Source organism: Larus michahellis, chromosome 2, assembly GCF_964199755.1.
Source record: "Larus michahellis chromosome 2, bLarMic1.1, whole genome shotgun sequence".
NCBI lineage: Eukaryota > Metazoa > Chordata > Aves > Charadriiformes > Laridae > Larus > Larus michahellis.
In genome coordinates, this window is record NC_133897.1 from 147,136,131 (window position 1) to 148,289,563 (window position 1,153,433).

A 1,153,433-nucleotide genomic window follows, 5' to 3' on the forward strand; every position below is an offset into this window, starting at 1 on the left:
CAGAAGTGTCAAGTAAAAGGTTTAGCTATTGCAAAAGGCAAAGATACAAAAAGATGGCCCTAAATCATCTTTGAAGTGTTTTATTGAAAACTGTGATGCCACAGGAGCCTGAAGGAGGGCAATCAGTGTATTATCACTTGCAGGAAACTTCAAAGTTCACCCGACTTTGGGTTATGAGCACTGGGCAAAAGAAAAAACTGAACTAAACATGCCAGGCAGAAACTTGTTAGCATTTGGCAGATCTGTTCGCTCAGGATTATGGACTTTTCCCCATACAGCTTGTACAAGCTACCTAGACCCAGCTAGATGTGCCTAAAGTTGTCCCCGACGTGGTGCCTTCCAGCTGGCAGGGGAGGAGGCGGCCACCCCTCCTGTCCCTTGGCTGCTCCTCTGGGCAAGGCGCCTGCCCGGCACGCTGCCGGGGGGAGCTGGCTTCCAGTGGGAAATGTCTTCTGGTGTCGCCTAGCTTTTGGGACTGCAAAGTCATGCGCACACATGCATTGTTCTGGGATGTCCCACTTAGAAATGCTGTAAATGTTTAATGCAGCAATTATGGGCCTTTGCCTGAGGAACGTACGGAAGTTTATAGCATGTGAGGCACTGGGGTGGGAGTTCAGGTAGGCTTCAGTCATAACAACAGGTGAGTTTACTGTAAAATGTATATCTTATCCGTTTGGCTTTCTATTTCCTAGGATTTATTCTGCTGCTCTCATAAACTATGATTTAAAACACGCTGAAGTGCCAGTTCAGCTTAATAGCCCCTTCTCCTATACGTCGCTGCAAGTAGAAGGCACTGTGCTTTGTATCTGTCTTCCAAGATGAGGGAGAGAAGAGCTGAGAGATACGGGGCTCAGACCGCAAAGACCAACTCACAGCCTGTCAACTGAACTTGGGGTGGGAACCAGATCCAGACAACAGATCCCTGAATTTAGGTGTCTAATCTCCCACTCCGGTCAGCGGAGACTTCGTCACAACAGTCAATGGAGCTGGGAGTGTGAGTCAGCTGACGAAACGCCGGTATCCATCCTCTGGTGAGCTGAATCCCTCATGGCAGTGGGAGGTGGGACACTGAGCTCATACTGATGTGTCAACACCTCTGGGTACACATCTGCAGCCTGGAGGTAAGCCCAGCCCCGACAAGGATGTACTGATGACAGGGATTCAGTCTCTTGCTGCTGGCATTGTTTCTCCAGCTTAACGAGAGGGGCTGGACCCCCCTCGCAAAGGCTGGAGCTGCTGAGCCCTCCAGATGCTCTGAGCGTGTCGGCCAGCTTCAGCCCCTCTGTGTGGGGCGGATGAGGACAGACTTTATACAGGGTAGGCAAAATGGCACCAGGGAAGAACACCCAAGGCTCTGCAATAAAGAAACAACATCGCTCTGTTAAAATTATTTTTACAACCTCAATTGACGAGTTCAGACAAATAGACTTAACGGAGCCTTTGTAGTATATGAAATGTTAATATCTACCACTTATTTTTGAAGCTACATTTTAGATTTTATTTTCAAGACAAGAGAGTCATTTAAAATTATGCAAATGAGCTGCCAAACGGCAGGCATTATGCAGATTTGTGGAGGCAGGCAGCAGAGTGTTAACCCTCGGTGCTGCGGCTTGCTGCGGAGGGAGGGCTGCCACAGCAGCACCCTGTGAATTCGTTTCAGCCCTTGCGCTCTCTAATTACAACGCTCCTGTGGCAGGGCCTGGGGTGTGAGGCTAACCTAAAGTGGGTTTAGGTTGATGGAGGAGGTGTATTTGCCGCGATGTTCACCTCGCAGTCCTGCCTGGCACAAGCTGTACCCGAATCCAGCCTGGGCGTCTCGGAAAAGACAAGCGTTGTGGCTGTCAGCTGCTGTTTCATACAAGTTGTTTCCAGACTATTTGAAGTGACTGTCATGGGAGAAATATTAAATTGCTTTTCAAATGTCAGCAGTGCAGTAACACTTTAAAAACAATTGACACTGTCAGCTAGAAGTCATCCTAGCTCACTGGGCTGGCTGGTGTACACAAGATACGGTAGCAGCCTTGAGTTTCAGGGGAGGAAGACTATTAAAAGAGCTACATGTTTTGCTAATTTGTGGGTTCAAGAGCTCATTATCCCACCCAGCTATAAAGGTGGTGGGAATACCTCTCAGCCAGGAACAGATGGGTTTTGATAGAAATCCAAGGCCTGGTCTGCTCTGGAAGTTTGCCCTGATCTCTGCAACCGATGCCAACAGCTGACATAGCCGCATTGGTGCAAACGCTAGTGCTGAGCAAGAAGTCCAATGGTTTATAGCAGCAAAGTATGGCAAATGGCAGGAGCTGGCAAGTCCCCAGCACGCACAAGGGGGTAAGTGCAGTTGATCTCTGGTGGAGGTTAAAACCTGATGCTGGGTTGAAATAGTCGTGGTGGCAGCCAAGCCTGGGGAGGAAGTCAGAGTCATGTAGGGTGGTTGTGGAAGGGCTGGGTTTGTGCCTCAGCCGTGCCCAGGTGGGATGCCAAGCCCCCGTGAATATGGGGTTTGTTCAGCATCTGGCAGGGACGGATCCTGCTGAGGGCAGGAAGGAGCCTGGCTGAGCGTGGGGGGACTTGATGCCACATTTCCTCTTGCACTTCGGTTGCTCATGGCTCTCTCTGAGAGAGCTCACAGAGCAACACAGGTGCCAAGGAAAACACCGAGGCACTTGGCATTTGCTTTCCAGTTGCTAAATGGGGGGGGGGGGATAATTTTTTCCCCTCTGCTATCTTTGAACAAATAGGTATTTGTGTAGTGAATGACTTCAGTAACAAGTAATGTTTCAGTGCTGCTCTGGGAGATGGGGATAATCTGAGTTTCTCTCCTGCATCCCCAAACTCTTTCAAGTTTGCTCCAAGCACCAAATTGCTCTCTCGCTTCCTTCCTAGTTAAGGGTGTCATTTCAAGCTGACTGTCTGAGCCAATACAAAATACTGAATAAACACTTCAACGTCTTCAAACCTGGATGCTATCAGTGAATTTACAGACTTAAAACCTATGGCCAATTTTAAACTAGATACACATGCATGCGCACGAAGGTTAGCTCGGTTTAGCTACTTTGGTTTTGCTTATTTTTAAGAGTGTTTTTGGCTCAAAAATGTGTTGTCTCTCAGGTATTTGGAAAGAGTTGTCCAAAGCACATGATCAACATCTGTTGATTTCAGGTATGCCAGCGGAGCTCAGCAAGAGTGTAATAGATGCAGAGATCAGAGAAAACATTGGCCCTGTGTATTATATTTTTTTAAAGACGGATTTGGAGTTTTCCTACTGCTCAGCAAATTCAGCAATGGACTGGTGATCTGGTTAGTAAAAAACAATATAATGCAAGAAACCCACCTACATTGGTTTAGGTTTTTGTTGGTTTTGGAAGGAATAGTTGAAAAGGATATAAATCAGACACTGCTGCTGTACTGCGCTTGCCTTGCCAGCTTAAAAGAACTAAACTAGTTTAAATAGACAGAAATACTGTTTTGTGCTGGCCCACATCTCAAAACAAATCTGAGCACAAAGACGGTGGAAGGAAGTTGCTAGGAAACCTCACAGTGCGCTGGAGAAGTTTTGCAGCGCAGGCACCTGTAAGAGAGTCGTCACCACCTGCCAGTCTGGGCATTTCCCAAAAACCGCCGTGCAAAATTGTAGCACACAATTCATTTCCGGAAACGAAACATCAGGAAATGCCTCACAGCCCATTTTAAATCAGTGCAGCTTCAGGGGACTGCAAGCCGTTCCCAGAACCATCCCTGAAGATTCGACATGAGGGTCCTGCCCGCACTAGTGCTGAAGCCCTGACTTCTGTGTTCAGGCAAGGTCTGACCAGGCTGCTTTGTTAGCACATGTCTGCACTCGTCTTAATTAGGTTCTTAGGAAAGATCCTTGCTTCCCTGGGCTCCAACCTTGCCCATGCTGAGATTTCAACAAGGTAACCTGAATGAAGCCAGACTAACCCTCTGGAAGCAGGGCCACCCACTCTCATCTCTTTTGCACTTAGTGTCCGGATGGGCTTTGCCAGCAGAGATTTCCTGCGGACGTGCTGCCACCTCAGGTGGTGTTTCTGCATGGGGATGCTCCAGAAAGCTGAGGTCAATCAACTGAAAAAGTTGCAGGTCCACAGTGTCAACATGCACATGGTAAAGACCCCATTTCTCTACCAAATAGCCATAATTGTTATATCTTCATCCTCTTAACATTTGGTTTCTTTCCTATGGCTACTTCATAGCTGAACACAGCTGTTTCTAGAAGGAAACTGGTAGCTGAACAATTAGGCAGTCATCAAGGACATATTTTTTCATTTGTCATGAAGTCACCTGTCAGTCCAGCTCGTGACTGGGTTGAGACAGGCAAAGACATCAGGTATAGCTAGGGTTGCTTGTCTGTGCACTTCCTCAGTAGCTTTTTCCAAAAATGGGTGATGTGAGGCTCAGCGGTGGAGTGATGGCTGCCATGGGCATGATGAGCAGAGCAAGCTGGCCATGGTTTAAGAGTCTCCATGAAATTCCCTATGTGTGGGAACCCCCAGATGGTGCAGCACCAGCAAATTCCTGCCTGCCACCACCCTTCCTCGCTGTGTCTAAATGCCTGCCCAGAGCATTCCCCACTCCTCCCTGCCCACCTATCAAGATGACCCATCATGGCTAAAAGCCATTAGCACGCAGAAGATGGACCCTGGGATCTCCACTCCTTCGAAGATATACAATACATTAGGAGAAACCAGGAATACGTGTTAAACCTGAGAAAGCTCCTTTGAAGAAAGATTCATTTTAAAACAAGGATTCATTACACGGCAAGGGAGGCACTCTGGAGAAGATGTGACGCTGATATGCGATGCTGATATGTGAAGTGTGGCTGTTACAGGATTTTCCATTCTGCTTTATCTAGTCCCTTGACACATTAAAAAAAGGAAAGATCCAGATCTTCAGTTTAACTTGACAAAAGGTCTTAGGAAATCCTTTTTTACACAACATATAATCAACATATGGAACCAGCCCTGGATATTCCTGACAGGTTTAGACTCGCTCCTCACTCGATGGTCTAGCAGTGTTCGTTAGCTGTGTCCCCATGTGATGCTGTGGGAGGAAGGGCTCCAAGACATTCTGTAATGGCAGAAACTCAGCTGTTAATTTAAATAAAAGCATTTTCTCCCAATACAATTTCTGGAACCGGAAAACTTTGCAAGAGATATAGCAACACCTGGAGCTTTCGTGGTTCAGAGCAGGTTTTCTGCATTTCAAAAAGGATTACATACACGCACAGAAAGTGTTGCCAGTGGTGTTAGCTGAAGTAAGGTTACATCCAAAGTCTCTCGGTTCCCACACTTCGGGACTCGGAAAGCAGCCCCCATTTCACCTGCTTGCACAGCATGGATGCCCACACCTGAGCTGGTTCCCTGCACCTTCTTTACAGCCAGTGGGGGGAAACGGGGACCTGATGGACTCAGGTGCACAGCTGCTGGTGGGATTAATGGTGTGCTAGGAGCACCTCTCTCCTCCACTGGCTGCAGAGGACATTGAGAGGGGAGAAGATGTGTTTGCTGTAGAGGTTTGAAGTAAGTGAACCCTGTCAAGGGGCCTGCTGACTGCAGCCGGGGAGCCGTCTGCCTGTCCCTGCTCCAAAGGTGCTGGGTGACTTGCAGGTCCCACTCGGTGTCGGGCGGCTGAAGCAGTCACCTCTTGCAGCTGCTGCCCCTGCCCCTTTGGTAGGCACAGTTGCCCTCAAGCAAGGATGTGCTCCTCCTGTGAATCACCTCCTTGGCTGCAGATGTTGATGTGTCACTACATGTCTGTTGGATCCCTGCGTTCACCGCCTGGCGCTGGTGCAGCGCCGGTCCCGCTCAGACGCAGAGCTGCTGAGTAGTGAGGAGAAACAGGAAAGGCAGGTTCAAAGGCAGGTGTGACACAAAGGAAAAGGTGACGGCAGTAACACCAAGCCAGCAGCAACAGCACCTGCTGCACGTGGCTGGCACAGCCCCACGCAACCCACCGGTGTCCATTGGACCCTTCACATCAGGACGTGCTGTGGCAGCACCCTGTCTCCAGCTGGAAATGAGAAAGGTTCTTCTCCAGAGCATCCAGCACGGGCAGGACTGTTAGAGGCAGGGCACCAGAGCAAACCTAACCCTTGCTCATCACCACAACGTCTGTGTGCATAGGTAATTGCCTCTTCCAAAGCAGCAGCCCTCACAGACATGCGCCTGGGAGTTGCAGAGTATCTCCTGCTCTGCCGGATGCATGTGGGCCATCTCAGAGATCAATGCTTCTAAAATAGGGTGTGATCGTTATGGTTCATCAAAGCACAGGCTTAATTTTAAACTCCTCAGGAATATGAGACGTTACTGTCTGACCCCGTCTCACACCCTAACAGTGCTGCCAAAGGAGGAGGGGAAGAACTGAAATTTTACGCAGTGGCATACGGAGGGATTCAGGATTCATCTAAAATGAAGATGATGAGAACAACGGTTTTGTCTGGTCTTTGACCCTCCTTCACAAATGCAACCCCCTGCATGTGGCTAGAGGGGGCTCGTGCTGTGAGCTGGGGTTTTTGTATCCACCACTGACTGGAAGTGCTTGTCACTCCGATTTGTGCATATTTCCAGTCTGTTTTATAATACAACCAAATTACTGTTCCCACGTTGCAAGAGATGATACTTCACAGGTTTCTTGGGAGAGGACACCGAGCTCCAAGGCTAACTTTTTTTCTCTTGGAGAAGAATGTTTCCAATTTTTGTTCTTAAACCATTTAATTTGATAATTACCCACAGAGGATGAAAATCAATTTAAACAAATCTTAGGTAACAACATTTGACAGAGACGTCTTACGCTCTTCCTCCTCCGCGTGCAGCTGGTGTTCAGTGACGTGTTTACCTCTGCTGCCATCGCTGCTCTGAAGCTCCTGCCCCCTTTGGTAAGAGACATGGCAGCTTCACGTAGCCTGGAGAAGTTTACATGTAGCCTCAGAACTGGCGTCTTTTGGGGCTGATTCAGTTTTTGTGTCCCCAGATTGTAAGCCAGCCATGAAAAAGAGGAAAAAAATAGAATGAAAGAAAAATCCATAAATTGTGGAACTTCACGTTTCACAATACTTAAGTGGTGAAAGTGCCTCTCGTAGCGTGGCACGTCGGGATGTTCCTGATGCCTAGAGGTATTTTCAGGTGGAGATTCAGATCCCCGTGACCGGCCCTCAGCCAGCCTTTCCTCGTGCTCATCACTGTTGCTAGCGCTGCAGAAACAAGCTACCAGAAGCTCTTCAAATTTAACCACCAGGTTATTTACATCTGCTTTGAGGATACTGTAGGTAAGATCTCTGATGCCCTGGGATAGATTCACTGGAGGAAGTAAGGCTGACCCAGCTCCCATTTCACTACTGCTAAAGGTGGCCCGTGCTTCGTGTCGTGAGGTAGGACCTGCACAGCTCGTCCTTTTGGGCCGGTGCTGCGCCTTGCCAGAGGGATCCTCGTTGCAAACAAGACCTGCTTGTCCTTCTGTAAACAAGGAACAAAAGCTTGTGAAAAGGAAGGCAAAATCAGGGTTTGGGTTTTCTTGTCATCACCAGAGCCCATGCCTTTTTCCGTCGGTGCAGAAAGAAGCTGTCACAGAAATGATGGGAGGATGATGGTGAGAGCTCAACACCAGAGAAAGACGCTGTGAGTAGTCTGGAGTGCCCAGCTGACGTTGGTGAGTGGTATACATTTATTTGGTAACTTGTTTCTCATTAAAACTGACAGACTTTTTTCTTCCTAGGAGAACAGACGAGAATGGAAATGTTTCACATAATCACCGATTTCACTGAGATAGGACAGAATTATCAAGCACTTTAAATCTTGATACGAATCCCATAAAATATCAAAAGACCAGCATCTAAACAAAGGGCTTCAATGAGCTTGGTTTCGGTATTTCTATTATGTTTCAATTTGGAATGAAAGGGAATTTGAAATAATCGATTTTCCCAAGAAAAAGTGACTTCTGAGATTCACACAGCTCTAGGCATCCTCGTGTAAGCCTCAAGAAGCCCAATGATCCCTGATGACAGGCAAGTCTCCTCCTATGCTCAGCGATGCTGCAGCCAGTCCAGCACGCCTGCCACAATGGGAATTCTCATTCGCATCCCGTTGGATGCTCAGGGTCGTCTTCCAAGGTGACAGCACCGATCGCCAGCACCGTCTTTTGGGGATAAGCACAGGGATGGAAACGCAGAAGTCTTTGCCCGTGTTCGAGTAACCTCGGCACATCCCTGAGAAGTGGGTATGCCTTACCTTCATCCTGCAGAGGAGAAAACAAAAGGTGGCCTTGGTATATACAAACTATTTTCTGTTGAAGTGGGCATGGATGTTGTAGAAATGAAAGAGTTCTCACTAAAAGAGTTCTCTCTTACCTTGCGCTAGCACACTGATTTCTACTCTTGCAGCAAAGCTGAGTTTCACTTGTAGAAGACTGTCCGGAACAGAAGCGGATGTCAGGCTATTAACTAAGAACATAAAATGCACTTTTGTATAGCAAATAACATTTTGTTCTTTATTTACGTTTAGGTAGAGGAGATGTCTAAAATGGAAGAACAAGACCCAGCACACACACCAAGTACTAAGCTGTACCGGCAGCAGTTGCTCTCGGCACTTGTTTTCAGATGGGCGTTTGCCCGCCCGGGGCGAGCTGTGCGCTGCTGGGCAATACCCCCCGCTCTCCTTCATTCACCTGGGAGCTGGGAAGCACAGACACCACCCTCTGCAGCTGCTCCGCGGTTTGCATCTCTTCTGGGTGCCAGACTCTTCTGGGCGCCAGACTCGCCGTTTGCTGAGCCATTTGAACTAAATGGCAGCAGCTGGAATGCAGTGGTGTTGGCTGAAAACAAAAGCTAAAGCAAGGGGATTTTCAGAGCAGCTTTAGGGCCTGAAGAGTACTGCAGTCCTCCTGTGTGTGCTATGGAAAGGTGATGTGGGTGCCTGGAAATGACTCCGGTTGTGACAGAGAGAAGAAATTTCCGTGTAAGCAGCAGGCTGTTCTCTTTAAGCACTGCAGCAGCTTCCAGATACTACCTTTGGGAAGGGTGGACTGGCCTGATGGAGGGAGAGAGGAGCTCTTCCGTGGCGTCACCCCTTCCGAGTCTGCATGATGGCAAGCAGCTGCTGTGAGTGCATCTTCCAAGCGGTCCGTGGTGCCCCATCGGCACAGGAGCAATGGCGGGGGTGGCACGGCCAGGCTGCGGCAGAGGCCGTCGCACGAGAGGAGCAGTGAGCAGGCAGAAAGCCAGCGCTCATGGGGAGGTATTGGGACATTCTGGGGTCAGAAGAGGCTCCAGAAAGGGCACGCTTAGTGAATGAGCACAACTGACATGCCCATGACAGGCACGCCGTGGGCTTTTGGTCTCCAAGGCGCGGTGCTGCAGGGAGTTCCGGTCAAGATCCTCTGTACGCATGGGATCAAGCATCTTTAGCAACAGCGCCGGATACCGCGGTGCCCTGAAGTGTGCTGGGGAAAGATCTGTCACCGCTTTAATTGTATTCAAACATGCAAAGCTGAAGTGAATAATACCATGAGCAGGTCAGCAATTAATTAACTGGTTTGCTATAAAAAGAAAGGGTAATACTCATTTTCTTCCACCTGGCCTGTTTAGACCAGACCTTGTTGGGAAGAAGAAAATTTATTCATTTAGGTGTAAGAAAGCATGGCCCACTCTCAGGTCCTCGCTGCTGTGTGCCAGTGGGAGAGCAGAAGTGGAAGACAGCCCGGGATGATGCGGGAAGCATTATTTGAAAGGAAGACACCTTAGAACAGCACCAGGAAAACAAGGAAAAGAAAACCCTTTTAAAGTTGACTAAGCGTCAGTGTGTCTGAGCACTCAGAAGTGAGTCAGTGTAAAATATTCAACGAATCATTTAAATTTGAATTGAAGGAACTCAATTGCTCCATTATGAGTTTCAAGTGGAGAAAGAATTCCTTGAGGAAAAATGTAAAAAGCAGTTCTTGGTATAACGTGAATATCTTTTCCCATGAAGGTTAAAAAGTGTTAAATACATAGGTAAAACCAAGAGGATATCAAAGGGTGATCTCATTTACATAAACTGTGTGTTGGGAATCCAGAAATGCCGTCCCCAGGAGTTAATTCTACAGGTTTGTATGGGAAGTCGCTGCCACTCCAAAGAGCAGGAGGCTGAGCTGGAGCCTGACGCCCTGGATCTCCTCCAAGCCTTTCAGCAATACTTGGCTGGACACAGAGGTGCACAGTTACATGGCTAATTACTTCTGTTCCATATGGAAATGAGGAGAGGGGAAAATGATCATTATTAGCCATTTGAGCACATGGTTACTTGATTTCAGTGTGTGGCTGCAATGCTCAGTGTGCAATTGCTCTCTCAGTTAAACGTCTGGCTTTCTGTACCAGGGTTACTCCAGACTGGGCTTAAAGTGATGTCCTTGCACCACACTTAGTAACACAGGTGGGGTGGTAAGAGATTCGGGCTGATATCTGTAAATCAGTATGTCGGACACTGGCAAAACCTGCTAGGTCTGAAAATATATCGACCAAACTCTGTTTGAGTTGGTCAGTGCTTTCCATACTTGATCCATTCTTGCTCAAAAGAGACCAAGAGAGGCTTCAAAAGAATGGGCTCATCCAGGCATTATATTTGGAAGGGCAACGAAGGCAGCAATGCTTCCAGCCCTTAGGGTTAGATTTTAGGGGGGTTTTTTTGCAAGTTTCATATCATTTGGAGTATCTTCAAGTCCAGTCCCCATGGACTCCCCTGACAAGGTGGACTCTGAGTGGGGGGGTCCCTTGCTCCTCGCTGAGGACAGGGTCACACCTGGCAGTAAGCAGTGGTCTGAAGGGCATCTTCCAGTTTCCATCCCTCCACGCTGCTTTTACATTTTAAGAGAAAGGTTCTCAGCTTCATGGGTATCTGGAAGATCTTGACAGCCAAGGACGCTAAAGGGCTCAGAAACAGAGAGCCAAAAAACCTACACTGGGTTTGACTTAGCTGTGTTGGGATCTTGTTGCTTTTAAGGTCACCGTAGAGTGAGTTCAAGAAAATCTGTGAGACTGACCAGGGCCAGATCAGAGGTGGAGTCTGTGGTATATGCACTCCTTCCTCCTTATCCTCTCGCCAGGTTCGATCTGACTGTGCAGGCTCCCTAGGAGTGCAGCAGACTCGAAGCAGGAGGATGTCCTGTTCCACCGATAAGAAAAGACAATTTCAAAACAGAATTGCAAGTTAGGCTTGATAGTGGACTCACTTCCTTGACAGCCCCAAATATGTTTCATTGCCGGATCTTAGCAGAAGTCAAAATTCACCTTGACTTCTCTGTGCAGGGACCTGATTAAGCTGAAACCTGCATCACACCACAGCAGTTTTACCCTGGTTATTCTTCCTGTCCCGGTAGCACACAGCGTCCACGTATCAGCATATTGCCAGCAACTCGCACATTGCATTTACAGCACTGGGTGACTTGCAGTGAAGGAGAACCACTAAAAGACCCTCTTTGCTACAGGGACTACTGGGACTACCCCACCAGCAGCTGGAGTAAGACAGTGTGCAGCAGAAGTCCTTCCTTCCCCTAGGGAAATGGAGCTGAGACGGTTCTTGAAGTGACAGACAGCACACCTTCAAGGTGGAGTTGACCTGCACTCAAAGCAATTCCCATCCATCCACATACCTTCTCAGCCATGTTTGGTGCCCCTTTCAAGTGGGGCCAGCTTGGCAGACCCACATAAACATGGGTGCCACTTCCCCGTGCCTGAGAAGTCACTAGCTCCACAGTGGTGACGTCGGCCACGTCACCTGCACATGGTTGGTTACTCCTCCAGTGTCTGCCCGTAATTACCCATCTGTGCAGGCAAGCTCTCCTGCAGCTCACAGGAAATAATTACAGAGCAGCTCACCTTCCTGCAGCACAAAGCTCTTCCTGGTATGTCCCAGAGGCACCAGCAGCATTACTCATGGTGGGTGACGTTTTCCAGCGTGATTCTCACAGCCCAGCTCAGCCACCCAGCCCAATGGGAGATCTGGGGCTGGTCAAGCCCAGGACAGCATGTCAATGCTGAGGAGCTGGGGAGGAAGGGGAGGAGTGGACGTGGCTCTGGCTGTGGGAAGCAGCCCATCAAGAAATGCTTGTTTAGCGCTCAGCAGATTATCTGGCCTCAGGAGTGAGCTGCTTCTGGAAATTAAACTGCTCCTCATGAGTCAGGAGCCCAACCCTTTATTACAGAGTTGAGTTGCGTATTTTCAGAAATTGCTGAAAAAGTAGCAGGCATTTTGGAGAAGCTGTTTCACACTGGTGTGGCCCCACTTCCCATTTACTGGGCTGTTTCCTGTGCCACCCCCATAGCTCACCGTCTCCATACATGGAGCAGCTGGAGGTGGTCCAGCATGGTGCTGCCCTGGAAGAGGTGCCCTCCCACCCTGATCCTCCCCTGATAAGGGAGTGAAAGGCAAAGGCTGGTGATCTCTCATGCCAGCTTTGCTGAAGAGATGCCTTCTTAGCAGCTCCACCTGCAATACTCTTCATTCTATTAACCTGGAGGGGCCTTGAGTCTCCTTCGTTGCTCTGCAGGAGTGGATGCAGGTCCCTGGTGGAGAACCAGCAGCCTCACAAAGTCTCTTTACCTGTTTATGGTGATGCCTTAAGACACAGTACCTGCCTTCAGGGGGGTCTACCTCACAGCCATGGCAGAGCGAGCACTTGCATGTTGTCCTTGTCTGGTGATATGTGGTGGTAGCACACAGCTGAAGGACTGCCCTCACCCCAGCCCATGGGTAGACTGGAAGAAGCTGAGGAGTGGGACCTTCATCCTCCACTTACATCTAGCCTTCCTCCGTGGAAAGAGGTGGAACCCACCCCTCCTTCCCCTGCCCCGATTGGAGTCCACGGCCACCATCTCTCTCACAAGCCACCATGCGGGCTCTTTTTGTTTGGGTAGTTTAGCATGACAAACACCACAGTGAGTAGAGCCCATAGTCCATTGTCACCCCCGAGGCTCATGGAAGACCCACTCATGATGCCCACTCAATGATGAGCCCCACGCGTGGGCTCAGCAGGCTTTTCAGGGCTGAGGGAGTTTGACTGAGCACTGAGCTGTAAGATATCCTTAGCCACCTCACCAGCCACCTACTGGCGGTGACGTTGCGGATGATGCCAGCTGCAAACAGTGCCCAATGCTAGGAAGAGGCGGCAGCCGCCTTCCAAAACTGTTTTCAAGTACGTACAATCAAGAGCATCACTTGTCACAGCCAAAGCAGGTGCAGGCTTCTGCTCAGCCCCCAGGAAGTCACAGTAAGAATTATCACCGTGTAGATCTTTATAGGAAGATCATAAAACGTAAGATGAAAAATGACTATTAAGTTGTCTAGTCAAGCCACCCATCCATCCCTTGTAAGTGCTAAGGGAATGATTTGCTCGGGGAAGACCAAAGGTTTGAAGTGTGGGGGTTTTAACTAAAAACAGCAATAGAGGCCTGAAAAAAGCACACTGCCAGCACCCAGTTCTTGCTTAGCTGCTGCAGTAAAGGGAAACAGGGCTACAAATTACTTTCACAGCTGTGAATTTCCTTTTGGTTTAAAAAAAACACAGCCCAGTTTTCAGGGCATTAAAAACATGTCCTGCCTGCAGATAAGTTTTTATGATTTTTTAAGCACTGATCGAAAGTGTAAGTGAAGATGCGCAGTTGGTGTGCCAGCGCTCGGGGGTGAGGAGCTCCGTGCACACGTGTTTTGGGAAGTCTTTGTAAACCAGCATTGCTACCCCTGAGTTAATTGATTTCACAGAGGACACTCACTGACATGGCATTTCATCCTACTGCAGGATTTCCTGGAAGGTTTCGGGGCACATTAAGACAAGGAAAAGCAGGCACTATTCCCAAAGCAGGGCCACCACACGCCAGGAGCAGTGCTGCACGCTGCGCTCCAGCCTCTGATGGTGGGGTGGGAAAGGGAGCAGAGGAGGAGAGCAGCAGCTCGGCAAACCTCTGCTCGGCTGAGTTGTGTCCGCAGACAACTACTTATCCACATGGGATGTGCGGTGATGCCCCCGAGTTTATTTTGCATGCAGGTCCCTCTGCTCGGTGCAGTCACGGGCCGTGCTGATTCTCTCCAGGTGTGGGAACAGACTCCCCGGGTGAGCATGCCTGCAGGGAAAACTCACATCCCTGGAATAAAAATGCATCCCAACGGAGGCAGCATCCCACGGGCACTGCTGCCTGCACAGCCCCTCTGCTCTCCTGCGGGGCGCGTGGGGAACCCTCAAACCCCCTGATTTCATGCACCAGGGAGGTTGAACTTCACATCATTTTCAAGCTGTTGCTTTTCCTGCAACAAATCCTTGTGCTCAGTGTCTTTGCCTCCAAAAGGCTCCTGCGGTCCAGTACCCCCAGGACTCTGACAGGAAGATTTAGCTCAGTGCTCCGTTCGAGTGGGCTGCTCCACATCTCGTCTCTTCGGATGGGACTTGGCAGACAAAGCTTCCTCCGTCAAATAAAGGATTCAGACTCTCACCATGCAAGAGACACCTCCCAAAAGACTCTTTCATGTGGAGCCAAAGAGACTAGAGAGTGTCAGAGTTTTAAAGACAAAATACTGCCATCAGAAAGGTACACAGACTTCGTACAGGAGGGACCCTTCACATGTTGGCAGCCTTTGAATTCGGCTTTTAAATAAAAGATTTGTCTTCAGACTGAAAAATTGATGCCTTTTATGAGTAATAAAGTCTAAAGCCATTTTTTTTTCCTGGATGAAATTACTATTCAATATAAAATAACCTATCTCTTTTGATTTATTGAAAAGCCAAACTCACATTTTGCCTTGGGAAAATAACACGTTATCCAGCTCTCCAGTTTGCAGATGCCTGAGACACGACGCTGTTGGTGCTGCTGAGGCCGGGATTAGCTTTTGTGTCAGTCTGAGGGAATATGGTTCACGTCTGGGGCTACAGCACTTATCAGAGATGATGGGACGGAAGCTGATGGTGAGTATCATTGCTGGGAATTAGGGGTTGTTAAGAAGTTTTGTCTCGTAAGTACGTATTAAGCATTTGGCTTTTAACAAGGGATTTTCATTGCTGGTATATGTAAATGTCATTAGGTATATAAAGTTACATTTGAATGTTTGAATTTGTTCTTGCGTATGTTACACCAATGTTTGAAAGTGAGTGATGTCCAACAGGAAGTTCTTGTCCTACTTGAGATGTGACCTCCTCCCCTTTGCGGTTCTTGGGGTCCCCCTCTGAGCACTCCCCGCTCAGCTGCCGGCCCCCTCCAGGCGGTCAGCAGGCAGCCCCACGGGAGCAGCCCCCGGCACCAGCTCGGCTTTGCCTCCTTGGAGGCTGCAGGGGACATTTTCTTGGGGCTTGGATACAGCTAATAATTGAAGAAGGCGCTTCCTCCATGGGAAGGTGCCAGCAGGGTAGAGCAGCTCCCAGGCTCCCGAGGGCTCTTCTCCTGCTGTGTTAAAACACACAGGGACTGTGCATTCCCACTGATACTCGGTCCACTGCAAGCCCTTAAAGACCAGACTTCCCTGAAATATGAAGCACTCCCCACTCCTGTTCTCTTCTCTTAGTTTTTCTAGCAGTACTAGACCCAGGAGGTTTTGGTGTCAGTGCTGCTTGTGATGAAAGTCCACCACAGGTGCCTTTCAGGCAGCCAGGCAAATCCCTGCATGCCGCCAGCGCCACTGACACTGAAACCCGTGCAGGTCGTTCTCAAGAAAAAACAATGGAATGGCCTGACAGGACACGATGGCTTCGGAAGTCCTGGAGGCAGGAGCTGATGGCTGCAGCCCCTCTGCCCAAGCTCGCTGAGGGAGCAGGCAGCACCCAGCACACACAGAATTTGTGAGGGTAAATCTGTCCGCTCAGATAAGTGCTCGCAGCAGTGGCCTGAGCGCATACGGCACATGTATCCTGTCCCCTTCTCTGCAAAATAATCACAGGATGCAGCATCCTTTTTGCTCTGTCTCCCATCGACCGAAATCCTCGTGTTGCCCACTCTTGGCAAGGCAGCTCCTCGTCCTGATGCATAGGCAGGTGAAAGCTGTGGAATAACATCTGTAAGGGGGCGGGAGGCAAATACCCAGGCCTGCTTTTCTTAGCGCCTTGTTTGCTTAATATGGTGTGAGAGCAGGGACAAAAATATTTTTGAAGGTGCATGCTCTCAAAATGTTCCCAGAAGTACCTTAACTGCAGCCGTCAGCTAAGGGATATAAAGAGAACCTCCCATTTCTGCACAGTTTTAGCCATTTGCTGTGTCTGTCCCATTAAAAAAAAAAAAAAAAAAGGCAGAGAGCGAACAGGCAGAGGGAGAAGGTCCTGATGGGAGCAGCGTGTTTGAAATCACATCTGAAACTTGTAGCCGCTGGAGAAAAATCCAGAAGAGAGCCAGCAGGATGGGAGAAAGCAGGATAGCAGGATGCTCTGCCAGGGAGAAGCTGTGCAGGAATTCTTCACCTTTCCCTGGCACTCACCGGGGTGCCGGTGGTGCTCCTGAGGGTGCCAGCACCCCGCAGACCAGCCCAACATATATTCAGGCCAAGGCTTCTGGTGGCCTAACGCCATGGCAGTCCATGCTGGGTGTCAGCGAAAAACATATGTAGGCATCTCACATCCAACGCCTTGTGCAAAGCACTTGAAAAGGAGGAAAAAAACATAAGGAGCGACTGCAGCTCTCCTTAGTTTACACATTTTCTGCAAGGCTGTGGGGAACGGCAGCAAGACAGCGAGGAAGGGAAGGCTGCAGGGGGCTGCAGCAGGTTGGCAGCTGCCCACTGTGCGTTTCCCTTCTCCCAAGGCAGCTGTGGTCAGGAGCCGGGAGCAGGAATCCCCATGAGTTTCAAGAGGAGACCGCGCTTAAAAGCTTGAGTGGAGACTTGGGCTTTGGTCCATGGGGATTTCTGGCTGGGAGCGGAGTGGGATGACCACACCGGTGTGCCAGGGCAGGCGAGAGGGGATGGTGTGGGCAGCTGTGCTGAAGCATGTGCTTGACACCACACCAAGTCGTGTTCCCGATGGCCCTTGGCTCTGCTGCCCGGCCACTGCGCACGTACCCCCGCCATGCCCACGGTCCCCAGCGTGTCCCCCTGCCACAAGCCCCCCCGTCCATGGGTGGGAGCTGCCATGGGGGGGGATGGAGCTGTGGACAGACCCGGGATGCGCTTCCCATGGCCACTGCGGAGCTGTGACGCGTCAGCAGGCCTGTGACGTCATAAGGTGCCCGCTAGGGAGGCTGCAGGAACGCCCATGGCTCCGCTCACGCACTCACCTCCAGACGAAACTCCGGAGGCAATTTTTTTCCCCCTGCCACGAGCGCAGGCTGCCACGGCCGCGCTCGTGCCCTGACGTGCTTTGCAGCGCGACGATGTCGTTGCACAATTGCCTTTTGGAAGAGGCCGAGCGGATTTTGAGGCAGGGGGAGAGAGAGATGCGGAGGCAGATGAGGCACCTGGAGCTGCACCTGCAGCAGCTCCGTGAGGAGCTGCCCCTGTCCTGCCCGCACCAGCCCGACCCCGGCTCCTGGGAGACAAGGGCCCTCACCGCACGCCTGGATGCGGAGCGAGAGCTGAGCAGGTAGCAGAAATTTGTCTGCTTTCTACGGGCATCATCATCCTTTAAAGCAGGATGAAGGGAGGTTTGGTACTGGTACCAAGAACAATAGTGGAAACAGATAAGCAGGAAGGGAGAGAAATAGCCATTTTCAGAGAAATTAGTTGAAAGGGGAATGGGAAGCACAGTTTGTTCAGCTAGGCAGCCTGAGAGGAGCCACGCAGGCAGTGCCTGTGCTGGAAAGGGTTCGGGCTACGGTGTTGTGACGTTAATCATCTCACAAACTGCGTCTAAATTAAAATACGCGACTAGATCCAAAGCTGTTCAGCTGTGGAACAAAGTCCATCTTCAATGTAAATTCAGTTTAAGTCCTTTAAACACATAATTATCTTCTTCAGTAGCCAAAACGCGCTTATCCGCAGTGGGGTGCAGCACTGACAAACCACAGACCTGTGTCCATACTTCCCCACCTCGTATAGTAGGAGGAATAAGTCTCAGGATTTCTACATCTCCATTTTGACCACTGGGGTGATGATTTTATTTTGTTAATGAGTTCAAGATTGACTCTAGTAAAAACCCAAAGGTACCCTATAGGAAGGGAGTTTTTGAATGATAAAACGGTACCATTTGCAGTAAGGCACAACCAAACATGGAGAAAACAGAAGGGCTGAGAAGTCCCTTGGCCATCAGCAGCAGTGGGAGTCTCTTGCTGCGTCTGTGGCACTGGTGTTTTCTCCCCAGACTCAAGCTTCTGTCTGAGTCCTCTTGTGTGGTGCCTGCTGATGATGAGACCTTCATCTTGGCAATTTGAGGTGTGACATTTTCATTACCCGTAGAGCAGCAAGCATCACCCCACAGCCTGCCACGTGCATCATCTCCTGGGTGCAATAAAGTTAGAGTAAAACGGAAAAAAAGCCTGACCACAGGTTAATTTTACACTGACTTCAGGAAAACCAAAAGTTACTGTGGGATTACTTTAAAGTTACCCAGTAGCTGCAGCTCATGCAGGGACGTCAAGCAGCAGATTTCACGTCCCAGGTGTTACAGGACTGATGTCTGCATCCAGATTTTCACTGGCGCATTGAGTACCAGAGCTGGGCAGGTGTAGCATCCCCTTGCAGAATCACTGCACACCAAAATCCCAGTGGAGGAGTGGAAATTCAGTCTGAAGCTGTGGGGTCTCAGGAAGGGCCGTGGGATGTCAGGGCACAGTGTCCCTGAGTGCCAGCTCCCTGGCCCTGCCACACTCAGGGCAACTTGCTGGTTTGAGCACAAGTCCATACGACTGCCATACAAAACCACACCCCAGCAGGATTTCAGTCCATCGCACCAGGGAATTCAGCCATCCCCTTCCCACAAAAAATTCTGGGAAGGACCAACTCTTCCCAGCACATTTATTCTCCTCCAACCAGCAATATAAAAAAAAAAGACCAAAGGGGCAGGTAGAGGAGCCAGCTCTTACAGAGCACAAAAAATACATCCCAAAATCACCACACCAGGTTGAATCATTGCAGGCTTACAGTAGGATTGCTGAAATGGGTGTACTTTGCTAATGAACCACTCGTTAGGGATTTGTCCGTTCCCTGCCCTATTTCCGCTTCCATCACACCCATTATCTTTTTAATTTGGTGCCTTGTGTCCAACTTAGCTATTACAACCGAGGTGACCCTTCCATTGTCTGCTTTACAAATGGTTTTGAATAGGAGCCAACCTTCTGGTTGAGCAGAGTCGCTGTTTGACAGTATTAGAAATCATTTTAACAGCTCAGTGAACCTCCAGCCCAGCTCCAAAGGAGCATTTTGGGTTTGGTCTCTTTTTGCCAGATGTGTCTCCTGCCCACTGATTGCTTTAAAGAAAACTCCTAACTGAAAAATGTGATCTGTTGTAACTGTCCGTTGAAAATGCAGGACAGGACATAAGATGGACACGTGGCTTCATGAGCGTACGTGCATGTGAAAGAGGAGCACTGGCTTCTCTGTATTTAGGTAAAAGAAGTTTTCAGCTCCACCATTGCCTTATCCCAAGAGGGGACACTGAAATACTCCTGACTGCTGTGTCATGCAGGTGGGAGCTCCTTCTGGCGGTGCAGACACCACCCCAAGGGCTGTACATTAGCATGAAGGTGGATCCAATAGTTTCCTATTTACTTCTCTTGTCCTTAAGGTGGTCCACCCGTTCCTCTGTGAGTTGGACTGAAAGGCTGTTGTCTTGTTTTTATTCCAGCATGCAAAGAAGACTTAACAGCGTGTTGGACTCTTCCCATGATGACAAGCTTTTGGCTTTGGTGGACGTGGAGGGTTTTGTCCCCAAGGAAATCACTGTAACAGTGAAAGATGGGAAGGTGAAGGTGTTAGCGGAGCACAGGGAGGAGCACACCACCTCAAGAGGGAAGGAATATAACTACAAAAACATCATGAAGGAAATCAGCCTGCCACCAGGGGTGAGTGAGGACGAGGTGACCTACTCACTGGGATCCAATAACGTCGTGAAGATCAAAGCAGCACACAAGTGCTACCCTTGTCTCCCGAGCCGCTGAGCTGCAACGGGGAGCAGCACCTGGGCACAGCCCTTCCTCTGCCACATCCCTCCTCCCCATCGGCTTTAGCTCTGCCCCGATAACCCTGCGCCAGCAGCTCCTCGGGCCTCTGCCAAAATAAAAGACAGCATTCCGAGCAGATGCGTGTGAGTCTCATTTTGAAGGGGTTTGGTGGGAAAAAAGGAGGAGATGCCAACAGGAAAACGCCAAGATGATTTTGGGCATACTCGCCTGCGGTCGCTTGCTGGATTCCGAAGGCACGGCTGGAGGTAGCGTGGCTCAGGCTGGGGATTACTGCTGCATTACCACCTCGTGGGTTCTAAAGGCTGAGAGGCACCATTTATGATCTGTCACATTTCTGTGAGGACACTTCTCGCAATCCCACCACTTCTATTTGAGCTGTAGGATATTTCCAGGAAGAAAACCTTGATAATGAGCAGCTTGAGGGGAGGAGCCCCCCCCCAAAAAAAAAAAAACCCAAGCTGTGCCCCTTGGTTTGATTCTTCCAGAGGCTGCCCGGGTGGGAAAAGCCATGGTTGAAGGACAGAGAGCTTTTCCTTAGAAGACGTTGGGACTATGGCAGAGCGCCTACCAGCAGAGGAGGGGATGACTAAAGCATTTCTTGCTGTAGGAATCAATAGCTCCAAATGAATAAGAAAACATTTCTCATGTTGGAAGAGGGGGAAGAATTGTCAATACAATTTCTTCTAGGTAACATTAATGAAAAATTTAAGGTCCAAAGTGGGACCTCACGTAGCCACAGCCCTGGCTCTCCCCGAGCACAGGGACCAGCAGGATCAGTGGGATAGGGGTGACACCAAGGGACAGCCTTGTAGGGGGATTGCATTTGCTGCCCTGGCCTCAGCACTTGGGCACGCACTCCTGTGGGAAGCAGGGTTAGTTTTCACTGCAGAAAGGCACATAACAGGAAAATGTACCTAATGCCTGCATTTGCAAGCCGCCCGGGCAAGCCATCTCGCTGGGGCAAGCCATCTCACCAGCAAGCACCACCTGGTTCAGGCTTCATGAGCCCCCAGGGCTGGGGGGAGGAAGGTTGCCGCCTTTTTTTGTGGCACGCTCCCCTGTAGCAGATTTTCCTGGTGGGAAACTTAATGCTTGAGGTTGTGCTGTCGCAGAAACGAACCTCTGATGTTAACTAACCTGCAGGGTGGGCAGCCTGCGGGCGGGCGCCATGCAGGTGTGCTGCCGGCTTGAAACCCCTCAGAAGCGGCGAGTTGTCCCCTGCCATTAGCCTGGCTGAGAAATGCAGTTGTTGGCTGTCACACAGGGGGACTCCAGCCCTCACAGGGCCACCGCACCGCTGGGGCAACTCGCCTCCGGTAGCTGAAGGGTCCCCCGTGCCAAGGGCTCCCACCCACTGGTGCAACGGGGATATTTCCCCAGTAACACTCACACCCAAAGAAAACAAAGCCAGACCTTTATTTTCAGCCTGCAAACAGCCAGCCCTGCTTCCACAATTTACATTCATCGTATGAAGGTGGTGAATTCAGAGGAGATGGGTTACAAAGCAGCGAGTCAATGGCTGGGAGCACCACGGTGTGGGGAAACCCCCGGTTCCACCGCCCCCTGCTCCTCTCCTCCCAGCTGGAGACATGCTCCGTCAAGGAGCGAAGCCATCCCTGTCCATGCATTCAAAAGGCTCAGAGTGGCCCCCTGCACTGATTTGGTGGCATTTAGGTTAGGCTGGAGAAGTCATAAGCACTCGGTCTCCTCTCAGGTGAGCACAGCCCCTTAGGGCAGCTCACTACAGGCATCTCCCCAAAATCACCAGCACCTTGAAACTCCTTCAGTCAAACATCCCAGCAAATGGTTGAGAATCAGTTTGGCTTGGCCATAACCAGCTCAGTAATTTAACTTCTGTGCAAGAAATGAGCTGCTTCTGGCATGTTTTCAGCATCCAGCTAGCACTTAAGAAACCATTGATAACAAATTTTAAGCTTTATGGGCTTGGCATGTAGCTGGGTTAGTAGAGAACCATAGAGCCATGGAAAGGTTTGGGTTGGAAGAGACCTCTAAAGATCATCTAGTCCAACCTCCCCTGCCATGGGCAGGGACATCTTTCACTACATCAGTTTGCTCAGAGGCGCATCCAACCTGTCTTGAACGCTCCCAGGGATGGGGCATCCACAGCTGCTCTGCGCAACCTGTTCCAGTCCATCACGACCCCCATCGTAAAAAGTTTCTTCCTTATGTCTAATCTAAATCTACCCTCTTGCAGTTTGAAACCCCTTGTTCTGTCACTACAGGCCTTGGTAAAACAGCTCTTTCCATCTTTCTTATAAGCTCCCTTTATAAATTGAAAGGCTGCCTATGCACAGGTAGCCCGATTCTGATGATGTTCATTGAGGACATTAAGAAACAAGCCATACCTCAACTAGGAGTCTGCAAGGGAGCCTCCTGTGAAAGCAGGCAGCAGGGATGGGGTCTGGGGACGCTACAGACCCCCAGAGAAGACCATCTTCTTAGGAAGCAACCCAGCGAGTAATAAAACTGAAACCCCTTTGGGATATAGTCTTCTCACTTTGTAACTATTTCTACAGAAGCTGTCTAAGCCTGCACAGGAGGAACATATTTCAACACCTCCCATCTACCCGTGACTTCAGACTTGCAGAATATATCGAGTCCCACAGTGATCATAGGGCTGGCTATGACTGCTCTCATCCTTATTGCTCATCCTTTAACACATCCTCTTCACACGTTGTTCCTAAATTAAGCTCCTAACACCAAATTACACTCCTGAGCAGTAAGACTTTATTGAAAGATATGACTTAATTCCCAGCATTCAAGACTAGAAGGCACTGTCAGGTCATCTGTCCTAATCTCCCACTATATTATCTTATACCACAAATAATCTGACCAAAGTCTAACTTCCAGGAAGGTCTTTATTTGAAGGCTTCAGGAGACAAACTGCGGCAACTCTCTTTGTATTTTGCTCCAATTGGTAGTTGCCTTGTAATTAAATGTCATGCCTTGTTACTAACATGAGGTTGTCTGGCATCATCACTTTTTTTTTTCACTGCCAGATGACAAAAGCCCTCAAAACTGACTTTGTAGTAACTCAGTAGCAGCTATGAACTTCTACATTATAAGCAAGTCACTTTTCAATCTTGAAATTCTGAAGTTTCTCATTGTAAGACATGGTGCCCAACTTTTTAATATTTTTAGCTTGTTCTTGCCCCCTTTTTCAAGTTTTTGGTGCCATTGGCAAAGGTGGCCACCAGGACTGGCTGCAGCAATTCCCTCTCCACCCCACCAATACAGCGTACGGAGGCAGAAACGTGGTGTTGGGTTTTTTATCATCTTCCCAAGATGGAAAGGTCTCTGTATCTTTCTGACGCTGCATTGCATGAGATTCTCTGGCTGGATGGCCATTTCACCCGCAGCCCTACACATCGCTGAAGGGTCCCACCCTTGACAGGCTGCAGCCTGGGCAGGTGCTCCATGCTGCTCCTCATCATGCTGTAGATGCAGAGAAGGTTGGCGTGACAGCCCAGGGGACATGAAGAAACATCCAGGGGGAAGCATGCTTCAGTTATTAAAGAAAGATTTAGGAAAAAACTGCTTGGTTTATATTTTTTCTTACAGAAATGAGCCACGAATAGCCATTTTTTCCTACTTATTAGGACTCCTAGTGTTTAAATTCAAAGAGGACTTGCAGACTGAGAGGAACTTAGGGGGAATTCTGAAGAAAATTCCTAATTAATTTTACATCCCGTCAAAAGCTAGTCTAGGTTGGTCGGAGCATCTTTAGGACCTTTTCCATAATAGAAGCAAATCACTCAAATAGTCACTTAGTTTTGTGAATACCTACATGCTGTAAATACCCTGGGGCATACCCCAAAGCGTTCTCAAAATCTGTACCCTCCAAATACCACTTAGATGAGGGTTTGCTCAGTGAAAATACTTTTGGAAAGCTACCATTAGCACAGCAAGACGTGCTCACATCAGCATCTCCCTTACAGAAATTCCTTGGCCACTAGGTGGCAGATTATTTTTTTTTTTTTAATTTACCACTGCGTTAACTCTTTTTTAAATGCCAAGCCGGTGAAGGTGGTGTTACAAAGCAAAAAGGCTGGCGTGCGCTGCAGCTGGCGTTTGGTTTGCAGTGTTAATAGCAGCTGGAGGAGGGCAAGAGTTAGAGCTGCGGTTTGTGATCCTGGGCGTGCAGGAGCCCTCGCGACACATCACCATCACGATAGGTTTCTGCACCGGATTATATCGACTTTCGATCCCGCAGCTCTTCCCCCCCGGAGAAAAAACAAGTTTCTTTTGCAGCACAGCTCTACCGCAGCTATTAGCCTCAATAGGGATTTCCAGGAGTTAACGGATTCTTCAGCATATTGTTGCACCAAATTATTTTGGGGGCCAATTTTGACCATCCTCGCACGGCAAATACCCTCTCTGAATTCCCTGGCAGGAGGAAGATGGCTGAGAGGGCGACTTGGCTCTGTAGTAATAAACGTTAGCGCATTCTTGAACTCTAGCCTTATCGGGGCATTTATAAATAGCCGGAGCCCCAGGGAAATTGTAATGGGAGGTCATCTGAGGATGCTGGCTCCAGGCATCTCTTCGGTCACGGGTTTCTAGGGGTTTTCCTCCAGGCCGGCAATGCACTGCAGGCCTCCCGCTCTCTCTGCAGGCAGCGCCGGCGCGAGAGGGATGTTCCTGCAAGGGACCAAGTTGGTGAAGTTGCTGCCTGTGGCGGGGGCCAGCCCCTGCTCTTCACCCCTCCCTTCCTCATCCTCCCAGGCCAGGCTGTCGGCATCATGCTGGCCCTGTGGGGCTGCCCTCCGCTGCACCTCCACACGGGGTGAGGAACTTCATCCACCCATTTCATCTGTGCCTACAGTTAATTTTAACCATCGTCCCCTGATAAGCCGTTTGGCATCTCAGTCTCTTGGATAAACTTTCCAAGCCTGTTTTCAGTCATTTTCCCTGGAGAAAGCGCTAAGAGTTTAGAAGGCGGAGCAGGAGCCGTTGCTTCAAGCCTTCCTCTGTGCCGAAGTCTTGGTGGATTTGTTGGCATTCTGGATCCTGCACTTGTCACCTCATTAATAATCCTGCTCTGGATTTAGGTTAGGAGGAAGCTGATCCTCCCGGCACCCTCGGTGTGACTGTTGAGAAGCTGCCGACTCCACAAGCACGGCCCTTGATCCTTCTCTTTCACCCTGCTGGTCCCTTCCCTGCTCCCTTGAACAACCAGGTATTTTTCCATCTCTGGCTGTCTTCTAATCCCCCCCGTCATCCCACGTGTTCCCCTCCACTTCAATTGCTGTAGGTCAGGCCTTTCTTTTGGCAACTGATGTGTGGGGTTTTCTTCTTCTCTTGATCGATGGAGCCCTTTGCTAGGGCTGAAATCCCAGTCTAGGTGAGAAAAAGCTTGGCTGTACCTGAGGTTATCCTCTCGGTTGCTGTATTATATGTAGGTGGTGTGAAATCATACCCATGTAATTGTCCTTCTTTAATTACAAATAATAGAAGGTCTCTCAGCTCTTTGGTCACTCTTGCTGGTGCCTAACTTGGGGCGTTGCATGTAGTCTTTAAAGGCCTGCAAGTGAAAATAATGCTACAATTTAAAAAACTGTAAACCATTAATCAAACTACAGGGAAAAACATCATCCCCTGCACCTCACTGGGACACATTTTAACTTGCCAGAAAGATAAAATGCAGCCTCTTTTTTTGCTTGTTTTTTTTTTTTTTGACTTGGCTTGGTGCATCTATGCGTGTGCGGAAAATGCTGCACAAGAGAGAGCTGCCAGGGCTCTGCCGCACGGTTGCACGCGGGGATGTGGCACTTTTTAAATCATATCAAAAGAGAAAACAAAAATCCCCTCCCACTGAGGTCTGGGCCCCAAAGCCCAGGTGGGTCCTGGGTCCAGACCAAGCCGAGAGGGGCCCGCAGCAACCGGAGCACACAACCGGGTGGTGATGGCACTCACTCCATCCTCTCGCATCCCCCGCTGCCCTTGGGTTGTCATCTGAGGGGGTCACCGGCCACCATGTGCCCTGTGTTTGTGGGGTGTAGGGTTGTGTGCCTGCAGGCACAGAACCAGGAACACCACCCAGCACATCTGGCTCCGGCCTGATAAGCATTTTGAGGAGAATTTGAGCCAAAAGTTAGGTCATTGTGAAGGCAGAGAGAGCGGGAAAGCTTGCCAGCGAGCTCTCAGCCCAGCGACGGGCAGCGCCACAGCGGGCAAAGTGCTCGAGCCCTGTCCCAGTGGCCCACCAAAGTGCTGCCACGGGATAGACCCTGCCAGAGCCCAGCGCTTGTGAGCAGGGAGGGAAGGGTCCATGCTCCTGCGAGGGGACAGAAAAGGGATGGAGAAGAGGGTTGGGGGCCAAGCAGGTGAGCTGAAGACACTGGAGTCCAGGCACAGTCCCCATCAGAGCATCCCCAAGGTTCTGCAGAGCCCGTTGTCTCCTGCTCAGGCCAGCAGCGACTCCCACTGCTCTGTGTGTGTCTTGGCTTCTCCCTCTCTTTTGGTTACCTGCTAGAAACATTTAAATAATAAAAAAATTGAGGGAGGTCATCCTCCCCCTCTACTCTGCCCTGGTGAGGCTGTATCTGGAGTACTGTGTCCAATTCTGTGCTTTCCAGTTCAAGAATTACAGGGAACTGATGGAGAGGGTGCAGCAAAGGGCTACCAAGATGATTAGGGGACTGCAACATCTCCCTTATGAAGAAAGGCTGAGGGATTTGGGTCTTTTCAGTCTGGAAAAAAGACGACTGAGGGGGGATCTTATCAACACTTATAAATGCTTAAAGGGTGGGTGTCAGGAGGATGGGGCCAGGCTCTTTTCAGTGGTGCCTGGGGACAGGACAAGAGGTAACAGGCACAAACTTGAACAGAGGAAGTTCCATCTCAACACAAGGTGGAACTTCATTACAGTGAGGGTGGCAGAGCACTGGCACAGGCTGCCCAGAGAGGTGGTGGAGTCTCCATCTCTGGAGACATTCAAAACCCGCCTGGACATGTTCCTGTGCAACCTGCTCTGGGTGACCCTACTCTGGCAGGGGCTTAGACTAGATGATCTCCAGAGGTCCCTTCCAACCCCTACCATTCTGTGATTCTGTGAAATATAAAGCAGAATCAGCAGGATGCAGTAGAGGTGACTGGTGTAACAGATGCGAGGTTTGAGAACAAGTTGGGACTAAGGAGCATGTGCAGATAAACCATTAAAATCAAGGAGGATCCTTTGGTGGGGAGGCAGCGGAAGAGAATGATTGAAAAGAGTATGCTACGCGGGAGGCGACAAAAGCAGAATGTAGCAGCTACCAGTCCTGCAGCCTTGCTGGGGGTTGACTGACTGTGAAATACAGTAAGGCTGCAGGACATTAAAAAGAGAAGAATAAATAAAAATGCCAGCACTTGGCGTCCACTCACAGGAGGTCCTGAGCACTTTCTGTTCCCACTAAATTCCCTGGACAGTAACTGCACACAGCTGAACTGTACCATTACTGTGGACACTTGCAAAGTTAATCCCCCTGGAGAAATGGAGAGATATTTATAGGCCCAGGAGTGACCATTCCTGCTCAGAGCCAAGCGCACGCACACGGAGAGAGGCCCACACAAACTCTAGGAACGCAAAACACTATCATCTTGGGGAAAGTGTCAGAAACCCTTCTTCCCTGACCACGTCCCCAGCCCTCCTTGGCTGCTCGGTGTGCCTAGAGAGCCAGAGACCTAGCTCAAAATCCAGGGCTGTCACCCACAGAGATTTGTGGATGTTAATGCACCGGTGTAATAGGAACCTAACCTCAATATTTAAAAATAGCCCAAGGGATTGGCCCACATAAACTCCAAACCTTCCAGCCTAGATTGGGTGCCTGGTTAGCACGATGACATTTGAAACGTGGTGCAGCTGACCTCATGATAATGTCGTGGGTTTCTTCTGGGAGGGGTAAGCAAAGTGCACGCAAAAAGTGATGCTTTGCATTGGATTAAAGCACCAAAACAAACTGGAAAAAACACTCGCTGATTAATCCCCAGGAGTAGGAGCAATGCCTGTACTGTAGTATTATTCAACCATTTATGTGTGCTCCCAGGGTGGCCTCAGCATCGGGTACCACACCGGGAGCCTGCATAGCCTCCCCTCCCGGTGTGCCTGCAGCCTGCTGTGGAAGTGGGATAAAATACCTCAATCCCACCACACACACCCAGAGTACTTGCACAGAGGAGCTAGTGAGGGCAAACGTACCCCCGATGTTTGGGGGGGATTTTCCAAACCACAGGCAAATCCTTAAAGATGTGCTCCATCATCCCAACAGCAAACAGAGAGGACCAAGCCAGATGCCAACACAGTCATAGAATGATAGAATGGCCTAGGTTGGAAGGGACCTTTCTGATCATCTAGTCCAACCATCAACATAACTCTGACAAAAACCATCATTAGCCATATCTCTACGCACTATGTCTACCCGCCTTTTAAATACCTCCAGGGATGGTGCCTCAGCCACTTCCCTGGGCAGCCTGTTCCAGTGCTTAATAATCCTTTCAGTGTAAAAATTTTTGTTAATATTTAGTCTAAACCTCCCCTGGTGCAACTTGAGGCTGTTTCCTCTTGTCCTATCGCCTGTTACTTGGGAGAAGTGACCGACCCCCACCTCTCTACAACCTCCTTTCATGGAGCTGTAGAGAGCGATAAGGTCTCCCCTCAGCCTCCTTTTCTCCAGGCTGAACAACCCCAGCTCCCTCACCTGCTCCTCAAAGACTTACTCTCCAGACCCCTCACCAGCTTCATTGTCCTTCTCTGGACCCGCTCCAGCACTGTATTGTCTTTTTTGTGGTGAGGGGCCCAAAACTGAACACAGTACTTGAGGTGGGGCCCCCCCAGTGCCGAGTACAGGGGGACGATCACTTCCCTAGTCCTACTCACCACACCATTCCTGATACGGGCCAGGATGCTGTTGGCCTTCTTGGCCACCTGGGCACACTGCTGGCTCATACTCAGCCGTCAGTTGACCAACACCCCCAGGTCCTTTTCTGCCGGGCAGCTCTGCAGCTGCTCTTCCCTAAGCTTGTAGCGCTGCATGGGGTTGTTGTGACCTCGGTGCAAGCACGTGCTTCTGGGAACAACAGCAAATGGAGCACTGTGTATGGGATGCAGCCAGATGTTTTGTTGTGCTTATTTCATTTTACCTAAATCCTTGAGTTTTATGGGAGGTCTGGGAGAAAACATATAGCCATGGCTCACCAGGACTGCACTCCCACTGCTCAGCCTTGGCCCTCTGCCCTCAGGGGCCATGGAATCATTCATTTTGTATGGAAGAGACCTTTAAGATCATCAAGTCTAACCATTAACCTAGCACTGCCAAGTTACCACTAAACCATGTCCCTCAGCACTACATCTACACATCTTTTAAATACCTCCAGGGATGGCGACTCAACCACTTCCCTGGGTAGCCTGTTCCAATGTTTGATAACCTTTTCAGTGAAGAAATTTTTCCTTATATCCACCCTAAACCTCCCTTGGTGCAACTTGAGGCCATTTCCTCTTGTCCCATCGCCTGCTGCTGGGTAGCAGAGACCGACCCATGCGCTGTCAGGGAGCAGGAAAGCCAATGCTGCAGAGCTTGGCTTCAGCCAGAGGTACAATTTACATGCAAGGTAAAATCTGGTTTAAAAGAGATTTAAAACTGCACTGGTGGAGGACTGTGTAGCCGGGGAGCAGAGGGGTGCATTGCCTGTCGGTGTGCCAGCTAGCAGCGGGCAGCTCTGCAGGCAGCGTGACCAAAACTTCCCCTCTAACAGCCGATGTGAAAGGAGTTTGTTGGTCACAGCCTGTCCCCCGGGTGCCAGTCACCCTGATACAGAAGCTGGAGTAAAGAGTAAAGAGTAGAGGTTCCAAACATCTTCAGAAGGAATCAGAGTGAGGGACAAATTTAAAGCAAGCACATTGAATTGGCTGTTCGGGGGACAGCTGACATTGGAGCAATGCAGACAGGAAAATTGTGTGCAGGGAGATCCCAGCAAGGGCTGCACAAATAGCCTGCCCCCAAAACGGGGAGAGGAGCAGGCTTCGGGATATATCTGTAAACAAACCCAGGATGAATCAAAAATATTTCACTCCTTTGGCAATCTCTCCTCACTAGGGCACGGCAAGATCCCACATTTTTGGCCAGCCACCCATACCCAAGAGTAAAAATGGGTCCCAGGGGCCTCTTCAGTCCCTGGTAGAAAAAGTGGCGGCTTGGAGCCAGACCAGGGGGCGATGTGAAGGCAGGCAATGCCTGGAACATGCTACCAACAGCTTTGGTGGGATTTCCCCTTGCTGATGAGGTGTCATGGCAGTAACGAATGTCTGTCACCAATACCGAAGTCGAGCCTGGTTCATCAGTCGACCTGATAGTGCCTGCTGGTCTGAAAGGCTCATTAGCTTCTCCTGAGCATCCATCCATCCTGGGGCAGTCCAGTCGCAGGGCGTAGGAAGGAGCTCTTATCCGTCCCCTGCCAATGACAGAGGAGCTTGAATCCCAGCATGGTTCATTATCTGTAAGGGAATTTTTATCTTTCAAATCAGAAATAAATGAAATTACTAGTTAAACATTTACCTTCTCCAGACAGGAAATCTTAATCAGTTCTTAATTCCTAAGTCACCTCAATGCATCTTGTAGCCCCCTGCAAAAGCCTCTGGGACTTGAATTCCAGTCCTTGAGCTCTTTTCTTCCAGCGATACTGGGTCAGCCCTGGGGCACGCCTGTTTTGGAGGGATGTAAATCTGCAGCTCAGGATCTGAGCAGGAGTGTCTCCTGGTGACACCCCAAAGACCTGACTTCATCCACCCCATCAATGGGGCTGGCTAGGAAGAGAAGGGGACTCAGGCTTTCCACTTAAATTCAAGTGGCTTTCTAGACCTCAGCTCTTTCCTTCTGACCTATTAACGGCTTTTTGCCCATCGACCTCTTCCACTTCCAATTTACAAATGAAGACCAGTTTGCTTCCAACGCTTCATGCGGGTAGACCCATGAGGTCTGGCAGAAACAGCAGCTCATCGCTTACGTTCATTACGCCGGAGCAGAGTATCACAAATAACAAGCAGGGAGATGAGCTTACCTCTAACAATCTAGCATTTTTAGAACATTCCTTTGATTATTACAGAAGGAAGGGGAACTAAATGTGTTTGAAGAGACAGAGGCGCTCTCCTTTGCCTAGCATTAGCATCAATATCTCTGTCATTATTTGTGCTAGTTTTCTCCTGGGTATAGAGGTTTAACTGGATTTCAAACATTATTGGGAAGACTCAAAAGGTAAAGGCCAGATATTTTTATGCTTGCTGGCTGGAAAGGTTTTTATTCCATCTCCTTGACTGTGATTATGGAGACACTTCTTGCTCCTTGAAAACCGTATTAAATTCACAACTGCTCACAAAGCCATATAAAGGTAATTTATTGCACATCACTGAACACCCTCAAGAGGCCTGAAGCAGCATTAGCATTTTTATAGGAAGTGCTGGTGTATTCTTTCGCACACACCCTACCTGTTCTTTTGTTCCTATCTGGTGTTTATGAATGGCACATAAATGCTTGCAGAGCCGTGCCCAGCACTGTTATAAAAGAGCCAGAGCCGGCTGGAAGAGTCTCCATCCGGATGCAGCGGGCCACGCCAACTCCCACATCAGCTGCCGTGAGATATTTTAGCTCCGGTAAGTGCTGAGGACCGAAGGCGCATGGTCACAAATCCGTCCCTGATCACATGAGGCTGGTTACTCTGGACCAGAGAAGCCTTGACTCACGTCACCTCCCGCTGGGGCAGCGACACTGGGCTGGGGCGGGTGGGTGGCACACAGAGGACGCAAGAGGAGAAGCGGCTCAGCCTGTCTGTAGGCTCTCCAGAGGGTTTTAAGACACGCACATTTCAGCTGAAATAAAGGTGACGATGACCAGTGTCACTGCTTGGGCAAAGAAATAACTTTAAAACATGCAAATAAAGAAAAACAAAGAACAAAAGCGAGCTGCACAGGCTCGTGCTTTCTGCCACCCACACCAGTAAATGCCACAGTAATTCAAATTTAAAACACCAAGATAGCTGGGCTTTAAAATTCTTCTATTAACAAAGCAGTAGTAAGAGAGTTTCATGAGAGCTAATATAGATGGTGCAGATTGAAAGTCGCTTGGCACCAGAGCAAAGCACGGGAATTGCTTATTTTTTGGCTGAGGTTCTCAGGGGTTGTAAAAGTTAGGTTAGCAAATAGATTTGTTACTCTATCAGATGACATTGCCTCTGCTCAGCCTTCTTCTTTTTCTCTTCCCCTATTTTTTGCTTGTTTATTTTAGGGCATTCACTCCTGCTACAGAAGGGCGGCGGGTGCTGTTTGTGGATTGCTCTGGGCACAGAGAAGCCACAGCTCGGTTCTTGGATACAGGTGTATTTGTGGAGAAGGAGCACACAAAACCGTCTGCAGCACAAGGTGATTTTCTGCTTAGGAAAAAATAATTGTTCTTTGCCTGAACCACTGCTCCACCTGGCTCCGATTTCTGCATTGAAGAGAGCCAGGTTTCGCAGCAGGCTGAACACGGCTGTCCCCGACGCAGGGAACTGCTGGTTCAGCATGATGTGGGCTCCACACGTCAGAGAGCACCAAGTTCACCAGGAGCTTCATCACGAACTCCGGTGCTGGCTAAGAAGCACCATGGTTTGTGGTGCTCCCCTCCCAGCTCAGCTCTCCCGGGATTCGAAGATGGCTGGGACAGGGCTGAAATTCCCAGAGAGGCTGCTCCGGCCAGGCTCTGCCAAGCTCTGACCACAGCCAGATAAAGCCATATTCTCTCCAAAGCTCTGCTGTAGGTGCTGGCAGGGCTTTTTCCACAGCAACGCCTCAGTTGTTAACACACAGAGAGGAGGTTGCAGATTTGGTCCTAGGCCACCTTCTGCCCAAAAGAACCAGCCTTGCTGGCAGCGGGCAAGCCTAGAGCAATTCTTCTCCATGGCAGGAAGGGCAGAGCTGGGCAAGCAAAGCCCCACAGCAGGGAACGGACAAAGGGCTCCTAACTGCAGCCTTGGGGTGAGGATCCCTCCTGCGTTTGCCATTTAGGAGCATCCACACCCGATGCAGACTTGTCATCAGGAGGGTGTCCTGGCTGATGAATCAGGGTCACTCCCACCCTCCAGAGCTGGCCTTTCCAGGTATGCGGTGACCTACGTGAATGAGAAAGAGCAAGCAGGCCTTTCTCACTGCTGCTCCAGCAGCTCCGGTCTTTACCCAGGCATTGCAATCCGTGGGCTGGGGTCCAGGTGTGTGCAAAGGAATGTCCCAGGCTCTGTCCCTGGGCAGGCTGCAGCTGTCCCCCACGCTACTCAACACACACCCAGCCCAGCTGTCTCAAATCCCAAGCACCCAACACTGGGGCCAACCTGTCCCCGCACAAGTTCCTGCTGAAGACGCCATAGAATCATAGAATGATAGAATGATTTGGGTTGGAAAATACCTTAAAGGTCATCTAGTTCCACCCCCCTGCCATGGGCAGGGACACCTCCCACCAGACCGGGCTGCTCAAAGCCCCATCCAGCCTGGCCTTGAACACTTCCAGGGATGGGGCATCCGCAGCTTCCCTGGGCAACCTGTTCCAGTGCCTCACCATTCCCAGGCTCAGCATCAGGGGCTGCAAGCAGCATGTGGGGTGACCTGGGTTGTACACCGAGAGGGGTGCAGCCCTCGCTGAGGGGCTCTGGGTTGCCCTGGAGGTAACCACCTGCCCCACAGGCTGCACCGCTCGCTGAACAACCCTCCTGCTGCTTGTGTGCTGGCTTAAATCTGTTCCAGCAGTGCAATGGCAGTGAAATCAGTGTCGCAGGGGTGTGGGAAGGTCTGCCTTTTCATCTTTTACTAGCACAGACTTTACTAGAGAATTAACTCCGTAAACTCAGGCATCCATATAATTATCAGTGCTCTTCATGCCTCTGGGGGTCAACCATAGCTTAAAAACTTCCTCTGTAACAAACTTTCCTAAAGGCTCTTGTTTTATTTATGATCCCCTAAATGCCCTTGGAAGCTCCAGGAGAATGATAAGAATCAGGCCGGAGGCTTTTTGTCAGCTTTGACTAATGAAAAATCCACTTTGTGAAACGGAGTGACCTTCTTTCCAAAATACCGTGGCCGTGTCCCAGACACCAAGGTCTAAGGATGGGTGAGTTCATAGTTTATGGCTTTGTTTTCAAATCAGTATATTCATATTCAGAAAAGTAGAGTTGGGGTTTTTTTAAAAAATAGAAGAAATCCTCAGAGCAGCTACAGGGACTGAAAAGTAAAAAGTAAACCTCCCAGATTTCTCAGTGAAGGAGCATTTTTTTGGCTTGCCACTGAGTTACCTCAAGGACTGCCCAGGAACCACTCAGAATTTAATCAAATCAGTCCAATCTACTGAGAATCGCAATTGGCCTTTCTAATGCCAAAATAAAAATTAAAACAAGCATTTTTTCTCCCATTTTCTTCTGAATTGCAAAGTGGGCTGTCACACAGCAAAGGGAAGGGGAGGCGGGAGGCTGCCTCCCACCCAGGCATCACGCTGGGAGCAGCAGGAGGAGGCGTGGGGGCTGTGGGGAGGCCCTTCCTCAGCAAGACGTGACAAACGCTGTTTTGTGTCACCACAGCGGCTTGTGAGGGCCAACACGCGGGCACAGGCAGTCGCAGCAGGGATGGGGAGCGACGCCTCGGCAGCACAGCCTCTTCCAAGCTTTGCACAGGTGCTGTGTGTTACAGAAGCACCTCTCAGCCCCTTTTTAATAGAATCACAGAATCATAGAATGGTTCAGGTTGGAAGGGACCGTAAAGATCTTCTAGTTCCAACCCCCCTGCCATGGGCAGGGACACCTCCCACCAGACCAGGCTGCTCAAAGCCCCATCCAGCCTGGCCTGTCCCAAGGATGGGACATCCACAGCTTCTCTGGGTAACCTGTTCCAGTGCCTCACCACCCTCACAGTAAAGAATTTCTTCCTAATATCTAATCTAAATCTCCCCTCTTTCAGTTTGAAACCATTACCCCTTGTCCTGTCACTCCACTCCCTGATCAAGAGTCCCTCCCCATCCTTCCTGTAGGCCCCCTTTAGGTACTGGAAGGCTGCTATAAGGTCTCCCCGGAGCCTTCTCTTCTCCAGGCTGAACAACCCCAACTCTCTCAGCCTGTCCTCATAGGAGAGGTGCTCCAGCCCTCTGACCATCTTTGTGGCCCTCGAATTTTGCTTAATTTTAGGATTACCTGGGGAGGGGGGGGGAGGAGGGAATATTTGGATTACCTGGGGTGGGGGTGGGGGGGAAGTAATTTGGATTACCTAGGGGAAAAAAAAGCAGAAGAAAAAGAAGGATATCAAAGACATTGCCAAGACGCAACTCCCAGCTGTGGATTCTGCAGGATCTGCTTCAAAGCTTGGATGCAGGAGGTTGCAGGTGATGTTCGAGAAGCCACAGGCAGCAGCTTTCCCAGATCACCAACAGCAGAAGAGAAGCTGCTGCTCCTGCCTTTGCTGTTCTCTGCTTCCTTCTTGACAGGCACCTTCAGCCCTTCTTCCCCATTGCTCCCTATGCTGAGGACATGCAGATATTCCAGCCAAAGGATCCCCGCTGGAAGAGTTCATGCCCTTGGATTTCATAACTCTGAAAGGGGAAAAAAAGGGAAAAGCAGCTACAAGGAAAACAATCTCTGAACAGCGATTTTCCCCTACACCCCTTTCCGGAGCGTGCGATGGAGGGGCACGGGGATGGCCCCCAGCTGCAGCCCTGCATGGCGGCACCGGCCGTCGCCTCTGCTGAGGGTGGGTGGCACGGCACGGCGACCGCGGCACTGCCACGCTGGAGACAGCACAGTGCTCGCCCCGTCCGTCCTGTCCTTCCCGGGCTCTGTCTCCCCTGGGTCTGAGTCAACGAGAGGAATGCGTGGGGAATGCCAACGTGCTGAAGTGGAGCGGAGGAAGAAAACAACAAAAGGAAAACACTATCTGGGCTTATTTTCTGCAGGAAGCTCCTTAAAAAATGCTATAATTAGAGAGGGAAGCAGAGTTACAGCTAAATTCATTCCTTCTACAGTTTTTACGCTTTGCATAGTCCCAGGGAACCACTTTTTCAAACCCAGTGGGCCACCACTCCAAAATGTCAGCGTGCCTGGAGACATCTCCTCCTACCCCCTACCCTGCACTCCTCAGGGACCCGTTGCAATCCCTGTCCCCCTGCCCTGCACTCCTCAGGGACCCGTTGCAATCCCTGTCCCCCTGCCCTGCACTCCTCAGGGACCCGTTGCAATCCCTGTCCCCCTGCCCTGCACTCTTGCCTTCCTCCAGCTCCCCTCTTTGGGGCAGCAAGCCTCCTGCACCACGACTCGACCCCGGCACCCGGGCCTCCTCGTCCCCAGCAGCTCCCTGTGGACCTCCTCATCCTGTAACTAACTCCATTTGCCGCACTGCGGTGGCCAGACCAGCATTTCCCATCCCCACGGCATGCTGCATGACCCAAAGCATGGGGGATACCCTGGGGACAAAGCCCACAAGGCAGCGAGGGGACACGTCCATAGCAGTGGCTGACACAAGCATGGTCTGTCTCTTTTAACCCTGCATTAAAAAACAGCAAATTGCCTGAAGCTACGCCTGCAAAGGCGGGTTTGCGAGGCCTTAGAAGACACTTGATGTGTCCTACGCCATCATGTAGAAAAGCTGTCCCTTTCAGGAACCTCTCAGCAAGCAGCTGTATAGGTGCTTGTTCAGAATAAAATATCAGGAATAAACCATTTTGGACATTCTTTTTAAAAAAAATTAAAAATGGAGCAGTACTACTAGGACTACTATATGTTTTTCTCTGAAACACTGAAATACAAGCTGGCTTGGTCAGTCTTGGCCGTGGTAGTACAAGAAAGTAGAGCTTGAGGGAACACCACCGTTTTTCTGAAGGAAGTGGTGAGGGGGAAGAATAAAATGAATTTAATTCTCTTCCTGTGGCCTTAGGGTCAGGAGGATTTTTCAAGATCTCCTTAGAAATTTGACGTAGAGAAAACAGCATGGCGTGGTTGAATTTCCGACCCTGGCCAGCCAGGAGGCAAACCAAGGCCGGAGACCGGGCTGCAGCTGGGCAAGCCCAGCCGGCTCCCTTGGCGGCACGTCCTGGGCTGCTCTGAAGATCCCTCCTTCAGACGACTGTTTAGTGCACTGACGTCTCGGGCAGCAAAATGCCCAGATGTGAAACCCGCTGGCCTGCGTTTTGGGAGGCAGGGGTGCCCGCTGCCTGGTGGCACCCAGAAGGGCGCCAGAGCAGGGGGGACTTTCTTCAAGGAGGCTTTTTCACCAACTACTGTCCTAGCAAAAACTGCAAACTCTTCTTTTTGCAGAGTTTCAGGTCACATCCAGTAAATTTCGGTGGTTAATTTTGTTTCATCTAGCACACCCCCGGGGCTCCCCCCACCCTGCCCCGGGCCCAGGATCCCATTTCATATCCCATCTGCAATTAAACATCTGCTTCGAAAGCAGCCGGCGCTGCAGAGCTACATTTGTCTTCTGCAAGAGCAAGGTCTGCGCTGGGTGCTGTACCGTTATGGGGGTTGTTGCCATGGGAAATATCGGTATTTGTCAAAACTTGAGAATCCGACCCAGCGCATCAGGGCATCCCGCTTCCTCTCGTCAGCGCACCCACAAAGCTGGGGACAAATTAAAACAGCAGCGAAGCGACTGCAGAGAGGATGGGGAATTAAATTTGGTTGATAAACATTAAAGAGAGAACGAAATAGGCAGCAGTGAGGAAAACAGAGAGTATCAGCCTGTAAACAAAAAGTATCGGGGAAAAACAGGCCAAAAGGCAAAAGAGTTAATTAATAGCAGCATGTTATTTGACTTCGGTGACGTTAAGAGAGAGTCCTGTGGCTTCAAACCCAGCACTGAAATTGCAATGCAATCAGTGCTCAGGGTTGTAAAGAGTTCCTGTTACATGGGTATTAATTACACTAATTAGTGGCAAGGCCGTGCCTTGGCCGTGGTTCCCGGCGCAGGTGGGTGAGGGGGTGGCTCCCTCCCTCCGCTCTTCCTGACCAGTCTTCTCCTCGGTCTCCTCCTTGGTCTTCTCCTCCGGCTCCTCCTCCTCCCCCCCAGGCCCCGCTGCTGAGGGGTGCTAGTGCAGAGGCTTGGGGAGGCGGGGGGAAGATGAAGCATGGCTCCCCCCTCCCCAGCTGGCCGGCATGCAGAGGGGAGAGGAAGAAGAGGGGGAAGTGAAACCTGCCCCACGCCCTTGAGCCCAAGGGATGCTTGGTCCTACTGACGCTCCTCCAGAAATGCCGTGCTCTGCCAAGCAGGTCTAGCGTAGCGGTCAATAAGACAAGAACCGAAGCTTTCGCAGAGTAACAAGGTACCAAAGGCTCAGAGCTCAAGACGGGCAGGTGAGAATCCAAAGCCCTAAATCCTCTCCCATCAGACCCTGACACCAAGCTTTGTCTCCAAAACGCAGACCTAACCACCGCAGGCTGTCCTGCCTGGCACCAAAGTAAAGGAGGATATATCATAACTTCTGAAACTGCGTTTGAAGACGCTAGACCCGGCAAACCCTGCAAAGTCTCTGTGGGATAAGGCAGTGCCCTCCCAAGAGCTCCCACCCATCGCAGACTGCGTACCGCAACCGCACTTCTCAGGCAGAATAAATGGTTTATTTTATAGCCTATTTAAGCCAACCAATGACATTAGCAATGCACAGAAATAAAGTGGATCGATTCCTTATTTTTACTTAAGTGATTCCAGAAAACACCACCTTTGAGGACAATTAAAAGTTTGCTTCAGTGCTGGAACAGCTTTGAACACAGGCTTAAAGCTTTCAGGAGGCAGAGCCTGTATTCCTTAGATATGACATGATGAAGCCAAGAATTCTCCTCCTCCCCAGCACCAGTGTTGCAAAACTAAATCCGTTAATACTTCCTCGCAAAGTTTCCATTGACGGTGGTGGTAAAAGCCACCGAAATAGCCTCGCAGGAATGCTTTGCTTTTTCTTTTCATGTTACCTTCTAACACCAACAATACTTTAAGCACATACAGATCGGGCGCTCCTTTCTTTTTTTTTCCTGTGGGTGACAAAGGCAGCCAACTCTCTTAACTTTAGCAAACAAAACTAACTTTTCTCGAGTGAGGCATCACTTTGATTTCCCCCCAGAAACATGCTGGGTTTGGTGATTTCTTTAAAGATGCATTAGTTGAGGAGCTGTCACCCAGCTCATGCTATTTACTTGTCAAACTGCTGTCTGTTCAAAGCCTGAAACATTGTGTAAAGAGTGCTGACCGTTTTTTATCTTGTGTACACTCAGTCAAGAGAAATTATCACTTAAATACTAAAGATCCATCCTCCTCCTTCCCCTGACCCTGTGCTTTATGAAACTAGAGCCTAAATAAACTCCTAAACAGGTTAAATCTCATTAGGTGTGCAGCTATCCCACAAACTGGGGCGTGCGCTGGACATCAGCATCAAACCGTGTCTTGGGTGAGAGCTGCAAGCGCTGAATCAGGCCACCAGCACGTAATCCGTGTCTAAAGCGATAAAGCAAGCTCATCACCTTCCAGTCCATGTGTCCTGTTTAAGCACCTGTTTAACTGTGCCATGACACAGTTTCATGACAGGCTTTTGGATTCCGACCCAGTGTCGGAAGTAGGGACGATGTGAGCACAGGACAGGGACGTGAGGACGAAGCTCTGTTGGCCACCCAAACGAAGCGGGCTGCAGACCCCTCTGCACCAAAAGCATCAGGTCCTGGTGTGGTCTAACCCCATCCGACAGACACTGATCATGTTTTGCAGGTGGGACTTTCAAGAGCTCGGGTACTCTTGGCCTTTTTGGCAATAGGTCCTTCCCTCTGCCCCTGCCCAACCACGTCCCAGAGCAGCTACAATTATCCAGAATTTAACTGTCAAAACGCAGGGAGACGTGCCATCGTCTGCTGTGTGAGGAGGCCACACCGCGGTGCTTGCACGTGCTCTTGGAGACAGCTCTGGCAGCGTTTGGCGGAGGTGAAGCTTCCACTGCTTTCGGCGGCCCAAGCCCAGTGTCAGGCATCTCCAGGTTGTGGGACCACCTGGGCCAGTTTGCGCACTCAGTAACGCTCTTGCCAGCCCTGCCAAGGCGTCACAATTATTGCCAAATAGCTTTTTTTGGAGTGTGCGTTTCCCACCTCACATCCCACCTCTCTGCCTCCGCTCCCCTCCCGGCACACAGAGCCAGAGCAAAGGCGATAAAGGAGGGGGAGCCTGGCTGCACGGTCACGTCCCTCAGAGGAGAGCAGCAAAGCTCTGCGGCACATGCTGCTCCGGGCAATGCCAGGGAATCCTTTCCAAAAAAGCCCCCCCGCCCCGCCAGCACTTTCCCCCGCCTTCCTGGGAAATCTCCTGTCTGGTGCCCAGGAATACGCAATCCCACAAATGAAGTGGGAGTCACTTTCCAGATCTATCTGCATCTAGAATATATTTCCTTTCTTTCTTTTACATTTTATAAATAGTCCGGCCTTCCTGCAGCCTTGTTCCTGGCCGGGTGACTCATCACCGACTCATCATCCTTGTTGCTTCATTTAAATAGGGAATTGAAAAGCCTCTTGCATAAATGGAAAACAAAGTAATGTAAAAGATCCCCCCAGCTACAGATTAGCAACTAACCACTTGGGATGTTTTCCTACGGAAAGACCTGCAATAACTCCTGCTGCCTCCCAGCTCCTGCTGGGAGGGTTATTGCTAAGATGGATGGGTGCGAGACACAGGCGATGTTATCTAGGCCAGACAATCCCTAAGTGCTCGTCCTTTCCACCCGCTCTGCTTCCCCCTGGGTGCTTCCAGACGGTAACAATTTCATTCTCCTTCGTTCAGTGACGGGTATTTTTGGCCCCTGGACTGCGCTGAGAATTTCACGGGGCCGCCGCAGTTTCCCCTTTATCTCAGAAAACGGCAAGACTCCCTTGCTCGTGTGGTTTCCCAGCGGGAGACGGAGGTGATCACACCGGCCTCCTGAGCGGCCGCCAGCTTTGCTGTCAGCGTGGGAAGCTCATGAGTCACCTTGACCACGACCGAGCGAGGAGGTGAGACACTAGCATCTCCTAGGCTTTGTGAGAAGAGACCCAGATTTCAGAACACTGCCGAGCAGGGCTGGGGGGCTCAGTGAGCGCCGGTGCCGGTGGGGAGGGTGAGGCCATGGGTCAGGGTCAGTGAGAGACGTGGCCAGGCAGTGGCATGGCTCCAACGCGGGGTTCGAGCTGCTCCAGTGCCGCCAGCGAAGGCTCCCATGCAGCAGGGATACTTCTGGTGTCCCACTTCCCAAGCTCTGCTCTGGGCTGCAGAAGCCGGAGCGGACCCAGGAGCAGTGGGGCGCTGGGGCAATGGGGGGACAGGGGGACAGGGTGACAGTCACCTGCCAGGTGGAAGGGCTGTGGTGCCGGTGGGAAGCACGTGGGCTAATTCCTGGCGGTGGGAGCTGCTCGTAAGCCACCCCACAGCCCGGGGGTGCGGGGGAGCCCCTCTCCCAGACGGCAATTACTTGCAGATGGGAACGGGTGCTCCCGTCCCCAGGAGGGCAGGGAGGCGACAGCTCTGGGGAGCCCAAAGAGCCCCAGAGCACCTGCGTGGCACCGTGAAGGCAGGTAATGTTGGCGGTGAGAAGAAAAGGAAATAAAACCGCTTATGCACAACCAAAAGCGTTGAAGGCAACTGCTCCCTAAACCTGCATAGCAATCAGACCCCAGCTCGACGCACAGGTGCGGGGCAGGAGGAGCTCCCAGGGACATCCCTGCCACGCTCCCGCGGCCACCACTCTGCTCTGCCTGCCACTGCAAACGGGGGAATCCCTCTGGATAACCTGGCCCTCGCTCCCGCACTCCCTCTCCCGAGTCGGGATTACCCGACGAATACTGGTTGCAGCTGATGAAGAATTACGCCTTCATTAAGCTGATTGCACAGCTTGTTTGAAGATGGCTGCTCCGTTCTCTTGCGATGCTGCAGCTGATAACTATCCCTTTATTTAGTGACTGCAATGACCGCTGGTGTTACACGGTGGCTGACGGGTGGTCATGGGAGTTGCGTTATTGTTTGCTTGATGAGGGTTTCATTAACATTTTGACCACCCTGCATTCTAGGCCGTTAACGTGCTCTCTCTACTCTGTATTTTCTTTAATTTCACTCAGGTTGCACGCCATACTCGCTTTCCCTTTTCATTTTGGGGAGGCGGGGGTTGTACTTTCCAGCTGCCCACTGGGCAATTAAACATTAAAATCTCCGTTTCCCACACAGAAGCGTTTAACCTGCCTGAGGTTGCTGCTCACAGTGAGTGCCCCGTGCCAGCCCCCTGGCTATGGCCGCGAAGATCCCAGCCCTCACAATCCAACGATGACAACCGTATGGAATTCAGCCCAGATGGCGTTAATGAAAAGTTTGCGAAGGTTTAAAAAAAAATAAATAAAATAGACTTGACAACTGCCAGTGCCTCCTGCAGGCGCTGGAAGCAGTCAGGAGATGAGGCGGGCAGAGGGGAGGTGACATACGCCTCAAATATTCAAAGCTGTTTTGAATATTCCTCGAGTTTTGCCGAATATTTGGGGAATATTTAGGCGGGGGGGGGGTTGCTCCTGCCTCGGCACAGCTGTCAGTGCATGGGCAGCCCCGTGGCTGCTGCACCCCGTTATTTGGGAAGTTGTTGCCACGCGAGTACCTTGACATCTACCAAAACCTCCCAAGTAGCTGAAGTAGTATTAACAGCGGAATATTTTTTTTTCACCAGACAATAACTTTGACTTTCAGACCAAAATACACAAGCAAGTATAAAGTTTCGTCAAAGCTGTGGTGTGCCTAAGAAAGCTTCTGAATTATTTAATGCGTTTTATATGATTATTACCTGATTTATATCACAACACACCTAGTTTAGCCCCTTTCTTCTCCTGAATATATGAGACGGCTAAAGAACGTGCTGTGCTCTTGTTTTCTTATTGCTAAAGTATCAGACTTTCTCTTGGTGACAACAGAAAGCATTCCAGATCCCCACCAACCTAGAAAAGACATAGAAGCTCTGTGTGATAGAGCTCAATTACATCGTAGGACATATTCCAAAAAACACTTGTTCTAGCTGAATATTACCCCCCTGACCCCAGGCTCCCGGAGGAACAAACATTTCTGCGGAAAAATCTGTGGTGAACAGGGAGCCCGCGCCCATAACGCACATATTCATTCATTCATCATTCCTCTTGACCTGATTTTGTGCTCTAACTTTTCTGACAGCTTGCGAGCGTTTCCTTGGTGATCCAAGTTTGTTGCCAAAGCAGACAAATGAATCATCTCTTTACAGTAAAAGCGGGGAGCTGCCAGGGGAATACCTGACGCCTCTGCGAGTCTCCGGCCCAGCCGATGGTAAAGCCCTTCCTCTTGCCTCCGGGGTTGTGCCGTGTCTGCAGTGTGGCACGCACCCCGGCACCGCGGCCGTGCCCACCCTCTGCCAGGACCACAGGACCGGTTGAAGGTCATCTTGAAATAGCACCGCTGGATGGTGAAGCTCGCGAGGGAGAAACCCCAGGAAGCCAATCTCGCAGGCAGGCGGGGCAGACGGGCTGCCCTGGCTCTCATCTCAGCCGTGCCTGCGGCTCCAGACAAGCTGTCCCAGCTCAGGACCCCTCTTCTTTTAAAATACATATTAGTTCACTCGTAGAGCATCTAAGCCTCCCACAGACACTCCCGCTGTAATGGAAATTATTCTTCTCCAAACCACAAGGGAAAATGCTTGCTTTTTCCAGCCTTTGCTCCGTCCTCTCTGAAGAGATTAAAGTCCCCCGAGTGCGAGTGCTGGCAAAGGCACACTCGGGGTACGTGCGGGGTGCCCTGGCACCGCAGTCCCCTATCCCTGATCCATCCTGGTTTAGGCAGGGGCTGGGATAACCGGACCCTGAGCCCCCCGATGCCTCCGACTTGGCCCCGCTGCTCCTCCTGCGCTACCCCCGGGGCGGGCAGGCACCCTCCGCCCCCCACAGACTCCCCCAGCTGTCGAAAATCCACAAAAACTAAGTTTCCTACCATGCAACCGAAGTTGATTGCACCATAAAGTCAGCATTGAAAAGGTGTCTAATAACGTCCCGTCAACTACTTTTTTCAGGTTGGACTGGGAATTAAACCCCCGAGTGGCTGGTTTAATTTCCAGTTGGCTTCCATGGTTAAGCTTTAAAAAATAGCATGTGAGGTAAATTCATAATTACAGCCCCGCCCTTGGCTGGAAGCAGTCAGAAGTGCACTTCTCACTGACAGATTCTGCGTTTAGGGTGAGAAACTGTTTTACTTAGCTCACAGCCATGCCAGAAACAGGCTTTCCCCTGCAGCCCCCGCAGCGAGTGCTCTCAGGGCACATCCGCACACACACCTCCAGAGCTGGATCCCACACAAAAAACCACCAGCAGCTGATTCTCTTCGGAAAACACAGGCAGCGGAGATGGCCACAGCCCAGAAACTCCCTTTGTTCCCCCTTTATCGCGTGGCAGGATGAGACACTCGCCTGGGGAGTCAGGTTGAAGCTCAGCTCCCCACAGAGCTGGAGGGGGTTGGAAGCTCACGGGACACGCTGCCCAGCAGAGCCACAGCCCAGCCGGGAACCACAGGGGTGGCACTTTCTATATGCCCCCTCTTACGTGGGGCAGGATTCAAGGTTGACTGCGCCAGGTAGAGCTGGCGAGAGGACCCGGCTTCCTAGCCCAATGGCTAGTTGCAGACGTGGGAGGGTTTCACACCCGGAGCTGTTACAGTATTTTATCTTACACCCATGAAATATAAAATACCTGGAAGCAAGATGGTGGAGCGGGACTCCGGCTCCAGGGGAAGCCTCCATTTTGCATTGGGCTGTGACGGTGGCGTGTTCCCTCCTGGAGCAGGAGGAAAGGGCGATGACTCACGGTTTCCCTACATGATGCCCTGCGTCACACAGGATAAGGTAAGGAGTGGCCCGTCCCCAAACACCCCACGGGGCCGGGCAGCAAGTCAGCAGCCCCGCCACGTGAAACTCGGGGATCCCTGCGGGCAGCGGGGCAGAGCGGGAGGCAGAAGAGCCCCCATCAACAGCACCAAGCGGCCACAAATGGCCATCCCCTGCGAGACGGTGGCAACAGAAGGCAGAGAACAGCACTGCCCACCCATTGCCTGGAGGAGGCGAGACCCCGGCTCTCTGCCCTCCTCCCCAGGGAGACGGCCAACCCCTGCTCCAGAGAACAGCGACAGCCAGCGCCCAACTCCATGCCAGTGCGGAGTCCCCACTGGCCCCCGCAGAGACACACAGTGACAGACACTGTCGTATGTCTTGAGGTTTTTTTTTCCTTGCAAGGGGTAAGTTCTGCTATGAATTAAAAAAAAAGAAGGAAAAAAAAAGATGCCTATATTAAAGAAAATCGGTTTTATTGTAAACAAAGTATAAAGTACAACATAAGAAATGTGCAAATCTTTAAAGTAGTCACAAAAAGCGTATCTAATACACTATTTTCAAACTGTTCACTTTCTGATATGTGTCCTCTAACATTATATGATAAAATAGAAATAGTGAAAGTCGATGCATTGTTTGTCACAAAAGCTACAGTTTAAGTTCTAGGCCGGTGTCTTTACTGCCTCATTTTACTTCTCGAATCACAACTTTCTAATTTAAAACAATACATAATATATCCATTTCATTTTTAGTATAAACCATCTTTCAACGAATAACATGATCAAGAAGCCTAAAATTCTTGGTTTTCTTCCTTATCAACTCAAGCAGCTTACAGTTGCCACGTTTCTCTTCAAAGTGCGCTGCGTTTATGGAAAACGCAGTGGTACAGATCCGTCAGAAGGTATAAAGGGAACCCCAAGCAACACAAAAGCAGAAGCACCGTACGATGCCCAGGTACATGCAGCTGTAATAATCACAAGGCTTGCCAAAGCAGCTGGGAAAATATTACAAAAGCTAATGAGGATTCACAAATGTTCCTACCCTCCAGCTGCCCCCACAGCGCCCCGAGCGCTCCCTCCGCACCCCCCCAGACAGCTCATAAGGCCGGGTGTGTTCAACACCCCGTGCAGGGGAACGGCTCTAGAATCTCCAGGAGTCTGGCACCAAACCATTGCCTATGACAGGGCTGGAGAATGGACGGGAAGAAAAGATTCCTACCAACAAAAGGTGGCAGAAGTAGGAAAACCGACTTAGATTATCTTATGCAGGTGCCTTCTGGGTTTCCAAGCCTGCGCCCATACATTGCCATCTTCCTAGTCTGTGCTGTACTGAAGGCTGACAACTGAAGTTACAATCGGAGTTGGTCTCCAGCATCAGCAGCAAACCTTCAGCAACACTTATGCGTGACTGATCTGGAGTATATATGAGTAATTTGCAAAATTCAAAACTTCCACAATGCATGCTGCTCTGCTCTAGAACCTTCCCTTTCTCTCTCCTTACCAGTGCAAAAGACACCCGCTATTCCAGTCAGCCACTGGTTCTCCCAGCAACATCTATTGTGACGGAGCACAGGCTGCCTTTGCCCCTCTGCTGCACCGCCAGCGGGAGAACCACAGGCCAGGAGCAAAAGCCTTTTTTAGCTGGCATATCCCAGCAGCAACAGTTAATTCCACCATCTTCAGAGTTAAGTCCTCTCACTGCGTGGTTGTAGACGTTGGTGGCACGGTAATATCGTTTAACTTGCTCACTTCCATTTGCCAGTTTGGTAACTTCTTAGCCGATAAGTGGCGGCGCGCGTGCTTCGTTAAGTGGTCACTCCTCATGAACCGCCGCTCGCACATCGGGCAGGCAAACTTCTTCTCCCCAGTGTGCGTTCTGCGATGGCGAGACAGTTCATCAGACCGTGCAAACCTCCTCTCACAGCCTTTCCAACTACAACTAAATGGCTTTTCTCCTAAAAGGGAAAAAAAAAAAAGGACAAAAAAACCCCCGTGAGTACTGACCGAGCAACAAACACTACTGCCTTGACTGGCAGGATTTTGACTTCTTTTTAAAGAAGTTTCTATTATGACAGTCAAGCCAAAAACTACATAAATACTAATTATTTTTATAAACACAAAATGTGAAAAAATGTTTATGTATCAATATTTAAACATGCAGACTCACTATCACAATGGCTAAGTAGTACACAGGGTTAACAACTCTCTGGAACCAAATAGTTTGAGACACTTTTTACATCTCAAGACAGCTGAATTTAACTCTCTGCTCCACATGAACGGCAGATTATGACAATTTAGCATGCCCAAAACTAGCCCTGAAAGGCAACCTGCAATAAGGCTTTATGCAACAGAGCTCTGGAGAAGTTACTCTAAAATAACCAAGGCAGGAATAGTTTGGAGTGGATAGCTATGTTCTTTCATAAAAGGCATTCCCATGGAGAAGCCCAAGCATACTGCACATTGGGCGAGGCCCTGCCTCCCCACTCGTAAGAAGCGTTACTGAACGCCTTCTGACATGAAGCAAGTCCAGCACAAACAAACTGCTGAGTCAACTTCCCCTCCGGGAGATTTCCTGTCAGAGATCAGGCAACATTGTAACACACACTAGCAAAAGAAGTATTTCACTGCTGCCCCACAATTTGTTCCATGAACAAATCCGGTAATAGCTAAAACCTTAACACGTTGTATACACAGCCGCAACTTTCTACATTGATTGCCAACATCCAAGAACAGTGACCAACCTGTGTGTGTTCTGACATGAGCCTTTAAATGGGAGCTCTTGAAATACGTTTTCCCACATCCTGGGTAGCTGCAGATGTGACTTCTTATTCTTGAGGAATCAACCGGAGGAGTGTTTTTTGACGCAGAAGGTACGAAGCCGGGAGCAGGGGCAATGGGAGAGAGTCTCGTGCCATTTGGACTAATAATGGGAGCCTTCGTGCTCTGCACAACCGGCTGGGGCACAACGAACATCACAGCGCCTTTGGGAACCTGGGTGCCCATAAAGACCATGGGCTGACAGAGAGCTGGCTGCTGGCTTGGCGTGGTGTTGGGCACTACGGCTGTCACAACGTTGCTGTTTGTGGGCAGTGGGACCATCTGGCAAATCACTGGCACAGGGGGGGCTCCACTGCCTTGGGTAGGGCACGACGGTGCCACCCCCACCGACCCAGGGACAGGCTGATGCCTGCCGACCAAGGGCTTTGTCAAGGGCACCAGGCTGCCAGCTGGTTCTGCGGCTTTTCCTTCTGCCACCGGCAGTTCACCACTCTCATCACTGGCTCTTCTCGGTGCCATGGCAGAACACGCCACATACTCTGCTTCGGCGTTTTGTTTACTGGTTGTTTCCCTCGAAATACTGTCCTGGTATTTCAGCACGCTGGCTGTTCTCACCGGGCAGGTTTTGTGATTACAAAGCTGGGCATCAGCCGTGTGGCGGATAACACTGGTTGCCTGAGCTTTCAGAGGGCCGGCTGCTGGAGGCCTCTCCACCTCTCTCCGAGGGGTGGCCAGAGGCTTGGCAGCCTCAGCCAGCCACTTGCCAGGCGCTGCAGCAGGTGCTTGTGTCCCGGGATGGACCACCTGCGACATCTCAGGGTCAGAAGGGCTGTAGGGGGGGGTCAGGCACTGTGTGGGGAGAGAAACACAGTAAGGGAGGGGCACGTTACCAACACACCACCACACCGATTGTTAAAAACAGGCACACGCACGTACAAATTCAAAAACTTACAAATGCTGGTATCGCATTAAAGTCCGCTGCTCCAGGAAGCAAAGTCTCGTCACTCTCTTCTGACATATCAGATGCTGGAGTTATAGGTCTCATTTCTGCATGTTTTTTGAAGTCTGATTTCCAATTGCAACTCATAGAAATAAGGGCTTCTACAGCCTCATAATCGCTTTTTTCAGGAGTATGGTTCCAGAAATACCTAGTATCTCTCTGTTTCTCAGTCATCATCTCCATTTCCTCCTCCTGTTTTGGTGAGAGGAAAAAAAGGAAACTTTAAAACTGACGCCAGGTTTGAATATTTTGCAGCTAGTTATAGAGTGGCATCACAAAAACCAAACAAAGCAACCTGTGCAAGATAAATACACTTGGTCACATGGAGGAGTATGCCTGTATTTTCCTGACCTGTCTTATTAATATAATATTTTTATGACATTGTTAGTGGAGAAATCTGGCCATCTGATAAAGTTTATATATTTTCTTGAGACAAAAGAACTCCCCACAAATCTTAAGCAACAGTTTAAGTTATTCCATGCTGCAAGTGTTGTGTCTGAAAGCGTAACAAAAATCATCACCCAAAAAAAAAAAAAGAAAACAAAGCCTCCTCCCCCTTCCCACCCTCCTTCCACTTTTGCTTTAAACACAGCCCTCCGTATTGTGCTTATTTTGATAGATGAAAGGAGCGTATTGGGACTAACGCACGTTTTATTCTAAAGACATTAGCTACCAAAAACGTTCCAGAGAACTCTTCAAAAGGTCTCTCTCACACAAAGATACATGCGAGAAAAATCAGCGACTTGGAGAACTGAAACATATATATGTATATTCACTATCTGACCGATCACCACACAGAGCCGACCCACGCAGAAAGCCTCCTACGCCGTATGTTCCCCCGCCATCCCCAACACAGCTTTCCATTTCTGAGGGATACGGCCCGCCGCTGCCGACTAATTCCCCCCACCCATCCCCCCCCGCTCCTGCCCTCCCCGCCCCGATGGTGTGGCTAGAAAAGCCTCCTTTCTGGAAGCCGCGTCTCCAGTCACGGGTGAGGCGCATCTTTTTAAGGAGAGGCGGGCGGCGGGGGCGGGAGAGCGGCCCCCCCGCTGCCACCCACAGCCCCGGCCTGAGGGGACGGGGGCGGGCGCGGCCGTTGGGCGCGCGCCACCCTCACCTCAGAGCACCCCGCCGCCCGCACGCCCCCGCGCGCGCCGCCCCCGCCTTCCCCCGATTGGCTCCCCCGCGCCGCGCCGGCTCCTATTGGCCGGCGCCGATCGAGGCGCGGCCCCGGGGGAGGGGAGCATGTGAACAAAGCGTGATCAGCGCCTGCTCGGCGGCGCGCCGACCTCTCACCCACTTTCCCCCGCGCGGATCCTCCACCCCTCCTCCCTCAGAGGAAGGCGGCCCGACACCGACGCAAACGCCGCCGCCACAGCCGCGGGCGGGGCTGGGGCCGCCGCGCCTCACAGCGGGGCGGGAGCCGGGCGAGGGTCAGCGCCGCCACACCCGGCGCCTTCCCGCCGCGGGGGAACGAAAGAGTAGTGAAGACGAGCGGCGTCCCCGCCGAGAGCGGGGCTGCGATGGCGGGCTGCGCCTGGTTCTTCCCCGCCGCGCCGGGATTCCCCACCATCGCCCCCCCGCCGCGCTTCCCTCCTACCGCCACCGCCTGGCACATGTGGCCGCCGAGCCTGAGGGCGCGCCCGGGCATGCCGGCACACGGGTTCCCGGCACCTCCTCTCCCACCCGCGGGGTCCCCTCGCCCGCCTGCCCCGCAGGCTCTCCCTCCCTCCCCGCAGGGGCTCCCCCCGCTCCTTCCCCTCAGACTTCCCCCGGTCCCCCCGCCGCCACTGCTCACCCTCTCCAGCCGCCGCCTCAGCCCCCCTTTCCCGCCGGGACGGCGACTCGCTCCCTCATGATGCTGCCGTCCCTGGGGGCTCCCTCCCCGCCGCCCCACACGCACGCCCCGCTCTCCCCGGGGCCGGTGGGCCGCTCACCGTTGCCGGGGAACCGATGCTGACCGGGGCAGGCGCCGCCGCCGCTCTCCGCCCGCCGCCCCTATTTCCCTCTTTTTGTTCGCCGCTCCCCATTCAGGTGTTGGCTCCCCCCGGCCCCGCGCGCGGGGGGGCGGGGCGGGGCGGCGGGGGCTGGGGGCGGGGCTGCCGGCCTCTCTCTGACCAATCGCCGGCAAAGGTGTGTGAGGCGGCGGCCAATGGGCGCCCGGCTGCCCGCGCGTGATCGGCGGCTGCCCCGCGGCGTGGCCTGTGTGTCGGCGCGGCGTGTGCGCGGCCCCGCGGTGAGTCCCCGCCGCCGGATGAGTCAGGGCCCAGCTCCGGCCCCCCCCGCCCCCGCTCTGCCGCCTCCCATCCTCCCGCTCCCCGCCGGCATGAGGTGAAGCGGGGCCGCGGGCGGGGTGGAGGGGAGCGGTGGCCCGGCAGCTCCGGCCTCCGCAGGCTTCGCTGGGCCTCCCCCCCCCCCCAACAAGGAAATACCGCGGCTGGGAGCCCCCGGGCCCAGGCAGGGAGGAGGCCCAGGCAGCCGCCCCTGCGCGGAGGCGGGGTGGGGTGGGTGTGTTGGTGCCACGCGTCGGGGTCGCCCCTCGTTTGCAGGCCGCGGCCGCGACGCGAAGGGCAGACAGGGCCCCCCTCCCGCTCCCGAGCACTGCCTGCGTCGAACCGGAGCCCTGTGCGGCGGCCGGGAGCTGTCAGGGGAACCCCAGCCCCCTGCCGGCACCCTGGCTCCGCAGTCTCGGGGGGTGTCGCGGCTCGGCGGGGCCCAGCTCTAAACCTGCAGACCACCCCCGGGCTCTCTCGCCCCGCTTCCCGGCAGCTGCCGTTCAGCTGGCTTGGGTAACAGCTGCCAATTAGCCGGGTCACAGCTAATTACGTTACACTGCAGGCTGCGGCGCTCCAGAAGCGGTTTGATATATTCTGCTTGGTGCAGAGTTTGAGGCGGATTCTTTTTACTGTCAGAAAGTTTTGGTAAAGGCAGAGAAAGGGGCTGCGTGTGTCAGCAGCCGGGAAGCGGGACCCTGGGCCGGGCTACGGCTGTGGGTGCCGCTTGTGCCAGGGTGCCATTCTGCTCTAGAAACGCTGCTCGTGCTTCCTTACGGTTCAGTTCCATTCCTCCTATTTATTCAGCTTCACTTCAGAGATCTCTTCTCCTCCCAGGCAGTCCAGCCTCGTTCACTCAGAGCACTTTTCTATTTATTTTTTTTTTCTTCTTCTATGATACGGCTTCCCACCTTTCCCCTTTTCAGTGGTGTCGTAGTCCAGTATTCTCTCATTCTGCTTAATTTTTCTTCCCCTTGACAGCCGATCCCAATTGACAGAAGGGGTCTGCCAGCAGGTTATGTCCTCCTGTAACTTGCCTGGAAACCTCCCAGAATGTTTAATTATGTGTGCAAGTGAAAAAAAAAAAAAACAACACTGCAAGAGTAGCCAGTGAACAGTTTCTTCAGCCTGAAGGAAGAATGAGGCTATAACAGTTGCAAAACACAAGCACAGAGTAAAATATAATTTAAACCAATTCTTAATTAGTTCAAAGACTTGTGTATTGACAGAAGAGTGGTTATTTTGTTCTCAGGAAGACACTTTTTTTTGGTATTGCTTTAATTCCAGTATTTCCACTGAGGCAATTTCTGTTATCCGGCTTCACGCTGATAACCCATATGCATCTAGTGGGATGCGCTTTCCTGTTGTGCCCCCCTGCACCAGGCTGCCAGTGAGATCCCCCTCTCCTTACTCCTACAGCTTCCACAGTTGTCACGTCTGGGAAAACGTGCTGCTTGACAGAGGGAAATCTGCATCTCCCATCTTCTGTTTCTGTTGTGTAACCTGAGTATCTGCTCGCCTTTTGGCCAGATTTTATAAGATCCTTGCTGTGCCTGCAGGGAAACTGATTGGTTTGAATGCCATATCTAGAGGGAGTTCCCAAAAGAGAATTCACTTCAGGATGATCCAAATGCTTTTCACTAGTAGTAACAAGCAGTTGTTTACAAATTACTCCCCTGGATCCCACGTCTCAAGGTTTCTTAACAGGAGAAAGTGTGTTTACTGTGTGTTCCCCACTGAAATCAACAGGAAAAAATGTTGATGAAATGGCTGCTTGACTCCCGGAACATGCTCTCCTTTGCCAAAAGGTGCTACTGTCATGCGAGGCACAGCTGGGAAAAGACTTACAGGCTCGTAAGTGCATCTGTCTGCATCCGCTCCAGCTGAAATAAAGGCTGTGGAACTAATACACCATAGTTCCTGGTGAAATTCTGTGTCTTCTGTTATGGTTTTTTGTGATTGTAATTGTGTTTATTTAAAATATTTTGAAATATTTTTCGAAGCATATTATTGCCCCTAAAACCAAATCTGTAAAATTTTCACCAGCTTTTTGGTTTAAACCTCTGTGATAAATAACCTCCCAAAACTAACAGCTTCTACCTGCACCTCAGCAGAAAATTAGGTAGATCTTTGTCACTTCTTTCACTCTTAAACATACGTAATGCATATATACAAGATTTTTATTGATATAGTGATAACTTTAGTGTTAAAAAAATCCAGTTGCCAACATGAACTGAAGGTCTGTAACATGAAATAGCATTACTATTTTTAGTTTACTTGCTATGGCAAGATGTTGGAGGTATGTGATGCTCTACTTGTGGAAGTTATGGTGATTCTGCAGTAATTTTCTAGAAGAAGTAAACTAGTCTTTGGAGAAATCATTTTCAATTATTTTCAAATATTTTCAAATTTATTTTCAAATATTTTCAAATAAAATGGAAAGATGAAGAAACGAGTATAGTGGCTTTTGAGGTGGATCATGTGCCTCTGCGATTTGTCATATGGGTAGCTTTCAGGGGACACCGCGCGAGGCAGTTTTAAAAACTTGGGAGTTTTGGCCGTATCTCTCTCAGTTCATGCAACGTGGAGTAGGATGTGGCCCAGACAGGTGCTTCTGGACTCCGCTGTGGCATAACTATGAGAAAATAACGAAGGGCTGATTTGCCGTAACAGCTCCTGCTTTGAGTGGCCCGTTCTGTTTTCTTCTTTTGCTGCTCTAATTCTCTCTCCTCCTGTCCTTGCTTTGCCTCCTTGTCCATACTCGCTCTGGCTTCCCGATAAGACCTCTTGGCTCTTTGCCTTTGTAGCTGTGGGTCCTCGCAGCACCCTTTCCAGTGGTAACTCGCCACCAGCCGTCACCGCTCACCTTTCCCCGTTGCTGATCTCACGTGCCCTTCGCGCACACCCTGCTTTTAATACCTCTTAATGCACCTTCCCTTCCTGTGACATCTGGGCTGCTCTCGCTCCATGAAAGCCTCTCCCTGTGGCCATTCGCGGTGCGCCTGCCAGAGCCTGCCCCACGCTACCTGCGGCCCTTCATTCCCTGCCACCTCATCGTCTGTTTCTGGATTCTCCCTATCGGTTCCTCCCCGCCCGACACCCCCAGGGTGCTCCCAGCTCTGCCTCCACAACCATCATCTTTCTTTGCTTCCTTTAACCAGCTCATTTCAACTTTAATTTCCAGAGCAACCCTCTGCAGCTGCTCCTGTCATCAGTCTCTGCTATTCCAGTCCCTTAGGAAACCTCCTGCTCATTCTCCCTCCTCCCACGTTAGTGTCTGCCCTCACCCTTGGGGTTTGTTTCCACCACATCAGCGCATGTCTAATGCCGCTGCCGTCCAGGTGCCACAGGACCTTCTGGCCCCGCAAGTTTCATGTTATACACTGACCAAGTCGAAGTGTGCAGAATGGCTGGGGCTGGGTCAAAATCCTGTTGTGCTTTCCCTCTTCAGGCCCTTTAGGTCGGATCTTCGGGTGAGGTCTGGATGCTGATTGTGGTACTTGGAAGGGAGCCTGGGCTCTGTAAGAGACTGCCTGGTGGCCTGTGGGTGACAGGGATGCAGCTGGTGAGAGGGTGGAGAGGGGCTTCGCTGTGCCTGTCCCCCACAGGCAGGCTCGACTGTCACCTCAGTGGCATGTCCTGTAGCCACATTGCAGCTGGCCTTGGGTTGGGAAAGAGCAGCCCTCAGAAGTGGGGAGACTTAACAGTTCCTTGACTCCTGTACCCCACGAGAGCTTTGTGTTCCCCCTGAGACCTGGGCACCCAGCCAGGAGCCCTGCATGTGTGTGGCACCGCTGTACCCTCCCTCTTCTTCTCCCCCTGCACTCACGTAGCCTGCCCTGTGCGCTGCCTGCGCACTGCAGGACAGAGCTGTCAGAACCACCTCTCCCAAAAATAATCTCTGCTTTAGAGGCTGGAAAATGTGACAGCTCATTTTCATACGCGGAGTGATGCGGTGGGTGCCTGAAAGCAGCTGAGGCTGAGGGGGTGGCCAGGGAGAGACAGCTCTGAAATGGCAGGAAAGTGGCAGCTGGGGAACACGAGAGGACGGACGGAAGGAAGGAAGGACGGACAGAAGGAAGGTGGCAAAACTGAGAATAAGGAGGGGGCGGAAGGAGGGCCAGAGGCAGCAGACAGCGAATTCGGGGCAGGAGAGGGTTGTAGAGTGTGGGGCTGTTCTCTTTTCTCTGGCACGCCTACTACTGCTTGTGTTCGTTTATTAATAATTGGAAAAATGCTGCTACAGACGGCACTTGCAGAGATTTATAAACCAGATATCTGAGGAGGTGGACCATATAATCAGCAAGACTGCAGCTTGTCTCCTTTTTTGCCTCCTCTAAAGTCTTTTCATACTCCGTTTTTCTCACACATCCCAGCCTTAGGAAGAACCTGCTTTGTCCTGGTTCTGCACTTGCTCATTAGAATACCAGGTGAAAACCAGAACTTATTTGTCATTAAGACTTCAGTTTGTGCATTTTAGTTTGCTTTACCAGTCTCGATTGCCAGACGGAGCAAGTCCTGTTTGGCTGGCAGCGCTTAGTTCCTCCCCAGCCCTACATGATTCTAACCCTAGTTTCTGCGTACGTGCGTTTTACGCAGTATTGCTCATGGCCCTTTTTCTCCAGAGCGTTTGTGGCTGTTCCTGAGTCACCACAGTTCCAGTCCTGCCGTGCCTGCTCAGCGCCGTTCAATGGAAGGCTTCAGAGGCTGTTAGCAGCACTGATGTTTGCACTGCTGCCATAGGAGACAGCCTGGCAAGGGGAAAAAAAAACAAAACTCAAACACCCCTAATGAAGCCTAGGACAGGTAAGAGAAACTTCTTTTTGGCAAATGAGCAGTTTTCAGTAAAACTGATTTTCTCTGGCAATCACTGGAAGCAGCTAAAGGATAACTGTCAGTTCACATGTATCTGTATTTTCCATTCAGTTACAGAGAAGCTCAGGATTGTGGTTTTACGCCGCCCAGGGGAAAACGGACATGTCTGCGTTTTTCCTTGGGAAGATGTTTAGGGATTTTGACTTTTAAGTGCTTGTGGGTTATTTATGTATGCCTATTACACTGTATCTTAAGTTTAAATTTCCCAGAAAACCACTTATTCAGCCTGCAGGTCATATTCTTCTGATGTGGAAAGCTAAATTGTCATGGGATTGGAAAGATAAATTAGGGAATAGAATGGGCAACACGGCTGGTAAATCACTGGCCAGCTGTGTAACTGCAGTCCTGTCCAGCAGTCCGGGGGCTGAGGCTGTCGGGCAAAACTCCAGAATTTCACCCTGCTCTTAAGAAATACAGCTCTGTTATCTGTGGCTTATCTCGGCTTTAGGACATGGAATTAAGAAGGCGTTTTAAGGCGTTTTATCCTAAACTCTTGGCTTCTACATGCTAATAAGCAAGAGACGTTTTCCGCTTGTGACAGGACACCACAGGGGATTTTTAGCCTCTGATGTTAGATGTTTCACAGAAAACTATGGGGCAGACGGTTATTTTATTCAGAGCAGGAAGAACCTAGGTGAGTAGATGATTGCTTCAGTATGCACTACACATTGTGAGAGGTTTTCTATTCAATTCCTTCAGTGCAGGACCAGCCACAGGACCAGAACTTTCCCCAGGTCCTGTGGCTGTCACAAGAACTGTGTTCCTTCTCAGGCCACAGGACAGGACAGTGGTGCTGGCTACAGCCCTGCTTCCCACCTATCTTTTTGGAAGGGCAGCCAGAACGGGTGTCTGCTCATCTCAAACCAGCCAAGTTGCATACTCGCTGCATGTCTTGGTCCAAGAAATCCCGGGAATTCTCTATAGTGGAAATCAGGAGTTAATATTGGAATGATTGGTTGATTCTTTCCGTGCAGATCATGCTTCCTGTTTCACTTCACATGGTGTGACCGTTTGTTTATTTTTGTTTAGTATCTTGTGTGGTTTTTCTTCGCTCGTGCAATGCTGGTGGTTTTGTTGATACCTCCAGTAAAGGGCAACATTGTTGGGTTCTGTGCGTGGTGTGGAGATATGCCATTTCCCAAATTTTCCAACAACATGGATTCCTTTGAAGAGCTGTGGAAGTGTATGGCAAAGTGGCATTGCTTATTTGCAGACAGAGCTTGGAAAATACCAGAAAACACAACTGAGAACCTTTTCTGCTTGCGAGGATGACATACGGGTCTGTGTGTTCCACCACTTTGAATGGTGTATTTATTATATTCAGAGTTTTCCCAGCGTCATGATTTATTCAACTATTTGGTAGAAAACCTAACTGATTGATTTGAATTTCTGCTAACAAAATCATGTACTTAAAAGCTGAACTGTCAGCCAGCAAGATGAGAAGGAGACAGCCTCTAAGCATTGTAGAATGAGCTTGTGTAGCTAACAAAGCCACCTGTGCATGCTATGAGATCACATAAGTGTTTTATCCCTGATGGAAGCATTAGAAACACATTTCTGTGCTTTTTCATGCCAAAACAGCATTTACTTGTTATACAGTGACTTAACGGCTGCTGCATTTCAAGAGTTCCTTGGATGGGCTAAATCGTGGAGGTATGAAGGAGATGAGACAGTGGTGATGTTTCAGTATGGTACGGAAGTCAGCAGGGACAGCTTTGCCTTTCCTCCTAACACAGGTAACAGCATTTCTACACCCCCATTATAGGTATTTTGTTGGCAGTCATGTGAACAAAAGTCCTTCTTTTCTTTAAACCTATTTACCTTTAATATTTTTTTAACTATTGGCTACTTTCAGTCCCACGTGACAGATCAGATAGAGATGTTGATAGCTCCTGCAGTGTTCATTTGTTGATGCTAATACTTGATCCCACCCCCCCTGCAAGCCTGCTGGTTTATATTCAAGCAAGCAAATACTCCCTGGATAGGAAAATGCAGGTGCAAAAATGCAGGTAGCATGTCCCACATGAAATACAGACTAAGGTGCGTCCAGTTCAGCTCCCTGCACTCGATACACTCCTCCCATACGTGTCAGCAGGCCTTGAGCTCTCCCATATCCCGCTGCTGTCCCTTGCCAAATGCCTGGCTCACATGCCACACCCTTGGCATCATGGTACAAAACACACCACTGGCATGCTGTTAAGCAATCTACTCACTATTAATAATTGATTTAATTTTTTTTTTCCTTAGGATGTCACAGGAACTAAGGGCAGAGGGCACACTTGGGGCCCCAAGGCCTTGCATTTCGTTTAAAGAGACATCATAAGAGTCACAGCTTTGCTGCTCAGGTAGTCTCTTGGCAGCAATGTAAGAATTGAGCAATACTACTTTAAGTTTTTCAAACAAGAGCCCATGTGAAAGCCAGCTTTGGTGCTGCTCAATGCAAGTATCTCCGCTATGATGTGAGACCTATGCAAGGGGCCGGGGAGGAGATCCCTATTTACTCTCCAAAAGCACAATGCGCAGAGACGCTGTTGGCTTTGTCAGAGACCACAGGGAGGGAACCCCTGTCAGTGGGGTTGCTCTCATTGACCAGAAAAACTCGCCCAAAGATTTTCATCAGGTGTGCCAAACCCCTGGACTGTGCTGATCCCTGTGGAGTGGTTTAGCTGGAGATCGCACAGATTGTGCAACGTGCAGCCCATCCCAACCACCTGCGTTGCAGCAGGGTGCTGGAATCTCACTCTTCCCTGGGCTCTCCTCTGTGCAGCTGGCTTTGTTCCTGCAGCTCAATTTGAGGGACACGCACCTCATTTGTGCAGCTCCCCATGGGGATAAGTGCCTCAGCCCAGCAGCTCGCCATGGGAGATACACAGCTCACTGTTGGTCTTGCAGCTCACTTTTGGAGAGAGTCCCCTCTGTCCCGCAGCTTGTCCTTGGAGACGTGCTGCAGCTTGGTCCCACAGGTGTTCACTCTGCAGGAGCCACAGGAACAAGGAGAATGGACTGTGTGGGCCCTGTTTGAGACGACATGCAAAGTGGCACCCTGACCTCATGGAGGCTCTTCTAGAAGAGGACACTGGCTTGTCCATAGTAGGCAGGGCATGCTTTACCGATAGAATCTGCGGTGCAGACTGAGCCCGTGTAGCTAGTTACGGTACCCACAACTCTGCAGTGATTGCCAGCCTCTGGTCCGTTGAGATGAGGACCCAGGGAGTGATGTGCCGGTGTTAAAGGGCTGGCAGGCAGCCTTGTGAAGACCTCATCAATCTGAACCCACCTGTGACTGCTGTCTCCCTGGTCCAAAGTCTCCGCTCTGTGAGGGCAAGAAGGGATGGTGGGTGAGGTCAATGCCTGGAAGGGTGTAGATGCGTAGGCATGGGTCTGTTGCAAAACAGCCATGGAGGGCTGTGGAATGTGGCCTGAGCTAGCAAGCGTGCTGGCACAGGAGACCGAGGAGGCTTGGGGAGGTGGGAAGCGCAGCTTTTCCAGGGATGCAAATCATCTGCTCCAGAGGCTCCTTGTTGTGAGCAGCCAGGAAGTGAGCCATCTTGCACTGTTTGACCCTGGGCCCAAGGTTGTCCTCGGGTTCAAATAGCAAAGTGAATATAAATGTACCCAGAGTCACTATGGGTGGAGTTCATCTGAGATTAGGTGCTTATAACACAAGCGTCTGTTTTTATAGCTGTTTTTATAGTCAGTGGAGTGCTAGTAAATATAAACCACAGGGTTCGGTCATGTTTAGTTTTTCTCTGATGTGGGATGAATTGCACTCTGAGCTCTGTTGACTCCATCTCCCCTGCTGATAACGGGAGCCTGGGCAGCTGCCACAGGTGGGCGAATCTACAAAGCAGGTGGAGTGAGGTGAGGTGGATCCCACCATCAGTGCTTGCGAGGCTAACGAGAACCATCAGCTGGGCAGTGGAGAGATTTGTGGAGGGACGTTCCGAGCGGGCTCGGGTCTGCCTGTTTGCTGTCTGCTTGGCATGTTCGTGTGGGTGGCTGCAACTCGGACATAGCACAGACTGCCCTTTACTGCCAGGGCACTTGGGTAAAAACTGCGGGGAGAGAGGAGATACTGTGATGGACTCAAATTTAGGAGACGTTGAGGAAGTCTGAGGATCTTGCAAGGCACAAAGGAAGCGGAGGAGAAGGGATAACGCAGCTATTGAGATGGGGCACATAGAGGACAGTTTCACACCCTGTAGGGAACCAGGCTCTCCCAGAGCAGCTGCCCCGGGGAAGAGCTTGGTTGCCTCTGTGCTGTGTCAGGAGCTTCCATTTTCCCCCATTCCCCCTCGATGTGGTAGGCAGCATGGCAGCTGTCTGTCACCATCTCCTGGAGGTTTGCTCTGCCGAGGGGTGGTGGCTCTGTTCTGATGGGTTTTTAGAAATGTACTTGACCACCATGAATCAGGCCCCTGGGTCTGTCTCTTTGGGTGTAGCCGTAAGACTGGGGTCAAAGCCGTTGTGATCTCTGCCGTTTTCAGAGTTGATTCAGAAGCATAGCTTGTATTTTAAAATAATAAAAGTCAGGAGAAGGCTTGCATATAACTAGCTCCATTCTCCCAGGAGAGAACTGACATTCATTTCTCACTACTTCCAGAAATGTTTGGGTTTGTGAAAGTTTTTTCTTTCACTTTCAACATTTTTCTAGTATTTCCCTATTGCTGAGTTAACTTGAGGTGGGTTTTGCAGGTAAGCTCTATTTCTGCACCAAGAGGAATGGCTGAAGCTTGACTGACGCGTTCATTTTCAGCATGAATTTCCGTGAGGCCTTTTCACGGGCGCTGTTGAAAAGTGACTGTCTGGTTTGCAGTAGCGGCAGGACAAAGTGATTCTTGCAAAATACTATTTCATCTCCCTTTGTTTGGGGACTGAAAATGCAGATACTGGGCAGAAAGAAAGAGGGTGTGATTCTACTGTTTGCTGATGCCAGTGCAGTGAACTGTTTTGAGCAAGCACTGAAAGGCGGAGTGTGAAAGAAAGAAGAAAGCTTGCATCCAGTTGCTGATTTCGGGAAGCACTCCTGAAGACCATCTTCATTTATTTGATGGAACCAGTTGTAAAAGAAACATTGATGTTGTAATGTTTGTGTGTGTAACGTGTTTGTTTTGCAGCTGGAACAGCCTTAACTATCAGAAAACAGCTCCATCCTGCCCTGCGGTCAGGATCACGCGCTTACCAGGAACCGTCTTCAGAGCCCTTCCAAAAAAGGACATTTCCAGCACCGATGTGAGTGTCGGTGGAAGAGAAAGCAGCGAGTGAGGGTCAGGGGGTTCTTGTGCCCACAAAAGGCTTTGTCAGATAAGGTGGGTCACATTTTCCACACTTTGATTCTGCTTGTGTACTCAGCCTTCCCCTGCACAAACCTGGACGCGCAGGCGGCGGATGGCATCCTCATGGGTCCTGTTCATGATCAGTGAACTGGCTGGCACCAGTGCTGGAACATGAGTATGGACAAAAGGAGGAAGGTGGAAGCCTTTTGGCTTCCTTTGTCCTCAGGAAGCTTTGATGTTAACCTCAAATCCAGCTCAACCTCATGAGACCGTGTATGGTATAAGCTGTAATGTATAGTTCTCTGGAGCAGGTAACGTCCATAACAATTCTCCAAAAACCTTTGCCTGCTCCTCGGTCAGGCAGAGGACTTCAGGTTCACAGGACTTCTCGCTCCTGGAGAAGTCCTTGAAACTCCTAAAGCGGGTGTGACAGCCCCTTCTCCTCCATCCCAGTATTTTCTGCCCTACGTGAGCTGCGTTGTCACATATCCTCAGTCTGTCACAGTTTGGATCCGTTTCCCTACGTGCAGTGAATTAAAGGCTCAGATTTCATGTAAGAGCAGCTAGAGGTGTTGTGAATGCTTGCAGTCGTAGTGAAATCCATGGCGTACCATCCTGCTCAGCACACCTGTGGAAGGCAAAGCTGAGAGGCTAACGTACGTATATGAAAAACGTACGTATATGAAAAACAAGACCGCGTCTGTTAAACTAAAGAAACACAGCGTAGCAACCCATGCTGAAGGAAACTGTATGGATCGGAAACAGGTGATACAGCAACGCCGTGCTTTTTAGGAGCGGAGCTGTGTGTGGCCCTCCATGCACAGACCCCTCTCCCCTCTTTGGGATGACTATTAATAGCACGGGGCATGGCCAGCCCAAACTCAAATGGTGTGTGGGTCTGTTTGGTTACTGCAGGGCTATTTGGCAACTCAGTGTGAATGCCCGTAAATAATCCTGCTGGCACGGGGTGTTGGAGAGCTCGAGGCTTTAGAAACTTTTGGGTCAAATTTACTCTTGTTAAATAAACAATGAGTATTGATTAGATCATATGACAGACCAACCGAGCACTCTTTCAAATACCGCAGCTCACTGGAGTTCATTTTTCTATATTTATATACTCGGAATCCCTTGCATAGTCACTTTGGTGAAAGAAATGTTAAGTCTTTTACTCCTGGAACTCTGTTTACTTTTATATGCGCAGCTCTTTGCACGCGGATAGGAGGATTTTCGAGGCTGCTTAAAGGATTTGGATGCTCAGTTTGTTTGGTTTAGTTGCGGATTTGAATCCCTTAGGCAGATTTGAAAATCTCAGCCATAACGCTTTGCTTATTTTAGTACATCGGGGCAAGACCTTTTCCCTGTTAAAATAATTTCTAAGTACTCTTTTCTTGCTGCCATAAAGTAAAAATGTGTTTAAGTGGAATTCTAAGAAGCATTTGTTTCTCTAAACATATCCATTTATCTTACTCATTTGCTGTTTTGTTTTTCTTAAGTCACAGTCTGTCTATATTTAGTACTGAGTAGAGTAGCAAGGAGCTTGTCAGAACTAAACATACAGATTTATGAAGGCCTTTGATTATGATTATTTATATGGCTTAAACGTCCTGGAAAGATTTTCTCGTCTTAAATCTCTCAGCAGTACAGTTACCTACCTGGCCTCAAACGTGTGTCATGAAAACACCATATGGCCCTGCCAAATGCAGTACTCACACACTCACACACACAAAGGTATTGGTTTGCAGCAGGGAGAGAAATAAAAGCGCGGAGTGAAATACGTAAGCAAAGTTTAGTGGGTGAAAGGCTGCGGGGGCCGCGTGTGCTGCCTTTACGTGAGGGCTGAGCGGGAAGCACTCATGTGGCACCGGCTGTTTTTGGGGCAGGAGGAGGAAAGCGCAGCCTGTCTCTCTGCTGCTTCCCGAGCCGGCTCCTTGCCCGCATCCCCGTGGCTGGCCAAGCGCTGCTGGAAGCTCGGCGGAGCTGCAGACGGAGGTGCGCCGTCCCGCTGCCCCCCCAGCCGCCCTGCTGCAAGTAAAACACCGAGCGATGGAGGAGGTGAGCTGAGGGGCTGTGGTGTGCTGGAGACAGCCCACGTGTGGGGAAAGCAAACCCACCCGCACACCGGACTTGGACCTTGTTGTCACTCTTTTCATGTTGGGTTTGACTTCTGGTGTAGGGTGACATGTTCCTGTTTTAATCCCACCGAGGAGGGGGTTTTCCTTGGGAGTAACACACCAAAATAAACAGGACTCCGGGGAATTTGCTGTTAGTCAGAGTGAACTCCGAGTCTGTTACTCAGACTGGCCATGCTTTAAGCACACATGAAGGAAGATACGAACGAGAGGGTTTAGACAGGTTTTTAAACATTACTTTGCCTTCCCTGCCAGCGTGGACCTTAGCTCTCGTTTTGCTTGCAAGTGCTGGAAACGGTGCAGGTGTTTTGTCAGAGAAAAATGCTCACTGACCATTTGTCCCCAGCAGTTTATCAAAGGCTTTTTTTTTCCTCCCTCGTTTCCTCTCCGACTTGAAGAACAGGAGCCGACAAGTCAGTCTCCGAGCCCCGTAAGGACCTCGCTCGCTCCCCGCAGCTGCCCCTGCCGGGGGAGAGCTGAGCACTCCTGTGGAGCACCAGCCACCTGCCTGGGGCACCAGCACCTTCCACACTCGTATCCTATAGCTTTTTTGGGTTTTCTTTTTAATTGCAGCCTGGCACATCGCCCCAGTGACACTCAGGAGAAGAGGAGCCTGTGGCTGTCCCAGGTGTCCGTGGCATCTGCCATGGATGTGAGCCCCTCTGCGGGACCTGCACCCCCAGGCTGAGGATGTGCTCCGTTCGCCTGTCCCCAGACGCGCTCTGGTTCCGCTCTGGTTGAACAGGAGCGGCGGCGGACCCTCTTCCCCAGGGCCCCACTGCCTCGCTGCCTGCCGCAAGTGCATCCCAGCATCGTGGCGGGGCGCTGGGGAGGGTCTGGCAGCCCTGCTCCTGGTGGGAGAAGTCTCTGCCATGGGTGAAAGTGCCGACAATGGGCGCAGGGAGTGACGGCTGTGCCTGTCGTCCTCCAGGAGCGCCTGCGGACACAGTTCCTCATCCGCAAGTCGTGCCAGCGCCAGAGAGGCCTCTGGGAGACTGGCAAACCACCACGTCACCCTCCTGCTTTGCTGCTTCTCCGCAGGCACAGGGCAGCCTGTGAACCACCGCAAAAGGGCCTTCTGGAAACCTATTGCGAAACACCGTCATCGCTGATTTAAAAAAAAAAAAACAAACAAAACACGAAAACAAAACAATCACAAACGCTAGAATCATTTAACAGGCCTGTCTCTGCTCATCCTGCCCTGCGATTTGTAGACAGCACAGAAACTTGACATGAATTATGACCTAGGCACCAAGCCAAACACTGGGCTTCAATCCGGAGCTTGCTTTTATCAGCTTGCTCAACGGGGCAGCAGAGCCCACTGCAGAAGCTGAGTATTTCCATTTCTTTGAAAAAATTAACAACCTACTTAATGCTGAAACAATGCCTTCTGACGTGCTGTCAGGGCCTTCGGCTGGTTTGAGCATAGCTTATTCCAGCCCAGGCTGCTTTATATGTCACGGCGCGTGTCCTCAGCTTCACCCTTCCATTGTATCCCTTATCGGAAGCCCCACTCCTGGGATCTGCGGTCAGTCGTTCAAAATTAAAAATGAGACAAATAACCTTAGATTTCATTTGAGTGCATAATTGGTGAGAAGCTAGGCACTGTACTGGGTAAAGAAATGACCCGTTTATCGAGTGTCTGCCACGGGGACATGCCGCAGAAGTGTCCCAGAGCCCAGCACATTTTGTGTGGGAACAGGCAGTGGAATCGAGCCCAGCCGCCCTCTCTCCATGCCCTGCCGGTGCCAAGGGCAGCCCGCGGGGTAGGAGGGCTCAGCACCGGTGGCCTGCCCCAGCTGCCAGAAAAACCTGATCCTTCGGGTGCCGTAAGGGACTGCAGGAGGCTCCAGCGTGGCAGGGAGCACCTGGGGCGCTGCGTCCCCTTTCTGCTCTGCCCCACTGACCGTGGCATGCCTGGAGTTGTCTCCTGAGCCCTGTCCTGGCAAGCCCGCGGCTCTGGCTGACGAGTGTGGAGGATACCGGAGCCTCCACCGGGGCCTTTGGTCTGCAGCTCGTCTGCCAGGAGTTTGTTCCCGCTCGCGCTGCACCCAGCGTACCTGGTCTGCAGGTTTAATAGAGGTTTGATGTCAAAGAAACTGCCCTGCTCTGAGCAAGGCGGGGGTGCTTCATGGTTGCCAGTGACCAGTTGGGCTTTGCGTGGCTGTGCCGGGCTGGTGCCCGGACCTGCAGCTGTGAGTGCTTGCAGGCGGGTGAATGGCACCGTCAGATCGAGCCCTGAGCACCGAGCTCCAGAGCCAAACCCGTGCACGGGCAGCGAGGGAGCTGCTGGGCTTCATGTGCCTGCCCTTCCGCAGCCGGGCTGCGGCCGACTCCTCTCAGCTTGCTGACGGCCTGGTTTGGGGCTCGAGGTGGTGTAACCCCATCGAAACACCTGAGCAGGTGAAATCCTTCAAGGCCTGGGGCTGGGGGGCAGCAGCTGTGGGCGGGCGAGTGCCGTGGGGCACCGGACTCACCGGAGCGAGGGTGCAGCCCTTCGGCAGCGCGGGCGGCGGGAGAGCCCCCGCTCCGGGGAGTTGCAGACAGGGTTAGTTGCACGAAGCTAAACCAGCTTTGCCCTGATGGTTGGTTTCTTTTCACAAGCCACCAAATCAAACGCCGCTTTGGGAGCTGAGCTTGGAGCTGGGAGTCTCTTCTGTCCCTGCCTGTCCCCTGCCCGTGGCAGCCCGGCCCACCACCGCTGGCCCACGTCCTCGCCGGATCCCACCCGGCCCCAGCAGCGCCCTGGAAAAAACGTGTGGTGGCTGTGCAGGACTAGAAAGCTGCCCAGCAGAAAAGGACCTGGGGGTGCTGGTGGACAGGCAGCTTAACATGAGCCAGCAGTGTGCCCAGGTGGCCAAGACGGCCAACAGCATTCTGGCTTGTATCAGGAATAGCGTGGCCAGCAGGAGCAGGGAAGTGATCGTGCCTCTGTACTCGGCACTGGTGAGGCCTCACCTCGAGTGCTGTGTTCAGTTCTGGGCCCCTCTGTACCAGAGGGACATGGAAGTGCTGGAGCGTGTCCAGAGGAGAGCTACCAGGCTGGTGAGGGGTCTGGAGACCAGGTCATATGAGGAGAGGCTGAGGGAGCTGGGCATGTTTAGCTTGGAGAAGAGGAGGCTGAGGGGAGACCTCATTGCCCTCTACAGCTACCTGAAAGGAGGTTGGAGAGAGGTGGGTGTTGGCCTCTTCTCCCAGGTGAATAATGACAGGACCAGAGGAAATGGTCTGAAGCTGCAGCAGGGGAGGTTTAGATTGGATATTAGGAGGAATCACTTTACTGAAAGAGTGGTCAGGCAGTGGAACAGCCTGCCCAGGGAGGTGGTTGAGTCACCATCCCTAGAGGTGTTTAAGAAACGTCTAGATTTGGCACTTCAGGGCATGCTCTAGTGGCAGAGACTGTAGGGGGTTTTTTTGTGTGTGTTTGGTTGGACTCGATGATCTCAAAGGTCCTTTCCAACCATGAAGATTCTATGATTCTATGACTCAGCTCACCAGCCCCGAGGGACGAAGGGCCGGGGCTGCTGGGGGAGCCGGGGGGCCAGCGTCCCCAGCCTGGCAACCTAGAGGCTGAGGGGCTCTTCCCTGCGGGGCCGCCCCTGCCATGGGGACGCCCTGACGCTGTCTGAAGGAGGTTTTAAAAGCAAACCTTGCCAAGCACTCTCTGGCCTTCCTCTAGCTAGCGGGAGGAAAAATAAAAAAAAAAAACAAAAAAAACCCAACCCAAACCACGCTGGAAATCTATTCTGATCTCACACGCGTCTCAAGTGGAAAATTTCAGCTGAAGTGATTTAGGTTGGCGGGGTCAAGGGAGGTGAGGCCCGGCTGCCGCTGGCTCCGCAGGCAGGCAGGGATGGCTCGGCGGGCGCCCGTAGCTGCCACGTGGGCAGGGATGGGGCTGGCAGCGGCTGCCAGTGTCACGAGCCAGCGGCTCCGGAGGGGAGAGAAAAGAAACCTGAGCCCAGGGCGAGCGTGGGGGACGATGGAGACTCCAAACTGCATGGCGGCCGCCGCCTCCGTTATACCTCCCAGCCCAGAAAAAAACCATCCCGCACTATCCAGATGCCAAGGGATGTCTTTCCTTCTTGTCCCCACTGTCCCCCAGCCGCCGCCACCCATCTCGGTACAGCCCACGCAGTGGGTCCCACTGAGCCGGTTGGGAACTTGTCAGAAAATAATAGTAACTTGTTGAAATCGAAACTTTCAATGGGAATGTGACGTGTGGGAGTCCCGTCCCCCACGTCCCCCCCCCAGGGTCCTGCATGCCAGAGTCTGTCTCCCACCTGGGAAACATGGTACCTACATGGAAGGAGAAGATTTTGGACCCTCTGACTCCAAGCTCTGGTTCTCCAGGCGCAGGGCGGGCGAGTGGAGCTCCCTGCCGGCCGCAGCTCCCCCTTGGGGGAGCTGCGGCCGGCAGGGAGCTCCACTCGCCCGCCCTGCGCCGGCTGGGATGCCCTGGGAACCAGCCAACATCTGCCAAAGCTCCATCATCGGGCTGAAAAATGATGCCCTGATGCCGCCGTTTCAGATGCCGCTTCCAAGCTTCCCGACAGTAGGGCTGGCTAGGTTGTTTTAATTTATTTTTTTATTTTTTTTTAGAGGGGATTTACTGGGAGGAGCGTGTCACGCTATTAATTCTTGGTCCTGAAATAGTTTTCCCTCCCGTTTTTGACGGATACAGCAAGTATCTGCCCGGTATTGACATGCATCGTTACATGATGCGCGTTTGACAGATGTTGTGGTCCGCCCTATTGACTACCGCAGGGTTTAAGTCAGAGAACATTAAAATAAAGAATTATATTCATCAGAAGTTATGGGAATAGCAACATAGAGTCTTTGGAGGGAGACATACCTGTAACAGGCGGCGGCTGGCTCAGTGCAGAGGAGGAGGAGCTGGACTGAAGGCAGCGGGAACCAGCTCCTCATCCACCTCCCTGAAAGCTGCTCTTCTCTGACTCAGGCTGACAAGCTCAATTAGCTTTGTCCTGCGTAGCTGACAGGCTAATCCTATTAATGCCCCTAATTCAGATTAAAGACTATGCAGTTAGAATGAGATTAAAATATAAAGTGAGAGAAAGCTCGTTATTCCAAGGATAGGGACTGTAATAAGCGGGGGATCCGCACCGCTCTTGCTACTCCCACCCTGCCTCCCCCGTCTGCAGAGCAGACACATGCCCATCTTTGCCCTGCTCTGGGGAACAGCCCCGCAGTCCTGGGTTAAAAAAAATCTTCCCCTGCCGTCTCTTGGAGGCCCATAACCAGCTCTGCAAACCGGAGCCTGTTGGTGGGCTCAGGCTTTTCCCTAACCCTCAGGGCAAGTACTTGAGGCGCGGGACTCTCATCACATATTAAAGCAATAGTAGTAAGTTGTGGTAGTGGGTTACGCACCACTACTTACTTGAAATTTTGAATTTTAATCAAGGGAGGAAATAAGGGTTCAGAGAATGAGCCAGCAGGCGGCAGTCAGCATAGTGCTTCCAGCACACGGAAAAAATAATGCGTGTCATATATTCAATATATTCTTCAATATATTCATCAGTGACCTGGATGAGGGGACAGAGTGCACCCTCAGCAAGTTTGCCAGTGACGCAAAGCTGGGGGTGTGGGGTGGGGGGGGGTGGCTGACACACCAGAAGGCTGTGCCGCCATAGAGAGAGACCTGGACAGGCTGGAGAGTTGGACAGAGAGGAACCTCATGAAATTCAACAAGGGCAAGTGTAGGGTGCAGCCCCTGGGGAGGAATAACCCCATGCACCAGCACAGGTTGGGGGCTGACCTGCTGGAGAGCAGATCGATGGAAAGAGACCTGGGAGTCCTGGTCGGGGGACAGGCAGAGCCCTGGAGCCTCCCCTGGGAGTACAGCACAGGGGCCTTGCTGCCGCCGGTGCTTCTCCACAGGGCTCTGTCTGCTTTCCAGCTGCTGACCAAGGCCTTGGCAAAGCCCCGAGAGCACCAACACTCCACTTCCCATGCAAGACGAGACTGAAGGTATGATTTTTGTGGGAGTGGGAGCAGAACAAAGCTCATCAGCAATGAGCATGGCAGTTACCCAGCCAACAGGCACTAAAAGCAGGTTTAGGTTTGGTTCCCCCCCCCGCCCAAGAGGTAAGTAGAGCTACAAACCTGATTTTTCACTGGACGCTCTATCTTCTAAAGCTTCTGCTTAATTTTGGATTTTTCAGGTTTTTTTATTTTTTTAAAAAAGCAGGGTTTAAACCTGTATAAGCTTACTATGAAACACACTAACAGACTACTCCACTGCCCGCCCCCCCCGCCCAAGCAGGAGTGAAGAGTACAGATGAAGTGGTAACACATCCAATGGTGGATCCAGGGCACCGACTTTTATTTGGAGCCAGTTGCACAGCTGCTTAGACACACAAGGGAAAGGCAGAATCGTGTTCTCCCCTTCCTGAGGAATAATTGGCACCATTAGTAACACAGCGCTGTCTGGGGTTTGCGGCCCTGGATCTTCCTTGGGAAATGGTATGCAGGCTGAAGGGCTGTCTCGGGGGAAGTACTTCAGGCCAAAGCAGGTGGGATCTGTTTGGCATGCACAATGGAGAAATTATATTATACACCAAAACACTCTTTGCATAGATCAGCACCAAAGAAATCCCAGCTACTGCAGCTCGCCGTACCAGCCGGGCTGCAAGAGGAGCTGCAGACACGTACTGAGCAGGACAGGGCTGCATTAGTTCCAAGTACTACATAGAAACCATCCAGCTTTTATATTTTCAGTAAAATTCTGAATTACAATTACACTATAAATAGCAACACTCAGCAAATCAAATTGAAATACATACTGTGTTCAAACTCCAGGTTGTCTTTAATGGCAAACTGTCCTCAAGTACAATGAATCTCTCTGCTCTGACCACTGTATCACTTACAGAGGAATTTTTTTTCAACTGATCTGTAAGTTACCATAAAAAACCCCAAAAACCTCTCCTTAAGACTGCTTAGCAGAATCCTGTTCACTTATCTTAGGCAACCGTAACTTGTATTTAGTCAAAACCCACGCAGCAGCCTACGTTTTGTTTAGAGAAAGATCTCAACTGGTAGACTGAATGAAGTGGGTATCACTTCTTGAAACACGGGGATTAAAAAAACCCAAAACAAACACAAAACCCACAACAGCTTTCCCGCTGTTGTTTATTTACTCCCTTGCCTACTTCCATATTTAATTCCAGTAATAAATTTCTTAAACTGCATCTTCAAAGCATAAGCCATTTTGTACCTCTCTTAGCTGGCCTGTAAAACTGTTCTGACAAGTGAGTCCAAATTGAGTTCTCTTTACTTTCAAGTAGAAGTTCAAGTTTTACGAAATCTTTGCTTTATAGAGCTAGAAGTTAAGATTTCCTACCAGCTGGCACTGATGTAAAATACACTTGCAACCAAAAGGCAGAATTTTACCTCAAATAAAAGGGTTGAAAAGAGTCCCCTTTGCAGGATCCAGAACTTATTGCACCATTTTGAAGCCCTGACACCCCTTCTCCTCCTCCCCCCAGTTTTCACAGAAGGGAAGTTAAAATGAGAAGAAAAGGACCTCGAAGGAATCAAGAGGCTCCAGTAACATAATAAAGAAATCCTCTAAACAGTCTCAGCAGTTCCAGTTACTCAATGCAGTTGGCATATGCACGTCTACTAGCATGCTTTACCCTTTACTTCATGGATATATATTTAAATAAAGTCCAGCGCAAGAGATCATTGATGTTTCTGAAGACTTGTGTAGCCCTTCTCTTTGGAGTCAGCACTATACAGAACTAGCTGCAGTCAAAAGCTAGACTCTCCAATAAACAACATTAAAAAAAAAAAAAAGAGTTAAAGTTCTGTGACAACTGGCAGAGCTGTACTAACCCATGCTGCCTCAGGGGCACTACATGCACACCAGCTAAAAGACTACCTCTCTCTGTGTACATCTTTATCTACCGCAGGTTTGCTGCTAAGAACTGAATCTAAGGTCATATTCTTAAAAAAAAAAAACCATCACCAAAAGTTACCTTTTAGCCTTCCAGGAACTTATATGACTTTCAGTTCATATAAGTTTATCAAGCTTGAATTATTTATGGTTCAATACAAAGCTGAAATAATGGGCTAGAGAAAAGGCTTCTCAAAACAAGCATGTGTACATCTATCTGATAGCTACCTCTTCTGCCTAGCCCCTCCCAAAGTTAGCCTGAAAAACAGTAAAATCTACACAAAGTTTTATTGCAATCATACAAGGGGTACATCAAGGGTCAAATACAACAAATACTATGATGCAATTTTACATTTATTAAACTACAGTTCAAAGCACAAATTTACACATTCTAAATACACTAAACATCTAATGAAGTCACACTGGTCTCCCACTGACATTTGATATATCTGGGCGAAAGACAATAACTTTACAAGACTTTTCTAACAGGAATCCTTAGTATAAAAACTGTGTACTTGTATGTAAACTGTTGAAGAACCCAAGTGATGGGTTTCCATCTCCACTAAGTCATCCATTTTGTTGCATATTTAAACGCTCAGGGGTTGAATGAATTTGATTTTAAATTTGGATGCCATTATCTAACCCTCCCCACCCACCCCCCCCATGAATTGTAGCTGTAGCTTGTTTTGCCTGGTCCCCATTAGCTATTACTATTTTTTCAAGTTTTGAAGAGAATGAATTGAATTCAAGATTGTTCCATTTCTTCCACACTGGAATGTTGACCAGACAAACTACAGACTTGCAACTGCAGGTCTAAATGAAGCGTTAATGCCTGTTTAAGCTGCAGTGGAAAAGCGGTCTTCTGGGCTCAGCTGAATGCAAGAAGGCACAAAGAAGAAGTTCTTCATCAATGTGTCTGAAGCAATTCCAGCATCTTGCATCTCATCCCTGCAGCAGAGAAGGATGAGAGTTGTAATAAGGTGTTTTCACGTACAATTTCATATCAGAAACAAGCCTCGAATATAGCATTTGAGCTCTGCTGCCCCTGGATAGGTTGTCCCCAGTCCCAGCAGAAGGGAGAATCAGCTACGCAAGTGCTCAGCAGACACAGAAAAGCCATGACTCTCTACCGGCAGAAGCACGGAGCCTTGGCTGCCTCTGTATTGGAACAGGTTACCCAACTCTCATCATCACCACAACAGCACTTCTGCCCTTCCTGCCTACAGGTGCTAATATTGTAGGCAAGTTGCAATTACTAGTGTCAGGAAACCTCAACAGCTGATGTCAAGCAGTAAAAGGCTATTACTCAGCAACAACTACCGCTGAACTCAGTCCACATTGGATATTTTGTTTTCCTTTGTCAACCCTAAGTTGGCATTTTATCACAGCTCTCCATTTAGTCTTAGCAAAGTCAGACAGAATAGTAAAAAAATAAACAAACTAAAAAGTCACACTCTTGTGCTCAGTTGCATCATCCTGTATTTGCCATCAAATATTATTCACATTTTGCTGTAAGTGTATGCGCTTGAAAGAAGTGAAAACTATCTTGCCACTACCAAGAGAATTTTCTTACCAGTCACTGAAAGACATCATGTAGTAAATCAGTGGCCTCTGATAGTCGTTAAAGGTAGACTGTTCACCCAAGGTACCAGAACCCATATTATCAAAGATCAGCCAATCTCCAACGCTCAACTCGGGAAGAAGACAGTTTTCCACAATTTGATCAAGCTCATCACAGGATGGACCCCAAAGGCTGCTTGCAAACAGAGGCTCATCTTCCTTGTATTTCTATATGGAAATGATCCAGGCAATTCAGACTTTAGTTCATTAACTAAGAAAATTTTCAAATACGCATAAGGATAATTTTATAAAAAAATACATAATTATATACATATGAAGTGTTAAATATATATAAAAAGCCATATGGATAAGGACTTACTCTATAGATTATAGAAGGACTCACCTTGTGAACCTCTGGGATAGTATTCAGTTTCTCAGACAATTTATTTGCAAAAGAACCATAGACACCATCATTTATGTAATAGGTAAATATTGGTTCATCATCATTCCTGGTTTGCTCCACTGGAAATAAAAGAGAAGTTGTCTTGCATGCATTTTTTGTCATAAGTAGTCCTCTTACAATCTAACTTAAGTCAACTGCTTTCTCCTGATAAGGGGGTTCCATATACACTGGAATGGGAGAATTACGAGCAGAATAATCTGTATGAGACCAGATTATAAATTCAGTTGTAACATGAAGTGTGAGGCTTAATGAAATGAATACTTTCAGTAATAATCACTGTTCAAGGACATAAATCTAACATCTACTTCAGCAGAGAAGTAGTGGGCTCTACCATACATTTTTCTATGTTCTTCTAATACAGAACCTTCTAATACACCTTCTGTAGAACACCCAATATAGGTTTAACCATTGCAAAGTCAAACCTAGTAAGGAAACAAGAAGTGCCACATAAACATAACAAAGTGAGATACACAGATAACATGTGGTCATAACCCAAAAGGCGGATTACAGTGCAAGCATAAGGGAATGTATTCAATATATGCTGAGACAAGGTAGTCCGTCCTGACTAAAAGTGGGCAGTTACCTGTACTGATTTGTATCATGTAAAAGACACACACGACCCTTACCTCCAGAAGGAAGAAGTTTATCATACTCAACAGTCTTCTTTGCAATGACGTTAACTGCCAGTGTAAATGCAGATGAAACGTAGTAACGTCCAGGCTCTGCAATCACATTAACACCAGATTCCTTAGGAAAGTAGACATCCAGCAATGGCCTGATGACATGATTAACCTAGGAAATTAGAGTCAGAGGTAAGATCGGTGAAACTCAGCTTATCTATGTATCAGATAGACACACACACTTTCAGTCAGCAACAGTTCCAGTAAGCATGCCAAAAGCTTACTCTGTTCCTCCATGCTCTGCCAAGTGCCCTTACCAGAGGTCCAAAATTTACAGAAGCATTTAAGAAAACAGGTCATTCTGCTAACACTGAAGACTGAGTACCTTGAGTCCAAGTACTACACAGTCCCTCCTCAGGGCCAAAGCTCAAGTTGTGGTACACTCAAGACTGCACAGGTAATTTCAAAGTTTGTCCAGCACAACAGATAATGTAAAATTATGTATGAATGCAGAAGAACAAGGAAAAGGGCATTTTTGTGATCAGTTCTTAATACTGAAATTTTAGAAATGGAATGCCTTATTTAACACTAAAGCCAGATATTAGAGGATTAACAAGTATTTTGGACAAGTAAAAGAACAGTTAGAACTAAGAAAGAAAGTCCCTGATTGTTGTTAGTAACTTTTAATTGAATCACTGTTGTACACTGAAGGAGTTTGTCTTTAAAACAATGTAACAGTGTGAACAGGTTATCATTCTGTTTTATGTGCTACTGCATACTAAAGATCCCATTTAGGCCAAATCAGTATTGAGTTTTATGTAAAACTGGCCAAAGCAAAGATAAAAGCAAGACCTTTAGCCTTCAGTTCTAAAGCAGAGTACCAGAAGCGTTCATGCAGTAGCAATATGGCTTATGATCCAAAGGATGTAAGCAATCCTGGCCCAAACCATGCAAGAGAGTAACCAGCTGGACAATAATCAACTGCCAAAAAATGGAATTACTGCTGTTAAGGTGGCTTAGGATACTAATTTAATCTGTGACATGCTTAAGTCACCATTTGCCCAGTAGGAGCAGCATTAAAAAGAAACAGTGATCACCTCCTTCCAAAGGCTAATTACACTACCCATAATGAAGAATATAAAACCAGTTACTTGCGTCTTATGAATTACAGTCTAACACAGAATTTAGACTAGGTTTCAGTTATCAGTGTTAGTTGCAGTTCAATTGGTTAAACACTTCAACTTCCTAAATCAAAATTAAAGTTTCAACTTCCAATACATTTACCTCTTCCAGCTGCAGTTCGGAACCTGTGAAGCCACCACCAATATCCAACATGTTCATCTTAAAGCCAAATTCTCCCTAAAATGCAGAGGCAGAACATAAGCACACGGACAACTGTAACCGTAAAAATATTTTTTGCTGCTCCTTACTGTGGTTGTTTTCTATGTACTGATACTTCTAAGCGTATTTAACAGAGTATGTCTAGCGAGGGAGTAACAGCATCGTGGAGTTGGTATAGCTCCATTAAACCTAGTAGTAATAGCATTGGGATGTCAATAGAGGCTGGTCACACAGTTCTCAAGTAGAAGTCCCACAGCAACATCAACTCCCATCTTGTGGCATTTGTTATATGCAGACAGTACTTACTGAACCAGCGTGGTGCATTCTGACAAAAGAAAGTTTCAGGAATTTACAACTACATATAACGCAAGTCTTTTGGATAGGGCTTACATGACAAGACGGCTACAATGAATTTGCACAAAGATGAGTGAGAACTTCAGTTCTGTTGCCCTCCATGTGTTACCAGTCACAGCTAATGCACTAACTGCAGTAAATAAGAGTAAAAAGACTTGCAGTCTTCTCTACTTAGTTTACAAGCTTCTCATTTATAGGAAGACAGATGTTCAGAAAAGGGATTTTTGAATTTTGCAATATGAGAAATACACATAGAACATAAGACTCCCATGAGCTACCTGAAGCATCCAACAAATCCATTCCTCTTCATACAAATTTGGATATTCCCTCCCCCCATGTAACACCTTTATTTCTTACGATGCTTAGGTATTAATATCAGAAATCACATACCCCCAAGTTAGTGGTTATATCACAATAAATGCCAGCACACTAATGCCTAATTTTAATATAAGAGTGGCGACTGTATTTGCAGGACTGAGATTTGAATTTCAAAAAGCCTTTATCAAAAGTGGGAAACTGATTTTTGATTTGAAAATAGCATATAAAGCTACTGTCTGTCAGTGGGACAGTATTCATTAACCTTTGTCCACAATAAGTATTTTAAAGTGTTTTTTTGTTTTTGTTGTTGTTTTGGTTTTTTTTTTTTTTACCTCTACCATATGTCTCACAATGGAGCATTTAGTCCCTTACTAAAAGTTCTATTTCCTGCATTAATATATTTTGGAAGTAAAGTAGCTGGCTTGTTAGTATGATTAGAATAAAATGGATCCTCCACTGTAGCAATTGCATGTGAGTATATCTCTACTTACAGCCATGTCAAACACACACCGAGCATCAGATATAGCATGAATGTACGTTTGCAGTTCCTTGCAAGAGCCTGAAACATGAAATCTGAAAGAAATGAAAACACAGTTAATACACTGAATTGTGCAGCTTTCAGACCAAGCGAACTGTTTTATCACCTAGAACAGCAGTGGAAGGAATTCATTCCCAAGTGGCTCAAGACAAGCTTGCATGATAATACAGTAACTGTGGAAAGAATAAACCCAGAAGAAGATTGCCTTCTATTCCATTGGATTTGTACTTGAGGCTCATCTTGCTCTTAATGCTAAGAATGTCCTACAATATTCTTATCTTTACGAAACAACAACAGATTTACTAAACTGTTCAGTCTCCACCATTAAAGTGGTTAAAATTTGTTCGTCAGTGGGTCCAACACTAACATAGTACCTGCATACAGTCTGCCCTCTGTTATCCTACTTTGTATTGCCTTGGCCTGTACACCCTTTCTCCTGGTCCATCCAGTTTTCTTCTCAAAGCTCAGGCTGTACTATGCACATTCCCTACTCTCTCCAACATCTGGGAGAGGGCGAGGAGAGACATGTCCCACTACTGCCCTTTTCTGAAGCCTGTTCACCCCAGGCCAGGTCCTAGTTTCATAGCAAGGCTGAAGAGGGTGGTGAGCAGGTCATCAGAAGCAGAGAAGTACTGATGCCCCCCACAAGCTCCTGAATCCCCTCTGGTTCCTTGTCCAAAAGGTTTCAGTAGTGCCATAATACCGGCAGTAACTCAGGTGCCAAAAAATGCGGCAATGTTCCCATGGGCTTCCTAAAGACTAGGATGGTCTGCTGGTTCTGGGCAGACCATTCACATACCCATCTGAGCCACCATGCTCTCTACTCCAAGCCTACTTGCTTCTTTAAGAAATGCTATTTTGAGGGAAAGGTCACTTTTAAACTTGCATGAATCTGCATGTGGATTTTTAACTTTTTTTTAACAAAAACTACAAAAGTGCCACATGATTTTTGTTAAAGTTAGTTTAGACATTGAGAGGTACATTTTCTCAGTGGTATCATCTAATTTTTAAATACATTGGTCATTTGTAACAATTATAGTACATTTATACTTTAACATCAAACAGATTTATATCAAAACAATTGTGGTTTACATCCTCAAAACCTAGCTTCCATTTTAAAGACTATTTTTACTGCATTGATGGCCCACTCCTTTACCTGTTTGGTTGCTTTCTTAAAACATTCATGAGCATGTGATAAATTAACAGCTGAAGGCAGACAGAACAAAGACTTGTGCAGGCATTTTCCTCCATATAGTAAAATCTTCGTGTCAAACTTGAGATTAAGATACCACACATCATTTGGAAGCTCTCAGAACACCAAGTAAAATCCTCATCTGAGCATTTTATCTTGATAATGATCAAAAAGAGTGACATAGGACATAACACTTCAAAAATCCAACCCCATGTTCATCTTGTTCAAAGTCTGCCCAGGCTATCCCATGCTATACCAGCACTTATCTGTTATGCTGTCGATTGCTGGAAAAATACTAATCAAGTTACCACAGAAGTTCAAGAACATAGCTAGAAAACAAGAGAAGCTTCTAAACTTTGCTTTTATGCTGAGCGAAGGATTTCTAATCCTTTATTTCACTTGCTTTGATGTCTGTAATAGTTACTTTGTTTCATACTAGCTTTTGCTTGGATATCAACACTTGCTTGCAAGTGAAAACTCATGACCCAGAAGTTGGGTTTTTTCTTTAAAAACCCCTGTAAAATAGTGCCAAAGGGGCGAAAAAATTCTTTTGTATTCTAAGTCTCAAGCACATCACACAAACGTCTGCTCAGCCAGAGAACAATAAAGTTACTCACTTAACACCAACTACTTGGACTCCCAACTCCTTAGCACATTCCATGAGGTGCCTACAATTCTTCAGGGTGGTGCCAAACTTCATATTCATCTCCTCATCAGCAGTAATGTCTTCTGTGGCAATGTGCAGTAAGAGCCTAAGAGAAGGGGAAGATGATTTGGGCAGTTGGTTTACATCATCAGCACATGTGAAGCCTGAAGACTGTCAGAAGTGTGTTGATTATGTTGTCAGTACTCCAGCTCCATCGATGGATGAGTCAAGTGAACCTAATAAAAACAATCCTGTACAGAGAAAAAACTAGCAATTAGGGGCTAAAACATGGAGCCAACAAGGACAAGGGATTTCGAAATGCAGCAACTAAGACTCTTTTGTAGCAGCAAGAGTCTGTTGAGTGCTGTAATAAAAGAGAATGTTACCTTCTAATAAATATACTTCCTCATAAAGCCATTGAGACTGCAATATGCTTTTCCCATCTCTGTACCCCTTTCTAGCCAAGAGGAGCGTATGGAGATTCCCCTTCAGTCAGTCATCTATCAAGATTTGGTTAAACTCAGCATCTGGAGAACATCAGGCTGACACACTCAAAGTGCAGCCTGGCCCCATCCCTCCACCTCCCCTCCCGGTTGAGCACATGGACTGGGAGCGTCAGTCCATGCCCTGCCCCTTCTTCCAGGGCACTTGTGGAGCAGGGAGGAAACGAGTACCATCGTGTACAGCCTTAGGCAGCGTGACAGCCTCCTCCCTCAGTCAGAGCCCCATTCCGGCTATGTTTGGCAAACTGCAGTGCCAGTGTCGATGGTTTGCTACATTAAATTAACACTTGAGTGGCAAAGGCACATTCACACCAAAACCTCTACAGGTATACCCCCAAAACTCACAAATTCAAACCGCTGCCCACTAAGAAAGTCACTGGCTTCTTCCTCCCCCCACAAGAAAGATCGATTAATTAGTGATGTAGTAAACTAAGTGTCATGACATACACCCAGACAGCACAGAGCACACCACAGCTAACCAAGATGGACAGTGTGAACAAGTGATAAAAACTCTGCACTCAAAGTGAAACTGTTCTTTCAAGACAAGGAACAAGCAAAACTTAAGCCAACGCATTTTGTAGTGGCTAAGCTAACAGCTACCCTGACTTCTAAAAGTCCTTTCCAAATGTCTCACGATGTGTTTGAAGTGTATTTATAAGAGTTCTCACAGGTTGCCCAGCAATCCTTGTTAATTGCAGTTTATACCACTTCATCAAGAAACTGATCAGCCTCTCACTTCCTGTTGCTCCAGTAGCACAAACACTTCTGTTCAATAAATTTGTAGTCAAACAATATTTTGTAAGGCATTTGGAAAGACTACCAGATGTAACAAAAAACTGTTAAAATTTAAATTCATTAAAATATTAAAGAAATCAAACCCATAATACTATTGCTTGTAACCTCACACTAAGATTACACAAAGCTGTTTCCTAAAGACAACATACAATGTTAAATTTTATTGATTCATTGTTATGGCAGCATTGTAAGTTAGGCAAGATATTTTTCTCGTGCAAACCACTGAGAGTGTAATTCTAGAAGTCTAGTAGGATTCTTCTTCCTGTGTTTCAGCCAGTTAAAGTAGGGCTAGAGGTTGATGTGTGTGATTAGGGTTTGGATTTTGTTTATTTTTAAGGAAGTGTTGATACTTATAACAACATGCCTCTTACTGGAGCTCTTAGGAGACCAGCAACCTTAGCAGTTAAATTTTGTTTGGAAAAATCCAAAGGTATATAGAAACAGAAGACTAAACACTCCTTTCTGACACTCCTCCTCCTTCTTAAAAAAAATAAATAATTGCAACAATTCCAGTTACTAAGACCTCTAAAGGCAGAAACGTGAATTATAAGAGACCCACCCATTACTGAATTCAGTGCAGAAAGCTGAAAGAATTTTCAGAAAATGAGAATTACAACTTTCTAAGCAGTATTTCCTCATCCAAAGCATAATTAGCTTCATCTACAAAAAGCCAACCTAGCTCTAACAACCACACACAGGAAGAACAAGGCTATGTAAAGGCTGTGACTTTTTGAAATTATGCCAAGGAAGAGAAAGAGGAAAACTCATAGCTTTCACTTCACCAAAGCTTTAATGACCTGAATAAGAGAATTCTAATAAAACAAGCAAACAAATCTCTACCCAATAGGAGAGCTGGAGATCAGGTTTCTAGAAACTTTAGATAGCAAATTGCAGTTTTTGTAGAAATTGAGTTTCTTGTCCTTGGAACTTTTTCCATTATTAGACTACAGGGTCCTTCAAAGGAAGTAAAGAGTTTACACTGTTTAGCTCATGAAACTCCTCCATTCTGCCACTCAAGAAAAATCTGCATCCTAACTTTTGCTGTGGATATTATGATAGACATCTTCTAGAAGAGGCTGTTAGACTCAAGGAAATAAATCAACATAAAAACTAAGAAAACACCAGTGATAACTGGTACAGCACTAGTGATTGAGAGACAGCTTTAGCATCGCTAAGGCTTTCAAGTGTGTGGAGTATGTCAAGGCCCAGATTTTTACACACAAAGTTATTTCTCACAGATAACATGCTTTGCAGAGGAAGTACTCTCCAGTACACAAGGCACTGAGGCTTCCACAAGGAGGAAGTGTAATCATTAGCAACAGCAATATTAACTGTCAAGGTAGTCCAAAAAAAAAAAAGAGGCAAGCAGGTGGTATGAGCAGAGTCTCCAGATACTGAACTCAATAGAATCTTCCCAACTCTACAACTATGGCCACAGTTTAGTGAGAAGACATGACACTTTAAGGACTGTCTAGAACCAAGGGCTTTGTAAAGGATGTCAGGAGTTCAGTTTCTTAGTGCACTCTGATGACATTTGTGGGAAGCGATACCCTGTTAATCAGTGGAAAGCACTGTAACATTCACTAAGGCTCCAACTCCAAATTTCTTAAAGGTATGGCCCACAGACAAAGTATTCCTACGTGAGGGATGTGATGCTTTATGACATGAGTGCCTATCAGTCCAAAAGGGACCACAATACATTAGCAGCAATAAAATTCTCCTATTTAGCAACCAGAACATTATCTTTGATCACTTCTCTACGGAGGGTATCTGGGCCAATACTGAAGTGACTGAAAAATAGAACTGGAGTCAAATTTCTCACTGTTTTTATAGCGGGGAAATACCTGTAGGTATATTTAATCAACCTGCAGAGCACACCCAAGCCCTAGATGGGACCCAATGCTCATGCTCTTTTGCTGACAGTCTCAGCCCTGACTTTTGTTTGGATTATTAGTGGCTTCAGCTGAATACCCTGGGAAAAAAAAAAAAAAAAACAACAGTGAAGCCACAACAGAGCAGAAAGAAGATGTACTTGCAGATGATAAGGTGACAGACTTCTGAAGTTTAATCACTGAAACCTCTTCATGAAGATTGCCTTACAAAATCAAAAGGCAAGATTTCTCCTGAAATAAGGGCCTTACTGTTAGGAAGCCAAGACCCATTAGGGAAAAAGTTCCAAAAAAGCTATCTTCAAAAGAGACATCAGAAGAGAAAAATAGGTACAAGTGAAAAGTATTAAAGAAGCCATGTACCTTCCTTGCAATTCAAAAACCCAGAATACAGGCAAAATTAAATTTCCATCACATAAAAAAACAAAACCAGAATTTTGACACTTACTTAGCATTTGGATGGTTACGTGCAATTTTCTTCAGCTCAATATCATTGTCACAAGTCATGATGTTTATCCCAGCCTTCGCTGCATACTTTATCTGAGAAGCTTGCTTGCAAGGATTTGTATATATCATGTTTTCAGGAGAAATGCCCAGGTCTTGTACCAACACCATTTCAGACTGAAAAACAGGAGCATACCAAGTTTGACACTGAATTTTTATTTTATTATAAATATAATAAATTTTATTATAAATATATAAATATACAAAATAAATAAAAATTATTATTTACTCTAGTACTGTGCTACATAGTCAAATACACTAAAGAGAAAACTATGCACTACTGCTAGGGTGGAAGTACAGACTTGCAACAGCCAGTTACACAGAAGTTCACAATTTAAATTATATTATATATAACCATGGCACTTCACACCAAAAAAGCTGTTTTTAAAACATCAGACAGATAGAAGAAAACAATGCACACAGATACACAGAAAACAAAAACTTACTTTACTGGAACATGCAAATCCAACACCAAGGGTTCCCAAAATTTCAAGTACACCTGGAGTAGAATTGCATCTTACAGGATAAAATGGTTTTATTGGTGCCATCACATTCTGCCATTGCGTGTTCTTCTTTACAAGCTTTCCAAGATCACCAACATAAAATGCTCTTTTCCCACTCTAAATAAAAGGAAAAACAGGAAAATAAAATGTCTGAAATTGTGGGTTTGCTGTCAAAACATAAAATAACCCATGAAACTAAGTCTTAAAGAATTGCGTACATTTTTTTTCATCCTGCTTTTAACTTTTAGGTTTGACCTTGAACAGTCCTCTCGTTTTTCCTTTCACCTAGCAACCTGAACTAGCTTGAAAAACAATAAAAGTCGAAAGGAATACCTACCACTTCAGAGATTATGAATGCTATTTAGACAATATTCTGAGATTCTTGAACAAGAGACACTACTGAAATGCCAAATGCTGATTTTAATCTAAAAATACAGAATAGGTTACAAATCTCTTCCGACTTCACATTTTCAGAAGTCTGCAACTTTTTGGAGGAAGAAAATCCACTGGGACAAAAGCTTCCACAGTCTCAACATAATTTATAACTTATTATACAAGGAACAAAATCTAATGTACTACCACTATTTTTAACATCTAGCTAGCAGCTCATTTTACCGAAAATTTGTTTGATAGTATTTTAATTCAGGAAGTAGAGTTTGAGACTGTTCATATCTTGTGAAGCACAAAGTTCAAACAGAATTTTAAGAACTAAACTCAGTGTGTTAAGGTTGCAGAATCAAGTGCATAATCTTCAAGAAAATGCACAGACACTTTTTGTGGAAACTTAACAGCCCTCCTTGTGCATCTGTTACCATAGTCTTTCTCAATATCAAGTCATGATGTGGATGTAGTAGATCAAAATCCAAACAGATCATTCTATAATTGTTTAGAATGTGCATTCGGTAAGACTCCTGTAAACGAATAGCCTACTCTGCCATTTAAAGACCATCACAAGATACATGATCAATCTGAATTAAGACTGTACATCAAATGTTAATTCTAGCACTTGAATTTCGCAGATATGAAACTATGTTGTGGCTTATTGTATACAATGTCTTTATTTCTGTTCAAAAAACACAAATAGAAATTCCATCGGGTGGAAGCATACTGACCCCCTGTACGGGTCACCAGCAGGAATGGGATCTGGAGCTTTAGATCCATGGCACAGGCCTCTACCCCTTGAGCTAAAGGAGTAAATGAAAGCAGCAGGAGGCAGCTATCCTCTGTGAGCCAGCCAGTGGTTGGAGACATGACATGTTGCCAGTAGTTTACCTATTTATTTGCTAGACAGAAAAAGAATATTAGGAATCAGGATTTGGGAATCCTACACCTGAGTTCAGAAGGCCGTGGGATTTAGCTGTTTGCTGTACTATAGTTGGCCACTTGCATTTGAACATTAGTTCTGCTAAACCAAGGGAAAAGTGAACAACTCACAGGTATGACATATTAAGGATACAGTATTTGCTCAATGAAACTTCATTTTTTTAAAAAGCTTTTTACAATCTTATCTATAAAACAAAGACTACAACATCTTCTGCCTCCTTAGTAGTGAGTGAAGCCTTACTCAATAAAACTATTACTGTATACACAGAATTATTTGTTTCTTTCCATTAGATTGCTAAACCTTAATAGCTTTTAGACCAGTTTGTTTTCTTGAAAGAAAATAGGCAGCACCTCACAATACGCTTGTAGCTGTGCTTCCAACAGAGAGAAGGGTAACGGGAAGATGTATAACCATGCAACAGTGATCGACCACAGAAATTTTAAACATGGCTTTAAACTGGCTCAGCATACATATTTGTCTAGACCTTGGTATATTTTTAGGGAAAGAGCAAAAAAAAATATGTTTCTAACTCAGCAAGAGCCACTTGGTCTAAACCCCATTGATAACAAAATCTCTTGAAACAATGAGATGGGAACCTGAATTTAATTACAACAGCAAGACTACTTTCCTACTAGCCACACCGAGGGAGGTAACAACTGTTGCCCAAATTTCCCCAGAATTCAGCCCAAAGCAAAGGAACAGCAAAGAAGTAGAATTAGAAAAGGAAACTACTTCATAAGGTGAGTTTTAGCTGACTGTTCCTCTATTGCTGTCAGCTCATCAGCGCTAAATACTGTGACCTACTTTGAAGACTTCCAGGACTAAACCAGAAGATTTGGAAAACTTATAAAACTTACATGAGTATGTTCATAAATACAGTTGTCAATAACATCTGCAAGAGTTGCTCCTTCATCCAACAGGCCAATGGAGTAATTTGCATCCTCGAGAAATCCTTTCATCTCAGCCGTATTCCACAAAGCCGACAGTCATAAACCAAGAAACACAAGGGATGGGCTTCCAAGCCTTAAATCCGGGTCCTTAAATTATGCAACAAACTGTACAAAGAAAACATAAATCAATGAAAAAAGAGGCACAAAGCATACTATGCCACTATTTAAAAGTCACAAGCAGTAACACACATACACTCTCTACAAAAAAATCAAATATTTTTTTATGCTGTCCACCCTCCATTTGCTGGGGATACGGATAGTGCAATTCTACTGAAGCCAAGAATAAGGCAGAAGCTGCATCTTTTAAATCTGATACTAACGTAAAGAAGAGTAGGAAACCACTGATGCAAGTCTGGTCTCGAGAAGCATCCCAGACTGTATGCACACTGATCTGTGTTGAGCTTATGCAAACTATGAAAATACTGCAAGTGTAGCATACTTGTACAAACACCTCAGCTCAGCTATTCTTAAGTATAGCATCTTAAGTGCCATTAGTATTCAAATATGCAACTGGAAGACTGTCTGTCATACAACATTTCTGAATTTGTTAAAGAAAACTTGGAGTTTATTGGTTAAATGTTAGCACTGATATTCGTCAAGATTCACATATTTGTGTTAACATTATGTTTTTTGTTTAGGTGCTCATTCATAACCATTGCCTTCACACACTGTATTTATTTATTTTGTTGTTGTGTTCTGAAGATTACCTACAACACTTAAAAATCTTCAGTAGAGGTTAACAGAAAGAAGCCACTAGCTAGAAGCAGTTTTAAAAATTACAATCTCAGTACACAGGAACAGTATTAGAAGAAAGAAACAGTTATAGCCTAGCTATACTTGCATCTTGTTTATCCTCAAACCTTCACTGTAAATTAGATCTTGTTTATAAGCAGTGTTTTCCAAAGACAACCTGAATCAACAAAATCCAAAGACAGAAAATACTGTTAAATATACAGTCTTAGAATACAGATTAAATACTCCATCTCAGGTGAAAAAAAATCAGCAGAAAACTACCAACAGCTGATTATATACCTTCATCAGCCTTACTTGATGAATACAACAACCTGCAGTTTACATTCCATTAAGTGGTAGGTTTTGTTTAAAAGCAGTTTATTAGCTTAGAGCAACAGACTGACCAGACTTTGTTTCAATTGTCATCTTTACAACTAACACAAGACTGATCAAAACCAGTCAGCTAATTAGATTCCTTCTTTACATGAATACCCTAGACGACTTCTAATCTCTCAAGAGAATTTGCACGGTATTTATAAAAAAAGAGATGGTTGTTTTCTTAAGGCACCTGTACTTGTCCTTAAAATAACAGAATTATTTTCTAATTAAAAGTGTTGATAGAAACCAGAAGCATTACAGACGAAGGTAAAAAATGCTTCAGTAAGACTCTAAAAGCTAAGAAGATAATTTTGACTTCAAATGGTCACAAGGCCATGGTATTAACTGTCTCACACTACTTCCACCACCTCCCTACAGTCAAAAAAAAATATCCACAATTCACAACATAAGTTCAGTTAACATTGTTAATATGAACAAAGTTACTTTTGCTCCAGCTAATATTAAGACAGCTAAGCAGCAGTTGCTCAGTAACAGGGAAAAGAGCCCGCAGAGTGTTGCATGCTTTCTGCCTAACTCAAGTATGCCACCTATGTTTCTTAAGAGGAACAGCTACTGCCAGCTGAATTTAACTCAGCAGTGACAAGAATTTTCAGTTATATTCAGAAACTGAATGATACAGACAAGTGCACTGGGTAAGAACATACTTGTCTCACACATACAGTGAGTCAGTCATACGCTTATTTAACTGAATCCTGAAGATCTAAAACAATCATGAAAGAGCAAGATAATTATCACATTGATGTAAGGATTTAAGTTACAATTATAGAAAGAATGACTAGGTGGTAGACACTTTAATAACCAGGAAAAACGTTTTCAGTCAGTCACATCTCAGTTTAAAGTTTGTGAGTAACAGCTAAAATCCATAGAAAAAGACATCACCAAACAAAAAAAAAGACAATGTTGTGAACCAAGATGGACTTCGAATCAGTGAAACAAACACGAACACAACAGTCATGTTTATGTAGCTACTGTCACCCTCTTCAGGGTACAGGTACTTCATCAGATTTGCCAGCTGATTGGCACAAAACTCCTCAGCGCGTTTACTTCCATAAAATATCCATGATTTCCAGGAGTATCAGAAATGGTTTGGTTTGGGTTCCCCCACCCAGAAAGAAAAGCTGGCATCAGCATTTTACTGAAAATTTGATACAGTTCTGGAATATTCAAAATGTGAAGATCAAAAGAAGAAAAAAGCTAACAGCACAGTTTAATTCTTTTAGCACATAATTCTTTATACTATGACTTAAACAGCCTAATGTTTAACTAAGTTTTAAAGAACTTCATGCATCCTCAGGAACTTGCTGGTTGTGCAAAACACATTAAACTTTTCTTCTACAATAACAGCTCTTCTATTGTCTTCTTGCAAGACACATACTACCCAAAGAGGAATAAGTAAACAACCACTCTGAACACATGCAAGAGCAAAACGATTTCCATTTGCAACAGATTATTCAAATGTAGATCTATTAACCATTCAAAAACCGCAAGTTTTTTTAATCCTTTTGTGACACAGAGGACAAACGTGTTTTATACTTCATCTAAATCTATCATATGTTTTAGAACCCATCTAACCTGTGCTGGAACTTCCAGAAAAGTTCAACAAAACTCAGTGGTAACATTTTGACACAGTAAAACTCTGTAGAGGATGAGCTTCTATGATCCCAGTTCCTCTTTCCCCCTCCCTGCGTACATCCGACCAGTAAGTACTGTAAGTACCTGTGACTGAATGCACGTGAGAAGTGACTGGGGCTGGCAGAAGCCTCCTATCTGAGCTTCTTTTTGTTTATTCAAGTTGGACAAGCCCTGTGTTTCTGATCATAAGAGCACAATTCCCTGACATATTGGACAAACCTGTTAAAAAACCTGAAAGGCAGAACTAAAGCATTTTAAGGATTTATGTATATACAAGGGTACTACTAGCTAGATTTTAAAGTTTCAGGGGTTTTTGTTGTTGGTTTTTTTTTTCTACTGCAAGCCACTTCCTACACTCTGAAGCGTGCACATGGTCCGGAGTGCCTTCCACTGAAGGAATGCACCCCCCTGCCCTGCTGGGAGGTCTCAGTACACCCAGTGGAACCCTGAATGAGCACTCAATGAGTTTTTAGACACAGACACATACACCACTCCTGCAGCCCAATTGCTTGTGCCTCATATTTCAAATGAAGCAGCTGGATTTAAACAACAGCTAGCTCTTTTTCTTCAAGTCTTGGCGTTCATCCGAGTTACATGGAGTAGATTTAAGCTAATTTTGAAGTACTCTTAAAAGAAGGGTTTTTGCATAGTTAATGACTGTGGTGTCTATAGTTGCCCTTTTACTTTTGGGGGGATCCTCAGGAGGAGGGTGAGAACTGGTTTAAGTAAAGCACAGTGGGGTGGAAGACTCTTTAGCACTAGCACCCCAAACCCAACAGCAACAAAAAAATGCTTATCTGGCAAGTGAGCAGATTAAGTCAAAGTTAAGCCTAAGCCAAAAAATTTTAAGAAAAATCTATGTTTGAGAGCAAAAGTAAGCATATTAGTTCCAGACAAGCAGGCTGTTCCATAAAGAAATGGTAAAGACATTTGTGTTTTTTACTCAAGTAATTGACCTCATCAACTCTGAACAACAGCAAGGATTAATCCGGCAGCCGAGAGCTTTTTGTTAGCTTTGATGACGACCACTTCCTAAATCTTACAGTCAAGAGGCAAGGACGAAAAGGAATCCATGCTAAAACAGATTTAATAAAATAGCTTGCAACAAGCCATAAACAACCTACTATAACCTCTCCTAGGCTGCTTTCTAAGCTTGTCCACAACATTTAAGCTTTTCTTTTAGCAAAATCCATCCAGTAAAAAAGCTAACATCAACTTCTGTCCTCAGAGTCACAGCCCATTCATCTCCTCTGTGATTTCTCCTGCTCTGGAAGAAATGACATCTTTTCAGTCTTGTTGAGAACTAGATAGGAAGAATACTCTACAAAGAGAAAACTGCAATTCCTACTAGCACTGCTACAGCACAAAACAGCACATACTTGAGAAATGTTTCTTTAAGGGGTTAATACCTGCAGTAGGATTTGGCATTGTGCTATAACCTCTGTTCTGACTGGCTCCCCTCCTGAGGGGGGAGGACAATCAGTGATAAAATTTGGGAAAGATCAAATGAATATATGCAGAAGGGAATCGAGAGAATGGTTCAGAACTTCTTCTGTGTCTGTAAGGTGAGTCAGAAATCATTAGAGTACAGAGTTCAGTCCTTGCTGAAAGTGCTGACTTGCTGGAAGTCATGATTTGACAGACTTAGTGTGGTAACACCACCCATTTTACCACCTGAAATGTTAAGTCTGCATAGTGCTTCAGGACATGTATTTTAGGGCAAACAAAAGCTGTCAAGTGGTATGAGACTTCTACACAGGCATGCAATTGCTTTCTTTGAAGTAAGCATTACATCCTCAGGCTCTTTAGGGTTTAACACAGTAACTTTCCAGATGAAGAACTTCAAGATAAAAGTTTACATGTTTAAACACTGCAATTAATGCAGACATCTGGAATAGAAGAAAATTAAAATGCTCTGAAAAGTGACTAACTAAACACACACTTGTCATATGCAAGCATCTATAATACACACATTTTCAATTTATTTTTTTTCTTTATATTGCCAGAACTACATAATGCTTGGCCTGAAAAAAACCATCACCTTGAGGTTTGGGTCTTTTATTAAAAACTTCCTCTGCAAAGAATAAAGTCTCTGTAAACGAAACAGGCTCCCATTAATGCCTATCAACTACACATCTTATTAAACACAATAAATATTTATGAGATTAACAATTATGCTGATGCAAAAATCATAAAGAGGTGAAATACATTCATCTCACATTCCTTCCAGTACTGGTTCTTCACAGCTAACAGACCAAAAAAGGTCTTTGTCACTAACATCGGCAATTAAGTGCAGAACGGGTATATTAGAAGAGTAGAAACACGAGTCATCTGTTTGCAGTGCAGGAAATGACTATTTATAATGGGAGTATCTTTTAAAAAAATATTCCAAGATGCCATTTCACCAGCTTACTTCCTTACCATTCAGTTAGCTAAACACAGGCACTAACTGCTGAGGCAGGTGTCTATTTACAATGGCAGTGGACATCGTGTGTTACCCAAGCTGCCTCTCAGTACAAATCCACTGAGGGTCCTGGCAGACTCCCTGTACAGCTTAGGTTAGTTGCATCCTACCATTCTCTCAGCAGTACCCCACACAGTTAAATGAGCACTGTAACAAGAGCATCTCCACCAAAGTAGGCAAACAAAAGGAGTAGATACTAAAAGACAATGCCCCATCTGAGATCTTCTACAGGAGCCATGCCTTCAGGAACCTCCTTCTGTTTTCTTGAAGCCTGGATACATTACTCAAAGCCAGTAAGCTAGCAAAGCTTACAAGTGAGTACGTGTGTAAGCGCATGTGTACTTTGATGGTACTATACCAGCACTTCTCTTTTCATGACAAGTGCAAGAAGTTACCTCCTTATCCTATCCTCTTACTTCGTCTGTATTAGTATTTGGCCTTCCCATTGACCCCCAGCCCTCCTGTTCCCCATCTGCCACTCCCATTTAAACTAAGTCATGAGCGCTTTAAAGGCTAGCCAGTTCAGATAACTACTGCTTCCACTTGGCATAGGCAGGGCTTGTTAATAGATTAGATTTCCATCACTAATTCTCTTCATTTCTGATCAACCAGATGTGGCAATAAATAGAACAGACTTTCAAAGAAGCAAGACTTCAGACCACAGTTGCCAGACTGCTCAGGAAGTCAGAGCCTGAAGAGCACAACAGAACCAAATACCAAGTTCTTCCTTGGCTGGTGTAATACAAGGACAAAAGTGGGAGGGAGAGAATTATAAAAAGGAAGCAAGTTTAATATGAATGTAAGTACACCTTCAGACAGAAGAGTTTTATTTGAGTTCCACTGTAACATAATATTAATAATTATATTTAAAAGCTCCTTTGGCCTTTTTCCCATTAAATCACTTTGCAAGTTGAACAGGACTCAAACCACCAATTAGCTGGCTCACATCTTAGCTGTGTTTGAGGCAATTACCTGTGCTTCAGCACACCAGAACAGGTACAGATTTACTTGCACACTACTGCTACCTACATCACCACTACATTCAACACTGAGCTACATACATTTGTGTGCAATATATATTTTACTGAACACATTATAGATCCAAGATCAAAATAAACACAAAGATCATTCACGCATTCAGCCAACAAATACAGCAAATCCCGTGGCATCCGTTCTAGGACAAGCTACACCTTGCACTATTTGTCACAACAGTCTACCAGTTAGAGAAAGAATTATCTCAAAGAAAATACCAGAACAGCCTTTTTGAAAAGAAAAGCTTCACTAAAAGCCAAAATTCTTTCGAACAGTTTGAGAAACTACAAAGCATTTATAGTACCTGAAGATTTTATACTTTATTCACTCCCTCCTAACAATTATTACACCTTTCCTATCTTTTTACTACTTTATTCCTGTTGAATAGATGTCATGCAAGAGTTCCACCTGCATACAAGAGTGAGCAAAAATTCAAAAACTGAATGAGAGGAATAATTTTCTCTGATTTTTCGCTCATAAAAATCATGTGACACCTACTAAATAACAGTGATATTCAGAGAATTTTCAGTGTGAACTGTATTCACTTGAATAGAGCAGTCATCTACATACAACTAGATATATGCAGTTAATTCAGTAGGTTTCAAACAAAACAACAAGAACATGAACTCTGGAGTTAAAGCCAGAAATCGTGATAAACCAAGCTCATCCTGTGACTCCTTTACTTTAGCCAAATGAAAATGCCCTCAGCTAGACAGGAAAAAAATATCAGCTTAACTCAGATACTACAAGGCTATTGTTAAAACCACATAAAGCTACTGTTTTATGTTAACAGAACATGATAACCACATACATGCCAGAGTTTTCTGTGCTCCTTATGATCAGCCATACACATTCATTTGCTTTCAGTTATCATGGGTTTTGTTTTTCTTTAATAACTATTTGCCTCTTAAAAATGTAAAGGCATTTATAATTGGTACACGATTTCCATCCAACACAGAATTCCACATTCTACTGTAGCTCAACTACAACTATTTGTGGAAGTGGACAGTAATTAGCAAATAATGGAGACAGGCATTTGGGAAGGCACACCCTCTATGATCGGCATTAGTTACTGTTTACAAGAGCAAGTTTTAACTATTTCAGTATAAAACACCATAAGAAATCAGACAGTACTCAGCAAACCATGATTTGATCCTAACAGTCACGCAGCGCCTGTTCATGACTTCAGCGTTACCACTGAGAGACTGAAGTTACAGCCTTTCACTTTAGGATTCCTGCAGTCAACAGTCCTAATTCAGAAAAGTGACTCTATTTACAAAGTTTACTCACACGCATGTCTCAAATTCATCAGATAACTCTGCTGAGAAAAGTATTAGGTGAGTAAAAATTATAGTCCTCCCTTGAATGAAAGCCCCATATAATATGCACGCCACTGTTTCCAAATTCTGATAATTTACATCAAGACAGTTAACTTTCTTATCAAAAAGCCAATACATGCTGTTTGTACTTCTGGAAGTGCTCATCCTCCTGCATACAGATGAAAAAAAGAGACAGAAAAGAGACTTACATGGACAAGTTAGGAGATGGAACCCTACTATCATCAGCTAGGTTCCCAAGGTGGCTCAGCGTTGAAGTCGAACTGTTCTCTATAAAGCACTTCTCCTAAGCCCTCTGGATAGTTGTAAACTTGATCAGAGATTTTGCCCTGTGGGAGAGAATGCGTAACAAAAATAAATTTCATAGCCAGAACAAAATAAAATTTTTTTCTTAAAACAGGTAACAAACACATTTTCAGTAGTGCTTTTAAGGAGGCTTGCAACACCCCACCACAGAAGTTTATAATCACAAGAGTGACTGTGAACTCTGAGCCAGAACATCTCAGCCAAGTCAGATGTATGAAGAACTGCTAAAGCACATGAATTAGGCACATGAAACTGCTTGTTTGTACTTATCTTTCATAGTCTGAACTGGAATATTTTCAAAACTAAAGGCAGAGAGATGATCCTGCTTTGGGGTAGTACGCCTTAATACTGGACTACCCTCCCAGAAGTGTTTTTAACCCTGTAACCACTACGATTCCTCTCCTCCCCACTTCCTTTCTATTTTAGAATTCCCTTGCCATGTTCTTCCTCTGCTATGAATGAACACAGCATGTGGGTGAAAAAGCTATGTGGGTGAAAAATAGTGCTTTATATAGTGACACTGAACACCAACCAGACAAATCCAGAGATGAGCAAGACAGTAAAAAGAAAGACTTATGCTTGCCATCAGGAATGAGGAAACATTCAGCTGGCCCTTAAAGGCTATTACACACAACACCAAAGCAGTATTTTAAAGTACAAGGCTAGCTTACCCAAATTAAGGTAAAACAATCACACAAAACAGTACAATGAACATTAGTTGTCAAAGAAACATGAACCAGTCCTGCTGAGAAGTTATTCCTTCTAAAAGGAACTGTCATTTTCATGGAATTAAATACAGCACCGAACTGGTCATGTGTCAACCCAACATACAACAAAGTTTCTACAAATTCACTGTGGTCTATGGCATGAGACATGGAATGTACCAACCTATTGTAAAAATAAATCTTTGCTGCTCTCATTATTTAAATGAGACTACATGCACTGACTACAAAAACCTGGCTTCTGGGAATCGCTTAACCCAAATGATCATCTTTTTAACCACATTGCAGTTAAGCAAACTGCTGAAGTGTATTTTTCCACTTATTCTTCCTATTTAAAAACTAAACTAGTGTATGCTATAAAGTACTGAATTATAAACAGAGTGAATGCAACTGGAGGGTAACTTTCACAGCAACTCTACAGAGCAATCTCTTCAGCTTTACCATATAAATTAGCATCCGGTAGCATATAATATTAAAAACAAACCTCAAGTCTTCAAAACTAATTGAGATACTAAGAAATTTTGCCAGCTAGAACTAATGTATATGCAGGGTATTTAATCCTAACCCTTTCTTCCACTAAAGCAAGTCAGTAACATTTACTTCTCAGAGTATGCACACAAGAGTTTCAAAAGCTGGCAACCCTTTCCTTTTGTAAAATTAACTAGTAGCTCCACTATTTTCTAGTGCTGTTCTGATCATATTTAAGAACTTGTACAAGTTTTCTAGTGATTATGAATTAAGTTTACTTTCCCAGCAAAACAAGTCATTAAGAACAGGTGCTTCTAGGGACACCACATGGCCTTCAGTGTAAAACTTAAAGCCACACTTCAGACAAATATCACCTGCAGTACTATTACAATAGTAGCAAGAGTAAACCCTGAGCTGCACTGAGTTCTAATTGTCCTTCAGAATTTTTTACATGAGACTTATTTATCTGAAGGATCTACACAAATGTATAGAAAGTACTCTGACTGCCCTTTTTGTGTCAGTTTGCCAATATTAAATATTCAGAGAGGAAACCGTCCAATCTGAGCCTTTCAAATCATAGTAATTTTACTCTGCTTTAACCAGCACAAAGAGTTAATTTGCTCTACTGTGGCAGGTCCTACAGAGCAGGACTACCATTTTAAGTAGCAGAAGCATATTAGATGCCCATAACCCACACAGACAAACTCAGTTTTAGTAAAATTGCGCATCTGATCAGCCACAATGAAGCATTCATTGTTTAAGGGTCTTAACGTGGGTATAAAAGTGCTCTTTGCTAAACAGCAAGCCTTGAGTTACAGGAATAGTTGACAAGGCAGCTTTGCCTTTTAATACTCAAGTAACACCTATATGCATGCATTTATATATCACATTAGTATATTCAACGAGCAGGTGTCTGAAGTTTGACTGCAGCTCCACCAGCAATGCCGTACTTCATAGTGTTACTATTCAAATAAGGAAGGAATTAGCCCCCAAGTCACCCACAGCACATAGTTTTGCCAAAACAACTGTGTCCGCACAGCAAGCCCCGTAAGCACCCACAGCCCAGTCAGGGCCAGGCCCTTCCCAGCTCACTGGCCCCCTCAGCTCCACGTCTGATGTGGACAGGCCTACAAAACCAGGCACTGGTTCATTTTTTTTTGGAAGAAAATGATCCACTGCATCTCTCCATTTCCACAAAGAGACCCTTTAGTGACCTGAGCTAAAATATCTGTGAACCAAAGCCTAGAAATCCAGCAATATAATGACCTCACATATTTACACCAGCTGACAGACTTGGTGGCACCGAAGTTACTCTGCTCCACAAAAAAACCAATTATTCTTCTGTTACAACAGGCCTTTCCCAGATCAGCCCAGGGCACTGTGGCAAGGAGGTCCCCGGGAAAGAGCAGGTCCCGAAGGGAGCGCAGGTCCCTGAGGAATTCTCCAGTCAACCACACTCTTGCTCCTGTGCTACATCAACAGCATTTTGAACCGAAATTTGCCATTATACCCAAATTAGTCCATTACACAATTAAGCCTTCCTTTCAGGAAGGGACGGTCTTAATTCCCTTCCAGAGCACTCTGTCTCTCTTTTAATTGGAGAGATGGAATCATTTCCAGACTGTACAGCGCAGCATTGCTGCAAACACACACCTGCATCAGCCTTCCAGCACAGGGACCAGCAAGTGGCACCAGCTGCTTGCCCGGGGGCCAGCGGCAGCACTGGAAGGCGGCAAGCCTGCCTCTTGCCTCCAGTAAGACTGTCCCCACGACAGAAACATCCCCATTGCTGTTTGGCACCAAACAACACCCTCCCCCTTCCAAAGTCTTATAAGACCCCTCTTCTTCTGGGGTTTAACAACCATCCCCCAGAGCTAAAGGCGCAGCGGGAGGGATGGGGGGGGCACAGGCTGGCTGGATGCGGGGGCTCGGCCGGCAGAGAAGGGAGCCCACCACAGCCTGAAGCACACGGGGAGGGGGCTGCCGTGTCGCAAGCATCAGCCACGGCAGCAGCAGCAGCATTGTTCACACGGTGACAGGAAGGAAAGAACTAGACTGGACCAGTCCAGACTGGAACAAACCCCTCCTACCATCACCATTATTCACAACCCCCTACCTCCCCCCCAGCACCACTGCCTCCCACTTTTATCCAGGGAAGAATAGCGGGCAAGTGCAGTATGCTCAGAGCCGAAAATCCAGCAGCCGGGGTGGAGGCAGAAGTAGTGGGGCAGCACCCCCCCACCCCACCGCCACACAGCCCCAGCCTCATGTCTGGCTGAGAAGGTAGCAGGTCTAACCCGATTTATTGGGCGCCACATGGTGTTTTCCTTTAGGGTGGCTATATTTGACTGGGACTACACAATCGAATCCTGCTCGGTCACCAGAGACTGCTGCAGAGGTCTGACACACAGCGCTTCTCCTGCCTACTGGCACATGTCGGCTGTGCAGGATTTTGCACTGCAGGAGACACACTTCAGAAAGGCTCAAATGAAGATTTAAGCTCACTTTCTTCCCTCTTCACCACGAGCGGGGTCCCCCCCAGCACAGATATGCATCTTCCTGGGCTCTGAAGGAGCCCAGACTGCCGACTGGAAAAGACCTGCAGTGCTGCCTAGTAATGAGCCATAACAGCATCCTCCTCAGCCTCATCAGCTGCCCCACGCTCCTGCCTGTGCGCCATCCCCCTTACACGCAGGAACCCCCACACGGTGCTTCCAGCTCCCCTACAACCAGCGACGGGCACCTCTGCAGACCTCTCACCGCTACAACCAGCGACGGGCACCTCTGCAGACCTCTCTCCAAACAGGGAACAGCATGGCAGTGAGCAGACGCACGCTCAGGACACCCAGACACCCCAGTGCACACGCTTTACACAAGCACCCAGCCGGCAGCTGAGCAGTGACTGGACTCTCTTCTCCGTACTTTCCGATGGCCCTCGGTACAGCAGCAGCCAACTGGACCACAAGTACCAGCAGAGGCAGCCAAGCCAAGGAGGCTGAGGCTCAACCAAGAGACTTCCAGAAGAACTGGTGGCACCAAACCTGCTACTGCCACACGAACAGACCGACCACAGGGAGGGGGAAGATGTGTGTCCTTGAGGCGACCAGCAAACACCCCTGGCAAAGGGAGGACACTGCGAACAGGAGGGAAGGGCTCCACTTTCTGTGGTCCCCCCCCCCGGCCCATCTGTGTGAAGGCAATTTGCCCTGTCATCCCAGCGCTTGTCCTGGAAAGCGTCACTTGTGCAATGCCCTGACAACTTGTGCGGGGCCCCTGACAGCTCTTACACTGCCGCCCTGCTCCTTGGTGTGCCCCCCGTCCACCATGCCGAGGAGGACGGGGGGAGCCTCAGGCAGGCACCGCTCAGGTGAGGGGAGAAAAGGAGCATGACAGCGGGCGCTCGGATGGATGCCCACGGTTACAGACACACAACATGGCCTCTGAGAAGCAGGCGAGGAGACGCCGCGGCCGTGCGACCAGCACTCCTCCGGCTCCTCTGTCCCCCGCCGGCCAGGCCGGCCTCCCAGCCTGTCACACAGCTGCTCCCCCCGGGCCCGAGGGGGCTCCGGAGGGGAAGGGATCCGCCGAGAGACCTGCGCGGCAGCCAGTGCTCCCGAGCCCCGGCAGCTGCCACAAGGCGAGGGGCCGGCACGCCGGGATGCGGGGAGCCCCGCTCCCCGAGGGGTGCAGGCGGGGACGCTCCTCGCCCCCTCCCCAGGAAGGGGCACGCTGCGAGAGGCAGCGGCGCCCGGCGGGAACGGGTCTCCCACCGCGGGGCACTGCCCCAGCTGCTGAGGGGGAAGACACCGCACAGCCCCCCTCCGCAGGAATCCGCCATGTTAGGGCGGCCGCCGAGCTCCCGCTCCCCGCGGAGCCGGCGGCCCCGCCGCTCTCCCGCACCCTGCGGGGTCGGGGCAGAAGGAGGAACGGCGGCCCCGGCGCAGCCCTCGCCCCGGTCCCCGGCCTCCCCCTCCCGCCTCGCCGCCTCTCACACGCAGGGCTGTCCGCCATGTTAGCGCGGCGGCCGCTGACCCCCTCCCGCCCGCCGCCACCGCCGCCCTCCGGGGCGCGGGGGGTCCCCGGCGCCCACCCGCCCCCCGGGCGGCGGCCCCGCATCGCCCGGCGCCTCGCTGCGCGGTGGGGAGAGGGGGAGCCCGGGCTCTGACTCATCGCGCCGCTCTCCATCTGCCGCCGCCGGTGGCAGCCGGTCTCGCCCCACGCCGCCGGGCGAACGGAGAAAGGGGCAGCGTGAAGAACCGGCCCCATCCCCCTCCCTGCCCGGCACCGCCACGGCGGCGGTGCTGCCCGCCGGGCGCCCCTCCCGGGTGCCGCCGCCACCGTCCCCCTTCCCCTCCCTGCACGGGGGCAACAAGGGCCCGTCCCCCCCCACAAGCCCCAGGGAGGGGAGAGCTCCTTCCACTCCCTCCCGCCGCCGGTGTCAAGGGACGGCCCGGCCCGCTCCGGAGATCGGGGTGGGCGTCGCCACCTCCATCCCTCCCTCTCGCCGCCTCCCCCGCGGCGGGACCCCTGGCCCGGCGGGGAGGCCGGGGGCGCTGTGACCCCCAGCACCGGTACTCACGTGAGATAACGGCCCGAAAGATTTGGTAAATCGTCTTCTCTTTTTAGGCGGAATTTTTAAAGAGGGATGTGGGAACCTACAGCAGAAATACAGGCGGCGGCAGCGGCGCCTTCCAGGGCCATAGGCTGCGGGGGCGGCCGGCGGGGGGAAGCGCAGCGCAGCGCCGGGACGAGGGGGCACAGGCAGAGAGAGACAGAGCCGGGGCGGGCCGGGGGCGCGGGGCTGCGGCAAGTGGGGACGGAGGCGGGAGCACGGCTACCGGGCGGCAAGGCGAGCGGCGAGGCGAGAAGAAGGGGCTGCCGCCGGCAGCGCTCTTATAGGGGCGGGCGGGCGGGGAGGGACCGGCGCCACGCGTCAGCGCACCGCGGGGCGGGAGGCGCTGCCGCCGAAACCACCCCCCCGGCGGCGGGCGGGCCGGGGCGGGCATGCGCTGAGGGGCGCCGGCGGGCAGGAGGACGCGGTGGCCGCCGCACGGCTGCGGGGCCCGCTGGCCAAAATGGAGGCCGCCTCCGGGCCGAGCTGAGTCGGGTCGGGCGCAGGTGCCGGCTGGGTTCGGGGGACGCGGCCCACCCGGCCAGGCTGGTGTCCGCGGTGGGCCGCCTTCCCCGGCTGGGTGCTGCGGGAGAGGCCGGGGTCTTCTTGTGGCGCTTGACAGAAGGCGGGGCAGGGACCACGCAGGGCGAAGCTAAAGGCGTCCCTCAGCGCCCGGTGGGGGGTCGCCTGGGCCATGTGGCCACTCGAATCCGTGTGACAGCCATGGCTTCCGCAGAACCAAGACCCGTCCCGTGTCAGCACAGCTCGGAGCAGGTGGGAAACGAAGCCAGGTCTTTACGGCTGGTCGGAAACCTCGTTCACCGAGTTAACAACAGCCTGATAACTCGCGCTGGTTCACTGAGCATTGATTAGTAACACTCACTGGAGGAAACTAATCACATTGCGTACCCAGCAAGCCTCAGTCTTTCATGAATTTCGGGCCTTCAGGACTCCTGTAACTAAATAGGTGAACTGAAGGCTTCAGCTGAGCCATCCATTTGCGCACAGAGTTTCACTGAAGCGCCAGGGTATCCTGGGCACATCCCAAAGCCTTCAGAGCTTTGCAGCCATTCGGGGATCAGGTCCCTCAGGTAAAGGTCACAGAATTGTTCCCTGGTGGAGCTGAGGATGAGCCCTGATCTGCCAGCCCCAGTCTGCCATGCCAACTTTACCAAAGCACATAGGGCTGTTTTTTGAAAAAAACAAAACAAAACAAAACCCCCAACTCATTCCAGTAGTCATTTCTTTCTGGAAACAAAAATACCTAGTTATCCAGTTCACTGAGACCACAAAAAGAGGTTCTGGAAAGTTAATTGTTCATTTCAGGGCACATTAATTTTCTTTTTTAAAAAGTATGTTAGTACAGTTTGGCTATTTTTTTTCCCAAAGCAAAGCCAGGTTTGTTTAGTTTTATAGCAGAGAGAATTCAGAAAAGCAGTGAATAGATACACACCTGTCATCTCTTTAGAAATAAAATGAGACTGAGGTTCCAAAGCATGCAGGGATGGAGTTTGTTTACTCTTTTCATCTGTTGTCACCTTCTCTTTTGCAAATCATTTTAAATGAGGAGGAAGTGAACTGACAAATATATGCAGTCTCATTACAGTGTCTCATCTTTCCTGATAACAGCACTAGTAGGTTATGGATGAAGTCAGTAAAAGCAGGCACATTGGTCGGAAAGTCAGACCTCTCCCATACATTTACAACAGATATTGAGGACTAAAAATGGAGTGGTTTACACTGCTGTTTTTTCAAGTGTGTTCTGTATTTCACCCTTCATCAGTGACTTACCTGTTTGTTTGGGTTGCTATTCCAGAATGTAAGTGCAGGAGAAGGAGTATATTCACCAAAGGTATAGAGAGACAGGAAGAGAGATTTGTGCAGAGTTTGGACGCGGCACAATAAATGTGAATCATTAACAGGCAAAGAGAGGAGGAAGGGTTAGAGGGGAGGACAAAGGTTATAGCGATATACGCAGAGGAGCAATCCAGAAAGCTGTATTCTGTGGGAAGGTGGATTTTTTTAAAACACATTTTTGGAAGGGATTTAAAACTTGAAAAAGGACTTGACTTATTTGGAAGCGTTTACGTGCAGCCAAAAAGTGATCCAGCAAGAGGCAAAGAATCAGTCAATACTAGTTCTATGTAGAACTGTGTATTTTATCTGTGTTCTTAGACATCTCCTGATGGTAATGTCCGAAGATATCCCAGCGATATATGGTTGATGTAACTGCCACATCAGTTACTGCCACCTCGTCTACATTCATCTTCCCAGAGTTTTTGCTTTGGTAGGTAGGGGAAGTTTTTACTATTTGTATCGGGAGTAAGAAAACAGATGGACTATTTAAAAGGGGAGGACAGTCACGTAGGACAGGAAAAAGAACTTCAGTTTGATATGCAATTAATTGGGGGCACTGTCAGCTATTTTAAAAACGTATGGAGGGAGGGAGGATTTCCTGCTCGTATGGAGGAAGCAACACTTGAAAACAGAAACATAAACTTCATTCCCTCAAATCTACTGGGAAAAAAAAAAAAGAGTGTCACACTGTTTGGGAGAGTACAAGACTGAACTGTGTAGTCACTATATACAAAATGAGAAAAAATTGATGGATGATCGCTTTATACAGTGTTTCCCCTACCACTGCTGATATTAACCTAGAGCTAGAAATCTGATGCCACAGCTCAGTATTTTTAGTATAGTGCTACACAAAACAGCAGTCTTATTTTGTCTGGAGGGGCAAAATGTAAAAAAGCTAACATAAAATTACCTTCTGCCTCATTAACATTTCTCTACATTCAGTTTTAATACTTGGATTCCTAACCTTGTATGGCTCCATATGCACAATGTATTTCATAGATTACTAGAGTAAGAATTCACTTTTCATTCTCCAAAGATAAAAAGCAGAGCAGAGCACAAAATATGCGTCCAGCCCTGAGTTCCCCTTAATTCCAACTGTGAGATCCTTCTACAACATTCCCCCTTTTTTTTTTTTTTGCCTCCACGTTTTCTTTTCAGCACGGTTCACAGTTGGATGTAGACAAAATCAGGTGTTATCCCTATGACGCAGATAAACCAGAGCAGGAAAGACACCCTTCCTCACCTCGTCTTTTGGAGTGCAAAAAATACTCACTGGCGAGGCAACCCAGCAGTCAGGAGCTTCAGATTGGTTTGGACAGATGTCTGAAGGCTGCATAGCCCCATGACCTTCCCCACTAATCCCAAGTATTTCCTTCTCTTTATGTCTTCCTACAGGCTACCTCTTCTCTCCTCTGGTTCTCCCATTTCCTCTCCCTCTCTGATGCACCCTCTATCGCCAGGAGTCAGCAGCGGGGTCAGATTCCGCTCCCGCAGGTGAGAGAATGAGATTATTTCCTCCTCCATCTCCTCTTCCTCTTCCCCCACTGCTGCCAAGTCCTGCGGCAGTCGGTGTTTTTCCTTAAAGCCTCAGGTGCAGGAATTGTGCGATTATGCAGGAATTTCATCTTCCATTGAAAACAAAATGTCCCTACCTACTCAGTGCAACAGAAATAACGATCCACCTTTGGATGTAGGGAAAAGGTCGCTTCAATTTCTGAATGCTTGAACTTGACAACGTGGTCCCTCTCCCGGCTCCTCTTGCAGGCAGCGGCACTCAGCGCAGGTATAGCTAACAATCTCTACCTGTCCAGCCGGCACACCCAGCCGTTGTGGTGGGAGGAAAGAGTCAGTCCCAATTGCATTTTTGGGGCAGGAATGCCCGTGCGCAGGGCAGAGGCACAAGAAAAGGAAAATAAAGGCTGTGACAGCTCTGGATCCCTCATGCCCACAATGCTGTAGAAATACTACAGTTCAAGTAGTCTCTCATTTTAATAAAACAACTGTATAAATAGGACCTTGTGGAATTAATATCAATTGATACTCTGATCTTCAGACCTTTTACATGGCTGCAGATTTGGAGCTATCACTGTTCCTGTCCAGTTGACAGAAATACTGATAACCAGCGGGAGGAATGATTCATGATTATTAAAAGCCCAGAGGTGGTGGGAGGAAAGCCATCTCTGCCTTAGCTCACACGGAGCAGTCACCTCTCACCTATATCTACTGAATCATTTGCTGGATCAAAACAACTGGGGCAGAAATAAGGTCCCAACTTCCTAGTATGGGTTAGTTTAGCTTCAGAAGAAGAGTAAGTTTAAGTGTAATTTTTACACAGAATAGTTACAGAATAGGCCTCATACTCATGCTAAGTTGTTTTTACACAAAGGAAAGTTTTAAAAAGGTGTATATACCAGCATTATTTTGACTGACTTAGCTTCTATTGATGCCCATGGGGCGGTGTCACACATGGAAAATTAATGGAAGCAGCATCTCAAAGCACGAAAATTAATGGAAGCAGCATCTCAAAGCACGATATAAAGATATCACAAGTAAGTAAAATTAAGTTGGGGTTGTTTTACAAAATCAAAGGTAGAAGGAAAGAGCAAGAGAAAATTCAATTCTGTTTTAGGGGTATCCAGCAATATATCATAAGCCCAGTTCTGCTTTTTACAGCTGCAGCCTCCTGTCAGTCCAATGCTAGAATATTTTCACCTGCAAAAAATCTAGACTGGATGGACAGAGACTAAAAGAAAATGACTGTGAACTAAGTATCTGAGGTATTGGAAAGAATATTCAAATATGAGCATTAATTGAGAGTCTAGAGACCTGCATGCCTACGCTACATTAACTACTAAAGAAGACTCAAAAGCTTAAAGTATCTGCAACAGGGTGTGGAGTTTTTACTGTTAGGAAATGTGCCCAAGTCCAGCCCAGGTTAGAAACTACTTGGACCCATTCCGTGGTAGATATTGAGTTGTGTATTAATCACTCACACTCTAGTTCCCAGCCTCCATGTGTCATGGATCATCACTAAAACCTGAAGGATCAGGTGGAGGCCAAGGGTTAGGCCTCTGTGGAATTTATCATTTCTCATTACAAATATCTCTGGATCGGAGAAGAGGCGTGGAGTTTCCCTCTGCGGATAAACAGGAGGCGGTGGTTCCCAGAAGAGTGAACTAGTCAACAGCGATAAGACTATATCAACTTAAAAATGCAACAGTCCAAACACTAAAGCAGGATAAAGTGGTCTGTGTACCATGCAAGGAGGTTACAAATATGCATATCATGTGCTGTTACTGGTGATTACCAAACCGAGAGATTCTTTTTTATTAACTCTTTGGGGATGAATACTCTCTTTGTTGTTGTTTGTTGCATTTGCAAGGGGCTTTTGTTCCCAGATGTTTATTCTCAGCCCTGTAGTTCTTGTGTCAGTAGTCCTCTCCAAACGTAGTCCTAGCTCTATGCAACGATTAAGAGTGTTTTCAGGCTGCTCGGCTCACTAGTCCTTCTTGTCAGTCGCCTTCCAGCTTTCTGAACATGCACACGTTCTTCTTGTGATTTCTAGGCACAGTGTCCCCTAGCAGCCCCCAGTTTTGCTGAGCTTCCCCTGGCTGGTAGAGCATTTTGTTGAGAGCAAAGACTCTTCAAGAGGAAGATTTCCAGCTAAGCTCTGGAGAAGCACTTCCCACTTGTCAATGTCTTTCATCACCTTCCCAGCTTTGAGAGGTGGCGGTGATCTCCCCCTTGTCATCCAAGGGCACTGATCATCCAAGCGCACTGAGAAGGAAAGCGGTCTCTTGAGATGCCACTCCAGCGCCGCCTGAGATGCCTCCAAATATGCGCCTGCATTTTCTGTTTCATTGACAACGTTGTCTCACACATTTTTGGGATGAGAGAACCACAAGTCAAGGCAGAGGCCTTTCCCACCAGGGTGAAAGGGGCAGGACTCTTAGACAGACAAAACCCTAGCAAACTCACTGCTTGCAAAGCAAGTGACAACACATTTGAAAAAAAAAGATACTTGACCCATTTAAAATAAATCCTGTTTACTTTGCTTGCTTGAATAGAGTTGCTAATGTTAGCAGGAGTAATATGAGCAGAATGTGGCACTACTACCTTCACTCTGCATTTGAATTTTCTGTAACACATGCATTTTTCATTTAGAATTTGACAGACTTTTTCTAAAAGAACTTCTTTTTTTTTCTCATAAAAAACAGAAAACCTATAGTTGATAGGCTGGCAGTAGTGACCAGCATGGAATAATTACTCCTATAACACAGTTAAGAACATGCAGAAGGATCTGCAGGATCCATGCCATGTACATTTAGGAACAAACAGGCTCTGGACTCGTGCTTTGGTTGTCGGACCACTGTGGTAGTGATGCTGTTGGTACGCGGGGCCTTCAAACAGGTCGTCTGTAAACATGCATTTGAGTCCCTAATTGTATGCAATACAGTTTGACCTTCATCTCTAGGAAACTGTGTTTGTGTACCTGGCGCTCCTTCTCTCTTGGAGCTGGCCCTTAACTTAGGCTGGCCCTAGGATGTGTAGTTTGCAGTTTCTTTTTTCAGGCTCAGTCCTTCTGTGGCCCTCAAAACTGGGGAAGGCAATCCCTTTTTAATTTTGATGCCATTAAGATTCCCTAAGCCAACCTATCTTGTTTAGGACTTCAGGCATGGTTTGCTGAAGAACCTGGGGCAATGTCCTGGATCAGACATAGCACTGCTGGAAGTGAAACAGTAGCTACGGATATGACCTGCTCAGGATACTGTGTCAGTGCTATCCCCTGGCTTGGCTATCGCAGGCCAGATTTGTAGAACCAATAGGAAAGTTCGCAAAGCAAGGCAGCCAGGGCTGGGTTATTTTTATTACACTCCATTTCCTCGCAGCTGGCGAAAATAGTCAGGACCTTCCAAATCTGACCCAGCTCGAATTGCAAGTGAAAGCTGAACATGAAGCGAGCACCAGGCAGTGTCTTCTGGTTAGTAACCCATTCCCTTTGTCATGCCCCATTTCAGCAGCAAGAACCTACAGCTCAGTGTGCGCACTCAAACCAGACGACATAAGTGCTAAGTGAGAAGATCTCAACTAGTTTTAACATCTCCAAAACCCCAAGGCAAGACCCCAAGGAAGATACCGTGCGTGGCAGTGGGGTCATGCACAGCCAGGAAGCCCCCAGGACAGCGGGGGTTGCAGCTGGAGCACCACCAGGGCTGCAGACCAGGAGGACCGAGCTGCTGAGCTGAGCCCCGGGCAGTCCTCAGGGGTCCCAGCCCTCTCCCAGCCACGGTGTCCTGCTGGGGCTGTGCTTCCGCTGCTTACCTCCCCCCAGAGAGCTCCCAGGCCAGGGGACAGCAAAGCGCCCAGCCCCTGCAAGATCAACCATTGCAAGAGGGAGAGGGATGGTCTTATTCGAGGAGCTATTACCGGTACCAGTAAGCACACCGCAATGCCTGCTCCCTGCCTGCTTACCCTGCATCTGCTCGTGAAAAACACCACTGAAACTAGTCTTGGGCCATTGACTTTGCCTGTCACTCAAGACTGGGATTTGGGTTTTTTTGTTAAAGATGGTTTTCCAAAGGGGCAGATAATTGCTGTTCATTCTTTAAGTGTAAAAAAAAAAATAAAAATCTTTCTTGTTATATATAATTTTCTCGCATAACTTAGAATTTTTTTTCCCTCTTCTCCACTGCCTGGAAGTGCGGTGCAGGGACCCAGCACAGCATCTGGAAGGCTGCTGCAGTCCCACGGCTGAGCTGGATGCCCACATCAGCTCAGGTGCCGCTGGCGCTGGAGGGAGAGACGGCTGCCCAAGCCTCATCCATCATGGGAAAGAAATGCCTAAAGCAGCATGTACTTAAGGTAACCGCCTCCCAGACGGCCCTTTACTCAGGACATCCCAATATTTTTGTAGTTATGCAGCAGCGCTTTGGGCTTAGGTTTACCCTGAGAAGCCAAAATGTTTACCATTTTCTGTAACAGAAGCAGAGTTTAAATGAATTATTATAACAATATCTAGGGACTGTGTTTCCAAGATTTTACCACATGTAAACACAATCATAAGCGTAATCAATGTCAATGACTTCCATTTAATTCTCAGACAAAGTTTGCTTTTAAGTACCACACCAGATTTGACATGGCCAATGATAAATGGAATGCAATTAGTTCTACTATCTGCTTTGATTATATGCTAAATTATTTCTTACAACAGACCATTTATTATCCAAAGCTAATGGTTATACTCTTGCATTTAACAAGTCTAATATATCATAAACCATGGCAAACTGATAAGTTTCAAATTGAGATACTGAAGTCTAGAAAAAAGTCATTCCATGAATTAGTTTCGTCTAATAAATCCTTGTCAATGCCCAAGTCATCATTTTCACAAAGAAATCTTAAACTGTACGAATTTTGTATGGATTTCTCATCATTATATAAATAAAAAAATCTTAATTATGCTGCCTCTTAGTGATTTACGGTCACTTAATGAATATATAATCTTAAGGAAAATGTCTGAATTTAAATGTTCTTATGGCATTTTAAACATAATGCCTCTTCTAATTGTTAACAAGACAATGATTACTTTTTTTCCCCTGAAATTTATCATGAGCTTACCATGGTAATTGCAAATTAATGAAGAGAGTGTAGTCCCTGAGAATACAAATATTTGATCTTATGAATTGTTAGTCCTTATACTGCCACATTGCTTGCCATGGAGCTTACTCAACTGCTCTGCACTCTAAATTTCCATTATCACCCTGTCCCTTCAGTATGTGCCTTCTTCATGTGGACGTAATCCAGCTGAGGAATGTAAATGCCTTACAAAATAAAAAGCTGAAAAGAGGTAGCGGCAAAGCACCTGATCCCAGAAATCATTTTGGCTGAAAACATAAGTGCCTGGACTTGAGGAAAAATGTCTTGCCCGAATTTTACCATTTCTGCAACGTATTAATGCTACCTTGTGAATGTCAGGCTTTGCTATTTTGATGCCTGTTGAAATTCCATCATGGCAAAAGCAGGGTACACAAAAAATACCAGATCTCCAAGACTGTGGAAAGTCTTCCTGTAGAGTTAACTGCTACAGTGGAAAGAGTACTGAGCTTTTTAACGTGCCATACTACACTGACAGCCTCAAGTCTTTAACAAAAAAAAAAAAGAGCAACACAGAATTACTAAAGGGACTTTAAAAATTCAACTGTAAGATTTAGAAAGAAAATAATTTCTTCACATTTTTCACCCATATTCAAATTTCCTCCTATCATCAAAGGACAGGTCTGTCCCACTTTGATTTGTTTTATTCCAGACTTCAAAATAATGCAGGCACAGCAAATTCCAGTTGTCACTTAGAGAAAATTCCTTCCTTTCATAACATAAGGGGTTACAGAACGGAGCATTTAATTCCCCTTTCTGTGGTTACCTTAATTACAGCAAGCCAGGCCCTGGGCCACCTACATTGGGGTGCTCTGCCCCCGTCACCCCACACACACTCACCTACCCCCTCCCAAACCCCCTTTGCTCTCCCAGTCCTTCCTCCCTTCCCTTCTACCCACGCCTGGCTGCAGCCCCACCAGGCACATCTCAAAGTCTTACACTCTTCTGCAGTTTCCCTAATGTTCCTTCTCCCTTTTATCTAATTCCTCAGGGATTTTTTCTCATCCAAGTACCTTCCCCCATTTTCCAAGCTCCATGTTTTCTTGCTCTGTGTTGTGCAAGGGACAGTGCAGTTCAGCCGTTCTCTGACTCAACAGTAAACTTCTCAACAGTTTAATCCCCCTGAAGATGACAGGAAGAGGTGATCACTAGGGATAAAGGCAAACTCAGAAAATGTACCAGTGTTTCATGACGAACATTTAAACCCCCCCCAAATACCATATTGTTCTCAGTAAAATCTTAAAAATTAGCAATCATGGATTGTCCCTTCTGCCAAGGACTATGTAGAAATGGGGCTGTACAGGCATCTTAGCATTTGTCCTGAGAAGAAAAAGAAATGGTCTAGACATTCAAATCATCCTTCTTCCTCTGCTGTCCATACAATGTGTTCATAAATCTGTTCACCTTGAATGAAAACAGCAACCATAATAGGGAGATTTCACATGGGTAATCTCACTTGCAGGACCACAGCTAAGATGCTGCTGTGTTTGGTACCCTTTACTCTAAAGCTTTCTCCCATTATTGTCTCTGTAAGCTGTATGCTTTCTAAATTCTGGGCAGAAGAATATTCCCATCATCCAGATGACATCCTGTCTCCTGCCAACATTTTGGCTGGGATAACATTTCCTTGAGGTTCTTCATGTTGATAAAAGAGCCCTCAACAAACTCTGCATGACTGGGCTCAGGCTGCCTGAAGCAGCAAGCTCCGCTTCTCTGCCGCAAAACTCTGTTGTATGTATTCATCACCCCTGCATTTATCACAGCAAGATTCATAAAGATTTTTGACAGATGATACATGACTTCTAAACTTCACTTTTCCAACAGAAATACCAGGAAGTGTCAGGCAGCCTTTTATTTTTCAGTTTGAAGGAAGGCTACAGATACCGATAGCAGCAGCCTGTCATTGCAGCAAGGGCAATCCATCATACGCACTATACATTCCCCTCAGCTCCGGTCGGATACAGCTCTGTGATCTTAGTACTCCAAAGTCCGCGTTTCTCCAGGCGAGCTTCTGGCTATTTCTAGGTAGTCGTGTTAAAAGCCACATCTGAAGCAGGTCTTGTCTTCAGCTTTTTCTGCCAGGTAGAAAGGTTTTATCTAGCAAATAGAGTTCTCCTGGTGGGAGGGCACTGGATAAAACTCACATTCTGCTCGTTGTTCCTGCCTGCAGCAGAGTGGCTGCTTGCACTGAGATAGGCATCAGTGGGAGCTCAGCGATCACCAGCTCTGTTTACCCGGTCAGCAGTGGCTTGGACCAGCTGCAGCGCTGCCTCCTCCCTGGCCGGCCCTTGGCAGGCTACCATGAGCGAGGGATGTTAGGGGACCTAGGGAGAACGTGGGGCTGTGGAGAAAGAGGAAGACAGGGATGTGATAGCGTGAGCTAGGATTTCTGCAGTATGAAAAATAAGGCATAAATTGTGAGAAGCAGAGGTGGTTACTGCTGCTGTCCGTGGAGCAAATTGTTTCTTCCTACCGCACCTTAGATGAGCTTCTATAGGATGGTGACACCACAAAGCCGTGGGGCCCATGTACCATTTCCGTCTGCCAGAGTCCCACATGGGAGACTGAAATCACACGTTCACACGGCATCCTTAATGACCCAATGAGTGCGGTGTAAAATAGAGGTAATAATAAAGTGCTGCAGTGAAATCCCTTAGGCGGTCCCTGATGAGAAAGCCCGCAGCCCCGCTTCCCGCAAGACGGGTGCTGATTTCTTCCGACGGCAGTACCGAGCTGTCACTGCGGTAGCTTGCTTTAGCATGAGATGCCAGCTGCGCGATACCATTAGCATTCCCCATCAGCCACGGCTTATGTCTCTCTCTGTGCACAACGTTGGAAAACCAGGTCATTCTCTTGGCTCATCCTCCTCTGATAACTCCTCTTTTCTTCCACTGCCGGGAAGCTGAGGACAGCGTAATTAGTTTTCACTAATGTTCAGCTCTACGTGCAACTGCTTTTGGCTCAAGCCAAAAATGAAGTTTTCACATAGCTTGCGTGCCCTAATAGGAGGGAAACTTGAGACAAATTTGAGAGGTGCCCATTTTCCTTGTGTTACAATGATTCAGCTGATATTTTTCAAAAGACCACAAAGAACACTAATGACATATTAAGCTTCCAGCACTCGCAGAACAGAGAATAAATGAGTGAGATTGCAGTGAAAATACTAAGTTATATACCTACCCATGCCAGATAACAACTGGAACTGCAGGGCTGTTATAATGAGCAACTCGAAATCATGCCCTTAATCAGAAAAACTGCCCGAAGTTATATTTAACTGCTTGGGGTTTGCAGGAAGATCAGAATCCCGATATTCCAAAGAAGCTACAGGGGAAAATAAAAAGGAAAAAGTCAACCCAAGCCCCAGAGCAGAAGTTCAGGTATTCATAATAAGACAGTAGAAATGATGGCTTTTAAACCTGTGAGAAATAAATTTTGAGCAGAATGTATGGAGCGTGGTACAGAGAGATAAAGCAACACACTTTACTAAAGGTCAAGTGATGTTGTGCTGTGGATAAATACATAAACATAAATGCCCATGAAGAATTATCTGAATGGTACAGCGGAGCTTGTGTATTGGCAGGGTAACCGTATCAGTAATTAAAGCTGCATTAATGTGCTTGAGTGGTGCTCTGAAAGTGTCACTGTAATGGCAGTCATGGCATCAACTGAAGCAACTAAGCTGTGAGAGGAGGAGCGATGAGCTACAGAGACTCCTTGCCAAGAATGTGCTTAGAATTTAACATACCGGAACACTATTAAAAATAACATGACTTAAATAATAATAATAATGAAATCCCTGCAATATTAGTGTCCACTGCAATAATTGCAAAATCAACCGAATTACATGCAGTATTTCAGGAAATGAAATACAAAGCAGGGAATGTATTAACAGTCAGTCATTCACATCCCCTCATCACCAGGTGGGCTCTTTGGAAAGAAGCGCACCAAGTTTCAAGGAACGAAATTGTGTTTTATATACCTCAGGGGGCTGGGAAAGATCAGAGGGACCCTGAAATTGCAGTTGGAATTGGTGACCCTGGAAAAATTTAAATTCCTCTTTTGCAGTGATTTAGGTTAGGAAGTCCTAAACATGGGGGTATAAGCTGTCCAAACCTCTGCAAACAAATATGGATCCGTTCATTCAATTAGGTGAAAGTTACAACTCACTGGGGGAAATATATCAACCAGAAAAGTTTGGAGATGGAGTTAGTGCGAACTCTTTTGCTTCTAAAGAGAGAGAAATATTTCCCAAAAAGCTCATACTCAAGCATAGGTAATCCTAACTGCCCAAATTCAGCAGAGTAATTTTACAGAAGCCGCATATACATTAATTTTACTGTCACCATTATTCAAATAGGATTTGGCCTGAAAGGCCACACAACAGTTAAACTTGTCAAACAACTCCAGATATAATAGAACCCCAAGTTCAAGGTATACTTCAGATGTGCGGTGCTAATTGCAGATATAATTGTCTTATTTTTCAGCTTCATCTCCTGCAAGCCATCAGGTTACAAATAGGTTGTGAAGAAATAACTCATTTTTCTAAGACCAATCACATATTACCCGTTTCCTGAAGTGGTTAATTTAATAAAAGCTATTTCAGTGGTATCCACAACAATGTGATAACGAGCATCATCTCAATCCTCTATGTTGTATGAAAGCATTGCTTTGGTTCACAACAGGACAATCACAATTTCATACATATATGAGACCAATACTAAGGACTTAGTGGCTACAGATGATGTGCAAAGAATTAGTTCAAAGAACCCCAGGACAGAAATCCTTCTTTGAATCATTTCCAGATTCATACCTTGAATTTTAATTGTGCTTAAAATGTAATTTTCAGCAAAGAGCATTTTACCACGACTAGGCTTTTCTTATGCATTGCAAGAAGGGAGATAAAGGAACTTCTGTGATGCTTTCAGGCCCAGATTCTTGCAGCCTACGTTCTACATGATATTTAGACTATGTAAATATGGGCAATATAAGTAGTGGTCTTATTTGTAATGCAGCTACTGAGCTGTTAGGAAGAAACCTAAACCTTGCAGTTGCCTCCTCCCATAAAACAAACGGTGCCTTCTGCATCACGGGAGGTGCAGAGTACGTACCCTCTCGTTAGATCCTCTACTGAAGAGGATCACAGTGTAAAAAGCCCTGCTCTAGGAATGAGCTCTGCAAATGAAAAAATACAAGAAGCCACAAATGTTTTACGGGGAAAAATAAAGAAAGAGATTTCCATATTCATATTAAAATATATATTCACATTACAATAAATACCCTTTTAAAAGCATTGCATAAGATATTGCAATAGCTCTGGTGTGATCCCCTGTTCATGCCTTATGGTTTTCTTTACAGACAGAGAGACACCTCTTCCCACTGCTGGCCCTTGGCCAGCTGCTGCTGCTGGCCCTTTGGGGCTCACCCTGCACACCATGTGCATCCAGGCGCTAGCGGGCCATTGATCAGTTACTGGCACTTACAACTGAGTAGAGACTTCCAGGGCAGAATCAAGTGACAAGAGCAGAGGAGGCAGATTGTAAAAATCCAACCAGCCATTGTAACAGGCACTAGAGGACAGCTTGATTTTGCATATTAGCTTCTTTGTTTGTCCTTCTCTAACAGGTAATACTTCTATTGCATAGTAAATGAGCAACATTATTTGGTATTTTGTGTATGATTAAAAGCTAAAAAACCAAGCCTAAGTCCTCTTCTTATTTCTGGCACCCAGTGATCTTAAAGTTTTCACCAAACTGTTGCTCTAATATTCTTGTAGTCACATATCAGGAAGTGGGAAAAGTAGAAAACACTTGAATCATAGAATCACACCCTTCCTGAGTTGGGAGGGACCCAGGAGGATCACTGAGTCTACCTTCTGACTCCACGCAGGGCAACCTAAAAGTTAAGCCATAGATCTATGAGCGTTGTCCAAATGCTTCTTGACTACCGACAGGCTTGGGGCCATGACCACTTCCCTGGGGACCTTGTTCCAGTAGAGATCTCTCAGAATACCACCCAAAAGCTGTGTAAAGAGACATTTTGTTGACAGCACTGTCATGGAGAACACAAACCTTTGCTGTGATTGTGCAATTGTGTTGCAAGGGCATGAGAGCATAACAACGGTTGTGTAGGAAAAGTAGGTCTGTGGGACTGAGCTGAGGCCCCAGGCTCTGAACATGAGCCAGCACAGTGGAGCTGCTCAAGTAGAAGACTTTGCTTCAAAGCTGGTGGAGGCACTACCATGGTAACACCTGCAGTCCTTGGATCTGGTCCAGAAGGTTTGGCTCCAGCACCCGTGGACCATTAACATTTACGCGGTGCAATATATTACTAATAAAAAGCAGTTCTGTGTGGGTCCTTTGTCCTGCTGCTGACAAGGAGATTCTTTCCACGGTTCCATCCACGCTGGCATCTTTTATAGGAAGAATGCTTTCCAGAGCATTAATTTCTCACAAAAAATGTTGTGGAAGGAGCCTGTGATCTTCTTTAGGATCCCCAAAAATGTAGCTGTAACAGAGCAAGATCTGCCTTCCTTCATCTGTCTGTTCATTAAGAGAGTATTTTGTATGCAGATCAGCTTTATGTGCCTCCAGCTTATCACAGTTACACATCTAAAGCATCACTGCCCTGAACACTATCCATAGGTTGTGGTCTTCTACCCGATCCCATGGGGCATACACAGCACTCACCTCATAGGTACAGCCAAACTGAGAAGGGATATTCATGGTACTTCTTTTTAATAAAATAAAATAAAATGATTGGCCCACTTCCCTCTGTCTGAAGAAATATTTTAAACAAGAAAATACCCTGATGAAAACATTCTGAAAAAGATCAGGGCAGCAAATGACCCAGTAGAGTACTTGGCTCTTTGGGCAATCATACTGCTGAGCAAAGAACCGTCTTCTCACTCTGTGCATTGTAAATCCCGTCCTCAGTTCTTAAAGTGTTCACAAATAATCTTTCAAAATAGAGTATAAAATGAGTTTCTGCATATCCATGTTACGGGCAAAACCACAGGCTTCCTCCAGCAGCAAGCCTCGCTTCTGAGGGGCAGCAGGTTCCTCCAGCATCACCATAAGGTACCGTAAGCTCCTACACTTCATGGCCCATGCCTGATGCTAAATAGGAAGTTTTATTGCTGAAAAGAATTTTCTGAATATTATTGAAATTATTTTTTCATTCCATCTCAAAAACACTTAGATGACATGGTCCTAAAACACATACGACTAGTCCAAGCTGTATTTGCAAGTGCAGGACAATTTTTATATTTGTGTGCTTTTGGAAGTGAAAAGGATGCAGACCAGCACTTTTAAGTTCACAGCTGATCCTTTAAGGATGACGTAGTCCTTACAGAGCAACTCATCACAAGCTGCTACGCACTCTTCCTCTGAAATTCAGGTCCCTTTAACATTCCTCACAGTGTCTTTCATGTTCAGTGATAGGGAAATCACGGGTAGGCAGGCATGGAAATGTCACTGATGCTGCTCGTCTCGCAGAAACCTTGTGATGCCTTTGACTAGGCTGTGTTATAACACAGACGGTGTCAGTCTTTCCTTTTATCTCTCCAACTAAGACACTAGCATGACAGAGCAAACACTTCCAGAGCATCGCAGGATGTGACATACGGAGCAGGAGGGATGTCGTGTCAGCTCTTGCAAGCCCCAAATGGCCAGGGAGCTGTGGGTTGGCCTCCTCTGGCCTCCTGCGCTGAGCTGAAGCTTACCACAGCTGGCCATCTTAAACTGGGTTCAAAGAAAGGCCAAACCAAACCCCAAACCAAACAAACAAGCCCTATGTGCCCTTACAGGCTTATCAGCAGGGCCAAAGCTTTTCTTTAATTTCTTGCTTGCTTGTTTGTGTGGAGAAATCTGCAGTCACTTAACAGGCTTGGCATTGTGTGTGACTCCCGGCATCAACAACTAGGTCAACTGTCGGGGTAAAGCACCGTACACGCGAGAGGCTCGCTCGGCTCAGCCGGTGCCTGCCGATTATATTTTGGGAATTAGCTGGGTAGAAGAGAATGTCCTCCCAGGCATGTGCTACCCTGAAACTTCAGTCCGTTTGCACGAGTCATATGAAACCTCTTCTTGGCCCCAGCTGAAAAGGGTGCAAAATCCACGGCAGCTACAGGACTGAAACCATGGAAAGTGCAGGGGGTTTCTCTTCTCCTTCCCTCACTGCAGCACTTGGAACTGCACAGGAATCAGTCGCCTTTCCAGCACCCGACGCTTTACAGGGCTTGTGCTGTGTTCAGAGAGTATCAGCTTTCCAAAGCGATGCAGATAACTCTTGGGTAAGATAAAAGCGAGAGGATAAAGACCTAGGATATATTTTCTAGGACTATTTTTATTTGCCGTATGAACATAATTCCTATCACCGCCTTAGGCGAAGACAAATAAAATGGCAAAGATGACAGCTACCCTTACGTCTAGGCAGGCAGATCTCCCCACCCTGCCAAAGCGTGGGTTTGCCTGCTCCGTCTCTAGCGGAGCTGCCTCTGTTGTAGTGCCATCAGTGTGGAAACACTGCTGCGAGAACATATTTTTGGCCATCACTCAGAAACGGCTGCCAGCCCTCCGCAGAGCCTGGGAGACCTTTTACGCTGTGAGCTTGCCTTTAAGGGAGAAGTCCGTGCAGAACAGATGATTTCTACATCACTCTTGTAGCTCAAATCTTCAGATAATCTGTAAATGAAAAAAACCAACCAACCAACAAATAAAACTGACAGCTCTGCAGAGTCCCACCTGAGATATACTATTGCTCTAAAAGCCAAGGCATTACACCCAGCTGCTTTCCAAACTCACCCATATGATCTAATTCTCCTTGGACCAGGACTCCAGAGAGTTTGTGGCTGCACAGCAAACGCAGAGATAACAATCAGTGGGACACTTCCGTCCTACCTTCTCCTTTTTTGATCACTTGAAGCCTAATCTTCCATATTACCCATAATTTGTAAAATTGCAGCCAAGCAATCTCTCTACAGCCCTCTCTGCCCCTCCTTTTGCGCTCTGCCCAGCATCCCCTGCACACCCGATGACAGCACTTAACCCTATTTCAGGAACTATGGAGTCAGAGGGGCTTAAGGGAGGCTTTGGGGGAGGTCATCAACAACCTCCTGGAGAGGCTGCCTACACAAGGATAGCAGTGGAGGTTGCCAGGGGACATGGCTGCCCTGCCCAGACGGTATTGCTGCGTGGTTGCACCTCGGCACGTCTGCTCCACTTGTTGAGGTACAGTGGGAAAAGATCTGAGCTATGGGGAGTAAGCTGGAATTTTGCAACATGCTGTCTGTCTGCCTGCAGTAGAAGTAAGCTGGAACACATTTTAAAAAGCCCTCCAAGTTTGGAGCAGGGGTGGCCAGATAAGAAGCTTGTGCAAAAAGGTATTGCTCTTTGAATTCACACTCTCGCTTACTTGTCAACAGCTTATTTCCAGGGTGGATAAGCCTGAAGATGGAAAAGTCTTCTCAAGCACAGAAACACGAGTAACAGAAATGCATCAGATAATGACAATATAGAAAAGGTGTAGTACGGATTTCCATTCTCTCTCATGATGAGAGGAGAAATGGACAGCTGAAGAAACTGAAATGTGACACATTCAGAAGTGATGTGAAGTTAAGTTGTGTTCTCATGATGGATAGTTCAACAGCGGGACTCCAGCTACTAGACATTATCGATAGCAAAAAATTCTGTAGGAATCAGTGAGGGCGTGAATACTAACACCAGCGTTTGGCGTTGCAACAGTTTGAAATTTTGAAAGCAGTCAGGGTTTACCCCAATCCTCAGCTAATCAAGATTAGGACATTTCTTGCCCATTCCTCTGCTGACTACTAGCAAGGAAAGGATATAGGACTACGTGAGCCATGTGGCTAATCCAGCAAAACAGCTGGTGTGGCATACACAGGGATGTCACATTAAAAAGTGGAGCGACTTTGGAATAGTTATAGCCTTGGTGACAACGGCATTCCTTTTAAACAGTTTTTCACCCACTTGTGTATTTCACTTCTTGTACAAATTCATTAATAACTTGAAAGTGAAAAAAAAATGTCAAATCTAGTGAGCGAACTACCCAGTGGCTGGATGGGAGGTGGAGGCTCCCAGGAGTGTTTTTGTTCACTGCCCTTTAAAAACAGATAAAAGTCTGATTACAGGTATGTTATGGCCTTAGATATATGCTAATTCTCAATCATAATTAGCTCTGCACACTCCCTTTCCACAAACTGACACTTCTAAGAAATCTATTTAGATATATATGAACTCTCTGTAAAAACAGCCTACTTTGAATATTAAGAAGTCAAACTGAAAAAAATAATCACACAAGCAGAAATATCCAGCAGTCTGTGCACATCGCCAACTCGGCAAAGGACATATCAAGTATTACATCTCACTCCAATACTCCCATTTCTCTGCAAGCACCAGCTTTTATCAGATCACAAAGTCTGGATTAATCCATCGGGCCGGCAGCGTGACATTAAGACCAACGGGATGTGCGAGCTGCCGAGGCAAAAGGTCTCTCTGCAACGAAGCGAGCCAGCCGCAGTGTCGCAACGCTTGCTAAGGGATTGCGAGAGCCTGAGATATTACACGGGTTTTCTGCCTAATTGCCGCAGTGAAGGGATCTGCACATTCATTACATGAAAAAAATCACAGTCTGTGTAGCAAAACTTGCAGGTGGGGATCGTTAGTGGTATCAGAAAGGAACAAATATCTCTAAAATGCAATCGTAAGATTTTTTTTTTAAGTACTTATTTTGAGGTTTTTGGAGCTGACAAGGCTGCAGTTTGCGCATTACTATCAGTATTATGGTCCTGAGCAAAGACTCACAGAAACGCACCCTGCTCTTCTGCCCGACCAGCCCTTACTCCGCCGTGTGTTCTTCACACAGACGCAAGATCCACTTCACCACAGAGATGTGAATAATTTACTTTTATCAGAAACAAGCTAACATGGCAAAGCAAACTGATACGCCGTGCGTACCCCAGGCACCAATCCTGTCTCCCTGGACACCTCCTGATGCTGATGCGGCTCTGAGCAGGGCACTGCATCAGCCCAGGGAGGTACAGATACACCTACGTGTGTGACCAGCGGTGGCTGGCTATGGAGGAAAGGGAAGGCAGGAGAGCAGAGCCAGCCAGCAGAGACACTTGACAGTTTTCCTCAGCCCCTTCTCTGCTGTGAACCCCAAATTTCTGCTCTCATTCCTGCAGCACTGCCTTGCTGCAAAACATACACATCTCCTCAGCCCCATTGCTGAGGGCCAGATTTCCATGACTGTTAAGCATTCATATTCCCAAATGAAATTAATGGGAGCCGTGGATGCGCCAGACTTCAGGAAGCGCAACGTTAATCCCTCCGTGCCCTAGGGCATGCCTATAAGGGAAAAACTGCCCTACTTTAATTAGATCAATTTTAAAATGTGATATTTTAATATTGAGACTTTTGCAACTTAAGTAGTTCAGGCAAGGCCTCATGTTCCCTATCCCTACCGTGTCTATAAAAAGGACTGTTTCTGTTGAACAGGCTTAATTGTGTGTAAAGCCCCTGGATGAAAGGGGCTGAGCCTCAAGCGTTCCTGCTGCGTTTGTTATGATGGCACTTCCCAACCGATCCACGGTGTTTGCAAAGAGCCAAAAGGCCACAGGGCTTCAGTTCCCTCCCTCAGGGGAGACCTCCAGCCTCTCACTTCTGTTTCATCTCACCCCGCTGGCTTTGAGCAGGGAGTCAGACTGGGGACCCGCAGAGGTCCCTTCCAACCTACATTATTCAACGTTTCTCTCTGAATACCTGAGAGAGCTTCAGCTTTCGTTTCTCCAAAAGCCATAGAAACAAGGAGTGAAGGCAGGTCCATGCTGAGCACGTTGCTTTGTGAAGTTACGCAGGTCTCACGGGGAGGCTGCCCTATTTCTGCCTGGTCTGCACTGCACAACTGCTGCATCTCCTCCAGGTGTGCAGCATAGGCACATCCAGGCTTTCCCAACGGGCTCTCTCCTCATGGCCATAGCATACGGTAGCTCCGACCAAGCTGTACTATAAATATAATTCCATATGTGTAACTCCTCCAAACCTAGTGATGCAACTAGAGGACCAGGTCAGGATAAGCTGAATATACAAGAGATTAAACCCAGGCTCAACTTTTCCTCCTGGTACCCTGGAAACCTGTGAGCCTCTGGGCCAAAAGCTCCCAGGAGATGTTGTTATTTAAGAGATGGGGTGGAAGAAACTCAAGGCCCATCCCCAAATCAGGGCTACCACAGCACAGCAACCAGAGTGGTCCCTCACTCATAGGTCACCATTGCCTTGGAGGGCTCCTGGAGGAGAGGAGCAGGTCAATGTACAACATGAGAGGAAGAGCTTTGACTCTGCAAACAGGAAAAATATACTGAGAAGAAGAAAAGCAGATGGAAGGGAAGAAGTCAAGAGCAATTAACTTGCTCAGAGATTAAATAAAACACACAAAACACCGTTAAAGACAGGAAAAAATAGTTACTTTCCTAATAATAGTTTTGTAAGCAGTTGCTGCAGCTAGTATAGGGACCTTGTTCAATTGCAGAGGAAGTGATCCACCAAGCACTTTTGTGAGCAATACATGCTCTGCATTGTCAGAAGCACTGTCTGCCAAAAAGTCTCCTTTTTCTAAATGGGAAGAACCAAAGCTTTCCATGGAGTTACTGAACAGCTAGATGACCTTCCCCTCCACCATAGCCAGAGGTCATTTCTTTCTCATTGGCAACTTCCTGAGCACATTTTTACCTGTAACACAGCTAGAAAGACAGCACTTAGACAGTTGGTTTCAAATATCATAAAAATCACAGAATCACAGAATAATAGAATCATAGAATGGTTTGGGTGGAAATTCCATCTAGTCCAACCTCCACTGTAATGAGCAGGGACATCTTCAACTAGATCAGGTTGCTCAGAGCCTCTTCCAACCTGACCTTGAATGTCTCCAGGGATGGGGCATCTACCACCCCTCCGGGCAACCTGTTCTCATGTTTCACCACCCTCAGCGTAAAAAAATTCTTCCTTATGTCTAGTCTAAATTGACCCTCTTTTAGTTTAAAGCCATTGCCCCTTGTCCTATCGCAACAGGCCCTGCTAAAAAGTTTGTCCCCATTTTTCTTATAAGCCCCCTTAAGTACTGAAAGGTTGCAATAAGGCTTCCCCTTCTCTTCTCCAGGTGGAACAACCCCAACTCTCTCAGCTTGTCCTCATAGCAGAGGTGCTCCAGCTCTTTGATCATCTTCATGGCCCTCCTCTGGACCTGCTCCAACAGGTCCATGTCTTTCCTGTGCTGAGGGCTCCAGAGCCAGATGCAGTACTCCAGGTGGGGTCTCACCAGAGCAGAGTAGAGGGGGAGAATCACCTCCCTCGACCTGCTGGACACACTTTTGATGTATCCCAGCATACGGTTGGCCTTCTGGGCTGCAAACACCCATTGCTGGCTCATGTTCAGCTTTTCATCCACCAGTACTCCAAATATAATGATTCCAAGCTGAACTGTACCATTTCTGTCCTTTTCTAAGCTCTCCTTTACTGGGAAGTGCATCCTTGCAGCCAGTGCTTTCATGGTAAGAACCAGCAGCCCTACTAGTAGAGTTGCATTTCAAATTAAATCTAAATTTCTGCAGTTGATGAGAAAAGACATCCTGAAAAAGGCAGCCATTTCCGCAGCAGGCCCATTCTCACCCTCGACTAGGGTGAAGACCTGGGTTCAATCTTTGCTCTAACACTGCTTTACCAGGAGCAAGTCAGGTCCCTTCCCAATCCTTCGTTCTCCTCATCCATAAAACAAAGATATACGAGTGACACATATCACTTTGAGATTTACAAATGAAAGTGGTATTAAAGAGATATTGTTGCTGTTCTTATTTATTATTATTGACACTTTTACATCTCATTTCTCACCTGCAATGTGTTAGGTATTACCTCACATGAAATTCATAACTGCATCTACCAAATTTGATTGTTTGCCATCCAAGTTGTGCTTTAGGCAAGAAAAGGTGCCTCGTTATCTTACAGCTGCTTTGAATTCATGTAACAGGTGCCAACAGTTCTTCTAGCTATCTATCTTGTTCTCAATGCATGCCTTATCTTAGGAAGGTCATGTTTCACGTTGTATTTTCCAAATCCAGGGAATTCAGTGCGAGTGCATGTCTATATTCATTGTTTAATTTAAATAGTTGATCCAGTTACTAATTCACCCAAGCAGAATAAATGTGATTCAAAGGAATTTGACATGGAAGAATCTAGTACGTTATTTAACCCAAGTCCAGAGAGCTCAGTAAAAAGAGAGACCTTGAATATTTTCAGCTGCAGAATAAACAGAGGGCAGAGAATAAAATGTACTCCTTGCCTGAACTCTGGAAAAAACTTTTAGAACAGAGTCAAAGACAAAATATCCAAAATGCCACTGCTGGGTGATCACTCATCCTCTTAAACACGGAGCAAGTGCTACTATAAATTTGTGTGCCTCCTGTGAGGTCATTTCATTCTGGTGAAGGAATGAGTATCTCTCCAACGAGGAATATTTTACTGGGAGAAAACGTCCTGTATGGACTCCCAAACTCTATGAACACGCACTAACTCACCTTTAAAGTAATCTTTTTTACCTCACTTTGGCTAATACACATTGCTAAACCACTAGCCTGGCTGTGTTTCAGGCCTTTTCATAGGCAAAATCAACATCGTGCTACACAGCAGTAAAAAACCAGGCCTGAGATGACATGGCTCGCGACGGTGAGCAGGCCGGAAGGCATGTTTGCTTGTTTATCTGGGCCTTGCTGTTAAAATTCACCTCTTGCACGTAACACAGATTGCAATTTTAATATGCTTCAATTGTATCCCCAGGGTGTAATCCTATTCCATACATTCAACAGAAGCTTTGCAGCTGAATTAGTCTGACAGGATTTAACTTTATATTTCTTCAAACACAGCAAAGCCAACAACAGCCTTCTCCCAGACTCAACCACCATTTTCAAAACCGAGGTTTTGTTTCCACATCTAAGACTTAACTACTGCGCATTTCAGAGTACACTCATCACCATAACCTTACCCCTGAATTAGAGGAAAATCAACAGCCATGCAAAAACTCCCAGAAATTGAATTGATGAAGACCATAACACTACTGAAAAGACATTACGCCAAGCAGCATTTTCATTTGAACATCAGATTAAAACCAACTTTTTTTTTTTCTGCGCTTTCATTAATGGGCAACGTAACAACGCTGCATTCACCTGCAGCTTCTATAAGATTGGAAAAATGGAGCCTTGTGATTCTGGTTTTGCGAATAAACCCCCTGAACTCTCCTTCCCGGTGACAGTCAAGCCAGAGAAAAACATCCCGTGAGAAAGCAAATGTGTAATGGAGGACTTAGCTAGATCTTTGGAGACCATAACATTTCTACAAAACTCTTCAAATTTCTTATGTTTTCTGCTTTTACCAGGGCTGGAAAGATCAGTTCCAAGCTCAAGAAACACTAGAGAACACCAGTTTTCATGAATTTTTCACTGAAGATACTACTCGCACCATCTCTCTGCCAAGACCAGCCTTTCCTGAGGCTTTTCCTGCAGGCTGCTTCTGTTACTGAACAGGACGAAGAAATCTCGAATAATAGAAAGGTGAGCAAAAGAAGCCACAGGTCATCAAGCCTGATGAAGATGCAGCTGTGCTTTGGACAGAGGCTTGGCTGGTTTTAACTGACTGCTCATTCTCGCTGTATTGTCCTTATCGAGCATTTCCAATATACTGCCTGAATTTTAGCACTTCTTGAGTTCACCTGCCCATTGGTAAAAAAAACTACTCTGAGAAGAGGGGGAAGACTTTCCACTACCATTTGGGGAATATACTTAAATATCTAAATTCACCAGCAGGTAAATCACTGCCCTTTTGGCAAATTAAAAATAAACAGGCAGTGATATGTTAAGCATCACATAGCCAATGCGGTCGCCCTGGAGGTATGCTGGGCAAAATGAGACTTCAGCTCCTGGGAACCTCGAGTGAAACATTAGCTTTGCTGCACGTCTGTGAGGAGCCAGCCATACTATCGTTTATAGACTGTGAGAAACGAGGGCAGAACTAGGAATCACAAGATGAGCTGTACTAACATTGCCCTCTATCAGAAATTTTAAGTAAAAGTAAAATTTACACGATTTATGAGATTTGTATTTGGCAGATATTTTTGTCGTAGTTAGCATAAGAAATGTATAGCAGCATATAAACCATAAACACATACATAATTCTATTTACGTGAGGACATGATTCAGTGGGAGTCGCTGCGTGAATCAGCTGCACAGCTCAGTGCTCTTCTACCTTCTGAGCCTCCCGCTCTCCCACCAGCTCTCTCCTTCCAAGCGCTGGCACATTTACAGCCACTGAGTAGATCAGGTTAAAGAACTGATTCAACTGAAAAATAACAGGAGGTGGAAAAAAGGTTGTTTTTCAGCCACGTGAGTTGGCTGCGTGGCCCCAGACTGCTTGTGGTGGTGCAGCACTGGGCAGAAGGGGAGGTAACGCGGGGTAGGACCAGCAGGCAAGGACACAGAAGGGAGACGGTGACTTTCTAAGCTGGCTCTGATGTCAAACAGTTTCTTATCAAGCTATGCCCTAAAACCTTTTCTAATATAATGCTGTGGTGGGAAAACATTTGGCCACGATTGTAACCAAAGGACTTGAATGAGAGGAAACCAAGAAGTTAATATAATACAGTAAGTTATTCAAATTGTTTTTTTAAAAATAATTTTAAAAGGAAAAATCTCTAGAAAGGTGATATAGGAGTGAGACAGAGCTTTTTTTTTTTCCTGTCAAAACCGCTGTGGTAATATCCTGTATTATCTCTATTCTAGCCAGCAAGTTCTGTGTTCAAAGGTGCCTCCTACAAAGGCACAAGGGATGTCCTACTTAGTTAAATGAGTGTTTGCAGAGCTCGGTGACAAGTTATAACAGTTAGTACTTTGTTGTCACTCGTATCTTCACAATCTTTCATAAAGTGTAAGTTGGCAATCCATTATTGCTATTACTGCTGTGATTATATATTGCTTCCATTTTTCAGAATATACAGACATGTAATTCACTTAAATACTATTCTATGATACTGAAATTACCTAAAGGGAAATTTAATTCAGTGAAGATTCACAGTGGAGCTTGGGCATTTAACTCCAGTGCAGTGACATCCAGCATCACTGGTGTCTGCAGAGTTTATTCCTGGCTGCTCCCATGGCTCCCAAAGCATCCAACCGTTCTGCTGACAGACGCCTCTGGGGTCCCCCGGCAAGTTCTGCTGGTGCAGCCAGGCCGGCCGAGCTCTGCCGTGGATGCAGGTGTGCTGGCCAAAGAGGACATTGCCTGACTTGGCATTATGTGAGAGCGGGACTAACACGAAGCCTGATGCGGCAGCCTGTGGATGGAAGTGCTGAATGTGTCCCCAGGCACTGCTGACAGTACAGCGTGACAGCTTTCCCGGCCCCTCCTGATCAGTCCAAGCCTGGAGCTAGAGCCCCACAAGAAGTCCCCATCAGCTTCTCTCTACAACAGAGCTCTAAACCAGAGGCTCAGATTCACGACAGCACTGAGATTCCCAGTGCCCCCTTCCATAAATCAGGTGCTTTCCCAAATATCTCAGCTCCGAGTCCAGCATCAGTAGGGTCCTCAAGGACTCTCTGCCCTGCGCTGAGTCAGTGAGGCAGTGGTCATGGCTGTCCAGGCGGAGCACATACTCAGGATCAAAAATGCTCTTCATAACTTCTCTCTGATAGATTTGGAACAAGGCTTTGGACGCGGATTTCAAGTCCCTCTGAGCACCTCCTGCCCCAAAGCTTTTCAGGCATGCTGGTTTAAGTCCTTCTGCACCTGTCCTGATGCTGCCCACATTATATAGAATAATTAAATGCTCATATGCATAAATACATATAAACTTCAATGGGGGTAATTCAGAAATTTTTAAATTATTGGAAAATTCAAATTTATTATTTTCCTCAAGTCCTTGTTCTGAAGCCGAACGCCAGGAAGGCAGTTTTATAACAGAGAAGCAGCCAGGGAATAGACATTCTATTTCCTTCACAAAGCTCGGCTGAAGAAAATATACCATTTCTGCTCCAGTTTGCAAACATCTTTTTTCAAAGACTTAAATTTCAATCTTAAGGTTGCGTCTCCCAGGCAACATCAAGAAAGATTAAAACACAATGTGCTTTGGTAGGTATCTTTTATTAAAATGCTTTCAAAAAGCCACCTCCAGGAAAAATAAAAGTAAATAACAAAGTAATACAAATTTATTTTCTCTCCACTTCCTTTGAATAACTTTTGGAAAACAGTAATATTTTTTCTCTCATTCTCCTATCAGTCAAACTGAGGGAGGCTGGAGAACAGGGTCTGATACTGCAGTTTTCCCATGTCACACAGAACATCACGATCTTACCCCATTGTATTTCTTATTTTTCAGATATTTGAATCCTGTGAAACTTGGCACTGGGACATATGTATAGCAACATTAGTCTTTTCTATCTTTTGATCAACAGATATTCTCAAGCTTTAGAAAATATAGCTTTCCATTTTTAGGTCTTTTACCCCAGCAAATTGTACAGAGTCTTTCATTTTAACACCTTTATCACCAGAATAAAAAAATCCCACCAACACATTCGTAAAACTGTGATCATGTTAAAAAATATTTCCATTGTCTTCAGGAATTCATTTTGTCAGCTTTTGTTTGTATAAGCCTCAGAGAATGCCAGAAAGCAAAGGAAATCTATATCATCCCTGCCAATCTCCGTTGTATATGTCATCTACATACCAAAGAAGAACACGCAGCTCTGCAGAGATCATTGCAGAAAATTTGGCTACAAATTAAAACAAATAAATAGAAACAGAATGGGTAAATAATCAGAATTCGAATAAAATCTGTATTGCCCTCAGAAACGCTCAGAGATGTCAAGAGTCACTGCACTAGAACGAAACGCTAAAATCTTTTCACCACATTCATTTTGGAAACATTTGTCGCCGTGAGGGAATGTGGAATGGAAACCTCGACTCACTAAGCAAATAAGAGGGCTTCCACAGGACTGAGTCCTTGGATGGCTTCTGACAGCAGCCTGCAATGGGCTTTTTGGCAGAGGCTCCTGCGCAGCAGGCACGGATTCCCCGGATTCCCCAGCTGGGAACTCCTCATCGCTGCCTGGTGCGGTACACATGCTCTGGGTCGTGTAAGCCCTGTGGGACTCTCCTAGCCCTGGGTAGTGTTACTTTCACCACCAGGATTTTCAAACGGCAGCAGCTACTTCCACAACCCATCTCAAGTGTTCTTATTTCCACTCTCTGAATCTAAAAAAGCAACCATTTCACGCAGCTGGTAAAAGATCACGCCTAAGGGCAACCCTGCCCCCCTGCTGCCTCTTGCCTAACTCATAGGTAAGCTTTCTCAATCCTAAGCAGTTTTACCTGCAAATACCTCTGTGCACCCTGCTGAACACTCAAGTCAGTCAGTGTTTAGCCTGTGCATAAGAGTTATCCTGAACAAAAATGAGTCATTCAGATACTCAAAGCTGAATACACCCCTATGTGAAGGTCTTTTTTTGACATAAACTTGGGCTGTAGAATGAGATTTGTACAGAATGATTTGAAGAGATAATTATTTAAACAAAAAATACAACAGAAAACAATGGAGATCAAAAAGACCCACTGCAGTTCCCCCCTCCCCAAATGAAATGTCAACAAATACATTTCTCAAGACATAAAAAAAAAAAGTGCACACTATTTCTTTCAGGCTCCCGAGTCTTCATAAAAGTATCCCTGTCAGGCCAGACGGCGCAATGTTACAGGCAAGTATGTTTATAAAAATATTAGTGAACGTATCTGTTTAATCTACCATATACCCACACATATCGTAGCAGCTCTGGTTTTAAATGTTAATTCTTTACAGCATTCTCCATGATACCGTTTATAATTACTGCACACCTGGCTTGGGTTTCTCACCAACAGCTTGCTTAAAGACCGCGTTGCAGCTCACTGTTACTGGGTGTTTATTCTGGGGGCACTAATATCCCTACTATTAAATTTGTGTTAATTCTTTTTTGCCTTTTTTTTTTGTTTGTTTTCTAGTGAAGACTTGTAGGTTGCCTACAGGCCTGCTTTGTACCTCATTGATCTTAATTAACCAAATGGCAAATATTGTTATAAACCAACCACATTAGGCAGTTGACTTCAAGCGGCAGATCATAAGTCCTTGTTCTCAGGATCCCCTCCTGCGGTTTTACAAGCACGTTGTCATCATGCAGGTTAGAAATGCTCGCTATTCTTCTGTTAAGTATTGATTTTATAGTATCATTTACTAACTACTCTGTTTGTTCATAGAGGTTAATGCCAAGTTTCCATCTGATAGCTTGGAGCTATGGATCACTCAAAAAAATCTTATCTTGTTCCAAAAATAACAGAGATAATGACTTGCATTTGCTAGTTAGTGTTGGCATATGGCATATATTGCCACATTTTGAGGAAATGGCTTGCAATAGTAATGAGAAAATCTGTCTATTGTAAAGTTTTGCAAGAATATCCACTGAAAACTGAATGAATTATAGTAATTCAGCCATTAAGAAATGATTCTTGCTGGAGTTTGTAATGTGGGTATTTAAAAATAAGTTTGCCCATTTTTGATGTGGGTAAGTTTCTGGTTTTATGAATTATTTTACAGTTACATACAAAAATATGCTTTTTTACAGCGATACGAGAAATGTCTCTTACTAAATCATACCAGTAGGAGCATGTCTAGAGCATTATAAATGTCTGTGGGCAGTTCAGTAATGGGAGCATTTTTAGAAGCCTCTGGTGGTTGAACAAAATAAATGGATGAAAGAAGTCTGATTTGCCACATTAGGGGTTGTTTAATAACATTCACACTGTGAACTTGACTAAGTAGAGTTTGGAGCTGCTAGATCTGTAAATACTTAAGGGGGAGAAGACCACTGGACTAGAGGTGTGGAGTTGCTCCCAGACAAATGTAGCCACATCCTTTGCTGGGCTGGGACTATATGAAGTCACCTTTTTGGTATCTGCGATTGCATTTGTGCCTCCTCTGCACTGTAGTTCCCCACTAGCCACTCACCGCTATCGATGACCCTAAGTCATGCCTACTTGAAAAAAAGAAGAAAAATAGGAGCAAATCATTTGGTTCACCAAAACCAGCAAAACAAAGTAGTTTGCTTTCTGTATATGGTTCCTGCTTTCTCCAGATAATACTGTGAATTAAGATGATAAGCAGATTTCCACAATAAAACTAATTAACTTCTCTAGTAATGCAGCAATTTACAACCTGCTATTTTTCACTTAGCAACTACTGTACGAGATAAGCAAAATGGGGTCTGAAGCCAAAATAGAACTGCAACAGTTTCTTTCTAATTCTTTCCCACTCTTCACCCGCATGCATATTGTCTTCTTTCCCTAGTCCTTCACCACAGATAAATACCATTTAAGTACACATACACTGATAGTTTTGATCACCGATCTGCCACTGCATTTTCCAAGAGCCAATCTGAGGAAAATTAGCCGACTGCAGCAAGAAAGAACACACGTGTTGTCAAACCTGATTATCCTTCTCTGCCTTAAGGGAAAAACCATATAAAGCCTTCTTACCACCATCAGCTTCCTCGTGGTGAATGAGGCTGCTTGGATCCATATGTATTTTCCCCACAAATTCCCAAATCAAGCCCAGATTTATCAGAAGCGGCTGAAGCCTGCCAGGCCCTGAGGTGGCCGTTGCTGACCGGGCCCTGAGGCCGCTGGTGCCCACTGGAGCCCGCCAGGCCCTGAGGTGGCCATTACTGAGCAGGCCCTGAGGCAGCTGGGGCGCACTGGAGCCTGCCAGGCCCCGAGACGGCCACTGCTGACCAGGCCCCGAGACGGCCACTGCTGACCAGGCTCCGAGGCGGCTGGTGCCCACTGGAGTCTGCCAGGCCCTGAGGTGCCCGTGGCGGCCGCAGGCAGCTTGACTCGCTGCCCGGAGGAGGCTGGCGGTGTCCATGTCGACGGCGGTGCACGGGGCGAGCCCTGGCTGTGTGGCGGAGAGGAACGAAGGGATGACCGCGCCGGGCTCGGCCGGGCCGGGTCTCGAACCTGCGGTCTCATCGACCCGGAGCGGACCTGTCAGTCACCGCGCCGCCGCGGCGGCGGCGGCACCTCCTTCCCTCCCCCGCCCCTCTCCGCCGTCTCGTGACCGGCGCTGCGGCGGCGTCAGCTGACCCGGCACCTCACGTGACCCGCTGGCGGGTGTGCGGGCGGCGCGGTGGCGGCTGCCGGCGGGGGATGGAGCAGTGACCGGTAAATGGCCGCCGCCGGCGGGACCCGGGAGGCGGAGGGAGGGAGGGAGGGAGGGAGGGAGGGAGGGAGGAAGGAAGGAGGAGGGAGAAGGAGGAGGAGGGCGAAGGCCTGGGCCGGACCGCGACGCTCCCCGAGCGGCTACCGCAGCGCTTCGGCCTCCCCCCGCGGCGGGCCGCGCTGGGCCTGGCGTGAAGGGCAGCGCCGGCCGGGCCCAGGCCCGGCCGGCGCTGTCCTTCACGCCAGGCCCAGCGCGGCCCGTCGCGTCTCTCGGGGGTTCTGTCAAGTCTCGGGGGCTGCCGGCTGTCGGGGGCCGCTCTGCCGGGCTCCCGCGGGGAGCGAGGTGAAAGCGCGGCCCTGGGAGCCTGCGCCGGTGGCTGCCGGGGGCAGCTGCCGCCTGCCCCGGTTGTGGGAGCTGTCGCCTAATCCCTGTGATCCAGTTCAGCCGCTCTGGGGAGAGGAAAGCCAGCTCCCCCCTCCCCCCCGCCCCGTATTACAGCCCCGGGTTGCTTCTGCACAGGGCGTATGTGAATTCTGCGTTGTGAAACCTTCCCGGGCGTAGATCTGGCTTCCTCATTGTGGCCGCTTCTGTTTATGAAGCAGGGAGGCAGTGAAGGCCAAACACCAAGCGTCAGAAGTGATTTCTGAGAGCGAGCTTGAAGAAATAACTCTCAGGGACTTAGTGCTGGATATTGGGAGACTTCTGAGTCACGTTAGTAGATTAAGCTTTCCTGTTGAGCTGAATAGGGAAGAAGAAACAATTGTCCCCTCTCCCCAGCCCTGTTGTTTTTGAAAAATGCATTGCACAGTGTTTTAGCTCAGATTCTGTTTTGACATTGCTATATGTACTTCCAAGTACAGCATTGAAACAGCTGTTAAGTGGTTTTATTGCTTCGATTATAGTGTACTATACTGCATGAAAGATTTTTCATTGGAAATCCATTTTTCCTAGTAACATAGAAATTAATCAGTATAAATTATGGGTAGTAATGCAAAATACATTTTAAATAACATATTGAACTTACTTTGGGCATTAGGGTAGTTAGGGTCCAAAAACAGGCTCTCCAGAGGAAAGCTTCAAGGGAAGAAATATTTCAAGCATTGTATAGATGAGTGGCGCTTATTTGTCTAGCAGAACATATTGGCAACGTGTTTATGTTACTTAAATCTCTTTGTAACAGCACATGGAAGGCTATTAAACTTCAAAATTACATTGTGTGTTTGCTTATGAGGAAGTGTCAAGGGAAACTCAATGAGATGCTGACCAGTTGTTGAATCTACAATGAGAAAAGTGTATTCTAATGAATTTCTGGTATGAAGCCCTTATAGATAAGAGCTTACATTCTTTGTGAGTACTGAACAAAATAAAGATGGGTCAAAGCACTTCTGATCTTTCAAGGTTAAATTACTTTCTTTTTGAGATGCGGAAGGTTTGGTCGATCAGTATTAAAATAGTAATTTCGTGACCCATGCAATTGTAGGTATTAAGGTAGCTAGCTCAGTGCCATGTATAAAGTTGGAATTCCAGAACCTGTTCCTGGAAGTCATGAACTTTAATTCAGCATGGTTTATAGAGAGATTCTCACACAAACTTTGTTTCTGCCTTAATTTTTTTTTTCTTTTGGTTGTGTAGCAAATGCTTTTTGCTGAAGTTGGCCAGAAAATGCTTACAGTGGCATCTCAGTAGCAGTTTCACTCCTTAACAGGTGGCTTTACCCATCTTCAGCAGAACTAGGACCATAATTTCTACTCACCTAATATCATAGAGTGGTAGGGTACTGAATGGACAATGTTTAGGAAAAAACCACCATCTTGAAAGTGTTAGCTTGATTTACTCTATTTGTGCTATAGTATCGTACGTTTTTAAATTGGTAGATTTAGGTGTTGTAGACAATTCCATTTATGTATATGGCTATCTATTTATGACTATTTCTTTTAATGAGTGTGCATCAGAAACAATTGAAATAGCAAAAACAGCTAACAGTGATGAGGTGAAGCTATGCTATACTCAGTAGTACGTTACAAAAAAGTGCTAGTCATAGAGCTACATGGTGTAAACAAGAGTTCATTTGTCCGTTCTTACTGCTTATTCTAGGTTTTATACTTTCTACTTTTGTTTTTATTTATTTATTATTCCCTTGGTTTGTTGTCCAAAAACCTAAAAGCAGGAAAGTCTGAGAAAATTTGACTGGAATGATGCAGGTAATGGTCTTTGGGAGAGAGGAAGGTGAGGTGATAGCTGATAGGCAGTTTTTTGTTGGGGTTATCCTCCCTGCTTCAGCTTTAGATTCTCAGCTTTAATTAATGCTTTCAGTTGCAATCATAAGCAAAGTAGAGAAAGGAAAGAAGTTTAATCATCGTGTTGTTAGCCAAGTACTTAAAAATTTGAACTGTGCCTTTGGGGTTTTCTTGGGATATGAGAAGACTACCAGCTAAATAAAGTTTGCTTCTGCCAGCATGCTTATTGTAACTTCTTTGGTTTTGTTGTTTGTTTTTCCCCCTGTAACTGTAAGTGTCAACATATAGTGCTTCAGACTGCAGATGTTTAAGTGAGGGATGTATCCTTATACAGACAGTGCTTAATACAATGAGATCTCACTCTGCATTGGACTAGAATTTTTGGCTGATCGCATACTTGCAATAGTGTAATTTTAAAATACGGTCAAAAGTACAGATAAGGCCTTTCAAGGCGAGGTGTAGCTAATAAATGATACTATCCATGTAACTGATATTCTAATGTTAAGGCCAAAAAGAGACTGGTGGTAGGTTTTGTGTGCTGCTGAGATGCCAAAGCTCGCCAATTTAAAAATACCTGTTGACCTAAAGAAAGAATAAATTCACCACAGCAGTGAATCTCAATGCAGACTCTATACCATTATTTGCACAGATCAAAGTTAAAAAATAATAATTTACTAAAAAATACCTGTCAGTGTACTTAGAAGATTTGAAAACTTGGTATTTCCTGCTTTATTCTGTGGTCCTTGTCTTGAAATTTCATGGCTTTCATTTTATAGTGTGTCAGTGTGTGTTTTTTGGATGACTAGCATCTGTTTCTGTTTTTCTTACCGTTTTGTAGCACTTCTTCTTTCTCCACTTCTTGTTCACTGTTCCGCATAGTTCTGATTTCAAATTCGTTCCTTCCTTTACATAAAATAAAAAAAAAAACATAGGAACAAACATTTAAAACTCTTCTACCAAGCTTTTTTTCCTTTTTTGTATTTGAAAATACCTCCATTGAGTAGATGACCTTATTTTCCCAATCTGTAATGCAGGGAATGAGACTGTGTCATTGTAAACATGTAACTGTTTCCTTGGATAATATAATCTCTGGAAACTTTGTACTTATTCTTTGAGGGCTATTTATGTTTTAGTGGAAAACATGAGAATGCAATGTTCCATCCATCTGACTGAATACAAGTCTGGTTTTCTACATTATGGCTCTTCTGTCTTTTACTTGGATATTTGCACACTGATTCTGCCACCGCCTAAACTGGTTTATTTATCCAACATTTCTTATAAAGACTGTTCTAGCCCTAGTCTAGTCAAATCCAAACAAAAAACAATTTAATGCTTAACCACTTTGAGTGTGCGTGTCAGCTGTAGGGATGTCTTCCTGCATGGATGAAGTTTACTGTAAACCTGGCCATGTCTTTTATAGGGCCAGAGTTCAGTGAAGCATTGGAAGACATCATGTGCAGTGGATTCAAAGAGTTTGGCATCCGTTAAGGAAGATCACACATCAAAGTAGTTTGAATAAGAGGAAATTTTTCTCTTGTTCAATTCATTGATAATTAGACTTCCCGTGGTGACCATTATGCGAGATAATCCTGGTTAGTCCTTCCCTAAAAAAAGAAACCCCATAATATGCTGTTATATTGGTGATGACTGATGTTGCTTTAATTTTTTGTGATACCTCTTGGTACCAAAATCATCAGTACAGTATGACCAAGGGTTGTTACAGTACATGCTTCTGAGCATGAGGGGCCAGTGGTGCCTGAGGGGCCCTTGGCATGGGTTTCACCCCCCTCTCTGATTCTGCTCTCAGGGACCTTCCCCAACAGGCAAGGCCACAGCATGGTGGGGGAAGTAGACCCGGGCTTTTCACCCATCCTTCTCAGAGATAGGACCCCTTTTCTCACCCATACTATTTCCAGGAGCAAAGAACTCTTACCCCTTCTCCTTCCACCCTGCTTTGGCAACTTGGTAGAGGAGAAGAGAGAGTAGTGCCAGTGAGGAGAGCACAGATAACTTCCAGGTCCTCGACTTTCTGCTGTTGAATAGAACCAGCTGTGTAGGTGCATGGCCCCAGCTCTGCAGAGTGCCCAGAACTGGGGTTGGTCAGGCTGGACAAGCCTGTGTGGAGTGGGACATGTGTCTGGTCTTGTAAATATTCCAATTTCTCAAATATTTTTACCTGCGTTGGCATTCTGTGTGTTTAGGATTACAGCACTGCTGTGCTGCTACCTCATAATGGTGTGTCAGGTGGCATGGAATGTGTGGGATCAAGAGCCTTGATGACTGGATGTCATCATCTTTTGTTACAAACAGGGCCCCTTAATTGAAGGAGAATGGCTGTTGTGCCAGTGACAAGATGTGCTTCATGATATTAATTTAATGGTTGGTAAACTTTCTTCAGCTTTAGGCTTCCTGAGTAGCCGAACAAAAGAATCAGCTAACAGGCCTTTCTTTAGCTCATCTCTAAATTCAACACCCTCGATAAATTGTTGAGCCTAGAATGATTACACAGATGAAGGACTTATGTGTTTTGTTTTGGGCGAAGTTTGCTACTGTGTCTTAATTCTTACAAATACAATATTTGATTCTCTCTCAAAAAAAACCCAAACCAAACCCTAAACCGACTGAGTGCTGCAGTCTATGCTAATGTTGGTTAGTCTCTACTCTTTGAAAGCTGCAACAGCTTATGCAACATAAGACATTGCAAATATCAAAATCTGACATTTAGATTCTGTCAAGGTACATTTTGATTTTTGTTCTTCACTCCCTTATTAAAAAAAAATAATCTAGTAACTCTCAACTGTTTTGTTCTGTTATATATATATACATGTATATATGTACATATATACTTTTAACTTCTTGAGCTTGTTTGCAAATTAACTCAACATAATTTGTATTTACTACTGATACTCTCTTGACTATGTCAGTACATGTAACATTATTGAAGGTCTGCAATAATAACAGAGATACCAAGACTAGAAAGTGTCCTTCTTTTCCTTGAAATTTTTAGCTGCCAGGAGAACCTTCTTTGCTTGAAAGAATAAACTAAAGTTTATTGTATTTAAATATTCTTTTAGACATTTACTCACTTTAAAGCACTGTCCTAATCTGAAAAGTGATTGGAAAAGCTATAATGTCAGAGCTGAAATTTTTTTTTTTCCTCTTATGCATTGAGAAAAAGTTGTCTGTCATACAGATGCTGGAAAATATATACAGCTGTGAAAATACGATTTGGGTCCTGTTTTATTGGATTTATTTTCAGGTAGATTGTTTGCTTATAATCTTTTGTGGAATTGCAGTTGAAAAATGCTAATGTTGCAAACTCAGCCTGCTTTAACTTGCAGGATGGGCAGTTTAAAAAGACTTTCCAACTGTGTAAATGTGATTTGGAAGATAGGAAAAAATGAATTTGGGACCACGTGATGCTCTTCGTAAAATCTCTTACAGTGGCTGGAGCTGCACTTCAGTAACATGGAATGTCATGTTTTTCTTCAGGCAAAGCTTTGCATCCTGAACTAATGGCAGATATTCTTTTTTCCCCACTCTGCTTCCCTTCTACCAGCATCTCGCCTCTGTCTTCAGAAGCGGAAAACGTCAAGATAAAGACAGAAAAATGACCGAGTTTTGGCTGATTTCTGCTCCTGGGGAAAAAACCTGTCAACAGACATGGGAGAAACTACATGCAGCAACTACAAAAAATAACAATCTTTCTACTAATTCAAAGTTCAATATTCCGGACTTGAAGGTATGTAAGACCCTTGTCGTGTCCTAAGTATGTTTGTTTTGCATCATCTCTGTTTCTTTAGGCTACATCTGTAGATGGGGAATACTTGAAGACTTTTTAGAGAGAACAGCTGACTACTTCTGATGATTATGGGTAGATCTAAACAATAATTTAGACAATTATTTTTTTTCTGAAATTTGAAGTTAGAAAATTGTCACTCTAAGTTTTAAAGGTTCAGCAAGCTGAACCTTCGCTAATTCAGCGTTTTTTCCAGGGCCAGTAGTCTTGACCTCATACTGCTAGCAGTTAGCTGGAGAAGAAAAATGGAGAGTTGTGATCTGAGTATTCAGATAATACGGTTTCCTTTGTGGTTTTTTGTTTGTTTGTTTTTTGGTTTTGGCGGGTGTTTTGTGGTTTGGTTTTGGGTGTTTTGTTTTGTTTTTTTACTTCTGAATTGTCTGCTTATCCTTTTATGGTTGAGATACAGTGAAAAGGCTCGATTTAAAGTACAGGGGTTGATCAAACAGCTGCTGCCTTTTCTCTGTCCAAAAGTGGCAGTCTTCTGTTAGAGTAGTGGCTGTCTCTGGCTGCACATTCCAGCGTGACCTGCTGATGCGTGTTAGAGAAAACAGGAAGGAAACTGAAGTATTACTGTGAGAAGCGAAACAAAACCTGAAAGCAGTTTCTCTTAAACACAATTATTGGGTATGAAAAAGTTATGAGCCAGTGTCTTCATTAAGAAAAGGTCTAGCCTGACACCCAAATGTTTCTTGAACAAGAAGAATTGTGAGCTCAATTTAGCTGAGTGAAAGCTCATCAAAGCTTACCAAAATGAAGAGGAAAAAAATGCCACCAATCCCTGTCTACCGAATGGACCAAATTCAGGTGGTGTGATGCCTTGTTGTTGTCTCTGCTAAGGAACAAGCTCAGGGCACAAAGTGCTTCAGTGTCTTTTAAGAGGATCTTCCAACTGCCAGAACTTACATTCACGTTTAGACTGTCCTGAGTTATTTCGATAGATACATTAGTAGAGGTAAGAAGAGGAACTACAACAAATGTCCGTCTCCTCCCAGGAAATCTTTGGATGTGAATAAGGATGGCTTTCAAATTGTAGGATGTCTACAGCATTTAGAAAAGTAGTCACTAAGAACTGATGTGGCTCATTAGGGTTATAAACGATTGGTTTTGTTTCTACACCCTGAAAGGGGCAAAAACTGAGAATACTTTATATATGATGGGAAATAGTCTGGCTTCTGTGGACCTTGTAAAACTGTTTAAGGACTGAGATCATTTAGTTAAAACTCATTGAAAAGGTGATTTAATCTCCATTGAACAGCAGCCTTATTGCTTAAAGACTTACTTGGCCTGTGGCTTGTAAGTGACCAGTCAAAACATTAGCTTCCTTGTTCTGTATGTAGCTCAGAAGAAAGTGTGGCATGGAAAGTGATTTGGTTGTGATGTTACTTAAGTAATTGTGCTCCTTTCTGCTTCAAGGCTAAAGAGAACAGGAATCATGCAAAGTTGAGCGGTCAAATATACAGAACAAAGATGCTCGACTAAAAAATCATGTTAATAGCACTTTGACTAGACAGAAGATTCACTTATGCCTAATAATATTTCAGCAAGAAATATAAACTAGAAGCTAAAATATTAGCGATAAGGAGAATCATCTCTTTGGAGCTATCTCCTACTTTCATTGAACAGAATGAACAAATGTGCAAGTACTTCAAGGAGAGAACCAAAGAAACACTGATATTATGTGACCTATTGAAAAATAATAACCTTTTGGCTATTTAACTTGAGCATAGGTATACTGTTTTTATGCTTTTTGATGTCTTAGACCTATTTGAGACTTGTGTATGAAACAGCTAAACAGAGTATATTTTACTGTGCCGTAACTTTCATGTCTGAATTATAGAGTCTAAAATAGCATCACCCTTAGCCCCAGAAAGGAATACACGTTGATTTAGATTATTACATGAAACTAGGGAAGAAAGTGTTTTCTGGAGGAGAGGGGAAGAAAGAGTGAAAGCTTAGAGACAAGTTAGATATTCCATTACTCCAGTTGCAAAAAGTCCAGACTCGTGTTGGTCTGACGGCTGTAGTACTCGTGTATCTTCAGAGTTTTCAATGTTCTGGTTGCCTCCAGCACTGAGATACCTGATTATAGAAATTTCAGATTTGATCTAAAGTAGTAAATCAAATGCTAAAGCAAGTGACTTGTGGGAAATGCAGCCAATTCACAATGTAGAAGGTGTTCTAACATGTTTTCAGTAGCTGGAATGCAAAACTGAAACTGTGCCCCAAACTAGAGTGAGATAGGTCTGATACAGTGTGCTTTAGGGGTGTCTTGAGCAGATGAAACACGGTGTGACTTTGTTAAAGCACCAAGTCTGAAATATTAGAGTACAGTATTTTATGTAGTTCTGAAAAGCTACCTGTTCAGGAGATTTAGCTTTTATTGTAATTTAGTTTCATACTTCTATGTTTGTATACAATTGCTAATGCGTTTTGATCTTTCCTTCTAGGTTGGCACACTGGATGTTTTGGTTGGTCTGTCCGATGAGCTGGCAAAACTGGATGCATTTGTGGAGAGGTAACAGTTTATTTTTACTAGCATGTAAAATATTAGAATAATGATGTGATGGTTTGCAAGTCCTAACAATACATGGATCGTTTTCAGCTTTTTTTGTTTCATAGTGATTCTCTGTAGACAGTCAGCAAGCTAAAATTTCAGTAAGCGGAGCTGCTGGTTTTCCTAGTATCTGTACTTGGAGGAAAAAAAAAAAAAAAAAAGAACTACTTGTGGAATAGCATTGATGAAGGACGGTTCTCCCTATTGTAGTGGTGTGTGCTGCCAGGTCCTGGAGAACTGTTAAGAAATGAGCCTGACAGCTGCAGGAAGTGATGACGAAATGCAGTAAAAGCTGTAAAACTGTTCTTTTAGCAAGTTAGAGTACAATTTACAGACTTCGAGAAGGTTGTTTCCTAATCAACAGAGATGATTAAACAGTATTAATATTAAAATGCAAAATCTATTCATCTTGAAGAAACTAATGGTCCTTTGAAAGTGATTCTGAGCAAATATAACAAAATTTCACATGACCAGAACCTGTGGTGCCTTCTTCTGTTTCAATGAGAAAAATGTTAAGTAGTTGGTTTTAAATACAAAAGGAAACTATTTGGCCTGGCACATGGGAGTAATATTAAACATAGCTTTTCCAGTGAGGAAGGCAGGTCTTGTGTGTCAGGTCGCATGAGGGCTTAAGGCTGGGGTTTCTCCATAGCTCTTCACTTATCTTTGGTATTTCATTGTCACAATTGCCTTCTGTTTAGTTTGGATTATTGATGACTTCTACCTTGCTATCTATTGTTAGGAAGGGGTTAGGATTTTGAAAGTAGCACAGCCTTCAAAAAAAGATTGGAGTATAGTGAGATTACACCTGAACTCAACGCTTACTATGTGGAGGCAAGGAAACTAGCCTCACCTTGTTGAGAACTGATGAGCAGCAACACTAGAGAAGGTTTTAAATAAAGTTCTGGCATGTATTTGAGAAGTTGGTCTCCTTCAGATACCGATCCCAGTTTGTGCTCTTGGAAAGTTTGTATATAAAGCAATCAACTCTTCCTTTTTGATCCAAAAAGCAATAAACTCTTCCTTTTTGATCCAATCTCTTAATTTTTTTTTTTCCCCAGGCAATTTCAGATCAGTTTCATTAATGGTATTTCTCAAAATGGCAGGTTTTTTCATTCTTTTTTTCATATCTTTATCTTTCATTTTTACAGTGTTGTAAAGAAAGTGGCACAGTATATGGCTGATGTTCTAGAAGACAGTAAAGATAAAGTTCAAGAGAATCTTCTGGCTAATGGAGGTAAAATATTAACCGTAATATGTGCATCCTAAGAGTAATAGAAGGCAACTTACTGAATGTTCCTTCTCTGTATGGCATTCTGAAAGCCTAGTTTAGACATGGAAGTACTTTTTTCCATGAGTCACCGTCCCTGAAACGAATTATAGGATCCAGAAAGGCAAGAAATTAGATCTACATGTTAAATACTCACTTACAGAAGCCTTTTGATCCTCTGGGGCTGTATTTTGTCATCAGTGGTCTCTGGTGGAACATAAAAATTACTGATCGCTCTAAACAGTCTTTGTATTAGTCTGTCGTCTGAATAGGTATGACTTTACATAAACTATGCTGGAATATTCAGTTGTTCCCAAATTGTGATAGAGTGTCTTTATAAAACTAGTTGTCTCATGGAAATGTGTGTCCATTTTATCATAGTAAAGGGTTGCACTGGTCTCTATATCAGTATTTTGTTTTCAATAGCCATTTAATAAAATTCAGCACCACTTGTGTTGATGCAAGAGAGGCTAATATGAGTGGATTAACATGAAGACAAGTGCAGTGGTCCTAACTAACGTGGTTATTCTTAGATAGGGGCTTGGAGTAGTCTCTCTCGTAGATAGCTTTACAAAACTTTTGCTTCGCGTGAGCCACATAATCTTTGCCTTCTTTTTTCCCCATCGTAACCCTCCCTTCTCCCACCCTTTTTTCACACAAAGCAAAAAATATTTGGTCTTGTCTGTGCTTCTCCAGCCATCATTGACTTCGTAGTAAATATCATTTAGGGTCTACAGAGGTGGAGAAACCAATATCTGAAGGCAGAGGTCATGGATAACTTAAACTTGTTTATTTTCAAATTTCTTAAGCAACAGGGTCCACACGTGTAAGGGTCTACAAACAGTCTGTTACAGTGCTCTTCTGTTACAGCAATCCTAAATGAAATGTAATAAATACATCAGTCTTTTTATCATCTGTCTTAACAATGTTGTTCTTTAAAATTCTAGTTGACTTGGTCACCTATATAACAAGGTTCCAGTGGGATATGGCCAAATACCCAATCAAGCAATCCTTGAAGAATATTTCAGAAATTATTGCAAAGGTAAGGTAACTTTTTATGTAAAACTTTGCTATTTGAACTTGAGATTTTTTTGCACAGAACTTGGTACTCAAAGCTGTTTGTCTATTTTTGTTAGCTTCACATAACTTTGATAACAATAGGAGTGAACCTGGTAGTAGTGTCTGTCTTTTAGTAACCAAAGTAATATATTAGGATGGGGATAGGATTTGGAGAGTGCTCCCTGAAGGCCATCATGCTGTCTTTGGTGATTTTTGTTTCCTAAGATCACGGAGTTAACAAATAGATAGCTAGCAAATGATTTCACTTACATTTAAATTTTGCTGGACTGGCATGCCATTTGTCTGATGTTCTCAAACTTTTTGGGGTGTTAGCAGTGACCCAGGGAATGAACTTACCTTCTGAAAGCTATAGCACTCAGTTGTGAGGGGAAAAATAAGTCCTCAATGTTAGATGTAAGAAAAGCTCATTTGAGTGTTGTCATGGGTTTTCCCCCTGTCTTTACACCTTGGTAAAGTTTTTTGCACTTTGGGGACTTCATTTGGTTTGTACTTGCTGTGAGCATATATAGGGTCCTCAGCAGCGACTTACTGCATTCAAACAGTGAAAGAGTTCTCTCTAAGCTGCCCTCGCTTTAATATCTTCCCAGCTTTCTCAGTTTTTTTTTTCTTTTCTGTTGTCTGTAATCTGCAAACTAGCGCTTGGAATTATTTGTGTCAATAAAATACGTAACCCGGGAAAAAGAAGCAGCTGCTCGGGGTACCTATAGAGATAGTCTTGGGTGATGGATATGTGGAAACTATAATCGGGGTGGGGATGGGAATTAGTGCTGGCAGACTCATGCTTTGCTATAACTGTAAAGCAGTTAGTTTAGTTAGCTGGTTAGTCTAGATGGTAGTTTCTCTCCTGAAACTGTTAGTTTAAAATTTTTGCAGAGATTACAAAATCTTAACATGTGGTACATAACTGAGTGAGAATGCAACAAACTCTTTCATTTTGATATTTTCTTTGGGGCTATCACTGTATCTTGAAATTTACTCCACAAATCTCACTCAGTAACTATTCCTGGAAAACATCTGCAGTATGGAGTTTTGTTGGAGGAAGACTGACCAATTTATGACTTAAGATTTGCACATTAAAAATATCCCACAGATGAAAATAATAATCTTAATATCTGACTGTCCTTAAGTACATAAGCTTTTGCTTCTTCAGAAGAAGGTATCACAATGAAGCATTCAGCTATTTACAGCAGGTATAGGCGTGAAGTTTAAGTTGGGAGAAGATGAACTTGGTGGGCAAAGAGGGATAGAGAGAACATAAGAAGACAAGGTGAAGTGGTTTCTACAAGCCTTATCAAGGAAGTGGTTCTTGAAAAAGTTCCTTTCCTTTGGTTTGGCTTTAGAATAGGAGTGAAAGTTACTGAATTAAAAAAGGAAAAAAAAAGTCTTCAACTGTGTTTAGTCTCATTTTTGGAACTGACCTATTGCTATAGTATAGGACTTGGCTTTGTAGCAATTAAGTTTATTGGAAGAAGCATCAAAGAACATGAAGGGACGTGCCCTTTATTGAAATATTATCAAGGTTTCATTACATGTTATCCTGTGTCCTGGAGTTTGCTAGCTAAATCATCTGCTTGCAGCAAAGTTATACTCCAGAACCTGAACTTTAAATTAAATAACTGGCTTACATTCTTCTCCGTCTAATTTAGGAACCTCACCGAATTATTAGACTGGATACTAAATGCAGAGAAACAGGTCTGTAGAGTTCAGCCTGAATAATTTTGGCTGAGGGTTTCCATTTCTTTGCATATTTAGCTGTACGTGTCTTCTGTAACGAGAGCTTCAAGGACTTCAGGAGAGCTTCAGGTGTATTAAATCTATTTTCCAATACTTTAAAAAATGTTTTCAATTGTGAGCCACAGATGTGTGTCCATAAAGTGGAGAAGAGAAGGAAGATGACTGAAATTGCCTTACATTCTTGTAGAAGTGATGCCTAGGAGATAACGTCACAGGACTTGAAGCAGTTCTGTCCCTAACATAGTTAAAATCTTCACTTTGGTGTGTGATTAACATGAAGGTATAGGAAAATTGATAGAGCTACGTTAATTAAAATCTGTGAAGTCTCTGGACGTGTCTGATGATAAAATAACTTGAAAAGCTTGTCAGATCATGAAATACAACTTTTCCTGCATGGTTTTATATCCTCCTCGTTCACTGTAGCAGGAGATTCTGTTATCTGCCAAAATGAGAGTTATGGCAACTGCAGTGGGGAGTTTGTCAGTTAAGGAAAAATTATAGCAGTGTTGGAAGCCTTTAAAATAAAAGGAAATCTACTAAAACTATCCATCAAGTTTGTTTAAGCTTTTAACTTTGAGAAGTATTGTGAATCCCAGTGTCAATACTGAAGACTTTGAAGATGTGCCATGTGAGAGCTGTCACTTAATCTAGTCATTCTTTGTATTTTAAATTACAGTCATAAGACTGTTACACAAGGACACAACCTCGATAGCCTTAGTGCCCAAGCCAAACATTTTCAGCAACCCAGGTATGTCTTGCAGTACAACAGCTCAGCTGTCTAGGTATAGGAAGACGTTCATGGATTGCTAATGACTACTTAAGTGGTTTAAATATCTGGGGCTTGCTATGTGTAGAAACAGTCCCACTATGCTGGATTGATACTTTCTTTAGCAATATCATGAGCCTGACTCACTTTACAATGACATTTAAGAGTTATCCACTGGTTCTATTACTGAAAGGAAGCTTTTATGTTCCTTCATTTGGCAGTTTTACGCAAATATATTTCCAAGAGCTCTGCCGTGACATTGAGGTTTGTGGTTCTGCATTCTCTAACGCTTTAATAGGAAGAAAAGCTGATTCTTATTTACAGTAAACTCAGTGCAGCAGTTAACAGGCTTTTGTCTAAGCACTTGTCTTTTAGAAGGCTACTGAACTTTACAAATGAGAACAATTAGAGTATTGACAATTAGGAAATGATGAATGGAACTAGTTCATAAAGGCAGTGTTTGGTATCAATGTTTTTTGCTTTTTGTCATTAAACAATGCATAGTTAGAATGCTGTGGAAAGTTTTGATCCTTGGAAAAGCGGAGGGGAAGGTTGTCGGTCTGGGAAAAAGTCCAAATGCACAAAGGTACTAGCTTAATAGCTTCTGATTAATTTTTCCCCTGATGCTGTCTTCTAGATGAAAAAAAAAATAAAAATAGTGCCATTACCTATAGTATAAAAAGTTCTCATTTCTTGTAGTATAAAAAAAGTTTTCATGAAGATGTATGCTTTGTGACACCTACTGAAATGTTCCACATGCTTTACTAAAGGTTATATAAGTCAAAGAATTTAAATAACCTTCAATACTCATCTGTTTAGAAAGTAGATTGTCTTATTTTCAGAGTATTTGCGGTATCTGTAAAGGTGCAAGCTGTTAATGCGTTGCCAAATGAAACTGCTAGAATGTTCAGGCTTTTAATGACTACTTCCTTCTACAGACAAGTGAACTTCTGTGTTACCATAAACATCACTCTAACGAAGTGACGTAGGTTTTGAAAGAGATTTATTTTGTGGAAATGAAATCATATCTGGATCCACAAGCGGAAGTGTTATATGCAGACTAAATGTTTTGTCAATGGCCTATGTCCAAATAAAGGGAGGGTCCCTAGACTGTGTTCAGATACTCGTCCCTGTGAATTTTGATATGTTTGTACCTACATACCGTAGGAGGTAAGGAAGCAGGGAAGAAGGGATTAGGCAGCAGTACGATTCCAGACCAGTACTGTACTGCATTCTTTCAGTTAACCAACTGTTACTAAGTGTATTGATTTTAAAATACTTCTCTGAATAGGGTACATGCTGATAGGAGTATAATCGGATGTTTAAGACCTACTAATTGCTTGATTTGTTTCGTGTTCTTCCACTTGCTGCCAGGTTACCTAGCTGGGAATGAATCATTTTTGGTAATCATTCTAATTAGTCCTGGAGGATGGATTTGAGAAAGGTGGCTTACTTGAGCAGCAATGGCAAGCCAAATGTGAGAGTCTGAGTCTAAATGATAAGATAGTTGGAACTTCGATTTGAATGTTTGAAAGAGGATTGAAGGCTGCCAGTGACATTGAACACAGAATGTTGCCTTTACTTGATTAGACAGATGTATTTATTGTCTGAAATAAATTGGATTCCAGTCAGAAACTGTTTATCTGTCTACTCTGGAACTGGCCCTGTGCAACTTCAGACATTCCAAAATACATAAGTTTTTACTAAATGAAGAAAGTCTCTGTAAACCAGATTTTTCTTTATAGTCGTAAGCCACTACCAATGTAAAACAGCGGCATAAAAATGACTTTGTGAAGGGAGATGGTGATAAAATTTATTGTATTTTCCTTTGCAAACATACAGAATGGGAAATAGCTCTGTTTGGGGTGGGGAGGGGAAGACAAAATAATTGTGATAATACTTAGAACCGTAAATAGTAACAGCCATTTGGATCAGGCAGATGATGCATTTAGTTGTTATTCTATCTCTGAGTGCCCCAGGCTGTTCATCTCAAGCAAAAGTGCAAACGGCAGAGGGCAAACACAGTGCAACAGAGTCTCCTCTGAAGTTGTAGATGATGCAAAGCAATAATGCTTTGGATTACTTAATTATTGATTTGCTACTCATAAAACCGTACCATCATTCTTGTCACTGAAATGCTAATGAGGGAAAAGTATAATGAGTAGGGAGGTAACAGGTGGAGGAAACGATACCCAGTGTTCACAAGTGTACTTGTCCCACAGTAGGAAGGTAAACTTCAGATGATCTCTCCTGCCAGCTGGGATGGAGGGTCGTAGGCTCAAGGTGATGGAGTAATGGTCAGCTGGGTGCAGTAGCGTGTCCAGTTGATACCAGAAGAGGATGTGTAACTTTTATTATTGGCTGATTTTTCTTTAGAGGAATTCTAACTTAGAACTTTCTGAGTTTTGAGTGAAGTTTTTCAAGCACTAGAGAAATAAACATTTTAACTTGAGTATTTTTTAAGTTCTTGTTGGCAGATCTAAGCTTTGAAATTAAGAATTCATTTAAAAACTATTCTAGTTCTTTAGACGCTGTTCCTTTCCTTTTTATCTTTAAGGGAGTTAACCAGATTGACAATGATCTAAAAGCAAGAGCCTCGGCATACAATAATCTGAAAGGGAACCTTCAGAATTTGGAAAGAAAGAATGCGTAAGTCACATTGGTTTTTGCTTACGTAGCACAGGAAACCATGAAAACTTAGTAACATGTGAAGAGGTACAGCCTTTAAGCTTAATGTGGTTTTGAGGCGTTTATCAATCTTGAATAGCAGCTGTCATAAAAGAACATTTATTACCAGCTGACTTGGTGGTACTGGCTCACTTGCAATTGATAAACAATATGAAATAGACAAAAGCATGTACAAATAGTATAAATTGCTGGAGCCTTTGAGAGAAGCTTGCCGTTAAAGTGGTGTGTAACGCTGCTATTTAGCTTTCTGTCTAAACAAGGAAGTCTCCCTTCACTCCAATTTATGCTGTAAGCATATCAATATTTCTGGGTTTCTCCCCTCAAAATTAACCAGCAGAGACACAGCTGTTGCATACATGCAGGTAATAAATTAAAGAAGGACTGTGTGCTGTCTTGTCATGTACATGTGATGATTATCTGAAATACAGTTGAGGTACAGTAGTTTTTCTCTGCAAATATGGTTGATTCATTTGACGCAATCCCACCATTACAGTTAATGGTACAAGCCTGCTGGCTTATTCAGAACCACGGGTCATACTAATGATTACCATTTTATGAGCCTTAAGTTCCATTTTAGGCCATGGTAATTTGTCAGCTAAGACCCATTAAATCTGTGTATGTTCTTAGTCTTTTGTGAATGTGAGGCAATATGCTGCTTTAAATTTTTATTGAGGTCTATATGTAGGTCTGTACTAGCTCGGTTATAACTCTGAGGCTTCGTATACTAGACTTCACAATTAATGGTTTTAATGGTTCTTGTGTTTTTAAATCACTTTTAAAAAGAGAACTTGGCTTCTTAAATGTGTGAGGTGTTTGGAATATGGAAATGACGCATAGCAGTGGAGCTACTGATAAAAACTTTCAATGACTTTAGACAGATATAAAATGCATATAAGGACATTTTGTTTGCTCTGCTAATAACGAATGATTAGGTAAAATATATTTTTGAAAATGTTATACTGTCAAGCACTGTTCAGATTAACTCAGTTGTTAAACGTGTATTTACTCTGTCGTGTTTGGTTTTTTTCTCTGCAGGGGAAGCTTGCTAACCAGAAGTCTTGCTGATATTGTAAAGAAAGAGGACTTTGTACTCGATTCAGAATATTTGGTCACGTTATTAGTGATCGTACCGAAGTAAGTTTATTGTTTGTCCTAAGAGCAGAATAAAATAAGAAATCTAAATCAAGTAATAGATCCCACAACCCTATAATACTGTAAGAAAGGACATCTGAATTTGTTTGGGTTTTTACTGGATGAACTAACACAAACGTTTTGATGCTTAGGAGAGGCAAATGAGCCTGTGTACCTGTATTCCATTGTTCATGAGAACTCATCATAAGGAGTGCGGACTGCTTATCGATTTCTTTAACTGGAGATTACACTTAAGTCTCTTATCTAATATTAGCTATGGCTAGTCACATTGCAGAAGATGTCCTTATGAAAATAATAAGTACTGAGTAAAAACATGACTTGTTTTATAGTAGAAGGCTTAATGATTGAATTATCCTGGTTAGGACTATGCTGGATTTCACCACTTAGTGAATGAAGTGAATTCTTGACTCCTTTGCGCTGCACTTTTTCAGATTGTTGGGACACTGCTTTTTAACTTACCTAAGTCTCTATCAATGGAAATCTGCTTATGTCACGTCAAAGGGAACAGGTTGTTCCTGTCTGAAATGTTTAAACAACAAAAACCCCCACTTTTTCCCCTGGCCAAGGAAAGTGGTGATACAGATGTCCTTAAGACTCTTGTAAAATGAGAAAATGATGCTAGACTGTCTTTCTGGAGCTGTGAACAAAGAGAGCTTCTAACTTCTAAAGATAGCCGGTAGGCTGTTTATCACATGAAGCAGTAGTCTCTGTCACATGTAAAACTCTGGTGAAGGCAAAATATTTTTGCAGTGGCTTTAGCAGAAGACAGGTGGTTAGTATATCTCCAGTTACTTTTCTTTTACCTTTGACTTGTTTTTGGTGTTGAAAGGGTGGAACCTCTTCACTACCACCTACAGAAAGGCAGGGCTTCCAAAATTCTCAGTGGTCGTTCAGGCAAGTGCAGGACTCTGGGGAACCCATTTGTAATTGTGGAAAAAAAATTCCTATTAGTAACTCAGAAGAGCGGAGCTACTTAAGGAGTTTTTGATAAACCTTGACGTTTGGTCCCCTGAGATCTGTACTTAATGATGACTAATTTAATTTCATAGTTCTTCGATTTCAAAAATTTTACAATTCTAAACTTAACATAAAGACTGAAGATAAAATGTTGGTTTTGCTGTAATTATAGTTTATTTAGGATTAATCTTCAAAAAAGCATGAGGAGGACTGTCCCTGATGTCTTGTATTTCTGACAACCTATACCTGCATTGGAAGATTTGATGATTAAATGTTTTTAACACTTTTTGGAAAAACAATCTAAGATTTCTTACTACAGTGCTAAAAGTCTAACCATAACCTGTTTCTTCTCTAGGTTAAATTATAATGACTGGGTTAAGCAATATGAAACACTAGCAGAGATGGTTGTACCGCGTTCCAGCAAGTAAGTTGTTAAATGCTAAAACTCATGTTTGCATGTGCTATAAGTGTTCTTTACGTGTAGTGATTTTGAATCTTCAAGATTGATAAAAACTTGTCAAAATGTCTAGGTTTATAGCTTTATCTGGTCAAGCTTGATTGTGTTGCAGTTGAGGAAAAAATGAAAGAATCTCTAAGGTTAAAAAAGTTATCAAACTAATTTATGTGGGATGAGTAAAAGAATTGAAAAGTTGGTCTAGTTCAGGACGGGCACGTTCAGATTCAGGCTAGTGCATGGTGGGGTTTAGCAACAAATGCTAGCTAGCCTGTAAGCTTAATGCTTGTATTCGGAGGGCTTGAAATAAGTTGTATATACCCTTTGAAACCTGTTAAAGATTGAAGAACTGTAAGTGTAGATGGTTTTCTTCTGTGCAAAGAAGTCTCATAGGGGCTAACAAAGGTCCTTGGTACCAAGCTGGTGCTTGATGTCTGTGATGGGAAAGACAGGCCAGGATTTGATAATACTGTTAATCCACTTTAGCTATCTTGTAACCACATTGAAAATAAAGTCAGCATGTAGCATAAAGCATTGCTGTGTTTCTGATTTTTAACTGACGGGGTGAGGTCTGATAAGGCAGATCTGATATCACCAGCTTTGTGCCAGTTACAAAATCTGAACTTGCTCTGGCTAATTTCATATTTGAGTTGGATCAACTTAAGCCTAGTGGGAGATCTGCTAATGATTCTTATTTAATTACTGGGAAACCATGATCCAGGGATAGCTTAAGAAGAGGTGACCTGTTAAACTGTTGGATGGTGCTTGTATTGAAGACAGTATGACACTAAGGAGCAGTATAAATCTCTTCAAGCTTTTTTTTCCCTAAGGTGAAGTCTCAAAATAAGCAGTATTGTCTTGAATAGTAAATCTAGAAGTTGTCTTTACAGCCTAAGAAACACTTTTTCTTATCAACCTGTTGTTTAATTTGTATCCTTTTCTATTTTAAATCCATTTCCTTTAGAACACATGTTTCTAAGAATTCTGTAGTCCAAATTTTTCAGTATTAGACGAGCTTTAGTTCCTTTTTCTGTAAAATAATCTTAACTTGAACAAATATCCAGACATGTATTAAGTGTTTCTGAGTTGTGAAGTCTCCAGAAATGGAAACTGTCATACTTTATGGAGGGAGTAAAAAGAGCAGTTGCTAAAGTTTCAGTTACTTTCTGTATAAGGGCTTTAATTTGGGAACTAATCCCATGTGATTATCTACATTTATGTTCTTGCCTAGTAGCAATAAAGTACAACTTAAGCTACTGTATATCAGATGTGTGATGACTTGAACCTTATTAATTCTGACACTTTTTTTTCTGTGTAGCGTACTCTTTGAGGATCAAGACAGTTACCTTTGTAACGTCACCTTGTTCAGGAAGGCAGTGGATGACTTCAAGCATAAAGCCAGAGAATATAAGTAAGGCTTATTTTATGTGTGTTCTGTCTGTCATGCTTTGAAGGATCTCTAGATAGCCACTTCGGATTTTATTCACTTCCAAATGCAGATTTATGGTCCGTGACTTCCAGTATAATGAAGAAGAGATGAAAGCAGATAAAGAAGAAATGAATAGACTGTCAACTGACAAGAAGAAACAGTTTGTAAGTCTGTATAAAGTAGTCATTATAGAAACATGAGACATCTAAGACTTGTTATTGCTGCATAACAATTTCATGAACTTGTGATTCTGAGAAGGCATTGCAAGGACGATGTGACGTAGTCAGCTGCCACCCAGCTAATCTGCTCGGGGATAACTGGGTTTCCTGTAGCACAAATGCTCCTTGCTGTGTTGAGCCAAGTGCTGATATTGCAATTGGTAATGTATGAAGTTTGAAAATGGACAAGTATTTGAATTAAATAATCAGATAGTACTGAAATGGTCCTTAATAGAGTTAGCCCATGGCAGCTGAGATGGTGCGCTGAAGAGACAACAGAAGTCTCATTAAACTTCTCTTTACTTAGTATCAAAACACCCTTGAGCCATTATGTCCATAGTGAACTTTGCCTTTAAGTAGACTTTATTATGATGGTGCAGATACTGAGTATCTCCTCAAACATGCTTAATGAGCTGAATCTTTTTCTGAAGTTTGAATAACATAATTTTTTTCCTCTTCCCTTTCACAGGGGCCTCTGGTTCGGTGGCTGAAAGTTAATTTCAGTGAAGCTTTCATTGCGTGGATTCATGTGAAAGCACTACGAGTGTTTGTTGAATCTGTTTTAAGGTAATAAGGCAGACCTGAATAGTGCTTTTCTTCCTAGATTTTGTAAGAATTTACATCTAGCTTGGATTTACCAAACTGAGGTGTATGAATGCCACTCTTCTGGGATGGAGGAAACAAGAATGGCTTATGACAATAGCTCTTGTTGCCAGTTGTGGAATATTTGAGGTAGATAACTGTGTATCTTGACCCTTGGATAGTCTTTCCATCGGTGCTTTAGGAATTACAGGTACTCTGTAAGTTGCAGCAGGGTGTTTCTTGCAATTCTCAGCTTGCTTTGAGCTGCTTGTGAAAAAAGCTTACTTTATTGTCTGTTTAGGTGGGAAATGTTAATAGTTCAAAATAAAAAATATTCAGGTTTTGAGTAACATAGCTTGATATCTTGAAACGTATACTTTTTTCTTTAAAAGATGCCTTTCTAAGAATTTTGTAGTCTAAAGCTTTCAGTATTAAACTGTTCAATATTCTAACTATAAAATTTCTCTGCTTTTTTCTTCATACCTATCCAGAAGTATAGTAACTAAGTTGAGTCAAGAACAGCTGTAGTTTTTCTGCAGAAGGAAGGACCTGGATTATTTTTTTTTTTTTAGTGTTGAAAGGCCTTCTGCGTTAGTCAGAAAATTGAAATGTTTTTTTTTTTAGCCTGTTTGATAAGTTATCATAAAGGAGACAGCAGAGGAGAAAAGGAAAAAAAAATCATTTGCTTGCCTTCTAGTCTATTTCATAGCTGCTACGGGCTTGTTTTGAAGACAAACTTGAATAAGAAAGAAAGCTGAACTTGATTTGAATATTGGCAAATGTTTCTACACATCTAGAAAGGAGGGTTGGGTAGAGACTACATTCTCCACCTAGTGGTATAAGCAAAGTCTTGCAAGTAAACCAGTTGGAATGTTCAAAACCTAGTTCAAGACTTCGAGTAACTTTGAGAATTGTGCTAAGTGCTTAAGGATTTAAAATGATTGTAAAAGCATTTAGACTTCTGTTTCATTATTTTAAAGTTGAAGAAAGAATTTCTACTTTACTGATGCCTTATGAATTGTAGAAACACAATGGTCTTGCAAAAATGAAAATGAGCAGAATTTCCTCTTCAGCAATAGGATTCTTTCTCAAAACAAAATAAAATAAAATCCTACTTTGAAAAATGAGGCTTATTTTAGCATTTTCATAGTTTCCTGCTTGACTTCCTCAGGTATGGTTTGCCAGTTAACTTCCAGGCAATGCTGCTTCAGCCTAATAAGAAAACAATGAAGAAACTGAGGGAGGTTTTGTATGACTTATACAAGCACCTTGACAGCAGTGCAGCAGCTATCATTGATGTAAGTATTTTTGTAACTGCTACTCCCCTTCAATATTAGGTTTAGTCTGTTTAAACAAAAAAAAAAAAAGTCTGGCTTTATTAAAAAGCTATACCTGTCTACATTCTCCATCACTCACAGTACCGAAAATTATGTCTCCTTTAAAATGCCACTTCTGTTTTACGTTTTTGCAGAGCGGGTGGTATTCAAAGTTGTAACTAATGCATTTGATGAGCTGTCTGGTACAAAAGTTTCATGTAACTTCTTACTGCATTCTTTCCTACTACTGTTGGAAAGGTGTCTTACAGACTGCATACACATTCATATCCTCAAAGAATTCAAACAAAATCACCTTTGATCTGAACTAGGCTTAAGGAATTTAAACACGTTTTATATCTTTTTTGGAGCCCTGAAGAAATACATAAATTGTCCACAGTCTACAGTAACAATGGCCTTAATACTGAAACAGCTTTTTTTTTTTTTTTGATTGCATTGCTGTCTTTGTTTTTAAGTTAACATGGTTGTCCTCTGCTGAAGGAGGCTGAATTGATGTCAAGACGGCATCATCCTTTCCATCTGTAGAGGTCTCATCTTCATGTTTAAAGCCGATTTGCTAGGAGGTTTATTCTGCTGATTTGTTTTGTATTGAAAAGCAGTGCTTTTCATAGTTAAAGATTAACTAAAGGTAGACCACACAATGAGTTTGGCTGAATTTTAAAATATTATTTTTAATCTACCTTGTTTTTTCAAAGTATTTCCATGCCTTTTTGGGAAAAGGGGGTGTGAGACAATTAAGGTGAAAATTGAAGATGCTGAACTTCATGTAACTTCCTGGATCATTCAGCACCCTAAATGATTATTCTTTTCATAAACTGTCTGTGTTTAGAAGTAGTAAAACATAATTGCAGTACTACTTCCATTTACTGGCCATATGTTTACTATAGCAACAGACTTGAATTATTGATACAAAGCTACTTAGATTTTAAAAAATCACCTGTATTTAATTTTGAAAAATACCGTTACTCATTTTTCAAAGTTCTAACTTTGTCGCTTAAACAGTCACTTGAACGTGAAAATTTAAGCTTGAAGTCTTGCCTGGCCTGTTTGCTTGTAAAATATGTGTTCCATCTACTTCTGAATAGGAGTCTGAATTGTAAGAGTATAACTGTTTTTAAAACTTTTGTTTGCAGGCAACGGTGGATATTCCAGGCTTGAACCTCAGTCAGCAGGAGTACTACCCATATGTGTACTACAAGATCGATTGTAATTTGCTGGAATTCAAGTAAAAGTTCCCTAACATGACAATCTTCTCAGTGTTGGTGTAAACAAACAGAAGTGAGGATGAAGTACAGTGATACTTTTAACACTCTACTAATCATATGCTTGCTTCTTATGTTAGGTGAATTTAACACACAGTGGTCCATCTCTAGATATTTTCTTTTTAAAGAACAGTGTAGGTAATCTGCTTTTAATCAACTATGTCTGTAAATGTATATTGAGAGAATTGAAGTATTTATAAACAGAGTGATTTATTTAAGGAAAAGCTCATTCCTCTTTCATATGGTGGTCTGTGTTTAATTCCATTTACCATTGTTTATAAAAAAAAAAACTTGTTTACAGAAGAATAGTGTAAATGTTCATGGCCATTTTGTTCATTTGATTTAGTAGATACAATTGTGTTAATGTTGTTGAACTGTGATGTAAAGTATGTAAAATTGGTATGGAATTGTGCTTTCTGAATGGTTTAAAATTACAATTGAAGCACTGTAAACACAGGAAAAAATAAACATGCCTGTGCAAATGTGTCACTTTCTTGTACCACAAGTAACTGTAGATTGCTTCAGTTTAGACACAGCTGTGTATTATGCATTAAAACCAGTGCTGCATCCTACATGCAGTGGTACAGGAATGCGATTTACTTCAGCACAAATACTTTTAAGAGATGCAGGTGTGATTTTGCTTTGTGCAGAAATGCTCAAATATGTTGTTTGGCCACCGATCTATGTATGAATGTTTTTCATATTTATATATTCAAGACTCTAAAGAAAAGATGTGAGACGATTATTGGGAAGATGGGAGTAATGTGAGATGCTAACAAGCTAGGCTGATCTGGGATTTTTTGATAATTCTTTGTTCTTTTCAGTCAGTTGACACTTGGGACTACTTTATGGCTTCAAATACTGTATTTTTTTTTGGCAGCATCCTTTCTACCATACAGGGGATATGACAGCTTCCTTTAAATGTGTGTAGAGAGGGGTTGTCTATTTCAGTAGCAGTTATCACAGCTATTACAAGTATTCTACGTATTCTAGCTGCTAAATATGCAGTAAAAACTGGAGTACCTTTTAAAACTGACTTCAGTTAAGACTGAGACTGGAGGAGCACTGATTTGTCACAATTAGTATTTGAAGTACTGTAACCACTGGATTTTTTTCTAATTTGGTCCCTAACTGAAAATGCCAGTGCTGTGAATCTAAGCATTATAGAGCTTTCAGCTATAGAATCTCTAATTGTGACCCAGAAGCACTTTTGAGGAATTTGCTGTCTTTGATAAGCCAACATTGAGATCTCTAATTATTAAAAGAGAAGGCTAGCTTTTGAATGCAAGAGTTACATCTAGGTACTGATAACGAAATGGGGGTTGAAGTCTATAAAAATAATATTTACTGTGTAAAACTATATTTGCTTTTCTTACTATTTTTTTTATAGGTAAAAAGGAGAAAGAGTGAGATCAAGTGTTCAGTTGTGCTCACACTCCTGTGCTCTCTCCCACTTCCTTACAGAAGATAACAGCGGCTTACTGTGTTGACCGGGTTGTTAAAGTGTGTGAGCAAGTGGAAGGGGTTTTCCCCTTTATCACTCAGCTCCGCCCTTTCCACTGGCTTTCGTTATTCCTACGTACAAAGATAGTCATCTTGACTCTGAGCCCACTGTAACTGAGATAAACTACTTAGGGGTAAAGAGGTGGGGTTTTTTTGGTCCACTAGAAGCATTTAATTCTCCTCACAGGAGGAATCAGGCTAAACTGTTGTCTCTATTCTTCATCTTAGTTCTCTTTTGATTTTTGTTTTCAAAGCCTTCTACAATCAAGTGTAGTATAGAGGCTTAGGCTTCCAGTAAGTCTGGTACAAACTGCTTTGCTGTATACTTTGCCCTGTTCAAGGTACCTAGTGCCCGCTAAAGCAGTGCTAGATACTGCTCAAATGAATGGAAGCAAGAGGCAGCTGGACAACAGAAGGACACCACCAAGGTGAGGGAAGCAGTCAGTGTGCCGAAAGGCAGGTTTGCTGCTCAGAGGGGTGTGGATATGCTGGAGAAACAGGATGACAGGCACTGCATGAACTTCAGCAAAGAGAACTGTGAAGTCCAGTGTCTGGGGAGGAATAACCCTTATGCACCAGTACAGGCTGGGGGCTGACGAGGCAGGAAGCAGCTTTGCAGAAAAGGACCTGGGACTGCATGTGGAAAACAAGTTGCATTTGTGGCAAAGGCCAACCGTCTCCTGGGGTGTTGTTGGTAAGAGGGTATCTGTTCTTCCCCAGTATTTGGTGCTTGTGAGGTCATGTCTGGGCTCTGTAGTACAAAGAATGGAGGACCTCAATAGGGAAAGTCCAGTGGAGGCTACCCAAGCTTGTCAGGGGACTGGAGCGTGTGACACCATGACACGCTGGGAGAATTGTGTCTCTTCATACTGGGGAAGAGATGGAGAGAAAGCAAAACAGATGTTACTGATATTTACGACTGCCTGAGCAGAGGATACAGAAAGCCTTCTCATGTGGGTGAGCGCTTCTCAGAGGTACATGGTAAAAAGGTGAGAGGCAGAGGACACAGTTTGAATACGGGAAATTCTCATTAGAAGCCTTGGTGGGTTGACCTTGGCTGCTCCTTCCTTCTGCCCAGCAGCACAGAGGGATGGGGAATGGGGTCCTTCAGGATAAACCTAGTCTAGCCTGCATCCTCTGTGGGCCACATTTCTTTCAGGGCATGTCCACCTGGTCTGATCTGGGTCCTCCTGAGGCTAGGGTGGATAAATGCTCCGGCATGGACCTCTCCATGGGCTGTGGGACAATACCTGCTCCACTGTGGTCCACTCTATGGGCTGCGGGGAAATACCTGCAGTGCATTCCCTTTCAGTGATGTGTCTAGACTGGAGTTACCTGTGCCTGAACAGACTCAGAATTGCTGTTTGTAAGGAAGAGAAGATTATAGACTATTAAATGTTAGTGACCAGCCATGGAATAACTGGTGTCTGATACCATCGGGCTTTCCCAGTGGGTGAAGAGAGATATCTTGGGTACAGGGGGTGGGAATTAGCCTGCTAGATTTGATTTATAGGGAAAGACTAGAACGAAAACCTTCTCTTTTTACAGTTTATTATATTTATATGTTTCTTAAAAGATTTCTGGCAAATGGAACATGGTTAGAACTGTGGAGAAATGGAAAATTTTCATTCTGTTTCTGAGAAGTATGCCAGATGATTAAGATAAAAAGTAATTTGTGAAAGAAATGAAGAACGTAGTCTACTCTGGAATGTGAGGAGTATGGGAATTTTATTTTTATTATAATAAGTAACAACAGATGATTTATATCCTAATAGGAAAGCAGGCATGACTGGATTGTCAAAATGTACATGTCTGTAGTCAAAATCTGAAAAGGGAAGACAGCTGCTGCACAGCAGAAGCATCTAAAATACATCTAAAATAGCGATGTACTAATATTTTAGTAAATTTAATGTGGATCTTGAAATGCTGATGGATACCGTTTGAAAACTGACAAATAAAACTTAGTAATGAAATTGTGTGAGAAAGCAATGCCTGCAGTGAGTTCCAGGATCACCAGAACTGGGGAGAAGAGGAGGAGATGTGGTAGCGAGGAGCTTGTGGAAGGGGCAGTTAAGCAGGTGCAGAAAAGAGCCAGTGACTCATTAATGAGCCGGAAGGGGTATGGGGGAGCATCACCATAGCTGAGGACGGACCGGGAGAGAATTTCAGTGAACTTAAGGAAAATGAAGCGCAAATGAACTTGTTGGAAGAAAACAAACATCACTCTGTCTTGAAGAAGGGTGGGAAGAGGATCTGGGGAACTACTGACTGGTTAGCCTCACCTTGATCCCCTGGAAGATGATGGAGCAAACTGTATTAAGGACAGGAAAGTGATTAAGGGTAGTCAGTGTGGATTTGTGCCTGACTGACCTGACAGCCTTCTACAATGAGATGACTAGCTCAGTGGATGAGGACAGCAGTGGATGTTGTTTATCTCAGCTAGGCCCTCGACAATGTCTCCTATGGCATCCTCATTGACCAACTGATGAAGTACAGACTAGGTAAGTGGACAGTGAGGTGGACTGAAAACCAGGTGAACTGATGGGCTCAAAGGCTTGTAGTCAGTGGTATGGAGTCCACCCAGAGACCAGTTACTAGTGGTGTATCCCAGGGGTCACTACTGGGGGCCCATATCATTTAGCATTTTTATTAATGACCTGGATGAGAGGCTCAACATGAGCTGTCAGTGTGCACTAGCAGCCCAGAAAGCCAATCGTATCCTGGGCTGCATCAGGAGAAGCGTGGCCAGCAGGTCGAGGGAGGTGATTCTCCCCCTCTACTCCACTCTCGTGAGACCCCACCTGGAGTACTGCGTCCAGCTCTGGAGCCCCTACTACAAGAAAGATATGGACGTGCTGGAACGTGTCCAGAGAAGGGCCACGAGGATGATCAGAGGGCTGGAGCACCTCTCCTATGAAGACAGGCTGAGAGAGTTGGGGTTCTTCAGTCTGGAGAAAAGAAGGCTCCAAGGAGACCTTATAGTGGCCTACCACTATCTTAAGGGGGCCTACAAGAAAGCTGGTGAGGGACTTTTTAGGATGTCGGGTAATGGCAGGACTAGAGGGAATGGATTAAAACTAGAGATGGGTCGATTCAGACTGGCCGTTAGGAAGAAGTTCTTCACCATGAGGGTGGTGAGACACTGGAACAGGTTGCCCAGAGAGGTGGTGGGAGCCCCATCCCTGGAAGTTTTTAAGGCCAGGCTGGATGGGGCTCTGAGCAACCTGATCTAGTGGGAGATGTCCCTGCCCATGGCAGGGGGGTTGGAACTAGATGATCTTTAAGGTCTCTTCCAACCCTAACAATTCTATGATGGGACAGAATGTACCCTCACCAAATTTGCTGGTGATACAAAACTGGGAGGAGTGGCTCATATACCAGATGAGGCACCTTGATACACTAGAGAAACAGGCAGAAGACAGGAACCTCATGAAGCTCAACAGAGGGAAACAGGAAGTCCCTCATCTGGGGAAGAATAACCCCATGTGCCAGTACAGGCTGGTGGCCAACTGGCTGGGAAGCAGTTTTGCAGCAAAAGGACCTGGGGCTCCTTTTGGAAAAGAAATTGAGCTTGAGGCAGCAACATGCCCTTGCAGTGGAGAAGGCCAACAGCATGCCTTAGGAAGAGCATTGCCAACGGGTTGAGGAGGTGATTAGTCCCCTCAACTCAGCACTGATGAGACCGCATCACAGAATGACAGTAGTAGAGGCTGGCAGGCACCACTGAAGATCACCTAGTCCACCCCCGCCCTGCTGAAGCAAGGTCAGCTAGAACAGAGTGCTCAGGCCTGTGTCCAGTAAGGAGCTGAAAATCTCCAAGGCTGGAGACTCCACAACCTCCCTGGGCAACCTTCCCTGGTGTTCAAACACCCGTGCAGTAAAACTTCTTTCTTATGTCTAGACAGAACATGCCACGTCTCAGTCTGTGCCCACTGGGCACCATGGGGAAGAGTCAGGCTCCCTCTTCTTTACACCCTCCCATCAGTTATTCATAAGCACTGATAAGATGATCCTGAGACTTCTTACTTTCGAGGGTGGAGGGTGGCGAGTGCTCCTGCAGTATTCAAGCACTTGCTTCTGGGGTTTGTTTCTTTTTTTTTTTTTTTAATAGCATTTTGAAACACTCAGCTTTTAAACCTCTGTATTAGTTTCATTTTCATAATGATATTAATTATTTTGAAAGCTTTCTGGAAGATAAATGCATCTATGTTCTGCTGAATTATTAGATATAGAAAAACATTTCATGCAGTGACTGATTCCTGAGCAGGAGTGTTTAGAATGTAACGTCTTTCCAAATACCTTTGTACATGAATTTGGGGTTTTTTGGCAGAATTCCCACTGCAGAAGGGAAGTTTGAATTCTGCTCCATCGCCTATGTCAACAAATGCAGTGTTTGTCTTCTGCCCAACTGGGACTGGATTCTTAGAGTGAAAGACTAACATTTGCCAACAGCTTAGTATTTGTCTTCAGGCAGAGAGCGCATAGTTTATCTTATACTGGCTTAAATATCTTTAAGAGCACAATATGTAAGATGAGTCATAGCAAATGGTATCACCCTTCACTTCATGGGGATGGGATCCCCGCCTGGGATCTTTTCATGTTGCTTCAATATAAACAGACGAACTCCATCACTTTCTGTGATTTTAATCACGTTAAATTGAACGTGATCTTCCTGAGATTCATTTGAGCCCATAAGCAGATTATTGCAATGTTGTATTTGGGGCTACATGGTGGTGCTGGTGGGACCTCAGAAGCTGCGGCCGTGTGGACACTTTTGGAGAGCCCTGCATTGGGCAGAGCCAATGGGAAAACTACAGGGAAAGCAAAAGTAGGCGCTGGAGAGCCAGCTTTGAATAGACAACTGCAATTTTATGTTCAAGAGTTACAAAAAGAAGCATGAGCATGCACAATGTCACAGGGCCATCTGCTATTTATTGGTTCCAGTATCACTCTTCTAAAAAAAATGTGGTGGTTTTAGCTTTTGTCCTATGTAGGCTGTGCTGGTTTGGGCTGGGATAGAGTTAATTTTCTTCATAGCAGCTAGTATGGGAGGGGCTATGTTCTGGATTTGTGCTGAAAACAGTATAGATAATGCAGGATGTTTTTGTTATTGCTAAGCAGTGCTTACACAGCGTCAAGGCCTTTTCTGCTCCTCACGCCGCCCCGCCAGCGAGCAGGCTGGGAGGGCACAAGTTCGGAGGGGACACAGCCGGGACAGCTGACCCCAACTGACCAGAGGGATATTCCATACTGTATGACATTGTGCTCAGTATACAAAGCTGGGGGAAGAAGAAGGAAGGGGGGAGACATTCAGAGTGATGGCGTTTTCTTCCCAAGTAACCATTACGTGTGATGGAGCCCTGCTTTCCTGGAGGTGGCTGAACACCTGCCTGCCCATGGGAAGTGGTGAATGAATTTCTTGTTTTGCTTTGCTTGCACATGCAGCTTTTGCTCTACCTATTAAACTGCCTTTATCTCAACCCACAAGTTTTCTCACTTTTAGTCTTCCAATTCTCTCCCCTGTCCCAACTGGGGGGAGTGAGCGAGGGGCTGCATGGGGTTTAGCTGCTGGCCAGGGTTAAACCACGACAAGGCTGATTAAGAACTTCTCCTGTGTTACAATATGTCTGTATGTGCATGCTCTCTAACAAATTGTTTTGATTGAATAGTCTTCAGAAATGAAATTTTTATTTTTCACCTCTAGAGAGCGATCTCGAACTATTTTCAAAAACCTAACAGGGTAAAACTCTCATGAAGCCTTTACCGAATTATTTTGCTTTGAACTAAAGTGTTCTATCTTTTAGTGATTTCATCTCATGGTCTCATAATACTAAGGAAATTTTTAATGTTGTCCATTAATTATTATGCTCTGCTTCCCCATGGTCCCTAGAGATTTGTATGGTGCCACGTACGTGTTCAACCTCTCACTGAAGAGCCTGAAGAGAAGAGACTGACATGTGGAACAGAATTCTGGTGGACTCAGAATTGCTACTTAAAGTTCTACATGTCTAATTTCAGGTGCATTATGGGATTTCAATATTTTGAAAGTGGATACACTTTTTACTATTTCTGTTGATTTTACCAACTATTAAATGAAGGGATTATTAGGGATCATGTTATTTTTCCATCAAAGCAAAAGTCTTCAACTTTCAACCTTCTGAACCTTCTGTACCATCTCCATTTGCATTATACAACCCTGCTTCGCATCCACAGCAGCACAGGCTAAAGACAGAGTGATCCCGTAGCTGATGGCTGTAAAACTTTGTCGCAGGCTTTTAAATATTTTTCTCTATTTTTAAATAGAGAAATTCTGAATTTTTTGATGTGTGAAAATATTCCTGTGGTGCCTGAGCTATCGAGTTTTCCTTCCACAAAAAAACCCTAGATTTTAAGTTAAATATTCAAAATGTAGCATTTTGGTAACTTCTAATAGAGCCTGGCAGAGGCTTGCCTTTTCTTTCCAGACTCTTCAGGAGAAATTCATGGTCTCTGGGGACAGAGGCACTGTGGACATCATTACACGGTTAATTTATTCCTGTGTATGTTTGTTTTGCCGTTCTCTACCTTGTGTCAGTCCAAGGCAGATCTGCCAACTGGTCCAGCTGAAACCCACCTGTTTGCCCAGGTACCAGCTACCTGCTTCGGCAAACAGAAAACCTCTTTTCAACTTAACTTCACCTATAAACATGATGGAGAAAGCGACTGTAAACAAATGTTGATCTGTGATACATGACATGGCCAAGATGAGTTATTTAGGTAGAGTCTAAAAATAACTTTAAATTCTTTTTTTAAAAAACCTTCAAATTCTTAAAAAAAAAAAGCTTTAGGTTCATTAAATACTCTAGCTGACCTCCTGAAAAGGTATTACTTAGGAAAGGAAGAAAAGGATTCTTTTGTGTTTAGGCAAGAAAAGCTGTTGTAATAATCAAAATACTTTTCTTATTTTAATATACAAGCACTTCAAAGCTTAGAGCTTCAAAACTGGAAAAGCTAAAATGAATGAGTTAAACACCATCCCCATTTCGGTTAATGACAGTCTTGCCACTTGTTTCAGGCTAGGATTACACTCAAAATACTGAACCAAACCTATCATTTTCCTGTTGTTCTGCTTTGCTGGGAGACAATTCGGGTCCCTCATTCAGGCCTTTGTATCGCTCACTGCCTCACGCGCAACCAACCCCAAGGAATTTGATAGTCCAACCTGAACAATAATAAAAAATCAGTTTATATTTAAAATAACTACCTTGGAATGTTATTCCTCTTGAGCCATTTCCTAATAATAATTTAAAAAAAAAATCCCCAAACTGTGAGGTCTGAGTTATAAAAAGATAAAGGTGAATTTCACAACCATCTTTAAAAGCAGATCAGCTATTATAGTGCTAATATTTGTGGGTTTTTTCCACACAATTAATAACACCTTGCCATTGCTTGATTTAAGTAAATCTTTGGAAATAATAATAGCTCAAATCAATAAATTTTAAGTTTCCAACCTTTTTGCATAACATGGCAATGGAATCTCTATCAGCATGGACGTCTCCTGCGGAAGAATGGAGGGAGCAGAGTTAGCAGACAGAAGGCAGCTTAACCAAGCAAGAGGAGGTGTGAGATTCAGCTCTAGGCAGCAAAACTCATGTTGTCTACACGTAAGCTGGGTGTCTGAGCTCTCACTACAGACAACCCAAGTGTAAACAAAGGTGTCTGGTGCCATTGCACACACCATAAGGCAGCTGAGATACCCTGGCAGGATGGGCAGGTAAGACATGGGGCCAGCGGGAGGTCTGTATCGCAGAATCATAGAATGGTTTGGGTTGGAAGGGACCTTAAAGATCATCTTGTTCCAGCCTTCTGGATCCTCTCTGCATCACGCGGCACTAGGTTCTCTGCTTATCCACCTGACTTGAAACCCTTCTGGCCGGGCAGCTGAATTGCTCTCAAGCTATTCCTAGAACCCCACTGTGGATAATGGGCCATAGATGGAGTTCGATGTTTTTATCTCTAGCTGAATCCCAAGCTCTGCGTTTCCATACTATGCTGTCTCCATTCTCCTGTCAAGCTGCGGTCCTTACACGGAGCTCTCTGCAGGGCACTGTTTTCCAGTGTTGTGCTGGGCTGCTTCAAGATGAAGCTTTCTTTTTTTGCTGTTGCGTTTTAAGTGGTTTTGAAGCTATTTAAATTTGTGGGTTTTCTTCCTATCCTCAAGTTGAATCGCACACAGAGCATGAAACAAAGGTGTTACCATCCTATTGGGTGTGAACCCAGCTGAATGTTGAACGCATGCACTTGCAGCCCGGAAAGCCAACCGCATCCTGGGCTGCATCAAAAGAAGTGTGGCCAGCAGGTCCAGGGAGGGGATTCTGCCCCTCTACTCTGCTCTGGTGAGACCCACCTGGAGTACTGCATCTGGCTCTGGAGTCCTCAGCACAAGGAGGACATGGACCTGTTGGAGTGGATCCAGAGGAGGGACACAAAAATGATAGAGGGCTGGAGCACCTCTGCTATGAGGACAGGCTGAGAGAGTTGGGGTTGTTCAGCCTGGAGAAGAGAAGGCTCCGGGGAGACGTTATTGCAGCCTTTCGGTACCTAAAGGGGGCCTATAGGAGAGATGGGAAGGGACCAGATGATCTCCAGAGGTCCCTTCCAACCCCTACCATTCTGTGATTCTGTGACTCTTTATCAGGGAGTGGAGTGATAGGACGAGGAGTAATGGTTTTAAACTGCAAGAGGGGAGATTTAGATTAGATTTTAGGAATAAATTCTTTCCTGTGAGGGTGGTGAGGCACTGGAACAGGTTGCCCAGAGGAGCTGCAGATGCCCCATCCCTGGAAGTGTTCAAGGCCAGGCTGGATGGGGCTTTGAGCAGCCTGGTCTGGTGGGAGGTGTCCCTGCCCGGGGCAGGGAGGCTGGAACTAGATGATCTTTAAGGTCCCTTCCAACCTGAACCATTCTGTGATCAGCTCAGTGATACAGCTGTGGCCAGTAACAGCAGATTCAGGCTCATGACTTTGTCTCAACCATTAGGAATGCAAACAATACCACTGATGCCCTGCTAGCCATCGGTCTACCATCCTCTGAGGCCAGCTGACGCAGGCTGGCCTGCTCGCAGAGATGTATGTATACAATAAACCCGTGGCACGCACTAAGGGCTCCCAGGAGCAGGGTGAAACTGCGAATAAATAATCTGTGCGCTGAAGTGATGTCGTGGACAGACTTAATGGCCAAGCGAGGCAATGCCCTCCAGCAGCATTTGGGTCTGTAGCACAGCTCCTTCCGGAAACTGCAGCTGAGTAAATCCAAAGTTCAGGGAATGTTCTGGGCGTGAATGAGCGGGCTTTGCCTGCGCTAGGTGACATCTGGAGAAGGCTGATTTTTCACTAAAATGACTGTTTAGTCACTGTCTCCTTGCTGCGCTCAGAGTAACCTCACGATTATGGCTGAGACGAGATTTTCTTGGATGATAGCTCTTGTTCTCTGGCCTCTCTTCTTTACCCTCATTTTTCTCTTTCCTCCATGCAGATGAAGAAATGTACTGGTTTTATCTGAAATTAGGCTTCTCCCGTTCTCTGATTTGCCACGGCACTAGCGATAACAGGGCTGTCGCCAGGCTGCAGTTACAGGCGGCCATATGGCTGACCGACACGAAGTGTTTGTACCCTCGAGTATAAAAATAGGCCGCGAAGCCTTCACAGTTGTGACTAACACCGTGGTCACGCATGAGTTCCTCCTCCCTTTCCTGGATCGTTTCTCACACTATTTGCACACAGAGATATCAGCATACAATCTTGCACAAACATCTGACTCTTCTCTCCCTGAAAGATGGGAAAAGAAAAATGTTCCTTGAGCAGAGCCAGAGTTAACTTCACTGACCTCCCCTCACAGCTGTATTGATTTACTTTGAGCAGGAGTCCTCACGTTTTTGCATAAGGATCTTCAATGCCAGAAATCACCGGAGCTTTGTTTCCCTTCTCCCTCGCCTTGAGGTCTGGGTCTGATCAGACTCTACAAATCTGTTACGTTTCTCCTCACGCACTAGGCCAGCATCAGAGAAGATCAGAAAGAAAATCATAATTATTTTTCTTAATCCCCGGTCCTTGATGCGCTCTTGAGGGAAGCGCTCTAGTGTGGCGAGTTCATCTCATGAACCAAGAGAGAAGACTATCAGGAGACCCAAAGCAGAAGATAGCTAATGAAACCTCCTGTCATTGTGGGACGATTTCTTCCTAGGCAGCTCTCTGATAGTTTTGTACATAGGTAATACAATCTGCTTCCCTTTTAAAACCAAGGCGATTTTCCAAGCTGACAAGCTTTTATATGACATTTATGTTCTATTCAATCATGGCTATAAATTTCTTTTGATGAAGACCGGAGAGTGAATGTGTTTAAGCCCAACAAGACAGTTATGTGCGAGCAAAACTCACAGGGTTTCAACAAGTAACTTCTGCAGCTGGCTCAAAACGGCTCACTGAGCTAGTGCTTATTTCCTGGTAAAATACATAGTCTTAAACAGCCAAACGGATTAACACCTCAGTGAGCTATAGTTCTACTTAAATTATTGCAGTGCCATCCTCTCTGTTTAAAAATTTAAATAAAAGTTTGCCTCATTTTTGGCTCTTCTGTGTTAGCAGGAGTTTTCCGCCATTTGAGGTCAGCTGTGTCCTAGAGAACCGACTTCTTCACACATTGATCAGATGGGATTTGCCAGGTTAAAATGCCAAAAAGTAGATAGGAAGAAAACCCAAAAGGAAAAGCACAGTGTTCAAAAACAACAGATTTTTTTTCAGCGTATAGTTCCTCTGCTTTGTACTGTCAAAGGAGGACAGCAATATCACAGTACTTCAAGCAGCTCTTATTAAAAATATCTTACAGTGAAACCTGGCAACCGGTTAAGTGGAAATTTTGGTGTTGTGTGTGAAAAAGCAGAAACTTCAGCTTATCGTTCAGCCACGCCACAGCAAGAAAGTTGTAAATCATCATTTTCAAACTCAGGACAATTCATCATTCTAGCAAATAAAGTTAGTTATATCGAAATGGGTTTTCAAAACCTAACCAATACCTAATGGTGAAGCTCTTGAAATAAGGACAATAACAGTGAATTATTATTTGCATCCAAATCTTTGCTCAAAATGTCTGTGGTGACTGGTAAAGAAGTCGAGAGCAGCCAGGCTCCTTTGCAGGGTAGATCTGTCTCTTGATAGACCTTTTTGCTTTTATAGACTATGTCCTAGTTTGTGTACCAGCACGGCGTCCCATACAATGTGTGTGTATTTACTTTGGCAGCAACCCAAAGGCTGGAATATTGCAGTTTTGCAGGTTTGAGAAATGACACACAGAGCTAAACTTCCAAACTTCCAGAGATGCTCAGATTTGCAAATCCATCTGATCTCAATTTGATTTAAGCCCAAGCATTCAAATATACCTAAATGTCATCTACTTACATTTAGACATGAAGTATGGCAGAGCAGAGCGCCACGAAATTCATAACTTAGTAGAATTCCTCAAATAAATAAGAATGCAATTAATTATTTAATATCATTAACAGGCCAAAATCAGTTATACTGCTTTGACAATAGTGAGATGGATAGCCTGTTACCACTGGAGAATAGCTAGCTATTCTGAAGCAGATTATCTTCATCTTCCTTTTCTGAATTGACAGACCTCCCACCGCACTTAGTTCGATTAAGGTGTTAAAAGCAGTAGCAAATTTAAACTGCGGCGAATGAGTCTGTCTGAAGTTAAGCAGCCCTTGAGTCGTCACCGTTGACAGACTGGCCCATCACGGCAAGCGGAGATCAGCGCTACCTTACGTTAATTCACAGATGAGTCAACCCTGTAGGATACAAACGAATGGACCGGCTCTTAATAGAGGCAAAAAAAATCTTAGCTGAAGAAGAAGAAAAACCTCCTTCGTAGGAAAAGGGCTCAGCCATTCAACGGAGAGGGAAGATGCAACACGGCATTTCTGCTCCGTCTGTAAACAAGGGACTATTGCTTCTGGCAAAAGGAGCTGGACCAGCCAGGCGCAGCCGCCAGCCCCGCTCCGCTTCCGAGAGGGAAACGCGTAGCCCTGTCGTCATCATTCAGAGAAGGAGTGGAAGGAAGCAATAAATAATCTGCCAAGACGGGAATGGGTAATGGAGATATATTTTAAAACTGATGTAAATCCTGTTGGGTGACGTGCTGGTGAGTCAGGAGGGTGGGTGGAAGTGATTTTGCATAATAGCGGTATCATCTGCTGCCTCCCCTCGCACTGACACACCACGGCAAACACAGGCACTGTGCAGCAGCTGGTGACTCAGATGCTGTGTGCCAACCTCAAAGGCCTGAAACCTCAAAATATTTACAGCTGCATTTCACTTCTCAGTGTAAAAAGGCACTGGGAGAGGGCACTGGTGTTGTACCGCTATTTGAGTTTCCCCTGGGACTGACCACATCGTGCCAAGGAGTCAAAACTTTGGAGGACTCTTAGGAAGAAGCTGCTCTAGACTCCACACTGTTTAGACAGAATAAAAGAGGACATGATCAGGAGGACAGGCTCTTTCAGAATTAACATTTGTAAAGAACGAGGTCGAATTAATGAATAATTGTACAGAGGTAAGTTTTCGATTTCATTTTGAAAAAAAAACCTCAGCAGAAGCTCTGGAGCTCAAAGGAAGACTCATACGTCAGGAAAGGGTTGTGCTGAAGCTCAGAAACATTCAAAAGTGCTTATTGAACGGAGGTGATCTTTATTTCTCATTTTAAAACACTTAAATTATTAAATGACAAAGCATGATTTAAAAATTCAGCGTGATTGCTCCTAATCGAACTCTTACCTAACACAAATGGAATCAAACCCCACCAGTTTCCCTCTCCTTATTTTCCATCCTCTTGGCACTGTAGGGAGTGGAAACAAAGCCTAAGAAGAGAAGAGAGCAAAATGCTGTGTTTTGTCAGGTTTATAGTTGAATGAATGGAGCCTGCGTGTATAGAACTTGCATTCCCTCAACTTACAGAGCTTTCCTAATGCAGTACACAGCTAATGGAGCGTCTGCCTACTTCCTTTTTAATTGCATTTAGATTTCCCTGTGCTGTTGCTTTAGGCTGTTACAGCATCTAGTCTATAACAAAACAAATGAATTACCTATAAACAATTAAAACAGCAGTACCTGCTTAATCTTGTAATATCCGCAGAGAGAAGAATGCATCTGAAGGAAAAAGTCAAAGCTATTTTAATTAACATTTAGGTATTAGGGCCATAAAATTTCAGACTCACTCTTCCAGGAACATCTTAAGTGATAAATGTTTACCCAGTATGATACTTAGTTACATGAAATACTGATTTCATAGCTGGGTTTTATGATTTACCTTCTTAATTAAGGACAAAGTGTAGTCTTGGAACAGAGTACAAGGTAAACAGATCTTATGTGGAGGAGCTCTGCGGAGACTGGGGCAAATGAGAATAAATCCATCCCCACCCAGTGCCTCTACTCGGTTTGCAGTCTGAGGGTTCCAGCGACTTTATGGTTGGTGCCAATGGCAGCTTCTGCAAGGAGGCAGCGGTTGATTTGCACCCTTTTAGTGATAAACGCAATAGCTCTTTCCTCTGGGGAGCACCACCCACAAATTCCCCATGGGAACAATTTTGAGCCTCTCTCTGTATTATCCTTGCTGTACTTCCTCTTAACATCCTCGCTGGATATTACACTTGATCTGCTCTGCGCAGGCTCCTTAGCCAATAGATACTGCAACACTCTCAAATAAAGCCTGGTGCACAGCTGACAATTTTTTTTTTTCACCAGAAAATAATATTATTTCACTAGCTGCTAGTTTATTTGGACGGATCTGGGACACCCAAAGGGACTGCAGGAAGTCCTACCTTCTTTAAGAAGGAGAGGATCTCAGCTTGGCTGTCACAGCCCAGCAATGCTGTGTAGGACGTGTTTCCATGGGTGGTTACTTCACCCTTCGAACGCTCCGGTGAAGCAAATGGCTATTTAGAACAACCAGCAGCTCTCAATATGACAAAGTAATATGGCCAAATCATCTTGATTGTGGCCATTTTCATACCTCCTCCTCCTCCTCTCCCGATCCCTTCAAACCGTTTGAATTCACAGGGAAGTACTTGAGAAGGTATTTTCCCCAAGGGCAAATACGCCTAGCCATTGGCAAACATGCTGTAACCCTGCGGCACCCCGCTTGCATGAGAAACCCGGTATCCACCGTCACCCAGCACCACTCCTCTGCCTCTGTTGAGTGGCTGCAATCCACTTTCCATCCTTGACCCCAAATGGGGCAACACTGTATTCCGGGTGCAGCAAAAGGTACTGACCCTCACGTCGCCAATGAAGCAAACGTTCTGGTGTAACTTTAAAATGTTTGAACTCCCAGTGTTTTAGAAGGTAGATGGAGGCAAGGCTAAGATTTTGTCTTCCCACATACCGATACTGAAGATTTCTTTGTGCGCACCGAAAAAGCACGACGGACGCTGCACAAACATGCACATCTGGCCCAATTTTCAGTCATAAAGTACCAGTAAGATGCCACACAGTCAGGACACTTTGATGCCTGCTACATAAGAGTTCTCCATGACTTGCTGGGAATGCGAATATGCTTGTTCTGATCCTAAACCTCCTGTTTATGCAAAACTTGCAGTGGGTTCACTAGGAAACACTCATTTGAGATGCAGGGAAGGAGACCGGACTGTCGAGAAGGACAGGTCAGCGTTGAAGACCAGCTGTGGTTCAAAGGCAAGGCTGAGAAACCTGGGAAGCTTAAATGACCGTGAAGTTTTCATGATCATACGCCATTGTGGGAAACTTCTGTGCTGCCAGGGCACAATTAATTCACAGCTGGGAATCTAGGAAATTATTCTTTCGAGGGGTGTTAATCCAATTGAAAACTAAATTGGCAGGCTCCAATGGGGGAATTCAAAGCCTTGCTCTCGGACTATGTGGATGTTGCGATTTGAGGTTCTGTTACAGAGTCATCTTCAAACATGAAAAGGATGCAGTGTCAGAGTGAGTTAATTAACTTCTTCCTATTTACGAGTTGTTTGGAGACATATTACCATTAGCTGTAGCTAATATTGAATATCACCTATACATTTTCAGGAAACTGTGAATACTAAATTGAAAACTTCCTTGGTTTGAGTGGCCGCATGAGATAAATGAATGCTATTGTTTCCTCATTGAAAGAAATGCATAATTAATGCAGAGCAATGTGGAAATTGTATGGTATGCATTTGAAAATCGACAGAAATATTTGAGCAATCAAGCCAAGAAAACGGTATTTTCCAAGTACTCACAACGGTAAAGATGAATGCCGTACCATGTACTTGACGTGAGTATGTGCTGTCGGGAGGAAAGCTGACTCAAGTATACAGTGTGAGGAGGCAATCCTGCTTCCAGGCATATTGCAAGCTTGGAGTGATGGTGTCAAATGGACACAACACAGCTAATTAATTTTATTTCTCCTCAGATACACAAAATACCTGACTAGAAAGAACAAATTTTAAACACAAACCTCTCTCTCTCCCCTAATGACGCCCTTGAAGCACAGGGGTCCCTAGATAGGTGAGTGAACTGACTGCCTATCTGCTTTCTGAGGTGAAGCGAACAGGTTTATGAGACTTGAACAGGTTTATGTACTTGCTAAATGCCATCTAACAGAACAGGCGGAGATATCACCCAAAAAGCTGCAGACAGGCAAGACATCTTTTGCCTAAACCTCTTATTGCTGCTTCTGCACTTAACACTGAAAGCAAATATAAAAGCTAACATACAGCTAATTGGGGTCATTGGGGTACAAATTAATTAATTTGATCCAGTAATGTTGATGAAATTGATGAATTTTGATGAAATTTGATGAATCGATGAAAATCAATAACGTGGTAGTCCTACCCACAATTCCATGCGGATTTTATGAGGAAGAGTGTATTTTGATTATCTTAAACCTATTTTAGGAAAATTATAAATGTACAAGCCCCGAGAGTCCCTTCCCTTGCTCATCCCCTGTCCACCCTGTGCCTTTACTTCCTATTCCCATTTTTGAAGTAGCATATTTTGAAACCAGCACATACAGAGCAGACATTACTGACCGCCTGAGGAGGAAAAGCATTGTTGCATAAAACTAGAACAGCCAAAATACAGCCCAAGCTCCACTAATAGGATCTCTGGGAGACCATCTTTCTGCTAATGATTAATGGAGAGAGGTCACATTTTACTGCCTTAATCATCTCCTGGCATGAGGGTAACAGCATGACAAATTAAACGAGACCCAAAAAATCGCATTCTTAATCTCCGCCCTGCTGGGCTACACCACCTCAGGTGCTGAAGTAAAGGAAGAAAAACAAGTTGTAAATTTTCTCCCCCCAAGATTTCCGCGGATTTCAATTCTTCGTTCACACGCTACCATCAGCCTCTTCCTGCTCTCCACCGATTCCTCTCCACCCGGCCTCACCGGCAGGTTAGTTCCCTTCCGATTACACCACCGGAGGAGATGGACTCAGGCCAAGGATTCCCCTGATTCTGGGTATTTTCTGTGTTTCTGAAGGCAGATTTCCTTTCCTGTCCACTTTCTTCCCTGATATGATTATCAGTGCAAAATTAATATTATTAAATTTGCATTCTCATACTGCTACCTTGCCATATTAAAGCTGCCACCATCTGTTTCTTGTCAAACAACACGCGTCCCATTGCCATCGGTTGTGGTACTGCAGAGCCACAGCACAAGAGTTTGCTCTTCTTGACAGTGAGAAGTCATTTTCTTAATTAATCAGAACAGATTTTGATACAAAGGAACCTGCGATTGATCGCATCTGACTCTTTCAACAAAGCAATGCAAAACTCTGTTTTTCTCCTCGTCTCTTAAATTGATTTAAAACACACCAAAGAACAAATGTTCTTTTAGCTGTGGAAAAAAATATTCCAGTTTCAAAAAGCATTTCTCAGTTCCACTAGGAACTGAGAATGAAACCATTTATACTAGAGCTAACAAATGTATTTTGTTTGTATTAGTCATAAAAACATTTTTATTTTGAAGGATTTTTTAAATTCATTTGAACCTTGTCAAACCTTAACTATTTGACAGTGAAAATTATGACATCTTACTGTTGTGCAACTGATTTAATAAAGTGATCAAAAACGATACCAGACACTTCAATATGAAAGCAGTAATAGTTATATTACTACTTTTCTGCAGTAATTTGTTCCATGTTCCACCAAAAATAAAAATTTGAAATTTGATGCAAACTACAACTGCAAAGCAAGCACCTCTGTAGGGCTCAAGGAAAACAAACGTGGTTCGATATAATGCTTTAAGACCCTGCTTTACATTTACCGTCTAATTCCTCTCTAGTGGTGGTAGTAATAACAGAAAAGAAAAGGAAGCCTTTTGTTCTCTTGCCAGTGGCTTTTCCCCGGTTTGAAAACTGTGCTATGAAAAAAATATGTTGGAAGATGAAGAACAACTAGAACTATGTGTAAGGGATGTGAAAGTACATATGCGAGGAGATGGCACCCTGTCAGAGCCTTGCCAACTTTTAAGTCAGAATGAAACAAAATAAAAAGACTCCTCTGAGGTTCTGTTCCAGCCTGCACGTTGTTTAGTGCTTTCGGCCTAGAAAGTTGCTTCACACCATTTCAGTGCGAGCCATGGGCTGTGTCGCTCAGGTTTACATCTGGAAACTTGAGCATGCCCGGGACCTTTTCCTGGGCCGTGCCCCGTGCCCGCCTAAGGTACACACAACTCATGGGAAGTGGGATGTGTGTTAGACCTCTTCGTTGGCTTCAGACACCACTATATTCCGTTGCCCTGGGGACTATCCGCTGGTGGGGCGGTGTGATTGAAATAAAATCTCTGTGGGAACCCCCTTTCTATAAAAAAAAGTCTTACTAATCCACAAAACATTACCACGGTCATGGAAAAGTGGCTGCTTCCTCTCAGATCACTGTCCCACTGATCCTGGGACCTTGGTAGAGCAAGTTCATGGGCAATAAATGTCAGCAGCACTCCCATGTAGTGAGGGATCTCAGCAGATCTCAGCAGGCAAGTAAGATCGTTGTGAGTCAGTATTTGGCTGGGAAGCTGCTTAGAAATATCTCAGTAGTCATCTGCTTCGGGAAGCGCAATGGGTGATTCAGCAACGCGGGCAGTACTCTCCCACCTGAATCACTTGGGAAGCAGAACGCGGGACCTGCTGGCTGGGATGCAAAGCTAAGGCCTGTTGGATCCTCTTAAAGATCTTCCACCAGCCTTTAGGAACAAAAGGTTTTAGCTCCAGAGAGTTTGTGCTTCTACTTGCAACTCTAATAAGAAAGGGAAGCCTGAGTTTCTCCAGGTTTCACTGGATGTATCCTCAGCCCACAGCCACGTTGTGCAACGGCATGAACTGCAGTACACATGGCTTCTGTACCGCTCTGTAAGTTGTCTTAGGGGAAAGAGCCATACCTGCTGCTCTACTACACAATGATTAGAGAGAAACATTTATTTGGAACAAAGTCTCCCTCTCATGATATGATCCCACAGTGCCCAGTGTTCACAGGGCTTGCTCCATCCCTGACAGGGACCTTGAGAAGCAGCTATTGTGATACAAACTACAACCACTCATTGATATGATCCTAAACAGTGTTAAATCTCTCTCTGTGTCAGTCGCTTAGATTACATGCAATAGCATAAATTATAGCCTATTTTGCAGGAATCTGATGTTTTCAATGGATTCCCAAAGTGTGTGTCTAAGAGGAACGAGTGGAAGTTTCTCTGGAGTTAGGCACTCAGTATTGCATCTTCAGTTCCCAGTTATGCAGCGGGAAATCAGCTAACGCCGGTTATGGAAGCAAAGCTCTCCCAGCTAAATCAAGGAAGGGGCAGATGGCTTTATGAAATGGGGTTGCAAGACCTAATCAGGGTGCCTTAACTGGGGTGCAAAACCAGGCCAGGAGGACTGCTACATAATGTTAGCTATGGCAGGCTGGCGTGTATTGCCAGCCTGTATGTATAAATCCCGTATGTATAAATCCCAGGGAAGAAGGAAAGCCTGCCAGCCCGTATGTATAAATTCTGTATGTATAAACCCCAGGGAAGAGGGAAAGCCTGCCAGCCCGTATGTATAAATTCTGTATGTATAAACCCCAGGGAAGAGGGAAAGCCTGCCACCCGAGGCGTGTGCCGGCTGCCGGCTGTCCGCAGGACCGGGATGGGGAAAGACCGGGAACGAGCTGGGAGACGGTGGGACGGGAGAGAGGAGCAGAGCGGGCGGGGAAGGAAGGGGGTAACAGGAGGAGAAGGGGAGGGGACAGCCAGGAGGGAGGAGGGGGCTGGAGGAGATCATAAAGCCGGAGAGGAGGGGGGAGACGAGCGGGCGAAGCCGGGGAGAGCCGGGAGAGCGAGGATGGGGCGCCGGGCGTGAGCGGGGGCGGCGGGGAGCCGAGCCCGGGGCCGGCGGGGAGCGGTGCCCGGCGGCGGGGAGCGGTGCCCGGGAGCGGCGGAGCGGTGCCCGGTGGCGGAGCGGAGCCCGGCGGCGGGATGCTGCCCGGGCGGCGGCGGCAGTGAGCGGGGGCCGCCATGGGCTGCGGCGGCAGCCGGGCCGACGCTATCGAGCCCCGCTACTACGAGAGCTGGACGCGGGAGACCGAGTCCACCTGGCTGACCAACACCGACTCCGAGAGCCCGCCGCAGGAGGGCGGCAGCGCCGAGGCCGGCGGCCGGGAGCCGGGCGGGCCGCGACCCGGTGAGTGGCGGGCGGCGGGCGGGGGGACCCCCGCCGCGGGTGGGCACGGCCGGCGGGGGAAGCAGCGAGACCCTAATATACATACATATATATAGTGTATATAGGCGTGCATATCCACCTATCCGCTTTACCTGCTTGTCGGAGACCGTCTGTTTGTGCCCGCCCCCCCCCCAAGAAATGTAAACGCCAAAGTCGGCGCTTAAAATTGCCGTGGTTTCGCCCCGGCAGCTCGGTGCGGTCCCGGCGCCGGCCCTTCGCCACCGGCCCCTCGCCACCGGCCCCGCCGGGACCAGCCACCCCCGCCCCGAGCTTGTCTCTGAAAGAGCTGGTTCGGTGTCTAGAGACCTTCTGACGGTGGTGCTTGGTTGTGAGAGAGAGCACATAAATGTCATCAGCTCTGTAACAGTGTCACCAGAAGGGAAGAGAACTTGCTCTTTGAGGCTGTTGTTGTGGAATACTCCTTTTTAGCAAAACAAGTCATTTAGGTTTAAAAGAAGGAAGAGGTAGTGATACGCCAGCCTTCTCCCCCGATACCTCAAATTAGGATGATATATAGGAAACGGATCAGACTGTGTGCTGCACAGGAGATGACCTACAATTTTGAATTTCCCAGTTCTTGTCAGTGTGGTACATTCTTAGTTGTGTACCTGAGGTGTATTACAGTAGGGACAGGGATGGGAAAGGGAACGAGGAGCTCTGACCTGATGTGGGGCTTAAAATGTTTTCAGAATTATTATGTATTGCAACGGTATTTAGAAATCTCAGTCTAGGTCCAGAAATTCATCGTGCTAGATGTTGTACAAGCACAACATGAAAATGGTCGCTGACACAGATAGATTATAATTTCCATATAAAGCAGTAATTGCCTGTAGGCAGCTCCAGAGGAAAAGAAGTAGCTTTGGAGACTTGTATAGTGAGCCACAAAGCAGCAGGAAGAAATCATGACAGTGCAGGAGTGAAAATTCACAAAGGTGGGCAGCGCAGGCCAACTGGAATAGGGAGATGATGACTCTGCACTGACCGAAATATGACAGGGAGGGAGAAGAGAGGTCATAAAGGGTCTATGTTGTACTCCTGAAGGCTGAAGAAAGACTTCATAGTAATCACATTTGAAAATACGAGAATTTGAAGGTGAGTTGGTGTATGAAATGCTGTATTAAAGAAGATGATATAAGGGAATGTAAAGAGGTTCAAGCTGATATTGGCGCGTAAGCTTGAATGACAGGTGACAGTCTTGTCTGCAGCAATGAAGGTTAAACACAGCGAGTGTGACCTCTGTATCCACACTTAGCGTTATCTAAGCCGTGTTTACTTTGAGTTGGTGCCTAAACATCATACGCAGAAGCCAGATAGTCCAAGATTTGATATTGAATAGGAGGTGATAAAGGGGTAAGTATTCTTCCTAGAAACATGCGATAATTGAATTTGTGTTTACAGATGAGAATACCAGAGATAAGGAGAAGAGGACAACACTCAAGTCCAATAGAGACTGATTAGGGTAAGAGAAACTCTTTACAAGAAAACCTTGCAGAAGAGATTAGAGAGGAAGGGCATGAGGAGAGGACAGACTACTAGGAACAGAGGAAGGACTGGTAGGACTTCAGGGAGGGTGAGATTCACCCTTCAATGCAGCCTTGATGGCAATAGCTTAAGGAACCTGAGCAAAGCACGCTGGTCCCAATTAGTGCCTTGAAAGTCATGAAGTACTTCGCCGGGAGCTGTTGTAGGGTAAGGTTTGGGGTAGGAAAGGAAAGGAAAGGAATAAGGAGACGTACTGTAGGGACTAGAAACAGCGAGTTCAGTGAATTTACAGATGAAAGGGAGAGGAAGCAGCAATTGGAGGGGCAAATGAGGTCAAGTATGGGTTTAAGACATCAAGAGAGAAACATGCCTTTCGTGTGAGAACTGAAAACTACCTAAGAGTGAGAGACAAAAGGGAAGAGTAAGGGAGGGGATAAGAGTAGGATGGGGGAGGTGAGGAGATGGGACATGAGACTGGCATAAAGTTGGGTAGGCAACGACATAGAAAGGGAGGAGGCAGCTGGGGAAGGGGAGACAGGGCAAAGGCGGCTGGGGAGAAGAGGGTGAAGTTGTTCTTTGTCATTTTTCACGGGGAATAAACTGGTGAAATTCTGTGAAGAGAGAGAAGTAGAGGCAGGATGAAGGAAAGACTTCAGGAAAAAGCCACAAGCAGTAAAAGGTGGCTGTGATTGTCAAGATGTTTCAATTAAGTGGAAAAAACAACACCAACCATTGGACATCAAGATGGAAAGAGGGGTAAATCACTCAGGGATGAAAGAACGTATGGCATACAGGATCAGCAAGCGTATCAATGGGGAAAGGGTAGTAACTACCATATATTAATCTTAGTAATCTCATCCCACCCCGACATTTCATTCTAACCTTCTCTTTTCATCAGCCAGCATATTTAGCTTTCTGTGTCCACTCTTATTGGAACTATATGTCTCTGTGCAGCCAAATGTTTGTATCTTACTAAAGCATTTTGAAAGCTAAAATATTATTAAGTTAAAAAGGAAGTAATGAGGTTTTTTAATTTTCCCTTCGCTTTTCCTTTCTTTGTATTTCAACTAATCCTTTCTTAGCATATTTGTTCACTTCCCTACTTGATTATTTCCATCCATTTTAATAAAGTGTATTCCAGTCTCCCTGTTTTTTACAGGAAGACATGTAGGACAATATCAGTTGTTATAATATAGGTAAAATAAGACAGACGACTTTTCCTAGGTCCATGACAAGTCGCTAACAGCCACGAATACGGGTGGCAGCAACTTGTTGCACTACACTGCTGAGGCGTTGACAATGATGAACCGGGTAAATTGATACGGCTGAAGAAGGGTAGAAAAGTCATAAATAACTTCATGAAGCACCGCATGTGGTGAAATTGAAAGACATCTTCTAGAAGATAAGCGTACGTACTGTTCCTAGGGCGAGTGGCTTCCAGGAGGGAGGAAAAAAGGAAGGGCTCACAGTGAGCCCGTACAATAGAGCAGTTTCTCTTTAGAACATCCATTGCTATGTAAGCGGAGAACTTTTCACAGGATTCGGCTACTGCGTAGGCTATGGCTGGGGAAAATAATAGACTACATTTCTGCTTAGTAACCATTCCTTGATCCTTGCAACCCTCTGCACAAATATCCTTCTCTTTAGAGGGTCTGATTCAGCTAAGTGGAAGTGTTAGCACACGTAATGACTTTCTGGGGAAGTAAGAATCTACAGGAGCAGGCGAGTCCCCAGGGCAGTCACCACGGGTTACAAACAAATCATGGGGAAAAGACTCAATTAATAAAAACCTGCACAAAAACTGTCAAGTATTTTGGAACACACTTGCATATTTTTGCTGTGTTACATTGGGATAACTTGCTGATATGTGGATATATGTAGGCTAATAGCTTAAGATGCACTGGTACTGTAAAAGTGCTTTATAAACCCATTCATTAACAACTATAACAAAAATTAGTCTTTTTGTCTAAAGCAGGCTTTAAGTTATCTTGTTTCTATTGCTTTCCATTTTTCAGTGACGTTAGCTGCTGTATTCAATTATTTTTTCTTTATTATACTTGAAAATGCCTTGGAGTGGATAAAGCAGCGTGTTGCCTTGTGGCCAGAGAGACCTTACAATCGTGATTTACCTCATGGGCTGCAAACTCCTTAGGACAGGATCTGTCCCTACTGTTTTCCAACAGCGGCCAGCACAGTAAGACTCCAGTCTCGGCTGGAGATTGTTACTGAAATGCAAATAAAAATAATTAATTTTTAAATGGTGTAGCAACCAAGCAAAAAAATAATTCTGCTGCATCAGAACTGAAAAGCTGCATCTTGATTGCCTAAGGACTCATTTGTTCAGCGCCTCAACTAATAAAACATTTGTTTATTTTTTTTATCGTTACTTGACTCACCGTATTGGCTAGGGCTTTAAAAACAAAGATGGTTGGGTTTTGTTCTTTGTACTTTGCACTGTTTCTATAGCAAAGTCTTTTCTCCTGAAGCCTATTAAAGAAAAACATTATCCACGTTTCACGCAGACTCACCTGATGCACTTGGGAGAAAAACTTGCTCCTGGCATCAGCAAGTGTACCTGCGGTCAGTGGTCCGCCAGGAATGAAATCTGCGATTTAGGATCAGTTCATTCCCTAGTGAAGACATTTGCAAAAGAGCTATGAAATGGGAGTAGAATCGAGTCCATTGTAAAATAAATAAAATCAGAGGAACGCAGGAGAAATTTTATCAGTATCTAGCAATCTGTTTGGCTAACAGTTTACTTTATGTAGTTGCCTTTAATATAGTTGTACATTTATGAATAATTCCTGTCTTAAATGACTGGCTTATGCTGCTGCTCTGCTATTTTGTGATCGCTGACAACTGTGGGAAGTTTTAGAGACCGGGTTCGTCTGTGCAGTGAGCCTCTGGTCGAGACTCGGTATGCAGAAATCGGGGTTTCAGAGGTAACCTTTCCTAGAGAAGTTTTTGAAAATTGCTTTTCCATCCTTTACCGTAGGAGAGGCTGGAAGCAGCCGCATCCAGGGAGCAGGGCTGCGGGAACACCAGTTGCCATAACAACAGGGACTGGTGCCGGCTTGGACCGCAGCTGCCGTCATCTGCTCCTTCGTTTACCAGGTATACCTGAAGTTAAGAGCTTAACAGGAAGGCATAAGCAAGCATCAGGTTGTAAATGAAGAACTTGTTTTGTGCAGCAGATGGTTTCTCTTAAATCAGACTGCAGAGAAGTAATTAATTAAAAAATCTATTTTACATTAAGAGCCAAAGAGGGATCACTTTTGACTAGTGCTTAATATGGGTATATCAGTATCTCTCTGTGGTCTTATGCCCGTTTCCTACTGTTCATTTATTAATGGCTTGGTTCAAAATCTGGTATCTTTAACAAACAATTATAGCAGTGGTTCTGATGTGATATTTTCAGGAGATAACCTTATTACAGTTCAGAATTACAGTAAAAGTGAATAAATACAGCCTCTTCCTGGACTGTAGAAATATTACAGTAATCCCCTATTCCACCTTAGTCCAGACGTTAGTTATAATGATATGGTATTTGTTAAAGGGTCCCATTTTAATATTTTTTCTGGATTTTAGTTATATGATCTCTGCCATTTCAGTTGTCACTAGCCTCTGTATGACGAGCGGTAGTGAGGAAACCTTTCTAAATCACACAAAAAGAGGAGAAAAGAAAACAAATAGCATGTGGGATGTTTCACAGAGTTGGGAGAGAAAGCTTTCACATCTAATTTTTACCATCTAGCTTTCAGAAAGCAGCCACTGTATGTGTCTGCTCAACTTTGTACACCAGCTTTTTGTGCGTGAACGTTTATATGGATGGTTAATAGACTTCTTCTCTATGTAAAGTGCCTCTGTAGGGTGTGTGTAGGTGCTTCCATCTGCACGAGAAGGAGATTGCAATTCAAAGCTCTCTGAAAATCACTCTCTTAAAAGCATGATTTGGTAGGACTGTTCTTCAAAGGTTTTCTTTACGCATGGCACCTCGTTTTGTGTCAGCCCTCTGCAACTCTTGGCAGACCGCATAAATAGCAAACCTTGCCATCAGGACTGCAACTACAAACTCGGTACCAAACGTGGAAGTAAGCCAAAGCAATGGAGAAGCCCAGAGACTCCGCAGCTTCAGCAGAGTTAATCATTCCCATACGCTTTAGGGACTTCTAGTCGAACTTTTCACAGCGCGACTGCGGGAGAGGGGTGGGGAGTGTCGCAGGATAGAAGGGAAATAACATGGATGCACCACCCAGCTGTGTGCCTCCCTCAGAAATGGAAAAATAACAATTTTTGCCAGTAAAAAATGACATTTTTGCATCAGTCTATGAAACAGAGAGTGATAAAGAACCTTAGATAGCAATAGAGGAAAATAATAGAATTATGTGGTTCATCTCTGTAATAAATGACGGTTGTCAACCCACTGACCTGTAACTACTCAACATTCCCATTCTTCATTCAACTCATATACTTGGGGTTTGCTCAACATAGAACCCAGCGAAAGATTCCAGTATTGGCCTAAACTAGTATTTCCTCCACCACAAGACAGAATTTAAATTATCGGAAAAATCAGTCACCTGATAAATACAACTTTTTGTAATAACCATGTTTTTCAGCACAACCATTGCTGTCAGTTTTCCAATCCATACATTTTCATCTTTGCTGTCGTATGACAGTTTAGTATTGTTTGAATTTCACACAGGTTCAATGTCATTTAAGAACAAAATCTGAAATACAGACTGTAAGCAACAAAATATTTCAACATATTGTCCAAGAGCTTTGGCATTTTCATTTTACACCCCCGAGTCATCCCACTCCTCCCCATCCCACCCCACAAACATAAACATCTCCTTATTTTTAAGCATGGAAAAAGTCCTACTGATATTGAGACCACCTACCTGTGCTTAAGCTTTTTGCTAAATTATGAGAGTAGGTTTGTTAATAAATGCAAATGTTGTTTGAGATAATGTGTAGGGAATGTAAGTAATTTGGATGGGACTGTTGCTGCCGTTTTGCACTGTGGCCATTCTGTATAATTATATGCTTTGTGGGCGTTGCATGTATTTTGTTCTGTTGATTCAGTAAAAAAATGGTACTGATGCTTATATGGCCCATCAGAACTCACCAGGCAACCTCCCTCCACCACCTCTAAAAGTATTTTTAAAGAAATACTTTATCAATAAATACCAACTGCCACATAAAGAGGAAGACTCCAAGCACGCAAAATTTTATTACAAGTATCAGAGATAATTGATAGATGAGAAAATGTCTTCTACTTTGAGCCTTCAGCTTGCTATTTTGTGAGAGGTATTAGACTCAATTGCTGGAAAAACTTCGATCTCGTTTAATGGTGGGTGGTTGGTGACATTCAGGTACTGCACGAAGGTGTCCCGGGCAGGAGCAGCCGCCCCGTGACCCTGCGGCAGGAGGAGAGTCCCGCTGCCTGCTCCTTCCTCGGCAGCCTCTTAATTGCGCTTTCTGCCTCTAGGAGTCTCTCAAAGCGCTGAAAAAAAACTGTAAAAAATAAAATAAAATACAATTTTAAATATACTGTGATAACTTTTCCACTAGGTCTTTTAGTCTCTGATTAATTCCCACTTAGCTAATGGCCAACAGTCTTGCTAAATCCCTCCTGCAGTCTAAAGCAGACCTACTAGGTTTGGTCGCCCACAGCTCGCCCCAGAATAGTCATTTACCCATGGGTAAAATAAATTCACTAAAAATGCGATGTGCGTGAACACTTGAATTACACGAAAGGCTTTCCTAGCTGTCACAGTACCAGAAAGGAGAAAGGTTGTTGAGCATCAATAGAGGTAATTTGCAAGAGAGATGATTGGGAACCTTCTCTCTGGATAATTTTCCAGTGGAAAAAAAAAAATGAATCCTTCTTGCAGCATTGAAATCTTTCATGAGAAATTTTTTCTTAGTTACTGAGAGGCAAAGGGCTGTCATTAACTGTGTGAAGAGCTGTTGCCCTCTGCCTCTGCAGCGGGCGGTGGGGAGGAGGGATGGTGGGAGAAGGAGAGTGTCTGAAGGGGTTTGGGCAGGAAACCTGAGCAGGGGTTTTTGGCAATGACAGGTCCTGCCTGCAGGATGCTCGGAAGGAAATTGCTCTGCAAAATCCTCCTTCGTGTGGAAAAAACTCTCCTTCCCCCCTCCCCCCCCTTATATCCTGATTCAGGATTTAAAATTCCTTTTTTTTAAAAGATTTTTTAAAAAAAATTTAAAATTCTTTTTAAAAAAAGGATTTTAAAATTCCTTTTTTCTTTTCCTCAGGAATGAATTTGCATTTTCTGCCCACTTCTAATCCTGTATTTTCCACTTCAGGAACGTATAGTTCAAACCTAACGCTTAAAAATGGAATTAGCTTTAAGCAAAGACTCTTGCCAATCTCAAAGTAGAGGTGTAATGTATTTCATGCAGGAGTATGTCATACAGACTGTAGTTTACCTTATTGCCCATTGATTAAAACTTCCCACGTTGAGCACGTATTACAGTAATCCAGCATTTAAGTGGATTACTTAGAAATCTCTCTTTTCTGTATCTGTAGTCAGGTATAAAAATATATTTCTTAATAGAAACAGAACTGATAGTCACACTTTTTTTTTTTCCTACGTATTCCTGCAGTTTAAAAATGAAATAAATTTATTGCGGTTAAACAAATCTGAGATTCAAAGTTGGGTTTTATCCTAAATCAACACGCAGCAATACTTAAGACTTAGAAACTGAATAATTGAAGCCATGAGTCCATTGTAAGGCAGCGCTCTTTTCTAGATGAGGCAGATAATATCTCAAAAGCTGGGTGATTGCGTGCATTTCCTGGCAGTGGCCTTGCATGAAAAAAGTGTCTTGGTCCTTTACTGTATGTAAATAAATAATGCGTTTCTATCCCAATTTTATTATCTGATGAGTGCATGCATAATTACTTCCCTAGACTGTCACGCTGCTTTTTCTCTTCTGTTTAGGAAAAAGACAGGTAAAAAGTAAAACAAACAGGTAAACAGGGGAGCAACGTTTTATGGATTAGCATGGACAGCTGTTGGCTGCGAGGCAGGATTTTCCATTTTAAGGTTTTTCTGAATCCAGCAAAACCCTCCAGATTTTTTCTGCCTTGCTCTTTGCTCTCATTTCTCCAGGAAGATCACGGATTCAGGCTAACCTGTTCAGGTGATGCCAGCTACTGAAGAGCAAAATAATCAGCCAAGCTCTTTATTGATTGACTGATTTTTATTTTTCCCAGTTTCCTAGCAATGCATATGGTCAGGTTTCTGTTTGTGTACGTTTCATCGAGATATTGTCCTCTCCTTGTTTCCTCTCACATTGCAATTGTCACTCTTGTCAACCGCTAGTATTCCCCAGGTGGGCCATCAGGATTGTCACTTGCGTAAGGCCAGTGCCCAACTGCTTTCTGAGTGTTTAGCTCTGTGGAAAAGACGAAAAAAATGTCATGGATGTATCTAGTAGATTGTTAACTGACGACATTATGTTGTAACACAGCTACTGCCCTTATTTTAGGATGAACACTAAACGTGAGTGATAACTTTTCCACAGGCATGCAGATATATTTAAGCCAAAGTGGTTTATGATCATGGTCATATCGTGAGCCAGTTAAGTCATCAGTATCTTTTCATATATTCATTGACTGTAAGGCTGGAAACGTCACCTGGCCATACAGCCCACTAGTCTTTCCTGAATTAATCCCCATACGGAGCATACATTTGGGACATTCTGAGTTAGTTTACAGCTTTCCAGTGGCTGACATTTTTGCCTAAGCCTTTGTAAATCAGGCCAGTAGCTAATACACGTCCAATGTCTTGCCTGGAACTTCAGCTTCAATTTCTATCTGCTGAACCCTGGTGTGCAAAACTGAAGAGTCATTTCAGCTCGTTTCATGTACGTATAGATGCCTTTCACAAGGACTTCTGTTTAGGCTGCCTAAATATTTTTGCTGCTCCTCAGTATGATTAATTGAAACAATGCTATCTACTCATCTTAAAATTCCATGCGTGATTAGCTACGTAATGAGAATGATAATAATACTTTCCATTTCTGTGTTGGAAATTAGTCTAAAACATAGTGAGTGATGTTTCATTACCACAGCCTGAAGGAGAAGGACAGAACCACATGAAGGAGGAGGAAAGACCATGTAAATGTCTACAAATCCAAGCCGCTGTTTGGAACCTGTCTTCAAAGAGGGTGGGTAGAGTTGTGGGAAGGGAGGCTGAGAGGACAGCAGTCAGCTGCTCGTTTTCCACCTCACACAGTGCTCTCCTATAGTGGGAACATCTTATCTTAAGGAAAGAGTCAGGCAGGAACCGAGCCAAAAGCGAGCGCCTTTGGAACACAGGCTGACCTGACTTACTTTGGACACCTATGATGTAAGGTATCGTGCACGGAGGGTATAATTTTTAAGGTGAATTTTTCATGGGCAGTACTGTAACGTAGCCTATAACTTTGGACATGGAGAAGCAGATCCCTGCGCTGCCTTGTCCTTCTGAAATGCAGCATTGTGAAAAGCGCTTCAGAGGTTTGCTATTTGTATGTTAGCTTTTCACTTGGGAGGAATGAGTGATCTGTTTCTGGCACATCATGTAGCACTGGTAAATTGCTTAATCCGTTCTGTCTTGCAATTTTCCTAGGCATAAAATGTACTCAGCCTTCAGCGTCTTCCAAAATGTTGCCAATTCTTACTCCGCAATATAGTGATAATTCAGCTCTTCTTTCCTGTTCCAGTTACTAAAATTTATCTCTTCCTCCATCAAACTCTGTTGTCTTTCTGTCGTTAAGTCCTTCCCTACCACCCTCATCACAATTCTTTCCGTTGCCTATCTTCCCGTCGTGGTCAGACCAATTTCCCCTTATTCTGCTTCTGGAGTCTATTTTCCGTGTAGTATCCTTTGTCTTGAGCTTTGACATGATCACACACATTGTTAAAGAGTGTTTCATTGTGCTGCTTCTATTTGGAATAAATATAAACTTTATATTCACCTTTAATTTCACGGATGTGGTTGCAACACTGTTAAGTTAGTTTACAAGACAGTTGTACCCTGATTCTGTATCATAATTTGAAATCAAAATATACCGATATGCAAAGATCTGCCTATACCTGGGAAAATAGGCCATGTGAGGAATATCAAGGTTTGCAGCTTTGATGCTGCTTTTTTTGTATTCTACTTGTTTGCTAGAATTCTTCAATACTTTCTAGTAGAAATCTTCATGTTATAGCAATAAATGTGATCAGACTTGCAGAGCTATTTACCATATGCCTATTTATGCATGTGCATGTTAAATTCCAGGTTTCGAATCTCGTAGAAATTGCTTTTATCTAACAAAGAGGAGACTCTCGTCTCTTTTCAAAACAGCGGTGGTAAAAGAAGTTTTGAAATACAGAATTCTACAGGACTCTTGTTTGTTTCATGCTTTGAAACGAAGTGGCAGGAAATAGGAAAATAACCAAATCTGCCCACCAAAACTGTCGCAAAATGTAGTGCTTGGTCTCACAATTTTGCCAGGAGTTAGTCATTTAAAAACATTAAATATATTCATCATGAGCCAGTTCTTTTTTGTACTGAATTTGACATTTAATACTATAATCTTACAAAAGAACATCATTCCATAAGGCTCCTGAACGTGACAAAACCATGGCCAGAACAGATCTAAGAGTCTGACTTGCCTTCTGCTATTACCTGTTATCTGAGCCTCGCTGTCTTGCATAAATACAGAATTTCCTCTTATTTATCAACTACTTCCCTTAGCACTCAAAGCAAAGCAGATGCCTTCTAAAGGGAGAATGGAGAGGCTGTTTGTGCTCCAGGGGGAGCTGAGCTCAAACAAGGCCCCCACGGAGGCAGGGAGGAAGGCACACAGCTCCCTCCTCTTCCCCGCCCATGGGACCCCCTGCACGGGGCATGGCTCAGCCCTGCCTGGGCAAAGGAAGCTCTGGAGGGACCTGCTGGGCGCGGAGGCCTTCATGTGAGGAGGACTTATCTCCTTTCCCTGCCTTGTCCCCAGCCCATTGTGGGGAGCATTTCTGTGGCATAGAATCACAGGATCACAGAATGGTTCAGGTTGGAAGGGACCTTAAAGACCATCTAGTTCCAACCCCCTGCCATGGGCAGGGACACCTCCCACTAGACCAGGCTGCCCAAAGCCCCATCCAGCCTGGCCTTGAACACTTCCAGGGATGGGGCATCCACAGCTTCTCTGGGCAACCTGTTCCAGTGCCTCACCACCGCATCTTTAAAGAGAAGCTCTGCAGAATTTTGATGGCCGATACAGAATGTGTAGAAGATGCAAATATATTTGTTTTCTTTTGCTTCACCATCTAAAATTCCTATTGCATTAGAGTTCAGCTAAATCATTCTGGATTCTCTGAATGTCTGGGCAGCAAATTTATTGCGTTATTGTATTTGCTGATTCAATAAATACAAAACGTTGGTTTCTGATGATATCTTCCTGCTGCAACAGGTCCTCCGTCTGCAGATCTTCTGGATCCTTCGTCCTGGCTTACAAACCCACTCTCTGCTATGTCTGAAAGTTTCTAAATTCTTCCTTGTTAGGAAAAATAAAAGCTATTGCCATTTTCCTGAGCATCTGGCCTCATCCCTGAGGCTTTTGGTTTGGAGGAAATGACTGAAGCTTGACTTTTGTCACAGTCTCCACCCCATTCATTTTTGATGGGATACACACTGTCTTTTATTTCTGCAGCAGAAGTACGTACCAGCACTCAGGCCTGCAGATATGTCATTTTCCCAAACATGAATCGTTTCAAATCAGGAAAACAGGTACAGGAAACAGGTATTTCAGTGCTCTCTGTACTTACCACTCTGTAGCTTTAACAGCAATAAACTCCGTGATAGTAACAAACGCATATTTCCGCCGAAAGCAACTGCATCTTGTGATAACATTGTTCACGTGTCTTTACTGTGAGTTTTCTCAGAGGCCATTTCTACAGTGCAGTATCTTATTATGCAAGCATTTCCAAAACAGCATCTTGTGCATTATTAATAAGGTAACAGCCACGATAAATAAAAAAGGGCATTGCTGAACCTGAAAATTGAACCTTACTGGTTTGTTCATAGGCAATTCCAAAGATATAAATTTAGCATATTAATCAACAGCCACTCACTTTAAACAAATACGGGCTTGTTATTCAATAGCAGAGCATGTGACAGCGCAGGATCCACAGTACTGGGTCAGATCTGTAGTACGTTTGGGTCAGAATTGACGATCTGGTTTTGCCACTATTTGTTGCTTTAAAATCAGGTAGGAGAATATTGTGGCAAGCACGTGTGGAATAATTTTCTCCAGAAGGTCTTTTTGGGTCCTTTTTGCTAAGATTCTATAGGCTAAGATTCAAAAGGATCCGGATCCTTTTTGGCTAAGATTCATTTCGCCTCTGTACTACGAGGCTTCGTACCCCTCCCGAATTTCAGGCCAGCATTATCTATTGCAGCATTGCCGAATTTTGTTAGTCACAGAACTTTCCAGCTCAGTTTTGGATCTTACGGAGATAACTGCTCTTTCGACGAGGTCTGTGCAAAGAGATGCAGGCAGACCTACCTTCATGCCACCTGTGGTTTGAGAAGTTTCCTGTAGTCCTGATCATTAAGGGCTACCCCTAAATGTCACTGTCTGGTCCCCTTTCTGCCATACTTCATCTTTAGCAAATACATGTTAGCTTTCTAGTACATAGATAAGGTCTAGCAAAAAGCCTCGAGAAAGTCATATCTTTATCTTCTGTCTGCCATGCACAAAATTGACCCCCTACTTCCCTTTTTTTCCTGTCTCTCTGTTCTAGCTGTTGATCCATGACACAATTTTGCTTTTTACTCCAGTTTTACTTTCACGATCTGAATAAATTTTGTCATTTCCCCCCTCTTGACGTCGTCTTCATTTCCATACTAAAATCTGGTTAGAAAGTGATAAATCTTAAGAGTAAAAATTTCCTCTCCTCTTTATGAGAGACTCCCATAAAGGATCATTTGAATTCTTAGGTGCAACCAGGCTGTATGAAGAACTATGGCAGTGTCTGTGGATCGGCTGTCCTCGGGTTTGGTATCACTACTGTTGTCATTTTCTAACAGAAGAAATCAGAAACACACGTCTCAAATCTCCATTCCATGTCTTACATTTTCTTTGACTTCTCTGTGATGAACATCCTGTTTACTAAAAGGAGTCTTTTAAAACCTTTCTTAGACTGTTCCTTCCCCGTTTAAGTGGTTTTAAAGAGTTCTAAAATGTGATTTAGGCATGCTTTATTTTGAATGCATATAAACTCTCAAGTCTGTAAGCAACTTTTTGGAGTACAATTTTAAATATATATCTCCTAAAATACAAAATACCTGAGGTATTAAAAACTTATGTGCTTTAGTATTATTAATGAATTTTCTTAAAGTATCTACTGCTTACAGAAAATAAATGTTGCAGGGGCGGCTTTAGTATTATGTAATTCATTTTTGGTAATACGTAAGGGAATCCTATCTGTACATTATATCTTATTTCTTTTTTCACAGTCGTGGGGTGCTGCTGGCTGGGAATTTCTGAAAGGTCATTAAAATTTAAAAATTAGTAGGCTTGTAGACAAAAGAACACGTGCTAGCACAGCTTAAGAGGTCTTGCAGAACATGGCAGGAGATGGGACTCGGTGGCTCTTAGAGAAGTGAGGTGCAGCCTGCCAGGAAGGTCAGCCAAGGCAGACAGGGAGATGTCGGGAGAGAGGAGTTAGGGCATGAGTATGTTCCAGCCAGCAGAGAGAAAAGGGCATCACGGACAGACTTCTCTGAAGGCACTGATGAACTTGCATCAGATTTCCAAGAGGTATTTAGGAACCGAAGGACGCCTTTGAACAATGCTGTTTGCTGCCTACAGTTCTGTCTGTTTTCTTTACCAAATGGTTGTGTCCTAGCTGTGATTAATACATGACTTAATAGTGCGAAACACAAAGAATAGTGGTGATGATAACTATTGTGAATGAATAAATACAATTTTAGATAATTAAGGTAACAGAAGTATTGAAATGTTCCGAGTCTTCCTTCTAAAAGCTAATGTTGATGGTTGCTTGGACACACTGAATTTTTTATTACGTTTACAGCAGAGAGAGTGGGAGGTTATCCCAGAAAGACTGGAAAAACTTGGTGGCTAACTGGCAGTCTGAATATTCAACTTTAGGATAAACTATTAATTATCAGTAGCAGCAGTTCTTGGAGAGTTAATATTATTTATACTGTTTATATGAGCTACTTAAAAATACCAGTGCCTTTATTTTTGTGTTAGTAGTGACAATTGTCACGTTCTAATCTCTTTGTCCTCATCTGGGAGTTTATATTACCTTTAATATGCCTGTTGTTCTTCACATAGGCTATATATTTCAAACAGATTTGTTCTGTCTTGCTGGTCTTCATACTTGTATTGAGATACCTCTGGTTTTAGGTAGCTTTCTGTTCATTACTTATTGATTTAATTGTGAAACTGTTCTTAAATGCCCTTTCTTTAAATTGTGGATCAGCTAAAACATACTCAGATATCCTACGGACCAATTTTTAGTTTTGATTTGTAAAATTCAATGAATATAGTTGATTTTTGTCCATATCCAAATTTTCCAAAACTTCTGTATTTTGGGAATTTTGAACAGAAGGCAGTAATTTAATGCCAGCATTTTAATGGGGGGGGGGGGGGGAAGTAGGGCAAATTTGTTTTTTCAAAATCTATTCAAATTCTGAATGTGAAAATACACAAGAGGAAAGATTATTTGAACTGCCATCATTTGGTCTAAATCATCAGATTTCTTAGTGAAAGAGATTTTAGAAATAAAGTTTCTTTGTATAGCTTATTTGTAATCAGTCAGTCGCATCACATCACACCTTACTCTGGGCCAGCAACTTCTTTAGAAGTCTTTGGGGCGCTTTTTCCTGTAGCACAAGTGGAATCTTTAGTGAATCCAGGCTAAATGGGTGAAACAACTATACGTCCCCTGACGCAGGGGTAGTTGGAAGCAATGTGAATATACCTCCAGCGGGTTTAGATAGCTCAGCAAGGCAGCTCGGTGAGAAGAACGAGCGTAGCTGGATGAGTGGGGCTGGGTTTGGTTTGGTTTTACTGGGTCGCGCACCAACCTGCGCTGCTTTCTGCTCCTCGTTTCGGTTCCTGTGCTCCCTCCCAAGTCGTGCCAGTCCCACTGCTCGCCTCACTGGGCGATGAATAAAGTCTAGGGATTGGTTTCAATTCAAAATAATCCTTTTTTTTTTTTTCCCTGGCGCTGCTGAAAAAAGCGTTTTGTCAAACTGCAGCCTGTTGGCCTGGTAAGAAAGGCGTGAGTTCGCTCGCCTGAGCAGCCTAGCAAGCCGGGGAAAAGGAAGATGACAGTAAGCATTGCCGTGGGAGAGCAAATTCTCTTAAGCACATTTCATGCTGGAAAAATAGACTTGGATTTGTGAGCAATGGGGCTGCTGCTTGGGTATTCTCCCTGCATCCTTTGAGAGAGAACTCGTGGGTGTCCTTTATAAATAAACCTCGCTGCGTGCAATGAAATACCTGCTTCTTGTCCTCCATTCTTCCCCGAAACGGGAACAGCCTGGCAGTCCCCCAAACCCTGACCAACCGTTCCCGAGGGAAAGGTCACCATCACGTTGGTGGGGGTTCGATAATCACCCAGAAACTCGGGGCTTGGGAATGGAGCCATAAGAATATTCTAGGCTTGAGAGTTCATTTGAAAATAAAATACATGTATTTGACAGAGCATTGTGAGGGGATCTGCTGTTTTCCCTGGCCTCAGGAGGCCCACAGACTTTTGGCAGGGGTTGTCCTGGCAGAGAACATGAGAATGAAAACAACATTACTGAACCCGTTTGTTTAAATTTCTACTGAAGCTCTACAGTGAAAGAGCGAGGAGGTTATTTACCGAACCCATGCTGTGAGGATGATATAAATGTCTCGACAGCTAGCTTGGTTTAAGCGACGCTGAGGCAAGACCCCGACTATTGCCACCCTGCTAGCTTGCAAATTCCAGATGGTATAGAAGAAGAAAGTTAACTTCCATTTTTGTTTGCTGTGGCAGACCCTAAATAGCAAGGCAAAAATATTTGCTATTTTAAAAGCAACCATGTGTTCCTAGTCTTTTTTTTTTTAACATCAGCTCTGTTTTGCAATCAGCATTTTGTGTTATATAGCTAGTCTATAAAATAGGTGCCGCTTTATGAATTGCCAACAAATCTTGTGCTCTTACTTCCACTGCTCGGGCATTCTCACTGGCATTTCTGCTCAGCGCTCAGACATAAAGAGCATGTCACTGAAGCCTTTAAACTGTTGCCCGCTCTCTAAATCATCTATTTGCCAATGAAAAAGAATTCTAAAATAGTTTCTTAACTTCAGAATAGCAAAAATATTTCAGAATAAAATAAAAAAGCTTTTTGCACTGCTTTTTGCACTAGTATTGGGGACCATTAGGTCACCCATATAAAAATATAGTAGAGCGATAGTGGCAGGCTCAGGTGCTGATACCTGGTTCATTTCTGACAAGCATTGCAAAAAAAGTCTCACCGCTGCAATGCAGGATGCAACACGGATGATGGGGCTGCAAACTAAGAGAGGACAAAAAATGAACCAGAAATGCCATTTTCAGGGTAGAGATTTTCCATCAGCCTCCAGAAATAGACTAATGTAAGAAAAACCGTGCTGTGCGAGACCAAAAAGATGCAACACAATCTGATACATGAACAATTGTGCTTAATAACAAATTGGCTTTTCAGCTGACAGCTGAAACACCAGACAATTTAGAGGCCAGATGGCCAAAGGGACACATGGTGGAAAGTAATTTAGTAGGATGACTCCACAGAAGGAAAAACTTACCATTCGTATATGTTTGAAACCTCCAAGATTCAATTAATGGAATTAGTATGTAATGCCTCGAGCGTTTCGGCTGTCCAAAGCTGTGCTCAAGCTTGTTCTTGCAGCTCCACTGCAAGGTGAAGCAGTAGGCAACGGCGTGACTCCTGACTCACACGTGGCAAATTGCCTCTCCATCTCCCTTCCTGACAATTGATTTTGTCCGTGATATCACTCTGTGCCACTTACTCTTCCACACCAAGCCATTTTTCTGCCTCTCATCTTGCACTGTGGAGTGGTGGGAAGAGAAAAGACCTAAACCACAAGTAGGTATGGACTTTCAGGAGATGCAGGAGAGGTTTACACTTGTCTTATGGGAAGTTGCCTCTAGATTTCAATGGAAAATGACATCAGTTTTTATATCTATCAGTAAAGGCAGCTTCCGAAGACTGAAGTATTTTTTAGTTTTGGGGTTGTTTTTTTTTTAAAATAAACCGTAATTTAATATTTCCAAGTTCCAACTCAATTTTTTTCTATCAAAAAGGAGATATTTAGCACTATTCTGAGTGACCACTGTCTTAGGAAAACTCTAACACCATCTTCTGACTGCTTAGGGAAATGCAGTGACTAGTTCGTATTTAGACTTAAATCTTACACAACTTTAGATATTTTCAGTATCAAGATTTTGAATATTTGGTTGAAGCGTTATTGATTTCAGTCATTGCCTTTGCCAGCTGCTCCTGATGTTGCTTTCTACTGATAAATCAGCTTTTCTTACAGATTTCTGGGAAAGAATTCAGGACTTTCTCTGCTTCCTTTTTAATGCCGTTAATACTGTGCTTGAATTCCCACCTGATTCATGGCAGAAGGTTTTGCTGACACAATGCACACTGCAAGTAGCAATGAATTGTCATTGGTTTTCTTCATATTTATTTTTCCCTTAGTATATGTGACTCGTGCTTCTCCCTCCAGTTCTGATAGCTGCATTGCCAGTTAGTAAATCTGGTGGGTTTTTTTCCTATTTGAACATAAAGCTCTTAATAAATAAAATGGAGAGCTCCAATAAGGCATTCCACTTTCTCTTTGTATTTGGATTTCAGATCCAGCGTTGCGACCAGATGTTTAGTGCTCTGCACTCAGCATAAATAACAACTGATTTTTGTTAATCCAATAAGATGAGAAAATTCTTTTAGGCTGCCCACTATCATATTGTATAATGCCTGTCTTATCCACTCAGCTACAGCAGAAAACAAATTAATCATTTATTTGATTACCGATAGTCAAAACAGTATGAAATACATTTTTTCTGAATTTCTTTCCTCAACTTCTGATTAAAAAAATGCTCAAGGCCATAAATACAGCAACCTCTCCATCTGTATCGGTCTCATCTGTCATGCTCACATCTAACCCCTTCATTTACCAGAGCTGAAACAGATTTATGGGGAGCCCCTCTGGCTCCTCAGTTAAACCCTCGGTCACGCAAGCAGCTGCCTGTGTGGAGAAGCCAACGGAGATCTGCAGGTGACCAAAAGGCTACCGATACGCTGCAATCATCGACCAGTTTTCCACGTTTTCTGAGCCAGTGTTTTCACGGAGCAGTAAACTACAGGAGAACAGCCCAATAATGGGGAGTGTGAGGATAAAGGTGACAAAAGGAGGTAGGCTGCTCCCACTGTCATACCGCACCTCACCTTCCATGACTCGCGCTATCACAAAGATGGTGAAATTGGGGGAAGCCAGAGGCACGGTTGTAAACTGCTCCTCAGTATTAATCGCACAATTTCACGTGTCCCTGCTAGGTATTCTGGAGGATGGAAAAGCAGTTCAGACAGGTGTAACTACAGCATCAGGCACAGCTGGAATGCCGAACACCGAGAAGAGGAACAATGGTGGTCCTCAGTGTGTGAACCCCATGGTCCATGGCACAGGAGTTAGGACACAGAGACAGAACAGCTTGAGAGCAGCAGAGGTAAGAGTATAATTATGTACCCTGATGCTCAGCACTAGCTTCAACCAGGTCAAATTTATTTTTGTGACAACTGTCTTCCTCGCTGCAGTCAGGCTGTGTTTAATGCCTTGGGGTAAGACAAAATGGCTGCACCACAGGCACAGCACGATTGAGGCTACCACCTCTGACAATGGCTCATGCCTGAATGGCCACAAAATTGATGTTTTATCTGGCAACTGGAGTAACACACACACTTGTTAACAGCAAAAAACCCTACGCTTATTTTTGTTCAGCTCAGTCCAGCTGTGGCGTGTGTTGTGCAAACTGTTTGGATTAATTATCTGAAAGGGAATGTGCTTTTCCTTAATTGCTGCTTTGCTTAAATTCCGTGCGCTGCACAAACTCTGGTTCATGTAAGGCTGGATGCAAAGCCTGAAAAAGTCAATGGGAGTCTTTTCAGCAACTTCACTAGGCTTTGGATCAGATCCTCCTCCCTTCTCCCACTCACCGACTGTACACTTTGTCAAAGGATCACCCAGGGTAACAACAACGTATGGAAACCCAAGGGTTTGGGGCTAGACCAGAGCCCAGACGTCTCCTGTCCCGCCTCGCACAGGTTTCCACCTGCTGCCCTGTTTGTGTAGCAGCTGCTGCAGATCAAAGTCAGCCAAAGCCTGCGGCTGGGTTACTGCTTCCTTGGTTTCTCAGTTGGGAAGACCTCTCAGCACGGCGTGTGGTGGAGCTGCTACACATCCCCCATAAGAAACTGTCCCCTCTTGGGAATCACATCCTTGAGAAAGGCAAATTTAAACCCAGGGGGACTAAGCAAATGAAAAAAGGAATTGGAGCGATAGGATGAGGGGTAACCGTTTTAAACTGAAAGAGGGGAGATTTAGATTAGATATTGGGAAGAAATTCCTTACTGTGAGGGTGGTGAGGCACTGGAACAGGTTGCCCAGAGAAGCTGCGGATGCCCCATCCCTGGAAGTGTTCAAGGCCAGGCTGGATGGGGCTTTGAGCAGCCTGGTCTGGTGGGAGGTGTCCCTGCCCATGGCAGGGGGTTGGAACGAGATGGTCTTTAAGGTCGCTTCAACTCTAACCTTTCTGTGATTCTATGACTCACCTTGCATTTGCTAACAAACAACACACTGCTACGTGTCTGTTTATACCTTCACTGCTTTATCTTTTGTACTGCTGTAGCACAGAAACATTCCCCAGTGACATGGATCCTGCTGTATCTTTCCATGAGATACCGCAGCTCCAGATGTATAGGGACGCATTCTACAGCAGCGTGACATCCAGAGCCAGGGGTTTGCTGTGAATGAAAAACATCAATGCCTGTCATAGCCATTAGCCCGCAGAGAGAAATTAATTGGTCAGGTTGGATATGGTTGAATAGAACTAACATAATTATTAATCCAATTTGAAAAAGACTTGGCCACACTTGAGAATTATAGTGTATACCTGGCATATTGTTGGAGAAAATTGTTTGTCTGATTTTGTAAGCAATCGAGAAATTACTTCTGTATTTAGCCTTACTAGGAAGCGTGGGCAAATCCCCACAACATATTAATAAGGTGAGTGTTGACTGTAAGGGGACTACTCAGTGAAGTCTGGGTTCCTCACCTGGGGCCCATGGCTTTGAATGCATCTTCCCGCCTGCTTCTGGCTAAGATACGTTCAGTGACATGTATCTGTGCTGTTGCAGCCCAGTGCAAAGAAAATGTCTGATGATAAGCAGGGCATTTACGTTATTCTGTGCATCTAATGCAGGTGTCTGAGAAATTAAGGTAACTTGTTTAGACTTCTTATAGTCAAAAAAGAAATATGTTTTCCTACAGTGAAAGTGTAGTATCTAAGTCAGGCTCCAGCTCTGGTTTGCCGTTCTGAATCTCTGTTTCTCCACTGACTGTTTAGGGAAGCGTAAGACGAGCAGGTTTCCAATTTGGACACCTAAACTTTAGGTGCCTAGAGCTGAGAATGTGACTCTTCCTTCTCCCCTCCCCTCTCCCCTCAGAATGTGCCCATTTTATTAATCTGAATATTCACATTGACTACACTTTTTTATCTCCACATGCTGTAGAATACAACGCGATGCAGCACACAGTGCTCTCAGGAGACTTGGGTTCTGCCATCGACCTGTGGGATAGCAGGGGGTAAATTGCTTTACCTCTCTGTTTCTCATTTTCTCAGGCATCGAGCTCTAAAGCATCCTACTGCCTTACCCCTGCCAGCGGTTACGTGACAGGGTACAATTTGTGGTGTCGAAAGGGAAAGGTTGGACACGGGCCGCGTCTGGGAAATTTTAGTATCCTCTCATGAAGGTCATGTCAAAACAACTTGAAAGTAAAATATGCTGCTGATGAAAGGTGTCCTAATGCCACTGCAGGCAACAGAATGGTCAAGCACCCCAAAAGCAAAGGTAGCATCAGATTTATGTCACTGACTGGCAATAACCTGGTTTGATTTTCATGATACGTGTAGTCTTTGGAGAGTCCTTGTGTGAACAGGAGCACAGAGGGGGTAGATACCAAAGGAGCAGGTGTATTCAGGCTGCGGAAATCTGCAGTAATACACACCGGCAAATAAACACCAGCTTTTGCTCTCAAATCGATACGTACCTTCCATTCACGTCAGTGGAAGTTTACCAGACATTATTGCATCTGGCATCATTACCATGTAAATGAGGCCTAATTTACCTGGCATTCTTTACACTTACCAAGTGTCTCATGAAACGATGGAAGTGCAGTAATCAAACCCACCTAACTCAGCTCTGTGTCTCTGAGTGTCCTTTGCTAGACCGAGGCAGTTTGCTGCGCAGTATAGCGCGTTGCTTATGGCAACAAGCAGACAGGTTAGGCGAAGGGGAAGGATAAATTTAAAGCAGGGATGCACTGGCATGCCTCAGGCAGACTGACTTTTTTGAATATTTGGAAATAATCTGATGAAGCTCTGAAAGGTATATATTGTATTTGGGTGTTATATGCAGGCAGAACTAAGTGTTCTTTTGAAACTGTATTTTCACTTAAGAAATATAAAATAAAGTAGAGAAAATTCTGTCTTGGGCTAGTCACGCTCAACTCCCAGTGACATCAAAAGGAACATCTAATTTCCACTTCTGGACTGAAACCAGATTTATTTGCTCCTCTTTTAGAGTACACACGTGCAGAGATGCTAATGGTAACCAAGAGGGTTGATGCTAAGCCTACTGGTATCCACAGCCTTTATAGCAGTTATAAAAGCTTGTGTCCATGCTGAATGAGAAAGTTCCTCCACATCACAGTGCTGCGTGAAGAATGTTGGAGTCTTTCTGTTTATTCAGAACTGGTTTTATATATTCGGAGGTAACTGTAAATGACTCTTTGTGCTGTCAGTGTGGAACTCACTGTACTGTGTAAAACTTTGACAGAGTAAATGGGACGCACAGAAGATGTCCACAAAAGAAGTCACCATTAATGTTACAAAAAGCATCAGACAAAGCGACAGAAGGAAAACAAAGACTTGTGTCAATTAACAAAGCAAAGTGCAAGTGAGGATGGACCTGACAATGCTTCGCTGCACTTTAAATATCATCAGTTGCTGAATATATGAGGATCTCCAGATGTTCCATGTTGAATACAGCAGGCAGCTGCTGCTGAGTGCCTTCAGAAACACGTCTTGTAGAAACCAGCTGCAGACACTGTAGGATGTTCAGATGTCATTTGTCTAAAGCAGTGGCACTGTGCAGACATACGCCAAAATTCATGCCATTTGGGTTTTACTAAGTCCTATGTTATCTCCTTGTGCGTGTCCCGTTCTGCATTGCTATTAGGATGAGGCTGGATGATGAGAGATACAGTTCATCGCAAATTAAAACAGGAAATGAACAAATGAATCTGCATTTTTAGTCGTAAGGGGTTTCGAGTGTGTACATTCAAACCCATGGAGTTCATTTAAAGAGCTCGCTTTCATAAAATTCAAATCCAGAGGTCTCAGAAAGAGACACATAGGTGGCTTCCACTAAATCTCTTTTAAACTGTATATATTGGTTATATGTAGTTAAGTCATATAGTAACCTTTTTACATATTAGTCTTTTAATTACTTAGGTTTTTGGTTTGGGTTTTTTGGGTTTTTTTTCTGTATTGGCAAAATTTACGTCTTAAAAACAGTCACTTTCATATTGATCAGCCTTACTTGAAGTTCCTATTCTTAGATGGCAGGTAGGGTTCTGGATACTTAGTTAATTTTATACATGCCTCTTTTATTATGTTTAGGCCCAGACTGACTTGGAAAAAAGTGATCATTAACATTGCATGAAAATAACCATAATTCTTAAAACCGTATTCCAATGACAGCTCCAAAGATTAACTTTATTTGATCAGATATAGTTGATTTGCTGTGCAGAACTTATATAATTGCATTGTAAGCATCCTATATCATAGTACTCCATGTCTATTATAAATATACAGCTAAAAGGAATGTAAATGTTCAGTGTAGTAAAGGCCAGGAATTAGTTCAACATATTATTTCTTAATATAGAAGTAATAATATATATTCTCTGTGAGTTTGTATGTTTATGAAGATAAAAGAGGTAAATTTATTTGCCTCCTCCACCAGACATATATAAGTATCCTTAGAGGGCCATTTAAGATAACTATTCAAAAGTTGTTCAGACCAAACAGATGGCATTGGGAAGAAAATCCATGTAAGAACTGCAAGAAGTCCTTTTTACACATAGGCAAATAAGTATAAATAGAATTGTGGGACAAAATCCTAATTTATTCTGTATTAGGATCATTTTAATAACTTGCTGCTAGGTGTGTGAGCATTTAATACTTTCCTTGGAGTACAAGTCTATGCAATAGGGAATTGTTTATTAATTATTCCAACACAAAGGCAAACTGAAATCCAGAGCCAGTGCGAGATTTTTCCGTACAATAGCATATTTATAACAAATATTTCTTTTTAGATGTCCTAAAAATGGACAAAGAACTTGTGCTAAGCTTTCTGCAGGTCAGTGTGTTATCTGGTAAGTGATCTTGTGCTGCACATTTACGTAGAAGAATTAAAAAACATGGGAAATAACGTTGTGCGGGTAAGACAACAGCAGTCTGCGTATGCCCTTCCAACTTGTGGCTCTCCGCCAACTTGCAGGCAACGTTATAGCACAGGAAGGGCCTTGACTCACTCGAACAATAAACAGTGGCTGTAGCAGCTCAGCCATATTAATTTAGGAACGGATAGCCATTGTTGGTGGATGTCTACTGACCTAATTGAAAGCACGTGTTCAGGATTCTGCATTATTTGCATAGAGCAGAAGACGAACCATTTCAGGTCTGTGCCAGACTTGTAACCCCTTTCTGTTTCAAAGGATTTACTGGCAGAGAGGGTGCAGTGTAAAAACATATGATTCAGGAAAGTTACAGAAAGCGATGAACGATGCTGATGTGTGAAAAGGTAGAGGGGATTTTGAAGGAAGGGAAAAGGGAAGGTTCGTTGTGTAAGAAGCTGTTCCACAGGTAGTTGCCTTGTGTGGATACCATGTTAGGGTGAGCAGATGCAAAAACAAAGGAGTCCTGGCAGTGAGATTATTTACTAGCTAAGAAATTATTTCGTAATGATGTGCTGACCAGATGCATCCGACGGCTCAGGTCACACAACAGAAGCAAGCCTGCAGTGCTGCACAGCGCATCGGTACGAGGAACAGCCCTCGCTGCATGTCAGCAGGGAGGCAGGGTTTGAGTCTCATATTCAGAGCGTGAGATGTGACCGCTTGGTTAGCAGGAGATGGCCTTGGTACATAATTATCTGGGCAATACCACAGACCTCGCTTCTGTTGACCCCATCCTCCCTGAAGGTGGCAGCCGTGGAGTGGTGGAGGCTGACTGCTCTGGGTGACCCTTCTGTCTGCTCGTGGTAACTTTCCTGAGCCACTTCAAGATCCCATAAACGTGCTTATACCCTGAAACTTAACTTCAGGGCATTCAAAGACTGGATCCAACTTCTGTGGTACAAACCATGCCTAGTTACAAGCAATTTTATAAACTCTTCTCGTGTAACACGCTACAGTTCTTATTCAGTAGGTGGTAACTGAAATGAAATTATATTATGTTTTAGGTGGCTTCTTAGTTCTCGATGCATAAGCTTCCAGTGACCTTAATAAAACTAAGAGCACATTGTGGAGATGTGAATACTGCCTCTGTACATCGATAGCGTTATTTTTATGCTTTCTTTACTTTATTTCTACTAAAGACGACCACCAGTAGAAACAACCAATTTGTTTAGAAAATAATATACCACTCTGTATAATTAAGGGTGACACAATCTAGTCTATACTGCTAAAGACAATTTAAAGTCCTAAAAATAGATTGCTGTGCTGGTTTTAGTGAAAGAAGCAAGCTCAAAGAATCTGGACATCTTCACTCCAGGTGGCCTTCATAGGAGTGAAGGGTCATATTCACAGGGTCTGTTCTTTGAGTAGCATCTTTCAAATATAAACAGCTCAAATACAGAAAATAAAATAACCATGTTAGAAGGCACAGACTTTTAGATAAAGGACCTGTGTACATCCCTGTCTTCTTATATGACAGGATTTTTGAAATGTAATTTTCTCCCAAAAGAGATTATTAATTTGTTCGATGTCCCTCGGTTGCACCCGAGGATTTCTACAGCTCCGCTGAAACAACACGCTTTCTGCTGGAATGATTTGGCAACATCTGGTGAGTTTCTATGATTTACACAAGTTCAGGTTTTAAACAGAAACAAACTTACTTTGTCATGTTTCCATAATTCCAATACAATGTATAGCTCGGATTTTCCTCTGATGTGTATATACATGTAAAATACATTTTCTTCCACTGAAATGTATTCAGTCAAAAGAAAGTGGACATCGGATAAAGGAGAGAATTTACAGTTGCCAGTAAACATCATTAGGCAAATTCATCTTCTCAAAGACTGAGTGCAGTTTTATCTTTCAGTATTCCTTCATGTTGTCCCTTTTGCTTCCTTAATGTATTTCATCATTTCACCATTACCGTAGGACATGGACTGGAAGACACGCAATTTTACTGTGTGACAGAAAGGATCTTGTACTGAAAAAATAGGAAAGTATAATTATTGTGTAAGCAATATGTGAGTACTGGGTTAAACGTGCATTCTTGTTAGCTAAATGACTGAGACCGCATACCGAACCGAAAACCAATATTTTTGATCTTCCTAGTATGTTCTTATATATTCATATGTGCATGTCTCTGCCTGTGTACACTGTAATGTCTTTAGTGTGTACTTCTGTTCTGCAGTTCAGCCATGGTTTTTTGCGAACCTTTTACTTGTGTTTTAATTCTGACACCCAAGTGTAAAAAGTTTTAACTTTTGAACTGAAATCTGTTTCACATGCCTTATGAAAAGAATGAGATATATAATTTGTGCACAGAAATGGTGTTCGAAAAAGCAGGCTTTGTTTTATTTGGAAATAATGAATAATCTATCTAAATTCAAACGAGACTAACGGGAGCATTTTTGTAGTCTCATTTTATCTGCAAATTACTGAAGATTGACCTAGAACTTGAAAATTAAAATAAAGAAAATTTTTAAAGTGTCTGTTTATTACTCCATGCATTTTACATTCCTGTGTTTGTGGTCAATTTATCTTTGAGAGTTAAGGCCAAAGACTGTGAAGGTATAATGAATGATTCCCTCTCTTTATGAAATCAGAATATTTCTGTCATCAGGCTGTGGCTTATGGGCTGTGTGGTCATATCAGAGAAGCTAAAATACATACATTCCCCATAAGAAATTGCTGCATTTGTCAAAGAGGGCTTATGAACTCAAAATGAGAGGAATCGTAGCTCTGTAATTATAAATGGGAGAGTTTGTGGTTGCTGTCATGGCTAAAATGGAAGACATTGGGAATCTGAGACATTTTCTCTAGTAAGATGTCGTATTATTGAGGGGAAAGAGGAGACCAAGAACTGGGAGTTACAGAGCCGCCTCAGAGTTGCCTCTCTAAATAGGAAATTTGGTACACGCTGAGGTCATCTTTCCCCATTATGCAGCCTTGGGAAGGTCCTTGCTGAACCACTCAACTATTTCTGGCACCTCACTTTAAGAAAGCCGGGAAGAGACCAGCAAAAGCAATTGGTGGCTTCAGAGGCACAGTCCCCTGTGAGAGCCCGGGGAAGCCCACCTGCTCCGTGTGAGAGCACTGATGGAAGCACGCTTGTGGTCTTCCTTTACATTGGCTGGGAAGAAGACAAGAAGAAATGGACTTCTGGTGGTGGAGTCTCTGTCTCTGGAGACATTCAAAACCCTCCTGGACGCGTTCCTGTGCAACCTGCTCTAGGTGACCCTGCTTTGGCAGGGGGTTGGCATAGATGATCTCCAGAGGTCCCTTCCAATCCCTGCCATTCTGTGATTCTGTGATTCTGTGACTTAAGGGGAAGTTGGAAATATTAACGCTAGAAAATAAAAAAACTGAGTAAGTGCTTGACATATTGTCTAGGAAAGTTTCTTAAGATCAGTAGACTATCTGTTGTACGGTGTAGGGACAACTGATTCTTCACTTCATGTGTTGTTTTATCACAACCCACAGAAACCCCAGTTCCACTCAATTTCCTAGAATCTCTTTTTCTCCCAGGAGGTCTTCCCTGAGGTAACCCATGAATAAAAAAGGGATTTGCCATACAGTATTAGTCTTGTACTACTCAGGGCTCATCCAAATGTAATGACTGTGGGGAAAAGGGATGACATGCTCTCATCAGGCATGACATGCAGAGGGAATGAAAGTCCCACTTCTCCTTGGGTGGTAATGATAGCTATTTGCCCATCTCCCTCTCTTGTGGTTTTTACCAGTTGCACCCAGAAGATTATTTACTGAGATTACTGTGTAAGAACATGGGATGAGACAGTCCTTGTCCCACGGGACACGGAGTGTTCTCTGAGACAAGACATGGGAACTGAGTATGATCAACAGCGGAAAAAAAAAGCTGGCTAAGGAGAAGGGTGTCTGTATGTTAGCCATGTAGGAGTGTTCTGCAGGTGAGGAAAGTTTTGAAATTTTGGAGAAAATAAGTATGGCATGGCAATAGATAAAGAAAGTGCGTATAGAAACATGCAAAGAAGACATTTACTTCTGAATCATGGGAAACTGTTCAGTGCTCAGGTAGCATCCAGAGAATGGCTACAGGACATGCTATATTCATCAGAAAAGCATTATCAAAAATGCTACTGTCAAAAACCAAGGGGGACAATGTATAGAGTCAGTCCCAGTTCAGGCTTCAGGATATAGCTATATCCTCTTCTTCCCGCAGAGAGTATTAGGCATTTCTGATATGTTTGATATAGCCATATCCCCTTCTTCTTGCACAAGATATTGCCAATGATTGCTGATGCGTTTGAGACCCTCCTGTAATGTGGTAAAATGGGTGTGCAATGAGTGACTGCTACAAAGGTAGCCAAAGGTGGGAGGAGGATTAAAAAGTACCACAAGAGACAGCAAGAAATGGATCCTGCCTGGAGGCCTCGCTGCTACTCACAGCAGGGACAAAAAGCTCTTTTTTGTACATACTCCAGTGACATACCAATAGAGACAAGACTTTAGTGAGGACTGTGCATGTGGGTCCCCATTAATGGCAATATATCCATGGTATTTAGAGTTTTCTGTGACACCGGGGAAAAAAAAAATCAATGAAATAATGGCAAATTCTAGTCAGTACCTGTGCAAAGACTAAAAAAAAAAATACCAAGTAGCGTGCAAAAAACAGCAGCCAAGTACAATGCTGCAGAAAGCAGCACAAAGCTGCTGCTAGAGAAATCGCATGGCCCACACTAGCAGCAAAGCTGTTCACTGCCTGTTGAAAAGATCCATGGTCTCCAGGATTCCAGCAGCAATGGATTAGCAGCTGGCAGCCTGGTTCACATCCAGCAGGAAAATCAGCGAAGGGGGGAGAGTAAAGGGGACATGGCTTATTCTCCCTGTTCAGTCAGCGCAGTTGTAAATGTATGAGGCAACTAGAATGCATAGCTAATAAAATACCCTGCTGTGTTGTTCAGCCTGTGCCATACAAATAAACTCATATCATTTACACATAGCAATTTTTTTTTTTTCAAAATTACGCAGAATTTTAAAGATATTTTTCCTTAGTGCCAGAAAAGGTTACTCTTGCTGAAATATCATCCCCATCCTCATTGCCTGTGCCTCGGGTGTTGTTTGACAAGTAGTTTGTTCCCTTTGATTCCTGGCCAAGATGCTGACACAGCAACTGGTTTGTTTCCTGTGGAAAAGGAAGCAGAATATCAAAGGACCGGCTTTCAGATCTGCCAAAAAGAAAATGGATGTGGGGACACGAGGAAGCCGTAGTCCAGCAGTCAGGCCTGTCAGAGCCCATTTGGGGCTCAGACGGTGCCTGGCAAGCAGAGCCCTTGTTGCTGCAGGGAGTGACGGAGCGGGGAAGCTTGTGGCAAGCAAAGCCCCCAAAGCAGTTGGGGTTTAATGGACTCTGTTCCTCTCTTTACATTTCTAAATTTAAAGCTTAGGAGGTGTTACGTGATCTACAACACTGTGTACACAGTGCATCCACACTACATTTTCATTCCCCGCTGTGGCAAATTTGGCCTCATATTTTGAAGAACCCAATACACTGCAATGTGTCAAAATTAAACCTTCAGTGTACTCAGGCCAAGCATCCCCCGTTGCACTAGTGCCTTCCCAGGTGCCTCCTTTCTGGATTTTCTCAGTGAAGGATGTGGAATAGGTATCAGAAAGAAATAAGATGCGGTGGTCTAAGATGCAGGGATGCAAGACCTCTTGTTCTATACTGTTATCATTCCATGGTTTTCAAGTCCTCCAGTCTGATTTTCAGATTATTTTTTCTCAGGTAGCCTATGCATATTATCCAGAGTTAAAAGCCATTCTCTTGCTTGTGAGTAAACTAATGGCAAAATTGGATCATTAATATAGGACAAAAAGTGAGCTGATTTGCCAGAAAAGACATTTGTTGACATATGCCACTTCAGCAAGATAAAATACAAGTTTATTTCCAATAGCTCCTTGCACAGAAAAACTCAGAAAACACTAAAACGTAGGAAATACACCAATCTTAATGGTAGAACTAGGATGTTCATAAGCAAGAAGGAAGAAGGGAAAATGTAAGAGCTTTTCTTTTCTTTCTGGAGGATTGAACATCATGTAAGTCCTGAATGAGAGAAGTGGGATGCCTCTGTAAAACTGTACTTGCTAGGCTGTTTGAAACGTGCAGGTTTAGATTGCTGTGGGTGCCTGCTAAGGGAAAAAAATAGGGTTGAGGAAGAGAGTGGTGTCACAGGTCAGGACTGAGCTGTGCTGCCAGTTGTATTAATTAGCCTTGCTTGCACACTCCTGCATTATAATCAGTATTATTCAGCTTTAATTTAATTTTCATTAACCTTTGCAAAACACCCACATGTTTGGATACAGGGAAATATGTCAGGGGCATTATTGCATGGATAGAAAGAACAATTTGCTCACAGTCAAAAAGCAGCTTAAGAAAAGGCACCATCGCTAATCAGCAGCCTATTCTTTATCAGGCATGAGGGGCTGTCAAATGCAAAAGGCATGAAAGTGTTTATGGTCATTTGTGTCTGCTCTTACCAGGAAATATAAGCATTGCGCTTGTTCATGCAAGGCAGATAGCACTTTCCAGTGGTAAGTGGCTTAATGGTCAGCTTGCCTGACTCAAGGGCTGAAGGGCTGATTGCGTCCAGGTCTGGGCTCCCCAGCTCAAGAAAGACGGGGAACTACTGGAGAGAGTCCAGCAAAGGGCTACGAAGATGATCGAGGGACTGGAGCATCTCTCTTATGAGGACAGGCTGAGAGACCTGGGGCTGTTCAGGCTGGAGAAGAGAAGACTGAGAGGGGATCTCACCAATGCTTATAAATACTTAAGGGGTGGGTGTCAAGAGGATGGGCCAGGCTCTTTTCAGTGGTGCCCAGGGACAGTACAAGGGGCAATGGTCACAAACTGGACCACAGGAAATTCCATCTGAACATGAGGAGGAACTTCTTTACTTTGAGGGTGGCAGACCACTGGAACAGATTGCCCAGAGAGGTGGTGGAGTCTCCTTCTCCGGAGATATTCAAAACCCTCCTGGACGCGTTCTTGTGCCACCTGCTCCAGGTGACCCTGCTCTGGCAGGGGGGCTGGACTAGATGATCTCTGATGGTCCCTTCTAACCCCGACCATTCCATGATTCTGTGATTCTGTGATTTGATCCTAAAACATCTTGTGCTGAGTCATGCCCAAGTCCCTCAACCAGCCCTTCTGCAGTGCTGTGCCATCTACCTTATCCTCAAATTTGTTCTCTCCCCCATGCCCCGAACACGTTTTACACTTCATTCAGAGTATTAATATGACATAATTTTTGCCGCACATTATTATACACATTATATTACAGAGAGCATAATTTTACCAATTCAAACATGGACCTGGGGAAGCTAAAGCTCGTGATCAAAACTGCCAAGCACAGGAGCAAAGTTAAGTCTCATTGATTCATTGTCCAGCCACAACCCCACCCAAGTAGTACCATCACCTCTGGGAACTCTTGGGATGTAGGGAGTTCGATATTAATGGACAGGTCCAGTGTGCTATGCAAATGATATTCATTATTCATGCTTCTAATTCAAAGCCGTCTTTCAGATGAACTAACATGTTTAAAATCATTGCTGAGGCAAGTATTTTACACCCACTCCTGGAATGCAGTGCTTTACAACTCTTGCTGGGTTTTCACACCTAGCAAACAAGGATTTCCCTTGTCTGTGGTTGATATCATGGCAATCTTTTGACAATTTAGAAGAATAATAACTAAATACAACTGAATAACTTCCAGAACATATACTAGGCCACATTTTTCAGTAGGAAATAGCTGTCATTGCTGCTTATCTGTCTGCATGCTGTGTTTTCTTACAATGCATTAATTACTTGCATGTATGGTAAGAAAGCAGCTTCTTAAGCCTGCAATATATAGGTATTTTTCAGTTGCCTCTAATAAGTTCTCACTGGCATTTCATGTTACAAATGCATTTTCATCAGGAGGTGAGTCTACGCTGCCAAGTCACTTAGCGCCAATACTTGCTCCTGGATGCTGATCCCAGACCATCTGCACTGCACATATGCACACGTGGGTCTTCACTCCCACTGAACACAGGAACAAAACAAGCAGTTCCCTCTGCGATAAAACTAGTCTGGCCCAGGAGCTGCTCCTCGCAGGGTTACACTGTGTCTCTCTCCCTCTGCCCTGCAAAGACCTCCAACACCCCACGGCATCCCAGCCTGGCACACCCATGGACGCCCTTGCATTATGCCCCTGGGCACCTCTCACAGAGCATCAGCAGCATCTTATGAACAGCTTCTGTGAGCTGCAGAGCAATCCTTTGATTACTCTGGGAAAGGTGTTTTCACACATCATGAAAGCTGGTTCCTATCAGCTTCCTGGGGAACCCAACTGGGCAGCACAACCACAGCCCAAGCCCTCAGCATTTATGTCTCCATGCCCCTTCTCCAGGCAGAATAACCCCACGCACATTCCTTGTTTCTCCCCTAGCTCAGCCCTCCTGGGGTCATGCATTTGCTCACATGCATTTCACCACAATACACCACTCTTTCCACTTTCGTTCATCACATCGTTTCTGCCCACCTGTGCGCATGGACAGCACTTCAGCTATGCAGTCGCTGTGCTCAAGTCACAAGTACTACCCCACTGCATCAGAAATCACAGTCTGGGTAAAATCAGTTTGTTATTTTGTGTCATTACTGCAGGCTTGGGCCTACATTGGGCTGTTCACAAAAATGCCATGGAGCTCTCAGAAGGGCTCTCCACGTCCTCCATCGGTGGCTGTACTGAATTTTACCTGCCAGTCCTCCAGTACCAGCCTAAACGGTCACTACAATTTCCAGGGGCTAAAGAAACACAGCTTATATGCATAGCCAAGACTTTATTCTTAGTCTAATAAAAATGTTAAGAGTCCAATAAAAGAATTCCTAGCAGTCCAGTTATACAATGATATACTAACACTGATAATCCAAATTGTCCAGTTATTCCAGCGCACTCCCAGGAAGAAGACTCGCTGCTCAGCATGCACCCCGCTGTCTGGGGCTGTCCTCCTCCTGCCCAGCCCCTCTGCATCCCAGGGTCAATGGCACAGGTCTGCTCCAAGAAGGAAGGAGGGAGCCTGGGAGGAATATGGTGTTAATGTTCATAGTTTTCCACCTCATCTTCTCCAGGAGGGGTATGACTGATGCTGGAGGGCTTCTTCCTCCTCACTCTGGGTCTGTCTGGAGAAATTTTATATATTTTCTAATGCAGTCTGCTTACTTGCTCTTTCCTCATTGGTTTGTAGTTCCATGTTTTGTCTGAATTTGTTATATATAGCATATTTTACATAGCATATTTTATACATTGGAGGCTCGTTGTCAGTTCTCTTCATTATCCCTAAAACAGGTTTAACCCAATCCACAGGGTTGTTCTCCTCTAGTAACTAATAATTGACCATGGGTGATTTGCGCTTAGAGTCCTGGCACCTTCAGTATCAGTCTGCACTTGCACCTTGAAGGCTTCTGATGTCATCCTCTGCTTGTACTTTCAGGGAGTCCTGTTACAACCCCGTTTTCCTTCAATCACCATAAAGCTGTAGCTTTCTGATAACCTAGTTAATGTTTTGTTAGCACAGCTTAGTTGTGTCCACATCCTTGCTTTAGAGCCAGCTCTGTCACTTTACAACAAGAACAACCCACCAGAAGACACACATTCAGACACAGATACAACACGTACAACACTCCGTATCCACTAGCTGTGGCAATATCACTGGTTAAGTCGTTAATTTATAAACACACCCAGTGCACTTAGGGATAAATGATCTGGATGATGGCTTTAAAAACTTGCACCATGATCATACTTAAATAGATTTAAATCAGTGGTCTTACAGGTGATGAGGTTTCAGAGCATTGTCCTCTGCCAGAGGCTTCTGCCAGCTGCCTCCATCAACTGTTGGAGATGCCTCCCCTATACAAGAATTTGGTCATCCCTGGTGGTCCTGGTACACCCTGGTCCCACCAGGGACACTGCTATCCTGGGTCACAAATCTTTTCTGAACTATAGAGAAACCAGCAAGAATATAATCCTGGTGACTCCTGGCAGTTCATGTCTGTGGCAACGGCCTGCCCATAAGCTGGCTCCCCTAGGATGGATGGCTGCTCTACTTGTCAGGATTGATGTCTCAGCTCTTTTGGGGAGACTTTGTTCAACAGTAGGAGTCAGGTATTGGGCAGACAATAGATAACATCAAAGTTTCTTTGACATGAACGTGAGCTGTCAATACAACAGTGGCAGAAGCACCAAAACGCAGTTGCAATGGCGAGCGCGCCAGTGGTGGGCAGTGTGTTCTTGCGGTAAGGGGATGTCAGTGTGGGGAGCACACAGACAAGTTTTGGGGAGTCTGCTGGAGCAGTCACTGCCATACACGGGACAGGAAAGTGCCATACCCGGCACACCAGGAAAGGCCAAGGGGTGAGCTGGTGGAAAGGCTGCTGGGTACAGGGCAAGCCAAGCTGCCCGGCTATGCAGTGTGGATGCAGCTAGCCTGCTCTGGGAGGGACTAACCTTGACATTTTGAAGCTAAGCTACAATAGGCCTGATGCCTTCAGAAGCATAGCTGCCAGCTGCCCATAGCCAAATTTGGATCTGGACAGAATTTGGGCTAAGGACAGCTCATATGATACTTCCCACATGAAAGGCAAAGTTTTTCATTTATCTCCACTCATAAATTTGTAAACTCTGGGTTACTTTTAATTATATACCTGGGAAAATCAATAAATTAATCCTTCCAGAACTGACTATGTGTTACCCCTTTTTGATCAAAGTGACTAGCACAATTCACGTAATTTGATTTAGAAGGACGTTTTGATGACAGATCCAGATATCTCTGATGTAGTCCTGTTTATTTATAGAGTATACAAAGTCAGGTTGTCCTGGCCACGGCAGGATGCAAGCAATGGGAGATAATTTCTCTAGGGTCTCCCAGCACTTCTTTGACCAACATTTGCTGAAAAGTTTTGTCTCAGCTCTTTCTCCTGGCCATGTCAGCGCTGCTTCTCTGACTCAGCACCCTTTGAGTTAAGCACGTCTCGTGGCAAAAGCAAGTGATCCATGCTCACAGTCTCTGTGTCCTCCTTGGAAGATCCTGCAGTTTATGCACACAAATTATGTTGCGAAGCAGTAAGAAGTTACCCCAGGGATGGTCAGACACCTTGTCTCAGGTGGGAGGTTGGTCGCTCAGAAGGAAGGAGTGGTAACTTATCAAATGCATTTGATTACTTGTATTTATCCACGTAGATTAATGGAGAAGTCTTTCCTACTGTCTCAAGCACATTGTGTTCTGGAAGCCCACTGTCATAGGTATTATAACTGAGGGCTTTTCTTTTGGATGCTTTTGGGGCAGGTGGAAGGCTGCTCTCTAAGCAGAGGTACTGGTGGTTCTTATTCATCACATTTATCATCACCTTACGGACCTCTCCAGTGGTAAATTACTGATTTTTTTCTTATTAGCTCAGGACATCCTGACTTATTGTCTGCTCAGTTCTTTGAACTGTTTCTCTTCAAATTCAAATGGTGTTTATCCCACATACTTGAACAGTTAGCACTACTGAATTCTTAGATATATTTCTGTCCTCTCAAAAACCCGTTGGAGATTTGCTTGAGCAAACCCAAGTGACCACTTTTTTGACACAAGGAGTACAATAAATACATATATCTTGACACTGCTCTCAGACTGCCTGTCCAAATCCCAGAAAAGTAATAGCACCTTCCACATTTACTGGGTGTTTGGGATGTCTTTGAGGTCAAAAGAAAGAATGATTTCCTTCTTCACATGACAGATAAATTCGAGCTTTGCTTAGTCACACCAGTGCAATTTAGTATAAATTGTTTCTACTCTATGATTTTCTTCCATATATCTAAAATATCAGTTTAAAACTCAGTGGGGATAGGTCTACCTGACATCTTTCTTCCTCCATTGAATGACTACTTCGGTTGCATCTACCAAAAGCAAGTTTTGATTCAAGGGACATTGATTTTCACTTCTACTAAGACCATTGCATACCACACTGTCTACTTTGTTAGCGTAAAGGCTTTAAAATGAGTGTGTGTTGCACATTCTCACCAATCCCTTTATATTGCCAATGTGGTAGAAGGTGACTGAACTGTGGGCAGAAATCAGCGGGTTCTATTTTTTCCAAGGTTTTTGTTTATATAATTTTATATAATATAAAAATAAATTACTTTTGTGCATGTTCTCAAGAGAAAACAGCCTCTTTCTTTATTCATTCAACATGTATTATGCTGCTGCTGTTCTCCCACAATAGCCTATAATCCAGAAGAAACCATGTTGCTTTACCACGAATTAGTATGAAAGTAGAAAGCTCCAGTAATGCAGGTTTGCTTTTCTTCCCTGTTTATTATTTTCAAATTCAGAAACAGGTTAAAGCCAGCACTTGAACTGACACAGCCAGAGGTCCTAAAGCAGCTTTAGATTCTTCCAAATTGGTAGAAAATTGAGAATTCTTTCCTGGCATTCGACAGTTTCACTCACACAGTTCACACAGAGCTTGGACAAAAGCTTAGCTGAACTATTCTCTTTACTCACAGGAGTGTAGAAACCTTGGATTCGTTAGTGGCTCAAGAAAAGTCACAAAGCAATTGGCACAGATGCAGAAAGATGTATATCTTGCCAAAACAGGCAATATCTTGCCAAAACAGGCCAAAACAGAGGAGAACAGAATGAGGGAAATACATGAATTACGGAATTATGGAAATGTCAGTCCATTGGATTAAATCCTGATGCTAGTTATATCAGTGTAAATCAATGAATACATTAAAATTTTTATATGATAACAGAATTTTTTGACTTCTATTAAAAATGTTAGTATCTGTTTTTAGTATAAAATACTCCACAACACTTGTTTAAACACCTTCACCTGACTTTTGAGAAGGAAGATGAATTAATTTGGTGCAAAATAAAATGAGACACATGTTCATATAATGCAAGTACAAAGAGGAGAACAGAAACAAACCACTACCTTTGTCTGTTATTACTGATTTGAATTTATTTTCAGTCCCTTTGTGCAGGAGCAAATAACTGTTCTGGAGTGGTGAAGGAAGTTCCTAGATACTTATTTTCAGTTCTTGCTAGCTGTTATGACATTTGATGCATAAAGAAGAGACAGTAAAATTGGATTTATGAATCCAAGGGCAAGGCTGAAAAATCCTAGCTACATTACTCCAATTGCATTTCCAGTAGAAATTGAGTTGAGTGAGTTAAACGGATTTTGGTCTTGTCTATCCATTTTGCTCTACTGACATTCTGAAAAGGTCCCAGATGCTGTGTTACGGTACTCTTTCTGACCTCTGTAAACAGTGCTGCCAACCCTAGATGTCCCTGCTCCCTTTTTTAGAGACTTGGACTGCTCAGTTGGCCTAGTCCCTAAGCGGTGTCGGTATCTTTAGGTCTGTATCGGTATCTTTAGGTCTGTATCGGTGACCAGCCATGATCAGCCTCTCCCTCTAGATGCTCGGTAGACCTACGGCCTCTACCACTATGCTGGGATTGTGTTGCTTATCTTCACTTTTCACCATAAAAGTCATTGGTCCTACAGAATGGTACCACTGTAAAGTTGGAACAGACATAGAACCTCATCCCAAACTTATCCCTAATGCAACCATTAAAAAATGTGTTCCAGGAGAATGTGTACTTTTAGCATATCGTGATCCCAGTTGAACCTCTCAGACGGTGCTTGAACTGCCTGAAAGTTTAAGTAAAGGATCACCAGTGCATGGGGTGAGCACCGGTGGTATGGGGCTCACCATAGTCATTTGTGCCCGGATGGCTCAGCACAGGAATAAATGCAACTTAAAGCATTGCAGGACTAAAATTAAAGCCCTGAGGCAGTTAAAACTGATAATGAACATTTAGCCATTGCTAAGTCATTGTCCTCTGCTACTGTGAGGATCTGCTCTGTGTGGGACAGGAACATCACACCAATGTAGATGAGTGCCTCCATGGAAGGAGACATGGGCATCCCTATCATTTGAGGGTAGTTTGGGTCCTCTGAGGGCAAGGCAACTGTGATGCTTAGGGTGCTGTTGGCAAGGAAGGCCAGAGAAGTCTCCTGTGAAGCCTATATGTCTCTGCCTCACAGAAGCTCTCTAGGATCCAGGAAACAACTGTATGAGTGCTTTCCACTTTCCCTTTGTAAAGAGGGAAGGCTTTATGGATATTTCTCAGCTATGGTCCCACTTTGGAAACCAAGACCACAGGCCTTCATGAACCAGTGCTCTGAGAAAGGCACGTTAGGATCCCTGTGTCACAGACACACATAAATCCCACCTTGCATCTCAGGGTTCTCTTTTCTTATTGCTTATATGACACATTTTTGCTTTGCTTTGTGATTCTGGATGCTTCATAAGATCCTTAGCCCAGAGCTAAGCTTGATATGTTCCATCCCCATACAGCAAGTAAACTCCCACCCAGCCCCCTGTCCACCCTGCTCAGAGAGGCAAAGAGCCTCCTGGCCTTTCTCCTCTGCTTCTCACTGCCTCGGAGAAGTCCGTCCCTCTGTCCCTTCCCACTTGCCTCCTGGCCTCCCTTCTCTATTTGAAGCTTTACTTTTTGGCTTCCTCTTTCCCCATGGAAGAAAGTCCAAGAAAGAAAATGAAGGCACAAACATGGAACCAGTACAGTTTGTTACAAAAATCATGTAAAAGTACATAACAGAGTAGTGGTTAGCCCCTTCTCTCAAACTGTCTGTCAGTCATGGCTGACAATATCTGTGAATTACTGAAACTCTGCTATGCCAGGTGAGAAGACAAATTTGAATGCTAACGAGATGTAGTCAAGAAAATGTATTTTTGTGCTTAGAATCAATTCCTTGCTAATGAAGCATTTTTTTCTTTTTATGACCTACTGCGATTACTACTGACACATCCTTAAGCCTTTCCTTTTTCATTTGTTATTGGCTTTGCCTATTTATTTTTTTTTTGTTGAACAATATTTCACATTTCATTTTTCTGACATAATTTGTATTGGAGATGCTTTCACACTCACACAGTTGGCTCCATAATCTTTCTGACTACAGGTTCCTGGATGGACAGCCTTCATTTCCAGACATTGACTGGTGATATCATGGCTGACCCTAAACAGCAAGGATGAAAGACACGGAAGGAGACTGAGAAAATGAGGCTTATATAATTTGTAAATCTTAACAGTGGTCAGCGCTATCTCCCAGGACGTGGTATAACTGGTTCCGTAAGCCTATTTTGCAAATCCTAGTTTTAAACAGTAATGCTGACACAAGTCCTGGAGTGCATCAGAATTTATTAACCTGAGAAATTAGTTGTTATGTGGTTACAGTTACCCTAAGATGGAAAGTGTGACTCATTTTTGTATTCTGCATTGATCTTGGGCAGAATTGTTTGTCTCAGCTGAAAACATATTTAGTATTCTGCATGCTGTTTACGCTTTGTAATAGCTTGGGAGCACCTGTGAAGAAGCTTAGGAAAAGCATATCCATTAATTATTTCTGAGTATTAAAACATAAGATTCTAATAATTTTACTGTTATCATAAATAGTGACAAAAAATTGACAGAAAACAACTTGCTGTTCTATTTGTAAAAACGATGGATACAGTGATCATGATATTTTCTACTTAATTCTTATGCATTAACAGTAGTTTTACTCCATAGAATTTCAAAGAAATGCTATTAAAGATGAACAGGAGACTGTGAAGCAATGAAAACCAAAAAAATGTACTTCCTATCTGAACTTCTTCCTTCACAGTTTAGCAAATAGTGAATCTGACACTCCAGAAAACCCACTGGGAGTAGACGTTGGGAGGATATATTTGGTTTTTTGTACAAAGTACTCTGTTACATAGTTCCCTAGAACTCAGGAAGTCAGCAGCACAGGATAGTTATGATGGGGAAGACAGTATGCATTAGCTGCATATGGGATGGGTGTAATTACCAGTGCCCTGGAACAGGGCTGTGGATTCTCATTAGTCTGCCCTTAACATGTTGATTAGTACCTTTGGAAACACCTTGTAGTAGCTGGCGCCTGAGCTTCCAAAACTATTGTTTTCTTGTATCCCTGGCATCCTCATGTTTCAACAAATATCTTGAACTACCAACTTTAAAAGCAACATTTGAAATGTGCGTAAAGTCAATCCTGCTTTGCTAATTGCGCATCGTATTGACAGGGACAGTTCAAGTCAAGTTAAAGCACCAGTGTTTTGAAGGGAATGAAGAACAAAGCTACAACATAGGCCATTAAGTCAGGACTTTCTGTTTTGCAGTCAGTGTCACCTGTACCTGCACTCTTACAGAGTGCTTGGTTGGTATAAGTCTTTTCCATTGGAAATGACTCATGCCCTGTAGCACACATTTCCTTTCCCCCAGCCTCTGCGACCTTGTCCAAAGTAAGTACAGCCTCAGCTGCAGAAACAAAAGATAAGAGGGGCTCTGTCAAGAAAAACACTCACCATCGCTGCTACTGCTACTGTCACCCAAGAAGACAGGCTGCAGCTTTATCAGGAGTGAAGGTGGCTCTTAAAAGTCCACAAGGAATGAAATATCCTTGATCATTCTTAGGAAAGTTTACTCTTTACAAGCTGTTTAGTTTACATTGTGCTTAATATCCAAGGCTAGGTGAGGTAACCTGTTGGGAAAGGAATATTATTAGCATAATCACTGTTTTATTAAAGCAACACTATGAAGGCACAGTGTTGTCATTTACAGACAAATGAAAGATGAGTTCCTTCTAGCATAAAGGAAATCAAAATATTCTTATGTGTGGGTGCCACAACCCACACAGCCAAAATATTTTGAAGGACTTTTCTAAATAGGTCATACTTTGTTCAGGGAAGAAGATGACCCGGGTTCTGAGTACCCAGTAATGCAGTTAGCACACGACAATGCATAAACCTTCTCGCTCTATCGATATGCTTCCTTCTCCGGTTTTTGTTGCTATTGTGGGTTGGGGGGAGGTTCCAGTTTAAAGGCTTTATGGAAAAAAAGTGTTATAAAGAAAGGTTTAAGTTGACACAGCTGCATGAGGTTGGAGAAGTACTCAGAGGGCATTAACTTATTAAAGACTGCATTTTCTAAATAACTAGGAAATTACTGTAACACATCTGTGTGTTCTTACTAAGCCTTTCTCACGAGTATACGCGTTCAATTAAACGGTAGAGTTTTGACTTAGGAAACACATTCTGTTGATAAATTGAAATGTTTTCCCTGATTATTACTGTAAATCAGTAAGTATAAATTATATCAATAATGCTGTTTTGTCTAGTTTTTTTTCATTTCCAAAATGCATTTGAGAAAAAGACAAGAATTATACTTTTCAATTTTAAGTCTCACAACAGGATTTATTGGTGCCATCTACTGGCTATTTAGTCCTTTTAAATTTCACCAAATTATGAATAATGCATTTTAAATGTAGAATAATAAGAACGTTATGAACGTTATAACTGAATCAGCCAACATCAAACTACGTAATTGGCAAATCTGTAACACTTAAATTACATTAAGTGAAACTTTCGTACAATGTTCCAACAGCGTAATTCAGTTATGAAGCTTTTAGATGTGCCAACAGGAGAAAGCTCCAGCCAGCGTACAACTGCTCCTGTGCAGACCCCAAGCACTAAAGCCACCCACACACATACCCCTTGTGTCTCAGAGGTAGGCTTCTTCCTGACAACTGCCGACCATTTGAGATCCTTCCTCCCTAGTGCACGAGCACGTGGGGCACTAACGTGTTCCCACAGCAGGTAAATGTGGTCATGTTTCTGTTTGCCTTTCCTGGAGGGATGTCCCCACAAAAATTTGAAGGAGAAAAGCGTGCTGCAGTTCATAGCCCAGGCAAGCTGTCAGTGTTTCTGTCAATGATGGGTTTAAGCTAGTCGGATGCAGCACGGGCAGACGATCTGTTCCACCACATCCATCGCACAGGCAGTAGGCGCCAGCAGAGCTTGGAATGGAGCTGCTGTCGGCCACTGATGAAACACCCTCTGCTACATTTGTCGAAAGGCATCTGAAGATGACCTAGGATTTAAACAAGGCTCTGAATCACGTAAACTCTTTGTAGTAAAAATTGCTAAACTATTATTTTAAGCAGCGCCAGAGAAAGGTCAGCAAATTAATATTACATTAACTGAAATGTTAATAGTATCTCCAGTGCTAGGTGAGCAAAGTACTTACACATCCGAGTAGTTGCATCCCTAATCAGCAATATATTTGAGCACATGCTTAAAATACTTAATGATAATTTAAGGTGCTTTGCTAGATACCAGTGAGAGTGCTCACATTCCTCACTCTGGTTAGTCAAGACCTTTATAGAGCCAGAAACAAATATATTCAGATCATGGCTCTGAGAACCAACCTCTGGAATAACTTGCTTAGCAACTAGGTTGTGAGTAAAGAAAGTATATTAATAAGGTGATTGAAGAAAAGGCTTATCCTTCCTTTTCTCTGCCTTTTTCCATCATCTAACAAAAACATGACAGTCTTTAAGGAAGGAAAACAATGTTATTTAGCCATATCTGTTTTTCAGAGATTTAATTTATGTATGAAAATGCATTCTGATAGAAGGAACTAAGCCATCACTTTATATAACGCCATATTTATACAGTATGATACTATCAGAGCTCTGTTTTAACAGAGTTTAGCAGCCTTAGTTCTTCACAATACGCTATTTTCAGGTGCTTGTGACATATGAAACTTCGACAAAGTTCTGTGGTTTGGCTGAAATTTCCACACTTTGGATTTTCGTCTGGTTGTTTCAGAAAAAATTCTTATTAAGCTTTCATGAAAATCATGTAAGACATGCTAGTTTTCTCATATACAAATTATAACAGAAGCTTGTCTGAGAATTTGTGTACCCTACATACTAGGAAGCAGAGACTTTTCACTTGGTATAGATGGTCCTTGGTAGTTCTGCTGCCGTTTTAATGAAAATGCCTATAGGCATTAATGAAACTAGAAAGGAAAGAGAATTCAATAGAAATCTGCTGGACTGCGAATCTGCACCGAACACGTCCTCTCCCTGCAAGTTTTCAGCATATCCAAGGAACTGATGGTGTTCCCGGAGTGGAAAGCAATGCAGCAACTTCACCAAGGGCTGAGCAAGAACGTCCCTAGACTGGCTTCTTCAGCTGTGGGATAGGAAGACTCTCTCTTGCATGCTCCTGGTGCTCTCAGTGCCAGACCCGCACAGCGTGCAAGCCTCTCAGAGCTCATGAAAAGAAAAATGTAACACTTCTAAGATGGGAAGAAGCTGCTGATAGAGACTAGGACAGAAGCCAGATGGAGGACAAGAACGGGAGCAGTGACAAAGGATAATGTAGGTGAGTGTTTTCACAGAGTAGAGTACATTAACTTCCACAACCTGCCAAAAGCGTTTCATTTAACATCACTGGTGAAACCTGCTGGGAAAATGTTGGTCACCTCCCGATTCAGTTGCTTGTTTGTACAGCAAATTTAATTCCAGCTATCAAGTTAGTCCATTTGCTCAAATGGCAGAGCTATGTGGATCTGCGGCAGATAGGTATAATCCTCCTCATGATTCATACAGGTGCTAAAATGGCTTCACGCAAGGGAATCTGGAGGGGTTCCATGATTCTGTGGGGTGACACAGGAAATGATACACAAAAGACCTGCATGAAGAGAGGGTTTTTAGATGCTTGTGGTCCTCTGAACAACCACGTGCAGCTTCACACTCTCCACCAAGCATGGACGGATTCTCTGGGTACTGTGCATTCTGTACTGGGATTCTGATCTGGGTACTGTGGATTCTGACTGCGCACGGTCTACCTTGGGGCACACTAGCAAAAAGGCAGCACTGCCTGAACATCCTCAAACCATTTCTGAACCTTGTTTGCATGTCTCGGCATCTGGTGTTTCCTGTTCCAGTCCTGGAGCGCAGAGCGAGTTGCATGGCTGAGCAGCAGCCTGATGAGACCTTGGGTGGCTCCACGCTGAGAAATTTGGTCATCTCTGCCTAGTAACCTTCAGCATTTCTATAGTTAGGTGTCAGGCCTGTGTTTGCAAACACAGCTAAGCACAGCTGGACATCAGTCTGGAGAAGAGGTGGTTCTGGGGAGACCTTATAGCGGCCTCCCAGGATCTGAAGGGAGCCTACAAGAAAGCTGGAGAGGGACTTTTTACAAGGGCGTGTAGTGATAGGACAAGGGGTGATGGTTTTCAGCTGTAAGAGGGGAGATTTAGATTAGATATTAGGAAGAAATTCTTTACTGTGAGGGTGGTGACACATCGGAACAGGTTGCCCAGGGAGGTTGTGGATGCCCCATCCCTGGAAGTGTTCAAGGCCAGGCTGGATGGGGCTTTGAGCAGCCTGGTCTGGTGGGAGGTGTCCCTGCCCATGGCAGGGGGGTTGGAATGAGATTATCTTTAAGGTCCCTTCCAACCCCAACCATTCCATGACTCCATGTATTTGATGAGAGTGTGGTCTCAGCCAGCAGCAGCAGGACAGTTCGCACATCCTTGAGCCGGGTCTCTGGGAGACAGCGGCAGCCTGAGCACCAGAGCCACCACGGTGCTCCTCCTTCCTCTGAACACCCATCTCCCTTTGTCCTCACCTCGGCGCCCCTTTCCTCCGCAAAGACCCCAATCACCTCCCTGTCCGCCATTGCATTCAGCCGTTCCACACCGCCTTCTAACATCAGCCTCCTCCTCAGCCTTAGCCTCATCTAACGACCCTCCGCACCCCTCATCTCCTGAGGATTCGGACATTTTTACCAGGCTGGCGGCGCGGGGGCCGGCACCGCCGTGAGGGGACGGCACGAGGCGGCCCTCACCTGCGCGCCCCGCCCCCGCCCGCCAAGTATCGCGCGAGCGCGCCCCCCCCTACCCCCGACGCCACATCCTCTCGGTGGCGCCGGGCGGCCGCGGCCATCGCAGCCGCGGCGGGGGGGGGGGGCGGCTGCCGGGCCGGCCCAGGTGAGTGCGGCGGGTCCCGTCCCGTCCCGTCCCGTCCCGTCCCGTCCCGTCCCGTCCCGTCCCGTCCCGTCCCTGGGGAGCGGCTGCTTCTCCTCGGAGCGGCGCCCCGGGCCGTACGCCGAGGGGGGAAGCGTCCGCCGGGAGGCGGGTCCCGGTGAGGGGGCGGCGGGGGCGCGGCCCGGGCGTGGCGGGGATGCGGCGCCGAGGCGAGCCCCGGCTCCTGGGCCGACTTCTCGGCCGGCTTCCCCGCCCGGCCCCGCGGGCGCCGCTTCCCAGGGCGGGGCTGGGAACCCAGTGCCGACAACGGGGCGTTGGGAGCAGCGGTGGCTCCGGGGCCCGGGCGGGAGCGGTGGCCAAACGCACCGCTCCCCGTGGGCGAGGCGGCGCTCCCCGGGACAGGACGGGCCGCGCCGCGGGCCCTGCGGGGTATGTGGGGTCCGGGGGCGGCCGCGGGCGCTGCCCGGGCGGAGCGGGGCACGGGGGGTGCGGTGCGGCTCCGGCGGGAGCTGCCCAGTCTCCCGGGGGCCTGTGAGGAGGCCGCGTTCGGCATTGGGACGGGGGGGGTCGCGGTCGGGTTGTTCCTGCTGTTAATTACTCTGTCCTGTCTTTTCCCGGTTCTGCAGCGTACAGGCTCGAGGAAGAAGGGATTTAGTGACATTGCAGTCAGCCAAGATGGGGAAATGCCTAAAGGAGCGGTGAGGAGTGTGATCGTCTGCCTTGCTGCCTGCGTCCTTGCCTTGCGCTGGAACCAGCAGAGGAAGATGCGTGTTTTTGTCCTGGTGCAAAGCCGGTCTGTCTAACTACTGAGCAGAGCTATGTGCTGAAGTGGGAGATCCTGACAAAATGGGAGTACTTGCGTTCTCTGCGACTTGCAGTTTACTTCTCACTCTGGTGCGAGGGCACAGTTTATTCACATGTGAGCCAATTACTATTTCCAGATGTTCAGGAATGCCTTACAATATGACTTTTTTCCCAAACATCATGGGACACTATGACCAGGACACGGCTGCTCTCCAAATGGAGGTAAGTTCTCCCACCCCTACTGTAGTATGTAAAAATAAACACTGTGAAACAACCTTTTCTCTCATTGGGAAATGGTGTAGTGATATCTGTTGCACTGAATGACAAGGCAGATAATGTTTAGTGGCTAGATGTTTCTTTAAATCTTTTTGGAGTGCACTAGAGCTGCGTGGTTATATAAGCACTGTGTAAGGGAGCTATGGACACCTTCCCCCCTGCCCCACCTTGGATCCTGTATTGGAAGTGGAAGAGGAATGGGTGTAGCACAGCAGAGCTCTTTGGCAGAGCTGGTTACATATAGCCCAGGTATCTCACTGGTTTACAGAGTAGTTCTTGAAGTTCTCTGGGAATGTAGCGTATGATAACCTGGCGCACCTGAACTCAGGTAGTGCAAAAATAATGTTTAGAAGTTGCTCTTCGTTGCTCTCTCAGCTTACATCTACTAAGGAGAAGTACCTAGACTTATTCTCCATTGTGTCTTTTGCCTTCTGTTGTTTTCTGACTTGATGCTCAAACTTCTGACAGAAAGAGCAACATTCTTCCCCCCCCCCCCCCCCCAACAGACTTTTTTCTTACCTGAACTGTCTGTAACATACAGCTCCCTTGAGAATATGCCACCTTGTGGAAAGGCTTTGCCGATAGCAATAGCTCTAAAGGGCGAGAGCCTTTCTGGGTGAGAGGCTTGTAAAACAAGTTTTAAACCTGTTTTAATAATGGCTTTTTCAGTGGTAAGAGGAGGGGGAACACCTTAACACAGGTCTTGAAAAGCTTGCCGTCTTGTGCTGTGCAGAGAGTGAAACAGAAGTGAGTTGGAAAATTATGAAGTTTCTGGTTTAAAAAATATATATAGGTGGTATTGAAGGTGGCTACTATTACTAAAATCTTAGTTGCATATTCTTTACTGAGCTTGGAGGAGGAGCTTGGTTCAGTTGCCAAAATTATTTTTTTTTAGTGTTGTTTAGGGTAGTCAGAATTCCCTGTTTGGCCTCTAGCTGTCAGCCTGGAAGGCCACAGGCTTTGGTCTCACATCACGTTTGCCAGCCCAGTGAGGTGCGTGGCAAATTCTGGTATCAAATGTTAAGACACCTGTATTCAAGCAACTGAACTGAGCTGCAGATCTCAGATAAATTGTGGGTTTTAAATTGGAAGGCAGGCTATAGGCTCCAGTTGTAAACTAGTGTGCAGTGCCTTCTCCAGTCATCATTTGTCAGGAATGCTTTCTACAGCGTCTGCCACTTTTATCTCATCAGGTATGCTGCTGGTTTTTACTTGGTGTGTCTTAACTACAACTATTGAGCCAGCTTTTGTCAGTATTTGTGCCTTCCAGTCATGCCGCTGTTACAACAGAAAGACCACAGAGCCATTTTTAATAGTTTGCCATGACTGACTTTTCTGAACTGTCAGTAACTTGTGCCTACTGCATGCCTTCTGCATGGAGGAAGTTCCTTCTGGAAAGGTTCATGGCTTACCTGTTCTCATACAGCTACTTCATAAAAACTGCGTGGTAGTGAGGCATTTTGGGTTTTTTCTTTCTTTTTCCATCCTGTCTCCCTTATAACCACCTCTGACCACTGCAGTGGTTGATCAGTACTCAGCCAACTGACTGGGTGGCTACATGGAACAACAGTGTCTATCAGGATTTGATTTCCCTACCCTGTTTCATTTTCTTCCTAGTGTCCTGTCATTGCTACTGTCTGGCCTCTAATTTGTTATACCTCACTACTGCAGTGTTGCGCAGGCATTTCTAAACTACCTAATGTGTATGGGTGCTGATCTGTCTGCCTTTACTTGTGATTCAGCAGTGCTGATTGACTGCTTGGTCAAACTGAATTTTTCAGACGACTGCTTTACTGGTGAAAGGGTAAGGAAGCTTCCCCCCATTCTGTATATAGCTTGTATTGAATCTGTTGCTAGCAGTTAGCTTGGAGTTAGTGTGATAAGCTTAGGGCAGTTCATTGCTGGGCCTTTTCTCTGGGGGAGACCAGTGAGTACCAATGTCACTTACGCAATTTGATGTGATTCTACGTGGTGTTTAGTAATGGCATCAGTATAGTTAGGTTGTCCGTGGTTGACTGCAACAAGGAACCTTCTCAGGATTGGCAAAGGGTTCTGCATTTCAGGGGACTTGGTGTTACAGCAGAGGAGGAGCTATTGACTTCTGGAATATTGCTTAATTTTACTTTGCAGCCATAATGAGGCAGTGGGCTGGGAGGTGGAAGAGACTTCTGTGGTTTTAAGAGCTTGAATTTTTCTGTAATTGGCAGTCCAAACTTTGTTCATACCAAAGAAAGAATTTTAATAGTGTGTTGGTTAAAAATGCTTTCTTTTGATCCTCAGTAGGAATGCTTAAAGGCTTTGGTTTTTAATTCCATCTCTCTCTTCCCCCTTCCCTCCCCACAGCCTGTTCTCAAGACTGGGCATGGTCTTAGGATGTAAACACTGGGTTTGAGATTGAAGCTTGTAATATTTTCCTCATTTTTTTTTTAAATGACTTTGAGCAAGCTGCTTAATCATGCAATCCCAGGGAAGATGGTGAAATCAAAGTATTTTGTGCAGAAAGTACCTTGATGCGAGTCCTGGTGTCTTCATAGTAATCCTCCAGGAGAGGATCGTGTGGACCCACTGTCTCAGGTGGTGGATGTCTGCTAGGAAATCGGGTGGATTACCAGCTGATCTGTGGTCTTGCATTTCTGCATCATGTATCAGCTCTTCCAAATGACGTGCTATAAACCAGTACAATGAACTTATTAAAGCAGGAAAAAAGACTAACTCAATCTTATGGCCTCTGTTATGGGTATTCTCGCTACTGGTGATAGTCCTGGAATCTTATTTTCTGCAATAGAAAATTCATAATTTCCAGTTGCACCCTCCATTCCTGCCCCCTTTTTTAATTTATATTTTATTCCAAGCTTTTGACTTGGATTGAGTTTAAGCTAATTGAATTTTGCTTTGTATTTGGATTAGTTTTGTTTGTACAACAAATGGTGATTTTTTGGAAAATAAAACCATGTGACTGTGGTGTGAAGTTTTGGTTTTTTGTGTATCAGCTAAACAGGTAGATGACAGTGGAGTCTAATTATTTGCAGATGCTTACAGTATTGGTATCTCAAAGCACTTTAGTAGTAACAATGCTCAGGTTACTACTAGCTCAGATTGGAAGGCTGAAGATCTAGGGTTTGTCTAGTGAGGAAAATGGATGGACATAACAGAACAGCCGGTTCATTACAGCTATGCTTAAATAGGGGTAACTCCCCCTCGTGGTCATCCTCCAAACCAAGTCACTTCAAATTCCAAAGTAATCCCTGCTATAACTATCTTGGAATAGGTTGCCAACATAAAGCCTTATTATTATTAAGGCATTATTCCAGCAAGGCAGAGAATATTACTGTGTCGTAACTTTTTGTTCATATCTCTTAATCTGTTCTGCTGCAGTTCTGGAATGTGTCTATCGTAGACAAGCCCTTAAGACTTCCTGACCTGGGTAGGATCTACAGGTCTGTAGAAGTACAAAGACAGAAGGCTTGCCAGTGAGTTTTTAAAGCAGACTATACAAAACACTGGAAAATGTCCCACAGAGAACAATAAAGTACCTCAGAGACTGGAAAAATGATTCAGTAGTGAGTTTTCCATTCAGTTCTGAGTTTGTGACCGTGTGCCAGAATGTGTGTGTGTGTGTTTGGCGCAGCTGTCTGCGGCAGTGGGAGAAATTGTATGAGAACTAGGGTCAGTTTAAACTAACAAAACCAGTTTGAAGTGGATTAAGAAAGTACCTTCAAAAGCTTCGTACTGAAGTTCTGCAAGTTAAAATTTTTAATGTAATCACTTAATTTGCTTTCACTAAATATAAATTTACAGTTAATTCAATATGAAGATACTTCCAGTGAATGGTCCAGGAAAGGAGTGTATGGGATAGGGGACATGGTCAAATGTCAATGCTGTCTTTTCCAGTGTGACAAACCAGTGATTAAATATGACAGTTTCTAAAACTACTATTCTGTCATCTTTTTTGTTCTACCCCATTCCAAAGGAGAGGGTAGGAGTGTCTGCACCACAAAGTTTGCTGCTTTGTGTTGATTCACTAGCCCTTTGGGGCAAGCATGGTTGCTTTGTCTCCTGTTGCCTTTCTGAACCTTTTCTGTGTATTGTGTGCAGCTGTGACTGCTGCATCACAGTAGTAATTTGCTTGCCAGAGGAAAAGATGCATATGTCTGCCCTCTTCTTCTGAACTACTTAGTGGAGATAAGTGGAGACTTGCTTGTTTGCTTTCTGCTTAGCTATTAGAAGAAGGGGTGGTGTGAAGGAGAGCGTAAGAGCTGTGTAGGCAGCTACTATCAATGGGGGGAGAGAAACTTGCTATGATATAGAGACATAAGAGACAGGCCTGGATAATCAGTCTTTGCAGGACAGAAAGGATGTCGTCTTAACCAGAGATATCTACTCCTTTCATCCCTGTAGCGAGACAGACAAGAACTTCCTGGGGAGAAAAAAAAGAATCATCCATCTTTCCTGGGCTTAAATTTCTGATAGATCCAGTTACTTCAGAGAATAACCATGTCCTTCCCAGTTTGGCCCGTGCTGTATTCCCCAGAGGGCCTGCACAACCAGATTTCCTCAGTCGCGGTGACTATTGACACAAAGCACTTAGTGGCCAAACTCTCCACACATTTATTCTGCATACAAAAATTAAAAGCAGTGTTTCAGAGAGTGACTGTACCTGTCCAGCCTCACGATGGCCTAATAATGCCCAGTTACCTGGACTCCATGTCCCAGCTCTGTTACAGCTTCACATGAGCTCATGCTCTTGCTAGGAAGGTACAAGGTGCACCATTTTAAGCAGAGCTTAAGAATCCAGCTGGGTGGGGATCTCTCTGGGGAGTATGCCTGGAGCTACAAACAAAATGTTATATGCTGAAGGTTAACATGGCTCACAGATCTTAAGATGAAAGGGTAGAAGAAAAGGTGGCCTTGATTATTTTTTTTTCTTTTTAGAATAGGACAAATAGGGAAGATAATGTGAGGAAAGGCATCATGGCCAACAAAATGAGCGCTGTGGGCTAACGATAAGGAAACACTGGCTAATACAGGCATTCAGAACTGGTCAGAACACGAGGGGTCCTAGCTATGTCAAGCATGCTGCGTGCCACCCTCCCTAGGGTGGTGCCTGTGGATGGGGGTGAATGGCAGTTATTGATAAGGATGGAGGTCTCTACGATTGGGTTGACTTCTTACAGGCCTTCAGGCATCTGCCCCACCGGTTGCTGCTACAGTCAATAGTTTGGCAGTTCTGGAGGGAAGTGGAAAGTCTCCAGCAGAAATTGCCACCCCTGTCACATGTGTAAAGCCTCCTGATCCTTTACCAGTTGGGCAGCAGGGTGGGACAAGAGCTGCTCTGGTCCTTTTCTATGTCCTTGATGGGCCTGTCAGTGACTATGTGCACATCGTTGTTTCTCTCCCTGCCTTCCCCCGTGCCACCTCAGCTGCAAGGTGCTGCAGCATCCCCTCAGGGGTGACCCCCCCCAGGGCATGTATTGCCTTTTGCCTGCAGCAGTCTAGGAATGAGATGCTGGGGGAAAGGGCAGAAGGAAGAGCTGCCATTGCATATAGCTCTGATAAAGAGGAGGAGGATGCATCCACCTCCTTATCAGAGGCATCTCTGAAGGAGAAGAAGAGCAAATGTGTGTCCTTAACTGTCTGTGAGGTTACAGTATGATAACATGGCTTGTGAGCTCCTTAAATCCCCTCCCCCAGCTTCTCATGCATGAAGATTTCTGCAGTGTGATGGAGGTGCTGGGGGTGTACCTGGCTGCTGTGAGGGGTGGGTGAAAGCTCACACCAGGTTGTCCCATTGAGTAGTGATAAGTTACTTCTGTGCTACAGCAAGCAATGAACTGTTGGGAAACTGTCTCTCCTTTGACTCTTTGCTCTCACTGTCAGGAGGAGGCAGGATGTCTGAAGTGTCAAGGATTCAGGTGGAGATTTTCGAGGGATGGAGGAGAGACTGTGTGAGGCAGTGCAAGCAGAAAGAGGCTTCTGTAGTAACATCATTAGCTTTGTTAAGAGAGCCCTTTCTTGCATGTGGGCATCATGCATTTGGAGGAAGGAAGAGGTTGTTATAAAGTAGTGGAGTAAAGGAATTGGCTTCTTTCCTTACCAGCTGTCTAACTGCTCCTTTAGAATTTGGATTTTTTTTTTTAATATTATTTAAAAGCAAGTTGTTTTTCTTGCCTCTCAGGTTGGCCTGTGTCTCAGAATAAATCAAAACTAAGAGTAAATAAAAGTTACTAAATAAAAATAACTTAATTAAGATGCATACACGTCTACATATCGAAAATCTGTAACTACTCAGGTTATAATTGTTTTAGACATTTTATCTTCATAAAAATAAACAACTGAACAAAGATGCCACAAAGAAATATGTAGAAGATAAGTATTTGTGGGAAATAGTTCTTAGGAATGAAATATCACATTTTTTTCAAAAGAGATTTTATGTATATCTTTTTTAAAATCTTAAGTACTGCTTTTGCTGTTACAATAATGATCTACTCTGAATAATAATAATTATTAGTAATGATTATAATTTTATGTTTTCAAGCTGTAGTGAAGATGATACCTATAGAAGTGAATTTAAAGTGGAAGGCCTCGTTTTCCGTTTTGCGTGCACCCTGATCTTCCCAGAAGATTTTACAGAAAATTGCTCTGGATCAAAATTTATGGCAGATGGTGGATTCTAAGTATATAGAAAGTTGGCTACATGGTGAAAGCTTCCCAAACACAAACAAACAGGCTGCCATCCAGTTTTCTATTGTTCTTTTGAACTGTCTCTGGTTTGTGGTTCAGACTCTCAAGTCATTTGTTTCTAGTGCTGTGTCTGACTTGTGTTGGTCTGTGCTCCTGTGTTACTGAGAATTCATTTAGAAGATCCTGTCCTCGTTGTCAGCTCATGTGCATGGCAGAAGTGACTTGAGTACATTTTCTAGGGACTAAGCCAGTCTATTTGAAGTTCAAGAAAGCATTTGATGCTGTACTGCATGAAAAGTATTAAAAGTACTAATTTCTTTACAATTACACTAATCCATTCACTTTGTTGTGATGTAAGAGACAACGTCAGTCAGGCATGTACAAGTCAGATGACTGAGTTGAATTCCATGAAGCTGCATTTATTTACCTCACTACCTGCAGTTCTTTCTTCTGTCTTCTCAATTTATTATTTCTAGCTGGTCATACCTTGAAATACTGACATGCTGCTTGGCTGGCCATGAGACAAGCTATGTCTCATTTTTATGAGTTGTAGGCAAGAAATCAATGGATGTGGTTACTTTTCATTTTGTTGGATTTGGGAGGCTGAAGGTGGCACTTCATTATTCGCCATTAGCATGGGAATTAACTTCATAAGCCAGATGATTTTCTAATTTATATACAATATCTCTGCCCCCACCTAGCCAATAGCATGGCTAGCCCAGGGCTGCAAAGAGTGGAAAACTTGATGCAGGCGACAGCATGGCTCCTTGCAGAGCTTCCTCAGGTCTAAGGGGGTCAGCTTTGAGCCAAAGCTGTTGTGCATATAACTGTGCTCCTGTGTGGACTCAGAGCAGGATCAGCAGCCATGTAGAAAAGGCACCTGGCTGGGCTGGTTCAGATGCCTTTGCATCCACAGAACTGGCTTTCTTGTCATCCTGGTAACTCTGTGACGGTAAGGGACATCAAATGCTCTCCTAGTATTAGCACGGCTTGGGTTAGAAAAGGGGAATTGAGTATCTTGGGGGGAAGAGGACTGGTTGGCCCTTCCAGGCTGAGTTTGTAGTGACAGGTAAATCTCTAACTGCAGATTGTATGGCTTTTTTTAGCACTGAAATGTCTCTTGCTTCTCTCTGTTGATCCTGTGTCATCTTATTTAAAATACTTAAATACTCAGTGGAACAGGATCCCCAGTTTCTCTCCTAGGAGCATACCAGTCACTAAGCTATTGACTGAAGCTGCTTTATTTTCTCTCTCTCGCTCTCTTTTCTTTTTTTTTTAAAGACTGCTTGAATTTTTATTTTATGGACTGGCAAAGGAGGTGTCTGAACATGGGTCCCTGAGCATTCTGAGGAGTAGTCTGTTGCATAAACACTGCCTCGGAGCTTGGTGTTAGCTGCCTAACTTCTGGAGATACATGCGATTCGATTCTTCCTGCTCTCGAGCATTTTCTTCAGGCTGTGAGGGTATCTCTGCTTCCTGAATCCTGTGAATGCTTCTCTGTGTGGACATCGGATAGGGAAACTGCTTTTGAGGACTTTGTAAAGTACGTGGAAGTTGGGCATCGCAAGTTTCTGTTTCAATAACCAGTCCCCTCTGCGGATCTGGCTCTTGATTGCTTTACTTGGTGTCACTGAAGACTGACAGAAGTTTGCTCGAGAAGATCAATCCTGTCATGACTGAGGTCATCCTGATTTAGTTTATGCATGAAGTAGGCAAGGAAAAAAGCATGGTGCAGCGTTACTACTCTGGTAACTTGGGTGCTGCTGTTCCACTAAAGTCCGTCTACACACTCACAAAGACAGGGAAAACATGAATCTAGTCTGCCTTTTTTGAACCAGAGCAATGATGACTTCTGCAGAATTCCCTTCACATGAGGAGTTTTTCTATAGATAACAGGCAGTCTATCAACAGTATTACTGGTAGTCTTCTAAATTCTATTCTATGCAAAAAGTTCAGTAATAAATCCATTTACTGCTGTAATACATGGCAAATACATGAAGAATTTAAGATTATTTTGGGATACTTCGGCTACCACAGTCCAGATGTAGTGAAGCTTTGTCTAGACTTTAGATGTTTGAGGGCCCGCAGTATACTTTCCTTCAGTTAACTTGTATTTATCTGCCTTTTATGCTCTGTGTAGTATACATGGAGATAAAACCATATATAATTGAAAGCGTTGCATAAATAGTTCAGTTCTGTAATGCTTGGGAAAACTTTCTCATGTTTGTTTTGGACTGTAAATTGCAGAGGCTGGAATATCTATAATTTAGGTCAAACTATAATTTAGGTTAGAACCACAAAATGCAGTCAATTTTGCTAATAAGCCATTTTGGAAAGTATTGGAATACTAGTACTTAGTTTGTTTCAGAATAACTTCTTAGCGAGATGTAATATTCCTGTTTATAACACTTCTAACCTTTGTTAGAGTTAAGAAATATAGGGATATATGTAGTTTTATTTTGTACTTAAGAAATACTTAAAGGGAAAACATGGAACTAGGTTGTTTTATTACAGAAAGAAATTCTGTAGTTGCTAGTTAATGCAAAAGAGCCCAGAGCCTCCAGAAGTAAAAAGCAGAATAAGCCTGCTTTATCTTTCTGTGTATACATCTGTATATACTGGCAATGGCAAGTTTAGTGCCCGGTTGTGGTGGTAGAGTGGGTTTTTGAGTTTTGTTTTACTTTTTTTAAAATGTGAGCCTCTCGCTGCCCTACTGACCTCTGAAAACCTTCTCCCATGTGCCTTGTCCTTATTCTGGTTGGATTTCTCATTTATAGTCCCATCCATTTCTGTCCCATCACGTTCTGTGATCAGCTTTGAACAGCTAGTATGGAGGTTCACAAGGGAGTAAGTATTAAAGTATATTGCATATATAGGTGTAGGGGTGAATGATGGTGAAGAGTTTACAGATATACTCAGTTGCAAATACATTGAACATGCAGATGATGGGTAATTCAGCTCATTGATCAGGCAAACTGTGGCCTGGCTGGTTCAGCTTGAGGTGGGTGATGAGGGTCTGGCCCCCTGGGGTCTGCATGGCACGGGCACCTGGCTGATGGCGAGTCAGTCCCTGAGCCACTGAGTTTACAGCACAGCATTTTTAAGGTCATTTGCCATCTGACTTTGCTTTCTAAGTTTGATGCTTCAGCTGCTGACCAGTCGGCAGCTCCCATACTGTATGGGCTGTGGGAGGAGCAGGCTGCTGGGAACAGGTCAGCTTGTCAACTCTGGCAAGGGAAGCTGCCCCACGCTTTGTTTGGAGCCCTAAAATAACTTGTTGCTTTTGGAAGTCCAAGTGCATCTATTGCCTCTGCTGTTCAGCTGAAGGTCAAAGATGAAAGGCCATATCTTTGCAAACATCTTTCATTGCAGAACAGCATTGTTTGGTCCACTTGCTTTTTGACTCCATTTTTCTTTCTTTCTTAGCGCCCTTCCCCCACCCCACCCCCCCCCCGGCCTTGAACTCTAGGTTGTCCTTGAGTAGGAAACAGAAACTATTTGTGTCTCTTAAACTACTGGGGTAACCTGATTTCTACTGTGACAAAAGATTTCATTCTTACCTCTGTAAATGCTAGACTGATTACATTTTTAAAAGTGTTTGACAAATAAACATGATTGTATTTGCCTTAATTCTATTTTGAAAGCTGTAGAAAGTAACGCTGCTTTGTTTAAAAGCAGCTTATTTTAATAAGTTAAATGATTTGTGTGCTTTCAATGTTTTTCTTCTACCTCTGTCAAATTGGCATGTGCTAATGATGCATATTGAATTTATGTATATTCATATCTAAAATATTTTATTCCTATCAGTGATTTTTAGTCCTGAAAAACTTTTGTCTTAGAGGAGTTACCCATATAATTTTGACCGAGGTTAGAAAATACAGATTAGGACTGATACTTGCTGCTGTCAGCAATGGTCAATTACTACCCACAGCTCAGGTAGTGACATGGAGTATTTGGGGCCCCTGCTAAATTAGTAGCAAATTACTTCATACCATCTTCGTTGGTAGCTTAAAGGATGGTTGACATTGCACTAACATTTGTAAGCTGCACCCACATTTTCTGGTTTGCAGCTCTGCTCTTGAAGTGGCAAATTCTAGCAGACATGTAGCAACAAGACGCTGACACTTAAACTGCCTTAGCATCCTGAGTTTCTAAATCCTTACATACCGACTTAAAAAGCATCTTTAACTCGCCTTTGATCTAAACCCATCAATATAGCAGCCAATTGGAAGAACCTAGTCTTTTCTCAAAATTGCTTTGAATCTAATCAAACTTGAAAATTTCATCCTTCATTTAGCTTCATGTGTTAGGACGCTTCTTTATCGTGACTTAATTAATTGTGCATGAATTAGGAGTCAGAGTTTCTTGGCAGCTGATTCACTGTGGCCACGAGCAAATTATCACCCATGCCAGCCCATCTGGGAATTGTACGAAGGCATTAATCTCTCTGGGTATGATGCTAATCTCATTCGCATCCAGTTGAGAATAGCTCTACTGAAACAATAGCGTAGGATTAAATCAACCATGCCGTACTTGTTTAACTGTTTTTAATTGAAACAGATTATCATTATAAAAGTGGCTAAAGATACCATGAAGATTAATTGCTAGTGTAGCTCTGGGAGTATAAAGAGTAATTACTGCCTATTCTTTTGAGACCATTTATATACACCGTGGTTGACAGTGCTACATATCACATATGAAAGCGTATATGTAAAATACATTGTGTTTAGGTTTTGAGGTTGTACTTTAATTCTATGGCACTTACTCAACGGTAGTTGTGTTTGAGTCTTGTGCTATAAATTATTAATCATTATTTAATAATCGTTAAGGTGAGATGTTATTTCCTGTAAAGCAGGTAAATCGTTCCATGAATAACAATGTGTATCTTTAATATAGGTAGGAATCTGGAGCACAGAGTGTAGTGTGATTGTAGAAATTGAGATTTAAGCCTGATTCCATGATTGAAACACACAGTTATGTAATGACAAGGTTGTAATGTTGCTTTAGGTCACAAGATTCATATCAAATCATGAAACAGGTACCGTTGCTTAACACTGAGACAGCTGGTGTCGTTGTTTAACTTAGTTAACCTCAGTGTTAACTATGTTAACTAAGTTAAGTGTTTTAACTTGTTAGCTAGACCTCAGTGACTGGGAGAGTAGGTTGCTATTGCCTTAAATAACTGGCTTCAATGGCTGAACAAAGGCTCTGGTCCTCTGCATATCTCAGCAATTCAAGATGTTTCCTGTTTCTTACAATCAATGTTTACCAAAGCTGATTGTAACAAAGACCTCGGTATTTTGATCCACTGTTTTCAGTATTATTTAAATATTTCTGTGACATTAATCAGCAGAGTACAGGAGAACATTTTCACTTGGTTGTTTTGACATATGTTAGTAGTTATACATCCCAACTCTGCAGACATCTGATCATCCCTGGTAGTACTTTTCTCTAGGATAAAACTGAAATGAGGTAGGACAGAGCATCTGCACTGTCTGCCTGGAATAATGAGCGTGTTTCTGTTGTGTCTTGCACTTGTAAGCCTGTTAAGCACAAAACAGAGAAGCATGCTGAGCATGAGATTCACATACAGTTCTAGGTTGCAATTTACTTGTTGGCAAAGCATGTTTAAGAGCGTGTTAGCCATTTATTCTGTACTCTGCACCATTTGTTTTCACTCATCTCAGTTGTGTTGTTGTTTTATTATGAATTTATAACTGAATTTCTGAGATAGTAAATCCCAAATTCTTTACAAAGTATATCGATACTATATTTTATCCAGAGGCAAAAAGCCAGACTAAGTAAGGTGTTGGTGTTTTGCTCAGTGCAGAGGGTATTCGTCTCGCTGGCTAGTGATGCTCGTACTCCCTTGGATTGTTTGACCACATTCACAGTCCACAGTGGGTGCATGCGTGCTTCACGGGGTTCAGTTCAGACCGTTTTGCACTGGGAGGTTTCTGTACAGGGCACATGCCCTTCTCATACTCTGAAATGCAAACTTTCCACGACGTTATCAGTGCACAGCCCTCTGTTCTTCATAGCTATTGCTTGAGGCAGCGCTTCTCCTGTTGTTACAGACTCCATCATCCTTGGCTTTATGCTTGTGATTAGTTGTTGGAGGTTTTTTTGGTAGATTGTTAGTGTGTTCTAGATTGCCTCATATTTACTGGTGGCTTTTTCCCATTGGCAGGAGAATAAGAATTTTTATTTTAGGACTTGTATTGGCTTTGTGAAGCTCCATTCTTGGTTTTAAGAGCCTGGTTTCACTCTATTTTTAGCACTGCCATCACCAAATCTGCAGGTTTTCATCTCTGTCCTTCGTGTGACAGGGCAATGGTTGCTAATGCTAGATATGCCAAGCGCCTCTTCATGTGTTTGTGCCACCTGCACATCCTGATCTTCCTGAAGAGGAGAGGAACTTGGTATTAGATTCTAGATTCACCAGCTTGGTGAATCTGTGGGTTTAAACTCAGACTTGGATGCTCAAGACATCAACAGGTGCATAGGTGCAGGTTACCCAGCTGACCACTTGGGTAAAAAATGGTTGGTGGTTGGGACACCCCTGATACAGATAACACAGCGTTGAAGCAACCAATTCATACTCTCAGTGAGCTTGTGATCTCGATTTTACACTTTTTGCTTACACAATATCCATCAGCAGGAGCGAACACTTTGTATTTGGTGAGATTTCGCTTTTATGGTCCACACAGAAATGCGGACCTATTATTTTCTATAATGAAACATTTCCAAATTGGCTAGCTGGATGTGAAGCCCACATTTAACGATACGCAATTGTTAATTGCGTATTGTTAATATGCAGAGTTCCAGGCACAATTCATGACCTTTCTAGCTGTTCATAAATGGTAAAATTAGGCAGTTTCTGAAAATAAATCTGTATTTTACAAATCCTATTTTTGTGTGCTCACGGTAAAGTTTTACATTTTGTAGAGTTTTTTTTGGTTGAGGGAAGTCATTGCCTGTAAAATCTATTGGAGTTTTTTTGATGGACTCAGTAACTTTGTTGAAAGGGGTGATTCAGCCTGCATGCTGTACTTCATTTTTCAAAAAGGCTTTGACATGGTCATAACCTATTTTCTTTTTTTTTAAAGAAACTATGCTGGTAACCCAATGGGAACTTGCTTTTCCAATGCTTACCTAGACAACAAGAAGAAAAGTAGGAATAAATAAATGTTTTGTCACAAAGTAGGGTATGAAATCATTAGCTGATGGTTTGGTCCTATGGCAAATAAATGAGTAGAGTGGTTCCCGCTAGTCATCTGTACTGAAACCTCCGACACCAACTAACTCACAAATGACCTGAAAGAGGGTAGATAGTGAATTTGCTAAGAAAAAAAAGTACTAAAGAGTTGTAGAAGGGTCTTGTGATGGATGCAATTGGACAATAAAATGGTAGGTGAGATTTAGGGATGGTAAATGCAGAGTACATTACAGAGTAAATACAGGAAAAAATAACCCCCGCTATTCATACAATTAGATGTGCTATCTATATGTAACTATACTAGTTACTGTCACTCAGAAAATGTCATCACTGTGCATAATTCTGTGGAAATATGACGTCAGCGTTGTGTAGTCAAGGTGAATAGAAGGCAAAATATATTATGAAAGGTGTAGAAATCAAAATGTAAAACCTTCTTGTGCTAATGTATAATATGTAAAAGATAGCAGGATGGCAAAATGGCATGGAAAAAGTAGAGAGTAATCTGTTAACTGTCAAAACACAAACTAGTTTGCAAAACCAGGAGTTACAATAAACAAATAAAATGCAGCATTTTCTCAGCAATGCCTGATTAAATTATGCAATATAACTTACTGCTGTAGTATTTTACAAAGAGTATAAACATAAATGGTTGAAAAAGGGATTAGATGTGTTGTAGGAAGAAAGGAGGTCTGTTGGTGTCTTTTCAACGCAGTGCTGGTGTTATAAGCTGCTGCTAGTAAAGTTTCCTAAATCATTGCTTGTTGGAAACTGGGAGGGATGTCAGTTTGTTGTCTTGTACCCCCATTGCTACCAGCCGGGGTGAGAACCACATGTTGGGCCTGACTCAGAAGGTCTGCTTGTGTCTTCAGAACACCAAACCTCCTGCTCTTAATTTGTGCTCATACTTCCATGTGTCAAAAGGTAAATATTTTTAGCAAGCTGAAAGAAATGCTGTGAGAACAATTACTCCTCAGCCAAGTCTGTGGATTTCTACCCTGATTACATTACAGACTGAGCATAGCTTCCTTCCTACAGTTTTGTGCTTATCTGTGTTAGGGTAGTTTTGCACTTAAATAAAATACATTCTTTAAACAACAGTATTTAGCCAATGACAACGTGCTGTAGTAAAACTCTTGCAAGCATTTAATTGTTGCTTGTCATTACTTACCTCTAATATACAGTATTATTGTGTAGTGATTCTTGTGATATTTTAGCTTTTAAGTATTTTCATATAACAGAAATTATGTTAGAACTATAAAGGTTGGGTTCATGTCCTGATTTTCTTCACCAGACACTGCTTTCTTTATATTCATTTTCTGTAGCCTTATTAGCTATGTTGGAAAATGCTTTATAAAAATTGTTAGTAGCTAATCAAAATAGCTAGTAAAATATCTCTTTAGATAAAGTTGGTTTCATAGATAAGAATATTGTTTTGGGTTTGGGTTTTGTTTGGGGTTTTTTTTTTTTAATTCTTAACTTTCTAGAGAAAATACTGCTCTCTTACCCAATTCGGCAAAAGTTCTTGACTGGCATCTCAAAACTTTCTGTAGAAAAGTAACTATTTTTCATCAACTGAAATGAACTGCCAATTTCTACAAGGCTTAATTTCAAAAGTAAACTCAGTTTCTATAGGAGATGTGTATGACTACCCAGGCTATTATCTTTATTTTACACTAAGTGCCAGGAAGAACAGAGCTAACATAAATTAAACATTGGAGCAAACAAATTTTAATTGAAAAGAAAACAAGGATCATAATTGTGCAAAGGAAACTTAATTCATTTAGAGTTAACTCCTGACTATTTTTTTCATCTGAAGCCGTGTAACATTTAGGAAATAATCCAATTTATGGAACTGGAGCACTTTATACCAGAGCTATACTTCTCTCCTTGTCATGAAATACTGGAGGCTTGGGTTCCTGCACAGGCGGCTCCGGAGCAGACATCCAGAGGGGGGATCAGACTTGTGTGCGCCTGCTGTAATGGCATCTGCAGACACAGCACGCAGCCGAGTGCTCTGGAGGATGCCAACATTTTTTTGGTTTTTCATAAAGCGTTTTTCTGTTATTACTATGCCTTATCTTCTCCCTTTCCCCCCCTCCCCACACATTCCTATGTTTATTATTGAGGTCCCTTGAGGATTTGTAGATATTCCATTTTGAAGGGGAAAATTTGTTTATCAATGTCTTTCCTTTTAAACTGCGTGCTCAGTAGTAAGGCTTGCTTTTGGGGTATGGGTGTATACATATTTGGGATACTTAAAAGCTATTCTGGGCTCAGAAGTTAATCCTTCCTTTACCAGTCACTAGTTGAATATTTGAGAGACATAGCTGTTAGTGGCAAAGAATTAAATAAAATTCTTCCTAAATAAAAATCTTACTAAAAATTCTGCCGCCTTTGAAAATGTCGTGCAGTGTCCCTATTTATCAGCACATTTCAAAGTGTGTTAAATACTGTTTCAGCTTTCCCGATGCATGAATTTGACTATTTATGTGTGATAAGGAGATTTCTTTTTCCTGAAACACAAGAAGCATTTAATCACAGAATCACAGAATGGTTTGGGTTGGAAGGGACCCTAAAGATCAAAAAGCCTATGTAAAAAGAACTGGCAATGCCTGTTGGTTTGTTTTGTTTTTTTTCTAAAATAATTTTCCCTGATGATAAAGTTGATAAAATGTAGAGAAGGAAAGTTGTTTGTTTTGTTTTGTTTTCCTTAAAAGCCTGTCTGACTGTAAATAATGGATTGAATTAATTGGGGGGGGCGGGGGAAGGAATGCATGATGTTTCATTCTGTGAATTCTCTAGTGAGAGCAGTCATCAGTTATTCACTGCCTTGTGCTCAGTAATATAGGTAGAGAAATTCTCAGTCACGTTGAGGTTTTGAAATGCAGTGTTTCAAAAATGAGGAGCAATGATATTTGGACCTCATTAATCAAAAAAAACACAAACCTGTCTAGCATAAGAGAAGATGATGACACCATTTAGGACTGAAAACATAATTTATCAGGAACTACAGGGACAGACACACCTTTAAAAATCTCAGGGCGCTTATTTAGAAGCTGACCGGTGAATGTAGGGACTCCATGTTTTACCCTATTTTTAAAAAATCTTGGGCTTTCATAATACCTTTCAGATTTCCAGTATTGTCAAACAGGAAAAATCAGGTTTGAATAGTTACGGATTGGCCAAGATCCCGGGGCAGGGGCTGGGCTAGAAGTGCTTCTCACGGCCACTGGGTTTTGCTAGTTCAAAACTGCTGAACAAACACTATTTTCTAGTATCTTTTCAAACATACAGGGGAACAAATGTGAGCCGTAGTGATGAAAATTAGTTTTGATGCCTTGAATTATCTTTTTGAAATTACTAACTGAAGCCTTTTTCTTCCCTGTAGCCTTTTCTTACGCTTATGAATCTTCACTGTTCACCAGAGGTCCACACATTTCTGTGCAAAGCCTTTGTCCCTGCCTGCCTGGAGCAAGTTCATGTGATTCACCCGTGTCGGAGCCTCTGTGAGAAAGTGTATTCTGATTGTAAGAAGTTGATGGACACTTTTGCAATCGCATGGCCTGAAGAGCTGGAATGTACCAGGTGGGGTATTTGTCATGTTGACAGGTGGTGGGGGTGATATTTTAATATTTCACGTAGACTGAGTTGAAAATCTGAGGCAGAATGTTAAATATCACCTTCCTGCAGCTTCCTCATCGCTGGTGCCCCTAAAATGCTTATGCATAAGACTTTTTTTTATTAAAACTTTTTAATTATTTGAATTATCACCTGCATTTCCTGCTTGTGACTTCTTTGCAACAAAGTTCTGCAGCAAAAAGAAGCTTTTAAGTAAAAGTTTCTTAAAATTTAAAATATTAAATTGTTTCAGCATAGATTTTGCTTTGGTTTCTGATCTCTAAACTAGGGATGACCATACTTACTTCACAGGGTTTTATAAGTAATTGCTCATAAAAGAGTGCAGCTGCAGGTATTTATACATGATTAAGGCCAGATGTTCTGGGGTTGTTTTTTTAGCACATCAGGGCAAGAAGCACAGGAAAGGAGCAGAGAGTGGAAGCTCGAATCATTTTTCTAACTCCCATGCAGTTGCTAATCTGTGATAGGGCTGAGGGAGAGCTGGGACAGTAGTGCTGTGCCACGATCCTTGGTAGAAATCCATACCAGAGTGAATATGACAGATGGCATTAACGGCATTGCCCTTAGCTCTGCAGAAAAATTGAAGTTGTGAGATTTTAAAACAAGAAGGCATCAACTTCTACGCAAGAGTAGTGCCACTCAGCGCAGCAAATGTCTTCAAGAACTGCTTTGAAAAATCAGGAAAATTACAAGTGAATCCAGTTATTCAGTATATCTTTCAAATGGCATTTAAATTAAATTACATGTTTTGCAGGAATCACTGCAGCTTTAAAATATTCTATTACTGCTAGCATTTACTAAAAATGAACCTGCTCTGTTCGTATGCAAAATAATCTCTGCCTGATAGCTGATATAGAGAAGTCCATGTAACGCAGGATGTTCTTACAACAGCAGAGATCTTGCTGCTGGAGCCCGTGGAAGAGGAGCTGGCGTAAGGATGGGCAGTAATTGGAATCCTGAGATTCACACTCTTGTATTCTTACAGACATACATAATTACATTCCATTACATACATATTCTTACAGATATTAAGACATGGGTGAATAAAGTTCCCATGCATGCTGGTGGGGCCCATGGTTAATGAAAGAATCTGCTACAAAAATCAGTTTTCTTAATGATGAGTCTGCATTTATTTGGACAGCGTGATAATGCAGAGAAACAAAGAACTGAAGGGTTTTTTTTAGTTCAAGCTGAGCTTGCAAACTGACACTGAGGAATTAATAACAGCATTTGACAAAAAAAAAGAGTTTTGAAATAACAGAATCTTACTTTAAAAGCTAAAATGCAAAACTTGTTCTCTTTAAATACATGCTTAAACATGGAATGCATACAAATATAAATCCCATTTTGCTTACTTGTTTGCGGTATATATGCTTGCGGTATATATATATGCTTACTTGTTTGAGGTATAGTTACATAATGCAGTTTGAATATATGTCCAACGCTGCTAATCCTATATTAAGCACATAAAAAGGTCACATATTGTGTCCTATTAAACCCTTGAGCAATTGAGTCTTGTGCAATTTTAAAATGAACGTTATGGAGCTAGGAAAAAAAAAAGCTAAAATAGCCATCATTTTCTACAATGCCTATCTTCTCTGCTTTTTTCTCTTTCAGTTAGGTAGGTTTATTGTTGTCAACAAAGAAATATCATTATAACACAAAAAATTATAATATTAATCGTAATCATAGTCATCAGTTAATTCCAGATACTGTCAGTCTTCTTTCTTTGTTCCTTGATTGAAGCGTACATTTTGACCAGATCGTTTGCTGTCTTCAACAGTCTATTGTTATCCAGATTTAAAAAAAACCAACTACTGTAAATATCTTAATGTACGTATGTAGAAGTTTAGTAGAATTTAAGACTCTAAAAGAACAATTACAATTTGAGTGGTATTTCATAAGCAATAAAACAACAGCTAGAGAACAACAGTTAAACAGCTATGTTTGAATAGTCTTTTAAACAGAAAATATTTGAAGTCTGTTTTTTAAAATGCTGATTTTTTTCACATAATGCGCATATTGCATTATCTATAAAAAATAACAGTGCTTAGAATGAGATTTTTTCATGTTTCTGAGAAATAATGATAGTTGAGAATGAGGGGTATTAAGGTATTTTCTCTTCTATTTGTTTATGTAGACTAGTCAATTGTGATGAGACTGTTCCTGCCACTGCTGCTGTAACCACAAATGTACATGGAACTCAGAAGACCCCAGGCCAGGCCCGAAGGGATTATGGATTCTGGTGTCCGCGACACTTACACACTACCAATGGACAAGGCTACAAGTTTCTAGGAATTGACCAGTGTGCACCCCCGTGTCCCAATATGTACTTCAAAAATTATGAATTGGATGTTGCGAAAAGCTTCATTGGAATAGTTTCAATCTTTTGTCTTTGTGCTACGCTTTTCACGTTCCTGACTTTTCTGATTGATGTTAAAAGGTTTAGATACCCGGAGAGGCCAATCATATATTACTCCGTATGTTACAGCATAGTCTCTCTAATGTACTTTATCGGATTTTTACTTGGGAACAGAACTGCCTGTAACAAGGCAGATGACAAGTTAGAAATTGGTGAAACAGTTGTTCTTGGCTCCCAGAACAAAGCCTGTACTTTCCTTTTCATGGTTTTGTATTTTTTCACTATGGCGGGAACTATATGGTGGGTGATCCTTACAATCACTTGGTTCCTTGCAGCGGGAAGAAAATGGAGCTGTGAAGCTATCGCACAAAAGGCCATGTGGTTCCACGCGGTTGCGTGGGGAATACCTGGTTTTCTAACCATCATGCTCCTTGCAATGAACAAAGTTGAAGGGGACAATATCAGTGGAGTTTGTTTTGTGGGTCTTTACGATGTGGATGCCTCGCTGTACTTTGTGCTTTTGCCGCTGTGCCTATGTGTGTTTTTTGGTCTCTCTCTTCTTTTAGCTGGTATTATTTCTTTAAATCATGTGCGGCAAGTCATACAGCATGATGGCAGAAACCAGGAGAAGCTAAAGAAATTTATGATCCGAATTGGAGTTTTTAGTGGGTTATACTTGGTGCCACTTGTAGCCCTTCTTGGATGTTACGTCTATGAGCTGGTGAACCGGAAAATCTGGGAAACGACCTGGGTATTTGACCACTGTGACCAGTACCATATTCCTTGTCCTTACCAGGCAAGTAGCAATTTCCTTTATAAATAATACTGGAAAGTAAATTAACAAAACCCCTTATGCATCACCATATCTACTGTGCAGTTAGTAAATTATTTTCACATTAAGTAATCGGTTCAAGAAATTGCTTTTTAAGTCAAAGTCAGTGGTATTGTACTTTTGCTTTGAAATTTTTCACTAATGATAGCACTCAGCAATTAAATTCCAACTCACACCTCTAAAGGGAATACATAATCATTACAGTATTTGAACTTAATGTTACAAGTTGTGTTGGGGGACGATCATTCTTCACAGTAGCGATTCCTAAAAGTAATTGCTCAGTATTAGGGTGCTTAGCTCGGTCTCAGAGTACCTAAGGTGAATTTCCATCGATTTCAGTTGAAGCTGAAATAATGATTCTTGAAAATTGAGTCTAAATTGGATTTAAAATGTTGCTTATAACCATAGATTTAAAATCGCTTTCATGTTTTTTCTTCAAAGTGTAGAATTGTAAAACACTGGAAATTACAAAACAAATTTCCAGTATATTTTTTCCAAGATAGCTGTCGTTTGCAGGCTGATTTTCAGTAATGTGAAGAAATCTTTTTAAAAACTAACCAACCAAAAACAAATTAAAAAACCCCCCAAATACAACAGCATTTTAAATTGCAGAAGTGTTCATATTTAACATTTGACTCTTAAAAAACCAACTTCCTTGGAAAGGCTTTTAAAGTAAATCTACCATGTTCAGTAGTCTCTATGGATTAAATCTCTTGTAAGTACATAAAACTCCCTGCAATCACAAGTAATTTGTGATTTGTTTCTTCCCATTTAAGAACAAACATAAAAGAAGACACCATCACTGAGAGAAATGGAGGTGTCTCGTGTCATCTTTCATTGCTTTGCACTTACCATCTATGTTTTTACTGCGATAAACTATCATTAAAAAGAGGAATATAAGCAGAGGCATTATGGAATGATAAGGCTCGATCCTTCTACATTCTTAAACATCCTCTGTATCCTCTGTGTTAAAGTCAGTGTAAGCTGAGAGTAGCACAGCTCACAGGCTTCTTGGTTATTCTCGCTTCCATTACCATTCTTAACGAGTGCACTTTGTCTTTGGTAGGTTTTACACTGAGCTCTTTATCAACCTAAATGGTCCAAAATAGATGAGGTTGAAAACAAGGCTTTTAAGCTTTTTTAAAAAAAAAAAAAAACAAACTTGTTTCTAGTGCTTAAATATAACAGCTTGGCATAATAACACAGAAAAAGCAAGTATTCTCAGCCTTTACTTAACCTATTGGAAAGAGTAAATAGCAACAGGGAATGTTACACAAAGACATACTTAATGGGATCTGCCCCTATAATAAACAGCGTGTGCTAACTGTGGAGGAGCTTAAAGCGATGTCCTTGGCCGTGGCTTACCTGAGTTGGCTTCTAGGCTTTTATTACATTGGCCAGATCAAAACCACATGAAAACAGACTTCAGTTTAAGTAGCTAATGTTACCTGGCTAACAAAAATAGTGACTTTCATACATGGGACTGGCAGATAAGCCAGGTAACATAAATTAAATTTGCAGCATGGGAGCAGAAGATAATAATCTCTTACTGGGTTAAATGTCTTGGCTCCTATGATCCTGTTCTGCAAATAGGTGGATTAATTTTGCAATAAACAGAAAACTAGGATGTAGTTCCCTGAGGCTCCATGAAGATGCTGTCTAATCTGATTAACTCCCAACTCCTCCACTTACTGTTTCTTTTAAATTGAAGGGATAAATCTTATACATACAAACTATCTCTGAAGAACATGGTTACTAATACTATTACCCCCACAAATTATCTGTCCTTTCAATTTAAAAGAAAAATATTTCCTTCTGACTAATCTCCTCTCTGTGTACTCAGCTGTAGACATTAACCAGGTCTGACTTGACTGTACACGTCTCACGTTTGTCCGCAGCACAAGCCTCAACAAAGAACAACAGCCACAAGGAAGGAGTCTCTCTTTTACATAATTTAATTGTTTTCTGCATTTAAAAAATAAACCAACAAGTATATTTTCTTCTTGGCATTTATTAAACTTTGTTATCTTCTAGGCAAAGGCACTAGCAAGACCAGAAATATTTTTGTTTCTGATGAAATATTTGCTGACATTAATTGTTGGCATATCTCCAGTCTTCTGGGTGGGAAGTAAAAAGACCTGTTCTGAGTGGGCCAATTTCTTCAACAGAAACCGCAAGAGAGAGTAAGAACAATTTTTTTTTTATTCCTGTTTTTTAAAGTGTATACTTAAAAATGAGTTGGATTTCAGACATGTTTCTTAAAATACAGCTCAGGTAATCAAAAAGTTGTCCTTAGACCCTTTCTTTTTCGGAGTCTAAACGCTGCATATGGGCATCAGCAAAATTCCATTGGAGTCTGTGGAAGTTTTACATATGCAATGACCTTCTGACAACATTCTCAGAAGACAGAAAATATTTTCCTCTGCTGATTTGTTCTATTTCATGGAGCAAAAGGCATATTGTTGTGTTTAGCATTGGCTAATATGTCTCTGGTTTCCAGTCAAATGAGGGAAGATAATTTCAGCCATCAGTTTAGATACTTTTGCGTGTTCCGACTACTTCATTTGGCACAGTACTTAGCTGTGTTTACTATCATGCAATAATAACATCCTCTGCTTTTCTCCTCTGCTAGGCTTGTCTTATTTCAAAATTATTTTTCATTGAACCCTCCTTAGTATCGCTTTTATTGTATTAATCTACTGTTCCTTATTTTTTTTTTTCTGAAACAGAATAACTCAGTTTTATTACTTAATTTTAATAAACATATCTATGGGCTTAAACAGATTTAAAATGTTATCTCCATTTCTTGTATTTGTCAATTTTTCCATTCCTTTTTATTCCTTATTTCTTTTTAGATTATCTGTGTTACTCATAAATTATACTGTGTTTTTAGATCTTTTTATTTTTTTTTTATTTCCCAAGGCAGCAGTCCTTAAGCTCCTTTAATTTTTCATCTACGTTCCTTGATGGTGAGCTTATAGCTTCCTTTCCCCTCTCCTCTCTTTTTCCATTTCCTGTATAATTTTTCTTGTGTTTCAGATGTTAACTACTTTCAGCTATAAGAATTTAAAAATAAGTCAATTTTATAATGCTTACCTTTTTTTCATGTGAATGAGGTTTACTTTATGTAAAGTTAATTTGGTAATACGGCTGCTTATGAGCTAATCCTGCTTTCCTCTCTTAGATGATTAATCTACTGAAGTCATTGGACCTACTTGCAGAAGTAAGAAATATAAAAATCTGCTTTATTTAATTGTTCCACAGACATAATTACTTTGGAGCCATTATGATCAGATTTTTTTTTTTTCTCCTCTTTTCACATACAGTTTTTTTCCTCGTGTTCATTAACATCCAGCTCAGATTGCATCGTCGGTTGCTGCTCTTTATGTTTTTGTGTACAAAGCCATACTATGTTATAGCTGAGCTCATCCTCTTCGTTCAGTTACATGCTTGTATTTTCTTTCAGTCCAATCAGTGAGAGTCGAAGAGTGCTGCAAGAATCATGTGAATTTTTCTTGAGGCACAATTCCAAAGTTAAGCATAAAAAGAAGCACTACAAATCAACTTCACACAGGTTGAAAGTCATTTCGAAGTCAATGGGGACTAGTACGGGTGGCACGACAAATCACGGAACTTCTGCGGTAGCAATCACTAATCACGATTACTTAAGCCAAGAAACTGTTGCAGAAATTAAAACCTCTCCAGAGACATCTGAGAAAGAGATAGAGGCAGACGGAACATCAGCCCGAAGGGTCGAGGAAGGTGAAAACAGTGGAGATCAAATGTTATCTAGTTCTAAACTGACCGTGGATCAGGTGGAAAAAAGAAACAAAGCTGATAGCACGTGTGATATGAGTAGCTTGACTGAGAGTATGAAGAGAGTAGGTGAAGGAAGGTAAGGCTCCTCAACTCAATCTTTTGCTTGATTATGTGTATTACCACCATTTTTGTAAGTCTTCTGTTTCTTCCCTCTGAAGAATCACTATATTCTTTGTAGACAATTAACCCTCGGCAGCTGTTAAGAGTACTGTAATTCTGACAAACTGTTTCACGTGGCCACGCATCTTTAGCGTGTGAGCTGTTTTATATTTTTGTAGGATTCTTGTTTTCCTTTTTAAGCATTGAGTGCTGGAGCTTCAGCTTGTAGGATTTTTTTATATTGTTGAAAACTGATGCTCAGGAAATGTGTGTCTGCAATGCAATCGTTTTGAGAGGTGACAAGTCTGAAAAAGAGCAATGGTGACACCAAGCTTGGAAAAGTATACAGAATTGCGTTCTCTTGAATATAGCTTAAGATATATTATAATTTCATTGCTAAAAATGTATTTTTTCTAGTGTAATGCACTGTGCTTAAAATTGTCTCCCTGTGTTTTTATTTTTCATTATTTACAGAATAACTCCTAAAAATGATTTTATTGAATCTCCTGCATTACAAAGCAGCTGTTCCCAAATACCTGATGTCTCACAGTCACCTTCTGTATCACTGCTTGTCTACTCGGCTTCAGACGCTAGAAGAGAGTTGGATTCAAACAGTTCAAACCCTTGAAAGACCGAAATTTTATATGAACGTTTTCAATGTATAACACTGATACGGATTATGTGTTACACTGGAAATAACAGATATTCTGTGCTTTATTAAAAAACACACATATCTTGCTTTGCACTTAAAGAACGTAGGTTTTGTTGTGGGGACAGCTAGCAATACTGTACTATATTTAATCCTATCCAGGAATAATGGAAATAGAAGTTCTGTAGGACATGGCTGGATTGACTAGCAGTAATTTAAGAAAAAGATGAGAGAAACGAATATTACTCCCAATATAAAGAACACTTTGTAATGAATTGCATTAAAATAATGCTTAGAAAGCACTGTTACTTTTCAGGGCATAAAAGTTCCATCTGCGTCTGGTATTTTTTAAAACTTGTTAATTTTTTTCTCTTTTTTACTGTGTCTTAAACAGCAGTATCACTTAAGAGATACACAAATTTATAAATACTCTCTAAATGATGTGTCATGATGTATCAGTTATAGCACTGTTTTATGGTAGCTTGTACACTGAATATGAAAGGGAAACTGGAATTGTAGTGATTTATTTTGTACATAAAAACAAATTTTGTAAATAACTGACTGCATGAGGTCAATATTAGAACTACTGTTTTGTATGTATTGTACAAACTTGGTAAAGCTAACGTGCTTCCGTTAGGCTGTTACTAAAGTCGACAGTCCTGTGGTGATCGGACAAAGTTACTTAGTTCTGAGGAAAGCGGATTTATAGACAACTGGACCATACACTGTGCGTCCGGGGCAGGACTGCTCGGGCACCTGCGCGTCCTCTTACGGGGCCAACGCGTTGGATGCAGCACTGCTTCAGGAAAACGCTTCTTGGAGCCCCCCTGGTGTGGTGCTCCAGTGCCTCGTGCCAAAGAAGGAAACGCCACAGATCCCTCCTGGCACAGCGGACAGGGTCTGAAGCGTATACACTTTGAGTTGTTGGTTTGTTTTTTTTTTTTACTGAGATGCAGTGAAAGTGTATGTTTCACGTTGTTTCTATGCAAGTAACTTAATTTTTTTTTTTTAAATTCTGTAGAGAGATATCTTGCAGCAAATAACCTGTTGAGTTATTAATATACAGGCTTGTTTAACATTATATTTACTGAAAAGGGGGCCTTAACACTTTTTCTACAAATTTTAATTTTCTATATGCTACAGCAGTATATATTCTTTAAATCAAAAAGGCCTTAATACATGTAGCCTTTCTTATGATAGGGTGGCTCTCAAGAGCAAGTACTACTGACGTGGATAAGAATTTCATTGTTTGGCTCTGAAGAAATCCTGTCTCCAGTGAAGCCAATGTCATTTATTACCTGAGATAATTTGGAGACAGGATTTTGCTGTTTTTTAAACCTAAATGTCAGTGCGTTCTGTAAGACTGTTCAGCATCTTGCATTTGATTACTAATGAAAATATTAAGAAATATTCTTATACTATGCAGAGAAATTACTGTTTTCCAGCTTGGGCAGCATTCATGGTAATGCTTTGAACAGTTGAGCACAATTTCTTGTTACAAAGGTTACAGGAACTACAGTTCTGATAAACCAAAGTTATTTGTTTTATCCGTCACTTATTAAAACTGGAATGTATTAACCTTTATTATAGCATCTGCATTTTAGCATTTGTAACTTATTGCCTTAAATAGGACATGCCGTTTCTTTTATGATTTCCCTATTAAAAATACAGAGAATTCTTGCTGCTGAGAAAGATTTGAAAAATCTCCTGTGAAAACTGCACACTAAGTACCCTTCATCCTTGTAGTCATGTTTGTAAACGGGTAACTTCATACACATGTTCAGTAGTTTTGTTATTACTGTCTTTGTTAGTAATAAAACATGCTGTTGTATAGTAAGAGCTTCTGAGTTGATATTTCTTCTGAACTAGAGGTAGTGTGTTTGTAGCTCTGCTATTACTCTAGTATTTTTGCACCCAAGACACTTTAATGTTTTGTTCTTTTTTCTTAGAGCTGTGTGAGGTAATAAGTATTGCAATGTCTTTATCCCTCCCATGTAAGGGAGAAACGAGACAGAACAACGTTGGGAATTGTTCACGTGAACACGGAGAATTATGAAAGAGTGAGAAACTGAACCAGGTCTTTCATCCGAACATTTAGAGCATTCTTTCTTTTGTGACTTCTAAAGACCTCCTTTAGATTACGCAGACTATGTATTTCCACACTATGTGCTTGCTGCAGCCTTCATAAAATGTTGATGCACATTTTTAATTTTTTAATATTATTCCTTTTTTTAGGTAGTTCAGAAAAAGTCCTGGTTTTGTGGTAACTGCTCTAAAAAGGATAACTACAAAGTAATTTTGAAGTTACAGCAATACCTTGCACTTAAAAATAGGCACAATTTCAAAGAACTGCGAAATACTAAGCAGTAATCGTAACATCCATGGGAAGTGAAATGCATCAGTGGCAGAATGAGACTGTAGCACTCATGTGTTCCAGTGCTGCTGTACCAGAAATAATGTACGGACTGTGAATTCCAAAGTGACCGTTATAGCTAAAGAGATTGTGATCTCTGGATGCTTTAACCTTGAAATACCCACGCAGTAGCTGGGAAGTTAAACAGCTATTTGAATGCCCACAAAAACGATGGGAGGAAAGAAACTGGAAGAGGTGCAGAGATGAGCCAGGGTATGAAAGACTGCCTTACAGTGACGGACTATAGGGATGGTCATAAACAGTTTCTCTAACAAAAGGTGTTTGGGTTATAGAATCATAGAAGGGTCTGGGTTGGAAGGGACCTTAAAGATCACCTAGCTCCACCCCCCCTGCCATGGGCAGGGACACCTCCCACCAGCCCAGGCTGCTCAAAGCCCCATCCAGCCTGGCCTTGAACACTTCCAGGGATGGGGCATCCACAGCTTCCCTGGGCAACCTGGGCCAGTGTCTCAACACCCTCACGTAAGCTGGTATCTAATTTAAATCTCCCCTCTTTCAGTTTAGAACTGTTACCCCTCATCCCATCATTTTACTCCATGATAGAGTCCCTCCTAGTCTTTCCTGTAGACCCCCTTTAGGTACTGGAAGGCCACTATAAGGTCTCCCTAGAGCCTTCTCTTCCCCAGGCTGTACAACCCCAACTCTCTCAGCCTGTCCCCCCAGCAGAGGTGCTCCAGCCCTCAGAGCATCTTTGTGGCCCTCCGCTGGACACGCTCCCACAGGTCTGGGTGTTGGGGGCCCCAGAGCTGGATGCAGTACTCCAGGTGGGGTCTCACCAGGGCGGAGAAGACTCACCAAATACACAGTTGGCAACATTTTTGTTAGAAAGTTAAAAAAAATACATATAAATCATCTGTAGATAGCCAATTCCTTAAGCGGCTATTCAGAACACACAAACAAAAACCCTTTAAGTAGCACAAAATACACAAGTGTCTCGAAGGAACGCAGTTCCCACAGGGTGCTTTCTAGGGAGTAAGAAGGTTAAAATAACCCTGTTATTTGCTTTCATCTGTTAGCTCACCAAAGTTAAAAATTAAAATAGACAATTCATATTAAAAAGGGCTTTTCTTAAACTGTAAGAATAGCTTCTTACTGGAACGTCTCCATCGACTGAAGTCATTTAATCGAGACTGGCTATCTTCTGAAAGACGCACTATAAATCCAACAATTTAAAAGATTGATGCAGCCATTTTCATCTTGGTTTCTGCCTTTGTTTGCACAAAGCTACAATAAAGGGTACTGACAACTTCTCCGAGCCTTAAAATATGTGCGTCAAATGGTCTTTTACTTCTCTCCTTTCTCTTAATGGCTCTGTCATAAATCACTTCAAAGTACGCGTTATGGTGAGCTTTCGGGTTGAGGATAAAAATCTTTCAAAGGAAAAGATAAATTTAACATACTAAATTGTATTTGATTTGTGATATAGACAGCACCTGAAATTACCAATACAGTAGTTTTATGGTACCTGTTGTGTGTACTGTATTTTCCTGTCCTATTTTGCTAATTTCTTTTAGTGAAAATTGGGGTAAAGTTTACCTAGAGTATAAAATAAAGCTATGCACATAATTGGAAAAAATAGCCGAAGTTTGAAAAACTAACCCAGGATGTGAAAAAAATGGTTATTTTGTTTATATTTTTGACATTTAAAAGGCGCTATTAGCAGATAATAAGAAAAATATCTGCAGTCTTCAAAACCACTTTAAATCCCTTTGCTTTTTGAAACTTAAAAAAACCCAAACAACCAATTCAGGAATGGAGCACTAACAAGCTGAAGCATCATACTATTTTCTTTGCCAATTGTTCAACTGATTGACAGAGAACTGTAGGCCCTTTTTCTTTACAGGATGCAAAATATACTTGGTTTAAAGACAGTTTGAATTTCAGAAGCAAAATTTAAAAACAAATAATTAAATACGAAAAGTTGAACTTCTTAAAGAGAAGTAAGTTTAGCATTCTGCAAAGCACTGAAAAATGCCGTAGCTGAATAGGATGAGGCATCACATTTCCCTTTGAAGCCTGGCCACCCAGGCTCCGCGTGCAATTTCACATCGCGGCACATCAAAGGAGAAATGCTCCATCTCTCCCTTGACGCTGGCCGCTTGTTGAATCCGTCTCTGAAGGTACCTGGCCGCTCTCTGTTTGGCTGGGCTCACTGGGAAAGATCCCTGCCAGTATTAACCGCTGGCATTCGCGGCGATTTAGCTGGCTGGCACCAAAGGTATTTTAGAGTCTTGCAAGAATAAAAGTTATTTCCCATGCATTACCTTTTTTTGCACTTATTCTTTCGCTTTTAGTTTTATCCCTTATCATACTGATCTTTTGGGTTTTTTTAATGGACTAGAGTTTAACTGTAATTAAAAATAAAGTTGGGCAACCTGTACCACGCCTTCATGAGCTGTCTGCTTTGTATCTCTGGAAGCGGAGCTCCGAGTACCTTTCTGATGTACATCTATGAAATCCACAGCTGTATATTAACTGGATTTTACTTCCTATTAAAAAGCACTTGAGACGCAAAGTATAATTAAAGGATTACAAACATGCCAGGACATTTATATCTGAGCTTTTCCCTAATGCTTATTCCCTGTATTTCAACTTTGTTCATCGAAACTACATCTAAAATAAAAGTGTGCTTTATTTCAGGTCTTACTAGTTAAAATAAAGTAATGACAAACATGAGACAACTTTACACGGACAAAGACCTACCTTTCTTACATGGCTCACAGCTGCTTCCACAGCACGAACAGGAGCTGGAGAGGAGCGTAGTTCCTGCAGGAAGAGCCGTGTGGAAGAAAGCAGGTTTTGTGGAAGGCGAGTGCTAAAAACGGGCCCTCGGTTCTGGGTGCAGGCGAACTGGAGGGACACTGATCTCCAGCCTGGCGAGCGCACTCTCAGGTGTGGCAGTGTAGTCACCAAGAACATCAGGTGTTTTAAGTGGAGAGGGATACGCTGATATTTTTGGACTCACTCTTGGCATACATGGTGAAGAGAAACGGGAGGAAGAAACTGTACTTCCATTAAGTAGGTTTGTAAGTGACTGAGGTGATGGCGGGATCATTAGACACGGCCACCAAAGGGATCTTAACAGGAAAAAGTATGTTCTGTGTTTGTGATGTATTAAGGATGACCGAAGTATCTATATTTTTATGAAGATAATGTGCGTCCTGGTTTATCTTCCTGATGTTCTGCCTGCCCACATGAAACTGGATCACAAGAAATTACATGGGTACAAAAATAAGAGGCTGCCAGATAAGGTGCTGGAGGAAATGATTAGTAAGTTAGTTAATTAGTTGATGGCTTAAGCTGGCTGGCAAGCCGCATTCTCTCCAGACCCAGCTCTGGCAGTATCATACCTACTATCCAGAGGGCATGGAAGTCTTGAATGACCCAGCGGAAAATGGAGGATTTGAGGACGCTGAAGCAGCTGAACAGGTTTCTTGGCACTGGGTTTGAGTGACCAGTGTTGCCCACTGGGCACAGTCCTCTCTGGGACTCACTCTCCTTCCAGATTCCTACAGGCAGGAGGTCTGTGATCCAGACTTCCAACTAAAGAGCGAGTGGATGCACTACAGGGAGTGACAATCCAGACACGCGTCATCCCGTGAAATGTGAGGAGGTGGCACTGACAGGGGGGTGACGTGCCGGTGAGCGGATGAGATGCAAATGTACTGGGCTGGCTGAAGTCAGGACTCACCATGGAAATTAACTGCAGCTATTTTTTTAAAAATGTGATTTGAGTAGGCAAGATCACCCTGAGAATGGACACTGTGAGAGAAGCTGATAGTGGAGATGAGGTTCCCGATGGAGGGAAATGGAAAGTCACCAAAGCCAGTAGGAAAAACCAAGAAAGCACGCACAATAAAAAACAAGGGAGGACTTTGCCTTTTAAATTAATATAGCCTCAACAGCATTAGATATTTTTAGGGCACACATAGTGAACGTTTCTCTGTTTAGCAACGGGAAATCTTGAACTCATAAATGAGATTTTTAATCAACCAAGAGGTGCTGTAATTACAGCAACGTTACAAGGACAGAAGTAAGGAAACCACACTAGAAACAAGGTCGTGCCTCACAAAAGCATAGTTAGACGAGCACCTGCTGTAAGAAATATAACTCAAAGAAGGGCTTGAATGGACATTTTTCTTCACGGGAGCCTGGCAGGTCTTTCACTGTTCTGGCCAAACCCAATTTCATCTCCACGTGAGCCAGGGATTCAGTGTCATGCTTGGTCCTTTCCAGTGCCATTGCACCAGTCAGTTGTTGATGTAAGTCAACTAATTTCTACTTTAGCACATATAATAATTATAATGCAAGAGTTTATCTGCAGAAGTATCCCCAGGGCTAGCTATGGGATGACCCCACTGATGGTGAACCTCTCTTACTGTGCCTGACCCCTGTAAATCCATGGCCTTTTTGGTGACAGTGGGCCACAAGTGAGCAGATGAGGCAGGTGCTGCCCAAGGCTCCACAGCCCTGCTTGCAGCAAGCCATGGCGCTTCTTCACTGAGGTCAGGCCACCTCAGGGGGACAGTGTGGATCTGAGAAACTGGGTCTCAGGAATGCTGTGGTCTCCAGGATCCACCGCTACATACAATGGGCAGAGCCACAGCAACCATGCGTGTTCAGCTCCACCGTCGCTGAGTTGTGGCTCTGTCCCTCTCTCTCTCTTGCCTATGAGGAAGTTTTGTGCAACTGTTGAGAGTCCTGGGCCAATTCATTTGTTTCTGTGACCAAAACCTCTTGCATGCACAGGCTTCTGTATACTTTATGTGTGTCAGCTATGGTGGCTATAGACCTCTGGTTTCTGTAAGCCACCCTGTAGCTCTACAGAGACCTTCCTAGGCCAGTAGCCCACTCCTCATTGCTGCCTTGCTTGTCCTGAGGAGCTCCTTTTCAAAGGACGTGCTGGATACAAATGAAAATAGACATTTCAGAGTTCAAGTCCATTCCTTGAATTTCAGGATTATCACTAATTCAAGGTGCTACTTCCAAAACTGGAAGGACAGACCTATGGCAGTGCGCTAGATGAACAGTGCAGAAAAAACAAGATTGTTCCCTTCATTGAAGAAGCTTTATTGTCTGAGTGGAGCATTGTAGTTCACATCCTAATAACTATTTACTAACGCAGGATTCAAGGGAAGTTAGCTGAAAAGTTAGCTGAAAAGTTCTGCAAAAGGCCTTTCTTTTCATTGAGGATTCATGAGGCAGCCACATAATTTTTCTGCCATTGACTAATCCACAGCCACTCTAATGAGCAAATATTTCTCCTGAGCCTCAGCTCTCTCCTTGCACACGATGATTCACCAGAGGCCCTCCTGTACATTTTCCTGCTGTCTATAAACACCGTCTTCTTCAAGAATGTAACTCAAAACTGCACATTTCTACTATGTGCATGAGTCCTTAGACAACCCGATCTAACCAGACCTGCTTCGACCTGACGAGCTCCAGATGCCCCTTCCAACCCAGGCGTTTCCATGACTGCAGCCAGGATTGCGTGACACGTGTGGGAGACAGCCTTGCAGAGGTACAGACCAGACTCCGTCAGAGTCAGATGTGTGCAACCAGCAACCAACGAAATCAGTATGGGCTTCTCATCGTAAAGTTTACACCATGGATATGATATGTCTGGACATCCTGAGTTATCCTCTCTCAGTGATGCAGACAGTTCTCCCAAATACTTTTATTGACGTTTATATAACTCTGTCTGACAATTTGTGCATGGGGTTTAGTGTAAGATATTCAATGCTTCCATTACTATTGTAAAAGCCACAGCTACAGGGAAATGCAACTATAAATCAACTGATGACTTGGACAGAAAAAATCTGCCCAGAAGCTCCCGCTGGCTTTAAAAGTAGCTGTTCCCACAAGATGAGCTCGTTGGTATCTGAGACATGTCCTGTTCTTGGCTTGTTGGTAACAGTGTTAAGGATTTATCTTGATAGGAAACAATTAATTGGAGTAATAAAGTCTTTTCTGTTGTGCAAAGATACAATATTTCCTACAGTAATATCAAGAACTGCCACGTGCTTATTCAGAGGAACGACCTAAGTAAAAAATGAACACTTAACCACAGGATTTTTGTCTCACCCTCAAAAAATGCCGTCCTCCTGTATGTGGACACAGGAATCTTCTTCCCCAGACAAGCCTCTGAAGGGTTAGCCTATACTTTCCTGACAGTTACGTGCCACTCGTCTTCTTTGACAAATTCTGTTATTGTGCTCTAACTTGTGCCTTTCCTTTTTGGCCGTCATTCATAGAATCATAGAAGGGTTTGGGTTGGAAGGGGCTTTAAAGACCATCTAGGTCCAACCCCCTGCCATGGGCAGGGACACCTCCCACCAGACCAGGCTGCTCAAAGCACCATCCAGCCTGGCCTTGAACACTTCCAGGGATGGGGCATCCACAGCTTCCCTGGGCAACCTGTTCCAGTGTCTCGCCACCCTCACAGGAAAGAACTTCTTCCTGATATCTGATCTAAATCTACCCTGTTCCAGTTTAAAACCATTACCCCTTGTCCTATTGCTACACTCCCTCATAAAGAGTCCCTCTCCAGCTTTCCTGTAGACCCCCTTTAGGTACTGGAAGGCTGCTATAAGGTCTCCCTGGAACCTTCTCTTCCCCCAACTCTCTCAGCCTGTCCTCATAGTAGATAGAGATGGTCCAGCCCTCTGACCATCTTCGTGGCCCTCCTCTGGGCTCGCTCCAATGAGTCCATTCGGATGCTCATGGCTTGCATAGTGAACTGTGAGCGTGACTTGTCTGTCACCTGCAGGTATGGAAGCTCAAAATGTAGAATATCGATACAAATTACACTTCTAAACTTTTCTCAAAGGCAGAAGTCGGACATCAGTAAGTACTGTAATCCACTAAAAAATCTGCTTCAAACTCATGTTTAAGATTCAGATGTCAGTATGTGTACCTGCAAAGAACTGCTGTGACTACAATGCCATGTTTATCATGTTTATGTAGAAGCTACTGGAAGATTTGTTAAATAGGTGTGGCTGTGCTAGTAAAGCAACAAAATAGAGGCAGAGTAGTTCTGGATTATTTTAAAATATTAAGCATGCTATATAAAAACACACTTAACTTAAAAGGTGTCACAAGGCATCAAGGCCACGATCCCATTGATTTTTATGCGGATCCAAAGATTTTTTTTTGTGGAAGAAAATGAAATATGTTTCTTAAACCTGTAGTAAATTTTCCAGAGAGCTCTTAACTTTGGTTTTCCTCTACCGCAGTACAGACGGCTCTTTGTTTCCTTGATCAGACAGGCCGGCTGCAAAGAGCCATTCGAGAAATTCAGCAGTCTTCTCTGATCTCAGCCTTTTACACCAACTTACAACTCACCCGAAAACACCAGTAATAAAGCGAATGAGAGCTAAGTGATGAACTCCACAATTAAAAGCACAGATCCTGAGTGTTGTGATGCTGAGCACTGTCGTGCTAACCCTGAGCGCTCTGCCGCTCGCCCCGGGGTATGCCCGCCTTCCCCAACGCAATGCTTAGACAGGACTGACAATCACAGTGGGAATCCCCAAACATCACCAGAACAGGGAAATGCATAAAGCAGTAAGAGTTAAAAAGCAGATGAAAGGTCTTGGCGCTTACCTTACTGGGCCTCTTTTGGCTCGGGATCCTCAGCCTTGAACCTTCTGTAATATTTAGACACCTAAGCCTGGTTTTCCTGGTTGTGAAAAGCCACAAGTAATATAGTTCCCATCTGAGACGAATCTATTTCTGAGAGGTTAAAGCTTCTCCTCACTCCTCCTCTTCTACCAGATCTGGGTGTCTTCTACCAAATGTGGAATATGGAGCAGGTCTTTCATTCCCAGGCTCTGCATTAACCATGGGCAATGGGTTTCCCACGATAAAATGCTCATATCTTTCCTATTGCGGCTGTTTCACCTTGTGAAGACCAAGGAATGAACAGCAATTATTTACTGGTTGAATTCAAACCACGGCTGTAACAAATAGTATTCATAAGCTGGAAGAGTTTGCACATGAAAGGTGGAGAGGCCCAGCGACCCAGTGGGCAGAACTTCGAATTTAAACATTTTATAGCTGAGATGAATGGGAACACGTGTGTGTACGAGCACGTCCTCCTCTCCAGGCTTGTGCGGCTGGGTTTTGGGATGCTGAGAGGCTGTGTGAGGCGGGGAAACCAGCTCCAGTGGCAGTGGAGAGGCTGCACTCATGGCACCAGCCTGGTGGTGTGAGCATCTGCTATGTATGGTGCACTGACGGTGCCACGGTGACCTTGCACGAGCCTGCAAATTGATCGCGTGGAAGATTTTAGTGACATTTAAATGACCTCATCGTCTTTGCTGATATGTTTGTAAAGACACATAAAAAAGACAAATTCTATACCATATGGCAGTATGGGTAAGATGAAGGTAAGTTGATGGTAAGTTGACATAATATGGATCCTGGTTTGGATCCTGGTTTGAACACGCTCAGGCAAGTTTATTGCAGCAGCTCCTTCTGTTGAGGAAATATTTAAGGCAAAGTAGATCAGTAGTTGTGATTCAGTTCAAGTATCTCACCAGCATTCAACAACGGTTGCTGCCCTTAGAAGCCCTTAAACACATCAAAAGCCCAGAGAACATAAGCCTAGCAGATGGCAAGGCTTGCTCGGACTGAAGCAGGCTAAGGAGGACGCTGATGTTTCTGTTCTCCAGATGGTAATGCACATCGCAAGTCAAATGAGTGCTAGGAACTGCACAGCGCACTTACCAGCGCCCAGAGCAGATTATTTGGTAAGAGCCTCTTTTACAGCGCTCCTCAGTTTTCTTCCCCTGGCAAAGCCAGCCATTTGGGATTTAAAAGCTTCTAGCCCAGACCCAGACTCTAATGGCGAGCAAACCCAGGTGGGGAAGTGCATACGGATGTATGTGCAAGTTTTGTTATCTAAAATACTGAGTAATTGTAATTAGGAAGGTGTACAGTGTTGCCGTGCTGTGTGCTTCAGCTATTGCACATCTCCTGAAGAAATTAATGCTGTAATACAGAAATCGGGCAGTCTGGGAAGGGACGTGCCTTAGCAACAGCCTGTATTGATGCTGGGGACCCCCAGCCACTTGGTAACGATGCTCGTGTGAACACACACGTTACAGAGAAGTCAAATGTTACCTGCTTTGTAGTATTACCACCAACCCAGACCAGAGGCAGGAGAGTTTGCTGACAGCGGCGCACAGTTGCACAATGAATGCTCTGCACGTGCGTGTTTGCGGGTGTTCACTGAGGCTGTCACAGAAGCAATTACTGTAATTACAGATTTACATAATTCCATAAATTTTCCCAACAGGTTTAGGGAACCATTATTATTTCCTGGCTGTTTTATGAAGTCGGCTGTGTGCATCGCTGCTCTTCTCCACAAGGCAGGAGCCCACACCTCTGCAATGCGGCCGAAGTCGATCCCAGTTCCCAGGACAGCGTGTGACAGCGTTGATGGCAGCAGCGTGACCTGTGGTGCAAAACTCACTTCACTGCTGTGCTTCGGGCTGAGTCGACGTGGAAAGGGGAGAAACACAGAAGGAGCTTAAAGCGCTGAGGTAACTGCAGCCAGACTGATGTAAAGAGGTTTAGTGTAAATAAAAAGCTGGTTCTGTGTGGTCTAGTGTGAATGGCTCAACATCTCGTAACATGCGTTCCTTCTGCAGAAATGTGTGCTTTTGTTAAATACTTCAGGAAAAAAATAAATGTATTGAAGCTTATCTCCCCCTTCTGGAAACTCTACCTCTACAACTCCCACAGAGATTGCAATGTACAGAAGTTGTCTTCCAAGTATTTTTTATTTTTATTTTTAATGCTTAAGGACATACAGCATTCTTTATTTTATAGCGCTTTCATTTCTAGTATGACAAAAAATAAAATACTATTTTAAATGAGAGCAAAATGAGATGGTTTACGCTGGGTTGCCGAGGACTTTTCTTGTGTTATTAAATTGAAAATGTTCACTCAGGCAATACTTCGATAAAAGTCAAAATCCTGCTGCTGCTCAGAAGGATTTTGCGTCTTTACCTTGTACTTCTGTTAAAATGAAACCCGTGATTTATAGCCAGCTGCTATTTAATCACTGTTTCCACTCGGTGCATCAGGCTCCCGCTGCGGCGGGATGGGGTTTCTTGGCCAAACAGCTCTCCCATCAGAAAGGTGTTATTATCATCCGCAGAGCAAATTCCTGCACACTTGGAAGAGGGTGCTCCCAGGGGACCGGCAGGGCGGCCCTGCGGTGCCCGCGACCCCCGCAGCCCCGGCCCGGCTCGGGGGTGCCGGCATCGCCCGGGGCGAGCTCGGCGGGGCCCGGCCCGAGGGGGCGGGAGCCCCCCGGCCCCCGTGCCAATGGCTGCGGGGGGGGTGGCTCTGCCTGGACGTTCCCGCTCGGTTACAGGATGGAAATTCCCGGCCTCCCCGGGGAGGGAGCTCGGGCTCCGCGCTCTGAAAGGCTCATTTATCCCCGCGCTGCCGCTCAGAGCGGCGGACACGGGCTCCAGCCGCCCCCCGGCCCCGCCGCACCCCCGCCGCCCCCCGCCCGCGCCATGCCCCGCGCCCCCGCCGCCGCCCCGCTGCTGCTGCTGGCGCTGCTGCTGGCGGCGGCCCCCCCGCCCGGCGGCTCGGAGAGCCCGAAGGGGAAGCAGAAGGCGCTCCGGCAGCGGGAGGTGGTGGACGTGGTGAGAGCGGCGGCGGGACGGGGCGCGGGGCTGGGGGCGGCCGGTCCCGGGGCGGCGGGGACGGGACTGGGGCGGGGGGGGTGGTGGGGGCGCTTGGCGGGGTGAAGGCGGGGGGAGGGGGAAACGGCCGAAAGGGAACTGGGGGGAAAAACCCCACCCAAAACCAACAAAACCCACCGGTTTTCGAAAAACCTCGCTGCGGGCAGGGCAGCGCCGGGCTCGCCGCCGGGTCTGCCGGCGCCGCCTGGGTTCCCTCGCCCAGTTTTGATTAAAGCCTCGGTTGCGCCGAGTCAGGAAAATGCTGGGAAAGGGTTGGACGGGCTTGGGCAGAAACCGCTGGATTTCGGCGTGTCTTCGTGTTTCCTACCTCGGGGCCGAGCCCGTGGGGTTTGCGGCTGCCGCCGGCAGAGTCCCCGCTCCCCGGCATCGCCCCGCCGGAGCGGAGAGAAGGGGGAGAGGGGGAAGGAGGGAGGGAGGGAGAGAGAGATGGAGGGAGGGAGGGGGACATCGCGGCGGGAATAAAGGCAGCACTGTGAGCTGATCCCTGCCCTCTGCAGATCGCAGGGGCGACGCCGAAATCGTTACAACCCTTGCAACCTAAGTGGTAAATGCTGTTTAGTTCCTAAAAGGTTAGTGGATAAATAATAAACGACAAGAAGAGAAATGAAAGGACTGCTCTTTAGCAGCCATTAGGTCCTGTGAAAACTGCATCTGAACACTTACTGAGCCCGCTTTTCCTTGGAGTCGCATTAATGCGTTATTCCCTTTGGCACCTGGGACTGCATACCGCTGTTTGCAATTCCATTGCAACTAGAAACCTGAATGCGTTGGGACTATCCCATCTCAGGGACAGAAGAAAGGAGGGAGATTTTCCAGTCCTTGGAATGTAGAAAGCAGATGTGAAGCTATTTCCGTGAGCTGCAGGACTGCCGTTCACCTCCTATAGGAAATCAGTGGCATGGCCGCTTCTTCTACCATCTCCTGAGAGATCCCCCAAAGTGATGTGCTGGAAGCACCGCTGGTAGCAAAGCTCCTTCCCTTTCTCACCACCTCATTACCCTTTTGCTTTTATTGTGGAAATTGAATTGCATCGAGAATAAGGAGTCTGCACACATGGAGGAGCTTATGTTTTCTGTTGGAGCAGTGTTTTAGGGTCCCCCATTTCTCTTGCATTGCTCCATGCTTTTGGGTGCAGTGGAGTGAGCAGCAAAGCACAGGTAAATCGACGGCAGCCGAGCCAGGCACAGCCCGGTTGTACAGACTGCTTCAGCGAAAGCCCTTCCAGAGCACGCCTGAGAGGGGATACTGCTTTTGGCGGACATTTTCAAAGATGTTTTATGCGTTTCCAGCTTAAGAAATCATGAAAAAGACTTGATTTGGCAAGCATAGATAAATCTAGTTGAAGTGGAGCCTGAAGCCCAGGTAATTCTTTGGCTCACATCAGTTTTTTTGGGTGTGCAGCGGCTAAGCTGCTCTCTCTGGCAGGAAGCAGTGCGGCTCAGGGCAGCAGCTCCTCCTTCGGGGCAGCCCTGTCCCCTCCTGGTGCCATGGTGACCCCAAGGGACAGGGGGGCGGTGGGTCTGAGCCTTGGCCTGCCCCCCAGCTCTTGCTGATTTCCCCATCTTAGGATTTCTGTGGTGAGTAATCACATGTAAAACCAGAGCCCAGTCACTGTTACAAACAGAGTCCAATGGGAAAAGAGCAGCAAAAGCAGATGACCTGTGCTGTGTGAAATAGAAATGTCTTTGCATCATTCTCATGGTCCCTAGGTCGGTCGGTGCCAAGCTACCTTCTCTCCTGCTAATTTTTGTTAAACATGGCCTGCTTGATTATAATATCCCACTATTTCCACTGCCATTTGCCAACAGTGTTTTCTTTGGTGAAGGTAGTAAGGGAACGCCAGCATCCACTAGTCCAGCTCTCATCTCATGTCTTTCTAGACCTCTTCATATAGTCACCGAGTCACTGAGCCTGTGATGCCCGTACTGGTTTTTGCACCAAAGCACGGGAAAAGGAGCAACCCCAGAAGAGGAAAGTTCACCAGTCTGACAAGGGAGAGTGGGCAGGGGCCGTGGTTTACAGCTCCCGGTGCAGGTGGTGGCATGGCTTGCAGGAGGGGGAATAGTTGCATGATCGCTTCTTTTTGAAACAGGTGAGGACTAGGTGGTTTAAAATGGATAAAGAGAAATAGGAGTCAGAAAGGGGAAGAGCAGAATATAGTGACCTGTGAGGATCTGGGATGAAAACTGGAGGAAGCAGTCAGCCACCAGATGGGAAAGAACATTTGAAGTGAAGGCCCTGCTGCCACCAGCCCCTGCAGGTTCCTGCTTAACGTTTCTGTGCCGGCTCTGCCGGCTCCACACGCGTGGGCTCCCCCCCGGCATCCAGTGCTCGTGCAAAGCTCTGGGCTGCACAAACCTATTCCCCAAGGAGGGCAAACCCAAATTTCCTATGGTATGGAGGCAACGTGTGTTAACACGCAGTTTGGGAGAGCAATATTTGCCCTTTCCTAATGTTGTGATGTTAGGGAGGAAGGTAGCGTGCTGTCCTCCCATGTGTGCCTTCCCACCACTATGGATGGGATTCTGAGGTCAGGATTATGCCAGGGTGCAGCTTCCCATGTCCCCGTCAACACCGACACTCTGCATGGGCGCTGGAGTCTGACTTGTGTGGCTTCACTGTCGCAATGTCATTCTGGTTCAAAGGAGTGGTGACAGCAGAAAACCAGTGTTAACTCCGCTGTCTATGGAATGCAAAAGTTTCTCTACTTTAAAAAATTAAAAGGACAAAATAATAATGAAAGCTTATTAGCCGAGACAGTTACACAAGCAATGGTGGGGTAGGAGAAAGTAACTATTAACATATAAATCTTCTTTTTGTTTCTCTATTGGAATGTTTTGAATCTTCTGACGTTTTCCAACAGGTTTTAGTCCTTGGACTGGGGCCATTTTTAATTCCAGGATTTATGCATCTTTAATAAAATAATTGGTATCTTAATTTGCAGGAAGTTCTGCTGGCACTGCTTATCTTTGAAATTTTTTTTTCCTGCTTTTTCCTCTACTCAAACAGTTTCCTTGGTGATCCAGAAATATCCCATTAGCTTGTGTCACAGCAGGGGGTTTGTGTTTTGTTGTTGTTGTTTGTTTGTGTTTAACTTGGTTGGCCTCAAGTTAACGGACGGAAGCAGCAAGGTCTGTTCTGTATTTCAGTACAACGGCGGCGTGTGCTTGCAAGGCCCCAGTGGCGTTCCTGGACGGGATGGAAACCCTGGAGCCAACGGGATCCCCGGGACACCTGGAATCCCGGGACGGGACGGGCTGAAGGGGGAGAAGGGGGAGTGCATGCGTGAGAGCATCGAGGAGTCCTGGACACCCAACTTCAAGCAGTGTTCGTGGAGTGCACTTAATTATGGCATCGATCTCGGGAAGATAGCCGTAAGTTAGCTTTGCCCAGGCTGCTGCACCTCACCCACCTCTGTGAGCTGGGCAGCGCCAGCCGTACAGATTTCATATTGGAGCCTTTTTCTACATGTAAGGGTGAACTTTGCAAAGGTTCAGCTACTTTAGATCCATCTTAGCTGTGTTTTACAGCTACGTGCCCATTTCAGTTCTGTATTAGTTTCAAAAGAATGAAACTCTTAGGAGAAAGCCTCTCCTCTGAGGACAGGCTGAGAGAGTTGGGGTTGTTCAGCCTGGAGAAGAGAAGGCTCCAGGGAGACCTTATAGCAGCCTTCCAGTACCTGAAGGGGGCCTACAGGAAAGCTGGGGAGGGGCTGTTTGAAGGGCATGTAGCGACAGGACAAGGGGCAATGGCTTTAAACTAGAGCAGGGTGGGTTTAGGTTAGACATTAGGAAGAAGTTCTTTACAATGAGGGTGGTGAGACACTGGAACAGGTTGCCCAGAGAGGTGGTGGAGGCCCCGTCCCTGGAGACATTCAAGGCCAGGCTGGATGAGGCTCTGAGCAACCTGATCTAGTTGAAGATGTCCCTGCTTACTGCAGGGGGGTTGGACTAGATGACCTTTAAAGGCCCCTTCCAACCCATTCTATGATCCTATGATGTGGCTGGTGTAAGAGTACATAGAGGACCAGATCTATAAGTGCAAGGCTGAAAGTCACACTACCGATAAAGTACCTCCAGCTTGCCCAAAGTACGGCAAGGGTCTTGCCGTTTCGTTCATAAGGAACAGGAGAAACGTACATCTTTAAGCTGTCAGCTGTACATGTCTTTACAATTCCTGCTTCAAAACAGTTGTTCACTGAAACTCAGTTGCCGGCTGCTACTGCAGACAGGATGAGCACTGGTCAGAGTTAACAAGTGTTACCCAGACTAACCCAAACAGCCTGTCCTCCACCAGCAGCCCTGGGTATAAAACTTTCAAACACTACGGTCCAAGCCTAGATGAAGGGAAGAAATCCCAGCACAATCCCAGATGAAGCAATGCCCAGATTGGTTGGAATAATTTAACTGCTATAGCTGTGGCTGGAGTGAGAACCAACTTTTTTGGGCAGGCATTTCTCACTGCCTTGCACTTGCAGAACTGTCCCTAGGTTTTTTTTTTTTGCCCCCCCCTTCCCCCCCCCATGATGTCCAGCATTTTGAAGGCAGAATAACAACCTCTTAAAAACCTGTGTTTCTTTTTCGCTTGTGGAGCTTTTATCAGGGTTTAAGCCTCTCACAAATCTTGTGATAGTTGTTAAATCCAGGATTTCTGGTAACAGAGACAGAAATTGTACTGTCCTCTCATGCAAGGACTTGAGTGCAGTTTTCAGACAGCTCATACCCCTTTACATAAAGCTCAGAAAGTAACTAGGTTGCCAACCTAACAGCAGGTATTATCTAAATAAAGTTAAGAATTTCCACGAGCCCCCTTCTCCATTACCATCTATGAGGTGCTGTTGCTGATTTACATCTTTGCACCGTATGGTATTTGCAAGGCTCTGCTTTTTTCTTTTTCTCAAGGAGGGAGGGGACTAAAAAGAATTGCCAAAACATTCTGAAATAAATATAAATATATTCTTAATATATTCGTCAGTATAAATCTATTTCCTGAATGTAAGTATATAGAAAACAAATAGGCTCAAATCCAGAGGTTTCTACCAAAGCATTTTTGTCTCCTCTTAGGAATGTACGTTTACAAAGATGCGCTCGAACAGTGCTCTCCGTGTTCTCTTCAGTGGATCGCTTCGGCTAAAATGCAAAAACGCCTGTTGCCAGCGCTGGTACTTTACTTTTAATGGAGCAGAATGTGCCGGGCCACTTCCTATTGAAGCCATAATATATTTAGACCAAGGAAGCCCGGAGCTGAATTCTACCATTAATATACATCGAACTTCTTCAGGTATGTATGTCAAGACCGCATGAACAGAGAGGGAGTAGAAACCAGTAGCGAATGGAGTTACCAAGTGCAGAGCGTGCAGGCTGCCGTAGAAAGTTGAGTAACTGACGGAAGAGGCAGAGGAGTGGACAACTAGCGCTTGGTACCCTGCTGTCTCACACCTGAGTAGCAACAGCAACAGTGTTAGGATTATTTATTAAGCGATGCTTTATTACTGTGGAATTTCATGGTACTTAACATCCTGCGATTTAGAAATGGGAAAAATTTCCGTCCAGACAGTTCTCCTGTTCTCTGTGCTGTATTAGTGTAGGGAGAAACTGCCTTGCTGCCAAGTAGACGGTGTCATCCTGGCTTAAAATACTGATTTTTTGCATTATCTGTCCATGAAGTGAGACTTATTCCTCCTGGAATTTCTACTGTAATTTTCAGGCGAGGCACAGAAGTACCTCCGAAGTGAAATATTTAGGAACAATTGCTCCATGGCTAAGCAAAAGGCGAATTAGTGAAGTCATTCAACATCAGTGGAGGGAGCTGATACTAGGAAAAGGGGTCTAACGTGAAGTCTGTATTCTGTCTCCTTTCTGATGGTCGATACTTACACCCTGAGAAGTATTTCTAAAACCAGAAAGGTTGCGTTAATTTAACAGCCGCCTGGCTGTGAATACTCTCCACGTTACATCAGTGGTTTAAGCTGTATTTTGTTGAAGCCCTGTGATGCCAGTAGCCCAGCTCTTTGCGAAAGGCCATTTTTCTCGCTGTACTAGTTCACGACTGCACGAAATCCAACGTCTAGAACTATGAGAGCTTTTTTCTGTCAAGGGGTAGGTCCCACCTGTCCTCATTAACCCACCTCCAACTAGCGGTGGTAGTGGGGAAACAAAAAGGGCAACTTAAGTGGAACTTTATACAGAAGCAGTGAATTCGGAGCGGGAAAGACTGCAGGGTGGCAATCACCTTTGCAGGGCTCAGCTGTGGAAGCCAGCTATGGCTGTGTCCCCGTCCCCCCACCCCATCACTGCTAAAAAGTTGGCTGGATGGGACTGAAGCCACATCCCAGCTACCTGCTTGTAAATTTGGGCATTTAAAGAAGCAGGCACGCCTCCCATTTAGCCATCCTGTGGATTGTGATCTGCTTCAGGTACTGCAACAGACATCGGGAAGCAGCACGGATAAAGGCAGTGCACGACTCTGTAACCACATCTCTAAGTAACAGTATTTATTTCTAAAAACGCCATTTAGGTTTAACTAAATAGCATGAGCTTGCAATGAACTGCTCTTCTTCAGTACTTGCGTCCCCCTTCAGTTGTGAAATACAAAGCGATTGCCGAGGTAACCTGATTTTTGTCTCTAACCAGTGGAAGGTCTGTGTGAAGGGATCAACGCCGGCTTGGTGGATATTGCCATCTGGGTCGGGACTTGCTCAGATTATCCGAAGGGAGATGCTTCTACTGGATGGAATTCAGTCTCCCGAATCATCATTGAAGAACTGCCAAAATAACTTTCCCTCCCTTTTTATAATCTCTATTTTTTTTTTTATTTTGTACAATTTTCTTCAGAATTTATTTCTAGAGTTGGATGCAAGCATTTGACTGAAAGGCACCAAACTCTTGCATCTGTAGTGTTTGTCAAGCCTTCTTTTGCACATTGCAGAGGCTTTTTGTAATAACCATTTTAGAATATAAATATCAATCCCAAGTTCATTAACTTTTTAAATTCCTTGTTTAATGTATGAAAATATACCACCACCATTTTAAGAATGAACTGTAACTTTTTGTATCAAATAAATAAGACCTTTTACAAAAAAAAAAATCCATGGCTATTTTATTGATCATCAGACTGTTTAAGGTATTTTACATGGTGTTACGATACACAATTTTTGTAGAAGACTTCATAGAAAGTTCTAAGAAAGTAAACTCGTGCCTTGGCTTTAGCCTTCAGAAAACACATGTAACATCTACTCCTGTGAACCTACAACACAACAGGATGCTCTGCTGTTACAGTCTTAAAGTCTCCCATCAAACTCCTGGTGACGTAACTGTGACCTAGATGATGTGGGAAGCGTTAAATACCTCATTCTGAATAACTAAGTGAAAACAGACTGTCTTCGCTCTCCTTCCCCCTTTCGCTTCTCGATAGACTGGATGGCAGTATAAACATCTATTACTGGTCTCCACTATTAGCATGCAGATACTAAATAATTTTACAGTTACAAAACTTAGTTTCATTGCCCCAGTAAAAGAATGCTCCCGGATTTAGCCTTTCAGATATATACAATCACTTTGGTGTTAATTAAAAGCTAGGTATATTAAACAGTTTGGAAGATATAGAAGTAAGGCAGGTTGAAATGCCTCGGCTTTCAAAAACTCTACTGGTAAAGTGAAAGAAAGATGTCACAGCTATTTGACTGCAGCCTCCACACCGGACAAGTGACAACACTGATCACGCCAGCACAGCATTAGCTTCAGTGTTTTAAATATTTTCTTCCAAATGCAGCAAGTGATATACTCAAATATTATTTAAAAATTGTAGATTCTAAAGGGAAACAATAGTCATGTTTATATTACAAAATTTCAATTTTACATTAATGAAATAAAAAAACACTAAGAAAAAGCATGTACAACATGCAGAAATCTACACTCTTCCCAGAAATTAAAAGGAAAACAACATTAAATCTGAGTTAAGGAATTTATTTCAGCTATTTAGGATTAAATCTCAGCTTTTTTTTTCTGACCGGGTTATAAAAGACTCTGCCCAGGCATCTCTCAAATTGGTAGCTCTTGTCTGCAGCTTTTGTTAAGAATGCTAGAGGAACACACCTGCAGCGAGGAGAGCGTTCGGGCTGTCCCAACTGCCAGCTTACGCGTGCTAGTGCTGCAAGCCAGCAAATTATACAGCTGCTATTTTGTCTCTGAAGAACTCTACTGTTTTCATTGGCTTGGACGATGGGTTTTAAAGTATCTGGACACAAACAAGTTACTATGAGCTAAGCTATGGTGTGAATGTACAGAATGTCAGTTACCTTACAGTAACTGATTGTGCACATGTGTGTAGCCCGTCTTTGCATTTGTCCTGGAGCACGAGTGAGCTGTTCTGGGCCTAGAGCACACTGGTCCAGGGTAGTAAGTGCACAACTTTTATTTTTTTCTTATGATTTATTCGTATGTCTTCACAATATTTTTTGGACCCTGGGTGGCAGAGTTAAGTCGGTGTTTCATTAAACTCATCCTGCATACTAGAAAACACACAAAACCAAGTAAACACCCTCCAAAGGCAGAAGTTAGTAGCTGTTAGGGATCTATACAGTAATTTGTATGGTAAACTCCAGTAAATTTGATCTTCACCTAAATACACGTGGAAACCCTCATAATAAAAAACAAACGAGCCATCGTGGCCACAGGCCCTTTTCAGATGAGATTATCAACTGTATTAGTAGATGGGATCATGCAAGAGAAAGTGTAAATTATTAATAAGGTTAAGTATACACAAAATGTGGTATATGGCAATAGTATCAATAGAAACAAGCAAGTGGATTGGTGAATTAAGATTTAAAATATTAAACCAATTCTCCAATCTGTTAAACTTTTATAAAAGAGCCTTATTTCTGCTTTAGGTTAGTCTTCTGTTAACTGAAAACTTCTCTAAGTGATCATTCAGGTGTTTTGCTGGATAGTATCCTCTGCTCCTTATGATCTGATTATTTTCCCCTACCTGTTGAATAATCTTTGCTATCTTATTTCCTCCTTAGTTAAGTGATACTTTCTAGATACTTCTTAATACCTTCTTACTAACAGGATAAGGCAGATGTTATGGCCAGTAATGTATTTTCTTACAGAAGAACTAAAAAAATAAAAAAACACCCCAGATCTCCAAAAAGTATTTCTCCTTGACAGCAATTACTGGCATGCAAATAAACATCATTATTATACGAATTTACTGAGATGTACTGTAATTTAGTGTATCACTGATAGCAATCAATATATTCTTACAGTCCTTTCCCTAGACCAAATCAGAAGACATTAATGGATTGTTTTAGGTTTTTTTTAAATAAAGTTCTGTGCACAATATTTTTTAGACTACTTATGGAATAATTTTTTTTTCCAGAGAATATTATTGAAAATAAGCATGGTCATATTGTTGTTACAATAGTTTGAAAACAGCATCACATGGGATTACTAGAGAAAACCCTCATTTTAAAAATGTTCGCCTACTTTCAAGTATGTATTTACTTAGTAATATTTGGTCAGATGTATCAGTAATGGAGACAGAATCTTGCTCAGAGAGAGAGAGGACAGACAGGGAAGAGAGAGAAAATGAATTAAGTGGCCAGCGATGCACACAACATACACTTTGGTCTGGTGCTAAAAGCAAGCCAAAAACCACAACGCAAGTCTGTCCTGGTATGAGACAAGAACTGGGTTTCATCAGATTGGCAATTATTCAAACCCAGGAACGGACAGCTGTTTTACAAAACAAACTGAGTTTCCAAACTGCACCCCACTGAGGCAGCATTTTTGTGTTGGATGAACAATGGAATCTGGAACATTCCATATGCTAAAATCTGACAAATAACACAGAGGTGGATTCAGAAGACATTGCTGTAAACAACTACATACATACTTTCTTCGTGAGATTCAGATAAAGATTTAAGAAAGTTTTGACAGACCCCAGAGTTGCTTTTATATGAAGTTTCCCACTTCTGTAGGAGTAGAATCTGACCAATTGTTATCTTCAGACTTGTCAAAACAGATTAGTCCGTTATTCCAGGCAGGCCAGGATGAACTGAATTGCTGCACAGCTGCCTTCACCCAGTCACAGTGCTATTATTTCACAGTTGCAGAGGCATCTGTTTCAAGCAGACACAGCTGATTCAGAGAGGAAGGCAGCAACGCAGGAACATTCAGCAGAAGAGATGCTGGCAGGGTTTTACTATCTCCAGGTTCTTTCCTCAAAATACTAAGTAGATCAATTCACAGTGTCAAAAAAACCTGACGAACTAAATCTCTCCGAGATCATAAATACAAAAAATAAAGTATAGATTCCTTATGAACACAAGCTCGTACCTTTAATGATTTTCTTTTCTAAAACCAAGTAAAAAACCAGAGACATTTTCATAAACGACAAAGGTAATACAGCAGGCAGGAGTCACTCTGATCACATTGGGGATAATTCCTTTGTAAAATCCATGAATTCCTTCTTTCCTTTAAAGACACAGAAAAACATTTAGTTTTAATTAATGTTTTTTAATAGAAATCAGACAAAACAAAAGCTGGCATTTTTCTTCTTGTGCTGTCACTGAGAGAGGTACTTTAGGTTAGGAATGACAATTTTAGAATAATTTCTTGTTTTAAGAGTGTTTTAAGAGCTACAATATATCAAGTCTTCACCCATCATTTTCTCTTCTGAACATACAATAGTATTCTGTAGATCAGTTATTTAGCCTAGGGTTTGTGTGGGTTTTTTGTGGTGGTTTTTTTTTTTTTGGTATTGTCTAAGTAGGAGGCAATTTGCTATCTTTCTTCATGCCACAAGAAATTATTAAAATAACTTCAAATTTCTGCAGCCTGTTCCAAAAAGCATTTACATATTTAATCTCACTGAAGCCAGCAGGGCTGGAAGGCTTGGTGGTTTTGGGTCTTTTAATAGCAAGTGATCTGAGGGTCAACATAGCTAAGGAAAGTCAGCGTTTATTTTCAGAGAATTAAAGCACCTTCTCCAGAACTTTGCTTCCACTGGCCAATAAATGAGAATCCAACCTCTCCCAGTTTGAATCAGAGTATTCATGTTAGGGCTGTTAAAAAGTTTCAAAGACTTTTAATCTCAGCTCCCTATTTTCCAGCTTCGTAAAGGCCTAGGACACCTGGAGCGGTGAGTACAGCTAACACAGATCCTGGAAAGCACCTGGGTGAGGTTTACACTGCCCTCCCTAGGGCTCTAGGTTGCATTTGTTTCATAATGAGTATGGTAGCGGCCCCGGAATGGCTGTATACATTCACATTTTTATCAGAAATAGTAAGCCTTCCTATAGACTGCGGCACTGAAGGGCACAGTGCTGAGACATCAGAGCTATTTTCGCTTTGAACCAGCTTCAGTCAAAACGGTTGTACTGCCCCCGAGCCAGGGGTGGTCCTGGAACAACACAGCCTCATTCACTTATTCCGGTGGCACCTTTCAGTACCCCAGGACTCAGCTGACTCGATTCGCATCTCTCTAGCAAGATGCTGCACCCAGAAACATTGTCCAAAGCAAGATTAATATTGTCTGCATACTGCAAAGGTGGCCAAACTTAGTAACTACACAGTTCTGTGTAAAAGCTCTCACATGCCTTGTGGAGCTGAGTGAAGAGGGTTTGTGAGAAGATATGCATAGGTGTGAGCTCTAAAAGTCCTATGGGAAGCTGGGACTAGACTACAAATGCAGTCAGGGCCCAGGGTAATCCAGGGACATCAGTATAAACATCTCTGGCTAGCTCACTTCCTCTTGCCAGGAATTTGGATTAGCCACAATTCCCAGCGGCACAACACTCCTGTCGCGTGTGATGATCTAAAGCAGTTCAAGTGAGACTTCATTGTTTAAGAGCCCCAAAACAGCCAACTCAATGTTATATTTTAACCTGTCAGTGAAATTTGCAGGGGAAGAGAGAAGGGAGACAGAATAAACAACAGAAGCATGCAGGCCAGCATTGACCCTCTCCTATCTCCTCCTTTGTCCTTAGATTTTCTATTAGTGGCATTTTGCACAAAATTACTTTGCACAGCTAACGTTTTGTTTGCTCTGAGCTGTGCTGGTTCAGCAAGTCAGCATGGAAGCCAGCGAACATAGTTCTGATTCTGTAAGACTCACTTTCCAAGATGTAAGCTTTTAATTCTGCATGCCTACCTCCATGTCCTGCGGATCACATCGAACACACCAGAATATGTATTATGCTGATCTTGAAGGCGAGCTCGCACAACTTGATAGGGATACGTTGCTGACACAGCAAATATTTTGGATACAGCTGCCATCATTATGTATTCCACAGTGTTCTAAAAGCAACAAAAATTAGCAGGCTTGCCTTAAGTACAGTTTAAATTAGCCAATTTCCCCAAATCTTACTTGATTTTTAAATGTTAAACTAAACAATACTCTAGATTTTTTCCCCTTTATAATATGCACATTTTAAAAAAATGGCAATGTTTACTATACACTGTGCTACAAATCATTGTAAAATGTGTCGTGCCCTCTCTTTCCTAGTAAGTGAAACACTTCTTCCAAAAGTAACTACCTTTGCCCAACTTGCATTTGACCAGTTTTCCATGTAAGTGTTTAAGATCACAACCCATGGTTCCACAAAGTAAGAAAAAACCCACATTCCTCCCTCCGAAATTCTCAAAACGCTTGCCACAATAAGAAGTTGGTTTCCCTACAGGAAAAGAGTGCTAACTAGTTGCTTGTTCCTAAAAAGTGAAAAAGTAGTATTTCCTTCTATATATTCTACATTCCAATTAATGTATCAATACTTTGTGCATTTGGCTGTTCTTCGACTTAGGCAAATGGAATAAATTTCCACTTATTCACATGCCACAACACATTTTTATTCTCAAGAATCGTACCAATTTTGTATCTGCTGCTCTGTTTCTATACTTGTTGTATCTCAGTTTCAAATCCTCATACGCCATGAACTGAAGTGCTCCATGTGAAGTTCCAAACAGACCAGGCACAAATCCCTAAAAAAAAAAGGAATAACGCAAGGTTAAACAACAACACACAAAAACTATACAACTTGACAGAGCGCAGCTTACACACATGTGTATGTCCTCCATTACTTTACAAATTGTGACTGCACAACTGTCACTGTGCAGTATTACTCAAAGCCGATTCTGGGCTGGCATTGTTAACGGCAGGCATCACACAAAAGTGTAATAGATGTTACTTTTCTCCAAATGACATACAGGCTAAAGACACCTAATGAGCGAGCAAGATAAAACAAGTGGCCTAGGGACTCCACCTCACAGAGCGCAAAGCACAGGTCTTAAAAAGCTGGTAACACGGATAAGGATTGCAAGAATACAAATCAAGTTGCAGTCTTGCAAATGTGCTGCTGAGTGCCTGCCCCTTTCCAGGAACTGCCACTATGCTGTTCAGTTCCCACCTGAAACTAGTAAGAGCAATGACAGAAGCTGGCGTCACTTCAGTGAGGGCGGTCATCAGGAGTAGAGGTACAAAAAAATTCCTGTGATCAGGTCCTAGAGACAGATATATACGTATGTGTATGTGTAAATGTGTATCCATAACATATATATATACATTTCTATACAAAAAATGTGTGTGTATATACAGGATCATAGAATCATTTAGGTTCAAAAAGACCTTTAAGATCATCGAGTCCAACCGTAAACCTTACACTGCCAAGTCCACTACTAAACCATGTCGCTAAATGCCATATATACACATCTTTTAAATACCTCCAGGGATGGTGACTCAACCACTCCCCTGGGCAGCCTGTTCCAATGCTCGATAACCCTTTTGGTGAAGAAATTTTTCCTAATATCCAATCTAAATCTCCCCTGGCACAACTTGAGGCTGTTTCCTCTTGTCCAATCACTTGTTACTTGGGAGAAGAGACTGACCTCCACTTCTCTACAACCCGCTTTCAGGTAGTTGTTGGGAGCAATAAGGTCTCCCCTCAGCCTCCGCTCCTCATAAGACTTGTGCTCCAGACCCTTCACCAACTTTGTTGCCCTTTGGACACGCTCCAGCGCACGCACGCGCACGTGCACACACACACTGGAAAAGCTAACTCATACAAGGGCTTATGGATAATTTACATTAAAGAAATAAATCTAAGATTAGGATCAGTTTGAGTGCATTCCTCACCCTACCCAGAGCACATCCCAAGGCAGCCCAGCAGAGATGACCAAAGGTGTAACAAAGCAGTCGGGGAAATGCTCCCCATTTGTAAGAGGCAGTAATGGACAGTAAGAGTATAATAAGAAAATACACAGAAAGCTTTTCATTCAAAAAAGTTGAAATGAAGGGGGGAAACAGGTATTTTCTGAAGTGTCTCTACAAAAAAGACAAAGCAGGAGTTCCTTCAGAGGCAGGATTAGCTCAGCTGAAGATGAGCTGACAGCTGCATGGGTTCTGAGAAGCATTAATTCTCTTTTGAAGAGTTGGTTGCTTACACTGGAAAAATACAAATAAGTGGGGAATTAATCATCTTGGCCAGAAAGGACTAAGGGAGCCAAAAGCTTGCTGGAAACTGCTGCAAAAGGACAACTATAATGGAGTACGTGATCAAAATGTGGATAAAAGGACTCAAAGAACCAAAACTTCCCCAAAAATGCTGGTATCAAACAGTTTTATCTTATTTCCCATGATCCATTCAGGTAAGACAGAGGAATTAAAAGATGTGTCCATACACACAAAACTCTGTATTAGACTAAACTGTAAGCCCAGAATGTTGAATAGACTTATCAGTATGATACTAAGAGCCTGGAGAAGGAGAAGAAAAAGAGAAGGGATCCTGGTAGGAGTCCACTGGAATAGTGTAACAGCACAAAATGATAAATTACTTCATAAACTCCTAACTTTCAGAAAAAAACCCAACCCAACCTGAAAACAACAGGAGGCATAACAATTGCAGAGAGCTTCTACCACTTCAGAGATTAGCTCTCTGCATGCTATAGATTTCTGAAGTTTATGATATTACAGCCATTCAGGAAGCGATCTTTAGGATCTCTTTGATAAACAAGAATGAATTTCTTCTCACAGTAGAAAATAAGGGTCATAAACCAATCATCAGTGATCATTAACTGATAAAAGGCATTAAGGGCTAGCTAAAGTCCCAGAAAATACATTTCCCAAATAAGAACGAGTGGAATTAAAGCAAACATCTATATTTCATCAACTGTGAGCATAATCAGAATTTTGTTTAGTTGGGCACAACAGAGGGAAAAGGACAACTTTGGTTTTCAGAAATCCTGAATCAGAAAAGAAAATTAACCTGTAATATAAAAACAGAAGAGGAGGAACACAGAAAAACAAAATTATTGAAAATATCAAAGAAAAAAATTATCTGAGTCAGCTGAGCAAGGAACAGTATGAAATTTATGTATAGTGATAGCAGAGAAAATCTTCACAAACATGCCCATGATTAGACAGTAAAACCGTTAAAAGACAGAGGAAATAATTGCCTTCTACTTGGAAAGAATCAGAATGGTGTTTTTATATCATAGGAGAATGAGGCAATATTTTCCCCACCAACAAAAGAAGAATGTTAAACAACATTTAAAAGTGCTAAACTCTTAAATTTAAGCCAGCAGATTTGGATAACTTGCACCCAAGGGTCCTAAAGCATCTAGTGATGATACTTGCTAAATGAGTACCAGCACAGTCTAAGTCTTGTGCTGATGGGGAAAGCTTCCAAAGACTGAAGGACTTTTAATGTTGGGCCAATATTAAAAAATCCAAGAAGGGAGTGAGGCAACTGTCGGCCAGTGTGCCTCAGCAAAATAAGAGCTGACCCAGGCTTCTATTGATCATACAAAACAATGTGTTCTTATGGAAAATGTTTCAAAACAAAACTGGTTTCTTCATAGTAATGAAATATCTTGGCTGAGGAAGTCTTTGAAATATATTCCTACTCTACTTTCTTATTCTTACTTTTTTACACAAAAATCTTTCTTGCTACAAAATTTAATAGAATTTGAAATTTATTTTTCATCTAGAAAGTGACTGTGCGGATCAATTTTAAATTAATTTAATTTTATGTACTTCTTGTTATTTTTTACTTTAATATTCAAAACATATCTTCAGAAGATTTTTGCCATGAGGGCTTAACAGCATCAATGGTTGCTCAAAAAAGTCCTGTTTGAATTCTCTTTTGGAGAATTAGAACAATAGACAGAATTAAATATGTAATTAGAAATCTAAATGGTAAAGCATATAATTCTGAACAGTAGACAGCGGGGAAAAAAATAGATTTTAAAGTTGGCTTAAACAGCTGTAAATGCCGAAGAATCCAAGACAAAAGAAAAACAACCTGTTGCTTAATATTTCAAAGGTTGCCCATAACAATGAAAAGGAACAGGCAAATGTATATAGTGGAAAGCCTGTGCTCCTTAGTAAAGCAGGGAACAAGGTTCATTTGGTGATGTGGTACTCGCATCACTGCCTGAAGCGTCTGAGAGCGCTCACGCCAGAGCAGCCTCTGCTGTACATTTCAAACTAACGCAGCAGATTGTCCCTGTAATCTGTTTAGCGCTGTCTTCATTTGGGTTCTCAGAGTGCCAAAGACCAGTAATATCAGAGCACCCTGCTCTGACAACTTGCGCAGAAAAACACTGGAAGTATAACATTATCTCCCTATGCATCTTGATCCCTTCATGGTGAAAAATTATACCATCTTTTATGTGAAAATTACTTACACTTCTGTCTCTCTGTAGAACCTGGGACTAAAGCTAGAATCAAGATGGCCAAATCTCAGTGGATTTTGCTACATACAAGTACAAAGACATAGAAAGTCATTAGCTTACAAGGTTCACATTTGCAAAAGGTAAAGAAAAGCATAAGCAAAAAGCATAGCAAAATAAAGAGAGCTAAGTGCCTTAGACATTAATGGACTGGAAAATATACTTTATCCTCAGAGTATAGAAACTTGCCTGCCAAAGGTGAAATGACAATACAGAAGTGTATGATATATCTATTTCACTTTGTAACAAGCACAAATTACTGCTAGGATTTTTTTGTTGTTGTTGTTAGCATACTGCATTATTATTCTTAGTCTTGGTGACTCTATTAATCTGTTTACATTTTCTGCACTTCCTTTTAACTTTACTGTTGTCTCTTAAGCATTGCTTTATTTCTAATTGCTGCTTCTACATCATTGCTGAAAGAGAACAAAACTGAAAATACAAATACAGAAACATGGGGGCCAGGAAGAATGTAAGTTGCATTCCTGATGGATTTTTTAGTAGCCTGTCACTGTAGACTATACATCTAACAGTTTCCCAAGCGCTCAGAGGTATTTTATGTTTTTCTGAAAGTGCCAACTCTTACAATCTTATGATTATTTTACAATGTTTGGTCTCTCCTGCCTTACACTTGAAAAGAACCGTACAGCACTCTTAACACGAAGCTGGTTGCATGACATCCAACTTCATGGCAAAGTAATTTCTAGAGCTCAGATCTCCAACAGATCTATAGGTGCGTTCAAATTGCATAACCTCAAGCTGTTTTTTCGTCAGCTGGGTGTGCAGCAGAGCAGGTCTGTCCCCAGTCATCTGAGGGACGGAGGCCAAAGGACAAAGCTTAATGGATGGACGGTGGGGATGATCGCTGGGATAATCAGTGAAGGAAAGGCTCCTATCTTTTCAAAACCAGGCCAAGTTCAAGAAGAACAGGTTATTGAGGAACCCAGCTTCAGATGAACTATAGTTTAACGAACGAACAATACCGGGCAGAGCTAATAAAGACAGCTTTGATCCCTGGTAGGAAGATCAATGCCTCCTGACATTACTAGTCTCATGCCTCTAGGAATGAAAGAATTGCTCAGACCAGTAAGAGCGTCTTGTGCAACAGAGTGCAAGATACGTAATTGCTTGGACAGAAATACCATTCTTTAGATGATATCTAAATTGATTAATCTCAAATTAATCAGAAATAAATGACTTCCAGATTTTATTTCCAACTTGTGGTGGTATTCTCTGAGATCCCTTATTTGCTATAAGGAACTCTATCTGGAATTCAGATTATGAGGAAAACAAAGACATTTGCATGCATTACAGCTCCTGCAACTCAGGACAATTAACAAAATTTCAACCATCAAATTTCAAATAAAGTAAGAAAGAGAAAAAATGAAAACTCCCCCCAAAACAGAAAACAAAGGAAGGCTAAAGTATGGACAAGTTGAAGAACCACCTGAAGAGGTGCCTTTTTCCCCAGTATAGACAAGGATGAGAGAATCTAGACATCGAATGAAAGCTGCTCAGTGTGTGCTTAGTTATATAGGTCACTCAGGACCTACCTAGGTCACCTTCTTTGCAGATTTAAGCAAGTAATTTGCTCTTTTGAAGGAAATACCTGGTTTAACTCTCCACTTGCAGATTACCACTACAATGAAGTGTCTAGCGCCAAAGGCAACACGTGCTACATGCAGGAATAATCTGAAAAGTAACTCAATGGAAGGACATCTTAAACCCTAAGAGATGCAAGAAATTATAACTTATCTACATGGAACAGAGCAGACATCCAGGCAGGCAAATCAGAAATCCTGACAATTTCCATTTAGGAATAATTAAGTTGCTTTGTTCCTGGTGTCAGAATTCGGCATTCATTGCTACGTAGCATACGAGGATAGCATTCAGCATAGGACGGATTATATTTTTCACACAAATAAAAGAAGTTAATGTTCAGTAATCAGGACAATTCCTAAGAGATAGTGTTCTTGTTCTATAGCATTACTTGCAGAAGAGCCAGCATGAACTAAAATAGGTTTCTTCACACCTCCAGGCACTGATGAATGCATCTTGATGTCATGGCCTGAAGGATGGAGGAGGCAAAAAGTCCAAATCCAGTTGCCATCTGTTTCCCTAAATTAGAGTGAATAAAACACCCACACATATGCAGACCATATTTCGAATTCTGCAAATTTTATGGATTTAGAGATGACAGATCGCAGACCAATAACTAGAGGGCAAACGAGCAGTTGTGAAACCATCCATTGTGGCAGAAAAAATTAGCAACTACTTTAGTCATATGTTATGTTCCAAAAGGTGTCAGAAAGAGAGAGATAAGGGATGAAGTGGGAGAAAGCACTAGCAGCAAGACAGATTACAGTATTGCTGCCCTCCTTAACCAAATTCTAATTATAGGAAGACTCTAAAAAATTAAAAAGCAGCTTGTAGTTTACTCTCATTTCAGCATTATCACCTAATAGAAGATGGCTTAGCCATAAAGCTTACACTCTATTCTTCAGTGATTTCCTGTATTTCAACAGTATAATAGCTTTTCTTCCAATTAAGCCTCTTCACTGCAGCGCTTCAGTGGGAAAGACGACGCAGAATAAAAGTGAGTGAGCTAATACAAAACATGACTTTTTTGTAGATAAGTATTTACAAATCTCACCATGCTACTGAGTGGTGCCAGCCAATCCTGGAATTTTTCTTAAATTTTATTACCTTATATAAGCCACGTATGCCCTCCATCTTGTATATCTTCATAAGAGCATCAAACATTCCTTTGTATTGCCGCTTTGATGGATCAACACCAGCGTTATATTGTAGCACAAGTCGTGTCTTCGTTACCCATATTGGGTTTGTAATACAGAGAGTCATGGCTCCTGAGAACAGATGGAAGTTAGACTGATTGTTACGCCGAATCCAAAGCTTGTCCCAGTTTTTTCAGTACAGTGTAACACAGGCTTCTACAATGACAAAGCTACTTATCCTACAAGAGTACTCATGTTACTTAAAACAAGTGAACTTTATGCCCATCACTGTTCCCTCTCTCTGCCTTCAAAGCTCACAATCAAGTCCAACCTACTCGTGCTGGGGGTACTTCTGCGGAGCATGTGCCTTTTGCATATTCCTCGTACATCCCATTTTTTCCGTCACCTTTCCACAGTCAGTGGTGTAATTTCTTAATGTACTCCTGATTGCCCAAGTTATTCTTTTGGGTATACAACTGTTCAAAATTTAATGGAAGCCATGACAAATTTGCTTTATCATATTGACAGGTTAACAGAAGCAACCTGTTACAGCATTACAGGTTATTGAAAATACAGTTGTAAAATTAACCCATTACTATTTTTCACATCAAACAATATGGCTTATATTTCAACATTAAATGAATGCTCCAACATCCTAATAAAGAGTCTTGTCAATTGCCTAGATTAAATACAACACAGAAGCATGTAAAAGAATATATGTTAGAAACAATATATTAAAAGTCTTGCTGACGGAAGTTGTATTTTTATTCCAGATCTTTAGTTTCTAAGAAAACTTGGACCATAGATAAAGATTTTCAAAGACCAATTCACTTACTCTATTACACTCAATAGGCCTTCTCTTTTCCAGGTCTAAGCGTTAAACATTTAATGAGTTAACAAGCTGATAGCAGCAGATTTATATAGTTATATTTTGTGACTCAATGTAGTACTAAATATGGAAAATGCTTATACACAACGAAAACAAGGTCAAAAGGCATTTTGACAACTGCCATTCCTGAGCAAAACTGAAAAGACCGCGGTGAACCGTCTATTCATCTTAGACATCATTAATTTATTTACAGACAACAAATGATTGCATCTGGACTTGAAGACTTACACTTGCCACCTGTAAGAAAAAGCAGCACTGACACACAAAGACGGGGAGCAACATATGGAAACGCTAGAAGCAAACATTAATCTTCTCTGCGTTTAAACTCACCAGCCTCTGCAGCTGACACTAGGTGTTCGGTTGCACTGAGACTTTCCAGCTTCCCTTCCTTCTTGTAAGCTTTGATGGCATTGTAACTGTAAAATGTAAAATATGTTTTGGCAAAGGTGAAAACAAACCTACATCACTAAAAAAAAAAAAAAAAAGCAAAACAACAAAACACCTCACTTAAGATCACAGAAAACATTAGGTGGTACACAGCCTTTGAAAGCAGATATCTAAGCAAATGCAGTTAGGTCTTAAAAGTGAAATATAGTAATACATATTTAAATTGATGAAGTGTTACTGTCAGTATGAACAGGACTGCGTCTTGAAACAGCTATCTGATCTCAAGAATTAACTTCTAAAAGAAACCGATTAGATAGCCTCCTTTTTACTGAGAGCAACAGTGACAGGTATCTACCTTCTAGCTCAGAAATACACTGAGCTTTCTTCTCTTGATCCAGTTTCCAGACTTTGTGGATTGCGAAACTGTCAACAGGAGCTGAAGCGTCAATACTAACCTATAGCAAAACTTGAGGACTGAAGTACAACAATAGAATCACAGGGTTGGAAGGGACCTCTGGAGATCACCTAGTCCAACCCCCCTGCCAGAGCAGGGTCACTCAGAGCAGGCTGCACAGGAACGCGTCCAGGCGGGTTTCGAATGTCTCCAGAGTTGGAGACTCCACCACCTCTCTGGGCAGCCTGTGCCAGTGCTCTGCCACCCTCACAGTAAAGAAGTTCCTCCTCATGTTTAGGTGGAACTTCCTATGCTCAAGTTTGTGCCCATTACCAATACTTGCTGGTGGGGGTGGCTGACACACTGGAAGGCTGTGCCACCATACAGAGAGACCTGGACAGGTTGGAGATTTGGGCAGAGAGGATCCTTATGAAATTCAACAAGGGCAAGTGTAGGGTGCTGCACCTGGGGAGGAATAACCCCATGCACCAGCACAGGTTGGGGGCTGACCTGCTGGAGAGCAGATCGATGGAAAGAGACCTGGGAGTCCTGGTGGACAACAAGTTGACCATGAGCCAGCAATGTGCCCTTGTGGCCAAGGAGGCCAATGGCATCCTGGGGTGCATCAAGAAGAGTGTGGCCAGCAGGTCGAGGGAGGTCATCCTCCCCCTCTACTCTGCCTTGGTGAGGCCGCACCTGGAGTACTGTGTCCAGTTCTGGGCTCCCCGGTTCAAGAGGGACAGGGAACTGCTGGAGAGGGTGCAGCAAAGGGCTACCAAGATGATTAGGGGACTGGAACACCTCTCTTATGAAGAAAAGCTGAAGGACTTGGGTCTTTTCAGTCTGGAAAAAAGACGACTGAGGGGGGATCTTATCAACACTTATAAATACTTAAAGGGTGGGTGTCAGGAGGATGGGGCCAGGCTCTTTTCAGTGGTGCCCGGCAACAGGACAAGGGGTAATGGGCACAAACTTGAACAGAGGAAGTTCCATCTCAACATGAGGTGGAACTTCTTTACTTTGAGGGTGGCCGAGCACTGGAACAGGCTCCCAGGGAGGTGGTGGAGTCTCCGTCTCTGGAGACATTCAAAACCCACCTGGACGCGTTCCTGTGCAACCTGCTCTGGGTGACCCTGCTCTGGCAGGGGGGTTGGAGTAGGTGATCTCCAGAGGTCCCTTCCAACCCTATGATTCTATGAATAACAGTCTAGACAACTGACAAGTGAGGTTTGCACAGGCACACCAAGTAACTGTTCCCTGAAGTATTTCAATTAATACGGATCAGCAGTAAATCAGGTCAGTTACACAGCTATTAAAGTAGAAAAGAGTGAGTATTAAAAAACAGGGTTTATAAGCAAAGCCCATCAACTCACAGAAACAATGAAAGAAATGAGTGTCACTAAAATTATTAAAAATCAGTTAAACATTTAGCTTTAGTAGAAAACTTTATTGTGTTCTCTAATTCTTAACACGACATTTTAGGTTTTTATTTTTTCTGAGGTTTTAAGCACTTTTAGAGGATTCTTCATGAATGATGTCACCATCTCTCAAGTTCCTTAGTATTTTCACAGCATCAAGGGAATGCACTGTACTCGACAAATTAACGAGTCTCTGACTCAAACTGCTTAAATTCTAAACCAAACAAACCATAATAAATGGTAACAGACCTGAACTTACTAAAAGAATCACAAGTTTATAAGCCACTTAACACATTTTTATACCCCCCAAAGAAGATGCAGGGTATATCTGAACATTACATTGCACAGGATATGACACATTTTACAGTTCTACTTACAAGAAAAAGTAAAGTCCCCAGGAAGCCCCTGCTCCCAACATGTTTGGAGTTACCCCTTGATATAAACCTCGCAGTCCTTCATGCTTCCAGACAGTGGTCATACAGTGGAGAATCCCATTGTATTTTGGCCTTAGCTCCAATCCATCGCTTACTACGAAAGAAAGAAATTATAATGGAAAACATTTCGGGAAACATGACATTCAGCTGTGTAAAAGCCATCTCATAAGTACACAGCACCCAAAGCAAGTTGCAAACAAACATGAAACCTAACTGATCAGCTGTATTTTAAAAGTATTCTTTTAAAAGTACATGACAGTTGGAGTTTACAGCTTTCTAACTCTAGTTAAAGAACTTAGGAAAAATAAAAAGGGAAAAAGAAACAAAAAAAAAAAGAAAAAGAACTTTTAAGGTCTCTGCAAGAGGAAAGTTCCCATCAATCTGACAAGGCTAAATAAACGCACTGCTGTGCATTTTTGGTGACCAGCAGCTTTGAATTGAAGTTTTTTGTCTCTTCCTTTTAGTGCCCCAGCAATTTTGCATCATATTTCAAGTGATATGTGTGGGGTCTACATTTCTTTAAGGAGTTTAGGCAAGCCCCAAATAACAACTCTCAAATTCAATCTTCCTCTTTAAAATGTTCTATAAATATCTGAATATTTTCAACAGGTCATGTCTTATTGATTCCAAAGTCAGTTTTTACCAGAACACACAAAGGTTATTTCCATCAAAAATTCCCGTTCTATTATATTCTAAATTCTATTATATTCTAATTTCTATTCTAAATAAATGGATTTGCAAGAAAACACCAAATGCATACACTTCTCCCACCCAATAACCAAACAGCTGGATATCCAAATATTCAGAAAGTATCACTGTCAAAAAGATAAAAAACATGCAAGGTTTTGTTTGATAGATTTCATTTAGAACACAGAAACTCATGCAACTTACAGGGGTAACTACTATTGCTCCTACCGTAACAGCAAGAGAGTAAGTTCGTTGCTGTCAACATGCGTGGTACAGCGCACAATGAAATGACAAGAGGTAACAGACACAAGATGGAACAGAGGGAATTCTGACCACAACTTTTTCTCCACTGGAGTGGTCATATACTGGAAAAAGTTGCCTGAAGAGGCATCTTTGGAGCTACTCAGAACTCTAGCAGACAAGACCCTGAGCAATTCGATCTAAACAGACCTTATCCAAGTAGGGGGTGAACTCCATAGATCTCTTCTGACCTAAATTACTCTCGCCAATATAGCAGCACCTTTCATTCTTAATATAGACATAGGGCTGAATTGCAGTTTTACTGAAAATTAATCTCAAAGTGTTACAGTCAGCACAGATTTTGTGTCCCCATCAAGATTAATCCTAGTAATCATTAATTTCAGATGTTTTCTGTTCAGTGACACATTCTCCTTTGAACTTTCTGTACAGTACTGTACATCGTGACTTCAGGACTAAAGACAAAATGCTTTTTCTGAGCACACTGTGACAAGGCCTCAACACCTTGACAGTCACTGAAAACTTGGCACAAATTAAATGCCTCTTTTCTCCATCCTGAATAAGCATTGCTAGACATTTTCCAAAGAGCTTTCTGAATTTTTTATCATGCTGTCATTACATCAGGTATATGAACATATTAAACAAGGTGGGAAATCAGAGACAGGAATGCAAGTCTGTCTGCCAAGGACACTGCCAAGAATCTTCACAGCATTTGATTTCTGATCTCAGCTCTTACTTCCTGATTGAAGACAAAACATAGGAATCGTTATTTTCAACCCAAACAAGCGTGTAAAATTTTCCCTTTCTCTCTCTACAGTCTGACTAAAAAGCTACCTGGAGGTATGGCAGAGTAAGTTTAACATTGGAGTACCAGCAAATAACTTAGGTATAGTTCAAAAACATACCAGTGCAGCGTCAAAAACTGGAAAGGGCTGTTAATGATACTCATATGCAGCAGGGAGGAAGAGCCTGCATCCTTAAGTGACATCTAAACTCAAAGTGTATCAGCAACTTATTCTTTCCTGTGCCAAAAGGTGTATTCTCCAGGTATCAAGAATCAATACATGAGTTATTCTGTTAAAAGATGGACTTCAGATCTTAATGATTTGGAACAAACTTTTGCAAAAAAGCCATGAGTGTTGGTGAGTCCAACCAAAATCTGACAGATGGAAATCAGGAAGAAAACTGATACCATCTATATAGAATCATAGAGTAATTTAGGCTGGCAGTGACCTCCAGAGGTCATCTAATCCAACGCCCTGCTCAAAAGATCTAATTAGATCAGGTTACTCGGGGACGTGTCCAGTCGGTTCCTAGACATTTCCAAAGCTGAAGAGATTACAGCCTCTCTGGGTAACGGTTTCCAGTATTTGGCCACCCTCATGGTAAAAATCCTTTTTCCTGATAAATAGCTGGAATTTTCCATGTTCCCGCTTGTCCTCCAATCACATAGTCATAGACTGCAACAATCTCCCCCCTCAGCCTTTTCTTGGTGAGGCCGAACTGATCCTGTCCTGTCAGCCTGTCCTCCTGTGTCGCGTGCTCCAGCCCCTCCACCAGCCTGGTGGCCTCCACTGGAATCGGGCCGGCATGTCAATGTCTTCCTTGTACTGATGAGCCCCAAACTAGAGGCAGGACTTCCGACGCAGTCTTACAAGTGCAAAATAAAGGAGCGCTTCTGCTAGCTACACTCTTGATAACACAGCCCAGGATGTGCCCGCACTAGGACATGCAGGAAAGTGTTTAAATCCAACTTTGCAAAAAGCGTTGTTTGGAAATGTGATGCTTTAAATCTTGTAAAACTTCTCTGTGATACTTCACTACTTGGTTTTGATACCTTAAACACCCAGGTATCCATTTCAGATAACAATCCAACCGTACAGCAAAATGTTTCAACCTCTGTAAAAGAGAATATGATAAAAGGGCAAGCTGTTTCTCATAGTAACAGCAAAATCAATAGGGAGAAGCTGACACGCTTCCCTGCACAAAAACAAACAAGTTAGATTTCTCTGTAAAACAATACCGCTACTGTTAGCAACCAGGATTATTGTAAAACTACTGTTGTGCTTTGAGCGTTGAAAATCTTTGGCATCAAGGTGAACTTTGACCGTTGGTTGGAGACAATCTGCCTGTTAAAATCAGACTCTCGGAGTCTCGCTGCGCCCTATGGCACTGGTGGCCGTGAAGGAGAGGGTACAGCCTAGTCAGCCCTCTGATCCGACCGAAAACAGCACGTTTTACAGCCCCCAGCAACGACAAGAAGATCAAACTTTGGGATCGGGGCAAAAAGAACCGGAGACCGTCCCTTTCGGCCCACGGACGGGTTATTCCAAGCCGCGGAGCTGCCCTGCCAGCGCCCGTTGTCAGCCCTAGGGACACCCGGGCAGGCTGGGCCCGGCCGGGTCCCCCTCGGGAAGGCGCCGGTAGGGAACGGCGAGCTCGGAGGGGCCCGCACTCGCCCAGCGCGAAGCACGCCCGGCCTACGCGGGGGGCGCCGGCCTCGGGGGCTCACACCCCGCGGGGGCGGCCGCCACCTCTGCCTGCGGGAGCCGCGGCAGCCCCCGCCTCAGGCACCGCAGGCCTTGCGGCGCGGGGCCCGCAGCCTCCCCGGACCCGGCCTCACCTGCGAAGCGGATCTTGACCAGGTCGAGCGGGTGGAGCACCAGGGTGGAGACCACGCCGCCGCTCAGCCCCGCCGCCAGGTTCTCCAGCTGCACGTGGCGGAAGAGGGACCGCAGGGGCGGCGGCGCCGCCGCCGGCGCTTCCGCGGCGCAGACGGGGCCCGGAGCGCTCATCGCCGGCGGCGGCGGCGGCGCGTGGGCAAGGGGCGGGGCGGGGCGGGACAGGGGCGGAGCTCCCTCCCTCCCTTCTCCGTCACTCGCCTGCCGGTCCCGGTACTGGGGGGAGCAGTGTCTCGCGAGAACAGCCGGTCCGGCGTATCCGGTCACGCGTGCGCCGGCGGGGCGGAAGCGGTGGAGGCGTGAGGGGAAGGTGGCGGCGAGGAAGATGCGGGTGAAGGTGCTGAGCCGCAACCCCGACGACTATGTGCGGGAGACCAAGCTGGACCTGCAGCGCGGTGAGCACCCCTTCCCCTTACCCCCCCGGGAAGGCGCTCGGGCGGCTGCCGGCCCTACTCCCCCCCCGCCCCGGCGGAGGAAGAGGAGGATGAGGAGGCGCTAGCGGTGGCCGTGTCCCGTCCGAGAGGCGAAGGGTGGCCCTAGGGGCGTCGAGCGGAGGTGCGGGCCTGCCCCGGCGGGGTCTGTCCCATCCGTGAGGCCGTGGTGGGGCCCAGGGGCGCCGGGCGGAGTTGCGGGCCTGTCCCGGCGGGGTCCGCCCCGTTCCGCCCGCCGGCAGGAGCCGCGGGAGTCCGTCCCCGGCGGCGGTGGGCGAAGGCGTCTGGCTGTCCTGTCAACCGGCCTGGTAGGGGCTGGAGTCTGGGCCTTGGGGGTGCCAGAGCATGGTCGGGAACGGCTGGGGGGGGTTAGTCACCCTTCTGGTACTCCGAGATTACTCTTAGTATTACCCGGGTTTGTCTCAGCAATTTTGTACTTACTGCTCTCTCTTCCATAGTACAGCTCATCGTGCTTCATGCATATCCCTTATTAAAACTGGCAAAATTCGTGCAGATTTTATTCCTTGTTCTTGGATGCAGCAGCTGTAGCCTGGTTGATGGGATGGTGACTTCTCATGCTGTGCTCTGCGCATCGTCCGTAGAACTGATCTCACACAGCCGAACAGTTTCATTTCTGTAACATGACACATAGTTTCTACCTGGTCTCAGAAATAAAGTTTGTAAAATGGTCACCCTTTGTCAGAAAAAGCAGGAATAAAACTTTCAGTGAATTGGATGCACTAAATCAAACTATTTTGAGCAGGACAGTACACCTATAGCATTTTAAATTGCATATACTTCATTATTTGATTGAATTGGAGGTAGGTGGCTATGTTGTGTGAAATAGCACTGTAGCTAGCATCTTCTAGTTGTTTAATAGTGGTAACATAATATGGACAAATATTATTGAAGTTACCCACTGGGGTATTAGCTGAATACATGTTAATTTTCAAAGTGTGATTTGTGTGTAAGCTGTTAAAACAGATTCTCTGTCATATTGCAGAGTGTTATCCTACTTCATTTCATCAGAGACCTTAGAGGTTTTGATGCGCATGAAATAGTCTTTGGAAACCAGCAGACTGAACTAAGTATCGGTTCCTAATGAGCAGTTTGTTGTCAATTGTTGCTCTGTTGACTGTTCAACCTTTTTGAATGAAACTGAATGAGAGACAAAACCCAGAAGCACAATGTCAATATCCACTGTCTTTCTCCATTTGTTCTAAGGTGTATCTATGCAGGCGGATGCAGAGAGACCCTTGCTTGAAGCTTGTTGGATGTAAACACTCATCTGGGAAAACAGATAGCATTAGCACAGGACCAAGCTAATGAAACTAATGAGTCTTATTTCTGAGCCAGGGCTGGCTGGCAGCTGACTAAACATGAAGAGAGCTAGGTTGTCTCTCTTTATGCATGTCCGTGTAGCTGTGTCCTTTGTATTAGAGTTTAGTGGTAGGAGATTGGTGGTGTGGGTTTTTTTTTTTGCTTTTTTGCTTTCCTTTGTGGTGGTATTTGTTCTTTTAAGTAACAGTTGCAAGATATCTGCAACTTCCAGTTTGTTGCTTATATTCATACCTTCATTAGCTTAGCGGTGTACCCTTGAAAAGGACATCAAATAATTTCAGAGTTATTTCAGACTTCATTAACTTGAGCTTGTTAAGTGAGCATAGTAATGATCCATGGATCAATTGCAAAACAGTAGGAATGGCAAAAATCTTAGCGTTGCAGAAAATTCTCCCGTGTCAGGAAAATCAAAGAGAAAAGCTTCCTAATTCAGCTTACCTTGGACTTCACTATATACCATGGGTTTCTGATGTCTGTGTTGCTCTTATTGCAGTTCCAAGAAACTATGACCCTGTATTGCATCCATTTGAAGTTCCGCGAGAGTACACGAGAGCTCTGAATGCAACAAAGCTAGAACGTGTGTTTGCAAAGCCCTTTCTTAGCTCACTTGATGGCCACAGAGATGGAGTTAATTGCATGGCCAAACATCCAAAGAGTTTGTCCACAGTGCTGTCTGGAGCTTGTGATGGAGAGGTAAGCTGCAGTTACAAACAACGAACAAGGTACCTTTCTTCCGTCTTTTATTTTTTCTTCCTCTTGTGTTTTTTTCCTCTTTTTTTTTTTAAATGCCCCCTGCTTACGTTTCTGTTGTGTCTTTGTTCAGCACGATACCCTGTCTTTCTCAGAAGGTGCAGCTCTACCCACTTTGGGGCAGTGTTTCTCAAACTCCAAGTTGTAACCTCCCAGAACACAAAGGGTTTCAAAAATCTTCAAGCGGCAGCTTTTAGCTGTTCAGCTCTGAGCAGAGGGTGTGACATACAGTTCCTCAGGATGGAGCAGTGAATGTTAATATTTGCAGTCCATAGTGACTGCTTTTTGCTGCCCATGTGACCGCCCTCCTCCCCTTGGAGGAGTTAAGCTGCTAGATTACATGAAGTCAGATGAGCTGGCAGGAAGGGACACACAACCAGAAACTTTGTGGAATAATAATTTAGCATACTGCCTAAAAATGATAACTCCGTGTTTGATTATTTTATATAAATATTACAAATAGCAAGCAAGAGCACTTTAATTGGAGTCAGTTGCAGAAAAAAATTGCCTGTCTTTTCTGTCTTCTCTGTCCTCTCTCAGCCTTGCATTGTTTGTTTGATAGTCCTTGTGTATTTTAAAGGTGTCTTCTGGGTAGCTGGGTGCTTTCCGCTTTTTGTAGAAGGCACATAGGTTATGCAGTAGTGTAATGGAGATTAACCTTTTCAGAGAGGAGGGGAATAAATTTATATGAAACGTTAGACAGATTTCTTTTCTACTGATAGAGTGAGTAAAGTACTGTATACTTATAAATACATACAAATATAAAAAATGACCTCCATTTCTTTGGTTTTTAAATGGGCCCAAATGTTTTGAAACCTAAACCGCTGTGAGAGGTGGACGTCTATATAAAGTGTAATACAGCAGCTGGACTGAAAACATTCTGTTGTTTCCAAAGGCTACTTCCTTGTTCTTTTCTCTCTAGAGGGGTATTTTTTGATGAAATTGTAACTTCTGTTGTCTTTTAGAAAGAATTCTAGTTCAAAAATAGGGAATGCAAAAATATGGTAAGCATACAGCTTGGGTGGGGAGAAGAGGTAAGAAGGAAAGGGACGCACTTTTAAATTTTTTTTTTTTTTTGAAGAAGGGAATGAATAAGTAGTTTTAACATTACAAAATTTGGCCAGTGTTCAAGCCAGCTATGCCATTTCATTAGAATGTGTGTGATCTCTCTTACTTGATTTATGAACTGCAGTTGTGGGCTGTAGAAAACTTAAATAACAACAGAATACTTTTCTGGTCTTAACAGGTTAAAATTTGGAACTTGACCAAACGACAGTGTATTCGTACTATACAAGCCCATGAAGGCTTTGTTCGAGGCATGTGTGCTCGTTTCTGCGGTACATCATTCTTTACTGTAAGTATAACGTGTCTCCTTTGTACAGTGTAGCAGTACAGAGTGCCTGTTCACCATCTGTTTTCCGGTGAGCAACTTACTCTCTGCCATCCAATATTTAAATATTGTATGAATACGTTTATTAAATTTGTCAGTGAACCTGACAGTTCCGTTTCTGATGAAATTTTTTTTGATGCTGTGATATGGATGTTATTGAAGACTGTGGAAGGGATAAATACCAGAAAATTGCTAACAGATGGTCACGTAACTAAAACTTGAGTAAACTAGTTTTCGTTAAAGTAGTAGATAGACATACAAACGCTTGAAAGACATACAAACGCTTAAAAAAATAACTATTTATGTACACTATGATTAAAGATAAGCTGATTAAGTCAAGATGGTTCCATGTTAATTAAGCTTTATTAACTTATGTCAGCCACAACTGATTTAGTTGCATATAAATCTGGAAATAGTATGTCTTCCTGTTTGCATTAAAACAATTCTAAGATTATACAAGAAATCCCAATACAACCCCCAACAAGTTGGGGTTGAAGACTAGAGTGTCCTGAGGTTTTGCTTTTTTTGAGCTGGGCACAGAGGAGCTATTTTCACTACTATATTTTTCTTTCCTGAAGTACATACCAGGTCATGAGGACTGCAGTTAGGATGTAGGGGAAGTCACAGCAAAAAATTCTAAGTGACTCCAAATTAGCATGCCCTTTGGACAATCCCTCTGCCTGAAAATTGCACAGCCATGCAAAAGCTTGTGTTGGCATAGTGCAAGAGATAGCATGGCATTAGGAACGGGCAAGTGGCGCAACTGGGGTGGAAAATGCCTTTTAACTGTTTACATGCTCATCGAAATGACATCCAGTAGATAATTTGCAGTTTAAGGTGCTATTTGATTAAGAATCACAAAATGTAGCCTAAAAAAACAGTCATCGTTCTAGCTAACCTTTTTTCTATTCAACCCTGGAAGTATCTCTCTTGAAAACTGGAAAAGATTCATGGGTTGTGATAAAGACGGTTGAATAGATGCAGGAAAGGTGGTGGTGGGGGAACAGTGACAAACAGGAAGTCAGTCACCTCCTTTCACAAGCACACAGATCCCCAGACAGTCTCTGAGCAGCAGCCACTTTGGAAGCCAGCCCTGCTCCCCTTTCTTCTTCCACTACCCCAGTTTTTATTGCTGGGCATGATGTTACATGGTATGGAATACCCCTTTGGCCAGTTCAGGTCATCTGTCATGCCTGTGTCCCCTCCCAGTCTTATTGCCCGCATTGGGGAAGCAGGGATGATGATGGACAGAGTCGGGGCCGGGTGCGGAAATGCCTTTCCACTGCACGAGCACTGTTCAGCAGTAGCCAAGACATTGGTGCCTTATCAGCACTGTTTTAGCCACAAATCCAAAACACAATGCCATATGGGCTGCCGTGAAGAATGTTAACTCCATTCCAGCCAGACAATATACATGTACCTTCCCAGTTTCTAGCAAGATATTATGACAAGGAGAACTAATCTTCAGCTTGGAGGTGTAAAAGGCAACAGTGAATAGGCAGCGTTTTATTTCTGCGTATGTCATAGATCATTCCCTTTTGAAAGGCTGCCTGTACTTAATTGCAAAGCACATCTAATAAAATAAACAGAATATATTTATGTAAAACTCTATGTGCCTCCTCCAATATTTCCAGGTTGGCGATGACAAAACTGTGAAGCAGTGGAAAATGGAGAGCCCGGAATATGGAGAAGAAGAAGAACCCATTCATATGATTCTTGGAAAGGTAGTAAATCTAAGTTTTAATTTTTCCCACATTTCTTCTTTTGAATTAAGTTTGAACAAATTCTTACCTAGCTTTTGGAGGAGAGAGAAATGGTTTGATATCACCTGTTGTCATAATGGGTTCTGAGGTGATGTCAACAAATTTTATAATGGCACTTTTAAAGTATATTCAAGTTTTTATTACATTTATTTTACATGTAACCAGAAAGGAATCTTTCAAATGCCATCAGAGATTGCTTAGATCTGTCTGTACTAATCATCCCTTTCTTCAGTCTGGTCACATCTTTCTGTAGTCCTTCTCTTCGGATGTGTGTTGCCAGTGCTTAGTCTGCATTAAATAACTTTCTTTTCCTGCCAATACCCTGCAGCTGTTCAATAAAAAAAATTAACTTTACGTTTTTCTTTTTGACAAAAGCAGACTAAAAATAGATACTTCAGCACTTTCAATTTATGATAAGCTTATTTTAAGAACAACATTAAATGCTTTTTGTAAATAGGTGATTTGAAAATCTTTAATTATTGTATTGTCTATGCAATCTTTTTGGGTCCTCATCGAAAATTTGTAGTTGTACCCTTAAAATTTCCATTTTTTTTTAAAGTCAGACAGGACTTTGTAAACGAGCTTCTAATGCCGACTCCATTGTAAATTAACAAGAAGTGCATGCATGCTCATTAAGTGAGTACACAGAAAGGTAGTCTGTTATGTAAGGGTATATCTGATAAGACTCGGTTTCTGGTAGCAGTGGTGACTTGGTTTTCACTAACACAAGTGAATAAAAACATGGCAGACTTGGTATGCAATGATTTATTGATCTTGTTTTGTAACAGAACATATTTGCATATTTATTTTACAATTGGTTCTGTAAATTTTTTTTGGTTTTTTGTTGATGTTGTTTTTTCTTTTAAAGACTGTGTATACAGGAATTGATCACCACTGGAAGGAAGCTGTTTTTGCCACCTGTGGCCAGCAAGTGGACATTTGGGATGAGCAAAGGACAAGTCCCATGTGTTCTCTGACATGGGGTTTTGATAGTATAAGCAGTGTAAAATTTAATCCCATTGAGGTAATGTTTCTGTTATATACTGATGAAGAAAAATATTGATTTCCAATATAAGAGCTAAACTCTATTAGCACAATCTTTTATGGCTTTTTCCAAATTTAATTTTTGATATGTGTTTTAACATAATATTTGGGGGGTGTATACATATATTTTTTTTTTATGCCTACAATTGCTTTGGAATGTAGTACCATATATTTTCATCTTTTTATCTTCTGTCTCTGACAGTGGGGGAGAGGAGAAAGGGAAGTGGGGTGGTCTCCATTCTGCCCACAGCAATACGTATCCCATTCCTCAATCATACAACGTAGTGGTTATGGAGCTCTCATCTGTTCCAGTGCCGTACTCCCTGTGACCAAGGCTTTTCCCCCTCTCCATGGCAAAACAATTGCATCTGATCTTCTATAGCAGTTTCTGTATACCTCTTGGCTGGGCTGTGCTCGTCGATGAAGTGTTTATGAGGAATTGCTTGTTACTTTTGAACTAGGGAGGACTGGGTGGATTCGGAATCTTACAGGGGAAGCTATTTAAAATTTTTGTGCTGAATAATTAACTGCACAGAAAGAACAACGAATGTACTTCCTTGACTGAAAAATAAACTATTTAACTACCAGCTTTGTGAAGTAACTTAGGTATCTAATGTAAGCTGTTAGCCATACTCTAGAAGTGTTTAGAAGACCCTACACACTGCTTTTCTGTGTTTTTTTTTTTTTTTCAGACATACCTTTTAGGAAGCTGTGCTTCTGACAGAAATATTGTACTATATGATATGAGAAAATCAACTCCATTAAAGAAGGTAATCTTTGCTTATGGCACTAATAATCATACTGAACATGTAAATAATCTGTAACTGTTAATGGTGATAAAGGGAAGCTCTGAACTGTGAGTTGACTGAGTTTTCATCATCTTAATTTTGAGTCTTTTAACTGAGTTTGAATTAATGTTGGGATTTAAACCATGCAGAGTTAGAAGGGCCCTTTTCTGCATTCAAACGGGCTGTCATGCTTACTCTGTTGTAATTCTTGATAAAGTACCTGACCTGACAGCAATTTCCCAGTAAGAACTTTATGTTCCTATATTGCATTCTGTCTGTGCATGTGTGGTTTTATTTTTTTAATTTTTTTTTTCACTCCTCCTTGGCAGAAGCAAACAAGGTAATGTCTAAGGCATTTGCTTTTCACCATTGGAGACCCTTGCCCTGCATTTGAAAAGGTGTTTTTCTTTTGCATGGAGATAACCTCCCTGCCATCCACCTAGTATAAACATTCAGAAATCCTTTGCAATGAGTGGAATCAAAATTGTATTTATATGTGGAATTTACCAATGACATGAAGATTCCTATTTATCTTTAAGAGAATGTATGTATTTACTTAAAACAAGAAGCCAGTAATTGATCCACGTTACCCTTGATGAAGTTTGGTAGTTTTGAGCCTTAGAACTATCTTAATGATTTTCTTCTTGAAATACAATATTCTGGCCTGTAGTATATTCTTCTGATGTGTTATGTACTGTCTGCAATGGCACTGGTCTGATATACACTAGAACACTATAATGGTAGTTAGTTATAAAATAGGAGTATTGTTGGCATAACAGTATTTCTTTCTCTCCTTGTACCCCAACAATTTCTAGTGATGTTTCATTTGGGCTGCTGAGATAGTGCTTATAAAAAAAAAAAAAACAAAACTGTCAGTGATGCCAATTGGAGACCTGAATGTTGAAATGAACACAGCTATTGCTGTAGATGTGCAGTGACAAGTTAAAAGGATGTAGTTTGAGCCTTTGTGAACCAAGCTTGAATCTAACAGGATTTTACGTATGTATATATGCTAAATATATGGAAGTATACATATGTGTGCATATATACACTTGTGTGCATATGTGTGTCTCTTGTAGTAGGCAGCATGCTTGGGTGCATTTTCTGCTATAGGAGTAAAACCCTGATGAATAATTCCTTTTATCTGTGAATATAGTGCTGGGTTTCCTGCTGGGATAGGGATGATTCTCCTGTGGAGGGGCAGGTTGAATGCCCATTTCTGCATTGAGAGCTAAGAGCTCTGTAACTCCCAAGAGAAGTGTGCTGCTCGTTAGAGGTACCTTACCTATGTATGGGCTCTGGCTCCTAGCACTGCTGTGCTCCTGGTGTTTGATCAGCAAAGCAGCTCACACGCTGCCCTGAGTTTGGAACTTGGTGGGAGTCCCTTTCTTAACAGAAATAGGAGTACAACTTTACACATCATGAAGCAGTAGCTGTCTTGCCCATTTTTCCTGTCTGTGAGTTTCGAAGTCTTAAGTTTCAAAGAGGAACAGATAAAATGGTGAGATGCTGCCTAAGTGCAAAACAGGAACTAGTCTAAAACAGCTGGGAAAAGATGAAGGGAAGCATTCTTGTTGCATGACAAGATGAAGATGTTTTAATAGAAGTCGGTACGCTTGCAAACTAGAAGTCATTCCTGTGTAACCTATGGGATTGCAGGAAAGCTTAGTGTGTTTTAAACACAGTGTTTAGCATTTAAACAGCTAACAGGAACGGTGTTGTCTTTTGCTTGTAACATTCTTAGGTAGGTAGTAAAGGAGAACAGATTACTTTAACACAAAACCGGATCGCACAAATAATTATCTCAAAATCTCTTTGTAAGCAAGCGTTCACCACTAAAATAAATAAACCAAGATAACCAAGTCTTCAGGGACTTCACAGCTTTGATTTGTCTTAATCAGGACATTTTCTTATGAAATGCCTAAGTGTATCTACAATTGATTAAAAAATAGTGTCAGGAGGTCGCTCTGCTACAGGTTTAGATAGTTCCGGAATGCCATTATTAATGTATTTACAGCAACTTAAATCACTTCCAGCCCAGGTTGCCTTACATAGTTGTTACTGAATGTAGTGCTAGAGCTGTACAGGGAATCCTTTTCTTAGGCACTATTTTAATGCCAAATGCCACTGCTGAAATAAACTGAGTGCTTGTAAATTTGAGTGAAAAAATAGTGTAGAAGATATGGACCAAACCTGACCCCTTTTGAAAAAGAGCTGGATTTTTCAGCAATATTGGAGTTATTTTGTGGTATGATTTAACATGTTACATGTATAATAAATATTTTAACATTAATTGTGTACTCATTTTGCAGTGGCTGAAAAACTTGGAGAGGGAAGAATAAAGAACCCTCCTTGATTATTAGCTTCCCAAATATGTGCAACAATACTGAAATCTGAACAAATTCTAGTAGTCACATTACTGTAAACATAGGGCCTTTCAGTGGCCTATCCTTTCAGTAAAGTCACTTTTTAAAGCGGAGATTACTTTAGACATCTGATGATTACATTCAATTTATAGTTTCTGATAATGAGCAGTATTTTGCAGCGCAGACTTCATATTGAGCAGGATAATGTCACTTCGGAAATGAGGACTTAATGGAGAATGAGAACCATGAGAATGTGCACGCACTTATAAAATCACGATCTTTTGGGGGAGCAGTTCCATGGAGGTCATCACTATTAACTTGTTTTGACATTGTGTTCGTTATTGTAAAAGTTAAAATTGTGTAACTATAGCTTCTTATACATATGTAAATTTATGGTGTTTGGTATAGTAAACTGAGAACAAAAGTGAGTTTGGAGTGCCATAGCATTAAACACCCAAATTTCAGGACTTTCAAATAGGATTATGGCTGGCCTGGAGCATTGTGGAAAATCCTGTTTAGAGTTGTTCAGTTTTTGTTAATAAGTTGCTCTGTAATTATACATCTGTTTTATGTCAGGCATACTGTATGGGATTTATTTTTAAAATACAATGGTTGGAAGCTCCTCCAAGACTCGGCAGAAGCCAAAGCTGTTGTGTCGTATGGGGTGTCTGATGACCTCCTCCCTGCCTCCCCTTCTCCTACAGAGGCCCAGCTGTTACCGGCACATCTGTCCTCCAAGGTGGGGGCATCCAACATACAGCTTCTTAATACTTCATGTCTAATCTACTGTTAGCAAAGTAGAAGGGTCTTATTAGGCTGTCATCAGCTGCCTTCCTCCCACTTCAAGGTAAGCTGGCCTCTTCGGAGCCATCCGCTTACTAGCAGCAGGCAAATCTTATGAACGTGTAGCAAATGACTCACTGCTAATACAGTGATAGTGGTGAGTAGATTACAACTTCTATACACATTGCTTGGCACTTCAACAAGAAATGGCAACTGTCCTGGAGAATTCATGAACTGCAGTTTCAGAGATAAAATAATGAAGGGCTAGTAATAACTGGGTAGAACATAAAGAAGTTATAAGAGCTTTGCAAATGCTGGTTCACAACATCAGTTAATGACTATATCTTTTGAAATAACCATTTAATTAGGTGTGTTTATAGATTACTTAACTAAGTGTTCCTGTAAATATGATGGAGAAGTGAAATTTTTCAGAAGTTCCAGGTTTACGTGTTCATCACTAACATATTTACATGTTAAATGACCACTTTAGAAGAATTTGCTTCTAAGATGACTTACAGAGGAAAACTCAATTTGTAGAGTCATAGAATGGTTTGGGCTGAAAGGGACCTTAAAGATCATGTAGTTCCACCCCGCCCTGCCTGAGCAGGGACGCCTCCCACTAGACCAGGCTGCTCAAAGCCCCATCCGGCCTGGCCTTGAACACTTCCAGGGATGGGGCATCCACAGCTTCTCTGGGCAACCTGTTCCAGTGTCTTACCACCCTCACAGTAAATAATTTCTTCATAATATCTGATCTAAATCTACCCTCTTTCAGTTTAAAATGGTTACCCCTCATCCTATCGCTCCACTCCCTCATAAAGAGTCCCTCCTCAGCTTTCCTGTGGGACCCCTGTAGGTGCTGAAAGACTGCTATACGGTCTCCCCGGAGCCGCCTTTTCTCCAGGCTGAACAACCCCAACTCTCGCAGCCTGTCCTCAGAGGAGAGGTGCTGCAGCCCTCTGATTGTCTTTGTGGCCCTCCTCTGGACTCACTCAACAGGTCCATGTCCTTCATATGTTGGGGGTTCCAGGTCTGGATGCAGCATAGCACGAAGCAGCGTATGATGAGGGACAGGAAGTCTTGAGTTCCAAGTCTAACACTCCTAAGGAAACGTCCTGTCATGTCACTATTTCTCTGACGTAATTCTGTACCTAGAAAGTGCTTCTCTCCAGTGATATAGGAAGCCTTGAATAGAGCAAGTATTTTACTGCCTATAATAAGGTAGCAATGTGTAAATATCTTTCAGGTTATTTTGAATATGAGGACAAATACAATATGTTGGAACCCCATGGAAGCTTTCATTTTTACTGCAGCAAATGAAGATTACAAGTAAGTGTGACCTTGCTTTTTGATAACCTGATCATGTTATGTTTTTAATCTGCATTTTAGTAATTTATCATCATGCTAAAATACATTTTTAGAAACATACCTAAATTCTAAATTTGAATCACTTAGGGAATAACTAGAGAATTACAGGCTCACTGATTAAAAAAAAAAAATTAAAATAAAAAAATTGATGGTAGACTGCCTCTTTCTCTGTATTTCAGTACTCAGGGGAAAAAAGCAGTTTTACTCACAAAAAACGCAGCTGAACCAATGCAAGTGTAACTTGCAGTGGGACCTGGAAAATAAATACTGTTTGTCGAGCCTGAGGCAATATAAGTATTTATTTCCTTGCCAGCTCTTGTGAAGCTTGATATATTGTACTGATAAGCTATTTTAATGAAACCCTTTCTTAAAAAAGTAAATTAATCTTTTGTGAAACAGTTGCAGAGACTGCAATACTTACCCTTTCAAAGTCTCAAAGCATTTTTTTACTTTTGAACAATACTATTCATGTGAACAGCTAATCTGATATTGAAAAATCTGTCTCTTCAAAACTAGGCCACTGCAAAATGTGTTCCACATCCTTTTTTCCAGGAAGTCAGTGATCTAACAATAGATCACTGTTTTCTTCTAGAACATAGGAATTTTATCACTTCTCTTAAGGCTGTTTTTCCAAGGAAATGGAATCTGGCCCAGACCTTGAAAGTGGGTGTTGTACTTAATGTACTGCTTTTCACCTATTTTGGTTATGGTATGGCAAGGCTAACAGGGTATCTAATCTGTTTGTTTATAGCTTCCCCCCCCCCCCAGCCCTGCTAAACTGAGAATGGTAGCTGTTACTGTCAGGGGCAACTGTCCTCTTGCAAGCTATAGCAATTCATATAAGTGCAATGGCAAACACATGTATCAACAACGCAAATGCAAGCGTTACCTGATTATATGGAGCAGTGGTTTTGAATACGATGCTACTGTACTTTTTCTTGGGGAATTTAGAAGGAAGAAGCAATAGTTGCCCATAAAAATAAGAGACACTGAATTAATTCCAGTTATGCATTCATCTGCAGCAAGGAGGGTGAGAAACCTGCTAAATTATAAGTTTTTAATATAGTGGTTCTACTGAAATGTGCGTCTTAATCGTGTTTCATTAAATGATTTGTTTGTAAAGCACCTTTGCTTATTGGCCCTAGGCAAATCAGTGACCTACTTGGTTATTATGCCTTGCTGTGTGTCAGTGGGCTTATTGATTCAAAGGCGTTACAGGTAGACCTCACCCAAGCTTTGAAGTGCTTAAGAGCAAACCAGCTGTGGTCCACAAGCTGTGTGTGTATTTTTAATACAATGCTTTTCTACAGGTAGTGTGCTCTCCTGAACTAGTATCTCCATGTATTGAAGGACCAAGCTTTCCTTGGACTCCTACACTGTCTGACCTAAAGAAAGTTAGGTGGTAGGAGAGGGTGCCAAACAAATGGGAACTTCACAGAAGACTTGGAATTACTAGGAGTTCCCAATATGGGAATACTTATAAATCTTGGGGAGTTGATAGGCTTGCCGTAATGATTCAAAGATGCTTGTCCAAGTTCAGGTTATATACTTATAGCTGAAGATGGAGTAAAGGAGGACAGTGTGGTGGTTGGAGAAATGGGTTTGGTCAGTGACCCATGAACAGATGATGAAGGGAATAGTGGAGACCATCTGTTCTTTGACAGTGAGCAAGAAACCTAGGTCTGATCCAATAACTAAAGCCTCTGGTTAATAAACTTTTTTCAAGCCCTAAACAATGTATTGTTCTTTCTTTTTATGTGTTATGAGCAGTTTTAAAGAGTTCCCTCTGCAATATGGATCTAGCCTTAAGCATGGTTTATGTATGATTAAAGCAGCTGTTCAGCAAAAATGTATTATTTACTTAGGAGCTGTTACGATATTAAGCTGTTGGTGTGTTTATTTTAAAGCTTATATACTTTTGATATGCGCTATCTTGAATCACCTGTGATGGTGCATATGGATCACGTGTCTGCTGTTCTTGATGTGGATTATTCACCCACTGGGAAAGAATTTGTCTCTGCCAGCTTTGATAAGTCTGTCCGCATTTTTCCTGTAGACAAAGGTCACAGCAGGTGAGTGATTTTACACCTTTGTCTCTTGCTGTCATTGGTTCCAGTGACCTCCCTCTCTAGTCCTCACATTTCTTAATTCATTCGTTAACATCTTCATTGGGGCATTCACTTCCTGTGAATATTGAAATCTTACTCTGTATAGAATTTGAGATTGACAGGTCATGTAGTTGACAGATAATTCTGGAGCGTGTATAATGGATAGCAGTACTTCTGCAGTTTTGGATTAAATTTACAGTGGATTATTGTTCTTGGGTGTACTCATTTGTATTTTACCAAGATGAATCCCATCTTATTTCCCTCCTTATGTATCTTTAATGTTTTTAGGTCACTTTGTACTGTATCTGTCACTTAAGTTTGCAGTGCCTTACAACATTGTAGCATTTGGTTATCTAAGGACTACCTTCATCCTCTATGGATGATTGCTAAAGACGTTACGTGAAAAGCATTGTTGTATGAATTCCTGAGAATCAGTTTGGGACACTTTTGTGATCTGTTTCAGTATGCTTATTACCTTTTGTTCATATTTTGTTAACCAGGTTTTGATTCATGTGACAATGCTTTGAATACAACTCACTTTGAATTAGTTTTTCATGTAAGATTTCATAAGGCAGTGTATTAAATATTTTGCTGAAGTTCAGATTTGATCTACTGTGTCTCCATTATTACTACTTTTTTTTTTTCAATTTGGTGAAAATTGGAGAAGTTATCAGATCTGTCTGGTATCATTTGTTCTTCATAAACCTACCTTTGTTATTCTCTGTTGTCAGTTTTCTCTTTTTTCCTTTATTCTTAACTTTATTTTGCTTCTGCTTGCCTTCCTCTCTGCAATCTTGGCTCCCCAAAAGGTTGCGACTAGGTGGTTTAGGGGGTGGTAATGTTGAAATATTGATTAAGGGAGGAGTACATTTTTATTATCGATTGATGCAGTTATGTATGCAGTATTCAGCGTAACTGTTTGTATGCTCCTGTGCTGCATTAAAGATTGATAGGGGCTGTTTACATTTTCCTTTATAACTAATCTACAGGTAGTTTTTATTTTCTTCCAGTCTTGCAATAATATTTTAAATGTAATTAAGTATTACAGTTCCTTGTGGATTGTTTTGGTTTGGGTTTTCTTTTTAGTTCTTGTATTATTAAGCAGTTCTTGTGTCCTACAGATTTTCCTTTCTATGGAGTAGTTATGTTCACAAAAGTGGTGATATGCAAAGTTAAAGCACATCATTGAGAGGAAGCTTGCAGACCCCATAATGCAACAGTAAAAGGCTTTATTCCACATTACTGTAGATTGTTGCCAAGGCCTGTGGAAGGAATTTTCCTCTTTGTCCCCCCTTTTTTTTTTTCCCCTTCTACGTGATGGCCATAAATCTAGTGAGGAAGAGCCTTATAAGTGAAGAACTTAGCCTCATATAAGCTGACTAGGGCATTCTGTGATACTTAAAATTCTGTAGGAGCTAGGGTTTTTCAGAGTTGCACAGTTGAAATTAATCCTGTGGAGCAGAGAAAAGTCTCCAAATAGAAGATCTGATTCCACCTGGAAAACTGAGAGGGCAGTTAAGAGTATCTTGACAATACTCCAGTTTTGACTTTTGATCTACTGCCAATCTGCAAAACTCCCAACTTCCCATTGCTTTCTATTGTATTTTAAAATGAAAATTTAGATTAGGAAATTGATTAGCCATAAGAAATAAGATTTATAATAAAGTTGATCAAATTTAGTAAATTCTTGGTAAATGGAACAGGATGTCTGTGTGAATTTTTTAAATGACAGATCCTGGTTATTTGGCCATGTTTTGTATTTTTTCCTTTCCCTGAGAATGATATTTATTAAGCTGTGACGATAGCAACAGGAGAGGCAAAGACTGAAAATCTAGAGTAAGGAAAGGAAAAGTACTTAGTTCCCCAAAGGTGGGTGAAGAAAAGCTTTGTTATTGAGCCAAATAGTACAATAAAAGTAAACATGGGGATGCTTGTGAAAATGCGTATGTGCACACATGCTATTAAACATCAACATCAGTAAAATGCTGATGTGAGTATTAATGTTTTCTGAAGGTACTCGTGCTCAGTCATCCACACAGTTGTTCTTGTAGAGCATCACTTGGCTGTGAATTACGAAAGGCAGTTAAGCTTATCAAAACTTATTTAAGGTAGTATGTTGATTACTGTTGTTTTTCTCACAACGCCTCCAGCTCAACCCCAGGCTGGTTTTTCCATGGCTCTTGAATAGGTGTTGTTTCCATATTTCCTTTCCATTACTACTTGGATTTTACTTGTAAAAATAACTAGGGAGAAGAAAGAGAACGGCCTATAAGCTGCAGTGCGTGATTGGTATACCAAAGGAGTGGGTTTTAGTGGACAGTAACTAGGCCTTACTTATTCTTCACCTTTAGAATGCTAATAAATAATTAAAATTACTAAAAAGTGAACTTAGTCCTATATTTTTATAGCAGAAACAAAATAATAACTTTATGCATAATATTGTTCTGCTTGTTTGGTACGTAATGAATATTAGATAAGAGTTTCATTTAAATATCAGTTTAAATGTAACATGTAGAAACATTTTTCAACAGGTGCCAGCACTTGTTGAGCAGGAGTCTAATTGGCAGAAATTAAATGTAGTTCTGAATGTTTTTTTACTAGCTGATATTTCTTGTTGAGTTCTTGTTTGCAGGACTGGAGACTTTTCTTGGAGTTTTTAGGGTTTTAAAATTTTTTCCTAGAAGTCCTTTAGACAATGATAAGGAAGTCTATTTTTGGGGAAAGGAGGGGAATTACAATGAAGAGGAGCCAATCCATTGCCATGTCATAAATGGACAGCTGGAGGTGTTTATTTACTGTATTCTTTCTTGTTGATAAGGATGCTGTCAGATTGTCTGGCACCTGTTCTGCAGTCCCATTCTGTGACGCTTGATCAGTGCAACAGCGTATTAATGACAATTATTTCAGGAATGGTATGCATTTCAGGTATGCCATGCACCCATGGCATCTTTTGCAAAAAGAGTTATTCTTTATCTATTTAATGTAATTTCTTTGAAAACACTTATTTAAAAAGCATCTTATCCTAGGTGGTCCTTTATCAGTCTAACCATCATACTGTATTTCATTCAGTCTATATAGATTAAAGATGAGTGCAGTGTTTTTAAAACAAAATCAGGTTTTTTTTTTTAAAGAAGTAAAAAATGTATTTGCCTTGAACAGAATGCTTTCTGCTATTTGAAAGGTAATTTTGATGGGAAAAGTGATGATAGATCATTTAAAAATGTTTTTCTTTGCTTCAGGGAGGTATATCATACGAAGCGAATGCAGCATGTCATCACTGTAAAATGGACTTCAGATAGCAAATATATTCTGTGTGGCTCAGATGAGATGAATATTCGTCTGTGGAAAGCTAATGCTTCTGAAAAACTGGGAGTGGTAAGAGTTGCATTTTGTTTTTTGTTATCAGGAGACAAGACGTTTGGAGCTTTTTTGTTATTACAACTGGTCAGCCTATTCAACTTCTAAAAACTTGTTTCTAAAGGGGAAAATGTAAAATGGTAGTTTGATATTTGTATTTAATTTGAAAACTGACATGCACAGTATAGCTCATTGCCTTTACTGCAACTTATAATAATAAAATTAAATGCCTTGTTATTGCTACACAAGGGGACTTTTTTTGGTCTTGTTAACAATAATCATCGGTTCTAGCTAGATTAGAGTTTTTTACCTGGGTGCTATAGGTGAGAATTCATCCCTTTGCACTAAAGAAAGCGCAGTAAGTTCTGGTTTGCCATATGCAAGTCATTCTACTGAGGCTTAGGGTTACTACTTCTAAAAATTTTGACTGGAGTGCGACTGGTTCATGTGTGGTTCATATTGTGATAAGCATATGCGTTGTAAAATAGACCATTTGGACCAATGCATAACTGAGATTGTTATTAACCTGAATAATTCCCAGATATCAAGTAGGCAAACTAGTGGGGTGTCTGAAGTCCACTTAGTTCAATGTAAGTCACTTTGGTTGGTGTGTTCCTGGTGGGAGCAGACATCGGTCTAATTAGATACATGTCTGTTCAGTTACACTTGTTCAAATGTTTATGTATAGACAAAGCCAAAACATTCTGTTACAGTTACCCCTTGCATGTGTTCATCTGCACAGTTGTATTAAAGTATTGAATGACTTTGGAGAATGCATTTGACACTCTGTCCACTGGGAGCAATCCCTTTGTGTAGCTTTATATTGTTAGGGTATTTTGGAGGTGCTTACATTGCTTTTTCTGAGTCCATCAGCATAGCTGTCAAATAATGCTTGGGGGAGTTTCTGCTTGATCTTGTGGAAGATTGAAGAGGGGAGGAAAGGGAAGCTGTAATTCATGGAAGAATATTGTGCAGTTAAGGGGATGGATCTATTGCATAGTCATGTCTAAGGCTGCTTGTGATTACCTGAAGCTCCATCAAGTGATAGTATCTCTGTAGGAGGGAAGTGGAGCAGAGCTGGGAGAGGTGGCAGGTGAATGGGAGTGGTAGGAGTACTTAAGGCTACGGGATAATTCAGACTGTTGTGCCCTGTGAAGTACTGGGTATGGAGTAGCACAGCTAAAACAACATGTATATCTTTAGTCATGGCCCACCATAGGAATTTGGAAGTCCTATTATTTTTCTCATCTTTGCTATAGAGCTATAGGTAAAAAACCAAAACACAACTTTGTAGCCTGTACAAACCTGTTTGTGGTTACAAACTACGAATTACATTGAATTTCTTTAATGGAATTAATTTTTGTTGAGAATACTTTTTTTGTTTTTTCTGTTCTGAATTGATTCTTGGGATTTTCCCATGTAGTGCTTTAGTCAAACATTTAAATATCAGTCCCATACTTGCTAATTCCAAGGACTCCACAAAGCTCATTATAGAACTCTACTTTTTGATTTAACTTTTATGTTGAATTTGCTTAGGCAGGGTGGTGTTGCGCAGAAATATTGCCTGTTTTCCTATTGTCATATCCATATGCTCATGGCAATGCCCTTTTCATCTGGTTTTACAGTATGAACTGAAATTGTCTCTCTTTATTCACTATATTCTTAACGAGAAACAGCATCCTGTCTCTCACTAAGATGTTGTTCTGTAACAGAATTGTCTGGTATTTTTGACACGCATCTTTACTCTGTGCCCTACGTATGAAGGGCAAGTGGGTAAAAAGAATGTTGAAAAAATTATTTTCACATAGAATGATTCCGAGTATTTTCAGGTGTGAACAGCAAATTCACTCTATTGACTACTAGATGGCATTGGCCCCTTTTCTTATGAAAGAGTAAGGGTACTTGGATCTGGGAAGTAATGGGCAAACCCAACTACTCCTGCATTGTAGAATTATTATGTACCGAAGGGACATTAGCTATTGTTGAAGTATTTAAAACGCAGAGTGGTAAATGACATTCTGCTGTTTTCCATACTATTAGCATCAGTGAAAACTGGCCACGGATGGGCCTAAAAAGGGTGCTACTAATTATGACTACCGGATATTGGACATTGCGCATTAATACTTTTGTGTTTGACTTAACAGTGAATCCTACGTAAAATAACCTGTCCTTCCCCCCCCCCAACCCTGTTTGTAAGTACGTTGTTGCCGTTTAACGTGGCTCTTGGAGGCTATGCATACAATTCACTTCTGCTGTTGGGGAATCATACAAATACAGCTTTTGTAGCATGCATACGTGTAAGGGTTTGTAAGCATTTCTGTCAAAGCTCTTTGGCTATCAGCTCCCAAGAGAACTAAGTTAATAGCTATAACACACAAGTCAAGTAGCATGTGTTTTTTTGTTTAAATTTTTATTTATTCGTTGGTTGAGGGTTTTTTTGCTATCAGAAATGAAAGTCATCCCATCACTTAGAATACAAAACTTGTCATCCTATCTTCAAAAAACCACCTTGCAACATCAAAAGAAAGCAAAATTATTTAGAAATACAGGAAGAACCTACAAGGGACATAGGGAATTATTTAGAAAAACTGCAGTCATTTCACATGGATGATGCTAATGAACTTGTAAAGAATTATGTTATAATAAGAAGAGATAATGTTTCCCATCCCCATATCTTCTGTGGAAATGTGTTCAAGCATTATGCTGTTGAAGGCTTGAATTTAGCAAGACACAGTATTTGGATATTAAATTAGTTACTGTCTGAAGCTGCTATAATTGTTGTTAAATTTTTATTATATTTTTTAGAAGCACTATGAAATTTTACTTTTCAGATGTTTCAAGAATAATTGTTGCTCATCCAACTTAAGAATGGAATCTTTATGGCTTATCATGTTCTTGTATATACCTTGGAAATGTTGCTTGGATTCAGGCAGCTCTACCAATCTTTGTTCAGTCCAGCCTGGTAGTTCCTGTGAATCTTAATGTTGCCACCGTTAATGGCTATTTGTCAGGTTCCACTGTTTTTCTTTAGTACCTGGTCCTTTTTTAGAGGATTGGTGTTCTTATCTTCATAGACATATGCTTGCTCATTTTATAAATGTCCAGTTCTTCCATAGTCTGTGGCTATTTTTTGAACATTTTGAATATTCAAAGCTGAACATTCAGTAATTCTGTCGGACGTGTCAGAATATGTCTCAAATGCTTGCTTGCTTGCTGTGCTATTTTTCTTCGCTGAGAAGATTTGATTGAATGACTCATCCAAAGGTCACTGTATTTCTGATATAATGCTAACATCTTTTAATACATTGTATTTTAAGATGGATATTTTTGGGGTGGGGATGGATGGAAACCAGCATCCTGAAAGAGAAAGAAAAATGGCAATCAAACATTATTTTTTTTTCTTTGGTGAGTACTTAGTCTTAGTTTTGTTTCTTTTAGTGTTGCTGGGCTCCACAGAAGTTATAGTGAACATATAGTATTTATGTTGTGGCTGATTAGCACTTATCTACTTGGAAAGTTGTACTTTCTGAACTGTGGCTGCCCTAGCGGTCATCAGTTCTGACACGCATGTTTCTTTTGGTTTCTAATGTATTTGGCATTCTACTCATTATTCAAAATCAGTGAAACATTCAAGTAAGGATAAAAGTCTCCGGAGGAGCCAGAGGCATGCTGTGTCTCCACTCCACTGACAAATAAGTCTTTATGGCTTTTACATAGGGGTAACAAAACCCAAATCTCTGTTGGAGGTACTGCAAAAGTTGCTTCAAAATAATTTGCAAGGGTCAGTTTTTTAATAAAATTGATAAACTAATAACTATTATTAATTAGGACTTTAGCAGGAGGGGTTTTTTTTAAGCGGTAAACATCTAGTTCTGCGTGTCCAGAAGCAAAAGACTCAATTAAACAAGACTGTTGAGATACTCCAGACTGTTCAAATACTGTACATAAAATACAACACGTTAAGTAAGTTTGAGGCTTTTGTGCCTGTGCTCTTGGAGAGGTTTGGGATTTCTGAAAAGGTAAATGACTGGCTTCTGAGGAAAAGAGGAAAACAGAGCCTCATCTGAGTGAAAAGGCTGGAAAAGCAGCAGTAATAAAGTAGAATTCAGTTAATATAGTACAATTAATCTATCTAATACAAAGGGATAGACTGTGTATTTTGAATTGTAGTGAAAGCAATAAACCATCAGTAAAACTTCAAAAAGCCCTATTGTTCTTCAATCTATTGATGCATTTTAAAAATCTACACCCGCAGTTCTTAGAGTGTAAATGCTCAGTAACATCACTTCTGTGAGTAACAACGGCAAAATTTGGCTCTGTTTCATTTCCAAAGTAGTTAGGAATTAGAACAGAGCACTGGACAACTGAAGAAGAAAACTTTCTGCTTGGGAATGATTTATGGTTCAGTAAGTGTAAAACTAGTGTCAGGAGTGAGTGAAACAGTAGGAGCACAGGTTTGCTGCTTTCTTACAAGGTGCAGAAATAACAGCTTTTGGGTAAAGAGTGAAAAAGAGAGGAGAAAGTGCGGTTACAAGTCTTGGGTTTGAACTAGCAAAGTGGATTAGCAGCAGTGCATCAAAACTGTTTAATTGTATATCTTTTCAGTCTGCTTCTAGTATACAGTTCCATATTGTGAGATAAGGCTGATAACAAGCAGTACCTGATACTGTGACATGGCATTCATTTCATAGTGATTTTGGGGTTGTGATTCAATGCACATGTAACTTCATCCCTTTGGCTATGATTTTGTGCTCTTAACGTCTCCATTACCTTTCTTTTTTTGTCATCCGTTTAGATGTAGAGAAGCTGTAAGTTTTTGGTCCAAGGAAACAATGAGTAATAAACTTCATGGTAATAAATTTAGAAATGTGCTTTCATCAAAGCAATGGAAAAAATGGAAATAAAGGCAAGCTATAATGTAGAAAACTGCTGGGATACGTTTGCATTCTAAAAATACGTTACCTCTGTGCTCTGTCTGCCCTAACCTGGAAGGGCAGCCTGGGCAGGATAGATAAACAGCCATTTCATATATTCATGCTGAATTACAAGAGTCTAATAGTGTGGAGTTTTAAATACTGTACAGTACAAATACAGCCCTCTTTAAAAGGAGAATTTTTTGTTAAAGGTGGTTTTAGCCCTTCAGTCGTGGGTCTGGAAAAAATGCTTACCTTCCTTCTGCTTAGATGGGAAAAGTAACCAGCCTCTATCATCTGGAGGCAGGAGAGAGGCACAGGCAGTTCACTCAAGGACACATTTCCCTATTGCTGACAACTTGGTTGCATTTTAGAGTTCTTTTTCCCCTTCTTTTCACTCTAGATATTTGCTGTGAAATACTGCTGTGGTAATGACACAAATCAGCTGTCTTCCTGCCACATGATTTCTATTTCCCTGATATAGGAAGGAATTTGCACGTTCACTTTTGGAATGTGTGATAAGAGTCATATATCATCTTTGAGCACATCTTACACTCATGATGTCATATAAATCCTAATTTATTATATTGTAGAGTGTTCAAATCTCTATCTTGCTAAGTCGTGCTGTGTTTACAGCATTTTTTCCAGCTCAAAGCAGGATGGGAAGTAATGCTGTTCTCTTCAGCTGTTTATGTTGACCTTTGTAAAATGACTTGCAAGAGAGAGGTTGGAATTCAGTGCATTATTGCAATCTGCTTTCTTCGCTATCTGCCGTCTCTCAAATAGAAATTTGTCATTACTGCAAAATTTTCTTTTATCACCATGTAGATGAGAGTGCACTTAGCACAGCCTGGTGTATGGGGCGTTGGCATTTGGTAGTTGAATGGAAAGTCACCAGCCACGTGCCTTTCTATATACACCACGTTTTGCATAAAAATGGGATCAGACTTAAACATAACCACCTCTTAAACTATATTAATTTTTTAAATAAGATATCCTGGATGTATCTTTAATTTACAGATTCACCTCTTGTCTGTAGAATCATCAAGGTTATACGAAATCGGCAGCAATTTGCTCTTCTTAAATTAAAGGAAAATCATTGAATTTAATTAAAATAAAACCTCTTTAATTTGGATTATGTTGGCAGTTTTCTGCGGAGTGGGAACACCTGGGATTTATTGAGAGTGAACCAGCTATGCAGGCTGGCTCACTAGAAGGAATTTCAGTAAAGGGCTGGGGGGCAATAGTTTTAGTGGGTTAAGATTGTAAAATTTACTCACTTGCAATTTGAGAGGTCATGATAAATGTAAGTAAAGCAGAAGGATTTGTTTTTTACAAATAAGAGGGTGTGAAGAAACAGAGGTTAAGAGAGTTATGTGTCTCTGATGGCTGAAAAAGAGGTTTCTGAGAGATGAACAGCTCTGCATCTGGTGCCTGGTTTCTTTATTGTCCCGAAGGAGAAACTCCTTTGCCATATGTTTTATTTAATACTTGCTTTCAGACCATCAGTAGTATTCCAGACCAGACTTATCTGAGTATCATATTTATTTTTTCAGAATTCAGGAAATATTCTAACAAAAGTAACTTCTAAAAGTGACCTCCAGACTGGAGAAGAAATAGCCAATTGCTGATTATAAAGGGGGGAAAAAAGCATGTTTCCTAATAACGTCGGTGGAACTTCCAAATTATTGTGTGTGTAATAAAGTTGTTTGTTTTGTTGCTGCTTTTGGTTTTTTTTTTTTTGTTAGCATCTGAAACTTGTGTTCTGTTTTTTCTTGAGAAAGTAAGAAATTAGTGAAACTGAGTTATTTGCAAAGCTGAATAAATAGAAGTTGTCTGAATTACTGTTTTGCTTTTAATACTCTAGGCGCAGGTAGTAGCGGATGAAGTAAATGTGGGAGGACAAAAGGCTTGTGCCACTGCTCGTTTGAAAAATATGAAGGGTTTTAAGATGTCTGAAATACTGGAGTTATAGAGTGTATTTTGGGCAGGAGGGTAGGAAGAAGAGGATAGGAGTGTCCTCTGTTACTATTTAATATTAACAGATTTTCTGTTTGTATGAAAACTCACTAGAGTGAAATGCAGCTGAAATACCCAGAGATCTGAGCAAATCTAGAATACATAGAGACTGATACTCCTTGTGAAGCAGCAAATGCTTTAAACAAAACCACAGCACACACTGATTTTTATTTTCTTTTTCTTTTGGATAAATAAGTATTAGGACCAAAGGAAACATGCCTAGTTGGAAAAAAAAATACTAGATATATCCTCTGTAGGTTAGCTGTCAGGAAAAGGCATTTCTCACTTCCAGTGGTGTTAATAGTGGCTCAGATGTAATTTTAAACATGGATAAAATTAAAGTTGTTTGTGGTGATACTAGCTTACCTGTATTTTATGTGTTTGTGATACTAAGATATTTTTAGCTGCTTGATGAAAGTTGGAACTCCCTGTGTGCCATATAGTCAAGCTAATACTTGAAATCTGATATGTGCACTGTGCTTCCTAATGGATCGAGGTGCTGGGTAAGATTTAATCCACCTAAAGAGCTGTCTGTAAAGCTGTTCATGAAGGCAATTCATTTATAGCATTTGTACTTACATTGACTAGTGATTAAAATGCCTGCAAATCTTTGTTTTGTAGCAAAAGCTGATCATCGTCAGAGGTTAGGAAGGCAGGCGGACTCTGATCAGAGAGGTTTTACTGTCAGCTACTTCTGTTCCCTCTTCTTTCTTTACAGCACATTGAAATCTGATTCTCAGAGAGTAAATTCAATTACTTCACTGAACTTTGTGATTGTGATAATGTTTTGTGTTTAGGCCTTGGAGTATTGTTGAAACTGTAGTTTTTTAATACTTACCTAACCTAATTCTGAAGTTCCTGTGGTTACAGCCATTTGCTAGAAGGAAGCCGTTTGAATTAAAAGTCAAAATTTTGTTTAGTAGAGAAAATCATGACAGTTAAATCCCTGTTCTTCTGTAACATGCTTGTCTGTGGTGTTTTCCCCATAGCTTGCACCACGAGAGAAGGCAGCTATGAATTACAATCAGAAGCTGAAGGAAAAATTCCAGCATCACCCAAAGATCAGACGCATTGCCCGACACCGTCACTTGCCTAAAAGTATATTTTGCCAAATCAAGGAGCAACGTATCATGAGAGAAGCTCGTCGGCGAAAGTATGTCTTTCTCTTCTGGCTCTGTTTTCTGTTGATCTTAATAAAATGCATCACTGCAGTGCTGTAGCAGCAATGTATGGGAGTGATAGAGCTACAGCGTGTGGGAGGAACAAAAATGAGCTACTTTTAACATGTGAATAAGTGATCATGAACTACAGGATTGATTAACCTTTGATTATCAGGAAAACGCAGACAAGTGCGTGTCAGTGAGGATTGGCTGCTTCCCAAAAGTTCACTGAGGGAACAGGAGCAAATACCATGTTGGAAGAAGCCACAATGCTCTGTTAAGCATGACGTGATGCAACATTGCAATGGAAACAGAATGGGCTGGTTTGGGTGTGGGGAGGTTTTTTTGTGTTGTTTTGGGTTTTTGTCCTTTTTTTTTTAATGTTGGGCTCCAGGAGGAGTGTTTTCCATCACCTGGATCATTGTCATGTTGGAATTTCTAGGAGCGGAAGGTGGCATGCTTTGCTGTAGCTAATAAATTTAATAGTAAAACCAAAAAGTGGTGGGTTTTAGTCATCTTTTTCAGCTGAAAGATTCTACAAACTTGAGCAGCAAATCCTGTTGACATGAAAACCAAGTAAGGTGAGCTCCCAAGAAAGGGCTCAATTTGAAACTTTCCTAAATTAGTCGATTTTAAAGTCATTTTTCAAAGGGACAGTCCTTCTCAAAGGAGGAAGTACGTGTCATTTGATTAATAAAAGCAGAGCATTCTTAATTTTTTTTTTTTAATTGTAGTATATCTCCATTAGTAGCTTAAGGAGGAAGCTAGTATTTCTGCTGACTACTGAACTTCATTTTCCTGTTTTTTGTTTCTAGGGAACTGAATCGTCGTAAGCACAGCAAACCAGGATCTGTGCCAGTTGTGTCAGAGAAGAAGAAACATATTGTGGCAGTAGTGAAGTAATTGTTTTCGCAAGTACAAAATGTCACAATGAAAGAAAATATCACTATTGAATGAATCCACTGTAAAAAAAAAAAAAAAAAATTGATGGACATTGGTAAGACAGCATATGGCTCCAGAAACGTGGCTTTTCTTCCAAGTATACACATGCTCTCATTTCTCAAACCATCGTCTGCTTTGGGCAGTTGTAAGAATTGGCGCCATAATCTTTTATTGCCATTTGCATGTCTGATGTTACTGGCCTGACACTGTGTATTGCAGTGGAGTTTGACTCTTTTGATATAAGCAGATAACTTGGTAGTTGGTGGAGGACACCTGTAGTTCCAGTCATTCCTTGGTACCGTTACTACAAAAGAAGGATGAAATAGATTCAGATTTGCCAGAGGCAAAAAAACCTTTGTTCCATACAGAGTTATAAAATCAGTTGTCCTTACGCTGTTTTGTTTTTGTTTTTAAACAAATCTAATAAAGCAAACAAGTGACCTTAAGGCAACAGGCTAAATCTTTATTATTCCAACTGACAAGTATACTGCATTATACTTATTACAGTACAATATATCATTTTTCTTTTATCCAAAAGGAATTCAATGGGACTTTCAGATACCTGTAAACATATTTATAATTTTGTTCTCTCTTCTTAACTATTGTTATGTGACTTGACAAAACTTCAGACTGTTGAAGTTGCTAATAATGACATGGTCTAATAAATATCTTTTCTCTTTATCCTATTTAAAACTTCTAAAATCTGGATGAAAGATGACACAAGTTATATAAAGACCAGAAACTTCTATAGGTGAGATTTATTATAAGCCTTTTATTTGTAGTTTATATATATAAAAAATAAAAGCTTCACATTTCACAAGGTACCTGTAGCTCAAAGTTCTTTTACTATTTGTCTGGGAAATGGTCTGCTTCTCTTCCAGTGGGATAGACCTGGGTTTTTACTGAAGACACTAAGGTGATCAGAAAACTATGCTGGAATTCAATGAGGCCTTCTAGGCTGAAGGCTTCTCTTGCAGAAAAATGATAATTTAATAACCGTGTTGCGTAACATCTTCCATACAAAAGGATTTTTTTAAGCCTTTGCACTGCTGTACGGTCTGTAACTACACCCTACCTGAGTTCATGCACAAAAACAATTTATGAACTCTAGAATAAACTTTATAGTTTAACTTTTTTTTTAAATCTGAAAATGGAGCACTTGCCTTCATATAGCGTCCTGTTTAATGTATGTACTGACACTGACATCCATATGCATTTCTAGTTCTTCCTCTTTCACTTGTCTCTTCCAGCACTGTTTGGGCAAGATTCCTGGATGATCATGGCAAAATTATGGCTGTTTGGTGATAAGAGGCCATAATGTGTCTTTCACCCTCTGGATCACTTACCTTATGGGGTGATGCAGGAAGAGAAGCAGATCTGAAGAGCTATAAGTAGGATGATGAGCAGCAGCGGAACAGATCAGGGAGTAGACTGGTGCTGGCTGTGTGCCTGTTGTACTAACACAGCGCGCTCTGTGCCAGATACAGTTTATTTCCTTCCTGAAACACTGAGAAAATCGAGGGAGAATGTGCGGTCCAAAGTATGGCTTGTGACACAGCTGTAGTCAAGTCTTGCACAATTTGCAAAACCAGACTAATCTTCTGGAATGTGATTAAAAATTTTCAGCCCTGTCAGTTTAGCTTGAGCTGATGTTGTTGGTTGTGGATTTGTTGAGTCATGATAACCTCTGGTGTGAACAAGTCCTGCCGCTTGGAATTTATTAGCTTTGGTGCAGAACTCTGAACGTAACCAGAGTGCTTTCTGTTCTGAAGTTAGTTTGGTTACAGTGTGGTGTTGGTGTGGAGCTCTACTGCATCAGCCATGTCCACAGGATCTCTGTGTTCAAAGACCTTTGTGTGCTGCTGCTTTCAAACAGGCCCCCAAGTGGAGCAACTCGAAGGATCAGGGTTGGCTAAAAATGTTGCTGGAGAGATTCTAACAGCATGCTGAAAAAAGGAATTTTAAAGTTAGGAGGATACTCAGAGGCTGAGTATTTGGGTGGGAATTCCTCTTCTAAATTCATAGAATGGTAGAATGGCCTAGGTTGGAAGGGACCTTTCAGATCATCTAGTCCAACCATCAACCTAACTCTGACAAAACACATCATTAGCCATATCTCTACGCACTATGTCTACCTGTCTTTTAAATACCTCCAGGGATGGTGTCTCAACCACTTCCCTGGGCAGCCTGTTCCAGTGCTTAATAACCCTGTTGGTGTAAAAATTTTTCCTAATATCCAGTTTAAACCTCCCCTGGTGGAACTTGAGGCCATTTCCTCTTGTCCTATCACCTGTTACTTGGGAGAAGAGACCGACCCCCATCTCTCTACACCCTCCTTTCAGGTAGTTGTAGAGAGCGATAAGGTCTCCCCTCAGCCTCCTGTTCTCCAGGCTAAACCACCCCAGCTCCCTCAGCCGCTCCTCAAAGACTTACTCTCCAGACCCCTCACCAGCTTCGCTGCCCTTCTCTGTACCTGCTCCAGCACCTCAATGCCTTTTTTGTGGTGAGGGGCCCAAAATTCAATGGGTGTTGTCTTGTTCAGAGAGCTTAGTCTTGTCAGCAAGTGGGGCACCCTCTTAGCATTCCAGGAAAAAGCCTGCTTTCCAAAATCAAGTCTTGCTATGACTTCTAGAAACATCTTAGTTGTAAAAACAGTGTAGGTGTGGGCTGGGGCTTTCTGGTTGGAAGTCAGTTGTTTGGAATTTTGCAGGTGGCGGTGGCAGTCTGTCTGTTCAGAGGATCCCTGGCCGTGGATTTGTGCGCTGTTGGGCTGCCTGCTGTTGACTGTCCGTTTTGGAAACCCTTACAGTTGGCCTCCAACACTTTTTGTGGCCATCCACCAAAAATACTTAATGCCACAATACTCAGAGTAGGGTTTTTAAACTTACTTCTTTAAATATGGTAGTTGCCAAGTGATAGCTCTGCTTGCAAGAAGTGTTTCATACAAGTCTGTCACAGGCCACCACTGAAATGGTTTAGAAATTACATCAAAGGAGCTGGAGCTCTTAATTATTTTTTTTTATTTGGTGGTTTTTTTTTTTCCCCTCAGTGATTCGAGGGGTGTAATCAGGCCTCATCTTAATCACCTTGAAGGAGTTACCTAGATTTATTGAAATCATTATATTCAAAAAGATATGGATACATGTATCTGAATGTATGTGTACCCGAGCGTATGTAGAATAAAATCCTTAGCATCCCATAAGATACTGAAAATACAAGGAAACTGTTAATGATTGCCTTCAAAATTTTGATGTTGTTGATTGAAGAAAACAAAAAAAAGAAGGAAAAAAAAAAAAAAAGGAGATGATGGGCTGTTTTCTAAACCAAATGCAGTGCCTACATACCTGCAGATCAAAAAAGATAACTTCTGTATGTATTCCTACTTTGGGAAGATATTTAAAGACTGTTTTGAAAGAGAAATAACTTCTTTGATACAGAAATATTTAAATCAGTATTTTTAGCCTTGGTGAATTTAATCTGTTTCATGATAAGGCATCTATGGAGTCATCAACGTTTTATTCCTGTTTTATCGTAGGCAGGCTATGTAATGATACAGATATTTGAATAAAATAATTTCCTTTATTCTGTGTGTATTCTAGATATCTAAAACAAGCTAAACTGCCATTCAGGTTTCTGGGGCGTATATGGAAATAGATAAAAATTTCAGACCAACTAAAAAAATTCCACAGGAGTTTTTCTTGCCAGTGCCCCTGCGGGGGGGTACTTCAGTTTTGTTCGTGGTAGCAGAATCCCCCGGCCTTTGGGACCGGGGGCATTTTTACCCTCCCCATCCAAAGAATCCCAGGCTGCCGTGACCGTATCCACAAGCCCATCACAATACAGACCAATACCTGCGAGCACACCTACACACGGTGTGTACCCACACACCACGCAAGCAACAAACCACCATGGGGAGGGAGAGCAGCGCCTTCACTGGCACCTGTGTGAGCCCAGGCTGCCCTCGGGGGTTACAGCTCCACGTTCTTCCTCCCTCTAGGGCCTCAAGTCCTTCAAACGTCTCCTGCTCCAGTCGCTCGTGCTCCTGTTGTCCCACTCGTGGGCTAGTCCCACGTGAAGTTTGCTGGCATTGGCACGTGCGTGCACGCGCACGAGACCAATTAGAAACTGGGTGCAATAAGGACATCCGATGGACCGCAGCCATGAAGTGCAAGGCTGGTGCATTGAAGTGCACTGGATAAGCTGTCTACATCGGACTGCCCTGCTTTATCCTTGCTTTTTCCATGCTTGTTTCTCTCCAGTCTACCTTCCTCCCTTTATGCGCCTTCAGTACTTTCCTTACACATCCCTTAGTAAGTTTTGCACATTGCTTCAATCCCCTGAAAAAATCCCGTAATAAATTTTAGCTAGTCCTCAAACTCTCTCTGTTCTGTCCCTAAATTCTCATTCCCCTGTATCCTCTAAGAAGTGTTACATCCCTTTAGGTAATCCCTCAGTTTGCTCAGCTTTATAGGGTGTTTCCTATGCTTGTTTTAGTGGGTATTGCACCAGGGACAATGATCTGAATCGTTCTCCTTTGATGATTTTAGGACTAACTGAAGTCAGCGTGCTTGATTTTCACGAATTGTTCTGATCCTTGCCGTGGCTTTGTGTTTAATTTGCCTACCCTTTACTCAGGTAACCTAACACGCTCTGTTCCATGAAAATACCTCTGCGGTGCCTTCTGAGCCTAGTTATTGGAACAAGGAGAGCAGACCAAGAGTGGACCAAGTCGGAGTAGAATTCATCTTGCTTAACCTTAGATGTCTACAGTACAGGCACAGTGAGCAGCTTTGTGTACATGATCTCACTCTGTACTTGTGGAGATAAATAGTTATTTTAGGGGACATTTCTCTCATACTTCAGACCTTTATATTATGATTTAAAACTTTGTTTTATTTTAGAAGTAGCATTATGATATGAAAGGTGGCTAGTTAACTTGTGAGTGTCTATCTAGGTTTGGACAGAATCGCACACAGCGGCAATTAGGTTTAAGATGAGCAAAACCAGCGACAAGTGAACACCTTCTGGAAGTTCTTGTCGCCTATTTGCCATTGCAAAAGTCTAAAAACTTTTGAAGGGAGATGAATGAGGTTCTGTAGCTGAGGACAAAGAAATTTCTGTGGATAATAGCGTGTGGGAAACTTGAAGAACTCAATGTTATACTAGAGAAAGATGGAAAGGCATTTGAAGAGGGACTTTAATTAAAAAGAAAAGACTCTGATGTGCTCGCCTGGGACTTTAGAAGGCATGTGAAGAATTCTAGGACAAAATCAAAGATCGTAGTTCAAATACCACCACCTAAAAACTGCTGAAAGTGTCATTCCTTACTATATTAAATGAAAAAAATACACACTTCCTCTGAGTTGAAGATCATGTTCTTTATACGCAGCTCAAAACAAATTTAAGGACATATTTTCAAAGGTGATGAGTAATTACTGTTATATTGACTTTAAGCAGAGCTGCTGTTTTTCAGTGCCTTGAAAGTTTGACCTGGGATCTCTGTGGATTTTAGGATATAAAGTGGAAGATCTTGGGATTTTGAAGTTTTTTCTTATATTAATAAATGTTAGTATACTTAGTGGTTTCATTTTGTCCAAGTCTGGAGCCGTTTCAGCAGATGCAAATGATGCGTTTTCAGTGGGTAGATGGATGCGCTCAGGAGTTTATAGCATGTTGCATCATGTTTTCTACTTTTAGGGCTTGCGTGGGCAAAACCAAAGATCTTTCAGCAGACAAAGGAGCATTGCTGATTATTAAGAAGATAAATGGATGGAGTTGGTATTTTGACCGTCATTGTAAAAATGTGATTAAAAACCACAATATGATAGAAAACCACAGATTTAATATAGATTTAGTAGACGTGCTGCACTCACGTATTTATTACAAGAATGACATCCAAGCCTCTAACTTGTGTTCAAGCAGAGGGAAATAATTTGAAGCTGTGCCTTTTTTTCCAAGAGCCTTATTGTAGAATTAGACAACTCCCTTTTTTCAGCAGCCTGAAAAATACCATTAATTTGCAAAACAGCGTATAAAAGCTGTGATGGCGTAAGGTACAAGTGAACGGTGGGAGGTAGCGAGGGATAGGGGATCTGTTAGGTCTGCCAAGAGAGGCCATTGCATCAAACACCTGCAGGAGGCAAGTCCAAGGGCTCATGATAGAGCCAAACCTTATCAACAGCTGCAGGTAGTAAAAGCTCCTGCTTTTACTACGTGGGGCAAACAGCTCTGGGTAGCCAGGCAGCAGCGTTGGGTCATTACTCATTTCCCTTCCCCTCTGCCCTGCAAGAACAGCCGTTTGCTGTTTTTCTGCACTTTGAGATGTAGGGTAAAGATCGACTGGTACCTGAGGATGAAATCACTCCTTCATATTTGTAAAATTGCTTTGGTCAGAGGATTACAGAATTCCCAGCAGTACGGCTTGCTTTCTCTTCTCTTCTTGTTCTCTTCACGTCCTGCTTCTCTAAATAGCACCTCGGAAATTCTTGCTGCTTCTATGGTCATCATTGACTTTACTGTATCGCTTAGCTTTTGATAACCAGAAAACTGAAATACTTACTTCTTGAGACTGTTTCTGCCATATAATATTATCTGGTGGGACATTACCCCGAATCTCTTCCAAACGAGGATCATTAAGCTCTGGAAGACCTATGGTTGCTTCAGTCATTTGCAGAAGCCTACGAACCTGCACTATGGTGCACGTGGTGTCCGGGATGTATTAGGGGAAAGGAAACCTGGTCTCAAAAATGCTTGGAGGATGAGAAGAGAGGAGAGCCAAAGGGGAAGGATTATTACTAGAATATAACAAGGTTTTGCAAACTGGCCAAAGGGGTGGGGTTTGGCATGGCAGGAGTTGGGGGAGCTGCAACGCACGGATGGGTAAGGAAGGAGTGTGTCAGCAGTTTTCTCACTCAGTTTGAGTTAAGATGATAGGGAAAAAATCAATCTATTTTATGCTATAAGAATGTAAGGCAAAGTATCTAAAATGCCTACTACTTCCCCCCCCTAAAATGGGATAATCCAGCATTTAAGTCTGAAGGCAAAAGATTCATTGGCTCAGCTGGATATCTAAAGGTATCATATTTATAGACCAGCTATTTCAGGAACGGAGCCTGTGTTCTTTTGCATCACTTAAGGCAAAATATAACCTTGGCAAACAAAACCACTGGCAATATTTGCAGTTGCGTCACTCTCAAGTGAGTATTTAACATCAGAAAACGTTAGGACATTCATGATAAGCCACTGTTTTTACATAATCCTGTCAGTTATGGCTGTCCAGTGGCTGCGGTACAATAGCTTGAACAGAAAATGTTCGCTATCACAAGTTAAAGCAGCATGGAGTAGGTAACTGGATTATGATATTGATGTCAAACTGTGGAATAAACTTAATACAATAATTAGATGTCTAAATGTGATTTGAAACTAGGGTTTAATCAGAAGAGGGTTTTTCTTCCCCCCAGGAATAAAAAGAATAAAACCAGGAATCTGGCTCAGTGACAATTCTTTAAATTATGGACAATGCATAGTAATTTGCTTCAGAAGACAAAATACCTTTATGGGGTTTGTGCCTTATTCTGTGGAGAGTCTTTTATGTGAGCTGCCCTAGACAGAGATTTTTCACTGAGCTCTGTACATTGAAGAAATGTCATAGTGAATTTTGGACCGAGTCAAAATTCAGTTGAATAGTCATGCTACGGGATGCATTGGTGGTGGCAGACATGGAAAATGTGGCAGAACAGACCAAAACTAAGCTCTCCAAAAAAAAAAAATCTATTAAAAAAAGTTTTCTTAAAATGTTTAGTAACCAAAAACCTTATTCACAAGATGGGAAGAGTTGAAATGGTGTGCAGCGGGACGCTAAACTAACCAGTCAAGTCCTTCAGCGAGAGGTATCTGAAGGAAGAAGCTGCAGATCAGTCAGGTTCTCGTTCTATCCGTCTGTCTTAATTCAACCCACTTCTCATATCATCAGAAGCGGAAGAGTTCAGCTGCCTTTAAGACGTGCTATCACAAGCCAATACCTTCCCATTTTCCAAATTCTCTTGCTGAACTGCTGCTTTGGTTAATACTCAGTTGAAAACGTGCCTCTGTAAAGGCATGATGTGAAGGGCCACGAACGGGGCCTGCCTTCGTCTGTGCAACTGCGTCTCGGAGTAACCAAAGGGAAGGCCAACACTGAGAGCAGTTCTCCGTCCATTCTGTCCTCACCCGCAGGTGTATGTTTAATGCATAGCTACAAAAGACTCCCAGCTTGTCGTGAAGGGCGTTAGATTTCCCTGTTGGAGGCCAGCCACGGAAAAGCAAGGCTTGCCACTTGAGTCACTTACTCACTGATGCAACCATGCAAAAGTTGCCGTTTTAATAAGCAAGCTAATAAATGGCACTTCTCAAGACTTCCCTCTTACGGAGCAATCTGAGGTCACACTGGTTTTCGCCACCTTTGTTTTTTGACTTTCTGACTTCAGGACATTTTATTCAGTTCTGACAGTTCCGTAACGGCATGGTTTTTATCACTGTCTCCAGGAGGCAGATACCATCAGCAATGTCCAGACCTACACGTGCGTGACCTGACCACAGAATTTCACTGTCTGGAAGATCTGTTACCTCCAAAACGTGGTAAATTCATTATTAACTCCAAAATAACTGGCTAGAGATCTTGGCCCATCTGGTATCTTCATGAAAACTACAATTTTTTCTGGGTATTGTACGGGGTTACTGAAAAATTCAGAGTTCCTCTTGAAAGCTTTCTGAAAGTCAAGACAACCCAGGTATGTTTGGTACGTGCCGTGTGTTGCTGGTGTGCTCCAGTTGTTCAGTGCCAGGGCCCAGCCCGAAAACACCATCGCGTAAGATCAGGCTGCCAAAAGCTATCTGTTGTTCTTAAAGCACCTGAAGATGCAGTGATGTTGCAAATCCAATTCAGCTTAAGTATGTAGAAGAATTTTCTGTAGCAGACTGTGATGCTATGTCAGTTTTACAGTTGCTGAAAGTGTCTTTCAGGTAGTTTTTTGAAGGTTTTTCTTCTACATTCTTCTACAGTGGACTAAATCTCTTGTGCTCAGTTCACGATTTAGAGCGTCAGTTTTTGTTCCTTTTTGCTGTCTTCTTTGAGCAGATCTGGTCTGTTTTACCCTACCCTGTGCCTTTCAGTCCTTCATTTTTAAGCTACTTTTAGCTTAATGCAAGATGATTTTCTCACAGTTACTGTCTTATTTGAATTATCCAAATTGATTTGATTTTTTTTTTTCAGGTGACAGGCCAGTTTCAGTATGCAGTGAAAAGTCTCCTCTTTAATTTTTTTTTTTTTGGATGGTAATAATATTTCCTCATTTGTTTTTTATTAATTTGTTCTAGCTATGATTAAAATCACCTGCAAGCTCTTTGTGGTCGGAAGACAATCTGCAGAAGCCCCCTTTTTGCTGCCTGCCAATGTGATTGAGTTTCTTCATAACCATTTATTCCCTTTTTCCATTTTTAATGGCATTTTGGTCTAAGCATTTGGGAGGTTCTGCTTTGCTGGTCCCTCTCTGATGATGCCACTTTGTAGCACTGCAGTGCCCCCCCCCCCCCCCCCCCCCCCCCGCTCCTTTTTCTAGACTTTGAAAAATACCAGAAAATTCTTGGTTCTACTAACGTGTTTTACTAAAATTTGTTTATGTGAAAGGTGAAAATTATGTCTGTCTGCAGAAGACTTGTTTTTTAAGAACTGACGTTTGAATTCCATACACTGAGTGGTGATTTTCTTATTTGCTGCTTCTGCAAGTATTTGCTGCTTCTGCAAGTATTTACTTTAAATTTATTTGCATGATGGCAGCACATGTTGTGCTCACTGTTGGCACATACAACTTATGTGCCCAAACATTCAGAGAAAATTTTTGCAGGTTAAAACCTGGTGTGCCTGTGTGCTTGTTACAACCAGTCTGATGTGATTTTGTGGGCAGAAGAGCATGTTCAGTCTGAAAAAAAGACGACTGAGGGGGGATCTTATCAACGCTTGTAAATACTTAAAGGGTGGGTGTCAGGAGGATGGGGCCAGGCTCTTTTCAGTGGTGCCTGGGAACAGGACAAGAGGTAACGGGCACAAACTTGAGCATAGGAAGTTCCACCTAAACATGAGGAGGAACTTCTTTACCCTGAGGGTGGCAGAGCCCTAGAACAGGCTGCCCAGAGAGGTGGTGGATCTCTGGAGATGTTTGAAACCCGCCTGGATGCGTTCCTGTGCAACCTGCTCCAGGTGACCCTGCTCTGGCAGGGGGGTTGGACTAGGTGGTCTCCAGAGGTCCCTTCCAACCTCTGTCATTCTGTGATTCTTGCCATCGACGCATGATTTAGTTATCAAAGTTGGATGACCTCTTCATTGGTGCTGCTGTGTGAACAAATTCCAGGTACCCAAGTCATGTTCAGTCCATAATTAGTTGTCCCTACTCTCCCATTGATGTCCAGCCATGTCAATGAGAGTGTGCTGCTGCTAATGAGGTTCTGTAAGATGTTACAGAAAGTGGTTTTGTATCATGGTAGCACTTGGAGGGTTTTCATCCTCACCTACTACCTTGAACAGTGTACCTGCTCCTTTGCCATTAATTGCTTCCTCGTCTGTCTCGCAGGGCTCTTTACATGGTGTCACTCACAGTCAATGCAACTCTCTCTTTCCCTCCAGCTGGGGAACCTGAGTAGTCCATGATTTTATTATTGTTCTTCAATTTGATACAATCTGTTCCTGACCATCTGTACCCACTCATGCTGAGAATATCAATACTGTAATTTTCCATCTCCCTCATAACTTGAGCTGATTTTTCCAGCTTGCAGCATTGTATGTACATGCCAGAATCTTATACATAACATGGAGTGACTCTGGAGCAGCAGCTTCTTCAAGGTTCGAGCTCCTTGCTGAGGCAGGATTGGACTGATGCTTGTTGCACAGATTTGGGACTATCCACTAATCCAAGGAACGGTGATGGAAATTGTCATGGAGACAAAGCGAAGACTTAGCCAGTAATATTTTTAAAGAAGAAGGTGGTCAGCCTTGCATCCAGCTCCCACGCTTGAAGAATCGAGAGAGGAATTTCTGTCTGGCCTCTATCTTTGATGTACCCAGCCTTGGTAGACCTGTCGGGAGTTTATATAATCCTGCTGAGATAACTCTTTGGATCAGAGTCTCCTAAGCAACCCAACACAGCAAGGTACTAGTTTCAGAAAGGGGGAAAAAATATGGGTTTGCCTCTGTGTGTGTGTGTGTGGAGGGGTGTGTGTGTGCACGCGGGTGTGTGTACTCTGCATAATTCTGGCAATTTGTATTCTAGTGTACTCAGAATTAAGCAGGTTAATTTAGCTTTTCCTCTATTTGTTCATATCTGGTGCTTAGAGGATTTTGAAAATCCTATTCTCAACCATCAGCTAATTTCATTTACATAGAAAATACTACAACTGTTATATGTTGACTGGTGGACTAGTTTATTATCGTTTTTTTGAAATGCTTTTTTCTTCACATAATGTCTTGAAGTAAAATGCTTCTAAACGGCATGTGATTAGAAATCTGATAAATTAGGTCCTTTCAGTATTTAACTAATCCTTCAGGTCCTGCAGACTCCTACATTTGTGTGTGTGTTTAAGAATATGAGGGGAAATAAAGATGCATAATAGACTATAACAAGAGGTTTCAGTGATGTTATAAACCACAGGAGTGAAGTTCAGATGGTTTATGGTCCAGTTAACAGAAACTCTCAATAGAATTATATCTCTATAAATCAAAATTTGTCTTTTGCTTATTTTCTATATGTGATTCTGACTCATAAATCTATGCCCTGTAGAAATTTCTGCTCCTTCTTGAGTCATGCAAATGTTGCCTCCTATCACCCCAGATCTTGCTTTCTCCAGTGATTAGCCCTGTTGCACCTTACTCTCGTCATGTATTTTTTACTTAATTTTGGGGCAAAAAATAATATTGATTTTCCTTCTTTTTCAAAAATGACGTAGAATTCATTGTACTAAAATTGGGAAGTACAAGAGGCAATCAGTATACACATGATGCAGAACCAAATAGGAAAAACGTTAATGTAAACACAAACAGAATACTTTATGCTACTTCCTTCATGCTACCTTCATCCTGCTTCTGAGGATGAAAATCTGAACGCAGCAAAGCATCATTGATAAGCACACGTGGGCATCACCAGACAGAGAGACAACATACTCCTCCCTATGAAAGGATTTAGTCAGGCAGAGAACAGGTTAACCCTTTCCTCTTTAAGCTATTCTGTGAAAGAGTAAAGCAAAGCTGAGACATCTTTGCATGTGCTTCTCATCCTATGTACTGATACAGAAAAAAACATGACATAAAACAATGGAGTTAAATAGTTACTGGATATGAAATCATGGACAGTAGCAATGTGGACTTCAGGGCAACAGCAGATGAATGAATGTATGAAAGTCTCAGATGCTACATCATGTGAAAGAAGTCACAAGAAGTGACTTTCTGACTAGAAATGAGAAACGTTTCCTTGTGAGAGAAGCAAGCAGCCTTGTGTCCAACATGTCCTTGTTGCCTTCAGATGTGAGTCAGCAGTGCCGTCCCTAGCTGCCCTGCAGTCGTCTGCTGCTACGGGTTAGATGCAGCTCTTGTGTTTGTAAATCTTAGGCTGCATCTGCGGAAGGATAGAAAGAATTTAAATTTTTCTTCTGTAACAGAAAGGTTGAGGTGTTGAGCAATGGAAGTGCTCTCAGTAATAGCCAGATCAGCAAAATCTGCCTGCCTATTTTGAAATGAGGTTGTCGATGTTCTGCTGCAGACAATGGCCTAAATGACTTTTTTTTTTGGTATTGAAGTGGGTTGTCTTTGAAGTCAGATCAAATGTCTCATCTGTTGGTCAATAAAGGGCAACAAAGCTGGAGAAAGGGCTGGAAGGAGTGTCCCACGAGGAGCAGCTTAGGACTTTGGGCTTGTCTAGTTTGGAGAAAAGGAGGCTGAGGGGTGATGTTATTGCTCTGTACAGCTTCCTGAGGACGGGAAGTGGAGAGGGAGGTGCCGATCTCTTCTCCCTGGGATCCAGTGACAGGATGCATGGAAATGGGTCAAAGCTGCACCAAGGGAGGTTTGGACTGGACATTAGGAAGCATTTCTTTACCGAGAGGGTGTTCAGTCACTGGAAGAGGCTTCCTAGAGAGGTGGTCGATGCCCCAAGCCTGTCAGTGTTTAGGAGGTATTTGGACAATGCCCTTAACAACATGCTTTAATTTGGTCAGCCCTGAAGTGGTCAGGCAGTTGGACTAGACAATCATTGTAGGTCCCTTCCAATGAAATAGTCTATTCTGTTCTTTTCTGTTCTACAAAAAGCATCATCGATAAAGCTTGTAACCTGGAGATTGGATCCATGGTCTGTATAGTTAGGAAAAGCAAGGAGGGAAAACCCCTAGATCACTGCTGTAATCATTATTTCCTTGGAAAAGTCAGGTTGACAGTTTTATTAAAACTAGATCACCAGAAAAGTAACCCGTTTTTAATGCCAGTTTGTCAAATGTTGACTTGTCCTACACTCCTCTTTCTTAGGACACAATGATTTTTACATAACTAGCAATACTTTATTTCCATATAGAACTCATTTTTCTATATCTTTTATGACTGAGTTTTGGATACGGGTGTTACAGGCTACTCTATGGTTTTTGAACTGCTGACAGGCAGTAATGCTTTTGAAAATGATGGTGAATGACAGGTGAATACCTATGAAATCCATAGTATCACCAGCAAAATGCCATCAATTATTATTGACAGTTTCTTGCTTGCTATCCTTTGAAATAGCTGGCATGGGGAAGAATATGTACACAGAAAGGCGGCTATTCATCAGAACAGCTCACATTCAAGATAGAAATGTAGGAAAGAATGCACATAGATAACAAGAGGAATTTATTTGGATATTTACTGTTAACGCTTTGGTGGAAAATAAAAAAGATGATGGAGAGAAGAAGTACCACAGTAATGAGATGAGAATTGTAAGGACAGGACTGCGTTACTGAAACAACTATAAGCATCTGACCCTCAGTGCAGCTGGACACCTTCTTGCTTTCACACATGCAACAGGTTTATTGCCCCCCTAAATTATCATGTAGAACAAACTAAATCCACTGGGCAGTGGATGCGAGAAAGCTTCAACGCCTGCTCATTTGGCTCTGTGGAGAGCACGTAAATTTGCTGTGGAAATCTTCCTTGTGCAGAAATAGAGATGAGGCTGGGAAATCTTTCTGCACAAGTGTATCCTGCCTGGGCTTTGGGGCACTGATCTGAATTGTGGTACAGTGGTTAATGAAATCCAGGCTAAGCAGCAGTTTTAGCTCGGTGGTGTGTACTTTTTAGGTATGAGGGTAGTTACCAGTTCTGTTCTTTTCCTTTCCAACTCATAAACCTTGTGCTTTTGAATGTGTCATCCACTAATTTGGTAGCAGATGTGGTCCCTTTTATGAGAGACAAGGCAGGCTTTAACAGCTGATAGTCTAAAGTATTGTCTCACTAAGAGATTCCTTGCACACTGAGACTGAAATAACTCCCTTTACATTCAAAGAAGGAAATTCATTACACTTACTTTTTCTGACATACTTCTTTAAAATGCAAGATGAAATGTCAAAAGTCAGCTCATATTTTATTACCTCTTCCCTTCCATCCCTTCCTTCACAAGACAGTTCTCCACAGAGAATGCTTTTTATTCTGTCCACTGCGGAAACAGAGAATGTGTCCAAGCTGCTGCTTCTCCTACCTCGCTATCATCGGGAAAAGCTGGAAATAAAAATAAACCCATAAGTTATCATCCATTAATGTTTTAAACATCTTTGCTGTCTGTCAGCAATTCTAACATATGCTTTTTGTGTCAATTTGTAAGATACTGTAGCCTAGGAAAGGTAAGAGTTGTACTCAAAGGATGTATATTTTCTTAGACTAATATTGCTAGTAAAAATAGCCAAGCTTTTGTGCACAGGAATCCCTTCTCAGAATGTTTTGATTCCCTACTTATTAGGAAATCATTATGAATGTAATTATATTAATGTAGCTAGCGAATGAATCTTGTTTTAATCATACTTGTGCTTTTAAGTACGGCAGAATCCTGGTCTGGAGAGCAGAACACAAAGCAGGCACCGTCGTGTTACCGCGCGTTTGCTGACTCTCATTTGGCCTAATGCGTTTTTTCCCTTAGCCTAGTAAAATGCCAAAGTTGATTAATGTTGATTAATACTGTTCTTCATAAACTTTTCATGCTTCACAGTTTGATTTTATCCGAGGTATGTCAACTAGTATTATGGGGAGCTTTTTCAGGAAAACACTAGTAGAAAGTGTCAAATAAGCACTAATGATCCCAATACACAAGACTGTTTTCCAATTAGACTTTGGCTTTTATCATTCTAGTGCCTTCTGTCTCTGGAGTATAAAATGAACTTTCACCAAATACCGGCTCCTTTCTTCACGTACTGGAGCTAAAATTGTACTGAAAGACCGTTTGCTTGAATAAAAAACCCCACAGCTGCCTGTATCCTTATGCTTTTAGAAACATTTTAGCAGTGCTACCACTCCTGCCTTTACCTATTGTTTGAATTAATTGAACTTCCTGATTAATTTTCTGGTCATTTGGCAGATGTGAAGATAGGTAGATATCTAGATAGAAAATACCATATGCTAAACTTTACTTATCATCCCTTTTGGGCATGTTTTCATTATCAAAGCTGCTGTATTCCAGGTCTGCGAGAATTAACATTAGTTGAAAATACAAACAGGTAAAGCCTTTGGATTTTGAGGAAAACGGGCTGCCAAGCCAGGGTTTTCTTTCTCTTGACAACAGAGAGGCCACAGCTTAAACTGGGTGCAGTGAAAGAAGGACCTCAGTAATTGGGCTGGTTTTGCATGGATGGATGTTACCTTGAGAACTCCCCACTCATGTGATATGTTGGGAAAAGCTTAAACAATTTCTCTCCAGCAATGCCCCTCTGCCTCCAAAATCTCTCCTTAAACATCAATTTAATCCCATTTTATAATAACATCCATGAAAAAATAGTCATCTCCCACTTTATTGCTGTCTTCTCATTTCAACCTGCTGCATTTATCTGGAGTGCCCGCCCATTGCATTTTGTCTGTGGCTCTGAGCTTTCTGTGGCGACAGGCTGTTGTCTGGGCTATTTTTTCTACCAATATCTAGGGCACTAGATGCTTCATACATGACTAGGCTTTCTAGGCATCACTGTAAGAACAATAATAATTTGGGATATTATTACTACTTTTAATAATGAATAATGAATTGAGAGACAGAATCATATCCTAAACTCCATAAAAAAAGAGGGGGGGGGGAAGGGGGCAAATAATCATTTCTATCTTGTATAAAATCAGGAGATTTGGGACTTTCAAGCTGTCACTTCAATAGGCGTGAATATATTCCTGAGATCTGGTACGGGATACTCTGTACCATCTCTAAAGGACAACCTTATGACTGAATGAAAAAAAAAATCACACGGGAATTAAGAATACTGGTGTTTCTTCTGAAGCGGCCTGAGTTTCAGAAATGTAGGAGGGGTCGGGGAAGAGGGATTAGAGGGCAGCAAACAGGAAAGGCAGTGCTGCATCCATACCTTTCAGGAACACGTGATAATGTTCCAAGCACCTACTGTGCCAATGTGAGCCTGTGCTTTATGTGTTGAATAATGTCTATGTACTTGTTATTTGGGATTTTGAAACCTGTATAGTATCTGACAACTCAGAACAGTTAAAAAGAAACCAAAGTGACCAAGTTGGGGACAATTTTTAACACCAGTGAAGGTATTAAATACCAATGAATGGCCTATGAGTCACCAGTACAAATAGACTCTCGTATGGTTTTGGTAAGATTCTTGAAAATTAGCTGGACAATTGCTACACTGTTGAAAACAAAATCCTTGATTTATTACTATCAGGGCCTGTTCAGAGTACCGGAATTAAATTACTGCCCAGTTACTTAGAAACGTTGGTGATAAAGGTCAAGAATCAAACAGAAATGTATAACCAAAGAACCCTCATTATGCAGGAATTTTTAGCTTCTTTCAAAAATTCCTTCTTTGAGTTTCAACTGACTGAACAACAATCAAAATTGAATTTCTAAATTCAGACATAAAATACTGAATAAGTTTAAGATCCTGTAAAGACTCTTACCTGCACCTTTAATTCAGCATGTTGTATGTCACGCTTAGTTCAGCCAGAATATTTCAAACTGAGCATGTAAACACAATTGCAGGAACGAGACATGATAAAGTTTTTAGAATTGATCATATTTACCATCTTATGAACTGTATGTCTGTTTATAATTTTTACAATAAAGCTGTTTATAATAAAACATCCCAAGCTCTAAAAAACATGTTTATCAAGTATCCCATTCATAGAATCATAGAATAGTTTGGATCAGAAGGGACCTTCAAAGGTCACCTAGTCTAACTCCCTGCAATGAGCAGGGACATCTTCAACTAGATCAGGTTGCTCAGAGCCCCATCCAACCTGAGCTTGAATGTTTCCAGGGATGGGGCATCTACCACCTCTCTGGGCAACCTGTTACACTGTTTCACCACTCCCAGCATAACAAATTTCTTCCTTCTACCTAGTCTGAATCTACCTTCCTCTAGTTTAAAGCCATTTCCCCTTGTCCTATCACAACAGGCCCTACTCAAATGTCTGCCTCCATCTTTCTTATAAGCCCCCTTTAATTCTTGTAGGGTCTCCCTGGAGCCTTCTCTTCTCCAGGCTGAACAACCCCAACTCTCTCAGCCTGAAATCTCACCGATCTGACCCTTTCTCCAGTTTCCAGCCAGCTGTGCTTACAGAACACCTACGTGCCAGGGCCTCTCCCGCATCGCATTTCAAAATACAACCCGGATACCAGCTCCTCGGTCCAATGAGAAAAGGCAAATCAACCTCTCATCGCCCAAGCTAGTTTAGGAATAAGGTTGAAACTCCTCTGTACCCCCAGCAGTCACCATGATGCCCACGGTGAGCCCACACTCCTTTAATCCGAAAAGTTTTTGTTAATGGTACTTCCTGAGCAGAGAAAGGGTTTGGAAGCCGGTAGGATTAAGTTACACTCTTCAGCACAGCTTAAGGGCTTCCCCCTTCTGACTCTGTGAAGATACTGATCACACGCATGGAGAGGAGGAAAAAGCGGGGGCACTAGCTGAAAGACCAATGCTTTCCCATCTACTGCAGACAGATCGTTTACACCAGTGAAACTGTGAGGACGTTATTTCATTGAGTATAGTTGACACAAGGGTATGGGCAGTACTGTGTAAACTACGGATAACCTTTTTTTTTATGAGAAATGAGAGTAACAAATAAAGAAAACTTTTACCCATAAATATCTAGCGTTCTTCTAATCACTTGTGGGGAAGTATCCAACTACAAGCAATTTGCTTGGAGCAGAAAAGAAATTGCATATAGAGTAAGCAAAATCCTCGTTAAAGAAACCAAATGAAAATGTAGGTGGCATTATGCAATAAAATTATCTTCCTCAATTTAGACAGGGGAAAGCTGGGAAAAAAACAAGACCACACCAGTAAACCAGTCCACGATGGTTTGATAGCACTTAGCATAGGACCTGGGAATCACAAATTGTTGCGGTGTAAAGTTTTGTCCTTCCTCAACAGGAATTTGAGGCAAAATGTCTCCAGGAAGAGTCCTACAGGACGCATTTCTTGCTGGTTGTACATCTGATTTGATCCATCAAGAGCCTGAGTACTGGAGGTTTTCAACCAAGAACATGTTTTGCATTTTCTCCATTCACTGATCCATAACCGAATACTCTAAAGCCCCTTTCATGTCAGCTACATAAAGATGTTTTCCAAGTGAATGTTTCAGCTTGAGACCAAAATAACAGAAAGAATTAGTTACACTGGATTTCTCCCTTATACAAAACATTATAAAACAGATGTTAGCATTACCTTTTCAGGAAAGAATTACACTTAGCATGCTTGAACGATGAATCTACCAACTCATTTACTCTTGTAGTTGCTATGAGGAAGGGAATGGGAGTAAGTATAATGAGACCCTTAGTGAAAGACATTTTGTGGTGATATATAAAACCAGGTTACAACACCGCTGTTTCCTTGGGAACCCCTCTTGTCTAACAGAACTGGAAAGGAACAGGGGAAAAAAAAAAGGATATCAGAAAACTTATATTAATAACTCTGCTGGTGTCAGTACATTTAGATGACTTAGAGAAGCCACCAAAAGAAAGTATCGTGTACCTTGACTCATTGGAGGGAATTTTCAGTTGCATATTATACAGCGGAAGAACAATTTCAACAGAAGAATGTAAAACAGGGATGGGAATCTGTTTTTTCAGAGTATGGTCGTGAGTTTGGAACGAGAGCTGAGGTGAACAGGAAGGGCAGGTACCTGGAGACATGAGGACGTGAAGGTCAGAATTTAGAGCCGTTTCACTATGAGGGAATCGCAAATGAATGCTCCTTAAAACTGAGTTTCATAAATGATCATACTACATGATAATAATTCATCTTGTTGTTTGATTGTAAGTTATTGTTGACACCATTACTCTGGAGTAGGTAGAGAAGTCTGTGCTCTGAGTATATTTTCATCAGTATGTCACCAGGGTAATGTAAATAACAGTAACAGCGTAAGACAATTCTGTGCAGGCTGACAGGAATGTGAACAAATAATGTTTAAATTTAATTGTAGGAAAATGTGAGGAGTGATAGGTGGAACTGATGGGGAGAAAAGAAGGTAGAAGCACAGGAAGGTCAAGTGGAACCCTTTCTTCAGTGAGTCACAGGATGTCTTCTGCTCTGAATCTGCTCTCTCTTTTCAAATCAAATAGCTAGATAATATACGGGGATTACAGTTCCTGTCCCTGGATTTGTTTGTTTATAGTTACCCGCTTAATGGTACAGGATTTAGTGGGCACAGCGCAAATACCAAGGAGAAAAGAAAGCTCTTGAAATTCTACAATCATGCTGAGAGCAGGCATTTGTAATTTGTGGATGAAAAATCACAGGCGCATTGAAATGATTACAGAAGCAGGCACTGCAAATCCAGACAGTTCAGAGGTAAACATCCATCAGAAAGAAATTCGGATGAATGAAGCAACGCACAAAGAACTGTAGTGATGTCTTGCAACAAAAACTATGGTTGGAATATTGTTAGCATTTATGGTTGAGACATGGCATGAAGTATTTTTGGAACAACTGTGTAACCCGACAGGGTGCAGAGATTGCTTTCAAGTGGTCTGGTTCTTTTTAATTATTCTTAGAAGCGATTGAGTGATTTCTCTCTTTCCTCACTTCCCCAGGATAAAATGTAGTTTCACAAAGAGATCAGTCCAGTTAATTCTTCCATTCAACATTTATAGATTGATAAGGACTGTACTATCTTTGGTAATCTGATGACACACAGTTCTACATTTCCTCCTCTTTTTGTCTTAGATGCCAGATTTATCTAGTGCCTGGAAGAAACAAGGAACTGGGTGAGAGCCAGCTGGCTGGAATCCAGTCTGAAAGGTGAAGGTGATGTGGACTGGAAGAGCAGAATGCTTTCGGGACTCGATGAAAAATCATGTAGTTTCTTTTACGAGGGTATCTGCTTAAATATAGTCTGCTCGGTTTCTATACAATGGTTTATGTATAATAACAAAGGCTCTATTATACCTAATTTTACATCAAGAAATGGAACAGCCTCCTTTCAGCTAAGGATGCCAATGATATTTCTTAGACAAAATTGAAATTTGATGAATATATGTGTGTGACAATAGCCATGGGTTACTAGCAAGACTTGCTTTACCACAGCCAACCTGTCATGTCGCTCTGGTGATCTGTTCCTCCAGAACTTGTTTCCCAAAGGAATGATGTCTTCAGCCCAACATCGCATGCAGAACTCTTTAGCTAATGGAGGCACATGCTAGAATTTATTCTCTGTAGAAACACAGCTAATGAAGACCAGGATACTTTCAGGAAGATGCCTTTTTTTTTTTCCAGGCCTTTATACCTGGTTATAATTTGGTGTCATAGTCCATTAGAAATACCACCAGCTCCAGAAATGTATGATCTGTGACGGAGATTTCAAACTGTCCAAAGCAAACCTTACAAAACAACTTTATTATTGCTACATACACTTGTAAGATATCCAGCGCTCATGTGAAATAGGAGTTATGTCTCATAATGTGAGGGAACAGCAGGTAGAACTCTACTGTCTGTAAAGAGATTGAAAACCCACAGATCTGGATTGAATCATTTCTTCAGCATTCTTGGACAGGTTATTTCCCATTTATTTGGGCCGGACAGCATTTTGAGCATTGTCCAGAAATTACTTCTTGCCACCAAAATGACAGCTGAGGTGAGGGATTTACAGGTACCAAAAGCGTTTCGAGAGGTTTATTGCACCCCCCGCCTGGTTTCCAGGGCGGGAGGAGGACTTCCTTCTCCAGCCTCCTCTCATCGGGCTCACGTTCCTGCTCTTCTGGGTTGGAGGAATCTGTCCAGACAGACGCTGGGGCGGGTTTCACACCTGGCGCTGGCTGAAGGACGCTCCCGCAGGACGTTATGTCGGCGGCCGCGGAGCAGCAGCTCTGTCGGGCGGGATGCGCACGGCCCAGCCGCGCTGCTGCTCCCGGCCCGGGGGAGCGGGCGCCCGCCCGGCTGCTCCCCGGTTCTCAGCCTAAACTGCAGACCGCGCCGTCGGGCCTCCGAGGGGACGGGGCTGTGGCAGCCGCGCCACCCTCCCGGGCCGCTTCTCCCCTCGCCTTTCCCGCTGCATCCTCCTTCTCCTCCTCCCGGGGCCGGCGCTCGCGCCCAAAAGCTCTTTCGCCCTGGGGCTGCTCTCGGGGCCGGGCCCCGCCGAGCGGGTTCCCCTCTCCGCCGCCCCCCCGGACAGCCCTGGCGGCGGGAGCGGCCGGGGCGGCGGCCGCGCAGCATCTCCCCGCCCTCCCCTCCTCACCTCCCCCCGCGCGCGGCCGCCGGGCTCGGTCCTCCCAGCGCGTCGCCGGTGCCTTGGCTCCTCCTTGTCCTTCCTCGCGTGATTTTTATCGCGTCCATTTTTTTTGTGCGGGGATAAATAAATAAATAAGGAGCGTAGCCAGCCGCCCCCCTCCTCCCCCCCTTCCCGCCGCCCCCCGCCGCCCAGCGCCGCTAGGGGCGGCAGCCGGGCCCCGCGCCGCTCAGCCGGGGGAGGCGGTGGGGCGATGCGGAGTCCCCTCCCGTGACTCCGGCTCTCCGCCATGCCATGGGTTAGGCGGACTACATCCCGCAGCCGAGAGGGCACCAGCCAAGCGAGGCGGCGGCAGGAAGCGGCGCGGCGCGGCCGAGAAGCGGCGGCGGGAGCGGGAGGCGGCGGCGGGAGGCGGGCGCGGCGCCCCGCGGCCCCCTCCATGGATAGCGGCGAGGAATTATGAGCCGCGGCCGGCGGCCGGGACTGGCGCTCGCCCGCTGGGGCTTCCCCCGCTGCTCGCCCCGGGGCGCCGGGGCTCCGCTGTCGCCCGCCCCCCGCCTCGTCCCCCCTGCAACCCCCCCTTGTCTCCTGCCCCCCGCCGCTGGCTCCGTCCCCCCGCTCCCCGCTGGGTGCTCGGAGTTAGGATAATCTCGCTCGCACCCAAACCACAGCGCTCCCGCGGCTAATCCTGCCCTTTCCCCTCTCCCTCCCCACCCCGCCTCCGGCCCTTCCTCTCCCGGCGCTGCCCTCTCCCCTCCCCGCTCCCCCTGCTTGCCCCCCTGGGCCCCGCCGTTCCCCGTCCTCCCCGCTTGCCCCTCGGCGAGCCGGCGGCCGGGAGGGTGGGTGCGAGGTCGGGGCCGCCGGCCACCCCGCCCCTCCCCGGCGGGGCCGTCATTAGGCTGCCGGTTGATTACAGGGTATTGATTTGTATGTGCTTCTCCCGGCGCCGGCGGCGGCCGCTCCCGCTGGTGCCGCCGCGGCCGCTGGAGTCAGGGCAGCGCTTCCCGTCGCGGCGGTGAGCTCCCACCAAACATGTCGGCTCCCGCCGGGCCCCGGGGCGGCCCCGCTCCTCCTCAGCCTCCGCCGGCTTCTCAACCCGAGATGCCCGACCTCAGCCACCTCACGGAGGAAGAGCGGAAGATCATTCTGGCCGTCATGGACCGCCAGAAGAAGGAAGAGGAGAAGGAGCAATCCGTGCTCAAGTAAGGGCGGGCGCATCCCTTCCTCGTCCTCCCGGCCCACGGCCGCGGAGGGCTCTTCCCCGGCCTCGGGGGCGGCACGGCCGGGGCGGGAGAGAGGAGCCGGGCGGCCGGGGGCGGGCGGGGTTGTCTCTCGCCGCCGGCCGTGCCCCGGCGGCTGCTCGGCGCCGGGCGAGTGTGGAGCGCGGCGCGGGGGAACCGTAGCGGGCGGAGACGGAGCCCGGAGGCCGCCGGGCAGGCAGGGCGCCGCGGCCCGGGCTCGCTGCCCGCCTCAGCCGCGCTCGGCGGGGCGGGCGGCGGCTCCGGCCCCGCACGCCCCGGCGCCGGCGGGGGCAAGGCGGCCAACATGGCCGCACAGGTGCCGTTCTCACCCGGCGTGTGCCATCAGGGGGAAGGGAGGGTGGGTCGAGACGGCGGTTGGCGCCGCCGGAGGGGGCGGATCGGCGGCATCGGGCCGCGTCCCGGGGGCGCGGCGGGCTCCGGGCTGGCGGCGGAGGCCCTGCCCGGCTTTGCGGCGGCCGCCCGGGGCGGAGAGGGACCGCCGGGGCCTAGGCTCCGGCCGGCTGGCTGGGTGGGTTTGCCACAGCCGCCATCTTCCCCCGACAACGTGTCTGCCGCCCGCCCCCGCCCCGCTGCTCTTTCCAAGCGGGAGCCCCGGCGCCGGGGGAAGCGGGGCTGCCCTGCCGCCCGCCCGCCCGCCGCGGGAACGGGCTGGGGCTCCGGCTCCGGGAGCTGTCCGCGGCCCAGTTCAACACCGGGAGCTGTCCGCGGAGGCCCGGCCCCGGGAGCTGTCCGCGGCCCGGCCCGGGAGCTGTCCGCTCCAGCCCCGGGAGCTGTCCGCCGAGCCCCGGCTCCGGCACCGGCAGCTGTCGGCAGCGGCCGCCCCTGCAGCCCTGCTCGGTGCTGGGCGGCCCCGTCCCGGCGTGCGGCGGGGTCTGGTCCTGCAGCTGCTGCCCGGGCACCGGGGGGACGGGGACGCCCGGTCTTTTCCCTCCTCCCGTGCCCCAGCAGCGAGGGGAAGCCGGGCGCGTCGGCGGCACGGGGGTCCAGCTCTGGTGAGCGACATGGGTCATGTCCTTCCCTGGCGTGGCACTAAGCAAACTCAAGCAAACTGTTCTCCCTCGCTGGCGGAGCAGTCACGCTGGCTTCTAACGGCTTGAAAATAAGCAAGGCTACTGGTGGCGTGGACATGACTTTTAGGAGTGCCGTGAAGCTGAAGGACTAAGCAGTTTTTCATACCAAAATTAGCGTTGTGTCTTAGAAGGGTTAACTGGCCCTTCATGCTCGGTACCTGGAAGCTGTCTTCTGGGTTTTAGTTGCTGAGTTTGGAAGTCTGTTTCCAAGATTCATTGCATTATTGTTAGTGCCATAATGAAAACTTCAGATAGCATTTGTGTGACAGCTACTAAACTGTGAGGTGATCTCCTAAATACATTCCAATGCCTGTTTAAAAAGATATTTTATTGGGTGAACATTTGGAAGAATGGCAGTGTAATGTGAGCACTGGAAATAAAGTGCCATACCTCATTTTATCACTAAATACCTCTCAGTCTCATGCAATACAATTTGCTTGCTATTGTAAGTATCACATTTTATTTTAAAGCAATTTAAACTCCCTCACATGGCTAAGTCCTGTGGCATCTAAAAAAAAAATGCAAATTTTTGTCTAAAATCTCTACACTCTTGAAAATCGTTAACAAAGAAGAAAATGGAAGATTTTTCAAGTTGCAGTTTAAATATATAATAATAGCATTACAGTTTTGAAGAAGGCTCCTGGCAACTTTTATTGCAGATGATAATATTTATGATCCAATATAAAGTATGATTTCAGTATGATACTAGGATCAGCTTGAACTGTTAAGCTTACAAATGAAGAACAAACTGTTCTCAAGTAATGACAAGGTAAAACCAACTGAAGGAATGAAACAGAACTGTTTTCATTTGTAATCTTTAGAATCTCGGGAGCAGACAATAGACAAAAGAAAGGTCTTCGTCAAATCTAAAGATAAACTATAAACTTCATGTGGGGTTTAGTTTCTCATTATGTCCCACTAAAGCTTCAAGTTCTGTGTAAGCTGTGGGAGAAATGGTATGGCATAAAGTTTATACACAAAGGATGACCTAAACCAGCTCTCTCAGGGAAATGCTTTTGTCAATGGAATTTGGATAGATGGCCCACAATATTTTACGGGATACTGAGAAGTGATATGATGTCAGATGAATAACTCACCAGTTTAATTTTTCGTGAAGTGGCTCCTTGAACCATCAGGTACTTGTGTAATCTGAAAATATCTACAGATTTGTTAAGCACAACCCCTCCACCAAAGTCATACCAGAGCTTGTTCTGCATTTTTAGGTACATATTACTGAGTTTAATTCTCTTGGCAGGTGTTTTCCTTCTGTCAAGAGATGGGAAAGAAAAAGAAAGAAAAAGCCCCATATTTATATGAATGAACTACCATTATTGCATAGAGATAAATACAGAGCTAAATCCTGCAGTTTTTGTTCAAGTGTAATTCTCCTCGAAGGCAAGCTCCTTTTGAAGTGGAAGGTATTTTTGTCTGACTAAGCAATAAAATTGTGTCATTTCATTCCGTGGAGAAATATGTGAGGATAAAAAAGGATGCTGAAAACAAGAGTTGACATTTAGAGATATTATCACAAGAACAGTTCAAATGTTGTAGAAAGGGGCAAGCATGTATTTCCTCTAATTTTTTTTTTTATAATTTATGGTAATTGAGTGTCAGTATGAATGGCTAGTCCCTGGGCTCTGCTTCCTTTCTCCATTCTATTTCTATTTTGTGCTTTTCAAACTCTTATGCTGTACCCATCACTGTGGTATTTGAGCATCTTCCAAAAGTGCATTAAGTAGTGTGACTCACATCTGTAATGTGGACTATTTATTCTTTTCCTTTCACTCCCTGGGGTAAATATGTGTGGATTTAAAATAGATACATAACTTCTTCTCCTTCTGCCTGTTTTACTCTTTTTGGGGAAAGGAAATGCAGATGGTATTGAGTTGTAATCTGTAGGAATAGTGATCAGGTCAGCATGAATTCTTGCCAGGATTTGCTGGAACATGATGGCATGGAAAGCAGAAGCTTTCCAGATTTGCTCTCTCCTTTGGCCTGGTTCAGTCTGTGAAATACGCCCAGCTACAGTTGTGCACTGTGTTCCTGTTGGCAGAGCTTCTCTTTAAAAAGGACGATGGGCAGCAAACTCTGCTGCTTTGACTCTCTTCTGGAATTTTTGGGACCCTTGGAGTGCATTTTGAATGTCATGTGTTAGGAAGGTGCCTTTTTCACAAGGTTATTGAACATATATTTTGCATAATATTTAATATGCGTAATGCACGACACTCAGAGAGAGTGAATTTACACCTGTACATGCGGTGTAAGTCCTTCTCTGCTGTTACAGGAATATTTACATATTTTCAACTTTTATCTTTGTGGGTGTTTTACTTCCATGCATATAGAATAGAACTTTTGATGATGGCTTTTCCTTTACATTATGCACGTCTTTCCTCTTATAAATCCTAGTTTTGTGTGTGTGAGCCTTCTAACAGATTTTAGATAGCACATTTCCTCCATACGGATTGATTTGTGGGATCACTCTTGTGCTTTTTTACTTTTAATTTGTGATTTATTTCTATATCAAAAGACTGGCTTGAGAGCATGCACACAGAAAAAAGATTTGTAGAAGATGTTAGGATGCTGACATTATTTGTGAAGACTTATATTTCAGCCTGTGTGATGTGCATATTTACTTTTCTACTTGCAGTGTCACGAGTTTCCAGCTCCTTTGCCTAACTATTCTAAGGACAAAATGCTCTCCTTGTAAAGTCAGACTTGCAGCTCTGAAAATACACACGTTTCAGTTTTTTATGGGTATGAATCTACTTCTACTGAGACAGTTTGTCTCAGTAGAAGACTATTTTTCCCAAGAGAAACTTCATTATAAAATCATCCAGCTTTTCATATATTTGCAAAGCATTACAGGTTTACCATGAGCTCCTGACAAAAGATCTCTTCTCTATGTGTGTGTGTGGCTGAAATCAGCTGTCATTGTCATCTGCTTTATCCAAGGGGAGAAGAAAGCTGGTAACATGGTGGGCTAGCTAGAGAATGGTGGCTCTCCATTAGCCACCACTGTCAAGTCCACAGTAAGTTTTAGGAAGGCACGACTGACTGCAGCCTTGCGTGTGCTCAGTTTTTGTGTCCGTGATTGCACAGCCATTGTAAAAATTGGGTAGCTCCACAGACTGCAATAAAATCTCTGACAAGCAGACTTCAAAGAAGCTAGACTGTGTGGGCTCCGTATGGCACCATGGGTGAGTGAGATGTGGGGCAGGAAGCTGGGCCGGGGGGAGAGGAAGCAATAGATTGATGGCTGTGAGTCACAGCAGTGTAAATATCTGCCTCAAAAAGCTATTGTGCTGCTTTATAAATAATTATCCTGGTTTATAAATAACCAGCTCTTCTACACTTCTTTAAAAGCATTGTATGTTTAGGATTTGGGTTTTGGGGCTGGAGGGATGACAGAGACGTAGGTGGTGATTATAATTTTTGTTTTTTGAAAACAGAGATATGTATGTGGGAATTTCTGAAGTTTATAGCGTAATGCAAAAAGATCTACTTTTGGCTACATATAGTAAACTAGGACTCCAGGCAATGTTACGTTGTTTAAGTTATGCTTCCGTAACTGTTTTGTCTGAATCTGGAATGCTGATCGGAACAGTCCATTGTTACACCACTCATGATTTTGCATTTGTTTCTATGTATTATACAACAAAATATGGTCAAGGTGACTTTAAAAGTAGTAACTTCATGCACTGTAAAATAAGTGCAGGGGAGTTGGAGTAGATGGTCTCTAGAGGTCCCTTCCAACTCTGAAAATTCCGTGATTCCTTGATTCTGTGATTCCGTGGTAGTTAAACAAAAAGATATTGTTGAGGAAGACAGTTGCCTCCTTCCCTGCCCTGTCCTGCCCTGCCATCTTCTCTGCCCTTTCCCCTTCCTACTCTGCTCCCTCCTAATATTCTTTATCATCTCCCCTTTCGTTTCAACAATTTGTACGGCTTTTCGGGCCTCTCTCAAAATTGTCACTATTCCTTACTCTTCCCTCTTACCACATGCTTAGACATTTTATATTGTAGATAATACTTGTCAGGATGTTACGGCTTGTACCATTTGCTCTTCAAGAAGACCCAGTGTTTACCACTGTTCTCTAAAGCATCTAGCACAATTTTGGGCACTGTCTACAAATAATAGCAGTAGTACTTCCTCTTAGTGACTAAGCAGAATGTATTTGGAGATTATACAGACTGGCAGTTACACTAATTACTGGGCCTACTAATGCGAATGTTGAGTAAAATTTCAGAAGACTGCAATAGTGCTGATGTTCCCGCATTCAAGACGTACAAGCAGGATGGGTTGGATGTAGAAAGGCCTGACATCATATGAGGCCGAAAAATAGAAAAGCTGGTACAGGATTTAGTTAACAAAGAACCCCAAAAATAGATATTTAACACCAGCCAGTATGTGCTTTCTGCAATCTTGTCAAATAAATCTGCTTTTGCACTTCTTTGAAACAAAAAGAAGAAAACATTTAATTTTACATCTGAAAGACAAGAGTGTAGATCATAATTTAAGGTGCTGGGACTGTATCCTAGAAAGCAGTGACTGGGTGAAATTCAGTGGTCTCTGGAGGTGAGGTTAGGGGACTGAATGGTCCATTCCGGATTTTGACTGCATGCATCTGTGAGCTGGGTAACGTCTAAATAACTGAGAATGTCAAATAATTGATTTTTCCATTGAAACAACAGCTTAATTAGTGTATATACTGTAAGTGCAAAAATACACAGAAGTGGTAGGTTACTACAGAACTGATATAAAATGTGTTTTTACCTTGCCGATGAAATTTTAAAATAATTGCATATATTCAAAGTTCTATAATAAGGAGGAAAAAGTTATAATAGTTTGAACTTTGAAATTCAATCCAGTGGAATGTGAAATTAGCCAGGTATATAAATGCACAGTTTTTATCTGTGAGGTAGATCTGACAGGCTTGGGAATTTTCTTCAGCTGAATGCCTCCTCTCACCCCTCTGCATTACTGCCTTCCTTAAAGTTTTACTGCCGTATTCACCGTCAGTCAGGTTATGGAAGTTTCTAAGTCCATTAGGCCTACCTCTTCCAAAAAGGATTTTTTTTTGTGTTGCCATCTTTCCTTTTCCCCCAACATCTTCTCTGATGGCTTTTTTGACAGGAACTTGGGGAGATAAAACCCAAAAGAACACAAGAAATGATGAGTTATGGTCTCTTCTATACTTGTTTGACTGCAACAGACATTACACCTTAACAATGAGCTTTGGAGTGGGGATGATTTTTTAAGTTAAGATTAGATCATGTGGGATGTCTTAATCATATGTCTTACTATATCATGGTTAATAGCTACAAGTTATCATAGACAACCTAATTTCTTTAAAAGCGGGCAAAAGTGTGTCTTCTTAATTTAGACTCATAAGCGGGAGGAATCTCGTTAAATACTAATTGTTTAAAAATGGCATTCAAAACCAGTTGTCTTTCAGACAAATTAATTCATAGTATAAATCTTAAGTTTAAATCAAACCACATTGTTTTCAATGCTTGCAGAGTTTAGATTTTTTTCTCTTTTGTAGGACTACGTGATGTAACAGGAGGAACTGTTACATTCTTGAAGTAGAACTGTCTGTTGAGGGTATATTATAGTTTGTGAATAAAACCAGTTTACATCTAAACTGGTAGTGCTTTTGTAAACTCAGTAAACTCCATCAACTGCATCTTCTGATTTGTTAAACTTCTGATGACACAATAAAATTGCAGAATCAGTGCTGTGCTGAAAAGCTGCTTCTGCATGATATTATGTTGTGACTGTTTCCTCGTGATGTTGTTTCTCCAAGGTATTGTCTTGAAGCTGCAAAGGGATCAGTCAGGAATGAGATTATAAGAGCTGATGTAACAATGCAAGATTGTGTAGGGGAGTTGTAGTGCATTTAAGAAGTTAATACGTATCATTTTTGGAGAGTAAGAGTTCAAAGTAATTTATACTGTTCTCTGCTGTTTTAATTGAAGGTGGAAGACAGTTCTTTTATAGTCTTGAATTCAAATATCAGCTGTCATCACATTTCTATGCCTAAACATGTTCGCAGAGTGATCTTAGTTGTATTTCAATAAACTGAAATAAAATTCATGCAGTTTGATACGGACGGAGTTTATAACAGTCTATTTTATGTGTCTTTAGTTTTGAAGTTTTGGTATGAGACCCTAAAGAATATCTCTGATTTGGACTTTAAACTCTTATTAAAACCATAGTGAGATATCTTGTTTGTTTTAGCAGAAGTTAGCGAGAGCTAAACTTGTGTTTCAAAAAAAGCCTGAGCACTTCTACTTAGAAAATTCACAAAGAAAATCTTTAAACTTTAAATAAAACATAAAAAAGTTATTTTCTTTTTACTGTCTCTATGGGGTTGGTTCTTAAATCTCATATGAATTTGCTTACATACTTCCTGATGACTTATTCTTTCTTTATTTAACATTAATATTTTTGAGGTGAATGGTTTCTTATAGCAAATATTATATTGTATTTGTACACAGAATATTTCACAGGTCACATAGCGTCGCTAGGTATTTGATATAATGTGGCATTTTGGTTGGATGTATTTGTGAGGGAAGTCTTTCTTTAGAATGTGTATTATCTTAACCATATTGTGAGTTAGAAGCAGTCAGCCTTTTTTTTTTTCTAAATATTTTGCAACCATATTTCATGTAACTTTCACAAATAAGTACTCCAGTGTGTTAGAATTTCTCTAACTCTTGGTGCATTTATACATTTTTCTCTTTACAGAGAGGATCAGTGAAAAGTAATGCTGTTTAAAGCCCAGATAACACATAGAATAATAGAAAATAGGGCTGGTTGGGACCTCAAGAGGTCTCCCAGTTCATCCTTTGCCTCGAGGTATGACCAGCTGTAAGACAGCAATTCCTGACACTTGTTTGTCTAATCTAGTGATGCCCAGCTGTGAGGGCCCACCTAGCCAGGCCCATGGCCGAGGCCGAGGCCGAAATAAACAGGCGCCATGGCCGAGGCCAGGGCACATAATGGACAATACACAGAATTTGAGTTAATCAGCTCTGCGAGAGCTGTGCTGCCTACATAGGAGAAGTGGGCCAAACAGATCTTAGGGTAAAGCTCTTGGATCCAGTATGAAACTTTTACAGTTTTTTCAATTGGTAGTTTACTACTGAAAGGCATGGGAACATCGAATCCAACTACTGACCTAACCAGGGATGGAGGTTCCTTGAGCTCCCTGCGTAATTTGTCTAAGTTATTCAGAATCATTACCCTTACCATTAGATTTTTTCCCCTACTGTTAACCCTACATCTCTTTCCTGACATTTGCCACTTACTCTGTCCTTAATGGAAATGCAGAGCAGTCTGTTTGCAGCAACTTTTTATATATTTCACAAATGTGATCATATCTCCTCTGGTAGATTCTCATCGTCTCCTTTCTGTAGACTCAACAGGTCACATTTTCTAGACTTTGGCCATTCTCGTTGCTCTTCTTTATATAATTTCTAATGTCTCTTTTTTGAAATAGAATGTCCAACATCAGACACAGTATTCCAAAAAAAGTTTATGGGGAGAGCACAAAGATATCACCGTATCAGTACAGTCAGTGTCATGTGTGTTTGGGTTTTTTATTGTGATATAGCATTATGGACTCATGGTTAGCTTGTGATCTACTACTATACCTTACACGTGTTTTTCTGCAGAACTACTGTTGATTCGATCATTTCTCATTTTGTATTTTGAAGTTGATTACTTCAGCTATGCAGAGTGTTTGTCTTCATCCCCGTTGAGTTGTATTCTGTCTGTATCAGGTGCCTCTTACGAATTTTGCATTAGAGTGCTTAAATAAAATGCACAAACAGCCCTTGGAGCAAGAATGAGGATTTGCCTCTAGAGAGTAGAGCTATTCAGAGAGCTATTCAGACTTTCTCTTGCTTGTCCATACATTCACGTTCCTGACTGCACAGTTGCACAAGTTCAGTGGTAGGATGCAGAATGATCTTATTCCAGTTTTGCCCATAGGGAAGAGAGAGCTATGTTCAAATCTCTGCAAGCTGAGAAGGGTCTACAACACAGGTCTTGCACCTCCTTGGAAAGACATAACTGCTACACTGTTGTAAGGGAAGTAGGTGCGGAATAAATGGAAGCTGCTGGCTGACTTACAACACATTTGACAAGAAAGTTAAGATCCCAAAGATACTTAATTAGTAAGGGTCTAATGAAAATAAGTAGATGGGTAGTGGAAAGGGATTGTCCACATTCCTGACTGTGGAAAAGTCTGCTCGCACCATATTACATACCAAGGAGTCCTCATAGGGGATAACCAACCACAGTCATCAAAATAAATCAATCATTAGCTGTGAGTCCTCACGAAATCCGACTTCTTTAGGTTCAGCACTCATAGAACTTCTTGGTTAATGAAAATTATTATCTCTGTTTTGGTATCTTTTTCATCTAGATATTTATATTTAGAGCTTGGGTTAAGGATTGAGCCCAGAGAATCTCTGGGATTCTGACCAGATGTGAATATCTACAGTGTAAGACATCTACATCTGAAATTGCTTAGATTCAATTTAAAGCAAATGGAAATAAAAAGGTGTCTTTAGGATGTGATCCATCTCATGCTAAATTAGACATTTCAAACAGGCCAGGTGAATTGCAGAGCCCACTTCTGGCTATGGCCTTAAAAAGAAGATAGAGTGAATGTGTCCGACATAGAGGTCTACCTTGTAGTCATCTTGAGCTGGGTAAGATGAATCTCACCCTCAGAGTTCCGGCTTTGAGAGTAACTCTTCACTATTTGGTCTTATAAGAATGCCGTAGCCACTTTCCCTGCTGGTGCTGACTTTTATAGTTCTCCAGATTTCTTTAGAAGCCTGTTTGTCAGTCTGCATCTTTTGCTTATATTTCAATCAATTATTAATTAGGGCATGCTCATTTAGCCATATCTTTACTATTTAAGACTTACTGCTGGGAACCTGAGTATGTTTCCCTTCTAGTCCAAGGTTATTCCTAGGATTTGATGTATCTTTTATACTAAATTCAGAAGGCCTTCGAAGAATGAGATCTAAAAGAAGAGTGTGGAATACGAGATCTTTCCAGCATGTGGGATTAAGCAGACCTATCAAAAAAGGTACATTGCAAAGAAAATCTTCACATGCCATTCACCAATAAGAATGATTAGTGGATATTTTAAGCCAGAAGATAGAATCTCATAGTTGCAGCTAGTCTGATTGCTAGATGAGAAGTTACAAACACAGGATTTGTCTACTACTTGTAAACTTAAAAGAGCGTGATATTAAGATGTGAAAAAAACTTCTATAAACTAATATAAGCTGATAATTTCTTTCCACAACTCACACACGATCTCTCTTTTGCCATGAATCAATGGAAGTTAGAGAGATTTCAGCATGTGCTTTGTCTTCTATGCTGTAGTGGTAATGGTTTTAAACTGAAAGAGGGGAGATTTAGATTAGAAATGAGGAAGGAATTCTTTACTGTGAGGTTGGTGAGACACTGGAACAGGCTGCCCAGAGAAGTTATGGACGCACCATGCCTGGAAGTGTTCAAGGCCAGGCTGGACGGGGCTTTGAGCAGCCTGGTCTGGCGGGAGGTGTCGCTGCCCAGGGCAGGGGGGTTGGAACTAGATGATGTTTAAGGTCCTTTCCAACCCAGACCATTCTATGATGATTCTATGCTTTGAATTTCTCCTTTTCTGCCAGTTAGCCATTGCTTTAATAATATTTATTTAGCTACTGTGTATTTACAGGTTGATAGGTCACTTCTGATAGTAGCTTGTAAAAATACACTATCTCATTGCTATGCATTCTGAATTCATCACCTTCTTGCTTTAAAAGCCTGGATAAACGCGTATCTGTGGAAAATGTTGTGTGGTATAGAAATCAAATATATTTTTGCTGAATCAGGCCTGAAGACAGTTTGGGAGCATGGGTTTTGATTCAGCATGATTTCATTAATTTGGTTAGTCATTGCGATTATGATTCATTTCATTCTGTGTAACCGACTGCTGCACAGTAAGTGACAGCTGAACCATGTATTATCTAACAGCTAGAAAAATAGCATCACTGTCACGTTTAGAAGGCTGAGGATTATACTTTTATTGAACACGTGTTTTGTACTAAAGTTAAAGCGCTTCAGGAAAATCTTACTTCTTCTCAAACTACTTGTAGCATTACAGATTTGAAATACCACAGTAAATAATATGAGCTATTGAAAAAGAAGAACTTAATTTTAATCTATGAATAGAATGAAGCTTCTTGTTCTGATAATAACTTACTGGCTTTTTGGATTGGTTGTAATATTATGCATGTGGATGCTTTGCTGATAGTCTGATTTACATCTAAGTGGTAGGGTTGAGGAGCTAAATTTAACCGAATGGGAAATATTTCTCAAGGGCTGATATTACTTCCACGCTAATGTATATCACATCAGAAGATATTTCAAGTGAAGCAGTAATTTTAATTATTCTGCTGAACTCTACCAAAAAGGCCAGGGAGATTCAAACATTAGCGGGTTGTAAAGTTAAGAAAAACCCAATATGATTGAAAGAAAATCGCATTTTTACCTAGCACCCACATTTCTTTCTGAAAATTGTATCTTCCATCTTTAAAAACGTGTATCAGAAAATTCAAATATATTTTTTCCGGCCTTGTTATCTGAAAAAATGCTGTAGAGGGTGCTGTGAAGGCACTGAGCCAAGAAAAGGTATTTTCAGGGTAGAGTACAGAGAAAGTACTTGGTATTTTAAAGCGTTGGATTATTCTGTCTGCTTGATATCTGAACATGCAGGTGGCCAAAGATGAATGAAATTTAATGGGCTGTAGCTGAGCACTGATGTACATTCATATATTATGAATTTATTTAGGTGTGGTTGGAAGATAAGTGTTTTTAGCTACTTTGTAGTGTTTATTTGAACATGTCTTCCACAGAATTTACTGTGTTCTTGTCTAAAATTTGGCCTGAGTTATACACTTGAAAAGTCTTCATAACACAGAAATTGTCTTGTATAAAATAAGCTTTTATTTGGGGAGAGGAAAAATATGCATTTAGTTAGATTTTTAACTATTAGTATGAATGGTTATATTTGTTCTGCACAAACAAGAATGATTATAATTGTAGAATTAGGCCACGATCACACTGATGCTTACGCCCCAACTTAACTTCTCAGACATAAGTAACAACTATTTCTTAAATAAGCAGGACAAATTATTTGCAAGTAAGAGATTCATTAGTTAAAAGGAGTGTGTGTTAGAATAGTGCCTTTGTTTAGACTTCATAATTTTGCCTAATAGTACTTTAAAAAAAAAAAAGCATTTACTGAAACCAGAGTTTCACTATGGAAGTTGAGTCATGCTTCAATAGTTAATAATCATTTTGGGTTTTTTTAAGTTTTTAACCATTGTGCTTATAAAGAATATACAATATACTTTGCAAATGACAACATCTACTCTTTTAATAAAAAAGGATTTCCTGAAAGTTTACCAATAAAATTCATTAGTTAAGTGCGTCATTAAATGAGTAAAGGCACCGTTGTATATTTTTTTGGTTGTTACTATTAAAATAATTGAATAATATACTTCTAATTTTATTCTTAGGTTAAATGAGAAAGAGCAATTTAGAATTGTTAGCATTTTTTGACACTCTTCATAACTACAAGGTTTTTCTTTAACACGGGCTTAGGAGTGTTTTACTATAGTAATTCATGAAAAATTTGTCTTTCAAAGCGGCTGCTGTTCCTAACACAAGTAAGACTAAGAACTTAATAACGATGACCTACTTTAAAACAGCTCCTGCCTCCCATTGGCACTGCTGAGCGTTCAGTAAAGCTGCCCACAAGAAAGATGGTGGCTTGTGTTAAAAGAGGGAAATTGCCATTAAATATCTTCTGTCATCTTGGACATAAATAACTTTTATTCAGTATCTATAAAGTTACTGAATGGTTTTATCATGATGTGGAAGGAGGTTTATACAAGAGCTCTACTGTGCGTTTCCACTGCTTAATATGTTTGGTCACCATTAGTATCTTTTTTAGGGATGGTTTGAACATCTGCATAATAGTTTTTATATTTACATTACTGAAAACTATTCTATATTTACATTACTGAAATGTATTCTACCCTTAGTTCAGTTTCATAAAGTTTTTCTTCAAACAATTACTCCATGTGTGAAACAAAGGGAGGAAAGAATTGTTATTGAACTCTTGCCCATCAATCCAATTATTCTTTGCCTTTTAGTTCATAATTATGTTCATAGTGCCATAATAAACAAAAACTTACCTAAGAATTTGTATAGAAGATAGATCCATAACTAAAAATTGTATCACTTATTTTTTGGTATAGAGTAAGTATTTGTACTGAGTTTATGTGTCCAGGTGTTGGGGGTGGTCTGCAGGGGTGGCTTCTGGGAGAAGACACCAGGAGCTGACCTCATGTCAGACAGAGCTGGTTTCAGCCAGCTCCAAAATGGATCTGCTGCTGGTCAAACCTGAGCCCATCAGCGACACTGGTGGTGTTTCTGTGATAACATGTTTAAGAGAAGATAAAAAATGCTGCACAGCAGCTGTGAGAGAGAGTGAGGAAAATGTGAAACTTTGCAGACACCAAGGTCAGTGAAGAAAGAGGGGGAGAAGGTGTTCCAGGCACTGGACCACATTCCCCTGTAGCCTGTGGTGAAGAACGTGGTGAGGCAGGCTGTCTCCCTGCAGCCCATGGAGGTGGAGGAGATATCCACTTGCAGCCTGTGGAGAACCCCACTTGAGAGCAGGTGGATGTGCCCTGAAGGGAGCTGTGACATCATGGAGTGCCCATGCTGGAGCAGCCTCCTGGCAGGAACAGCAGCCCATGAAGAGAAGCCCATGCTGGAGCAGGTTTTCTGGCAGGACCTGTAGCCTGTGATGGGACCCGCGCTGGAGCAGTTCATGCCTGAAGGACTGTACCCCCTGGAAAGGACCCATGCTAGAACAGTTCTTGAAGAGCTGCAGCTCATGGGAAGGACGCACATTGGAGCAGTTCATTAAGGACTGTATCCTGTGGGAAGGACCCCAGGCTGGAGCTGTGGAAAAGCGTGAGGAGGGAGTGGCAGAGATGAAGCGTTAGAGACTGACCACAACACCCATTCCCCATCCACATGTGCCACTGGTGGAGGTAGAGGTGGAGGTGGGGATTGAGGTAGAAGATTCAGAAGTGAAGTTGAGCCTGGGAAGAAGAAAGGAGTGGGGGGAAGGTGTTTTTAGTTTTGTTTTTACGTCCACTATCCTACCCTGTTATTAATTGTCAATAATTTAAAGTAATCTTCCCAAAGTGGAGTCTGGTTTGCCCACGATGGTAACTGGTGAGCAATCTTCTTGTCCGTATCTTGACCCACGAGCTTTTCCATCTTATTTTCTGCCTTTTCCTGATGAAGAAGGGGAACGAGAGAGCATCTTGGTGGGTGTCTGGAAGCCAGCCAAGCTCAACCCACCACGGTATTTTGCAAATATATTTACAAAGGCTAACTTGAGCCTAAGGATGCCACTCTTCCTGGGTTCCCTGTAGAATCAACACAGCAAGAGAAAGAGTGGCCTCTCCAGATGGCAGCTCTGAGGGGATAAATTCAGCTCTGGAGCCCTGGGTGTTTCTGTGCTGTCAGTGCAGCACAGGCAGCTCCATCGGCACCCCAGCTGCTCCTTCCTGCCTCCATGACACCATTGTGGCCCTGGTACAAGTGTCTGATGAGCTGCCTAGTGAAAGTGCTTCAGGGAAGTTAAGCTGATGAAAAATATTTTCTCCTTTGCCATTTTGGCTGAGCATTTTTTTTAATCTACAAAAAGGCACTGATCCGGTTTACTGTACAGTCCCGCAAGCTGCTGAGCTAGCACAACTGAGGGGCTGGGAGAGATTAGCTGCAGTGCTTTTGGAGTTTCTGGGAGCAATGGACTTATTCCACCTTTATTTCCACAGTCTGCAATGACTGCTCATGTTGCAGTCATTGAGAAAGCAGCAGTCAACACTTATGAAGTCTTTTCTGGTTTTGAAGGTGTCATTTGAGGTCTATGAGTGGATGCAGCCAAAATTAGCGTTCAGAGCTTTTATCATGAAGAAAACAAACGGAATGCTCACAGAATTTTGCTGTGGAATAACTGGGGGTGGAAGACCATTGCTGATGTTAGTTCAGATAGAATTAGGTTTTGTGTCTCTGCATCAAACAGTGTGTGCAGGTTTTTTTTCTCAGACACGTTTAAAACTGATTTTCTGACATAATGGAATAAGTTTGTTCAGCTCATAGGATGTGGAAAGAAAGGAGAGAGGAAATACCTTTGGTGGTGCTGGCTAAGTGAATGGGCTCTAGAAAGCTGTGTTATTGTATTTTCCAATGTGATCTGGGACATAAATAATGAAAGATGAGTTGCAAAGGTCCTAGTTGTAATTGCTGCACACAGAAGCTTTTATATTTTCACAGGTGACCGGACACTCTTTTTATTGTGTAAAATAACGGGAGAGCTGCTTTGCCCCTAGTATTTCAGTTTTTCTATGGAGATAAGATCTTCTCATTGTTCAAATTATGTGATGGCATTTGCTCTAAGATTGTTTGCAATATACTTGAAATGTAGGCTACATTGATATTTTTTTAAAAAATTGACATATCAATAACTTTGTTGTAATTTAATCTGTTATTAAAACATCATTTTAAATAGTGAATCCTGTAGATGACAACAATTATGATTGATTTTCAATATGCTGGGGTCCTGAACGCACAAACTACTGAAAGTTTGTAAGATTACGCAGACAAACACAAAGTGTGAATTTACCATTGCTACCGCCTATACGCGCCAACGCATAACAAAAAGACAAACGTTGCATCAAAGTATTTGGTTTTTTTTCTAATTGTAATAAAAATAATTGATTATAGACTTGCAGACTTGTGCATCTGATATGTAGCCTCATTGACTTAATTGAATTTTTTGAAAAACTGACTGTTTGAGAAATACAGCAATTAAAAATATCACCATGCTAGTAGCAATTTCCTGAATGCCTACCTAGCCATCTTATTTTTAAGCAGTGCTATATTTAGAGGGACATTTCATTCTTTCAGAAGAGAAATAAATCTATTGGGACTAGGACTATTATGTAGGACTACTAAATATTCACATATTTTGTACTACTTGGTTGCTAATATTATCCCAGTATTCATTAGGAGCTACATTCTACTATTGGTTAGAAAATGTTGTGGTGGTTTTTTTTTTCCTCTTGGATTGCTATAACAGTCATCTTTGATCTGCATTTTGTTGAAAAATAAAACAGCTGTCCGCTTTCTTATGCCTCCCCTCTAGACTGCTGGTAAAAATTACTAGAGAAGCAATATTTTAACATGTTAACCTGGATTATATCCCCAAATGAGTGTGATGGTCCTCCTTTCAGAATCAAAGCCCAGTCTTCTGGAATGATTTGCTGTCCCCAAATATGAATAAATTATACATTTTTAAAATGTCATATTCGCTCAGAAAGCAGCAATTTTATTAAAACTAACTCGTTCCTTTTCAACATTTTTGCTATAAATACCAGACACAAATTTCTGGAGGATATAGTAGGCTTGTACTTTTCACAGGTTAATATGCAGACCGTCTCAGTGGCTGGTTGAACAAATGTCCAGTGTCTGACTGGATTAGTGACTCCATTACTGGTTTGTACCGCTGGCTTGAATGTCTGTGTTACAGTAAAATGTAAAACTAAAAGGTATTTCTTCCTAATGCTGTATGTAAAGAAGATGCACTAATATTAGACGTTTCTCTCTGTAGAAAATGAGTCTGGAACTTCAATAGACATATCTGAGATGATAATGGAATAATTCTGAAAAAAGGAAGATATTATGGAGGGCATGTTCATCTTAAACAAGACTTTTTTTCCATCCAGGAAGTGATCTATTTCTTCCAGTGCTCCAAATATGTTTTAAATTATATAAGTACTAGTTTAGTATTTTTAACTTTACTTACATTTAGGTTATACAAGATAGGATTTTCCAATTTTCATAATTTTATATCTATTTTATATATAGAAGTGTTCTGGGAGATGACCATTCAAGTCTGTCAGTCCTATAGATTTTAATACAGACTAATTTTAAATTATACACTTTCCCCAACTCAGTTTTTATGGATGGAGCTTATAAGAAAATATTTGGGTTAAACGACATCACTGGCAAATAAAACACTTTATTGCTTTTTTGTGATGCTTTCCTGAAAATTTTGTTTCCATAATAAAATGATTGAGCCTGATTTTGGTTTAACTTGCATTCTTTTATTCTGTTATAAGTCTACTGATGTCATTAGATCACTTCTGATTTAATCTTACTGTCAAAGAAAAAAAATTAGGCCCATTATTCCTCATCATTTATGTCAAAACCTATAATGGCTATGCGGGAGTGAGAGACTGCAGACAGCCTTGCTGCTCTCCTGTAGAATTTAAGCAGGGAATTTGTAGTTCCTGAACTGGCGTTGCTGCCTGTGGAAGAGCGGAGAGAACAGCAACCTGAAGTGAAGTGTTGTGCCCATCCTGGGGAAATCTTGAAACAAATAAAAACCCCATTCTGTCACGTTGGAATTGTATTCTTCAGTCTCATAAGAATGCTGCCGTTTTCACTTGATACAGCCAACCATACTGTATTGTCATAATCATTATAAAGGCTTCCAAATTTTCTTATATTTACTGTTGATGCTGCTTGAGTTGGAGGTGTTTGTATGGAAAGCATGGGTTGTAGACTGGCAGCTAGTATTTTGCTGATGTCTTTATTATTCTTACACAGTAAGGTGTTTTCTGGTAATTTCTTCAAATATTGATAATGTTTTCCCTTCTCTAGAAGTGGAGAAACATCATAATGTCCAGTGTTCCACTGGATGTAGATAAGTGGATAAAATCTGTAAAATAAATACAGGAAAGTGAGACAATTTGCCCAGAATGCTCTAGCAAGAGAGTAAAATGTCGGTTTTCCATTATAACTATTGAAATTAATCAAGCTATTCACTGTACCTGTTAAAAATGAACTTACAAAGTAGTGAAGAAGTTAGCAAGTTCACTTTTGCTTCTAGAGTTTTTTCCTTTCTATTTTTGGTTTTTTTTTTTTTTTTTAATATCTTAAATACTTCATTAATCTTGCACATCTTTGTCTACTTTGTACCTCCAGATATTTTTGTGTCACATCGGTTTGTGGAATACACACAGTATGAAGGTTAGCATTTTAATAAACAGTGAAACTTGTGTACATTCCACAAACATGATCAAGCTTTGGGGTTAAAGTTCAAGAATAATCACATGGCTAGCAAGTATTGTGCTCACAATAATAAAAAGTAAGGGAGTTGAAGGAAATTGCAACTTGATATCTACTCTTATGACATCATCTTGTCTATAGATACAGCTTTAGGTTTTTATTTGTTTGCAGTAGATAAAGGGAGGACAACAGGGATTTCAGTGGTTCTCATTCTCCTTTTTTTACAGCCAGTTAACCAGCCTTTAACAGCACACTCACTATTTGAGTTGCTTGAATCAGTTTTTCTACCAATTTTCTTGAATCTAAAAATATTTGAAGAATAATTCTGCTTTAAAGCTAAAAGGAAGCTATTTAACTAATAAAGTGCAAAGGAGAAATTATACATGTGTTTCTCTAATACTAAAAATTGAAAATGTCCTCGCTGTATATATGATTTTTATGAAAAATGTCAATTATTTTTGAAAAATAAGCAATAAAAAGTCAATTTCTTTGGGGGTCTCATTAAGAGAATCTTTCTGATTGGAAGTTTTTTACTGTCTGTGTTACACTATAAAACACTTCAGCGCTATTTTATCTTTAGTGGATAATACGTCAAAATAGATGTCTTATTGTCTTGAATGATCTTTGTCCCGATATCTTTCTTTTAGCTCTTTTTGGTGGCAAATCCCTATATGTGTGTTGCTAAAGGAATACATCTTCATGGGTGCTAACAAAATTAACTCTTGTCTGTAGTTAATTTATCCAGTCTAGTCAAGTAAGAATCAAAGTACATAAATTTGAAAAGGGCGTATTTAATTAACGTTATTTCTAACAGTTGGCGTTTGATAGCTGAAGCTTTTTTTTTGCGCTGTCAGCTGCACCATTTCAAACTGAAGTGCTGTTTTTAATTTCCTTGTGACAGACAGCCGTGCCAGTCAAAATGCGAGAGCCAGGATGCTATCAGTTTCTCTTCACTTGCTTATTCACTTTCTTGCTTTGCTACAACCTACTTGTGCTCTCTCAATCTGTCAGACACACTTAAAGGAAGTTGTAGTCTACATTTCTACACTAGTTTTGTTTTCCCATGTTTCCTTATTTTAATAAGCTGTTTTATCTGGTTTTAGTTAGAGCAGATTGATCTAAATTCTCCAGAAGATGGATGGATTGAGTCAAGGCGCCTGTAAGAACGACATCAAAATGCTGAACAGGCAGTGAAATCACCCTACCCCCTGAAATCACCCAGTGCCCTGGGTACTGAAGAGGGACACAAAGCTCTTTTCAGGGCCGGGAAGGAGACCTGCTGCTCTCCGTCTCCAGTAGCTGTGTGGGTGTTTCCTGGGCAGAGGTGGAGAAGGAGTTGACCTTAACATTTGTTAGCAAGTTTTGGGATTGTCTGCACTCTCCCAGAGAAGGAAGTGATTAGCAACAAGAACAAATGTGACTTAGATTAGCCCTTTGCACTCCCAAAATACATTTTCACAGCCTTGAACAAATGGTGCCCCTGAAGCAGCACAAGTAGGTTTTGTTCCTTTCTCTGGGCTTTTAGTAAAAATAGAGCAAATGCGGATCATCCACGAGACTCATATCTTAGTGTGTTCATCTTTGTCTCTCTCTTTCTGCTTCTGTTATTTTCTGTCCTTGAGGAAGGATGTCATTATTGCAGAAAGTTTTCAATGGGAAGGTAGGCCATGCATTTTAAGAGGTACAGGAATTTGAGCTCTGTCTAGTAGTTGAAAATAAATAGTTGCAAAACTTGTGTTCCAAATTGAGAATGCAGTTCTCAGTATTGAGGATCCAAGAGTTTCTCAGAATACATTTCCTAATATCTGCAGCTTGCTACACATCCCAGTTCTCTGGATTCAGGTATGCAACTCAACTTCGAGGTTTTACTCTGTAATGGGACAAAATTAAAGCGTGTACCAATTTTCTCCAGCTTCCTTGTGCCCTGGTTTCCACAAAAAGGAATCATTGCCATGTGGATCAGGTGAGAGCCATGGCATGCTGTAAAAAATAGCTGATTTGGATGATTCACAGGTGAGGATATCTGGGTCCTGATATACAATGAAAGATTTGGTTAGGTTTGCCCTAGCTCCCATCCTGAATTCCATTACCTGCAGTGTGCATTGCATTGTAGTATCTACTGTCTATGTAGTATAGCAGTATCTATAGCAGCAAAATCTGTAGTTTGGCCTGCAGTGATGTTTTTAACCATAGAGTGGATGATGAGGTGTGTTTTTCTAGATTATTCTTGTGTGACAGGGAGGTTGCTGAATTTTATAGCAGTTACGTTTTCTCATCCTCATTAGAAAAAGTTGAAGTGGTCTGATCAGGAAATGATTAAAGCATGAATCAGAGTGACAGTGTCCTCATTTGAAAAGAAAAAGTGCAGCCTCCTGGATACTTAAGGTTTTAAAACCACTCTTTGCCATCAGTACAACAGTGCCTCCAGGAGAAATGAAGAATCCAGTATGACCCCATGACTGTGCACTTGATAATCATTTCACTCTTAATAATCTAATCCGTCCATTGTAATGAAGCAATTAGCTTGCTGTGCCCCTAGCTGTAGTCTAATAGTGAATAATGGCATTTATTCTTATTTTAACAGTTTTACTGTTGAATACTATGAGGTGGGGTTTATTTGACCTGTCCTCTCAGGCTTTGTACACAGTAGAAAAAATCTTTTTATAAGCCAGGCTATATGTTGTGAGGACATTTATGATGGATCAATTTAGCTCACTTCCATAGATTTCTTTGGATCAGAAATAAAGGTAATATAACATTGGAGAGGAGAAAAAGGGAAAAAATGAAAAAAAAAAGGGCAAGGAAAGGAGAAACCACAGCACTAAATCTGTCTGCTGTTAGTTCCTCTGGTTTCATTTGAAGTGATCAAAGAAGTGATCTGTGACAAAGTATTACTCATTCCTGATCTCGTCAGCTAGCCTCAGAATCTTCCCTGTATTTTTCAATTTCTTTTGTGGTCTAACATTCCATTTCAATATAGGTTATCTTTTTGGCGCTCTCCATTTAAAATGGGAACAAAATTTCCTTGTATAATTTTAAATGGGATATGGGAAAGATTTTATTTGATGTGTAATATTTAAGGTTAAAATATGTTTATTTTGATTTTGCCAAAACTGGGTAGCACTTGAGTTTTTTCTTCATTCACTGTCTCTCTTTCAGACTTCCATTCTCCTCTTTTGTTCTGCAGTGCTTATTCTTACTAAGAGCTTTCTATGACACAAGCAGGTTTTGTCCTGTGTGACCATTACTCCACTCCTACAATGCCTTCTTTCTTTGTAGGAATGGCATGCAGCATCAGACATGGCATTCAGGAGATGTGAGGAGAAGGAGGGTAGAAGGAAGAGTGTCTGGGTTTTGTTCAGTCTAATTGCTAAAAGGCAGATCCAGGTGGAAAGTGACATTAGGAAGTTCTTGAAGGGAGAAAGCTCCAAGGTTTTATTTAGAGCTTTATTTATTTTCAAACTCTACCAATAGAGAAAATTTACTGCAGTGTATTGTGCAGAAGTACTACAACTGGGTATGTTCTGCTGGGCTTCTTGGCTTGTTTTCACATCCCCAGTAAAGTCTGGGTATACTCAAGGCTTCATTAGACCTTCTCAACCTTTTGTTGGGATTTGCATGTTCACTGAGGTAATGAAAAAAACTCTTTTCAGTTTTCATCAGCATTTTTTTTTTTTTTTTGACAGTACTTTCCATGTGCTGCTAGAAGCCAGACAAGTTTTGATATCTGGATTCTGCTGGAAGAAACCAGAATTTCTGCCAGCTCCTCTCCCCAGATCCTTGGCAGCCTTGCTGGCAGGCTGGTGGGAAGCCGTATTCTGCATCCTTTGAGTCGTTCAGTCCCCGTTTCTTCAGCAACAGAGACAGCTGGGGCTTCCAGGACCCTTAGTTCTGGGCAGCATGTCAGGTGGTTTGTTTCAAAACCCAGACTCCTGATTAAACTAGGTCAAAACCAGTAATTCCACTTTGTGGAAAATTTCTGAATTTTTGGTGTTCATTCTTCCATAAAACGGAATCACTACTAGGTTTGAACCTTGTATCTTCCTTTCCTTATGTGGATTTTGAATGTTTGCCTGTCTGGATTTTTTTAGTATTTCAAATTAATGTAACTCCTTTCTCTCTTTTACCTTTCTCTCTTCAGTCAGTTAAAAAAATTGTTAAAGAACAATGTTTATGTCTTCAAAGTGCTCTCACAAATAGGAATGTAAATATTGAATTGTTAAGAATGTGTGATCTAATATGTTTCTTGGGTAAGAAAAACAATTCAGCCCAGCTAATATGTACAGTGAGAGATTACTAACTCTGACTACCTCTCTCTTTACTGGGGACCGGAATCTTCCAACTAACCACTGAAACTACATAAAACAATGAAGTTTTCACCCAGAATGGGCATACAGTGTTAAATTGTTTTTGTTCTAGTTATCTATTTGATTGAAATCACTTGCGGAACCAACGCTTCATAGTTATGTGAATCTGACAGCATAGTGAGCTAAACCTCTGCTATAAAAACTCCGATATGACATATATTCTATAGTGTTTAAATATTCTTTTCTGTGTACTCAGCACAGCCAACAAACCAAATGTACTTCTAATTATTGTTATCACTTAACAAATAGCCTTCTGTTGTCTCCTTTAGAACAAGAAAATTGTCTAACTCCTCAGAAAACTAAATTAGTCCCATGCTTAGAGAATAATAGGGAACAAATTTGATTCCTACCTTTCCCTATTCTTCCTTATCTAATTTATATTGTGAGCATTTGAGGGAAGCTCAATGGACTTTTTGTTGGTTTAGAAGTGCATGTCTACTCTGAATTATGCTAAAATTTGTAGTAACTATTTTCCTCTCTGCAAGTTTTGTTAAAATGTAACTGTGACTGACATTCCCCAAAGGAACTGCTCTTAAATATACCTTTTTCCTTTCGTTAATTTTTGGACAAACCAGAAGAGATCTCATGCTGAGAACATACAAAGAGGCAACAATAAACATTTACAAATGAAACAGGAGGGTAGTAAATAACACTTAGAACTAACACCAGTTTCAACCTTAAATTTCTTTGAAGGCTGCATCTTTGTTAATCAGTTTCTTTAGATACAATTGTAGCTAATTGCTAAGTCAGACACATGGTGGATTTTTTTTTTCTTTTTCCGTTTGTCACCAGATATTATTCAAAGAGATTAAGATAAAAAGTAAACAGTATTTCACACTTTCACCTGGGTTTTTTTTTAATTTTTTTTTTAATTTTTTTTATTTTTTTGGCCACTGTAATTGTCAGAATTTGAAAAATTTTGGAACAGTTTTTTAAAAAAGCTTGGGGCCTGAGAATAGCTCCCTTCTGTTTCCTGGTTTATAGCTTCCTCCACCATCTGAATTTCATGTCGGGCTCTTCTCCCAGGACTACTTTACTGGCACACTTCTACAGGCTCAGCCAGCTGCCCTCTTAGTCAGGGGTCAGTCTCTGAAAAAAGGATAGGTATCTGCACAAGGAGAGGGAAGGAGGAATCTGTCTGAGCTAGTCACAGATAAACAGCTTGGAGAAAAAATGCAATTTCTCCTGTGCTGTCTTTGGACTTTGCTCCAAATGATGAAGTGTGAGTGTCCTAGTCACAAAAGTATTTTGGAAGATGCTGATTTATACTAGCTGAGGATGTAGTCTTACACCTTTATTGTAAGACTAAATTACAGTCTACTCTGACTTCCCATGCTGGCTTGAGGAAATTATGACAATATCCTAAGAAAAACTGGAGGATTTAATTTTCATATTTTCTCCTGTGTTTGTTTAGCATTCCAAATGAAAAAAGCTTGACTTGCATGTGAAACAAATTACTCATCTGCACTTGGGAGAATACAACTACTTCCCTCTCTTTTTCACCATTCTTGCTTCAAGCCTGAATGATTTTATGGCGCATTTTCCCAGAATTGTGTTTATTCCTTTTTTCAGGCTCCATGTGCAAATCTGTGCGAAAGCATGGAGCGCTATGGTGCTGTTGCTGTTGATAAAATAGCAAATAAAAACAAATCTGCCAAGACTGTTTCTTACAGATAGACATTCATTTTCTTGAAAAAGTTGGTTATTTTTTCTGAAGATCCTTGAAACTGAGAAGGAATTTTTTATTATCATAGAAGTAATTTGTGGTGTGGTGATCAGTTTTGATTTTCTGAAAGTTTTTGGCTTCAGTCTCCGTACCTGATATCCGTGGCAGACTGAAAACATAGAATGAAATTTGGATTAAATGGGCTTTTTACCTTTTAGCATGATACTTTATTCCCATCTTGAACTCCTTGCTCATTCTAAATAAGCGTTGGAAGGGGAGGATTTCTAGGGAGGATTATGTGTCTGTATGGTGCCTGACCATCAAAAGCTCATTGTCCTCAAAGATGAGAAGACCATCAAGAAGATTTTCAGGGCTTCTGTCTGGAGTAGGATATAGTGATGGAAGCATGTTCTTTCTGTTCTTCAGAAATTTGGGTTATTTAATTCTCTTTTTTTTCAGTTAGAAAATGACAAGCCATTCAAAGAGCCTGACAGACTATAAGATTAAGCTGAATACAGAGAAATTTCGAGAATTCTGAATAAAGAAAAAATTCGAAAATTTCCTCATGTCCTCATTTTGAAAAGCAGGCTCTTTTCCTTCAAGTACAAAGTAGATCACAGAAGACCAGTGGGAAATCTCTGTGTTTCCATCAAAAAGCTTTGCATTCTTAGAGTCTAGTCACTGCCCATTTGTACCAGACAGAGAATGAAGAAACAGTGGGTATCAGATCTTTGTCAAATGTTAGCATAATAAAATTTTTAGAGGGTTACTTTTTGAGAGCGTGTAATGAAATCAGGGTTCCTATTTAATTTTGTGTTCATCTGGTGTCTTCTATTTGGTCTACAGAACATTTAGGAGAGAGGCCACCCAAATGGTTATATGATCATTTACCAGAAATATTTTGTGCCATATTATGCACATATATTTTAAAGGAATTCTCAGCACTTTCCGGGAGAGTTTTAGGGAGGTTAGAGAGTGTGGTGGTTTTTTTTTTTTTTTTTTTTTTTTCTGAAGTGGCACAGATCAGGAAGTCTGTTGGTAATATGGCCACGTAAAATCACTGAGCACATTTTATCACGTGGGGTTTTTTTTTAATTTACTATAGCTATGCCTATATTTAGCTCTTCTTTCACCCTTTCTCTCTTCCTTATATTATTGACCCAAATTTCAACACTGCTCAAGCCCTGTCAGATTAGATCATTGCCAGTTGTGTCTGAATGAATCTGTAGGTCTATCCGAAATGCTATTTTGCCACTTCTGGGATCCCTAGGGGCCTAGCTTCACTTGTATATTCTAGCATTTACAGATGGGGTGCGCTGTTGTACCTCCGTAAAATTAAGGAACAGGAAAGCCGTTTGGTCTTAACCACAAATGCAAAATGTGGAAGTTGGGATTGCTTTCATAGGCCTGCAATACCTGTGATAAAGGTATTAATTTTTAGTCAAATGCTAAAATAATTGTGTATTACAAATTTTCAAGTCATGAGGCTCAATTTTCTCTGGAATAGTAGGATTTACAATTTGTGTTAAAGAGAGGGTCATATTACATTAAATATTCTTATATTATAGAGATTGTTATAAGTGATCATTTCCCAAGCTAAGGGTATAAGATGATAGAGAAAGCGATGGCATTTACTAGTATGCATGCCTGAGACAACTGTCATGGCTAGGAATTTGGTTTAATGTTGCCAGGACAGTGATTTCTGAAGTGTTGAAGAAAATGTATGAAAAGGATATAGCAGAGTCAGAGACTGAAAAATCTAAGGGGTAAGCTAGATGGCTTTTTTACAGAACATGAGACATGAAGAAATGTTATGACATCTCTCAGACTTTGCAAGATATGTTGTGGTAAAGGCCATACAAGAAGCTAGTGTTGATGGGACACAAAGAATTAATTCATGAGGCAAAATAGTTGTAGATGTATAAATGCATGCTGAGAAGAAGTTTGCTAATTCTAGACTACTATTTTCACTTCCTGCAGGTAGCTTTTTCAGCAAGAAGGCACCGCAACCAAAGTGATTTTGCAAACCAAATTTGTTTTACATTTTGTAATACCTATCAATTGATCTGTTTACTGGGCATGAGTCATGTAGCTTGCAATAAAGTTTGGTATCAGGTGCGTAACACTAGCACTTGTTGTCCCACTGGTTGGTGAGGAATAGAATTAAAAATAATGGGAAGCCTGTTGGATGAAGCTGGGGATATAGATATTGATTTGCATAATTATTTTTAAAACACATCGTATCTGAAATATTGTTTGCTATGTAATGATCTTTTATTCAAGACAGATGTATAGAACATAGCAAATGTATCAGACAAATGGGGGTTTTGCAGAAGAAGCAAATAAGACTTTGTTTTGATATGGGGCCACAGGGGGCTTTCACTAATTCAGTAAATGATGCGGTTGTGTACCAAGGAGATTAACAACCTTCAACATCCGGGATGTCATGTGAGCGCATCCTTAGACTTTTAATATTTTCACCTCAAATAGCGGTTAAGAAATAAGTAGTATCTTTCAACTTCCACAGGAATACGAGGTACTAAGTTTGCCATTCTCTTGAGAAAATTATGGATGGGCAATGGTAAAATGAGGTTAAGACAGACATGCTGTTTACTATGTTGAGAAGTTTTTGAAATTCTGTACTATCTAGTTATTGATTGTTCATTGATAAATGTGCCGGGAAAGAAACAGTGCACTACGCCTTTCCGAGAGTCTTCTGATGTATAACTTGATCTACATATCTACATATTGCAAAGATCAGAGGCACCAGGAATTGAAATTGTAAAGGAAACTATTGTTTGTAGTAACCTGACTTAGTAAGAACATACAGTAGAATTCAGGAACTAATCTTTAAGTACTAGAGGAAATGTGTCTTTTTCCCTCTCCCGGCAAAACGGGAATAAAAATAATTTATTTCTGCAGTTTTCCAGGTTTTCTGAAAGAGTTGGAACAAAGTCTCATTTGTTTCATCTTGACAGTTAAAGAGGCTAACTACACTGCTTTTACAGTTCATTGCTGAGGAGGGAATGATCTGGATTACCTGTGCACTGTAAATCTCTTTGAATGTATTAAATAAATACCTTGTTTTGTCTCACCTTCTCAATAATACAAAGACAGACAAAATAATTTTTTTTTGGTGAATGACAGACTAAATGATTAAAATATAAAAACTACCAAATTGGTCACCATGGACCCATATCTAGGCTGATATCTTTGACAGTGGCCAGGCATGAATGTTTAGGGCAGAATATCTCAACAGGCATTTTTATAGTTATCCTTGTTCGGAAAAGGTTTTGCCAGAATATAGGACTTGCTGAGCTGGGTGTTGTACTCACACTGATGATCAGTTGTATGAATTTCTCTTAATCTTTTTTCAATCCATTCATACCTCTGGTTTCAACAACATACCGTGTATCACGTTCCCCACTGAATGAATGGAAGCAGTATGGAAGAAAACCCTTCAGTTGTGTTTATTTTTAAAGTTGCCACTTGATAACTCCAGTAGGCACCACATAGCTCTACTACCCTGAGGAAAGTAGCAAAGCCATCTCCATCTTGACCACATTCATTGTGTTTGGATGGACTTTTACTACATTCCCCCTCAATCGCTTCTTTTTACAGTTTAGACCATCTTTATTTCAGTTTATTCAGTTTATTTCAGTTTGATCCTTAAAAGGATCATGTATAGATTTTCCAATATGGAAATCATTCTCTGCTTCTGATCACCCTTATTGTCCTTCTTGCTAGTTTTTTTGAATAAATTTTATTGTTTCTGAGGGGTGGTAACTAGAACTGAGAGGTTAAAGATACCATTTTTGTCAAGTGATATATTATATAATATACTGTCTCTCATAATAACCCCCCAAAGTTACTGATTTTGCTTTTTTTCACCACTACTATAAGTTCTTTTTCCTGAAACATAATAGCTAATGTATTAGTGAGCTTTGTATCTCTAGCTAGGGTTGTTTTTCCCATGTGCATTACTTTGTACATACCCACACTGAATATTGTCTAACATTTAGTTACCTGTCTGTTCAGTCTTAAGATTTCTTACAATTCTTCTCAATCAGCTTCAAATTCCAGTACCTTTGACCCATTGGGGAATTTTGTCACCAAAGTTTATTTTTTTATATTTGCCTTTTTTTCCAATGACAATATTCAAGCTTTGAGAACTGCCATTTTAAACTGAGAATGCACTAGATGATACAGGATTAAACCCATATGTTTTAATTAAAACTTTTTAATGCCCCATATGAAGATTTTCTCGGATTTGTTGACTCCTAAGTAAAGTACAGATGAGGAATTCCTGTAGTTTGATAATTTTATTAAATCAATAATATCAGAAGTTGATTTGAATATAATATTACTTACTTGCCTTCTAATGTTCCAGGTACTGAACTTAAATCTTTTTGCACCTCAGGACTACAAGAGAGGGTTTTCTTATTATATGTTTGATTGTAATAGTTATATATGCAAATGTAAGGGAAATTATAAAAAATGTGGTGTAAACGTTATTATAAACTTATGTAATAAAAGTTGCCATTTTTTTTTCAGAACTATTGTAAAGAATTTATAGTTTGCCTTAAAAGGAGTAAAGCAGTGCTAACTGGAACAATTTAGAGAACACAGATATATGTGTATATGGTCATAGTGCGAGATTTATTTACTTAGCTGGAAATCTTGTTAAAATGGTGTATGTGACTATAATTTAGATAACAGAACAGACAAAGTGCTGTTCTTGCCAGGTGTTAATGTTTTAAATTTTATTTATTTAAATCTTTAATAACCATTTCCGTTTTTTTTTTTTATATTTAGAAAATTTGGCATTGCAGTGTTTCCTGATAGCTTTGGGAAGCTTATAAAGCACCTACTGCATGGCATTTGCACTGTGTTCTGTGAATGCAGTGCTTGCAAAATGTACAAGGCTCCTACAAGCCAGAGGATTCCACACGATGCACAGAAATACCTACTGAAGACTATTTTCTAAGTCTCACCAGTAAGCTTCAACATCTGAGGCATCTTTATACTAACTACTGAAAATGTAGACCTTTTTATGGGGGGCATATGCACATATAAAGATACGGAAGTGTTTGAAGCAAAGGCGAGAAATGCCAAGTTTCTGCTGGCATACGCATATTTAGTACCAAATGTTATAATTAAAAAATCATTTATTGTTTTGCTTTTAAAAGGAAAACAGATAATTATTTTTAATTCCTGTTTTTTTTTTAGTGTGTAGCTGAATGGAAGATGAGTCCCTAGAAGGAATGAATGATTCTTTGGTCACCAGGTTCAAACTCCAACTCTCAGACAAGCATGCCTTAATAGTCCATTTCATAACTATTTTATAGGTAGAGCTTAATTAGTTTAACTGTGTTTTGCCCTCACTTTTCTTATTTGAAGGTGTGCTAGTATATCATTCTCTTTGGAGCCAGAAACCATCCTATAATTTCCTGCTTAAACCAGTCCCAGCCGATTTATACCTGTTCTTTAACATTTTTCTGTGTTATTTGCCTCTACTTTTACTCCATTTTTTCATTTCTCACTTTACTACAATTCAAATCTCATCCTGTTTCTTAAATTAGGCTCTCTATTCCCTAATCATCCTCCCGACTCTTCAGGTGTACGTTCATCTTCCTTGAAGAGGGGTAAACAGGACTGTCTGTGGTGTTCAAAGTGAAGTTTTATGAGGATCAGTGTGTTGGCATTAATGCTCTGTTCTTTAGCAGACATGGCCGCACTGGTTTCTCTTTCTCCAGTTGCTCTTTTCTGTCATTCTGCAAATTATTGGCCATTCCTAGTCATTTGGTGAGCATCAACGCCTTTTGCATGCTGTTCTCTTAAACGCATGATCTTGTACTTAGCACAACTGGCTGTAACAGTTTGAGAAGGAACCAGGCCCACGGAGACTAAGTGAGCTTGTATACTGGCAACACACTTAATCACAGGTACACTTAATGTTAACGAGCGACGTGACTTCCTTGCTCTGCAGGGTGGATGTCACAGCCCAGGAGCAAAGCTGTGGCTCAGCGGTTCCTCACACAGCTCCTGTGAGGAGAGAGAGAGCGCAGCCCCAGAGATTGGGCGGGTGGGGGCAGTCTGGGTGTGGGGGGGGCTCTCACCTCACCCTTAGTGCAGGGCTGTGGGGGGCCCTCACCTCACTTCACCTCCAGTGGGGGGCTGTGAGGAGCCCTCACCTTGCCTCCAGTGTAGTGCTGTGGGGGGAAGCCCATTCTCCCTCAGTGCTCTCCCATGGCCACTGCTGCCTCCCCCACCTCCTCTACAAGGAGGCCCCTCAGTGGCCCCCCACCCTGTCATTTATAGGTGTGGGGAGAGGAATGCCTCATTCTGATTGGCTCATGATGCGGTGGCAATTGGTGATTGGCTATCGCTGTGTGGGCTCAGCCTGCCCTTCTGGAAGGTTCTCCACAGGCTGGTGGCAGCAGCTGTGTGAGGCCGTGGGTCCCAGTTGGGTCCTGGGGGAATCACTGGAGAATAACAATCGCTTCAGCGGTCCCAGCCCAATGTGACACTGCCACACCAGCTCTTGTCATGCTTCTGCTGTCATTTTACTTCAGGTCAGCTAGTTTATTTTGCACAAAGTGTTGATCTGCCGTGTTCTAGTCCTGTGCCTGACTTGGTTGTGTCAGCAAAAGTATGTGTTGTGCTCTTTTATATATGAGATTAATGACAATTTTTAAAAAAATTCTTCCCAAAATAGATTGGAGAGGAACTTTACCATTTATGTTTCCTCAGTTTAATGCTCTCTCTTCTAATGGGATACAATGACATCTTTTTTGGGACAATTTCTGACTGGTTTAATTAATTTCCCTGTGGCATAGCTCAAAAGTTTACTGAAATCTAGATGGTTTGTTTTGTTTTGTTTTGTTTTTTCCCCTCAAGAATCAACTGGTTTTGAAGGAAAAAGATTAGTTTGACTGACTTTTTAACTTTAATTAGGCTGAATTTATCTTGCAGCTGCTATGCGGTCTTAAGGTAGAGGCAGACATGAGACAGACTGCTGAGTGTCCAGTAAACACAGAGTTGCTTTTGCAACCAGAAGGACAGGTGACTTCACAAAAGTAATCCGAGCATTTAGAAGCCCAAGCACCACTGGGACATTTAGATCAGATTTCTGCTAGCAGAAATAGTAGTATAAAAATGTTATTAAGAATTTGCTGTGCTGGCAAAACTATGAATGGAGGCACACTTAAACTTTTTTAAGCAAGATGGCATGTTCAGTAGAAAGGACTATTTTTTTCAAGTATAGCCCTTATAGCATTTTTTTTTTTGTAATTAGTAAGATATTTCAGTTGTATCCTAGAATTCCTATTCATGAAAAACATTCCTCATTTAGGCATAGTGCGTGAACTAATTTCCATTCTTTTGGAGATGTTACTATTCCTCTCCTGCTATCTTCTATGTGACCTTTGCTAGAATATTGCATTCACTTTTAAGGCCCCCTGGTCAGAAGTAAATTGATGGATTAAAAGTTGCTCAGAGAACTACGAAGACATTTACAAGAACCTGGGAAAGGACCAAGAATGCGAACTGTTTTATTTTGTCATGTTATTACAGGGTTTAGTGATAGTAAAAGGGGAAGAATATAGCAGTCTGCACAATTTTAGAAGCAAATCAAGGAGAAGAAGTAAATAAAAGGAAGAATTCTTAATAAAAATATTCTGGGAATGAGGATTTATTAGTCTACTAGTCTAGAGGTAATCTATTACAGGGATTGCCAGAACTCTTGTTACTTGATTCTTTCAAAACAAGCCTAAGCATTGCGTCTGTAGTTACACAGTGAAGAACAATACTGATGACTGACGGAACAGTTATTTCCTTTTAGTTTATGATTCTACAGTTTCTAATATCGACCGAGTGATTTTTATAATGGTCCCAAGAGCTTTATTATTCTTAGGGATTTCTGTGCAGCATACTCCTATTCAGCCCCATATACTTTCCTCAGAAATGCAAACGAATGAGGCACATCCTGGTGCCATATGTTTAAACTGTAACAGCTTCTCTTTGTTTTGAACCTCTTCTATTTTTTGGGGTTTTTTTTTTTGTTTGTTTCTGTATTTTCTTTATTTACTTAAATTTTATTTACTTCATTTTTTTTTCTTTTCCTGGCTGTTCTTATTCAGTGGGGAAGTTAATTTCTTATAACTTTTTCCTGGACTTCAGTTCATTTTCTTCACAAAGCTGCTTCTTAAAAAAATCCTCTGGCTTCAGGCCCTGCTTGGCATGCAGTATAGCATCCTTCTGTCAGACAGCCATTCTTACCTTCTTGGATGTCTGTCTGGGTGAAGACATGTTTGGAAGAACTGTAGGGATTGCCAGATGTTTCAGCTCAGAAATAGGAAGGAACTGCAAAAAGGTCTCAGAACTACTTGTCTGAGAGTTTCACTAGATATATTTCCAGTCTGGCAGTTTAGGTCAATCTCATTAGAATGTCAGATGGGCTTTTCTCTGGACTTGTGCTTGAACAAGAAAGGGATTTTTAAAATCAGTCTACTGTGTATCATCTGCAGAACTGGTCTTTAGAACATCATTTTGACCTTAATATCATGCCCTTTCCCATTGCACAGAGGCACTAGAGGAAGCTCTCCCTCTTCTGCTTTGGTGGGTTGACCCTGGCCAGCAGCTAAGTACAGCTGCTCACTCCCTCCCTTCTCCGGTGGGATGGGGAGAAAAATAAAAGGAGGTTGAGAAGATTTGTGGATCAAGATAAAGACAGTTTAATAGGTGAAGCAAAAGCTACACGTGCAAGAAAAGTAAAATAATTTATTCACTGCTTTCCACTGGCAGGCAGATGTTTAACCAATTTCTGGTAAGCTTCGCCTCAGCACACAGAACAGTTCAAATGCCATAACCATGACTATCCTTGTCCTTTCCTTGAGCTTCTGTTGCTCAGGAGAATGTCACGTGTTACAGAATATTCTTCTGATCAATTTGGATCAGCTATCTCAGCTGTCCCATTTTCTTGCAAACCCCAGCCTACATGTGGAGGGACAGACTGGGAAAAAGCCTTGATGCTGTGCAAGCACTGTTCAGCAATAGCCAGAACTTTGATGTGTTATCAACACTGTTAATCACAGATCCAAAAAAACCCCAGCACCATACAGGCTACTATGAAGAAAATTGGCTCCATCCCAGGCAGACCCAGTACACCTGCAGCGTTCCTGTCTAAGAAGCTCCACCACAGAGATATGAGGATGGGGCATTATTCAGAATCTAGTGGTGGTGTGTGAAACAAAGAAACCTCTTTGACTTGTGAGACATGGCTACTCAAGTGCTTGGGAGACTGTAGCAGCATTCCTTTGTTCTACTTTCAGTTCCTCAGTTGTTCTCATTAGGAGTAATTTTTTCACTATTGTACCCTGAGGTGACCTTTCTCTTCCATTCAGCCATCAATAGATGACACCACTGATGGAGATGGTAGATTAATTTGGTGCCTGTGTGCTTCACTGTGTTTGATTCTCTGGCAATAAAGTCATTCCACCTCTGGACAAACACATCTTTTCTGTTGACTGCCATTTTTGCCTGAAAAGTAGAGAGACTCTTAGGGATGATTCTCCCTATGTGATGTTTTTCTGAGTAAGGTTTCACTTAGGAAGGGATCCAGCATAAGTTCTAATGCGTTCTTTCAGTTAAGATAATTCTTCCCTGTTTTACTGTATATTGTTCCAGAAGTGGGACATTGCTTCACATCCTGGATATCACTTTCCTTCCTGGGTGTCTAGAATAATTTACATTTTATTTATGTTAAACAAAATTATGTTGTATTTCTGTCTTTGGATCAGAGGTACATGAAGACCCTTACAGTAAATGCTATCAAAATTGTTTCTTGACTGGTATAAGAAATAGCTGGTTACACTGGGGGTGAGGGTCAGCTGCCTGAGGCAATGATGACAGTATCAAATGCATACTTGAGATCTGCAGGCAGCCACTCTTAGTAAGCATTATGCTTCAGTGACTTCCAGATGTGATGCAACACCTGGCAGAGAAGTTCTGCCATAAAATTGGGTGAGCAGCACAGGAAATAGTGGAATGCTTGAGAACTCTCAAGCTAACAAGTTTGATCTTGAGTGTTTAAATGCGATTCTTACACTTGGTGGTAACCTGTTTTTGGATTACATATCTTGAAGAATTTTCTATTAGTGATAAATGAACTTCCTTTTTAAAGGTTCAAATTATAGCAGCAAGAGTAAGTGAAAAGTCCATTGCAAATACTGAATTAATGTGGTGAGAGCAGGATTTGAATAGTATACATTAAATTCAGGATGGGGCAAATGAGGAGATCTGAAACGAGAACACAAAATATTGAATAACTGCTGCTTAGCTGAACTACGCTAAGTGAGGCACAGGATCTTTGGCAAAAATGATGTGTGATCATGTCATTATTGTAACACATGCATGGAATCCAAGTAGAGATCACAGAAGCAACACTGATTTTCTAATATATTTTCTAACTCTTCAGTTCTTCATTTTATAAACAGAAGTGATGATGTGTGAACATAGCACGTCAGGTTGCCTTGCACTGATCCTCATAAGGATGGAACCTTTTAGAATAACTCTTAAGTCTGTTACAGGAGCTAATAAAGTATTAGCAGTGACTCTTCATTGGTTTCTGCCTGAGTACATAGAAAGAGCACGATGGAATACGCTGCCAGTGACTGTCAGCAGTATTAGCAGAGGAATGCTTGATAGTTGTGGGTTCTGTTTTTATCTGAGGTGGGAAATAAGTGTAATACATATTAGAATTTATAGAGGATTATAATGCACCTCCTGGAAGATGCCTGATCCCAGCAGGGAGCACAGGAGAAAGAGCCTTTCTATTCTCATTTCAAGTGTCTGGATCAAAACCTGGTGTGACTCATAGAAGCTCTGAGCTATCATTTCAGGTATGGTTTTGTTCAGTCCAGGTTAGAAGAAGATTCTCCTTGCAGATGAAATGTTGGGAGGATTTGGCTTCTAAAATCTAAGAATTCTCTTTAGTATGTGTGATCTGAAGTTACTCTCAAAGTTATTTTTGTTTGGTTTCCATAGGATGACCAATGGCTCATGCTTTGTTAGATGTTAAGGCCTTCCTCCAAAGCAACTTGCTCAATATCATATCATCCCATTTTTTTGTCATTTTTTGAAAGTATAGCAGTTTTTTCTCATGCAGCTTTGTTTATGCAAATAGGCAAATCTTTATAGAGGCTATTAAAGAAATTCAGAATGAAGGAAAACCTGTGATGTAGAATGTCAGGCCATATGGTTGCAAACTGACAAAGTTTTATGCAATTTGAAAACAGTATTTTATAATGGGAAGAATGTTCATTAACCTATACCTACCTGAATTCATGTGTGTCTATACATTTTTTTTTAATTATAACATCTTACTTGATTCATTTTGGTTTCTTACCATAGAGAAATAATTTATGAGAAAGTATGGCACGCATATTGTGTGCCATACTCTAGAAACTTGGTTAGTTTACTTTCATGTTTGTTACGATATAGGGTCTGGTGCTCTCTGTATGAAATATTATGGCTTTGGTACACTGTATGAGAACAGTGGAGGCTAAAGGCAACCCGTCCTGTGGTTATGCTATGAAAAATGGCTAAATGAAAATGAGCATGTGGAGTTCCACATACATGTGGTTAAATCTATCGCCTTTCAGAATGCAGAAAAATGACAAACCCCCTGAAACAAAATCTAAAGTTTCTAAACTTTAAATTCTGGAAATTTTAAGTTAAACTCATGGTTTTTTTTCCCCTTATGTTCTTCATCATGCACAAATTCAGGTATCAGGAAAAGGAATTTTGGTAAATAATTCTGATAAAAATGAATAGATGTTAAAGGTAACAGGAAATATAGCAAAGTGCAAAATCAGCCAGTAAATTGAAATAAAATTTGTGTGATTGTCAGAGCAATGCTATCTTGGAGATATTAGTGGAGAAGAAGATTAATGAAAATGTACTTATTAGAGTAGAAGTGTGACTTAAAAACACAAAGAGAACATATTATACAGTAATTATAATTTTTTTTTATTTTATACACTGTAAACAAAAAATTGCTCTATTTTATGGTCTCTGGCAGCACTGAGAGAACTCTAGAACACTCAAATGTAAAGGACTTTTTATTGTAAATATATTTGTGGGAGAATCATGAGATTGTTGTCTGTGAATGTATACTTATATACAAAAGTGTTATGCCTCATATTACAGAGAATTGACACTTAAATTCATAAAAAGAGAATTAATTTTTTTTTAACTGTGCATTGATGACATGTTTTTATGTCCTGAAATTAGTTTTTATTGAGAATAGGTAGGATAGTTTGCTTAACTGTCTGTACTCAATACGTGACTTGTTTATGCTTTATGTAACATTTTCTTTTGTGTTATTAAGGAGTACAAAGCAGAGAAAAAGTGGCAAATACAGTAATGAGTTAATTTTTGTAAGTATGCTAAGTGAAGCAGGTGTAATCTGATTTGAAGTTAAGAGAGTATCTAGCTTGATTGGTGTAAACATGGAATAAAGTAATTGACTTGCTGACTTTCTATTTTTATAAAATGTATTGGTGTCATTCTCCATGCCAGCTTGCGGCTGTGTTATTTGCAGTGTGCTTATATGCACGACAGAGTGTGGAGCAGGAAGGCTCATTTCCCATTGATGGCTCCTGGTTAGGAGGGCAGTGCTGTATCTCAGCTGTGATCCACACATAGTGCCTAAGCATAGAAAGTACCAGCGTTTCCCGCTACGTGAATTTGTAGATTTTCTTTCTAAGATTCTAAATAATCTCTTAAGTGGTACTGAAAAGCTTTTGCAGTAAATCAAAGGATGATCTCAGTTATTTTTTTCTGAGATGGAAACTGGGATTTAACTTTTAAAAGTATACTAAATATTTATGTAAAAATTAAATAACATTAAGTATTTGCAGTTTACTCTGGTTTACATCAGTGTGAAAACAGATTATTTGAATACAATGTGAACATTCTAGCAGTTGGTAAAATGGAAGGCTAAGCAGTTGTAGTTCATGGGCCTTTCTGTCTTAGCAGCAAATGGGTAACTTTCCCAGATCACAATGTAATTGATGGTTAGCGCAAATAAATTCAGTTCACTTCTTTGTTCATTAAATTGTGTTTATATTTCTTAAATAGAATTGTGAAACTAACCATTTTTCTGCTTGACCTTACAAAAACCTTGAGTTAGCGAAATGTGCTTCTGACCTCATGGTGATGACCTACCCTGTCTGTATATGGTATTAGTAACTTGTATATTGTATTACTTTCCCCTGTCTTTTTTTTTTATGTAGTGATTGAAAATTCTGATTTGGTGCAGGAGAGGTCGTGATGCCTTAATTTCATACAGCAGTTAACACTCAGGAGGCTGCCAGGGTGCAGATTAATAATAATAGAGTGGCTGAGCTGCAACAGAAGAGTGATATTCTGTCAGTTTTGAGGGGATGAACGAGTTAAGCAAATAGTATGACAGTAAAGCTTTATATTGCTGAACAGCTAAAAGAAATTCAGAGTTTTGAGAAGAGAGACCTGGGCCTGTTTGATCCTATGGAAAGGATGACCACAAAAATCTCTTAAAAGCTCTTGATTAAGTGACAGGGGAAGAAGGAACAATTAAAAAATTTAAAAGGGTTTTTTTTTCTTGACAGTATCTCTTAATGTTTTCATGCTGGCTAGGGAGTTTTTAAAAAGAAAACTCTCCTTCACAACACCTGACAGTCTTTTAGATGTCCCATTAAGAAAAAGAGAAGAACTAGACAAGATGGGCTTTAGCTACCATTGTTACATTGATTCTTCTTCCTTTTACTGACAAACATGCAAAGGGAAGGTAAAAGAAAGCAAGAGAAAAGATGTTTCTTTGTGATAATTTTTATTTGCAACTCACTGCTGGAGGAACACAGGCAGAGCACGAAGTCCTGTTAGCCTGAAGTAGTTAAGTCGTTGCTTTCAGCTGTCTTATTCGTCGTTGGCTCATGGGGGTGCTGCAGCCATGAGGCTGTGGCTGTGAAGGAAGTTTCTGATCTGGTGGGGGCAATAGGAGGGAGACAAAAGAGGAACTAAAAGGCAAAGAAGAGAAAGAACCGTTGAGACAGGTTTTGGGTCTTGCCTTCTTGGTTTTTTCTGTGATTTACAAATAGCTACTTGTGATGCCTTTTTTAAAATTTTGGTCTTGGGATATTTCTTAGGATCAGGCCAATGAATGCTTGTTACTATTGTTTTGATTATTGGGCTATTTGGATTATTTGGTTATTGAGATGAGGAGATGGCAAATTGTCCTTCTGGCAAATGATGACTAAATAAATAATCCGACATAGCCCATTCTTCAGTTGGTATTTTTTCTATCATTTAAGGCTAATTTCTGATATTCTCATTAGTTTACCATTCATCATTAACACGCTGTCCTTTGGTGACAGAAGTATTTTTTGAAAGGTTTTTTCAGTTGCTAATTCACTTTATCTGCCTCTTGTATCTTTTCCTGTCAATATTAATTGTTCTAAGATATTTGGCATTTTAAGAGCCCTTATAGTACTTCAATATGCAAGATTGCTGATTTATTGCAAAAGTAAGATTCCTTCTTGTTCAGCATCGTCATATCGTGAGTCCATGAGGAACGAAGCACAGTGACAGGCCAGCAGAGACTTCAAGAAGCACATTTCCAATACAATAACCCAGCTGGTATTTTAAGTCAAAGTTTAGGTCTCCGAATCTTGACAGACTTTTTTGTAAACTAGTGTTAAACTTAGAAAGCTTTTTTAATTCTTATTTAACCCACAGTTATCATTGATGCAGTTAAGATGTCTCATTAACCTGCTATTCAAGCAGAGAAAACCACATGATTGCATTGGTATAAACTGACCTTTTTCAACCTTGAGAATTCCTTTTTACTTTCGTACATGTAAATGAAAAGAAAGAATGTATCCATTAATCATATATAGTGTAATAATTGCTTACTGAAAGACGGGTTGTTCAGTTTTTTTGCTGATTTCCATTTTGAATTATAAAAATTTTCAAAGCAAAAATAAATACATTTTAGTGGAACTAAAAACTTCCCATAGAAATAAGTTAATTCAATCAAACATTTAGAGGGAATAGTTGTGCTGATTTATTTATTTATGATAACTTCTAAATGTTCTACTTACCAGCGTCTTTATTTCTCGGTAGTCTTCTGTATTAAATTCATATTGAAAGATCTGTATATTTGTATGTGATCTCTAAATCATCATGAAAATGGAGAAGGACTTGCCATTGTAGGAGGGAATATAAACTTTTTAATCTTATTTAGAAAAATAATGCTAATGGAACAATAGTCACTATTTGACATAGGTAAGATTTTTTTTTTATGTGACATTTTAGGCTTTTTCTTCAGAAAGAATTTCAAAATTACTGTTACTGGTCAGTTCTGCTCAAAATGTTTCGAGCTGTCTCAAACTTAATTCAGCATGCATCCCAATAGTTCACAGTTAAAACGTTCTGTCATAGATTTTAAAGCTATGAAGAACTTCTCCTAAAGAGGAGTTGTTATGACCATGTGATCTATCTCTGTATAACAGATCGTAAAATTTTTGTAGTGGTCTCTGTTAAAAACTTTGTCTATGAGAGCTAGAAATACCTAGTCTGATACATGCGGCTTGAGGACTAGCAGAATTTGTCTCCTGTTGTAAAACTAAAAAGAAATACTGATAATAGCTACTGACCATGCTATTGTCAATGCACATCACATGATTTCTTGTCTTCCAAATGTGTATTAATGTATGTACATAGTTTTTCAAATTTTTGGTCAATAGAAAAAGTGGTGAAACCTACTCTTTCATAGATTTTGTACAGATGCACATTTCCTGGGCATGTTTCATTTGCCTACTTATTTTAGTCCCCCCTTATTTTTCATGGTGGGACAACTGTTGGAACTGTAACTCTCTTTTTCTGTGGAAAGGAAGACATCTTTTATTTATCAGTTCATTGAAATGTCTTAGATAACTTCTGGGAGCTTCCGTGAACTAAAGAGGAAATGAGTGTTTGATATCCATGAACGTCTAGACGATTTTGTACAGTGTGCTTTGAAAATACTAAAAATAATATAAATAATTAAAAATAATTTAAAATGAAAGTAGCCAGTCCACTTGTTGCCACTTGTAGTAGATCCTTCAAAAAGCCAATGTTTAGGAATGTTATGTTCACTTTGTCACTTAGTGACAGCTTGCTCTGTGTTAAACAAAGAAGGGTCAGTGGCATCTGTCAGAAACCACCTGTTTGCTTGATATGGTTGCCTGTTAGATGTGTTTTGCTTTAGGTAAGAACAGTTACAGGAACTGTGTTTGCACATTTCAGTACAAATATTTATTACCCTATTTAATTTCTTTTACAGCTAGTACATTTTGCAATAAGTTCCAGCAATCACAAAAATGGAACATGCATAGATTTTGCTGTTTCAGCTTTTCAGATGACAAAGCTAATTTGATAATTTGAATCTTTTTAGACACTATTTACTTAAATGAAAATCATAATTACTTTGTTTTACACTAGTAGTTATCTATCATTTAGCAAAATGGCAAATCTTATTTGTACAGAAGCTTCCTTGAATCCTCATTCAAATGTTTGCTTTTGTCAACTGCATTAAGAATTGTAAATGAACAGGCAGTGTAATGAATGATGACAGGATAAATGTAATATAAAAAGTGGAGCTGATACTTATTTGTGGAATGAGCTGTTTCTATTTCAAACAGAATCAAAACAACAGTGATACTAGCAGTGAACAACGAATATGCTACCTTGCTTTGAACAGCCATACTTAACTTCAGTAAAGTGAATAATCTCTAAAATTGCTAAGGTTGCTCACAGCCTTTGAACATATGTACGATCCAGATGTCGAAATTTATCTTGTGACATATACCTAACCATGGCTATGCAACAAGATATTTGTTCTAAAGCTAAATTTGGGCACTAGCATGTGTACAGAAGTGTCTTAGCATGAAGAAACAGAAGATTCAGCTTGTCATAATACAAAAACTAGTCAGAGAAGTTCCTAAACTCTGAGTGCCATCAGAGCTACAGTGAGGTCACCTTATGAATGCCGATGGCTTTGAATCTGTCAAAAAATGCAGCAAATGTGTCTGTATTCAATTGAAAATGTCGTATATTTTTATAAGGGAATGAGAGAAGGCGGTTATAGAATACGAGCCCAGACAATAGAAGACAATTCCATAGTATCATAAGACTGTGGAGGCTGGAAGTGACATCCTGAGATGGTCTAGTGGTCCTGCTCAAAGCAAGATCAAGTAGGTGAAGTTGTTTAGGAACTTGTTGAATTTTGAACATGTCCAAGGATTGGGATTCCATAATCTGTCTGGGCAACCTGTTCTGGTATGTGACCACCCTTAAAATATGACATGTTTTCTTCTCATGTTCCATGTTGTCTGCCACCTCTTGACCTATACCTGTGTACCTCCAAGAAGAGTCGGTCTCCATCTTTTCTGCGCCCCCCATTAGGCAGTAGACCTCCCCTTGACTGCTTTCTCTTCTTAAGGACTACTTAGCCTCTCAGTGTCTTTTTGTACATCACATGCTCCACCTGTGACCATCTTGGTGGCTCTCTGCTGCACTTGTTTCAGTGTATTGGTGATTCTCTTGCACTGGTGAACCCCAAACTGGATGAGGTACTCCAGATGTGATTTCAAAAGTGCTGAGTAGGGGACAGTAATTGCTTCTGTCAACCTGTTGGCTAAACTCCTACTAATATGGCCAAGGATGTGGTTAGCCTTTGCTGCAAGGCACACTGAGGACTCCTGTTCAGCTTCTCCACTTGGGCTTCCATGTCTTTTTTCAGCAAAGCTGATTTCTAACCAATTGGGCCATGAGTTGCTTCCAAGATGCTGTACTTTCAGCTTAACTGTGTTGTAATTCATAATGTTCCTGTTAACCATTTTCCAGACCTTTGATGTCTTCTGCATAGCAGCCCTGCCCTCCTTGACAGATATATTGACAGATTCCCCTTCCCAGTTCCTTCCCAATTTGGTACCATCCACAAAAGTGCTGATGATGGACACCATCAATGTTGTTAATAAAGATAATAAACAGTCTTGGCTTCAGGACTGATCCTGGTGGAACATCACTAGTTCCTGGCTACCAGTTGGACTTCAATGTCTGATCACTATGCCTTGAGCTTGGCATAGCTTGGCAGTCCAACCAATTTTTCGTCCACTTGTCCAGCCTGTGTCTCCCTGGTTTGGCTATAAGGATGCCATAGGAGACCAGGTCAAAAGCCTTTACATTCAGCCAGTCATCTCATCACAGAAGGCAATCAGGTAATTCAGGCATGTTCGCATTGACCTTCTTTTCCTTCCTGTGCTTGGAGATGGCTTTCTGTAGGAATTGCTCCATAACCTTCCACCCAGGATGTTTGAGACTCGCGCCTCCTACAAGAATTAGGTGAAAAGTCTGATGGGACATTCATTATCCCAGCTGTTGAAGCAGACAATGCAGAAAACCTCAGAGGCTGACAGGAAAGCAAGCTGTAGAGCCTGGCTCTGTAGCCCTACAAGTACAGACTTCGTCTGGGAGTGTAAAAAGGTCTGGATTTCCATTCCATTATTTTCATTTCTGGCTGAACAAGCTGTTTACAAGATCAATACCATGTTTATAAAAAGAATGAATCCGTTCAATTTGGTTCTGACTTCTCCAAGAATATTCTGTGAAAAGACAATTCACGGAACTATTGCACATAATTTCAAACGGGTGGAGAAGCCTCAGTCAGGTACCCAAATTCATGGAAGAGACAGAAGTTCAGAACAGCAGTGTCCTTTTCTTTCTATTGGCTAGTTCTATACAGTTTTTTTGTTGTTTTTATCCAAGTGTCTGGATTCTGTTTTGAGGTTACTTAACTTCATTAACTATATACTTAGTGCATAACTTAGACACTTTAAATAGTTTTCTTGGGGTACTTTTTAGGCCTTGTAGAAATGCAGCACAGTCATCACTGTATCTTGCCATTAGTGCTTGCCTGTGTGGAGACTTGTGTAAAGTTAAGCATGTTCATAAACCTTTGCAGTCTTTGCGCATGACCTTCAGTTTATTTGAAAACAGAGCACTCCAGCTCTCTCTTTCTGTATGTATGGACTTTGACATAAAAATGGTGGGAGGGAGTTGTCTGGGGCCTCTATGTGCTATCCTAATGCAGAGAAATAATAATTTTTGTTGGAAAGCTAACTGGTCAGTTATCTGTTTCTTGAAGACTGATTTAGACTTGCCATGTTTAAGACCTGTGTGTTTGCTTTCCCGACAGCCATGTCTATATTATGGCCACAGCGTATGCATATGCATCAGCATATGTCCCAGATTTAGTAAGAAATATCAAACAGACATGGATAAGATAGTGCTGTTTTTAAATGAGAAACCTGGAAAGTCTAAGGCTATTGCAATAAGATTTTTGTCTCTGAGTGCTAAAAAGTTCAAGATATCAATCATATAGAAGGCTAGGAATCATGGGATATAATTCCTTCCAAGAATTTGCCCTTCTTTCCTGGAGGTTGAATAGTAATGAATTTGTGTTTTGTTTCTTTAAAAAATGACTTACAGTATCCACCATCAATTGATTTGTATTTAAAGAACTATATAACTTTTAAGTAGTCGTTGACATTCCAACCGGAATAAATATTTTTGTATAGTTATTGTAGAGCTGACTATTTATGTTAATTATGACAGTGTCATCACAGACGCTGCTATTCGTTTTATAGAAAATAGCTTACATTTCCTGTCTACTTTAAATTTCACAACAGAAAAGACTACATTGGCCATTCCACAGATATGTTTGCATATCATACATATATTTTTTTAAGTTACTTGTTGACCACCTTCTTTAGTAATTCTATTAAGTGCTACTAGTATTTAGGAAAGTGGTTAGCATTTCTGAAATATTTTTAATGACATTTAAACACATTTAAACTTTAAGTGCTCCTTTTATGGGAGTTTGGGTTGAACTCTGAAGTTTTTTAAGTAACTGCCAATAAGTATAATTATTATACATTTTTTTAGATGTCATTTTTAATAGATTTTAATTATCGCTTTTTTCAAAGCTAGTGTCGGTGATGCACAGAACAAATATCCTGTTTTGTTTAAAGAAGGTCTGAGTCCACAATCATTTTTTTTCGTGCTGGGATAATTCCTATAATTAATAATGCAATGTTTATAGGAATTTTGACATTCATTTGTGGTTTCAGTAACTAGTTTGTGTAGTGTTTATAGTGAAATCTCTCCATTTACATCCTGAAACCTTGCACAGGAACAACACAAGACATCACAAATAGACTATTATTGTTATTGATCAGTTTGACCGCAGTGCTGTGTCATCTGTGGCTGACAATGTTAATTTTGAATCATAGTCATCTGGGGTTTTGGCAGGCTTTATAGCAAATTAGAAGTTCTGAAGCATCTTTGTTGGGCATTCTGTAGTTTTCAATTTAATTAAATGTGAAAAAGAATTGTCTTTGTTTTTATTTTATACTGTTCCCTCGTTTTTAACAATAGATACTGAAGTGCTAATCCCATTCTGTTCTGCAGACGTTCTTATGTTGTCCTCATCAACATAGTATCTTTAGTCTTTCAGTCATGCATTAAATGACATGACTAACATCTGTTAGGTTTGGTTTGTTCTCTCACATTCTCTCCCTAGGGGAGGAATTTCATGTGCAGTTAGTGGGGTTATTTTAACATGCTGGTTTTTTTAAAATGTGTACATTTCTTTGTGTTCATATTAGAATAGGTGAGATCAGTGCGCCTTGCAGCTGTAACAGAAGACAGGGTGTTTTAGCAGTCAAGGATTACTGTAGAAAATCATTGTCTCCTTTCATGTGTATTAAAACCGTTATTATGCCCAAGGAGTGAAATTGTTGACAATGATCTTCATCCTGGACATGCATGTCACAAGATGTCGAACTTTTTGAACATAAGAAATTAAACTTTCCACTTGACACTTTCTTCTGTTAAAAATTAATGCACAGAGTAGAAAACTAGGCTACAGCCTTTATGGTGGAAAAATGTAGATGGGAATTTGATAACGGCTGATTTTTTACATTACTGTGGTAATTTTACATTACTGTGGTTGACATAGGTAATGATAATGGAGTCCAACTAACAAGTCAGGAAAGGAGAAGACAGCTGTAGGTGCTCTATGGTAGGCCATTATCAGGAGGAATTCCAAGAGAATTCTTAAGTATTTGACTGAGTTGACAGTTTGAGGATATGTATGTTCAACAAAACAGGGATACAGACATTTCAGAGTGGTCTCTTCTGCCCATTCACTTCATCTTGTTCAGCTTCCACCAGCTGTTCTTCATTCCTGAAGAGATCTTGTTCAAGAAGTGAAACCCTGTTATCATTATAAGTGATAAAAATCAGCACATCCAGATGCTAAGCTGGGCTTTGAAGCATCGTAGAAAAATTAGGCAAGATTTCAAAGCCATGATCAGTGTAACTCTTGTGCTTATTTGCAAAGATATAAATACATTTTATTTATAGAATGCCATTTTATTGAAATCAAAAGAGCTTGCTATTTCCTCATGAGAACTGTAGAAGAAGGCAGAGTACTTCCATCACTGCTTTCTGTTCTAAGGACATTTTGTAAATTAGTGTTATTCTGCAGCATTGTATTAGCAGTAAAAACCATTATGTGTCGTTAATTAGGTAGTGATTTTATGTGTTTTTTGTAGGTCAGTCTAGAGTGTTTTTATTTTGTACAGAAATGAGATTGCTTCCACACTCCATTTTCTAAGGGTTTCTTCCAGGTATGATCTTTTCTTTGAGCTGTGTTTTAAGCCACTGTATACAAGTTCTCCAGAAAGTAAGAAGATCCTTTTTCACATAAGTTGGAAGAATTTGCTATCTTCTCCTTCTGGAGCTCAATAATTGTATATTTTTATAGTTCCTTTTTTTTTTTTCACAGTGCTACTTTTTTTAGTAACTGCAGTCAATGAGATAATATTGCAATATTTTTAGCATTGCTTTTATGACAGCTATTATCGGATATGTTGAAACAAAATAATTATAGGCATACTGAAAAACTGACTTCTATAGTTTTAGCCATGCAAACTACAGAGGTTTGTTTGACAATGCATGAACAAAATGGACACATAAAAAGCCCATATCTTTTTAGACAATGCTATTCATTGTTATTTAGGTATTAACTGTATGGTATACATTTGAAACAACTTCAAATTTGTGTGGTGATGTTTTACTAACTTAAAATATGTTGTGTGTATAGAATACAACCTTTATTTTTTCAGTACATGTTATTATTTATTCTTTTAAAAATGTTTACATAACTGTAAAAATACTAACATAATGTTCATTTCAGCTATATATCACGTTTCATTTAGATGGTTGTTAATAATACGTGATTAGGACATAACAGATGATGGCTTAAATTGGAGTGGGCTGCATGTTTGGATTTAACACACATAGGAAAATTTCTGAGTGCATCATAAGAGAAGGGAAGAGTGGTTAAGTAGATTTTTAAGTTACAGGAGGGACCATTATGGTCTGACTTCATCCATCATATATGTAGTACAGTGTCTTTGAGCAATTGCTGCATCTCAAGCTCAAGAAAGTGAGCTTGAAATGGAACGTAGAAATGCATCCCATATTGACTTAAAATTACGAAATTTCACTGTTATTGTGAGTAAAATGTTTCAATATTTAAAAAGCTCACCTTTTCAAATTTGCATTCTAATCTCCCCTCCCCCCTCCTTGCAACTTCTATTCCTTGAGAATAGATTTTTCAGTCTGTATCAGTACTGTCCTTTTATATATATTAGGAAACAAGCTCAGCTTTCCAAGCCAGATGGTACTTGTATTCAGTCTTTATTATCTTCTAATTCATAGCTGGTTTTTCTGTATTAAGATGACTGCTTGGTTCAGCCGTAGTGGGCCCGGCTGCAAACTAATATGTGTACACTTTGGATGATCAAGGAGTTAAAAGTGGCAAAATGGAAGAAAAAATGAACCAAATCCACAGTCAAAATGCTTTTTAAGAGTGTCTGTGTCTCCTATGTATATAGAAATGGATAAGACTGAAATCAATTGAGAAGACTGATCCTAGAAGCTCAAGATTAGACTTTCTACTAATATTTAATTATAATAATAATGAATAAATAAATAAAATGAACTAATACGACAGACAACATGGCTTCACTAAGGGCAAATCGTGCCTGACAAATTTGGTGGCCTTCTATGACAGCATTACAGCGTTGGTGGATAAGGGAAGAGTAACTGACATCATCTACTTGGACTTGTGCAAATCATTTGACACTGTTCCGCACAGCATCCTTGTCTCTAAATTGAAGAGACATGGATTTGCCGATGGATCACTTAGTGGATAAGGAACTGGCTGGATGGCCGCAGTCAGTGGCTCAGTGTCCAAGTGGTGACCAGTGAGGAGTGGTGTTCCTCACTGGTCGGTACTGGGACTGGTGCTGTTTAACATCTTTGTTGGCAACATGGACAGTGGGACTGAGTGTGCCCTCAGCAAGTTTGCCAGTGACACCAAACTGTGTGGTGCGGTTGACACCCTGGAGGGAAGGGATGCCATCCAGAGGGACCTGGACAGGCTTGAGAAGTGGGCCTGTGCGAACCTCAACAAGGAAGTTCAGCCAGGCCAAGTGCAAGGTCCTGCGCATGAGTCGGGGCAATCTCAAGCACAAATACAGGCTGGGCAGAGAGTGGACTGAGAGCAGCTCTGAGGAGAAGGACTTGGGAGTGTTGGTTGATGAGAAGCTCAACATGAGCTGGCAATGCATGCATGCAGCCCAGAAAGCCAAGTGCATCCTGGGCTGCATCAAAAGAAGCATGGCCAGCAACTTGAGGGAGGGGATTTTCCCAGTTTACCCCACCTGGAGTACTGCATCCAGCTCTGGAGCCCCCAGCACAAGAGGATGTAGACCTGTTGGAACAGGTCCAGAGGAGGGCCACAAAGATGATCAGGGGGCTGGAGCACCTCTGCTATGAAGACAGGCTGAGAGAGTTGTGGTTGTTCAGCCTGGAGAAGAGAAGGTTCCAAGGAGACCTTATAGCAGCCTTCCAGCACCTGCACTTCAGCACAGGAAAGATGGGGAGGGACTCTTCATCAGGGAGTGGAGTGATGGGATGAGGGGTAATGGTTTAAAATTGAAAGAGGGTATATTTAGATTAGATATTATGAAGAAATTCTTTACTGTGAGAGTGGTGAGGCACTGGCACAGGTTGCCCAGGGAAGCTGTGGATGCCCCATCCCTGGAGGGGGTGGAACTAGATGATCTTTAAGGTCCCTTCCAACCCAAACCATTCTTTGATTCTATGATTTGTATTCAGACCAGATGGTCTAAATAGGGCTTTAGAAAGTAGTTTTCTGTTTCTGTTGGCTGAAGTAATATTTTAATTTACTGAGATGCGGGGATTGTCTCTAAAATTGTGAATTTAAATGTATTTGTGAGTCACAAAGTAATAATAAAACTGAGTTGTGCCTCTCAGATTTTATTCTAAACTATTTCAAGAGTTGAGGAAGTCTGATGGAATCCCTTTTCTGGATATGCTTTTAGAGAAGACTAGAAAAGAGCAAACACAGAATCCCCCTTTAAAAAGTGAGGGTGGCATGAGTGGAAAAAGAGCCAGAAAATGAGAAGTGAATCAGCCTATTTTAATTCGCAGAAAAACAGTGGAAGAAGTAAGCAAAGTTCTTGTAAGTATCTAGAAGATAAAAAAGAAATTAATAACAGACAATGTGGATTTATCAAGAACAAATCATGCCAAAAAATCTAATGTAATTCTGCAACGGGTATCACGTTCCGTAGACAGAGAAGTAGCAATAGGGAACGTATCTTGATTTGAGGAAGGCTTTAATATCATCTTCCAGAACATATTTGTAAGCAAGACAGGGCAGGTGATATAGAGAAAACTGCTGTGGAATAGGCATATGTACCAAGAGTAGTAGTTAGAAGGTTTTATTTAGTATCTATGGATGTTTTTCTTTCTAAACGGAAAGATGTACCAAGTGAAACTTTGCTGTAGTTGTCAAGTGCATTCATTAATGTCCAGAATGATAGAATAGGGTATACTTACAAACATGTTAGAAAAGAGGTTTAAAATTATTTTGACAAATTTGAAAATTATTGAATGATATTCAAGAAGGACATTATTCAGTAAGTACTATGCTTAGATGTAGTCATACATTTAAATTGAAGTTAGTGACTGATCAGGTAGCGATTCCTAAGTGCAATATCTAGGCTCTAAACTGCCTCTTATGCTGAACATGAACTTTAATTGTCCATGTTGTTATGGAAAGGGTATTTGCCATCATAGGTTGCATAAACATTACTATGAGGCAGTCTTTCACTTCTAATCAGCACCAGGAAATGCCCAGCTGCAATGTGTCCAGTTTTGAAAATTGCAGCTCAAAATAGTGGTAGATTAGTTGACAGCAGTCCAGGTGAGATCTCTAGAAAAGATGCTGTGAGGAGATGCTGAACAAATATGATACGCTTTGAGACAGAAGACCGAGGGGAATGTTAAAATTTTCAAAGAAATGAAAGGCTGCTGTGTTTCATGCCTGTAGTAGATGATGGGACAAGAACTATTGAGCTTAAATTGCAGTTTGGGAGATTCAGACAAGATAGAAGGTAGTAGGTCTATATTTTAATACTTGTTAAGCTATTTAATGTATGTTTTCTCATTTGCCCCTTACATGTGCCTGCGTGTATTGAACTTGTGCTTGGGATAGACAATGATTGATGAAATAACTATGACTGAAATGTGGTAAACTCATCCTTACATCAGTAATTTCTTCAGTTTTGGAAACTCTACTCCTTGTACTGATTTTGGGTGGATTTTTCATGTATGATGTACATATTTTTCTCTCTCACTGTCTCTTTAAGCAAAAATGCATGTACCTCTTCCCTCAGAAGAAAGGGTTTAGTATTTTCCTTACAAATCAGCAGCATACAAATTCATTAATTTATGAGCTTGAGAATCACTTTTAAACATATTTTCTGTAGATTACCTTTACCTCTCATTTATACTACTAGTGTGTTTTTAAGAAAATACTGAATTTACAAAATTTAGTTTCATACACACAATTAGAACTGGATACTAGTGTTGTAGCTCTGCAAAATGTGTTAACTAGTGAGTTTTTCAAGGATGTGTAGCGTGTGCTACGTTTTAAATCATCAGACTATTGTCTGGGCTGTTTTTGATGTCACTTTGTGTTTACTAATTTTCATTTATATATAGTGTCTTCATGAATGGCAGTTCCATTCATTTTAAATGCACCCTAGTTGCAAACAGACATGAATGAATGCTTGTAATTAGCTGGAAATGAGAGCAATGAGTGTCTGCACTACAATAAAGGCTTAGGAGTTAAATGATCATCCAAAACTGCGACTCAGAATTCCATTATTAAACATTTAGAACTTCACAGAAGAGTTTGAATAACATACATTTATGAAGAATGATGTTCAGAAAGGTAAGTATTTCTAAAGGTAGCATTCTGTTTACGCCTTTAGTACAGGTGTAGTTTTGCTCGACAAAGAACGTGAGATCCGAGAGAACTGAAGTTCCTTTTTTCTACCCCTGCCTTCCCCCTACAACTGCCTTTAACCTATTGTGGCCAGTCCTCAGTTTCTGAAATCCAAAACTGATCACTCTTACAAGGAAGTAGTGAGCATTCCAGGTAGCATGTGTGTCAGGGAGAGGGTTCTAGGTTCTTAATTGATTCCTGAATTTATTCCAAGGAAACAGAAAACAAAGGGGGCAAACTTCAGATTCTTCTTTATAACGCAAGAGACATCACATCCTTTTGGGAAGTTTAGGTGTTGAGTCAATGTTGAAATGTTAATTGTTGAGAGAATACTGTAGTTTAAAAGGTTTAAAGGCTACCAACCTAGACACTTGATCTTGTCTCTGTTGGAAGATTTTTTGCAGCCTGACTACGGAAGTTAATCTTAGGAATAAATAGAAGACAGTAAAGTCAGACAGAAAATTGTTAGACGGTTACAGTTTCAGTTATACTTTGTTTATATTTTAAAAAAATCTATGTTAAGAGTAATAATAACAGGATTGAAGTTTTTCACCACTTCTGGGAGAGAATTTTGATTTTTGCAGAAATGTTTGTACTACTTTCAGGGACCACTGTGATGTATTTTTGAACCAGAAGAAGAATGAAATTGAATGTTTGAACAACTTCTATTGATTTAGACTATAATTTATGTAAGATGTCAGAGGTTAGATAGAGGAATAGTTATATTTGTATGTGAGTAGTTGTCCTATGAAACCCAATTAAAGGAGTGTAAATAAACACAGAATTTACTAAATAGTAATACAGTTTGTTTAGTTATGGTCTCTCATTTTTGGATTCCAGAGTTCTTGCCTGGAGCCTGTTTCGAGAGTAGATGTTTTGCTGTCATTGAGCAATGGGAACAGTTACACAGATCAGATTCTCCTTTCATTCTTCATTCTATGATGCAAAGAGAGATTAAGATTTTTTTCACTGGTTATTAAACCAATTTGCTGAATAACCTGTAAAAAGGCACTGAAGGAGATTAATATCCAAAGAGAAAATAAATATATGATGTCACTACAGCCCTGAAATTTAGTACAGCCTGGTTCATCAGCCTGCATTGTACTCTGGAACATTAGATAATGGACCCAAAACATCACACTTCTCAAGTTTTGGTGCAGCAAAATTTTAGTAGTCTGAGTAAAACCACAACTCACTCAACCAGGAAAAGTCTGCTAGATTCAGCCACCAGCCAGTGCAGAGATCCATATGTGGCAGGAGTTAGTGAAAATTAATCAAAATTATATAGTTTTAGCTTTTAAAACTGTTGGTATTCTCAGCCAAAACAAGATATTTGGACAGGCTAAGGAATTCTGATCAGAGACCATTTGAAAGAAATGTCATTAGTTTTTATAGCAGATCATTTAAATGCTTTTAAGCCTCTGCTTAGTGTGCAATTTGTGATCTAGAAGCTATTTGAAAGAATTTTAGTTTTGTGCCAAAAAAAAGAAAATTGTTAAAGATTAGTCTCACCAATGTGTTCTGCAAAAGTTTTTCTTTCTTTTTTTAAGTGGTATTTCCTTCATGAATTAAACCAGATGAGTTGGTTTCTGTTTAGAATACTTTTACCAAAGCAGTTCCTCTTTTAAGACAGGTAGTATTCTTTGAACATCAGTTTTAAAACCTTAAAAGTTGAAACTAACTGTAGAGAGTGGAATGTATGCAAATTTGTCAGTAGTTTCAATTCTGGCTATGTTCATATTATAGGATTATATTCATCTCCTGAGCCTAATGCTTGGTCACTAGATAAAAATCAATGTGAACAACTAAAACACCTCAGTTTAATTGGTATGTGTGATAAAGCATTAGAATCACTTTGCTAGCTAGTTGTAAATACATCTGTACAACATAAGAAATAAAAATTTCCACAAAAAAAATATCTATTTAAATAAACTCCTCAGACTAGGAGAGCTTTATTCATATAACAAGTACAAGACAAGGGGACTCAGAAAAAGAATCAGAAAAAATCTAGAAAAATTTGGTGAGTTCCAAGTATAATCTAACTTTAATTCACTTTAAAATAAAGATGCAAATAGCAAACAAATCCCAACAGAGTACTGATCAAAGGAGACAGGGAGACAGAAATAGTAAAACATTCTGTAAAAAAATAGACTGATACCTTTTATTTCTTAGTGGAACATTGATTCAGGCTTATAAAACCAATGGAAAAGAATATTTCCATTATTGTAAACTTTGTTACTATAGCTAGTTATGCAGCCAGTTTATAATAATATTCTATTTATGATTCTAGCTCTTCCATGCATCAAACGAATCACCAGACAACATCTGTTTTTAAAGAAAACCACTTGTGCTTTTTCATTCAGTAGCATGTAAACGGCATTGTGTTTACCTTAAATATCTCATGTAGGTGGAGAGATTATATCACAGATAGATGAGATTATATCACATGAATTTCCAGTGATTTCCCAGATACAAACACATAAATTCTGTAGAATACGTGAATAGAAAATTCAAAGTGAGCTAAAAGTATTCCCATTTATACTTTTATTCAATTAATTATATTATCAGAAAAAAACCATGGTATTTTATGTTTTAGTCTTATAACAGAAGGTCTTTGTTGGAGTTATTCCCTCAGAAAATATTTTAAAAAATTTCTTTAATAATAATAATACAATTTCCACCTCTAAAGATTTATGTGAACAGAAACAGCAAATCATCAAACATGAATGATTTCTTGATAAATCGTCTCTTAATCATGGCCATATCTATGATATATTAGTAAGAAAGTGGCGCAATAAAGTCTGTGTCAGTAAGAATAACGCTTTTCTAGATTAAAAAATCTGTTTGAAAGTATTGTCACAAAATTTGTATGGGGCAATAGACTCTGCATTACTGTTGTATTTCTCATTTTTCTTCCTCTAGTTTTTCATTTCCTGCCTAAATCTTAGATTCTAATCTTGTTTTCATAGCAGAAACTGTATTGTGTTTCTTTTTTGGTAGGGAACTTGGACTTTTCTTGCCATTTAATAAGCTGGCCTTACTGATGAAATATTTATACTGACAATACCACTGTTTATTATGTGATAGTCATTCAGAGCTTCATGTATGAGTGGGTGCAGGACATAAGTCTGCCCTAAAAAGGGGCTCTCTGTGGGGCTGATTTTGAAGAGGCTGAGCACAAGAACAAATTTGTGATATTTTTTATTTCTGTTCCTGTTATTTCCCTTGCAAGCAATCCTTCTCTAGGATTGCCTGCATTCTGGAAGAAATCTGAATTCATTTCACTCAATTGAATGTCACAGTCTGAGAAATACTAACTTACTATCTGTTGTGTAGTTGTTAAGTTCTTTAATGTATATGATTTTCACCTGGTCAATATACTGTAGCTAATAATGTTATAAAATCCGTACTTAATAGGCAGAATAACATATCAAGAACAAAGTGCATTTCAAATTAATTACAGAGGTAAAATGAATTTTTATTTAATTCACCTGCTAGCAGCTGAGCCCAGGGTTGCACTTTTCATTGTAGCAGCTGGTGACAGTACAAGCATCTAGGAAAGCACTTTCTGCAGGAGATGCTTGGAATGCCATCTACTGTTGAAGAAGCAAAAAAAAACCCCACAACCCAAAACCCATACAACCAAAACCCCTAGCAAAACCTGCTTTTTTTGAGTTGTTTGTTCTGAAATGAAACTCTACTTACATTGTTATGTCTGTATATTTATTACTTGTGAGGCCATCCTTTTGCAGAATATTTAAAATATATTATGTAGAATTCAACTAGTGCTCTGAAAAGAGATTAAATGTGTTTGATTTCAGTATCCTAGTTTTTGTATTTTAAATTTTAAATTTGTGCTTTGTTTTATGAGTTCCCTGAGAATTTCAGTTAGTTGCAAACCAGTTTGAAGTATAAGTAAAGGTAAATTCTCATCTTTCCAATATAGAATTAATAGAAATTACATTAAATAAGAAAAGTTGCAATCCAGACACTGTAATAAATATTCCTTAAAAATCCTTGTGATTAAAATTTTCATTTAAATGGAATGAAGTATTAAGAGAAAGGCCTTTCTCTGGAAAAAAGAAACAACCCCCAAACCATTTTTTTTTTTTGCCTTTTTAAGAAAAACAAGTGTAGCACAACAGCTAAAATGGTATTTGATTATCTTTTACTGAAGTTCACTCTTGTAAAATTGTGCATGGAAATTACAGATTTACTCAAGCTTGAGTAGGCTTGTAAACCTGTATGTTACATTGGGATATATTTATGCATGTGTTATCACTATCAATGATATTGGTAAATGTTTTCATTTTGATCATGAACAAGTCAATGTAATTCACAGTCATCATGTTATAGTCATCTCCATTTCCAGAAGAAAAGTATGGCTTACTGTAATGCAGCTATTGTGGTATGTTTCACACATCCTGTAGGTAACTTCTTGGGTATTTTTGTATCACACAAAATGTAAAAGATTATGGTGGTAGACCTAAGACCTATGTGCTATTCCAGCATTCCTACGGTGAAGCCTAATTTTTTTAAAGTAACCTTAGGTGTAAGAGTGGAGTCATTTTTTTATCTTAAGGATTGTATTGAAGAAAATTTTCTTTCCAACTGTTTGTTAAACTGTTCTTAAAAACAGGAGAACAAATAAGCAAACCCCAAAACTGGCTAAATTCAAAATAACAACAGTTATAAAGTAAAAGCTAATTAGACTTTTCTTCAATTTTATTTAAAAATAGATACATTCAAATGGATCCGATCTGGAAAAGTTATTGTTTGTTAGGAGATTGTGTTGTAGTAGTATATGTAACTCAAACATTTTTCAACCTGAATCTCACCTGAGACTTGCTATGGGGTCCTCATAATTACACAGAATTGCATTTAGTAACAAATCTTACATGACATTTGGGCAATTTTTGCCTGTGTCCTTCTTTGAAAATGAGAGAAGAGTCCAGTATTTTTTTCTGATTTGACTCCTGCTATTTTAGCTTGAGTATTTTTTTTTCCGTAAATCACCTGCCTGAAATATCCATGTATCTGAAGAATTTATAACAGTATCATTTATTAAATTGGAAAAAAAAAACGAAGCCCAAATAAACCTGGGTTTTTTTTCAATGAATTTAAATATACATGCTTTTAAAGCTTAACCAGCTAAAATTTTGTTAACATAGTTTTGAACACCCTGAACATCCTGGTTGAAGGCAGTTACTGCTTATGTAGAGGACTTGAAGAAGTGTCAGGTGCCCGTGTGAGGCTTCTCAGCCTGTACGAGCACTGAGATTGTAGAGAAGTCAGGGCTTTTCAGATGGTGAGACATTAGTGGGACCAAATACACTGCAGGACAAATGAGAAATGATTAAACTATTGTCTCACAATGTAGCTTCTTAAAGAGAAGAAAACTGATATTTGTAGGAATATTGCCTTTTTTGTCTAGAAAGGAGTCCACTAACAGAACAAACCTAGTAAATTCAAGGAGGTATTTATCTGTACCTCATGTCCTTGAAATTTGATTTGAAATTCATTCTAGTAAAGAATGATGTAATACTAGCTGCTCTTTAAATGAGCCAACAGAAACTGAATAGGTAAACTTCTATTAAAGAATTATTTACTCGTAGTAAATAGCTCAAGGATTCCCTAAAACTTGCTTGCTTTTTCTAAATGCTGTCCTTCACAGCCTTCATGTACGTTGATTGGATCTTGGTTTTGCTCTTACTGCATTTCTAACAGAGGCTAATTTTTGATTTTACATGTTGCAAGCTAGCTGATCTGATCTTGCAGCTTTTATAAATGGCCTCAGAGATGAACAACTAACAGGCAATGGGTAATTTACCCAGAGAAGATCAGACTGGTGAAACTCCTAGTTCAAGAAAGTTGGTAATGTGACAACCTGAAAAAAACTTCTGGAACTTTAAGATTTGAAGACACTTCTTCATTGAATCTGTTTTCTTATTTTAATATTGTTTATACAGGATGAATAATGTTACTGTCTTCCAGCTATTTTTATTGCTCTTCTTTGACAACTTTGCTTGATCCAAGACTTTCTATTAATTATTGCTTTATAATTTTTGTTTTTCCTAATTTTTGTACATGCCTTGTTCTGTCAGCAGACACAAGATACCCAAGTGGGAAGCAGCTGGCATATTCCACATGGCAACCAATTATAATGCTGACGGTTACAAATTCCCACTTTGTGATAACCAAAATACTCTTTTCTTTGCTAAATACAGGAAAACCCCGCAGTAGCCCATTTTCATGTGGTGGGTTTGGACAAACACTAGATTTTTAACATTGACCTTTTAATATCACCTCCCTGGTGCAGGCGGGCCTCCTGCTTGCAATTTTGGATAACCTTCAAAAGAGAGCATTGATCCATGAATTAATTATTGGAACTGCACATAACACAATGGCTACCATTCAGTGTAGTACTTATTTATTATTACAGTTGTACAACAGTAATTTTCTCATGGGCTGATTTGTGATTTTGACACTCATTTTATGGTTTTACTATCAACACTGTAACAGAAAGGAAAAAGTCCAACCAAGCTAGGAAATATTTGAGAAGTGTGAGAGCTTTAATTTGTAGAACACAGTGTCTCTATCTCACTCCAGAAACAAATAATAGGAAACATTTTGCCCCGAAGAGTTCATATCCTAAGATAAGCAGAGTCTGCTTTATTGTGCTTCTAAAATAATCAAAACGTACTGTCAGTCTCTTCAGTTTTAGATTTGAAAGTACAGAGCTGTTGAGCACTATGTTTTCGGTTGGTGTGAACCACATTTTAGTGTATGTTTTCTAAAAATATTAGTGTGTCAAAATTTCACACCGAGACTTGTTTGTCTGGAACCTTTGATAAAACCATCCCATTTCTAACCAGCATCTAAATGTCGGAGTAGTCTTAATCTTACAGAATTTATGTTCATCCAAGGTTCATGCAGGGAGCTCACTCAGCCTCGACTATTATTGTACAGGAGCGTGGACAGGTCTGTGTTTATCTGTAAAGTGTGTTCCTTGTTGTTTCTCTTATATCTTTAATGTCACTTCAGTTGGGACTTCAGGGATGTTTAACTGTTTCAGCTTGGATTTAGATAGGTTTTAGATTTAGTCTGTGTTACAAGAATTGTTTCTAGCCCAAGTACCCAACTTCTCCACCTGCTTGTTCATGAATATTAAATGTCCAATTATCTACTATCTATCCAATTAGCTACTGATCTTGGAGGTGTTTTTGTGGAAACTGCTCATACTTATTTTACAAACAGGTCAAAATTAGTCAGGAAAATCACCTACACACTTCTTCAGGAAAATCCTTCCTTTGAAAAGACATTATTATGCAAAATATGATCCTTCTTAATTCAACTACCTATACTCTTTAAATTAATAAAAAACTTGGAGCAGTCATGTAAAAGGAAGACTGATTTTGATAAAAAATAATTAAGGTGAATGTTCTTATAGCATCAATAGGATAATCAATGCATAGAATCAATTCAGCTAATATGTAAATATTTTGCAGTTATCCAATTGTCATGGCATTTATATCTAACCTTCTTAACTCTCTTTTCTTGGAGTTAAACATATTAACATAGTTTAACTTAATTAATCTGTAGAGGTGCCCTCCTTCTAGGAAATAGCTGTTTTTACACATATTTCACTGTGTGCCGGTGTTAGCTCTACTGTTTTGTCAAGAGTAGGTGCAGACAAAGTTATATATTGTGTATGTGTCGTATATCTTGACTTCTGACATATCAGTGGATAGTCACTGCATACAAATCCTTTTTTAAGTTTGCCACTTGGTGTAGGGCATATATATCATTGGGATACTGTTATGAAGATTTAGAAAAAGAAAAGAAAGAGTCCACAGCGAGCAGTCTAGGAAAATGCATTAACGGACCGTGCATCCTAAGACAGGCTGGTGGAAACCTCTGAATGTGTCTGGAGCTGACAATCTTCCCCCCTTTTCAGCACAGTCCCTAGTTAGACCAAGGGAACAGGCATACCGGCAGTGGTTTAGATGATACAGTTACACACCGAATGCCATTATTGGTCAGGAAGAGTGGGAGGCAAGGGGAAAGGAGAAGGGAGTGGGGGTAGAATTTTATCATTGTTTTTGAAAATCTTATTTGATTTTCAGTGTAAGTTTCCAGGGTATATTGTGGAGGAAGTTTTTCTACGTTAAGAAATATTGGTGATGGTAAATACTTCTAAAAGATTATGATGTTCATGTACTATAAGAATATATAAATTTCTGAGAAGACTGCTACATACCTTAATCAAAATATTTTAATAATGCTGAAGACTGAAATCACTCTCTTTTGCTTTCCTTACAAGTTTGCTATACAGTCTTCAGCCCAATTCGTGTTGGGTAATGCTATATTGTTTTTGAAGATTGTTGCGAAATAGTAATTGCATTTTTAGTTTGTGAGAAGTTTCATGGAGGGATTCAACTTTTTTTCTCTTCTCCTTTAATGTGTAATCAGGGTTTTGGAAGGTAAGTGATGAGCCACAAAATGCAGAACGCCCAGCTTGTTGATGATATTTAGTAAAACATTTCCAATGGCAAGGGTAATTTCTTCTCCTTTTTAAATATGGCAAGGATTTACCTGTAACTTGAAGTCTTTACAGACTTAAACAAACATTTGGTAAGCAGCATGTATTACCACAAAACATGGGACACATTTGTTCATCTAGTGTATGTCAGGTAGCTACACAATTTAGTGTATTAAGGTAATTTAAGTTAGGTTTTTTTTATCTGCTTATGAATTTTTGTTGAAGTGTCTTCATTTAAAACCGTGTGACCTAAAGGATGTAGGTCTCTGCCTTTCAGATGGGTTAGAACTTCTTTGGTCAGGTGATGGAAGCATCAGCTTGTAAAGGATGGCTTTAAAAATATCTCCTTGATAGGCATTTGTTAGTGATAGACATTTCATAAATTTTTTCACTGTTATAGCAGCTATCACAAGCATCACAAACATAGAGGTACGCTCTTTTTACTACTTACAGGACTTGGCTTCTACATAATCCTTTTTACTTTTCAGAATATGCTGTAAAATGGTGTAGTCACAGTAGTCATGTGAATTAGTAGTGGTTCCATTTTTAGACTTCTATGCAAGAAATAGCAGTATCTAACTTAAAATCCATAAACTGAAATTTTATTAGGTTTGCATTGAGAAGGCATTTGCTAATTATTAAAATGATTTTGGAATATTTCAAATCTGCTAATAATTGGAGGCAGTTATTAAAGAGAGAGAGAGAATACTGTCTTCCCTTCAAAGATTGTGGGTTGGCATCTTGACTCTCGAAAGAGCTGCTGGCTCTGTACTGTCATCTGGGCTAATGGGGTCTGGAATGCAAAGAAGAATAAATGCAAATTCTGAGGATAGTATTCAGTTTAATTCACTTTATTATATATGTTGGTGTCAAGCAGTTAGCATTCATGCTGTTTTTATTTGAAAGATAGCAGCTCTATAGATTTTTTTATGTGTATAACTAGAAATATGTATTTGAGACAAAATTGTTTGCTGCAGTCTTCTCTCAACTATTTTCTAATTCTTTATTGCGAACACAGATGGAAGTCAATGTCAGTACTGTATCTGTAGAGGAAGCAAAATGTGAAGGTTCTTTTAATAGATCTGATCCTGTATGATTTGCTTTAGGAAAACCAGACAGTTCTGCATATTAATATTTAATCTCATCTTAATTCTTAATCAAGTTTAGTGTAACACGTATTGCTCATTGAGACTACTGTACATATATTCTGCTTTGGGTTTTGGGACATTAGGCTCTATGCTCACTAAACTTAAAATTTCCTACAAGCGTCCCACTCTCTGGACTTCATAGGCAATATATTTAATAAAAGTAGCTACAGCAGAAGTATCAACAACTTCATTAAATTGATACCAGCAACATCAATTACAACATTAATTGTAATAACAAATACATACTTAGATGCGTTTGTTTGTGGATGAGGGAAAACAGAAACCCAAACAAAAGATTGATTTATATTTCCAGTCCTCTCAACTTCAACCAAAAGGCTAGAAAAAGCTTCCATCGTAGTCTGTCCTCTTCTCACCACTTCGCTGAGGTGGTTAGGAGATAAGGAGAGCATAGAAAGCTACTGAGCAAAGACTGGAACTACTGGCCTGTGACGTTTTTAAATGAAAGTCACATAGAGTGTTGTATGGTTTATGCTCAACTCAACTGGAAGAGATTAGGTACACCCAGACTATTCCTGCAGATCAGATTTCCTTTGTGCTTGTAGGTCCGTGGATGGCAAACTTCTGAATCTTGAGAGCACTGTTGGGTTTGAGATAGATACTAAGATGTTTATCCCTGCCAAGGATGGCTGATTCTGAAATCTGGATTTCCCCAAACTTCACTGGAGAATAACTAGATACCTCTTTCATTTGAGATATCTAGGAGGTCTACAGTGTGTTTTATGGGTCATTTTCATGGATTTAAGTGCTAGAATTCTGCCCACGTGTTTTTGTGGCTATGTATCCCAAGTATGTAAAAGTAGAGAAGAGGTCTGATAATAGAGTGCTTATTGGTTTACCTGTGAGCAACACATCTTTTGGGAAGAATGCCTTATGGTTTTGACATAGTAGATTTTAGAGAGGCAGTAGATTGAAGAATAGAAAAGAACTAGGAGTTTAAATGGCCCAGAAAATTTTGTATGTTAATGTTTTCACTACCTTTTCTCCTGCTTCCCTTTTTCTTGTTCTCTTCCCTCTTCTTTCTGTTCTGTTCTCATATTCATTCTCTGTGCCAGTGGGACTAGCCATAATCTTTGAGGAAATTTTTAGTACACGGAGAGGATCTAACATAAAACCAGTGTTCACTGAGAATTGAGATCTAACCTAATGATGCTAGCTCTTGGAAAAGATCAAAGGGGTCTTGCAGAAGAACACACGAGGAATGGATGTTTCAAAGGGCAGAGGTTCCTGATGACAAAGCGCAAGGTGCAAAAATTCTTTGTTGTAAACAAGTAGAAAAAACCTGGCTTGTTTTCAAGTGAAGCAGTATATGGAGTTATGATCTGTGTGAAACAATTGTGATAGAAGCTTCAGATTCTTCAAACATCTTAGAATTAATTCGGTGCTTGCGCAGTGTTGAGTAAATTCCTATAATGACAGAATTAATCAAAATTGAAAATAGGTGATAAAGTATAATATTCTGCCCTGTTAGTATGTGTTGTCCCAGTCACTGTTGATCAGACGCATTATCTGCAGCCTGTTGGTGGTTTTAGTAAACAGGTATCAATTGGAAGTTGGTTCTAGTGAATAAGTAGAACTGGCATTGTTCTTGGCAGAGTTTTGAGAAGACAAGATTGAAAAGATGTGGGGAGGTAAAATGAAGACGGTAGTCTGGAAGAAAGAGAATGCAGTCATATTGCTTGGGAGTTTTCAGTTAGTCTGTTGAGTAAATGGAGGCTTGGGTTTTTTTTGACCTGTCAATCTGCTTCTTTTAAGTAATTATTAGTTGCTGGTTTTTGAAAGGAGCGGAGAAAGCAATGCGTGTATATGGGGGCACATAATCTAGTAAAACACAAAGCAGTTCTTGTAACCAAAAGAAATACAACTGTATGTGTGTATGTAGACAGGGTTTAAGAATCTGGAGTCCCTTCGGTCCTTTTCTGTCTAGAAAAAGCTATTTAAACCACAGCAGTGTTAAAAACTTCCGATGTATTTTATCTGATACGTCATTATTTCTATCAGTTACTGCAACTTCCACTCCTAATTGAAGAGTTTTTTGGAAAGACAGTAGCAGGCATTAGCCTGTGGTTTGCTGATTTAGGTACAGAATATCTATCTCTGACCTTGAAAGATAAATATCTATGCTGTACACCTGAAGTGTCCAGGCCTGTTGGTCCACAACTTCAATATTAGTTTAATTTCATACAGTAGAATCTATTTTTTTCAATAGATTTTTTCATAATTTCTTTTCAAATTGTAGTTTGCTCTCCATGTTTGTTATAAAGTCAAGGGACATTGTTGCCTAATCCAGGGACTGAAGGACGTATGGAGAGTGCTCAAGGAATGCGTCACAGTTATATAATAATGGAAGCTGTTGTCCTCGCATAACTGCAGTGTTGGACAGTGTATAGTGGACGAGACACAGAATTGTAGGAGAAAAGATTATTTCTTAGGAGATACATTTTGAATTGTGGGGTCAAATGATATCCTGACTTAAACCACAGCGTTCCTATAAAATACTGAGAAAAAAATTTTAAATGCATGTTTTCGAAGTGTCTTCTAGCGGTCAATGTTTTTATTTAATGGTGCTAAACTACAAATCTGATTGTAAGATTTTAAAAAATACCAAGTGTTTGCAGCTGCAATTGAAGTCATCAACCATACAATATTATGTTAAGATGCTAGATCCTCTTGAAAAAAAGTGCACCAAAGATTTCAAATGGCACACTCAGAATTAGCGTGCACTATTGCAATTTTGATCTTACTCTATTATGATCTCAGTTCTACATGTGAAAAAAATTGACCATGGTAGCTACCCAAAGGAATGATGTTGATTGTAATCTGATTATGTGAAGTGCTCAAATGTCCTTTGTTTAGTTCAATAAAAAAAATTCACAATGAAGTAATAACTTCAGAGTGCCCAGTAAATATGTTTGGGAGTCATGTACAGAGAGGAATATAAGGAACCGTGGACTATCTGCATACTCAGTTTTCTTGGTCCAGTTGCCAGGGAGGTAATATTTACACTGTCTAGCTCTAGGCCTGTGATTTAGGAGCTCTGAATCATTGTCTGGGAGTGTTTCCTTCTCACAGTTATATAGAGCTTTTAGGCTCTTACAGTTGGGGGATCTGAACTAAATGTCCTAAGCTGCCTAGTGAAAAAAGTATGGAAATGCTTCGATTTCCTGCGCCTTCCACTCCTCATCATTTGAATTTCCTTTCTCGAAAACCTAGTGTGGAATCTTTTGGTTAAAGATAGTATTGTGATTAAGATGCATGGTAGAGTGGAATTGCGACTGCATGAGAAAATTTTATTTTCATATTTCTTAACTTTGGAGTATATCTGCCACATTTCTTTGTATATAAATTTCTAAAGTGCTGAAGAGGCAAAACCGTGCTAGAAAACTTTTTACTGTGTGCTGCATGTTCAGTTTTCGTTTTCTGTAGTCAATTTTGGAAATGTTTTAGTGTGTCTTAGTGTCCACTTATTTAGTTCTTGTGTGGTCACTGAATCCTGTTTATAGAGGTATTCACTGTGATATCGTATGAAGATGTGGATCTATTTTGGTGAACTGTACTTTTCTGTCCTACATTAAGCATCTGCTTAAACTGGGAGCCTGTACTCCCCGTTTACTAAAGTAAGAGAGCGTTCATAGAGACATTCAGAATATCTATTTAGGAACCTTTTTGGGTTTTTTGAACATATGTGGAAGCTAGATCCTAATTTGATATTTAAGACATGTATCTGCAATTGGAGGATGGAAATATTCCTGTGAGTATATGTCTCCATTCTTGGCTTCAGTGGAGAGGAATTGCATAGAACGTCGTCTTGCTCACTCAAATTAAAGCATGTATTTCAGATACAGTATTTTCCTAACGACAAATATTAATCAGTACTATACAGACATAGTGTGTGTATTATCTAATTATTTTTTTAGCAAGTCCTAGTAAATTTTACTGAGAGTAAAATTCCTTATCTTTCCTTCCTTAGTGTTTAGAGTTACATTGTCTGCAGACCCCGACATCCTTTAATCTATTAGTTCAGGATATTGCATTTTAAATGGCATGTTACATGTTATAAATTCACCTTGAATTATGATAGCTAATTTGGTTGTAAATAAAAATTAAAAAATAGATTATAGTTAACATAATCAAAGCACTTTCCTTTCATTTATAGCTGAATGTATTGCTGGGAATGTTCTAAAATGATACTCTGTCCAAAGAATTGGGAGCCACTTATAGAACATTACAGATTTCACTTTGTAATTAAAAGTTTTAGATACTTGGCATTCCCCATTTTTAATCCTAAATGGAAATAAGCACAGAATACAACTTAATATAAATATACAACAAATATTAAATGAATTTATTTTAACTTAAAGTAAGAACTTTCTCCTGCCCACATGATACAGATTATAGAACTTCAGGGTAGTTGTTTGACAATATGTTGCACTCAGTTGTGCAAACTTATCTTTTTAGGGTCAAAGAAGAGCAAAAACCACAGCCGACACAGTAAGTAAAATACCTTAAAAATGCAGTAGGCTTGACTTTTCTACCTTTGCCATGTTCTGCTTTCTGCACCTTTGATGGTATTAGCTTTCACTAATACCTGATAGGCTGCAGGTAGTTTGTCATCTGCTTCCTGACTGGCTTGTAAGAGAGCTGCCTGCAGCTTCTTACTTCATCCACATGTTAGCTGGATGTAGGTTCTTGCTGTCTGCTTGTGAACTGGTGAACTGTAAAACTTTATTTCCCTTACATCCTTAGTGGCTGACTTAGTACTGCAGCTAACATTCCCATTGGCTCTAGCTTTTCCGCCTGTATATTTCTATTAGCATTGGATAAGAAAACATTTAAACTAGTGTGGTTTTATTGGTTATTCAGTCACATTATTTGCTTATTTAAACAGGTGGTTTCCCTTTAGTGGGATCACTGAGCTGGTAAATAACGTTCTTCAACCACAGCAAAAACAGCAAAATGAAAAGGAGCCCCAGACGTAAGTAAGCCGCTCTCTGTAGACTAAGTAACATCTGTATAGAATTAAAACATACTGGAGAGTATGTTTAAAATAATTGCCCATTCAGAACATCCTACTAAGGGCATTTTGCAAGCTGACATTGTTTGCTTTTGGACCCCTCATTTGCAAAGGGAAAACTGAAAATCAGGTTGTACTTTCCTTATCAGTAACTTAAGCGATTACATTAGAATACAATCTGAGTAGTTACTACTGCTCCATTTGCTTTTTTTCTGCAAATACTCCATACATGATACTCCAGTTAAGTGATGTGTTTTCTGTGCATGAGGAGCTGGAATGATAAGAGCTGTAGTATTATATATAGCATGTCTATGCACATGCATGGTTTTTGTGATATTGGTCATGCATAGAATGCTATACAAATCTACATAATATGTATGAAGAGCTTTTTAAAGGACAAGGAAAATGTCATTTCATTTTTTTTCATGCTTCTAAAATATCTGTAAAGTTGCAAAACTTTAGCAGATATAAGGTGAAATCTTGGTTCTGTCAAAGCTGAGGGAATTTTGACTTTGATAGGGCCAGTATTTCATCCATGGACCTTTTACAGTGCTAAGCCAGTATGAGACCTATATGAAAAAATTTTGCTTTTCTTGCTATCTGAAAATATTAAGCTTTAACGGAAACTGGCAAAGCTAGACATTCAGTCTTAGAAGACTTAAAGAATGGAGCTGAAAATACCATTTTCATAATAAGAAACTAAAAAATATTTATTATTTCAATTTTTCAAATTCTTTAAATGTGATTTCTGATGTTATTTATGCTTTAAACAGTTAAGTTGCTGTCTTTTCTTTCTTCTAAAGGGGAATGCCTTGTAAGTTCACGTGGTAAAAGAAATACTTGCTTTTGAACCCGTGCATAACTGTTTTAAAACATGCATAATATTTGTTGTTAATTATTTTCCAGGCAGAGTCAGTTTTAGTTTATTTTTAAATATGTATATTTAAGTGGAGTTTTATACTTGCGGGCCATGAAAGCTGTGAATTATTTTTTGATACTAAACAGTGAGAAATTTTCACAAAATTAAACTAAGAAATAGGCCATAAAATTGATATTCTGTAAAAGCAATGTATTATTCTGAGCTCTGTTTCTGATATCTTCACTTAAGTTATTATAAAATTGCATATAATATCAATAGTGAAGTTTTTCTTTATTGGTTATTGTTAGATACTGGCAATATTACATTTTGTTCACAATACCTCAGTACCTCCTTTTTATTCCCAGTTTCCTTAATGCAACAGAGTTTGTTCTGCTTACCAGTGTTCTACATATGAAGCATAGGGCTTTGAAGAAACTGAAAATACTATATACTTAGTGTAAACAGTTGAGTTATAGTTGCCAAAAAGTATTTATAAATGGTTACTGTTATTATGGAAGGATATTTTTTAACAGTGATCTCTTTGGGAACTGGCTTTGTTCAGCATTTTTATTAAATAACTAAGAAATTAATTGAGTTGTATACTTATTGAATTTACAGATGGCACAAGACTTAGAGAAGTGTAACATCTAACAGCAGGGTTATATTCCAAAATTATCCTGAAAAATCCAAACTGTGGGTATGACGCCATTCAAAATATAAATGCAAGGTGATGTAGATATATAGGGATAGTTTATGTGGTTGACATAGGATAGAGAATAATGATATAGGTAGAAATTCTTTGGCAGAGAATCTGGGAGCCATAATAGTATGTAAGTTGAGCAGGAGCCAGTATTGTGAAAGAGATAAATATCATATTGGAATGTATAGACACTAGCCTGGGAGTGCTGTGAAGACGTTTACACTCTGCTAAGCTTTAGTAAGGTCTCACCTGGAATAGCATGCCCTTTTTTGGACACCACACTTCAAAAATACTGTGGAGTAGCTGGGTTTCGGTGGAGAGTAATAAGAATGAATAATCAGATGTCTAATAAACATGGCATGTACAAGGAAAGATTTAAACGTATGAGGTGATTTAGCGTCCTGAAGAGAAAATCCCAGATGACAGAGATGGAAAAATCTTTAATTATGCAGAAAGTTGCTGAAAAGTGGAAGGAAATAATCTCCATGCCTCTGGTGGGGAAGCAGAAAGGAGTAAACTGAAGTTGCATCAGGTACGATTCAGCTTGGTAGGGAACACTTTTTAATGGAAAGAAAACTAAAAATGCTTGCATAGTTTGCCTAGGACTCGTGTGGAAGTTGCGTAACTGAAAATCTTAAGGAGCGGGTTTGGCAAATACCTGTTAAAAGAGACACAAGTGTAGCTGATACTGTGTTGGGATGAGAGGATGGACTAAGTGACTTTTTGAAGTGTCTTCCAACAGTGTTTATTTGTGATAATTTCATTAATTTATTAATGAACACAATTTATTTTTTAATTATTTTAATTAATTTTTAATTATTTTAATTAACTTTCGAGGAAAAATAGCATAGAAATACTAATGGTGCAACTTCTTTATTTAATTTTTTTTTTCTGACTTTAATGGCTTGCAGAAAACCGTTGTACCTAGGAATATTGTGGGACACTGGGGAGCAGCGTGGAACTTGTATGTGTGAAGAAAGTTTTACCACTATCCATACGCATTGGGGTGTTTTCCACTTGAAATCACTGTCAGGATCTGAGTCTGTAATGAATTTCAACTGGCTGTCCAACTCTGCTGGTGAAAAACTTATTTACAGTTAATGTAGGGAGGACAAAATATATTGGGAGAAGGCAGAAAAGGAATCTTAGTAGTCATTGAAAACCTAAGGTATCATGTTACAAATTGCATTTTTGCTCTGGTGAAAGTACTTTTGAAGAATGGTTGACCATGTGTCCTTATTGGCAGAGGCAGGATTAGTGTAACACCCTTGGTCATGAAATCTGTACCACAAAATCACAGAATGGCTGAGGTTGGAAGGGACCTCTGGAGTTCGTATTGTCCAGCCCCCCTTGCTCAAGCCAGGTCACCTAGAGCCAGTTGTCCAGGACCATGTCCAGATGGCTTTTGAATAGCTTCAGGGCTGGAGACTCTGGAACCTCTCTGGACTAGAAATACATGTGCTAGTGCTCAGTCACCCCCACAGTGAAAAGTGTTTCCTGACATTCAGAGGGAACCTCCCATATTTCAGTTTGTGCCCATTGCCCCTGGTCCTGGCACTGGGTACCAGTGAAAGGAGCCTAGCTCTGTCCTCTTTGCACCCTCCCTTCAGGTATTTGTATATACTGATAAGATTCCTCCCTGAACCTTTTCTTCTCTAGGTTAAACTGTTCCAGCTCTCTCACCCTGTCCTCATAGGAGAAATGCTCCAATCCCTTTATCATCTTTGTGGCCTTTTGCTGGACTCTCTACAGTATGTCTATGTCTCTCTCAAACTGGAGAGACCAGAACTAGACGCAGTACTCCAGGTGTGGCCTCACCAGTGCTGAATAGAGGGGAAGGATCACCTCCTTTGACATGCTAGCAGCACCCTTCCTAACGCATTCCAGATCCCATTCCCCTTCTTTGCTGCAAGGGCACCTTGCTGGCTTATATTCATCTTGGTATCTATTGGGACCCACAGATGATTTTCTCCCAAGCTGTTTTCCAGCTGGGCATCCCCCAATATATACTAGTGCATGGGGTTGTTCCTACCCAGATACAGGACTTTGCACTTCCCCTTGTTGAACCTCGTGAGACTCCTGTCAGCCGTTTCTCCAGCCTGTTGAGGTACCTCTGGAAGGCAGCTCGACCTTCTAGTATATCAGCCACTCCTCCCAGTGTGATGTCATCTGCAAACTTGCTGAGGGTACAGACTGCGCCATTATCCAGATCATTAATAAAGATACTGAACAGGACTGAACCCAGTATTGACCCCTGGGGTACACCACTAGTTACTGGCCTCCAGCCAGACCTTGTGACACTGATCACCACCTTCTGGGACCAGCCATTCAGCCAGTTTTAAATTCACTCACTGTCTGCTCTTCCAGCCTGTATTTCGTCAGCTTCTCTATGAGGTTCTTATAGGAGACCGTGGAAAACCTTACTGGAGACAGGGTAGACAATATTCACTACTCTCCCCTCATCCAGTCATTTCATTGTAGAAGGTTATCAGGTTGGTCAAGCATAACTTTCCCTTGGTGAATGCATGCTGACTACTCCCGGTCACCTTTGTCCTTGATGTGCCTGGAAGTGGTTCCCAGGATTAGTTGTACCATCCCTTTCCCAGAGATTGAAGTGAGGCTGACCAGCCTGTGGTTCTGTGGGTCCTCCTTCTTGCCCTTCTTGAAGGTAGGAGTTACATTTGCTTTCCTCCAGTCATCAGGCACCTCTGCCAATTGCCAGGATCATTCCAAGATTATTGAGAGTGGTCTGGCAAATCTGGTTCTTCCTTGATGAAGAATACTTTTGTCTCCATCTCCTGTGTACTTCATCATAAGTTTTATCTGCAGTGCTCAAGATATTTCCATGTTGTCATCCTTACAGAGTAGAAATCCTTAGCTGCTCCCTGAAGCAACTGCTTTTGATGCTCAGCAATTAGCCTGTCAATTTTTGTTTCTTCAGATTCATATAGCATATATTTGGTAAAAGGTACATTCAGATTGTTCCTCATTAGGATTTGGTGGTGTTCTTTGTGTGTAAGGATTTACTTGGAGTTTATATTTTTTTGTTTTGTATGAATCTTGGAAAATTATATAATGGTATTAAGCTACGATCAAAATAAAGGGATTCCCATGCTACGAGGCACTAAAGATTTATCTAGTGTAATATGGTGTATTGGCAGTGGCCAGCAATGCATACTTAAGAATGCAGAAAAGGAGGAGAACATGCACAGACTAATTCTGATACAGCCACTTGACTTTAGGTATTTTAGTGGCTTCCTGAGGCAAAGGCTGTATGCATATTGCTCTTTTTATTTCATGGCTGTTAGCAATCTATCTGCCATAAGTATTTTCAGTCCCATTTTAAACCTATTTATATTTTTGGCTTCAGAACTTGGTGAAAAGGAATTCTACAATTTAATTACATGCTGTGTAGAAGAGTTGTTAACCCTTTGTTTGCCTTAAACCTGCTGCATATTAATTTAGTTGGGGAGTAGTAGTGTGTTATGTAATTCCTTGGATTCCTGTGTAATTCCTTTGGCTATACTATGCACAACCTTTACACATTTCTATTATATTCCATGCAGTCTATTATAGTCCATGCATTCATCCACTTAAGAAGAAGAGTCAGAGTTTCTCCTTCTATGAAAGGCACACTGTGCTTCTGATCATCCTTGTTGCCTTTTCTCCTTTTAAAAATTCTATTATTAGATCTTTTTGAGTTAAGGATGACCAGTGTCACTCACAGTATTCAAGATATGAGAACTCCATGATTTTATACAGTGGCTTAGGAAAGAAAGTTTCTAATGTTTGCTGCTTGAAGATATCCAAGTATTGAAAAGATGGTGGTTTTTACCCCCCTTTTCCCATAAACAATGTTTTTTTTATTTTCAGGCTGGAAGTGAGTCTCTGGTTGGTTTGTTTCCTTGCTAAGAACTGTAAGAGGAATACCATTGACTTTGGCTGCAGAAATTGAGCCTTTCCTCTTCCTTTGATAATTATTAATAAACAGTAGACAAAATACAGTCAGCATCAAAAGCCATTAAGCATAACGCCTTTTGTATCTAAAATATTTCTAAATAAATATATTCAAATATTTTATTACCTTTTAGTACATTCACTAGACTAATTCTAGGAGACATAAAAAATGTACATTGCTTAGCACAATCTGGGGGATTTTTTCTGCTGAAAATATCGTTAATAAATAGATATTTTTATGTTCTTCTGGAAGTTACAGGGAAATGAAGATTGAAAATTACGGTAAAATTATATTTATTGAAACCTTTTTCTGCATGTTTTTCTGTAAAATAAATTAATTTTTCTATTTGTAGAGCACTCCAGCAAACCAGTAAAATTTTCGGTAAAATGCCTTTTCCTATAGTCTTGAAGGGTTCCATAAACAACTGTAAACGAAAGAAATTATCCATCAAGAATGCTTGATTTTTTTCACATTTTAATTCCTTTGTGAGTGAAGTAACACTGAATTTTCACAATAATACTCATTGTCTGTGAACATACACATAGTTTTGTTAACATGCCCTATCTCGTTGGTATAAAATGACTCTAGACATAATGGAGAAGTTTTTAGTATATGAATGTGTGTACTGTAAAGAACAGGTATTGTATTTATAAAGAAGACAGTGTCATTATTCCCCATCTCCTTTAAAGCACTGTTGCATAAAAAGTTGCACAAAAGAGCAGAATAAATTGTAAGATGCAGAACATACAACACTTTTTTTGATTTATGATGCAAATTCAATCTTATTAGTACCCAGATTCAGCATTTGACAAGTAGACTTTCTTAGGTGAGATATGTTAATTTCTTCATAAAATTAGAAACATTTGGTAAGGAAATATTACTGGGTATTTTAGTCAGTGTCTGAATTAAAGCAATCTTTGAAGTAGATTGCTCCATTTATAAGAATATCAAAAGAATTCTAGTTAAAATAGATGGGCTTTTCTCAAGTACTTAACATAAATCAGTGGGTCATTATTTTTGTGTTCTAAATTTACTGTGTAAACAATATGTCTGCCAACCACTAGGTAGCTTTGAATTTCTTCAGATTATCTACCCTAAGTGTAATAACAAGCCCACATAAACAATTACTTAATAAAATTTACACTATATGTAGTCAGTAGGTTTATTTGCAGTCTATGTAGATCCTGATCAGAATGGTTTTTAATAGAACCTTTGAAAATAACACACTTCCACTTGAAAGAGTATTTTTCTTAGAGAAGAATATGCCTCTGCAACCAATACACTTGTGCAATTGGAGTCATGAGAAGTCTAGCACTCTATGTGTTTATTTTCTCAGACAGTAAGCTGGACGGAAAACAGAGACTAAATGAGCTAAAAATAAAATTATAATTTGCAGAATAGAAAAAAGAAACAGGGAGATTGTAGCTACTTCAAAGTCAAATATAAATCCACAAAATATCTTCTTGACTATAAAACTGGTTTTTTCTCTGTCATAAAGTAAATATGAGGTACCTAAACAACTTCTGTTGTATGATTCTTATGACTGATCATGACTCTTACTGTTACCATTTGCAGCGTAAGATTACGATTGCCTGACTTGTAAAGATGACCTGGACTTTTTTCAGATTTTTTCCACATCATATTTAATATAAGAAAGAGTTATTTATGTTGTTTGGATTGTTCATGGTGTTTGTGAGGCCAGGATGGTAGCCATGAATGGAGTGGAGCTCAGTTTTATCAGAAGATAAAGACAAACGCATTGGGAACAGGTAAATATAGTGATTATAAGAGATATATTTCTGGATTTAACTTGGAATCCAGCTGATCCTAAAATATCCACAGATTTGTAATTCCGCAGACGATCCCACAGAATGTGATGGTTCAAAGATAATAGATTTCGCATTTTAATAAATTAAGAATTATCTTAATACTAAGAAATTAAAAAATATTCAGGGACAACATAAGGAACCTATTGTTAAGAAAATGTCTGCTTGTGAAAGAAAAAACAAAAATCTAAACAAAAATCAGGTAGTATGTGATAATGAGGAATCTAGAGGATCATAGTATCATAGAATGTGTTGTGTTGGAAGGGACCTTTAAAGGTCATCTAGTCCAACCCCCCTGCAGTAAGCAGGGACATCTTCAACTAGATCAGAATTAAAAAAATTTAGGATCTAGAATTAAAAAACAGACCTGCAAGTAGAAAGAGAAGAACACAACCAAAAATACTTAGCTGGCCAGCAGTTAGCATTATGTGCAAGGAAAAGGTGAAAAAAGCCCTCCAAACTGAGATAATACAAGTGTATATACTTTACTCAAATAAGAAATTAGATAAAATAGTAATAAAGGAAAATAATTCCACTTATTTGTAGGGCTGAAATGGAGCTATACCTGCACTATTTAGTATACTAAAATCTCTAGATATTTTGTGTTATGCAACGTACCAAGAAGTAAAAAAAATTGGTATGACTGAAGAACAGAACGTTTCCATATGTATATACATGTAGATGTAAACAAACCCATTGCTATCTAGACAACACAGACTGCAATATGGTGTAAGCAGCTCCTAAAAGATTTGTGTGAGTATTTTTCTCTCTGTTACAATTTTTGAAATTTCTCTGAGTTTGTGGATGTCACAGGCTGTGGCGCTGCTAATATGCTGACAACATCCTGCTTTGAACTGCTTTCCAAAAGAAACGGACAGTACCCCTAGAGGGATGACAGGTTGTCTGAGTGAGATAAGGAAATAGATTTAGAAAATGCTGGCTTAAGCTTAATTTAAACAAGACAGTGGTACTCTTACTATAATAAGACGAAAGCATGTTAAACATGCAGCTGAATCAGTGACCTCAGTCTCCAATGGAAACTGCCTTCACGGCAGTAACAGAAGGGGTTCTTGCAAGACGTAGAGGCTATCCATTCATTTTGTCATTGACCATAAACATAATGGATATTTTTTTTTTCCAAATAAGAATTGTGCATTTCATTCTATCAAGAACTGATGACAAAGGTCATGCATCAAGTTCAATTTGTATAAAGTTTATTAAATCTTGTCTTAGGAAGGTCAAAACATCCAGAGAGGATCATATCACAGCTGCTGCACCCTACTGGCTATGCAGTATTCTTAATAATTTCAAGTCTTTCTCCTTAAAATGATGAGTACATTCTGTGAGTAAAAGTGATGTAAACCTTGCTTTACTTGCAATACTACTAGTTCCAAGACTTCTATTTTCATCAGAAATTATTCAAAAAAGATGGGAAAAGTTGTGTTTGACTTGCCAAATAGAATTTGAACCTTGCTTTCCCTAATGTTTGTGGTCATTTTAAACTGCAAATGACAATTTGCATGTGTAACAACATGTGGCTATTCAGTATAGTTCCTATCCCGTCTCTGGTGCTAAGTAAGCAACTTCCCTCGTGATCCTGCGTCTGAAGGGTGTGAATATCCATTTCTTAATTTTTTTTTTCCTTCCTCTAACATGCTTTTACTTTTCCATGCATTTTTCAGTCCATTTTGGATACCTGCTCCTTTATTTATTTTTTGTATGTGTCGGGGAGTAACCTGGTAAAGGAGTGGCTGTTTTTGCTGAGGCAATATGACTAAAACTTGTTGGAAATATTAAAGAAAAGCTTTGATTTTTCCAAAGGGCAGACTCATTTTCAGGGTAGAGCATATATGGAAATGTAGGTAATTATTAATTGTTGAAAATAGAGATTTACACAGTAGAGACGTCTGGATTTTTACTTAGGAATGACAACTCAGGGCACCCATAGCTGCTGCTATGTGTATTTGTCTTGGATTATGTCTCAGTTTTTAACAATTCATGACGTTTTATTAGTATCAGTTTTGAGGAAAATCCAAGGTTGCAGAAGTAACTTTTAGTAACATGTTTTTTAACCCATTAAATATTGTTATAAGTAACATATTCTTAGCTTTCTTATAGAGCTTCTATTTTGTTAAAATAATCTCTCAGTCATATTCATGGATATGACTTGGTGGAGACTAAGCAAAAGAAAAGAAAAAGAGAATACCCTCTGGTTCTTATGTTTTGTTTGCAGGTTAATGCAAGGTGGTGTCAGCTTTTTTGGTACTTCTGGCTTTCTCTTCAAGTGGGGAACGTTTGTTATCTGGTACTTGAGTAAAAAATAAAGAATACAGGAAGTGATATCACACTGATTAATAGTGGCCAGGTTTACGATTCTTGTTGTGAACATAACAAATGCCAAAGTCTGAATTTCCGTGGGCTTTATATTATCTGAGTCAATTTTCATAGCATGCTTTAAATCGTTCTTTGCCCTCTAGTAATTCTTGCTGATTCAATATTGCCATTGGGATTATACACCCAGCACAAAAACTTTCTCATATGAAAGTACCATTAAGGTGCTTGAAACTGAAGGGAAGCTTGGGAGCTCAGCAGTTCTAGAGCATTCCTGCGCAGACAGAATCCTAGTCTGAAACTTGAAGGAGGAAACCATATGGTACGGCCGGACTGTGCTTGGTGTATTGTCTGAAGGCATAGTGATGTAATTTGGTGTCATTTAACCCCAGGTGGCAACTGAGCATCACACAGTCACTTGCTGACTCCCTTCTAGTGGGATGGGGGAAAGAAATGGAAGGGTTACTAAATTTTGTTAAGAACTTTTGATCCTGCTACAAATTGAAGACCAGCTAATAATGGTGATAGTACTTTCAATAACAACTTAAATTGGACCAAGATACGGTAATTAACAAGTTAACAAACATCCCAAATTCCTATAAGGAAATGTTGTTCTGTTCTTGCAACATAGAACAACATAGTTAACAAAGCTTTTTATTTTTTTGAGGAGGTCCTTCCTTTTAAGAAGGACCTGACGTCAGCAACATAATACGAAGTTGTGTGTGTGTTTTATTTGTGACTCTGAAAGCCGAAATGGTTGGTTTTGGTTTCCTTATACACTGACTGACAGAAATAGTCAGTGTACACCAATTTATGTAGTGTAGAGTAAACATGCAAATAGGACCCCTGCAGTATATGTAGAGTTGAGATTTGTAGCATATAATTATTACTACTAAGTGCAGTATTTCTGGGTTTTGGTTAGTTGAGACAATTCCTTTTAATAGTACCAAAAATGTTTTCATAGACCATCTTTTTCAAACTCAAGATTTCCCTTTTTTTAGTTCAAAGATGTCTGTGTCCATCTCTCTTGGGCAAGTTTTATCTCCCAATGTATCTTCTTTTGATGCTCTGGGCTTGTCCACTCTATTAAAGTTTTCTTCCCCACGGACATCAGTTATTGAAGTTAATATTTTCTATGATTCTAAACATTGAAAATTTCAGTTGATACTAGTGGATTTGAAGAACAGCTCAACACATTATGGCGTTGTCTGCTTTATCTGGTTTAAAAATGTGTCAAAATAGATTATTATTACTTAGTGTTGTTCTTTTGGTTGAGGTTTCCAAGAGAAAATAACAAGCTTGGTGTTCAGAATTACAAAATCAAAGGATATTGGAACCAGTTAGTGACTACAGTGGAAGAAATATATATATCTCCCCTAAAAAGATGCTTCTATGAGTCATGCTGCTACTCTAGTAGTACTGTAAATGTAAAGCGTATGTTAAGGAACCACTCACACAAGACAGCAGAGATATGGGTGTCTGTCTTCATCACTTGGGAAATATTTTTATGGCACAGTTAATTTGAACTCATTTTGGCATTACAGCTTATGTTTTCACATGAAAACGGCTGACTCGGGCTCACTGTTGTGTTGAACTCTTGTAAACAGGCTCACCTGGTATTACAGGGTAAGAGCTACTTTTTCCTGAGATGGTTCTCTAGACCTTTTGCATGAGGCTGTAGATTAAAACGGTCCTTCAGTACCTCTTCAATTTATTCCTCTGTCTCCTTCTTTTGACCTTTTTCGTCCTCTTAACATTTCACCTGGAAAAACTCAAGCGGCTTTTACCAAAATGGAATAAAAGCCCAGAATATTGAGTGTCATACATGAGTAGGACTAATGTAGAGGTGGTAATTTGTTTGGTCTTTGCAGAGCAGTAGCTTTCTCCCAGAGCAGTCCCTGTGTTTTTTCCATACAAACCGGTGGTAAGAAAGCACAAGCAAAAGAATCATTTAGGCTGGAAAAGACTTTTAAGATCATGAAGTCCAACCACTAAACCATGTGCCACATCTTCCATGTGCCACATCTTTTAAATACCTCCAGGGATGGCAACTCAATGACTTTGTTGGGCAGCGATGCTCGATATGCTCGATAATTCTTTTGGCAAAGAAATTATTCCCAATGTCTAATCTGAACCTCCCCTGGCACAAGTTGAGGCCATTTCCCCTTGTTCTATCACTTGTTACTTTGGAGAAAAGACCAACCGCCACCTCTCTACAGCCTCCTTTCAGGTAGTTGTAGAGAGCGATAAGGTCTCCCCTCAGCCTCCCTTTCTCCAGGCTGAACAGCCCCGGTTTCCTCAGCCACTCCTCATAAGACTCATGCTCTAGGCCCTTCACCAGTTTCATTGCCCTTCTTTGGACACGCTCCAGCACCTCAATGTAGCCTCACCAGTGCTGAGTAGAGGGGGATGATCCACTTCCCTAGTCTAGCTGACCACACTATTCCTGATACAAGTAGATACCTTCATTTCTTTTGTTGTACATGTTACTGAGTGATTGGAAATTTTCTGAAGATAACTAGGAGATATTTTTAAATTAGTGAATGAATTGGGAAGAAAATGGACCAAGAATTTGAAGTCAGAGGTGTATAAAATGTTATTTAAAAGTTGAAATAACATTTCCTGAAACAAGCAGAGTGACTTTACTGTAGATTTTTAATTACCTTTATCAAGGCAACTTGATACTTCTTGAATCAGTAGCGATTGGTGTAATAAAAAAAGCTTTCAAAGGGATATTTTTAATGAATGGTAATTTGAGATATGAAGGATTCTAAATACTTTTATTTTGCACTAAGGGTAGAGATTATTCTTAAAATAAACACTGGCAGCCCTTTTTATCATGTATGATTTATATTGAGACATGAAAAGAGCATAATGAGCAATGTTGAATAAATATGCGGGAGAGAGGACAGATTTAGTGACCATGGTTGAATCAATTATAACATTGTAACTGTGTAACTACCCTCAAAAAGTTGGACTGAATTCAAAAAAAGAAAAAAATCAAGTTCATGAACCAATAACCAATTTCAGAACCAGGAAGTAGGCTCTAAAACAGTTAGTGACAGTAACTCTAGAAATGCTGGTGGATACCTTTTAACTCCATTGAGTTTCTTTGGTACTGAAAGATGTTTGGCACTTCATAAAGACTACCTGTGTGGTTTAAACCCTACGTCTTAATGTTTGCTATTGAATGCAAGTGCTCAGAGTAGTTTGCTCCTGTGCAAATGACTTCTACAGATGACCCAGTTGCAGGTAGTGCTGAATCCTACTAGGAAGTATTGAGCGCTTCTGGCTGCTAACGATACCAATGGAAACAGCAGTTGTTTTTCAGGCTAAGTTTCACATAAAGGTGGGTATTTTTGCTTACTTGCAGGTTGAAAGCAGAACCAGACCTGTCAGTCATCGGTATCTGGGGAATTCCTGTCCCCTGGAGTCAGGAAACACAATTAGGCTTGCTGGAAATACAATTAGGCTTCCCAGTTGCAGAGCTTTTCGGAAGAAAGTTCAAATGTTGGTTAAATGCTTTTAAACTTACTACTCCTTTCAAGAACATTTCTGTTTAATTGATGTGAATCAGTGTTGTGTTCACCTTTGGAAGAGTTTATTCTCTCAGTTATATGCTTCTATTTTGATGTATTTGCATTTATTGATTGTGTTACGTGCTTCAGAGAGAGTGAGGTTGAGTAAAGTGTTCTTTTCACTGTTGTCTTGTGTTATTCCTTTGATAAGGAATAGTTGGAGTATTTGGTCAATTCATGAGATAAAAATAAGATGAAGTATTCATGCCCTAATTGAAGAGGTTTGGAGGGGCAGCAAGGCGAGAAGAAAGAAACATCTGTTTATCCTTCTTTATTGAGGTAAGAAAGGATCAGAGTGATGTAGAAAGGCCTCCAGGATGTGGAGGTCTGCCATGTTTACCTAGGGAAGACATACTAGATGAGACAGTTGTCCTTTATCACCAGGTGCATATTTTTGTGATGTGGTGGTAGTCCTCACTCTGGTTCTGGTCGTAGAGATTTGAGGATAACTGAACAGGTATCCAAAACATCTCAACTATGTTCCAAAAGGAGCATGGTCCTCAAACCATTTCTATCATGAAACCCTCAATCAGCTCTTCTATTTTACAGAGGAAGGAATCTTTTTAATTTTTCAGTGTAATCATTCCCATTTGCTTTTATATGCGTGCTCATGGGTGACTTTCAGTGATCCTAGTTGAAGTAATATTGGTTCTACAGAAGAAGGAAATTCACTCATCTCTTCCTAAAGATGTTTTTCTGATTATGTTCTGTGTAGAGAGAAAGTTGAAGTAAATTCATAGTGATGTGGCTCCTGGAGTATCTTGGACTCAGAACAAACATAGACAGATGGTGCCAGGGTGAGTCGATCAGAAGCCTGGGGTGAGGATGAGTACTACTGGGTACAAAGTCTCATCTATGAATAACATTAACAGACGGTGAAGATTGTCACAGAGCAAAAAAAAAAGCAGTCTCATAGAAACAAAAATCCAGTTTTTATTGTGGTCTATTGGGAATTTTGATCTGTCACAAACATGATTCAATGATTCCAAAATTTGACAGCTTGTCAGTAATTCCAGTTACCTGTTCTACATGTCATCTTTTTCTCATTCTTTAGGAAGCTTTACATCCACTTGTATATTCCCTGCTTCCACAGCTGACTGCTAAGGGTAGTTTTATTTTAGGAAAGGGATATTATTGGTGCAGTGCAAGGCTATTCAGCAGAGAGAATGTGGGTTTCGTCAACAGGAACACAGTCAGATTTCTCATCTCAGGTGTGCTTCGTCCATGTGTCAGGAAACAGTTTTGGAACAGTTTTGGACTCCCCATCTCCCAGTTATGTACCTAAGATCAAAACACGTTTTATTGTTCCTAGTGCAGTGTTCACCAAAGAGCGAAAACCACTGACATTTGTATGACAAAAATCTGATTAACAGGTGACTTCTGAAACAGCAGAATATTGTCTATTTCAACATTAAATGTGTATTTAAGGTAACCAATATATTCCAGCCATGTTTCATCGTATGTAGTGATTACATTGCATTCTCCTCTTTACAGTATCCATATTGAATCTCTTAAGAAGATGTTATGCTGTCTGTTACTGTTGGAAACTATTCTGTAAAATATTTACTTCTGAATTTGTGGCTCCATTGTGTATATTTCCTCGCTATTACAATATTTATTACCTACATACACTAAATAAGTATTCTTTCTTTGGTTAAACATGACTAGTGATAATGCTAGGATTACAACTTTCTCACCTCTGGTGATTTGTTCAAGTATTGGCCTTTATGTCTTAGCCAATGCCTTTCCCTCTCTTTTAACTCTACCCTTAGGGGCCAGAGAAAGATGAGAGATGCATATATAATCAGCTTCTTTTCTGGGTGTCCATATTTAAAGAAAAATTCTACTTATGATGCTGGAAACCTATTGTTACAAAGATCCCATTGTAACATGTTAATGACATTAGCAGAAAGAAGAATCGGAAATGTATCAGCATTGATGTTGTGCCTTCTTTGAATAGTAATGTCTGGTCAATCCTGGATACAAAAGACATATCTAAAATGAGAATGGCAATTGATTTTGGACATCTGGATTTATCTTCTTTAGGTGGAATCAACCATGTTTTTCTTTGGGAATGATAATAGATATTTTTTTCTCCAAATTATTAGCAACACTACAAAGTAAGATTTTCCTTCCCACAGAGTCTGCCAAGTTTGATTTGCAGAGAACATCTGAGCTGGGCTGAACCTGCTCAAGGGGTTAGGTCTGTAGATCTCATTATTTAAACAAAAAGTTTTCTCAGCAATTTACATAATCACATAACAGTATAGTAATCTATGAGTCCTGATCAACAATATGAAAAAATAGAATGCATGAACATGGGAACTGTTTTACAGGAAAAAAATTGTTTGATGAAGAGCAGAACTAAGACTTCTTCTTTAAGTACAACTATGCTAAACCAAATGTGACTAGAATCTGAAGTACTCCAGGAGATGGCTTTAATAAACTGATATCAAAATCTTGGCAGAGAAAAGTGTTGAAGTGTTATAGGAAAACAGAATTTCACAGAGCTGTCTCTAGAATAGTTCCTGGCCTTTGTGTGTCACAGTGTCCTTGCTCCCTCTGCTAGTTCACAGGGCCTGCCGTTACCGAATACTTCCACTCTGCAGGATTATGAACAGCAGAGCACGATCAGCAGGCCTACTGGGGGCCCAGTGTTGTTCTCTTACAACACTCATTTATATCCAGTAGCTCTGAGCTCTTAATGGTTAATTAATAACCTCTAATTAAGAGGTTAAAGGATTTAAATATAGGATTGAATTCTGATCTTTTGTCTGGCACAGATTTTTCTTTTTTTGAAAATTTTCTGATTATTTGAAAAATTCAAGCATTATCTCTCAGTAGTAGTATTAGATTAACTGCTATTTATACAGTTTTTGAGGCATAAATCTCTTATCTTTTCAATAATTATCAAATACTGTTTATCTAAAATGGAGAAATACTGCTGCAACCTAAATTGACATTATATTTTTCTTCTGAGAAGTAAAGTTTGAGTTCGGTGCACTTTTTGAGTAAAGGGAAGGTGTGGAGGCATGGGTTTAGATAGAATCAGTACGGGGAAAATTGTTACACACTTTGTTCATAAACTTATGAAAAATCTCTCCTGCAGGTGAGAGCATCTCTCTTCTTTTGTGATCTCCTTCCTCATAAAAAATCATCATTTTTTTTAAATATTTGAATTTCCATTTTGAGACCTGTTTCTTTTGTTCAGTTCGTTTCCAGAAGAGGTTATATTAACATGATGAAAATAATTTGTGTTTTGGTTTTACTTGTTACTTTAAAAATTTGAACACTGTGGAAAATTACAGTTTTTTGAGAACTAGGAAACTGTTTCAAGAGTATTTCCCCCTATAGTGCTGCTAGCATTGTGTCTGAGCTGGTGGTGCTTTTGCAGTAAGAATACTGATAACAGTCAAAACCAAGATACACCACAGCTAATTGCTACTGCCACTTCTGGTGGTGGTAATTCAGCATCAAGTACATTGACGTAATTTGCTTAGATGAAGTTGAGACAACCATATAGTGAGCACAACTGAGACTTGGTTACACTAGCTTTCCTAGCATTGCTTAAATTTATTTCCTTTTTGTTGAAAAAGGAAAATCATCAAGATAGGAACAGTCCTGTCACAGAGGTAAAAAGATAGGGGCTACTTAATAATTGAAAATGCTCATGAATGTTGTAAACAATGTGGAATGAGCTCGCTCTAATCATGATACTATAATGTCAGGAGGTGTTACATTTCCGAGCCAAGACAGTCTGACCTATTATTTAGCATGTATTTATTTTGGTTGTATGTGTAACTGTCTAATGAAAAAGTAATTTTGCCTTTCATAGTAAGGATAAAAAATTTTAACACAGTAACAGTTATTTTGGGCATTTCTAAAGCCACAGGTATGAAGTCAATGGCTTCCTTTTGTAAGTCAACTGATGATGCAAATAAAGTAACCCGAGTGACTGTGAGAAATATTATCTCTGCTCGAGATGCCCTTTATAAATGTAATAATGTTGCAATGTGCTTAATTGCCCACAACTGAACTGTACCTTTTTAAGGTACATTTGTTAAATATTGCATACCTTTAAAATGAAATTTAGTATAAAGTAAGTAAAAGTATGATTAATTAAAAGAAATCAAATATAAAATAAACTGTGAAACCTTTTTTGTGAGTGAATTATTTGGATAGAACAGTAATTGGTATACTTTTTAATAGTGAGGCTGTTTAAAAAATAAGGGTCTAGTAATTAAAAGGTGTATAAGTCTGGCTCAGCTGTCTTAAAACTGATATTTATTTGAATTCCTAACACAAACAGTATCAGAATAAAATGTAGAAATAGCCAACATGCAACTAGATTTCTAATGTTTTTAGGCTAATATAAAATTTCTGCTGCAAAACATTTCAATCGAGTGAGTGAATCAGGAAGAAACATGTAACAGTAGGTATAAAAACCAGCATGGTTTTTAAATATAAAAAGTAGAATGATAGGATACAAATAGACTGTAAAAGGAAATTTTTATGAGAGCCTCAGCCAAGTGTATTCCTCAGTGATTTAGGTTTCAGGTGAGAATTTTTGCATAGGGGATGAATGTCTGTGTCAACTGTGCATGGAAAATATCCAAATAAGAGTCTTAATTTTTGCATAAAGCTTTTAACAATAAGAGTGGTGCAGTAACTGCAATATAATCCTAATTCTGCATTATAAAGTAGTTTTCTGTTACAAAATAAGTCATGAGATGTTACTTCGCTTCTGTTTATCAAGGAGCTCTGACTCTTCTTTCTACCTTTTTACCTAGGCATCTGTTGTGGCTGATTGACTTAGAGGTCTAAGAAATCATGGTTTCTGGATGGGGTTTTCTGATACCTAGACTACTGCAAGTGGTGATAGTCGACAGTGTCATGATTCTAAATGTATATGATGCTACATTTCATGTCCCTATTTTACAGCAATAGGCACGCTACAGATCCTTCCTGTCCTTCGTGCCTTTTCTCATAGAATGAAGGAGAGATGCTGGTCATCAGCAATATGAGACTAAATGCTGGAAGACTCATTGCTACTATGTACAGTTTCTGAAAACTCTGCTACCACTTGTTCAAAATGCTTAACAGCAGCAGTACATGATGATATTACGGTATCAGTACAGCTGAAGATTTAAATAGTATCACCTATCGTAACGTGTGTCTCTCTGATTGTATCCTTTCTAATATTCAGTAAAGCTTGAGCTCCTGATGCATCTTTACCCCTAGATGTGAAAGTTCCAAAAGTTCCCTTCTGTCACTGAAACCCAGTTGTCTTTGGGACAATTGTTCTTTCCCAACATAATTGGCAGAAATCGTTCAAGTGAAGTTGAAAGTATCTGCATATCTAAGGCACACAGAGTGACTGCTTACATCTTGTTTCATAACAAGTTAGTAAAAAAAAAAGTAGACCGTAATAATCTGTAAATTTTCATCTGTAATCTTGTAATTTCTTTTACTTACTATAACCAGGATGGAATACAAATGAAATGACAGTACAAATGCCCATCTTTAAAGATCCTATTCTTGTGGTGCTCTGCCACATACACTTCCTGGCAGCCTACTTTTACTGGAAGTTCAACTACTTGCTCTTCATCTTCATTGTCAGCTGAGGATTAGTGCTTACAGTTTCAGCACTTTACCAAAGCAGCTCCTTTGGGATAGCATGGATTGCAAACACAGGGACAAGGCCCATGGAACTGGAGATAAAATATTTTTAATTTAGAGAATGCAGCTGTGGAATGAACTTGGAGAGTTTCCTTGGAGAGTCAGGCACCGGAAGATTCCCCTTTTCAATGACTGGCATGGTTAATCTTACCGAGTGAGACCTAAAATTACCTGCGAAGCGTCAGCCTTGTCACAAGGGTAAAGAGCAGAAGGAAAACTACCACTGTTGTGTATAACAGTATGGACTGAATTCACCTGCTTGATGCTTCAACACTAAAAAAGGAGTATAGGTGGAAAAGGTACAGAAGCAGGTGGCAAAATTTATTAGAAGAATAATGGAGAAGGAATGAAAAGTTTAAGTAAGGATGTTTATCTTGGAAACAAATGAGAAAAACATCATGGGAATCTCTAGACTGATAATGGTTTAAAGAAGCTTTTTTACAGCTTTTTTTTCCAATGCAGGAGCAGCTAATGAGAGTGAGGAAAAAATATCCCAGTATAATCACCAAAATATTTGTATGAAAGTTGTGGAAACTTCTGTTGTAAGTTAGGATTTTAAATAAGACTCAGAAAAGGATAATTAGAACCTTCTCAGTTACATTGAAATAAAATACAGAGTGGTATGAAGATACTCAAAGGTGTAGAGTAATTTCCATCTGTTATGAAGGAACCTTCCTTACTTAGTCTCATAACTTTCCGTTATAGAGAAATTAGATAGCTTTTTCTGAATGATTTAGCCATTGTTCAACTATTGGAGGAATGTGGTATTCTCTTTATTTTTAAATGCCGCTCTTTATTATAGCTAAAAAGAGTGTTGAAAAATTTCTAGATGAATTGGATATGTTACTATATTCTGCCTCTTTAAACCTTTATTGGGACTTTATAGCTTTTTGTATGTTACAGATAGTAAAAATACAATAAACAATTCTGTTACAGATTAATTTTAACAAACAAGAAGAAACAAAGTCACAAAGATGCCACTTCTCAGTTTAATCTTGCAGTTAGTTTGAACTGCTGCAGAAAACGTAGAAGGAAGTATCTGTCTCTTGTTCTGAGGAAACCTGGAAGTAACAAGTACAGCCAGAGTTCTTTTTTCCTTTATATACTTTATATCCCTTATAATCTAGCTTTAAAACCACACAGAAATATAGTAACATCAGTTGGGCCAGCCTGTAGTTATGTGTTCATCTTCTCCATGTTCAATTTTTCTTGCAGCCTTGCACAGGACTATTGTACTTAGCTATTTTTCACTGCTACCTTGTCACCAAAGAGCAGCCGCGCTGCTGCTAATAAACAAAGTTAATAAACAAAGACTGCAGTTTTAGTCAATACTGAGCATTATAAACAGAAAAAAATGGACAGGTGAGGTAATCCTGCCAGTTCCAGCTAGACTTCTTGTCTAGCTGATGTGTAAACTGTTGATTCATTCACAGAGTCACATCCTACTCAGTTATGAAAACCGAGGGTTTTTTCCCCCACATAATTTCTTGTCTTTTTTACTGAGTTTCTGAATGTATTAAAATAAACTAGATTCAGTGACATCAATTCATCTGTAGTTACAAATTTATTTAGGGTCATACCAGATTAATAAATTAATTCAATTATGACATCAGAAGAGTGCAATGAGAGGAATATTTGCTATTTTGCGAGGGAGGTCACATAAGCTGAGAACAACATGTGTCAAAGTGTGAACTGGAAGCCTTTGCAGAAAGCCCTAGTAAATGGGGAAAAGAGAGAATGGAGCCAGGGTGGCTTGAAGACCTCACCTTGGCCATGTCTTTTACTTCTAGGAGTGGCTTACGTGAAGTTCCTGCCAGCAGAGAATTTTTGGTTCCATTCTCCAGCGTGAGGCAAATGCTGTTAGGGCATAAAAGGTCCTGCTCTCTTGCACGACAAGGAGAGACTGAAACCGAGATCTTAGTTTTGGATGCTGATTAGCGTTGTTGTAGTTGGCTTTTCCTACTTGAGTTACAAGTGAGCAGCAGCACTGGTATAAACCAAGGGCAAGATCATTTAGCAACCACCCTCCTTTCTTTCCATTTTCTTAGCTCGGTTTCTTCTGTTTAGCATTTCAGGCACAGTCAGTATAATTCACTTACGTTTGGAGTATATATACTTACTCAGAATAAAAGTGTGTTTGCTACAGTAGTTCTTTCAGTGAAATTATTGGAAAACATAATGTCTCATATGTGTTAACTGCAGTAACTTGGTTTAACTGCATCTGTGTCTTTTTAACCTAGGATCAAGATTTTGTCCACTTTATGTTTTTCGTGTGAATTCAATTAGAGTATTGTATTGATAAAGAAATACTTCTGTGATTTGAGAGACATTGAGAGCATTTTTCTTAGTATGAATGAGGTTATTTCTTTTGTAAGTCACCATGTTTAGAGCCTCTGTGAAGTCCTTCTTGTATGACTACTGTAGTTTGTAGACTCTTTAAAGATGATCTTATACTTAAAAGTTTCATCAGTGTTCATCTGTTCCTATTTTAGGTTAATGAATATCGCAGAATAAATAAAGTACATATACCTTAATAAGTTAAAGAATAGGAAACATGAAAATCATGTTTTTTTACAGTTAGCTCCATCTGTAAAACAACTCAAACAGTATGTAGGTGAAAAAACTAAAAAATTTCAGAGATTTATTTCTACTGACAGTTTAAGGAGGATTTACTCTATGTTTAGAAAAAAACCTTAGAGTGAAATATCTTACTATTTGACACTGCTGAACATGTCTGATATTGTCATTGTATGGCTTACATTTAAACGGCTTGTTCTAAACAAAATACTTAAAGAGCTAGCAAAAACCTCTATATCTGTTAACTTTCGTTTGAGAGTTGGGGAAAAAAATGCATTTCCCACCTGAAAAAAAATAGTGTGGTGTTCATTTTTCCCTACATTCTTCACTTTAACAGATTAAAAAATTCAAGATTATTTGCAACAACTCCCATAGGATAGGCTGTGTGGTTTTGAGGTAAACTTGACAGTTACTGTTCCTGCATAGATTGTGGAAGACTGGGATTCAGGGCAGGTAGAAACTAAAACATAGGTCTCTTACATTTTAGGTAAATACCCAAACATACTGGATTTTATGGTATCTTTTACGGTATTCCACAATGTTTTCTGGACATAATGTCTGAGATCGGAAAAAAAAAAAAAAAAGTTAGTGAAATAAACCCGGTACTTTCAGCAGGAAATCAAAGTAAATGCCTCAAATGAAAAGCCACTTAATTCGAAGATTCTGACTAGCTTTTTTCAATATCCAGATTTCTCCCAGTTATTTTAAATTCCAGGGCATAGATTAAAAAGTAGCTTTTTACGCTACAGTTGTGTATTTTAACACTTTTCAATTTGCATTCTCTAAATATTTGTGTTAGAATTTTTTTAACTAAAGTTTAAGCTTAGACATTTCATGGCTCTGAAGTTAAACCTACTGAGAGTAGAAAATAGTTAATTATTGTTTATTTGAGGAAACCAGTTAAAATCATGTGTCAATTCCAATGAGACAGTGGAGATTTCATTTTGCCAGCAAGAAAATCTAAGTGCTGTGGATTAAGCGAATGATCTCTGCTGACGTCTAGTTTCTGTCAATGTTTCATTTTCACTGATATGAAAGCTGAAAACTCTGAATTGTGAATGGCATCAAGACTGTAGTTGCATTATCAGCCTGGGTATGATAATCCATTGATTTTAAACAGAATTGGAAGTGATGTTCTTGTTTGAAGTTAGGCTTGAGTCTTTAATTGATTAATAATTTTTCTTTGCCTGCTAGACTTGAAGTAGCATCATGGTCTTATGAAGAGGATTTTTATATGGTGCCCTTTCTCATTTCAGTCAAATACTGGAAAAACTGTCATTTGGTGGCTAAGAAAAGTTCTATTTTGCATTGCTGAACATAATGTTTTTTTAAAAAAGTTGCTTTTCTGTAGCCTCCACGCGTCAGTACGAAAGCACAGCCTCAGGGCTTTTCTGCCCATTACATTACATGGAGCTGAAAATACATGTGAGGTCATTGGTCAAACTTTGAGAAAATTAACTATTTTCAAGTAGTTTATAAAATGCACAAAGAAGTTTTGGGTTTGTTTGGGTTTTTTTTCCTCCTTTTTTCTCTTTTTTTTTTCCTCTCTTTTTTTTATCCTACTGGTAAAAGTTGTCACTTCTTTTTTTTTCAGCACTGCTGAGCCAAATAGTTGTTATGAATACTTTTCCCTGTGTTTCTGCTTGAGTTTAGAGTTCATATTTCTTGTTTTGTTCCATACATAATCACAGAAACGCTGTTTGAAGGGGATCTCTGAACCAACCTCCCACTCAAAGCATGGTTATTGCCAACACTAGATCAGGGCAGCTTGACCTTTGTCTAGGCGAGTTTTGAAAACCTCCATGGACGGCAATCCCACAGCCTCTTGGGACAACCTGTGCTAGTGCTGCACTGCCCTCCTAGTGAAAAAACTTCTAATGTCTAACTTGAGCCTCCCAATGTGCCATTATAATGCATTTTGTACTTTGTTTTGTATTTGTGACTACCAGGAAGAATTTGACTCTAATTTTTTTTTCAGGTGATTTTTCAGATGAGATAGCCGGTTTCCATTTATCTGCTGCTCATCCTCTTTCTAATGCATCCCCATATGTAATTTGTCTAATTTGTAATGAGAGCACACACACCACTGGCTCATAGGCTGGTTTCCACCCTATTTTCCAGGGTTTCTTAGCAGAGCTGGTGTTCAAACAGTTGTTTCCTAACCTCTACCAACACATGGGGTTGTGTAAGAATAGCATCCATCCCAAAGAGAAGTGAGTGTACTCAGAGACGGGTTAGCTAGCACTATTGTAAAAGTAGAAAGCATTAAGTGTTTAATACAGTACAGGGAAGAATGTTGTACGTTACCAGGTAGTCATTGCCACCAGGCAGAAAAATTGTTGAATGAATGGACTTGGCAGAATTGAAAGCGAACAAACCCTTTTTGAAGGCTGGATTCCAGCCACATCTGTGCTCCATGCCTGGGAATAGGAAATGAGGGACAGGCTACAATCAGTAATAAAACTTCTGAGAGAACTGTAGCCAGGAAATGAGAAGTGGCTACTACACTTACATCTGGCCTCAACACCCTGGATACTTACTTAAACATCCCCCTTCTAATGTGAGATTTTAAGAAGCTTTGGAAATTTCAGAATCATTGAAGTGAACTTTTAGAAGGCAGGAATGGCTTTGGAACTTGTCAGTATTCAAGATTTTTTTTTTTTTTTTTATAAAATGCTGAAAGGTTTGTGGGCATTTCTGGAGGACAGGAAGAAACAAATTCTGCAGAATAATAGGATACATCAGATTACTGAACTTGCTTTTATTACTTGCCTTTGGCAGTAGCTCATGGATCATGAGAGGCCTATAGATTGCTGCTTTTTGACTGATACTGAATTTCTCATTTCCAGAAAGATGTGGGGAACCAAGAGTAAGCAGAATTAACTCAATTCCAGTACAAAGCGAGTATTCCAATAGAAACTATTCTTGACCTTGACAGAGAAATCCAAACTCTTACAAACAGTTGCTTTTGACACTGAAAAGTCTACACAGCTCTCTCAGATACAACATTTTACAGTACAAAAAAAATCTGGACTAGTCATATAAGCCTCATGAACTTCACCACTGTAACTTCCAGCAGATATGAGTGTGATTCAGTGAACTCTTTCTCACAAGACAAAAATGAGCAGAACTTAAATATCAATTTTCCAGCCTAACTTTTCGTTATCATTAGTTCTTTGCATAAATTCATACCAACTTCTTTTTCTCTAAAATTTATAGTGGTTTATTAAAGTAGATACTTGTATTTTTGGAAACAATGCAGAAAAGTAGAGAGATTTTGCGTCAGTACAGATAGACGGAATGAGCTATTGAGGCCATTGTTAAAATACATATATATATATGGGTTATGGATATGCATTGCCGAGTTTTCCACTTAAATATTCTGTTACTGTATGGTTTGATGTAATTATCTGGGTTTACAACCAAAAAAACCCCTATCATCCCAAGAGCCTGTTTTTTCAGTTTCACAACACAAATCTTGGCCACTTGCATTACCAGTAACTCACTGGAGCGTAGAGACTGGAAAGGGTAGTCTTGGGATACCTGAGTTTAGTTCCAGGCTCTGAAGTTTGCCTTGGTACTGGTCACTTTCAGTTGCCTGGTGACTGAACTCCTGAGCCCTCTCAGACAGCAATGTTCTGAGTAGAGTGTGAGTGCAGACAACTTGAACAAAATGCAGTTTTATTTGCATTGCATTTTCTGAAAAATATATGCTATACAATTTTTACCAAATTTTCTTCAAATACTGTGCTGTTCTAAGAACCTAATTATTGCTGCATGTTATTACTTTAGTTTCTCGCTCAAACCTTTGCAGGCTAGAGGATTAAAAAAACAATTACTGGTCTGTAAAATAGATCAAAAAGTTTATTTATGGACTTCCTAAAATGAATACTTTGTATTTTGTTTCAAATATGCATATTCATCTCAAGTGGTTCTGCTCAGTAAGTAGAAAACATATCGTGAGTAACTAATTATTTAATAGATTTTTGTCTTTTGTGTTTAATTTTTTCTATCAGCTATCAATATGTGTGATATTTTTCTTGGAATGGAAAAAGATGTAGTAACAAACTACTTTGGCAGGTGATAAGTTGTTTGCTGCTAGAACAAGGATTTTATAAAACGATGACCTTGAAAAGTTCATACTTTGAGGCAAAAGTTGTGACCTTGTGCCCAAGAGGAAACAAAAGTTAAATTATTTCAGTACAGGAGGCTTAAGAATTGGCAAAAGGCTTGTGCTTTTTATGCATCAGTGAGACTGGTAAGCAAATCATCATACAAACAAAGGCTGTAGATTATAAGGAAGCCACAGAACTGAATGTAACCAAAAATAAACTTGAAGTTCAGCATAGATAATATACTTTAAATGAAGAATGCAACGTTTGGCAAAATTAAAAGGCAAGCAAGGTCTCAGAGATTACATGTGTTATTGATGGAGACGGGCCAGACAACCAACTACCAATTATATACTATTGTCAGTGTAAAGCGTTGAAATATGCCAGGTTTCTAGATTTCCAAATTTTGTTCTCAACTACATTCAGCTCGTTCTTATTAGTAACTCATGTCCTGCCCCATTCAACAAAGAACAGTCAACAGTGAAGGTTTTTTTGAACCAGTGAAAAGGCAGAGGACGCCACTTACCCCTGACTCCACAAACTCCTGTGAGGGTAGTGATGACCCTCATGTCCTTCCTGTGGAAGCCAGAGACATGACCCTCTCATTGCTCTGCTACAGGCCAGAGGGTTCAGTAAGCATGTAGGGGGAAAGGGCTGAAAGCAAGAGAAAAACATGCAACTGCTGTGTCCTGGGGGCAGCATGTGGACTCAAGATTGAACTCAGGTGACAAGAGCAGGTAGATTAGAAAAATGACACATAAGCAACATGAAATAACCCTGCTTTCCCCTTCTGGGAAAGGGTCGGTGGCAGTTGAGAGCTCGAGGCAGCATTTTGGCACAGAGAAGAGGTGTGCCTCCAGACTCCTGTCTTGCCTGATGGAGAAGGAGCTGCCGGTTTGTTCCTATAACGCCTCTATGATATAATGTAAAATATATTCTTAGAGGAGTTTTCCTGAAAATACAAAGCAAATCCCAGCAATTCTTGCCTTATGTGTTGATATCCATGGTAAATAATATTTGAGATCATTTTTAACTTACTCATGGTGGTAATATTTATCTTGGTAAGAGCCTCTGACAGTTCAGGTGAAATAATTTTGCATCATTAATTTATATCTGAACTATATAAAGGATATATTTCTGCATTAAGGAAGTTGGTCTCACAGATTTAGTTTTTTCCAGGAGGTTATTCTTTGTTCTGTCTTAGGTTTCATATATGTTTTTTAATAATCTCCTCTCAAGAATCTCTGAAATGATAATTCTAAAGCCCAAAAAATCTATTTTGCACTTTTAATTTTTTGGCTTAGTATACCATTTTAATGTTTCATAGAAAATACTTCATTTTTTGAGGTTTTGCTTGTGTCTGTTCAGGGGGCTAAATAAACTGCTTAAGCTATATTCATAATTTTTAGGTTGCCAAACTTTACAGTCTCTATTAGCAAAATCAGGTGAGTTGAATTCCACACTAAGAAATTTAAAGATCACTGTCAGACCCCTTTAAATCACAAGGATAAAGCCAAAAGAAAAGTCAGAGTTCTTTTTGTTTTCTCTTTGTATTTGAATCTCTTACAATATGCCATGTTGCATTTTCCAGCTTTTTTCGGGCAATGACAGGAGCTAAAAAATTCTAACTTTTTACAATGAAAATTAAAATTCCCATGACATCATTTACCTCCAGAAACAGTGGCTTTGAGAAAAAACTTCCATTATAGAACGTGAAATGAATCTGTAACTTTGGTCGTAGTGAGACGGTTTTAATTATCATATATGGAGATTTGGTTATTGTGGGTTCAGAAATATGAATGAAATGGCATGCCTGAAGGAATCATTGCAGTGCTGTATGTACATGGCAGCTGACTATGAATGTGCTCCTAGTCCACTGGAAATGGAAGGTAAAATGTGTGCGTGTATCTTAAGCTACTCTCCCTGGATCTGACACCTAAAAGTCTTCTTAGGTTTTCTTCTGTTTTACATTTGGCATGAGATAGCAGTACCTATATAATGATATGAATGGCTTAAATGGTTTATAATCACTTGTTAAGCTGAGGCAACTTGTTACGGGCTTGCACCCAGTGGTTGAAAAGCATTTTAGTCATTAGCCTTTAGTCATTCTGTGCAGTGTTGTTGGATAAATGAAGATAAGCTATAACAAGAGAAGATATTTGCATCTGTCTGGTGGAATTAGGTAAAAGTACACTTGGAAGAATAAATTACATTTTTTTTTCCCTGGTATTAAGCAGTTTATTGTCTAGTGCCATGGGCTCTTGGATCACTTAGCCCATGTTTCCTACTGTTGTATTTGCAGCTAACAGCTGGTCACATCCTAAAGCAAAGTTACTTGTCTTTGTAACAGCTGGACTGTGTGATGCATGTTATCAGTGTTGGGCCTCCTCCTAGAGTTTAGTTATAATGAAAAAGAAGTATTTCTTGAATGTTACTCTTCTGGAGCGTCATAAATTAAATGTATTTGCTTTACTACAGTATTTCTCTCTGCTTTGTGTGTTGAAATTGATTGCAATTTAGTGATTGCAAAGTATGTGTGGGCTTAAATAAAACAATTGTTAATTATCTTCTCTCTTCTGCAGAAAATTACATCAGCAGTTTGAAATGTATAAGGAGCAAGTGAAGAAGATGGGTGAAGAATCACAACAGCAGCAGGAGCAGAAGGGTGATGCCCCAACCTGTGGCATCTGCCACAAAACAAAATTTGCTGATGGCTGTGGCCATAACTGTTCATATTGCCAAACTAAATTCTGTGCACGCTGTGGAGGAAGAGTGTCTTTACGGTCAAATAAGGTATGGAGTTATGAAAGTTTAGTAACAAGCTTCTGCTAAACTCAGTATCTCTTATTCATTGCTTATGCATCGAAATCACATAGCTACTGAAATGGATTTCCTTTAAGGAGGTAATGATACTACTTCAGGGGCTTTTAAGACATCTGTCCTCATTTAAAATAATTTCCATTTGCAGATGGATTTGTGACCGTGGCTTTTAAGTTAATAGATGCCACATTTCTACTAACACACTCATGAAAGTACAATTCTTTGATTGGAGGACTGAATCTTTGTATTGGAGACAGGGGGGTATATCTTGTGATCTAGTGATGCTAATGTTGAGAAACTGATTATTACAAGTTAGAGCAAGAATTTGTTTGTTTTCTGCTTGCCCAGGCCCTTCCGTACAAGATTATTGTAAAATTAGTGTTAGAACAGTATATACAATATATTATGGAGTTCTAAAATGTTTACTATCTATCATACATATGCACATGCATTATGTATATGTACATATAACTATGCATACATATGTCAAAATATTTTAGGAAAAAATCACATGCACTAACAACATAGAGTTACAGCTAAGTATATTGGTGTTTATTGTATAACAGGTAAAGCAGCAATCTGAATTTTAAGAAGTTTGATCATAGAGTAAAAAATTGAGCAGAACTGAGGTAATCACAGAAAACAGTTCTGAGATCAGTTTATTCAGCATTTTAGATAAAGATTCTGACAGATTCTTATAGAATATTCATGACAATACTCAAGATGCTAGTCTTTTGTGGAAACACATATTTTGTAAATCAATGCAATAATTTAATAATATAATATTTATTAATATAATCATTTTCCATTACAATTTATTTCCATAAATCTATTTTTTTTCTCTAAGACGTTTATTGCAAATACCATGCAATATGCAAATATTAATCTTTTGGAAGGTGGGAGACAATTGTATAAAAGTTATGTATTTCTTCAAGATTGAAAGGTAGGCTTAAATAATGGAGTCAGGTTTTTGATTGACAAAGTATAAAATAATCTGCTATTTCCTTATGATTAAAGTAATTTAGATTATCTGTAAATCTCTTGAACTCCTTTGGATTTTGTTAAGGTAATTTTGAATTTCTTTCTTCAGTAAGCTCACACTTTTTTTTTTTTGACTAAATCATATTGCCAGTAATAAGAGATGTAATAATTTCTGTATTAATTTCATCTGATTATAAAAGGCAATCAGGGCAGATATTTGAGTCATTATGTCTATGTACTTAGAAACATAGAAAAAGTGCATTAGGAGGAAGGCTTCATCTCCTAATGAAGTGTTCTGATACATCATTTAGACTGTCCTTGGAATGGATCATGTGAATTGGGCAGATATTCTTCTGACTTCTCTTGACAGATTTCTAATGAATTTCTTCCACACCCTCATAGGTCATTTGTTCCACTGCTTCTCCATCCTCACCGCAGAAAGCTTTTCTTATTGTCTAATCTAAATCTGTCTTTCTGTAAGCCAACTTCTCCATTCAGTATTATGAGTCTGTTATGCAGCTCTTCTCAGCTGGCTATTTTCTTGATACTATTGATAGTTTAGTGTGATAAATAAGCTTTTCTGTCTCTCATTCATTTCTGTTCTAGATAATTTATGAATACGATGGACAGAGCATCTCTAGACAGATCCCCTGTTAGGCTTCACTGGTGATAGCTTTCCCTTAAAAAACAGTGACCATTTATTCCTGTTCTTTTCTTCTTGGCTTTTCATCAATTAAATTTTCTCATGGATGAAAATATTCCGATTCCATGGCAGCTGAGATTCTTTAAAAGCCTGGAAGCCCAACTCAGCAGTATGAACAAAACCCATTTACTCACTTTCTCTGTGACTCCTTGAAGGAACTCTAATACATGTAACAGACATGAATTCCCTTTACTACAGCCATTTGACTTTTCCATATTTTATCGTAATTTATTCATATGAGTGCTAATTTTATTCTCTATTTTGGTTTCTACAAATCTGTCCAATGTGGATGTCAGACTCCCTTGTCTATTATTCAGTTGATCTAATGCTGTAATTCCTTAAAAATGAATAACTTGGCATCATATTTGCCACCTTTTATTCTTCTTGTCAGTGAAAGACTCTGTATCGCTGTAAATAGTTAGATATTTTACACTAGATGTTTTATGCTGAATATCATCTGGTTTTAAAAATTTCTTACTGTTTTTTTTGTTGACTCACTTTATAGCTTCTCTTTCTGAAATATCAGTTTGAAGTATATCCTCTGGTTCATTCAGCGTAAATTAATATCCTAGAGTAAGTATCTCTCTATTCACTGTGAACATGAATACAAAAGATTTAATTCAGACACAGAGTGTGGCAGACTCCTATTTATGATCTCGTTTATGCCTATACACATTATTCCATGAAAACTATTTTTGATCCACCAGAATTTACCAGAATTCATTCTTTTCTGTTTCCCTTAACGGATACAACTTCATCTTCTTGAAGGATGACTGATAAATTCCTGTTTTAACTGTGCTAGATTTTCTTTGGTCTTTGTAGACATTTTTTGGCAGTTTATATGTGTCTGCTTTGGACCTAATATATGATGATTCTTAAACTGACTGAAATGTTCTTTGATGGAGCCGTTTGATCTGTTTGTAACCTTTTTCATAATATCAAATTTCAAGCCACGTTCGTGCCATTTACACCAGATTCTGCTACTAAAAAGTTTAGTACAGGCCAGTGTTAGCAGCATGCATCTCAGAAGAGGCAGATTTGCAAAGAACACTTCTCTTTCAAAGCTCACAAGGAGGACACTCCTGCTTACAAGTTTAGTAGGACTCCTGGCTTAGCAGGAACAGAGCAAGGAAATGTTTAACTGTTGTCAGAGCATTAGATTAGGATTCTCAGACTGATTGGATGATTTATTCATTTTTCAGTTTAGTTACAGTTCCTGAAATATATGCATTAAAATTCACAGAATCACAGAATGGTCGGGATTGGAAGGGACCTCTGGAGATCATCTAGTCTAACCCCCCTGCCAGAGCAGGTTCACCTAGAGCAGGTTACACAGGAACACGTCCAGGTGGATTCTGAATGTCTCCAGAGTTGGAGACTCCACCACCTCTCTGGGCAGCCTCTTCCAGTACTCTGCCACCCTCAAAGTAAAGAAGTTCCACCTCATGTTGAGATGGAACTTCCTATGCTCAAGTTTGTGCCCGTTACCCCTTGTCCTGTTGCCGGGCACCACTGAAAAGAGCCTGGCCCCATCCTCCTGACACCCACCCTTTAAATATTTATAAGTGTTGATAAGATCCCCCCTCAGTTGTCTTTTTTCCAGACTAAAAAGACACAAGTCCTTCAGCTTTTCTTCATAAGAGAGGGGTTCCAGTCCCCTAATCATCTTGGTAGCCCTTTGCTGTACCCTCTCCAGCAGTTCCCTGTCCCTCTTGAACTGGGGAGCCCAGACCTGGACACAGTAGTCTGGATGCGGCCTCACCAAGGCAGAGTAGAGGGGGAGGATGACCTCTCTCGACCTGCTGGCCACACTCTTCTTGATGCACCCCAGGATGCCATTGGCCTTCTTGGCCACAAGGGTACGTTGCTGGCTCATGGTCATCCTGTTGTCCACCAGGACTCCCAGGTCTCTTTCCATCGATCTGCTCTCCAGCAGATCAGCCCCCAACCTGTACTGGTGCATGGGGTTATTCCTCCCCAGGTGCAGCACCCTACACTTGCCCTTGTTGAATTTCATGATGTTCCTCTCTGCCCAACTCTCCAGCCTGTCCAGGTCTCTCTGTATGGCGGCACAGCCTTCCGGTGTGTCAGCCACCCTTTCCAGTTTTGTATCATCGGCAAACTTGCTGAGGGTGCACTCTATCCCCTCATCCAGGTCACTGATGAATATATTGAAGAGGACTGGACCCAGTACTGACCCCTGGGGAACACCACTCATCACTGACCTCCAACTAGACTCTGTGCCCCTAATCATGACCCTCTGAGCTCTATCTTTCAACCAGTTTTCAATCCACTCCCCTGTCCAGGTTCAGTGTTGTACAAATAGTCATATATTCAAATATTCAATATATATTCAAATATTCATATATTCAAATATTCAATATATGTTGTGCAAATTCAGTTCAGGTTGTACAAATATTACCATTATGCGGGAGTTCCTGCTAGATCCAACAAATAAAACTGATAATGGTGGTACTGCTGCTTCTGTACTACCTATTATCTTGGTAAATGGAGTATTCAGCCAGGATGGAGGCTTAAATTTCATGGGAGTAATGGACGTTGAACTGTCATCTTTTATGTTTATGAACAATTTCCGATTGATTAAAACTGAAGTAATAAATTGTACGACAGCAAGCAGTAACTGTTCTTAGTAATGTAGGTACCACTGATATACAAAATATACTGTTATTTTTTAATTATATACTGATTTATATAGGGAAATGAACAAGGCAGGAGACAACAGAATGAGGTTTATGCAGCTGAGAAATTTACATGCTAAAATATTGGACAAATACAGCTTCCAAATAGATACAACTTTGTATGCAGTGAATATAAATTCCAACAGCTCAGAATGCCAATTCAGTAAACCAACATTTCTCTTGTAGAGGAAGAAATTAATACTTGCCTGAAAACTTAATTTGACGCATGCCAAATACCTTGTTTCAGGGTGTTTGGCCACCTGCTATCACGTGAAACCACTGAAACTTCCTTCTCTCTTTGTCTTTGAACACTAAAAGTAAGAGATTTTCAGTTGTTTTATAGGACCCAGCAACTGTGTGCGAAACGCATAAGGTCTAAGTGGGGAACTTCTCTCAGCTCCCTACGGTTCTGTGAAAGCTTTAAATTCTGATTATTTCTCTGGGGCTACGTTTGATTTTCAGAAAACCATCAAGTTCTCTTTGTTGAATGATTTTTAACTGCAGGACATGCAGTGTGACCATCTATGCGGAGTCACAAAATTTTACCATGCTTGTGCTAATGCATAATCCATTTTGTTCTGTTGACAATTGGCAGGCACCAAAGAATTAGCCTCTCACGATCAGGATTTCTAAGTCACTAGGATTTGGGATAAACTCAGTAATTTCCTACTGCATACAAATATGTTGGTCATTAGGAGACATGGTTTGATTCTGCATTTCCCTAGAAAAGACGTGTGACATTACAAACTTGAGGAAAAGATTTCTCTAAAGCATTTGAAACTATTTTCAGTTGGTAGCTGTTTTGAATCTCATTAAAGAGCAGATGGTCTCAATTTCAACAGAGGCTAGGCATGTTTGAACTCCACTCATTAGGAGTTCTCTGAGAATTTAATTTCTTAAATGTCTTTGCTATTGAAATAACTGACTAGACTGTCTCTCATGTGGTCAGTCATGTCACTCCTTACATTGTACTGCTGTGAACTCAAGAATTTTTGACAGCAATGTGGGGGAGGCAGCTGAGAAGCTGGAGGTAGTCTTAGGTGTCTAGTAAAGCATGACAGCTTGTCTTGAACTTCACATACCTTTATATTTCATAGCCTGTTTCTGAAAAGAGACTCTTCATCCTTGAGGTTATTCAACATAGGTAGATTGTGTGAACCAAGTCTTGATTACTGTTATGATCACAGTGTGAATCAGGATTTGGAGCCTTAACGGCCCTTTCAAAGTCACCGATTTTTGGAATTACTGCTTTGCGTTAGAAAGCTTACACTTTTATACGGTGAAGTGTTTGAGACTCTTCATTATGCCATTAATTTCTGAGGCAAATCTTTCATCTTATTTTAATATATAGTTTATAAATACGTGTATATATATATTATTTTAGTTGTTGCCTAAGTGGTGCTTGTACTTTGGGATATCATTTGAGCTAACAGAGAGTGAGATAATATCTTTGATACATGAGAATTATTGATTAGCCATGATTTTCACTAATATAGTTTGAGGGTTTGGGAAATGTGAGTTGGTATGTTCTCCTTGCTTACAATCTTAGGATGCATTTAGTATGTATTTTATCTTTTCTGTGATTAAAGCTAAGTTTGTTTTCTGGAAATTCTTGATTTGAACATGATTAAGATTTTTCAAAATGAGACAGCGATGGAACAGAACAGTATTACCAGATCAGTATTTCTGAGCCAACATTAGAACCTCGTGGCACACGAGTAGGTATTAGAAAAACTGTCTCAAAACTCTTAAACTGTCCTCTCTAAAATATGCAACAGTGTGTGATAAGAGTTTGTTCCTGTGTTTTAAATTTCTTATTTCTGAGTCATCTCTATTACCGGTGTGTATGTACACTCCACTATGTTGTCAACTGAATTTACTTTTCTTGTATGAATTTACATTTCTCCTTGTGTATTATGGTTTTACTCCTCATAAGTGTTTTAAAAATCTTCATATCTTAGGTGAAAACTACTAAGTGAAAAAAATAGATTAGAACGTAATTCATAATATGAAGAGGTGGATATCATCTGTGTGTTTACAGAAGACTATTAGAATAATTAAGAGGTGAAATTTTCTGTATGTAATTATCACTTATGATTTGGCTAGACTGGAGTACTGTGTTAGAACAGCATAAAAGTAGTCAGGACAATAGATAAACCATATTAGTCATTATTTTTGGAATAGAGATAAAATTGGGAAAGAAATTCATATGACAAAACAGAATGTTTAAATATATGTATATAATATAAATATATAAATTTGTATAAAGAATATAAAACATCATAATAATTAGGTTGGAAAGGACTTCCGGAGGTCATCTTATCCAACCTCTTGCTCAAAGAATGTTGGATTACATGAGTTTTCAGAGGGCCTTGCCCAGTTAATGTTTGAATCTTGAAGGATGGGGATTCAGCAACCACTCTGGGCAGCCTGTTCCAGTGCTTGACCATTCTCATGATTAAAAAATAGAATAAAAATTTCCTTATATCTAGTCTGAATTTCCCATGTTCCCAACTGTATTTGTTGCCTTTTGTTCCATAATTCAATATGTATCTTCAATGTTCCATACTTCAATATGTATCTTCAATCAACATAACACGACTTGTCATCAAATGACCAAAATACGGGTTTTGTGTAGTGCAAATTATAAGAAAGTAGCACAATTTCTAACCATTTTCTTGAAATACTATGGGCCTTACTTATAGTCTGTTTTAAAATTTCAGGGATAATGTTGCGGTGCAGAATAAGAAAAACAGTAGGTAAAATTGAAGACAATAAAATTTATTAAGACATAAAGGACTGTGCTAAAAACTGTCAATTCTGCTCTAAAGAATAGCTAGCCTAGGTAGGTAGAACAGTCAGCTAAGCTATATGATAAAAAAAAAATAATAATAGCAATAGTTTTCATCTCAAAATTTGTTTTCTTAAGGATTTTGTCCCTTTTAAAACTTTGTATACATTTTAACATCTTCTACTTAATATTTACATTTTTCATTCATTGCCAATTGTCAAAAGATGTTCCTGTTTTCTAGTTTGAAATACCACTGTGTCTGTTTCCCATTTTTTTGTGAAACCTGCTACCTTTACTTTTTTCTTCAGTTTAATGTATTTAAAATGTTTATCTTTGTCTTGTGCTGTTTTACCTACTATGTCTTGTTGTTTATGTAATTTTCTCAAGCTTTTTGTTTTAAAATTTTATTTTTAATTGCTGTCTGCATCCTTAAATTGGGGAACTGGTCTGTTCTGACTTAATTGCTCTTCTGTGCTGTTACTTACCCCTTCCTGCAGCTGTGAGACATTCACTGAGAAAGCAACCTAACCAGGCATTTACAATTTTAAAAATTTCTTAGCCTCTGTGCTAAAAATACCTGCTTATGGATTATGCTCCTCTTGCATAGTAGTTAATATTTCTTCAGAGGTGACTTGAGAAACTGAGGCACTAGATGTTGCCATTCAAAGTATCTGTGAGCAACTGCTGCCACTTCTATTGCAGTGGGATGGAAAGCCCTGCTAGGAAAGTAGCAGAGCACCTGGTGCTGTGCAGGTAAATATGTCTCTGCACACAGAGTGATAATGCTTAGTGGTCCTGTGATTTGGATAGCTCTCAATGATATTTCGTATTTGTGTAACTAAGAATGCCACTAAAACCTGTAGCGTCTTTGAAAATACTTTAATCTTTTACCACTGTACATGGGATCATAGAATAAGTTGGGTTGGATGGGACCTATGGATGTTATCTAGACCAGTCTCCTACTCCAAGCAGGATTAACTTCAAAGTTAGAACAGGTTTTCAGGATCTTGTCCAACCAAGTTGTAAAAAACTCCAAGGGTGGAGAATCTGTAACCTTTTTGGGCAACCTCTTTCAGTGCTTAACCACTCTTGTGATTTGGTTTTCTCTGATATCCAGTCCAATCCCTTGAATGTTGTGTTTTGTCCATTAGCTGTGCATCTCCAAAAATTTCTGCCTTTGTCTTCCCTATAGCTCACCTTTAAGTAGTTGAGGAATGCAAGTAGTTCCCCTCTTCCTGCACCCTTCCCTACCCCAGCCTTCTTTTAGCTAAACAAGCCTGTCTATCTCCCTCAGCTTCTCCTCGTATATTGTGTGCTCTAGTGCCCTGATTGTCTCGGTTGGCCTCTGTTGTATTCTCTTCTGTTTGTTTTTATCTCTAGTATTGGGGGGGAATCTTAAACTTCTGTAGGAGCACAAAGTTAGATGTCATATAGGTATCTGAACAACAAAGCAATAAAATGAGTTGTCACCCTTTCTTGGTGAGCAGTTGTATTTCCAACACAACTAAGTGCTTAATTGCATGCCTAGATTTAGTCTCTGTATTGGCATGTGAAATTAAGGTACCAGAAAAAAAATCATCATTCATCATTCACAAAAATGGGAAATAGTTTTGACTGAAAGCATTTTGAATATTTTTGTTTTCTAAAGTATTACTCCATTTACAGTTTTATACAGCTAAAAAAAAAATTCCTTCAAGGAAAAAAATAATCTTGGGAATGTTTGCAGTTAATATTTATGTGTATGAAAAGGAAAGTATAAATAATATAGATCTGACATGACACACAGTAAACACTTCGGACAAACACTGTCTCCTTATGCTTTTAAACTCTAGTAGTTTAAAGATCTGTATAGTGACTAACATGCAGCTATGCCATTATGCATACCCTATATCTTGCTGTAGTAAACAAACACTCTTCATTTCACTGGACTCTTTACCATCCAAAGGGTTGAAGGATGCTAATCATTTGCAATCCTGGGGTCCAAGGCATGTAGAGCTAAATTCTGCATGCTTTTTGTGAGATGCCCCATTTGTTTTATTAAGGTAATTAGGACATGATTCCCCAATTATTTTTATGAAAATAGTTTTCTTTGTGCAGTTTTTTTTTTGTACAAATATTTTCTTTGATATATAAAATCATCTCAATTTCACACACAAAAGAATTAAGAAAATTATTAAAATGACATATTTTTCACTAGGTCTTCTTCACCACTAGGGGAAATGAGATATATTAATTCCTTTGATATTTGTTTGTTTATTTTACTAACAAATACTACTGCTTGCTTTCAAAATGAAAGTGACTCTTTCCTTCTTTGTCTTTTTTCTGTCCTTTCTTTCTTGCTTTCGTGGATATGAACTCCAGGAGGACAAAGTGGTTAGAGCCTTTTTTCTGTCTAAAGTTCTTTTCTTTTATGGGTAGACTTACTTCCTGGCCTACATTTGCTTTCATTTACACGGGTGTAATTCCTGCTGAAGGCAAGGGGAGTTACTGTCATTAAAATGAAAGCAATGTTTGGCATGAGAGGCTTACCTGTGTTTCAGATAACTTACTAATAATCTGTGAGTTGTTGTGAACATTATGCATGGTATTTCTCTCTGTTTGCAGCCTTTGTGAGCATGCCCCTACTTTTCCTTTAGTTTTGCAATATGATATGTGCACGGTTTAAAAAAAATTAAATAGGTAATTGTCTCATAGGTGTCTCTTAAAAAATACAAATCAAAGTGGCATAAAGTTATTAAAATAATTTGTTGCACCCTGTGATAGTGATGTTTATATCATTGATATGTATGCACTCAACATTTTAGCGTGTAACTTTTTTTTAGCACGGTAGTTCAGTTTTGATTTTTAAGGACAATACAATTTGATACCATTAAACATTAAGAAAACATATTTATTCTAAACATTTAGGAATATGCCAGCAGTATCATATAGTTATCCATTTCTATATAAATTATTTCCTAAATTAAATAGTATGTACGCATTCCTAAAATGTAGTGCACATATTGTATTGAGCATAATGTTGAAATAATGTTAGATGTTATGCATGTCGCTGACACTTGTTTGTCTTGCTAGTATTACACCTGAAATAAATATTTTAATCTGTTTTTATTTTAAATATGTTTAGAAAAGGTAGTATAAAGCTCAATTTGAGAATAAGCGTGGATATATTTCAATATTTTACCAAATTAAATGTGATATTTTTTTTTTTATAAGAGAATTGAGAAAACTACCTGAACTAGTGTAAATCTGCTCTTCCATGAAAATCTGTAGTGTATTCTAAAGGACTGCAATTGCAAAAGCAGCTTGCCCTGTAGTGCTTGGCAAATTATTTCCTATATTAGATGGACTAAAGGAATTCCTTAGCATTCATACACATCTAGTGAATGTATGCACAGCAAAAGTTTTTCTCCAATAAATGTAATTTTTTCTTACTGATAGCGGTGTCAAAGCTCCCATTGAACTCACACATGTGGTTCAGAAATATATTGCTTCATACAAAAGTTGTAAACCATCTGCTGTTGTTACCATTTAGGATATGTTTTTACTAGGGGGCAAGTCATCTTTGTGGTGATCCCCCAGTCTATTGGAGGGTTACATAGTTTTCTTTTGGCCTGCATCATTAGAGTTTTACGCATTTAAAAGGTTGTGAACTGACAGAAGCTGTGAAGTAACCCCTGTTCCTAGAATACAGAGTTAGCTGTAGAGTACAAAAGGTAGACGAATGAAAGGAACAATTTTCCCTTTCAGTATAATTTTATGATGGATGCGAAGAGTATTCCCCCAGTCAATCCAACAACCAGTGTCTGTGAGGTACTCATCTATATTGCAGCAGTATCAAATCCTAAAATCTCTTGGAAAATAAAAACAAAAAAGAGTGAAGGAGGTCACAGTAATAAGGTTATATGATTACCTAGTTTTACCATGTACATGTGTTAAGGAGGGAAGGGACAGGAATTTCCCTACCTAATCAACTAGTTAGATTTTTCCATAAATAATAACAGTGCCTTAAGTTGCTTTAGGTAATATCCATTTCTGCTATTTTATAATAGATGTTTTAGAAGTTACGAAGGCAGAAATAAAAGGAAATATTTTAAGTCACATTTTTCTCCAGTACAAACACTGAGAAGTATAGGGGCAGCAGTGGTATTTATCTTGCAGCTTTGGTGCTAACAGTAAGGTTAAAAACCCCAATGCATTGTATGCAGATGTCCTCAAAATGGATACTTCAATGTAAACAGGATTTTTTAATTTCATGCGATACAGCTTTTACCAGTAGGTTAACCCACTTAGAGAATCCTCAATATTACTGATTATCCTTTGTTTTCCAGTGTTAGTGTATCAGGGAAGGTGTGAATTCCAGTGTTTCTTAAGAAGCCTATTCTGTATTTTGTAACCATGGAATGGCAAATTCAATCTAGAGTGTTCCTAGATAAAACAGTAGATACTTGGTGAGTGGTGGTGGTATGTTGACCGAATTAAACAACACAGATTTGGAAAATGAGATGTATTCAAAACATCAGGTCTGTGAGGAGTTAGAGAGTAGAAAGACATTTTAGTGTGTCCCCTGTAGAAATTTTGTCACATCTTTTGATAAATATTAAGATTGTAAGGAAAATGTAGGATAGCACATGGTGTCAAATGATTAGGACAATCATACACCAGTCTATTGGTGCTATTTATGGTGGTGGGAAATGGAGTTGGACAGGAATTCTGACTATGTTGTAACGTTGTAGGTATACCATTAAACATGCACAGAAGGGAAATTTTATTACATACTAATACCACTTCGGAGTATAAAGCTCACTGTCCCTTTTTCCACACAGGATGTGGAAATGTCCCATTCCTGCATTAGTTTGGTGTCACTGTATATAAAGAAGTACTTTTGCAAAATGGAGACCCAAATGTGCCAGAAAGGAATAATTTATGTTAAGTTATAAAAGAGTACGATCATCTCTGAGAAGGAAACAATGGAGTTTTAAAACTGAAAAATAGTGTGATTAGTGAATTTTTTCCATCTTCTGGATTTTTTTTCTTTAAATAACAAAGGTACATTGTAAAGGATATCCTGCATTTGTGTCACTATTATTAAATGAAAATGGGACTATGAGGTAGCAGAATGCACTTTGAGAAACCAGAGTCAATTAAGGCTGATTGAAATGAAGTTTATTTAAAAAAATAAAGATTCACAAGATCATCTTCCTTTTACTTAGATTTTGACAATTATATTCCTAATGAAATAACTTTATTAAAATGAGCAACACCATTAGCTACGGTAGTGAAATTTTATGGCTACATCATTGAAAATCATGGAAGGTGTGATTAAAAAGATGAGGAACTAAGAAGTGCCATACAGTTTGTGTGAAAACATATCTTCATTGCAAATCGTCAAAAATGAACTAGTCGTACAATATTTCAATTTTGACTGAATGTTTTCCTGAATTTAAATGAATTTAAACATACCTTTTCTTGGAGGCACTGGCTTTAAAATAATCACTGATACTTCTGGAGAAAAAAAGTAAGCAACCTAATACAGGAAATTTTTGGAAACAGTTGGCAGGAGAAAACACGGTTTCTTCTCATTTAGCTTCCTTCACTTGCTGGTCATGAGCTGGCTTTTAAAAATGTTGATAAAATCCCTGTACAGTGTTTAGTTATGGACATTTGAGGTTTAGATACATCGATTCGTGTTTTGTTTTTCAAGTGTTCGTTTTCTTACTCTGCTTCATAACTGTCTCAGGTACAGAGATAGAAAGATCAGTTTTAACTAAATTACTTGCGCCTTAATTAAATTACATTGAAATGTAATTACATATTCACAACAAAGGTTTAGATCAGTGCTGCCCTGTCTGAACGAGAGTGAAGATTTCTTTCTGGATTACACAATGCCAGTTGCCAGTAGTGAAATGCGGTATGTTTTTTGGTTTTTTTCCCTCCATCCCAGAAGTTAGGATGCAATTGCTGATTGTCTCTCATAAAACCGGAGTCAACTGAAGCAAAAAGATGATGTATATGCGTGTTTAGAGATATGCATGATATAGAGAACACATATTTTTAAAAGCTGAAGGAGAAGGGGGACCTCAGAGAAACCGTGATTCCTTTATATTCCTGCTAGTGAGAGGAAGTCGTCTTAATTTTCTTGCATCCACTTAATTCAGTGCAAGGAGCACCTAGAAAGCAGTGATGGCACTGAAACCCGATCTGGGCTTCATCAGAGAAATTGGAAAGACTATAAACTATTGGGTATTAATCTCACAGATTCTAACACAGACCTGTAACTCAAACTGGAAGAATAGATTTTCTTTTGTAGCTAAATTTCTGCATAATCAAGTAAACACTTCTCTTGCTGGTCATGATCTGGCTTTTAAAAACTTTGAAAAAATCCATGTACAGTATTTAGTTATGGACATTTGAGGTTTAGATACATGAATTCATGTTTTTCAAGCGTTCGTTTTCAAGTGACAGATTCTAAAGTTAGATGAAATGGGCAATTCAGTAGCCTGGCCTTCAGAAGTTCTGATACTTCCTTTGTTCTTTCATCTCTTTTAGTGGGTTCAGGAAGTTGTTTTTAGGGAAACTGTTTTAAACTGCTACAGGTAAATCAAAGTCTTCAACAGAACTTTTTATAATTCTGTAAAGAATAAACCTGAGGAGCAATGCTAGAGAACTTCCTCTTTGTTCTGTCTTTATTTCCTGTGCAAGTGGATAAAACATTTGACACTTTTCTTGAAGTAAGTCTCCTACCTTGGTACTGTTATGCATTTTGAAACACTTAAGACACAGACAAATAGCTTGTCTTTAAAAATCAAGTCTTCAGCCTTCACCAATCCTAAGAACCTGCAGAATTTTTTTTATAAAGTCATCTCAAAGACTCTTCTAAGCAAATTCAGAAATGTATTTACTGAATAGTTTCCTAGGTTAATTTCCCTAATAACTTGACTGACTTTGGATTTTTTATTTGAACTTTAATAATTTAATCACAGTTTAATAATTTTTGAGATTCCTAGATGGAGTTCAGACAATGACAGTTTATTTTTAGCAAATTAATGTCAAAGAACAATTCTATATAAAATTACATTAGAAAAGATGAAAAGCAATTATCATAGGGCATTATTCTCCCTTCCTTTGTCTTACTGCAGTTAGAACTGCCTATTCCGTAGTTTTCCTTCACCATGTTCCAGAGTAATGAATTACTCCATTCAGGAGAGACCAAGGTGGTGGTGAGAATGTTTCCTGTCATTTTGTGGAAATTGCACTGTTAAACAAGAAAGAAAGCTTTTCTCATTTTATTTCTGCCTTTCTGAACCGATCCTGGGCCCTGCCAAGTATCCTATTGTTTCTAAAATATCCGTGTTGCATGTCTGTATCTTCACAGTGCCCTATAACTTTCTCATCTGGAATTGCACAAATGTGAAAAGTATTTGTAGAAACCATAGGTTGCTCCTCCTACTGCTGCCTTATTGCTGTTGGAATAGACCTTTTTGGGTAAACTCTTACCCTATTCTTGACACCTGACTCAGACGGACTTTGTGTCTTACGAGACACACTGAGTCTCATCAAGCTTTTCATGGGCTATATATGCTCTAAAGGATACTTTTTTTTAACAAAGAAATATATTAATTTCCAGATTATTGGAAAAAAACTTTTTTACAAAGCAACTCGCAAAAGCAATAGAATATTTCCTAGACTTACCTCTGACTAAAGCCTCCTGTACAAGCTATTTTCTAGGATCGCTTTCTGAGATATCTCCCTGCTGCGGGAACCTTAATGATTTTCCTCAGGTCTTGAGTATTGTCTTTCAGATTGGGATCTCTAAAAGTAATTTGGAGAGTTGGCAACTTAGACCTTCCTGTCTTGGGCCACTTGTCCTAGGCTGTTCTCTGATCCTGTTTCTCATGTATCCATTTGTCTAAGCGGCTCTCCTTTATCTTACTGTGTTCAGAGCTCGTCTTGTTTCCTTCATCACTACAGAATGCACCTCTAGTAGCAGAAGGTGCTTTTTAATGAACACGGGACTGAAAGTCCACAGTTTTTCTGCTTTCTGTCTCTTGGAGTTGGATTGCAAAACATAAATAAAATGAACTCTCTGTAAATATAAGTACTAAGTTGCTTCTTTTCTCATGAATCGTGAACATGATTCACAGTCAAATTATGTTCTGTACTCACAAATATGTTACCTAGCCTTCTGTTTTCAGCATTTTCAAGACTGTCACAATGTGGCATGTAATAGAATGCAGTTAGTACATATACATCTTATTAAAGCTGCAGATTTAATCTTGCCTGAAGTCCTGATGAAGACCACACATAGAAATGCATTGTACTGATGGTTAAATTGGCATACAAATGTTTTCCCTAAATTATATCTCTTCCCACATTGTTAACTTTGATGGCCTTACTGTCATACTAAGATACACTCTGTGTTGGCCATCACAGGCAAGGGACAGGGAGATTACACTGCTTTATAGACCAACTTTGTATTGACTTCTGTTTGTTCTTTTTTTTTCTTCACCACAATGCCCTTTGGCCCATTTCCTCATGCACAAATCAATGGCATACCCTTCACAGTGGTCAAGGAAAGGGGGATGTGATCCTAGGAGCTGCCAGTCTCCTTTTCCAGCTTCTCTTGTATTTGAAAGTTAATTGGAAAATAAAAATAAATCAACTTATTGACACAGTGGAGCTTCAGAATGGTGTTAACTAGTTCAATCTAATGACTACATGGGCTTTTATATATCTATGTAGTGATTCTTTGCCTTTGTTAGCAAACTCCATGCTTGAAGAACAGACTCAGATATGTTTCTTGCTTAAGAACAAACAGAAAACTGACTAGAAGAGTAAGTCAGTCTGAAAATATATATACTTCTCTATTAGATGAGCAAGGGTTTATATGCGCAAAAGCCTGTATATTTTTTTCACCTACAACAGTCAGTGTAAAAGGTACTAGTTCCTCCTATAATATAAACCTTGTCCTGTACATGTACACTATGGTGGTGTAATTTTATAGTACAGAAATTAGAAGTAATTGGTTTGCTTTTAGATGGTACTGAATTTCTGAAAACCATTAGAGCTGATTTAGAGAGAGCCTGGTGGAATTAGAAGGGCTGGCTTTCATTTTGCTAACTATTTTATTATGTGATTTTTTTCTATCCTGATAGCACTAGAAATTTATCTTTTAATTTCAAATTGGGCAAAATAGATCCATTTTCCATATAATTTCTTCTTTAGGCTATCCTAAAATAATTTTATCTTAAAATGTGTATGGAAACAGTGTAATAACACTATATACTTTATCACATCAACAGATTTTTGCTTTCATTTTTGTTCAAATTAATAAAGCTATTTGCAATTCTGGAACCAGAAGATGAAACAGTTCCTGAGCAGTAAGTTATATTTGCCACCTGTTGCAATATTCAGAAACCATATCATGTGCTATTAAGTTCCAGGTGTAGACCTTTATCAAAGGTAGCTCAGCAAATTCCTTGTTTCAGTCCCAGGTGTGTAACAGCACACCTAGGACTCTTTGGACACAGTTAGACATTATGGCACAGCAGGGGATGGTATAAATGTTTAATTATCTAGATTCAGCTTCAGTGGCTGGAAACCAGTGCCTATATATATAAATAATGAAGACATTGCTAGTAATAGAGTAAAGCGGCAAACCTCTCAAGGTGGTGTTTTTATTTTTTCCTCAATTGTTTACTTAGGGCTTTATTTATATAGCGTCTTCGAGGAACAGTTTATTGATAGGTTGAGGAATTAAATGAAAAAGGCCTTGTACCGGGGTTAATATTGTCTGCTGGTTAGATCTGCTTTATGAAAAAAGGAATTTGTATGGCGAAAATATCAAATATTGGATTCACAGGCAAGACAATTATTCAGCATAGTATGAATGACTTCATGTAGACAACTTCAGCAGATATTGGACTTGAGTGCATTCATGGAGAAATTTAAATAAATGTGAAAAATACTGTGTTTAAACGAGATGTCATCTAGGAAGTATAAATAGGAGGGTATTTGAAAATTAAAAATTCTTTGGTTTGAATTATTATAAAGATGCCTTCATTCAGCATCAAGGAGATCTACGGAAAAGCCTGGATTTCAGGTAGCTAATTCAATTTCAGTCAATTGATGTGTACTAATGTTTGTAGTTTTTTGAGAATTAGTTTCATGCAGTTCACAAGTCCTTCTTGTCATTTTAGACCTGCAAGAAATAAAATAACTATGCTTTTTAAACCAAATTCATTAAAAAAAATTACAGGAGCTCTGTTTGATGTTGGGGATAATATGCTTTCACAAAATAAATCTCTAGTGTTTTTATACTGATGGAACTGTAGATGTATCTTTATTAACTGAAGTTAGAATCTTAGTCATTTAGTTTACTATGTATACAGGTACACATCCCATTTATCTTTAAATGTTTAAACTTCTTGGGCAGTGTTAATCACTAGCGTTCATTTAACCTGTTCATCTTTCAGTTTCAGTGTAATTGGTACATAACTTCAGAGTCATGACCTGTTTAATTAAGGTGTTCTTGCTCTCAGATACTTGGTCATGTGATTATGAAAGGTGATATTTATTGTTGTTAACCATTTGGATTTCTTACAGTTCTAGGTAGGCAATGTATGGTAACTTTCCAAGAGATTAGAATACTTTTACCTCTTCATTGAAGAGAAGGCTCAAATGCTTTTTTCTCCTGTTGTGTACAATCGTCTAGTTGTCTGTTTGCATTCAGTATTAGTTCATTTTAGTTTATTTTTAAACTCTAGCACCGTGATGATTATATACATTCTTTAATAAATTGTTTTTTCTCTGTACATGGGAAGGAAATTCATATGTCTCTCTCTTAATCGGCTTTAAATTATTTTTTAGTTTTATCTAATCCTGGTTTTGTTTTCTTTTTGTCATGGACATAATTCAGAGAGGCCAAATAAAACACACTATAGTGGATGTCTGGCCTCAGTCATTTGGGAAGAGCATAATTTTTTGCATTGTTATTCACATATTTGTTTTATAGCAAAAAGTGAAAATCAGCTCACAATTTAGCCTATAGATCCAGACACCAATCCCAAGCGCTCATTAAAAATGTCTAAAAAAGTTATTTTTTTATTCAAGAGAAAATGCTTTATTACTATGAACCATGTTGCAAAGAGATTTTTTTGCGGTAATCTGTGTTTCTCAACTCTTTCTAGATTAATATGATTATTTTTGTTTCATAGCGTCTTCATTTATTTATCTTAACTGACTATTTATAAAGAACTTTGAAATAAAATAGCTATCAGCCTGCAACATTAGACTTCTGTAGTTTTATTGTGCCAAAAGCTTAATAAAATCTCATAGATACATTTTGTATTGTGAATAGGATTCTGATACTTCTATTGTAGTTGTCACAAATTTAAAATTAAATATGAAGTAAGAACAAATCTAAGCCTTACCATACTTTTCCTTTTCCTGTAACTTTCAGTTACTTATTAATCTTTCCTTCTCATGTTTAGTAGAACACCAGCACAAATTATCTGGGTATTATTTAAAGAAAACCTCTTGCAAATGAAACAAATTACCTTTTGTAGTAAAACATGGTCCTTCTTTTCAGTGATTTTTAAATAGGTAGGTTTTTATTTACTGGTTACCATTCAGATCAGCATGGGGTTCTGTTAGTTGAACCTTCCTATAGAGCATAGTCCACATGCTGAACAAAGGTGGCTGTGGACTAACTGGGTCCTTTAATGATTCAGATCCAGGCCCTAACGTAAATATATTGGTTTTGCTTTGTGTATAAACTGTAGAGCACATCTGTGAAGTGTATGTCCTTCAGAAATTACCTGCTGCAAGATATATTTTAAATCAGAAGTTTCATAAAACTTCTGTGATCAGTCACTGTTTCAGTTCTTAGTGATACTTTTGTCAAAAAATGTTCATAAATAAAATTTTAACAAGATAACTGCAAAAGTATGCATTTGATTTAAAAGCATACAGTGTCTGAGCCAACTGAGAATAATAGTACCATAAGTCTGGGTGTACTCTGCAGTGATGAAATTAGTAAGCATAGGAAACACAGCGTTACTTCCTTCAAGGATGGTGAAGACATGACTGATCCAAACCCGCTGTCCCAGTGTGCCACCTTCTTCCTGTCACTGATAATGCTCTCAGTAGGTGAGACGCTGTCATGATTTACATTTCTCAAGCCTCTAATTAACCTGGGAAAGTGTTTTCTTCAGATCTGTTGATGTGGAAAGACAAAGCTAGATGATATTCGTATATTGTAAATTTGTAATTTACGTTGTAAATACACCTGCGTGCTCTCTCCTATTTTTCCCTCAAGAGTGCAGTAGTTCTCACAGCTGATGCTGAATTGAAAAGGGTGTGTCTCTATGCCCAAAGGAGAAGAGCTGCATATAAATCTGTGAGTTTCCTCTTATTGACCTCTCCAAAGCCAGTATTTCTTACCTCAGTAGCAGCAGCCCTGGCACATGAGAAGGAATCCCACACTGAATTTGGGGCATTAATGGAACTTTTCTTTTTAGACAGCCCTGATGTAATTTGCATAGGTTTTTTGAAGCTACTAGATGTGAAGTATCCTTTTTTACTCATGAACTCTTTTTTACTCAGAACTCTTACCATGCATACCAAAATCCTTTAGTCTAGATCTGGTTATATGATTCTGTTTAGTTACAATAAACCTTAAAGCAGTCCTTCAGAAAGTTCATGACGTCATACGAAATGTAAAAAGGCAAGTTGGGTTCTTCTTCCTCATCATTTGAAAATTCTGCAATGAGATCTTACAATTGTGGTTGTCCAGTGAGGGAGCTGTGGCTACTATTCTTAAAGCCTGAGGATATAATCAAGTTACTGAGACTCATCCCATATATCCCACCTTTTACTAGATTTAATTAGTAATTAATTTAATTAGTAGATTTAATTACTAGTTAATTAGAAAGCATTGCAAACATGCTACTTAGGCAATGACCTTAGTTGTTACTATTTTAAGTTCATAAAAAGTAGTATTACTGTGGAATAGAAGCTTTGTTGTCCTGTGTTGTGATTTAACCCCGGCTGGCAACTAAGCACCACCTAGCCGCTCGCTCACTCCCCCCAGTCAGGATGGGGGAGACAATTGGAAGGGTAAAAGTGAGAAAGAAACTCATGGGCTGAGACAAAAACAGTTTATTAATTAAAAAGAAATAATAAAAATAAATAAAATAAATAAAATCGTAAAGAAAAGAGGGAAAAAACACCCACACAGAGAGAGTGGAAAATAAACCCCAAGAAAGACAAGTGATGCAAATGAAAACAATTTCTCACCACCAACCAACCAGCCCAGCCAGTTCCCAAGCAGCGGGCCCCTGCCAGCCTCCCCCCAGTTTATTGCTGAGCCTGACATCATATGGTATGGAGTAGCCACCCCATTGGTCAGTTGCATTTAGCTGTCCCAGCTGTGTCCCCTCCCAACTTTTTGCGCATGTCCAGTCTACTCTCTGGCAGGGCAGTCTGAGGAGCAAAGGCCTTGATGCTGCGTGGGCACTACTTAGCACTAACTAAGCCATCTGTGTGTTATCAACAGTTTTTTCAGCATAAATCCAAAACATAACCTCATGCAAGCTACTATGAAAAAAATTAACTCTCTCCCAGCCAAAACCAGAATATCCTGTGGCTTTCATCCTTGCAGTTGTGTGTCATCACGTTCAAACTCTGGTTACAGTTATATATATAGTGATACTAATCTTGATGTGAGCAGTTCCACCCCTGTCTTATGTTCCATATGCTTATAGGAAATCAGCTTGTCAAACAGGAGTGAGGACATAACTGATCCCAAGAAATTCTGCAAATAAATCTTTAGTTGATGAAAAATACTTGGCTTTCCAATCACTTCAACCCAGGCCTGTACGTCATAATTTTAGTATTATGAACTTATATATTTTGAAGCCTTTCAAGTATCTAGATCTGAAATCTAGAAGAAAAGAAAAATAAAATGAAACAGGAACATATAAAGACATCTGGCTAATTTTAGGGGTTGCTTACAGAAATGCCAGAAGTATTAAGAGAAGACTTAAACGTTTTTGTTAGAACTTTCCAAAGCCTTTTACTGTTGCTGTGCTGCTGTAACATTGCTAACATGATACACGACTAAAGCCCACTAGAGGGAGCCAGAAATATTTATTATGATATTGCCAAATCAGCATTTCATATGATTTCCACTTCTACTTTTTATCTGACTCTACGAAAGTGTAACATAATGCTGTGTCTTTTATAGCACATTCTAATCTGCATGTCATATAGTTATCTTAGGTAAGGGGTTTTTCATGCCCTAAATCCACAAAACAGGAGCTGACTGCTGTGTAGGCAATTATTTGAGGTAGAGCATGCCACCAGTTACAAACTTACATGTAACAGCTAGGGAATAAAGGGGCGGCTTTATCAGAGAGAAATAGACTGCTGTCTTCACTTTCAATGTGGTTAAATGTGGGTTAGGTCTGGTCCAGAATTGGGAATGAAAACACATACAACTTCACATCCTGAGAAGATAAAAAATTCTTACATAAAGGCACCATTGTGTCGGGATTTAATCTCAACAAAAGTGCCTGTTCAACCACTTTTCTTTCTGAAGCCTCAAACATTTAACCTAGCCCATTCATGTAGGCTGCATGTGGTGTCTCCACAGACCTTGACTCGCTTCACTCAACATTGTCTGTAGTGTATGCCAAAAAAATGAAGGGACAAGCAGAAGCCACATGGAGATGACAATAGTAAAATATTCTGGTTTATCAAGGTAAACTGATAAAAGCTTCCAGCTGTGAGCTGGAATGTAATAACTGCACAGCATATTTAAAAAGATTTCCTAACAAACTACATGCTCTTTGTTAGGAAAACTGCATGTCATTTCTAAGGCACAGGCATAGTTTCCAGGACATGCTTCTAGAAAGCCTTTTATTCTGATGAGAACTTCAAATTCTGATGCAAAGTTTTTCGGGACTAAATTATCTGTATAACTATCTTAGGTAATGTCCTTTGAAAAGTCTGCTAGTTGTTAGCTGCAAACTGAAATTGTACTGTGTGTGCTTTTTTGAAGAGAGATTACTAGCCTATTCAGTTATTGGTATTCTTTAAGACACTTAGTCTGTGACTTGTTTCCTCTTTTTACTTCATCTGTATTCTCATATTATGAGTTTTGAAGGACATGAATGACTTAAGGTACGAGACTTTGCATTGTTCTGCTTTATACTGTCAGTTCACATACACATAATGTGCATGTGAAGGGTTTTACCACCGTCTATGTCTCTTTCCTTGCAAGAGGGAAGGATGCGAAAGAACAATAAAGCAGAAAGTGGTTGTTAAACTGTAGATACAATTATCTGAGTGAAATGTGAAGCAGTACTTATTTTCAGGAAGGCAGTAATTCTCACTAATAACACTTTCAAAGCCTGCTAATTTATACTAGCAGCAGAGGGGAAGCATTCACCTACCTGCCTCAACAGGCTGATGAAGTAGCAGAAGGACTTCGTGTATGTGGAATTTATAGATATTTTGAAGGAAGTACAGAGAATTGTCAATTATATAAAGTAGAATTGTAGGCAATTTACCAGATGTGTTTCCTAACAAAGGGGATTATTTGACACTGGAATTAAAAGGATTAGCTTTATTTCATTGCACATAAAGTCCTTTTTCCTTTCGTGAAATACGATTGTTCTCTTCCGCATATTGACAAGTAATATATACCCGACTGTGTTAGGTGTCACTAAGTCTGTTGCTTTTCTACTCTTATTCTCCTTTTCTGTTTTGAAAGTCATTAAACTGACATACTGGCATACATGTAAAACATTTTTTAAATCTTATATTTTCTTACTGTTCTGTCAGGGTTAACTGTGGCTGCATCTCATGGTAGGCAAAAGATGTGTAGCACTCAACTCAGTGTAGATTCCAGCCCGGATAGCGCAGCATAGCTAGCCGGTCGAGGGAGGTGATTGTCCCACCCTACACACCAAGTCTTGGTTGTGTCTGCGGTTTTGGGCGCCTCAGTGTGCAAAGGACATTGAACTATTAGAGTGTGTCCAGAGGACGGTGACTAAGATGGTGAAGGGTCTCCAGGGCAGGACTTACGAGGATCAGCTGAGGTCAATTGACTTGTTCAGCTCAGACAAGAGAAGGCTGAGGGGTGACCTCATTGCAGTCTACAGCTTCCTCATGGGGGGCAGTAGAGGGGGAGGTGCTGATCTCCTCTCTCTGGTGACCAATGATAGGACATGAACGAATAGAGTGAAGCTGCATCACAGGAAGTTCAGACTGGACATTAGGAAAAGGCTCTTCACTGAGAGGGTGGTCGGTCACTGGGACAGGCTCCCCAGGGAAGCGGTCACAGCACCAAGCCTGTCAGAGTTCAAGGAGAGTCTGGATGATGCTCTTAGTCATATGGTTTAGCGTTAGGTAGTTCTGAGAGAAGCAGGGAGTTGGACTCAATGATCCTTATGGGTCCCTTCCACCTCGAGATAGTCTGTGATTCTATATGTCTTATTTTCTTGGCTGAGCTTTGCAGCCTGCACTGAGAGCTGTGCTGCTGTAACTATATTCTTAGAGTCTAGGCAGCAAGTTTATGTTAAGTTGAAGAATGTTTATGTGGGTTTCAATTCAACAGTAACTGCATGATAAGCGTCTCAATTTTTCTATTACCATTCTGTTACATTTCATTACAGTTGGGTCTTTCATTTTTCTCAGACAATTTCAGTAATGAGTGATGACACAGATGATGTATGTGGTGTAGTTCTGTTGACTTCAATTTAATGCCATCTGCATAAAGACCCCAGGCTTATTGTGGTCCTGTCACATTTTCTCCCTTTTTGGCCTCCTGTTGATGTTGATATCATGTCTTGTAGTACTAAATAACCTGCGAACATTCAGTGCCATTCATCTTCAGGCAGTTTACAAGTGTTAACTAATGAATATGCTCAGCACCTCTGTGCTGTAGATCATTTGTTATTTTTATTAGCTGATTCCTTAATGAAGCTGTGGCATTAGTACAGAACTTTGAACACAAAGTGGTATAAATAACATCTAATTGAGACTTCCGGGCAACAAAAGTCTTAAAATCAAGTCACGGTAAAATATTCGAATATTTTTACCAGTGACTTTGAAAGTAAAAATCGTTATGAAATAGAACAGTTTGGAAGTGTCATTTGGATGATTTCTATTGTGTGCCAAATCTTGTGGAACACAGTAGTTATTTTGCCTGAATTAATTATTATAAAAATATTTAAGAAAATAAGAAAATGTTGTAATAATATCTTCTTAAATAAAACTTAATATTTTCAAACATCCTTGATTTGTGTTATGAACTGTTAGCATCAATCACTTTGCTATAAAATTGTGGAAAATTTGTAATTCTAATGTCTATTTATATTACCGTACTCCATCTGTAACTGCCTATTTGTGTTTTTCTACCAAAAATCTTACTGCCTTTCCTCCATCACAAATTTTTAATCCATCAGCAAAGTTGCTCTAACAACAGTCTCGACAGAGAGAATTATTTTTTAGGAATTAAGGGAACAAATAGGCAAAACCAGTTGGACTGAGGAGTTCAAGGAACTAGTTTGTGTGCAGAGATGGCTAGGGATTAGAGTATAACAGTTAACTGTAACTTCTTTACAGAAGATTAAATGTTACAAGACCACCTAGATATTACTGGTTAAAGTGAAACAAGGAGGATTAATTGAATAATGATATACAGGGGAATGCTGCAAGCAACTTCCTAGCTGTGTTCTTCAAGCATTAGCACTGGGGAAGATCTTTAATATTTTCAGTAGTGGCCTTGGCACAGAGAAGAAGAATGCCATAATTAAATGCTTTGGTGACACAAATTTGGATACTTATCAGTACAGGGGAGCAACAGGATACTGTATAATAAGAAACCAGATGACCTTATGAACTCCAGGAGTAAAAACAAGTGAGATTAAATAGCAATAAGCGTAAAATCAGGAATTTAAAGACTAATAAGAGTTTCTACTCTGAACTACAGGCCAGGGACTCCTGTGTGGCTCAGTCCTGGTCAAAACCCCTGAATTCTGTTTTCCATAGTAGGATTGCTGTGCCCAAGCTGCTTATATAGGAGCAGTTCCTGCTTCATGCTGTTCTTCTACACTGCGTGCTGGCGTTCTCTGAAAGATGCTGGTTGGCAAAGGCCTAACTGTGCCAGGAAGTGTAAGAATTAACGGGCCAGCACCTGGTCCTGTGACGTTGTTATGTCTTGCTAGTATAGGCAGGGCCTGAAAGAGCAAAATCTGTTTGGTCTTGAAAAATGAAAGGAGAGAGAGTATGTGATTGGTTGCTACAAGAACATCAGGCATCAAACACTGAGGAAAGAAAGGAGCTATTTAAACTAAATGACAACACTGGTACAAGAATAAATAGCAATAAACTAGCTTGGAATAAATAAGCACTGGATATTAAAAGGCATTCTTTCAGTTGTAGCTGTAGGACCTGGAAAAGCATTTTTACAGATTTTTGCCTCATTATTTCTAGTTAATTTTAGGATGGAACTTGATTAAATTATATAGTTGTTAAATAAAATCCTATTGCCGGAAGCAGCAGGCAACTGTAATCAATATAGAGGTTTCATTCTAGCTAATATTCTTATTTAGTGAGCTTAAACTTGCTGAGAAAAGTGACAGCAAATGTATGCTCAGTTCTCTTGCTTTCTTAAGATTCTAAAAATCTGAATCATTGGTAAAGGTGGAGCTTGGTCAGCTTTACATTCTAAATATATTACATAATTATGCAAGTTTCCAAGGCTAAGGGAAGACTTTGTGGAACCATGTTGCAGATTCTGTTCACTTATGGCAGGTTTCTTTCATACCAAAACTTACCACACTTATTTAATCAGCCCTCATTGCCCTGTGGAGTGCTGTGTGGACTTACCAACTCTGTTTAGGAAGCAGCACAGCTGCATTTGTTGGGACTTAACACTCACTGGTGTGTACTATGTCCAGATCACACCCAGTTTCACATTAGCATTTCCTCACTGGAGGTCTTTACACCATCTAGTTCTTCATGAAATCATGAAAGCTCATGAAAGAGTGTATGGTCAGTATGGCAATGTGCTGGAATTTCCATTGGCATTGATCAGAAACACTTTGGACTGGACAGTGTTGAGTTGTGTCTTTGCCATAATGAAAAAAGCAAATCAGTGCCTTTACAGGTCTTGCAGAATCAGTTCTTTTATATGGGAACTACTCCTTTTCATACATTATACTTTAGGAAGGATATGCTCTGGCTTATATTAACCCACCTAGATTAGTGTTCCAGCTAACAGTTTCTAGTCCTGCTGTGTATGTGGAGGTCTTTGTCACTTTTTTTGAACATGAATAATCTGTTTTCCTAGTCAGATATCTTATTCACTAATAATAATCTTGAGTTTAGAAAAACATATGAATGAAATTGCTAGTATATACCTTAAAGATAATAAAAACTTGATACAAGAGAGATGCACTGTCCCATTAGGGTGATAAGTACAGCGTTAGTACAAAAGAGTGAGTATACCTTTTTAAAATTGTAGTAACTTATGATATTCTTCTCTTATGCTTAAAAGAATTATGTACCTATATACTGTATCAAATTCATGCACAAAAAGCAGTATACTCATTTTTTGCCGACTGGGTTGTTTATGACCATCATAACTTTTCATACATAATATATCCATTCACCACAAAGTCCAGAGCAAATGTGTAGTATGGTCACCCGCTCAGTATTCAGAATTTTTGTGTGCAAATACACATATCCTTTAAAATACATGTAAAGATGTTAGTCTTGTACTAGTATTTTAAGCTTACCCACTTTTATTAACTGATATTGGAATCCTTGTGTATTTAATACAATCTGGGGGGATGGGTATCCGTGTTAGTATGGATATAGGGCCAATAAACATTATATCAGTTTTGGCAGTTGGTCCGGTTGATTATAACTTTCTTGCTTGCATGAAAGTGAAAGTTAGTACCATAGCACATACTAGTGGCAAAATATTGAAAAACAGGTAATGTTTATCAACTCTTAAAACAGTCAGAAATTCAGAGATTATGTTTGCTTCTGTAATATACTTCATTGACTAAATGCATTAATTTCACAGTAGGAAATGGTGTGACCAAAGGGTGAAGGTACCCCACAGGTATAGTCGAAAGAATAAGGTAGGGTTGAATGGGTAAATACTAAGATACAATCTCTGTTTGCTATAGTGCAGTATCAGAAGAAGCTACCATGCAATGTCAGTAATATTATTAATTTATTTTAGAGGATATGGAATCTTGCAGATTCATTTTGCTTTGAAAGAGAAGCAGTAAAATTGATTGATATCAAATAAAAACCTAAACCATCTTCAAGGTATATTTCACAGTACTGTAACCACTGCAAGGACGTTTTGTTCTCAGTTACAATCAAATAAATCCAGAGTAGTTCTGTTGATCTTAGAACAGTTATTTGGATTTATTTTTATGTAGAAACATAGTTACCAAAATGCAGTTACAAACAATCATAGAATCATTTGGTTTGGAAGTGACCTGGCATACATCTAGTCCAACATCCTGCTCAAAGTATGATTGATACTGGAAAAGAAAAGAGAAAAACTACCATGTTTCAAAAAAGAATAGATGTTTGGAAAGAAAACAGCAGGAAAAGAAAAACAAGATTTCTTCGAAAAATAGAAATTGATGATGGACAGGCCCTCCTGTTTACATGATGATGACTTGTCTCTACAGTCAGAGCAGGAAAATGAACTGGAAAAGCTTCTGCTTCATTAAAAATATATCAAGAAATCAAAATATATCAGAGTATTAAAAAGTTTTACTTCTGGAAAGGACAACTTAAGTGCTGTTGTGTCTTACTGGAAAGTACACCTCGAATACTGTGTTCAGTTTTGTGTCCTTCACCACAGAAAAGACATTGAGCTGCTGGAGTGCGACCAAAGAAGAGCAACAAAGTTGGTGAAGGGCCTAGAGCACAAATCTTATGAGGAGCAGCTGAGGGAGCTTGGGTTATTTGGCCTGGAGAAAAAGAGGCTGAGGGGAGACCTTATCACTCTCTACAACTACCTGAAAGGCAGTTGTAGCAATGTGGGGGTCAGTCTTTTCTCCCAAGTAATAAACGATAGGACAAGAGGAAACAGCCTCAAGTTGCACCCGGGCAGGTTTAGATTATATTAGGAAAAATTTCTTCACCAAAAGGGTTGTGAAGCACTGGAACAGGCTGCCCAGGGAAGTGGTTGAGTCACCATCCCTGGAGGTATTTAAAAGACGGGTAGATGTGGTGCTTAGGGACATGGTTTAGTGGTGGACTTGGCAGTGTTAAGTTTATGGTTGGACTCTGTGATCTTAAAGGTCTCTTCCAACATTTCTATGATTCCATAAAACTTTGGGGATTTTATGTATTCAGAAACAAACATACAACCACCAAAGCAGATCAGTCTCATTTTCTGGGGAGACAGTGTTCAAAGTGACCCGTGCGGTTCCAGAACTAGGAGACCCACAGGAGATTAAACTTACAGTTCTTTAGAAACACTGTTTTATTTCAAGTAGGCGAAATGGGGAAAGATGAGCATAGAATCATAAGGAAAGTAAGGAAGATACTATTGAGCCCTACTTATACAAGGGACACATTAGCCAAAGAGGCAGAGATTAGCTATATTATCGTAACTTCCATGGCTGTACAGAGGAAGCTGACTTAATGTTACTGAGTGCCAACGCTGATTTGGCAATGTCTATTCCAAGTCAACATAGTGACTAATGGGAGATGAAGTGCTCCTTCCTTGAAGAAACTTACTTGGTACGGAGTGGCTTCAAACATTGCACTGCTCCATGATGTAATGATGTTGTTTTGCATCTGTGACAGGTTGGAAAAAAAAAAAAAAGGGACTAACTTTAGTATGTTAGTAAATATGACTAGTTACCTTGATGCTGGACCCAAGCAAAGAGTTTTCCTACTTTTCTGTTTTGCTCCCCTTTCCTTCCAACACTGTATTCTTGTTACCTTGTGTAATGTTTAAGGAATTGTATCTTACATAAAATAAGAGGACCAAAAAAAAAGGAATTTACAGCAAGTGAAGTTTTCTGAAGAGCTGTAGCAGAAAGCACAACAGTTAATATAATGCTAATATATTATGTGCTTCTGCCAAGCAGATGAACTCTAAGAGATTTGGTAAACCTGTAATAATAAACCTTACTGTCTTATGGAAGCCTGCCAGTAGGAGTTTGCACCTCTGCACACCTGCCATTCAAAGTAGTGTCCTGAAGGCTGATGAGGATTTGCTGTAGTTATTTCTTAGGTTGTAGCACCAAAACTATCAAACTCAGGCTGATATGTAATCAAATATATTGTGCCTTTTAATCTAACCTTAAATAAAGTAAGTTTTCCATTTTGTTCTTAGAAGCTACTGTTAGGCCATGTATAATTAGGGGAACGGTGAATGGTATTTTGTAAGTTAGCTGTCTTTTCACGTAATGTATCTGAAAATATTAAAATGACTGTAATACTATATATTTTTATTAAATAACATTTTTGTTTACTTTAAAATGTCTGCAGATGTAATTTCTTTATAAGTCTTCTCTATTTTATTGAATTTAAAGGGGTGTGTGAAATATGTTTTGAAGAATTTAATCTGCTAGACAAATTTATAATGCTTTATTTAGGACAATACAAAGGAGTGAAGTTTTGTGCCTTAATTATATCTGATGTGTAGATGTGAAATGGCTGATTATTTGGATATTGCAGGTTTTGCAGAATTTGGGTTGGTGTGCTTATATAGTATGTGATGAAAGCTTTTGTGGTGAGCGTTAGCAGAAGTTAGAGCATATTATAGAATAATCTTGTAAAAATTGGCGAAGAAATCAAAAGAAGTAGAATTTGTTTGTTCCATGTCTGGAATTAATTTTTACGAATGGAAAGCACATGGAAGGTTTGAGGTAAATCTGTCTAATCCAAATTCTGAATTATTCTTTTCAGTGTTGTATAAAAAAAAGAATTTTTTCCTAAAAAACCCAAATTAAATTAAGAGATAATGTGAAAATGTCAGGCTAGATAAATTTTGTATTGTTATTTTCACACTTTACAGGAGAAATTTATTTGAAAAGAACTTCAGCAATTCTTATCCTAGGCACTAGATGGTGTTTCAGTCTTTTGTACCGAAATGCACATCTCACTACAGTACCACTAGCCCTTTAGAGTGTAGTTTTAAACTAGTACTTAAATAATAATCAGAGATGTTGGAAAGCATACTTTTGTCTATTTTTTCCTTTTCAAATTGCCAGCGTTCCCATGCTGAGAACAACTGACACCCAGAAATTGCAACACTGATGTTTGCGTACAAAATGTGTTCGCGACTGTTGAACTGTTCAGAGGTTAGGAGATTGGGAAACGGGTGTAGTACGTAGCGTACCGACTTCAGAGTGCAGATTTCTGATGTAAGGCATTAGCCCTTTTTAAATGACTGTTTTAGAAGGGAAACTTCTGTGTGTTCTTCTTTGCAGACATGTCAGAATGCATGTACTAGGCGTGCAATTCACTGGTGTAGTCTCCCCGTCCCCTCTGTGCTGGGCTGCTGTCACAGTCACGTGAAATGCTCTGTCCTGGCAGGGACTTGGCGGGGACAGAGCTGCTCTGCGTGTGTGCGAGCTGCTGAGCGCTCTGCACAGGCCCCTGGGGGCAGAAGCAGAAATCCTGTCCAGGAATATGCCACCTTCCTGTCTGTGCTCTTATGACACTATCTTACACATGTGTCTGTCATTTAATTGAGAGGTCTGCACTGTAAATTACCAGTATTTTTTAAATTGCAAGAATGCTTCTACATGATACACTAAAATGGAGATGTCAGTTTAGTCCTGTACTTTTCAAAGGCTTGAATTTCTTGGTGCTCACTGAAGGCACGTAAATTTCTATGTGTGTGTGACAGTTGCCATTCTGCTCATTGTGTGTGATTATTTGAAGCTAAAATTATAACTGCTTGGGTCAACAGTATGGAAGTCCGCATGTTGGACGTATACTGGAAATAAGGCTTTATCAGAAGTGTTAGCTATAAATATTATGAAACACTCATAAAAGGGCATAAAAAATTCTGCAAAATGCATAAATATGTGCATTTTTCATGCTGTGTGTTTGCTTTTTTTTCAACATGAAATACCTTAAGTGATTTTTTCTTTTTCTTTTTTATAATGTTCTTTGTTTCATGAGGTGCTTTCAGTTTAAGTGCTCATATTGTTTCCTGCAGGTATGACCCAATTATTTTGGCATTCTGTAAGAAACATTGCGCAATGGAAACAGTTGGAACCAGTTTGATTTTAGTAGGGCCTGGGAGATAATGTGATGTCTTCCTTAAAGTGTCACTGACAGTCAGTGAAAAACAGCTTCCAAGACGTAGAGGTGATGATAAAATACCAGATGATGATACAGTAGATAGCGAACACAAAGATAGGCATAGCATGTTTAATCAGGAACTGGTTTGGTTGAACTTTTATCAGAAAGTGTTTGCTTGTTTGATATGTGTCTCACAGCACTGACAGTTGCTCTGTTCTCTTCTGCTATACATTGCCACCTACCCAGTTTGGCAGGAGCTGCCATTTATGTTGAAACAGATCACTAAATTCTGTATGTCATGACGAAGAGGTTAGGTCAGGAGTACTCTTCCTGATTCTACTTTTAGAGGAGGAGATATTAAATCATGTTCATTCAGAAGGACCTCTCATTCTGTTGGGTACAAGGGAATAATACTGGTCATCCTGGAGTGCTTTGTCCTGGGACAAAACGTGGCTGCCAGCCAAGGACATAGTCGCTCAAGTGTTTAGACTGTGATATCTACTTTTTGTGACATTTTAACATCTACTAATAGAAGGAAAAATAGCACACACAAACTTTGGGAGATTTTATCTTGTAGTCATTCAAATTGTTATATATTTGTATACTTCAGTAATTGTTTCGGATCTCTTGCTTTCATTGCACTGACACATATATGGAATGTTTAAAACTTCTTTCAGCTGTGTACAAACCAATCAGAAATATTAAAGGCTTTTAATTGCTATTGATTAGAGGGCAAAAATACTTCCGTCTTTGGTGCTGAAATTTCAGTTTGGAGCTTTCATGTACTTTCTAACTTAATTAGCAAAGGTAGAACAGACCTGTTCCTACATGAGTATTTGAATGATGGCCAGGCCTGAAGCCTACACAGGACTGACCTTTGTTCTCAGAACATCTAACCTACTTCAGAGAGCAAGCTGCTACTCAGGGAGTCTCTCTTTTTTACCCTCAGTGCTTTGATTAGCTTGTTCTGTCTTGTTGAAATAAGCAGACATGCGTTTTCAAAGATGGAGTATCAGCACTATAAGAAGAAGGAAATTTACCTGGATGAGGCATATTGCCACCATTAAATGGGTGAGCGATACCTCCTTTTCCTGCCCCAGCCCAGCAATTTGTGAATGAGGGAGTCAGTGAGTTTAATTTGAGTACAGCCCTGCATGCAAGTAACCTTCTATATGAACCTTTCATCAAAACATTTTTGGTGAGACTAGACTAGACAGCATGGCCCAAATTTTCTATTCGATATCTATTAGATAACTGCCTGCAGATTGCAGCTTCTGAAACCTTTTCTGGTGGACTGAGCTAGATGTATTGTGAGGCAGAAACTACATTTTCCATGTAATTCAACCATTTGGCTAGCTGCCTTTAAAAGAATAATGAAGAGCGTTAATATAAGCCTTTGGGTGTCCTGTACTGTAAACCCTTGGAAAAGAGGCAGCTCAGTGTAGGATTAGAACTGGAGGCATGATAACTAGATTGAAGGCTGAGTGTAGACATTCAGGGAACATGTAGTAAAAATGGTACAATTTTGTCTGTGAACTAAGACAAAAATATATAAGGAACAGAAAAGGTGAGTTCAGGCTGAAAAAAAATGAATATTAAGGAGTGAAGGACTAAACTTGTGGTGAATTAATGCTATCTACATCTACAAAATCCAAATTTTAAGATAACACAATAAGCAGTTTGAATATGCCATTGTATTAATAACTGGTCTGGTGTATTTGGTTCATTACATCCTGATTCATTCTCATATAACATAAGAACTGAATGTGAAATTAACTTACAGATAATTGGCACTGGCAGTTTCCCGCACTGCCATGTGACTAAGGTGATCAGATACAAAAGCTTTGCAAGCAAGTACATTTTAGAATATTAAACAATCTCATTACTATGCGCAGGATCTCACAACTGGGAAGCTGCAATCATTTTAACAATTTAGTAAGAATACAGTGAAAGCTAAATCTTGTCTATGAAATGGAGATATTTTTCTTTATTTATAAAATGGCTTTCATTTACAGTAGCTTCGAAAATCAAGTCAGTTCTTGAAGTCAGCTTCTTCATGTAAATACAGAAAACCACTGAAGTAAATCCACAGAGCATTTTGAAGAATTGTAAAATTACTTGTTTGCAACAGCACAGGATCTATTCCAAAGTTTCTTACTTAGTAAGAGAATGGATGGAATGTTTAATGAATTTTTTATTCCTTTCTTTTTTCTATCATCCTATCATCCTCAACCTATAGTCTTCATTTTCCAATCTTACATTTACTGCCATTGGAATGTCAATAGGTAGATCCTTTTCACGTACATGGCCACTGTCTGTGGTTTTCCCTTGTATTATAAATGATGAAGCAAAAGTAGAATAAAAGTATTTTTGTGTTTGTATTTTTTTCTAAAACAATTTCCTGAAAGGTTGTACAGACATATTTTATTGTGCTGTGGCTAAATTATTGTAATTTTAATAGAAAGAATTAAAATAGTATTCTTTGGAAATGGCAACAGTCAGTTGATGTATGCTTGATGAAAACTTTGGATACAGTGTTTACAAGCTAACAGATTTTCCATTTACATATGTCTGAACAGGTAATGTGGGTATGTAACTTGTGCCGAAAACAACAAGAAATCCTCACAAAATCAGGAGCCTGGTTTTATAACAGTGGATCAAATGCACCACAGCAGCCTGACCAAGAAGGTGTTAGAGGTCTACGGAACGAGGAAGCACCTCAAGAGAAAAAAGCAAAGCTGCAGGAGCATTCACAGTACCAAGGACCGTCAGGTGATGTATCCACACAAGTTTTGGATAAAAGCAGACCTCAAGGGCTCACAAGACAAGACTCAATTAAGAATGGTTCAGGAGTAAAGCATCAAGTAACAAGTGATACAACATCAGACAGGTAAGAAAGTATTTAATTTTTATGCTGCTAAGATCTTCTGAATTTATGCCACAAAGTTTTATCTTGTTTTTATTCTGTAGCTTATAAAATATATAGTGTGCTTTTTGAAACAATCCTAAAAAGTAGCAGCTGAGGAATCTCTTATTGTATTCAGATGGTTGTGGACAATGTGTGTTCTTTGTTCCTTCGCATTAAAAAAAACCCACAGAAAATGACTGTTATAGTGTGACTGAGATTGTCCATGTGCCTGCAACTTTGTCAAATCATAGTCATTGCACTGTACAGAATGTTACCGTATTTGTTTTGTGGCCGCTAACTTTATAGCAGAATTTTAGTAATCCAAAATAGGCCTCAAAAAAGCAGGTTAATGGAAGATGATGGCTGTTCAGGCTACTGAAGTAAAACATCTGACAGTACTTGCAATATATAGTATTGAAGAAAAATCTTTGTGTGATGACCTGAGTCTTTTCGTAGTTTCTTGCTTTCACTTCTTGTCATTAGTATGAAAATATGGACGTGCTGGAACATGTCCAGAGAAGGGACATGAGGATGATCAGAGGGCTGGAGCACCTCTCCTATGAAGACAGACTGAGGGAGTTGGGATTGTTCGGTCTGGAGAAAAGAAGGCTCCGAGGAGACCTTATAGTGGCCTACCAGTATCTTAAGGGGGACTACAAGAAAGCTGGTGAGGGACTTTTTAGGATGCCGGGTAATGGTAGGACTAGAGGGAATGGATTAAAACTAGAGATGGGACGATTCAGACTGGCCGTTAGGAAGAAGTTCTTCACCATGAGGGTGGTGAGACACTGGAACAGGTTGCCCAGAGAGGTGGTGGAAGCCCCATCCCTGGAAGTTTTTAAGGCCAGGCTGGATGGGGCTCTGAGCAATCTGATCTAGTGGGAGGTGTCCCTGCCTGTGGCAGATGATCTAGATGATCTTTAAGATCCCTTCCAACCCTAACAATTCTATGATTCTATGATTCTAAAATTTTTTCTTCACTGGTTTATCTCAGTGTTACTTGGCATTGGTTGAAACTGTGTCTGTTTCAGCACTGATGTAGTAAGACCTAGTTTAGCCAGAGGCTGGAGCTGGAAATTCTCTCCCTTTTTCTTGATGGGATTATACCAAAAGGCACCAGAAAGCTCTCAACCTCTGCAGCTACATTTTACTGGAACACAAAAGTAAAAAGTGTTTCATTGAATAAGTTTAATTTCTTTCTAAGCAAGACTGGGATAGAACTTTAAATATTGCAGGAAGGGAAAGAAGAGTGAGCTTGCTCGTGTGTTTCCATGGAAATGATACCCACTCTCTCCAGGGACCTCCACCTGCCTTGGAATTTGGCAGCCAGAGCAGTACAATCTGGCAGCCTTCCTCTTCTGCCCAGCTATGACCTCATTACAATATTTATTCCTCAAGCTTGAAACAAGTTAGACAGCTATAATATCTTTTACGGCTAATATAATTAAAATTGTTTTCCTTTTCCCTCACCTATTGTATTCCATCATATTTTATTTCCTATTTTTGGTCTTATTTGGGAACAAATTGGATGTAATTAATCTAACCTTTTCTGTTTCACTTATTCAGCCTGTTGCCCTTTGCTCTGATTTCGGCTGATGGGTTCAGTACGTAGTTGCTCTGAGTGCTCCTCAGTTATGTGGATAGTCTCTGAGAAATACAGCTGGCAGCTTAACTTGATGCTAAGGAGCAGGAGAGAAAGACTGATTCTCTTGTGGTTCTTTTTTTTTTCCTTAATTTTGCCAGGAAAATGGAGTTATACATAATGTGATGAAAAAACCACACCAAAACCCCTTCTTGTTCTCAGCAATAATTCAGCTCTGAAAGTGTTTTTATATAATATGCATGCAGAAAGAGAGAGGGATATAGAAATAAATATGTAATTCAGATATGTAATATGCATTTACCCTAAGCGGGGCTGTATTATAAACATGGACAGTATAAAGTAATATATACCAACAGGAGGAATGTAGACTGTGCATAAAAGCAGAAGAATTCTGCTGATTGTGATCACCTTGACTCAAAATATTATTTAAATCCAGATTGTTTTTTCAGTGATTATCCTCTTCCTTTTTTATTTGGATACTAATACTAATGTTTCCTTATTAAGGTACACAAGTATGCTGAGAATATATTTATAATATATATGACATGTAGGGAGGTCTGCTGTCTCCCTGGGGCCAAAGTTAAGGATGTCCAGAAGAAACTCCCTACCCTAGTTAAGCCTGCTGACTATTACCCTTTATTGATTTTTCAGTTAGGCAATGATGAAATTTCAGGAAGAGGCCTGAGGGCAATGAAGAAAGACTTCAGGGCCCTGGGATGGATGGTTAGGGGATCACGAGCACAAATAGTGTTTGCTTCTATCCCAACAGTTGCAAGGATTGATGAGAAGATTAATAGGAAATGCCAGCTCTTCAATGCCTGGCTCAGAGACTGGTGTCATCGGCAGGACTTGGGGTTCTTTGATTATAGGCTGCTTTTCAGGACGCCAGGCCTGCTGGCAACAGATGGCAAAAGCCTGTCTCAGAGGGGGAAGAGGGTTTTAGGGCAAGAGTTGGCAGGGCTCATTGACAGGGCTTTAAACTAGATTCGAAGGGGGATGGGGATAGATCCAAGCTTGCTAGAAAAAAACCTGAAGGTGGCATGCTGGCACTAGACTTGGAAAAGATAGGGGGCGTAACGAGGCTCCTTAGGAATAAGTCTGGGGGTGGCAGAATTTCGGCTCCCACCAGTAAAAAGGAGAAAGGACCTATAGCCCAGCTGAAGTGCTTATACACTAATGCACGTAGCATGGGCAACAAACAGGAGGAGCTGGAAGCCATTGTGCAGCAGGATAATTATGATGTAGTCGCCATCACAGAAACGTGGTGGGATGACTCACATAGCTATAGAGCTGCCATGGATGCCTATAGGCTCTTCAGGAAGGATAGGCAAGCAAGGAGAGGCGTGGGTGTGGCCCTGTATGTTAAGGAGTGTTATGAATGCTTTGAACTTAATGATGGTGATAATGAGACTGAGTGTTTATGGGTAAGAATCAGGGGCAGGGCTAACAAGGCAGATATCGTAGTAGGAGTCTGTTATAGACCGCCCAATCAGGATGAGGAGGCAGATGAAATATTCTATAAACGGCTGGGAGAAGTCTCAAGATCGCGAGCTCTTGTCCTCGTGGGGGACTTCAATTTGCCGGACATCTGCTGGGAATACAGTACAGCAGGGAGGGAACAGTCTAGAAGGTTCCTGGAATGTGCTGGGGATAACTTCCTGACACAGCTAGTGAGAGAGCCAACTAGGGAAGGTGCCCTGCTGGATCTGTTGTTTGTAAATAGGGAAGGTCTTGTGGGGGATGTGAAGGTTGGAGGCTGTCTTGGGAACAGTGACCATGAAATGATAGAGTTTTTGATTCTGCGAGAAGCAAGGAGAGGGGTCAGCAGAACTGCTACCTTGGACTTCCGGAGGGCGGACTTTGGGCTTTTCAGGAGCCTGGTTGACAAAGTCCCCTGGGAGGCAGTCCTCCAGGGCAAAGGAGCCCAGGAAGCCTGGATGATTTTCAAGAAGGAAGTCTTAAAGGCGCAGGAGCACGCTGTCCCCATGTGCCAGAAGACAAGCCGTCGGGGAAAAAGGCTGGCCTGGCTAAACAGGGAGCTAGTATTGCAACTTAGGGAAAAAAAGAGGATCTATGGCCTCTGGAAGGAAGGGCAGGCCACTCAAGAGGACTACAAAGAGGTAGTGAAGCTATGTAGGGAAAAAATCAGGAGGGCCAAAGCCCAGCTAGAGCTAAACCTGGCTTCTGTTGTCAAGGACAACAAAAAAAGTTTCTATAAATATATTAGCAATAAGAAGAGGACTAAGGATTATCTCTGTCCTCTAGTAGATAGGGCCGGCAACATAGTGACCAAGGATGAGGAAAAGGCTGAGGTACTTAATGAAGTCTTTGCCTCAGTCTTCAGCAGTAGGACCAGTTGTTCCCTGAGCACCCAGACCCCTGAACTAGAAGACAGGGATGGGGAGCAGAATGAAGCCCCCGTAATCCAAAGGGAAACGGTGAGGGACCTGCTTCAGCACCTGGAGGTGCACAAATCTATGGGGCCGGATGGGATCCACCCAAGGGTATTGAAAGAGCTGGCGGAGGTGCTCGCCAGCCCACTTGGTATCATTTATGAGCAGTCCTGGACAACCGGGGAGGTCCCAGCTGACTGGAGGTTGGCAAATGTGACACCCATCCACAAGAAGGGCCAGAAGGAGGATCCGGGGAACTACAGGCCAGTCAGTCTGACCTCGGTGCCTGGGAAGGTCATGGAACAGATCCTCCTCAGTGCCATTACACGGCACATGCAGGAGAACAGGGTGATCAGGCCCAGTCAGCATGGGTTTGTGAAGGGCAGGTCATGCCTATCAAACCTAATATCCTTCTATGATAAGGTGACCCACTTAGTGGATGAGGGAAAAGCTGTGGATGTCATCTACTTGGATTTTTGCAAAGCTTTTGACACTGTTTCCCACAGCATTCTCCTGGAGAAACTGGCTGCTCATGGCCTGGACAGGTGTACTCTTGGCTGGGTAAAAAACTGGCTGGATGGCCGTGCCCAGAGAGTGGTGGTAAATGGAGTTAAATCCAGTTGGTGTCCGGTCACAAGTGGTGTCCCCCAGGGCTCGGTGCTGGGGCCGGTTCTCTTTAATATCTTTATCAATGATCTGGATGAAGGGATCGAATGCACCCTCAGTAAGTTCGCAGATGACACTAAACTGGGCGGGCGTGTTGATCTGCTTGAGGGTAGGTTGGGTCTGCAGAGGGATCTGGACAGGCTGGACCGATGGGCTGAGACCAATGGTATGAGGTTCAACAAGGCCAAATGCCGGGTCCTGCACTTGGGTCACAACAACCCCATGCAGCGCTACAGGATTGGGGCAGAGTGGCTCGAAAGCAGCCCAACAGAAAAGGACTTGGGAGTGTTGGTGGACAGCCGGCTGAATATGAGCCAGCAGTGTGCCCAGGTGGCCAAGAAGGCCAACAGCATCCTAGCCTGTATCAGGAATAGTGTGGTGAGCCAGACTAGGGAAGTGATCATCCCCCTGTACTCGGCACTGGTGAGGCCCCACCTCGAGTACTGCGTTCAGTTTTGGGCCCCTCGCTACAAGAGGGACATTGAGGTGTTGGAGAGTGTCCAGAGAAGGGCTACAAAGCTGGTGAGGGGTCTGGAGGACAAACCTTATGAAGAACGACTGAGGGAGCTGGGGTTGTTTAGCCTGGAGAAGAGGAGGCTGAGGGGAGACCTTATCACTCTCTACAACTACCTGAAAGGAGGTTGTAGAGAGATGGGGGCTGACCTCTTCTCCCTGGTGACAAGTGATAGGACGAGGGGAAACGGGTTCAAGTTACGTCAGGGGAGGTTTAGATTAGATATTAGGAGACATTTTTTCACTGAAAGGGTTATTAAACATTGGAATAGGCTGCCCAGGGAGGTGGTGGATTCACCATCCCTGGAGGTGTTTAAAAAAAGGGTAGATGGGGCACTTAGGGACATGGTTTAGAAGTGGCTTTTGTCAGGGTAGGCTAAAGGTTGGACTCGATGATCTTAAAGGTCCCTTCCAACCTCAACAATTCTATGATTCTATGATTGTATGACATGCTTTTGAAGGTTACAGGGTCTTCTGAATAATTTTCTTCCCTAATGTTCCTCACATTAACTGTCTCTCCTTTGTTGGAGGTAATGAAAAAGAGTCCTCCTTGATGCCCAATCAATGTCTGATTGCTCAAATGGGCCTTTAGAGGAGAATATCAGCATCTTTGAGAGAGACCATCCCAGAACTGAAGGATGGATAGGCCTTAAGTTTGGACCTGTATATGCTGTGGTGCCATTGCTACTCTCAGCAATGATACCGGGAATGTTTACAATTTTATTATATTCAACCACTGTTAAGAACAGAAGATGGTATATTATCTTTATAATGAAGGCACACATAGATATTAAAATTTATAAATCCATATATGTTCTATTGATTATTATTGAACAAGTTAAGAAAATTCATTTTGTGCCTTTGAAACTTGCAGTTGTGGTTGAGTAATTGCATATAGCTTTTCCTAAAGGCTTCTGGCACATCCAAAGAAGGGCTGCAAAGCTGGTGAGCGGTCTAGAGCACAAGTCTTACGAGGAGCGGCTGAGGGGAGACCTTATCGCTCTCTACAACTACCTGAAAGGAGGCTGTAAAGAGGTGGGGGTCGGTCTCTTCTCCTTAGTAACAAATGATAGGACAAGAGGAAACAGCCCCAAGTTGCATCAGGGGAGGTACTTTATTATAGATCTTCTTGGACTGATCTGAGATTCGTTGTCTTAAAAAAATCTGGGATGATTTTGGATTGCATATTCTCCAAGGAGGTTTTTCTTGTATTGGATCCATTACAGAGGAAAAGAGAAGTCAAAAACTATTCAGGAGCAACTTGTAATTACCACCAGCAGAACAGTTTTCCATCATTAAATTTTATTCTAGTTCATATCCAATATTTATAATCTGCCTTACAGTGTTTTTACTGCTTTCTGTGTAGAAAACCCATGGAGAAGGCAGGGACAGCAGCCACACTGTAGGATCCAGTGTTACATTAATTTCAGTAGTTGACCATCTTATATTTGACACTGTTTGAGGTGAGACTAGCATAATTTGTGTCACATGGAAATTTTATGCTAAGGGCAGTTTAGAAGTAACCATATATAGTGGTATTCACAGACTTAACTTTGTGAGCAGAGTACGGATGCTGATGTAGTATAACACTGGACTCTGTGAAAACTGCCAAATTATGTGAATCAAAGAAATGCAAAATATTAATCTATGATGTAATCTGTAGGCTCAGAAGGTCCATTCTGAGGTCTGCTGTGTGCAGATGGTAGATTTGTGGCTGTGTACACTGCAATTCTTTGATTTGTGCTATCCAATTTCACATTAATTCTGGATTATACAAAAGGATCCTTTTTATTTTATTTTGATCAAAAGCATTCATGTACTCTGTTGTTTCCAAGACCTACATTACTCATAATTCAATACATTATGTTTTCTTTCTAGCAACAAAATTGTTTGAATAGGCATAATCTTTTTTCAGGCATTTTGTAGCAGGCAATCAGCTTGTGAAATGGTTGATTTCTTCATTCCAAAGCTTAAGCCAAAGCAAATGTTTATAATGTCCTATTAAAATGTGTATAACATCCTAATAATAAAAACTGGGGAGCAGGGAACCTTAATGTTGATACAAAGCTTTTTTATGTGTCATTCTGTTTGCCTGAATTGTTAGATCTTTAGGTGGTGTTGCAGTGCCTGAGTTGTAACATAATTATTTTTCTTGCTCTTGGAAGGATCATTTCAGTCATTTTCCACATATGAATTCAGTGTTTTAAATTTTAAATCTTTTGTGACATTCTAGAGGTGTTGCTTCACAAACCTTTTTTCTACATACCTGGCATTTCACAATCCTTTTTAAGCAATAGCTCTCTTAAGAAACAACACATGCATCTTCCAAGTGCAAGGTTATGATGACATAACTATTTCTAATCTAACGCCTATCTGAAATTAGTTCAGGTAGATGGGAATGATTGAGTGTTTTGGGTTGCTTTGTTTTGTTTGGTTTTGGGGTTTTTGTTTGTTTGTTTTTTGTTGTTGTTGTTTTTTTCCCCTAATCTCTCCTGTATGAATCCAAAATGCTTTCCAAAATTTGAAAATATTAGCTGTGAGTTTACAATATATATTTGTCATGCATTCTATTACTGGAAGAAAAGCTCTCCTCAGAGACACTTTTCATGAGATTCAATGCAAAAAAAAAAAAAAAAAAGTTAAAATATTGTGAGAATGTTTGTTGAGTCAATGTATCATTGCTGCGTCTATCAGAAGGCGAGGCTTGTCAAAAAAAGAGAATTAGTTCTTGGTATCTGTAAAGATCATGATCTGTAAGATCATGATTTGGAGCAAGACTAATGAATAAAGCTGCCCGAACCCTTTTCAGATTAACTGTAAAGATATGAGATTAAATCATAAAAAACAGAAAGAAAACAACAAATTGAGAGAGTGAGCAGCTGCAGAGTTGCACAACAGCAGTATTTATTTTCCAGGCCATCAGACACAGATAAAATATATCCTCCTTCCGTCCTCCTTCCCTTCTCCTTTCAAAGAGATATATGCATTTTAGGAGTTCATTTTCTATCATCACTTTTCCTTCATCTCAGGAAAAAAGAGGATTTGCATGGTGGTTTCCACACACTATAGTGGGTTTGGAAGATGCATTTTATTCTGGGTAAGAGCAAACAAGACTGTTGAGGCTATTTGGGTCTGAAGATGCTGGTTTTGTGCGTATATTCTTTATGGAATCTATACGCGGGTTTCCCACATAGGAAGGTTTTATTCTATTGCGTTACCAATGGCAGGAGAATGAAGGTGGTCCCCTGTGTCCCTTTGCTTCCGTTCTTGGAAGGAGCGCCAATATGAGTTGACAGCGTAGGCTCTGTCTTTTGGGACTGCAGTTGGGGATGTCAGGGTGTGAACAGTGAGAAAAAAGACCAAAATAAGAGGGAAGAGGAGGAGAGAGGAACAATCAGGCATAAGGTAGCTGGGAAACATCAAAGAGCAGCATAAATTAAATAAATGAAAATGTGTGTCCATCTGTTTCATGTTATATCTTTTTCAAATGGCTCTTCTTTAATTCCTGGATTATGAACAACTGATACTGAGAACGTCACTGGTGGTAATTTATTGCAATTGAAAACATGGCAAAAAGACTCAGTCAATTACTTTTCTTTCTGAAAGTCTGAAAAGTGGCCATTTCCCAAGATTATTGCTATTTTTCTTCTGCAACACAGCACTGTAGTGCAGCCTCTGATTTTGATTGTTTCTATTGCCGAGTACCTGAGTTAAGAGATCTTTAGCCCAGGTGTCTTAAAAAAACATACGATCTTTACTTGGACCTGTGGAAACTGAGCATATTTGAAAGCAACCTCAAGTGAAATAGAGGCATTTTAACTTTTTTACTTATGTTTTTTTTACCTGCTGACATATTTAGACAGGGAGAAATACTAAAAGAATTATGTAGAGACAGTGTTTAAAATAAGGGAGTTGGTATCCCAGAGGCAGAGTGACGATGCTATGTGCAGATTAGTTTGTGTCCAGAAGTATCGATTAAGGACAACAATGTCTCTAAATTTTCTAGAATTCTTTCTCTAAGAATTAACTGACGTGAATTTATTTTTTTAACATTTTGGCCACTGCAGTAAAAAACCCCACAATTGTTGAGAAAGCATAATGATATTCTTTCACTTCATGAATAAATCTAATACTTTGTACAAGTATTTTCAGGTTGAGTTTAAAATTGAATCAATATTCTTTTCCATGCATGACTGCAAAGGGCTGTCACTGACTTTCCCTGGTGCTAGAACAGGATGCAAAATTTGGGCATTAGAGATACCCTACAGTATTTTTAACATATTAACTGAAGATTTAAGTTTTATGGGATTTGAACTTCATCCAAATAAGGTTTTATCTTCATCTTCCTATTCCTGTTCCAGCATTTTTCACCACTTTGATAGTCAGTCCTTGGAGCTGTAAAGTGAAACCAATGTCAATCTGAAAACTGTAGTCTCAGTAGTTTTGCTTTTGTTTCTTGCAGTGTCTGTCTTCCATTTCAGTGTATGCTTTGTGTGATTTTTGAGGTAATAACTTAGAACAAACGAGTTATTTTCTTCTTCACAGACGTCCTCTTTTAATTATTTCATTCCTCTACATATAGGTTTAGGGGTGTGGATTAACATTTCATGGCTATTCCAGTTTTCAGGTAGAAAATAAAGCTACATTTATCTGCTGTCTCAATCTGGAATGGCATAAAAAGGAAATTAATAATAGCTATGGCCAGAGGAAGCAATAAAAATTTATGGGAAGGGAGCCAGAGAAAATGCAGTATTTAATTATTGAAAAGAAGTACCTTGGGTCCAAGAAAGTCAGAAATCCTTCACTGCAGAAATTTTAATGAAATAATTAGACACTTAGAACAAGGATTAAGCTACACCTACTTATGAGGATGAGTAAAGTGTTTGGTACCATCTGTAATGTTTTCATGCAGAGCCTCTGTAAGAAGTTCCCGAATGGTACCAACATTGTCTGTTAACAGCCCAGACTACCTATACTATACCGGCACACTCTGGTTATACCGGCATATATACCGGCATATACCTATACCGGCATACTCTGGGTTTACCTGTTATTAATAGGTTGCAATGGGTTATAGCATCTTTATTCTATTCTAACCTCTGGAAAGCTTTTTCTGTCTATTACCTTTGTAGAACTGTCTGTCTTCTGAGAAAAAATACTGTTTGTACAATTCTGTTTGTTTCCTAATGTCAGTTTTGTGGGCCTCCGGCTCCTGTGAATAGTGACAATGCTAACACAGCATTCAGGACATGCAGCTGCACTGTGCCTTCAGTGTGGTTTTTCTGAGATGTGCGTTGCTTCCCTCCCTCCACTGTTATTCCTCTCAGTGTAGCAGAACAACCAATGAGCTAGCTGTTCCTAATTTTTTCCTGATGATGATTAAAAGAAAGACTGGGTTTGTTTGTTTTTTTTTTTTTATTTGTTTGTTGTTGTTGTTTAAGCCAGCCTTTCTCTAGCTGTAGAATCTGAGTAGTGTTGGGCCTCTGACCAGCAGTAGGTACAATTTGGGATCCTTTTTTTAGGGAAAACTAATCTGTTCAGAGAAGAGAGAAAGGGAAGAGGAAACTTCCCTAAATGCAGCAGAACTAACCTATTTTTTATTAAGTACTCTAAAACTGCTGGGTTTTTTTTTTCAAAGATTAAAGAGTGTTTTAATTAAACACATAAAAAAGAGATTGAATTCCAGCTTTAAGTGACAATCTGAACTGAGCAGCAATCATTCTCTGCAGCGAACAAATCTCATGTTGGTTTTAGGGAATTTCATTTTCATAATTTACTGTAAAGTGCCTTTTCAAAAATAATTCCATTGCAACATGATGTTTGTATTTTGCTTACTGTTACTGATTAGTTGATTTTTTTCTTAATTATACATATTTGTTGCATACTATATACCGAAAGCTAGCACTGACTATTTGACTTTTCTCACTGTTACACAGCAGAATGAGCTCAAGGAAATCTTGACATTCCATGATGATATTTGTTATCTGTGAAGTGGAGTTTGGCTTTCAGTTGCAGTGTTATGCTTCTGTATATCACAGCTATGTCTTTAACCGTGCTAAAAGACCATTAATAATCTAAATCTGTAAACACAGATCTCAGATGTACGAAAATACTGAATATTTGTATTAAGTATTAACTACAGCTAACATTTATGGAATTAAATGTAGTTTTGATTTTAGCTAAATTGACCCTGAAAGCAAGCTATGCCAGAAAAAAAATTGAGGGTAGTAACATTTTTAATTTTTTAAATTAATAAGGCCAGTACCTTTCTGGGTTGACTATGTCTTCTTAAAGTACTGTTTTGTTGACCTTGCACAAACATGAATGTTAGAGCTCACTGTGTGTTCATAATCCTTAGCTGGGCTGTGCTCTGTTCTTTGGAGGCTAATTTATCTTAAGAAGTATAAATAACAGGTTTTGTTTGAGTTCCATATTTACAAAATCAGTGTGTAAAGGTGAATAAGTCACATCTGTGGAGTGCAGCCGAGGGAAATGGCTAACATTTAATAAAGGACTCTGCTAACTCAAGTTTGTAGTTTCTGGCAACAAAGTGGTTCTGGAATCTGCAGGAGGCAATTCAATGAATGGCCTTTTATTTTCATACTTTTTACCATAGCCATATAGACTGAATTAAAACAAAAAATGAGAATGAATAATTGTTACTGGTACAAATTCTTTCTTTGACTCTTTCTTTGTGCCTCTAGAAGTCACAAATGATAAAGCAATCACTTCTGTAGTGCAATTTAGTTGTCATTTATCTTTTACATGGCAAGTTTAATAATTTTAGTAAATGTCAATCTATTTTATTAAGTCAGACCTGAGGAACAAATATAACTAAAAAGTGAATTTAATAGGACCAGGGTGACCATATTGTTATACATAAAATTTACATTATTAAGCAATACCATTTTGTTTTCTGCCTTGTCTTTAGCATGATTATTCTTTTCCTTTTTCTGCCCCTTCTTCAAGCCAAATCCTTGTTTGTCCCTTTGTTTACTCTGGAATGTATTTATCTATTTATTTATTTATTTCATTAGCTCATTTTCATCATATCTTTTTCACTGGTGTGAGTTCTTACAAAACTCTGTCTAAACACTGGAAGTGTTTTCAAAGATATATCCATGGTATTCCTTCCCTTACAGATATTCTTTTCTTCTCTAACCCATTTTTTTTCCTTTCCCCGAGCTCCAGCTCACCTCTCTTCATCAATTTCCAACAATTTTGCAAGGACTCATAAGTGTCCTTTCAGATTTGTGGTAAAATGAGTGGACGCTTCTCTCTTAAGCTTTGAGAAATATTGTTTTTATGCCTTTTGGTGAAAACAGGCTTCGCTGTGTTCTTTACTAACCAAAAGGAAGACAGCCACAGACACTTTAAAGGAATAGTTACCCATTTCAGCAAAGTAGTGCAGTACAATGTCATTTCAAGTTAAGTAGAAAATGTAGGTGACCTCAAGTCAGTGACTCTTAAAGTGGAGTTTTAAAATCCAAGGTAATATCTACGTATGATACGCAGTGGGTTGTGTATATGCGGCTTGTTCTGACATCTCTGCACTGTGCAGCACTGTGCCCTGTAATGATGCCCTGGTGTTTCAGAAAGCGGCATCAAAAAGTGCCCATTTTTGCAGCACTGGGCTTCCTGGAAATGCTATCAGAGATCCCAGCAAGTGTATCATCTTCATAGAGTAACAGGAGTTTAAAGTTACTCCAAAGACAGTTTTCCCAATTTCTGGCCCAGTGTTTTATCAGCTCATATTACATGCTTGAATGGGTCCCTACAAGTAGTTTACCTGCCAAAGTATGTTTTTATTATGCAGCTTGTAACAGGATTAACCATGAACTTTGCTGCAGTGGCTTTCCTCAGTGGTCGGTACTAGGACTGGTGCTGTTTAAAATCTTTGTTGGTGACATGGACAGTGGGATCGAGCAAGTTTGATGACAACACCAACCTGTGTGGTGTGGATGACACGCTGGAGGGAAGGGATGCCATCCATCCAGAGGGACCTGGACAAGCTTGAGAGGTGGGCCTGTGCGAACCTCATGAAGTCCAACCAGGCCAACTGCAAGGTCCTGCATGTGAGTCGGGGCAATCCCAAGCACAAATACAGGTTGGGCGGAGAATGGATTGAGAGCAGCCCTGAGGAGAAGGACTTGGGGTTATTGGTGAATGAGGAGCTCAACGTGAGCTGGGAATGTCTGCTGGCAGCCCAGAAAGCCAAGTGCATCCTGGGCTGCATCAAAAGAAGTGTGGCCAGCAGGTCGAAGGAGGTGATCCTGCCCCTTTACTCTGCTTTCATGAAACCCCACCTGGAGCACTGTGTTCAGCTCTGGGGCCCCCAACACAAGAAGGACATGGACCTGTTGGAGTGAGTCCAGCAGAGAGCCACAAAAATGATCAGAGGGCTGGAGCACCTCTCCTGTGAAGACAGGCTGAGAGAGCTGGGGTTGTTCAGCCTGGAGAAGAGAGGGCTCTGGGGAGACCTTATAGCAGCCTTCTGGTACTTAAAGGGGGCCTACAGGAAAGATGGGGAGGGACTCTTGATCAGGAAGTGGAGCGATAGGATGAGGGGCAAGTTTTAAACCGAAAGAGGGGAGATTTAAATTAGATATTAGGAAGAAATTCGTTACTGTGAGGGTGGTGAGGCACTGGAACAGGTTGCCCAGGGAGGCTGTGGATGCCCCATCCCTGGAAGTGTTCAAGGCCAGGCTGGATGGGGCTTTGAGCAGCCTGGTCTAGTGGGAGATGTCCGTACCCATGGCAGAGGGTTGGAACTAGATGATCTTTAAGGTCCCTTCCAACTCTAACCTTTCTATGATTCTATGAAAACCCATTTGCTTTGCCAAAAAGGAAACAGCAAGGACAACACTTCTTATGATAATATTTTGACAGAAAGCGCTGCATTTTAGCCGCAAGAGGTTTTATTCTGCAATGACTTTGTGAAAATCCTTAGCTGGACTTTAAATGATAGACTTCCTTGATGCTCACTTAAAAAAAAATAATAAAAAAATAGCTATCAAGGCAGATGAGATTAAAGTAGAAAGCCTCTCATTTCCTTTGTAATTCCAAATAAACTGGGAAGCTTCAGAGGGACATTGCATTCTAAAGTTCCAAATCAGTGCACAAAACCATTTTTTTTTTCACAGAGGTAGATTAATTTTAATTAAATCTTGTTGACTCTGGCATGAGTGCTGGGCTGAAAAAAAAGGACCTGCCTTAGTTGTATCTTTATGCTTCAGTTAAAACTGTGAGAAACACTTTAAGCTAGACGAGAAATCACAATTAGTTCAACAATCTCACCTCTTGAATACAAAAAATTTGACAACTCAACAGTTAGTTCAGCAATTTCACCTCCTCATGATGCTGAGATAATTGCATTTTAGTCCTAGAATCGACACGTAAAGATTCATCTTCCTGTACCATTCATTAACAGGGACTGGAACAAAAAGGAATTATTGAAAGAAATCCAGTTTAACTTGGGTTTGCATTTCGTAGAAAACACCATGTATTTTGGATATTTTCTATGTCTCTTAGATCAAGCAAATACAATGACTGGAAAATTTATTTTCATTTAGAAAATATGTATCAATATTTGAATCAAGAAATTGGATCTTTGAAAAAAGTGAAGTTCAAAGCAAAAATAATTTAATTGCTACTCAGCAGATTTTTTTTTGGATGCAGAGATTCTTCCCTGAATGAGAATGTCAATTATAAAGGCCCTGACAATCAGAGAAGGAAAAGAGGAAGATATGTCATTAAACAATGGAAAAGGGAAGAATATTTTGTAGATGAGACTCACTCAAAACAAACTCCGGAGCTTTGGATAGTAAGGCTGGTACTAGTACTGTCTCAGCTTCTCCTCAACAACAAACTTGTTTTGGATGATGATAGACTATATTGCAGTAAGGACTGATGCACTGGTGTAGTTCAGGACCATTCATTCTTACCTACACCTTCACTCCTCCTTCAAGTATTTAAGAGCATTTATGCTTGTGTCCCATTTGTAGATATTCACAAAAGCTGTCAGTTATTTTCAGAGTTAAGCCCGGTGAAGCTAACTAAACCAGGAGATTTCCCTCAAGACAAGCATTTTAAATTTCATGCTCTATGTGGCATATGGGTACTTCTTTCATAAGCGTTTATCTCTGAAAATGAGATTTATTTGGAAATTTATACTGTGGTATATCACCAAGTATCAGGAAGCCTTGCAGTTATGATAACAATCAATTACGAAATTAACCCTAACCCCCTCCCCAAAGCTTGTCATGAAATGGCCAGCACTGCCTTTATTCCACTAACATAAAACTCCCAGAATTAAATGGAAATCGTTCGGGAGTAAAATATTTGCTCTGCCTTAATGCTTATAAAATCCAGGCTCCATGACACTGTCAAAGGAAATGAATTCCAGAGGTGTATGATCATCAGGAAAATATTCTTCTGGTATTTCAATCAGCTGAAGATAGGAGCAACCCAGGAGACCATAAATCTTATAATGACATGAAAGGAAGATAAATTAGTCTCTTTGAACTCATTCCCAAGATATGGAAGGCTCCAACTTTCATCCAGTGTTCTGAACAGCAGAAATTAATAAACAGTCCAGTGCATAGATGTGTTCTCTTTGCTCCTGTTTCACAAAATTAAAAGGCTAATCTTAATCTTACTGTCATTTGACGAATGATCTATCTTCTAGTTTACACATATATTAGCCTTTGTTTCCATCACAGATGATCTGGACACATTGACACCCAACACAAGTTTGGAGGCCTTTAAAGATCCACATCAGTCATCTGAAAGTAGAGATATTACAATAAATCTCTGAAGATATTTTGCAGGTGACTAAAAGGAATTTCTAAATTTAATTAAACTCCCAAGTTCACAGGGAATGAGAGCCAATTTCTGCAATGTATAAGCACCATGGACTTCAAGATCAGTGTTACTTCCTTTACATCATAAGGAGCTTTGTGATCAGCCTTCTCACACAAAGAAGCGTTTGTGTAAAGGATCTCATCCAAATAGGATGATAACTGTGTATTTCACAAAGAGTACATATATCTCTTTCCCTGAGTCTATATGGAAATCATTACTGTGCTGGGTGCATTTACGTCGTTGGTAATCATCAGTGGACTGTTTTAGGATTTAATTTTTGCTGTCTGCTTTGTGCTAATCATGTCCTCTCTTAAATTGGCATAATTTGGAGAATAAGGGATATAACTACGAACTGCCTGTGAGCACTCAGGAAATCAACTTTCACCTTGAATACGTCATCCTGAGATGGAGAGAAAAGACCAGTGTCTGAAAACTGTTAGTGCGTGCACTTTCAGCTTCTGTTTTTAGTATTTTACATTTTTAATCATGCGTAATACTTTGTTAGTAATCTTTTAAATCACCTTTTGTTTTTTCAAAAGGTGACAAATGATACCTTTTAATTAAAGTGAAGAACAGCAGTCTTTTTTGTAGCAGATGAAGTTTTTAATGCATTGTTTCAAAAATCAATCAAATCTCTGTTCTAGGCCAGCACTTCTTGACTAGTGAGACACATCTCATTGGTGAACCATCCAGAACTGCAAATGAGGCATAAAGCAGGATTCATGTACTGTAATGAGGTGCAAAGAAATATCAATTGATTGTGAGTCAGCTTAAGGTAAAATTGGTTGAAATATACTATAAACCACACATTCTGCAAGGTACAGCATCTGCTGCATATTGAGCCTGCTGTATTACACGTACTCCTCTGCTTATTCAACCAGAGTATAACAGCTTTCTGTTCCTGTCAGGTAGCGCAGCTATTCCTTTAGTCAGGGAAATGAAGTCTCAGTTAGACCTTTCCTAACTGATTGCCCAGTTCTTCCATCTTAATAGTATTCCTTTAATACTTCTAAAAATGTTAGTTATATGTTTTATACCACATGTGAGCACATGCACAAATGTATATGTCTGGATTAAAATCTTAGGATGTATAGCCATTTCAGTAAGCTATCAGATACTCTGAGGAAAGTGGAGAACTGATTATAGGATCATTCTGTGACCCAGAATTTACAGACATTATTTTGTGGAGAAAACCGGACGTATTTCTCCTGTAGGAAGCCTACCGGCCCTGCAGACATGAAATAAAATTAGCAGTATCTATGAAATGCTTTAGTACAAATTATAATCATGGTCTTGCGGGTTGAAGAAGTGATTTTTACATTTATTAGACAAGTAGGTTGGTTTTTATTTGCCAAATGCAATTTCTGCCCCAGCAGCATTTTAGGTAAGTTATGTCTTAGGTAAGGCAGTGGGTTAAAAACCACGTATCCCTAGATTTTAGGGCTTCTTTTTTAATATGGGAGATCTATCTTCTGTAGGAATTTTGCTAGAAAACATGCATATCCACAAAAAGTCTGGATTATATACTGGGGCAATGCAAGGGTAGGAAAAAGGGAGAAAATGCACACACCTGGATTTTTTTGTGACATGGTGTCAGAACACAACCAAGGCAGGAACTGGAAAGTGTTCTCAGATCCAGCAATAGAAATGCAAGCATAGAGTTATATTCATACCTCCTAAATAAGGTACTTAGACAAGCGTAAGAACCCTTCATTAAACCTATTTTTGGGCAGTCATGCAATTTTTGGTCACATGATTCTTTTTTCACATGGTCCTCTTTCTCTCTATTGATTATACAGGAAGAAAAAGATGCCTAAGCTTCTAAACTACGCACCTTAGTCATCTGAATTTGTCAAAAGTCAATAATATCTTCATTTTTAAGCACAGAGTTCCCTAAGCAAGGAATCCTTAGAAATGCCCGGATATGGCAGGTGAGGCAGGAACTAGGCACTGAAGCTTTGTTGAGGACCAGAGGTAGGCAACAATGTACTTAAAACTTAGTGTTCAGAGTTGTTTTTGTGAACGTGTCACTTAGCATATATTATTGTTATCAAAATAGCAAAATTCAAAGTGCCTTATTCTGCTTGTGCTAGAAAAAAACCTCAAACTCAACACTCTACCATTTCATGGTGTAGTTTTTAAATTTTCATGGCATGTTTTTAAAGTCACAAGATGCAACTTGTGCTTTTTCTCTATTTTATGGTGTGCCCTAGCAATATAAGCTTTTTGTTTCACCATGCAAGTTGTGTATATATTATGTAATCTTCAGAGGGGTAAGAAGGACAGAGATAAGAGAAATAATTAAATTTAAACATTTCATGTAATTATTTTCAACTATTCTTATCATATTTAAATGAAATTTCCCATATTGCCTTTCAACTAATGTATTAAAGAGTATTCCACGGAGAGGTTTGAGAAGCCATAATTTACATCGAGCTAAGGAAATTAACCAATAAGTCAAAGTTATTCCTCTTAAAGATAGCTTAAAAATAATTATACTGGGAGGTATACCTGGTTCTGAGGCATACCTACTGATTCATTTCAAGAAGTAGTACTGTCGTGATATAGTCTTATCATCATTAATAACAAAAGTATTTAAAATGATAACTTTCATATTTCCTGTGTCCAATTTATTTGTTTTTTTCCTCTGTCTTACTCATCCTGGAATGTGCAATTTGCATGGACAGTGCCAGTTTTTGTATGTGTCCGTACTAGGCCTAACAGCAGGATTTCCCAAGTGAACATATGGCACATTTCCTAGTATCTCCATAAGGAGCAAAATCAGACCTACCATTGTGTTATCTGAGTTTTAAAAAATGTAATTTTTTTAACACTGAAGCTATTTCTAATAAACAAGTTATCTAGCATTTAACTTGCATAAATCTTCATTTTTTCCTTTCAAAGATTTAGAATTTAATTAAGCCATAACTGGTCAAAATAAGATAAAAATCTCAGCTTCCAAATATTCTATTTGTAAAATATATTCTTTCCAAACTAATAAGTATGCAGGTAAAATCTCATGTTTAACTTGCTTGTCACCTTTTAGAAAGTTTTAAAGCCATGTTGATCAGTGGATCATTATTATTTCTGTCACTCACTTAAACCATGATGAAACACAGGAAAATGGATTGTTTTGTCTCATCACAGAACTTCAGCACACCTAATTAAGGACAGTTGGCACTTTCCTGCTTAGGAAGTCCAATGCTCATCTGGAATCTCCCATCAAGACTTGGCCTTTGGGCAGATGTAGTCTATACTCCTTGGCTTTCTTGGGAATCTATAAATGTCAAGGTCAATTTTGTCTTTCATTAAAAAATAGACATTTCCTTGCCTCCTTTTCGCCCTCCCTGTGCTGATGACATTATTTCTGAGAATTTTCAGAGATGGGAATATGCAGATTCCTATAAAGGTGCAAAATGTAAACTGACAGCTTATCTTTGTATTTTATCCTGAATTCCTTAATGTAAGTAGATTAATCAGAGCATCGTCTTAACCGTTTGGAGTGTTGTGGTACTTGCTGGGTGAGTTCATGACTGAGGAACAGTGCACAGACTGCTTCCACTGGCACTAGAGCAGTTCCAATATTTGGAAACGCGCTAGAGGCATAGGGCTGAACTGCGCTTTTGGGCCTTGATCCAAAGACTGTTGGCATGCAATGTTATCCCTGATTTCACTGGAATTAGGCTACTAAACAGTTGCTGCTACAGGGAATGGTAGCTCAACAGACTTTGGAACAGTAAAGTTCTAGTACCCTAAACACAGCAAGTAAGAGAATGGTTTGGGGTTCACACATCTTATCTGGAGCACTGACATTATTCTTATCTGTAACCTGAACCAGATCACTCAAGCTTCATTTTCTGAAGTATTGAAAAGTATGGACACTGAAAAATGAGGGAGCTACATACAACAGAGAGAGGTGGTGCCATGAGCACCAGAATCAATACAGCCTATAATGGTGTCTCACGTTTGTCTGTCCTCTTTCCTCTGTGATGTGGTGGAGGATCACAACAACTTAAGCCCCTTTTTCTGTCACTTATGATAATTTTGTAAAACTTAAGATGATAATGATGTGGCTACTTACTGATCATATTCTGACTGTCTTTCTACTGCCAAAGCCAATGGGTAATGGCTCAGTTCTACCCACCCGTCCTCTATGCACACTGACTTGGGTCTTTCTCCTGTGATGATGCTGACTTTCACACAGCTTGCTGCAATTTAACTATTTTAATATTTATGCCCCTATGAAATTTACCCATCTCCTCAAGCATATTAATCATGGTGATAGGTGGAAATATGGACAGAAAAATGGATAAACAGACTGTCCAGGTTTCTGTGTCTTATATTCTTGGTTTAAATTTTGTGACTTAGGCTAAAGGGAGAGTATAGATTACTACTAAATGGTTAAATGGGAGGAAGATGAAGAAGGACATTGAAAAGACTTATATGAATATGGATAGAATGCCTGAAAAAGGGAAGTAAGGAAACAGGGAAATGTGGAAGATACTGAGATAAAAATGCAAGCAAGAAAAAGCAATATTTGATGGTTGAACATGAGGATGAATTTGCTTTCTTTTAAATTACTGTACTTTGTTAGTGGGTATTTTCTGTAACAACGTTTGGTCTCTTAGCTGGAATTTCAGTATCTTCCATCGTAGATCTGTGACCTGACTACCAGCGAATAAAATCAGTATCACTTTTCCATTTTCAATGAATGTTTAACTCAGTGAATTAAATAGTTCTTTCAATATTTAATTATTTTACGGGAGAGAGAACAGCCTCAACAGCAAAGACGAGCTCCCTTTGGAATAACCAAGAGGGTGTTGATGAGAACTTTGTGGGCACATTTGAGGAAGCCATAAGAGAAGCTTGGGACTCAGTTTTCCATGTTCCCAGACAGACTTCCTGTAATAAAAAGAAGTGTACATTTTGAGTGACTGCTCAGGCGCCAGCTCAAGGAGAGGACTCATTATTACAATTCTTGGGCAGAGCCTGATGCTTCGCTGCAGACCGGATTTAGGTACTGTTATTCTTTTGGGGTTGGGGCTTTAGCTGCATCCCTCTCTCTATTATTTCGTATCCTAGATATTCAGGATACTGGCTTCTGCAACTCCTATTCTTATATGATTAAATTTACAGCTGTAGATTTTGCCTTAGTTCTTGCTAAACTTCTCTTGCGAAGCTGAACCTTTGAGCACTGATGTGATGAATTACAAATGAACGTGTGCTTTAACGCAAAAGAAAGTCTGGTTGCATTTCACTTGCATTAGCAAAGTGAAATGTCCATCCTTGAATTTAGTTTAAGTTAGTCCTTTAAAATCGTGACCCACCTTGGAGCATCAGTTTGCTAATACGACCCCAAATGAGTGGTCTTATAAATGGTAGTAATATAACACCATCTGATGTGCAAGGCCACTCTTGTTAACGTACCTGTTCGAAAAGCATTTGTTCAGATTTGTTTTCATAATGAGAATAGTTAAACAGTCCAAATTTTTAATCCTAAATGCTTTGGTAAGGACATATTGGAGAGCAATGGTAGCTGCATTATGGGTATTTATGTGCTATTAATTACCCAATTTTATTTTGTGTCTAGATGAAAAAAATAGGGGTTTGACTTTCTGTACAATTAAAAAATCCCACTCTTACCCCCAAACTCCAAGTGACTCATCTCTACCATTTTCTTCTGTGATTCCATCAAATGATACTTAGGTAATATCCAGTAAATTAGAATGGAATTGAGTCCAAAATTGTACTTGATAGTATCTTTTATCACAGAACAACCTTTGCCTTATGAGCTGTAATGTATCGCTTTAATGAGGTTGCATGACTTTACCTTGTTTAAGGTACAACTTTCTGTGAAATGTCTTTTCTGTGTGGCTGTAATAAAGAAGAGATACATGTAAGTAATGTTTGAGATAACATACTTGTACATATGTCAAATTTCTTTGTATAGTAAGTTTATCTTAAGAGCTTTCTGAATTCTGGAATCAAATTCAAAGAAGTTTAATCTTTTATTTAAAATAGAAATGTTTTATATAAATTGAAAAATAGGCATACATGCTTGGGAGCTTTCTAGAATAACTTTTCTTCCAAACTACTTGTAGCTGGAAGGTGTTTATTAAGATTCAAATTGGCTAGAGAAATAGGTATCTCTATGGATCTCAGTGCAGCCTGGTTTAATGGATTCCCAGACTTGTCTTTTCATTTTGAAATAGGCTGTCAGCCACATCAGGTAGTTGCTTAGACTATCTGATACATGTTTTTCCCATTCTGTGCAGTATCTTTAAAGTGTTCATGTCTATGAAATCTTTTATAAAATTGGTGTAGAAATGAAGTTTATTATTATTAAACCATAATTAGCAAGAGCATGTCTCTATATATGCAAGTATAAATACACGGAATCATGGAGTCACGGAATCTTCAGAGTTGGAAGGGACCTCTAGAGATGATTAGTCCAACTCCCCTGCTAGAGCAGGATTGCCTAGAGCACGTTACTCAGGGCTGCATCCAGGCGGGTCTTGAAAGTCTCCAGAGAAGGGGACTCCACAACCTCCCTGGGCAGCCTGTTCCAGTGCTCTGTCACCCTCACCATAAAGAAGTTTTTTCTCATATTTGATCGGATTTTCTCATATTTGATTACTATAATAAAAATTGCTACCAAAATTATTTGAATCGGGCCCTCAAATGTTAGGAAATGCCAGAATCACAGGTGTTTAAGTAGTACTTGGCTTACCTAGTGCACCTTGAAGTACACAGTTTTGAAAAAAGAAGCCTGTGCATATAGGACCTTTTTTTCTTCTAATATGGATATTGGATGGTGTAGAGTGAGTGACCTGAGAAGAGAAAAAGAGATCTCAAGTGTAAGGAAGTTAAATATCAAATAGGGAAAAAAAAATAATTAGTTTTTTTTCCAGAATTGTTACATGAGGTTTTTAATCTGGGAATGCTGAGGATATAATTTCCTAGATCTTAAAAATGACACGAAATCACTGTGCCCTTCGCCACAGGAAATTTTTTAAAATAAAAAATACTGATACATTTGAAGATCACTAACAGGATTGACATAAGGTAACTAGTACCTGTACTGTTTTACTCTCAAACAATATTGTGTACAGGAAATAAATTTTATGTGTGGCTCCACAGACTTCTTTTGATTGTCAGTTCCATTCTGGTTCTGAAAGGATGAGAATTTCAGTGGGCGCAGTGTACTCTGCGCATGCTCCTTCATTCCATTCCCCCCAGACCCTTCTTGCCAGGCCTCTTTGCTTCCTTGATTCTTCTCAGCCCAAGCTATCATATTTTGTAAAAGGTGGAAGTAACGAAGAAGCGGGCTTAGTAATAAGTCTACATTATAGGGTCAATACAATAATACAGGCCACATAGTAAATACGGGAAGGAATTGTTTATTGGCCAAAGGGTCTCTTGGAGAGCAATAGAAGGGTCAGGAAAGAAAGGCAGTTCTGTTTATTTTTCTGTAATGTTTGTTTTTTGAAATAAAAGAAAAAGTATTTCTAATCAACAGTAAGTTCCATCTTGATGAAAACTCCAGATGTCAAAAAAAAAATGTGTATTTGCACAACTACCCTGTCATTACAGTTGAATTTTCTGCTAGTAGCAACTATGGAGTATTTGCCTTTAAAAATATCCTTTTACTTTTATATTTTACATATTAAAGGTTTTACTTACGTGAATATCTTCATTCCTTACCCCAGAATAAAATGAAAAAATTAGAAGTTTTAAGTCTGTATTCCATTTTGTCAGTAATTTTAGAACAATTTTACAAAAAAAGAATTTATGTCATAACTTCCATTTTAAATATCTGAAAATGAAGACATAGAAAGGGGAATGTCAAATGTGCAGACGCTGGTTGCATTTTGGCTTTGATGACCATTCATAAGGCACACAAAAAAATGTTGATATAGTTGAAATGTATGGTACAATATTGATCTTGTACCTGCTGCATGGTTAACGTCTCTGAACTGTTAAGTGGTGCGTATGAGACTAATAATTATTTGAATAACTTGAATCATTTGTAACAAGGTGATTCCGTTTCTTGCAGCAGATACAAAAACGTTGTCTTTTTGATGGAATGAATGTAAAGGCAAATTGTCTTACATTACAAACATGAATTCTCTGTAATGTAGGCAAGGTGGTTACCAAGTATTAAGTTTTCATTTTATAATAGCAAAATAGCCATAAATGCTCATTAGCTCCTACTCCACAATCTCAACAATTACCAGATTTGCTGTATGTATAGCCTAGTACTTTTAACCATAAGTTGTAATACATTCCTCAAATAGAAATGTTTCCATAATGTGCTTTATGCTATAGGCCTAAAAACAGATATTGAAAACTATTTTGTGTAGTACTTTATAGGTTTTCACATGAGTTTTGGGAACAGTTTTATTAGCGGATATTTTCTTGATTGTTTTTTTGGAAATATTTAACATGGGTGTTAGTAAAGAGTATTCTATATCTTTTTTAGAGGCACCCGGAGATGAATTTGTTCCTATTTCTTTTTTTGTTTTAAAATCTGACTTGTAGCTGCTATCCTTCTGGCCAAAGAAGCCTGGATGGGTACTCCCTCCTGAGCACATCAATACAACACTTTAATTAGCTGGAAGGTTGCTTATTCCCATATCTTCTGGGATTAAAATCGCTTTCAGTGGAAGAGCTTTAATAATGGCCCTCATTTTATGTTGGTTTATTCGGAGATTTTGTAATTAGTGCTAAGATGTTAAAAGCTGTGGATAGAAAATGAGATATTCTAAGGAAAATCTATTTAATTGTTATTTTTCAATTTGACAATCATAGAATATATTGTGTAATGTTATGTAATGCTGTCCTCTGGCACACGCATTGAAAGAAAAGAGGAAAAATATGTTTTGTAGTCAGGGATACTTATTTTCCATACATTTAATGGTATTCACTGCGCATATTATGCTGCAGAATCTCACTGTGTTCCATTAGACGACTGATTCTGCTGCTTGCTCTTTGACTTCCTATACTGTATGTGTACTGGAGATGTAGGCTCCTAAGACAGTGGGTTTTCCTGGAAGTAGGCAGGTATGGAGCACCCAAAAAAGTGATTGATTTTGCTCGGTTCCATCATGGCTGATTCTGTGCAATAAACTTTTAAAAGATGCTGAAGACTTCTTATTGTGAAATGTGGTACATATATAATGCAGCCATGCCTTTTAGTGTTTGTTCAAGTTTGCGTGATAAATCATTGCCTTGGTGCTGTACGTGCAGTACCTAACAGAGTAGATACGTATAGAACTTATACTGTTTGTTTCTGTCATGAATTGATATTACATTTAAATGTTTGCACTGAAAAACCTGTTATCTCATGTAAGGTACGGTATAGCTTTTCAGATATGAGATGAAAGGTCTATTGTTACAGTCTCAGTGCTACATGTTGTTTACTATATGAAGAATATTTTTAGAGTGGTCTTTCTGTCCTGCAGAGCTGCCTTTACATTAAAAAGAAAAAAAAAAAAGACCTACATACATGGTCACTGTTGTTAGTCATTTTTACAGGGGAGGGAAGGAGGAGGGGAAGATGCAGAAATCCTCCTCCTCTTAGACAGTAGTAACAGTGTGAGGATGCCTTGTCCTCATTTTTTTTACTTCTGAGATTTTATTGCTGGCAGCCAGATGTGCTGAAACTCCTGACGACAGCATCTATTCACTGCGTGTTTTTAATAGGCTTGGAGAAATATGAGTAGAGTACATGAAAGCAGCTCAGCTTCACACTTCGTCTGGGAATGCCCAAAAAGCTTACTGCTGTTTAGAATTCTTGCTACAGTCAGGAGAAAGCCGCACGGGTACTAAATCTTCTACGACTGAATTAGAAGAATAATGACTGTACAATTAGCTATCAGCCCCTGCTCATTTAGGCACAGTTTTTACAGAGATCAGGAGAAATATGGAACTTGATTGGCATGTTTGCATTTGATGGTGTGTGCAAAATAGATGACTTTTAAGACAGGTGGTGAAGAAAAATAGAAGGGAAGGAAAGAGAGAAAATGCAATTTGAGACGCTGCGCCAGGTCTGCAATTCTGTTTTATCTCATTTTCATGGGGTTTTCTCATCCCCTCCAAATATTTTACAAAATGATCTTTTTGGACAAACGTTGAACAACACTAGGTGAGTAGAAATGAAACATTTTTGTCTTATCATTTCTGTGCTTATGCTGGTAGTAATCTATTTGCATGTTTTTCAGTGGGGTACTTTTATAATTGCACTCTTAGATTTTAATGTTTTTATGGTAGCAGAGAGTCTCTTCTGTTGGTGCTTTTATGTTTTATGTAAGGATTTAAATGAGAACTCAATCTGCAGAAATAAAGCCAGCAAAGATAGAATAAAATATTTAAGATGGTTATGTATCTTTCAAATACATTAGCTACCATTAGAAGCTAGCGTTATTAGCTGTAATCCTTAAAGCATATTAAATATTCATAAACAAATTTGTCTGAGAAAATGATTTCTATGTGGATGTGGCAGTGAAAGGATTAAATGCTCAAAGATCTGTCTGTTTAACCATACATAATTTGTTGGAAGATGTAAATTAGTAGTCCTGCATACCATTTGCAAAACAGGCAGAAAGCAGTTTCTTATTTTTAGAAGACTTAGATTCTGTGTGTGACGCTTTTCAATAATCTTTTTAAGTGGCCAAATTATAGCTGCTCAGTGGATGCTTTGCAGCAGGTCAGTCAGCTCTGTAGGCTGCCCTTTTATCAATAGCTATTGTTTTGTGGGAATTGGAAATGATAGGGAGAAGTTGTTGTTTATTGGTGTGAGGTGCTTATTAAATTGGTTTCTTAGGATTTTTTGGGGGTAAACTGAATTAATAATGGCTTATTTTTGTGACATTATTCAGTAAACATACTGTAATACTGATGTTTAGAACTTTTTCATACTGCTATTCAATATTAACAGTAAAAATGGTTAAGAATTTTATCCAAAAGAGTGTGAGTGCAGATCAGGGAGAAAAAGAATCCTGTAGTTTTTTATAAAGATAGTGCACTGATGGAAACATTCTGGAAAAAGGGTGGAAGTAGTATTGCGGAGACTATATCCAGCATTTTAATCTTCTTCTCTTTATGTCTGGGAGAAATCCCTTTTAAATGGGATATTATTTCTTAAATATAGTGATATTTGCACTTAATACTTCAGAAAACTATCATTTTATTTCCCAGAATGTTGTAAGGATTCTCTGCCTTACTGCTGGTGTTTCCATCATAAACATTTTAATATTTATTTAATGTTACTGTTTTCAAGTTTTGATATCTCGGTTATGAATTTCTAATTAGGCATGCAAAATGATGGAGGCAGCTTTAGTAATTATAATGACTTTAATGAGTTAAGATTTTTTTAGGTATATATGAGATATGTAGTCCGTGAGATTTTTCTTACGTCTCTTTGGTGTACTGTGAAATCTTTGAAGCTCTACAAAATGGAGCAATAATTTATGTATTATCAACTGTGATTGCAAAGCAGTGCATATTTCCAAGTGCACAGTTTCGGGCCTGCAGCAACCAACAAAGCCCTTAGCAACTGTTCTAATCAGCTACAAACCAAGTCCTGATTCTCTGGATCTGTTTTCGCAGATCAAAGTGCGTGCTTTTTGAGGATCAACGTGCATGCTTTTTGTTAATTTTTTTTACAGATACATGTGCATGGTGCTTTTAGGTGTGTATTTTGCTTGTAAGTCTCTGGCAAAAGCTGCATATGGTATCAGTTTCAAATCAAAAGACATCAGAGAATTATTTTATTGCATTTACTGTGCCTGAGACTTAGAATTATATTTGTTCTAGAAGACTGGCAAATAAGAAAGGACTGTAGGAAACCCGGCCTCCTAACTAGTATGGGATGTCTTATTTAAGATGAGAATTTTTCTATATTTACAAGGAGCGATGTTGTGCTTTTCTAGGTACCAATGCTTTTGACCTCAGGAAAACATTGTGCAATTTTCCAGCAATATGCAGCAGTAATTATGAGAGACTAAGTCATGCTTTTTGTGTCTTCTGAAGTTAAAGTTAGCTCAAAGTTATTTAAGGTTATTGAGTAAAAAGATTCTGTCTTCTGAATAAGTATCAGTATTTTAAATTTGATCTTGATAAATGGGTTTTGAAGAAGTTGTCTATTGAATAGTCACTAAAAAATCCTGCTGGCCTTTATTTTGTAGGCTAGTCCTTTTTGTTGTCTTACTGATTTAAAAAAAAATTTTATTTTTTTCTAATTAAATCAATATAGTGTATGTTTTAGGTAGATTTTTCACTTAAAGCTTTGCACAATTAATGCAACACACTTGCTAAAAACTAACTGTTCATGCATTAAGAGTTAATGTTTCAGAACTGTGGTAAGGGAAACAAAAATACCTCTAGCATGTACAAGATTCCGCTTTGATGAGGTATAATGTGGTCTGTCTCTTCAGACTTTGAAGTTAAATATTTTGTCAGACTAAAAAGAGATGATCTTTTTTCTTTTGAAGGTTTTTCTTTCTATTTTTAATTCTAAAAAGTAAAAGTCAGAGTCCAGAAAGGTAACAGCTGACATTAAGCACAGAACGATTAATTGCTGCTTACAAAAAGTCATGATGTGAAGAAAACAGGTTAATGCATACTAACAGTATAGTAGATCATGGAATATAAAACAGGAGGTCATAGGGAACCAGGTAGTATGCATATAACTGTTATTAAAAATACATTCTTATTAATTTTCACATGATCTGTTCTTGGAGTTATTCACTTCTGAAAGTTTAGATATGCTGTGATTTTGTTGCAGAAAAGACAGTTATCTCAGCCTCCACTTTCTGATATTATACCAGACATTAACAGGAACATATATCAAACTGTTTTTTGTAATTTCCCGTAGAAACCTTCCAGTAGTTGGGTTTTTATTTGCGTATTTTTTGCTTTGCAGTAGCTGATGTGAGAGGACCCAAATGGTATTAGGCTCCTCGTGTGTTAGGTTGATTTTACCTTTTAAAAGGGTTTAATTATCCTCTGCTAAGAGCTTCTGTTGGAGGAATATTGCAGTTTAGTTCTCTTTTGCCAGCTGCAGGGCAATTCTGCTCTAAGATGCTATTGTGGGCGTAAAAGAGATAGCTGGTTTACTGGGCCTTCCTCCTGGTCCTGCACGTCTCTCTCTGACATTACCAACTCCAACCAGTTGAAGTAGTAAGAGCTATGATTTTACCTCAAAATTGTTTCACCTACATTGGGGACTGTAGCGCTATTTCCTGCGTAATAGGCTACTTTCTATTGAAAAATAATTAAAATTACCGCATGTCAGGAAGTCACAAGAATTGTTCTGCATTCTTAGCATTTGGCAAATAGCTAGTTTGTGGAATAAATTCTTCATGTGTCTGGGAAAAGAAGGTATGGGGAAAAAAATCACGAGACCTTTTCTGAAAACATACTAAGTGCTTACTTACATCCAAATTCTGAAGCAGCGTTTAAAGAAGCTTCAGGTTTTTTTGCAGTCTAAAATTTTTCTGATGACTTTCATTGACATACTTTTCATTCAAATGACTAAAGACAATGAAATAAAGTTTTTAATTGTCTTTAAAAACATTTAGTTATCAGATAAGCTGGGTTTTCTGGTTGCCATTCTTCATTTAGAGTTTAGCGTACAAATACTGTGCTGTCAGATGCTCTATTTGTAACAGCATGCTTTGTGAAGTCACAGTTGCTTTGGGCAATATTCAGATTAACACATCACTGCATAATGGCGAGTATCCTTTGTGACTAAAATTGATACAAACTGTACAGAACAGTATCAGTCCAATTTTACCACTGCAGTATGTATTAACAGCTTTTCTCTGAGAATGCCAAGCAATGGATTTACCTAAACCTGGTTTCTCCCATGACACGTTGTTACCTCTTTGTTAAATCTGTGTGAAAGTGAATTTGTTGTCTAGGTTGGCCACACAGGGGCATAAGATAACTAATACATTCAGCCCCAAAATAGTACAAAGGTTGTTCACAAATTCTATGTACAGCAGAGATTTAGGAATGGTCCGTGTTTTGAAATTAGACACACTTGGTTTAAAAAAATAAACTGAATTTTCTGTCATTAAATTAAAACCCAATATTTTTAAAGATTCTTACGAGTTTTCACTTTTTCAATCCCTTCAATCCCATCTTTTACATAAATACATTGATTTTCAAAAGGTTACTAAAATACCTTTCAAGTCTTTTCATGAAACCAGATATTTACACAGAAAATATAACTTTAGCAGAAAAAATATGATTTATTTTCATTATTTAGTTTTCTGTTTTGTTTCCTAAATATATGTATGAGCTATTAACTAATGCTCCATTTTATAATGAAGCCATCACATGATGTCAAGAATTACTGGCACAGGCATTTGTTATTTGTCATGGTGCAAGTAATGATTACTTTGACATTGAAGGAAAGAGATCATTTTCTGTTCCTTGGGAAACAATTTTGTCAAGATTTTGCTGTAGAATCAATCTAAGGTTTTTTTCTGACTCTGTATCAGTTCAACAAATAAGAGGTTTGCTATAATTCTAAGAGTATGTTGCATTTTCAGCTATTATCAGTCTAAGAGCCAAGGATGAAAACACACTGATGGCATTAGAACTGAGAGTATATTGTCCATATTATGACATACAATAGTGAATAATACCTGAAGCTGTCTTTCCTCACTTTCAAAAACTAGCTTGTCTATAACTACCTTTAAAATTTTAGATTGTTGTGATTTTCACTTCTGCTCCCTTTTTACCTCCATACTAGATTCATATAATCCTGATTTAAATAATTTCTTGAAATTTGCAGCGGATGTGTTTTCTCAATTGGAAAATCATGCAGTGTTGGAAAAAAATCCAGACGATGTATTTTCTCCTTAATGAATTAAAGGCATAGCAAAGCTATTTCTTCCCCTGGCTCTTAACTCCTTGTGTCTTGCATCAGACACAATCAGAATTCCAAAACTAAGCCAACACCAGTCCTAGATGTCTATTTTTTACTTCAGAGAGGTTATCCATGTCAAATGACCCTCTGTCTTTTTTTTCTTCCTAAAATTAGAGACATAAGCCATATTCAGGTGAATCATGTGCATAATTCAGGTGAATTATGTGCATATACATATATATAAGCAACTGTAAACACACGGGGAAGACTGGCTGGGACAGCAAGTTGTATATAAAAGGCAAAGAAAGACTCTCACAGCTGTGCGTTTGGTGTTTTTTGCACCTTTGCCATGCGTCTCTCTCATAGAGCACTCTATGTCCTCCTTGAGCTGGAATAAGTATATCTAACACCATCCGTCCTTTGCCCCTTGATTTGCTGCTTTGGGAGAAAGTGGGACAAGTAGAATGAGTTTTTAGATCTTATCTTTCTGTTTCCCTTGGAGGAAGCAACTGAATGTACTAACTTGCCCCAAAGCTGTTTCTTTCTGAGAAGTTCTGTATTCCATCCTGTCTTGGCAGCTGTTGTTTTTTGGGTTTGTTTTTTAAATCCCTATTTCTAGGAAAACCATCCCTGTAACATCCTGTTAAAGATATTTTCAGAGAGAGAAAAGTTAAGATGTTTCCTTATAGAACCATTTCTCTTCCCATCTCTTCCAGCTCTGGAGAGAGATACCTTCTGTTACTTCCACCTCAGTTGCTACAGATTTAATAAGGTGACATATGCTTCCTCCATGAATCTCACAGAGCTGTGGATATTTGCAGCCATAACAGGTTTCTCTCTATTCTCATTGTGCATCAGCTGCTGTTATCTGATGACGGTAATAAAATCCTAGCTGGCATATGATTTTAACCTCCCACCAGGAAGAAAAAAGAGGATGGGTCAGAGATGGATAATTTATCTTAATTCAGATAGTACGTTAAATTGACAAATTTAAATAATCCTATATTTGGAAATGATTAAACATGCCTTAAAACTCAATTATTTTTTTTTTCCTCACCAGGGTGAGAGCAACAGAAATCTAAGCTATATTTGAGTAACCAAGTTCAACATTTTTGATCAGAACATATAAAAATAATCTCTTTCAATTCTTGAATAACTCAGATAATTCCTGTCATTCTTCAGAACATCCAGATAAGATATGGATATTACCTTCTTTTTCTGGAAGATGAAAAGGCAGAGGCCATGGTATTAAAAAGTGAATAGTGATTTTGCGTACTCAACTTGAAACATTTTAAAGAGATTTGTTCAATGACAAGAGCCCAGTAGTTTATGAAAACTGCATGTTCCAACATGGACATCCAGAAAGCAAAGTTGCTAGCCATGATGCTTGATTAGGTAATAGATACATTTGGAGATAGATTGAGCTGTGATGACTGAAACAATAACTAGCCCCAGCTATCTATTTTACCCTTCCTCAGGGCGCTGGCACTCTGGTAAAACTGGCATGAATACTATGCAAATCTGCTCCATACTGCCTCAGTTTGGAGTTTGGTAAATTGGTATGAGGCAAAGTCAATACACCAGACCGTTTCCTGTAGCTGGTCAGGCTGATATTCATAAATATTTCTGTTTTCCCAGATGTATGGTCAAAAACTCCTGGTGAGAGTCTTCACCAGTCCTGCTTTGCTCAGTACCGAGTATGTAAAAAAATGGTTAACAGCACTCGTGTAGTCCCTTACCTTGCTTTCACTCCTTTTTTTACCCTTTTAGCTCTTTTACTTTTGGGTCAGTAAGTTAAATCATACTCATGTTTATGGCACAACGTGCCTACTAATGGCACAATTCATTTGCCAGGTCAGTAACAGTAATTATAATACCTTGTAGAAACACGGGGCTTCAAAAAACAAACCCTTCCTTATCAGAACTAAGATATGGCTTTGCGTTCCTTGATAGAGAAGTTTTGCCAGGTGTTTCTCCCACCATTACTGACTCACTGAAGCAATGGAATGGAGGAAGACCACTTCTGTTCGTGTGGGCCCTGCTGTTTCTTGATGTTTTTTTTTTTTCTCTTTTTTGATCTTTTTGGTACAGTGTGATTCTGCGTAGGAAGAGAATTAGAAGGGAAACCAAACCTATTTAAACATCTACTGTCACAATTTACAGGTGGACAGAATGCCACAAATAAAACTGGGAAGTTTGGCTGTGTAGGTCTGGATAAACTGGGGAGGATGGAAGAGAACAGTATTGCAGCTACAATGGTTCTTTCCTTTCAGGTGGGACAGGGCTGTCCTACCGGTTGCTAACTGTGCACCTAGCGTCCCTTTAGATTTCTCAGGAATATACCCTTGATTTTGCACTATAAAGGTGGAATGAGGATTTACTCATAGAAAACACTGTGTTTCAAAACAGTTCAAGAAAGACTGGTGTCTGCGCCTCAGGTGATTTACAAAGTTCTGAGAAAAGGAATAAAAACCATAATATTGGCCCCTGAAAAACATTGAAATCTGAGATGAGTATTGGAGGTAACAGTATCATTTTAACTTTACTCTGAGATAAAAGGTTTGAAGGAGAAGTTGGAAGTATTTCAAGTCCTTGGCTTCACTTCAGCGTGTGCTTTGCAATTGGGAGGCAAAGGCAGCTTCTGGTAGCTGCTTTTTGGTTTTTGCTTTTTTTTTTTTTCTTTTTTCTTTTCCTTAACCTGACAAGAAATAATTGGGAGAATGAGAAATGAAACAAAAATGTCATGTATTGGAGACTTTTGTCCGAAATTTGTCTAAGTATGCCAGGGATTACAGATTAAATTGCTGAAACATAAGTTTCACTGGTTTTAGAACAAGAATTGAGTTGGATTTATTGTACGGAAGTCAGCGTGAATTTGTGTGGTGTCTTTATTTATAAGAATGAAATATGTCTTGATTAATATACTTTATCCTCCCTGCAATTTCTGGCTTATCTTTCTGATTAAGATATACTTCCAAATTCCTATCTTCGGGTATTTGAGATAATTTTTTATCATGAAATTTCATCAATATTTTCAAGAAATTACTTTTTAGTCCATGTCTCTTAGATAGTAATAGCCATATATATTATAATAGGAACAATAACTTTTACTTGTTAAAAGGCGCACAAAAGTAAGCTGACAAGCAAGGTAATGCAGTTATGATAATTGCTTTAAAATAGTTATAATTTTTAACCTATACAATAATACATAAAGTCACAGAGAAATACTCTAAAACAAAGCGGTTTAGTACGTGGTTTAACTACTGTGCACCAAAGATGGGACCATGTGGCACGTATTATGTACATATATTTGTAAGTAGATAATAACCCACTTCATTATTAAGTAGTAGAATAATGAAATGAGAATATTTTTTGCAAATTTTAGGTTTTTTTTCTATGTAACACATTCAAAATATTATTTTTAAAGTGACTTAAGAAGATGATGAATAAAACATTATTAAAAGGTGGAACCTCAGAATTTCAAGAAGACTTTACACTTAAATTATTAATTTATTATTTCTAGACCTACAGAATTTATTTGCAAGTATAGATATCCAAACATAACTTAAAAAAATCTAGGATAACATTAAAAACTTTGGCTGAAGCAACAAGCATAAAATCTCTCCTCTTGCCCTCTCCTCTTCTATACACCAGTGTTTCTCTTGACATTTCTTGATTTTCCTAGTATCATTTTTTATGTTGTTGCTCCTGTGTCTTCAGATTGCACTCAGAGCAAGTGCCTTTTGCATGGATGCTAGGACCCCAGGCGTAGTCAGCATTTCATTCACGTGAGGACTTCACTTTTTCACTGCTAGTGGTGGCATTGTTCTGCTGTAAAATCACAAGAAAAATGCGTTTTTTTAGAGAAGACCCAAATTTTATAGCTCTTCCATATCACAGTGGCTCTAGCACTGTTTGATCATTATTCAAATAACGTAGAGTAAAATCTTCTAAGTGACCTCTTTTCAAGAAATCTTCCAGTGGAACCTGCTTCATCTAACTGTCATACTTTTGGAAGTTTTGGAAAGGTGGCAAGGAGGACAGAAAAGATTTTAAAATGCAACAAGAATTGGGATATTAAAACCACAGCAATTCAAATAATTTATGTGCATAAAGGTTTGCCTGAGCTTAGTATGGATCTTTAATGTTGAAGTATGCTCATTTGTAGGACACAGCATAATCATGGTGTATAAGCAGTACCTGTAATAGTAATTAAAATCTCTTTATTTTCGAATAAAGCATGAGAAGAACGTACTAATGTTCAGTCAAAGAACTGGAGGGTGCAGGAGTTTGAATTCTACACCTGCCACTGTCAGCATCTCCTTTGTAGTGCCAGGAAAATCATGTAAACTTCACTGTTTGAGTTTTCTGGGATATATTTTGTTTTTAATACTTCGTGGGAGTCTCTGAAGTTTAATTTATAAATATTTGCAAAGTTCTTTGTGATCCTGGGTTTGTAAGTACACGCAAGTGAAAGATCAAATTAAATTTGTATTCTATTTTCTGGGAATTTAGGTTCATCTTTAGATTTTAGGCCACGTGACAGAGTAACTTGAGTATCTTAGAGATACACAAGGATTTTGTGCCATACCCTTCACTTTCACCAAGGATGCCCTCCATCATACCAGCTGCAAATTGCATTATATTACTAGCTACATTATTTCCTTACATACTGTGAGGTACATAGCTGATGTGTCCTCACTACAGTGATTTTTTTCCTCTTGGGATAGGTCTTTCAGAAGTCTTTTTCATTAAGAATAGAATATAATTTCTCAATTCTGTATTCATATAAAAATAAAGCAAATGAATTTGTGAAGAAATTCTTAAGAAATGTGAGGATGTTGTGCAGTAAGCATGTTTGATAATATTTGACAAGTGTAATGGAGACACTTAAAATTGGGTACTATACAAGATACTGAGAGATTACGCTCACAAGATTGCACTAGTGGACAGAAATACCTTGTTCTCCTGTTAAGCACAGAAAGAAATCATTTATTCTGCAGGGGGTGTTGCGTGGCCTCCTGGTGGTTAACTGGGGAAAAACCTGATAAACTGCGTTTTTGTGGATTTTATTGTTGCAGTATTTCTATGCAGTTAATCCAAAGGGATCTTTACTGGATTCTGGTCTGTTGATGTAATCCACTATGAATAAGTCTGTATTTTAGAGCTCATAGCTAAATATAGAAATAAACACAGCTGCGAAATTTGAACATTTCCTACTTACCTTTAGTTGGGAAACCTTTTGAATAGTCACTGGTGTCTAAATGCCGGCTCAGTAATCACTTTTCTACTGAAATTATGCAAGGTACATTAATCAGTATTTCATTTTGATCACATACGGATGATATCTGAACTGTTCTTATGCCATATAGAAAAAAAGTCTGTTGCATATATTACTCCTGTGATTGGAGCAAGTAGATACTGAAACAACATTTTAGGTCAGATTGAGAACTAATCTGGAATCTACTGCTGCTTCAGCTGAAGTGAGATGAGCTAACTAAAAAGAAGAAAGAAAAATATATGTTGGAATAGATTTTTGGCAATACATCAGCTTTACTTGTAATCTGTGAGTTTCATTATAACAATTTCAAATTTGGAGTGATGTGTTAGTGATGCGATATGGTTTTGTCTCCAGAAAACAATGTTAGCTCATTGTAATTGCCATGAAAATGTGTGGCAAAAGCACACTGCAATCTAAGGAGTGCAACAGTGTGAAGATAAGATAGGAAACAGAGTTTATCATATAGACCTATTCACTGAGCTGTAGTATGTTATTTCTGTCTCTTGCCTATCTGTATTTTTTTCCTTCTCCTGCTTCAAGAATGTTGACAAGAAAATGCTGCAAAATAATAGAATATCCTCATTAAATCATGTGTCATGCATCCCTCATGTAATGCAAAATTTAAACTATGGCAGTAGAGTGGAATATATCATTATCTCCATGTACCTAAATAACACGTTTCAAAAACTTCCATTTCTTTCCTGGTTACTTTTTATGGGGATGAATCTCATTCTGTTGCATAAGAAAAGCACTTCGTTCAAAGTTCAACATCTTTCCCTGCTCATATCACTAGCTAAAATGAAATAACTTACATTTTCAAATGATTTTGCACTAACAGCCATTGGTGGCTTTTTTTATCTTCCGGAAGAGAATGCACTACTTTAAGTTATATAATCAAAACCGAGAGAAGGTGACATGTTCTCAGGCCAATATATTAATTTCAGATTTTTATCAGGACTGTACTGGATTAGTCTATGTACTGAGCAGATCTAGAAAGAAAATTTTATTTTCTATTATTTTGACAGGTTTTGTACTTAATCACTTCTATGCAGCGTATTTTTAGAATGTGCTTTAGCAAAGACTGAACTGGATACAGTGAAAAAATATAGGAAAATGCTACAACGATTAATTGTAATGCACTTTATACTGATTGCAAATTGACTAATGCCAGCATGGAACTGATACAGTCATAGTAAGGACCTTTGCATACAGACCATACACGCAGACTTTGCCTGTACTCAGACATATCGGGAAGTCCAATTTAGAAGCATTACTGAGCTGGAAGAAGAGGTTTATGAGAGCAGCTGTGAGGAAGGATACCGTCAATATCACAGCAGAAATCTGTATGAACTCGGCAGTGAAAGCCTGGCCTCCATTTCACCTGATGACATTTTCTGTCTACGTTCTACTTTGTGCTGATTAGCTGCACTTTCTGCTGCAGGGCTGCTGCATTTTATTTGTGGTAAATAATCATGTATAATAAATAAGGCAGTTTGAATACTTAACTGGGAATGATATTACATTTATACAGGTGTCCATGTATTATCAAGGATTAACTATGGTTCCATAGTTAATATTAAATCCTATTTTTTTTCCCTTTGAAGCAGGAAATTTAACTTTGTTGCTTATATGAAGGAAAACAAAAATCTCAGGTATTCCTAGCATTTTCTCAGGAAAGCTAAATTTCTCTTGAAGCATCTCTAATCCGATAAAATAATATTTTAAATATGTACATACTGGGTCTCATTTTTTTCTAACTCTGTACAAACAATACAAGGAATAAGGTACTAGTATAGCCTTTTTCAGTTTCTTTGTAGCTGTATGATTTGCTAAATAAAAAAGACTACAGCTGGCTAGCTAAAGATTGCTTTCCATGAATTGTTATTGATCTTGATTAGTCAATAGAGATTCTTTTTGCTCTGATTTAATAATTTTGAGTTACATCTACAAGAAATAATTTATTTGTTAAAAGAGGGTTACAATATCTACTGCTGTCCTCAGTAAACCCCATACAATAAAATAAGTATATATTTTGCCATGAAAAGCTCTTACAGTATTCCTCCCAAGCATCCTTATATTCCTTCTCTAAACCATCTTTCTATATGTTCATGAGAATTTTAGCTTCTAGTGAACTACTTGGAAAAAGGAGTTTTATAGTTGAGCTCTTAGTGATGAACATATGTTTATTGTATGCCACTCAGGAACTGAGACTCAGATAATACACACTTTTAGAAAATAGCAGGGAACTTCAGATAAACATCATTTGTAGAATGGAAATTTAATGTTTTCCACATAAAGAACACAGGTGCCTGTTGGGGCTGACATGAGTGACGGGTTATCACCTAATTAAAAAGTTTTGAACACCATCTTAGGTTTTGTGTAGTGGTTCGAACTGTTAAAATACAAGGTGGAACATGCTGTCCTAAGCAACTCTGAGCACTGACAATGGGATCCCTGTGCATAATTCTGGACATAGGTTTTTGGCAAATCTAGATTTCAGAAAAGCGATAAAAGGAGGTTAAAAAATCCAGAAGAGGATAGTAAAGAGAAATGGAAATATGTCCAGGTTGATTTAGTTAGAGCTGAAAGGAGACAGATTAGTAGCGTGTATATGTATTAATTACTTAAACAGCAAGAAGGAAAGACATTTATTTAGGAGATTTAAAAAAAAATCCTGAAGTGTGATGTAGTCAATAGAAGGTTTTGACGGAATGACCATGCAGATTTCTTAATCTTCCACATTATGGAGTGAATCACATAGAAAATGGTATAAAAGCCTTAAAAAAATAAAAACTTCTGAAATTAGATTGAGAAAACTCTAGAAAATGTACTGTGGGGAAAGATCCTTCATTGTCATGGAAACAAACTAGATGATCTAATAAATGTTTTCCATCTCTCGCTATGTTCTATTTCTGCCCTTTATTTTCAGGTGAAGTTAGAGAAGGGAGGCATTTTTTGGTTATTTTTACGGTCTGACAATACAGTATAGTATACTAACAGCTGAGATTTCAGTACTTTCTCTGGAAGTTTATCTTTCATTAAGATTAAGTAGGAATTATTGTGTACAGTAGATGAAAGCCTAATTAAAACTCATGGACTAAATACCATTATTAACAGAGCAAATACTACTGCTACTATCTCCATTGTTTTCCGCATCATGTGAGCATCACTTCTATTATATTTTGCTAATTCTACTGGCTTTCAGTCCAATGCAAGGCAAGTCAAAGAACTGAACTGAAAATTAATTGTTTTTATTTATCTAAATTATCTCTTTGACTAAAAGACCTTGTTTTCAGAAAAAGTGTTTGAACGGTTTCAGAAAAAAGTTTTTATAGAGTAAATTATTTGCTTGGAAGATTATTTAAAGAATAGTATCACAGATAAAATACGCGCTTCTTCCCATGAGGCTAAAAATTAATTTGACCTAGCACCAGTCAAACAGCCTTTTTTCCAAAGAGGTCACTGTCACCTGATCACATGAGAAGTTTGTAGCTAAAACATCATCAGAAGTTTTTTACTTAAATTCCAATTCTATATTTAGTCTTTCTTTACAAGGCTTAATTCAGAAGTCAAATATCCATATGAAGAAATAGCAAAAAGCCCCAGGGCACAATGTACAGATTCTGAAGGCATTTTTAATGCTTGCTGCACTTATCTGCAGTTTCTAAGTTTTTGGCAGAAAGGTTTTACCCTTTGCATTGCTAAAATAGTTTTCGGTTATATAAACTTTTAAAGTCAGACAATGTATTTACAAACACGTAAAACGGAGCTTGTATTAAAAGTTCAAAATCTAGAAGGACTATTTCAAAAGCTAACCCTGAACACTGTAGGCTGCAGAAGGAAATGAGACCTTTGCCCAGGTCTGTCTCGCCAAACTTAAGATATTGATCAAAGCACCATAGGCTTCTTGTGAAATCAGTGGAGAAACATAGGTATTTCAAGGCAGAAACCAGCTGACATGTTTTAGGCAGCTACTTTAATTCAAGTGTATTGCTGACCAGAAAAGGTAAAGTAGTAGCAGCTTCATCTTTTTGAGGAGCTAGCATTCGCAGAGGGATGTGAGTGCAAAGGCTGTAATTACTACTATTCCCTGAAAATTTCCTTGCTGCCTATATCCCACCTTGATGCCCCAGCCTCACATTGCAAGCCAAACAATTTACATGGTAAAGATAATTAAACAGTTAATGGTAATTATAATGAAACTCAGAGTATTCTGAGAAAAGTAGTGTGAGACAAATATTAATTACCTTATATGAGTATGACTATTAGATGCACCCAGATTTTGAATCAGGTGTCAAAATGAGGTCGATGTATCGTTGTTACGGTTGATTGGAGTGGTTGTTTTGGCATTATAATATGTGGAAATATTTAATGATGATATAACTTCTAAAGAAAACAGAAGTTGCTAAAGAATAAATATTTGTTTATAGTATTAATATTTTCATTTTTCCTTAGGCAAAAGCAGATCCTTCTACTTAGATTATAAGAAGACATGTATAGGAAAGAAATAATTTCTTAAATAGTATGGTAGAGAAGGGTTATCTTTTTCTTTCCCTTAGTAGTTGAGATGTAGTGTCTATATAAAAAAAGGTCTTAATCTTTTACTTAGCTGGTGTGGCTGTTGATAAGAGGAACAATGCTGCTTAGAGAATAAATACAAAAATTTTATTATGTAAAAATTAAATAAGTAATATAAGATTAATGAAATTCAAATTACCACAGCTTGAGTCTGTGAAAACTAAAACTTCAAGGCTACTCAAATCAATCTATTGAAATAAAAAAAAATCTTTGAACCTTCTTTTAAGTGGGGGTCCAAGCTGGCAGCAATATTTGCTTATCCTCGTATGTTTTGACAGCAGTGGAACTTTTCAGAAGGTAAATTTGTGAGACAATTCACTGCAGATACAATTTAATATGGTTTGCCAAAAATGAGCTCTATACTGTATCATTTGCCATAGAAGCAGCTTATTTCAAACTATACTAATTATCTATATACTGCTCTCAGACTTAGGGTTATTTTTTCAAACGCTTTCATTGCTTAATTTAAGTATAACACCATTCAAGTTCCTGCACTTTACGAAGATACTACGATTTCTAAAGTGAAGAGAGAATATCAAATTAATCTTAGACAAAAAATACTCAGAAAGTGTTGCAGACTCATAAAAAAATTGTCATACTCCCAAAGAGGGTACATTTGCAAATAATGTATTTCAACACATTCAAATTTCACTTAAATCTGTTCCACATTCATGTTAGTCTAATGATAACCACAGTGCTGCCTACCTTTTCTTCCCTTACGGCTGACAACAGCAGCTGTTGCAGCCAAATCACAAAATGAAGAAGAATCAGCACAAAATATAGCCACACTTTCTAGAATATTAATTTAGGCTCTGTGCGCCAAAAGAAAAATAAGAATACTAATCCATTAGAAGTAATAAGCAATGCTTGACAGATATTTATTTGACTAATAAGATGGTTACATTGATTCTGATTGTGTTTAAAGAACAGCCACAGGAGAAAAATTTAATATAAATGTTTCAAATTAAAATTGGATTTATCATTAGCTGTTTATTTCTGCTCTAACTTTGTCACTTGTGCTACAGTCTCCAGAACTTTCTCCTTTTATAATTTTTTTTTGTAAGGTAGAAGCTACATAAAATTTAATTGAATAGCTCAGAAATACTGTACAGAGGCAATCACAATTAATTCATTCAAGTAAAAAACATACTTCGCCAAACGCTTCAGGACACATATCCAACTGCACTGTCAGTCTGACTGGTTCCAGATAAGTTTTCTGTTCAGTCATCCAGAGTCATCAGGCTAGAAATTATTGTAAAAATCCATCGAGGATATTTTTTAGTGTAGATATGTATTTATGTATACATATATACACACACACATGTTAAATACATTTGGTAATGACTACAAATTTATGACTGTCCTAAAGAATAATTACTCTTTTTGTTTATTTGGCTTACGTTTTGAAAAATAAATCTGTGTGCATCTTGTAAATTAAACATTTCATAGAAATCTGTGGATAAATACTTCAGTGGGTGATAGATCATGGACACCCACATTTTTATGACTAAATTTACATACTGCTTGCAGTTCTGAGAAGATGCTACCAGTATTGTGGAGCTGAACATCTTGTCACCTAACAAACATGTAGCACTGTATGGGACTCCCAAGCGAGGCACTCTGATGCAGCAGGTGAGCTCAGAGACACACAGGAGAAGCCCTGAGGCCAGCACAAGACACAATGACTGTGGACACACTCACTCAGAAACACGGCCTAATTATGAGAATACAGAGCTGTGGCCTGGGATCTTTTGTCTTCCTGTTAGCAAAAGCATAAGCGCCTCCTAGAAGGTGACTAGAGTGAAAGACGTGTAAGACAAAAGGGAAGTATCGTGAGTGTCAAAAGCTCAAAACTGGATCACGGAGACACCAAGCAGGGCGCTCCACAAGATTAATACTTTCTGTGTTATTAGCAGCTTTTTTCCTGTTTTTTAGCTCTAGATGGTAGTGTGGTAAGTTAAGGCTCTGGCAAGAAAAATACAAAGTTATCTTGCTTCTGTTTTCCTCTATTTAGTGGGTTAGCAGCCAAGGCCGGGGGCGATGGTGGGATGGAGGAAGGTCAGAGTGCTTTGACATCCCATAGCATGAGATTGGTCTTGGAAACTTGAAAAGCAGAGTCTGTTGTCAGAGGCAGTATGAGGGAGGCAGGACTGATTCAAATACTTTCATTTAGTGAAACTGTGTATCAGAAATACATTTTCAGACTGTAATCAAACATATTTGGGGGGTTTGATGCAGTAATCTTTTGAGATTTTTTTTACTGTATGCTAGAAGTAACGCAGGAGTGCATGCTGGTTTTATCAGTGACGTATTAGCCATTTGTCCATAGATTACAGGTGACAAGGTAAGCATCTGCAACAACAATGATATATCACCCAAACTTTTCCTTTTGTTTAAGAAGGAAATGTTCTGTATGTTTAGGAAATGTTTCTCTGTTTTTAAAAACAAAGCATTCTCTATGTTCTCTGTTTTCACTATTTGGAGCTTGATTTCTAAATTACAAAGAAACTATGTCTTGACATTTTGTCTAAACCTCTTTGTGAAGATTTAATTATAAACATAAGTAAAATGAAAAATTTCCTTCCAACTCTCTATTTTAAATTATTTATGGCCCAGTGTAAAAACATATTTTACTATTACTTCGTCATCCACAAATACATTATTAATTGTTAATTACTTAATGCATAAGTAGATTATTATTATATAACCTTGCAGAGCACTACTGTGCCTACTCTATTCTTGTACAATATATAGCTAGAGGTGATCAAACCCTGGCAGAAAGAATTGGTTACAAGTCGTGGAGGACAATAATAAGGTAGATCTTTCCAACACAGTGTACTGTGGGAAGTGGTTAAATGGTGTCCAGCTGGCCTCAGAACAGTGCAGTCAGTATAGTCAAACTGATGGATGGGAAAGGATGGGTTATTAAAAGGGGGTGAAAGAGGCAGGGAAAAATCAGGAGGCTCTTCCCTGTGGCTTTGTCTTAGGAAGAACCATATCTGTGCATCTCATAAGTTTACTGCAAATGTCTGTCACCTTTTGAGCAGCATGTGACTTATCATTATTATGGTTTTTGTGAGTAAATCTTACATGTGAGAAAAGAGAAAGAAGTGAGAAGGCTCAAGGAGGACTGGAAGTAAGGTGCAGTTTGGAGCAAGAACACAAGTATCTGAAAAATTGATTGGACTGCTAACATTTCATGAACTGCTCATGTGAGCATTGCAGTCCCAAAGTTGACTCATGATAGAGATAGAATTGTAGGACAATTAGTCATGTAGAAAAGTAATAAAGCAACAGTTTCAAATGGGTGAGTTCCTAATGGCTTGACAAGTCAGTATCTTTTTTTTTTTTTTTTTTGACTGTAGACTTGTATTTCATTACTTTCTTTCAGACAAAATTCTGTTTTTCGGAGAGGTGTGAACATAAATCAAGTATGACCAGATTTGCCCATGTGGGAGATAAGTGTGAAAAACATTAGTAAGATCATTAACTGTATCCATTTTTAGGTTCAGGTTTCCAAAGGGATTTTCACTCCTGGGAAGAGCTTAAGAAAGCTCTGCAGGGGAGCTTCAAAGTCTGGAAAACTTGCCTTAAAGTTTAAGAGGCTAAAGATGCAGTATATTTAAAGAAGGGGAAACGTTAACTTGATGATGGTTGTTAGGTGCCTACTCTCTGAAAAGTTTTCTTAGGTGCAACAAAATCCATTAGCTGAAAGGAAAGCAACATCTCAGACTAGAAAAGGATAGAAGTTTAGTTCTAGAATTGGGGGACTTTACATCAAAAGACTCTAAATCACAATTGAATATTTTTCAGTAGCTTATTTTTCAAGTCAAATGCAACTTACTGTCTTGATGTAAGAAATCTTCTGGTCTTTGTAATCTGGGAGACCATACGGGTTGTGTTGTGGTTTCAGTTGGGATAGAGTTAACTTTTTTACTAGCAGCTGATATAGTGCTGTGTTTTGGATTTGGGACGAGAAATACTTCTGATAGCACGCTGGTGTTTTTAGCTGTAGCTAGGCGGTCAAGGCCTTTTCTGCTCCTCATATCACCCTGCCAGCAAGTAGGCTGGGGGGGGCACAAGAAACTGGGAGGGGACACAGCCAGGACAGCTGACCCCAACTGACCAATGGGATACCCCATACCATATAATGTCATACTCACCATATAACGCTGGGGGAAGAAGAGGAAAGGGGGGAACATTCAGAGTGATAGCGTTTGCCTTCCCAAATAACCATTACACGTGATGGAGCCCTGCTTTCCTGGAGACGGATGAACACTTGCCTGCCCATGGGAAGTGGTGAATGAATTTCTTGTTTTGCTTTGCTTGCGTGCTCTACCTTTTAAACTGTCTTTATCTTAACCCACGAGTTTTTTCTGATTTTTACTCTTCCAATGCTCTCCCCCATCCAAACTGGGGGCAGCGAACGAGGGGCTGTGTGGTTCTAGCTGACAGTTGGGGTTAAACCATGACAGTTGGTAAGAATAATTCCTTTAGAATTTAATTTATAACTAACTAAAGGCCACACGGTGGATAAAAATCTATGAAGACAGCCATATCCTCAAAGATTTGAGACAAAGGGAGATAAGGAAGGTTGTAGTAAAAGTAAAGAAGGGAGTGTCCAGGTAGAGATAAACCTATATTATATAGGAAGAGAGAGGAAATGTGCACAGAAGTAATGTGGTCTGCTTATGCACACAGAGCAGGTCAAAGCTGTGAATATATTAGGCATCAGGGTCATTCGATAGATCTTTTCTTACCCAGATATTCCTACATGAAATGGTCTTTATGTTTAGTACTTACAAACATAATATTCTTCCAATTTTATTGTTTTATCTGTATAGAAGAATTGATATGTATTTATAAACAATAACATGAAAAAGCAGCAATATTAATTCGGCACAAGCAGGAGAACATAATTTTACTTTCAAAGCAAGTGAATTAATCTTTGTGAATTAATTTTAACCATTCGTCTTGATAATAAAATATTACACACAATGATGTTATTTAATTTAATTTTTTTCCTTAGACATTTGTTTTCATATCATGTTCTTCTTTCCCAATGAACCAGGTTACTGAGTTTCAGAAAATTTTGCATTTTGCGGCTGCAGTCAATCAAGAGGAGATATTTTAATTGAAGTAAATTTTACGTAGCAAGCATTTCAAGGAATATTGATTTTAGCATTAATTTTGTTTTAAAACAAGCCTTAAAGGATAGGTATCTTACCTGAGAATATAATTTAAAATGTAGTTTTAACTTAAATATATACTACTGTATGTTTTGTGTTGTATGTATTGCATGCCTTATGTTCAGTTTTAGCAGTCCAAATGAGTGGAGGGTGGATATGAGTTCTGTGCATTTTAAGAAGCTTGCCCAGACGGTGGGTATTGCTGATTCACCATTCCAGCCACAGGTAGCTGTTTTCAGTGGCCCTCATCAAAATATTTGTGATGATTCTCATCAATTTATCTGTCCGCTTATCATTTCATCTCATAAATACAGAGACCAAATGGACTCACGGCTTAAATAATATATGTTGTTCAGAAATTATTCATATTTCAATCAAGAGTTTTCATTACAATCCATCGTAATCTTTCAAAATCACTTCAATTCTAAGAGGGTTGTTGTTAAAGGAGCACACCTCATCATTTAGGTTCCAGTTCCATGTATTAGATCTTGTTACCCTTTTTCCTAAATCAAGAAGGTACCAATTGGGAAATTTATTTCCCATTTGATAAGCTAAATAGACTGTATTAATTGATTCTTTTTTAAGTTACATATTCCCAGTGGTTGAACCATGCCTATCTGTACTTCCTGGAGTTCAGTCATTAGACCCGGACATGATCTTCAGAGGCAGTTGCAATATAACATTATAGCAATAATGGAGTGATACGACTTCTGTAATGAATTCAGTTTCCTCAGTTCCTAATTTATACATTCAAGGATTATATTAGCCCCTTTTCTCAGATTCTTTCCTGAAAATTGAAGTGACCGCTTTTCAGTGTGGAGTCTTGTATCCCAGTGATAATGGAGTATCTGTTTTTTCCTGTCTGTTAAGATTTACATTTAGCTATACTGCAACATGATTTTTGAAGTTATCCCTTTCCTTTAGTCAGTCAGTGACATCCTGACAAGTTCATGCTTACTTGGGAGATATGTAAATATCAACGTGTAAATAACTATTGGCACAACACCCTCATTGCTTCAGGATCTTGAAAATCACTGTGACACATCACCTTGCTCTTTGGGTAGCCCTTTTGAAGCTACTGGGTGCAAACTTATAAACTATGTATCATTTAAAAATGTAAACCAATCATTACTAAAATTAGAGATTTTCTTAGCTACTGATGGAATGGGAAATATTTACGATCATCACCACCTAAAGTCAATATATTATCAGGCTTCCTTCCAAACCACAGTAGAGCAATACTTAGTGAGTGTCAGATGAAAATTTTCTATTTCGTAAGACTCCTATAATTGTTAGAATTCTCGTGCTCTTAATACACTTGCAGAAATACTTCATACATTTTTTGTTCTCATTTGACAAGGGGTTTTCCTTATATATTTTTGGTTCCATTACTAGATTTCTGTTAACTTCTAGCTTTATGTTAATTATTCTCAGCTTCTTGTCTTTTCCACTTATTATATTTGTGTCAGTGCTTTCACTTGCTGCTGAAGTAAAGGATAGCTGCTAAAATGTTCTGAAGAGTACTCGATCAGAATTTCCACTTTTCAGTTCACATCTTTTTCCCTCATATGATTTGGATCCTGATTTGGAATTGTTTTCAGTTTTGGGGCACAGAATTCTTTAAACCCCATTGAATGTATATTACAGGCTTGGACTTGACTGTGAATGATATTACAAATATGAAGTAATTGTGATCATTCGTACGTAGGATGTTACTATGTTTTAGTTCCAGTTCCTCATCCTCTCGGATATTTTGCAAGACTGAGGTTCCTAGTGGTTTACTTCTCACTACTGGACATATAGATGAAGTGTCCCTTAGGTCACTTTCTTACTTACTTCCCTAGTGTTTGCACACTTTCAAGTCAAACAGCCTATTTTTCTTTCTGTTCTTTTCCTTTAGGCTTCTGCCTACTCAGGAAAAAAAAACCCAAAAAAACCAACAAAGGAACAACCCACCAACCTTTGCATGCCCTTAATATGAAGAAGAATCCTTTTTCTTGAGAGAGAGAACAAAGACCTTTAAAAACTAAAATGTAATGTTTATACCCTATGGGGAAAAGTGCAAAGGTGATTCCATTTAAAGTTTTTTCAAATAAATGAGATCATGAAATAAAACTTACTAGAACACATAAATTCTTAGTGTATAAAGAGCTCAGCCAAGCAGGGCTATGGTCACATTTATTTGAGGCACTTTCAGTGTTGCAGTCTATAGAACAGTTCTGTGTAGCTGAATCCACTCATTTACTAAATATGCTTACTCTGACTTAATGTCTTATTTCTGATTTAAGGAAAGCTGTTTTACAGTTTTTGTTTGGATGAGAATCTTTCAGCTCTTATTGTCTGGGTTGTGCTCCTAATTAACGTCTTACTTTCAGAAATGTATAAAGCTTCTCAAAGGAGATCATATATCCTCAAATAGAGGATAGGGTAAAAGGTACTAGAATTGAATCCAATCCATTACACTGGAGTTAAGGATGCAAGTAGGTACTTTTGAGAGGTCTACAAAATATTGTCTACTAAAAAGCACTGTGAGTTTGTTTGTTTGGTTGGTTTGTTGTGGGTTTTTTTCTTTTCTTTTTACAGTTAGAGATGTGAGACCTGTAGTTTGAGATTTCAGGAAAAGGGAAGGAATGACCAAGAGCACTACCAGTATCTTATATTTTTGTAAAAGGAGTAACACCTGTAGGTAAAAATGCCAAATGACCTTAAAAAGTAGACCAGACTTTATACTCCAGGGAAAGACAAAAAATAAGTCCCTGCCAATCTGACATAGCTAAAGTTCATTGTTGACCTCAATTGCATCAATTAGTCTATCCATGAAAGGGTAAGGAAGATGCAACAATAAGACAGCTGAGATTTTTTTCATACCATCTGGAGCATGCTTGTCCTCCTCTCAGAAATCTGTTGCTAGATAGAGCCAAATTCTCACACATCAGTGAAAACTGAAGTCTAGCAAACCTAAAATCAAATCATGCTTCTGGGAAAACAAGAATGTAGATGCAAGCACTAAGAGTCACAAAGCACAGGACTTGTTAAATAAGATGGTGGAACAAGCAGGATCCAAACCTTGTTTTTCAACATCTCCCTATGTGCGGTAGTTAAACAGACTTCTTGGTGCTCATATCTCGAGCTTATATTTCTATATCATGGTCAGATGATGCCTTGTTTAAAATTACTGTTTCTGTTGTAAAACAATGTAGGTTTCATGCCTCTGCTACCAAATCCCAGAAGAGTACTTCATAGATGATTAAAGACATTTTCAGTTTTCAGTCTTAGTTTATTCATGACTGATTTGTATCTATCTGATCTTGTTACAACATTATCCTGTAGCTTAGGTTATTCTTTTCTTTCCATGTTTGTCCCTAGTTACATACATAGATTCATAGTATTCTCTCTTGGCGTTCTTTTTGCATGACTAGATGAGCCAACCAATTTTCGTATTACTTTTTAGTGAAATTCTCCATTTTCCTAGTTGTTGCAGTAGGTCTTCTATGCGATTTACTTTTTTTTTTTGAAGATAAGTGACCAAAAGTGTACAAGGTAGTCTAAATGGAGTCTTACTGTGCCTCCTACAATGATGCCAGTATTTCTTTCTGTTGCTGAAAGTAAGTTTTTGAGTAGTCCTAGAATCACAATTGCCTTTTTCACTATATCACACCTTCGAATTATACTGCAGTCATGCAGTGATTGGCCACTGCATGTATCCTGCATTTGATTTAGAAACACCTCCCTTGCCTTCTCCAACAGCTTCAGTCAAGGACCTCAGAGTTTGCAGCAGAAGTTTTTGCATTTAAGCAAGATTCCATTTTTTAATATTAAATTTTCCCATTTCTGTTACTGTGTTTGATTCTGTATGTCTGGAAACTCTCAAATTCAGCTGGTGAACATGGATGGTTCTGGACTGCACATTTCCGTGTTTACTTTCTGCTGTATACTATAAAAATTAATAAAACAATACTCACGCAGCCAACTTTTAGGAGTAAGACAAACCAAAACTGGACTTCAAAGATTCCATTCAGGTTGGTTGTAAAATCATATTTTTTTTTACCCCCCTGCTCCCTCCCCCGAATGGATGCTGTAGATTTCCATTTCAGAATCTTTAGGATTCAGGTTTTCTACTGTTTCTCTGTAACTGAAAGGACTAGAAACTTATAAAAAAATGATATATTTGCTTTTTAGATGAGAGAAGTGAGATTCCTTTTTAATGTGTAGATCATCTACGCATTACAGATCTAATGTGTAGATCATGTACACATTACAGATCATGTACGTGCCCCTCTACTCTGCTCTTGCCCCTCTACTCTGCTTTTGTGAGACCCCACCTGGAATACTGCGTTCAGCTCTGGAGTCCTCAGCACAGGAAGGACATGGACCTGTTGGAGCGGGTCCAGCGGAAGGCCACGAAGACGATCAGAGGGCTGGAACACCTCTCCTATGAGGACAGGCTGAGAGAGAGAGTTGGGGTTATTCGGCCTGGAGAAGAAAGGCTCCGGGGAGACCTTATAGCGGCCTTCCAGTACCTAAAGGGGGCCTACAGGAAAGATGGGAAGGGACTCTGGATCAGGGAGTGTAATGACAGGACAGGGGGTAATGGTTTCAAACTGAAAGAGGGTAGGTTTAGATTGTATATCAGGAAGAAATTCTTTACTGTGAGGGTGGTGTGACACTGGAACAGGTTGCCCAGAGAAGCTGTGGATGCCCCATCCCTGGAAGTGTTCAAGGCCAGGCTGGATGGGGCTTTGAGCAGCCTGGTCTAGTGGGAGGTGTCCCTGCCCATGGCAGGGCGGGGTGGAACTACATGATCTCTAAGGTCCCTTCCAACCTGAACCATTCTATGATTCTATTCTATGATTCTATAAATTTTCATGAGAAGCAATAAATCCATAAATTAATGGAGGGTAAAGCATGGTCAACTACACAGAACTCACCATCTGCTACTTCAGTGGCAAAAAGATTTACTAGATATCCCATTGGAAAGCAAACGTCTTATTTAGAGAAAATAGAGCAGCTGTTTTGGCTATGTAGTTGCCACTTATAACTGTGCTCCTAGTCTTATGGTATAGACTATGATGTATAATGGTGATGTAAAAGTCTGGTTCCTTGTGCCTGTTGAAGCACCATCTTTGTATTTTCTTTTCCCACTCTACTGACTTTTTCGTGATGTAGGTGAGGCCATACAGGTTACAGATTCGAGTACCTGTGTCCTGTCTCGGACAGTGATGAGAAACAGAGGTTTAGGGAGGAATATGAACAGCAGTGAAAGTGTAGAACATCTTAGCTGCCAAGAAATAGAAAATCAGGGACTTCTTGAGGCATTGTTATGGCTGGATTGTCTCTGATAACCCTGTTCTCCCATTTTTTAAGAATATTCTTAATCCAGTTAGTGTTTTGGCATCCAGAGGCTACTATTGGAACACGTGAATTATGTCCTTTGTGGAAAAAAGTGTTTGTTTTAAAGTTTTTGTTTGTTTTAATATCTGTTATCTTATGGTTTCATCAGGTACATGGCATTTGGGAGATACAGTGAGTGAGTAACTGTTTCCTATTTATCTTTTCCTTTTCATACGTGATTTTATGAACTGAAATCTTCTTCTGTCAGCCTTCCCTGTTTCTTTTCAACATTTCAAAGCATTATTTCTATGCTTTTGACCACTATTGACCACTAAGCTGATATTTCAAACTGTCCACATTGTGTCTGTTTTTTGAGTAGATAGTAGCTAATTTATGGTCTTTTACAAGTTAAGTCTCATTAGGTTTATTTTTGCCCTGTTATGTTAACATTTAGTATTATCTGCCAGCTTATTATCAAATCATTATTGTAAGACCTCTATTGTAATTCTTAGCAGTGAGTTTTCATTGTATTCTAAATAACTGAGGAAGCTGTTGTGTCAGTATTTGAGTCTGTTATAGAAGTCACCCATAAATATACTGAATATTACCAGCATACGTCTTCTGTGCCCATAGAGGAGAAACAGGGAACTGGGAACTCAGATACGTATTTTTACAATTCTATAACCATTATTACCCATCCAAACTTTACAAGTTCATATGGTGGGTTAGTTCATCATAAGTTATCTAATACACATTTTGCTCAAAGGAGAGCAGTCTTTCTCTGATTGTGCTTTCCTGAATGTTTGCCTTTTCCGTTTGCCCTTAAAGACCATTTTTCTTGAGTTTTGAGTTTGTCTGGTAACCTTCCACCCACCCTAAACCGCTGGCTCTAAGGATTGTATAAAGCCCAAGCCTTTTTAATGTGTAATGTGGTGGAATGAGGGAGAAAGGTAGAGAAGCACAGAGTTTTCCTTTTTCTAAGGGCATCCTTCTTCCTTCAAATGTGGTCCCCGGATACCCAGTCCCTCGTAGTGTAAGTGCTTCTTTGAGTTCCATTATGCTTAGAACTGTATGTACTCAACTGCCTTTGTCTACTTTAACGGCCTAATTCAACTTCTACTGAGATCAGTAGACAGTCTCCCACTGAATTCAATAGAAGATGGATCAGAGCCTGTTAATTTTCGAGGCATCTATTACCTTTCTCTAACTTTATTCACTACATTGGTGATTTCAAATATCCAAAAGGAATTCCAGCTTAATTTGCCTAGTTGCTGTATCTCGGATTTACACAGCTTTAATAAAAAACGTGTAGTCAGATGAGATAGGGTATGTAATTGAAAGTAGTATGAAACAATGGCATGTAAACCTGCCAAATTCCATCTCCTACATCCAGCTTCAATTCCTAGTAAAATAATAAAAAATTTAAAGGGAGAGATCTCTAAACCTGCATGGGGCCCTAAAACCAATAGTTATTTTGAAAGTAGGAAGAAAGGATATAGCTTAACAAATTATTCTATTTGACAAAATTGTGTGAGAGGATAAAGAGGATGCATAATTTACTGTGCTCTGCAGAAGACTTCGATGCAATCTCTTAAATTGCCTTAGTTCAAATCGTCTGGGCATAACCACAATTGCATGTATTGAAAAGAGATGGAATGACATCATACAGTAGGTTAGGATAAATGGTAATACTCAAGATGGGAGACAAGTAATACATGGATTTGTGTAGTCTGATCACATGCTACATTTTCATTAAAGTATCTAGAGATTAATATTTCGTTAATGCAATACTTTGATGATGCTAAAAAGCGTTGTTGCTAACACCGGAGTTGACAAAAAGGTTGAAATAGGATGATCCCTAGAAAAATGCCATCTATAATGAAATGAATGTAATGAAATATGGCTTTAAAAATGCCAGTGACTAGCTCTGTGCAGGAAGATAATGAAGTGTGTGCCTAACTTTGAATATGTGAGTCACCAATTAGCCTGCTCAGAATGCAGTTTAGATGACACGTTGTCTTGGACAGCTGAAGAATTTTTTTTCCTGTTCTCATCTGTCCCATATCCTGGCTTACACATTCCCACCTCTAAAGACACAATTTACCATCCCTTTGGGGAGATGTGCTGCAAGTGCTCATCCATAGCTCCCTCAAGTCAGAGAGTGCATCCTTGACCGGTGTGCTAGATGGCTTCTTATGGCATTTCAGGTACTGAATAAATGAACAGCAGTTGATTCAAACTGAAAGTATTGGGGACCTTGTACTTTCCGTGCTCCCATTAGGGGTTCTGCTGGGCCATCGCTTTGTGGTTTATTATTTGGTATTGGTATTTGATTATGGTAAAGAGAATATCTGTTAATGAAGGTCAGAGATAATGTGTTAGTCCACTTCCACATTACTGGATTTCTATTTATTGTAGTGAAATTACACTATTGTAGACACAGAATTGCTTTTATGTTGTTCTTGCTCATACATCTTAACTAACTTTTGGGGTTTTGTTTTTTGATTGCTTAGGGATAATTTGTTAGTTATGCTTCTGTATAGTGTATATAGATAATTTTTTTTTTACCTTTAGACAAAAAAAGTTTGGATTAGAGATACTGCCCGATTACGAACTTTTTAATATTTGTTCAGACTTCTATTTTTACTCTCAATGCCCTTAAACACCTACACCAACTGTCTTTGAAGGCTATGTAATTAGCTCCCATAGGCAGTGTGAGCTTTTGTTTGAAGCTTCATTTAGGAGAAAATCCCTTGTGTACCATTATATTTTTTTTAACTTCATTTGCCAGGCTGAGTTACAAACTGCTATACATATATAATGCTTACACAGCTAAAATAGGTGTCTCTTACATTCTCCTGTTACTTGTCTTATTTTTTCTTTTACTAATGACACACTCCTAATACTTGCACCTCTTAGGTAAATGTGGGAAAATGGTCACTGCTTGATGAACTATTATTTCTGGGAAGTAAATTTTTAAATGCGATCACACTGGAAATTAATTAGTTAATCATGTTTTCTGCATGGTAAGGTATTCATGTAGCCTCTGGCTTGAACATGGATATTCCTACACATGAAAACATTGCTTAAAAAAAACCCCTAACATTATATCTCGTCTCACATTTTTTGGTTGCAGAGTGATTTTTTTCACTTGACAAGTCCCAGTATAAAGGACAAAAGATATTAAGCATAATTTGTGAAGACACTTTACTTTGCTCACGTTATTTTTGAATAGCTGAATGGTTGAATAGGCTTTGTATCTGAGGCCAAGTATGTTAAACTACAATATTCATGTAATATATTATAGAATGTAATAAAGCATAATATATCACATAGTATAATATTCCATTACCAAAAAGGTAGGGGTTTCTCCTTAACAGTAGAAAAAAAGGAATTTTAATCAAGCTTTTACTGTTTTGGGGTTTTTTTTTTTTCTGTAAATTGCTTTACAGTGAATTAACTAACACTCTTGCAACTTGAAAGAACAAAATGTAGATGCTAAAATTTTAACCAAAGCTGATATTATTTTGAGATGAATAGCTGACTAACATTGCAGTGAGCTCTGAAAGCACAGTTGAGAATGCTGAGAATGATCAGAATGCAAAATATTTCAGATTTCACTGTATTATAACTACAAGGTTTTTGTAATTTGGAGTGACTGGATTATTTCAATGGCTACTCTGGATATACTGTATTTAAATTGGACTGTACTTTCTTTCTGAAACATCTTTTTCTCTCTGAACAAAATTGAATTGTATTACCAGAATGTTCACGTAACATATTTGAAATTCCACATAAAATCACAGAATGGTTTGGGTTGGAAGGGACCTCAAAGATCATCTAGTTCCAACCCCCTGCCATGGGCAGGGACACCTCCCACTAGACCAGGCTGCTCAAAGCCCCATCCAGCCTGGCCTTGAACACTTCCAGGGATGGGGCATCCACAGCTTCTCTGGGCAACCTGTTCCAGTGCCTCACCACCCTCACAGTAAAGAATTTCTTCCTGATATCCAATCTAAATCTCCCGTTATGAATCATGTACCCATTTCCGGTAAAAGACTTATGGACCACTGTACGTGCTGCAAGTTTCACTAGAAATTAAGCCTTCATTTGTCTTTAAAAAAATAATTTATTCTTAAAAGATTCTTTATTCTTTTTTTAGAGTTCTTATAAAAGCCTTTCCTCTCCAACAGTTTTATTTAATTTTGACATAAGATTTTTTTTTTTTTGATGGGCTCTAAATAGATATTATTCTGGCTTCCATAGCTTTTTATCACAAAGGTTAAAAATTACATTTCTCTATTATGATTTTAGCATTAAAAATGGAGTATTATGGAGTTTTAATTTTCATTTTGGTTTTACATTCCCATAAAAATGTGAATTGCCTTCGAAGCATAATATCTTTCTTTTTTTACTGTGAAAGTTTACAGACAAATAATATTGGCGTATATTTTGGCTGAGGGTGGGAAAAGGAAGGTTTACCTAAGCTGTGTCTCATATTTCTGAATATTTGCCCTTTGGATCCTTATACCTGGTGGGTATAAAAGTAGCTGTGTACATAACTTCCCATTTTCTCTATCTAAAGCCAAATAAATAATTAGATTTGGATTCTGAGGCCTATGGAAGAATGTCGATACCAAGTTTCAATTAAGTCCTTTTGTAACTAGAGTAGTACCATAATTTCCTAGCATGAGAGTGAGTTGAAGTGCTGCAGTCTGATTGAAGGGTGAGAAGCAAGTGGAAGTTCAAAAATTTAAAACCGTTGACCTAAGTGATTTGGCTTGGTGTACATTACATGACAACAAAATTGGTCTTTCTTCTTAGCAGCATCACACAGAGGAAGTGTGCAAATGATTTGCTTTTGTTTTCCTTAGCAAGTTTGCAAGATATCTCCTCTTACTAAATAACTTGAGTAAAGAGAAAAAAAGGTGACTGAATATGCTTATTAATGAGGATATATAGCAAATCAGATGAGGGGCAATAGCTAATCTTTGATACATCTCTGAGTGTTACTGGGTGTAATCTCAATAAATAAAAATTATAGATGGTAATACAAAAATGGTTCCTTAATGACCATGTGTGACTTTCAAGTGTCTACTTAAGCATTTCTTGTTCAGAGGACATGCTTTTCTTGACTCACCAGCTGAGAACTCAGTCAGGAAGTGCAGAAGTTCAGATCTCCTAATAAAGCAACACAGATTCTATTGAAATGGAATTAACTCACACAAGAACCAAGAACCCCTTCTTCACTCCTGCCATGTTTAACAATGTGTATTTAACACAGTCCTGCATTTTGACCTTGTGAACATGAGCCAGTCAGTCTGTCAGCTCCCGTTAATGCTTCAAATCAGTAAAATTTCTTAATGAAAGCATTCCAGTTCTGGAACAGACTCTGTTAGGGAGTGGGGTATTCATGACTGACTGCAAAAGATACCTACTAAAGTCAGTAGGTAATAAGCGGTGCCTGAATGTTTCTCAGAAAAATCATTAGTTAATTAGTTTATATTTCACTAACAGTTACTCAGTTAAGAAAATGGTTATACTTGATAGCATTTAAATAGAGCTTTTGTAAATTGACTGGAAGTGTTCTGTTGGAGTGGCTATTGTATTTTGGATAATAATATAGTACTTCTTACTATTTAAAAACATTTAAAAACTATTTAAATAGTACTTACTATTTAAAAACACATATTGGCAGGAAAATCTCACATTATCTAAAACAATTGACTTAAAGGTTATTCCTTTGTTTTGCTTTGGCAGATCAGCTTAATAAAACAGAAAGCAAAAATGTCTTTGTTTAACAAAAAACTAGAATTTCCCATAAAACTTGGATGCAATGGGTTTAACTTAATGTTCTCTAAACTGGTATCAGTAAATTGCTGCAGTAAACTGGATTGTTTCATGGGGCACTGATATACCTTAGAAACATGTATTTGTCTCAGTGTTCAAGGCAATGTACGCTCACAGCCCAGCAAGCCCATCATAACCTGGGCTGCATCAAAAGAAGCGCGGTCAAGGGAAGTGATTCTGCCCCTCTACTCTGCTCTCGTGAGACCCCACCTGAAGCACTGCATCCAGCTCTGGAGTCCTCAGTACAAAAAAAACAAAGACATGTTGGAGCAGGTCCAGAGGAGGGCCGGAAAGATAATGAGAGGGCTGGAGCACCTCTCCTATCAGGACAGGCTGTGAGAGTTGGGGTTGTTCAGCCTGGAGAAGAGGAGGCTCCGAGGAGACCTTATAGCGGCCTTCCAGTCCCTAAAGGGGGTCTACAGGAAGGATGTGGAGGGACTCTGGATCAGGGAGTATAGCAATAGAACACGGGGTAGTATTTTTAAACTGAAGGAGGGTAGATTTAGATTGGATATCAGGAAGAAATTCTTTACTGTGAGGGTGGTGAGGCACTGGAACAGGTTGCCCAGAGAAGCTGTGGATGCCCCATCCCTGGAAGTGTTCAAGGCCAGGCTGGATGGGACTTTGAGCAGCCTGGTCTAGTGGGAGGTGTCCCTGCCCATGGCAGGGGGGTTGGAACTAGATGATCTTTAAGGTCCCTTCCAACTCGAACCATGCTATGATTCTGGGCTTCACTTTGTATATCATTTAAAGCTTTGTAACATCCAGGATACTCATTTTGACTAAATTAAATGGAATCATTCTCATATTTGTAGACAGAGCCTTGAGATGTTCATAATTCAAAGTTAGAAACTGAAAAATTGAGTGAATAATGTAAAATAATTTTATTAAATATAAACTTAAAAATCAGAACCCTCCAGGTGCACTTCACAATACTCAGTTTCTTTTCACTTTACAAAATATCTTTAGGCTTAGGGCCATTTTCCGGTAAAATTTTATGAATTTTTGATGAAAAGATGTAAGAGAATATATGCCAGTTCAGAAGTCATGAACTCTTGTTAATATGGACTAAAGAGACGTATTTTAAGTTTAAAAACATTTACTCAAGATACATCGATCCTATAACAACTTTTTTATTAATTCTTCAGTGTTTCCTGACATTTAAATTATTCTGTGAAGTCACTTCTTAAAACAAATTCAAAGAGCTCTGATTTCTTTTGAAAAAATTCTTCCAGACTGTTTCAGAAAATAAGCCAAAACCAGCAGAGGCATTATTAAGAGAAAAGGCCTTGCTTTTGGGTCCTGCTTTAAATCTGGCAAGGTCTGTCTGAGTCAATCCTCTTTTTCACTAAAAGTTCACATTGGACATTTGGAGGGCAATGTCGTCATCCTGGCTGTCAGTTATTGAGAAAGAGAGAAAAGAACATTCATGCCAGCTGGTCTCATCCTCTTTATCAGCTATGTAACGGTGATAGACAGCATGTGACTTACGCAGCAAGAAGAGAAACGAGATGGAGGAAAGAAATATAGATGTCAAACAGATACTTTAAGTCTTTCTTGCAGAATAATGGAATAGATACCAGTGCAGGGCAGGAATCCTTTGCATCTGAGGAAGCAGTGTATGTGTTAATTCTAGGCTTTGCAGTGTACAAAGATGCAACGCTAGCATAATAGTGATGCAAAAATACACTACAATTTTTCAACTCTAGTTCTTGTTCTACAAGAGGTTTTGTGTTTTTCTAAGACTCTAATTAATCTTGAAAGATTTAAGAGAAATGTTAAAGTTCCATGTAAAGATGAAGCATATAGCCTTTTTATGTTGTCAGTATGCTCAGACTAGTTTTTCTTTGTTAGTTTGTCAAACATCAACGGAGGACTTTGATGTTTGAAATGCCAACTTTGCTGAGTTATTAGATATCTAATACTGAGGGTGTAATTCAGATAATGAAATACACTGATTTTGAAAGTTATTATGATTAACTCTTTTGGTAAAATAATCCTATATCCTGACTCTTTGCTCTGGTGTTGCACCAAGTCTTTCAGCTGTCAGAACAGCTGCCCCAATCTTTTAGTGGAGCTTTGTTAAAATAAGAAAATCTGAGAGACTGTTTAGCATGCCATATTTTCATCATCATGTAGGATGAGGATTGATTATTCAGCTGTTGCAGAGTACCATAAAGATTCAAATCGTATCCTGGTCTGCATTAAAAGGAGTGTGGCCAGCAGGTCGATGGAGGTGATTCTGCCCCTCTACTCCGCTCTGGTGAGACCCCACCTGGAGTACTGCGTCCAGCTCTGGGGTCCCCAGTACAAGAAAGACATGGACCTGTTGGAGCAAGTCCAGATGAGGGCCATGAAAATTATCAGAGGGCTGGAGCACCTCTGCTATGAGGACAGGCTGAGAAAGTTGGGGTTCTTCAGCCTGGAGAAGAGAAGGCTCCAGAGGGATTTTATTATGGCCTTTAGGTACTTAAAAAGGGTTTATAAGAAAGATGGAGAAAGACTTTTTATCGGGGCCTGTAGTGAAAAGACAAGGGGCAATGTTTTTAAACTGCACACTAGTAGATTTAGATTGGATATAAGGAAGAAATTTTTTATGATGGGTGTGGTGAGACACAGGAGTGGTTGCACAGAGAAACTGTGGATGCCCCATCCCTGAAGTGTTCAAGGCCAGGTTGGATGGGACTTTTGAGCAACCTGATGTAGTGAAAGATGTCCCTGCCCATGGCAGCAGGGTTCGACTAGGTGACCTTGAAAGGTCCCTTCTGACCCGAAACATTCTATGGTTCTATGAAATAATGTCTGTCCTGGTGGTAGATTAGCACTCACTGAAAACACCATCAAAAGGAGACCAAGATGCAGAGGGGTCCTACTAAACAGATTATTTTAATATTGCTTCAATGTATTTGGACTTTTCATGTCATGACAAGTTACATAAGCATTGGCAGAGTACTAGCAGTAGACAGACCCTTAAACATCATCCAGATCAGGTAAGACTACGTGTAGTATTACTTGTTTAGTTTTGGGTCAATATGCTGTTGGTCTCAATTCTTGATGCAACTGCTGCAGCACACACACCCCACCTATACTATAATGGTCCTAAAGTTAATGACAGGTTTTTTCTTCTACTCTGATCCTAATAAAGCTTGGTTTTCTGTCACTTATTTCACAGCCCAGAGCAGGGCTTTCCTATTCCTCTATTTCCTATTTTTCCACGATTGGTTTGCCTTCGTATTTTGGTCTTTTGGGTTTTTTTGGAGGGATGGTGCTTTTGGTATTCTTTATTTTGGATTAATCTCATTTAGCTTTAAAAGTCCATCGTGTAGAAGCCTGTATCTTAGTTTTCTAGTCTTCCTTTACAGTAAATGGAGAGAAATAAGCAATTCTAGGGAACAATTAGTCTCTTCCCATGATAGACATCTAACATTTCTTAGTCTCTACTGGTGAGAGACTTTCTTTCTAGTGACTCTAAGGGAGTGACTGCTGAATTAGGGAGCTTGCTCTGGAGTGCCTAAACTACTGTTTCCTCAAACTAGGTGAGATCACCCAGTCCCTTGGGTCTGAGGTTTGTTGTTCCACTTGTTTTAAAGAAAATTTAAATTTAAAAAAATGTTTTGTTTTAAATAAAAATGTAAAAAATGCAGCTGTTCTATTGAAAACCACACTGATGGTGTCTTTAGGCTGCTTTTTTTCCAGATTTATAATTGATGACAACGATGATTACGAGTTTGAACATCTTAACATGTAATGTTCAGTATCAGAAAGGCAGAAGTTTAGATTTCATTTGGTATTTTTTGGAAACTGCCATATATAAATGAATGATTTTTCTTATTTTTCACAAAGCGTTGTCCAAAAGAGGTGTAGATGCCAGTTCTTAGCCATGAGGACTGTGATAGTTTATTCACACTTTATACAACGTGATACCATGCAACAGATTCCTAAATGCTAACTTTAGCTTGAAGCTCATCTCCCCTGGCTCCCTTCATAGTCGATGGAGAAAGAAAGGTTCTCTTGGGGATGATTCAGAGAACCTAAACTTAGTTTTCTGCTCTGAATTGCCCATTAGAGTTGTCTGCCTCTCTCCATTGAATGGAGAGGGAGCCTGGGGAGAGTAGACTCTCTGAGCTAACTTAAAAAGAGTGTTTGAGTATCCCCATGCAAGTACATAGTGAAAATCTAATGCTCTGTAAGCACCTGTAAATCAGCGTGCACCCTTTGAGGTATATGTTGAAAATCAAGGTTCTTGTCCCATATTGTATAGACATAGCTAACCTCGATCTATTTTCTTTGCATCTTTAAATACAGTATCACAATGTAGCATGTCAGATGGGGCAAAATCTGTTAATTCTAGAGTAAAATATGCTATATTTGATTTTTATTTTAAGGTACAGAATGATATGGCTTCTGGTACATGTGCGTGTTAGTTTCCTTGTTCTGATTCTTTCTAGATACGCTGTTTCAGGTAGGGCGTTTCAAACACACACACAAACACACTCTTATTACATTGTAGATCACATTTTATTGCTACTGAATAGAGCAAAAATGTATGTAGTTATGATTTTTATCTTGGTATGATTTTTATCTTTATGTAATCTTGATAATGTTAGGCATAGTATTTATTCACTTTTTGGTAGGTAAATGTGATTTACTAAAATATGATTGTATAGGTACCTCACCTATATATTAAAGTAAAACAAAAATATAATCCCTGTGTATGCATTCTTAACATATTTTGAATTAAGCATTTAAATTTTCCAATGTCATTTGGCAGTATAAATTAAATTATTTTAAAGAGATAACTGGGTTAATGCAATATAAGGCATAATGAGCAAAATGGTATAGAAAAACATTCTTTTCTTTGTTAGCAGGACTGAAATTTAATGTCCCTTTTACACCATCACTTTTATGGTCAAGTCTAGTTTTGTAGTGAATTTGAGAAGAAAAAAGGTTTTACTTACGCCTAACCTTTTCGACACATTTATTACGCCCTGAGTTAAAAGATGTTCTATGATGCTTCCCTGTAATTAATTTTAAGCAAGCTTACAGAAGCATAATTAACATTTTCCCCCTCTTTTCTTTATTTTTCCTTTCTGGGAAGCCCCTCTGCCCAGAATAAAATACTGTGAAATGTTGGGTGATATGATATTTTGGGAGCAAGGGGAGGTGATTTTTAATATTTCAGTGAATTATTTTAAATGAAGATGAACATGCTGGAACTTGAGTCCTCACTTTCAGGACTGGCTTGTAGGTTTTCTTAAAAATCTGCTCTCTGGGACTTATTATGAACATTTATGGGATACTATTTCTTTATAAAGGCTTATAGGTATGCTGCTCATTTTGTCAGAATCGTATGAGTCATTTTTAGACAGTTTTGGAGCATGTAGATTCTGCATATCAGGTTACTGTTTGTGAGTCAGCAAAAATGAGCTGCTGATGACCAGTCATTTGAAAAAGAAAGCGGATGCCAATACCTGTGGTTCCTTGAGGCGTCCTGTGCATATGGAGGCACGGTACTTCCTCCGTCCTCACCACTGAGGAATCTCCCGTCTGGATTCTGCAGTGGCAAAGGAGCTGCAGGTCCTCGCATCGCCCTTTTCGTGCCTTGTAGGGAGTAGGGTGGGAGCACACAGGTACAGCCCCAACAACATCGATGGCCTTAGGATTACATGTTGAGTGCCTGAGGTGTCTGTGCATCAGAGCGATACATCTCAGAGAACTCCAGTTACTGTAAGGTAAGAAATTATTCTCTTCTTTTTTTTTTTTTCTTCTTCTCATGATTATTCCTAGAAACAGGCAAACTGATTAACTCTCCATATATGAGAGAGTAATTGTGCAGAAGTGATGCCTGCAAAAGCTAGCTGTAAAACAGATTTTGAATCTTTTTTTGTTACCCTTCACTCTTAAGAATAAACAACCAAAAAGTCTGTCTGCCTTTTCCCGTGAAATTTTTATGTGTCTCCCTGATCTGCAGTGGCTAAACAATGAGTAGCTAAATTAAATATTTGTTATTACAGACACGGGTGGAAGAACTAAGTACATTTTGACACATTCAGAGCTATTGCATAATACCTGGTGATTCAGAAAAGTGTAAAGATAATAGTTTTCAAGAGATCTCAGTCTCCCTTTGAGGTTTTAAAATCTGTGGTCATCCTAAATATTCTTGGAATATAATACTCTTGAATAACCGATCCAGTACCTTAATTACTGTAGATATTTCTTCTCCTTTGGTGTCTGCACCTTGGAAAAGAAATAAAAGCAGGCTGCTGATGTATTACTGTGTATTTTCCTCTGATGATTTTATTTTCATTGACTTTCCCTGAGAATTCTGCTGAAGAGCTGTGTGTCTGTACAAGGCACAGAATTCTCTGGGAAATCCAGCTCTGATTAGATTCGTCCGTTGTTTCTTGGCCAATTAATTACATTTCTTAAGCATAGTCACAAATACAGACTGAGGCATATGGCTTTTATAGTTTATTCAGGAGACTGCATTGCATATTTTGAATTGGTTAGCTGCGTCCTATTATTAAAAGAGTCTGTAAAGGAGCATGTCTTTGTGATACTAAGTGTGCGGTTACATTTTGTATATTCAGTGACCCAGTATTTTGTAGCATTTCATATGAGCCATAGGAGAAAATGAACAAAGACTAAATGCATGAGTCATTATTTGCTGAAAGGATCTTCTATTCGTATTTTTATTGTGTCCCTCAGAGTGAACATGTATGTTTTTTGTTTTGCAGGGATTGAAGGTTTTTTCTAGTGAATATCAGAGCAAATGTGCAGTTGTCTCCTTTTGCTGTTCTTTCAACCGGAAAGTACAATGCAGCCCCAGCATGTACTCTCTAGTTCTGATAATGGCATGAAAAGTATGGAGCTTTAGAGGATATCAATTAAATACTACGGTTATTTTTAAAAACTGTCCCTTTCACTGCAAAAAAACCCCTTCAACTTTTCAAAAAGCATATGCATTAGTAGAATATAAACCCACTTTGACACCAAAACAGATACTGTATATAATTATTTCATTATATAATTAATTTTGTGAAAAGATGGGTAAAATAGTTACATAGTCTATGCCAGAAGTCTGGACATTTTAATAAAATAATTATCATAGTTTACTTATTGTAAAAATAATATTGTTTCCAAATACTAGAAAAATATAAATTATAAACTGATAATAAAAGTTTGTCTAACATCATTGGCTTGGAAGTAAGGGATGCTATGGATTTAAAAAGTCATGATGTGTAGATATCTCAAATTAATGAATTCACTGAAGTATGATTAAGAAAACATAAGTAAAAATTTCTAAGGCTTTCTAAGCCTGAGGATCGTAGTTCAGGGGCATACTGAATTTTGATAATTGAGACATTTCCATTTAAATGTCTTTGGAAATGTGACAAACGTAGGCGCAATATTCCAAAGGAGATAGGGGAGCATCTTTTCTTCTCTCCCTCCTGGGTTTTTGATCCAGTAGTCGTGTTATGCCTTGCGCAAGATCCCCATTAGATCCTGACAATAAAAGCAGTCACACTTTTTAACTACAAGAGCATAACATGTGTAAGCTTACCTTCATTTATTTCAAACGTATTTTACAAGTACTTGTAAAATGTTTTCTATTTCAAAAGTAATGTAACCTGGGATCTAAGAAAAAATATTTGAATTCTAAAGACAATTACTTGCCATGTTTGCTTTTATATTCATTATTGCAAACATAACAGAAATGTCTGTTTTACTGAACAGAATGTGGTAAAATAGTAATATTTTTATTTACATAAAGTTATAAATCTTGATCTATATAGAGTGAGACAGTTCATAAAAATGCACTTTATTGAAGGTTTTGATGTTAGCTGTTTAAGCACTGAAAATTGGCTTACAGTGAAACTGTCTCATGGCATTGCCAACACTTTACTGGTTAAAAGATTTTAAACTTTATTAAAGTTATGGCATGGTTGCCCGTTGTTTCAGCCAGCTTTCATCTCACTGACAGGTCTCTGGACATATTTTAAAAATTGGCAGTATCTGTTGGTCATGCCTGGAATTACAATTGAAGTTTTGTCTGTTTGGACGTCTCTGTCCTTCTAAAAATCAGGTTCCCCAACAATACTTAGTTTTAGTTGCATAAAGTAAAGGCTGAAGTTATTCATATATAGGCATTTTTTATGACATTCTAGTTTTCATCAGAAAATATAGCTCAATGTGAGATCTAGCAATGAGATACCTCTTTTTTTATGGTCGTCTTTTTTTTTTTTCAGTTTTAGGGGTCTGGATTTCTTTAGAGGATGCCACATTATTGTTGATAGTGATCTTGGTAGGAGATAGTCACAGATGTCAGGTTTAGCTTTGTTATAAATGCATCATTTTCTATTTGGCCCGATACTATTATCTTCTTTTTTAACTATAGCAACAGCAAGGAGTAAATGAAAAGTTTTAGTAAAGACAACTACAACCAAAAAAATCCAGTGATATATGGAAAAATTACTTCCTGTTGTCAGTTCTCCTTTGGAAAAATCCCAGCTTTAAATCTTGAAATCTCTTGAATTCTCTGGATATGACTGAGTATGTGGACTTGATTTTGTTATTTTCATTTTCAATGAAACTTACTGGCTCCTGATAGTTATCCTGACTGGATAACTTTTGTGTTATTAACCATCACTACAAACTGTGTGGCAGGAATGTGACCTCTCAAGGAATGGGCGACAAATTCTTCAAAGATGAGGCAATACATGTTCTGTAGTCACACAACAGAAAATTGCTAGTGATACTAGAATCGTTTTTACTCTTTCGCATAATAAAGTTTTAGAAAAAAAAAGATAAACGTTTTGTTAAAATAGTAGTTGGAGTATAAGAACAATTTCTGTTTCAACCATTTACGTTTTTGTTAAATTTTCTATACTGAACATTCCAAAAGAATTTTCAGACTTATTAATGTTTTGCCATATTACAATTTAATCTGAAAAAAGGTAATCATAATATAGCCAGGGCTTATTATTTTAAGAAACATTTATTTTAAACAATTTTTCACATAGATTTCTGAAGTTCAGACTGCTGTTTTACTGGGTGTTATGGAAAAGTTATAAATAGGTTTTAAATCCCCAACAGCAGCATGTCTTCTGAGATATAAGTAATAAGAGGAAAACAGCTTTTCTGGTGAAGATGATCTCTCTTAAAGTAATGGTTTTGAGAAAAGCCCTGAAACATCGACTCAAATGTTAGGCACTTTTGAGAATCTCAGACTCCCAGCTGAGTAAATTTGGTGGTGCCAGAACCACTAAATAGGTCTCCTAATGTAATGTGGAGAACCTCATTTATAGTCAGTGCAGGTTATGCTGCACATGCTCTCTTACGTCTCTGTTTCTTTTCCCCCGGCCTTTTCTTTGAAGTTCTGCAGATGTATGCTTCCCTCTTTTGTCTCTCCATTCCGTCTTACGCTGGAGGCATAGGGGAATCATCTGAAGGTGGTCCCATTCTGGTTGTGCGGTAGCCCATCCACTGCAGAACTATTCGTCTGAAATTTTCAGGAAGTTCCAGTTATATATACCCTCGTCCTTTGCATTATCCATCTGAATTCCAAATAAAGGTTTTATCTTTGCCATGAACCTATTTCTTTTTTATCCATGTGTTACTAAAGTAACAAATTCAGAAGACGTAAATGTTATTTCTAATCAGAGTAAGTGTGCATTGGTGTTATACGTGTTGTGGCTTCCATGCATGAGAACATGGGACAGTCAGCATTGAAACTTCCTCACACGGCTGCAGCATTGGAGACTCTGCATACCAAACTGCTGCTTCAGTGTTCTGCTTTCTCTGTGCTTTCACCCTGAACTTGTGTTCAACGCTAGGTATCTTCCACTGCAATTTGAAACACAATATTGAGTAAGAATGGTGAAGATACTATGTTAAGTCATTTCAACTGTAAAATTAATTGTTAATAATTGTACAGTAATTGTACCACTATTCCTTAGTGTACTACTTACTGTAAGAAAAATGTGCGGGTCACCTCACACCAAGAATTGTGTGAGTCTTCTGATTTAAACTGCTTTTTATAATCTTGCTATTTGCTTTGTATCCACTTCTGATATCAGTGGGTTTCAATTTTATCTGCCATACTGATCTTGAATCGTTACTTGAGAAAAGCCTCCATGACTCCGTTTCATATGAAGAGATACAGTTCAACCCAAAGTCTGCTTTTTCTTGCCTACCCTCAGAATGGGGTGTCATAAAAGATGACCTGAAAAGATAGCATGATCTCTCAGGAGAAGGCTCTGAAGATAAATGCTTTAAAAACATGTTTTATTGAAAGGCCTGATGCAAACAGATTCTCTAATGGAAGAGATCTGATTTGCAGTAGGACACAATCACAACACTGTGCCTGAACGCTAAATGCCTTTTGGTAAAAGGTGGTATAGGAATATATAGGTCCTGGATCCCTGGTGTTGATAAGATTGTGATTTTGCCATGGTCACAAGATACTTTTTGTGGCAATGAACAGGAATATGTGTGGACTCAGGAAGAGTAACTAAAAAAGGAAATGTATGTATATATAAGGTGTATTGCTTTTCTTTGGCTCTTTTGCAATCTTGTATTATTGTCCTCAGTAAGCCAGCCAACTATGGAACATATAAAGAACCGGAAAGTTAAAAAAAAAAAGCATAAGCAGAACACAGTTTTTGCAATAAAACTGGTGTGCGGGTTGTGTTGCTGGAACAAACCTATGTTTGGTTTTGGGCACCAGAACAAATGAACCCATGTACTAGAATATTTGGAGTATTTATTTTTTGCTGTACTACACGACACACTAGCATAGTTATTGTTAGACAATGGTTAGCTTGACAACAGAGGGAATCAGGGAAGGAAATCATGTCTGTGTTGAACCTCCCTTCAATAGTCAGCTAGTTTAAGAAAGAAGTCCAGAGGACTAGTTTTTTCTTGGTCTTTGGAAGTAATATATATTTTTTAAAAACCCCCCTCTTCTTATGCTGGTGTTTGAACTTGATCATTGAATCAGGTGATAAAACTGCTTTTCACATCTCCCCATCAAAATCACGCATGATTCTTCACTTCCAAATGCTGTTCATATAGGGACACCTAGCACTGATATACTGGCCCTAATCTTAGTCATGTAGTCATTCCCTTTTTTTATGAGATGATTATCCCAGAGACATTTTCAGGCACATTGAATGTGCCTGAAACAATGAAACATGGAGACTTATACTCCTACTTGTCTCTAGTAAGTAACTCTATCAAGGAGATTTACTAAAAATTGCAGAGTTTGTGAGTATATACAATAAGGCCCTTGTGATCTTGAATTCTTAATCTTGGTGCATGGTTGTTTTTTTTTTAAAGATGAGGAATAAATGATTATTGTCATGTTGCATGTCTAAGGCTGATTAGGACATATGCTTCTCAGCTAACCCTCTCCTTCCCTTAGTTCATAGACAAGGACGTACCGAACGCTGTAGGGAAGAAATGCTGTCCTGTCTATTCCAGACTGGAAGTATCTTTGTGGCAATATCTAAGAAGGAAGAATAAGGGGCAAATCATTCCTTATCGTAGGAAGCCAGAGGACAAAGTTTATGAATAAACTAATAAAATGATATTTGAAAATTTGGAAATGGGAATGATAAGGAACATCTTCAAAGTAGGAATATTTCTGGTCACGTATTCAGGCCACTAAATAAACTAACGTATCACAATTTGTTCCTGCATGGGTACTCAGCCCGTACTCATACCCAGCAAGTCCCAGCTCTTGTGCAGTGTACAGAAGCAATGTACAACACCCCATTCTTGTTTCCCACAATCATTGCTATTACCGAATATGTAAAGTAATGACAGAAACTCATATTAGAAATATCAGGATTGCATTTTATTTTGTGTTTGCATTTTTTTGTTTGTTTGTTTGATTTCTGCAGGCATTATTTGTAAAGCTGTAATGTTGATTTACAGTTTTATCTTTTTATCAAATTTTTATTAACCAAGATTTGATTATCTTTTTGAGTACAACTTCATTGGATTTAGCATTTACTCATTCCTTCATGAGCTTCTTTGCCCATCGTATCAATTAGTGCTAAACACTGATTTTAAGACATACAACTTCCAAAAAAATAATTAATGAAGGCATTTTAGTCCACTTAATTGAAATGCATATCTCTGTGTTTACTTGCAGCTCCCCTATATTTAAAAGATAATAGCAGAGTAGTCCTGATCAAGTCCCCATTCGAGGTTCTTACAGTATTTATGCTCCTATGTTAGTCTCTCTGATTATACATAATGTGCATAAAATGCCAATCATCTCACTCTTTCTATTACAATCTTTAATCACTTTATTTTATGTGATGAATAGGTCCATTATCCCTGATAACCTGTAGCTGAAACATCAAGTCCAGGTTCCTGTATAAGTGAAAGACCCTTTTATTAAATCCAGACATTTTGAACTAAAAAGTACTGTTTGCAGGTGGTGAGACAACATGGTCCTACCAGTGTTAGGCTGACCTGACCTGAAAATGGCTTTTGATTCAGTAAGCCTTCTCTTAAGGCAACGTGTTGAGAAAGGGAGAAAATAGAATTTTTTATTAGGTTAAATTAAGATGAATTACGTAATTGCCAGTCTTTGTCAGCCTTGAAAAGCCCTCAGGTGTCTTGCTGGACCAGCCTTTGCCTGTGAGCCTGTATCTTTGCTGATTCTTGACAAAGAGTTTTCAGAATGTCTGGCAAAATGTTGAATCTCTTGGCTATGAACATGTTTTTCATGTTAAGTTTGCTGTCTTGCAGAAATGTGTGTTATTCCTAATGACTTTAGAAGTGTGACTTTCGTATTTCTTCCAGCAGTGTAAAAAAATTCCACCCAACTTTCCCTTAAGCCAGTGCTTTTAAGGAAGAGCTACGGGAACAGTATGCGTAGCATACGGCAGCTACAGTGCCCGTGAAAGCAGAGTAGGTGAACCTAGTCTCTAAAATTTAGTCTCTAGGGAAGTTACACTCGGAGGAACTATCCTGCTGCTATTACATGCTGGTGCAGTCTAACCTTGCTGTATGTGGTTAAACTGTCTGGTGGACCAGAGCTGTCACAAGAGCAGCCCTAGTGCAGCATGAGCTATCAGCAGGATGAAGCAGTAATACAGCACAGAGCACAGAGTAAATGCTTTGCTGTTAGTTTAAATGACTGAGAAAGAGAAAACGAGTCATAAAGTTCCTCTGTTTTCCAAAAGAAATTTGTGCTTTACTACTGTATTTTTATAACATGGAATATCATTTTAAAGTTATCGGTAAAGTTTCTACTTTCAGTTAAACTGATCTAATACCTTTTTTCCTCATGTTTTTGCTAAACTGGAATTTTTCTTTGTATGACCAATATTTTGTTAAAATTGGGCAAACGCTAGCTAGAAAATGCTTTTGTATCATTAATGTCAGTTTTTAGGCTTTACACTATTGATGGGTGACTGCACCTGAATTCTCCATTCAGAGATAGTCTCTAATGCACTATTGAAGGTATTTCTAAAAAAAAAGCAAAGTCTAAAAAAAGCAAACGGGGCTGAAGAAAAAATGTCTCTAAACTAGCACAGTAGTATCTTTCTGTCTACTTTTCACAAAATTAGATTTTAGAAAGGTGTTTATTTTCTATGAGGTATTGATGATGGTAATTCCCTCAAGATTTTTTCTGTATTTTAAGTGTTTATATCTGAGACAATAATTTTCCATGGATTTATCAAACTCAAAATTCCAACTGAGTACCATCGGTTCGTCTCACCTTGCTACAGGAGAAGGTCTTGGGGGTATTGGTGGATGAAAAACTGAATATGAGCTGACAAAGTGTGCTTGCAGCCCAGAAACCCAATCATATCATGGGCTGCATCAAAAGAAGCATGGCCAGCAGGTTGAGGGAGATGATTCTCCCCCTCTACTCCACTCTCATGACACCCCACCTAGAGTACTGTGTCCAGCTCCCAGCATAAGCAGGTCCAGAGGAAGGCCATGAAGAGGATCAGCTGGATGGAGCACCTCTGCTATCAGGACAGGCTGAGAAAGTTGGGGTTGTTCAGCCTGGAGAAGAGAAGGCTCTGGGGAGACCTTATAGCAGTCTTGCAGTACCTAAAGCGGTGCTGGGGAGGGACTCTTCAGCAGGGCGAGTAGTGATAGGACAACAGGCAATGGATTTAAACTGAAAGAGGGTGGACTTAAATTAAGAAGAAATACTTTACTGTGAGGGTGGTGAGACACATGAACAGGCTGCCCAGAGAAGCTGTGGATGCCCCATCCCTGGAAGTGTTCAAGGCCAGGTTGTATGGGGCTTTCAGTAACCTGGTCTAGTGGGAGGTTGGCATGGCAATGGGGTTGGAACTAGATGATCTTTAAGGTCCCTTCCAACCCAAACCATTCTATGATTCTATGAGTTACGGCTGTAGGGAAATGGCCAGATAGTGGAAAGGTAAAAGTTCTTTTGGTTGTGCTAATAATAGCTTGTCATCCATAAACCCAAAATCCATTGTTTGGCAAATATCACCCTAATGATTAGGATTAATGAACTTGGTGCCACAGTAAGGCCAAATATAAGGAATTTAATTTTATTATTGTTTTCCTTCTAAGCAAAGGTTCAGTTAGATCCAGCATTAATCTAATATCTAGAAAAAAACTTCCTGTGGAGGAAGGACATCAAACTATGTAATCATGGTTATTCTTCTGTCATTACGATATATGAATCTGTTAACCTTGTAACTGTTTTGTGTTCGTTCACCTAGATATGCATTTCAAAATTGCTATATACCATGAAATATTCTTGGCAATTGTAAAAGTCTAATCTGTCCAGCTATCCATTTTGATTGTTTTTCTACTGTAAAATTATAGAAACTTGATCTTCACTTTCTGCTCCGTCAACTCAAGCATCCTGAATGTCTTTTATAGTCTCCTACAAAGATAGCGTGGCTCCCTAGCCTAACATCCAGTTGCTCTCATGCTTGAAAAGTGCTTCAGTGAGCATACGTTTAACCTTTCTTCTTGCTTATCTCAACAACAAAAGTAAAGGTTAACTTAAAAAATACTACAGATCTCAACAATCTGGCAGTAACGGAACTGAGTGATGAAGTCATCACTAATCTCTAAAAGCTTTCATGAGTGTCTTCACAAAATGTTTTAAAACATCATTTTCCTTAATTACTTTTTCCTGTTCTTTTATTGTGTTCTCTTAGCTTTTTGCTCACATTCTACTGAAGACTGAGTTATTGAGAGTACGGTGTAATTTTTATAATAGACTTGTGTTATCAAAGGTACTGAGAACCTGTATGACTTGAAAAATTCCCTCTCAGTATTTCTCAGCTATTTGGCAATTGAGTCTAGTCAGTCTTGGTTGGCCTTCTTTTTATTAGTTCTCATACCTTTTCTAGAAATGCTCTTATTGATGGAAGTAGAGGCCAACATTAGGTCCAAAATCTTCTAATACGTAGCCCTGATCTTTAGGTAGAATTTCATCATTTGTGTCTTGACTTTGGAGAATCCTACTGAAAACTAGCTTCTTGGGTAATGCAAGTTATGTTGGTGGCAGGAACTGTAAAGCATTAATTAATTGGGTTTGTATACACGTGAAGTTACAAAATGAGCATTCATTTCTCCTGTGGTATATAAAAAGCTGGCATCTTATTTTATTAAAACTAGAGTAATTAAGTCTATTGTCATTGCAGTAGAATGCAGAATACATCTAAGGGTTTGTTTACACTACAAGACTAGGTTTAATTGTTTCATTTTAATGATACTCACACAACTTTCTTGGAAGAGGCAGTTATATTTTTCAGTAGATTTTCTTCATGACCATTGTGTTCTAGTAGTTCTGCAAGGACTGTTCAACAGTGGTTTGCTTCCTGCTAGAAGAGGTCGGTATTTTCCTCTGTATGTTTTATACTGTTGTCATCTTGACTGGCTGCTACCTTTCTGTACCAAAGCTTCTAGGCAGCCAGGGTGACCCATTTGACTTCCAAGTGTTCACTTCCATGCACTTTCTACAGTAGCTGGTGATCTTCCATATGGATTTTTATGAAGATCTGGGAATAAATTTTCTTCTTTGGAAAGCTGCATGTTAAGCCTCTTTTATGGAAGGCTTGCTCTAGTGCAGACAACTCTAAGAGAGGATCAGGAACTAAGAGGGGGGAACATCCAGAGCTGGTCTCAGCACTGCAGAAAAGCAAAGTAACTCTGGTAGAAATACCTAATTCAGTAATTGGAACTGGGTATCTGCATGTGACCCTGCTCTCTGCTGATATTTCAAGACATCAGGTTGTTGTTACGCAGATGATGTTGTTGATCACATGGTAGTGTGGTGGGGAGTTTTTCACACGGCATCTCTGAAAACCCAGGCAGCACAGCCACGTCTGTCTGTTCCTCCTGTCTGAGCCCTGGGATCTAAACTGAAGGAGGTCTGTCTAGGCAGCCGTAACTGTTTGATGCTGCACATTTGAGCTCACATAAGGACTGTGGATTGAGAACCCAGTACCTAAATTTCTGTGGAGCAAGTTCTTTTAGCTTGAAAAACATTGTAAAGTCCTGTCCTACCAGTATAAAATATAGGTGCTGTAACTTTTTACAGAAATACAAATGATTTTTCTGTAAACTTGTAGTGTGGTCCTATGTTGGATAGAGTCAGGTGCTGCTTTAAAAATACACACGTTTAATCCCATCTCACCAGCATGTTGAGAATGACAGTTGAATTGGAAGTTTAAAGTTTTATGTACCGTGGTAATTTCCAAGAGTTACTGAGTGCACCTGTCTCATTTCATAGTGGTCCAGCTGATGTTCCCTAGCATGAGCACGTTTAGCCTGCCAGCTTTGTCTTGGAGAAGCTGCTGCACGCAGCCCAGCATTCGCTGATGAGCCACCGCTGACTTTTAATTCACTGGATTTAATAATGGGCATTTACTTCACATTACTGAAGAAACTGGACATTTTCACAGTGGTTATTTTCTGCTTGTTCTTTTGTGGAGGCATGAAAACAGCTCAGTATGACCTATATCATCTCTTCCAGACTGAAATATGAACCACAGAGATGTTTTAAAACTGAAGTTCATTGTATGATATCACATACATACTGTAATTGTGGATACGATAAAGTGAGGGAAAAAAAAGAGAAAAGATACGCTGACTCACATTCATCAGTAAAGTTACAGTTTTAGGAGTTCAACAATCCAAAACAGCCTGCAGAGATGTTATTAGGCAAAACAATTCTCATACGACTGTCCATGTTGCTGATATTTTCTTACAGTTTGATCATTATTGAAGTAGCTATCTTTTTTATTTAATGCTGCTAATGCCCTAGTAATAATGGAGTTTTTCTTTGAAAGAAAATTCTCCTCTTCATCAGACTTAAAGGTTTCCTTTGAAAAACCAGGATACTTTCAACTGCTGGGAAAAGCACCTGCTGAATGATCCCTGTGGTAAGAAACTGAAACACTTTAGAAAGATTAGACTCAAAATCAGATGCAATGATGTATAGATGAAGTGTATTATGGTATATTCTCTGTGATGGCTGAGAGAATAAACTTTGGTGTCAGAATGCCCTTTCTAGGAGTATGAACTCACTGTCATCGAGGTGGAGAAAATCTAGGTTGCTGCTAAGTCTGTGTTTTTCCCATGTCATGCCACTTTATCATGGCTTAAATTTATTACAGTAAAATTTGCCCAGGGTATGGTGCTTTATATTAAACATAATTTATTTGTAAGCTAGTTTGCATAAATAGAAGATACCTTCCTTGTGAAATTGTGGAAAAATGTGTTTATAATTATTTAATACAAATGAGACTGTCTACACATTTGCTTTCTATTGTTTTCACATTCTCACCATATGTTGAAAGAGAGTTCTGATGACTGTTGATAGAAATAATCAGTCCATTGAATTTCACTGCTTTTTTTGTTAGTGGTATGTAAAAAAAAGTATTTTTGGTTCTACAATATGTTCAGCACATCAGACTGAAGTAGATGATACAGCTATTTCAGCCTAATGGTTGAAAATTATGTCAAAATGTCACTTGTTACAAACTAAAAATGATAGATATTACATAATTTCATTTGAGACCTAGAACACAAAAAAGATGCTGGACCCAGTAACACAAAACATGAAATACTGTAACGGCACAATTTTAAAAATAGTTTAAATTAAATGCCTTGACCAGCATGTACATTTGTAGGCAATAGTTCTGTAGCAAGGCACTAATCAGCTAAGTACCATAATCCTCCTTATAGGGTAAATTCTTACTTGACCTCCAGCTATATACAGCACATGGTAACAGCATTAAACTATAACACTCCTCTCATGCTCTCAATAGCTTCCCATTGGGTCAGCTCTTTGACTTGAATTGCTGTTGTTTCATACACTAGACTTCCTTTTTTTTTTTTTTCCTAGATGCCTTACATTTTGTAATTGCGTTTTGGGGGAAGGGAAAGGATTGTAAAATATATCTAGAAAATTGTGTCTCAAAATTAAGAGACTGTTCATATGATTTCACTGAACCTAGAGGATTAAATGAAAGACCTAGCCAGAACAGAAATTGATGTATTCTCATGAACCCGAGGCTTCCTACTTCCCAGATGTGCAGTGGCTCATCAAAAGGTAAAGCAGGGAAGAAAGATGCTGAATGTGTTGTGTAAAAACAATGTGTAATGCTCAGCATTTTTTGTTCCTTTTGGGGATGATTAGGAAGGTATTTTTTACTTTTAGCAAAAAAAGATCAATGGAAGTACTGAAAACCTTTTTGTTGTGCTTCAGATAAATGAGAATAGTATCTTAACAAAGTTTTGTACTTCTCTTTAAATTAGTATTTTAAATTGTACTATATTTTCTGTGACAAAGATATTTATGAAAAAGTTGGATTTCATTTCATAAAAATAGTATATGTGGAATTTTGGAATTTTCTTGTATTTTATATTATTATTTGAAGTCCTTTTTAGTAACAGTGCAGTCTTGTATTAACTCATGTTTTAACGTTTCCGTGACCTAGTATTCTTTTAACACCCCGGGTTTTAAACTCATTTGAGTCCTGTTGTATGGCAGCTGTTAATTGATTCTCGCCTTCTGCAAATGATTTCTGTGGTGTCAGTACTGAGACAGATAACTAGAATACACATTCTGACCAATTATTCCCGAAAGCAATTTAATCCATTTAGCATTGTTTTTATGATTACCTTTTTTAACCAGAGATTTTACTGGAAAAGTAGGTGAGATATTTCTTGCTTAGAAAGTGGAGATAATTAGCAAAATATTCTTTTTTAAAATATTCAAAAGTAGAAATAAAGAAAAATCTCAAGATGTTTAACCTATTTGTAAAAAGTAAGCTTTCGTCAATGAACAGTAAGATTATAATATGGTTATTTTATTTCTTTCTTTGCAGTTCTCTAAAATCAAATTATATTATCTAAGGGCTACTGAAAACTCAATCAAAATAAAGGAGGATAAAGCCTTTTCTGCTAGTAGTCCCATTTTCCTATCTGTGATGTTCTTGATGTAATTAAAAAATGTGAAATTAATTTATTACCTAAATATTTGTAGATCAGTAAGGGATACTTAAAATCATGAGTTTTGTTCAGTAGCTCCTTGTTTTTTCCATGTTATAACTTTTTTCCCCACTCAAATTGAAATTAGCCCCTGAAAGCTGTGATGCTGAATTTTTGCTGACTTGCTTGTATAGAAAATATGTGATTCTGAAGTAATTGTATTGCTTTATATGTCTGTGCAGTCACGTCAAGTTCAAAGCAAAGTTGTTATCAGTGGTGAATTTAATTATGTTAATGTTTTGTTACTACAGATTTCCTTTCATTCTGTTGATACCAGCCTGCAGTCAGTGAATTTATATTTTCAGATAAAATCTAATAGAGATCAACATCTGTAGTATCACTGTCATGCTTCAGTAAATTTTATAATCATCATTGTAAACTTAATTCATTATTGTTTGGAGATATTTAGCTGGAAGGTTTTTTAATGGTTCAAAACATGGTTGCTATAAAATAAAATTTGTAAGACATGGCTGAAATGAGAAATGAAAGAATGTCTCAGATGAACTTTACTTAGAGAATTGTTTAGATATCTGAGTGTTAAATGTACTTCGGGGCAGCTTGTTTAAAACTATATTGTTCAAGAAATATGATAAATACCTTTTATTTTTATCAGAGTAGGCTGTTTAAATGAATTAGTTTGCAAATCGTGCATTGGTTGCTTACCGTCTTTCTTTTTTTGTGGGGGTGGGAGGAGGAGGAGAAACCAAGGAGAGGGGAACAGACAGATCGTAAGATGAATCTAGTATAAAACTAGACAGCGTAGAAGAACTGCAAGAGGAGATCTTGGTAGAAATTGGAACCGCTTATAAGTCAGAAAAAGCTATTTTTTCAATAAACGCAAGCCATAGCTGCTTTGGACAGTGTGCAAAGTGATTTCTTGTGCACAATGTGACTCAGCAAAAGCAAAAGTTATACGCGGAGAATGAGAAAAGGAGTTAAATCAATACCAGACAGTCTCTTAAAAATACTGCCAAAAATAGGTAAACATTTTGCGGATTCTTCAGTATGGCAAAGGAAGTGTGTGGAAATGCTTTCGTAAGAGTACCCGGCAGTGAGAGAGTAGGACCCTCCCTGAGAAAGGCAGCCAGATCTTAATTTTGCACGGCAAGTTTTCTGGGTTAATTGCACTCACGGGAGTTTTGGTTGCAAGGTGCAGAGTGTGTTCAGCTCACCTTCTTGCAGTCTAGGAACTTTTTTGCAAGGTGTCATGATCATGTTTTATCTGCTCCCTGTCACTGTTGTTTTAAAACAAGCGCCTGACTACCTGTTGAATGCAGCACATAGTAGTATAAAAGTTTAGAACAAGAGAATACTCTCATATGATCACTGTGGAACCAACAAACGCCGTTTTTGTGACAGGAGCCATATAGTAAAGGAGACACAAGGCTGTGCTCAGTGCATATGCTGAGGTCTCTAACAAGAAGCCCCCTCTCTTGCATGGCTTTCATGACAGAGTTCCAGTGGGAAATGTGAATTTTTACCTACTCTGAATTAATCTTTCATGTACTGAAAGGATCCCATTTCGAAAACAGTTACGCAGAATTAAAATATGTGCAGGAGAAATATTTTTGGTTTTAATTTTCCAGTCAATTTTATTCCTTGCTAGTTTATAGGAAAAAGAGGCCAATATATTATTGTCTAGCAAATTATATTTTGGATTTACAAGTAGGTGAACAATATTCAGTTTTCAAGTAGCTGATGATGGCTCAGGCCCACTGAGCCTTAATTGACCCAAAACTTATTTATAAAAATTTCCAAGTAAATACAGATGAATTCAGGTATTCATATGTTTGAACACATCTTTACAATGATATTTTCTTGAAAGTTTCCTCCAGTTCAAATGTGTCTTCTATTGGTCTGAGAACAAGATAAGCAGCCAGGAAGATCTGAGATCTAGTTTTGACTGTGATGTAAATACTTTACATATAACAATGTTTTTGAATATCCGTGGCTTATGAAATGTAATGGCAACTTACCTTTTAAAATTTCCTTTTCCTCAGTACACTTGGATTAATTTTTTAAAAATCTAAATCAAAGCAGAAGAGTGTTTTCTCTTCAAGGAAGACTACAAGTTAAAGTTAAAATTAAAATAAGTTGAAGACTTCCAAGCTATTTAGTTCCATTACTAAAATCAGACCCATCAAAGCAGAATAGCTGTCTTACGTTGTTCTATGCCATATTTTAAGTACTTACTTCCTATCGTAGTGTGGGGGAGGTGAACAATTAAACTTTATGAGCAGGAGGTCAGGTTACAGTCAAGCTATTTGCTTTTTCATCGTACGAGTGATACCTGTAGTGCACTGCAAATAAGGTTTCCATCAGCGTAAGGTTAAGACGTGTGTTAAAAGACCAAATTTCATGTATTGATAAATGACAATAAAAAAAAAGATAATTAGTGATAATTAGTAGAAGATAAGTTTCAGTTTCTATAGCTGAAAAAATAATATTTATAGAATGTACTTGATGAAGAAATTTGTGCGGGTTCTAGAGTTTTCTAACCGTAAGAGAGATTTTATTTTATTATTGTTTCAAAGAAGCAGTAATCACAATGGCCTGGAGCATTTTTCAGTGGTGTGGTAACCTTTTCAGAAAAGGGTGCGTATCGCAGCTGTTGACACACATTTAAGGTTCCCTTAACTTTTAATGCTCCAGGAAAGTCTGGAAAGGCAGGAGCAGTCATTTCCCGTGGTGTATCTAGCTGGAGGTACCTGGGGAAAGGCTTTTATTAAGGTAGCTTTAAGGTAGTTAATGGTGAGAAATGGATTAGACGAAGGCTCATGAAGGTGAGTGGGAATTAGCTTGTGATCTAAAAATAACAGCAGATTTTTAATAGTAGTGACTGGCCATAAATTTTCATGACTACTGTTTCTCCTACCGTGATTTAATAACACTGGTTTAAAATGTATAGCATACATTGCACAGCTGTGATTGTAGCAGGTATTTTTAAAATGAAAAAAAGGGACTAATGCTAAAGGGGGAGCTAATTGTGTAGTACTGACCAGTAAAGAGAATGACAGGCTTGAATACTAAGTGGCATGGTGACTGCTGGGCAGGATGAGCCCTCTCCTGCCCCCAGTTTCTGGCTGATCAGGTGTACAGGTACAGTTAATTTATTTCTGATGGATAGGATTACAACTTCTGGCATTTGATCCTGGTAGTGAAGTTAGATCCCTTCAGCACGGATAAAATTAATTAGAAAGGGAGTTTGATAGTGCCAGTCAACATAGGCCTGGAATTAAATTAGTTACTTTTATCTATCAGCTTGCTTTCTCTGAAGAAAAGGGTAGCATTTTCAGGAAGGTCCTTATTCTTCCATGTGGCCTGCTACTTGCCACACGCAGGACACTTGTGTAAAGCTTTTCCCTTCATGAAAGGTTGGAATAGACTGAGGGCCAAGCTGATCTTTACATTACTGTCAGCCATGGATGATGTTCCTATATTTATGTAGGAATGGAGGAAAGGCAATGATTCCTTGTGGTAAATGTAACAGACAAGGTTAGAAAGTGTTTGTGTAAGAGGTATAAAAATATAATGCTAAATTGGCACATCCTCCTCTCATTAACATAGATCATACTAGAAAAAAGGGTGGATTTTTTAGTAAATCTGCCAGTTCCTCAGATGATGTGTTTTCATGGTAGAGGTATATTTCCTTCAGCAAAAAGTCTGCAATAAGTGTTTTTACTCATAAAGAAATTCCTTCTTTTTTATCCCCTCAGCCTCTCCCCCCGACTTTGTAGCAGCAATGTTTCCAGAATAGATTTGTCCACTATTCTTTGCATCCAAATGAGGACACTGTGAAATGGAGTCATATATATACACACACACATGTTTGCGTGTGTGTGTATATATATAATCTCCTATATGTAGCTAAAACAATTCTTAGTATTCTGTTTATATTACTATAGATACCTGTATGCAGATGTTTAATCCTGAAGAATGTGTATACTCCGCTCCAAGGCACATGTGAAATTTGTCAAACTAGATTCTTTATGGGTTTGTGTGTTACACAGTTCATGATGGAGTTGATCCTATAAACCATACACACTGGAGTTTTTTGATGCATTGGAGGATCAAATCTATGCAAAAATTTGTGGCTATGACTACAACTTGATCCATATGTAATATAGAATTATAGAATGATAAATTCATAGAATCATAGAATATGTTGGGTCGGAAGGGACCTTTAAAGGTCATCTAGTCCAACCCCCTGCAGGGACATCTTCAACTAGATCAGGTTGCTCAGAGCCCCGTCCAACCTGGCCTTGAATGTTTCCAGGGATGGGGCATCTACCACCTCTCTGGGCAACCTGTTCTGGTGTTTCACCACCCTCATTGTAATAAGTATTCTGAATCTCCCCCCTTTTGGTTTAAAACCATTGCCCCTTGTCCTATCACAACAGGCCCTACTAAAAAGTCTGTCCCCATCTTTCCTATAAGGCCCCTTTAAGACTTCTTATAAGCCCCCGTGAACTTCTTAGAAGACCCCTTTTATAGATTGAGTATACGCAGTGGGAGTATTAACAGTAGAGTATCTGTACATTCCGTGTGAGCACATATTTGTCTCAGTCTTGCAATGAAGATGCCTACAGATGAACGCCCTATCTATTGAGTGCCGTTTATTCCAGTTGGATCTGCATAGAGATAAAAGATTTTGCCTATATTGGGGAAATTAGGCACATTTTTATTATAGGCATGGAAGAAATTTTCAGTGATGTAGGTAATTTGATATTGGAACAACTTATTTTGGGATGTGGCATATTTTTCGTCATCTGAAGTATTTAAATGAAAAATATGTATCTTCCTTAAAGAAAGCTTCCACATCTAACCTCTTGTCCTATCGAAAACTTTTACGTCTTTGCAAACTGTCTGGGTTCTGGTAGTTCTGTTGTCCTAATTGTCTGTTCCCATTGGCTGTTCTGGTTTTAGACTTAGGAAACTCTGTTCATGTCACATTAGAGTGATTCAACTTGAGTCCCCAGTAGCAGAATCCATAGAGTTTTGTTAAACTTACAGAGGTTATGATTTGTGCTGGTACCAACATGACACTTTAATAAGACAGATAGGACATCTTAACTTCACCATAAGCAAACAGGCATCCAAGTGATGCTTATATTACTTGTCATGCTTCACAGGAAGAGTTGTATTTTTGCAAGATTGAATTAGGTTCCTCATTCGCAGATGCCATTGTAAGGCTAAAGTACTTTAATATTTACAAGGCAAGACTGGGTCCAAATCTGTCAAGCACAGTTTAATGACCCTGTATGGTACCTAAGACGGGATGACAATTTGCCAGTCACCCCTCTGCCCACAGTCTGCTCAGACAGTTGTGGTTTCCCCATGCTGAGCAGAGACTGCATTTCCTTTCTGGCTGTCAGAAGAGCATTTTCTTTCCTACTAGCTAGGCAGAGCCCTTTCTACTTTCCTGGGTACCAAGGAGAGCCTGCTTTTCCTTCTCCACTACGTTGAAGCCTTTCCTTTCCTTATTCCTTCCAGGACAACTGTAGCAACAACACGGCTGTCTTTGCTCTCCTTTTTCCTGTCCTTCCCGACACCAGGCAGGTTCTCCTTGTTGCTGCCTGCAAGGCTGCCCTTCAGGATCAGTGGCCATTTGTAAGGGTAGAAAACATTTTCAAAGGGATATTAATTATAAAGATAGAACTACATATAAGAGGAAAGGGTTGATAACACAAAAATAGGCTCACATACATATTTTCATTACTGAAAGCTTGAGCTGATCTATCTTATGCCAGAGAAGGCCCACCTCTCAGTTTCTTTTATCCACATCTTGGACCTTTGCTCCAGTTTCCTGCAGGTAACTCCTTCAGATCCATCTAGGCTGAAAAACTAAGTACGAATCTGGACGTGTCTGGAAGTAGCATTTTAAATGCTTGTTACCCTGTTAGGATTGAAAAAGGCAGGATCTGAAGCTCCAGTTTGTTTTTTCCCTATGAATCACTACTCCCTATTTAATTGATCCCTTCTAATCAAGTAGCAAACAATATTGTATCAAACAAACAGAACATGTAACATTCATCCTATATTCTAGACACATCCTCTATTAAAATATTGCATATAATAAAATCACATGTTTCAGTCAATCATTTATCAGTGTCAGGAAGGAATCCCTGTTGATAATTTCTTTTTCACCTTCCTTTGAAGCCTCAGAAGTTGTCTATGGCTAGATATTGTTTATGACAAACAGTCAATGCTTCATGTGGTTCTGTATCTGGCTGGTGTGTCTTGCCATCCCTATAAGGATGGGAAGGATTTTTTTTTGTTAAGATGGACAGGCAGGACTTTGAAGCTCTTTCCCTTCTTATGCAACACAAAAAATGTTTTGTTTTCTGAGTTCATCTGATTTAGACGACAACTGCTGCCATCGGATCTTCGTCTGTCCTGTTTTCTGCCCTTGGCTCATATTAGTTTTGTGGGAACTGAAACGTACGTATTTAAGCAATAAAGGCTGATAAAAGATCAAACTAACTGAATGATTCATCTAGCCTTAATTCCTACGGTGATTACAAAACTCTATGAAATAGAAGTATATGGTCAAGTTATATTGCTGTAAAATGATTACAAAGGATTATAAAATTTTGGTACTTGTAAAGCAGTTATGACTACAAAGTAGCATAAGTATTTGTACACTGTATTTTATAATGTTGTATTAGCATTTTTCCTTTAAAGCTGTTTGGATTTCAACTGTGCACCATAAGCAGATTTGTAGCACAACGTTCTTTCTTTAATTTAGTACGGAAAACGTGCAAGCGCATTCACAACGAAATGCAATGAACTTTTTTTTTTCCATCAGCTAATCATTCTGTCATTTAATTACCATTAGCTGTATATTTGTGCTACAAGAAATATTGACAGAATTTTCTTTCTTATTCCTTGTCATGATTATTTAGGAAAAGAAGCCCATCAATATCAAGAGAACAGAACAGAAGATACGACCAGAGGGACGAGAGAGACGAATATTCACAGTATGCTACATCAGACAGTGCGATGCCCAGGTCACCATCAGATTATTCAGATAGGCGGTCACAGCGCGGGCCTCAGTTATATGAAGAACCTGAACTGGGTGATTATAGAGATTCCAACAGAAGGAGTCGCAGGCGTTCCAAGGAGTATCCGGTAGAAGAGGAAGATGCACAAAACAGGGAAGAATATGAAAGGCAGCGGAGGGAAGAGGAATACCAGGCACGATACCGAAGTGATCCTAATTTGGCTCGTTATCCTGTCAAGCCACAACCGTATGAGGAACAAATGCGTATCCATGCTGAAGTGTCCCGAGCACGTCATGAACGGAGACATAGTGATGTCTCATTGGCAAATACCGAGTTGGAAGATTCTCGGATGTCTATGCTGAGGATGGAACGACCGTCAAGACAAAGATCAGTGTCTGAGCGCAGGGCTGCCATGGAAAATCAACGTTCATACTCTATGGAAAGAACTCGAGAGGCTCAGGGACCAAGTCCCAATCGTCAGAGGACCACAAATCATAGTCCTCCTACACCTAGGAGGAGTCCGATTCCTCTGGAAAGACCAGACATGAGGCGCTCTGATTCATTACGGAAACAACACCATTTGGATCCCAACTCTGCTGTACGGAAAACAAAACGTGAAAAGATGGAGACCATGTTACGGAATGATTCACTCAGTTCAGACCAGTCTGAATCTGTCAGACCTCCACCACCAAAGCCCCATAAAACTAAAAAGGGAGGTAAAATGCGCCAGGTTTCACTAAGTAGTTCAGAAGAAGAATTGGCGTCCACTCCAGAGTACACGAGTTGTGATGATGTAGAGATTGAAAGTGAAAGTGTTAGTGAAAAAGGTAAGATTTCTAATTTTTCGACTGTTTCATTATGTAGGTGTGGTTTAGTTTCCATTCCAGTGTATGTTTATTTTACCTATTAGAATTGCTTGCAATGACATTTCTACAGCCCTTCACAGGTGACTCAAGTTTGTTATGATGGGAATTGTTGTTTTTTTTTTCTGATTTTGTGTTTCATTTACTTAAATATAAATTTAATGATTTACATGGAAAACAACATCACAGCTACTAGAAGTATTTGGATGTGTTAAAGGAAAAATATGCCTATTGAAAAAACTGTTAATTAAATCTGCAAAGTATCTGAAGCTGGGCTGTCATATGAGGCCCTGGCTTCATGTCCATTAATACCAGATTTGTGTACTCCTGGATCACAATGAGTGCATCTTTGATCTGGATCAAGTGTGGGCGCATGACCGCATTTCTGTTGCATTAACTAGAGCACATGATACAGAGCTTATCCCAGTTTCATACTGGCTGCTGCAGGTTAAAGAGCATCTGATCTGCAAAATAGTTGTGTGTATAAATTTAACCCATTCAAGTTTTAAAGCAAATTTAAAATACTGATGTAGTTTATACCAATGGAGGTTTCTTTTTGCTGTGGGGCTATGGCGCTTTTTGGTTTTAGTGCTTTTTAGGATTCATGGTGTTGAGTTACTCCATTGTCAGAAAGAAAAGCTAAGATTAATTGAAATGATTCCCAACCTATTAAAAGGTAATGTATGACTTAAATATGAAAGCATTGGGGACCATCAGTTTAAACTGAATCAAATTAATAATATTAGCTCGCTTACCTTCGTGTATGTTGTTGGTCTGAAGTACAATAGTTATAACTTTTTCCAGTTATTATTCTTGTGCTAGTGCACCTTTACTAATTCTTATGAATGGTCATCTGTTGTTATGGATTGGGATTAGAAAATTTGCTACTATTTGTTATTAATATTGCTATCAAATTGGTTCTGAAGCAAGTAATTAATTAGAGTTAGTGAAATAACTCTTGAGTTTTCATATGTCGATAGGAGCAACCATGGTCTGATAAATAAGGAGCAAGACAGCGTAGAATTGGAAGGAAATTTCACCCAGGTCGAAGTAGACATGTACTTACATGAAACAACTGTGATGAAACCTTGATCCCCTTAGTCTTCCTGATGAGTAGGAAAACTCCTATCATCGTGGTGTTCATGATTTTATTCTTAGTTGCAACCTTGAGCAAAATAGACCCAATCAATATATGGGAAATAGTAACACAGTGTTTATTTAATGAAATTCAGCATAGGAAAAATGGTATACAGAATAATATGCAAACAATATAATTTTTGTACACATAACATACAAAACATTTAAATCATACTATACAAACAATGTTAGATTCTCTATCATCATAATAATCTGATATAAATTACAGCTTTCACTTAAATAATTTGGTATTTTAATTGTCAAAGAAAACATTATTGATAACAATAGTTAATAATGATAATTTCTTGTCTGTGCTGATTTCTGCAGTAGTGAATGAAGGTAAATTGAGCATGTATTTCATAAATGAATGAAAAAAGCTCACAAAATTTTACAGGGAAAAAAAGGCTGCTTTATGCTTTGTTAAGCTTGACTGAATTACTGTAAGCAGGTTTCATGACATATAGAGTGTAGCTGCGTCAGCACGGCCCAGTGGCCGGCTGTGGCTGGAATCAGTGTGGAGAACAGCCTTGGTTTTTCATAGAGGAATAGTGCAAATGCTTGAACTGGGGAAGAGGTCTGACTGCTGCTGACTGTGCCTGCTTCCAGCCTGAGTTGGAGGGTCCTGTTTCTGCCCGTGCTGATGGACTGGGAGGCAGTGACCGTGCATGGAACAGGCAGCCATCCCAGCAGTAACACCTGGACCAGGAGCCAGAGCCAGCTGGTGCCAGCCTCAGCAACCCTGGTCACGTTATCGAACAACCCCTTTCATACTTCTCCCCCACTCTTAAACCCCTGAAGTGGAAGCTCCAGAAAAGTGTTTGAGTAGATTTGGGAAGATTTGGCTTCTGCTAGGCATGCAGGAGGAGAGAAGAGATCTGCTAGGATGAAGAGGAACAGAGGGTCTCACTATCTGGATCTAGCCTTCACAGCTGCTGTAGGTAGACCCACAAAATCCTACCTCATTCTGTTTTCATGAATCTCTCTTAGCACGTAAAGCAACCTACACTCAGAGTCCCTATAAGCAAGTGATTTCTTCATTAATACCACCAAAAGGAACCCAGCACATAAATCCCTGACAGTCTTCCTTGTATTGCAATAGATGATTTCCTTAATTCATAGAATCATAGAATGGTTAGAGTTGGAAGGGACCGACTAGTTCCAACCCCCCTGCCATGGGCAGGGACACCTTGAACTAGATTGATTAGTTTATAAAATACAACAAATTAGTTGTCAATACAACTAATTGATAAAGTATGGTTAATTATTTTAAAAACCTGCTATAAAAATGGGTTTCTTCTTCCCTCAAATTACTTGCTTTCTGCCCTTCAGAAACTCCCTAGACCTGATGATTTCTCAGCTGTCCTTTTAAGCCACGTACAAACTCTGTTTGGCCAAAGATACAATGCTAAATATAAAACATTTGACCTTGGAGGGACGAAGGGTGGCAATGTTAGAGTGAGAATTTGGATGCAGTAGTAATGAGTTCTCCAAAAGAGGAGAATAATTTTTTCTCCATCTCTTTCTCTATAGATACCCATGTCTTTTCACAGGTTCTGCAAATAACTATTAACAACTGCTCAGCTGCAAGGAGCAGCCTGGGACTGAGCTGCAGGAGCAGCTGTTCTCTGAATTACATCGGAGATTTTACAAGCCCCTGGCATTGGTTTTAAGAAACAAGTCTGAAAATTGTGAATTATCTGAAAATGTAGGAAAAATTATAGTCATATGCTCTTAAAAGGGCTGAAAATTTGCCTTTTTAAGCTTATCTCCAAAATGAAAAGGATTGATACATATATATGGTTGGAATATATATATGCATATAAAATGAAGATAGCCATTCCATTCAAGTCCAACAGAGACATGGACCAGCTGCTGGATTAAGAGCTCTGGGAAGAGCATCCATTATTACTGAATGCCTGTGACTTAAAGTATTTGGTTCTGATGTTATTTAGTCTGCTTTCAGGTAATTTTTTTCCTTGATTTTTAAAAATGTAATCTGATTGTTTTCAGGGACAAGGCAAAGTCATTTTTCTGCCATTTTCTACCATTCTCTGGTAATGGCCAGAGAAGCCATTGCCTTGGAATGCTCCCGCCTCCTCTCAACGGGGAACAAGGGAAACTGTGAGCAGAGAAAGCTGATGAACACCCAGACGCCACTCAGGCACCCAGTAGACACCTGTGTGAAACGCAGGCGTGGTGAAGAAGCATTGTAGATGGAGATTCAACTGCAAAAGAGAAGAGCTAGATTCTTAAGATACTGTATAGTTTTTGTAATGCAACTATATTTGGACTGGGAAATCCGGGTCATAAACTAGGCTGAGGACTGGCATATTGGAATGGGAAACAGGAGGCTTGAGGAGGATGAGCAGACAAGGGGAGGAAGTTTAGGAACTGCAAAACAAAATGTCAGTGGGTGGCTGGAAACCAGTGGATTGAGATGGAAACTGAGGCTGGAGAAGAAGATGAGAGAGCAAAGCTGGTAGGTCACTATCCGTAGTTTGGGAAGAACAGATAAAGTAAGGGAAACAGATCTGATATAGGTAACTGGGAAGGTGAGGACTGGAGGTGGCTGAGCGGTAGGTTAGAGGATTCTGAAATTGGCTGAGAAGCAGAAGCAGCAGTTTGGGAAAGACGGTGAGTGGCTGGGAAAAGAGCATTCAGAGAGAAGGACAGGAGGGCTGAGCTGGGCTTGGGAGCTTTGGCAGAGAGGGACTGGGACTCCTGAGCAGGGAGCGCGGGCCTGGCAGCACTGACCTGAAGCGCAGGACAATGGCGAGGAGCCAGTGGTGTGACACACCAGTTCATTCTTTAAAAGGTCAGGAAACGATGTATGACAACAGTGTTAAATGGACATAACTGAGATTATACATGTGTTTACTTGAAACTTAGGTTGAGCCAGAATTAGACATATTTTGCAGATTGAATTTTGTGCAGATCTTCATACATGTTAAAACTGTCTTTAGTGAGATAACTGAATACTAATTTACCAGATGGCCTCTGCCTTTTTCTGTGCATAGGATGAACAGTTCTTATTGTGCTACTCAAAATTTTCTGAAGCTCCCAAGATTTTTTCCAAGTTATCTAAGGGACCTTTCTTTACTCTTGCTGTGAATACCACACTTCTGAAACTGCAAAGACAGTGTCTCCATTTGCAGCGCTTGTTGCCAGTCCTGGAGATCAGGGCAGCGGACAGCCCAAGGTTGTATCTCCCCAGCAGGATTCTGTGCAAGTCAGGCCAAGCTGTCTCCATTGCTTGTTCCAATTTAAGTGTCTTCTATTGTGAGGGAATATTAAAGTATTTTTTATTTGCATTTTCAGTTAGATGTTTGTCCGTGCAATTGTAAGGAACAGGCCTTAGGGCAGGTTTGAAAGGGCCCCCGTAATCTGTTAGCCAGCATGAAGCAGATGTGAAGCAGAATGCTACTGGCTTGTTCTGTGTGTCTACAAGCTTTCCAGGTAGAGTTAGAAAATCGAACAGTGGCACTGCCGTATATTCCTTGTGGCAATAGTGTCACACCTGCAGATCCCCAGAGTGCCAGTCTGAGGAGACTTGCCACAGCCGTGCTCAGGAAAGCCAGCGGTCCCTGGGGCTGTCGTACCCCCAGTCAGAACATAGGCAACGGAGAGGTGACCTGCACTGGAGCTGGGGTTCCTTCTGTTCCTGCCCCAAGCATTTGGGGGTCCTGAATGTCCTACAATTCTTTACAAATCTCAAACTACAGGGTTCCAGCAAGAGACAATCTCTAGGTGGAAGAGAATTCATTCAAGGAAATCTAGGCATGTGATAGCTCTAAATACTGCTCTAATTTGCTCTAAGTGGGACATAGTAGATTTTCCAATGGTGGTAAACAGTTCAGGCATACACACATACCACACTCCAGCCACCTTCCAGAGCACCCTGTGAGAGATATCTGCTTGCACAGACGGTGACTGACATTCCACGTGGGTGGAATCTGTGGTGGGAAAGGCAAATGTGTCTGTGCTTTGTCAGAGGCGCAGTTCTTAAGTTCAGCGTTTGCTTTTACTGTTCTTTTATTAAAACATGATAACTAGGTGGATGCCCATTTTTATTATCATAGAAACTTGTATGCATAATATACGGATAGACAGGCCCCAGTAGTCTTATATACTTGACTGTCCCCCTGTTGTTGATTGAAAGCTGCAGAGTCCAGGCTGTGTGAGCAGAAATGTATGTATGCAGGACAAGGGGTTAATATGCAGTTCTTTGTCACTAAGTACCCTGAAAACATGGATATATAACCTTGCCTTGGCTGTATTATGGTCATTTACAAACATATGAATAACTGCATTTTTTCATTACAGAAGTTAAAAAGGTCCTCACATCTGGAACAGCTTGCAGGACCTACTTGTTTGGTTTCAGTACTGAAACCAATCTGGTAGAGATACACTTTAGTTCTTGACAGAGAATGAAGTCTGTTTGGAAACAATACACTCTTGTCACAAGTTAAAAATGTATGGTAGCTCATGGTGGGAGGAGCAGAAAGCACACTTTCTGAGTGCCAGTGCAAAACCAGTGCATGTCTTACATGAGCAGAGATGCCAAGCAAGTGGGATACCCTCACAGTGCTCTCACTTTCAAATTCTGAGAGATAAGGGACCTGATTTTAATCCCACTTGTGCCAGTTTCATACATCTTCCACAACTTTGGCTTCAAAGTTACACTGAGCTAAATTAGATCAGAATGAGGTCGTTGTTTCTAAAATTTGCTTCATTCAGGTTAGCGAGTTCCTGAAAGTCTAACTTCGTTGGAACAAATTATACTAGAAGGCAAAATTTCAGGACTGAGATGCAGCACTTGTCTTGAACGCAGAGGCTTTGATATTCCACACAGTTTCAGTATGGAGATGTCTTAGAATTCAAAGTATGAAATTTTGAATAGTCGTAAGGAGAGTAATTGATTATTTAAAGCACTGAACTGTTTGACATGTTTTATTAAAAGCCAGATTTGAGGGAGTTACAAAATTTCTTCTTATTATTATTTCATTTAATATTGCAGTGTGAGAGAATGTGTTTTGCATTTATAAAGAAATCCTCCTTTTCCATAACGGCCTCTACATCTTATGTAAGGAAAATGTGGTTTCAATGTATAAAGAGTTTGACTGGAAATTCAGAATTCTATTTTTCTGTTTATTTTTCTCAGCTTTCTTGTATGAACCACCTCTATTTTAAGTGCAAAGATAAGAAATATTAAGAGATAAGAAAGATTACACTTTTCTCCTTACTTGTGTTTGAGCAATAAAAAACCCTACTGTTTTAAAGTACTTCTTACAGTAAATGAGAAGTGTCCTTCTTAGCGTTGGCTATGATAGAGTTTTCATGCAAAAATATTTTTCTTAGATGCATAGATGCTAAAAGAACTAGAATGTTAAAAGTTGCAGGGATTTCTAATAGTATATTCTAATAGAATGCTTTTTTATATTTTTTGCCAAACCTTCTCTTATTTAAACGCTTGTATGTTCCTTAGAAGATAAAGGGAAGGGATGCGATCTTCTGCAGCATTTAGAAGAAATCTACTGGATAATATTTTAAATTTGCAGTCACTTAAACCTAGCGTAAGCCAATAATATCCCTTACAGAAAGAGCCCTGCCTTTTCCCAATTCTTGGCTGCATATTCACATCCTTATATCACTCCTTTCACTCTGCCGGCAGAAACATTCAGGCAGGTACACACTGCATCAAGCCAGGAAACTTTTGTGGGGTAACACTAATTAGGCAAAAAGATGGTAAATATTAACATTCAAAGCTTCTTGATAAAATGGTACTGATAAATGATAATATCTTCCTAGATATTATGATGCATGCTGAAAAGATAATGTGTAAATGATTATGCTTTATGAGAATCTGAGGATAGGGAGAGATTTACTGAAGTATGGAAGAAGAAATGTTTTCACATAATAGGGAAGAGAGACTATTTTCTCATAAGTGAACATGAATAATTTCATAGGACTTGGATTACAACAAAAAATCTAATAATTTTATTGATTTAAAACTTGACTAAATTACAGCCTGAATCTTCTATATGCAAATATACACAAACCATTAAGACAGCAATTCTTTAATCATCTTTCCTTTTACTCTGGGACTTTGCTGGAACTACAGCTATAGCAGAAGTGTTGTGCGGGCACCAGATTAATTATCTTCTGATACAATGTAATGGAAGAACTATCAGTTATTCTTAAAGTATTTTAGTGCATTAGTTGTAGTTATTTATGGTACCAGATGAGATTAAATTGATTATGAGTAGCACAACATGATTTTTAATATTTTCAATTTAGGGTGAAATTTTTATAATTGAAACTTGTCTTCAGTTTAACTTTATATCTTTAACATGAACTAGAAGATGTATTTTGCCCTGGAAATTGTCAAAAATTTCTATTCTGAAGATAAAGATTTTTTTATTTTTATTTTTCAGTTGAAGCTGTAAGCTATTGAATTATCTGCGTGGTCATTCTTAAAAGTATGATTAAAAAGCATTATAGGTTTCTCTGAGACTTTCTTTATCTTTTTCAAATTTAAATAGATAACAAAAGACATTTGTTTTATAGTTTAAAAATAATTTCCTGCTATCCTTTCACATCTTTGTGGCTGAAATATTTGTGGAATAAAGTCAGTAAACATTCATTGACCTTTTACTGTAAATAGCAATAAAAGAAATTACTGTCCAAATATGCCTGGAAAGGGGTTGATCGTATGAAATGCAAGGCTTCCTATGGACGGAGTTCTTATATTACCCAACCTGGTCCCCTTATTTCTAATCAAAATTTCAGTTTAATTAAGTTAGAAACTTGGGACTTGTCGTCCGAGTCTTGCATCGGAAATAAGTGCTATTAATTCATAAAGATTTGGCAGAGGTGAGCCAAAATGAAGACCTGCTGGATTCTGTGTAAAGCGTTTCAGTTCTTTACAATGCCGTGGTAAAATAAAAAGCCATAATGGAATTTTTCTCTCAAGTTTTCAGAATGTTTAGCTAAATGCTGTGATATTTGTAGTCTTTTCACAGAGGAATCCCAGCAAACAGAAATAATAACAGCAATAAAATGACATGCAAAGTCTCCAGAATATACAGAGCATGATTTTCTTTGTACTTTGATGAAATCGTTATACTTCCAGTAAAACAAAACACTCAAACCTATCTGTCACAGATCTAATGACTGGATTAGACTCAGTGTCATTTTAAATTACGTTAGTGGTTTCCTATGACATATTTAAACTGATTTTGCAGGTAATTTTCCCACTTCCCCAATTAACTCTCAGAAACTAAAAGGACCATTGTCAAATAAATTTAGTTAATTAATTAAAAAAAAATTTAGTTGTGAGTATACTATCAATAATACAGTATGCTTTTTTTCCATTTTCTTTAAAAATGTAAGCATCTTTCTTGTTCTACTGTTATATTTATGTACATTTCATTAAGGATATGATAATAGGAAGGGAAGAAGCAGAGAAGCAGAAGTGGAGGGAATAGGCAGAAACAGCCGTATATATGTCATTCACCTCAAAACTGGCTTCCCAGGATGCTCTGTCCTTTAGCCCTGTTGCCCCAAGCTTCCCCAGATGTGGCATCCAAGACCTGCAGTTAGTCACAGAAGCTGCTTGAGATGAAATTGAATATTGTCAAAGGCGAGAGCTGGAAGCATGTGCTCGCCAGAGGAAAGCATATCCTTTCCATCTTTTCACAGTTCTATCCCCATCCAAGCCTCATCCACTGCAATTCACAGTTTGGGCACCAGAAATATTTGGCATGAGTAATCTAGGTAAAGCGGCACCAATTTCTGTGTCCTTTAATGGTTCTGGGTGGAATTTCAACTACAGCTGTTCAGGGACTGCTCTACAACATTGGAGCTGGTCCTGTGACGAAGGCAGCAGTGCAAGTGTGAGAGGTGAGCTGGGCAGTGAAAATCGACTTGCTGAATAATGAGTGCCTTTGAAAATCAGGAATTTGATTATTGATTTAGGAACCGAATTTTACCCTATTTGTGAAAATTCTAGCAAACTTTTTCCAACCATAATATTTTCTTGAAAATATATTTAAACCCCTATAAATGTGTTTTGAAGTTTTTGTTGTCTTTAATTTCAAAGGATCGTTAGTACATTTCTCCCATGATGGTCCACTGTTTTGATATTAAAATCCGAACTCTTGGGTCAAGATAGAAAAAAAAATTGATGTAATGATAATGACTTTTCTGATAATTGAGAAAATATTAAATAAAACTGGTTGAAGAGACCTGGGTCATTGCAGTCTATCAAATTGGTGTTGAGTGGTTCTGTTGTAAAGTTGCACTGAGAAATTTGTTTTGTCTTGGGCTAGAAAGTACCTACGTCTCTCCTAAGAGTGAAGTTTTATGCTAAGGTATATGCTAACATTTTCACCTTTCCTATTGAACTAATCCCATTTGTCATGCAAAGGCTAAAGACTATTGCACAGAGAAAACAAAAAATAAGAATAATGTTTAGCCCAGCATTGTTTTTTCTTGGCTATAAATCATTACTTTTTTTAGTTTAAAAGTTCTCTACATGGCTTTGACATATGAAAGCACTTGAAAATTATAATTTATAATTTATTTCTGAAAATAATTCTATAAAATGTATCATGTTCTACTGTTAAAATATTTACATCTTAGAACATCCAGATGTGTTGAGGACAAAGTAAGTCTGCAGTCTTTGGTCCAAACTACTAGGTGGTTATGATTGGGCATTGTTACATGTTAAATGAATCATTACAGGATAAAAGAAAGAGAGAAAAATGGAGAGAGAGCACATAAAAAATTTGACTGAGTTCCTCATGGCAAGATTGTCATTACTTGCACAGCAGCCTTTTCCCGCTTTGTGGAGCCCATCAAAATCTTGACATTATTCAGTGGTGCTTTCTCCTTTTACTGATTTTGTAATTTTTCTCTTACATGGTTTTTATTCCTCCCTTCTTTTTTGAAGCCATGGTGTTTAGGCAATGATGTGATTGATCACGCAGCAGCACTTAGAGGCTTTCAGAGTTGAAGAGGCTTTTAAAACAGTTTTTTTCAGTTAATATTTAATGGAAAATTAACTTGCTAAATTGTCACATGTACTGTGGGAAGTCACACATATCCGATGTCTTCATTTTTCCTTGTTGATTAAGTAACTTGTAAGGGAAAATTTGGGTAGCATTTATGAGCACGGAGATGCAGATTGTGAGAGAAGGGTGTGTGGTAACGCAGGTTCTGGTTTACGTCTCATCTGTTTCAATAGAAAAGTGAGTTTAATAGCCTGTATTCATGCAGCGGTATTCTCTATGTTGATATTCCTTTGAGATGTGTAAAGACAGATGAACTGAATGAATACATACATCAAAAATACTCGTGTCACACACTGAAGTTTAGACCAGACTGAAGATAGCAATTTTTATGGAAATGTACTCAGATCAATGGTATTCTGGAGAAACATTCTTTAAGAAATAGTCCCAGTGTTTATACTTTCAGCTTTTCCGAACATTTAGATTATAAGTATCTTTTAGGGCCAGAGTTATATAATCTGTTTACTTGGAAAATGGAAATATATGGACATTAGTTACATAATCTAAATAAGAATCAAATAAAAGTTTTCATCACGAATCTCCGTGGCTATTTACTGTTATGCATATTTATAGGCCGTTTTTATATACATCTAGAATAACAAGGAAAGGCGTGGCTTGTGACAAACTATGCGGAGTGTCTAGATACTACACAATACCTTATCTAAGAAGTGACTGCCTTCAGTATTTTTCATTGAATTTTATAGTTTTTAAGAATTTCAACATTTCTTCTGCATATTATAGTTTGGATTTAAATTTGTTTTCTAAGCTCAGTTCTGAAAATCTGTTCGTACTGAGAATTCCTAAAAGCTGAGTTCCTTTGAAAATCTTCCTGTTCTGTTTTCATCCTGCAATTTTAATACACTTTAAAAAAGAGAATTGTGACAAAAAGCATTTTATTTTAAAGGTAGCATATTGATGAGTTGAAGGAATTGAATTTGTTCTTGAAAGGTTTTGACTCTTGAAGGCCATCAGAATTAGGTTTGAACTTCAGACTAATTATCTGAGAACAATTTAAAAGGCTGCTATTATCTCTTCAATATAGAAAATATATTTATGAGGCTGAAAGTTCCTTGGTTTTAGACATATGTAATCCGTTGCCTCATGTCAATCACTATGATTCTTTAAAAAAGCAAAGTCTGGTCGGTATTTGAAATCTTTACAGATGAAATTCAGTATAACTAAAGCTAGCTGCAGATTGCAAGAAAAGATACATCCAATCAAACCCAGGAATCTCATTGTAAAAGTATAAGGTTATTGTGGAAACTAAGGTCAATTGAGTGGCTGAACCAATTTAAAGTCCTCATTAAAAGCTAAGAAGACACCAAGTGCTAGTGTCTTGCTTTAAGCATTGAGCAGAGAGCACAAGGTTTCATCTTGAAGCGTGGTTCAGTAACGTGAGCTGCGGTGAGCCAGCAGCTCATTGCCATCTAGAATGAACGCCCCATTCCTCATCCTCTCTCACGCTTGCTGATCTGGACCAAATCCAATATTTAACTGACTTTTAGTGAGCCAGTCTAGGTGACTACACTGGTACAAATCTAAACTGTTACAACAAATGAACACTTTCCTTTCAGCTTAGTGAACTGAGGAATTGCTGTGGTATTTTGCACTGTTACCAGATCTGTCACAGAAGAGCAGTCACACTGCTGGGAGTGGCATGGAGAAGAGGAGTAAGACAGCCATGTCCAGTGACAATGAGCTGTTAGATGACTCAGCCATCTAATGGACCACATTTGTGCTAAGCAGTAAATAATAGTATGAGTTTCAAGCAACACTGGCAACATCATAGGCAAACCCACAAGTTTTAAAAGGTGATGCATGTAGTGGCTCGAGAGGTGAGAACCTCTTGGAATTCCTGTTTTCCTGAAATTGAAACCACGTATTTTATCTAAAGATAGGGCTGCACTGCAGTCCGAAGTGTGACTGCAGCTCATCTTGATAGATGAGAGCTGGTTTTGAGAGCAGTAGTTAAAGTGCTGATGGTGCTGGAGCTGCAGGGAATGCTGACTGCTGAGACCCTGGGTGAATATTCACGGGAGGAGAATGTGTTGAGCTGCCATGCCTGTGGCCTCTTTATTACAGAGCCTGACTACTGGTGTACAAACACCCGGCGAGATAAGTGGCTTTTCAGCCCAAGCTTCTGGAAGAAGATGACTTCCCTAAGCAGAAACCTTGAGCAAATCAGAATCTGTTATGGCACCTTTGTAAGATGAGAAAAAGCATCTATGACAATGGCAATACTTTGTGTTACTGTTGTAGGTTAAGTTCACAAAGATACATGGTTATGGCAAACTTTGTACCAGAAAAACGTATCATATGCTCACTGCTGTTGCCTTTTTCACTAATAGTTTTCTGCAAAAAAGGAAAAATGCAGTAAAAATAGAAGGCATGTTGACATGATTCTCATTCAGCATTCTCTGAGCCCGATTTTGTGTTGCTCCACTCCCTTTTTATCTGTACAGAGTGACTGAAAAGTAGGTGTAAAACATTACCATTCTGATTTGCTAGCATTAACATTAACACCTTCCTTGCATTCACTTCACAGTAGGTCAGATGACTACAGGAGATGCCATGGTGTGGAAGATAAAAGCTTTATTTTTCAGAAGTGCTAAAGTCTCAGCGTGCCTATGAAATTCAATGAGAGCCCAGAGTGCTTAGTCAGCAGCTTTGTTCTTTTTAAATATCTGGAAAGAGGCTTGTACACAGTGCCCTACCTCTTTGAGCCATTTACATTTGTGTAGTGTGAGTGTGAAATCCCATCACCCTGTGAAGGCGATGACCTTCAGTGACTCCGCACAGACACACATCACTGAGCATTTTACAGAGCTGGGAGAAGCTGAGGTTGGCTTTTTATTGAGAACGGTAAAACGTGCTGTAAGAAGTACTATGAAAGTACATTGTAATTATGTAATTTAGTTGCTAATTATAGATAACAGTTGCATGTCATCTGGACTGTTTGTAAAAAAAAGAGGTCATAGCATTGCCTTACATTAAGACTTCACACTTTCTACCTCACGATTGTTTTATCTGTAGTTTATTTGTCAGTGAGACTTGGTGGTTTACGCTGCAGTTGTCTTTGCTGGATTTGTGCTGCAGGCTGATTTAAAAAAAAAAAAAAAACCATAACAATTCAGAAAAAGTAATTCAACCATTTTGAAGGGTGAGTCCAGAGAAAAATGTTTTGTCCATGTTAAAACACTTAAGACGCTAATTTGAAGTAGTGCATCACCTTCATTCTGGGGGTGTGCATTTCATGTCACCATGAAAACTAGCACAGAGCTGGCTGCGTTATAAGCCTCTGAACAAAAGTCACAGTTCACGTAGGCTTAGGAGAGAATTATTTATTATTATTATTTATTTAGACTGGACATTAGGAAAAAATTCTTCACAGAAAGAGTGGTCAGACACTGGAATAGACTGTCCAGGGAGGTGGTGGAGTCACCATCCCTGAATGTGTTTAAGAGTCATTTAGATGTGGTGTTGGGGGATCTGGTGTAGGGGAGAACTTTGTAGAGTGGGGTTGATGGTTGGACTCGATGATCCCAAGGGTCTTTTCCAACCTAAATGATTCTATGATTAATATTCAGTCATTAATATCTGTGTCTCTACTGAACTTGTTGAAGATCCTGTGTATAACCACAATATATAGGGGCTTTTCCTAAGGAATTATTATCCAGTTTTCTGCTGCATACTCATAGACACTAGAGGATTTTCCTTGTAACTGCCCTGGGACAAGGCAGTACAGGAGTAAAAGAGAAAGACTGTATATTCTGTATTCTTGACATACCGACCCCACAAAGGAAAACCAAATGATTTACGAAGTGGATTAAAGGTGATGTCACTAGGAAAACTACTAAACTGGGAGAAGAATTCTGTGGCGGAGACAGGAGACGGAGAAGCTCTGGGAGTTGTCCCTGGGCGTAGACGGGTGAGGCAGAAAGCTGTGGGAGTGACAGGGGCTGCTGACTCCGGCAAGGGCAGGCTGGGGCTGGGGAGCTGGGAGAGGGGGAAGGGGGGGGACTAGCACTAGCCAGTGGGAATCTGGAGCTGGTAACGCGACTGGGATTGGCAGTGATAACTGTGCTGTTTCCCAGTTTTTTGAGCACTTGATCTTACAACTGTATCTGCCTTTGTTGTTCTATTCCCTGTGTGGGTTTTTATTATTATTATTATTTGAATATTACAATTTGACATCTAGAGAGTATCGCATAACAGAGGTGATACATTTTTTTTGTTAAAATTAGCTTATTGTGATACTCTGCAAGTACATAAATCCATTATTTATTTAGTTCTCTCTTTTATCCTACTTGCTCTATTTTCTTAAATGGTTTTTTTAAACTAGAGCAGACCTTCAGCCTAGCGCCTTTCTGTTTCTCCTAACTGTTCTGCTCTCAAGAACAAAATAAATCTTTTGTTTAAATAGATATTTAACTCCATTAACGTCACCATAGTTATGCAGATCTGAACTGAACAGTTGGTCCGGGGTTTCTGCAGTAAGTACACTCTTGGAAGACTCCCATTTCCTTAGTGGTCTTGAACAAGTGTTTCTTTTACCTGATTCCAGTCCCTGCTATATGTTTTCTTTTCATATTAGGAATTGTTACAATATTCCAAATGCCTCTTGCTCAAGGGGAAGCCAAGTCTGAGGAAGGAAGATATGTGCAGTGGAAAATTAGATTCTTTCACCCATAATACTTCAAGAGAAGTTAAAACACTTTTCCCTCTGCGCAGTTGATGGTAGATCCTTTCTGACAAGTTGAAATATGCTCCGAACAAGGTTTTAACGGTTATACCAAATAATTAAAGAGATTTGAGTGAGAGCTCTATAATGAATTCTTATTGTATTAAATGAAAGTAGTGTAATACTCTTTCAAACAGCACCTTTTTCAGCCAAAGCTATGTGTTAATATTTTGTTCCTTATGGAACAGATCATCACAGATCCATGCTTAAACTGAGCTACTCCTTATATTGGTTGGGGAGAATTATAACATGTTAAATATTGTTCAGATAGTGCTTTCTGAACTTTACGTAACCTCATTATCATAATTTATTTTGACTTGTAAAAATATTGTTCCTTGAGTAAATTCCTACAGTCAAGGCCTCCGATACAGATGCACTAAACAACATTATTAATGGATTTCTATGGCAATAACAAGCCATAGAAACTGTCTCTCCTGTTCACTGTGACGTGGTCCCTATCAGATTACGGCAATGGCATCAGTAAGCTCACAAAGCAGAACTTCAGGTACTGAATTCTGTGAAACAAATTTCCATATCTTTTTAGTTTGTTAATATATGTCGTCGTTCTTTTTGCTGCTGTATACAGTTTTCTGAGTATTGGTTGCTCTTTAGATCCTTCTAGACGGATGTTTTTTCTCCAACTTCCTTTTGAAAACTGTGCTGCTGCAAGAGTGGAAGTTATTAAAGATTTATCCTTGTATGAGAACAGCTAGTACAGTTGGCAAATCTTTTCTAATCATATTTGTCAGGAAGGTTTGTAAATAATTTTGAAATGGATTGTCTAATAGTGAATGACGCAAAGGAATTCAACTCAATTGTAGAACATAAATTGATGGATTTGCATTTTCCCTTCCATTTCAGGCTTTGGATCTGTATTCATTTGTAGACCTTTACTCATCGTGTTTGTTTATTTAATGTGTAACTGAAGGTATATATACAGCAGCTCCCTAAAGCTCTACTGTTCTTGGGGGACCAGCTGAATAGGATGCCAGTGTGACTCATGGTGGATACAGCTGCAGACTAACAGTTGCACAGCTGTGATTATACTCTATCAAATCAGCTTGTGATCTCTAGTGTTTGTTTGAAAGGCAAATAACGCTTTTGCCTCCCCAATTCATATTTTATTAGGTAAAGCTTGCTGTGGTGCAGAAATATTTTCGTTCCACAAGTATATGCCAAGTACCTGGCATTTTCATTTCTGTGCTACCCCAAAACTTTCTCGTACTGCCCAGTTCGTCAGATGGCTGGCTAAGACTGCTTTGATGGCTTAGGAGTGCACAGTAGGTCTTTTTCAAGGCCGGAGATCTGGCCTGCCTATTAGAGGTTTAAATTTGGTATTATGTAGCATAATCCACCAAATGCTTTGGCTATTCTATTCCCTGTAAAAATAAAGCAGATTTTGCTGAACTAGACAGCCCCATCAGATCATGTACTTGTGAACTATTTATGATAAAAACATAAGCATAAAATAGTAGGTGCATTTCCATACTGCAGGCTGAGGCATACTCAAGAGGGCCCTAATCCTTGACTGCTGCTTTTAGGTACTATTGCAATAGAACTAATATATTGCTGTCTAGAGGCTAACCTGGTCAACTGGCAATGCTTTATTGAGCAGAAAAGCTCTGCTTTAGTACTTGTGTAGTATTTCTGCTGTTTTTTCTAAACCATTTTTATAGCTTCACAGAATTTAAAATGAATAATTACCATTACAACATCTAATACGGCCTGCCATTTATCACAGTCCATTCAGTGTCATGCTGTCAATTTGTTATTGAGCTCAATAACTTGTATGACTGAAGAACATCTTGTGTTTGATCAAAGGGCATTTCTTGAAAGGCATCCAGCATTTGTGTGAAGGAGAGATGAGAATCTATGATGTCTCTTAATAGTTCATTTCCGTATACGATTTCTGTTGTCATTTAAGGTGAGGATTTAGATTCCAGACATTCATCTAGCCTTGCATGTATTTTAAACCTTCATCTTGAAAGATACAGAGGCTTAATTTTATGCATCCTAAATCATCCTGGTAAAGTCAGTGGTATTAATCATAAAGTATAAGTTTCTCTATTTGCCTCAGACTGCGTGGGAACAGAAGCAGGGAGCAACATTCATACCTACATGTAATCTGGGCTCCCGAGGTTGCTGCAAATGGCAAAACTTCGTCTTACTGACTTTGGATGCGTCTTCATTAATAATTATGAGGACTCAACCAAACTAAAACCATAAAATATTCTTAGTTCAATCCCTAAATAGATCTCCTAACAGCTCTGCTCTGAAATTTAGCTAGATATCTTTTCCACCTTTTAATAGGAGAAGTTTTGAATTTAAAAGATGTGAAGACACAAGCAGAGAAAATAATACTGTGTTTTAATTAAAGAATGACATTTCTGTTTGAGAATATGCTTTGTTGTTTGCTATGTATGAACTGGTTAATTTGTTTTAGGTTTTCAGTATAGTCATTTAGATGTTGTGAGCTAGAAAACCTGTAAATGGATTAATATTATTTAAGGAAAAATAGTAAAATTAAAAAAAAATGTATAGGAAAAGTTCTACAGAAAACAGAATAGTAAGTTTTACTAGAAGAAGAACATTTCAAAACCGACTGCATTTAGATCAAGTACTTCTCTGCCATTTAAAATGAGGATCCAGGAAATCAGGGGATAATGGTTATGTCTATCGTTACCATTCCAGTGATAAAAGAATATGTTATATGATACTATGATTTAACTTATTAGAAAAATATGCTTAGTGAACTTAAAATCAGTGAGGGGAGGCATTACTAAAATTATATGAGGAGAAAATATGGATTCTAAAATTAGACTCAATAAATTATTCATTTAAGATTCATTATATACTTGAAAATGAGAAATTTACTTAGAATTATTTAATTTGTAACTGGTTGAAGTTCAATATCATATTTTACTACATGCAAATCTAAAAGCTGTAATAATTTGAGTTAACATGTTCAGATAATATTTAAAAGGAAAAAAAAAGGAGTTAAATTTATGATTACTGAAAGCCAAGTATCAAAGAAAATAAAAGAGAGAGATTTCATCATCCATTTCTTGAAGAATGCGCTTGTCAAAGAGTGAGAACAGACATGAAGTATTTTTCTTCTGCACTGCAGAAGAACTTGTGTTCTTTCAGACTTTTTTCTTCCCCCAAAGCTTTTATTGCTGAGCACGACATTGTGTGTTATGGGATATTCCGTTGGTCAGTTGGGATCAGCTGTCCCAGCTGTGTCCCCTCTCAGCTTCTTAGGCACCTCCAGCCAGCTTGCCGGTGGGGCAGCGTGGGAAACTGAAAAAAAGCCTCTCACCAGCTCTTGTGGAGTGAACGCTAAGCTTTTGGTGGCAGAGGGGAGCTTGTTGCAGGCTGATGGCAGGGAGGGTTTGTGCCGAATGGACATACATTCCTGAAAGTGTGAGTGGCTGTAGTCATTTTTGCGATGCACCAAGTAACACCAACCTGAAGGAGCAGGGGTTGAAATGCTTTGTAAAGGCGTATTCTCTATCCTAAAGTATTTGGAAGGAACAAAAGCAAAAATTAGAGTTTAGGTAAACTATGGATACTCAAGAAACTTGGCATCACGTACTCCGCAAGGCCTTTTCATGTAGAAGTGACATATCAAGACTATTAAAATAAATGTGTCACTAAGTATTTCAGGTTTCCTAAAAAGAACAGAACGTTCTGTGTCTCTGAGATTGATGTACTATGTTAACCTGGATTGGCTTGAATTATTAACAAGATGCAAATGGGTAAAATTAGCACTTGAATGTATCCACACAGCTAAGTGCTAGCCCCTTCTGTGCTCCAAACTAGAGGGGCATTTGCCAACTCCAGTTCAACAGCCATTTCCACATGTTAGTATGTGACTAATAATTAGCTCAATAGAGTGGCTGGTCTTACTAGCGTGATCACAATTTGCAATAAATGCAGTTATGCCCTTTCCAATTGAGGACTTGTTTGTGCATCTTTGGCAGAGGTGGTAGAAGAAGTAAGCATGTAGGGCTTTGCAGCTGACTGCGTAGATAATGTCCTGGATGGGTTTCAGGACTAATCTAAGTAGGCAGCAGCCCAGGATAATCAGGGTTGGTGAAATTGCCCAGTTGATTATTTTGCATGCTGAGCTTGCTGTTGCTGCTGTACGAGAGGTTAGTGTTTGGTGCAGTGGTTGCTGCTGGAGAGAGGGGGAGGATGAGCCGAGCGATCTCTTCAGGCTGCAGTGACAGCTGTGGCCTGGAGGCAGCACGAACAACAAACCTGGCTCTGAATGTACAAATGTACTCTCACCCTCATCTTCAGCTCCATCTCTTCTGCCTGCCTGACCCTTGCTACGGGACACTGCCAGCCCTCGGTGCAGAAAAATTCAGTTCTGTCTACAGAGTTGAGAAACTTTGTTTTAGCTCTGTGCTTATCTGCTAATACCGCTAGCCTCCTGCAGGACAGAGTGGATTAAAGTGCGAGTGGATGTCTTTCTAATGAAGTTTATCAGATCATAATCTAAACCAGCATATTAACCTTGCTCCCTTTGACTTTATAAATGATACTTATTATTAGTATGGGAATAATATGTGTAAAGGTACTCTGCTTTCACTGTTGCAGCAGCAGGACAGTTCATTATGGTTTGTGGGGCTTTGATAAAGGGTTTTCATTCACAAAAAAATAATTATTTCAGTTACTGCTATTCACATCTATAACACCTACAAACAAACAGAAAAGAATTAAATAACTGGAATATGAAAGTTAAATGATGAGCAACTCTCATATTCTGTAACATCCTCAGAACCCACCTGTTAAAGGGACTCTCACAGGTGCTAATTGTTACTCCTGTGGAAAAGGAGAGGCAATGAAATGAGATGTCTTGGCTCATTTACATTTGCTAATGTTATTTCTTCACTATAGGATCATGGTACTGATAAAAAAAGGAAGAGAGGTGATAAAGTAACAGAGAAAGTCTTTTCCAATTGGTGATTGCTTTGTTCAGTGCAATAGGTACAGGACTATGCAAACATATTGTTCAAGATTGGGAAGGCTTTCATCTCCAGACTTTAATTTGAGGCTATACTAATTGCCTTGCCTTTTCTCTTCGTTTCTTTTTGTTATCAGTTTGGATGATATTGCCTACTATATCTGAGCTTCTCATAGTGGTTATGATGGTACGGATAGCTTGAAGTCAGTTCAAAAGCTAGGTAGTTTTGGAACTGGTTATGTAAAAGTCAAGAAAATGACAGAAGATAAAAATTGAATGTGGTGAAGGGAGAAAATGCGATAGTGCTTGTGACTGTATTCTTGAAGCCTGTTTCAGATTCACTCAGTTGACCACCTCTCGGGTTTCTGATCTGGCCTCTTCAAGAAGAGCAGCTTTGTCAGGAGTAATGGTGACTAAAGCAGTCTGAAAGCAAAGGTTTTGTTTCCAGGATGGCAAGTTGAGAGCTGCAGTTCCTGCTGGCCAGCAGTAGCTCTGAGTTGCACTGCAACAGTCAAATCTGGGCTCCACTGCTGTCGGTGGGAGTTTTCCCATGGTCTTAAGTGTAGCCAGGTTTCAGCCTAAATTTTGAGAGAGGCATTATGACTGATTATAAAGCCACTAAAGTGTCCAATTGCAGTGTAAGAACATATGTTTCCTACTGTTTATTTTTGAATAAACTTATACTTTAATTTGAAGAGTTTATGCAAAGATGTAGACATTGAGTTTATTTTCTGTTAAATTCATCTGCTCAGAATATTCTGGCTCCCCTGAATTTAGTAGGAAATCTCTCATGTGCATCAATTAGAATGAGGATTTATGTTTTAATTACAAAAATTAATCCAGTTAATCTAAGCACCTTCAAGTTAACCTGTTTTAACAAATGCAAATGCTCAGCCGCTTTCTTGAAAAAATTAGTGCTCGCAGCCTAGATTTTTCTGGTAGAAGCCATTAGAAGTTGACTATGACAGTAATACAGTTTGTGAAACTGTATTAACTGTAAGTGAAGTGGTCATTTGACTCAGATGTCTTAAGAAATCTTCTTCTCAAGAAAAACAACCTAAAATTGAAGCTGGCAGAAAATTATAATATCAGGCACAAGCATGAACGAAAAGTTTGTTAAGCAATAGAGAAATATTTAAATATCTGACTGGCAAGTGCACATTTCTGTCAAGGATCCATATAGTACCTTTAGTTTATTGTGCTTGATATTTTTAATCCTACAAAATCTTCAAAGAGAAAGAAAGAAGATAGTATTCTGCTTGCTTGCACACTTTCAATGACAGTGTTTATTTTTGAAAAAGTCTTCAAAATCAAAACAATCTTTTCCGGGAGCCACGAATTTGAATGAAATATTTTTTGCCTTTTAAGAACACTCTAATTATTTCCTTTAATAGGAAAAAAAAATCAGATTAATTAATAGTATTATAAGCCTTTGTTAAGAGTTATGGTAGTGAATTGGCGTACCACATGAACTCTGTTCTCAAACGCCTGTGCAGATGTGGCTACGTAAAGCACTTGTACCTCTGCCGTGAAAATCATCTGCACATAATTAATTGCATCTGTGCCCAGACTGTAATGTTTTTGTAAAGCTATGTCTCATCTTTGATTGAAATTTTTAGTCGTCTTTTCAAGTACGTTGATATTATTCGTAAAAGAGAGTGTTTGAATTGCATTCTTACACATACTCCCATATAAAAGCCCTGGTGAGTTATCTTAAGGATTTTTGACAATTTCTTTTTATGAGAATATTAAGAAAAAATATCATCACAAATATAGTTTCAACAGTGCAAGAGAGTAGTATATTGATGGAAGAATAATATTCAGGCCAGGGAAATTGAAACTGATGGTGGATAGCAGATGCACTTTTGAAGTCCAGGGTTAAAATATCTCTCCGATAAGAAGGTTGTAAGGATTACATCTTTTTATAGCATCACGCATATGACTAAGCAGTAAAAAGCATGTCATTTACAGTCTTTTTCCTAAAGTAGGTTGTGTCATAACACTTGATTTATGGCATGATACAATGTAGGATTACAGTACAGTTGAAAAGTGTGCATATGACTTGTGTTCTGCTTCCTTAATGTGCATTCCTCATGGAACAAAATGCTCACAGTCTGAATAAATTATAGAAGAGAAAGAGGTAGGTAATGTTTTACTTTTAGCCAGACACTTCAACTGAAAAATAATAAAACGCTGTTTTGGCACAACAGATTATTAAGTATGATAAAGCTGAGATAATGTGATTCTAGACCTTGAATTTTTAATACTATATTCAGTCAAAGTGCCAATGGAGTATTTTAAGTGTTTAATCTAAATTAATCTCCCAGTTTTCTGTCCCAGAGTTTATTTTGCAGTTGTAGACATTTATATCTACAGGGACTTCTATTTTTCATAACTAGTTTCTGGAGTCAGCTTATTAATAAACAACCTATGCATTCTTATCTTTTGTTTGACATTACTTACATGCGCAGAAGGAGTTTGTTTGGGATGGGATGCTCTCCTAAGGCAGTGAGAACAGCACAATACATTTGTTGTTAAGAATGGACAGGACAAGAGAATGCAATCATCATAATGTAGTGCTCGTGCACCGAGATGAATTTAAAAGGGCAGACTTGTTAGTAGTGACCTTCTTTCTGTCCTATGATTTGTCTGATTGTTCATTATTTCCTTTATGAATGCAGACTGTAAAGATTTGCCACACATGACAGTTGCACTATAACAGTTATAAACTATGGAAAAGAGTTGGGGGACATAAATGAAAACTGAGAAAATAAAACTCCTTAGTACCATCACAAAGTCTGTAGGCAAACCAGAGTTTGTTGAACAGTTTCGAAGACTGTCTTTATTACTAGGTGTATCTAGGATGTGGAAAATCTGTAGTCCATGAAAAATTATGCATTTTTCCCCTCTGTGTGATTTTTGTGTTCTGTGACATCAATAAACAAACATTTGCCATACAGGAGCCCCATCATCCTCTATAACTCAAGTCTTTGGGATTAACCACCTTTTATCTGAACATATTTCTGTGCGTAATCTTTAGTCTTTTCCATGTTCTGGGTTTTTTGTCCTGCTAGTCTTGGTTTAAACATTGCCCTTAAGAAAATAGACTTTTAATGTAATAGCTGTGTTGTAAGATGTATGTAACACTATTAACGAGATTTTATTTTTTCTCCTACAAATATTTATATTTCTTAGCAAACAGGGAAATGAGCTTTTGGGGAGCAGAAAAAAAAAAAGGTGGCTGTTTGTGACCTAACTAAATTTCAAAAAATTATTCTGACACGGGATAAGATTTGATCAAACAAAGTATACATATTCACAAAAGAAATTAAATTAGGATTGCATTCTAGAATTTCAAAACTTGGAACCTTTATATCATGGGCAAAAATTTATGTTGGGTTGCTCACAGTTTGTTCACGCTGGATTCATTTCCATGGTACTTTGGTGGTAAAACATTTGGCAAGTTATTTCCTAACAGCAGTGCTAGCATGGTCCAAAGCTATGAAAAAATTTGGATAACGAGATAGTCAGAAAGTCTGAGGAGGCAGAGTCATACAGCAGAATCAGTCTTTGCTTTTTCTGGCACCCTAGTAAAGAAAAGGGAATAAAACAGGGAATGAAACAGTTGGAAAGGAGAGCAGAGAGAGAGAAAAAAATAATAGCGGTAGCAAGGAAAAGGAAGAAAAATGGGAACTGTGTGGACCTGGCAAGAGGCACTTGCAACAAAGAGAACTGGGACACAGGGCTGATCTAGGTCTGCGTAGTAGGATAGGAGGGCAGTAAATCCGGGCTAACACCCTAGATTCGCACATAAGACTACAGAATGGCAATGCAGCAGAGCGATGGTGAAGTTAATGCCTGTCATTGACACGAGTCGGACTGCTAAAATGGCTAAAAGCATCGTTAATACAAATCCTCCAGGTTCTCTCATGGCTGCTCACTGCATGGCCACTGTAGAAGAAAAAAATGAAATGGTCTGATTTTGGAACTTTGAATCTTTTATTGCAATTTCAGCTTCTTAAGTACTGTTCTGTTTTCCTGAAGTTCAGTGATTTATTTGGTCAAGAAACAGGATTGGCCGACATATGTTTTTGAAAAGAAAATTAATTGTACTGGGGGTGGGGCATATTTTTTTCTCTGAACATTTATCCTTTTGCATGTGCGTGTCAGATCGAACTAATGCCACCTCCAGCTCAATGACAAAAATAGGGACACAAATAATCAGTTTTACATACAAAGAAAGTAAATGCATACTTCACTTCCTTCCTTATCCTTTCTTTTTAATGTTTGAATGATAAAATTTTGAAAGAGTTTATGAACGAAAACTTGAATTTTATTTCCCCTCAACACTGTTAGATGCTATACTCTAAAATAAATATATACAAATTCCCACTTTTGTGTTCTTCCTCATGTAATCTTTCAAATTTGAAATATTTTATGAACGATACGTGGGACTGAGTGCACCCTCAGCAAGTTTTTGCAGATGACACCAAGCTGAGTGGTGCGGTTGACATGCCTGAGGCATGGGATGTCAGCCTGGACAAGCTTGACAAGTGGGGCCGTGTGAACCTCATGAGGTTCAACAAGCCCAAGTGCAGGGTTCTGCACCTGCATCAGGGCAACCCTTGGTATCAATACAGGCTGGAGGATGAGGGGATTGAGAGCAGCCCTGCTGAGAAGGACTTGGGGGTACTGGTGGATGAAAAGCCAGACATGAGCCAGCAATGCAAGGTCGCAGCCCAGAAGGCCAACTGTATCCTGGTCTGCATCAATAGAAGGACGGCCAGCAGGCCGAGGGAGGTGATTCTGCCCCTCTACTCCACCCTGGTGAGATCCCACCTGGAGTACTGCGTCCAGCTCTGGGGTACCGAGCACAGGAAAGACATGGACCTGTTGGAGTGGGTCTAGAGAAGGGCCACAAAAATGATCATAGGGCTGGAGCACCTCTGCGATGAGGACAGGCTGAGAGAGTTGGGGTTGTTCAGCCTGGAGAAGAGAAGGGGACACATTATTGCAGCCTTTCAATACTTAAAGGCTGCTTATAAGAAAACATGGACAGACTTTTTTAGTAGGGTCTGTTGCAATAGGACAAGGGGTAATGTCGTTAAACTCGAAAAAAGGGTAGATTTAGACTAGATATAAGGAAGATATTTTTTACGGTGAGGGTGGTGAAACAGTGGAACAGGTTGCCCAGAGAGGTGGTAGGTGCCCCATCCCTGGAAATGTTCAAGGTCAGGTTGGATCGGGCTCTGAGCAACCTGATGTAGTTAAAGACATTCTTGCTCATTGCAGGTGGAAGTCAGACTAGAAGACCTTTAAAGGTACCTTTCAACACAAATTATTCTATGATATATGTGATTTTCTTTTTAAAGTATTCTGAGACCTAAGGGTGAAATTTTTTCCTCTTAAAGGTGACTGTAAAATTAGCATCTTAGTGAAAAGACCTGCTATCCCTGTCAAATCTCTTCATTCTGTTATCTTGTTTTTTGCTGTGCTTCTTATAAGCACCCCAGAGAGCTGGGAGAAAATGGTTTTCTTCTCATTCCTAAACATCAGCAAAGTTCTACTTGCATAGCAATTTATGGTTGGTGGTGTACAGTCCTGAAGAGGCTCTTAAGGGGCAAGTTGATTTTCATGTGAAATTGGTGACAAGAACTGCCATTTAAAATTGTAATATGGGCAGACTTCATCCAGAAATCACTGAGAGTTCAGTGTGGAGCTCCACATTTTTATAGTGCCTTTTAGCTAAGCAACGATTGGAAATCTCAGTTGTAGCTGTGATACTCATTGACAACATTTGCTTTTTGTCTGGGACACTCAGTTTTGCATTTTTCTGGTGTTTTGATTGCTGAAGTTCTTGTTTTGAAAGTAAGAGCTGTATAAGAGTTTCCACTTATGCCAGTTCCTAAGAAATCAGTTGCTTGATTTCTTTTACCCAGCATCCTCTTCAGGCATTTACAACACTGCAAAGGAAATGGCTGAAAAATACTAGCAACTGAGACTGAAAATCCGGTGTGAGAAGTGTATGTGGTATCTAATGTTGGCTTGTGGGAAGCTTTTTATTAAAATATGGAACATGCTTTAGAGAACTGCTTTAGCATATGCACAAAAATACTTTTTGCCTGTAGTTGAAAAATATGGCAGGAAAAAGTACAAAAATTGAATTCACTTTTCAATTTGAGATGTTAATGTGTACTGGGATCTGAGTTATGAATAATGAACACGGCAGAGCAAAGGGCAGAATATGCAAGTCATGAATTCAGAAGTCAGCTGAGAATTTCTCTATTTCCTTTGGAGGCATTTATATGGATTATGGTTATCTTTTTCAGTAAGTATAATGTTAATGTATAATCAAATCTAGGACTTTAATGAACTGGTTTATACCTATAACTTACTCCATATTCTCCCGGTAGCTAGCAGTGTGAATTAATATGATAATATGAAACACATGAAATGTGTTTCCAGGAATAAGTACTGAAACAATGTGGTAATACTTTTAAATGTTGACTGTTGGTAGTGATGATGAAACAGACCAATAATACTATCATTTTTCTTTATCGATTGCATTATGTTCCTCATATGCTGCACAATATAGTGTAGACCTTTCAGAAAGTTCTAATGAGGAACAGACTGCAGGCTTACGTGGATTGTCTGTGGAAGAGCTAAATAGTAAAAATATATTTGATGCCAAACTGAAGCATTGGAACCGGCTGCCCAGGGCAGTGGTGGAGTCACCATCCCTGGGGGTATTTAAAAGATGTGTAGATGTGGTGTTTAGGGACATGGTTTAGAGGTGGATTTGGCAGTGCTAGGTTAACGGTTGGACTTGGTGATCTTAAAGGTCTTTTCCAACCTAAATTATTCTATGATTCTATGAGCAAAAAAGCTGTATTAAATATATGAAAATATAGATTGTTCTACTGTAAGCAGTAATGATTAAGTTCTGGAACAATTCCATTAAATGCAGCATTATGTGCTTACAGAAAGACCAAAAGGTTTGTGAATATTAACATAAGGCTTTTGTAATAATGCTATTTTACACATTTCATCTTCGTATGACCCATGTGACATTAGTCACCCAAGGCAAATTTTTTCAAAGTACAAAAATAATTACTCTTGACAGATGAAAGTGAGGTATTCTAATTTTTATACTATTTTATAAATTCCAAAAGGAGAATTTTGTGTATGAAAAAACACATTTTTCCTCTCTATTCTACAAAAAAAGTGCGTCCATGAAAATGCTTAGTGCATTTAATGTAATTTAATTAATGAGGATACTTCTGTTCCTATGCTCCTCATTTCTGTGATGTTAGCAGAAAACAAAGCAAAACAAAAAAATCACCATCAACACTTACAATGTATGCATTTAAATGGGCTATATTTATATAAAACAAAGCCAAGTATTTTCCTAAGCCAAAAGAAAAAAACACTATATAAATACAATTTGAGAAACAGTGACTAGATTTTTGCTTACATCTGTATTTGCAATGCCAGCTGACAACATTCTGGCTGACATCAAATATAGACTGAGAACAGTATTTTGATGTTGTTAAATAGAACATGGTACCTGCTAAGGTATAATGAAGACTTTTTTACTATTGAAATAGATAATATTCAAATTGAGTAAAAAATTATATGTCTATACTCCAAAACATCACAGCTGCAAGTACATTTTTTTTTTCATTTTATTAATACATAGGCTGAGTAATTAAATTTAAATTCATTTTATGTGACATAGTTGGACTAGGCAAACTTTTGATGTAGTTTCTTTCTGTTTTCCTAATTATCCGCTTAGAATGTGATTTAACTCAAAAGCAAGCAAGAACTGGAAGTAGAACCTTTTAAAAAAATACTGGTGTAAAAGATTATGATTACTCTTGAAAACTAAATTCACAGTGTGAAAAAATAAGCTCCTGCATCCCAGCCTAATGAGTCTCTGCCCTGAGCTGAGATTCTCAAGGCAAATGCCTTTGAGAAGGCACAGAATCAGAGCCCATCTCTGATTATTTCTCTTGAACTGGAATTTGGATACTGAGGGGCTGAGATTCCAGTTCTTGCTGTGTTTCAGAATCAAGTATGAATTAAAAAATTTCACTAACAAGATGGCATGGTCAGCTGTACTTCGCTTCCTTAAACATTTGCTTTGGACCAATATATTAAATTTGATTACCCCATTGTCCTTTTTCAGCAGGCATCTGCCGTTTTTCATTGTAGGGAATGGGCGATATCGGGAGAAATGAGGCAGATATTTATTCTTTTAATTCTTACTGAAAGAGCCTTGTAGCTGTCCATTTTGTATGGTCCTTAGTAGAACACTCATCACAGTAGTGTTCGAGTAGCTCACATTCATTCCTGTATCTCTGTAGGTGGAAGAACGCTTTGTTATCTTGATTTTATGGACTGGAAATCAATGGATCATTGTCAGGACAAAACTTAGCATTCAGATGCCTTGTATTTTGAGCTCATTGCTCATTACTGTTATGGGAAGAACTGAAGATTCACACTTCAGTTAACTTTCATTATAATTGTTAGATTTCAGTTGGGGGTCACTTGCCAAAATTTTGGTTGAAGTAATGTTCTATTCAGACACAAAGCATTTAAACAAAGCAATAGATCTAATTTTTTCCTGCATTCAGTTCACTTCAGTCTAACCCCCAGGCTTGCTTCTTTGACTTTGTGTGTGCTAGTCTTCTTCCTTTGGTCCGCTATGGGTCTTGTAAGATTTTGAAAAAATCAAAATATTCTAAATTCTCAAACTATGATACCCATCTGACTCTCTTCTATTAGCACTACTAGCATTTGTTCATTCCTGTATGTGGACTTCATACCCCTTTCGCTATGTTCAAAGCTCTCCTAAATATGCTCTTTTTATGATTTATCTCTGCTAGCAGATGAAGTAACCAAGACATTGTACAAGGCCAGAGCCGGGAACAGGGCCTGAAGTCTCCAGTGTGGAATATCTGCCTTTGTTATACAGTGTTTGAGAAAGAACAATCCACACCAGTACATCCTTGTGCCGTCTCTGCCTGCTAGTTCTCCTGATGAGTGCCTTTAAGCCAGGGAAAGAACTGGAGAGTCTTGACATCCACCATACCCAGTTTCCTGGTTACACAACAGTTCTGAAAGTGTTTATTATGAGAATAGACAGCTTCCACGGAAGTGAAAAAGTGCATGAATGTTGCAGAGTCAACTATTTTACTATGCCTGTCATAGACGAGATAGCTCCCATTCCTCAATGTACCCAAGCTGTGAAGATGAGGTCAATGGTCACTTTGATCTTCTGCTACACTGTGGATTGGTAACTCAACCTATGGCTTAGAGTAAGATGTTACCTGGAATGCTTCCTTGTCTTGTTCAGAGCCACTTAGAATTTAGTATGAAAGCTGCAGCTGCCAGTGAGAGGACTATGGCTTTGCCTGTAGTGTAATACTGGCTCAAGAACTTTTCTCATCATTAGATAAAGGTTGGGACAATTTTTGTAGCTGAGGAAGTTGTATCCAAAGTTGTCTTTGCATTCACCTATTTATTTAGTTCCATGTCTTCCCACATGATGTTGATTGCATGTGACAGTTTTTGGAGAGAAGAGGGAAAGATTTGATGGTTGTAAAGGACACTTTAGTAAAAGACTGTGAAGGGTCCTATTGAAGTCCTTTTATTCTCCCTAGAAATAGGCAAACTCCTACTAAGTTCTTGGTGTGTGCAGTACCTGCAATTAAAGAAAAAGTGCAGTAAGGTTTTTGCCTTTCTCCCATTGCGACACTCTTACACTTGAAAATGTATGAAGGCCAGGGAGGAGGGGATTTTTGTAGTATCAACCTCTGCAGCTTCTGACTTTACTAAAAGCAATAATAAATTGCTTATACTTTGCTTATAAAAGAAAGGATGTTGCAAAAACAAACAAAAAAGAAAATTGTAAGAGTCTGATCTTAAGAACACAGTCATGTATGAAATGTGGAAGCCATTTTTTGCATAGGATCTCATTTGAGAACAAGGAAAAAGAAAAGATGCTGAATTGTGACAGACAAACAGTTAAATGCTATAACTGTTTTCATTGAGACATGTAGTTTGCCAAAGTTGTTATTCCCAAAGCATATCATACTTGCCAGTACTTTATTGGATTTGACAGAGGATGATCTAAAAAAAAAAAAAGGCAGGAACAGCAATGTCACCCTAAAAAGTCATTAACTGCTTGTGTTGTTTACAGTGTCTAGCTGTGAGCATAGCCAGTCCTACATTTGCAAAAACCTGTGGTATCTCTTTATTTCGAAAAATCAGTTCTAGAAATGGGAATTAAAAATCACAGTCCATTATGAAATGTATGGTAATAAATGTTAATAGTGTAATTCTTTGTATTTGCAGTATTACTAATTAAGATTTCATTTTAAGCTAATTTTATTTTCTTTTGATAGATACTAATAGTCCAAATTTACTTGCATAATAGTAAGCAGCAACAGAAGAATACGGAGGATAAAATTATTTCTAATCACAGTAAAATAATTAAAATATCATCATAGAGTTTTTTAAAATGACAGATTCGAGTAATACAATATTCTAATCATAATAAATTTATTATAGCTTATTCAAGGCGTTGCTTTTTTATAAATCCTTGGCTTAGGCAAGGACTGCAGTTCTTACAGCACAGCAAAGATGCTCTGTGGTATTTTGTCTGTGCTGAACAGACACAGGCAGAAAAGAAGAATGTTTTGGGGAGTTCTAAGAAAAATTTGCTGAGCAGTGTTTCAAGGGACTAATGGGTGCGTTTACAAGCATTCACTGCCATATTTAAATCAGGAGAATGATCCTTCTGTTGTTCAAAAGTCAGCTGGCCACATCTGTTAAGGTCATTGTGATGACACCTGCACCAGCTGGATCCCACAACTGTTTTTGTCACATCTGAGTCCCGTACAGAGGTAGCAAGAACGCATGATGAGGAAAAGAGGCAGCCTCTGCCCTTGCTTTTCTCTCCTTTACCATAAAAGGCAAAAAAAGTTTCTTCCTTAACAGTAATATCTGAATAATGGGAATCCCCTGGAACTTAATTTCAACAAGTTTCTGACATTTTTAATTTAAAATAAAAAAAAAAAAAGAAAATAGTTTATGTAATTTTCATATTTCTTGTTATGTTTCCCTGTGAAAGGCTTTTAGTTTCACACTCTGCAGAGATGAATAAGTAGTTCATGAGTGAGGTCCGTAAGTCTGTGAAGAGGACAAAAAATGGAGAGAGCCTGATACGCGGAGTCATAAGGCAAATGTGAAAAGACTTTTATTTGAAGGGTTGTGTTAATCTGGATTAATTATGTTATCAAATAAGGCACACACCTAAGGAAATGAGCAACTGAAGCAAGGGAGAAGAGGATGTTTTAAAAATGGCTGCGCAAGTATCCTACAAAATTCTATCTCAACTCACTTGGTGGCTTTTGAAGCATTTTACTTTGTTATCCTGGTATATGTGTAGCAAGAATGAGTTATTAGCCTCATTTGGAGCACTATAGTTTCAGAGTTTACATCAGAAATGGGCAACTGCTATTCTGTGAATATAGTACTTCTACCTGGAGAAGAGAATGGTGGTCCAGGCTCATCTACGCTATTTGTTTGCTTCTGAAAAGCTCTTGGTGTGAGCTACGCAAGTTACACGGGCTGAAAGACTGTATTATGCAATGAGAGTCTCCATAATGTAGGACCTAGTTCAATTTATGAGGTGAAATTCCCTGCTGGTTTTGCTGGTGTTAAGTGTTATGATACTCTTCTCCTCTCCTCTCAACTTTCCAGAAATCTAAAGATGAACAACTAAAGGATGTGAGGAAATTTTCCTTAAAACGTTGTGAAAAATACGGACCTTTTGCTTAAACTCATTCTGGAAATATTTACCCTCAGGAGATATATTTTTGGATAATTGTGATCATATAAAAACAGGAGACTGAGATTAAATCCCTTATGTAACTTTTATTACAGCTTCAGCTACCATGAAGGCTATAATTATGGGAGTAGTTCATGTTGCCTGTGGAAAGGTCCCTGAGCAACATGCTTATTTATGTATTCAGCTAAATGAAATAATTACAGAGCTAACATCAACCAACTGTTCTTTCGTGGAACCTTCTTCCATTATTCTCTATTCTTTTGAAATCATGAAGACGCTGAAAATTACAATTAAGCGTAATTAAGCGAAAAACTACCTTTTATCATTAGGCTTCGCAATTAATTTTGGAATGTGAATGTATCTATCTCTCTCTCTATATATAACTTCAGCAATCTTACCCATATATCTCCACAACATTTTACTAACCATATTGGTTCTCTTTGAAGAACATCCTTAGGCAAATTCTATTCAAAGGTTTCCATCCAGTTTGTGTACATAGACATGAGCAGTCCTGAACGGATGTTAGGGAGACTTTTTTTTTTGTTTTAATCGTATAATAAAATTTAATGTTTGTTTGCTAAGTAGATTTTTATAAATCCTTGTCATTTACTAAGAATGAGTATAACAGAGCTAGGAAAAGGCAAAACTACAACCCTAGAAATTACTGAAGAAAAATCAAGTCCTATATTTCTCAATTTTGGCACTGAAAATTGTTCAGAACATTGCAGAGTTTTTACTTCTATGTCTGTATATCGGCAGCTCATTTTAAAAGAGGGTAGTTGTAGCATCGACTTCATATGCAGACAGGCCACAAAGAAAAATTCCTTTAATTTAGCCCTGACTCCTGCAGAATTAACATACTCTGAGAGCACCAGAGAAATACTCTCAGGAAACAAATAATTTTGTATTTAGATCTGCATTTAGATTACGTTCAGTAACTAATGAAATGGGTCATTAACTGAAGAAACAAAGATATTGATTAGTTACTTATTTAGTCTACACCTTTTGTTCTGTGCACAGATGATGACTGTGGTCCAGGGGGATGGGGGGAGTTTGCCATCATATTATGGCAGATTATACATTAATACATATGTGTAGGGACTAAATTAATGCTCCATGGCATTATACAGACACTAAATAAGGTTGATGGTGCTAAGGTGTCTCAAAAACCAAACACGATCAGTGGTATTTTATTTTTTCACATCTGCTCTTTAAACTGTAAAACAGGTATAATGGATCATTGCTCTAAACCAATTTGATTATATAGCATCACGCTGTCAGGCCTGTGCATAGAAGGTATGAAACTAGATTAGACAGCTCTGGAATCCACTGGAGTTTCATTTTCAGGTTTTCTGTTTCTCTTTAAGGAGGTAATTAATTTCCTTCAAAGAAGGTGCTTTGACAAAAATAACATGTAACCAAACTCTAAACAATAGGTGTTTTTGCATATACCAAATTACTTTCTTCATTGTGACTATTAAAGGGGAGATCAATAATTAATGATCCAATTACTAGTTCAGAGAGGCTTTTATTGCAGTGTCAAGGTGATGAAAAACCCCCTCGTGCTGCTTTTTTTTGCTGCCTCTGCAGCTTACTGAATCAGCAGCTGCACTGCATGCTTCTAGACCCCTTACGGCATGTGTGCTGCCAGGGATGGATGATACTTTGGATTTACAGCTGTGATTAAGATCTTCTTAAATCATTTTAACAGTGAAGTGAGCCTATGTCGTGTCTGCTGCAGTTTAGAAATCAGTTTTGAGAAGGTAGCAGGTTGAATTAGTTAAAAATTATACCTGTTTAGAGAATTCCACGTGTGACATGTTAGATCAGCTTTAAAGAAAAAAACTGCTATGATTTGTAATGCAATGCCATATTTCCTTATTACAAATAGTTTAATATTAAACTGGTGACGTATACCACAGTAGCTGTATTTCCCTCTTGATAGGTAGCGTTTTAAAACTTGCCTATGACTTTCTGCGTAAAGCAAACTGAGAATTACAGACAAGAAAATGAGTCATCTTAACTTGTGAGTGGTGGTTTGCTATTCAAAATGCCTAGTTGATCAAGTATGTAATACAGAAGATTTTGTTTTTAAGGCTATTCTTATTTCTATTCTAAAATGTGCGTTTCCTCATCAGTGAATTTAGAGTCCTTTTCTGAGCTCACTGAGGGCTTGTAATGAATTACTGGGAATACCATGCTCAGAAATGTGGACTGGAGCTTTTTTTATGTTACCCCTTCCCTCCAGCTGTCCTTATAGGGCAACAGCTATGTCCAAGGGTAAAAGTGGAGGATATTTTTTCCTCACAAACAAAACCTAATAACGGAACAGAAAAAAACAATGATGAACTGGAACTTGGATATGGTTTGATTGTTTTAAAAGGTTGTTTCACTTCAAAATTTTAAATATTTCTATTTTTAAATGATACATAATTTTTATTTGTATTGTATTATTCTGTTAGGTACACACATATATTATTTGTTCATCGGTTATCTCATACTGAAAATCACAAGATGAGTATTTCTTAATAGCATTTTTTGGTAGCAAGATGTCAGGAATCCTGACTGGAAGTAATAGAGAGAAAGGAAAAGAGATGTGATCGATGAAATAACTGGCTGATCCTCAACCATAATATATGGGTGGCTGTTGGGCTGATGATGGAAATTGATTCTAGATAATGATGTGCCTATGATAGGAAGCATCTCTATATTAGTAGTGTCTCCTTTCATTAGGGTTATCTCTATGTGACTTTGGGGATAAAAATATAGAAAGCTATTATGAATTAATATATTTATGTTTCTTTAAGCCAAGAAGATTTTTCTTTCCTTCCTGACACGTTCACTATTTCAGCTTTACTTATGGTTGATTGTTCTCTTGATGAAATTAATATAGCTTTGTCACAAGTACAACTGACATGCTATGTTTATTTTCTTGTTTGTGAATCTGACATCACATCTCATAAGAATCCGTTCCCTTGCTGTCTTTATGGTCTCCTGTTGTCTTCACTTTGGAAATTTGAGGCTTGCTTAGTAATTAAGATATACTGATTCAAAGTAGCTTAGGGTTATTTTCTGTAATAATTAGTGTTGACATCAAAGCACTAAAGCTTGAAAGTAAATAAGTGCACAATATATGGGTTTAGTTTTTCTGTATTTTTTTCTGTTGATAATAAGTATTAGAAGGATCTATGCATATGTATACATGTTGAGAAAATAAATATAGGTTTTTATTATTTGCACTGGCTGCAGCTGTTCCAGGAGCCTTAAATGTATTATTTTTTAAAAAATATTGGTATAGACTGTCAGCGGATGCCCATTTCTGAAAGAAGTTAAATTGCTCCTGGTTAAACACTGCCTCTCAAAGGCAGAGAGCTCATATGTCCAGCCAAAATGTCCAAATAGAAAGAGATACACATTTAGGATTCAGTGCATGTGCGGTAAATCCTATGCCCCTGAGACTTCCAGGTGCCAGGCAGCCTTGTTGGAGCTACTCTGACAGTCATTTTGCCAAAGTCACAACTTCAGGATGTAAAAAGAGTGTGCATCTGTGGAAAGCTGAATATAGAGCAAGCCAGCACAAAGTGAACTGCATGAGTAGATATGTACGCTAATGCTAAATAGAGTTTTCCTGAAGCTACTTATTTCTTCAGTTTAACCAAGCCTCCTTCGGTGAGTGTAAATAAAATGGTAACGACAAGAAACATCTAACCGAAATAGGTATCACAAGCACACAAGACCCAAACCTGTTTCTTAAACATTGCAGCTGTTTCTCAAAATTTTTCACAGTGCTCCAGTTATGAACTGAGTTCTCTTCCAGGGTGCTAAATGGCTTGTTTCCGACTGGCTTGCCAGGCTTTACTGTTGCCTTGCTGTTGGCAGCAAGGCAGTTGAATTTGCCTGGACTGTTTTCAAAGTCTGAGGAAGGAATTTGTTGTGCATGTGCAGAGCGGCTCCCAGGTGTGCAGCAGCTCCTACACATCCTAGAGCCGTGGATCTCCTGCGCTGCTGTGACAGTGCTGTGCTTCCTTAGCAGTCGTTTTCCAAGGGAGCTCATTTTTCTGAGCCAGCGATTTGGGAAACATAGGGGGTTTTCTTACCTTCCAGACACCGGTTATTTCATACGTGTGTTATATCCAAGAGCTTGTTAAATTTCAGTGGACTATTCTGTGAAGAAAGGTAGGCTCGTTCAGGACACCTAACTAACTAGGCTATCTACTTTCAGTTGATGGGAAAATCGTTACAGTGTTACAGAAGACTGAGTGCTGAAACAAAGGCCAGATAGGGGATTCTTTAATTGCATTAGTAGGTTTTATTCTCCCCTGCATTACTAATAGTGCTTGTTTCCTTTTTAAACCGGTCCCTCATTCAGGTGTAGGCAAGCTGGTATTGCTGATGCTGGTTCTAAGCCTGAGACGGTGAAGAACTTGCAATGAAGCTGTCAGTTGGAACTCCAGGGTGGAGGGATGTGTGGTAAAGACAGATCAGCAAGGAAGTTGTGTGAGGTCAGCTCATGAACATATGTATGGTCTTTGTGCATGTGAACAGGGAAGAAAAAAGGCATATCCTGTAAGAAGGGTCTGAAAATTTAGATTATTTAGAATAGTGATTAAAAAGTAGCAAATTGCTTTTGATTACTTACTACTGGGCATGATCCAGAAATACTGTCTTATCTAAGTTTTCCAAAGTGTGTTTTCCTTTGTATTCTCCTGAAGGAATTTCCTTTTCCAGGCATAGGCTCAAAACTTCGCACAGAGAGAAGAGAAAGAAGAAGTGGAAAAGTGAAAATGCCAGAAGTAGGGCCTAACATGTAATTTGGAGTAAACATCTTCCTAAGACAAAGTCTTAAAGGCAAGAGAGAAATCCATAGGATATCATGCTTAATTAGTTCCAGGTTTCCCTGATCTTGGTAGAAGTAGAGTAACAGGGAACATACAACAAAGGTGTGCAAGTTCCCAGTGTAAAATGTCTGGCTGTTTCCAACGACTTCTTAACAGTACTGGTCTATTTTCTTGGTGGCCCAGAGTGTGAGTTTGTGTACTGGACCACATGATAGAGGCCATGGTGTGACATACAGGGTCACACTCCAGATGTTATATGAGAGGCACGCCTGTAAGTGTATGAGGTCATCTAGTAGGAGGTCTAGGATGCTGTGACGGGAAGCATCTCTTCCAGTGGGAGTCTGTTGAGTGTGGACTTCCATTAAGAAATTGTGGGATTTCTTTTATTTTTTTGGCTCGAGCTCACTGGTTTTAATATGCAGTAGCTTTCTACTGGAAGTAGCCAATTTATCATACAAGTATGTTTGCCATATTGATATGCTTGCTTTCAATTTATTTCAAGGAAAGACATTTATCAAAATATATTTGACTAATAGACTAAGCCTGATTTTATTTTAGAAAAATGCAATTTTGAAGAAATTATTTCCTGTAATTTAAATCCTTCCAGCAAAACATACCCAAGTAAATATTCTTCTATCAGTGATGCTAAGTCTCAGTTCCAGAAAGAGAGCCAGAATAAAACAGTCCCGCTGAAGCCCTTTTACCCTTTACATTAAATATTTCATTCTGTTAAGAGTAACACCCTTTCTGTTGAGCACTACTAGTAGTAGTTGAATACAAGGCTACATGTCGTTTGAAGGTAAACCAGCGTCTTCAATTTTAATAACATTTTCCCCTAAACAGTATCACTCCAAAAAAAAAGACCTTTTTAAATTCTTAATGACCAACTCATGTAGACAGGGAAGTTTCTTTGGTGCCATTATCTCTAGTCAATGCCCGCATGCTCTCCATGTGATCATTCCTGACACATCGGTATGCATTATTATGTGCTCCTCCCTCCTCCAATTCATCCTCTCACCTGCCTTGTGGATGCAGCACTCTGCTGTTTAGAATCTTCTTCCAGCTGTGTAGCTTCTCTTTTTTGTTTTTCTTTCTTGTCCATAACGGATGGGTTTACGAATATTCAGCAATAACAAGGGCAGTTACACAAGGTCACACAAAATCCCTCTTAGACCCTTTATCACATGTAGTGGCCCTATAAATCTGCAGATCCATATATCAGAGCTGTCTACTAAATGTAGACATCCACAAGCTAGGCATCTACACCCAAGCTAATCATCTTGACTTCTTTTGCAGTCACTGAAGAAAAACAGAGGCTTCTTGAGTACAATTCATTAATCCTTAAAGTGGATGTATAAAATAAGTCAGATGAATGGAGCAAAGAGTAACTGCTTTAGATACAGAAATCTAAAACTCCCTGAGATGAGTTCTGGGTGTCTCTGCTTTTCAGACGAGGGACGCTTTTCCTGCTTATTACAACATCTGCTACTATTCTGATCTCCAAATCAGAAGTCTCTGATGAATTGTGCATAATGATTTTCTTAGTGCTTATGACTGTCAAGTTCGTGTGCAGAAGTGTGATCGCACTACTTAATCTTTGACTTACTCTTAAGAACCACAGCATTGAATCTCACAAGTGGGTCAAGGCCTGCTTTCTAGAAGATCTGATAAAAGATCTAGGTCTTTTGCATTTATTTACCTGGTTGCCCCCAGACTTCCCAGCTCCTAGTGGTAAGGCTCTGGAGGCCTTAGCGCAGGTGCCACCGATTTATGTAGTCAGGGCTAAGTGCAAACATCAGTGTGATCTACAGTTTCCTTTACACTAATGAAAACTGATACATTTTTCTCCTAATTACTGCATTTCTCTGTATCTCACATATTAAAAGTCAAGACTGTACTTCATAGCCTTTACATAAAGAACAGCTTCTCTTTTTTGTTTTGGTAGGACCAGATCCTTCAGACATTTTCCTAGGCTGCTGCATGTCAAAAGCTGACAAATTCATAGGAATAAGTATTTCCAAGCAAGAAATATTGAAAAGCATGGTAGGATGTTTCAAAGCCTGCTGTAAGACCTGCAAGAAGAAGCTTCCTTATGTCATCAGTGCTCAAACTATGTTAGTGACGCTGTTGAAAAATATCTCTGTGCTTTATGTGTGCCAGGCAACTTTGCATTTGTTCCTGCACCAAATGCTAGCACGTCCCTGAAGTGTCCAGAGCTGACAAAGCAATTGTTTAAGCACTCGTATAATCACCTCCAGGCAATTCTGGCTGTGCAGCTCCTCTTTGGAGTCATACACTGTGTGTCAGTCTAGATGGATAGTACTGCAAACATAGAAAGTAACCTGTTTAAATCCAAGTTCTTCAATAGCTGTAGTCCACTTTACACTTCTCTCCAGAGCCCTTCTGGTACAGGGCTTCACTGGGAGCCTTGCAGTTAAGAGGAGGATCAAGTGACATGGGATGTGCTCTGCTCACTATAGCCTTAAAATCACCTGCCGAAAATCACCTTGGAGGGTGAATATACTCACTCGATTGTAAGGCTAAATCATTTGTAGCTTTGAGTAGTGACACATATGCACAATCACTGGCTCACGTGGTTAGTATGTAGTATGTATTCAGCATGCAGCATGTAGTCAGGTAGACTCCAAAGTTTGAAGAATTTAAAGTTACATGACCTGTCCTTTTTGACAGTGAGATTTGAATTTGAAGAAATGTTTTACTTGGTTCAAAGCAAGATGATGTTTTTAATTTACCAAGGGAGGAACTTTCCAGTTTAAATAAGTCCTGGTTTAGACAGAAAGGGCATGGCTTATCTATATATGTGAAGGTTTTGGGCACCTTAGAGCATCCCAGATGACTCTGTATGTGTAGAATAGCCAATTAAACCGAGCATCTTGTGTCTAAACTGTTTGGAAGATAAATGGTTTTGGACTTGACCATGAACTTGGGCAACACTCAAGAAAGAGTAGACACATCTGTGTAGGTTAGATTCAAATTACTTAATGCCTTTTAAAAGATACTTAATTACCATATTTCTGGGTGGGAAAGCTGTTCTAAGAAGCAAAAAATACATAATAAAACATTAAAGTCTAAGGAGAGTGGAAACTGACTGGAGTTCTTTTAAATAGACACTGTCATTCAAGGTTCTCACCGCTATGGGACATTCTTATTGCTGTGGGTTCCTGGGTGGGGAAGAAGAAAATCTTTTCCTCTGCATATTTGGTTTTGGCTAAAGAAAATGAGCAAAACATACCAAACATCATTAAGCTTACAAAGGTTTCAGCTTAACATCAGTTGTAGAGAAAGGCTAGGTCAGTGATGTGATTTCTCTCCAAATCTGATTTGTCCATGCAGGCTTTCCATATACACATAGACCCCACTGACATTAATAAGAGCAGACCTCACATATGTCCTTTCTCGTATCCAGCTGCACTCCTGAACTCATGAGGCATCTGAACGACATTAGCTAAGATTGTGTCTTGCTTAGTAATAGATTAGTTCCCTTTTCCATGAGAGATGGCTTTGATATTATATGATATTATAGCTTATATAATATATCAACGAGGTGACGTTTTTTCCTGAGTCATTTCTGCTGCACACCCTAAATGCACATATTCTTAATAAAGCATCTGCTATTGTGGAAGAGAAATATCTAAGAGACCAGCAAGTGCGTTCTCTGGTAGCCAGAATTAAAACTACGGTGTCTTTGTTATGGAAAGATTATGGTTTAACAACTTTTCTTGTAGGGAACAAAGAACTATGTGTCTTACATGTATTACTTTTAGTTTTACAAAATTTCACAAATCTTTTACCCAATCGAGATTTTAATATTTATAGAACTTGTACTGAAAAATTTGTGTCAAATGAGTTTACCAAGTCATTCACTCTGCCTCAAAAAAGTCTGGGTGTACTAAGCAATACATGTCTCTCACAGAAATGTAATATGCTACAGGGCTTCCAGACAGTCATCCTGGATATATTTTGAGAAGTTTAAATATTTTATTAATAATAGTTTGATTGAATTTTATTAACTTTTATAGTATTTAGACCTGTGATTTTGACGATAATGCAGCGTTAAGGGCAAAATCTAGATGATCTACGAGGGCTTTATCATTTCTAAGTTCTGTGACAATTTTTTTAAACATATAGCTACATATTCTAATGGCAAAAAGAATACTGATATGAACAAAACGGCCTTTGGATGGAGTTGTTGCTTATTTTGGAATTTTTGGTATTTAGTGTGAGACACAACTAAACTAAAATGAAAGGCAGCTTTCTACATTTTGACTGGAAAGGAGAGGAGAAAATAGTAGAGCAAGAAGTGGGAGTGCTTTGATCAGGCAACAGGCTCAGCTTTGCATGTGTTTCTCCGTGCAGGTTTAGGTTCAGGGTTTACCATTTGATAAAGATTAACTGTTGCTGCAAAATAACTGGATCTTTTGAAACGTAAGTAATTTCCATGTGCTAATGCCTCGGGTATGCTGGGCTAAATGTGTCTAATCTTGAACACATACAGTATGTGGATGCAACATACAGTAACACATGGGTGAGAGGACTCTTGCAAACCTTTTTAGCAAGCGGGAATCAGTTACAACTAAACTTTCTAACTTTCTAACTGAAAGTCGGTGTGTATGTTTCAAATGCGGGTGTGCATATGCCAGACTCTTAAGAGCCCCACACTGCTCAACAACTGCTCATATAAACACCTATAGGATGAACTTATATATACACAGCACAACCATACTGTAAAGTACAGTTACTGTAAAGCTAATGTGAGTCTTTGCATGTCTGTATGCACACATAGTGGACATGCAAGTAGCAAGTGAAGACTGGACCAGTTTTTCATGACCAGATATATGCACATTTACAGTGGGAATGTGTATATGGTCAGTACATCTCAGGGGCCTCAACTTTTAAATAACTTATTTTCCTATTTTTAAGAATTTATTTCCTACTTAGACACACAAGTGAAAGTTCAGTTTGATAGGAATCCTTGCTCTTGACAAGCTCATACAAAGCTGTGCAATTGATATGGGAAAAGACATGAATAGTAGAGCTGGCAAAGCCATGACCAGTTTCATAAAGTACAGGTAGAGTCCTGTGTTCACTGTAGAACAGCAAGGACATAACAGCTATACGCCTGGCTTCCTTTCTGGTGGCCTCTTTTGGATTATAAGTGATAGCCAAGATTGTTGCTGAGATTTTTAAAACCTTAAAAAAATGGCTGGTAATTTGCAGTGGTAGATTCTTAATTTCTAATGGTAGATACCTACATTTAAATTTAGTCATTTTGATATTAATACACCATTTCTCAGAAAGAGTCAGGAATGAGTATCAGTGAGAATGATCAGTTTTAACAGCTCCCATTATAAAGCCCATCATATTTCAGTGCCCTGCTCCTTGAATTAGATACCAAATGATAGGGGACGCAATTACAACATTTTAGTCAGACTTTGGGTTTGGGTACAGCAGTTGTATTGATGACACAGAAAATTACTGCTGGGAAAAAACAATATGGGGTCATGTTCATGGAATTAGAGCTGAGAGGTCATCATTACTATACTGAGATGAGTTTTTCTCATTTAAGATTGATTTTTTTAATATATTTTAAAACCAGGATTTGTAAAACAGACAATATGTAGACTGGAACTCTTGTTATCTTCTGGATATCTCTAAATGTATATTTATGCAGTAAAGGCTAGATTTTCATGAGCTCACTGATGATTTCACTCAGTTCCCCTGAAGCAATGTCTTTGGAGGCAGAGGTAAGACAGCACTGGAAATTCCATGGCAGAAGTACCCTTAGCAAAATGTTATTAGCTTTCAGAAGAATATTTCTTTTCCCTTTAGCAGGATAGCAACACTTTTATCTGTAATACAGTCAAGATGTTAACAGTCATGAGAAAACAGTTTCAGTGAGAATTTCCCATTTTAAAATATTATCTTCCTTTCAAGAATCAAGAAACACAGTTAGTACATTTAGAGCAGGCCTATTTATTACTTAGAAAATGTGAATTAATTAAAGCTTCAAAATAAAACTGTTTTTATGAAATCAAAGGATATTAAATATGCTACAGTATTTCTGCAAAATGTAAGGGACCAAGTTCAAAGTGTCTTTTTGAAAAGAAAACCATGGTATTTTGTACATTTCCTTCTTTAAAATAATGAGGCTTGATTATTTTTTTTTCCATATAGCATGCACAAGTCTATATATTAGGAGAAAACACGTGAAAATGATCATGTTTCTCATGGTACATGATATCCCTCTAAGGAGAATATTTTTTACTTTTCTGAAGCACGTATTAGCTTTTTGTAGCTTAGTTTTATGGGGCTGTATCTTCACATCCTCTCTGTAAAGTTTTCTAGACAAGTGTTAGGACCGTGATCAGACCTGTTGGTTATATTTCACCACCTTATTGATGCAGTTTCAGAGGAAGAGGTTGAGCAACGTCAAAGCAGGATCTGAAGTCCTGGAAACAGAAAAATGTCATTTGTGGTCTGTGCTAAAAAGAGCAGAACTACTTTGGTTTAGTGTTCCTTCTTTTTTTTTTTTTTTTTTAACCTGGTCTAGTGGGAGGTGTTCCTGCCCATGGCAGGTTGAAATTGGGTTGGAACTGGATGATCTTTAAGGTCCCTTCCAACCTAAACCATTCAAACCATTCTGTGATTCTATGATTCTTTTGGTCATGAAATTCAATAGGAAAGTCAATATTTTTCCCTGCATCAAAAATCCTGTATCAAAATACTTTGGAGCATGTAGTAACAAAATATTTTTCATGTAACATGTAGTAACAATGGTGAGGGAAAAAAAAAAGAGAAATCTAATAATGCAAAATGTGTGGGCATAATTTACAATTTAAATTACCTACATAAAAGAGAATGTTTTATTAAAATACGTGAGTCATTCTCCAGTTCTATGGACAGCAGCATTAACTTAGACCTTTTCTTTAAAACTGCTTTTTAAACCTTTCTTCCCACCACGTGTCTGCCATACAGGTTAAACTCTGGTTCTATAAACCACCTGTATATTTTGTCAAAAATCTACGCATTTATTCCCAGTTATGAGGTACTTGTACTTACTAGAATTCTTTCTGATATTTAACCAGTAGACATTTCTCTGGGAATTTCAAGCAAAGTTAATATGCTTTTTGTTCTAAAAGTAGTTTCTATGTTTGTTTTTCTTAACAATGGTATTTAACAGATCATTTAACCTTCTTTAAAACATCGTCTACTGTACAGTTGAATATAGAGTACCATTGTTTTAAGTATTTTATTAAAGTGATTAGAATAAATACTAGTTTGTGTTAGGAAAGCAAAGAAATATGTTCCTGAAGACAAAACTGTTTCTTTAGGTGAAAACTTATTCCATATTCAAATGCTTTTCTTTCTGAAAATTCTGTTAGGAATACAATACATTTTGCCTTTTCATTTAATTTACTGTAAGTAATTTTATAGAAGCAGTTAAAAACTCCGAAGCAATGACGCTTTATACTGTACATAATTTTATGCACACATAGGCACACACAGGCACACACAAACGTACCTCCTTCCTCACTGTATTTCATATTCTCTGTACTCTGCTGTTGGAGCCTTCAGTTTTTCTTGGAAGCACTTTGCAAGTCCTGCTAGCAAAGGTTATGAATCAGCTAGGATAATCAGAAGTCTCTACAATTTTACTGTATCTTTGTCTATCCTTTCTTTCACCTTTCCTTTACTGCACTATCTTGTCTGTCTGATTCTCGCAGGAGACATGGATTACAACTGGTTGGACCATACGTCTTGGCATAGCAGTGAGGCATCCCCAATGTCTTTGGTGAGACATGTGGAGCCTTACCATTTAGTTTCCTTTATCATTTCACATTTCCTTTGTTTTATTTACACCTTTGCATGTTTTCTTTTTTGTATCCTTTTTTTTATCCCACACCTATAGGGGACAGTCAAAGGGGAAAAAGAAAAACTAGTGAGCAGGCAGTTTTGTCGGATTCTAACACCTTATCCCAGAGGCAAAAGAAAATGGTGTGCTTTGGTGGCCACTCTTTGGAAGAGGACTTGGAATGGTCTGAGCCTCAGATAAAAGACTCTGGGGTAGATACGTGTAGTAGCACAACTCTAAACGAGGAACATAGCCATAGCGAGAAGGTACTGAGATTATGGAGCCTGCATTTTAATCTGCTCATTTGGTCTTTGTTTGCTATCTGTCACTCATTAAAATAGTGCATAAAATAAAAGATAGGGTGTTTCTAGAGACAATGTAGCATTTCTTAAGGTGCAGAAAAGAAAAACAAATGAAAAGTCTCTGCATGCTTGCAGCTTTTACTGTTTGGCAGCCTAAGAAAAAAATTGAGAGGCATAAAGGAATGTTGTTCTTACGGTTGCATAATAGCATATCATGGTGTTACCTTCAAGTATAAAGTAATTAACAATAAGGATTCTACTGATTGGCTTATTTGATTTACTGTGTTCAAACTCCTGGGGCTGAAATTAAATTAATAGTTTAAACCCCAGGCGAAAAAGGGAGAAAATTGGGTCTCTCTGCACAGAAAAGTTGTTTTTCTTTTTTCCCTTTCACTGTCATGGTTGTTCTTTTGTTTTGTTGCCATGCCATTTTTGTGCAGTATTGTGCAGAATTAAAGGCTTTGCCATCTGCTTTGGTATTTTTTATTTTTGCTTTCTGTTTGGTGGAGATTATGATAAATCTTTTTAGAGTTATTAGTTGTAATGGGAGCAGATTTGTCTGTGCCTGCTAATTTTGCATGAAATAGAGCATGAAATAGTATTTTTCAGTGAAAAAGTGTTATGATTACACAAAATAAAATCTTAAAATTTTATTAATTTTGCCAATATACAAGTATAACTGTGCCCATGTATACTAATGGAATAATAACGTTCACTGTGACTATGCTGCATATGTGAAGTAATTATTCCAAGAAAGAAACAATATGTTTAAATAGGGTAATGACTATACCTTTTAATGTATTCTATAATTTTTACTATACTGCTACTGAGAGAAAATAGAACACTGAAGAAGTTTGTCAGTCTTAGGGAAAACTGACATGTTTGGAATACTGGAAAAGGGAAACATGTCTTACATCAAATTTCTGTTTTGAGTTAAACTTCTTTTTCAGTATTCCTCTTATACTAGACCTCTACAGTTTGGGGTTTTTTTTGTCAGTACTCAGGTGTGATTGCCACTGTGTGTAGATAACTATGTATAGTTGTCTGTATCTGTCTAATCAAGGTGTAAAGATCATTCGATATATCTACAAATTGGATTTAGTAAAATAGATAATGTTATTAAATGTTAGACATACATTGTGATGGACGATATAGCCAGATAAATATTTTCCAGCACAGTTTTCTGTCATTCTATTGCATTAAATATTGGTGTAATCATAATACTTTCATGGCATTTTTGAACTATATCAGGAAATGAAAAGTATTACTGAAATATTTTTATTTAAAATCCTACTCACTATATTTTCCATTAACACCATATGATAGCATCCTGTAACTTGGCAACCATCCAAAGACGGAGATCGTCTCATTGGTCGGATTTTGTTAAATAAGCGACTAAAAGATGGCAGTGTGCCTAGAGACTCGGGAGCAATGCTTGGATTGAAGGTTGGTAATGAATAATTTTGGAACTAACAACTCTTTCAGTTAAACTAGCTACCTTTATAATGAAGGTATTCTCATATTATATAGTGTATGCATACCGATATCTACAATGTCTTATCATTCTCAAAATTAAAATATAGAGACATTTCACATTAATTACCAAGAGTAATTTTACAGGGTCCCTGACAGGCTCAAAAAATTGTATTTTTCTGAAAGACTAGACATGTTTTCACAAGTTTGCTGAGAATGTCTGCTCTGCGAGGTACTAATTGCATCCTTGCTGGGCAAGCCAAGCCCTGTCCGCTTTCTTCAGTATTAAGGATTGCACCATGGTATAACTTCAGTTCCCCAAAAGAGGGGAGAAATGTGAAAAATAAATTACCTCTTTTGAAGACAGAGGGGACATCTGGAAGTTAATGAAATTTCAATCCAGAGCAGAGTCTGCCAATGGAAGAGCCTGGTTCCGTTTTTTTTTACCTTCTGATTGTTTGATTTGCTATATTTTAAATACACAAGACAGAAAATTATTTAATATTTGTTTTATATCATCACAAAGCAATGTGTTTGAATCTTTTTAATGATGCCCTACTCTTTGAACATATTATGAAACTATTTCTAGCTCGTATGTTGATCTCATTTTTTGTGTGATATTATTTGAAGTTCCAGCAATACCAGTACAAGAATGAGAATGAATTATACACAGTAAAGGAAACAATCATGTATTTATTTTGATTCAACATCCTTGTTGTGAGAAATCATTAAGAAGTTTGATTAATTCTCTGTTCTCTATTTAGCATGACACTGACTCCACTTTGGGTACACAGATAAGGTTATAGTCATACACTCTGTATAGGGATTAAATCAGTGTGGTTACTTATATACTGACATGCTTTGGAATTTTTTCGGTTTTTTATTTAACTGACAAATGGTTTTATTTTGAAGTCAGTGGAGAAGCCAGTTGAGGATCACTTTTGGTATGTATATTACTGTTTTAATGTCAGAAAATGCAAGAGAAAACTAACAGTGCCACTCTTAAGTACTTTTTGTTTAAACTTCTATGTTTAAAATTCTAAAATCTTCTGTTATAAGGGTGACCTCTTCACTGACATTCATGAATAGTTTAGATTCAAGAGTAGCTACTTTTTGATCTCTATAGGCATCTGAAAAGAGTGATTTTCAGCAGTTAGTTATTCCTGAGCAGAATTTTCAAATATTTACATTACTGAAAGTAACCTAAACTGGATTTTAAATCCCAATATGAAGACTATTAAGAAACCTTAAGAATTTGAAGATTATGCAGTTGTAACCGATTCTGATATGCGAATCTCCTAATTCTAAGGTAAATATTAAGTTCAAACCTGTTGAAGTTTCCTGTAGAGAAATCTTCAGTATAAGTATTTTCATCTGACTTGCCCAGCCAAAGTGAATGTGATTAATTGAGGTGTTTGATGCTTAGTGTGGACATTGTGAGTTCTGTTACATTAGTATATCTGTTTTCAGTTAAAAAGTATTGAAGTAAGCAGTCTAATACCTTACTTTTTTTGGGTGGTAATTTATAATACAGTGAAATACTATGCACATATTTGCTAAAGTTTAAAAGCTGTAGCATTCTGTATTTGCACTGTGTTTAAATTACACAAATAGACAGAATAGGTACAAACATAACCTGTCATAACCAACAGACTGTGGTGTTTTTCTCAAGTGTATCTGTCTTATCTGGGCTACATAAAACAAGGAAATAATTGAATTCTTTCTGTTGCCAGAACATTGAAGTCATTTAAAATAATTTTCATTCTATGAAAATACTTCCTCTTTGAAACAGGTAGTAGGAGGAAAGATGACTGAATCAGGTCGACTGTGCGCATTTATCACCAAAGTTAAAAAAGGAAGCTTAGCTGATACAGTGGGGCATCTTAGACCAGGTATGTATCTGCTATAGATCTACACTGCTGAATTGCTTTTCTGAAGGTGATAACAAGCGACCAAGTTTAATTAGTTGTGAAATTATGTTAAATAGGTGTGATGAACTACTGCAGAATTCAAGCTGATATTCAATTACTAGATTATTGAAATTGCTACTTTTATGAAATATATAAATTCTCATATTCTTCAAAATCATATTTTAATATTTTTATTCATAGAGTAATGATTTTACACTCAAAATAATATTCCACTGATGCCCTGCCCAGTCATTTTGTGGTGTATATTAATTTAGACCAAACCAAGCTATTACGAATGTGTGAACAAAACCAGCTCGGCTAAGAAACTGCTTCTATCCCAACATGCAAACAATGGATTGCTAGATTGGAGAATGTGCAAGAAATACTAACTATTAACATAAGAGCTGTCTGAACCTTAAATACTAAACTTGCAGAGGTAAATAGATCTTCAAGGTAGTAAGTTGATGAAATATGCTGTTTTAAAGATCTGCATTTTCTAAAGAGCACGTTGAGATTTCTGTAAGCCACAGCTGCCAAAGCGAGTAAGAGCTATATCTTATTTAATAGGCGACCTGCTTGATATTATTGTTTCACTCAACTTCACGTATTTGAAGCTGAGCTGCAGAAAACCTTTAATACTAGGATTTTACTGTAGGAAAAACTTCAAACTTGTTCTACAACACAGGTTTCACAATGCGGTAAACTGACAGTAGAATGGCTTCAATTGTCATTGTAAGTACAGTCCACAGCAGACTTCCTAAGCAGAATGTTATTACTGAAATTATAGGTGATGAAGTATTAGAATGGAATGGAAGGCTACTACAAGGAGCCACATTTGAGGAGGTGTATAACATCATTTTAGAATCCAAACCTGAGCCACAAGTGGAGCTTGTTGTTTCAAGACCAATAGGGTAAGTAAGTTCGTAAATGTTTGTATTAAATATGCTAATATGGTCAAAAATAGGTTCCTTTCTGTGGTTAACTGGTGATCCAGCCTATAGTGGCTCTGAAACTGTGGTTATACTCTTTATTGTTGTAATTCTTCCCTCTTGGTTTTTACTTCTCCATTCTCATTTTTATATAATATATATAAAATTATATATTCATATTTGGTCTATTTACTGAAAGTCTGCAGTGTAGAATTTTGTCCAAAATACAGTATGCTAATGACATAATCAATATGCTTTGGAAAGTCTCAAATCCACCTTCTCATCATCTTAATCTGTGAAATCTATGAAATTATTTCTTGTTATCTAATACAGAACATATCTGAATGAATTAGCACTATGTGGGACCTTTTCTTTGGTGCTTTACACTGCCCCATTTTCTTTACTTTCAGACCTGTCTCTCAATGTCTAAACTTAAATTTTTCTTGCATAGCAATAGGGCGTTTATAGTAGTGTTATATTAGACTGTGAATACTTCCCCTTCTTCACCTGTTCTTTTTCTTCCAAGTTCCTACAGCATACAGTCACATCCATCCCTTTTTTACTACTCCATGGGAAGCTCCAAAGCTGGTCACACCAGGGCTGTGAAGAGAGGGATGTTTATCACTGAATTTGAAGATGCCTACAGTTGTTAAGAATTTTCTCTTTTGCCCCACAGAATTTATTATGATATATATGATGGAACAGGACAGGGTGCTAGGTAATCTTATCTAGACTCCCTTTTCCATGTGAGGTTGGACCAGATGGTCTTTCAAGATCCCTTCCAACCTGGGCTGTTCTATGATTTTATAATTATATATTAATAAATCTATTTATCCCATTGTTTTGTTTAAGATGCACACAATTATCTTACCTTTATACAAGAAACATGGGTAACATAACAACTAAAAATCAAGAAGTATTAAAAAAAATCTAGAACCATATCATTTGAGGATGGAACTTCAGTGAGGATAATTTGTTATTGGTTCAGCTATAATAGGAACTTAATGTGTTTGACACATCAGGAGCTTAATGTGTAGGAACTTAATTTGGTTTGACAATTTTAAACAAACCTGATGATAATAACAAAACCTGCTTTATCTTTTCAGTGAGATGAGAGGTTTTCTCCTAAATACATATTGAATTGCAACCCCTTTAGGGTAAAGGCTTTATCATCTGTCCTATTCTTAAAAACCTTTGTATAACTTGAGAGTTATAGGTGTAATAGTAATGCTAAGGGACAGACTGCATTACAAGTAGAATATTGTCTCAGAAAAGGAGGTTTCAAATTAATTTCATACAGGTGAAAGATATTTCATAGTGTTTCTCAAACAGAAGTTTTCAGCAAAGGTTTCAAGGAACTGCTCACATCATGAAAATATTCAATTTTTTTTCTCTTTCTGTATTTTATTCTTCATTTTTCAAAACCTCCTGTATTCTTTCTTCTGCTTTTATATTTACTGTCTGTGTTTACCTTCCTTATCATCATGTCTTCTGTTATGTTACTATGTGCTCCACTTGCAGTCACTAGAGCAGCTCATCTAGAATTCCTTAAAGTGATGTGGGCTCTCAAGATACCTTCTTCAGCATTAACTGCTTGCCACATAGTCTGAAGAACTGAGCCAGATCAGGCCTAAAAAGGTTGTTCTGTGTACTTGATTCCCCGTGTCTTTTTGCAGTAGTTGTAAAAGAAGGTTTTCACCTCCAAAACGCCAGTTACTAGTCTAAATGTTTATAACCGAAGTCAGTGATGAATACTTTCTGTAAGTTGGTAAGATTTTAGATTCTGGTTAGATGTATGTAACTCTTTGGATTTTGATATTGATGATATGACTTCATAAATGTTTTTCATGAGACTTGCGCTGATGAACTGAAAAGACCATATTATCCTCTCAGTTTAGGAGATTTCAGGTCATAATTAAATGGACTACAGAAATTGGTATCTTATGCTTGCTGAAGGAAATATAACACCATAGGTCTGTGTTCTGCCCCAGGGAATAAAGTTTCAATGTATTTAAAATCATTAAAAGTTCAGATTTACCAGATGTCAGAAGTGATGATTATTTCAGTTAGAATAATTGATGCCCACTTAAAGGATTTCACTTTTGCATTGAGGTATATCCTATTACTTATAGAGTCTCTTGATGGTCTCATGGCAACGCACTAACTCATGCCAGAAATCTTCAGAAAGTTACTGCCAATTAACTAAGAAAGAGAACTTGTTGTCACATCCTGATATTCTGAATACAAAACCAAATTCCAGTAAACACAATTGTTATTTCTTCTTCATTTTATTGTGGGCGGACTGCTATGAAAACTGAAGATGACAGCTAAACTGATAAAGGAAGATAAAACAGAAAGCTCCTTAAAACAAAGTCATACCATTTTGGCATGCAATTTATCCCTTTTTCTATCTTAAAATAAAAATTAACGGTCAAGTTTCTATTCAGTGTGAGCTAGCTGTCTCTTATATAAAAGAACTTATCTATTTTCTGCTTTCTAATTCTCAGAAATAGTTATTTTAAAATGCATGTTAATTTCATAATTTCTTCTGTTTTGAATTTGGAAGGAATGATGTGTTGTGTTTTATTAATTATTCTATATAATCTACTTGCATATCTTAAAATGTAGAGATACCTAAAACTACTTCTGCTTTATCTCAGTGAGAGTTCCTTGTAAGAAATATCATTCACACTGCTGTGAAATACTGGGATCTGTATGCTTTAGTAACATAAATGATAGTGTTCAAAGCTTTCAAGTTTATTGTTTCAGCTATCTATAGAAAATTCATATTCAGTCTATTCACAGTGATAAATGTTTTCAAAGTTTTCTTCTCATCTCATATGATAAAAATAATTTTTTGAAACTACAGGTTAAGCCTGGGAGCGTATTTCTGAGTAGAGTAATGCGGTTACAGCAGCCGCATGCCTTCTGATTCAGTTGAATTATCAAGTACTGTGCATCAGTTCACTTGGAAAGTTTCCTCCATCTGCTCACTAAAGCTACCTTTCTAGTGAGTCTGTAAAATGTTTGGAAATGGTATACCAAAAAGTAACTAGATAAATGTTATTTACATATAGTACAGACTCTTGTTTTCATTGCATGAGACAGTAAATATCACTGAAAGCATTTTTAACTTTCCCTTCCTTTTCATATACCTTTGTGGTGGGTTGACCTATCTGGCCATCGAGAGCCCACCCAGCTGCTCTCTCCCTTCCCCTCCTCAGCAGGACAGGGAGAGAAAAAAAGACAGAAAAGGTCATGGGTCAAGATAAGGGTGAAGAGATCACTCAGCAATTACCGTCATGGGCAGAACAGACTCAATTTAGGGAAGATTAATTTAGTTTATTAGGAATTAATAAGAGAATAGGATAGGGAGAAATAAAACCAAAACTAAAACCACCTTCCCCTCACCTCTCTTTGTCCCAAGCTCAAATTCCCTTCTTTGTTCCTGGCTCTTCTGCCTGCCCTCCCGGCCAAGCTGTGCATGGGGATGGGGAATGGGGGTCACGGTCACTCCTCCTCCTCCTCCCCCCCCCGCCCTGCCCTGCCCTGCCCTGGGTATCTGCAGGGATCTCATGGGTTTTTTTTCTCACTCTTCTCTCTCACAGCTGCTGCACAGGGTTTTTTACCCTTTCTTAAATATGCTATCACAGAGGCACCACCTTTTTTGCTGATGGGCTCAGCTGAGCCCTGCGGTGGGGCCACTGGGGCCGGCTGGAACCAGCGGTGTCCAGCATGGGGCAGCCCCGGCCTCTCCTCGCAGAGGCCGCCCCAGTGACACCAAACGTAGCTTTGGAGAAACCAGCTGCACTGAAAGACACACCATGATTTTAAATATTGTTCTTGCTGTGACTCAGAGCTGAAGCTTTTCAACTTGCTTAGGTTTGCTCAAATACCTCCAAAATGATTTATTAGCATATTGATAGTTTTTATTAGCATACAGTAATGTTTGCCCCTCATAGGAAGGATATGTTTCTCTGGGGGGTGGGTGGGTGTAATGAGGTACTTAGGTATTGGGACCGAGTGCTTTAAAATTCCATAGCTGTACACACAATTTAGTACAGGTGATGCAACCACTCGTGTATATGCAAGTATGCAATTTTGCCAAATGAAATTGCTCACCGTATCGAGTCATGGAAAAGGTAAGATTGTCCAAATTTGGGGTTCAAGGACACTAAAGGACGTAGTAGGATAGCCATTACTGGCAGTGTAGTATGTTTGAGTGAGGGTCCAATAAATTGAATTAATGTATAATGTCATAATAAAGTCTACTACTCACAGTTTTTGTCTGTTATTAACTCTGAGATTGTTCTGGTTTTTTTATTTACTGAATTATTTAATTTGTGATTGTGCAGCCTCTCTCCTGCATTCACCGAACCACTTGTTCTCTAGGCTTTAATTTGCCACTGAAATTATTTATACTGGATAAAAGGTGAATCTTCTCTGTGGCTGAAGCAGAACATACGCCTTTCCTGAGGCATTCCATGGTGGCTTGAGAAGTTTTATAGTGTAACTGAACTTTGAATATGCTTGTTATATAAAGGATCAGCCTGTCTTACTTTTCCTGATTTCAGGGACATTCCCAGAATACCTGACAGCACACATGCACAGCTGGAGTCCAGTAAGTTTCAATTGTGGGGTAGGAAAATCTTCTCTCTCTTTTATGTAAGCACAAATAGATTGAAAAATGTCATCTACAGTCAGCATAGCTCTTGTCTCTTTGTCCGTATTTGTCTCGATATGTCATCTTACTGTATTATCTATCTACTTTTGTTTAATAATAAACTATCAGAAGTCAGGATATTTTGATTTGTTTGACAATTGGTTATAAGCTTAGTCTATTTTTGATTGAAGAGAAAAGCATAATTCTAACTAATGTACAAGAACATTCATAGTAATTTTTAATTTCCTGTTTTGTTGATTTGCATTTCAGTTGGACCTTATAAACTAAAAATGGGGATGAAATTATCTTTATTTACAACCTGAGAGATAGACACTTTGAAATCAGAATACTTCTTTATTAGAAATATGCAGCACTCTTTGAATCAGCAAAAGCAGTATTTCATGTGGGGAAAAAGAAATTGTTCTTTGGCTTAGATCTGATAAGATGGATTTCAGCCTGGAGTTATTTTTTGTCATTATTTTAGAACTCTCTTATAATGGAAGCCATGAATAAATGTGGTGGCATAAACTTGATTATAATAATATGAAAAATTCCTTCAATAACTTTTCACCGATTAGCCAAGTCTTAAAATAAAATCCATTTTATGTTTTGTGAGATGTGGAATGTCTTTTGTATTTATAAAAATACTTCATTTTTGCTCTATGTGTCAAAACTTGTGCTCTTGACAGTTTGCAGACCTTATAGATTTGAAATAAAATGCACAAAAAACATTACATGCATCTTGATGTTTCTGTAAAAATTAATTAAAAATTGATCTGATTGTACAAGATAATATGTGCCCTTCAGAAGACTGAATTCCTTTGGCCGCAGTAAAATAGTCAACGGGAAAAGTAACTTGACTATTTAGGAATTTTGGGCCTTCGACTTACTGACATAATTACAGTCAGAAATATTTTTTATTCTATATGCTTCAGATGACATTTTGCAGCTAGAATAAACTTGAAAAGCTTTTGATTGCATCTGATCACCAAAAATTGAGTATCATTATTTTGTAATTTTGAATAGATATAAATGTGATATTTATCACAACTTTATTGTATGTTTGGTTATATTTGTACAATTTTTCTGTAAAGAAAAATGCATAAGTGCTACTATTTAAAAATATTTTTATTTATAATTACAGGTTCTAGTTCATTTGAATCTCAAAAAATGGACCGACCTTCTATTTCAGTGACTTCTCCTATGAGTCCTGGCATGTTAAGGGATGTTCCACAGTTCTTGTCTGGACAACTTTCAGTATGTAAACATTTCATTAATATTTGTGTTGTGCTTTTTGCAGCATATACAACTCTCACTGCGGAGCGCAAGCTACCTCTAACATAAATTTCTTGTTAAACTAGCTAAATTTTTTTGTTAATGCTAGATATCTCAGTGTAGGCAGAGCAGTTTCATAAGGACATGCCATTTTATTAGCTTTTGTAAATTTTCTATATGTTGAATTATACATATATGTATGTATATATACCTAGTAAGCTAGACTGGTAGACTCAAATTTTCAGAAAGGCCTAATCTTGGCCTCCGGTTATGTTTGTGCCGTTGAGTGTACACACTTTTCAACTGTAACACTTACATGTACAGTTGGTAGATTTTATTACATGTGTGCTTGGACATTAATATTACCTATTTCTTATGCACTAGCGTTCATATATACCTTTCCCCAGATACCCCTTTGACTGTTTACTCTTTGTACCAGTGTTGCTTACTTTTGTTCTTCGCTCTAATTGAGAACAAAGTTCATTACCTGAATGTTTTCTTTAAAAGGGTAATTTTTTGTACTAAACTGAAGAACTTGGGTTTTGTGTGCCTTTCTCTGTCATTTACAACTCCAAAGTGTGATTTTTCAAAAGTGCTCAGTTGTGGCCTGATACACGTTGAATCAAATGGAAGCAGTGCAAAACTGGTGTTAAACAAGTTTGAAAATGTCACATTCGTATTTCTTCCAAGTTGTTTGTGTTAAGATAATGAGTGCACCATAAAAATATGCACAAATCTAAGCAGACGGTGTATAGGTTTCATAGAAATGGTTAATAGTATTGATAGAGGAGAGGAAGAAATATTTTTCTGTCTGTTCAGCAGCCATGTTGGCTCCATTTGCAATGCATGAGACTTCATTTGTTTTGCTCATCAGACCAGCCATCTATACTACATAATTTTTAATTTTCTGTAACTTTTGTACTTTACTACTTTGAAAGACTCGATTCTTTTGATAAATAGAAAACTAGAAATCTTGACTATAGAGTGCAGAATGCTTTGCCCTGCAATTACAATGACAAGGCAACATGGACATGAACTGTCATAATACACAGATTGAGGTTTCTGAGAACCAGTTTAGTTTTATAAAACAGCAAAGATTGTTGATAGTGGAAACAGGGAGGAAAGACATCTATTATGGCTAAATCTCATAAGAGATTAGGCTGTCAGAAAGCTTTGATTCCTAGCTCCCAGCACGAAATTCAAGATCCAGAGTTAGGTGCTCAGACATCCAGTGCACAGAGACTGCGGAACGATGACCCAAATAGGAACCACACAGAACTGACTTCCTCACTTTCTCAGTTTTGGAAACAAAGTATTCAGGAGTTTAAGATTAGGATTTATTAGTAAAGTGAGTAAGTCTGTTGATTTTGTGGTTTGATAGGATATTGCAGTTTGAGATGAATAAGAATAGTATCAGGAGATTTAGAGGTGTATTCTAATTTACTAAGAATAACAGATTTCAAGGTTTTATGTCTCAGAGTGGCATATAAATTCAGTGTTTAACTCAAGAAGGCATCATTCCTATTTCTAATTATTTTTTGTTTGTTTCAAGATGTACATGCCTTTATTAATAAGTTGATAGTATTTCTTTCCATCTAAGGAAAACAAATAATGTTAGGAGACATTTAAAGATCTTTCTTGCGTTTGTCCTCTTTGTATTCCCTTATATACTGTATGCAGTCATATACAATAATCCCTACTACACAGTATCCTTGTTTCCCTCAGTGAGCAGTGGATAGCTGAGAATGCACAGCTCCAGTTGACTGACAGTGAGGTCAGAAGAGCTCAGTAACTCTCTAAATTAAAGTCCCAATGTAGAAACCTAACATTAGTAGACGATTCAAAATTTGGACACCTATCTTACCTCACCAGCTAAAGAAAAGTTGGAAATAGCTGTATTTCATGTTGTTGTGTTAATGGCACAAGCCAGCTCCTGCTGCGGTTGCCTCAAGGCTTTGGGAGGCTAGTGCTAAATCTTTTACTTTGTGAGGAAGGGTGGTTGTCACAATGTCTGAAGATGGTTTGGATAGATAGCAACGTGGCACCTAACTGGGCACATTACAATGTGTAGACTAAAATATATCTTTAGAAAAAGACGACTTTAAGAGAACTGAAGTATTCTACAGGAAGAGTTTTTTCAAACTAGTAAATATCTGTAGTGTCTTTTTGATCTGATACTTTAAGTTACTTTTGAAAAATCACAATTTTTTTGACTTTTCAAATTTGGCATTTTATGTGTCTTGAAGGTAGTGCAGTGAATAGTTTCTCCTTCACTTTTAAAAATTTTGGTTTCTCATAACTTTTTAAAGTTTTGAAATTTTGGAAGAGTCAGTGGAAAAAACCCCTCTATAGAGTTGGAGATGTTTTGAAAAATTAGAATGGACTGCGAGATTTTCTAATTTTGAACCTTTAGCAAAGGTGAAGTAATAGAGAAAAAAATGAATTTTAAAAATGTTCTGAAGTTCCAAAAAATATTTTAGTTTGAACACTAAAAAATGGATGAGCTTCTGTATTTTAATCATCTCTTTTCTGATAGAACAGTTGGTGAACACTCATTTGTTCCAAATAGCTGAGTAAGATGGAATGGAAGGAAATACTAAATTCCAAATGTAGTTGGGGATGTGCTCTTTATGGTGAGTACCTAGGCAGGAGAACAACTGCAGAGCCCGGGCAGCAGATGCTGCTGTTCTTTGTGGAAGTGGTCAGTTGATGTTCTGGGTGATGGTGGATTATTCAGACAGCTGTGATGAGTCTGAGGGAATGGATGATAGGTAAGATTTTGGAGGTGTTTCCTGTATTTTTGGTACTTTTGGAAAATACCATGTAGTCCTGATGGGCTGTTGTTAGGGCAGCTGTGTGTAATAGGTTGTGAAATACAGGAGTTGTGGGCAGACGTGGAGATACCTACAGTTCGGGTGGAGGTCTGAAGTAATTGAATAAATACTTGGATAGATGCATCCTTATTCAGACAGTGCTACAGATCCTTCAAGGGTTTATATATTAATAGTGTTTTGGAACGTATTTCTTTATGTTCAGTATGGTCGCAGTTTAGCTGCAGTGACACCTCTCCATTATTCAGGGATGTTGTATGTTCAGTCTTCCATGTTTTCCTTTGTGTTGACATTGGTCTGTTTTCTTCTGTTGAAGTTACGGTGACAGTCCACAGCAGGCTATATAGGATTTCCCATGAAGCAAACCATCTCACATAGCTAGGAAATCTTTCCATTAATAATTATTATGCCCAAATACATATTTAAACAAACAAATTGTGTGCAGCTACAGTAAACTATTGTGTATTATAATTTACTAAGGTATATAAATATTTTATCTGTATTCTGCGTGTATTCTGTGCAGTTTATTTTATGGCTTTTTTGATCCACATTGTTCTTTCAGGGACATATCTGACTATTATTGCAATTATTGTTTTATTATTATTTGCTTTGTCTGGTTCCTGTTTCTGTGTTTTTTCACTGATTTGTTTTTTCCTTTAATATCATTTTGAAAAAGTCAGTATTCTTTGTGTGTTGGTGCTCTTTGCTTCATTACAGCATTCTGGCTACTTTTTCAATACTGCATGAAAAGTATGACTTGGAATGCTTTTGCAATAGTTAGGTTTAGAGGCTGATAACGTGACTAGAAGAATGTCTAAATGGATACAGGTATAAAATTACAATATTTCATTTTTGTACTGGTGGAAATTCTAACAGAAAAGGGATTCATTTATAAAATTAATCTATTTCCTTGTACAGCTGAACCCCACAACCACTTCAGTAGATTTTCGATACATATTCAGTTTATAAAGCAATGAATATACAGGTATATTAATTATAGTTGTATTATCTGTAGCGTATTATAAACTGGATGTTGTACATTGTGAAGGACAGAATATGTCGGCATACTGGGGGGTTGAGGTTAAGTATGAGACATGCTCCCCTTCCCCCTTTCACCTTTTCCTTTTCCCCTTTCTTTTCTCCTCTTTTTACCTCTACATTTACATTGCTGTTGTTCTAACATCAAAGCATGGAAAGTTCTCGGTAGTGCACACAATGTGCCTTTTGTCCTCCATTTCCAAGGCAGACTACGGCAGGTGAGGGTCCTCGGTGCATAGGTGGAGATATTCTATCCCTTTTAGGATTGCGATATTCTGGAATATCTGTATTTCTCTTGTAATATGGAGCAGAAGCAAGCTGAAGCTCTACTTTTATTGTACGTGAGTAGGTCACATATTCTGGCACCCATACATTGGGCTATGCAGTACTGGCTGTGCGAGGTGGGGGGGGCAGTGTGCAGCTGCTGCACCTCGCAGAGCACAGGAGCACATCAGACAAAACCTGTGATCCATACTGTCAAATTTTTTTATATATCCTCTTGCTTTGGTGTGAGAACAGATTACTTCATAGATTTTGTGGAACAGATTTCTTCAGCATCTGTGCATGCCAAGTAAGCAAGGAGGGTGACAGAACCATCATCATACTGCCTGTCTCCTTTCTTTGGGCACATTTCTCAGGGAAGTGAATATTGAGTAGTAGCTTCTTCCCATCCCTTTGAAATAGATCAGTAATCTCAGGAAAACTGAGCAGGGAGGGAGGTAAAGGAGATTCGTCTGTCAGATCGCTGTGGATGTCGTGACGTACCCCCATGCTCCTGTTCCCTCCCTCACTGGCCCTCTGAGGGCCAACACGTGCTCCTGTTCCTGTCCATTCCCCATCCTCTGTACCCGTTCTGTGCCACTCCATTGGCTGTCGCCCTAAGCTGAAGATGGAGACTGGTTGGAGTTTGTAGCTAGTCCAGGAATTTAGGAGTGTTGCCTGTACCAATGTAGTCTTGATGAGCCACTGGAAGGCACAAGGTTGCATGTGGTCTGGAGTGTTACATCACAAAAATAAGAGTTACAAGTGCATCTATGTGTGTAGTACAACTACTAAGTTTGCAAAAATGCTCTAGATCGCATTTCATGCAAGGGTTTTCTGTATATAATGTGTGTAATTTCTGTCATGATTGCTGGAGAATTGAAATACATTGATTGTACCTTCCCCCATGTAATGCTAGTACCAGATAGCCCTAACTTTCTTTTAATCATTTTTAAAGTATTTAGGAGAGCTTTTTGTAGAACTGCCTTTAAAAGTTGCAGAAAAGAGAAAACCTTTTACTTTATTTGCTTTACTCTAGAAAGCAACCAAAGCTGTCAGTGCGTGAACTGTTTCTGTCTCTGAATATGCATCTACGATCTTCCTGAAAGAGATGGTCAAGCTGAACTTGTTTCCTACCCCACTTTTAAATCACACTTTGCTGACCTGCTCCTTTTGTTAATGTTATTTCTAAACCTATTGTAAATGTTATCTGTAGACCTGTAAAGTGAAATCCTTGCTCCTGGGGAATCAGTGGCAAAATTCCTCCTGACTTCCCTAAGACCAGAATTTCCATCACAGGATTTTGATATGATTTGGTAACAGATTTGCAGATTTAATTTGTACATTGCATTAAAATACTTTGTGTTAGATAAATATGTCATTGGTGTAAAGCTGTGTTTAAAGTAATAGTTGTGTGTCTTTGTTTTTACTTTTGGTCTTTTAGTTTCCAGCGTGTTGTCCTTTTTGGTTTTGTTTTATTGCTTTTTCTTTAATTTTGCTTACCAGAGCCAAAGCCTTAGTAGAAGAACAACGCCTTTTGTTCCTAGGGTTCAGGTAAAGACTTCGTCTGCCTGACAGAAACTAAAGTTGTGTTATTTTCTTTTGTTTGTTATGGAAAATGCATAGTAGGAAAACGTTACATTATAGTCCGTTTTCCCATATTCTTAGTGTGTTGCTTTAAGCCATATTAACAAGTTTCATGTCATCTTGTGAGCAGCTTGTAAAATTATGCATGGGGGTTAAAATATTAAATTAAAATTTAAAGAGACAAGTAGTTTTTGTTTGCAGTTTACTCAATATTAAACTCATACAGGTTTCGATAGTGATGATGGCTATGCATCCCATATACAAAATGTGTGTACTGTTTAAGCAATAAATAATTTTGTGCTTGAGAACATTATATAAAGATGAATGTCTCTTTAAATCAGTCATTGTCATTACTTAACACATCCTTTTTTGCATTTTCCAAGTAATAGTAGCGCCTTGAGTGGAAGACAGGCAAAAAATTTGTACCTTGCTTAAAGAAACACATTTCTTGTGTATGAAACTTGGTTCTTGCATTTTAAACGTACATCAAAATGACCAAATCTCTATTTAAATAAAAAAATTCTGAATTCTGAAAAAATTCTGAATTCTTCCATTGTGTTACTCAATTTATTTAGCTTTGGAATTCTGTTTAGGTGCAAGTTGTTTGCCTTTTTTCATTAGGAAACTCCTAAGGTATTGTAGATTAATGCAAAAGTAGGTTTTACTAATATGTTACAATGCTTATCTTGCTTCGCTGCATGCTTTTCAGTTTTTTGTAAATAGAATCTTATCTGCTTTTCTTACAAAATATCTTTATGGAGATGTTAATCTTTTGTCTGGGAGCTGTATAAATGTTTCTCTTGTTTGATCAATTGCTCAAGGAAAGATGTAAAGGATGATCTAAATGATCAGAATGAGATGACTAAATTTCATATTGAAATGGAAAGAAGATCATATATATATATATTTATAAAGGAATTCTAAATAAGGCTGTAGGAAATGGATTGGTTATGACTCATATTTGATAAAGTACAATTTTTTTTCACAACATATTATTTCCTGAAAGTAGTCCTTACAGCTGCTTAAATGTAAATTCAAAGTAAAAATTCTAAGAAAAAAATTGAGATTAAAAAAGTAATGTCTTGATAGTAATGGTTTACGTTAACCTATTACTATGTGCCTATTACTAACTGGCTGTGTATTAAAAATTTAAAACATCCTTTAGCATGACTAAGAAAGTTGACTTCTGCTCATGGTAATGAAATCAGAGGGGTACAAATTCAACCACAAGTTGTTAAGTAGCTCATAAAGGTAAATATTGTATATGACATAAGTAGTCTTCTAATATTTATTTTCTTTTTAGATATGTGCAAAATAAATTCAGAAATGATATGAGAATTGATTGTTCTGGTTTGCCTGGAACCTGCATGTTTCATGAAATACAGTAGTGTAGAAGTAACATAATGTAGTAGTTCCTTATTTTAATCACATTATATAAAATAAAGAAATAGACATAAAATTTTCAGTTCTACTTAGACTAATATCCTCTAATATAAAAAGAAAATATTACTTTGATCAAATGATTATGGTAGTCATTTAAGAAAATAAAACAAGTGTAATACTTGATAGACAATATCCAGCAAGAGGTGAAAGTGTATGAGGCTTACTCTCTCACCTCTGGTTGGATTATTTTTGATATTGTAGATAAGAATTATCTTTAGCCCCAGTTTTGTTTCTGCCCAATGTCTGTGGAGTCATTGTGAATCTCTCTAACAGTTTTTTGCAGAGCTCAGTAACAGTCAGAGCTAAACATAATATTTGTGACAAGAGTTCCTGAAGAACTCAAACTTATGACCTTGGCAGCATCTTTACAACTAGACTGAAACAAAAGTCCATCTGCCCACTTTTAGTAGGGATGGCAGATAGTTTAAAATGGATTAATTTAAGATATGTTTACAACGCAGGCTGTAGAGAAGAACTGAAATTCTCCAGTGATCTTTAAGCAAGGGTATGAGAAGCAGTCCAGTAGCAGTGCAGGACTCTGGTTGCTTTTCGGCATGAGAATTCAGCTAACTTGGAGCTCTGAGCTGTTGTTTATGGTTGTCAGGCAGTATACGTTACTTTGTGGGCTGTGGTATAGCTGTGTCTGTAGAATTCCCTACAAGAATGAGGATCTCCAAACATTTCTGTTTATACCTATTTGTTTCATTGTTCTCAACAGGAAATGCGTATCTTTATTCTTGCTTACATCTTCTTTACTTGTTAGTCTGAAACTGATCCTGGTGATAAATGTCCCAGATTCTGCCAGAAGTTCCTCTGCCACACTTCTCTTCATGTCATTTCATTCATTTTCTAGCTCTTTTATCGCTGAATGATTTAGAAACTATTATTTTATTGGGAAGAAAAGCACTCCATTTCCTTTTTTTCCTACCGTGCACCCTTGTCCTGAACCTTTACTTACTCTGCAGTACTTGGAAAAGTGCATATTTATTTCCTGAACTTTCAGATTCAGTTTAGCATACCAGCAGTTTCCTAACTTCCAGAGGGTTACTTTGCAATATCTTTGTAAGGAACGATCTGTTCTTAAATTTGTGATTTCCATGCGGTATCTCTTGTTTACTTGGTGGGGTCCCCTTTTGAGCCAGAGCTGACATGAAACCACCGATTTTTTTCTAACTTCAACAATTTCAGACATCCTTTTTGCTTTAATACAGAACATCAGAATATTTGATAGTGTATAAAAATACATATATGCACACATTTGGCATTATTGAAATCAAGATGAAGCCACTAAAAAAAAAATTTTTAAAAGAAGCCTAGATTAGGGCAGCCTAAATACCTCCATAATTTTCTGGCCTTCATATCCTAGAAGCTCTTCAATTTGACAGCCTTTTCTTGTATTTTTTCCAGCATATCAGACAGTAACTGAAGCAGAAAACAATAATAGTTTGGTTTAGCAACCCTCAGTAGTCAGGATTTGTTAGAGGTGTGTTTAACAACATCCAAAGCTCACCTCAGCTACGCCGAAGACTTTACCACCTCAGGGCAGTTTCTGCATCTGCATAAGCTTAAGTCCGAATAAAGTGATTGCTGTAAACATTTTTCAAAATAAACTGGGAATTATGATTTACTTTTTTTTGCAACAATAGATCCTGCTGGTGTATCTCTTGTTTCAGAATAATGCAAGAAAGAAAGAAAAGTAATATCTCAGTTTCAAGATATTACACTAATAAACAGCTAGGTAGCTCACATGAAACATTATAGTGAACAACAGCAGAACAAAACCGACTGGCCAGATGTCTCTCAAACCTAGTGATATTTGAGCAGGCTGTGGTGGTAGAAATCAAGCTGCAGGGCAGGCAGTATCTCCCAATGGCATAAGTTTTATCTCTTTTCCGTGAGTTTTGTGAAGTACCCCTTAAATAACAAATAAAGAAATAAAGTGTGGCATAGAATGAAAAATATTCTCTGTTTTTAAGTCTAAAGTTATTGCTTAAGATATGAGGTGCCGTTATGTACTGTACACAAAACCACATTAGAATTGCATAGTTAAGTAAACCATAAAGCATTTATGAGATAGGAATATAGGAAGTGGAAATAGTAATGTTTCCTATATTTTCTTAATTGATTTCCCTTTTGTATATATATTAGAGTATGGGTCCTAATTACGTGATCACTTCTTTTCTAGAACTCTGACCTCAATCAGTGCTCCGAATAAAATTTCTAGTTAAGATAAGACCTAAAAGAAAAAGGATTAAATCTAGTAAACTGAATTTATGTGCTTAAAATAAGTCTGAGGTGCCTTGGGGAGGAGCTTAGACTTGTACAATTGAAGGAAAGAACTAAGTACCTCAATATCTGCAGCGAGTGATCCAGCCCAAATAAACGACGCCTATCCCCATTAACTCTATCTGAAACTTAGGCTGCTCCAGAGGGTGAGTCAATTCTCCAGAGGGAGGTGTCTTCTGAGGCTACAGAGGACCAAATAGGAATACTAGATAGCTGTATCCTCACTCAGGATGCAGCACCAGCAGTCAGCTTCTAGATACTGTTCTATGTGTAGGGGACTCATTCCAGAAACAAGACATCTGTAGTTTAAGTCCTGTTTTGACTGAAGAGGTAGAACCTGTCTCTCAGAAAAGTGCCTTTATTTAAAGTGCCTTTAAATGTTCTTTTCTTCTCTGGAGTATAAAGTCTCATCTGAAGCTGGGGTGTTGTGTGTCTGGGAATGTAAGTGTGTGGTGATAGCAAAGAAAGCTTAGTTTTAGCGTAGCAGATTCCAGACTTGTTACCCAAAATGTGTATTGATCTTGTATTAGATCGCTATTGGTTAAAAACCAGAAAGAATCCTATGAAGCTGGGACCAGACCCTCATGCCTTCTTCACCCTGATGACTGTCTTCATCACCTGAGTGCTGAAGAGTTCTTGTTTCTTGCACTCTGCATGGCAGGTATTCTTACCCGTAAGCCTGTCTCAAGGAGTGCAGCAGATGCACCACTCTGTGGATGACAGATCATCTCAAAATTTCAGGATGCATTGAGTTTAGATGCCTGTTTGCCTGAACGTAGATTACAATGGAAGTTTAGTCAAGAATTAGGTACATATGTGCCCAGGGAAGGAGCCTAGGCAAAGGAAGTGTTATGAGCGTGTGTGTGGCAATTAAGTTTCTAGGACTTCAGCAACCAAGTGGAAAGATCTTTAGAAAGCATTCAAGTTACCCAGCTTTCTAAGTGAATTTTGGATGGCTACTTTCTAAATTATCTAGGTTGACAAAGTCCTATTGAAGAAGTTTTTTACAGGTGTTAAGTTCCACACTAGCATCATCCAGCGTGGTTTTCCTGTGGTGTATTTTATGTGTTGTAATTTTAGTCTTCCCTTCATTTAGATCAGGATTGTATTGTCGCAGTTTCTTATATGTTTTAAGCTTTTAAAAGTGCAATTCCTACATGTGTTAAAAACTGCTGAATGGGGGGTTTGTAGATCGCTTGGTTAGTTAGCTGCTTAAGTCTTTCGGTGATGAGCATCACACCTGTACATTCTTGTGGGACCCCTGTGGATTGAATAATTAGATATTCCTCACTTTTTGGTGCTAGGGAACTTTTCTGCGTACTACTCAACAAAGCTATAAAAGAAAAAAATAATTTCCTCATCATCTTCTCTGTTACACATGTACTATTCCATGTTTATTTCACAACATAATATATATATATGTATATATATAATATTCTGTCAGGTGTGGTAGGATTGTCCTGCATTTATTGATTAAGAACTGAGAAACTACAATCAGAGTCTGAGACAACCAGGTTCTGTCCAGGCATAATACACACCTCAGACTTCAATTCCAACACTTTGCACAACAAATCAGGCTTCAGGGTCTCATGTCAGGCTTCCAGACAATGAAGCACATGCAATTTGTAAATACCCCTTGAAATGTTTCAAGGGATCCACCCCTCAATACACAAGATCTGTGGGAAAGAGGAAGCGATGGAATCCAGTCCTCTTGGACTGTACCTGGCTGTCTTAAGTGGCTATCCTTTCCTTGTGAATAGAAAAGACAAGGTTCTTGTAGGAAAATACCATACCATACGAATACTGTCGTAATGCTTATGCACAGGAGAGTCAGAATTAGATCAGTCCTGTTCCCAAACTCATTTTCCGTGTTCAGTATGCTAGTCTAACTCCTCGTTTCTCACTTTCCTTTCCAGTTTCCTGCCTTGACTTCTTGTCAGATTTTCTTCCATCCCAATCTCTCCATGCAATACATTTGTGCCAGTTACAGAATGGCCGGTTCTTTTTTCAGCTCATTCCATTTCTCTCATTCAGTCTGGTTTTGCCGCTGTATTCTTCTATGGTCTCTGACATTAGTGGCTCCATTCTTCCTTTGTTTCACCAAGAGGCATCCTGTATTCTCTACTTTCCCAGTAATTCTAAAGCAGTTTCTGATTTGTCCCTTCTTCCTTCTAACTCCATTAGAATGCAATCCTCTTCTCGCCTCCATGGGGTTCTTTGTCCATTTTCTCACTCCCAGTTTCTTCCTTTCTTCTCTTTGCATCCAAGTTAAATGACTTCTTGGGTTACAAGTGTCTGTGCTGTATATTGGAGTGCTAGCAGTGTGAACACAGAAGAGAGCCTTCTGGTCATAATTCTGCCTCCTGACCTTTCCTGTAACAAGCCAAATAGTAGGGAATTATAGGGAAAATATGTCTGTTATGTACAAGTTTTTCTATTTTTTTTTCAGAGCAACAAGAGAAAAGTAGAAGGTACAAGTCAATGCAAATTTCAAGTTCTTGTTCCAAAACACAGATGTTAGAGCATCTCAAAGAAATGGTGTCAGGCATTTTAACTTTCTGCTTAGAGTCATTCTCCAAACATCTTCGCTGAAGTTTTCTTGCAAGAATCCAGTCTGAAACAAATATATCAAATATTTAACTTGAATATGAATGGATAATTCTGGTTATATTTTTGGCACCCATGGCTGGATTATCTCACCTTCACTCAGTCACAGTTTGTGATAGTGGCTGGATCACAAATACATTGCATTCTGCTTAAGCAAGGATAATTTTTCAAAAAAAAAAACCAAACAGATGAAGAAGGTTGTATTCAGTGCTACTCCCCTTGGGGTGTGGGACTAGTCAAGTATGTCCTTTGCTCAAGGACTCACGAGTAAGCCTGTGGGTGGATACATTTAGTGTCAGAGAATATTTAAGTTGACTTGCACTTCAGAGGTCATTAAAGCTTTGCTTTGGATTCTTAAAGTTGGTGCAAAGCTTTCTACTTATGATCTGTAGCTGTATGAAGATACTTAATAATCCAGATAATTCTCAGTTTAGAAAAAATACTGTCAAAGCCCCTTGCTTTGCAGAAATGTAGGAACAGCATCTAGAAGTCTCTTGAATAAGGATAATTTCTCTCACACAGTTTTCTGCTTTAGTAGACCTAGAGCTACCATTGGTAGCAGAAACCTATAAAGTCAGCAGCAGGGCTAACAGCGCGATAATAGAGGACGAGTATCCTCCCCTTTTTAATATGCATTCAAACATGGTTGGTGGCTATGGGAATTGCAAGATGTTGCAAAGTAAGGAGAAGTTCACTGCCACCATTGAATGAGTTGCTATCACTGAAGTATTAGGAATGGCAGAAAGCTAAATCAGCCTCTTGTCGGTGGGTCAAAAGTCTTCAGAACTGCATCGAGACCTTTCTTCAAGTGACTGATATGCTGGAGATGAGGACCTGTGACAGCAGATGGAGACCTTGTCTCTGAAATGATGCAAGATGGGCTCCACAGAAAGTGTCCCTTCCCCTAGTTATGTTTACCTTAGCTTGGGTATATTCATGCCTAAAGGTGCACTGCTTGGTTAGGTGTGGAGTTGGAGACTGTCCTCTTTGATTCCCTTAATTTCAGGGAGGGTCAGTGTTTCCTTTGAATGTCGTAGTTTGTCCTCTGTCTCAGGCAAACTCCCCATAAAGGAACCCATGTAATGACTCCCTGGCTATTTGGAAAGCTTTGTTTTGTCCTAACTGCACCATTTGCCCTTTCCATAATGAGTGCTCTAAAGTAGGTATATCTTCTCCTTGAGTAATGTATTTGCAGCTACAGTATTCAAACTGAAATAGCTAAATAGCAGCTTCTAATCCCTGTAGTAAAAAAGGATAGCAAACCGAGTCTAAGACTGATTAATAATAATTTCTACAGAGGAGTAATTGTAGTTTTTGCCTTGTTGTTGCTGAGTTGGACTATGAAGAGGGCTGGACTACTGAGCCTTCCTATCTGACAATTTCTGGAGAGCTTACATGATTTCAACATCAGTCTCGGCATCTTGAAAAACTTTTAGAGATTTGAAGTGTTTATGGTCTTATCCCATAGTCTTTCCAGCACAACAGGATGTGAAAAATTCATTCATTCATTGTGCATAAACTCTTTAGAAACGTATATATATGAATACCATACATCAGTAATGCAAGTAATACAGTATCACTGCCAAGAAAGAATAATCCTAACCAGAGCACCATGTGAAAGACAATTAATGTGAAATAATGTACTTACTGTACAGGGTTTTTAAAAAAGAATAACTCCTGGTACTACTGAAGCTATTATAGTATTAATTTCTTTTTATGCTTTGTTATAAATACAAAGTAGAACATGATATTTTCTGTTTAAGTAAACAATATAAATAGAAGCTTATGAGTAAAATTAATTTTAAGGATTAATATGCTACTTTGTTGTAGAAACGAGTTCACTAATTAATATTTTCTCATTACAGATAAAACTGTGGTATGACAAGGTTGGTCATCAGTTAATAGTGACAATATTGGGAGCAAAGGATCTTCCTTCAAGGGAAGATGGGAGGCCAAGGAATCCTTATGTTAAAATTTACTTTCTTCCAGACAGAAGGTAGGGTGAACACAAAGACAAGGAACATTTAAGAATTAGTTTGATACTCAGCTGGCACGCACAGCTGAGTGTACTGGTCATACATACACACAAAAATCTTACAGTTTGGAGTTTCTGTATTGAACATACTATGTTACAGCAATGTATCTTTGAATACTAAACACAAACTTGCTTTCACTGGATATTTTATTAAATACTGAATAGAAAGGGAAAGGTAAACATATGTCATTGCATGGGGATCTGTTATTTGCAAAGAATGTTGTTCGTCTTTTTTAATGCCCTTATTTTCTATGACAGTTTTTCCTGCTTAGTGCAAAGAAAATGCTACAAAGTTAGGTTCACGGATCTCTGAACTGATCAGTCCAGCAGTTTTGGCATCTGAAACCCACAGATTTCATATCACTGTATGAGTGAGTGAAGGCTGAAGGGGATTCAGTTGAGACTTCCCAGATGCACCTTGAAAACTTCCCCCAAAGCACAGGACTGGTATTAATCTGGACTGTCATTATATATGCATTTAGGGAAAATTAAACTGTGGTAGGAACCCTTATTCCTGCACAGCTCCTTCATTTTTAGAAAATTATTTTCTGCCATTTCCACTTAGGAAGGGGGAAGAACAGCAAAGGGGATAATGTGTTCTTTGGTTGATTTTTTTTAAGTTGATATTTCTTCAGATTGTGTCAGTAGGGGAAAATTTTTAGCTTGATTTTGTAGTGTATTAACAAAGTAATTCAAAGATTTAACCTGACTCAGTATATAAAATATTGATCATTGTATTGCTGAATCAGTAGAATAGGATGTAACTTTACAGTTTATATTTTTACATCCTTTGCTTTTCCAAATATCTAAATTGGGAAGATGTTAACTATATTCAGTACCAACTGACTTCAGCGGGAATTAAAGCTATTCAGTGTTTTGGAAGACACTGCTTTTCCACTTTTAATTGTGTACTGTATGTTGACAATAACGTTTTCTGTGACTGTATAATTTGCTGTATCATTGATGCCAAAGGTTTTTGGATGGATTGTCTTGGGCTCATCAGTATTTGAACTGCTGGACTAGATTCTTAGTTTATTCAAATTGATGTAGTGTGTTTGGAGATGCTGAAGCTGTGCTAAACTGAGTCAGGTCTGCCTAAATTATCTTATCTGCTTTTTCAAGACTAATAAAGCTACCAAAAATATCTGTGTTCAGAATGCTTCACAGTGTAAGTTGTAATAACTAAAAACACATAGAAGAAAAATATTTAATTACTTTCAAGTATACATATACAAAAAGTTACATGACATGAAATTTTATTATGCTATACTGATGCTTCCCATTTATGTAAAGTATTCAGAACTTTTTCTTTAATTATTCTATTTGTTTCCTATCATTTATATAAGAATCAGTATTTTGTCTTATTGAATTGTGGGTTTTTTCCACAAATTAATTTTCCTTTCCTTAAAAATAAAAGCTAAGTAAGCAACAATAGATTTCTTGTGTAGTTGAAGGAAACATGCTAGAGGTAAAATACACTTAAATAAGTCAAGCATTCAATTAGATGAAGATACTGAACTCTCTTTGATTAAACAAATTTCATTGGAAAAACCTGTCCAATATAACTTATTTCAGTTCTCAAGGGTGAACAAATCTTTAGTATAATAGAAATAACTACATTATTTAACTATGTGTCTAAAAGTATTATTTCTCAGTTAATATTTTGGTGCAGCTTCTAAGTAACAGTTCAGAAATGCAATAACTATATTACAGTTGCAAACAGACAGTATCTGCATTGCCATATTAAAAAATCCACATGAATTATTATCACAGCTACATTATGCAGCAATCAGCAGGTTTAAAATTAAGCATTGTTGTGAGAAGTCTTATCAGTATTCTCAGTTGAAGGACCGTGGGTGTTTTCCAGCAAAACTTGTTTCCATCAGAAAAAACCTAATTCTTTCAAGCAGAAGTATTCTGGAAAACACATTGCTTTCAACAAAACCCAGGAGCCAAAGCCAGGAGTTCCATGGTAGCTTTGCCTGGAGTCCTCACTGGGCTCGGAAACATAAGGCCAGCCTTGTTGTTGAGATCCACCTTCAACCTGGGTGGATCCTTGGGGTGACCCAAAGGATTTCAGGAGCTGTTTTGATAACACTGTTCCTTCCAGTGTTGCTGTAAAAAGACATGTAACTCGTTCTCTGGGCTTCTGGTTCCCCAGCTGTGCAGCCCTTAGTCAGGAAAACCCTACAGAGAAGGGCCTGCACTGCATGCTGCTCCTTGACCATTCCTTCATGTGGGCCAGCTGCTCTGTCCTGCTCTGCAGTTTAAGAGTCAGCTGCTGTAGGACTGGAAGCTCGAGTGAACCAGCTGGCTCATTTATCTGAAATGCAGATTTTTGCTATGCCCAGTGTTGTCTGTATACATGTTCTCCTGTCAGACTGTGCCTCGTGGAAATCCCATTTATAGAAGTATATTTTACTTTATAAAATGCTATTTCCAAGCACATTAAAGCATTTCTGTTTTTCAGGAAAATTCTTAAAATTGGAATTGGCACATGAACTGGAAATTACCTAACTTTAGTTTTTAATATGAAGTTACGGATTATCCTGAATGTATGTGCTGAACTTTATTTTATCATAAAGGAATAAATCCTGACATAGATTGTAGTGCCCATAATACTACAAAATGTAGTACTGATTTAAGATTTCCTGCTTTCCATGATGTACTTATTACAGTATAATGGTCTATTGAACATTTTTAATATTAATTGTTTTTTGCAGCGATAAAAATAAAAGAAGAACAAAAACAGTAAAGAAAACATTGGAACCTAAGTGGAATCAGACATTCATTTATTCCCCAGTTCATCGGAGAGAGTTTAGAGAACGAATGTTAGAAATTACTCTTTGGGACCAAGCACGAGTTCGAGAGGAAGAAAGTGAATTTTTAGGAGAGGTATACAATTATTGGTAGTTATTATAAAATACAGTTGCTCACATATTCATGTCTAGATATAGTATTTTTGAAAAAAATATTAAATATAGCGAAGCAAAACTGTTTTAAATTGTTTTATTTGTCCTTATTTCACTTAGTAGTAAACAAATAATGATCTTGCACTTTTCACATAGTACTGATGGTTTCTCAATTTCTTTTACAATTGTTTGTTAAAATCCATATTATCTGTAGTTGTATTTTACCAAAATGTTGGAATTTTGCTGACTAAGTTGCTACAAGATATTTGAATACAGTCAAGGTTGTCATAAGATAATAAAGGTTTTGTGAAAGATTTTTGGTATATTTAGTGTTGTAAAAGGCACGGGTACTACTTTCATATTAAATGCTAGATTTTTATAAAACTTCAGACAAAATCCTTAACAATAAGAGAACAATGGAATAAAATTTATGAACATACATATTTTAGAATATTCTGTTATGTAATGCTTTCCTACTTTTAACCACTTTTTCTTTTTTAGATTCTTATCGAGTTAGAGACAGCATTACTAGATGATGAACCTCACTGGTACAAACTTCAAACACATGATGTCTCTTCATTGCCACTTCCCCATCCCTCACCATATTTGCCACGCAGACAACTCCATGGCGAGAGTCCCACACGGAGGTTACAAAGTAGGTTGTTAGTTTTACACACCGTGTATAGTTAACTTGAATCAATGTGTAAAGAATTATTGTAGATGGGAAGCCGACAGAATTTGTGTGTTCATTTGTAGCTGTTATGAATTAGGTCGTTTATGATTATTGATGAAAGTCTGACATGCTACAAATGGTAGTACTGAACACTGTGCAATACACCGTTTTTTTCTTTTGAGACTACTTAGTTCAGATTCTGAGCTTGAGCAAATTATCTTAGTCTTTTGCAATGTGCTGTTTTTATCTTGAAGTCCTGTCTTATATATTATGTTTATCATTTCATTGTTTAACCAAAAGTAAATGTTCAATACCTTTCTCTTTAGCTCATACTTCTTAAAAATAAAGCGACCTCTTCATAACATCCTATATAGCTAAATTAATACCATGGCCTGCCTTGTTTTGATACTCTTTTACGTGGTTACATTCACAAATGGAATTTTTCTTAAAATTCTATTTTGTAGAGTTTCATGTACTTGATTCACAGTAGTTTGATGTTATCAGTAGATATTTTGAAAATAGAGTATGTACAATATGCTAACAAAAACAGATGCATAAGAATAAGACAGTAAAGGGTGAAAATCTGTTTTCTTAATACTTCGTTGTTTCTCTAGTTTAACTGCTCAGTACTGTCAGTGATATAAAGCTATCCTTCACTGAATTACCCTCATGAAATATCAATTGAGGCTGGTATAAAAAAACCCTAAACCCCCCAACAAGCTGAAACCTATTTCTAAGAATTCTTTGGGTTTTTTTGAGTCACTGTATGTGGGTGTGTGTGTGAATGTTATGCACAAACTCACAGAAACATATGCCTGTGTAGCCACCCAAATAAGCTTGGATATTTTGTATGTGTATTCTCTATTAACTAATCCCTTGTATATAAGTATTTCAAGTAGTTGACAGTATTTGTGTCTGTGCACTGGATCGTGAGGATTAAAATGCTCCATATCATAATATTCTGAGATAGATACATTAACAGAGTTAGAGTGTGTAGCCTTCAAGCTGTAAGACTATACTTATCCACAAAAGAAGAAATGATAGTTAACAGATAAGGAGTTCTGTTTCAATTCAGTTCTCTTCAGTCTTCTCAAGTACCATGACTGTTGTTACAGTGATGTTTTAAAATTATTTTTCTTCCATAGAATCATTTAGGTTGGAAAAGACCCTTCAGATCATCGAGTCCAACCGTTAACTTAGCACCGCCAAGTCCACTACCAAAACGTCCCTAAGCACCACATCCTCATGTCTTTTAAATACCTCCGAGGATGGTGACTCAACCACTTCCCTGGGTAGCCTGTTCCAATGTTTGATAACCCTTTCAGTGAAGAAATTTTTCCTAATATTGAATCTAAACCTCCCCTGGTGCAATTTGAGGCCATTTCCTCTTGTCCTGTCAGTTGTTACTTTGGAAAAGAAACGGACCCCCACCTCCCTACCCTTTCAGGTAGTTGTAGTGAGTGTTAAGGTCTCTCCCCAGCCTGTTTTTCCCCAGGCTAAACAACTCCAGCTTGCTCAGCTGCTCCTCGTAAGACTTGTTCTCAAGGCCCTTCACCAACGGTGTTGCCCTTCTTTGGACATGCTCCAGCACCTCAGTGTCTTTCTTGTAGCAAGGGGCCCAAAACTGAACGTAGTACTCGAGGTGCATCGTGTTTTCTGCCGTCTGGTAACACATTTTAGGAAGCTAGGTTTTCCATGTAAAATTTCCTTTCCAACCAAGTGGAAATCTCAGAATCTGCTTGTATGTGAATCATAGAATAGAATCATAGAATACTTCAAGTTGGAAGGGACCTTTAAAGGTCATCTAGTCCAACCCTCCCTGATATGAGCAGGAATGTCTTCAACTGGACCAGGTTGCTCAAAGCCCCATGCAACCTGACCGTGAATATTTCAAGGGAAGGGGCATCTAACACATCTCTGGGCAACCTGTTCCAGTGTTTTACCACCTTCATTGTAAAAAATTTATTCCTTTGTCTAAATCTACCCGCTTTTAGTTTAAAACCATTGCCCAAATGGGGCAACAAGGGGCAAAAACCCAAAACTTTTCAAGCTTGTCCAGGTCCCTCTGTATGGCATCGTGTCCCTCAGGCATGTCAACCACACCACTCATCTTGGTGTCGTCTGCAAACTTGCTGAGGGTGCACTTGATCCTACTGTCTATGTTGATTAATATATTAAACAGTACTGGTCCCAGTATGGACCCCTGAGGGACACCAGTTGTCACCAGTCTCCATCTGGACATTGAGCTGTTGACCACTACCCTCTGGATGTGACCATCCACCCAATTCCTCATCCACTGAACAATCCACTCCACCCAATTCCTTATCCACTGAACAATCCACCCATCAAATCCATATCTCTCCAATTTAGAGAGATGGATATTGTGGGGGGCCATGTGAAAGGCCTTACATAAGTCCAGACAGATGTCATTCGTAGCTCTTCCCTTGTCTACTGCTGTAGGCATTCCATCATAGAAGGCCAATAAGTTGGTCAGGCAGGACTTGCCCTTGGGGAAGCCATGCTGGCTGTCTCGAATGACCTCCCTGTCCTCCATGTGCCTTAGCATAGCTTCTAGGAGGATCTGTTCCATGATCTTCCCAGGTACAGAGGTGAGGCTGACAGGTAGCTCCCAGGGTCCTTCTTTCTACCCTTTTTAAAAATGGGTGCAATGTTTCTCTTTTTCCAGTCACTGGGAAATTCACCTGACTGCTATGACTTTTCAACTGTCATGGAGAGTAGCTTGGCAAGTGCATCAGCCGGTTCCCTCAGGACTCTGGAATGCATCTCGTCAGATCCCATAGACTTTTGTATGTTCAGGTCCACCTGAGGAGGTGGTCGTGAACCTGAATCTCTCTTACAGTGGGAGGGACTTTTCTCCCACATTCTCCGTCTTGTAGTCCATCCGCTTGAGAGTTTGGGGGAGAGAGGTTGCCAGTGAAGACTGAGGCAAAAATGTAGTTGAGTACCTCAGCCTTCTTGTTCATTCGTACCAGTTTGCCAGTCTTGCTTATTGGGGGAGTATGCTTGCTTTGACCTTCCTTTTCTGGCTGACATACCTGTAGAAGCCCTTCTTATTATTCTTTGCATTCCTTGCCAAGTTCAGCTGCAGCTGCGCCTTGGCCTTCCTGACCCCATCCCTACACTACCAGGCAGCGTCCCTATAGTCTTCCCAGGACACCTGTCCCTGCTTCCACTGCCTGTGCATTTCCTTCTTGCGCTTTAGTTTGATGAGCAGGTCCAATCTGGACGTCACTGATTAGCTCACTTGCATTGGTGACTAAGAGGTCCAGTATTGCAATCCCTCTGTTAGGGTTGTCGATTACCTGGCTTAAGAAGTTATCCTCCATGCACTTCAGGAGTCTCCTGGATTACCTGCAGCTCTCCATGCTACTTTTCCAGCAGATGTCAGGCTGGTTGAAGCTCCCAAGCAAGGACGGGAGCCTGCAAGCACGATGCCTCCTGTAGTTGGAGTAAGAAGGCTTCATCAATAGGCTCCCCTTGATCAGGCAGCCTGTAGTAGACACCAACCACGAGGTTCCCTTCGTTGCCTCGATCTCTAATTCTTACCCATAAGCTTTCAGCCTGCTTGTGGCTATTCTTCAGAGAGAGCTCTTCACACTCTATCCATTTCTTGATGTAGAGGGCAATGCCTCCCCCCCTCCTTCCTCACTGTCCCTTCTGAACAGCCTGTAGCCATTGATAGCCGCACTCCAGTCATGGGATTTGTCCCACCAGCTTTCAGTAATGGCAACTAGGTAGTAGCTTTCTAGCAGCATGGTGGCTTCCAGTTCCTCCTGTTTGTTGCCCATGCTGCGTGCATTGGTGTAGAGGCACTTCAGCTGGGCTGTTGGCTATGTCACCTTCTTAGAGGAATACCCCTTAATTCCCTTGAAATATTTCACTGGTGTTTCTCTGTTGGCTCCTATTACGTCAGAAGCCCTCTGTAAGACTTCAGGTGTGCTGCAGTTTAGCTAGCATGTCTCAGGGCAACAGGCTGAGGGCCCTTGCTAGTACCCTGTCCCTTTACCTTGGTGTGTCATCTCAGAGCTTGTCACAGGCAAGCCTGATATTATCCCCCTCCCCCTTCAAGCCTAGTTTAAAGCTCTGTCAATGAACCCTGCTAGCTTGTGAGCAAAGACCCTCTTCCTCCTTTCAGAAAGGTGGGTCCCATCTGATGCCGGCAAGCCTGGTGCCATCCCATTATTGAAAAAACAAATTTGTGTCAGTGACACCAGCCACAGAGCCCTGTAGACTGGTCCCATCTGTTTCTTCTAATGTCACTGCCCACAACTGGAAGGAAAGTGAAGTTAGTGAAATTCCAGTTTTCAGGAAATATTCAGTCCTGCAAACAAATCCTGTTTGTTTATAGTAATTCCTGTCTGTGCAATAAATAACTGCCATGAAGAATGAATAAAACAGTAACTGCTTTATTTTGGAAAAGATTGTAGTAATACTTGACTAAAGATCTGTTCAGTGATACTGACTCACAATTTGAAAGTCAGTAAGTTGGTTTTTTTTAATACTACTAATACTAATACAAATAACGTGCTCAACTGAACAATCTTATATGCCTGTCTGGAAATGTAGAGGGAAGGACTTATCAAAACTTCAAGTTTGGTGAAACACTACGATTTGGTGTAGAAGTCCTGCTTTTCAATGAAGAGGATTTAGCCTAACTGTTCCCAGAGCAATACATTGACAACTTGAGGTTCTAAAAACTTCAGCCAAATAAGCAGTGTCAGACATTCACTGTGATTGCTGGAGAATTCACACACTCCTACAATAAGTTATGCTGTTTGCATTCATACTGAGATCAGCATCTCAAAAAGGATTTTTTTCTAGTGTCCTGGGAATATATGCACTTCTTGAATCCTTGTGTGTCATAAATAATTTTCAGTTTAAACAGATAGTTTTACATGTACAGAACAAGGTCTCTTGGAATTAAAATTCCTCCTTTTTGGGAACTGGAAAGGCATCCAAATGGAAGTTTAGCATCGGGTCAGAGTTCTGCAATAGTAGCAGAATCCCTTTAGAAATTAAAAAAAATTATTTTTTTTACTAAATTGGAGAGACACCTCAGACATGGAAATAAAAGTATTTCTTGGTGTCCAGAGAGATGGTAGAATATCCTATTGGAGATATCCATAACTCAGTTGGACACGGCCATAAGCAAGTTGGCCAAGCCTGAAACAAGCGCTGCACCTGGTGACCTCCAAAAAGCCCTTCCCAACCTAAATGTCATCACCAGGGACTGGTGAAGAGCAGACAGCACATCTTATGAATGTTGGCTTCACTAAGTAAAATATTTGTAATGTATTAATAACATATAGAAGTCTGGTTCTTTTACTTTTTTGAAGGTTTCAAAAGAACATTGTTAGACTTAATTTCTTAGGTTTTTTTGTGTCTGAAGCGCTTTTTGAATCCTTTAATAACAACTCTTGTATATGATGAAACAGAAGATGTTATCCAGGGGCATATTACGACAATGTGAAAAAAATCTCCAGAATGAAGACAAGGCATGTCTAGCAAGTTTGTCTATATTTTTCAAAGCACATCTTAGAACACTTACTGTGCTATTACACAGTAGGCTGATTTAAATTTCTGGGGCTGCAAAATGCGAGCAGTTCAGTTGTCCCACCTTTTGTAATTTCTGTGAGGCCTTTATGTATTGAATTAGTGAGTAAAATATGAAGTACTTTATTTCACGCCCCCCCAAATTATTAGTGTGAGAAATAACAAGAGATTTCGGATTACAAAATGGTTTGTTGTTTGTATAAATACACATCCACACATCTAATCTTTCAATCTTTCTTATCTTTATGATTGCCAAGTAGCTATAAATACATATATATTTGAAGACAATACTTAAATGTTATTCTCTGAAGGTAGTTTAAAAGAACCACCTACACTTACCACTTACTTCTGTTCTCTTTTTAATATCACTGAATTGTAGCATTCCTGACAGAGCAGAATGTCAGCCCTGAAGACTGAACTCTTACACTTACAGATAGCCAGTAGCAAAGCGCAAGTTTCCCGCAGAGCCCCATATGCCATTTTTTAACAACCAGCTTTCAGAGACAGTAGCTTAGTTTCTCCACATATTTATGTCTCAATATCTTTGAGTGGGCATTATGTTGTGGTACCAACTGATCTAAGCCAGCTGTCCACCTTCTCTTGCCCAGTCATCTGATCCACACAATGAATTAACTTCTTAGTGATGAAGGATCGCTGCCATGCTTTGTCCTTTAGTATTTTTTGAAAGACATCTACTTAGAAACTGGAACTAATATAGAACATAGGATTATGACTTACTAGTTCTTTCAGCTAATTATATTTCAGATTTTCATAAAATGACTGGTTTTTATCCAATGAGTATATTTTAAGCTCTTTCTTATGTGAAATGTGAGGTAATGAATAGGTCTATTTTACTTATCATGCTGAACTTTTGAGGTGATTTTTTAAAATGCCTTTATTTTCTCTAACATTTGACAAAATCAGCCCTACATTAAGAATTGCAGACAGCATTAACTAGAATTACAGACAAAACGAAGGTCGTTTTAAATTGCCTCTGCAAAGAGATTGTAAACAGAAAATTAAAGTTTATTTTAAAAAAGATTTGGGAATTCCTGTTATTGGTTTGGCCACAGTATAATTGTTCCATTTGACATTTGGTAAAACGCTTACTACAGATTACATTGGAAATTGAATGTGGTTTGAATGTTGTGTTCATAGTTAGGATCAGTGGGATGGAAGTTACTGTTAGTATTACGATTCATTGAGAACTGGTACAGAAATCAAGCAGGGTTTACACCATGGGATTGCAAATGAAACATTACTTCCTCTCCATGTAGCCCAGGATACAGAGATACCAGACATCAAATTGGGTCTGAGACACTCTAATTCAATCTTTTACAGTTTTGTCCATCTAATGTGTGCATTTGTGCAGTGTGAGCTGGTACTGTTTAGTTGATAAAGAATACTGATTTATTATGTATTTTGAAGAACACCAATTATTTTTAATTTTATATTTACTCTGAATTTTTCAAAGCAGATTTTGTTTTACTTCAAGTATTTTAAGAATTTCCCCAATACTTAGGATTAAAAAGCAACTGACGCTACTTTTCTAAGTCAGATTTTGCAGGTTTAAAACCAAGCTGTTGTTTCGCAGGTTTAAAACCAAGCTGATCTGCAGACCACAGAGGGTGGGGTGTGCAGTGTAGATAACAGCTAAGTGTGAAAACAAGGGAAGAAATATGAAAATAACAGTAAACCCAGGCATTTTCAGGTCTCTAGTTACAACATAGGTATGTACAGCAGTGGAAGGAGAGCTTTTAATTGCCATGAGAATGCACAATATGGTTTGAAAAAGAAAAGTGAAGTTTTATATTTCTGAGCATCCTTAGTAAGGGAAAAGTAGTAAATCTATGTGAGATAGATAAACTGCTGAAAACAAGGTCTAAGAGATTTTAGAAATGACAGCGTATGGAAATCAACATATAGAAGTCCAAAATGGTGGATCAAATTGTATTTTTTCAAGAAATAAACACCAGAAAAATCAGTCAGGATCAAAATAATTGTAAATAGACTGTGAAGTAGCCTTCTATTACTTCTAGAATTAAAGTCATCAATGAATCCATTCACTGAGTTTCATGATTCTTAAGGCATATAAAAAAATATGGAGGGAGAGAAATTACAGTAAATGAGTATTTAAACTGTGGGGACAGAAATTGAGTATAGTTATGTTCTACAAGAAGATCTGCATATGGCGTGCAAAAAACTATTTATAGCATTCCTTTTCTGAATTTTATTTATTCATTCAGATGGGAATAAAAAATTCTATAATGCATAAACAAAGTGTTTTGAATCACATCAAAAGTTTTTGTCATCTTCTGTTGTCAGCTTTCTACATTTTCCCAAGTTAGACTATATTTTCTCAGGCAATGCGGAGACTTTAACATGCTAAAATTTATTACATTTGAGTACAAAACCCAAATTGATAGACTGAACTCACAAATTAAGGAACCCATTGCTTATTCATTTTTTAAAAAAAGTTTTTGGATGGACTCGTCATTGCTGGGTGCTGAGAGTTCTTTTTTTGAAAGTTCTGTGGCTGTACCATAAAATCAAAGATGAGTTGGATGTTACAACTGTTAATTCAAGCCCTCTCTTCCAGTATTTAAATGTTAAAACTTTTAAGTCTATACTGTAGAACATTGAGATACACTTGGTAGTACCAAAATCATTAAAGTTTAATAATAATTAATTACAATGTATCTGAAACTTTACACTGTGATATCTGAGCCCCTGCATTTCAAACCTCAGTCTTCTAATGAAAGCTGTTGACTTCCTTGGAACTCTGCGGAGTCTCATTTTACTGCAGAATCAGTCTCTTGCTGTCTCAGCAATTTCCTTTTAGTATGTTGTGAATATGGTAAGTCAGTACGATAACTTTAAATCAATGTCACACTATCTTACTCGAGGGAATTATAATAATGCTGTTCACTAGTAAGCAAGCGAGTTGTACTTAATGGAAATGTGCATCGGTGACTTTTTTTCAAATTATAATATGGAGCATTTTAAGGTCAGTGACACAGACTATGAATGATGAATGTATTATAAGAAATTTACCCTAGAGAGCAAGAATAACACTTATTTTTCTCTTTCATGCTTCCTTAATTTTTCTCTTTCTTTTCTGGAGCACAGGCCTTGGGCATGTTCTCTTTGTTTGCATGCATTGATGGTTTATTCATAGTATATGAATATATATACCAGTATTGTATTTATTATACACCTATGATTTATTTATTATATTTATCGTACATCTATGGTTTATTAAATACTTTAATTAAAAGGTATTTAACATGATACAGGGGTGTCTGAAAAGGCCTTAAACTATAATAATACTAAAAAATATTAAAAAAGAAACTTACTTAGATATTAATTCTGTGCTGTTTGAAAATTTTAAAATAAGCTTTATGATTTGTAATTAAACTACAAAAATACTTACAATTCTGTTTTGAAGCAGTTTGAGGGAATTTGATTATTTATAGTATTCTTGCTCTTGTTCCTTAGTAGAAACATGTTAGTAAGCTACTCTTCTGTCGTGTAATGATGACAGAAAAGCAATGTGCTTTATTAGAATAACTCGGACACGTTAAAGTAACCTTGCTAGGCAGTCAATAAATAGCAAGTCAAGTGACTTTAAAAAAGATTCTAAAAGGTATAGGTCTGTACGCTAGCATAGTAAGCTATCATATAGCCGTGTGATGGTTCTGGTGAAGTTTTCAGATGGGTTTAACACCATTCTGACTTTTTGCTTTCTGTGTTGTAACCATACAGAAACAAACATGGCTTCCTTAGTCCTCGCTCCCACTATAATCTCAGTATTTTTATATTCTTGGGCTCTTCAAGAAGCTCTACCCTTTTACAGATCTTTCCAGAAGTTAAATTCTGAAAGTCCATCATTTTTAATTATATAAATAATTTCTAGACTGTGTCTTTTTTTTTTTTTAATTTTTTTTTTTTTTTTTTGCTGGTACACTTGAACCTTTGGTGTCTTTCTGATGTAGCTGGAGTAAACTAGAAAACTTCCCCATACTCCATTTTTCATAATTTTGTAGCCAAAGAAGAGTCAGTTTTCCGTGAAATTCATAACTGGAAGAGATTGGTACCAAGGAATAAAAATATTAGAGAAGTTATGCAGTAAAGCGCATGTCTAAAAATTTGTAAATGATGCTGAAAAAACCCTCTATTATTCACTTTGAAGAAAAATAAATGGCCCAGACAAAACCAGCAGAATAGCCTAATGGAATTCTGGAGCTGGGCCATGAAAATTAATTATGTTTATCAAGAAACCCAATTTGAAAATATAGAGAGATAGAAATTGTTAGTAGCAGATTATTTAGTGATATGGTCTACATGTTAAAATAGTTAGTCACTGGATGCCAGAAAATGTGTCACTTACCAGAATGTACCTAGTCATCCAGTGAATTCTTAACAGCACCAGTTGGCAAGAAATCGAAATTTTCATTTTTCCTCTAACACTGTCATATCTTGTCATCCGAGGTGCATCATTTACTCATGGACTGTCACTCTTTAATATTTAAGATGGTGTCTGTGAGCTGTTCAACTGTAAGGAGTAAGAATATTCATAATGTCTTGCTAACGGCAAGATACTATTTATGTTATTCTGACTTCTGGCTTCTTTGTATTACCTTATGGAAGTCACATTTACAAAATCTGCAAACGCAAAGTAACAAATCATATTTCTATAACTGTACAGATGTTTGCATACTATTATATTGTCAAGTTTAGAAAAACTGGTATGGTTGTATGGAAAGCTAAAATACATAAACCAGCCAGACTTAAGGAATGCAAATAATAAATCAGATGCTGCAAGCGTTTAATCATTGCACTCACATCAGGACTCTTAAATGTACTGGTAACAATGATATGTAGGTAATATATTCATGTGTGTACGTAATTACTAAATGAAGACCTAACTGGAGGCAGAAGATTGACTGGAATATTACTTCTGAGTCTGTTAAATTTAAAGTAGGAATCATAGCTACATCTCAAGAAAGTTCTGCTAATAACTTCCCGCTGAGGTGCCAGCAGCAGCGTGCCGTAACTTTAAAGGTAGCAGCTCATATTGTATGCCTAGTTGAATAAACATTTTGCCCTTAAAAAGTTAAACACTTGCTTATAGTAAATGTGCCGTTGTGTTTCAGATTTGAAAATGAGTGTAATCGCTCTACTAGTCCTCTGTGACTACTGAGTGTAAATGTTCATCCAGAAGTGATTGGCATTTTTGTGGTTTAATTTCTCCCAGCTGCTTGAGTTTTATTGTTTTGAATGAACATGGCCTACAATATCAAATTCTTCAGTCTCTAGCAGCAATTATAATGAAGTTTAAGGTTCTGACCATCCCTGTTACATGTATTGATTCATGTATTTTTCCCTGACACTACTTCATTTCAATATTTGTTTTCCAGATAAAGGCTTATATTCATATAATTCAGGTAAATTTTCAGCATGCCAGAAATGCTTATTGCGTCCATATACATGCAAAATTTAATTTGATATTTTATTGGTGTGCTTTTGCTACCTATTATGCAGATGCTAAATTGCTTAAATGTTCTTTGGCTTTTCTTGTCTGCTTTTCAGTCATAGGTCTTTTGTTGGCTTTCTTTCTCTATTCTTAACATCTCAGTATTGATACTGGAGCAGCACTGTAATACTATATTTGCTTTGCCTGCCTTTATTTTAGGTAGAGCTTTTGTAGGTAAACTCTAGTGAGCTTTATTAACTATAGTAGGAAAATGCTATTTTGCTTAAGCTATATTAAAAGAAACACTGTTGTGTTACACCTGTTTGAGAACTAGTGTAAGTATTTTTAGAATACAGATATGGGGTAAGTGAAGTACTGGCAAAATCAGTATTTATCCTGATACGTAGTTTTACAGTTTCATATTGCTTTAAATCCCCAGTTAAAAATCCAGTTGCTATATCTGAAAAGTTTGCCTTAATTAAATATAAATAAATTCACAATGTACAGTTTGTACAAGCTTAAATTTTATAGTGCATTTCACATGGGACTTTTTGCAGTTTCTGCAGTTTTAGTTATGGGAATCTCTTTGAGAATTGGTCCGTCTAATTATCTTCTAGTTATGTTTAAAAAATGAAACACACATTCTTAAGAAAGTAGATCCAATACCGTGATGGAGAGAAACAAAAGCCCCACAGGCTGTTTCTTGAGATTAGTACTAATGAAACCCAGTTTCCATTACATCCACTTTTAGTCTCCCATGTTTCTTCTGTTCCATTCTCTGCTGAAATAATCCCACAGTGTTCTCAGGTTTTACAGTATCTTTAAATGGGAAGAGACCGTGTTTGCTGTGGAGATTGTGGATTTCTGCATGTGTGGATTAGCCACAAATTTTAGCTTGATAATGTTTCTTTTTCATTAAGGGTTTCTATGTCTGTCTTCTATGCAGCAGCCATTTTCAAAGATCTGTAGGAATTTAATTTAATTCGGTATTTATATACCTCTGTCAAGGTAGATGAAATTGGTCAAAAACTTGAAAAAACACTAGTACGTGCAGGAGGATAAAGTGACAGACTGACATGGAAACAGCAGGACTGCATGAGAGATTAGCTCACACTAAGGGCCCTCAGACACAGACTGGATGAATATGAGAAAGCAAATTCTTAAGGCGGTTATGTGAGACTGATTTTAGGGTTGCTTATATGTCAGCTTTGAACACACAACAATTACCGACAATGCTAAGTTACTTTAAGTGATTCTGAAGTCCTTCTGTGAGCCTCAGGGAAGGAGCTCATAAGCATGCTTCACTACCCTTTGGTCCCCCACGGAGTCCACAAAACCTTGTAAAAGCTCCCTGCATTGCAAGAGGCAGGATTCCCATCTCAGGAGCTTGGTCTGCGTTCTTTTTCCCCCCTTTTTTTTTTTTCTTTTCCACAAGAAAAACAGAGAATTCCTGAGCCATAAAACTGACACTTCTTCTGGATTTAAGCTGACTCACCTTAATTTTATTTCTCATTCTGTGGCCTGTCCTAGGCAGTTCTGATAACTTTATTGGTTGGTCATATATGCTTTATTAGAGTTTTGAGCCTCACATGTTGCTGGTCTTCTCTTGAGGCCTATATCACAAATACCAATGGGCAATATATGAAGCACAGAAGGTATGATATGTTGCATTGTTTCCCCTGTATGGTAATGATAGAGTGGAGCACAGCTCTGTGCCAACTTCAGTTGTCATGTAGAAGTCAGAAGATCTTTCAGAACTCTCCACAGACTTAGGTTGCCTTGCAAGAAAATATTTCTGATTGCATATTGTTTCATTCATTTGGAAGAGTTACAGCTGCTTAGAGTGTTGTTAAGGAGAGAAATGCGATTCTGTCAAAGTAATGTCGAATGGAATGGAATGGAATATTCAGTTCAACCATCATCCGGTCTAACTGCCCGACCACTTCAGGGCTGACCAAAAGTTAAAGCATTTCATTAAGTGCATTGTCAAAATGCCTCTTAAACACTGACAGGCATGGAACATCCAAAGAAGATTCTCTAAAATTTTCTTCAATGATTTCCATGTTATTTTTATTCAGAAATTGTTAAAGCTTTCCATGGCCACCAACACTGCAGCCTGTGAAAAGTTAACAAAAACCCAAGTATTTGATCATGAAATGGAATAAAACACCTCACTTTATTCTTCACATTATTGATGGCCATGAAGATGAAAAATGGAAAGGTTTTTGCACTAAGAAACTACCCTATTTTAAATTCTTTTCCTGCCTAATAGAAAGTAAAAATATAAATAGGAAAAAATAATAAAATAGTAACACTTTAAATAGGAAGTAATTTTTAAATGGAAAGTGAAAATAATGGTTCTAATGCTTTTTACGTCGTGGAGCTTTTCCCCACCCCTGCAATGAAAGCTACAGCGCAAGTGCCGTAAAGTTCCAGTTCCAGTGTGTCTGTGCTCTTGCAGAGTTCTTGTTCTGGGTGGGATGGCAGCCTGGGCAGCAGCGGTAGGGAAGGAGTAAGTAGGTAGGTGCGGGAAGGAACGAGGATGCTGAGGGTTATCATGTTCTGATGGGGAGGTTCTCTACTGGTAAACTGTCCCTGGAAGACAGTTTTATTGATAGTTTAAGACTATTAGACCAAAACCTCCTAAAGTGAATGAGGATATATCTTTTGATTTCACTGGGATTGGGGTTATGCTGAATTATGGCATTTTTTGTGTGGCTTACATTAGCTAATCAGACAGCACGGGGTCTATTTTGCCTTCAGTCTGTAACTGTAATAACCATTAATCCTGGTGGAAGGCATTCAAGAGTCCATATTTACCATCTGTTACCACCCAATTGACAGACAAAATGGTAGTAATATCCCTAAGATTTTTTCATTAATAAGGTATATTTCAGTGCTGTGGCAGTGAGACTTAATTAATACCATTCTTCACATTTAAAATCCATCATAGAAAAAGTTAATTATATGCAAATGATTGGCACCAATGCGTTTATTTGATGCACCTGGTGTCCCGGGTGTTATATGCTTAAACTTTTTACTGAATTTTGAGTTTATGTTAGAATGGATTTAATCTTCTTGCTCTTGAAATAAGTATCATATTTTATAATGTATTTGTCAGACACTTTAAGATACTCATTAAAGTACTAAAGAACAGTTTCATCAGCAATATTCCTTTGGAATAATTTGTAAAAGACTTTGTTGTCACATTTCACAGATAAACTATGAATAGTTCTTCCTCTGGTTTACGATCAGTGGTTCAAATTACTTGGATAATGAAGTGGTATTTTAAAAAGACATGGCTAAGGTGGGACAGAAGCCCAAATCTTCAAATTTGCATTCTCAAAAGGTTAAAAACAAAATTAACAGCTAAAATTAATATATAGCAGATGAAATTACTCTTACAAATATTATAAGAAATATTAAACTAAGCTGCCAGTAATTATACTGGTTTTTCGAATACTCGGTTAAGTAAAGAATTTTGACCTGTGCGCTTTCTTGTCTGTTCCATTTCTGAAATTAATGGAAGACATTTTAAATAAACATAATCTGATTCCTTTGCAGAACTTACATATTGCAGGCAGTACTGGACATTACATTTTTAATTGACAGACTTTCCTTCCTCCATCCTTCCTGAAAACATTGATTTCCAAAGATAAAACCAAGTAGTTAATTCTGTTTAAAATTTTTTCTGACTTCTTAACCAGCATTTAAATTTACATTTATAAGTAAATGTGAAATACTACTTAGACATTATTATTTTTCAGGTTTTTTAAGTCTGTTAATAGTTAGAGTTGGCTTAAGATAGCCTCTGCTTGAGGAGATAGAATAGATGAAATGACCCGAATGAGCTTCATATCTCATCTTAGAGAAAAAGTTTTTGTATTCCAGGGTTGTCAGCTATTAAAGGAGACTCTCTGCTTTGCCGGAGCAAAGGCAATTGGAGAAAGCCCTGAAATCTGATTCTTCCCTTGACTCCACTTCTTTTCTACTCGCATTCTTAGGGCAAGTCTCAGTCCTAGCCAGTTCACTTTTCCCGTGCCCCAGCTCTTCCCTGCAGCTCGGGTGGGAGTGGAAACAGAGGTCTGTATAGAAAAAGAGAAAAGAGTCTCTAGATCCTGGAAGGTGATTTGGAGTTTAGGTATTAGGAGATTCTGGAAAAAATGGATGAGGTTTGAAGGGACAAAGAGAAAGAGACTTCTGCCCTTTATACCTGTGGTCCGTTGAAGCTTCCTAGTTTCTCTTTGCTGCTAGATGTATCCTGTGATTACTACAACATACAATTTTTGCTATGCAACTGGGAAGTCTAGAGCCCACTGTGACAACAGCTGGCTATTTTCACCCTCATAGATGCAAATCTTTTCTCCAGAATTCAGAATATAATATTCTAAAAATATGTTAAAGCATATGTACTTACTTGTAAATATAAACATAAATAAAAAGCAACCTCAGTTGTCATTAATTAGATTCATTCATAAGGATGAATTAGATGATGAGTAAACGACATTCATTCAAATCATAGCTGATTCAGCCCTCTTACGTCTTTCATGACACAAACCTTTCCAAGCATCCACGTGATGAGCATCAACAAGCTGTTCAACTGCCCCCATCTTCCCATGCCACAGTCCTCTGACTCCGAGAGCGCCTGGGTGATGTTACTGGCATCTCTGCACAGCAGCCACAGTGTCAGTACCAGGGTTACCACAGGCCAGACTCGCACTGCTGGGCACTACCTTCGGGAGCTTCTGCCTTTCGGACCCCAGCCAAATCCCAGCCAGACCAGTAGGGCTCTCTTGCTTACTTTTTGGTCACAAATGTTGTCCTTCTTATTTAATGGCCTGGTTTTGAATTAGTGGCTAAGGAGAAAGGAGACCAATCCCTCTTGCTCACTGGCATGTAAATCACCACCCCAGTGGCTCTGCTGACAATGGCAGCAGGAGCAGCATCGCAGGCGGAATGGATGCTCTTTCTTTGGGAAGCAGGAGAGATTTTCATTGGGCCTCTGTGATACTATAATTAAGAAAATAATCACGTTGAATGTTGTCCTTGTCAGACTTAATTGCTTTTAGAAATCCTGATTTTCAGAAAGTCCATTAGGAGACTGAAAACCTTTCCTTCACTCCTGCCCTCACCTTGTAGATCTTCTCGAGTGCTAATTGCGATCCCTTGCTTGCTATACCTTGTTTAGAGAAATACTTCACTTCCTGTTATTTCTTGAAATCAGTGACACCTTTCCCCCCTCCCAAATGTAGCATGGCTGTTTTTAAATTTTTATAATAAATGAACTAATGATTCTACCATGTAAGAATTTCAGGCCATAGGAAACCAAAGCCTGGCTTTCCTTGTACTAATTTTCATTTCCTATTTGTGAGGTAAAAATCCCAACCTTTACTGCAACTAAATAACAATAATTAACATCACTCTACTGGAATTGCATAATGTAATGCAAGACTAGATTGTGTTTTCTAAGAATTAATGCATATCATACTTATACCATTTTGTAGTTGAATAATTTTTAACAGAGCAATTTTTATCCCAAAAGAAATAGTCTGCCGTCTAGTTTATAAATTCATACACCCACATCTTGATTGCTGCAGTCACTTCTGAATTCTCATAAAAGGCACAGAAAAAATAGAAAATACACAAACAAATACAGCAGGAACAATCAGAAGTATGGAATGGTTTGCACATGCAAAGGAACTAAACAATGATATTTCAGCTCAAAAAGAGATGAATACGGCAGGAGAATACGGAATGCTGATTCATGTTTCTCAGAATACAAAAGCTTGGAGGGCATTGTCTGAAAGAGTGTAAGAGAAACAGAACGGGGAAATCTATTTCAACCAAGGCAAAATTAAACTGCGGAATTTACTGACATAGCATATTATAGAGGCCAAGAGAATACTCTGACTCAAAAAGAAAATGTATGAATTTGTCGATAATGGGTTGATTAATGACTTAGGATAAATAGGATGGCTTAGGAGAAGTCTCAGTTGCCAGGACCCCTGCCTGCTGAAAGCTAGAAGGGTGCAACAGGAACCTTTTTTCCCTACAGATCTTGTAAGCACACTCCGCTAAAGAAGGACCTTCCACTGTCCCCTGGTGGGTAGATGGATGTTAGACAGTCTGACAGATGACAGCGGTTCTTATGATTCAAATAATTTCTAAAATATCTTTAAAATGATTTTTTTTCTATTTTTGTCAAAAATCTTCTTGGCACTTGTTCTCCCCGTTTTCTGTTGGGAGGGAAGGGCGGGGATTCTTCTGTGCCAGTCATTCAGATATGACATTAATCCTGCTTTGTCCTGCGCTTCTTTAAGTTTACTCACAGTTTTTACTGGTATTTTTTGTGTGTGTTTTTCAGAATAAATCATCCTGTGGTAGAAATAAAAAAATCTTGCACGTGATTGAAGGCTTGGTGACAATTAGATTAAATCTCCTACCTACTAGTTACCTATTATTAGATGGCCAGAGAATTAGAACAGATAGACCATCCCGCTGAAGAACAGGGATTTTCACGTGTAAAACAAATAAATGAATTATTATTATTATTTACATGGCAAGGCTTAATCCTGATGTCAGCGATCAAATGCTGTTTAAAAGATGCCACAGAAGACAGAAATAAAATTAAGCAAAACACAAATTGACAAATATTTTTGTCCTACGTGACCTACATTTTGGCTCTAATTGTGGATGTGGAATCTGCTTTTGCCAACTAAGCTCTAGCCATTTCGACAGGTGTAGTCTTACAGGGCATTTGATACTTCGTTTCCTCTAGAGTATCACAGAGAGATTTTGTTTGGCAGGACACATTCTATGTGTGAAGCTGCCTCTTCTCCTTATAATGCTTACTAGTGTCCTACAAAAAATATTACGTTTGTTTAGTATTATTGCTCTCATTAATTTTTCTGGTGTTCAAAGACTTTGGGGAGGGATGGTGCCTTGTATATGAGAACTTGGAAGATGAACAGTGTGATGCCAGTTTCTGTATGGAATGAATATGTGTAGATAAGAAGTACATGAAAATATTTCATAAAAGCAATGTTGTGGAGCTGTATTTCAACATTTCATTGTATATTACATTAAACATTTAGATGAAAATAGTTGGTATGCTAATACATTTGCAATAATATAACATTAATAATTTCCCTTTTATGCTTACATTAATGCTTCATTATCTAGAATGAAATCCTTACATTTATGTATTTATTATTGACTGAGGATAGTTTTAACTTACAGGAAGATAAATGATAGATTTCTGATTTTTTAAAAATTTTTTTTTGGCAGGGTCCAAAAGAATCAGCGACAGTGAAGTGTCTGATTATGACTGTGATGATGGAATTGGTGTTGTTTCAGGTATTACTGTCTAAATTTACTCTTCTAGGTTCAGTAGAAATCTTTCTTATTTATAACTTCTTATTATGAATTTTATAGTGTTTTCCTGGTGAAAAATAAATGGAATCTAAGTGTGTGTTTTTCCAAGACGCAAAATAATTGTTATGGGTAATGCATATTTAACAACAAAAATTACCAAGAGAGGGGAAAAATCAATGTATGAATTTCCTTGTTGCTTTTATAAGATCATAAAAGTAGCACAGAAGTGGGTTTTTTTGTTAAATGTGAAGAACTGTTTATTTGATTTTTTTGACACATTTGGGTTTGATATCTCCTTTAAAACTTCATGGTGGAATAATAGCACTGCCAAAGGTCTGAAACCTGAACATTTAAGGCAGGGTGGGAGATATGTTAACAAATAATCTGTTTTACTAAGTAGTATTGGAATTGGGAGTTTAATGAGTATTTGAGATAAAAGCTGTCATGTGAAAGAGTATTTTTCCGACTCTTCTAAGAGAAAAGATAATACTGTAATCATAGCCGAAAACAATAAAATCAGAGAATCATATGTTTTTGCTGACTCCAACAGAGAATATATTTAGGATGCAGCATGCCACCTATAAACCAGTACTGATGGCTGCTGGTACCTGCAGAGTTACCTGCACAGCTCAGCATGTGCTGTGTTAACCTACTGCTCTGTGGAGGTTTTTGACCCCCTCAGAACAGTCTGTGTCAGACAGTTTCTGGTTCCCTTTGGTCAGGCCTAGCTAAAGTGCACATATATAGTCATTTGTGTACCTTACTCAGCAAAGGGGGAGCAGGAGCCTGGTCTCTGCAGCAGCTGTAAGAGAGCGATCAGCTGGTGGGTCAAAATGTGTTCCTGCCACGCAGGCACCCATCAGCGTACGTGCAGCTTTTACACCAGGTGTAGTACATGCTGCTGGCAGGCTAAGGAAGGGTAGATAGGAAACAGGAGTCAGAGGAATTTTCATACAGCTTGGCCTGGGGGTAGAGAAAAAAAGATGGTAAAATATGCGATGCTTGATATTGCAAGATGGAGTGCAGCCAGGTATTGATAAATCCAAACATTTAGTGAGCTAACTAATTACTTGAGTTTGCACAGTCCTGTCTTAAAAACCGTTACCAGTCTGAGCTCGGATGCATTTCTGTGTTGTCTACATAGTCATTCCCGTATTTCCAGCTATTTCACAGTATCTCAGGCTCTGCTTAGTTTTCAACCCTGTTATGTTTCTATTCCCTTGCTATAAGTCTTGTGCTTGCTGGGAAAATGGGATAATGGAGTTTTTTATTAACCAGCGTGTAAATTTTATCAAGCAGTCCTTTTTTAAAGTAACATAATAATATACACACTTTGTAGTGCAAACAGGGCAAGTCATATTGCTAGCATATTTATTGGCTGTGATTCACTGTAGGTCTCTTACTAGAATATCTAGAAAGCATACATTTTTAAGCACAAGTTGTCCTTGTTCGTATTGGAACGATGTAACTTTGCAGATATTCTGCAGTGAAGCTTATTCTATCCCAAAGAAATATGTTCTTTATCTTTTCTGCATAAACATTCAGATTTTTGTTAACCTCTGCTCAAATTTTGCTATACTCTAAGGTTCCCAAAATTTTCCCAGAGACTGAATGAACATTGTGGATGCAAGACTACTAAATTTACTTCCTTAAATCATTTATCTTCAAACAGTAATAGTCTCAGTTTTCAGATTATTAGCTTAATTAGAAAGATATTTAGGAAAAATTAGGGCATTCTTATATTCCCATTCCCCTGTTTGCTTTACTACAGTCGGAAGACAGGAAGGATATGTAGCCATAGTGTTGTGAAAGTATTGGAAGCAGAGAGGCAGTGAGCCTCAGAAGTCCCTCGTTCCTACTTACTGTACTTTCAGTCTTAGGTTGGTTAGCTTTCTGTGTGTGCTTAGTAGTCACTAAGGCTTTCAGATTGCCTGCTCTCCCAAAGGAAAGGATTTTCGTATTCCTATTGGTCAATTAAATCAGAAATGTGTCAACCTAACTTTGGAGTTTAATAATAAAGGGAGGGAAAAAAGGGGATTTGATGGATATATGTCTAGAGTGCCCATTATGGTGCCATTTTGAAACAGAAATCTTTATATGGTCCTGGAAAAAGGTACCAAGTTTTGCAGAAGTTTTACCAGGTGCTTGAACTTCATTGGGGTTCTTGTAAAACACCTGGATGTACAGTTTTATGATTTCATAAGCTCCTCTTTTGACAACTTGTAAAATTATGGTCTTTACAGTTCAGTGAATGAGTCTTACTTCCCTTACTTGAGTGTTTGATCCACCTTTAGTTCCTTTGGGATCTTTTAGCTTTTGGATTTCTGCTGACAATTCTACACCTTAGTTGCATTTTAATTCAGACTGGCTGTGTGGGTGGGAAAGTTTGATGTTCTTTTGGTTTTGAAATATTTATTTATTGCCTTTCTTTTTTGTGCTGCTGTCACTGTCTTTGCAAGTCTTTTGGTTTATCCTTGTCTTGTCGTGTCATCCACATTCTTCTCTCGTTTAAAGTTCTTCTGTTCATTTGCAGACTCATCACAATCTTGATTTAAATATGTGCCTTCTTTGCATGAAGCCATTTGTCTCTCTTTGTTTTCGTTCTTTCTGACTTACCCCAGTTCTTTCATTTTGTATTTTCAGGTTTTATTTAACATGACACTTCACTTTGCTCTTTTTCCTTCTGCCATATAAATACTGTGTCGCATCAAGTATGTTTGCTAACATCTGTTGGGTACTCTCAATGATCTTTTCCATGAAATTAATGCTTGTTCAAAGTATTGGACCTGCGAAATAATCTCCAGGAACCTTTAAGAAGAGTAAGAATTCTCTTTTGGTTCCTCTTTAATTTGCTTTTATTCAAAACAGTGGACTAGATGACTACATGACCTTTAAAGGTCCCTCCGAACCCAAACCATTCTATGATTCTACACTACACTACTCTAGATCATATGAAACCCACGGGCCTTTGTTGATCGTATGTATTTATTTATAGTTCATTGAAAGATATATACTGTCTGACTTCACCATGTTCCTGATCAAAGCTGAGATTTTCTCTTTCTCCACAACACCTTTTTACATAGTTTCTCTGGTATTGGTTCCATAAGGTCAGTTGACTTTGTCTTTGGGTAAACTGGTGATAGGTAGAAATCCAACAATGGAAGAACTTTCTTAATGTACGTATGTAAGCAAGGTTGTGTTAGACCATATTTGCTGAAGCAGAGGGAACTTTATAAGCTACAGTCCCTTGCATCATCATCTATTTTTAATATATCTGCAGTTGTTTTTTGTCACTGGTGTGGTACTTTTGATTCATTAATTAATTTCCTGATGATGAAATGCTTAAATTATGTCTGTTTCACACACTATTATTTTCTTTAATTTTTACAGAAATGTCAAACATCTCTTGGAAAAAGTATTCGTAAACACTATCACTTCTGGTGGCTTGGATCTTATCTTGCTTAGACAAATTTAATAAACTTCACTCTTATAAAGGAGAGTGTTATTTCTGTCAACAGGAAAGGCTTTTAAGAAAATAATGAAAAGCCGATTGATTTTTCTGGCTATATGTGTATTCTATGCCAACTACTGTCAGAAAATGTTATATTATATATTTAAACAAGTATGCAAAAGTGATTTTTGACTAAATTTTAAAATAGCTCTCTTCATATAATATACAGTCATTTCATTTTGGTATCAAAACTACTAGAACAGAATCTCTATTATATCTCATTTCTAGTAGATTTAATCTTAGCACAGGATAGCAAAAGGAGAGGCACTACCAGTTCTGGTTTTGTCTTTTAGATTGCTTATACATAGCCTTCAAGCCATTTAAAGCATTCATTTTGCTGTCCTGAACAATAAACTTTGGCCCTCAGAAAGTCGTCTGTCGTCAGCAATTCTGTGTGGGAGCACATCAGCATCTTCCTGTGCCACTTTAAATGCTCTTATCTGCTTATTGATAAAAGCAATACAGTGGTTTTGCATTTATTTTAGAAAAATTCCAAAGCACTTTACAAAACATGATTTACATTTTCGTAATACTAAATACAATTCAATGTAAAGCAAGGTGGTGGGCTTTTAAAATTTATTTTATTTCTACTGGCCAAAGTTGAATGGGCATTACAGTTAACAAAGTTCAATGAATATGGACTATAATTTCTAAATAGTTTTCTTCCCAGATCCTTTCTCATAGTGTATGTTGAACATGCTGTAACCTACTGAGTACAAGTAACCTACTGAGTCTGACTTTATCAACAGAGAGACATGTGTTGTCAAGACCATTTAATCATAAAAAGTCTCACCTATCGTTGCTGTAAGACTTAAATATTAAGTGAGATATTAATGTTTAAAATTCAGTTCTACACCAATTTATCATCTGCGCTACATGGTTTTTTGAAACACGTGTAATCTGAGATATGTTTCAACAGATGGATCCTGGAAGAATGTAAGGCAGTGAAATCTGCATAAACTGCATCGCAAGTCTCTGTAGAGAAGAGCTTTTCCAAGAAAAAGAATGCAGTTTCCAGCCTTTAGAAGAAAAACATTTATAGTGATAAGTTTTTCTCATTATGCAAAAGATAGCAAGATGTTTCAGGAGCAAATAAGAATACAAATAAGATATTTATTCAGAGGACAGTTAGAGACAAGTAGATTGGAAAAAAATAGTAACAACCAGTAAAGACTTTCTTATTGAACTTACAAAAATGATTCTGCGTTTGAAGAAGAATGAAAAGCAATTATTCATTTTTGCTTCACTTCTCAAAACGCCTGAGGAGTCCTTTGTTCAAAAAAATTCTTTTACTGTGATGTGGCAGCCTTGCCTGCAGAGGAAACAAAAGTCTTTCTCTCTACTTGCTGATAATGTGAACTGAATTTTTATACCTGAGTCCTGTTGATGATTGCTCCTCAAAGCAGATACAGAACACACAAATGCTTTGCTTACAGCTTGAAATCAGCTGCCTATTGAAAGATGTCTTACAGCATCACTACACAGACCGGATGACTTCTACCCCTCCTAACATGAAGGATTTCATTTTAAATCACCGGATAGCCCTGTAGTGTCCCAAAAGCCCAGTAACTACAGACATAAACATTGACAAGCTTTTAAATTTTTGTTTATTATATGTTGATATCCTTTCCCTTGCTCTAAAATCTGTTCTTTATGGGTTCTTCCGTGAGTAAAAATTAGCTTTGCGTCTATGTGTCTCAAAAATTCCCCCCAAAATTATAAGTGAAATTCAAGCAATGTTAAAATAGTTCTTATTCTGACCCCTTATGTCAAGGGATCCTTAATCATTGGGCCCCTCGCTACAAGAGGGACATTGAGGTGTTGGAGCGTGTCCAGAGAAGGGCTACAAAGCTGGTGAGGGGCCTGGAGGACAAACCTTATGAGGAACGACTGAGGGAGCTGGGGTTGTTTAGCCTGGAGAAGAGGAGGCTGAGGGGAGACCTTATCACCCTCTACAACTACCTGAAAGGAGGTTGTAAAGAGATGGGGGCTGACCTCTTCTCCCTGGTGACAAGTGATAGGACGAGGGGAAATGGGTTCAAGTTACGTCAGGGGAGGTTTAGATTAGATATTAGGAGACATTTTTTCACTGAAAGGGTTATTAAACATTGGAATAGGTTGCCCAGGGAGGTGGTGGATTCACCATCTCTGGAGGTGTTTAAAAAAAGGGTAGATGGGGCACTGAGGGACATGGTTTAGAAGTGGCTCTTGTCAGGGTAGGCTAAAGGTTGGACTCGATGATCTTAAAGGTCCCTTCCAACCTCAACAATTCTATGATTCTATGATTCTATGATTCTATGATTTTCTTTGCTTTTAAAGAAAAGAAGTGTATATTACTTACACCTTTATGCCTACAGTTCTTAACACAGGAACTTTTATTATGATACTTCAAGGTTTTCCTTGTATTTTTAGTTTCATTTTTAATGTATAAAAAGTGAAGTTTAGTAATACTTTTACTATTTTCAGAAAAATTTCTTTAGTATCATTTCTTCAGCTGACAAAACATCTTTCTCTTCAAACATCAAAATTCTCTCAATTAATACAATTTTTTAAAAAACATGGTTTATGTTTTTAAATATAAGGTGTAAGATATAATTAAATTCAAGTTTTATTTTCAGATTATCAGTAGCGTTCTCTTCTTTGAGTAAAGTTAAGCAAATAAGTTTATGTTCTACTACAGTCCTAGTATCTACAGAGTGACAAAGGCATCTGATAGATAATGGAAAGCTGCAGGGAAGTTGCATTCCTGTTAGAGACTCTCTTGACAGGTACTTCTCATAAAAGGGAAAGACTACTGGGGATGAGTTACAAATGTAGTGATGAGCATTTCTAAGAAGGAAATGCTCCGTGAAAGGACTGATAAATTCCCATCAGTGAATTGTCAAGAGTGTCAAGAGGAGGCTAATTTAAGGGACTTGCTAGACAGCATAAAATATGCGTGGATGAGTACTTAAACAAGAAGAAACACTATCTGTATAGTAACTGTGTTTTTTTCAAGCTTTGTATGTCATACTGGGTGTAGGAACAGGACTGAAAACTCAGCAAGCTCTGGTTTATTACTGTGTGGGAATGCTCTTCATATGCATTAATGATCAAAAAAATTGCCTCAAGTGTAATGGGCCTATACGTACCATTAGTGCAGTAGAGCTAAAAACACCTCTTGAGGAACTGAGTTACTATGCGGCAAGTAACCACTTGTTCCTACTGTAATGTTTTCTGGTTCCTTTTGCTATATATTCATTCTTCCCGTATTTGTAGAATAATATTTTGATGCGAAAAAAATCCCCAAACACATGCATAATGTATCTTCAATGTATAGAGCATTCAGATATTAATAATTCAATTTGGTTTATCGGTTACTGTCAGCACTTTTTCAGAGGACGCCCAAGTCAAATAGCCATAGAAGCTGAGCACATTTGTATAAAAGAACTGAACTGTCTCCAGAGTGCTCATGTGTAAAATCTTGGTATGTTAAGCATTTCTGGCAATTTGATTATATAATTTTTTTTAATTAGTGCTTGTTCTAAGCCCAACCACTAGTGAGGGTTAAAAATTAAATATCTGATAAAGAGAAAGCTTGACACCTCAATCAAGCACAGATGTTAAAGTGGAGAAAACACCCCTTAGCATCAGTGTCTGAAACAACTCAATTATTTTGTCTGTGATGAACAGCAACTCTAATATGCTTTTCTAGAACAATTTTCATACAAAGAGTTTCTCTCAGGTCAATCAAGCAGCAAGGCATCTAAATTGAAAGATTCATTAGTACTTTTCAGTTGGATTTTTTGGGTTTTTTTTCAGCGCTGTTGATGCGAACCTTATATTTGGAAGTTTGTGATTTTCTGTAATTTTGTGCCTGAAAGCTGCAGAATTTGATAACAGTTTGTTAATATTAGTATTTACTGAACATGTACCCTGTATAGCATAATACTAGCACAGTATAGCCATACTATGGGGATGAATACTTTCAGTCAAATGTATTAATATTCTCTCTTAAAACATGTACAACTAAGACTTCAGATCAGAGGAAGCTATATTTAATGTGCTTTGCAAAATCCTTCATTTGATGTGTATCATAGTTTTAAATGAAACCCTCCAACGAAAAGAAGGTGGTGGCGTTGCAGATATCTGTCATGTGCCCATCTTTTAACTTTCTGCAGCTCATACTTATTTACTGCTGATTATACTGATTATCAGCTTCTCTGTACATTGATTTAAGAGGCTTGCCATAGTTATAGAACCTTTGATTCTATGATAATGACTTAGTATTTATAGTTGCAAGCAGGTTCCAATGTTTATCTTAGTTTTACTACTGGTATAAATAACTATCTGCATACTCAACAGCAGCTCCTTGGTCAAGTTGCACTCATGACCTCTTTTTACTGTCTATAATTTCTTTCCCCAAGAAAATATCTTTACTTTCTTTCTCTACCCTTATTTACAGGACATGGAATATTTTTGAAATCGGGAGTTAAATCATAGCTTTTTCAGTCGAGAATGTCAGCTCTCTTGAGAGAGGCATGAATGTTTCAACTCTTGGGCAAGCAAAGCCAGTCACGTTCTAGAGAGAATTAAGTTCTCAGGTTAGGAGCACCAGAGTTACCACTTCATATCCCACGGTCAGTCAATCATGAATAGCAGCTTTAAAGTCTGTTTGGGGGTTAGAAGAACTCCAGCGTTGATTGCTCAACATATGTATTAGAGTTAGCCACTTCTGGGGTGTACGGCTTGGTGTGAGGCATCCTGTTAAGCCTCCCATGTGAGCTTTGTGTTAAGGTCATCTTCCTGAAACTTTGTAACTGAGGAGCAGCCCATTGCTCTCTCTGCCTGGCTTGTGGCTGCAGGGTAATGACAGATTGCTCGTCTTTCCTCTGAAGCTCATGTGTCAATGAAAGGCACAAATTTCATATATATGGAAGCATTTTATTTGATAAATAGTAATTGCAACAAAAGCCACTGAAATTCAATGAAAGAATAAACAAGTGAAAGATGATTGCATCAGTTATTTTGATATCAGCAGAGTCTCAATATACTTCATCTTGTGAAGTTCATTCTTACACAATTTCTTAGGTACTTTTTATATTCCTGCCATATCCCACTGCATCCAAGGTTGTGTCTTATACTTCCTAAATTTTGGGTTGAAATCCTATACCAGCTGAAGTCTCAAGGTAGAGTGTAGTATGTGCCATCTTTTTCATCTGGTTTTGGCTGGAGAAAAAAATCAGTGTAGAGGTGACCTAAAGACATGGATCCCATTGGCTGGGCACACAACCAGGCTGCACTGTCATTCAAGCACAGACAACTGCTTCATTCTGCAACAGTAGTGGTCATGCTAAAAAAGAAAAGATATAATTAACTGTACTTTTTCTTTTACTATGCTATTCTGATCTCTAGGTTCAGAAAGTAGAATAAATATTACACTGTCCCTGAAGCTTGGAAATCTGCATTTATTTGTAAAAATACAACAGTAAATAAAACAATAAACCAATGACATTTTTTAATAAAAAACTAATAATTTAAAAAAAATTGTCCACTATTATAAATAAGGAAGCTTGGTTTTAAATAAATATAAAGACTTGAAGACCAATCAATCATTAAACTGTGATATACTGGGACCAAGTGCCTTCAAAACACATACTGTAGCTCTGAACTATTTGATCTGCCAGAGCTGTCTTTAGGCAGACTTGCTTAAGTTCAAAACTGATCAAGAAACTTGCTAAGCTCTTATCTTTTGGATCTGAAAATTTTGAACATGATTATACTTTTTTCTCTGAATGTGTTTCTCAGAACTGGCATAGTCTGAGTGACTAGTCAGCTAGCTCCTACATAAGCCTAGCAGTTTTCTTAGATTCCCAGGAAATGAAAAAACAGTTTTCACCTTATCCCCCATTCAATTCTTTTAAAAAATACTCGAAGATACATTATGTCAGGAGAAAATGCGGGCCTTTGGATCCTGAGTGGATGGAAGCATCCTCCTTGTATCCTTGAGCTTGGCAACTAAGTTCAAAACATGGCATCTTCTGTCAGCTGTATCTACATGACTGTGTTAACAACATGTAGTTTTTTGGATCATTTTTCTGAAATACCTGATTTTCCTCATGCGTTCAAACAGTTTAAATATTTTCCTTTACAGTTGGGATTTTGTTCTGGCTGTAAATTGTTGGAATGATAATGACTATACTCAAGAAACCTAAGAACCTTACTGGATCTACCTCTAAACTCCTTTCTCTCCACATTAAACATGTTAATATTTTATGGTCTTGCAACTTTATAGAATGGACATTTTTTATTGAATGGAAGTGTTAAATTCTACGGATGTTCACAGAAGGTTGTGTTCTGTGAAAGTCTGCTATGGTTATTTTCAGTACGAGATAGCATTCTATGTTGCCTTCACTCCTAGCTAGTGAAAATATGTAGTGTGAAATAAAGCAGAGAGCTACCCTAACTCGACAAAACTGAAAGATGATTTGGGAATTAACTCATGTTAGTGGGTTGCCTACTGGAACTGCTACTTTTCAGTGTGGGACCTATTGGCAGAAGAGAAGTTCATAAATATAATAAATTTTGGTTTGAGTGAATTAATTATAAACTTTGAAGTTTATTTTGTGGCAATGAAGCATAGATAATATTAATCTGTTTCTTCAAACACAGCTTAACATGTCTAGTTTTGTTGATGCAAAATTATTAGGAATGCTGATAGTTTCTGCCTTTTGAAATTGTTATAAGGAAGCACTACCAGTGTTAGTTACCAGGAAGTGTTGCATGTCTGCTTCCAATTTAATGTAAAACATTTTTTGATCAGGATTCTACTTGACAATTTAATTAGATAGTCATAAATTTTGATTTATTGCAAGAATAATGTGCAAGTGGTCAATTACAACAACAATTTAGAGCTGGAGGAGGCTTTTTGTTTAAATGTGATTAATTTATATACGTATAAAGATTTAGTAAGTTTTATTATTTTGATTTACTGGTTCTCACTTCTAGGAATATTTTAGACAAAGTAGGTTTTTGTTTGTGTTTTGTTAACTGAATTCCCTGCCCATCACTGTGTTTGTTCAGGTAGAATGCCTTATGCTGTTGCTCATTCACCGTGTACTTTGGTGTCTGTATGTACCAAATATTGTACAAAACTGCTGACTGAAATGTTAGATTTTTTAAAACGATTTTTCCATTTCTTCATATTACTGCTTTTCATTATGTTTTTCATCTCCAAATGCTATAAATGTTCTCTGTGTGTGCAGAATTCTTAGAAACATCTCTGCATTTTTTAATATCTATAGATACGGAAGATTAAGATAATAATAGACAATATTCTGTCATGTGTACTTGTACAGTAAATCATGTTTATGTTTTTTATTTCATTATATATAATCTCATAATAACTTGCTATTCACCTGTGTGTGTGGTGAGTTGACCCTGGCTGGATGCCAAGGACCCACCAAAGCTGCTCTATCACTCGCCTCCTCAGAGGGACAGGGGAGAGGGAATATAACGAAAGGCTCCTGGGTCGAGATAAGGACAGGGAGATCACTCAGCAGTAACTGTCACGGGCAAAACAGACTCAACTCGGGGAAATTAGTTTAGTTCATTACCAATCAAATCAGGGTAGGGTAATGAGAAATAAAACCTAAATCTTAAAACACCTTTCCCCCACCCCTCCCTTCTTCCCAGGCTGAACTTCACTCCCGATTTTTCTGCCTTCTCCCTGCCAGCGGCTCAGGGGGACGGGGAACGGAGGTTGCAGTTATCCCAGAGGCGCTACCACCGTTGCTGATGGGCTCGGCCTTGGCCAGCAGCGGGTCCATCTTGGAGGAGGCTGGCGTTGGCTCTATTGAACATGGGGGAAGCTTCTAGCAGCTTCTCACAGAAACCACCTCTGTGGCCCCCTGGCTACCAAAACCTTGCCATGCAAACCCAATACCATGTGTTTTCAGATTATGCTTTCCTGGAGATAACTTTCTGTTTTCCCCAGATGTATCAACTTTTCTTTTAAAGATTAAAGACTTTCTACCACTTTAAGACTATCTTTAGAAATTTATTTCTTGTTGCTATTTACAATACTATTCAATTACTATAATCAGCAAAAATAACTGATAAGCAATTTTCCAGAATTTTCAGTTTGTTAATGAAAATATTAAACATTCTCTGAATACGTTGTTCACTGTGAAATTAGAAAGACGTGGTTTGCATTATAAGGATGCTGTTTGCAATTAATCACCTATTGTCATAGTAAAAAACCAAACCTTTCTAAATTATCCCTATTTCAGTTGTGCTTCTCTGCAGAAAATAAGGATTTGGGGTATGGTTTTATTTCAGTATATGGTATGATATCATAGCATAATAGCTGCTGGCTGTTTCAGTACGTTTCTTACTCTGTACACAATGCCTTTTAATCAGTTCAGTGAAACACATAGCTTAATGTCTTCGTGAATATACCATAAACTAAAATCAGTAAAATATAAAAAATAACACTTAAGAATAGAGAAAATAACTTCTAGTCTATCCACAAACAGTCTACAGAGTTCTTACTACTGGTCTTAACTCTCAGAATTGCTTATAGCTCTTTTGCTCTCTGGGGTAGCAGATACTGGCGTACAAAGCTCCCCTCAGGTCTCTTGTATTCCCTTGGTTGCCTGTTTCTTACCTGTAGAATTTGTTTTTGGTGACATCTTGACCAGAGTCTTCAAAGAACCTGCAAAATGATCCCCTTCGTTTCCTGCCTCTGTGCTCTGCAGTGCAATTCACGTTCTTCCAGCTCCCAGATGGGCAAACTAAAATAAATCTCTCCTATGTCCTTTCCCTGCTTTTTCTAGAAATGCTGGTTTTATCAATAAGAAGTAGTTCTCTGTGCATTATTTTTTTTTGTATTGAGGACAATATTTTTATGTCATGGATTTGCTTAATTAAGAAATTTGTTATTGCTTTGTTATATTTTTTATTTTAACATTATTAGGCTTTCCTAATAGCTTTAGCTCTTTCTCTTTGGTTAAAGAATTGCAGAGTCTATTGTCTTCCAGACTGACTTGCAAAAACTTTATGCAGACATCTTCTATACTTTACTGGTTAGCGAATAGCACCCTGTTTCAAACACAGATAAAATTCCCCCTGTCTCTCCTTTGGTGATTTCATGCAGAACTGTTACACTGGTCCTTACATGCTTTATCATTGTGTCTGCTAATAAGAGTACTTCATACAGGGGATAAAAGTCTGTAGTTCATTACTGACTCTCGGCTGAGACTACACGTAACATGACGTGATTGTTTTGAAGTGAGGAGAGAGTATCTTATCCTCAACATCGTTATATTAACATAAGGTAATGATGCTGTGCTATTTTTTTGCCTTTATGTACACAGGTACAGACACACACACAAAGCAGTTTACACCTAAACATTGGAGGAAGAAGCTATTTATGAATTAGAGTGATTCATATATAGCATTGGTCCTAAGGCCATGCAATGAATATGAATATGCAGTATTCTTGCAACATTCATGGAACCATAAAAGGGACTGAATTAATGAGGTTATGCTTAGGTGCTTACCAGACGTTTTCCAGGAAGAAAACTATGAACAGTCTGGAGTACAAGACCAAATACTCTTGGACTCTCAGAAGATTCTCATGGGAAAAGAATTACAGTTTTATGAGCTAGAATTTTTCAGTGCCAGGTGGATCTCTGAATATTATTCACTTGGTTACTGTCTTCAGAACAAAAAGTCAGTTATATTAGTTGTCATAGCCACCAGGAGCCGTTTGAAGACGTATTTCCACAAAACATTATCATCAGCTAATATTTGCAATTATTTCATTTCTTATCATCATATATTAATTTGATCCTCGCAGAATTTGTGGAAACTTCATTGAAACTGCTGTATATTTGGCATCTTTTTTTCACAGAGAGCATTTTACCCTGGGACAGTGAATTCAACTTTTTTCAATTAGATGCAGACAGGCACTTCAATACATCCATCTTTTTAAAAAGTTTTTTTCTTAAAAGCCTACGTAAAATATCCATGTGGTAGCCTTTTAAGCTATTGTCACTGGGAAGGCTTTTGCTTAGACCATTTATGCCTTTTATTATCCTAATGCAAGATTAGCTCCAGGATGTAAGCCGGTGTCTGTGTAGCCTGCGCTTGTGTGAAGGAATCATGTTGTTTAAGTTCAGACCCCTGAGTGAAATCTGATGCTATTGAGTCATTGTTACTTGAATTGTTTCTGAAATACAAATATTTCTTGAACCCAAACTCTATATTTAACCCTGTAGTAGTTTTCTGTCCCAAATAGCTGGAATACTTCTTAATTGTGAACATTCCTGTTTGAAGTGTATTATAGACAGTCATTACAATACAATTTTAATTAGAAAATCCAATAATCAATTTTATATGTTATTCTCAGGAAAAAAGTTAGTTTTATTAGTTTTATTATTAATGCATCATGCTGACCACAAAGAAATGGTAAGATTAGATATTTTGATTATTATAAATGCCCAGTTTGGAGCATGGCAATTTATTTCTATATTTCTAAAGTATAACTATAGGAACTATAGCTGTACTTCTATTAAGCGTAACAACAGGAGTCAACTTTCCTTGTGTATTTTTTATTCCAAAAAACCAAGAAGACATGACAACGTTCTTGATCAAATTGCATCTTTTATCATGCTTCTAACTACTACAGGTATGGTAGGAAATCAAAAAGTGCAATTTCAGATTCACTGAATATTTGCATTTCTTTTTAGATTATCGACATAATGGGAGAGATCTTCAAAGTTCAACGTTATCAGTGCCAGAACAAGTTATGTCATCTAATCATTGCTCGCGATCAGGGTCCCCTCACCGTGGAGATAGTATAGGACGGACTAGATCGTGGTCTCCCAGTGTCCCTCCCCCACAAAGGTAAACTTATTTAACTATGCAGGTATATAAATTTAAGTGGTATTCATCCTGTAACAATGCTGGAAAGAATCTCCAGACTTTCAAAATGGCAATGAATTAGTTAGATCTCATGAAATTTTGTAAAGCCAATGATGTTTTTTCTTACATTATACTGATGTGCAAAAATTCACCTAATTTTGTCTTATTTTTCATCAAAAATCAGTACATTCCAGTCTAAGAAAAGAAAATATTTCTCCAGGTTTTAATTTTCAAGAGCTATTTAGAAGGTGCCATGTTTTAGAGCATGTGATGGTTTGACATTTTCTTAGCTATTTATCTTATGAAACAAAGATCAAGACATTTCTTCCAAAAGCTAGCCATTTTGGATATGGACTACTACTTGATTGAATACACTGTTTAAACCAGAATTAAGAGTTTTCCTGCATTGATAAAGGAAGCAGAAGGATAGATGTAAAGGGGAATGAAGTCTGTTTTCCAGCATTTTTGTCACTATGTATGGATAGGTTTCTAGCTGGTGTAATTCATCTGGAATAAAAGAGGAAGTTATTTTCTTTGCCCATAATGTTCACAATTCCCGTTTAATACTGAAAATCTGGTATCTGATATTTCTTGACAGACAATTTCTTGTGTGTATCCCTTTCTTCTAAAGCCATTCTGATTCTCTTGTGTTCTGCGTTTCTTTTATCTTTGTTCTGTTTGTTAGCCTAAAATTCTCTTGACTTCAGATTCTCTTACTTATGTGTTTACTTACCATTTCCTCTAACAGATACAGACTAAATGATAACGTTTTGAATTAGTGAGGTATTAGGATCCCAAATTATCCAATATCATCACAGGCAGCTAACAGGCAGAAACTGTAAGTTTGTACTTGAAATCTAAAACCGTATCTAAATACAGCCTGACTTTAAATGAGACAAACGGTAGACACAGAGGGGCCTGTTCCGATTTCTACTCTACTGATTTCAGTCAAAGTAATTGCCTATGCTAAATCTCCTGGGCTATTTGTCTGGGATATAGACATAAATGTGAGCAAAATCTCTTTGTGTGTGTATGCATTCGTGCTGTGTGCATTTTGGGCAGAACTTTTACCCAAGCTGGTAATTAACGCTTACCTAACACCATTGAAAAACCTTTTCATTTTCTTGTAGTTTGACATTTCTTTACATGTATGAAATTGCTTCCTGACTTTCCTAAAGCTAAATTTTTAAATATAATTTTGAACTTCTAGAGAAATACGTTTCAACTGTTTCCTACGATCTCACAATCAAATGCATTATTTATGTAATATTTCCCTGCCCACACACCAAATCATTTCTTTGAGGACTGGTCAAGCTCAGAGGACTGGACTGCCAGAATGTGAGAGTTTATAGAAAAGCAGCATAATCCTTGGGTTACCAAAATGCCTTTTTTAATTCTAATGAAAATCCAGATGTACTTGGCAAAGCTGTACGCATTGTTAGTCACATTTGCGCAATGTTCAGTTGAGTTTGTTAGACGTGTGCTGCTATAGACATGTTCTAACTGTGTTAAGCATGCTGCACGCCCAGAGAGCTCCCAGTTACTAATTGACACCTCTGCAGGCAGGAGCTCATGGGCCATAGAAGTACAAGTTGCTGTTACATCTTAAAAGCCATTTTGCAGTCCTCATTCCTTCTACTGGAGTCGGTTAATAAACACCAAAGCCCCGTTGCATAGTAGCTGACGTATTATTACTCCTCTTGTAATGTTTTCAGCTAATATATTTAATGGACTGTTAATCTCTCTGTAGATCAGAATGGAGTTTAGACTGTGGCAGGCACTGGACAACATCATGTTTAGCTTTTTCTAAGACTACATTTGAAAAAGAAAGATGAAAGTGACTATAGGAATTGGCTAGGCTGACATGATGTGGTGAATCTAGTAGGATGACTCATTATTCTCTACCATCGCCAGCTGCAATGAGAGCATTTCACCTGCTTACGTGTTATCTGGTTGCTCTGTACATGTCCTGTCAACTGCAAGAAAGTTCCAAAGAAGTGAAGACATATGTTGTGAAACCAACTTTTCTTATCGAACATGTTTCACTGGAGAAAGTATGTCATTTTCTGTTAAGATAGTAAATCCAGCTGACAAAGGCATGTGCAACAGAACTGAAATAGTAGTAATACTTTGAAGTACAAGAAATACAGTTGTGTGGGATGTTAAAAAGCAGCATGAAGTCGGAATCTGATACAATACAGAAATGCGAAGAAGAAATTATTTATTTAGAAGAGTAAGCCAATAACACAATCTTATTGAAAGTGATTTGAGCAGACAGGATGGTACTGAGTTTTCAGGACTAAGGCTTGTAATCAGAGCTTAGGCAGGAGTTTTGATCATGTGGGCAGACAGCAAAGGTCAGATCTTTGGGAAGTTTTGGGAAGAAATGAAAGCTTGAGAGAGCTTAAATATTTAATTCAAAAGAAGAGTAAAATATGATGATAATACTATGGGGGGCAGGGGGGCGGGGTGGGAGGGGGGTGGAGGGAGAAAGTTTGTGTTTTATTTGAAACCTGAACAAAAAGAGAGACCCTGAGGAAAAGGGTCAGACGGAAACTAGAATTCAGAAGGGAGGAATGAGAATTGGTTGTTGGGAAAAGTAAAGAAGTTCACAAGAACAGCAGAGGAGCCTTGTCAACGTCCATTTTAGGGTATAAATATGCATGAAAGAGTCCAATAGCAGGGTCAGGACCATACTGGATTTTCTATCCTTTTGGTATAAATAAGGCAGTTAAAACACATACAGAGAAGAAGTTGCAGGAAAGAGTTGTAGAGTGGAAGGTATAAGAATTACCTCATTTTTAATATGGCAAATATAAAGTTTGCTAGCCAGAGTAAACTTTTTATTTGGCTTCATGAAAGGAAGGTTTCAGTGGAGGAATGCTTTATGAGAAATGAAGTAGAGCTGGAGACAAAAGTTTGTGTAGTGCAACATCTTCATAGCACTTAACTTACACGCAGAAATAATCAACAGCATGGCAGCAGCAGTGAAGGACACATCTACAGGTTAACACTAATCAGGGACTGGCAAATGACAAAGGATAAGGATGACATAAGGTTTCTCTCCACCCAACTCTCCAGCCTGTCCAGGTCCTGGCAGGGGGGTTGGACTAGATGATCTCCCCAACCCCTATCATTCTGATTCTGTGATGACGGCTACCAAAAAGGCAGACAAAGTGACAAGGAAGGACATAGGAAGAGAATGGTGTAAGAGTGGAAAAAAAAAAAGAGGTCCACATTAGGGAAGACTGCAGGAAAGAACAGGAGGCAGAAGAATTTATTGGTCTAAAATGTGAATTTGTGTGGAGGGAAGCATGCAAACTGTTGTTTTCAAATCCATACAAAACAATTATGTTTTAATTATCCAATAATTATTACAGTTAACTGTTGTCTTTCTGTCTTCCTATTCTTGTGGCTTTGTTTTACAGAGCAGAAGAAGTGAAGTTAGTGTGTATCAGTAGTTATTAGTGGTTAACCTTAGTAAAACCATCGATGGGCAAAGCGTTGGTCTCAAATAGTACCAAACTGTAAAGGTGATTGGTGCTCTCTAACGAAGTCTGCACTGTGTGTACCACTTCTACCTAATTAAACAGTTCTGTCTTTTTCAGATTCTATGCTAGTGAGATTATAGAATAAGCTTTCCTGTGCAAAACAAGCATCTGTTGTTTAGTTCAGATGACAATGTTTTCAGCAGGCTGCACTCAGCCATAACAGCCAGGAGTCCTCATTGTGTCTTACTACAGTTTACATCTTTTTAGTACAGCCAAACTCAAGAGCTCATGAAAAATTCTTTACAGTGTATGTTTCAGCTAGAAAGGAAATTTTCCTTGAAGGTACTATTCTGGAAAGACAAATGAAGTTTTGTCTAAAATTAACCTTTTTAATTAAAAAAAAAAAAAGTTATCCTCTCATTTCCAGAATAAAGAAACATTGAAACAAAAGAAAAAATGCCTATCCCTAGCATGGATTTATCATCTTTTTCTGTAGGAGAAATTTTTTTTACCATGAGATTTAAAATTACATGAGAGTAAAAGTATACAAAAGACAGGTCAGCTAACACACGTCGTTACCACCAAGTTTGCTAAAGTTATCTGTACAAGCCAGTGAGGGGATGTGGTCCAGGCGCACCCAGAACTCAGAATCTGATGTCTTTTATCCTTAGTCGGAATGTGGATCAGGGACCACGAGGGACTCGATCTACTCCTGCGCATTACAATACCCTGAACCGAATGGATAGACACCGTGTAATAGATGACCACTACTCCCCGGACAGAGAGAGGTAAATATCTGACTGAAATTAGAAACAGCTCTAGCCTACACTTATCAATGAGAATTACTTCAGCATCATAGCTCATTAAATTAAATAGCAAAATTACTTATCTAATCCCACAGATGAGCAGCATTTCCCTACTCATTTATCCACTGGTTACATGATATACGTTTAAAAAAATACAGCGCACCGAAGGCTGACAAAACTGTCAAGTTAGTGTAGCTTTGCCAAAAGTAATCTGAAAAATCTATGAGAAATTGCACAATATAAAAGACAGATAGCTTAGTTTTCCTTTTTTATAAAAATATTCCTATGTACTATATTAATAATTTATCTAAGTGCTGAATGTCTTTTAAAAAAATCTAACAGTACATGTGGTCATTTTTCCTGCTGAATAAAGAGGCATAAAAATGCATCATTTCAGCTAAGTATTAATGTAATGCTCCCATTGGATACAGTGCAATTCACAGACATAACAAAAGTATATTCTAGCACTGTGTTTGTCTTTTCTCGACTTTATAAGCCATTTTTGTGGAAAAAAAAAGTTACAGAAATGTGTGTGAGAATGAAATCAGGGCCTTTGTGTTTAGAGGCACCTCTTACCATGACTAATGTTTTGCTTAATGGAACTTCTCAACGAGGAGGAAGAGCAACCTCTATGAATTTTAATGATGTGAAAAAGAACGGCAGGCAATAGTTGGCTAATGTAGTTAAAATTGCAGAATTAATTGTGCTAGTGCCTTTGTGACATTAAAAAAAATTGATAAGATCTTTCCCACCTCATTGTCTTCAGGTCAGAAAATAGAAAAAAAAAACCTTTTTTTTATCTTTAATTTTGAAAGTCTTCCAGTTTCTTATACACCAAGTTGAAAACATGCACATTATAATCAGAGAGCCATGACTGTCCCATTTCATAATTGCATATAGCAAGGAGTAATACAGATATATTTTGTAATCTGATTGAGTGCTATGTGACTAGTATTTGAAGTTAGTACTTTTACAGATGATTATTACAGGTTATTCCTCAAGTGACATCGAAGAACATAATTGACATTGCTAACTGTAATACAAGGAATTTTAGAAATCAATGCCTTTTGGTAGCAATATTGAACAGAAAAGGCGAATATGTCTTAAAGGAACATTAATGTGATGGTCAGTGATTGTAAGGAACGTAAGACAAAATTCTTCAGAAAAAAATTTATAATTAATTGTTCCTAATTAAGTAAGTTAGAAAAAAGAGTACCAAAAGAAAAAAAAAAAGCAGCATATCTATTCAAGTGATTTGTAACTGAATTTGGCCAAAAAAAGTCAAATGGGCAAAAAAATTAAGATATTAAAAAGCAATCAAGTATTCATCATCCAGAATGTTAACTGTATTCATTACAAGTATAATAAATCATAAGTGAACCTCTTTTTTGCATTAAAATATTTAATATTTCTATTTAAGTTATAGAAAAGAAGAATGCTATTTCGTTGGCTCATGACGCTATCTGATTTTCATACAGAAGGCAATAATTTAAGGATTCTGAGCTGTTTCTTTAAAAGAAAAGAACAGGTTGCTTTTGGGATAATATTATGTTGATTTTTAGACCAGTCATCCTTGAAATAGGATCTAAACTTGGCATTAGAGCCCATATACGCCTTATAGAATGCTCCTGGGTTTGTTCACTGTGCGTTTGCTTACTGCCTCCCAGATAAATGCACAGCGGTGAAGGGTGGTTTGAAATACAGCACTGCAATATTTCCCCATCATTTCAATCAAATAACCCCTACTGGACTGGCTTGGCTTAGAGAAAGAGAATTGGTTTTTTAGAATATGTCAGAAAAACAATGTCAGAAAGTTGTTGGTGATAAGATTATAGAATTTTCCCTTGACTATTATAGATGGATAGATATTTGCTTGTTAGGTGTGCTCTGAATCTCTGAGCACATATATGTCAACTGTATTTTCCAAAACACACACAGAAGTTCTCCTGTTCATACATGGTGAGTGGTTGCCTGTGTAATCAGATTTTTGACTAGTTATGCCTCTATTACAACATACAGTCTCTGAAGCATGCTGGGTTTAGGCAACACTCAAGAGAATAGAAAAAGACTATTCCCAAACATTTATCATGTTTTGTATTCATAGTTAGTTTACAGTGGTTTTGTGAATGGAAAGATTATTAGACTCCAAATTTTGTTAGTGAAAATCTGTGATACTGTCTGTGTTACATGATAAAAAACAATGGTGTGTACACTAGTCCCTAAAGTAACTCTTTAAACGTTACTGATTCTCAAAACTGATGGAAGTGCAGGTGGTTTGGAGTGGTGGAAAACCTGAACATTTGTATAGGTTTATAATCTCTTTACTTGTCATCCTTGTTTTGTTCCACACTTCTGAAAAAAAATCACGCTTTGCTTTCCCACAGCGCTGATGGTTTGTTGTTTCCATGGTCTACTTATCCCTTGGAGCTGTTTGCAAAAAAGGTTCTTTGAAAAAGTACCTTCTTGTAGACATGCTCAGTTGCTAAGTTAAAATATGACTGAGAACATGAGTAAGAAAATTATTTCCTTCCTTCTCCAGATATTTCAACATAAAGTTCTTTAAAGTATGATACCAAGGACCTAGTTGGAACCAATATAAAAATTCCTAATGAAAAGTCTAATGGCAATGTAAATATTTGTTCAAAACTCAATGCATAGTTAGAAGTGAAAATCAAATTATTTAAAAAACCCCCCAAACTTAAAGACATAAATTTTTTAATTTAATTTGAGATAATTTTAATTTCAAACACCAGCTCTTTAACTATGTCAAATGTTACTATCAAGTCATATACTGATTTTTGTTGGCAGGGTAAAATTATAGTTAAAGTTTGTATCTGCTGCTGTATTATCAAAAATGTCAGAATTGTAGTGTGTATACTCAAAGTGGGAAATGAAGTTAATTTGTTACCTATGTATTTAATATAGCTGTACTAGTTCATTTTTGTAAAAATGTGAGGGTATTTATTGCAAGTACCCACACTTTTTATGATACAGCCTAAATTTATAATGGAAAGAAATATGAATGCTTATCATAGAATCATAGAACAGTTTGAGTTGGAAGGGACCTTTAAAGATCATCTAGTCCAACCCCCACCTGCAATGAGCAGGGACACCTTCAACTAGATCACGTTGCTCAAAGCCCTGTCCAATCTGACCTGGAATGTTTCCAGGGACGGGGCATCTACCACCTCATCGGGCAACCTGTGTGAGCGTTTCACCACCCTCATTGTAAGAAAATTCTTCCTTTTATCCAGTCTAAATCTTTCCTCTTTTAGTTTAAAACCATTGCCCCTTGTCCTATCGCAACAGGCCCTGCTAAAGTGTTTGTCCCCATCTTTCTCATGAGCCCGCTTTAAGTATGAAAGGTCACAATAAGGTCTCCCCGGGGCCTTCTCTTATCTAGGCTGAGCAACCTCAACTGTCCCAGCGTGTCCTCATAGGAGAGATGTCCATCCCTCTGATCATTTTTGTGGCCCTCCTCTGGACTCGCTCCAACACATCCATGACTTTCCTGTGCTGAGGGCTCCACAGCTGGATGCAGTACTCCAGGTGGGGTCTCATCAGAGCAGACTAGAGGGGCAGGACCACCTCCCTCGACCTGCTAGCCACGCTTCTTTTGATGCAGCCCAGCATACGGTTGTCATTCTGGGCTGCAGGTGCACATTGTTGGCTCGTTTCCAGCCTTTCATCCACCTTATGACCTGATAAGGCCCCAAGTTCTGTAAGATCTTTTATCTGTAATGGGATAACCTTGTAAACTTCAGTTCGACATGTTTTAATAAATTCTCTACAGCAGAATTTTACCTCACTTCCGAAATTGAGACTAATCAAATTCTAGAGAAAATGTTGGAAACAGCCGTATTTTGCCTCAGAGTTTTATATTTAAGTTATCAATATAATTAAGTGAATTAGAATAACAATTTGAAAATCTTAGCATAGTTCCAAAACCAGGATCTCTGACAAAACTATATCTGTGTATTACTTTTTGAAAGATATATCAGCAGTTAACAACAAACACCAAGACAGCATAAGGAAATTGTACTCAGGCCCACAGCTCTAGCCAGCTTGGACACTATTTAGCAACTATTAATCTAACTAATCTAACTGATCTTTAGCCTAGGTGTGCTCTCCCTGAGGCATGAAATTGCTAATGGTGAATTTAATGTAGATACGGTAGCCCAGGACATTCAGAGAATGCCTACCTCAAATAGTCTTGTAGTGGAAACGTGAGAAATCTCCTAAAGTATAAATGTTTTCCTACTATGTACGTACAACAAAACAAGAGAGAAAAAACATGTTAAATTTTGGGCCCGCTATCCCTTCATCGGGGTGCAGAGTTTCCATTTTAAAGAACAAAAGTTGTTATCTATGATGTGAAAGTAATGAGGTAGTCATAGCCATGACTATTTCAAAAAATATTCTCCATTATCTTTAAATCACTTCAGGGATGATACCTTGGTACGCTGGGACTAACATGACTATCACACCGCTATTACTGAGATGATTTCATTAGCACATTTAAATACAGACTTTTTGCTGAACATTTTGTTTGTTTCATGGTATTGAAAGAAGTGGATATAATGGATATGGATATAATGGATGGATATATAGTGGATATAATGGATATAATTGCTGAAGGGATTGCAGTCCTAGCACACTACCGTGTTTTAGCCTTGCAGTAAGGATGGTAGAAAGGAGAGTGCTTTCTCTTTGGCTGCTGTTATTGACAGTGGGCACATTACTTCGCAGTGAAATCACTGTTAAATTGCACAATTACCTGCACCACCCACCTGGTCTGCTGAAGGATGGTAACCTCCAACAGAGGGATGAAGTAGGAACGTGGCAAGAGAAGTGCAGTCTTGCAAACGTAGCTACAACCATAAGGAGTCATGATTCAGAACCTTCAAGCTGAATCAAAAAACAAACCAAACGACAACAAAAACTCATAGATACATTCCTAAGTATAAAATACACATACAAAACACCCATGCTGACATAAATAAATAATGCAGTTCTGATACAAGACTTCCGCGTTGTGCCCTTTGGAGCGAGGACTTAAAGTACGTTGTGGGGAGCATTGTGATAATATGATATGGATTTTCTTGTTGAAAATCATATTGATTGAATATGTGTCAGGTCACAAATTCTCTGCTGATAATTGCTATTGTTTCACAGTTAAAATCTTCAAGCTGCCAATTGAAATTGGTTGGAATATTTCTAGGATTTCATCTATCCCAGTAGATAAGCAGGGATTTCTATACAATTGATGTGACAAACAGCATTTTTGCTGTTAGAAAAATTGTTGATGTTTACATTTAAAGAAAAACTGTAATCTCATTAAAAAACCCCTAAACTATTAAATAAAACTACACTGTTAATCTTTCCTAAGAAATATAGCGGAGGAAATTATATAACCGATGTTTTATTCTTGAATGGCATTTGCCGTTTTCTAGAGGTTCACAGTTAGCATTTTATTTATGTAGTTTTTAGGTGTGATTTCCCAGGTGTTTATGAAGCAACATGGAAAACATTCTACCAAGGAGCACATTAGCTCCTGCTTTGTTCAGTTGAGAATCTGAACTTTTAGAACCATATCAGTGGCCTCACTTGTTGCGAAAAAACAGTTGTAGCAGTTACTTCCCATCATTGGACTGCGTAAGCTGCTGTGAGGAGGTATAGAACACCTACGTGTGCTATACATGTAGCTGTAGTGCTGAGGGAGGTGGCTTAGTGGTAACTTGGCAGTGTTAGGTTAACGGTTGGACTTGATGATCTTAAGGGTCTCTTCCAACAGAAAGTCTTGTTTTGTATTCAGAATTATTCACGGATATTCCAATAAGCACAAGATTGTCAGGACCCCAGTACTTCATCCTTTCCACAGAAGTACTTGGGAGTCAACTTCCCACTCTAAGAGGGAAGCTGGAATCTTAATTAAATTGTGAGACCTGGTCACAGAGAACGAAAATTGAAAGGAATAGGTTATCTTCTCATGCCTCATCTTTACTGTTGAGTAGGATGCCCCAAGCGGTACAGACCAGGTTGGACTCCCCTTGCACAGTAAGAACAGAAAGGTATGTCGTGGGTGGTTCAGTGAGGCACTCTGCGTGTGTGTCTGTTTTCAAGTGTGCTTCTGCGACTGTTCTAGCATGTCAAACCTCTTCTGGAAACTAAGTGCTTTCATTTAGGCAATCTGATTGCTCACTGAATCGCTGATCTCTGGTTTTTTACCCTTATGGTTCATTGGATTTCTATGAAGGTGTAAAGAAATGGGCAAATAGGTGGGAGATACCAGAAAATTTTAAGTCACCGTTTTATGCTCACTTAAGAAAGGAAGGTTACCATATTGGCCTACATGTCTGGAATGTTCTTGTCAGAATAGTGGAAATCTGTTTTCATTTGATGCGGGGGGGTGTGTGTGCAGGGGGTGTGTGTATTTTAATGGTCATATTGCAAAACCTGTAGTACTGCCTTATGAGACTAACTTCATTATTTTAATATACATGAAATGAGCTGGTGCTGCAAATTTTCTGTCTATGCTATCTATAAAAAAATATGTAATGTTTCAGAAATCTGCGAGGATGCAGACTAGTATTTTCATTTTACCATACCACCATCTAGTATACTTCTGCCATCGTCTACTATATTGTAGCAAATAAGGCATGTGTGGTAAAAGGGTAGAAGTCTAACTGAAGGTTGCCAAAAAAAAAATAATAATAGAATCTTGGAGTTCTTTTGTCTTTTTAAAAATCTGCTCTATGTAAACCTTGTCCATGTCTCCATGGTCTTCCAAATATTCCTATCTACATGTGCATATGAGATCATGATTTTCATGAACAGCTCAAAAAGACATATTTATTTTGGATGCAGATCTGGAACGTTTCTGGAGTTCTTCTTCCATTTAGGCAATGCAAAGCTTAGTGATTTTACTAAATTACAACTTATTTACATTGTGATTTTAAGTATTTTAGATTGGCTCTTAGCCAAATGAAAATTGCGTGTGTTTCAGTTTTGGACAGTGAGAATTAGGTATGTCATAGGCATTTTTGGTGTTACATTGTTAGCATACATAAAAACATAAAGAAAGGGTTTTAAGATAAATACATAAAGTATTAATAATAAAGAAACAAATAGTGAACGACTGACTGGATGCTCAGAAGATAGATGACATTTAAGCATTTTGCTCTAAGTGTTGAAATACATAAAGCACAGAAAAATATGCTGCCTCCTAATGTGCATATTATCATATTTTGACCTGTGTGATGTTAGTCGTTCTCTCTTCCATACAGATATGGCATGCATCTTTCCTTTCTTTTTCACTAACCATGCATATTTTATTGAAAATATTACTTCAACAGAAACCACTTCCAGACAGACACATGCTTACATGAATAATATCTCTGTAATTATTATTGTAATTAGAGATATTATGAAAATGCTGAAGCATTGTTAGGTTATATATTCTTGATTTATGATGAATGCCTTGTACTCTAGTAAGGTACTGCGTTAATTCATATAGAGAACTGATTTATCTTCTTGATGAATTCAGGCATAATCTCCTTTTTTTACATTGCGCTTGCAAGAACATTTTATAGTGAGTCATTAGCTATTATGAGTTAGATAGCATGGATAGCATGTTATATGGGCTTTAAAGAATAGGGAAAAACATAAATAGCCAGTAACGCGAGAGGATCCGGTCAAGTCTAAGCTAAGGCTTACCTCACTTCTCTATATAGAGGAGTAGTTCTGGGTAAAGAAGCAGCATATTTCAAACTTGTTAAAAGTAAAATACACATCAAACTGTATAAGTGGTTGTATCTAAATGCCAGCTTTCTCTGTTTCTGAATTCCTGAATTAAAAAAAGAAAAAAGAAAAAATGTTGAACTGCTGTAGATTTTCAAACAAAAGTCTCAGAACTTGCTAAGAACACTAGAGCTCTGAGTTTAGAGAAGTATTGAGACAAAACTTGATACCAGAGGCTGGGCATTTAAAATGCTTTAGAAGGGATTTGAAAAGTAGTTAGGACTCAAATCCTAAGGAGAGCATTAACTGATGGTGTTTCATTCACATACAAGTAAGGGAAGGGAGCAGCCTGGGGTGTGCCGCCTTGTGGAGAGCGAGCTGAGCTGCTTGCAAGGGACAATTGCATTCCTGTGAAATTCGTGTTCTGCAGCACATGTTCTGCTTGAAGTCCTGCTTTTGTGTAAAGCTTTGCTCTTTGAAAACTGGTTGAATATATTATATTTATTGATGTCTTGTATCTTTGCAAGACTATGAAGAAAACTTGTCAACACTTCACTGGAGTGATAAAAGAGGAAGTGAAAGCAAATTGTTAACATGAAAATGTCATCTACCAGCTGGAAACACTTAATTGTTTATTAATTCTAATGTAATATTTGCAACAGTTTTGTGGTGTTAATTTCAGGGTTGCATCTAAATCATTTAAGGGCAGATTCATGTGGCTGTAGCCTGGGAGTGTCACCACGTAGTGGTGAGAATAAGCTGGTGTGCAGTTGTTTGCCATCATCATACGTATCATAGCTGCTGTGGGGTAGACTCCTACATTTTTATTTGATTGTTCTTCCCGTGGGTGTGCATATATTCTAAAGCAAATTTTAAAAACATGGTGGTATTATTTTTTAATGCTTCTTGGCAGCATGCTGACTGCCAAGCTGTTACGGGTAGACTGCTTTTGGTACTCAGGTGTGTGCATTAGTTTAAGAACCCTAATACATTTTGCACCCTGCAATGTAGCTCTATGATTATTTTCTTAATTGTTAGGCCTTCTTAGGATCTCATCGTCAAATTTTCAGTGCACCATGTCAAATTAGGCCCTGCTGAATTGTGTACAGCTTCTCTTTCTTGTAACAAATTGCAAAGTTTAAATTGCATAATCAGGGACTTAAGTTAGAAACTTTTAATAGTGGTGACTCGGCTTTTGCATTTATTTGACAAAAAACGAGCACAAAGATCTTTGTACTATATATAATTAACCTAATATGCTTTTAAAGAATATTTATGTGTGTCTGATGATACATTTTATCCACATGCAAAAGAGGCAAAGATATTAAGTGCAGGTAATACAGCTACCTCTAACAATGTGTTTGATTGCTACAAAATCATTACTTATAAACAAATTAAGATATGAGAAATAAAAGTGGAAGATAAACATGAGGTTTTCCATGCTTCTTGTGAAATCAGTTTACACTTCCAACGTGGACTTTTGTCATTAGACATTGCTTTAAAATACCCCAGCTTCAGAGAAGCTGTAGACCAGAGATTTGCATTCTAATAATTCCTTGTAAATTGGAAGAAAAAAACTATTTTCAAAACCATTGTTCCTGTACTGTGTGCATATATTTATACTAAAAGAGAAATAATATTCTTCTATTTTTGGTAACTGGAAAATATCTAGTGCTATAACAATTATCAGTATATTTAAAATATATACATTTTGACATATTTTCAAAATACAAACAAAATATAAATACCTTGTTTTTATTATTTTGAAATGCATGCATTAGTTTTTTGGCATATTCTATTACAGATGTTATATCTCTTCATTAATTATTTAAATAATAGCAGGGCTTTAATCTAAATTCATCTTTTATCACAACAAGGTAAATATTAGGAAAACTTACACTGAGGAATGGAAAAGCCCTGGAGCTAGCTAGGTGGGGACAGATTTCCCAATGGTGGTAGCCTTTCAGACAGACTTGGTAAACCGATGCCAAAGATATTATTCATACTGAAGTTATCACTGCCTCCAAGCAAGGGAACAGGCAGTCTGACTTCTTGAGTTTGCTTTCAGACAGATATTTATACATTTTTTCCTCCTAACTGAAATAATGTAGAAAATCCCAAATTTTAGCTATCCGCTTCATCCATAGACTCCTACTGGTTTCTCAGAACAAATGTGTGAATCATCTAGATAATTTTACCTTTAGAACTGTGTATTAGATTTCCAATTTTGTTACTAATTTCAGTACTCTATGTAATACTTCTGTAGCTCCCATATTCTAAGTTTTTTATGTCTTCTGTTATGTGTATCATTGCTTCTCCACATTATTGTCTCATACTTGTATTTTTTTTCTGCCATCTGCTCAGTCATTATGTTACTTTACCTCGTTCCCGGTACACCCAGTCCACAGATCACCATTACAGAGATGCCAGGTATATGTTTTCCTCTGCGTGACTCTGTGTGGATAATGCATGTACTTCTGTGTACCTACATGTCCACTTCTGGTTTTATTAGTCTGTGTATAGTGGTAGAAAACATAGAAGTGTTTAGTTAATACCAGCATTAGCTTTCTTAATACGGTGTGTAGACAAACACTGGGTAATCTTCATGTTTCACTTTTTAAACATATTTTCACTGCCAATAGTCTGTGATTGGTGGTCCATGAAGATGAGGCTATATTTACATCATTGTAACGTCTTTTAAAAATTCAATAAGGAAAATTATTTAAATCAACAAACACAAATACCTGCTAATACTGTGTTTTTCATATACAGAATGTCGTACAAGTATGGCTGTATTAAAGGTTACAATAGATAAAACTGGAGTGTGATACCTCTCTTGTGGTCTCAGCTGCAGGCCAATACACTTTAATTTTTAAAAGTAGTTTTGCAAAATTCACCAAAGTTCCAGCAGAGTTTTGTTCCAGTGTTTTGTTCTGTTGCCGGCATTGCTTGCTTTTCATGTTGGTTTGTCCTCAGTTCATCTTTGTGTCGCTTTTCATTGTGTTCACCCTTTATGTTTTGGCAGCCAGGATCACACAATGTATCCTCTATTTTGTGAAGATGCAATCAGATTACTTCGCTCCCGTAAGATGTGCCGTACCTATTCTGAGGGTGCTTACTATGATCTTGAGAGGTATAACTGATGTGCAGCATATCGTTAGCTCTGCCACCTATACTTTGACAGTACTGTATTTGGTTTCCAAACTGAGAATGTGGTCTGTGTTTTAGGTGATAAATACATACAGTGAAGATGTTTTTTAATACCCTGTGAGGATGTATGCATCTAAAACTGACTACTCAGGACTATGGGTAAATCCCAAGAGAAGCTGAATAGCTTTATAGAAGTCAGTTTCATAAATGAGGTTATAAGGATATTATATATGTGTCGTTGTATAACCCTTATTCTTGCTGGAATTTTCCAAAGTGCTTATAGTACTTATTATTCTCTTGCAAATAGTGAGGAAAAGCCTATCTACTTCAAAGCACACAGAAATAGAGTCTTTCTGAAATCCTATACTTTGCTTAACTGAAAAATAGAGAGAAAAGTAAAAGTATAAGCTTACATTGTAGATATTTGTATAGTGCTTATTCTGTAATTTATGAGTACTTCTATGCATTCACAATACCTGTGTGTGACTACAGAACATTGGAGTTCCTATTTATATATTAAATATATGGCAGAGAGAAGTTGAGCCCATAATAATTTCTATGAAATAATTATACTTGAAATACAGTGGCTTTTAAGAGATATAATACAACATGCTGGTGTACTACTGTGATTATGATATTTTCAGAAAATATTGCAAAACAGGATAGTCTACGTGGCTGCATGTGAACAGAAATAAGGATGTAAATCTGAGAAACTGAGCCAATAAAAAGGAAGTGGTGGCTTCAGATCTCAAATAGCAGATATAATGGTTGATATGGCTATTGCTTTACAAAAGGGGCCATGTAAAAATTTCCACAGCAAGAACTAAAGAACCCTAGATATAGTAACTTCATGGCCGCCCTCTGGATGTGAGTTCCTCTGAGAAGTTCATTAAAGTTTGCTCTGTGTTCAGATCATATATAACCATGTTTTTAGTAAGTGTAAAAATACTTCTGGATGCAGAAACAAAATAGAATCTGAAACTTTTATAGTATCATAAAAGTACTCCTTCCAAAGAAATATCGCGTTTTAAAAATTCTACAAAGCTATAGTATAATAGACATTATAACCTTTAGAACTCAGTTAAACATTTGTTTTGAAATGATACTGGTTTATATTAAACCTAATACAAAGAAAGTGTGTAAATAGTTCAGTCTGCCTGTAGAAACTTTAATAAGGAGAGGAGGGAATTTTGGTTTGGTTTCTAAAACTATGTGATGAAATATGCTCATACTTACGCTGTTTCAATAGTTAATTTTTATATACTCCTTTTTGCCTTAGTTATATACTGACATTTGCATTTGTTTATCTGAACCTGTTTCAGATTGCCAACTGTGTCTGTGACTGTTCAGATACTGCTGAAAGCTGGAGCTGTTATCAAATTGTCTTAGTTGAGGATCTTGACTTGCAAATCTTCATTTCTGTTTTATAGAAATTAATTTCTCAAAAATAAAGTAAAATCAATGAAAATAAAGGGCAAAAGTAGATAGTACTGCAGAAAGATGAAAAAGCTGGGATTTAAACAGTGAGATGGAGTAAATCTTTTCCAAGGCTTTATTGAAGAGAAGGCAATTAACGGTAATTCCTCCTGGGGTCAGAAAGGAAAATCTGACATGAAGTGGGATATCTCTAGCTCACTCTTAAAGCAGTATCTTGAATTTCCTTGGGCCTAGGAACTGATCCTGGATTCTCAGTGCTCTTGAATCCAGACTGCCTGTGGGTAACATCATCGTTCAAGCTACCTGAGTCATCTTACTAGATATGAATGGCTCTGAGTACCTCATAGCAACTATCATTTTTCCTAGTTTTTCATCCTTTTTGCATTTCCATATTCTGACAAGCAGTTCTCTAGGTATTTAAGGAGCAATAAGCATAATCTTTATCCAGTTCCTCCTTATCCATTGAAAAGTCATTTCCTCTTCCTTATTTTATTTTTTGGAAATATATGAAAAATTACTTTTCAAACTGTTTCCTCCTTTATCTTTACACTTTTTCCCAGTTTAATGCTTACCTTAAATTACATTGTTTTTGTAGGTCAAGGTATTAGTCTTGTCTTCTTAGTTCCATCTGCTTAATCAATGTCATGTTGATATCAAGCAACTACCTCTCTTCTTGTCTTTCACTTTATTAAGCGTGTGAAGTAACTTTCCGGTTTCCACTATTCATCAAAATAGCAAACATTGTTCTGCACAGTCCAGCATTCAGGGCTGAGTCTCTCATCTGGGACAGAGAGTTTTGTGTCTTGTCACTGTGAATCCACCAGTGGGTGTCCTGCAAGCAAATATGTCGTACAGATATATCAGTCAAAATTACTTGCCTTCTTTGTTATCCACGTCTCCTTTCATTGCTTATCTTGTAGTCATTCGCAGCCACCATTAACTCTTGTGGTCTCTTCTAGCAGTTTTTTCTTTTTTTTTCCCCACAGAGAGACTACTTGGTTCTCTTTCATCTTTTCTCTGCTGAAGTTTGTTTCAGTTACTGATTATCAGATTTTATAGTCTTCAGTTCATTAGTTCTAGGACACGTTTAGATTATGAAAACCCTTAATTTCTGAGTTCCTTCTTAGGCTACGGCACTCATCATTTTGTCTTTGTGGTAGTTCCCCCCTTTTGAAGTGCAATTGTTTCCCTCCCAAAAGAAATGGAGGCGGCATTGACAAGGTACTCCAGCATTTGCCTAAAATAGACAATAGGCACATGTGCAGCTTCAGTGACTTCAAGGGCCCTTTGGACCCGGTGCTTTCCCAAGAACATCAGTACCCCATTACAGTTTTCCTTGACTCTTTAATGTGACAGCCAGCAGGGTAGCACTAGCTGGTCTCAGTTCCCACTGCTGCAGCAACTCGGACTGAACATAGATAAGACTTCATGGCTGGACATGTAGAGCTTTACTTACGCTTTTATTTATATCCCACAATTCACAGTCCTATAGAGTTATATAGGCTAGTTCATAATTTGACAGTCACCTGTTTTAAACTGGCTGACATGGTCTTAATGACAGATCAACGTTCTCAAGATTTTTATCCCAATTGTTTTTAAAATGAAGATATTGGTAGCTCATCCCAAATAAAAATCTGCTGAAAACCTCACTGTATGAAATTCTTTCTCAACTTACCCATCTCAGAGCTCAACTTAGTCACTGAGACCACCACGCTATGTGCTATTTTCATTTTTTTTCACTTAGCCTGTGAGGTTAGTGTTTGGAAGGCAATAAAAGCTCGTTTGTGCACTTTTTGTGCAGGATGTGAGGTTTATTTCAGGCGGAATTTCTGTTGCTTCACTTAAGGAAACAACTTTCGCTTCCATTTTGTTTTATGGCTTTCATTTTACCAGGCAGAAATTTTCCAACATCCATATCCTATTTTTGGTGAAATTTCTCAGTTGCTCAAGTACCGTTTTCCTATTGATGTAACTTTTCACTCCTATGAAATATGTGTGTATCAGTAAATAAAGTGTACTTAACTTAATATGTTCTTAATTATTTCTGAATATAATTTGAATGTAGAAGTTTAAGATGACATATATATGAAAATATATGTTCAGAATATACTGCTGAACTGTAGACAGAAGTGCTCTATATTCATCACTATCTTAATAATTCAGTGAGAGATAACATCATGAAAGAAGCACCCTTTAAAATTCCTGAAATTTCTGTGCTGTTTATTCCATATTCAGGAGGACTAGGCAGGAGAGAAGAGTGCCTAATTCATATTATGACGACACAACCTATACTCCTGAAAGGTATTTTAATTTATATAATAAAAATAGATAAAGTTGAGTAATACGTTTTTTCTGAAGTGTGGTCTAAAGTTTTTAATTGGCCTAGACTAATGGTATTTGAATTTACAGTGCACTTTATGCAGTATTTCTCTACATACAGAACAACTAATCTCCATAGTTTTAAGTACCTCATTTTCTTTTAGCTCTCCATTAACTTGACTTTAGAATTTTTTTAAGCATAATTCTTAACTTGAAAAAAATTTTATTCATTAGATGTGGGAGGAAAACCGAACAGTACAGAGGAGCTAGGTACAGCTGACATTTTTCCCCCCCACTTATCTGCAGTGTATTTCTAATGGGTAACCTTTTCAGTCACTAGGAGTGATTATAGGACAATTTAGAATCGCCAATTTCATTCTTTAATATCCTGAGTCACTGAAGAAGGTCCTCAGCTTTTGACATGTTACAACCTATATTGACTTAAAAATCACTAACTAAGTGCTTCAAATTGATTTTGGGTGCTTGCTGTGCTGGGACCAAAAGTACTATTGTTCTTCCTAAATTTTGATATGCATATAGTGTATCACACTATATGCAGTGTATAGTGTGATAGTGTGATATACTACTGTATCGTGTATAACTCTAATCTGACACATAATCTGAAAACTTTTAGAGTATCTTTGGAAATAGTTATTTGACAGCAGCATTTCATGTTTAAAGAGCTAGGCAAAGTCCAAAAAGAAGGAAATCTGAAGAAAGAAACAAGTTGATGTTCCTCTCCCTTTGCACAATTAGACTTTTTATATTTCTCTGTTTATTTTTTAGTCGGTATATGATTTTTATCTACAGCAAGGGAGCAGGTAAAGCAGGGATTGCTTTCTAACTAATAGCATGAATTTTTGTTTTTATTTCATTGCTATGTATAAGTACAGTCATATTTAACAAAAAACTAAAGCACACCGCAATTTTAAAGCCATGCTTATATATTTATGGTGTCTATAATAAAGTACTTTTACAGAAGAATCTTGCCTAAAATACTGGCTAACTGAAGAGACTGGCTTCAGTTTTAAGGATATGGACAATCACGGAGAGTGTAAATATATACCTGTCATTCTCCATCTGTATTCTAATTTAGATTGAACTAAATCTAAATCTAATTTAAAACCAAATTAGATTAAACTAAAGTAACTTTCATCCAGTCATTGATCTGGCTACAACCCATGCAAAAAAAATGCCATCCCCCATACTGTCCAATTTATATAGAAGAAGCAAGAGCAGCTGAGTGACATTAGCATATACTGCACTCCATACCGTCTTTCCTCAACATAGTGATCAGAAGGTATGGGGTCATTTAGTTTGTAAACATATCATAAAACCTCAGATTCTGAAGTCTGAGAAGTTTGGAAAAAAATAGAGTCATGCAAAAAATATTTGCAGATTTCATTAGTTTTCATTGTTTGATCTGAGTGAAGTGAGTTTTCTTCTGCTTTTTAAAAAACTATAAAAAACCCTAACCACCCTAGCAAATAGAAAAATAATTTTTAAAAAGTTAGGTATTTGAAGTTAAAAGCAGTATTTTAAACTATTGCTATATAGAATGTTATTTTTGTTAATGTTATATTGCCATAATTATTTTTTAATTATTCCACAAACTCAATAACTGTTGAAAATGTGAAGACTTTTGTGTAAGAAAAGATAGAGGATCCGTTAGTCTTTATGAAACTGAAATTCATGGCTAAACGACTGAAAAGAATAAAGGTGAAATGTATTAAGAATTACATAAGGAAAAAATAAACACCATTTGCCTGGTTTTTAATTAAAAAAGATACAGTTTTAAGAGAAAGTAGGGAATGTACAAAATTATTTGGAAACATTTGAAAAGCTTCCCATTTTGTTGAGAAGTGGTCACGTCATATGAATTAGAGTGTTATTAATAATACATATGTTTCTTTATAACACTTCTTTATTTTAACTGCGTTGTAAAGGTGGTACAATGGTGCAAGTTCATGGGCAGATCATGTAGTCAATGGTTCAGCTGAAAATTACGGGTAAGTAAAGAGTGTAGTGTTACAGATATAGCTAAAATGTATTTCTAATCTTTATGATAAGAATTCATTTATAATTGTCCCAGAGTTATTCCTAATACGTGTATTTTTCTTGATGTCTTTCTTTCTTGACTCAGAACTAAGGCACATTTATGTGCTACTCTTTTCTCCAAGATGAAGCTATTTTATTCAGTTATAAATAGAAAAAGAATATTAATTATGTTTGAACTATTTTTAAAACATGCTCTCACTGTTCAGGGCCACTTTAATGAAAAAGGGCTTTTTGACTGATAATACCTGCCCACATCCACAGTGCTGGGGAACGTGTCTTGGAGACCTAATACTTTTTAGTTTTAGAAATAATCTCAGTTCTGTTTTACCTGTCTTCCTGTGCGATTAATGCATAACCCATGCAAAGTGCTGGATACTTTACAATCTTCAGTTCTTCCCAACTGCAGCTGGCTCCTGATCAAGGGAGTGCACAGGTTTTCCTTGCTATTAGTTCTTTGACTGTACTGCTTCTCCCGCATTTTCTTGTTCTTGCAATGTTTTTCTTTATTTTTACTTACTTCCTTTGTGAATGAATATTGAATTAATTACTTATTAGTAAATTAATTACTGGCCATACTTTGAATTTTATGTTTCTGTTTGTTCTTTTGTCGTGATACAAGTCAGTATATCTCTCTGGAGAAATAGTTATGCGCTAAAACCAGATCCCTGGAAGTCTGTCAGACTATACTCAGTTGAATATAACAAACCATACAAAATGATACTATATATTGAAAGGGATTAGTGTATGTGCGTGTGTGTGTATATAAAAGGGTTTAGTCACAGTTCCTGTGCAGTCCTAAGGCTATTTAAATAAAATTGTCATTTGTTTTTGTCCTGTATATGTTGACTAAAACAGGAATTCTGTTTAATGAATTCAGAGACTGAAGGAGAACATAAGTGACTTTGTCAACTTGAAACTAAAAAATTCTGGTAAAACCCCAGAATTAATCCTTCAATATTTTAATGGAAGATTCTCTCTTCTCTAGAGAGGAGAGGTTTGTAAGGGTCTTTTGGCGCAACATTAGTGCAGCCACAGAGTTACTTGAGGCCATATTTCTTCCCTAGCTTTTTGAACCAGAGTGCCACTGTTTGCTGGCTCTTCATTTTTAAGTGTTTGAAGTATACAGTTAATTTGTGTTTACTGCAAGGGCCATGCTTATTAGTTCTTCCTGGGAAAGTGCACAAGCATACTGAAAATGGACAGCATTGGAAGTAGGCTGGAAAGTACTCAGTGTAAACAAAGCTTTTGTATTTGCTTTTGTTACTCACATTAAATCGTTCTGGTTTACTTCACTTGTCTTAGTTTTAGTGCTGTATAGATGCTACAGTAGGTAAATATCAGGGGAAAAAACCCAATTTGTAACTTGAAAAAGAGACTTATTTGTTAGTACTTTCTGTCCCCATTTAAATTTAGCTCCAGAAAGCTGTGGGAAAAGAAATAAAAGATGAGAACATTTGTTGTGAACTAATATGACTTTTAAGTAGACCATAAGGCATAGAACATACTTTAACAGAAGGAAGAGTACTGAAATGGATCAGATTCTGTTAAGAACAGTGGATTTACAGAATGTCTTTAGCAGAAACAGTATGCTATTTTGCACATTCTTAATTAAAGAGCTTAAAAAATAATAAAGTCTTACATAACTGCTTATCTTGGAATGATCTGGTTGAAATCCAGGACTCATCAAGTGACAGAACTCTTGCTGACTTCAGTGAGGTCAGAATGACAGGTCTGTTGCGCCAAAAGTTAAGAAGACAGATAAAGATGTATTTGCAGTATTAAGCCTTGATTATGGTATTTTACTAACTAAATGTCTGCCATGTTATTGGTCTTTTAAAATGTTACTGGAAAAAAAGAGGCCAACTAAATACAGCATACCATGTGGAAATAAAGTTGGATTTAAGATCTGAGGAAAAAACCCACAAAACCCACCAAGAGCTAGGTACTTTTCAAATTTTGCATTTAGTCCTGCACTGCGCAAGGGCATCTTTAGGTACACACTTAATGTTAAACCTACGACTAATTCACTTGATTAATCTCATAGTCTAAGTGCTCTGATGAACTGCATTTGAACATTCAAGTTGTACTAGGAAATGCTTCTCTCTCGTTGCTTCTCTCTCCAGCTTCTCTATGCATTGTCTTACATACCACTTACTCTTCAGTCATGAAATGCATGTTCATTAGAACCCTTGAATGTTCCTGTCATTGCTCATACGTTATGATGCAACATTCAAGTTGAGTGGGTGAAACACGTTATTCTGAAATGGGAAAAACGGTGTAATAAATTTATAATGTAAAGCTGAAACGCTTATACTTTGGACTATTGCTAATATTTTTATTAAAATTTAGATTATTATCTGAAGAGAGTTGTAGCAGTAAATTCAGGTATAAAATTGAGCTGGAGCTGGGAGGATTTCGGCTCTCTTCTTTGAGAGTTTTAAGTTCCCAATTTTTGAATGCTAATCAGTTCTATCATGATCTTCAGTGAGTCATCTCATGAAGCTAGAGATTTATCTTCCTGCAGCGTGGTTTTTTTTAATATGTGTCAATTGAGGGTCTATGTTAAAGCTGCTGAAAGTTGTAAGTAGTTGGCAAAATACAAGGTACTATAAAACACAACTGTCTATATAAATGAAAATGCATGTTACAAGTACCAGAAACAACACTGTAACAAACACTTAACATATTACATCACAGCAAAAAACTGCCTAATTCTCTCAGAGTTTTAAATTAGTAGTGAAAGAATACCTCCAAACATATTATATTGTAGGCACAGAATAAAAATATGAATAAATGTTAATATGATAAATTTAGGGCAAACTAAATAAATTGCTAAGACATAAGGCAACAGATATATTTCTTGCATTCATTGGTTCACCTCTGTTTAAGGAAATAGTAGCCTGCAAGGTTCATTTTTTGAGAAATTACCTTTGAGTAAAATACTGGAAACTAATTCTTAAACTAGTTAAGTGAAATTAGTCTTATTATTAGCTCATTTGCGTTTGCTTTCATTTGAATGCAGTTACAAATAGTGTTAATGGGAAGTTAAAAAGCCTCTTTCTCAAGTGTTCACCACTTCTTTTTGTTTAATGTTGACATTTTCTAGGAAGAAAAAATTGCTTACATTTTTTTACTATTTTCCCTTCAAATGTACAAGTTGCTTTTCTATTCCTGCAAAATACACGAAATTAATTGAATCTGATTTTATAGATAAAGAGGATATGAAATATTTCAGCACATCATTTCAGTCTTAATTGTTCCAGGATTGATACTACTTACTGGTTTTATTGATATTTGATTGTAATAGCTAGCATAAACCTCTGACTGCATCCACAGAATCAGAAACTAATTTGAGTTGGAAAGAACCTTGAGAAAACTATCTGGTCTAACTCCATACAGAAAGCAGGGCTTTGCTATTCCTCAGCAATTAAACCATGTTACAATCTATTGATGATGAAACACATTTGGAGAGTAAATCAACATAGATATAGCTATACTTTCTTTAAGCATTTATATAATGGTACCATGCTGTCATGTGTTAGCATGATTAGCTATGTCTAGACCAGAATCGCCAAAGTGGCTGCGATGCCATGTACAGATACCTAAGCGAGCTGTAAGCGACTGAGTTCCTGTAGCTGTAGCAGTCTGCGCATAGCAACGCGGAGCGCAACGTGCCTGGGATCGCAGCTGAGTTCTCGGCTTTGTCTGCTTAGCTGGAGTAGCTAGTAGAAAAGTAGTTCAGATACTGGCATGTTATAGTTTAGTCACGCCTGTGACTGTCGTGTAGATATACCTGTAGTTATCACATACACCACAGTGTAATGTGCGTGTCAGTAGGTCGTATGAGTGTGTGCGTGTATGTGTATAGAGATATGTATATTACGTAAAGCATGATAGAGTATTCCTGCAGCAAAAATATCTCGCTTTGCTTCCTGTTTTTGTTAATTTGCAAGATTACTTAAAAGCATTATGTTCCTGGCTTTTAAAAACTATAGCAGCGCATAATTTCATATTAACTTTGTTTATAGGTATAAATGAGTGATTTGATGAGATATCCGGTCACCAGTTTATGTAGATATTTGGCCGTGTACTGCTCCTTCCCATTTTCCCATTTTCCATTACAATACTTAGGACTCAAATTAAAGTTTCCTTGTTACTAGAAATCTCAGTTGTCTGTAGACATGCTTGTCTGTGTTATGCTAACAGAGGATCTTGTGTCTGTGACTAAACAGCAAAGTTCCTATAGCTAGTAGAAGAATAACATGTCCAAGGATTGAAATCCAGCAGCCATCCACAGACACTGACAGGTATTACCATTGTATATTAGCTGGAGTTTGAAATTATGATGATTAGAAAATGTATCACTGTATTTTTCTTGTTCTGTGACCAGTGTTTCTAGATGAAAAAGATGCACTAGGAGCTGAGTGGTAGTGTACTGTAATCCTACAGCAATTCTATTTTTATTTCTTCAGTTTTTTGTTACCACAACCTAGTACTAAAATTGTGATTGGCCTGATCTCATAGCTTGTTTCTTTAGTCTTGCACAGAGTAAAAGAATTTAACATGGGCTTTCAAATAAACTGCTTTCGGTTATTTTTGGGGAAAAAATAAGCTTTATTTCTGTTGTAAGCTGTTAACGATTGCTTACTGTTGAAAAATATTCATCTTTTATAAGGATTTCTCTATACACAAGTTTAGATCAATGAATGTATTCATTTGTTGAAAATTCTCCTTTGTATTTGTTAAGAAAAGTAACAAATCTGAAAAATTAAAAATTAGAAACGGTTATTTTCTGCATTGAGAAAAGAGTTAGCTTTTGAAATTTCCAGAATATTAATATAGAACAATGCAGATAAATCAGTAGTTAAAAAAAAATGTTGTAGCACCTTTGGGTAGATATTGTAGTTACTAGAATTTACAGTGGTACCTAAATAGTATGGGATTTTAATTCTCATTTTTGATGGGTTTGGAATATAAAATTAGATTGTGAATACTCACAGAGCTTTCTGCCTGGTGGCTCGCAGAGAGCTCAAGCAGTTTCAGGGTGATAGGTGTGCGCGGTTAAGAAGCAAAAAACGGCTTTACTCTTTCGTCAGCGTAGGGAAGAGTTATGCTCAAGAGTCTTGTAGACTTTGACAGAGGAATAGGCCACCCACCATGCATGTTTTCCTTAGCGAAGGTAGAAGGACGCTGTGATAGGCAATATTAAATGGAGGAGGTCACTATTTGACATTTCATTAACTGTATTTTTCATAATGAAAAATCCATTAGCAAAGATAAACAGCTCTAGCATACATTAAAATATTATATGGATGTTGAACACTTTAACTTAGACTGTTGTGTTTCCCTCTAAAAATCAGTAATTCCCATGTTGTGAATTATAATGAGAAAAGAGGAAACTTTCATCTAGATAACTTGGGAGCATAAGCCCTCACAAATATCTGAAACATTATGCATTTCTGTTTTTAATTCACTGAGGTGTTTCAAAAACTCCCCCTCCACACTTATGGCTGGATTATGATATTAATGCATAGTTGCTTACTGTGATGGGGGAGGAGCTTCACTGTCCAAGTGGGTTATTGGAGTGATATTTTTTCTATAAAAGGGACAGTTCATTTCTGAAGACTGGACCATACCACACATGTGTTTACTGTTCAAAGGACAAAAAAATATGTGAGGACAAAGAACATGCCTGTTTCACTCCAGACAGTAAAACAGTCTGTTGAATTGCTCTTTTAATGTGTATGATCTAAAACCACACAGTGAAGATGTCAAGGGGGAGACTGTCAGTATGCTTATATAGCCCTCCATTTGCTGCTGTGGGTATGGAGAGTTTTGCGGCATGTAGCCTGTAACTTGAGTGTAACAACTCGGTTTCACATTGGGATTCACCTTAGTCTTCAAATCCTTTGGCCTACAGAACAACAGTGGTGCCAAAGCTTCATCTAGAAGCAGGAGGTTCACTGCCAAAATCCATGTAATCCTTCAATTCTGGGAACTCCTGGTTGTTCTTCCACCTGAAGTAAATGCCAGCTGCAGATTGTGGCAAACTGAATAAATTAACTATCGAATATTAAATTTCTAAGGCCTTTGTCTGTTAGCATAGTGGTTAAGCTGTATTGGCTCCATGATGCTCTACAGAATTCAAAACCTGCCATGAAGCCATTAACATTGGTCCTAACGGCAAAAATCCCTTTCTGCCTTCTAATACAGGCAACGGGTCAGATCCCTAACATCCTAAAAAATACTTTTGATACAACAGCTTAAAGAGAATGAGGCCTTGGGAGTAATAAGTGAAAGAGGCTTAACTTCTCATGAAGTGTTATGAGAATCACGTGGTTGATACTCACCTGTTTCTCTGTATGTCCTACTTGCTGTTGGAAGGAGAGAGAAATAGAAAACAGAACGATAGTGCCCAGTCCCTGCTGCTTTGTGCTCCAGCAGCCCCCAGTCGCTGGCAGGAGAAGGGTTGTTCTGGCTCTCTGTGTGTGACAGACGCAAAGAAGAAAGTCTCTGTGGGCTCACTAATTTTCTTAAACATATGGGTACCTAAAGTAGGGGTGGGTTGTCTGGACTGTGGTTGTACTCTGTTTTGTAATTTGGCTGAGTTTAGGAATTTTTTTTATTATTTTTTTTTTTTTAGAATTTATTCCCATAGTTTAAGAATTTATTCCCATGGTAATTTTTTTAACCACCATGTAGATGGCTGACACCTTTCTCACCTTCCATAGCACTGAAACCTCTCTGAAACAGTTACCTAAACTAAGCAACATTCATATCAAAGCTAAGGTTGTGTTTCTTTGTCTATCCACGATGTAAAAGAAGCGAGACAGTGGATGTTTTTGCTGATGAAGCTTCCCATTCAGAAACAGAACTGATAGAAGAAGTGAGGTAATTTTGTTGTGGTTTTGTGCCAGGCTCATTGTACTTTTCCTCCAATCTTTAGTGCCTTAGCTTGTAATTACCATTTTGTGTTTCACTGTGCCGTGTTTGCTTGTTAGGAGCTTATAGATGTAGGTTCATGGTGAACGGTATTATTCTGAACCTGTCTGTGGCAATTCCTTCCTGTGCTCTATGGGTCTCCAGTAATTACCTCAAGGATGGCCTGAAAGGACATTACTTTTAATGAATCTTTTATCAATCCATTCAGCAAAGTTGGCCACCCTAGAGAAAACTATACTCTGTCTAAATATGGTCTTTTAGAAACAAAATGCTGTTAATAACATAAGACTCTTCATAACGAGGCTATGGTATGGCTCTCTCTTTTTTGATACTAGTTAAAATTCAGCTTCTTGTTACACTTAATCACCATCCAGTCACTCTTTGTATTAACTGACTTCATTGTAAAATGCATGACTTCGCTCAAGGAAAAGTCCTGAAGGGTACATGTTCCCCATTTATATTCTGTAGCTGTTCAGTTGCTCAAGGAGAGCTGGGAGGAGTGTGAATTTAATAAGTAACTCCATCAGGGTATGGATTTTACTTTTAAAATTACCTTGATTTTATGTATTTTAGGATATTGCTAGCAAATATTACTTCTTGCAAGCAAACCAATTCCATTGTGGAAAAAAAGGTGGGGGTTGATTAGTTTCTGAAAGTAACGGCATAATTAATTGCCTAAGATAGTAGAAGACCAGACTGCTTGATCAAGAAATTCTCTTTTACTCAATCTGCTTTCTCCCTGTTGATCTCTAATGTTAACTTTTTCCATTGCTATTTTGGCACAGTTCTTCAGGCTGTGGGTTAGAAGATTTATTTTTTTTTTTATTACAAACCAAACATTTTCTAGTTGGTGGAACCTCTGCAAGTACTAATGATGTTGTAGATTTTCATCTGACTACAGTCCGAGCACCGCGTATGAATCCATCACTATAGCCTAGCCTATATTTTGGCAGACATCCTGAGTCCGATAATAGTTAACAGTGCTACATGGTAATTAGAACATCTGGAATGTGGGCTTTCCTACAAACAAGAGTACTACCTCTAAAGATAACGCGGTCTGTAAAAAACTCGTTGTGAGTAAAAATGCTCAATTAAACTGCATAATTAAATGAGTCCTTAGCTTTAGTGACAATATTATGCCAGCTATTCTTTTCCACCAAGGTTGATGCATTAATTAACAAAATAACAATATTTTTACCCATAAGTTGTCAGGAAACAGACTATTGCATGGATAGTCATTACTGAGACATTGGAAACATTTCAGCCCATTTATCAAGAATATGGAGCAAGCCAAATCATACATTTATGAAAAACCTGTATGTTATCAAGAACTGAACTCAGAAAATCTACCTCCCTCCCCCAAAAAATGTACATAACAAAATGCTTTGCTCCAAACCAATATCATGCAGCATATTTTATCATTAGTAGAAAAGTCAAAGGTCAACTGAGCTGCTTTTTGACTAACATTACAGGAATTGTGAAGCAGCAGATAGACAGCCATATCAAAGATCCAGATCAACAGAGCAACGTCCTATGCTAGAGCGGACCAGCTCCCGCTCCCGATCCACAGAGCGTCCTGACTCAAACCTCATCAGGTCGATGCCTTCATTAATGACTGGAAGATCTGCCCCTCCTTCACCTGCCTTACCGAGGTGAAACAGACAAATCAATCAGACTAATCCCCTTCTGCCCCACCAGCTCACCATTTTATTTTCCCAGTAGCTAATTGGTATCGCCTCATCCTTAGCTGATCACTCGTAGCAATAGATACTAACCCTTTCAGTGCCAACACACTATTTATATTCTACTCTGGATATAATGGTGTGGCTGCCATTGCAAATTGTTTGCTAACAGTATTTAACTACATTTGTTTGTGATTTCTCATTTATCAGGAATCCTGGATGGTTTCCCACATAAAGCACCTCATACTTACCATATTCTTCTCTTACAGAATGAGAAATTGTTTGTGTTCATCAGACATCGCTTATGGAACAACCATCATAACAACACCAAATGAAACTATTTTTTTTTAAAAAAAAAAGTTTCTTTTAATGGACTGTACTAACTTTGTCTATAAATCACCATTTTAACCACCATTTTCTCTGACTACATTTTACTGTGCCATAGTCTGTATTGTTCCTGTTTGAGTGCTATACTTTACTGATTGACATTTTGAAGATTTCTACACATTACTTTTAGCTTAAATAAAAAAAATACAATAAAAAAGATGAGTACATTTTGGTCTAGTTGATGTTCAGTAAAGCCTCTCCTTATTTTAGATCTGCAGAATACATTTTTTGGTTTTTGGAAAGCTAGTTAGTAACATCAAATCCCCAATGAGAGTTAGAGTCAAACACCAGTGTCTTTTCTCAGTTTATTAATTTGTTTAGACAAATCCCTGTAATGTCATTGCCACTCAATGGTGATTCAACCAAATACAAGCTGGGTAAAGATCGTTGAATTTGACCTGTGAATGAATTCATGTGTCTGTGGGTATTATATCCATATGCACATGAATATACACACAATACATTTTCTGGCTTGACTCTGCAAACAAGCATCTTATGGATGTTCAGCCTTAGTTTGGCTTGCTTTTCTTCTTTCTCACAGAGAGATTTCTCTTTTTAATCAGGTCTTTTTTCTGAAAAGAGATAATAATTTCACTACAGGACTTCAAGCCTCCCAAGTGATCTAAAGCCTACTTAGTCATGTTATCAGTTCTTGATGGTATTTAAGGATGAATTTGTCATTTAATGGCTCTGGTTTGTTTTGATATGTGTCTCATAGGTCACATCCTCGAACTGGATCTGTTCAGACAAGTCCATCAAGTACTCCAGTAGTAGGGCGAAGGGGCAGGCAGTTGCCGCAGCTGCCACCAAAGGGGACGTTGGAGAGAAGTAAGTGTGTGGTTTTCTCCTTAATGACTTTGCAAAATTGCTCGAGAAGGTCAATTTTATTTCTTATTTTTCTTTTGGCACTACAGTTGAAATCTCTTGCGTTTTTGTGTACAAAATTAGGATCTGATAGTAGTATTGTATTTTGTGCTGTATTTTCTTCTATTATCTTTTAATGTCTACAATACTCTTGACTGAAATGAATCACCAGCAGTACAATAGCCATCAACAGTGCAATACACACGAACCAAGATGGACTAACTATTAGCGTGATCCTGTTCCTTTTGAACTCAATAGGTGTTTTGTCATTGACTTCAACAGGCACAGGAAATGATCTTTTGTATGTCGTTTAGTGATAAAACTCTGGCTCTTGTGGGAGTTAGGAGAATAGCTGATCACTTGTGAGTTCACATGGAGTGTGTTACAGATTGCTAATAGAAAACCTCTGCATCTTGAAACAGGAAGAGCAAGAAGAGAGGTAATAATCATTACAATAGGAAAGGTCAGCAAGATATTTAATGATTCATATTTTACTGGTACTGTAATTGCTCTTATCTTTAATGTCTTATAAAAGCACTGGTCAACAGAGACATTTTCCAAAATGTTTAGAAACAGAGGTATATAAACACATTTTTGATAGCAAATACATTTTCACCCTTCCACTTCTGGTAACTAGATGTGCTGTGCAAAATCAGTCTAAATGGCCATATACACTACTTTTTTTTAATCCTTCTTGACATGTATATTGTATCTTTTATAAAACTTCTGTTGTTTTTAATCCGTGTGCTTTGGTTCCCTTTTTTTTTGTTTGTTTGTTTTGTTTTTGTTACTTTCCCTAGACAATGGAGACAAGGAGATAGAATCTTATGAAGGTCTGTACATAAAGGAGGGTTTGTTTTTCACCTAAAAACCTTTTTGAGAGGCTACTATAGGGAAAAATAAACCCAACTGCAATTGATGTTACTTGATTGCACAGACATAGTCAGAATTATTGTCATAATTATTTAGTCTTTTTTATATTCAGGCCTGTGGCTCATAAATTATACAAGGTTCTATGTGAAAAAAAGACAATATAAATAATACTATCTAAATACGATCATCATTAGAAAAGTACGTAGACACGTACCCGTTTTTAAATACCAAGGGTTTAGACTGCAGCAAATAAAAGTGTTTCAGTTAACCTACATAGGTGTGTACCTTTTCAGGATTAGCACTTCAGGCACATATTTAAGTTTAAGCCTTTGAGGCTATTTGACATGTTTAATGTTAGCCATGCATTTAATCAGAGCAATGTTTTTATTTCAAATATGTTATAATGTTATACAAGTACTAGGTATTACTAAGTAATTTTCAAATAATATAGGAGCAAAAATTAATTGAATCAAGATAGTCTTTCAAAAAGTGACAATTCTTTTGCTTAAAATTAAATCCCCTTACATTTTATACCATTAAAACCATTTAATTTCCTTAATAGCAAGCCACAAGATATCAATTGCAGTCCTTGGTTATACTACTGAGGGTCTATATGTAGTATTACTGTATTTGTCTCATCAGGCTTTTTAATTTAGTATTTACAATGTTTACGATGTTTATTTCCATTTTGGAAGCGAAACTTCATGAAATGAGAACTCTGTTTTCTCAGATCATCACCCTGGTATATTCATTTTCTTGTCGTCTTATGTGTTGTGAAATGCTTATATAAAATCGAGTCTAGATATGCCAGGAAATAATCACATCTAACCACATGATGTTTGCTGTCATTGCTGTATACGCTTTCATGTTTTACCATTCTTCCCTGCTCTTTGCTTAGTATATCTATTTAGACTGTGAGCTCTTTAGGGCAGCAATTGTGAAGTACTGCGTATTTTACTGCGTTTGATTAGAGAGGGTGGCAGTCTTATTTACATCGTAGGTTCTATAGAGAGAAATATATTAAATACAATAAAATAATTATTTTTTATAGGAATGCTAGAATTGTTTGCTCTGGTAAGTACTGCTGGGACTTGAGGAACTCGATTTGGTTTTACTTGAAGACTGAGTAATATTTTCCTGTACCTCCGTCTAAAGTAGCCTTTTGGAAAATCTGGGTTATGGAAAATTGTCAAATCCACAGATATTAGAGTTTTAATATACAATCAAAGCATCATCAGCGACCCAAGATACAGTACCTAAACACACTTCATGTTGAATTTACACATATAAAGGTGGTAAACACTGTAGTTAAAAACATAATCCATAGCTACAACTTTCGCACAGCATTGTATATAATTTTCTGTCATGAATTAAGAGGTCATCTTCTAATAACAGTATGGTTCTACTTTTGAGGCTTTCTGTATCCTTCCCTAGTATTTTCTAATCCTTTTCTTTAAGGGGAATAATCATTTTCTTTAAAAGGAGTAACACTCTACAAGAACAGCAGATTACCTAACTTCTATCAGTGACAGAACATAATTATGATTAATAGCTGTTTTTTAGTGTGGAGAATTGAATTTTACAAAAAGTTACTTTAAGCAAATGAACCACCGGTGAGAAAAACTGAAATTCATTAGAATTGAAAACGCTCACTAGAGTAGAAGGGGTTATGTTATTATTTAACAAATAGAGCAGCAAGTAAACCTGAAAACTTTATAGAAATTAGAGTAGGTTTTTATGTATTATTATATGCCCTGGTGATAATCAAAACAGTTGCCTGTTGTTGGGAAGGCTGTATGGCCATACCAGAAAATGTCATTGTCACAGGTTAGTCCTTTCTCTTCTTATAGAAGCATATACTTGACTTAAATGAGAGAAGGGGTTTTATATTGTATGGGAACATGCCGTGAAGGTTAAAATTTCTGTATTTTGAAATCAAGGATTTTATTGTTGACCAGATTAAGTTAAAATCGTACTGAAGAAAGGAGTTAGTAAAAGATACATTGTAGACAAAAAAGAATTTGAAGTCATCTCAGTTTTGTAAAAAACTTCTATCTTAGTGACTCCTAGAGTAACGTCATTTAGTCTGTATACTTTTGAATAAACTTGATTTGTTACAGGGTTGAAACTACATACCTAGTAGTAGAGATGCAGGGACCCAAGTAGAAATAAGGGAGTAATTTGCACTTGGGAAGATGTTTTGTTATAGTGCAGCACTCAGTATAGTGTGGAATGTGGTGTACTTACGGCAACGTGACTAGAACTGGAATGGAAAGAATCTACAGGAAAAAAAACAAACCTCTGGGTAGCTGTTTTCCAGATTGGGATCAGAATTAGGAGACATTGATTTGTGGTGGATTTAGTTCAGTGAACTGTGTTATGTGGTTGCAGGTTTTGGCTCCAGGAGATCTAGATTTCCCCGGAATAATTTATTTCAAAATTCTGAAATTGCCAGAGAAGTTTGCTTTTAAGAAATCTATCTGTGAATAGCTTTGAAGGACCATACCTAACAGTGGTGTACTGACCTACGTATCTTTTTCTCAGTGTCTCACACGCTCAGTGGGAGAACATGCAAATATCATTAGCTGCGTTCCATGTACAATCTTTTATGGTCATGACATTTTGTCTAATTGCTTAGCTTCCCACAGGTGTGTTGCTGCCAGTATCAGATTTACCTGCTCAAAAGAAAGACTGGGTATCTCTGAAATGCATGCCATTATCTTATCTAGGCAGAACATATCATAAGCATCTAGGCAGCTTGGATTTTGCTTTAGACTTTGTTAGTTTAGTATATTTTCATGTTAGATGGCAGGAAAATAGTTCTAAAAGAAGTCTGAGACCACTTAAGGTTTTACCACATTTTAACTACTGAAATGCCAGAAGACTTTTTTTTTTTATCTGAACTTTTACTTGTGTATTTTTAAATTATTCTAGGATAGAGATGCCTAGTTTCTCATGAACATTAGTAGAAAAACAATAGTATTAAATTGAACTTGTTTTTAGCAGTGAAATGGTTTCGTACTTGTAAATGTTCTACAGACAATAAGTAAACACTGGAATATTTATAGTTCTTAAGAGTTAACAATTTTTTTTTCATTTATATGTGGATACAGTGTATTTCTTTGTTCTTACTCACCTTGATAGAAGGATGAACTCAGTGACTGCTTGCTGCTAATTAAAATGGAACACCATAAAGTGCTCTTGAAAGTGTTCAGTATTAGCCCTTTCAATTTGTTGTTAATTACTAATCAGAGAGAGATCATTTTTTCCTAATATAGATTTTTCCTTTTCCTCTTAAAAATAAACATAGCCCTCTTTTTCTTTATTCCTACAAAAAAAAAAAAAAATCATCCACCCAACCAAAAAAACTAGAAAATTATGTCAGGAAAAAGAAATGTAATAATACCTTTGAGTATAAAAATGAAGTGCTCAGAAATTCAGCAAATAGTAGAGCTCACTGAGGATTTGCCCTTCTGTTTATGCTCTGTGGTACAGTCTTTAATTACATGATCTCATAATAATCTTGTGTCTTGGGAAAGTTATCTCAGAGGCTGCTAAAGCTGACATTAATGCTGATTAACTGTCCCCTCAACTTCTGGTATGGGTGATCTTATTGCAGAATGAAATTATCTGTGAATGGAATTAACAGGGGTAGTTGATTAGGTTTAATCAGGGATAGCTATCAGTTATAACTCCATTTTTTTATCTTTCAGATACAATTTCAAGTCTTTAAAAAGAAAAGATCCATACTGTCAATTGTATTGTTGTTGCAACTAATGCAGTGTGGAGTGCAAGTTACTGAGACGCTCTGATGGTTAGGAAAACACAGATACTACTGGCAGACAGAAGGACATGCTGTGTATTTTAAGGGATTTTGTCTCATTTGGAACAAAATTTCTCTTGTAAATGAGACATAATTTTGCAAGACACTTTATTGTGTGTTTTCCAGTGGCCTATCGTAGTTTGTTGGGAGACAAAGATTATTATAATGCAATTGCAGAGAAACTGGATTCACACCGGTTATAATTCTATCACTCTGTCAGCTGATTTCACAGGTTTTAAAAAATATATAGCATATAGGTAGTTTGTTTTGTAAAAGGTGTTTGATCGCGTATATATAATATAGGATAGGAACTTGGACTACCTTCAGCTTGGCCAGGAACTTGATGACTTAGTCAAACACAGCAGTCTGTGTGGGTATTTCTGTGCTACTGACTCTATGATGTTAGTCACCTTCGCGCTTGCATGGAGTAACTTGCATTATGTGTGCTTGACAGGAGAGTAAAGAGAATAGCTTAGTTAACATCAGTAACAAGGCTGCCTTAGGATAACGCATGAATCTTCCTTGGGTTTTTGATGTCAACAAGGAATTTGCAAAAATATTCCTTTGGGTTTTACATGTGGATGCTTAGTTCACTTTCCTGAGAGGTGACAGAGTCCTGAGACATTGAAGAACGCTAAAGTATTTTATTTGCAAATGTTACCTATAACACAGCGCTTAGGGTGCTTAATTGAAAGGTTCCAACCGTTCAAGGGAAGTAATGGTTCATAATTTTCTCTTGGATTGGCAAAAAAGAGGAATTAAACAGCTCTTTCTATATGCCAGTTGAAGGTCTTACCATCTAGATCTGAAGGGCATAAAGAAAAATGAGTAAAAAGTCGTAAGGCTGTGTTCTTAACAGTCATTGTTTATTTATGTTTCAGGGTACCAACATGCTCAAAACATTTTAGTTCTATTCTGCTGGAATCGATTTTTTTAAAGTCTTTTGCACACCTTCTGTACGTTCTTTTCTATGAGAGAAGATTGACTGTGTAGGTGGTGTCCCTGATGAATATTTTAATTGAAATTTTCAATGTCCTGATTTTATTGCAGAATTATGGAGCAGAAATCTATGTAGAGATTAGTTACCATTGCATTGGCTTTGATTATAACCTAAATCTCTCTCCCTATTAACAATAACCTGTTAGAACAAGTAGTTTTTAAATTATTATTACATGCTAGCTAAACCTGAAGTCAAATAATTCAATGAGCTATTTAGTTGCACATAAACCTATACAAGTAATGAGAGAACTGGAAAAAAATCTGGAAACAGAGAACACAGAAAATCAGTTAGTAATCCAAATCTGAACCTTGAAAAAGTACAGTATATTGTATCACATCAAAACAGTGTTTAATGAATAACTGTCATTTAAATTAAAGCAGGCATAGGGTATATTCAGCTCAACACTCTTCTGTGTTATTACTGTTGTTACCCTGGTATTAGATGAGGTTTGTCACAAAAGACAGTTATGATTGTTCATTAATGACATAAAAGAAATATACTTGTGTCGCTATCATTAACTGTATTTTCACCAGTGTTTCCAACTATTTCAGTGTTCTCTGATATTTAGATATGCTCTGGGCAACTATAGTTACTGATGGAAAGGTGTCTTTCTTTCTGAATTCTAACTACTCTGAAGTCCAGGTAAAAAGCATATTATATGGCAAATTGAGGATTTTTTTTTTTCCAAGCTGGAAAAACATTTGCATTGTTTCTTCTGCACTTATTAAGGTACTGGGTATACCGACTTGCTTGTGATTTAGACATGATTTTAAATATGCTCTTTGAGAATAGAGGCTTGAACTTTTATTTCTAGAAAAACTAAAGCAAAACCAAGCAGAAGATGCTTTTAAACCAATTATATACCAATATATGTCTGCTTTCTCTGCTTTGGTACGTATCGTCTGCTTTCTAGTGCTTCAATAATTTAATAAGAAATTGGCAAGAAGGGATATTAAGGGCTGCATATGACCATCATTACTTGCAGAGGGATCTCATTGGAGTAAACCCAGAGATATTAACGAAAGATAACACAAGGATTTATTTACTCTTTGATTCACTCAAAAAATAATTTATGCCACAGACTGAGGGTTTGTATGTTATTGTGAATGTCTTTTGTTTGATGTTTATCTCGTATTTGATCAACTTGTAACAAAGCATGCATGTTTTTGTCTTGCTTTTTCCCCCCTGTCATACCTTGCTCATACAAATGCAGCAGGAGATGAAGAAAACAAGCGTACTGGAGTTCAGGAAACGGAGGTCGAGGCAGGTCTGTCTGACCACAAGTGCCTATCTCCTTTAGAAATATTTTCCCCTGAGCCTGTAGGGAGACTTTTCCAGCCAGCTTGTAAATATATTAAGAGTCAAAAACCAGACAATAATTACATCATTCTGTGCAAGAGCAAGACAAACAAATTCAATATAGCGTAGTTTATTTACCAGTTTGTGAATGCTTAAAAGAGTTCAACCTGCAAAAATAACTTTTTTACTTTTTTTAATCCCTCTTTGTGAAAGTACTCTGTCACTATGATCAAGTTACAGCCTTAGCAGATCTGGGCAGACGATAGTGGTACCCTCTATTTTCCATTGATACTTTTTACAAGCAGGGAAGTAAACATTATCGTATCATGACACTTTTTCTTCCCTCATTTGTGTAGGCAGGCTGATGGTGCTGAACAAAAATAGTAGGAAACTGCGTTACGTTGAAATACTTTGAATATTTTGTATAATGTCCCTCATCCTGCTTAGAAGACAGTTCAGCTGGTAGAAAAAGGAAGGTAGTGTAATGAGCACTGATAGATGATGATAAAATCAAACAAATGCAAGTATTTTTTAAACTAAAATACCATGTGATTAAAATATATAACTTTACCTTCTACTTTCAGAAAACACGCTGTACAGGTTCAAAGACATGCAGAGATCTAGAGATTTGTTCAACCATTATTTTTCTGCTCTTAAGTTTCTTTCTCAAAGGAAGAATCAGAAAAGCATAAATGTGCATTTACATGCACTGTTAATAGGTTACATTCTGCTAGCTCTTCAAGCTAAATTTTTTCTCAAAAACAATTTGTTATCCCTGTTAGTAATTGTCTGTGACAATACATCAACTGTGGTGGATGTGGAAGAACAGCACAGATAAGCTTTTCTGGTTATAAATATTTGGGGCTAGACAAATGCTAAAGTTAGCTGCCTAAAAGTAGTCAGCACGGTACGTGCCTCACGGCCCATGGAATGAAGCCCAGAGAAGGATAATGCACCGAGGGTATTACTGCAGTTATGTGGAGAGAATTAAGCGCTCCAGAAGGGTGGCCCAAAAAGCGGCAAGCTGAGCAGGAAACACATCCAGTATTAGCTGGTAGGAAAAATTGCTAGCTAAGTGTAAGTATGCCTAAAATGCCATCCCTGCTTGAAAGTGTAAGTGCCTGAATCACAGTTTTTTTTGAATCCCATGCCCTGGACCTGTTTCCATTGTTATTTAAGAGAAGAAAATATGGATCATTATTTTATTCTTAAAACAAAGTAAGGAATAATTACTATGATAAGGCTCATTACTTGCTCAGAAGCCTGGATACTAGAGTAATTTCAAGATTTGGCGGATGGAAAGCAGCTTTATTATTATTTTTTAATTGTAATTTCCAGTTAAGCATCCAAAGTGTCTTTTAAGATCTTTGTCTTCCCATTTTTCATTATAATATGCTTTGCATTTTCCTTGCTTTTGTTGTGGTCCTCTCTCTATGTGTGTACTGTTCACTGGTGTGTGTACTGTGTAGTGTTTGCTCTGTGTATTTTGTGATAACTCAAGCATAGTGCATGAATTGTGCTAACCTAGTTTGCATAATATTTGTGTGTGCTATAGTTATGTTGTTTGTCATAGTAGCTGTTCCAATGGTTAATCATCATTGTCTGTTTTTAATGTTATAAAGATTATGAGGAAAAACATCAAACCCCACCTGTTAATGGGCGAAAAGGCAAGTTGATGATGATATTGCTAGTGAATTGTGGGTGTTTGAGAAATATTTACTTTTTGCTGCATGTGTGTGTGTTGTTTAGTTCTACTAGTTCAAAATTAGTAAGTTCATGTATGTTCAATTTTAATGTGCTGTTTTTACTTCTTGCACTTAAAATAATTATTTTCGACTATGGTTTTAAAATCTCTCTTGGAATCAAAATCTCCAGATTTTTTATTTGTTTTTTACAGCTTGATGATGTAAATGATGTACGTGATCATGTTGCCTGTTTAGAACGAGTAGGATAGTTTTTGTCCTTTTGCTCATTTGGAAATTCCCAGTCTGCCTTGCTCTAGGAGACAAAGTACATTTTGCAGACATCTACAAATTGTCTGCATTGTCTTCCACATTTTACCAGGTCTATATACTTTTACGTCACTTAGCTATATATTTTAGAAGTTTGGCACATTTTTGCTAGTCATAGGAGAGCTGGACCATTTAATTAGCATATACTGGTAGAGAAAGGCTTATGTTATTAGCAATCATCTCTATTGTCTAGTTCTTATTATGTTCGATATTCCCTTCTATTTCAAATGCTGTACAAATAAGCTTAATTCAAAGCACCAAAATGTTAACATGGAGATTAAGATTTATTATCTGAAAATAGAACAGGAATGTTGCAATGAACAGCCACAGCTTACTTTGAAGTTATATCCGAGTTCATGCTTCTAAATGATTTGAAGAAATCTGTTATTATTTTTCCATGTACTTCTAAAGCCATATTACATTTAGACTTTGTCTTATCAACGTCTTTTGCCAGTGAATGAAATATCATATAGATAGTGCCTTGGCTTTATTAAAATTTGGATATTCACTCTTAGACTTCTATCTCTGCCAGGAGCCCACGTGCGGGGTAGCCCCAGTTCCACTATTATGGAGTATTCCTGGCTTTCTCCTCCGTAGAATAACTTAGCAGAGGGAATACAGGTGTCAGGAGAGCAGGGATTCATCTTTGCCTTTGCTAGTTCGTTGTGTTGCAGGGACAACCACGCCGTTTTTAATATGCTGTTTAGTATCCAGTGTAGACAGACTGAATGAGGTGCCTTTGCAGAGAAGGTGCGGTGCCGGCAGCACGGCAGAGCGATGCACAGGGTCACCTCCCTCACTCTGTGGCTGTGCCACCATCGTCCAGAGTGAATTCAAATGCTGGAAGTCTACTGCTGTAACTGTAATGCATGCTAATTACCAGATAACTCAGTGCTTTATACTTTTAAGATCCAAATTCCAATGCTGGTGATGTTGGAGGCTTTTGCCACTTACTTGACGAGGCTGATAAACCAATAATCAGTGATTAAGTCAGGCTAAAGCTGTTCTCAGTCTCAGTTTATCTTCCACCCTTTCAACAAAAATAATATTTTTTTATTCTTAATTATAGAGCCTGGAAGATGTACTTTGCCCAATAAACTGAATACTACTAACCTGAATTTAACATAGTTTGTTTTCATGTATTTATTAATTTCTCTAAGGAGTCCATTTTGTGTTTTAGAAGGTTCTTCTGCAGAGCTCTTTTACTCCAAAAGAATGGTCATTTTCAAATATTTATTGCTGAAACCATTATCCGTTTCAGTTTTTCTTCAGGTCTTTTGCATTTCTCTTTCATGTATTTTGTATGACACCTTTTGATCATTTGGGTTTATGAGAAAAGGCTCCCGGTAATTCTGTCCTTTACTGTCTTAATTTAGGGTGCATAAAAGATGATATAGTTGCAGAATTTTAAGCTTTTCAGGTTATCAGTTCCCTTGCTCATTAGAATATTTTACATAATTACACAACAGCTTTGTCTATACTGTGGGAATCGGGAATGCTTTCCAGTTCTCATCTCCCAGGTTGAGAAGTGTCGGAGTTTATTTGCATCTTGAGTCTTTACCAAGACAAGACCCAAGTCACTGAGTCCTCCCTTTCTGTGCACTCTGGTTTCTGCATGTGTGGGAGCCCCACCACTCCCTGAGCAGTCTGGATGCCTGGAGGACTAGATTTGAAAGCGTGCTGTATTCCAGACCTGCTGCACAGTTTAGACACAATCTAAAGAGTTTAGGTGACTGAAATGCAAACTAGGCAGAAAAAAGGGATCCCAATCAAAGAAGCGATGACAGATGGACCTGCTTAACTGACTTGCAGAAATAGTGTATACATACAGTTTTTTGAAAAACAAACATGTGGCTGTCATGCCAGAGGGAGTCTCATCCTGCTGGCTGACCTGATCATCTTCTTCCATCTAAGCCCATTTGGGATTCCTGGAAATGGGGCCTACATTTTGCCTGAACTACTAAACATGAGTGCCGTGAGTGTCCTGCGTGCTCTCTATTCCCTTGGCCCACCGACTCTAGACTTTGCTGAAGAACCATGACAGCTTCTGAATTTTGGCTGGAAAATGACACTGAATATGTGTTTTATGTGTGCTGTGACCATACTTAACATATTCATATGTGTTTTAAGTACCTAGAGTAATACTACATTGTATTTAAATTCTAGTTCAAGCAAAGTAAGGTTTAAGGAAGGTCTAGACCTGTTGAGACTGTGGTAGTTGTAGGCAGGCACATAACTGCAGTCTGTACACTGGGAAAACCCTGAAATAAAAAAACCCCACAACACAACAACACAAAACAGTAGAAGTCAAGTACCGATGAGATGCAAATTCTCCAAACTGAAGAACGTACATTCTGCTGAAATTCCTTATGATATAGGTAACTATTTTGCAAATTTAGCTCTAAAATTACCAGGGAAATATTGCAGATGAGAAAAAGTCTTAACTACTAACTTGTTGATAAATAGCTTCAGATTTGACTTATTTATACAAAACGTGAGGTGGCATCTTTCAAAACTACATCACACTATAAAGTAGCATTGCTAAGACTGGTATATGACAACGTGATGTTGTTTTGTCTGGTAGTCGAACATAGTTTCTCTGGTTGCTAATCTAACATTTTATAAGTAAAACTGAAATACAGGACAGGTTTTTTTTCTGTGGACAGCATTTGCATGTAAAGATGCGTGTAAAAATTGGTATGTAAATTTGAACAATAAGAAAACTTACATGTTATTAATTAGTAGTAATTGATATTCTGGAGAACCTAGAGCTTTCTGAAGAAACAAATCTATATTTTTCGTCTTTCTGTAAGCCATTTATTGCATTTTCTTTATTGGTTGGTATTGGTGCTTAAAATGACTGGCTTATTTTCAGAACCATTTTTTTGAACTGAATCATTTTTCAACATTTTAGAATTCTGCCATAAACTTCAATCTTAACTGCACTTAAAAAGGGTAGAACACCTGTGATTGCTTGCAGAGCTTTTGTGTGTGTGTGAGAGAGACAGAGAGATGTATGGTCATATAATTATTAATTACCTTTCTGCATAGAAAAAATTCGAAGACTTGCTATAAGATTGCACCTTTTTTAGTAAAGAATAAAAATAAGCTGGGAAAAAAACCCCCAACCTATACCGAGCTAAACCTTACATCCTGCATGTAAGGCTGTTTACATTTCCTTGCATGCACAGAGAATCTGACGCCCATGGAATGGGAATGCAAACTGGGCAGAGACTGTGGGAGAGAGGTGCAGAGCAGAAGCTGGCATTTTGCTCCACATTTATGTTGGCTATTACTAGTAATTTGCCTTATTTAATTCATTAATCATTAGATTCTGGAGATATTTAGACTTTCTTTATGTTTCCCTTTCATAGCAGTATGAGGATAGCCATACTGTGTCTGACTAAAAATCTGTCTAGCCCGGCGTCTGGTCCTCAGCAGACCAGGCGTGAATGCTGGGGAAAGGAAAATGAGCAGAAGAAGTGTGTAGTAGTGTTTATCCAGGATACTGGATCTCCAGTCTCTTACGACGTGTGCCTCAGGAACCTGCAGAAACATCAATGGTATCTTTACCTGGTGTCTACATCTCCCTCATCGGGTCCCTGCACCATTTCTGCTGCCTTAAATCGATCCTGCCAACATGAACCTGTAGTGGTAGAACCATCCAAACAGGTGACTCTTCTGAGATATTAAAAATCTGCCTGTTCAGAACAGGCCAGCTGTATTGCATTCCTTTCTAACATGTTTCAGGCATATAACCAGAAGAGGGAGCAAAACTGCCATATTTTAAAAACATGTAAGAAGCTATGAAACAAACAAACAAACAAACCCTCCCCCTGCCCCAAACAGGCCTGGAAAAAAAGCCTTGACAGTGGCTTAAAACCAATATATTTACTTTGTGATATTTCAATATAATTTATTAAATATTAATATATGCCTATTTAATGTACTTTTTTCTTCTGACTAGTCTGGTGCATTCAAGTTTTTCCTCATGTTTTACAACTCTGTTATATTTATAAAAGTGGCAACATGATACTTTGATTTCTAGCTAAAGGTAGCCTGTGACTTTGCTAATTGATATTGCAACAAGTACCCTCTGTGACCTTGCTTGGGGAGATCTACAATTTTCTTTAAAATAAGCAATAGAAGATTCAAATCAATTTATTCCCTGTACAGAGGGATCTACTAGTAGACTATTTTAAAAATAATTTTAGAACAGAATCGACGGGATTTTCAGCTAGGGAATACGATGAGAAGAGACTGCTACTCAACTAGGCTTGCTAAGTGCTTTACAGGTACAAATAATTAATGTAGCCTTAAACTCAATTTGAAGAAAACGTTTCTGGACTATAGGAATACCCTACAGTGCACTATCATTTTTGTTACACTAGTAATGATAGTATTAAATGTAGGTATGTGGCAATATTTTTTATTGCCCACCTAATTACTTCAATTAAAGTTCTTTTAATATATTCCCACTGCAGCCCCAGGGAATGAAGCCCAGGGCTGTTTTTTTTTTCAGAATATGTAGTTCAGTAAGGAAGATTAAATCAAAATAATAAATAATTAAGATATGTCAGAATTTTTAATGGCATGTTGCATTAGTTAAACCCACGATATAAGTGATGCTTACATAGCCATTTATGAACAACAATTTATTTATTTTAAAATGTGATTAACATATCCCAGCGTTCATTTTTTGATTTGGCACAAATTTGCAAACTGCTTTCATGTGAAGGTGTTGGTGCGTGTTGTGTGGGTGAGGGCTGTCTGGCTCATAAAACGCACAAGGGAGAGGTGCTGGCCCTGCCGCTGTACTGTCCACACTTTTTTATTTTTGTGTGTGTGTGTGTGTATGGTTGGACTCGATGATCTAAAAGGTCCTTTCCAACCATGAAGATTCTATGATTCTATAATTTGTCTCCAGATAATGGATGAGTCTAGTTCCTGTTACAGCAGGGTAGGGGAACATCAGCCCCATTTTACTGAGGCAGCTGTAGGTTTCTCTGATGTAGGAGCGGCAGCAGTTTGGCATAAAACCTTCACCGCTGACTTTGTGTCACTTGGATCTGGCCTTGATGCCATTAGCAGCATGGTGGTGGGGCAAGGTGGGCCTGGATGCATTCCAGATACAATGTGGTACATCTGGGAAGATTCATATATCATGACTTGAAGCCATTTGCTTTCCCCTAGTAGAGGTTTGACACAACTGGGAATATTTCTCTCACTGTGAACTCTTGAGACTAATGTCTTTTTTTTCATTTTTCTTAGGGACTTTGTTTTGTAAATTAAAACTAGTATATCATTAATTTAGCCTTTTCTGTGTCTTTAATTAATTCTTCTTCTTATAGTCTTAATGCCTGAGTTAAAGATCTTGAGAATTTTCTTCAAAACATAGTTTCTCAGCTTTTGACAGTTTATACCACAGTTCTAATGGCTGCTTGTTATGCTGCTTTGTGTTTGAGAAACACTAGCCAAACCCGCTTTTGACTCATTTTTACAGTAGTTATCACCATATATTATTAAGAACATAATTCCTTTCTAAGCATTCATCTTATAAAATTAAAAATAGAAAGAAGTTCTGAGGATTTTTCATTTGCAGGAAAAGATGACTAAATTAAGCATGTCCTAATGAAAAAGTGAAGACTTTATGATAACCTAATTAAAAGTCTAAAACTAGAAATGCACGGATAAAAATTGGTTCACAGAAATTTTAGTTGCTGAAAAGAATATAAAAGCTGAGTCGATTTAATAAAAAAAAGACAAATTCAAGTAAAAGAGAAAGTATATAGAAATGTTTGAAGCAAAGGGTGATAGTGAAAATGGCTATTACTGTCTCTCATGTGGATAAAAAAAAGGAGGGGGTGGTATTTGCATAAGAAAACTCCTCATCATTAGCATCTGGTATTTTGCTGCATTGTCTTGTACTTCTGCAGTTTTCTGCATCATTCCAGTTCAACTGCAACATTCCTGGTACTAACTTGGCATCTTTAGAAATTCAGAAAAGCTGGAGATATGCAACTATTCTTATCATATGTTATTTTAATGTTTTTAATCTTTTTCATATTTAATGTTCTAAACAAAAATGTAAGAAATGCTGAGGTTATACTTAACATTGGATATACTGGAGTGCATCACCCCCCTCTCCCAGGCAGCACAAGTGAGTATCATTCCCAAGAAGGAATGGCACACAACCAAGTGTCATCCTGCCATGCAGCGGGGAGAGCCCAGCTACATAACTCACTGTGCTGGGCAGTGCCCAGGCTGTAGATTCAACAGCTGCATCTAATGAAACAACTCCATCTAAAGATTGCACCTTTCATACTGATGGGAAAAATCTGAATCAGTGCACCTGTCAAATCCTGCTAGCCCCAAAGGGGCATTGGATAACTAAACTATTCTGACTCAACCATCTCATATTTTATATAATCTACATGAGGTCTTTTTGTATAAATATTCAATAATTACACACCTTTCTTTGTACGTATTTCTGATTATCACAACAGAAGACAAATTGAAGTTCGTTTGTATGGGAAGTGACAGTGGTAAGAGGTGAATGGTGAATTAGAAAACTATATGGTTTCTTTCCAGATATTTACATTATTTGTAAAACAAAACCAACAAGGGGATAGATGGTGGCCCTTTGCCTTGGGGGAAAAAAGAGATTTTAGAGACTATAATGCACGTTATCTAACCAGAGAGGATGTGTGCAGCACTGACGTTTAGCATGTTTCCTATTCATCAACATCTCTTGCTAGTTCCCCAAAAGAAAGCTCTAATTTAAGAACATATTTTCTTAGGTTTGTAAAGCGTGGAGTTGGAAACTGAACAAGAAAATGGTGAAGAAGAGGTTAAATGTTGAAGTAAATCTAATGGATATATCTAGTTTTATTTCTCAGTTGACATAATAACCATGACTAGCCAAACTCTTGCAATGTTCTAGAAGTCAATGAAGGTTTTCACCTGATCTGGAGTACCTCCAATCTGCATATACTCCATTTCAGAGTTGTACTTCACTGCTGATAAAATTAAGTTGCCATTTGAATTTAATGGTGACATGCTGTAAGAATAGCTAAAGCTATAGAAGGATGGTCATTGGAAACTTTTCTGAAGGTGTTTGCATGCTTATACTATCACTTTTGGTATATACATGAAAAAGTAGCCTGTATTGCTTTTTATGATAGGTTTTTTGTTTGTTTGGGTTTTTTTTTCTTTTTTAAGGTTGATGCATGGCAAAAATATTTATTCAAAGAGTTTTATTTTTATTTGATATTTATTTCATCATGCTTGTCAATTCAACTGTTATTATAGAAGCATTTTTAGAGTGCTTCCGAGTGGGTTAACTCTTTTCTAGATACTCAGCTCTCAAAAATTAGCAAGGCTTAGGAAAGCTTTTATTTTGGTAGGGAACTATGGTATGATAAGTGATTTTGGTCACTGAGCAAACTACCGTTCTTAGGTTCAGAACCGAATCAGGAGTTCTGAGAAGGAGCTCTGACCAAGAACGTCCTGTCTTCTGAAACTGCCATAAAGCTAGCACGGAAATCACTCTGGGCCTCCTGATATTCTTCACTATTCAGACTATTTGTTATATATCCTGACAAAATCCTATGTTTGAGATTATTCTCTGCCTACTTTTTATCTAATTCTTAAGTATCTCCACTATTTGATCTAAATGATTGTCTAATGTTGGGTTTTTTTCCTAGCACTGACTATTCCTTAAATTCAAAGGTAGTTTTACTAAGGTCATTGAAAATTTTTTGGGTGTTAGTTAAGAAGACACTTCTGGACTCATCCAAGCAAAAGAAAGCATAGATGGCATCAGTAAATGTTTTACTGCTAATGGTGTATTTTCATAGAGAAAAAGAAATAATCACATTTTTGTTAGGAAGAAACATAAGATTTTATTTCCACAGTTTGGAAAGAGAATGTTCCTTCTGAAATTTCTTATTTAGTACTTGCTACACATGGTACTTAAAAGATGACAGCTTCTGTTTCAGCATGTGTATCTGTGATGTCATTGAATCATTGTACTGACAATTTTATTGATGTATTACTTGAAGCCTACAACTCCATAATTTTCAAAAATCAAAGCCACCTTTTATAGGACAGCAGCCTGTCATAGAACCACAACAGCCAAAAATAAGGGTGCAGAAAGTCTACAAATATAATTTTTACATGTTTACATTTTGAATGCCAGATATCCATCAGTCTCATTTAAAAAGAAAAAAAAAAGTCATAGCGTAATACCACTTTATGTCTATTTATTTTGAATTGAAGATGTATTCCATATCTATCATGTTCTTCTCCATCACTGGCTGTGCCTGTGACCATAAAAATTATTATATCTGTATTATGGCTGTGAGAAACTTTGCGCTTTGCAGGATCAGCAAAATAAGCAGATTCTGAACAGCCCAAAGCAAAAACGGAGTTTATGGTATTAAATCTTTCTAGTTAATTGGTCTAGATTTGGTTTTGGCATGAGATACCAAAAGGTTTGAAACCTATAGTATAATACTGACCACCCAGTTTAATGGTCAGAGGATGGAGAATTAAAGTGTAGACCAAAAATATCTGACAACCTTGAAAAGACACGTCTTGCAAGTCTAGAGAATGCAGTCTTTGTCTGGAAGAGAGTGTACGTGCTCCTATTCATACCTCTTTTTCTAAGCGATTAGGTCAGAAATGCTAGTTTCATGGCACAGGATCCATAATTAGCAAGAGAGTTTTTATTGAGTAACTTAATCTGCCTAAAATAAAAACCGAATTCTAATCAAATCCCGGATTTAGAAAGTAAATCCAACTGAGTTTGGGCTTAACATCTTGTTGTTACAAATACTTTGTCAATTTAAAGTAAACATACATGATTGCTGGTGCAGTTTTTGTTGGTGTGTTTGTGGGGTTTTTTTAATTATAATGTTGCAAAGCTATTTTTTACCAAAATATTTTTAATTTCCCTTTTAATTCACAGGAACACAAAGATGTTGTAAGAAGTTGCAGATTATAAAGTACTAACTTCTAAAAATGGAAGAAATTATTGTGTAAATAACTTGTTGGGATTTTATTCCGATTGTTAAATATTGAAGAGAGCAGAATATTTGACAAATTGCATAGATACTAGCTTTTGTATAGTATGTCCTGATCCATGTTTAGGATGTTTACTAATTCTCTCCGCCACAGGCCACTAAATTAAAGAACTAATCTAAATTTTTGCCATGTTAATAGTAGTACATTTGTTTAGATCAAGTTGTCCCAAATGATATTAGGTGTCTTATAATGTAAGCTACATAATATTTCTGATTTTTTTTGGTTTATGCTAGAAGTTACATGGGAGGACCAGCAGAAAAAGGTGAATGGTACAGTAACTGATGACAAACCATTGCCGAAAAAGAAACACCATTCTGAGACAGGTTTGTCAGGGTTTGGAAAACCACATGAAAGCATGAGACTATTAAAACACATTTCATGCTTTTGTAATGCGTGTGTGCTTGATGTACCTTATTTTTTTCACTTTGGTGTGAAATTTTTAGTATGTAGAGACCATTTAGATTACATAGATTTGTTTTAGAATAGCCAAAATAGATTTGCTTTTGTAAACAATTGTGTTAGAATGCACATGCATTAGAAAAGAAGTGTTCTGGCACAATATTAGACTTAGCTTGCTTTTTAGTTTTGAATTTTGTTATGATTCATCGATGTGTGAACCCAAGTATGAGTTACGCTGATTCTTATTTAGTTGACCAAACCAAGGTATCTGTTGCATGTATGGTGGGAAAAGTCATCTTCTAAAGACTTGAATCTGAAACCTTCTTGCACCATCTCCATATGGCTTGAATTCTCAAATCTAAGAGAGCTCTTCCTCCCTCTATCCTGTGCATGAATGGATTTCTTCTGAAACTAAAAACTATCACAAACTTTCTTGCACCCCAAACATAAAGTTCAGTTCTTCAACTCTTATCTTTGTTCCTAGAAATGCATAGCAATAAAAAGTAAACCTATTAATAATTATTATAATGATTATTATAATAATTATATTGTTGTCTCCTCTGAAACAGAATAAAAGGTCCTAATCACATTAATTTATGCAGCTGCAAAAGGCACTGTGATGTTGTGGTGATAAGCACACTGTAAGGAGTAGAGAAGGAGGGGAGAGGAGAGCAGAGGAAAAAGAAATCTTTAAATTGCAGGTTTCGTCCTGTATTTAAAGGTTGATCCACGTCTACTCAAGTGAATGGGAATTTTTCAGTTACGAGAATGCTTAGGTTCAGTTTTGGACTACAAACTCTCTCTGTTGGGCACACCAGTTACCTCACTTATGCTGATAATACTTTTCCCAATTACACAAGTTAAAGTTTACAAGATTGTCCAATTTTGCCACCTCCGAGTTTAAGGCTCACCTACATGCTGATTATTTCTGTGTTTTCTGTTGAAGCTCAACTATAGTAGATCTGAAAGTGCAGAATTGAAGAAGAGCAGCAAAATCTGGATTGACTGTAACCTAGGAGTTAGGGAAACTAGCAGCAAAAGGCCAGACCTGCAGTTGCATTTCCTGTTCCCTTAATTTTTAATGCATTTGAGGAAGTTACAGCATAAAAAAAGTACTTGTCATAGAGTCAGGATCAGAATAAAATGAATCTTCTTTTCCAACTGAGTGTTTTAACTATTGCATGACAGATTCAAAATACAATGTCTGCAGATCTTCCCTGATGCCTTTCCAGGGCAAGTTCTGCAGACTAATGCCCCTGCCCAGACTTTTCCCTTACGTGGTAGCTAGGTAAGAACATTATCTCCTCCTCACAACTGCAGTGGGCTTAGAACTGTGGTCTAAGCAGATGGCACATTCATAGTTATTAGGAATACTTGTTTAGAAATTTTAGGATTTTTTTTGGAAATGGGAGGCATATTTTGTTATACGCCTGCTCTTGGGGCATTCTAGATTTTGGAACATGAGTGAAATCTTGTAATTGTAAGACAAAAATCCCAGAATAGACATCAGAAAAAAAAAAGGACATTAAAAAGTCCCTGATTTTTACCTGTTTTTCCCTCTGGAACAGTACCACTGATCTCCAGTGCTGCAGGGAATACACAGAATTGGTTTGGAAAGCCACAGTCACAGTTGCCAAAGTCTAGAATAGATATAAAGTTGAGTAAAAATTGTGTTCTGCACTCTGCAGTTCTAGGTCTTTCCGTGAGGGCTGATGCCTGATAAGAGCATGAATTCTGCTCTGATTTACGTTATCAGTAATGTCTTCCCTAGGACAATGTTCGCATGGGACAAAGATACGTGAGGCAGAAATGTCTGAGGTGGTTCTGAACACTTTACAATGGGCACCACATAGTGCATACGTATATTGCTAGGCTGCTTTTACAAACTGATTCTCTCTGTTTGACAAAAAGCCCTATGTACTAAAGTGGTGGAAGTGGAGGAGTACCAGCGTTACAAATCAACGCAGCTTCCAGGATTTGCATTATCTGCTGTGCGTGGCACGCTACTGTCCCCTGTAGACATCCCCGTATCATTACAAACACTTAGTTCATTTTCAAGGCATAGCAGTCACGACGTCTGGGAAGTACCACAATACTGTACTCCCGCCTGGAAGCTGACATCTATTGTATCTGTGACCACGCGCGACCAGGGATGTAGCTTCACAGAATCTACCTGAGGAAGCTTCGAGTTCCTTGAGGCTTTCCAACATGGGATTTACCCTCTGCACAAGACTGTGCTTTCTTTCATCTGAGAATGCTTTAAATATTCTGTTTGCACAGAAAACAGCAAGGTGATACTAATACAATTTAGTGCCTGGCTGCAGTTGGCAATCTGCAGAGAGAAGCAAGGAGGAATATGGGCACCTCATATTGCTGTTGCCCTGTTTTGATTGCCTTTTCGTACAAAGATTTTTTTCTCCTATAGCTTAGCCTGTTACAGAAACTTGTCCTGGTTTTAGGTTCAGTTTGTCTGTTAAGAATTTAACCTAACCAGTCACATGGAAATAGCCATGGCAGTATTATAGCTAAGAAAATCTGTGAGAAAAAGTAGATACTGATTACATAAATACTTTAAGTGAAGAACTAAGAGTGCGAGCAAATTGTAGATAAAAACATAAATGGATAATAAAAATAGTTCCAAAAAGCAGAAAAAATAGCAGTAATACTGTATCATGGGAAGCCTCATTATGCAAGAAATATGCATGAATAGAAATGAGATTAGCAAATTTGTTGGAGGACAATTTAAAGTCATTAACTAAAGTAGTAAAATGGTTCTTATGTTTCAGGCTTTTCAATAGAAGATGCTGATAAAATTCCTGTTCCTGAATATCAGAAATCAACATGTTTTCCTAACAGTGTCTGTAACCTTTAAGTTTTGAGGCAATTTGCAAAATTATTGTTCACCATATTACAAAGAGTCAACTGTAGTTACGCAAAGATTTTGAAGGGTTGGAAGGGTAAAACTGCAGAACCATAGGTAAGCGTAAATCCAAATTCAAGCCACGTCTTGAATGTGTGTGCCCTTCTTTTAGCCGACGTCAGCACTCTGTCAGAGAACGTTGCATTCTCAGGACACCACCAAATCAAAGAGCATGTGGAAGAGTTATTTGTTCCTATCTAATATTGTGAAGCATTTCTGCTTTCAGCACCCCTGCCTCTGAGCTGTAACAGACGGCATATGAAAGAAAGCGAATAAAGCTCTAGTTGTCTAATCCCATTTCCTTGGTCAGTGAAGAAAAAAAAAAAAAAAGCACAGCATGCAAACATTTTCATATAGTTTTGCATTTTTATACGTGATGCCTTAGGAGAAAAGGTTGCTAAAGATGCAGTCTCTGGGTAGGAATGTCCTCTACTGACAGAGATAAGGTTAGGCAATTACTGTTTTTCTTAGAACAAAATTATTTTCATCTAGTATCATCAGTAGTCTCTTGAACCCATCAGGGTTACTTAAAGGGAGAATGCACATAGTTTAGGGTACCGAGGCAGTGATTCTCATTTCTGTTGCCTGTCAATTGTTTTTGAAGTGTTCAATCAGTCTCACTACCCGAAGTTTTGGAAGCTGAATGCAGTCTAGCAAACTGCGTCTCTATCCAGAGATGATACAGGTAATGAAGAAACTACCTTCACGAGATAGCAAGGGAAACACTATTGTTTTTTCCCTATTTTTCCTACTTGGAGACAGTAGATTTGATAGCTATTATCTGGAAACCCTCCTGCAGCAGTTTCATTATCATTGCCTGTTGAGAAGATTGCAGTGTCATCAAATGTCCCACCTTTACCACAGACACTTTTAATTTCAAAGCAACAGTTGAAGAACAGAACCATGGGAAAGTGCTGACATATTTTAATATGATTAACCAAAAGGACACAGAATAGTTGAAGTAGATTTATACATCTTGGAATGGAATGAAGTAAAAATGTAGTGTCCTTGTAATTATTTGTGAGAAGGGCATATTTCTTTAACACAGTAGTAAAGTTTTGGAGGAATCATAAGAATGGTGGGTTAAACACATCAGAAAATACAAAGTTAATGCATGCTTACAAATGGTAAGTCTTTATATATACTGGTTGGCTTTTCAATTTGAAGGAATCATGGCTTGTTTTATCCATGGAACACTTATGTCTCTCTCCTGCGTGGAAGTATTCCTTGACTGTACATTGAAAAAGCCATTCAGAAGTAATTTTACTGTGACTATAATTTTGTAGTTTATTTATTGCCATGGAATCAGTTGAAGTAGTAAACCAGTAGTCAAAAATAATTCAAAACAAAGTGATAGCTACTTTAAAAGAAGTTTGTGGTCAGAATTGAAACTACGTTAGACTGAAAATTATAAAAAGGGAGATATGGCTAGAAATGGGGAATGCATGAGGCTGGAAAAGACTAAGTAATGATGGGACACAGAGAGAGAGGAGAGCACACTAGTACTTCATACAAATTACAACATGAGCATTGGGTAGATCAAAAATTATCGTCAAAGAAGAAGGCTGGTATAAAATTATCAGCTTACGAAAAGGAAAGTAGAGTGGAGTCAGAGACTAGTCTATGGTTGCTGAATAGGAAAAATGACTGGTCAGTAAAACAGTTTTCAGAATAAGTGGATTGGGAAAGGGAATAAGAAAAAGTCCACGGCCCTGATGTGAGTTTCAATTTGCTGTGGTAGGGCTGGGGAAGAAGGTGCAGAAAAGGATCTTATGAAGATGCTATGGGATCTGAAAAGCAATGAAGTGGGTAAAATTTACAAAAAAGAGCTGCATGTTGCATCTATGAGGACTATTTAACCTGTGACAAGTGAGAAGTAATGCAGGTTGAATACATGGCATGACTGTTTTCTTGAAAAAAATTAGTTTTTGCACACTTTCCAGGAATGACTCTTGCGCTTACTAAGTGGTGTATTTAAAGCAGATAGTCCTCTAATGTATTTGCTTTTTTTAAAATTTGCTTTCATCTTTTCCTATACCACTTCGAAAGACAATATTCCTAGTCTGTAGCAAAGCAACAAAGAATTGGATTCAAGAGAGAAATGGGGACTCCGTGGTTGGGAATTGCAGTCTCAGAGTGATTAGAGCACTAATCCCAGAGTGATATTGCACTTCAGTGTCCTAGCTAAACTGCATGAAGTCAGGGTATAATTGTAATTTACGATGGATCACAAATAGTGAGGTGTCCTGAAAATGTCAAAGAAACCACATAGCTTTTTGTATATAACATTTTACTGCATTTTTGTGTTTTGGAAACCATTCCGGTGGTCTTAACTCTGTGGTCTCCTGGACAATCTGATTCTGTAGGTGGTGAAACCTCTTGACATCACTAGGATTAGAATAGATTTGGAATAGGGAGATACCTGATTTAGGATAGCTCATCTATCCTTTATTGAAAATAGAAGGTGTATTTGTATCTATGCTGTTAGGTACCTTTTCTGAAGTAGTATTGATGTTAGACTACCTTAATTGTCTAACTTATTAGTGAGATCTATTATCTTTTCAGGATTTATGATATTTCAAATCCTATGTGTAATTATAGTGCATTAGTATTTTGAAATGTTACTATTTTGCCTTTTTTTCCCTTTATGAAATTATAATGTGAACTTTATTCAGAGAAACAAATCATAAAAGTCCTCTCTCCGAATTCCTCATTTAGTTTATCTCTTGAGACTTGTGAAAAAGGAATGCAGTCTGTATGGTTTCATTGGATTTATAGAGTTCATGCTACTGAGAATATTTAAGATTTCTTCTTATATATTTTTTCTACTTTCTTCTCTGTTATCCTGATCTTTGGGTGTAACCTACATTTTCTTACTGTCTTTAGCTAGCGTATATTATATATAGCATATATTATGTAATTGCAAAATTAACTGCATTGCTTTCTGTATTTTCTTTATCCTAGTTAGCCCTCTGCTTATACTTCTGAGGAAAAATGTCAGCATCTTTCCAGTATACAGCTGTGATTTTGTGTGTATGGATTTACACTTTAAGATAAAGAACTTGCCTTTATTAGTAGGGAATTTCCTCATTAAAAAAATTAAAATGTGTGGAACTGGATCTGTATCAATACAAAGGGTAACTGGGAAATGTGGCTTAATGGTATTAAAGATGATTAAGGAAAACGGATTTTATTCACACCTCAATGTAGTCAAATAGCCTTTCGCTTTACTTCTTTTAACAAACATTTCTGCTCTTAACTATTCTGCTATCTACTCCTACTCTTTTATCTGCATCCTTAGCGTTGCAGAGTTTGAATGGTGTCAGGGAATAACTTTCCTGAGAGTAAGATGCATTATATCTTTCTTCAGGTCTAATCACATCCAGACTAATGACATATATTTATGGAACATACAGACTCCATCGAACATTTCTATCTTAAAGTCTCCTCCATGTTTTAAGGTTGTGCCTTTTTGATTGTGCTATTGCACATCTTATTTTCTGAAGAATGTACAGAAATGAAGCTTTCCAAATCTGGAAGTCACAGAAATTTCTGAGACCATGTATGCAGTGAAAGGTCTTTGTTTTTAAGGGGGAAAAAAAATTGAAATTAAGAAAAGCCTTGAGGAAAAAAAACCCGACAGAGTAATTAACTTACATCTCTTGGTCCAATGCTGCTTTTAGAATTTCAGATGGGCGTGTTTGCTGTGTAAGGTTTCAAGCATGTTTTTTTGAACACTAAGTTCCTAAATACTTCTCTTTAATAAGTGACGTTACTTACAATAAAAAGTTCTGTATCAGAGCATGATAAAGTAGATCGTACTTATTTTGTTTTATTCAGACTTCAGTACAATACCTGGTTTTCATTTGCTTTATAAGTTTATTCATTGAGAATCTAATTTGTTTCTAAATCTGTGTGTAAAACCTTTATACATATCACTCTTGTATGTCAAGATGAACAATTGATCCAAATAAATGCTAGTTCCACAAAAAAGCAATAGCAATGCAAATGAAGATTGCCTATTGACATGATGCAAATTTAATAGAATTTTATTCCATGACTTTGTTCTCAGATTTTAATGTATTTCTATCAACAAAGATCTGTTTTAGTGGATTACAAGCTCCAGAGACAGAGAATTTTCAAACTATCATTTGGAATTTATGGCATGGCTTCTTAATCAGGAGGAGATTGATTCACATAAGTGCTATTGTGTCTAAATTAATCAGTCTATTAGTACTTCCTTCTTATCAGCGTTAATTGTGAAAGAAATTGGTGCATTACCATGCCACAATTTCAATTTCTACTACTTCATTAATATTTGCAACAATTAATACAAAAATATTACAAGCAAATTATCTCAGAGATGAGATATCAGCTGAACAGATATCCACAGTGAGAAGATACCTATTATCTTTTATTTTCCTCTACAGCTTCTATTAGAATTATTCTTCTAGTATATTTGATCAGTTCAAATTTAAAGCTGAAAAATATTTGTAATTAAAAATTATTTTTGCCACTTTGATGTGTAAACATTTTTTTAAGAACACATACTTTGCATGAAGAGTTTTAAAAATGTGATTTTTAGATAGCATTGGTACATGTGGTTGATACGCAGCCAAATACCGGTCATTTGGTTCTAAAATATTGAAAGGGAGCTTCCTTGGTATTCAGTTGTGTCCATGCTGAGCCCCACTGGCACTGCTGGAATGCCTTGCATTACCATACCGGGCATATTCCTAATTTGGAAATAATGTGATTCCAAGATCCTTTGAAAATTTCTTGAAAAAGATTTATCTTATTGAAGTATATTTCCCAAAGCTATGCATTCTTGTAGATATTAAAAATAATAAATGAAGTATAAAAGGGTCATGATAGAGACTTTTTAAAGATTGTTTTTGACATGGTAGAAGTGCTTGCTTCAGGGCTATAGATATATAGTAGAGAACATTTTTAGAAAAATTTAAATACTTTAGCTGGGTTTTTGGTGGTGGTAATAATGATTTATTAATTTAACGGTTATAGCAATTACAGCTGCACTATATTAATACAAGATATAATACACCAAGGAGAAGTAGATCTTTGTGTTTACTTATTTGTATTTCATCCTATGGATTCATTGTACTTGCCCAGATAAAAAGATATTTATATGCCATTACTTTTTTTTTAACATGTAAATACATAGCATCCTTTGTCAAAACTGCCAGCTGTTACGCTTTCATATTGCATAACTCATATGCAGCACTTACGTGTTCATTCTGTAAGCAAACTTAATTGCCTAAAAATGCATTCTAAATGTATATGTTACAAGCTGCATGTGTTTACAACAAAATTTTCCTACGGTCTTGGCATTTGACAGTAGATGGAAATTATAATCTGCCAGCTATAGAATAAAATTAACTATAGAACACAGTGATTATCAGATGAAATTTAGTGTTGCCTTTTGTTTCATTTTATTGATTTATATCGCTTATTCTAATTTTGCATTTTTTGGTGGTATCTTGATCATGACTGTAAAATGTGGGTAAAATTATAGCATATTTTTGTGGTGTATGAACTTTTATGAAATTCTTAATCTAGCATATGCAGTGTTAATGTCTATGAGCAATGCTTTGTGACTCATTAACAAACTGCAAGCTGAAATTAGCTCAGGGTTTATAGTTGTTTTTTTTATTATTAATTCTGACAATTTTTGGAAGAATGCATTTGTTTTGCTAATGATGGTAGCTTCATAGTTCTTTGTAATTATTGTTACTTTTCAAGATTAATTTCTCCCATTGTTTTGCTACAAAGAGATTTTCAGTACAGAGAATGACACTGTCCCTCAGATGTTCTCCATGTCTGAAATGTCAGTGTGTTTTTGAATGTGAAGTAATAAAGTAAGTAACGAGATAGTTGCTTTGGCATTTAACTTGCATGCAATTGCAGTAACTTAGACTTTTGTGAGATGAGAGCTGAATTGACCATGAGAGTTAATAGCTTTACATTCTCTTTTCTCATGTTCTGTATTTTAGTCTTGATAATATTGCCTTTGGCAGAGTGTTACAATAATGCAGTCCTTTCCAGAGTGTGTTATGTGGATTCTGAAATTACTAAATTTGTATATCCTTTTGGAAAAAATCTGTTTCCTTTCTGTTTTCTGTTTTGGATATGCGAAGTTGGGTTCAGCATAATTTACAACAATTTAATAATTGAATAATCTAATAAAACACTTCCCATTGGTGATGTTAAACTAATGTTCGTTACTTGAAAGAGAAAATAATGCTTGCATTCAAGTAGACAATGTTCCAAAAAGTTGAACAGTTATGAACAAAAGTGTTTGTACTAGTTAACATACCTCTTACTATCCAGCTTTTTCTTCAGCTTCATTACAAGGATTGACTTTGCTGTCAATTATAACTTCTGTTATTTCCTCAGATCCTATACTAACCCTGTCTTTACTGTTCTTTTTCAACAACAGTAGTTTAACCACTTCTTCCTCAGCTTTCTTTTTCCTTCTGGTGTCTGTATTATTTTTTTCCCCATTTACTAACTCTGCTCTGCAGACTTCTCTCTAAAACAATTTTTGGCCCTTTCCCTCAGTGTCAGTTTTTACCTTCTGAATACATCCTCTCACGCCCATCTCCTTTGTCTATGTCTGTCCATTACACGATGTGATCACAGAAGAAGCGGAATCATCAAGGAGAAGAAACTCAGGTCTGTCTCTTCTACTGCTTTTCTCTGTGTTATTTTTTTCATTTTACCTTTCCCTATAGATTTTGTCACAGCTCACCTCACATACTTTTCACTTTCTTCTCCTTCAATATATTTAAATATTGTCAAACTGTAAGAATTTAAGTAAGATGCTTCTGTAATTTTTATTACCTATAAACTATGTACTCTACAAAAAGTAAGTCTTAAAAGGTAACTGATGATGCATGTGCTATACCTTAAGACTTTAAGCTGATTCAATTTCTGTCGTATCAGTGTTTATTTCCCATCTCCATTAGCTGTAAATTAGCCTTTAAGCTTCCAAAGAGCACATGAAAACAATCTATAATTTGTTTTATCTTTGCATTGGAAAACTGCTACAAAAATTATGGAAACTCTGATATAACTGGTTATTTTTCATGCTGGGGAGGATACAATTTGAGAACGGAATAATTTTAGGAAGTTAAATTTCATGTGCTGGAATGACAAACTTAGGTTCATTGAATAAAAACTATTTTGATTAGAAGTGGAGTTGTTAGTAATCAAAAGCTATTCCCTCATGCCAAAAAGTGTAAAACATAAGGTTATGATAACAAGAGAGAGGGAGAAGTCAAAACATCGAAGGAGCTCTAACTTAGCTGTATTGTTCGTGGCTTTTCTTTCATATTGCGCACTACTTGTGGTTTTATCTTTCATATAAAATTTTAATCTTTTTTTGAATTTTATTGATTTTTTTTTCTTTTAATTTTATTGAATTTTCAATATACTGGCAGAGAGCTAATGTCTAGCAAGGCATCCTAGCTCTAAAAATGCAGCAGGTGTTCACACTTCCTTGCTTGTTCAGTTCTGGTATGTCAGAACAACAATGAAATTCCCCATATTTAAGTTAATTAAATTCACTTATAAAATTTAAATTTTGCAATTATTATGTCAAAATGCTAATTAATTTCCTATGCCTCTGCTATTATCCCAACAAATTAGAGAAGTCACTTGCATGCCATTTAGCTTCTAAATCTGAAGCAATTTTTGAATACATTGACTGGTCCGTTAAATTTCAGTGAAATTTGTCAAATATTTTTGTCTTTTCTCTCCCATGGCTGGCTCCTTCAGAATTCAGTTTTACCTTTGTTACTGCCCTTGTCCTAATCCCCTTGAGTCAGAGATTATCTTTATGGAGTCCTGCAGATGTTACTTGCTGTGGTTTTCATACTAAACAAATCTCAAGATAGAAATTGCTTAAATTACCGGGTAAAAAAGGTTGAGTATGGATAGAGAAGACAACTGGTAATTGCGATCTGAATTCCATCTTCTGTAAATCACCACTGTTAGAAATTAATGAATTATGCTATAGAAAGACTGAGTTTACACACCTTCTGCTTAAGATCCATTCCCAGTTCCTGTGCTGTGATTCTGAATCTTTTTCATTACAAAAATGAAATTAGAGGAACTGATGACCTATTTCTTATTTGCTGATAATAAGCAAAATGGAAATGTGTGGACCTTTTTATTCAAGAACCTTCCTCTGAGTTATTGAATATATTGAATCAAAATATTGAATATATTGAATCAAAATATTGAATCAGCCTATTTGATTCTTGGTTTTGCAAGAAACCAGACCTTAAAATGATATCTAGTGTCTCAGAAAGACATGTATTTTCATCACCTGTGTTTCTTGAACATATGTGAGACAGCAGTACCTATGTATTATTAACTTTTTTTGACTTTCTAACTCAGATGCACTTTTGCAAAACACTGTGTAGCTCACCAACAGCGTTAAACAAATGTGTTAGGCACTGATAAATTTAACTGTCTAACAGAAATGCAAAAGCAGTGCAGTTGCAAAAGTTGTTATTACTGCCCTTAAACTCAGGAGCAATTAGTTTGTTTTGTACGTAGTAACGTATTTTCAGATGTACATTTGGAATGGGTACTCCTACATGTCCTCAATGACAAAATAGCTCACACATTTCAGTACGAGGCACTTTAGGCAGCTGTGCACCCAGTTAAAAGCAAGGGTGGCACTTCAAAGGTATAGCTTTAGAAGGAGATGTTTTCCCATTGTTTTAAAATTTACTTTAAAAAGCGTGGAACTAGGATTATCCATTTACAGGCTTCATTACAAAATACTTTTCACAGTAACTACCATGCTACCAAACACTCACGTGAATTAAAGGATTAACTGTTGATTTTAGGTGTTATTAGACCAAGAGGTGTTCTGAAAGCTAAATATCTGAATATATGAATATTTTATTGAAAGAAAAATATTACCATTTCCTCTCTCTGGACATTAGAATCTCTAATTGCAAAAATAAGAAAATTTTATTCCCTGAAAAATATCTAGATTTTTTTTTAATTGAAAAGTCCTATGAGAGTGCACGCAAAGCTACGCTGTATATTTCAAGTGCAAAAGCAAGTTCAGAAAGCAATAATGTTTTTATATAAATTTTGTTATCTGACAGCAGTGCATGTTGATAGCATTCTTAATGACTAAACGTTCTTTTCCTTGGGTGAAGGAGGAGCTTTGTGATGGAGAGTTTTCACAATTTGTTTCTAAAATCACATTTTGGAAATAATTTAGTAAGTTTCATAGGAAATAAGTGTTGTGAAAACTGTTAGGGAGACATACGCCTGTTCACCTCCCTGTGTATGCAGTATGAGCAATGGAAGTAAGCCCCTGCCTGCCAAAGAACCTTAGTGATGAAGCAGACCTCTTTCTTTTGACCAGTAAGATGTTTCAGACTAACCAGTTACCATTATGCCAACAACTACTTGCAATTTCAAGTAGTACTTACTGTGGTCTTCAAACATATGGGATGCAGAAAACATTCTTCAGCCTTCAGTATAATTAATCTGGGCCTAGATGTGAGCTGGCTCAAATAACTATACCCAAAAATTGATCACCAAAACTATGGAAAGGCTGATCCATGACAGTTTAATGCCAGGCAGCGTACATGTGGCAGAAATGGTGCTGGCTAATTGATTCTAAATTTATTCCAGGATGAGAAGGGATGGAGTAGCGATGCCCAGTCATTGCTGCTTTCTAAGGAGGTGGATGGAAGTTAGAAGATGGAGTAGTGGGGATGGCTTCACTTCTAAAGGGCCATGAAAGGCAGGCAAATAGAGATTCCATCTCTTCTCTGCAACATCTGGAGCAAAACTGTCATGTTAAGAGCACACAAAGATGGATTAGAGTTTTTGCTAAATGAAATTCAAATAGACAAGGACTTTGAAATATGTTTTTTTTCTGTGTTTCCTATTTTTTATGGAAAATTATGTTTGTATTAACACGATTGCTGGGAGTGAAGCCTACCAAAATCGAAAAAAACCTATTAAAAATGGGTGACCAAATTGCAATAGCTCGTAGCCCTGGACAGTGGAGGGCCAAACAGTAGAAGGGTCTGGCAAATAAATTGTTGAAGAAAGTGAGGGCAAAATATTTGTATGATTGGGAGTGTTTAAGAGATCAGCTGCAGTAGAAGATAAGGAGCACAGTTATTTGGATTTGTTCTTGTCTTACAGTATCATGAGAGGTTTTTCAAGCCTTCCAAGAGTGAATCTATTGTGATATACTTGCCCTTTATAACAGAACGTGGCATCACTCTATTTTTGAGTTACTGTTATGGTCAGTGTTCTGTGACACACTTTCCTTTAAAGACCAGGATGGTTCTTTGTTTTGTTTCCGTCTTTCTGATGTTGAAAAGAAATTTCTGGATGGAATTTGTAACATTTTAGCACAAATATGATTATATGACTTGTGCATCTCTGAAGGCTTCTGTGATACTTAGTTTGACAGGCGTGTTTAAAATCTGATGCCTTAGACTGTGACTGAGACATTTAAAGATTCTAAATCTTTGTTTGGTCAACAAAAAACAAAGGGATAGGTAAACTCCAAATTCAGTTTAAAGGTACTAATAGATGTATCATATTGGATGGCTGGGAGGCTCTTTGTCCTTATTTTTCATTTTGATTACAGTTAGAACCAGAAAGCAAAGGCCTCCAAATCCAGCCCCTAAAAGAGCCAAATGTAATGAACCACTTAAATAAAGGCTGATCTTCAGTCTGCTGAACTAAAAATAGTAAAAATATCATATTATGTAATTAAAGGACAAAACAGCATTACGTATATAAGTTTTAGCAATAAAGGTTTGGTAGTTCAATTCTTAATTCTCCTGAGTCTTATATGCAGGTGTCTACACCACAGTTGTTTTTGTGTTCTTTGGTTAAATCTTTGACCATATTTCTGGTTATTGAGATGCTAATGAAGATGTCTTGCATTCTTAGGATGGCTGAAGAATCTCTATTAATAGCTGTTCGCTTTTCTGGAAGCAGAGACACAGTTATCATCAAGTGTTTGTGCCTATGTTTTGAAGTGGCTATATCAGAATGTGAAATATTCTGTGGTTATACTGTGGAGTATACCAGTGGTGGGAACTCTGAGGAGCTTGCATGCTTGGCAAACAGGATTTGGAGAGCTTAACAATAAGACTGTGCGCAGGCTTTCATGAAGACAATGTAGAGTTTATAGCATGGCTGATCTGAATGGATTTTTATGAGTACAGAATGTAAGGGCCTGCTGACCCTTCAGATATTTTTCTTCTACATTTTCAAAATACTATTGCATATCATTCATATAGGGAGAATGTGACAGAATTCTTTGGAGAAGCGAAATGGGGTGTTTTAGATAATACTTGTCTTACTCCTTTTTCCTTTCTTCTTTTTTCCATGTGGGCACTCAGTATTTTTCAAAGGCCACCAAAATGTGTGTACACCTTTGTATGAGGCAGCAAGGAAAAATGTCACAGAGTACCCTACAGAAATCACTTTGGAAAAGGATCCACACACCATAAAAAAAACCTGGTCATAACCTGAATCATTACTTCAATAAACATGCAAAATAGAAATTCCCAGCTTGCTTCAAAAGACCTTTGTCTTTTACCAGCTGCACTGCTCCATCCCTAGTGATGAAGACCTGAGCTGACCCTGTCCATTTGTGATCCGTGATTCTAGAGATTCTTTAACTTTCTAGCCTAGATCACCACACCAGCTTATTCAGTTCTTTTACTAAGCAGTGCCATGTATTCCGCAAATAATCCAAAGTAACATTGTTAACATGGTTTAAGCATTGTGATAAAAATTTGTTTAATTGGTGAGAAATGTCCCCCGGGTTTCAATCTTTGTTTAGTGTGTCAAGTTTGAAGCCAAGAAGAAAAAACGCCCAACAAAACCATCAAGCAATTCTCAAATAGAAAACAGGAATGCAAAGGCTCCCCCACTGGGAAACTGGCTAGCTGAAATTGTCTTCATTTTAGCATTCCCTTTTAAGGACAGTAATTGACACTTCAATCTCATTTAAACAGTAATATAAAAACACTTAAACGACTGGTTTTTTTCCTGTTCCACACTTCTGTAGGTGTCAGCCCTATTCTTTTCATTCAGACTGTGACGTGGCTCACAGACTCCTTGGAAAGGCCTTGCTTGCTGCAACAAGAACTTTTTTGTATTTGCCATGCATCGGACATAGAACCCTGGAGCGAAGTTCAGTGGCCATTTATATCACACCTCACCTGATATTTTGCTAGACCTGTAGCAGTTAGGCAGTTGTATTTTTCACTCTGTAGACAGCCAGAATGACAAAATTTAGAGCTAATTTATTATAGATGGAATTGGAATTGAACGGCTCTGGAAATGGGAGGAAATGTAATTCTTTGCGTGCAAGACCTTTAACTCAAAAGTTTTGATGTTCAAAGCAAATAACTTCGAGACTATGCTTTTAGGAGACAATCTGTTTCCTTTGCCTTTTTTTCTTATAAGAATATTGTTTCAGATATTTTTTTCAGTATAAAATTGATTTTCCTATATTCTTATAAATAGCGCTTCAAGAGAAATCTCTGGTAACAAATTCGGCTAGCATTTTTAAAAGTACTTATAAAAAGGTAGGGTCCTATGTATACATTTGATTTTCAAAATAAAATATTTTAAAATAAAAGTTATTTAATAGTTTACACTACTCAGACTCAGTTTTCAATAAAGCACTTAAAAAGCTAATTTATCCCCTCTGTAAATACAATTGCAAGTCATATTGATGATTTTAAGTGTCTGCAAATACGAAAAATAGAAGCTTAAAAAATTTTGTGTCATTATTACATCTTATGCCTAAACTCAGAGACAAACAAGGAGTTCCATGTCTTTCTGTTGTAATAGGATGCACGTCCTCCAGTGCTGGAGGCTGCAATTTCTTTCATTCAAAGCAAGGAAGTCTAGGTTTATTTTAGGCCGCAGCTTGGGCTGATGCAAATCTCTTTCTTCTGAATCCCAGGGGAAAGTACTATCCTGAACCAACCTGTTGAACTGCACAGCTAAAAATCATTGCAGGGGAGACAGTTCAAGAGAGAACCAGGCTCTAACCTGAAGTTTGGGGCAGTCAGCTGTGAGAAAAGGATGAAACCCTGGGAGAAAAGCTATTGAGTCCAGGACCTCCCAGTTGTAACCTTAAGGCTGCAAAGTCAAACTCCCCTTTATCCTCTTAAGAAAGCCAGCAGTTTTTGAGCAATTGTTCAACAGTGCCATCAGTATGCATGGCTAGGGAGAAGTCTTCTGTCCTGCTGCTTCTGTGGAACTGTTACTCTATTCAGACATGTACAGAGATGGCCATGTTCTGCTCCAAGGGACTTGGGGTCCCTGCTCCGTGGTACTTCTTGGGGTGTGGTGGGCCAAGCTTGCTGGGGTGCTTTGGCTGTGGAACCTTCAGGTTCCCATCAGAACAGCAGAGCTCATTGAGTTAAGGCATTTCCAAGAAAATATAGCCGATCGAGACCATTCTAGATCAGTTTTAGTTCTTGTTAAGTCTGCTCCTGTAAGAGCCTCTTGATTAGAATTCTTTTCTGATCATTTTATCTTCTAGATACGTGTTAGATTGTTAGATACCTATTGGATATATTAGTACCTGTTAGAAAGAACAGACCCTCATGGGACCAGGGAAACATGGCTGTGTCTACTATTTCATGAAATGTCAATGGTCATTATAATAGCAATGTCAACTGTGATGGTGGAAGAAGGTTTTGAGAGAGGATCTTTCAGCATTTCTCTATCCCTATATTTCATCTCTGTATTTCATCAGTATTCTTCAATATATCTGCATTCTGATTAAGCTGAAAACATATAGTTATTTTCCATAATGTACAGAAATGTTGCGTTCGTGTAAGCACCGATTTTTTCCTCCAAACTGTTTAATTCTGACAAACTTTAGGTCTTAAATTGTGATAATTACACCACGTGACACACTATATGCTTTTCACTTTGTAAACTACGGTTAATTCAAGTGGTGTAGAAAAATATTTACTGATGTGATGATACTGAAGAGATCATGTGAGCAGAAAGACACGAAGATTTTTAGGAGTGACTTATGACTTTGTCATTTTCTGTTACTCAGTTTGAGGTGTTTTCAAATCATCTTATAGTGATTTAACAGTTTTCAGCATTTTCAGGACATAAGGCTCTTTATAGCTTTTTCATTTGAGCACCTAATAACTCGGGAAACCAAAAGCAACATTGTGAACCTGCTCTGAATTCTTTTAAGAGGCAATAACTAGGCCCATAGCTGCTGTGAAGATCTTTGGTGTTGAGAAATTAGCATTGGTTTTTTTTGGTCAATGGACAATACTGATATTGTTCAGTTCTGCTGCTTCCTGCCTAAGTGAGCTCTTTCTCAATTCAATCTTCTGTCCCTTCTAGTACTTCTTCAGACAGCTCTTCACAATACAACTGAAACCTCAGTTTGGAGAGTAGAATCCACTGTGCTGACCTTTCTTGTAAAAATCTAAAGGATTTATTTGTTGTAGAGATTTGTAATAAATGTCACAGCACTTCAATTACACTTCTAAATTCAAGAATCTGATAGAATTTTATGCTTGTTAATACTATGGTATTCTTTTCTATAAGCCAATTTGGAAATATTTTTCCATATACTTTTTAAACATGGAGCAGGAACAAGTGAAAGTTGGGTAGGTTTCAAGTTTCTCCTATTTTGACAATGTCTGTATTAAAAGGCTCATGGTTGAATAGCACTATGGCCCAGACATATGAATGAATGGACTTCTAGACAGCTTAAAAAATGAATTATCCTATATAGTATTAGATTTCTATGTTAAGACTATATTTCAGGCAAAGTAAGGATTTCTTTTCACCGTGCATATGAAATAACTTAGAAATGTCATCATTCTGTCTGTGCTCAAAACTCAAGGATATTTTAATGCCTCTTACTTCACTTTCATCTATTTTGCATTGTGTTGAATCAATGCTATTGCTATCATACTTTCTGCTTTAGAAAGTAATGAGTCAGTGGAAGACAGTATTGTATTTGTAGTTTTTATATCGGTGACAGCAATTTAAAAACAATAAAAAATTGAAAGCTTGAAAAGCAAACACAACTATCTCCCTCTTTCTGCTGTTTTCCTAGCAATATCCACAACCCACATAGATAATAAAGGCAAGGCTACCCAAAGGCTAAAAGCAGAAGAATGCTTATTTAGAAACTGTGTACAATATGGGGCAGGAAAGATCAGGGAATGGGAGAAGTGTCAAGAACCCATTTGGTATGCACTGATTTCCAAAAGTGTAGACTTATGACTTGCCGTATCTGTTTCCCATTAATTTGCCTAATAGTTCCACTAGGAGTTGCCAGCAGAACAACCTTGATCCCACACAGGATGGGATGCCAGATCCGATCAAAGTGTGGCACATTATTTATGGTCTCTGGGAACATATTTTTCTTTCTTTCACTTCTACCTTGCCCCAGTATGATTTCTCTTTAAGTATGACTTCATCCTCTGCTTTGATACCCATCAACAAAATGGTATTTCCTTAAAATATAACAGCTCTGTTTCTCTCTTCAGTCTGTGTACTATAAAGTAGATCATAATTTTGTGAGCAACCATCAATAACTGATAATTTTTGAAAAATATTTAACTCTATTAATACACGCTATTTTTGGTTTGTAGCTTGGGGGTTGTTGCTCCATATTCATGGGATTGTTTTAATTGAATTTAATATCATTTTGGCTTACACTAGGAAAAAGAAACAGAGAGTCTGTGTAAAAGTTAATATATTTCTAATTAAAGTAAATTTCATTTGACTTAAAATTCTTTCACATTAATTACCAAACTTGGATTTCAGAGTGCAGTATTTATGGGCTGACAAACGATTTGATAGGGATCCAACGTATTTTCATTTCTTTGTGACAGAGGAATGCCCTGAGCCATTTACAACCTTTGGTATGCATTCAGAATATTTGTTGGCATCAGCTAGCTGGATTTATGTGCACGAACTGGGTTCTGAGTATTGTTGTTACTGTCTTTTGTTCTTCATCATTTTTTAATTCTAAGACAAGCTACAGTAATATCATTATTAAACCTTTTAAGCTGTAGAAGCTATGAGAATTGATTAAACCAATGAAGATTTAAAGTGATCACTGAAAACCATTCTGACACATTCGGTTTCTATGCTTGAACCATTTGACTGCATATTGTGTGTGCACTGCATAAAACATACAGCACAAGCAAATTTTTTACTTTTATTTCTGGGTCATCCTATTCAAGGATACTGTAAAGTAACTCTGTCTGACACCTGCCTTGCTCTTTTTTGTGTTGTGTGTGTTAATGATTCTGGAAGTGCACAAAAACCCCATGGGTTCCCTCCAGTAAGTCTTCAATAGGTTTGCACAAACGTATACACTAGCATGCAGTGAATATGCCTCTGGATGTAGAGCACCATACCTGGTTGGTTGACTAAACTCATCAATTTAAATTAATTTGGTGGGTTTTATTCATTTTTTCCTTTTTAATGCATGATTTATATTACTTTTATTATTATTTCTGCATTTTCTCTCTCCCCCTCTTTTTGTTTTACATATTGCTTTCATTTGTTTATAGAAGAAAAGAAAACAGATCCAGAGAATGGGGATACAGGTAGGGTGACTTATTCAAAATGTTTTCATGTTTTTGCCCTTGAGTTCTTTGATCTATTGTGTTTAAGTAAATATGTACCATAGAGTTGGATCAAAATTTTGATGTATTTTGGGGATTTCAAATTAGACACTAGGAAATGGAAACTATGTATTTCCGTTACTTTTTTAAGGAAGTCAAATTAGGGTGAGAAATGGGAAGAAATGGGAAGAAGGCTGAAGAAGGCTGGCTCTTTGTCAGCCAGGAATTTCCCTGTGCTGATGAGAATCCCACTGAGCTAACCTTCAGGCCATGGGTTTTTTAATGTTAGAGAGTTGTTCAAAATAGCAAAACTCTGAGATGTTGCCTACAGTGTAATTATCCCAGTGTGTTTGGTGTTCCTCCATCAGTGTTTCTTAATTTTTTTGTTCCTATGGCTGAAGTTTGAGTTCATCGGCTGTTTCTGTTGGAGTCACAGCTACTGTCTAGAAGCAAAATTCTGGAAGGAAGTTAAGGCAGAAGTGTACAAATGAACATACTTTTGCCTAGCTACAGTTTGGTTACATACACTTTTGGTACATCGTGGCAGTACATGAAATTATATCAGAAGTAGCTTCAGTTTTTCGAGTGTCAGTCTCTACAGTCCTGACAATGTGTTGGGCTATGTTCTAGCTAAAGACTTGAATAACACAAGGCTTCGGTCAGCCTTGTGCTACCAGTGTGCTCCTACACTTTCACCACTATTGATAGTAGTAGTTAGATTCAGGGTAGTTCTGATTTGTCTACACACGCTCCATAAACACCACCTGATTACAGTGGAGTCCTTACTGTAGGACTGATGTTCTGCCTTGGTTGGGAAAATCATGTTAGGAGCTGAAGCTTCCTAATGCACCCAGGCAGTTACTGAACTCTGGAAGTACTTTCTGCTCCTGCTAAACGCCCCCACATAGGTTTCAGCTAAGTATAGACTTGCCAGCAAAGCGGAGGTGGTGATAGCCCTGCATTTTCACCACTTGGTGCAACATGTGTGCACACTGGACCATGTGAATGGGGGGTGCCGTGACACTCTCTCAACCTTTCCTATTCCCATCCAGATCACGGCTGCATCTGGCTTTAGTTACATCAAAATTAGCCTGCGGCAGCCAGTAACCCTGGACACTCTTTCTGCATGTCAGCTCCATGCATAATACAACCAAAGCTGATCTTCTGCATTATGAACTTTCCATTGCCCTCAGGATTCCCTCCTTTTGTGTGTAACTGAATTCACTTACTTGTTAAAGGCAGTTTCAAAAAAAAAAAAAAAAAAAGTTACATTTTCTTTTAATAAGCTTTTATGGGAATTGAATAATTTTTTTTCTAAATTTTGCCGTCTTGTTTTTCTCTTGAGACTACAATATGCAACCGATTTTGCTTATTTTGCTACAAAATACTCACATGGAGGGCTTATGTGTTATACTTCCCCGTCAGCTGCATATTTCAGAATGCTTGGTTCTGCAGACCATGAGCAATTGGAAACCTAAGTTTCACTTTGCCAAATGATCATAGATAGGAAATAATATTTTCACAAATAATTGTGACATTTCTAATTTATGCTCAAGAGCTGTTATTTCATCACTTGTAATTTCCTGAAATTTGACAGAATATCTGGGGAAAAAAAAAACCTATGTGATGATTTCATAACAAAAATTGACAAAACTTCCCTTTTGGCAAAAAACATCTCCTTTGTTACATTACTGAAGAATGGCAAGTGGATTCGCAGAATGTTATGATTTCAGCAAAAGATTATTTCTTTCTTTAAGCAAATGTTATAGTGTTTTACTGCAAAACCACTTATGCGTTACTTCTGTTACTGAAAAAAAAAAAATATAATTTTCCAGTTTACAATGTTTTTTTTCAAGGGAAAAAATGCATCTTAAGAGCTTTTAAAACCAGGTACTTAAAAAATCACTGCATCTTAATGACAAATTGGCAAGTACTGCTTTGGGGCCTATAATAGTTGAGGAAAATTGTGACAAGAAAAACTAGCTATATTTTATTTTACGATTTTTCTTCTGCTGCTGTCTTCTTCATTTTGTTTCTCCCTATAAAACACCATTTTTTTCTTTTTCATTCATTTTTCTTGATTTTAATTTCTCCTAAAAGTTTTGGTGAAGGCATTACATTCATGTTGTTTGTAGGCAGTAAAGATGGAGAGCTTGAATACAAAAATCAGAAACCAGAGGATTTCTAGATAACATTACAGTTTAGCCTCATTCCCTTCCCTCTTCCTCTCATCCTCTTCTTTCCAGATTTCCCACAAAGTGCTGCAAGATTTAGCTGACAGGTCTCTCTTGTATTAGTGCTACTGCCATTATTGCTGTCAAGAAAGAAAATACAGAGCTCAGAGGCCCTGCAGAGGCCCTGTGCAAAGCCCGACTTTACTATTAGATTATGACTTAGAACTGAGATTTAGAGTTTAAATCAGATTTATATAGTACACTGGAATCTAATATTCCCATCTCCATTCCATAAATAAAAGTTGAGATCGTACAATATCTGCAATGTATAGAAGCTTCCATCTATGACTATTGGGATTCTGAAATTTTAATCCTAGACAATTTTTGCGTTAAAATTGTGGGAATTTTAAGACAAATGTCAGTCAAAATGAATGCTTTTTAGCATTCAGTGGATAATGAATTGCTCTTGATTTATCCCGTGTTAAAGTGGAAGAGAATCAAGCCTGTGTGTGTATAATAGATAACTCTATTTTGTTTGAAAATATTTTAATTCTGGGTGGTTGTCTTCCTCTCATTTTTCAATTTCTTACTCTTCCACCTCAGCTTTGGCACTTAGTTCCTTATTATTTTACATCATAAATTGTGGTGTTACAGGACGATTGGTGAAACCAGCTGCTGCCCAAGTCATATATTAAGAACCCAGCCCTAATTGAGACTAATCATGTACTTGGTCCAAGAATCCTGAAATCATTCTCGAAGTTGTGTGTCATTAGAATGTGATACAGTGATGCCACTGGGTGGCTCTTTAACATTCCTTTATACATCTTTAAATTGTTTTGAGCATACTAGGATTATGCTCAATGGTCAACAGAAGCTCTGTCAGCCTGTGGTTGTTACTGATTAGTAATTTGGTATAAAAATGCTGGTATCACACTATAACAAATGAAGAACCAGGATCTCTACCCAAAATAAGCAGGTTGTCTTTGCATTCCTTTTTTTTAAACAAAAGACTCCATTTCTCTTGAATATTTTTGAAATAGTAAAATTCTATTCTGTGGAAACATTCTGTTTCATTTACATTTGTTTCTTCCACAGAGTTGGTTTCATTTGAATTGTGTAGATAATGCAACACTTACTTACTAAGATTCTGCTGAATTGCTTACTTATCTACTATTTTCCTCCTCTTGCAATGTTTTGTTTTTCTGCAAACTTGTAATTCAGAAACTAAAATTATATACACTGTCATTTAAGTAAGTAAGATTTCATCTTTTTCTGTTAAAAGTTCCATGAGCATAACTTTAAACTTGGAATTGAAGACTACTTGTGTATTTATTTTCTTTCTTTTTTTTTTTTAACTTAACAGGTGCAATGGATGTAGAAGAGAGGAATCGCCAAATGAAAATGAGCAAGTACAAACAGGTAGCAGGATCAGATTCCAGGCTGGAACAAGATTATCATTCTAAGGCAAGGGAGTTTTGTTTTGAAAAGCAACAAAATATGCTAAACTAAAATATCCAACGTCCTTTTAGAAAGTAATAGATGAGTGGGAGGTTGTTTCTTTAGTAGAAGTTTCTTGTGTGTCTATCATAAAATTATTGGAAATGTGCAGCAAAACCCTTAACACAGTGTTCTTGATTATTAAAATTTAAGAAGGATAAGTTACATCAAATAAAAGTGCCAGTGTAATTATCTATTGTAAAGAACAATTGTGACATGTTATAAAAGCTCAAAGAGAAGGAAGAAAAGGGGTTTATTGAGTGACAGGTGGAATGAGAGCTATTGAAACCTCTTCATGGCTCTCATATAGTTGAACACAGGATTATCTTATCTATTGAAAACTGGAAGATGTAGTGTTACTTAGTTTAATAGTGGTAGTTTAGCTTATGGAAAAGTATTTTATACATCAACACAAGCTTTCACCCCAGCTGTGTCAGTTTGCCAAAAATCTGAATTGTTTCATAGTAGTATAGCCCCAAATATACTATCCAAAAGTTCCTCCTATCTGGAACAGGGTCATGTCATATACAGTGTGTTAATTAAAATAATCAAGATATTTTCAATTTGAACTTCTATTATACAAAAATAATTTAGTGTCCTCTAAAAAACTTCATTAATTGAGGTCAGATTGTAAATGGGAAACACGAGACTTCTGACCTACAAAAAACCTGAGTGAGGAAAAGAAGTCTGTGTTAGCCTTTTATTTCCAGGATGTAGTTCCTTGCTCCAAGGATTCACAAAGATACTGTAAACTGAGCCATTTAATATTTGGAGACAAAGAAATCATCATATTTATTAAGTATTATTAGTTTTGCAGATAATGTAGACTAACGCACTTGATATAATTACTTTCTAGAATGTATATTTCAGTGTCGGAAAATAGAGGAAGACCTGTAGCAAAGCCCATGACAAAATGGAAAACACTATTAATGAAAATAGTTAGAATTGACAAAACAAAAAGAAAACTGTGAAAATGGCGTAAAGTACTTAAGAACTCTGTAGATGTGTGGCATGGTTATTTGGGTATTTTACAAATGTAGTTTTTACTACAGAAGGCATAGGAATTTTTATTAACATGTAGGAGGGACTTGGTATGCTGTCATGTTTAGATGCATGTTTTATGTTGGCACTTATGGCAAATTATTTTCACGTGTGTCTATATTGTCGGCTTTGAAAGGTGTTACCTTTTAGATGTGAGCATAATTCTGTGAGTAGACCTTCTCGCAAGTGTTATGATTGTATGTACCACAGAAATATGACGTTATGTATTGTATGTATAACCAGACTTATTCTGCTAATTTTCCTGCTCCCTCAATGCTTAACTGAAATTTGAGACAGAAGTAGGACTGGTATGGAGTAAAGAGAATAAATGGTCTCTCATGTGAAGGAGCTGGATAGAATATAACTACCTAAGGAAACATTTCCTACCCTTGTTTTTCCATTTCACCCACACCATATTATTGGGCCTCGACGTCCATCTTTTATCTTTTTTATTAAAATTTTACCTTCAGTATTATTGGAATGTATTAAAGAGGAAAATTATAAATGGAAATATTTTATGAAAATGGTGATTTATTTATTGCACACATCAAACAAATTGTCTCCAGAAATAAACAGTTAATTTACTCTTCTGCCAAAGTGTAGTTTCAGTATTTGAAAATGAGTTATTTGTTCTATCAATGAACTTGTGGAACTAGACACTGAATATTCACATATATGTATTAATTCAAAATGCATTCTTAAAATTGTGTAGTTTTAAAGCCATATGAGAACCATAACTCTCATAAACCGTATGAGAGTTCTGTCTTCACTTTTTTACTACCACTGCTTCAATTCCTCTTAATTGAGTGCTTATATTATCTAGAGACAGAAAATGAGTAAGTACAATTTATCTACCTGGTTTCTACAAAAATTCTTCTGGAATTATGAACTGAAACACATACGTCAAATGCTGACTGAAATCTCATGTTCTGTATACTATACAGTGACTTTGATTTTTTAAATCTGTGAACTGGCACAAACAGGCAGTCAAGTGTGCCATGGCTGAGAAAAATGTCATTAAGTAGACACTAAGCAACATTCAGAAAAGCTAGCACATGGAATTTTCTTTCACGTTTCTGTTCTATTTCTTTCTTTAAATGGAAGTCAACACCAACTGTATGTCCCTCATGATTACTTTGAGTTAAGAAAAAATATCTTTCCTTGCTGAGAAAGCAAAAGGTATAACAGTAGAAGTTATATTAAATATTAAAATATTAAAATAGGCATCCTGTATTGTACCTCTCTGATTTTGTTCTACCTGTGGAAGTCAGTACTAGAAGCTTTAGAGGGAGGTACATACACTTCTGTGGTGCATAGTTATATGTTAAGAAGCTTGTGGGAAAAGTTCACTTCCAGACATCTGTATTCTTAGAAGCTGCTGAAATATGAAGTTGATTTTTCCCTTATATTTTTTCCTCATGATTGATAAAATTGCAGGTTGTATATTTATTATTCATATACATGCCTCATTGTTTTTTGAAAACTAAGTATTCTGCTTCCATAGTATGTTGTATAAATTAGTTTCTCAGGTAGTATACTGTGTAAAAGTGTTATTTCCTTAAATGCAGAAGTTGCTTAAGTATGGTTTCACCACAGACATAAGCAAAGCAAGCAATATGTTTGATTTTCGTATAAACATATTTGCAACTAAGGAGACATGAGAGGAAAAACCGTGTGGGCATTAAGGATTAGGTAAAACTATTTCTGGTATTGGAACAACTATTTATTCTGAATATTGAGTACTAGTAGACTAGTATTAGACTAGTAGACTAAAGTCTGAATTGCAGTGGTGGTAGAAGTTGACATGCGGGACAACCCGAGTTCTGGTAATACAGAAAAAAAGCGCAGCAGCACAAGAGTGTTCCACCAGAGGAAGAAAAAGCCATTTACCATACTGTGGCTCTTCAACACGAGCCTGATTGATGTAATTTTCCTCGGACTCATTTATTGTTTTGCATAAAAATTAAGCTTCCCGGTTCTTAAGTGTTTAAGTAAGCTGCACTGTGAAGAGGGAAGGGCCAAGATGAAGCTGAGTGAGCAGCATCCTAGATTCACTTTGGACTAATTTGTTTGATCTGGCTTTTGAAGTCAATTCCCAAACTGCCTCTTAAAACCTCCCTGAAACTCTCTGCCTTGCTTCTTGCCTGGTGCGGCTGCCATTAGCTCTCTGGCAGACAAATTGATAGTGCTATGCTTGGTGAGTAACTCCTGCCCCTGGCCGTTCCCACCACTGCTCAGATTCAGGAATCCCTGCTGACAAATGAAGGATAAAGGGTGGGAGGAATCGTGCCACTCCTCTCTCCTTGCCCCCATGAATTCAACATGCCCAGTGGATCAACTAGGGAGAGTTAAAAAGCTTTGTTGCTACTGAGAAAAAAGACAGAAGATACTTCTTGTATGTCGAGCCCTAGAAATGTTTGCAATCAGTGTGAAATCAATGTAGAGAGAGAAATCAATCAAACTCAGGCCATATTAGCCACTACAAAAGGGTCTGAGTAACTGAAAGTGTTGAATGTCAAACTAAAGGGAGCTGGATTTATGTAGGAGTTAGAATAGTGAAAAAAGTTTGTTTTCTTTAGGAACAAAGGTAAAACAGAGACTGGCAACTAGTCGATGCACATTTAAACCTCAAGGTGTCACGAGGCTCATTTTATTTGTTTTATTAGGAGAAAATAATGACCTACAAAAAGGCAGAGAAATCCAGTTATATAATATAGCAGTTAGTATTCGTCAGTAATGTAGTAATTAGGGATATAGTATATCAGAGCAACAAGGAACAAAATTGGGGTATAAGAAGTAAAAGACCAGATACAAATTGAAATTTTTGCAAAACTGGTGACAAAATTATTTAGCCAAATGTAGAAAAAAGTACACCCAAAACAGAATAATACAGAACACCAAAGAGGACTTTCCAATTCCACCTTTAATGGTTCATATTGATGATAAGACCGAGACTTTCTGCATCATCAGATGTATGTAATGCTGCAGTCCCTGCTTATCAATAACTACAATTCAAGTTTTAGATAGGAGCATGATTCCCTGTGTTTGGTGTAGGAGACTAGTAGTATTAGGCATACTGGCATGCTACTTTGTGAACTTCTAACCTGTTAGCAAGACCAAGACAAATTAGGCTGTGGAAGAGTTAAGCATGTGCTCCGTTTATTTGAGTAATGCGGGTGCAGCTGAAATGCCCTTGGAGCCTGCAGACACTTGAAAGCTGCAGTTCTTCAGACTGAGACACTTTGATTCAGCAATGAATCAAGTACTACCTTATGGGTTACTTGTGGGAGAGAATGTGCAGAAGGCAAGAGCTGTAACACTGGAGGTGGAAGAGGTTGAGTTTGAACTCAGCAGAAGCAGATCTCCTTAACTCTCAGTCTTGTTGCAATGTGCAAAAGTGTCGGAGAACTGCCTTTTTCCTCTGAAATCTGCTGTAAGTAGTTGTGTCATTGGTACAGCTACATGTGGTGTCCTTTGACCTGTGTTGTTGATTGGAACATTTGATTTAATGGTGTTTTGGGGATGCACTTGTCTCCTCATTAAAGAAAAAAAAAAAGAGAGCAGTACACAAAGCAGTAAAGATTATGAGCAGAAACACTTGTCACTTTTCTTCTTGAAACCCTTGTGGAGGAGGTGTTGAACAAACATCCAAGCTAATAGGATGATAAGACCTTTGATATTCTTACTGTATATAAGCTGTAGTCGATTTATATTGGTTTCAAATTGTCAATTGTTTTTGAAAATTTAAGCTTAGAGTTTGGGAGTTCTGGGAAGATCATGATATGTCCAGTAATAATTCAATAATTATGAATATTCCTCTTTGATCCTGTAGTTGTTTCTTATAACTTCTGTTGTTAAGGATGTAATTAGAAATATTCAAAATATTGAATAAGAAATGGAGGCTAGGTTAGATATCAGTATTCCCTTAAAACAGTGCAGAAATGGGAAATCTATTTTGTACACATTCCTTTTTAACATACCAGTTCAAATTCTAATATTCTAGCTATCTGGATAAAACTTGGAAAGACAAAATAATTAGAATTTGAATTTGAATTTGAACAATTAGAATTGGAGTTTATTGGAAAGGGTAGGATTTTCAATAGCAGAAAATTACATTTTTCCATTTAAAAAACCACAAAAAATACTAAGTGTGACACAGTCTTGAGTTTTACAGCAGAGTTAAATATTCTTTTGCAAAAAAGCAAATGTTTTCCAGGAAAAAAAAAATTATCAAACACATATATGTCAAATATACATCAAAGTGTGAATGAAAAGATTTATATCAAAGCCAGATTCGATTAAGTAATTGTAACCATTCTATTAATATTCATATTTTAAAATCACCTAGGTGCCGTTGTGACCAACTTCCAGCCAGAGTAATCACTGCACTTTATCTTAAATCCTTTATCCTTTTTGTAATAGAAGATCTTTTCCTTTTGGAACTGCTTTGTATAGACATGTGAATTGCTAAACTGTTAGTGTATTTTGGTTCAGAGTGGCGATCTTCTCATAGTAAACTCAATTATTTCTGTTTACAGTTCTTATCTGAAATTAAGCTGTAAAGTTCCAAGATGCTATTGAACCGAGTAACAATTAATGTAGAAAATAGTGTGACTGCGCTTGAATTAATTACCTAAGATGTTCTGAAACTGATGTTATGCTGATAACAAATGAGAAAGTCTACGGAAAACAAGAAAGAAAATTAACTGGAAAATATGTACTAAATATCTGGCTGCCAAACTGTGACACTCAAAAATAGAGAATATATGAAGCTAATTGAATTGCTGCAACAGTCAGGGAGCTCCAAGAAATGAGAATAATAATCTATGATAACATGTATAACACTGGACTGCGGTTAATTCTGTGGCAGGGAGACTAGGCGCAAAAAGGACATTATTCACATTTGGAAGATAAAAAGGGTATAGTGGTGGTTACAGCTAGATGGAAACACGTTTGCTAGATCAATTCACTAGGCTATTGACCTTGAAAAATCAAGTAAAGCGTGGCACGCAAGTAGAAAGGGTAGACCTGAAGTCCCAGTGCAGTGCTCTCATGGAGCCTGCTTAAACGTGTAGGATTCAAAATGAAGAAGCCAGACTGTCTGCTTCACAGGAGGTGGCTTAGAGGCCACCGAGCACTATCGGACTGAGAGGCAGGAGACCTGGCTGCGCCCTCGCCTCATGCGCCTTCTGCCCTTCCCAGCTTTTCTATACTGAGCAGCTTGAGAAGGTGCTCCTGGGATGGCCACTGGAGAGCTGCTGCCCGTACTTCAGCTGGGCGTACCTTAGATGGAGGAGTCACCCAGAGTTTACTGTTCTCATTTGTAATTCTGACTATAACGATGAGGCCTGTGAAGTAGTTTTAGCAGTGTCGAAGTTTTCTTCGGTCCAGCCTCTGGAACTGTTTCTCTTAAGTAAATGGGTTGATTTTCTTTGATAGCAGCCCCAAAGTTATCGGTGGAAATTTTTCCAGTTTATCAACCTTTTTTCCAAAAAACAGATTTGTGGTTTTGAGGATTCTTGCCATCTGTCGTGCAAGAAAAAAGCTATGTATCTCTCTCAGCTTTCCCCAAGGCATTGCATTTTTTTGGATTTTTTTTTTTTTTGAATTATCTTGACTACATAATATCTCACAGTTAATTTTAGTGAGTATAACTGCGTCTTCAAGCATCCATATTGCAAGTAGTGTCTATGAAGGATTTGGATGGATATGTAACACACCACCATTATTCTGTAAAAGCTGCTTCTGCACAATGGAGCTAATCAAAGTATGGTCAGGACCTTGGAGTTTCGTCATAGGGAGGTGTTTCCTTTGTAAAGCTTTAATGCCTTCAGCAACACTTCTAGTGAAGATGTTCCTAAAACATGAAATTCTCTCTGTGACCCTTCTAACCTATGATATTTCTGACTGTTATTTGTTGGAAGTCTTTGCTTACAATAATTGATATTGATTTAGTGTTTGGCAATAGAATATTTTCTTTAGTAATACATCAGAAGGAATATTGTCCTTCTCCTACAGATGGAAATCAGTGTTTTACCAGAGATTTCTCTGACAGTCTGGAATCAGTGATTAATAACAGGAAACGACAAGAAAAAACCCCACAGTTCTGAAAATTTAACCCTTACTTCTGAACAGAATAATGATGTACCCAAAAAGTGTTAATTTCTGTAATGCAGAAAGTAGGATAGTTAAATTACTGCAGCAAACTTACTCTACTAGTAGTATTCCAAGATAGGAGCAAATGAAATTTTAGACAAAATTATCAAATAAAGTCTGCATAACAAAACCTCTTTTTTCCCCCCCCCTAAAAGTGCATCTTGTCCTGAATCTTTGCCTTGAATATATATATATTTTTCACCTAATAACCTTAAGTATTAGGCTGAAAAGAAGTTTTGGAAATTGTGTTTTCTTCCAGAGTCAGTTTATGTTGAGGAAAAAAATTCATCTGTCATACAGCCAAACATACACACTTTCGTCATGAAGTTCAACTTGTGTTATCACAGTAAAATTTATCTGATATATCTTTTTTCTTCAAACTATGTAAAATCTTTAAAAGATGTTACATTCATTTATTCATATAGACTGTATATATCCATTAAATTTCAGAGAACCAGGATGCATCATCCTGTTTCTGTTCTCTCTCTCGTGACACATGCCATCAGGTAAAAAACAATTGTGTGATTTGCATGCTTCTGCATTTTAATCTGAAGCAACTATCTAATTAATAGTATCTGCACTTTACTTTTAGTTTGAATATGATTTTCTAAAAACAAAATTCAAAACACTGTGACATAGTTTTCTGTATCTAAGAGACAAGAACATAAATTCACTTCTGGTAAACAGGATGACTTTCAGTTTCAAGAACTGTAAAGAAGTAACATGGATGTTTTTTAGGAGGCAGTTAGAAATGTTTCCTTTCCCAATTCTAAGCTAGTTTCTAGTCACATAAGTTTAGGAAATGCTATGCTAATGTTATGCTAAGGAAACATCTGTAAAATGAAAATAACTTCAAGGCTTCTAATAATTCATAGACATTAAAGATCTTCAAAAATGCTCACAGAAGTTTTTGACCCCAGAATTGTTCCAATATAGATAACTCTTGTGAAATGATCTAAATACAGTTTCAATTGAATTTTTTAATTATTTTTTTAAAATTTCTTTTCCAGAAATGTTACATATTATTATCCTACTGTTAAAGTGTTTTCTGTGGTGAAGTTGAAGTTGTAAATAATAAGTGTTGCATATTTTCTGTAAAAGTGAGTTCAAATTAGCCTTACAAGTAAGCAAAGACGTAAATTATGATAGCATTTACAATGCGATATGACAGACATAAGTAATACATGTTTTCTAATTACTCTGTCTTCGAGAACTGAAGCATAATGACTAAAGAGAAAAAGAGCGAGTTCAGTTTTTCTATTCCCCAGGAGTGGTTTGCATGCTCAGGAACTCCCTAGCTGCAATATAACAAGGGTAAAGCTGCTGAGGAAGTGCATTTTAGGTAGAAGTAATGTTTTCTAAGCAGTTTAACTGGCCTGTGGAGGGATAAGGAGGTGGTGGTATCTACATCTTGCAGATTTGTTTCCCCTTTAGCCGGACATGAATCAAGAGAAAATTTGTAGACAAATTATCAGCTGAGCCGATACATTTCTTATTGTACTGGTATTTTCCAAGATATATTCTAATAATCAGAGAAAACAAGATTCAGAAAAAAGATTATGGGACCTTCCCTCAAATCGTGCTTGATTTTGGAGAATATCCTCTGATATCTATGGATTTAAGGACTTGTAAAGTGGAATCCTACAAATATATATTTATATCCTGTTCTTGAGCAATTGTGTAACTCATGGTCCTTAGGCACTTCTGCTTACAAGAATGAGCACTCACCAGATGGCCCGTGTGTCAATCCAGCTGTTCTCTTCAGCATGAATTCTTTCGAAGGTGCTGTGTCCTAGGACAAATTTGGTGAAAGTCATACTTAAATGTTATATAGAGAAAGCAGGATTAAGTGGGAAGTTCATATCTCTGTTCCCAAAGCATCAGGTATGCTGAAATACTTCACAGGCTTTTGGGGGTGAAATAAAGTGTAATGAAACAGAAATCCTCTGATAGAAAAGATGGTTGCCTTTCCATCTTTTTTAATTTGTTTTTATGAGAGACCCAAGGACTAAAAACAAATTATGGAAACGTAGTTTAAAATACAGGTTAAATGAGAACTGTTTAAAATGCATGTTGTTTGACTTCCTAGTTTGCATTTGCAAGGTAACACCTCAAAGAAGCCCAAATTAGGTAGAACAGTCAGAGACAAAAGAGGATTTCTTAAAACAGAAATCGTGCCTTGTTACACTCTTTAAAGAAGGAGCTGTTGCTTGGATGGCAGGACTGTATGAAGTGCAAGAGATTGTGAGTGCAGTGGTGACAGAAATGGCATGTGAACCACTTGAGGAACAGAAGCAAATACAGGAAGCACGTTTTGATTCTGTTTATCCAGTGTAAGTAGGATTCACTAGAGCCAGAGGACCAAATAAGAACAGAAACAGAATTAACAGAGTTACCGGAGTTATCACTGAAACAGAGTTATTGAAACTGAACCCGCTGAACAAGTGAGTTAACTGTAGGCAGGCTCACCAGTTTGTCCTAACACACATGCTGGAGTTCACCAGGAGATGAAACACTGGAGATACCATTAAATGCAATTGCACAGTAGATTGTGAAGCCCTGGACACCTGTATTTTTGTAATCACTCTGACTTGAACAGCTCAGATTTTCTACAGTGAACAGTGTCCATGATGATGCATCTTCATGACACTCGGTGCAGTGTTCTGGAATGCTAAAGGATTGCTGATCTCTGTTTTAAATAGATTTTCTTCCTTCTCTATGAGACAGTCAAAAAGTTACTGTGTGGCAGTTACAAAGATGCTGGGAAGTTCGAGAAGATCTACATCAAAAGTTTATTACGCACCATCACAAAGCCAGACTGTGCACCCATTTCTCTAAAGTGAAACTTGGTAACTGACTCTTCCCTGTTTTAAATAGCAGTTAAAAATCAGGAGAAGATCAGCAATATGAAAGGGAATTTGGATAGCAAATGTTTCAAATAAGTCTTAGAAAGAGTTTTGCTTCATTTTCTGTTTTGCCTGCTTTCCTGAATTTCCATTCATGTCAGAAAAGGGGGACTGATTTTTGGACATCCTTCTACACTTAATTTTCATTAAAGGGTTCTTCTTTTGAAGCTTTTGTTTATGTATATTCATATTATGTAGACTCATATCTCTTCAAGATCTTTACTTTTGTTCAAAAATTGTTGTGAATGATCTGGCTACATGAGAGCATTCTATGGTTCACCTATAACTTGTTAAGGCATGTCGGAATCATCAGATCTTGTAACAAAGTGAAGTCCATCCACAGGACACATGAGATTTTTCTGTTCATTCCAATTTATGTAGGAAATTACAGCTCTGTCACCCTAGCCTTATGCTATACATGGATTTCTCTTCTACCTCATTTAATCTGTCAGAATCAACTAGAACCATGAAAAAGATGATCCTACTTTAATACTCAGACCATGAAAACTCTTCTTAAAAATCTTATTTTCCTTAATAGATAATAGAAATTATTTATCTTTGGTTTTAAAATAGGTGTCTAGTTGTACAGTACATGAGGCATACTACTGAAGAACGCAGGCCAGTGGTGGTAGCCTCTTGTTATTATGAAATGTCATGTCCCTGTTCCAATGACATGATGATTTGGAATAGAACCTCTCTCTATGAGTAGTGACTTTAAGATAGCTTTTGATGAGATATTATGAGATACCTTCTTGGCCATTATAAACCTTATATTTTCGCTCCAGTGGGTAACACATCTTGGATTGCCGTTTAAGAATTTTTTTGAGGTGATGCTTAGAATTGTTCCTATGTTGTTTTACTTGTCTTTTAATTTACCTTAAAATACTTTTTCTTTTACCTACTGTTTTTCATAGGACAGATGGGATTTTAAACAGTGTTTTTGTGATTTTGAACAGTCTTTGGAACAATGTGGTAACTTTATATACCCCAGAAGAAAGTTTGCAGTGCTGTCTCCTTTCAAAATTGTAAAATTTGGTCCTCACTTGAAGTAAGATTGAAGAACACCTAATTCCCTAGACTGGATGTAGCTATCTTTGTGAATTAATTCTGCATCAATAACAGCTTGATTTCAGAACAGATATCAGTGCAGCTGAAAGTAGAGGTTGCCTTGATCTTCCAAAAGGCATATTGTACGAAAAAGAACATCAGAACAACAGAGAATACTTGGTGTTTTGATACCGACTGCAGGAACAGGGGGTTTTTTTGTAGGAAGACAAACTTGTTGACAAGCTAATTCTTGGGCTCACTAAGAGGCCCACATACTTCTTAGGAGCTGCCTTACTGCTTTCTACTTTACCAAATATTTGCACGTCCCATAAATTGTTCCTGATGTAATCCCACAATATTTTCTAGTGTGCTCCTATATTTGTTTCATATTGTGCACTGAGAGTGTTCTTAAAAAAAATTGCACCACATGCCAACATACGTGAAGCAGATGATTTTTAGTCTTTGATTTTGTGTGCCTCTGGATGACCTCCCTCTAGTTTTCCAGTTGTCCTTAGACAGCGATCCTTTGGTGGTGTCTGCATTACTGCTGCCCTTGCAGTTTCTTCTTCAGCTCTTGGATTACCTTGCCCTACAGGTTAGGTAGGTCAGAGTCATGGCAGAATAATTTGGGTTGGAGGGGACCTCAGGAGCTGTCTAGTCCAACCCCTAGCTTAAAGCAGGGTCTCTGTGAGATCAGTACAGGTTGCTCAGGGCTTTATCTGGTCTTGAAAACCTTCAAGGATGAAAACTGCAGAACTTCTCTGGGCAACCTGATACGCTGCTTACTGTACATGTGGTAAAAATGTCCCTTCTTACACCAGTCAGAGCTGCTGTAAATTGCTTGGCTCTTCTTTTTGACGTCTGTGTGACCTGGCAGGCTGATGTCTGGTACTCCTAAAGCCATCACTTCTCCAGGCCAAGCAAGCCCAGCTCCCCCAGCCTCTCCTCACAGGGCAAATGCTCTAGCCCTAGCTGTCTCGGTGGCCCTCCGATAAACTCATTCTAGTTTTTCGACGTCATTGTTGTAGTTTGGGTCTCAAAACGGGATACAATATTCTACATGTGGTCTAATGAATACTGAGTAAAGGGTACTAATCCGTCTCCTTGATTTACTGGTTATGTTCCAGTCAGTACAACCAAGGCTGCCTTTCTTTGCTGCCAGGGCCCACTGCTGACTTGTGTGATCTTTTTCATTGTTCAGTTTTCATTTACTAATTTAGCAGTGGGATGCTGTTTGCAACATGACTTAGTCCCATAGGGAATTCGGGCCTTAGGAGCTCCTTTGTAAAGACTGTAAAAACTGTATACATCAGCACTGGTTACTGAAATCGATAAATGGATGGCACTAAACCACTAAGGGAAAGATGTGAGAACTTCTGAAGTAGGTTTTTTTTCACATGTTCAATAGAAATATGGATGTTCTTTTTTACCAGCATGTTTCAGTTCGGGGCCTAACTTTATTGGAAATTGGGATGGTTTAGAAGGTGGGTTAGCAAATCAGGTTACAGTCAGTTCTTTTTATGCAAGGTAGAAGTAGATTGGAATTTTCTGAATAATGGGAAAAAATGATGTTGGATAAGGAATGGGAGTAAGGAATGGATGTACAGGGAACCACTGTACATGCAGCCAGATTTACTGGCTCAGGCACTGTACTGCTCAGAAGTAGCAACACCATGTGTAGCTCTCTCTTTTATGCTACTGCAAGACAAGAGTGCCAAGAGAGGCACAGTAGGGCCAGAGTCAGGAGATCAAGGGGTGCCTAATGCAAAGCAAGAACTGGCTGAAGGGAGAACAGGGTTGGAACACTGCCAACGGGACTCATAAGAAGCCAAATGCAGGGCTAAGAAAGCAGGATCCAAGAATTAGGAATAAAAAGGAGGAAGATAGTATAGGATCCAGGACTACAAAGCAGAAGTCAGGATCAGCAGCCAGGAATGAGTCTGAGCTAGAACTGGTTGCAGCTCCATATTGTGAAGCCCAAGGCAGCTGTGGAGCTTATTATATACCTAATAGCAGAGCAGCGCAAGACTTCATCTCCCTGGTCAATCCTTAAATCTCCCAAGGGGCTGATGGATGCCATGTGCAGCTGATAGCTGAAGCAGGGCTGGCAGAGGCTGACCTGGCTAGCTGTACCTCAGTTGCCTTGATGGAGCCTGACAGGAGTGATAAATGTAAGCACAGATTATTGAGTTGGCTAAGTACGAATATACGCAAGGGCAGCTTCATCATCGCCTTCATCTTGGGTTCGTCTGTATGCAAGCTAGAGATAAACATATATTCTCTCTGTGTATTCATTTGTGTATGGTATTTTGTAAAAATGACTTAGAATCTTTTGCTTTATATAAATGTAGTGCTGCTGTTAGTAAATATTAGTAAGTATTTGATTTTATGTTTAATGGCAGACTTCATTAGGCAGCCATTAACAAATGTTTTAGAAAGAATCAAACAATCCAATAACATTCATTAAAATGATCTGTGGTAACTAAAATCTGCAATGCCTTTAGAGGTTGTGAACTTGCACCGAAAGCTACAGTTGAAATTACAGAACATTTCATACAATTGCTGTGCTCTGGCTGCTCGAGAGCTTTTGTCAGCAAGGCAAAGAACTATTGAAACAGTCCAGAATGGTTCTTTAATCTTCTTGTAGTAGCACAATGGACAATTGTCTGAAACATCTTCCCAACATTTTGATCATAAAAACATTGACCAGATTTGCATGTTCCTATGTAAATGCTAGCAAATAAAAATGGATTAGTAGGCTATAAAAAAGAAAAAAAAAAGATAATAAAATAGAAGATGGTTGGAAATCACTGACAATTTCAATTGCCTGGACAACTGCGTGATTGCATAGTCCAAGATGGAAGACTGGTAACAATAGATTAAAGCAATATGAAACACACTTAAAATCCCTTTGAATTAGAAGTTCCAAAACAATTTCTTTTGAGAAAGAAGTGTCAGAGCAGTTGTAGCTCTATGTGGTCTGTCAGTCATATAGTGGTAGTTCACAAAGAGGTCAAAATGTTTGCAGAGGTGGTTGTATTAGGAAGCGGAGCAGAACAGAGGTATTTGTTTTTCAGCTTTAATAATCTTGAATTCATCACAACAGGAAAGTAATCTACTGCAGTTACAAGGTATTGGCACAAACCTGTCATTTCGTTAGGATCTCCAGCTAATTTTACCAATGCAGAGGAAAGGGCTTTTAGAAACTTTAACACTTGTTTGATAGAATCTGTAATAATGAAATTTATCCCATGCTTCAACACAGCAAAACAAGAAAAAATCATCTTAATATTAAAAATGCAAAAGTGACTTTTAATCAGTCCCTCTGCTTGCAGCAAACTTCCTATTGTTGAAGCAGCTTGAAGAAGCTGAGTACTCTTCCTGCTTTATGGGTCCATAATGCTGCCTATATTATATGAGTCTTGATTGAGTTGGAAACGAAATTTTAACCTTTTTCCAATAAAATACATATATTTCCAACATGGGAAAAGTCAGGAGACAATTTTCCTACTGCCGTGGCTGTTATTTAAAAAATAAAAAATAAAGAAAAAAATTAAAGAAACTATTTAATTAACCTGCGTAGTAGGCAGGTACATTTCACCGCAGGCCGGACCTCCTGATTGTCCAAACCAGGGCAGCTGTCACTGCGCATGTGGTTCCCCTGCTGTCCTCGTGTTCTCTTCTGAGGGAAACTGGAGCAAACAGGGTAGCTGCTGGGTGTGATGATCAAAACCTGTGGCCGTGCTGCAGCCAGGATCGGGCCACGGGGGCTGCAGTTACCCAGCAGGGTGCATTCAGACGGTGCAAACTCCTCCAGCACGGCACAGGGACAGCAGTGGAGAGGGACGGGAAACGCGAGCAGCGTTTCAGATGTAATGGGTGGATGGCACTCGGTTAATGATGACCTTTTCAGTCTAATAGTTGATCTTATCATACAGGTGGTGACATTTAGAAAAAAAAAGAAAATGAAATTTGGAGGAAGGAAAGAAGGAAGCGTATGAAACGTATGAAGATGGAATGCCTTGGGGCAACTTTAGCCACACAAAAACTGAAGAAAGAACAGTGCAAAACTATGCAAAAATGCTTGCATTTTACAGTCAGAGTATATGACATGAAAGAACTGAATATTTTTTAAAAATCAATATTCGCACAATGGAAGTGCCTTTTTACTTTTGAGGCAGAGAGCAAAGGGGAACTTCAGAAACTGCCTTAAATTGCAATTTAAGAAACAATTCTAAAACTGAAATGCCAGCGTGGCTTCTGTCAGACAAGCAGCATGTTTCCTTTTGTCTTCTGTGCTGCAGTTACTGAAACACTAACATGCAATACACTTACTATTATAATCCATTTCCTAAACAAAATTAAGTCAGATATAAGGTCAAAAGTAGGCCTTAGCAGTAGAATAAAGAGTAATTTGGAGCAGAGTTATTGGATGAATATGAGGTGTCTCAGCTTTGTCCAGCAAGAAAGACAATTTAGTTTCAGTTTCTAGATGTTACTTTGGTAGGCAGCTAGCAGATGCTGAGACTGTAACTCAAGACATGTGTAAATAAAACTTCTAAAGACAAATATTGTATCTTAAGACATTCAGATTTAATGAAAGGATCAATTATCTTTCCCTATTTAAAACATCCTGAAATAGCATGGGTCAAATAATATTTCTGTGCCGTCTAACCCAATTGAAAATGTTTGATGGGAAGTACCCTTACATACAGCTGAGAAAAAAGACACAAGGTAACGATCTGATGATCTTTTTTCACATTATATTTCCAAAATGTTTTACCTTTAAGTTGCTTTTCTTGCCATAGCAATTCTCAGTCTTCACTGTATATGACTAGATTATTACTATTGCATTAGCTTTAAAAAAACTCCACACAGTAAGGTTGTTTTGTTAATGAAAATGTCTGATTTGTTATATACAGCACATTGCTACGAAAAACGTATCTTAAGAAATGTTGTTCTCCAGGTGTGGAAGTGAAACAGGCAAAATCAAAACCATAGGTTTTTGAAACTTACAGTGTGCTGCAGAATGCGTCTAGAATAACTTTGTGCAATGCTGATACCATTTGCCGCTTCATGTTGCTTGCATGTATTTAATTTAGAAGGGCTCATTTCCATGGACTGCTTGGCAAGCTCAGTGTGGGATCCGCAGGTTGAGGTCTGTGATTCTGTGAATCGCTACAAGTAATTATCTATCCCTTAATTGGAATGTAATTAACAATTCCATCAATGGTTTACATCTGACACTATGGTCTATGTAATTTCCTGGCAGGATAGCCATGTTAGGTCTGCAGTGCCAGCGATGTGTCTGCCCTGAGGTCAGTAGCCACTCTCCATGCGGCAGCTGTTCATACAGCTGTGCATCAGCTCTGCTGGGAGCCTGTAGCAGCGTGGCCTTGGCAGCACAGGGTTGGCCATGGCAAGTACATCTGCTGGGGAGCCTCGGCAAATGCCGAAGGCCAGAGGGCAGCTCTGCTTTGCCCCTTCTACAGGGCTTGGTGGTAGCCCAGTACACCAGGCTGTACATCCCAGTCTTGGTAGTTTTAGGCTACATCAACACCAACTACAATCATACCTTTGACTTCAGTGCAGAATTATTCTAGGGAGGGTTAGGTGGGTGGAACTGAATAGACAGGACTCAATATATACGCGTTTCACTGGGCATTGCTTTTTTTTTTTTTTATTCTCCAAAGGGCTGAGTAGTTGTGCTTTTAAAAGGAGTTGCTGCAAAAGAACAATTATTTTATTCTGGTATAATTTTCTATTATCTCTGATAATCAGGACAGCTGTTTAATTATTGTTTTTATGTTGCCAAATGAATATATCGATAATAATATCTACTGTCTTCTTTATCAAGCAAAAATATTAATGGCATCAATAAAAAGAGTCAGTAAATATTACAACATTTAAAAGTTGTAATCACAGAGATACTCTGTGAGTTTATGGCCGGCTAAGTGCACTCTGGAACTTAAAGGCTGGGGAGGGCTTGAGCGGTTTGTCAATGAACACAAATACTGTAAATCGGTACAGCTCAGGAACCCTGCTGTGCCTTGTGCCACCAGTTTAGGTAAGCCTGCAGTTCAGGCTGTGCTTGGCCTTTCTTATCTTTATTTCATCTCCCTCTCTGAAAACAGGCAAAATAACCTATTATTTCTAAATGTAAGATTTGTTTATGGTAAATAGGCACTCAAATGCTATTCTGAGATGCTATTTAGACACTGCACAGTGTCTCAAGATATTTCCCAGTGTTAACTTATTTCTTGCAAGAGAACAGAAGCAAATGATCTGTGTACTTCATGAACGACAGTTACTTTAAAACTATAAAAAAAGGACAAATTTGGTAGCCAAACCTGGACACCTTTCTCTTCTGCAGGACTGCACAGGTCTGCATTATGATATTCTTCAGGTAGCTGAGTCCAATGTTTTGTCCCCCAAGAGTTCAACAAGCCACTGATGTATTATGCTGATTATTTTCTCCCATTGTTTTCTTTCAGTCCTGTGTGTGCTGCCCTTCACATCTTTCCATATTGTCTTCTTTCCATGTCAGCAAAACTGTCGATCATTGGCAGTTCATTTTGCAATACTGTTTTTCTGAAAAGATTATCAGTAGTAACCCATCAGATTTCTGCATGGACAGAAATGTCTGTGTATGAAGAGGAGGGGGGAAAACATCTGTTTGCTATTTATTGTATCTGCACGTAGTGCAATGCAGAGTGGCACAGACTTAGCACTAATGTAAAGCTAACTGGTGTAACAAGAACAAATAGCCCTAATGTTTTCTTTAGCTCTAACTTGAATACCTCTGCACAACACTGCTTTATGTTGTATGGGCTTACTGCTGGTCACCAGTCACCTGCCAGTTCTGTGTTTGGGGTATACTGTTAACAAGCTCAAATACTATTGTAATTTTTTCGTTTCTGAGGTGTATGTACATGGTCAGGTACAAATTATCTCTAGTCTTGTCCCATCCTTTCAGACTTCGCAGCCCAGTGGTCCAGCAAGATGTGGGGTTGGTTTGCACAGCCACAACATTGCTTTGTCTTTTGGTTTGATAATTTCATCTGTCTATTCACTTTAAAAAAAAAAAAAAAAAGTTAACATTTGTCAACCAGAAGATTTTGTAAATAGGCTAGGGCCCAAAAGAGACATAGAGAGAGATATATATATATAGATAGGCTATAGATAGCCTGAAGCACATTCTGTCTCCTGTTCAATCTTTCATGAGCTCAGTAATCATGGGCAAGTCACTAAGTCTGTCTGCTTTGCTTTCATGCACTGGTGAAACAGTTGTGGTAAGAATATTTTGTGATGGTTTAGATGCCTCTACTAAAGCTTGTGAAAGCTGTGGAAGAGCTGGAAGTTTTGTACAAGTCACTCTATGGATGAAGCTGGGGAGCTGATAACTTGAACCAGGTAGCAAAGCAGAGTAAAGTTAATATGAACCAAGACATAACTTGTATTCTGTATCATCTTAAAATTTTGTTATAAAAATTCAGGCAGTCTGGTGACAAAGGCAGTTTAGATAGCATCAGGGACCAGCTCCGTAGCTGATTTGTGGTAATGTCATTGACAACATCTGTATCTTCGTCCCTCTCCTCTTACAGTATCGGTCAGGACGGGATCATCAGCGAGGCTCAGACAATGTATCCAATAAGTCTTCAGACAGCGACGTCAGTGACGTCTCCGCTGTGTCACGGACAAGCAGCGCTTCACGTTTCAGCAGCACAAGCTACATGTCCGTCCAGTCAGAGCGGCCAAGAGGAAACAAGAAAATCAGGTGAGCGGGAGGAGCCGTAGCACCAGCCATAGCAGTGCAATTTACATAACCGAACGTTTGTCAATAACTGTATTTCAAATTAATATTTTACCTAGGTTGAAATTCACAGGGAATTTGCAAAATACTGGTTTAAATGTCTTCTTAACCTAATGCTTTTTGAAGTCTTCACGGTATTTGTTTTTAGCCAAGTTTTGTCATCTTGGATTGTGCTAACATACACTAAAATAACAAACATATGCTGTCAGCAAGCATTAGGCACACTTAGATTTGCACTTTATGAAAACCATTTTGTAAAATACTTAATATGGCTGAAAAGACAGTTTATCTTGAAAATGTGTGCCGGCAATGTCAGAGGCATCTTAATTTCCTTTTAAACTACAGCTGCTGGACTTTTATAGAAGCCTTATTTAGTACTTACACAGACCAACTCAATTTAATACTTACACTAGCCCAATTTAACTGTAGGCGTGTAACCGTTGAATTGCTCTTCAACAAGCGGATAGTGTATCTGTGAGCAAAACACAGCACCTCACTTTGCCTGTGCCCTGTGCACACTCAGAGGAGCATTGAAAAATGAAAAGATCATTTTCATCCAAAAAATGAAAGATCATTTTTTGGAAAGTGTAACCCACCTGCATCTCTCAGCAATTCTCAGAAATTTGTCCTCTTGAGAGAAATGGTGCATTTGAAAAGATGCTTTAAACATCTGCTTATATGAGCGTTGTTTGGACCACACGGTTTCTGTCATGCAGTTATGTATACATTTCTAAATGTGATGTGTTGCAATGCAACTTTTATTCGAAGAGGAAGTTAGCTACTGTTCTAAGAAAACGCCCTAATGTTATCTAGTGTAGGCTGGAGCCTTAGCCAGCATGGTTTAATTATGACTGTTTCCATCTTTTAGTTTTTATTTCATTTCCTTTACATTTCCTTTCTTGTGAGTTCATGCATGCTCCTCTCCATGACCTTAACTTTATTTATTCTTTTCTGTTTTCCTTTTGCATGCCTTTTTCAATTTTTGTTGACTTCAGAAGGACAAGGGATATGGAGGGAAAAAAAGAGGGAGGGCTGGAAGGGGATGAACAAGATGGAGTATTTCCGGAGGAGGAAGAAAAAGAGGAGGAGGAGGAGGAGGAGAAAGCAAAGGAGCAAGAAAGTAATGAAAAAGGGGAAGGGCAAGAGGTGTCAGAGAACTGTGATAAGGAGGAAATCAAAGGATCAGGGCAGGATGAAAAAGCTCAAGAAGACCAAGCTGAGGAAGGGAAAGAGGATGACAGGTAAAATATACTTCTGTTTCTATATTTCTTCTTTCTATTCTTCTTCCCCCTCTACCAGGACCCTACTTGTCTTCCCTTTTTTTTCCCCTTTGCTTAGCTTTGCTTATTATCTATGTTCTCTGCAGCTTTTTTTTTGCTTTCAATCATGATGCTTTCATTTTTAAGCAAGTTTCACTTTGAGCTTCAGTGAACTTGTTCTGCATACCAAATGATGCAGCACACTAACTTGACGCATTATTATGCATGCAACTACAGCATATTATTTTTTAAATTGGTTTAGACTAGAGTTTGTATTTGACTATAATAAACAATAGAAATTGTAAGATTCCTCGTGATATTCCCTGCTTGAATTATTATTTCAGGGAAAAATCTTTTGTTGAGTGATATCAGTATCAAAACCATCTTTACTTTCATTTGTGGTAGTACTAGAGAAGAGAATTTGGATTTATTTTTTATTAATCCTCTTTGTGTAGGCTGATAAATATGCATATTGATCGGCAATCAACGTGGAAAAGCAGAGTCTTCCCTTTTTTTCTTGTCCTATATGAATAACTGTCGTGAGTTGCTGTATTGTGGAGGGGTCAGGTACCTCTGCTGCTGTATTGTGTCCAGAAACATTTCAGCACAATTGTCTCTGTTTTTATCAGATAATATTCTAGATTTATACATTTTACCACAATTCCCTTTGAACCATGACTTTTAATGTGAATGAGTGACATTTTCTATTGCAAAATCCCTGTAATTTGCATTCTGAGAAATACAATATTCCTTCTTTTTTCATTAGCAAAAAATGTGTTTGAGGTTTGCTGAATATACTTGAACCCCTTCTCACCTACCCAAGAAAATATCAGAAAAAATTACTTTCTTTTAACCTGCTAAGTGTGCACTACCTATAGATAACTTACAGCTGTAAAACTGTGCCCATATATATATTGGGGTAAGCACAGAGCACTCTATCACAGTCCACTTTCTTCCTTTGCTACAAACTTACCTGCGTACATGCCTGTACATACACACACACGGGAACATGCACAAAGCAAAGGTAATACAAAGAGAGAATCAAAATGCCTAGTGTTCAGTCTGGGGTGGTATGGGCCAATGTAGCCATATTACTGCTTTTGTACATTAAGTGCCATCATTCCTTCACTCATGTGAATGCATTTTAGAATTTAGCAAAAGCTATTGTTTAGAAACAGCTGTCTTTAAGATTGCCTTGGCATATATATTGCAGGGACTGCTAGATGGTAGTGTGGGAAAGGATGTTTTAAAGACCTTTTTCTCTCCTGGTTCCCACTAAGTTCCCACTTTAATGGATCTGGAAGTCCTGCCTCTCAAAAAGCATGACCCTTCCTGGTTTCCAGCTTTCACTCAGGTTAGTTTCCAGCGAAAATGCTGTCCTTCACAAAAAATGAGGTCCTCTTCGAGAAACAGCTTCATGTTCCCCATGCCAGCTTGTTCCTCCGCTCGTGAGCTGCTCTCTGCCTTCAGGAAGAAGCAGCACAAGTCAGGGGTCCCTACTTGATAGAGAAACAAGATATTACTAGGCGACTGTTGTGCAGAGACTTTTGTTTATGTTGGATTTTGGCTACCAACATGGAAATCACCTAGTATTATTTGCTCACTTTGACCATTCTGACCACTTTTAGTATGTAAATTGTGAATAAAAAGGAAAGTTTCTCTGTTTCCACCTTCCTTTCCCATGGCACAATAAATGCTCATCTTTTTAGTATTGTCTAAAGATTCTTCTAGGGTAAGAAGCAAACTGAAAAGCACAGATTGATCACTATGTACAGATATAGGTATATGCATACATTTATGTACACATGTAGTTGTGTGTCATTAACATACCGAAATATGACTTGTATATTTAGTGGACAAATCCAAAGGCAGGATCAGTCCTAAGCATTGTTGTAAATTCAGTGCCTCCCACTTGCTTGTTTGGCAATTTATATGATACCTTATACCTGGCAATTTATAAAATGCTTATAATAAAAGTTAACAACTTCAGCTTTCCAAAAAATGTTTCAGACCCACTACCAATATTACACCATCACCAAAGCATCACTTAATAATTAAACATGTCAATAGGTATTTGAGAGACCCAACAGAACCAAAGCAGCCAGTTCAGCCAACACGGAATGGTAGTAAATGATCATCTAGTTCTTGAGATCTTGGGCATCAAGAAAAGCTATATTGCAGATGGGAATTCTCAACATACATTTTTACTTCAGAGGTGCATCTTTAGTTGAACAGCAGTCACCTTTCCTCTGGGCAATCTGGAATGTAGGGGCTTCTCTCAGTCACTCTACCATCAAAAATTAGCTCATTAAGGATACATCATACCTCTTGATGTCACTGTGCTTATATACTTTGTGAGTAATGGTAATAGTCACACTAAGGGCTTCAATCTGCTGAGATCATAGGTGGGTTCAGTGTAATTTAAATGACTGTGAAGACAGATATCCATCATGGATTCATCCCATGTGTATTTGAAAGAGTGCCTCAGCGCAATAAAATGCATTAGCTTTTGGAGCATTGGAGCAAAATAAATCAAGAAGTCTTTTTTGGCAGAAATAGCTGCAGCATCAGATTTTGCCTTCATTAAACCTTGTAAAACTAACCCTTGGCATATGGTTGACCTACAGGGAAAACATAATTGTGTTCTTTCTTGGCAATACATGTTAGTAAACAGAAAGTGTGGATCAAGCTTCCCTGTTGTAATTTTTAAGGATTCGTTATGTACAGTTCCCTGACATTATTTCTTATTACGATTCTCTGATGATATCAGGAACAAAAAAGTCCTCTTCAATCTAATGTGTGAGCATTCATAATTTTATTGCAGGAAATCTGTTTAAGACTACTCTAAATCTGAACCTTCCTTAATATTTTTCTAAATATCAATCCTAAGCATTGATTCTGATAGTCACAATAGTTTCATTTTATCATATGAATACACAGCAATTGCAATCACACAGCAGGATTTCACTGTGCTACACACTGTTGAAACACAGAAGAAAAATACAACCTCTGTTCCAAACATACAGAGTCTAAATCATGACGTGACATGAGTCCAGAGGGGGAAACAAAGGAGAATTAAGAAGTGTTCCACATGACAGGAGATAGTTACAGCACTGGGTTGGGGACATTTCGACAACAGAGAGTACTAAGGAGATTTGAAGAAAGAAAATAAGATAGTTTTGTGAATGTTTCTGGAGAGCTCTTCAAGCATTAGAGACAATGAGAAAATAACACCAGGTGCTTGCTAAAAATATATCAAGTGGATGATGGGGCAGGTCAGATGAGCAGCAGAAGCTGATCTTTCAGTCTTGAATACGAGAAAATAAATGTGATAAGGAACAACGGCTACAATACTAGAAAATAAAGATGCATTATTTACAACTGGATAAAAGAGAGTATAGCTTCTTACATGACACAGCCAAATTTAAAGGTTATGAAACTTGTCTTTCCTACGCTATCCTGGGAAGGGGTTAGGGTAGGTAAATTACCAGGGTGGGATAAAAGCACCGCAGCAGCTGGCATCTGAAATGGTGAGAGAGTGGACAAAACAATTGGCTGTGTGGGTGGACAGAGAAGGTGGAGGTGTGAAATAGAAAGCATGCACAAATCACAAAAAAGTGGACCTAATATGAAGCCTGAATCAAAAGGCCTGCCCCAATAGCAGTTCTGAATGATACACATGATCCACATGGTCAGGAAAAGAAGCAGAAAAGAGGTCTTGGAGGGAAATACTGGGTTTAACGACACTGAGTTGAGATTGGTGATTGTAGCGTAGGCAGGAGGAGAGAGGGGAGACAAGAGGGAGTTTTTATTGCAGAGGGGATAATGCTTTGATATACTGTTGATGAAGGGATGATGTTTGAAGGACAGCAATAGAGGAGGCGATGCTATAGCCCTGTGGGACCACCACAGTTAACTGGGTGGGCAGAAAATGAGTATCTACTAGGGCACATTTTGAACAAAATGTTAGAGAGAAAAAATTGAGAGTGGATAAACTGTGGGAACTAAAGGAAGTAACCATTTTAGAGCACGGTTAATTGTAGCAAAGCAAAGAAGAAAACAGTGAACTTTTGAAATCATTAAAGACTTTGGCAGGAGTAGTTTCAACCGAATCGGAGAAGGAAAAGATAGTTGTTGGGGAAGTGTTTGAAATGTAATTGGAAAACAAGAACTCAAGAGATTTACTTAAAAAAATGTGTTCAATGAATTCAGAAATGAAAAGGAAAAGGAGATGTGGCTGTAGTTGCAGAGCTGATGAGAGCAAGACCAGGGGTTCTGTGTTACTTTCTAAAAGAGCACGCTAAAGCATGTTTCTAAGGTTCGGGGAAAGAGCCAGTGATGAGCGGGTGGCTAGAGGTAAGAATAACAAAAGAGGTAGGGGAGGAATGGAAATAAGAAGAGAGCATGCGATCACTCAGGCAAATCAAACAGTTGAGGAAGAGATCTAGTGAGAAATTTCTGCATCCATGACAGAGGCAAGGGGGGAGAGAAGTGTATAAAGAGGAGAATGCAGAGACGTCACAGAAGAACTGGTCATGTTTTGCTATGTATCGGAAGAAATCAATGACATGCCTTGTGAAGAAGTGAATGCTAAAGGGCTGTAGAAGAAATAGAGCTGATTAAGTAGGAAGATGGCACAATCAAGGAAGGAGAATTCGTAGTAGAAAAAGTCAGCTGGGATGTAATTTTGCAGACGCACTTGAAGATACAAGAAACAGAATGCAGTGTGTAGTTTTAAGTAATGCATTTGTTCAGATAGAAAACTTTTTCTCTTCCTAATGGTTCTTCGTGCTCTCTGTGCCCTTTCCCTTGTTGGATATAAAGATTTGTTTCAAATTCACTTTCTAGTTCTTTTTTGTGTCAGTCAAAAAAATCTGTAAAGAATTTAATTTGTAGTTCTTAAAACTGATTCCTGATGAGTATTTGTTCCTTAGTTTTTCATTGTATTGTAATCTTGGTATTTCAGTTTTTGTGAGCCTTCCACTGTGATTGCAGCTATTATCAGTTAAATGTAGTGTTTTGCAAAGCTGGATGAAAAAGCATGTCAATTCAGTCTGTGCAAGCTCCTTCACAGGGGTGAAAGCCAGTAACATTCTTTGAAAATCTTTATTCGGATAAAACATCAAAAACTGTGCAAAGGATAACAAGCATTAAGAATGTATTTTCAATGTGCATGGGCTGTTTGGTTTCTTAAAGCTAATCTCAGAGTGATTATAATGATTTCTCCAACCGCACTACTGGATGAAAGAAGTTAATTGTTCCTAATCTATCCAGCCAAACAGGCCGTATGTTCGTAGGGGAAAGCTGTAGCCTGAGACTCTGTCCCCACTGCATGAGCCATCCTTTAGCGAAATTGCAGTACAGGCAGTCTGTGCTCCCAGATAGCAAGAGAGAGAGAAAGAGAGAAGGTTCACCCAGCATAATTTCTGCCGGGGGGGGGGGAGAGAACTTGGGTCGAGCTATGTCAATGTTCCCGTAATTTTTCAGGGAAAACATGTCAGCATGCAGTTTCCTGCAGCTCTCAACCCAAGATGTTGGTGTAACATTTTTTTTAACATCACAACAAAGTGACCTTGCCGCTCCTGATGATTCCTGATGAATCCGGATGATTCCTGAGAATGGCAGGTTGGAATACAATGTTCACCAACTCTTTTCAGCTGCAAAGTGTTTAGTTTTTCAGGCAGCTGGGGCAGGCGGGATGGACTCAGTCCTTGAACAAAACCCAGCGACTTCATTTTGTGTCCCCTTAACATAGCTCTTCTGCGTACTTCTGACTAGATCAGCAGAGAGATGCTTACGTATTGCCAGTTTGTGACTCAGAAGTCAAAGGACCTAAGAGAAGCTTTTTTATCAGTAAGATTTCATTAGTAATATTGGGTTGTGTGGAACTGCTGCGTTAGCAGTTCACAGCAAATTCTTGCCCCATTTGAGGCATAGACTCAAACCCACTACTTTTTGATGTGAGTTTTTTAACTTCAGCATTCCACATCGAGGCAAACCTTCAAAAGCTGTAAATTCATATAGCAGCTGGGTCTGTAGCAACACGCACAGTCAATAATTTGGCCATTTGATTTTTTATACTTCCACAGATGACAAACGGAAGAAATTTCTCTGTGCCTTCTGAAAAAATATTATGGAAAAGGATATAAAATATCAATGGTTCAAAAGGAATTGTATGAATTCGTATATTTGTTGTGAAATCTGTACTGAGAGTAGAATACAAATAATTTAAGAAATCTAGCAAATTCACCTGTTTCCAAGTCATTCATCACCATCTATCAGACCCTTGGAGACTCATTTTTTCCTGTTACTTTGGAGTAAGTGCAAAAGATGTATAGACTCCTTTTCAGCTAGTAAACTTATTTTTGATCCACTGGGAAATAATAAAGTAATGAATTTGAAAGCACACGTTATTAACTGGTGAACAGTGAAAATATCTCACTTGAAACAGTCTGCAGCTTTGATATGTGGTGCCAAGCAGGGAACTGGGGCATTTCTTCTTTGACAGCAACACAATATCGTTGCAACTGCTTCCCTCTCGGTGAAATGCAGCCTGCGCTTCAGCCTCTCTTGAGTCAGCTCTGACCTGTGATCCAGAAAGCGCTGATGTACTGCTGTTACTAAAGGTTCTTTAAAAACACTGCATCAGTAGTTAAAAAAAAAAAAAAAAAAAAGAGGTGCAGATGGAAAGCCCTGGAGACATGCAGGGAAGTAGGGATGAAGGGACAAATTAAAATGAGGATTTGAAGCAAAGGTAAATGTTGAAATTAGGTTTTGCACTTTTAAGTGTGTTAAAAAAGGCTCATTTTCTGAAGATATTTAAAACTAGATTGAATCATAAGCTCTTCAATAGACAGACTTTTTTTCTCTTTATATGCAGAGGATTGAGCACAACAGGTCTGTGGACAAGAATAGCAATAGCAACTAAGCGTGGGGCAGGCACTTACAAAACCAAGGAATTGAATGTTGAAGCCCATCAGACTTTTCTTTCTTTAATATTATGATTCTGTGGTTCTGTATGTTTTCTGTATGTTAGCGCTGCATGTTTTCACTATTTTTACCTCAGTATTATTTTAATAGAAAAGTGAAAATACTCTGTTAAACTAATGTAGTTCCTTTTTTGATTCCTCTAAATGTACTTCATTAAAAAAAATTAATAAGCTTATCACTTAGCCTTCTAAGAAGCAAACATAAAACTCCTTCTTGTTAATTCATAAAAGTATTTCTGAAACATAGTTAGTGGTTTTGTGCCAGTGCTTTTGAAACACAGTGCCAGGCCCCTCTGGCAAGTACAATATTTTAATGAAGGGTCAGGGGCCCAGTGCTGGTCCTACTATTGTTTACTTAATACCTATGATAAGATGATACGCCAGCAGTTTGACATTGCCCATCTATCTGATTTTAACATTATTAGACCAAGCACGTGAACGTTTTGGTCCAGTACTACCACTGTACCTGCAGGGTGTTCGTACTGAGTCTATAAAGTCCATAAGGTGCTACCTTATGGGACATGTGTCATCAGGTGGCCTCTAGTAGGAAATAAGTCTATGTATTTCCATACAAACACCACTGGGAGTCTGGTGCTTCCTGGATTGCAGCCATAACACAAGCACAATTCTTATGGAGGCCCAAGGTAAATGTGTGCAACGTGCACGTTGCTTCAGCAGGGAGTTCTGGTCATAGACCTGTCCTCCCCAGGACAGAAAAACAAAGTGTGCAGACTTGCGTTCAGAAAGATGTATGCCAAGTTTCCTCACAACTTGTTCTTTTTATGATGGTCTTAAGTTTTCTGTATGCTTTTCTAATTCCCCCCAGAGGCCCAAAGTGGCTCAAAGTCATTTTGTCAAAGTGACAGAAGTCAGACAGGCAAGATCATGATGTCCCAGATAATGTCTCCTTGGTTGAGGTAATTATGGCTTCAGATCTCTTGCTCGTGTCCATTTAGCACTCAGTCCCAGAAGATCAATTCAGAGAGATGCTATGGATTTGTGAGATGTTAGCAGTGCCTTTTCTGACCCTGATTTTTTGGAGTCCCCAAGCAACCTGAAATGACAAGGAATGAAGGAAACGTCAGAGTTGCTTTATTCTTCAGCTGCCCGCTGCCACACACATTCACATAAGCAGGACAAGGAGCATGAGCATATCCACGTTGTGTACAGTGCTAATCAATCATGCAGTGTTTTATGAGCGACGTATAGATGCAGCTATAGTGAAATTCATATTGACTACAGCAATGTATTTAAATAAAGCCCTTTCAGGTCATCTGGCTCTTCCCTGTGTATTATGTTATTTTCCCCTTAGTGTAGTCTCAGAGCACATCCTATCCAGTTTCTGCATGTCTGTCTTTCGGAGTTTTCTAGCTGACAATGTGTTTTCTAAATATGAAAATCTTCCTTATAGCTCATTTCAGTTTAGCAAGTAAAGATGATAAATCATGTTTCCTCTTACCCTGAGGCAATACATGATATCTCTTATCTCTATATATTTTTGTGAATTTCTGCCTTCAAGTCTGAAATTTTTCTCACTTTCCAGACTTGATTTTGTATTATTTCTCTGGTGGTTTTAGTTCTGGGACACATAGTGGATTTAGAGTCTGGTTTATCAATTCACTGCTTGGTTTTCATTTCACAGAGCTCTTTTCAGCCCTTCAAGGAACAAATCTGGGCAGCACTAAGCAAGCCTGCAGTACAGCTTGTGACTCAGTCAGCAGTGTTAATACAGAGAACAGAATGACCCCTCTGTTCCATCTCTGTTGGATGACTGTAATTCAACAGTATTTTTGAATTAGCACATAACATTTAACTTTCAGATTAGGTACATGCAAGGTGCAATTTTGTAAGAGACACTCTCAGTTAAATTAGGTTGCTCACTATTGGTTTTAATTTGGCAAGCTTGTTGTTTACCGGCTTTTATAAATGCAACTGCTTCTTTGCTGGTCCGGGTTAAAGAAGATGCTTTCTAAACTCAGAGACTTTGGATGTTGTTCAAAACTGACTCTGTCTTTGTTTGGAATGTGCTTACTTTATTGCCAAGCTTTCAGAGTTCATATGGACTGCTTGTATTTACAAATGAGCATCAAATTAATGTGACAGCTGACTAATGCAAGACTTTTGGACCTCAGCTAGTTTTCTCACTAACTTTCTTTTGAATTCACACACAGTAAATGGCTGGTTTAGTTCACTGTATCATAGGAAGGGATTTCTGCAAAGGTTCACTGCTGTTAGCAGGGTAACAAACCTTTTTCATAATTTTGTAAAGGAAAACTTGAAAATTTATCAACAGTAGATGAAGATTAGTAGAATAATTTTTATTATAATGTTAATTTAAATTTAAAAGTTGCTATAAATTAAAAATCTGTTATAAATTGTAATTTTATATAAAAAATAGCCAATTATTCTCTCAGAGATGGTGAGAACTTTTATCAAAAGTCTCTGAAGCTCTGTGAAGAATTCAGCTGCTAGTGTTTGGAAACAGTTATCTGTTAGAGTGTTTTTTCTGCATCACTCACTTGTTGTGGCAGTGTTTGGTAAGTAATGCAGTGGCTTGACCCCAGACGATTTTGAAATTCGTTCCAATTAAAAAAAAAAAAACATGCTAGGCATGATATGGAAAAAACTATACCTCTATAAATGTGTAATAATAAAGCAGTGTGCAGAGCTTGATGTCTAGCGGAGTGGGGGAGATCCGGTTCAAGTCAGCCTATGTACTGTAACAGGTGAGGTATTTCTGATTTGTAATGAAAGAGACCATTGAAACAGATACTTCATATAAAAATATTGTTACTTTTATTTTGAGATGTGCACGCAAGTTTTCCTTTAATAGTAATATACATAGCAGAATACATTATGATCACTGCTTTATTGTTTCCCACCAACTTTCTTGTTATAATTTCAATAAAATAAACCCAATAATTGAGTCAGTCCAGTAGCTATTAGAGATTTATATCACAAATCAGTTAATAGGATAATTTTTGACCAAGTGAATCTCAGGAGACTAAGTCATTATAATTTTGAACCTACAGTGTCTCTCTTTGATGTGATTTGGCAGAGGAATACGTGCGTTGGCCGGAAGCATTGTTCCCATGGAAATGTTATTTTCTACATCACAGCTGTCCCCTTAATGCTGTTTTTGTTAAATTTCTTCAGCAAATTAATGAAATTAAAGCCTCTCCAAATGAGTTAAGAGGTCTATTAAGAATGGCATTAAAATTCCTCTCCTGCCTGTAAAAAGCTGTACGCAAAATCTTCAGTTGGCCTTCCAGTCTCACAAGAGCCGTGCATTAGAAAATATCTATTACAACAACTGAAAAATTGTTAAAATCCTTTCCCTAGGACATCACAGCACACAACTATACTCCACACTTGGCAAAGTGGATTTTTACTGTTGCAGGTGCTTTATTTTCATTAGGGATTATTACCAGAGAACTAAGCTAAATGACAGGGAAGTAGTAATATTGACTCTGCATTGGGAAAAAAAAAGAAACCTGCAAGACCCACCAAATGACTTAAGTGTAAATCTGATTCTCCAGTACATACACTTTGACAGAGCAACAGATTATATGTTTTCATTTCCAATTCTGCTGTAAAGGTGACTGCAAAAATACAAACAAAATCCTCAAAAATCCTACTAACAGTACACAGTACAATAGATAGTATTGATATCTTCTCCCTCACATTTAAAAATATTAATAATACTTTAGATTGGAAAAATGCCTGTGCTTCATGACACTGGTTTTAGTAAAATGTACTTGTTCGTAAGTGGAAAACAAACAAAACCAAGATTGTCCTAATAATTTTAGTCTATCAGTCATACTTAGATAGAATAGCTTTTTTTTTTATTCTTGATAGAGTAAGTGATGTTCTTTGCAATTTGCTAGTGATCATGGAGGCACTGGGTGTAAGGATTCTCTGCTGCTCCCTGTGCTGCCTCCTGCCACAGACTGTTACGGTTCAGGGCCAGGGTCTGATTTAAAAGTCAGTTTTATATAACAATAGCAGAACTTTACTCCTGCAGAACTCCTGCTGATGCAATGTCAACTTACCAGGTTAGTGAAGAGGGAAGAGGAAGTTTTTCTACATTTGCCAACACAAAATATCTGTCTTGTCGGTTTGTTAGATTACAGAAGGAAGAGCAGGGAGAGGAAGAGACGGAGAAAATGCCGGGTAACAGCTGTGGGTTATGAGAAATAGCCGTTCAGTTCAGTGGATCACTCTACAGAGCGGGAGTTCCTGGTGCTGGGACTTATTTTGAGCTGGCAGCTGAATCATGATATTATTTAACAAATGAGATGCAGGGAGAGGTGATATTAACAAGAGTCTGATTATTGTTTTGATAAGTCAAGGAGAGAAAAATGAGATGGTGGCAGAGGATGTCTGAAAGGATATGATCTGTGTTTTTTGAATGATCGTGGTGTCCTAAGAATTGTGTTTGAGCATGCTTGTCAGTTGTTTTTCTTGTCTGTGGAGAAAGACTGAGTCAATGTGTTTTCCTAGTTTAGCCTTTCTTGTTGTTTGCAGTTGTATTGCTTAATGTACAGAAAGAATGGGCAGGACTGCCCTGTGCAGCAACACAGGATGCCTACAAAAAGACTTAATGAAGTTCTTTAACGCATGGGACTTCTTAATTGCTCTTTATATCAGTAACAGCTTTCGGGGGAGTCATTGCCTTTAGTTCCTTCATCCCCGTTCTGGTTGATTTCCCACATGTTGTAAACCTCAACCGGCATGATAAACATAAGGACTCCCAGGTGTCAGTGGGTTTTTTAGTTTGTGTTTTCTCTTGTTTTGTTTTTCTGGCCTGAGGAAATTTGGCACTTAATGTACTAATCAGCCAGTTTCTATAAAAAGTTCCTGTTTCTGTAGGCAAGAATCTGACAAACTAGTGAGATACTGTCCAACTCTGCAACCGGTTCAAAAGCTGCAGCCAAAGACTGCAGGTTTTTAACTATGGAGACAGGACGAGACTTTACATTTGATACATATGAAATGATGAGGATTCAGTGTGTCTGCAGCTGCTTCATGGAAAATGTAACAGCAGCCAAGAATATTAGCAATTAGCTCTAAAATTAGTATTTTCTTGTAAGATTATTAAACACCTCTAAAGCACGAATAAGTCAGAAATTAGGAGAGGCTGGATGAAGTTTCTGACTTGTTTTTTACTTCTTAACATCCAAAAATGTTGATTAAACCAAGATTCTATCCGAAACCCATTTATCTAGGATCTGGAGCATTTGCCCACGCCGCAGTCCATCTTACCTGGTGCAAGAGTTACCAGTTCTACTGTTCTATATAAAGCGGTTTCAAAACAGTTTCTCTGCCTTTACAGCAGGATCCTTTCACGCTGTGAAATCTTCCCTCTCCTTAAGCCAAATCTCACACACATTTGATTTCCTTCTTGGTCAGATATCAAGGAAATGGACTGTCTAAAGCAGGAGATACCAAGACAGAAGCAAAGGTCTTACAAGACTTACTTCACTGGCTCCCTTCTGTGAGGATTTCCTCAAGCACTTTATGGTATTCACTTCTGGCTATGCATCAACTCCAGAAGGGATCACTTTCCAAGTAGCCAGTCCTAGGCATTGATTGTATTTTGGGAGGGTTTATCTGCCAGTGTTTTCTAGTATTTGTGTAATTCAGCACAGATATTCAAAAACTGGGGAGAAAACAAGGTAGTTTATGATTATCTGCTATAGTAGGAGTCTGGAAAACCTTGACAGCAAATTTGATTTCAGAGAATAATTGCACTCCCTGTTTTGAAAACAAATGGGCCTCTGCAAAGAGATCTTGAAGATGAATGCCTTTAACAAATCCAGAAACATTGCATTTTCCAGAAGGCTATGTATGAAGAGCAGTTTTGTACTTGCTTACTGTTTTTCTTTAAAAAAATACCGAAAAAGCTTAGAGAATTTAAGGCTATGTTTACACCAGTAAACTAGACAGTGCCAAGACATAGTCTTAAGCACCATGCCGTGATCATCCATGTTGTTTAAGCAGTTCGTGTCCTCCTTGTCATAGCTTTGTGCAGGACGCACTGATAACGTGCCCCCAGTTCAGTCCAGGCACAACTAAGGAGACAGCATGGGTCAGGGTCTGTTTCCTCGAGACAGCATGCCTGAGGATCATAGAATCATAGAATCATTTAGGTCACTGAGTCCAACTGTAAACCTGACACTGCCACGTCCACCACTAAACCATGTCCCTAAGTGCCACATCTACATGCCTTTTGAATACCTCCAGGGATGGTGACTCAGCCACTGTCCCAGGCCACCTGTTCCAATGCTTGACAACCCTTTCAATGGAGAAATTTTCCTCTCATCCTATAACTTGTTACTTGGGAGAAGAGACCGACCCCCACCTCACTACAGCCTCCTTTCAGGTAGTTGTAGAGAGCAATAAGGTCTCCCATCAGCCTCCCTTTCTCCAGGCTAAACAGCCCCAGCTCCCTCAGCTGCTCCTCATAAGACTTGTGCTCTAGGTCCTTCACCAGCTTCATTGCCCTTTTCTGGACACACTTCAGCACCTCAAAGCACTTCTTGTAGTGAGGGGCCCAAAACTGAACACAGTGCTCAGTTGAGGCCTCACCAGTGTGAAGTACAGGGGGATGATCACTTCCCTAGTCCTGCTGGCCACACTGTTCCTGATACGAGCCGGGTGCTGTTGGCCTTCTTGGCCACCTGGGCACACTGATGGCTCATATTTAGCTGGCCGTCGACCAACACCCCCAGGTCCTTTTCCACCAGGCAGCTCTCCAGCCGCTCTTCCCCAAGCCTGTAGCACTGCATGGGGTTCTTGTAACCCAATGCAAGAACTGGCACTTGGCTTTATCGAATCTCAAATTCTGCTTTAGCTTTGAGAAAATCCTCTTTTGGGAAGGATGTAAGCTAGCTGTGTGTATGCAGGCTGTCAAGGTCAGAGAACAGGCCTGAACCATTTTATTAACTACTATTGGTGTGGCACAGGGGTCTTCAATGACAATAAGGACCCTATTAAATTTCCCATCATAGGTATCTGTCAGTCTGATTCCCCTCAGTTCATTAGCATGGTATATTGTTAAGAATAATATGTAGTGCTTAGGGTTGTTGTACTCCAGAATTGGCTTTAAATTACAAATATTTCTAAATATTTTACTCTAATTTCTAATGTCTTATTTTTCTCTTGTTTGTTTTGAAGAACTTTCTGCTTTAGCTTTGAGAATTTATTCTTCTAAAATTTATCCATAGTGTAAGTAGCCACAAACGGTTACAGTTAAGAAAATGTGCTGTAAAATACATAGGAAGCTGACATGCCCAACTTGATCCTGACTGTCTGGAATAATTATTACTTGGGAAAATATAAATAGGCTTAATACCTATTTTGAGCTTGCTTTAACTAAACCATTTTAATTGATGATCAGATTTCAGCGTCTGTTTTACACTCAGCAGTTACTAGTCATTTAATTTGCATTTGAGCATTCCCTCTGTTTGTTTGTAAAGAGATTACAGAGGAATACTGTATTTTAGGAAGGGCGTACAAATTTACTTCTCACAATTGAGAAAAAGTAGAAAAGAACGTGATTGAAGACTGCGTAGAGAAATCTTTCCTTTTTCTGTGTTCACTGGAAAATTGAAGCATCTGACTAGAGTTTCTAGCCTGCTTCCACAGAGACCCGTCTCTGGTTCTCGGAGTGCTCAGGTGGTTTCCTGCATTTGGGGGTAACACAGGAAGCAACGTTCCTGTGTGAGCTTTGTCTGTCACCCTGCTCTTGTTGACTAGTTTGTCCCCATAAGCCATAGTCAGTGGCCTGGCTGTCACCTTCACCCTGCTGTTGCTGTTGGCTGTAGGCTGCCATGCAGCTGGAGTTGCGTGATGATTTTGTTCTTGTTTTGATTCCAATAAGGGTGATTATTATGCCATTGCCATTCACATGTGATTGGGACTAGCATAGTTAATTATTTTATTTAATTATCACCACCACCACCAGGCTGCATATTCTCTTTGCAGAGGATATTTTTAAGATTAATATCTTATAAGGCACCTTGAGAACCATGGTTTTAGTGAATTACCTACTTGTTGACTCATATAATCTCATAAATTACTTTTATTTAAGGTCATTTTTAAAATATTGTTGTACATATTTAACTGGATGCATGTGTGATTATGTTTGTGTATATGTACATGTGAAGAAAACTTCAAGTATTTTGTTTCCTGTGAAAATAAGAGGTTGCAGGATTTGCTCTTTTTTACTCTGAAGTCCATCTTATGTTTCTGTTACTTCAGAAAGGAATCAAACCTGACATACAACTCCTTATTTTTCTGTGAATAATCCATTTCTAGCACTGTCAAAAGTCTAGGTAGAAGGATAGCATTGCTGGCAAGGATACCAAGCATCTCCTGAGAATAATTAGTGAGTGAGGGTTTGGATGGCGAGAAAGGGTTCAGAGTGCTGGTAAAGGAGGTGCTTGTGTCCACTGCAGATTTACTATAAGGCACTATAAGCCACTCAGAACTCTCCTAGTACTTATTTCTCAAAGCTCTCTTGTTGAAAGAGGAATTGAGGATAAAAAGCTGCTGCTGTGTGATGGCTTTCTTCAGGAAATGTTTGTTAGTTGCGAGTATAACAAAGATGTCTTCTCTGCTGCTTTGGAAAAGATGGGGGGGAAACCTTTATTTAAAGCAAATGTTTTTAGAAGTCTACTGGAAAAAAAATGGAGTTTTGTGAATGAACTTTCAGTATTAGCCATTTGTACTAGTATTTGGTATATCCACAGAAATCTAAATCCTTTTTTCCATACTTGAATTCTCTTTCCTACTTTTCTCAGTCGGTCAAAAGAATGTGACTGAATGAAGTCCACCTCATCCTTGGCAGGTGTAAACAGCAAAGATTCATTTTGATACAGAAGCCTTTAGACAGCAGCCAAGGCACAGATTTTTGTAAGGCGTAGTACTTTTGTAGTTAACTGCATAGTGAAATTATAGCAACTTTGTTTGCACACCAGCCTTTCTAAGCACATCGATTTCTTTTATAAGGGTAATTATTGTAATCCATTGCACTTAAATAGAATTATACATCTTGGGAAATGACACATGAAGCACCTCAAAGGCACATTAGACTCAGGAAATGGGAACTTTCTCCTCAGTGTAAGTTTTATGAGAAAAGAAAATATTTCTGTTTTCACTGCTATGACATAAGACCTTTCCTAAATGTTAGTATCACTTATAAAGCAATGCCATAATTATTATTTCCTATTAGTAAACATGAGAGGCACCCACTGATTTTCTAGATGTTATACTTGAAAAATGGATCATTGGAACGGGTTGTTCTGCAGGTAGTAAAAATGTCGCTTCCCCATCACTCTGTCCTATGCGAATGAGCTCCCACATGAAATAACAGAGATTCAGTTATGACTTATAGTACAGTCTTTCCCCAAGGGGGCATTCATAAGATCTCTCTCCAGGGATCTGTTTTCAAAACAGTTTTAGAAACTAAATAGCTCTAGTTTTCCTGTGTCAAATTTGAACTGATTTTAAAAAATATGGAAAGGAGAGAGACCTGACAGAAAACACAGTCACATTAATCATACTTCCTTAGAGAACTTGGGTTAAAAATAGCATTACGGGATAAGGGGCCCTAATTTTCTGATTCTTAGAATTTTGCAGAAGAGAAAGTTGAACGTACTAGCTCTTCTCAAGACCCTTCTTTCTAGATCTCTCTAGTATTTCTTATATGCAAGGTAGTGTTGAAACTGAGAACAAGTTTCTGTGTCATCTCATTTCTAAGGTTTCTAAACTAGCATCCCGAAAGGTGTTAGTTTGAAAGAAAATAAAGCATGTGATGTTATCATCTTACAAGTAAGTTACTATAGTGCTAAAAAGCTGCAGAAATAGAGATCCACTTTTTTTCCTTCCCTGCCTTCCTCTTTACTCACTTCCTACCCCACTCCTTCCTTAGTGTTAAATGTACCAATGTGAGTCAGTATGCGCTAACGTATAACAGCAGAGTTAAAAAAGAATAAGAAAAGAACTTTCCGGTAAAGGATAAGAAAAGAACTTTCCGGTTACCACTGCGTTGCAGTCTTTTGCTATTGTTTGTCCAGGCAAGGCCACTAAGTCTCTCTCTCAGGTTTGGTTTGTGCCTCTCCATCTCGTGATCCGAACTCTCATTCATATTTTCCCTTATAACTTCCTTCAGAAGCACACCCAATATTTTTTTGATTTGATGGCAGAGGTCCACTTCTTCTATAAACTAGTTCTTATGTTTTCCTCTGTGTTGTGGCTTAACTCCAAGCATTTAGTGCCTTCATGAACATGCAGCTGTCAAGTAAAGAGCAAAGCACTTTATGGGTACCTCTCAAATATCTTAGATAGTTGCAGTTGTTCCAAATCTGATGCCTCATCCCATTTCCCCTTGAGTCAGTGGGAAAAGAGCCAGTGATCAATTTGCTTTTGAGGGCATTGCATTAAATCCAGAGATAATTTTTGTGTGACAGAGCATGTGTTATAAAAACTTCATAAAGAATCAATAAAACCTTCCTTTTTTGAAATAGATTCAGGCCACTACAGGTAAGGGGAAAGGAGTATGGTCATACCCACTAAAATTTAGTCTACAGCCATTTTCTGAGCAGTAAATCTCTAGGAATAGCCTTTGTATGTTTTTGAAAGTCTGTGTAAAAATTAGAAATATTCTTTGTTAGCCTTTACATACTAGAGATTTAACACAAAAATGAATAATTTCCCCTGGTTTCCAGAAATATTCCATTGTTTCGTGGATTGTCTAAGACTACCTAGCAGGGACTTTTCAGTGAGATCCACTGTACTGAACAGAATAATCAAGGTTTAAGTTCTGTGCAAGAACTTCACTGAAGTAGAAACATTTTTTATGTGTTCTCAGGCCTGTGTGCTCCAGAGTTTCCAGGTCTGGATGTTTGCCCAGACACTTACCACTTAGATGTCGGGGCAAAATTTGGATAGGTACTGCTGTCATTACTGTAGATCGTAATTTCTGTACAAAGGAATTCCAGAATCACAGAATGGTAGGGGTAGGAATGGACCTTCAAAGATCATCTAGTCCAAGCCCCCTGCCAGAGCAGGTTCATCTAGAGCAGGCTGGACAGGAACACATCCAGGTGGATTTTTAATATCTCCAGAGGAGTCCACAGCCTCTCTGGGCAGCCTGTTCCAGTGCTCTGTCACCCTCAAAGTAAAGAAGTTTTCCCTCATGTTGAGATTGAACTTCCTGTGTTCCAATTTGCGTCCTTTGCCCCTTGTCCAGTCGTTGGGCACCACTGAAGAGTCTGGCCCCATCCTCTTGACACCTGCCCATTAGATATTTATAAGCATTGATGAGATCCCCTCTCAGCCTTCTCCAAGCTAAACCGACCCAGGTCTCTCAGCCTGTCCTCATAAGAGATATGCTCCAGTCCCTTGATCATCCTCATAGTCCTCTGCTGGACTCTCTCCAGTAGTTCCTTGTCTATCTTGAATTGGGGAGCCCAGAACTGAACATTGTTCCAGATGTGGCCTCACCAGGGCAAAGTAGAGGGGGAGGATGACCTCCCCCGACCTGCTGGACACACTCTTTTTTATGCTCCGCAGGATACCATTGGCCTTCTTGGCCGCAAGGGCATGTTGCTGGCTCATGGTCAACTTGCTGTCCACCAGAACTCCCAGGTCCCTCTCTGCAGAGCTGCTTTCCAGCAGGTCAACCCCTAACCGGTACTGGTGCATGGGGTTATTCCTCCTTAGGTACAGGACCCTACACTTGCCCTTGTTGAACTTCATTAGGTTTTTCTCTGTCCAACTCTCAGCCTGTCCAGGTCTCGCTGAATGGCAGCAAAGCCTTCTGGTGTGTCAGCCACTCCTCCCAGTTTTGTGTCATCAGCAAATTTGCTGAGGGTACACTCTGTTCCCTCAAACAGGTCACTGATGAATATGTTGAACAAGATGGGACCCCAGTACTGACCCCTGGGGAACACCACTAGTTACAGCCCTCCAATTGTTCACAACCCTCTAGGCTTTGGCATTCAGACAGTTCTCAATCCACCTCCCTGTCCACTCATCTAACCCATACCTCCTAAGCTTACCTATGGAAAGGTCCCTTAGCCTGGACCACTGATAGGTCAGGTCCCACTGGGACGTGTTGCGAAATGCTGCAGCAGATAATTTAGATGTAGCAACGTAGGTATATTAGGTATATTAGAATAAATTCCATGTATCAGTTACGATGACCTATGTCATATAGTAACAAAGTGTTGTATGAAATACATATATAGTATATTTATTTGTTGCTGAAGAGAAGGAGCAAAAAACCTACAGCTATTCATTACTGTGTAATTTCATCAAAATCATAGGTTGAGTGAGCTAAACCACATTACTGAAAACATCCTTGAAATGTCTGAATGTTTAGAAACCAAAGCTAGACTTCAGACTGATATCCTTTTCCATGCTATTGAATCAATTATCTGTTTCCCAGAGGAATATAGATCATTTGTGGGTATATATGTGAGAAGAAGGGAGGCAGAGCACTGTTTGCAGAACTTAGATTTCCCAAGCAAAAAAATGCATATATGATATACTGATGTGCTCTTGCTGGTGATGTGTTTTAAGACAATCAGTAAATAAGCATGTGTTATTTGAAACAAAATTTTGATGAGTCAAGTATGTTTCCAGCAGACCAAACAGGAACCTAGAATTATAGTTGCTCCCTTTTACCTCTCAAAAACCAAACCCTACCTATGTGAATTAGCTGCTTTTACCCTCCAGTCTCCCAAAACCTTCCATCTGAAACCTGTCCTTTTCTGTCTTCCCCCTTTTACTCTTCTTTGTCTGCACTGTTTATCCATCCACTGGCTGACAGTGTCTTTACATCCAAAATGCAAAGCAGACAGATGGGCGCCTCAGGAAAGAACATGACTAAGAGCACCAGCATCGGCGGGGATATGTACACACTGGAGAAGAACGATGGCAGCCAGTCGGACACTGCAGTGGGCACTGTTGGCGGTGGTGGCAAAAAGAGACGCTCCAGCATCGGTGCAAAGATGGTCGCCATCGTGGGTCTCTCGCGAAAAAGCCGTAGCACGTCACAACTCAGCCAAACTGGTAGGAACTGGATTTTTTTTTTCCCCCTCTCAAATTATCATTTTAATGTGCATAGTGTGTATGTGTTACGGTTTAATCATTTGTATAACCTGTTGAAGTTGCCTGATCAACAATATTCTACAGAATGAAGAAAATGACCATCTTTTTTCTCTGGACATTTACTAAACTTTTTTTTTTTTTAGCAAAGATCCTTTTCAGGTTGGACTAAGGCTTTTATTTTCTGCTTGCTGGAACCTGCTTAATGCACCAATTCCTTGCTTCTCAGGAGCCAACATGAGCCACATACTTCTGTTTGGGGGGAATCCTTACTGCGAGTTTGTGAAGGGTCACTGTAATGTTGCAAAATTCCTTTAGTTTTGTCACAAAAAGTGTTTTCATATTTCAGTGTGGGTTTTTTTTTCACATTTGAACATGCAAACATATTTTGAAACAAAACAATTTTCCTGGAAAAAACTGATATGTTATATTTTATTACTTTAGTATAACTGTTTCATTGCTTTTTAAGTAATTCCTTTTCAGCCTACAAGCATATTCACCGTCAGTATAAATTTTCCTCATTTCTGTTCATCTCAGTTGAAATTTGATACTGAAATATTCTGCCTCAGAAAAATTGAGAGTTTTTCTGCTTTGATGACTAAAACACTGAAAATCATATGCATTTTTTTCTATTTCTCCTATTTCAGGGAAAAATCCATATAATGCACTCTGAAAAGCTCTCATTGTCAATTAAGGAAGCTGTATAGGACAAGTGTATTTTACATGGAAAAAGATAACTTGTATTTAAATGACATATATATAAAAGTGTTTAAGCAATTTATATACTCATGCACATATATATTTATATATTTCAAGGTATATACATAAGATGTATGTTCAGCATTTAAGCAAAACTGTTGTAATGTTGTCATGTCATTTAACATAAGTTTATAGCATTCCATAGTGTTTGGTCCCATCTGAAGGTCTCCGTTTTGCTAACCACCACTCAAACACTGGTAGGAGATTTTTCAGTTCTCTGGAAAGTTTGCAGTTTATATCAAAGTGATAAGAGTTTTAATGTATAAGTAAATGGTGGAAAATGATGATTTGCAATGTCAGAAATTGTGGTAAATATTTATAAGTAATCTTTTGTAGGAGGGGGATTTAAAGTACCTGGAAAGAGTAGAAGTAAAAACGGGGGGAAAGGAAGGGTAAGCTAGAGGGGTAACAGGAGAGGGGTGCAGAAGGAGGAGTACAGAAAGAGAGCAGGCAGTTTGAGTGTGCGTCTTACTGAATGACATATGAGACCAGAGGGAATGAAGAGGGGAAAGAACGTATATCATGAAAGCTCTGAAATCATGCAGACACTGATGACTCCACCAGTAGACAAGACTTTGCAGGAGTCTCATGTTTTACCAACTCACTTGCAGGATATGGAGATGGCAGTTTCATATGCATTTCTATTTTCTCTGAGTTCAAATGAATGCGAGGCAAAAGATGAAGTCATCTTTATGCAGTCTGGGAAGTTTCTGGTTGGGCAAGAAAAAATCTTAGCCACTTGCTCACCTAGAAATCTAAATTTTACTCATGCGATAGTACTTTGGTGTGTACCTGTATTGATGTATTTAAATATCAAGTCAGATGCAATGCACTCCATTACTAGTTCTGACCTAATCTAGTCTCTCTTACTGTAAGAGATATTAATGAAGGATGTCAGCTCTTTGTATGCTGTTCAAGCGTGTCTCAGCGCTGGAGAGAATCTGTATTGTGTGGCTCGCCTAGATTTGATTTAAATACCACACTGTCTTAGTTATTTGGACTTTTAATCTGAAGTTTTTCTCTGTTATATCCCACCACTTGCCCAACAACTGATTAGATGCTCAAGTCAGGGACAAATGTGAAATGTTACTCTTTCAAAAGTACTCATGGTACACCACATTCATGGTGAATGGGGTGTCTGAAAAACTCTTGAATAAGGAACTGCATTCCAGGGCTGTTAGAGGAGCAGCAGAAACCAGGGGAGCCTGCACGGCTCTGGCCGGCAGCCCTTGTCCCTCGGCTGCTCCCTGGGAGAGGCCTGTGCTCAGGGCTGGCCCGTGCCTGGCCCCGAGGAGAGCAGCCAGTGCACCTGCCGCTGCCACCTTCTGAAAAGGGCCCCTGTGTATCGGGCTTTTTGGTAGAGCTGTTACCCCACCAGCTCCTGCTGCCCTATTTGACCACGCTCCTGCGGGGCCTTGTCTGGTGGGCACACGTGGCTTCACCAAACAGGGCAGGCACGTGCATCATTTAAACAGTTGGGCCACGCAAGCACCCAGTTGGGTCACTGGTCAGATGGTGAGCAAGCCTGTGGCCAGACGTCAGCCCCTGGATGAGTATGAGTACGGTGTCGTGTCTCCGGTGGCACAAGGTGATGGCCTGTTGGGTGGGTGAGGGTGAGGTCACATCACGAAGAAGTGTTTTGCACGTCTTAAGCATCTGTCGGCACATCTTAAAGAAAATATTGCACACCGGTGTTATACGTGAACGCCAGAGGTTTAAAACTTGCAGTTAATGTATTTAATGAATTTATAGATTCCCCTGGTTTACCTCATTGTGTTCCTGTTTTCAAATGGTAAGTGTCCCGCACAAGGAATTGTGTATTGGTACAAGCATCGATACAAGGGCTGGGATCAAAACACTAACGTGCGGTAAACATCCTGTAAGTACAGTTTTCTGGAACTGAGAGGCAGGGGATGCTGAGGTGGCAAGGCACTGGGACCGCACAGAAACTGGTCGAAGTATAAAAGGTTGTTAGGCAGTCTCTGAAGAAATTATATCATTCAATTGGTCAGCTAAGTATCTCCTTACATATCAGGCTTGAAAAAGCATACTGATATCATGAAATAACAATACTACTTCTATAAAAAGCTGTGATCCTATTTATAGCAACTAGGCTTTTATAAACTGTGTGCTCATATGGAAGTCAGTGAAGAAATTCCTACCAGTATCTCTGAAACTTTTTTCAAGTGTTTTGTAAAGCATAATTGTATTTCAGTGGTTTTCTTCATTCATATTTTATAACTAAATCCATGCCAGAAGTTTTTTCAAAAGTAAGTCATCATAACTGCTTTCAGGACTGTGAATCAGACGTACAATAAATGCCTTAAAAGGTCCATTTTTCTGTCTTTTCAAATTAATTTTATATTATTTCTTGTTATTTGGCATAGTATTAAGAAACTGACACAAATGACACACAACGATATTTTTTATTCTGGTCTAATTCTTTTAGAGTATTCAGGTAGGAACAGTTGTTTGGGTTTTTACGGTAAAGAGTATGCTGATTTGTTGTTATAATTGGGAGTAAAAGGAGTCATGTTAATAATAATAATAATAACAAAAACAACAACAACAACAAATACCTAAAAACAGTATTTGGATTTCATTCAGCTGTGGCTAGTGTATATTCTGTGTTGGAAGGCCTCCAGAGAAAGAACTGAATACATCTGAAATATGACAAAAACCTGAATAAGTAATGCTCTTTTCTCCTCAGACACATACAGTCTTAAATGTCTAGAAAATTGCTAATCCGTTAACTCTGCTGACCAAGCCCATCAAGGGTAATTTATGAAAGTAAAATAATAATCCAAGAAGTTGAAAAGATCTCACCACATTAACATAGGCACTATGAACAGATCTTTTCAGATTATCATTGCAAGAGAACCCAAGTGTGTTCTCATATTCGTTACATTAAAAGATCTTAAGTGGTGCTCTGTGCATCACTATTGTTATGGGAAAAGAAACAGCAGAAAAAATGCCAATGTTAAAACTGTGGGAATACAGAAAACTTGGATAAAAAATAGAAGAACTCGTTCTCTGGTTTCCATTTGGGCTTAAAGGGAAGTTGTAATTTATTTTTTAAAAGTTCACACTCCGTTTAACAATGTTTATCACTGCTGTGGTATTTTTTTCCTATTATTTGGTTTAATGAAAATTTTAAATGTGAGAATATACAAGATCAGTATTTTCTGAACGGATTTGATTTATTTCAAAGCAATTTAAAAAAAAAGAAAAGAGCCTGGAAGTTCCTGCAATTTCTTTAACTTTGGGATCAAGCTAATGGTTGGATGACACAACAGTAATTTTAATTAAGGTAACTTTTACTTAAGATGAGACTTTAGTAAAAGACCAGATGCTCTAAAGTGGCAAGATAAATCAGAATTGATTTAAATTCTGGTTCCTGTACCGTTTCAGTGCTACAAAAAATAGCTAAAGGAATACTCCCTACAGTTGGGTCAATCAGTCATTCCTAGAAGCTAACATTTGGCAGGTTAGAAAGAGTTTATGTTGTAACCCCCAGGTCCTGATTCCACAGGCATTCTTCCTAGTGGAAAAGCTGGCTTTCTTTACAGAGGAAAATAAAATACAAAATGCAAAACCCAAGCAGCATCTTAACAGTGCTTGCTTAGCTATTCATATCTGGAATGCAGTCCTTTCCCTGCTGGGCAGCCCTGAGGGAACTGATGATCAGGCTTCTGTACAGGTGCAGACCTGTAGCTCTCAGTTATATTTCATTAATGAGTGAAGTCTTTGGCCTCTTCTGATTACACTGTCTTAGATCTCCTTTTCAACTTAACATGCACTGCCTCAGGCAGGTGGGTACCCGGGTGCCTTGACTTCCCTTACTTGGCTGACATTTCTCCTTTAGCTGGGAAAATATGTTGTCTTTTCGTTAGTTACACAAGACCTATTGTGTCTTGTGTTTGCAGGCTGATTATATCCAAAAGCTGAAGCAGTTTAATTTATGTTTTCAAGACTTTTTTTAGAATCTAGACCACACCATGAATCATAGATACTAAAACATTTGCTGTGTGTATGTACATTTAGTCTTTTGTACAGAGTCCAGTGCACTCTCAGAGACTGAGTCCCCTGACGTCTTTGGGTATATGATGACAATAGATGGTATCTGTTAAAATAGATGACAAAAAGCATGTAACAGCATGACTTAAGAGTGACCAGCGCAGTAATGCCTGCAGAGAGGTGTAACCATGTGTTCGAATGGAAATAATCTGCCCTTGTTTGTTTCTGTAGAGTGTTATAGGAAAGCATTGGAGAACTATTGGAAACCTATGTAATGTCAACCAAGATGTAGACATAGTATTAAAACGTATTAAAAATTCAGATCCAAAAAGCTTTGGGTTGTGGGTTGGGTTTTTTTTTAATGACCAAGGTAAAGGCTGTCCCCGCGTTAGCAGGGGAACAAACTTTGGCAAGGTGCCACATGTGGCATGAAGTTATAGGGCTGTAAAAGTAGAGTTTTGGGACAGTGTGTCATGGTGTTCTGTACTCTCTTAATATCCTTTATAATTTTGGTGGGGTTAAACTATGGGATTATATTCTTGAAGTTATATTTCTCTGTAGAAAGAGAAGCAAGAATCAGTTGATTCAGTGCAAATAAAATGATGATTGCCCTTGAGAGAATTAAATAGCGTTCATCAAAACGAAGTGCTTCTATTTTAACAAATTCTGGAGAGGTCCAAAGGGTAACCCCAGTGAAACAAGGTTGAAGTATTTTGAAATTTTGATATTTTATGACTACATCTTTTCTTAGAAGAAAATGTAAGAGAAGTAGGTTTCTTAGGGCAAAAAACTTGAGTGGGATTTTATTTTCTGTGTGTGTTAAAAGCCAAATTTTGGATTCTATATGGTTTGTAGGATGTTGAAACTACAGTGTAAAGTGCTATATTCATAAGTAGAACAGTCTCAGTTATGTCTGTCATGAACCAACCACGTAGCCTATAGAGCAATTTCCTCAATTACTGGAATAATTGAAGGGAATCTTTTGGGAACATTGGTCTTGGTCTTGTATGGAATTTCACATTTCTCAGTTTAAAGTTTGGATTTATATAAAAGACAGTCTTCTACCACACGTACAATACATATATTTCCTGTTAAAAAGAATATGATTAATCACTTCTAACAGTGGTAACTAAAGGAGAAACATTGATTGCCTTTCATTATCTGGAATGAGATAGAATATGGTAAGCAAACAACTTACTAAACTAAAAGTATATTTGTTTTCACAATATACATTGTTATTTTCTATCTCTAGAATTAATTTATGTGGCCAAAATGGCAACTGAAATTATCATTCACTACTTTTAATCTGGCCACGTATTTTACTTTATTTAAAATCAGATATATAATTCAGGATTTGAAGCAAGCCATTTGTTTGGGGTTTTATTTCCTCTCCTATTCCAGAGTCAGGTTGCTAATGTTAATAAATTGCTTTAATGTGTAGTATTATACTTGTATCAGTATTCTTGATGTGTAATCTGATTTAGTTTCAAAATAAACCCATATTCCATTGATAGAAATATAGGATTAGCAGTTGACAAGAGATTAAGGCCAATTTGTCCTACTGATTAGTTGAGAATTGTGACCTGAATCCTTTACCAAAGACAAAGTACCATTATAATAAATACTTTACCAAGAGCATTAATCAGCTTTTACTAAATAAACTCTGGAGAGTGCGCTACTAAATAAATAGGCTCTAATTACAAACTAAGAAGGCTGACTACACCGGCTTTTAACTATATTTTACTAAGGTGAATAGTAAAATATAATAATATAGTATAGTATAAAAGATACCGGTTTTAATGTAGGAAAGAAAAGCTAGGAAAGACTAGGAAAGAAGATAAGGCAGTACATAATTTATGCAACTGTCCTCAACAGATTTGCTGTAGAGGAGGTAGGTATATAATTGAGCCCTCATATTTTCATAAAGCTTCTGTGAGAGATCATAGAATCATAGAATGGTTTGGGTTGGAAGGGACCTTAAAGATCATCTAGTTCCAACCCCCCTGCCATGGGCAGGGACACCTCCCACTAGACCAGGCTGCTCAAAGCCCCATCCAGCCTGGCCTTGAACACTTCCAGGGATGGGGCATCCACAGCTTCTTTGGGCAACCTGTTCCAGTGCCTCACCACCCTCACGGTAAAGAATTTTTTCCTGATATCCAATCCAAATCTTCCCTCTTTCAGTTTAAAACCGGTACCCCTTGTCCTATTGCTACACTCCCTCATAAAGAGTCCTTCCCCATCCTTCCCCATTGAGGAGACAGATGAAGTATTCTATAAGCGGCTGGCTGAAGCCTCGCAATCGCCAGCCCTTGTTCTGGTTGAAGTCTTCAAGCTGCGGGATATCTGCTGGAAATATAACACAGCAAAGAGCGGGCAGGATAGGAGGTTCCTCAAGTGCATGGAAGATAACTTCCTGACACAACTGGTAGGTGAGCCTACCAGGGGAGGTGCCTCGCTAGACCTACTGTTCACAAACAGAGAAGGACTAGTGGGAGATGTGGTGGTCGGAGGCCGTCTTGGGTTTAGTGATCATGAAATGGTCAAGTTTTCAGTTCGTAGTGATGTAAGGAGGGGGTTTAGCAAAACCTCCACCTTGGACTTCTGGAGGGTGGACTTTTGCCTGTTCAGAACACTGGTTGAGAGAGTCCCTTGGGAGATAGTCCTGAAGGGAAAGGGGTCCAGGAAGGCTGGACGCTCTTCAAGAAGGAGATCTTAAAGGCCCAGGAGCAGGCTGTCCCCAAGTGTCGCAAGATTAAAGGGCAGGGAAAATGGCCAGCCTGGATGAACAAGGAGCTTTTGATGGGATTTAGGAATAAAAGGAGGGTTTACCACCTTTGGAAGAAGGGACAGGCAACTCAGGAGGAGTACAGAGATCTCGTTAGGTTATACAGAAAGAAAATTAGGAAGGCAAAAGCCCCGCTGGAGCTCAACTTGGCCACTAACATAAAGGAAAACAAAAAAAAGTTTTTATAAATGCATCAACAAAAAGAGAGCGAGAGAGAATCTCCATCCCTTACTGGATGCTGGGGGGAAAGTTGCAACCAAGGACGAGGAGAAGGCTGAGATACTGAATGCCTTCTTTGCCTCCGTCTTCAATAGTCAGACCAGCTATCCCCAGGGTGCTCAGCCTCCTGAGCTGGAAGATAAGGATGGACAGCAGAACAACCCGCCCGTAATCCAGGAGGAAGTAGTCAATGATCTGCTTCTGCACCTAGACCCACATAAGTCTATGGGGCCGGATGGGATTCACCCAAGAGTACTCAGGGAGCTGGCGGGAGAGCTCACCAAGCCTCTCTCCATCATTTACCAACAATCCTGGTCAACAGGGCAGGTGCCAGATGACTGGAGGGTGGCTAATGTGACGCCCATCTACAAGAAGGGTCGGAAGGAGGATCCGGGGAACTACAGGCATGTCAGCCTGACCTCGGTACCAGGAAAGATCATGGAGAGGATCATCTTGAGTGAGCTCTCACGGCAAGTGCGAGGCAGCCAAGGGATCAGGGCCAGCCAGCATGGGTTTAGGAAAGAGAGGTCCTGCTTAACCAACCTGATCTCTTTCTATGACCATGTGACCTGCCTTCTGGATGTGGGGAAGGCTGTGGACGTTGTCTGTCTGGACTTTGGTAAGGCCTCTGACACCATCCCCCACAGCATTCTCCTGGAGAAGCTGGCGAATCATGGCATAGACAAGTGTACTCTTCGCTGGGTTAAAAACTGGCTGGATGGCTGTGCCCAGAGAGTTGTGATTAATGGGGTGAAATCCTCTTGGTGGCCAGTCACCAGTGGTGTCCCTCAGGGCTCAGTTTTGGGTCCGGTTTTGTTTAATATCTTTATCAATGATCTGGATGAGGGGATTGAGTGCACCCTCACTAAGTTTGCAGACGACACCAAGCTAGGTGGGAGTGTTGGTCTACTGAGGGTAGGAAGGCTCTACAGAGGGACCTGGACAGGCTGGATCGATGGGCCAAGGCCAGCTGTATGAGGTTTAGTAAGGCCAAGTGCCAGGTCCTGCATTTTGGTCACAACAACCCCAAGCAACTCTACAGGCCTGGGGAAGAGTGGCTGGAAAGCTGCCCAGCAGAAAAGGACCTGGGGGTGCTGCTGGACGGCCAGCTTAACGTGAGCCAGCAGTGTGCCCAGGTGGCCAAGAAGGCCAACAGCATTCTGGCTTGTATCAGGAATAGCGTGGCCAGCAGGAGCAGGGAAGTGATCGTGCCTCTGTACTCGGCACTGGTGAGGCCTCACCTCGAGTGCTGTGTTCAGTTCTGGGCCCCTCTGTACCAGAGGGACATTGAAGTGCTGGAGCGTGTCCAGAGGAGAGCTACCAGGCTGGTGAGGGGTCTGGAGACCAGGTCATATGAGGAGAGGCTGAGGGAGCTGGGCATGTTTAGCTTGGAGAAGAGGAGGCTGAGGGGAGACCTCATTGCCCTCTACAGCTACCTGAAAGGAGATTGGAGAGAGGTGGGTGTTGGCCTCTTCTCCCAGGTGAATAATGACAGGACCAGAGGAAATGGTCTGAAGCTGCAGCAGGGGAGGTTTAGATTGGATATTAGGAGGAATTACTTTACTGAAAGAGTGGTCAGGCACTGGAACAGCCTGCCCAGGGAGGTGGTTGAGTCACCATCCCTAGAGGTGTTTAAGGAACGTGTAGGTTTGGCACTTCAGGGCATGCTCTAGTGGCAGAGATTGTAGGGGGTTTTTTTGTGTGTGTATGGTTGGACTCGATGATCTCAAAGGTCCTTTCCAACCATGAAGATTCAATGATTCTATGATCCCTCCTTTAGGCCCCCTTTAGGTACTGGAAGGCTGCTATAAGGTCTCCCTGGATCCTTCTCTTCTCCAGACTGAACAACCCCAACTCTCTCAGCCTGTCTTCATAGGAGAGGTGCTCCAGCTTTCTGATTGCACTTGGCCTGGTTGAACTTCATGAGATTTGCACAGGTCCACTTCTCAAGCCTGTCCAGGTCCCTCTGGATGGCATCCCTTCCCTCCAGCATGTCAACTGCGCCACACAGCTTGGTGTCGTCAGCAAACCTGCTGATGATGCACTCAATCCCACTGTCCCTGTCACCAACAAAGATGTTGAACAGCATTGGTCGCAGTACTGACCCCAGAGGAACACCACTCGTCGCTGGTTTCCACTTGGACATTGAGCTGTTGACCACAACTCTTTGAGTGCGACCATCCAGACAATTCCTTATCCACCAAGTGTTCCATCCATCAAATCCATGTCTTTCCAATTTAGAGACTAGGATGTCATGCGGGACAGTGTCAAATGCTTTGCATAAGTGCAGGTAAGTGATGCCTGTTGGTCTCCCCTTATCCACGAACTATGTAACCCTGTCGTAGAAGTCCACCAAATTTGTCAGGCATGACTTTCCCCTTGTGAAGGCATGTTGGCTGTCACCAATCACCTCCTTCTTTTCCATGTGCCTTAGCAGAGTTTCTATGAGAATCTGCTCCATGATCTTACCAAACATAGAGGTGAAACTGACTGGCCTGTACTTCCCTGGGTCTTCCTTTTTTCCCTTTTTTAAAAATGGGAGTTATGTTTCCCCTTTTCCAGTCAGTGGGAACTTCACCAGACTGATACAACTTTTCAAATATAATGGAAAGCAGCTTGGCAACTTCATCCACCGGTTCCCCCAGGACCTGTGGATTGATTTCATCAGGTCCCATGGACTTGTGTACCTTCAGGTTCTTCAGATGGTCTCGAACCTGATCTTCTCCTATAGTGGGCGGTTCTTCATTCTCATAGGCCCTGCCTTTGCCTTCTGCCACTTGGGCGGTGTGGTTAGAGCCTTTGCCAGTGAAGACTGAGGTGAAAAAGTCATTCAGTACCTCAATCTTCTCCATATCCTGGGTGACCAGGCCTCCTGTTTCCTTCTGGAGAGGGCCCACATTTTCCCTAGCCTTCCCCTTATCTCTGACATACTTTTAGAAGCTTTTCTTGTTGTCCTTGATGAATGGAATGAAAGAAATATATCCCTGAGGTGTCAGAACTGAACTCCAGGCAGTGCTAGCTACAGAAGTCCTCTGGAAGACTCTTCTCACATGCAGAGTGTGGAGACAGTGTATGCCATATATAAGCAGAAATTCCAGGCAGATGAGAAGGAAGTCCTGTAATGAGACTAGGAACTAAGAATAAAAGGCTTAATTTTTTGACAAAATGCGCCGATCATGTATACCAACTGAGCAATACTGCCCCAGTCATAAACTACTCATTGATCTCACTCTCTGTAATATGTAGTTATCAGCTCAGTGAGACACACACCTGTGAGATTTCCAGCTGACTGTGGTAGAAGTAAAATTAAATCCCCTGGTTTTAGGCAGTTATATGATTAAAAACCTTTACTTATATTTCAAAAAAATATTTTCTGTGTTGCCAACCCTTTCCTTAAAAAGTAGCATACCTATGTTACCACTTGATCTCATTAATAAGAGAAAAAAAGGAGATAGATAGCTATAACTGAGATCAGAACGTTTAGCTTGACCTTCCAGAAGATTTTTTTCTTTCCATAATTATGAGGTAAAAATAGAGAGAGAAATGTAGGGTGATCTTTCTTGGTAAGTATACTGCTAAGCTGTCTTTTCTTATTCAGAGCAGAAGAATTCTCCTAAGATCCCTGCTTGAAAAAAAATATACATCTCATCAAAAAACTTTAAAGCTGTTTTATTTCTGTTTTCACAGTAAACAAGATTTGTTCTTTGTGTCGTTACATAAGGAAACCCCATTACGGTCCTTCCAGAATTAATTAAATCTGGAGAGCATTTCTTTTTTAGGTTACGTGAGAGCGATTCAACAGAATAATTTAGGCTTTCCTTAAGAAAGTTTCAGTTTGAAAACTCCTTTTGGGATTTTATAATCCCTTATTTAACATGTGATATAATATATGTGAATTTATTGTTGGGTATTCTGTGAAGAAGGGCTCTGACTGCATCCTACTGAAACTTGAGAGTGAAAAGAAGAACTTTATAGGGAAATTTTGTACTTTTACTCTGACAATTATTCAGTTTCCAGTTTGCCTGAAATGTCTAAGATAGATACTTAACCTGCAGTTACAGTTCTGCGTATCCATGTAGTTTATACTTTAGAGAAGAAAATGTGGTTTTATTTGTTTGCAGTTGAAATATTTTTTCTAGCATTGTCAATTTTTTACATAGCCACTTCAATGACTACTGTTTGTATTCTTCCAGAAGGATAATACTCATCTACAAATTGCTCTGTGAACAACCTTCATTAAAGAACAGTGTGCCATGAAGGGAGATTTACTTCAGATCTCCAAAGGCCAGCAGGAAGAGGGCTGTTGTACTTTGCTCTTGGATAGTTATCAGAAGTGTGGTTTTAGTACCAAAAATAAATAAATATGACATTTGTATTTACAGATTCATTAGGACTGCATCTTTTTTTTTTTAATTTAACATTTCATTATAATACAGAATTTCCTTCCTTTTACTTAAATGGAATGAAATGTTAAAGTTACTTTAGTAAGTCATATCTCAATATTGAATTTATGTCTTTAACACTGCCCATGTAATTTAAAAAGTTCAGTTTTACTGCACTTTCATATTGCCCATTTCAGCTAGCTGTCGTGTGCTTATATTATAAATAAGACTAATCTCTTCTCTCCATAGGATAAAATGGGGATGTAAATGTTAGTACTTCTGCTTTTAAACACTGCACAAGATAAACAGTTCATGGGAAATCATGCAGCTATTGAGAATACGGTTGTGTGGGCTCTTCATGCTTCCGGACTCTTGGTGCTGTTGTCCCTCATAATGAACTGGGATATGCCTCCTACGCATCTCCAGACCATTTAGATTGGCATTGTCTTCCTTGGAAGAAGTGTGATGATGCTGTCACTCAAAACTTGCATGTGCCACTAACACAAAACTTACAGGAGAAATGATGTTAACATATTAAATTATATTAATTTAAAATTAGCTAGGTGTGCCAGTGATTATCACAGGAAATACCCAAGCAACCATTGTATCAGGGAGCTGAACCCTCTACTCACAAACAAATTACTCTAACCTTTAGCCTACCGTCACAGCTCTCTTGTCAATGCTTTATTTGGCCTACTGGGTCTTCCACTTCTTCTTTTATTCGGTGCTAGCAAAAACTTCAGTTTGCAAAATAGTGCATGTCAGGTATGTGGCAGATGGTGTGTGCCAGGTACTCTTCAATAAAGTAGGAAGTGTTTTAGTCTTCTCCAGCAGGGGAGGGGCTCTGAACCCAGATCTCCCTCCGTCATGGATACATCCTCTTGGTTGCAATATAAAACTGAGATTTGGTTTCTGCTTCTCTACAGATGTAATAAAAGAAAGAAGTGACCAAAACTACATTTCTCGAGCAGAGTCCTGCAGCTGCACTTTGTAAAGGTTACCTGATTTGTCCCTGAGGCAGAGTGTGCGGGGCCTGCATTTTCAGAATGCTGATGTGTAGGATAGGTCTCCGCCATCTCCATCTTGGCAAGTCAGTACCTTCTCAACATGCACAGAATCAAAATTAGAGGGAAAATCAGGATAACAAACCTAATTTTGAGAAACTTAGGCACCACTGGGGCTATAAGCAGGATTTTTTAGGTTTATTTCTTTGGAATGAGATGCTAAATTCCTGTGCATTTTTGGCACTTGTATCCATTTTTAAACCACTTTTTATTCATATCTTACCTTTGCAGTCTGTATAGAGAAGTGAGACAAACACGGGGGAGGATAAGAGAACAACAGAAAAGTTACTGAGACCAGCAGAAGCCAATGGAGAGTCAGAATATAAGCCTAAAACTAGTCAGCCCATATTCCATGCTTTAGCAGCACAACAAAAAATAATTTGTGAAAATTATTTTTTCTGTCCTTTTGGGTTTATATTGTGCATCTTAACTATGCTATTGGATAACTCCAGGTTAATATTTTATTTTTTTTTAATTAAATAAAATGCATCCTTGTACTTGGCAGTTACCAAATGCTTTGGGAATTGATAGTGAAGGTTTTGAAGACATCACAAGTGCATCTAAATTCAGTGGAAACTCGAGAATCTAGTTCAAGGAGCGCACTGGTGAATTGTGTATTTTTGCCACAGGTTTTTATATTTTAGTAGTTTACAACTGAGGAATTGCTCGAAGATTTTTCTTAAATGATAGGACAGGTTTTAGTATTGCACTTTGATTACTGCTCGAACAAAGTGATAGGATCTTCTCTACTACTGTTAGGCATATGTGAGTCCAGTTAAGCTCTCTCTTCCTGCTCAGGGAGTATATTAAGAAGCAAAAAATTGTCATTGAGAACATGTCACAGAATGAAGAAAACATGCAAGTTGTTCTCAAACCATTCCTAATGGAGCATTTTTAGGAAAAGGTGAATGATTCCTTAACAGAGGCAAAAATTTATTTTTTTCCTCATCAGCTAAATAATTTGTGTGTAGTTCTTTGTGTACCTGCATAAGAATAACAGACCCTTTGGGAGATATTTTCTTAGCAGTCCTACTTTTTATTGTAAAGTAATCAAAGCATAGTCTCCTTAATATTGGGAGGAGGGTTGTCTTTTTATTCCTATTTTTAGGAGTTTTTCCTATGCTTGCAAGTGCTTGTGTAAATGACATTTAATTTTTTACTGTCATGACCTTTTATTACAATATGAAATGTTAAACTATATATGCTATCTCTTAAAAGTCTGCTCCAAAAGTTACATTCAGATTTTATCCAGTTTTGTAACTATAGTACTCTAATATTTAGGTTTTGCCATTGTCTAGGTAGAATTTGGTGCCAGCAAAAATTATTTTTAGCTCGGTCTATGAAATCACATCGAGACTTAATTGAAACTATTCACAGTAATATGTACTCTTCTTGTTACTTTTTGCTGCAGTAAGACCTGTCAAGAACGAATTTGTACTGTGAAGGAAAATTACTTCCCTGTGATTAACTGAATTAATTAATACTTACCAACATTACTGAGGTTTTTTTATAAGGTGGATATCTTAAGTATTTTTGAAAACGTAAAATTAATGCAATATTTTCTGTGAGACCTGCAGTGTTAAGGCAGTGCCATATTTAAAGAATATATCAGGTGGAAAAAATATCACAGTAACACCTTACAAAATAAAACTTATTTTTATAGAAACTCTGTATCGTAGATGTTCTAAATTCTGTAACTCACATGTTCTAACAAATCAATATTCTACTTGTGTTTTAATACAGCATAAAAATATGCTATGATACATGAACATCAGAAAAATTCTTTACAGATCTGTTTTAATTTAATAACTGAATTAATTTACTCATTGATTTATGAATTTTATCATTAACAAGTAATTTTTTTTTCAATAAGCATTATGACTTGAATAATGTCAACATTTTATAATTTTGACATCACTTTTTAGTATGTCTTTTAATATTTTCAGTCGTTTCAAGAGTGTGCAAGATTGGGTAGTATTTTTTAAATCTTAAACTCGCAGATTAGAATCATTATCTTGTGAAAATTCATGCATCCTAAAAGGGTCTTCAAAACTCAAATAGGACTACTATTGAATTGGAAGGCCTAGTTAGAAGCATTGCCTGTGTTTCACCGAAATGTGCTTTTTCTTGAATAGGGCAAAGAACCTCTTCTCCCTGCTACCAGCTGTATTTCCTTGTTACGTCACTCTTTCCCAGTGAGATATGTCCTCTTTCTTTCACAAGCAGTAACGAGCTCCCTGCTGTTCTTGGGCGTATCTGCAGAGCGGGCATTTCGGTTGGTTCCTTGGTGCAGTTTGTAGGCAACTGAAAAGTTGTTTCCGTTCGTGATCTCTGTGTACTCTGAGTTGCATTACTTGACGGAAAATTGAGCTCCCCATCCAGAGCATGCAAATAAAATTGCTTTATATGAATATGTGTAACTGGGAGGAAGAAAAAGGTTTAGGCAGACTTTTTATTATTTGCCTGTCATAAAGACATTCTGATTTTATTTTTGAGGTTGAATATTATTCATGAATGTTGGAAATTAGCTGAGTACATGTGTTTGCTATTAAGCATGTGAGTAGTTCCACTGAAGTTAGTGGTACATTTGAGGGATACCGACCCTCACAAAGGGAAAGAAGACATGTGAATCCACTTTTCACACAAAATAAACCCTGTTTTCTGCTTCAGTTCTCTTTCTTTGCTGGGACCACTAAAAGATGAGAACTAGAGAAACCCTTCAGCTGTCTCACTGCTGCTGTTACTACACTTTGTGGTTTAACGTCACCATCTTATCAATAGCCAAAGTCATGTCTTAATCAGTAAAAGGACAAAAATGCCAGGAAGCGTAGAAAAATCACTTGCAGTTAAATAGTTGAAATACATAAAAGTCTGGAGAGAACTGTTCACTGTGCCGTTCCATCAGCTACCCGGTGGCTGAAGACCATACTGCCGTAGGAGTTACCTGTAAAAGCACCACTTCTCAGCTAGCGTGCAAGCTAAGAGGCTCCGTTAATGTACTGACAGAAGCAGGGTGCCAGCAGCAGGTACCTGTCAGAGGTCAGGCTGCATGAAAACGAACAGATCAGTTAGTTCGGCAGCTTCCTTATGGAGAGGTCTGTAAGTGCTCATTGCGCAGTAGAAGTCATTAACTTGCATGCCTTTTGCTATTCCATTTAAGCAAGTGCTTTCATGCAGCGTGTTGGCAGATTATAGGAATTGTTGAACAGAACCCCACTGGGAAAAGGATTCTTTGCAATTTTGAAATGAATTTTCTCAGATGGTCCAAGCTGGATCTTGGCTTCTGCCACCATGCTTGTCTCTTCTCAATGGGGAGATGAAGCTAAACATTTTCCAGTTTTGTCCATGTTGCATATTCTCAGTTTTCCTAGACTGAGGAAGAAAATTTCTGTCATTTGATTTTACCTTGGTGCCATCCTATACTTATCTGGTGTTTGAAGATATGCAGTATATATGTAAAGGCATCGGAAGGTCTCCTTCTGGAGGGACCTCTAAAGCTCTCAATCTTATGATCACTTAAGGTTACATCTGTACGGATAAATAAACAGACCAGGGTCTGTCTCTGGTTCTGAGAGCAAGATCTGGCTGCTGTCCATATGGCTAACCTGTCTTAAGCTTTCCTCAGAACAGGATTGCCTCATCCCTAAGATCTACTGGAATCCTCCCATGCCCGTGCTGTCTCCTGAACTGCGTTTTTTGGGAAAGCGCTGCTGGCTTGGGTCCAAACAGCGGCAGGGAATGGGCTAAGAAGTCATGAGGATGTGTGTAAGTCGGTGTCCTGCCTCTGTAGATGTTGGTACTATAAATACAGCCTGAGAAAATTAGTGTCATGCAGTCACCCCTCCATGATGGAGGATTTATTTGCCTGTGTGCATCCTAACACCTGGTAGTTTTATAATGCCTTGGCTAATTTCATCTACATCTGAATGAGTAGACCACAAAGATAATTAAATTCAGGAAGATAAGGTGGATGGCAGTGTGCTCATAATACTTACTTGCATGTAAATTCTACTGCAGCCTCTCTCTCCACATGGGTTATTCTGAATTTTATAGCTTTGTGTTTCATAATTCTTTTTTTTTTTTTTTTTTTTTACATATATATAGAAGTATGGACAGGATAGAATTGGCTGAAATCACAGTCAGTGATCACACAGGTAAAACTCATTAAAATCCTTGCACTTATTTTCCATTTAAATTTTTGGCATATCACCAAGAATTCTGTTCTCATCAGAAAATACTTTGTAGGTAGCTAATTAGCTATTTTTAGCTAATTTGCATTCTTTTCCTGTAGCAGAGTTAACTGTGTTTTCCAGTTCCACCTTCAGCCCATGAGTTCCTTCAGCTCTCACCCTGATTTATGGCATGTCTGTCCGGTGTCTAAATACCAGAGAAGCGAACACGTTTTGTTGCTTTTTTGTTTTCAGCAGAGAGAGAGAGCTTGGATCTCGCTGAAAGTAAGTAGCCTTGACATGAAAACAGACATGAAAACAGTGACCTCCTAGGAATTTTCAAGATTTTAGAAAAAAAAGACTTGATAATTAAAAATATTAAGAAGAAACTGTTCTACCAGTTCTTATGAAATCAAAGGCCTGTAAGTCATTGGTCTTAAATCAGTATGAAAGGAAGGTATTAATATCATAGGATAATATCGATACCAAAGGAAGGTAGCAAGGTATGTCTGACTAGTAGGAATGTACAGATCCAGGATGAAGGGCTCAGCGCCTGCAGCTGGTAGCAGGCAGCCTGTTAAGAAGATTTTCATCAAAGATGAACCACAGCCTGAAAGCAGAAGTGATTGGTGAGGATGAACAACAGCAGGAGGCAGCAAGGCAGACTTTAATGTGAGAGAGAGAGTCAAGAGGTGAGGGAAGTGGAGTATGGAGAAATTCAACAATTGCATCAGTGAAAGAAGGAGAACTAGGCACACATGGAGTACATGACAGCATGGGTCTCGCTGCGGGTTAGAGTGTGGGAATCAGGAACGAGGGAGTTAAGAGGAAGAATAGCAGCTGGGGAAGAATACAGCAAGAGAGAAAAGCTTTTGTGAAGGAGAACTGTGTAGGACTGCTTGAAGTGACTAGGACAATCCTTCTGAGAAAGCAAAGTATGTGAGCAACTCAGGAATTCCTTTTTTCCTTAGGTGTCATCCTTTCTTCTCCTCCCATTCCTCCTAAGCCTTAATTAATTTTCTGCTACTGTTTTGGCTCAGTAGTTATTTATTGTTAGTGTTATCACCTGTTGGTTTTTAACATCTAACAGTTATAAAAGTGTTGTGGCTTCTAATAAGCAAAAAGAGTAATTGAATATCACTGCTTTGTTGGGGGCAGGAAATCAGATTTATAGTTTCACAGGCCCATCCTCAATGCAATAAACAAAAATAAGTCAGATGTGTTAAATTTTCTATTTATTTTGAATTAAAAGTTCGTTTGGATTTTTATGTTACGTTAAGATGCCTTTTAAGGTGCCTTTTTGAAATATCTCTTTTAATTTGGCAATGAAAAGCAGAGGGGAAAATGTCCAATTGTTTGAAAAAAAATTTAGATTCAACAGTCTCAAAGAAAGCAAGCCTGATTTAAATATGCGTAAAATGTACACACTTCTGTCAAAGATACATGTATATAGTGTACACATATCTATACACATATGTGTATGCACACATATATATACTTTCTGTACGCGTATTTTAAGTTCCTAACTTCAGTTGTTCTACAGATATTAGAGTACTGGAAGCTACACCTCTCCTCTCAATAGTAACCTCCCCTATCATACTTACCTAGCATACTGCAGTTCTTGATCAAATCTCCTGATTCCCTGGAGTTCTCTTATCTCTCTTCCACATCCTGTCCCAGTGGGAGACAAGCTGTGCAAAGCCCAACTTGCGCTCAGGCTCCTTCACGGGAGCACTGATTTGCAGCTCTTAGCAGCAATTTGTTTTCATTAAACCTGTAGGAAACTAATACCTTTACGCTCTCTGTCTACTGTGAAACTTGAATGCAAATGTTCCGTAGGTTGAGAAGTTAGTAAGGAGAAAAGAATGTCCACATGGGCAGACAGCACAACCATATAAGAACCTTTTCCTTAAGAGATGTTGAGAAATGACACAGTTAGCTTTCATACCCAGCAGCTGTAGTTACCTCTCGGGTCACAGCACTGGGCATTGCTGGGCTCTTGGTGCATCAGGACAGGATAATTAATATTGGTGGTATATTTCAGTCCTGAAATAGAGTTTTTTTCATCTTTGCTTGGCAGCCTGGGCTGAGCACAAGCACAGAATTGCCAGCTGGATGCGTGAAAAGTGTTGGATGCTTGGTCATGAAGTTTGTTATGTCCTTTCCAACCATGAAGATTCTGTGATTATATGATTCTATGTCTTTCTGAGGGAAATTGTTGTGAACTCCACCTGGAGTACTGCGTCCAGCTCTGGAGTCCTCAGCACAGGAAGGACATGGACCTGTTGGAACGGGTCCAACGGAGGGCCACAAAGATGATCAGAGGGCTGGAGCACCTCTGCTATGAGGACAGGCTGAGAGAGTTGGGGTTGTGCAGCCTGGAGAAGAGAAGGCTCCAGGGAGACCTTACAGCAGCTTTCCAGTACCTGAAGGGGGCCTACAGAAAGGATGGGGAGGGACTCTTTATCAGGAAGTGTTATGGTAGGACACGGGGTAATGGCCTCAAATTGAAAGAGGGTAGGTTTAGATTGGATATCAGGAAAAAATTCTTTACTGTAAGGGTGGTGAGACACTGGAACAGGTTGCCCAGAGAAGCTGTGGATGCCCCATCCCTAGAAGTGTTCAAGGCCAGGCTGGATGAGGCTTTAAGCAGCCTCCTGGTCTAATGGAAGATCTCCCTGTCCATGGCAGGGGTATTGGAACTAGATGATCTTTAAGGTCCCTTCCGACCCAAACCATTCTGTGATTCTGTGATTCTGTGAATTGGGCTCTCGGTCAAATTTAAAGCCAAATCTATGTAAGTGAAGCCAGTAAATTAATTTCTTTCTAACAATTAACAGCATATTGTAAACATGCTGAGTTATTTTAAAAAATGTAATTCATACAACATACAGCGACTGATAGCATCATGCCAGTAGGATTTTTGGCCCTTTCCTGAATGGGCTGCCCAAGAGTGGACACCCTTGCTCTGGCGTTGGCAAAGGCTAGCTGGATTAGTAGAGTTCTCTGTTTCTAATTTCTGTGATTCTCCCCATGAAAACTGGTATTTTCTCTATATGTAATAGATATTATTCTCATTTAACCACTTCTTTCCAGTCTTCCAAACTGAGACATGGTGAGAAAGTCACCATGTAACAGTGACTACACTGTTGCTTTCTTTGGCAGACATGCAACAGCTTGATTTCTGTGACTTTTCCATGCAAGTTTTTCTGCACTGTATTAGTTCTTCAGTTCATTTTGTAATATATTTGCAGTTACAAGGGTATGGGATTTTTCTGATCTGTCAAGAGAGAGCTTGAGAGATAATCTACAGATCCTTCTCCACATGCAGATCGTGTACAAAATTTAATGTATTTCAGCATGAGTGAAGAAAGTCACAGAAGTGCTCCAAGAGAGAAGGGTGAGATGCGCATGCAGGTGTGGAGATGATTTCTTAGTGATGACTATCGCTCCCACCCACTCCTTACCGGCTTGAAAACGCACTAAAGCTTTGTTATGCAAAAGCCTAAGCCCTAAGCAGGATGAAAATCAATTGAAAGAATGAATGAAATGAAATAAAATGAAATGAAATACTTCACCATTGATTATTCCTGGAACTGTTTTTTCCTGCTGCTTTCTTCAGCAGTTTATGATTGATCCTTGCTTAGCTTAATAAGCACAGAGTACTTATTTTTGCGGGACAGGAGTATGACACAGGAATGATGAGACTTGATATTGCTGCTTTCTGGGCAAAAAGAGATTAGTCTTGGCCTACCTGTGGAAAAAATTGTACACATTGTGGTTTTTAAGGCAAACACTATGTTATAGTAACACCCTTCCCCAAAAGAAGGCAAGTCCTGTTCTTATGCTATACAATTCTGTGCTGTATACGCACTTCTCCTGCAGCCCAGGATATCTTGGTTTCTCCTGTATGTCAGCATGCCCTCACGTTCTCAGTAGTTAAAATAATCTCCCTTGTCTACTGCTCTGAGAGACTTTCTGTGTCCCTTTTTATCCCATAAATTTAACCTCATTGTCCTGAACTTCAGCATCCTTCAGGATTCCTCCTCTTATCCTTACTCAGTTTTGTTTCTCATCAAGTTACTTCTGTTCCTTTCACTCTGACAGCAGAGCTAGATGCACAGATAGCATTTAGAGTGAATAAAAATTAACAAATTATGCTTGTTCACAGCTGTGGGTAGACCATGGCGAGGAGTGTATTATCAGTACCTATTTCGACATTATTTATGAGTAAATTCCTTTGCTTCATTACCAAATACAGTCTTGCACACTTATAAACTAGGCAAGTGGTCTCTCTTTTACAATTTGGTGCCCTCGAGCTTGGCTTACATCATTGTTCAGTGGCTAGGAAGCCAAATGGGGCATGTGAATAAAATGTTTCCTCCCCATGAAAGAAGGGAGGGGAAATGGAGAATGTTTATTATGGGACAAGAAAAGGACTGTTCTCTTTCTCACTCCCTCTGTTAACATATACATTTACAGCAATGTACTTCATGGCAGAAATATTTAGATTATTATAATTCAACAAGGAAGGTAAAATGAACATTCAGAAAAGAAATTTTTAGGGGGATACTGTTCAGTGACGGAGAAGTGAACATATCAGGCAGGGCAGAGCTCCGTGGAAGAAATTTTCATTAGAAGATTAGTCCTGTGCATGGTTGATATGTAAAGCGTACCGAATGCCTGAAATGATTCTGCCCAACCTGCACCTCTCTTATGTCATCGGCTCCCTGACTGCTTTGACAGAAATGTGGTTTCCTCCACGCTTGGCGCTCTTCCCACTTCCTGAATGTATGTTAAACCTTCACTCGTATAATCTTATGGGCATTAACAGTATGCCAGTAAACTTCTTCCTCATACACCCTATTTTGTCTTACAATACAAAAAACCCCCAAACATTATTCTAGCCATTTACAGGTGTTGTTTTGATACCTTTATGAACACTATTGTATTTTACTTTATCTGGTCGTAATAAATGCTCAGAATTAACAAGTTATGTTGCAAGTAATTACATAATATGATCTTAATAATTTAGAGAAGAACTACTGTGTTTCCTTCTATTTTGTGAAAGCAAACAATACTGTATACAATACAAACAATACTTGCAGTAATAGAAATACAATATAGACATACTGCTGGAAAATTATATCAGCGAAGAAGCAGGCATAAGCAGAGTGGAGCCATTTCACAATACAAGTGTTTATGCCAGTGAATGCCATGTGTTCCTTTTCAAACATTTTTCGTACAATACCAAAACTGTTAGCATAGAAGGGTAATTACAATGTTACTTCTATTTTTTCTGAAAATAAATCGCCAGTACAGACAGACATTTGAGAACCATAAAAGGAACAGGAATGTGACTTCATTCCACTCTCAAATTCATCATTTAGAGGCTCTGAGCACGTACATTATCTTTTGATTTTGCAGAAGTATTTAATACAAAGTTAAATAATAAATGCGTGGGGTTGAGAGTGCAGCTTTTTAAAGAAAAGGTCACTAAAAGTATCTCAGTCATGAGGAAGAACAGATGTGTTCCTTGCTATTGAACTCCAAAACTCTTTGAGAAATCTGTTAACCTGGTTTTCATATGAACATTTACCCAGATTCATCATATTCAGTACTTATGATTATAATATTATTTTGTATCGGCATCATTATTTCTTGCCCCAATTAATCTACATTTAACTGTTTCCTCTCAGCACCTTGACAACTGAAAAGATTGTTTTGCAGTCAGACCCAGATATTCTCATGAGTTAATCTTTCTAAACAGGATTTTTGCAAGGAATCAGATCCTGAGGCTTGCTGCACCTTTGTCACTCTTGTAGAAGTACAACAAGCAGGGCAGCGGACACAAAGCATCTAATACCTCTTGATGAGAGACTGAAAAATCAAGATGTTAGTATGGCCACCTGCAAATGCTAAGTCTCTTCAAACTTGATGGATTCAGAAGTCCTGCAGCAAGGGACCTGCATCCTGAACAACCCAAAAAGTCCCTTCCAGCCATGTATTCTGGACTGCCCCCCGCCCCCCCAAATACTAGGTCAGATTTTTGACACAAACTGAACCTGAAATAAACTGAGACTAAAGAATCCTCTCTAATGAAACAGTTGCTTTCTAAATACAGTCAGTTATATATCTCACAGAGCAAATTTTATTTAGTGCTATGATTCTCAGCAGATTTCTTTCCTTTTCTTTTTTCATACAATGATGTTCTTAAAAGTTAAAATTAGTTTTATTTTGTAAATTTCAATCATCTTATATTTCCATTAATGATAGTTTTTTAAAAAGTCTAAATTAAATTATTACTTTTACTCGGAGTCCACTGGAACTACAATTTCTTCCCTCCTAGTTTCCCTTTCTCCTCTTCAAAATCCTAAAGAAGAAAAGGTTCACGGACTCCCCTAAAAGTCAACGATATCTGGTCTCTAGGTGGAACTACATTTGAAATTGAAGGATCCTTTTCTAAAAATACCCTGCTCTTACGTCTTTTCTGTTTGATAGATTAGGTACAGCTGATACTCACTAGGAGAGTAATTACAAAAAGAAGAGGTTGTTCTTGAGGTAGCCATGACATAAAATGCAGGTCTTCATAATTTAAAAGTGTCTATTTAGGTAGCTTTTAGGTGGCAATTTGTGTGTTTGAGTTAAAACTGAATCAAAGATACGATGTCCTCTTACAAGATATAAAACAGCCTTCATGCGTATATAAAACAGCTTTCTAGCAGTAACCTTGGATGCGATGCCAAGATATAGGACCGTAGTAAGAAAGCACAAGCAAACAAAAGAAAATGTTAGTCTGGCTAACAGAAAACCATAGAATAATAGAACGGTTTGGGTTGGAAGGGACCTTAAAGATCATCGAGTTCCAACCCCCTTGCCATGGGCAGGGACACCTGCAAAAGCGCTTGAGGGCACTGTTGGTATCAGACCTGCTAAATCTTAGGTGCTGAGCAAAGACCCCCTTTTGTGCCCTTTAACTCTCTCACAGCAACTGGAGGTCGTGCTTTGGAGTGTAGTTGTTGGGTCTCTGTCCCATGAGTGCACCTCAGCTGGCAGACAGAGCTGGTCAGAGAGTACCAGCTGGAAGGACTTGCTTCCCTGCTCCTCAGGGACTCAAGGCAGTGGAAAAGGCAATGACTACATTACTTGATACTTTAGTCAGCTGAAAACAAAGTCAAATTTCTTATAATGTCAGGCATGCTTGTTACCTGGGCATTTGGTAGGAACCCAGAATATAACCAAAGCCCATGTGGTCTCTATAATGGAATCACAGTAATAAAAATAGATACATTTCTCTGTTAGTTTCACCCAATCCAGAGGAATAAATTCAGTCTGTTATAAGCTCAACAGCAGCTCCTCAAATCTCAGGAGATAACACTTCCAGCACAATCTTCTGTAGCTGCCCCAGTCTGTGTCTTCTGTCTGCTTTCCCTTGTCTGTCTATATTACAAATTTTCCCATGTTCACAATTTTCATGTTATTATGTTCCCTTTCACGATTAACTTTTCCTGGTTCAAATGTTTTCTTCTCTATAAGAAATCCCATCCTTGGTTCATATTGAATTCAAAAGGAGAACTACTGCACCGATTATTTGTCTTCCAGCTGGCCTGTTCATGTAGTTGCCTATGTCAAAAATCCTTTTCCTAGGGTGTGGATCGTACAAATGGCAATCCAGGAGCCTTTATGTCCCTGCAGACATGTCCTTTCATACCAGGACTCTGCAGGCATTAGGGTTTGTGTCGGCAGGTTCTTTTATGTGACTTAGGACAAAGATTTTACTGGGCACTTGGCTACAGTCATCCTTCTAGTTCAGTCTCTTCTGGCTAGCCCGAGCTGCATGAAAGGGAGGTTTCTTTCCTTCCAGTTGAAATTTGGTGGCTATGATGAGTGATTTCTCCTAGGCCCACATAAAAATTAATTGCACAATTTGCATCAAATCCCAGATTGAGGTGTTTCCTAGTTAAACATAATATATCTTTGATTCTGTCATTTGTTGGTGTGTGCCTAAGAAGCAATTGCTCTTATTTTTGTCATTCATTTATATATCATCTTCACCTAACATTTCACTTCTCCTGCAGACCTGTTTGCTGGCTTCCTGTGATGGATCTCATTACCTGTTTGCCAGCATCTTAGCCACTAATTTACCCTGATCCTGTCAGAAAATTTTACCTGTCTTCAAAGACTTTCCTAATTAGGAAGTCTAAAAAAGTTTCCCATGTTTCTCTATAGTTTCTTTTTGTCGTATGACAGCAAAATGATCCAGGCTTATAATTTTGCTTATAATTTTCTATCTCTGTCAATCACACATGACCTTGAAATGTGATTACCTGATACACGTCAGTCCTGCTGGATGCAACGCAAGGCAAGCATAGAACCTGACTCAGAATTTGTGTGCTGAAAGAGGCATAGATCCCTGAGTTCAAGTAGTCAGAGTTGGTCACTGCTTTCTCAGACCGCTGTCTGAACACAGATTTTTATGTGTTGAGGCGTTCCAAAATAGAAGGGAAATATTTTTATCTCTCTTTACAGCTTAGAAGTTGTTAAAAAAATAAGAAAGTTTATTTCTTATTAAGTCATCTCAAATTGAAAGTTGTTAATGTTTTCCTGCCTCTGTTTTGACTCCACAGTCAAAATCCTATATTTGGGGGTTTTGTTTGGGTTTTGGTTTGGTTTTGTTTTGTTTTTTTTCACCAAATATAAAGTAACAGTTGTTAGGAAAATAATATAACAAAGCAGCACATAAAATATCATTATTCTGTCATATGCATCTCTGATGGCCCCGTGGCCTCAGAAAGCACCCAGAGCTAGATCAAGTAGGAAGAGATGCAACAAAGGTGATGAAAAATATGGAATAGGTAGGATTTTTCAGTTCAGAAAAAAATGACTGAAGGGGATGATTGAGTGAAGTCAGGAATACTGTGAAAACGACTACAGAATGTTTTATTAATTCCTCTCACAATGCAAAATCTAGAGCGTTGCAGGCAATTACCAGGCAAACAAACAAGAGGAAGTACTTCTCCACAATACGAATTGAAACTGTGGGACCCGTTCTTTAGGCTACTGAATGGACCTGATGTATTTACTGTCTCAAAAGGAGTTCAGACAAAATGAGTTGGATTGGACCTAGCAATGGCAATTAAACACAAAAGCCTTAACACAAAAAACCTAACTGAGAGAGCCTCTAAACCAGTGGTCATTGAAACAGAGGTGTTCTTTCCTATACTTTTTTTTTTTCTTACATGTGTTTCTTAGGCATTGGTACTAGCCGTGCTGACAGAGAGGATATTGAATAATTGGACCTTTGTTTTTTCCTGATGTGGCCATTTTTATTTTCTTATGTTTTGTCCATATTTGTCTCTGGTGTGGGACATGAAAAAAGCAGTCTCATTATTAGACTATGTGGATGTTGGAAACCAGAAGTTTGTGTGATTTATCCAGCATGGCAGATTCAGCTCTTTAAAGAAACATCTCCCATTTCCTCACTGTGAACATTTCATCCATTAGAAGTTTTATATGACTTTTTGTAGAAGTCTGAGTAGCTCATATCAAAGCTGGTTTTCATTATCCCAATTAAACAGCTTCACATTGTGTTAAGCTATTTGTCTTTAATCCTGTTTAAGAATACTTATCTTTCCCCTAAGAACAATATTCTAACCATGATCTTAGGTTAATTAGAAAAGATTTTAAAGCAAAAAGGTGCAGCTGATTTCTATGCTTACCTGACGTACTTCTATGAAACCTCAAATTTAGAGAGGTTCATGGAGTAACTGCGTATTTGCCCAGGTGTAAGCAACGCCAGGAGGTGGCCCCATGTCTTTAGCAGACATTGTTTAACAGTTTAACTGTGCAATCTGTACCTGTCTGTTACATATCACATAGAACAGAGTAAAATAAGGTTTAAATTCAAATGTAAAACTTTTTCGAAAAATTTACAGGAAAAAAGAATGTTCTCATATGGTCATTTGTCACATTTGTATTTAGAGAACATTTTTCCTGTTTTTTTCATGCATACAGGTCTGAAGTCATCTATATATTAAATGACCCTGAATCTAAAGATATTCCCCAAACTAAATGATATTAACATTATTAAACATGGTGCAACTGAATGATGGTAGCATGTAGAGAAAATTAGAAGTTTCTTAACTAAACTTCATTAAAACATTAACTAAAGGCTCACATGGTAAAATTAAGAAAAGAGTCAACTATCTTTGACGCACTACATAATAGGCAGACCTAAAAAAAATGTATTCAAATAACTCATTTGCATTAGTGGGTTGCTTCTTTTCTAATTGAATTTTGTAGAGCTCTCTAAACAAGAATGCTGGTGCAGAGTCCTGATGAAAGTCTGACATTTGTTAAATCCACAAAAGATTATTTTAGAAAGTAACAATAGCCAGTATTCATACAGGAAAAAAAAAAAAGGAATTTTAATTAACAAAATGTGTATCTATTTTATTTTGTTTCTGAAACAAAAGGAGCGGGGTAGGGGGGGAAGAAATAAGCAAAGAATTATTGGCTTGACTTTTAGGGGTCTGAGAACCCAGAGTTCCTGACAGAACCCTCCGAAAGAAGTGGGAGGGAGAGTTTCTCAGCTCCTCTGCAAAATATCTTATGTACTATTCAGATGAAATTTATGGAGACAGACTTAACGATCATATATTTTTTTATTTTTAACATATCGTTTATATATAAGAATATTTCAAATTAAATATACGTTGTCTGTGAGATACGTCACACAGATAGGCTGTCATCCTGATTGCTTTTTTCAGATCGTCATCAACTCCTACACTTTCTGCAGTGTAACACCATTAAAATATGATATAGACACAAGTTTCTGTTAAAAATCATAATTTAGCATTTTTATATACATATGTGTGTATTTTTATATATGAATATAAATATATGTGTGCATAGAGACAGACACACAAGTGTGTTCTACAAAAGAGCAGTCACAGTGTAGGTAGGCATCTCCGTCTGGACGGGGAGGTGGGAGGCAACCTGCCTGTTTGATCTACCTGGAAACTGGCCCATGGGCTTCTGTGTGGGCGAGTCAGAAGAAGTTCTATGTTGTACCACTGTGCACTCTGTTAGTTCAAAACTTGATGCGCCAAAAAGGTTTGAGAACCTCTTTTACACTGCTGATAGTTTGGGTTTCTGTCATCTTGTAGGTCTGGTTCTATTACTTTTGTGGCTGTATGTAGTTCCTAATCAAGTCCATAGGTTTTCTATTTTCAGTTAACATTAGCTGTTAACTTCTCCAGGACTGAAAACTCTTTCATTTGCCCTAGTTGGTACTCTGGCAAAACAATTTGCTACAATCGGATTGTTTCAAATTTTTGTCCATTGACTACAGAGGGAGCTCAGACAATTGGCTTAAACTAGACTCCTACTTTTAATATGCAGAAGTGAAATGAGATGAATCTTGGTGCATATCAGTGCTACACAGCATAGCAGGGCCGCAACTACCTGAGCTGACTCCAGACAAACAAGTGACATATTCTGCAATACTATTTAGCCTGGCCAAACCCAGCACTGATGTAGTTTGCAGTACCCAAGTTGGGGCTCAAGTACCAGCTCTGTTGTGCTGCGCCAGTAAAATCATTATGTCACTCAGCATGAACCTTTCAGATCTTTTCTTTTTTCCCCCCTTTCTTCTTCCCTTTAGTTAGAGAGTCTCTTTTCTTCTCTAACCCAGAGAAACACCTTTGCATTTTGAGGAGTCATTTACCACTAGCAATGGGGACTGCTGTGACCCTTGAAAAAGAATACAATTACTCAATTACTGGATTTTGTACTGTTAAATGGACTGTTCTTTTTATAATTTTACCTGTGCTGTTTTTTATTGAAAATAGGTGATACAATGAGATAAAGAAAAAGGCAGACATTTCACTTTCCCTTCCACTGAGGAAATCATAGTCCTCACTTCAGTAAGCCAGCCTGAATTTACACCAGTGAAATGGCAATGGATACCAACTCTCTCTTAATGTATATAGGTAGGCAAAGATTAGTAGGGTGTTACTTGCTAATAAATTTCAAATCTTTTATGCTGATGGAGATTATCCACATGGTAGGAAGTTTGTGCTGCTGATTTACTGAGGGTGGTGTAAATTTGGTGCCATTTCTTTCTGTTCTGCAGCCTGTGTTTTTTATCTGCTGTGCCTATCAGACTGTAAGCTCTTCTGAGCAAAAACTCAAACTATGACTTCATACAATGTCTTCTATATTCAGGGACAAGCTTTCTTGGTCTTCTAGCATTATCATTATGCAAATGGTGACTAAATAAGACAACAAAAAGTAGCCAGCTGAAGCTAAAGGACCAACATTTTGAAATACAAACAGACACAAAATATAGCATAATCCTAGGAAAACTGATCAAATTTGTGAATATTATTCACAGACCCATGCTCCTAGGTGATTTTGCAGATGAACAAAAGTGGCTTGAGGTTGACATCAATTATATCTCCCTCACCATTTTTTACTTTCAGTCACTTACACTTTAGGTGACAGCCTAAATTATACCTGAAAGATATTGAACCACGTATCTGAGGGAGCTTTGGAAAGTATCATATTTTTAGATCATCTTTAGTGGGACGCCTTACTGGCTGGAGAAGTAAATTTTATTTCTTAAGGCCAATGTAGGTAAAGAAGCTAAAGTTGTTGGCCATTTTGCAGGATCCAACACAGGTCATGCATGGGGCCAAATCTGTATCAGCACATTTGGTCTGTAAACAATATTAGCTAGTACTATTACTAGTAGTTACAACAGTATTAGTAGTAATGGCATTTACTGCTCTCTGTCTGTTATTCTCAGTCCTTAAATATGAAATTGTGAAAAGACGTCCAGTGAGGCCCTACATGTAATCCTATGTGAGCGAAAAGTTTCTAAGAGTTCCAGGTTATACACCCCAATTAAAACTTCACGTATAGTGTTTTGAATCACGTTCGAACTCATTAATATAGTGATAGCATGGCTAACTGTCTTTCAAACAGCTAATTTATTTCCCAGGTTATTTGTAGCATAGTGATTCTGAGGCCAAATAAGTTGTTTGGCAAGCTGCCTTTGTATTTTGTACCTGCAATCCAATTCCTCTCTGGCAGTTTTAAATCTGTAGTAGTGTCATATCTGAGAGAAATAGGTTTCTGCTGTATTACAGCATTAAAACACACAGGGTTGGTCTCTGGACTGAGTCCAGTAGGCACAGAGTTACTCAAATCCATACTGTGATACTCTCCTACCCTCCAAAACAGCCATTTGGAAGTGATTTCTGGCCAGTTTCAACTCCTCCACCAGAACTGTATTGGAGGTGCCCTACAATTTAAAGCCTATGCTGTGCTAAAGACTCTTCTAAAAGCGTAGCAGTAAAATGTTCTATTTCACGTGCATCAGAGCGTGCCTTGATGTTGTATTTACTCATGTAGACATAGTTGTGGATTATCAGAATAAAAACAAACAAAAGAGAAAAATAAAATTGTTTTTCATCAGCAATGGCATTTTGGGATTCATGTGATTGTGTGATCATGGCTGAAGAGACACTGCTATGACTCAAACACCATGGAAATGAGAGCAGTGTAATGACAACAGCATACGTTTCTCTGCCAGGAATACAAACAGTGTGAAAACTTACAAAATAAAACTAAAATTTGTGATTTTGTCAGTTAAACATGACATCAGTAGATAAAAATATACGTTTTTCCTCTCTGTCATTTAGACCTTGCTTGGAGAGTATTTTTTATGGTTATTTCTGGATGGATCCCAGTGCCCACCGACTCATATTCTAGTCAGTGAGTTTAGAGCTGACCATTAAAATTAAAGTGTTTCATTAGTGAATTGAATTCTCGAAATCCTCTCAATCCCTTGTAAAATCCTCATTGAGACTTGCAGTAGTCACACCACTTATCTTTGCACCTGTAAGAAGTGAAATTCATGACCTCATTAAAATGGTGTGGCCTCCACTGACGTTCTGGCACTGTCAGGCATTCGGAGCTTGCCAGCTGCCAGGCAGCACTAACCGTAAGGGTGTCAATGGAAGCCAGGCTGGCTGGCCAGTGGAGCTGCTTACCTGTGGACTACACAGTGGCAGGCGATTTGAAAGAGCATAATTTACAAAATAGATGTGGCAAGGCTCTGCAGGGCTCTGCATAGCAGAAGAAGCCTCAGAAAAGCAGGGTTTGGTTGTTCCGCATTGAAATAATGCACAGGACCGTGGCATATACTGTTTCCAATAAATGTAGCCTGTGATCTCAAGAAAAGCAGATAATCTAATAGGCACAGAACTTTACAAAATCATCCCCGCTTAATATACATTAACCTTCTACAGGTTATGTCGAAATTACGTTACAGACCTGCAAGACAAATGTCTCTCTGCAGTGCTGACATTTGGACTCGCTAAAGCTTTCGCCACTTGATGATAATGTAATACTCTTATGTGGGAAACATATCGAACCTGCATTGTAGCGGCAACGTCCTCAGCAAACTGTGTGCTCTCTAGACATTGCAGTCCTTGAGCGCAGAGAACAGCGTGTGACAGGCACATACCTCGCTTTCTGCCCTGTTGTTTTCATTTGTCATTTTCACATGTTGTTTGCAAAACGCATTTCATCTCAGTAGGGATTTTTTTTTTTGTACCTTTTTTTCTGGAAAAATACAAGCATAAAGCTCACAGCGTGCTTTTGCACAGTGTATCTTCTTCAGTAACATCAGCAGACTGCTGCATCAACACAGGTGCCTTGACTGGTCGCATTCATTGCGCTGCGCAGGCTGCTCGAGCGCCAGTAGCTCTGTACTGGTTTTGTCCCTTCTGTACTGAAGACTGCACTATAGAGGGAAATAAATTGTGTTTCATGAAGTTACGGTTTCAGAAACTAATTGCGTTGTCCTCATCTGAGATGCTTTGAAAACCTTCGGTGGAGTGAGTAGACAGGCAGCTGAAATAATAAGATTTGAGAGTATATGTGAATAACTGCAGCTCCTCTCTAAGCTGGTGGGTCTGATGAATTATAAAGAAGGTTACTCTCAGAAACAAACGGTGAATTAGGATCTAAATAGAGAGAGCAGATAGTCTCCATGTATGCATTTAAAAAAAACCAACCAAAACAACAAAACAAGACAAAACAAAAAATACCACTTGGTTTTGTTTTTTTTTACAGCTTGATATTGTTTCCTGTGAGTTTCTTTCTCGAGAACGCTTTTTCCTTAGAAGACCATGTACATTTTTATTTCTGTGCTCTTTGTTTCTCACCCCGATGAAGCATTATGAAGTAATATATTTTGCTGAGCTCTAAGACACCTTGTGGTTTGCAGATTGCCTTGTGATCACAAAGGTGTGAAATTATTTTAATCAAAATAGAATTACTCACTGTGCAGAGGTTTTCTGCTCCAATTCTGACCTCTCAGTTACTTGTGAGCTAGCTACACTGCCTTGCTGCATGCTAGCCCATTAACAACTCCCTTTGTTATTTAGAAAAATTATGACTTTTGGTTTTGTGGTTTTATCGTAAACATTGGAGGGGAAAGTTAAATATATTTTATTTAAATAAGAACAGACAGTCTTCACATGCGACTAATATTGGCGTTAGAGCAAAAGAGAGACTTATTTTTACAGATTCCTTTCATGTTCATTAAAGAAGGCATAATACAGAAGAGAATGCCAACTGCAGAAGGAGACCTTATAGTGGCCTACCAGTATCGTAAGGGGGCCTACAAGAAAGCTGGTGAGGGACTTTTTAGGATGGCAGGTAATGGTAGGACTAGAGGGAATGGATTAAAACTAGAGATGGGACGATTCAGACTGGACGTTAGGAAGAAGTTCTTCACCATGAGGGTGGTGAGACACTGGAACAGGTTGCCCAGAGAGGTGGTGGAAGCCCCATCCCTGGAAGTGTTCAAGGCCAGGCTGGATGGGGCTCTGAGCAACCTGATCTAGTGGGAGGTGTCCTTGCCCATGGCAGGGGGGGTTGGAACTAGATGATCTTTAAGGTCCTTTCCAACCCTAACAATTCTATGATTCTATGATTCTATGTTGTTTAAGAAACTAAAACTGGTATCTCCCGTGTTTCCGGGAAGAAAAATCTTGCTACTTTTCCATTTCTACCTTTTAAAACATTTTTTATGTTAAAATTTCCCAATTTCATTTTCAGAAATGGAAATCTGTGGTTTTGGAAGAGCCATAACAAAAGCAATTGCTTTCTGCTCTTCAAATCTGTATCCTCTGAAAATGTGCAAGACTTTGAAATGATCCCTACAAGGGCTAAATTGCTTACAGGTAGAATTCTGCTGGCAGAGACTGTTTAAGGTGATAGGAACACTGGGAGCACTTTTCCAGTGTAGGAATACTGGAATCAGGTACCAGCAAATGAGCCCTAATGTGGGCATGCAAAACAAGCAACTCTAGGAAAATCCTGTTTTGCTGATATAACCGCACTTGCGCTAACAGCTAGGGAATTCTCCCAGAACAGCTGTGTCAGTCAGCAAAGCTATTTTGGTAGAAATCTGTACTGTGTACCTAGCTTGATATTTGGGGTGGAGTTGACCTTACAGTAGAAAATGCCAGAAAAACTGGGAGAATGGAAAAATTTACCATTATCATGTAAGCAGATGGAAAAGCGTGGCTGCATCCTCCATGACTGCTTAGTAGGGAATGCTCAGAAAATCCAAAATGTATTGATTTAAAAAAAGAAATAGAATTTAGAAAACTTATATCTGATTGCTGGGCATAGAAACAGTGTAGGAATGGTCATTATGTCATGAAACTTCAAGAAGAGTAGGAGACCACCGAAGGTTAGTGCTGCATGGATTGGGAGCCATTGCCCTGGGATGGAGTTTGTCATCATGTTAGTCATGATCAAAAAATACTAAAGTGAGAATAGTGAATTGTTACGTGATGGGAAACAGCAAAAACAGCCATTACTTTGTGAAGGACCTTGTTGCTTTCTGGAATCTGCCCCTTCCAAGCTCTTGGCTGGTGTGGGCACGTGCCCCTCTCTGTAGGCATAGGGACAGCCGGCACAGTCCTAACATTTAGCAAATTAAAGCAAGCAACAGCTTGTTACTACACATTACAAGTTTTCATACCTAAGCCCTGTTGTACACTGACTGGGAAGTACTTTTAATGATCTTTTCAGGGTATTGTTTTAGCAATTAATTTGGTAATAGTGGCAGTCTTATATCCCAGTGATACTTAAACTGGACAAATTACTGGAAATTCCTTGAATAATAACTTATTTGGAGAATTACATTTCCTCCAGCTAACACTGGTATTTATTTTCCCTTTTCCGTATTCCTAGAATTAGATAAATGCTGGGTTTTCAAACAGGGTTATTTTGGGGAGGGGGAGATAATTCAGTTAATTCTTTTGAGGCCCTTGATGCTTAGCAAGCGTTTCTTCTCTGTTGATGTGTGTCAGCGGTATCTGCTTAGTGAAGGTTGAGGGTATGAGAGGAGGCCAAAACTCAGTTAAATAAAACATGGTCTGGATTGCACCTCTGTGGTAGGCTTCGGGGACTGTCCGTTGCGTTGTAAGAGGAAGCCATTTGCCCTTTTTGTAGTGACACATTGCACAAAGATTTCTCGTAAGCGGAAAGTCATTAAAGAGTTTGAATTATACTTGTAATACGTTATGCCTAATAGTTGATAGGTGTAGTGCAAGTTAAAGATAATTAACCCATGTAGAAAGCTAGGCAGCTGAATTGTCTTTTCTGAAGACAACCACGATGAAAATAAATCTCTTCTGTAGCAAACAAAAGAAAGCTGTGGGCAACAGTTGACAGAAGAGTAGAAAAGGTGACAAAGGAAAGGGCAATAACTCCTTTCCAGGCCCATTCCCAGAATATCTTCCTTAACCCCCCATAAAAGGGGATGTTTAGAAACTTTAGATCACCTTTCCATAGTGTCCGCACTGGAGAATCCTCTCCAAAATGTGCACAAGGCATTAAGAACCCCTTGATGGCAATGTGTCTTGTGTTCAGGAGCTGGAGCAGGCTTCAGCAATTAATCCATAATATAGGCAATAAAAAAAATCATCCGCACAAATAATTTTGCATTCTTCAAGTCCAGGACATTATGAAGTCCAGGTTCAATACACAGACGTAGCAATAGAAGATAAAGAAACTTTTTTCCTTTTTTTTTTTTTCCCTAGGGAAAAAGGTACGTTTTCATGAAGGAATCATCAAATCGTTATGTTTCCAAAGCATCTCCATTTAAAGTCTAGTAATTTGTGCTTACTTGGAGCATGCTTGCTGAAATACACCCAGTTACAGTCTAAACATGGAAAAAGATGGAGAATACATTAATTTCCATGTTAATTTTCTTAATTACCACACATAGTGTATCTATATAAAAAGAGAAAGACGTTTATTAAATTCAGAATCGCATTATTGGCTGGCTGTATATGTGGCTAGTGCCACAAATTCATGTTACATGCCATTTTTTAGTAATTTTTGGGTAATAAAACTAGTAAGCAATTGCGTTGCTAGTTTGGTAGATGAGCCACCAAAATATTTTATAATATATCCAACGCTACAAATAGAATTGCCTCAGGACAGTACATACATTTATAGCAGATGTTTGACCTTGTTCTGTTTGACCTGGATTCTTACAACGCACTGTTCTTTCAGCAAACTATCAGAAAATGTTAAAGAAATATGATACCTGGGAGTCTCGTGCTTTGTCTTGATATTTAGCATTGAGATGGGATGTGGATGCAGTTCCTTTAACAGGAATTTGATTCACTTGCAACTGGTGATACAAATCAATGAGTAGCAGTTAAAATTTTAAAAAAATGAGCAAAACAACCAGGGGATGTTGTCAATATCAGGGTAGTGATCTTGTTTTCTGCAGTCAAGGCATGTGTCTAGATTGCCATCAATTAGATTATTTGTATAATGCAATCATTAACAACTGTTCAAGGCGAGCCTCCCCAAATCTCAGAATCCTCACAATTTGTGGCTTTCTTATCTCAGTTATTCATCTTTGTTTATATTCTTCTCTTTAAACCTTTATTTTAAAGAAAGAAAATCAGGAGAGTAAAGCATATTTAAGAAGCTTGGACAGGATTGTGATCTGGTGCTTTTTCACAGATTTACTGAATAGGGGTCTTGTGTCGCAACCTCTATTTGGGGTAATTTGGAATTGACTACGGATTGTGGAATATTTAAAGTGATTTTCTTGGTAGAGGCTGATTTTATCAATGAGAATTACACTTTTTTTTATATACTGTGCAATATTAGCAAAAACATCAACTTGTTATAATCGCTGTGTCTGCCAGGTCTTGTTCAGTGCTGAGGGGCTGAGAGATGTGGTGGCCCCGGCACTGTGGCACGGCTTCAGAGTGCAGCCAAATTCCCACCACGGCCACATACCACCAACAAAGTGCCCCATTGGCAGCTTGTTTGGCGCAGCATAGAATCACAGAATCATAGAATGGGTTGGGTTGGAAGGAAGACCTTAAAGATCATCTTGTTCCAACCTCCCCTGCCATGGACAGGGACACCTCCCATTACACCAGGCTGCTCAAAGCCCCATCCAACCTGACCGGCAGCATGCTGACCACCCCTGCGATGGCCATGTCGCGATGGCAGAACGTCTGTGTCAGAGGGGGACTCCTAGTTTCTGATGAGGTCAGAGCTTAGGGAGAAGTCGTGGAGGTGCTCACCCTCTTACTTAGGAAGGAAAACTTGGGAAGAGCAGGCTGCTTGAAAGCTTGCTGGCTCTTCAGTAGGTGTTATTTCTTCTACAAGGGATGCTTCTAAAGGGAGTACTTACAAAAGGAGTATTTCCAAATGGGAGTGAAAGCAGATTAAACAGATGTTACAAATCAGTTGCTTTTCTTTGAATATATATTCTACAGTTTGCCTGTATTTTTGTAAATACCTCCAAGTTGTCCAACTGTTGCTTTGCCTTTCTCTGCATCCTCGTCGTCATATTCAGCTTTATTCAGCTGTTTTCATGAAGGTCTTCAGTAGTTTAGATGAAATGTATTGAACATTAACTTTTTTTTGTGTCCAGCTTCTCAAAAGCAGTCATGAATTTCTGTTCAATCAAGCCTCTGACGCTTTTCTGCCATATCTTACACTGATAAAAATGTTGAAGTTATTTTGTCTGCTTTAGTGTTTATAGAAAATTCTGTAGTCACCAAGTGCTTAAAAGATATCTTTAGCAATTACTTCAATGTGTTTTATTATTTTTTGCCAATTACGTGATAATTGTATATTAGAGATTTATTATTATTACTATCATTATCATTATAATTTATTTTAGAGCTGTTTGCTTTATAGTCTTTTAGTACTGTCTTTTTAGAGTAATCTGTAAACAGAAAAAGTTCATTCTGCAACTTGAATATACTTTAATGTGATGTAGTACTGGTGCAAATGCAAAGGGGGATTTTAGAGGGAGTTCTGGAGGTCCTTCAGGCTAACTGGGTGTCCACCTCAAACCAGAGTGGCAGGCTGTCTGTCTCAGCAGCTCACCTTCCTGATAACCAGCAAAGAGTCACAGGTGTGTTGGGAGGTGAGAGCCTTTGGCACGTAACCACAGAAACATGAACTTACATAGAATGATCAACTAAATACACATTTTGGTATATGGCCTGAATGAGACGTCTAAAAGATGTCAAAGCCTAGATGAGTTGCCTGAGACATCATTTATTGCTACTGCGGAGGGACAGAGCATTTATCTTGTTCTAAAATAAGTACTTACGGTGTCACATGAAACATGTTTTATTAGGACTACGAGAATACATTATAAAGATCTAGAAATGAAAATACTGTGCATATTGTAAAAATAGCTGTCAAAACTCAGTGTGTTCCTATAGATTGTGTGATGATGGGTTCCATCCCTGAGTGCTGAAGTTCTGATTAGTTTTTGTTCCTTATTCCTTAGCAAAGCACGAGAGTAATAGTGTTGGCAGTTTATAATCTGTTATTATTATCCAGGCACAAATATTCCTTTCCAAGCATCAACTCAATGAAATACGCTCCAGGTGCGTGTGACTCTATACACGTTCTTCTTCTCCTAGACAGGCTGGAGAGCTGGGCAGAGAAGAACCTAATGAGGTTCAACAAGGACAAGTGTAGGGTCCTGCACCTGGGCAGGAAGAATGTCAGGCACCGGTATAGGTTAGAGGTGGAACTGCTGAAAAGCAGCTCTGAAGAAAAGGATCAGGGGGTCTTGGTAGACAGTAAATTATCCATGAGCAAGCAATGTGCCCTTGTCTCCAAGAAGGCCAACGGAATTCTGGACTTCATAGGGAAGAGTGTGGCCAGCAGGTCTAGGGAGGTCATTCTCCCTCTCTACTCTGCACTGGTGAGGCCACAACTGGAATACTGCATCCAGTTCTGGGCTCCCCAGTTCAAGAGAGACAGGGAACTACTGGAGAGAGTCCAGCGTAGGGCAACAAAGATGACTGAGGGACTGGAGCATCTCCCTTACGAGGAAAGGCTGAGAGAGCTGGGACTCTTTAGCCTGGAGAAGAGAAGGTTGAGGGGAGACCTTATTAACGTTTACAAGTATCTAAAGGGTGTGTCTAAGGAGGATGGAGCCAGACTCTTTTCAGGGGTTCCCAGTAACAGGACGAGGGGTAATGGGCACAAGCTGGAACATAGGAAGTTCCCATCAAATATGAGAAAAAACTTCTTTACGGTGAGGGTGACAGAGCACTGGAACAGGCTGCCCAGGGAGGTTGTGGAGTCCCCTTCTCTGGAGACTTTCAAGACCCGCCTGGATGCAGTCCTGAGTAATGTGCTCTAGGCAATCCTGCTTTATCCTGGACTAGATGATCTCTAGAGGTCCCTTCCAACTCCGAAAATTCCGTGATTCATGAAGAGATTAATTTGGCTTCAAACTGGCATTCTGTCTGCAAAGTTTGTTAGATCAAACCCTAAATATCATTTACCATTGCTTTGAGGGAGCCCAAGACCTTTTAAAGAAAATTGAAAAAAAAAAATCATATTTATTATCATTACTGTTTAAGGGGCCAGTAAGAAATCAATAGCCATGTGCAAGGTTTGATACTGGTTTTGCACTGTCATGAACTATAGTGGAATAAGTTATTCATACTGCAAAAGACTGCTACAGTGGCTTGTAGCTCTTTTTAATGTTGTCCAGTGCTTTAGTTTCTTGTCATTTTGGAGGGAAAGGTTGCCAAATGCTACACACTCCATTAATATAACATAGTGGATAAACAGAAAAGAAAGGTAACGTTAAATAGTGGTGAGGAAAATGTGGAAATAAAATTGAATCACAAATAAAAATGTGTTGTAGCTATGAGCAAATTCTGTGAATTCAGAAAAGATATACCCGTGTTTGCTAAGGAGGCAGGTGTGCTTAAGAGAAAAATAGCTTGCCTGAAGTAGAGGAGAGGTGAAGGTTTTGCCTGTGGCTTGTGGGGCTGATTCCTCGCCAGGTGCCGGGCCAGTGACAGGACCAGAGACAATGGGCACAAACTGAAACATGGGAGGTTCCCTATGACCATCAGGGAAAACTTTTTTGCCTGTGAAGGTGAGCACTGACACAGGTTTCCCAGAGAGGCTGTGGAGTCTCCTTCTTTGGAGATACTCACAGCCAACTGGACACCGTCCTAGGCAACCAGCTCTAGGTGACCCTGCTTGAGCAGTTGACCTCCAGAGGTCCCTTCTGACCTCAACCTTTCTGTGGTTCAGTGATTCATAAAACCACCATTCTCCACAGAAACGCTTCCGAAGAGCAGACACTTGCCCGTTAGCTGCGGGTCAGGAGTGCTGGCAGCGGTCACTAGCCTGAGCTACCCCGGTGCCATCAAGGCGCTCCACGCCTGGGCGAAGCGTGGGGAGCCACCGGCACCTTCTCCCCGTTCCCAGCGTCCCTCTGCCCCCCCGGCAGGAGGCGGAGGGGAGCGCTGGGACCGGCCGCCGGCCCAGCGGGGACCGGGCGGGGAGGAACAAAGTTTGCGGGCGGTGCCTGCGGGACGGCCCGCCGCCATCGCCCGGCGCCGCTTCCCGGTCCTGCCTCCGCGGCGCGCTGGGTATTTACAGCCCCGCCGGCGAGGCTCGCACGACGGGTGCCGTCCGTCCATCCGTCCGTCCCCCACCCCGTCCGTCTGTCTGTCCGTCCCCCCGCCCCGGTGACTTACGCCGCCGGCTGACGGCTCACCCCGCTGATAGGCGGCCCCGTGCTGGCTGCGGCGGCCCGCCCCGCCGTGAGCAGCGGCGCCGGCGGCGGCAGCGGGGCTGAGCGGGGCAGAGGAGCGGGGCTGAGCCGGGCAGAGGCGGGCAGAGGAGCGGGACTGAGCCGGGCAGAGCGGGGCTCCGCGGCGCGCAGCCCGCCCAGCGCTTCCCGCCTCCCTCAGCGTCCCCCCCGTCCCGCCGCGCAGCACGGAGCGCCCGCAGAGGGCTCGGCTCCGCGCCCCTCCGCCCCGCACCGCCCCGCTCCGCGCCGCCCGCCGCCAAGACGCCGCGCTTCTTGTACCGCGCCAAAGGCGGGTGCCGCTCGGCCAAGATGGGCCGGCAGACGGCGGCCGGCGGGCGCAGCATGCAGCGGTCGCAGAGCCGGAGCAGCCTCTCCGCCTCCTTCGAGGCGCTGGCGGTCTACTTCCCATGCATGAACTCCCTGGAGGAGGAGGACGGAGGTGAGGGGCCGTGGCGGGACGGGGACGGGACTCCGGGTTGCTGCCGGGGACGCGGCGGGGGTCGCGGTCCCGTGTCCCCCCTCCCGGCGGGCGGGCGGCGGCGGGGAGCGCCGTGTGGGCGCGCGGGTCCCGGAGAGTTACTTTGTTAAGAGAGGGCTTGGTGAGACAATGCTCCTAACTGGAGGACGAGGTGTGATTTAAAAGACGATGTGTATCATCACATTGGAAATTAACTTATTAGCTGAGCTTGAGTTATATTTTTAAAAAAATGGGGTAGAGGGGCTTCTTGTTTTCTGCTCACTCGTAGGGAAAACAAACCACGCTTCCTCACGAGTGCTTTTCTGACAGTACATGGACTTGCTCAGGTATCCCCTGGCTGGTATTGCAACATAATTTACAAAGAACACCAGATTTGAACCGTTAAATACTGGCTCTGTTTCACTTTTTCTTCAGAACAGCAGTGTAGGTAGGACACACGGACCCTGCGGGTCTCACGCACAGTTCATCTCTACTCATAAAACTAAGTCCAACCAGTAAAGCGCGTGTGTCATCTCCATACATTCATTGCATTAACGATGCAATGAAGAGAAATGCAATGGATTTTCTGTATAGCTGTGGCCAAAAAAAAAAAAACCCAACAAAAAAAACACAAACCAAAACCTAAGACAGCTATCAAAAAACCTGAAAAATAAAGAGTTCCAGTTACTATTTGGAATGTGTGTAACATATGTGTGTGCATAGTTAAGCATGGCACCAAACCCTATGCAAGAAAGAACTTGAGTTTCATGAGCTTGTTTTGAAAATGCTGGTTTTGTAAAGAAAATAATGTGGTGTCTTTAAGTATGTTAACGTATAGGAGGAATTTACCATCTTGCTAGTGTTTATCAGAAACGATTCAAGTTTTTTAATTTCATTAAGACTAATTGAGCATATTGCACCTTCAATAGATTTGAGCAATATCAAATTAAGATGTCAGTATTGGTGTAATGCCGCTGGACATACATGTATGAACTATGCATGCACACCATTCATAATCTGTATTTAAAATATCTGCAAACGCATAGATCGCCTTCCACACCTCAGGCTGAGAGTTCAGTGGCAGTGTTTGTCCCCAGTCTTCACACGTCTTGATTTATCTTTTTGTGTCCCTGAAGTCCCTTCTCCAAAGCTTCTTTCCTTCCTTCTCTGATGCGAATGCCGAGGTGATCCCTCGCGGTGTCCCTGCACCCTGCCCTGGGGCTGGCCAGGTTGCCCCTTTCCTCCCAAGAGGGAGCCACTCCCTGGGGCAAAATGTGCTGTCCTGCAGGACTCTCGCCTGTGCCCGGCCTTGAACAATGGAGTGAACTGCAAAATTTTGCCAATAGACTGCAGGGTGGGCTTCAGAGGGCATTTTCAATCTTCTGATGTGCTAATAAACACTAAGACTGAAAATACACATTTTTAAAACACTGAAAATATCATAAATTATGCTAGATGTGCTTAGGTATTCTTTGAAGATTTCTTTTCTCTAGCATTCCAGAATAGTTATCTTTTCAGTCCTGATTATTAGTTGCAATAATTGCATTAATCCTGTGTAAAATCAGAGTATTTATTTGTTTTGTTCTGGTCTGTATTCTTTACTTCTCTAGGAAACACTTAACTTATTCCTTGGTTGAGATCTGTCAATGTTTAATACTGCTCACTGGTTCAAAGAAATATGTAATATATGGAAGTCAATAGAGGAATATCTATTAATTTAAGGGTAGTTGTAATGTTATATTTAGTTGTGCTGGCAAGTTACTTAAACAGAGGTGTTGAAAGAATGTATACTGCTTTTTTTTACATGTTGTGTTGGTTTATGTTACCTGTTCCTCTTTAGATGTAGCCTATGCTTGAAAATGCATTTCATGTATTTCCAATGAAAAAATAGATATAATCACGATGCAGTTTTTATGGGGCTGAGTTTCTGCTACCTGAGATTTCAGACATATGAGGTTACAGAGGGAGTGACAGGCATGACAGCTGAACTCTTTCCCCAAGTGCTCTCACTGAGATCAGGAAGAAAAAAATGCAGTGGGTTTTTTGATGGCGAGTCACTTCTGCACTCAGATTGGAATTGATTGTCTTCTGGGTGCTCCTATGCAATTATAATTATGTACCACCAGTGTCCTTAAGTGTGTGTGGTACGTGCAGTCCCATCTTCACATACTTAATGCTCTTTTACAGTGTTATCTGAAAAAGATTAAAAGAACCCACTTCATAACTTATCCATCCTCAAGGTGTTGTTATTTCTGTGCATGATGGGTAGCTTAAACAAAGATGACCTGCTACAGGGGTGATTTCGCATTTCCCACTCATTCACATTTTTAGTACAAATAGAAAATCTGACCTGCTGGGGCATTTATTTATGATACTTTTGTTCATTAACTGCTGAAATTAACACACTGGCCCATAGGTATATCTTTGCGTATGAAAGAATATGAGTAATGTCAAATTCTGAAGTAACTGAATAGTAACTCAGTACAATGTATTAACAAGAATAATTTTAGGAACTGTTTTTGAACATGATGATTGAGAAGACCCATTTGAGTGTCAGTTGATTAGAGAGACTTCTTAAGCCAAGCTGTAATGTAGAAGTGGGCTGTGGAAAGGCTGCAGTTTTCCACTTGGCAGCCATGACCTTGCCGTGGGTAGGCCTGAACTTGCCATGGTCATCCAGATTTACAAGCCAGGGAACTGATTTCATTCTTGCATTTCCTACCTGCTGTTCAGTTGGATGAGTCCTTCAAGTTTATTTTTAAAGGAGTTTGTTATTCTTAGCTGTGTCTAGTAAAAGGTAATGAAAAATCAGTTTTTTCATCATCAGTTTACTTCTGGCACGTGTGCGTGTGCATACACAGAGCTAACATGTCAGATGGTACCAGAGCAAATGATGTATGCTAGCAAAGTATCAAGGTTATCGAAGGGTGTCTTTTGCATTTTTTGTTAGATTCATTGATGACAAAGTGTACAGCCTGCATTGCAAAGTGAGAATTGGCATCAAGCGGTGCTTGGAACAGATTTAAATTACATGGAAATTGTTGGAGAGAGGTGTGGAGTGCAGAGGGCAAATCAGTACCTGTCTGAATTCCAGCTGCTCTTGAAGCATCCCAAGCCTCACAATTGTCTGAAATCCTGGCTTTGTTGAAATTAAAGGAAATTTTGTCATTGAATTCAAAGGACCAATGTAAATGTGTGTGACATCCTTTTAGATGTCTGTGTGGTAGTGCAAAATTTCAGGCACGCAATATATTTAAAAGTAGTGGAGTTTACGAAATGTTCCTGTGACACAACTGGAAAATGTGTTAGAACAAGTGAATTCTTACATACAAAAAGGTTACTGGAGAAGAATTACAGTTACCCAACATGCACTGAGAAAGAAGAGAGGGGCCCGGATCGCATGTGGTAACTAGAAGGTCTACGTCTGTTTTTATGAGTGGGACTGCGGACTTAGTGCTTCCTCAGATTACACCGTGTGGATTGTTTGCTGTAATAAATTTGCGCTACAGTTTCCTTTTTATAACTCTATTTACATTCACTTCTGATTTGCATTTACACTGAAGTGTTGATGTAAACTGTTAAATAACAGGTTGCCAGGAGTGCAGCTATGGAACTGTTAGTCATGGCAAGATCTGCCTGCAGAACTATGCCTGCCAAAAGGGAGTGTATTTCAGTTTAATGTCTTCTTTTCCCAGTTTTTGGGTGGTAGTGAAGCTATGAGATTCACGGGGAAAGTAAATGCTTTGCAGGTGCTGAAGACAATTCAAGAGATAATTTATGATAATTTGAGACATAAATTAATTCAGAAAGAACTGGAAAGCATCTTGGTCTCCCAGTATGTTAGAAAAACAAAAGGCAATTGGGAAAAAAAAAAAAAGCCACAGAATGTTCTTCAGCCCAAGACAATCATGCCAAAAATAGCAAAAATTAGTTGTGTTAACTGAGGAGAAGATACATTACAATTTTGCATATTGATGGTTACCAAAAGAAGCATCTGAGTGCTGCTGCAGGAGTTCAGTAGGAACAGAGGCACATTATACGCTCCTGTCACCTGGCTGATGACTGTCTGGGGAACTTGCTTGAAGGGTTGTTTGATCCCACATAGGTATCAGCAGGAGTGTTGCCATTGATGTTAGTGAGTGAAGGATCGGGACATATTTAAATGTATGCTGAACTGTTCAGTTGAGCACTGTTATTGGCTTCAGTGGCATTTCTCACTGGTTAATCATTTGCTCATTGGTAGAGCTGGAATACAGCTTGGCAGTTCCTGGGTTCTATTCCTGTGGTTAGGCCGCCAGATCACAATGTCCCTCTGGAGGTCCCAGTAGACAATAACAAGCAGACAATAATTTAACCAGAAATAGAAAATGGGGGAAGTAGTAACAATAAATTCATTAACACAGTAATTATTAAAGTGAAGAGAATCCTGCACATGAAGTAGTTATGCTTTAAAATTATCCTCTTAAAAAGAATAAAGTAATAGTAGGAGTATCAGGCAATGAAGAAAATGAGAATAACTACATCTTCTTGGGGGAATTGGCCTACTTTTTGGCCTTGGTGGTAAAGATGACCTTGCTTATGTGGAATGTTCATAGGCAGAGCCAAGGTGGAATTTGAAAGAAGGGTATAGTGCCCTGTGGCAGGGTATCCAGTGTGAAAGATGAAGCTTTTAAAGACCTTGGCTTTGTTGATGCTAACACGCCGGAGATTGTCTGCTGTGCATCTCATGTATCAGCGGGCTGTCTCAGAGGATAAAAATCAATCCAAAGACGGAATCTGTGCAGCATTTAAGTGTATGGTCGATAATTTTTTGTGTTTGCTGCTCGGGCTCAGTTCAGGGGCTGAGCTGATCACAGCTTGTCCATCAGCTCGGTGGGACTGGGTGGCTCCCACTTCTGCAGCTCCTGGGGCTGCCTCTAGGGTGGAGACAGCACAGAAGTCATTCCCAGCAATTTGCATCTCTCTTTCCAGTCCCAAGTGTTTTTACCAATTACACTTGTGTATTATTCTGATGAATGAGGTGTAGATGCCAAGATGGATAAGATTCCCAACAGAGTTTTAAAGCTGTATTTCTCATATTTGTTGTATTTCTCTTCTGAGCTGCTAGTTACACTGCAGCGTGTACCTGGATAGCTAACAGATAACTCAGGTATGGCTGTAACAGCGTCAGTGAAACTACAGTGTATGCCAGGTTCCATTTCTGGTGGTAGCTACATAAAACTGAAAAAACTCAGTCTCACTTCGGTCTGCTTGCTGTAGTTATCATTTTGCAATGGCAAGGTCAACAGTGTAGTCAGAGCAGCGGCACGCTGTGTTGCCGTTGTTTCAATTGGAGAGGTAAATGTTTAACAGCAGTAGGTTGAAAATGGGTCATTACAGGGTGAAATTTGCTCAGAGTTTTGGGAACTGTGGTTACTTAAATAATGATATTTGCATAGTATCATTACTCATCTTAGACAAAGCTAGGAGGAAGAACTGTTTCTAATTTGTGTAATCTCAGTAGCCATCCAACTACTTGGCACCATCTATCTCATTAAGCCCTAATAGAGGGTGTTGAATTGTTTCAACACACTTGCTACATCATTCAAAAATGCTGCACAGATCCATCTGATAGTGTATGTAATGACCCTAGCTATACCAAAAATAGTCAAGGTTGGGTTAAAGAATGGTGTTGCTGGCATTAGTGCATATTTAGAAAGTATCTCTCAATTTATATAATACAAAAATAAAAGAGAAGTTCTAAGCTCCTCAATATGTACAGTCTTCACTGTTTAAGAAGTTTTAATCGGCCCTTGGCACTGCATGGAATAATTGTTATTAATAAGTGCATAAGAATGCTCTACATCCAGAAAATTGAATGTATGTATAAACATAAAAATGTTGTCACTCAAAACGGCAGTGACGGAGTCTTTTTACTTAAGATGGTCATCCTTTGTCATTGGCAAAATCAAAGACTAGGTTGAAAAATTTCTTGTGGTGAAGATGTGCACCTATTTAGTGATTTCTTATGTAAATGGTATATAAAATTAGAACGTAATTCCACAAAATTGCTTGCTCTATTTTTTCAGGATTTTAATAGCTTGGAGATTAGACTGATTTCCCACTGCTTTGCGCTTTCTGTAGTCATGTAGATTGTTGTACAGGATGTACAAAGTGGATATAAAATGCTACCATTCTGTTTTGACACATGCACAAAATATGCACAAAGTCAGACCTATTATATTTGAATGGTAAGAACATCTGTCGGTGTGGAAATGGTAAGTGGTCTAAATGAGGGTTCCTGAAAAACTGTTCATTCAGGTCGCTTGGCACATGGGACATACAGCTGTGGGCTGCAAAGCCACGTGCTTCTTCAGTGTCCCATCTCTGTGTTCAGTTTTACAGCAATCGTACAAGGATTTTGCCAGGTGCATCCTCTGACCACACTTAGAAAACCGATGGTCTTATCAGTAGCAGAAACAGAGACATCTGCAGAAGTGCCGAAAAGACCTGAGTAGCTTTGTGCAATTACGTTCCTGATTCTCACTGTCAGGAGCTGCGCATTTCTAAATAAAAGTAATTAGGATAGTATATTAATTCTGCATTTGATGCTGGTTTTATATTGCATCAGAACTGAACTTTTTTTTGATCCCATATTCATGACATTTCATAGAATCACAGAATGGTTCGGGTTGGAAGGGACCTTAAAGATCATCTAGTTCCAAACCCCCTGCCATGGGCAGGGACACCTCCCACCAGACCAGGCTGCTCAAAGCCCCATCCAGCCTGGCCTTGAACACTTCCAGGGATGGGGCATCCACAGCTTCTCTGGGCAACCTGTTCCAGTGCCTCACCACCCTCACAGTAAAGAATGTGCAACAGTATTTTTTCCAAGTTAGATTCAAACTTTTATGGATCTCCGGTTGGACTGACTAGTCAAGGGGTAGTTTACTAGCTCAGTAAACCTCGGTATAGCAGCTGACTTGGAAATATATCTTACGCAAATTTGAAGAAAATATTCCTTCTTGGCCCTGCAGTTGTACATTTGAAAAAAATAGCATAATAGAGATGTTCTGGTCTCTCTTGGGCCAAATAGGAGACTAAAAATATATATTAAAAAAGTTTATTTTCTTACTGTGTATTACAATCAAGATCTGTAATCACCATCTGTAAAACAAAGGACCCAACCAGATCTGCATCTCCAGTTTGTTGTTATATAGTCAGAGCCAAGTAACCAAAAGAGAAGTGGAAATCACATCAGCACTAACACCTCTTGTCCTTACAGGTGTGGTTATTTAGTTTGGATTCCCTGGGATGGCTCCCAGTCTGTTGGCTGTCTGTTATCAGGGGTAAACTCTCTGTCAAGGGAATGGCTAAGCAGCAAACCTCCGTGCCGTGGTTCTGTGTGTACTTAATTGGGGTTTCCTGGCAGTGTTACACAGCGCTGGTATTGAAAACGAGCTCTAAGCTGTCAGAGATGGCTGTTTGCACTTTTTATATGTAGCATGTTCAGTAGTGATTCTGAATAATAATATGGGGGATACAGGAATTTTAGGAACATTAAGTAATTACCACATATGTGGAAAACCAGCTCTTGTTAGCAACTGAGGCCTGTAAAAATGTTTCAAAAACTTTTGGGACCACAAGTGTTGAAGATCTTAAACTTACGGATGCCCCACACAGATAAAAGCAGTTTCTATTGTCTGATGCTCTTAGGAATTTGCTGAAGGGTCAGTTAGGACTGAAGAACGGACATCAGCACAGCAGTGAAATTAACATGGCAGAATACAACTTTAAACACATTAAAAAGCGGGAGAGAATAAGGAGCAGGTGCCTGCCTTAAACCACAGCCTGGCTTGGCAGCAGCACGTGGTAAACTGACTTCACATCGCGCGGCCACAACAAACCGTGGGGATCTTTTCTAGTTTGAAAGTACAACCAGCCTTGCCATGAAAGGGAAATGAAATACAGACAAAGGATGCTGCAATCTGGCCAAAGCTTTATATCCCGGGAACAGCAGAGATTCGTGATGGCAGCCTCGGGTCCTCTATATGGGGATTCATCAAGAATGGGACCTGAAAGCTTCATACCAGCCTTTGACCAGAACCTAAAGCAATAGTATTGCAGTTGATTTTTTCTTTCGGTTCTCTCTTTCACTTTTTCTTAGGTGTTGTCTTAATTAACCTTAGTCTTAATTAACCATGCTTCCAGTATGGCCAGAGGAAAGAGAGAGGAGGAAACACAAAGGCACAGGACAAGAGCGAAGAAGTATTTCTTGGCTGAAAATTAAATACTAGTGAGGCCTCCCAAGAAATTAAAAAATGCATAGTGCAAACTGAGGTTGTCAGTCCAGGCTCTCAGACTTTCCAAACCTGGCTGCTCCCATATTAAAGAGCTTCCCTACTGAACGCAGCTCTGCTTTTGGGCTACCAGGGCAGGCCATCCCCATCCCAGTTGGAATTTCTCAGTGTTTTATGTTCAGATATTCATGGGAGCAGGAACTGGAACACGTTTTCCCTTCTTAAAAGTGCTAAGTAAGGGAGAGCCCCCTGGTTACAGTTTCTCCCAAGCCCTGCAGATGCTCTTTAGGCTTCATAAATGCTTACGGCATGTGCTGTGAAAAACCTTCATCAGAAGGACTGTAACACAACTCTTCATAAGCCAGTCATTGGCACTGGCCTCTGAGAATCGGTGGGATGGGCTCAAAGCTTCTCAAACTGAGGTGAGAGTGGAACTGGGGTTTCCCAAAGCCTGCTTAAATTAGTAGATCCTAATCTGTGGCTGCTGCTTTGGGTCTGTGGGTGACACAAGGAAAGAAATAACTCAGCTGTGGTTCCCAGCAGTGCTTCAACAAGAGCTAAATGCCTTGTTCGATGTGGCATTTTGGCTGCATTCCAGCAGCATTTGGCTGTTCCAGACACAGAACCGCGCCACTGCAAGGGAATGTGCGACCTACCCTGTCGCCTTTTTCTGAGGCAGGATCAAATGTTCTTAGACTGTCTCTGACGTTTTTATCTAGCCTGTTCTTAACGTGCCCAGGGCAGATCTCTAGATACGTAAAGAGCTTTACTCTTGAACAATGGTCACTTACAGGCAGACAACTCCCGGGTTCAAACGAAAATACCGAAGCCGTTTTTATGCAGCCTTTTTGGTGAGGTGGGGAGAGCAGAGAAGAGGCACCTCAAGCACTTGAGCGTGTTTCTGAAGCCACAGCTGCTCTGTACTCAGTGCAAGCCCTGCCAAGAGATCACGTACCACCTGGGGAGTGGCACAGCCAGCGAGTCTCTGCCCGCGCCAGTGGTGTCCTCTCCTGGGGCTCTGTGCCTGGCGGTGAGCAGTTGTTGGAAGCTCTTCCTGAGCGCGAGCTGAGAGCTCTCGCTCTCCCCACCGGAGGCAGATCTCATCTGGCTAGATCCCAGATCACGGAAGGTAGTCTGTCGCATTCACTGCAGTTTTCGATTTGTCCTCATCTGATATTGAAGATCCTATCAGTAGTTTTGCACCCCTAATTTGCAAGTGATTTGCACTCCCAAGTTGTGGGAACAAATAATTCCATGGTGTAATTCAGAAAATGTGGCCTGTGGAGTCTATTTGCAGTAACCATATTAGTTAAATTACCAGTGTGATTAACTATAAGAATGAATGTGCCTTCATAAATGCCAAAGCAATTATTTCTGGTAATTTATTCCACTCTTTACAATATGGCCACAAGAATCTGAACTAGTATTTTTTAGATAATTTATTCCATATGTTGTGACGGGGACTTGAGAGAAAATTCTTCTTTCAAGGGCAATTAGATTATACTAATTTGGAGAACATTTTCAGTGTTCTTTAATTAGAGTTTAGTAAATTGTGAGTAAGATGATTTTCAGTGTAGGTGGTCAGCAACATACTTAGCAAAAAAGTACACTACCAGACTCTCCTTGTTTCCACGTCCTTTCATTTGGTGGGATTAAAGACAGTGCACATGAGGTAAGTGTATCTGTCTAAATACTTTATGAATATAAAACCAACCCCCACTTTTATGGCGGCACCAGTTACATGCTTACTTCTGTGTTAGTGGCAGATGCTCCCAAATTATTCATCTAGTTAGAGATTAGCATCACCTCAACTGGGCTCATTCAACTGCGTGTTTGTTTTCACAATTGTTTTTGGGAAATGATCTGTCTAAAAAGAAAAAGAGCAACTTTAAAATGTATTGTTGGTTTGTCCCTTTTGGGCTGGGTCCAGTACAGAATGCAGCCACATGAGTAGTTGAATTAGCATAACAGAGGAGGTTTTAATTTCGAGGCAGGAATGAGGGAAAATAGTTTGGATTCACTGGAGTGGTAAAACCTTCAACCACATCTTCCGCCACCTACAGATTGGAGGTATGGCACCAAAGGCTATTTATTTAAGTTGAGTAACTACTTTGCATTTTCATTGATGCTTGCAAGGTTTTAAGTATTTTTATGTTGAATTCATGAAATGCAAATTATGGATTACATAAATACTGCCTTTGCTTTTAAATTGTTTGAGGGATTGTGGGATTATATTTGATTTGTTACATTTTCCCAGGGACCATTGTGTTGCTAGGGTTGTGGGCAATCGTGTGTAGGTATTTCTCATGTGTATTATTACATATTAGTTTAGCCAAGCTTAATCTGAAAGAATATTCCTCTCTGAAGCAGTGGCTCAGGAGTCATGCCTGTGAACTGGGGCTTCTTCTGTACTTCTATTCCAAATTGCCATTTTGCTGTTAAATCTTCAATTCTTATTTCAAGCAGCATCAACATCGTGATGAGGAGCCTTATTGCTGAAAGGTCAGATCTTTCTCTTTTAGGACCATCAGAGGGCTCTGCCTGTTTCTGTTGAAAACTCAAAAATAGTTATTCACATAGCCTCCTTTCGCCCCTCCTTAAATTCAATGTTAGGGTCAAAGTAATTTGTTTATGCACTTATACAAAAGTTGGATATACTGTGCATGTCTAACTTTCACGCTGTATCAAAGTTGTACCTTTTCAGCTGTTGGCCTGTCTTCGTGTGAACCAGAGCACTTATTTCGGTTAAAATGAAGGCAGGAAAGTAAAACTGCTCAGAAATAAGGTTCAGAGGGATGCTAGGAACAGCTGGTGAAACACATGTGCCTCTATGGAGGCTAGAAAGGCAATTGCACCAGTTCTGCCTTGATTTCTCAGTAAATTGATGTGCAACAGATGTGTTGATTTTTTTCTGTGAATGTTCTGCTAGATTGAAGGCACACAGACTTACAATTCAGAAAAAGATCTGCCTTACTTATTAATGAAAATTACTATATACTCCTTCACACATCACATATTCAAAGTTATAGTTATCCCAAACCCCAAAATCTTTGAAAGATATGATATAAAAAGATTGAAGAACCATGCAAGATGGAGATGTTCCATTAAATTTGCATGGGGGAATTCATGTTTGCAACAATGAGCGGAGAATGACTACCATTCAACAAGGCTGAACGAAAATTAATGCTTACTAATCACAAGAGCTCTTACAACGCAAGAGTAATATCCTGTAATAATACTTTAATGAAAAGAGCATGGGCCTTCAGGAGTTGTGAACCTTTCACATGTAACTATGACACAGTGTACCTTTTCTACAAAATTATAGCACAATTTTTTCCAGGCAGTTTTATGGGAATATTTCTTTGATATGAATGATTGGATTTTAGAACAACTCTGGAAGTCAGGCGCCAGCTTTCATTAGTTTAATATAAATCATAAAACCAGCAGACACTTGGAACAGTACAACCCAATAGAAATGAAATTGTTGACTTCTGCCCTTCATTTTTCGTATGTCATGTTAGCCTTCTATCTTTTCTATTTGTATTTATTGCAGCAGATATTGATGGGAATTTTCAGAAGTAGTTTTGACATAGTGAAAAAAATATTTCCCTCTGTTGCGTACTAAATTCATGTGGGTAGCTGAAGTTCTAGAGCAAAATTATTACTTCTGTTATTCTTTATGAACTGATTAAAAGTTATGGTCTGAAGGAATGCATAGAAGGCTTGTAATAAGCAATATGATTTGGACCACTCATGATACTGTTATAGAAATGTCTCAGTGTTATTAAATCTTTCTGGACAAGGGGCCAGTGGATTTTCAAGGTGTTTTGGATGTCTCTTTCCCACTTCACTAAAATTCCCATGTTCTTTATCTGTGACTCAAGGGCCTCAGGTATGTTCCTGGGAGATTTCTACCCACACTGCAGCCTGTAGGACAGGGTGACACGTAGTGGGGACATTGAAATCAATGTCCCTCTCCTATTCCCTGGAGGGTGCAGGTCCTCTTACTATAAGCCAGCCCCTGAGCTCGTATGTCCTCCTCAGGGTGTGAGAGTCCTTGTCCCAGTACAATCTCCTGCCTTTCTCATTTCCGTTCTCAAATCCCTAGAGCTTCACCGACCCCACAGGTCCAGCTTCTGTCCTCTGGTACACGATGAGCCAGAGATGTAAAGGGTAGCAGAGGCTAGGAATCCCTGCAGAAGAGGGGCGAGTCCCTAAATATCTTGGGATCTTGGATATACTCTACCCTCATTGTATCAACATTTAAGAATTCCAGTATCATTTGGTGTCGTATACATTTAGAGTTATTCCTCTTTCATAGTATCAGTATATCTCTGTGCTGAAGTCAGGAGGGTATTGAAAAGGTGAAAGAAATTGGAATACAGAATTGGGAACAGCATTTAAAGTCAGAAAGTAAATGGAGTGACTGTCATATTCATGAAAGAAACACTGAGGCTTTATTCCTATTAATTTCTTTCTTTTCTTTTCTTTTTCTTTTTTTTTTTTGGTGGTGCTTTCAATATAAATTCCAGCTGAGGTCTTGATCAAAATTCCTACAGTCAAATGCTACTATATTGAGTATTTTTTCCCTTGTCTGATACTCAGCTATCTGTCACTTTGCTGTTTTTACAAATAAAATTAAACTACGCAGGCAGGTAGAAAAATTGTTAGTCGTGGAGGTGGTAATAAAGTTTCATATTGTGCATAAAAGTCAATACTGTATTTTCTAGATGAAAAGTTAAAGTAGCTAGTGAAATATGAGGAGGGTGAATAGAGAAGACAGAATGGGAAGGGTTCTTGATTTATTGTCTACTGTCCACGCTAATGGATATCCGTAACTTGATTTAGCAGATAATGACCAAATGTTTTTAAGCCAAATAATTCGTCTGAATTAGAACATTCCTCAGACGTAGCAGGTTTTGACATAATGGTAACATTTTAATTGAATTCCTAAGAGGGATGTATTCATCCAGAGAAAACATTTTAAACACACTGGATTACGGATAATGTAAATCTGGTTACCTCCGTGGGCAGACTTGTGTTTTGCGTATGCTGTTGTCTGCCTTGGAAAGCAGGCAGCGACAGAACCAAGGTCCAGTAAAAGAGATTTACGATGCTGCTTGCCTAGTATTAAAAAAATGGTAATTTTAAAATGAAAGATTTGATACAGGTCCGTAATTTCTGGCTCTGAGTGTTTCTGCCAGGAGGAGCGATGGTGTGCTGCCCGCAGGGCCGGCCGGCTGCGGTGGCACGGTGCGATGGGGGCTTCTCTTTTGTCTCCGCAGAAGCAGGGGGCAAGAAGCTGCGGAGCACCGTCCAGAGGAGCACTGAGACAGGGCTGGCCGTGGAGATGAGGAACTGGATGACCCGTCAGGCCAGCCGGGAGTCGACGGATGGGAGCATGAACAGTTACAGCTCTGAGGGAAAGTAAGCAGCAGCTATTACTGTGGTTACCGGGTGCTTCCCCATGAAACCGGCAGTTAGGCAGGGGTCAGGAGAGCGCTCCTGTTCAGTCAGAATTCCTTTCACAAGCTATGTCACTAGCTAGTCTTCCCCTGTGACCGAAAGAATCTCTGGTTGTTGATGCGGGAAGGATGAGGATCATTTCTGCAGTGCAGAAAAGGCAGCTGGTGGCTCAGAGCCATCGGTGTGCGGTGTGGCAGGAGGGGAAGTGGGCACAGTGCACCGCATAAAACACAAAAAAAGACAGGTTCTCTTCTCAAAACTCCTTGGATACGTTGATGCTTTGCAGAGCAAAGCAGTTCCAGAGTATTTCCAGGCGTCATTTGCTGGGCCCAAGACTTTTTCAAAGATTCTACTAATTAATCCTGAAGAAATGGTCTAGGCAGAAGTATGAGACTGTCATGTATCATGCTTTTCATAAAAGCCCAGGTTAAAGAATTCTGAGTGGTATGTCCAAGACATTGCTGAGAAAAATCTCATTGTGGATAGTGATATTCACGGCACTGGGTGACATCATCCAGTGCCATGAGTATCACTATCCACAATAAGATTTTTCTGTACACCTATACTGGACAATATATCTTACATGCCCAAGTTGATGCACTATATGCACGTGAGACGGACATTTATTTACGGTTGGTCATTATAAATCTCATTAGTTCTTGTTGTCTTGTAATGGGTCACAGATAATTTATGGCAAGAATTTGAATTTTAAGTTACTTTGGTAATTTGCCACAATGGATTTCAGTTCCATTATTGAATATATGTCATTCTCAAAGACATTTTTAACAAAATGTTTATAATGAATGCTGATTTTAAAAGGGGATTTGAAAAATAGTGACCAGTATTCAGTCTAATGCAATGATTTTACTGGATCCATTTGGCATCCATCCATTGAGCTCATGTTGACTGAGAAATGTGAGCAATTTTACCTTCATGTAACTAAATTACTGGTAAGGGCATTAGTGTCTTACTGAACTGGTCTCATATGAATACTGCAATAATTAACAGTGGTCTTTAATATATTGGGGAAAAAAGAGCATATTAATGTGGAAATTAGATCCAGTGAGGATTAACGCTTCCTTCACCTGTTTGTTTATATGCTGGAGGCTGAATTGCTGCTTGTCAAACACTGGGAAGTTTTGAAAATGACACTAATTGTTTTGTAATCTTTTCAGTGTAAGTAAGTTCCTTGTGAGCGGTAGTACCAAAAATGCAAATTATCTAGAAAACAAAAAAAGGGTAAATTCAAGTGTATTTACTGATTTTCTTTCCAACATTATTTTTTAGTTTGATTTTCCCTGGTGTGAGGTTGGCTGCAGACAGCCAGTTCAGTGATTTTCTGGATGGACTTGGTCCTGCCCAGCTTGTAGGGCGACAGACTTTGGCAACACCATCAATGGGTAAGCATTTATGTCCTACAGATATAGCATAATCTCCTAGGTCTGGTAATTAGAACATAGACATTATCTAGATTATCATTCTTTAAAAATGGATTTCCCATGTGGCTTTGAACAGCTCAGTTAAGACCAAAACCGTAACCTCAGCCAAAATTAAACATAATTGTGGATGCTCATGAGGACACTCAAAAGTAGAAAGGTGCTTCAAAAAAATCAGTTTTTTATCTCTTCTTCAGTTTTCCATCTTTAAAATGTGGCTAATGAGATAAATTCTTTCTCTGAATCACTTGGATAGTATTGAATAAAAATGGGAATTTAGGTGCAAAGTATCTGTTGTTATTGTGCTTACAGCTTTTTTTTTAATATTAGTAAGTATCTTTTCAAACCTTGTCCTAAACTAGAGGCATGGTGAAGAAATTTCAAGCAGTTTTACACAGCTGCTTCATACTAATTTCCTTGCTGCCTTTTTATCTGAAGTTCTTAAGACAAAAAGTAATTTCATTTTAATAAGTGATAGGGGCATGAGAAAGGGGAGACAAGGTGTTATTGCAGGTTTTTTTAATTGTTTACTAACATAAATAGCAGTGAAGAGGCTACATATTAAGTTATCTAGTAGTGTTAAAATCCCGATCATACTTACTGGTGGAATGCAGGGGATACAAGCCGTCATGTATTCATCCTGGAACTTCCCATAGCTTTTCATACATTTAGATATTTTTGAATTACAATGCCAGGATTTCTTTTCCTTTTCTAGGAGATATCCAAGTGGGAATGATGGACAAGAAAGGACAATTGGAAGTAGAAATAATCCGAGCTCGTGGCCTTGTTGTAAAACCAGGTTCAAAGACACTGCCAGGTAAGGACGAAAAATCTTAGCAACAAGAGCAGAGTTCTCCCAGAAAAATCCAACAAACGCCCACCTTCTGAGGCTATACTGTTCAGATTAGGTAAACTTTTAGCAATTCACATGTCAGTAGATTACAGTATTGTACACCGAAATGCAAAATGTACTGAAATGGTATACAAGCTTGCGGTAGGTGCAAAAAACCAACCCTACTTCAGGAGGAAACAAAAAAATCAGACTGGTGTCTGATGTATTTTAGTAATGACAAATACATCCTTCGTTATGGGGCAGAAAGGAAAGTACGCACTGAACATGTGATATAGGAATCTTAGGGGTGAAGAGGGTATCAACAAGAGGTGTGGAATAGGTACCTAGTTGAAAAGTAGACCAGTGTTTGATACTTACTGCTTATTTTATAATATGGTGTCCTATAACACTACATGAAAAGGACAATATAATGGTATTTTTAGCAAGCTATTCTGCTAAAATGGAAATTGTGTCAGAGTCTTTTCTTCACTGATTTTCACCTTGTAGATAATTTTAAATTATTAACAATTTGGAGCATTGATCCAAATCTCACCAAAGTCAGTGCAAGACATTCATTTACTTAATAGGCCTATTTTGCATACTGTACAGTATAGGGATACTATATATAGGAATATCTGATTTTTCCAGGTCAAAATCTGAATTGTTTCATGGCAAAAGAGACATATAAAACGAAGTAAAGAAAAAATTATACCAGAGAGAAAAGTAAAGAAAATGCGTGGCTGCTTTGCATGGGAATAAATGTTAGTATTGCTTGTGGAAATGTGTTCATTTAAGTTATATATCCAGTAAATGGCAGATTTTATCATATGGTGATAGAACATTGTATCTGTTATGTAAAAAATCTGGACTTCTTTACTTACTGTTCTTTATTTTCTTTCTTCTAAGCACCATATGTAAAGGTGTATCTATTAGAAAATGGAGTCTGCATAGCCAAAAAGAAAACAAAGGTAGCAAGAAAAACGCTGGAACCGCTTTATCAGCAACTTCTATCATTTGAAGAAAGTCCCCAAGGCAAAGTTTTACAGGTAATTTGCATCAATATTCTTCTGAATCTGAAAATGTCGCATGTACAGTTTTCATTGAATGAGTTTCAAACTTCCCTTCATGCTTCATTTGACAATTCTGCTATTTCTAACGCTTGTTGAGCACATAAATACTAGAGTAACAACTGTCAATGCAAGTAGAAAGTGCTGAGCAAAAGTTAGTTCTAGATTATTTTGCCTCTACTATATGTATGGGCTCCTTCTCTCACTGGGCTTTCTTTAGTATCATGGATAACTGCTCTGTTACTGCCCAGGTCACTTCTGTCGCTGCCTCGTGGTTAGTATACACAGAACTAAATCAGCAGTTAAATATTTCATTCCTTACTATAATTAAGTAAGCAGAGACGTTTGAAGAATTACATTGGATCTCTCATAATTTTTGCTGAAATGTTTCTATTTTCTTGTGTTTCCGTTGCTAACAGATAATTGTTTGGGGAGACTACGGACGTATGGATCACAAGTCCTTTATGGGAGTGGCACAGATACTTTTAGATGAACTGGACCTGTCCAACATGGTGATTGGGTGGTTCAAACTCTTCCCTCCTTCTTCCCTAGTAGACCCAACTTTAGCTCCTCTGACTAGAAGAGCTTCCCAATCATCTCTTGAAAGTTCAACAGGACCTTCGTATTCTCGCTCATAGCAGCTGTGAAACTGTTGTCATAGCAACCAGCGTTACAAAAAAAATAAAATTACAGGTCGCAAACCCTGGTAACACTGCATGCTTAATGTTGTGTCTTCTGAGCCTGTTTCTAGGGCTGCAACGCGATCCTGTGTTCTCAAGGAAGTTGCACACATTGTGCCCTACAGAAGGCCCTCAGGTGAAGGACTGAAGTCATGAAGAACTGATAGGTTTGGAGTTCAGGGACACTCAGTTTTGGTCCAATCTGAAGCCATGGACTAAACTAAAAGAATCAATCTGTTTCATGCAACAAAAGTCCTTTTCAATGGCATATCTGTTCTGTTGCTCCCGTTTCTTTATTTATCTGCCCTCCCCTCCTAAAGCTTGGTTATGCCACAGAAATGGAGTTACCCTCCCATGAAGCCATGTTACAAGTCCGTGGATTAGCAGACATTGGAAGAAAAGAAGAATGTAAGGATGCTGGAAAAGTCAACTGTTGTTTGAAACAGTTGCTTGAGATCCGAAAACTCTTCATACTGGAAAGGTTCAAGACTTAAAGCAGCGGGCTTCATACCTCCAGCTATAGATACAGTGAAAACCCAGATGTGATGGACTCTGAAAAATAAAATTCTGTGGATATACTGTACTGTATGAAATTAAAGAAACTTTTTTGCATGGACACAGATTTAGCTGAACACTTAAATTATTTTCTTGGGGCTGCAACTTGCAAAAAAAAAAAAAAGAATAAATCAGCCATTTTCAACAATTTATATTATTTTTAAAAATAAATTTCACTAGTGCATGGTTTTAAAGGGAAGAGAATGCAACAGGGTGATACAAAGACACACCACGTTTATCATTCTTTAAACCAGTCATGGTCTGTATTTTTGCAGACGTATATTAAAAATAAAAAATAATTTCTAGCAAATATTTAAAATTCTGTTTATGTGACAAGAAATAAGTGTAATATATTAAATTTATTTAAATGTAAAAGGTACAAGCCTTGTAAAGTTCAACATAATGTGCAAATTGTACACTTCTTTTACCTCCTCCTTTCTCTATCTCTCCTCCCAGTCTCCCTTCTTCCTTTTGCTCTTTTCCCCCTCTACCTCCCAGGATGATCATCATATTCTGAAATGGCTACCTTTTGACTTATTACGCTCTTATGCCCCATATTTGGTTCAGGGTTGCAGATTGTTCTGCATTTCTGAATTATTTGAGAAAAATATTGTTTAAGAACTTACTTTTTTTCAAGCATGTTGAAAAGGATTTTGCAACATGGCTTGGGAGTACATTAATGTAATTCAGCATGTATTTGATAAAGAAGATATTTGAACTTTTTGCAATTTATTGTACAGTGCATGGTAACTTATTTTCATTTTTTTCTCACCTTCAAATTGAATTCTACAGCAAAATACTGGAATCATGTGGCCATTGTAAGATGTCTTCAATAAATTTGTTTTCAGCACCAGCATCTTTCATTCAAAGGTTGAACTATCATTTCTTGAAGGTTTTCGGAAAGAGGAAAAATCAAGTACCTGGTTGATTTTTAGGAAATAAATTTAAACACTTTTATTTGCACTAAACCAAATTAACTGCTACATTTTTGAGATTACAAAAGCAACAAAGGTTAATAATTCGTACAGTTCTTCTGCTGTAAAGTTCAATTTTCATAAACTACATTTGTGTTGCAAAAGACATAAGTAATATCAGTCTGAAAGAGTCAAATCTTTGGTTCGTAAAATAGCCTTAAAGAAAGCTTATCAGTACCACTCCGACAGCTATTTGACACCATTACCAGAACCCTCTCTGCAGTCAATGGATCTTCAAACCCCTGGGTTTTGTAGCAGACAGTAACTACCGTTGGGTGGTGCTGCAAGTTCAAGCTTCTCATTAAATTGCATTATTTAAAGGGAATGTAACTGGCTAACATTCAATAACAAAATATCCTTTTTTTCTGGGTCTTTGTATGCCTTTAATACCTATTTAAGGTTTAATATTGAAACCTTGCAATAATTTTTGAAATATACATTACATTTACCTTTAAGGCCACACACAATTATTCTGATTTTATTTGAAAATCTATTAAAGTTTCCCATTAAGAAATTGTACATGCCTCATAAGAGGGCAAAAGTAATAACAGTATCACTTAAAATGCCTTTTACTTTGTGCAATATCATAGAAATCAAGATTGTGTCTTGTCTTCAGAGTTTATATAATGGATTATTGTTAAGTTAATGGACAGACTGGTAAAATTCTATTTATTGAAATAATTTAGACACCTGTCTACCAGCAGCAAATAAATACTACTTACATGCAGTCTACAATATCCCCTAGGATATTAAACAAAAATACATAACCATTTTCCTGATACTGTGAGATGCGCTCACACATTCTTGTATGCATAGTCCTATATAAATTATTTCAAATTTTAAAATCAAGGACATGACGCATGGAAGGTTTGTACATACTTGTCATTATGCAGTATTTATTTTAAAAAAATTAATGTATTTTTTTTAATTTTCACACGTCTGCAACTCTACTTATGGTTTAGTCATGTAAATAGCACTATTCCAGTGATCACTGCTGTCTTGTATATAGTACGTTTTAAAAAGTTAAAAGGAATTACAGTTGGGGGGAAAAAAAAAAGGGCAGATTAGGCCTGTAATGAACACCAACTAATGTAAATCAAAACTCATTCTGGTGATGGTATTTAACACTTTAAATAAAACATTTTCTTTACAGAACTTGTGTGCGGCACTTTGTTGCTTTTCCCTGAGATGGTCAGCCCCATCCTTTAGCGGAGTTTGTGGGAAACAGCACATGCAGCTTTTCTTCTCCGAGCAGTGCTGCAAATGAAGTGCCATTTTTGAGATAACACGTTCACTGCCGGAGGTTTTTGGACCACGTGTGCACACAGGCAGGGGGAGAAGGGGGAGGCTGGGGTTGCCTCTCCCCAGCCAGGCATCAGGCTCTGCGCTCCTGCCATGCTCCTGCTCTCCCGGGCGCCCGGCTCCAGGGCTGGAGCTGGCTCTCAACTGCCTGATCCTGGCTGCGAGGATGTGCTCGAACTCCGGTATAACTGGCACACAAAATGTGCCGGGACTATGAAGTGCTGGTGTGGAGTGGCCCTGCCACCTGGTTAGGCTTCCAGCATTCAAAATGGGTGGCCACGCTCAAGGTTGGGGATGGCTGTGGACCGAACTTCTGTCCTGTTCCCAGGTCTGTTGGGAGGGCACTTTCCGGCCTCCCCAGAGCAACGCTGGCAGTGTTCCCTGACCAGGTCGCGTTCCTGCCACCACTTCATTGACTAGGAAAGGAGGTTGTAGCGAGGTGGGTGTCAGTCTCCCAAATAACAAGGGGTAGGACAAGAGGAAATGGCCTCAAGTTCTGCCAGAGGAGATTTAGATCGTATATTAGGAAAAATTTCTTCACCGAAAGGGTTATCAAGCATTGGAACAGGCTGCAATCTCCGTCCCTGGAGGTATTTAAAAGATGGGTAGACATGCTTAGGGACATGTTTTAGTAGTGGTTTTGGCAGTGTTAGGCTGGTGGTTGGACTCAATGATCTTAAAAGTCCCTTCCAACCTAGACGATTCTATGATTCTATGAAAGCTGTGGCCTTAGATTTGCAGCTGTTGAACTACGATATTAAACAGGTTGGACTGTAAAAAGAGTAAGTTTGTAATCTTCCACCCTATCCCTTGATACCACCTATAAACTAGCTTTTTTATTATTTTTATGAGCAGGGCACAAATGAGGACAGAGTACCCAGCCAGCAGTGGTGGCTGCTGGGGCTTGTGCAGCCTCTGCGGCAGGGAGCAGGCAGTGATCCAACACCTCTGTGGCCACGGAGACGGTGGGAGCGGAGGCTTTTCTCGCTGCCCGACTCCTCAGAGGCAGCACAGGCAGTGGCCGCTGGGCAAATCTTGAGCTTTGCCACAAAGCCGGATAGCTATGCCTTGGAAATTTACTGAAGACTGAGAGGCTGGCTGGCAGTTTGCACAGGAAAATCTCGTGCGTTTGATCTCAGATAAGGCAAAAGAAAAGCACTGCAATACTGCTAGGAGATAAAAACTCCAGGAAAGCAAGTGTATTTTGGGCAGAGCACTGGGTGGGAACCGTGAGGAAGGAAACTCCAACAGTTTGGTTTACTGCGTCTGAAAGTGGAATGCTGGGGAAACAGACCCAAAATTCTGGTGTGCTAAACTACCAACATCCCAGCCGGTCACTCTTCTCTTCTGCTAGCGATGACGTTGCTGCTGCAAGGGTGACAGGGCAGGCAGGTACCTGGGTCAGAGCCAGGCTGTGACAGTGGGTGAGGCTGCCCAGCGCCCGCAGCACATCACCACCAGTCCTGCGGTGGGGTGGGCAAGCCGGGCACAACCCCCCATCCTGCCACAGCTGGACACACCAGAGCTCGTCTGCCTTTGGCCCTCTTTAGAGATAAACACAATTACACTCAGCAAATACTTGAGAAGGCGCGCTGATACAGCTCTACAGGCCAAAACAAAAGACCACAAAATACTACTTTTCTAAAAGGTCCTTTTCTTGAGTGGAAAACTACTCAAGATTGCTTGCTGTTTCCCCTCACCAACACCTTCTTGCCCACCTCCACGTAATTTAAAACAAAACTATAATTTTAATCTTAGCAGTCCCACTTGACTCCTGACTATTAAAAGTTGGCTCAGATGGTTGATTCATGTGGTTATTCTGCAAAGTGTTTGTGCCAATATGAAAATGCAGTAAAACACTATGTCACCCTGACTGTCTGTGGGGCTTTTCCGCTTCCACGCCTTTACTACAGGTCTTTAAGGCTTAAGGAGTGAGAGGCTCTTGCTGTAATGAGGGTGCACGTGTGGCCAGCCCGTGCTAACCAGCACACCATTGCATTCTCATGGCCTCCCACTACTATCAAATAGCCACTCACAATTGTGTAACTAATGTAAATATAACTTTTTATACAGAAGGTTAAATACTGATGTTTCAATATGACATAAAAGTTAACAAAGCATTAGATTTCACAGCTTCCTCACAAAGTTAAGTGATTCTGTGAGGGAGTCTAGAGCAGTTCATATTTGTTTCCTTAGTTCATCCCTCTGTGCAATTCCCACCTGCCTGTCATGCAAGCAGCAAAGAGCAGACACCAGGGCTGTAGGTCTCGTAATAATCTTCCAAGTGTGACTGCCCACTCTGTCCCTTCCTTGGTAAATATTTACAGTAAGCCTTTATCAGGAGCAAGCAGGTATGGGAGAAAGAAGACAAACATTTTCCCAGGCAAGAACAGCCCACGTATAGGACAGACTATGAGAATGAGCTTTACCTGGCAAAAACTAAAGCTATAAGCTACTAAAACTAAAGATACATCAGCTTCAAGAATTATTGGCTTAATACCTGCCTATTTCAGATGTCTTGTTTTGGATGGGATGAGTCACTCTAGGGAGATCAGAACCCTCTCTCCCCGTTGACCGCAGAGGCAGAAAGAGTGATGGCTGGCTTGGGTTGAATGTCTAACTTCACAGCAGCTGAGCTTGGGAGAAGCGGACCCAGCCTCAGCAGCCAGGAATAAGAACTCCATGGTCCTTCATTAGTAAGTCTGTGAACTGCCTGTGTAATTATCAGGTCTGAGGGCAGCAGGCAGCCGATGACTGATGAGGGAGGAAATGGCTGAGAATTAATTTCCCAGATCTGACACGCTGCCCTGTCAGGTCACTCTTCAGCCCAGCTCCAGGGAGAAAGAGAAGCAGCCATACTAATTAAGCCATAGGGCATTAATGCCCCAAAATATATTTGACATGGGGTCACACAGAAAGAAAAGAGCATCCTAGATCTGCAGAAAGTGCGTGACACAGGACTGAGGAAAAGTTTGTCATAAATGTTTGTCCTTTGTGATTGTTCCTGCAACCAAGTATTAAGTGCCATCCAAAATGTACATATTGCTGAACTGGTGTTGGCATGAAGAGAGAATGGGTGAGTGGCACTGGGTACCATTTAGCTTTATGGGTGTGGAAGTTTAGGATACCTCAATGAGGTGGAAGCAGGTTTGGCACTGGTAGACTGTTTGGAGGGCAAGACTTAAGATCAGCGATTGAGGTCTGTTGGCTTGTTCAGCTTGGAGAAGAGAAGGCTGAGGGGTGACCTCATTGCAGTCTTCAGCTTCGTCAAGGGGGGCAGTGGAGAGGGAGGTGCTGATCTCCTCTCTCTGGTGACCAGTGAGAGGACACAAGGAAATGGAATGAAGTTGCATCAGGGGAAGTTCAGATTGGGCATTAGGAAAAGGTTCTTCACTGAGAGGGTGGTCGGTCACTGGGACAGGCTCCCCAGGGAAGCAGTCACAGCACCAAGCCTGTCAGAGTTCAAGGAGAGTCTGGACGATGCTCTTAGTCATATGGTTTAGTGTTAAGTAGTTCTGAGAGGAGCAGGGAGTTGGACTCAATGATCCTTATGGGTCCGTTCCACCTCGAGATATTCTATGATTCGATTTCTCTGGACAGCTGTTAGCAGGGATGTTGTTAAGAGCTGTTAGTCGAAGTCATTCTGTCTAGCTGCAGTTTTGGTAAGGGAACAATCAATGTTTTAGAGATGATATCTATACTAAGGTAACCCCACTCACTGAAAGGAAAACAAAACAAAATACCAACACTTAACTAGGCCAAAACTCAACCAGCAGGTCCTGCTATGTGAATAGTGCATTTGACTCATGAAGAAAAGACCAGTATTACACTTGCCAGTGTATGTCAACCTAGTTTGAATGCCAATAGTGGTCAAAATTATTATCCCCATGATGAGAATAAAAAGCAGATTTAGGGAAGACTGAGGGATGAAGTAGGAATGTGAAATTATCAAAGTTACAATGGTCAGATATTTTATTGATCCCCCATTTTGTTTCTGGTTAATTATCACTTTAGCTGCAGCATTCCTGAAGAGTGTCAGACAGCTGCCCTGAAGATGAGGAAAAGTAATTTATACCAGGCACCACCTCCCAGGGACCAGCACACTGAAAGTGCTGCTGCATGGGAAGCAACTCAGTTACGAAGCTTGGGGACATTTCAAATGCCTTCTTGCAGTCTACCAGACACTGGAAATGACACAAAGATTTTCCTTGTTTAACATTTTCTCAGCCCATATTCTGATTCTGAATAGAATTCAGACCAGAGTCTGAATGCAAGACCCGCTTACTCTCAGATCTGGTAACTTGGACTTTCAAAAGCCTTAGCTACTACCTGCCACATGCCTGAGGCGTCAGTGCATGTATATTACACAGCCACATGCACAAACAAGTGAGTCCTGTCCTTCACTGTGTTTTGGCTGTACAACCACAACTGCCTGAAAGCCAGCAGCTCTGGCTCTCTAGGAACAGCCCTGGGGTAATATGGCACCTCACCACTAGATAACTTTATTCTTCACTGTCAAAGATACAAGTTGGAGAAAAGACATTTTTTTATATACCCTGATGCACTTTGGCCACTGAAACAAAGTGAGAGCTAATGCAGTGACAAAGGATGAGGAAAAGGCTGAGGTACTTAACGACTTCTTTGCCTCAGTCTTTAATAGTAAGACCAGTTGTTCTCTGGGTACTCAGCCCTCTGAGCTGGAAGACAGGGACAGGGAGCAGAATGAAGCCCCCATAATCCAAGGAGAAATGTTGAGTGACCTGCTACACCACTTAGACGTACACAAGTCTATGGGGCCAGATGGGATCCACCCAAGGGTACAGAGAGACAACCATATATAGGACAACCAGGTGATCAGGCCCAGTCAGCATGGGTTTGTGAAAGGCAGGTCCTGCTTGACAAACCTGATTTCCTTCTATGACAAGGTGACCTGCTTAATGGATGCAGGAAAGGCTGTGGATGCTGACTACCTAGGCTTCAATAAAGCCTTTGACATGGTTTCCCATAGCATTCTTCTGGAAAAACTGGCTGCTCATGGCTTGGACTGGGTATGCTTTACTGGGTAAAAAACTGTCTGGGTAGCTGGGCCCAAAGGTTTGTGGAGAATGGAGTTATATTCAATTGGCAGACAGTCACAAGCGGTGTTCCCCAGGGCTGAGTATTGATGCCAGTTCTCTTTAATATCTTTATCAAGATGGAGAGATCAAGTGCACACTCAGTAAGTTTGCAGATGACACCAAGTTGGGTGGGAGTGTTGAGATCTGCTTGAGGGTAGAAAGTCTCTACAGAGGGATCTGGACAGGCTGGATTGATGGGCCAAGGCCAACTGCATGAGGTTTAACGAGGCCAAGTGCCAGGTCCTGCACTTGGGTCACAACAATCCCATGCAGCGTTACAAGCTTGAGGAGGAGTGGCTGAAGAGCTGCCTGGTGGAAAAGGACCTGGGTTTGTTGGTCGACAGCCACCTGAATATGAGCCAGCAGTGTACCCAGGTGGCCAAGGCAGCCAATAGCATCCTGGCTTGTATCAGGAATAGTGTGGCCAGCAGGACTAGGGAAGTGATCATCCCCCTATACTTCACACTGGTGAGGCCCCACCCCAAGTACTGTGTCCAGTTTTCGGCCCCTCACAACAACAAAGACATTGAGGTGCTGGAGCATACCCAAAGGGCAACGAAGCTGGTGAAGGATCTAGAGCAACAGGTCTTATGACGAGCGGCTGAGAGAGCTGGGGGTGTTTAGGCTGTTTCTCCAGGCTAGAACTGGAGAAAAGGAGGCTGAGGGGAGACCTTATCACTCTCTACAACTACCTGAAAGGAGGTTGTAGTGAGGTGGGGGTTGGTCTCTTTTCCCAAATAACAAGCGATGTGGCAAGAGGAAATGTCTTCAAGTTGCTCCAGGGTGGGCTTAGATTGGATATTAGGAAAAATTTCTTCACTCAAAGGGTTGTCATGCATTGGAACAGGCTGCCCAGGGAAATAGGTGAGTCACCATCCCTGGAGATATTTAAAAGACTTGTACGTGTGGTGCTTACGGACATAGTTTTGTCATGGACTTGGCAGTCCAAGGTTCACAGTTGGACTTGATCTTAAAGGTGTTTTCCAACCTAACCAATTCTATGATTATGATTCTATGATTCTAAGTAGATCTCAGAGTGAGCCAAGAAGTGTTTGGGTCACATGAAGGGAACCAGGTCACTAAATCAGCAAAGAACTGCATCTTTGATCTGTTCCCTAAACACACTAGCCAGGTCCTAGACAAGGAAATACTGAGTGGGGACACAGAGGTGACATGTTCCTGACAGCACCTTAAAGAACCTTAAACCAAAAAACCCTGTTGGCACAGCTCTCAGTCCAAAAGTTCCAGTAAGATGAAAAAGAAAAAAAAAATGCACATAAGAATCCTCCTTCCAGATTTCTGGGAACTACGTTCATTTCTAATCCAGGTCTTCTTGTTTTCAGTTAGCATGCTGAGGTACCAGTAAAGATCGCAGTATCTGTACAGCTGTAGGGCTAGTTTTCTTCATTATACACTTGGGTAACTAAGAACTCTTTTTTGTATAGTAATTGTTTTTCTTTACCTGCTTAGGCACAGTTTTTTCTTCCTTGTTTTCTTTAAGAATGATCCGTAAACTGAGACCAGGACCGAGCTGCCTTCCTGTGACCTTTCCACATCTAATATGTGTCTCGTTTATACTTAAAATGTGAGCAGATGCCTCAGGCAACAGATTCAGAATAATTTGGCATAGTTTTCCCCCTCCCTCCCTCAGCAGCTTTGCTTTCCTAACCAGTGTTGATTAACAAACTTAATTGTGACAGCTGAGTGTCAATGCAGTTCAGCAAACCACACTTAGAGCCTGAGATGGATGCTCAGACTGTCTTCAGACATCTAATTTAGGTGAAACTAAGAGGGTCAAAATTAAGAGTCTATTTAATTGTACTCAATAGAAAGAGACAGGAGACCCTCCAGGGTAATTCTAATTTAGGATCCTCTGGAAAGCCACTTTGAGCACCCTTCACTATCAGCTGCGTAGGAGGCAGTTCAGCTTCCAAGGTAGGCCACACAAATAGCTTCCGAAACGACAATGCCACCCTCTGGATAAGACATAAAAGAAGAATCATTGCTTTTTCTCTTCAGTACTTTCTGCTCCCGGAAAACGTCTGGGAAAATCTCTCTCCTGAGACCAGAATGACAATGAATTTGAATGTTGTGAAGGCAAAAATGTGGGAAAGGGAAAAATTTACCCACTGAAGTAAGCTTCTCCACCTTCTCACGCAAACCTCAGGACTTCAGACCAACACCGTGGCTGACCTTGGCCTCAGTGACAGACCATGGCATGAGTGTTGGCTGTATTTCTGCTCTCAAACAAGCTACTTGCAGACAATCAGGATGACACCTGGCTGCTGGAGCCCTGCGTCAGCATCATCCCGGTGTCCCTGCCTCGTTTCAGCCTCTGGACCATGTTCAGTTAGGTCACACCTGCACTGCTAAATAAAACTCACCAGCTCCAGTTTGCAGGCACAGAGACCCAGTAATGTGGCTTGCTTTCCATCTGCACACCCAAACGCTCTTCCTTCCTCCCTTCTCTTCCCATTCCTCAAATAAGATTGCCTCTCCCAAACTGCTGGGTATGAGGGCTGGCCTATGCTATCCCTGAAGTGTTTCCTGGGAAAGTGCTGTCTCTCATGGGTTAAAACCATAGCAGAGGCCATGCCAGCAATGGCACAGTATGTATGATACAAGCCAGGGCTTTAGGGTATGGTCTGTCCTTGCTTACAGATGCAGCCTGGACACCTTTACACATCAGGATGTAGAGCTAGATGGGAATTCAAGAGGATGAGCAAAGGACAGATCAGTCCTTTCCACACAGGGAATATGACACCTTTCTTGCCAAATCTGAAGCCTGTTCCTTTATTCTATGGCACCTTTTTTGACAAATTTGAAGCCTGTTCCTTTATTCTATTTGGTCTTAAATAAATGCTTAAATAAATGCAGATCTGTTAAGGGAGAAAGGCTGAAGTCGACAAGAATTTCAGAAATAAAAAGGAACTGTGAACAAAATTGTTCACAATTTTTTTTGTTCACAAAAGCTGTGAACAACAGACCTTGGCCTCAAGCATACAAGGGCCAATTCTCTCCTGCCCCAGGATGGCCAAGCTATGTGGAGTTAAAAGAAAAAACTGGGTGGTGTTGAGGAGCCACAGTGTGCTGCTGCCACCACAGGAGAGATGGCAGGTGTGGGAGCTGGAGGGGGCATTAGAAAGGGCTACAGCACGTTACCCTGCCCCCATCAGCAGGAGGGGTAAGAGCCAGCCAGCTTGCTGAGGGTTTGCTTCAGGAAAAGCAAGCAACAGGATCCATATTCCACCTTCCCAGAAGTCTGCTGTTCTGGCCAAATATTTACCTTGACACATTGGTCCTACTTTACTTGTACAAGTTTGCAAAAATAGAACAGACTCATGGCTAGTTAATCACAATCAACAAGGATAACATGAATGAACCAACTAACGTAATTAAAGCCTGAGGAGAGAGGGGGAAAACCCCAACCTACTAAGCAATTTAATTCCTTCCTCTCCATCCCTTGGCTGCACCCAGTGTGTTGCCTTGTGTAGCTCAGCACCTGTGATATTGTCCCATAATCGTTTCAGTAGGTAAAAATAAATCAGCATGCAGGTGTTTTTTACCAATAAAGAGCCATCATTGACCTCGAAGGTCAATGGAAGGCTGTGGACATTGTCTGTCTGGGCTTTGGTAAGGCCTTTGACACCGTCCCCCACAGCATTCTCCTGGAGAAGCTGACGAATCATGGCACAGACAAGTGTACTCTTCGCTGGGTTAAAAACTGGCTGGATGGCCGTGCCCAGAGAGTTGTGATTAATGGGGTGAAATCTTCTTGGTGGCCAGTCACCAGTGGTGTCCCTCAGGGCTCAGTTTTGGGTCCGGTTTTGTTTAATATCTTTATCAATGATTTGGATGAGGGGATTGAGTGCACCCTCACTAAGTTTGCAGACGACACCAAGCTAGGTGGGAGTGTTGGTCTGCTGAGGGTAGGAAGGCTCTACAGAGGGAACTGGACAGGCTGGATTGATGGGCCAAGGACAACTGTATGAGATTTAATAAGGTCAAGTGCTGGGTCCTGCATTTTGGTCACAAAACCCCAACTCTACAGGCCTGGGGAAGAGTGGCTGGAAAGCTGCCCAGCAGAAAAGGACCTGGGGGTGATGGTGGACGGCCAGCTTAACGTGAGCCAGCAGTGTGCCCAGGTGGCCAAGACGGCCAACAGCATTCTGGCTTGTGTCAGGAATAGCGTGGCCAGCAGGAGCAGGGAAGTGATCGTGCCTCTGTATTCGGCACTGGTGAGGCCTCACCTCGAGTGCTGTGTTCAGTTCTGGGCCCCGCTGTACCAGAGGGACATTGAAGTGCTGGAGCGTGTCCAGAGGAGAGCTACCAGGCTGGTGAGGGGTCTGGAGACCAGGTCATATGAGGAGAGGCTGAGGGAGCTGGGCATGTTTAGCTTGGAGAAGAGGAGGCTGAGGGGAGACCTCATTGCCCTCTACAGCTACCTGAAAGGAGGTTGGAGAGAGGTGGGTGTTGGCCTCTTCTCCCAGGTGAATAATGACAGGACCAGAGGAAATGGTCTGAAGCTGCAGCAGGGGAGGTTTAGATTGGATATTAGGAAGAATTACTTTACTGAAAGAGTGGTCAGGCAGTGGAACAGCCTGCCCAGGGAGGTGGTTGAGTCACCATCCCTAGAGGTGTTTAAGAAACGTGTAGATTTGGCACTTCAGGGCATGCTCTAGTGGCAGAGATTCTAGGGGGGATTTTTGTGTGTGTATGGTTGGACTTGATGATCTCAAAGGCCCTTTCCAACCATGAAGATTCTATGATTCTATGATATTACAACTGCTCCTAACTGATTTTTGGAAGGGATGCAGTTACTTGTGTTTCAGGGCTGAAGCTGATCTGCAAGCACCAGAGACAAGGATAAGATTTTTTGGTGGGGCAAGTTATCCTGCTCCTATCTACCAAGGAATGTCATGTACTTTCTTTTGAAGCATTTATCCGGGGTGCTTGTCAAACTGAGGTGAAACAAAAAGCTGGTGTCTCCCATGGTCTTCGAAGCTAGCTGTAATCTTGCTGCTGCTTTGCAGTCTTTTAGGATGCCAAAAAACGGTGAAATGAGATGGTGATCATGTTTATGAGTCTCTAAATGACACCCTCTTTCTTTCTCAAGTTCCCTTGCACACAAATGTGGTTTTGGTTTTCGTTTTACTACCCTATTATTTACTGAGCACATGTATCCAGGTCATAACTATTAATACATCTTGTTCTCTGAGGGAAAAAAAAAAAAGTGTTGTCTTGGGTAGAGGCCAAGAAGAAAATGGCAAATTGGAAGGAAACAGCTCACAATTCATGCAGAAAAGGAAAGTTAAGGAATAAGTGCCTGCCTTGCAAGGCTCCACAATGGGCCATTGTCAAATGACGCCAAATCCCATACATCATCTCCCCTGGAAGTGAATAAAATTGAATTTGTTTTAAGAAGAACCATTACCCACAGCTCCACAGGGGGAGAAGAAGCTGGAAGAAGCTGTGATGCAGTTGTCTCCCACTAAGCCTTTGCTGGAACTTTCTTTTGTTGGGAGAGGAGCTCAAGTCAGCCTCAGAGGAACCGCTTACTGGGAATGTGAAACCACACAGATCCCTTGAGATCTTCAGGGATGATCAGCATGGCTGAGTTAGATGGCATGTAGCCAGGGCTGGGTTTTTTAGAAGCGTTTAGATGTCTCACTAAAAATAAAAATGCAGGTACCAATAATGACTAGTGAAATGGTGGTGAGGTGAAGATAGAAGGACTCCTAAGCTCTCAAGTGATATGAAGTCACCATGAACACCAAGACCTGCCCTCTAATTATTGCTCCAGTCAGCACTGAATTGTTATACCCAGCAAACGGCTTCACTGCAGTGTCTGAGAAGTGTCCTCTGCCAAATGCTCCATTCCTCTGGCAGATTGGGACTCCCTAGGGCAGGTAAATGAAATTACCCATTGGTATCTGCATAAAAGAGGCACATTATCTCCCTCTGATGGGTGTTCCTGTGAGAAGGGACTGTTCCAGCTTTCACATCTATTGACACCGGACAGATTTTGAGGCCGTTGATCCCCATTGGAGATTGGAGATCCTCCTGCTCCGGCACCAGGCTCTAGTTCCTGCTGCATGGGTCGCAAAAATACCTAATCTTATGATTATGTTGTTATGAATGCCCCATGTGTTACAACACCAACTTCACCACTACCTTCCCCAGCTCACTGCACTGTGTTTCACACAGTGAAAATTCCTTCACCTAGGATTTTCCCTCTCCCTTGGTACTAAAGCTGGAGAGTACTCTGCCCTCTGGCAGGTCTCTAGGGGTAGGACTCATCTCACCTAATTTCAGAGGTCAGGCAGGTGGGTGTGTGTATCTGAGTGGTTCTTTCTGGTGTCCCGGTACAGGCAGTGGAAATGGTACATTTAGAACCCGGTATATCTGACAGTTTGGATGTCTCCTTTAAGATGGAAATGGATCATAGCTTAGCTGTACCTATTCTCGTCACTGACTATAAAGGGAATAGCTCAGATGTACATCCGGTCAGCTGAATCCCATTAATTGAGCCTTGCTATTGACTCAAACGGGCTTTTGACTGAAGCCTCCTACATGACTCCAGCACAGAAGAGGCACCACAGCGGCATCCAGCCGGAGGCTACTGGAGACAAGTATTGAGTGCTGCAGGATGGCAGCTGAAATAACCTCAGTGGCTGCTAACCCAGCAGAGACAGCAAAGATATCTCTGAATATGTCCAAAATTGTAGGGGTTCAGGAGTTGTTTCTGTGGTGCAGAGTGAGAACTCTCTCCCAAAGAGAAATGGCTGCAGCCTTTCTTGTCTCAGGTAGATAACTCAGCCTCAGGCTGCTTTTTAAAAGCATGCCGAGGCAACTGTATTGCTCATCTCTCACCTATACTATGAGACCTAGATACTGGAGAGTGAGATTGTGTTTCCCCTTACTCCTGAAAGACTTCACACACAAATCTCTTGCCAAGCAGGAAAGGGCAGCTCTCGGGCACGGGATGGAAAAGGGACTTTTCCAGCCTCTGTGAAACTACATGGCTGGACATCCAAGGCAGGGATGGACAGACACATGGGAGTGCTGGTTGAGCTGAGGGGTTAGGCATGCCTGGATTCTGGTCTGGGATCTGAGGAACCTCTCTGTATTTTGGATTTAAACAGCTGCTGAATAAAATACACTTCAACATCCCTGGGTAGAGACTGTCCATCTCTGTCGTGGTTTTGATTATAGTGAACTGTGACACAGACCCTAGCCTACAACATCATATATGATATTGGTTGAGAAAAACATGAACATGTAAGAAAGATTTCTTTGTGAGTCCTATGGACACCAAGGGGCCAGTCAGGTCCAAGGAGGTGACAGCACTGTGGTCTAGCATAGACTACAGTTAGAGGAGGAGCGGTGCCCCCTGAGGCTGCTCCAGAGGCATGCAACCAAATAGACACTGGAAGAAAGCAAGCCAGAACACACCGAGGGAAATACACTAATACAATTTCACAAAGTTCTTCCTATACGCTACCAATAACTACCAGACTCCCCTTCCAAATTTTCAGAGCTAGTCTACTCAGGAACAAAACTTCTGATAATGGGCAGGTCTTCAGCACCACAGAAAAAGCTTAGCAAGAAAAAAGGCAAAATGCTAAGGTATTTGGCATTTTCCAGTGCTGCAACAGCACCCTTTTTTTTCTTAAACACTGCAAAATTATCAGTTAATGATGCAGCTAACCTGCAGACACAGTGCTTTCAGCATCACTGTGAGTCTTTCAAGTCTGCAAGTCATGCTAAAAGATATCCTCCAGCATCAAATGAGACCAGTGGCTTTATAAAGGCATTTCAGAGCGGGGTTCTGTGGCCTAAATATACCCATCCCTTCTCATATTCAGCTCTTCTCCTTCGTACGCAGAGGAAGAGGAAATGATCACAGCATCCAAACCAGATTTCTGCAGGTATGTTGGTAAACAACAAAGATAATTGTTGCCGTGGAGAGTGGGTTTGTGCAGGATTATTTTTATTATTTTATATTATCTCTAAAGCTGCTGAAATGAAGCTGTATGCCATTATTTCTACCTGTGTTTCTCTGTCCGTCTCCTGGCTCTGCTATTAACCTTCAGTTGAACTATTATTTAACTTGCACTTTATTTTGAACCCTAGCTTGTATATATTGCATAAAAGAGGGAGCTGGAACTTGCAAGTTAGTCTCTGTGATTTCAGCACAAGCTGAGAACATAGAAAACTAACCCAGGAATTGTACTCACTTTTCAAAAATAACTTCTTGTTTAAACCTGAGGAGCCCACCCTGGAAATATCTGTCTCTGATCCTTATTTCATCAAAGTCAACAACAAAATTCGTGTTGACTGATGCAGTTAAAACTATTCCAGGTAGATTTCTGTCCATCAACTTTTAAGGACTCGTCACTTGGGAATGGGAAAAAGTATGCAAAGTTGTTTTTTTTATATAGTGATTATTAAGATGAGCAATACAAAAGGATGCATTCTTGAATGTTTTCCCTCTAGTAATAGTCTTATTTCTGTTAAAACTTGTCTTTAAGGTTTGGCAGAGAAAGGAGAACAGGAGTCGGTGCTAGTCCCGGTGAGCAGACGAGGGGCCAGATTCAGCAGTGGTGTAACATCAGTTTGCTGGCTCCGCTTCAGAGTTCGAAGAGCAGCCCTTAAACATGCTTTTGGTTTAGGGCAGTGCACTGGAGAGCACTTCCATAAAAGTTTTATTACCTGCTATTAAACCATCGTTGACAACAGCTGTTGAGTGTAACGTATTATCTATACTAAAACACTGGATTTCTGCAGAATTTAACAAAGGAAAACAAAGTCTTATGCGGAGAGGGGCAGATGATTTCCAGGCTGGTTGAGACCGAGGCCACCAAAAAGAAGCAATCAGCTGAGGGTGACTGATGGGAGGAAGATCTGCAGCCTCTGCTGAGTCACTGGGGGCCCTGCAGAGCCCCAGGAAACCGGTGGGAGATAACAGCCTTGCCTTCTGCATCGAAGAGTGGCAGGAAACCAAAACGTAAAAGGTTTTATCTCCACAAAAGCCTCCCATTTCCTATGTTAAAAGGTTTGCTCCCTGCAATAAATTTCAATTTTAGTGGTGCTCTGAATCTTTTTGCTTTCCCTGGCCCAGGAAAGAGAAAGTGGAGAGTTATCAGTACAGTTTGTTCCCTGCTAATTAGTTCTGGGGGCTCTGCCTCGCCTGTGGAGAAAGGGTTTAGGTTCTTCTTATCCTTGTGGAAAATAGTGGGTTTTTTTTACTGGAGGATTAATTTATTCCACTGCAGATCACAGCATGCTCAAAGGAAAGAAAAAAAAAAAAAAAAGAAAAAGAAGAGCTCTACATTAGATGCTTGTGCTGAGTGTTATTGGCGCACGGCAGCAGACCCACAGGCTGGCAGCAGCCTCTCCTGCCAGCGCGCACGGCCTTGCCTGCTTGACTGCCTGTCCGTGGCAGCCTCAGCAGTCACACTCCCAGGCACGTGATGTGCAGGACGGAGATGAACTTCAGGTTGGATTATTTCGCTCTTCAAGTGCAAGGGTCCGTGGAAAGCGCGGCTGCAACCAGACACTCAACCATCATAGCACTTCTCCGAAAAGCCTTTTGCTGAACTGTGCTACATCCACTGCTTTTTCCAGCTAGAACAGAGCATTATTTAGCAATGGGCTTTAATGCCTCGCTCCACATTTTTTCTCTTCTACACGTATATCTGCTCAAATCTGCTGTATTTGAGAGACAGGAGTCAGACACATGCATACACAGGCACAGTGAGGAGACCAGCACACAAACAGGCGGTGGAGTGAAATGAATCTGTTCAACCAGGTCCTGACACCTGCTCTTCCATCCTCCTGCTCTGATGGCACTTCTCCCTTCAGTAGGAGTAAGATGCATCACGGTCCTACTCAGCCTTGCTATGCGACCATCAGACTACATGGGTTCCTATTTTGAACTTTTTCTTGGAAGAGAATCCCGTATTAACATTTTTTGAAGAATCACTACTTATAAATGAGACCCATGAAATCATGAGTGTGAAAGAAAGAGAGGGAAGACAAAAAAGAGAAACTTTTGCAGTCTACTCAGGCTGCGTTACTTTCTACACAGTTATTCCTCTCACACACAGAGGAAGCTGCTAAATCCTAAAATCTACAAACCACTGGTGTTAAGATGGTGCAGTTGTTTCACAAGCACTGACTTCTGCTAGTTGCAGCAACCAATTTCACTTCTCAGCAGTGTCTCCCTGGCCTAGGAGGCAAGCGCAACTGTGTACAGCACATAGCCAGTACTGGACTGGATTTCGTCTCAGGTTTTAACTTCCAAGGGTTTGGGGATCAAAAACCTTAGAAATTCATCCATAGTATGGGCATTCGATGTTTAACATGTTTCAGACTGATAAATATCCAGGCTGTAACATCTGTGGCTGCTTGACTGAAATTGCCTCAAAGCCTTGCTCAGAGAGCAAATGCCAAATCACTACTTTCATCACTGAAAATTGCATGAGTATTTCTACTGACTATACAAGGGGGTTTTGTCCCTTTGTCATCTTGTTTAGATAACTAAAACTGATTTCACAAACTCTTCTCTCAGCAGAGACTGAACTGAAGTTGCAGGGAGACAAACTTAGGGCTGGCTTGATAGCCCTGGACAGTGAAGTCTCCTTTTATCCACTAAAGCAGCGGTAACACAAGCATCCCCACACTGCCTCTGGATGCTGGTAGACTTTAAACCACTCATGCTATTTCCAGAAAATATCTCAGGCGTGGTCTTGCACTAAAACCTTGGCTCCAGACCTCCCGAATACAACAGAAATCAATAGGACTGTTTGTGCCTACTGGGACCTTTTTAGGAACTGGATGCATTCATGAATTGTTAAGGCTGAGACGTGAAACATGAGATTTCTGGATGCTATACAGTAGCCATATAAAATATTGTCCACATATTTCCTTAGTGCCAAAATATCTTTTATAATGTTAATAAAATTAATAGCAAGTCAGAAAGCATAAACATTCCCTGAAGGAACTGAAGCTTTATGTCAAGAGGGAGGGATAGCTGGTTCAGTTTTCTGTAAATGCAGAAGTAATTCTGTGTGGATAAACCACGAGACGTTGCAGGGGTTTCTAAAGGGGTTGATGTGGTGCCTGTAACTGGAAAGACTGTACTCAGTGACCCTTTGTGGGATGCCTGCCTTTCACAGACTCCTTGTGAAATCATGGTCGAGTCACTGAAGTCGTATTTAAGTACACTAAACATACTCCCGTGCACCTCAGTTCCCAATTTACCAAAATAAAAAAAAAAGCTGTCATACCTTAGAGCATTTCTGTATACCTCACTTTTGTGCTTAGAGGGTGCTGTCTCCGAGATCCACCTGGGTCATCCTTTGCTAACACACCTTGTATCTTTATTCTTTCTTCACCAGTCTGTAGCTCCATGTTACATCCAAATTTACTGTAAATGGTGCCTTTTACACATGTTAGATACTATTTGTTGTTCTCTTTGCTACCCCTAAACCCAGTTTTCTCCATCTCCAGCTCTGTATTTCTTTAACTGACTGTTAGGGAACTGTTTATAGCCGGGTGGTCTCCAGTGCCAACTGGTGCCCCACCTCTCATCACCCCTTGCCTGTGCTCATCTATGCCACATCCCGTGTCCCTGCTTCCCACCTGGATTACTGCATCCGGCTCCGGGGCCCCCAACATAAGAAGGACACGGACCTGTTGGAGTGAGTCCAGAGGAGGGCCATGAAGATGATCAGAGGGCTGGAGGACCTCTCCTATGAGGACAGGCTGAGATAGTTGGGGTTTTCAACTCCAGGGAGACCTTATAGCAGCCTTTCAGTACCTACAGGGGTCCTACAGGAAAGATGGGGAGAGGCTCTTCATCAGTAAGTGTAGCAATAGGACTAGGGGTAGTGGTTTTAAACTGAAAGAGGGTAGATTTAGATCAGGTATTGGGAAGAAATTCTTTACTCTGAGGAAGGTGAGACACTGGAACAGGTTACCCAGGGAAGCTGTGGATGCCCCATCCCTGGAAGTGTTCAAGGCCAGGCTGGATGGGGCTTTGAGCAGCCTGGTCTAATGGGAGGTCTCCCTGTCCACGGCAGGGGCATTGAAACTAGATGATCTTTAAGGTCCCTTCCAACTCTATGATTCTATGATTCTCAAGGCCTCTGCTGTTGCACCAGGTCTGTATTTCTCTGCACTACATCCTAGTGTTGGGGTGGTAGAGAGCTCATTCAGTGCAGAATAACTGCTTGCTACTGCCTGCTATCTACCTGCAGCTGTGTCACGCAAAGTGAAAGACCTTAGTCATAGGCACCCGAACAATTAGAGAACTTGCTGTCACAGCTAGACCAAGTAAACCAGAGCTGCAAGCAGCTCGGGGAGAGTTCAGACAGGACAAGCCTGACGGACCTGAGGCCTGAGGCCTTGCAGACTTGTGTTGAAGCTTATGGTCTGTTACTAGTGATAGCAATACTGTAGTACAGGGCTACACGGGTACACAGTCCCCTGATGTCCCAGTGCTGTGGTCTGGGGATGTTCTGCCTGTCTCAGTGAAAGCAGAGCAAGGGCAAGAGCAAACCAACTGCAGAAGCAGATGTGATTTTTTATGACCAACTTTATGCTGAGAGAAACTGCTTCTGCTGTAAATATCAAAAGCCAAAATTATGCTGGTAAAAAGCCCAAACATGTGAAGGCTCTGGAATGACTCCGCAAAACCTGTAGGCAAATGCCCCCATAACCTGGAGGGAGCAGGTAACTTGGAAAAAACACCTCAAGTACCATACCCAACAAAGTCCTGGGGCACCAGGCCTCCAGTTTATGGGAGTTTACTCTGCATCCTCTCCTCCCATGTTTGTAAATCATGATCTCCAGCTTTGCTAGGTCAGCCATCAGAACAAAAAATGTTGTAAAACAAACTGGAGGAAGATTAGAAAAATAGTTCCTCCAAAACATAGCACTGAGGAGCCTAAATCCATGGTTTATCTCCACACCCACATTTTATGTAAAATTTGTCTGGCTTAAGGAATTACTTTTACCAGCCTCCCTCAGGGGTGTGAGAGCACCCTGTGCTTGGCACCGTGGTGGCAGTAGACAGGCGCTGGCACGCAGGAGGCTTCGCGTGGCAGCAGGAGGTGACTGGCAGGGCTGGAAGCTCTCCTTCACACTGGTGGGAAGGTTTCTGAGTAACACGGAGTTTCGTGCTGTAGGCTGGGGGCAGCCTCTTGTAATACTGAGTATTATACATTTACATAACAAAAGTAAAGGAATGTAATAGCTGAATACATGATATCCTGGTTTTAATAGGAAGGAAAACCACAGCTATGTTGTGCAGCCAAACATGTTCTGCAGGCAGACCAAAAATGTGAAGATTGCCTCTCTGAGCCAGCTATTGTGTTTTAAAGTGAGGGGACAAAGATTTACAATCCCCACCCTGATCTGTGAAAGCTTCTCTTCCTACAGTGTCAGGGTTGGATGAAATGCAACACTTCCATAACTGGTGTTTCTCCATAGACCATGAGAAACATCTGAAACCAAGTACTTGTCACTGTAATGTTTGCCATACCCTACCTTTGACTCATCCGAGACAGATCTGTATCTCCCACCACAGTAGTCATAGCTATCGGCAGAGACATTTTTAAAGTTCCTCTCATTGTGTTATTTGTCAGACACAACCATTAAGGGATCATTAGCAGATAAATGCTACTTGAAATCATGTTCGGATGCCACTAGGAGGGCTTGCTTCAACTCTTACCTCTACCCTAGTATTTTTATGTTTACCTGAGGAACTGTGCTATACAGACCTTACTCAGTTTCCTTGAAATTTAAAGCAACGCTTTTCTTATAAGTTAAGGAGAGGAAAATCAGCCCATAAGAGGCATTATAAAAACCCGAGAAGAGAGCTGAGGAAAGGATTTGCAAAGACACCTCATGTGAGCAATCTGCAAATTCCCGTCTGTAATTATTTTGCTATCAGGAAAAGATGAGTCCACTTCTTGTTCACACCCTCACATCTGACCCTTTAAAATGATAACAGGTCATTGTTACCCACTTTGTATTGGGTTTGATATTGGGTATAAGATCCCCCTTGTTCCTCAAAGTGAAGCATGTGAATCTGTGTGGGATTTCAGGTCAAGTTAGGCTGAGCTGTGGCATAATGAAAATAAAAGTAAGCTGTAGTATGCCCAGGATTAGCTTGTATTAGTTCTCTGATCCAACAGCTGCATAGTTGTGTGAATCCAGGACTGGCAGAAAGTGGCATTGGGAATACATGGGCACAGGGTAAGGGCAGGGAGGAACTACCTCCCCTGGCAGCAGCTTAGACCCAGGCTGCAGAGCTGCACCCTAAGGGCAGGTCTGCCCTGGGATTTCAGTGCTGTGCCAGGGACCTGTGCTGGCTTCAAGCACCGCGCTTCGGAGCTGCCCAGCTGGAGCAGCTCACGTCTATCTCCTTAGCAATAGAGCAGAGCCTTGGTGCACGTGTACCCTTAGTCTCTGTTAACTGCCTCTATAAATGTCAAATCCCCCATCATGCAACTGCTAACAGTTATCCATACTGATCACAGGCATCAGTCAGGTTTTAATCAGTAAAGTTGCCTTGGCATCTGAAGATTTAGTTAAGCATGCCTGCCACTGCCTTAGTCCTAACAGGATCCACGAACTAGGTGATCCTCTGCCTACATTGGCAGAGAGGCACAAACTAAGAAGTGTTTTCAGAATATACTACCCGTACTGTTAAGTGTCTTCTATTCTGTGAGTTGCAATCAGGTATCCACTGACCAGAGAGAAGCAGCAGGTCAGGGCACCGCTGCACTGCTGTGGAGACCCATGCTCTAGGCACTGCTTCCACAAATCCCGGAGTTACTTCTGCCTCTGCCTCCACACTTATTTAATTGTTCCCATTCACAGATTCAGCCTCACAACACACACAATTGCTTGTTGTGTGCTTTGTAGCAACACGTGCTTACACATCTGTAGGTCCTATTGCTTAGAGCTAAGTCCAGAGAGCAGATGGTCTCCAGCTGTATCATTGCATTGTGTGCTCTGGTTTCACCCATCTTTTCTGAGCTGAACCATGCTTGCTCACATGGAATATCTCAGGGTAGGCAGGAAGCTGCCAGGGATGTTCCAAGCAACCGAGAGCAGAAAAGCAGCACTGTCAATGTAGGATGCGGCCTTTTCCCACCATGCACCGCTGCACCAGTCCTAAGCATGGAGTTAGACGTAGCATTCCCCTAAAGGGGTGGGTTTGATTGTGCCACGACTTTGAAGGTGAGCCATTCTGGCCACTGTGCTAGGTAAGAAATGTGGTGGGAACTCTGCTGTCCCAGGCAATAGTATCCTCCTGGCAGAGGCCATCCCTGCAGCCTCAGCTGGGAAGCAAGCTTCGCGATGCTTGGCTCCGTGTGAAGAGGCTGGTGGGATTAAGGAATTCCTTATTGCTCCTACTGAGCAACCTCACTGGTACCTGACTGATTTATGCCATCAAGTCTGCTGTGCTTCACACATGAAAAACATGAGTTTAAGTACTTCGGTAAGCTCTGCTAAACATTAGGCCATAGTATCTGACCTGACATTTCTATCATTACTTTCGATATTTAGTCCTTATGTGAAATTCATTGATTATAAAAGACTTAGTTTCAGGTACTGTGAACATGAAGTCACAGCAAATCTAGAAATGCGTGTGCATGATCCATTGATTTTCATGATATTTACTCTGATAGAGTGCAGTGTGTTCTCTGCTTGTAGTCAAAGAAAGGAAAAACTGCCATTGCAACGCTCAGGCAGCATGTCAAGTGCACACGAGGAATTTCACCCACTCTCAGACAAGACCTGAAACAGAAACAAGCCACATCAACTCTGGCTTTGACGTGGCGTCATAGTGAACACAGCTTGGGACCCTCAGTGGTTCAGAAGATATTTTTGGATCGCTCCTGACCAGCTGTTGTTATAACCTGCAGTCGCTGTGAATCCTGCAGCCTGAGTCACTACAACTTCTTCTGTGTGTGAGGAACTTCTGCTTTCTAAGGGGGTATGCCACTGTCAGAGCCTTAGTCTGACCCTGAGGTTTTGCAATGCTCAGTGGCTCATACATATTCCAGGCAAAAAACCTCCAGCCCTTTGTCCTTGGTTTGGTAAGTTTAGTCATTCCTGCATATGTAGCTTCAGTAACATAAGTGCTTTATTACAAGAATACACAGAATTTGAGGAATTTTTCTTGGTAATAGTACAGAAGGTGTATTTATAGAAGAACTTGTAGAGGAAGGTGTAGCTTCAGTTAGCAATAACCGTGTTTGCAATTTATTTGTTTAGAATGCATTGAAAAACTGGAATTGGTTTGCTAGTTGATGTTCCCAGATGTGTGAAGATGGCATTGAAGAAAGACAGAGAAGGAAGCACAGAGAATCACAAAGTTATAACTTTACTAAAACTGTGTATTACAAACCTGGAAAATAGTATTTGGATTGTAACTTGAAATGAACTAACTGGAAATATCCTTAAAGCATTCAAACATCCTTACCTCTGCCCTTCAGAGATGGAATCCCAGAGCCATCCCATTTGTCTTGAGAGAGTGCTGGCATCAGCACATCAAGCATAGAGAGGGAGGAAAAAGGAGAGATAAAAAATTATGATTGTGAAAAAGCAACTGATTTTTTTTCTCTGTCTTTTCTGTGCACAAGTGCAGCCCTGAGGTACTTCTGTGGGACTGGGTTTTGCACAGCCATGTTCTTTGGATGGGAATGACTGGATTACATGTCTTTCCCTAAAAAGTGAGCCAGAAAGAAGTCATCGTGTGTACCTGTTGCCCAGTGGAGGGAAACTTTGTGACAGTTCCTTGCACTATCAAGGTGATTTAAAGTAATTTTCTTTTTCTTCCCTATAAAATGCCTTCAGCATAGGGCAACTCAGGGAAGGGCTGAGGAGTGAAGGAGAAGCAGTATGGTCTGGTGGCCCTGAGGCCAGACCATTACAGCCGCTGCACTAAGAGCAGCATCACACCTGTGGGATTTGGACAGTTTGTTGTCAGCATGTGTCAGATGCTCAGCACAGCTCTAAAAACAGGCCTCTGAGATGACTTTGCTGGGGTGGACTTAGTCTGTGCTTAGCTGCAGCTCCTTGTAGATCTGCTTCTGCTCATGCAGCTGCTGGTTCCTACCTCCCCCAGTGTGGATACAACTATTTGGGCAGAAACAGAGCTCAGTTGAAAAAATATCCATTTTCTGTTATGTTTTATTTTCAGTCTAGATCAGTTCCCTGTTCATCACCTGGACTCCCAGGTGTGGTGTCCTCACTTGGCAGTGAGGGGTGGGAATCACAGGAAAAGGAAGGGAAAAGAGCAGCAGCATCTAGTGTCCTGCATCTTCCTGTGAAAGCCTGGAGTCCAAGGGATGGATTCATTTGACCCAAGCTGTCAACCAGATTCCCTTTACAGCAGATGGAAGGATGCAAGCAGCTGCACCATATGACCCGTTTTATGCCAAAGCAGTCAGCACAAATTGTACCCTACATGTGGACATAGTCCATAAAGAGAATTGCGAGTGGCAGGTGTACATACAGCGATGTAAAAGCAGATGAGGCCACTTACACTCCTAGAGCCTCTCAGGACCTGAAGGCAGTACTGGATGGGCTCTTGGGACCACAGGTAAATAAGTTTCACTTAGTTGCTATGAGGTGCCAAAGTACTTTTGCATGTTGCCCTTATTTTCTTCTTGACAGAGTAGATTAAAAGGATTTTCATGCACCACCACAGGCTGGGGGGCCAACTGAGCCGGGAAGCAACTTCACAGAGAAAGTCCTGGGAGTGTGGACAAGAGGCTGACCGTGAGCCAGCAATGTGCCCTTGCAGCAAGGAAGCCAGTGTATCCTGGGATTTATTAGGCTCGGTGTTGCCAGCAGGTCGAGGAAGGTGATCCTTCCCCTCTGCGCAGCACTGGTGAGGCCCATCTGGAGTGCTGTGGACAGTACTGGGCTCCCCAGTACAAGAGAGACGAGGACACCCTGCAGTGAGCCCAATGAAGGGTCAAGATGATTAAGGGACTGGAGCATCTGTCGTACACAGAAAGGCTGAAAAAGCTGGAGATGTTCAGGCTGGAGAAGAGATGGCTCAGGGGATTCTCATCAGTGTGTAAATACCTCATGGAGGGGGGTGTAAAGAGGAGCCAGAGTCTTCTCAGTGGTGCCAGGTACAGGGACAAGAGGCAACGGGGGCACACTGAAATAAAGAAAATTCCATTTCAACAACAGAAAAAAATATTTTTACTGTTTGGTTGGTCAAACGCTAGAACAGGTATTTGAGGCAGGTTTTAAATTTCTCAAATTTACAATCCATCCTTGGAAATATTCAAAACCTGACGTCCCTGAGCAATCTGCTGTAGCTGACCCTGCTCTGAGCAGGAGGCTGGACTAGATGATATTCAGAGGCGTCCACCGGCCTCAAGTACTCTTCAATTTTGTGATTTTGTAAAGACCTGGTTTTAAAATATTTTTCCTTCACATTGTCATTGCTGGGAAGCATTAAGCTTTTCTGACTGTCTCGATACATCAGTACTAGTCAACATGGTTCACTTTGAAGAGTTATCTCAACTTTGAATTTTCTGGACTCAGAATAGGTGATTTGGGGTATGTGTTTCATTCTTATCCTTATCTTGCTGATGAGCAGCTCTATCTCCATTCTAATATACATGTTTGTCTAGAAATATCTTTGGGCTTTAAAAGTTAGCAAAGAGTTCATAAATAAACACTGAACAACACCCTTTGCTATTTTTAATGTTTTGCTGTTATGAAGTCTGGTGGTAAAACCACTCAAATTTTTTCAACTTTTAAGGAGAGATTCAGAACAGACCAAAGCAGTCAGAGCACACTGGCCAGCAAAACCATATTTGCATTGACAGTGCAGCACAAAACCAGCCAAGCCTTACTTGTCTTTAGTTCCCAAATGTCTCATTTCCTTAGCATACTGTGTTATAAAGACCAGTATTTTGTGAGGGGCTGAATAGTTCTAGTTTCTCTAATTCACGTCCCTGATTTGTTACAGAACATACAAACATCACAGGTCAATGGTAATAGTCAGACAAGAGAAAACTCCCAGATGTCAACTGTAGTGTCATATAAAATAATCAATGAAATAGTCATTATTTAGAGTGTTTACAATGTAATATTTTTCTAAACCTAGTTGACACGTAAGATTATGCTGACTTTAAACTCCAGCTGAAGTTTGGATGGTCTGTGTTTTTGCACTACTGGACTCATTTGAGACACATTCAAGACAGGAAAAGGACATGTAGTGAAGCTCTTAAAGGCTCTAGAGTTGACATGAAAAATGGATGAACAGACTCTTATGGAAGTTCTTAGGAAACTCAAGAAGTAAGAGCCGGCAGAGCATGTGCTTTATTCTCCGAGCATTAAGTCCTTCAAGCATCAAAGTTGGGATGTGTCAGCCTGAATGGGTAGACAGCTAGATGGGTAAAAAACTGATTGGCTGGTCAGGCTCAGAGGGCAGTAGTTAATGGGCCATAATCCATCTGCTTTCATAAAGTTTGCATACAATACCAGATTAGGGGGCAGGAATCAGCCAATATGCTTGAGAGCTGTGCTGCCTTTCAGAGGCACCTAGTGAGGCTGGAGAAATGGGTCAAAAAGACAAATTCAGCAAAGGCAAATGCAAAGTCCTCTACCTGGAGAGGAACAGTAAAATCATGAGATAACAGGATAATTCAGGTTAGAGTGGACCTCAGTAGGGCTCTAGTCCAGCCTCCAGCTGGCTTGTGGGGATATGGACATCAGCGTTCAGGTAATGTGGCCTGGGAGGCTTTTCTGTTTGACACAATACATGTTTGAGAAACCTTCTATTTGACTGAAGTTCTGAAGCACAAACTGTGGTGAAATTTCATCCTACAGGATTACTGCACAAAGACTACTTGGCAGGATTTATTGCATTTAATAGTTTGCTATAGGAATAGCTCCTGGTTTTGGTCTAAAAAAAGAGTATTTGAGACACTGTAGAACAGTAGGGGTTTAGTGATGTTTTTTTTAAAAAGAGAGTGCATACCAGCCACTCCAAACAATCTGTGGGCAGATTATCTGGGGTGTGCATTGTCCATGCTGACTCCCAATATGAAGTGAGGAAGTGCCTCGGAAAGTCATTTCCTGGGCTGGAGAAGCAGGCAGCTGCCTGACACGGGGCATGGGCTCTGCCAGGCATGGGCTGATGCCACACAGGGCTGGGAGCTCAGGGAGCTCAGGGTGGTGGCAGGCTGCCTGCAGGGACGTGGGTGCTGCCAGCCCAAACCCAGGCTGGCTTTTCAGCAGGGATCAGCCAAGACCACAGGCTGGCAGCGGAGGTGGCAGAAGTGGCAGCCCTGGGGTCCTCAAGGGAGAAGTGAGGAGAGGGAAAAGATGTGGGGCAGGGGCTTGGAGGGCACCGAGCTGGGGTACAGCCAGAAGAAGAGCTTGGCGGGTGTCTGCACTTCCAGAGCCCCAACAGAGTTTGTTAGCGCAGCGTAAGCGCAGGGGCCATGTCCCTGTCTGTGTCCCAGCAAGCTGGTGGGTACCAAGGAGCATCGCAGGGCTTGAGTCCCAGAGTATCTCTGGGATCCGGGTCTGTCCTGCACTCTCCATTAACCCAAATGGTGCAAACTGTCTTGTACTGTAACTTTTACCCCCACTGGGATTCACTGTAAGTTGATGGACTTGGACTGACTTCAGAGTTTCTGAGTTGGATAAACGTGGCTTTATCCACACCCCCCTTTCTCCAAAAATCATAGATTTGGTAGCTCATGAATAGCTGTGCCGTGCTGCCCTCCCTGCCGGTTGCATTTGCGCTGGTGAAGGATCACTCGGTTATTTCCCCTCTGATGGCTTGTAGGTGGCACTCGGCATCGCTGCTCGTGCTGCAGCCTCGCTGGCTCGGGGCAGAGTCTCAGCCACCTTCCCAGGCTGCGTTTGTAGTGGATCTGTCGAATCCAGAGCAGGTGGCACGGTGTATGTTTGGATAAAACCTAAATCCCCGTTCATTACCGTGTAAGTTGGGAGTAGTGTCCATGTTGACTTCAAGGACAGCAGAACAGATTGAAAAGTCCTCAAAATATAAACATTTCCAGTGACAGCTGTCAATGATTTATAAACCATTCTCCATCCACATTGACAACTAGCACATGAATAATAAAGAATACACTTAAGATGAAACATTTTGTACAATTACTGTTTCCTCAGATGGTCATATTATGTTACTCAGAAATGTAGTCTATTCTGTTGCTTAACTCTGCTCTGCTTGTGTTAACTCAAATGACTACTTTTGTCACCAGTTGGCTAAACTAACGCAGAGCTTGGAAAACACATTTCCTGAGCTAATGGCAGGAACAAATAGTCACAAAAGAGTGAACTATTTACACGTTTCTCCTTTGGGATACAAAGTTCAGAATAATTACCACAAACACAAAAGATGCTGTACTAGAGTTTTAATTAAAAACAAAAACAAAGTAAAATACACACAATAATTTTGAGTTTGGGAAACAGAAACAAGTCCTATTCTTTTTTTTTTTTTTTTTTTTGCCACACAGGCTAATAACTGGTTTTAATGTGATGCATTTGTATCACTAAAGCCATTTCACTAAAGCCATTTATCTCAACCTTGTATAAGTAAAGAACTTAAATTTTGAGGGAAAAAATCCACAGGCTGTTTTATATGGTCTTCCAAATGTTGGTTAGCAATTTAAAAGGAGGGAAATAAATAAATAAAGTACTTCACATTTAGGTAAACAAAATGACAATGTTCTGAAAATATTACAATTTTACAGCTATATTAAAAATGTTATTTAAGCTTGAGATGTGGGTAGAACACATCCTGGCCAGCTGCTTGGAGCTATGCCTGCAAAGAGTTTTTAAATCAGTTTAGTAGTTTGAGACTATGCTTTGCAGTCATGTCAGGGTGAAGGATCACCGGCAAGCCCTAGGGTACACGCTGAGTGTAACCCCAATTTTGGATGTGCAGTGGACTCTTTTGCCATCAGATACCCCTGGAAGACCAGGTCTGCCCAGCCAGGGCAGTGCCTGCACCATGTGCTGTCTGTAATGTGTATCGCGTTGGCATCCAGCATGCACAACCAACTGAAGAGACGCTTTGCTCTTCTTATTCCTTATAACACTCTGACTAGCGGAAAGAAGACATTTCAGTCAGGCTGCAAAAGGGTCTTATGTTTCTTCTGACACACACACACCCCCACACACAGGCACACCTGCCAATCTGAAACTGAAAAAAATCCATTAAATGCAAGAACATAAAAGAAAGGACCATCGAGGAAGAGCCCTAAAGGTTAGGTAGATATTTTACTGACAAAAAGCCAAGTAAACTTCAGATGTGCATAGTGTTATTACACAGCTTTACACATGAGTGAGGCAAAATCCTCTGAATGCTCCCTTGGGAAGCCAGCTTCTCTCTCCCAGCAGGAGCCCAGTTGTTGACAGCCAAGGCAGCATGTGAGTTTCAGTTATGTTATATGAAAAGGAGAAATGTAGCTGAAGAGGAAAAAAAAACCAAACCAAACCAAAACCCCAAACCACCAAAATCCAAGGAAGAGGTGGAGTGACCATGGTCACCAGCACGCAAGGTAAAGCAGGGGAGAGGGTCACCACGCTTTCCTTGCTTTCTTTCTTGCTTGCTTACTTCCTTCCTTCCTCCCTTCCTTCCCATTCTGTTGTGCTGCGTTGCCCCAGGACTATCTGGTCTGCCCTTGACAGCACAAAGTCTGCTTGGTTTTTTTCTTCATAAAACACACACAAATGTAGTCTGGGAAGCCTGACCGCACAGCTGACACTATCTGTGGGGTTGGAGCTGGGGGGGAGCCCCCAGCCCTGTCTAAAGAGGGAACTATGTAAGTGACCCCCAGCCCTGTCTAAAGAGGGAACTATGTAAGTGAATGACCACGGCATGAGAGTTGACCAGGGCTAGCGGCCAAGGCTAAAGCGTTCCTTCCTCCCCACCTCTTCGGAAAGTTCTTAAAAATAGCTAGTTTAGTTTTTTCCTCAGTTCTGCTACCTTCCCAACAAGTATCTCCTCTCCCACTGTGCAGGGGGGAACACAGGCGAGCACTGGGTGCACTGGGTTGGTACTGGGGAGCTGTAGGTAAGGCTGAGTGTTGCAAGAGTGCTCCTGTCTGGGCTTTTGGCTGGAGGCAGAGCAGGCAACGTCTGTGAGGCATGCAACAGATCTGACCCTGTAGCAGTGTTCAAGGAAATCTGTCCACCGTGGGAGATCTGGCCTGCATCATTTCAGATGGACACTGAGAGAAGCCCTTTTTCAGCCAGCTTCTAATGTATCCAGGCTGAGGACACAGAGCGCCACCACCTCTGCATGGCAATTTCGCAATATGCATCCTATGTAAATTCCACTTGTGTGAAGAACTCGGCCTTTTGCCTTGGTAGGGACATCAGGACTGTGGCACACACACACAAAAAAAAGTCTTTCCATTAAAAATGTGAAAGGAACTAATTGTATTTTAAGAGAATGAACATGCAACAGGAAATGAAAAGTTAATACATAACAGACGTCAATAGTCACCAGGCTCATTATATTGGAGCAAGATTAAACTCTCCATGGCATGGGTATTCTGGATAAATGGTAGCAAATCAATTTGACTGGAAGTATGACAAGGTTTTTTTCTTTGCTAATCTGACCTGTACTGTCTACCTATTAGTTAAGTAACTTAGATACAAATCTTCTTATGAAACTTTGGTGAAACAAGGAGGATATTCACTGACTTTTACTGAGAAGACTTGGTTGCATTTCCTCTTATAGACATTTCACGTCATTAATATTTAAACGATCTCTATAGAAAGGATAAAGAAAATAGAATGAAAGCTTTCAGTATAATTGTGATGAGGGGGGCAGACCCATTGGGACTTGGTAAATCAGGAAAAAGGAAAAGTAATTACAGTGTATTGAACATCTTCCTTTATTCCCATCCAATTGAATCGAACATTTACAGGGCGCCAGAAGCAAAGAAAATGCAGTAATTCTGTCATAGCGCTGATATTTTCTTTGGGATTGTTGAAAAGTACATAATAGGGCATTTGTCAACTAGGATCAAGTTTTTCAGCAGGAGCTATTGATTTTAATTATTGTATGGTAGAGCTTTTAGCATATAACATAATCTATGTTTCAAATTTTGAGCATACCCCAGGCTAACTCTCTTTGCAAAGTACTTCTCTACTGCTGCAGGTCCTCACGCGGCAGGAATCAGCCGCAGGATCTCTCCCTGTCCTGCTTCCAGGAGGTTTGGCTGGTGGCTCCAAACAATCCTTATTAGCGTCACGGCTATTATCAAGTTCTTTCAGCACAGTGTAATTCAGCCCATTAGTAATTACAGTTCAACAGAACTGTGTTCTCAAGACAACTACCTTTCCTGTAAATCTCTCAGTTAAAATCAGTTTTTAACCATATTTTCCCAGTGCTGGCATATGATCTGTATTGTTTGAGCACTTGGAGAAAAACCCAGGCTCTGCCTGGCTAACTTCAGCTGGGAAGTTGCCTTCCTTCAAAGCCTCCTCACACCCCTGTTTTCTGTCAAATGCCCTATTACCTATGAAATCTTCCATGCTGCAACCTGTCAGCTGATCATAAAATGTATGTTTCCCCAGTTTTCCCATATTTACACAATGTTTTGTAGTTCTAAAGTGGCCTATCTCATCTTCAACACAATCTTCGCTTGATTGCAGGAAAGGAAGGAAATGGCTGATTAGCTGTTTTCTTCCTAACAAAGTACAAATGTTGATAAATGGTAATTGAAGTTGTGGGTACTGAAGAAAGGATGATATACTGGAAGCCTGAATGTTGCTTTCGATAGAAGTGCAGAAGGAAGTAAATCTGCTGGAACTGAAGCTCTTTTTCTTATAAATCACTTACTTTAACTTTTACTGTTGTTTTTTATATTTCTCTTCATTAGATGCATGCTAACGGTGCTCACCTGTAGCAACTTAAATAACTAATTGCTGCGTCATTGTACCAGACTTATTTTGAAACTTGTAATGAATTGGTTTAAGATACCAAAAAATGATATAACCACAGAAAATTTCTTCCATTCTCCCTCTTTGTAGCTAACTAGCAGTATTGTCCTGTGTCTTCTATCGTTAATAAGAAAAAGTTTTTCTTTTACTTTTGCAGTATACCAAGTTTATCTGAAAATGTCATACAGCTAATCCTCTGATTTTATTAGTGAATTTGGAGGTCAAAAAATCTCTGTGTAGGTCAGAAGAAAAGTGGCATCCTACCTTTCAGGTTTTATCACTGCGAGCTCATTTTTTTACTGCTGTTGTAAAGTTATTTATAAATAAATATTTAACTTCTCCGTATTTGAGTTATCTTGTTCCTTCTGACCAGAACTGTCATGAGCTGCAACTTCCAGTTAGTCGAACGCATGCCGTCTCTCTTTGCTTGTTTCCATAAAGAATAATTTAATTGACCTTAGTCAGACAAAATAAATAAACCAAAAAAAGAAAAAAAAAATCCCTTACAGAAGCTGTAATGGCCTGATATGAATCTTTCCCATCTCAGTTTGTCATCATTCTTATTGTGAGTCCTTCTCAGGATAGCTGTGTTCTTATTTGTCTCCTCTCTTGTTACAGGCAGGGTCAAGATTAGTTTTTAGGACCATATACAAGGTGGTCACTCCCTTTCCTGTCCTGTCTACGTCTTTCTCTTTTCTTTCTTCTTCTTGCTAAAATAAAGGTGATGCTATCCTTTTCCACATCCACGCAGAAGCATTAAACTGCAGCTTTTTGCCCTAATTAGCTGAGGGAACTACTGGATAATGCATATTCTCGGTTCCTAAGAAGTTCAGGCTCAAGCCTTTGTTGGTTTTATACCTCTGAGGAGATGAACTATTCTGTTAATATTTTTGTAGCTGATATAGGCTGCGGCTGCCTGGGAAGGTGGCATGTCCTGTAAAGTTGCAGGACAAATGGGAATCCATAATGCTACATATTAATGCCTAATGAAATTCTAACTATTTCCATAACTCTGCAAGCTTGTATGTATTGAGGTTTATTTTATAATGCTTTGTGGGTTTCATTCTATGCCTTCCCCTTTGTTTTACCAGTTCTTCTTCCTCAAAACGCTCTATTTCTGTACTGATTTTAGTATCATATGCTCATTGTGCACAAGAACTAACTGAACTAACTTTATTGCTCTTTTTTTTTTTTTTTTTTTTTTTTTAATTTAAAGAAGCCATTCTTTAGCTAAGCCATGTGAGAGTCAGAAAACAGAAGACAGAAAATTCAGTCTTTGGCCAGAAGTAGACAACACAAGGAAAGGCTTTGGAAAGAACAGTGACAAGTATTGTCTTGTAAGCCTTAGGCTGCCTTACTTTTTAATTTTTGATTTTTAAAATTTTTTTTGTCAGAAGCAACTTTCTTATTAATCACTAACAAAACCAAAACATCCAAGACTGGAATATAATACTTTATTGCAAGTTTGAATGGAGTTAGCAAAGTTATAAACTCCTTCAAAGTAACTGAGGGGTAAAAAGCCTGATCTATTTTATAGAGACATTGACAGATGCTTTGATAGATCCATTAAAAATTCTACTTGCATTATTCTAAGCAAAGATTGCTATCCAGGTGCTGTTCCGTGGCTACATTATTTCTTTCCTTATCTCACTGATTCTTTTCATAGCATACGGTAAGGAATTTATTAGTAATGTATCAGATTTCCTGGTAAGATATGGTCCAACAATTGCTGTTATTACAATTTTCTCTTTTTTCCATATAACCTTTTTCCTTTACCACTTCAGCAGTCTTTGCTGTATTGGCGCCTTCACTGGAGCAACGCTGACTTCGGTTATCTGGAATAGCATATATTGTGGAAAAATTAGACTGGAATAGTTTGGTATTTCATTACAGTGTAACTGTCTGGGGCAAAACCTTTTTGTGGTGCATCCTATTTGTTTTTCATTTCCTTAGAGTCATTTAAAAGAGTCAATTCTTTTGTCTGGCATATTTTTTGCTTTGGTAATATAGATAATAGGCTACTGAGTGAACAATAGAGGGAAAACACAAAGGAAAAAAAGGAATGAAAAACCAGTTATCAATGTATGAATAGCTTGGGGTTTAATTTAAGCTGATGAAAATGATCTGGAACGCACTCCTGGAAAATGTGCTTTTGAGCATTCCCAGGTGTCCCCCAGCTAAGCAGGAGCTTACACAGCATCAGCATCTTCAGCCCGAGAATTTGCCTTTCTCTCCCCAGCGCATCCCCGTCATTATGGCTCAGCAGAGATTACTTCCCCTCTCAGATTTTCTGGAATAACCTCTTGTGCAATCTCTAGCCAGTATAACGGTGTCAAAGTATACCTGCTAGTATAACAGCAGGCATGCTGGCAACAGGTGGGGAAAGCCTAACCAAAAGGGGAAGAAGGATTCTGGGACAGGAGTTAGCAGGACTCATTGAAAGGGCTTTAAACTAGGTTTGAAGGGGGACGGGGATGTAACCGGAGTGACTAAAGTGGTGCCTGGGAGCAGCATGCCAGTGCTGGTGGGTAAAAGCGCTAGCAAGGTCTTGCAGCCTGTTGTTGCAGTGAAGGTGGGAGATGATGACCCATGCGCTAGCAAAGGAGGAGTGGTGATGGGTTGGCAACTGCAGAAATGTCTGAGCGCAGACAGGTAGGAATAAGGGCTTGTCCCCCCAATAAAGTGGCAAGGCAATTAGCCCAGATGAAGTGCATCTACACGAATGCAAGCAGCATGGGCAACAATCAGGAAGAGTTGGAGGCCGTTGTACAGCAGGGAAACTATAATATAGTTGCCATCACAGAAATGCGGTGGGAAGACACGCACAACTGGAATGCGGTGATTGATGGCTACCAATTCTTCAGAAGGGATAGGCAAGGAAGGAGAGGTGGTGGGGTGGCCCTCTATGTCAGGGGCAGTTTTGAGTGCCAAGAACTTAACAATGTGCATGACGACATTGTTGAGTGTTTATGGATAAGAGTCAAGGGGAAAGCCAATAAGCCGGACATCATGGTGGGAGCTTGTTATAGACCCCCCAACCAGGATGTAGAGGCCAATGAAATATTCTATAAGCAGCTGGCAGAGGTCTCGCGATCACTTCCCCTTGTTCTTGTGGGGGACTTCAACTTCCCAGATGTCCGCTGGGAATATAACACAGCGGAGAAGGAACAGTTCCGGAGGTTCCTGGAGTGTGTGGAAGACAACTTCCTAACACAGCTGGTGAGGGAGTCAACTAGAGAAAGTGCCCTACTGGACCTGCTGCTTTTAACAGAGAAGGTCTTGTAGGGAATGTAAAGATTGGAGGTCGTCTTGGGCAGAGTGATCATGAAATGATAGAATTTTTGATTCTTGGTGAAGCAAGGCGGGGAGCCAGCAGAACTGCCACCTTAGATTTCTGAAGGGCGAATTTTGGCCTGCTTTAGGAGCATGGTTGAGAGTGTCCCTTGGGGGAGAGTCCTGAAGGGCAAAGGTGCCCAGGAAGGCTGGTCTTACTTCAAGGAGGAACTCTTAAAAGCTCAGAAGAAGGCCATCCCCAAGTCCCAAAAAACGAGCAGACAGGGAAGAAGACCAGCCTGGCTAAATAGAGAGCTTTGGCTGGACCTCAGGAAAAAAAAGAAAGTTTATGATCTTTGGAAAAGGGTGTTGGCTACTTATGAAGAATACCAAGATGTAGTGAAGCTATGCAGGGTGAACATTAGAAGAGCCAAAGCTCAAGTAGAACTCATCTTGGCCACCAAGGTTAAAGATAACAAGAAGAGGTTCTTTCAGTATATCAATCGAAAAAGGAAGACTAGGGAAAATGTAGGCCCACTAATGAATGAGATGGGTGCCCTAGTGGTGGAAGACAGAGAGAAGGCAGAGCTACTGAATGCCTTCTTTGCTTCAGTCTTCACTGCTAAAGCTGTCCCTCATGAATCCCAGGCCCTGGAGGCAAGGGGGAAGGTCTGGAGAGAGGAAGAGTTTTCCCCAGTAGAGGAAGATCAGGTTAGAGACCACTTGGCTAAACTGGACATCCATAAGTCCATGGGCCCTGACGAGATGCACCTGCGAGTGCTGAGAGAGCTGGCAGATGTTATTGCTTGGCCACTCCCCATCATCTTTGAAAGGTCATGGAGAATAGGAGAGGTGCCTGAGGACTGGAGGAAGGCAAATATCACTCCAGTCTTCAAAAAGGGCAGGAAGGAGGACCCAGGGAACTACAGACCGGTTAGTCTCACCTCCATCCCTGGGAAGGTAATGGAGCAATTCATTCTGGATGTCATATCCAAGCACGTTCAATAGCAGGAAGTTATTGGAAGTGGTCAACATGGATTTACCAAGGGTAAATCATGCTTGACCAATCTCATAGCCTTCTATGATGTTATAACTGGTTGGCTGGATGAGAGCAGAGCAGCAGATGTCATCTACCTTGACTTCAGCAAGGCTTTTGACATTGTCTCTCATAACATCCTCCTTAGGAAGCTGAGGAAGTGTGGACTAGCCAAGGGGACAGTGAGTTGAATCGAGAGCTGGCTGTGTGACAGGACTCAGAGGGTTGTGATTAATGGAGCAGGGTCGAGTTGGAGGCCTGTAACCAATGGTGTCCTCCAGGGGTCAATACTTGGACCAGTATTGTTTAAGGTATTCATCAGTGACCTGGATGAGGGGACAGAATGTATGCACAGCAAGTTCGCTGATGATGCCAAACTGGGTATCATCACCCCAGAGGGCCGTGCTGCCGTCCAGCGTGACCTAGACAGGCTGGAGAGCTGGGCAGAGAAGAACCTAATGAGGTTCAACAAGGACAAGTGTAGGGTCCTGCACCTGGGCAGGAAGAATGTCAGGCACCAGTATAGGTTAGGGGTGGAACTGCTGGAAAGCAGTCCTGAAGAAAAGGATCGGGGGTCTTGGTAGACAGTAAATTATCCATGAGCAAGCAGTGTGCCCTTGTCTCCAAGAAGGCCAACGGAATTCTGGGCTTCATAGGGAAGAGTGTGGCCAGCAGGTCTAGGGAGGTCATTCTCCCCCTCTACTCTGCACTGGTGAGGCCACAACCGGAATACTGTGTCCAGTTCTGGGCTCCCCAGTTCAAGAGAGACAGGGAACTACTGGAGAGAGTCCAGCGTAGGGCAACAAAGATGACTGAGGGACTGGAGCATCTCCCTTATGAGGAAAGGCTGAGAGAGCTGGGACTCTTTAGCCTGGAGAAGAGAAGGTTGAGGGGAGACCTTTTTAATGTTTACAAGTACCTAAAGGGTGTGTCTAAGGAGGATGGAGCCAGGCTCTTTTCAGTGGTTCCCAGTAACAGGACGAGGGGTAATGGGCACAAGCTGGAACACAGGAAGTTCCCATCAAATATGAGAAAAAACTTCTTTACGGTGAGGGTGACAGAGCACTGGAACAGGCTGCCCAGGGAGGTTGTGGAGTCCCCTTCTCTGGAGACTTTCAAGACCCACCTGGATGCAGTCCTGAGTAACGTGCTCTAGGCAATCCTGCTTTAGCAGGGGAGTTGGACTAGATGATCTCTAGAGGTCCCTTCCAATTCTGAAAAATTCCATGAAATTACGTGAAAGTGATACCACCGATTTCAAGTTTTTTTAATAATAGACCTTTTTCTAAGTACCGTGATTTTGAAATGGGTTAAAGCAGGAATACACAAGCAGTTGGGCACATGATTCTAGGGAGGCTGGGAATGCTCAGCCCAGGGACTCAGATGAGTCCAAAACAAAGTGCATGACTGCACCAGGGGAAGCTCCAGCCCAAAAGCATGTGTCCATGCATCTGCCCAACAGCTCAGACTGTAAAGTGAAGGGCAGGAATCCCACAGGTAGCCATTGCCCAGCAAATATTTATTTCCAAATAAGATTGTTATTACAGAGCCCTTAACCCAGGATCTCACAGAGGCTGCATCCGCCTTTTTACTAGAGCTAGTTAGGCAGGTGCAGCTCCTCATTATAATGGGAAATTGCTACCAGTGCTTTTTTAAACATTGATTTTATGTTTCATTAAAAATGCCTATTCTCTCTGCAGTTGGAGGTAGCAGCTGTAGCTGGGTCCATAATTTGTTGGGAGTGACATCTCCAACATAGAAGGGGTTATGAAAGATAAACAAAGTGACTTATAACAGTGAAGAGAGGCATTTCTAGCTTCCATTAAAGAAGGATGCGATAAATCTGTGCCTTGGGTAGTCACTTCATGGTATCTGTTGTGCACTAGATTAAGACTCCATACAGAGGCATCAAGATCTCATTTTCCTGGGACCAAGTGAGGAGCATTTATGTGGCCCTCAGTGATGATTATTCAGCTGAACACTCTCTGTTAAACTGCTTTCCTGGAGACTGTTAGGAACCTTCCCCAGTTCAATTTGCAGTAATAGTTCTTTATAGCAAGCATCATGTTAGTGTTTTCACAGTGACTCAAACACTACCTCTATATCATGCAAAGATTAGCTTCAGCTACCAGTATCAGACACAAGCTTTACCCAAGCTCAGCAGTATTTGCACCAGGTTTTTCTCTGGAGCCCATCAGAAGTGAGTTTCCACAATCCTGATTCACTCTGAGAACCATTTACTCATAGCTGTTGTGTCACTGGCTCCAGACGTACTGCTCATCCGGTGGAGCCCTGCTCACTGTGAGTAATGATCCACTGTCATTATTTCATTTCCTCAGATATTTAGAAAAGAAAATGCAATTGTCTTATTTTTAATCTAAATTTCTGCTGTAGCAGTAAAACAGAAACAGTAATTAAAGCCATGAGTCAAAAACAAGAGCACAAATATTTACGAACACTAATCTTTGTTTCTTTCCTGGCTCTCTGGAAGTCAGCCTCAAGGGAGGACTGTTAGTTGCTAGCTGGTCTTCCTTAGGCAGAAGCCGGCAGAGCAGAATATCGGGTGATTTCAGTGCGACACGGTGTGCACAGCTCTCAACTCACTTTGTTCTCACAGCACACAGATATGTCACAAAAGGAAGCAACCTTCAGCATCCTAAAGACAAACCCAAAGAAATACGCATCCAGCTTGCATGTTACAATTGCTGAAGCACAGCATTATCAAAACTCTGTTAATCACGGCATCGTTATCAGTGGGAATGCATTAAGGAACTGCCAGAACAGTAGGATCTTGAGCAGAGATGTTTTTAATACTTTTATGTGCAAGTAAATTTTGCTAGTCATTCTGCAGGGATTAAGAAGAAAAATGGGAAAAGAGGCCAGAAATGCACTAATTCTGAAACCATCCTCACTTTTTTAGTGCAGACAGAAGGATTTATACTGCGTAGGCAGACAGAGCGGAAGAAAAAACCAACAGCCATTACCCTACTGTTGTTCAAATTAGCAAACTGTCAGTTCCTCCCGTTTTACAGTGGCCAATACTAGACAACATCACCAGGGAAGTCCAGGAACCAGGCAGGCACAGAAGCTGCTGTTAGCCAGAGAAAATATTCCCTGTGACAGAGGCTCGTGCTGTTGTTTGTGACCTGGTGGCCTCAGCCACCTCCAGCCAACAGGCATCCACCTTGATCCCAAAAAACGTGTTTGACAGTTGTACTGACACAACAGTTTGTGAGTGAAGGTGGACTGTGAGTGGGTCACTAAAATATTGTGCTTTAAAGGAATGGACAAAAAAGCTCAGTGACACCAGCATATTGGAGAGGTGTCTCTGGTTGCAGCACACGGGTTGGGAAAGACCAGCTGAAGATCTTTATCAGCATGCTGTGATCGCTGAAGGGAGCTAGGGCCTTAAGGAATTAAATGTTAGGACACTTTTCAGGCTGCTGGATTGCTTTCTGCATTGTCTGTGTGTACTTTACAGGTTTATTTGGTTCTCTAGGAGAGGCTAGGAGCACTAATGCCAGTTACTGCCACAACTTGATTCAAATTGGTGAGCATGGGTAAAGCCTGCCCACAACTCCTTGTTCTTGAAAACGTAAAGAGTGGAAAAAGTCATTCCACCCAGATGACCATAAACTACTTTCTTTCTTATATATAGCCCAAGTAGATGCAAAAATTCCTTCCTCCCCACCCTCCTCTTTGGGCCCAGTTCCTTGTGTAAAAGCTGCTGACCCGGCCAGCATTTGGGTTATTATGAACGAACTTTCAGTGCCGTAACTGGCTGGTCATGAAAGAAATGTCCTGTTGCACACTCCCACTGCTTTTAATGGTGCTGTGGGAACCTCTTTTCTTCCTGGAGCCCCAGAGGGGTTATGAAGTGCTGCAAAATTTCCGTGGCCAAGAGATAAAGCCAGTGCCTATAAGCTGTTTTATTTCACTGTATAAAAGTTGAGTAGTAGACAGACATCATCCCAGGTGAGGAAAATAGTGCCTTCTCTAGACTGCTTGCAGAGATGAAGAAAGCGATTAGCAATGAATGCTTGGTGGATGTTGAAGAAGACATATGTCTCCAGATATCTTCTTGGAAGAATCCCACAGGATATGTCACAGGATAGAAGAGAGGTCCAGGAGAGCTCATTGATATTCAAAAATCACCACCTCAAAGCTGAAGAATGATTCATCCCAGATAAATCAAGCAAAGGCAGCAGGAGGCCAGCATGGATGAGCAAGGAGCTCCTGACATAACTCAAACATAAAAATGAACCATAGGGGAGGCACAAGTAGGGACAGGGGATCCAGGAGGAATATAGGGACACTGTCTGATTGCATAGTGATTGGGTCAGGAAAGCCAAAGCCCACCTGGAGCTGAATTAGGTGATGCAGGCAAAGGGCAGCACAAAGAGTTTCTACAGCTCTATCAGCAACAAAAGAAAGAGATGGGGAAATATATGTCTACTGCTAAGTGCAGTAGGGGTTCTGCTGACAATGGACATAGAAAAGCCCAAAGTACTCAATGTCACCTTCAGCTCTGACTTTCCTAGGAAGATCACACTTCAGGAATCCCAAGCCTCTGAGACTACAGGCCAAGTCTGGAGCAAGGAATACTTGAGGAGGATCAGGTCAGGGAACATTTAAACAAAGTCAGTCCATGGGACCTAATAAAAAGCAGTCATGGGTGCTGAGGGGGCTGGCTGATGTCACTGTGAGGCCACTCTTGATTATCTTTGAAAAGTCATGGTGCCTGAGAGAGGTTCCTGAAGAGTGGAAGGAAGCAAATGTTACTCCCATCTTCAAGAAGGGCAAGAAGGAGGATCCAGGGAACTACAATTTGGTCAGCCTCATCTTGATCCCTGGGAAGGTAATGGAGCAACTAATCTTGGAAACCACTTGCAGGAATGTTCAACATGGATTTACAGAAGGGAAGACATGCTTAGCCAACCTGACAGCCTACGATGATGTGACTGGCTTGGTGGATGAGTGAAGTTTACCTCGACTTCAGAAAGGCTTTCAACAGTGTCTCCCATAACATCATAGAATCATAGAATAGTTTGGATTGGAAGCGACCTTTAAAGATCATCTAGTCCAACTCACCCTGCAATGAGTAGAAACACCTTCAACTAGAACAGGTTGCTCAGAGCCCCGTCCAACCTAATCTTGAATGTTTCCAGGGATGGGGCCTCCACCACCTCTCTGGGCAAGCTGTTCCAGGGTTTCACCACCTTAGTTGTAAAAAAGGTCTTCATTTTATCTAGTCTAAATCTACACCCTTTTAGTTTAATTCCATTACCCCTTGTCCTATTGCAACAGGTCCTACTAAAAATCTCATTCCCATCTTTCCTGTAGGCCCCGTTTAAGTACCGAAAGGCCGCAGTAAGGTCTCCCCAGAGCCTTCTCTTCTCCAGGCTGAACAACCCCAACTTCCTCAGCTTGTCCTCATAGGAGAGATGTTCCATCTCTCTGATCATTTTCTTCATTAATGACCTGGAAAGAGTGCACCCTCAGCAAGTTTGCAGATGATACAAAGCTAGGAGGAGTGACTGATACACCAGATGCTTGTGCTGTCATTCGGAGTGGCCTCAGTGGACCAACAGGGATCTCAACTGTCACAGAATCACAGAATGGTTGAGGTTGGAAGAGACCTCTGGAGGTCATGTGGCCCAAACCCTCCTCCACTTGAGCAGGGTCACCTAGACCATGTCCAGATGGTCCAGAATAACCATTCTGTGATTCTGTAAATATCTGCTACATGCTGCTATCAAGGCTGAGGTGCTGGGCTCAATGAAGACTTGGCCCGACTTAATACGCACTTAACCTGGATCACTTTACAGAATTTTCCCCTGCATAATACTATGAAGGATATGTTCTGCTAAAAGATCATTTCATTCGTTTGTCCTATAATGAACAGAGACTTTCTCCAGTTATAGATGGGCCACTGTATCTAATTATACCCTTACATTCTGCATAATTTAGATGCCATGAACATTATGCTATGTTCATTTTGCTGCCTGCCAGGTTTCTGAACTTGTTCAGTAGCTGCTTTTGAAACAGCAGGGGTATGGCTGGTCTCTGGAGGAGAAACCTGGTCTTATGGTGAGACACTGAGACCTGCTACTTCAGTGCTCTCACTACCTGCTGGAAAACCAGCTGTCTGGAAAATTACATGTAGGCACATTTCAACCAAGGGCAAAAAGATAATGTTCATGCCAGCACTTCAGTAGTGGCTGATTGGACTGGACTCTACAAAGAGACTGAGGACAGAACTGAGCCTGACGTACAGCTCTAGATCTTTGAAATCAGAGTCTAAATGAGAGTCAATCTCCAATTTAGAATTCCGTAGGTGTAATAGGTGGCATCTCTGCAATGGACCTAATCACCTATGACATTTGTGAGAAAAGCAATGGATACTTTTTATTCCAAAAATGGATCTGGAAGTTTAAAGATAAACAGTAAAACTATAACTGCAAGTTAGCTCTGAAAGTGGTTGTAAGAGACAGTGTATGAGGATGTTATTGGAAAGGTATAATAGGTGCTTAATAGATTTTGGATAAGATTCCTCTTACTCATTCTGTTGCTGTTGTCCTTGTAAATCAGCGTTTCAGCCTTTGGTTTTCTTTAAAGTAAATCTGTAGTCCTCTTTATGAGATGTCCCTGACAGCAACTGAATGAAAGAACTGACTGATTCAAAGGATCAACCCAATAACTGTTAGGATTGGTGTGACCCATTTCAAGTGGAGGGGATGGGTGTTCAGAATTATCTCCTTTCTCTCCCCTACACACAAATATACACACAAACTGTAGTGTCTGCAGAAACCAATAGTTTATTTAAAGTAAAATTTTAAGTGCCAAAGTTAAAGCAAAATAAAATTCTTATATATGTTCCAGAAAGTTGTAAGAAATACGATCTTATTTGGCTACCGAATGAACCAGAAGTTATTAAAAGTCTCTGCTGTGTGTTGTGTTGCCATATCACTGTGATAATGAAACCTCTTCTAGATTTTCAACTCTTTTCATGTTTCAACACAAATTAGCACTTCTCACCATTTTTTTATCAGTACCATGAGCAAGAAGCAAATTCATTTTCCACATCCAATAAATGAACTTTTCATTTCTCTGCAAGAAAACTACTGTCTTGCAAAAGTAAGAGATCATATGTCAGCTTATTCAAGTTATAAAAGCTGTAGGATATTTAAGATGCCAAGATGAATCCCTAAGTTACTCTGCAGTCTTTTATGCAGATAAAACTCCTGGAAGACAGACTGATTTCACCATTTCTTTAGGATCTCGAAGGTACAAAGTAATAATATTTTGTTGTGGTTTATTTTTTTTTATTACTGGGGTAGAATATTGTAGTTTTGATGGGTATATAGTAGTTATTAAACTTATCTGGAGCAAATGTAGAATATGAACATGGCGCATATACACGGTGCTGTGCCAGTAGAGATCAGAAGCAAGTTTAAATGGATGCAATATCTCAGTCTTGACTGGTAAGGCATCTGGTGAAGAATAAAATAATTTACGTTGGAAGGGACTCTTGAAAGCCATCTAGTTCAAATCCCCACTCAAAGCAGGTCCAGCTAGATCACGTTGCTCTGTGGTACTGGAATTTCTTCCCTGGACACAGCACTACACATGTGGTCTCACCAGTGCTGAGTTGAGGGGAAGAATCACTTCCCCTGACTTGTGGGCAAGATTCTTGCTCTAATAAGCTCAGAATGCCATTGGCCTTCTTTGCTGCGAGGGTGCATTGCTGGCTTGTGTTCAACTTGTTTTCCATGAAGAGATACAGATCTTTTTCTGCAAAGCTGCTTCCCAGCAGTCAGCTCCAGCCTGAACTGGTGCCTGGGGTTATTCCTCCCCAGGGACAAGACTTCGTATTTTCCTCTTGTGAACTTCATGAGATTCTTGTCAATCCATTTCCCCACCCTGTCAAAATTCCTCTGAATAGCAGCTCTATCCTCCTGTATATCAATTATTCCTCCCAGTTTGGTATCATCCACGAACTTGCACTCCATCACACCATCAGAGTTGTTAATATAAGAAAGTTTGTGCATATTATGTGGCTGATGTGGCTCATCAGAGTGCCCCTGGTGATCTTTTAGTTTGGCTGATTGTTTCTATGTTATTTATGAAGGTCAAGAGCCAAAAATAGAGATAGGTGAATAGAACAGTACTTAGCCACCTACTTCCAAAGAACTGGTCTTAGAGTGCACTGAAAAATGCTCAGCCCCACTCACGTCCCATTCGTCGACAGGATAAATCTACACTAGGGTTTATGCTTTTCCTTCAGCGATGATCTGCATCTAATTGCCACCCCAAGTCTCAGGTGCAGGCAATGAGTGTGGGATTTGAGCCCTGGGCTGGATGCAGACACACACGCATACTTGGTTATCAGTGTAGACGCAATTCCCGACGTAGGAGACCCATGCTGCCATGCCAGGTGGAGCAAAGGGTCAGTCTCTAGTGAGAGAGAATGTGCTGGGAACAAAGCAGCCCCCGGGTGGGATTCTGCTAAGCATCCAAGACCAGAAAAACAATTTGAATTAAATGAGTCTTTGGTTAATAAAGATAATAATTTCAATACATTTAATTTGCAAATATTTTTTATGTTAAAGAACCCTAAAACTTTGGGACATCTATTTAAGCACACCATGTCTTAAGAGTCCCAAAATAACTTCCCCAATGCAGCAGCACGTCTGTTTTTTCTCTTTCCTATCATTAAGTAAGTCACTAGTCATTTGATCCCTGCAGAGTCGAATTCAGTTGGAATTTCTTGTCAAATAAAGCACCAGATATTTTCAGTATGCTGGGAGTGTGGGCAAACTTCTGGTTTCTTATTCTTCTTGGGATATTTGTAAAAGAAACCAAAGAAGCAAAAAACCCGACAAAAATTAAAACCCAACAATCACTAATTGTCTGGTAAGCTATGACCACAGCTCATCATGTGGTCATTTCTTGGCAGACTTAGACAAGGACTAGGACCATTTCTCTGTTGTAAACAGGCCAGTGGCAATCCCTGTTCAGGATGCGGCCTCAAAGGTTTTTAATAAAGATAATAAGTATTAATAATTAGGTGTTTCATACATGCTGCAAAGATAGCCTGTTGGACTAGGGGTGTCACAAGGATCAGTTAATATCTGCACATGATCTTGAAAATGCAAGTGCCCCATCAATGTCTTTGCTATTTTATCTCTCATTGAAAAATACTGAAGTACAATTCTAAAACTCCATACACAAGTCATATTTCAAATTTAGAGACCACCCTGCTCTACAGACTACATAATTTGAGTGTCTTTGTTGGATATTTAAGGTGGGCAGCATTCTAAGGACTGTATTCTGACAGATTGTCTACAGAAATATTTACACCGATCTCAGTAGGAACATTTGCAGGGTAAAAAAAATTAGAGCTCCAAAGTTATTTGGGCACTGCTGCTAGTTTCAAAGGGGAGCACCAAAATAGCTTAGATGTTCCAGACCTAAGGCATTATTCAACATAAATTTAAGTCTTTGAAATCTGGGCCCAGAACTCATTTGCTGATATCTATTACTCTGCCAGAAAAAAGGTGGAAAGTGGTACTTGCAAATTATATACTATTTTGGTCTTGTGCCTAAGTTACTTCCTCATGAATCTTTGTCAAAACCAGAATAATTTCAAAATTGTAGTGTGCCTGACTCATTGAGGGAGGGTATGGGAAACATATTACTCATGGGAAATTTTTTACTAGTGCCCATCTCGGTTCCTCCCCAAAACCAAGAGACAGACAGCACTGTGAAGATCCTTCATGCGCTTTACAGGAGGGCCTGTAAGTAATGCTTTAGGGTTAATATCAAGGAACTGTGGATAGTAATCATGGACTGAGTTAGCTGTTCTAAGGTAATAAGACTTTCTTTAAGTTAATTGTTGTCACCTTACTGATTGGAGGGTCTATTCCTAAAGTTCATGAAGCAATTTAGTCCTAAACTCTCCCGAAATTATGTAGGGTAATATTATGTATAGGAGAAGGGATGATGTAACGCCTCATGTTCCCTTCCACCCCTCATAATGGATTTTTCTGTGTTTTGTAGAGTTGTTTCTGTCAATAGGCAAACTACCATTTGGGATTCCCAAACTGTGCCTCCATTACCTGCCTGCACTTTAAGGGAAGCATATGTCTGTGCCTCTGCTGTATCAGAGCTTCCAAACATAACACAGCCCATAGTGGTATAAGTGAGAAAGTTGATTTCTTGTTCTGTCTTCCTTCCATAGCTGTCCATTTTCTATGGCTGCCCACAACACATTTTCTGTGTGCTGCTCTGAGTGCCCAGCTCAGTCAAATATAACCTGTGTTTGCAATGGAGAAACATAGGGAGAGGTTCATCCCACCTGACTTTGGATAGCTCTGTCTGAGTAATCCAGACTCTTTTCATAGTTGAGAGAGAGAAAAAGCTCCCACAGGATGCAATCCATCTCATGCGAGGGTGGACTTCTAAACCAGGTCTGAAGTACGCCTCTGGGTAACTGCCCTTTTCTCCTCATTGACATAGAGACAGATAGCTCAGATGTGGACATTGCACTACTAATATCTGATATTAGATGACATTTAACCAATTTGTGGCATCCTACAGACTTGATAATACCCTGCAGTGTTCAGAATTTTCCTGAGCAGTGTATTTAAAATACATGAAGAAAAAGAGATCTTGATCGGTTGTTATTTTTGTTTGGTTGGTTTTGCTGTGTATAAATTGTTTTCTTTGCATTGCTGTGTTGTTTAGCATTTCGAGTTCCCATGTGCACACATTTGATTAGATATTTTAGTCCTTGCCTGTGTTTCTTGTGTTTAGTGCCATTTACTCTTCTTCCCGCTGCAGTTGAAAGCAAATAATGTAAACGTGAGAAATGACAGGGATCCCAACAAAGCCCTGGCCATAGTTACAATAACATTGCTGGATTTTAGGTTGGGCTTATATTGCTTTGCTGAATGCCCTGCATTGACCAAAGGAAATAATGTGGGACTCCCTCCTGTATTTCTGCCTCTTACTAAACCATAGTTCAGCATTGTAATTTTTTGACGGTATCCAAAAAAGGGAAGTAATTCTCTTACATTTCAGTGTAACTGATCTAGGCTAGGAGAGCAGCCTGCTGAAACTGCCAAAAAAGGAAATATTTGGTTTTATATTCTTATTGTGTGCTTTCTCTTCCTTAATTCCTGTATAAAATCCAAACAGGATTTATGAGGCAAAGATCTCTGTGTAGCTGAAGCTTTAACATCAATGGGATATAAGTTTCCCATTTAACCTTATGTCCTTCTTAATAAGACTTTATTTTTATGTATAAGGATCCTGTTCACTGCACGGGTGAAAGGGCCTGCCATGCTGCCATGCTCCTCCTGAGATCGGCTCACACAATAGTGTTGCACAGAAAAAAGTTGTGTCAGACTTTGTGTGAGGGCACGAAAACTGAGTGGTACTAATCAGTACCAACTCAATGGGACTTGTAATCCCCAGGCTTTGTCCGAGTTAGGTCTGTGTTACAGGGAAAGTAGACTTAAAGATCTGCCTCTGTTTGTAATGCTTTGCCAAATCAGCTGTGACTCTACTAAAAAACCTAATTATTTAGTAAATCCCATTCTTTTTCTCACTACACACTTTTAGGAGACATATGCTTCTTCCATTGTATTAGAAATTGGCAGAGAGTTTGCACGGGTGGCTATCGCCTGTACTAGAAATCTAGGCCTGGTGATCACCTCTAAGCAAGCAGTAGCCTGGGTTGGCAAGGTTTCAGAAATATTCCCTGCAAATATAAGGAATTTCAATCTATCACAGTTGAACTAGATGATCGTTGTAGGTCCCTTCCAATGGAACTATTCTGTTCCGTTCCGTTCCGTTCCGTTCCGTTCCATTCTATTCTATTCTATTCTATTCTATTCTATTCTATTCTATTCTATTCTATTCTATTCTATTCTATTCTATTCTATTCTATTCTATTCTATTCTATTTATTCTACTCTAACTGTGGCAAGCCATCATCAGATACAGGATGAGGAAGGGACTAGAACAGGACCAAATCAGTAGTGAAGAGGACCTCAACTTCTTGGACAACGAATATGGAGGAGTCTCCATACTTTAGGACTTGTGGCTGAGCTGGAAACACATTTTTTAGGGACTCTTGATGCTATGTGCTTATCCTCTGCTTACTTAAAAACTGTAGCCAATATCTGAATTATCACAAGTATGATCTTAAAAGCTCCTTGAAATTGTTCTGTTTTAAAAATGAAACTAGAAAAATACCTCTTAATTATACTGCATTAATTTCAGTACATCACAAGCCTTAAGATGCATGGCCTAAACTCCTTGCTGTAGTCTCTGTTTGAAAATTCGTTCTTATAATTACTTCTGCCAGCGTGCCATATGGTAGATGAATATCACGCGTCCAAATCTGAGTAAGTATTTCCTAGAGAGGGAAACTAAGGCATGGAGAGGTTCCCCTTGGACCCTACAGAAAAATCAGGTTCAAAGGCAGAGCCAGAGCACAAGAGTTTCCAGCTCCTCTCTGTGATGCACATCACGAGAAACTACAGTGGAAAAAAACTGGCACTTAAGAGTAAGAAACTGCTTTCCAAGAATAATTATTTCCTTATGCTACATAAATAATGGCAGCAGCCCCTGTATTAATTCATGTAACAGGACAGAAGAAAAAATGTTTTGCTTCAGACTGCAACTGAAATGAAGGTTTTGTTCTTGTCAGCCTCCAATTAGAATTTGTATCTGCACCTAACAGCTTCAGGAGAGCTTTTGCAATTTATGTTTTCAAGAGGAGTCATTACAGAAAGCTCACAAGGTTTACTATTTCTTTAAGCACTGGATTAGCTTTTTTAGTCGAGCCAAAGATTTATTTCTACCTCTGAGCCAGAGTGTTATTTTCCCTTCCCAAGCATTCACAGCTGTTTAAGTGCCTGCTGATACAAGAATTTTCAGCATTCACATTTTTTTAGGTTTAGAGTTTTCATCTTTTGCCTGATTCTCCTGTGCTGAATATCTACTTCTGATGCTGATGTCTTATGGGGGAAAACAGAGGTGTCAGACAAGCCACAGAGATGCACGCTGCGAGCCTGACTCTGACCCTGGTGGTGGCCGAGCTCAGAGACAGGCTCTGCAGAGGGCAGGGATGCTCCCTTCCCAACCTTCCCAGTGCAGAGACACCTGTGCGTCCGTGCCACAGGCTCCAGAAATTAGTGGCATCTTTATGATGCCTTTCCTGCCTTAAAACTCTGGGTTCATGCAGGTTAGGGACAAACCTGCCATGTATGTGCTGAGTAGTGCAGTGATCTCACGTAACAGCATTGAATCCGCCCAGTAAAGGAGACTTTTTGATTCTTTTCAAATTCTGTCCATATTTTGCAAGTCTTCAGCCTCCTGGTCCAGAAGTACAACTTCTGTTCATTCTAAGGCTTTATTCTTGACTGTTTCTCCAATTCTTAGATGCAGTCATACCAAACTCCCAGTCACATATTGCAGCCATTTACTGAATGCTTAGAAACGTTAACAGGAATACACTATACCCATACACACAGACAACACCATGCAGAAACTATGTTTGAGAACAGCTGTGAAATCAATGCTGCAAAAGAAAACTCAAAATGTGTTCTCTCACCCAAAGTTTTTGCAGAATATTATATAAATGTTAGGTTTTTAGCATTTGAAACAGAAGTCCAGATCTATGCACTGTACAGGGCAATTTTTCTTAGATCTACCAAGAAGATGTGTCGGTATGTACTGTTTAAGGACCCGGCCTAGGAAGTTGAGGATTCTCTGGCAGGGTTTGCTGGCTGTTAGGTCTGGTCCTGCTTGACTCCAGGATGATGAACATCTGCTTTTTAATTATGTTTCCTAAAAAGGCCTCATTAATTTCTAGTCCAGTAAGAAGAGGGCAAAGCAGACCGTCCCCATAAGCGAAGGGTAGCTCTGCTCACGGCAAAGCTGGAGTCCAGTGGCTTGTGTGCTACCTCTCCTCCCCGTTACGCTTGCACCACTTCCCCAAACACACAGCGACTTCTACCTACAGCTTCCTGAATACTTCGTGGACGTTAATTAACTGATTTCACTCCTGTGCAGGAGCTGCTAATTGCTGTTATACACCCTTTACAGATGAGTTCACTGAGGCCCTGGAGGGAAGCAATTTCCTCAGCCTTCCCAAACAGAGTGAGAGTGCCAGGGATTGAGTCCACCCTGAGAGCTATTGCCCACCATTAATCCCTGCTGAAGCAATTAAGCACTGAAAACACTCAGCACCTTTCAGGATAGCCCTCAGCACTAGAAAGGATCAGGCCCAAGTGCGACCAAGGAAAAGCAGCACACCAAGCACAGCAGTCCAAGAAGGTCCCACCTGGGGTCAGATGCCTGTTCCAATCACCCTCAACTCCTGCTGCATGCAAAGCCGATAATGATATAACTAATAACTAATTACAATGAGAGGAAGGGGAAAATGGTGCAGCAAATGCTAGCAGAATTCATAAAGTCAAATGCCAGTAAAATACACTATGTATACAAAATAATAGTTTAGTTCCTGGCTACCCGCTGTGTTCAAACTAAACAAAAGACGAAGTAATACCTTTAGGATGTATTTGCAAAGACAACTGTTCCCTATTACAGGATAAAATTGCAACACTTTATTTTATTTAATTAGTATCTCATTTGTTCTTGTATGTTAAAAGGCTAATATGCGTGTAAATTGATCTTGCATCTCTGGACAAATTGCACTATAAATATTATATTGCAAAATAAGAAGGAAAGATGGGGCCACTGGATTATCTCTGATCAAAATGAACTGAATCTCACAGGACTACTCTGTAACTTACAGTATCGGCATGCTGGTAGGCAGGAGAGATAGTGAGAAGTACGAGCAATTAGGGTTAAAAGTGCACATAGAATCATAGAATCATAGAATTGCCTAGGTTGGAAGGGACCTTTCACATCATCTAGTCCAACCATCAACGTAATTCTGACAAAAACCATCACTAAACCATATCTCTAAGCGCTATGTCTCCCCATCCAGGGATGGTGCCTCAACCACTTCCTTGGGCAGCCTGTTCCAATGCTTAATAACCCCTTCAGTGTAAAAAATTTTCCCAGGAGAGACCCAAAGAAGGCATGATGCCTCTGAGACACACTTTCCTCCCTCTGTACTGACCACCCTCCAGCTGAAAAAAGAGAGCTTCATCCCCCATCCCTGGCAGCTGCTCCACCAGTTCCTTCCTTCCCCGGCAGCTCTCTGGCTGCTCCCCGTGGGTTGAGACAGGCTCCCCTCCAGTGGGCTGCTGGTGGGAATTTTCCATGCTCCCGTCTTTCCCTTTCCCGGTACCCCTGTAAGGCAAAGTGAACATCTGTGGGGAAGCACTGCGTGCTACGGAAGGCTTGCGTCCCTCTCATTCTCTCCTCGTACAGACACACACACAAATATGTATATATGAACCGCTGTGTCTATATACCAAAGGAGAAATCAAAGTGTATAAAAATTAAAAGAACAGCAACAAAAAAAGACAGAACTTTTTAGAGTCACCTCTCCTATGTTTATATATGTGATATTAGGGATGAAGGTTTGGGTCTCACACGTGGAAGTTGAGTCAGACCTGCATTTTTTGCAACGGGAAGTACTATTGATCAGCCAGTTAAAAGCACGTCATCGTCAATAGTGTGACCCTGTAACTAACTGTATTTTTGTTTTCCTTTCCTTTTAGTTTGAGCCATCGCAGTGTCAGCAACAATCAGAAGAAAATGCAAACATTTGTCTCAATAGCCCAGAATGCCTGGGGAGTTTTCATATCCGAAAGGAAGCCTGGCTGGAAGTATCTGATGCAGCTTTTTGCAGTTTGCTCTGCAGTTGGCTTCCTCTCAAGCTTTCTCTTATTCCTTGGCATGCACTTCTCCCTGGCACACCACCCTTTGGGTCCCTTATTGATTTCTGGATTCATCTGGATCTCCTTTTCTATCGCGCTCTCCTGTTTCAAGCACCTGCGCTGTTTTAGTGTCCTGTTCCTTCTTTCTTGTGGACTGCAAAATGGCAGAAATGCTCTTATTACTGCTGGCACAGGCGTCGTGGTGGCCGGCAACGTCCAAAATATTTTTCACAACCTAAAGGTTCTGGCAGACAGTATAACCTGTCATTTGGAGTATGAGCAATTTGCCTTGATAAAATATTATGTTGAGGCAGTAAAATGGATTTACGACAAAGCCAAGCTTTCCACTGAACTATTACTAAGGCATGAATTCACACCATCTTATTCAATTTCAGATGATGAACTAAAACAACAGCTAAATGACACAAAGCAAGAAATCCAGAGAGTTGCTAACCAGATATCTTTTATGCTGACTATACTGCCCTGTATAGGCCAGAAAGTGTTTCCTGTAGTGGGAATTTTTCTAGCTTCTTTTGGAACTGGCCTCTTTATCAAAAAATTTGTGGGCTCTCACAGTGCCAAATTTAAGAATACTTATATCACTAAACAGTTCATCGCATTTGATGAGCAGCAAAAGCAACAGCAAAGACCCTGCCTCCTGCCACTTAACAGAAAAGAAAGAAAAGATTATGTGACAATCCCATCTTTCTGCCTCACAAGGAAGGACAAAAGAAACATGCAGTACTTTTTCCTCCCTGTAATTATTCATCTTTGCATCTGGCTTCTGTTTGCTGCAGTAGATTATTTGTTTTATTGGTTAATTATTTCTGTGAATAAACATCTCCAAGAAGTACCGGATCTAGAGATTAAACTCAGCCTCTTTCAGCAAGTAAGTACTTATCAGTACTTTATATTTCTTATTTTAGTGTTGAAAAACTTCCCTTCATTTCAGCAGCTGCAGGAGCAGACATACAGCCAATGAGCCATCAGTGCTTTCATGGCATTTTGATTCATTTTCTTTCAAAAAGGGCCATTGCCTTTACAGATACGTATGTTGGATGGAACCAGACAGTCCTCCGCACTTTCCAAAGTGTCATCATATTTCTAAAGTACAGTAAATATTGGAAGAAGGACTCCATTTATATATGTGGAGAAGACCAGAAGCTTAAAATTGGAAACTCACAGTGATGACAGTCGTGAAGCACCACTTTTATAGTCAAAATGCTGCTGTGACGCTGACGTAGGAGATGCTTACCTTTGCTTAGCTGAGTATGCATCATTTTAAAAAGCATGGCTGCATACATACGAAATAATAATATGTTGCCAGAATCTCAACATTCTTCTAGCAGGAGCAACAGTGGCATAAAGTGGCATACAGAACCATAGAGTAATTAGTTTGGAAGGGACATCTGGAGCCCACTTATACCAATTTCATGCTCAAAACAGGCCTAACTTCAGAGTCAGGTCAGATTGCTCAGAGTCTTGTCTGTGAATACTTCTAAGGCTGGAGATTTCTCAGGCCCAGGAAAGCTGTCCAGTTTGGTAGCTTGCAAGATCAGGCTTAAAACATTTCCCAAAAGCACATAACCCTTTGATAATTTCAAGATAAATAGATTTCAAAGGGATGCTTGACTGGCTGGATGGCCAGGCCCAAAGAGTTGGGATGAATGGATTAAATCCAATTGGCAGCTGGTGACAAGCGGTGTTCCCCAGGGATCACTATTAGGGCCTGTATGCTTTACTATCTTTATCGATGATCTGGATGAGGGGATCCAGTGCACCCTCAGTAAGTTTGCAGATAACACCAAGTTGGGTGGGAGTGTTGATCTGCTTGAGGGTAGGAAGGCTCTACAGAGGGACCTGGACAGGCTGGATCAATGGGCCAAGGCCAACTCTATGAGGTTCAATGAGGCCAAGTGCTGGGTCCTGCACTTGGGTCACAACAATCCCATGCAGCGCTACAGGCTTGGGAAAAAGTGTCTGGAAAGCTACCCAGCAGAAAAGGACCTGAGGATGTTGGTTGACAGCCAGCTGAATATGAGCCAACATTGTGCCCAGGTGACCAAGAAGGCAAATAATATCCTGGCCTGCATCAGGAATAGTGTGGCCAGAAGGATTAGGGAAGTGATAGCCTGGCAGAAAAGGACCTGGGGGTGTTACCTGAACTTTCTTTTAGCAAGGTAGATGCAAAAGCCGTTACATTTACTGTAACTGTGCCATCAGCACATATATAACAAGTCAGACCCATCCTGGAGAGGCTGATTCCTGTGCAAAAGCAGAGAGGCTTTCACCATCTGGTCAGTCAGTCTAATGCGAGATATGTTGAGGAGACAGATTGTTACACATGCTAAGGGGGCTTTATACCTCATATAAATCCTGCTGCTGCACATCTAGCATCTACAAACCAGCACACAAAATGGTCCTGGTCCCCTAGGATATGGTCTTTCAAAGAAGAAGGGTTGAGGAGAGCTCGTTGATATTCAAAAATCAGCCCCTCAAAGATGAAGAATGATTCATCCCAGATAAATCAAGCAAAGGCAGCAGGAGGCCAGCATGGATGAGCAAGGAGCTCCTGACATAACTCAAAGATAAAAAAGGTGGAAGTACATAGAGGAGGTGGAAGTAGGGACAGGGGATCCAGGAGGAATATAGGGACACTGTCTGATTGCATAGTGATTGGGTCAGGAAAGCCAAAGCCCACCTGGAGCTGAATTAGGTGATGCAGGCAAAGGGCAGCAAAAAGAGCTTCTATCTCTGCTAACTGTTCTCTTCTATCTCAGGTCTATCAGCAGCAAAAAAAAAGAGATGGGGAAATGTGTGTCTACTGCTAAGTGCAGTGGAGGTCCTGCTGACAATGGACATAGAAAAGCCCAAAGTACTCAATGTCACCTTCAGCTCTGACTTTCCTAGGAAGATCACACTTCAGGAATCCCAAGCCTCTGAGACTACAGGCCAAGTCTGGAGCATGGAAGGCTTACCCTTGGTGGAGGAGGATCAGGTCAGGGAACATTTAGACAAAGCCCATGAGACCTGATGGTAGCCCCCTATGGTTTGGCTGATGTCACTCTAAGGCCACTCTTGATGATCTTTGAAAAGTCATGGTGCCTGAGAGAGGTTCCTGAAGAGTGGAAGGAAGAAAATGTTGCTCCCATCTTCAAGAAGGGCAAGGAGGAGGATCTAGGGAACTACAATTTGGTCAGCCTCATCTTGATCCCTGGGAAAGTGATGGAAAATATCATTGTGGAAGCCATTTCCAAATATGTGAAGGCCAAGAAGGCTATTAGGAGTAGTCAGCAAGCATTTCCAATCATGCTTGACCAACGTAACAGCCTTCTATGACACGATCACTGGATTATTGGATGAAGGCAGAACAGTGGATGCTGATTTTGCATTTATTAAGGCTTCCAACGCTGTGTTCCACAACATCCTCATTGACAAAGTGCTTAAGTGTGGGCTAGATAAATGGGGAGTGACGTGAACTGAAAAATGGATGAACTACTAGACGGAAAAAGTTCTGATTAGTGGCACAAAGTCACTTTTGATCTCTCCCAGGAGTAGATACTGGAACCTATACTGTTTAACCTGAACAGAGGAACATATTGTAGCCATACAAGTCTGCAGATAATATAAAACTGGGAAGAGTGGCTGAAACACCAGGGGATCGTGCTGACATTCAGAAGGACTTGAAAAGGCTAGAGAATTGGTCTGATGAAGAGGAATAACCCCATGTACTATACATGTTGGGGGCCGACCATCTGGGAGGTGGCTTTACAGAAAAAGGCCCTGGGAGTTCTGATGGACTCTGAGTTTACCACAAGCGTGCAATGTGCCCTTATGGCAAAGAAAGGGCTATCCTGGGCTGCGTTAGGCAGAGTGCTTCCAGCAGGCTGAGGGAGGCGGTCCTTTCCCTTTGCTCAGCACCTGTGAGACCCATCTGGAGTGCTGTGCCCAGTGCTGGGCTCCCCAGTGCAAGAGAGACACACATATACTGGAGTGAGTTGAGTAACAGGTCAAGAAGATGATTAAAGGACTGGCCCGTTTGCCTTACAAGGAGGGGCTGACAGAGCTGGGGCTGTTCAAGCTGGAGAAGAGAAAGCTCAGGAGGATCTCATTAATGTGTGTACATACTTGCTGGAGGGAGGGGTGTAAGGAAGAGGAGCCAGACTCTTGTTAGTGGTGCCCAGTGCAGGGACAAGAGGCAGAGAGAAAAATTAAAGGAAATGCCCTTTCATTATAAGATTTTTTTTATTATTTTTTTTTTTTACTCTTCAGGTGATCAAACACTAGAAGAGGTTTTTGAGGCAGGTTGTGGAGATACTAAAAAACCCAACTGAACACTGCCCTAAGCAACCGGCTGTAGCCTCAGCTATTCTCTGTGTACTGCTGCATGTGGCTTTGCCCGTGTTTCTACCCTTCGTACCTTGAGCACAGCCCCTTATCATGACCTGCCCTGGGTGTGACCCTAGTCAGGGCAGAGAAGGAGCTTAGTCCCACCATCCACGGACAGTGCACCTGAGCCTGAACCTGACCCTGTCTGGCTGATTCATGAGTCCTGTACTATGAATTTGCTCTCTTTATGTGCAGTGTTCACTCCTGCGGAGAGCTGGCTGACTCTCCCAAAACAGAAAATCATACTATTATCAGGTTGTTTCCACTACCTCATTGAAGGCTAGTCAATTAAAAAGTAAAATTTAATCTCAACAGATTTATCATAACAAGCCTCAGGGCTGCTGATCTCAGGGAATCTAGAAAGCTGGCTGGGTGAGCAGGACAGATGCAGCGACTTCTTGAGATGTTTATTTTTGGTATGAACAGTAAAGTTCTTCATGCACTTATACCCCTGGTTCAAGTGCGTTCCTATTGCAGGTTCAGTTTAGGGATAAAACGTAGAGAGAGACTGAAACAGGATAATGTCAAGGAAAGGATACCAGGCTGAAAATGGGTAGCATGCTTTGGGCACCTGATTTTTCCAATGAGCATCTAACAGAAGTGCCTGGCCTCTGCAAGGTGGTTAGAAGAGCCGTAAGGAAGAGCAACATATCCCCCTGGCATGGTCAGAAAAGAGGGCCGAGTGATTCAGTGTCCCTACATGCAGAACAGAAAGTTGCCTGCCAGTAGGAAATACTGGTCCCAGCAGCCTAGCTAATTTAGCCCCTCTCATTCAGCATTTCAACCCACAAGCAATGCAACACATCAGCTCTTCTAAGCAAAGGCACCTGTTAGAGGAGGAGGGGTGGCTTTGTTTGTGGGGTACCCTTGTGGTCAGAGCACCTGCCTAGGTGGGTGTGGAAGCACTGCTAACCAAGACCTGAGCCACCACCCACAAAGGGACCAACGCAGTGTCGTGTGTCTGCTCTTTTACCCTGAAGGAAGGACCATCCAAAAGAGGATCTGTGCTGATTCATGACAGTGGGAATATATTAAATGATTATAGTCAGATTAGCTAAATATTTATTTGTTAGAGCCACTGAGAAGGTAAGTTCCTAACAGCCTGAATTGTGGGACAGTCTCCCAAGAGAAATAGTGAAAATGCAGTCTGAGTAATTTATAAATAGCTAGTAAACATATTGTTATGAGCATAGCACATATAGACACTGGATGGACTGGATCATTTATGGTCCTTTGTAAAACTGAATATCCAATGGGAGAAACACTAAGAAAAGAGGGAATCAGTGCTGTAATCAACTCTTTTTTTCCCTTTTTCTTGTGCAGCGGAATGAGGACAGCTTTATCGTTCATATGGGAGAGCACATTGAAAAGACTGCTCCTTTCAAGATCTCTTTGTTTAAGCATGACTGCATCCCCCAGCCAGAGCTCGCTCTCTCCACGACATGGATCCAGCTTGGAGTCATCATCTTCTTCTTAAGTATTTTTGGGTTATTCTCTGGCTTCCTGACCCAACTTAAAATACTCGTGTCAACTTCATTTTATCCTGACAGGGAGATGAAAAGGATACATTATTTGCATGCAAAATTACTCAAGAAAAGAGCGAAGCTACAAGAGAAAACTGGGAAGAATGTGTTTGCTAGAACGGTAAGCCACCAGCTCTAGGAGAAATAAAATACCTCCTTCTCTCAGAAGAGATCCAGGAAATACTTAAACACTTGTTAATTTCAATTATGTGCTAGTAGACTTCCCCCAGTGCTCTCCTGCACAGGGGCCAGAGACAAGTTGCCTATCAGATTGGATCATATAATTGTTTTGTTCTGTCCTTCAACACGCATGCATCAGACACGACAAGGGCCCACCCAAATGATTATGTGCTGGCAAGAAAATACCCCTGAGACACAGGGCTCTCCAGAGAAGAAACTTGGTTTTCATGAATGTACGAAAAGTGCCTCCAGCACAAAGGGTATTCCTGCAACCTAGACAGCAAACGTTAGGCATTTGTGAGCAGCCTCTAAATGTTGAGAAAGGTGTTTAGTTGTTGTTTAGCAAAACAGAAGGTGATATATTTCTGTTTTAAAGCACAGTGGGAGTGCAACTGCAAATACCATTAGGAAACCGAACTTTTTTCTTGCAAAAACATTCAACCTGTATATATATGTATATATGCACTAATGGAAATACAAACACACATGCGTGTACTTACGGCAAATAGACAACTGCGGACACATACAGTTTGTTTTACTTTGTGTTTTTATAATAGCCTTCAACGCTAACTATACGGGATGTTAATGTATGGGCAATCTCTAACTCAGTAATACTATGATCATAGCATCACATTTCTTTCTTTTCAGGTCAACTTTTGGTTTCCAATACTCCAGGCAAGAGAGGCAGTGAGGAAGAAAGAAAGGAGTGTGGCAAATGACAACATGGTGTGAAAGAGACCAAGTGAATCTTTGTTTAAGGCTGAGATGCTCTAGCTCCTCAGGAACATGTGTTTTGCACCCATCTTTCCTACAGAATTTCAATTTTAAAACGTAGTATTTTGGAAACGTGGAAAAGAAGCCATGGGAGATAGTGTGCTCTCCACTGCAGAGAGCTCTGTGTTGCATTAATGCTCATTTTCCAACTTGGGTTATGCATTGCCTGATACTCTACAAAGCCATGTTCTTCTATGTAAAAGCAATCAAACAGCTTGGAGCTTTTAGGACTGCAGCGCAAACCTCTTTGGGTTGAGCTAACAGAGGACATAATGGCAGCAGCAGGTTTGTCTTCTTCACATTTGCCAGACATTGAAGACAGAAGACACAGCAGAGACTGTCCAGCTTCTGGGCTGGCCAAGAACCTAACTAGAGAGCTTAGAAGTTTGTAGACATTACTATCTATTTCTCAAAGCTCAACTGCCCCAAACCCTTCAGCCTGTTTCTTTCCCATTCCTAGCTTCATACACCTGCTCCTGCCTCTGCAGCTGTCTCTTCTGCGGGGCCAGTGCTCTATATGCCCTGTCAGTCTTGTAGCCCAGCCCAACCCTCCCTCCTACCTCCTCCTCCCACTTACTTTTGCTGATTTGTCTCTCACAAGTTTCTAATCCTAGTCTACCATACGGAAATCCTCATTTGGTTTTAGTCTCCCATTTTCAGATGTCTGTAGACTGTATTGCTAGCGCAGATTGTCCCCTATCTTTAATGATCATGAGAGAGATAATGTAGCATGCTCAGAAGCAAGAATGTTCGTGAGAGCTAGAATAGAGGAATCAAGTGCTGTAAGTGCAAACAAGCTGGTTTCAAGGTGTAGGAGCATAAGAGCAGAGGTGAACAATGCTTTGAATCTTGCAGTCCGAGAAAGCTTGTGGAAGTGGTAAAAATGGGCTTAATTATATTGCTAAAGCCACCTTTGATTTCAATGAAACAAAAGTGAGCCAATATTGAGTGCTTCACCTGTTCGACTAACATTGGTGTTGTGACCTTCATATAACACAAGCACAGACGATAAGAGCAGAAAAACATAGGAATGGCTTGACTGATGTGGCACTAGAGGTTTAATGTAGAGCTAAAAATCCACCCAACACGCAGTGTATTCTTGATTTTCAGCCGCAGCCAACTTCTTTCTCTATGTTTCATAAGAATAGCAAACGCTACTCTGTTCCTCTATAACACGTGCATTGTCCCAGAACAGCCATTCATTGCTGTTTCTGTTATCTTTATTCTGAATGAATAAAGACTTATTTAAAGCTTTTCAGTACCAAGTGTCAGATCTTATTTTCCACCTGAAACACTGAAAACCACCAAGACTTTTTTTCTTTGGGTCTTCCAAATAAAGCCCCCCTCCCTCCCTGGACACAGGTAGTTCAGGTTGCTGGTGTGATAGCAATTCGTCTCTAGAAAATGGGGTAATAGATTAGTGCTAATTGTAATTCTGTACAAAATATTCAGTTCTCGTAAACATTTTACCTAGATGCTTGACCCTACTCCCAGTGACAAAGGACATGGAAAAGCCCAAGGTATTTCTTTGTCTTGATCTTTACAGTTAAGACTGACCTTCAGCCATACCAGGCCCCTCAGACCAAAGGGAAAGTCTGGGGCAAGGAAGACTCACCCCTGTGAAGGATGACATAGTCAGAGGGCACTTAAATACACTGGACCTACTTAAGCCCATAGGACATGATGGGAGGCACCCATGGGTGCTGAGGGTGTTGGCTGATGTCATTGTGAGGTGACTCTTGATTATCTTTGAAAGGTCAGGAACAGAGAAGTTCCTGATCGCTGGAAGAAAGTGAATGTCACTCCCATCTTCACAAAGGGCAAGAAGGAGGATTTATGAAACCACAGATTTGTCAGCCTCACCTCAATCTGTGGGAAGGTGATGGAGCAGTTTCCCCTGGAGGCCATTTTTAAACAAAAAGGCCAGGAACGTGACTGGGATATCACCTAAACAGAAGAAAAACTTTTTTATGTGGGGGTGGTTAAATACCTGGAGCAGGATGCCCAAAGAGGTTATGGAATCTCCATCCTTTGGAGATACTCAAAACCCAACTAATCATGCCTCTGAGCAATTCAGAGCAGTGGGGTTGGAGTAGCTATCTCCAACCTGCCTGGTGCCTGCCTACTTCAGCTGCTCTGTGATGACTTTTCCAGAAAGCATTGCAGAAAACATACGCATGAACCACAAAAGCTTGCGTTAATTTGTGAATGGGCTGTGCCAAAACCAGGGTGCCACTTCACAAATATTGTTGCCGTTACACTCATACTGGAGTCACGCACGTGAGTGGACTGATGCACTGTTTTCTTCTGTGACCATACACATGCACACCCGTGTGCTGAAGGTGAGATGGATGGCAGGCAAAGGAGGTAAGTTTGCTCTTCTCCATCTCCCTAAACCAGGAGGAAATGGCAGTACCAGGGAAAATGGCAGATTCTGCACACTTTTTTTTAAGTTCTAAAACAAATTCACCATTAGTGCCTCAAAGACATTGAGGTTTATCTCAGTAGTAGAACAGTTCTTACCTCAATCTACAGTATTAGGTCTATTCCTTCAGATGTCCTGTGGTTGAGAAGAAATACCCAGTAAATTGAGGTCCTCTTTAGTTGCACAGATGAAACGGCAAGTCTGTCTCTCCCTTGGCATTACACAGAGACATACCTCTCATTCTCCGCAGACCTTACTTGGTTTCTATTTTCTCACATTGTGTGTGTTTCTGTCCTGTGAGCTGGGGAAGTCTAGGGATTTGTTTATCTTCATCTGTCTCCTCTGCAAGTTGTTCAGCTATTCCCTTTGGCCTCTCTGTTTACCATAACCCTCAACCACATGATTACATTGTTCTCTTTTCTTCCTTTTTTTTTTCTTTTTTTTTCTAAAAAAACAAACCCTCTACAAGTTACAATAAAAAAATCAGTATTCCATCCACAACTATTTCTGCTCCTCTTCTTGCCTACCCTTTTGTCACATTTCCTACATTTTATTTTGGTTCTTTTCCCTTATCTTTGTCATTCAAAATCTTCTTTCCTCTTTCGGTATGTTTTCTTCTGCTTCTTCCTCATACATGAAAGCATGTATTTTTTCTTTCTGCTGAGCACAAGTGAACTAGAGGTACAGTTGAAATTAAGGGGTTTATTTATTAATTTATTGGCATAATGGAGATTTTTAATATCTTTTATGTTACTGGACATTGTCTCTAACGGCCTCTCTAGGGCTTGTCAGAAATGTATTCATATTTCACCAGCACTCAAAACAAGAGTCTGAGGAGAAGTCTGGATTTGGCTTTTGACTCATTTGTCCCTTTCCTTCCCCCAGCCCACCGCAGAGCTCAACTTCCTTTCTAAACGTCCTTCACCAGTGCAGAAGCTGTTTGATTTACTGTGAAAAATCCCCCAATTGGATCAAATCTGGTTTGCAAAATTAATGAAAGGCTGACCTGATTGTCTTGTGAAGATAATTCAGAGAGACACGCTAGTAGTTCTGACCCTCCTGAAGCACAATACAAACAAGGCAGTTTCCTTTCAACAGCCGTGTTTATGGAGCTCTTCTTATCACCACCCCATACCCCTGAACTTGGCCTTCTTCACAGCTAAACTAAAGGCTGCTTCTTTTTTTTCATCTGTGCTAGTTTTCTTGCAGTATTTCATGTGAGCAGCTGGGTGTGCCAAGTCAGGGGATGCTGGTTTACAGCTGCTTTCACCCTGATCCCTGCTCTGTCAACGTTGTCGCACTGACTCACTTTGTTTTCACCACAGTTTAAATAGCCCAGAGACCCTTGCAATTAAAGAAGAAATGAACAGGCAAAGCCTTCACTCTAGTTCTGTTTTACATCGCAAAAGTGGAAAGTAAGGATCAAAGGATCACTCTGCTGGTGATGAAATAAAGCCTGAAAATGGGGAGGTTATTGTCGACTTTATGGGCACAGACTTTAAAATGTGTGAACTAGCTTCATGGGTGCTGCTGTGCATGACAGTAAGATCCTTCCTTCTCATCTCATTCCTGATATATAATACCAGCCCTGCCCTCCAGTGGCCCAGTAAAGCTACATGCCCCAGTATTGCTGCTCTGCGGAGATCCCCAGGTACTTCAGGCTGAAGGGAGAAGCACTGCAGCTGTGTGTGCTTGCACCACAGCCATGAGTTCTTCACAGGCAGTGACACGATAGCCAACAGACAACTGGACAATAAATACATATTGGCCATATGAGGATTTTGCTGGCAAACGAAGGGGAAGAAAGCAATGTTAGGTATGGCAGGATTAGACCTTCCAAATTCCTTCTGTGCTTCTGCCCCTGGAATCTACATCACCAGGGAGAATGGGGTACTAAAGATCCCAAATTTCTCACTGTCTGGAGAGAGCCGTAAAAATGTGGTTAACAGCATTTTTTCCTTACTTTAACAATGTATTTTAGTCTTCACCTTCCCACGCAAGAGCAGAGGGGAAACCAGCAGAATCTCAAAGAGAATTGCTAAGCAAGGAAAGGCTGTTCTGTGTTTCAGCCTTGACAAAACAAATCCTTGGCTCCTGTGTACTGAGATGCATTGCTTCAGAGAAAAAGGGGTTTAATGCAGCAATGCCACCTCTCAAAGCAATCAGAGATAGTCCACTCTTGCTGAGTGACCAAAAAGAATCAAAGAAAGCAAACATTTTTCTCAACAGGTGCTGGAGAAGCCTGCAGACTCTAGCTAAATGAGGTAGGATTCAAACATCTGGGAAAGCAACTGTTGTCTAACTTCCCCATGAAAAGCTCAAGGAAACTGTCCTGCAAAAGTCACCTCTAAACCAGCTTTCCAACCTAATGCGGGGCGTCTGTTGTTTTAGGACTACAGTTCTAGCACAGCCCCAGCAACAATTCTGTGAGAATGTAATGAAAAATGATATCTGGGATGTGGTTGTAGGACAAATTCAGAAGTCTTGTCAGTGTCTAGAGGCTGAGGCAGGACTGAGAAACCACTCAGTGCTCCTTCCAGTGCTCCAGTTCCGGACCTGTGCTGACACAAATGCATTTTATAATCCTGTTTCATCCCCAATTAACTACATGCCCACTAGAAAAAATATCCTACTGTGCTTGGCTCTGCTGTAACTTATTACCAGTGTTTTGGAATAGGGACCTGGGCAGTTTGAAAATTATATCCCTGTGAAGATACCACCATTATAGTGTGCCCCACATAAGCGGAAAAAGAAAAAGGATAGCAGGGATTTGGAGCCTGACAGTCTCAACTTTAATAGTAGTGCCTGAATAGCACACCTGAAATATTTTTGATGTCACACAGTTTCTCAAGAGCTATTATTACTTGTCACCTTGTAGCAGGATTCAGGTCCTAGGGCCTGCATGTGTCATGGCAAAACAAATACTGATAAATTTCATAAACTTGACAGCCTCAATAACTTGTTGCACTCAAGGATGTAAAAATACAGAATGTGCTTTGGTGTAAATCCCATTTCAAATACACAGATAATTTTTTCTGTGACATCTGCACAATAGTTAAAAAAGTCATTGGCATTAAAAAGTAGGCATTTGTTAAGAACAAAATCCAAAGGATACCTCCTATGAGGAGTATAATCCATGGTACAGAGCAGTAAATACCAACACAGGGATCAGGAACTCTCTCCGCTAATTGCACAGGGAGAAGCTTCCTCATTTCTAATCTAACAAAAATCTGTAGGAAACCTAAAAAAGTTTACACATTTTTCCACAGATTACACTTTCACGGTTTGGAGAGCTCAGTTTACAAAATGGGTGTTTATATAACTCATAAAACTACTTGCTGTTATCACACTGTGAAAACATCTGTTTTGAGAAAAATCACTCACTTTATTCCTTTGGGCTTTCATGATCCGCAGTCTTTTGTATCACTTTGATCTCAGTAGGTGTCCCAAGAGCCCAAAGGAAATTTGAAAGTCCTGGGCACATCCACAGTATCCAAAGGACCGGCAGCCTTTACTCTTGGATTTCATTTCTGTGATATTTGAGTCATTTTGGCCTTGAGCAACTCACTTAAGCCAACACTGGATGTTAAACGTCAGGCAACTACATATATTCAATCACTTGAGTGATTGCAGAGCTTTGAGCATCCATAGTTCTCACAACTGTAAATTTACTCTAATTATATTTACTTGTCTCATAGGTATATCATGCAGTTGCTAGGCTCTAATTATTGTTAAAACCCGAAGTCTCAGATGAAATACTGCATACAAGTATAAGATATTGTTAAAGTAGAAATAGGTCCTTTCTCCCCCCTGCTTTTTCCCCTACTCCTCCCAAATTTCTGCTCTTCTTCCAGGGTAGCAAAAGATTAATTCAAAAGAATGGATTCCTGCTTGACAAGCACTCTTGACAAGACAAAATTTAAGAACAGGCGGGCATCCTTCGTACCAGGAAGTTCCAGCTCTGAGACGCAGAGACGGACTAGGTGGAAGGCAGCTGCAGAGTAGACATCTGCACTAGTTAGTCACACTGTATTCTCTTTGTAGTCAATGGAGACAAACTGGCATTGCAAGAAAACTACTCATCTCATCTGAAAGGAGAAAAACTCTGGACAGGTTCATCTAGACTGTTTTAGATCTTGATGCAGAGATGAACAGTGTTGCAGGGGCACCTTTCTCTCTGTTGCTTACAGAGGGAGACTAGACAACAAACTCAGATGCAGACCACTGCAGTGTGGAAGTCTACACTGAACAGTGAACTCCATTCCCTTGCAATAGTCATTGTAATAGTGCTGGGTGCCTGGTTCTGCTTCTCTGCCGCCCCAAAGACAATCTGAGAAATGGGAACCTGTGCTCTTCCTGAACATCACCATGGTTATCCTCCGTCATCTTAGAAAGAAAATTCTCCTTTTTTCTTTAGAGACACAAAAACTACTGACCTGGTTGGAGTTTGTTTCTCATCCAAACTCATACATCACTGTATGCCTATCAATACAGCAGGAACAAGTCTGCCTTCCACTGTCAAATCAAAAATAACAGCAATTATCATATGCTTTCTGTATCTTAAAATATGAATGTTTTTCTCTGCCTGTTTGGCCCATGGGTTGCACAGATATACAGGTTATACTGTTTCTACATATAGGAGAATAAACTCACTGTACAGGTGTTTTTGTGTGAGCCTCATTTCTCTCTTAAATATTCCCCAGTGACAGTTGCTTAAAAAGAAAGGCTATCACATGTGAAAATGCAACTTTAAACAACATTCTAGGTTTCTGAGGCAAAAGCTGTCTAGGCATGGTAACAGAGTCACGCTTCTAAGAATACAGTTACTTCTCAAATGGGAAATCAGATAAGTTGAGCAAATGAGATTTCTTTTTAAATTAGGAATCTTGTCCCACAAAACCCAAAGTATTAGTTAAATTGAGATAAACCTCACATTTGCAGTCAAACATTTTTAATTAATGCATTACTCTCTTGCTCTGGTGATCCCACATCATAAGCCTTCAAGTTATGGTTGTACATCTCTCCATAAAGTGAGAACACAAAATAGTATTGTAGGTGAGTTCACCAGTATGGTTAGCATAGGTTTGGCTAGGGTGTAGCAAAGGAAATACTTGAACACACCAATAGAGGCTTGACAGTGCAGCTGGCAGGGACAAAATGTATAAACTCCTTTAAAGACCGGGAGATGTAGCAGAAGCTCTAAAATAGTGACGGTTCCTCTGAACTGGCATTTTTCTGTACCTGACCCCTTCCAGGAAAGGAAAAACAAAAAAACAAATTCAGTATCTGCGATTAGAATTCTCTGCATTGTTAAACACAACAGAGATCTTCCTAGCACATGAAATTAAAGAAATAGGATTTACCTCGTGTGACCTAACAGAGCAAGAATGTAGAAAATGTGCTTAAATACCATTTCTCGTTGCTTTGACTTTATAGGTTAGCTGATACCTTCTAAAGATAAACATTAAGAAATACCATTCCCAAACTTAAGAACCTACAGAACTGCTGCCACATTATAATTGTAGTTATTATTTTATTATTATTCCATTTTCTAAAAAGAATTTTCCAGTTCTAATAACAAAATTCCTTTTAAAAAGAAATGGCAAGGACAACTTTCATCCAGAAGCACAGCATAATGTTTATTGGTTACTGTCGATTCATGTTGGCTCTTGTGAAGTTGATTGTGGATTGATTGTTGGACCCAGAATGCACTGCTTTGGTGGGGACAGCAGAGTCATTTTCATTTGCTTTTTATCTACAGAGAAGAAAAAGACAATATGATATAATCTTTCAAAAGAAAATCTCTGCTTTGCAATTTGTCACTCAGAGAGGTAATAATGGAGAAAGTGTGCTAGGAGCTAGAAAGAATGATTATTGCTCCCTCACTCTATTGCAGCTTAGCCTTTAGTCCTCTCTATTACAAAAGCTTTCTCCCTTGTGACGGGGAAACAAATAGCCTGCTGCACTCTATTGCTGCTACTGATGCCCTGGATGAGGTTCACTGTGAGGGAGCTTTAAAGGAATGATACAATGAAATGTGGACAAGCTAACTCCACCCCCCCACCATTGCAGGTTTGTTCATGTCCTCATATTAATTAGCACTAAGAACAGACCCATTTTATGTGAGGTGCAACTGGGGTTTTACATCCATCTAGTTGATTTCATTGTTGGTACGCATACGCCCCCAAAAACTGAGCCTGGATTTTGTCATGCTTACTGCCCCTCACTGTCCTCCTGACCCATGTAAATCAACTCCCCTGCTGTAGAAGACATTTCAGCTGCAGTTGGCGTACAGCAGCACCATGTCTCAATTGTGATGTAAGTCTCAGTTTTTTTACTTTTTCCTGGAGCATTTCTTCTTCTTGTTAAACAGTTAAAGAGTGGGGTGGCATCACCTAGTCCTTCTCCCCAGCTGCCTGATCCCCCCCCCTGTGTTGCACTGCATTGATTCTTGCTAGGTTCTTCTGAGAGACAGTTCAACAAACTAAGCCAACAGAAGACCAATCCAGAAAAAAGAAGCTAATTGTTTTCTGCTGGCTTAGCAAGTAAATCATCTCACAGAAAGGTCTACTGAGCACCAGGGTATATACAGGTGAGGGAGTATCTATAAGCAAGCTATGTGCTGTGGACACTGGAGAGGAGGGAAAGGGAGACATCAAGTGTTATTCCCTTGTTAGCAGCACTGAGCCTTACAGTAGCTCAACCATCCATTAGAGCACTGCTGGCATTGACTGCAGTGCCTCTATTGCATGAAGACAGCTGTTGTCCTTGCAAAACAAATCTATCACAATTGGTGGAGAGTTTTCTGTAACACAGCGACACTAGAGAAATTAATTTTTCACACGTTTTCTTTCTGTAAATTTGAAAGCCAAATATTTATGCTTTGTTTGTACTCCTGGTGCTAACTGAAGTCGCTTTTTCTATGGGCCTTCATACCCATGTCTCAATCTAGCAGTTAAACTCCATTTGCTTCTCTCAACTGACATTTTTAAATGAGGCTCCAGTCAGAAAGAGGTCCGCCATACCTGGGCTGCCACACGTTTTCATCAAATTTAAAGATACCAAGACAACTCAGCTTCTGAGAGGGCTTCTTTCAGACAAGCCTGTCACAAGCTAGAAGGCCCACTGCACCTTTTTTTTCCTTGAAGTTTCAGAGAAAAATTAAGTAAAGTAATTTTCACTAATGAAAAGAGACAGTTACCTGCAAGAGCCAAGCTGGGGAGTGGGCCTGTTATTTTCGTTCGATGGGTATTGCTGAGGCCACGTCTGTATATGGTGCTCTCTTAACAGGAACAGGCTGACAGACCTGCAATAAAATATTTCAAATCTTTCACTATTATGTTTCTTCCCCTTGCAACTGCTAATTTGACACAATGAAAACAGCAGCCCTATGATAACCCAGCTTTGTATGTTACGCATCTCAACACTTTCGTCAAACCCCTCCCCTAAAAAGTTCCCTCACACTGGCATTAAACAGTTCAGTTCTCAGCTTTCATAAGGAGCCGAGTGCTCAATCTGTTCAGCACCGTAACAAAGCAATTCTAAACCTATTTTTTTAAAGAAGCAACTGACCATGTTCCACCTCATTGTATTGATGCTTCTCTTGTCCTTAGTCCAAACAGATCTTGGAGTGGCAAAACCACACAGATTATGGCACATAAATAATTAGGATATGCTAATATAATAAATCAATTAATCTGGTTGTTTCTGTATATTTTTTTAATCTTGCTTCGGCTATTTAGGATATCCCAGGAGAGAACAGGTACAGAGAACACACACCTGAGCCGCTCTCCAGAACAGCTGACTAGCTGCACGTTCAAGCTATAAGCTTGTTCTTGATAAAGTAATCACATGTTCCAGTGATGCTCTTAGGACCTGGGGGTGCTGGTGGACGGCCAGCTTAACATGAGTCAGCAGTGTGCCCAGGTGGCCAAGAAGGCCAACAGCATTCTGGCTTGTATCAGGAATAGCGTGGCCAGCAGGAGCAGGGAAGTGATCGTGCCTCTGTACTCGGCACTGGTGAGGCCTCACCTCGAGTGCTGTGTTCAGTTCTGGGCCCCTCTGTACCAGAGGGACATTGAAGTGCTGGAGCGTGTCCAGAGGAGAGCTACCAGGCTGGTGAGGGGTCTGGAGACCAGGTCATATGAGGAGAGGCTGAGGGAGCTGGGCATGTTTAGCTTGGAGAAGAGGAGGCTGAGGGGAGACCTCATTGCCCTCTACAACTACCTGAAAGGAGGTTGGAGAGAGGTGGGTGTTGGCCTCTTCTCCCAGGTGAATAATGACAGGACCAGAGGAAATGGTCTGAAGCTGCAGCAGGGGAGGTTTAGATTAGATATTAGGAGGAATCACTTTACTGAAAGAGTGGTCAGGCAGTGGAACAGCCTGCCCAGGGAGGTGGTTGAGTCACCATCCCTAGAGGTGTTTAAGAAACACGTAGATTTGGCACTTCAGGGCATGCTCTAGTGACAGAGACTGTAGGTTGTTCGGTTGGACTTGATGATCTTAAGGGTCCTTTCCAACCATGAAGATTCTGTGATTCTGTGATTAATACAGGTAAGAGAGGTTAATGAACATCAGTGAAACAAAGAGAATCCTGCCTTGTATGGGCATGTACCATCCACCATCATAGCTGCTGGCTACAGGAGATTGAGCTGGTTGAAAAATCACTTCTGAAGACAGTTTGCACTTATGTTTTGATTAAGGGAAAATTCTCTGCAGCTTTGATGGGAGATCGAAACTACCACATTCACTGAAGCCTTTCAGAATTCTATAATTATCAAATTTCTCTTAAATTTTAGTTTAGTTTTGATAATCATCTTCTTCTAACATGGGATATAAGTCTTTAGCAGAGAAGCCAGGATCTGGAGTCACTAAGACTCGGCTATGCTTGAGGAAGAACCTAATTATCATTTAATAACTGCAGCATGTTCTCTTGCATGAAAAGGAATGCCCCAAGTTTTGCTGGTATAATGCCAGTACAAATCTGGTTTCAATAGCTAGTTTCTGTTACCATTACATGGCATTTATTTTGCACTAAAAGTCAAAGAGATCAACATTGCATAACAACGAAAGTGCTGTAATAATAAGCAGCCCTCGTTAACAAAGTACCAAATATTTTCAATGTCCAGTGGATTAAACAGATTTACAAGCACATACAACTTTGTGCATGATGCATACCGCACTGAAGACAGATCCAAAGGACTATGATTTCTAAGAGAAACACTGCAAAGAGAATCTGTAAAAATACAGAATGAGTCTACTGTAGGTGAGCAGTTCTCACTCTTTAGCCTGTGAGACATCCTTATCTGCAGCTGGCCATGGAATTGCATGACTTTTGGAGCAATTGTTTCAATTTGGTTAAACGTTCAGTGGAAAGCGAACTGGTTCACTTCTCTATGAAATCTGGGAAGTCCAGGATGAGATTATTTTCTTTGCCCTTCCTTTCCCCCGGAAACATTAACCTTCATTCACAAAGAAAAGTTGAATAGAATATATCGAAATTGTGAATAGATTTAAATGACACACCTAGTTACAAACTAAAAAGCAAAGTAGAAACAGCACAGTTAGATGCTAGCATAATGCAAATAAAAATATCTCTAGTTTATCTAATTTATACTAACTCGTCCTCATTTCCAAAAAAAAAAAAATGTTCCTTTATGTTTGGAAAATGCAAAAATGCAATCATCTGTTTTCTGCTCTCAGTTCCCAGGGAAAAACTGTGCACTCATGAGGGGACTTCCCTGCCTATCCACTCTGTTGTGTGCATCAACTTGCACACAGCCCACCAGCTCCTGTGAAAGTGTGGTCTTTGAAGGAAAGCCTCACTTAGCCACATTTACATGCCTTTCTCAGTCCATAAAGACAACAGCAGGAAAAAACATACAGAAATATCTTGGAAGAATTTCAAAGGGCCATATCTCACATGGATGCTTGTCTGATTCAACTTTTAGGTCCTGCAGTGAATCCCACTGCTTCAGGTTGTGATTTTAAAATATACTTAGTCTGGGTGCGTTGAAAATCCTACACACAATAAGTAACACTAAGGAGTCAAGAGCATGCTTCATAAATGCTTCCATGGTAAATATTTACTGAAAATTTAATCTTCATGTATGTTGCAACATTCCTCTTTAAAAAAATATAGAACACAAGCTTGAACAGAGCTATCTTGCTTGGTCCAGCAGTGCACTTTGCACATGTTCAGCTTTTAACACATTCTTGCTGGAAGAGAGCCAAGTGTTCAAAATTCTACAGGGTTTAGCTCCAAACATCTGATCCTTGAACGAGTTAGAGAATTATTGATTTCTGCCACAGTATAAGATTTCTCCTGCATATGATGTTAAGCCTCTCTGATTTTCAGTGAAATCGGTGATGAAATCTAGCAGTTAGTCAGATTACACATGAGCAAAACTCTGTCCACCTTTATTTCAGGTGGGAAGTGTTTATTTTAAAAAGTACCCAGGCTTAGTTTATGAGCTATACAGACTACCCTAAAAGCAGGAACTAGGCTATGGTATTTTTCTGTAAGATAAAGAACTATAAATTTGAGTCCTTAGTTTCATTTCCTCCCACCTTGGCAGATTTTGATTAGTAAGGAAAATTACCATCGATTCCCCAAACCTCTCTTCCCAAGAGCTAGTTATCCTCATGTTGTCCAAAGCATTATAGAGATTTATTAGTTTAATTAACCTGCTCCCGCTGCCTGACTCGTTTGTAGACATATGGAGGGAATGGTGGACGGGAGACATATTTGCCTTCTCCTGCTATGACATTGAAAGCTCCACCTTCATAAACCACTTTGCCTCTTGAAACTGTTGCAACTGGGACTCCATGGCAGACCATTCCTTCAAATATATTGAAGTTGTTGGCCTGGTGATGTGTCTTTGCAGATATTGTCCTGTGTTTACAAAACAAAACAATACATAAAATTACTATCATCCTTGCATTTTACTTCATTTTAAAATTTTGAGAAATTGATAAAGGAAGAAAATTTAGTAGCATTATTGAACTACGACATTGTACAGTACATCATGGAACTGCTGTAAAAATAGGATAGAGCATTAACATTTCATTGAACAGTAATTGCATTTCAAAAGAATGAAGGGGGAGTCAAAAGGACAGAACTTTGCAGCCTTGAAACGCAAAATTTTCCACTAGGAAGAGATTAGTGGGGAAAAAATCAGGTTGTAGTATTTTATTTGGATAACGTGATTTCATTCTGCCTTGCCAAGCAAATATCTACACATGGTAAGGTCAGAAAAAGCTCTGACCTTTTAGCTAGAATGACTTGCAATTTCAAGTTTGAAAAGTATGGCTGCAATGTTTCAAAGATTGAGACTCACGAATAACAGACTATTTCACTGGAAAGTCAGTAGATGACAATGAATTTTCGTAACTTTTAATGTGAGTTGGATTGAGCCATTTGGATTACCACGCAAATATCTCAATGCTGCTAAATAATAATGACAACATCACACTTCTACACACCTTTCCTCCAAGGGTATTAAGCAAATTATAATTTTAGACCTCAACAGTACTTATTTGAGCTACAGTATTATTGTTTCATTTATGCATAGACCTCATTCTTTATGATCAGCATTTTTCTAGCCAATTTCTCCAACCCTAACTGGCTACGTGAAAAGCAGAGCCAATGCTAGAGCTGACATTAGCATCTGGAATTGCAGGCTGAGTATACTTCCTTTATTATCTGTTTTCCCTACTGAGATACTTACTGTCTTACTGTATGTAAAATGGGTCACAAGATTTCGAATTTTAGTTAATTAACTTCCTGTTTCCGATCTACAGTTTTATTTTTTTAAAAATAATTTGGAGAGTTGGTATTTTTACTGTCATTTTAATTTCTGAAAAGAAGGAACCATCATGCTTTTGGCTAGCCGTCAGTGTTTTCCAGAATGGGTGCTCACACAATCAAAAACCGATCATGCATATACAGCATTAACATTATTCCAGAGACCACATCTTTTGTAAAAGAATTATCAAAGTAAAAACTAATATGAAATATTAAGAGATTAAAATATTGATGTACTTGGAGAAGAATTTTCTAAAACTTTAGTTAACATCCTTATCAAAATGTCAAAACCCCAACAAAACCTGTATCTTTCTTGAACTATAGCCATGTTCAAAAGTAATCACGTATCAAGTATTTCAAATGATTATTTATATAGAGGAAAAAAGAATTTGTGGAAGGATACTTCATTTTCCTTTCGTATCGTTCTGCTGAACTTAGAATAACTGGTTCTACTAGGGGCTACATTTAAATCTTGGTGGCAACTCACTTTTCAAAGGCTGTATATGGCCAGTCTCCCCATAGGAATAAATCCTTTTCCTTATCCATCACACATTGGGCAGAAAAATTATGCATGCCTGCTCACCAGTATCAGCATCATCTTGTAGGTTCACAGTGGAAAGAGTGAGCAATAGAAGTCAGACCTCTCTTGCATTCACCAGTCCTATGAACGCTGTCGAACAACTATATCCGCGGGTGTTAGAATAGCCCTACAAAGAGTTTGTGAACATATTCCTCTAGCTTATTGTACTACCCTTATGGGTCCAATTGCTAGAACAGTAAATAAGAACAATTGTAATATAATTATCTTTAGCATTCGCTGGGTATACATCATATCTATTTGCACAATAGCGCAGGGACTTGAAATTAAAAATGGGAAAGGTAATTTGAGCAAACTAACAGAAAAATAAGCAAGATCCTTTAACTCAACATATGAGCTGTTTAAATGCGCTACAGCAGGATCACTCAGAGGTAAGTATGTCCTTCATAAAAAGATACAAAAGGAATGGGAGTTAGCACATTTAAAAGAAATATCCATTTGTACAGATAAACCTTACAATATGACAAAACACATTTCCCAGAGCTTGCCTCAACAAGAAACTTGTATCGAACTCATTTATAACTCTTCTGTTGAAACAAGTCTTAGACTGCACTGCCCTTCCTGAAGGTGAAGTGTATTGTCCCTGATGTAGATCACCAAAATTCGTCTGTGATTTAACCCTTTGACGTTATCAATGGCAGTGAAAGTTTCTGGTAGCGAGTGACCAACCAATTAAAACAGAACTAGACAGTATCCTTCTGCAACAGACTGTTTCCTGCTGTACCAGCTGTTTCAGTAGCAGGCAGCTTGCTGGGAATCTTAACAAAATGTCAATGTTTGCTCCAAACATCTGAATGCTATTGACCACTCAGCTAATGACAAGAACAGCTGTAACCTACTTATTATCCAAGAAAAGAAGACTGCCATCGTAGTGAAGTATAATGTAACAGCTGTCTCCAGCATCCTATGTGATGCCTGACGTAAGGGATTAGTCAACATGAGAGTGCAGATTCTGACTCCAGGCTTCAAAAACCTGTATTGGATTTTGTTTTATAAAATTTGTAAAATTCTCTAATTCTGGTTATAAATTACAGTGGCTCTTGTTTCAAGCAGCCCTTTCTCAAATGGAGACTGAGATGAGAATGATTTCTTCAATATCGAAAAGAACATTCTCCTCTACAAAGAGGATACTGCAAAGACATCAGGCCCTGTTTTGTTCCTGCTTACATCAGTGTTTCCATGTAACTGACTTCAGCTGCTTCTGATACACCTATCTTGCAAAAGGTTTTAGGCTATGAATATAAAAATTGACATTCCTTTAGTACCAAAGAGGAAGACATGCTTCTGAAATTGTCTTTTTTTCAATACAGTGCTTCTGTCCAACTACTACAGTCAAATAGCTATTATTTTAGTCTAAGAGCAATTACCAGATTTTCTCTGACTGTGTGAGGATTCAGTGACTAGTAAGCCTGTATTTATTTATGCCCCAGGTGAGAAAGGGCTTTACACCACTCCTAGAATATTATATGTAAATAAACTGCAAACTGAAGTTTGAAATTTAGAAAAGACCATCAGATTAGCCTAGTACAGCAAGCTGTAGGGTGAAATTCAAGACTGTGCAGGTGGTCAGCTCAAAAGTTATGCCCTGAAGTTTTGTTAAGGAGTTAAAGGCACCAGTTTTCATTTCAAGTCAAACACAACCCAGGGGCATCATAAACATGTCTATGCTTCAGTCAGAGCCTGAAGTACTAAATAATGAGTTACAGTCATTATTTGTACATACACATTACAGATATTACATATCAATACAGGCAGGAAGGGGAACTGGATGAAGGGAAACCATTAGACATTAGGGTGATCTTCTACCCCTCATAATGCATAGGACATGAAGCTACATCAGCCCAGTGAAGGTAGATCTGTTGGACTAGAGTGAGCTCTAGGACCTAAACTTTGACTGCTGTGAGGATTATCACTTTAATTTTCAAGGTGAGCATAAGAAAATGAAGAATGTTATGACTTTCAATGGAAACTAGAGCATACCTCACACCGTTTTGTTTAAAAATTCCAAGTACAGGAATATGAAGGAATGCTGTAGTCAACTGCCCAGAGGCAAGAATAGCTGCTCAACATCTCAGTAAAGGGAGGACACCTATTTTATAATTACTTACTTAATTAAAAATATAGTAATAAAGGCAGCTAAAATGACCTGAGTCCATTGTTGAAGAGAAAATAACTGCTTCGTTGACAGCTGCCATAGAAAGCCAACTTATGTAAGAGTGAGTATTTGAGCTGTAAGCAACTTGTCTCACTGTTTACAGTGCAGTATCTCTAAGCTTTTGGGAGCTGCAGGTAGGTGAGAAATGCCAGTTTGATGAGGATAGTATCTGCCTTTGAGAGTTGCCTCTTCACATCATTTTCAGATGCCTTTTAACTGTCCATAATGTTAACCTGCTTTTCTAAAATCTAGAAAAAAATAAATAGATCGTTCACCTTTCTGTGCTGTCCTGAGTCACCACTCATTTATAATGATAATTAAGTTGAACTTTGTTAATGTTAAAGAGTCAGTTTTATTACAAAGAAAAGCAAAGGAGGGGGGAAAAAAAGAGAGGAAAAAGAAGAAAGTCTTAAGATCTATGTGCAAAAATGCTATCTATAAGCCTATAATGTGGATTAAAACCTGCAGGCCCTATTTTATATTAAAGAATTGCAATTGCTGCACATGCAAATACATGCAGGCAACTATTTGTAAAGTTGTATTTCTAGCCTCTTAAAAAAATATCTTCTAATAAGCATTGAGTTTGAGCAGCCATATGAATTGAGGAGATTTGTGGATAAAATAACAGGTGCAAGAAGAGGTAGGAAGTTAATGTTTGGGAGGTCTGAGTCCAAGTGACTCATTTGAGAGATGGGATCTTTATTTCATGCAATCATAACTCCTAAAATTCATCATTTTAAGATGGGTAGAGAATGACAGCAAAATTATTTTTCTGATTATGGTAAGTAACTTATTTGTCAACAATACCATCAGTCTGGTCCTATCAATCACTCCAAACAGGTATGGGATGAAAGTGAAAATTGTCAAACTGCATAATGGGCAGAGGGAAACTGTAATGAGAAATTAAGCTTTCAGAAAAGCATAAAAAGAGAGGAAAATACAAGTTAGTCTATTCAATGACTAAAGAAATCTGGAAGTGATCATCGGGGAGAAAAAGGCAAGGTTATATAAGGAGAAAATAAAAAAGATTTAAAAATTTTTGGTAACATTTCTAAGATTCAGTTGTCTAAAGAGAACAACTGACATTTTGTGAGACAGCAAGTTACTAGGGAAACGTACATCATGCTCTCTCAGAGAGGCTTGTTTTGCTACAGTTCACAGAACCACAGCATTGAGGCTAGAAAGCATCTGTGGAGATCATCTATTCCAAGCACTCTGCTCTGATCAGGGTCAGCCAAAGTAGCTTTCTCACGGCCGTGTCCAGTCAGGTTTTAAGTACCTCCAGAGATGGAGACTCCAAAATCATTTTGTGCAGCCTGTGCCAGTGTTTGATCACCCTTACAGCAAAAAAAAAAGTTATTTCTTATGTTTAAATGGAATTTCCTGTATTTTAATTTGTGCCCATTGTTTCTTTCTCCATGTCCCCTTAATTTGAGATAACAGGCTTTTGACAGGAACTCTGATTGTAGTGAATTAGTGTACATTCATGCATGCACACGCTTGCACTTGTGCAAAACAATGTGGGGCTATTGAAAATGCCAGAACATACTTGTCCTATGCATACCTATTTGTATGCCACATTATTTCATTTTGCCTCATTGTGTCTAGATGCAGTTATCCATATACTTAGTATTCAAAATTATGCTCATTCATCAAGAGAGTAAGACAGTTGCGGCATTATTTATTCTAATCATCTGCTAACATCTCGGTTTCTTCCTCTTTCATGTTACAAAAAATTACAGGCAGTTGCTTGGCAAAGAGTGCTTAAATGTTGTAACTTGTCTCCACTTAAGCCTCTGAAGCTGAAGACTTGACTACAAATGAGACAGACATAGGCTGAAGATTTTGGTTCTAACAAATGCAACAGATTTATCTATGGTTATATCTACATGCAAACAAAGGCATTGAGGGAACATATGCCAGCAGACTGGGGGACTCCGACTTCTTGCTGATTTGCATCCAGTGACTGTTGCCCCTAAAATGCATAACACTGGAAACAGGGTCTAGAAACCACATCTTCCCTAGTCACGTCATAGTCAAATCAAAGCCGGTAGACTACAGAGTAAGGTGTCCTTTTCCTCCCTCTCTTCCTCACCTCAGGACCCTGCTCCAGCAGCTGTGTGCTTGGGGCTGCAGCCATCACTGCTCTGCCCAGGGCTGAGCCCAGCTCCAGTGGCACACGCTGGGCCTGCCAAAGAGGCAGGAGGATGGGGTGAGAGACTGCTACCTGCACAGCCAGCTCTGCCTCTGCATTCAAAAGTAGCTAACTTTTAGGCTATATTTAAGAAGTGGAAAAAAGCTGGTGGGTGAGGTTTCCCAGACTGCATGTTTTCATAGTGAAGTGGATAAACTTTGAAAGTTAAACTCCATTTGAGACAGGTTTTTTAACCCTATGGATGTTTGATCTTGGGGCGTGATCCAGGGCTTATTTGCAAGGATCCAACAGGCTACAATGAGTTTACCGAACCCTAATACCCGACAGGAGCTAACTGTCTCTTATGAGATCTTTAGCACCTTCTGCCCCTACTTTACAAGGGATGCTCAGCTATTTCCACAGCCTGAATTGGGTACTGCTGTATTTAGATTCCTTGCTAGAGCATTTCTGAAACAAGCCCAAGAGATTTTGTATTCTTGCTTGCTTTCAAATAGCTAAAGGCATCAGCTATAGAGGACACTGACTTGCTGACAGGTGACATTCCCTTTTCCTTGCTTAGTCTGCCCTCTCCTTCTGGAACAGTCTTTACAGTTGCTTTTGTTTCACAGACTTGAGGCTGTTATTTTATTTGTGTGCCTCTGAAAGAAGTCAGTGAATATTCTTGATCGAAGCAGAGATTTAAATAAGATGGTACGCTGAGTATACATTTGCTGCCTACATATGTTTTTCCAAGGAGTTCTCACAAAACAATCCTGTGTGCACAGGCTGTGCTTGAGATGCTGAGGGTGTTGACGTCTGCAAGATGGTGTTTGGTAGCACATGGCTGCAATAAACCAACAGGTCCCTTTGGTATTTGTTTATTCTTTAACGAATATTCAATAAGTATAAGGAAGCTAAGAAATAGAGCTAACCTGGCAGAGCTCACAACCCATCGTTTCTAACGCAGTTTCTAATTTATACATTTAATGTGTTTCTTCTCAAAAATTCTTGCTTTCATGGAGACCCGCTAAACCCAGTATTTAGAAGCTTTTAAATACAGTAGCAAATCTGATAACTGTTCATATAACATTTTCTGCAGAAATTACCAGAAAATGCTACAGATGTAGGCCAGTCAAAGACGCTGACCCACAGGAGAGCCTCAGCTAAAGAGGCACAGTGCTGGAAGCGGAACCTTGAATTGCATTTGCTCACGGCTTGCAGAGCTGTCACGTTGAATTCACTAGGTTTTGCAACCTAGAAAGAGAAAATCCTGAATGCCCAGATAGCACCCAACATGTTACTATTGTGCAATGATGTGGGAGGGGAAATGCAGCAGATTTTGTAGGGACACAAGTTTTTGTATTTTGAAGAGCTTCACTACCTTTCAGATTGACTTTAGAATCTTCCCTATAGACTTCCTCTGACAGATTGTGATAATACCACTTCCTCACAGCAATGCTTCAGCAATTGTCTAACTCTCTAGGCTAGTATCAGCCAGTATTTTAAGACTACGGCAACGCAGCATCGAATCAGAACTGGAAAATTGCATTTTCCTCTTGCAAGATTTAGATTTACAAACAAGAAAAAAAGTCACGCTCAAAAGAGAAAGGACTTGGCAAGAAAGAGGAACAAGCCTATTGTGAAATTGAAAATCACTCCCCAGAGTCAACAAAGCACATGAGGCTGCACCTTGTGTAATATCTTAAACGGCTGAAGTCCATTAGCTAGAGCTGTTTTTTTCTGCTGGGCTGTTTGTGCCCTCTTCAGGATTTGTAGTGAAATGAATAGGCAAGCGCTAGTGAGATTTATTTATACTTCTGTAGTTCACACAATTGTACCTGCAGAGAGGCTTGTTCCCAGCAAAGCCGAAGGGATAAACAATGGGAACAGTACGAGATCAGGAAAAAAGTATTGGCTGAACTTAATATCAGCTTGCTCGGTAAGAAAATACAGTTTAGTCTTTGAAAAAATATTTGAAGAAAAACTGCACCTTCACAGCTGCAGAGGGCAAAAAGGCAATTAGAGCACTCAGGAGAGAGCGAAGGGAGGCAGAAGGAATGTTTGGGAAACAAAAGGATAAATAATTACAGGAGCTGACAAAGCACCTTGAGAACAATTTCAGAACTCTGCTATCCTTCTAGATTCATTTGTCCCCAGACAGAGCAGAAGTGAGCTCAGAAAAGAATCCTTCAGGTTTTTTTTAATCAGAGTTCATAGCTCCACTGTCCTGAAATAGCTCATTGCTAGTATCTCAAAATATGCTTGCTCAACATGCCAGAAGGCAAAATGCACATGAAAATCTCTCTGACCCAGCGCTGGGCAGGCCTCTGCATTTATTGGGGTTGACACTCCTGAAACTTCTTTTGCTGGTGTTGCCAGTTTTTTGTGGGACTTCTGAACAGCAACTTCCATGTCCTCAAGCTTTGCAGCTTAAAACAGAATGCTCTCTCACATTTTTTTCATACTCATTAATATACTGAAATGAGTAAGAATCGCTTTATCAGAAATTCAAAACCCAGAAGATCGGTCAAGAAAATTTTGTTTGTGTAATGTAAATCTAGGATTAGGGCTTTTTTTTTTTCCCTCTGTTTGGTTTCCAAAATCGGATATACCCAGTTATGTTTCAAAACTGTCCTCTGCCATGAGGGGAGTCTTCAACTCTTTTGTTTTAAAACAAAGGCTGAAAATCTAATGCCATCTGAGTTATAACAGCTCAGGCTTCAGGAACACCAAACACTGTGACAATCTTGATGAAACCTGGCCATACTGCCATCATGCCCAACGCCCCACGAAACTCATCTAAGGTTATTGGTCACGGTCTTCTACGGATTTACTGACTATTTGGATGACACTGATGAAGAGATTTCAAGGAGAGTCAATGTGTGCCTTCAGCGCAATTGTACATTCACACTGCTCACTAGAGACAAAGGCACCAGCCCAGCGCACCTCCTGACCTGCTGCTGATGTGTGCGGGGCTGGATGTGGTCAGATGTAAGACTCAGCTCTTAAAGTGCCTGCAGATTTAAGGTAACCTGCTCAGCAGTTGAACGGTGTAGATGCATTCACACTACCCACAGGCATCTCTGCTGAGAAAGACAACTCCACAGGTGAGCTGGCTCTGTGACACCTGGCTGCCAGACCATCTCCAGGCAGTTTAAACAAGACCAGGAGGGGCACAAGAGCCAGAGCAAGACTCAAGATGTGTAATTCTTGAGATATTTACAGTGGCCTGAGTATGGAGCTGGCTGATGGTGTGGATATACCCGAAGACAGAAATAAGCTGTAATGCAGAGTATGCTGTGTGAGTCATAGACAGTAAATTATCCATGAGCAAGCAATGTGCCCTTGTTGCCAAAAAGGCCAATGGCATCCTGGGCTGCATAGGGAAGAGTGTGGCCAGTAGGTCGAAGGAGGTCATTCTCCCCCTCTACTCTGCACTGGTGAGGCCACAACTGGAATACTGCATCCAGTTTGGGGCTCCCCAGTTCAAGAGGGACAGGGAACAACTGGAGCAGGTCCAGCGTAGGGCAACAAAGATGACTGAGGGATTGGAGCATCTCCCTTATGAGGAAAGGCTGAGAGAGCTGGGACTCTTTAGCCTGGAGAAGAGAAGGCTGAGGGGAGACCTTATTAATGTTTACAAGTATCTAAAGGGTGGGTTGAAGGAGGATGGTGCCAGACTCTTTTCATTGGTTCCCAGTGACAGGACAAGGGGCAACGGGCACAAGTTAGAACATAGGAAGTTCCGTTCAAATACACGGAAACACTTCTTTACGGTGAGGGTGACAGAGCACTGGAACAGGCTGCCCAGGGAGGTTGTGGAGTCCCCTTCTCTGGAGATTTTCAAGACTCGCCTGGATGCAGTCCTGAGTAACGTGCTCTAGGCAATCCTGCTTTAGCAGGGGAGTTGGACTAGATGATCTCTAGAGGTCCCTTCCAACTCTGAAGTTTCTGTGATTCTGTGAGTCAACGCTCTTAGAAAGACACTGCATGCCCTTTGCAGCAAGAATGTACCATGGCATCAAGTCATGCAGGGTGAGACGTCACCACACCTTTTGTGCGTCTGTTGCTGGTGTGACAAGCTCTATTCTAGCAGACTTACTGTGCATAAAATCAGAAAACTCCTTAAATAAAAGCATAAGCATGCACAGCTTGAGCTTCAGAACTGAACCCACTCCTGGTTCTACCACTGTATTTGCTCTATCAGCTAAGGAGAAGACATTAGAAGGGCAAGAGTCCACACTTTCACCATCATCCTGACCACTTTTGAACACGCTTGAGGTAGCTGTAAGTTCAAAACACAAGCCTTGTAATGGGTCATCCTGCAGGAACACTGGCTCCTCTCCCTGCTCTTTGCAGTGGGAGGAAGCTAAACATACTCCAGCACTTAACACAGTTACTCTAACATCCCAAAGTGGTTATTTTTACTCTTAGGTTATCAAGCCCAGGAAGCATAATGTACAGACCTTGCTATTTTTACATTTGGTCAGCAATCTAGGAGAATTTTTTTTAAATCTATCTAGAGATCAAAGATCCCTACTTACACACTATTGTAGGAGACAAATAACCTGTAAATAATTAATGTGAAGTGCTGTTGAAAAACATCATAACCTCCCCCCAAAGGTTTATTGCTGTACAGAGGCTTTGAGATACTTTTTTCCTGCAGAGAGGCTGGATGGGAGGAAATAACTACCCATACATACCTTGTAGCGTTGGGATCCCAAATTACGATGTCAGCATCAGACCCCACAGCAATTCTCCCCTTCTTTGGGTAAAGGTTAAAGATTTTTGCTGCATTTGTGCTGGTAACAGCTACAAATCTGTTTTCATCCATTTTTCCACTATACTGCAGAAGAGTACACAAAAGCAAACTCATTACTTTTTTAAACAAGGAATGAAAAAAATGTTCCTGCTGTTGAAAAGTCTCAGATGAGTGACAGCTCTCTGCAAACATCACATCAGTATTTTTTAAATGTCATACTGAGGAGTTTAAAAGAAATAAAAATAAGTATTTGTCTCAGATGCACATACTGCAATGTACATTTACTGATTACGGTAACTTTCTCTTACTTTATCCCACAGCAAAGGGAAAAAAAGGCTTTAAAGCCAAAAGCCAAACACGCTGTGGATCCGGTCCCAAGTCGACTGAAATAAAATTTTTTAGCTGTCTTTGAATCAGTAGTCCTGCTCAGCAGTTTCCTCAGGAGACTTAACACGTCTCAAGTACCTAGGTTTTGGAAAATTGTAAGACAGTATTACGGAGAGCCTAGAATGTGATAAAGGAGAGGCAAGGTGCTACGTGTCATATAGGAAAGGTGATACGCAAATCTCTTCAGCAATAACACAGAGGATAGAACAGTTCAGTAAATGTTTGAGATCAAGCAGTATAAAAAATGATTTGCTGATGTGACATGGCAAATAATAATGGATATACATGTGTCTTGGGACTGTCCACTGTTACACAACTAATTTAATCCAACCTCCATGACTGTTTGCTTGGAAAACCAGCTACACTGGCAGTAATATTGTGCATATGTCAGTCTAGGAATCAGAATGTCGAAAACCATGTTTGTATGGTGGCCTGTGAGCAGTCATCTGAGAAGAAAAGCATAAAGTGGTTAACACTGCCCTTTTAAATAATAGTGTGTGGGAAGGGAGGGAAGCTTTCCAGACAAACTCTCACAGCTGTGCGATATTTTACAAGTAAGAAAAGGGAGGATATTACTGATAGAAGATCCTTTTGAAAAATGATCTTGCCCAACAGCACTGATGTACATATTCATATGTACACTTTCTTACTAACCACAAGTTAGATGATTTTCCAGTTTGCACCATAAATAATCACACTAGAGCTATGCCACAGGTAAATATAGGTAGAAGTCTGCTTTGTACACCCAGCTGGAGACAAATCCCAAATACAGATAAACAAGATGCCGAACCACATCCTTATCAAGTGTGTGAGGTAGATAATTCTACTGTGACAAATAAATAAGCTTCACATCACATCATTATCAACAAAACTTCACTACTTCTCTACTGCAAGAGAACTTATTATTAATTAGAAAGCTGAACTAGAGCCTCTGGAAATTAACAGTATTTTATTAGCCAGAGCAATCATAACAGCCAGTAAGCAGCAGATTCCTCACCAGATTCCTTCACCTCTCCCCTCATCAGACTACCCCATATCCAAAACACCTGGCCATTAACTTTCATATTCATATTTGTTTGGAGCCTGAAGGGCATTGTCCTGAGAAGCACCAAGCATTCTTGTGTTGGCACTGAGAATCTGAAGTCAATGGGATTTGAACATGCTTATCTCATCATATCACAGGACTAAGCCATATATTAGAGAAACATTTCTTATCTCTAGCTTGTTTCCTCTGGATGAGAACACAAATTAGAAGTCGACACCCAGTGCGGAAGTGTCGCACTACTAATGCGAGTTTAGTAGTGCGACAGCTAAGTTTGAGAGAGGTCTAAGAGGAGAAAATATAGAACTGACCAAGTCAAAAATTTGGGCACCTCTTTCCTTTTATTTTCCTTTAATCCATTGAAAAAAAAAAAAAAAAAGCTGCAGGTAAGTGTACTGTGCGCTACTGCTGAAACAATAGCAGTCTTTTGCTGCTAAATGATGGAAATTATTCTCTAGCACTACATTTTAAGCACTGAGAATCTTCTACCTCCCAGGACCATGAAGTGAGAGTTAGTAAGGACTCTGTTATGGTATTTGGTCAAAGGAGTTATCCTATGATATATACACTTGATAAAACTGAATAGTTGATAACTGCTGAGAGAATATATTTTGTTGGAGAAATCAGTTACCGCCATGTTCAGACATCTTGATATACTTACCACGCCTTTTTCCCATATGACTGACATCCTGTCTTCAACACCATTCACTCCATTAGGGATTTTTGTGAAGTCATCCTTCCCCAGAGCTTTCTGGCATATATCAAAGGTGCAATTGTCAGTCCCTGTCACAGATAGGTCATCACTACAGAGAAACAAAGTTCATTATGAATCAGAGCACGTACCAGATAGTGGCACATCGGAAAATCTGTTGCAAGGCTGGGTAGATCCAGCCATCCATCCTGTAAGGAAAAGCTGATATGTCCTGCCAACCTGTCTTCAGTCCCATTCTCCAAGAGTAGCTCCACAGTAACAGCCAGTTCCTCTGTAAAGTAGTTTCCTCTTCAGAAACCACTCAGAAGAAACCAAGCACCAAAAAAACCCTCTTTCACTTTGGGTATGTCAAAGGTGTCCCACAAATGGAGGACTGTCCCACTTTGCCCAGAGCAAAGCGCTTGGTTCCATTCTCACTTAGGGCAATTTTAGACTGTGTCAATCCATATAGCCTGTGAAATTTCTATGGATCTGCACAAGCATCAGCCAGTGTTCAGGCATACATTCACAGACTCTGGTCAAATTCAACCCTTTTGTGGAGCTAAACTTATTGGTAATGAATTACCAGCAAACGACACATTTTGTTAATTGCAGGTATCTGAAGGATACTTCTGTTCCTACTTCCTTCTGAAGAGATGTTATGAGTGGATTACTTATATCTGTCTTCGGAAGTCTGAAGGCTTAGTTTTTATGCTGCATCCAAATTTCAAGTGAAAAGGCAGCTAACAACAAACCCCAGAACCCTTAGCTGTGACCCCACTTTTTACACGTTTCCCATCAACTTACAGCCTCACTGTCCACCCTGGTCATGTTTCAATTTTTGCCGCAGTATTAGCAAAGCAAGGCTTATTGATTAAAATCAAATGGGGACAGAAGGCCGCAAGAGTTCAGAGAAACAAAATCTGAACACTTTCTAATTTCTGTAACAAATGTTTTTCATCTATGGTTTCACCTTCCATTTCTCCTTCCTTATAATGTAACATTCTATACTTAGAAAATCTCCAGGGCATCAACCTGGTATTATATTCTCCAGACAGAATTTGCCGTGTATTTCAGCATCAGCTGTCACTGTTTGTTCATCTGCTTACTTGGCCAGTAAACTCATGAGGAAACCTGGAGTAGATGGATCTGGTCTCAGTGGAGGTCCCATGACATATGCTGCAGCATGAGCCCAGTCTTTATTCCAGTAGTTGGTGCCATCGGTGCCAAGACTAGCAGCAATAGGCTCCCCATAAACCACTTTACCTGAAAAATTTAAAGCAATAGGATCATCATCAAACAACGTAAAAATGCATATCTTGTATTTTTGCTGTTCCATATCTTTTTGGTGGCAATGGATTTAAATTTGAATGAGTGTTTCAAATTAAACACCAACATATGGAAGGACATAATAAACTAAGTTGTAACATAGCATCTCTGTTCTGAATGTTCTGCTGGTGATCTTACAATATATTTCCTCATAAGAACATTGTTTGGGCAAGTTTTTTAATTAAATTGTTGACAGATATATTATAATGGGTTTTACACATTGTTTACGAGGCATGTGATTGAGATTTCAAAAGGAACACAGTCCTCAGTTGCATTAATTATGTTCAAGATCCATATATTTCTTGGTAGCACCTGTTTGGTGCTCTGAAATTATTGACTATGTAACAATGTAAGTTAATATACACAGCATACAGACTTTGCAAAGTGGTACTTTTAATTGTCAGGGTATAATTTTTGCAGGAAGAATAATATGGCACCAAACATAAATTTAAAGAGTGTAAGAACATTTCCCAAATAAAAAACTATAAATAATTTAATTTTAAAAGTTACCTCCCAAATTTTATTCTTAAATTCTTTGCTGCACAGTATTCTAGATTCCTCAGAAGAGGAATACCCACCCAGACTGGCCGTTAGCCTTTGGATAAAACTAACATATTTTAACTATTTTTTCCTCCTAGGAAACACAGGTTTGAAACTCATCAGAACAAGATGGGAGATGAAACGAGGTGTTTCACTCCCTGAGGAGGTGGTCCATCCCCTTTGCAGTTCTGTAGGTGACAGGTGGTAATGACCTTGATTGTGACGGTCACCAAAGAACCAGAGCGAGCTGGGACCTCACGCACCCACTTATAGGCTGCTTGGTGCTGGTTAAAGGCAGCTTCTTCCAGATCCCAGCAAGAGCCTTCTCCCTCCCCTAAGCCCTACAGACAATGGGTATCTTCCTGTGGATCCCAGATTTCACTCCAGGCACAATTTTTATTAGAACTATCACTGCATTACCCCAGCAACGGCTCCACTAGTAATTGCTTGGTGATATAAGACAGTGAACTTTGGTTTCTGCGTGTAAGTCATATATTCATGGTACTGTTGAAAAACAACAAAGCAAACCCTTGCAGATTTCTCTCTGTACATTAGATTCTGGTACTTCTGTGAGCTACTGGATTATAACTGCTACACTAGCATGGGTAGCTGCTGAGGAGCTCAATTCTTTTCAAGATATGTTTCCCACTGCAGTAGTGCCATTCCTTAAATCTTCTGTGTTAGACTTGCAAAAAGGCCTCATACCATTTAAAACCCATAGTTTTACAGTTATTTCTACAAGGTTTCAAGGACGTGCTCTGACATTGCTGTACTGTACATGTACTCCAAGTACTATGTAGCATAACTTCTTCCACGACCTAAAGACTCCCTATTAGCATTATTAAGTTGCTTTAATCACCTTAGCATGCTCTGACATACTGAACGTGCTTGTCTCATATTGACACTTCAGCTCGGATCATTCTAAGCTCCCAGTCCCACTTAGCTACATATATTATAGATTTACAGTTGGGCTCAGAGGAAGACCACCACCATTTTTTGGACTTGAAATCATGACTTAAGCAGTTATTTACTGTTATTTGCACCTTATTTTCAAAACTTAAAGCACTGAATATGAGTGTTGTAGTTTGGGCCATCCATGGAAGTGATATGACCACTCAGTGAACGTGGAGGTTTGAGTCAGACTAGTGTTTTCTTAATTGAGAGCTGCTGCAGCAGTCAGGGGGATCTTGGCCTTCCCTGGGCAACTCCAAACGGTATTTGAGGGAAGGCTGCCACAAACTTAGATACATACAGAAAAATTCCTGCATATATAGCCAATCCTGCATATATAACCAAACCAATACAACCAACAACCAATAGCCAACCAATATATAACCTATTAGGCTATTGACAGATTTTTCATGAGCAAACTCAGTAGGAAAGCGGGGGAAGGAGAAGTAGGGTATGGTGTGTCTTTCCTGCTGCATCTAAACAAGCTAAAGATACTTAAGCCTGACCTATGAATCATTAGGGCATAGCTATAAATGATAAAATTTAAACTGGTAGGAAAGGAGTAAACGTTTAGCTTCCATAAATAATTTTCTTATCTCAGTTTCACAACATAAAAATGAAAAGAAGTCTCCAGGCTCACAGTCGTATTATGCTGAGTTGATTCTAGCTCATGTACCACAGCTCAAGACAGTATTTCTGCAGTCAGAATTTGACCTGAGCAGCTCCCCTTGTTCCCATGAGTGGGAAGGAGTACAAGCCATTTTCTCAAGTGATTTTGACTCTGAACACTGCAGCTTCAATGGACTACATCTGGACACTTTTGCTGACTGTGTGATTTCTTGTTTTTCATTTGGACCGTGACTAGCCAGACTGAAGGGGACAAAAATAGCAAGATTCTGCTTTAATTCAAATAACAAGGAAATTCTACATTAAGGCTCTTTTAGCCTGATTGGCAACAAGGAAATTCTGCTTTAAGGTTTTTCTAGCTTGACTGGCTTCTGCCTATAGGCATAAAAACGGAGTAATGCGGTAATAAATCAGATCTTTCCATTTGCTATATTTTCCTGTATTCGATAAAAACAGTAAGCAGAAAGTGTTCTGCTGTTCGGTCTTTATGATATCTCAGCTGCTGGGAAATAGCTGTGGATTTCATGGCGTCTTCATCAGATGCTCAAACTGGCTGGCAAGAGCTATTTTCACACAAATTACTTTATAAGAAGAACACGTAATTGCAATTTATTTTACTCCCTATCAGAACTCAGAAAGAGTTATAATCTTGAGAAACACTAACATTTACAGGCTTGAAAAACTGGTCCCTGTGTCCTTATTCTAGTAAAAGTTTCAGAAGCACTTAAGATAAGGCCATATGGGGCAAAGATACTCACTGACCAGCTATGATCTGAAAGAAGCAGAATTGCAAGGCAGGGTTTATTGAATAAGACATCGCGTTGCATCAGTTAGGCTATCTACAGTCTGGACCTGAGCTCTCCTGCATGAGCCAGCTAAAAAGGTGGCATTTTTAGTTGCACTCCTGTGCTCAGAATCAGCTTGAGAGTCTGTATACCCCCAGCTAGGAACATGCCCTTCCTCTCACTAAGAGCAGAACTAACCTGTGACTGGTATTAGGAGGTACCAAATTGATAAGTCTAAGCAAGCTTCTTGTAATCTGACCAAGTATGTATTTTTGTATGCACTTTTTTACATGGGAGAAACCTTTTTAAAAATGTCTTTTTAGTAAAATTCTGCTCTCTAGTTCTGATCTGCACGAGAATATCTTTTTTCCTTGGCACAGTTAAATGGGCAAAGGGACATGTCTCTAGGACTTAGTACACTTAGAATTAAAGCATTTTTAAGTGGGAGGGAGTATAAATCATATCACATTTTATTAGCCTTGCTTCCCCATAGGCATTACTGGCTGAAGCTATGGGTGACAGGGCTTAGTTTTCCCCAGTAAGTTCACATCAGGTAGTCCTAACAAGGAGATGGAGACACCTGCGCTCTACAGCCTTGTCTTCTCATTGTAGGGAAGACTTTACACAATAGTGAGAAGAGGATCCTTTCTGTCTTTCCACTCAACAGAACAAGACTGTCGTGCACATGGAGATATCAGATTGCCCTTCTGTGGAAGCTGACAGTTCCTCTACCTATTCTAGTAAGATTCAAGATCATGTTTTGCGTAGGGATGAAGAAACAGCCCACTGAGATGAACAAGAACAGTTCTCACAGAAAGGTTGTCTCTTTGACCCTCTCCAGTGGAGAACTGGTGAGCCATTGCTTTTGGCAAACAGGCTGGTAGAGCCCAAAAAAAGAACAGGATGGGGGCATGAGTTAACCTGTCCCTCTCCAACACAGTCACAACATGGAAATCTTGGATTTCCTGTTGAATATTCAGCAGCACTGTAGCTGTTACTGATGTATATGAAAAACACGCTGCTACAATCTGGAGATTTCCTTCAGTGAGTAGCACTGCTGGAGATCAGAGCAGACATAGATGGTGGACTTTGGCACGGAGGGGAGAAGGAAAGATGGTCACTCATGTGATTCCCCTTAAGTTTGCCTATTCTAATGTAAGAACTAGTATCCCTTTACAGTCTGTATGACTGATTTTAGCCTTTAAGGTCTGAAGACAACAGAATTATGCCTACTGTCTTCAGCAAACTGTATCAGGCCTTCAGTCTCTAGCTCTAATATTATTTTTCACCTTGTATAGCTAAATGAGGGACAAAGAGGAATCAAGCTCTGACTTACATCTTTGACTAGGAAAATCACCATTGCAGAGAATTTGAGAAGCAATGCTTCAATTCTGGTATCACACTGTCACCCAGAAAATAGATTGTGCTCACTGATGATCAGTCTTTGCCCTTCTGAGGTCAGTTCCTATTCTGAGGAAGAGGAGGGGATATCAATCTTCCTCTGACACGGGCAAGGATGAATATGCACCCACACCCTGTACTTCATGCTAAGTGCTTGGAAAGGAACATGAAAAATTTCACAATTGTAAACAGCAGGAAGCTAGCATCAAGAGATGGAGAAATAATCCTGAAAAGATGAATAAACTACATTAGAGTGAATATTTCGAATGCTTCTGGTACTTAAGAGTTGACACAGCTTTCACATTAGAATGGTTTTAACCTGTCCATGCTGAATATCTTTCAGTAAAATATTTGGCGTTTATTTATGTCATTCATACAATACTTTGAGAATTTATTTTTTTTTTGTCTGGAACTCCTTTTTTTTTCTTTTACCACTTTTAATTGAAGAATGGAAAATTATTATTAACTGAAACTAACAACAATGAATTTCTAATTGCCAGAATTTATTCAGATCAATCTCATTAAAAACTATAATTGTTGTAATTATCTTTATGATACGCTAGCGATCTTTCAAAATTTCTTAATCAATCCTAGATTTCTGTTTCTAAAAAGTATACTTCCATGCAAATAGAAATTAATTATGGAGAGATGTTATATGTCGCTGTGCACAAAGGCAAGCATTGATGATTCTGACTGCATCAACCCAGGAAGACATAAAATCCAATTTGCACCGCAATCGGCATAAATTGTACCAATTTCTTCTTTTTACACATGGAAGAAGCATGCATATATTAAGTCAGTTATCAAACTGGCACTGCAGACTATTCTTACAACACATACCTAACAATATTTTACAGTATTTACTATCAGCATAGAATTTCTTACTTTGTTATAAAACACCACGTTCTTCCTTAGCTCCTTTATGTTCACAGCCAGTGATTCGTCTTTAATCCGGGTATTTTAACTGTTGTTACAGCTTCTTGTCATTAATGTTGACACCACACCTGGGACTGTACAAATAACTGTACACTGACGCTGGCAGACATCCACATTACCAGCAGCACTGACATCTAGTGGAGGAAGCTAATATAGCACAATACTAAAAGATGTGCTCATAAAAAAATATGCTGGTAGATTCCTTTATAAAAGTGATTTACTGATAAGTCTTACTAGAAGTCATAATCAATACATATTTCACATAAACGTATCCATCTATATTAGCACAATGATATAATGCTGGTTTTGATTGCACTTCCGTCAAGCTTTCATACTCTGCATTTTGCTAGTAATAATCTCCGTAAACATTAACTAAAGTCAAGAAATAAGGAAACCAAGGTCTGTACGTAATTCATGTTAGGTCAGATGAACACGAGTTGAGATGTAAAAAGATAATGAGGACAGATACTCCATAAAGTTTTAGGCCCTCCAAATCACGTGCTTCTGTCCTGTTCCTTCCACCCATATAATGTCTCCTCAGCGCTGTGGTTCCACAGGCTGCTCTGGATGAATTTATGGATGAGAAGGTAAAATATCCTGAATCCCTACAGCCTTCAGGCTGCTTCTAGCCTGGCCAACAGATGACCAAGAGGGTCGGGCCCCTTTAGATGACCAGAACTGCAGTGCATGACCTGAGAAACCCTTCCCTGGAGGGAACTGAGGTTTCAGACACCATCATCACCACCATGATTTCTAAGTGCCCAGTGAATAGGAGTCCTTGTCGTGTTATGGCACTGTTTGTAAAAACATGGTGTGGTCTCTGTTGTAGAATTTCTCGTCTAAATAGTTGGTAAAAGCTTGCAGACTATAACTCAAGGGAAGCTAATAGCAAAGCATATATTGTCTTGCACTGGTCACATAGTTTTTTATGCAATAATTCTGTCCTGGCCATCACTTTGACCTTGGAGATACAGTACGAAGGAGAAAAAAGTTTGTTCTGGAGAGAAGGGAAAGTCTCAATCCCAGCTGCTGTTCTTCCACGCTGCTTAGCTCCCCTTGGGCCCCACAACACACACACACACAGTTTAGACGTCCCACTCCAAGAAATTCACCTGTGGGAGCATTATGGCACCCATGACAAGTAAGACACCGATGCAATGTTTGGTTTTCTGTCACCCTTCCTCCAATGCCATTGCCCGAGCATAAAATAATTAGGACTTTTACCTTCTCTTCGTGCATTACTTATCACCTTTGCTGCAGATTTACTCATTACATGGACTACAAAAAGGGGGCAGTTTACAGCATTTGCTATGGTAATTGCTCTTTGCGTAGCTTCAGCTTCCACTTCTTCAGGACGACACAACTCATGCCCCTCGGGGCCAGTTATTCCCATTGCCAACATCTTCTTTGCACCCTGAACATCACACAAAAACATATAAGAGTCAGTTAAAGCGCAACCACGGTGTTGTGGACATGCTGCCAGTGAAATGGATCCTAAACCAGCCACTGCAGCTAGTCACAGAAAAAAAAAAAACAAGGCAGTTATGATTTTTTTCAAGATAAATTATTGTTAACTGAAATCCAATATATCTCTCAATAAACACAGGTCTCAGAATGCCTAAGTGACTTCAGAGAACACACTCCACTGGCTTGCAGGGGTAAATCACTGCTTTTGAAAACCCCACCTGTCTCTCAATATGTACTCTTAAATGATCGCAGCCAGTAACTGAGATGACAGTACTAACACTTCACTGGAAATAAATGGAAAGATCCTTACTAAACACAAAGATACACATGCAGAGGCTCTGAATGAGGCTCCAAGGTTTTAAGAGGCATAAGATTTTGTCTCTGCTGTATTCCAGGAACCTATGCTTTGCTGATTTAAGATTACTTAGCAACAAATTCATTTCCATTGCAGGACCTGGGGCACTGTTGACCTAGTCAAAACACTATTGATTAGAATAGTTGAAGAAACTCAAAGACATCAGTGTAGTTATGCTCCTAGTGCCTCCACATAGCACTAAGATGGCAATAGCAAGCATGAGGTGAGGCCAACTATGCACAGAGGGATGTTGAGAATTTTGTGCCCAGTCAGTGGAGCTTTCTCCATACTCCTGGGTTTGTTCCTGTTAGATGAGCTGACTGTGTTTGGAGGGACCTAGGTTTAGGCATCACACACCTGACGTCTAGATACTTGGCTGAGCATTCCCCCTTTTGACTTGGTCGATGGTCAGGTTCTGACTGTAGCTTTCTTTGTCAGTTGGGTATATATATTATATTGCAAGTATATGTATCATACTGCAAGTATAACTCTCATTATATGGATCGTTTGCCTCCTGTCCACCCTGAGCACAGGACTGCAGGTTACAATTCTTAGCCTACCGCAAGCATCCATTAGGATCTTGGACAAGATGTTTGTCTTCAGTTCCCTGGAAGCAAAATAGGGTACAAAAGCCTTTCCCTATGATGCGGTGATGGTACAATTACACCTATTGAAGTGCTCAGATAACAGGACCGTTTATATTACTGACTTTGATGGACAAAATATCAAATGCCTACCTGTGCAATTAGCTCCCCATTCTCTGCATGGACTTGAGCAACTGCTCCAAGTTCCTTACAGCAGGAAAAGGCTGCATATAACTCCTCATCATTGACCATGTATACATCTTTATAAGCCATAAACATCTTGAAGGAGTTGACGCCTTTGTTTTGAACAAGAGTTTTCATTTCTTCCTTCACCTGAAAGACAGCCAGCAATTTTTTAAAATCAACAATATTATATTTTACCTGTTAATAATTTTGTATAAAGAAATTATAAGTATAAAGAGTGAGCCTTTACTCACTCATCAAACATATATGTTCAGTCCAAACAGCCCAAGTCACGTATTTAAAGACTGATTTATACTGTTGTTCTTGTACCAAATTGATTCTCAAAGTAAATAAACCAGTACCACTGCAGTGCAGATATTGGAAGCACAAGCTAATTGCAGGAAGGGAATGCTTTTTGCAAAAAATAGTGTGGCAGAATTTTGTTCCAAATAAACCTCCTGATGCTGGAAATACCCAGCCCAATATTGCAACAAATGTATCCAACATATACAGTATGGAGATTTGTGCAAAATTTATTTTCAAAATTGGATTGTAATATGTTTCAGCTTCTGGCAAATAACCGAGTGACAGAAAAGATCTTATCTCCTAGAACTTTGTCCTGACTCTAAACAACACATAGCCTTTTGAAATATTTTGTTGTCAAACAAAATGGCTCTAAAACTCTAGATGCAAGCCTGCATCTAGAGCAGGCTTGTATGCACTCCTTGATAGGATTCCCTGCTTCTGCTAGCATCTGTGAAGCCCAGCAAAAGATTATGTCACAAAGAAAGAAAGAAAGCTATAGATTTTAGCCCAATGGTTCCTTGTACAGCTGGTTAGCTAGAACTATCCATTACCTAACTTTGGCTCTTCCTTCCCAGTAAAATGATAGTGACAGTAATAGACGTATATCTGTGATGCTATTACAATTTCCACAAGATGAATTCATTTCAAAAAATAAAACATTATTATTCATCTTCTCTCTAATAATCTGGTTGGATCTGCCCAAGAAAGGTGAGAGATTGATATAAAACCCAAGGAAATTTTCTGGACTTATCCAGAGGAGGGATGGGAGCATATCTTCAGTAGGAATTATCAAACAAATATATACCTGACATAAGGCCCTGCTCTGGCACAAATATAGAGGCATGTCATTTATTTTCTTCTTCACTAGTTGCTATGACTAAGGCAAGGCATTGTAAGGAATGCATGTTTTTAATCAATACTTTAAATCCTGAGGAGATGATAGCTAATTAGAAGGGCATGAAATAGCAGTCTTCTTTACCCAGCTGTTTTACAGTTACAAAACACCAGACCTTTCTATTCCTTTCAATCTTGCCCTTTAGAAACAGTTAACTTCTTAACATAAACCAGAACATTTCATTGATTTACACCTCCCTAGTTTTATTGGATTTTTCAGTACAATTCACTGTTTTCTACTAAGGCTGTTTCAAATGCACATTCCTCAAACTTCACTGGAGAATTTATTTTACGTCTTTGCTTTGAGCTAGAAGTTGCAGCCAGTCTATTTAGGGCTTAGTGCACAGAAGACCAAAGATGGGGTGTTTGCAGAGTGAAGGCTTTGGTTTATATATTTTAAAAGTCAAAAATTAGAGGAAATACTCGTATTTTAAAATGGAATTTACTTAATATATCTCTGTACTGATGCGTGTTCTCTGAGAATCCAAACTGGTCTTGTAAAACATAGGTCAGGTTCAGATAGATGTCAAGTACCTGAAAAGTTAATTTATTCAGTAAAGCTTTCAGGCTATCAGCAAACATTCACATAACAAGGACAATTCTCCTATATGTAAATTCCAAAAAGGTTTTTTAGATAATCTCACATTCAAGTCATTATTAGCTCCAGTCCTGCTTTATTTTAAGAAGATATTACTGTGGTCACTCAGGAATAGAACTCTTCCTTTACAAACAAAGTTAAGTGTCAAATTTTTCATGTATACCCTTATTAAAAAAACCCATACCACTAAGACTCAACACGAGCATAGGATTATAAAGTGTACAAGTAACAGGAGTCAAAATTTATGCAAACACCTCTTGCCCCCTCTGGCCTGCCTGGTCTTTGTCTTGCACAATTGCTTCCTTTTCCTTTAACTTTGTGCAGCAGTATCCAAAGATATAGGCTATCATCTGCAGACTTACTTTTTTTTTTTTTTCCAAATACATGTACTTTTAGAAGGGTGTGGAATATTTCAAATGTAGTTTTTACACACAAAAATACTATTACACTGCCAGCAAGCTATATTTACCATGTGAGAACTAATTCAAAGCAGGTGTGGTACCAATTCATGGAATTGAAAATCTGCTATTGTGTCTACCTTGTTGCTCCACCATGTAACTGCCACATGTAGTGAATAATCACAGCACACTTTAGGGTCTGCCCAGCTTTTCCATGTATCAAAGGCTTCAATAAGAGAACAGCCTTTCTGAGGGATGGCAAAGTCGATGATCATAGTAGTTCCTCCTGCTATAGCAGCCTGAAAGGAAGAAAGTTAATATTTAGCAATCAGAGAGAATGCAAATTTCCTCCCACCCTTTCTGATTCCCTATGCAATAGTTAATCCTGGTACACTGAAAAGCCAAAGGCCACTGAAGAGTTTCCCTGAGCGAAGTCTGAACTTGCAAAATGATTGTGGAGATTAATTTCACCTCCTTTTAGAAGGATGTTCTCAAACGGGTATTCAGGGGAATCATGGGAAAATTCTCGGACTGAAGGAAAAGTTTTCACACGGGGCAAAATCTTATCAAAGATTTGGAAATGAGTCTGCAGCATTCACGCATCAGTGAGTTTCCTTAAGTGGGTGGGATCACCGAGAAAGAAGAGCACCAGGAGACCACAGTCAACTTGAGAAATCCTTCCTCAGAGCATATATAGTTGAAAAAACAAGCCTGTGTGACAGGGAAGTATTAAGCGGCAGATACACAAAGAGAAAAGAAAAACAGATTCAGTTGGAAAATCCAGTGTGAAAATCTCCAAACTCTTGTCTAACACCAAAAGGATTTTGAAAGTGTTTTAAAATTTTTTTTACTACTGACAGGCATGAGGTATTTACATCCTCCATATAAATATTTACAAGGAAATAAATAAACAAAAATCTTACTTTATGTTATGAGGATTAAAAATTGCTTTTTAACCAATAATTTCTACTCTCTTTTATGGACAATTGAATTATTCCTTTTTTTTCATTTCCTTAGAAAGCTCTTTGTTAGTCACTCTCAGAAACCAGATCCTCGACTAATAGTAATTGATCCAAATTCCTTTGCTATAATTGTTGCAGTCTTCCAAATTAGCCAGAGAAATCCTCTGTACTGCTCTGAACAACATCCCTTTGCACAACAGGTACAACCCATTCAGATCAAAATATACACAGTTCAAATGCCTGCTATATTACTCTTCCCGTTTCTAGATCAATCAGTCTCTTCCTTCTCTGCACTTAGCAATCAGAAGCAAAATTGTAAATATTTCTGCATATTTTGCAAAAACAAAGTTTGGAGAGTGATATAAACATTTGTGAATCTGATTAATTCAGCAAAACTGTTTTTCCAAGAGAAGTTGTTCAAACTGTCGATTTTTTTTCAACAAGAGAGATCGACTACTTATTTGTTAAACGGGATTTAGAATTAAAGAATATTTATAGAGTTCAACAAAAAAAAAGTTCATACATTCCACAACTCCACTCAAAGTCTCTTTTTTCCCCCTAACATCTTTTTCCCCCTCTCTTTGTAAGGAGAAGTATTATGTGCCTTTATTTGTTCCGTTGAATGAGCAAATCTTAGCTAATCATTGTAGCATATTTTGCAATAGTTGGAACACAACTCTGTCTCCCTGATTCTCTTGCCAAAATATTTCAGATTATGACCTTCAGTAAATAGCTCTAAACACCTTCCACACTTTGACCTGGGTTAAGAAGGTCCACAATACCCAACTTTTTGACATCTGGTCACTGGGCTGGATCTAGAGTCTTCTTTTAGGCACCAAAGTGACTATCTGGACATCCTGTTTCGTGTATGCAATCTCTGTTTTGCAGCTTCCCTGTCCAGTGCATCATAAAGTTACTCAAAAAAACCTCAAAACACTATTACTTTTTTTTTTTTCCTGCAAGTTAGCACACAATTTATCTCTCCTACTTCGCAATTTCACAGTGTAGGCACCTACATCTGAGTTAGTCTGCAGCTTTGGTTCTCTTTAAAGTCAATGGAGGCACTTACACTCTAAGAAGGCGTCTTAAAAGAAAGCCATAGTCATTGCTGTTTCTTTTATGTGTTTTCTCCTGTCAAACAAAATCCTCTTCCGGCTTCAAGTCACATTAGTTTGATTTCTCTTGCGATACCAAATTTCTGAATACTTTCTTGATAATTAGTTTGGAAAAATGGTCTTCACAGGGAAATAAAGGATTGTTGCAGAAAACGGCAAAACATTTTTTTATATATATGTGTGTGTACTGTAAATTATGTAAACTAAGTATTCCAGAACTGAAATTCTACACTTCATTCAGCCAGGAAACGTACTTAGTGATGTCTATAGACAAGCAGAAGAGACATTGTGGACTTGCTTTTTTTTCTCTCCATTTATCACAAAAAGCAGCGTGAAGACCAAAAACTGCTTGTGGAAGCCATTTCAGTAACTATAATTTTTTTTTTTTTTCAAAAAATATTTCTTGTCTAGGGACATCTGAAAAAGACAGCATTGTTAGACCCACGTAATAATAGATTTCCCCATTTCTACCAGATAGCTATAGAAGAGACTTAGTTGGGAAAAAAATTCCCATGATCAAATTTATAATCCCTTTCCAACTATCAGTTCTGGAGGTGGAAATTACGTCTTATCTTACGTTTGACTTGGAGAAACAGGTTATGTTTGACATAGCAGCCATTTGGCTATGGCAGGAAAGATCTGCTGTGATGGACAAAACAATTTTTTGTCAAAAGTTTTGCAGAATAATCACTGTCTATTATAATGAGCCACTATAACTTCTGTGCTTATTGAGAAGAACCATTCTAGTGCTCAAAACTATTCAGTGTAAAATATTTCCATTCAAGTAACAGCAGGAACACCAGCAAATCTATCTTGAGTTTGAAAAAAATACTGTTTTTGAAAGAAATATGCCAGTATTTTAAGGATAGCATACAGATAATTTGTAGTCCTCCCTTCCGTTCTCTGGGCTCAACATTAAAAAAAGCCAAAACCTTGTTAGAGTGTGGAAATGTACAATTACACCACTCAGACAATCTAACTTGCGCTCTCATGACACGATGGGGCAAGCAAGAAATGAAATTTCCTGTTAAAGAATTGGGTTAATCTAAGCAAGACAGCAAACTTTAAATGTTCTTAGTAGTTGTGTCGTTATTGCACAACACCTTTTGTTAAAATACATTGTATTTAACTTGTTTCAACTGTTCCAAAGAGGCAAATTAGCATTTTGCACAGCAGAAAAAAATGTACATCAGTGAAATCCATGTACTATCATTCTCTGCAGTGCTGCTGTGAGAGGGACAGGATATACAGGCTCTCTGAGGATGCTGGCTAACACACAAGCCAAGCAGGGCACTGTGATCCCTTCTGAGGGCCAAGGATTTCAGCATGAAGAGCAAGGCTTTTAGAAAAGCACCTTACAAATTTCAGAGAGCTCTGTATGAGTATTTTTACAGTATGGAGAAGATGCATAATACTGTTAATTGATACACTGCTAATGCAGGGAATGTAATGAGATTAGCTAAAAAGCTGAAAAAAAACACTCCGAGTGTAAGGCTGGGAGAAATGAGATACTTTTAGGAGGTGTATTTGAACTTTCATTGAGAGACACAGTAAGGTCTGAAGTCAATGACAGAAGAAAAGCTTGCATTCCTCCACGCTAACAGAGGAGAAAGGTCAGATTACCATAGAAGTGCTCCCGATGCACTGGGGAGTTAAATTGTTGCTTTAGTTAACCTTTGCTCAGAAAATATGAAGCTTGTTGCCTGTACCAATGCAAGTTGTAGTCTGCATGGTGACAGCCAGGGTAAATGACTGTGCTTAACACTTGCCACCCGCAGCCAGAAAAGTCCCTGAAGGAACCCAAGTAACATACTGGTTGAAAGTGGACCTCTGAGTACCCCAACCACTTATCACAATGCCCCAACCAAGAGACAGTAACAATTGCACATCCTCTAGTCTCTCTTTTAGAAGTAATATTGATTAATCAGCAGACACCCCTTTCTAAGCTCAGACGGACACACAGACATGCATATGTGCACCCACCTTTGTTCCAGTATAGAAGTCATCTTTTGATCTGCTACCCATAAAAGGGAACTGCATGTGTGTATGAGTATCGATGCCCCCAGGGATCACTAGCTTGTTGGTCGCATCCAGCACAACGAGTCCAGTTGATGGCTCAGGGTTTAGGTTCGGTCCCACTTGCTGCACCACTCCATCTTCCACGTACACATCAGCCACCACAGAACAATCATCGTTCACGACTTTTCCCCCCTTGATCAAAAGTCTCTGCTGAGCCAGCTTTTGGGGAGGCATGTGAGCCTAGAAGGCAAGAGTGAAGCCCCAGCTCAGAAAGTTGCTCTTGCCTGAGAGTATTTCACAGCTTCTCCCAGAGCAGCAGGTTATCTCCAAACGGCCCTAAACACACACCACACAGTGCTCTTTAAACAGACACCAGGGGAATTGCCCCCTCTGCCCTTGGCAGCTCCACCTACCACCTCCGGTGGATCACCAATGCCCCACGAGAGCAGCGAGCCGGAGCGCAGGCTGCTGGCAGAGCACTGGCTTCAGGCCCTTTCTGCTCTGGACTCTGCCTGGAGAAAGCGGGGCCAGACTTTCAGGAGTATCCGGCTGGGCTCTGATGGCACTCACTCCAGCCTGCCCTGTACACCCAGGGGCTTGAAATGTGCTGGGCTGTTTTGAAAATGTGGCCATTCGTCGGCTTGTGATGCCCAAAAGTGACCCAAATCTTTGTGATGGGGTTTGAGGAAACCACGGGTGACCTGAGCTCCCCAGAGAGAGAGATATCGATCCTTGGGCTGGGGTGCCTGAGGGTGACCTGAGCTCCCTGCAGCAGTGTCCGGGGAGCCTGTGAGTCGTGCCTGTGCAGAGGGCCCGGGAGAGCGCAGGGCTGCCGTGGTCCAAGCGCCACACTCAGCTGAGCCCCAGCAGGCTGCTATGGTGGGGATCATTCTGCTGCCATGGGACTGAGCCACCACCGGAGGACATCAGCCATCAGGAACTGCTCCCGAACCGTTTCTCAGAAAATGATTTGGGACACACAACCCTCAGGACTCAAACGCAGCCTTCCCCCATCCCCAGTGCCACTACTTGGACAATACACAGGGTTGAGGGGGAAGCCCCTCGGGGGTTTCTGGAGCCTGCCGAGGCCTCTCCTCACCGCGTCAGCAGGAGGCTCGAGCGCCAGAGATGTGTGGTCACTCTCAAAGAACCGTGCAAAAGCAATCTTCCGGTAGCTGCTGCCTTGCGCCATCTGCATTGCAGCCCCGTGCCCAGTGTCCTCAGGCTGGTGCTCCCCGCTGACCCCCATTGTTGCCCTCACAACTGCCGGCGTCCCCGCCTGGGCCTGGCCTGCGCAGGCAGCAGCCGCTGGCCACCGCTGGCCGCACTGGGCTGTGGTGGGCCCCTGCACCCAAGAGCAGCTCCTTCCTGAGGGCCAGGGCGGCGGAGCCTGCCACCAGGCAGCAAGGTCCAGGTAGAAAGGGAAATCCAGGGCTTCTGTGGTGGGTTTCATACAGGGCTGGCATGAGCCCATCTGAGAGAAGCAGCTTGTGACTTTCATAATACAGACCTGGAAAAAGAGGAGGGAAAATAAAATTTGGATGGCTAGAAGATGAACTAAAGGCTTAGAGCAGAAGAATAGGGAAGACCTCTACACCGTCTCAGAGGCACCTGCTCTATGGACTTTTCCAGCTTCTCTCCTCTGGTAACCCAGGGTTTGCATACTGAGCAGTGACACTGCTCAAGCCTGTCCCTGAATCTGCTGAGCACCAGCATCTTCATCCCCTCAGCCTCTTCCAATTCGGTGACAATGGCTTCAGAAGACAGAATGTTGTCTCTGAGGGCCATAAGAGGGTGTGCACTTATGCTGCCAAAAAGACACATAGACAAATAACACTAGATTTGGAAAATGTTCACCTTCCCATCAGCATATCACATTTCTTCCTTCTCTCCCAGTGGGTAGGAAAGCAGTACCAGACGTTTGCCTTTGTATCTGCTCATCTCAAATTGTCTCATCTTATGATTCCCGTTTATGCAGGGCTCCTGGGGAATCTGTGTGGTGCTGAACAGGCAGGAAAAGGGTAACCTGCACCTTCCAGATCTGCTGCATTTGAAGCTAGTAAGACGACAAGGGTCAAGGTCCTATGATGGGAATTCAGTCATGAACTCTGGCTCACTAATTACAACAGTATTGATGGGTCAGGAAGAGCTGAGTTTCAGCAATATGATTATTCAGATAAAGAGCAGGGCAAAAAAGATGCAGGAGGGCAGTCAAACTATAGTCCTGTAAGACAGAAATTGTGAACATTAGAGAGCAAGGGTGGAAGAGGTCCAGGTGGACAATGAAATGGGGTAACGGGGCTGTACTTTGAATCTGTGCTGCTGCTGAGGCAGTAAAGCCATTTCTCCCACCGTGCATATGGACGCCTGAATAGCTGGACTGACAGGGATCTGAGATGGGTATGTCTCAGGTACAACAGTTTCACTTTGTATGGATGAAGTGACCTTTGTCAAGTGAGGAGAGGGGGTGGCAAAGACAAGGATTCATTTGATCATGTGCAGTCACAAGGAGTGCAGCAGTCAAGTTCATATGCCTGCCCGAATTGATGTTTAATGACTTCAAGTGGAACAGCATCAACAAAATATTAAGTATTTATTGGCAAAGAGGCTTCATTCTGGGTCTCCCAGCTCAGTACCCAAACTGCCAAACAAAAATAGTCACTTTCTTACTACTTCTCCCTGGTCAATGACTATTTAGTTATTTCTACAAAATTATTTTCCACGTGATAGACCTAGATAATCATCTCCAAGTATGTTCTTAGGCTAGTGGTAGTGGTAGACTGTTCCTGCTGAAATCCCTCCCCAAAATGGGGCAGAGGGAGACTTGAAGGCAGGCCTGCCACATCACAGCAGACCACGGTATTCAGGGTAAGCGCCAGGGTATTCAGTTCCCTTTTTCGTGTGTTGTGCAGCAAAAGGCTGACAAGACTTTGACACCTAAATGTTGAAGACTAGCACAGCTCAAAACCCTATTTACCTCTGTTTCTGAACAGGATCAGGCTTGAGCTCCATTTCTCCTCCTCCGATTTCCTCCTGGCTAATTTAGACTTTGTGGATCCTATTCTTAAGTCTCCAAACCTTCCCACCTGTAACTTCGTGCCCAACTCAGAGCTGCAGGTCCCACAAACCAGCAAGATAATTCAGAGTCAGGCCTTATAAAGCCGTTCCTAGGAAAACTGAATCCCCCAGAAGTGGTTTTGAACACATGAAATAGCTTGTTGACAAATAACAACAGTCTACCTAAGCAGTCCTTTTATTTAGTACATTTGGACAAACAAGATAAAATCACATCAGCTGCATTTACATACATTAAGTAAATATTTGATATTTAACAACTCATCTGTCTCTGGAAAGAATGGCCTGAAATGCCACCTGTGGGACAGAAATAATCCTTATAATGCTGTGAGAAGAGAACTGGCCCCATATTCTTAGTGGTCACTGAATATGCGTTGCTGCTGCAACGAGGCCTCTGGCTCCTACTCAGCTTTGTAACCTTCACTCACCCACAAAACCTTTTATCCTTCGCTTTGCACAGTTTAAAACAAGTCTTTGCTCTGTAATCAGTGGCTGACTCCGCACTGTCGTACCGATTTGGGCTGGGAGAGGGTTAAATTTCTTCATAGTAGCTTGTATGGAGCTATACGTTGTATTTGCGATGAAATCAGTGTTGATAACATGGGGATGGTTTAGTTACTGCTGAGCAGTGCTCATATCAAGGCCTCTTCTGCTTCTCACACCACCCCACCAGCAAGCAGGCTGGGGATGCCCAAGAAGCTGGGAGGGGACACAGCTGGAACAGCTGACCCCAGGTGAGCAAAGGGATATTCCATACATTACAATGTCATGCTCAGCAACAGAAGCTGGGAGAAGAAGGGAGGGAAGTTGAGAGTGATGGCATTTGTCTTCCTAAGTAACTGTTATGCATAATGGAGCCCTGCTTTCCTGGGGATGGCTCTAAACACCTGCTTGCTGATGGGAAGCAGTGAATCAATTCCTTATTTTGCTTTGCTTGCATGTACAGCTTTTGCTTTAGTTATTAAACTGTCTGTCTCAAACTCATGAGTTTTTGCACTTTTACACTCTTCTAATTCTCTCCCTTATCCCACTGGGAAAGAGCGAGTGGCTGTGCGATGCTGGGCTTAGCTGCCAGCTGGGTTTAAACCACTACTGTGCAGGGAATTGTCCTGTTAAGAAACATTTACTCATCCTAAAATATTACATAGTAATTCCATGATTTGAGAGATATTGCAGAAAGTCACCAATTGCAACCCCGCACTTGAATCTTACGCTAATGCTTTTGTGGTCTGCAGCAAAGCAAATAATCCTGGAAATCTAAACATTGGAATGTCTTGTTTAGTGTAGCTATCACAGAAGTATGATCAAAGAGATTTCTTAGTGAACTAATGATTAACTTAACTGATTTAATTTTAAGATGAAGAACCCCAAAGAAAATGCAATCCACATCTATTATTTGCCAAAAGAAAGTACTTCAGCAAATTAAGGAATAGTTTTGCAAGAAGTTTGAAACATTCAGAAGACCTTGAGGATGTCTTCTGAAAGTCATTATAATGAAGGCACAGTCACTTTAAAGTCTTCTGAGACACACACGCTCACCCACCTCCCCCTGGAACCTTTAACTTCTGCCTCCTAGCATAAAATGTTACTAATTTCTATCTTCTGCTGTAATTATCTCATGTTATTCTTATTCGCCCTTCGCTTCCATTTTCACATCCTTCCTACCATATGCTATTTCTGAAAAGCCCTTCTATCATCACTTCAGCATTTTCTTAACCCAAAGATTCTTATTGGCATTAAGCTTCAAATAAAAGTTGGTGAAGCAGAGATGTGTCCCAAAACGCAGGAGAGGGAGACAAATAGGCTTTTGGACAAACAGTAAAGATGTTTTGTGACAAAAACTAGAGCCTGATGATGAGCAGTGGGGAGAAAACTCGGCTAATGAAGATGCGTTATTAATCATATTTTCTATTTTTGAAAACTTTCCTCCAAGGAAGAAAGACTGGATCATTAACCAGATTTTCAACTCAAGAAAATTACCAGAAAAGATACCACTGACTTTTTGTAATGCTGGAAAAGCACTTGGATTTGGAGAATAGGTGTAAAGATTTATCAGTTTGAGGTGAACTCTGGATTTACAGAAGGGAATGAATGGTTATCTTTTCCCATATTCAGAAAGTCAGAAGCACTCTAAATACTCAGGAGGCATTTCTCTGCAATTCCTATAAAGAATCCATAACACCTGTTCATCTGGGATTTACTTTCATACTCCTCTTTTCTGCAGATGGAATTTAATACTCATTCAATGAAATAAAATGATCTACATGTAATTCTACCTGGAAAGTCTTCATAATTGTGAGAACAGTCAGGTGCCTCTCCTGAAAACTTCGTAACTAGCTTTCCGAACAATCTGGTGCTGGCTACTTTCATGAGACAGATTTGTAGACGCAGACAAGTGGTGATGTTTTAAAATCTAATCTCTAAAGGCTTCTTCAGTTGTAAACGCTTTCCAGAACTAGCAAGTACATCCTATTGGTTTTCTATAATAAAACTAGGCTAAAAAAAGAGATGATGAAAGGAGTTGATTACCATCGTTCCATGTCACCTGTACAATCATAAATATGCTCTCCTTAGTGTAAGCACTGGGCCACATCCAAGCTCCTAGTGCCAATCTTCCCCCAAATACATTGGAAGTGATGCTGCAGCCTTGGACCCCACGTGTGACATGCGGGAAGGCAGCCAAAACTATTGCATGTGCTGAAGACCATCCTACATTTTTAAAGTGACAACAGTTGCTCACTGTTCTCATTTTCATAAGACTAAGTGTTTCTTGCTCCTTGAACCTGCTCAACCCAAATGGATCACAGACAGCACAATCAAGGAAGAGAAAAGACCAGGAATCCAGCAGAGTAGCATCTAAGGAACTGTAATACTGTGCTCTTTTAAATACTCACTTCCCTTAGTGGCTTACTAAGGGTCCAATAAAATAAACACCTTCTAAATACCCATGAGACCACAAAGGCAGTTCAGCTCAGGCATTTAAGTTCTAAGTCTCAGGATGTTCTGGGAAAGAGACTCATCAGATGCAGCAGTTGCTTCCTGGTGGATAAGCGCAGCCAAAGAAAGCCAGTTCCTAGGTGGGATTTTTCCAAACTCCAAGAAACAACCACAAAAGCACAGAGATTAGTTTCCTTTAGAAGCTATTATTTTTACTAATGCATTATCTGGAAAAAACACTGTAAAATGTTATTTACATTGTTGTGGCCGATTCTCAAACTCAACATCTCTCTTTTGAAGGAGCACAAAGTCAGAATTCTAACCGCTGCCCAACACACCAGGCAAGAGAAAGCAAAGCTGAACATCTCTGTTCCTTGCCATACCACTGCAGAAATGAGATATGTTTATGACCTTCCTCATTATCCTGCATATTGCTCCTGCCTTTGTTTCTCATCTGATGCTCCAGAACTGCTTCTTAGCTGACCATAGGAAAGACGACAGGTTTAAAACAATACATTTTGCCAATTGCTCTTGATCAGTTTTCTACACCTGGAGAAGCAGCTAAAAATTATTTCAGTTGGCATGCCTTCAGACACTTGAGTACTTGGTTGCAAGGGTCCCAACACAATTCTGCTAATCGTTCTGCCTTACCTCTGTAACACCACAAGTCAACAATACTGTGACAAAATCTGAGATTTCTGGTCTAGATTCAGATACCTGCCCCTGTTAGATAATATCTACAACATATCCTTATTCCAGGGATCTTTTCCTTACTCCTTACAACAAGCTTATTCCTTTGTCCTTTACATTTTGCATTATTGTTAGGAAACGCACCTTACACCAGAACTCCTCCTTTCCTTCTCTTATACTTTGCAGATTTGACATGCCCTACCCATTTTGACTTACTTTTGGAGGGTCTCCTACAATTGTTTATCTCAAAAACTATAAAAATCCTTTGCACAATGTAATAATTATTATTATATCCCTTTAAAGTTCCTAGTCCATTTTATTACAACTCCACCATAATTCAAAATCAAAATACAGTGACTCATCTTTTTATCTTAATTGTTTTTGCCTCCTATGTTCCATCCCTTTCCTTCCTGCACAAGCAGCATAGAGAGTGACTAATGGGGAATAATCTTTCAAACTGAATGCAAGCGAAGTAAATTCTTTCAGATTGTATCTTTTCTCTAGTACTTTGATAACACGATACAACTTGCTCATAAGGAATGAAATGCTGAAATCTAAGCTCTTCTGCTACAAACACTAATTTGTGTCAGCATATTCACAGAGATTAGCTACATTTGGTTAATGCTAGCTTTCTCCAAACGCCCCTTCTCAAAGCGCAATTAGGAACCACTAACCTAGATTGCTTATAGAGCTGCTTCTGTCATTTCTCCCATTAGTTATGGAGGAAGTTTTGTCTATCCAAATTGTTAGATAATACTTAAATTTAGTGGGTATAACATTCTCTTCCCCCAAATTGCTATTCACCAGACAGACCATAGTGTGTTACTGGATGTGAATGGAAGCCTCAAACTGGGCAAATAAATTGATGTGATAGGAACATTCTGCTATAAAACTTGTCGGTATCAAGATAAATATGCATGAACTCATTTACTTTGATGAGGGAAAGCTAACTACGGTAGTAAATCACAAAAGAGGCTAGAAGGAAAGCAGTTTTAACTATGTATCTGCTTACCTCCCTGTACCTCCAGTCACTTGGCAAAGGGACAGGACAGACTTCTCTCTTATCCTTCCAGAACATTCCCCATTTTGGGCAACTGGATTGTAGGTGAAATCCTGGAAGAGTTCAGTTACCAACTGCTTATTTTCAGAAACTCACAGGTGAGGAAGAACAGAGACAGAGTCAAAAAAAAACAACAACGACAACAAAAAAAAACTCAAACAGAAAAAAAAAATAATCACTCATCACAACTACAGGAAGATTAAAGCTGTTAAAGATTTGTGGAAAACGTGCACTACTTCCTCCGGACAATTGCATCAGTCAAAGAGCTGCTGGAGAATGAAACAGGCCAGTAAACATTCACTTTTCAGAAAAGGAAGCAAAACCTCATCTCAACAGGAAAACCCATGATTAACTTTGATCTACAGTAAGTATTTCATGTAAGGACTCACTGAAAAAGTATTTGTGACCCAAACTTGAACTGTGATTTTCCTAGACTGAATCCAAGCTTTGCCACAAATTCTTGCTTTGGCATTTGGCTAGGAAGTGAAACACAAGATACCGTAACTCATTCCAGCATCCTCTCTGAGAACCTGTTTTGAAAGAAGAGCTACCAGCAATACCTGCTGAACTTGTACAGAAAACGGACTTGACTTTGGAAACAAGTCCTTGTAGCATTGGAGGCTCAGTCACCCCCTTTAATGTTTCAATGCAAATCAAACGACAAGAAAAGTGTGATACGCATAAAAGAACGATGACAAACTCCTTCCGTGCTTAGAAAGCTTTACGTGAGGAGAAAAATCACCTCACAATAGCCCACGTTCTTCAAAGCTTTCAGATGAAAGTGATTTATTACAGAAAGTAAGGTAATTCCACAGTAAATCATTCTGACTTTGATTCAAAATGCCCTAGCACTGTAACACAGCTGTATGAAAAGTCACTTAAATAAAACATTCGTTTGAGTAGCTCCAAAATAAGAAATAAAGTACCATGACTCAACAGAAACCTCAGTTAAAAAAACCCAAACAAACCACAAACAAACAAAACCAAAAAAAACCCCAAAACCCAAACCACCCCGAAAAAATAACTAACCAACCAAAAGGAAACGCAATCAGTATCAATCAAGAGAACATTTGATCACTCCCTTTAAATTCATTACGAAAGAAATCACTGGAACAAATTAGCCTCATACAAATATGAATTTTATTTACAATTTTCCAAATTCTAAATGAAATCCAACTTCTCAGTTAAATGTGTAGCATTTCTCTTTTAAAACAAATTAAACATTGTGATCTTTTTACATCTGCAATATGGAGTCCGTAGGTACATGCTATTTGGGGCATCTAATGGAACAAGTTTAGGTCACTTTATGCGTGTGTATATAACACCAAAGGTTTTCTGTGAAGACTCTTTCTTCAAAACGTATCTGCCTCGGGGACAAACATTTCCACGACCACTTTCTAACGACAATTAGTTAGGAAGGTTTAAAAACCCAGTATTTTATACCAGGACATACTGTTCACATATATTTCAGGGTGTGTTACCATGTTCATATTGCAAATTTGCCTGCTCTATAAGCAATGCCACTGAAGTCAGACTAAAGATTACCCACAGATTTAGATATTATTCAATGTGAATAAAAATGGCCATTGATGACTTCTACTCGGGTATGTGTAATTATGGGCCAGTCTGTACCTGATCTGGTACCAGTGTGATGTGATCTGTTCTGAAACTTAAAACTGCATGGTCATTATAATAAAATCTTTTACAACTGTATTGCACATAAGTTCCTCAAAAGCACAAATCTACATAACCGTGTCCTGAACTCAGATTTTACCTGCTAATTCTCATGAATAAAATCAACCAGATGGTAAAATAGTTTATTTTTCTCATCCCAGTGTCTGTGAAAGAAGAGAAGAGGGAGAAGGTATATACACTTTGGAATCCATTCAATTATTTGTTTCTTCTGCATGTGATTTGTACTTCAGAGATGAGGATTTTTAAAAAATAAAAGAAAAAGCCAGACAGACCTTGGATTTGTCTTTAAAAGTACCTCAAAAACATAACAAAAATTCAATTTAATTTTGATACATATTAAAACATTTTAGTCAGTTCTGCCCGACAGCGTAACACGACAGAAATGCACAAGACTTTAAACATGCTTTAAAATGACATTCAACAAAGTATTTAAAATTTAATAAATAGCATACAATCACACACAAATACATTTCATACTGGATCTTTAAGCCTACTAAAAACAGACTGGCAAAGAATAAATAAAACAGTAGTTGACATTTTTGTTTTTAAAAGGTGTAGATTCTTGTTGTCACACTAGTAGCCACATATTAACCTGCTTATTACAAAATTGGAAGTTACGAGCTTTTTTCCCCACTGATCTTTTTTCTCCAACACGTAATATCATTTAAAAAAAAAAATACACTGAAAGGGATGTGTTTTTTTTTTAAACAACCAGTCTGCAACCAAGTAAACCAGTTTTTAAATACAACGAATAAATAGGGAATTAGTAAAGCAAATTCAATTGCAACAAAAATGCAACACCCCAAGAAAAGAGCCATGGAAATATATAGCCATTGCAATATTAGACAATAATAGTACTTAAAGTGATAGTGCTTGTGCACTAAGCTCATTAGAGACCTTAATATGATTTTAGTGCAAATCCCTTGAGTCCAAACAAGCTTTATAACCTACAGTATTAGGGAAAGATCTATTACCAGTTGGAACTTGTTCTGTAGTGTATTTGTACATACCAGATATTTAAAGAACTAACACATTGTAATATCTTCGGCCCTTTTTTACTTCAAATCAAAAAGACTAATGGCTGGGGGTTTTACATACTATTTGGCTGTACCATATTAGATTGCAGTTTAGGAAAGTCAGTGCTATAAAAGCTTTTGCCATCAGTTTATCTATTATATCTGAATTTCACAAATCATTGCATTTTGTACTTCTGAGAAAAATAGAATGCTCCTGGAGAAAGTCTCTCCTCCCTTTAAATAAGTTCACATTATGATGAAATTCAAGAGTATTTAGACAAAGTGGTGTATAAACTCAAAGAAAAGTACATATTTTACATTAACAATCCTTACCAGCATTTAGTATATTAAGTTACAAGTACGTTGGCAATAATACAACAGAGTCAATTCCTAAAGGAAAATAATTCTGTACAAATTCACCTGTTAATATGGGGTTAAACAGGCAGCCAAATAAGTCTTAAGCAGCCATGTTTCTGGTTTGAACTACAGTACAGTACCAGGATAAACTAAATTTGAAACTAACTGGGATAACTTCAGTTTAAAGAGTAATCAGATTATACTGGATACACACATCACGTATTCAGAGCCATTAAAACGTTCACTCTAATAGTTCCATAACGTCATCCAGTATAAGAAATGTTTAATCAACCACACAGGCTAAAATAGTTTAAACATAACGTTGTCCTGGATTTTTTAAAACTAAAAACTAGTTTTAATCGTGAAGTACAAAACAATGACAGATATTGCTCCAACTTGTACACAATCTTTCCTAAACAATCCGTACCTAGCAGAGTAATAATGCCTCATCGTCACTAGTTTCATTTTTCACTGTTGCTTCTAAGCAAGTGTCGGGTATCTGGGCAGTGTGTACGATGCCACAGCTCTCACAGGGGCCATCTCGACTGCATGACCTTACACCGTGATGTGTTGCACTGTAAGGCTGTCTAAGCCCTGGTCCTTGATCTGAGCTGAGATCAAGTAGAGGTCTTGAACAGTCATTCATGTCAAAGTCTGATGCTACATCAGAGACTGGAATTAACATTTCAACATCATCATCCTCTTCTCTTCCACTTACCCCATTATCAAGCTGTCTCAAAGGACTTTGGTTCTGATTCACTGAGCTTGATCTCCCTAAAGTAAAGCGCACCCAGCGTAAGCCTTGAGTCATACGACTTAGCGCGCTACTGAGCTGGTGACGTGCGGGACTTGTGCTTGGGGGTTCTACACTTGTCACTTCTCTTCCGCTCTCTGTGTTACCACTACTGCCGCTCTGAGCAGAGGAACTCCCACACGCTCCGACTGTTGCTTCTATTGCTGTTGCAGGAGGGACCTTCTGAGGCAAGGTGGCAGCAACACCACCAACTGCTCCTGTTGTGTCTCTTCTTTCGTTTTCTGTGTCTGTATCATCAGATTCAACTGAAAAGAGACTTCTGTGACTATTATTTCTTTCAGCTTCTCTACTAGTACTTTGGCTGGCAACATCATCTCCATCCGCTGAGACCAATGCCAATGATCCAGAATGACGCGACCTTGCAAAATTAAAAATTCGATTCCAAATGTTACTTGATCTGCCAGCAATAGGCAGTCTGATTGAGGTAAATCCAAGCTGAGATCGTACTGCCAGTCTCAGGTTTTCCAGAACTGAAGCCTAAATGAGAAAAGACAAGCAACAATCAAGTGTTAACGGTATGTTGCCACTGTTCTAACAAAAGAACAACTATCGTGCAAAACGGCATATAACCACAAAGTTAAATGTGGAGTCTTAAATATTAAAAAAGATGTTGCGTCTTTAATATTAAGGATCTGGTCTACGTAGCAATAGGCTATTTTAAAAACAAAGCAGGCGTGAAGAAGTTTAGATTCTCTTGAGGAAAAAACATTATGAAGAGGGAAATTAAATGGAAATATGTATGGAAGCAAAGGGGGAATAAAAGAGCAATGAAGTATACAAGATGTGTTTCTGCCAAAATCAAGGTCCTCTGAATAAAGGCAAAGTGAAAACCAATGCTCTATAACCTGGATATGGAGCACTGATTACAGAAAAGTATGTCCACAGACCCGGTGCAGACCCAGTACAGCAGGTACGCAAGATCTGTTACGTAAAATCTTACCCAGAAAATAAAGTAGTCGCTGTGGATTTTAGAATACAATACATAGAAACATGCCTCAAAAAGTTTAGGACTTAAAAATGAAATCTTCCAGAAAGATTTAACAGAGGTGACCTTTTCTTATCCACTACCAGGGGGCTGCCTAGAATAGAGACTACATTAAATATCCACTCTAGCAGAGGCTTGTAGTTTGATTTCTTCCCCATTCTGGAATAATCAGTTAATTCCAGTTTCAAAATGCTTTAATGCTTCCATTTAATTAAAATTATCTTATGTGCTCTAAACCATACATTTCCCGCATTTGGTATATATTTTCTAGCCATTCAGCTATAGAACAATGCATGACTGAATTTTTTCTGCTTAAAATCTTGTGTAACTTTTAAATTGTGCAGTAAACACAAACATATTAACACCTTTGACTTGGGGCTCCCTTCCTCAAGCTTACAGAAAACAGTGCCTCTGCTAAGTAGCTCAATTCTCAAATACTAGGGTAGAAGATCTGCCAGATGCCCATGATTCTGAAAATATTCACAGATGTGTTTAATTACAAAATAAAGTCCATATTTGCATCTTTTAATGAAGTCTATGGCAAAAATACAGAATATTCTTCAGAACAGCCTTTTCCCTCCCCCCCATTAAACACTTAAACATATATGCGTATGCACTTTGTTTATGAACACCGAACTTCAGTGTTCTCATGCTGTCATCTTCAGCTCCCTTCCAGAATCCTTCCGATGCCACAGGGCATACACAGCACAGTATCCAAACAATACTTCATGACAACCTACCTCTTCCCTTCCAATAGTTCATAGCATGATATTTGAATTCAAGCATATAAAAACACATGTTCAGTAGCCTTACTTTCAAAAGCTACTGGAGAGACCACTACCCACCCTTAAAAATCCAGCTCTGAAGGCATGTATCAATTTTAGGCAGAAAGCATTACGTACAAACCAGCACAACCGAGATTCCTCTAGCTCGACACTACTAACTTCTAGGAAATCTCGAATAGGTATCTTCAGTCCTACGCAGATTTGCAATCTGAAAATGCATATATTGCTCAAAATAAAGCAAGCTGAACACATCCTGATTTAATACTGACTGCCTTTCCCCAACACTTAACCATATTAAAAAATTAATTTGAGCTTTATAATTTATAGAATACAATTTACATTGTCTCTTAAGCTTTTAGCCTTACTAATGTTCTCTCCTCTGGAAAACATATTTTTTTTTAAACAATGCAAGTCGATTCTTTAAATAAGAGTAAAATTTTTTATTGTGGAAGCATCAATGCTATAGAACCTGCTCATTATTTTTGAAGGTGATGGCCTGCTCCCTACTATTCCTTATTTTTATGCTAGTTAATTTCCCAGAATAGACACTTAAGTTTTCAAGGCCACAAGTCTTATCAGAAACACTGGTTTTCACAATGGGAATTTACTAACACTCTTTCATTGTTCAAAACCATTGTCCGTGCATTTGTATTGTTATGGAGTGTGAAATGATGGTTACATAGAACGACTATGACACAACTACATTTTGTTGTATGCACTATGAAAGATTGCCACTTTCAGGAAGTCTTTCAAATTCCACTATATTTTAGTTCTGAAAAATAATTTAAAATACGTCCAAAGGAACAGTGGTCAATTCAATTTAAGTCAAACTGAAGATAAAAGAAAATTTCAGTAATTGCCCAGTTTTTCAAAAGCTCCAGTACTAATCTCCAAGTGCAGTTACTACACGTCTGGGTCTTCTAGAATTGTCCTCTCTATCGGGAGACTTCATTTTAGTAAACCTCAAGACCTTTAGGCTACCTTTGTGGGGTTTCATGATGAAAAATGGGTCTGAGCAAGCTAAGTTTGTCTGAAAATTGTAACGGTTCCTAAACGTGTTCAACATGCACCAAATTGAAGTGTCCCATACGGGGTATGGATGTGCAGGAAGCATTGGTTTGCTCCAAGTTACCCGTACCAGAGGACTTACACATTTGGGCATGACAATGGCCCTGTCTTACCAGACCTTCCAAAGGTAACCCTACCTCAAGAGGCGTGTAAGCACAGCTGCATCAAACTGGTAAAGCTTAATTTTGGAAAAGATGACAGCAAACCGAATTTGTAAAAGTACAGAGTTGTTTTTAAAAAAAAAAAAATACTGATCTTTATTTTAACCACGATAACCCATCCATTAAGAATGGGAGATTCCACCGTGTTCATTAATAAGCTCATTAAGTTTTAGCGCTAATTTAGCTACTGAAAAATCTTCACAATGTCGTCTTTCTGATAAGTTTTCAAAGTCTCTCATGCAAATTGCAACTTATTTTCCGTTTCCTTTGCAAGATCCTTTGTCACAGATCACAGCTTGCTGCTCATGAACGTATACGCATGAAAGAACAAGTGAAATCTATGTCAGAATAAGTGTAATGGAATCAGTACCGTTCAAATTATAAAAAAAACCCAAACCAAAACAATTCCCCTTCTCATGGCCCTGTATTTTTCTTACATGCTCAGCAATACTAACTAAGAGTAAACTTTGCTGTACTAACTGCAACACATAATACAGGTTAATGCCAACTTTAATAGAGCACCACAGCAGGAGTTCTAGACTAAGACTTTTCTTTATTTCACAAAAGAGCATTATAACTGAAAGCCAATTTCTTTTTAAATGAAAAAGTTGTTTTGATAGAAATTCATTCATAAACCAAGTAAGAATTGCGCTAATGATCCATTTGAGAATCAAGATGGGTAGACACTATCAACTCCCATTTACTAGCTTTTACTTTTGTTATTCATTCCTGTTAATTTTATATGCTATTACAGCCTTGCCTTTGCCATCATCTTTTCTACGCAGAGTGAAGATGATCATGCCTAAAACCATATGCACAGTGGATATGAGCTACCATTTTGCATTAGAAGTCTCAGTTCCTCTTTCCCAAATTTCAAATTGTTATCTTGCAACTTAACTTACACAACACCACCAATGCAGAACATAGAACTAGATCTACCAATCTATTACTTTTCAGGCAAGAGGGATTCTACAGTGTGCATTACTGGCATCCATTAACAAGAAAAAAAAAGCCTGCAATGAAAACTGTGTGGCACTACCATATCATGATTTTATGCAATGGCTAATCCTTAGTATAATAGTATTGGCCTGAAAAGAAAAAAAAAGGAAATGCTATAAAACAAAAACAATGCAGATGAAAGTTAAAATATCTTTATTTCAGTCTCCTTAAATTTTAAGTGGTCTGCCTGCTACTTTGGAATCTTACCTGATTTGGTGAACAAACAGGAAAATCTTCAACTGGTGGAATTAAACCCTGGGCAATTAACTGTCCATAAGATGGAGGAGCTTCTCTTCTTAACAGTTCAGCCTCAACCCTTGACAAATGAGTTTCAAATGATCTTTCAAAGAGAAAAGAAATTTCACAATACATAAGACCGTGATGTATACAGTTAAAACTACATCAGACTATTATAATAATAAATTTCTGCAGATGAAGTTTTATTAATTGAATTGACAAAGAATATACGATAAGTCCTTGCAGTCATTCCAATGGGTCTGTCCAGCTGAGACAAGAACAAGAAAACCAACTCAACAATAAATTCCTAAAAACAAAGGAGCATGGGCTTATAAAAGGCACTATGAGAGACCCTTATATTACTTTATAAAAATTGAAGAACGTGTAATCCTACTATGACGTAGTCTACAATAGAAGAAACATGCTGTTAAATACAGAATTGAGATATTTAATCGCAGAAATGCAGCTTTTCCACACTTTCTTTTCAGTAACAACATCTGAAAGCTTTACTGTCAATAGTCAAGTGATCAGAATACTTCTGTCCCCTTTTAACTAACCTCTTTTGACCGTCAAAGAAGGGACAATGCCTTTAGAAATCACGTGCCACAATAACTGTGGCATCAATAAAATACATCAATACAAATTTTTCAAGTATAACAATAAGAGATACGACAATATTTTAAAAATTTAAGATATCGAGGAAATCTGTTCTACTTACCTTCGCTCAAACATCCTGAGTGAGTACAATTTACAAGTACATCCCAGTGCAATGACAAGCAGCAATCCACAAATAAGACTCCCAATGACAGCTGCAGTTATAACTCTAGTGGGCACAATGACCGGGCAATTCTCTTCATCACTGCCATCACCACAGTCATCTTGAGAATCACAAACCCAGCTCTCAAACACACAGCGGTTATTTTTACAATGAAAATTTCCTGGCTGACAGAAGAAACAATTTTTTTCATCCGAACCATTAGGGCAATGATTCTGGTAGTTGCAGCGATCTGAACGAGGGTAGCAAACACCATTTCGAGAGCATGGAAACTCATCTCTTTGACACATGGTACAGTTGGTTTCATCCCTTCCGTTTGGGCAGTGCCAGTAGCCATCGCAGCGTTGCTGCTCTGTGTAGCAACCCCAATTTCCACCGCATGGAATTTCCCATGGCAAACAGAAGCCATCTACTTGATAGGTGGCATTGAATCCTCTTGCAGCATTCACTTTGTCAGCACAAAAATGCACTCTTATCTGTCCTGAGGATGAAACAACAGTGAGGGGAGCATGAGAGTCAAATGCTGTTAGCACGCGCAACAGCCTCCGTGGATTCTCCTCTAATCCATCATATATTTTGACATAGTCTCCATAACCTGTACCATCAAGTTTAAAATCAGTGAATCGCAAAATTACTTTGCGATGGTCACCAGTGTCTATCAGCCAGGTGCAGTTGCTTCCAGGTGGATAGAAGTCAGGATAGTTGGGAGAACTGAAAGTACCATAAAAGTATTTTAACCACTGCCCGCATGTTGGCACATCACAGTCTATTTCATCTCCTAGGTCAAGACAATCAATGTTACCATCACATTTTAAAGACTCTGGAAGGCAAGTGTAAAGCTTGGTGAAGCGAGAAAGACACTGGAACTGATTGTAAGCACAAGTTTGAAAGGAAGAAGCTGCCAGAGGACTAGCTTTGGCACAGATTTCTTCATCCGAGTTATCTCCGCATTCATCCATATTATTACATTTCCAACTTTCTGGAATACACTTCCCATTAGCGCAATGAAACTGGTCACAATCACAATTTGGTTCATCAGATTTCCCTGAAAGAAAAAAAAAAAGAAATTATAAAAATATTATCTTTTTAGAATTTAGCACTTTATTGTTTGTGTCACGTATTTATTTGTTCCATCAGGTAGTTCAGAATCACAAAACAACTATTTAAATTCTCTGTAAGTCATCACAACTTCCAGTAAGTTTCAAGATAAAACATTTTTTTCAAGTCAAAATTCTGTCAGCATGAGCCTCATTCATAGCTGCTTTCCATCAAATAACTTCAACCCAAGCAAGAAAACAATGCTCATTTATAATGATTAAAAAATCTGGCTTCTAAGGTGCTAAAAATAAATCAGAAAAGTACTGTTTCTCTCCTCTAGCCCTCGAAATACGGAAACATTTTGTCCTGCAGTACCAGTTACATCCTCAAATTCTTTCTTGTAAAGGCAGTCAGACCTCCCTCCTGTTTCTGTAGGTTCCTACTTTGTACCAAAGGATCTACGGCAAGGGAGAAGCCGACAGCTGAAGATTACCTATTACCACCAACTGAACAGAGAAACCTCTTCTGCTCACCTCTTCCCACTGTTTGCTCCTGCCTCTCCTCCAGCAACTAAGAGTAGAGTACAGCAAATGCAGAAACACATACTTAAAACATACAAAACTATACAAAATTATCCTTTAAAAGTTAAGAAGGCAAGTAATGCTCCAGAAACCACAGAAGTGTGAGGTGCTTTGGTTGAGTGGTTTGTTGGTTTTATTTATTTTTTTTAATTCTGAAAAAAGAGTCAAGAGGCACCTTTATCTAAGAAAATATGGTCTACTGGCTACCACCACACCTGTAACATCAAGAATATTTTTTTCAGGGATTAATTTATTAAAGTTACAACCATTTTAAACACTGAAGCATACCTGGGACGCAAGCTAATTCAGCTCTGCAATGATTTATCTGAGTCAAGTACTGCTGTATCATTTGAAATCACTGTAACTTCTAAAAATCACGGTAGAGACTGTAAAATTGGCTATAAAACAAACCACCATAGTCACTCCTCAAAAAAAAATTTCAAAAAAATCTGCAATGCAGATGGGTCCTACACAGCAGTAATTTGGGAACTAAATTAGACAAACATATACTAAATCTAAACAACACTATACTTAGGGTTTTAAAAAAGAAAGAGGAAAGACTGCATGATGAACTTACTGAAATACAGACTTCCCAGAAGAAGCAGGTTCTACCTTCCTTTACATCAGAACAATTCGGATTGGAAGGGATCTCTGGAGGTCACCTAATCAAATCATCTGCTCAAAGCAAAGTTAACTGAAGTTGGGTTTTTCGGGGCCTTGTCCCATCAAGTATTTTCAAAGTTCCAGTGCTTAACCACACACTGCGATAAAAGTCCTCATATCTAGCCTGAACTTCCCTTGCTGCAACTAATCTGCTGTGATAGGTCAAGTCATATCACACCTCTGTTCTCCTTTTTGCTATTTTAGTATCTTAAAAGACATGAAAAAGAAATACTCTACCTTGAACTATTTTTTTAAAGGCGCAACATCAGCATTTTAAAAATTTCACAAATGCTAAGGTTTTTAAAAAATGAATGCAGGAAAAAGTGAAACCAACAAGAGTGATAAATGTTATAAGCACTGATGAAGAGCATTTAAGTCAATAAATTTGCTGACAGAGAGTGAACGGAGAGCAAAATGTATGTGCTGCCAGTAATTAAGTTTTAGAAAGCGTTTATTTCATTAAGGAAAAAAACCCAAAGAACAGATCTAGTATACATATATGTATTTTTACATATATATATAAAAAAATACACTCATACACATAATTCATAATATTAGCATGCCAAATACTTAGTATGAACCTTGGCATTGAATTTGAAACGTGAAAGTAAACTGATAGACTTTTTCTGTCTGCCTAAATTGAATGACTGTGCCCCATAGGCTGTGGGCAATACAGTAGAATATGAATAAGCAGAATCATTGAACTTGCTCAAATCCTGATCATACTCTAGCTCAAAACTTATACCATGCAAAACCTGGAAAAAGGTCGAGTAGGAAGATATAACATGGGACTGTAAATAATTTCAACCAAAGCTCTTCCTTCTGCAGGCTTTTAAACATCCCTTGATCCTGATTTAGCAGTTTTAACCACCAATCCTGAAGTCATCACATCAGGAAATTTTACGTATGAATCAAAAATTAGAGTTGTAAAATAATAAGAGATGTACGAAATAAGACTATCCTTGGAAGCTGTACCACGAAAGACTTCAAGATAGTATAAAGTCAATTAGCAGAACCCTTGTGCAGTTGGAGCCAAAGGAAGAACTCAATCCTTTCATGCATTTACAGCAAACAAACTTCTGCACTTTTCTTAACTCTATTTTCCACTCTACATCACCATTAGTAAACTCCATCCCATTTTGATATCCATAATTAAAGAGGCTGATAAATTAAATGGGGTGGGAGGAAGACAGAGGAAAGACAAGCAACACAAAATTTACCTCCTAGTCAAGTACCCTTCCTAACTGTAATGCTTTTTGTTATTGTTTTGTTTGATTAAAAAGAAATATGAGTATTTACCTGGAAGATATTATTTACTTTAAACAAGAATTAATTCAAACAATTCACATGGCCTATCTTCCACATCAGTTTTTAAACATGAGGATCCGTAGTGGTCCCTTTTACATCTGTAATCTATATTGTTTCTATCATTCCAGCAGAAGTAAACCTAACTTGCATCCACGTAACTAAAGTATTACTACTTGTTCCCCTTTTTCTAAGATCACATGCCACCTTTGAGAGTAGCCTTAATAACACTGAATTAATTAGCCTGCTGAGGAGTTAAACTGAGCCTTGCTGCATGATGCTAATGAGAAGAAATCAAACAACATAATGGCACAGTTGAATGTACAGCAAAAATGTTGTCAGTACTTCAGAAGTCTCCTTTTCACACTGGAAAGTAGAAACGATCAGATGATTATTAAAGTAGATTTGTCAACTCTTCTCCTATAGACAGGTCAGCTTACAACATTAGAAGGCTACTCTGATCACTGAAACACTGCACTTCCACTCAAAGTGAAATACTTCCTAAGTATCATATTGAGCATAGAGACCAAGTTCAAACCAAAGTTTCAGCAAGGTTCATCTAAAAAAGAAAAAAAAAAACCAAACAAAAACCAAAAAATCCCCAAAACAATAAAGAAACAATCACCAAAAAAGCCAAAACAAAACTGTTTTTCTTCGAAAGTACATTTAAAAACACTAAATTAAAGTCCTAAGTACTCTAAACCCAGTACCACTGCATGATGCTAACAAGCAGAAATCACCTAACAGTAAAAACTGCTTATTGCTGAAAGTGTTCCAGCTTCCTCCAAAAGGGATTACATACTGAAATTCTGTCAAGAACAGAGAAAAAGAGAGGAAAGGATTTTCAGAAAAACTCTACTGAGCCTGTGGCTTGCCTCCTCTGCCCATTGCACACCCTTAGCCAAAATGTCCTTTCTTCCCAAAGCCCCCCAGGCAGGAACGCTGCCTTCCCTCTGTGCCTATGAGGAGAGGGAGATAAGCAGGGCAGAAGCCAATGCCTCACACAGGATAACAGCACGTGCGCGGGCCGTTAGCAGAAACGGTAGAAAATGATGACTGATTAGAGAGTGGCTTTTTTTTCCCCCCATCATGTTTTTTGGTGAGACAGTAAGCAAAACTCAGGTAGAACATTGCCCTGAAAGCTGAGCCAGCATGAAGTGCAAGGCTGCATTACTCCTCCCAAGACAGCTGCAAGGAGCTGAAGTGCAGATGGAACTTTTTTGTAGGCTTGAAAACAGGCGCTAGAAAGGGACAAGCCTGCCTGGAAACTTCGGGTTTGTGAAGGACTGACAGGGTAGAGGAAACCATTAGGTAGGAGTGCACAACACAGAACAGGGACAAACAAAGCTTAGGCTAGAGGAGATCAGTGCTCATTTTACTGAATCTTGGTGGAATAGTTTTGAAGATGGGTAGCAGTGGATAGGTGTAAGACAGTAGGAATTGTTTTATGGAGTATGGATTGTTTTATGGAGGAGGGGAGTTCAGGGTTAGTGCACAGAGCTTCGGAGCAGGTGAGAGAGTGGAGTACAGGCAGACACCAAGAAGCAAAAGAACGCAAAACCATTGTGAAAACAAAGAGAAGCGTAATTGAGTATTTTTGATGATCAGGACACAGAAAACCATGATCATGCTATTATATGAAATCTTAATATCGCTTAAGGCTAGAAAAAAGTGGAGTTAGTCTTTACCCATGGTTGTCCTCCTCTTCTCTCTTGGCAGCAGCTACTAGAGCAAGAATTGCCCACAAACAGTCTAAAACTATTACTACTGGTAAATAGCTTATATTGCGTACTTGAATTATCCAAGAAAAATTTTGCATATACAAACCCATGTCTATACTTGGCTAGAGTAATTTATCATGTTAATAAGGTTTTACATTGTGGGTTTTTTAAAAATAGAGTATACCTCCTGGAGACGGGAAAAAATGACGGAAATGTAAAAAAAAAAAAAATCCCACTGTTTCTTCCTTCTCCTGCCCTATTTATGCTACTCAGAAGTCTACCCAACTATTTTAACAGCTAATTTTTCTCTGATGAAAAAATATCAAATCTTAAGCTATGTTAAAAAAAAACCTCCCAAGTTGCCTAGTATTAATAGTAAACTTCTCTCCCCTCAATCATTCACTCTGCTTATTACTGTGAACACTAATTCCCACTTTGAATCGTCAAGTTGTACATGGGATCAAAATAATCTACACAACGTATACTATCAACAAGCCTTGAATCAGCTACAGAAAATACATATACTGTACCCTGCTACAAGGAACTAGTTCTTGAACCAGAAAACCATAAAAATGAAACTATAAAACTGAACTAGGTATTATTTGAAACATACCAGCGAAGTAGGCTAATCTGAAGCCTTTTCTGGAGATGCTGTCATCTGAATGAAATCTGATCCAAACATGTTCCTGTGAAGAGATGTATGGTGAAGGAATGGAGGAGCCGCATGCTCTGTAGCCTTCAATATTCTTGTAGCTTCCAATTGTTAACCAATCCGAGCTGCATCGTCGTGATCCCTGAACATCAAAATCTTGAAAGCTAGGACAGGAAAAAAAAAACCCCCACAAAAAAAAATTAAAAAAAAAAAGAAAAAAGGTCAAAATTGCTACTGAACTGGGTATTACACAACCAAGGTGATGAATTGCTATGCAGAAAAACTGAAATTAGCTGTAAGTTCTTTTCTGGTCTGAAATAAAAAGAGCAGCTTCTCTACCTGTGTAGGAATAGAATTTAACCTCGTGGTGACGATACTGTTATTAGGTCAGCAAGAATCCATTCTGTCAAACAAAATACTGCGTCCACTACTTAAAGAAGCTCAGTTCTGCTATAAAAAACCCACATTAAGCCTTTGTCTAAAAAGAAATAAATAAACAATACTGTTAATGAAACTGTCTCTATGAGTCTCATTTAATGACTTTATATATTACTAAGTGGTTTTATTTAACCCCATTTCATCAGAACTTTAGCTAATGCTACACTTAGCCAATGATATGACTTGACATTATAAATACAGCTAAATTGTTCGAAACTAGGATTTCAGATAAGATTTGCTCCCAGTTGCACTACTTGGTTACCCAAAAGGGTACATCACGGTATGCCTACAGCTAGGTCAAGACATGCTGCCATGGTAATGAAGTGTGAAATGTGTGCTAGGTAGATGAGTGCAAGAAAACAACGTGAGAGGGGAAAAAAAAAAAAATAATTTTATGAAAAATAAACTGTATGAAAACAGCTCTTCCCACTTCACATTGCATTTATGCGAGTTTAATATTTAGTAGAAAGACTGCTTAAATCAAAAAGCAGTACTTTAAAAGAGTAACTAATGTCAAAGCAAATACTTCATAATGAAGAGCTGCTTCTTAGGTCAGCAGGTCTGTACTAGAAACTGAAGTAAATCTGCAGCTAATGCGGTTTCATGATCAACACGCGAAGCAGTACTAATTTGTATCTTGATGCTAAAACAAGCCTAGATTTCCCCTGTGGCAGTAATGGGGAATGAACCCATGAGAACTTGAACCTACATTACAGCTTTTTTACATTACTTCTTTAGAAAAGTTACAAGGTACATGAAACTGCGAGGAGCTCTCTGCATCAAAAGTCAGCATTTCCAAAACTGCGATCATACCTATTCATTTACTATTTATTCCCAGCGACTTTTAAGCACACCATGAGATTCACAGCAGTGAAGCATTACAGAATTTCCCCTACACATTTTTTAATGCAAAATTCTTATCTATCAGAGACATTAAAAACAAATCAAATAAATGAACAAATAGACACTTTTTCTACTCACTAACTCTCCAGCTGAAAATAGATGCTACACGGTTGTGTAAAAACAAATCAGATAAAAGGAAAGGCAGAAAACAAACAAAACAGAAATCCTCAGTTTACAGGAAGGAAGATGAAATTGGTACGCACACAACTGGCAGTTAAAAATGTCTAGTCAGTACTTTCTTTAAACCATGTAGTTCATACAGGAGCACTGTTACCTTATAGTAATGATCTCCCCTGGGTTTGCACGGATGTACCAGCTACAGTTGATTCGGGCCGGATACTCAGAGGGCCACCCTGGACTTGTGATTGTCCCGCTTGGTGATCGAATTTGTTCTGGGATATCTCCACAAGCTAAAAAAAAAAAAAAAAAAAAGATAAAAAAAAATATATATATTGAAATCAACTTGCTTAATGCCATTTTTTAAAAAGCCAGTAGGACAAAAATCAATCAACACTTATTAGGGAAAATAACCTACTGAATTGGATGAGGTAGCAATAAAAACAACGTCTAATGGAGTTCATAATGGACACATGTCAGCCAAAAGACGTTTTCCAGTGCTGTCAGTGCAGAAATTTATATCAATGTCAATTAGTACTACAGATTACAAACGATTACTCTCTACAGACTTTGTCAACTTTTATTTCTTAATTTTATTTTTGGCCTCCTCAAAGACTCGGTTCAATTTAACAATGCATTTCCATCTTATACTGAGAAATGGATTAGAAGGTGAAAAATAAATTAAAGCAAAATAATCAAGTAGTTGAAACTTCCCGTCTTTGGAATATCCAGTGCCTGGCCATGACTTAAACACCCCCTTCCAGCCCTTGGCATGGAAATGATCTTCATAGACATGATTCCAATGCGTGAAAGGCAAAGAGCACTTGCTGCAGCACACTTCATGTCTAGATAGTACAAGTTGGGTTTAGAAGAGATTATTCTTAAAAGGGACTTGCATAACTACATTTCTGATAACGGATTAGAAAGCTTGTCTTTAAAGGACTAATTCTATGCAACTGAAGTAACTCAGCCATTTGTATTCTTACTTTATTATAAGTGTAGCTTTCTGTATTGGCCTTAACTCAGTTGCTTGTTCCTTTTACTGGAGTGTTCTCGGCTCTGCTGATTTTATTTCAAGTAATGTACTTACTAGTTTTGTTTTGCTGTTTGTTTTTTTCCCCATAGCAGCCTTATATCCAACACCTGTCATACAGCATATTCACAACCCTCACATAAATAGGGAGGGCCAGAATACTATCGCTACAGAGCCTGAAATTATGAGGAAGTTTCAGAGGGCAGAAAACACATCAAAAATAACTGCCCTCTGCGCTTTTATTTTACAGTTTCCTCACTGCTAGTCCAAAACTTGTGCGCTCTTAAAGTTTACAATTAGTTAAGCACAGCAGTTTAAGCACAAGAATTATTACAAATGAGGAGGCATTTTCATTGTTGTCTGATGAGCAAAAGCTTTTAGAACTTCTAAAATTTTGAATATGTAATTGATAAAAATAAAAAATCCAAACTGATGCAGTGAGCAAACATGATGAAGAATGAACTGCATCCGTAATAGTGCAAAAGTTGTAATAATGTAATTTGTAGAGGTTCTTAATATTTTTTTCATTTATATCCACAATCAAGCTTCTAAGATCATTTTTCAAGGCAACATGGACCTGAAATTATTGACTAGCTCTAATACAATAGAACTATATATTCTTAAACAATTATTTTTACTTGAAAATATTTCTATATGGCATAACAAATACATTTCTAAAAATAGTTTTAGAAGGATTTAAAGACAAAAATGGTGGCATAATCCCACATTTTCTCTATTAGGTTTAATATAGAAATCTAGAAACAAAAAATTTACTGTTTTCACATACAGCTGTAAGAAGACATTGCTTTAAATAGGTTTTCACATGTTTCTCCTAAAGAGCTTCATTCATACTGCATGGTTAAGTATTAACATACTTTGGCTATAGAACATAGGACCTGCCCTAATATCTAGGGAGGAAAAGTCTCAAAATACAGAAGTATATTATTTTATTTGAATATTCAATTAACTATTTGCCAGAAACTTTCTGGTTTTAATTTTGAGCAAACCCTATAGGTGGTGCTCTAACACCATGATATTTTGGAACACTACTCCCGTGTGAATGACCTGGATATATTTTACATCTGTTCAGACAAGAAATGGAAGGACTGGAAAGAAGAACTGGGTATTTGCAATTAAATGTTGAAGTAAAATAGCATTTTTAACAGGTATGAAAGGAAAACACATGCAAAAAAGTAGAAAACTAAGGTACCAAGCTTGCAAACGTCGGCAAGCACTACTTGGTTGCTACTGAAATTGTACTCAGCTTAAAATAAGTTGCCTTCAGGTGAAATTTATACTATTACAACATTCACCTGGTTTTAGGTATTTACAAACTGATATATGAGATTTTGTCACTGAGAACTTCTGAGGAAGCTTTTAAATTTGCCTGACAAAGAAAAACCTTACAGAAGATTAAAAATAAATCCATTCAACATATGTTCGTTCAATTTTACAAATTTCACCTCCAAAGACTTAAGCATGCTATAAATATACATACAGCCTAATGCCTGTTGAATAGGAACCTCCAAACACTGCTGGCAACTGTAAATTACTATGCAATTAGCTTTGCAACTTCCTATGTTGGCCCAGCACACCCCGACAACTAGAATTTACTTGATCCAATCCCTGCAGCAGGTATAAGCAGTCACTTTTACTTGTTACACGAGTTTGAACGGAAGAAATTCCACATGGAAAGCCTATATAATCAAGGCAGTATTTTCAGAGCACCGTGAAAACTTCCACTTTTACTCAAATTCTGGTTTTTTAGCCTTTGTTTAATATACCAGCCATATCCCTATATTTTCTATATTCTTTTACTTAAGATGGCTTTTTCTCTGTTTCCACTAAAGTTAGCACTAAAGAGCTGAGGGCAAAACATGACCATTTCCAGCACCACCCAATATGGGAAGAAAGAAGCAGATTAAGGAGGGCATGCAGAAGCAAGAATGATCAGAGGCACTAAAATACAGGATGGAGTGAACAATACTGTAGTTCTGCTGTAGAAGAGGGAAAAAAAAAAAATCAAACTCAAGAAAGTGTGAATATGACAAAGTGGGGGTTCAAAAAATAAAAGGGAATGGACTTGAAAAGGGATTTTCCATAACTGCAGGTTAGCTAGATAGGCTAAATATATTTGCATATTTGGTATTCATTCATGCACTGAAATCTCTTACTTATAACAGAAATCTCTCATTTGCTTAAAAAAGTGTATAAAGGTCAAGATCAACTGTGTAGAAGCTGCACTTCAGAAGCGCTGTCAATCTGAGAGAGAATAATTTCTCAGAAAGATTTTTAAAATCAAGGATAACCTTTTGAAACAAAACAGTTTTAAAGGAAACGTACTTTGCAAAGACTATGGCAAACCTTTTGAAATCAATTCCTGACTCTCTGCTTAACCAGGATGTTTCCTCTAAAGCTTTTGAGAATATAATGTAACATACATTTTATTAATGTGTTTGCGAACAAGGAGAATGTGAGCCACATCAAGAAAGGCATGGGAATCAAAACATAATTCAAGTGACGGCACATAAAATGGGCATGTATGAATAGAGGCAAACATTTAAGTTGTGGAGCATTTGTACTTCAAATTTCAATCGCTCATAGCCCTGCAGGCATTTGTCATACAGGTCAGTTTTGTCTATAGGAACTTAAAATTACAGGAAACCTGACTAGGTTTGGAATAATTTATGGGAAGTATTAAAAATACATAAGAAAGCAGCACAATGAAAATTAGAGGAGTCAGGAAAAAAAGGAGATGAGTTTGTAACTGAGGCAGAAGCACAAAACAAGTGGAGAAGGTTGCACAGAGAAGCAAAAGATACACAGTGATGCACGCCCAAGATATTTTCAATATTACAGCTGGTGGCTGTTAGATTTTTGGCTGGGAACAACTCCCTCCTGCACAACCATTTCTACACGAGTGTTGTCTCTGCCGACATTCCTCTCAATTCCCCTGTATTGTTTGGTACAATTCTGCTCATCCATCTCCTACCTGTTTCAAACTCTTTCCTCTGTGAGCCTTTATTTTATTAACAATCTATTTGCAATTTTGTTTGTACTTTGCTATAACTCTGTTCAGTGGATTGCAATATTGTAATTAGGACTGAAGATGTTTCACAAACTAAAGTGCAAAATAACGGTCAAAAAAAATGCTGAGAGGATAAACTGTGCACGTGTTTTTCTGGTGTATATGGATTTTCTTGCAGACTTTTTAAAAAAACATGTACAACAGTTTTTCCCTATTCCCGTCTTCCTGCAATCTGTTCACTGCCCCACGTAACAGAACACGACCATAAACTACCTACGGGACGTTGATCAGTAAACAGAAGAGAGACAATGAAAACTTTACAGTACCAAATTCAACTTGCAAGTTATAACAAGAAAATAATAAAGAAAACTATGCAAAAATTCTGTAGCAACATTTAGAGAAGTAAAGTACCTGTAGCAACAGCGAACAACATGTCAAGGAAAAAAGTCACTTCAGAAAAGCAGGGAGAGGGAGATTAGGGATTTATCTTCACAGTAATGCCAGGAGATTAGTTGAAAAGATAAAAGAATTAGCTTTCAATGTGAACCACAAGATGATAAGGTATGCATTATATTGGACATGGTAAGGACATGAATGCAGCTGGATAAATGATCTGAAGGTGTTTAAAACAGCTTAGAGTAAAAAGAGAATAATGTTGTGATAAAGTCTAAACCATGAATAGGGAGGATAATTATTGCATTTGTAACTCTCAGAAGCCACTGAAAGTCTTATTTGGAGAACTATGGGGGGAGAAGGTATAGGAATCTTTGCCTCCAGGTCAAGCTGAAAAGCTTTAATTTAAAATGCCTTTTGCTCTGCAGTACCGAGACACACTCAGTAAAAAGGAATCGTTATAATTTTTTTTAACAATGTTTTTACCAGTGTTTTTACCACTTTAACAAATGTTTTCACCACTGTAGAAGTTTTTTAAAATGCAGGGGAGTGGGTGGTTTTGCAGTTGTGACAATTATGGTGCAACATACCTTAAAGACGGACCTGAAAATATTTCTCAATTTTTCAGATTTTAAAGGCACTTGTTTTAATGTTCAGATTTTTAAAAACACTTGTTCTCTAGTGATAGCTTATACACAAGAGACAACATTCCATTATTGCTGTTGGTAGAAAAAGCATGCTCATATATCAGAGGTGTACCTGCAACTTGGCAGATCTAATATACAGCAGAAGCATAAATACCAAAGACCACAGAGGTCTGTGCTATTAGAACATAATTTAGTAAGGTAGGTCATGTAGCCTTACAGCGGCAGCATGACAGGAAATCTACCATCAAGACAATCATTTCATTTTAAATCCCTTCTCAGTAGCAACTGTCTAAGAAAATCACTTGCTTGGTTTCAACAACAAGTTAAAGTTGGATTTAGATAGATTAATGTCTTTTGTTCCATGTCACAGAAACTCTGCTTAAAATTGTTCAGATAAATACAAAGCTGTCCAGGTATGCTTGATGAAATATATAATCTGCAAGTTCAAAAACATGTTTGGGGGAATCAGATTGTTTCAAAGGAACCAAAAAAATCATCTAAATCCATCCGCATCTTTTGTACTCGGGCCATATACTTAACATTTAAGACATACATACAAAGAACTGTAAGAAAAACGCCACTGGATCTGTCTACATGCTTTCTTCAGGTTTTCATTAACAGACCACCCCCATCCCCATTATCTCAAAATTCTCCAGTGAAGAAGTTTCACTTTATATTAAGACAGAAACTTTAAGAGTATGACATTTATTCTTGCCCAGCTGGAAAGCTATTTTAGAACACAGGGCCGCCACAACTCTTTTTTTTTTTTTTTCATATATATAAAAATATTTTTTTTCCTTATTTTTAAATGGAAGTCCTCAATGGACCTTTCTTCTCAGTAGTTAAAGGTCTGCCCACCAGCTGCTGTTATCTTGCGTAGAAAGTACATTGTGTTCTCCTCTTCTTGGCGCTGCCTATTCATGCATGCTGGCCACACTACTGAAAGCAGAGTCAAACATTCCATTCACCTCTTGCCCAGCAGATGCTTTTCTGCCTGTATTGCGACCTGTGACATGACTATTGCAGTAAACAAAGGGGTGAAGGATTGTTAAAACATATCCTGAAAGCTGCATAGCTAGATTTTAGGCTGGCTGTGTATCTCATACAAGTCAGTTCCAGCAACAATTGTTCCAACAGTGGTAAGTACCCGTAGTGTTATTTATTATTTACAGTGTGCCATAAATGTACTATATATGATACTTAGTGCATTACTAGCGTTCAAAAGCAACAACACTCTTCATGATGCAGCACAAGAATGGGTAGCAAAAACCTTCTATAATTAGACTTTGACAGTCTTTGAGTGGCAAACAATGAAAGGGAAAAAGGAGGTAGTATGGTGTCATAGAGACCATCCACTGACCACAAATTTATCCAAAAACTTAACCGTGTGCACAAGTAGCAACGTACTCTTTGAAGGAATACTGCAAGAATAACTCCAGCGCGATGTGCAAGCTGTTGTCAAAAAGGACGAGATTGCATTTTGGCTCTTATTTTAGGAGAAGGGTGTGAAAATCAGTTTGATTTCAAGGGATTAGAGGCAGCTTCCCTATGGAAAGAATCAGGCTTGTATTCTTCTGCTCACTGAAAAAGAGTGCTTATCTCCCCATTTGCACATCTACAGAGTATCTGTATCATAAAACACGACCAGCAGCTTAGCTGACACTGCTTAAGATCTGAAGAACAAAGCCTATACACTGGTATCGCCTAACGCCTTAACGGACATACAGGCACATCACTAACACAGAGTAGTCCCGACTGCGGCTGCTGCCCAGAAGAGGCCTAAGAGCGACTTAGTGCGGGAGAACACAGCAACCTCTGAGCAACGTGTGCTGCTTTTATACCTAGTATTCTCCCAGCATCTCATCAGTTTCATGAGTTTTAAAATTCTTTTTTTCTTGTATTAAGGAACCTGTGCAGTCAAGTGTACAGTAGTTTCAGTTACTGCTTCAATCTAATCAGGTGAAATGCATAACTCCTGGATTTATATTATTTGATAGTAGCAGTGTCCAAAATTACATTTCAATAAATTTAATTTCACAAAAAACTTTACTGTGGAAAGAAAATATCAATTCAACTTAAACCAACTTTTCTCTTAGTTCAATGTTTGTATGGAAAAATAATTAAGCAGTCCACTTAGAAAGGCATAATCTGTTCATGAGCATGCAGGTATCAATTTTATCTTATGAGAATTTTTCCATGTTCCAGTTGCTTCATTCCTTATTACATGCTGCAAAAGGCAGTAATAATTTTTATAGCCAAATATCTCTTCATAAGATACCAGGTGGCTTTCAATATTTACTATTTAAGTCATGCATGAAATTTAAACATTACAAAAAATGACTTACCCGTTGACACTCCTGAAATATGCACATTTTCAGAATGTTCTGCAAGAGCACCATTTCCTAAAATTAAACATAATGAATAAGCTAATTTCCAAGATAAAATTTGTAAAAATTCTTCAGATACCCTTTTACAGAACAGAAAGAACAAAACTGAAGTTATTTTAATTAATATTAAACATTAAAGGTCCTATGTTCATTTTATGATATAACTTAGAGAAAAACTAGAGAAAAAGTTACTATACAATGAAAATAAAAAAGCAAGCATCATTAGTGTATTAGAAGCAATTAAATACACTAGAAAGTTAAGGTAACGAGAGACTGATCGCAGCAAAGAGTTTTGAGAAACTTCAGGCGTTTCAGATGCTAGACTTTGCATGATTTTGCATCAAATGCTATTTGTTTTTCAGGAAAGGTTTATTTCAATGCATCTTCCCCATCTCCTCCTGGATCAAGGCTTGTGAGTAAATGCTATGCAAATAAAGACATCCATGGGAAGACATCCATCTATTTGATAAAGAATTGCAGCCTATACCCTTTACCCAGAAAGATGTTTCAGGAATAGCCAGGAACTCGCTACCTTCAAGAGTAACTCCCCATCAACGTTCATTAAAACCAAGTATACTTGGCAAAGATGAACAATGAGACCCATGTGGTCATCAAGAGTTAGAGACAAAAAAGTTATTCCCCCAAATCGCATGCTACTTGATACTCCTCCGAAGTAAAAGAAGTCTGCTAAAGAGAATACGGCTGCTGACAGGTGGTAGCCCTGTTACACGATGTGACAGATCCAGTTGTATTTGTGCACATTTCTCCCACTGAACAGCTCTCGTTCCCCACTCCTTTATTCAACGTCTTTTCTTATAACATTTACAACAAATTTTTATAAAATCCTCCAGGCATTTCAGAAGGAGGGAGCTCCTTTGAGCATAGGCAGTGAATCTAGACTGTAAAACACATCACTACGCAGATTTTAAAACCACAACTCCTAATCCCTCAAAGTTTTGTAATATTGATGATTTGCCATGTCACACAGATTTTCATCCATGTGAAATCAGTTGTTCTACCAGCATTGCAATGTAAGTGTGATATGATTGGGTAACAAGAACCTTAAAAACATGAAGAAAACTCAAATTCCTTTTGTACCAAGCCTAGAGAACTGACCTAAAACACATACACCTAATCGAGCATCTCAGTGTTCCTCCACGGCAGCGGTTACAAATAAAATGTTTCAGAAATTGCTCCCAGGGTCGACACCAAACACACAAAGACATAATTTTTTACTTCCTAAAGACACAACACAGCTAGAAACTGGTGATCAGAATTTGTAGAAAAAAAGCAAGTCTAATTTTTATTTTCTTTTAAAAAAGCCCACTAAATTCTTGGGCTCTCTAAAGTGACATGTTCTCCCCCCATTTTTAACGTCCTAATTTTGCTGCATATATTTACATACCAAGTTGCTTTGTCTCAATTTTAAAAAAATTCCACACTGTAACAATTCCCCCTCAATGTTCAAGACAGAAGTATTCTAGAAGAAAAACTATTTCAAATACTGTATTAGTGAGCAACTACTTTCCAATTGAACTATTTTCAAAAGTAAAACATACCTATAAGTTTTAAAAAGCTACTCCCAAATCATTTCTCCATTTTGCATAGAAATGGACAAGCTAAGGAGTGTTTCCCGCTCTGATTTCATGTCTTCAGTAACACTTAGCTCTAAATTTACAAAATAAACACCATCTTTGCTGTAAAGTGATTTTACTTGTGATTCCACGGAAGCATATTTCTGATTGTCATGTTTTCTATTATTTCCATCAACATAAGGAAAGCATTAACACACTTCAAGACCTCTTGTTTTAAGCTAAAATTAGCTTACTGGTATTTCATCTTTCAAATTACAGTAGGGATTATTCACTGGTCTTGTATTTTCAAAAAGGGGTTATAAGCAAATACAACTATATCTGTACTTGTTACTGAACACTGAAAATGAACAGCGCGACAAAAAAAAGGAGGAGTTCACAAACATTTAGAAATATAAAAAAAAACCCAAAGTAATTACACTGAAGACAGTCAGTATCTGGGCACTCCATTGATGCACCCAGAATCTGAATTACAGACAAGCTGCCTACATACAAAAACAAGGAAAACAAAACCCCAGAATTTTAATGAAATCAGTTGTGATAAAAATACAATAACAAAATATTAAAAAACTGACATAACACTAAAGTGATGGAAAGAAAAGCAATGTGTATAAATATAAAAAATTGACAAAAACTATAAATTAGTAATAACGAGAAGCATACTAAAATAGGAACTCACATGCAAATCCTGTATACCTTGACTTAGAATTAATGAGTTAAATTAAGAAGAAAACTTTGTATCCAAAACTGGAATGCTTCATTATTTTCCATCCAAATATGCTTTATGATCTAACAATTAATCTCTTGACATAAAGTGATGTCACATTTATTGTTAAACTAACTGCAGTGATTAGTCAGAAGAAACACTAATGTGAGACGATGACGCCCCAACTCAGATCCAAGTACTATAGCATCAAAACAAGGTGGTGGGTTTTTTTTTTAATTATCTCCTTCCCAATAATCCGTCGTTACATGAAAGATGAACCTTAGAAACCTCTCAGATTATTACTTCACTTTTTTATTGGAAGCCGTCACTGAAAAGTGTGGTCAGATGCCATTTAAGCGTTACTAACTGCTGACACCTTTATGAAAGTTTTAGGCAGTGAACCTTATATGATCACAAAAATTATGTCACATGGTTCCATATAAACTGAGTCCACCAGAATATCAATGTATCAGATAACAGATCATTAACTTCCATTAAGATACAAGAACATCATTATCTTTGAAATTTCTGTTAGTCTATTTAATACAGCACAGTATGAGTATATTAAAAAAAAAAATTCTTATGTCACCAGTAAGCTTTCATATTTCTTGATGTTTAAAGAAATATTTACTACTCATTCCCATTTCAACCTTAAGTTTTAAGCTGAAACAGGTGCCACCTAACAAAATGACACAGAATTTGTCCACATCAGTTACAGGAGCTGGGTAAGTCTGTGTGACAGCACAGCGCTGGAAGACACACACTGAGAAGCTCTAGCATGAATCCATTCTGCCTGTGAGAAACCACGTTTGTTTTTCAAAAGCTAACATCTTCTATCAATTTTTTTTTGGGGGGGTGACTTCTTAAAAAACAAAAAAAAAATCACTTGTGTAACCGGGGCTATACCCATCTCCTTCATATCCTTTTGTAAATACATATGACAAATGGACCACTTAAAATAAACAGAAATGTTCATCAACTTTAGTCCTGCAGCTTAAGATACAGTCAGCAACTGCATTTAAGTTAAAAAAAAAATTCAAATGGACAAGGCATTTAGTATGTTTTTTTCTAAAAAAAAAAAAATAATAATCAAAATATAACCTTTGGTAAATAGGATATGAGGTATGTTAAATTACTGGTAACCTTTATGTTAAACAAAAGTATAGAAAATACTTTTAATGGCTTCCTATTTAAGTGCACATGAGGTTTTTGCCACCACTCTTGGTAATATCTCTAAAGGTTCCTTGACTGCAATAAAAAAATAAACAAAATCAGACAATTGGTTATTAAATGAGTTTAGAGTGTGTTTACAGCATGGAACAAACTCCAATTTCTGAAGTGCCTTTCTGTCTTGAATAACTTTAAAGATCTCTTAAATGTTAGAAGTAGGTTACGGTCAAAGTTGGTCTCTGATTCTCAGAGACTCATCCACAAAATTTAATTTTATTTTCACAGCACAAAGCCAGTCCCTTTGACCTTTGTCAGGTTTTTTTCTATCCCACTCAAATCCTCCAGGTTGAGATGCTGTCTTGTTTTAGAAAGAGACAACAAGTAGTTCCACAAACACTTGAATTAATTCCTTTTGATTTGTGTCTCACAGCTGACTGACCACAAAAGTGGGCAAAACGACACTAGGTTTGCCTTCAGGTTTTCCAGCAGTTGGGGCATTTCTCCCCTATCAGTCTATATGAAACTGTGTTAAACACCTCCCACTCCACCCTGAAAAACCCAGCACCCTCACAACATCACTTCTGAGCATCCTGGTCCCACAGCCATGAGCCCTGTACTCCTACACTGAGTCTGGAGAGGAGAACAAAACTATGCGGAAGATAAAAACCATAGCCCTGGAAGGTGTTCAATTCACTGACATCTTCTGAGTTTCATCAGAGATAAGAAAATAAACACAGGCCAGGGGCGTGGGGCTGGCAATGAGGAAAATGTGGCAGCAGCAAATGCTCCAACCAAACTGCAGAGGAAAACTGTAAGGGGAAACTGTGGAAAAAACAACGCTTTCACATTTGAAAACCATGACATGTTTGGAAAAAATAAATGCCAAGTTCTATATGTTTGAAACTCAGAGAGTGACGGTGCTGCTCGGACTAAGGTGGAGGCTAACCACAATGCCTTCATTTTGGGATGTTCCCCCCTACATCCCTCCTTCCCCACAGCCTATGCAGCACAACTCGCTCTCGAAATGGGACCACTGTCAGACCCAAAGCATTATCTGCGTGTAACTTCAGAGCATAAAACTAAGCCCACAGTCCGGAAGTGAGCTTCGCCTTTAAATTTCACTCAAATTCATGCCGTTTTCAAAAAGCATAGCCAAACAGACAACCCCCCAATAACTAAGTGTCCCTTTTAGTCAAAACATTCAGATTAAACAAGACAAGCTTCTGTATTCCAGATACATGAACTTGCAGGTTTCAGACAAAGAACAAGAAGTTCATCTAAATACTGATATATTTGAGATAGCAAACAACGACTCTTAAATGAAAACCCCATTTAAATTTCAATTTGAGTAAAACTAGCAATATGAGCGCACAGTGAAGTGACGCATACTGTAAAAGTGCACCCAGAAAGTTTGGTACAGGCGACTTTGTCCACCGTGATTGTAAAATTCTATACTTAAGTTTGGAAGAACATCATGAATCTTGGGACTCAGTTAAATACAGACTGTGTTTTACAGAGAAATTAACTTGACTGTTGAAATGAAAAATGAAAAGAGAAAAAAAAAATCCATAGTTGCAAATGTCACATTTAAGTTACCTTTATTTCTGGTGTTAGACCAAGTAGTTACTGTCTATAAATAAGTCATGCACACGTATCTCCATTGAAGCTTAATTCTTCTATATCAAGATTAACAGGCAAAATACAACCCCCCCTATAAATAGAACTATATAAATTGAGGAACTGCTGCACCTGAATGCTTACGAAGAGAGCGCTTTTTCTAAACTATCTTGAGCTAAAAGGTACTGTGGTGCATAACAAATGCTACATAAGCAGACTGGGCAGGATATTTCTCTTAAACCACAATTATCAGGGACAAGAGATCAACACCACTTCCTGTATATCATGTGTTTCCAAACACCCTTTATCACAGTACATGTTCAACTTGCTCTAGAGAATGCACTTCATGACCAAACTTCCTTTCTTCATCCTACTCAAAATTCCTGCCCACTCTATACCCTACAAAGACCAAGCCTAACTTGTTTACGCTGCCTCTTGGCAGCTGAAGTTACCTTGCCTTTATCTTCACCAAATTTTGCATCTAACTGACCAAGTGTGGATGATGCCACCAAAATGAGAACCTTACTATCCATTCCATGAACAGTTTGGTGCTGCTTTGCATATCACCCCACTAAAAAGCCACTTAGCAATGGTCCTATGATGCCCTAGTCCAAAAATAGCAACAAACTCCTTGATCTAGAGATACGGGAGCTGGAAACATCCATGATGCCTCTGTAATATTCCAAAACGCTTCTTGGAAGCGACCCCTTTGGCTAGCACATTTTGTGACAGCCCCAGCCAGCGGCCATCCCACCCCCTCACCCTGCAAATATCTAAGCACAGTTGTGCAGAAACCAGCTCCACCTGAAGACGCCGTGTCTCAGGCTGAGCCAGGGTCACGCTCGTCTGCCAAGTCTGTGGGAGAAGAATGCAAAGGCAACTGCCCACTCCTCATACCCACAATTAATCTACGGTTGAATGTTACAGCTCAGAGCAGAGCATGGGGGCCACCAACAGAAAAAACAAGCACCTCCTCCAGATAAACCAGATGATCTTTAAAGGTCCCTTCCAACTCAAACCATTCTATGACAAAAACATTTGTTCAGTATGTAACCCAAAATACTATACTGAGTTATTTACACATAGGTCACATGCAGTTAATGAGCCAAAAAAATTAGGTAGGATCCTCCTCAGTCTTTTGTCTCATCATTTATAACCTCGTCTCATCATTTATAACCTCCTCGTCTCCTGAACAATTTTGCATCCGTATTTGTTAAACTACTGTGCATTTAGAACTGAATGCATTAGCTGCAGGGATTTAATGCTGTAACAGCAGCAGAGAGCTAGATATCCATAGGTAAGTGGCCGCACTGCTGCCAAACTCTCCTGTACTACAGAAGGAGTAGTACACAGTATGCGACTGAGAAAAAAATCACCTTCTATGATTTCAAATGAACATGAGGGTACAAAAGGGACTAGACTTGTTTTTTCATCCTTTATAACCTAGAAAAGTCTATGAGAGTATGGTTTCTCCTGTACTTTCTCTTTCATCTGTGCAAAATGTGTTCTTCTACCACTGCTAAACCAGATTACAGAAATTCAGACTTTGCCTCAGAAGACAGGAACAGAGCTACATGTACAACTTCAACATTACCAGACAAGGAACTGAAAGTGGAGCAAACAGATATTAAAAAAAAAAAAAAAAAAAAGAGAGAGAGAGACAGTCTAAGCATTTGAAACTTACCCTCCCAGAACAGTTCGCGAAATAAACAGTGTTATTGCTACAGGGAAATTAAGGTGCGGCAGAGCTGAGAGTACACAGTCCACTGAAGCCAGGCAACATTTGTTATGTCTCTATATTCAGTAACAAAGGGAAGCAGCAGTGCCATTCCTAGATTCCTACAGAAACCAGTCACAGCCTTTACAGGTGACACCATATTATTACTTCCTGCCTTCTAATGGCTTAGTTTGCAATCACTGCATCCTTTTGATTAGAGATATGCATGAAATCAAATTAACACATCGGTGTTAATATGCCTTTGGACTAACTACTCAAGATACGATTCATGATCCACAGCCATCTCATATTTTCATGTCTTTATTGTTCTTTTTTATATAGTGCATCTTTGACCAGAAGTTTTTTGTCCCACACCCAACTCCTCCTTACTTTCATGACAAAGGGCAATACCAGCTTTTGCATAAGTTCATATATTTCATGACAAAGGCAATTAAAAAAGCATCGTGAGAAGCGACAGTATTGACTTTTAGGCATTACTTGATCAATACTCTCCAGTTTAGGTGTAGAATTTTTGCCAGAGTTATGACAAATTTTGTATTATTTATCTTTAAAGCAATAGTTTGGTATTAACTAGTTACGTGCAGTTCCTTTCTATACTTCAAAAGGGTTAAGTACTGGAGTCATAGGAGTTTCAGGCGGTCGTTTGTAAAACCGTTAAGCTGTGCAGCAAGATGTAAATTATCTTTCAGGTAAGGGAAGGAATAAATAACCATTTCTTTTACTCTGAAATTATACATGCAATAGACAGAAACATTGAGAGAAAGCCTTACTGTCGTGCAGACATCAGTCAGAATTCTCTACTAAAGGCAAGCTGAGCAACAGAGTGACAAGATTTATTCCAAATCCCTATAATAGAAGAACATCTGCTACAATGAAGATACAGTAAATATATCTAAAATTTCAAACAGTGAAAGCTAACGTTCACGCAAAATAAGAAAGTGTTGTGTATTCAAATACTACAATGGCATAGTTAATTTCTTTAATTAAAGAAAGAATAAAAATGACTAACAGATGAAACCATACTGAAGTAGTGGCTTATTTAAATATGTTTATGATACAAAAGCAGGAAATAAGCACATAAAATTTCACTGTAAAAACACATAAAGCAAAGAAATTCTTCACTCTACTCAATGCTGCTATTTTATGTAGTACCATTTTTATTTTAGACCAACTGTGATGTAGGTTTATTTAGAAAACTAAGACAATTAGAGAATCAATTCTGCAATGGAATTCTTTATGTAGGTTTAGATCTTTATTTTTTACTTCTTACAACAACCAAAATACCTACCATTTTGTGCTTAGAAAATTATTTCTTGGGTATAAAACAATAAAAAAAGTGACGAAAGCGAGCACTGTATACTTAAAATCTGTCATCCAATATTGCATTTTTCTACCACCCCCTCATTCTTATACTGTCTTCTCCTCCTCACAGAGAGTACTTTAAGTGACAAGTAGCTGCATGATACTTTTGAAAAACAGGTCCTTATTCATCTCTTGGTGAATAAGAGTGTCATGAAGTTTCCAAATCTACATTCACTGTACAGAGCTTAAAGCCAAAGTTAATCAGTACTTGAGTGAGCAGCACATCCCTTCATTACTATAGTCTTGATAACACTGACTTAAAAATCTCCCAAGAAAAATATTCTACTTTTTTTACATTCTTTAGCATTGTAACATTATTCCCACACACCAAAAAAAGTCTGTGTTTTTTCTTCAAAAACTGTCTATTAAAACAGGTACTCCAAAAATCAGAAGTTTACTACATAAATAAATGCTTTGAATGTGAATAATATATAATGATTAGGTCATAACAGAACTACTAACTTCTCTGCCAAAACACTAACTATCCTTAATTCCTGATAATTTTATGGTGCTAAATGGGGATTTGTTTACATTAGTATTTTATTTCAGATAAGGAGCATGCTTCCGAATCTCCTGATCTGCTCCGCTTTATGTGGTTTGGTTCACATTATACTGTGCCCTTGGAACCATCAAACTGGACTCCTTTTAGATGACACTCATCTGGAAGACATGCTCCTACCAGTAATAGCTACTCACTCCTCTGGACCATGCTAGAGCTAGTCCAAAGAAAAACCTTCAGAAATCTTCACAGCGCAAATGTTACATCTTCAGCCTAACTTGTTTTAGTTCACAAATCCACACCTGCCAGGCTGTGGGATGTGCTGATGCAGAGACACCCCCCGCTACCCAACATCTCAAGTATGCTCTGCCCACCGGCAGCTCCAGTGATGCCAGGGAGGCTCCACCTCAACTTCAGGCACATGTTATTCACAAATATTACACCAATTGTGAATGCTGTTGCAACACACAAAAGAAAATTTACAAAATTTCATATAAACCATAATGAGATGCTAGCATAACGAAATCCAACATAGATGCTGCCAGCCAGATGATGCTGGAGCACCCAAACACAGCCCCCGGCATCACTGGGATACATCAAGCAAACATTTGGAAGATGCTGCAGTCTACAGCGTGAGCTCTGGCATTCCTGCTCTATAGGTGTGGGTTCTCAGCCACTTTCCACTCTTCCCTGGATAGGAAGGGACAGCTCTTCCTTATTGCCAATCAGACAGACAAAGCAACCAGCGGTTCTGTACTTGGCTGCGTTTAATGCAGCACAAACCTCTTTTTTTGTGGGTAGGACAGGAGAGATTCTCATGAGAGAGAACAGGAAGCACTTTTGAAAGAGATCTTGAAACACCAAATCAGCAAAATAACCAGAGGTTCCTTTATCCTAGGTTGCAAAAGAGAAAATAGAGTAGTAACTATAGCAACTCTGATTTAATGTTGCAGGTGGAAAAAAAACATCTGGTCACACCCATAAATCCCATAAGACAATTTTTAATTGAGTATATTGTCACTAAAATACAAAATTTTAAATTATTAAAATAACTTGACTTAAGAGAAGGATTTTTGTGTGAAAGTTTCAGAAAAAAAACAGTTAAAGCTTCTCAGTTGTAGTTTAAGAAGGTGGGGACGGAAAAGAACCTGGCTTTTTTTTTTTATTCTCTCTCAAAAATTCCACAAACTATTTATAGACAGCTCTAATATACTTGGCAGCAGGCAGTGGAAATTGGAAATCTAGCAGAGACACTGGCTCAGCTTCAACAAGATTCCTGATACATAAGTAGCTCTATTCATGTCAAACCATATACTTCTGCCCAGCCAGGTATAAAGGAAATTACTTGTCTGACCAATGCCTACAGGTTGTAAAGTTGTACGTGTCCTCAGGTGGTAATCTAGCACAGCATTTTGGATTAGACAGAGAGTATAAAAAAAAACCAGATTACTAAAACCAATTAAACAGTTCAAACAGTGAATACAGACTTCTAAATTACAGCTAAATCTCAAGTAACTTTAAAAAAAAAAAAAAAGATAAGCAAAGGAAAAAGTATACCAGAAACTAGGGCGGGGAGGGAGGGAAGCAAAAGCGACTATACTGCCTACCCACCCTTAAATGAACTACCTCCTTTATAAGGCTTAGGTGCCTATTCTTAACTGATTAGACCCTATCATGAATGCAAACCTAACAATTTGCCCTCCTGTTTGAAAACATTCCACTGCTGTATTACTTACAAGCCTAGAAAAAGTCAAAGTTTCTAGCTATTTTAAACAGCTATGTTTAAAATAATAAAACTCAATTATTTTAACAAAGGACTGCTCAGAGCCTTTGTACATGTTCAACCGCAGTAACTGGTCTTTTCTTCTGAAATTCCATTTCAGATACTAAAAGTATTTCACATTTGAGAAGTGCCAGACTAGGAGAAAATTTCGATGTGTGGGCTGTGGAGCGCTCATACAGTAGGGGGAAGAGCATTTCAGATTTGATTCATATTCTTCACGTGCTTCATACTTTCATCTACTACAGTTTCTGTAAATCACTGTTGCGGTAACAAACATGGCTTTGTTTTTGCTCCATGCAGGTTTAGACTGATTTCCCATCTTAATTCCTTATAAATACAGCAACAAATGGCACTAGGCAGAAGTCTACATATAGCTGGCATATTATATCTAAAAAAAAACCACCACCAAACCAAAACCAAACGTTTACAGTCAACCAGAAGATTTCAGGCCTCTATCAGAAGTTAGACAGTAAAAGCAGGGCTTCAGTTCATACGTTCTTATGATACAATACTGCTGGTTATCCTGTCTTCTTCAATGATTTGATTCCATTCCATTTTGAAAAAGCGCTATCAGAAGAAACAAAATCATTATTCATAAACTAGTAACTGCAACCATCATAGATCTATTATAAGCTTGCAGAAATGAAAATATTATCTGCTATAACCCCATGAATCCCTACCAGGAACCCTCAAAACATCCAAGCTTCTCATTCCAAATGATAGCATGACTCAGAATTACAACTAATTTTTTTCCAAAAATGACTTAAGTAGTGTAGGAGTATTTGATATTGGGGGGTGGTGGAGAATCACGAGGATTTTTGAAAAAAAGGAAAACACTGCTCCACTGCTGCATCTTTATTACAGAGCCTACATCTCATGTGACCAACAACTCAAAAGAGAAAAGAAAAACAGCAGTCATATTGGAAAGGAAAAAAATAATATATTAAAAAAAATAATCATCACCTAAGACACATCCAGAGAACAATGGTTTCAAAACCCAGAAAGATCGTTGCAGTCATAAAATAAAATCACAAAAACTATTTATTTTAAGTTTTTATTCAACAGATGGGCTAAGATGTTACATTCAGGCAGGAATCAAGGAAGAAATTTCATATTTCTGACAGGAGCAAAAGCAGGGGGTTGAGAAATCTAAACATAATTTCCAGATTTGCTATATTCTTTCTGATACATTGGCCTAAGCAAACCAGGGAATACTGGAATCAAGAGTATACACCCACCGAGCTTCAACTCTGCCTTCCTGAAGGTAACGGCAATAAATTAGAACTAACTGCAAAGCATCCCAGCTGCATTCACTGTGATGACATAACTGAACTGAAAACAAGCCATTTACTGGAAAAGGTGGTGAAGCGGCAGTATATTTACATACACGTTTTGCACATACATCAAATATAAAAATCATAAAAGCACAGCATGTTTATTGCATCTAGGAAAAATATCCTCATTTGAAAGATAAAACTGTGTTTTCTTCTCTTCTCACTACTTATCACTAGAAATAAAACTTTGATTTTGACAACCTTTTATACTCTTAAATGTGTTTTGGTTTCTTTCTGATAGAATTAAAAAGCACTGCAGAGTTCCCAAGAAAGCTTGTTTGCTTAAATTTACAAGAAAAGTTCACAGAAACCACAGACCATGCAAATACTTGTGCAGACTTGTTTATGCAAAGTCTGGCAACTGGAGCTTTTAGACCCCTAGCACCTATTCAGACTGAAACTGAACTTACACGAAATGTCACACAGTCTGCCCAGCTATCCTCCAGTAATACAGGACAGAGTCTGTGTCCCTTATTAATGCTTCACTGAACTAATTAAAGTGTAGAAGTAACCTCCACAGTGTTAACTCAGCATGCCATCCTTCATATGGACTGCAACGGCACAGTAAAAAGAGCTGCCAAAGGAGGGAAGAGCTCCCAAGGCAACGTGCTTCTTGCCGGTGCCTTCAACATCCGTAAAACGATGCTTTTTGTTAATCTCGTGCAAACACCCATGTGCAAAATTAATTTCATTATTTATTACGAATAATTTGATCTGCTCTAGTTACAGCAGACAGAAGCAGAGATGTCACTGAGTTGAGGGAAGCACCACATGTAGATGCTTCCATTCTCAGTATTAAAAAGACATTCAACACACATAGCTCTTTCTCTACTGTTATTTGTCGGCTTCAAAATTTCTATCACTACGATAGCAAAGGCTATTAATTAGCTATACTAATTTTCTAGACTTGCCTAAACTATGCTGTTTATTAAGTACCCTCAGGACCTAGGAAGAAGAGATGAACTTGCTATAGCTTGCCAGTCATAACATACCGCATTCCTCAAACTACACTGTGAATTGCTTCTATTCAAAAAAGACAGACATTCATAGAAGACAGATTGCCTGCAAGATACAAAATTGATTTTACTTAGATTAATAACTTATTTAATTAAGAATCAGGTCTTAAAATAGCCACGGCATACTCCTGGTACAAACACGTGTGCACACACACTTGCATGAGTATGCTCAGCACCCATGTAAGAATTCTGTGCATGGCAGCCTTGCTACTTTCACATTCTTTTGTTCAAACAATTTAGTTTCATCAAAGCAAACAAATGATAAGGGAAATATCCAGTAAAATTTATAATCCAGTAAAACTTATTTTCTCTCCAGTGTTTTACCCAAGACCTGGGTACACTTCAGGAAAATTCTGCTACAGCTACTGCCTGACTCAAGTCATTGATTCTAAAATAGGAAACTTTAGGAAGTTCCATGGATATTTTTAAAAGTCTAGAAGTAATCTATATATGTGTATATATATATAATTAAAAACCAATAGACAAACAGGTGTGAATCTCTAAGACCCAAACTGGTATTTCTTTCCTTCTCTTTGGAAAGCAGATCTCTTCTTTTTTGTTTTCCCCTTCCATGTTATCTGCTATTAATCCCGTGATTCTTGTCCTGCAAGAATGATGCTGGTGCTGTACCTCGCACTTTAGCATAAGTATACCTGTAAGAGAGTTTAACACTTTTTATTTCAAACACTACACAGTGTCTTAAAAATAAATTTGCAAAAAGTTTAGAGTCTTCTTTATTTGGCTCATGGTATCTGTAAAACACAGTAACATGCTACTGCGTTTTTTCATAAAAGCACAAATAACTTTCATCATGATTATAGCTTTATTGTGTCAGGATCCGTACAAACGAGAAAAACAACTCTTGCTCCAGAGCTCACTGTGAAAACCGCATGTTACATTTTTATCAGGTAAAGGAAAGGACAATAAAAAAGCACAACACATAAAACCATTGGAAATCCCAACACACCAGATACCAAAACATCATCAAATGGCAATGCTTTATAGGAACGACAGCAGAGTCAAGAGGGTTCGAGGAAAGCAAATATGACGCCTTTGGGTTTCCCATGGACAGATCTACCCAGGACCCAGGTGGTGGGAAGCACAAGGGAAAGAATGGCTGAACTTGAGTAATGTTAATAAGTGATAAAGCTATCAGTACTAAAGAACCACTGCAGACAAACTGGATAGTAAAACCAAGTGAAACAGAACTCTGACTTACAGCTATCCTGTGCTAACGACTCCTCATTGTGCCTCACCTTGCCTCTCTCCCCTTAATCACTCAGAACAAAGTTCAAAATTCTGAACACCAAAGGTGGAAACTTCAGGAAGCATTTGGGAAACTCTGAATTACATTAATTATGCTGGAGATAGTTATAAAGACAGAAGAGCTTATGTGAAAACAGCTGCAAAACAATAACGGCAATATGGAGACAGTAAACACTGCCACCTTTATATGCAATGAAAAGAAGCCCACGTCTGACAGCCAGAATACTTCTTTTCACATTCCACAGTACTGCAGGGTACTGGAGCCTCTTGCCATGGGGATTCTCAGTAGTTAGAGCAGACAAACACAATCTTCTACTATCAGGAACTAGAAACAAGGGTGTTGGATATTATTACGACTCCACAACTGCAAAATAAAGCAAAGAAATCCTTTCTGTACAGTTGAATAAGCATTTCATTTTACATCCAGTTTAGGCAGCTGCAATTCAGCAGAGTACAGCACACTTTCAAGATAGCCATAGTGTAGGTAACATTAGTCAAAGAGGGCAGAATAAAGTTTGCTTCAAAACACTTAAGTATATAATTTCCCTACTGCCAAACTATATCCCTGAGACACACAAATTACGATCAGAAAGCTTTAAATGTGTTAAAGTAGACACACAGCTAATTTACTACATGGATTCTGGTTTTGGCTTTTTGCAAGGGGAGTGTTTGTTACAGAAATTAAGAGATCACAGTGATTTGTAGATGCCATAGTATCCAATAAAGGCTGTTTGTATGACCCTAAATGCACTCTCTGTGCCTACTCTCAATCGAGTTAGTAAGAAAGTCTCACATTGTACAGGTCACAAAATCTCAAGTTCTACTACATTACAGTAGCTCTAAGCTTGTGTCATGGTATGGGCTGGGATAGCCACTAAAGAGAAGCATACTTCAGCTTTATCTCACTTTCACTTGTAACGTGGAATTTGCACTCCATCCTGCTTTGCTTCTCAAACATGCACAGGTACTCCCACCCTGACCCTCTGTCCACCACATACATGTACCCCAGGGCAGCAGAATCATCATTTCATTTGGAGCACTTTGCAAGAAATTGGAAATGCCTACAAAATTCATGATACATGCCTTATTTGTTTATCTCAGCACCAAATAATCCCAAATACGGTGTCTCATTGCACTTGAAACCTTCATGTCTCAGATGTAAATTCATAGCAACTCAAAAGAGCAGATTTCCAAGAAGCTAGATGCCTGAAATAGGCACATTTACAAGTGTGAACTGGCCCATTGGCTTCCACCTAATGCTACCACCTCAATGGAAAAACTATGGAGATGAACAACAAAGAAATAAACTGCCCCCCTTTCACCAAAAGACAGCCATACTGTACCATCCCTCTCAGCTTCACCAGGGCCAGCATGGGGCTGCCCATTTCCAGTACCCCTCTTCTCTGGCTTACCCACACGCCAATCCCACCAGCAGAACTAGGACGGGGGTTCATACAGGCAGGTGCTCCCCAACCCCTCCAGATCCTGGGATGTTCACCAAGAAAACACAGAGGCCCCCCCGCTGCAGTATGCTGCAAAACCTTACCAAACCACCAGTTTCCCCAGGGAGGGAAAAGCAGGTAGCCATGAGTGAATGCGTACACACAAACACACAGAGGGCTCTCTCCAGGACAGAGTTCCTATGGCAAAAGCAAAACAGGAAGAGAGGTTTAAACATAATGAGTGGAATGAATACCTTGGAGAAGAGAATGTGATCAAACAGGTATTTCCAAAATCCTTATCACCATTTACCTTGACAGTCATATTTATAATTATCTTCCAGTATGCTATCCCTACACTTGTACATCTTCTCTCCACTTTTGCCTTGACACAAGCTCTTCCAGCTCTTCTCATCTATCCCTTTCTTGACCAAAAAACATACCACACACGCTTACATGAGCCATCAACTTCCTTCCTGAGAACAGTTTTAACAACTAACTTCTTCTTCTGCACTCCGACTTCCTAAAAAAACTTATTAAATATATGGAATACTATACCAAAGCGTGTTTTTGACTCTTCCTCTGAGGAAATCTCTGCCGAGAGTCATTCAGATAAACACCAGATGGCTGAAGGTCAAGTTACAGAAATACTGCCCACCCCTTTGTCCAGCCAGTTCACCACCCGATACTCCAAAAGCCACTTCAGTTGTTTAGTTTGCACATATTCACTTTTATCCGGCAATCTGAATATCAACTTGAGCCTAGTTTCCCATGGATCACACAGCATAAAAGCAGTTGTGCACATCTGTACATTCCTCACAGCTTCCAAATACTTCTATTTCTACCACATTGGCAGAAGAGTAATAGTCCCGAAAATCCAGTTAATTAGCATTACAAGAAAAACAATTATACATTTTCACTTGTATTCCAACATAAAGTTTGTGAAGTTTCTTGTTGCTAAATGTAAGAATTTCCACACAAAATGATAAAAAATGTTCTACCTGTCTGCTTCCAATAGAAGATAGCTGGTCTGAAGGAGCTCTTTAAGTGGCAGTAGCAGATCATCACTAAACCTTTTAAAGCAGTCTGCACCCATTCACTTTAAGAAACAACAGCTGAAATATACAATGGACTGTGTTTCTTATGAGCAGAAGAGGATTGGCATTTTGAGGATGAGAGCAGTTACTTGGTAATCACATTTGTAAAACCAGACAAGGACAGGAGTTGGAGCTTTAAATAAAGTACAACAGAGGCATTGCTCTTTAAGTAGCCTATTTCCAGTTCCACAATGAAAACTCAGCAACTGCATCTTTCCCAAAAGGGTGCTGTTTGCATTTAAATACTTTAGGACCACTCTTCCTCCTTTATCTTCCCGAAGGGACAGACTAGTCTGCCTACACCAAGAATTGAGACTTCTCAGAAGAGCAGTTCAGATCAGTAAGTCACATTCCTGTTGCCTCTCATCCTTTTAACAAGCCTGCCTTTTCCCACACTGAGTCTGCCTTAAATTAAGCCAAACCAAGACTCCCCACTTCATACTCACACACAAAATCAGTGTAAGACCAGAACTGTGGACTAACAAACTACTCATGCACAATCACGGAGCAGGTATTTATGTCCTGTGCTTCAGCTTCTACCCTGCAAACAACAATACGTTACAGTGTGAGGGGTTATTAGTCTACCTTAAAAAAAACCTCAGATAAAGAGCTTTTAGGCAACTACACAAAAAATATTTTAAAGGAAAAGTGTTAATTGAGGTTTGTTTCCAAGCATGCCACATCAGCAAAGCACTGTAAATCTAGATGTGAGTTAAGTTTATAGTATTCTTTTGGTATTTTAAGAAGAAAGCTCAGTACCAGCAAGTCACCACTTGATACTCAAGCGTTCTTTTACTTCCTATGTGGCATTTCTTTGTAACAGTCAACTAGGGAAAGAAACTCAAATGGCAGCTATTCGCTGGGACACTCAGATTCAACCTGTGTATCAACGAAACAAAATGATTTTTTTGAAGAAAGGGATGAAGAATGCTTTGGAAATATAGCTATGTGAAAAATATACTAGTTTTTATATTAGTACCATTTACTAAACTTGACAGGCAGTTGTATTCTTTGGGATGTAGCTTCTTTTCAATTTGCATGAAAAGCATTGTTACACTTGTGCATTGATGAAAGCAGATTACATCCCTTACAACTCCTTACTGGCAGCTCTGCCTAATGAATAATAATAATAAGCCACAATTTAAGGGCATTGGTTTTGCCGTGTCTTGGCTATTCAAAAAAAGGAAGAGGATAGGAAGAGGATATCACTACAAGACGTACAAGTTCTGGGAAAGAAATATAAAGGAAGTTTGGAATATTTCATGGTATCTGAGTTTTCCATTCCTCATCTTTTATCGATAGTATATACATATACCACTTTCTAAAATTAGGAAGTACTTTCAAGTTGATATAGATTGCAAAACTGAAAAGCAAGGCTTATTTGTGATAAAGTAGATACTGTGAAGACTGAATACTTGCAAATTTTTGCACTGTTTATACTTCATCACTGATTGTTATCCATTTGACTATTTACTTGATCTTCCGTTCTGGATCATCTGCAGAAGTACTCAGAGGCTCAGCACTGACATTACAAGACAACTTTTACATGGATTCAGTCATTACCAGTGTTGGGGCACCAAGACAACATGATTTCTCAAGAGATCTACGTATTCGCTCTTGTATTATTTTAGCCAGTTCAGGCCACAGAAGGTAACCATTAGGCCTGCTGCAGCTAAAAGTGATGGTACAGATGACATTCCTGTTGGGCTTTGTCCTCTCAAAGCAAAACAAATTATATAGGTTTCTAATGTGGACCACCTACAACAGAGATAAATGTCCTACAATAATCCCGGGTGGGTAAAATTTTCAAATGCAGCTTTTTATAAAGATAATTTTGAACTAATAAACACACCACTGAAAGTTCTAAGGTCTAAAGTTAATTTCATTGCTTGTAATTATCAAACTGCAGGTAACAATTTTACTACCTTTTTTAAAAGCAGCTCATTTTGATTTGACTTCGATCTTATTGATGCCAGCAGTAAAATCTAAACTGATCACAACAAAGCACAGCAAAGTCAAGGCTGAGCGTGGATTAAAATTCCACACCCTCCCCCTTCCAAATATGTACATATGTATTCAAAGCAAGCATAGGACTTAGTAGTACTTACACAAAATCATACACAAGTTGGAAAACCAAAGATTTACCTTGATTTTGTGAACTTCTGCTAACACAAAAATTATGGATGAAGTTGATGACTAACTTCACTAAGGATGGGCTACGGCAACAGTCAACAGAATAGGAGACAATCTGAAGCACAAGGAAAGTTAGTCTTGGCTAAGAAACAAAGTCATAGGTTAATGACAGAGCCTGCCCTACACAAATACGCAAATACTAGCTGTTGAGAAGTTTAACTGAAAAACACAGTATTTGGTAATATTTTTTTAAATAATTGTGACCATGCTACAACAGGGAATGCTTCACTCTATACTGCTACGGAAAGGCTTTAAGGTTCAAATAGCTATGGGTTTCCTTTTTAAGGAACGTAGCTTGAAGAGGGAAACGGGTAAATTAGGCTTCAACGCACTAATTCAGCTGTAAAATTAAGGGCAAAAAATAACATATACAGGCAGATATTCCACTCTATTAAAAGCCAACCTGCTAACAAAATTCAGCACTTGCTCCTACACCCTTTTTAAAGGGAGGCACTGAATTTTAAAATAGCAAAAAATGTGACATAGCATGGTGACAAGTACAAGATCAATGTCAGACATAATGCCTCCATGTTCGAATTTCTATTTATCTGCTTTTATATCATGAAGTATATCGTTCATTTAAGTACACATCCTTCCTGTTTAATAGCAGATTTCCAGATATAGGGGAAAAAAGCAGGCCCAGGACAATGGAACCCCATAAACTGCAAAACACATACTCTGATTACATGTCTAAATAAATTAAAATATCTTCAGACACTTGAAAAATACACCAAAGTACACAGTATTTCAGTACAAGCATGAAAGAGTTGCTTAGTGAGAGTCCGATGCCATGATCCTTACATTCATAGCAATAATTTATAAATCATGCTCGACAACTCACAAGTTTAAAGCTAGTTCAGACCTTCCCATCAGAGTAACTCATCTCCCTTGAAAAAACCTGTTCAATGTGATCATTTTACTTGAATAACACACCCACACCCAAGAAACTGTGCATGCTTATTTCAAATTAGGTGCTTTGAGCACTTTATTGGCTCCCAAATGTGCAGTATGGTCAGCAAGCAGGATCTCAAATTAAAAATTTAAATTCAGCTTTATTGTGGTCATTAATCATTTCTGAAAGCTATTGCATTTTATGCCAAATTTCTTCATGTTCAATGCTCTAAACGGCTATATCCAGAGTGCAGATCCACCTCCTGTGTAAAGCCACAAACTAGGGACAGTTCCAGAAAACTGGTGAAAGAGGTTCAAACATAGACTTACTCATTTGAGTCCCACATACATCTTCCTGGCCCCCATGCTTTAAATTAACATCTTAAGACGGATGTACAGCTGAGTATTTCATGATACTCATTCCAAAAATTCGCTATCAAGCACTACTAGAACTTTCTGTTAGGAGTGTGGAGAGGGGTCTCCTTTCCCCAGCCGTGACCTTCAACTTTTCACTCTGGGCAGCTCTGTCTTGCAAGGGAGTCACCTCTGGGAGATGCCATTGCATAGGACAGTTTGCAGCACTGCTCCTCCTCCTAATCTACACATTCAGAACACAGGATCTCTTATTCCTGGAAAACTCCTCACGGACCCCAAAGGCACCAATCACAAGCCGTGTGGCTCCAACAGATAGTGGGGAAGGCAGACTGTGCTCCTCACTGAGGCAAGAGGATAAAGATATAGTCCTTCTCCCAAGCCTTATTCATAAACAGTGTAAAGGCAAAAGGGCTGTACATGCAAATTAATGTCCCAGATTACCACAATGGATGAAGAAAAACAGAAAGGTAGTACTGGGGACCTGAAAAAGAACAGTAACATTATCACTCAGCTTTAGTATATTGGATTGCCATTTACATGAGAACTGTGATACCACTGAACGTTTGTTACAGTGTGCACACATGACAGACACAACAGAGAACTTGAAATCAGGGACTGGAGGGAGACAAGCTAAGCAACACCTAGGCAACAGGCACTGGAAACAGCATTAGTTGGATCAGCAGCAACAGGGAGGTCAGTGGTAACCGGACTCTAGAAACACACCGCTCCCAGGCACATCCAGCAGTAACGCTGCTAAAAAGCACACAATTGCCAAATGCCAGTATCAGCCAGAAAGAGGAACACACAGCAGGGTCACAAAAAAGGATGTTTCAAAACATTGACGAAAGCCATACACTGAGTTACAAAATGCTCAAAAACCTCTGTTTTTTCATCCACTTATTTTCTAAAGCACAGGTGAAATGCAAGAACCTAATGTTTCTGTAACATCCCCCTGCCTGAGAACACTTGGAAGGCCTGAGAGTGACACCTCATGCAATTCCTGAGCTCCGCCTGCACTCAAACCCCTTTCCTTGCTTGCTGATAACTCATAAGAGTAACCTCTTAGACTAATTAGATGCTCACTCAGCCACCATAACACCCCTTAAAATAAAAGGGGGCTGGTTCCCTTCCTCCCTTCCACTTGCACAGCCTCAAACAGTAGCTGCTCTCCCAGACAGCCTGCCTTCCTCTTTCACACTGAAGAACAGTTCTGCCACCTTTAGCTGCAAACGTGCCTTCCCGAGACATCCCAATCTTTCCCTCCCTTGCCATCCCAGCTCTCCAGTCTTCATCAATATCTCTAACCACAGACACTAACTGAACTTTAGCCATGGAACTGGTTGCTCTTTCAGTACCTTTAGATAGGAAACATGAACAATGGAAGGTCCATCCCACTCAGTACTTCCAGTTGCAGGTGTCTGTGATCAAGAGAGATGTGACTGATGATTTTATTATTCATCTTCCTGACTCACCAATAGGCGTCTCTTTCAGAATATTTAAACTGATGTTTACATCACAGAGAGGAGAAATGTTCCATCTCCATACTTTTAAAAAAGTATCAACTGTGGAAAAAATGAAATATGAACTCTCTCAAGTCCAGTTACAAGTATTTCCATAGGGTTTAGACACGCATTTTGAGTTAAATCCCTGTGTGCTCTCTCTGAGCACTTCTTTAGAAGAGAGCAAATGGAAAAATAGAATTGCTTAGCAGTACAAAGAGCAGACTGGAGTAAATACAACAATATTATGAATAAAACAGCACATTAATTAGGACTCTAGTATCATTCTATCTTTGGAAATTACTCTGTTGAGCTCTATGTGCAAGAAAAAAGGAGAGGAGGGTTAAAGCCTGCTCTTAAAACCATGCGATAAGAGGAACACTTATATATATGGACTTGTTTACTGCATGTGACCTATTCATTATCTGGCTCAGTCCCAGTTACTACAATATCCCTAAATGAAGCTTTTACTTTCTATTACTTGAGATACTCAAAATACAATTTCATAGAAGGAAAACACCCTATCAGGATATACTAATTCATTGTACAAATACACTTTGTAAAGTGCGGGGAAAAAAGGCGGTAACCAAAAAGTCTTATGAGAATTCACATACAACTAAAAATCTAGAAGCCAGAGCACATAAATGGAAGCGGATGCCTTTCCTCTACAAGACACAGCAACAAGACCTCCATTTTCTGTTCTAAACTGCTCACCTTCAGTTACTCAAAAGTTCTTTCTAAAGGAGCAGTTCCTTAAATGAGTAAGATCGCGGCATTTTTAAGAGACATTGACTAGAACAAACTTATTACTAGTAACACTGTATAAATTAGAGGGAAAAAATTCCTTTTTTTTTCACCCCCCATGTAAGAACTGCTTTCACAATCCGTACTTTCAGAGGGACCTATCTATGCCTCCCCATAGGTTCAGACAAAGCTGAGTAATAAAACCAAGTTACAGCAGCCTCTCCTAACTCTTAAATACAAGCAACTTCATTATAAGCTTCCACCACATGCCAAAGTGTGCTCACGCTGCTTGTTAGAGGATCACTCTACTGTTTTCTGGCTGCAACTGACTTAAAAAGTCTGCTCTGATTACCCAGAGTCAGTCCCAGGGGCTTCCACTTAGCAGAGGAAACGTCTCAGAGTTTAAGGGAAAGGTAGTCATGAATTAAAGACACACAATCACATGGGTGAAAACATGCAGTTCACAGCCTAATACACAGTTCAGGCGTACTTTCCACTTACTGAGAAACAGAACTAGTTCACTTTCATTGCTTTGTGGAAAATTCATAGTTCACTAAGACCGAGCAAGCTCAGCTCTCTTGCACATCAAAAAATTACACAACCAGCTAAAGGTATTTGGGAAAGTACTAACAAGTCACAAGATGCTTAAATGAAAAGAGAGATCATCTCATGATAACTCAAGCTACTAAACCAAATGTTTTTGGGTTTGTGTGACTTCCACCCGCCCCCCCACCTTCAAAATATGGTCTACTTGTTAACTTTCCTAAATTTCTGGGGGCTCTTATTCTTGCTTGCTAACTTACTTTTGATCCAGTAACCAATAAGTCAGGGGTGTGTGGAATTCTAAACTTTTTTTTTTTTCTGACTAGTTTCAGAAAGTTGTTCCTTGCAAAACAGATGAGAAATTACACAGGAATTCTCCCATAACCTAAAATTCAGAGTGTCAAACAGAATAGCCTGGGGGGGGGTGGGGGTGGGGGGGGGTGGAAACAACTAGCAGACAGCTACTAAACATGCTTGCTTTGCTAAAAAGATATCAACATCTTAACAATGTAGCAAAAGTTATAATATATCCAAATTTAAAGTATCTGTTCAGAGAAACAAGTCAGAACTACAATTTCGAATAGTGCTTTTGAAAGTATTTGCACTGATCTGTCAATTATGCTAAATTTAGTAGTTTAAACCTAGATACTCACAAGAATCCATACTACATATTTCAATGCAACTGTAAACATTTATGTAATAAAGCATTATTAAAGTAACAATTGCAACAAAAAATCAAGAGTAGAAAACAAAAAAATGTAGTCTGAACAACACAATTCTTCAGAGTGTGTTATCATATCATAGGTAGAATCATTGAATAGTTTGGGTTGGAAGGGACCTTTAAAGGTCACCTAGTCCAACCCCCCCGCACTGAGCAGGGACACCTTCAACTAGATCAGGTTGCTCAGAGCCCTGTCCAACCTGGCCTTGAATGTTCCCAGGGATGGGGCATCTACCACCTCTCTGGGCAACCTGTTACACTATTTCATTACCCCATTGTAAAAAAATTTCTTCCTTATATCTAGTCTAAATCTTCCCTCTTCTAGTTTAAAGCCATTACCCCTTGTGCTATTGCAACAGGCCCTGATCAAGAGTCCCTTCCCCATCTTTCCTGTAGGCCGCCTTCAGGTACTGGAAGGCTGCTATAAGGTCTCTCAGAGCCTTCTCTTCTCCAGGCTGAACAACCCCAACTCTCTCAGCCTGTCCTCATAGGAGAGGTGCTCCGGACCCCTATCATTTTTGTGTTCCTCCTCTGGACTCTCTCGAACAGGTCCATGTCTGAGTCCTGTGCTGAGGGTACCAGAGCTGGACGCAGTACTCCAGGTGGGGTCTCACCAGCATGGAGTAGAGGGGCAGAACCACCTCCCTTAACCTGCTAGCCACGCTTATTTTGATGCAGCCCAGGATGCGGCTGGCTTTCTGTGCTGCAAGTGCATGTTGCTGGGTCATGTCCCACAGTACCCCCAAAAGCCAGCTATAAACCACTTGGAGCATTTATTTCTACTGAGAGGTAAACACAGGAACTCAGATCTACAACCAGCTTCCACAGTATCCAATGCAATTGGTACCCAGTGTTTTCTTACAACCATGTGTACTAATCTTGCCAACCAACTGACACCTCAGTAATAATGGTACTGCAAAATGTTACAGCTAGTAATTCTAAAATGCATACAAGCAAAAAAAAAATCCCAGGTTGTTGACAAATTACACTCTTTGAATTAATGCCTAGCTAGATATCTCAGCCGTTCCAGTATTTAACATCATCATTAAATATCTGGGAAAATATAAATGGAACGCTAAAACTGGAAAATGCAGAGACATCTAGGAAAGCAAAACCACACTATTTATACAGTACAAACAGTACTCATGAATTTTTAAAAAACTGTAAGGAAATTAGTGTATTATACTTAACAAGTATGAAAATAATGTCTATAGCTTGGGAACTGAGGCATATCATAACAGATAAACGATGTGTAGAGGGATGTACCTAACATACAAAAGATACTAGGTGTAAAAAATTTGAGACTGTTAACAAACCGCAAGACTGATCATAATTGCAACTTTTAGCCAGGACAAATGTAAACAATATATTTAGGGCTTAGTTGAAAATAATACCCACACAATTTACATCTAGTTGACACTAAAATAGGAGTGACTAAAGCAAAGGAGTCAAACTGATTCACCTGTAGGGCCCTTCCAACACTAACCCAGCAGAGCTCTTCCTTTCCTAGCAATGACAGAAACAGCCAAAAAAGCCATGCTAATTATATGCTTTGCTCTGATGACAGAAATGGAGTCAGGTGGCTTCTGTCCTGATTCTGGTTCCAAGTACCTCTCTGCTCTTCTTCTGGCTGATGATGTTCTCATTTAGTGCATAGTAACAATCACACCAACTACCTTAGATTAAATTTTCAAACTCTTTTTGCTATGAGGTTGTCTAGGATGTGGTTTTTTTCTTCTCCCCTCAAATGAACACTGCTTTAAGTATTGTCCATGTGACCTCATAGACATTTGACTACAGACCTAACTGTGGCTCTGAACAGCCAGCTGAATATGTATGTACTCGCACAACTTGACATAACATCAACTTCTTGGACAATATAAATTTCTATGGCATTAAAATTAGGACATTTTCACTTCAAGGACTACAAAACCATTCTAATAAATTAAATGCAACACTTTTGCCAATAATACAATTTACAGTTTTGCAAAATATATCTGTTCAGTATATAACAAAAGTATCACTAAAGAATGACGTTCAAGAGTTTAAGGTACAATAATTTATTAAGCCAAGACATTCCTTTAGGACAGTCTGTTCTGGCTTTATAGTTCAATTTCTTTAGAAAATTAAATAAACTCACTGGCTGGCAGACTTTATTTGCTTACATGATTCAGGCTATTCTTTCAAACAAGGTGAACGAACCAGAAGAACTATTCATTCTTCCTCATACCATCATTAACAAACTGACACGCAAGTAAAATTTGGGTCCTGAGCAGTGAACTTTTATGACTTTTTACCTGCCTTATCTTAAACCCAAATGAAAATGAATTATACGTATAGTCTCATTGTAATCTCAAGCAACATTTGTACCACAGAAATCTGGAATGGTTCTAACCCAAAACTAAGTGTTTTAAAGCTTATATAAGAAATGTAATATATCTTTCTTCAATGGGCCAGAATAATGTCAATAGCAGTAGTAACATACAACATTGTTTCACCTACAATTTTTGGGAATAATAATTTTCTGACCTCTGCTAATGTTTCTCAGTCATTGGTTCTTCAAGAAGTACTCACTGAAGTCAAACCCACCCTGGAGACAAGGAGAATTAAGACTGATCTCTATCTGCTCCAACTTCTACCTTCAAACTGCTTTAGTCTTCCTGTCCTACTACTGTAAATATTTTTCTTTGACACTCATTACATCTGGTGAAGCCAGAAGCAGGGAAGTTTACCTACTTTACTACTGCATTGACTACTACCGACCGTACAGAACACTATAAAAGTTCCCTGTAGTCTTCTGTTCAGTGGGACAGAAATTCAAAACAATATATTGGGGCGACAAGTATAGTTAAGACTGTAAAAAAATTCAACTTTCCAGAACTCTGAAGAAGCCAAGTACCCATGCTTCTGGACTCCGTCCCAAAGGAAAGCATGTCCTAGCCTTTGCTCTGCAACACCGCAGAGACTTTTCATAACTCAACCTCTGCTCTGGAACACCAATCCCTCCCAAATTGGTCCTGAAAATGCTGCATCACAGCACCAGTAAGATACAAACCATCATCCAGCCAAGGGTTAAATAAAAATAAAACAAAATGGTAACATTAGGAATTCAGTCCTCTAATCTAAGTTTGTGTTTTAATAAGAAAACAAGTAAGATTCATTTGACATCCAGTTGATCAATCATCAAGCTTTGGCTTGAAAAATACTGCCCACAAGAACAGGACCAATTACTCAAACTACTTCTTTCCCCTAAAGAAACTGCCTTGCACCACATATGGTTCTGTTTTGAACTTAGATAATAGTCAGGTACTTTGAGATATGCAGAAATGTCTTCATATTTGTCCCAGTAACAACCATGCCAGGATTACACAGAGACACATACAATTAATTATTCCTTGGATATAAAACTCTCAAGCCAACAGGAAGGCCAAACATATTAAAAACAAATACCATTGCCCAACACCCCACCAAGTTAAAATTCTCGTTACTCTATGCTATTCCAACATTTCGCTCATCAGTATTCCTCCTTCTCAAATTTTTATAATTATAGTCATCATCAGCAGGAAGGTTTGAAAAATTCACTAACCACAGGGAAACAGAGAAACATTCTCTGGAGAGCTCAATGCCCACATATCAACCTTGGTGAATTTAGTACTTTAATTAGTGGAAAATTCTAGATATTATAGCTCTGCAACTGCATAATGGAAAGCGAGCAAAGCGATGCACTACTGCTTTTCCAAGCGTGCGTTTACCTTGAGCACCGCCTACCGCATTCAAGGCCTTAACACGCAGTAACAAAATGGTATCTACAAGGCTCTGCTCAGAATCAACATCACCGTCCAAAACTCTGCTGTCAGCAGTGCCTGGATCAAATTCATGTCGGTATTAGTTTAATTTGGAAGAGCTAGAAGTAGTTGCATAGGAAGGCAAAATGCTTTAATACGGAACAGTTCCCACTCCCTTCTCCCAAAAGAAACAAACAGGAGAAACCAAATGATGGCTTAAGAAAGGGCTACACTACACAGCAAATGCTCACTTTCATTTTGGATGCTCTAGCCTGGGGAGGAGAAAGTTCTTCTCCTTTGAGCAGTGAAACTAGTCAGATCTTCAGACATCTGTAATAAAAATTGTTAAGAGAAACTAATCCCTCATGAGGATAAGGCAGCACACTGATCGAAATCGGAAGCAGCTTCTCTTTCCAGGCAGTGGCGATAACGGATGGTGATGTGTTTCTCAGCAAGGCAAAAAGAAACTTACGGAGCCTTCATTCATGGTTGAACTTTAGAAAGCCTCGATTAAACGTCTATAAAAAATGTTACTCAGCAAGAATTTTATTTGGTTGTTTTTTCTCTCACTAATTATTATGCTTGTGGTTTAAATTTTTATAGCGGAAATGCTGACTGTACTGCCTAAGCTAGAGCATCACAGTCCAAATCTATCTACTGAAGTCAGGGTGATGAAGTATATCACAACAATTATAATTTTTACTTTTTATTTCAATTCTGTCACGAGCATAATAAACAAATACAGAGTTTGTTAAAAATCTTCGTACAGAAGTTAAATTTCTCAAGTACATTAAGTATACAAACATTAAGGACAGCTTAATATATCCAGACTTGAGATTTACCAGTTCCTGCTCTACCATAAATAAGGCAACTCCTTTCCAGTTGTGCTTTTCACTTCAGCTTCTGACATATCAAATTTTTAATATAGATATTAAAACGCTTTTCCTTGACTTGGTGTGCATTTAAAAGATTGGTCAGTACCTTGCTTAGCTCATGCAAGTAGGCTCCGTGAAAAATTAACTTATAGCAGTGTAACTACTCTGTTACAGGCACTGGCATAACTATAGCTCTGTTTGAAGAAGCCTACCTTACTTCTACTCACATAAATGCGAAAGGGCAAATGTTCTTACAAATTTACGTGGTACATCTACACTTAAGAGCTTGCACTGATCGCGGCACCGACAAGCCTGAAGTATCTTGATGTTCCAGACTCAAGCTTGTTTTCCTAAACAGCAAAAGAGATTGCAATTCCATATGCTCAATCAAAGCACCTACTTGAGGAACTGCTAAGCCAGGGCCCCCGCTGCTGTCCCCCTCGCAGCAAGGCACATGCCCAGCGCCGTGCCAAAGGCTGCGCCCGGCGTCGGGGCCCCACGGACACAACCTACGCTCGAGTTCCTAAAACAAACACAACTCCCTGAGAAAACATGTGACAACTCTCATCGTCAAGTATCTGCGTTTTGATCTATTACCGCGTATTACCGGGCCACTTGCATACCGTAAAAGCCGACATAAGCACATTCCCCAGCGCATTTACACAGGTATTCTTCATTAGCAGTTCTGTTTAAAGATGGGTTCATAACCACAAGTGAAATGCCACTCGGGCACGAACTGAAAGCAGGCTGAGAAGAAGCAAAGGTCCCTGGAAGGGCTTCAAGGCCTGTGCTGATGTGTCACCAACTCGTCGCACAGCGCCAGCCCCCCCGTACCCCCCCCCCACGTCCCCGCAGCCCCTCGGCGCTCCCAGGGGCTCCTCCCGGCCCCTGCAGCCCGGCCGGACGCGGGACATGTCCCAGGCATCCCAGTGATCCACAGACAGCGATTATTCGTGACTCAGAGAATTTGGGACCGGTTTGTTTGCGCGGCCCCACGCCAACTCCGGAGTTCCCGGCAACGCACATCTGCCGGAGCGAGAGCCGAGGGTGGCCGGGCCAAATGCCAGCCGCAGTTTTAAGGACTTCCCTGAGGAGATTTCCGCCCACCCCCACAGAGAGGGGAAAAAAAAAAGCCCGGAACGAGTGCGGGCGCAGCCGAGCTCGGAGGGGAGGACGGGGCTGGGGGCGGGGGACGCCCGCAGGGCCGCCGCGGGTGGGGAACGCGGCGGCGGTCCCGGGAGGCGCCAGGGCCCGGGGCGGGCCGAGGGACCCCGCCGCCGGCGGCCGGCCGGGAGAAAGGCCGCTTTGTTCCCCCTCCCCCGCGGCGGGCGGCCGCCTCCCGGCCGGGCAGAGGCAGGCGGAGGGGTGGCGTCACCCCCCCCACACCAGTACCTACCGCAGCAGGAGACGACGAGGAGCAGGAGCTGCGCTGACCTCCAAGCCGGGGAGCCTTCTGCGCTCCCCCAAGGGGCCATAACACCAGCCCGAAGGGAGGCGACGAGGAGCCGGACTTGCCACCGCCGCGCCCCCGACACGGAGCCGGGAGCCGCCGCAAGAGGGGCCGGCCGGCCGCGCCTCGCCCCCTCGCCCACCGGAGCTGCGGCCTCGGGGAGCGCTAGCGGCCCGCACACCCGCGCCTCATCCGCCCGCTCCTCCGCGGAGCCATGGGCCACCTCCGCCGGCCTCGGCCTCCTTCCCCTCGCTCCGCGCCGCTTCCTCCTCCCCGGCTGGGCTCCGCCGCGGCTGCGCACTGGCGGCCCGAGCGCATGGAGTCGCTGCCGGCAGCCGCGGGCCGGGCGGGCGAGCGGGGCGGAGCAGCGGCCCCCAGACGGCGGGGGAGGGCCCGGGCCGCCACGCTCCGGCGCGGCGCCGCCCCGCCGCCGCCTCCTTCCTCCTCCTCCTCCTCCTCCTCCTCCGTCGCCAGGTTTCGGCCCGCCCTTGGCAGCGCTCCGCCCGCCCCGTCCCGGCAGCCGCCGCCGCCGCCGTCCCCCCCTCAGCCGAGGCCGCGTCCCCCGGGGCTGGGCCCTGCCGCCGGCCTGACTCCCCCCGGGCCGTGCCGCTGATCGGCCTCCGAAGAGAAGGGCTGAAACGGGGGTGGGAGGGTGAATGTTCCCGTCGCTACGGCGGCGGAGCAGGCTGGATTCCCGGCTGAGAGGCGAAATAACCGCACGGGTGTTGGGGTGTCCCGGTTCTGCGCCCCGGGGGACGCTCCGCCTGTGAAACCGCAGCCGCTCTGTAAAGCCCAGCGACACCCCGTCAGCTGGCGGCCCCCGTGTCTGCCCTCCGAATCTGCGTTTCACCGGTGAGGCCCGAAAACTGCTGTGGGAGCAAAACGCATAACTGCTATCGGGGCACCGCGTCCCAGTGACGGACCCCACGGAAACTCCTGACGCCGCCAACTCGGTTAGGATCGTCCAGCTTTCACCCGGGAATGACACCATTTTCCCGTTGCGCAGTTATCTGTCGCACTCAATTGTTTGACCGAGTGTCAAAAGCAAGTGGGATTCATAGCACAACTTCTATATTTAGCTTGAATTTTGCAGTGCCTCTTGCAGACTGGGAGAAGTGTTTATTGCCTCTGTTCTACTAGACCAACTGATCTACTTGGAAAAACAAAATATTGCCATTCCTGAAGGAAACAAAAATGAACTTACATTGGTAGGGCTTCATAGCTACACCATGAGAATAGATGGGTTGGGTCAGAGCCGAGTTCTTGCCCTGCGAATGGTGATTGCTATGGGGAGAAACAGCTCTTTGCTGTTTCTCCTTATTCCTCTCATTTAATAAAATTGTAGGATCATTTAGGTTGGAAAAGACCTTAAGATCATCAAGTCCAGCTGTAAACCTAACACGGCCAAGGCCACCACTAAACCATGTCCCTAAGTGCCACATCTACGCATCTTTCAAATACCTCCAGGGATGGTGACTCAACCACTTCCCTGGGCAGCCTGTTCCAGTGCTGTCAGAAATTTTACCTAATATCCAATCTAAACTTCCCCTAGTGCAACCGGAGGCCATTTCCTTTCATTTGTTGTTCCCTGATTTCTCCCACATTTACTTCCAAATCTTCCCCCATCTATTTGGGAAGGAAGAGGAGTATGTTGGGGGGGATGTCTTTTTTGGGAGGGAGGAGAGGTTTATTTAAGGGTGAACATCTGGATAAAGATGCAGCATTAATAATAGTCACCAAAGAAGGAAGGTAAATCAGACAAGCGTGAATGCTCTCCAGCTCTCTCAGAAGTTGTGGCTCAGGAACACCCTGTACTAGAGATGGTATCATTGAGTTTAATAATCCTCAGTGGATTAGTCTTCAGTACATTTGTCCAGTCACAGTTTGAACCTATGAGGAATGTGACTGTTCACCTCTCAGAAGCCATGAGTATGCACACAAAATTAACACTTCAAGGGAGAAGAAAACACAACCTTTATTCATAGGTTTATACAGATAATAAAGCGTTCACAGCACCTTAGCCAACAACCCTTTTGGTTTCTTTCTACTTGCCAGTCTAACCAACTTCTCCAGTGAAACCTCAGATGTCCTGTTTTCCACCCAGTGTATCCCATTCCTCTTTTTGTTTTTAACTATTAGCAATGGGGCACTGGGAGGATGCTCGGGAAATCTGGTCTGCAGCCACAGAGAGAGACATTACAGCTTTTATGAACAGACATCACACAGAGCCTGTGAACGCATAGGGGCTTCGAACCCTCCCACAGTAATTACAGCTGTACATGCTGGGTGCAAGTCCTTACTGGAACATGTGGAGCTCTCTGCCATAGAGATGGGTCAACATTAAACAAATCAGCACATGATCCATAGCCTTCCTCCACTCCTCCCGAAGTTATTTTTGTCTGTTTAGTTCAACCCAGTTTCTACCACCCAGTTGTATGCTATTGAGATGTGATATGATTCTCTTTCCATATATTTTAGTTGCATAACAAAGAAGACAACAGTAATTATCTTTTCAGATTAAATGCTATTCCAAACAACCCAGATATCTCTGTTGTCAAAACTGCTTTCAATCACTTGCGCAAACAAGCGGCTACCCTTTACTGTATACCCAGGTTGATCATTCATGGCAGCAGAGAGCAAAGCATCAACCCCTGGCATCGTGCTTAATTTCAACATTGTTCTCAAAGTTGCAGAGCAAAGGATGACACGTGGAAGAGTCCTGCCTCAATACCAAAAGAGCTTGGCAAGCAAAAGGTGAGATACTGAAGTAATGACCTAGAGAAAAAACCTCTGCAGGAGCAGTTTGTCTGCATATGAGATGAGATGGATCGTGTAAGTCCAGGGAAGAGAATGTGTTAGTAGACCAGATAAGGCACTCAGAATGTCAAGCAACAATTTCCCATGTTGCACCCTTAGGAAGTTCAACAAATCTATGAACTCTAAAGTATTTCAAAAGACTTCTTTCCTAGCAAAGTTATCTGAGTAAAAAGTCTTACTCCTTTTTTTTTGCTGCTCCTTCTTGTTGGCTTCTGCCGAGAGCTGTCTCTCTTAATCTCTTTGATGTTTGGGGAGAAGAATATAGTGCCTCCTATGCCTGAAAAGTACATAGTAAATCACAGACATAACTTTATATACATGAAATTCTAATAATGACTGCGTTTTTTTGGTTTTGTTTTTGGTTGGTTTTTTGTTATTATTCTTATCTGAGGATGAATAATAAAAGTTTATCAACAGGAATCATTTCAAGCTGGCACAGAAGTTGACACCATCTTTCTTTTTTATTTGAAGGCAGGCGAAGATAAAACATCCTGAAAGTGCACACATGATTCACCTTGAACCAAACCAAGACTGTTGTAACAGGCAGTCATTCTTCTGTCTGAACCTCAAGGTTGGCACGTGAACCTACTGAAGCAGCTCCAGCAAGAATTATCAGATACCTACTGACGATATCAGCATATGATTTTTTCCCCCTGTAGTTTTACTTTCGACATTGTTTTCTTTTTAATGTTTGGTTGGTTTACAGTCACTTCAGCTTCACTTCACTGCCTGCCATGCGCTCTTCCTTCTCACCATCTCCTCTTTTTCTCTTCATACCCCTTCCTCATCGGTTCCCCCTTACTTTTGTCCCTTCAGACTCTGCTGTTAGCAAATGCCACCCACAGATTTAACAGCAGTTTTATGACCCGTTGTAAAAGTTCTCCCCAGTTCATTCCTTTCTCTCTGTTCCTGCTCTGACCGTCTGTAAAATGGTAGGAGATGATCTTACAGTATGTCTCTAATGCCAAGTCCTGATTGGCACCTCTCAGCACCATTTTAATACATAGTAAGAATGGGGACAATTTAAGATGTTGACTATATCTCAGCTAAATGAAGTAACATTAGTTTTCCTTTACCAATCTCATTACTTTCTGTCCCATATCCTTCCTTCAGGTGACATCATAAGAAATGTTGGTATATTCAGTACCAGTGTTTAATTTTTGGTGAGACCTCTAGCACATCTGAATTTCTCTTCACCTGTTTTTTGCAGAAGAACTCAAGTACTTTATCATGAAAAGGACATCAATGGAATACTAAATATTCTTATTTTGTGACATTAATTTTTCCAAAACAATTATTTATAAACTTAAAGTATGAAAAAGTAGGCTGCAGAGGAAGTGGATTTCTCTCCCAGACTTGCATTTGTTTTGCAGCACAGCATATGAAGACTGGGACAAAAATTATTCATTCCATCTATTCAGTGACTTTTTAATTTTTTTTTTAGCAAACAGTTGTTTGCACAGCAGTTGTCTAAAGAGTGCTAATAACCTAGATTTTTAGTCTACATTATTTTTAATACTAGAGCACAGCTACCTCAAATCTAGAGTACCCTACATAGCTTCACTACAAAATGATGAAAGACGCTAGAAGATGGTGCCAGAAATGCCTGGATCAAGGCCATTGTGTTAAAATATATATAACATACGTCCGAATCTGCTTGTGTTGTGCTGGTGTACGTATTAGTATTGCTGTTGCATGCTGAAGGAAATACATCAAATGTGTTTAAGTGATCATTTATTTCCCTGGTATTTATTATTAGTATCACTGCGCAGTCTCGAGGCCAATCAAGAGTAGGGTCCCATTATGCTAAGGACTGTACAAACATAGGACATGCTGTACGTTGTGCAGTGGAAAACAGGCCAAATATAGCTCGGTTAACTGCAAATGAAGTATGTCTGGAGCCAGTGACGGTGCCGTTGCATCCTTGTAGCTTGCACCGAAACTAATTTTGTACAGCTTATTAGTTTAAGGAGCATGGTCCAGTAACTGCTTCTGGGATTCACATTGGTTTCTTTAAACCACTGCAGCGCACTTGGAATAAGTCAGTGCTCTTTTTCCATGTTTTATCACCTGGGGACTGTAGAGTTGTAGACAGTTTGTAAGCTCTTTGCCTAGAATCTAAACAGAGTAACTGGATCCCCCGCAGGAGAAAGGGATTTGTGTACAAGCAAGTTTTAAGAACTGCCTACAAAATTTGTTACCTCAGTTAAAAATAATTAATGTCCCTAATGTAGTTATTTTTTCTTATTAGTCATCTGAATCTGGACCGTCTCTCTTACATGTATGGGATATTATGCTTTAAATATTATTACAACTGTTTTATGTTCAACTGACTGTTCAGATTAAATCATGAGTTGCAGTCACAGGCTCTGTAGTTTCCCCGACAATAATAGCACTTCTGTCGTATGCTGCGTGAATTGCTATTGACTAATTTTGTAGTTTTAGACATTTCTGGAAATGTTGCCCAAGCTTGTTCATTTATTAAAGTACATTGCTGCTGCTGCAAGGACAATCAAACAGAAGGAACTTCAATTTGGAATAAGCCATGTGACAAAGCGTGACCTAATTCAGCCTGCAATTACACTGTGTAACATAATGCTTAGGTGAGTACCTACAACATGGTAATACCACTGGTGTTAAAACTGCTTTTGTTCTTTCCTTACTTTTAACTAAAGCAGCTTAACTCTTACTGTGGCAGTGTGGACCTAGATGGCAGGCAAAGATCAACAAGATGGTGATGCCTTCAATTCCTCTGCCTGCACCCTTAGTAACAGCCCCAGGATTGGCTTAAGAACCACTGTATTAGCATCGTTTTACTACAGGATTTACAGCACTAGAGGAGCATCAGTGGTTATCTAATGTGGTTGACTAGCATCAGAAGACAGGACAGAGTCTGAGTCTGTAGTCACATCACATCTCAGAAGAAAATCTAGTCGTTCACTCCAGCCACGAGAGACTTAAGTCTGCTCTTAGCAGCCATTCTCTTACCTTTGGATTTAGCTTCTCAGGATCTGCTAGCTGATACCTGGAAGAAAATTCTGTCGCTACAATCTCTTTTTAAAACGTATATGCTTTTTACACATGTAAACACAATACTGTATAAAACATTATAATAAACCCACAAGGAAAGCCTGAGTTTAAGGTCTAGTCAAAACAATTAATTGATAGGCGAAGATATTTGTATAAAACTTTCAAATAATTTTGAATAATTATCCAAGGACAGAAAGAGCACAACTGTTCAGCTGATTCATGGACAGAATGAAGAACTGAACTATTAATACCATTTTACAAACTCAAAGACCAAGGGGGGAAAAAATGGAAAAAAACCCCTATGCCAAAGGAAAGAAAAAGCCGAAACAAAAGACTTCACGATTGCAGAGAAAACCAAAAAATCTCTTCAACACTAACAGAACATTTCATGAGCAGTTTTCAAAACCTAAGAGGCTAATTAGCTAGTGTGGAAGGAGCTATTAAAAAGCTTACAGGTTCTTTTGTGGAATTTTTCATTTTCTGAATTCAATTTATTTTTTCTTACACGCAATTTTTGAAGCAATTATCTTTTCAAGCTCCATACTGACACTGGTAATATTCTTGATTTTTAATTAGGTTAAATTAGAACTTCCTTCATCTGGCCTGCACATGCACATCATGTCCCCACTGGTCATTAAGGCAGAAACAGCATGAAATCTGAAGTGGTGAACTACTTCTGAAGTATAGCCCAAAGTTCAAAGAAGCAGAATGAACTCTAGTTTTATAGCGGTAATCATGTTCGGCATGTTGACAAGGCTGGAAGTAAACGCAACCAACGTGATGTATTTTGCCCAAACAGATTTTTTTTTATCTTGTTGAGTGCTGCTAATCTTTAGCCACGGTTCCAGGTCATCTGTTTGTCATGTGCACCCATAACCTCCAAGGGGAGGACTTTGAGTTGGAGGGCAGGATCTCAGCCAGGAGAGCTCTGCAGCCCTTAAGCACTTTCAGGAACTAAAGCCAGTGTCCTTCCCTGATATGTGCTAAAACTGATTTCTACAATTCTCCAGGACCAAGACTGAAGTGCTTTGGCTTTCTTACACAACAGCAGTTGAGATGTTGCTGTTTTAAAATTCTTCACAGATTTTGTTAGGCTTAGCCATACCTAATGCCATTTCGTAGATGCGAGGTGCAATTTGAAGAAAACCATGGGGTGTAAACTTGTCGAGGTGGGCATGAGCACCCTGTGGGAGAGCTGCTAGCTTCAAAGGGAGGAGCCCCTACAGCAGCTAGATGTTTAGAGAGGGATTACATTACTTCAGTGTTACTCTTCCTTTCCATTGTCCCATCCAGTGGAAACTATCCTCCAAAGTCATAATTTGGCTCTTAATGCGTGACTCAACCGGATTTAGCAAGAGGATCTCCTGTCTTAAATCCAAAAGCAATGGTATCTCTTAGGTGAAGGGTCATGACAACTGTGGGTCAGATCATCTAATTAACCGTAGGAAGACCTTAACATAAGGTTAGCCAAGGTTAGAGGAGAGGGCTTCTAAGAGCTTCTCTCACGCTGCGAAATACAGACACAGTAACTGGCAGCTACTGGCTTGAGCAAAAGCGTTCCAAGGAGTACTACACTTTTCTGCGTAAACTTCCAAGCATGACAGTTATTCTGTCAAAAGTCCAAAATGATAGAAAACACACACACGTGTATCTATATATATATGTATTGTATTCATTTACATAGTTACACCCTCCACTCTTCTCTAGGTACCTTAATCGTAATAGTATCTATTCCAAATAGTCTAGGAGTCATTCTAGGTCTTGCCTTCCCTTGCCCCAAATCCCATGGTTATTAAAAAATCGTAAGACTCTCAATAAGACTTCGCATATGACTTGACTCATAAAACTTGGCAATACCACCATATGCTCACCCATTCAAGCTAAGTCAAAACCCATGTGGTAATATGCTAAGAGTGCCAGGGATTTGCAAGGGTCTGCAAGTCCCGCAGACGAACACGAACATTTTAGTTGTGAAGTGAGTGCAAAATACACATGTAAATTAGAACTCAAAGCAGTTAATTTATTTTTTTTTAGTTTGTGTCCATTTACAAATGTATTTTATAGACCATTCTAGTCTACTCTGACAAAACTACCTTTATTTGTAATCTAATATACAAACCTACCTTTATTTGTAAAATCAAACCTATATTGAACACAGGAAGACAGAATAAGTGCGTATTCCTAAAGATGCACATTAGTATGTTAAAGAACCATGTTCAGCAATATAAATTCAAATAAAATGTCTTGAGTTTAACAATTCGATATTTTAATTGGACCTTGTGGTAGAGTGATATCTTGTAGTGAAGAAAGATGTCCTACTTTTCTTTTTTTTAGCGTTTCTTCATCTTTTAATTAAAATACAAGAAAATGTGAAAGGAAGATTAAGATTATGACATTCACATTCTGTCACCTATTCTTCAGAGAGCATACCAACAGTACATTTTACATCTAGTCATTACAGCTACAGGAGTAAATTAAAGCCTGAGTGTCTAAATCCCATTTGCATCTTTCAATGCATCTACCGTGAGTGAGAGTGGGAGATCCACGGCAGAAGAGACCCCTTCATATTCCCTGTTCCTCTGTAGCCACAGAGATCATGGGGTACAATTAGCATGATCATTTGGAGAAGTGTTTCAATATACTAAAAAATGCCTTTAGGACAAGACTCAGTTGGTTTACATTTGTGTTTTCCACTGTGCCAGACAGTTTTGCACTTCATTTTTCCCTTTCAAGCTTTAGTCGTACTACATTGTGCTGCTTATTTATTGAAACGATGTTTTCAATATATTCCTGTCAGGCTTGTAGAAGTCTTTGACACACTCCAAATGAACAGTAGCACAATTACACTGAAATATTTTCAGTGATAATAACATCAGCAATATTTAGAGATTTTAGAGCTACAGGCTGTACTGCAGGAATTAGCATTGTTCCTCAAAGTAAATGAAACTCCACTAATATCTGGTTTTCCTGAAATCACTCTTGGATCAAGCTCCACGTTTTCCGTTTGTAAAAAGTTCAACCATTTGATGAAGTTTTGCTTGTCTGCAAACAGACAGCTGGCTTTTTTTTTCCCACTGGAAAAAAGTGATAACAGCTAATAGACAAAGGCTTTTGTTTGTTTGCTACAAAACAGCTGCTTCTAATCTACCTTGGACTCGCACTGGTATTGCAGTATCAAGGAGGACATAAGCAAACAAACAGGAGGACAATGAGATCCTGAAGGGCAGATTTCCAGCACCAGAAAACCCACTAGTAGTGGATTCAGATGCAATCTGATGCAATAGCAATGTAGTTCACTGCAGTCATTTATTATATTGTCCTTTAGCTCCAAATGTGCAGAATAGTTTTCTACTGAGCCTGCATAATTGCATTGCAGGAGATATCTGGGACTCCTGGAAATGCTGGCAGCTGGGATCGTTTTCTTCCGAACTAGCACGTGAGGCTCTTAAAATTCAGAAAGGCATTTTGTTATTTTTCACAGTGTTCAAATTTTACTTGTTTATTCATGACTGTCCAGGGCAAAAGGGTAAAGACAAAGGCTCTGTCAGTAATAAACCCTCCATCACTATCTGCAATCCTGTCCCTGATGACCGGGCTGTGTCACAGAAACCCAGCTAGCTGACACTGCAGCACCCGTCTCTCATTTCAATCCCCTGCCTGCCCTCCTCCCCCTCCTTATTCGTCACAGATCTAGAGCTGGAAGGATAGAAATTGAGGGGAAGCCAATATTTCCTCACACTTAATCTGTGTGTCCAGAGACAGTATACACTCTGGCTATGCTGTTAATCTCTAAATCCTCTAAACAGATAAAGCTTTCTAGAGAAGCTGCTGTAGACACCGAGGAGAAGATAAAACTCACTTGGTTGCTTCCTTGGAAGACTTCAACTTCCTAGCCTGAATGTGGACATAAAGTGCAGGAACAAATCCCCGTCTTGGTCTGGCAATTTCTTCCTGTAGGAGGAGATAAAACATGCTGAAAATAGGGGCAGAACTATAAAACTTCATTCCAACAATCTGGGATATCAAGAAACCTATCAAGACAACCTCCAGCTTGGTGGCTGTTTGCAGCGGACGTGCTGGCTTCTCCTGGCCAGGCTGGGTACAGACATGGCGCTTGTTGCTCTAAGGATTAAAATGTCCTTGACAAAGGAAAGGTTACTGAAAGCTCCACATATTGCTGCAACTTTTCTGTGGACTCTAAAGCTCTGCTCATTAGTTACTAATTTCTCGCTCTTCCAACCAGGAGCACGGAGAAGTGGAACGTGTCACATATATTGCAGTTTGCTGCCTTCTTGAACTACCCATTAAACAGACCCAGACTAAAGTCTCACTTTCATTCAGTACAGACAATTCTGCATAGGACAGTCCAGCCTAGCTGTAAAATCTAGTTAGCTCTGCGACAATTTGTGACATTTAGGCTTTGCCAGAAAAGAAAAAAGGAAGGTCAAGAATAATACAAGATTGGAGTGGTGCTGACAGGACTTCCACAGGAACTGGCACAAACTGGCACTAAATCAAGAGATAACCTTTTGACTCTGCAACAGTTATCATCAGTGACCTTGAGAAAAACCAAAGCCTTTCTGAGTCTCAGTTCCCAGGGTAAAGAATGAGGTAATGCTCCTTTGCCCACCATTTCCGTTGATGGTGGATGTCTCATTGCATGAACGCACAGTGCCCATAGCGCAAGGATTCCGATTTCAAGACTGCTATAATGTCTATAGTAAACTGAATTAAAGAACTGCCTCTGTAAACGACGAGTACGTTCATGAAATGTACGTCTGGAAATTCAGCAGGCTCTTAGTGTAACTCATTAGTAGAAAGCCTCTTCATCTGCTTTCTTTTCAAAAAGACGAGGACAGTGCAAAAGCGAAAGGCGCATCCATGAAGATTCACAGAGAGTAGGGATGCAAATATCCTGCATTAAGATAAGGCCTCTGATTCATTTTATTGCTGCCATTAAGTTTCATTTCTTGGGAAATGCGCCCCATGTATAGATGTGTCCTAAACACCTGGAAATCTCTTGAGTGAAATTTATAGCTGCTAGTGCAAATTGCTTGCAAATTAGTTTTCCTTGGAATTTCAAGCTCTCCCCACCCCCCCTTTATTTTCCTTCCTCCAAGAAACCCTCCAGCCCCATAAGGAACATGCAAACATTTTTGATATACATATACACACATGCATAATTTATATGTTAAGGGAAAAAGTACCTTAAACTGCAGTGCATTCAAAAGGGAATAAATGTTAGCAATGGATGCACATAGCAGCCTTCATTCTGTCTTTGTGCTTGTTCATTACATAGTGTTCTCCAAATAATAAACGGGTATTTATTCTCCTACTGTTCTTCTTGGGTGACTAGCAGATAATATTCCCAGTGTCAAATGGTTTATTTTTTAAACCTGTTGCTAATCTGTTCAACAGACTGCTCGGAAGCTATATGTCTGGGGTAGAAACCCCTTGACTAATAATTATAATTAAGTAATGAAGATTATGTCACTGTATCTGGTGATCTGGCAGGTAAGGGAATACATGAAGGAACAGAATATATAAAGATGAGCCAGTCTAGAAGATATGCATCCCATAGTCTTCAGGGTATTCACTAATAAAATTACTGAATGATTTGTAATTATATTTTGTAAGCTAAGGGAGAGCCAGAATCATATCTAAGGAATTTGAAATGAAAAGATGGACTGATTAATTTTTTTGTTATATATAAAGAAATACTAGTAATTACAATTTGCTAAACATATCTGGAACTATAATAAACTTTATCAAGATAATAAATAAGAAAATCTATATGTACCTACACCAGTGAGGACTAATAACAAGAAGTCAAAGGATGCAGATGCAAAGGCATATGACACCTTATTAATTTTAGTTCAGAATTTGATCAGATAGCTATTAGATACAGCTGTAAAATCTTATAGGACTTACTTTAGGAGTCATGGAGAGAGTCAACAGGAACATAAGTTTGAGATCCCTCTCCAGTGAGACAGTACAATGATAAACAGTAAAATCCAGACCTGCCTAGTTAAAGATGAAGAAAGCCTTCGGTAGAAAACAAATAAACAAACAAACAAACAAACAAATAAATAAATTCAAAATCTGATAGAAGTTTTTAAGACAATTTTCCAATTAGCTTGAAATAGCATGGGAGGAATTCTACACAAATTTGCAGTCAAGAACAAAATACCCATGAACTCCCGTGGGAGCAGACAATACTTAATTCTATTTTGTTCAACATACATTTTTACACTGTGTTTATTGCTGTGGTCTCTGAGTATCTTGCAGGGGATTAGGAAGATGACTACTGTCTGTCACACGCGGTCGCTCAGCTGCTCCCCTGGGGCAGAAGGGAATGTGTGCCGGGGGCGGGGGGGGATGTGTGCGCTTTTCTGCAGGAGAAATGGAAAGATCCCGCCAGGTAGCTCCGGTGTTTCCTCACCAAAACAAACTGCAGTGCATGTGGATGCAGGATGTTAAGTATATCTGGAATCAGGCACATATGCCATGTGGCTGCCGCATGGATTCAGCCACTGTAAGGAGTTCTATAACGATGCCAATGTACGGAGGCTGCCAGCAGAAAGGTCTGAGCCCATCCCCGTACCTCTCCTCACCAGCTTGACTGTACGTGTGCTTATCCCACGGTCTGAGCAGTGCTAGCAATGAGCAGCTGCAAGGAGAAGGGAATTTACAATCACATTTCACTTTCATAGCATTACGCTGCCAGTCTTTCATCTGGGGGGTTATCTGACCTATATTTCATCCTCTCCAAAGTAGCTTAACTTGTAAGAATCTTCCTCTTTGTACATTTTTAATTCAGAAGAGTAGCTTGTACTGATTATACTACAGAACCTCTGAGTTTTACCACAGGTGGAATGAGTACCTACATTTATTTAGCTTGCTCAGCAAACGGTCCTTTAAGAGTAATTACTGGCAAATTAAAAAAGTCAAGTTAACTGTTGCAGAAATACAAAGGGATCACACAGTGTCTGAATCAGAAAAATACTGTTTGAAACAAGACATCATCAAAGACTGGTAAATTGAAAAATGTAAAACATCTGTTAGATAACCCATTTACCATTTGATCTACTGTCATAATTCTTAAAAAACAACCCAGCCCAAAATGCTGCTGCAGCTGCTCACTGGTGGAATGCAGGAGATAGAATTTCAGCAATCAGGTGATACAAAATGATGGAAATAAAAAAGGAAAATTTCTTAATTGCAATGTACTCTAAAGGTATCCAAATGAAAAACTCTGAAAATATTTATTTCTAGTAAATATTCAGTTTATTTAGAGACTATATTGCTAGTTCTGCAGAGTGCCAAAGTAACCGATCAGTCATCTTATATTTTATAGATTTGAAGAGTACTGATAATAGATCTGATGTAGCATTTCTTCAAATGCTGTTCTTCATTGATCTGAGTACAAAGAAAACAGGTGTGATTTTTTCCAGCATAGCAAGCAACATTTTCTAAAAGCATTCAAGACTAAACAGTCAACGAAGTCTCATTACAAATGCAAGAAAATTAAACACCATCATATCTTGTTGTTACAGTTATGAAAACATTCAGCTTGTGTGTCATGCACTCCCTGCAGGGAAAACCAAGTTCAGCATTATGTAAACAACAACAGTAGCCTTAAGGGTGGGAAATCTAGGGAAATTCACATCATGAAAATTTTCAGCGTAAAGGAGCTAGTGAGGTTGCCTCCTCCACTCCACTCGTACCTTATATTTTAAAAGTCAGCATTTTTCATACTGACAGCTACAGTGAATCTTCATGGTTGGAAAGGATCTTTGAGATCATCGAGTAATGATGAAATCTTAGTTACTATATTAAAATAACAAATGGCAACACTATGACAGATATAACTCTGTCAATTGACTACTACTAAATATTGATATTTTAGTTGTGAAATAAAAGCTCTGGTTTTCTTCGGATAGCTCTTCCAATTACAAAAATTTCTATTCGTTATAAATACACGTGATGGCAACAGTCTAGGAAGTAAAATAGTATCAAAATGACACCACAGCTAGGATTTTAACTTAAATTCTTTAACTTAAATTCTTTAACTTCCTTCTATAAATAGTAATAGATTATAAACCCAAATGTCTATAAATATAGGTCATCAATATTATTACCAAGTAAGACATTTACTCAAGTTCTCCTGTTGAAGTTTTCCCATATTCTGATCAGTGGAAGTCTCTTTCCTTCCCTAAGGAAGCTTCACATTCATGCTTGCTTTAAGCTTTGCAGTCTTTTCTCTTAAGTGATCCAACTGTGCTTTTAAAAAATCTGGATCTACAACCCTTCTGCATAAAATTAAATAGCCCCCACTGCTATTTTTCGTTGTATCCTGTGGAATTCAGAACTGTAAGCAGTGGTGGTCCGTAACAAAAATGTGGCTCTGACACTGAGACACACACATTTCTTCTCAAACTTGGTGTTCATTTTCATTTCTTAATCCACGTGTGCAAAGGGTCTCCCTTTTCATTTTGAGGCGATACCTTGTGTAGTGTGAACATAAATTAATACTAAGAAATTCAACAAACACACCAACTGGAGCAGGCAGTACCATATCTTTCTTATACTTTCTGTAGGTGATAGCCATAACATGCATAAAAAGAAATTAATATTCCCAATATTGAAGTTGTGGAATTTTCGGAGGGAGCCCTTTGTGTTGGCGTGCTGGAGGAACCCAGTGATTGTCATGAGCAGACCACGAGCTGGCCAGCGTCCGTGGGCGGGCAGGGCGGCCTTTGTTCCTGCGAAATGAAGGAGCAGCTGAACCTGAAGCTAAAGGCCAGAAGGCAGGACGGCAGGGCCAGGCCATGGCTAAGCCACCAGGACCAGCGGATGGACTGACAGCAGATGCGTGCATCTGTCGATCCAAGGCAAAAGGGCACAAGGAGGGGAGGGCAGAGTTATCACCCGGTTTTGCAGGGGAAGGAACGGGCTCAGCTCCCGAGGTGAAATTCACGGGAAAGGACAGCTTGGAAAACGTGAGGGAGTGAACTGCCTGCTGCTGTTTGGTCTTAGTTTGTCCACACAAGCAGGACGCTGTGTAGATTTCTTTGTAAATAAACTGAATTTTGCTAAAGAAAGACCTTATTGTAAAAATCAATTTCCCCTACCAGCGGAGTAATTGGGCACAGCTCTGAATACTGGCTAAGCACTTGGGTCAAAAAGCAACAAGATAAAGCTTTGAGCCTGGTAGGAAGGTTACTAAAAGAATCTTTTCAAGCCTATTCTGGACCATTACAAAACTGATTTCTTCTCCAGCCTTATCCCCAATGCTCACTGCCACAGTTCTCAGAGGTTCCTTTCTTCCTGACAGTATGCGAAAAGCATAAACACTGGAGACAGTCTGCCTTCCTACAGCAGATTTCTTTCATGCCTGTTCAGGTTTCAGAGTGAAGTCCAAATACACATGATGTGGGAAAATCACCCCTAACAAATGGGAAATTGGTGGCAAATAAATGGGTGGAGGCATAAGAATGCTTATCTCTTACCAAAGTTTATTTAGCTTTGCATCAGTGTGGAAGTCATACTGGTCCTGACTGTTTTTAAAGGGGAGGTATTCAAAGGCCTCTGTTGGTACAGAAGGGTGAAGAATCAGGAGAGATTCCAGCTAAGGAACGGCTGGACTCATTATCAGCTCGCTTCCTCCAGCTCACAAACCACCCAAATTGTCCCTCCATACCTACTGTCATCGGTTCCCTTATCTAACACCCCAATACACAGTTAGCCTGGAGAACTTAGAAGATGCTATGTACATAAATGTGTATATGCCTTTTTGATGAAGCCCTGTACTCAGAATATATCACTAAAGAAATAATCAATAAGGCCATGTTTCCTGGTACTTTATTCCGAGATTAAGCAGACTATCATGCAACAGTCAAAAAAGTGCAGTATCCCTGAATGCATGGGGATTTAATAGAAAAGAAAGATCTCCTTCATACAGATATGAACACTAAATAACTTCACCAACTGGAGTGAAGTTGCTCCCTGTAACCTAGGGCAGTTTATATTCTTAGGTCTTTGAATCTATGGATGTGCCTTCAGTCTTGAGACAATTGGTCAGGAAAACAAAACTCTTTGTACTGTTTGTCATTCATTTGTTTACATGAAAGTACATTTCTTTAATGAAAGGATTCCTTTTCTTTAGAAACACTTCTATGTTGAGTTTGGGGCACTAGGTGAATAATAGATATTGCGTGCAAACTAAATAAAAGTAACATTTGCACTGTGGATTATTTTCTTTTCCCTTTTGTTGGAAACATTTCCTCCCTCCCTGCTAGTAACCATAAATCTTTTTCTGTAATGCTCTGTTAGCTTTAATAAGTACAGCACAGTAGCCAGTGCTGGCTTTCACTTACTGTAGCTGAATGTTAAGCAGCATTGCAAAATGTTAAGTTGCAAGATAACTGACTAGTTTTCTTAAGACTTTTTAGGGAGATTGAGAATTAACAATGCTTCTCACCTCCCTCTTCACACTCCAATAGGAAAATGCTAATTTATTATTAACCTCGTCACAGCTGTCTCACATTCCATTTTCTCCATTTCACAATTCAGACAGGAACATATGTGCTGGCACCATGCGTCTTTGATGGAAAAACAGTTGGGATTCCTTTCAGCAAAGATTCTGCTCACAAAACTTCATGCAAGAGAGAGAGAGAACTTGCAATATTTAGGGCATAAACCCCATATATTGGAATGACGGTGCTTTCTCATGAGATCTAGTTGATAATGTCCTGATGCTTTATGGCTGAATTCCTTACTAGACATATCTATCACCTGACTCCTGAAAAACAAAATATGGCTTTAGTTCTCTTAATACTGACAGTGGCGATATGTACTGAGAGGATGTGTTTATGCTGTTGGACTGAATTTCTTGCAGGAGTTCTAGTCTACAGTCCTTCATACTGCCTATATGTTGATATGTCTGCGAGGAAGAGTTTGGAGGCAGGCAAATAGTTTCACAGCATCCACAGATGGTCCCAGCACATCGCTGGATTCCAGTTTGCCTGCTCGCCGCCTCCGGACGTATCCTGCCCCTCGTCGCTCTGTGCCCCCAGGCACGAGCACTGCGCCTGTGCCTCGTGCTGGGACACGTGCAGCTGGACGGGGCAGCTCTCACCTTGTCGCGTCTGCTGGACCAGCAGCAGAGGTGGTGAGGATGAACAAACCACTAGTGATGGTTTGGTCACAGTGGATCTGTCCCAGGCCTGGTACGCATGGATCAGGAAAGCATTTCACTTCAAATTAAAAACTCCGGTGCGGAACATGTTCATTCCCCTGACAAAAACCTTCAGTCTGGAGCAGCTCAGCAGATTTACCCATACTACCACAAGCCAGACAAGATCCTTTACAAAGTGGCTGTGACCAAGCCAGACCACCCATCCTGTCTGTACTAGTTTCCAAGACACAGGAGACAGACTATTTATGCCCAAGCCCAGCCTGTGGCTACAGCAGTGACAATTTTCCTCCCCTCCAGGGCAAGTCAAAGCTAAGCTGCCTGACCCAGCCAGCTCTGTGGCATTGCTCTGTGAGTGTGCCGCTGCGCGTATGCGTGCTGCCGGGGACGGGAGCAAGGCTGAAGGGAAGACGTCATCTTTAGGGAGGGGACATGCTCTGCACACCCCTGTTTATGGAGGGCATACTGGCAGCCAATGGGCAGACCTGAGTGCCTGGGGCTAGGAAGGCTCTCCAAAAGACTCCCCCCTCTCCCAGTCACCTCTACTTATGCATCTTTGATGTTCTTTCTTCATCCACCCAGCAGTAAAGCAGTCACAGTAAAGGGGTTATACACTCTACTAGTCACACAGCTCCTCAGACCTGTACTGCAAATGTAGTCCCCGCCTATCAGCCATGTAAATAGCAAAATTTCAAGCCCTTACAGTTGCAGGCTGTGGTCAACAGCCTGTAGTAGTTATAACACCCTAGGCTAGACCACTTTTTGGTCCAGTGTGGGTCAATGTGGCATTAAGCAGATGTACTGTAACCATAGCACAGCATCCACTCCACTAAACTCAAATGCCCATTTTACTTTCCAAGGAAACATGAAAAAGCCACAGGTTCTCTTTCCAGGTCAAGTGTCTAAGACGGACAGCATGGTGCCATCAAGGAGACAGCTATCTCTGCCAGGTGCCCAGGTGTTGCCACCTGGGGCCAGAGACCTCCAGGAAATTCTCCTGGGTAAAGGTCTGCAAGGAAATGAGCTCAGCCTTGCAAAGGGATTTGAGTAGTGATCTGGCAGGAGCCTGACATCTAATGTAGAGTCTGCCCTCTCCTCTTTGCCAGCACATTGGGAGACAGAGGAGAGTGAAGATTTACTCCTGAGAGACTTCCTTGTAGCTCCAAGTACAGGCTCAAACTGGCAGGATGAGGCCATGAAATACAAGACATGAAAAATATGAACATCAGAGCCAAGTTGCTGTGCCTGATTTTTGCCCGTTCCTGTTAAACTGCCCGTAATCAGAGAAGATGCGTTACAGCATGTTCACGGCTTCTGTAGCCCCCAGCCACAGTGCCCATGCAGCAATCTGCAGCAGGGAGAGCTCTCAGAGCCAGAGGATGGGGAGGAGCAGAGCATCTGGACCTTTTTAAGATCTGAAAGAGTAACAGGCCACACTAAGCATGTGTTCCGGAAATCACAGAGCTGATTTCCAGAGGGAATATTTTAAAAGATTTCCAGGCCAAGAAGGAGAGAGAAGGATAATGAGATTTTTGCCTTTCGGGTACAGGTACCTCAAAAAGAACAGTTAAAAAGCACAGGTCCCTGTGGATAGGGCTATTCTCCTGAGAGGGACAGATACATCTTCTCTGTGATGTAGAAGATGGGTTTTTCTTTTGCTGCTAATTAGGCAGAGTTGCCCTGTTTTGATGAAGTTGTCTGTCTTTGGTTTCGTATGGGTGTCGGCTCCTGGCAGAAAGAAGAGAGGAGACTTTTCTCCCCTGGAGGTTTTGTGCACACCATGGGCTGTGTCAGATGTGGCAGGACACGTGGTCTCACTACTGCATTTTGGTTTCCCTATTCTCAAACTGCCAAGAGCAGATGGGACACTGGTCTGTCCTTGACTGGAGACTTTGGACAAATACTTCTTAAACTGTAAGTGCTTGCAGAACTGTAAAATACCTTAGGACAGTTCCAAAGTCAAATAACATCAATATCAGGTGACAGAATGAGTCAAAGCCTATATGTGCTTGTCCATTCATTGCATGAGCTAGGTGGCCAGTAAAGTTGCAGCAATAGCAAAAAAAACAAAGATACAGATGCTGACGTTTATATGCAGAGGGGAAAACATTCTTTAAGAGTCTGATGGGCTACATTCAGGTCCGCTGCCTGTGTAGTCAGAAACAAACAAACAAACAAACAAACAAAAATAACAAAAAATGCTAATACATAATGGTGGTTATTCCTGATGTAGAGGTGTGAGTGGCTGAGTACACGGTCCTAGCAGCAACTGGCGGTATCTCATTACCCAGTGGCTGTTCCACCCAGGGATGGCTCTCCAGAGCTGCTGACTGTGTAGGATGGGCAGAAGCAGGCTACCAGGTGGCATAACCTGCATTAGTTCCCTTTGATATTGAGGAAAATGTAAGCCTAGGTGAGTTGGAAGTAGGCATCATATGGCCTTCCAGACCCAGGTCTCATGTGACTTGCTGTCAGGCGTGGGAGCACTAGGCAGCATGGTCACACAGTCGCTTAACAGTCTGATGAAGGGCCAGATAATGTGATTTGTGCTGTCTGTGGGCTGTGGATAAGGCTGGGATGCAGATAAAGGTGGGAAAGTGAGAAAGTGTATACTAGGTGGGCCTGCAAGGCTTCAAGGTTTGTAGGACCCACAAACTGTGTCCCAGTTGATGTGACCAGCATAGAATGGTGAGGTACCAGAAATAAGTACGCAAGAAAGATGAAAGTGTAGACTAGAAAATTAGTATTACCACCAAAGACATAGCCCACACTCTTGTAACTTCAGTTTCAGGCTGTATACATAGCGGTCCCACCGTCTGCAAAAGCCAATGGATGTTTAATTCACGTAATGCCTGAATAGAAACAGAGTAAGGCTTCTAGATCGTGGGCAAACACAGAACAGCATCTCTCCCTGTCCTGTCCCCCCTCCCCCCCTAAGATAATTGCTTCCTCTTACATATAGAAGAAATGCAGGCTGAATATCTTAGCAGGCTTTAACAGCCTCGTTTATAACATTACATTTCCTCAGATACAATAGGTAATTTCAGTGGGATTCAGACTTTCCTGGTGCAAAGGAAACATTAAATTGCTCACATGTATTTTAATGGTTCTGTTTGTAACTGGCAACTCCATTAATGTCAGAATGCTATAAAGACATACAAAACAGTTTTACAAGAAATCGTTAGTCATTAAAATGTGCAAAGACAATTTTCTCAAGCACAAATGGAAGTTTTCAATTTTCTGAAAATCCCAAACTGCACCAGCCTACAAGACTATTTTACTGACCTTAAAAATATTAATTCTATGAAAAAAAATGAAACTTGATTTGATGACTTAGAGATATTTTGTCAGTGCTCATATTTTTTCTCTTTTAAAGGCTGAAATCATGTTACTCATATTTCACATATGATCATCTTTATCTTATTATTATATTTAAAATTTTAAGTTTAAATATTTTGGATTGCTAGATAACTGAAGCCAAATAATAAGTTTTAAGCAAACAACAAAATAATTTTAAGAATGCAATGAGAAACAAATGAAATTACAGCAGGGCTTCTGCTATGACTGTAATTCAATTTCTCACTGAGCATGATCAGCTCTTCCTCTCTTGGCGAGGAGTGCGACGGACAGGAGACCAGCCATCCACTCTGTGAACAGATGTAGGGCTACATATTGGGTTTGCGAGGCAAGGTTCTGGTAGTGGGGGTCTACAGGGGTGGCTTCTGTGAGAAGCTGCTAGAAGTTTCCCCCATGTCCAATAGAGCCAATGCCAGCTGGCTCCAAGACAGACCCACCACTGCCCAAGGTCAACCCCATCAGTGATGTTGGTAGCGCATCTGTGATAACGTATTTAAGAAGGAAAAAAACCAAACCTGTGCAACAGAAATTAACAGTGGGAGAGACGAGTGAGAACATGTGAGAGGAGCAGCTCTGCAGACATCAAGGTCACTGTTTGCGAGCATAAAATTCACAAACAGTACTTGAAAGGATGCAGCCTTACAATAGGCTACATACTGGTGACTGAGCTTGGCAAGACAATTTTCTTCTGTTAAAATGTAGCTTCTACTCCATAAAACAGACTTCAATGATATCAGTTTGGATTTTCTTGACTTCATAGAAGAAGGGGGTATTCAGAAGACATTCAAGGCATAGAGGGCAACATGATATAAGATGTGACAGGCATTGTACATGGAAGCCTGCCTCACAAACACAATCAACGGGATGATGCAAAAAAGAGGTAAACAGAGAATTTGTTAGAAAGGTTCTAGAAGGAAAAAGAAAACTCAGAGCTATAGGATGAGGAGTCCAGCTTCAGATGGATGCAGAGGTTGCTGTGTTTAGTGTGTGCCAGAGGGAAGACATTTAAGGCTCAAGAAGGTCAAGCTGTAGCAAAACTACCATAGTCAGGATGGGAGATTATGAGCACCTATAAATAAGTTATGATCTGAGAACTGCCTAATAGGATGTGAAGGGTGAAGTGAGGGCTTGGTTCCAATTCAGTTGGAAAAATTTAAGATTGCAGTAATAACTCCAAAATCCACTTCAGAACTGAAGTGCAAATGGAGCAATACATTATTCATTTCCCTCTTTTTCTATATTTCTCTTTTTTCCACTGTGCTGCCAGTGTCTGTGAGTTCACTTTCGATGCATCCTTCTCTTCCAGCAATGGTTCTTTGGTTTCCATTCTCTTTCTTCCTCCCTAATTTTCCCAGGCTCTTTCCTTCCACTTTTTTTCTAGCTTCCTGCCATTAATTTCTATCATCTACTGTTCCCTATTCCCTTGCTTAGCCCCACATCCCTTTTTACCAGCTCAATTCTAGTGATTGCTTGCAGTGAAAAACCATATGTTAGATTCACCACTGACTACTCTTGTTTCTAAATGCAACTCCTCCAATTTCAGCAGCCAGGAGCATTTCATTGGCATGGTGCTAGAACAGCAACACAGGTGGGGTGGGGAGTTGGACTCCCATATTTACAGTGGTTAAAATCACAGACACAGTAAGGCTCAAAAAGAGTTGAAACTCTGCAGTTCTGCATCATGCCCTTACACGTGTAGAGGTGTCTCCCTTCTTGGCTACACCTCCAACATGTGGAGCCAAGGTGCAGGAGGAAAGCTGAGCTTGCACCTGGGAGGACATGGATGGCACCAAGAGACTTCTCTTTAAGAGTGACTGACTTTATTTCCCATAACACATGGCAAGCTGCGGCAGTGCAGTAGAATCAGGTGGTAAATCAGGACAACCCTGACTGTGAGCAAGGCTACCAAATGTCTGGGGTTTGTCCAGACTTGTCTTCTTTTCCAGCCCTCAAAATCTTTCTGGGTGAATGTCTGACATATGAAAGCCCTTTGATGATGAAATTGTTGGCCCTACTATACTTCTTTGTCGCAAAGGAACATTGGGCTGGTCCTTCTCTCCGTGGCTGTTACACAGCAAAAAGGTCATATCCTCTGCGTTTGGCAGCACAGATTCTAATCCTGATCCTAACAACCGTCTGTCAAAATTCTCCCTTTGCCAAAAGACCAAGAGTTGAATGCGGTGGGTAACAACGAGGAAAACAACAATGGTCTGGCTGTAAACTGGGAATGGGTGTACTGCTGGCCCAAGGATGACCCCAACCTAGTATTTGGATTATCCAACAGTGTCAGGCAGTGCCACAGCCCTGCTGCCAGTTGTATGATGTGGGCCTGGTGCAGGGACAACCCTTGAACTTCTCTTAAGCTAAATGCAGATCAATAGTCAAAGACTAGTCATCTGATCTAACGTTTTCATGGACGGTCCAAGTGATAAAAGCACTAAAATGACGAAGTGTGCTCTGCCCAGTCACAGCACTCCTATGAACGTGAAGGAAGGATGGTTAGCCACCTCAAACACAGCGTCTGCCTGTGGCACAGTCACCAGCTGTTTGTGGCACAAAGGGTCGTGGAGTGGCAAGGGTCTGCCACATAGCTGGGGACTATGCCATGCATCCACATGGAGGGGAAACCCTTGAAAAACCTAAAATGCAGCCAGCAAAACAGGTCGTTATATAATTTTTTTTAGCTATCGGCATATTTTCTCTGGTTGCATTGCTAGCTAGTTTCTTGGAATTTTTAGTACCAAGACTGTAAGGCAGCATGTGCCAATACACATGTCCTTACACAGTAAGTACTGCTGATAAAAATAGTTTCTACATAAATGCTTCCTCTGGAAAAAGGGGTGATTTCTTCCTCTCACTTTTTTATGATCATTTGTACCAACTGTTAACAACATTTTAAAAAACGTCAGTCTTATGTGTGTTGTCCTAGACATGACACTGTCAAAAAAATGTGCTTAAATTAGGCACCCTATTTTCAAACACGGCTCCTTAAACTTAAATAAAACTGTGGTCAGTGAAACCTTTTACTGGTGCCAGTCAATTAGCATCAGTGATGATGAGAATTACCAGTTCTCCAGAAAATTAAGGCTCCATCAAAATCATTCAGACTTGTCACTAATTAAAAACACCAAAGCTTGTTTTAATGATTTATTTTGATATCTGAATGTTAAAAGCAACATAAATGAGACATTTGCAGAACTAATACTCAGTACCTAATGAACATTCAACTGCTGTCCATCAGTTTATTAATAATTACCAGATGCATAATTAGAGTTAAAAACTTATCTGTAGATTTTCAGCTTTATCTTGTGTTTGATAAACTGATTTACAGAAGGCCTGTAGCATATCATCAGCGTAAAAGCCTCCTTTGCCCTGAGCTCAGTAAGATTATTTTTAAACCCCTGAGAGCTTTTGTTGGTTAACTGTTAGAGCATGTGGGAGGACAGGACCAAGTGTACAATTTTGGAGAATACAGATGCCATTAGTTAAGCACAGAGCGTGAATTAAAGTGTCTGTACTGCTGAAAATGTTCAGAGCCTTTTAAAAAAAGCCTCCATTTTATATCAGGCAATTCAAATACATTAGTTTTGAGACTTTTTTGCAATTTTTCATCACAGGAAGTCAAGCTATTTTATAGTCTTTCATATAGAAAAAGCATAGATTATGTTAAATGCGTTATATATATACATTTCATATAAAAGCTATCTTCAGAATACATAGAGGCTACAAAACCAGCCGAAGTTAAATGTGTCTGCACAACCAACCTCTTGCATATTCATTACATGCAGGCTTTCTGAACACACACTTTCATGCTACTGTCTATGGAATATTTTAAACCTGTTTTCACTAGAAAAAACCTTCCTGTTATACAGGAGCAACCACAGCAGCCCACCATCCTGAAATAAGCTTTCGGCATTTTTACACACTACGTTGTGCTGGGAGCTGTTGCCATCCCCGTTCTGCGGGTCGGAAAACCAGAGGATCCTTCCCATCTCCGCTTGCTCCCAGCATGGCCAGTGGGTTCAGTCCACCCAGGGCTCCAGTTTCAGGACATCCAGCTGGGTCAGAAGTGGTGGCATGATTATTTTCACCTGCAAGGCTGTGGACAGGGGCAGGCCTTGGTTCAATAATGTCTCCAGGCAGTACAGTGCAGCTTAGACAAGGATGGATGTCCACAGCCTCCCTTGCACCGGCAAAATAGTATTTTTGCTGACATGGCCACTACCAGTTCCCAGAGCAGAATTAAGAAGCATAGTACTTGTTCATCTGCTTTCTTTTTTCCCTCTTTTAACTTCATCTCTCACTGGAGTCTTTGCCTGCATAAACCAAAAGATCACAGTGAAATCCCAAGAGATTTGAGATCTAGACCTGACATTAGACCTTTTGCCTTGAAGAGCATCCAAAATTTTGAAAGTGATTACCATATGAATCACAGGTCTGCATTTAATAATCAATGCTTCTAAGAAGCAGTGATTAAGATGTGGATCACAGGTCTGCCTAGCAAATCCTTTTTAAAAAACAGAAATCAGCTCCTGAGGCAAAGCTAATGATTTACTTCTTGTTTAACTGAAGTTCCAGCCTTGATGTGGTGGATATTCAGTTCCCTCCCGTATTGTGCACATGCCTCCCATGATTATCACTGTAACGATATGGTCTGCATAGGCCTGTGGTGTGAGCAGCATCCCAGAAACACTGAAGTTCTCCTCTTAGAAAAATTCTTGGACCCTGGTTAATCTTAGAATCAAAGAGCTAGAAATCACAAACTTGGTATCATTTTTTTAACCCAGTGACTTGAGAGATTAGCTTTCATAAGAGGTAGGCATACCACAAATCTTTTCGTATTTCTAATATTAATGTTCTTTACAGTCAGGAAGTTCACCTTCCACAGTTCTGAGTCATTATATTCACCTCTTCCTAAAGAATGATTCAAATTAGATAGTACGGTTCTGTAGTCTGATACCTACGTTGAGAAGGTAGACAACTCCTGTTCTTCCTTCATAAGATTTTTTATTCCATACATACACAAAAAACTTGGAATAATTCTTCAGTTCTTCCCTCTTGACCTTGATTATAGGACAAAAAAAAAAAAAAAAAGCAGCTACTCCTCTGTGACCCAGTATAATAATTTTCAGCTTGGCTAATGTTGGTTGCTCACCTTGAATGAACATTTCCACTGGTCTAATAGACCCATAACCTCTGGGAATGAAAGCTTTTCTTTGAATAAGACAAAAAAAATTGTGTTCAGATTTTCTTCAAATTCCTTGACTACTGCAAGAAGAAATCTCTTGGAAAGTAAATTATGAGAGTGCCAGCTCTCCTGTTCCATCCTGCCAACCTTTCAGTCATGTCTGTGAGAGATGGAAATTTGATTTCCACAATCTATTCATTGTTTGTCCCTTCTTTGGAGTTGGGCAGCCCACTGGGTCAATTAACATAAATGGCAAAAGAGGCTGGACATCTGGGGAATGACACCAAATTCATTTTCCATAAACTTCCAAGTAACCAGATGGCAAATGATTCAAAGGCCTATCTTCAAGAACCAGCTGTATAGTCCAGTTACCAGACTGGTGTTAGAAGTCAGCCTTTACAGTAGGAAATTACACCTACAACTTTGCCGACGTCCTTGCATTAAAAAAAAAAAGCTAAAATAAGAATTGCCACACTACAGGAAATTTATTAGGAGCTTATCTGTAAATGAAGTATAGGCTATCAACAGTTAATTGTATAAAGACAGTACTTACCAAGAAACTGGTTACTACAGTGTACACATTTCACCTATGCAGGCTGTATATTCAAAACAGATTAATGTTAATTAAATGGTCCATCAAGCTGGAGTGTGCAAAATCAATGAGCACCGACAGCAGTATAATAGAGATAAATCTAAGACACTGCCAACTATGGAAGGACAAGTTTAGACATTACACATAAGGCATGGCATCCAAATTTTGGTTTGGACCTCCTCACGGATTTAGTGTTTACTTTGGATGGCTACTAGGTTCAATTCACAGTATAGACGGGGACCAACTTTCTATGTTAGTGGCTTTCAGACTGAGATGATTACAAATCATCTCTACTGATCTCACATATTTAGGCTGCATTCCAGCCCCGCCCCCCCCCCCCAGAAGCTACATGAAGCATGACTCTTAGAAAGAGATCTAAATCTCATGCGAAAGCTTTTTGCTGAACATTTACACTAAAGTCAAAGTGACATTTGACTAAGCAACACCCATCACTCAGTAATTTGTTATTTCAGCTCTCTTTGTGGAATATGCAAATTTAATTAGCACAGGTTTTATAGCATAGCATTGTTCCTAAAGAAGGGACTTTGGTCCTTCTGGAACTTCCCCTCCCTGTTCTTTGTATTAATAAATACACTAAAATGTCTTCCAGTTCTGAAATAAAGCGAGGTTTTAAATCAAAATGTCATGGAGTATTAACTTCATGAAATGCGAGTATTTTAGTTGTTTCTATTTAATACCAGTCTGACCTAGAAATCCTAACAGTCTCATGTCTTTTTCCTCAGAAGACCTGTTTGATAGCAAGACTTGAAAACAAAGAGAGGACAAAGTAGAGTTCATAAACGTCATCCTATCCAACATCAGCTCTTCTTTCTGTATCAGCCCTGCTCCATGCATAGCGCTGTGACATAAACACAGACCAGAGCATCCCTTGATTATGTATTGAGAAAGCAACATGACACAGTGGAGAGAAATAGATTAGTTATACTTAACATGTATTTTTAGTTACTTTTCTTCCATTGACACTTTCCAGCCAGGACTGCTGCAAGGTGGCTGAAAGCTCTGGAGAACTGCAAGAACACAAACATCTCACTGAAAGGCCAGGCTGGATGGGGCTTTGAGCAACCTGTTCTAGTGGGAGGTGTCCCTGCCCATGGCAGGGGGGATGGAACTAGATGATCTTTAAGGTTGCGTCCAACCTGAACCATTCTATGACTCTATGATTCTATGAAAGACTTTTCTCTGTCACTCCTTAATCCAGGTTCAGAACTTGTCTCTTTGAATGAATAGCTACCATGGGAGCATCAGCAGAGGGGAAGAGAAACCTTCCCTTAAAACATTACAAGCACTAAAATGAATGATGCCTGATTTCTACAGCTCGTAATTCGCTTTGTTTTACTTGTCTAGAAAGGCGCAAGCTCATCTGAAACTTCTATGGCCAGCTCATGTGTGTATCATCCCTCTGTTGATTACCTCCTGTCTAAAAGGGGATGAGCTCACCCAACATCTTTTCCTGAGGGCATGTGTGGTATCTCCTTTCTCTAACCTTTCACCTATTTTCATGGAGTGTAATTATCTCTGAGGGCTGATTTCCACAGGGACAATGAACTCAAAAGTGATTAAGAAGGGAACGCACATCTGTATATGCTTGCACAAAGGCAGTATGATTTCATTTCCATGATAAGCCAAAACCCAAAGTGCTTCTTGGATACTGGTCCATCCGTGCAGTTTCCCACAGTCCAAATTTGTGAGAAACATTAGCCAGCTACTTTCAATTCACTACTTTGGTCATCAAAATAAAATAATAATAAAAAAAATTATCAAGATCCTCAACTAAATAAAATAATAGCATAGTGCAGGTGTCAAAAGAAGATTTATGGAGGTACATCCACACAGAGGAAACAAGTAGTAGCACATCCTAGGCAAAAGGCTAAGAAAAGACGATTTGAGTCACTCAGTCTCGTCAACTGCACTATACATGACAAGCAGTTCTCTGTCATTCACATGAAATTTTGATCCAGTTTGTGTACCCAACATTTCATGGTGCAGTCACTGTATTTTGGGAATTCCTCGTTCTTTATTTGTCTTCCAGAGTATCTTTTCTTCATTTTGGTACTGATCGAGACTCGTATGACTGTTCATTCAAATATTTTCTAAGCTCAAATATTTTGATGTTACTTTCGTTCCATGAATGGAATAAATACCAAAATGTTCTGAGATATTGTTTGAAATGTTTTGGAAAAAACCCAGAAAACATCTTTTTTTTCCCCAAACCAGAAAGAGACATTTCATCATTTTCATATCTACATATTTAATTTTCTTGCATTAAAAGCAACTGAAGAAAAGTTTATTGAAGGCCACATGAAACTGCAAGCAGCCTGTGATGTTGAAGTGCCTCATGGGACCTGTCATTCTAGAGCCCTCCCTCCTGCCTAAGGGTCAGGCAGCCTTTTCTGCAGCGCATGATTGCCATGACAGTATGCCATAATGCTTCATGAGAGAGATGTATAGGCAATAAGAAGCTCAGGCTATAGAGGAAAGGAGGGCCACAAAACATGACTATAGACCTGTCAGTCTGACCTCGGTAGCAGGGAAGGTCATGGAGCAGATCATCTTGAGTGCCATTACAAGTCATATAAAGGACAAGCAGGGGATCAGGCCTAGTCAGCATGGGTTTAGGAAAAGCAGGTCCTGCCTGATGAACCTGATCTCCTTCTATGACAGGGTGACCCGATTATTGGATGAGGGAAAGGCTGTGGACATTGTCTACCTAGACTTTTGAAAAGCATTTGACGCTGTCCCCCATAGAATTCTCATGGGAAAACTGGCGGCTCATGGCCTGGGTGAGCATACAATCTGCTGGATCAAGCACTGGCTGGATGGACAGTCCCAAAGAGTGGTGGTCAATGGAGTTAAATCCAGCTGGCGGCCGGTCACAAGTGGTGTCCCTCAGGGCTCGGTGTTGGGACCATTTCTGTTCAACATCTTTACTGATGACCTTGATAAGGACATAGAGTGTATCATCAGCAAGTTTGCAGATGACACAAAGCTAAGCAGGAGTGTTGATCTACATGAGGATAGGGAGGGTCTACAGAGAGACTTGGATAGGTTGGATCGATGGGCCAATGCTAATGGTATGAGCTTCAACAAGGCCAAGTGCCGGGTCCTGCACTTGGGCCACAATGACCCCATGCATCGCTCCAGGCTTGGGGAAGTGTGGCTGGAGAGCTGCCTGGCAGAAAAGGACCTGGGGGTTCTAATTGACAAGCGGCTGAACATAAGCCAGCAGCGTGCCCAGGTGGCCAAGAAAGCCAATGCCATCCTGGCTTGTATTAGAAATAGTGTGACCAGCAGAAGTAGGGAGGTGATTGTCCCCCTGTACTCAGCACTGGTGAGGCCACACCTTGAGTATTGTGTCCAGTTCTGGGCACCTCAATACGAGAGAGATATCGAGGTGCTGGAGCGAGTGCAGAGGAGGGCAACGAAGCTGGTGAAGGGCCTGGAGAATAAATCTTATGAGGAGCGATTGAAGGAGCTGGGACTGCTTAGTTTGAGGAAGAGGAGGCTGAGGGGAGACCTCATCGCTCTCTACAACTACATGAAAGGCCATTGTAGAGAGGTTGGTGCTGGTCTCTTCTCACAGGTCATTAGCGATAGAACAAGAGGGAATGGCTTCAAGCTGCAACAGGGTAGGTTTAGGCTGGACATTAGGAAAAAGTTCTTCACAGAAAGAGTGGTCAGACACTGGAATAGGCTGCCCAGGGAGGTGGTGGAGTCACCATCCCTGAATGTGTTTAACACTCGTTTAGATGTGGTGTTAAGGGATATGGTGTAAGGGAGAACTTTGTAGAGTGGAGATGATGGTTGGACTCGATGATCCCAAGGGTCTTTTCCAACCTAAATGATTCTATGATTCTATGATTTGCACAAATCCATGAAACTACCCAATACAATTAAAGGTTAAACTGATTCAGATAAAAAGCTTTAGCGCAGTTCAAAAGCTTTTAATTTATATCAGATGTATTCAAGACAAGGCCTTTTTTAGCTTTCTTCTTCTTAAAAAAAATGAAATAGCGCTGTTTGAAAAGTTATCGTAACAGCTTCATGATTTTAAGTAGAAATACCACTTTGGCTATTCCTCTACTATGCACAGAAATATAAACCTGAGAATAAAACTTTCTTGGACAGTCCCTACATCCATCTTTCTGGAAGGAAGTTTTCTGTACAGCTTTGCCTATAAGTCCCGCCCTGCCTTTGCTGCACAAGGCAGAATTGGAGAGAAACTTTTCTGCTTACCCTGAAAGCTCACCAAAACCCAGCACCTGAATAGAGGTGTCAAAATACTTTGCACGTGAAGTTCATTTCGACTCAGCTGGTCTCAGCTGAGGTTCTCAGGTTCACATAAAAACCGCAATGTAGATCTGTCCATAGTGCACAAGTCTGGCAGCTTGGTATGCTTCAACAGGCCAATGGCAAACACACCTATTTATGTTTAACTAAGCCTATAAATGTCAACAATGGAAATTATTACTTAGGGCCATCTTGCGCAAAGTTGTAAGTTCCAGCCTCCAGTCCAGAAACATTTTTTCTCTCTGTACCATATGAAATGATGAATGACATTTCTGACAATTATTCGGGAATATGCTTGGAATATGCATTTAGCACAACCGCAACTTCATGCACACCCTCTGTTGTCAGTAGACTCGAGAGGCCGGCGCAGAGTTTAGCAGCTTGGCACCTGGGAGGATTTTATCTCTGAGACAGATGGCAGGATGTCTGTGTGATAGGGAGGCAGGGGGCAAACGGGGAGCGCTGCTGCGAGATGTTACACGGACCGACCCAGCGGGAAGGGGAGCCCAGGAACGAAGCTTCTCCCTTCGTGCTGGACCGTGTCCAAAGAGCAATAAAGCTGGTGAAGGGTCTAGAGAACAAGTCCTATGAGGAGCAGCTGAGGGAGCTGGGGTTGTTTAGCCTGGAGAAAAGGAGGCTGAGGGGAGACCTTATCACTCTCTGCAACTACCCGAAAGGAAGTCGTAGCGAGGTGGGGGTTAACCTCTTTTCCCAGGTAACAAGTGGAAGGAAACAGCTTCAAGTTGCGCCAGGGGAGATTTAGATTGGATATTAGGAAAAATTTTTTCACCAAAAGGGTTGTCAAGCGTTGGAACAGGCTGCCCAGGGAATTGATTGAGTCACCATCACTGGAGGTATTTAAAAGACGTGTAGATGTGGCACTTAGGGACATGGTTTAGCGGTGGGCTTCACAGTGTTAGGTTTACAGATGGACTTGATGATCTTAAGGTCTTTTCCAATCTAAATGATTCTGTGATTCCATGAGAGCAAAAGTGGCTACAAACGGAGCAAGACTATAGCATCTTGTTTTTTCTCAGTCACATCTGGAAAATAAATCACACGAACAACTGAAGTGTGAACTTAACCAACAGTGCTTTGCTAGGCCTGCCAAAATTGCCAAGGAACAGAGGACTGTAAATCCCAGTCAAGTCAGGCTCCCCCTGTGTGTTGGTGTCATGGTTTGGGACACCAAAATGTGGCCCACAAAAGCCACTCTATACCTACCCTTCCTCAGCTGGACAGGGAGCGAAAAATATAACGAAATGCTCATGGGTTGAGATAAGGACAGGGAGATCACTCAGCAATTACCATCACAGGCAAAACAGACTCAGCTTGCAGAAAATTAATTTAATTTATTACCAATCAAGTCAGAGTGGGATGACAAGAAATAAAACCAAATCTCAAAACACTTTCCCCCCATGCCTCTCTTCTTCCTGGGCTCAACTTCGCTCCCCATGTCTCTGCCTCCTCCCCAGCGGTGCAGGGGGACAGGGAATAGGGGTTGCGGTCAGTTCATCACACATTGTCTCTGCCGCTCCTTCCTCCTCAGGGGGAGGACTCCTCATACTCTTCCCCTTCTCCAGCGTGGGGTCCCTCCCACAGGAGACAGTCCTCTATGAATTTCTCCAGTGTGAGTCCTTCCCACGGGCTACAGTTCTTCACAAACTGCTCCAGCGTGAGTCTCCCCTGGGGTCACACGTCCTGCCAGCAAACCTGCAGAGTGTGAGCTTCTCTCCACAGATCCACAGGTCCTGCCAGGAGCCTGCTCCAGCTCGGGCTTCCTATGGGGTCACAGCCTCCTTTGGGCATCCACCTGCCCCGGCATGGGGTCCTCCACAGGCTGCAGGTGGCTGTCTGCTCCACTGTTAACCTCCATGGGCTGCAGAGGGACAGCCTGCCTCACCATAGTCTTCACCACGGGCTGCAGGGGAATCTCTGCTCTGGCACCTGGAGCGCCTCCTCCCCTCCTTCGTCACTGACCTTAGTGTCTGCAGAGTTGTTTCTCTCACATATTCTCACTCCTCTCTCCTCTGGATGCAGTTGCTGTTGCCCAGTAACTTTTTCCCCTCTTAAATATGTTATCCCAGAGGTGCTACCACCGTCGTTGATGGGCTCAGCCTTGGCCAGCAGCGGGTCTGTCTTGGAGTTCTATCAGACATGGGGGAGGCTTCTAGCAGAAGCCACACCTGTAGCCCCCTGCTACCAAAACCTTGCCTCAAAAACCCAATACACCCTGCAAGCCAGACAGCTCTCGTTGGAGGCCACCCATTGCCTGGACTATCACGCCAGTTTGCCTTCTGACCTGCAGTTCTGGAAGAAAGCTATTTCTGAGTCATTTACACTTGCAAAATGCTGAATTAAAGATCCCTTTGGTTCCTAGGAATAACATCAAGATATAATCCTCAGGATATGAAGCTGAAACATGATTATCTATGCAATATAAAAATTGTTGGGCAAGTGTAATCTTGCCTCCTGAAGAAATCTTTTACTGAACTTGCTGAACCAAGAGACTGTCACACACAGGCTTGTAAATGGTTCATGTTTTAGTCATCTGCTGCACTACAGCACTGGTGGAAATCCAAAGGTTAATTGGAGCACTTTAAAAGAATAACTCTGTTTTATTGATTGAACAGTGTTGGGGGAAATTGATAATTATCTACTAGCATGCATATTAAATGATCTAGTAGTTTAAATATTATTCTGAGAATTATCAATGCATATGAAATTATCTGTTATTTTAATTAACAAAATATTTATGATGACAGAAGCTTTATTGAAATAAATAATCCTGAATCTAGTATTGTCTTAGTGTGTTGGAGACATGAAAAGTGCACAGCTGAATTCAGGCGTCGGTTCTTTCTTTATTGGTCTCTGTAGGGGAAGTTTATAAGCAGTAAGCAAACTATCTGAAAAATTAGGCTGTTGACAGTATGTTATAGCAATGTGAGGTTTCATTTTCTTTAGGAAACTCTCTTCTGGTTCTCGTATTTTAACTGTATTTGACATTTCCATAAGGTTTTCCCACTTCAAATCTCAGGCTGCTTCAGAGAGTTTGTTATTATTAGAATCATATTTTCTTTTAAAGCAAAAAACATTACTTTACTGATATGTTAACTTTTATGAAATTGTATTAGCTCAGACAAAGTGATTTTGGACAAAATAAAAAACATTTTCAAAATATGTCAAAATTTTACATTAAGTGTTTATAAATCAAGGGGGTTCTGTTTCAGAAAAGAATGTGTGGAAAATTAATTATTATTTATTAATGAAACGGAAAAAAAAAGGAACGTCTTATAAAGAACAACATTTTCTTAAGCCTCTAAAATTTCCTGGAATGAGAATCTGGCATTCTAACCTCATCTTATTTTGTCCATCATATGTGTACAAATGACTGAAAAATGATGATATTTTGGCTTAAGCTAAAAGATGGGTGCATCAAAAGTTGGAATTGTCTTTTCCTTGGACATTTTAACAACTCAAGATTCCCCAAATTTAAATAAAACCTCCACTTTTCCCCAAAAAGAAAATATCTAAAAAAAGTCATTTCTGATATACCTAAAGTAAACTTAAGGAAGAGTTATAGTCTAAAGTTAAAGTGATAAAAATTAAATGGAAGCAATTCAGCCTTACTGCATCATGCCAATGTGTTGCTGAAGATCACTTAGAGCGGAAAACAGTTCTTGGGTACATATTGAAATGCTTTAGAAGCCAATATATTTAATAATCAGGAAACCTGTACTCAAAAAATAAAAGGCTAGAGATATCAATGTTTCACTAACATGACATCAAGAGTTAAGCTGAAGTCTAGAATAAACAGCAGTGGTTTGTCCATCTTTGATGATAGCGCTGCTGAGATTTGGAAACACACAGATTCGTCACTGTTTGACCACATGAACTTAAATGTAAAAAATAAATTTCTGTCGGAAGAATTTCAGTTAGCTGTAATTGCCAGCCAAAACGTCAGCAATCTAAACCCCTTCTCCAGTGATCTACGAATACACTGACCCCGCACAAAACTCTTCGTTTTCTTTGGAGGTAGGTTTTATTCTCAAAAATGTTGACTCTCCTCTGATAGGGTGTAACTTTCTAATCTCTTTCTGAACCAGTTTGAAAATGTTAATAATGCCCCACAATTTTAAGAAATAATTCTTCTTCCTCAAAGGTGAGAAGATTCAGGTGGGGGACCCTTGAAAACATGTTATTATGTTCAGGACAAATATCCATAATCTTGCACACACAGAAAAAAGCCTTAGAAAGGATTAGGAAATACCAGTGTTCTTTGTCAGTAAGTACATAATTCATTCAATTTAGTTACTGCTAATCTTTTTTCTTTACTTTTTTAGAACTGACCTGATGTGTCAAATTTACATACATTTCAATAGAAGCACATTTTCTAGTCATACAGAAAAGATTAGCTATATAGCGTGGTCCTTAAGAGTTGCAAACTGCTTTAAATCCTACAAAGCAATAGTTTACAACTATGTTAAGTGATCTTGTTATATAATTGGTAATAAGAACATTAGCACTCTTCCTACACTAAAAGTATCGATTAATCTCCTATATTAAAGATAACTTGGAGTTAACGTATCATTAGATCAGCAGTGCTGATTTCAGAAATTGTTTATTATGTATATACTTCTTTAGAAAAATCAGACTAAAATAAATTTTGTTTTATAATTGTCCTTTTGCATATTCTTGTTATTATTACGCTTTTTTAAGCACCCTTCCCCTAAACAGTCACACCGGAGGAATGATAGTAAACCGATCGATCACACTGAAGGTGGTGTTTTCTATTAAGGTCTCTGCAGCAACCTCTGCACAAAATATCTGCTTTAAGAATCAAAAAGAAAATAATAAAGAACAGGCTTTCCATCAAACAAAGAACAACCCAAAGCCAGAAGAGAGATTGGCTGGATCACCAGGTTCATTAAAGACTTGGGTTTACAATTAGAAAAGCCAGAGTCAGTTCTTGTATTTACCAATTCATTTCATGTTTCTGTGCCATAACTCTGCATTTGCCAGCTGAAAGGAAAGCACTTTGCTACTTAAGCAGCTAATATGTTGCAGAGGGACTGTTTCTCTCCGGGCTTCTGTACTGTTGCTACACAACAGCATCTTGGTGTGACTGGAGACGGGGCACCGTGGTAGCACACATTAAAAACCCCAGAGAAATATTTTTACAGGCTGTAAGATTTCAAAACAGAGCTGTTGTGCGATTGGTAGGGACCGGGGGTATTCCATAGCAAAATGAAAATGAACTGGCTACACAAGCATAAAGACTAAATTTAAGGTCACGGGGTGAGGTATAAAGAAGCTTTGGAATCAATGTGTAGGTACCACGTGGGTTTTGAAGCCACCAGAACAAAGGTTATCCTGACTATTTGGCGGTGTCATTTTGGACTGACATGTGCATCTCCTGGTAACACAGAGGAAAAGAACAGCTGTGTAGAAGAGTGTTCAGGAGCTAGGAAATGGCTTCAAATCCCACAAGGCAGGAACAAACATTTTCTGTTTGGGGTTTTCTCACCCCCTATGCTTTGTTTCCTTGGGTGGATTTCAGGAGGGAGGAATAAGGATGAAACACCCCATGACTACTGACCTCGTGAGAATGGGTGATGTATGTTATTTCCCAATTCTGTGGGAATTTGTCAAGCCCCCAACCAGTTGAAAATCATTATGCACAACCTATTTTTAGTTCACATGGTATTTGTTTGTGTATCTTTTTCCTGTCTCTCCTTCTTCCCACCAGACTGAGGGCAGGCACTGTGGGAAATTAAACTCATGTTTGATACATATTAATTTTGCTTTTGTCTGTGAAGTAGCAACAAAATCTTACAGATTAAAAGGCTAGAATGAACCACTGCAATAATATTTTTTCCTTATGGACAAGACTATAGAATACCCTTGAATAAGAAACCACTTAAAAACATGTAGATCTACTAAAATGGTTTAGTTTTATTAAAAAAAGGAATAAATGTGGTAGGCAACCCACAGAATTCATTGGTTTATTGTTTGCCCTCACTGTTCAAACAACAACAAAGAAATGATGGAGCAAACTAAGCCTCTGGGTTCAGTTTCTTGACTGAATTCTGTCAAGCATGAGCTCCTGGCTACCAGGCCCATCTTCATCTCCAACACTGAAACCCCCACAAGTATCGATTTCCCATCATAGGCTACAGCTGGGAAACAAGTCAGCCCTTAGCCTTTTCTCTGTCACTCTGAAACAAATAGCACCCAGACGTCTCACAGTCAACAACAGATTAAAGGATGGTTTCCAGAGCCTTCTTTAAGCCCTCATTTAGTGAGGGGAAGGACACAGCCCTGAGACATTTGCATGGCATTTGAGCTATGTCCTGTGCATCTGGTCCCACAGCTCCCGTCTGCCTTCTTCAACCCTCTGAACAAAACTGAGAGACCAAATCTGCCAAGGTCTTTTCAACCACATGGACAGGACCTGCAGCTACTCTCCCAAATTCACCATTGCTGCTTCTGTCCTCCTGCTTTGCTCCAGGACAGCCCTGGCAGCCGAGATCTCCCCAGGGAAGGAGCATTTTGTTTGTCAACTTCCCTCAGGATTGCCACAGCACATCATTTCCAGAGCTGAATTGCATCCATCTTGTAGTAGGTACAGGCAGGGTACACTGAACTACAGCACACGTAAAAGCAGTTGGAAGAAGTTGTGTGGCCAAAAGTTTTTAGGTATGCAAGTACACCCCTCAGGGCTTGCACTGCGTTATTTATAGCTTCCTGCATCCTCTCATTCTGCTTCTTTCCAGTTAACAAATCCCAGATATGCTTGGATAGGTACTTCAAAACTGTAAAGTCAAAGAGTGGTTACAATAGACAACAAATATTTACAATTGCCATGGAAAATAACTATACTCAAGTCCATGCTCTGTCATTTTAAATCTCTTTTAGGCCTGACGGGCTGAGCGAACAAGGTAATTACATTGAAAATACACCTAACCAAAGTCAAGCAACTATTCTTTCCTAGACTGTAAAGCCATAAAGAAGATGAGATGCAACATTGATGGTAGTAAACTCAGGGATAATTTTAAGGCTAAATATGCTTCTCTCTTTTCCATTTACATGTCTTTCCTCCAGATGGGTCTTAAAAGCTAGGTATCATTTACTAACTAATTACTTGCTCAACTGAGACCCAGTTAAAAACAACAACAATAAAACCCCCAGATCTCTCAAAGGCATTTCAGTACTCTTCTTCTCACCAAGGGGTCGTCGATGATCCCAAGGTGCTGGGCTGTCCCTTCCATGCCCTGGCTGGGTGACCCAGCTCTGCCTTGTCACCCCTTGGATCAGGTGGAATTTGTCATTACCCGCTGAATGGAGATGCCAAAATCCTTTCCATAGAAGTCTGACAAGGATCAAAGGGAGGCATGGCAGTCAGGTTTCTACTTCTGTCATCTACCTGAATCTTTCAAGAAGGCAGATTACTCTTATGCAGTTGTTTAAGCACTCCAGTAATGATGGAAAGTTGTTCACATGCATTTCAGCAGGACCATCTTAAGCATCTAGATGACTCTTAAATACTCAGTTGTGCAAACATTTTCCAAAACTGCATGATAAAATGGTATTAAATTAGCTGTCTTCTGGGCCTCTTTTGACACCAGGACATTTATCTATTTCAAGGGGAGAATTTGGAAGTGTAAAACTGTGAATGGTGAATTCCTGCATGTGTCCTCTAGAGAACAAGGAGTTGAAGATGAATGCATTCGCTCTGCCTAGCTGATCCTTGAGAAAGAATTAGAAAGTAGCTTAATCCCCGAGTTGGCTCTGAGCAAGTATGGTCCTTTAAGGGTGTCTGTCTCTCACTCCAGATACAGAATTTGGATTTTATACCAAGCTAGAATCATGCAGTCATTAACAAAGTAGGAGTTAATTACATTTCTTCCCCACTAGCCTTAACAGGTAAGTGAAAAGGTAAGCGACTGCGTACGCAGTCTAACAATCTTTATGGGAGGGTGAACTGAACAAACATGTCAAATGACCGAAAATAAATAATTATCACGATCTAATCAGCTGTTGGTTAATTCTCATTTTCAGTTCAAGTCCTGTGTTAACTTTTCAACTGATTGCATTATGCAGTTCAAAGGGTAATCTACCTAGCTGTTCATACTCATCGAAAGACACATGATCTTCTTTTAAAAAAGAAATAAATTACAACACTTCTCATTTTCACCCTTAAAGATCATAACTTTCAGGATTTTTTATCAGTTGTAATGCTGGATAAAATCCGGGCACATTGCAGTTTAGTAATCCCTAAAGTGCTGCTCTTCAGGCCAAAGAAGCCCTGCAGAAAATTTTGTGAGGTCACCGACAGAGAAAGCTCTGTGTTGGAAAAGGATAGAAAAGAAATTTTAATAACGAACTACGGAGTTGTAGTGCACAGAGTCATCTTTAGCTCCTCAGATGCATTGTTAAAATTGTATTTTGCCGCTCCAAGGATGGAGGAGCCAGGGCTTTGACCATGGGAAAGGGGAGAACTGTCGTGGGAAACTGGTGAAGGTACCAAGGTTGCTGGTTTTGCTGCTGTTGAAGAGGAGGACTGGGCAATCCTGTGCAGCTGGGCTGCCTACACGTGCCTGTATCTTTCTACAGTGACTTTCCCGATTTTGCCACAGGCAATGTAAGTGGGAGAGGCATCACCAGGTAACTGCTTTCATCAGTCTGTTGTCCTAAGCAAGTACCAACTCTGCCCCTGCCCACAGCTGCCAATAGTGTTTCATCGTCAAGATGTCCCCGTGGCAGACAAGTTCCTACTCCTAGGATCAGTGCCTAGTATCACCGTTTGAATGCATAAGGCAATATTTTTGCAATTACTGCGTGCATCAGCACAATAGAAAAATACAAGCACGCATACTTGATGTAGAAAGATCCTCAATTTGCTCCCTAACAAAAGACTTGTTTCAAGTATTAAGGGCAGATACTCAGTTGCTATAAATTGCGACATGGTACAGACATTCAGAATTCATTTGAAATTCACAGATCTGTGACGATTTTCGTTTTCAAACAAATCACACATAGTAAATCACGGTAGCTGTAATTATTTGTTTTGTGGTGTATGGTCACAACAACCCCAAGCAACGCTACAGGCCTGGGGAAGAGTGGCTGGAAAGCTGCCCAGCAGAAAAGGACCTGGGGGTGCTGGTGGACAGGCAGCTTGACATGAGCCAGCAGTGTGCCCAGGTGGCCAAGAAGGCCAACAGCATTCTGGCTTGTATCAGGAACAGCGTGGCCAGCAGGAGCAGGGAAGTGACCGTGCCTCTGTACTCAGCACTGGTGAGGCCTCACCTCAAGTGCTGTGTTCAGTTCTGGGTCCCGCTGTACCAGAAGGACATGGAAGTGCTGGAGCGTGTCCAGAGGAGAGCTACCAGGCTGGTGAGGGGTCTGGAGACCAGGTCATATGAGGAGAGGCTGAGGGAGCTGGGCATGTTTAGCTTGGAGAAGAGGAGGCTGAGGGGAGACCTCATTGCCCTCTACAACTACCTGAAAGGAGGTTGGAGAGAGGTGGGTGTTGGCCTCTTCTCCCAGGTGAATAATGACAGGACCAGAGGAAATGGTCTGAAGCTGCAGCAGGGGAGGTTTAGATTGGATATTAGGAGGAATCACTTTACTGAAAGAGTGGTCAGGCAGTGGAACAGCCTGCCCAGGGAGGTGGTTGAGTCACCATCCCTAGAGGTGTTTAAGAAACGTGTAGATTTGGCACTTCAGGGCATGCTCTAGTGGCAGAGATTGTAGGGGGAGGGTTTTGTGTGTGTATGGTTGGACTCGATGATCTCAAAGGTCCTTTCCAACCATGAAGATTCTATGATTCTATGATAGATGGCTGGAGCAAGTGGGAGCCCCATTACGCAAGACAACAGGTGGGCACCCAGCCGCTAGCAGGCATCATGCAAATAGACAGTGTGTGGGTGAGACCAACAAAAATCAGTGCGTGATGAAGACAAGTTAGACGATGAAGTAACATAACAGCAAGAACATGCTTTAGTATCAACTAGTCAGGTGTATATTTTATATGAAAAACAAGCCATTGGTAGCAGCAAACATAGTACAAATGTTACAGTTAGGAAAATAAATATATTTTAGCTGATTTTAGGACCTTTTTAATTTCCACTTTTATTATCAAATTCAATTTCCCTAAATTTGCTCACTCATAGCTATATTTGCTTTCTAAAATAGCTTCACAAGAATCTCTGGTTCTTTGTTGTCAAATTGGTTTAGAACCACTCATGAACAGTGTTTGAAGTGAACTTGCACAAAGTTTGGTAACTGAGGTACTTGGGCAGCTAACCTGCTAACTTTGAAAATACATTTGAGTTCATCCTGCTTACTCAGCTATCATTAATGATATTCAGATTCCTTTTCCCTTAATAAGTTTCAGCTGACCAGAGATGAGAAACAATCCCATTTGTTGGGACTTGACAAAGGCAAAAGCCTTACCAACTGTGAGGAACAAACAGCCAAGGTAGGGGAAGAAGCCTTGGGCTAATGTACATGCTGCACGTCCTCACACAAAAATTTCTAAGACTTTGTCATGGTTTTGGACAGAATGGCCAAGCAGAACGACAGATGGCCCTTCCCCCCCTCTCTCCTCAGAGAGGAAAGGAAGATATAAGGAGATTTATGAGTTTAGAAAAAGAACTAAACTACTTTAATGAAGATAATAATAAACAAGAAAATAGTAAATAATAATAGAATAATAAAAATTAAAGGAAAAAAAAGTATACAATATATACAAAACCGTATCTAGCTCCCAGGATGGCGATCGTGTCACCAGCAGACACAGGAAAAGTCCCAGACTGGAGCCAGCAACAGACAGGAGCTGAATTCTAGAACTAGAGTCAGGAGTGCTCGGATCAGGATCAAAGGCAGACGAACAGACAGGGTCCTCCTCAGATGTCGTCCATTGAAGAAAAAGCGAGCCAGAGCCCCCTTTGCCCCTTTGATCCCTCAGCTTTTATACTGAGTGTGATGCATATGGGCTGGAATACCCTGTTGGTCAGTTTTGGGTCACCTGTCCCATCTGCTCCTCCCTACGGGTGGGACCCCTCTACACTTCTCTGCTTCCGACCCTCTAACTGGGCAAAACAGCGAAGTTAGCTGACCTTGGTTGTTATAGCAATAAGTCTAAACAAGAGCCTTTGCACATACCGTTCCTTGGTATAATCAGGTCTTATCACTCTGAGAGTGAACAGTGTCTGAAAAATATGCTGTTAATTTCAGAGTTTAGTCAGTTAGAAGAGGCCCAGCTAAAAAGTAAAATTACAAATCAGAAAATTGGTTCTGTTTTACCTCAAACCAGGACAGACTTAAAGATGTTGTGTGAATAGTTTGCAAACAGAGACAACTGCAGACTGAGAAGATAATTTAGAATTTCATTTTATTTGAAATAAAAATTTCTTCACTGGAAAGGTTGTCAAGCATCAGAACAGGCTGCCCAGGGAAGTGGCTGAGTCACCGTTCCTGGAGGTATTTAAAAGACATGAGGATGTGGCTCTTAGGGAGATGGTTTAGTGGTGGACTCAGCAGTGTTAGGTTTACAGTTGGACTTGATGATCTTAAAGGTCTTTTCCAACCTAAATGATTCTATGATTATTTATTATGAATGGCTTGATGGGATTTATTTACCACAGGAGATGGAAAATGTTTATTATTTCTAACATTTTTAACAAAATATTTATATTTTGGAAGTAGAATCAAATAGGAAAACATTCAAGCTAGATCATAGAATCACAGGATCATAGAATGGTTTAGGTTGGAAGAGACCTTAAAGTTCCAACCCCCCGGCAATGGGCAGGTGCACATTCCACTAGACTGGGCTGCTCAAAGCTCCATCCAATCTGGCCTTGAACACTTCCGGCGATGGGGCATCCAACTTCTCCGGGCAACCTGTTCCAGTGCCTCACCACCCTCACAGTAAAGAATTTCTTCCTAATATCTCATCTAAATCTACCTTCTTTCAGTTTAAAACCATTACGCCTTGTCCTATTGCTCCACTCCCTGGTCAAGAGTCCCTCCCCATCTTCCCTGTAGTCCCCCTTTAAGTACTGGAAGGCTGCTATAAGGTCTCTCCAGAGCTTTCTCTTCTGCAGGCTGAAAACCCCAACTCTCTCAGCCTGTGCCCATAGGAGAGGTGCTCCAGCCCTCTGATCATTTTTGTGGTCCTCTGGACTCACTCCAACAGATCCATGTCCTTCTTATGCTGGGGACTCCAAAGCTGGACACAGTACATGTGTCCAGGTCCCTCTTGATGGCATCCCTTCCGTCCAGCATGTTGACCCTGCACCGCACAGCTTGGTGTCGTCGGCAAACTTTCTGAGGGTGCACTCAATCCCACTGTCCATGTCACCCACAAAGATGTTAAACAGTACCAGTCCCAGTGCTGACCCCTGAGGAATGCCACTTGTCACTGGTCGCCACTTGGACATTGAGACTTTGACTGCAACTCTTTGAGTGCAGCCATCCAGCCCAATTCCTTATCCACCGAGTGGTCCATCTGTCAAATCCATGTCTCTCCAATGCAGAGACAAGGATGTTGTGCAGGACAGTGCCAAATGCTTTGCACAAATCCAGGTAGATGATGTCAGTTGCTCTTCCCTTATTCACCAATGCCGTAATGCCATCATAGAAGGCCACCAAATTTGTCAGGCACAATTTGCCTTTAATGAAGCCATGTTGGCTGTCACCGATCACTTCCTTATTTTCCATATGCCTTAGCATATTTTCCAGGAGGATTTGCTCCACGATCTTGCTGGGCACATAAGTGAGAATGATGGGCCTGGGTCTTCCCTTATTTTTTCCTTTTTAAAAATGGGGGTTATGTTTCCCCCTTTCCAGTCAGTGGGAACTTCACCAGACTGCCACAACTTCTCAAATATGATGGATAGCAGCTTGGCAACTTCATCCACCAGTTCCCTCAGGACCAGTGGATGCACCTCATGAGGTTCCTTAGATACTCTCAAACCTGATCTTCTACAGTGGGAAGTTCTTCATTCTCCCAGTCCCTGCCTTTACCTTCTGTGACTCGGGCGGTGTGGCTAGAGCACTTGCCAGTGAAGACTGAGGCAAAAAAAGTTGTTGAGTACTTCAGCTTTCTCCATATCCCGAGTAATGAGGTCTCTCGTTTCCTTCTGGAGAGAGCCCACATTTTTCCTAGTCTTCCTTTTATCACTGATGTACCTGTAGAAGCTTTTCTTGTTGCCCATGGCATCCCTGGCCAGATTTAATTCTGTCTGGACTTTAGCTTTCCTAACCTGATCCCTGGCTGCTCAGACAATTTCTTTGTATTCCTTCCACACTACCTGTCCTTGCTTCCACCCTCTGCAGGCTTCCTTTTTGTCTTTGAGTGTGTCCAAGAGCTCCTTGTTCATCCATGCAGGCCTGCTGGCAATTTTGCCTGTCTTCCTCTTTGTCGGGATACATCGCTCCTGAGCTTGGAGGAAGTGATCCTTGAATATTAACCAGCTTTCTTGGGCCCTTCTTCCCTCCAGAGCTTTATCCCAAGCACTCTACCAAGCAGACCCCTGAAGAAGCCAAAGTCTGCTCTGCTGAAGTCCAGGGTAGTGAGCTTGCTGTGCACCCTCCTCGCTGCCCTATATAATAATCTTCTACTCATGTTGGCTGGAAACATCTCAATCTTTGCAACAGAAGTAGTTATTAATTAACAACACTAATTTTCTAGACTTGTTCAGACTACACTGTTGATTAAACATCCTTAGGACCCAATGAGAATTAAAAATGAATGTGTTATGACTCGCCAGTTACACAAACATGACTTTCAGCTACCGGGAAAGTCTTTGAGCTACATAAATACTTAATGCGTTCCTACAAAACACAAACCACATGGTGAATCGCCTCCACTTGAAAAAAAAAAAAAGGCAGCAGAATTGGATGTAACCAGTCATATGCTTTTTGACTGCTTAAATTATAACATCTTAATAAACAAGAGGAAAAGCAGAGATATTGCAAAGCGGTCAACACACATTTGTTCATAAACCTTTGTGCCCACACATTTATGCAAATATGATCAGCATTTGTTTTTCCATGAGTGTCTCTTTTTCTCTACATTGTTCTAGTTAATTCCTGCATTACTTTCTAAGATAAATAAGTAGTAAAAAAAGAAACAAATAATAGAGGAGGGAAAGACTGTCTAATTAAATAAGGTATCTACCTCCTCCCTGGTACTCCACTACATCACACTCTCAGAAAATATTTTCTGAAAATCCATTTGTTCCAGATATCTCCTCCTCTCCAGCTAATATACACATAGCTTATTCTGCTCTCGAAACAATTCAGTCTTAATATTTTAACTGGTTCACTTTGGAACATTTGTCTGGATCCATTCACGTAGGTTAGAAATGGCAGAGGTCCAAGCGCAAATCCTTGCAGCACTCTGAAGAGTATTCTTGCTGGGACAAGAGACTTTTTCTCTTTTTTTGTGCTAGCTATTTCTTAACCTAAGCCTATGCTTTCTTTTTCTCAGATGCTGGTCCTGCACTGTGTGCATGAAGACAAAGAAGCCTGTAAGAGATCATTTATACTACCTGCAGACTCAGGTGCACTGGACCACAGAATGTTCCTCTGAGTCATTTCCTCTGCACTGCCCTTAGAAATAAAGCTTCATCTCCTTCTTGTCTGCTTCGTTCTCTTTACCGCCAAAAAAGTATGGTAATTTCTTGGTCTATAATAAAGCACACATTTGGACTCCATTGTGTTAGAAAGTACACAAACAAGGACAAAAAGAAAATTCTTGAGAAATCTTGCTGTTCTGAGAATTATGTATGCTAAATTGCAAGACACTAATGGAACACATCGATACAGCATTTTCTATGTCTTCCCTTGCTTTGGTCCTTATGGAAAACAAGGAATAGTTTCAGTTCACTAGCAGCCAAGCTGTACGGAGTCACAACGGAGGTAAATCTTGTGGTAGACTTGAGGAAGGCTGTATAAATGTCTGTTGAGAGCACAGAAAAAGTAGAAGTATATTTGCAGGAATTGTATGCAATTACCATCAATTTATGATGACAAAGGTATTACCCTTCAAATGACAAAGGTTGACATAGCTTAAAGACCAGATGATGAACAATCATAAAGATGTAAGATCCATTCAAGCCCAGAGGCCCCATAAGTGCGTACCATTAAGATGTGGTAATGGAAGGAGGCGGCTGCCCGTGTGTGTAGCTGCTTGCAACTCCACAGCCCAAGGAACCGGGTTTCCATTTGCACTTGGATCGATTAAGGAGCTCTGTGGAAGGCTCAAGCTGTTCTCTGTAGAGCTGTAACACAATACATCAGGTTGTCTACCCCCCCATATCCTGACAGGGTCAATGGCATAATAAAATCGAGTGACAGCTTTTCTAGCTCATCTCCTCTCCTCTCCTCTCATTCCATCACGGCATTTGCATTCTAGAAACCATTCACGCAGGAACACTTACTCCTTGCTGCCCAGCACTTTTGCTATTGCAGACATAAATCAGAGGCAGCTATTACACTCGGATCTCATGCTCCGGGGCTCTGGCAGCCCAGCCAGGACAGCAAACCAGGTGGCCTCCAGGACGTCCCACCCAGCTGACTGCCAGGCTCTGGCCTCCCATCCTGATGGATCACCTGCTCCCCTGGCCTCCGCCTCCCCCCTTTTATTGCTACCACATGCAGAGAACTGTAACTCCTCAGCTGGTATTCCCTTGGAGCAACAGCTATTTCCTTGGAGGGGTTTCTTTTTTGGTATTATGGGGCAGGTTACAAAGATGACTATATAGAGGGCAGGAAACGGGGCACAAGCATAACCAATCCCCACGTGCAGGCAACATAAGAAAATGGCCTAGGGGCATTCAAAGGAGAAAAGAATTAAATTGGATGCACTGCGTTTTGCTGCATGCCTCAGTAATGCTTTCCCAGGAGGTGATGGGGGCCTACTTGATCGACAGCCAGAGGCATGAGTTAATTCTACATCTCTCGACAAAAAAACTTGGAAGATCTTATTAAAACAAGCAAACCCCAGCCTTTTTTAAAGGCCCTTATGCAAAGACTGCCTGGCACAGGCTGCGCAGTGCCTCCACAGTAACTTCATACTGACCCCCACTGTTCACATAGTGTGAATACAGATGGGCCTGGGACAGCCTGCATTTCCCGTACATGCAGAAAAGTTAATGTACAGCACAGCTGCTTCTTCCTGAACGTGCTGACAATCACTTCGTAGGGGAGTTTCTCAGGATTTGGAGACGCGGCGCACAGGGGCTGGAACACCTGAGGAATTACTCTGATCAGGTTGCTGCATGCCAGGAAACCTGGGACAAACACGAGAAAAAATTGAAAATCCACCTGGGAAAAGTTTTCAGGCAGAAGGAGAATGCATTCAAGATAACCTAAATATACAGTAGCTGTAGTCTAGAAGAAGACAACCTTTTGGCTTGTACAGAGGAGCTCAGGATCACTCAGCCCCTCGGGAAAGGAGAGCGCCAATCCGTCCAGCTTCCAGCCCCATCTGTGTTTCCTGATCCCACTGGTCTCTTCCCCGCCGCCACTTCTCCCTGGGATTCACTCCTCGTTCCCCTAAGTTCTCTCTCTCTCCACTGTGTGAATAAACTCTCTGTGTTTATTCGCCCTCCTGACCTACGTAGGGCTCTGCCCATCCTGCAAGCAGCTCCTCCATCCCCTCCCTGTGGTCATCCATACTCACCATTTCTGTTCTTTCTGAGAACGGAACATTTTCTGAATTTTCCACTGCACGCAGATTACACCTTTTTATATGCCCTGCCTTCCCCCTCTCACCTTCCAGAATCACTTTTCCCTAAGAACATAAGGAGCTTTATTCCACCCCCCCCCCCTTTTCTTTTTTCTGATTATGGCTCCAGCAGCCACTGGTTTGGGTTGAGTCAGGGTCATTTCCACTTTCCTGTGGAAAAATCTACCCATCACACATAAAAATTGGCAGGCAAAAGGTCTTTTGGCACCTCTGCCTCTCATTATAGTTCAGGTTTGCAAGTAAGGCTGACACTCCCCTGCTTAGAGAACTTCCCCCTTTTCTTTTTCCCCATGTTTTTTCTCTAAATACCGTTCTTGATGTTATTCTCCCTGTAGGGCAGTGAGTGACAAGCTGTAGCTGGGGTAAACTTCAGCCATCGGGAAGCACAATCAAAACATGTTATTTCTCTGGGCTTCTGGGAAACTGTGGCAGAATGTGACAAACCTTAAGCGATGCTATTTTTAGCAGAGGGCTTTATCCCAGAAACCTTTTACCGAAACCGTACCTAGCGCGCCTTGCTGCCCGGGGCCCCCCGTGCTCCCCTGGCGCCCAGGCGGCTGCCGGCCATTTCCAGAGCTCTGACCTTTCAGCAAAAGTCTACCAGAGCTGGCATTTTGCCCCAAGATGAGTTGTGATGCCAAGGCTGGAGCAAAAGTCGGGGGGGGACAGCCTTAAAGGTAAAGAGAAGTCTTTATCTAAAGGTGGAAGGTGTCATCGTATTTTTTTACTGACTGGTAGATGCTGGGAAAGTTTTAGCGACAGGAGGAGCAGCAGGTATACCAGCCTATAACTTCCTTTCTGAAGATAAGGATATAAAATAAACAGAGTGAAAGGTTGCCAATATGTGAATCTGGCTGGTGAATATCAGCTCGATCATTCCTGAATATAAGTTTCTTCTTTTTTTGACTTAATTCCTTACAGGGTCACATCCCATTCTGTGTTTTGCAGAAGATACCTGTTGGAAGAGCTCAGGCTGCTGTCTGTCTGGTGCGAGTTCGGGATTACGTTGCAGTTTGGTGTGCTCAAGGTCAGCGGTCAGGCTGTGCTGGAGCCCACAGGCTCCCTACTAAAAAGAGAGACCTGTGGCGCACCGCGGAGCTGTTTAGCAAGGTCAGTTTGTTCAAGTAAAGGTCTCTTTTTCAAAAAGATTGTTTGCAACACAAGCAATCCCAAATCTTTTCTGTGAACCATTTTATCATAAAAGTTCATGTCTGCAGGTATATTTGTTTCCAGTAGTTTAGATGTAATAAATACTAGGGTGTTAAATCACAATAAAAGAAAAGGGAAATTTTTTAAGTCTTCTACCAACAGAGCATGTCAGCTGCTTAACTGGAAGCCCAAAGGAGGAGAATAGCTCACTGAACTTCAAGTAAAACCAAATGCAGGCTGAGATTTCATTGACTAAATAGGAAGAAATACAATGCGCATATGAAAAGCAGCAACTCTATTTCCTATGTGAAAATTTTATATAGTATTTCTGTAATGTGACTGAACTTAAATTTAGACATCTGTTTAGACAGATTACTTAGCACCTTGGCACAGATGTTCTGTGTTTTTTATTATAGCGCTTTAATTAAAGAACATTCATCAGCGTTCACTCAGCGCAGTTAAGTGCCACTTTGACTAGAGCTGCACGGGGAGTGAGTTCTGCGTGCCATTTCTAATAGCAGCTTTACATCAGATGGCGATGGTGAACGATTGCCACACAGCCAGGCACAACCTTTTCGCCACTTCTGAGTGGAGACAGAGGTCAGGAGGGGACTCGCACCCTCACATCTGTGCAGCAGATGCCGACACACCTTCCACCCCCCCGCCGCTGCCCCCAGTGTCCCTGGAGGGAGGGGACCTGCTTCCCGCTCCAGCTCTGCCCTGCTGCCTCCTCCTGCTGCTTTCTGCCCTTTCCCACGGGCAACAAGTGCGTGCTTTACCAGTATGAGGTTTCCAAAGTAAAAGTGGAGGTGAGGGGAAAAGGTGACATAAAATTTGTCTTAGCTAAGCAAGGTAACCGGGAGTAATTTAGGTTAGGTCCCAGAAAAACTACAGAATGCTATCCAGGGAGGGTACGGCACAGTCCTTCAGAAATATGTGCCAGGTGCTGTAGTCCGAAGATAAATTCTCAAACACTGTGAACCAAGGATAAAAGTTTACAAGTTTGATTCCACGTCCCTGCAAAGTATTTCTGGCAATTCAGTGTATTCATCTCACAAACGTCTCGCATCAGCCTCCTGCAGGTGCAGCATGCCTTCCACCCCAGGCTCTGCCTGGCAGAGACCTGCAGAGATGACTGCTGCGTACCACAGAAATGTGCTGGGTGGGTTTGATTTGTAGAGAGCCTATAATTTGCTTCCTATCTCTTTTTAAACCCATTACATCCCTAACAATGGAAGCTGTCAGCTGAAGTGATTTTGTCAGCCAAATTTGAGAGACTGCACATTTTATGACCATTAAAGTTTCCTGTAACTTCTCACTTGAATTTTTCCATGTCTAAGAACATGGGGTTTTTTCGTTTGTCAAATTCCAAAATAAGCATCAGCAGTGATAAGAACCTGTCAGCTCAACAGGAAAAGAACCGGGGATTTTTTCCCTGGGTTATTTCTGTTCTTTTAATCTAATGAATATTTAATATAAAAAGCATAGACAATGCATGTCGTTAAGTTACACTCACTGTCTCTCTTATGGCACCGTGGGTTTGGTTTGCGTTACCCACAGAGGCAGCTCTTCGGCAGTAGGAGGAGAAATATGTTCCCCAAAGTTTAATTTCAGCAGTTACGGTGCTTTTCTGGATCATGTCAGGTGCACACTTGTTTCAGGCTGAGAGGCTGCCGGACCTCAAACACCCCTAAGGCATAGTCTCCCCTTCAGCAGAAAATGCCCAGCTGGGTGGAAGTGGGGAGCAGGCTTACAGCAGCCTGAAGCCGTGTGCCAGCTTTCACTACCCGTACGTGTTTTAAGTAGACATAGCCACACGTTTATGCTCGCCTGACACAGTGCTGTGTTGGGAGGTAGGTACTCACCCACCGAGCAGGGAGAGCAGCCAGCTAACATCTACCTTGAAGTCCACCTTGCCGGATGGGATCCCAAGTGATTTTTTTTTATTAAACCCATGGTTTCTTCTGAAAGTATCTCTTAGTTGGACTCTTCTCTGCCATTTGTGGTTTTTTTAAACTGCTGTCAGCGTCTTAACTGTTAAGGACAGCGGCCTGCCCTTTTCCTCTGCGCTAAGTAGAGCACGTAGCAGAGGCTTGGCCAAGAAGCACAGTGCTCCCTGGTTACTCTGCTGGGACACCCTGGGGTAACTCGCTGGAGCTTTGAGGCAACACACACTAACTGTTTTTAGCATTTTTCCTAAAAAAGTTGTGTGAATCTCTTTCTGCGTGTGTCCTTTCTCTTTGCTCTTCTGAAGGTTTTTTCTATCCTATTTTATGTCAGTATAGAAATACAGTCTCAAAATTCTGCTTATGTACACTTTGATTCCTGATACATGCTGATATAACAGAAAAACAATTGAATGGCTATGATGGCTTAGTCTCTGTTCTGGTTTTGAAGATGTTAAGAAATCTGTGAGACTCTGTATTTTGGAATGCATTTCTCACACTCTGATCCCTACCCTGCTGTCTGTAAAAGACTTTCTGGATGAAAGGTGAAACCCTGCGTTCCCTGCTTCAAATGCTGCTATTTACCTTTCATAATTACATGAATCAGCAAGTTGGATAAATATTTTTCCACGAGGAAGGGATGAGAGAAAGATGGAAAGAACAACATGTGACAGGTCTCAGTGAGTTCACTCAATGTATTTCTGGAAGGCATTCAAATACTTCAGTAAGAAAAGCAGGCCAAGAGGAGACAAGGATGGGGGTAAGAAGCACTGAGTGTTCATGATAGAAAGAGCTTTTCTGAAACTGCTAGAAAGACTGAAGTGATCTCTTGATTTTCTTATATGCAGGGCAGGATATTTTGTGGATATGGCTACTTAGAACAGGGCTTGACAGGGTCCGGTTTCAGGTAAGCATCAGTGTAGCTGTATGTTAAGATGCCATTTTGCAAAAGCAGATACAGTTTCTCGTCAAAATATCCTGTTAAAGGACAAAACAGATAAGAGACGATTTCTTGTGTAATGTGGCTGAGGAACTTTATCCTACAGGAAGGTAGCCACTCTGCAGAATAATTCACAGTTTAGTCATTTTTCATTTTTTTTAAAAATTCAAATTCTCTGGGACTAGTGTCATATTCTTGACATGCTTTGTGTGCCTTATGGCAGAATGGTACGTTGCCCTTCTTTCAGATGCTAGGCCTGCCATCCCTCCTGCCTCCCAGACTTAACACCTCCATCAGCCGCACCCCCGGATCGCATGCTGCATGCACACTGGGATGAGCTGATGCAAGCAAAACACAAGCAAAACACACATATTTGTTTTGGGTAAATTTCCTCATCCCTTTAGAAAGCTGAAGAAAAAAAAATCTATTAAAACAATTTTGTTCGTTTGGGGCAGGGAGGAAATAGATTTGAGATTTTTTTTCCCTAAATTTCCTCTCGATTTTATTTTGGTATTTTCAAGATAAACCAATTCTGAATTAAATAAAAATCAGAACATTTCTCAAAATTACCTTCAATTGCAGGCTGAAACTTGAAATTAAATATTTTATTCCACCCCCCTCAAGTGTTGTCTATCTCAGAAATGGTCTGAAGCAGTTCAGACCCAATGTACTTCTTTCCTATCACCCTCCCTCCTACACTCCCTCACTGTAACGTTGCCCTGTGGTTTTGCAGATGAACCTCTGAGCCTGGGGAAGTACAAAACCAGCATTAATCACCTGCAGGACAGGATCCTCTCTTTTTCCTTCACTCAGTGCCATGAGGAGCAGAGACAGATTCTTCGAAAGAGTGGATTGCTGTTTCTGCCACCTTCAAGCTACTTTGTCCATGAGGATGATCTGGTCTGTGTCAGAGTTCATTTATTTTTTTGCTTTCTGACTTAGTTTCAAAAGTTCCTTCAGGCCTGTATGCAAGCTAAAAGCAACTTAAAGTCACAACATTTATAAGAGAAAGCATTAAAAATAAAATGCATAAATCCCTCAGCTGTATCTGCAATTTGGAAAGAGAAGAAAAAGGCAGCAGTCCCCATCAGTTTGAATGAACGTAGAGCAAGGCACAGACAAAGCTCTGCCTGCCGTCTCACTCCTAGAAACCAGTATGGTCAGTGAGCTAAATGGTGACAGATACTGGAAAGAACATGTGGGGCTTAGTTGTGTAAGCTTCATGCATCAGGGAACTTACAGATCACCAAAACCAAATGCCGATGTGCCGACCTGTGATCTCCCTTTTAACAAGCTTGGCTACAGGAGCAGACAAAGAACACAGCAGCCTGCAGTCTTTTGGAGAGGTTTTTCCAGTGTGATGTAGTTATTCTTTACTAAGAATAGAAACAGAAAAAGGTACACACACATGCAAAGAGCAACAAAGGACTAAGGGTGTTATCTAGCATCCAGATAGTGTTAACAACAATAGTTTATAAATTGTAAAATTGAAGCTGTCTCCACAGGATAATTCTGAAATTCTGGATACAGGTCTTCAGCAAACTGAAAGACACAGAGATAGCTTTAGAAGTGATGAATTTCCCTCAGCAGCGGCAGAAGGTATCTCACTGAGAAAACAGCATCATGGCCAGAGCCTGACCCCTGAAAGAGACAGCAGGCTTGACAAGACAAGAGTGGCTGGAGGTCACATGCAGTGGCTTATACACAATCCTTTTCCACCAATTCTGTTGCCATTATGCTAAGATTCTGAGCCACATTTTTATTTACTGAACAGATTTGTGTCATTATAAAGGAAAATTCTGAAAATTAATAGTTTTATATTTATCAAGAAGAGTGTGAGATTTATATACATCAAGAAGAGTGTGGCCAGCAGGTGAGGGAGGTCATCCTCCCCCTCTACTCTGCCTTGGTGAGGCTGCACCTGGAGTACTGTGTCCAGTTCTGGGCTCCCCAGTCCAAGAAGGACAGGGAACTGCTGGAGAGGGTACAGCAAAGGGCTACCAAGATGATTAGGGGACTGGAACACCTCTCTTATGAAGAAAGACTGAGGGATTTGGGTCTTTTCAGTCTGGAAAAAAGACGGCTGAGAGGGGACCTTATCAACACTTATAAATGCTTAAAGGGTGGGTGTCAGGAGGATGGGGCCAGGCTCTTTTCAGTGGTGCCTGGCAACAGGACAAGAGGTAATGGGCACAAACTTGAGCATAGGAAGTTCCACCTAAACATGAGGAGGAACTTCTTTACTTTGAGGGTGTCAGAGCACTGGAAGAGGCTGCCCAGAGAGGTGGTGGAGTCTCCATCTCTGGAGACGTTCAAAACCCACCTGGATGCATTCCTGTGCAACCTGCTCTGGGTGACCCTGCTCTGGCAGGGGGGTTGGACTAGATGATCTCCAGAGGTCCCTTCCAACCCTATGATTCTATGATTCTGTATATAAAAATATATTCAGTTTCACAAAAACAATTTATGATCTGTTACGGAAAAAAGAAAAAAAATAGGTTTAATTGGTTTTCTTGTTAGAAAATGTAGTTTTGGAGCACTGCTGCAAAGAGGCGTTAATGTGTACTTTAGTGCAGAGTTCACTTCAAGTATGTAAATAATCTTAGAAAAATTGGTGCTGAAAGAATTTTGGTTTGAAAATCAGTTTTCATGATGGTATGAATGTAGAGCTGGTTAGGTTCATATATCAGAGCACAAAATAGCTACTTTTTTTTTAAAAAAAAAAAAAAGCCATGAGTTCATGCGTGCAAGGCCCATCAGGTGTCTCCCTATGTGCAGAGAGACAGGGAAGATCTTTGCTTGATCAACTTACACCAAGTGTCCGAAAGAGAAGTGCCCACAAGAGCTGTGCAAATATATATAAACAGAACTGTGCCTATATAATACGAGTCACTGATTCACTGGTCACCACAGGGGAAGAAAAATAATAATCGGGATGCAAGACCTGTGCTCTGTACATAATCCTGCGCCGTGGGTTCGGTCTGTTCATTATGTCGTAACTACCAGACTGGCTTCATGAAAATACCAGGTTGCCTAAATAACATGGCTGATTAGAAATGTTTCAGCATTCCAGTATCTGAAGGGGACCTACAAGAAAGCTGGAGAGGGGCTTTTTACAAGGGCACATAGTGATAGGATGAGGGGTAATGGCTTCAAATTGCAAAAGGGTAGATTTAGATTAGGTATTAGGAAGAATTTTTTCACTGTGAGGGTGGTGAGGCACTGGAACAGGTTGCCCAGAGAAGCTGTGGATGCCCCATCCCTGGAAGTGTTCAAGGCCAGGCTGGATGGGGCTTTGAGCAGCCTGGTCTGGTGGGAGGTGTCCCTGCCCATGGCAGGGGGTTTGGAACGAGATGATCTTTAAGGTCCCTTCCAACCCGAACCATTCTGTGATTCTATGGTTATCCATATGCACATAGTCCTATTTTTAACCTATAAGGGGTTGTACTAAAAAGAAAACGTGCCACAGTTTCTTTAAATTCCTGGAGACGCTCCCAGTCCGTACGCGCCGCTCGGGCGTTTTCCCGCGGAGCGGCACCGAACCCCGCACCTCACCGCAGCGCGCGGCGGCTGCACAGCGCCCTCTGGCGGCGGCCGCCCCGCCTGCGTCCGACCGGGGCAGGGCCGGGGGGGAGGGAAGGAGTTGGAGTCACTACAGCCGCTTCCCTGGGCTTGTTTTCTGACACGAGGTGTTAAAACCCGCCGGTGAACGATTACCCGCCGATCGCCGACTGTAAACGGCCACAAACCGGCCGGTCCTGCTGGCTGAATGACTGCTTGCCGCTTTTAAAATAAGCCCAAAGGGCTCAGAAAGACCACGCGGATGCCCACTGACCCCCTCAGGCTCCTCACTAAGCGACTCGCCTCAATCGGGTCTAAAGGTCTCATGGTTTTGGCCCCAGTCCGGCCGCCCATCCCTATTCAAGTAAGTCCCGTAAGCCTGCTGCTAACTGCATCGTTACCGGTAACGATTTCCCGTACCATCCGGAATTTGGCTGTGTGCAGATGCGCAGAGAGGTCCTGCTGGGCATCGCTCCCTGTTCCAGCAAAAACAAGGAGAAAGGGAAACAGGAACTGTGCCGGAGAGACAACTTGGTAAAGAGTATATCATAAGCACTCGGCTGCCAATTTGCCAGCAGTTTATCTCATGCCTCAGATTAGCGTCCCTTCGCTAATGCCAAACAGGGACATACATATTCATCTGCGAATGAACAGATAAACATAAAATGTGTTCTGCCAGGAATCAAGGAAGATATGAAACTATGTTTTCTCTTTCACACAGTTTGCATTTATCTGACCAAATTCAAAGTCTGTTCTGCGGATGTGTAGATCTCTGAATCCTGTGTGTTTAACACTTTGCTTCATCACTTACAATTCATTGGGCTATTCACTAAATACCATTTGCATGTGCTGAAGCAACGTAAGCTGCAGGAGTGGTTCTTCAGAAGTACATCTTGGAAGTGGATCCTTCAGGTAACAGAGCACACTCTGCAGCATGCCAACACCATCAATCTCAATGAAAATCCATGGATTGACTAGGTCTGGATCGAGCCCTTGAGGTATATTTTATAAACGCACTAGTTTGGTCATAGATATTAGTATAGCAGCCAGCGGCACCTGAGTTGGGAATAGGGTTGCATCATGCTGGAGGCTGAAAAATGTTTCAATAAGCATGACTTTTGTCCTTAAGACTGTAAGACTAATTGAAATCAAAGTGTGAGTAGTGTGTGAGACTAACACCAGAGCCACACAGACAGTAGAATGAGCAATGAAACAGTAACAACCCCACAGTTTAACTGAACTGCTGTAACAATCCCATAGCAGACCTGCGCTGTCTGGGTCTAGAACCAGACCACAACTAAAGTTTCACCCCAGCCAACAGTCCCCATTTGTGATGTCTCCTAAGCTATTGTGAGAGATCCTCTATTTGTTATCACTGCCTTGGAAAACAACTTCAATGCACCACCCCAGTTCCCAGCCTCGGGGTTGGAGGGTGTGCAGAGCATGCTGCCCACCCCTAAAACAAGAGAGTGAAACTTGGCGGGAACTAGAAGGATAGGTCTTGTTCAATAACATGCCTTCAGTGTGCTGACATCTGCTTTGCCCATCACAGGTTGACTGATGGTAAATTTTTTGCTCCCAGTAGTTCTGCCAAGCCGTTCCTGACAATCCTGTACACTGTATACACTGAATCATATAGGTTGAGTAGTGATACAACGAACAAAACACAAGTATTTGAATGGTTTTCCATTTAATTTCCAGTTTTGTTTCTACAGTAGAGGCTGAATATGCCAAACAGTTCTCTGTAAATTCTTTCATGCTTATAAAAATTATTCAAACTTCAAGTTCCTGAAGCTGAACAGCTTCAGCCAAAGTTGTGCAGCAGTATTCTGGATACTTAATTCTGCCCAAAGAGTTTTTCCAGAGATTTCTTTCACATGGTCCTCATTTTCCCCTGGACTTTTAAAGTTAATAACAAGCAATTTTTAATAGTTTCAGCTCATGAGTCTTGGTGTATTTATTCAACAACATAAAAGAGCTGCTCATCATCCAGTTTTGTTAGTGTCTCAGAGCTCTAATCTTGACCTAGTTTGTGAATGTTTTATTTATTGACAGAGGGCTACGCAAACAGCCTCATCTCAGAGGAATTCCAAACACAGGCTCAGTCCAAGAGGACGCAACTTCTCCAGGGCATCCCCACCTCGCCATTTTTGTTTTTGTCTGGCTACTCCCTCCTCCTAAAAGGTCTTTCAAGCCTCATTTTTCCTTGACAGTGTTTCTATCTTTCTTTCATCAAGAAACACTGCCAACAACATATACTTAAATCAGTGTCTCCTTTCTCCTGCGAACTGTGACTACAAATCACGCACACAAATGTTGCAGCACTATTGGGAAGTGTCCATGATGGTATGACTCATTTCTCAGCTGAGATTGCAAATGCTTTGCAAGCTGGGGCTTTGCATTTTTTTCTCATCTTTCAACAAAAATAATCTAGGAAAAGAGACAGTCTGGAGCATGAGGGAAGGAGGAGTGACAGAAACCCTGAAAGCGATCTGGGCTCACATCACTAGCTTTATCAAGATCCACACATAGCAATGTAAATTTGTTGCACTGGGCTTCCTGGTGCTTTATGGCACTTCTAATTTAGAGAACAGACAGAAGTATCAAACTCAAATGCCAAGACCTGAGAACATCCTTCAGCCAAAAGACCAAACCATCCCAAACCAATGCAGCCAAAGACAAAAATCCACGTAGAGCCACAGAAGGGTTTTTCCCCATTTAGTTCTAAAATATAACATGATGTTCCATAGTTGCTTATACAAAGAAACTAGCCGTTTATACCCTCTACCTCTTGCTATACTTTTACAAGAAGCTCAGGTAGCTGGCCTTCCAGCAAATTCTGAGTCTACTTGGACAGAAGGTGTCTGCTTTCAAGATAGCCGTTATGCCGTTTGCAATAGCAGAGTAATGCTGCACCAAACAACCTGAGAAAACCAACATCAAATGAGAGCAAATAGAGACTTACACTGCAGGGGAAGTTATTTCAAAAATAACAGGCTTTAAATGAAGCAAATCGACCCAGGGGAAGTGAAATACTCCTCTTTGAGCGTGGCACAGGCATCCACAAGATGCTACAAAGCCCCGCAGACTCCCTGGGGAGGCCTGGGTCACCACCGAGACCCCAGGGGAGGCTTGGCTCACCGCCTTGAGACCCCAGGTCAGGCTTGACCCAGGTGGCACCGCAGAGCTGCTTCAGCTCTGAAAAACCTCTGGCAAGATACCACGGCTGCTACAAATTCCTGCAAGAAAAAGGCACCGTGGCATGAAATGGGCAGTTTGGGGGCGAGAGTGGAAGAAAGAAGACAGCTCCTAACCTCTCTAACCATCTCTCTAACCAGCCATGGTTATTTTGACTCTTGGCTCACCATGCGGTCTCAGAGCAGGTGCTGCCTCCCTCTGCCCACAATATATTTACAGATTGAATTTACTTTATTATTTTCTCATCATGTGCCGAAGGTCCACCTTCTGCCCAGCTCTTTGTCTCTGCTTCTCCCCCAGCTGTTACCTTCTCAGCATCTCATCAGCATACCCTTTCAATTCCCTTTGAGACTATTTATGAAGTTGTAAAGGAACATAAATTCACATTTTTGCTTCAAAATATATTAGAGATTTGACTACTTCGCAGCATACTAAAACTGGACTCATACAAAGAGGCTTTGAAAAGGTCAAATTCTGCGAATATCCAGTTTCTAACTACATTATATTCAGCTGTGCTTACACTCTTTTTGTGTTCATTTTGTCAGGCTATACTAACAAATGAGTTTGCTGATATTATTTATAGGATAGTAAATCTTATGTGCAAGAACATAAAGTTCATACTAATGAGCAGAAATCCATCACTGATCTGTATGTTCAGTCAAAACAAAAATAAATATCTGAGACTGTGAATACCAAATTCTTAATAAGTCCCAAAGATACACAATTTGAGGATTAAATTATTCATAAAATTTCCACTGACTTCAAATAATAAGTATATTTGAAAAATTTGTAACTCATTTGTGGTTAATTTGTAAATGGGAAAAGGTAAAAATTGCCATATATGTGAGTCCTGCAATTTATTTCAAATAATAACCTCCTAATTTTAATCAATTTAGACTCCTGAAAGTTTCCTAATGAAGCCCACTTCGATTCGTTTCAAGAAGATTTTATCACATTCCAAATTGATTTACACTGATATGATTTCCCTGCAGTCAGTGGAGCTAAACTGATTTATTCCTGATGAAGATCTAGCCTGCTACAGGGTACTAAAACCCAAGAGATGGGTTGCACAGAAAGGGCTCCCAGCTGGCGGTGCCTGCGGTGGTGCCCCCGGGGCAGGGAAGGTCTGGCTGGTAGAGAGGTCATGCAGTTGTTTCCATCACGCCCTGGGGCGCTGCTCCTCTGCACACATCCCGTGAAAGAAGGGGTTGTTGGGTGTAATCCCGACATGCCATGGAGCTGACACAGTAGAATTCATTCCACCCATCTCTCATTTTATTTTGGGCATCTGAGGGTCACAGACTGGGAATCCGTGTATTTCTCCATGCTCCGTCCCTTCAGAACAGTGAGATCTTGAACTTTGCAGTGAAGTTGTCACTCCTTTAATACATCCAACATGTGCTAACATGTGATTTCTTCTTATCAGGCATGCAGTGAGGGAAGCTTTATTTTTATATAAACCTTTTTTACAAAATGTTTACAATTTCAGCCAATTAATGGAATTGGAAAGAGAGAGGAAAAAGTGAAGAGCAGAAAGCAAAACCAGAAAGAGAAATGAAGAAATGAAATCCAGGAGGAAAATAGCAGAGGAAAAGGAGACCATAAATATAATTAAGTATGACTTGAAGATGTTAATGAATATAGTGGTACTGTGATCATCAGCAGAAGGCTATAGCACTCAACAGAGATTGTCAGCTTTTGTGATTAAAGTCTCCTAGAAAAGAATTTGTCATTAGATGTCTGCCCTCGTTCTGCCCTTACATCCTCTTCTTTCTTATCCTCACAGCCCTCAGTCACACTGCCATTTGGTTCCCTGGGGGTTTTGTCCCCTGTCCTCTTCTCTTCTTCTCCCTCCAGCCACATTTCTGCTTCTTTTACCATCCCTGTGGCTTGAGCATAGGCACAGCTTGCTCAGCCAGGCCTCCTGCACCCCACACAGGAGCGGGCTTGCCTTTCAGGTGCTCACAGGTGATACTAAAGAGAGCAGAAGGATGGCCGTAACACCCTCCCCACTTCCCCAGTTCTGCATAAACAGCCCCCCAAAGGAGAGGGAAGGAATTTCTTCCATCTCCTGCAGTTACGCCTGTTGGCTGCATCCCTTTCAGAGGCAAATGCGGGGAAAGCAGTCAGGCACGCAGCGCTCCCCACCACGCCATGCTGGGAAACTGTGTGCATCCCTTAGGTGTGTATCCAGGAGCCACTGCATCCTGTCGCGCATGCTCTTTGTCTTGGAATTTATGATTAATAATAACTTGTGCTGTAAGCAATCTTGAGAGTTTGAAACCTCTTTTTGACCACATGCCATGTGCCTCTACCCTCAATCTAAATACACAAAATAAGAAGGGGGCCGGCAGGCACTGACAGCTCGGGTGGTTTGTGAAGCACAGGTCAGTGGTGGTGGCAGATTGCAGTTCTCCTGCCCTCAGCTGTCTCTTTACTGAGATATTGTCCCCCAGTAAAGCAAATAATTTATAGCTCTGCATATTGTTAAGTCATTACAGCTCTGGGCTTTTACTTTGAATAATAAAAGTATCTCAGAGGGTTGAATCAATTCTATTAAGTGACATATCGTCAGATGTCTTTTGTGCCAACGTTCTCTTCTCCCCAACTCTCAGTCCCAGACCCCTGCCAATGACTCACTGATTTCCAAAGGAAGGGAGAGAAAAAGAATGAGAAGGGAATAGTAAGATTGCTTCTTTAGATCCCGATTACTAATGCAGACCTTGGATTTGTCTTATGGATGGTGTTTGGCTTCTAGCAAAGTTAGTGAGTACTACTGCTCTGCGTCGATGTGGGGGAAATCAGATTGACTGCACAGATCAATGGCTCAGACACAAAAGCCTTCCGCACACAGGCTGAACAAAGATCTGTTAAAACAAGCCATATAATCCATGTTCAGAGGGCTGAAATTCTCAGAAACAAGCTAGTATTTAAACCAGACCCTCAGTGTGAATAAATCTCGGTATCTTCTGCTGGAACTGACAGAAAAGATCTAGTGGATTTCCTAGAAAAATGACAGTCTGCTATTCGGGAGCTGCCAGAGAATGAGGATGTTTCCTGTATTGATTGATGCTGTAAAATACTCACCCACAACCAACTCAAGGGTACTCCTTCCAAGAACACAATGCTTGTGACTTTAGTGGAAATGAGAGATAAGGAGAAGATCCTTCAGGCAGCCTGGAAAGAGAGAAGCATTGAATTCCAAGGGCAAGTGATAACAATTTCTCCAGACTTCAGCCAAAAGATACAAGAAAGAAGGAATTGGTAGAACTTTAAAAAAGCCTTTGTAGATTTTAAATCCAAGGCTGTCATCTCTTCTGAAACTGGGAGCTCTACATGAAAATAACGATTACCTCCTCTGGGATGCAGATGGAGGGAAACAGTTTGTAACAGATATTACCCTCGTTCTTGCCCTGGGGTGTTCAGATGGATTAATTCCCCGCGTTTTGCTGGCAGAGCCCAGGTAGCGAGTCCCAGCGATGTACACTCCGTGCAGAGGGACCTGTGGGAGCTACAAGCAGCCCACCAAGTCTACTCCATCACGGGGACTGAGACAGATGGTACAGCTGCCAAAGCTGGCGGGGCCCAACATCTGGTAAATGTGTTGATTTAAAGCAGTTCTCAAGCGGCGGCCGCTGCTGTGGCTGAGGCGAGCAGAGTTCAGAGCTGCTTCCCCGGCCGGAGCCCACGGGGGAGCCGGGGCGGTACAGCCACAGCCTCTTCTTGGAAGCGAGCACCAAATGTTTTGGAAGATGAAGAAAAGCAGCCTCCCGTCTGGGCAACCTGTCAGGGATCGCTGATATCGGGGAGGGAGTCAGCGTCGTGGAAGGTTACTGCTACCACTATTTCACAATGATATTTAGATTCCTCTAGGAAGGCTCTGGTCAGGCTTTTATTTTATTTCTTGGCTTTGTCAGTATCTTCTGTCTCTCCCGCTCTCTTTTGAATAAACAATGTCTGGTTTAAATATAACTGTAGTTCAGCTTCTGACTATTCATAGCCAGAGATGAGTAACCATTTCCCTGGGGTACAAAGAGCACACAGGGAGACTTTACCAGCCCCAAAACTGAGACTACAGCTTTTGTGGCTGCACCCCAGCTAGTTTTAGACTGGCAGTGTAGAGGGCTGAGCATGTTATTCTCTGTTTTAATTTGGAGTCTGAGGCAGCTTTCATCCCCATTTGTCTATAATTGTGTTGGTACCGAGCGATAGCACTCTGCTTAAGGGCCACATAAATATAACCTTAACGATACCAAGTCATCAGAAGAAGACTGGTGGGAGGGGACCGGGGAAAAGATTACAGGCTTGCAAAAAGTACTGGAGTTTTTTAATCTGCATGGGCAGGCCCAGAAAATCCCGTGAGCCTACTATTAAATTCTGCTGTTGTGCCCAAGAGAGAGAGCACCCACGACCTGTAAGGCAGTATTAGCCCAAATACCAAAGCCATTCCCACAAATGCAATGGGAATCCACTCCTCAAATCCATAGATACTTTTCAAAAGTACACTGCACCACTCTGGAGATGTAATTATTTATAAAAATAATTAATTTAAGTAGAAAACAAATACTTCTTGTACATGTCAAGCCCACCATGCTAGAAAATTGCTGTTGACAATGGTGTCAGGAAAACCCTCCCAGTACACCTCACGAGAAAGGCTGAGAGAGACAGCATGCTTGATGGTCAGATACTGAGCATACTGGAGAATCAATTTATAACTGTAAACCTCGTTGGTTTTTACAGCTGAAAGCTTCTTCTTCACCAAGAAATCTCTGCAAAGTGGCCACCCTGCCAACAGCAGTGAGACCACTCTCTTTCTGCCAGCCCTTTCTTGGATAAAAACTTTGCAAATGAGGCCAGTTTGTCTATACCTTTTAGTCACACAGTCTTCTCCACCCCACAGGTCCCTTCATTTCTGTGACTTTTGGTTTACCTAAAGAATTAATGCTTGATATAGGGCCTGGTTTACACCTTAAGAACTGAGGAAATTTTTGCACGTTGATAAAATTTGACATGTTTTATCTGTGCCCTGCCATCAGAGTACTAATGGGAATCCAAATGTTTTTAGAACTTTTTAACTGCCACACAAACCGTCAGGAGAGATACCCTATCTTTAAATCAGAAAATAGCTTCTTTCCTGCTATCTTATCAAACAGCACCACATAGTCCTACAAAATGTATCCTGGCCGAACTACTAATGGGGAGATGTTTACATACTAGATGGGAAGCTACGAGACCTGATTTGGGTAATCATAGGAAATGAGGGAAGCAAAGTGTGGTGGAGAAGGAATTCCAGAAGTGATCTGAAGGGGAAAGAAATTTGGATATGAAGGCTCCTCTTAAAAGCACCAGGAGCACGGGTAACAAGGCTTGATGAATATGGGTAGAAGAGATGTAGTGACCACTGAGAAAGTCATTATTTCACTGGTATATAGAAGATCATGTGAAATTTGTTAATATTCATTTTATTTGTCAGTTTGTCATTTCCCCATCATTTGTGTTAAACAAAATATTTAACAGTTCATGTAAGTGCAGGCAAAGAAAAGCTAAGGATTTGTGAATTAAAGATCACATGCACTGTATGTATTTACATGCAATAGACTACTTTACCTGGGGACAGAACAACGGGAGAAGTCAACAGATTTTATTTAAAAAAAAATAATTCAAAAGTTTTGGAGATACTTATGCTTCTAACAATCCAAGAATATTGGCATATAGAATAAAATCACATATGAATTTATAATTTTCCCGTTACTCTTTAAAAGGTGTAGTCGATTCTTGCTTTGCAAAAGAAATAACAGTATTAATAATAGCAAAAAGCACAGCTCTGAGCCTCATCCCTTGGTGTTTTAGTGATCTCATAGAGGAAGAGAGACACTGCTCTGCCCCATAATGTGCATTGGCGGCACTGGGCTGGTGGGACTTTACTCCTCTCACCTCCTTTTGCTCCTGTATTTTTCTCACTTCAGGTACTCATCCTCTCTCTCATCCTCCACGTCTTGCTTTGGTCTTGACATGGTGGATTCCCACCTCCATCCAGCCTGTGAGTTCCCGCCGTCACTGCCTTTTGCCAGAAGCTTCTTCCTTCTTTCTCCTGTGCAGCCCCCAGACTTAGGAGATGTCTGAGAAAATGGTCGTCTCAACCTCCATCCCTAGACTCCCTTTCAGGACAATCTGACAATTCTGAGATTACTTTTTCCATCACCTACAATAATTGTCATCTTCTTTCAAGCCTGTTTATATCCTTCTAACTAATAGGGCTTGGGGGCTTCACTCCTATAAATTCTTTTGCATTTGTGCATCTCCTGGGACAAACCTCTGACCAGAGCTGGGAGGCACTGCCTCAGTAGTCTATATATCGCGGCAAAATTATGTGGTCTTTGTGTGTAAGAAAGCCCAATCCTGATCTGAAAGTTTAAATATAGAAAAGACAGAGTGTTTTATCCTTGCCTTACAGAATATCCACTTGGATTTAGGAGCCAGCTTAGAGAGCCTTGTTCACTTGCTGAGTTCAGCATGGCCTTAATGTGCTTAGTTACAGTCCTGCTCTTGAAAAATTGATTCCACTTTCAGAAATATTACTGATTCTAGGGGCATTCACCACTGTAAATTTAAGGAATATTGCAAAAACCTGGGAACCTTGATGATCTTAAGCATCCTTTCCAACCTAAATATTGCTATGATTCTATGAAATCATGAAAACCATGGTCGGCTTTATAAATGTGCTCATCAAGTGTTCTAGTTCATGTGAAGGGAAGGAGCACAAGCCCCAGATAACCGCAGGCTCATTTAGCCAGGCTGCCCTAGTCCAGGAATATCTCAGGAGAAGAAATTTTCTTACAAATTTTTGTGTACTTGTTACAAACCTGTTGGAAATAATATTTTAAAACAACCTTTCTCAGCAGCTCAGCCTTTCCTGGTTTGTGTTTAAGTACAACTGGTATCCGACAATGCTCTTCCTCCTTCTCCTGAGTTGGTGGTGGCCAGCACTGAAGATACATCCAGAACTTCACACCTGAGAGAGACTCTGAGCCACGTAGCCATCAAGGCACCCTTCATGCCTGTGCCCTGAGACCCCTTCATCCAGGACCATAAAATGGAAGGGTAACAACCCTCTGTGCCCCTTTGTAGGATTCTACAGGGCAGTCAGGAGGTGTGGGCCAGCACTTTCGGATCTAGCTGAGCTAGCACCAGGCTCGAGCAGCCGAGGGGAGAGGGCCTCTTTCCTGCGCACAGCCCTGCTGAAGCCCATGCTGCTGTTTCTTCCCGCATTGCTGGCTAAAAGGTGCTGGCTGAGAGGTATGTGCTGCATACTGTGAAAAGATTTTTAAAATCCCATCCATTTTTTTACCCAAACTATAGGAAGCATAGAGGAGTAGAACAAGAATGAGAAGGAAAGGAAGAAATCCCTCCCGTCTGCTTCAAGCAGCCTTCTTAAACACCATTTTTAGTGTGTATGATAAGTTTGGATTAAATATTAGGTGTTTTTATTTGCCTGATTTTTGTTTCTGTGTTGCTGTCCATTGCAGAATCAGGTGTGGCAGAACCCCGTGACCATCACACCCTGCGTCAGGCTGGCTGTTTCTATGGGAAGAGAATGTGGCAGGTCCGAATGGTAGTGACAGAATCCAGGGGCTTCTTAAATCACAGTACCTGCTGCCATGAGCACACAGCACTCGGTTCTGGTCTTGCTTTTTACGGTGAAAATTCAGACCAATATGTGCATATGCAGTAACAACAACAACAGAAAGCAATTAAGAGGAACGCAGTTGGACTTATACGCCACTCTTTGCTGTGATATAGCCTAGTTAAACATGTCCCTAAATAGAATTTGCTACTGAAGAGAAGATACGAGAAAAAATCACGGCATATGTTAGTCATATCACCTAGTGTGCTTCTTAAAGATTCTCGTAAGCAGCATCCTCCTCCTCCTGCCCTCATAAGCAGGTGAGGAGGGCAGTATAAGGACATGAATAGAACAGAGTAGAATAGAATAGAAAAGAATATAAGCAAAGTGACTCCTGAAGTGAAGAAAACCAACCAGTCGCCATAAAATGAAATATGTCCATGTCTAGACCATGTTGTACCATAAAATGAGGAGACCTAAAACCTTAGAGAAATAAATCTTCTGTGTTTTTTTTCTTTTCTTTTTTTTTCCTTTTTTTTTTTTTTTAATTTAAAATACTAGTTTTCAAAAGGTTCTGTTAATCTTCTTCTGGACGCTAGATGGGGATCTTGAGTCAGCCATGCTAGAGACTCCTTTATCCTGCTTTGCTTTATTTTAATCTGTTTTATCATGGACAAAGTACATGCAACGCAAGTTTACTCTTCAGGCATTTATATTTTTACTAAGGTTTTTTTTTGGGGAAAGGGTAATCTACAGTAAATAAATATTTACTTTTAAACATACAAGTTTAATTAAGGTTACAGTGCATCTTTCAAAAGAGAAGGAAATGCATCTGGAACTGTAGAGCACATGCTCTTCTTCGTCCTAATTATTTGTTTAATTCCAATGGCACATTGCAATTGTTTTCTCACTTTTCAGTGTGGGATGCGGTTTGCAGTGACAATGGCTTTACCGCCACGTAGCACAGATCATGACAAGGGGAAAGACGACGGAGTCGCTCACTTGCAGCAGGACTAATGACCCAAGCATTGTTATTTGCATAAATGGGATCTTTGTGTGCTAACTAAACCTGAGCAATACAACTGTGAAAGCCGCTTTCCTTCAATCTTCCCCAAATCTCCGTATGACTTGTACACATGGTAATAAATTAATCATCTCTCTTGTTAACATGTTGTTGGTTCAATAAGTACCTCTTTCTTTCATGTGATGTCAAGCTCAGCCATAAAATGTGAATCATATTTTGAGCCATTGTCTTAAATAGTTCCTGTCTTGATCGATTCTTTCTTCTCCCTTCGGTAAACTGGGCTTTTGCAAACTGCTTTGCAGAGGGGCCCATAAGGCACTGACCTCAGGCCTTCGGACACTGCTACGGACTGGCCTTAACTAAAATGAGCTTGGCTGTCTCAGCTCATTTCGTAGGGACACGCCAGCCCACATCATATAACACACAGTTTGGGATTATTGCCAGTCTCTGCCCAGAAGACGCCCAGAAACGAATTAGTGAAAGGACTGAACGACTTCTTGCTGCATCTCTAGAGACAGGGTATATCCAAGGTGAGACGGGATCGTTCCTCGGGCAGCAGAAAGGAGAGACAGTGAAAAAAACAACCCTGCAGTGGGCCTGTTGTTCTCAGTGTCTCATGCCATTAATGTTGGAACACTCTGTACTGAAACATGCCGGTGGAGGAATAATTCGTGCTGCAGAGAAACAAGCTGAACACCGAATCAGTTCTTTTAAAAGGATCAATTTTTAGAATGTATTATAAATAAACAATTGTTTCTTGATATGGGGAATGATTTTATATGATGGCACAGAGTGCTGCTTCTGCAGAGCAGATTGCTCTGTCAGAGCAAAGGGAAAAAATAATATATTAAAGACATGAGATGCATGAAAAATGTCATTAAATAAGTCTTTACTAGCCTTGAAATGGGGATGGTTTGCATAATTGATTAATCATAAAGGGACATTTTTGGTCACAGAAATTATCATTAGTAGAGCTCCAAAGTTAAATAATCTTTATACTAATAAAAAATGCCATTTTCCCCTCAGATCTTTCCAAGATTTCTTCTTTCTTTCAGTCTCTCTGACTTTTACGGGCCTTAATAATTGAACGATATTTAACTAGAAGTGTGGGTGAAGAAACCATTGAGAGCAAATTTATCCCCACGGCGCTCAGCGAGAGCAGCAGCACGCTCGGGCCCCATCCTCCCAGCGCGGCCGCGGTGCTCCACCTGCCTGCACCACCGTCTGGGGCTGGGCTTTTCTCTCCAAACTCCGTGCAATGGGAGCTGCCTGAATCTCCTTCTTCTAAAAGAAAAATCTAAACATGCCGAGCAGCATCTTTGTGCACCCTTTTTCATTCGGGTGGTAAAAGGCAACTCTCCTGATTGTTCCGAAAAGTATTCTGACAGATAATTTCACCTCCTTGTGAAACTGTGGGCGTGACAAACACGTACACGCACTTTGTGAGACAGTTTGCGGTCCTTTAGGATGAATGTCGCTGCATCTAATTCAGAGATGTAATAAAAAGTATTTTTTTATTGCCAAAAATTTAATTAAGGGAAACAGCTTTAGATACACAGTTCTCCGAAGGATTTTCTTTAGCCTGCTTTCTTTAAGGTTGTTTTATATTGAATAAAACCGGGATTGTCTGGAGGAGGAATGGGTTAACCAAGGCTTGCCGTACCCAATTTCATTCATGAAATAAGTGGCGTATGGGTCCTAGCCTGTTCCTGCACAATGAAGTGGCCATCTTCTCTGCTTCTCATTTACTGTAAATCCTTCAGGAGGTTCAAACGGTTGGGAATCATGTCCATGACAAAAGGAGGAATGCAGATGTTTGTTTGGCATCGTACAGAAGACTTTCCTTTTTGCTATTTTTGCTATGGCCAGTTTAATTTGGTTTACTTAACTGGGAAACGATCATTAAATTAAGACACATAGTACCTTCTTATCACAAATGTCCTTCTCAGGAGATCTCTAATCAAGTGTTGCAATACACTGCAGACAGGAAAATGTGGTCAAAAGCTCATTTATTACTCCAATTTTTTAATGTGAAAATAGGGAAGTATTCATATACCTTTGTAACATATTGCAATGGCTTCCAAACATGAGCATAAAATTAGGGTAAAATTAACCCCAGTCTGTAAAAGTTTCTGATTTGTGTTTGTGTATTTATATACAGAACATAACATATATGTAAACACAAGCTCACTATTCACACTAGCTTATATATGTACTGAACAAAATTACACAGAGTTGAATATTGATACATATGGGAAATACATTGTGTAAATATTTGAAGGACAATGCAACAAACTTATTTAAGAGAGAATTTCAATACATTTAGATATTAATTGTTGTGCAAAATCAAAATTTCCTTAATGAATAATAGTGATCATATTTATAACTGTATTTCAATGTGAGGAACTATTTTCTAAATCTGTAGTTATAGTTAGACAAATTCAAGGCTGAGTCTGATGGGTTTGAAACAAACCAGATTTTCAGTTTCTTACCAGTTGTTTCTAGTACAGTGGAACCAGAGCAATGCAGAGATTTACATCTTTTGGGATTCCATAAGGCAAATTTATAAATGCCTTTGTCTGTAAAGAACAAAAACGGTGATTACTAAATACCATAATTAGTACTTAAAAAGCCCTTACAGTTCTCCTCCTAATTTGCTTCTATTTCATCTATATATTATTAGTTCAGTTTCTCAATTTGATATCTATATCTATAGATATTTTTGTTTCTAAATATTTATATCTTGTAGGTATGTAAAGCAAGTGTATTTTAATCCTGTATATGTTTTAAAAGGTCTTTTCCAGAAGCAGGGATTTGCAACTTCAGCAAATGGTTTTTTTGTGTCCTTTTTTACCAAGCTTTAATGATGGCTGTACAGAAGTTCATCTCTTTCTGCCTCTGTTTTGGTACTCTGTTTCTCTGTAGCAGGCTGCATTGGCTGTTCACTATCAAATATTTGTATGAACAGGAACACATTACAATGCTGCAATATGCTCAACCAGTGTGACATATATTTATTTTGCATTTTGCATCTGAGGTTTTGTGGTAATTTAGTCTCTAGACCCACAGCTGAGATTTACTAACATGGTATGACTGTATTAGAGATGCAGAGACACCCCTCCCTTCTGAATACACCTGCCAGTATGTTTTAATAACACTCCTAACAGCTCATTGAATGCTGTGATTATTTTTTTTTCCAAAGAAGTTGTTCAACAGATACATCCTTTCTTCCATTTCATCTTTTCCTTGTGTGCTACTGTTCAAGAAATCTTCCCACCTTCTGTATTTAGGCAAGTTCTGAAAAGCATACTTTAATTTTTACAGGCTCAAGCATTTTTCTGAACTTGGTGTGAATATTCCCAGGAATTGAAGAAATCAAATCAGTATTTAATACTTACGTTGTGATTGCATGACAGCAGACATACTATCATGACATTTAAAAGAATGACATATTTAGAAACACAGTAGTCATTTTTGTCCAGCCCTGGAAGAAACTAGAGTTCAGCTGGTGTTAGGTGGGATAGTTTCTCTTAAAAATATGAGGTTATCGTGGTCTCAACGCATGCAGACTACTAAAAAATCCATTGGATAGCAATGACTTTCAATCACAAAAAAACAGGTTGCCTTCAGATGAGCGATCTAGATAAGATGGGATCTGTATTCTATTATCACTCCCTAAACTACCTAGTCATGCATGGCGCTTTATCACCTTCATATCCCAGTGTGTTATAATATGCTGCTAGATCATATAGCACAGGATACTGCTGCTTAATGTGCTATTCCTGTATTTATTATGCTTTGTATTTACTATGCCTTTATGAAAGAGACGTATAGTCTTGTTGCAAACTCTAAGAAAAATAATAAAATAGAAGGGAGTTTTCCTGAGACAGTACATTTAAACCCCCAAGAGAATAAAATTTTTCTCCTCAACACACGGAGCTCCCATATCGCCCGCCAGGACTGACTCCCATCTACCTCGGCATGCACGTTCTCCTAATGTGTATTAAATGTACATTGATTCACTCAGCTGCTAATTCAGGAGCCCGAGTGAATTGTCCAGGGCAAGAACAAAATATCTCTGCCTGGAAAAACCAGTGTTGTCCACAACCTACTAGGTTAACCTATTCATAGAAAGCCCACGTTATTTCTGGCACAATTCTGTTCAATACAGATACTTTTCATGGAAAATCTGTTTCCAGTATTGTGCACATGCCACTATCCCCTCTCTTGTCATAGTTGAATGCTGACATAAATCTTTTTCTAATAAAATGAACTATTCAAATTATTTCTTTACTGAATGATGTCTGAAACAGATGTATTTTAATCTGCTGGGCATAGAAAATGAAATTTACATGTCAGTGAGGTCTTTCTGGTTAATAAATGTTTTAAAAGAGAGAAAGCAGGAAGCTAAATATATGTAAAACTGCACTGCTTTGCATACGGTGTTTTTAGCAGAAAATACAATATTCTAATACTAAATTATGTCTTAGCTATGAGACAAAAAGTATACGTATTTTTTGATAACAAATATCATCCCTGTAGGGGTATCATATAAAACGCTGGAAAGAATTCTGATTTCACCAGCAATACTTTCCTTGTGCTACTCCCAATAATATTTTTTTTTTCCATGTGGGAACAGCATCTGCACAAAGTGTTTTGTTTATTATCTCTGTGTGTGTGTAATTTTGAACTCATTATGTTTTCCTAATATTTTAGCTGTTTACATAGCACCAGTTTTAGTACATTACTGCAGCTTTCTCTTACTTCGAGAAAGCTGAATCCAAAGCCCCCAGAAATCAGTGGAGGGACCCCGTTAGCTGAAGTTGACTTGCCATTGGGGATGGAGGTTAAGATAACGAAGAGCTGGCTTCAGTGTCCCCTGGAGATTCAGATGGGTTTCCAAATAATCACAACACTTCTAAAAATAGCTGGATATGTTGTTGAAATTTTAAGTTTCTCATCATAATAGCGTTACTCATTTTGTAGCATTATTTGGTAGTCAGGCAAAGAGCATACCTATTAAAAATGAAGCTTTAGACCTGATTTACTTTACTGTCTGAACTGTTGCCAAATTTGATAAAGGTGCAACGGCAGAGTTAGTTAGCCTAAATTGCTTGTATGGAAAACCCACAGACAGCCCCACAAAAGGCAGGCTGCCTGGCTGGGCTCTGCCACGCACTGATATCCTCAACCAGATCCTTCTCCCAGCCCCTTCCTCCCTCTCTCGTCTCCCTCCCTGGTCCCCAGCACTCTCCTCCCAATAATAATTATTATTAATAACAACAATAACAATAATCATTAATTACAACTAAATAATACAATGAAATAATAATAATATAAATAAATAATAATATAAAATAACGTCCAATTGCTCAATACCGAAGGGATGAATTCTCCGGAAATAAAGTGATAGCTGAGGTAACATGAATGGTACCTCAAGCAGGACAATTCTGTGAGAGAGTCTGTTTTCATCAGAGTCAATGGTCGGACAGCACGGGAATTCTCACCTGAACGCACCTCTTCTCCTGTAGAAAATGGGACTTAAATACCACAGTAAAAATCATTCCCCAAGTGTCTCAATGAAGAGCTCAGTTGTTATCTCGTCCTGATTAAAAATTGCTTGAGTCTGTATAAGTTTTCAGCCAGAGAAACTCGGCAATGGTGTCCAGGTTCATTTTTTAACAATTAACAACTCTGAGCCTCAGACTGACAGATTACCGCCGTTTGGCAGTATCACCAATAGACAGGGAGTTGTGAAATTGTAAGACATTATTGTATTGTTGGTAGCCTGAGTAAATCTAAATCTTTTCAAGCTTTGCTTCAGTGGGTTAATTCCAGGACCTGAATTACAAGTGCAATTTGAATTACATTGCGAAGACTGAACTTACTTCACTTTAGCAAAGTCCTTTTTCTTAAGACTTATGAATTCCAGTTATTTTGAAATCCTGAAATGTGGAAATCTTTTGATACCTTTCTTATTATTTCCAAGGAAAGACGGGTAAAGGTTTTCACTGACTTTCCCTGCCAGCACCTCTTTTATTTAGGTAAGTGTGTTTCTTTGACTCTACCTTTATTTTGTGGTATCTCAGCTGCCGCTACACACTGTGTACATCCACAGGGGCTTTTTATTCTCCCAGTCCTAAACCTGAGATATTAAAATAGCAGAAGGGAAAAACCCTTGCCAGAATCAGAGAATAATAAAAAGAATATGAACCAAATACATGTTAATTGTATATCTAAGGCAATTGAAGACACCTGCAAAAAACCAAGGATGATTTCAGTTTGCTTCTGCATATTTGGTCTGGGAATTTTAAAACACTCAACTGACTCTAACTAATTAAGTCTCAAAGCCTGATGCTGAGCAACATGAGGCAGGGCAGAGGACATCACCCATTTTGTAGGGGAATGGAGTGAGACGTGATTACATGATTTGCTGGGTACAAAAGATTATTAAATATTGGATTTGAGAATAAAGATACATATTGCAGTTACAGTTTAACAATTAGGATTGATTTTTTTTACCAAATAACAACAACAGCAGTGACAATAGAGAAAAAAGATTCCGCAGTGAAGTGTATTATAAAATAATTTGTTTCAATAGCTTGTTGTTTGAAGAAACCTGTATCTGACAGTCACACATATAAAATTTTATTCAGAGTAGAAAGGCTATTATTGAGTACTGGCTTGAAACTATAGTTTTTCAGGTTTTCGAGGTATTTATGATACATTCTCCACAGTAGGAATATTGAGTGAAAAACTGTTGCAGAAGGCAAAAAATGCAGGTTAGTATTAGCAGTTCAAAAGCAACACTTTTTCAAGAGAAACAGCTAAATGGGGCTGTGGCCCTGCAGTTGTTTTCAGTAATCAAGGACTTTCAATAGACAAGTCCTTATTTAGTTTCTCACAATTGTACAGAACCGAATAATCAGACTAGAAATTGAATACATGTTGTTCAGGCTTCAGCTTGGTTTCTGAGAGCTTCAGTTTTCTCCAATGTAGCACTAGGGTTTTTAAAATCTCATCAGAAAAATTCTATCCATGGAAAGTAACACTATGCTGTGATGATACATAATTCTGCATCTCTATATTTCTCACGTTAATAAAACGAAAAGAAGGGGAGGCGGACAAGATCTGTTGCTAGAAACGGTTAGTCTTCCACATCTACCAATTGCAATTTTTGCCTCCCAAAGTGTATTTGTGTTTTCCTTAATCCATCCTTAAGAGACTGAAGTGATGTAGCTTCCTGCACTTCTCTTCAGAGAGCATTGCAAAGTATAATACACACCACTGTTCAATATTTTGCATGACATTCTGGTTATGTTTAGCATTTAGGTGAATTCTATGAATCTGGTATGCAGTCTCTTATTTGTAAGAACCCCTCATTATGCTGGAAAAATATATGCTATTAGTATTTCCAGCCAGTTATGCTAGCCTCCCTTTATTGTTCCCACTGACATGTATTTCCAATGATTTTAGAACAATTTAACGCTAGGAAAATCTGTCTGCAAAACGCAATTCTGGTCAAAATATCTGAGGAGACTGTTTTTACCTTATTCTGTCTGGAGATGAATTTAAGACTTGGCTCAAATTGAATTATGGGTGCCTTATGTAAATTTGCAGGTTGTGTGCCCCTGTGGTATTGGGTCTGTTTTTCTGTGCCATTCTCCTCAGGTTCTCAGATTTCTCTTGCAGTAAAACCCTGGGCATTTTGGGATATAATACAAACAGGGGGTAGTAATAGAGGAAAAGAAGATTCAAATTCACTAAAATTTGCTTTATGTTGTTCAGAATCCCTAATGTTTCAATATCTATAGCTCTATATGCACTGTGTCCCTTGTTTATTTGCAAATTCTCTTACTCCCCTGCTCCGTTCTTGTTATACTATGTGCCTTAAATCTCTCAGGGTAGTGCACTGCAGCCACTGATGTACTGCAAGAAATGTCTCACGCAGACTCTGAAGATTGTATTGGAATCGGCTCATAATCGTATTTAAACATATGTTATTAGATCTCCCTCTGATTACATATAAACTGTCTCCTGTAGCCATTTGAATCTGCGAGGCCAGAAGGGGAAGGCTGCCACAGTCACTGATTCCAGTGGGATTTAGAGTTCCGAAAACCTAATCTTACCCAGATGTGAAAGGAGGGAGGCTCTGACCAGGACTGGTGAGTAGTGTTGCTGACAGCCACATTACATCATAACTACCCAGAATGGGGGAATGTTCATCACATAAGACACCTCACTGGGGGAAGGGAAAAGGAAATGGAAGGTCATTCTGAGATTCAGGGTCCACAACGCTACGGAAATGCTTAATGTCCATAAAATACGTCCTGGAGACAGCAGCAAGGTATGTTTTGATGTTTCCCTCAACACAAGCGATGTTTTTTCAGAGTTTATTCCAGAATCTGTTTTTATGGTTAAGGTTTTAAATCTGTGGCTTCTTACTTTGATCTCATTCGTTGACATTAATTTTTATTTGAACCTTCTCTCTGTTTTTCAGGGTTTTTTTTTGTTGTTTTTTTTCCCTCTCAATTCAAGACATCCATCACTGCTGCATCTGCGTAAACAAGCAACCATTTCCCAGGAGAAGGCACGGTTATTTTTGCTTTCCCCCAGGCAGAGAGGGAGGAAACCTCAAAACCAGAATGAGTTAGACACCACTGACAACACCTGGGTGCAACCCTTTGCTCATGTATTTACTGCATTGCATCTGGATTTTTGAAACTTGATTTACACATAAGACTACGAGAGAAGAAGCTCTCTGAACTGCCCAAACCACCCTTTCCTTGCTCGGCTCCACTCAGCACAGCAGTACCTGGATGGGTTTGGAAGAGAGAGAGAGAAAGGAACTCTCTTCCAATTAGGTGGGCTTTGACTGTTGAGTGGTGTGTGTGAATGTCACTTACGTTTCATAGCAGGTCATATCTGAGGCTCGTTGTGATGTAGCCCAGGCGAAAGAGAAGTATGGCTGAGGGTGGTGACATAACTGCAGAGCAGAAACATGCATATGGATCCTCTTTATTTGGGAAACCAGAAGCCGAATTTAGCATGGCCACATATCTGCACATCATCTTATAAATGTGCAGGAAGATACTCTTACTAAATGGAGGGGTTGTAAGTTTTACTTGTTTGCTACTAGGGTTTCCCTTGCCAGCGTTGCCTCCATGCCAGCAAGACATTTACCTGGCAGAATTTAATTCAGGGCCAGGATCTGGAAAAATAGGAGGCCAAATGGAATATCATCAGCTTTACATTTGCAAATTTGCCCAGTTTTGCTCAAATGACTTTCCTGCTTCCACTTCCTAGTTTGTCTTCTCCTTGGCACAGAAAAAGATTAAGGCTGTCAGGATTGTTCTTCAGAGGCAGTCCCCAGTCCTCCCTACAGAGGAAAAGCAAATACTTATAACCCATTAGGATCCTCTCTAGCATAAGAAAGGATAAACTAATTTTTTTTAGCTCTTGTCAGGTTCCGCAGGCAAATAAACAGCACCTGATAGTCTCTGGCATCGAAGACAGAAGGTCACTAAGACCTGGAGTTATTAGTAAGGACACTGAACATTGTCCCATTGCCCTAGGGAGATTTTCAGTCACTGAAACTGATGCCCTTCAGATGCCATGTCAAGGTCTGAAGCCTGACTGATTGGTGTCTAAAAATTAAGAGCAGATGCTGCTAGACACTATTTGCTATCTATCATCTCTTCAATAATCTTGCCCAGAAATGGGAGTTTTAGCAATCAGACAATAGTTGGCAAGAAAATTAATGTCAGGAGAGGATTTATTGAGTAAGGACCCAATAAACGCATGCTTGAATGCTTCTGGCAGTCTGCCTTTTCTTAAGGAAAAATTACCAATAGTAGGTATTTTCCCCTAGTTTTCACCATGGGAAACATACCTCTCATCTGTGGAGTGCTTAAGAAATTTTCCTTAGAGTATCTAGGACCTCTAATTGAAACAGGGCGAAGATGAGTTAATTGAATTATCTGGTATCGTTATTCCTTTTTGTTAGTTTTACACTGACAAATCCACACCCAGCATTCAAATATAATGACAGCTTTATGCAGCATGAAATAGTACAAGCTAAAACCAGTTGGAGGTAATCTTGGCTAATCAGATAGGCTAACATCTATAATAATTTACTAAGTTTTTAAGATTTCTTGATATTTGCAGCTGGATTTTCATTGGAAGAGCACGCTATCCAAATGCTGTGGTCTCTGCCCTGCAAACTTGCTGTTCATTGTAAGGCCTCTGTAGTAAGTGGTAGCAGAAAATGCATGTTAGATGTGCATAATGATAAAGAGGTCACATCCTTAATCTGACGCATCATTTGCTGATTTAGAATCGTTTATGATTTCTGGCTCGGTGGAGGACAAAAAGAGCTTGTGAAGATGGTACAGGTAAAGTTTGTAAGGCCGGACTTTGCATTCATTAGACTTCATGGAAAAGAGGTTTCTCTTTTTTGTCAAAATTGTGACATCTATATTTAAGACAGCCAGAGGAAGTATTATCTATTAGGTGTTTTGAGTACATTTTATCTAAATGTAATAACCCCAGGTAGAGATCCACCTAACCAAATGTAGCCCTCGATCATTATTTGGGAGAATGAAATGCAAACTTCTTAAGTCTAATTCCAAGCATCTTAAGTCCTACAGACTTATTCAGTCTTGATTCATCCTGTTGTTTAGATAAGAACGAACCATGACATTTGGATACAGAGTAAAACAAGAACTCTAATTCTAAATATCTTTGGGCTCATGTTTTTACCCACTCCCTATAGAACACAATCACATGGAGTTTTAAAGGGGTGAGAAGGGTGGGGAGAACAGTTTAAAATTAGCTTAAAGAAAGAGCAGTTGTAAGTTACTTATTAGAAAGACTTTGTGTCAAATTCTGCACTTTCTTTGTTTCAGCAGTAGCAGTCCTTTCCACTTCCTTTCTTCTGCTACTCTACATTAGGCATCCGAGCTTTGTTCTCTCTCATCTAAGTGAAATTGTATTTCTGGGATTGCCAATAAAGCACGTTTTCTCCAGGCAAAGAATTTTTGTCAGAATATCTATATTGGAGTTCAAAGACGAAGGCCCCATTACTCTAATTCCTATTCTGAATTGTGAAATGCCGTTACCATTTCTCAGTTCTCAGTTTCAAAAAGATATGTGCGTCTTGACTTACTGCTTAAGAAGTCCAATTATTAGTCCTCAAAATAGTCTTTGCAGTGACCCACCTAGTGTTCACCAAAAAGTAATGGCTCTTCTTGATGTTAGGTGGCCTTGCCTTTCCCTAATGTAAAACAAGCACAAAGGTGGATCCAGCCTGCACTGTCTTGGGTATGAGGGGGGCTAATAAGAACAGACTCGCCTGTAGAGTAACAAGAAACAGTCCAAAAAAATAGATGTTAAACAGCAGAGCTGGAACCAAGCCAACATATCACAAAATAAAACAGTGAAAGGTTTCATCAGTACAGGAGTAAAACAGCCTCCTGGAGCAAAAAGAAAAGATGTAATTTGCCCAAATAACAATCTGCTCATAGTTTCTCCTAAAGTGCCTCTTCAGTAGCTCAAGGCTGCAATCACTGCTTTACGAAATGCATTTGCAACAATGATATTAAATATATTTTTTGTATAATACATAATTTTTTTTAAACCTCCTGGGTAAAGAACAATGGTTCTTCAACAGCTAAGGAGGGCTTGATTCTCTCCCATTTTCACTTGTTACACAACTGTCTAACTTTGTAGATTTCATGGTTGTTCTTTTCTATTCATGCCCATGTAAGGGCTTCATCCAAAGCCTACTGTATCATTGGAAAAATTTTGATTAACTTCCACAGGGTTTAGATAAGGGCATAAATGAAAGACGAACTCTCTGAACCATTGTGCTTCATTATTTCTATTACAATTACGGCCTTGATCATGCTGCTTCTGACATAAGGCATAAAAAGAAGGACACATCCTCCAAAAATTTATTCATATGAAAGCAATTTGCAGTGAGAGTATTTTAAAAATAATATCAGAGCTCAAACATTCCAGATCCATGTATTCATTTATCCATTAAATTAATTTCATTAAATTTGTATGGGTGTGGATGAGGATTTTCCTTGGTTTTGTTCTACGCCTACTGAAACACTGGAGAGTCTTGGCTGACATTTCAAGCAAAATACCAAAGACAGGATCATCTTACTTGATGTTGTATTCTGCCAAATTGCGTTTGTATTTCAGAGTAGATATTTATTTTTTACAAGACTCACAGGGAATTAGAAGTATTTTCTACTTATAGAAAGTGACTACAGCTGAAGACATGCAAGTTGTCAATTTATCTCATGCAACATATATTGCAGTACATCATAAATTATGCTCTTCTTAGAGGAAAGGGCCTCTTTTAAACTTAGAAACTAATGTACAAGGCTCACAAATACCTATTAGAGGAGCTGAGTCTGCAAATCAATAATAAAAAGTGGATTTCTAGTGATAGTCAAATATAACGGTGAAGAAAGGATTTTGTAGAATCTCCTAAGTATGCAGATTCCGTTAAGTTAAATGTCAAGCAGCATAAATCCTCCTTGGGCTGGGGAACAGGAAAAAGAAAGTTGAGTTTTTATTTTTCCTGTTGATTACTTTGCTATGTATGTATAAATGAATATGCTACAGGTTTCTATGTATGCCATTGTAACTTATGTTGTAATATTTAATTTTATACTGTATACGAATAAGAAAGATTTGGTTTTGTATTTGAGCATATATTGCAAGAAGAAATTCATTAAAAGGTAAAATCATGGTTACTTTTGCTAACAAATATAAGCAGTTTGAGAGATGTATCTGTTGGAAGCCTGTGAACCAAGCAGAACTCAGCTGAGGAATGTATGCCTGCCTTTGAAGGATCTTCTCTCAACCCAGTCTACGGTGTGCCTGCTCTTTGATGACAACCTATACTGGGGCTTCATTGTATTGTCTTCCAAGGGAATATAATTTTGTTTCATAACATACTTATCAGTACAGAATGAGCCAGTGAGAAAACATGGTACAATTCTTTACTTTATTCAGCAACAGAAGGGTACACTGTTATGAGTTTGGCCAGTTCTGAAAACTAATATTTAGTCCCAAAGAACTGCCATTGGGGTTCCTGGGTTGGTGACACTCGTGGACTGCTAGGTAGAAATCAGAAGTGAACTTTTATATAAAAGCTAGCTGCAGCTTGAATATAGATTCTCTGAAGTTGCCAAATGGGAACACAAGTTTCTTCTACAGTGTTAAATGCCGAGTGGCCTCTGTTGTGGCACATTTGTGTTGATGTGCAAATGTCTTGCAAGTTTTGAAGCCTTGCACTTCAGTTTTGTTAGCCTGTTGGAAGAAATCTCATTTAACTGGCATTTTTACATCTACATTAATTCTTTTAAAACACTGAAGTGAGTGTTCTACAGCTATGTAAAGAAACGCATTATCAAAGCATTAAGATATGATTAAACTGACATTTTCTTAAGAAAACGAAAGGAGCAGGAAAAAGCCATTCTAAAAGGACTGAGTGCTACATACTCCAGATATTATCTTCAGTGCTTACTCAGGGATCTTTAAAGAAGCTTATTACCAAGTACCCTAAGAAGACAAGTGTGGATGTGTACAGATCAGAGGAATGCAAGTTAATGCACCTGCCAGATTTTACTATCGTACAAAGCATGTCAATCAGCACTCAGACCTTGCGTTTAAAAATGTGTTCCCTCAGATTTTTTTTCAGTGCTGTATCTCACATAGCTAGGATTTCCTAGTCGGTAGCCATCCAGTGTTGCAAATGTCATAAATTATGCTACTGAATATATATCACTGAAATTAATGTGAATAGTCCTTCGTTAGCCTCAGTAATGGCTTATATAAATACTAGTAGATATGGTTGCTGTGGGTACGTATAATTGAGTCTTCCTGTTATTCTTGATAGGACAGAAAAATAATATTTGTAAAGTAAAAAAAAAAAAATCGGTTCTAAATATGTTTTCTTTAAGAAAGATAAATTAAAATGCATAGTGAGTTGAACAGATCGGGCAGTTTATAATGCATGAAAGTGAAGTTGTTTGAAGCACAGCTACTTGGGAGCTACCTACAGTTCATATCCCACAGGGCCATTTCTAAAGTGATGCATCAGTTTCAGCTTGGTCTTCATTAGGAAAAAGATGATCAGAAACCCCTACTGAGAGCTAAGAGGTCACCAGCTGGAAACGCCTGTAGCAGAGGAGAGCCTGAGGTACCAGATCAGCCCAGGATGGCTGCAGGCTGATGGAATGCTGCAACCATGAAGAAGCAAATACAGAAAAAAAACTGTGAGAGAGGAAAGTTCTTAGGGCCACCACACACTATGCTGATAAGGTCTCCCTTGTTGCCCTGTACAAAATTCTGGCATTGGTATCTTAAAAAAAATTAATCCAAACTGGAGGCGGTGTAAAAAGGCCTACCAGTAGCATGTGGGGAAAAGAAACTCTTTCAGAAGAGAAAAAGCTTCTTTTGCTTTGTCTACAGTATTTGGGAAAGATGTGACTACTGCCTGTAAATGGGGTCAGAGAGAGAAGCCATAAAACCTAAAGGCCACTGACTGCACAAGAACAAGCAGGTCTATAAGAGCAGATGAGTGAAAAGGCTGGTGGCAGCAGGTGGCTGGGCTTGGTTGCCCAGCGGGGTCCTCAGGCTTAGGTTCTCCACTGAAACCAGGAGCCCAAACCTTGGAAGATTCTGTGGTCACCTTCCTGTGCTCGTGCTCTCTGACTTGTAGCTCTCGCTGACATAGAGTGAAAGGTGTTCAAACTGTGCAGGGCTCAGCACCTTGCAAACCTGTCTCTATTCACGGTTTTAATAGGTTTCAGGTTTAACCCAAATAATATTTTACTGAGTAAGAACTCAGTATTTACTGAGTTAGGACATGAGGTTCAGTGTTAGATGGAAGTCACTTTATACAGAAACTAGAATACATAAAGTGACTGAAGATATTCAAGTGACACTGTTGTACTGAAAATATAGTCATATAAATAAATGGGCTTTATCAGTTTGCTGGTACCTCCAGCAATGTTGACATTTGCATTCTGCTCTCCTACCTCTGTCAAACTTTAGTTCTATTAAAATAATGAATTCTCATACTGATATTCGCCTCTTAGCATGAGGCATTTAGAACAAGTCAACACGTTTTCAGGGACGAATTTTGGAAGTCTATTTAGATACATAGATTTAAAAAGGAGAAATCTGTACAGATGTCACCTGTTAGAGATTTCTCTTTTTATCAGTTCTCATAAAACGTGTCCATATATGCTGTGTTTTCCAATAGGAAAATGAAGCACAAATCCTATTGGGATCACCAGCAGGGTCTAATGTCCAAAGGCAGATATTTTATTTAAATGATCTTGTACTGCTCAGTAGGAAATACCATTTTCATTGTGTTTACAAACATGTTAGCATTCATTAAAATGTTTTTGTGCTGCCCGTAAGATATGTATTTTAAAAGGCATATTTCTGAAAAGCTTTAGAGAAGTAGAATTTTTTTAAGACTCATCATTTGACAGGTGTTACTTCACATTGAAGCTCCCATTGCAGACTAGAAGCCAGGTGTTCAGAACAGCTTCGGCACCAGGGAGAAACTGGACCATAATGGACTTCAAAATAGTTGTTGTTTTTTAATTTTGTGGCTACTTTTGGCCTGAGTGTAGTTTTAGCTACCTGGGATATGAGATATTGCAATACAATCTAAGCCAGTGGTTTCCTCAGTCAGCCCCACGCCTGGCTTGAACTTATCAGTGCCTCAACACCACCATTTCCTTTCGATGAGTTCTGCATACATGACTTTAAATGCAAACAGCTACTGGCTACTTTTGGCATCATCAGTTTTTGTAAAATATTGAGTGAGCCTTTTGAGTTGAGAAACTCATGCTCTGAAGACTGTTCATCCTCCCAAAATTTTCTATGCGGCAGAAAGACATTTTGTGAAGACAGAGGAATGATTTTAAATGCTCAAAAAAGGAAGGATCCCAGTCCCATCTTGAGGCATTCTGACCCATTCAAAATTTATTCTCTTCACTTTACCTGGTTTTTAACACAACCATATCTTCACGAAGTGTTCACCAGCCAGAAAGTCAGGAGTGCAGGAGAATGATGATGCTGTAATAGGTGTGGTAAAGGAAAGCAGGGAGCGAATAGGAAGAGAGGGGCAAGGCTCATATTGAACGTGGGGGAAAAAAAAGCCCTAGATGGTAGAGTTATTCACCTTCAGTCCCTCTCAAAACATTACTGAGTATTGATTATTTGTATTGTACCCTGCCTGCAGGCACTAATCGCTGCTTCCAAGGAAGAGAGGACATGGTTTACATGCTACAGGGGAAGAGAGTGGTCATCTTGCAGCAGCAAGATGACGTGCAGAGCTGGGTATGAGGGAACACGGAGGCAGCTCCTGGGTGTTCATATAAAAGAAGATCAGGTCTTTAATGAGGAGACCATTTTCTAAAATTTCATTCATGGCCACTTGAATCCTTTTTTCAATAAATTGAAAATATTTTAGGTATCTTTAAAACATATTTGCATTTTGAAATGAATACATATGTATAAATAATTACTTTACAAGTAAAACATTCATACTGAAAAAATCAAAACAGGATTCTCAAATATTTTTAAAGCATTTTTCACCAATGTTTTTTCATTAAATATTTTTAGTCAAATGAGCATCAAATGAGACAGGAAAAATTTGTCATATTTCTTATGACCAATTCTATCTTAATGTAAAAATTTCAAGCCTCAAAAATTGATCCAATTTTAATATATTCTTAAGACACTGCAGGTTCTCCTTCAGAGGATTTAGGAACCCAACTTAAATCACTGATAAGTACATTTTTCAAGAAGAGGGTATCCAGTTCTTTGACACTGCCATAATAGGATCACTGGGGATTTCTCTACAGTAGAGAAATTTTGGAATGATACGCAATTTCTTTTCAGACCTACCCCAAAGCCATTTGTTGAGTCAAGGAGGGAATGGTGACAGGTGGGGAGCAGAGGGTGGCGTTCTTTTCTATTCCAAATGTGATACCCTGATATAAGTTTTCATACTCAGCCCAAAAAGCCAAAAGACTTCTAACAGGGGCAGGAGGCTACTTGTGTAGCACAGCTGAAATAATTTTTTAAAGAGCAGGAAAGGTCATTTCAGATTCCTCCTCTTCAGTTACATGAAAGGATTGTTAGAGCAGGTATTTCTCTTGGTCTGTAATTGTGGCCCTTTCGTCCTCTGGTGAAAATGTTACAACTTTAGCAAAATTAGTATGACCAGCATTGCCTCAATACAGAGAATTTCCACAAGGATTGATTGTTTTCACGGTGTAATACAAAAAATATTTATTACTATCTCCTCTGACTTTGCCTGGAATTAGGGGTCTTGCAGAATGTTTCAATGAAGAGAAAATAATTCTAGAATTTGGGTATTCTTTTGTTACAATCCTGCCTAATCATAAAGAATATTAACTTGCATATACCTGCCTCATATGTGGGAGGTCAGATGACATTACCAACATGATTATTTCTGAGAATGCATGAATTAGCCACCAAATTAAAATAACTTTTTAAATATAGAAGGCCGATGAAAAGATTTCAATACTTAATTTACTTTGAAAATTAATATTTAATTTCAATCAATAAATATTGGTCTATAGTATTTCCATTACAACATGCAGTGTTTTGAATACAATCAACCTTATTCGTATATACATTTGAAGAGACCTGGGCTCTCAGGTTTGATAAGACGGATTTCTTAGCTTAGTACGTGGTAAAGTGTGTGTTCTCTAAGCACTATTTTCTACATGAATACTGCATGTTATTAGAGTGGTTGTTCTGTTAAGTACCTTAAATGTATACCATAGTTTCTTACTTTGGGTATATAAAACTGGTAGGCAAACATTCAAACAAAAATATCCCTTATGACAAATTTTCCATTATATGATATAGCTTCCCTTTTTTTATTATCCTGCTAGATTCCTGGGCTAAAACATATGACCTTGAGATACTTTTAAGTGAAAGAGGTGTTTCCAACTGTCACAGATGCCCAGCTCTACCAAGACCTCACACCGTCCAGCAATTACTCCACTACATACTGAAAGGTTATGATTATATCCTGGGGATGCTAAAGGTTTCTTAGCCATTAGGACAAATGGAGACCTTCATATAAAATACACTTTTTAGACCACAAATCAACTGGAGAACAGTTTGAGTAAGAGATAATACTTGACCCTCTGTTGCACAATGTTCCTTTGAATGATTTCTTCAAGTCCATAATTTTCTCTACTTTCTTTAAATAATCCTATTTTTTGAAAATGGCTAATTAATGTGCATGAATAACAATGAATATTCATGACTACGGAGAAAGCTGCATCACCCTTCTTGATTACTTCACACTAGCAGAATTATCTTTTTTTGAATGGTATAACCATGAGATACTGTGAGTTTCCAATTTTGGGTCAGTGCTGGCCTACAGAATCAGAGGCAATCACTGTTACAAGAAGACTGTGAGACTGATTATATGCTCCTTGTGGCCAAGTAATTATTCCTGAAAGTAGTTCCAGTTGGATCACCACAGTTACGGGTGTGCGTTGCTCCTCAGAGTAAATTCAGTCTACTCATACAATGGAATTTATGTATGGGCCTGCCCAATGAACCCATTTAACAACTTCTTGGAGCAATTTAAGAATGGATTACTTCATGTAGATAAATTCCTCCTAAATCTTAAATTATTTGCCCTTTACCACCAAGATCTACACATCATTTCCTGGCAAAATTCCAGGATTTTTAGAGTAAACTCTGTAATCCAACTTTTACACAAAACTCTCATCATAACTCTAATTCTAAACTCTTGAAGATGGGAAAAATCTTTATATAAGTTCCCACCAGTCCAAGATAATAAAGATTTAGCCACAATTTGTTTAGATACAGCTACAAATGAAATAGTATTATTTTATTTGACCCTTGTAGCATTCGTTCATGAAGTAAATTACAACATTCCTCTTTATGAGTAGAAGTTTTCTTGATCTTCCTCATGGCAACTTCATCAATTTTCATTGTTAGCAGGTGGAAAACTACTTCTTCATTGAATTCGCTAACAGAAACCCAAAGAAGCTTTTATTTTTAAAACAAAACAACCATGATCCAGAGCAACCATCTCACAACCATTCCACTGTGGCTTTAGAGAGGGTCAACCCATGTGGAAAAGTTTCATGTACAACTTGAATAATACTGTGATATGGGTGATTGGTAGAAAAGGTTAGATAAAGGTGATTATCTTTTATTTTCACTGTCTGCGCAGAATAAAAATGTACAGAATAAAACCACTTTACGTGTTGCATAACTTCTTACAAGCCCTAACTAATCTTTGAAACAACACTAATTTATGTACGCAGTAACTATTTGCATCCTTCTACTTAGCAGAGAATTAAAAAAGAGATTAGGACCAAGGTTCAGGATGAAGTTGTCTAAAGCTAAGTATTTGATTTTGGCTTTAGGACTCTAAATAAAAATGGCCTAGTTTCTAGAGCTGCTGAGCACAAATACCTCCAAATCAATCTTGCTATAGCTATAGCTCTTACATGATGAGGAATCTGCCCACTCTTTGAAGTGCCTGACATGGGTTCAAGTGTCTGGTTGATGTGCTTAATTTTGAAAATGTTGGCCTAAGGAGCTTGCCCCAACACAGGCTAGGCAGTTAATCAAAGAGAGAAGGAATCCCTCCAGAGGGATGGCGAGCTCCCGCCCCTAATACAGCAGGCAGAAAAACTCCACGGGGCAGAGGAGCAGCAAGAGCAACAATTAGTGGGGTTGCCCTTGCCTCTGCAATATCCACTGGATTTTAATGGACACCTGCACGACACAATACAATAACATAGAACCAGCCCACCTAGTAGCTGGGAACTACCCCTGGCATCAGGAGAGATGATCTTCAACAGCATCTATATTGCTTCTGAGTCCCAAAGCATTGTCTTTTCACAAAATCTTTCTTTCCTGTGTGGGTACACATTTCAGCTCATACTTAATACAGGTGCCTCTAGGATGATCACGATCATGCTAGGGGAGCTCTACTCTTGGGTTTATTTGTTGTCCTGAGTCGAACATATTTTAAAATATCGCTTTCCCCCTTGATTTTCTCCACCTGACTTCAGTCTATTTCAGATTTGTGAGTTCTTTTCCACATGCCAGTCATGATTGGAACTGCAGTTTGAAGAAATTTATCGCACACATGCATATGAATAAATATTCATAGGTAATGCTCCCCTTATTCAACTGACTTTTCTTTTACCATATCCAGTTGTCATTCTGGTGAGGCAGAATCTAGGTAATGCATCAGTATTTTGCACATCTGACTTTTTCAGTGGAACTATAATTTACCCTTCTTTAGCCATTGTCAGTGGCTACTCTAAAAATAGAAGCACTTGCGAGCCAACGTTGTGTTTCTCCCGCTTAATGGAACACTCTTAATTTGCTGCAAAACCTCCAAGTATGTAGAGGCTAGGGTTTCATTTCCTAAATTGATCTTGTTTTACACTACAGAATGATCTTACTTTGCTGTGTCATTGTAATAATATGTGCATTAAGAAGCACAAAATCAGGCACAAGGATGGATTTAAACAGAAGACATACCATTTCAACTTGATAATGATAAGGATGTTCCCTCACACATCAAGCACTAAATTGGTTCCAGCGAGAGCTGGAAGGTTTTATACCACATAGCTGTTAAGTAGAGATTTGCTTTTCCCATCCTGTGCCAAAGACACCATTCATTTCTGAACACTGCCATACTCTGCCCTGATGGAATAAAGGCAAATGAAAAGGGAGTCCTGACATGCCAAATGTTACCAACACCATGTCTCAGTTACTTCTGGCAACTGGCCTCTTTTGTCTTCATCTGCAGGGAACTACAGTAGCAACATGCTCAATATTTCCATGTCTTCTGCTAACTTGAACTTCCTATTCATTTAGTCCTGACTGGTCCTTCCCTTGTGATCCTTGCCAAATGGACCCATGAGGGGAAAACAATCTTCCCGATCTCTAGATCAGGTCATTCGTCATGATCACCATGTCCAGGGAACTCAGATCTGCAGAGAACAGGATCAGGCCAATGACGGAAGCAAGAAGGACACAAAGAGGATCAGTCTGCTTCTTGAGGAAGGACTTAGGAAAGTTAAAATCAAAATCCCAAATCCCCAAAGTTTATATGGCACAGACTAAGCACTCTTTTTAACTATACACTGAAGTAGTCCTGCAGTTTAGGTACTGCTAGGCAACACTAGAGATCAGGGATCTCTGTCTTTGACACAGCATTTCACGGCGACCCAGGCAAAGCTATTTGGCCTTGGTTTCCATGGCCAAATAGGGATAATGGGGATAATGCTGTCTTTTTACCTCACACGTGCAATTCCCTGTATCTCAGGGACAGGAGACATCAGAATATGTTGACATACAATGTTAAAAGATTGCCCAGGCTATTCCTGTGGCTGTGTGTTTTAACAAAACCCCATGCAAACAGGTTTGTAACCTGTAGCTGTCACTTGAGGGGTCCAATTCAATAATAGTAATCACAGCAGTTAGCACTTCTACTGTACAGTCTGCAGAGCACAATATAAATATTAACTAATTAGACCACCCCAATCAGGACAATGATTGCCACATGTTTGTCCAGAAAAGTACAATGAGGCTGGGATATTCACACAAGCCTGGGGGAGTTCCCTGCCCAAATCACACTGCATGTCACGGGGAGGTGGGCACTAACTCCCTGAGGTACCCTTGAAAAACCGAGCTTTAATAGATCATGTCTACAGTCAATTTAGCATACAATTAAGCATTTGCACAAAGCAAATAGCACCAGAACTGTTGAAAATGTAATCCTGCCCCCTTGTTAAAACACGCTCGGCTGTTTGGCATTATGCAGAATGACTGTCACCACAGTGCTTTGAAGTCACTATCGCTAATGCAAACATGCGCAGGTACAAATAATTCAGCAGCAGAACACTGATGCTACCCAAGTTTCTTATGCCGTGTATGATCCTGAAATCTTCAGGATCATATTCTAGTCTATTTATTCTCCACACAAAAGGTACTTTACAAAATCTGCTAAATAGCTAGGCCTACTTACTGGGTCCCAGGAATATGCCCTGCACACGTCTCATCAGACACATCTGTTCCTCCGGCTCTCAGCTCCTCTGTTCTCTTTCACCAGCAGCCGGTCTTTGAATGGATGGCGGAGACTGATCTCTTTGCTTTGCTTAGGCTGCGGGATTGTTTCTCTTCTGGTCTGCAGAGATCTGTCAATATTAGCTTAAATGTAGGGTCTTTTTCCCTGTGAAAAGAAAAGATAATAATTCTTCCTCCTGATGGTGGCTTAGAGCACTTCAGATTATCCCTTGTTATTTCTTTGCAAGAAGAAATGTATATTCTCTTTTCATAAGAATTATACCAGTTAACAATCCTCCGGCCCAAACTTTGTCCCACGAAGAGCTAACATCAATGGGAGTTAGCAATATCTGCTAAGGGTAGAATTAGGATTCTCACAGAAATCTTTAGGTTCAAGTAAGACAATCTTCAGTGGTGTAACCATAGCAGCTCTCATGTCCTACATAGTACTTTTTAAGGATATCTTGGTCAAACATAGCTTTCAAAGTAAAACATTTTTTTTCTGACTCTAGGCCATGTACTTTTTCTGTCTGTAGGTCTCCATTCTACAGAGCATCAAATTTTCCTTGGATGTCAGGAGTTCTGGGGGATACATCAGCCTGGTTATTTATTTGTTCCTGTTTCAGTCTCGTTTTCCAGATTATTTCCCAGATTCTAATGTAACAGTTTAAGAAAAAAAAAAAAAGCTCAATTCAATTATTAATGATCTGCATGGTGTGCTGCCTTTGTACAGTTATTAGCTATTTGTATAATTTGTTTTCCTTTTCACTAGTATTCTCCTTGGCCAACTTTAGATGCCTAATGTGCATGCCTAAGTCAGGAGGCTGGTTTTTCTCAGCTTCCAATATAGCTAATGAAGACAGAGTGTCTCCTTTAGAGGAAACTTTAGGCTGCCTAAGTTAATTTCCTGCCTGAAACATTTGCTGAAGAAACCTTTGTTAGGACCAAAGACTTCCAGTTTAGGCACCTAAAATGCCTAAGGTTTGGCGCTAGGAGAGCCTCTTCCTCCTTTGTTGTTTTCTGTGACTTTAATGGCAGTGGGTCACGTACCCCCTTGTCTAGGCAAAGTGCCCTGCCTATGCAGACCTTCTCCACATGACATACTCTGCCATTTGGGTTTGCTTCTGACCAGAAGTTATTAATGGGCCAGAAACAACATGCTGAAGTAGGGCCAACAAACCCACTGGCTCTTGCAGCCAGTGGGCCAGGCTAGGACCTCGCCAGGCAATCTGCTTTCCAGTACGGACAGTGGAAAGGGTGTAAGACATATGATTCCCTCTCTTGTCATCATATTTATTAATCTATGCTTGACCAAATTATGAGATTTTTCAGGGTTGAAGAAGCACTCGCTGGACAGATTAATGTTTCTGTGGCAGTTTTGAGGGCTAATGATGAAGCATCCATCAGTACACGTGATTCAACAAGTGGAGGCACTCGAGTTGTTCTACAGCACTGATTATCTTAAAAAGGAAAGTACATTTGATTTGAGGGAGAGTTGAAATTGGTATATGATACGTTACTGATGAAACTCAGTATTAAGTTTTAATGTAAGTAGTCACACTGCCAGGGAGAATGGGATAAATATCCAGAAAATAAACAGCACAAAGACTTGGCTGAAATGTCAAAAGAGCATGATTGTGAGCAATTAACGGCTTCATCCTTGATCGCTTTACATATCTTCTAGTTTACAGGACTGGTTGTCCAGTGTGGGAGTAAGAAGCTCTTCACTGGGTGCAGTAACAACTACAGTAGCAATGGGGAGAAAATAGGCAGCAGGGTCAACTTTTCTTCAAAAAGAGATAGTATGATTAGAATAAACTATAAGTCTTGTGAACTGGCTGAAGATTTTGCCTGTCATCAGTATTTTCTCCTTGACCTATAATACACATTACAGAGCCACAGCAATGGTAACAATTTCTATTTGCTTTTTTCTGAAATGGAGGTCTATTCTAATTTTAGCATGTGAATATCCCAAGTACTGTCCTTCTCCTATCATTTAAGTATGTTATATAGTAGCCTGTAGCCTTCCTTGTTGGTGCAGAGTGTACAGTAAATGTTAACCAATGTCTTAAATCTTTACTGCATAAACCAGAAAAGTGAAGACACCTTTGTCTATTTGAAATGTGCCCTAAAGCACCTGGTGGTAAAGAATCTATAGGGACACGGTGTGCTTAGGCCATTGTGAGAGCTGAATACCAGCTAACAGTGCACACGCCCTTCCCTCAATGATGATCTGTAGCAAAAAACAGGTATGCACGTGTACAGTAATGTTAAAATGAATAGTTCCCAAAATGTAAGTGCATTTAATTGTGGAGTATATATATGTCTTACAGGATCACATTCAGATACATGTGCCTTCCACAATGAAAAATGGATTTGCAATTTTCATTTTCTCTAACTATAAATATTTGTATACCACTTAATTTAAAGATTATACTGACAGATATCGTTTTCGATTAATATGCTGTATTTTACACCGTTTACATTCCATTTCAATATGCTTGCCTTCTACAAAATGTATTTCAAGACTCCCTAAAAAGAGAGAAAATAGGCACACTTTAAGCAGTTTACAAGAGACAGATCATTATCTCCTACAAAGGAAAGGAAACAGGAAAGCTGTAAATAATAAGTTCTGAATAGGAATGACATAAACAGCCTAATCAATGTCTTCCAGAACTGGCAAGTGACACCTCTTTGTTTTTTGCAAATAAAACCCTTCTTAACATCACAATATAAACCATTATCTCTGCAGGCAAGGTATATTTAGAAATGTACAAAATGTACATTTCCTGCCAGCCACTAGATCAGTAGGTGGAGATCTAAAGTCATGCAAATATTACAGTAAATGCAGGCAACCAATTTCTAATTATTCCATATCAGCAGATTTGTGAGGAATATAATTTATTAAAAAAGAACAGTTTATGATCAGCAGACCTTAGTTATGACTGTTTAGGAATTCAGTGCATTTTGATCTAATCACAAAATCAAAATATTCATGAAACACAATGATATCTCCCCAAAGCAGCCGGGCAGCCATTAATTTTGAAATTCGGGTAATTTATTAACACTTATCTGTAGCTGTAAAAGCTTACCTCTGTGTTTGTAATACGGGTAAAAGTGAAAGCAGTTTTAAAACTGATTCCTAATGATTTATAATGGTTTGCTGTAATTTGAGCCAGAAATTCAATTAAAATGTATGTCTAGTTTTGTTTCAAGATCTTTAGTTAAAAATTCTATTAAAATTCTATTTCCTTCTTGCATTAAATGTATCTGTTATCTGCATATATGAGAAATATAAGAAAATTCTATCATTTATTCCCCAGACTCCACAAATGCCTTTAAAAGCATTCATTTTTATTTCATAATTCTGCCAAGGTACTATTTAGAATTTATATATAGTAGAGGAGGAATAAGTGTGCATGCTATTTTCTTTTGAAGAAAACCAGCTTCTCTACTGAGTGCTCATGCAAATATTCAAGTGACATTTATCAGTTCATCAAAGAAAGGAAAAACAAATAACACGGAATTATCGGATGTTTTAAAAGCTTAATTACAATACCAAGGGTATAGCTTCTTTCTGTATATTTCCTATTATAAATCCCTCTTGTAAAGGATATGTAACTTCACTACCCAAATTCCCTTCTGAGATAACACTTTTCATTGTTATTTATAAATAATGAGAAGCAAAACTGGTCACTCTCTTGTTTATTTATAGGGGAATAAAAAAAGGAGACAACTCATTGCTGATGTTGGTGGAGTCACTCCAGGGTAAACCAGAAGTGAAAGAGCGAATATTACTCACTTTCCCTCTGTGATGGTCTTATCTCAGAATACTTCACTACTTGTAAAGGTAAAGAAGGACTGACTTTATAGATGAGCACGTCTGTTAACGTTGATGAGAGTGATGTAGCCAGTCCTAATTCTCTGTGTTGGGAACTGATCTTTTGTAATGCAGTTAATCAGTAGCTTCTAGATAAAGAGGAAAATATTCAGGCGCCCAAAGAAATGTTACCTTGTGAAAAATACTTCCTATTTTCAAATTCAGTTATTCAGCATTTGCCATACCCCAGTATAATTGACTTGGAGTAGAGGTGAATCAAGACCATATAACAGCAAACTAAGGATGAAGTTCAGAAGACTAAGTGGCACTAAGAGAGCACTGAGGGCTTTCTTCTTTCTTCTCTTTGATCTGGTTCAGTAGGAGCTACTGACCCTGTGAAAGTGAGTTTCACAGAAGACTGGGACACTTCATAGTCTGCAGTACAGATAAAACTGAGAGAAAGAAGGTGTAGATGTCTTGGTGGAGGATAATTACTGCATCGGATTTACGGGAAATCATCCACTAAATAATTTCATCAGCTTTAAGACTCAAGTGTTTCTGACTAGGAAATAAGGAACGTCTGCAAGTGAGGAGCTTGCAAAAAGAAAGCATTTCATAAGAACAAGGAATGTTTGCTCTAGGAGATATGGATTAATGGAGACAGAAAGGCAACTTATAGGAGGAAATTGCAGGATGCAGGCTTTCACAACAAGAAGAGCAAAGGATTAACTTTTCTGTCTACTGTTGATCAAGTGGTAAAGTTAAGGAGGGAATATTCATTCATTGTGTTTTACCCAGAAGCAAAAAAATCAACAGCCAGTTGGCACTGGCTGTTGAGAATAAATGGGCAGGGTTTCTGAGAATCTTCATTCCCTAGGTTATCTCACCAATATGTGGAACATAGTATTGTCATGTTTCCATCCTTTCAGACCGTTGCAATGACAGTCAATGGTTTCTGCCAGATGAGATGAAGACAATTCTCCATAAGGTGTGGTTGTTACAGAGGTGGCATTTTGGACACGCTTGAGTATGTCTGCCATTCTCTCCTGTGGAGGGCAGTGGTACTCTTGGTTAGTAGCTCCAGCCTTTAATAGTGTAGTTAATGATCTCGAGATGAAGCAGCAGCTAGCACGTTAACAATATTGTTGTATACTAAGCTGGCTGAGAGATACTGCAAGAAATAAGAAATGATACAAAGGATCATAGAGAGGTTAGAAATGTGGGCAAGGAAATAACAAAATTACTTTATCTTGCAAACAAAATACATAATTTTCTAGTTTCACACTTGCAATAACAGATCACAACAGACAACAGACAACAACAGACTTAAGGAGTGGGTGAAACTTGGAGAAACCTGCTATACCAAGAGATATTTAGGGGTGAGAGAACAAGAGACCTTAGAGTGAAAGAACAAGAGATATTGAAGTGATAGCATCTGAGACCTTGTGGTTATAGAATAAGAGATGTAGGAGTGATAGAAGAAAGCAAACTGGATGATAAGTGAGATGCATGTGGGCATATGGGACCTGGGATGCAGAAAAGACTCTAGAAGCATTAAATGAAGAGGAAGAGTTCCTAGGGCTGAGTAAGTATGTTTCAGCTGCTGCTGGGGGATCAAAGCTTTTACTGTTTCACTGGGTAAAGTCAAAATGCTAATAAATAATTTAGGGGGCCTACTGGGATGAAGAAACCCAAATGTAGATAATTTGAAGGGGCTGCGAAGAAAATCTTGACTCCCAAACTTAGGGCAGTTAGAAAGTGTTTGCAAAGGACCTTGGCAGAACTTCTTAAGATATTCAAAATCAGCTAGAGTAAAACACTTTTTTTATTAACATCTAGAGGGAAAATTTGTCTCAAGGGCTTTTTTTTGCCTCTTACCTCTCTTATTCTCTTAAGAAAATTGTCTGCATCTCATTGGTGAGGGCACTGCCTCTGCCTGTGCTGGGGTCGTCTCCTGGCTTGTCTTCCCTCTTGGAGCAGCCTCATACTTGCTGATCCCTGACACCAAATCCCATCGAAACCATTAGGAGTATCTTCACTGGGCTTCCATTTAGAGTGAGCTGTCTGTTTGCTTTTTCCAGTTAGTAGAAGGACTGACATTTTTCACCTAAGTTAATATGATCTTTTTGTGCTTTTGATTGGAAGACATTTTTAAAATAGAAAAATGATATATGTAAAATAGTAAATAAAAAATAGTACAGTTGTGGCATTGATTCCCAGACAAATACTGTTCGTACAATAATTTCAGATCTGAAAACATTTTCACAAATACTAGATGATCATCTGAATGCTTGCAAGAAATGAACACTGTGACCCTATGAGTAAGCATGAGGTTGATCTGTTCATTTAGGAAAAAAATGAATCTGTTTTCCATTGTTCCTCAATTCCCAGAAAAGAAACAACAAAGGACTATCAACAGATGCTGACAATTGTGCTTTAGGCTTAGTCGGATTCCTCTGAAGAAGGAATATGTAACCACCGTCTTTAACGGCATGCAGTCCACAAGAAACAGTTTAACTCCTTTATGTAACCAGTAGCCTGCCTTCTGACTAGAGAGACGTGTCTCTACCCAGAATATATTTGCAAAGAGCGAGTAGGAAGAGTTTCATTAGCTTTTATTTACGGAAAATTTTGTGCAAGGACAATAAAACAGCAGGAAGACAAGAAAGGATAAAGAGGAGACCCAGAGCCCAGTTCTTCAGTGGCATAATCCCATCTTGGTGGGATCCATAATGGCCTTCCCTTCACCAGCTCTTGGCTGCTTATTCCTCGTCATGAACTTGCTCTGTGCACTGATTCAGGGAATGAACTGATCTGTTAAAAAAATAATCACTGTTTCATCTTCATTCATATCACTGTGCCCTTTACTGAGTCGCCATTGTGGATGGTGAATGTGAAATCCAGAATAGGTGACACTGGCAGGGGCACAGGCTGTAATTATGGCAGCTCCAACTTGGACAGTCTTAAGCTGTGGCAGGGATGCATCTGCAGAAACACTGACAGCTTGGCCTTGAGAAAGTACCTGTGAAAGACCTCTGGGGAAAGGTACTAGCAAAATGAGGCTTCGAGATATAAGCAAAAAAGTACCACCTGTTGTCTCTTACAATATTCGGGGAAATTGGACCTCATACCTTTTTTATAAATAGGTGGGGTGATATCAAAAGTAGCTAATGTTATCACCAATGTATTCCCTGGTGGGCAAAATTTATATGTCCCTGAACCATGTCGATAAATTATCTAGCGCTTACAATTGTGCTGAGTGTTTTAGATATATGAAAAAAAAAAATCAATCCAAAACCAACTCCTGCTCCCATTCTTCAAAGCAGGTTCCCAAAGAGCTTACAATGTCATCTTCCAGAGGCCCATGATGTAGCCCTATGTCTCAATGATGTTAGCAGGCCAATAACGAATCCCATCCTACTTACTGAGCTATTCTTCTGATCACATGCTAGTGTTTAACTCTTGCTGTGTCTGAAGCCTGTGGGAAGCTGGTGGAACTATTCGCCTGATTAAAGTAAATGTCTAAGTCTTTGTTCACATCAGTCTAGCACATTCAGCCTTCCTTGCATGAAAGCTGACAGTCACCCATATATACAAAGAATCAAGCACTCTCACCTCTGTACTGTTTGATCCCGTCTTCTCTACACCTCATTTCAATGGGATTTGGAGAAAACTCCAAGTACAGTTTAGTCTGAGAATGTGAGAGAGTTGGACTGGTGGAACCATGCTCTGTTGTCCCTGAGACAGAAATAGCCACAGCCAGCAAAAAACCCCAAGATCAAGGGAATCCTGTATCCTCCCCCTGCCAGGTTGAAGATAGTAGCTTAAAGGAGGGGAGTGAATGGAGGCAAGTCCACGCTCAGCAGGTGAACCCCCTTCTTGTCCACCCTGTCTTCCAGAGTGCCTCTATACAAGAGGTATGAGTCTCTGGATGTGGAAGGCTAGTCAATGGATGATGTGGATCACAGTCCATCTTCACCAGAGGTGCTGCCAAGATCAGAAAGGCCTACCTCCCATATCACAACCACCTCCTCGAGGAAGAAAAGATGGGTTATAGTTGTAGGCAACTCCCTTCTGAGGGGAACAGAGGGTCCAAAATGCCAGACAGACCCTCCTCTTAGGGAAATCTGCTGCCTCCTTGGAACTCGGGTTAAGGACATCACTCGGAAACTTCCTAGCCTGGTATGGCCCTCGGACTACTGCCCATTACTGCTTTTCCATGTGGGTGGGGATGAATACAGAATGGTTCGGGTTAGAAGGGACCTTAAAGATCATCTAGTTCCAACACCACTGCCACAGGGGGATGAAGCTGCAACGCATAGTCCAAGGGCAATCAAAAGAGACTTCAGGGCCTTGGAACAGCCACGAAGGGAATCTGGAGCACAGGTTATTTTTTCCTCTCTCTTTCCAGTTGTGGACAGCAACATTGGAAGAAACACATGGGATCAGTCTCTTAATACATGGATCCGTGGCTGGTGCCACTGGCACAATTTTGGATTTTTTTTGATAATGGGATGGCCTACACAGCACCAGACTTGCTGGTGTCAGATGGGATTCACCTTTCTGAAAGAGGGAAGAGGGTCTTTACTCACAAGCTAGCAGGGTTCATTGACAGAGCTTTAAACTAGGCTTGAAGGGGAAGGGGGAAAATATCAGTCTTGTCTGTAATAAGCTGTGGGATGACACACCAAGGTTAGAGGAATGAGGTACTAGTGAGGGCCCTCAGCCGGTTGCTCTGAGATGTGCTGGCTACACTGCAGCATACTTGAAGTCTTATTGAGATGAACCAGGGGCTCCTGAGGTAATAGGAGTCAAGAGGGAAACACCAGTGAAATACCTGAAAGGAATTAAGGGGTGTTCCTCTAAAAAGGTAACATGGCCAAAAGCCCAGCTGAAGTGCCTCTACACCAGTGTATGCAGAATGGGCAAAACCAGGAGGAGTTGGAAGCCACCGTGCTGCTAGGAAGCTATAACCTGGTTGCTGTTACTGAAACTTGGTGGTATGAATCCCATGACTGGAGTATGACTATCAATGGCGACAGGCTGTTCAGAAGGGACAGGTGAGGAAGGAAGGGCGGAAGCATTGCCCTCTACATCAAGGAGCGTATAGAGTGTGAAGAGCTCTCTCTGAAGAATAGCCACGAGTGGGTTGAAAGCTTATGGGCAAGAATTAGAGACTGAGGCAACAAAGGGAACCTGGTGGTTGGGGTGGTTGGTGTCTACTACAGGCTGCCTGATCAAGGGTAGCCTATTGATGAAGCCTGCTTACTCCAGCTACAGGAGGCATTGCACTCATAGGTTCTTATCCTGCTGGGGGGCTTCGGTCACCCCCTCGTCTGCTGGAAAAGTAGCACAGTGAACTCTAGGCTGGAGTGCATAACTTCTTACGCCAGGTAATGCACTGCCCTACTAAAGGGGATGCTATGCTGGACCTCTTGGTCACAAACACAAGTGAGCTAATTGGTGACATCAAGATTGGAGGCAGCCTGGGCTGCAGTGACCATGCGCTGGTGGAGTTCGCAGTCCTGAGGGATATGGGTAAAGTGAAGAGTAAAGTCAGGATGCTGAGTTTTAGGAAAGAAAAATTGCAGCTCTTCAAGGAGTTAGTCAATTGGACACCCTGGTAAACTGCCCTCAGGCACAAGGGAGCAGAACAGATCTGGCAGATCTTTCAGGGCACTTTCCACAGAGTGCAAGAGCTCTCAATCCCCAGAAGTAAGAAAGAGGAAAGGAAGGCAAGAGACCAGCATGGCTCAGTCAAGACCTGCTGGTCAAACTGAAGTTAAAGAAGGAAATGCACAGGCAGTGGAAGCAGGGACAGGTATCCTGGGAAGACTATAGGGATGCTGCCCAGTTGTATAGGGATGGGGTGAGGAAGGCCAAGGTGCAGCTGCAGCTGAACTTGGCAAGGAATACAAAGAATAATAGGGGTTTCTACAGGTACGTCAGCCAGAAAAGGAAGGTCAAATAAAGTGTACTCCCACTGACAAGCAAAACTGGCAAACTGGTAACAACAGATGAGGAGAAGGATGAAGTACTCAACAATGTTTTTGCTTCAGTATTCACTGGCAACCTTTCTCCATGCACCTCTTGAGCGGATAGACTGCAAGACAGGGACTGGAGGAGCAAAGTCCATCCCACTGTAAGAGAAGATCAGGTTCATGACCACCTGAGGAACCTGAATATACAGAAGTCTGTGGGACCTGACAAGATGCATCCCAAAGTCCTGAGGGAATTGGCTGAGGTAGTTGCCAAGCCACTCTCCATGATATCTGAAAAATCACAGCAGTCAGGTGAGGTCCTGATGAAAAAGGGAAACATTGCACACATTTTTAAAAAGGGTAGAAAGGAGGACCCTGTCAGCCTCCCCTCTGTGCCTGGGAAGATCGTGGAACAGAACCTCCTAGAAGCTATGCTAAGGCATATGAAGGACAGGGAGGTCATTTGAAACAGCCAGCATGGCTTCCCCAAGGGCAAGTCCTGCCTGACCAAACTAGTGGCCTTCTATGATGGAGTGACTACAGCAGTGGACAAGGGAAGAGCTGCGGATGACGTCTGTCTGGACTTATGTAGGACCTTTGACACAGTTACCCACAACATCTGTCTCTCTAAATTGGAGAGATACGGATTTCATGGGTGGACTGTTCAGTGGATGAGGAACTGGTTGGGTGGTTGCATCAGGGGTCCACGTTGGGACCAGTACTGCTTAATGTCTCTACCAATGACATAGACAGTGGGATTGAGTGCACCCTCAGTAAGTTTGCAGATGACACCAAGCTGAGTGGTGCAGTTGACATGCCTGAGGGACGGGATGCCATCCAGAGGAACCAGGATAGGCTAGAGAAGTGACCTTGTGTGAACTTCATGAGGTTCAACAAGGGCAAAGTGCAAGGTTCTGCACCTGAGTCAGGGCAACCCTTGGTATCAGTACAGGCTGAGGGATGAAGGGGTTGAGAGCAGCCCTGCCAAGAAAGACTTGGGAGTACTGATAGATGAAAAGCTGGACATGAGCTGTCAAAGTGCGCTCACAGACCAGAAGATGCTGGACTGCATCAAAAGAAGTGTGGCCAGCAGGTTGAGGGTGGTGGTGATTCTACCCCTCTACTCCACTCTGGTGAGACCTCACCTGGAGTACTGTGACCAGCTTTGGAGTCCTCAGCACAAGAAGGACATGGACATTGTGCCCTAGTTGCCAAAAAAGCCAATGGCATCCTGGGCTGCATAGGGAAGAGTGTGGCCAGTAGGTCGAAGGAGGTCATTCTCCCCCTCTACTCTGCACTGGTGAGGCCACAACTGGAATACTGCATCCAGTTTTGGGCTCCCCAGTTCAAGAGGGACAGGGAACTACTGGAGAGAGTCCAGCAAAGGGCAACTAAGATGATTGAGGGACTGGAGCATCTCCCTTATGAGGAAATGCTGAGAGAGCTGGGACTCTTTAGCCTGGAGAAGAGAAGGCTGAGGGGAGACCTTATTATGGCATACAAGTATCTAAAGGGTGGGTTGAAGGAGGATGGTGCCAGACTCTTTTCAATGGTTCCCAGTGACAGGACAAGGGGCAATGGGCACAAGCTAGAACATAGGAAGTTCCGTTCAAATACACGGAAACACTTCTTTACGGTGAGGGTGACAGAGCACTGGAACAGGCTGCCCAGGGAGGTTGTGGAGTCCCCTTCTCTGGAGATTTTCAAGACTCGCCTGGATGCAGTCCTGAGTAACGTGCTCTAGGCAATCCTGCTTTAGCAGGGGAGTTGGACTAGATGATCTCTAGAGGTCCCTTCCAACTCTGAAGATTCTGTGATTCTGTGATTCTGTGACCTGTTGGAACAGGTCTGGAGGAGGGCCACAAAGATGATCAGAGGGCTGGGCACCTCTGCTATGAGGACAGGCTGAGAGAGCTGGGGTTGTTCAGCCTGGAGAAGATAAGGCTCTGGGGAGACCTTGTAGTAGCCTTCCAGTACCTGAAGGGGGCCTACAGGAATGATGGGGAGGGACTCTTGATCAGGGAATGTAGTAATAGGACGAAGGGTAACGGTTTTAAATTGAAAGAAGGTAGATTTATATTAGATATTAGGAAGAAATTCTTTACTGTGAGGGTGGTGAGACACTGGAACAGGTTGCCCAGAGAAGTTGTGGAAGCCCCTTCCCTGGAAGTGTTCGAGACCAGGTTGGATGAGGCTCTGAGCAACCTGGTCTGGTGGGAGGTGTCCCAGCCTCTGGCAACCTCTGGTTGGTACATGATGATTTTTAAGATCCCTTCCAACCCAAACCTTTCTATGATTCTATGATATGATTCTTTGCCTTTCATAGTTTACATAAGGGAATAAAGGTCTAAAGTATTTTGTAGGCAGTCCTTTGGTTTTCCACACCCCTGAATGAGTGCTGCTGGATTCATCTCTGAAGTAGCCATAATATTTGGTAAGCATACATAGCTATGCTAGTCTCTGTTTCCCAGCTGCAGTAACTGTTTTTTTTCCCTTAAAACAGGGACATGGCATTATGTATCAGAAAACTCCATTGTTTTCTCATAGAACTCTGTCTTCTCTGTGATGTATTAGCAGCCCTTATGGACTGGAGGCCATAATGGAGAACATTTTGTATAGTATGTTTCCTAATTACTTATGAATTTACTGCTTTTATTTTTCTATGTCCCAGCCTTAACATCCCTTTTAATGTACTTTTGTGTGCAAATTAGAATAGCAAGAGTTAAGAAGTAAGACTTTCTGTACATGGTGGCGAATGTTCAGAGCAATTCAGCATGTCAAGCTGAGGTCAAATGGAGAGGGAATGTCATTACTAAATGGTAACATTTTCTGTGGGTTTTAGAGAAATTCAAATCCTTTTTTAATCTAAATTTATTTTATCTTTTTTTCAGGGTTAAGGGTTGGACTTCAAGTTCCTGTCAGACATTTGTATATTAAAATGACTTTACATTTAATTATTTTCTAAACCAACTTTCAAAATAGTTATTCACAGAATTGCCATACCAGAATGCAACTATTTCAATAGGACCTTTTATCCTGACTCACATATTTTGTATTATATACTTGCCTACTTGTAAGGCATAGATTCACATATCCTCTAATTATTTTTTTAAATCTCATGCCCAGGAAGTGTCTACTGTCATTCTAGAAAAATCTGGGACACGATTCTGTATCCACCATGTATATTCTTAACAATGCCTAAGTGATGCTTAAATCTCAGTGATTTACTCTGAGTAGTTGAGTAAGAAACTTAATCCACAATCTATTGCATGCAAATTGGAATTACAAAAGTTAAGAAGAAGGGTTTCTATCCTTAACACTCATGACATTGGTCAGCTGCCTTATTTTTATTTTTCCCCAGTCCTGTACTCAGTGTGCAGTTAAAATTCCTATTTTCCTTTAATTCTGCAGCGATGCTGGAATGAGTTTGAGATGGGGTAATGTATTCAAAATCATAATGGTTTAGAAAATTACTTTCTATTTTTTTTTAGCTATTACCACAAAGTCCTGTAATACATTATCATGAAAACCAGAAAAGAAAGGACAAGGCATGACAGGTATGCTGTAACTTGGTCATAATTGTACTAATGTGTCTGGAACTGTGTGGTCATAGATTTTCCTACATATCTTTCTCATTATTACCCATTTTAGCTGGTCAAGGGCAACTATCAGCATGAAAACTCTTCCTTCTATACTGAGGAGGATTTCGGATGGCGTTTCCTTTTCCTGCCTAACCAGTTTTCCTCCATTTCAGCCACATTCACCTTGTTAATCCATGTCCAGCAAGCACTCCTGGGGCTCTATAGGCTCACTAAACTGCATGTGACACAATGAGGAAAACCAGATTGCTTTCTTTTGGTAAAATATGTTACATCATTACACATCTTCCAGTTTTGTTCTCAGCTTCTCCTGTTCCTGCTTTGAATTTTGCTTTCTCAGCAAAGCAAGACCCAGAGGAGTGCTTATTCACACCTAGGTCATGAAAAATGTGCTGGCCTAAGAAGCACGGGGTGGGAGAGAGACCTGAACTGAAAAAATAATCCTACCTATACCACTCTGTCAGTGAGATTCTTTCCCAGCTCAATATGATGCCTGGAGGAAAGCCCTGAAAGCACAGTCCAACAGAAAAACTAACTAGTTTGAAGACCCAAGGACAGATGCATAGGTATACACAGATGTTTCTGAAGCTAAGTGAGGTTGCATTGCTGATGCAAACTACTCTGAAATGCGTCTGAAGCTTTTTAGAAGACTTCTCTATGGAGAACTGTCCATCACTTTTTATGATGACTGTTTTCTTTTACAAGGCTTGCAATATTTAAGGTGTATAGCAGGTTAGCCTTGTAAAAATAAATATGTTCCTCTGGTCATTTCCCTGTGGGGCCTGTATTTTATTGATAATTAGCATTTACTCTATCCAAATAGTAGAAATTCCTTGTTTTGTTACTAGCAGGAAAAAAAGAACAAGTTTACTCTACTGGCATGTTCAAGGAATATATTTAACAAATTATGTTTGGTGGTTTTCTTTTTCACATTGCAAATAGCCATATGGTTAGAAAAATGTACGTTTTCTGGCATTCTGAGATGGTGACCAAATATAAACAATTGTTTTCAAAATAATTGTTCCACTGCGGAAATGATTCACCAGGTATCTACATTATTTTGAAAATACAGTGAAGGAACAAAAGGTCTTTTAGTTCTCCCATCTTGATAAGTGGCATTTGAAGAGTGCAGATCAATGTTTACTAGAAAGATAAATCGCCCCGATGGGGGGCTGTTTGAAGCCCAGATGTTTCTTATTGTGTTCAGCCTGTATTTCTGCACTTTGCAACAGTAGCCCAGATCTGTAGTAAGAAGAAGTACTGCTTTGATTTTCTGTAAGAACCCTGCCTGACGCTCAGCCTCCAATACTGTCTACTGAGCTGGGATACAGGCGAGAAAAGACTTCAATTTAAAGTAATGAAGATGGCCATGGTGTCATTCTTTAGCTGAAAATTTCCAGTGAAAAAGAAAGCACAGGCCAGATTTTGTACTCGTCTTCACAGCTGTAAACTCAGACTGACTCCACTTAAGTGAATCCAGATGTGCATTGTGTTAATTCTGCAGTTCCCATTAATTGACACACTGTTCCCATTAATTGATTTCTGGAGTGTAAGTATCAAAGGAAACATTGAAAATTAAATGTTCACAAAGAAAATGAAAATTTAATTTTTCTACATTTATACAAATTATTTAATTCTTCATACATTCAAACTGAGGAGTGATTCCTCTCCCTTGCTGGCAGCTCTAGCCTCATTTAGAGTTGACTCACAGAAGTAATAGAAGGCTTTGGACCCAATTCAAGGAGGAAGGAAAAGTAAGTGCTTACTTTTAATAGCACAACTGGACACATTATGCAAGACCTTCCAAGCTTTTTAAATCTTGCAGCAGGAGGGGTCCCTTTGAAACTCCCAGTGCTACACTGAAGCAGTGAAGCATCTCCCAAGGATCTGCGTGCTATGCTATGAGAACACCGTTGGTGAAATAAAGGGAAATATCATAGCAGAAATTCAAGTTCAGCTAATTCGGAATCCTCCAGCTCTAATTTGAGTATATGACATCTAGAAGGAATGAGAGAGAGACTAAGGAAGACCAGTTCTCATGATGAAATCAGTCTCCATCTTATACTGTCTTCTCTCTAGCCACAGAGACAAACGATACCCTGAAGGGGTCAAGTCAGAGACTGCTGCACTGAATCGTTCTCCGACAATAGCCTGTAACTCTGTTGACTGTGAATGAAGTGGGGTCAAATATTTTAGCCTAAATTTCCCTAGGCTTATGCTGACTTTTAAGATTCCTATTGATTAGGCCCACACAAAATATGGTGATCGCTATAAGTAATGATAGTTGGGGTAACATGGTTATAATGTTGTCTGCATTACATTATGAGCATAAAGGGTTTTATCCAGATTGTTCTTGAAAAACAAAAAGTATGTGGACCGCACAACCTCCCAGCAGATACTGGCCAGATGCTCTTAGGCACCGAAACTGCCCCTTCTCCAGGCTGGAGCAGCCCAACTCCTCCAGCCTCTCCTTACAGGACAAGTGCTCCAGCCTGTCCAGCCTGGGGGCCCTATCCTGAACCGGCCCCAGTTTATCTGTGTCCTTCTTGCAGTGGGGTCTCAAAACTGGATGCAGTGTTGTCTCAAAACTGGATGCAGTGTTTCAGGTGTCTCACTAAGCTTCACCTCTGTGTGTATGCTTTGAATAGAAGTCCTTACTGAATGGGTGATTGCTTCCCAGCGTATCATCTACAAATGTCTGTCTAACCCAGAGTCTGTTTAGAGAAAGTAAAATGAATCATCTGGTATTGTGGAGAAGTGGAAAGTCTTTTGCCTGATTTTAAATCTAAGAATACTTGTTCAAAATAAATTTCTAATTCACAAGGGCTAAGCTAACACTCCAGTTTTTATATCCTTTCCCTTTTTGTAATTTCATCAAACTGAAAAGAATTGCTAGAAGACTGTAAAGGGAAAGAACTGGAAAATCTGCGCCATGTGGGTATATTAGAGGAATTACTTGTTCCTTTGTACAGGAAAGAATCTGTTTTGTTGGGACGTTCAGTCCTCTGGTTTAATTCTCCATCCTGTTTTGTCTAGCCAGCTCTTTGCACAGGGTGCTCGGTGACACCTCTGAAATCCTTTTCATGTCATTGTGATCTTTTTTCCTATTTTCATTGTATATTACATCATTTTTTTAGAAAAAAAATACCAGAAGTTTGTACCTGATGGAAGGAAAAGTTTTGTCTTCAGGAAGCATGCCTAAGAGAATCATTTTGGATCTGGTGGATTATTTTTGAGATGTTCTATTAATTCTTTTTTTTTTTCTTTCTCTATTTTAGAAGCATTCATCATGTTTTGAGTAATCTGATTTTATAATTCTATTGTCTTAGTTTTCTCTATAAAGTAGAAAAGTGATCCTGTGTATGCCATGAGCAAATATATGTTTCATTTTCCAGTAAAGATCATTAATTAAGAAAAAATTGAGGTTCTGCATTAATTGTTATATTTTATGCAAATGTGCATCAATTCTCCCGTTTCACAGTGCTGTTTAAGTCCCAGTTATATATTCTTGAAAATTTCTTGTGGTTCCAATTTTTTATCCATTACATCAATAATTGCATTATAAGCATGAGTAACAAATTTAGTTATATCAAGTGCATTTAGCATAAAGTATGCTATCCCATTAGTTAAGGGTGGTGTATTCAGATCTCTATGAATGGAAATGACCCAATGCTGTATTTGATAAAAAAAACTGTATTAGGAAGAGAAAATTGGATCTTGAATTGCTTGAAATCTTGAAAGGATTTAAAATAATATGAATCAGAAAGATCACCTATAAAATTAACACCGCTTACCTTCCAATTCTTGAAATCTGAATTATCGTAGAAAAGTCGTGAAAAAGGGTTTTGCCTCAAGGATTAAGGATGCCAAGCTTTTCCGCTGGAGAAGAAGGATAGTCCTTCTTGGTCTAGGTATTTTTCTGAGGCCAAGAGAAGACTTCAGTTCTACGGTGCTGAGTTTGGCCCAGATTCCTCCAAGTGTTGTCTTCCGGTTACTGCAGTACCTATGGCCAAAATGCTCAGCTTCAGGGGCAAAATTCACATTGCGTCCCTGCTAAAAGTTTTTTGTAGTGAGTGCTGGATCCTTAACCACATTGAAGCACTGAGCATGAAAGTTATGAAGCTGGGGAAAAATGGAAGTCTCAGGCATTGCCCGCAGCCCTCACTCCTCTGCACTGCTCTTTGCTGGTGGGCCAGTGGACTGATCTTGAGAAGGGCTCCTCACAGAGTGGCTCGTTTTTCTTTTCAGTGACAGGCACAAATAGAACCACAGCAATGAGGAATGCTTAAAATAATTTCTGAAAAAAAAAAATCTGCTCTTATTTTGTATTCAGAAATGATGTGACTGAACGAGTGCTTCATGCTCTGCTAGCTTATACCTTTATACTAATGCCCCACTGCATAGAGCAGTCTAGAGGATGCATTTATGAACTGGAACTTCTGAAGATTCAATTTCTGCTGGAGCGTTTCATCACATATACTTTTATTTTAAACTTGAAATAATGGGCTGGCAGCTATGTTTTGTGAGCTTTTTTACACTTGGCTAGAGCAATTTGGGCACTCAGGTGCCTTCAAGCGGAGTGAAAGTCCACCACCTGCTTGACAATAAGGGACCTTGTCCTATTCATTATTGTGTTAACATAACAGTGTTTCATGAATGGCTAAGTAGCTCTCTTTTCAACAGCTTTATAGCTATGGCGGTATGACACTTATTTCCCTAACATCCACCATTTAATGAAAAGCCCCGATTAGCTCTTCTCTCCCCCACCCTGGCTAGGTGTTACGCTACCCCTCCAGCTCCGGGCTGTCGTGCTGTGGCAGGGGTGAACGCCGCAAGGCAGTAGGAAAGCCACACTATTAGTCAGCTCTGTCTTGCCTGACCTTAGCGACCAAGGCTGGAGTTAAAAGCAGGGTAGTTGTGTATAAAGCAAAGTGTTACAGACATGTTAATAGCTTCCTCTCCCCACCCACTGTATCAATGGAGATGCCACATTTTCTAATGGTTCAGTGGTAACCTGCTGGCTTTTGATTTTGCTTTGTATGAAATGAAATCCTAAATTAGAGGTTAGTTTAAAGTTAATTTAGTGTCCTCACAGTAAAGGGAAAGTTCAAACAGGTTTCAAGGAAGGCTACAACTGTGCTGTTGTTGAGAGAGGTGCTCTGGAGATAAGGAAGGGGCTGTGGAGTATAAATATATCCCATATTTATGTTTGTGTGTGTGTGTCTGTATCTGTATGTGAATATATATCTAAATGTGACACTCATCTAGGTCTGTATGCATAACATTTATTTATTAATAAGCTGCATATGGTTATATGTTATGTAAATATCTCCCTTTGCATTTATTCACTGTATTTTCTTACTTTCTGTATGAAGGCTGTGGCGTCCACCCTGCCCTGTCTTCCATCACAGACCATAATACAGCATGGGAGAAGCCCAAAGTGACTTTTTCTTTCCTTTTTGATGTAACTGCAGTTCTTTCTCCCAGTAGCAATCCTCCTGTTCAATAAAGCTTAGTGTGAAAATCCAGAAGTTAAATACTGCCAGCAGGAGTTTAACGGTAGCAGGATTTCCTTCTTGTTTATTTACATGCAGTTTAAGTGGAACATTCAGCATCTGGATATTGAAGCGCGCTGGTCACTTAGCGATGTTTGGAGATGCACACTCATTGTATGCTTTTCCCTTTCTGAGGCCAATGAACGTAAAACGTAGAAAAAAAGCACACTGTTGGTCCTACTTAAGAATTTCAGCTTCTCTTCTGTTTTGTCCTGAGGCTGGGCTTTGACTTCTGCTGTCGCATGAGCCATGTCCAGGTGCTGTCACAGAGAAAGCTACGTGGCGTGAGTAAAAATTTTGCAAGGCAGTGCACCGGCGGTGAAGCAGTGCAGTTGTCTGTGCTGTAGTGCTCAAAGCCAGGCTGTCACCACGTCGACCAAGGCAAAGCAGTTCACCTACATCTGTAAGAAGAGCAAACTATCTCAAGGACTGGTATTGGTTAAGATTTGATTGCAAATGTATATATTTTTCCTTACTTCTTTTCCTGCTACCTACAAAGCTTAAAAAGCTAATGAGTCTCTAGTGGTTGTTGAGAAAAGCCTGAAAATGTGAACTGGGTGCACACTTCAGGCTCAAAACCCAGAGTTCAAATGAAACATACCTTCTAAGACACTTTAAAGCCATATTTTAAAGCCAATTTGATGGTTTGTAGGGGTCAGACTTGTGAATGTTGAGTACTTTGTATAGGTAAGAGAGCATCAGGCATCCCTGTCTGATGATTTACCAAAACAGGGCTATTCCCCTTTTAAGAGTCTCATGGGAGAAGTTCAGCTCTCACTTCCATTAACAGATTTCATGTGACAATGCAAAAAACCACTTACCCATATGTACTTAGTTCACATTCTGGCTCACATCACTCTGACTTTGTTTATAGTTAGACATTCATCTGAACATGGGAAGAACAGTTACGTTAGTCTCCAAGGTTCAGATGCTGCAGTGAATTCCTGCCATTGATCAAAGACAGCGATATTGGTCTCGTTTATGTGGTGATTGTTATCAGCTACAAAATCACAGAATTTTATGGGTATCTAATTCACTGTAATTAGATAGAAGGCTACCAACCCAGCAGGCATTGTCTTTATGTTCCTTTTAGCCACTTATTGGTTCTTGGTTTGACCAGCAGTCACTTTTCTTCTAAGAAACAAAATATTTCCATATTTCATGTTTCCAAGAGAAATGTGTTCATTTCACTTATGTGAAGAGTAAATAGGACACCTTCTTACTCATTGTATCCTTGTGTATAAACTCACATTATTTATTATTTGAAGAATAAGCACAGTAGAGACCTTTACTGGGGACATTTGAGCTCTTTAATTTCTGGGACACGCAGGGCAGTCCACAATGCAGTCATACAAATGACTGTCAAGAAGCAGTCTATAGATATATCTCACAGTATCCTTTTGCGTGTCTGGGGAATCAATGCTTCATTGTCATGGGAATCACAGATATATAGGGCTGGAAGGTATCTACAGACATAAACTAATTCATTCCCTATCCTGACTGTACATAAAACAAACCTGACATATCTCACTTGTTCCTAAAAACCTTCAGTGAAAGAGAATCTGCAACCTGCCTCAGTGAACTATTTCAGCCCTTAATGGCCCTTTCAATTGGAAACCTTGTAGCCTGAATCTCCTTTGCTGCAAATTATACTGCTTTCTTCTTGTACAAATCCCACTCAGGCCCTGAGAATAATTGATCGCCATACTCTTTCTAGCAAGCTCTATATATTTGAAGACGTTATCACGCTTCCCCTCAGTCTTCCCTTTTCCAGACTAAACAAATCCAACTCCTTCAACCTTTCCTTGTAGGTCACGTTCTCCAAACCTCTTATCATTCCTGTTGCTCTCCTCTGGATTCCCTCTACATTGTCTGTATCTTTCCTGAAATGTGGCGACCAAAATGGTAAACATTATTCCAGCTGAGCTCTGAGCAATACCCAAGGAGAGCAGAACATCACCTCCAATAACTTATACATGACACTCCCGACTTCCACTTGAGCTCCAGACTTTCTTCCAACAGCAAGAAATAATTTAGTTTGTGGCCCACTATGTTTGTTTGTTTTACGGTAATACTACCTATTTATCCTTCATTTAACAATTGCTCATACAACACCACTAAGTTCAGTATTTTGCATGTATATTGATTGCATTTCATATTCACTTGTGAATGCTTCTCCAGGAGTTGAACGACTTGTATTCTGACTGAACTGCCAAAATGCTTTGCAGTTCTTGTCTCATTCCACTTACTTTTTGGATATTACCCATAAATGCCAAGCATAAAAAATATAATTGTGTCCTCCATCTCACCATCAAGATTGTAAGTGAAAATCATGCTAGGACAAAGAGGCACAGGGACAGGGTCCTGCAGAATCCTATTTGAAATGCTCAGAGAGTATACAGAGAGTCAGTACTACTTATTATCTTGGGTACTGTTTTTCAACCACTTGGTCACACATCTTTTCATGAAATCATCCAGACCACATTTCTCTCTGTTGCTTATGAGAACAGTATGCAGAGCAGTGTTGAAAGCCCTACTGAAGTCAGGATTTATCAAATCTTCTGCCTTCTACTATGCTGTTATCCAGTCATCCTGTCAAAGAAAGAAATTAGATTGATGTGATCTGTTATTGGTAAATCTATGCTGGCTGTTTCTTTTCACCTTGTTATCTTCTTGGTGCTTTCAGCTGGACTGTTTGATAATTTGCTGGTGTGCCTTTCTGGCTGTCTTTAACTGGGCTGTAATTCTAAGGTCCTCTTCTGCTTTTTAAAAACAGTTACTATATTTGCCCTTCTCAGTCCCCTGGAACCTCCCCCATACTTGACAAAATCTTGGACATTATCACTGATGGTCCAGAGATTACTTTGTATAGATCGTTACAGCCTGGTGCTTGGATACCATTTGGCACTGTAAACTTGAATACACATAACTTATGTAAATACTCGGTCTTTAACCTGATTTAATTAAGATTTTGTTGGCTTTCTTCTTAATATATTGCTGATATGGCATTTTCATGAAAGAAGCATTGTTTTTATGGCGTTTACTTTTTGCCATGTTTAAGTGTATGTTTGAAAGAACATCCAGAATCTGTTTACATTTTAAAGAGGCCATATGGTACAAGCACTAGTTTAGAAAAGCTTTGGCTCCCAGGAGTATGTCTATGCTCAAGTGATGGTAGTGCGCTAAAACTGGTCAAGAGAAATTGAGGACGGTAACAAGATTGGAACAGTAACAAGAGGAAAGTAATAGAATTACTCAACTGCAAGCCCGAAAGACACCTCAGGAGATTGTGCAGTATAACCACTTTCACAGAATGAAGATCACGGGGGAATACACAAGCTCCAGCAGACATTTTATACCCAGCTCTTAAAACCTCTAGTTAATGTAGTTTCCATCAAAGCTCAATATTTCACAGTTCTGTTTATTAAATGCTTTTGCTAACAACCAAGCTATGATTTTTCTGCAAATTAAAGCAATTTCATCATGTATATAAATACCCGAAGGGAGAGCGCAAAGAAGATGGAACCAGACTCTTCTCAGTGGTGCCCAGTGGCAGGACACAAGGCAATGGACACAAATTGAAATGCAGTAGTGTCTGTCTGAACATAATGAAACTTTCGTTTAATGGGAGGGTGACTGAGCACTGTTACAGGCTACCCAGGGAGGCTGTGCAGTCTCCGTCCTTAAAGATATAAAAAAAACTCTCTAGACACAGTCCTGGGCAACTGGCTCTACGTGGCTCTGCTTGAGCAGCTGGCTTCGACCAGATGACCTCCAGAAGCCCCTTCCTACATCAACCATTCTGTGATTCTATGATCTCATCCTTCTTCTAGAAGTCAAGAGGAACATTTGAGTATTTTCACATTTATCCACAAATTAGGCTTTTGAAACAGAGTTTCCTCTAAATAAACTCAATTCCTCAATTTTTTGTCTTGTACATGAGGCTCACTTCTAACCGTACGTAGATTTGGATCACTAAGATAGTTTGGTATCGATATATCTCTATTTTAGGAAGGCTTTAAACATTGTCTTATATGTAATGTTCATAAGCAATGAAAATGTAATCATAACTGCTGACTGAAAAATATGATCAGAATTGATCAATTATACATTGCTAAATTGGGAAGTATTTCAAATGAAACACAGTAGGAGTTTTTTCAAGGTCTAGGTGTATTCAAAAGTTCCACTCAGGAGCTTCTCTAGCTCTGCCTATCTTCACATCAGCAGAGCAAACAGTGATATCATGCGTCCCTGGTGTTTGTGTTCAAGTAAGGTGAGGAGCAGAGAAGATGCACTCTTTGATAGGGAATTCACAAAAGAGTTAAACAAGTAAAAGGGTTTTTAAAAGCAGATGTGAAAAAAAAAAGGCTTTTTTTTTTACACTAAATCTGATGATATGCCTATAATTAAGTCAAATAGGTTAAAGGCTTGTTATGCTGGGATTAACATATGGTAAATACATCCATTGAATTACACTGAGATTCATGTGATGATTACATATAAAATTCCATGTAATGAGATATATTTATCATCAAAAGGTCTTTGGCCTTTAAGAAAATGTTACAACAATTATCCTGTGAACGTGAAAAGTCAATAGAGGTATAAATGCATGTCTTTATGCCATTATTGTGACTGGATTAATTTCAACAAGACCAGCCCTGCTGACATTAAGCCATCAAGGGGGAAGCCTCGAGTTACTGATACAGCCTCTCAGCATGCCCTCTCGTCTCTCCTTCTCTGCTTGGACAGCCAGAAAGAAATTTTTTCCTCAACTCCGTCTTTTTAGAACCACAAACATCAAAATGGAGTTTCACAATGAATGTTACAAGAGACACAGCCCTACAGGTCTTCCAAAGTTTTGTTTTTTTTTTTTTTCCTCTTGGGTGTCCCAAATCTCTCAATGATAAAAGCTGTATTTGACAGCAGCCACTACACTTCAGTGGTCACTCTCATGATTTGCAGTAACATAGTACCAGCAAGCTCAGCCTCATACTCACTAGGGCAAATAACCCGTGGAGTAATAGCAGAATAATAGTTTTCTGCCGTCTCTGTGAAAGCAAGATGCAAAAATGAAGATCGGGTAGGATTCATAGGTATACACGGGCAAGAAATGTGTCAGAGAGATACACCCACAGGTAGCAGGTCAGCCTGCCCCTCCTTCCCCCCAGAACAGCAAAAACAGCCGTAGAGGAAATATGAAATAATGTCTCTGCTTTTTCTACCTTAAGTGTCTTGTTAATTATTTTCTTCCTGTAATATAACAGGTGAGGGAGGTATATTAGTCCATGGGTTGATCCTCTGTGTTTATTCACACCATATTTTGCACAATGTCATCAAGTGAAGTCTTTTTGTTCCAACCTCTGTTGCTTAGTATTTAGACTGATCAATCTCAGGAAGACAGTCTTTCAGTCACCAGTATTTAATAACATGTTCATTTCGTTGTTCTGCTGGATTTGAGCACAGACACTGCTTTTAAGAGGACTGAACGCAGATCTGGAGTAGACGGTCTGCCTTGGATCCCAAGAGGGCTGGCACTTTGGTTTCAAGGACAGAATCAATCAGGTGTAATTCTTATTTATGAAGCAATTTTTGTTTTAACATTTGTAACAGCAGTGTTATACCACTTGACCATTTTACATCAACAGCAATATTCAACCACAAGGTGATATAATTATAAAAATCAATAACATTGTTCTTCAGTGGACTGATTAAGCAAATACATTTTATGCTTCTATTTCAGTTTGCAAAATGTTGAGAACTTGACAGAGACCTAGATGACTATTTACTCATAATTTATTTCTTTCTCTTTGTTTAGTAATGTTCTACATTGCAGAATCTTGTTTTCCACTATTGTCTTGCAAAGGACAGTGAAAGACAGGAAGAAGAAAATATGTAGACATATCAGCACTACTTATCATTTCACATTCTTCCTTTTTCTCCCCAAACTGATTTTTATATTTAATAGGATACCAAGGAACTACACTGTTCTTGTCTACAAATTGCAAATTAAGTTTAGCTACGAGCTCTGGTTTGGAAGTATAAAAGTTTACATTGTATTATATTTAAAGGCAGCTGTCTTTTGTGGAATTTTAAAATAGGCTAATTTTTATCAAAGGTTTTCCTTTCATGTCCTTTGATTACTAAGCTATATGAGTTAACTAAAAGATAACTAAGCATTAACCCATGTTGCAGTTTTTATCTCCTTTGGCAATCCCATGAGACTTCAGCTAAGTACATTAAATGGAGCATAAATCTTTAAGTTGTTTTCATTAAGTCACATATTTAGAATACATATCCCAGTTTATTTGATCAATTGTAAAATATTAGCTGCTGCACTGAAGATTTGTGACATGGTTTGCAGCAAGTGAACAAACATCTCTGAAGAGCACTGAAAATTTTTGCTGGAATGCATGGATAAGTTACAACAATTAGGGTTTGGAACATTCATTTGTGGGGTTTCTTTCTTTATGTAACTTGCAAATGTATGCTTAAAGGCCAGTAATACCAACAGGCAAGCTTTGAAGATAATTCTAATATCGGCTTAATATTCTCGGTTTGCATTTCTGTTAATTTCCCCAGTTTTCCAATCTTTTGTTCTTTTTTTAAATTTTTTTTATTTATGGCCAGCCCTAAAACCCAAGAAGAACGCTAGCTGTAAAAGGGCAGGTGTTGGGAATAGCAGTTTTAGTGCATGGCTTGGCTTGCCATAGCTTCCTAAACAACTCCATTTTCAACTCGGCAATGATGTTAAAATATGATAAAGGAGTAGTTATGATAAGTATTAATACACTAATTATGTGTGTTGGTGGGTGGTCTGAATATAAGATTTGTATTGAATAATTTATTGAAAGTTTTTGTCCTTGAAATAATATGTTGTACTTTCATAATAGTTTTTGTCTGAGACTCTCACATTGTTCTGTGAGCATTAGCAAAACATTATGTTCTGTGAGCATTAGCATTGCGTATCTCAGTACACAGTAGAAAGTGCATTGTTTTTCCATTTACAGAAAGCGAAGCTCAGGTACTGAGAAACTTCACAGTTTATTCCAAGCCACCACCATTAGCAAAGCTTAGCTTATTGCCAAAAATATGGACTTCAAACACAGTCTCGCACTGACATGATCCTTCATATCCTTGTGTGTTTCGTGGCTCTTGGGTTTGAAAAGAGGACAGTTTAGCTCCTTGGCTAAATTGCCTACAGTGAAAAGAGCCTGGTTTAAGCACTTTCCTTATACACAAGGATCTTAAATGCTTAATCAGGCTTCTGTCCTACTAATTTCACTCGCTGGGGTATTTTTTTCTTATGTAAGCATCCCTGTCCGAAATCTGTAAGGCAGTTCATGTAATAGAAAATTTCCTAAATGAACAAAGGATTTTGCATTGCCTTGTTAAATAAGTTTGAAATCATACTATTAAGGTTGTGTCTAAAGCACCTTGAATTTCAAACCCTCGCTGCCAAGGGAAGAATTATAACAATATTTACATGAAAAGTGTTCTTAAACTGCAACCTATGTTACTGTTTCAGTATTTCTGACAAGATATGTAGGATGTGTGGATTTGTCAATACAAAATGGTATTATAGAAATTCGGACTAGCTGCAGAAGTACATGATAATTTGGCAAGAATTACATATACATTAAGCAGTGTTCACTTTTAAAACATGTAGAAAATGCCATATGAACATTTTTCATCTTTCCTTTACCAAGATAATCCTGCAGTAATACTATTTAGTTTTACAAGTGTTCAAAGAGAGTACATGAATGTCCAGTTTTGGTTTTAGAATTTTAGCTCTGTGTTTGACATGACTGTTCAGTCGTCAGCTGAAATACAAGCATTCTGAAATTTTAAAAAATACAGTAAGCCTGGCAACAGCCCTTCATATCCTTTATAAATATTGCTAAAATTTGATTCTTAGTAACAGCAGATGTGGTAGCTCCAAAGTAAAAGCAGGACATCTGTACGTGCCCCACATCTGTTTGATATAGATGGCATAGCTTCATCTTCATTTATGATAACTGTATGATCTTTACAGCACTGGGTGGTGCGCAGTTACTTGTTTAGTTGTGCATCTTTTGGTAAAGGATTTAGCTACTACTAACTCAGCAACACAGGGTTTTAGCTATCGAATATTTTGAATCCTGGTCTGGAATTCTTTGTTTTCTCAAAGGCAAACAGCAAGGTAATGCTCAGCAAATGCAAGAGTGTGCTTTATGCACTCTAGGGATGATTATAAAGGCTAGTTTTACTATCAGTAACACACCATTTGGGAATCAGTAACACATTGTTAAAAACTTGTGTACGACAGTCTTTTGTTGGCAGTGAAATACCCCTTTTGTGTTAATATACACTGCAGTTCTGCTTATTTTAAGCATGCTATACATTAAGTAGATATGATAGGTTGGCATTCATTGACAAATTAAGTGAGTTGATTAGCAATCTGAAATCTGCATGGACCTTCATTATGTTTGTCATGAATTGTAGGCCTAAAAAGTGCTTTTCAGATAAAAGACACAAAACATGAAAGTGAAGCAGAGGCTGATAACCCTTTCTGAAGGAAGAGCTATTAGTAAGTCTCATTGCTTAGCCATCTAGTAAACACTTCAATGACTTCTGATTGCTATTAAGCAGCAGAATGATGTTTTTCTCAGCAAAAAAAAGTATTATTTGTGTTTCCCAAGCTGTGCATTTCAGTTCAATAGAAAGAGAGCAGCTTGGCAAGCCAACTGTGCAAGTGTTGGCAAAGCGTAATAAAGTAAGAAATACAGGCAGATATCACTCTGTTGAACTACCTGTTTTATCCAATGCAATTAAAGGGTTGTGAATAGAAATTACAACCTTTGAAATGTTTATTTGGTCAGATCCAAAGTGGTCATCACATTTTTAGAACCAGAAGTTCATTGAGTCTTCTTAAATCAGCCATAAGATGAAAATCACAGGTTGTTGTATGCACTTGATTTAGTATTTTCTGAGATAAACATGTGGTTTTTTCATTGCTTAGAATATATCTAAATATATAACTAGGTGATGAAATGAGGTCCCATATAGATGAGGAGCAAGGGAAGGATTCTTTGCCAGCATCCATTCCTGGGCTCCTACGGGAGACCTGACAGCATAATTTAGGACAGCCTTAAAATTGCTTTAAATTGCATCCAATTGTCTGGAGCTCCAAGATGCTTCCATATAAGCAAAGCATTGCCAAACACAGAAAAAAATCTACCTTTTTCTCATCCACAATCTTACTGTGGATGTGAGCTGGGAAAGAGACAGCTTCAGACGAAGACCTTCTATCAGTGTGAGAGTTGATGGGAAAATATAGTCAGAGTTCCTGAAAGAATGATAACAGAGATCAGAATCAATGTCCATGAGCATATATAAATGCATTTTAGCCCATGAAAGACAAAACTTTTAAGAAAAGGTAATATGTAGCTGGAAAAATAGGCATGCTTTCAAGTGCACAGCCTCTTTGAGTCATTCACAAATCTTGTCTCATTTAAATTTTTAGACTATCGTGGTTACAACAGGAATACGGACACCCATGTGCCAAGGCAGTTTTGAGGATTTATTTCCAAAGGAGGCAGTTTCATCAGTGTTATTGAAGGCAATGGTTAAAAGAAAGGAAAAGTCACCAGATAGGTACAGCTTGGCTCGTTTTACAAGGAGGCAGGACATGGACAACTGAAATTGTCTTCTATTGTATGTGGAGCACAAGAAGCCACATGAAGCCTAGGCATGTTGTTACTCTTTTGAGTTAGGGCCTAAGTCTGCACCCATCAAAATTATCAATATGTTGTTACTGATCTAACTTGGATCAAAACCACATGACAGGGAAAACTATTCACATCACATTATGCAGACAGAGTTTATCTCTGTTCTGTTAGAGTAGGTCTAATAATCTAACATCTAGGTACCACGAAATAATTTATAGCTATAAAAAAACCCGCTTATGTTTTGTTACTTCAGCCATACTGCGGTAAGCCAAATCAACATAAGAAAATATTTGGTATGCAGCAAAATTTTCCCCATCATTTTTGAAGGAAACTCAAGTAAAGTCTTACAACATCTACAGCACAGTAGAAATCTTTTGTAAACCTGAGAAACACAGTCAGCTCAGAAGCATGCTGAACTGTGAACTTAGTTCTGCAGTTTCCAGGTAGGCTTGGGTAGTTCATTGGAAGGAAACATATATTTATTTACTAGGTAATCAGAAGCAGGGTTAACTTTTCAAGTACTTCTATGCTGTGAAAGAGGGGTTTCTAATGAACCGCTCTGTTTTGTCTTTTGTCACCACTTGTTCATGTTAAGGAGTGTAAAATGCTTCTGGTTTGTTTAATATGTAAATTATGTCTTGCTTTGCATGATCTAAGAGGTAGTTCATAGGTCCAAGTTTCTGGGAAGAACCAGTCTATCCTTAGGTACAGGTAGGTCATCAGCAGAGTTTCTTCACAGTGAAGGCATAATCACAAAAAATTCACAAATAAAACCTTCAATGACTTTACTATGTGTTGAGGTTAAACTGTTTTGCATAAGTGTGGAAATGAATTATCTATTCATTTTAGATCCATTGTGTCCTTATTCAGCATAGCTCTTAAAGAAAGGCCAAAGAAATCCTGCATAACACCAGTGGAGCTTTCAAATGCTTCAAAGAGCACGGTATCAATTGAAATATCATCAGGCGTGCTAACATGTAGCTCTCAGGTGAGCCTGATGGGCTGTTATTACCACTGTCATGACTATTATTGAGATTATAATTATTTGATCTAATTCTAGGATAAGCCAGGACCCCACTTCTGTAAGTGGTGTATAAACACAGAAGGTCCCTGCTGCAAAGCTCGCAAAGTACAAACTTAGTAAAATCTTCCCTGGTTCGGCGTCAGTTAACATATGAACCCTTGCAATAGTCAGGTTTGCAGAAAAGGTAGAAAAGAGAGACTGAGTTTCTGTGATGTCTGGTATATCTATTTACTGTAGTTAAGATCTGCTACATTTGCTGCATCTAAATTTTTTTTGTCACTAAACAATGAAAACATAAGCAATTCTTACCTGTTCAAATCAACTTTCTCTGGTCAGTTCTGAGCATTAGAGAAAATCTTTATGTTCTTTTCAGCCTTTCGTACCCAACAAGGGGCCAAGCATTTTACCTCGAGCAATTTTGATTCCCCTTTACACTCCCAATGCCCTTCAAGTTCTGGCGCCTATGGCCATAGGCTTAATGAAACTCAGACACTGGATCTAAATGCTGATAGTTTTGAATAATAAATTTAAATCATTAAGCGCTTCGGAAGGGAGTAAAGCTTTCATATAAAGGGACAGATTTTTGTAGAAAGTGAATTCCTGATGAAAGATGAATGAAGTCCAGGAGAAGAGCCAGACACAATTCATGTTCTGTTTCCAACTGAATCTTGAGTTTTGTGGGAAAGGGATCATTTATCTGTGTTAAATAGTGAAGTCAGATTAGAAACCCCCCATTTGATTTTTTTTATTCTGGTATAAGATTCCACAAATCAAAACTGTTTCATATAGAAAAATACAAAATGCTTAAATTTCCATGGTACGTGCTTGTCTTGTTGTGCAAAAGTTGTCCTGCTTTCATTTATAGGGAGATTTCTTTCTTGGCAAAACCTTTAAGATTATGGGTAGCTTGTATTTGGATTTTATATTTTGATTAAAAAATAATGCTAATATTAAAACATGCAACATTTAAAAACCAAACTAGGATACAACCTCCCTCTTTTAACAATATTTTTAGAGGTTTCAGTATGAGGATAATGAAATGATCTTAAATGATCTGCAGAGTCCTTTTGGAAAATAACGGTCTTTTCACATTTCTGTAGTCATTTTTTTAAGATATGGATACTGATTGTGCATGATGATTCATAGTCTCTCTTCTATATCTTAGTTTTCCTTTCCTTTTTCTCCCCTTCACATATTCTCAGCTCAGCTTAACTAGTGCCATTTTGTGTCTCTCTCCACTTTAGGATATGATGAATGCAGCCATTCTTCTCTCCCCATCATTACGGCTGGTCTTTGATCCGGTACAGCTAATTTATATTTACCATCTATCATCTACCATCAAAACTTTATTGGAAAAGAGGTGCACCTGGACTGAATGAATTTCTTTTGATGGAGTTTGAGACTATTTTAGGACTTGTGATTAGGACACATTCATCCTCTTAATGGAACACAACAGAGCCATCTTCAAATTTGTGCCAGCAAGCACTTGGTTTGTTTCAGCATGTCGTGGATATTTCAGGGTTCATCCAATGTTAGGCTTGGCTACACTCATTTGTCAGTGATTTGATCAGAACGGTTATCTTCCTTAGCAAATTCTGCTGTGTTTTGTACACATAGAGATTGTATTTATATTTGTAGCACAATCCTAATCATGGGGGTTACACTAGATGACCTTTAAAGGTCCCTTCCAACCCTAATTATTTTATGATTCTATAAGTCATTTTAATACTATAAGGATGTGTGTACTCAACAGACTGTAGAAAAGCAGAATATATTAGATAATTATGAGCCCTGCTCTTCCATAACTGAATTGTTACAAATACCTGAGCTTGTTGGTTTTATCCTATTTAGATATGTCTTCATTGCGCATCAAGACAATATGCAATGTGCAATTTATACTCTGAGATTACAGATGTAAGTTAAAATAAAATTACATGCCTTATACCTGTTCGACAGCCATCAAAAATCTATAATTAATTTTATTTAGACAATTAATTCGTAAATGAGTCTTTTACCACAAATGGTGTTATTATGCTAACAATTGAAAATCTTACAAATAAGCAAATTGGACAGTTTCTTTTATATCAAATGGTTAGACGCAGCTGTGAAGTGTGGGTTACACTGTCAATTCCCCTTTATGTGATTTGAAATATGTGTTGCTCTAAGGGATACTGGTGGCAAATATCTACACACTACTGGCGTAACTTAGTGGGGTCAGCTCTAGGTTAAGACACTTAAATTCAGGACTCTACAGGCAGATGCCCACGTGGGCACTAAGTGCCTAAAATTTCATTATAGTTACTGAGGATCTAATTAATAGAGCCTAAGGAGTGATTTAGCTCATCTAAAGCAGAGATGTACTTTGTGTTCAGTAAACAAATATCTAAGCATGGCTGACTCTACTGGGCTTGATTCAGTTGTCCTTCGACAGCTAACTAGTGTCACTTGAGATGCCCCAAGGTATCTCAGACATGTGCAAAAGCTCAGGAATATGCACAGGGCCTAAAGAAGACCAAAGACCTTCTGCAGTGGCAGCAGGAGGATGAGTGGGACATTTGAGAGCAGCTCAAAGGGCACGAGGTTACCCAGAGCAGTACGCTGAACTGCACTGACTCAGATACCTAGCACAGAGGTTTATGTGTAGATACTTAAATTACATTGTTTTAACCTCACACTGAATCTAACCCAAAACTTTTACTTTGTTTCCTAATAAATTGTTATGGGTTGTTACATTTTTATAGGAAAAAATGGAGCAGCCAGGTATTCCAGCTCCTGGGAACTCATCCCACTGTCCCCAGGCAAAGGGTGCAGAAGCTGTCTCTCACTAATGGGACTTAACTCAGGAAAGCCGACTTGTCTGAGGGGTCTGCACCATTCTGGGGAAGTCCCTTGATTCGGGGAAACCCCTTACCTCAAAGCTGATAGAAGTCTAGAAAGTCACAATCCAAATTGAGTCCTGCAAAGTTTCTGTGCTCCTGGCTGCAACAGAGATCCAAGCTTCATCACAAGCAGGTGGTGTAGGCAGCTCTAAGTTGCAGTGAGCTGGCAGGGAAACTGGTCCGTGTGGACAAGATAGTTCTAGGCAGTACTGCCCCAGAATCACTGAATCTGGCAGATTAGTGTGTCCTAACAGCCTGCCCCTGTCTACTGAAATTCTTTCTGTATATTGATGAGAACTTGTCAAATTCAGTATAATTCTCCAAAGTATTTAGATAAGAAAAAATAAATATTAAGAATTTCTGCTGTAGAAAGTTCTCCCAGCATCTTCCAGTAAGGCGTCCTTGCTCCATGTCACATGATAGAGGAGTGGCAGTACAATCATACATTAGAACTGAGTTTGGCCTCATGATGAATGTGAGAAAAACACCTAAACTGATCACTTGGAAGATTCTCTGAGTAGGAAAAAAAAAGAATTCAGGTGAAAAATTCCTGCCAAAGTAATATTTATAATTCAAGTTTGGTGCAGAAGGTTGAAATGGAAAGCAAAGAGCTTTTTGGAGTGAAATGACAGATTTTAAGAATCCAGGACTTGCACAGCACCTCAGGCAGTAACACAACGATGCTCTGACTTACAACAGGGTCAGTGGTGGACTTACTGCTGGGGTTGGAGAAAGTGCAAAGGGACCTGTACTCCTCCCTCCCCATTCAGAACCCATTAACATGACTTGCTCTAGTTGGGAAATAATCCCATGGTGTCTCCACAGTCTGCTCCCCACCCTGTCCCCATCACAGCTGCATCCAGTCACCGGCTCGCCATGGGACTGATGACGGGTTGTTCACTGATAATGACCCACACTTCATAACTCTTTTTTTTCCACCCTCCTTCATATACTGTCAGTTCCAGCAAACCTGTGCTAGGCAGTGACAGAAATGCATTATTAACAAAAGCATATCAGATTCCAAACACCTAGGCAGAGTCAAGGCATCCATACTTTGTCATGTTAGAACATAATAGTAACACAGAACATTGCACTTCAGTGTTGGTATAATCTTTTTCTATATTTGATTTAGAAAAAAGCCAACAGTTGTTACAATAGTCAGGGTCTATTGGCCTTGGTCAAGTGAGATGGCTGCAATCATTTATTAACTTAATCCTTTTCATGTGTTTCAAGCTAGAAAATAAACACCCATTTCTAAGCATTGTATCTGTCTGTTCAACTTTTATTGTAGCCAGAGCATTGGTGTTAATTAAATGCTGTGTGGGATTTTAATCCCTATCATTTGCCAGGATGCACACAGGAAGACAGCACCTTAAACAATGTGTCACATCAGAGAAATCTATTTAATGATTTGCTTTATTATTCAGGGAGTATAAAACTTCTTCTTATGTATTGTGATGCTCTGTGTTCCCAGTCCCCTAATAGCACAGACGCAAAACAGTTAAGGCATTAGCAACCTCAAACTTGCAAAAACCCCAAGACTAGTTTAAAAATAACAAGATTTTTAAAACAATACGGCTTGGTATTTTTTCCACTATTTGTGATCTGTTTTTTTCTGAGCTTTTTTGGTTTCAGTTGGGTCCATTTCAAGATTTCGTCAGCATTCACATGGTCTGGGAACTCCTTTTTAATTAATGTATTTCTGTTATTTCTTGATTCCAAGAACTGAGGCTTTTAGAAAAAATACAAAACAAAACAAAACAAAACAAAACAAAATGCAAGCAAAACAAAAGAGAAAAAAAGTAATGGAGTGTGACAGAATCGTGCCTCAGTCAGACTTTTGAGGAGCATCTGCCTACGTTTTGTACACGGCAAGTGACAACCCCCACCCAAAACAAAGACTTTCAATTCAAAATTCCAGGTTTTGTTATAATCTAACCTAGGGTAATTAACAACTTCTTGTACAGAGAAAAAGCAAAGTAATTAAGTCAGAGTGCACAGAAGTAACAAGGAGGGCAGAAAGCCCTTTCCTGCAACCATCTGAGACCTTCCAGGTCTGTCTTTGCTTCCTTACTCGGTTTGGGCCACTCAGAAACTATCACCTGGATCGCACCAGTTTTGCATGCTCCTCTTTAGTCCCCAGGCCCTTTCTTCTTCCATCACCTCAAAACCCTAGCTGTGCATTTCTCCCTTGTTCTTCCCAGCATCCCTCCTAATCTGCAATCTCCCAAATCCTCACCGTGAATCCCTGTGGTTTTCACTCCTGCCCAGAGTGGATTTCAGAAGCTGCTTCTCCGAGAGCCCCTCAGCTGCTGAAACAGTGCAATGTCCTCTCTCCCTCCAGGACTCTCCCCTGACCCAGTCGCTCTCCTGTAACACAAGAACAAATAAAGCAAACACTGATCAGTTACACCAGTGTTTTGCAAGATTAATTTTACTAGAAAATGAAGCTGGCAATATGTAACCTGTAAATGTCCTTTATAACCTACTGTGCTAACTTCTGAGTCGGACAGATGCGTGTTTCCAAAGCGTTAGTCCTGATTTCAAGTAAATTGCTATGTTTTGTGTGTTTACGCAAATATATATATCACTCCTGTGTGCTTTGCATCGCATATCTTCACTTGCATCTAACTATGCATCTAACCATACGATGTCCGCCAAATTCACAAGCAGCACAGTTTAAGGCTCTGCATGCACAACCCAAACCATAGCGTTAGATATAGATACACACAAACCAGAAGACAGACACTGTAGAATTAATATGCAATTTTACAGTCATGCTCACTCTTGCAGTAATCAAATATATTTACTAGTTTATTATGTAAGTTAAATATATATATATTCTGCCATTGTGTTGCTCTCAGAAATCCAAAGTAGATAGCAATTCACTTTCCCTAACAAACATGACAATATGTGAACAGTTCTCATTCACTTGATTGGATCTTATATATTGATTTATAAATGGTCAATAAATAGAACTAAATGTTTACCAGATGTGCCAATGATTTATCAATAGTTATGAGTTGTTTCAAAGCCTGACTGGAGTAACTGGGGTTTTTATATTCATCGCTCACAACTCCTTTAATAGAGATTCTGAGAATCTTCTATAACATACCATACATGCTTTTACTATCAATTTATTCTCCGTTTTAAAATGAAAATGCCATATAAAGTTTGATCCAAAATAATGCTTAAAGATATTATCTCATCCTTCTCTAAAAACACTATCGTCCAAATACAAGTATAAATTAGATAGAAATCTACTTACTGGCAGATGGGGCTGTTATGTCCTGATATATTGTCTATGCAACTAGTGTAGGGCCTTGGAAGTAAATCCTTGGTAGGAGTTTCAAAGTGAAGAGTATAATCCAAATATAAGCCAATAAACTTTGTGAAGAATAAGCCTTTGAAACTCAGGACAAGAAAGCTCTCTCACTTCAGGAGAGATGTTTTTCTTTCTGTAGCTAAGCAATCACTTAGCTGATATTTGAATCTTAACTTATGTTTCCTGAAGTTGTTCTTTGATCCAATACTGCTCAGTCAAAATCCACTGTTGTAAGTTTATATATGGGATAGAAAAGTGACCTCAGAATGTCACACCATGTGTTTCTCATGAGCTGTTAGCATGCTATTCCCTCATGATTAGAAACGGCAAGATTCCCCTGTGTTGAATGATCCAGTAATACCATGGGACTTGCATTTCTCTGGATCTTCAGCTACTTCATGAAGACAATGCAGCACAGAATCTTTTCTTTTTTGTGTTTTTTTTTTTTTGTCCAAAGAAATGTAAATCTTCTATATCATCAGAATAATTGAATTTTATGTAAGCATGAGGACAATAGCTGATTCAGGCTGGTGTTCTGGGACGAGAACTGGATATTTAGTTAATCAGCTGGAAATGTCTATTAGCTGGAGACTAGATAAACCGTACTGCAAAGCACAACGCACCTTTGAAAGACTGACTCTATGTCAAAATGAAAACATAGGCCTGCAAACCACGAAGCAAATTTTGCTTTCATGCAGTGCTGTCTATTTAAATACAGTGACAGCACCCTCAGTAGAAGAAGAGCGCACTCCACACACGTGGTAACGCAGCAGCGTGTGCCGCTTACCGCTCCTTGTGCAATGGCCTTCTGCGACAGAGAGGCAGGAGTGATCAAGAGGTGAAACGGGACTGGAAAGCAAATGAAGCAAGACTGATGGTAAAGACCAGCCAAGAAAGGCTGGTTTTGGGGGTGGGAGGAATCTTCAGATTAATCCCAGCACTTCAGGCACTAGGGCTCTAGGTGAATTGGCATCCAAGAGAGGGATGAAGGTGATGGAAGGTGGGTTGCAGGTGTTGTGCTCCCTAGATACAGAGCAGAACTGTAGCCTCAAAGGAGGCTGCCTTTCCTCTGAAGGAAGAAAAGTGCAGTGATTATGTCTATTCCTATAAACTGTGGGGAATGAGATTATACGGGGGTGGAGTGGAAGGAGGAACAGAATGAAGAGATGGGTGAAAGCCTTAGGGTTCCCACACACACACCAGCTAATCTCCCGAGACCACATGTCTTGGAAGAGGAAGAGCTCATGCTAAGACGCCTGGGGCTCTTCCACTGCTGAGCTGCACACTCTTCCTGCTGTGACAATACCTCTGTTGGAGGAAATGCTAGGGGGAAGGAGGAAAGGATGAAACTTGGAGCTTTTTGAGTTTATCACCAAATATTGACCCTGGACATACTCCGGATGCAAGTGTCCAGTGTTAGTCTGTAAATAAGAATGGAAAAGCAGTGACTACTGTTTCAAGCCCCCATATTAGAAACCTTCATTTGCAAGTGACTTTGTGAGTTTATTTGGAAGAGCTGTCTCTGTCCGTCTTTTGCTCTCTCTTGAATCAGAAAGTGCTATACAGCAAGGACTTGGTGAATATAGTTGTTTCTGAGTTTCTTACTTAGCTCTGAGCACCTCAGAAAAGTTCAGGAATGACTTTCAATCAGGCATTTTTAAATTGTTTTTAATTTATCTAAAAACAGGCTAAAGAGTTTAATTAACAGGCTCAGAGTAATAGTTATACCATTTTTCCTCTGCTATCAGCTTTCACTTTTATTTACGATGGGAGTCCCCCTTGTATCTCCTTTCCCACAGGGCCCACTATCACTAATATTTCTGTGATCTGTGAATAAACCAAAATTTAAAGTTAGTACTTACAATCAATGCAAATTAATGATTTCTTAAAAAAAATATTTCAATCAGGAAAAGCAGCTTTGTAGTTGAAAATCCCATGCTGGCCTTAGAGTGGGAGTTTTTCCAGCCTCTGCTTAAATCCAAAAAAATACTGCAATCTTCTGGCACAGGCTCACTGTAATGCTTTAAAAACAATTTAGCAACTGTCATTGCTGTAATTACAGTAACTAATTACCATCCTTAGCAAACAAATAGCTTAACATAATACGCAAGCCGAATCAATTTTGAAGAAATGCAAATTCCGAAAGCGAAAAAGGGCATTTTGGCAAACCTGAAAGAGAAGCGGGAAAATAATACACTTTGTTTTATCTGCACATAATTCCCAGGGAATATCATATCATAAATATTTGCATTCAGTTCTTATCAGGACATTTGCATTTGCTTCTTATCAGTCTGCAGGCCGGACTCTGCCAGATAGAGAGTAGAGCTCCACACCATGCACATATTTCTAATGAATCACGTCTCAGGCCGAGAGAATATTTTGGCTGGAACTTTATCACTGAGATGAAGAGGTCATTTACTCTCAGAGTCGGTTCATCTTAGAATTGTCTTGAGATTTTGATGTGATTCAACCAACATTTTTTAAAACGAAAAAACAAACCAACTTTGCATTCTCTTCATTTCTGTAGCACTTATTAAGGCTGTTTGTCTGAGAAGTAATTCCTCCCCCCAAAATCAAAATCATATGTAAACAGGTTTGATTCATATTTATGTCCCGCACTCCATAACAAACAATGCTGCACATTTTCCAGTGTACAGAAAAAGAATAAAGCAATAACAGACTAAAAATGAAGACTAAGAATGAAACAAGCCTCACTTAACAACCATTATCTTGAAATTTAATGCCAAATCCTTTTGTAGTACTTCAGAAATACGTTTGATTAGTGGCAGTTTTCTCAGTAATGAGAGGAAATGTTTTTGATGAGGAAACAGTCTCTCTAATGAGCCATCAGATTTCTTTAGCAGTTTCCCCAGAAAAAAAATGTTTTCACCTTTTTATTATAAAAAGTGCATCTCACCTGTAAGAAAACAAGTAGAAAATGTCATAAATCTGAAAATCGCATACGTTTTCCTTTTGCTAGCTCAGACACACAAACAAAGGGAACATTCACCAAAAGCACTGAATCAACTCGATTCTGCATTCTGTGTTTTGCATGTATTCAAGGAGGTTTTGTTTATTTCTACTTGGAATACAAGTGTGAGCCCAGAAACACATTCTGTGATGGCAAAGTCACTCATGACCCTTATACCTAAGTATAAAACTGATAACTATTACATGCCACCTGGGAAAAGGCAGATTTTGCACATTAATTCAATGCTATAACATTTCCAAACATTTTAATTAAACTGGGTAATTATTTTCTCTGACTTTGGTTCACTGCCATACCCCCGGTTTTGTTTTTCCATTTATATATGTTTTATATTCTTGTAGTCCGATTCAGAATTTATATCAACTTTTGTCCCAAAGTGGGTATTTTAAAGCCACGCAAATGACCACTTTCAAGTTCCTGAACCATTGCAATAGCCAGATCCACACCTGATGCAAGGTGGTATTGCTCAATGCAGTGTAGCTGTTTACACCGGCTGACTATTTGGCACTATTTATTTTTTATATAACTTCTGGGAAGTTAAATCTTGACTAGTGATCAATCTGTTACGTGGTGTGTGATTTCTTTTATGTGTTGTAACACAGCAAACAAATTTGTCTCCTGGTCATTTGAAGCAGTACAAAACCATTTTAAAATGAATCTATTTTTTTTCTATGTGATCATCACTTAAAGTTAGTTTCACCTGATGCCCAAGTATTCCACTTTGATTTATTTGTTGAAACACACTGTGCAGTTTCTAGTTCATTATTATTCAAATGACTGATACAGCTCATTTGGACCAAGGAAAACATTGCATCAGTGGTGTCAGAATTATCTGAAAACAGTTCCTGAAGCCATACTGCAGTTGCGAACTTGGGATATTTCTGATAATATACCGTGACCATTATAGAGTGAATGCTATCCTGTCCTTTCCTGATGCAGCATTTGGATGTGTTATTGCAGTGCTGTAAACACAGGGCAGGATACTCGACTGCCATTCAGCTGTAATGAAGAAGAATGAATATGTACAGCACATATGCAAGAAGAACTGATGGAGATCTATAGTTACAGAAATCATCCAGTCATTCTTTCTATAAAAGGGTTAGTGTCACCCACATTTCCTCCTCGAATCATCAGAAACTGGTGGGGAAAACTGCAGCAGCAGAGACACGACATCCTCAAGACCTCGCAGAGGTCTCCTTTGGAATAAGTACATATCTGAGCTCCTGAATGTTTCCTCCACACATAAAATGTGTATGAAGAGAACAAAAAAAAAGAACAAGATTGTCTCCGTCTAATATATTTCTGTGAAAAATCAAATGTGATTTCACTGAAAACTAAAATTTGGTATTTGCTGTAAAAACAGAACAGTCAAGTTCTTGTTTCTGTGATGCTGAACATATAACACTGCAGTCAGTGATAATTTAGTTATTTTTGCTCATTGGGAGCAGTTTCATCCTCATCCACGCCTTTTTCTCCTTGTCTCTCATTTTAAATTACATTCATATTAAACGAGGACTAACAGTGTGGTGCAAAAGCCATTTTGAACATGCAGTTGAATTCTGTAACTCATCTGGTCTAGAAATCATCTCTGTGGTTCATGTTTTATCATTTGTTTTTAGCTCTTTCTTTGAGGTGGGAAGGGCTTACAGTTAAGAGCCCATTATCAGAGTGAAGGATGCAGGAAATCCAAAATATTTATGTTTGTTCATGGCACATGGACAAGAAACAGTGCTCAGGAAAAGGGTTTTCTGATTAAGTGATTGAAAACACTCTGGTGTATGTTAATGGCTTCTTCTGTCCAACAGATAACATCATCTTTAGCCTTATCGCTGTTCTTGAACTTATTTTAAACATTCTCCTGTGCTCTTCCAATTATATACTATGCTCTTTTGGCATCCCGTCTCCTCACTGCAAATCATCTCATTTGTTTGCTCTCTATTTTTTTTGCCAGCAGGTTGGGTGTAAAAAGAAGCATTTAACAGATACTTGAAGTGAAAAAATACTTTCCTGAGCGAAATTAATTTACATGGAATTAAACCATATCCTTACAGAAAAAGAAAAATTGGTTTTAAAAAGAATAACGCTTGAATTTTAATACCTTGATATCATTCTGGCTGCATGAGCACTGTGAAAAGATAAAGATGAAGGAAGATCTGATCATTATTTAAATGTATGCAGAAGACTCCCAATAAGACAAAATTAGGTAAGATCATGGTAGATCACAATTTTTAAAATACTGAATATGTCCTTGTCTTTTCTGCTTCAAGAATCTGTCCAGCATACGGCACTATGAAGGCTTTTGTAACAATCATAGTACCATTAATAGTAACTTATAAGGCACCTTTCATTGTGCAGGATCCCAAAGAGGTTAACAAACTATGTCTGCTGCTTCTTCATTAAATTATTACTGCTTCTCATAAAAGAGCTATGTCTATATCAGAGGTACATTGTTATTTAGACGTACACTGTCTGTATCAGTAAGTGGGGAAGACAGCTGATCCAGCAATTAGTACATAACTGTAGGCCTGGATTTGATCTCCTGGACTATTGCTGAGGGTGCAGCAGATCAACAAAACAAAACATGACTTCTCCGGTGACAGAAAGAAGGAGGGAGAAGAGAAGGAGGGAGGGAGAGCACAGAACAGGCAGGACTGCCTTCCAAGACCCGACTCAAGATTTATTTCTGTATTTTGCTCAGTTTTAAATACAGAAATGGTTCTCAAGCAGCGTCTACAATTCAAGCCTACCTTTCCCAAGCCAACCAGTCTACTCCCCCGGCCAGTAGGAAACATGTTTAAATTCCCTCAGAGTGAGCTGGGCATTGAAAGAAGTCTGATATTTTCTTTTTTGAGGGACTAATCACCATGACATTTTACAAGAAGTAGGCTGCGCCGGTAAAGACTACAGTAGTTTAAAAGGAAAGGTGGGTTAAGCTATAGGTAAGGAAAAGACGAGGCTGTGCAGCCCAGGTGGACAAAGGCACCCATGAGGAGCTCTGAGCGAAGGAAGGGCCAGCAAGGTATGAAGCACCTACCCTTTGTCAGCACTTCTTGTTGACTGGTGCTGCTGAGGTCTCTAAGATGTAGATCCTATTTAGTGGCATTTATCACCAGTAAGCAGGTAAAAGTTCCTAGAAGGGTCTTATTCTGTCTTTGTGCACGTGAAAAAAATCTGAGTCAAGGTCTGTATTTCACATCTCTGTATCTCCATTCTCTAAAACGAGAATAGGAAACCTCATTCAGATGTTTATTCTCTTGTTGGGGCCAGGGAGAATTTGATCAAATTTTGCAAGGTGCTCAGTATTATAGTTATACTAGTATTTCTTTATATAGAAATTAATTGAAGCTTTTTAAAGGACCAAAACAATTGAATGTATTTTTTGATACATATTACCACTGTTTATTGAATTCTTTATTCAAGCATGCACAGTGTTCAACTACACATAGAATTACTCTAACACCTCATAAAACTACTTGTTGAACACATTATTTGATGAAAAATGGTAAAATTTCTTGGATAATGGATTCCTTAAGTACTATTCACCCAGCTATAATACAGATAAGAGATTTTTACTAAAACACAAAGCACTTTAGGATCCCTTTGAATTGAAGGACCTACATAAATATTGTGTTCTTTGTATAGAAGTGTATACATCAGCCTAGCTCTATTGAAATCACAGCAGCTATACCCATTTCTAGTGATACGAATCCAACCCAGGTTATAAGCATTGCATAGTACATGTTGGCTTTTCTTTTATAACGAACGTACCACATGCTTGCCCGTTTATCTATCTTTATGTCTTTGTCTAACTTTGTATAGGATACATACGTGAAACTCTTCATGCGTCACTGAAATGCTGGCATCCATTGAGGTGAAAGGCAATTTCTGTTTAACAGGAGACAGAAACATAAAACAAATGTTTAGGACAGGAAGTGAAGGAGAACTAATCCAGCTGAAACTCCAGGGGATTCCAACCAGACAGAATAATATTTGCAGATGTGATTAAATTATTTGTTATGAATGATTTTTTCCCATGAATTTAGACCTTTTTTCCTGTATCTTGTTGTTTTTTCTGTATCATAAACCGAACATAATATATTTTAGGTATATTTTAGTCACAAGTATTTGCTTTTGACTTTCTCAGAAAGTTATTACAATTGATATATTTTTGAAGCACTGAGGGGGTCCAATCATATTTAATATGTTGTTGACATCGACAGGGCATAACTGATCTTCTAAACCTTATAGTATTGCTCTGGATTCCTGATGGATGGCTGATACTTTTTAAAGCCCCCTACCCCTAAAAAGGAATACCAAGAGATGAAAGGTGAATGCCAAAACACCCTACCAGTATGAATATTCATGCTGAAATTACTCAAAGTCTTGGGAGTGATGGACATTACGGATGAAGTGGCAGTTTTCAGCATAGTCTAAAACAGATTTAGCTATAGTGGCAGAAATAAAGAGCTGAACAGTGTTAACAGTTTATTTTTTAAAACTAGTCAGATAGCACTTCTTTTATTCATTCTTCCAACCCCAGCAATTGTCCAAATTGTCCGGGAGTTCTCTCTTCATTTGCAGACAAGACTGGTAACGTTGGAAAGGCTGCTGGTAAGGTGATGCAGGTGAGCATCCCCTGGGAGCAGGTTACATGGCCAGGATCACCACTCTGTCTTCTCCGGGGCTCCTTCCCACCAGCCCTTCCTACCATTGCAGCCCTGCCACATGCTTCTTGGTGTATGGCCACGAAAAAAAAGAGAATAACAGATTGCTGGTAGAGAAAATCACTGCAAGGGGTGGTGAAGACCACTGTGGAAAAGTTTCTGGACCTGACAGGTTTTCAAACTTATGTTTAAGCACCCATTCTATACCCCAATTCATGTCCTAACCTTCAATATTAATTGTTCTTTTTGATGCAGTCTAGAACAAAGAGAGGAAAAATAGGGTCTCTTTGCATCTGGAAAACACAGCAATTGAAATGTCATCATAGGTAACTCTGCTCTACAGACGCTAATTGATATTGTCTGAATAAGTGGAAGTGCCTGTCAGAGAAGCCTTTTAAATTGCTGACTTGTTTTCCTATCCAGTATACTTAAAATTGGCACAATGTTAGCTTCCCTCTTAGAAACTCTCGTATTTTGATTTATGAATGTTTTCAAATTTTTAAGATTCTCAAAAACGTTGTTTCACCTGTAAGTAGAGAGATAGCTTGTTTGGCTAACTGCCTTGAATGAGTGTGTGCCAGGTAATGAATAATGCCATGTTCAATATTCTAAATTTGTGTTCCAAATTCTGAATTCCGAATGAGCTGCATGGAAGTATACTGATAAGTGACTGATTTTTACTGCAAGGATTGTCTTATTCTAAACTTCAAATTTAGTTGCCTTACTTTACTTAAAGGATTTTTGAGTGGAATGGGATTTAAAGTGATAGTCAATAATATTCCTACATCTTTCTAAGTCTTGGAAGATGCCAAACTGAATAAAAGAGGGATAAATCAGTGCAAAATATTTCTGCAAAATAAAAGGACCAAACACATCCCTGGGTGTATCTACCAAGAGTTAAGCCAAGAATGAATTTTGTATTGAAGTACAAAATCTGTTGAGATACTCTCTGGAGACGAGTCAGTCTTTATAAATAAACACTATGTTTTAATTCCGGCACTCCTCTTAATTACATTATATAACAGAATTGGAAAAAAAATACCAAAGTAAGGAACGCAGGGAAAGCATTTACCAGGGGTGGGCTCTGAGATACTGTAGTATTTTCCAGTCTGGAATATAAGAAAACATTGTGTTTGTTTCTCATTTACATAACCTTATGATAACTGCTGACTATTTAACAAGCATCTTTGAAAACTGAGGTTAATAAAACCAATGTTGACAAAGAGACAAAGGAGTTAAGTCTTTTATTAGAAATTTAAAATTAACGTGAACTAAATGTTTTTTGAATATATGACTAAGGTCATCACTATGTAAAGAAATGAGAGATAAAGATAGCGAAATTTTGTTGCTGCACACGCTACAGAGATTATGTATTATTCTAAGTTCTCTTTTCCTCTTTAATTAACACTTCCTGAGCATAACTAGTGTCATATTTACACACTACTAAAATGGTGCAACTAATAAACACAAAACCATCAAAAGTCCATTACAATTATCACAATATATTTTGCTCAGTGTAATAACATGGAACTGATAAACATTTTTTAAGTGCAATTAAATAGCTGCCTTAACACCAATAAAATGCAAAATAAAAACCATCTTGGATATCAAGAAAGGCAGAGTAGCAAGATTGCATTTAGTCGGTCAAATATATGCATTACTGCAGCTGTGGAAATTATTGACTACATTAGCTACAACTGCATATTGTGATTGCTCTTGACTTCACGTGTACAAATCCTTCAGGTTATCCTGGTTTATTAGTAAATTATGATTTACAGACACTTGCTAGACTTTTGTTTCTCCTGGTGTTGTTTTAGTCCATTTTATCAGGATATTCTCCATCACTAGAGTGCTCTCTGGAGAAGTGTTTTTGCTGACTGTTAACATAAGAAAAGTGGCCGTCATCTTGAATGACCCCTAAGCCTCAATGTTTTATTGGCTGAACTCTGCGTGAATTCATTTACACCTCCATAGTTTGCATGAGAAATGCTTCTACTTCCGTACGGCAGAACATGTGTTTTGCACAGTCATAAATGGCAACAAAAAGCGGAAGTCAAAAGTGAAAGAACACAATCACAGACAGACCAGATTTAGTTCAGCGAAAAATAGTTAATATTTAAATTTTTAATAATATTTTGGGGACACAGGCATGGAATATTTGAATGCCATGTACATCCTTCATAACAATTTCTTCGTACAATGTAGAGAGCAGAAAGATTTCTAAAAGTCATTTAGTCACCAATGATCCTGTCTCAAGACCAAAGTCAGAGATTAATTAGTAAAATTAGGGCCAGAATACCATAATCTGCAGTAAGAGATGTAATCCCTTTTCACCATGCATAGTGAAACTGGGTATCGGGCAGACAATGGATCTTCTTCTGTCATAAATTAGTATTCATTGTAAACAAATGAATTGAAATATGGCTTAGCATTGATACCTTGTTACAAAAAGGTATGCATCTTGAAACAATTAGGCCAGAATTTGGACATGTCAATTTATTTTTTTCTCAAAATTTGTTCCAATTGAAATCTGCAAGAAATTATTGATAAAATTTTCTCATCTTCTGTGTTATTTTTTGCCTTAAAAGGAATAGACTTCTGAGTTTTCTTCTTCAGGGGCCCTTCTGTGTAGGTTAAAACTATTTCATATATGCGAGGAGATCTTCAGGTTCTTCCATCACGTTAAAAAAAAATTCAAAATGATCTTTTAGAAACTTTTCATATTCTTTTCACTTCCCCAGTTGGCTTATTGCTTTCTAATGGCATTTAATGTTAAAAACTTTGGCTTTCTTTTCTTATCTGTTTTCTTATCTCTATTTCCTTATCTGTCTCTCCTTGTTTTTCATTACCCTTATGTTATTCATCAAGATAAAGGGGGGCCCAGAACTGTCTTCCTATTTCCCAAAAGATTCTTTGTACACTCCATCTTGTAGGAGAATTTCCTTTTTTAGTTCTTGACCTTTAAGAGGAGCTTGTGCCAAGATGGGCTCTGTACATTATCTGAGTCCTGTTAAATGTGTTTGAAGTTCAGCCCTATGTTAACGATGTCCACAGAAGTCTTGGCATCGTCTTCAAAGACACGTGAGGCCATATTTTAAAGGTATTTAGGCACCTAAGCATGTTTTTATCTGTAGTTTTAGGTGCCTAAGCATGGATTTATCTGCAGTATTAGCTGATTAAAAAAATGTGTTTATGTGCAGTTTTAAAAATCTGGCCATAAATTCTCAGGTAACTCAAGAAATGTTCAACCAGAAACAGAAAAGGTTCCAGAGGGGAATACATCACTGTATGGTTTGGGGAATTTGGTGGCTGCTTCTCCAGTGTGAATTCAGGACTAGCCTGTAAATCCAGCGATAATTCATGTGAACATTAGCATGTTTGTAGTGGAGACGATGAAACATCCATCTAGCTTGCTGTCCCACGTCCAGTAGTTGCCAATAGCAGACTGAAAAAAAAACCCCAACACCCAAGTGAAGAAAGCCAGGGCAAGGAGAGAACAGCACTTCTCCTGGCATATCCTGCCACTCTAAGCATGGATTAGGGATTTCCTGAGACAGAGGCTGCCCATTTAACAGCTCCTTAACGTGCTGTCAGCACTTAGTGCTCATAATACAGCACTGACCTGAGGTTTCCAAAAAAAACAGCCACAGTATCTCCAGAATCTCTTTTTGAAGGGTAATGCCTATCTGATATTCTGTTACTGCTATTTAATTTACATTTAGGATTATTTTCCCCCTATACTTTATTTTGGATTCATTGAAATTCAATTGCATCAGCACAGAGATGTGTGGATACCTTCTTTTAACCTTCATCCACTGCCAATGTATCCCTATTCTTTGTTTCTCCTCCTTTATACACAGTGATTAACCTATCTCTCCATTCCTACTGGCTTTTCTGGTACAGAAACGAGACTTACTGGTCCGAAGTGCCAAGAGTCTCCCTTAAAGCAACTTTTAGAAACTGATGTCATGTTTATCTCCTCCCATGCTGCCAGGACTGAACCAGAGTTAAGCAGCGACTACCAGGCCACTGTTCAGCAACATATTGAGATCTTTTAGAGCTCTTGGGTGACTACTATCTGGTCTTTGAGATTTTTACTGTTCATTTTATCCACAGGCTCTAAAACCTCTTCAGTTTATGCTTTTGTTTGAGACAGTTTGTCAAACTTGTCCTCTTCAAAGAAAGACTCCAGTGTTGGACTCCTCTATGCCCCTCAAGAGTGAACATTAATGCAAGGAATTCTCTGATTTTTTTTTACTGCTAAAGCTTTATTTTCATCGCACTCCCCTTTTGCACCTTCATCTTCTATCAGTTCTGCAGATTCTCTGTCTGACTTCTGGTTTCTTGATGTGTCTGAAGATGGCTTTACTGTTAGTTTTTATGCTGTTAGCAAGTTGTTCCTCAAAACCTTTTTTGGCCCGCCAATGGTTTTATATTTATGGTTTGCATTTAACTTACTGGTGTTTAGACTAGAAAGAATTTGCAGACAAGCTAAATGCCAAGATTATCCATGGAAATAGAAGAACTGGATCAGATTAGGAGTCCACTTTTCTTATCTTGACAGTGGCTAACCCTAGTTATTTCAGAAAAAAGTGCAAAAAAGGGAAAAAAGTATATGTTTTCAAAGGACCTACTCTAAGACATTGCAGTGGCTGGATTTTTCCCTGAAGCATAAAATTTTATATCACTAATATTTTTAAATCCAATCCTCGTATGAACCTCTTCCTTGAAGCATAAAATTTTATATCACTAATATTTTTTAAATCCAATCCTCGTGTGAACTTGACTCTGTGCTTTTACAATATCTAGCAGCAATGAGTTCCACGAAGTGTTTATTGTGGGGGGAAAAAAATCTTTTCATTAACTCAAAACTTATCAAATTTCGATATCAATAATTTTTTTCTTTTTTTCTTGTATTGTGAAAAAAAGGTTAAATATATCAGTCAATTCCTATTCTTCACATTATTCTTCTTAGTCTGGACTTTTTTTAGGGCAAGAGTTTTTATTTTGGAAGAAAAAAGAAGAAATTGGATGCAGTCAACATAGATTTGATTTACTTAGGAGGGACTTTGACAAATTTGTGGACAGAAGGCTCATGAAATGGGAAGTTTCTGATTGTAGTGAAAGGAAGAAGATGAGGAAAGTAAACACAATAAACTTTGAAAAGGAAAAAGTCAGTAAACTATGGCTAGGTAAGTCCCTTGGGAAAGAATTCTGAGAAGAAAAACGAAGTCCAGAAAAGCTGGCCACACATAAGAGAGACAAGATTAAAGGCATAGCAGTAAACTATCGTGAAGCATAACCAATGCAGAACCAACACTGCTACATCTGGAAATCTTTACTGCAATCAAAAAAATGAAAAAAAGAAAAGAACGCAATGATAAAGAAGGGAAGGGAAGGGAAGGGAAGGGAAGGGAAGGGAAGGGAAGGGAAGGGAAGGGAAGGGAAGGGAAGGGAAGGGAAGGGAAGGGAAGGGAAGGGAAGGGAAGGGAAGGGAAGGGAAGGGAAGGGAAGGGAAGGGAAGGGAAGGGAAGGGAAGGGAAGGGAAGGGAAGGGAAGGGAAGGGAAGGGAAGGGAGGGGAGGGGAAGGGAGGGGAAGGGAAGGGAGGGGAGGGGAGACGGGAGGAGAGGAAAAAAGGCCAGATAATACTTTGTCAAATGGGATGTATTTTCCTAGAGTTTTCAACAAACCAGTCAAAACAGTCCAGTAAGGGATTATGTTTAGGAACTCATACAATAATGAGGGGATTCACAAGGCCAAAGAATGGAAAACAGATTACTTGATTTATAAAAATGAAAAAAAAAAAGGACATAGGACACTGTAGAATTAATTTTGTTATATTGAACTTTATTATTAGCCAATAATCTGTAAGCACATAGAAGATAAACATGGCTTTGTCCAGACAAAATGATCTCAACCCTATCTATTTTCTTTCTTTGTCAGAGTAATTGGAATAAACTGGAAGAGATAATGATGATTTATCTTAACCTTTGTAAAGATTTTTATGCTGTCATATATGACACTCCCAAGAAAATCAAGGGAATATGAACTAGATTAAATAATTACATCGTAGATGAAGAACTGGTTGAAAAACAATACTCCAAGAGAATATATCAATAGCACTCTATAAAACTGGGAGTCAAATTGAACCATATACAATATTTTTTATGACCTGGATTAAGAATGGGGAAGCACAGTTACAAAATTGGTGAATGTCAAAACTAAGCGGGAGGATTACAGGCACTTTGAAGAATAAAACAAAATAACACATTAACATCTGCAATTAATGAGATTAAATCAAAGGGAAAAAAGTAGAAAGTGACACATACAGAAAGGAGAAATCAAATACATACAAAATGGACAGTAACTGGAAAGATGTTGTGCTGGAGAAAACATCTTCAGCACCACAAACTGAATGTGAGGCAGAAATGTGCTGTTGTTTCAAAAAGATAAAATCTTAATCCAAGATGCAGAAAAAGGATTGTTGGATGGGAGATTTGGAAGGTAATTATTCTGGTCTATCTACTACTGGTGGAATACATTATCTAGTTTTGGGCACCATGCTTTAAGAAAAACTGAGCTTGGAGAGAGTCCAGGAGAGAGTGACAAGAGTGATTAGAGGTTTAGAAAGCATGGTGTATGAAGAAAGGTTGAAAGAATTTGGTTTGTTTAGTCTACGAGAAAACAGACTGAGAGAGAGACATGGTAGCAGCCTTTCAATATGTAAAAGTTTATTACAGAAAGACTAAAATGACTTGTTCTTCATGTTCACTATATGTAGATTCAGAAATAATTGCAACTATTTTCTCTAAAAAAGATTTGGGTTATATGTTAGACATGACTTTGTAACTGAGATTCTTAAGCAATGGAGTATACAAATGAAGAAATTTATGCAATCCCAGTTGATGCTTTTTCATATTAAGTAAACCAAACATTTATGTACTGTTTAGGGATGTTAAGTCCTTTCTAAGGGCAGGAGGAGGATTAGATGGTCTCCTTATAACCCTATTTTTCCATTATCCACAGTTCCTTATTCTGAATATTTTTTACCTATTACCTAGAAGCATGAATGAAATGTAAGCAAAATAGTAAAAAGCACTATGTCTTATTACTCACTATTTTTATGATTTTACTCTCATTTTTGCTTATTCTAGAACAGCCAGGCACATTTTTTTTCAGAATCATTTTATAATAGTTCTTTCATGACTCTAATAATAGTAATCAGCTGTCCATAAACCTCTTCTCTACCTACTGTCTTTGCTTTAAGATAGGATAACCACAGCTGAACATAGTGCTCTAGTTGAGTGTGTACTACTTGTTTATATAATGAGCTGATATAATTTGTTAGGGTAATTGTCTATCCTATCTTTATTCAAGCATATATATTATTTCCTTCTTTGATCATTGTCGACACTGAGCTGACTTTTCTTAGCATGCCCATTCACATAGACTTACATGGTGCTCTAAACTCCTTATCTTTGTCTGTGCTGGTTACTCTGAATCATGTTGTGTCGCCTGAACATTTTGTCACATTGTTGTTCATCATTTCTGCCCATCATTCATATATATTAAGAAACAATCCTAGTTTACAACCTTTATGTTCTCCAACCTTAATCCATTGCCAACATAAAACTATCTCATTAATATCCTCTGCATTTTTCTGTTCCACAAAACAAATGCTTATAAAGTCACTCCACAGCCTTTGTTTTGCCGTAACCTATAATATTGAGGGGCACACAGTAAAAATAACACCACATCTGACACGAGAACAGTTGATGTCTTTTATTTAGTGGAAAAGAACAGGGTCTTGGGGAGGCTATTTTAGATGTCTACTTCAGATGACATGAACTAGTTGCCTGTTACACTCCACTGAATATAAAGATAGCCTGACAGGCTTAAATGTGGAGTTGCAATATGTTGGCCAGGCAAATTCTCCTAAAAGTGTATGTGAATCTTGTAAGGATCAGTCTGATTCATTGTGACTGAGAAGTATGTTTTAGAAAACATTAGCTGCTAAGACTTCATAGGCTGAAATTATTACATCTAGTGACTACTTCAGCATGAGCACGCACTGTGCTGCAGCACTTAGAGATACACAAGCTTATGGGGCCAGATGGGATCCACCCAAGTGTACTGAGGGAGCTGGTGCAAGTGTTCATCAATCCACTTTCCGCCGTTTATCAGCAGTCCTGGCTAAACTGAAGAGGTCCCAGTTGACTGGAGGTTAAAAAGGGGAGGTTTAGGACCGATATTAGGAAAAATTTCTTTACTGAAAGGGTTGTCAAACATTGGAACAGGCTGCCCAGGGAAGAGGTTGAATCAGCATCCCTGGAGGTATTTAAAAGATGGGTAGATGTGGTGTTTAGGGGCATGGTTTAGCGGTGGTTTTGGCAGTGTTATGTTGATGGTTGGACTCAATGATCTTAAAGGTCCCTTCTATGGGATAGATTCTAGACAATTCTATGATTCTATAAATAAATATCAGAAACGTATTTGAGGTGGAATCCACGAGAAGACTACAGTGGCATTACCTCTTTATGTGTGACATAGCATGGAGTTTCTCAGTATATGGCACACAAGGGGCTTGAACCATCAAAACCATAAAGACATCAATAGTAGACTGTGCTCAGGGATCATCAGTCCTGTATAAATTTGCAGATGCTGCTCAGCATCAAGAGAAATCAGACAGCTTCACAAACAACCGAAACTACCATCCTCTGCAAAGCAGTGCTTGAATACCAGAAGGACATTGTGAGATTCTCAGTTGACACGCTACATTAAAAAAGGCCGATGACCATTTCTTAAGTCCAGAAAGACTATTCTCAATCAGAAGACATTGGATGCCACACACAGCAGGAGAGCTTGCTGAGATGTGGAAGCAGAGGTGGCCTATACTGAGCACTCTACTTGAGGACACTGGATTCTTTATAAATTGAGCGTGAAAACCCAACAACAGCAGCAATACCTGGGAAATGATACTTTGTAGCTGAAGCCTAATGGAAGAGAAATATCATAGAGTCATAAAATCATAGAATAGCCCTGGTTGGAAGGGACCTTGAAAGACCATCTGATCAACATTTTGTGGGAAAGGGAGCCTAGATGAGATGACATTTTCTTTACAAGTGAGCTAGGATGACTTATGCCCCTTATGACTGGGCAGATTTGCTGTTAGATGACAAGAGCCAGGATGAAGCATGTGTTGCTGGCCGAGGTAGGTAAAGACCTGCAAAAATACTCTTGACTTCCCCAACCCATCCAGATTCAACTTCTCCATGTATGAGAGGTCAAGAAACGAGAGGACATGAGTAGATTGATAACGTATGTAATATCACTGGAAGAAGTCTTTTAGTACCATCATGACCAGCCTTATCTCTGTATTCCCTTACCACTTACTGCACTGACAGTAATCTCACAGGTAAAAAGAAAGAGACAATTCCACTTCTGGGCTTGCTCATTCTTTGAAAATCAGTAATTAAAATGACCAAACTGAAGCTATGATTCAACCATGGTATGGATGGTTCCTAGCAACTACTTATAGAGCAGTAAAGCTTTGTCCATGTCATTCATTTGAAAGGGATCAGCCACTTGAGATAGCTACAAGCAGAGATGTCACGTTTTGGAAAATAAAACCCATGAAAGCCTACAACCTAAGAGCACAGAATTAGTACTGGTTGGGATGAGTGGGTCTGGTTAACCCAGATTTTTGCAGTCAGTGAGTCTATAGGGATTATTACACTGTTTTATGTTTAAAACTAAAACCCCAGGATTTTCTATGCATAATTATCACTGGCTGCAGAATCATCTCCTTGATGTTGAATCAAAAAACTTTAAAAAATAAAAACAGCTACCATATGTTCATCACTGTGATCTTTTAAAACATGCACCAGGTATGAGCTGATAAAAACACTCTTCTGAATCTTCAGGGAGCCTGAAATTTTATCTGTAACAGAGATGTAACCAAACTGGTTCATTCAGTTGGATTGTCCATTGTGAAACTTAAAGATAATAGAAATTCCACAATTGTTAACTATTTAAGTGCTGATCAAGGATATTTCTGTGACTGTTCCACAACCCCAGCCCTCTACTGTTTTTTATTTGTGTCCTTGTTTGTTCCTTAGAGCTCTTAAAATCCCATCTTTCATCTTTCCCTGTCTCTGCCCAAGGCAACTTCCACAATGCAGTTCTGTGCACACCTCCCAAAATCTGTAGCACACTGAAGAAGTCTGGTTAGAGTCAGATAAATGAGATGTCCCAACAGCAAATGAAGAAAACAGTAGGAAATTTAACATTTCATTTACATTTTTGGAAGTTCCTGGCTGTTTCCCTTAATTGTCCAAACTGTGACCATCATTACTGCTGAGCAGTAGCTCAGTCTGAAACAAGTGGGATAACTGAAACAAGTAAGAAAGAGTGTGGCTCTGTCGTGGGTAGAAGTGTCACTGTCTGGTCCAGGCAATGCTGCCTAAATTAGAAGAACTGGTCACCCACATAAAAATCCATCATTGTACATCTCAACGGTTGTTCAATGATCGTAACTGCAAGCCCCATCTTGAGTTGGGATTTATCTGTGGTAGATGTCGCGCAATAAGGACAGGCCTTCAGCCTAAACTGCAGTATAGTGCAGAGATAGCCAGGCTAGTCTTGCTACCAGAAGCAGTACATATGTGTTAGTCTACAGGCTCATGGTATGACAGGTGCTAGTTATCCTTCCTGTTTAAAGCTATCTCAGTTATCTTTCTAATACAATTGCTGCCTGGAGTGTGACATACACTTAAAACAGTTCTTATGCCAGGAAAAAATGAGTATTACTTGCATGGTCACACAGGAACTGGGTGGTAGAATAAGGAACTGACTTCCTCAACTCCCAGGGTCCAGTGTTTAATTAGTTTAATTAGACTACCAGACTGCTCCATGCTCTTTGGGGATCCTGGCTGCACCCAGTACCTGTTTGGTGCACCCAGTACCTGTTTGGTAGCCCACATCCAAGCTGCTGCCTGGTGCCTGGGCCCAGGCAGGGCACCTTCCCTGCCCAGCCCTGAGTCCCCCAGCCCGACTGAGCTGCAGACGGAGCTCCTTGTCTCACTTCCAGGGCTCTGTACAGGGCCTCTGGGCAGATTGATGGTACGGCCCTTGTATAGAGCACTGGAAGTGAAACGAGGTGATTTCCAACCTTGGGTTAAAGGGCTCTTGCATTCAAAGAGACAGGGACCTTGTTGTCAGCTAGTTTCTTGCGTTCAAAGAGACAGGGACCTTGTTGTCAGCTAGTTGAACCAAAATCAGTCAGGACACAAGCCATGCTAATGTAAAAGCAAGTAAGGTATTTATGTACAAGATCTGAATGTAAAAAAATGTTCATAAAGCAGGTGTAGAGAAAAGAAGGGAAAAAGAAGGGAACTATGCTTATTTTAAAGGCTTTTTTTCATAGTCTGTTGACAAGTTGACAAGCAGTTTATAGGCTTATTTTACCACATGGCTGTGAACTAGAACTCATAAGAACTTTTTGTCCTTAATTTTGTAGTCACAGAACAAATTCTTTGTTTCCAGGAAGACACTTGCTTTAAATCTTTGATTCATTCATTGGGAAAATTCCCTTCCTTCAGGAACAATTATATGGAAACCAAAACACAATGTCCTTGGCAGAAGAGGTTTCTACTGCCATGTTTATGTTTCATATGAAACAAGCAATGTGACAATCCTACCTTATATAGGCAAATTAGTGCACTAAATTCTGGTTACTGGTTTGAGACCAGGAAAAGTCATGAAGAAATTATTTCAGGTGAAAAAGAGATAGGAAGTGTAACCTGTTCATTAAGGGGTACCTTGCAACAGACTGTCTTTCTTTGGAGACCATTATAAAAGTTATGTTCTGAAATTACTGTACCTGCTATTCCTGTATCTGCTCCCACGGTTATTGACCTAATTTTCTGGAAAGTGCATGGATATTCACCTAATTCCCCAGGAAAAATTAATTCCCTCAAAGTTCTTAATTTCCATACATACAGGTCTGTATGGCTTCCTTCAGTAATATACTATTGAATAACAAGATAGTAATGCGGTTGGATATGTGCATTGATCCAAAATAGTTTTGAGACTGTTAACGCAATCAAACTCCTGAAGTGTCTGTTGGCCTAAGTACTTGATGGGAAATATTCTGAAATGCTGTAGAATCAGGAGGATTTCCATGGCTGGATATTTTCACCATGAGAGTCATTAGACCACGATTCCAAAGCAACATACGCACAAATACATTGTAAATCATTCCTTTCTCTTTGGACTCCCCAAGAAACGTGCCAACGCTCTTGCCCCATTTGTGTCAGGATGAAAAACAATTGACAAACACATGAGAAAGAACCAACTTTAAAAAAAAAAGTATACATGAACACTGTGCCCTATAGCCAGTAGATTTTATAGATATACAAAGAGATGATAATTAAGGACAAAGAAGATTTTTCACCAGAGTTGAACTTGTTTCTGACTTATGCTGCTTGGCTGAGAAATCCCCTCAGCCCTGTCACTTTCCTTGCTGTGTTCACACACTGCAGAAATCACAGCGAACATGCTGCCAAAGCAGATTGTGGTGGTTTCTTTCCTCATCAAACTATAAAACTGTTGCATTTATCTGTACAAAAATGTCAGAGCTACTTTCAGACTCCTGAAGAAACAGTATTCCTCTAGTTTCCTTTGAGTATCATTATACCGGAACATAGTAATGTCTGACTTAGACAAACCGGCAGCCCCTGGTCCAGGTTAGAAATACAACTAATCAGGCTTTAAAATACAGAAGGTATGATATTGAATAGATCTCCCAGCATATCTGTGGGTTAAACAACAAGGCAGATAGTGGTTAGCCCTGAGGAAAAGGCTAATGAGACAAACAGCCCCTGCAAGATTTGTCTGCAGTTAAGCCATTCTACTTTAGACACCAACCTAGAATTGTTCCAGTTTGTGTCACCAGAGCACTTGGGAGCAGAGATGTTCTAATAAAGTCTTCTGTTTTCACTTTTTCAGGGGGTTATTAGATCTCTTGTGTGGCACACTCATCTCTAAAACATCTTTAAGATCAAGCTATAGTTTATTGCATAGAAGACCGTGGTTAGGACATGGGAACGCAGCTCAAGAAATCTGTGTCCAGTTGCCAGCGCTGCACAGCTCTCCTCTTGCCCAGAAAGTCCGTAGTATGGATGACTCCTCACCAAGTCTGGTGCTTGCCGGGACACTCCAGCTAGCAGCTGGTCTGTGCAGTGCGTGAAAAATAACAGACTAAGGCATGTGTGTGCCACTTCGAGAGCCTGCCTTGTATGACTGGCAGACGCTTTGAGTCTCCAGCCTGTTGCAATAAATATTGGCTGATGGCTGATAGATTAGCAGTCTGGTAGCACATTCTAATGATCTTTTGACCTTCCAGCATTTTTTGAGAAGGTCCCTAAATGTATCTTTGCCTTTTTCCTAGCATGGCTTACAAATGACTTGTAGTGGGTTAAGTAACAGAGCCCAATATTTCTACCTTCTGGTGGAAGTCCCATGCCAAATTTGATCCGCTGCAACACTGAGAAATTTTGATGGCGTATTCTGTGCCTTTGCAGGAGATGGAAAAAAATTATTTGCCTCCTCTCTAGTTTCTGCAGGGTGATTGATAGCCTGATTAAACCAGGCTGACTCCATTTGGTTACAGAACTGAGGTTTTGTTACTGTGAAAAAAAAATCCTGTTACAGTGCTTTGCAGTTTTAAAAAAAAATCACGTGGATTTAGACAGAAATATCTGCCTCCATGGAGACAGAGCAATGTTCGGAGAGGACAAATGTTAGTTCTCCGTTTGAATATTACTTGCTACTTCCAGAAGTTCAGAAGAGTAAGGCCCTCACAACACAGAGAACTACATCTATATCCTTTGTGGTGAAGGCAAAGACAGTCTTAGGGAACTAAGATCTACTTCTGGTAGATATGAAACAAATTTATAACCATTTTCAATTAGTCTACATGCTAGATCTGTGCTTATAAAAGGCCTATTGAAATATATATGACTGCATATTTGAATAATAAAGCGATCACCTTTTGTTAGTGAGTTCAGAATTTGAAGAGGTAAGTCTGTATTTCAAGGGGGTTTACATAGGGACTGGGTTAATCAAAAGAAATAATTATACATAAGCAAATAATAAATACCACTTTAGTTGGGACTTGGAGGTTAGCAATCATGGAGCGCAGGTGGAAGATCTCTGGGTGAATTGAAAAGAATTTTTTACTGTATTTCTAGAATCTGTTCACACTTTCAGCATTTCAGTCCATCATGTACAACAACAGAATTGGAGAATGCCTTTATATTTCCTCACCAGTTTCTATTTTAGTGTCACAGGATCTCCATTTCTTTTGCTGTTTACTTTATGCATCCCAAGATTCATTGTAAAAGCATTTTCACCAACAGCACTGGTTTTTACTTGCTAGCAAAAATCTTACTAACTGTACTGAAGATTGTACATAAAGTACGTATTTGTTACTGCCTAAGTGAATTGTATGAGCTTTACATCACTTCAGCAATTATGCCAAACTGATGTATATAATGTGAATAATCCAGCAATTGTTTTTGTATTGCGCCAGCATATAAGGACACTGCTTTAACCACTGCATCCTGATTTAACAAAGGTTATTTTTTTTTTAATAAGGCATACTAATCCTACTGTATTGGTAGCTCTGTTCCCTTTTTGAGTTGAGCCCTGCTATCCCACAAATTGGATGGAAATCTCATTAGTGGAGCTATAATGAGCTGGCAATGAAACCCCTTCAAGCTTGCGTGCTTACGGCCATTTGCCTGTTTGTCTTACTCTTCATCATGAGCCTGAAATTGCCCATTAGGATTGCAGTGAAGAGCAAGTCTGACTGGAGCTGTGATGCTGACGGAGCCACCAAACAGGCAGAAATCTGTCAAAACCAAAGGGGGCCGTAGGGTATTATTTACGGGAAGGCTGCACCTGTGTGCATGTGTATGTGCTTGTTCGTCCTGAGGTCAAACTATAGGGAAAAAGAAAAAGAAAAGAGAAAAGAGAGATAGAATAGAGGGATAGAATTAGGAGGGAAAAGGGAGCAAGGACAGTGTTTTATTAGAACTCTTAAGTGTGAGCCAGAAGCATTTTATTTTACCTGAAATTAATAAGCTGTGAATGAAAGGAACTTCTACCAAGCTCTTGCAGTGAAGTGTCATGAATGCCAGCATTCGTGTTGGAATAGGGAGAGTCCCAAGATGGTTATGTAGATCCTTTGAATTAAAACTATTTAAATCTTACTTCAACACAGAAGAAAAGAAGTGGAAGCTCTGGTGGAATCACGGCCGCTCCAATGGCTTTTTTTCCTGTTGCCTTCTGGAGAGACAATATTTTAAAAAGCTAATATCTGGGATATTGAATATTTCAGAAAAACTGAAGTCCTGTTGTGGTGGCAGAAGCCTCAAAGCTGCCGAAGACTAACAGGAAATTGGGTAAAGTATTCTAAAAGCCCACTCTGTCACAGGTACAATGAAGTTGCGCATAGTCTCTACAATAGACTATCACCATATTTTAGTGTGTTGTACATAATCAACAAATAAACTAGAAGACCAAGTTGCCAGTAAACCATTACAGAGAGCCAAAAAGCTTTTACACAGTTATTTAAAAAAAACCATTGCGTCATACATTTGAAACTGCAATCCAGCTACTACTTGAGTGGATAGTTAAACAGGCATGGAAGAGCAGTCAAAACTCTCACTCTGTTTATCAGGAAGATTCAGCCGTAACTAGTCTTAAGAATACTCCATTAGCACTTTCTTAAATGACAAACAAATATTAAAACATCCTTCTCAAATTAAGACCTTCCAAATAAAAAGTGAAAACCTGAAGTATTTTAGAAAAGATCAGAAATTTTGCTAGCATTTAGCAATGAGAAGAAATCCACCAAATATAAATGGGAGACAAACCCAGGATGGAGTCCTTCTCAGAAGAAAGTATGTTCAATAAGATGCACTGTTTAGACTGTGAAACTGCATGTCTTCATTTTCTTCCTTTTATACTTTTCCTTTATAAATGTGTTTCATGCTTTGAAATCAGGAATTTAACCCTTTGCTTTGTTAAAATAAAATTTGTTCTAAATGAATTCAAGAAAATTTGATCGACATAGAGCTTTTAATGAATTCTCTGTATCCAAACAATTAAACTTGCATTGCAGCCAGACTTCTAAGATTTTTATGTTCCAAATCAGGTTTAGCAATCTTTTAAAATGGTGAATGTTACAAGTTAAAACACAGTTAGCATTAAGCACCAAGGCAAGAAACACAGCCATGTATCAAACCAAAGAAGGTCAACCTGATGACATCTATAAAGCACCTGAGATGGGATTCATTGTATTTCTAGAGTTAGAAATATAATCTAAGCTAGTCTTACAGACTTCTTCTGTTGTCAATAAAGAGGCAGGAAACTCCAGAGAGTGATTCATCACACCCTACAATGAAGTCTCAGTCCATTGTCTACAGAGGGAGCCCAGATGACAAGTATAAGCTTTGAGAAAGATACGATAGAATATTAAAATTGGATAGCTGAGTTTGTTACTGCCCCACAGTCGTCTGCCCAAATTTCTGAAAAATGTTTCTGCCCTTAAGGAAGAAACATCTCATTTAAACATTAATCAGTTCCTGCATCACTGCAGCTTTCAAACCTGTGTAGGACACAGTGGTTCAGGAGTAAATTCACGTGTGGATCAGGTGTTCCTGTCTTGGGCTGGCTATACCTGTCACAGATGCAAAGTGGACTTTCCTTCTGCTGTCCAGTATTTAAACATTGTGCCTTTTTTTTATCAGGGCCCTCAAGGTAGACATCAGCTTTCAGACAACTGCAGTCAGATAACATCAATCTTCCACTTAGAGATCTACCATACTAACTATGAAGTATAATTTACCTTCTGTGAATTTTGTTAGACGGAAAGAGAATTAGTGTACAGTAATATAGTGGAAATGTTATGATTTGCACTACAGACCTTGAAGATTCATTATAACTTACTAAGTTTTGCAAGTGAGTAAAAAAGCAAAACCAAAAAAAGACAATCTGAAGTCTGAGATGCAGTATTTCAAAATGTCGGGGTTTTTTTCTTGTTTAGTTTTAAGTATTTATTATAGCATTGCATGGAATGTGTTCTGTAAAAATAATGAAGTCTTAATAAAAGGAAACTTTACTGCAGTGCTTCACTTTTAAATCTTTCTTAAATTGAAATACCTGTTGGAAAGTTTGTTAATTACAGACCATACGAATCAGTGATTACAAATCAACTGTTTTATTTTCTGCAAGTTTTGTTAATCATAAAATAATGACTCATTGAGCATTGAAACCACATTGATTCCCTGCAGCTGGACCCAATCAAGAAGTCTGCAACTTCTGCTACTTTACTGGGTCATGTCTTTCAAAGTAGACTCATAGTCACCTACTTTATGCCACACTGTGCTCTCAGCCAGTGTGTGTGTGTGTGTGTGTGTGCGTGCGTGCGTGCATGTGCGTGCGTGCGTGCGTGCGTGCGTGTGTGTGTGTGCCAGTAGATGTGTATACCTTTAACTCTACCTCCATTAGCTAAATAGGATGTAGGAAGACATAGAACCACAACGAACTGTATCATTTTCTTCCAGATGAAATAATTTCTTCTCAAGTTGTATAAGAGACTCCTATGCCAAGGAGCTCCAAAGTCAGGAATTCATTTTTTTTGAGTAGCTAATACCCAGAGTAACTCATCCCATATTGTCTTGGATTACTCCACCCTCTTCTGCCTCTTGTCCACATCATGTAATGATAACTGTATAAGAGACAGGACCATCTGATAATGATGCTGGGGAAGAGAAATGAGAACAGTAGCCACAATTGATCAAATACAGCGTACTGTTGAGATCACTGCTTGTTTTAACAAAATTCACTCTGGCAATAGCACAGACTAAGCATGCTGGCACTGAAACAGCTGTAGAAGACATATAGTGAATGACTTGAACACTATGATACGAAACTGGAAAAAGCAAGAATGAGAACAAGAATCACATTTGGTTCCTTATGCTGTGCTCCACACTAACGTTGCTCCATCTCAGCTCTGTGAGAGAGACCCTGTCTGTTTGTGCAAATCCAAACTGCTGAAGTCAATCCTGGGGTTTTTGCCTATAAAGCAACATATAGTCCACCATGTGAAATGATGAGGATCGATTTTCCTTGAAAGCTCTTTATTGGTTGTTTACTAGAAATGGAGTCAACACGTGCCCAGTGGACAAATGAGTTTCACCACAGTGACAGCAACATAGCACAACAGTCAATCCCGAAGAAATTTTGTAGATAACAGTGTTATTTTTTTTAATATGAACTATGCCAAGGAGCTCCAAAGTCAGGAATTCATTTTTTTTGAGTAGCTAATACCCAGAGTAACTCATCCCATATTGTCTTGGGTTACTCCACCCTCTTCTGCCTCTTGTCCACATCATGTAATGATAACTGTTCCTGGGCTGTATGAAGTTACACTCAGTTTTACACAACTTTCTTAACACACAGACAGTGGGTCAGGTGCTTGGGTAGCTCCATGTGGAAATAGATTTTGCCAACAGAGAACAGATAGTAACTTTAACATGATTTTTTTTTTGGAAGGAAGATGTCAGATTTGAACAATATGCTTCGCAGGTTGCGATGATCATTGGTTTTATGTGGGTATTTTATCCTTGTGATATTCTCTTGTTTACCCTCTAGTTTCTTGGAATAATTAAGTTGCCAAAATTTTTGTTATTACTATTTTTTCACATAACATTCTAATGTATTGGTGTCGTTGTTTATAAATGGGCAAAGTTCCACCTCTAGCTAAAAAACAGATCTTTAGGGTCAGGGTGTGGTCAGGGAAAGTAACAGCCAGGTTCCCAGGGACTCTAGTTCCTGATGGAAATGTTCAGGTCATTGTTCAAGTCGCTGACAGATTGTCTAGGGGTTTTCAGCTGAGCCACAGAAGAAGCTGTAAAAATCAGTACTCTTCTGATCATTCTCCTTCCTGTCCTTTTCAGTGCTCTCCTCAAGGCTTATATTCAAAGTGGTTGTGCTGAAATATTAGAATTGTACTTCCCTTTCTGTCTTATGTTAAGCTTATGGGCAGGCAGTGTTGACAATGGCGATGATGATCTTGAAGTCTCTGGAATCCGTTTTTCTGCCTTTTACTGATCTACCCAGATACAAGATCCCAAAGGTTCTTTCCTCTTTCTTTCATCTGCCAGTAGATCAGTCTTCTGATTTCATTGTCTGTGATGTCTAGGAAGGGAATATTGGCCACACAGATCATAGTGAAGGGCAACGTTGATGCTATCTGTGGTTTACACATTGTGCCAAATGTATTATGGCGTTCTGTTCTATAGTCTTTCACACGTGTTATCCCTCCTCCCTTTGTGTGTGAAGAGGCAGCGAGCAACTGCAGCCAGGACTGCAGTGAATGATTTTAGCTGAGCTATCTTACCCAGAAGAGTCCTTATTGACATTTTAATGTCTCTTCACCCATTTCCTGTATCAGCGCTTCCTGTCTCTAAAACTGATTTTCTTCCCACGATCAGATTTCTTTCTTGCATTTTCCACAATTACTCCCGCAACCAACAACTTTAAAACTTGTCTGAGAAATAAGTCTCTAAACACAGGTTTTACTGAATTCTTCCAGCTTTCCTCCCGAGTATATTTAATATTTCAGCATCTGGTTTTGGATGTAGTATTCTTTAGAGAGGAAGTCACTTTTTTGGTTATTTTTCCAACTACCTCAGTTCTACTCAGTTCTAAGTAAGTCCCTGCAACATATAGTGAGGATAGGGCATGGAATTATTTCCCTTGAAGAGAGGCTGTTTCTGGTAATTTGCCATTTAAGGAGTCAGTTTTCTCTAAGGGATAACAGTTCAATGGCTTCCTCTGGTGTTAAACGTAAATAATTTCTTGCAATTTGCCTGAGCTGCGTGATTTTTGGAAAGACTTGATGATCTTCTGAGGTTAGGATAACTTTACCTGACCTAATAATCATCTGAGATTATTTATACATGGGTTGGTTATTCGTAATTTTTTGCAAGATGCATTAAATTTTCATTCCGATTTTCCTTTGAAGGCTGAATAATGGCAAGTTGTAAATTATGAAAATTGGGATGATAACAAGTCCCCCAGGAAATTTCCCCAGGGGTTATGGACTGGGTATAAGTTGCAATCTTGGAGCATGAGATCTGTCTTTGAGATGTTTTTATTTAAATTTGCAAGAATTATGTTACTGTAGTGCTATACATTCTTAATGCTTTCTTTATTCATGTATGAGGGACAAAATCAAAGACCTCATAGTCTTTGCATATTGTCCTGAGATTTTCTGGCTTTGGCAGTCTTCATAACCAACGTGTCAATCAGAATTTGATCCCCAGAAGCACTAGTATTTCTTTTGTGTCCTTTCCATTCCCATGTGAAATTTGCATCGGTAAACCACACTGTAGTAGATTTGCTCTGATATGATCAATGTTAGCAGTTTGCATATGGTTGAGAGACATGTGATTATTTAGGTGTTGGGAACTACTTGGAGGCCCTTGCTTTTGTTTTCCATAATTAACACTACTCTGACATGCATCGTAATGATTAGTCCTGAGAATATTCCTGTGCTAGTCTTGGGTGCAGAAATACGAAGTACTGAAGCCAAAAACTACTGATAACATCTGGTCTGCCATTTTTTTTTTTTCTTTAGGGATCTCTTGACCATTTCTACTGCTAATTTTAGTTTCATTCTTTGTTAAACCTCTGTTCCAGCATCTTTAATATACCTGGTATTGCTTTTCTATTTAATAAGGTTGTTTGAGATTTTTTTGAACAACTTTATGGACTCCAGAAAATTTTTAGAGCTCCCTCCAGGAAGTTTCTAGAGATTCCTCCTAATAAAGTCTTTTGTTTGAAGTTAAATGGCTTACTGTCTGTATGCCTCCTTTGTGATATTTTATCTTTACATATCTTTTAACCTGCAGATAAGGAGGGCGTGGCTCACTTGCTTACTATTGGATGAATGATAAATATTAATAATAGCCTGTGTATAACAAATTCAGATAAAGCTAAAAAGATTTTTTTTCCTGGCTTCACAACACTAAAAGACAGGTTTGGGGCCATTGCAGATTTTTTAATGTACTTGAACAGTAAAAAAAATTATTTGTTCCCACGACTGTGATTGACCTTATTGACTGGAAATGTGGGGTTTTTGCTGTTGTTAGTGGTTTTCCTCTTCCTCCAAATGTTACCTTCATCTTACCTGAACTTATCTCTGGACAATTTTCTTTTGGGGTTTTTTTTTTGCCTTTTTTTTTTTGTCTTTTTTTTTTTTTCCCTCATTATTCTTCTTCAGATATTCTGCTGGCGAAATACTATTATTGTTGAAGAAGAGATGTTCTTGGGAATAATCCACAGGCTGGAAATTTGGTCATCCCACCAGTTTTACACAGGAATTGAATAAGATTAAAGGATGAAAACTTCAAGAATGAATAACATCTACCTATTGTTATCTCTGGAGTCTTTCAGAGATATAAGATCAGTATAGCATTCATTTATTCACAGAAAGGAGCCTCAGAACTTTGTGATCCATGGTTGCAAAAGCAATTGATAAAAAAGACAACATTAATGTCTGCTTTGATTGGTAATGTTTGTGACACCTCGATCATGGCCATAAGATTAGCTATCATTACAGCCAGAGATACCTCTATTCTTCATTGATTTCAGTAGTCTACCTGTAAAGATTTGAAATATGGATAGGAAGAAATTATACGCCACAGGAATGGGATCACCATTACTTCACAAAATAAGGCTGGCCAAGTAGCAAAGGTAAAAGTTGTAGCGATTATTTCCCAAATAGATTTTAATTGGCAATAAATTAAAACTATTTTCCCTAAGTCCAGTCCTGTTTCACCTATGACAATACCTGGTATGTGATCTTCCTGGCTTTAAATCACTTCACAAGCTTTCTCATCCTATTTTGTCTCCCTGACCCACTGTGGAGGGGAGTGAGTGAGCAGATGGGTAGGAGTGGGATTGTTAACCAAGGTTAACATAGGCTGGCTTATTGTCCTGCTTACTGAGACTCATGGCATAGGTGCATCTTTGCACTCTTGTTTAGTGAGTGGGGTTTTGAAGAGACTCCCTTGACCATGCCCAAGGGTGGCATTGCAGAGAGGACTCAGAACATGCAAGATGGTTTCTCTTTGGAGGAAACTAACAAGAAGAAGCTCTAAAAGGACCACTCCAGGTATGGGCCAGACACTAAAGGATGCTCTGTCTGCAGGAAAGGCTGGAACTAGCTCATTGTGAAACACATGATGGCTATGGTGCCTGAAAAAACCTTTTGTTATACAGATCCATTCCTGTAGTAGTGATACCTGCTAATTTAGACAAAGCCCATGGCCTCCTTGAAGATGACTTTCATTAATGATAAGGAGCATGGGCTAATTAAGTAAAAGACAAGGTGGATTTGCTTTAGTGTTTCATAATTTCTGGATGCATCTGTAGTGCTGTAGGAACAGTCCCTGACCTACAGACCAAATGGTACAAAATATCTCCCACACAGATCTAGGCCAGCTGCCCCTCAGCCATGATGTGTAACGCTTCGTCCAGATATTTTCAGGCCATAGGAACCCCTCTGAAATATACCCTAAAGTATCATTTAATTTTCAGTTTGAAGTGACTAAGATGTAACAGCTCTGTCATGGCCTGTGACGTGCTGTTTATAGCAGCGTGATGAAGATGTAATGTAAGCTATTGGCAGTGGCAAGACATCAAACAGACAGAGTACTTGTAGGTATAAAGTTCGCAGATGCAGACTTGGACTTCAGTACATTTTTTTTCATCCTAGAGCAAACACCGCACAAGACCGCACCTGAGTTTCACCTCAGAGGGCAACAATAGAGATAAAAATGCCTAAGGGCAATCTGGAGTGTGTGTAGTTTGAACAACCAGTGGAGAAGAACCTGAGAGCACTTTCTGCTGAAGAGCAGACCCCTCCTCAAGAGGAGAGAATGTAGTTTCTATCAAGATACCAAATGTTGCTAGCTATGCAAATAGTTTCAGTCTATTTCCACAGATTCATACTGAGATGAAATGTTATACACTTTCTATATGTATGGTGTTCTCCCTTGATATAACTAAGTGCTTATCACCAAGGGGATTACAAAGAGGTATCATTATCAGTCCTTTCAAGCCTGGTTCATTTTCCTCCCTGTTAAGCAAACCAGTCTAAATGTTCTCTTAAGGATAACCTTGGTTTATAGGTAGGCAAAGACAGTCAGGGTAAACAGACAGACCTATTTCCACCTTCTGGAATACCTCAGCCAGGCAGGATTTAAACAGGAATTAAAGTATGTGAGAAGGAAAATGTCTGCAAAACTCTGTGTGCCATAACTCTTGCCAAGACCAGCTTTTAAGACTTTTACTGATGACATTCGGGTTCAGATTCAGCGAAGTGGCTCTGAACTTCCCATTAAACCTGGGCCCTGGGTCTTCATCTCTTTCTGTTAATTAGTCTTAGTCTCTGAAGAATTACGATGTCTTGTGATGCCAGCACAGCTCTGAAAGGTCTAAGTTTGTCAGTTAGTATCGCTATCTCCTGTTTGCAGGGTTTTATCAGTCCTCCAACACACTCATCTCAGGGAAGGATAGCATCCTTCATCAGGATGTTCTGGAATCCACATCCCTCAGTGTCCTGCTATTTGGTTATTTTTAAAGTGTCTGAATGAAAAGAATTAATCACTCATACTTTTACAAGTGTATAAAAAAATATCACCCCTTTACCAGGAATATTATTAAGTATTACGTCGCAAGTGGTATGAGTGACTCCAGGAACAAAACTTGAGATTCAGGACAGGATTGGCAAGGTGAATGAATCATTCACTTAAGTTCAGAGCAAATTCACAAAGCAATTCTCGGAGGATTAATCATTTTAGCAGAAAGTAGCTGGGTTTTTTTTGGTTTGTATAGTTGGTTTCATATGGAATTTTCTCTTTTTGGGCAGGGGCGGTGAGGATTTATGGATGTTTCAATTTGCAATGGGTGTCTTGAAACATAATCTTTGTTCTAATCATTCCTGAAGTTTATTTTCATTTACAGTTATTCACTTTAGTATGAAGGGCTGATGTTTCCATACTTTTGTTATTCAGGTTACACATAATGTTTGCTGTATATGAGGGCTTATATTTAGGTTTAGATGTATGCACCGACCTTGGAGAACTGAACTTGCTCAATACACAGAACAATTTACTGAAAGAGCCACCAGTGAAACCCTGGTGGTTTGAATATGGTTCTTCAGGTCTAAATTGCAAGTTATCCTTGTTTTCAGTTGAACTCATACAAAAATAATTTTTTCAATGTCAGAATTTGACCATATTATAGCAAAGATGTTTATTATTATTAATTGTTGTACATCTGGAACACTAGTATCACGTTCACTTTTATTTGATTGCACAAAGTGAGGAAAATTCAGGCCTTATATGGATAAAATCAGCCCCAAAGGCATCTCTAGCATTAGCAGTAGAGACAAAGGGACTTTGAAAGCTAATGCCTCCAATTATTGAGCAATACAAAAAGGAAAGTTTTTTTCCATGGCACACTCCTAGGGAGGCTGGAAATGAGCTATGATATAAAATGGAACATAATTGGAGCTGATAATCTACCACGTACATAGCATCTCCTCTGCTGTTTGTCCTGCATTGACAGTCCAGGAGGATGTTAGATGCAGGCAGGTAGGAATGGGGAGAGGAAGAGGAAGAGATGGGCCAGATGCTAGGTTGAACCTTCAGGAATGATTTCATTAGATCTGTTTGTCCAACACAATAAAATAATAAAGGAAGAATATTTGCACTTCTGGCTGAATATTCTTATTGGGATTTGCTGATAAATAGAAAGGAAAGGGTCACATAATAGGGAATCAGAGAAAAAAAAACATGGACTCTGTTATATGTTAAAATGAGAAGCTATATTCTGAGTCCAGAATCAGGTTATGTGTATAAAAAAAATGGTGCATAATAATAGACTGAAAGACTATCAAACTGTGTAAAAGTCAGTTATAGCACCAAAATCTGTCTAGTTACATGAATAGTTCAAAATTTTATTAGGTTTTAGGGGCTATTTCTGTTTCATTCAGTTTACTGCTCTCCTAAGAACTGGTGCATTCTCTGGTGGCATAAGCGAGTGAAGCCAAAGGAACTATTCCCATTTACACCAGTAGGAAGTTGGCCCCATGGTATTTCACATAACATGACTTTATTCTTGAAGCAGATTTCTGTAAATCATATATTTTGCTCTTTAAGTTTGACGATTATATTCTGCAGCTGATTAACTGAAGTTTGTTTTTAAAATTTGCATTTTCTGGAGCATAAAATATCTGAAATTTTTGCCCAATATATATGTCGATTTGTGTTACTTCTACAAAGCTAAAATGTATCCTATTAATTTGAGTGTATTGAATGCACCAAATTGTTCATAAGAGTAGGATGCAAGAACTGATCATTGCCAATGAGCAGCAAGTGCTTAGAGAGGCGTTGAAGTATGGTATTTCTAGACAAAACAGGTAATAATTTCTGTGTCTTCTCGCAGTTCATCTTCCTGCTTTAACACATTACATGTTATAATGTAATCTATGAGATAGAAACAATACCAGGAGTCCTAATTAAATTAAAAGTAATTACCCGTTGTGTAGATACGGCTTTCAATTGAGCAGCTGCAAGTTGATATTTTGTCATCCTCCGTTTATCTATATGCACATGCGTGATTCTTTGTATCAGTTATTAATGACGTTTTCTCAGTAGTCATGAAGTGTTGTGGAAAACAGGAGAAGAGGAAAAGGACGCATGAAAAAAAGTGTTACAGGAAATGCAGACAGTGAATGAGTACATTTGCTACTGTGAGTCTTACAGCTGGGATGCTAGTTCCTCCATCACTTATTTTCTGTTATATCTCAGAGTGGTCTGAAAGAAACATAAGATAATGCCCGGTTTTTGCTATTTTTTTTTCAGGCTATCAGCAAATTTTAAAACCAAGAATCTGTCAGATCAAGCACAAGGACTTAACTCTTTTGCTTTATTAAGGCCCTTCTATCCTGGAAATGTCAAGATATCCTACATTGAATGTAAATAGAATTTATTTTTTTAATATATAGATAAAATAAACACATCGTTAAAGGTTTTTACATTATTGGAGAGGAGAGGAGAGGAGAGGAGAGGAGAGGAGAACCTCAGTGAAAATGAGACCCAAATGTTTTTGTTTGTTTGCTTGTTTGTTTGTTAGTTTGTTTTTAACAATGCAATACATTTTCTGTTTTTAGAAGGAAAAGTTTTTGTCTTTTAAGCAGACTTTTATGTGAGAACAAAAAGAAGCTTCATTACAGAAAAAATATTGCACTAGGGTATTATTCAGCCTGATTTAGCATTTTTTTCAGCTGCATGGTTCTGCTATAACAATGGGATACAACATCATTCTCCAGTTGAGAATATTATGCAGCTGCTTAAGAGTGTACGCAGGGTGATGTCCATTTGAGTGACTGTTATCTTGCTGGCATAAGCCTGCTACCAAACAGGAGCAATTATTCCCAATGCAGTCAAATTAAATTTTCATAACTACGAAGCTGCATTTTACCTTGGGGCCCTACCTGATGCCTATTTCTTCATTCTGCGTTCCTTAATCCTCTATATTAAATCTAAACAAATCAATGTTTACTAACATTAATATTTTAACATACAGTACTTGCTCTGCCTTCTGACATCTTGTGCCTTTATTAGTAGCGTGGTGAAAGCTTTCTGCAGTGAACAGCAAAAGGCCCCTTTTTTGTTTTCCATTCTTGTTAACTAGTTTATTTCTTCATGTGCAAATGTGCACATACAGACATATATTTTTCTGCCACTTAAATCACCAAAAATTCTTAAGTAATAAGAAAAACCCAAATCATCGTTTCACCATTGAACAAGGGTCGCGTTATGAAAATACTAAGGGGGCATTGAAAAAACCTGCTTCAGTTCCTGCATTAATCAAATAAAAAAATGGGTTCACTTCTCTTTAAAGAGCCATCAGTCACTTCTCAGTCCCTAGATTCACCAGTACAGGTCCATGCACCTTTACCAAAGCACCTCTCTGCCTAGACGCTGAAGCCGAGGGCTTCACAAACTGAATGCTTTGCTGCTTGTGAAGCAGATACAGTGAACCCACAACTGTCCTCACGGCCACAGATCCCTGATTCCTACCCTGCAGTTCCTTCATATTCCTATTAGATGTCTGCCAAATACCTAATTATAGTATTTGACTCGCTACTCCATACCTGGAACTAGTGTTTGTCTGTATGTGATACAAAGCAAATTAACAGATAGGAACACAAATCAATTAAAAAAATAATTAAAATGGTATTCTGTTTCTGTTCCTCTTTCCCTTACTCCCATCCTTGCCACTCATTTTGTGATTTTTCTGCCTATATCTGTACCGTTAGTCCCCTGGCGTTATTTCTCTGTCCCCAGTGAAGTTTGAAACTCCTTTCAATTTAGTATCAGCAAATGTAATTACAATCTAGTTACTTTCACTTCCAACTCATTAATGAAAATGTTAAATAAGACTGAACCTAAAGTGTCTTCCTAGAAAACCCACCAGATAGTGCTTCTAATTTCTATAATATGGTCATTCTCTTTCTTCCCAGAAAGACTTTTCAGAAAATAGCATCAGCTCTTTACTTAGTTGGTGGAGTTCCTGGATAGTCATCCAGATTCCTCCAGGACTGAGTATAATCTCTCCCATCCCCTTGAGTTTCTTGCCAGCATATAAACTACTAAAGCAAGGCTTGAAAACCGAGATCCTTGGCACACAGCTACTGTTAGTTTAAGGGTTTACTCCCTTTGCTGAAGATGAGGAGATGGGGCTAGAAAGAAAATTACCTTTATTTAAGGCTTTATAACGCTAGCACAGTTTTACCTATTCCTAGGACTATAAACTTGAAAGTAGAGTTCAGTAGGCTGTGTCCATCAGCAATGGCAGAAAAAAAGACAGATAATATGGAAGCTGATAATTACCAAACTAACATCAGCAGCCACATTTTCTCTGCCTTTTTATTATTAGAAAAAGTTAAATCCTGATATCTAGTTCATTCGTTGTGTTTTCTGGCACACACTAGATGTTTGTATGCCTGCTGGGCTGGAATTCTGATGCCGGAAAAAATAAAATAAAGCGTGCTGCAATTTCTAGCTGGCTACTGGGCTCTTCTCTGCACTTAGCTTCAAAGATTTTTTAAAATATATTTTTCTGCACCACAGCTCAGAGTCGCTAAATCCAGAAATTGAAACATTCTGGGAACCAAATCATTTGGGGGCAAATCAAAGCTCTTGGAATGTTGCCCTAGGATTTTGAAGATAGCAGTTAATAGTAAAAACTGTTCAATATTTTTAAGGAAATCCCAATTATAGAAGGCTGCACCATTCAAATCCTTGATTCAGGAGTAAAATGAAGGTTGCATGCCTAACAGAGGAGGCTGCATGCCTGTGCTGTGAAGGCAGGAATTAGTGATGGACAAAAGGAAACCCCTTGCACTTTACATCTGTTATGCATCTATATTTACATGTTGGTAACAGTTGCTTGTGAATCCAAAGATGAAGCTTATTTAGTCGTTCAGCTCAGTCTCTAAAATCTGACAACAATTACAATTCCCTAGCCAATTTATGTAATTTATTTTTAAAGTATTGGTGTTGTTTTCCGAATGGAAACAATAAAGATTAGGGGCAGGAAGAGTTTAAATGGTGGTGTTAAGGCTCCTTTCCCTGCTCCACTGGAATTCCCTAACACTTGAATCGTGTAATGACATTTTAAGGCATTACTTAGTTGAAGTATAAATTTGCAGAGGTTGCAGTTACATTGTCATTTTAATCCGACATAAATGTGTGCCCGGTGTGAAAGTGATGCGCAGGACACCAAGACTCAGAGCTGATCAGGTTAGTTTTCAGGTTAGTTCTCAATAACACCCAACTCTCTGACCAGCTGTGCAGATGCTAGGGGCAGCACAGTGGGGAAATGAGTAGCTGAGGATGGAGGGAAGGACCTTAATGGCAATGGGAGTTTACATTAGGCTATAACGACTATGAAGCTATGGTCAGGGATAAGCAAAACTGACAAAAATAGACCTTTAAGACTTTTCCATATGCTCCCAATCCCAAAGCTACAGCAACCTTAGGATTTCAAAGATAGCAATTGCGTAGCCTGAAGGCCCTGCCTTTTTAGGCAGACTACTGGTGATCCGCAGGGAACGGTGTGTAGTCAAGGTCAATGCAGCCACTGGGCAAAGCTGACCAGAGAGCCTGAGGAATTGGAAAAGCATAAGACTGCAAAGAACCCTGAGAGTTCTGCCAACTAGAGCCCCTCTATCACGGTTATTTGTATATTGGAAGCCTTGTGCAGAAAATTCCTCAAAATATTTTTAAAAAATGTGACAATTTATACTTAATTCACTATAATACATGAAAATTTATAGTATAGTCAGTCCAGGATCACCTGGTTTTAGAGATCATGTGCTACTGAACATTGGGAGCGCTACATAACAGACAGCCACGCGGTAAGGATGGAGAAGCAATGGTGATGTACACATATGCTCGAGATGTGCGCATTAAACGATAGCAACATGATGTTTTGCATATGGGACTTAAAGATGTTACGTGTAGAAGAACAACATCTCTTCACAGTAACTGAATATAAAGGACTATAAAGCAAAAGAAAATATTTCCTCCAATCTGGCTTCTTAATACTTACATTTAAATGGTAAAGCTCAGTGTATTTTTTCCAACACCTTTATTAAATGCATTATTCACCTCATCTGTGATTTGTTACCTTCAAACACAGACTTATACTCAGTTATCTGATGTTAGGCACCTGACTGCAGTGTCTAAATTAGGGCTAGAGATGCCCTTGACACTCTGTGAAGTCAGAGACGAGAGTGAGATGTTGCCAGAGGATGTTTTAGGACTTTGGTGCCTGCATTTCTCCAGTGACTGCAGAGACCTTAGATTGATTCTAGTTTCAGCAGCTTTAGTGAAACTCTACATGAGTTGACATGAACCCTAGTAACAAGGATAGATATCAGTCACATTTGCCTTTCTGTAAACCTCACAGAGTATCTAACGACAATGGTTAAAACCTGCATTGGTTCTCATTCTGGAGTCTGTTTCATTACTTCTCTAGTATCGCCTTTCCATAGCAAGTTTTTTTTATTCATCCCAGCAGAAGACAGAGTTTGCAAAATATTTTCTCCATGAAGGTGTAGTCCACAGTACAACAACCTTTCTGCACATCCTGGTAATTGCCTGGAAATTATTTGTGTTTTATTGTTCTTGTCCCTTGAAACGTAAGAGCAAAGTAGAGATTTCTTCCCTATCTACAGATACATCTGAGACAGCATCAGATGAATTAACCACAGAATTTGAAGCAGAAAACCAGTATTTTGGCAGTGCTGTGCCTGTTCAAATTGAAGATGGACCAAGCAACGAACCTGGGAAGACACGTGCCACGACACAGCCAGAGTCAACCAGGGACCGTGGCTGCCCTGCGTGGTGATCCCAACTCAGCACTTCAGGCCACTGTTTAGACAAACTTGTTGCTGCTGACAGCGAATGGGGAGTCTCTTCATGCTCAGGAAATAGGGTTAGTTAGTGCCGTTTGCTTGCCAAGCAAAACAAGAGCTAGAGCTACAGAGCATTTGCAGCAGCAGGGCAGGACAATCTCCTTTCCCAGATTTTTTTTCTTTTCCTCAGCATGTTGACATGACTCGCTTCTTCAGTCTATCTTGGGAGTCACTATCTTGGAAGTATGACCCAATTATTATGAAACAATAAGGAGTAATGGACAAAACGTTCACAGTTCAGATGGTTCAAAACCTTCCTGACAAGATATTTTTGTTTCATAAAACAAAATATTGTATTGATGACAGAACATTCTACAGAGAAGGACTGAGTTTGGTAGATTTTTCCTTTGGGGGTAAAATATTCTGTTTTGGTAAACAGTACTCTTTGTGTACTACCACAGTACATTTCTGTATCCTCCAGCTCCTTACCAGGATTCAGCTGAATTAGGTTTAAGCAACTGCAGTGTATGATGCTGTCTTGGTTTCATCTGGGATTGAGTTAATTTTCTTTCTAGTGGCTGCGATGCTTTGGATTTAGTATGAGAATAATGTTGATAGCTCATATTGTTTTAATTGTTGCTAAGTAATGCTTACATTAGATGACTTTTTGAGCTTCCCATAGAAGCTGAGAAGGAACATAGACAGGACAAGCTGGCCGAAGGAGTATTCCATACCATAGATGTCATGTTCAGTATTTAAAGGAGGATTGGCTGGGGGACAGGAATCCACGATCACTGCTCAGGATGGGATGGGCAACCGATCATCGGGTGGTGAGGGCAAATTCTGTTGTATCACTTTATTTTGTATATTCTTTCACTATTATTATCATCATCATCATCATTATTATTTTCCTCTTCTGTTACTGTTCTATTAAACTATCTTTACCGCAACCCATGAGGGTTTTTTTCCCCTCCTTTTCTCCCTCTTCTCCCTACCCTGCTGGGGGAAGGAAGGGAGCAAGCGGCTGTGTGGTCCTAGTTGCTGGCTGGGGTTAAACCTTTGCACATGTTATCCTGAAGTCTAGGTGGCTGTAATATATAAAATGAACTTTAGTGGACTATTTTTTCTGGAATTTACTTCCATACCAAGCCATATCTCTTGCACCATGCTATTTTAAGTGCTGTGTTTGGTTTTGTTTAATTGTCACTACCAGATTCGTATTTTCTAAATGTTTCAAAGATGGTTAGGACATTTATTTTTTTTAAAAAATAAGACATGGCTGTGAAGACGGATTTTTAAAAAGTCTTTACTGGCTTAACTCAGCTCTCTTTGATAAGGGTAATACTAAGACTGTTCCAAACATTTTTCACAGTCCCAAGTATTATGTAGTGAACCTAAGATGCTCTGCAATATTCATGTTTCCCACTCAGTATTACCTACTTTCATTTCTCCTCACACTTAGTTTGCCTTTGGGAGACTGATTATGAGTTCTTTTTGAGAGTTTGCTGTTGTCTTCAATGCTGAAAGATGTGCTAGTGCTGCATGACTATGACTTTAAGCATCAGAAATACTGCCCTTCCGGTGATATGTTTGGTGTAAGTTCTGCCCTTGACTCATGTTTTTCTCCAGATGAGTTATGCTGATAAAATTCTCTTCTGATATCCAAGAGTCATTGCAGTACCCTCTCGATTATTTAGTTTGCTCCATATTTTTAGAGTATCTTCCCTGTCTTGTGGAACCCCTAAACCTGTGTTTTGCAAACAAGAAATTATTTCAAGAATATAAATTTTGCATATTATTTTAAGAAACAACAAAAAACATGATTTCATAATATACTGAACTCAGCCTTTTCAGAATCAGATCTGTTTATAAAAAGCAAAAAATAATTCCTAGGCAATCATTTCAGAAGCTTAAATCATATGCAAGAAAACTTAAACTGGGCATTCAAGACTATTATCTTCAAAGTTACGGGTGCTTCTTTCGGAATTCCTGTCACCTATTTGGCACACTGCATTCCTAAACATTGCATACTTTAAATTGCATTAGCTAATAAGTGCTCCAGATGTGAGCAATACTTCAATACTGATTTCAACAAAACCATCAGGTGTTTATTCTATTTAGCATTTCAACTTAAAGTGAACCGTTTCTGTATGTGTCAACTTCCATAGTTTTAACATCATAATTCTAGTCCATAATGTACTCAGAAAGAGACCTGCTCTGTGTTTGCAAAAAAGAGTATGCACATGAAGATTAAAATGTGCATGATTTTTCTTCTCATCACAAAACATCCTAATTATTTTTCCGTTGAGAGAAAGAAATGATACACAAATAAATTTTCTAACCTCACTGACCAGATTGCTGATGAAACCTCCCTTGCACTCTAGCACTTTCTTTATCACATTTATGACATGTTCAGAAGCAAAGACCAAGTGTTATTAGTAGAAAAGGAACGATTAATTTTTTTTGCG

General features: G+C 40.1%; 13 protein-coding genes and 3 long non-coding RNA genes across 77 annotated transcripts; 10 read left to right on the forward strand and 6 right to left on the reverse strand.

Annotated features, from left to right (window-relative positions):
• Positions 1-17,323: 17,323 nt before the first annotated feature.
• Positions 17,324-20,044, forward strand: ODF1 (outer dense fiber of sperm tails 1). Its single transcript, XM_074573702.1, has 2 exons — positions 17,324-17,532; positions 19,732-20,044. Exons 1-2 carry the CDS (start codon positions 17,324-17,326, stop codon positions 20,042-20,044), a joined length of 522 nt encoding a protein of 173 aa, XP_074429803.1.
• A 1,421-nt stretch (positions 20,045-21,465) lies between these two features.
• On the reverse strand, positions 21,466-43,516 carry LOC141739741 (uncharacterized). The gene is made up of 3 exons (XR_012585783.1): positions 43,358-43,516; positions 30,385-30,560; positions 21,466-25,613 (listed from the first exon to the last, which is right to left on the reverse strand). It is a non-coding gene; the product is annotated as an uncharacterized LOC141739741 (long non-coding RNA).
• Positions 43,517-45,393: 1,877 nt separating this feature from the next.
• KLF10 (KLF transcription factor 10) lies at positions 45,394-50,784 on the reverse strand. 4 transcript variants are annotated; one of them, XM_074577565.1, is made up of 4 exons: positions 50,649-50,784; positions 48,664-48,903; positions 47,675-48,560; positions 45,394-46,888 (listed from the first exon to the last, which is right to left on the reverse strand). In XM_074577565.1, the coding sequence occupies exons 1-4, from the start codon at positions 50,739-50,741 to the stop codon at positions 46,629-46,631; spliced, it is 1,479 nt and encodes a 492-aa protein (XP_074433666.1). In that variant the 5' UTR covers positions 50,742-50,784; the 3' UTR covers positions 45,394-46,628. The 4 variants fall into 4 exon arrangements, with proteins under 4 accessions (XP_074433666.1, XP_074433668.1, XP_074433671.1 ...); XM_074577567.1 differs by having other exon boundaries at positions 50,510-50,734; XM_074577570.1 differs by lacking the exon at positions 50,649-50,784 and adding an exon at positions 49,496-49,693.
• A 71-nt stretch (positions 50,785-50,855) lies between these two features.
• On the forward strand, positions 50,856-62,600 carry LOC141739743 (uncharacterized). Of its 2 annotated transcripts, none has more exons than XR_012585785.1 (4): positions 50,856-50,947; positions 55,610-55,790; positions 57,459-57,595; positions 60,977-62,599. It is a non-coding gene; the product is annotated as an uncharacterized LOC141739743 (long non-coding RNA). The 2 variants fall into 2 exon arrangements; XR_012585784.1 differs by lacking the exon at positions 50,856-50,947 and adding an exon at positions 54,978-55,066 and having other exon boundaries at positions 60,977-62,600.
• A 7,469-nt stretch (positions 62,601-70,069) lies between these two features.
• Positions 70,070-98,760, reverse strand: AZIN1 (antizyme inhibitor 1). 3 transcript variants are annotated; one of them, XM_074577573.1, is made up of 12 exons: positions 98,354-98,760; positions 92,470-92,607; positions 84,590-84,787; positions 82,352-82,525; positions 81,850-82,022; positions 78,186-78,465; positions 76,330-76,411; positions 75,110-75,184; positions 73,832-73,997; positions 73,146-73,264; positions 72,756-72,970; positions 70,070-72,130 (listed from the first exon to the last, which is right to left on the reverse strand). In XM_074577573.1, the coding sequence occupies exons 6-12, from the start codon at positions 78,272-78,274 to the stop codon at positions 72,019-72,021; spliced, it is 858 nt and encodes a 285-aa protein (XP_074433674.1). In that variant the 5' UTR covers positions 78,275-78,465; positions 81,850-82,022; positions 82,352-82,525; positions 84,590-84,787; positions 92,470-92,607; positions 98,354-98,760; the 3' UTR covers positions 70,070-72,018. The 3 variants fall into 3 exon arrangements, with proteins under 3 accessions (XP_074433674.1, XP_074433672.1, XP_074433673.1); XM_074577571.1 differs by having other exon boundaries at positions 78,186-78,320; positions 98,354-98,709; XM_074577572.1 differs by lacking the exon at positions 98,354-98,760 and adding an exon at positions 83,521-83,691 and having other exon boundaries at positions 78,186-78,320; positions 92,470-92,610.
• Positions 98,761-129,053: 30,293 nt separating this feature from the next.
• On the forward strand, positions 129,054-153,192 carry ATP6V1C1 (ATPase H+ transporting V1 subunit C1). Its single transcript, XM_074577574.1, has 13 exons — positions 129,054-129,186; positions 134,981-135,163; positions 137,671-137,738; positions 138,929-139,014; positions 139,995-140,089; positions 145,185-145,276; positions 146,351-146,449; positions 147,780-147,848; positions 149,197-149,289; positions 149,378-149,471; positions 149,995-150,092; positions 151,279-151,405; positions 152,575-153,192. Exons 2-13 carry the CDS (start codon positions 135,032-135,034, stop codon positions 152,668-152,670), a joined length of 1,149 nt encoding a protein of 382 aa, XP_074433675.1. The 5' UTR covers positions 129,054-129,186; positions 134,981-135,031; the 3' UTR covers positions 152,671-153,192.
• Positions 153,193-173,589: 20,397 nt separating this feature from the next.
• Positions 173,590-216,303, forward strand: BAALC (BAALC binder of MAP3K1 and KLF4). 3 transcript variants are annotated; one of them, XM_074577576.1, is made up of 3 exons: positions 173,590-173,908; positions 193,051-193,220; positions 213,339-216,303. In XM_074577576.1, exons 1-3 carry the CDS (start codon positions 173,743-173,745, stop codon positions 213,372-213,374), a joined length of 372 nt encoding a protein of 123 aa, XP_074433677.1. In that variant the 5' UTR covers positions 173,590-173,742; the 3' UTR covers positions 213,375-216,303. The 3 variants fall into 3 exon arrangements, with proteins under 3 accessions (XP_074433677.1, XP_074433678.1, XP_074433676.1); XM_074577577.1 differs by lacking the exon at positions 213,339-216,303 and adding an exon at positions 196,354-200,792; XM_074577575.1 differs by lacking the exon at positions 213,339-216,303 and adding an exon at positions 196,609-200,792.
• A 1,161-nt stretch (positions 216,304-217,464) lies between these two features.
• FZD6 (frizzled class receptor 6) lies at positions 217,465-247,425 on the forward strand. Of its 3 annotated transcripts, none has more exons than XM_074577580.1 (7): positions 217,465-217,605; positions 219,841-220,240; positions 237,583-237,779; positions 239,974-240,991; positions 243,062-243,210; positions 244,494-244,922; positions 245,420-247,425. In XM_074577580.1, the coding sequence occupies exons 2-7, from the start codon at positions 220,061-220,063 to the stop codon at positions 245,571-245,573; spliced, it is 2,127 nt and encodes a 708-aa protein (XP_074433681.1). In that variant the 5' UTR covers positions 217,465-217,605; positions 219,841-220,060; the 3' UTR covers positions 245,574-247,425. The 3 variants fall into 3 exon arrangements, with proteins under 3 accessions (XP_074433681.1, XP_074433680.1, XP_074433679.1); XM_074577579.1 differs by lacking the exon at positions 217,465-217,605 and adding an exon at positions 219,144-219,217; XM_074577578.1 differs by lacking the exon at positions 217,465-217,605 and adding an exon at positions 219,402-219,643.
• An 11,103-nt stretch (positions 247,426-258,528) lies between these two features.
• CTHRC1 (collagen triple helix repeat containing 1) lies at positions 258,529-265,830 on the forward strand. The gene is made up of 4 exons (XM_074577585.1): positions 258,529-258,695; positions 261,905-262,129; positions 263,819-264,035; positions 265,388-265,830. The coding sequence occupies exons 1-4, from the start codon at positions 258,564-258,566 to the stop codon at positions 265,528-265,530; spliced, it is 717 nt and encodes a 238-aa protein (XP_074433686.1). The 5' UTR covers positions 258,529-258,563; the 3' UTR covers positions 265,531-265,830.
• On the reverse strand, positions 265,830-285,615 carry SLC25A32 (solute carrier family 25 member 32). Of its 2 annotated transcripts, XM_074577584.1 has the most exons (8): positions 285,308-285,576; positions 281,683-281,833; positions 279,437-279,522; positions 278,189-278,349; positions 271,622-271,735; positions 270,909-271,054; positions 269,093-269,230; positions 266,707-268,985 (listed from the first exon to the last, which is right to left on the reverse strand). In XM_074577584.1, the coding sequence occupies exons 1-7, from the start codon at positions 285,477-285,479 to the stop codon at positions 269,095-269,097; spliced, it is 966 nt and encodes a 321-aa protein (XP_074433685.1). In that variant the 5' UTR covers positions 285,480-285,576; the 3' UTR covers positions 266,707-268,985; positions 269,093-269,094. The 2 variants fall into 2 exon arrangements, with proteins under 2 accessions (XP_074433684.1, XP_074433685.1); XM_074577583.1 differs by having other exon boundaries at positions 265,830-269,230; positions 285,308-285,615.
• On the forward strand, positions 285,584-312,712 carry DCAF13 (DDB1 and CUL4 associated factor 13). The gene is made up of 11 exons (XM_074577582.1): positions 285,584-285,760; positions 287,631-287,830; positions 289,134-289,241; positions 290,912-291,001; positions 291,909-292,064; positions 292,777-292,854; positions 297,268-297,350; positions 299,297-299,461; positions 302,737-302,872; positions 310,776-310,939; positions 311,762-312,712. Exons 1-11 carry the CDS (start codon positions 285,691-285,693, stop codon positions 311,847-311,849), a joined length of 1,338 nt encoding a protein of 445 aa, XP_074433683.1. The 5' UTR covers positions 285,584-285,690; the 3' UTR covers positions 311,850-312,712.
• Positions 312,713-322,664: 9,952 nt separating this feature from the next.
• Positions 322,665-826,158, forward strand: RIMS2 (regulating synaptic membrane exocytosis 2). 50 transcript variants are annotated; one of them, XM_074577586.1, is made up of 36 exons: positions 334,712-335,009; positions 400,107-400,139; positions 400,537-400,623; positions 428,865-429,075; positions 438,638-438,649; positions 463,168-463,478; positions 547,071-547,996; positions 592,579-592,787; positions 594,150-594,269; positions 596,089-596,188; positions 596,994-597,117; positions 601,710-601,756; positions 602,943-603,055; positions 608,710-608,757; positions 616,992-617,122; positions 619,885-620,056; positions 620,575-620,728; positions 631,741-631,767; positions 639,084-639,152; positions 653,415-653,571; positions 657,752-657,868; positions 672,449-672,514; positions 674,479-674,541; positions 683,005-683,184; positions 684,320-684,429; positions 685,266-685,298; positions 712,539-712,571; positions 722,492-722,527; positions 726,083-726,183; positions 744,971-745,143; positions 766,269-766,510; positions 821,124-821,265; positions 822,592-822,704; positions 823,456-823,557; positions 824,479-824,618; positions 825,059-826,158. In XM_074577586.1, exons 1-36 carry the CDS (start codon positions 334,840-334,842, stop codon positions 825,275-825,277), a joined length of 5,091 nt encoding a protein of 1,696 aa, XP_074433687.1. In that variant the 5' UTR covers positions 334,712-334,839; the 3' UTR covers positions 825,278-826,158. The 50 variants fall into 50 exon arrangements, with proteins under 50 accessions (XP_074433700.1, XP_074433709.1, XP_074433699.1 ...); XM_074577587.1 differs by lacking the exon at positions 438,638-438,649 and having other exon boundaries at positions 334,679-335,009; XM_074577593.1 differs by lacking the exons at positions 438,638-438,649; positions 592,579-592,787; positions 608,710-608,757 and adding an exon at positions 592,394-592,461 and having other exon boundaries at positions 334,679-335,009.
• Positions 826,159-872,309: 46,151 nt separating this feature from the next.
• Positions 872,310-886,550, forward strand: DCSTAMP (dendrocyte expressed seven transmembrane protein). Its single transcript, XM_074573658.1, has 4 exons — positions 872,310-872,363; positions 878,273-879,320; positions 884,144-884,464; positions 885,172-886,550. The coding sequence occupies exons 2-4, from the start codon at positions 878,310-878,312 to the stop codon at positions 885,253-885,255; spliced, it is 1,416 nt and encodes a 471-aa protein (XP_074429759.1). The 5' UTR covers positions 872,310-872,363; positions 878,273-878,309; the 3' UTR covers positions 885,256-886,550.
• Positions 886,551-893,335: 6,785 nt separating this feature from the next.
• DPYS (dihydropyrimidinase) lies at positions 893,336-927,078 on the reverse strand. The gene is made up of 10 exons (XM_074573659.1): positions 926,712-927,078; positions 922,792-922,950; positions 920,426-920,605; positions 919,091-919,280; positions 912,407-912,563; positions 911,268-911,409; positions 909,119-909,261; positions 898,409-898,616; positions 894,924-895,028; positions 893,336-893,477 (listed from the first exon to the last, which is right to left on the reverse strand). Exons 1-9 carry the CDS (start codon positions 926,979-926,981, stop codon positions 894,954-894,956), a joined length of 1,524 nt encoding a protein of 507 aa, XP_074429760.1. The 5' UTR covers positions 926,982-927,078; the 3' UTR covers positions 893,336-893,477; positions 894,924-894,953.
• Positions 927,079-935,626: 8,548 nt separating this feature from the next.
• On the reverse strand, positions 935,627-988,456 carry LRP12 (LDL receptor related protein 12). 2 transcript variants are annotated; one of them, XM_074577641.1, is made up of 7 exons: positions 987,949-988,407; positions 958,266-958,322; positions 950,977-951,112; positions 949,323-949,525; positions 943,345-944,446; positions 942,597-942,729; positions 935,627-938,868 (listed from the first exon to the last, which is right to left on the reverse strand). In XM_074577641.1, the coding sequence occupies exons 1-7, from the start codon at positions 988,025-988,027 to the stop codon at positions 938,005-938,007; spliced, it is 2,574 nt and encodes an 857-aa protein (XP_074433742.1). In that variant the 5' UTR covers positions 988,028-988,407; the 3' UTR covers positions 935,627-938,004. The 2 variants fall into 2 exon arrangements, with proteins under 2 accessions (XP_074433742.1, XP_074433743.1); XM_074577642.1 differs by lacking the exon at positions 958,266-958,322 and having other exon boundaries at positions 987,949-988,456.
• Positions 988,457-1,035,910: 47,454 nt separating this feature from the next.
• Positions 1,035,911-1,042,167, forward strand: LOC141738451 (uncharacterized). Its single transcript, XR_012585396.1, has 3 exons — positions 1,035,911-1,036,027; positions 1,036,175-1,036,363; positions 1,040,022-1,042,167. It is a non-coding gene; the product is annotated as an uncharacterized LOC141738451 (long non-coding RNA).
• Positions 1,042,168-1,153,433: the final 111,266 nt, after the last annotated feature.

Coding starts and splice junctions, on each gene's coding strand:
- ODF1 (XM_074573702.1), top strand. CDS start 17,324: ATGTCGTTGCACAATTGCCTTTTGGAAGAGGCCGAGCGGATTTTGAGG. Junction 17,533..19,731: donor GCGGAGCGAGAGCTGAGCAG/GTAGCAGAAATT, acceptor TTTTTATTCCAG/CATGCAAAGAAGACTTAACA.
- KLF10 (XM_074577565.1), bottom strand. CDS start 50,741: ATGGGGAGCGGCGAACAAAAAGAGGGAAATAGGGGCGGCGGGCGGAGA. Junction 48,904..50,648: donor GCATCGGTTCCCCGGCAACG/GTGAGCGGCCCA, acceptor TCACCAAAACAG/GAGGAGGAAATGGAGATGAT. Junction 48,561..48,663: donor TTAATGCGATACCAGCATTT/GTAAGTTTTTGA, acceptor CTCCCCACACAG/TGCCTGACCCCCCCCTACAG.
- AZIN1 (XM_074577571.1), bottom strand. CDS start 84,691: ATGAAAGGATTTCTCGAGGATGCAAATTACTCCATTGGCCTGTTGGAT. Junction 73,998..75,109: donor CCGAACTGCAGCTGGAAGAG/GTAAATGTATTG, acceptor CTAATTTCCTAG/GTTAATCATGTCATCAGGCC. Junction 72,131..72,755: donor ATGATGTCTTTCAGTGACTG/GTAAGAAAATTC, acceptor TCTCTGCTGCAG/GGATGAGATGCAAGATGCTG.
- ATP6V1C1 (XM_074577574.1), top strand. CDS start 135,032: ATGACCGAGTTTTGGCTGATTTCTGCTCCTGGGGAAAAAACCTGTCAA. Junction 140,090..145,184: donor TTTCAGAAATTATTGCAAAG/GTAAGGTAACTT, acceptor TTTATCTTTAAG/GGAGTTAACCAGATTGACAA. Junction 149,290..149,377: donor CATAAAGCCAGAGAATATAA/GTAAGGCTTATT, acceptor TTCCAAATGCAG/ATTTATGGTCCGTGACTTCC.
- BAALC (XM_074577575.1), top strand. CDS start 173,743: ATGGGCTGCGGCGGCAGCCGGGCCGACGCTATCGAGCCCCGCTACTAC. Junction 173,909..193,050: donor GCCGGGCGGGCCGCGACCCG/GTGAGTGGCGGG, acceptor TGTCCCTGCTAG/GTATTCTGGAGGATGGAAAA. Junction 193,221..196,608: donor ACAGCTTGAGAGCAGCAGAG/GTAAGAGTATAA, acceptor AAACTTTGACAG/AGTAAATGGGACGCACAGAA.
- FZD6 (XM_074577580.1), top strand. CDS start 220,061: ATGGGAGTACTTGCGTTCTCTGCGACTTGCAGTTTACTTCTCACTCTG. Junction 220,241..237,582: donor CGGCTGCTCTCCAAATGGAG/GTAAGTTCTCCC, acceptor TCTTCCCTGTAG/CCTTTTCTTACGCTTATGAA. Junction 240,992..243,061: donor ATATTCCTTGTCCTTACCAG/GCAAGTAGCAAT, acceptor GTTATCTTCTAG/GCAAAGGCACTAGCAAGACC.
- CTHRC1 (XM_074577585.1), top strand. CDS start 258,564: ATGCCCCGCGCCCCCGCCGCCGCCCCGCTGCTGCTGCTGGCGCTGCTG. Junction 258,696..261,904: donor AGCGGGAGGTGGTGGACGTG/GTGAGAGCGGCG, acceptor TCTGTATTTCAG/TACAACGGCGGCGTGTGCTT. Junction 262,130..263,818: donor TCGATCTCGGGAAGATAGCC/GTAAGTTAGCTT, acceptor GTCTCCTCTTAG/GAATGTACGTTTACAAAGAT.
- SLC25A32 (XM_074577583.1), bottom strand. CDS start 285,479: ATGAGCGCTCCGGGCCCCGTCTGCGCCGCGGAAGCGCCGGCGGCGGCG. Junction 271,736..278,188: donor GCATACGTGGCTTATATAAG/GTAATAAAATTT, acceptor TTTTTTTTTTAG/GGATTTGTGCCTGGTCTGTT. Junction 271,055..271,621: donor GAGCAGCAGATACAAAATTG/GTACGATTCTTG, acceptor TGTTGCTTTTAG/AACACTGTGGAATACATAAT.
- DCAF13 (XM_074577582.1), top strand. CDS start 285,691: ATGCGGGTGAAGGTGCTGAGCCGCAACCCCGACGACTATGTGCGGGAG. Junction 291,002..291,908: donor TTCATATGATTCTTGGAAAG/GTAGTAAATCTA, acceptor TTTCTTTTAAAG/ACTGTGTATACAGGAATTGA. Junction 299,462..302,736: donor GTAGACAAAGGTCACAGCAG/GTGAGTGATTTT, acceptor TCTTTGCTTCAG/GGAGGTATATCATACGAAGC.
- RIMS2 (XM_074577586.1), top strand. CDS start 334,840: ATGTCGGCTCCCGCCGGGCCCCGGGGCGGCCCCGCTCCTCCTCAGCCT. Junction 596,189..596,993: donor AGTGGGGCATCTTAGACCAG/GTATGTATCTGC, acceptor CTGAAATTATAG/GTGATGAAGTATTAGAATGG. Junction 726,184..744,970: donor AACAAGATTATCATTCTAAG/GCAAGGGAGTTT, acceptor CTCCTCTTACAG/TATCGGTCAGGACGGGATCA.
- DCSTAMP (XM_074573658.1), top strand. CDS start 878,310: ATGCAAACATTTGTCTCAATAGCCCAGAATGCCTGGGGAGTTTTCATA. Junction 879,321..884,143: donor AACTCAGCCTCTTTCAGCAA/GTAAGTACTTAT, acceptor TTTCTTGTGCAG/CGGAATGAGGACAGCTTTAT. Junction 884,465..885,171: donor AGAATGTGTTTGCTAGAACG/GTAAGCCACCAG, acceptor CTTTCTTTTCAG/GTCAACTTTTGGTTTCCAAT.
- DPYS (XM_074573659.1), bottom strand. CDS start 926,981: ATGCCTCCCCAAAAGCTGGCTCAGCAGAGACTTTTGATCAAGGGGGGA. Junction 912,564..919,090: donor AAGTAATGCACGAAGAGAAG/GTAAAAGTCCTA, acceptor TAAATTTTTCAG/GTAAAGTGGTTTATGGGGAG. Junction 909,262..911,267: donor TCATATGGGAAAAAGGCGTG/GTAAGTATATCA, acceptor ACTCTTCTGCAG/TATAGTGGAAAAATGGATGA.
- LRP12 (XM_074577641.1), bottom strand. CDS start 988,027: ATGGCCCCTTGGGGGAGCGCAGAAGGCTCCCCGGCTTGGAGGTCAGCG. Junction 958,323..987,948: donor CCTCGTCGTCTCCTGCTGCG/GTAGGTACTGGT, acceptor GTTTAATTTTAG/GAAATGGTGCTCTTGCAGAA. Junction 949,526..950,976: donor GGGGAGATCATTACTATAAG/GTAACAGTGCTC, acceptor TTCCTGTCCTAG/CTTTCAAGATTTTGATGTTC.